Genomic DNA, 1,153,433 nt, shown 5'->3' with positions numbered 1-1,153,433 from the left:
AGTTAGGGCAATTTCTTGTTATTATATGGAACATAGGTTTTAAAGAAGCTTCAAACGTTAATAAAATAAAAATTTTGGCAAAATATTTACTTTCAATTAAGTATCGCTGTGATCTGAAAAGAAATTTAATTAAACCTCTATTTCTAAGCCACTAAGAAATGTAAGTAGGCAAAGACTAAATTAGAGTGACTGTCTTGCAAATTATAAAATCTCAAAGTTAAAATAGCCATAGAAGTCATCAATGTGGTGTGGTAGAAAGCAAAGGCGAATCACAGTTGTGGAATAATTTCCATGTGCCATGCCCTTCATTTGCAGGGTGAGGACATGGAAGCCCAGAAAGGATATTTAACACCCAAGGTCAGGCTGATAAAACTGGCAGAGCAAGAATCCAGGATGCAGATCTGTCTGTCTCCAAATATGTTTTTGCAGCACGATACTGTTAATTTCACCCAGATGGTGACTCCTAGTTCCAGCTGGAGTTCCTGTTCTTCCTAACGAGCTGCATGCCTTTAAAAATGTTACTCACACTCTGTTAGAAAATTTCAGGTTTATTGAAGTATAATTTATAAGGTTCATAAAATATCATTCACTTATTCTGAGTTCAATGGATTCTGACAAATGTACTCTGTCCTGTAACCGCCACTACAAATCAGGACATAGAATATTTCCATGTACTCAAAACGCTTATGCATACTACTTCATCCCTGAGAAGAGGGTGCAGACCCATTTTCCCCCATACCTCCCTGCTATACACAAGTATAAATCCTGTAAATGGCACAGAAGTAAACTAAAGGTGGTTAAGAAAAAGGCAAACTGGCTTGGGACCCCATGGAAGACATCTTGCATTCACGCCACCGAACAGAGCAAGGCCACCAGATCCAGTGTTTCCTAATCCATGACCTAGCCAGTGACTCAAGCCCAGATAGGCTCATTTCTTTTTCTCCCCAGACTTAACAGGAGCCACTCTGACAACAGAAGGTGGAAAGAATTCCACAAAGACTTAGTCATAGTGAGGAGCCCCAAATGGGTAGCTATTTTGTCTTCATGGGTTTAAGACTCAGGTCTCCCACCCACAGACACCATGAAAATCAGGTGAAATGGGGAAAAGGGACCCGGTCATGGCAAACAGTCCAATCTAAGAAACCTCTTTATCTCCATGCATCCAAGTCTGTCCCCCTTTGCTCAGAGACATTGGGGCAGCTAGGGGCCAATGGTAAAGAGATCCCTCCACACAACCCCTACCCCCACCTAGAGACACATGGAAGCCTTGCCTGGGGAAATCCTTTTTACAGCTCAGTCAGTCACTAGAAGCAACCAGGGGAAGCCCAAGAATACCAGATAAACCTACTAGATAAACCAAGTAGACAAAACAAATATTAAAAAGGCTCTGAAATTTTAACTGCCATTGGAACCATACAGCCCACAAGGGTAGGCCATGACCTACATACTAAATCTCCATAGGGTGATTGCCTTCCAAAATAAAAGATTTAAATAGAACCCAGGGTCCTATAATATAACTTAGAAGATGTTCAGAACACAATAAATAATCACCAGTCATACCAGGAACCAAGAATATGACAACTTGTATGAGAAAAGATAATCAGCTGATGCCAACACCAAGGAGAATCATATGGTAAAATCTTAAAAGGATTTAAAAGTAGCTGTCATAAGTCTACTTCAACAATTAATTGCAAATTCTCTTGAAACATAATTTTAAAAATAGAAAATCTCAGCAAAAAATAGAAGTTATTAAAAAAACAAACTGGAAATTATTGATCTGAAAAATACATAACAGAAATGCACTCAATAAGTGGACTCAATAGTAGAGTGGAGATGACAGAGGATAGAATCAATGTTATTGAGGACAGAACAATAGAATATATCCATTATGAACAACAGATAGAAAGTAGACTGAAAACAAAAAACTGGAACAGAAACTCAGAGACCCGTATAGCAATAACAAAAGATGCAACATTCATATCATTGAAATCCCAGGAAAGGAGACAGAATGAGGCTGAGACAGTGTTTAAAGAAATAATGTCTGAAAACTTCCTAAATTTGGTGAAAGACACAAACCTACTGTTTGAAAAACCTGAGCAAAACCAAGCAGAATAAATCCAAAGAAATCTATACCAAAACACATCCTAATTAAACTTTTGAATACTAATGATAAAAAACTGCAACAACTAAGGGCAACCAGAGAGAAACTGACAGTTTATGTAGAGGGAGTCACCAATTTAAATAAAAAACATTTTCTTATCTGAAATCAAGGAAGTCAGAAGGAAAGGGCACAATTATTTTTTAAATGTTGAAAGAAAAAAACTGTCAACCATGAATTCTATAGCTGCCAAACTATCTTTCATAAATGAAAGGGAAATAAAAACATTCTCAGATAAAGAGAAACTGTAAGAATTTTTCAATATCATGTCTACCCTTAAAGACTGGCTTAAGAAATTTCTTCAAAGAGAAAGGAAATAATAAAAAAGTAGTAAAAGAAGGGATATTGGAACACCAGGAAATGAAAAAGAACCATAAAAAGAACAGAGGTCAGAGGTGTAGGTACATATATTAAACTATCTGTCCTGGACCAAAAGTTTGTGTCCTCCCATAATTTGTATGTTGAAGCTTTAACCCATAATGTGACTATATTTGGAGACAGGGCCTGTGAAGAGGTGATAAAGTTTAAATGAGGTTATAAGGGTGGGACTTTTATCTAATAGGTCTGTGTCCTTATAACAAGAACAAGAGACACCATGTGAGGATACCCTGAGAAGGCATCTGTCTGCAAACCAGGAAGGGAGCCCTCACTAGAACCTGAGTAAGTTGGCACCTTGATCTGGGACATTCCAGCCTCCAGAGCTGTGAGAAAATAAATTTCGTTGTTTAAGCACTCAGTCTATGGTATTTTGTTTTGTCAGCCTGAGCTGACTTATACACTATCCTTTTCTTCATGAGTTTCACAAATAATAATTTAATTATTGAAACAAAAATTATTACATCGTCTAATAACTAAGACAATAAGACTTACAAATGAGGAAGGTAAAGGGACCTACATGGACGTGGGGTTTCCAAATATCAGGTGAAGTGATAAAATATTGATAACAGCTAACTGTGGTAAGTCAGATAAGTATATTAAAGTGTACAAATTAACCACTAGGATCATGGAAGAGCATTTAAGATATGTGCTCTAAAATATTATAAGTAAATCAAGATAGAATCTTGTATCACTTACCCTCAGATAACTTTTCTGGCTTCCTTTATAAATACTTCACTCAACTATGTCTATACCAGGTATCCTTTCTTCTTGCCTTCTTGCAGTTTTCTAAACTTCTGAGGCAATTTCATGCTTTTTTTGCAGCGTTTTTTTTTTTTTTTTTAGTTATGCTGTTTCCTCTATTTTTTAAAAAAATTAAATTTATTGGAGTGACATTGGTTAATAAAATTATATAGGTCTCAAGTGTACAATTCTATGATATATCATCTGTATGTTACATTGTGTTCCTACCACCCAAAGTCAAATCTTCTTCCATCACCATATATTTGACCTTCTTTACCCTTTACTACCCCCCACCCCCCTTCCCCTCTCTAACCACCATAATGTTGTTTGTGTCTATGAGTTTTTGTCTGTTTTTCTTGTTTGTTCATTTGTTGCTTTCAGTTTTATATCCAACATAATTCACAGAGCTTCACTTCATAGTTCAAGATCCAAATCAAATAAAATTTTATTCTCTATCATTTACCAGTGGTACCAACAGGTGTATTTATCCCTTGCTTTGTTGTGAAGGAACTTTTTATGTGACTCTACTGAGTAATTGGTAATTAACCTGTTGTGTTACAAGCCTCTGTTTGGGGGGGGGGGGAATGCTTTTCTGCTTGTCTTTGAGCAGTTACTAAAGAAATGGAAGCTGGGTATTATTTTTCTTTATATTCCCTAGGATCCAATATCAACATTATTTGCTAAATTGAATTTAATAATGCTGATTTAGTTGTTTTGCAATATCGAGAAATGTTCTCTGAAATCTTAAAATTATTTTCACTGTGGTTTATCAAAGTTGCAGTTTGTATGATCTGAAAGCAGATGCTGAGGGGGTATCTTTGACATGTTTCTTACTAACTGTTCTCCACGTGCTAGACTCCTCTACCTCCCAGCCAGTGTTTCTCAACCAAGTTTATCTCAGGCCCCTAGGATGAATCTATAGTTGTTGTTTTGCCAAAATTATTGCCCAACAGCTGAAATTATTTTGTTGAGTCTGACTTTATGGAGTTTGTATTATGATATCAGTAAGTATTCTGAATGTGCTTTTTCAACCTATATGTATCTCCCTGGTCACAATCCCCACCCCGCTCCACCCCACCCCACCCCATCCCACCTTGAAAATGACTGTTCTGAACCAGTGTTCTCAATCTTGACAACTCACAGATGGCATAGGAAATATTCAACAGTTCTGTGAAGCGTCTGAGGACCCAATTTGAGAAACTCCACATGAAAAGTCAAGCATGGTGGCTCTTCATGTGGTGCCACAGGGATCGGAGGTACAAGGGCAGATGCTGTGAGCCTGTGGCGATGCTGTTATATAAGATGGTCGTCCTGAACAAGTGTGCATAATTTGATTTAGATTGTTAAGAAAAGCAAAACACAAAATTTAAAATATTGTCACAGAAAACTGGCTACTCCCTCTCCCAAGAATATGTCTGTGAAGGAAGCCAAGTTTGAAAAACACTGCCCTAGATGATTTTCTCTCACTTCTTTTTTCTCACTCTTTGAAAACTTAAGAATTCCTTACCATGAAGTTTGTCTGTTCTAGAATTGCAAGATTAAGTGAATTTCCTTCTGCAGTCTCTAGTGTAAATAGTCAATTTCTCTTTTAATAAAAAAGTACCCATATATGAAAGAAGAAAAAGAGTGAGTTTGGTGTGCAGAGTATTCATTAGGGATCAATCACTTGGGAGGGAGGGGATGTGGAACTGTGATGCAGTCTTAACGGAGCCTTAGCTAACCTTAGAGGGTTCACTCCACAGGTGTCCCAGGTCGGCCTGAAATGCCCGGGTCTTTACACCCTCACCTCAAACAGTCATTTGGATTTGGGTTGATTCCAGAAGTCCATGAACTTGGGTGAAGTGTGTCTCTGCAGCTTATGCAAATCTCATAGCAGTTGACAACAAGAGGCCATCTGCTGTCAGGTAGGGTGACAAGTTTTTCTTTGAAGGGGAGCTGGGTGGCAAATGTCCTGGTCCACCACAATGAATAACAGTAGCTAATATTTACCGTGTGCCAGAACATTGCAAAAAGCCTTTATGCGCATCATCTCATTAATTCTCACCTTCTGCCCCTGAAGTAGTAGTATTATTCTTCCTTTTTTCAGATGAGATAACAGGCTAAGAGATGGTAATTGGCTTGTCCAAGTCCTACAATGAGTTTAAATAGTGGGGCTTGGATTATAACCCAGGCAGCCTGACTCCAAAGCTGAAGTATTTAACCACAATGGTGTCGTGTGCAATCTACACTGTACTTAACTGAAGCTCCTTGAAATTTGATAACCCACATGCAATGAGTAGTTTTCTGTGAAGGAGAAAAGGAATGCCTGTTTGCTTCCCATCCTAAACATATTCAGGCACGTTTTATTTAGCAGAGCCTTATTTTGTTTATTTGAACCAAGTGTGGTGTGGCCTGATAGGAGAATTTTCTTTTTGGTCTGCAAATTCCATAGACTGTGTGACTGGGCCAGGACTTGAGGTGAGTTGTGATTTAGCCCATCAGCCTGCCATGTTTGTGTTAATGGAACACACCGATTAAAGTGCTGAGAAGCTGTGGGGAGCCAGAGGATGGCCATCAGCGTTTCTAGGCTGTCCAATTTATAACCTTCTAGGAGCTCAGATGAAAGTATAGGAGTCACAGAGTTCCTTTTAGCTGAGGAGATTTTCAAGATAATTCACCTCTAGATTTCCATGCAGCTGTAGGTAACAGCATCAATTAGCACTGACATTCAGTGGTGGACCTCATTTCCCCACAATTCTCTTTTGATCTATATTAAATAACCAAATGAACTTTGAACAGGTGCAATTAAAAATTATTCCTTGGCCTTCTTAATCTTACCTATTTATTGACAAGGTAACAATATATATGTATATTTTTTATATTAGAGGTTTCCAATACATTATCTTTTTCTACAGATAACTCAAATAAAATAAAGATAGACTGTCCCAGTTATGATTAGAGGTGATAATTTGCAGTCTGAGTGTGTTGCTATGGATACCCAAAATCCCCCTTTCTTCCTCCCCCTAGACTCAGGCCTGAAGTCAGGGTTTAATCCTGAGGTGCTTTTCAATAGCACCAGCTGTCCAGAGCCTGAAAGGCGTGGCAAATTACAGCATTATTAGAGTGAAATGGTATGGCTAAGCTAATTATTTGTGGGCTTTAGACACAGGTGTTCATAAAAAGCTGAATGTGCACTCCTAATCAAGTCTGATTGGGCCAGAACAAGAGCCCAGCATGAGACTATCAAAGAGTTGTTTATGGTGTCTTTCATTTAAATAATAAAAGAGGCCACTGTAGGCCTTCTGTTCAGTCGAGTTTTTAATGTTGCTCTGAGTTTTTTTTTCTTACAGGTAATCATATTTGGTGTTTTCCTTTGACTTAGTGCAGTTGTGAAGATCTGTTTTCTAATAATATTTTACTTGATAGTCACAAAGCAATTTGATGTATTTTGGTCATTCCATGACAATTCCCAGTTAAGGCTGCTTTTAGTGAATGTAACTTAACTTTACAGAACTGAATATTAGACTTTATTACAAATATTATATTTTGGCATGTACTCATTCAAAGAGTTGTTATTTCCCCAGGTACTTCCATTTCATCACCTATGACATTTCTCTGGTAATTTTTGTGTTCACAATGTAGTGGTGAGTTGATTCAAAAATATGATTTTAAAATTTTCTTCATTTAATAGTATTTGATTCATCTAATATCTGAGTATCATCAGTTGTTCAAATGCATGTTTGATGGGAAATGTCACATGGATTCATCATAGCTTGATATTATACTGTGTGATAAGTCACTGACTAGCAAAGCACACCTGAAATTCCCTCTCTTTGCTTCTTTAAAAGAATTAAAGAAGAATTAAAGAGACACTAATTAAAAGAATGTGTCTCTGAAGTCTATAGGCCATAAAGAAATTTACATTGAAGTTACGAAACAACACTTACCCATCTGATATTTAACTTCCAAATAATAATGATGTAGTAGATTCATTTTTCTGATACTACTTAGTAAGGAATAGGCTTGCTTATTTTAGTTTTCTATGGCTAATATAGTGGGTACATATTTTAGAAAGTGATACAATTAGCACTGCTATGTAATAATGTTGAAATACCTAGTAGATACTTTGCTTTACTTTTTTTTCACTCCATATCCTCACAGATGCTTGCAAATTCATAAAATGTGAAATATATTTCTTTAGAGAAATATCTTATGCTATCACAATTGGATGGAGATGAATTTACCCACTCTCTGGAGACAGAGTGAACTATTAAGAGAGACAGATAACCTCATAAATGTGTCTATGTGTAGATCAATATGATGGAGCCTACTATGAGTATATATATATATATATACACTTTTGGATGATTAAAAGCACCTGTTGTGGCTCTGGGTCAATTCAGTTAGGGTATTCTTCCTCCCTGCTATTCTATGCAAGGGAGAGTGGGAGTCAGTAGTTTCTGGAAATAATTATGTAGCCTTTAAAGAACAGTGAATAGTAGCTTTTATAATAGCTTAAATAAAGACACAAGACTTCCTATATACAGATAGAAAGCAAATATATTACCTCCCTACCCAGATCAATAAGTATTGTATACAGGGAACAGTGTTCTCAGAAGTGATTAGAGGAAGAACTTGGCAGTGACCACCTTGAACCTGCAATGGTTGAATGAATTATCACTCAGCTAAAAGAAAAATTATCTGCCAAACACCTACTATGCTTACAGCTCTTCAAGAAGAGCTTGGACACAGGTAACTACCAGCACTAGTTGCTCTTCTAATAAAATATATGGGTTTTGTTTTCATCTTTCATAGTCCAGAGATATAACTACTCAATCATTTCTGGGGAACATAACTATATCTTGACTCTTTGTGACCCTGTGGAGGAAAAAAATACCTACATATTTTTGTGTGTGAGAGTAACACCTCTAGTGAAGGGTGTTTCAAGACTTCTGACAATGAAAAGGAGTTAGCTGAGCACATATATCAATCAGGAGTGGATAGGCTATATAATGTAGTAGCAAACCCCCAAACTCTCAGGGGCTAAATACAAGTTTATTTCTGCCCATGTAACATGTCTGTATAAGTGAGCAGGTGATTTGACTCATTTTAGGCTTTCAGGGCCTAGACTGATGGATGCTGCAACTTGATTCCTGCTTCTGTGATCACCATAATAGAGGGAAGGTGAATCATGAATGCTCTCTTAAAGTTTATGCACTAGTGACACAAGATACTTATGCTTACATTTTATTAGCCCAACAAATCATATGACAAAGCTTAAATTCAAAAGGCAGTGTTCAGAAAGCAGAGAGCAGAGAAATATTTAGTGAGCAGAAACAATGACTATTACAACATCCTCTAAATCACTTGTTGCAAGTGAATTCTTTACTGACAAGACCAACTAAAAAACTACATATTTAACTAGTACCTAATTAAAATTGGAATTCACAGAAAGAAAATAGAAGAGATTGTGTCAAGATATCAGATGTGCATCTATCCTTTCTTCTCTTTGAAATCACCCAAAATGACAGAAATACAAAAAAACACAAAAACACAACAACCAGATATTTTTATACTTCTTAATCTTAAATATTTCTATTAGCAATATGAAAGTTTAAAATTAAATCAAATAAATTAAATCTTCAACTAAAGAAATAAGAAAGAACATTCTAAAATAAACACAAGAGAAAGCTTGAAGGAAAACAAATTAAAAATATATTTACAAAAGTAATAATGAAATTGAAGATATTAAATCAGTAAGTTTGATATGTTAAAAAACGTAGTTTTTTTTAACACATCAATAAAATACAAAGACTTTGACAAATATGACCAAGTATAAAAGAAAAGAATAAACGATATTAGCTATGAGAATAATTACACATATAGACAAATATACAGGTAGAGGAAATTTTAAACAATTAGACTGATATTTTCAAGTCTATGCCTTAAAAAATGATTACTTACTTAAATTAACTCTTAAAAAGACAGAAAAACTACAGAAGCAACTATGGAAAAAAATGAGAAGGCTGTCATATCGTCACTTAAAAAATGGCACTAAGTTCAAATAATTTTGTGAATGACTTCTATCAAACCTTAATAAAGATAAAAATACCTATATTCTACAAACCATTCCAGAGCTTAGAAAATGACTCAAAGCTTCCTAACTTTCCCCAAGCCAGATAAGAGAATATACACTCACAGAGAGAAGGGAAACTCAGAACCAAATATCACTGTATATAAAACAAGAAATGATCCAAATTAGAATGTTAGCAAATCAAAAGTAGAACTATAGTAAAACAGAATTGCATTTTAATCAATTGGGCCTTGAGTATAAAGGCAAATATAACTTACATCAAAAAATCAAATTGCTCACAAACAGTTAAAAGATAAATCTTGATAAGATAGCCCAAATTATAAATTTTGACGTGTATATATAGGGTGTCCCCCCAAAATGTATACACACTTTAACAGCTGATAACTCACTTGTTTTCACTCCTTTTCAGGTTTAAATGACTTGAAATAATGGAAGAAGCCAGACTAAGCTTTGAATGAAGAAAATTTAGCCTAAAGTACAACTAGACTTTTTTTTTAATGGGCATACATAAAAGATAAAGTTTATAGTACAAAACTGGCAAAAGTCGATGAATTGAGGGCACACAAATACCAAACGAAATTATTCTTAATGTTTGCGAATCCATTGCTTCACGTTATCAGCAGTGCTTGGACCAGAACGATCATCAGTTTGAAAACAGACATTGACAAAAAAATTATTCATTTCTGTAGATTCTTATAAATTTTGAAAATGAACTGTATTTTAATAGAACACTGGCTTTATAATCATTCAGAATGTGTATACATTTTTTGGGACACTCTGTATATTAAAAAAAAGGCTTAGTAACTTTAGAATAGAAAGAAACTTCCTTAGTCTTATAAAGTATAACTACCCATAAAGATGAGAAACACCATACTTATTAGTGAAACATTAGAATAATTAATTATACTAAAATCAGTAAAATTGTAACGATGCTCACTATCATTACGAGACATATTAAAGACCTTAACCCAAGTAATAGATGAGAGTAATAGATGAGAAAAACAAGTAAATAAATAAAATAAATAAAATAACTTAGATAGCATGAAATAAATTATGAACTTGATTAAACAATTTTTTAACAAAGGGGAAATGGTAGGAACAGACATCAGACAGAGAATTAAATATAAGGCCATAAAGAGGACAGATGCTATACTAGGGTTTTCCAGAGAAACAGAACCAATTGTGTGTGTGTGTGTGTGTGTGTGTGTGTGTGTGTGTGTGTGTATCTATCACTCTATAGAGAGATTTAAGGATCTGGTTCACATGATTGTGGAGGCTGACAATTTAAAATCTGCAGGATAGGATAGCCGGCTGGAAACCCCCCCCCCCCAAAATTAATCTTTCAGTTAAAGTTTGAAGGCAGTTTGCTGGCTGCCCTCAGGGAAATGTCAGTCTTTTACTACTAAGGCCTTCAACTAATAAGATGAGGCCCACCCACATTATGCAGGGTAATTGAATATTATCAAAATTGTCTTTTTTCTTCTTACGAAAATGACAGCAGTTATAAACTGGAAATTCACTCAAGAAGAAATTAAAAAAATACCTAACTTCATTCATAAGCAGAAATATACCAAGTGAAATAATAAGTTACATTTTAAAACCCATAAGATTTGGCAACATTTATAATTTTTATAGTATTCAATGTTTTAAATTATTTTTTTCTTAATGGAGACATAATTGACATATAATACTGTATTAGGTTTAGATGTAGAGCATAATTATTTAATAAATGTGTAAACTGCCAAATGATTACCACAATATATTTAGTTAGCATCCATCTCTACACATAGTTGCAATCTTTTTTTTCTTATGCTGAAACTTTTAAGATTTACCTCTTAGCAACTTTCAAATATACAATATGGTATTGTTAACTATACTCACCATGCTGTACATCACATCTCCAGGACTTATTTATCTTATAACTGGAGGTTTGTATCTTTTGACCACTTTCACCCATTTCTCTCCCTCTCCCCACCCTTGCCTTGTCTCTGGAAACCACCCATCTGTTCTTTGTAACTGTGAGCTCGATTTTTGTTTTGTTTTGTTTTTAAGGTTTCACATACAGCAAGATCATACTGTATTTGCCTTTCTCTGTCTGGCCTATTTCACCTAATATAATGCTCTCAAGGTCCATCCTTGTCAAAATTGCAAAATTTTCTTCTTTTTCGTGGCTGAGTAATAGTCCATTATATGTATCACATCTTCTTTATCCATTGATCTGCGATGGACACTTAGGTTATTTCCATGGCCTGGCTATTCTATATAATGCTTCAATGAACATGAGGGTGCATATATCTTTTTGAGATAGTGACTTCAGTTTCTTTGAGTAAATACTCAGAACTGGAATTGCTGTTTTTGGTCGTGCTATTTTTAAGTTTTTGAGTAACCTCCATACTTTTTTCTATAGTGGCTGTCCCAATTTACCTTCCCAGCAAGAGTTCACAAGGGTTCCCTTTTCTCCACAGCCTCCCCAACACTTGTTTTTTCGTGTCTTTTTTATAATGCCATTCTATGATGATAGGTACATACATATATATATAGGTATAGACATAGATGATTGAGATCAAATACCTTCAGTAGTTAAAATTGCATGTTTTGTCTAGGAGAAAACTGTTGTATCTACATGGTTGGTCTTTCACACCCTTTTTACCTTCCTCTTCTCCAAATTCATTTTTACCTCCAATAAGTCAAGCTTTGCATAGGGTTATAATTGACCAGTGTTCATATACAAGGACACCTCAGCTAGTCACTGAATCATATAATCAATCATGGCTAAAGCAGTAATGTATGGTAGCAATGTCATACCATAGTGATTCATGTGTAATAGACCACTTGTGGTCAGTCCCACCAAAGGAAGATTTCGCCATGGGGCCATTAAGGTCACCATGTTACATGCAATCATATGTGTTCAAAGAATCTAACACAGTGCCTTTCATATATCAGACACACAATATGTGTCAAGTGAGTGTGAATGATGTTCTGAAATGACAATAGAGACATTAAATAAAGCAGGAAACCATGGGGTTTCCTGAGCCCTTTCTTTGTTCAGTCATTTATGAAATGTACGTTAGGTCCGATAAGTATCAGACAGTGTGCTGGGTGTGAGAGATACAAAATTGAATAAAACAGCATCCCAGGCTTTGAGGATTTTGGTCTAAAGGAAGGCACTGGCAATTCAAACAACTATTACAATATAGTATTGTAAGAACTGTACAGGAATAGCAGTATATCTGGGGCTTGAGGTAAGGGTCAGGAATAGCTTCCCAAAATTCCAAGAAATTAAACAGGGTGAAGGCAAGGGAAGTGTAAAGAATTTGGAAATCTGCTAAAAAAGAGTTTGCCACAAATCACTGAGTCATGGAACTAAGAGAGATTAAAAAAAAAAGAAAGAAAAAAATCTGCATTAAATCAAGTCACTGGTTATTAATTACCCTTCCTTGAACAATTAAAAGTACACATTAGGAAAACTCTCAGCTGAGCTACCCAAGCACAGTTATTGGGAAATGATCAAAGGACAGAATGTGAAAGATCAAGTTGCCTTTTGCCCTTCATTTTTTCAAGTTAGTTAACAGGACTGTGCCCCTGAGCTCCCCTTCTGTAGCTGGTGATCTATATGGATTTCAATGTATGTACGTACCGTAGGGCGTTTAACAGAATCATCAAAGTGCTCCAGCTTTCTGCTCCTTTTAATTCATCATTTCTAAGTAAACAAGCCTTGGGAAGGATGTAGTATATACATCAGGGAAGTTTCAAAGGCTTAGAGCTGTTTCCTGTCCTAATAGGACGGGAAAGAACACCATCTCTCTGTTTAGCCAGCACAAAACCACTAAGTAATTACCACTGGTCAAAATAAAAAATTACCTTCTTCTCAAGTCTGTGTGGGGGTATTGAAAGCTTACCTCGTGGGAGTTTACTGTGCTAGTAATTAATATATATTTTCTTATTTAATACTTTCAACAACCCTATGAGTATCATTATATTCATTTTAAATGAAAACCTTCAGTTTTTCAAAGGAAACCATTAAAAACATTAAAAGACAGCATACAAATTAGGATAAGATTTCTGAAATACACATCACTATCCAGAATATATAAAAACTCACAAATCAATTAGAGAAAGATAAGTAACCTCATGGAAAGTGGGCATTTCAGATTCCTCAAACAACCCTGTTTATTAAGCAAATATGATGACTGTATTAAACTTAAAGCTGCAAGGGAGAATGTCACCTTTACAAAGTCTTAGATGCTGCTAGAGGAAGAGGTTGGGTATGGGTATTTTTAGGGCTCTGAAGTCTGGGCTTAATGCTTGAGGTGGGAAGTGCATGGGACTGGGCTGCTGAACATAGAGGTCAAGGTTCTAAAGACGAGTTCTTTTGAGGAATTTATTGCCCTGATTGGAAAGTTATTTTTCCAGATGAGCAAACTGTTTGCTCAGATCACCTGGTTTGCAAGAAGTTCCTGAAGCTAACAGTGAAATTGTGTTGACCTAGACCATCTTGTCTTTTAAGTTATATAGTTGTGTTAGGCGATCTCAACAGTTAGGTTGGGCAGACTCCCTTTCAGCTCTCCTTGCTCTTGCGGTCATTCTTTAGCTAGAGCTGGAGGACAGATCATTACCCTCTTGGGACATGATTAATTCAGACCCATGCCATTGATCAAGGTGTTGTCATCGTGTATCAAGTTTCCGGTAGTGGCCGTTTCTGCTTTTATAAATATTAGGTATTTCTGCTCTTTCTATTGGATGATCATTGTTGAATCACTAGACAGGGTTGAGCAATACAGAAAAAAACAATCAGAGAAAGATTTTTTTAAAAATTTATCTTTATTGTTGAAAGTATTACGAATGTCCCGTTTTCCCCCTTGCACCCCTCCCCCAGGCCTTCACCTCACTATTGTCTGTGTCCATGGGCTATACATATATGAATATAAGTTCTTATGTTAATCTCTCCCCCCTACCTTCCCTTTGAGATTCGTCAGTCTGTTCCATGCTTCTGTGTCTCTGTATCTATTTTGTTCATCAGTTTAGTTTGTTCATTAGATTCCACATATGAGTAAGATCTTCTGATACTTGTGTTTCTCCGACTGGCTTATTTTGCTTAGCATAATACTCTCCAGGTCCCATCATGCTGTCCCAAAGGGTAAGGGATTCTTTCTTTTTTTTTTTTTTTTTTACAGCTGCATAGTATTCCATGGTGTAAATATCTGAGAAGATGCTTGATATGATTTCAGTCTTCTTGAACTTGTAGAGACTTTTTGTGTCCTAACATGTGGCCTATCACTGAGAATGTCCCATGTGCTCTTGAGGAGAATGCCTATTCTGCAACTTTAGAGTAAAATGTTCTGTAAATGTCAATTAAATCCATCTGATCTAGTGTGTCATTTTTTTTTTTTTTAAATATATCTTTATTGACTTCAGAGAGAGGAAAGGCGAGGGAGAGAGAGAGAGATAGAAACATCAATGATGAGAGTCATTGATCGAGCCTGCAACTGGGGCATGTGCCCTGACCGGGAATCGAACCCTGATCGCCTGGATCCCAGGTCGACACTCAACCACTGAGCCACGCCTGACCGGGCTCTAGTGTGTCATTTAGGGTTACTGTTTCCTTGTTTATTTTTTTGTCTGGAAGATCTATCCAGTGAAGTCAGTGGAGTGTTAAAGTCCCCTACTATGACTGTATTGCTGTCAATCTCTCCTTCAAAGTCCTCCAGAAGTGTTTTTTTTCCTAGCCTGTGTGAGTCTTTTGTTCTGAGGTGGGTCTCTTGTAGACAGTATATATTTGAGTCTTGTTTTCTTACCCATTCAGCTACCTTGTGTCTTTTGATTGGGACATTTAATCCATTTATATTTAAGGTTATTATTGATAGGTACTTACCTTTTGCCATTTTATTTCTTTATGCCTGTTTCTCATTCTCTCTATTTCAACTTATTACAGAGATTTTGATCAGTATGCAGTTCAGTTGTAAGCCATTATTCAGTGCTGCTCAAATTAAAGCAGATTCCATCTCCAATCTGAAAATCTGAAGCACACATAGAACCAGATATGAGTATTGCTTTCTCCATACCCCTCCTCCTCTTTGTTTCTGTCTCTGTTTCACAGATCCTTTTAATAATATTACACATATCAAGATGTAAACACACCATTCTTTCCCTTAGATGGCACATGTTCTTCCTTGAAAGAAAACTGTACCTAGGATGGCTCTGTTTGAACCATCAGGTGTTTAATCTTAGGAACTCTTCAGGTGAGGCATTCTTTGGTCCTAGAATCATTAGCTAGCTTTTTGTTAATGTGAGCCAAATAAATGTGGGATGCTCCCACTTTTCAGTTTTCTTGTAAGTCATGAAATGAAGACACTTTAGGAGAAGAAATTAGCTCATAAATCAGTCTCAGTGGTTAAAGTTTTGCAACTCAAAATGAGAACCTTTATTTATTTTTCTTATTTATTGGTGAGAGACAGAGACAGAGACAGACAGACATTGATTTGGTGTTCCACTTATTTATGCATTCATTGGCTCATTCTTGTATGTGCCCTGACCTCGGATTGATCTGCAACCTTGGCGTATCAGGATGAAACTCTAACCAACTGAGAAGGCAAACAGTTGAACCAAAAGGAACCACAAGTGATAACAGAGACTACTCTAAAGGCTAATATCAGTTTCCTAAGGTAACAAATCTCTTCCCAGGTTGCAGGAAGTAGCCAGTAGACTGCATAAAGCACTATGTTTGAGGTTTTTGTAGCTGGAAATATTTTTAATGGACCCATATTCCAGTGGTAAACCAACACTGCATGCTATACTTAAAAAATATATATACCTTTATTGATTTCAGAGAGAGGAAAGGAGAAAGAGAGAGAGAAACATCAATGATGAGAGTCCTCATTGATCGGCTGCCTCCTGCACCCCCGACTGGGATCCAGCCGGCAACCCGGGCATGTGCCCTGACTGGGAATCGAACCGTGATCTCCTGAATCCTAGGTGGGTGCTCCACCGCTGAGCCCTGCCCGCTGGGCTGCATGCTGTGCTCAACAGTGAAATAGTCGATGCTCTCCTATAATATTCTAAGATAATTCAACATGTCCATTGCCGCGTCAACGAATAATAATATAAATAACTAATATTTGCCAATTACTTACCCCCTGCTAGGAACTGTACTAATCACTTCTCATTTACTCCTTTAATCTTCACATTGGACCCTTAAAGAAGAAACTTCATATCCCCAATTTAAAGATGGAGAAAGGGGTCCAGAAAGAGGTTCCGGTAATTTACTCTAGTGAGTGAGCCAGGATTTGTATCAGAAGCTGGTTCCAGACCCCGCCCCGTAAACAAGCTGGTTTCTTCCGTCTCCGCACCCTCAGGCCTCTGTCACCGGGGCCCGCGCCCGCAGGGTCGCCACGCCCCTCCCACCGGCCTCGCCACGCGGGCGAAGGTGGCCGAGCGCGGCCGGCGGAGCGCAGGTGGCGCCGCGCGCTGAGGAGCCACGTGGGGCTGCACGCGGGGCGGCGGCCGCGAGCTGCTTCCCGGGCTCGGCCCAGCCGGGTGGGCCCGCGCGTCAGGGCCGGGCACGGGCTGGGCACCGCTCTGCTCCGGCCCGGCCCGAAGCAGCCACGGCGGGAGGGGCTGGCAGGCCGGCGCCTGGTCCTGCAGCTGTTTCCACTCGCGCCAGGCGCCTGGATGCTTCTCGAAGGATAGTCTCCTTTTTTTTTTTTTGGTGCAAAGTGTACTCCAGGACGTCCTCATGCCCACACGGGAAGCCGTGTGGGGTGACCGGCCTGTGGCAGCGGCGCCGCAGAGGCAGCAGTCGGACCCTTGGCAGCACCCGGGCGGGGGGGATGGCCCGGGCTCCACGCCCGCGGCCCGGTGACCGCGCCTTCAGGGTAAGTGCGGCCGCGGCGGCGCTGGGCCGCGTCCCCGCGAACACTCCCGGTTACTTTGCGGCTTCCCGGGTCCCCGCGCCGCCGAGGACACATGTTGCCCCGTTGATTTCGCCAGCTCTCTCTCGATTGGTGTTTTCGTGTAATGTCTTTGCCCATCCTCCTACTGTTCACCGATTTATTCCTTAGATTGAAAGGTGGTATTTTATATGACAAATAATGCTTGGTTTTTATCCTGATGGACACTCACCCTCTTTTACTTGCAGTGTTTAGACAGTTTATTAATATAGTTGGATGTAAGTGTATCATTTCAGGAGTCGTTTTCTATTTGTTCCCCCTGTTCTTGGATCCTTCACCCTCTTTTCCTGCCTTCTTTTGGGTTTATACAGTTGTGTTTTTTTGTTTTTTTTTTAATGACAGTGTTCTGAAAAGTTCACCATGTATACTCTTCTCCTTATAAAAGAATATTTTTCCCCCCAAATGGATGTGCAAACTATTTGCCTGGATAAAGCGAATTGCAATAATTTACAAAAGATAATAGTGACGTTACTTATTAGGTTTCAGTGTTATCTTCGTGCGTGGGGCTCTGCTTGAGCCAACAGCTGTGTTATGTTGACTGAGGTCGTCTCAGCTCTCAGCCCAAGTACTAAGTTTCGTTGATCCAGAGGAGAATGGATAAATATGGCATTGTCACACGCTCGAATATTCTACAGCAGTGAAATTAATACAGCGATACGGGTTAACCTAAAAACGATGCATTTCAAAAACAGTGAAGAAAGGAAGTCGTTAATAAGTACATGGAGTATGGAATCATTCATGTGGAGCCCTGAAGTACTAAAATGATAAGTAACTTACAAGTAATAAAATAAGAACAGGAATGATGAAAACAAAATTCAGAATAATCCCTTGTCCCTTCTTCCACAAGATAAGAGAAGGGTGTGATCAGAGAGTGTCGCAGTGAGGGTTTCAGTAATAATGCCCATTTCTTAAGGTGAGTGGACTTATTCATGGTTCTTTGATTTATGGTTGTTTAAACTCTGTATTCATTATGTTTTTTATTTTTTTAAAATATTCATTAAGGAGGCAAACACCCTCTTCGTTTTTCTAATCAAGGAGCACCTGACATTCGCTCACCAGTCAATCGGGGCATTTTCATATTGCAGCCACACTCCAGCCCTCAGTTTTCTCTCTGCAAGATAAGGGAAACTGTTTTCATAAGCACTGACGTTCCTTACAGAAATAAAATGCTTTGATCTTATAACTGTAAGACTACTTGCCAAATGCAGACTACTCCTTGATTTGATTGATTATGTTTTAATTATTTGTGATTCTAAGACTTCAATTAGGTAGAATCTTAAACAGATTCAATAGGATTTTCAGGTGGGTGGTGAGAGTAAAGGTCAGGAAATACCTCTTCTTTTTAGTGGGCGGGTAGAAATTTAAGCATAAACCTTTTTCTTCCTATAAAAAGCTTTTCCTGGATTTCAAGGTTTTTCACGTGTATAGTTTTTGATGTTTTTCATGGAAGATTTGCTTTCATAAGGATTATAGCTTTCAAGATACTTGAAACTGGATTAAGTCTCCTTTCTCCTTCTATGCAGGAATTAATTAGTCTTTGATTTCTCTCTGTATAGTTAACATTAATATCTGACACAGGAAAGATTTTTGAAAATATATGTTTGGCAGACTGTGTTTTTCTGTGATTTTCTACAAGCCAGCATTTCCCATCATGGAGACACTGTTACACCCATTAATCAAGGGCAGCATGTGCATTAGATGAAATCATGTACAGAGCTGTGGGCACCTGGGAGTAATTGTTAATAAACTTCAGTTGCCCTGCCAGAGCACACAGCCTCTGACATCCTGCCCTGCCTCCATTTCCCTTCTCATCCCTCCTTAACTTAAAACCCCAACTGGACACTCTTCAGGCTTCCTCTAATTTTCTTGCCCTCAGAATGCTCAGACTATAGCTACCATGTCCGGACTGCTCATTTCCTAAAGATTTGGATTTCCTGGCAAGAAAACCTACAGGCAGGGCTATTGCCATCTGACTATAGCATTAAATCCCCAAAGACTCAAGGCCTCCTGAAACCCTCTTCAGATGCTAATATTCACACAAAGTGCCTCTGGCCCCAGCTGGCCTTCACCTGCAGCCCTGACAGGCAGGGGCCTCCAGAATGAGGTCCTGGTTTCCATAAAAATAGGAAGGGCACACATGGTAAATAGCAGAGATCTAGCACAAGCTATAAAATTATTTCAGGTCCGGCCTCCAGTCAGTGAAAACTAATTGCTGTGAAAACAAAGCCCAAACAGGAGCCAACCTCCCCTCACCCCAGGTCTCCTTTATTTTTTTGTAATTCACTTGAGACAGGGGAGCTTGACTCCTCTGCTAATGCCCACATCTAAAATTAAACGATGCCACTGAATTTAAGAGGCAGCCATTGTTGTTAATATTCAAGTATATTTTCAGCATGGGAGAAATGTGCTACGTGGCAGTGTGAAAATATTAATGGGTCATCTGGAATTGTCCCAAGGTTTCCTTAGTTATATTGGTGTACCTGTTTAAATGTAGCATTATTGTTGTTGCTGGTCTTAGGGCTGATTTCCTGTTATCACCGGGTATAGTTTGCAGCCCATTCATTCTCCTTTCTGCAAAACAGGTTTGTAAGTGAAAAGTTACTTAATTCGCCGGCATGTTCCAGGATTCAGCAGGTCAGCTTACAATACATTACAAACTGGGAAGACTTCCTTCATACCCTTTTTGGGAACCTGGTTTAGAGAAGAGCTGTACAGAAATCATTTCCCCACCCACCCCTTCTTTTCACGTGGTCTGCTATGTAGGGTATCAGTGAGGAGAGCAGGGAGCTCTCCTTACCAGATCTCAGGATTCTGCTCCTGCTCCTTTCAAATGTGTCGATAATTCGTGAGACCCTCTGTTTAAAGAAAATTGTGATTGAAAGCAGTTCCCTTTTTAAAGTTTAGAGACCGCCTTTGACATTAAAAAAAAAGGAGGCATTCATTTAAGATTTCAGATGTCTTTTAGTTCCTTTTGCCTTGGAATAGAGGTAGATAATATGGATTCAGTAAAATCTTACGGTGAACTTATAGTTAATTGTAAATGCATCTTTTTGAGAATGGTTACACATATATGTGTGAGACATTTACTAGGTCTGCAGACAGTGTTTAGTGTATATTGACATGTTCCAGGACGCCTCTCAAAGTCCTCTGGCCTTTCCAGGAGTCCTCTATATCTTCTCTCAGTTAAAGAACTGAGAGTCTGGAGGCAGGGAACTCAAGGCGAGGAGTCAGGAGGATGGTTTTGTCATTTTATCTAGTTCAGTCATTTGTGGTGCTTTTGGCACTTTAACCTCTCCGTGTTTGTTTTCCCATTGTAAATTAAGGGTGCCTTACACCTGCCATTTCTGTATCTCATAAGTTATAGTGAAAGTGACATCTAGTAATAATGGCTGAAAATATGTTTGAAAGTATAAACCCACTATTCCGGGTGCTATTATCTATGTAATGAAGACTGCACGTTTCATAGTTGGACAGAGGGTAAAGTGCTATATATATATTATACTGAAACAGGTAAGAAAAGCTGTGGGAGTCTTTAAAAAAAGAAAACATAATGCTAAAATCAAGAATTGGGTGAAATCTCAAAATGTCTTAAAGTGAGATTGTTATTTCCCCCCCAAATCCATCAGACCTCAAAAAAAAAAAAAAAAAGGTTGTAGGTACACTTTTCTTGTTGGTTGATTGATAAATTGAAGGTTATGTTCCCATTGGAATTCTGGAGTTATTTTACTTCATTTAAGATGGATCTTTATCAGCTTTTGTTCCCCAAGTTCTTGTAGTTCTGCGGTGGGCAGACCGCAGGAGGCAAGCCCCTCTGGGTCTCTGTAAGAGGAAAGTTGCCAGTGGTTTGGGGAAGAAATGGAAAGATACCAGAGGGGTGAGTAGATGGCTACTGAGCCCTGGAAAAAAGGAGTGAGCTGTGGATGTGCCGAGAACATCGCTTCCTTGCGGGAGAGAGCTCTGTGTGCACCTGCACAGAGGGTGAGCTGTCATTGGCAAATGCACGCGTAATGATAAGGCCACTTCGGTTTCCAGGAAGGCGGAGAAGATGTTCTTTCCCCCTATCCTCACGTGAAATACAACCAGAAACCCTGGACATTATGGTGGCATAAATCCCAAACTGAAGAATCAGTATAATCTGCTTTAACATCGGAAACCGGCAGGGCCTCCAAAGACCTCGCCATGAGCTCTCCTGCGCTCAGCAGCAGCGGGGCTCCCCACCCAGCTCATTCTCGCTCGGTCGGACCAGCTGCTTTCCACCTGGGCCTCAACCTAATGGGTTTCACTCCCCGCCAGCCTGCAAAATTATTCAAACCAGCCAATCTCATTGTCCCCCAGGAATCAGGGATCACTCCACTGCCTGACTACCACAAAGCCGTCCTCTCCTAGTCCATTCTCTTCCCCAGGGCAGCTCCCCTGCAATCCCGTGTGGTTTGGGATTTTGAGAGTCAGCGATTTTGAGAGGCAGGGAATGGCATGGTGTTGAGTTCACTGGGTTTTCTTTCTGTCTCATATACCTCAGACTTGGAGCTGAAGGAGATAGCAACTTGGACACGTGACAGGTACGGAAAAAAAAGCCCCAACCAGAGCCTGTTCTCCAGAGTTGAAAGGATCAGAAAAGGGGCAGGCTAGTAAGAGAAAATTTAAAAGCATAGTACATAAGATATTACTACTGGCCTCTCAGAATGACTATGATAAAAATAGTGGCGATACCAATGCTAACAAGGATGTAAAGAAACTGTGTCACTCATACATTTCTGGAGGGAATGTCAAATGGTATAGCCACTCTAGAGAACATTTGAAAGTTTCTTTAAAAACTGAACATGCAATTAATATCCAGCAATTGCACTTCTGGGTATTTATTCCAGAGAAATGAAAAAAATTATATCAACACAAAATAACTAAAGTATTCATAACTTTTTTGTAATAGCCAGAGACTGGAAACAAGCCCAGTTGTCCTTTGATGGGTAAATGGTTCAACAAACTGTGGTATATCCACACATGAAAATAAAAAGCAACACCGTGTTGATACACATACACGGTAACTTGGAGGAATGCCCAGAGAATTATGCTTGAGCAAAAAAATCAACCCCACAAGGTGCAATTCCCTTCATAGAAATTCCTTGAAATGACAAAATTATTGAAATGGAGGTCAGATCAGTGGTTGCATGGGATTAAAGACAGGGTGGGGGACAAGAGAATGGTTGTGGCTATAAAAGGGCGAGATGTGAATCTTCCTTGTGAAGGACATGTTCTGTATCCTGACTGCATCGTTGTTGATGTCCGGGTTGTGATCATGTGCTGTAGATTTGGAAGATGTTTTCATTGAGATCATCAGGGTAGAGGGAACATGAGATCTCTCTATAATGTTTTCCCCAACTCCATAGGAAGATGCAATTTTCTTGAAAGTAAAAGGATACATAATTATAAATATCTGACTATATACTCCTATAATTTTTTGGGAAGTTACTATGTGATTCTGCAGTGATACCTGTGAAGCTGCAGAATGATCTTCACTGTGTCATTAGCCTCCAGGTCATTAGCCTCCAAGTACAGAATTTATTCGTGTGACTCCCATTTGTAGTGGTGTTGGGTAAATTTTTATAATTCATGTTTGTTCTGGTTCCTTAAGGCCGATGTTATCTTTCTTATAAAGGATATGCTCTTGATAAGTGTGACTTTGCTTTCATAGGACACCATATATTAGGGAAAAAAAGCCAGCAAAGTTTCCACGGGCTGGGCAGCCTTTCACCTTCATGCCATTGGAAGGAGCCTCAGTGGGAAGTAATGAGGTTCATTTTGAAACCATCATTTGATGGTAATAATGAAAAGAAAGCTCAGAAGAATGGAACCTAAAGCCCATTCATCATATCAGTAAACAACATTCACATTTAGAAGGGACCTCATGTGTTTTTGCCTATTAAGCGTACACAAGAGGTTCTGGTAGCTTCTGATTAATGTCCTCACATTTTTGGTCTTCCCTTTCTTTAAACATAGAGCGAGTTCAAATACCAAATCAATATGCGTGGCGGTGTACTGAACTTGAGGCGAGTGGCAAAAAGAAAGAAAAATTGTCATGAGACACAATTTTATAATTTTTCACTGAATGACAGCCTCCCTAGAAGGCTAGAGATAACAAGGTACAAGTTTTCCTATTTTCTTTCTCCTCCAAAGTTTACAAGAGTTACAAAGTCAGGCCCACAAATAAAACCAAAAACGTTCTGCAAAGTGAGCCACTGTGATGTCATGTCAAGCCTCTTTGGCTTTGTTTATGCTGCTTTCTGGGCCTGGGTTACTATTGTCCTTTATTATCTGGTTAACTCAAATTTATCCTTGCCTCAGTTAAATGATCTCAGATTAACCATTCACCTCTTCCTACAGGAAGTCTTCCTTGGTTGGGGCAGATACCTTCTCTTTCTGTCCTTACCTTGGCTTACATACTTCAGAGCATTTTACCAGCCTGTATGGAAATTGTCTCCACTAGGCTAAGAGCTTTCAAAGAGGAGCTATAGGTTATCCATCTCCCCTCTGCATCTCTCTCCCTACCCCCAGTGCTTCACACAGTGAATTCAGGAAGTGTTGATGGAATCAGGGCAACTTTTATATAGTGCATTGTAGTTGTCAGAAAAGTGGGAGCAAATCACACAAGAAAGGTAAATGAGTTTATTAGATTTTTAGTAAAGGGAATCCAGTTTGAGTTCAGGGAAAACAACAGATACGGTTTACTGGATGCGTTCCATGCCTGAGCCTTTGTAAATGAAGACAGTGGCTTTCATATTTTCATTCTTGCTGCAATATTCCAAGTGTCATGAGGACAGGAACTCTGTTGCTCCTATTTACAGGATTGGCCCTCAAATAATGTGTCTTTGCTCTCACTCTTTATTAGTTCCCTAAAGTAGATTACTACAAGTAGAATTGACAAGTCAAAGAGTATGCACATTGAATTTTTTTACATATACGTAATTTAAATATCCTCTAAAATAACTTTAAGAATTTGTACCTCCACTATATTTCATTCTTTTATAAGTGCTGGCATTGTAACTAAAAACAATTATTGGTGAAAATTATAACACAGTGTTTATTTATATTTAAGTAATATGGCTTAGAGGCAGTATATATCTTGGAATCAGACACCTGGATTTGTAACCCAATTCCATGATTGTAAACTGTGTGACCTAAGGAAGTTTAATCTCTCTAAGCCTCATCTCTAAACTGGGGTTAATAAATGGTACTCATTTTATAGCAAGACTGGGGAGACATTCAGATAAGAACAATGCCTGACACAATTTTATTGTTCAATAAGTATTAGCTTTTATTTTTATAAGCAGTAGTCTTTCATTACCAGTAAGGTTGAGCATTTGGCTGTGTCTATTAAAAATTATATCTCTGCTTTTGAATGCCATCTTTCCATGTCCTTCATTCATTACTAAGTTCTAAAAGTTTACCACACAGAAAAGATAGCAAATCTTTGTCACGCATATACTTTGAGTATATTAACCTAATTTGTCCTCTGTCATTTAATATTATCTATAATATTCAGCTTTTCTATACAGAAAGACAGTAGTCAGTTTTACTCCCCCCAATTTTTAGCTCTTGGCACTTTCCTGCCCTTTTTGAAGTTGAACATGGTTATGTGACGTGGTTTGGCCAGTAGCATGTGAGCAGTAGTGATTACGTCCCTTCAGCATCAAGTGCACCCTTTCCTCTCCTGTGCTGATCTCAGCAGCCTGTGTAGAGATGGAGACTGTGTCAGTCTGCGCCCCCAAGTGACTAAAATGAGTGGCACCCCCTATCTCCAAAATGTAAACAAAATAAACCTTTGACCTTTGTTGTGCTGAAGTACACAGATTTGAGTGAGGGATGTTTAATACTGTAACATAATCTAGCCTATCCTTACCGATACATTACAAGGATATTTTTGTTTGGTTTATTATTTTTTTAAAGGTAGTCACATTTAGCCATGTTTTCCTCAGAAGTACTGCCTTTGATATTATGCTGGTAAAGTCCAGAAAGACTGTTTTAACTACTGGAGTGCCCAAATGTGGACTGAATGGCTTTTCGAAGAAGTAGGTTTCCTGTGCATGAATGATTTTAAGCAGAAGTTAGGGCTGAGTGTCAGGATTGCTGTGTAGTTATTATATATCATATGAGTAGCCAGAGTGGTTGACCTTTGTTTCCTTCCAGCTGTTTGGATATTAAGTATAACACATAGTTATTACTCTCGAAGGACTTGCAGTGGATCTCAGTATTTGTAAAGACAAGATAGAATACAGGGAAAAGATTCTGCCCTCTTCTTGCAAATAATCAATGACAAACATGCAGATGAAAGTATCCCCAGTTGGTAGAATAGATGCAAATGCCCGTGACTGTGCTCTTCAACATCTCTTCAGCGACTCGATTTGGCCCAAACAGTACAGGACAAAAAGTAGTACCTTCTTGATGTAACTTGAACAGGCTCCTAATTGAGAATAGGTTTTAAGTTTAATGCTAATCAAAGATAATTTGAAGAATTATATAAAAATATTCTTATAAACTATGTATTTAGGTTCTTTGAAGAAAAGTACCAGAGGATGAACTATTAAGAAAAACCCCATTAAACTTAAGTCAGGAAAATTTTTGCACCTGTCCATCTCACATGTACTTTTGAAATTGATTTTTTTTTCCATCATAGTAACTTTCTTGTTTCCACCGCTCAGCTCTTTCACCTTTGACACCCCAGTGTGTGTGGGGGGGGGGGTCTGCTACACAGAGAATGCTGGGGTCAGCAGGAGAGAAGGGCAATTCAGTCCTGTGCTACCACTGAGGCTGCAAATATCTGAACTTGTAGCTTTTATAAGATACTCTTCACATCTGCCTTTTAACAGTGGCGTTGGGTGTCTGATTTTATAAACCAGTTTAAAAATCCGAGGAGGAAACATTCTGTCAGGTATAATAATTTCTTCAAAATCCACCTTGGTTCCTATGCTAAATGCAATGCAGTGTTTGAAATTCAGGTGTGCATACATTTGCTCAGCCCTTCCTCTCTCTCTTCTTACATTTTCATTGTGGTCTCTTAACTGGGTGTCCCTGTCCAGGGTCCCCCGTCCCCACCCCAGCGTTTATCTTCAGAAATTAAACAGCCTGTGTTCTGTTGGTGTTGAGAGAGAGACGTCCCCAGCGACGAAGGGGCCGAACAGCGGAGCTGCTCGGAAAGCATCCTTACCGCCTCCTAAGTTTTAGAGTTGATGCCTCCACTTGTGGACAGAGTCAGCCGGGTTGGTAATTGCTTGGCATTTTCCATCGCTGGCCGAGAACTTAGCTTCCTGAGGTTTATGTCTCAAATATGTATCTCTCTGCCATAGTTCTAGCAGTGTGTTCCGAGGAGAAAGATGGCATATGTGGGTTCAAGCAGCCTGCTCCTCGCAGAAGTTCTCTGGATTCTATTTTTACTAGAGTGATATATGGTTATGTAACACTTAACGCTGGCTGAGGCTACAGCCGCTTGCTTTTCTGTTTTTTGTAGGAAATATGTTTACTTGTTGTATGAGTGTATGGGAAATCAAATCTGAGTTTACATCCAACTTGTAATAGTTAATTAGTGATTGTAGCTTTAGTTTTTTATTAACTCGGCAAATGTAAAATCAATCAGAATCTCTTGAAGTGAGGAAATACCACCTGTTCTTCTTTCTTCAAATGCAGTGAGAGTTACTCTGTTGATTTTAAAACAGCATGCGGAGTCTTGACTTCATCCTCAATGCTGTAATTTTTAAACTAACCTCCAATCCAGTTTGTTCTTCTTTGGAGCATGAAAGGAAAGAGAATATTTAACTTTTGCTTTTGGTAAGTTTGTATTCTGATTCAAACGATAAAAATAATTATGGAATATGTATGTGATTGAGAAGAAATTAGATAATGCAGAAAATAGGAATAAGAGCTTGCATGTATCTGTAATATCCCTGGAACTAAGATTGTATATACCTTCACTCATTTGTGTTTCTTATTTTCATGTTTCCATGGTTTTATTACTTACATTTGGATGAGTATAAGCTGTATTTTTAAATTATTTTCTTCTGATTGTACATCCCTCAAAGATAGGGCTGTTATCTTTTGTGTTTTTAAGCCTCATGCTATTTCTGTCCTAGCATGGTGCTAAGAGTGGTACCAATGCCTACACAGTTAATAAAGTTATGGCTAAATTTTTATTCCGTGGACCCTACATAGAGACCAGGTAAAACATTTAATTATACAGAGAGAAACCACATTTAAGAGAAACAGACCAAAATCAATAAAATGGCTTTTTGGTTAAGCATTTAAGAAACAAAACCACCGCTTTCATTTGGTTTGCTAGGAGATAGTTCATGGCCTGACAGTTTCCGTTGTATGTACACACAGCGTCCCTGCCTGTGAGGAATTTATTCTCCAGATAGAAGCAGTCCCACATATGAAATATAGTTCTTATTTGCCCATGGGCTCTACTTAACTATGGCAAATTACTTTTGAAAGGTTATCTTAAAGTAAGTTATCTTCATTTACTGAGCTCTTACTCTTTACAAGGTACTATGATAGGTGTTTGGGGAATACAAAAATAAAACAGTCATTAGGATTAGAATTAATTGAGAAACACAATAGCCACAAATAAAGATTTAACTAGCAGTTCAAGTGCTAAATGAGAATGCTATGTGGGCTCATGTAAAGAAAGATCATCAGTGATACTGCTACTAAAACATTAGCAGACATTATACAACATGTTATGTCTGTGCACTATTCTGAACACTTTGCATACATTAACCAATTTTAATTTCCACAACAAACCCATGTTGTAGATACCTGTTATGTCTGTTTAAAAGATGAGGAAACTGATACACAGTTAGGTAATTTATATAAGGTAATTTATATAATGACAACAAAGACTGGAATAGCATCCGGATTAGCAACATTATAGAGCATCACCTAGGGGCCAGTAATGTGAATTGGAACATGAAAGATGTTAATCACCGGGAAGATAAAGAAAATTAGGAAGGGAAGTTCACATTCACGGGAATCAGTTTGAAAGTAAGATGTGCATAAGTGGTTCTGCCCTGCAGGAACTGAGATACTATCTAAGTATATTTACCTAAGTGTAAAATGAGCATATAATTTATTTTCCAAGTGAGGCCACTTTTGTGAATGAAAGAGGGGTGTTCACTGTACAGAGTGCGTGGCCCACAGGCACAAACTTTGCAAAATGAGGCCCATGACCACCCTAGTTGCTCCCCTCGCTCGCTCGCTCAGTGGAGGGACCCTCATATTTTTAAATTGGTTCTGGCTGTGGTAATTACATGATCAGGTGACCCCATATCGGGTTGTGCAAAATACAGAAGAGAACAATGAACTTGAGCCCTTACTCTCAGGGTTTGGCTTAATGTCTGCACTTCAGTGCAAGCATCTTCAACATTCTGACCGCGTGGACTTTGGACTTTGCCTTTTTCGAGGTACTTTTCTTTCTTTTTGCATTAATGAACTTCTTTGGACACACCCTCAGTCCTGCTTGAACTTACACAGTCCACTCGATCGCGTGGGGTATGTCAACAACTGTGGAACCTGACCCTCACGCTGTTCAATTTATGGACTCGCCATACTCTTCCTGCAAAGGCAGAATTCTATCTTTTGTCTTGTCCTAGTTAGATCTGACTCTTTACCACCCACCAAAATGATGATTTTTCTTTTCATGTAGTGTAGTTATGGGACGGAAGTTGAAAAGGGTCCTTAATGGAATGAGCATGTTCTTGTAGATGGGAAATGGGGGCTGGAAACTGGGTTATTAATGGGTTTTGTGCAGAAAAATGACAAGATGAAAGTAAAATGCATCTGCCGGCATACGTAGGATAGATCAAAATGGGAGACTGAGGACAGCGAACCAGTCAGGCAGACGCACAATCGTCCATAAAAAAAGTAATAGATGGTTGTTCTAAGGTGCCGGCAACGTGAACCCAAGAAAAACAGGCAGAAGAAATATTATGAGAGAGGAATCTTCAGAACTCAATGACTTTCCGAAACTTAGAAAGTGGCATGGACTTCTTTGGGTTCATTGATTTATTTCGTGGTGGAAGGGTGAGTGGAAAGGCTCCGGTGCTCCTCCGTTGCCCTCCCGGCACATCAGGCTCGAGCGCAGCTCTCCTGCCTGCCGCCGGTTTGCTCGGCTCACCCCGCGCCGGGGCTTCAGCTTTCCATCTCCAGGGGGCGGCTGGCGGCGGGACGGCTGGCGCAGGGAGCGCTGTCAGTGGCAGCCTCGGCAGCTTAGCGGAGAGGGAACTGTGTTTCCATGAATTTCTCCTCTGTGTGGTTCCAGGTTAGGCTAAGGGAAATTTACGTGAAATTTGGAAGGTAGAAGTGAGGCAGCTGCCGTTTTTTATGCTCTGAAAGCAGGCGCAGGAACCGAGACAGCCCGCCTGTGGTCGGCGGGTTCACCTGGTTGCCGCTGGGCAGCACGTGGGCATCGGTTCCTATTACTACACAACTGAATTTCCAGTGTCACGGGGTCTCTCGTATGTTGAACTTAGGGCATTCGTTTGAAAGGAGTGGTATCCTGAAAACTGGGTTGAAAGGTGCACATTGCAGTGAACCTGGCGATGTCAGACGCCTGAATTATGCTAAGCCTCTTTCGCCAGTAAAAGCAGCCTTCCTGTCTTCTATTCCCATCTGCAACGGTTAGTAGCTCCTTGCCTACAAAACCTGAAATGGGCCTCCAGAGATATTTTCCTTGCAGGGTGCCACTTTTCCTCCTCAGACCTCTAAACCTTCCATCGCTTCTAGATCTATATCCAGCTCCAGTCCAGACAACGCCTGAGAGAATATGACCTATAACGAGATGCAATATCAGAGAATTACCAGATTCGCCGATTTATCTGACAGGAACCTGGGGGAAATATAGGAATAGATTCTAAGTGTGTTGGAAGGGATGTGGAAGGAGTTAAATGTTGGCTCTGGATAATTTATTGATATGGCTCACTAAGCAGTCATTCTGGATTAAATATGTTACCTTGAGCACCTGGGAGTCTCTCTAAAAGTCTGCTGGGCTCTCTTACTAAAAGCTATCCCCTAAAGTCTCCTATGAAGTTGACATGTCAAACTAAAAACTAAGTGATGTAGAAATGCCAAAACATCCTTGGTATGTTGTAGTGGAAGATACCTAAAAGCTTATGGAGGGATGAATGCTAGAATACATTTCTGAAGTAAAATCTGTTTATCTACCCAATATGTTCCTTAAGAGTGTCCAGAAGACAATTCCTTCACCAAGGCTGTGGTGAAACATTTTCAAGAAGAGTATCTTTAAGAGGTCTTTAATATAATGTGTATGTCAACTATACTTAAATTTAAAAACAAGGAAAAAAAAACAAGAAGTAAGCATTAAAAAAAAGAGTTCTTGCCCTGGCCAGTGTGGCTTATTTGGTGGGAGTATCATCTCCTGCCCAAAAGGTGGTGAGTTCCATTCCAGGTCAGGGCACGTACCAAGGTTGTGGGTTCAGTCCCCCATTGGGGCTTGTGTGGGAGGCAGCCAATCAATATTTCACATAGATCTCTCTCTTTTCCCTCCTTTCTTTGAAATAAATAATTTAAAAAATAAATTCTTTAATGGCTATTCTCTGAATTCTGACCTGCAGAATTGTGTGCTAAAAAGTGGGTGTTGTTTGAAGCCAGTAAGTTTGTGGTAATTTGTCATGTAGCAATAGAAAACTAATACAGCTAGTAAAGACCAAGCAGGGGCCACTGAAATTCCCTCTTTCTAAGAAAATAATTTAACTATAATAACGTAACATCCTAAGGGAATTACAGACTGATTGACACCATCAAGGGCTTGAAAGGTGTGGATGTGGTGATTCCTAACACATCTCCCTTCAGTCTAACCTTTAGGGCCTGTAGGAAAGCAGACGGTTCTTGAAGAATGGCGGTATATTATTGTAAATTTAATTAGATGATGACTCCAATCGCACCTGTTGGTCCAGATGTGGTTTCATTGCTATGGCAAATTGACATATCTCATGTCATCTGGTATGCAGCTACACATCTGGCAAATGCCCTTTCCCCTGTAACTCTGAGTAAAGACCACCAGAAGTACTTTTCTTACAGCTAGAAGGGGTCCACAGTATACCTTTACTGTTTTAAATCAGTGCTACATCACCTGTCTAATCTACGTCCTAACCTAGTCCGCAGGGACTTCCCTCACCTCTCCAGTCCACAGGGTACCACTTCTTCCCTCACACTGATTATATTATGAAAAGTGGATATGATGAACAGGAAGTAGGAAATCTCTAGTTGTCTAATTTAGACACAGGATAGAAAATGAACTCCCCCAAAATTCAATTGTCACCTAATATTAGTTTCCCATTGCTGTTGTGCCAAATTACCACAAACTTAGGGGCTAAAAACACATTTATCATCTACTGCATACCTCAATGAAATTTCTCAGAGTCCTTTGATCTGAGGCAGTCTGGATACTCTTTCCAAAGTGAAAGGCAAGTTGTTGCATTTGGTTCTTCCTGCCACTAGGAAATATGCATCATAACTGATGGGCTTCTTTGTGTTTTGGAAGAGACACATATTTCATTTGGGCATATGCCACTACAACCCTTTGCTGAAAACCTGAAAAGCTACCAGTTTTAAATTGGGTTCGGACAAGAAAGACAAAATTCTGTAACGGGTCCATCCAGCAGTGAAAGCTCCCTTGCCTCCTGAACTACGCGATCCAGCAGTGTTTGCAGTGTCAAACAGGGATGCCTTTGGCAGGCTCCCAGAGGCAAACACATTGCAGATCCTTACGATTTGGAACATCACTGTGCTAATCTCTGCAGATAAAGATGATCACCTTGAGAAACTGCTTCTGGCTTGCCACTGGGTCTTAGGAGAGACAAGCACTTGGCCATTGCCACCTAATTTCCATGCCACCCAAATAATCATTATTAAATAGGTGTTGTCTGTGACGCCATGCATATGTTTGAGCATACACATAAGCACTGTGTCAGAAAATGGAAGAGGCATATACGGTATTGGGCTTAAGCAGATCCTGAAGGCACAGGTGTGCTGCATGAGTCAAGTGGCCAAGATGTCCCCGTCTGATCACACTGTATCACCTCCTCCTTCAGGGCAGGCACTTATGGTCTCAAGGGTATTTCCCTATGATCAATGGGTTGAAGAAGAAAAAAGGTTAATGGTGAAACAAAATTATTTCGGTGGCCATAACTTTAAGCAGTGCACCTGGATTTTGCCTGGAAGGAGACATTGTCTGGGACATGGATCTATATTGATTCAGATATAGTAACAAATGGTCAGAAATGTAGAAGAAACATGCAAGTTGGTGACAAGGAAGTCTGGATTCAATTTATTTCAGTATTTTTTCAAATTAGAGTTTGTGAAGGTGTTTGTGTCTTATGTAAATGCTCATGAAAGAACAACTTCAGCAGAGGAGGCTGTTAATAATTGAGTGGACAGGTAGCCTAGTCTATGGACGTGAGTAAGTTTCTCTCCCTAGCTGTCTTTGTCCCTACCTAATGGATTCATGAACAAAGTGGCCACGATGGAAGGGATGAAGGCCATGCATGAACTCAGCAACTTGGACTTTCTTACATCAAAGCTGATCTAGCTGCTGCCTTGGCCGAGTGGTCAACCTGCCAACAGCAGAAAATGATACTCATGAGACTGTGATACTCCTAGTAGGTCACAGTAAGGTACCCTTTCCTCTTATCCTCTTGCAAAAATCAATGAAAAATTAAAACACCACAATATAGGCAAGACTGCTAATAGCCCGAATCCATTAGGAATTATGGTTTGGATCACTCTGCCAATCAAGGAACCACAAGTGACTGAGGTGGTTGCTGGCAGAAAAGGGAATACGGGATGAGTAGTGGGGAAGGAAACTCTAAAACCCACATTCAACCACATGGCTATAGAAATGACTATAATTATAGAATGACTATAATAGCTATGAGTAGATCTTTCTTATTTGATATGAATCTATTTTCTATGTTAAACGGTTCAGTTATTCCCCCCCTCCCATTTCTCTACCATCTAACATAATATATGTTAATGGTATTTAATCTTATATCTCACTGTTTAGTTACAGCCTATCAAAGGTGAGCAGGGGGTGTGTGTGCCACCACTCGATGAGGAATGAACATTCTTGAAGATGAATAAAGGGCCATGTATCCTCTTTTGGGGAATATAATAGCATATTCACAGTTTTATGATGATTAGGTGCAAAAAGTTAGGTAAAGCATGATTTTATTTTATTCTGTTAGCAACTTTCAAATATGCAATACACATTAACTGTGGTTGTTGTGCTGTATATTATATCCCTATGACTTATTTTATTCTGTGTGATAATGCTATGGTAGTCATGTTAAAAAAAGGAAAAAAAGAACCACTATCTTTTAGAGATGTATAGTACTGAAAAATAAAGATAAAACGTTTGATTTCCAAATTTAAAATGTGTACATTATAACTGTGTTTTGCAGATCCAGAATGTCGTGGAGAGTAGGTGCACGGTGGCATTGATCTTTCAGAAATTTCAGTAGGGAAGTTTCTTCTCTGGGGCTTAAAGAAAGACTTTGCAGGGTTCCTCGATTTAGCCTGCGATTTCTCTATCACACCAGTAGGTGAAACGCAGCTCTTGCTGTGCTGGCTCAGTTTTGATGTGAACTGTTATCTCTGTCTCAAAGCAGTATTCCCACTTGTTAATGGAAAGATCTGCTAGTTCAGAAAAGTGTTTAAAAAATAATACACACATATCACCCCAAATAGAGACATAGATCAAATACACAGTAGAGAAAATAAAATTATTTAGAATCACCTTATTTCCTCTCCGAAGCATTTTCCTTATTTGGCTAATTGCTGGGCTATTCAGAGGTTACTTAAACTGCACGATTATTTTAAAAAAATATGTCTTAAATAGAATGTGAAAATTCTAGAGGACATTTATTCCCTAGAAGCTTGGAAAAAATATTTTAATGTACTGGGGGATGCATGATTGGAACAGCATAGCCGTGAGTGAATTTATATCAAAGAAGTAAGTAATTTTATGATCATTGATAATGGTTGTAGCTTTGCAGGCCAAGACAATGATATGGGTAATTGAATCTCATGCTTCAGAGCACAGAGTGATTGCCAGGAAGGCAGGGGACAGTGTCTTGCCCCATGTAGAGTGTTACACATTTGAATACTTAGGCAGAGGGGGGTGAAGAAAGATCACCTTTTCTGAGGCCTAGGGAATTTTGTACAGAGGAATATCTCATTGGATAAAACACTGGCATTGGTTCTGCATTAAAATGCATCACACTTTCAACTTTTATGTTACGTTGGACTTATGAGTAGGGTCATGCCAAACCTGTGGCTGTGTAGGCAAAAAGAAAACAGGGCCCTGAAAGATACATAGAAAGAGAGAAAGGGAGGGAGACCACCTTTAAAGGTACAGCGGCAAAGGGAGCTGAGAAATAGATTCTGAATCCGAAGCCGTGGGCTCTGCCAAGTAGAAGCAAGAACAAGACACCTGGTCCTTTTTAAAAGGACCACTGGTAGCCAGAAACCCAGTATTTTTCTTTGACCTGTGGCAGCTTCTATAGAACATCTTGCCTTTGACTCTTCCCAGCAAGGAATGACAGTAACTGGGACGGACTCTTGGGATCTTCGTCTCTGAAATGATGGAGTTGGAACTGGAGATTGCTTAGGATTTCTTGAAGATTTAGAAAAGTAAGAGTGTAATTCCAAGATGCCTTTCTTATTCACTTCACATAATGTCTCCTTCTGTAAAGTCCTAAAGCAGTTAATATTCTGTACCGCACAACTTCTCGGTGGATTACCCTTATTGTTTGATAGTGTTCGCTAATTGTTTCTTATGTAAAAATCTTGTTTCTGTAACTAGATTGTACATTCCTTGAGTCTGGGAAATAAACCTTCTGCTTCCTTGTGTTCCCCACACACAAGCCTTTTCCTTCTTTTTCTCTGCACCCAGCTAACCCCCTAGGCCCTGTGTCCTCTCCTTCGGTCCTAACGCAGAGGCACGCAGAGCCACTCGTAGCTTGCAGAATTTTAGCGTATCAGGTCATTTGGCTCTCATCTAAATCCTGGCAGTTAGGGATTAGAATTTTCATCATTTTTACAGATGAGGAAACTGAGTCTCAAACGTTAAGAGATTTCCTCTCCCCAGTGGCGGTTTACCTAGTTAAGTGGTGAAACTGGAAGTGGAAGTAGACTCTGTCCTTTAACAGTTACGTTTTTAACCATTTAGCCTGCCTTATGGTAAAAGACAATGGAAACAAAGAAAAGAAAGAGGAAGGGAAGGAAGATATAGGGCAGCAAGGAATGTTTCCTCCATACTAAGGTCCCTGCAGACAAGGGTTTTCATTGAACTCGGAGCAGATGGCATGAGGGGTGGATGACGCACTTAGGAGTATTTAGCGAAGCGCAGAAAGTATTTCCGCCTTTGAGGTCGTATCACTAGAACAGGACAATAGCATTTCAATCTCTAAGGAGCACACGTGTGATTGTGACGTTTCTTTATCTCCTGACCGCAACCATCAAGAGAGCCGATGAGCATCGCACAAGAAGCAAAAGGATTTCTGAGAGACAAGAAGAACATATAAGAATCACATGCCCTGAAGATCCCATGATATTTTTATAAAGCATTTTTCACATCTTCAAGCCTACCCGCCCGTGCTTATCTCTACTAACTTTATCACAGCCTGATCACCCGAGGTTGCCGTCTCTCAGCGGGACAGAAAGAGACAGTTAGGGTAGTGAGGCTGCAGGAAGCACTGGCCAGAGGCAAGAATTGATTACACAACAGTGAAAGATGAGGCAAAGCAATGCAAAGACAATTCAGAACTCCAGTAGTCAGGGCCACTGACAAGATGACATCACTCTTAGAGCCCCCTTAGCCTTTTACAGGAGCTAGTTCTTCACCCTCCCACCCACCGATGAATCCAACAAGCATTATGTGCCAGGCACTGTTGCAAGTCTGCTCGTATGAAGTTGGCTAAGCTGGGTCCCTGCTGCTGTGGTGCTCAAATCCTGTTTGAGGGAAGAAGTTAGTAAAACAAGAAATACAGTAAAGTTAAGGGAAATGGTAACAGAAGAAAAGCATGTAGCCAAAGTATAAGTACACTGGGTGCATCAGGAGCACAGAGCAGAGTCATCTAATCCAGCTGGCGGAGAAGCAGAGCGAGGAGGAGCCCAGGAAAGTGCCAGGGGCGTGTGCTCCCAGGTGAGGAGACAGATCGTGCGCTACGTCCGGACCAGACGGCCCAGCCATGGGAGCACCGGCTTCTGATTGTCTTACAGCTAAATAGGAGCAAGCTCCTTGAGTGTGAGGCAGGAGATACAGCTCTTCTCAGTGTGTTATCTGAACAACGTTTTCTAGGATTTGTATTTGTGGAGCCCTTCAGCCACAAGGAGGTAGGTGGCTGTGTTAATAAAGGTTTGTACCTTCTTTAGGGCTCTTTCTGAACAGAATTGGACACCTGGGTAGGATGATTTGAATGTAGTAACAGTAGTTCTGCCTTCACTTCTGAAATACCAATGGTAATGATTCTTTAAACAGTAGAAATCCTTTGTTCAGATTCATTATTTTCTAGGAGGTTTAACATAAATACAGGAGTAGAAGTTAACTCAGCCACTAATGTAGCTTATCAAAACCCTGAGGTAATGGAATGGCTAACAGGCATGTTTTTGTAGAGATGTGTGTGTGTGTGTGTGTGTGTGTGTGTGTGTGTGTGTGTGTTAGCCAGGTGCAGGGAGGTGTTACTCAGGACAAAAATGTAGTGAGTCTTTATTAGGGATGCTGCTGGCTTCTGGTAGGGCTTCTGAACAAATATGAAGACTTGGGGTGACTAGTAGGGATTATTGCAATAAAAAAGACCCAGAAAGTAGGAAAAACATGTGAATGCATGTTAAGCTAAGGATGATTCCATTTGCAAATAAGAGTGAAATTATTGGAGCTTTCCTCATGGACATGCAGCGGGAGGTCAGGGGGCAGTTACCAATCTCTGAAGCTGCAAAGTCATTTCCCATAACGAGAGTTAATTTGCTCTTGGAGAAGTCAGGAAAGGGAGACAGGTGGTCAAGTTTTCCCCCCACTTCATTTATTTTACAATCTTTTGTTGCTGATGAAAACCTAGATGTGAAAGAGAAAAATGGAAGTGGAAGAACTGAACTTCATTCTGGCATTATAGTGTCCATCCTTGCTGCACTAGGAAAGTGAGCTTCACTGAGTCTTCAGTGGGTGGTTAGACTAAACCTCACTTGTTGTAGTGACAGAGCCAGGATGGCATAGACCGAGCAAGGGATTTAAGGTTGGACTGACCCAGGTTCAGTCCTGGCTCTGGCACATGTGGTTGTGGCCAAGTTCTTCTCCGAGTCTCAGTTCCCAGCCATAACAAGGGTGATATAATGCGTATTTCATAAATATTTGGGAGAATTACCTTTTCAAAAGGCATTAGAAACAGAACACTGATGAGCCCTTGGGAAGCTTCCCATGAAAATAGTTTGTATTATTTTTAACACAAAGTCAGTGATACAGATAATTTATGGTAAATAATGTAAAATTATATGTATTGTTGTTATTTACCTTCTTAATTCTGACTTGGACTTTTCTGGATAGGCTAATGACATTTTAAGAATGTGTAGTGCTCCTTTCTTCTCCTTTCCTTGTGATATATCCAAACAGTATATTGTTAAACTTGTTCTCAAGAAAAACACAAGGAACACTAACTTGTATCATTTGCCAGTTTCTGTGGTGTAAAAATTTCCACTATGACTGACTTCAAACCACCAGCATTTGAACAATCATCTTACAAAAGTTCTGAATATTAACAGTTGGCTCTTGTAAACCTGTACAAGTCAACACACCCTTGAGATAAGTTACCTAAAATTCAGTCACATTTATTTTCTTGCCTCTGACCATGCTGAGGCAAGAAAAAAATCCTAAGAAGCAGAGAAGGTAGGAATTCACATCTGCTCACCTGGTTCTCTTGCTCTTGTTCTAGTCTATCTGCCTAAAATTGTCTGGGATCATAAAAGTGGGTTGATAAGTAGAAAGCAAGGGAATTATTTCCATATGTATTAATAGTTCTGTACATGAGCGTAAAAGTCTTCATTTCTCCACATACTTGCCAGTACTTGACAGTATCAGATTTACATTTTGTTGTTTGTTAATATTCAGAAATAAAACCATACCTCATTGCTATAGTTTACATAACTTCAATAACTAATGTGAAATCAAAATAATATCTGCTCTTTTTTTCAAGTATTAAGTGAAATTAAAAGCAATGTCTCTGTGTTTAAGCAGAGAATCAGCTTTAACAGCTGACCGGCTATTTCGAGCCAGAACTCGCCTGTGCAGCCAACTACTTTGGTCAGCAAGGTGTTTAAAATTACTTAAGTTAATGTAAGTGCAGACACGAGTTATCTCGTGACCAGTCAGCAAGTTTTAAAAGTGAGTTCTGAAGTAAGTCATTTAGGCCTAAAAATACCTTTTTCTGGTAAAGGATCTACGTTGTAAATTGCTTCTCTTTGTTGATAAGGAAAGCCAAAGTTAAAGAATATTTATGACTCAGAGAGCTAAACAAAGAGCACACCTGCTAAATAATCACACTGAGACAAAGACTGAAAATTTGGCTCAACACAGTTACAGTTGTCAGATTACGTGTGTGAGGGTTTTTCCTTTCAACCAGTACAAAGAGATGAAGACTTTCTTACTGTTTGGTTATTTCATTCCTCATGTAGGCAGTGAAACTTTGAATCATGAAATGTGCTTGAAATTATGAAACATCATAAAGCATAACTGGTATAAAATATAATAATATTTCATGAATGCAATTTATATAATTACAATAAAGTTACAAACCTCAACCATACTGTCTTCTAAAACTATGAAACATCAAAACAGTCCCTGCATTTTTGAAATGACTTCCTTAATAAGCCCTCTTCATTTTATAGACATTTATGACAAAATTCTTTCAATAGTATCCAAATTTAATCATTATATAGAACTTGTTTAACTTTGAAACTAATGAGATTGAGCATCTTTTTAAATGTGTATTGAATATTCTCCATGTGAACTTTTTGATTGTTGCTTAATCAAGATGTTGGCCTTTCTTTTGGAAATGCAAGAATTCTTTATATATTCCAGATATTAATTCTTTGTTGATTATGTACATTTTAAATATCTTATTCCTATGTGCCTTACTTTAACTTACGTTTATGATAGCTTTCCTTAGAAATATCCAAAAAGCATTTATAAAAATGTATAGTTAATGCACTTAATGGTAAAAGACAACACTGTTTCTTATGGTTGGGAGCAAGGCAGCCTCTCCTTTCTTCTATTAAACATCATATTTGAAGTACTATCAAATGCAGGAAAGTAAGAAAATAGATAAAGGCATACAGTTAAAAATAAAAGAAGTAAAACTGTGTTTATTCACATGCAACATGATTGCCTATATAAAAAAATACTGTGGAATTCATAAAATGCTATGGAATAAGTAATTTTTAACAATGTTTTAGGGTACAAGATCAATATACAAAAATCAACTGTATTTCTATACTTTAGCGATAGCAACTGGAAACAAAACAACTGTACCATTTATAATAACTTTTAAAAAGTGAAATGTTTAGTATTAATTTAACAAAATATGTGCAGGACTTATATACAGACAACAGCTAAATACTGATTAAAGAATCAAAGATGACCTAAATAAATGAAGAGAGATTCTGTTTTCATACATTGGTAGTTTTAATATAACAAATATGTCAATTTTTCCCAACTTGATCTATAACTATAACATAATTCAAATAAAAATTCCAGCATAATTTTTTAGACATGCAAAGCTGATTCTAAAATTTATATAGAAAGTCAAATAAGTTAGAATAGCCAAAATAATTTTTAAAACTAATGGAGTTTATGGGCACACATTCCCAGATTTTAAAATTTATTACAAAGTCTTAGTAATCAGGAGAATGTGGCAGAGGTGAGAGTAATGGAATAGAGAGCACACAAATAAACAAATAAACTTATGCACATATAGTTAAATGATCTTTGATAAAGATACAAATTCAATGGAAAAAAATCATCTTTTAGAGAATAGTGATGGAACTATTGGACAGTCACTTGCAAAAAGTAAACGTTACCTCATCTTTACAAAAATTAACTTGAATCAAACACTGAAATGTAAAATTATAAGGCTGGGGTGGGGGTGAGTGGGGAGAGATTAACCAAAGAACTTATATGCATATATGCATAACCCATGGACACAGACAATAGTGTGGGGAAGGCCTGGGGTGGGGGGGTGCAGGGTGGAGGGGATCAATGGGGGAAGAAAAAGGGTCATCTATAATACTTTCAATAATAAAGATACATTAAAACCAAAAAAAATCCTACTTGTTGCATAAGATTCAGATCAAATTTCATCTCTTCTAAACCTTTTCCACGGCCTCTCCACCTCCTTTTGGTTTTTTTCTTATCTGACTGCTAATAACTTGCATTCCAACATTGAAAGGAACCACCTAAGCCCTGGTATGGTATATCGTAGTCCTCTACATTCATTGAAAACCCTTAAATAAGACCCTAATTGAATATGTTATATTCTTTTCTGAATCCTCAGCACCTACATTCTACTAATGGATCTGGAAGGGCATGACTGATGTCACAGCAGAGCTGCTGCTCCAGGAGGGTCCTCATGACCTCACCTCCAAGCTGGCAGGAAACATGGTTTTGCTGAAGCTTAGCGGTTGATTATGTAAGACGATAAATTTAAGGTGACTCACGCTGGCTCAGAACCTGACAGGGTGGCATCAGAAACTTCCTGGGCATCTCCCCAGCTTCTGAAGTCCCATCATGAGCAGAGCCATGATATCCGGCATGGACTCTTGCCCCAAGAACAAATCCTTACTGTTATCACCCAGATTTTGTACAGGAAGCTCAGTCCATCCATAGACAAACCCACTTCCCCAGCTCTACAGGGAAAGACAAAGAGATTGTTTTACTTTAAATGAGAGAAGGCTAGATTGTACTGGGTCTCTTGCAACGAAAAGTCATTAAACCATTAATGGAATTAATAGATTTCATTTTCTATAAGGGAAAAGTAGTTTTCCCCTAAGTTTTGCTTTCTCCTTCAGATGGTGTTTCTAATAAAAAAGATTTACTATCATCAAATTGATTTAATCAGTGGATTTAAATGGTGCTTGACATTGAACCTGGTGATTATGACTTTGCTATATTTATGTGTTTAGCACATTTGCACTTGGTACGCTTATTAAACACAGCAAATAATTTGCAGCAAAGTCTGCTGAGCCCTGGCAAGCTGGAGGAAGTTTGGAGCATGTTTCCCTCTTCTGCCCTCTTGAGCATCTCATTCTTTCTAAGGCTAAGAGTTTACAGGTTTACATGTTTGTGAGCTGGAGGTAAACTTGTTTCCATTACTTCAAGCAACACTTCCTGTTTTTGTTTGTCTGTTTTCTATTGACTTTAGAAAGAGGAAGGGAGAGGGAGAGCTAGAAACATCCATGATGAGAGAGTCATTGAGTATCTGCCTGCTGCATGCCCCCCCGCCAGGGATCAAGCCCACAACCTGGGCATGTGCCCTGGCTGGGAATCTAACCGTCATCTCCCAGTTCATTCTCCAGGTCGACCCTCAACCACTGAGCCATGCCAGCTGGGCAACACTGTGTTTTTTCTATCAAGAGTACTTCAGTTGGGAGAATTTTAATATATTCTGCATGGGAGAGAAGAAAGATGCAAATTTATTTCTTGTTTCAGAAATGGACACAGCTCTGAGCACCCCAAGGCTTCCATTAGATAAGAAAGCACAATAGTGAGGCAGAGAAGTGGCTGAAACATGAGGTGCTGATTCTACCCGGTCACACTTTACGTCCCACCCCCACACAAAGCCTTTCTTGACCATACCAGCTTATATCGGAATTGCACAGTACCCTGCAGTTTAGAATTGACTTATATGGTTTTATAGTGACTATTTTTAAATTGTTTTTAAACTTTTCTTGGGACTGGAGGTATGTTACTCACTTGTGTCTCCCACAAACCATACTGTAGTGAAAGCACTCGGTGGGTGCCCAGTAAGTACTGACATTACTTCTTCCCTGGAGAAGAAAGTTTGTCTATTCCCCAGCATTGGCAGAAGTGCAGATAGTAGCAGAGACTCAAAATATTAATTTCTTGCCATTCTGAAAAGAAGTATACTTTCAAATCTAGCTTGACCAGAGGTGCTGTCCTTTTGACCTATAGCATCTTCACAGTTGTAGTAAGGTGAGCATAACTGTCGCTTTTGACTCGATGAAATACTACACTTCCACTGACCTATTGGCATTGCCTTGTTATAATGGGAATATAAGCAACTCTGAGAGATCCAATAGTTTTGGCTCTCCCACAGAATCAATATATCCAACAGCTGCTTTCCTCAGCTAACCAGCATTCAATTCCCCAGCACAATAAGGAGAGTGGAGAAGACATGTCTGAGAGCCTTGTTAGCAAGTAAACACGCGCAGAAGGCCATCAACAGACCCCTCAGAAGCACAGCACTCTCTGTACAGCCAGTCTTCCCCTCTCGCTCTACCGCCTTGTCCAACATCCATGCAATTGTGGCTTCTGCAAGTCCGTTCCGATAGCCCACTTTCAGTGATGTTTTCTCTGGAAGTGTCATTGTCCTTCCTGAGCTCTAGTCTCATAAGGTAGGCATGGCCCTGTAATCAGCTTGCATCTCCCTCCTACATCAGGGCTATCTCACCCTTTCCTGATGAAGTGCCACTGTTGAGTTGAGTTCCCTGAAGTCTTAGGTCGCTCACATAGTGGATAACAAAAAAGATTTAGTCTTACTTAGGAATTCTAATGATGGCAGGTGGCCTGCTTTGAGCTGTGCTATGGACTGAATGTTTGTGTCTTTTCAAAATTCTAATATTGAAGTTCCAATCCCCAAAGTGATGGCATCGTGTGACACCGCCCCCCACCCCCCATTGGAACCAGCCCAGTGGCAAAGCTGACACACACAGCGTAACAGTGTGACTGATGTTCTAAAGAGTGAGAGTCCTTGATGACATCCTTGTGCTACAGTCAGCCAGCCCTGGAGCTTAGCACACCTTTGAACTGCTTGCCGTGTGGGAAAGTAATTTTTGTCTTGTTTACACTGTTTTGAATTGGGATTTTCTGCAACCTGAAGCTGAAACCGTCATTGATGCAGTTGGTTAAGCAAAGATCGGTTATTAGAGCTTCGCTTTACCTATCTCAAAAGGTTCTAGTGAGAATTTGATGAAAGGTGTTCTTATAATAACAATCGATTGGTCACTCGTGTGCTAAGAACAGTACTAGGCAGTGGAGATATAATAGTAGATAAGATTCCCTGCCCTCATGAACCTTACCCCAGGGAAGAGACAATATTAAAACTAATTATGCATGTAATTATTTCTTGTCGATAATAAGTGCTTTGAAAGAAGAACAGAAGGAGCAATATAACAGTATCCGTAGTCGTAACTAATTTAGTGTATTTGTCTGGGAAGATTTCCCCGAAGATGTTATTGTTAATCTAAGATCTGCAAAATAGGAAAATGTTGGCTCTGAAAGCATTAGGGTGTTCCAGGCAGCCTAAAGACTGAGGGAGGAAGAGGGCTGGCCTGGTGGAATAAAGTGAGCGAGGAGCAGTGTGTATCGCAGGCATACGCAAATGGCCTGTTAAGTAATTGGCACTTAGTGTGGGTTCAGTGATAGTAGCTCATATGATTAAAACACTGTGGGTTTTGCTTTGCTAAGAATTACAGAATAAAGCTGAAAATTGCTTCTAAGAGATTTAGATGATTAATGAATGGACCATTCATTGTAGATTATTAAGAAAGAGGAGACCGTGATGGGGGCAGCATTGCTAGTCTTTGAAACACTTGTCATCCTAAACTAGACATGTTCAGGGCCACTGCCACAGCCATGGTCCTGTGTCAGATAGACAAGGGGCCAGGCAGAGACCTGTGGACCCACTGCCACCTCCTTGCCCTGGATTTCTGGTTTTGCTGTGCAGCTTCGGCTCCAGCCTCAAGTCCGGGTTTGTGGAAGGATATGATGGCCTATTAGGACAGAGCAGCCCCTTTGCTTTATAAACTTGCAGTGCAGACTATTTGTGATGATGACATTCATACTTTCCTGCCTCAAAAGGAGACCCTGCTTTCTAGGAGCTTGTGAGTCCCACACGTGATATAAAAAATGACCTGTTGGTAAGCCGATAGCAGCGGGAGATTCAGGGGGAGGGAGGAAGGGGGAGGCTTGAAGGTGGGAGAGCAGGAGGGTCATGTTTATTTTTAAGATATTTACATATTCAGAGCATACTTCTTTTACATTTTGTGCCAAAACCTGTCACCCTGTGTTTTTAGGTGCTGGCAGTTACAAAAAATGTGGTGATGGAGTGTTAATTTTTAATAAATCTTCCGGAATAAATGCAGTAGCTCATCCATGAAGGATGGCCGTGTTTCTCTCACTTGTAAAGAGACCTTGATAATATATTAATGAGCAGCACAATGCTTACCCTTCAAGGGTGACGCGCTCCATATATATGCAAACGCCGCATCACCCCACGCTGAACTTTGGATGCGGTCCAAATGTCCTCCCTCCCTCCCGCTTGTGTGCCTGTCATATCTGCTGGCGAGGTGCGTGCTCTGGCATGACTGAGGCATAAATAGTAGTGTCTGGAGGTTAGAGAGTCCAATCATGTTCTCCTGATTGATCAATTAATCAATTTCAATTGATTACCAGAATGTTCAATTAATTCCATTATGATGTGTAAAGGGGAGACCATAGCAATCAAACAAAAAGACATTTGATGGTACTTGCGGTAATTGGATCTGTAAATTTATTACCTTTCAGTTATTTACTTCCAATATAAGTAATTAATATTTCATGTTACTCTCTTAAATGGGAAAAAGCCTATGGGATTGTTTTAATTAAGGAGCAGATAGTGGTCTGAAATGGAACCCCTAAAGCCCTGAGTTGGTAATTGGGTAATTCCCCTGTTTTCAAAGATGATGCATTCTGATTATATTTGTGTTTCTCAGAAATCTCATTCCCAGGCACAGACAGCATTGGGATCTGTGCTTAGATGTCAGGGGAGGAAGAAGGCACTGAGGGGGAAGAACTAATGCCAGCTGTAGCGGTGAACATGAAATACGGGTGGTGGTGGGAAGACAGATCGAGACTCGCTAAGATAAAGGCATTGAAGTTAAGACAAGTCCTGGTGCTCGGGCAGAGGAGGCAGAGAATGCTGAGGAGGTGTTGGGGCGGGGTTGCTGGGGGCCCTGTGCTGGAAGTTCTGGAAGGCTCCTTCTACAAAACAGACAGAGGCTCCTGGGACCCCGCAGCAAGGAGAGGGCTAGGCCTGGATTTTAGAGGTCTAATGTGGAACCTGAAAGAAAAACATTCACCTTGCTGTAGTTCAGGAGTGCCAGGGACCCCCAGGAAGTCACAAGGTGGCGAAGAGCCTAAGGGCCAGGCTTACCAGCAACCATTCATTTGGAAGGAATATATACAAGACCTGGAGGGTGGGTTCAGTCAGTCAAGGAGTGAGCCTCATGTGCATGAGGCCAAACAAGAAAAGAAGGAAGCAGAGGACTGTTGTTTCAGGTGGTAAGGAAGTCAGGTGAGCAGCCATAGAGAGTTAGCTTCTGAGGATCAGGCGGTCCCTGGCTTGTTCAGTTTACTAATTCCAGCACTTAGAACAGTGCTCGGTGCATTTTAAGTTTTCATAAATACATGTTAATTCAGTTTGGATGTGGGCCTACTGAAGAAATAGGGCAGGGGGAGTGGGAGAAGGAGAAGGTCTGTCTTAGTCCATTTGGGATGCTCGAATAAAATACGTCAAAGTGGGTGGCTTATAAACAACAAATTTATTTCTCACAGTTCTGGAAGCTGCAAGTCCAAGATCTAGGTGCTGGCATGGTGAGATTCTTGGGAAGGCCCCTTTTCAGGTTACAGACGGCCAACTTCTTGCTGTATCTTCACGTGGTGGGGGCAAGGGAGCTCCCTGAGGCCTCTTTTATAATGCACTAATCCCATTCAGAGCTCTCATGACTTAATCACTTCCCCAAGGCCCCAACTCCTAATACCATCACCTTGGGGATTAGGTTTCAACATATGAATTTCGGGGGAACGCCTTCAGGCCATACAAGGTCCAAGTGAGTGTAGAGACAGTAAGTAACTTAAAATGGCTTCTGTTTTGTTTTTTTGTTTTTTGGTTGTTTCTGTTGTTGTTGTTTTTTTACTTTCACAATTTAATATTTTCACTGCTCAGAATCTTAGAGGGCAGTATTGCTTGATTTCTATGTGGATCATTCCATAATTGGGGACAAAAGATTTAGGGCACATATGCATATTATATAAATGAGCTTTAATTGACCAGCCAACAACTACAAGTGACTGATATCAGGTAATTTCTGGTTTTTATAGTGTATCAAAGGTAGGGGAGAGAGACAGAGAGTGAGAGAGTTTTGGATGTTTTAAATGGTCACCATTTTGTGGTGTGGGGTACGAACTGAGGAGAGATGTAAGATGTTATCAGATTTTGTATGTTTTTAAGGGGCCAGTCCTATTTACCTTTAATGTGAAATTGAATTTAAAAGTTATTCTAGCACATAGTTCAAGTCCTGCTTGTGATGTTTCGATATTTTGTTATAAAGTCATTTTATTCACAATACAAAGATGACTATTATAAGTAATTTTTTAAGCACAGTTTTTAAAATAAAAATCATCCATCACTGATACTTCTTCCATTGGCCAGGACAAAACGGAAGTCTTATGAGATGAAACACAGGACAATTGCCTGGATTTTTAAAGATCTTTACAAAATGCGCATCCTTTTTTGAGAATTTATCATAATTTTAATAAGTTGAGATACCCAGTACTTCGCTCTTCTGGGCCTCACTTTTCTTGCCAGTTATAGAACTAGACTAGGTCATTTTTTAAAATACATTTTTATTGATTTCAGAGAGAGGAAGGGGGAGGGAGAGAGAGAGGCAGAAACATCGATGTGAGAGTAGAACAGCGACCAGCTGCCTCCTGCACGCCCCCTACTGGGGATCAAGCCTGCAACCGGGCACATGCCCTGACCTGGAATCGAACCAGCGACCTTCTGGTGCATGGGAGGATGCACAGCCAATTGAGCCACGAGGGCTGGGCAAAGTAGATCATCTTTTAAGTGATGTCTAGCTCTGACAACCGAGGGTTGGAGTCTATGACAGCATTGCCCAATGGAAAGACATTTGTGAGCCACAAATATGCTTTTGAATTTTTTTAGTAGACATGTAAAAAAATAAGCAGGTAAAATTAATTTTAATTATATGTACATAACAAATCAATATATCCAAAATGTTATCATTTGAGTCAACTTAAGATTATTAATGAGATATTTTACATTCTTTTTATCACACTAAGTCTTAGCAGTCTAATGTTTTCCACTTACAGCATATCGGTTCTGACTAGCTGCTTTTCAAGTGCTTGGTAATCACAGTAAGCTCAATAAGTAGCTAGTAGCTTCTGTATGACCCAACACAGGTCTGTAGTATTCAGCAAGAAAAAAACTTTCATTATATGGAAAGAAACTTTCTTAACAACATGTACAACAAATGAGAACTTTTTTATTTTTATGGAATAGTTTAAAAAAAGAGCTAAATGATTAACTATAAACAATAAGTGTGACTTAGTTATTTGCAGCCTGCTGAATTGAGCCACATCATAGCAGGAGCTAGGATCTACTCCCTTTTGAAAGTTCCTTTGCTTATCTGATATCAGCTGACCCCGTTGGAGCTTGAGCTGTGTCTTAGAGGGCCGATTGCTTTTCTGTGGGCCCCTACCTGGTGCACTGTCCAGGGGTCCAAGGCCTCAGCAGAGGCGAGGCAGCAGGTGCGGCCGCTCTCTCCTGCCTCATCCCAGGGGTCTTCTCCGCCCAACCTTTAATCCTTACTTTATCCTCAGCAGCACCAACAAACAACGGCTGTGTGCATTACACTTCACCAATAGTGTAGGCATACTTTGAGTGCATTAAAGCTGGTAGTGAGAAATTGAAGATAGGTAATATGTAGGGCAGTTTTCAAAGTTAAAGAAAAAAGAAATGTAAGGGTTTCCTCATGGTAGGGTTGCCAGATAAAAGTAGAAAGCCAGTTAAATCCAAATTTCAGATAAATAACAATTTTTAGTATAAGTATGCCCCAAATATTGCCCGTAACATATTTTTAAAAAATCATTGTTTATTTGAAATTCAAATTTGAATGATTATCATATATTTTCCTGACAACCCTTCCTCATGGATATTTCCTCCGTTTTTGGTGACATCTCCCAAAATATGAACCCCTTCTTCAAACTTTCCTGTATTGATCCCCTACTCTTCAGGAGAGCCCTTTGTGCTTTAGATTGGTTCTCTGCTCAACCATTCCTTCTGCTATTCTGTGAATATAGCAATCCACTGCAGAACATTTAAAAACATTTTTATTGATTGATTTGAGAGAGAGAGAAGAGAAAGAATGAAAAGGGGGTGGGGGGAAGAGAGAGAAACGTTGATTTGTTGTTCCACCCATCTGTGCATTCATTGGTTGATTCTTGTAAGTGCCCTGACCAAGGATCAAACCGTCAGCCTTGGTGTGTATCAGGACAGCGCTCCAGCCAACCGAGCTACCCGGCCAGCGTGCAGAACAGTTTTTAGAGTCTGTTATAATCATATAGTTGGGAGACCATTGATGACATTTAGTGGGAGTGGGCTTTGGAGTTTGAGATTCACTTCCCTTTGGGTAGGCACCTCTCCCAGTGTGAGTTCAATATATGGCTGCTTCTTCCTGCCATCCTCCAGTCTCAGGTCCTAGGCTGGATGTTTGCCCCTTGTTTTCTCAAGTTTCAATTGAAATCTCTCTTTATCATGTCATCTCCTAGAAAACATATTCTACTCAGGTCCCATGAGGTAAACTTTATTCCCTGCCGGGAGCATTACATTTTGGTGCCATAAGTCATGATCTAACCCCCCCCCCCCCAACACACACACACACACACACACATATTCAAAAAAAGAAACTATATATCCTTTGACTCCATCTCTGTAGCCAGCTGTTTATTACTTCATGACCTCCAGTTGGTTTTAAAGTCATGACCTTTAACCAAAAAAAGATGAAAAACTCCCCTCTAAAAGTCACCTTAAACTCTTATTTCTAGCTTAATAATCTGTAGAAATAACAGACACCTTTCACATTTTTAAGGGAATAATTTGATCTTGTATCATTCATAACTTGTAATAATGCCTTCTCTCTCTGCCTGGTCCATGTTTTCGGAGGAGGGCAGATCCCGTAGAGAAAATTCAGCAATTATGGTTGAAGCTCCCTGCGAGGAGCTCAGCTTCAAAGCTGAGCCTTCATGTCTGCAGCTCTATAATAGAATTCAACAAAGCTAGGGTTAAACTCTCCATTTGAAGTGCAGAGCATTTGAAATGCTGACCTTCACCTCATTAATAATAGAATAATTTGAATATTATCCTACAACTTACTTGAGGATAAGATCTGATTCTGCCTCACTTTGATTTTCTCAAAATTCCTATCACAATCCTCTGCTAATACTGCAGGCCCTCAAATATCTACACCGACTGAATGCATCTGTTTGTTAATGTTCTCTCTTAGAAATGCAAATAACCTACAGGCTTTGAGAATTTTTGTTTATTTCTTTATACTGTTTTATATTTTTTATATTTTCTACAATAGGCATGAATTACTTTTATAATTAGAAAAAGGCAATAAAATTTATTTTTCAAAGGCAAATACATCTGGGAGAGTTGTTTCAACCTTATTGCTTTTCCTGAAACAATTGAGTTCAATTGCATGAAGGGGGGAGTTTTGATTTGAGGAGGGTTCAGTAAGTCATTTGAGAACAAGGGTTTTCTTTTGAGATGGGGCTTATAGCAGTTGGAGAACACCAGAGGTTTAATGAGAGGTAGGACAGCGATGCAGAAAGGGAGTCCAATATGAGCTTTTATATTTTCAAAACATTTCTCTCTCTCACCACTACAGTTATAATAAGAGGAAGAAGTAATTTTGCTTTTTTCTCCTTCCTCTAGACTAGCTCCATCTGTACCTTGGTCACAGGGATCCAGGAAACCTCATAGCTATTAGAACAGTGTTTCCCAGCCCCAAATCCAGAACCCAAGGTTGGTTGGTGACAAAATTCTTTAGGTTAGTAGGGAAGTGAGAATAGTAAGAACAGTGCAGAGCTCTTTACTTATTTTTGAAAATTTTGACATGCCTACTTTCTGATTTGGATGTGAATATATTCCTGACTTTATAGAATGATAATGATGGAAGATCCTAGTTCATCTTTAAAGACTTTTCTGTGAAATTCAAAGTCTGGGCTTGACTGCATGACTTTAAAGTCCATGATGATAGGGAGCATGACTTTGTCTTCATTCACCCAGAACCACAGCTCTGTGCCTAGCACTGTGTCCTGTACATAAACGATTGTACACAAAAATCTCTTGACTCTCTGACTGTGGTAATTCAGCTATGGTACGGGTTGTTTATATCTCCGAACTGAGCTGGGATTTGATCCCTTTGAGTAACTCTACAGGTAGTTCATTCCAAGTTCACAGAAAGTTCCTAAAAAATATGTTCACATGTGGCAGATTCCAAATATAACGCTTTCATATCCCAGTTGATGTAGTTCTGACACTGTATTTTTAAAATATATATTTTTTAGATTGTTAACTTATGTAATAGTCTGACATCTTCCAACAAAATGTAAGTTTCCCTGTGTCTAGTACAGCACCTGGCATATGGCAAGTGTCAGGACTTTTTCTGTTGAATGAATCAATGTTCTACTTCTCTGCCATCTGCAGAGAAGACTTTGGCAATGTCTTGGTTATATTACATTCTGTGGCGGTAAGCACATTTGATTAAATAATCACATTTACAGTCTTCTCTCTCACCATTCCCATCACATACCATGTGCTATAGGGACACAAAACCCTCAGAGATGATGTCTGGGCTGGATATTAAAAGATAAGTGAAAATTTTCCAGCTCTGTGTGTTGAGAGGTTGAAGGATGGAGAACAGGGGAAATTTCAAACAGAGAGATCAGTGTATCAAATAGAACAGCATATACAGGGTGTCCCAAAAAATGTATACACACTTTGAATAATTATTAATTCCAATGGCTTAAATCTGAAAAGAAAGAAACATATCAATTGAGCTATCACCTGTTAAGTGTGTATACATTTTTGGGGATACCCTGTAGTTCCAGGTTTGGTTGGGCAAATATTCTCTCTGTCTGGAAATATTTTCACTTTTCCAAGATATTGCTAGGCAAAATGACTTACTGTGATTTCTAGTTTTCTGTTGGTCTCTTCAGTGGACTAACCCCATTAGAAGCATTAAACCAGCTCTTATTAACCTTTGGGTTTGTAAAATTTTGTGCAAAAGAAGCACTCAATGAATATTAATTTAATAAAAGTTCAAATGTAAATTTCTCTAATAATATCAATAAATATTTCAGTGGCACATTACAGTTTTAAACAACCCATTATCAGATTAATAAAAACTGGTTCCCATTTTACTGGCTGAAAAACTGTAGTGAGCTGAATGTTTGTCTCCTCAAAATTTGTATTTTGAAATCCTAACTTTAAAATGTGATATTTGGAGGTGGGGCTGCTGGGAGGTGATTAGGTTTAGAAAAGAGTGTAAGAGCAGCATCCCCGTGATGGAATTAGTCCCCTTGTAAGAAGAGCATCCTTTCTCTACGTTGTGAGCATACAATGAGAAGGCAGCCATTTACCAGCCAGGATGAGGGCCCTCACCAAAAACAGAATCTGCCTGATCTTGGAATTCCCAGAACTGTGAGAAATAGTGTAAAAATAACACCATTTGATGGTATTTTGATATAGCAACCCCAAATCAGACACTAAGGCTCAAAGAATTAAGCACAGTACAAGATCATATAGCCAGAGTGTGGTTGAGCCAAGACTTGAACCTAGGTCTCCTGATCTCAGGCCTAGTGCTCCTGGTATTTACTCACTCATTCACTCGCTCGCTCACGCATTCATTTATTATTTTGTTCATTCCTTAGACAAGTATTTATTAAATATTACATTTCTCTGACGTCTTAAATTCCCAAGCACTGGGTAGAGTGCATGTTGAAAGGGTAAGGAGTGTAGTTCTCAGAAGGACCTACCAGGGAGAGAACAGCAATGGTGCTTGCGCATGCCTGGAGCCGGATATGGGGAAGAGCAGGCTGGGAGGGGGACATTGTTAACAGTGGTAAGTCAAGGTTCCTGAGTAGGGAAGGGTTAGTCCCAGAGAAGTCCTTTCAGGGATAGAATAAAAAAAACAAGAGAGGTAAATCCAATGCAGTCTGGATATAATTTCCAAGTTGATTACTGAGGCAGGGGCAGGACTCAACACAAGGGTCTAGACCATATGGGGCACAGAGCTGATCTAGAGCTATGGGAGTGAGCAGGAATACTTTCTCAGAAGGCCAAAGATCTTTCAGATGTCACTGCAAATGGAGTTCTGATAAAGCTTTCCCCTGGACATATATAGATATTCCATTGATCTGGGATAACCCGTGTTTATTTTTATCCCAAGGCTGAGAAGTCAATCAGTTTAGTTTGTGGAAGGTTCTTGTGTCCCTGCTTTTTCAGAATCACATATCAATAATCACTGAAACAAGATTTAGATTTAGTGAGTTAGGTCAGGGGACCTAAGTGCAGACAATTGGAAAACTTTGCCATATTGGAAATTCAACATGGATTCAGAGTACCCCACACTGATGACCTTATGCTAAAATGGCCATTGACGTTTAGGACAATTATCCCCTGCATTTATAACATTCTACTTTAAGAGCTGGTTGTAAAATTTACATTTTCAAATATATTTTAAAAACTCTACTTTTGCTTTTGCTTGAGTTTGTGGGAAGAAATTAACAACACTGGGACAAATGCCAGCATTGGGAGGCCAAGTCATGTTATATATCACCAAAAGCGAAATCTCTTTTCTCTCTGTTCTTTTTTCTCTTCAGCAGAAATCTGAGCAGATCTGCAGTTCTGCCATAAACCATTCATCTGCTTCCAAGCTCTACTCCATTTTCCTTTTCTTGGGAGTAGGGTCTCTTAATTACAGAATAGCTAACTGGGATCCCCAGACAATGGATAATCAAGAAAGCTTGAACTTCCAAATTTTTAATGATCTGTAAAGACACATAGTTTCCTTGACGAGTCAGCATTGATGCACTAATTGAAGCCCAAGGGAAGCTTGTAAGTAATGCCTCGCCAGACCATAGTGTCAAGCGTGAACGGAGAGTGATGTTACAGTGTAAGGATCCCATGATACCTCAGATAAATGAGAAAAGGACCAGTCTCCTCAGAACTACCCAAACTTTGCTATGATTAGAGTGTTTTTGTTTTCAAAGACTGCATAGAATCTGCGATGGAAAATGAACACTTTTAGAAGTTCCTAACCCTCTGTGTAGACAAAGGTTCCTGTATAATAGCTTTGTCATTTCCAGACTCTTTATATTCATCTTCAAATGCATTTCCTTATTTATGGAAAGTCTTCTGCCCTTACCTCTTAGTAATTTTTTGGTTGCCATGGGACTGAGGTTTCTGTGACTGTTATCAGATACTAGACAGATCCTTTACCCTAGTGTGAGAGAAACTTTTAATCCGCAACTTTCCAGGTTCACTCATCCTTTGCTACTCCTGAGAATCCATCACAGTGATCATTAGACATGAGAATGTCATAATTATTAGACTGGTATAGGGAGAAGAAGCAGTAAAGGCCACACTGCTTCAAATACAAGCGAGAGAGCAGAGTTGTGATGGGAGAATGCTGAGAAAAGCTTGGCATAATAAAAAACAGAAGTGAAAAAAATATATGGAGACTTTCAAGTCTTCCTGAGAGCTTGCTGAAAGTACTCTTTGAAGATATTTTTTTTAAATAAAGGGGATCAGAGAATGAGGATATTATAGAAGAGAGCAAACAGGGTAGTTTTTTGTTTTTTTTTAAAGATTATTAAATTGTTTTTTAGAGAGAGAGGATGGGAGAGGGAGAGAGAGAGAAACATCAATGTGAGAACGAAACATCCATCAGCTGCCTCCTGCACATCCCCTCCTGGGGACGAGCCCCCTCCCCTAGCATGTGCCCTGGCCTGAAACTGAAGCCCTTTCGGTGCCTGGGATGACGCCCAGCCAGCTGAGCCACACCAGCCAGGGCTGAAGAGATTCTCAATTAGCAATAGTGGGGGAGCTGGGTAGACTGGTGGGAAATGACTATAGAGTAGGAACAAGGTCTTTTTAAAAATAATTATATAGCGGTTGGAATGATGAGAGCAAAAAGGATCTAAAATGATGAGAGCAAAAAGGATCTAAAATCATGATTCCTGTGACACTTGATCAAAGAGCCTCACCCCTCTAGTTCCCAGTTTCTTCCTCTATAAAATGAGTGCAGCAAGTGATACTGAGGGAACTAATGGGCATTTCATTAGCTATTGTTCTATGACAGCAATTTTCTTTTTTTAAAATTGACTTTATTGGGGTGACATTGGTTCTCAAAACTACAAAGTTTTCAAGTGTACAACTCAATAAAACATCATCTGCATACTGCATTGTGTTCCCGTTGGCAAAAGAAAAGTCTCTTTCCATGCCCAGCCTCCATTCTCCCAGGCCCTTTACCCACCTCCACGTAGCCCCCACCTCCACGTAGCCCCCACCCCCTTTCCCTCTGGCTATCATCACACTGTTGTTGGTGCCTACGTGTTATGTATATGTGTTTTTTGGCTAATCCCTTCATCACCATCTTTAACCCAGTCGCCCCTCCCTCCTCTCCTCTGACAGCTGTCAGTCTGTTCCAAGTATCCATGCCAATGTTTCCATTTTGTTCTATGACAGAGATTTTCAACTGGTATGTCATGGCACACCGGTGTGCTGCAAGAATTTTTAAAACATAATACCTGACTATTTAGTCAGGGGCACTGACCTTTTCCTTTAGATTGGCAAGTAAAAAAAATGACAACAGCCAACACGACAATGGCCATCCAGTGTGTATGAATCAAAATTATTCCTATTTTTTGTCAGATCAACAAAGTGATATGTTTTTGGTGTGACACAGATTTTTAGTAATTAATTTATGTGTGCCATGAGATGAAAAAGGTTGATAATCAGTGTTCTACGAGCATGTGTGCATATATGCAATTTTCTTTCTTTTTCCTGCTTTATTTGCTAAAGAAAATGGAAGTTAACCTCCAAGGAAAACTGGTTGGCTGTTTTAGATCCTAGAGGACCATATGTTCAATTTGATTCAAAGGAATAAGCATTTGTTGAGTGTCTAATATACACTTAACTAATAATATGTTAAGGACTCCAATAGGATTCACAAGAAAAATATATCCAATCTTTTTTTTTTTTTTTTTTTTAATAAGGAACTAATCTAATTTTTTGTGAAAAAACAAAATAGTTAAAGAAGAGTCTTAGGCTCTAATAAGATTCAGAACAAAATATAATCAAGCTGTAAATTAGGTTATCCACTAGAATTTTTAAGAGATTTATTGGGCATCCCTGAGGTTTGTAGTAAAGGTGATTCTTACCTCTGCTTAGTGAGTCAGGAGCCCCAGACTTTGAGGTCCAAGATGGCAGGAAGTCAGGAGGGTGAGAGTGGGCCTACCACTCACTGTGCCTTGAAGTACTTGTGAGTATAACAACTGAACTTATCTTAGTGGTAAAGCCCACTTTAACTTTCTCCTTTGATTCCTCCTCAACTCTGTCTGCCTCCTGCACATCAGCTCCCAGTGAGGATGTATGTTAGAAATTCTGCCTTGAAGACATACAGTAGAGACTTGATAAAATAAGTTCCATCATTCGGCCTCAGATATATTCATCCAATTAAGGGCTCAAATATCTCACACTGTTGCTTACATGTTGTTTATAGGACTGACGTTCTTTGCAATACACAGAGAAGACAGAGTGAGGTTTAATATTTAGAGATTAGCTTATTTTTCTTAGAATTGCTATTAAATTAGTTCCTTAATTTCAGATGTACATAAGCATTTCCACATTGGGGGGGATGTGTGTGGGTGGGAATTTCTTTCAAAATGTAATTGAAAAATCCTCAAGTCAGATGCTTAGACTAAACCCTGGTTCTTTGAAAATGAACCAAAGAGAATATGAAATTCTCTTTCTACCTAAATCAGAGAGAAGGTATCAGGTATTTGGTAGTGTGTTGGGGGATGGAGGAAGTAGGGGTCACTGCTCATGATGACCTACTTCTGATACTGGCCTGTAAAATAAGATTGTCCTATGTCATGCACTAAAAATATCAATGGGTATGCAAGAGCACTCAGGAATTAAGAAAGGCTTTGGATGCTAGTTATTCATGTATCCCTTGAGATGTAGACTATTCTGTGTTGAACTAAAAGGAGCCATAGAGAAGGATTTTATAGATGAGTATTATAGATAAGAGAGGGAGTGACTTAATAAAGAGCAAAGTAAAAGATATTGAGATGGTTAAAATAAAATGAAATGGAGACCTGGGTTGAAAATCCCTCAAGCAGACAAAACCATTTAAGACACATAAAACTAAAGCTAGCTTACTTTATGAACATAAACGAAATTTAACTTAGGTTATTTCTCATAAGTGCCTCTGATAATCATGAAAGAAAGTTAAGTCATCTTCCTAAATTGGTATAAGATAGTCACTTTTAACCAATCCCTTGCTGTTTGGAACCCCCATGGTAATAACCAATTATTATAAAGGTTAAACTTCTATATTTTCACTTTTTAAGCGACCCTGTAATGTCATGCCTCTGAGCTTCATATCACTTGGATGTGAAGACTCCCAGTTTATGAACTGTTGTTTTTTGAACAATAAACCCTTACTAAATACTATTTTATTGATCTGGTTTTAATTTTTACTACTTCTGGATTTTTGACAACACACACTCATATCCTCTTTGACTTTAGCTGTCCCTATTTGCCACCCTTTGGCAGGGTATACCTGTAAGAATTTATTTTCCACAGAAAATTGTTTCAACTTATAGATATATAAAGAAATAAGTATATAAGTTGGACTAAGGCACTGCAATTGGTTCTTTAAATATTTAACTAAGAGACAAATGTGGTCAGTAATTCCTTGAACTGAAAGAATAATTATAGTCAAGGCTTCAATCAACACCAATTCATGTGAGATACATGGAAACCTAAATTGTGAGGGATCAGGAAGTGGAAGTAGATGACTTGTGGCTGCTTAGAGGAGAGCCTGGCAGATACTGAGAGAGGGGGGCAAGAACTGGTCAGTAACAAAAGCAAGAGTAAGAGAGAGAAGATGACACACCTGACTTAATTCCTAACTTCCTGATTCTCAGCTTCAGGTTCCATGAAACCTGGCTGTACTTAAGTTCAGGGTAATACTGTCAATCTTTTTAATAACCACATCTCTCATGGCTTTGCTTTTACTAGTCTTTTTGCTCTTTGGGATATGTTTTGGTTCCATATGAATTTTAGGATTATTTGTCCTAGTTCTATGAAGCATACCGTTGGAATTTTGGTAGGGATTGCATGGAATGTATAGATTGCTTTTGGTAGTATTAACATTTTAACAATGTTAATTTTCCCAATCCATGAGCATGGAATAGCTTCCCAATTATTTGTGTTTTCTTCGATGTCTTTCATCAGTGTGTTATAATTGTTAGTGTACTGATCTTTTACCACCTTCATTAAACTTATTTCTAAGTATTTTATTCTTTTTTATGCAACTGAAAATAGGATTGCTTTCTTAATTTCTCTTTCTGATAGTTATCAGTATATAGAGATACCACAGATTTTTGTATATTAATCTTTTATCCTGCAACTTTACTGAATTCATTTATTAGTTTTAACTGCTTTTTGGTGGAGTCTTTAGGGTTTTGTATATGTAGTATTATGTCATCTGCAAATACTGACAGTTTTACTTCATTTCTGATTTGGATGTCTTTTATTTCTTTTTCTTGCCTAATTGCTGTGGAGAGAACTTCCAATAATATGCTGAATTAAATTGGGAAGAGTAGACCTCCTTGTTTCTGACCTTAAAAGAAAAGCTTTCTGCTTTTCACAGTTGAATATGATGTTATCTGTGTGTTTTTCATCTATGGCCTTTATTATGTTGAGTTATGTTCTCTCTATTCATACTTTGTTGACATTTTTAAATGCTAAATAGATATTGAATTATGTCTGGTGCTTTTTCTGCATCTGTTAAGATAATCATATGATTTTTATCCTTTATTTTGTTAATGTGATTTATCATATTGATTGATTCGTGGATGTTGAACCATTCTTGCATCCCTAAAATAATACCCACTTGATCATGTATTGTCAGATTTGGTTTGCAAATAATTTTGTTGAGGATTTTTGCATCTATGTTTATGAAGGTTATAGGCCTGTAATTTTCTTTTTTCTTTTTTTTTTTTTTTGTGGTGTCCTTATCTGGTTTTGGTATCAGGGTAATTCTAGCTTTATAAAATATGTTTGAAAGGTTTCCTTCCTCTTCAGTTTTTTGGAAGAGTTCGAGGAATATTTGGTAGAATTCGCCAGTGAAGCCATCTGGCCCAGGACTTTTGTTTGTTGGAAGGTTTTTGATTACCATTTCAATCTATTTACTAGTATTTTATGATGTGTATAATGTGGACCTCTTTACATTTTACCTACTTGAAGTGCATTGAGCTTCTGGATGTGTAGATTAATATATTTCATATAGGAAAAAATTTAACCATTATTTCTTTGAATATTTCTGATCCTTTCTTCCTATCCTCTACTTGTACTCCCTGTACCTGTATATTGGTACATATGTTGGTGTCCCACATTTCTCTGACACTCTATTTCTTTTTCTTCATGCTTTTTTCCCCTCTGTGTTCTTCAGATTAAATAATTTTTATCAGTCTATTAATTGATCATTCCATTGTCCTAATTAAATTAGAAAAATTTCAAGAGACTTTACTTTTTTGATTTTTAAAATTATTTTCACTAGTTATGGTTGTTTTACTAGAAAGTGGTTCCACAGAGATTCTTAAACTGCCTTTCTATAAATGAGTATATTACAATGAGTACATTCTTAATACTTCATAATACTACACAGTTTTTTATAATTTCTATTGTGACTATATTATCAGATTCAATATAGAAAAACAATTCAAATATTTTTTTAAGTTACAGTTTTTAAAAATAGAATGTATTTTTTCATATATTTTTCAGAGGATATTTCTTTGATGACTAAAAAACAGTGATTTATATTTGGAACTCCAGTTATTTTCCTGTAAATGGATGCTTCCGTTCAGCTTGAAGATACTTGAAAAAAGTTGATTCTCTTAAATATTCTAACTCCTTCTGCGATCATTTCTTATCCCAAGACTTTATAGCTTTCAGTCATGCCCCTGTCTAAAATAGAATGATAATTATTCTTTATTCTTTCTTGGCTGAGGATTCTTGAGGTCTCCATAGTATTTCTGCTCATCTTTGCACTCCATGGTATTCATCACGATTTCTTACTTGAAATAAAATTAATTCAGAATTGATGTGTGTCAAAATCTGTGAATAGTTTGAGATTTTGCCCTACTTACATGCTAACAAGTTAGCATGCCACAGTTTCATGGATACTGGCAGAAGGCCCAGGATTTTTAGGTGAAAGAGAAAGGACAGTTATTACAGCAGCAGCCGTGGTCACATGATCATCCATTTGCTTTGGTTTTCTGAACCTCAGTTCCCACAAGGCAACACCATGAGGGCCAGGTGACTTTTGCATACACAGTCTGTTGCATTAGAGAAGAGGAATCCCAAGTTTAGAAAACCCAAATCTTCTATAATGGACAATGATCCTCCTGAAGTTTGCACCAGACACACACATATATATTTTACCAACGGGACAGTAAATAAACCTACCTTTTGCTCTATAGAGAGACATGTATCTTCTAAAGTTGTTCGCTATACAAATATCTTTGAAAGGATAGTCCAGAAAAATGCTAGTCAGTAGTACTTGTACATGCAACATGCACATAAATGTAAGAGACCTATGGAAAATTATCTCCCACCAGGATGAATCACTTAGGTTCAACATTTTATTTTCAATAATAACCTAGTCAAAAAGCAATACCTGAAATTTGGAACCTCATTGGAAATGGAGTGTTTCATATGGGTGACAATTTTATATAACTGAAGCTTATACTTATAGCTACCAAAATTTGAAAGGATAAATACTTATGATGGAAACATTCCAAAAATCTGTAACAAATTCTTGTGTCATCTTAAACCCATTACCTACACCCATTAAGTAAAACCCACTAATTTCACCAATGAAGACCCACTTCTAACACTTGGAAGTGTATTCTTGATTACAGAATAAGTTATAGGCCTCAATAAGGGGTTACTGTTAATTCTGTTTCATAGCTGAGAAAACAGTAGCACAGAGAAGTTACGGAACTTGCTCAGGGTCACATAGGTAGGAAATGGCAGACCTAGTTCAGAGTCAGCATCTACTTCTCTTCTGTGCTATAATTCACTGCTGGGTTCTGCTGCATCTGTTATTTCCCCCCCAGATTCTGTCTCTACCAAGTACTCGGTTTCCATTATTTACTTCTTTTATGGGGCTCCTCTTCCTGCTTTTACTAGTAAGCAAATTAAAATTCTCTGAGAGCTGAAAATCCAGATAGAGGAGTTTTTGAGCTTTTTGCTTTAAATAGCAGTCAGTCGAACTGAATGAAAGAGTGGAGCCTGGACTTGGTACTGGCACCTTGTGAACATTGCTTCCAGTATTCTTACAGGCTGTGGAAATCTGTCCTCTCCATAAGTGGTTTGTGACTGTGTTTAATTTTAAGGTTAACAAAGGGGAGAATGGAAGCAGGTGATGGCTGGGTTGCGCTTGATGACTCTGGCTCCATTCGGGAGCACGTTTCTGTGGTGACTGGCTGGTATTGTGTAGGGATGATTATTAATTCCAACTATCAGCAGGGCCTGAATCAGATTAATCTCCATATGGCAGAGAGACATAAGAGATCCCAGTGTAGCCATCGATATACACAGGTCCCAACCTTATCTACATGCTGGCACAGAGCGTGTCAGTTTCTGATTCTTCTTTGGGAATATATAATTTGATTCACGTGTGAAAGATCAGGGAGGGAGGAGTATAAATCCCACTTTTGTTCAGCCTTCTGGGCAGTTTGAGCCTGCTAATTTCTGCAATATGCATGATGTGTAACAGAATGGCAACCTCTCAGATTTACAGTCTTTCCTTCCAGTCAAAATTAAGCAGGCCACCATTTATTAACATTTCAAAGCCAGAGACCCGTGTTCTGGTTAGCATTACAAGTTCAGAGAATTTTGTTGAGCGAAAAGCCCTTCTAAATCTTTTTTATCCAAGCCATTCATTTACAACCACATGTAAGCGTATGTGAATGGTGGAGAGTGCTTTTTTAGCCTGTTTCCCTTGAATCCACATGGGTTACTCTTTCACATCATTCAAGTCCATGGCCAAATGCTTCTTTTATTTGACAGGTTTTCCCCAACCAAATTATATAAAACAGGACTCCTCCCCATCCCATGACCCTCTCTCTTACTTCCCTCCTACCTTTTTAATGTACCTTCTGGATGTTCAACTCCCTCCCTTAGAATTTAAGCTCAGTGAGAGCAGAGACTTTTCTTCACTCATGATTACATCCTTAGAGCTTAGAACAATGCCTGGCACACAGTAGGGATTTAATGAATGTTTGATACAGGAAATGAAATAAAATGTTTACAAATTGTCTTCTCTTTTCAGATGCAGTGGGGAAAATGTAGTTAATATCACTCAACATTGAAAGGAAGGAATTTTAATCTGCACAGTGCTGTTGGCAAAGAGTATTTCATTTAACTGCTATTAGCCCTTGTCCTGGAATGACTCCATGCTGCTGAATTGCAAATATTCCTGCTTTCACTTGGAAGAGGCGGTGAAATTGTGTGGTAGCAACTAAATTTTTCCTCTTTTAACATGTAATTTGCTATCTATTGAATAACTAGATTATCCTTAATAGCAAGACACAAATAATAAGCATTTTGATTAAGACAAGCTGGAGAAAGGCCAAAAGATAATAAAAGTAAGGGAAAAATAAGGTGGCCTCCTTAAATTAAATAATTGAGTATATAAGGAGAAAGAAAGTTTAAATTAGTTGCCAGTGCCCCTCCCCCCACCTCCCATGCAGGGTTAGTGATGTTTATTACTGGAAATCTGCAGAACCTAAAATAAATTATTCTGTTATTATTATTATTATTAGAGCTTAATTTAACCAGTAGCCTTAAGGATAACAAAAAACCTTTCAGGGAAGGTTATTATTTGAAAAACAACAACACAGGTAGGGTTTGCCCAGTAACTCTTAGACATTGTTAATGTTAATGTTACCAAACACTCATAGTCTACAATATGCTATTTTCTAGAGCCAGCAGTCTTTAATCCCTTTTAAGTCTCTGGCAGAAAATGTAAAATTTTCACCTTGCCAAAATTTGTAGCTGAATTCTAAAATTCAGCAGGGAAAGGGCTTTTGGCATGTTCCAACTTCTTCATATTTTGCTTCCATCTGTGATGAAGTCCAAGGTGAGGCAAATGTTTAGTGTCGGCTCACCACAGGAGCACATCCACAGCAAGGGTCACCTGCACTTCAGGAGGCCACTGGCCAAGGCTGTTTCTGCATAAGAGTCTCAGTTGGTCTTATCTACCCCAATTTCTTGTCTTCCCTCTCACTTGTAGAGCTCTTCTCTTGTTCCTCATTTCCTCTCAGTCTTCACCCCCCTGACAGTCCCCACCCCATCCCTTATCTTTAAAACCCACCTCAGTCCTGTTTCCCTTGGGAGGCCCTGACTGGTTACTGTAGCTCATGGATCTGAACACTCACTGTCATACTAAACTATAATGAAGGTGATGGTGGTGATCATGATAATGATGACCAATATTTATCAGGCCCTTGCAGTGTGCGAGGGCTGCACTTTAAGTTATCTCATTGAATCCTTTCCATGCCCTCCTGTGAGGTAGACATTACCAGTACCGAGGTTTTTCCAAGTGAGGATTGAGAAGGATTAGTTAATGACTGAGACTATTTACAGAACTGAAGTCTGTGTTCAAGCCTAGTGAGTTTCCACTACACAGAACTTATTTCCATGCTGCCTGATAATTATTGTCGTCTCATGTCTCATTTTTGCCTGCCTACTCGATTATAAGGTCCCTTATTCAGGAAACTCACCCCATGTTGCCTTGGTACACTGCTTCAAGATTTTGATGATCGCCAAGTAGACTTTAGTATATAGCTGCTGACTGTTTGACACTGAGGCCTAAGACGCTTTTCTCCTTCAGAATCCCAGGGGAAGAGAGGACTGTCACATCTTACTTACTGTTTTCCTGTCATCCTGTACTTGAGAGTCTCTTGAGCCAGTTTCTTCACTAACACAGATGACTTGTTTGATTTGTCCAAACCGAACATATGGCCCTGCTCTCTCTTTGTTATTTAATGGCTAGGCTAGATAATGGCCGTTTCTTTATCCATTTCCCATAGAAACTACTTAAGATAGCTTCGGTCTCTCGTGAGACTGATCTGTGACAGCCCGTTCATAACTCTGTAATCAATCATAGGATATTTAAGCTCAATATGATGGAGAGAAAAATCCAATTTACTCTCTCCTTCTTACAGGCAAGGAGACTGAGGTGAGTTGGGCAAAGCAGAGACCATGTTCCCTAATACTTGGTCCTGGCTTTTTTCTCTACACCATTATTGAGCCACTGCAAAAGCCATGGAAGATACTAGTAAGGGCTTAGCCCCTGGCCCCTGGATCTAGAGTCCTAGGCAAATGAAATGTCAACAGAGAAAGGTAATAGGTAGCAATCTTTAAAACTTCACAGAAGGCAGAAGAGGTCAGCAGAAGCTTCTCAGAAGAAGATATAACTGAATTGGGAATTAAGGGTTGGGAAAGATTTTGACAAGAGGAATAGATAGAAAAGGGTTCCAGACTCCAGCAGTATGGAAGTGATAAAACCAAAGCCAAGCTTGGGAGCCATGCGGATATGTGGTCGGAGGGAAGACCTCTTGGCATAGTGAGAAGAAAATTCCCTCTGCCAGAGATCCTTGCGCCTAAGAAACGAGCCTAAGAAATCTGGCAAATGGAAGTTACGAAGGTTTGGGGGCATGAAGATGATGTGATAGAAGTGATTCATGAACATTTGTCTGCATGTGGTTTAGAAGTTGAACTTGAGTGGGCAGAAACTGGAAGCAGGCCAACCAATTTAGAAAGTACTTGAGATGCTTTAGATCCTGATTACCTCAGAGTTCCCACATGTTATAATGAAATCAGCATCTTATGATTCAGAGAAATAAGATTTAATTTTTTATTCAAACCATTTCCTGGTAAATGGAAAGAGGGTATTTTATGAGGGGTGATGTATTAGACATGGTGGTGCTCTGCTTAGATTCCCCTTCAAGGAGAGACTTGGTCATCAGGCAGCCTCCAGCTCTCAGCATGGTCAGGATCTGTCTCTGGCTGGGAGCTAAGCAGAGCATGCCTTCTGGTGACTAAGCAAGGCAGGGTATATGGTCTGGCAATTTCTACCTGTTGCTGGTCATTCTAATGAACAATACTTGCTCCAGGGCTCCCAGATAAGTAGGTTTCAGCTTTATGGGGCGTGCATTAAATGTCAACTTTTCCTTCTCCTCAACTCTGCTTTCACCCCTCCTTTTTATGTGTTGATTCCCTAACAAATCTCTTGCTACAAAGCTCCATCATGGTATCAATTTCCAGAGAACCCAACTCATGACAGGGGGAAGACAAGGACACAGGTCAGGCGAGCAATCCGTAGCTGCGGGTGTGGTACTGAAGCACATGCTGGTAACACCTGCTTTCTACATGGGTGGTATTTAGAATTAAATATTTGATTGAAAAGAGGTTCAGAGAGTTATTTGAATCTGCTTCTGCATAGGCCTTTTATAGAATTAATAAAATAATTTGCACATCAGATAAATGGTTGTGGGTGATAGGTTGTGCTGATGACTCCATGGTCTTGTGGGGGCTTGGTTTTGAATCCTTTCTCAGATCCCACATTGCCTCTTACTACTGCCAAGAGCTTCTCTTTTATTCCTTTAAATGATGGTAGCTTCTCTTGTTATTATTCCCTGTAGAATAAGGATGGATTGGAGTATTATGCTCCATATAAAACTACTCCCAAATCTCAGTAACTAAGAACAATAGAGATTTAGTTCTCTCATATAATATATGTTCATAGCAGGTACCCCGGGGAATCTGCTTGTGCTTTTCCATGTTCTGGAACCCAAGACCTTGTTGAGCAAACTCACAGTACTGTCGAGCTCTTTACTGAGCTCTTCTCTTTGCTATTGACCATGGTGGTAGCCATGGCAGAAGGAAAGAGAGTTCTGGCAGGTCTCACATTGAAATTAAATGCTTTTGCCTGGAAATGGCACGCATGACCTCCACGCACACTTATCGCCACAAGTGGTCACATGGACTCACCCAACTCTCTAGGAAGCGCATGAGCCCATGTGAGGAGGAACCTAGTACTATTTGGTGGAAACCACAAACAATTAAAACATTTTCATTTTCTCTTTCCTTTTCTTTAATACTTGACTTCTATTATGCTCCGCTTAGCTGTCTAATGCTTTAAACCTGCCATCACACCCATAGACTGCTGAGGGGCTTTCACTATTTCCAGTGATTGAGAATCATTGAGATGAGACTTCTCCCCTTGCCTAAAATAGGTTTTTATGTGTGTATGTGACATTCTATACAATACAAAGTAGGGTTTTAAAAGGCCATTTCTTTGTAGAATTAAGTTATGCATTTGCATAGCAAAGCAACACAGAAGGGGGGAGGGAGAGAGTTGGATAGAGAGGAAAGATAAAATGGAAATCCCATTTTGGTGTTCATTATAATGTCACTCCCACAGCAAAATTACCTTGTATCCCTGACAAAGATGAAAGGTTTTACTCCTCCTGGTTATCAGCAACAACTCCTTTCATTAGCTATTCATCTCACCACTTACAGAACCATTTATCCAAATGTATACGTAAAATTAAAAATAAATAAAAGATCTAATTTATAAGGGCGCACTGGCATAGGCAGGTAAGGGATGGTATGGGAGAAATGCTAGGAAAAAATGAAAAATAATATTAAACCCATATTTCACAGGCACAGGACAGAGATTTCTCATTAGCTCATTCATTTCATTATCTTCCCAAGAGACACTTCAATATGCACTTTCACAAAGACAGTTTTTATAGGTCCAGCTTTTTCTTGTTTCAGTGTAGGTTCAAGTTTCTAGAGGAAAAAAATACATGTTTTCTAGAAATGTTCACCTTACCTTTACCTATAAGGGTGACTCTAAGTAGGGATTAGGAAAGTTTATTCTGCAAAAACCAGCAATCTAATTCCTTCAACATCACTAAAGGGACAATACTGGAGAAAATGCCTCAATTGCAATTGGAATGATTCAGGTTAGAGTAATGAAGGCATTTCTTTAAAAAAAAAAAGTTTTTATTCAGAGAGAGGAAGGGAGAGGGAGAGAGAGCGATAGAAACGTCAATGATAAGAGAGTCATTGATTGGCTGCCTCCAGTACACCCCCTACTGGGGATCGGGCCCGCAACCCGGGCATGTGCCCTGACCGGGAATCGAACTGTGATCTCCTGGATCCTAGGTAGACACTCAACCACTGAGCCACGCCGTACGGGCATGAAGGCAGTTCTTCACTGAAAAGATTACTGTGCACTGGAGTAATTTATGATAACAATAAGCAATGCCACATATTGTGAACCTCTGCTTACTGTATTCCTAACAATATGTTGAATACATACACACTATTTCTAATCCTGCTGAATCCATGCTGCGGGCATATATTAACATCCCAATGTCCAATAAACAAAGGGTGAGAAAGTCTGAATAACTTACCCAAGCCTGAGCAGACAAAAAGAAGTAGCTAGAAACAAGCTGCAAATCTAGGTTTCAGAAGATCTCAACTATTTGTTGCAGTGGGTACAATTTATTATTTTAATTCTGATGATGATGGTAGCAATAATTATGCCAGTAGATAACAGTCATTGAGCACTTACTGGATGCCAGCCTCTCCCATAAGTACTATAGAAACATGAACTCATATAATCCTCAAAATGAACTGCGTGGTAATGCACAGTTTCATGGACGAAGAAAATAATTGAAAACTTAGAGGTCAAGGTAGTAGCCGCGGTTGTTAAAAGATAACCTGGGCTGACTTCAGTTGATCTCACCTACCTGCAGAGGACAGAGCATGGGGCAGACTTACAGAGCTCTCGTTCTCTCTGCTCATTTTTCCTCTTTGCCGTTTGCTGCCAGCACCACAAACCACAGGACATGGTGAAGGGCGCTGGTTCAGCACGAGAACCCTGGGTTCAGGCTGGCTGAGTTCTAATCAGAGCTGAATGGATTTGGGGGAAAGTCCTTGTATTATGTTCCTAGGGCTGCCATAATGAATGACCACAAACTGGGTCACTTAAAACAATAGCAATTTATTGAGTCCTAGCTCAGGAGGCCAGGAGGCCGAAAGCAGGGTGTGGGTGGGCAGCTAGCTCCCCGTGGAGGTGCAGGGGGAGGATCCGTTTCAGGCCTCGCGCCTCGCTTCTGGTGGTTGCCCACAGTCCTTGGCATTCCTGGCTCGCCGACCTATCACTCCAGTCTCCACCTCCGGCTCCACGCGGAGCTCTGTGTGCCTCCGTGTTTCCGGATTTTCATCCTGTAATAAGGACACCAGTCCTACTGGATTTGGAGCCCGCCTTACTCAAGTATGATGTCATCTTCACTTGATTACGCCTTTAAAGGTCCTATTTCCAAATAAGGTCACATTCACAGGTTCTGGGTGCATGTGAAGTTTTCAGGGTACACTTTTCAACCCAGTACCATCTCTAAAATTTTTGAACTTATTTTCATGAGTAAAATAGGGATAAAAATTATACTTTTGTGATAGGCTTGTTGTGAGATTTAATATACAAAAATAAAATTAAGAATAGAGCTCAACACAGAGCAAGTGTTATTCAAGTGCTAACTATTTTAAGTACATGACTAACTTCTACTAGGAACTGGATAGGATCAAGAGTTATGTTAGGTCTGGTCTTGTTAAAAATTGTATTTCCTCCTAGCCCTTGTATTTCACTGTAAATTAATAGAGCTCATGGCTAAAACTGGTGCTTATAAAACTTGGTTTCATTTCAGCAAGGCATGCGCTGATCCTGATCAATGCAACAACCGAGTAAGATCAATATACAAGTCATTCTTTATATAGTGACATAAAAATACTGCCTCTTGGAGGGAGGGTGTTCTCCTTTCCTTTTCTTTTAGCTTATTATCTTTCCTCTTTTCTCTGTCAGGATTTTGCATCTAGTGAGATATGTGCAGGATATCAAAGGGAACTTTCACTGTGGCCTGAGCATAAGAAATTATCAGACTGAGACAGCAAATAAGTGAATTCAGACAATTGCAGCTGCTGCTATGAGTGAAATGAGATTTCACTTTGGGGCTTGCTGGCCACCCGGCCCCGAAACAAATTAAAATAAGATTACTTGACAGCCTAGAAGTTTATATGTTTTAAAAATAAATCTTTTAGTCAGCTGCTGACTCTGTTTAGTATTTCTTAATAAGCCCATTGAATGATATCACTTGATTGAGTCAATGTTTACTTTCAATCATAGCTCTTGGAACTAGAGGGTGACTTAGAGTATCCAGGGTCACTCCCTCTTTTTGTTGTTGAGGAATATTTATCTACTTGGGTTTGTAAAGGGCTGTGACATATAAAATTCTTCGTTTCTCCCCTAGCCAACCTTCACATTCTTTTAAAAAAATTTTTATTGAATTTATTGCGGTGACATTGATTAATAAAATTATATCAGCTTCAAGTGTACAATTTTGTAATACATCATAAGTATATTGTATTGTGTGTTCACCACCCCAAGTCAAGTCTCCTTTTATCCCTTCCTTACCCTCATCTACTCCCTGTATCCTCCCTTCCCTCTGGTAATCACCATACTGCAGTCTGTGTCCATGGGGTGTTTTTTTTCTTAATCCCTTCACCTTTTTCACTCACCTCCCTAACCCCCTCCCCTCTGATAGCTGTCAGTCTGTTCTCTGTATCTGTGAGTCTGTTTCTATTTTGTTAGTTTATTTTGTTTATTAGATTCCACATATAAGTGAAATCATATGGTATTTGTCTTTTCCTGACTGGCTTATTTCTGTTTCACTTAGCATAATACTCTCCAGGTCCATCAATGCTGTGACAAAGGGGTAAGATTTTCTTTTTTCTGCTGAGTAGTATTCCACTGTGTAAATGTACCACAGCTTTTTTATCCACTCATCTGCTGATGGGTATCTGGGCTGCTTACAAACCTTGGCTATTGTAAATAATGCTGCTGTGAACATAGGGGTACGTATATTCTTAAAAATTAGTGTTTCAGTTTCTTTGGATGTATTCCCAGAAGTGGAATCACTGGGTCATAAGGCAGTTCTATTTTTAACTTTTTGAGGAAACTTTGTACTGTTTTCCACAGTGGCTGCACCAGTCTGCATTCCCAACAACAATGCATGAGGGCTCCCCTTTTCTCCACACCCTCGCCAGCACATGTCGTTTGTTGATTGGTTGATGGCAGCCATTCTGACAGGTGTGAAGTGATATCTCATCTGGTTTTAATTTGCATTTCTCTGATGATTAGTGACATTGAGCATCTTTTCATATGCCTACTGACCATCTTTATTAAAGATCCCAATTAGTAGGGAGTTGAAGAACTGTGCTGTAGGTCTGTATGTTGATGGTTACCACCCAAAGAACTTGAGGCATTCTGTGAGCATGCTGCTTTAACCTGAATATGCAGAATGATTTCTGAAAACAAAAGTCTGGTTCAACAGAAAAAGGAAGAGTCATAGAAAATGAAAACAAACAAAAAAGATGCTGCCCATTAATTACTGTCAGTGGGAGTTGGGAGAGTTAAAGGAATTCAAGCTCAGTGGCACAGTGCAGTTTCCGAGTTCTTAGTTCTAGCTAAACCTTGCTGAATTGCAGTTCGTTTGGGTTCACATCAATTAAAAATTTTCAAGTTTAGAAAAATGGTTGTGCAAGCTCTCATTTTGTTAAAGGTGACTTTATTTTCAATATTACTTTTGGCAGCACTTCTGCAAATAATTTGAAAGATTAATTTTGCTTTGCTGTATTTGAATTTTTAATGAATGCATATTTTGTTAGGACTCCCCTTAACTGTGGGCATGCTTGGCGAAGGCTTTGATTTTCTCATGAAGTTCTCACTAAGAATTTGCATTTTCAGTAGCCATGCCCAGGGTAAGTGAATGAGGTATTTCACTTAGGTTCTGTATAAAAAGAGTTTATGATGTGGTTATGACAAGTCAGACTCACAGTAATAGAAAAAAATAACAGAGGCTAATAAGAAAGAAACTAAATGAAATGCTCTATCTTGTTTCCCTCCTGAGAGCCTGCGCGGTGTGCTTTGAGATAGAAATCTGTGCTGGGCTGTGGAAGGAACACTCAATGTGACTTGGTTGCCATTTGAGTTGGCCTCTGAGATTGGTACTAGTTTTATCTTTAGCTGTCCTGGGCCCCTTGGGCAGTTATTACCTCACCTGTAAAATGAGGGGCCTGGGCCCAGAGAACTTGAAGTTTCTTCTTGCTCTGAAATCCAGAATCTTTATCGGTTTGTGATGTAGATGGCCATTGGCAAAGAGCTTGAGGCACTTGCGAGTCTGCCTCTTTAACTCATCTGAAAACACTTCAGAACAAAAGAAAACAAATCACAAGCAAGCAAGTCCACTTAGATGAAGTGGCTCGGGCAGATGAGCCAGGTGCTGTATATCTCCCATTAGGGTGTATTACAAGAAAGAATTTACACTGAACTTGGAGTCAAGGGATCTGGACTGAATGCCCCACTTTGCTGTTTCCTTGGAGAGTTTCATATTCTTTTTAGTTTCACTTCCCTTACCTATAAAATGAAAATAGCATTACCTTCTCTACTCACAGCGATTTGTACTTGAAGGTCATTTGCAAGCTACAGAATTCTAAGCTATACATTCAGCCCTAGAGATTTCTAGATCATGAAGAACATGTGTCCTTTTAGGAGAGAAACATCAAATTTCACTTGGCTCCCTCCCACAAATCCTAGACACCTCAGCACGCCACACAACATTGCATACCCTACAAAGTATCTTAGGAAACATTTTAAAGAACAAAAGCATCATGCACCTACATATCTGAAGTGCTTATGTTTTTTCTCATCACCAATTCACGGGTACCATTCTCAACTCCTAACAGTCCCTAGATAATTTCTGGATCTTTCTCTTCCTGGTGTTGGCCATAGGGTTCTGGTACTTCCCTCTTCTCCTCTGGCTTAGGAACTCTCTGAGCCCTTCACATGTCTTTAAGGGCATCTCTAAATTATTCAATTTTAGTCCTTCATTTAATAAAAATATTATTAAGTATGACTGTGGACTTGGTACTCTTAAATCTGAGAGTAAAGCTTTGAATTTGACAAAGTTCCAGTCCCCCTGAAGCTCATAAATGATAAGAGGCATCATCTGAAATATCTTAGGCCTTTAGGACCTCTTGACTACAAATGGAAAACCCCTTCTTTCCCATTCTTTAAACACACTCCTTAAATCTTCCTTTCTCCTGAGGAAATGGGGGACATCTTCTTTGCAAAGATTATTTCTCCTTGTCTTTATTTTATTCTCTGGAAAGAACTTTCTTATAAAAACTCATGAAATAGCCATTTTTTAGGGTTGTGAAGTTGGCATAGTATAGAGACCCACTTTGCATTTATTTTCTTTAGAAATTATAAATTCTGATGGCTCTAGGAGTGGTTATCAAAATCAGAGGGGACACCAAGAAACAGATTTTCATACATTTACCAGATCATATCACATAGCACTTTTTGAAACATTTACCTTGTTTCAATTTATGAGCAAGACTTCCCTCTGGGTAGACTGACCTTGTTCAGGAATCCTTTCTGGTGACCTTGTCCTATCATTGATGTTCAGGTGGCACTGACACATCTTCTGTGAAAGTCAAGAGTGATGCCTATGGTTGTACCCCACCACCTCACAGTTGCAAGTGAAATTAGAACTACCACCGCTTTGAAGAACAAAGGTGGGAGACTAAATGCTGTATAATTGCTAATCATCGTCAATTTTGATTAGTCATTTGAAAGCGAGATGACAAGTCAGCATTTGTTACCCATTACTGTCCTACAAGTGAGAGGACTGACTGTGTGCTGGCAGGAATGCTATGGATCCTCATGTATCTGGATGGAGTGGAAGTGACTCAGGGCCTGCAGTTCCTCAGCACTGGATTCCTGAGCCAGCACCAGGGTATTTAGTGTCAACATCTCTTGCTCTCTCACACTCTCGCTCTCTCACTCTCTCACTCTCTTTCACTCTCACTAGCTTTATTGAAACATAATTTCCATGACATAAAATTTGCTGAAGTGTGCAATTCAGTGATTCTTGGTAAATCAAACTTGTGCAACCATCAACTCAAACCAGTTTAGAACATTTCATTTCCCCCAGCAGATGCCTCATGTTTGTTTGCAGTCAATACCCATTTTCACCCCTACTCTTAAATAGCCACTAATGTACTTTCTGTCCCTATGAGTTTGCCTTTTCTGGACATTTCATATAAATGGAATCATATACTCTTTTTATTTTTGTGTTTGGCTTCTTACTTAGCATAATTGTTTTTGAGATGCACCCATGCTGTAGCATGTATTACTAACTTTTCCTTTTTATAAACAAATAGTATTCCATTGTATGAATATATCAAATTTTGTGTATTCATTTACCCACTGATAGACATTTGAATTGTTTCTACTTTTTGGCTATTAAGCATAATGTTTCCATGAATATTTGCATAAATTCCTGGCCTCCTCCCATGAGTTAGAGTCTTTCATAGTTGAGGATACTTATTACTAGACATTTTTTAGCTCTTTATATTTAGAAGTTTTCAAATATGCGTGTATATGTGTATTATATATACATACATGAATCTACATAGATACTTGTGTACTACATATATCACTGTGTTTATCTGTTCTCTGAACTCATGAGATGCCATTACAGGGTGTCCCTCACTTTCCTAGTGAAGAAGCGGAAGAACAAAGGGTCAAGCATCCCAGTGAGGCTGAACCCCTGAGGACAAATGAGTGGGGAAGAGCCCCTGGGTCAGCAGTACTTTGGGTTATTCTACTGCTCATTCTAAGGTGGCGAGTCTTAAATGGAGATGACTGTGGGTAAGACAGGCGATGAGGAGAGGGAAACAGGAGAGGGGTCAGTCATTTCCCCTAAGGGTATGTAAAACGAAGGAACGGGAGAAAGTACGTAATATTGACTATATGAACACTAATTGTAGTTGCTTTACATTCCTATTACATTTAATCCTCACAACTACAATGGAGATATCTAGAATTATACTTACTTGCTACGTGAGGAAATTAGGGCAATAAGAGATTACAAACATGTTCAGGGATATACTACTCATAATTAAGACCAAAGTCAAACCTAAGTATGTGTGATTATAAAATGCAGGCCTTGAATAGAAGAAGCCTGTAATTGTCTGTCCATCCTATGAGTTAAGAAAACACGGCAGGTCCTGAAGTTCTCAGCCATTCTAAGAGGTCGTAAAATATAGATTTAGAATGCTGGGTAATCAACTCCCTGGTTGCCTTTCCCCTCTGTAGCCAAGGAGAACACAAAGCTCATCTCCAAACTGGTACTGAACTTTTCACATTCTGAGAGATACCAAGGACATTATGATAAGATGTGGTATCTGTCCTTGAAGCGGTGTGTGTGCATGTGTATATATATATTTATGAAATTAAATCCATCAAATCAGAGAGTAGGGAATAGAAACGAAAGACTAGTTTGGGTGGCTGTAATAATTATAATGACCACAGTTAATACAACGCTATATGCCAGTTTATCTGTCAGATTTTTTATGTTCATATCAGGTTCCATTTTCCCAACAAACTTACAAGGTGGGTGTTGGTATCAGACAGTAGAGGTAATAACAAAGAAGAGCCCCATAATCTCAGAGATTTAAACAATAAAACGTTTACTTATCATATGTCCATTGCAGAGAGGCTGGGGTGTTTGCAAACCAGTCTCTCAGGGACCCAGGCTGATGGAGACTCCTTTGACATGCCAGCAGGAAAAAGTGAGTGCACCGAATGGGGTGCCTGCTGTCAAAGCTTCTGCCTCGACACATTTGATACACGTCACATTCATTCATTTTCTATTGGCCTAAGAAAGTCACAGTGCCCATACCTAATGTGACTTTAGGTATGGAGCATGGAAATGCAATTCTATCGTATGACTAGAAGTGGAGAAAGAAGTAGAAACATTTGATAAAGGACTTTAATGACTATCATAGTCCATCTTTATTGTCACCAAATATTGGCTCACCTTTCTTTATGGAAAATATTCTACGTTCTGTATGGAAAAGCTGACAATGAAGGAGTCAGCTTAAAAGTCTCATCCAGTTATGCCATCAAGTTCAGAGCCTAGGATTTCTGGATAATGCACAGGGGTCTTTCACTGAGGATCATGGATGCGCAGTGGTCTGCCCTCAGGTTCAGATATGGCTCACTTTGAACTAAGGATAAATTATCTTCCCTTGTATGTAAAATGAATGCTGGACAATGGACAGAAGAGCACAATAACCCCTGCTGTCTGGGAAAAGGGAAGAAATAAATATAAACAACCATCAGTTGTCCACAGCCAGTCTAAACCTTACTGCGCAGGCACTGCAGGGTCCTGCTGCCCTGGACCTGCAGAACGTTTTTTATTAGGTGCTGACGGTGCCTCTAAGGGCTGACAGTCCTTTGTTCTCTGTGGCCTGTGACTTGACTCTCTGGGGAGTTCTTTGCCATCACCCACCTTGGACACAACTGAATTGGACATTAAAGAATGTGCCTCCTTTGGGTTCAGCTTACTTTCTGCCTTTGAAAGATTGGGAACAAAGAGTTATTTTAAGTCTTGTAGAGCCACAGAGATTTTTTTTTTTTTTCATTTTTGGCATATTTGCTCTCTTAAAACTCATGAAGGAAGAAAGGCAAGACTGCAGTGGCAGCACTGAAGTTTTGAAGTCTCCCTAAACCCGTCAAGAGAAATAGAACAATTAAGTTAACAAAACCAGGCACCACCTACCCTGCCCCCCACACAATTTTTCTTTGAAGAAAATAGAGCAAGATGTCAATATTTTTTAAAAAATCTAGCCATTCTATATACATTCTATACACATTCAAAGTGTTTGTTTATAACGTTAAAAATTTTAAGAGTATTTATAATTTAATATGCCTCATTCCTCAGACCACAGAATAATTCTCATTTCTTTTTTTCAAAACTGGACTTTGAACCAACTTCTAATTTATTCAAGAACCCAGGAAAACTCATGAATTAACTTGAGTCACCCAGATCTGTGACTTAAGATAAAGTCCGTGAGAGGAATATGTCCATGCAGAGCCAGGAATAATTTTGCAAGTGATCTCTTGAGCACGATTAAATTATTACTAAGCATTCTAGGCATGGAAATAACTAGGAGATTTTACTTAAAAGAACAGTAACATCCTAAATCCATTTTACTCTTTGAAATTTAATTTAGAAATTTAAGAATTTTGTATTTGCAGTACCCAACACAAAAGCAATTTCTGGCTTACTTTTTAGAGATATCAGCCATCCTTAGAAAATTGTACAGAGCAAGGGATGGCTCACTCTGTGAAGTTCCTGGACAGGAGGGACCACCTACCATTTTGCTAACGAATAGAGGCCAGGCCATTCCCCCCTTCACGCCATCAGATCTTAAGCAGCGTGTGTTCTGCCATCAGTCACGGTGAGACGTGGACAGAGGAAGATGAGCATCATCCTTCCTCCCTGTGTGCTCATCCGTCACTGCCGTGGGGAATCCCGTAGAGCCTGAGGAGGGATCGGAAGCAGTGTAGAAATGAACCCAGGTGGAGCCCCTAGGAGATGTGCATGCTGGCCCCAACTGTGTTATAAAAATAATAGAATGTTAGTGTTAAAAGGGACCTCATCGATCACCTCGCCCAGTGCCATCATTTTATAGATGAGATTCAGGGTGAGGAAGTGACTTGGCCAATGCCATATACAACCCATCATAAATTATTTATTGAAAAACAGGTGAACCGAAGTGAGAGGTGTACTCCCATACAAATCCTGAACTCAGAATCTCAGATACACTTCAGAGCAGTGTGACTGTGTCTCAGGCTGATTAATAACCTCTTATAACCCTCTCGATTTTCAGCACATTAAGTGGGGATACTATGAGCCCCTGGCCTGCCTTCAGGTTTAAAAGGAGAGAATAAAACAGATGGAGGTATTTCCACACTTTTTTCTGCTTTGCTTTTGGTCACACTTTCTGTCACTTTGTCTTTTGTCCTTCTGTTCTCTTCTGTGTCATGAAGAACTCCTATCATGATCTCTTTAGAAAATCCTAAGAGGCTTTAAATCTAAATGTAGACATCATCTAGTCCTCAAAGAATAAGGTATTATACAAGCACAGAGGATAATTAGAGATCTTTTACCCACTGTTTGATAGACTGTTGCTTCCCCTCCTCAGTTAGAGAGAGTGTGTGTGTGTGTGGAGGGTGGACAAAGCAGAGGCAGAGGCAGGCAGGGCAGGGGAGGATGCATGAAGCCCCCAGGGAGAGGCAATAGCAGTTTGCAAAACAGCCTACAAGGGGACAATGGAGGGGGCTGGAGCTGGCAAACAGACTACCAGTTTCATAATCTGAGCAAAAGTTAACTCCGACCGAATTAAAATAGTGCATAGCTCTGGATATGACAGTCTACCTCTTTTAATCAAACCCAACTCCATTTAACATCTTCACATATGATCCATAAACAACTCACAGGCATTCTTCCTGTGCCATATGGAATGTTGTGATTCTTGAAAACATGGCTGATGCAAGCCTTTAAGGATGCTGAATACCCATGTCCCTTGTCACTAACAGAAGGATTGAGCCTCCTTCTACCTGACACAGTTGACATGAGGCTTGACCATAGGTCTGACCTTCTTAAAATGGTGATACTACTCTTGGGGGCTAACTGGAAAGCCTCAGAAGGGGTATTTTTGGAGTGTTAATTTTAGTTGGCAATTTAGGGAAGAGATATTAGACAAAATTTAAAATATTTTTACATAGCATGGACATATCCTAGAATAGAATGCAAAACCTGCATGCTTTTAGGAAAACAGTGACTAAAAGGAATTTCCTATAAGCCTGTGCTTCAGATGATCCCATAGGCCCTTGGGGTTGTGCCTTTGTTGCCAGTGCAGTAAGGGACAGGTGGCCCAGTCCCCTCACCATACCATATACCAAGTATTGGAGGAGAGTCGTCCTCTGGGAAAAGCTGTCACCCTGGGTGAAAAAGAGATGGCTTTCTTGGGCTGAGAGGAACCCAACTGAGAGCTGTCAGCCGCCAACTACCTAGAGCTAGAGTGATGAGTGCCTCAGTCCTGAACGGGGATGTGGGTGGACCCCACAGGACCCACTATAGCCCGTTTGCTTGCTGCTCCCCATATAGGTACTTACCCTCCCCATCTCACCCCAGACTGCTGATGAGAATTACAGGACTCCCCATGGGTCTATTATGCAAACACATGCAGCCTGAGAGAGAGCACTGTTTCCAATGAGAACCACGCATGGTCTTCAAAGGCTGACGTGTAGATTAAATTCACTAGCAAGTAAACACAGGAAAAGCCTTTTCACAGACCACCAAATAAGCTCATTTTCCAAAATTACCATTCTCTTTCACTTCCTTCCTCTCCCCTCGAACAAATTATTTCCATTTCAGAGTGCCAAGATTTGCACTTAGTGATGGAGATATTTCGGTGAGAAAAGCTTTTTTTCTCCTTATATGTATTCACCTATGTAATATAATGGTCATAAAATTGATCTTGGTAGTTAGAATTCATAATACTGTTCTTTACGGATAAAAATTTCCCAACCAAATAGTCTTATTTCCTTGTTTTTTCTTAGAAAAGGCTCTTTCATCCACTTTCTTCCAGGAAAAACAAAGGAGGAAAATGCACTATAAGATGCCTAAACATGTTTTATGTAAAAGTCTAGTGTTTCAAAGTTAAAAGGATTTGAAGATATGTTTTTATTTTTTAAGTTTGGAAACTTCAAGAACTTGAAATTTTAAACAGACGTAAAAGATCACTTAGATATGTGCTCGGGTGTAACTCATCCATGAGACGCTAAATGCCAGTATAAATGCTGTCTTCACACAACGCTGTTCCCTGTTGCTGGATCATCTTCTCACTCCGGGATTAGTTCTTTCCCTTTTCTTTACTTGTTTTAGGGAAATAGGATAAGGGGATATGTGACAAAGCAAACCTAAGTATTAGGGAAAATAATGAGGGGTTGAGATTTAAAAAATGGTAATGTACCATGAACTAAGGGGCAGAGAAAATTAACTTATATACACCTGAAATCCAGGAGGAGAAGGAAGGAGATGGGGGAGATAAAAAAGAATGAACCTTATGATAACAACACAAAGAAACAAAAGTCACTGTGTTTATTCGAACTTGGTATTTATAGTTTTAAGCGGATACAGAAAGTAATTAGAGCAACAATAGGAAGGAAAAAGTTTTGGAGGAAATACACATTAAAAAAAAAATTTTTTTATTGATGTCAGAGAGAGGAAAGGAGAGGGGGAGAGAGAGAGAAACATCAATGATGAGAGAGTCATTGCTCGGCTGCCTCCTGCATGCCCCCTACTGGGGATCGAACCCGCAACCAGGGCATGTGCCCCGACTGGGAATCAAACTGTGACCTCCTGGTTCATGGGTCAATGCTCAACCACTGAGCCATGCCGGCCAGACACAAATTTAAAACTTATTGAAAGTAAGCTAATGCATGGCTCTTGATTTATTCTTAACTTCTTAATTTTCACTTTTAGAATTACTAGTTTCTTATATTTAAATATTAAAATCATCTTTATGGAGTAAATACCATTAAGTTTTATTCAGTAACCTCAGCTCTTTGTTTCTGATTTCCAGAGAGAAATAATTAATACTCCTTCTGGAATCTCCTTACTTACTGTTCTTTGAGGCCCAAGCAGAGACCAACTCTTTAGGATCTTGCATCAGTTAGCTATTGTGGAAAAACAAAACAGAACAAAACAAAACAAAAAAGGGTGTGTGATGGTGAATTTATACTGTTACTTTAGATAAGCTTGATCTATGTTTCCCAGATTTCCCTTCCTTGAACAGTTTTAGTCATTGTGGGTCATGAGAGACATTTTGCTCAAGAGGTGGAGGTGGAAGTTAAGTCTCCTCCTTTGTGCTCAGAAAGTTGGTGCAGAGCATTTGATGTTGGAGCAGCGCACCCACGTTGCAGCTCACCTCCTAGCTCACCTTGTTGGCACGGCAGTGGTTGAACCATAGCTCCGCCAGCTCCCACTGGATGTCCTCCTCCAGCTTTCCTGACTCTGGGCCAGTTGAGTGCTCAGCTCTGTGGTCACAGCTTCTGGCTCTTCCTGTAGGGACACCTTATCATCTAAGTGGCAGGCTTGGAGGGATGAGCTACTGATGCCAGCTCCAGTCAGTCCTCACTACTCACCCTCATAGATTCCAGATTACCTTTGCTTCCCCTGCCCTGTGTCCATCTTCATTTCCCAGGTCCCTGACCTTTAAACATTAGCCCCAGACATGTAAACAACAGACTCACACAGTGTGTGTAACCAGCGTTCTCAATTGCTCAATGTCAAATCCCTCAATTTTTTCTCCCTTTCTCCCTCCCTTACATTTTACTTTTCATCTATTAGAATTTCAGCCTGTCTGACTGAATCTTAACTGATATAGAATTTGGACCTAGAAGTAGCTCTTGAGCAAAATTGGTGACAAGAAAGTCTGGAGAAGAGGTATATGGGTATATTTAGAGGTGTATTTATACCTCACTAAATGGGCAGAAAGTGTATATAAATTTGTTTCCAGTGCAAATGCTCAGTAAAGAGCAAGGAGGATCTTCATAACCAGGTGGGTAAGATGCCTTATCCTGTGGACATCAGTCGGCCTCTTTGACTAGTTATGCCATTCTTCTCAGGCATTCATGAAAAAAGTGGCCATGGTAATAGGGACAGGGCCATGCACTGGCTCAGCAGCATGGTTTTTCCACCCACCAAGGCCAATCTGGTTGCATTTACTGCTAAGTATCCAGTTTTCCAATAACAAATATCAACACTGAGTCCCAGTTAGGATAACACTCTCTGGGTGGATAAACCAGCCATCTGGTACAGACTTGATTATGTGGGACCATTTCCATTGTGCAAGGGGGTGGCACTTTGTTTTCATTGGATTAGACGCTCTAGATATGGATTTCCCTTTCCTGCCCATAATGCTTCTGCCCCAGCCAATATCCCTGGACTTCTGGAATATCTAACTCACTGTCATGGTATTTCACACATCATTGCTTCTGACCAAGGCATTTATTTTAAAGCCAGTGCTGTATGTCCGTGTGCCCATGCTCATGGGATTCACTGGTCTCACCATGTTCCCATCATCCTGAAGCAGCTGTCTTATAGGATGATGGATTGGCTTTTGAAGTCTCAGTGAAGGGCCTAGCTGGGGTAGCAACACCCAGCAGGGCTGGGAAATGTCACACAGGCTGAATTACATGCTTCAAATCAGCGACCAATATATGGTGCTATTTCTACTTTAGACAAGATTCATGGATTTGATTATAAAAGGAATGGCCATGGAAATGAATGTTCTCACTATGACCCCTAGTGATAGATTCACAGATACTTAACTTCTCCTCCCACAACTTTGGGCTCTGCTGATCTAGAAGGTAGATCCCAAGTGAAGAATGCTGTTACCAGAAAATACAACAGTAGTCCAATCAAACAGTTAAACTGGATTTTGAGACTATCTTCTGGACACTTTGGTCTCTACATGCCAGTAATCAATAGGCAAAGGAGTGGGCTACTTATACTGGCTGGGATAATCGATTCTGATTATCAAGGGGAAATTGAGTTGCTGCCTCACAGTGAGAGTAAGCGAGACTCTGGAATACAAATGGTTCTTCTGGGGAGCTCCTTAGTAGCTCTGTTCCCTACAATTAAAGCCAATGGAAAACTAAATAACCCAGTAGAGTCATGAGTGCTAATGGTGTAGACAATTTAGGAGTGAAGATTTAGGTCACTTTACCAGGCAAGGAACCATAGCCAGCTAAGGCATGCCTTACAACTAAGGCATTGTAAATAAAGAATATGGGTGGCTAAAGAACGTAGTAAAAAATACCAGCTCTGACTATGAGACCAATTTTAAAAACATTAGAACCTGTGCAAATTTTAGCTAAGCTTGATTTTTCTCAGATAGGATTTTTCACTCATCTGTGATCAGCTTGCAGTCTGGCGAGGACAGGAGGCCCTGCTCCATGTGGTCATTCCTCCTTCAGCCTGCTGGCTCACCTTGTCCTTACAACGGTAGCAGGATTCCAAGTTCAGCAAGGGAGAGATTAGAAAAGTGAAGGGTCATATTATGATTTCACCCGGCTTCATGACAAAAGGTGTGGATATGAGGAGGCCCTTCATTTTGGCTATTAATACATTTAGTCTACCCTTACAGCTTATGGAGTACACTAGGGTGCTGCTGTGTCATTCTAGCAGAGTCTGGAAGCATTTTTAAAGCCTTAACATCTGATCCCACACTCCACCTACTTAGAACTTGCTTTGTTTTTCTTACTTTATTACTAAGAATTCAAATTTTTTCACTCTCACCTTTGCATCTTCAGTTTTAATACATATGGTATCTGATCTTTGGCTGTATTTTCCTGTTTAGCCCTGGTGGTAACAAGAGAAGGTTTGGGGTACCCCATAGACTACGTCAGCCTCCTCAAAGCTATAAATAAATATATTATCTAAGTAAATTTTTGTAGATTCTATGCAAATGTAACTTCAGATATGAATCCCCTTTTTCTCATTTATCTAATTGGAGCCATATAAACTTTCTAACTTTCAATCTCTGTTTGCCCTCAAGAATGGCGATTTCAGATAGTTAAAGTAATAGATTACTGAAAATTTTCTATTTTCCCCTTTTGGTGCAGTGTCCTCAAGATGTCTCCTGGCATTTAACACCACCTGGTACCTCCTATCTTTACACACTCCTTTCAGGCACAGTCCTCCTTATACCGGGACTACTTAGAGCACCAGCTCAGACACTTAGGAGATTAAAACATTTCCATTAACTGCGGATCAAAAGGCATTAAGAGGAAGCTAGTAAGCAAAGAAATCACTAAAGACCCTTTCTTCTGTGAAAATCTCAGTGTCCCCTGGAGTTATACATTCGTTTTATTCTTTTATTGTGTTTGAACTATGCTTGGGTATTCAAAGTCTGATATTTAGGGCAGTTTAAGGTGAACATCTTCCTGCTGAGTGGTTTCAATGTGTTGGTTAAGCACCTTATAAAAGCCTTTATTAATTTTTGAGAATTAAATTATAATTTGCCTAGCATTTGGGAAGTGAAATGGGCAAATGGAGATAAGTGTGGGAGTAAATCTCAGCAATGGGGTTGGGAATAATAGAAATAGGGTGGGAACATAAGAGGAATGGGGAAGTTTGTATTTTCTCTCTTTGCCTCGCTCTTTTTAAAAAATTGACTTAAGTTTTTCAGTTAAGAGAGGACTGAGATCTGGGATGTTACATTTCTGTTGGTGTATACATACGAATAGTTTATATTTATAGTTTATCGTTATGACACTTGACATTGAATCATACTGTGTTTGAGTTAGGGAGGAATCTTAACAGTGCACCAGGTTGACTTCTCCAGTCTACTGGAGTCTCCTTCCAGCATCTTTTCCAAAGGATAGGATCATTTAGCTGGTACTTGATCCCTCCTAGGGTGCTCCCACAGTGTAAAGCAGTTTATTCTATTTGAGGCATTTCTGGCAATTAATACTTTTCCTAAATGAACCAAAATCTACTTCCCTGAAATTTTCATCCATTGATCCTATTTTTCCCCATTAGAATTCTATTCTAAAAAAAAATTTAAAAATCAATTTTGGTTGCATAGCACAGAGTTAGAATTGTGGTTTGGTGGGAGTGCTGTAAATTGGAAAGGATTATATGCAAATATGTGCTCTTGTCATTGTTTCATATGAAAAAAATCAAGTATTTAAAATAAACTATTTGGTCAATGAATTCAGTAATTTATTCAAAAATGACCTAAGCTTCTTCCCATAATTAAGTTCCTAAATTAGAAAAATGTTATCCAAACCCTAATAATTCATACTTAATTAAAAGTAGTATTTTAGAAGCTTTTTCTAGAGGTGCAAGTTGTATTTTACTTTTTCAAAAATACATCAAGGGATTAATGTGTTTTACAAGTAGACCCATATGTTCAGTTAAATATTAATTAACTTTTGTGTATTTTTTGTGATTTATCTTATAAAATGTGATTTACATATAACTATTTATAAATATTTTTAGTAGAACTAGGTATACCTAAATAATTAATTTTTTAAACACTTTATTCTTTGTATATAAGTAGCTTATCAAACCCTGTACATATATCTACTTGGTAATCCATAGTTTTGTACTAGGTATTATGCAAGTCAAGAAAAGATTCAGGTGAGGGAAGAATTGATATTGCATGATTATATTATATATTATATTCTTGTGGGAGTTTACCTGAATATTAGTAGCTATCATATTGATAGTTTTAAAAAATGTTTTACCCCATTTTTCCTTGTTTAGCCTCATAATCACAATATAATGTTATTAGTCCCAGGTTATGGATCCAAATACTGGGTGGCGGAGAGACAGGAAAACTAAGTCATCAGCCCAAGGCCACACACCAGTGACTGGCTGAGCAAGTTCTGTTTGACCCCATACCATTCTGCCTTTAGCTTTGATATAAGTCAAAATCAAAACTGTCTGCCTGACTTTGCTCTCCACCTCCTTCTGACAGGCTTCCTTGCAATGCTGGTGTGCTCTTTGTTTCCTCAAAGTTCTTGAAGAAAAGGTATTGCACTGAATAGCTGACTCAGGAGTGAAAGTAAATGCTTCCTCTTCTGGTCTTTGCAAATAAGCCTCACTCCTTTATTTGAACTATGAAGGCTGCCTAGAGCTTGGCATAATTGTGAAGTGGGCTGGTCTGTTCACAGAATACTTGGAGGTTCCAAGTGCCTTTCCTTGCTCCTGGCCGCTCAGTGTTCTTACTCCCAACCCTACCTGACCACTGTGTTGCATCAGAGGTATACTTCTCTCTCCACACCCCTCTTGAGGAAACTACCTTGTGTGATCTAAATCCTTCTGGTGCATTTGCTCAGGTTTCTGTTACTTCTCACCAAATCTGCTGCAATAATTTCCCAGAAGGACTTCTAGTCTGCTCCGTCCTATCCATCCTCCAGAATGCCACCAAAATCAGCTTTAAAATAATCTAATCAGGCCATTTCCCCACATAGCTCTCCTTTTCCTACCCCAAGGAATTAGCTTTCAGTAATTGACGAGATTAAATGTATTTAGTACTGTAGGTGCTAATAGTATGGTTCTAGTCAGCCTTCTCAGAACCATCTCTATGAAAGTCCTCTAGTGTATCCTTCACACCATCTACATTAAACTTGTCAAAGCTTCTGCATTGATTATTGTATTAGTTTCCTGTGTCTGCTGTAACAAATTGCTACAAATTAGGTGACTTAAAACAATTGAAATGCATTTGCTCTGGTGGTCAGAAGGCCAAACTCGGTGTCCTTGGGCAAAAGTGAAGACGTCAGAAGGGCCACACTCTCTCTGGATGTGAGAATTGGTTCCTTACCTCTTCTAGTATCTGGTGACTACCAGCATTTCATGACTGGTGGCCACATCTCCCCTATCTCTGTGTATGCCAAATTTCCCTCTGCCTTTTTTTTTTTTTTTTTTTTAAATATATCTTTATTGATTTCAGAGAGAGGAAAGGAGAGAGAGAAAGAGAGAGAGAGAAACATCAATGATGAGAGAGTCATTGATCGAGCCTGCAACCTGGGCATGTGCCCTGACTGGGAATCGAACCCCGATCGCCTGGATCCTAGGTTGATGCTCAACCTCTGAGCCACGCCCAGCCGGGCCCTCTGCCTTTCTTTTATAAAGATATTTGTGATTCCATCTAGGGCCTACCTGGGTAATCTAAGATAACTCCCTCCACCACCACCACCGCGACCACCTTGAGATCCTTAATCATATCTGTAAGGTGTGCCATATAACAATCCCAGGTTCTGGGGATTAGAATGTGGAGATATTTGGGGGACCATTATTTAAACTACTAAAGTTATCTCTTGCCAAATAGCATATTACTGCAAAATTTATCATCTTAAAACAACAATATATATTATCTCATAGTTATGTGAGTCAGGAATGTGTGTGTGGCTTAGATGGAGCCTCTGGCCCAGAGGCTGTCCCAAGGTCACAGCCACCACAAGACTTGATTTGGAAGGACCCACTTCCTGGTTCACTCATGTGGTTGTTTCAATCCTCAGTTCCTCACAGGTTGTTGGATGGAACCCTCAGCTCCTCATGAGTTATTGGCTGGAAACCACTCTCAGCTCTTTGCTACATGGACTTCTTCGTAGATCATCTCATATTATGGCAGCTTGCAAGTGAGGGGACAAGAGAGAGTGTCAGCAAGGGAGTGCTAGCAAGACAAAAGTTACAGTCTGATGTGACTTGATTTTAGCCTAATCATGGAAGTCACATCCTATCACTTTTTGCCTCATTCCATTTCTGAGGAGAAAGTCAATAGAACCACTCCACCCTCAAGGGGAGGGGAATCACACAGGAGCGTGAATACTAAGAAGTGGGGATCATTGTCAGAGCCTGCCCACCTCAGCTCTGGAAACATGGCATGCCCTTTCATTACTGTCCTGCCCTCGTGCTGGTTCAAGGCTATCTGCTTGGAAAACTCCTCCATATGCTTCCTTCTTATCTCAAATGGCATCTCTACAATGAAGTGTGTTCAAACAATATTTATAATTCTATAGCATTTTATTTATACCTTTGTATTACCTATAGCTGTTTATACATTTGACTCTCGTATTAAACTGGGGGTTCTTGAGCTCAGGGTCTCTTTCCTCTTCCTCTGGTGGTCTTCATGCACCCTGTTCACCACTCAATAAATATTGTTTTGATTATTAGTTATTTTTACAATTGCATAATTTGATGCTTAACAGATTGAAATGTGATCATTGGACTTCATTATTCATAGTTTTCTTCAAGGAATTTCAGTCTTTTGTGATTTAATCATGTTTTTTCAACTTTATTGTACAAATACATTCCTTGGGAATTCTGTTAAAATACAAATTCTTATTCTTTAAGCCTGGGATGGAGTTTGAGATTCTGAATTTCTAACATGTTCCAAGCTGATGCCCATGCTGCTTGTCCAAGGACCACATTGTGGAAAGTAAAAGAGAGAGGAATCATGGAGAGACAAATGTAAGAGAATCTGTAGGGAGGGATATTTGAGTTCAAAATCAGGGGATTTTCCAATAATATTATCAGTATAACTGTAGGATGGATATGTGTGGTGTATGTGAACTAATGAGTTCATTTTTCCTAGAGCGAATCAGATATTGGCTGGGAACCCAATTGTTGGGAACAGTGTAGACTCGGGTACCAATTAGAATAAGTTGGGACTTTCTCAAAGTAGTCCATAGGGTGCTATGTTTCTATTTAGGTCCTTAAGTACACCCATGCAAGGAACACCTGCTAAAACATGTCTAATTTTATACATTTAACCTATTGACATTCTGCATAAGATTTAATTTTTACTCACTGCATCAGAAGAGTTTCTCTGATTCTATGAGTCCTTCTCAAGGAACCATGGTAAAATGTTAAAGGAAAGATTCCCCAACATACAGCTTTTCAATTTGATATATAGCGTTTATTCTTTAACTTCCACACTCTAGATTAAATTGCAGTGAAAACTCATGATCTGCCAACAGCGTCCAGTTGCAGAAGAGCTGAAAGCCTCCCTGAGTAAGCAAACTGAATCACAAAATCCATAGATCCTATGTTTCTGTGCTTTGTTCCTAGGAGAGCCCCTCAGGCCTTACTTCAGCTTAAGGCCTATTTGTTCTTATTTTAAAGACAGTGTTAGGAGACCACATGACATGGTGGAAGGAAAAGTAAGGTGAGAATCCAGAGAGATGATTGAGATTCAGCTCTGCCAAGGATAACTCCTGTACTTTTGGTCATGTTCCTTGACCCCTGTGGGCCTCAGTTTCCTCATGAGAGTGTTGTTCTACATCAAAGTTCAGCAAACTTTTCAAGTAAAGGGCCAGATATAACTATTTTAGTCTTTTGTAGGCCATACAACCTCTATACCAAGTATTCAACTCTGGCACGAATCTTAAACAAAAGAGTGTAGCTGTGTTCCAGTCAAACATTCTTTACAAAAACAAATGCTGTGCTGGACTTGGTCTGTGAGTCAGGCTTTTCTAGCTAACCCCTGTTCTGCAGGATCACTATGCACCTACCCAACTCAAAATTTGTGATTTAAAATTGGACAGGAACGGGTGAATTTTCACTAAGATAATAGATTATACTGGCTTGAAATACATTTGCTTTTGAACAGGGAATGATTTCTTAATTGAAGGGGACACAGTTCTACAGAAGATTTTCAGGCATTGGGTCAGGCGGCAGGCAGTAGCAGAGATATTTTTAATCTAAGGGTCTTTGAAGGGCCCTGGAATTATGCCATATTGGAAGTTGCTTGCCTGGTCTATGTGTAAGGTCAATCTGGTTACTCAGAGGGAGTCATTAGCATTTGAAGGTCCCCTCTGCTGCCTTTCTGGGACTGCTTACTTGCCAGGACAGCTGAGAATCCACAAGGGGAACAATGAGCCCTGTTGTTGGAACTGTACATAATGAACTGGCTGCCTTAGCTCTGCTCCATAGGGCCCTATACCGACTGCTATTCAATTGTAAATATCTGCTTTCTGCTGATGTACTGGAGGGCAGAGAGTCATTGCTATATATTATGCTAAATATTCCCTGGGATCCAACTGCAGGAAGAGAGGACAATGCAGGCAGCAAAACCGACCCATTAACTTGCTGTACATCTGTTTCTGTCTCTCCATGCTCCAGGTGCTAAGACAGCCCCACACCTTCCCTTTGAGACGTAGATATTTTTTATAGTTATGGAATGTGTATGTGTATATGAATGCATTGCTGTTTGATTCCTTCAGTGGCACCTTCCTGGAGACGAAAGAGATTGACTTAGGCCGTTTATTTTTCCCTGCAGGGTCTTTCTTCTTTCACTCGATTTCATTCTGCATTAGTTGATGCAGAGCCTTTACCCTAAGAAGCCATTTAATAGCTGGGGAGATATTTCTGAGATTCTTAAATTAATATATATTCTGCATCTAGTGCCCATTGCTGTCACCAAGACCCTGGTTTGGGTTCCTGGCTAATTATTATGTTAATTCTTTTCCTGGAGGTGACCTTTCATTTGTCAGTCTGCTAGATTGATTCCTGACTCACTCCTACTTTTTTGAACATTGAGATTCTTAATTCTGACCTGTGATTTGGCACCCTGGATTGTGTCTGTTTCTATTCCATTCTCTGAACTTGATCTTCAGGCTTTTATGATTCCTACTAAGTTTTGGGAACGTTTCCTTGCTGGCCATTACGTAGAGCAGGACAGTTGTACAAAAACAAAATTCACAGAGTTTCTGAGCTTAAAAGAACCCTGGAAATCATTAATGATAATCCTCCTATCTTAAGATGAAGGCCATGAGGCCCAGGGATATTGCCTGATTGGCCAAAGTAATCTAGATTCCACCAATGTCAGCCTCCCTCCTGCAGTGGACATCCATGCTTTTAAAAAGCCTTCAGTGTCCTTGAAGAAGTTTCCACTGTCTTCTTTTTCAGTTAGCCTAGCCTACAGACATAGTGCTCAGGTATCTTCTGGTTTTATTACCACGAGTCCCTTCAAGTCACCCCTTCTACTGCTTCCTTCAAATTCCCTTAATTCTTATTCAGAGCAGTTTAGCTCTCATTGTTTTTTTTATCATATACTCATTGGCCAAAGTCCAGATTTCACCCAGATGTCAGCCACTCTCCTGCCCCCTACCATCGTCTTCTCTGGGCCATTTACTTTTTAGTACATTTGGGGAAAAGGGTTATGTATCATCACACCCTGAATTTTTGTGCTTGTAATAACCTTTTCAAACCATTCGATAAACCAGGACATAGGAAAGAGAGAGGACTTAGGCCATTTTCTTAGTAGGCAAGAGAACTTTTGAATTTCATTAAAATTGTTTTCTTTCTCACTCTCTCATACCTAGAAAACAGGCAGAGAATTTAGACTAGACTTAAATGTCAAACTTTCTCCATTTTTAAATCAGTGTTTTGAACATTGTAAATGCGTATGGGCATTGGCTTTGGGGGAAAGAAGGAAAAGAATCTTTATCTTAGTTCCCCATTGTGAGAGTGTAGATTGTGTTATATGATATGTACTTAGGCGTTCTTGTGTTTTCTTCTCTTTAAGTGCTTCTCCAACTTTTTCTGACCAAAAACCAAGTTAGGCAGGGGGCCCATGAATCAGCTTAACCCATTTTCACTTGCAGTTGCAGAAAAATGCCCTTTCCTGAGGAGCTGTGTGTGGAGGGAGAGCTTAGCTGAGTCTTTATCCTTGGATTCCAACCCTAGCTCTGAGATAACTTAGCTGCATGACTTTAGTTAAAGCACTTAACCTGCTTGGAATTCAGTTTCCTGATGGAACACTTGGCTGCAAGAAACAGAAAAATGGAGCAAAGGTAGTTTTATCCAAATGAAGGTTATTCTCCCATGTAGCACGGTATTGACCATTGTTGTGTCAGTGTAACAGAGTTAGGGCCAGCACGTGTGCAGCTCCCCTGGCCTGCCTTAGTGCCTCAGTATGCAAGTTTTACCTGCAGGCATTAGGTCTGCATTTAAGGCAGGGAGGAGAGGGAAGCAGCCCTCTGCCTCTCTCCTCACCTGCAAAAGGAAACGCGACCTCAGAAGCTCCCAGTGGGCTTTCACTCATTTGACAGAGTCACATGAATACCTCAGCTGCAAGGGAGGCTCGGAAATTAGGTACCGAGCTGTGCCAGCCTCTTGTGGAGGCAGGCAGGAGAAAGGGACTGTGACTGCATATTGAGCTAGCCAGCCTACAATGTCAACCACCCCTTCCTGTGTGTAAAAGTCAGGTGGCATTAGAAATGATCTCTAAGACATGCCTTGGCTCCAGCTGTTGGTGAATCTCTGAATAGGGAAAGAGGTTCATTATGCAGCATCGCTTCCATCCGTACAGCGATTCTTGGTTTCTATGGAAGTCCTCCCCCAGAAGGCACCTTCTAATGTTCTGTGTACAGGTTGGGAGAGGAGCTAGAGAAAAAGTTTGGAGGAAAAATTGACACTATCCCTCTCTGAGTTTCTCTCTGTGCAGTATTTTTTTTTTTTTCTCATATGGTACCACAGTGTTATCTCCAGGAGGAAACAGAGGAAGCCAGTATTCACAGATAATACTATTTATTTAGTTTTAATTTAAGTATAGTTAGTATATAATCTTATATTGGTTATATTAGGCTCAGGTATATAATAGAGTTATTCAACATTTTACACTTTACAGTCTGTTCACCCCACTGATTCTAATCTGCACCGTGTAAACTTTATCACAGTCTTATTGACTATATTACCCTACCCCTTTTCACTCGTCCCCCCACCCCCTCCCTTCTAGTAACCATCCCTTTGGTCTCTGTTTCTATGAGTTTGTTTTTGTTTGTTTTACTTTGTTTTTAGATTCCACATATAAATGAAACCAAACTGTATATTTGTCTTTCTCTGCCTGACTTATTTCACTTAGCATAATACCCTTGAGATCCATCCATGTTGTTGCAAATGGCAAGATTTTATTCTTTGTCATTGTTGTGTAATATTATAGTGTGTGTGTGTGTGCATGTGTATACATGTGTATCACACCTTTTTTATCCATTCATCTATCAATGAACACCTAGTTGCTCAACATCACTAATCACCAGGGAAATGCAAATCAGAGCTGCAATGAGATGCTACCTCACACCAGTCAGAATGACTGTTATCAAAAAGTCAACAAATAACATGTGCTGGTGAGGATGTGGAGAGAAGAAAATCTTCCTTGTATTGCTGGTGGGACTTCAAACAGCTATAGCCCCTATGGAAAACAATATGGAAATTCCTCAAAATACTAAAAAGAGATATACCATACAACCCAGAAACTCCACTTCTGGGTATATATCCAAAGAAAATGAGAATACTAACTTGAAAAGATATATGTATCCCTATGTTCACTGCAGCATTATTTACAATAACCAAGATATAGAATATAACACTCTCTGACAATCTAGGAAAGGAAAAAAACACCTTTTCAGATGGAAATGTTCCTGAGAGATAACACACGTATTAGTATTACATAACGATTTTTTCAGTTAAATATGTATCAAATGATTGTAGATTTTAGAAAATTTAGAAAATCAAGAGAAAAGTATTTTCATTAAAAAATTTCTTTTATTCTTTACTCATTTATCTAAGTTTGCATGGTTATAGTTTTACATGCATACCATCCTGTGCCCTGAGTTTTCCACTCACCATGACCAGATTATTTTATAGAAAATGAGGTAAGAGGAAATTGAAGGGATGGGACTGACGGAAGGAAATTGTCATAGAAGGGTAGAACGAGAGAGACAGGAAAATCCTGGAGTACTGGTGAGAAAGAACCTTAGCTCCTTTTCCGACGTGTTTGAATTCTTTGTGTGATTACAAAGATGGTGGTCTGAAAAGGCACAGTGAGCTATGGCTACTTGGACAATCGGATTCTCTTCAGGAATCCAAAATAGGTACTTAAGTTCCAACTACCTCCTGGCTCTTCTTAACCACTTGAAGTAGGACATAACTTTGGCCCACTGCGCTTACTTCACTTTGGAGTCAATAGCTGCTTATATGAAGAAAGCTGCTGCATAGCATTTCCTTAGAAGGCCATGTTTGCTTATCACATGCTTTGAGGACATCCCAAGAGGAAAAGCACACTCTGACGAGCAATGGGTCTTCTCAGACCATCCTTACACACACACAAAAGCCAAAGGGAGGCAGGCAAAGAATGTATGTGTAGATTTCCTCAGTGAGTGATAATAGAGAAAGGTAGAGCAGTGTCAACTGGAGAGGAATTTGACCTTCCCCTCAAATCTTTATTTGTTTAATATTTTATGAATTCCTGGGTATTCTGGGTTCTCCTCTGGTACACAAAGGTTGGGAACTTCAACTTGGAGTGTATAGGTTGCTCACAAACCATTGTGGCCTGCCCTGTTTGATATTTATTGCATTGACAACTCTGGTCTTTTTTATCTGCTTCTAGACGTAGGACTGTAGGAGATGTAGAAATGGTAAATTAAATATTTCAGAAAACAATTGGCAATATTCAGTTTGGCAATATTCAGTTCCTTCCCCTTCGTGCCCACAGTCGGGTTGCATTTCTTGGCTTCTCTGTGATTGTAACTTTTTTTTTCAAATGGATTATAAGTCCAGGCGATGAGTTTACTTTCATGCTTAAGCATTTCATTATATATTGTATATGCAGGAACTTCTGGAGTTATCTTTTCCTCTGGCACATGCAACTAACAATGTTCAAGGTTGTTACTTTTTCATTTGTCTGATTATGAGTAACCACAAAAAACAGAACCCTTGGGAAAACTCTGATTGAAAACAGGCATGAGACATATTACTGTTGTGATTAAGCCATTCAGATTTGGATGTAATTCCTACCATTCTAAAATAGAGTCTATTCTGACTGTAAAACTCTGATCTGGAAAGAATTTGAGATCTTTTACCTCAGACCATAAAGAAAAAGTGAAAATGTCAAGGATACATAAGTTTTAAAATCTAGCCTAGAAGTAAAGATTTCCTTGATGGACAGGGTATTGTACCTGGTTCTGCCTGCCACCACTGATTAGTTGTGTAGCTTGTGACTAGTCACTTGATTATCCAATGGTACCATCAGTTTATATAAGAAAAGCAGGATAATAGCATATCTTTCATTTATCTATTTTTGAAGATAATTAATTGGTTCACCAGTTACCTTGGGTTTGAATCCATTGCAATTCTTACCTTTCTTAAAACTCAAATTGCCCCTGTAGAAGTTCTCTTTGCATTGGCTCGTGCACTTTTGGCATCACATGGGTAGTCTTTGATGTGCTCCATGTGCTCATTTATGTCAAGATATTCTAGGCCCAAACCAGGAATCAGCTATTTCTCCAAGAAGCTTTACTTTTTTTTTTAATATGTTTTTTATTGATTTTTAGAGAGAGAGGAAAGGAAAGGGGTAGAGAGAGAGAAATATCGATGAGAGAGAAACATCACTGATCATCTACGTCCTGCATATCCCCTACTGGGGATCGAGCCCTCAACCTTTGTATGTGCCCTGACTGGAAATCAAACTGTGAACATCTTGGTTCCTGGGCCAACGGTCAACCACTGAGTCCCACTGACTGGGCTGAAGCTTTACTTTTTTTTTAGTAGAAAAAAGAATTTTGAGACAGGAGCCTGGACTTACAATTGGTATTAGTGTGGTCACATTTTTCTAAACCTTCAATAGAAGGGAAAAACATGAATATATGATGTATTGTAAGTTCATACTATTGAGAAATACTTCTTCATGTTTCTGAGGGTCTTGAGAGCAAAGGTACTGACCATCTTGGTTCTAGATTATATTCTGAAGGATATTTGCAGAGCAAACAGCCTTGACAGATAAAGATAATTATTCCCTTTAGAACAAAGGATGGATTTGTTTGCTGTCTAGTATAATAGAGATAATATCTTCCTCCAGAATAAAGGCTAGTGTGTCAGTTAGAGTTCTCTAGAGAAACAGAACCAATAGGATGTATGTAATGATTTTTTAAAAATTTATTTTTATTGAAAATATTATAGATGTCCCCTTTTACCCCCCCATTAACCCCTCTACCCCACTCCCACCCCCTCACCAGGCCTTCACTACACTATTGTCTGTGTCCATGGCTTATGCATATATGCATATCAGTTCTTTGGTTAATCCCCCCCCCCCCCCCCCCGATAGATGTCAGTCTGTTGCATACTTCAATGTATCTGGGTCTATTTTGTCAGTTTATTTGTTCATTAGCTTCCATATATAAGTGAGATCATGTGATACTTGTCTTTCTCTGACTGGCTTATTTTACTTAGCATAATACTCTCCAGGTCTCTCCAGTTGTCTCAAAGAGTAAAAGATCCTTCTTTTTTATAGCTGCATAGTATTCTATGGTATAAATGCACCACAGTTTTTAATCCACTCATCTAGTGATGGGCACTTGGGCTGTTTCCAGATCTTAGCTATTGTAAATAACACTGTTATGAACATAGGAATGCATATATTCTTTCTGATCAGTGTTCCTGGTTTCTTAAGATCTATACCTATAATGTTTTAATGAAAAGGCTCATCTGATTGTGGGGACTAGCAAGTCCAAAATCTATATGGCAGGCCAGCAGCAGATTAGGAACTCAGGCAGGAGATGATGTTCCAATCTTGAGGAGGTATTTCTTCATCTCCAGTTTTTACTCTTGAGGCCTTTACTTTATTGAGTGAGGCCCACTCTCATTATTCAGGGTAATTTCCTTAACTTCAGGTCAGTTGATTATAGATGTTAACCATATCTACAAAATACCTTCACAGCAATACCTAGATTTGTGTTTGATTAAATCACTGGATGCTACCATGAAGTAAAATTTGATACAGAAAAGTAACCATCACAAGCAGATTTGCTTTCAGACTGTTATAAAAGATCCAGTTTCCCTGAACTTCAGGTTAATGGGCTGTGTTACAAACTTGCTATATGTGCAGCATCTACCTAGGCTCTTGTGTGTCACCATTGTGAGTTTTAGTGGACAAAACATAAGGCTCATACTTCTTGCTGTTCATAATAATGAGCAATAAATTATTTTGTCTCTGACCCAAAGTCTTGTGTGTTCTGTTAGCATTCATGAAAGTTGTTGGGCTTACCTGTTAGCTTTCAAGGATGTAAAAACCTCAGACCCTTCACAGTTCTTAACAGAAACATCTGTATCTTTCTTCTGTATCCTGATAATTTTGATTCTTAAGAACGTAGTGGATAATAGATTTAGAATGTCACATAATTATTCATTTGTTCTATCCCACTTTACAGCAATCTCAGAATAACAATAGGAATGACACCATCCCTAATTTTGATTATTAAAAATAGTTACCTTTTTTCATATCTTATCTCAGGTCTCCTCTTATTTTCTTAAGATCATACTGTGTCTATACTGCTAGATCATGCAGTCATTACATTCTCCCTTTCAATCCTCATTTAGTATTAGTTTTACAAGTAGGTATTCATGTAACATCACCAGTCCTTATGTTGATGTCCCTTTAGTAATTTGGGTTTCCCGAAGTTTGTTCTCTAGCAGATTCCTTAGGAAGGTCTTCTGGGGACAATATGGCAATATTACTTGAATTCCTATATGCTAGTAACAATCTGTGTCTTCTATACTTGAACATCAGTTTTGTTTATTATAAAATCCTTCTCTTACATTATCTTTACTTGTAGGTCTAAAATAAATTACTCAGTATTCTTCTGACATAAACCATCTGTGGAAATATCTGATCATAATTTGATTTCTTTTGCCTTGTAAATCACAAAACCTTTTTGCCTCCATTGAACAAAAGTTTGTTTTCTTTTTTTTTCCCCCTTTACAATCCAGGAATTTTAATAGGATCTGTCTTGGTGATAGTAGCCTTAGGTATGTGATCTTTTCTCTCAATGTTTTAACTCTTTTTTTATTTTTAATTTTCATAAAATGATTCACGAAGTAAGGTTTTTTAGTACGTGTATTTGTTAGCTTTTATTTTTGCTTTCTTAAAAAAATGCCATTATTTATATGTTGGATCTTCTTTGCTTAACTTTAATAATTGTCCATTTCTCTCAAATTATTGCTGTTACTTTTTTTTTGATTTCTGAATTTTTTTCTTTTCACTTCTATTTCTCTGAAGGCATTTTTGTTGTTATCATTCTCTTTTGTTTCCTTTTAGTTTGGCCTTTCCTTTTATAATGTATTTTAATTTTTGAGTTTACACCTCATTTTTGAATTATCTAATTCCTATTTATGTTTTTTGTTTTATAATTTTATGTGTATTGTAGCTAATTTTAACAGGTTTTTGTTTTTGTTTCTACAGTTTTAACTCACCTCCCTTCTTTATTGGGTCATGTTTTGATGATATTCTTACATCGTTTGTGGGGATATTATTCTGTTCATTTTTCTCACTTTCTTTTATTTTCATAGTAACTTTGTATGGAATTTGATCTCAAGCTTTTCTGATGCCCAAATTAATGTTTTTGTCTTTTCCTGAAATTTCAGGACATTTGAACCAGATTGCTTTTCTTCATAAAACAACTGTTTCTGTTGCTTTTGTTGAAAGTTCAAAAATAAGCTTTCATTCTGAGATTTCCTGGTTTTTCACCTCCCCCAATTTTTATTTGGAAAGTCTTATTCCTTTCTCTGTGTTGTCCCAACCTGGCTCAATTTTTGTTCCTTTTGCAGTAGTTTATTCTCCGTGTTGGACAAGTCAGTTTTATGATTTCTTAAGGGCTAGACTGCCCCATCTTCTTCACTTCTTTCCATGGGCCTCTCTCATACTCACTACTGTTGGAATCCTTAAGTTTATCCACCACACTTCCACATGAAGCCCTGTTTCCTATTTTGGAGTTTTCCTATTCTCAGGTTCATTATATAAGCTGTTGGTTCCTCTGCTTTCGCCCACACAGGTGCCAATGACATATATATAGGTCTTGTGCTTTTGTTCCATCATGGATACCTTGTCACCCAGCTCTGTTGAAAATGTTGTACATAGGTTTATTTTTGCATTTTTCTTTATTTTCTCTATTTTTATGCAGAGATTCAGGAAGACTAGAGCCCATGTGGCCACCACAACTGTCATTCTTCAGGAATTGCCCAATCTATTGTTGTTGGTTTTTTTTAAGGTTATTTAACAACTACTGTTATGTAAATGACAGAGATCTGAATGTGAATAAGATATTGCTCCCTATGGGGAGGAACCCAGAGCAAGACTGAGAAAAAGCTTTGAATGCTGTGGCATTTTTTTCTGTCAGTTTTTAACTTAAGTATAATATATGTATAGAAAAGCACACATTTAAAAAATGTACAGCTCAATGAATTCTTACAAATTAAACAAACCCATGTAATCAATGTCTACATTAAGGAAGAGAATATTGTTAGTGCTCCATCAAGTTTTTTTTTTCCCCCCAGACCCTCTGACTTACAACTGCACAGGCATAGCTACCTCCTGACTTCTGACAGTATAGATTAACTCTGCTTGTTTACATTCTTTATATTATTAGAATAATATAAATGTACTATTTTGGTCTATCTTCTTTTGCTCAACATGCTTGTTATCCTCATTATTTCTATGTAGAATTAAAGTGTTACAGTTGTAATTAGCTAGTTATTAATATTAATAATAGGAATGGAACAAAGGGAAAGCCAGACATTATATGCATGGCCATCTGGGCAGCTTCACCAGGAAGCTGCAATTTCACACTCCCCTGGGAATCACCAGTCTATTCCCTGCAAATCACTGGGGGAAGGGACTGGACTAAGGGGTATATGAGCACATGCTCAGTGTAGTTGGGGTGAAGTATGGTAGGTACTTGCCTGTCAGCCTAACCTGGGAACAAAGATAATTGGCCCAAGAGGTGGAGCCGCTGCAAACCCGAGAAAATCTGCGACTACATAATCCCGAGACAAAGGGATTCTCTTTCTCTTGTTCCTCTTGCTTCGCTCCTGCTTCCTTGCACTCATCCATGCTCCCTCCATAGAATGTGGCCCTAGAAGCCACATGGCCCATGTGGACCCCCGCATGCAATGAACTGCAGCTGGGAACACAGGCTAAGCTAGCCTGATGCTGGACTAGACTGTGCAAATATGGAACAGAAACTCTGACACTAGCTTTAATCTTAACTCTGCTGAAGAAGAAATGGGAATTTTTCCTTGGCGGAATGGAGGGAGATGGGACCTTGGAAACTGAGGGGTTTAATTCCACAGAAATAAAACTTTCCAGTATACCTCATCCTCCTATCGGGTCCTCAGGAAATTCTTATTCCCAAGGCACCCCAAAAAGCCCACTTCTATTGGCAACTGATGGGGACACAGAGGGCACCACACTATAACAATAATTTGTTCTCATTTCTGTGTGAATATCCCACAATTTACTTAGTCATTCTGCTGATTAAAAGCATTTTCATATCCTAGTTTGGGACCCTTACAAATAGTGGTGTTATGAACAACCTGGTATATGTCTGTATATATCCTCATTGATCCTAAACTAGGAATGGAAGTGCTGGGTCACAAGTGAAATACATATTCAGCTTCAGTAGATACTTTCAAGCTTTTGTCAAAGAAATCATACTGGTAATTTAATTTTCATTTATGCTGAGGGTATGATGTGGGCAGGGAAAAGCTATGGCCCAAACTCTCTTTTAGGAAGATAGTTCTGGGAGTTCTTTGTAGGAGTAGACTGGAAGAGGGAAACAGAAGAAATAAAGAGGCTAGTTTAACTATTATAGAAGACAGTAAGGGATTAGAATATATTAAATATAATAAAGGGAAAGGTATAGTTAAGCTCACTGTGTGCTGGTAGAGTCTGCTAACCATGTGTGAGGGAGAAAAAATAATGACAGTTTGTATGTAAGTTTCAGTGGGATGAGCATGATGAGTTCAGATGGGCTGTACCAATGCAGAAAGACCTCAGGGCCAACTGACTCGCACCTGTCCCCCCTTAATTCCCTTTCCTACAAGTCCTGACCTGAGCCCACAGGCTTCTAGGAACTGTGTAAGTTAACAAAAGACCTTATATATTATTTTACACTTAACTAGCAATGCAGTGATTTCAATAATACAGGGTCCCAATAACATAAAACACCCATTGAGAAGAATCTGCAATTACTGCCTTCCATTTCACACTACTGTATCATTTTTATTTTATATCACATAAAAGTTCTTTGAAAGAGCTAATCGAGATTGGCAGCACCTGGGCTGCTGCTCTTCCCTCTGAGGCAAACAAGCCAACACCCACTTCTTTATGCCTAGGCAATGCGACATGCACCCAAATCCCTGCACTAAAAGCCAAAAGCTCTAAATTGTCATGGCCTGGTTGCTGTGCTTTTCACCAGCCCACCTCCCCTATGATTAGGACTGAAAGTGGTCCCTAATGGCCTGAGGAAGGTCATGTGACACTAGCAAACTCTCCACATTATGCAGAAGTCTCAGTTTTAGGCAGAGCCTTCCTGTGTTCTATAGTTTTCTTCAGTCTTCAAGTACTAATGAAATTTGCATGTGAACAGACTCTTTGCCATTTATGGGCCCATCTGTTCCTGCTATTAATTTTTCACCTGGAGCTCTAATTATAATTGGCTCTAAGCAGACATGCCTGTGACGTCACTGTCGGGAGATCAGGGCTTCGGGTGGGAAATAAGGTGCTGGAGCAGATGGACATCATCATCTGAGCAAAGATCTTGATGTTCTATAAATATCCACTGCATAAGAATGCGAGTGAAAGGAAATATTGCAAATGGAAGCAAAGAAAATAACTCTTAACTACACTGATTCTTGTTTTTCTAACTTGCCTCATGGCACCAGTAATATAGTGAAATGATTTGTAGGTATTAGATTACTCTTTTAGTAAGTCTGGCTTCCCTAGGGTCCAGCATAATTAAGTACATACCCACTTGGGCTATAGGTTGGTAGAAGACATTGGATCCCATGACATCAGCATCCCAAGAATAGTCAATGCAACATTTGGGAGATTGGGACCGCTCGTAGGAGGAAGCCATCAAAAAGTTCATATAGTTCAAATCTCTCTACATTATAAGCAGATTCATAATTCTTCCAGATTCGGCCCTATGCCAGTCTCATAATTCATGAGACCTTTGTTACAGGAGGCAGGAGTGAAGATTTTTCTCTTTCTCTCATGGGTCTAGGTGATATGGCACTTCAGCCAATCAGCTGTCTAGGAAATTACCTGAAATATGCATTCCTAATATATGTGTACTAAGAATATACAAAGATCCTCAATATAGAAAAAACACTCCCAGCTGGAGTGGCTCAGTAGTTGAGCATTGACCTATGATCCAGGAGGTCACAGTTTGATTCCCAGTCAGGGCACATGCCTGGATTGTGGGCTCCATCCCCAGTAGGCGGCATTCTATTAATGACTCTCTCATCATTGATGTTTCTTTCTCTCTCCTTCTCTCTCCTTCTCTCTGAAATCAGTAGACATTAAAAAACAAAAAAGAAGAAGAAATGCATATCTACCAAATAGAAAATGAAAAGGGTGTATATGATGAGACATACAGAAGGGAGATTAAGAATTCTAAGCTATTCTCCAAACATAAAATACCCAACTCCTAGCTGAATCCCTTCCCTCCCCTTTTTAAATATTTTTCCAGCAAAATCTTTCTTGTATACAACTGTTCCATCGACTGTATCAGCTGATAAGCCATTACTTGGTAGAGTAGGTGAGTTTAGCCCAGAAAGAGCCACCATGGGGGCATTGATTAATCAAAGGGGCCTGGTTTTAGTCTGGTTAAGGATCACATTTTCAGTTTCCAAGGATACATTTATAAGCAGGTCTTGTTTTGTATATTTGGTTGGACCTCCGCAATGTGCTTGTGCTCCAGGCTGCGCTTTTGTTAGTTCCGGCTGCTGTTTCTCCTCCAGCTGTGTCTGTCAGGCTCTGTTGCAGAATTCCAGTCTGTTCCCACTCGGCACAAAGACGACATGGCAGTCTATTAAAAAATATCCCCAGGACCCTAGGCTTTCAATAGTCTCAACCCTCAGCGGTCTCACTGCCTGGAAAACGTTCCAGCAGTTTCCAAGGTCTCCTTTGTTATTTGCCTCTATCAGTTGTACTTGCAGCGGGTCGCTCGGAACTAACTAGCCCCATAAGTAAGGCTTTGATAAAACATTGGGTCTTTTGATGGTCTTATCTGTTTCCTTAGCAGACAAGAGCCAAGGCTGGGTATCTTTTGATTTTGAGAGATTATCATTTCATTCATTCTAGAAATATGAACACAGGTTGTCTTTCAAGTCATGGTCCCCAAGTCAAGACATCATTACCTCACCTGTCACTACAACCTTTTCATTAACTGTGTGGTTACACTGTCCTGATATGAAACTGCCGATGCTTGCTTCTGATATCTCTTCCCGCATCTCTGAATTTCCCTTTTATTCATCCATATCTCATATGTTTTTGTGTCTGTCCTAACAGCTCAGCCTCCTCAACTCCACCGGTGGGAAGCAGTGTAGAAACATGTCTATGACTTGCGGAGCGGATTTGGCGCTTTTGGGCTTCTTGCTTTCCTAGAGCGCTTCATGTCCATGCGGCATAGCTCTGTGCGGGCTGCTGTGTGGAGTTTTGATATTTCCAGGAGCATTTACTCTTCCAGTCCTTAAATCATCAGTGCGCTTGTGGATTCCCTCTCCTCCTTCCTGTCCTAACAGTCACCTGGGACAATTGGACAAAAAGCAGCTCCTGAACAAACATTCACTGATCTTGGTGTGGTTGCTGGGAGTCAGTTGGATCGAGAGGGACGCAGAGTAGAAGGAAAAGATAGAGCTGAGCAAAACAGGGGGAGCAGGCTTGAGTGAGCTAGAGAAAAAATATTAAAAGCAAACATGGTACCATTGTATGCCAGGGACTCTTCTGAGCTCCTTATGCACATAAGCACAGTTGACGCTTGTGCTAACCATTTTAATGAAGTAGGTACATAAATGAGAATACTGTAGCATATTTATAAAGAGTGTGGACTTTGGAGGCTGATTGCTGGGTTCCAGTCCTAGCTCCTCTATTAACTAATTCTGAGACCTCGAGAAGTTACTTAGCCTCTGTGCCTTCAATTCCTCATTTGCAAAATGAAGCTAATAATGCCTACTTTGTCACATTTCCTAAGAATTAAGTGTATCAGTACATATAAACTATGCAGAACAAATCCCAGTACATAATACATATCCATTAAGAATTATTATTATTACAATTATTTATGCAGTAAGAATTGTATCCTTGCCTGCACAGCCTGGCCATGGCCATAGTATATTTTCACCAAGGACAGTGCAGCCTGACTGTGGACAGTCATATACCTTTTTCAGTCAGAGACCCCTGAAGGTCACGGCCAGGTGCCCTTCGATTGACTGCAGGAGAACAGGCGCTCTGCTCACATTCCCCTTGTGCATCTGCACCACCAACAGCCTCTCACACTGTTCAGTGGCAGATTTTGGCTTATGTTTCAAGAGGATTTCAATCTTTTGCATATTATTACCATAAACTGTTAAATTCCTTCTGTTACTAGAAGCAAATAGGGAGCTAATTAAACATAATCTTTCTGGGGGAAAAATCTATTTGGGCTTTTCAGAGTGGGACAGGCTCTATTTTATAATTCCTTTCTGAGAACTCTTTATTTTACTTATAGCTCAATAAACATACTCATGAAAGGTCCCCCACGCAGAAGAATATACAGTGAAATAAAGTCCATTTCCTTATTAGAAGCCCTATCCATTTTGATGCTCACTAGAGTACACACTTCAGAGGAAGTGAAGGATTCAGCCTATGTCTGAGTTCCTGTGGTTCCTTGAATCATTAACAAATCTTTCAGCTATTAGTTGATATCTGTTTGTTCATGTGTAAAGATACTTAACCTGAATTTTAAGTTCATTGAAGTTATAGACCATACCATATATATTCTCTCTGATCTTATCTGGCTATTACTGAACTCATTCTTTACCTAACAAGCACATGATTTCCCCCCTCAACCTCCATCTAGAGAAAGTACCTCTGTTAGCATTGTTCTGAAGACCCATGTACTTGACCTGGCTACACCGGGTTGTCCAGCTGTCACATCTCCATGCTCATCACAGTTACAAGAGCACACTATCCTCTCATTACCTTGAAGTACTGGGAAAGGCCTTTCTTGAGAACCACAGGGCCTGTGCACATACTGTTCCCTCTGCCTCAGTGTTTTCCCTTTCTCCTTGCTCCTCTCATTATCACCCTTCCTTCCACCTAATTAATGTCTGATCATCCTTCAGATACTTCCTTGACCCCCCATGAGCCCCCCAATCTTCCTCACCTCCTCTCCTATTTGAGCACGGTTCTTTGTTATTAGCAGTCATAGAACTATCTTCATTTCATTGAAGGCATTCTCAGTATTTGTAATTACACTTTTATTAATACAATTATTTGTTCAATGCCATTCTTCTGACTAAGCTAGAAATTCTGTTAGAGGAGGAACTGTTTTTGGTCATCTTGGCATCTAACACAGTACTTACCACACAGAAGGGCTATAATAAATATTTTTGAGTTAATTAATGCTCATCTTGGTTGTTAATAGGTTAGTAGATTCGATAAAGACTTCGAGAGCAAGGATTGAGCCTAGGGTTTCTTGTAGTAGTTTTAAGTAGTTCCAGGCTGAAAATGTACTATGAATGGATATGTATGCAGTAGACAGGCATATAAAGGATAGGAGTCAGTCTGAAGGTCGCTGCCTGGAAGGTCATTCTGGTCTCTTGTGTGCATGAACAGCAATATCGGCACAGGCTGGCATGAGTCAGGATAAAAAACTAGAAATAGCATTATCGAGCTCTTAAAGATGGAACAGAGAAGTCTAAGAGGCAAGAGATGTGGAATCCTGTTTGATGAACTCACTTATTTATTGCAGAAGGACGATATGCCATACAATATACTACTCACTGGAGATATGCACACAAATAATTTTCTTTCTTCTGTAGAGTCCGGGAGTAGGAGAGGATAATTAATTATAATGTATTGTGGAAAATCCTGTGATAGACACGCTGTAGGAAAACAAAATTCCACGGTCTGTGGGCTTTACAGAAGGCTCGTGGAGATGACAGCTGAGCTGAGCCTTGAAGGGTGAGCAGGAGTCAGGACATCGGTAGGAGGCATGGAGGGAGATGGTCTAAGTAATGAGCAGCGGGTGGGAAGGCCAAGGACTGAACAGGGCCCAGGGGATTTGAGGAACCAGAAGCCCCTTGTGGATGCTTATGTCGTGGAAGGCAAAATGGAGCGAGAGGGTTTAATAAGCAATAAGTCCGCGCAGGAAAGGGCATAAACTTGATTGGGGTGGAATTGGAGAAGCCACTGGAGAACGCTCAGGCGCATCTGTGACCTGGTCTGTGCTTAGAAAGTGGCTTTGCCATTAGAGTGGGAAGTGGATGATTAAGGAGCTGGGCTGACGTGGGGGAGATCATTTAAGAGATACGAGTTTATGAAAAGGGACACATAGTCGTGAGAGGACCTAGGGATGTGCCATTTGAACTTCAGGAGAGGAGATAGTCTTTAGGTGTAGAAAAATAGGGTCGGTAAAGTTTGGCCCTGCTGAGTAGGAGGTGAAGGAAGAGGCTTCTGACTTGGGCAGTTTGGTAGGTGAGGTGCCATGTATCGAGAAGAAACTAAGAGGGAAAACTGCTTTTGTTGTTTGGAGGTGGATACATTTGTTTTTACACATATTGAAGCATAATACCACTTGCTGGCTCCCAATAACCATTTTCTGCCTTTTCTTAAACAGTAAATGCCCAGGTTTTATCGAGGCCTTTCCCAGCTTGCTTGCAGCAGGGTGTGACCGTGTGATCAAGTCCTGGCCAGTGGGATATAAGCACACCTGTTGGGTACCTCTTCCAGCTGGTGTTCTCTCTCCTCCTGTTTCCTCAGTCCCACTGTTGGAGATGTGGGAGATGTGGACATGTTGGCTAGGGTTCCAATAGCCATCTTAGATCATGAAATATAAGCTGCATTTTGAGGGTGGTAGAGCAATGAGATAAAGTTTATTAAGACCCTGATGATTCTAGAGCCACCTTTTCAGGCTTGGCTTCATTTGTCATTCTGTGGATTCATCAGCCTCTTTCTCTAGCCGCCTCTGTTATCACCCAATGGGCTCATGAGAAAAAAAAAAGTGTCCATAGTGGTAGAAATCGAGGTTATATATGGGCTTAGCAACATGGACTTCTACTTGCCAAGATTGGCCTGGCTATGGCCACTGCTGAGCACCCAGTCTGTCAGCTGCAGAGATCAACACTCATTTCCCAATATGACACCATTCTCTGGGGAGATCATCCAGCTGCCTGGAAGCAGGTTGTTTACATTGGACCACCTCCGTTATAAAAGGGGCGGTCTGGAATAGACACTTACTCAGGACATGGATTTGCCTTTCCTATACACAGTGCTTCTACTAAAACTAACATCCATGGATTTACAGAATGACTTGCCCACCATCATAGTATTCCACCCAGCGTTGCTTCTGATCACTTGCTCACATCACAGCAAAAGTGTGGCATTGGGCCTTTTTCTTGGAATTCGCTGATCTTACCATGTTCCCTACCATCCTGAAGCAGCTGGTTTGCTAGAATTGTGGAATGGCCTTTGGAAAGCTCAGAACAAACAGGATATAGAATATACAGCCTCTCTCTCTCTTTCATCTCTCTAGATATAGCTATATGTAAATATATATATATATAACATACATATATATATATATGGAATGCTATATTGAGAGATTGAGGGGGGTTACATCTATATAAGATTTTTTTCTATATCCTATTGTTTAGTTTCTCTGTAACTTCTAATACTGCGGAGAAATGAGATAAAGTATCTTGAGATTCTGATGATTATACAGCTACCTTTTTGTCTTTGGCTGCCCATGTGGAAGAGAAAAATAAACACTGATATTCTTTAAGTCTCTGACATGTTAAATTCAGTCACTTAGAGCTGAACTTAACCCTGACTAATACATTTTGCCTGAGACACATACCCATGATGCATGGACACATGCAGATGGACGTAGAAATCTGGAGCTTGTAGCAAAGGTCTAACCCAGGAATGAGTTTGCACTCATCAGCACAGTGTCATCTGGGAGGCGAGGCTTCGTCAGTAGAGTATGTAGTGAGAGAAGCGTCAGCATTTAATCAATAAAAAGAGGAAGGAGAACCAGAAAATAAGATTAAAAGAGAGCTACCAAGAAGTTAGGAAGTGAACCAAGGTAGCGAATTAAGAGAGAGGTATAACCAAGTTGTCAGATATTCCTGAGGAGTTGATCAAGTAAGGAAAAAACTTAAAAATGGCCTTATGGTTTATCAGCCAGGAGATTATGGGTGCCCTGGATGGAACAGTGTAATTGGAGTGTCCATGGCCGAAGGAGACAACTGCATTGATTGAGGAGTGGATAGAACAGTGAAATGAAGACAGCGAGCTTAGGCAACACCTTTTAAAAGCTTGTTTTTAAAAGAGGGAAATAAATAGTGTAGTAATTTGATGGCAATATAGAGCGGTGGGCAAAAGTAGGTTTATAGCTGGGAGTTTATTCTTCATTTATTAATTCTGTTATTTATTTGTATTATTTCCATATGACCGACAACTGTAAGCATACTTTTGCCCACCCCTGTAGTATAAGATGGTTGTTATCCACTCCTTTTGTTCCTTCCTCCCTCCTTTCTTTTAATGGAAAAAGAGCGTAGGCTGAGATAGAACCGGTTCAGTTGCTCCTGCGTTAGCCTGCCTTTCTCCCAGTCTCACTGTGACTGTCTTGAACGCTGCAGTGAGGCCCTGGCCTCTTACCTACCCTGGTCTTATGCTCTTCAGATGCGCCCCCTCCCGCTCCATTCCACATCTGAGGCTCCCACCTGCCGCCCTCGCCCAGGCCAGACAACCTTATTTCTACGGACACTGCTCAATTTCGTGGTTGGACGGTCAGTTTTTAACAGTGTCTTCAACCTTGCCATTTTATTCCCTCAAATCACAGAGTCTTGTGAAGGGGGAAAAACAGTAGGGACTTGGAGTTCCTCGACTCTTTCTGTATGTCCTTCATCGCTTTCCCTCACCTCATCACTTGAGACAGACAGGCCACCTTCTAAATTCCTGGTACCCAGTGCAAAGGGGATGCCGTCTAACGCAAAAGGCTCATCATCTCGACTTATGATGATTCCCATGTGTCCTTGAGACGTATGAGAATCTCGAATCCATAGGCTCAGCAAGAGCGGTTATGCAGGAATGAAGACTTACGTATCAGGTATGACTACATTGTCATCCATACAATTCAAAGCCATTTAGAAACATTTGCAAATGAAGAGTGTGTCTTATATTATGTACTTCTTTATCTGTATGAATGGAAGCAGTAAAACATACCAGCTTTAGATCTCCAGCTTTGGAATTTGAGAAAAATGGATGCGTCCTGATCTGTGTAACCTTAGCAAAATTATTGAACCTCTCTGAACACTCACTTTCTTCGCTGGTAAAGTGGGGATAAAATGCTGTCATCATGAAGCTGTTTAAAGGAGAAAATATGTGTAAAGGGCTTCATATAGCGCTTGGTACGCAGCACGGATACAGTAAGCAATTGTTATTGCTGTAGAAGTCAAACTCCTGTCATGTGAGAGTCCAAATCTTTTCAACATTTAAAAGCTCATATGCCGAAAGGAGGTATCTTCACTGATCTCTAGAATGTCTCTCTAGGCCATACCATCAAATACTGTGTATCCTTTGTTCAGTACCTGCAGGGTGATGCTGATGTGTTTAACTCATCTGTGCTAATGATTTAATTTGTTTCCCTGCCCAAGCAACCTTTGCCTTGTAGCAGGGAGATTTTCAGTGCCTTAGTGAAAACAAAGGACTGATGTGAAAATTGCCGGCGCCTGGCAGGGTCTGAGAAAGCCATGGCTCTGGCCAGTCGCCGTTCCTGAGGGCTTCTGCCTCACACTACACAGAAGCAGGAGGCTATTCAGCCTGCCTCTGGGTAAGGCCGGTCTCCTCTGTGCAAAAATAAGTTTCTGCCAAATCCATCCCATTTCCTGTTGTTTTCAAGTTTTACTCCCTGAATCTAGGGTGCAGACTCACAGTGGACATTCAGGATGAATAGTCATTGAATGCATAGATTGAAGAGGAAGCGAGGATTGAGAGGCTCAACTCAAGAGGTCAGAAATGTCTGGGAAAAGATCGTTTGAACTCAAAGATAAGCAGGTAGTTTATTCAACTTGATTCCTTTTATTTTATCATTATCTTGCTCCTTTTTATTTGGCATTTTCTTTTCCTTGGTCTATGACAAAGAACACAATAACTCCACCTAAGCTCCCCAGCCCACAGTAAAAGCAAAGGCAGTTCATATCCACCAGCACTGCTCATTAGCAGGGCCTGGTACTCTGCTGATAGGATGCTTGACCAGAAGTTCAAAATACAGTAGTATTAAAAAATAAATCTAGGTATGTCAATTGAAATAGTCCCCAGTTGTCATCTAATTCAGAGATTTAAAAAAACTTTTTGTAAATAAAATACAACCTTGGACAATCTGAAAATTTGACTTAACCGGGAAAATGCACAGACACACAAAATCCCACAAATAGCTTTAAGCAGGTTATATGTTCTCTAAATCTCATAAGCCTCTTAGAGAACCATGAATCCCAGGCTGAGAACCTCTGATGGAATCTAACCCCTTAACCAGCTTTACTTTTTGGAGAAAGGAATTGAAACTCAGAGAAGTTCAAGTCCCAAGTTGAAGGCCACACACAACTTGGAAGTCCTAGACTAGAACCCAGGGCCCAGTCTTCTATTATCCTAAATCCTTGGTAAATTCTAATGAGGCCTGATATCTTATTAAGCTAAAGGCAATGTCTATTCCAGACAGAATTCTGTGAGGGAAGATAAAACATCCTCATAATCATTCAGGCAGAGATTATTTTTAAAAAAAGACCAACAACAAAAACACCCATCTCCTGTTGTTTTCAAGTTATGTCCTCTGTCTTTGAAAACTCCTGGTTGTTTTCAATTTAAAGCAGGCGTTTAAACTCAATTTACCCATCACCTCACAGGCAGCTCCAGCCCACCTCCCCATTGCCCTTATAAGAAGTTAATCTTTTTATGAAAATCATCAGAGAGGAGGATTTCAGAAGGCATATTAGATGTCCCCCTTTAGAGTCCAGCTATCTTTGAAATTAGGACTTGATCAGCACACTCTCAGAGGTATGTTTTTATATACCCACAAAGTCTAACCACCCAACATGCTATGCAGTGTTTGCGCTGAGTGCTGTTCCCAAGCTCATCTTGGATGCTGAGAACCTAGAACAGGGTTTTGTTTGTGTGCTTGTTCTGTTTGTAATGTTTCCTAAATTATATGGACTGGGAAAGGTTACATATCATTTCACAGAGTTCTTAAGTGATTTTAAATACTGCTTATTCAGGGGTTCGTTACCTTTTGTTAATTATATTGGCAACACCTGAAAATGTAGCAAACGTTAAGGTTTTGCAAGTGTGCCATGTGATTTAAAAGATGGAACTTTTGTTCTTCAATTCTCTGTATGGTCATTTTTGATGGGCTTGATAATTGATTGGTAGAGAACATTGATTCGGTTGTTGATTTATCAAATCAATTGATTATGTCATTGCTTTATATGATAATTGATTTGGAGAGAATTTTGACGTGCGGTTTCATGCTCAAGAAGTGTTTATCACGCGTGCCTATTTGTGCACGGCCCTGCACCACACACAGGACACATCCTTGTTTCTGCAGCTATGAATGTGCAGCACTTAAGTGCAGACTGGCACTCAAAGAGTACAAATATAAATACGGAAGAATATGTATTGCTTATATGTTGCCATGGTGCAGATTTATATATTTTTTGATTCCTATAAGCCGTTATTGAATTGAGAATAGACCCATTTACCTTTGCTCAAAACACACACACACACACATGCACGCACACACGTGCACACACACACACACCCCATGGCTACTAACTTGTCAACTTCTTGGTATAGAGAACTATGTAACCTTGGGGAGCAGATTATGGGTAGGGAGGGATAGATGGCACCTTTCCGCTCCAGGCTGTGAAGAGGGAGGGCTGTGAGGAAAATGAAGGCTGTCTAGTTTGCAGTGTCTTACTATGTGCCAGGCGGGAATGCATTCACATTTTGCGGTACCGAAGCTTATATGATTTAGAGCTTCTAAGAAAAGACTAGAGTACTGCAAACACAAAATTAAGTCCAGAAATGAGTATTTATTAGAATGATAAAAGAAATGACAACAAATATAAACCTATGAACAAAGGCACTAAGTATCACAAAAAGTGAAAATTTAGAAAAGTAACACAATTTAGTTTTTATTCATTTATTTAAACTTCTAGGTAAACCTTGATCGTCTTTAATTGAACCTGTGTATTTTTTTGGCTACATACTTTTCCATCAGCCGTCATTTGAAATGATTTTGCAATGTAATTTTCTATAAAGAAAATAGCAAGAAAATTCACTCAAGAATTACTTTTGTCTAAAAGTTGTTTCTCATTGATAGTTGAGATTTTTTTTTCAGTTTCACAACTTGCTATGAATTGACAATTTTTGTCAAACTTGGGAAAACTTTATCACTTTTTTTTAGACATGAACTATTACAAGTATACTCAGTGTTTGTAGTATTGCTACAGTTTATACAACCACAGGGATTCTGATACATTCTCCTTAGCCCAATTTCCACCAAAAAAGAAAATTTCCGAGGAGTTCATAATTATATGCAGTTTGCCTTTTCTAGAATATTTTCGATAAGGGAGAACTTCTCATTTGCCTTGGTGTCCAAGAGAATTAAACCCTCCAGTGATGATGTTACACATCTGGTGTTGGGACCTGTAAGTCACCATAGACTTTGATCCTGTACCTTGGTGTCGTGATCCCAGCTGAACTGGTACCATAGAGGTTGAAACTCCACCTGGGGGCCATTTCCAGACTGTGACAGGTAGCCGATGTTTAATAATATAAAGAGAAGTGACCGTGAACCAGATATATCCCAAATTCTCCTTAGAGATTTCAAAAAAAATGGATCCTCTGTCCCAAGGAAAGCCTGTTGCAAGGGGGAGGTTGCAGTGGAGACAGTGTTTTTAATGGAAATGTGATTAAAACACCTTTTGCAAGTTGAAGAGAAACATAGATCAGTATGAACATATTGCTGGGCCTTTGGAAGGACTCCGAAGCTCAAGCCTCATCAGTTTCATGACTCAGCTGCTCTAATGCCAGAATTTCTAAAGGACCTGATCTTTCAGCTTCCCTGTCCCCCAGGACTCAGACCTTAATACTTTTTTTCCTTCCCTGGTTCTGTTTACTGTTTATTTCCTCCCTCGATAATCTCAACCAGCTTTCAGGCTTTAAATACAATCTATATTCAGATAATGTCCAATTTCTTTTCTCCACTTCCTGGAGCTTCAGAATCATAAGTCTGTCTTGTCAGTGTCTCTACTCGGATGTCTAAGAGACCACTCAAACTTTACATCACTACCACTGAACCCTGGGTCTTGCTCCCTAACCTTCTCTACCCACAGGCTTTTTGGTTAATGACACCTTTATCTTTTTATTTTTTTAAATTTCTATTTATTGTTGAAAATATTACAGATGTCCCCCTTTTCTCCCCCATTGATCCCCTCCACCCTACTCCCGCCCCCTCCCCAGGCTTTCACCACACTATTGTCTGTGTCCATGGGTTATGCATGTATGCATACAAGTTCTCTTTCTGCCCCTCCCCCCTCTGAAATATGTCAGTCTGTTACATGCTTCAGGGTCTCTGGGTCTATTTTGTTCCTCAGTTTATTTTGTTCATTAGATTCCACATATAAGTGAAATCATGTGATACTTGTCTTTTGAGACAACGTGGAGGCACCTGGAGAGTATTATGCTAAGTGAAACTATATTTTTAATTCATCACACTAAAAGTATGAGAGTCATCCTGTCTTTTAGGAAATCCTGTACTTTCAAAGGACACACTTCATAGCTTCTAACATGAATAGAGTCATGAGCATCCTTCACCTGGATGAAGAGCCTCCTGAAGGCCCCTCTACTTCTTTGTACTCCTGAGGTGGTTTAAAATACAGCAGCCCATCAAATGCAAATCAGGTCCTGTCATTCCTCCGTTCAAACCCATTTCACTCCAAGAAGCCAAAGGTCATGCCTGGCCTAGAAGGCTCTAGTGGTCTGTCCTCACATGGTCAAACCTCCCCCACCCTGTCCCCCTCCCAGTGCTGCAGCCACACTGGCTTCAGGGGGCTTGCTGAACACACCAGATGAGGGCCTCAGGGCCTGTACCCCAGGGATTCCCTTGGATAACTGTCTTTCCTCTTTCAAGCATTCCCTCACATCTTCTTCCTCAGTGAGGTGCCCTGGCCGCCTGACTTATTAATGCTACATTTGCCACCCTGCCCACCCAGCACTCTCCATCCCTCTACCCTGCTCTGCTTCTTTTGCATCGTAGTCATTTAGTCACACCAGTGTTTACAAATTAATTATGTTGATTGTTAACTGTCTCATCTCCCTACTAGAATGTATGTTTTTCAGTGGTATGTACCATGAGCCTAGAAATTAATCTAATTCCCCCCAAAACAATGAACAAACAAATCTATGTGATAGATAGTACCAGTTTTATAGATTAAAACACATACACACACACACGCAACAAAAAATCTCCAATAGAGAGAAATTAAGTAGCCGCCATGATCACAAAAGTAGTAGAGATGGAATTTCAACTTAGCCTCAAGATGCTGCGCCCTTAGCCAGTGTCCAATAGTGCCTCCTACTGTGCGGAGGGGGAAGGCCAACAGTGGAGTAGGGAGCTAATGGGCCCTGGCAACTGATTGTTGGCTGCTCCTGCGTGCTCACTGTGTGGTTAACCTCAGAGTTAAACCCTAATCTTGTAGCTAAAAGTTTCAGCATAAAAACTTCTTTTTCAAAAAATAAGCCACTTACTCATATGGAGTATAGTTAAACTTAATAATCCCCCTTTGTTGAGTCATATTGTATATTCTATTTGTTCCTAGTTGCATGGCTCAGTTACCTTCACCGGAGGAAATGTGTGCAATACCCTAGGCTATCATTCTGTTCTAATGAGAAGCATAAAAACCACAGCAATATTCCCAGACACATTATTATAACAACACATTGTTTTGGAGGTCAAGGTGATTTGCATAATGCAAGAATCACCTGCACTCAGGTGGAAAAACACCTGCCGAGGGAGGTCAGTACTAGTAGAGAGGTGGTTTATACACTCTGAGCATTAGAAGTTATTTGTGACTGCCATGTTCATTTGGGAAGTAAATTAAAATATATAAAGAGCATAATAATTCTTTGTCATGCCTTCGTCATTTCTGACTATAGCTCAATGAGAAAGAATTGTCTGTATAGTGTGCAGTGGACTGGGCTGGGACATTTTTGAGCTTACCCTTCTGATAACCCACATACCATTACACATGAACACACACATGTACACACACAAACACACATGTTTCTAGACTCTTGCAGAAGCCTTATATCTCGTCTCCCACCTGTCCTTCACCCAGACCTCTGGCACACTGCCACTAGAACCACCTTTCAAGAACCTAGACTGGAGCATGTCACTCTTCCATTTAAAATCTTTCTTCGTACCCCTTGCCTACTATAGAAAGCACATACTTTTCTGTGTGGCAACCAGTCATTCAGTCTGGGTACCCTTCCTGTTTACTCTGGGCCCCTTTCTCCTCCCCGAAGTACTCCATGCCTTGCCACATCTCCGCACTCCTGGCTCCTGCTGAAACTCTTTTTCCTCTGGCTCTGAGCACCGGCTCAGATATTTTCATTTCTGGGAAGGCTTCTGGGCCAAATCTTGACTCCCCACCAACTTCTGCAAACAGTGAGAAACAGACGCACACATACCCAGATGCTGTAGAAACACTAGTTTTCTGTTCTGGACTGCACAGGACTTCGTTCACACTTCAGGGACAGTGGCGCTGCTTGTATTTTCGTAATTCTGTGTGTTCTAGCACAATGTGGAATGTCTCCAAAAGTCTCTAAGCACTGAGAATCCCTCTCGGTGCTTATGGAGGTAAGTTAGCAGTTAAGCTATCTGGTATCTGTGTGTCTAAACTGTGATAATGCAGATTGTTATCTGAAAGTTGACTTGGAGGAGCACAGACCTGATGACGGAAAATGTGAATGGAAGGTTCTCTGGAGTCACCCATCCACTCACTCACTCATCACATAGTTCAGGAAACATTCGTGGAGCCCCGTTTCTGCCGAGCACTGTGCTGGGCCCTGGAGCTCGCGTCCTGAGCACACATGCCACCGGCCCTGCGTCCTGGGGCTGAGGGCCCTGGCAGTGGTTGTGCCACAGGGAAGTGTATACTAGTGATCACAGCAGTGCCGGGCTACGGGGCCAGTCCTTAGCTACAGGGAGAAAGGGTTTCTTTTATTCACTTCTGTATCTCCTACATTGACTTCAATCAGCTGTCATTAGCATGGTAATGATGTTTCTGCACATGGAGGTTTTCAATAAATAGCTGCTGAAAGAAGGAAGGAGGTAGGGAGAGAGGGAAGCCTCCTGGTTATTGAACTAGAGTCTCTGATCCCAACTGTAGAAATAAATCACAATCTTCTTCACGTCTTCTCTCCAAACAGATGTTATTACAAATTCAGGGAACAATGGTACCAAAACCAGTAGTAAGAAAAAAATAAGTAAAAACAAAACAAAACAAAAAACCAACACAAAATAAACTAAAATCCCTGACCGACAGCCTAGGTGTGATTAGACCATTAGAGAGGAGCGGTCCCTGATGCTGGAACCCCTCAGCCCTTGTCCTCTTTCTCAGTCGGCTTCCCAACTACATTCTCTTGAGGTCTGCATGCCTAGGGAGCTTTGGGAATTAGACGGAGGGAAGCAGAATACATTTAAAAGGACCATGAGTAGGTCTCTTTCCCTTTTTTTTTTCCATTCCTGTGGGGCTCTAGAAACGTCCTCGCCCTTATCTAATGCAACACAGTGCGTGTGGGGTAAACTTGGACTTGCAGTGTGACAGTCCCTCAGCAGTTTGCAGCATTGAGGGGTGGAGAATAGACAGGAAGACTAAAGCAAGGGGGCAGTATCGACTGAGGGAACTGTAACAGCAGGATCTGAGCCTCTGCCCAGGAGCGCGGGGCCCAGCAAGGTGGGACAGGTTCAGGAGGCCACGCAGGAAGCCGGTAGCTTGCTCTCCTCTTTACAAAGGGAATCGCAGGCTTTCGGTGGAGGGAGCTGTACCCTCAGGCGCTTGTGTCCACTGCAGAGCATGCCCTGGCATAATCCTGACCCTTGTGTTTCTTTACTGTCAGCTAAGAACCAGGGAAAGGGGAAGATTATGGAAGACTGGGGGATTTTTTTTCACATTCTTTATTGTGCTGTTCTATCTCCATCATCTCAATATTCAAAAAGTAGATTCAGAAGAAGGCTAGCATAAAGAAAAGAACAGCCAAGCTGCTGAGGGCTGTTGAATTTTTAATCCCCAAACACTTTTCTCCCCTTCTCTATGTATTACCGATTTTCAAAGCCATGGAGTAAAGGGATGTCTAAACCCCATTTATTGTCAGCCATTCAAAAGCTTCACCATGGAGCATGACTAGGGGAAAACCAGGAGTGAGTTCTTAGAAAAATTTTCTAGGAGCCAGTAATGATATCAGAAACTAACTGTTTTGCATTGAGGTGTGAAATGCACACAATAGAAATGATGACCCAGTGATTAGAGCACAAACACCGCTCTTTCCACAAAGCCTGAGGTTCTTTATCTCTGTGACCGTGTCTTAGCCCCCATGGCAGGAGAACCCTAAAGATCCGGGCCCAGAACTTATCCCTGGGCTCCTTCAGGGTCGCACTGCTCATCTGTTTCCTTCCCCTGACTCAGTGAGCCTTCACCTGTGCCCTCAGGTGACTGAATTTGCTGCCCTTCCTCCGGTGGCTTCAGGTTTTTCTTCTGTAGGGAGGGGCCTTGGCTTGCTCACAGCAACTGCCCCTCCCTGCTCTCTGATTGCTGCACCGGGACACCTTCCTTTTCATGCACTGCTCTAGTCTTCCTCAGAACACCCCAAGTTACCTGGAGAAGCAGTTTGCGAGTGGGTACAAATTATCCTTTGGTCTGCTGCCACCAGGGCCTTATATTCTCACACTAGCCCACACTGGGCTCTTAGCAATTCATTTGAACTTTTAGCTGATTTCTGACCAGTGTGTCTTGTTCCACAGCATCTGTTCCCGGTTAGCACGTGTTTGCATCCCTTCTGTCTTTAGAGGCTCCTGTCTTCCCTTACATTTTGGGTTAGTTGTTTTCTCTGCATCTTCAGCTCTCTGATAGAGCCAAGATGGTTGTCAGTTTGCAGGCTGTCTGTGTGTGTGTGTTTTATTGTTTTATGTGACTTGCACTTTTCAGCTTTCTCCATTCTAAGTGGAAGACTGAAATCTACTGATGCGTTTATTCAACTCAGTTTCAAGGATTGTATTTTAAAAGGATGTTTTCAAATTGCACTTCATCCAGAGGAGAGTGATTAGGGTGTTCCTTGGCATGGAAGCCATAGTAAAGGAACTGGAAACATCTAAACTGAAAATAAAAGGTCTAAAGAGAGAACTCTTTGAATATTCTCAGGGTAGCTCTCTGGAAGGAAGATTAGACTAAGTTGGTATTACTCTAGAGACCAGGAGTAATGGGTGGAGATTACAGGGAAGCAGATTTCTGCTCAACACTAGGGAAAAACATCCCATTAAAGAGGGCTATTAGAGAGAGCTATTAAAGCTGGGTGGAGGTCATGATCTCCCCTTGTGACAGTGGAAATGGTAGAGTTCAGCTTGCATGAAAATTTGTCAAGATATTTTTAAAGGTCCTTTAGAATTCAGTTAGGAATTTAGAGTAGGCAAACTCTGACATATATTCAATTTTTATAATTATAAGGAATAGACTCCTTTTATTCATTCTCTTAAGTTCACTCTCCACTCTAGGCCCACTAGAACTCACTGACTTTCAGGTCCTTACTTATGTGGCTCCTTGAGACAAATAATGTACACCACAGTTTTGAGCACTGAGCTATTTATTAAACAGGGTTCTTTTTGAATTGGTTCAAAACAAGTGTCACAAATTATGGATAGTTAGTTAGTGATGTTCTCTGCTTAGACTGGAGTCTTTATCAAAATGCTTAGAAGGTCAAAATGATTTGGTTTTGAGGAGAGGAAAAGGGAGCACCTATATTAGCTGCAGTCGGCCACATGTGAATGCATGCCTAATGTGAGGTGAAATACAGGTGGAACATGTGGTTATTTAAAAAAGATGGGAAGCATGCTTTTTTCCACAATGCCACCGTAAATCAGTGGCTCCAAGGAAACCAGTCAGAACCTGGAAAACCCAGGGGGCCATTTGGAGACAGGCCCTCTGGGAGCAGCGCTCCAGGTGGTGACAGAGCAGAGGAGAAAGGCACATCTTTGGTTTTCTAAGTGCCATGTTATATATGACCCATGATTTCCCTGCAAAGACTGAAGCTGATTTGCTGATATATTTAGATTGAAATGATAGTGCAAGAAGCATAAGTACTTGCTGCAATATCTAGTCGGTCTCTATTCTATATTGAAAGATGAAATAATAAAATCGCCTTTCTTTAACATGTTGTGCCAGATCAGTATATGCACAATGGAGCCTGTGGCCCAGCCTCCTCTCGTTTTCCGTTCTGTGCTTCTTCCCTCCTCTTCGGTGCATCCTTCCCTGGCTTTGGTCTACACCATAATCCTCTTGGCCTTCCAAAAGGGCCAGCCCTCAGTCCTTCTGTGGCTCTTGGCTGTTCATTCTTTACCACTTGGGAGTAATGTTGGGCTTACAAAGACCGGTTTGGGAGGTATATTAGAGCTGAGAGAGGGGGTATGTGACAGATTTTTTTATTTTTTTTTTACTGAAAAAGATTGGACGTCTTCTAAGCATAGGATTGAGTCTACTTAAAACAGTTTCTTGTGTTACCATTTGTTTCAAGGCCATCCAGCCATGTGGTTAGCTAATGTGTACACTGTCCCAGCCCTTTGTCTCTCCTGCTGCTACTCGCTTTCTGCATTTTGAGTATTTCTCTGCTCTTCACCTTCCTCAAGAAGGATCCCCAAACAGTCCCCAAAATAAAGCTGAAGAAAGAAAACGGAAATTGATCTAGATTTCTAATTTTAGATACTCTGGTTAGAATGTCGATAGGGAGAGAATATGAAACTGCTAACCACAATCAGGTTACTGCACTATAAGTAACTTATCAGTAGATTATGTCATTTCCAGAACTTTCTTGAAAATTGAATTCTTATGCCTATTTTTTAAATAAAAAAAAACCAATACTTTAAAATTATTTTAACTCAACCTAGCCTTGGATTTTAATCATGTTTATCTTATCATTAATTCGTTTAACAAACATTTTGTTGATTACCTCCTATGTGCCAGGTTCTGGGACACACACACAAAAAGAGTAAAAGTCAATCTGTATTCTCACTGGGCTCCTCTGTGTTAAGCACTGTGGGGGTATAGGGATGACTTAAGAGATGGTTCCTGCTTTCAAGAGGATGTATAGACTAGGAGAAGAAAGAGAATGTATTCATAAGGGAATATAAGGAAGCACTGGACAACTGCTGATGATTATACAACATCTCAGGAGTCTAGAACTTTAAGAAGGAGACTGAGTTAAACCTTATAGGATAAGACAGGAGGAGAGGAGGGAGCGAAGGTTATTCAAATACAGTTGATGGGACAGTGGATATGACAGCATATTTCTATTAAATGATGTGAATACACACAAATGGAGGAAAATAAGCTAGTATTAGTGCCTATTATGTAATTAGTAAAACTGTAAAAGGTACAGGCCATACATAAGTGATATAAGGTATAGCCATTTCCATAATGAGGTTACAACTTTGTTGGGGTGCCAAGAAAAATGTACATGCGACAATTAGAAAACAGTTACATAATAGCAAGTGATTAGCTGCTAAATGGTGTGGCTAATGCTAATGGTGTTGTATGAGTTACTGTGAGAGGAGGCCAAGAAGGCTGGAGAAATCATGGACAGCTCCGTAGAAGTGGTAGGGCCTTATGAAACATAGAAGCGTTCGATGGGGATGGTGAAATTGTGGATAAAAGGACATTATTATTATTATTATTTTTTTTGTTAAGTCAAGAGTATCAAAGATTTGTCAATGAAGAGCCGTGTAAAAGGTTCTTGGCCATTAGGCTGGATGGCTTTGTAAGCCTGAAAGAGATCCAGATCTGATCTGGAAACAGAATTTTTGAGAAGTATATATGGCTGTGATTAATATGACAGAAGGAGACATTTTAGAATAATTCACTACTATAAGTAAGGCCCTCCTATTCCCAATTATTATGTATAAATGGGAAAGTTGGACAGTGGAAAAGGCTCATGGGGAAAAAATAGATTAATTTGAAATATGGTGTTGAAAGACAGCTCTTTGGATACCACGAAACACCAAAAACATGAACAAGCAGGTCCCAGAGCAAATTAAGCCTGAAACATCCCTGGAAGCAAAAAGAACAAAAGTGAAGCTGTCCTACTGTGAGTACAGCTTGAGAAGGCAGGGTTGTTTGGAAAAGACAATAATACTGGGAAAAATGTAAGACCAAATATAAGGTGGATTGAGTTAAAAAAAAAAAAAGCGATTTATATGAGTCTACAAGAGCTGAGCAGGGCCGCTGAGGACAGGCCATTGCGAACATCACTCATTCACAGGGTCGCCAGGAGTTGGAGCCGACTCAGCCACATGTAACACACACAAGTAGGACCATAGGATAACCAGACTCATGGAGTTCGTTCATCCAGGTCTTACAAGGGTAGAATGACAGGCAGAAGAGAAATATTTGTGGTCTAAAAGGAGGAGCAGTTCTGTGGTGTCATGATGGCCAAGTTATTCAGAGCCATTTATGTCACTAACCCTGCAAGTCAGGTGTTCCCTGATTGCGCTAAGATCGATTCTCCTTCCTTCCTTACAGACTCCGTTGAGCAGAACCCCTTGCTGAACAGTTTCCAACTAGGCTCAGCCAACGCCAGGCATTGGTAGTGAAGCAGCAGGAATGGGTGCGGGAGAAGCCAGGGTGTGTCTCCCGCCAAGCTCTTCCTTGGAGGAAAGAGATTGAACTTTCCACCCCCTTCGCTTCCCTCCAGGCCCCCAGCTCCTATAGGGAAGCGACTCTGTGGTTTTGCATTCTGCCAGATGACTCTGGCTTCTGAGTTCTGGAAACGCCACTTCTTCCTGCGTCTCTCTAGCCTTTGGGCCATAGCAGCCTTTTGTTGTGGCTGATCTCCGAGTTAATTAATCATCCCTTGTTTGGCTTCTCAGCTTTTTAATCACCAGTGTAATCAATTCTATATATGAAATTCTTGCTTAAGATTCATAGAAATATTCCTGTTTACTGGCTGAAGTCTGACTATGGAACCATGGATAAATCTTTTGGCTCTGGTTTTCATATCTTTAAAACTGAAAGTATGAACTAGTTCCTTGGGATGCTTGCACAAATAACTGATAATCTCAGAATATCAGATATGTAACTCGTATTCCATGAGTTTATCGTTTTGTAATCATTTTATCTGTGTAAAAACTTCCCATGTGATAGGTATGTTGGTGCTCTTTTGGACATTTGCTTAAATGGAATTTTTGAAAAAATTATTTAATGATTGTAGAACTTTAAAACAGAGGGGATGACCCAACATAGGTCAACCTTTTTAAGGATCAAGAATGATGATCTACATGGAGAGTAGAGGAGAACATAAAAGGAAGATTTCTTATGGGAAAATCCAAAAAAGATGCCAAGAAATCTAAGTGCATTTAGCCCTAAAGACTGAACATTTGGAGCAAAAAGGTCAACAAGCACAGAAAAGAGAGGCGTCCTTTCCTTAGCATTTGCTAACACCCGCAGCAGGGTCACATCCTTCATCTGAATTTCCATCTCTATAGTGACCAAGACCATCCTGTTGCCTTATGAGTGTCTACTTCAATCACATGACAGGCAATTTAGAATTTTTGTAATTATCTAAGGATTAGCAGTGGAGTAGGCTTTGTTCCTTCCCGATTGAATGCTCAATTTTAGAGCCATAATTGGAAAGATTTCCAGTAATTTGTGGTAGTTGAATTTAGTAAAAGGGACGGGTGATTTTTGTTCTTTCTTTCTTTGTTGGGTCTTTCTAATCTGTATTTGGCAGAGGAATGAGATAATCTCTGGTAATATGGGGCTTGAACAAGATTTTTCTTTGTGACAAAACTGTAGAGAAGGTTAAATGTATCCCACCCTGCTTCTTATTTCTCCTCTCTGGGAATTATCAGTCATCCTGATTCTTCACAGTATAAGACAGGACCATTTTTGTGCCTATGATGAATCACTGAAAGTAAGTTTTGCCACAAATTTAGCAGCATTATTTCTTAGTCTGTGATTGAGTTATGGAATAGTTGATGATTGAGCCAATGCTAAGTCATCAAAAATACTGTGTATTAAATGATTAATTGTGTCAGTACTGTGGTGTGCCTTATGCAGACACTTGCGAAGGCACAGATTTTGCTCTCCTTTCTTAGCAATTACAGCCAGACACTCTGACTCCCACATACAAAGCAAAGTGGAGTAGCATCTTCAAATTCTTTTGGGTGATACTAACAAAGCTTTGGTATTAAAACAAACGTGCGAATATGTATCTGTCTGCATAGATGTATGTGTGATACAAATGGCCATCAATCGTTTATGTTAATCCAATGAAAAATTCATTTAGTTTAACATATTTATAGATCAACTCAGATGGGACCAATATTCTAGCATCTTTGAGAGATATAAAGAAAAGGAGAGGTGACAATGTATTTCTCCTGTTGCCACTAAATTTTCAGGCCAGTTGTAGATAGAATAATAACAAAAATAAAACTGTTTAAAGTTCATAGGAGTTTCAGTAGTAAACTACTGAATTTTGAACAGGATAAAAAAACACACAAAGGTGCCATTTTCCTATAGAGCACTGACTTTATAAATCAATGGCACTAGGCTCATGAGGGCCAACATTTAGTCTTGGTTCTGCTAACCTACCTTCTGTTTGTGCCTCTATAAAATGTAGGCGTTGGACTTTAGTGGTGAATCTCCTGGCATGTCAAGGAAAATCCTTCAAAGTTGTGCTGCTAGATTTTGGTGAGGATGTGCATTATGGAAATTTGAGCTTGACAGGACTTTTGACATAGCACAGATGAAAAGTGAATGAAAGACATGGTCCAATTATGAAACCATAGTCCAAAATAGAATTAGGGTTTACTGGAATGTGTGACTACTTCCTCTTCAGTATTTAAAATTGAATACTTAGGGTGGTAAACAGTTTGATGTAAATAGCTAACCAGTGCTAAAGGATGACCAATAAATAGCATTTCAGTTATCAAAAGTTTATTTCATTACTGTTTTCTCACCTTGATTTTTTGAAATTCCTGTTCACTTCCTAATCCTTTAGAGCAGTTTTCACAAATTGTAGCATTCCACCAACATAAAATGCCTGACAACCATGGTCATGGAGGATTTTTAAGGCCCCTTTATATGTATCTAATACAGATAAAAAATTCCACTTCCGTTTAGGTTATCCTTCAACAATGAAGGCAAAAATAAAGACATTCTCAGACAATTAAAATATAAGAGATGTTATTACCAGCATACCTGCATTAAGAGAAGTATTTAAAAAGGAAGTCCTTCAGGGAGCAAGAGTATGATACCAGATAGAAAAATGAATTCATACAAAGAAATAAAGACCCCAGAAAATGGTTGCTATGAGGATATATATATATATATATATACACACATATATATATATATACATATATATATACATATATATATGTAATCTTTAGCCTTTTAAAAGAGTTTGTAATGCAAAGCAATCCATAATAGTGCTTGTTGTATGATCTATAATAGATGTCCAAGTAAAATGTATGTATCAATAGCACAAAATATTTAAGTATACTGTTAAAATTTTTTAATACACCTAAAATGATTGAAGTGATATAATATTAACTGTAGGTGGACTTTTATAAGTCATAAATGAATTTTGTAAACCCTACAACAAGCACTAAAAAATTATAGTTCCAATAGTGAAATTATAAAAAGCAAAACAAGTCAGGAAAAAAGCAATGAGGGGGAAGAGAGAAAAAAAGAGAAACAACTAGCAGGATAAAAAGTGGAATTCAAACATCAGTAATTAGATGTTTAACTGTAACTGGCCCAAATTCCAAATAAGAGGCAAAGACTGTCAGATTAGAGAGAAGTACAAGATGACTCTATACTATTGACAACCCCCACACTTTAAATATAAACATATAGTAAGTTAAAAGCAAAAGGATAGAAAAAAGACACCACCTTGCAAACGTTAAGTGGACGTGTCTTTTAATGTCACACAGAGTAGGCTTCAGGATAAGGAATATTATTAGAGATAAAGAGAAGCGATGTATAATGGTAAAGTATCTTTTTCGTTGTTGTTAAATCCTCCCCCAAGGATAGTTTTTCCATTGATCTTTTACAGAGAGTGGAAGGGGGGAGAGAGACACACACACACAGACATCAGTGTGAGGGAGACACATCAGCTGGCTGCCCCTTGTTCCAGGTGCCTGGCGATCAACCTGCAAACCAGGCATGTACCCTGACCAGGAATCGAACCCACGACCCTGAGGGGTGCGGGCTGATGCTCTAACCACTGAGCCAAAGTGTCAATGCATCAGAGAGACATATCAGTCCTAAATATAGATACATCTAAAAAATGCTTTAGAAGACTTCAAAATACACAAGAAAAAACCTGGAAGAATAAACAAATCCATAAATATATTTGGAGAAACGATAACACTACGTTCTCACTAGCTGATGGAACAAACAGAAAATCATTAAGTATTAAATACCTGAACAATACTGTCAGAGAGCTTTGAAAAAAGGCCTTTTTACAATAACAGCAGAATCTATCTTGTTTTCAAATGTACAGTGAACATTCACGATAGACCATATTCTGGGTCATAACAAAAATCTCACTAATGAAAGTAATTAAAATTATGAAAATATGTTTTATACTTACAATGCAAGTAAAATAGACATCAGTAACAGAAGGATTCTTGGAAAGCTTCTAAGTATTTGAAATTAAACTTTACATTTCTACCTAGCCCATGGGTCAAAACAGGAATAACAGTATTGTGAATTGAATGCACGTAAAATACAGCGTAACAAGTTTTGTGGAATGTGGCTAAGGCAATGCTTGGAGGAAGATTTTCATGCTTATTAAAAATCTAAGAAACTCTAAAATCAATAATCTCTAGTAAGCTGTAGGAACTTCTAGTCGTTCAAAAAAGTTCATACTTAATAAAATTGCACACTAAGCATTTATTTTCCAGACTTTTCCCAACATTATTCCCAAATTATAAAGTGTCCCTATGTTGCTTTGGTGTTCATGACAATTTTTTAAAAGGGTTTGCAATACAGCTTGTCTTTAAGCGTAACATATCCAACTAGGACCGTTACTGCCAGAGGGAATAAAAATATTGATAGGCCGCTCCCCTACCTAAAAGATGCCTCAATCTTAATTTATTTGGCTACACTGAGGAGTGCAATACATTTAGTTTTTTATTTGCATGATCTGTTTGTGCTATAGATGATATTTTAAATAGAAAAATTTGTTTTATTTTTGCAGCAAAGACTGTTTTCAGCTCTTTTTATATTGTACATAGTCTTTTATGTAATCTACTGGTGTATGTTTTGTAGACTGTTTAATCTCCAACTTTAGAGATACCAAACCAGTGTTTTACACTTGTACACTGTTTTAAAGCCTATTAAAATTGTCATTTCACCTTTAAAAAGTAAAATAAAGTAAATAATCTAAAATAATTCAGGTACTTAGGAAACTAGAAATTGGAGAGTAAATTAAATTCAAAGAGATCAGAAAGAAGGAAATTATAATTGAAGCAGTTAGTTGAAGGTAGGTGACATGAATGTCAGCCATTCCGCCCGCTGCAGAGTACAGATTAGAAACCTGAGTCTAGTCGCAAATTTGTTGCCTTGAGCCTTTAGTCAAACCAGTGCCCTTGAAAATGTTTGATCTTCCCAATATCATCACATTCCAAATTTGGAAAAAATAGACAAACAAAAACACTTTTTCAAATAGCATATAAATCCCCCTACAGTTTTTAACTCCAAACAAGCAAATGTATATATTTACCAATGGGTACAGAATTAGAGAGGTGGAAGTAAGAGAACCAGATTTTGTCAGAGGTCCTATCTCTTTTACTTTCAAATAAAATATAAGTATTTTAAGTATTACTTTGGGCAAACCTTGTTTCTCTCACCCTCAGTTGCCTACGTTGAAAAGAAGAGCACAACTTTAACAGGGATTATAAAGATCCAAAGATGACAGCGTGAGGAGAGAGATTAGTAAACCGAAAATGAGTTATACAAATATGGATTATATTTATACACTCACCATTCAGTTAGCATTTCATCAGGGTGGAAACAATATATCACATCACTGTAACATACTTGAATTACTTTGACATTACAGAAGACTAAGAAATATTGTCCTCTGATGTCACAGTTGCTGTGTGTGTGTGTGTGTGTGTGGGATGATTCAGATATGCTTCCAAGTATAGTTAAGGGAAAAAAAAGTTTATTTTCTTTCCTGAGATTTGTAAATTTTCTTCAATATATTTGTAAAATTTGCTGATATGTCCTGCTTGTGTTGGGCACATCATTTAATTCCCTTTTTGTATCAATTAATGTCTAAGTGTTTCAAAAATATAAACACTGTGACAAAAGTAAAAATATATTAACAATTTCTTACTGTTCTTTTATGTACATGACTCAAAGAGCAAAAAGTTAAGATTTAAATGTTTTACGTTTACAATTGATAAAATAGGATAGAGTCTAGAAACAACATTCAGAAGAAGGGATCCCAGTCTGAGGAGGAGGTGGCCAGCAGTGTTGTGCTGGACCTGGAAGGCTGAGCAGGAGCCAGCTGAGATGTATGCAGCCATTTCATATTCGGGCCTCAGATTTGTTGTGGAAGTAGGGCCACATAACTGATAACTCTTCTTCAGCTTCAAAAAAAAAAACTCTACAACTATATTGTCTGGGAGAAAAGAGAGAATAAGAAGGGATAGTCCTGCGAGTAAAACAATATAAGGAACAATTCAGAAACGGGGTGGTAGGATTATACTTCCATAACAGGACACATCTGGATAAGCATGGTATCCGTGGGCCTGCGCAGGCATGGTACTGTGTTTCATATATGTGAGTTGACTACTGAATATCCGTTCTCCCTTCTTTGTTAATAGAAGCCTTGTTTTGCTCATGATGGCCATGTGCCCAATTAAAAGAGCCGTCTTCTCAGACTCTTTTGACACCAGAGGTGGTCCGATAGCCTGGTATGGCTAATGAAATATAAATAGAAGTTGCTAGGTTAGGCTTCCCAGAAATTTTTTTAGAGACACAGACTCAGCAGGAATGTGCTTTCATTGTTTCCCCTGCGACACTCTCCTCTTCTCCCCTTTCACAGGAAAAATGAATCAGTGCCTGGAGTGACACAGATACAAACATGTTAGTGATTTTTCACCAGCGGAACACATGCATGCAGTAAGCACCCAGAACAATAAATGATATTGCCAGCATCCCAGGAACCCCCCAGACTCCCTCCCAGTTACTGCAACCCAAAGGGTAATCACTATCCTGACTTTTAAGGGCATAGAATAGTTGTGTCTGTTTTTGGACATTATATGAAAAGAATGAAACAGTATGCATTCTGTTGTGTCTAGCTTCTTTCTCTCAACATTATGTTTGTGAAGTTTTAGTTGCATGTACTGTATCTGTATGTGGTTTATTCTCATGGCCGTATAGTATTCCATTGCACAAATAAGCCGCATATTATTTACCTGAAAAAACAGACAGACATTTTGATATCATAACAGCAGACACCAACAACAAGGACTGTGCTGCAAGAACCCAAAAGGTTCCAGGGTCAGAGGTAACATGATTTACTATCTCACCAGCCCAGACTGCCTAGCTCTATAGGAGACAAATAAGCCCCTATGTTTTAATCCACTGTGGAAGGGTTGTCTGTTGGTTGCAACTGACTGTAATTCTAACCACTACACATAGTTTATGTCATTTATGGCAGGAAAACTTGTACCTTAAAGATATTTCAAATGGTTAAAATTGAAGTTCAGTGAGGTTAAGCAGGTAACTGATATTACATAGCTGGTGAGGTGATACGTCTGGACCTTGAACTTTCAAGTAGAGCTCATGGCCATTCATAGTTTAGTAGACAGTCCAAGAGATAAAGATACAGGGCTAGAAAGTACAGATGACATGGGTCTTCTCACTTCTCAAGAATGCTTTAGAGATTCAGGGCAATAGAGAAACTGGAAAATACCATTCTCTTCTCTGATTCCTTTCCTTTCCTGAAAAGACTGGCAGAAAAAGCACCCCAGTTCCTGTGGCCAAGAGAAAGAAGTCACCTGGACCAGGCAATAGATATGAAAAGGCACATGTCCTTTCTTTTCTCTCCCCTTCCTCTTTTCCATAAAGGGGAGTAAACTGGAAAGACAGACCAAAAAAAAAAAATAGACTGAGTGCCTAGACAAAAATGAGTAAACTTGAGGTTTGTAACTTTGCTAGTGAGTCTAGAAAAGACTCTTCTAATGTGCACTAAAATTACACATATCAACTCTGTCCGAAATTTATCACTCTAACAAGTGATTTCATATCACAGACTCAGGATAAAGAAGGTATCAGCTCACATACACACACACACACAAGTGAGAACAACAACAAATTAAGAAATAAATTCATATAAGCTGTATGGGACCTTAGGGATCTCTCACAGTGTACAGATCCTGGTGGAGAATCACTGGTGTGAAACACATAATCAAGCCCTAAGACCGGCATGGATGTAGGAAAAGGGAAACAAAGGGGCCCAAGAATACCTCTGCTTTTTTAAAAAAATGTTTTTTGTTTTGTTTTTTTAAATTGATTTCAGAGAGAGAGGAAGGGAGAGGGAGAGAGAGAAAAAACATCTATGTGAGAGAGAAGTATGGAAGTGCTGCCTCCTGCACGCCCCCTACTGGGCATCGAGTCCGGCGTGTGCCCTGACCAGCAACCCAACTGGCGACCTCTTGGTACACAGAATGACCCTCAACCAACTAAGCCACACTGGCCAGGGTACCTCTGCTTTTTTATATGTGCGTCTTCAACACAGTCTTCATAGCACATCCAAGTCTGACTTTTCCATAAACAGTAAATATCTGGTAAACACAGAGGAAATTAGTTTTGATGGATTCTTGGATGAGTCTCCTAGGGATGGAAGTTGCAGTTTGTGTGACAGGAATATAAATAGAGTGATTATATGTACCCATAGTTGTGGTGTAATTACTAATAGCTACTCTTTTTTACTCTCAAAAGGCCCTACTTTGGACAATAAGTACTGTGATCACCATTTGTAAACATACACACAAAAATAAGATCATTTTGGATCTCCTATTTCAAAGGTATGTGTGGCAGATGGAGTTGCGCGGTTCATGTGAGCAACGTCAGTCCCACTGAGAGCAACGTCACTGACAAACTAGCTGTGAGACACCTTTAGATCCATCTCCTGTTTTGAGAGGCCCTCAGCCAATGACTGAGCAAGGCAGTGATAGCTGAAGTGACACTCTTTTCATGGTGGTCTCCTGTCAGTAACCCCTCAAGGGCCGAGGCATTTCCCCCAGCACAACACTCCTCCAACAAAAATGTCTTTGCCCCAGCGTCCCCTTGTGTTCTGCCTTTGTCAGGTTGCATCACATTCTGCAAGCCTCCTCCTCGGCCTTTCCCATCCCAGAAATCTTTTGTACGCCTGTCTCAGGGAATGTTCCCAGGTAACCCAACCCCATAATCTGTAACACTTTCTTTTGAAAATTGTTGTCATTTATGGATCGGCAATCTAGCAGCATCAAGTCATTTTAAAGAACCCCAGTCCAAATCAATGCCAAGGGATTAAATGTGGTGCTCGGTGCTATTTGGCTTTGGGGGTAACTCCTTATGGCGTGAAGCGGTAGACCAGCATGAAGGCCTGTGGTAAAAGGAGCACTTTCTCAAAGAAAAAAGGCTACTTAGAACTTTAAAAGTCCTTGCTGGGGGAAAGCTACCCTTGAAGTCCATGCTGCTCATGGTCATTCATGGATGCAACCCTGTTCTCTTTTCCACTCAGCTTCGCTGCGAGGGAGGAAGCAGAGGCTTGAGCAGGGAATTTATAAGGGCAAATATAACCTTTGGTGGGATGCACAGTAAGCTGACAGTTAAAGGTGTATCATGCTCGATAAATGTCAAAAGCCAAATAAAAGCCTTAATAATAAGCTGTCCAGAGGCTAAAATCCAGGACCCTGGAGCATAAAAATGGATTAATCTTTAAAAGCAAATTTTTAACCCAAACTGATACTGTCCCAGGTGATTAGAAGGTTGTGATAAACTTGGGGTTGGGGTGTGATGAATGTAGAGAAAAGAGAGGAAAGAGGAGACTAACCCACGAGGTAACTAAGTTGTAACAAGATTTTTGTTTTGATTTACATCTTACTCTAAAAAATAGTAGAGTGGAGCCAGATACAGTAAGTATTGTTATGCACTGAATTTGTGGGCCCCTCCCACCAAAATCATACGTTGAAATACTAATGCCTAGTACCTCAGAATGTATCTATATTTGGAAATAGAGTCTTTAAAGAGGCAATTAAGTTAAAATGAGGTTATTCTTGTGAGTGTTAATCCAATGCCACTGATGTCCTTATAAGAGATTAGGACACAGACTCACAGGGGGGTGCATGTGAAGATGCAGGGAAGACAGCCATCTCCAAGCTACACGGGATGAAGGGAACAGGAGACATCTACAGGGGAAAGCCTGGAGGCAAAAAGCCCCATAGAGATGATTTATTTCAGCAAGAATACATTCTCTGTAATATTGGTGAAACTGAAGCACAGGAAGTTGGAGGAGCATTCATATGGCTGTGCCACAAGCTAAAAATGGTATGTACTCGGTTCTGCCTTCCATCCTGTTTGTTTCCCTAGTCACCTTTCCCAGCACCTCTCTTAGAAGGTGTTTCCATGGTCTGAATGCTCATGATTCAAGTCTATAGGAAACATTGAACTGTGATATAACTTTCCCACATAGGATCATTTTCTCCAAATTCTCATTTTGATTCCTGCAGGATAGAGTCTTCAGCTTATTCTTTTCTTTGTTAGAATTAAATCTCTACAAATTAAAAAATGTTTTCCCCACTGAGAAATGCTAGCGAGGGGTTTGCCAGCCAACCTAAAAATAATAATCTGCTTATAATTCCAGGGTCACGGAATCTTAGAAGAAGAAAGGCTCTGTGAGTTTTTGTTTATCCCAAAGAAAAAAGAATGTGTGTGCTGAGTTGACTCAGGGAGATTGGGGTTACTGATCCACCCTGGAGTGTATTTGAGTAGGTGGACCTCAGAGGGCCAGGACTCATGGAGAGATGACTAGAGTTTAAGAGCTCAGCCCTTGCTAAATTAATCTTCTGTGAGTGATGGTGCTTGTTTTCATCCTTTCAGGACTGCTAGAGATGAGGCTCCTGCAGCCCCTTACTCAGGCTTGGAGACCAATCTTTGTCTTGCCTCCTGCTGTCACCCACCGACATGACTTTATGGGCAGCTCCAAAGCTAAAATGATTATATCACCAAAGATAGTGCCTTCCTGTCTCTCAACTTGGCCCAAGAGTGCAGTGCACTCAGATTGTTCCAGCAGCAGAGGCTTGGCCCACAGTCCTGTAAAGTATCCTACTGCTTTTCAAGGGCTTAGCGGAGGATGGAAAGAACATGGGTTAGGATGCATTGGCCCACTCCCATGTGCTTTGCTGGGCTCAGAGCATAACTTTTAATTATGGCAAAAATAAATAAATAAAATAGAATTCAAAAGTTCTTTTTCATCTACCAATGACAGGGACTTACAGTCAAGAATAATTAGAATTTCATATGTCATAGAGCTAAAAGCCTGAGCAGCCCCTCCAGAGAATGGTCTGGATCCTTTACGGTTTTGGAGACCTAAAATAAATGAAGGCTTTCCTTGGCAACTGAAGCATTTTTCCATTGTTTCCTTCACTACCACTGTAGTGAGTTTGGGCAACTTCCCCCTTTTTGGTGAGGATGCCTCTCAACCATCATTTTCTCTATTTCTTAGATGTGAGGCCTTGAAAAATAACTATGACCGATATTATTATAGCCAAGTCAAGTCAACAAATCTATATTTAAAGCATGTCACATGCCTGTTTTGATATCTGTACTGTGCAATGGGACATTGGATAAAAACAGGCTAGCTTCTTGCCCCAATATTTTATGCCCTAACCTGATGGGTTTGGACACTGGCTGTACATTAGCATCACCTGGGGAGCTTTTTATACACATTTATGCCCAGGTAACTCTCTCAAAAAGCCTGATTAAATGATCTACAGTGCACTTCAAGCATTGGTATTTTCAAATTTTTTCTCCAAGTCATTCATATGTGCAACCAGAATTAGTAATGGCAGGTAGTTGGAACAATGAGGTATAAGCCCGGGTATGTGTGGGTATTTTAAAAAGTGCCACTCTAGATAATAATGGAACCTGCATGAACTTAACATATATATAGTAAGCTGACCAAAATCAAAGAGTTTATGCATAGAATTAGGTGGAGTTGTGTATTCAGTCTTCCAGAAAATGGAAACTTAGATAAGCCTTTGCTGAATTGTGAGTTCCTTTTTTTTTATTATTATTATTCTAAATTAGGGTTATTCTTGCAAGCAGGATCTAGATTATTCTTTTAAGCATGGATGTTATCTTGAAATTTCTCAGAGTTAGACTCCCCCATATAATGTATAAATATTTCAGAAGGTTTCTCCTGAAGGAGGTTTCAAGCTGAGTTTTTAAAGAAATGGGAAACATAGATGAAATTGGCTGGTTTGGAAAGTATATGTGAACAGAATACCGGAAAATGAGAGATGCAAGAAAAGAGGAGATTGGGAGGAAGGACAGAACAAACATGTCACATGAGCCCTAGCCCATGGCAAGGTGTACCCTAGACCTCAGGGTCTCTCTGCCTTTAGATGGGTTTCAGATCATCTTTTTAAGAGTAGTCCTACTGTCCATCATTTTCGATGCCCCCTTGATTCTCCCTTACTTGATGTATGTATGAGTTATTTAAATGTAAGTTTTGTTATAATTAAACCATAATTTCACAAAAATTGTTTCATGAACGAACTCTGAAATGATTGGTGTTTCTTTAAATGAAACTATTAAAAAGGTAATTTGTGTTCATTGTAATACATTAGGAGAACATATTAGGAAACTTAGTCATCTGCAATTCTACCACTCAGAACGAATCATCGTTGATATTTGCTATGCTTTTTGGCCATTTTTGAAAGGAAAAACTTAAATTTTCTTTTTTATGTACCACTGTTCTGATGGTACAGTGAGGCATATGATTGAGACTTTCTGTTTATGTATTAAATAAATGTAGTTGTATTCACCTCAAAATTTTGGACCACTGACATCCATGTGATGACTTTCATCTCCATTTAGCTTTCGGCTTCTTGCAGCCTAGGCTTTGTATGTCTTCATTAGTAGTTTGGTCCATGGGGCTTTGCTTACTTTCTTAGATCAAAGAGGAAAAAGAAGAGTTGCTCAGTTTTGTTTAAACTACAAAAATAACAAGAGATTTTAAGTTAGATAAAAGGAAAGATGCTAAATCCATTGCACCAATCATGATATGAATCTCTAGAGAAGCCAGCTGTGTGTGTGTGTGTGTGTGTGTGTGTGTGTGTGTGCGCCTGTGCCCGAGTGTGTTGATGGAAAGAAATCTTTCCTCTTTCCAAAGGAAAGCAAGAAAGTCTACTTTTTCCGGAAGCTATAACTTTGCAAAGCAGTTATTATTAGCTTGACATAATTAATTTTCTTCAGCTTAACAACTTAGAATTTCAGGATTTATTTGTAAATTGAACTTCATAATGCAATTATTATAAATGTATTTATTGGTGATTTGCCTCTGTTGCCTTGACAATTAGCTGAGAAATAAGACAACCATTATATAAATCTGGATGCCTTCTCTTGCCTCCAATGGCCATAGGCAAAGTTTTCAGTCCTTTCCTCCTCCTTGTATCCCTCTCCAATATAACTTAACAAATCTGTAACACTTCATGTTGCCTATTAGCTTGCAAGGACTCCCAACACCCAACATCCAGGGAAGAAATTCATACTTCTCAATTTGTGTCTTCTGACCCTAGTCTTTTATTTTTGGCTTAGACACTATTTCTCAACCTCACCACTGTTGACATTTTGGGTGGATACTTCTTTGCTGTGTAGGGCAGACCTTTGCATTGTAGCACATTTAGCAGCATCCCTGGCCTCTATTCATGGATCCAGTAGCATCCCCCAGGTTGTGGCAACCAAAAATGCCTCTAGAAATGACCAGATGTCCCCAGGGGAGCCAAATTGCACCTAATTGAAAACAGCTAAAATGATTTTCGCACACATTGGCTTTCTGTACTAACAGTCTTCTGTGGCATTTGCATTTGAAAACTGTTGACTTGATTTCAAGTCCTTAACACTAGGCTAGTGGTTCTCATCAGTACAAGCTGGAACCAGAGATCATCCAAAAATTATTAATGTCAGGACTCACCTCCTGGAATTGGGCCTGGAATTGGGCCCAGGCCATTTTCCGCTTAGGTAATTTAATGTGCAGAGCTGGTTGAGTTGAGTGTTCTCCTTGAGTGCATGACCATGGGCGAAGCGCTGTGGTGATGCCGCTCACATCACTTCACGAAGATAGTGATCTATTTGGAAAGCATCCTTATGCAACTTCACAGGTCTGGCTAAGCCTTCCCTGGTGCTTTTATAAGGGAAGTATAATGCCATTTAGGAGTAAACCCTGAGGTGTAGTTTATTTTCTTTTTTCCGGTTACTAACAAATGTTATCTGGAATATGATTGGCTCAGGTTTTATAAAAATAGGTAATGTGTTCTTCTAGGTCAGGGGTGGGGAACATCTGGCCCGCAGGCCATATACAGCCTACAAAATCATTTCATCTGGCCCTGCCAAGGCAACCACAGGACTCGAAATTCAATAAATCTAGGAGCTTTCTTCATAGCTAACTTTTAAGTTGATAATTTTGTATGGCCCGTGAATGATGTTATAAATATCCAAATGGCCCTTGGCAGAAAAAAGTTTCCCCACCCATTATAGGTAATTATATTCCAACTTGACAAGGAAGAGACACTTTTAAGACTTAAAACTAAAAGCTTAAAAAATTTAACTCTTAATTACGGCTTCAAAAGGAAGGGAAAACATAGTACTTGTGTTTATATGTGTGCTTCTCAAATATGTCATAGATTACAGTCATCAGTGATCAGCAAATTTGTGCATTAAGCTAGAGGTGATAATTTCACTATGTAGAGCTAAATACAGCTAATGTATCTCTTTGTCATCTCAATAAATACCATTTTGATATACCAGGGCACCTAATTAATATAGCATATACCCCGGGATTGTTGTGTGTTCAGCATATTTTTCTCTCTTCCTCCTGGAAATGGTACTTGCTTTTCAACACATACCCTACCCCCATGTCACTGTGGATTATCAAACACAGTATCTATTCTCATCACCAGTCACTGGCATGGGTCTGTAGCACAAGCTGGACTAGTTATAGTATGGAATCACCTGCAAAGAGAAGTGTGATGCAGACTGTGCCAATTATAACCCTCCCCTGCAATTTTCTGCGTTGGAGGTTGAAAGATAGCTCTCAGTTCCTCTTGCAACTTGACACACACACATACACACACATCAGCAGCCATCCTTGATGGTACGTGGGAATGCCTGTGTGCTTTAGAGAGAATGAGGCTAGCAGACACGGGATGCAGGAGTTAGTGATGGCATCTTTTTAAACGCACTTTAGGTCACAAGCTTCCCCAAAGAATGTGATTCTACAAAGGGAAACTGCTTCCCTGTCACTTTGCAGATTTCATGTCTGTAGCTAGTAGATCTGAATTTTAATCATAAGAATTACAGGTGAAGAATTGCTTTTGTTTTCTTTTTTGTTGTTACTGTCTGTATGAAAGAAAAGTAGTTCAGACCTAAGCCTCCTGGAATAAAATGAAATTTTATTTTCATTGTGGGCTTGTGAGCGGGAGTGTAGGTGATAGCAGTCTGTGATTTTGAATATACCTTTATGGTGTGTCTATCTGAGTAGAAGGGAATCAGAGGTGTTTTAGATGTCAACACTAACCAAGAAAATGGGTAAGAACATGCTTTGTGTCACGCCAGGTTTTAAATAATTAGAATCACATGGCATAGGACAGTACCACCTGAAAGGACCTTGAAGGTCATCTTGTACTTTGAATATCAACCTTACAGGTGTCTGAGGAGGAGGCACACACCTGTGTAGAGAAAAGCTAAGGTGGATGACATCATTTACTACCCGTAATAGTTAAAATACTGAAGTTTTCAATGATTGGATTCATTTCTTATAGACTAGAATAGATTCAGAGTTGGAAGTTCAACATTTCCATTACTGGTTGTCAGTTGGTCCCGTATTTCTCACAACTGGAGCACTTATCTGTTTACAAATCAAACAGATGTGTCTATCCCATCACAAAGACGCAGGAGAAAACTAAGACTCTCTTTGTAATCAGGGGATCATAGGTAGCTACATCCCAGACCGGAGTCTTCATAACACACACTAGGACAGCATAAGACGGCCTGTGTCCTGCTCCCAGCTTGGAGCACAACCTCCGCCCGCCGTGAGTTCCTGTTTGAGGCCTCCAGCCTCAGACAAGGTTTCTCCCAGAGCGCCCACTCTCCCTGGCTGGTGGAATGTATCTGATGAGAAATTCACCGCTTTTTCTCTAATCCACGAGCTTCCTTCCCATCCCTGTATTTAGGTGTTGTGCAATCTCCTCATTAACAGATAACGCATCTTTTGTAAATGCTATGTAACTGTGAGTCAGTTTCCAAACAGTAAGCACTGATTATTTTGCTCCTTAATTTGAGGAACTTTATGTCTCAACCATGCTAACAATTAGAAAGAAAAAGATTGTGGAGAAGAAGAATTTTTAAATGTAACCAAACCCAGATAATTTGTGATAAGCAGCAAGGTAGAGGGAAGAGACTCAGTCAGCGTTGTTGCTTAAGATCTTCTGAATCTCAACAATTAGTTGTGCTCAAATGAAATGAAAGCTTTAGATTAGGAAGGCTGATGTTTACAGTGGGTAGTCAGCTTGTCAAAACTCTTGGAAATGTGGTAAAACCAGTAAATTTGGGCTTTTAGGTGTAAAATTTTGCATTAATAGCTGTTTCAAATTCCATAGAGACAAATGATTTGTGTAAGTATGATAATACTTTTAAAAGTGGGCACCTCATTAAGTCTAGCACAGCACCTCCTCAGCCATTTTACCACCTATTTTATAGGTTTATTCAAACGATTTTCACCCTTCAGGAAAATTGCTTTACATCAGAAAAAGAAAAGGCCTGAGAATACTTAAATGAACCATTAACAACAGCATTCTTGGTTCAATTATCAGACCCATTCTCTATAAATAAAATGCAGTCACGGACAATTTGTATGTATAACTATATATGTAATTTTAGTTAGCTTTAAGGTAAAATAAAGTAATCATACTTGATTAATTTTGCTTTATATAGATGTGTTCTTGAATCAGTGTTGTTTTAAACAGAATTAAAAAACTTCAAGGTTCAAAGACATCATGTTATTCAAATAGGATAATCCTTTCTCCTCCAAACAAAATGGCCTGTGTACTAGGAATTTCATTCCTATTAGGCTCCTGTTTGTATTCTTTTCCATATTACGAGTAAATGTCAACTAGACACTTGATAGATTTCCATGTAGGGAGAAAGTGTAAAATCACTACCCCCCCTCCAAACACATAGGTGCTCTTCTGGTGTAGAGACCTGGTGCAGAGACATGATTTGAAGAGAAAGCAGCCACAAGCTTGAACAGGTGAGGGTGGGGAAGAAATGGGTGAGGAATCCGTCTTTCTCTTGTGCAACTGTGCTGCTCCTTAGAGCTTAGTGAAATTGAGACCAAGACATGTTTTTCTTCACTCTGTGCCTTGCTGAATGCACTAGGTGCCACTCTAAGTCTGAAAAAGGTGACTGACCAATTACTGCACGCCCACACTGACCAATTACTGCACGCCCACACCTGACTTTCACATCTCAGCACTCGGATCTCCCCAGTCATCTGTATTGGAGACCATGATCTCTGATGGTTCTTTTTTTGTTTAATTTAAAAATTATCTTAGATTTCCTAAAATGCTAGGAAAGTTTATAGATGAAATCTCAATTATTTAATCAAATATAATATCTTTTTCTTGCTTGTATTTTTTTTATTTAATAAAACTAGAGGTTTACAAAAGAGGGAATGCCAGTTTCACATTGTATGTGCTTGACACGCTTGGCAGGATCAATGGCTCTAGAGGCTGTTTAGATTCTAGAATGTGAGCCCCAGAGCCAGCCTACCCGGTCCACAGCTTGGCCTGCCCTTCCCTGGCCTGGGAGCTTACCTCTCGAAGCTTCAGTTTCCTCCTCTGTAAAATGAGGATCATACCGGTAACTATCTCAGGACTGGGGCAAACATTAAGAAGGTGATGTAGGTGAAGTGCTAAGAACTGTACCTGGTAGATATTCATTACTCAAAAAAAATGTTCTTATGAACATTACTTAATACTGCTATTGCAATGCTGTCTACTCCCTGCCGGTTGTATGGTAAACACCGTTGTCCACCTCAAGGTCTATGATTGACATTCTATTCATTATTTGTAAGAAAAACTAAAAGACAGCAGCCTTTAACAACAGTATTGAAATGCTTGAAAACTTGATGGTTAGTCCTCTAATGAAGGAATTCTTGAAGATTTCCCACTTTTCCTTAACTACAATAATTGTAGTTACGATTTAGTAATAGCTCCTGTGTGAAATTACTCATGAAATATTTTGGCTTGTGATTTAAACTGAATGCTTGAGAGAGCAGCATACCTGACATAGTGTGATGAACTTGGGCATCCCTGTACTGGCTTTCTTCCCTAAAGGTATTAGGTTGAAAGTGTGGCGGAGACCCTCAACCTACCACCAGTAAGTCATGTTCCCCCTCTCCACATGGCAGAGCTGGCTCTCTAGAAATTTCCCAGACTCCTAGAAGTGAAGCAAAGTAACAAGTTCCTGCAAACGGAGTGTGAGTGTGCAGGGAAGTGTAAATTCCAGGATGAGCTGGGAAGCAGCAACTGTGCTGTTTCTCCCATCTCTTCTCCTGGCAACTGGTACAGAGGACTCAGGCTCAGAGGATGCCAGTGCTACAGGATAGAAGAGGTTGTGTCCCTGAATCACTGCACGGAGAGCTATCCCCTGATGAGAAATGCCTGTGCTGGCGGGTTGTGTAGCAATCAATAACCTATTGTGTTGAGATTTTGCAGTTTTGTCATATTGGTTCATGCTCCTGTAACTAATAAAAAAAGTAACAGAGTTATCTCTATGATACACTGTTGATTCAAATATTTGCAAACTATTTTTTGAGATTTGCTATTAAGGTCCCTCACCATTGGCAAATTTTCAGTTTTAATTTAATATTTTAGACATGGCCAAAAGCCATCCAAAGCCTTGGTTGTAGAAAGTTTAGGTGTAGAAATTCTCAGTGTATTCTTAGAAATCAGTTCCATGATGTAATTCCAGAAAATGAATCTCTTAATAAAATGACTTCTTAGTATAACAAAATCACATGAAAGACTTCTTCATATCATGTTTGAAAGTTTTACCATGCTGAAACACACTATGGGTCAGCAGACATGGTTTCTGACTTCAGCTCTGCTTCTAAATTTTTAATGACCTCAAATTTAGCTCCAAACACCAAGAAGATGACAAATTGTGGGCCTAGTATAGAAAGATTTTTATAAAAATCTTGAAAATTTAAAAAATAAATGCCGGGCTTGGCTTTGAATGGTAAGTAAAATATCCATATGGCAACGTTATCAAACATCCCTACTTGTTACAATGCATGATGGTATTATTTCCTAGATAAATTCAAATTGTTCTTTGTAAAAATGCTTTATTTAAAATTCTAATATCGCCTTTCAGCGAGCTATATCACATAATCAGATGAATAATGTTGGGATATGGAATCGTATAATATTTATATCAGCCTACATGTTATCAGCAAGCCCAAAAGAGTTGAAAAGCAAAAGTTTAGAGGATTCTTTTTTTTTTTAATATATCTTTATTGATTTCAGAGAGAGGAAAGGAGAGGGGGAGAGAGAGATAGAAACATCAATGATGAGAGAGTCATTGATCGAGCCCACAACCCGGGCATGTGCCCTGACCGGGAATCCAACCCCGATTGCCTGGATCCTAGGTTGACGCTCAACCGCTGAGCCACTCCCGGCCGGGCCAAGAGGATTCTTGATGTGGCTGAATTGTTCTCTAGAGCCGGCCTGGTTGGCAGGAAGTGTTTACATCTGGCTCCTCCCTTCTAATTTCTGCTTTGCCACTGCCTTCCCCATGACTCTTCTCAGAGCTGCAGCTCCAGGGTCCAGAGTTGGGCCTTGAGTGTGTGGGGACCCATGCAGATATTTCTAAACACCCTATTCTAAATAAACAATTTGATTTTAAGATATATATTTAAGATGACCTTGGAACATCTTGTAGTGCCAGCAAGTAAGGAAATGCTCCAAAAAAAAAAAGTGATGGGAGTTATATCAAAGGGACACATGTGACAAGTGAAAGAGGTCCCAGTGGCCAAAGCTGGAACAGTTTGAGAATCAAAATAAAGTAATATTGGATTTTAACCCAGTAATGAATACATATTCAAGTATAAAATAAATATTCATGAGTCCATGCTGAAATAAATGATTAAAGAATAAATAAATGAAGAATATCCAACCCCACATCCAGAAGAATTGCAAAGAATTTACACAGATTGTCCACCCTCAAGAAAGTGGAGCATAATCCCCCACTCCTTAATTGTGGGCTGGGTATAGTGTGATTTCCTTCCAAAGAGCACAGGATGGTGATGGGGAAAAAAGAGTAACTTTACAGTGGAGAATCCTGGTAAACACTACTTCAGGCAGGTGATCAAGGTCAGCATCAAGTCAACCTCAACAGTGCTAAGTCATATTGATATGATGTGATGAGAATAGCACTTACCTTGTGGTCTTCTCCAAGATCTATAACCCCGGTCTAATCATGACAAAAGTATGAGACAAATCCCAATTGAGGGACATTCTACAAAATAACTAATATTCCTCAAAGCTGTCACGGTCATGAGAAACAAAGGTAGTCTGAGAAATTGTTACAGCCAAGAGGAGAGTAAGGAGACATGATGACTGAATATAGTATAGTATATGGGGTGGATCCCATATTAGGTAAAATTTTTAAAACCTGAATAAAATACGGCGTTAGTTAATTAGGTATCAAACAGTAATGGTTCATTAATTTTAACAAAGGTAGCATACAAGATGTTAATAGGGAAAGTAGGTGTGGAGTATGTGGGAACTCACTGTATTACTTTATAATTTTTCTGTAAATCTAAAACTGTTCTAACATAAAATGTTTCCTATAAAATTTGTTACAGATTTCAAGAACCCACGTAAGGAAGTGTGATTTACTGACCATTTAAAATTGAGCTTGGCAAACTTTTTCTGTAAAGGGTGGGATAGTTAATGATTTAGACTTTGTGAGCTGTGTATGGTCTCTGCCACATATTCTTCTTTGTTTATAACCCTTTAGAAAAATATAAATCATTCTTAGCTACAGGGTCATGCAAAAACCAGCAGAACAAAATATCAAAGATCGTAGTTGCAGAACCACTGATTTAAAATAGCATCTAGAAAAGAGGGACTTGCACATTTGTTCATCCCATCAGCACACATGTAGATTTTTCTTAGTTTCCAGGTACCATTTCTTCTTCAGGTGCAAGAACCATCTCTTTTGTTTTCATCAATATCCAGTGCACCATTTCTAGCTAATTTAATCTTTCCCTGTGAGAGCAAGTTAGTAACGATGTTATTACCCACAATGCCATGGATCTTTTAGACCTGTTTTTTTGAAACAATATAGGTCTTGCCTTTGCAGTTCCCTACAACCGTTTACTCAGGACACCGCATCGTCTATCCAGGCACCAATGACTACTGCCTTCTAATGATTCTCTTAGAGGTAAATATAGATTGTTGATGACAACCTCAAATAAGTCTTACTCGGAGTAACACGCTAATACTACTGTTCAGAATTTTGTAGCATAAATGTCGAACAACACACCTTCTAATCTTGTTTGACTTTTGACTAAGCTGTCATCACTGCATCCCTAGAACATAATTTCTTTCAGTGTTGGCTGCACCATGGCCTTCCTCACGCTGCCACAGTGAGGAGGAGAGACACTGGCCTCTTGTACAGAGTGAGGAAGGATTCCCATGTGCACAGGGAATGTCCTTTCTCCATCCAGCAGTTTCAGATCAATTCCAGAAAGCACAATGTCACCATATTGATCAGAGGTGAAAGAGGACGCTGATTAAGAGGGCCCGTTAGTGTTGGGGAGCCATAGCCTCAGAGCCCTCAGAGGAGATAAGTGTGGACGATCCCAGGAGTCTTCCTCAATCATGGAACTGAGTCTGTGGAGGAAGGAAGCGCAAGACTTCCCTGGGAGATTTAAAATTGCTGTAGCAGGGGAAGCACTGCCACCAAAAGGAACCTCTGGCACCATTCCCATGGGTTCCTTCCCTCACTGCCCTGGGATGCTACAGAGAAGAGGCAGGCCTGTAGCTGGAAAATGGAAGATCAAGAGTAGGGCCAAGGATCGGTGGTATAATGGTTAATAGGGCAAAGTCCTGAATTTGTCCAGGATCCAAACTAAGTGACAGTCACTCCACATTAGTGTGTCAGCACCATTCTGATAACTCAGTCTTACACAGTCTCCCCCAAAAGAAATTTCCTACCAGCCAACTAGAATGATCTGCTTACCATCCTAGGGCTGGGGTTCAACCACAGGGCCCCAAGATGACCACATAAGCACAAATCAGTCTTGGGGCATTTAGTTGACCCAATGCATAGTAAAGCTGGAGACAGAGAATAAGAGAAGTGTCTGAATGAGAGAAGTAGGGACTGGGGAGCCTGGCATGGCCAGCTCTGACTGGTTCCAAGTCACAGAAGGAGATAATTTCAACACCCTCCAAAGTGCAGGGGCCGTTGAGATGGGGGACCCAGAGCAGAGACCTGCTTGTCTGGTCTAAAATGGCACTGCCTCTCTTCAAGTCAACAAACAGGCAGTGCTCCTATGCCAACTGTAGACCTCCAGCCTCCATCTAAAACTCTGTGGAGAATTATGCAGAGGCACATTGCAGATCTGCATTCAAACTCATTTTTGCCACTGTTGTAGGCATTGGGGAAAGAGATGAAAAACCTTTCTGGAATTTTTTAAAAAGTGTATGTGTTCTGCAGTCCTATTCCTTCAGGCCCCTGCTGTCTAATAACTAATTTGCAGAACTAACTCAGACTAAGATGTTAATCCTGATAATATCTTAATTCCAGATAATGCACTTTTATTTAACAAGATCTTTTTAATGCCTAACATAAAGTTGTAACCTCTAACTATGCTCGTTGAAACATGTAGATTCACAATTACCTGGCCACAGAGCATTACTGAGCTCCAGCTACTTATTGGGGATTATCATTTTAAATGTACCCTGCTGAATACATTCTGAAAACTCAACTAAGAGAAGGAATATTTATTTAAGAGTTGGGGTGGGGGGATATAATCTTCTCTATTCTCCCAGATACTCCAACATTTAGTCCTGAATTATACAGATAATTGAGGAATCATGTGCTTGGATTGCATGTTGATTCTGCACCCTGCCCTTCCCAATGTCCAAAATACTGTGCTTAGAACTGCTTTCATTAGCTGGTGTTTTGATGTGGCAACACTGATGGAATTTTAGGGGAAGGGAGACTTGACGCCATGCTTCCTAAAAGGGTGCTGGTTGATGGTGCTAGTCATCAAAGTACACACTTGTATGAGAAGTTAGAGCAGGAAAAAACATTCATCAATTTTTTCTGAATAACTGGCTGACTTTTATAAACAAAATGTGGTGGCCTATGTATGTTTTCTTGTTTATTACTAGAAAACTGATAACATTTGAGGCTCATCTCCAAAGAGCCTCACTGACATCGCGGTGTGCCCTAGACTGGTTTCAGATTCTGACTCACTTTCCTGTCCTTATTTCTCTCATTTTGTTTTTTTCATATGAACTTTAATTCTCCTGTGTTGCTGGCATATTTGTAAGTTAACCTTATATTCTTTTTGGAACAAGGCTGGTTATAAATAATTAAGAAGTCGTGACCCAAGTGCTTTAGAGAAACTTTATGTTGTTATTGAAAGAGTGTGGCCTTTGGAATTACACAGGTTTGGCTTGATTAGTAGATCTGTTGCTTGTGAGCTCTGTGACCTTCTGCAAGTTTCCTTACTTGATATGGCATGTTCCAGAGGTGTCATAACTGCTGATTAATCCTGTTCTCTTTGTTCCTAATGCCATCTTCCCTTTAGCTTTCTGTTCATGCAGTGCTGGTGCTTTCCAGCATATATCAACATGTATCCCTTTATGCTGGCAAATGAGGTAAGGCAGCCTTAGACAATTTTCACTTGGAGACAAATGCCAACTTGAGGAAAGATCTGGAGACCCAGATAAGAGCTCTATTCTCTAGGAAAACTAGGAATGAGCATTAAGACCCCTTATTTATATTATGGTTAGGTATACATCTGTAAACCTTTAATTTTCCATTCCTCACCTGAATTCATACTCTGTCTTGCTGCTGAATTTATACTACGATTTTAGAAACACAGGACAAAGCACTTAATTTTCTGGCTGTCATCAATATTTTCCCCATTAATACAAACAGGACTACATCTTAGAGATATACCATACCTCAAAGAGATAGTGTCATTCTTTGAAACAAGCAAACCAAAATAGTATATCCGATCTTACCAAGTCTCTTCTCTCTAATGAATGAATTTACAGTTTCAAAGAACAGTAAACCTGTCAAAAGGAATTAAATGATATGTTGCACCAGGAATAACTTCTGTGTCTGGCATTTGTGTTAGGTTGTTAAGTAAGAGGAAAATAGAGCACGTGGACCTTGATAATAAACCTGTCTTTGATATTGTTGTTAAGCTCGACTCTTCTGGAGATTAAAGTGGCAGGTAGTAAAATGTATCATACAAACATAAATGTGATATTTTTGTTCCATTTGAAGTTTCTCATGGAAAATGGTTTTGTGATTGGTCTTTGAGCAGCACTTTATTTATAATCCTATTTGCAACTTGGACAGATTTCACCTAAGAAGGCGAGCTGAGCATCCTGCTCCGGCTTTTTTCATTCCGAAAATGTCACTGCTGTCATTTGTCAAATATGCCTGAAATCTGCCTTTTCAATAAATGACATCTCCCACTCCTTTTGGGTGAAACTTTTCACTCCTTTTTCCTTTCAGGAAAAGAAGTCTAAACACAAGGGAGATATTAGGATTCTTATTTTTACAACAGGAATGAAATTAATTTCTTATATATTAGAACTACTAATTAGCAGGGTGTTGTTTTTTAAAATATGTTTTTATTGATTTCAGAGAGAGAAAGGGAGAGGGAGGGAGAGAGAGAAACATAAATGATGAGAGAGAATCATCTTTTGGCTGCCTCCTGCACGCCCCCTACTGGAACTGAGATGGCAACCCAGGCGTGTGCCCTGACCGGGAATCGAGCCGTGACCTCCTGGTTCATGGGTCGGTGCTCAACCATTGAGAGACACCAGCCGAGCTAGCAGTTATTTTGGTGCAACACAATTAGCCTTGGACTTATTTTATTTTTTTAACCTTGGGATGGAATACCATTTTATTGCACTCATAAAATGGATTATTTGTTTTTACTTGGGAAAAAATTTCTCATGGAGCAAAAATTGCCTTCCCAAGGCAAGCAGATCTCTACCTACTTCTCCATGGTTCATTTCTTGCTTTTCCTTCCATATATGCCTCAGGACATGCTTTCCTTTTCCCCCTGCTTACCTGCTCAAGTCCACATAATTGCACTTTCTTCCCTGGGGCTGGGAATCTGTAATCCCTGCAGTTGTGTCTTCTGACTGACCTGCCTGTCCTTTGGCCACTGGCTTAACTTCTCTGCTTCTAGGTTATATGATCTGTGAGACGTGGACTGCACCTCCTCACATTCTGGGGGATGTTGTGAGGATTAATTAGTGTTTGCTGAACACACAAGCTCAGGGCTGCAAGATGTTTTATACATTCAAAATACCACTATGTTCATAGCAGGCTCAGTTATGAGAAAGCTGCTAAACACAACCCTTCCCCTCTCTAGAGCTCGGTGACCTTTCTATTCATCCCACTAACTCCACGGTGTCTCCCAGAGGAGTAGTCGGTGCCTCTCCAACCTGGATTCACTTTTAACTTTGTAAATGGGGCAAACCTGGAAAGCATGTACTGAAAAAAGGAAGGGGCTTATTTATTTAAGTAATGCCTGCTCACATGGAACATAATAGCAGCTGGATTTCTGCTGAATCAAAAATCTATTTGTTCCAGCAGATCACCCAATGTTGTGTATCAGTTTTCATTACCGCTAATAGAATTAGGCTCCCAAACTGTTTCTAATCATTTTTCCCCCTTCATTTTGGATTTCAAGTGAAGGGATACATTTAGCATGGTTATACTTTCAAGAGCAATGGTAGCTTCTCCTTTGTCTATGTCTGAACCAAGCTTTCTAAAAAACATCTTCTACCCAAGATGTAAAAAAATATGCAAGTATTGCCCTGGCCAGTGTGGCTCAGTTGGTTGGGCATCGTCTGTGCACCAAAAGGTTGCTGGTTCAATTTCTGGTCTAGGCACATGCCCTGGTTGCAGGCTTAATTCCCAATAGGGGGTGTGCAGGAGGCAACTGATTGATGTTACACTCTCACATGATGTCTCTCTTTCTCTCTCCCTCTCCCTTCCTCCTTCTCTAAAAATCACAGTTCTTGAGTCTGTGTGACCTTGAGCAACTTACATAGCCTCTCTGTGCCTCAGTTTCCTCATATGTAAAAAGGAAATGATAATAGCGTTCCCTTTGTAAGGTTATTGAGAGAATTAAATGGGATGACACATATAAAGCCCAAAAAGAGTTCTTGATACATAGTAAGTAAACAATAAATACTAGTTATTATTAAATTACAAAGGAACTAACAGTACAGAACAGTCAAATTCTAGCGAACCAAAATAATTCAATATGAATATAGTCCTTAAGGCATACAGAATAGGAGAAGTGTGAGGAAATGCCAGAGCTATACTTTGCTGTTACTGTTATTTATTTTAAAGCCACAAAATCTACAAGTTGGAGTTCTTTCTGCTGGAGGTATTGTTGGGATTTTGGTGATTTTATGGGTTTCTCAGTGGCAGAGTTTACATACTTACTTACTTTCCCTCCTGATACCATACTAAAATGAAATTAATTTTTTAAAAATTAGCTTAAATCTATAAAAATTATGAGAATAGGAGTGTGACCATCTGTGGATTAGAGATTTCATGCATTTTCTGGAAGATTAAAAATAGATGAAGCAGTGATATTGGAAGAAGTAGAGTGATTGGAGCCACAATAAGAGCTGTACTGTTAAAAATGGTAGCCACTAGCCATATGTAGCTAATCGAGGCCCTGAAATGTGGCTGATCTGAATTGATATGTGCCATAAGTGTAAAATGCACACCAGGTTTTGAAGATTTAGTACGATAAAAGGAATGTAAAAAAATCTCAGTTTTTATACTGGTTACATGGTCAAATATTTTTTTTTGATATTTAAGTAAATGTTATTAAAATTAATTTCACCTTTTTAAACTTTTTGATGTGGCTTCTATAAATTTCTAAATTGCTCAATAGGCTCTCATTTGTAACTTGCATTGTACTTTTATTGTATAATTCTGCTCTTGTCTAGTTATGCAGAAGGGCTATTGAAGATCCCCAAAGAAATGTCTGTGTTCGAGATACATGATATGAAGAAGGGCCAAGATGAGAAGGAGTTCCTAGTGGAGGGGGTTGTGAGTTTGGTCTCTAAAAGGAAAGACTGGCTGTTTCCCTCCACAGTGTATGGAAAGGAGAGATGAAATGGAGCCCAAAAGTCTAGGGTATAAATTGCATTCCTGCCACTGAGTATGATCTTGGGAACATCAGTTTCTTCTGTTCAATGGAAGTAATTCCATGTATCTTTTGGAGTTGGTAGAAGGAGATAAGCTATTTTCTGGTGATGCTCAATGACGTTTGCTCAACAAAGGTTAGTTGCAATCTCTTCTCATAGTCCTGTCTTCTGCACTGTGTTGTTAAGTGTCCTCCACCAACTCTGGGTCATACTCACCTTGTATGACAGATCAGGCTACCTGAGGCAGTACATTTCTTCAACCACTGATTCGTTATTTGTCTGTGTAGTATTTGATCTCATGACAGGTGGGTTAGCATGGTAGAGACTTCTAGTAGAACAGTGGGTTGGAGTAGAAGTGAATATAGTTTGGAGGCAGAGCTAATAGGAATAGCTGCTGGGACTTGATTGATATGTTGATAAAGAAGAAAGAGAACCAAGGATTCAACACATATTTTTGGACTGAACTGCTGCGTGGGTATTGGAGCCACTTAGTAAGATAGGAAAACAGGAGAAATGAGTATTGGGAGGAACCAAGCAGAACCAAGTGTTACATCTTAGATATACCAATTGTGAGAATCCCACTGTCCAATCAAGTCAAGATGCCATTTGGTAGTTGGATATAGGTAACTTACGTTCAAGAGGAGAGGCCAGGAGTAGACACGAATTTGGCAATTGTAGACATACAGACTTTACACAAAGTCGTGGGACTGAAGAAGATCACACTGCAGAGCGCATCGGTAGAGAAAAACAAGTAGCCTACCACCAAATCCTGGTTATTCCCACATTTAGCAGTAGAGTGACAGGAAAAGGGGTCAGGATAGGAGATTGGTAAGTCAGGCCCAGAGAGGTAGGAGGGGGAAAAGTGGGAGTCAGGGAGTCCCAAGAATAAAGGTGCACTGTATCTCCTTACCCTGCAATATCAGCTGTCTGATAACTTTGAGAAAAGTTGTAAATTTGCCATTGTCCAGTGAGTTTCATTGTCTTTGTAAAAATGGCAGTGACGTTCTTTTCCAGATTTTTATACAGTAAGCAGAAGTCAGAAGTCTCACTGTCATTCTTGAAAGATAGTTTTGCTGTACATAGAATTCTAGGATGACAGTTCATTTTTCTTAGTTCTTTGGAGATACAATTCTGTTGCTTATAGTTTCTAAGATTATTGCTGAGAAATTAGCTGTCAGTGTAGTTGTTATTTAAGGTGATCTTTCTCTACCCATTGGTTGCTCTTTAAGATTACCTCATTGCCTTTCACATTCTGCAATTACATTTTTAAATGTCTGCTTATAAATTTAATTTTATTTATCTTGCTTACATGATATGTTGGGATTCCAGAATGGTGTGTTTTGCATCAACTCTGAAAAATTCTCATGCAATATCTTTCCCTCTGAATATTGCATCTATTAAAATATTCAATATTGCAGAAGACAATATTGAAATAAGTCTATTACCTTTGCCTTATAACTTTTCATTCATAATTTTTTTTCACATATTTTGTCATGCAGGTTGGCTAATTTTATTAGATTTAATTTTTAGCTTACTATTTCTTTTGTACCATTGAATTATTTAGTTGTTGAATTCATTTGACTAACTAGATAGATAAGTAGATAGACTTCTAGATATAGATACATATGTATCTTGATGGGTTGAAATTTTATTCCTCCAGAATATGGGTCAGCCAGTCAGTCACCTGGGGGTCTAATAAGCTAGAATTATTTCAAACTAAATTTTCAGCTTGTAGTTTTGGAGGCCATATAGGACGTGTGAATTCCAGGTCTGAGCATGCTAAAAGTAGGTTTGTTAATTGGAAATTCTCATTAGAGTCTTTTTCCATTTCTTCTATTATACTTAAAATAAAATCTAAGACACATATATCCCAGTATTCCCTAAGGTACAGCTTTTTTTTTTCTTCTCACTTGTTTACACGCCGAGTTTGTCATTCTTTAGGAAACTGACTTTAAGGAGGATTTTAAAAATTTCTTTTAATTCAGTCTTGTGTTTTATTAGGCTTCCAAACTTATGTGCTCTCCACTCGCCATTACTCAAGACCTTGAACCCTTGAACCGCATGGCTCTAGACCCTCATTGATCAGTAGATAATGTCTACTTCAACTTCACTATTTTTATGGATTTATTCTTGCCTTTTTCTTTGCTGTCGTGATGTTCCCTTACTTTATCCCAAGTTCAGCCATATGTCCAAAATGTATTTTTTAAAATAACATTTGATGCTGAACTGAGAGTGATTTCTCTAATATCCATTATACCAGAAAAGGAAGCCTCCTTCTCTTTGCTTCCTGACATTTCTACTCATTGTTTTAAGGCCCAGTTCAAATACCACCTCTTCTATGAATTTCATTCTGATACCTCTAGTTTGAGTTAATTTTCCTCTATCTTTCAACTAGTATATTTTTTCTCAAATTATATCATTTGCAGTTTTCTGCCTGACAGTAAAATTTCTCATTTATGTGTTATTATATCGACTGACTCTTCAAGGTAGGAAGATATATATTTAAGTCACCTTTCCCTTGGCCAAGAGAATGACACACATTATCTGCTTAATGTATGTTGCATAAGTAAATGGGCTGATGAATGAATAAAAACATTTTTATAGGTTTGGCACTAACAAGAGTTGTATTAGGCGACTAGTATATGTCATGCTAAGAGCAAAGTAAATTGAAATAAATGAAACAGACTCCTTGAAGAGAGGGACTGCCCTTTAATTCTCCAAAAAGAACTCTGAGTGGGAGGGGAGAATGCATGATTTCCTTGGACAAGAAGAGAGTATTAAAAATATACTCTGTAATCAGTGGCTGTAATCAGTGAAACATTCATAATGAATTATAGGAGAAACAAGGATTCTGGAGGGCCATCTCTTCATTGTTGAGATTTACATCATACATGTCAGCCATGCTTCTTCACATCTCATAATTAGTGTAAGACTAAAACTAGATGGGCCAAGGGTCGTTCTAGAATGTGCGCACATGTGTGTGATTTTACAGGCCCTAATCCCAGCATTCAGAAAAAAATACTTGTGAGTATGATATGAAGGATTTGGGCTAATAAGAGCTATACAATAAATAGCCTATTTTTATGCATAATTCATTCTTAATAATGTATCAAAGTTGATTGTATAAAGGCGAAATAATAAATACTCTTACATTTTATAAGAGTAGGGGGAGGTGGACCCAGCCACAAAGAGCTAAAATGTCCTCAATTACATTTTGTCTCCTACACAAATCTCTTTGATTTATTTCTAGAATTTCAAATATGTTCTTGTTTGTTATCTTTTATTCACAACTGAGCAAACAGTAGGCTGGCGTAGGCCCAATGAGTGTCTTGCTGATTTACCACTCTTGGCACTCAGACTGGTTTCCATCTTTGTCTCCGCTGTATTAGGTTTAAGTGATCCACACTTCTTGTATCAGCATTTTCATCTTCCATTTGTTTTCATAAAATAATGAAGACAGAAGGCAATAAAATATTCAAAATACACACACACTGTTGTATAAATACACTGCCAAAAGTGTAGCACGGTTGGCAGTCAGAAAATCTATTGTACTACCTGAATATTTTAGCTTATCAGCTGTGTATAGAAAGCCAAATTTAGCATTTAAAGCCTACTTTTGACTGTTGATGTATAAATGTGCAAGCCAATGGATTGTATAAGAACAGAATGAACGTAAGTCAAAGAAAATCTCTAGCTAGAATTATGCCCCCAAAGTCACTTCTTTTACTTGTGCATGAAGCAAAGAGTGAGCTTCATATTTTTGGAGCCATGAGTCTCTCTTCAGGAATAAACTCCAGCTGAAAACTCTGAGCATCTAGAAAGGAAAGTTCTCAAAGCTGCATATCAAGATTGGCAAAATAATAACGGTAACAATAGTAATTACTAACAGTGATGTTTCAGTAATGTTGACATATAGGTGTTCATTTAATTAATCTCTTTTGTGTATGTTTGAAATATTTCATTTAAAAAATGGTTAAAGAAATAGCAAGGGTGAGATTGCCCTCCTCACTGACAAGATAAGATTCTTCCCGTCTTCACACAAAGACTTTTACCTGGGCTACAATTTCATTTCCTATACGTGTACTCCTGAGTGATGGCTTTTCTTCCTATGAGCCTGTGCAGGATTGAGGCTCCAGCAAGGGTTGTCTTTTCAGTTCTCGGACTCTCCTTCTTTTTTTGCCTTTTGACGTTGAGCTTTCCTGTCTCCTTTTTCAAAAATCTACACTCAGAAAAGGGCGTGTGATTCACATTGACACTTAGTTGAACCCAAGTCAGTGTGATACTTCTGTGAGGCGATTTCCCACTTACCAAGTAAACGTATTCGAGGACGTTTTGCTGTCAATAAGCAAGAGAGTTAATATTTTCCAAAATTGCAAATAAGTGTATCTGTGCATGAGAGGAGAGTCCTGGTCCCTTGACTTTATACCAAACAAGTGGTGCTGAGTACCAGTACCTGTAAGGGCAGATGATCCTGGTCAGCCTCTTCTCCTTCCTTGCCTTGGCCTCAGAGTCTGACAGTGTAAGGACCCTGTGATATGGTGTTTTGCTGAATTACGGAGAATTTATTCAGTCACCACTCCATCTAAATCATGCAGAGGGGACATGTGGTTTCATAAAGATACCACTGGACTGTTTAAATAAAATACTTGGGTTGTTGTTCCTGTTCCGTCACTTTAATCCATCTTTGAGCTTAGTTTCCTCATGAGTAAATAAGTTAAAAGGAATAAATCAATGATTTTCAACCCTGGAGGCATTTTAATGATGCTAATACCTGAGCTTTATCCCTGGGTATTCTGATTTAATTTGTGCAAGGTGGAGCATGACCATCAATACTTTGAAGAAGCTTCTCGGATGGTTCTAAGGTACAGCCAGGGCTAAGAACTGCTGGACAAGATGATCCCTGAAGTCTTGTCCAGGGAGACAGTGTATCCTAGATGGTTAAGACAATGAGCATTGCATTAGATGGAGCTGGGTTTGAATCTCAGCTCTCCCGCTTCATAAACTTGGGCTTTATAAACTTGGGCTTTATAAACTTGGGCTTTATAAACTTGGGCAAGTTTTTGCTTCTTTTAAGCCCTAATGTTCTAATTTTTATAGTAAACATATACTTGCCTCCTTGAGTTGTTGTAAATATCGAATATAATAATGTATGTAGTAGCTCAGGACTTTGCACATAGAAGACATTTGACAAATGCTGATGATGAAGAAGATGGTTACTATGGTGAGGCTGATTTCCCCATCCCTACCCCCAGGAAAAAGAAATCCTTGTCTGAGTATAGTATTGGCCCCAAAATAGAAAAGAGAATAACAGGGCATAAAGAACCAGAAACAGCCCCATTGTATATCTTCAAACTTGGTATATCCCACAAGTCGTTTTGTACTTCCAGGGACTGTGCAGGAAATGGTGCTAGACCAATTCGTCACAAAAAATGGGAAATAATAACAACAACAAAAATTAAGTCCCTGTCCTGTATTGCTCACTAATGTAGATTGCAAATAGAAGAAAGACCTAAATATGACAAAGCCAAACTTGAAATATTTAGATAAAACTAGGCGAATTTTATATTAGAATATAAAAGATCTTTAAACAAAAGGACAAACCATAAGGGATAGAATAAAAATATGAATTGCTTTGAAATTTAGCACATTTATATTCCAAAACTACTAGAAAGTTAAAGAATATTTGCAATACATATAAGTAACAAAGTTATAATAATCAGAATAGGTTAAAAATCTCTACAGATCAAGAAGGAAAAAATAAATCAAGGCAATGAAAAATGGACACAGTTTAGAAATTGGCAGCCCAGAGAAATAAGCAAATGAAAATGTGTAAACTTTACTCTGTCAGAGAATTAAAACAAATGAGATACAAATACACATTCATCAAATTTTAACTCCTGATGAAAAAGCAAATCACTGTGACAATCTTACAAGAAAACCCCAGCTTATGTGTGTGAGGGAACACCGTCACCACTGATTCCAGCAGGGTTTGAATAGACAAAACTTTTAATCAACCTCAGTGTCATCAACAGGAGAAGTGATAAATGAGTTGTGGGGATAATACAACAGAATACTGTTCAAGAATGAAAATTAATGGGTTAAAGTATATTTATAAATGGGGAGGAATTTCTCAAATAATGTTTCCTTTTAAGAGAGCATTGCAGAAAGACCTGCATAGTGTGTTACCAGAAATACTTCGAATAGTCTGTTAATAATGTATTGATTGTAGTCAAAAGAATACACCGTGACTTTAGGCTAGTGGATGGCTGGGCGACAGGGAGAGAGCGCGGAGGGAAAGTGCACAGAAGGAATTCTAACTTCTTCCTGATTTTCTGTTTCTTTACTAAAGGCTTGAAGGAAATATGGTAAAATGTCTATATTTGTTAGCCTGGGATTCTAATCACAGTGTTTTAAAAAACATAATGTGTTCTATGTAATATATATATATATATAATTATATATAAAATGTATATAATTCTTGTCTGCCCATTCACCACCCTGGTGTCCCTATATGCTGTTTCTTAAAATAGTTGTTCTCCTGCTAGTTATCTGTGATTTTGTGTGTGCGCTCCCATTGCCCTAGCCCCCCTGCTATGACCTTTATGTGCATTTTCTCATTTCGTCGTCACGAGGGCGTTGCGACCGTTATTCCTTTTGATGGATGGGGACAGTGAGGCTCAGAGAAGCGCAGTAACCTCCCGCGCCCACAGCACTGTGACTGGGAGGTTACCAGTGGGACCCCAGAGCCCACGTTATTAACCAGCACACTTTGGAAGAGATCGAAAGTACTTGAACGTGCAGGTGCATGTTGATCGTGCAGGGTCACCTCGCTTTGTCACCGGCGAGAAGAAACGGAATGAATTCTGTGAGCGCCGGGTGGCGGGCTCCGAGAGGAAGCTTAGACGCTCGTTGGGTGTGGAGAGCGTACAGAGGCAACGTCGCCAGGCATCCCAGGCAAGTGAGGGTGTCACTTTCCTGAGCCCCTTATGTCCCATGCATCCTACAAATTGCCTGCACTCTCCGTCCCAGCTTCTCCCCATCACAGGCCTTCTTCATACGGACCGAAGGCCGGGTTTGGAGCAGGGCGAGGGGACTGTTGTTGGCCGAAGCCCAAAGCCCTGTTCCGCATCGAAATGGATTTGCACCCTGAGCTCCTGACTCCATCAGTCTGAGAAATGTTAGCTTTCTAGCGAGCCTGTAGTGAGGCCCCACGGACACTTGGCTTTGCGGAGCGTGGGGATCTCGTAGTGTGCTGGAGGACTGTAGTCGTCCAGGGCCGTCTGTGACCGTGTGGCTGTGTCTGTCTAACGCAGGGAGGGACGACTGCCACGGTAGCTTCTCTCCGTGACCATCCTTATCAGTAGTCAAGTAAAGGCTGAGACTTTGATCTCCATTTGATCTCCAGATAGGCTTGTCACCTATTTCCCCTCCCCCCAACTGGTACTAAACTCAAGAGAAGGCGAAAGGGGTAATTTATCTGCCCTTCCCCCCAAACCTGGACCCACCCTGTCGCGGACAAAACATACGAGAGGAGGCATGAAAGAAAAAGGGGCACCGTGCAAAACTGCAGAGCTCGCCTACACTCAGCTCTGGGAAGGCTGAGGATAGAAGTAAAGCCAAAAGAAAATTAATAAAGAAGAAAATCTGTTATTTTAAAATGGTTTATTGAAGGAAATAATAGTAACAGGAAAAATCAATAAAGCACATGATGCAGAGAATACAAAAGCAATGAAGTCTGGGGTAAAGACGGGCGTTCTTGTGTTCAACAGAGGGGATCATGGGACTAATAACAATTATGTACTTTTTATTATAAAAACAAATAAAATGTTTCCAATTGAAGCCACTGATCCCAATAACTCGGAGTGCTTGAGAATCACCGTAAGCATTCAGAATCTTTTTTATTAAGGTCAGTTCAATGCTTATGGTATGTTACCAATGTAAGTGGCATCTACTCGGAAAGGAAGTCACCCCAGAATTATAATGCCAATATGTCTTCAAAAACATGTGAGCAGTGTTCTCTCAGGAGCATTTCTGAAAGGATTTTTTTTTTATTGCTGAGAGAGTCAAATCCGGATGTTGGACAGAGCTCCCCCCCTCCTTCCAGGGCTAAAAAAAGGAGGAACATACTTAAGAACTCCATCAGCAATATCAGCATGGTAGGAAAATATAAAACAATTATATTTGTATAGAACAAATCTTCGCTCATTCCTCCTACACCAAACCTGTAAAGACTGGATTCTGGGAAGGCCCTAAGAAACAGCTATAATTAGTTTGCCTGTTAGCTGCCACTCCTGGCTAAGATTACTTCCCCCGTGTCCCCCAAGGTGTCCTGGGCAAATTGTACATTTCCTGTCTCCACTGTACTTTTCCCCCTCAAGTCTGTCCATCTATATCTCTTAATTGGCCTAACTCCCTTAGTACATTGAACACAATAAGCCTCCCTTCCTCTCTGGCTGTGTCACAACAGTTTACACTCTGGGTATCTTTCTTCATGCAAGCTGAAAGTTGTCCTGCCTCGGTTTTCCAGGCTGGAAGGTCGTACCCCATTTGATGTGACCCCATCACTGTAATGAAAGAGTCCTGTATCCCTTGTCATGTGTCAATGAGCAGGAATCAGGGTCTTGAAGGGGGGAATTGGTCTACAGAATAGCTGCCATTTAGTGGAGATTACTGTTAAAGACCGCGGCATCGAGGGCCAGGGAGCCCAGCGACTTCATCAAGGCGTCAGGAGGGCGTGGCGAGACGCTAAGGAGAGAGGAAGGCGCACTCTTTGGAATTTCTGCCTCTTGTCTCCTTGCCGAAATGGTCCTTTCATTTTTTTCTGTAGAGCCATTTGTATTGCCGCCTCCTGTCTTTCCCCCCTCTTCTCATTGCTCCCTTTCCCCACCTCAGTAGAGGTGACGCCCCATCCTCTGGGCTGCAGTCGTCGTCTGCACACCCGCCCCTGCTGACACACGGCTCACAGTGAACTGAAGGATTCCGGGCACCTGCCTGTTATCTCCCCAGAGGATGGGAGCCTCGAGAGCAGAGAGCATTCCTTACTTCTCTTTGTATTTGCAGAGATTATCAGGAGCCCAGTAGGCAATGCAGTGTAGGTAGGAACAAATGAACCCACGGATGCATGAATGAATGAGCCGCCTTTTGCTTCAGGCCCTTGCCCACAGTCATCCCAGCCCTTTCCCGTCACCCCCATCTTGAAGGCTGTTTCACACTACGAGTAAAATGCGTGTTTACAGAGATAGCTTTGGAATTCGCCTGCTACCTGTTAGAGGCACATGATCTATGACAAAAAGTTAAAATTATCTGAAATGTTAGGGACGTTAATAAAATAAATTGGAAAGAGATATGCATTGGGGCCCTTATCATTCATGAAAAGAGCAGAAACTCAAAAGCGGACTCCCCTATGCAACTGAGGAGAACATTTTACAAGTTTAAAATTGTTCCAAGCACTGTCGGCTCTGACAATGGCATTAAACAGTTTCCCACAAGGGGTGGAAATAAAACCAGATCCAATCACGGGGACCCGCACGTGGCTGCACAGTGAGAAGACGAAAGGCAAAGCCATTCAGGAAGGATGGCCCTGACATGCGGGGGTGCCAGGCGATTCACAAAACCCTGCATGGGTGTAACTTCCTGCCTGACACTTTAATAACACAAATATCTCATTTTAACTGGTTTTAGCTTATGCTTCCCCCAGGCTTTCTGTTTCTATTTCTCACTGGAAGCCAATAACCTGTTATCAACTCTTGATAATATGTGATGGCTTTAACTTGAGCTCCTCAAGCTGAGTCCTGGGAACTGGTAAATAAGACATTCCTCTTCACATGCTACTGTGAAACCAGTCTTGGTATCTCTCCTATTTTCTATGCCTTTGAGGGCTCAATAGGGTGCTGAATTTCAGTAGAGATACAAATGTAGTTGCAAACTCAGCATTGATTAACCCTGATATTTCCTGCAAGGTTGCTTTTGCAGTACAGATGTGTCTAGAAGAGTTGGCCTTCTAACACCTCTGATGGGCAACCTAACTGGGTTTAGAAGATCGTATAACGCTCACTTGGGAAGAATCAAAGGCACACGGTGGCCTAAAGGCAGCTGCTATTTATTTACTTATAACATATTTTAATTCAAAAGGTTAGCTCCTGAGACTACATCAATGTTTTTGACTTATGAATGGAAACAATATAAATCACTTATTACATACATTCGCAGTACGTTTTCCTACAAAAGTTTCAGTGCTCTCACACTTTCTTCCAAATTAAACAGTTCCAGTTTAGTCTCTTCTCTTTTCACATTTGTTATTCCTCCTTGCCAATACATTTAGTCTCTCTAACATCAATTTGTATTTTTCAAGAAATAGAGGACTTCCAGTAGTCATCAGGAACCAAGGCAGATTGGATGGAGATGGTGGTTTCTACACCTCTTATAATTGGGCTCCCCACAAAGAAATCCCCACATGTCAATGCAAAGAAGGAATGAGAACCTTCTCCAGTGTGTCTTCTATAATAAATGGATCTATGGAATGCACTGAGAGAGTACGTGAATATACCATTGGACAGTGAAGAATTTGAACAGTGTGGAGTAGATGACAGAAGAGCATCATTTTTAAAATTTATTGGATTAACCAAATTTAGTGCAGTATTGATAGCCCTCTGCTGAGACACAATTAAAATAGCGAACTGTTGTATTCTAAGGAATTATCCTAAAAGGCAAGCTTATGGAAAGTGTGAGTGTGAATATGCATACATAATGCTTGGCCAGAATGACAAAATTTGAGTTGTCTTCTTGAAGTTGGTCTACTAACCACACTCATCAAAATGTTCCCTTTGTTCAAAGGAGTTGGAACTGTGATTTCAGAAGGAAATATCTCACCTGGTGAAACTGGACACAATGGGTCTGGGCTGCCTATCACTACTTGAGCCAAATTAAGCAGAGACAAGTTAAATCGTATATGAGCGTTTGTTCCAATAATCCCGGCAGTATGGGGAGAGCAGCAGGTCGTCTTGTAAATTCTGCTCTGACCTCTCCTACTACCCAGCTGATTATATATGAATGAGGAAGAAAAGCTACATGCACAAGGTAGGGGGCAGAACAGTGGCTGCAGGGTCCATGGTCAGTGTGTCTCCTTCCAGGATTGTTGAAGTCCGATAACAAGGTAGTTAATTTTCTATGATGTTAAAACCCAGCTCCACCAGTTCCTGGGACTGAAAAATGGTCAGCATTCCTGAGGCAAACTCCCAGAGGGGGTCAGAGTTTAGGCACAGCAACCAAATCAAAGAGTTTCCTGTCCTTAGTCTGTTCTCAAAAATGCATTTTCTTTTCTGAGCAATGGACCCATCTGGGCCACAAGGCGTCACTTATCTTTTTATCGCCGTTTTTCTTCTTGCAACACATCCTCCAGTTTCCTGGGGTCTGTAGGAAATCCTCTCATCTATAGTTAGTAAGGTGAATAATCATTAAACAACTGTGGTCCTATTCTTATTGTGTGCCCTTCCCCCATTACTCGTAATATATATATGTGTGTGTGTGTGTGTGTGTGTGTGTGTGTATATGTGTGTGTGTATGTATCCAGAAGAAAGAAAAATATGCTATTGCTCCCCTAGTAACAAGACATCTCCATTTTACCATTCTAATTGGAAGATACAGTTGGATTCCAGAGGAAAATTTGCTATTACTGAATTTTAGTAATAGTATTACCTCATTCTGAGTCACCTGGGTCGCCAGGAAGGACAGAAGCCACTTGTGGGCATTCTTGGTTTGACCCTACTCTGTATGGGTGAATGTAAGGAATACCCTCTCCTCCCCAAAGGCACCAATCCACTAACTTGGTGGGGCCAGGGGGCCAGGACTCTGTATGTACTACAGTCATGTGGAAAAGCTTGAATTTTCTAGAACTGGAGGAAATGTTTACTATGTTCAGTCTTACCAGAAGACATTGGCATCTGCACTTGCCAACTAGTTTGTATAATTAGGTGAGAAATCAGAGAGGAGCCCAGGAGACTTGTATTTCAAATTGCTTCAAGTCCCTTAGCCATGGAAAGTGATGCTATGACCCAAACCGAAGAGGGAGAGCTGCCTTTTAACACCTCCTCCCAAACCAGGAGATGTGAATCCTGGAGCCACAACCTCAGAGGTGTTTTCCTGCCACTGCTGATAAACCTAGATATCACATCAGGAAAGATCACTTCTCAGAGTGACAACAGAGACCTCGGTGGCACCCACTTGCAGAAGGTGGTGAGGGCCAGGTGCTCCCAGCCCATCTCCTCCATAAACAAGGCGGGATGTTTTATGCTAGCAGCAGAGTAATGACGCTAAGAGACTGAATGATTAAATGCCAGTCTGCCAGCCCAAGTACATTTGTTTTCTGCTTGAAAAAGCCACTTTTATTTTGTATGACAGCTTTCTTAACGGCAACATAGCTCAGAAAATGACAGAGAGCGAATGAGAGTAAGTGATTGTAAACTGGCAAACAACTATTTGCTACTATTTGAACTACCATTAAACTGTTCATTCAATTTCTAGTCAGAAGCCATCACTCAGCTGTGGAACCAGAATGTGAGCATTATTTATTTGGTTATTTTATAGTGCCACCTAATCTTGGGGAAAACCTTTTAGACAAAAATCAGCATATCCAAAAATTGCTTCGACATCCAGTGGCAAAATACAATGCTTAACCATGGCTTCTAACTTCTCTGTTCTTTACCCTAGTATTACTGAAATGCTTGAATTCAATTTCCATTCCAATGTTACACCCTCAATAATATGAAATTTTCCACCAACTGTCTATCCTGGCCAGGTATTGTTAGCAGTGGGCAAAGCTGAAGTTTTATAAGACGTACATAGACTAGACCTAGTTCCATATAGTACCATTAATTTTTTGGGGGAATATTTCTTTCACAGCTTGCACATTTCCTAGAACAGGTGAAGAACTGAGAATTATAAAAATAATGAGGCCTGCTACTAGGTGCTCTGTATCTTTTTTAAACTACTTAGCAATCTTAATGAGGTAGTTTGACTCTGTTACAGACAAAGAAATTGAGATTTATCTAGGTTAAGAGATTTACCAGTTAGAATTTGACTCCAAGTTTGACTGACCCTAAGACCTCCCCACCACAGTGTTTCTCAAAGGAAGGTCCTAGTGGTATGGCCCATTCCACCAAAAGGAAATAAATCTTCAAAGGGAGTCTGTTAGCACCTACTGGGTATATTGGTGTGAATTTGAAGTAATGGGGCAAATATTAGAGAGTTAGAGTTATACATGAGAGTTAATTTTTCATTTGTGAATACTGGAGGAGCACATCCTTAGCCTAAGGATATTGACACATTGAAAGCATTTTTTAGAATGTCTTCTAAGACCTCCTTCAGATCTAGAGTCATAGCTTTTGTTTTGTTTTGTTTGTTTGCTTTTATTTTTAATTTATCCTTATTGTTGCAAGTATTACAAATGTCCCCTTTTTTCCCTTATGGATCTGTTCCACCCTGCACCACACTATTGTCTATGACCATAGGTTATGCATATAAGCATGTAAGTTCTTAGGTTATTCTCTCTCCACCTACCCACCCCTGCCTTCCCTCTGAGATTCGTCAGTCTGTTCCATGCTTCTATGTCTCTGGATCTATTTTATTCATCTGTTTACTTTGTTTATTAGATTCCACATAAGAGTAAGAACATGTGATGCTTGTCTTTCCCTGACTGGCTTATTTCACTTAGCATAATACTCTCCAGGTCCCACCATGCTGTCTCAAAGGGTCAGAGATCCTTCTTTTTCATAGCTGCATAGTATTCCATGGTATAAATGTCCAAGAAGATGCTTGATATGATTTCAGTCTTCTTGAACTTGTAGAGACTTGTTTTGTGTTCTAACATGTGGTTTATCTTTAAGAATGTACCATGTGCACTTGAGGAGAATGTATGTTCCTCAGCTTTAGGGTGAAATGTTCTGTAAATGTCAATTAAATCCATCTGATCTAGTGTGCCATTTAGAGTTACTGTTTCCTTGTGGATTTTTTGTCTGGAAGATCTATCCAGTAAATGATGGCTGATTTTTAATGTTAAACTATTTTTCTCAGCTTTTTATCCTTTAGAAGTGTTTTTGGTGTTTGAAATCAAGCCAAATTAATTTGGAGTCAAACTTTGTGTTAGTGAATATATCCACGTATTTAATATAACTGTGTCTAAAAAGCAGTGATCTCACAGTAAATGGATGTGAGTTAGTGCACTTCATAAAATGAAATGTTTGGGTATTTATAACACTGTCATAATGTTTTCCAAGAGTGTTAGTTAAAACATAAAACCTTTCTGCAGGATATTTTGGCAATATGTATCAAGAGCTCTAAAATTTTCTACATGCTTTGGTACAACAATTTCACTTTCAGAAACTTATGCTAAAGAAATATTCAAAGATGTACGTTAAGATTTTTTTCAGGGTACTCATTGATGTAATTTTAAAGAAGAAATGCGGGCTGCCCAAAAAATGTATACACACTTTAACAGCTGATATAGCTCAATTTTGAAATGAAATGTGTTTTAATAAACACTGCCTTTATAATCATTCAAAGTGTGTATATACATTTTTTGGAACACCCTATATAAGAATAAGAAAGCTAACATAGGGAGTTAGTCAAATTACTATACAACTCTGAGATAGAATGGTATGCCTTCATTTAAAACAAAGTTTTAGAATAGCGATTTTCAGCCTTTTTGCATCTCATGGCACACATAAACTAATCACTAAAATTCTGTGGCACACCCCAAATTATTCTGTTTTTTGATGATTTGGCAAAAATGTATAACTTCGATTCAATCACAGTGGATGGCTGTGGTTGTGTTGACTGTTGTCATTTTTTTATTTGACAATCTAATGGAAAGAAGGTCAGTGTTCCTGACTAGTCAGGTATTGCAGGTTGAAAATCACCCTTATTGCATAATATTTAATGCTTCAATAATATTCACAACATATTGATAGTTGTTTAAAAAATATATTACAACATACCTTATTTTTATAAGATATTATTCTTTATAACATATATGATGTGCATGTAGTGTATGCATACCAAATGGTGATTTTTTATTTTGTATGCATTCTCTCTCCAAGTTTTCTATAGTACAGAGTATTAATTTTGTAATAATAATATATTGAAAGTCTTTGATTTGGTCTGTTCTCATACTTTATAAATTATGGCAGTTTAATCACTTGGCTTTAATATAGAAAGTAACATAGGACCTTTCAAAAATAGAACCTTAATTGACTGGGAGAAAATATTTGCAAAAGACACATTTAATAAAGGACTATTATTATCTAAAATGTACAAAGGACTTTTAAAACTCAGGAGGAAAATGAACCAGCAAGTGTAGTGAACAGAGGCAACAATATTGTATTATAATCATAAAACTTAGTAAAATACTAGGGCTTACTTATTCCAACTACCAAAAAATGATAATTATGTGACACGATAGAGGTGCTAATTATTGCTATGATGTCAATCATATTACAATATATAAATATATAAAATTAGCATGTTGTACACCTTAAATCTACACCATGTTATATGTCAAATATATTTCAATTAAAAAATTATATATCTTCCAATGAAAAGATAGGCAAAATACCTGAACTTATACCTCACCAAAGAATTTATATAAGTGGGAAGTAAGCATATAAAATGATGTTCAGCATCATATGTCACCTGGAACTTGCAAACTAAAACAACAATGGGATAGCACTGCACACATATTAGAATGGTTAAAATCCAGAACACGGACACCACCAAATGCTGGCGAGGTTGTAGAGCAACAGGAGCCCTCATTCACTGCTGGTGGGAATGCAGAATGCTACAGCTACTTTGGAAAACACTATGGCGGTTTCTTACAAACTAAACATACTCGTGCTATACAGCCCATCAATCAGTCTGCTTCATAGTTACCCAAGTGAATTGCAATTTATTTCCACACAAATACCTGCATGTAGATGTTTATAGCAGTTATGTTCATAATTGCCCAAACTTGGAAGCAACAATGATGTCCTTCTGTAGGTGAGTGGAAAATTAACTGTGGTAGGTCTATATGATGGAATATCATTCAGAGCTAGAAAGAAATGATCTACCAAGCCATGAAAAGACATAGATGAACCTTAAATGCATATTGCTAAGTGAAATAAGCCAACCTTAAAGGCCTATACTGTGTGTGATTTCAAATCTTTTATATTCTGAAAAAGGCAAAACTGGAGACAGTAAAAAGTTTAGTGGTTGCCCATGATTAGAAAGAAAGAAGAGACAAATAGGCAGAGCACAGGGGACTTTAAAACAGTGAAGCTATTCTGTGTGATACTATCCTGGTGGATACATATCATTTCATGTTTATCAAAACCCACAGAATGTACACCACCAAGAGTGAACCCTAATATACACTATGACTTTGGGTGATAGTAATGAGTCATTGTAGGATCAACTATAAAAAACTTACCACTGCGGAGCTGATAATGGGGAGGTTGGGCGTGGTGAGAACAGGGAGTGTATGGAAACACTCTGCTTTCAACTTTCCTGTGAACCTAAAAATGCTCTAAAAAATAAACTATTAATTAAAAAAAATACAGCTTTGGACTTTCTATCTAGAAAAATGTACAGTCACAAATGTAAAGGAAATAGTGCTGATACTCCAGAGAGTTAGCTGATTGAACCTCTGAAAATCTCTAGATGGGCTTGTGGGAAATTTATCTATCAGTTTAAAGCAGAAGTTGGTGAACGTATTTGCAAAGGGCCACGCACTAAGTATTTCTGGCTTTGCCATAGGGTCTCTGACACTGCTGCTCAGATTTGTGGTGTGAAAGCAGTCATGGACAACAGGTAAACAAACAGGTGTCACTGTGTTCCCATAAAACTTTACTTTCAACAAGAGATATTTGCTAATCCTTGATGTAAAGCAAGGGACAGGGGTGTCATTTGGCAAGCATGAGGTAAAGGTCCACAAAGGCTTTGAAGGGGGAAAGAGGAGCTCGGCTCTCTGGGAGGTTGATGGGGGGTTGGAAGGAATGATGGAGAAGGCAATTCTGTCCTGCTTGTCTGGTGTCTTCGCGTCTCAAAGCAGTTCTCTGTTCCAGGAAATTGCAGAGAAGTATTAGTTCTTCTTAATAGTACCAGCAGAACTACTGTTTGTTTTCTGGGAACTAGCTAATCTCTCAAAGAAAAACGATGGTTGAAAATGGTAAAAAGTAAGGAAACGATTCGTTCACGCTCTCAGAATCTTCTCAGGAGGCAACTTGGAAAGAGAACAGCAACAAAAATACCCACTGAATCACTGACTTCCCAGAATTCAGCTATCTTCATTTCCTTCCCAGGAAGAAGGTTTAGAGGAGGACTCTTCTATCTGTCTTGAGAAATCATTAGTTAAATCAAAGCATTTCTTTTTTCCAGGGAGTTAGAGGACATGGACCAGGGTCATGCTTAAGTAAAGGAAGAACGTACTTGGAATGAAAACTAAGATGTACTATGTGGCAGAATCATTTAACTTGACTGTTCTTGGCTTGAAATTGACTTCATGGTGCCTTTCCCATTTGTACGTCCCCTCTTCCTTATAATTCTTTGAAGATGATCTGATAGAACATTTCTTTCAGAGTGTTGTCACATTAGATGAGACATGAGTTGTCTTGTTAAGCCTCAGAAATGGGCAACTAGACAACTTTGGGAAGAATTCGGGGCACGTAGCATGTTCACCTTTGACTGAATTCTTTCAGAAGTAGACATGAGAATGAAGCGTGGTCTCAGCTATGAGTTTGGAGTTTACTTTTTCTAGTTCCCTTACAAAACCAGAATGTGAACCTAAAAAGATAAACAAGGGGGCAACAAGAATGTAAGAGAAAAAAGCTCATACATGCTACCCTATACGTCAATAAATATCCAAATCAAAAGTCAGAATCCAGTCATTAACTATAATTCTAAATATCCAAATTTGTCTGCTGAAGCAAAATGAGAGACAGAGATAAAAATTTATCCAAATGTTCTATCTTGAAGTATTTCTGTCTCGCTGTGTAAGATGGCTCTCCCATATTAACAAGAAATTAGAAGAAAGTGGAACTCCGGTATTGTAGCTGGGCCTGGTCATGAGTCCCTGATCAAGGACGTCTTCAAGGTGGAGAATGCATGGAGGGGCTTGCTTTTGCTCATGTGCTGGCATAGGTTTTATTTAAGAATCAGTGGATTTTAATCATGCAGTTCTATTCTCAGAGCACACCTGCCTCGCTAGGGAACTGATTTGTAGAATGAAGGGAGAAAGATCTCTCTGTGTGGGAATAAACTTGTCTTCCTGGATTTCAAGAGCCCGAGAAATGTGAGATTCAGTTAGTTGTTTGAAAAGGTTGGCAACATTCTACCTTCTAAGCCATGTAGACCTGGGGCCTCTCCGTGGGCTTTGCTCAGCTTTCTCATTTCCTCAACTTCCTGAGCATCCCTCAGCGTCAGGCATTGCACTGGGTGTGCACCGATGGTGAGACACGGTCTCTGCTTTAAGTGGGACCCTTAATGCCCCAGTGAGGACAGTAGTTCTGCTTGTTAGGCTTAGGATGTTGCTCTGCCCGGCAAGAAGCAAGGGGAAGGTGACCCCTTCCTATACTTCTGAGAATCTGAACTGTGGCGTGAGGCGGTCCCATTTCCCTGAGTAGGTGGGGTGTAACTGGTCAAAGAACATAAGCAATTTCATGGAAATGTTTCAGTCCTACCATCTGCTTAATATTTTTTAAAAATGAGAATAGAGTAGGACCAAAAAGGAGCCCATGATTTAAAAATAAAATGAAGGACACAACTCCACTTCATTAATGTTCATCTATATATGTGTGTGTATATATATATATATAAACACATAATACATATATGTATACATATATAATACACATTCTATACACACAGATATAAATATCTATGGAAAAAATGAATGCTTTATAAAATAGAAACAATTATAACATGTATATATAAATATAAATTTACATGCTTTATATAGAGAGATTAATAAAATGATGATTATCAGAGTAGGACTTCACGTAACATTTGCTTTCATGTAGTTTTTCTGTGTTGTTAGAATGTTTTATTATAAGCCTGTGTCAGTTATATAATCAAATAAAAGCAAAGCTGTTTTCATTGTGAGAAAAAGATCTATGAGACGCTAAATACCTGCATTCCAGATTCTCATCACAGAATCTAAACTCAAGTTGACCGCTACTGGACATTTTCAAGAGTTCATTCAAGAGAAATAGCACATTGACGTCATTGTTTGAAACGTGTGCACTTCATTCACTTCTGAGGTCTTGTTTTCAGCCCTGCATTCATGGAGACCGCCCCAGCGCCATGCACTGGGATTGTCTCACCTTGTTTTCATCTCTCCCAGCCGCACACCTCTACAATTGGCATTTTGACATTGAATTAAGTGAAGCAAACAAAGAAAATCTGCTGAAACACCAACTCACCGAAAGTTTGCTAAATATAGGAACATAAAAGAGCCATCCTGTCGTGCAAAATTAGAAAAACAGCGTTCTCTTGGAATTTGGTTGCTTCCTGAACTCTGTGAATTTTGATGTGTATTAGATTTCTTATTTTTCTTTGCCTTACAGAAATCTTTTAGTACGGATTTTGCAACCCAATGTTAGTCACATTCACCGATGTTTTTTCAACTTTCTTTCCCCTGTTTATTGCATCCATAAGATCCTTTTAAGGTATATCTTTTCCTAATCATTCAATTATGCCCCTACCATGAAATTTCAATACCACAGGTAAATTGTATATCTGTTTATGTACCATATATATATATCTTTGCTTTATATGGAAAAAGAGTAAGATTTATTTTATCCCTGAGAATTATTACTTTTTTAAATATATTTTTGTTGGTTTCAGAGAGAGAGGAAGGGAGAGGGGGAGAGAGATAGAAACATCAATGATGGGAGTCATTGATCAGCTGCCTCCTGCACGCCCCCTGCTGGGGCTCGAGCCCGAAACCCAGGCATGTGCCCTGACTAGTAATCGAACAGAGATCTCCTAGATCATAGGTCAATGCTCAACCACTGAGCCATGCCGGCTGGGCTACCCCTGAGAATTATTAATGCCCCAAAGAGATTGTGTGCTATATAGTAGCCAATGGGCTGCATATCCTCATATTGACTTTTCTCTGTCTTAACTTGCCATTCTATTTAACTTTCCCTGGTTCTCTATGTGTCTATCTATATAAAGAAACACACACTTAGATATATAATCAAACATATTTGTTGAATGCATGCTCATGAAGAAGCTCAAATCCAGATAAATTTGATATCAATGTAAAATGAGAGGCTGTACTCAATGCTATTCCTTACCATTGGCAAACCTTGCACTGGACATAAAGAGGTTCTTTAGGGGCTAAGCTTTTATCATGCTCACCAAGGGAAAACTCCATTGGAATGTGTTGATGTGACCTAGGGCATGAAAACATAAAGAGTTCATCTTGAGTGTGGCTGTGCATTAGAAAATATCTGTCATTGATAAATGCAGGATAGAAGAAAATAATATAAACCAGAATATTGTATACAGATTTTTCTGTCACAGTGGTTCTTTTAAAAATGTATCTACTTCCTTTAGCATATGTTCCTATTTTTTCCAAGGTCCTTGAATTTTTTGAGGTTCCTTCTATTTCCCATCTCTAACAATTCTTATTACTCTTTTGTAGACCCTATTGATCTCATCTATCTTGGAGGGACACAAGCTAAAGTACAGAGAGTCTCACAAATAAAGAAGAATGCCATCTTACAAAACATAGTTCCTATTTGGATGCACCTGCACACACAGAGCACTAAACAGACTTCAAGATTGATGTGTACATTCATCTCAAGGCATAGTGAACACTGTGGGCCTTGCTGAAATTATTTAAAACCTGAGCTTTTGACATAGATTGCTGTTGGAGCTACATCTCCAAAGCACAGTAATAAATGTCTTTCAGATACATGGACAGGTCCAGATGGCTTTCCAGAGCAGGACAATATTGCCTTATTCTAGCAAATGAACCCACAAAAATAAAACAATTGGGAAGTCTTCATGGCTGAGATTTTTTAAAAAAGAAAATTTGTCAAGATGGACCTAATTAGTAATTTGCAAATTTCAAGAAATATGCATGTGTTTTTTCTTAATAGATTTTCACTGACTCCCTATTATCTAGACTTGATAGCCTTTGTACAGTCTTGCCTCTCATGACATTCTCCCATAAACCCTCAGTCATGCCAATAGTTTATACTGTATTTTTATATACAAACCATTTTCATAATGGAATAATATATAAATTTAATAAACTAGTAATTTTACTACTAATAATTTAATAAGTATTAAATGATTTGGAATAGACAGTTCAATTCTGTCAAAACCATGGGATCTGTTTCATGAGCAGACAAAAACTGAGACAACAGTGATTTTCTTTTCCTGAAATACTTTAGGAAAAAAATGAATCTCAAATTTTTCTAGGCGTTTTATTAGCAAAAATTGCAAATATATTTATGTCATGAGATAACAGCATCTATTTTCCAAATTAGTACATTTGAAGTCATTCCTACTTTTTAAAAATTTTCATGTCAAGATAAATTAATTATGAAACAATTATTTTTTTAATTAAATTTAATTTTTTCCATCACCTTTCATCCCCTCTATGCCCTCTACCACCTCCACCTCTCCCCCTCCACCCCTGCAGTCACCACACTGTTGCGCAGGTCCATGAGTTCTCTCTCTTTTTTTACTCAATCCCTTTGCCCCCACCAATCCCCCTCCTCCCCCTCCTCGCCCTCCACCACTGCCAGCGCTGTCTGCCTCTATTCTGCGTGGTAGTTCAGTTTGCTCATTAAATTCCACATACGAGTGAGATCATGTGGTGCTTGTCTTTCTCTGACTGGCTTATTTCACCTAGCATAATGTTCTCCAGGTCCATCCATGATGTCATAAAGGGTAAGATTTTTTCTTTTTTACTGCAGAGTAGTATTCCATGGTGTGAATGTCCCACAGATTTTCTATCCAGTCGTCTACTGATGGGCACTTGGGCTGTTTCTAGATCTTGGCTGTTGTAAATAACGATGCAATGAACATAGGGGTGCATATATTCTTTCAAATTAGTGTTTGGGTTTCTTTGGATAAATTCCCAAAAGATCTCAATATGTGCATGTATGCCCATATATGAATATAATTACGTTTATTTTATGTTATGTATTATGTGCCCAGAAGGATTTATGCAGACACTTAAAGATTGAACAACAAAAGTAAAGGCTAATCATTGTCTCCATTAGATCCAAGGGCTGCCAAAGGATATGGGGTGTAAAATAATATCTCTGTGTGGTCACCCTTTCAGGATTATTGATTATTCCGCTAAGTGGGCAATCAAAAATTAAAACCGAAGAGCTAGATATCCAGATACAAACAGACGCTTGTTTGAAACTTTACAGAGACATTAAAACACCTTCTGTGTCTCTGTTTCCTTGAAGGTAAGATGGAATTGTGAAACTTGCCGCATTCTGCTCATCGGAATTTATGGACAGGTACTCACTGCCCCTGGAGAGGAAAGAAACAGGGCAGGAGGAAATAAGACAAATGTGTTCCAATCTAAATCATGGGGCCCGGTGGCTCGCATCCCAGACTTTTTAAGAGATTGGCGTGCTATTTTGTTGCAGCTATCACAGTTAAGGCATTTAGGCTGCAATTGTGCAGAGTCACTAAAGGATGAAAAATTAAGAGTTTCTTAATTAAACAATGGAGGTGCAGGTGGGAACTAATAAATTTAGAAGAGGAAATGGTAGCCAAGGGACAGATATATTGAAAATACCTTGGGAAGCAGTTGAGAGGGTCAAGCAGAACCTTCTAAATTTCTAAAGAGAGTGTATGTACCTGGAATTAACCCACACTGTTTGTAAAGAACAGATGCTTCAAAAGAATCTGTGACAAGCTGGGGAAAACAGCAGATTTTAAAGCGCTTTCATCCTGTCCTCAATGACAAACCATCAGAGCCAGCCTTTTGTGGAAAGGATGGTGCCGTTTGGGTGGGTGTGTAGCTCAGTGTCAGGACCCATCCCTGGAGCAGTGACCATGCGTGTGGAAGGATCCGACTAAAAATGCTGCCAGTTACATTGCTTCTGTCCTGCCTGAATCACCAAGTCTTTCAGCATGGCGTTTTTATTTTTATTTTTTAAGCAGAGGTTAAATTGTTTGGATGACAGTGAATCACCTGTTTGGAACAGGTATTTGGAACACCTGCCATATGGAAAGTTCTATGATTAATGTCTGAGGAGAGAAGAAGAGAGAGACCAGCATTTCTTAAATATCTGGGAAGCTCTTTCTATCAGCAAGGCTCGATGGCAGATGCCGGGAGGAGAGGTGGCTTGGAATTATGTGAAAGACATGTTTTTTGCCCTCAAGGAACATAAAGTTTAGAAGCTAAAATAGCCAAGTTCTTGTCTGTAGTAAATATTTTTGAGCTTCTTCCATGAGCCCCAAGGAGTTCATGATCTGGCAATAGGGGTTCTAATTACAGACAAAGAAATTACCAGAAGATTACAGGGGAAATTGTAAAGGATAAGGGAGCAGTTCAGGGCGTCATGAAAGGAGAGTAGAGTTTCAGCAGCTGGGGATGAGGGACAGCAGGAGAGCATGCTCAGGGACATGGAAATGCTAACGCATGGGTTAAGTTCAGCCACCAATCAATGGATTTGGGCTGAAGAGTAAGTTAGCATGTGAAGGGGAATAAAATGAAATAATTGGAAATGGGGTCAGATCCCAAATAATTTTCATTTAATTCTCGTGACAATAAGATACTAAAAGATTTTGCAGGGAGGAGGCATAATCATAGATGAACATTTGAAGTATTAACCTGATGGCTATGTGTAGTACAGTCCATTAGAAAGGAGGGTGTTTTTGCCCTGGCTGGTGCTGCTCAGTTGGTCGGAGCTCGTCCTGTACACGGAAAGGCCACGGGTTCAGTTCCCAGTCAGGCACATGCCCAGGTTGCAGGTGTGATCCCCGGTCGGGGTATGTATAGGAGGTAACCGATCGATATTTCTCTCTCACATCAATGTTTCTCTCTCCCTCTCCCTTCCTCTATCTCTAAACTCAATAAAAATTAAGTAAGTAAAAATAGGAAGATATTTTAAAAGCAAGGAGATGAGTTCTAGTAAGTCACTGGTTCCTGTTGGAGCTAAGGAAGGGCTGTTGGTTGTGTCTGTGGAATCACAGGGATGGATATGGGATCATATCTGTGCAAATTAAAATCAACAGAGAAGGGCTGACTGCTAAATTATTTGATATTCACTTTAAGTACAATAAGATTTCAGAAAACGAAGAACTTAGTAAGACTGCTGCTATTTTTTTAACACACTGATCTGCTACAATTACATATCTTAGAGTTAGAGTTTGGTAATATAACATTAATATAATGGTAATGTGCTTTCTCCATTGACTCAGCCCTGGTCCACTCAGTTCATTTCCCTACATTCAGAGTTGGTCTCCCCTCCGTGTCAGTTTTCTAGATGGCTGGGATTTCCTTTGGTCTACCAGTGTGTCATGGGGCCCTGAGATCAGTGGTCTCAGAGTTGCCAGACAAGAAAAAAATGAAGGCCTGTCAGGTTCTGGGCATTTCTCCCACTGGACCCAGCTAATAGGCCCTAACAATGCAAAGATCTTTTCATATAAAGAACAGTTGGTTGGCACAGGTTTTGGTTATAGCCCATAGCAGTTTCTAATCCCAGGAAGTCAGCTGGTGAGATCTGTATCCACCATGTACACTCCAGGTCCCAGCCCACTGCCAGGCCACCTTGACTGGGGCCTCTGAAACTCACAGCCCCTGTGTCCTGTCCTATGCTCCCAGCCTCACCACTTTTGCTTTCACGCCCTCTATCCCTGGCATCAAAAGCCCAGTCTCTTAAAATTGGTGCCCCCCCCCCGCACCGCCCTATGCCCAGCCCTAGTGAAGATGTCTCAGCTGCCTATTGGAGGGAAAATAAGTAGCAATAGAATAATAGTTCCCCTCAAGGATGGTGAAGACTAGTTTTTAAAACCTAATAGCTCTTATTCTGGTCTAGTTGTGGGGATAGTCCCCCCTCTGCCCCAGAAGGTATTCAATGACAGTAATGCAAAAAATAAAGAAGCAAGCAATTTGAATTCCATGCTAAAATAGTTTAAATGCCTTTAACCAGCTACACTAGTGAAACTTTTTTCATAAAGACTTGCAAATTAAGAAATATTTTCCTACAGTCCTGGAGGTCATCTTTTTTTTTTTTTTGCCAGTTGGGAATGTGAGTTGAGGGGTGGCAAACATACTGGATACCACATGACTGGAAGAGACAAAGTAGTCTTGAGAATTTAAGGCTGATTCTTCAACTCTGCCTGTTTCATATGTTGACTATTAGCCAAAGCACTTAAAAATAATTTGGAAGTGCTATAGCTTACCTTTTGTTTCATTTTATTATTAGAATAATATAATTATTCTGTTCTCATTTCCCAATAAAATGAGCTGGTATGATTTCAGGGGACAGTTTTTTGAAGCAATTGTTTCAGTATATGATTTCCCTCTGTTTGATTTAAGAGTCATTTAGCCATTTATTGTGTATTTTTGTGGGTGTTGCAGGTAGTGTTCTTGGTTCTAGGCATTCAATGAAGAAAGAGCCATGTTTATTTTCCTCATGGCATTCACTATCCAGAGAGGGCAACACTTTTTTTTATATCCCTCACAGAGATTTGGTGCACCTGGGTATTTTCCGTCTCCAGTCTACTGCTCTCAAAATAGTGGTTTTCATTATTTGGGTCATTCCGCCTCACTTTTACAAAATGGTAGCTGCCCCAGTCTTCACCCCTTTGCACAACCGCATCTAAAGGAAATAGGGGAGAATTTCCTTCCCAAACCTTTCTCAGACCTCTCTTGATGTATTAGGTGTTTCGTGTGTGCTCCGGCTGCGAGACAATTTGGGGAAGCGAGTAAACTGCTTTATCAGGCCTCCTTGCAGGGAAGCAGGCCCTGCCAGCCGGGCAGAAGCAAAGCTCCTGAGCACATAGCCGGGCGAGCTGGCCACAGAGAATCATGATAAGGTTACGGTACTTGATTTCTGAATGCATTAGTATGATCATTCCTCATTGATGGAGACCTTGATATCATGCGGTGGAAATTCAAAAGAGACACAGCATTTATAATACTCAGTTACCATGGGGGTGGCTGAGTGTAATAAAGATCGTTAGTCTGCAAATAAAGTTATTGCCTCTAATTCTCAGACCACGGACGATTCACGTTTACCGTGGTCATCACTGTGACCCTCAGCATTCCAGTGGATCACCCTCCTCAAGTACCATTCATTCAGTTCTCTGCTCACACAAGATGCTGTATCATCTTTCTGTTTCTCTCAGAAATGTAGAGAATAATCCTTTTGGAGAAATTAGAGAAAAATGAGCTCTTGCAGGTGTATTTCATTGTATGCAATAGATGAGCTCCTGAAAAGTCAAGTATACATTGGATTTTTGAAACTAAATCTATTTTGAATGCACTAGGGGAGCTTGGTGTTTAAAGGAACATCGCAGCGGATCTGTGTTGCTGGGACTCCATTTGAAACACAGATACTGAGACCTAAGTTCTACAGCTTTGTAAACTTGGAACTTGTATCTTTTTCATGTCAGGTTAGTCTTAAATTGGTCATATGCTTTATCGTTTTTCAGGAAAAAAAAGTCATCATAAATTCAAGATTGTCTTTATTACTATGAACATATAACATCTAGTTATTTTCATTGCAATCTTAGAAGTATCATTATTTTCATTATTATTTGTGTTTTCAGGTAAGTTTCATTTTGGATTAACCCTTTTGGATGATTCAGATAATAAAATTGCAAAAATGGAAAGCTCAGGAATCACATATCTAGTTGTTTTTCAAAAATATAGTTCAACAAATGATTTGTGCTAAACTAATTCTCTCTCTCTCTCTCTCTCTCTCTCTCAGGTAACCTGAGGAAAAATAAAGCACTGCTGCCAGCAATGAATCGGAGGTAAGAGGCACCTCTTCCAGCTTGATCCCTCCTGGGTCTGCTCTCTCATGGGGGGGCACACTCGTGAGTTATCTGTGCAGGCTCTGGAATCCGACTGCTGGGTTCAAACCCTGCCTCTGCCACCTCTGAGGAGGCAAACTTATCTTCTCTGTGTCTCAGTCTTCTTGTCAGATTGTGAATGGTGGGTAATAATAGTCACTGCCACATGGCGGTATGTGGGCGGAATGAGTTATTACTTGTAAAGCACCTGGAACAGTACCTGCCCTGTAGCAGGCACTCAGGAAAGTTGGCTTCTAACATTATACTCTATAGAGACTTCACAAAATACCGTGCCATGGCAGGACAGCTTTTAAATATTACCCATTTAATCCCAAGCCCTTGTTTTACCTATGAGTGAGCAGGGGCTCTGAGGAAAGAACCAGTGTTCCCAATGTCAGGCAGGGAGGCGGTGGCAGAAATGATGCTTAGCTTTGGAGGACCACTCGAGATTTCCCACTGGGGCTCCACTTAACTCTAGAGGTTACTGGCACTTTATTCCAGGGACACAAAGGCCAGATATACCAAAACTCCATTGGAATTGCTCAAACTGGAGCCAGATGATTCTTCGTTGTGGGGAGCTGGCCTGTGCAGTGCAGAATGTTTTTAGCAGCATCCTTGGCCTCTACCTGCTACATGCCAGTAGCACAAACATGTCTTCAGACGTTGCAGAATGTCCTCTGGGGGACAGAACTGTATGTATTTGAGAACCAAGGCATTGGCTCTGGAGACGCTGCCAGGAACACTTACGAATAATCCAGCTGCACGGAGGCTGACCCCCCGCACGCAGACTCTCAGGGAATGCCCCCGGGGCATACGCCCCACTCCTGTTGTATGCACCTGCAGCGGTCTTTCTGGAAGTCTCTGAAGCAGAAGGGCCGCCTCTACTAAGTGCGTGAGCAACACGTTTATGAAATAACTTCTCATCAGAATAAGGCAGAACTTCCCAAAATAGGCTTGAATTTCAGGCTCTGAATGTTTAAAATTGACACAAGATCACTTATCTGCAGCCCACTGTTGTCATAGGCCACGTGAGTGGAAACCTCTGCACCTTCACTATCAAGCAAAATGGAATTTTCCTTCAAACGTACATGCTGAGACCTTACTAACTCTGGTTCTGGGAGGTCTCAAAGCTCAACTCCTTCCTTAACTTGAGCCTCCCCTCCCCCCTTTTGTCTTCTCCCTGCCCCCACCATTTGCAGGAAACTCTTGTTGACAATCATTTTGTATTCTTAAAAGGAATATCTGGTGGCGATTACAAGCTCAGTTTATGGAATATAACTATAAAAAAAAAGGTGATGGACTATTTTCATCAAATATTCTATTGCTTACATTCTCCCATGCATCCTACAACCTCAAATGTATAACACTATAATTTGTATGTAGCACATTTTAGCTTACAGAGTCTCTTCATGTATGTTACTGTAATATTTCCCTTACAGCAATGTTTATAGGAAAATCAATTCATCGAGGTTAAGTATTTCAGATAACCCCGTCAGTAACAAAAAGACCACTATTCCAACCACAGTAGCACCACATCCCCCTTATCCACGGTCTCACTTTCCATGGTTTCAGTTATATATGGTCAACAGTGGTCCAAAAATATTAACTGGAATATCTCAGAAATAAACAATTCTTAAGTTTTAAATTTTGGGCCATTTTGCGTAGTGTAAGGAAATCTTGTACTCTCCTGCTTAGCCCCTCCTGGGACACGAATCATCCCCTTTTCCAGTATATCCACACTGTATACGCTACCTGCCTGTTAACCACTTAGTAGCCAAGTGATTATCAGACATATTGTCACCATATCACATGCTTGTGTTCAGGTAACCCTTACTTTATTTAATAAGGCCCCAAAGCCATTCACATAATTCTTATTACAGTGCATTGTTATAATTGTTCCGTTTTAGTATTTGTTATTGTTGTTAATCTCTTACTGTGCCTCATTTGTAAATTAAACTTTACGATAGATGTACATATATATAGGAAAAAACGATATATATAGGGTCCGGGACTATCTGTGGTTTCAGGCATCCACCTTGGAACATACCCCCTGCGGGTAAGGGGGAGACTGGATCCTCTGAAGCAAAATCCATGTACTTCCACATTACATTTTCTTTAACAATAATCACAATTAGGGGGTTTATTTCAAGTCTATTGCCATTGTTTAGAACTATTTGGGAACTGCTTTTGGAGATTGCCTTTGGTGCTTGTGGCAACCTGGGAGCTGTATCAAGGGGACGAAAAACATGCCTGTCTCAAGTCATTTATTTATCTAGTTGGGAGAGTCCAGTTTAGATATAGTTTGGCCTCACTATATCAGAAAAAAATTAGGACAGATTTACCAATTTAGGTGTTTTTGACCAACCAGTAAACCAATCTTTATTATGCCTCCACTTTGGCATACTTATAAAAGATCATATATGATTACAAACTAGAAAAATTTAGAATTGAAACGAGCTCTAAAGATCAATTCGGTGATTTCCAGATATTGGTCAGTGGCCCAGTACTAGGATTCCTGCATAAAATTCCCTAGGAAGCTCTATAAAGGTGTAGAAGCCCAGACATCACCCAATGGAGAAAATGATTCAGTCCATGTTGGACAGAGCTCATGAATCTGTACTTTTAACAAACATCTCCAACAACTCTGATGTGCAACTGATGTGATCCTCTCCCTCATTTTATCAGTGACCTTGCCCAGAATCAGAAGTGGGCTAAATCTCAGATCTGCCAACTCCCAGGCCAGCTTCCCTTCTACCTTAGACTGCATTTCCTCAGGGAAATCATTCACCCATCAGTGTGGCTTTGTCATTTCTGGTTGGCTTTGTGTGCCTGCAGCTCTCCAGCCTTGAGAGTTAAAATCAATTAACAAAAACTTTAAGGTGTGGTTTGCCCCAGACCTAGAGAGATCAATTCTTTTTTAAAAATATTTTCATTGATTTTTAGAGCAAGTGGAAGGGAGAGGGACCTAGAGATAGAAACATCCATGTGAGAGCAGAACATGGATAGGGTGCCTCCTGCATGCCCCCTACTGGGGATCAGAGTCACAACCCACACATGTGTACTAACTGGAATAGGCCGGTAACATGTTTTTACATGAGAAGATGCTCCAACCAACGGAGCCGCACCGGCCACGGCAGTCAGTTCTTTACTAAGGCAGAGAAAATATGCAGAGCTCCAAGCCAGGAACTCTGCATCCAGTTAGTTCAACTGCTGACACATTCTACATATTAAATTTTTTTTAACCAATTTGATACGTCAAACTCTAAAACCAATGTAATGATTATCACACTATAATTATGGGTTTTTTTCTCTATTTCTATTCGTATTCCTAATTTTTTAAATTGTATATACCTTGATGCAACGTTAAAGCCTCATGGCTCTAAGAAACAATTAGCAAATGATTCAACAGAGCACCTGACGACACACTGTATATATATGTGTCTGATACCAAAGTTATTCATCATAGCGGAGCCTCTTTCCCTTCCTTCATTGTAAACTCATGATGACCAGCAGGAGCCTGATGATCCCCTCAATCTTCTGTCCTGCGTACCACTTTGCCCCTTCCCTTATAAACAGTGAAAGCTCATAATATATTTTTGAATAAAGGTACCAGACTAGGAAGCACATCTTAGCTCCCATTAAAGCAGATGTGTCCTAAGCTATTAGCATGTGAGACGTGTGGGCAGAGCCAGGGTCTGGGGGGCATCTCTTGGACAAGGGGCTGTCTCTGCAGGAAGGAGAGCTTGGTTCACATGGTTCTTTGAAATAATTTCACATCTTGGAATTTCATGCACTTTAAAAATGATCACAAATGTGGCCCGCAATGCTAATTCTGCTATTTCTAGCATCTCCCCATCTGGCAGGAAAATGTCATATTGTCCTGGAAAATCCTAGAGCCTTGAAAAATTGGGGCTCTGTTTTCCAACAGTGTCCTCACTAGCTCTCAACACAGTGAAATATTTAAACAACAACAACAACAAGCAAACCATCCAACCAACCCCCCTCTGACTTTTTAAGGGGAAGATGGTTTTACCATAAAATATGCAGTGTTTCTTTCACCTGTGCCTTTGCAGATGCTAGTCTCTGTGCCTGGAACATTCTGCCCTTGTCCTACCATCTGCAATCCACTTCTCACCCCCTCGCACACACACACACGCACATACACACACACATGTGAGCGTGCACACATTTTTTTTGTTTATTTTTGTGCATTATTTAGGAGCTCCCTAAAGGGCAGTTTTCTCTGACCTTCCGGAGCCCAGATAGAAAGTCCCTCTTTTATGCCCCCTCAGCACACGACACTCCCCATCTGATAGTGACTGTCGCACAGAACTGCACTTGTCTACTTGGACATTTGCTTCACCTGTCAGACCCTAAGCTCTGTAAGGACCTAGGCCGTGTTTATTTTTTTAAATTTATTATTATTTTTAAATATGTCTGTCTTGATTTCAGAGAGAGGACGGGAGAGGGAGAGAGATAGAAACATCAAAGATGAGAGAGGCATTGATTGGCCGCCTCCTGCACGCCCCCCACTGGGGACTGAGCCTGCAACCCGGGCATGTGCCCTGACCAGGAATGGAACTGTGATCTCCTGGATCATAGGTCGATGCTCAACCACTGAGCCGCGCCGGCCGGGCCCTAGGCCATGTTTAAGCTGTTCATAATAATACCCCAAAATGTCACGCATGTCCAAAGCTATCATGATAGTTTTCCTATGAACATTCTCTCTTACCCTGTGTTTGAAGATATTAAGGAGCATTTCCTTTATTTATTGTGATAATGGAGCACATTTCAGAAAGTCATATTAGGTCTGAGCTGATCTCAATCAATAACAGTTTTGTATGTTTAAACAGTTTACCAACATAATTAGCTTTTTAAAAAAGGTGTTAGCAATTATTCCTGAGGAATGACCTCTAAATTTTAAGCATTGGAGGTAATCTTAAGCCTTTTAATGATCATTTTACAACAGCAATACTGAAAGCGGTTATGTTTTGAAGACACCATTTCTACCGCTGTGGAATGAATGGAGAAATAAACTGCTCCAATACTGTGGGAATGGCCACTTGTGGTTTGAGATGTCCATCTATATAGATTCAGAATGGCTGCATCTCTCCTTAACAGGGTGAGAACATGACCTGCTCTGAAAATAGTCATGAATGTGATCGAGAGACAACTGTGAGTACAACGGCACTGACGGTGAGAATGCACACAAAGGTGATAAGTACAACTGCTAAAATGTGAGTGTGCAAAATGATGTTTCTAAATGAATATATTATTTATCCTTTATGTCATTTAAAATATGCATGTGAGTCCGTATTAACAAATTACATATTATAAAAATAATTTACCTATTTTATCAACAGAAGTTATTCTTATGTTCACATTTGCTAAAAAAAATGCCATGGGGGTTTTGTTATTATAAATATGAAAGGTGGCCCGGCCGGGCGTGGCTCAGCAGTTGAGTGTTGACCTAAGATCCAGGCAATCGGGGTTCGATTCCCGGTCAGGGCACATGCCTGGGTTGCGGGCTGCAGCGGATCAATGACTCTCTCATCATTGATGTTTCTCTCTCTCTCTCTCCCTCTCCTGTCCTCTCTCTGAAATCAATAAGATATATTTTAAAAACAAAGAAACAAAACTGTCTTTATAAAAAAAAAATTTTTTTAAGTAAAAATAAATAACATGAAAGATGACATCATTTATGGGAATACCGCACATTTGGAGGAAACGCGCAGGGTGGTGTGTGCTGGGCCAGGGAGTACTCTATTGACGGGTGCGGGACAGAGGGCTGGAACAGCCGCCCTTTGGCTGTGCCGTCTAGACTGGCTAACTCACCATCTCTGACTCCTCACAAGGCCCGAACCGTGTGGTCGCCGGAGCCTTGGCAGTTGAAGCCTTGCCTCATCCTACGCATGTCCCACCCCTGCCCTCATCACCCACGCACAGGGGAAAAGGCCATTTTCCCTTGTCACTCATGACTCCATTGGCTGCAGGAAGGCCCAAAGCAAACAAAAAGGAAGCGATAGCTCTAGTACCGAACAGCCTGGGCATATGGCCACTCTGTGCCTCAGCTCTGTGAGGGCTCTGACGCTGTTGCCAGGACTCTCTCTCGGCTGTGTCCTTGCTCCACGTGTGGCCCATCCCGGGACAGACTCCCCCTCACGTTGCAAGGAAGGGCAGCAGCCCCGGCCTGGAGTCTCGCTCAGGACCCCTGGGAACACGCCCTGCTCTGTCCAGCACAGGCTCTGCATGTTCCCTGTTCCCGGTGGATCGGAGCCGCATTGCTGACGCCTCGCTGTGGCTGGGGAGCGTAATATCCAAAGAACATCCTCAGGTGAGGGTGAGGAAGGTTTTCTTCTACGGTCAGCGACCTGAAGAGGGACAGATGGACGCATGCAGCAGAAACAACGGATAGCCGCTCCGTTTCTATGTGTTCCCAATTTTAACGGTAGCCCATGTTAATTGTATATCCCTCAGAACAATGAAAAGAAGGAAGAACATCATAGCCTCATCCCTCAGGGAGATCTATAAATAACATTTTGTCAAGCTTCATGCTAATTTTTTCTATTCGTGTAATTTTTATACAACGGCAATCAGGTGTAGTTATAGATTCTGTGCTTCTACTTACATTAGATAATTCAGATTTTACCTGAGTGAGAAGAACCTTTCATAAACATCTCTGATGGCTGATGAGAAGACATCACCTTTTATGTAACCATTGCTGTGTCTTTTGGGTGGATCCACCTGCCTGTACTTGGTCTCTGAGGTTGATCTCTGTCTACCTGTTCTCTGTCCAATCTTTGATGATGACTTTGGCGTCCACCTATTTGCTGGGACTGTGCTATGGCTCAGCCCAGCTGGCCAGTCTTGATGCCAGGACATGACCTCAGCGCAGTCTGCTGCGCTAGGACTGTTGTTTCTGACTTGGGCTGTTCCTGGTGTAACTTCTGTCTGCCTAGACAAGATTAAAAGATAGCAGGGCCCCTGGATCCCAGATCATCAGGCCCTCTCCTCCCACAGGCACTGTGTGTAATAGCAATGTGTTTATTTCTTCACACAGTGCACATTGAGCATGTGTTATATGCCAGTCATTACGCCACTGCTGGGGATAAAGTGATGAGCGGAAACCTCTGTCTTCATCTTGCTCACAGTCTAGTGGGAAAGATAGACATTAATCCACATTAACTATAAAACCACCACTGCGGTAAGTGCAGTGAAGGAGAGGGATGTGGATATGAGTGGTTATAATAGGGGAATTTGATCTTCTCAGTTATGGTTTTTCTGAGAAAGTAATGATTGAGATCTGAGGGATGAGTGAGCAGCAACTAGCAAAAGTGATGGGGTGGAGAAAATAATTCCAGAATGCAAACGAATCTCCCGATTCCTTGAACTTTGTCACTTGAAAGTGTATTCCTTCTCTGGCACCTTCTTTAAGAGTAGTAGCCAGGGAAGGCTTTCCCCGGAAAGTGATGTGTGAGCAAAGACCTGAAGAGGCTGGGGAGAAATCCTCCAGATACCGTATATGGGAACGATTGTCCCAGGGAGAGACATCCCTGCGAAAGCCCTGAGGGGGGAGGGCGCCCCCTGCGTCCAGGGGCAGCAGGGGGCCGGGGGCTAGAGCAGTGCGCTAAGTGAGGGGGCGCCTTGGAGGCAAGGCCAGACGGTGGAGGAGAGGAGCGCGCAGGCCCTTTGAGTCTTTAGAGAATTATAAAAGAATTTGCGTTTTGAGGAAGACGAAATTGAATTTGAGTGAGATGAATCGGATGTAGGGTCATGGGAAGGTTTTGAGCAGAGGGACTTGATCTGACTTAGATTGAAAAGAAGCAGTGTGGCTGTGTTGGGAAGAGACTCTATAGAATAAAAGCTGGGAGCGCAGCGATGCCCAGAGCATATCTATATCCCTTTTCCAAAGGAGATATGGAGGTTCAGAGGTTTTAACCCAACTAAAGCCATATAATTCCTAGATTTGACTTGAACTTAAGTTGAACTCTCTCTACCATGCTATAGCATATGTGTATGTGAAAAGTAGGATCATACAATCCTGGAAGTTTGGATTATTATTTTTTTTTTCACTGAAAATGTCATAGTCTCATGACTTCTAAGTATTCTTTTCTGTCGCATCATTTTTAAGGCCTATGCCTTAGTTCATTGTACAGATGTACTGTCTTCATATAATCCATCTCCCGTGGTTATTTTTTTAATTGGAAACCTAAGAAAATATTTGCATCTGGAATTTTTTCATTCTTTTTAGGCCAAATAGTCCAAGGAAAATATTTTAAAACCTGTTTCCCGCTGATAAGTTGATCTTTCATATGTGAAAAATCAGTTTTACCTCTAACCTGTCATTGGCCTGCTTGTTTTAAATCACTTAAAACAATGTGTAAAAAAAAAATCACATTTTCATATTTTGTGAAATACATGTGAAACTACCCAAATTACTAATTAAGCAGATTTGGAGATCAGTATGTTCATGATGAAAGGCAGGAGTGTGTGTAGAAGTTGAAATACCTATATTTTCACAGGTTAGTTAGAGGAAAAAACATCAGTAGACAAATATTTGTCCTTCGCGCTCTGGAACATTGGGTCTTCATGTTTTCATCGATTTGAGGGTGATGATGATTTCATAGTGTTCTCCAATCTCCTTTCTCTTCTAGCAGCGTAGGAGTGTGATTCCTCCCTGGCTTTCTTCCCTGTTACTTTCCCCGGCCAGTACAGAGCTCAGCCTTCCTTCTTAGGTTTTCCAAGTTTCCCTTGCCTCCTTTGCCATTGTGCCTCAAAAAAGGAAGTGAACTTTTCTCCTTTCCTTTTTCCTTAGGAGTCCACAGGGCTGTGGACTTGAGAGCTCACATTATATATAAAACAAAAAAACACACCAAAAAAAAACCATCACAAGCCTTCTCCTGGAGCAAGGCCAGCAGTTGGGCCTTCTGCAATACTTCACATGGGGGAGCCAGAGGCAGGAAATTATTCAATTAAACCTCTAGCTCACCACTGTAGCAACAGCCAGGCTATTTCTGCAGCAGTCTCACTAGCCTCAAAAGGAGGGCCAAAGTACCAATTTCCAACTGTATTCAACTGCAAAAATGACACATTCCTACTTGCAAAAGAGCTTGCTTTTGCTATTTTCTGAGATAGAAGGAAAGCTCCTTTACCATTTGGAAATCAATAAGGCTTTTTCCTCCATTGCCATAGGTTATTACAGAAACAATGACTCATGTTCCTGAAGATAACTATGAAAGACGATTATGGAGATGGAGCCAGCTCTGCCCTCCCTGTGGGCATCTGGAGGCTGGGCCTCTTGGTTGGAAGAATGTGAGGAACACCCGCCCCGGTTTCTAATGCTCAGACATTGTAGCCATGTCAGGCAGTTTGCAGTAGAGCACTTTGAGCCAACAACTCACAGAGCTCAGGGTAATTTCCCACACCATTATCAGAACTTACCCAGGCCACCCCTCTTTAGTTCTTTGGCTAGCATTTTACAAAAATACAAGAGATAACTAAAGATACAGCCCATCCCCAAGGCAGGATTGCTCTCTGGAGAGACGAGATGGTCCTCTCTGAGGAGCTGGCTCTTAAGGCGGCCTTACATCCTTGTGGGGAGCGGGGGGCTGCACACAGTGCGAGGGGCCTCGGCATCCGTGACGCGGGGCCCACTCCAGCTTGAGCCTGTGCTGACTCCCTGTGCGCCCCTGGCCTGGCAGCTCGCACTCGCAGTTTCAGGATCCTCGCCTGTGATATGAAAAAGAGTTCTTCACAAGGTTCTTCCGAGGAGTGAGTAAGGTTACGGATGTGCAGTGAGGCAGGTGGGCATATACATGGTGCTGAGTGCTCTTCTACCCCACATGAAATTTGTCTGTCTCTTCCCAGAGTGGTCACAAGGCGCATTCTCACTCCTTCCTGGGCCACAGACATGACCCTAAAAGGCCAGTCTCGGGGTTTGTCTGTTCAGCTTATTTGGACCACTTGTAATGGTTTCCAAATTATTAAATGTATATTAAATGCTATATTGCCTATTATAATCTATAATATTAATGTAAAATTAATATATAATGTTAATATAATATTAAATATATAAAATATATACATTTACTGGGACTCATACTAACTTTAATTCTAAACTCAGTGGGAGATACCCACATTTTGGGTTATAAAGAAAGAAGAGTTTAAAAATAATGAGGGAGGGCATGTGATTATGGATTAAAGTCTCTGAAGAGGGACCCCCAGGGTGTGCTGCTGGGTGCAGAGCAGAGTGGAGTTTACCCCCCCACCCTGGGCACACCATCGTATCTAGGGTGCTATATAACATGACAGGATTTTTCAGTAGAAGTGTCATAAGTCTTTTCCTCACAAGCTTAAAGTCAATTAAAAGGCTCATGTCTTTTCAAACTCAGTTGAAGTCACATTTCTTCTTTCTGATTATTTATTTACAGAATCGGGAGTTTTATTTTTTGGGGTGGCGGTGGTGGCGGTCGTGGATGAGCTAGTGCAGTTCTTTACAAGTATTCTTGTTCATTTTTATTTTTAAATTAATTTCGTTATTTCATCCTGCTGATATCTTTTGAATTTTGAATGTGTCCACAAATATATTAGGTATCCTTTCTAGTTTTAGGTCACCAGCTAATTTGTCAAGCATGTTAATATCTCTATCCCAGGCATCAGTTAAAAAGCGTTCGCTATGGGGCAAAGGGAAGCAGAGCCCTAAGGGAAGTCACAGGAGAACAGTTTTCAAACAGTTAGTAGGCATTGACCAATTAATGCAACACCACAGTAATAGTTACTATGGATTTGCCACCCTGTATCATTGTTTTGGTCATATTTTAACTTAGGTATTTCCACAATATCATGAGTACTTTGTAAATGCCTCACTAAAATCCAGATGTGATTTATCTGTGATATTTAGCAGCTGTTTCTTCATTCTGCACTAATTTCTTCTAAGTGAACCCATGCTGGTTCCCAGTGATCTTACACCTTTGCCCAAGTATTTATAAATCATGTATTTAATTATTAACTCTCATATCCTGCCTGGAACTGATTTCAAGCTCTCTTGACTATAGTTAGAAATAACTGTAGCCCTTCTTTTTTTTTTTTTTTTCATGTAAATCAAGGAAACGACTATTTTTAGGCATAAATACCTCTCTTATTCTTTAAAAAATTGTTTTAAAACCAATTCATTCACCCTTTTGCAAGTAATTTTTGCACTTTAGAAAATATCTGAAGCCAGAAATGTTGGGTATTTTTACAGCATAAGCCCTTTAGGTCTTTCATATGATTAGGGGTTTTCTTCCTCCTATGCCCCTACTCAGAAAACCCTCTCCTGTTGGGCACTGGGCCATAAAAGATGTCTGTTTTCTTTGTTTAGACTGGAGTGTGCTTGGAAGCAAGAACTCTTTCTTGTCCTTCCCTTTAACCACTAAGTTATCCTACGTATATAGTGGGCATTGGGAAAGGTTTGCTGATGAATCATAGTAACAAAGTCATTCCTTCACTGTCATATCCTCCAAACACATGGAGTTAGACTTCTGATGGCCTCTGCCACCCAGAAACTCAGATGCAAGACTGAAACTAGATAAAAGCCATAAACTTTATTTTGGGAAAGTGTGCTTAATGAAGATCAGCTTTGTCTTCAATCAGTCTATTTAGGATCCTATATGTTCTGAAAGGCAGACACCCTCCTTAACCTGGATGAAATAATAAAATAACTAGTTGATTTAGGTAACTGAGAAATCCAAAGGCAGGGCTGGCCTCAAGCAAAGTGACCATTCCATTGTCACCAAGAACTTAGTTTATGTCCTGCAAGTCACTCTAATTCTGCAGTTTCAGCTTCATCCTCATGCTCTATGTTGTTTTCTATTGCCGCTGTAACAAATCACCACAAAGTTAGTGTCTTAAAATAGCACAGATTTATTCCCTTACAGCTCTGGACGTCAGAATTCTGAAATGGGTCCTAGATTGCTGCAGCCAAGGTGTCCAGAGAGCTGTGTGTGGAGGCTCTAGAGGTGAATCATCATCTTGCCTTTTCCAGTTTCTAGAGGCAACCTGTATTCCACGCCCTGTAGACCCCTTGTGGCTATGGCATCACATGGGCCTGTTTCCGTCATCACGGCTCCTCCTCTACCTCTGACCCTCTGCTTTCCCTTCCCATTTTTTAAGGACCTTTGTGATTACATTGGGTCCACCCCAATAATCCAGGATGATGTTTTCATCTCAAAACCCTTAACTTTATCACAACAAGGTCCCTTTTGCCATTTAAAATATTACATTCATAGATTCCAGGGATTAGGGTGTAGACATCTTTGGAGGGCCACGATTTTACCTACTACAGTCCTCTCTCTGGCCCCAGAAGACTCATATCCACCTATATGCAAACTACATTCACCCCTTCCCATAGTTCCCCACATTTTTAATTCATTACATCATCAACACAGGTCCAAAATCTCATCTAAATATCAGCTCAAAGGTCCCTAATTTCATCATCTAAATCAGGTATGTGTGATAAAATTTTTGTTTGCCTATGAAACTAGAAAACAGATTATCTGATTTCAAGATATATTGGTGCAACAGGCATAGCAAACTAACCATAGACATTCTTGTTTAAACAGGAGGAAGTGGAAGAACAGAGTTACTCGTCCTCAGCAACTTGGAAATTCAGCTAGGCAAACAACACTAGTTTTCAAGGCCTGGGGATAATTCTCTGTGGCTTTGGCTCCATCCTCTTGGCCCATGGTTCTGCCTCTAGCTTCACACCTCTGCCTGTGGACTTATCCTTCCTTTCTTCTTTCTCATGAAGGGTAGCATATATATATACGCAGCTGAGTACTCTTACTGGCCTGTTTTTTGCATATAGGATTTTAGGAGTCCAAGAGCCTCCTTTCATTTTATCTTCTCTGTCTCTTTCAGTCCAAGCTGGCAGTTTCCACTCTTAAAACATTCACAGGAGCCTTGTTGGCCTCCCATACATGTCTTAGGGATTCACTCCATTGGATATAAGTTCCTTCTGCGGATCTTGCCTGGATGACCCCTTCTCTGCTTCTGGCTTCCCACTGAACTAGCTGAGAGATACATGAATCACGTACCTGTCTCCTCAGAGAGCCCTCCCTGTGCCTGAGTACCCTGACCCGATCTTTCTGAGGCATGAGCAAAAGGCTCTCCACTCACACCCTCGGCTTTCCCTCCAGAGCCCATTTCCTTGACTGTGAATCTCTTAATTTCAATGTCCGGGTAGGCTGAGAATTTCCCAGATCGTCACATCCTGGTTCTTTTTGCTTAATGGTTCGTTCCTCAACCTATCTCTTTTACTCTAAGTATCAAGGAGAAATCAAGCCACATCTTTAACACTTGGAAAACCTACTCAGTTAATAACAAATTCATCACTTAGAAGTCTGCTTTCCATATAACTGTAGGATGTGACTGTGCTAAGTCTCCTGCCACTATATTACAAGGGCCCGCTTCCTTCCAGTCTCCAATAACATCTTCCTCATTCCTCCTGCGCCTTCACCAACACCACCTTTAGATTCCATACTTCTACCAACAGTCTATTCAAGGCAATCCAGGTTTTTTCTATCCCGTTCCTTAAAATTCTTCTAGCCTCTGCCCTTTGCTTAATTCCAGTGCCACCTGTACATTTTAAAGTATTTTTAACAGCAGCACCTCTCTCCATGGTACCAAAATCTGTGCTAGCTTCCTATTACTCCTATAAAAAACTACCACAAATTTAGTAGTTTTAAACAGCACAGGTTTATTATCTTACAATTGTGGATATATATTTTAAAAAGGATTTGCAGAGTTAGAATGATTAGAGTTACATTCCTTCTTTGGGCTCCTGGGGAGAATCTATTTTTTCCCCTTCTCTGGCTTTCAGTGGCCACCTCTTTGGCCCATGATCCCTTCCAGTGGTGGCATCATTCTGCTCTGACCCCTGTTTTTGTCATCATATCTCCTTTTCTGACCCTGACCTTTTGCCTCCCTCTTCTATTGTGATTACATTGGGATAATCCAGGATAATCTTTTTATGATTCTCTATGATTCTTAATTTTATCACATCTGAAAATCCATTTTTCCATATAAGATAACATATTCATAAGTTCCGGCAACTATGATGTGAACATTTTTTGGAGGGGAGAGGAGGGAAATTATTCTGCCTACCATGGGTTCTTCATAGGAGCTGACGGGTTCATCATAGGGAGCTGATGGAAGCTCCAAGTTTTCTTCTTAGTACCTTCATTGAAGCTCATATGCTTCCACAGTCCAGAGGGAAAAGAGGTTTCCCGTAGCAGTAACCCCATGGGAGACAGCTTTCCATTTCTAGAAGCCCCAGAAAATGTCTCCTTTGCTCTGATTAGCTCTGAATTTATCACCATGATCAGAAAGATGGGCTACTCTGCATGACTAAAAGGACTCAGGACCTACTTCCTCAACCTCATAATTGAGAATGTGGAGAAGTGGTACCCTCAGAACAAGATGTGAGACCTGTTACCAAAACAAGGGGAGTGGATTCTGAGCAAACAAACAAAACAACCAACAAATTTCAACCAGAATACATCCCTTCACCCTGTGACTGTAACTTAGCCAAGGGCAGTGATCATATCTTTTCTACAGTTGTATATACTATATAGATATCACATGGCCCAGATGTCTAATTATAACAGTCGACTTTCTTAAATAAATGTCCAAATGGTGAATTATTGCATTGTCATGTTTATATGATTTGATTTCAGTGTAGTCAGGTTCATAGCCTATCATACACCATTTGACTATATGTTACTGTTTTTGCAAATAAATTTCTAAAACATGGTATAGAAAGGGATCTTTTAAAGTCAGATCATGCTCTTGGGAGGAGAATAGAAAAAGACTAAGATAATCAATTTTCTGAATTAAGACAGGATAAGAAAAGCAGATCCATAATGGGGATCCTAAAAAGAATTACATGCTTTTAATCTGACTTATACTCTTGGGCTAATCTCAGAAAATCAATATTCCTGTTAACGCCCTCCCCAAACACACACAGGTACACATAACTTAGGGTACATGTAGTTTGAGGAAATAATAAATATTGATCCATTTTCTTTCAGGACTCCAAAGTGTGTCTGGGTGTTTGTATATTTTATTATCAGATTAAACCGCAAAAGGGGGACTCTAAGCACCAACTGGCATAAGGATTATGTGAAGAGCATTAATTATAATAAATCATTTCCCGTGGCTCCCATTTCTCTCCTCTTCGTATCTGGTTTTTTGGTTTCTTTTTTTCCTGATAAGGAGATTAGGTGGGAAGTGGACCTGACACCCCTGAGAAGAGCAATGAGGAGGTGTTGTGAATCGCCATTCTGCGAATCAGAAAATATTGAAGCTGTTTCCAAGAGAAGGCTCCAAAATCAATCTGGAGCCATCTCCCTAAGAAGAAGGAGAGTGTACTGGGGAGGCGAGTACAAGGAGCTGTCAGAAGCTAGCTGTGGAAACAGATGAGTATCTAAGAGGAAGAGAAGTTCATGATCTTTTGTAGATGCTCAGTGGACAGGGGCCAGATGGCCTGAAATACTCAGGAGTGAAGAACTGTAGTAAAGAGTAACTTAATCACCAATTGTACTGCGCTAGACTGAGCAGTGTCCATTAAAAGGGATTCAAACAGCATGGGCCATTTCTGTTCTACCCTCCCACTCTTTGTGGAGATCCTTTGGTGAGAGGAACAGAGGACTTTCTGACTCCCTTGGGAGGAGATTGCAACTCCTTCCTCATACTATACTTTCTAAACCAGCGGTTCTTTCCCTCGTTTGGTAGGGGCATGCGTGAACTCATTTTGCACATAGAAGGAAAGCTAAAGATTCCTTCCCCGGGAATAATAGCATTTGCACAGAGGTCAGTCATTTTCGTAACGTTTCAAGGATATTCTTGAGCTTCCTGAAGTTTGTCAGCAGGGGCCTTTCAGAAAGATCCATAAACTAGTTAAAGATCCTTCCTCTAGACCCTGAGCCTGCACCTCCAGGGACCTCATCCTCAGCTAAGGGAAGCTTTGAGTATTTAGAGAAATTTGGGGGTCACGAAACAGTTCCATTTCATATTGAAGGACCATCCATCTAAGCTACTTTGGGAGGTTTTTTATTTGAGGATCACAGGTGCTTCTTATTTTTAACTTTTCTAAGACAGAAAGGGATGGGCATGGCTAAGGGTCTAGAAACAACTCTCCAGTTCTCGTATCATGGGACTTTTCCTGATGATGATTTCATCCTATATTTTACATGCTTTCCCTCCCCTCATTTTTAAATAGTTAGTTGCATTTTCTTCTCTCAGAAACTGATAAATTTGAGAGAGTGACAAGAACATGTGGGGAAGAGAGAGAGAGAAATAGACAATACAATACAGTGAGGAATGGAGAGGGCCTGCAGCTGAGCAGCTCCTTACAAGACAGACCTTTTACCAGGGTGACACTTCTATTCATCATCCTTCCTGGCCAAATTTATTTGTTTGCAAGTTCACTTATTCAGCAAAAACATATTGGCATGTGCAGTATTTTATTCCAAACCCTATGCTAGATCTGTGAGGGTGCAAAGAAGAATGACATGCAACCTCTCCTCTCAAAGAAGCTTGAGGTCCTGCAATGGAGATAAAATGCACAAAGAAAGTCAGCTTAGAACAGTTTCTTGAAAGGGCTTCACTGTTCACCCTTCCTAAATTCCCTGCTCTGTGTGTGTGTGTGTGTGTGTGTGTGTGTGTGTGTCACACACAGAGAGAGAGCTCATGTTCTAGGGAAGTACCTCTTCCTTTCTCACAATAATTATAGTATTTTATAATTATTCATTTATACCTTTCTCCCAATAGACCACAAACCCCTTGAGGATAGAGGCTGAGTCTTATTAAACCTCATATCTCTATTTCCTGGGAGCTAACAGGGTACCTGGAACATGATAAATGCTTTAAAAGTTGTGGAATAGAGCATTGAATCATGTCCAGAGAAGAGAGAACCCAGGTGAAATAAGATGTCTTGCAAAAAGAGGACCTTAGCTGTTCGGCCAGGAAGCAGTGGCCTGACATTTCTGCCAGTGTGTTTCTGGACCTCACCTTCTCACCTGTCTTAGGAGGGAGTAAGATTCCGTGGTTCTCTCCAGCTGAAACACTACTCGAAGTAACCCTGAGGGCAGAAAGGAGGTAAAGCCCTTGGTCATCTGATCCTGCTTAAACACCCGCCTAGGTTTTACGCTCAAAAATAGTTTGCGAAGGTTGTCGAGGGTCAAAGAGAGAGAGAGCTGCAAAAAAACCCCAAAACCCCAGACGCTCAGGATATTTACCAGCTCCATTGACAAAAGTGACTTCCCACGCTTTGCCCACAGAGGGCATCCCTGTTCATTGATACGCAGGCCCGGCGAATGCAGCTGCTGGAAGCCGCCTCCGACCGCTCTTTCCTCGCTCTCCGCCGTCATCCCCCCCCCCCCCCCCCCAGCCGTGGAATCTTCTCCCGATCCAGTTCGCTCCCCTCCGGTCTCCACATTTTCCCTCGCAGCCCTCCACTTCTCCGGATCAATGGATAGTACGGCTCCAACTCCCAGCTCACACGCCGCCGGCGGGCACCCCAGTAACAAGTGAGAGCGCTTCACCCCGCAGCAGCCCCCCAGCCTCTCCTCCCTCGGTCCCCTTGGCTCTCGGAGGAGAAACCAGCGGCACCGCCAGGCTCCGGCTCGTGCGCGCCAGGGCGCGCGCGCGGATTTGCCTCTTCAACTTGACCCAGCGGGGGACAGGGGACCCAGCCTCAACCTCCTCGCGCGCCCGCGCAGCCACAGGATTGCTTTCCGTCTCCTCTCGGTGCCCCCCTGGATACTCTGCTTGTTGATGACTCGCGAGCCCCGCGGGCAGCCGTCTTCCCTCCTCCCCGGCGCCCCGTGTTTCCCTGAGTTAGTTTTCTAAGGTTCGACGGGGGTCTCGGGATCTCTCGGACCGAGTGGAACTTTTCGCTGCCTCCGTTTGCGGCTGGTTTTTGCCCGCGGTCCGGGGGAAGGGGCTTCGGAGACAGAAGAGGCTCCGCGGAGGTGGGGAAAGAGGTGGCGGCGGCGGAGGAAGAGGAGGGGGAAGCCGAAGGGGCTCGCGGGGTGTGTGCGTGAGTGCGTGTGTGCATGTGTGCGCGCGTGTGTGAGTGCATGTGTGTGAGCGCCGCGGCTGCCCAGGACCCCCGGCCCCGAAGGCGCTGGCTGAACCATGGAGAGTAGTCTCGGATGGGCTCGGGCGCCCAGGCTGGCCCTCCTGCTCCTCGGCGCTTCCCTGCTCGGCGCGCAGCTCCAAGTCGCCGGTAAGAGGCTCTTTCCTTTCTTCTCGCCGCAGCCCGCGCCCCTGCAACCCCGCGCCCCCCGCCGCCCCGGCCCTTCCCTTCCCTTCGCGTTCGTCCGGGCTTAGGACTGGGGTGGGGGGCGACAGAACAAGACGTTCGGCGGTCGCTCTGCGCCCCGTTTCCTCGCCGATGATAAAAGACGCGAAGACTTTGTGTGTGTTTGTTTGTTTGTTTCTCTTGGGGGCGCAGGTTGTTGGCGCCTGGGGAGACGGGCGTCCCTTCGCCTTTGGAGCACCCGGTGCTTCTCGCATCCGTGCTGTTGCTGAGACTTGACTTGGAGAGCGAGCCCGCGGGCTGGGGCGGGGAAGGGGCAGGTGCCGGGATGTCGTTGAAAGGAGCGGGGTCGGAGCCTTCAAGCCTCGGGAACCTCCGGAGGAGGCGGAGTGGGGCCCCGGGCGCCCCGGGGGTGTCATCCCGGGGCTCCGAGGAAGTCTGCGCGGAATGGGGGCTGGGGGGCCGAGTCGTTAGTCTGCGGTGATGTGCGCCTCCGTTTGGTGACTGAGAATCGAGAAAGGGACAGCTGCTGTGTTTGGTACTTCGGAGGAGGGACAGTGGTGCCCAAAGGAGGCACGGAGTTGCTGGGAGGAAGGAGGCGTGTTTTATTTTTTTAACGGTGGTGGATTTCGTTCCCAAGCTAAGTCTCCAGATATCTCCAGGACACTTCCAAACTCAAATGATTGCTATTCCGGGCAAGCAGCCCCCTTGGCTCTGGCGCTTGGCAAGCGCAGTTTCTAATTAAAAATGGCAAAACTGTTTGGGGAATGGACGGGGTCACAGCACAGCAAGAGAAAGAGGGGTCCTAGGGCTGCTCCGGTCTGCTGCAGCCTCCGAGTGCGGAGCCGGGGCTTCCACAGCCCCAAAGAAATTTTAAAAGAGCAAAATAACTCATTTTTACGTCCACGCGTTTAGCCGGGCCTCACCACCGGTGTGGGTGGGCACTGAGGTGCGGGGTGGGCTGGGCGGGGAAGGGGTGGGGAAGAGCCGGCTGGGCATTCAAATCCCTTCGGAAACGACCTTTCCCCAAATCCAAAAGAAAACGAGCCGCCCGCAGGAGCCAGGTGTCGGGGCAGGAGCGTCCCAAAGCGCCCAGAAAATTAACAGGGGAGGGCAGGTAGTCCGCGGCCAAGCGCCCAGCTGCCCCGAGCCTGGAGCTCTGGCTTTCCTGTTACTTGTAAACGCCGCGTCGCCCGGGGCTGCGAAGGCGAGCGGAGAACGAGCCCCTCCTGGCAGCCGGCGACTCGGACGGCGAAGCGCAGCCAGCTGGAGGCTCCGCTCACCCTGGCGCGGCCACACCGGAGCCGGGATCTGAGCATCCGCGCCCACCCTCACTCCTCACCTTCCTTTGATCAGACAGAGCCAGAGGGCGAGCGAGCGCGCATGTGCGTGTGTGTGTGTGTGTGCGTGTGCGTGTGTGTATTGTGTGTGCGCGCGTGTGTGTGCGCCCGTGCGCGCGCATGGTGCGCGTGTACCGCATCCGCGCGCTCGGCTGCCGGTGGCGCTCCATCTCTCCGCCCGGGCTGCGCCTCTCCGCCCCGGCTCCTCTCCCCCAGAGCTTTGTCCTCAGCGATTACTCCCGTGGAAGGTGGGCGGCGGTCATCCCTGAAGGAATAAAGAGGTGTCTTTTTTAAATTCCCACCTGAACACCAGCAGGTGGGACACTAGAGGGTGTAGCGGAAAGCACCCTCCTTCAGCAGGGAAGATTGACTTGCGCTTTCTTGGGCAGTTTGGGAGACCACCCAGGAGGGGAGAGGGGAAGTTCAGAGGGGGCTCCCTGGCTCGGTGGAAAGTCTGCCTGGCCCTGCCTGGAACGAGTTGACTGGAAATTTTGCTTTAGGCAGGGTATGCAAGAATGGATAATTATGTTTTATCAGTTACACTAAAATACTGTTTGCAAGTGAACTATGATGTGGTTTGCACAGGTCCCAGGAAAGTGAATGGTGCAGTTTTGAGATACTGATATTCAAATCACTCTGGTCTTTTGCTCATTAATCTGTTTCTCCTTGTTTTCTTAGTAACTATTTCCCTTCTTCTGGTCCATGGCAGGGAATTGATGCTGAAGAGAGCAGAGAGTTCCCTCTAGGAAAGGACCAGTAGGAGGTGCCCTTAATAAGGCCAAGTGCCTACTGACTGCGAAATGCCCCTTAGCAAGATGTTTTAAAGACTTTGTTGATGGGTAACAATGGATTATAGAGACTAGCAGTCACACTGGGTATTTTCCCACTTCCCTGGTCAAGTCTGAAGCTGCTGTAGATTGTTATGAAATTATGATGACCTCACAAACAGCATCCCTGAACGGCGTCAGCAGAGCATGAGGACTTGATGCTGGAGGGGGAAGATGGGGGCTTTTTAGCTGGCTTTTGTAAGATGCCATCTTCTTATGTATTTGACTTGAGCACCAAGCAGAAGCACTAAGTAGAGTCCCAGGATCTCAGATGAGATGCATCTTAGGTGGAAGATGTTGTTGAATGAAATAGCAGGTATACATGTTAATTAATTGGCTCTTCATATATGTTTGGGTTACACTCTATTAAAAAAAAAAGCTATGGGAGTTTATGTAGTCCAGACATGGCAAACGAAGCTTGCTGCCTTCCCTGTCCCCTTATTATCCCCCAACCAAAGTAGATCAGATGGCCCCATCTGGGTTTGCTGCTGAGTGGAGCCTGGCAGGACCTGAGGGCTCCTGGGCAGCCTGGCTGTCCACGCCTTTGTGAGTGCTGCAGCATAAATCACCAGCGGCCTGTCACAGCATCCGCTCCCCGCACCACAGCAGTTGCCCTCTGAGTTATGAAGCATGTGAAACAGTCACCACATGTGTTATATGTAAATATATTAGGCTTAGCACATTTGCTTTAATGCTCTTAAAAGCTGGGCTGGCTTGAGCCGCCGATAGGCATTTTTTCTGGGGAGAGATTTATAACTTCTCAGCATGTATGACTTACATTTATTCTCTGGCAAGTTAACCTCTCAGCAAACCTCCTTATTGTTTTCATTGAAGAGGAAGAGCTTTAACCTGATCTAAATTCCCCGGTGAAGTCCTGCTGGAAGTTTCTCCTAGAGTACAGGGTATTTGCAGACTGTGGACTGTCTCCTCAGCCAATGGGAAGCACTCCAAGGGAATCCTAGCACTCCAGCTATCCTCAGAAACATACTTTATGAGAGGAAATATTTCTCCCTGCCTGGGTTGTGTTTCTTCTTTGTGCACCCAGTAGTCTGAGTGTCTTCAAATGCAAGCGATTTGCTCCTGAAGTGTTTTCTGCTGCAAGCAGTGGGGTCATCTAGTACCATCTCCCTCCTTTGGAAACAAGCCCTGATTTGAGTCTTGACTTCCCCACCACACACTTATCCTCAGGTGGTGCTGCATGTTTGCAGGTCATGCTGAAGTTTCTGAACAGAATATTTCATTCCATAGAATCCTGGGCCCCAAGGTTATGTTTTAAAGCAAACATTCTTACTGTTTGTTTGGAGAACTTGCCATCCTAAACCTTACAGGTGAAACTCCTTCCTCATGGTTCCAGCAGGTAGGGTAACTTTATGAGAAAACAATGCAGCTGTTTCTGGCATTTTCTTAAATTAAAACACAATCATACACACACAAAGAAGAGAGGATTTCCATTCTCCATGACAGCTCCCCAAATCTATTACTTTGGGGTGAATTAAGATAGTGCTAGTTACATAGGACTTCTGGAAACCACTGGGATTTCACTAGTGAGGGAGTTCTTGGCTGGGGATAGGTCTTCCTACTTTACATAGATGTGGCCTGTGTACTCTCAGAAGCTGGCTTCACGTTAGGAATATATTGCTCTGTTTTGGTATTTGTTCCACAGCTACCAGCTCCAGTGATACATTTTTGATGATCTACTTCAGATGATAATCTCTTAGATGAACTGTATTATGTAAATTTTGGGAAGTCTTCCTTTTGCCTGAGTAAAAAGAATAATGGCATAAGCCCAGTGAGGATTACTTGATTAATTAACTAAAGATAAAAAGTCACTTGGTTCGGGAAACATACCGTAATCCCTAAAGGGGAGTGATAGACACTATGCACATTTGCAATTCATAAAATGTAAACGTGGAGTTGTCTGTTTTTTTTCATTATGATGATCCAGAGGAGGATTGGAGAGCCTCATAAATTGTCACAACAGTTATATACCTTCATGAATCGTAGCCTGGGATCTTAGTAACTCTTGATTGAAGTACACTGAATTAAACATCAACACGATGCCCAGTGAATTGTCCTGCAGGCTGCTGGCGGGCTGTTGCTTCTCTCCAGCCTGTGTCTGCAGCATCACAGCTCTCATCTCCACCCGGGTGGAATCAACGCTGCCTCCTTTGCCACAGCCCAGGAAAGCCTTTCTCTCTGTGACTCCAAGGCCCTGATCCACAGACGCAGCATTGCACGTGCTATATTGCGCTCTATATTTTCACGGAGATTTGCCTTAAAAACAAATTTCAAGAGTGCTTCTTTTAGTGGAGTGTTAAGGTGGACTCTCAAGACAGCTGAGTAGTACTCTTACCATAGGAGACTCTAACTAGTGGCCTCTCGGCCCATGTTGTTGAAGTTCTAGAGCTCACGGGCATTATGAAGAGATAGTGAGCTCTAGAGGGTAGTAGGTTACGCCAACCTAGGAATACTTGTTTGTCAAGAGGGTGTTACCTGGTTGGAACTTTGATTTTTGTCAATGTTACCATTTTTCAGAGTTCAAAGCATTTCTTAGTGGTATTATAATATCAGAAGCATGGCATTGACCCAAAGCATTTAAGATAGTTTCCTTCAAAACAAGACCTCAAGTAAAGTAAATGTTAAATTAGTCAATAAGAATGGAGGAACAATCCAGCTTTTTCCTGTAGGCCAATTAAAAAAATGTGCAAGGAAAAAAATTACATGTTACTTATGCCAAGTGGGTAAGCAATAAATAAGAAGCAAATTATTATACACGTTTATAAATTGCAGCACTTGGATAAATTAAAGCACAATTTAGTGCCACACATTTGCTTCCTCCCACACTAGAATATTGATCCCATATCTTATATTTTTCTGGTTTAGCCCTGCACTAACATGTGGAAATACAGGATGGCTGATTGATGATCAGACTTACTCTAGTGCTCTAAATTTCCTTGACACATTTTAGCCTGAGTTTAAGAAAACAACAGGTCCCTTTAACTCAGCTGTTAAGTAAATATATTTTCCTTGGTGGGTTGTAAATGCCTGAACTCTCTCTAATGGTATGGTTTAGAAATACACAATAACATGTATAATTGAATATCCCTCCTTTCTATTGATGGTAATTTGCCAGTGGTAATACTAGTACATGCTACTTTTTATAAATAGTTCCAAACAACTGTATTATTCACAGCTTTCATTTCATTTCTTGGGAGGGAGGGGGGTTCAACCTGAAAACACACAAACCATTCCATATTTATTTGTCATATTATTTAAAGTCTGTTGTTATGACATGACCTGGGGTGGGGAAGTTTCTATTCTCTGCTAAATTTTGTGAGCCTAGTGCCTATAACCTACTTCTATTTTGTTATATACTTTAGTTTAATTTTACTCATATGAATTCTGAGACTTCTGGCTTGCTCAGTCATGTCACAGTTGCAAGGAAAGATGGCCCTTTATTCCACTTGTGATTATTAAGATGGGACTTAACAGGGAGATGTATTGCAATTTGAGGATTTCACCCTTGTACTTTGCCCAACTTTGCTCAACTTTAAAGACTGGTTGTTGCCAAAAGTTTTTATGTGTTTTTATTTTATTATTTTATTTCAGAGAGAAAGGGAGAGGGAGAGAGACAGAAACATCAATGGTGAAAGAGAATCATTGATGGGCTGCCTCCTGCACACCCCCTACTGGGGATGGAGCCCACAACCCAGGCATGTGCCCTGACTGGAATCAAATCGTGACCTCCAGGTTCGTGGGTTGACTCTCAACCACTGAGCCACACCAGCCAGGCCAGAAGTCTACTCTTGAGAGTATCTAGAACAAACATGCTCCACTGAATTAATTGGATCTTTATGATGTGATCTAATGAAAATACCAACTCATTAGTGTAGTATTGTGATCTGATGAGACGGCTTATCAATACCAACATTATTCTGGTATCTAAAATGTTTTCAGCCTGGTCAGCGTATCTCAGTGGTTGAGCATTGACTTAGGATCCAGGAGATTGTGGTCTGATTGCTGGTCAGGGCACATGCCCAGTTTGCAGCTGAATCCCCAGTGCGGGGCTTGCAGGAGGCAGCTGATCAATGACTCTCATCATTGATGTTTCTCTCTCTCTCCCTCTCCCTTCCTCTCTTTGAAATCAATAAAGATATATTTTTAAAAATAAAGTAAAATAAAATGTTCTCATATGCATTTACATTTTTATAAGAGAAAAAAGGAGTTGAATAGTTAATATAAATATTATTTACTCAAGTCAATTTTTTTAAATAACTAAAGTTTCTTCTTAAACACCAACATTTTTAGATTTTACTAATTTTTCAAAGTCTTTAAAAATATCCACTCAGCTGCCTTTTAATTACACAAACATAAGGTAACCTGTCCTTAATAGATCAAAGGCATCACTGTGGGTCAGTTATTATATGACCTGATATTATAGGATGATTTCTGAAGCTGTTACATCAATAAGGGCTGTTTATTTTTCCACCATATGGCCCTGGGCTGCTGCTTTTGTTTTCTTAAGATTTTTATTTCTGATTTGCAAAAGACTTTGATTTGCTGGGAACTAGGGGACTAGATTTTGTTGAGATTGTATCTAGAGTAAAAGAAGAGATTCTAAATCAGGATTCACATCCCTCACTAGAGGGAAAAAAAACTAATTAGTTTTAACTAATGGGTTTGTAGCATTTCTGAAATCTGATATTACTTTGATTGCCATTTTTTATTGTGCAATATATATTTCTTTGTTAAATGGGGGTGTGGATTAGATAATTTCTAGCTATATTACAGTTTTCAACATTATACAATTTATTTAAATTATGAACTATATACTATACATACAGCATTTGTTATAATTAATAATAATAACATTGATGATCACAGTATCAATTATAATGAAACAAATACCCATATACCCACCTGCAGTTTTATGAATTTTGTGTTAGTTAATCCCTTGTCTTTTTTACAGTTTTGCCACACACATATGTATGTTTAACATATTATTTTGCTTTGCCTGTACTGGACCATTATAAAATGAATATATATTTTTCTCTGATTTGCACTTTTGCTAAACATTAAATATTTGAAATTTATCGATGAGAATGTACACTGCTGTATTTCAGCCACTTTCTCTGCTGTATATTTCACGATGTTACTTAGTCATACTTTATTCAATCAACCGCTGATGGACTTTTGGGACCTTAGTGTTTTGCTGTTGCCAATAATGCTACTATAAACATTTTTGAACATGTCCCCCAGAACACATTCACTCCTGTATCTAGGGCACATATCTGGGAATGGAGTTGCTGCATCATAGAAAGGGTATTTTTAGGAAGCAGTGACAAAAACCCCTCCTACGAGCACAGAACTCCCCCTCCCCTTTGTTCCATGTCTCCACCAGCACTTGGTAGTGTCATGTGTTTAATTTGCCCTTATGTGGTGAATATGAATTAGCATCTCGCTGTGGTTTGAATTTGCCTTTCCCTGATTGCAAATAAGGTTGAGCTTTTCCCCCCATAAATTTATTGGACATTTGTGATTTCAGGAAGATAATTCTATGTTTCTTTTTCTCCATTTATTTTGAGACATCAATATTACAAGTAGTTATTCTGGTTTTTTTACTTAGCAACCTTTTGCCTTTAGGCCTAGATGTTATCAGTAGCCTTACTTTTAGGAAGTTGTTGCCTGATAGTGAATCATGCTTATTTTAGCCCAGACTTTCCTTAAGCATCTTTTCAGAATGTATACTTATTTTAAAATGGAAAAGAGATCCTTAGCTACTGTAAGAGTATTAAATACCTAGAGCAGCCCTTACCTTGTCAGTATCCTGCCTTATTTTGTTTGTTATGTCTTTACAGCATATTACTTACAGGGAAGCAAGATGCTGGGATGCCTGGCTTAATTTTAACATTAAAAATCCCCTGAATATCATGGTACTAAAAGATGACTCGATCACAGAGCTATAATAGTAGATACTAAGTCTGAGTTAAAAAGCCTAATCTGACCTTTTGAACTTGGCTATGTTTCAATATGGTAAAGCGCATAAGTCCAGGATCATGGTTACATATGTGACTGGGTTTCAGACAAACAACCATGCTTGCCCATGTGCATATGCACACCCCCCAGTTCTTGTTTGGGCTCATAATTGTTTCATCTGTTCCCATGTGGCAGGCTAATGAGGGGCCTTGGATGAAATAAAGCATCAGAGATGCTTCTGTAGTGTGCTGCTTCTGTGCTGACTCATTAGAGATGTGAGCCAGGGATGCGACATCTAAGCAAACCCCCTGCACCGAGTCCCCAATCCATTGTTCCCACCTCTTTGCTTGGCCTCATGGCATCCCAGAAGAATATAAATTAGAGAGAAAATCTGCAAAGCTTTCCCTTTCATGTCTAATGTCTGGGCAGAGCTGTTCCCTGCAGGACAATTCTAGTTATTTTCTCTCTCTGGTTTGACACATCTCCAGGGATGGTTTGTTCACTATTTCCCTTGGGAAACTTCTCAGCAGCATATCAGTTCTGGCTGTTAAATTTTTATTTCACAATTCACCTTAGATAGTCTTGTTCTAAATGTTCGTCCTGTTGATCCTGTCACCCAACTCTGGGTTCCTGTTTTCCCTCCTTACTGACACTGATTTTCTATCCTGAACTATAATAGAGAATTCAGCCATAAATCACTCTTGTCCCCTCCCCCTTAGTCTTTACTTAACCAGATTATAAATGTTTGGTTCATTTCTTCTTTCCTCAGACTCCTCCAGAGGCTTAATCATGTTTATTTTTCCTACCCGATCTGATCTTCCTCTTGTTTGTATCTTTCTGATAATCAAGGGCCCCAAATTTAATGCGCTCTCCTCAGCAAGCTCTTCCAAGTCATCTATAGAAAACAGATTTGGCAGAGTCTTTAGCTTATTGTAGTCCTTCGTGGGTACCCATTCTACCCTCTTAAAACTTGTATCCTTTTGTTAGGACTGTCGATGCCTAACAAAATCATTGAGGCATTATAAGGATCAAATAAGATCAATAATTTGATTCAAGATAATAGTTACTGAGCATTTGTTGTGGGTTACAAAGACTTAAAGGCTTAAATTTATTTCTGTTCTCCAAGGGTTTTATGAGCAAGTCAAGGTGACAGGCACAGACATAGCTGAAGAGGAAACAAGGCAGAACAAAGCACTCATTAAATAAAAAAAAGCACATACAAAGTGGGGCCGACTCTGAAAAAAAAATCAGCTACAATGTTTACGCATTATATCATTAATATATTCATGTTAGCCAGATGCGCTGACCGAGGCAAGTAATGCATTCACCCTTGTATCCTTAGATTGGCCAAAGCAAAACAACAACAAAAAGGAGTGTAAAGAGTTGCCAGTCATGTTTAAACTGAGCTGTGGGTATGGTAAGAAGGAGAATATCAGTGTTTTTCCTGGCAGATCCGGCAGCCTGTTGCTATAAATACATCCACAGCCTTTCATGACCCTGTGCTCAAATGATGATGGAGCTTCGAGCCTAGTGGGATGGAAATGCTAATCAATGAATATATTAATCCACAATTTCAAATGAGGTGAGGCTTTGAAGACAAGAAAGCATTGTCGGAAAATAACTCAGCAGGTGAGAAAAGGCTTCCCTGAGAAAGTCCTGATGGCACCTGAAGAACAACTTGACCTAACTAGAGGGGTTGCTTGGGTGGGGCAGGAGGAGAATGCTGGGTAAGGAAGGGGGCAACCAGGCCTGGGGTGGGAGGAAGCACGGTGCCTTCAGAGGGGATCAGAGTACACAGAGCAAGGAAAACCAAGCATGGTGACAGCTCAGACGAGGCCCTGGACGACCTTAGGTTTCTCTCCCGAAGACAGGAGCTGCTTGTGCTCAGTACAGAAGTCCCCCCTTATCTGCAGTTTCCTATCCATGGTTTCAGTTAGATGCTGTCCACTGTGATCCAGAGATATTAAATGGGGAATTCTGGAAGTCAACAAGTCATAATTTTATTTTATTTTATTTATTTTTAAAAAATATATCTTAATTGATTTCAGAGGGAGCACAGGAGAAGGAGAGAGAGAGAGACAGACACATCAACGATGAGAGAGTCACTGATCGAGCCCGCAACCCGGGCATGTGCCCTGACCGGGAATCGAACCCCGATCGCCTGGATCCCAGGTCGACGCTCAACCGCTGAGCCACGCCCGGCCGGGCAACAAGTCGTAATTTTAAAATTGCATGCCTGATGAAATCTCACCCTGTCCTGCTCTGTCTCGGCCGGGACATGACTCATCCCTTTGTCCAGTGTCTCCACACTACAGATGCTCCCTGCCCCTTAGTCGCTTTAGTAGCCGTCTCGATCATCAGATTGACTGTCCTGGCATCACAGTGCTCGTGTTCGAGTAACCCTTATTTTACTTAAGAGCCCCAAAGGGCAAGAGTAATGACGCTGGCTATTCAGACATGCCAAAGAGAAGCTATAAAGTGCTTCCCTTAATGGAAAAGGAATGTATGTATGGGGGAAAACATAGCATATATAGGAGTTGATACTATCCGTGGTTTCAGGCATCCACTGGGGATCTTGGAACATGTCCCTTGGGGATAGGGGAGGAATACTGAAAATATTGTTTGAATGAATTGAAATGAGTTCAAGACTAAGATGTTTTTCTAATCTCAGCAGAATCATTAAAAAATTTAAGCAAGTTGGTTAGAGTGTCGTTCCTATGTGCCAGGATTTTGGGTTCTATCTCCGGTCAGGGTGTATACAGGTGTCAACCAATGAGTGTATAAGTGGAACAACAAATCAGTGTTCCTCTCCCTCTCTCCCTTCCTCTCTCTCTAAAGTCAATAAATAAATTTTAAACAAAAATTTAAGCCAATTATATAGGCATTCCTTGCCCTGATTTTCTTAATAACTATCAGATGTGAATGTATGAACCTGTCTATCCTGTATGCCTGGAAATACCTCATGGGATTGTGTGGACATAACAAATGTAACCCAAGCAAAGGGACTTTGCAAAGTGCAAAGAGCTAGACAAACCCAAATGGTTATTAGTAAACGTGTGTACCAGGCTACTTCTTTGGAAGCTATCACTGAGCAGAAAAAGTGGGGCTTCACCTTTTCTACAGAAGTAGTTTGACATGAGATTTTTCTTTTTCCTGTGGCCTCTTTTGAAATGTGTGCCTGGTCACTCTTGATGAATTAAAAAGAAAAAATAAACCTAAGATTTACGAAAATATTTTTTTCAGATTGTTTTCTCAATATACTTCTTTCCTTTAACATTTTCTCTATATTGCTATTTCTTAAAACTATGGATGAATGTACTGTTAGGTTTAAGTTACAGCTCATTTAGAAGTCATTGAGCTTGTGACCTTTCCTCTACCACTATAAGTTGCCAGGAGTCGGTTGCATGGTCCTGTGCTCTTTGGTCATGATGAGACAGGTGGCACAGCCTAGGGAGAAAAGCCTGCCAGCCAGTGGCTTTGACTTTGAGCTACCCATCTGTAAAATAGAGACAAAATAACCTCTTTCTTTCTAACTGTAAATTGAAGATAAACTCACTCCAACAGTTAGGTATATAAAATATCTATTCCAATGCCTGGCATCTAATAAATGTTTCATCAATGCTAGCTATTTTTAGTAATATCTTCATAAGGGCTAGATTTATACTGAGATAGTCCTTACAAATAGAAAATTTCACAGGCACAGGGAGGCTACTCCTAAGTCCTTAATTTCATTGTTGTGGTTGACTTTAACGACTTAGAAATAAGTAAGATAGACTCCAACAGCAATTTTGAAATCAAGCACAAGCTTAGTTTTGTTGGCAATGGTTTAGTGGGCCATGGTCCATGCCTTTGCTGGATTTAGAAGCTAACAGGTTCAGCTAAGTTAGACCTGACACAGTGCAATACTGATCAAACTTGGTTCCATATAACACAACTCCTGTGGATTCCTCATCCAGACTCACCTCCCCCATTAACTTCTCTCTTGTAACCACATCCATTTCCTACCGACCCAGGGATACCTGCGCTCTGCATGGACACCTAGACTCAAGTACTTGTTTGGTTAAAGTGCAGTGCTAGGTATAATTTGTCTCTCGGGTCTTCTCTCTGGAGGAGGGGCTGTCACCTTGATTGTGTATCAATGCCTGACCCTACCTCACACAAATTAATTTAGAATCTCTGAGTTGAAGCCCAGCACAAGCATTTTTTAAACCTTTACAGATGATTCCAATGTGTGGCCAAGTTTGAGAACCTGTATCTGAGTGTCCATGGATCAGCAGTTTTTGCATCAATTGGGAGATTTTTAGAAATTCAGACTTATGCCACACTCAGGCATACCAAATTAGAATCCCAGGTGACTGGGAAACATTGCCCGAGGGGGCTGAAAACCCTCAGAGGGAAGTGACCCTGTTTCTATTTGTAAAAATCTAGTTAATGGGAAAATGATCTTTCCATTCTAGTCCAGTCTTCACTTAGGGCTTCTTTGGACTGCTTGAGTTCAGGAGCTGGTCTTGTTGGCAAACTATGTCAACATTAAAGAATCTTCTGGTGTGTGGTTTAGTATATTTCTTGGAGGCCGTGACATGTTTCATTTCCTTGAGATTTAAAGCCCCTGAGAATGCTCTGAAAATGCTCTTTGGGTGTTTCATCGGCCTTTCCTCTTCCTTTCCCACCAATGCTCAAGAAAAGCGGTCACACTTTAAAAAGGCCTGCAGATTTTCATTCCATATTCCTCCCCCCCTTCACCTCCTTTATAACAACTTTTTATTATTATTATTTTTAATTTGTTGTTGAAAATATTATAGATGTCCCCCATTTTCTCCCATTTCAGACCCAGGGGGAAAAACAGTCACTTGAAAGGACCACGGGGACCCTGGGACCTTCTCTACCCTCCCTCCCCTGCCTCTCAGGTCTGATGCTAAAGTCACACACCTGCTCAAAGTGAAACCCTGCCAGGTGACCAGGGGACCCCATGCTGAGCCTCCACTTCTGATTGGGAACAGTCATCAGGACATGAAACAGACCAAGTGCTCGTGTGCCTGGCTTGTGTGGCGGGGGAAGGGGTGTAACTGAGGTTTCTGACGAAGAGTGAGTGAAGATTTATAGGCGGAAAGCTCAGTGCGAGGTGTTGGAGCTTCGAGGAAGGAGCTTACCCCACGCGCTCCACGCCGGACCGCACAAGAAGAAAATGTGCGGGTCCCATCAGCCTGAATGAAAATCACCAGTGTTCTCCCGGGGAGAGGAGTTTCTGCTTAGCTCGGGAACTGTAGCCCCTTTTCTGGTCCAGAGGAAAATGAGTAGGGCTTTTGTGAAAGGTTATGTAAGCTGCTGTTTTTTTCTCCCTAGAGTAAAATTCTATTTATAGAGGGGCAAAACTGCCTCTCAGGGAAAAATGCATTTTATTCCCTACAGCTTAGAAAGATAATTGAATCAACCCTCAAGAAAGGATGAAAGAAGAGGGGGAACAGACTCACAGGCAGAGAGAGTGGGGCGTGCAAAAGGAAACAGGAGTGCAGAGGGCTTCGTCCTTGCCCTGGTACTTGTCTCTGCAGTTTTTATAGGGCGGCCAACCCTTCCTCTTCGCAGGGAACTGAGAGGTTTCCCAGGAAGCAGGACTTTCAGTGTAATAATAGCACTGCCCTAGGGACACTGGGATGGTTGGTCACCCACAGTTAGGTACCATGGTGGGGATGGGAGTGGCGAAAATACTGAAGCGTGTTCAGCGGGGTAGTGGTGTTTTAGACAACATGCTGTTAGTCAGATGGAGGAATGACTAGGGGTGGCGGCAAGGCCTATTAAGAGGGCGCTGTTTAAACAATGCAAAGTTGAGTACCCATTTGGGGGTTTAGAAACAACATGTACCTTGGCCATATATATAAATCATAGAGCCCTTACCTCTAAACATGTGCTAAAGTAAAACTTGATGTTTGAAACTACCAAGTCCCTGGCCAAAAATCTGTCAGAAACAGCTTATTTTCAATATTGGGATATCTTTTAGAGTTGGTAGGATAATGTATTTATTGAAAAAATTCATGCCTAAAAGTCACATGTTTCATTGTGCCCAGTATAATGCTAGATGAATATTAATTATTCAATAAATATGATTAATCAGTTGATTTCCATATAATGATTATTCTCAAGTTTGCACAGAATCTCAAGTTGCTCTTATACACAAAACATACAAAGTTTAGTTAAGGATATGTTAAATTTGAGAGCACTCAGCTTTTAACTACAGAGAAGTTTATTCTATTCTCCTTCTCCCCTCCTTATTTTTGCATTTTTTTTTCTTTATATGCCATTATCACTAATTTTACTTGCAATATTCCAAAATCTGTATAAAAAATTCAAAATCAGGGAAACCCTGCAAAAACTAAAATGAAAATTTGTGAAGTCTATAGAATTTGCAGTCTCTTTAAGCCCTGTTACTAATGCATCTGGGACATTTGTCAACTCACATATATGAAAATGGAACAAGATAAAATAGGTGAATAGTTATTTGCTATGTAATAATCTCAGGGATAGACTCTGGGGTTCTTTTGTTGGTTGGTTTTATTGTTGTTGTTTAGGAGAACCATTCCTGAGGACTGGAATGAGTCAAAGAATTAAATGTTATTTTTATAGAAGTCAGTGGAAGCCAAGCCAAGACAGTGGAGTTAAGAAAGGGACCCAGAATAAAAGGTCAATACTTCATGTGTTTTGATGTGTCAGGCGAGCAGAAAAGTACCAACCTTAGCAGCTGTTGGAGATGACTCTCTCATTGCACTGATGATGAAACAGGGAGGTTAACTGAGAAGTTAACTGAGCCTCCAAATCACAAGTCTAGGAATGCGTGCCATGAAACATTCCTGCACACATGAGATTAAACCTCGGCCCTACTAATACTGAACTCTATGACCCTCATGATTCAGGGCCTTAGTCCCTAAAATTGGGAAAACCATTGCAGAATGGGCTAATTAGAAAAGCATATATTACGCTAAAGGATTATCACAGTCCTTGACACATAGGGAGCACTAATCTATTTCTATTTTATTCATTATATAGATAATCCGCTCTCAAGAAGGTGGAGTATAAACCCCCATTCTTTTCAGTGTGGGCTGTGCACAGTGACTTCTTTCCAAAGAGTGCCGTATGCAGGGTGGGGGATGGTAACTTTAAAGAGGAGAAACCTGGTGAACACTGCCTCAGCCAGATGTTCAAGGCCACCATCAGCAACGATAAATCGCATTAACAGCAAGTAACCCTGGTATTATATGATGAGATTGGCGCTTCATCACTGTAAACTTCCTTTCCTAACTCATAACCTCGGTCTAGTCCTGAGAAAAACAGCAGGCAACACCAAATGAGTAACATTCTACAAAATACCTGACCACTACTCCTCAAAGGCATCGAGGTTATCAAAAAATAGGGATTGCTGAAAAAACTATGAGTGCCAAGAGAAGCCTAAGGAGATGTGGTGGTAAAATGTAATATGCTATCCTGTGTGGGGTCCTGGAATGGAAAAAGAACTGTAGATAAAAACCAAAGAAATTAAATACAGTATGGACCTTTGTTAATAATGCATCAATATTGACTCAGTTTTAAGACATGTGCCTTATTAATATGTTATTAATAATTGGGGAAACTTGGTGTAGGGTAGATGGGAACTTTTTGTACTATCTTCACAATTTTTCTGTAAATCTAAAACTATTCTAAAATTAAAATTTATTTTAAAAAAATGCTATCTTGTTTAGAAAGAATGGGACAGCAAGCAGAGTACTTAATTCCACTATAGTTGTTTCTTCCTGCCTAAAATAAGGGTGATGATTTTACTCTTGCATGAGTATTCTGAGAATTATAGATGATCTTTCTGTAACCCTTAATAGGTACCAGTTGTACGCTTTTTAAAATGCAAATGTCCAGGCTCAGCCTCATACCACCTGAATCAGAGCCCCTGGGCAGAGCAGGAGGGAGTAGGAAACAGCATTTTAGCATGCTTTCTAGGTGATTCTTTATACACACTTAACTTTGAAAACCCCTGCACTTGTCTGTACAATAATAATAATAATGACCAATATTTATGAGACTCTGTGTGGTTTAACGTGATATGGCAGATATTGCATATGAAATATTTATTACCCATCCTGGCTGGGTAGCTCAGTTGGTTTGAGTGTCGTCCTGATACTCCAAGGTTGTGGGTTTGATCCCCAGTCAGGCCACATGCAAGAATCAACCAATGACTGCATAAACAAGAAACCCCTTGCTCTCTCTCTATCTTCCTCTCTTTCTCTAAAATCAATAAGTAAAAATTAAAAATAAATAAATATTTATTACCCACTACTTCCTTATTTAATAAAAGGGTATTTTCTTTCCTAAAGGACTCTGTTTCCCAAGACTCCCTTGCAGCTAGGAATGGCCATGTGTAAGTTATGGCAAATGTCATGGAATCAGGAGACTCCTTGGAATTTTGGAGAAAGTTGACTCTCCTGGCCTGAGAACCATTTCCATCCTTCTTTGTTTGTTGCTGCTTTTCGGTCTAGACAGAAGAAGTGAGGCCTGAAGTTGGATTAGCCACCCTGCATTTCATTGCTTATTAATTAAAGACAATGAGAAGGAAATGGGAAGCAACTTGAGTCCATGATCACTTCATTGAGCAGCAGCGATACCATCTTGGGAAGGCTCCCTTCTAGACTTCTTGTTTATGTGAGGAATTAAATGTCTGTTTAGCTTTAAATCACTCTAATGAGGTTTCTGTCATGTGTAACCACACTAGTCCCAGCTGCTGCGTGTTCCCATATTAAGTTATTTACTCCTCACAGTAAAACAATAAGGGAGGAACTACCATTATGCCCTTTTCCAGGTGGCGAAAGTGAGACACTAGGGAGTTAGCCAGTTTCCCATGGCTTAGTGCTAGTAAATTGTAGACCTACGATTCAAAATTCTGGCCTTAAAACACACATTCTTGAATGCACACTGTAATATGTAGATAAATAGTAGATATTATTATTATATTATTGTTATTTTTATAATATTCCTTTTTCCTCTCCAAATAGGTGATATTTTCCTATGAGCCATTTATTATTTAGATACTCCTAGGTTATTGAGTATCTAAATAAAAAACTCTATTTTCTGTTAATTGTCTTCAAATGTCACAGTTTTCACTAACAAGTTATAAGACAGCTTCATGCACTTTAATTTCCTCTGAAAAGAAGTCCACTGCCACCTTATAAAAGACTAACATTCCAGCTACAGCTTTGGAATGTTAATGCCCTACCTTAACAACCGGGCAAAGCTCTGTAAGTCACACGTGTGTTGTAATTCTCTCCTATTGTAGTGTAAGGGAATTTCACATAGTTTTGATATATCGTGTAAATTAGGCCAACAAAGTGCTGTGCTATGTCTTCATTAAAATAGGAGACGGTAATAATGCAACAGTGTAGCGTGGTCTTGCAGCCTTTGAGTTATGAACTTTCAATAGCATCTCCTTACTTGTGCTTAAGTTGGCATTTGTGAAGCAGCATATAATCAATTAATCAATAATCCTGATTTTCTGTTAAAGAGATGCTGCATCATTTTTTATAAAAATCAGGGGCCATTGTATGATTTTATAAAAAAGCTGTGCCAGCAAGGAAGCTTGTTTGAAAAACATTGAAAGCCTTTATTCAGGGATGATGGTTTTGCTTAATTAAGCCAAAGGTCAAAGTGGATACAAACGTTCAGTTTCTGAATTATTTTCTTATTTTGCGGCTACTAGAAAGGAAAGCATCCCTGGCCAGTTTGGCGCAGTTGGTTGGGTGTCCTCCAGTGCACTGAAAGGTTGCCAGTTCGATTCCAGGTCAAGGCACATGCCCAGGTTGCTGGTTCAATCCCCCATAGGGGGCATGCAGGAGGCAGCTGATTGATGTTTCTCTCTCACGTCCTCACACTGATGGATGTTTCTCTCTCCTCTGTCTCTCCCTCTCCCTTCTTCTCTCTCAAAAAAAAAAAAAAAAATGGAAAGAAAAAAAAAAAAAGGATAGCATCCATTTGGGATTGCTGGTAAGAATGTATGCATTGTTTTACTCATGAATAGACATGGGTAAGTGGATTCACCTATGAAATGCACAGAGAAAAGTAATCTTAAAATTTAGAAGTTTAAAACTGATTCTTTCCTCTTTCTTAAAAATTTTGAAGAGTATACGCAAGAGCATAATTTGTCTCACATAGGGTCTCAGCAACACAAAGCGATGCTACCCTGATGAGGGAACTGATAGCCCTGTAGAGATGAAAACCTGGCCCTACAAAAGTCTAATGTATATGCATATTTTTATCTTTATTATAATTTCTGCCTAAATATATATATATATATATATATATATATATATATATATATATATATATGCTTGTTGTGAAAGTTCATATACAGTATTATGAAAATGTGTGAGCTGGAGGAGTAAACTGCTCCATAATTCTATCCCTCCAGGGTAAATCACAGTTCATGGGTTTTGTTCAGTCTTTTGTCTCTTTTGGTCAGTGAGTTTTTTTCTCTTTTTCTCTCTGCCACACAGTTACTGTGAAACTTGAGGAAAATTACATTTATTTGTGCGTCACATTGAAATATTGAGCTCTATGTTCTTTTCACCAAATAAGTAAATACATCTTAAAACAACAGCGAAAACAGAGCAAACTGAAGCAAAAAACTCAAACATCTGCTATGTCTTTTAAAGGACATGATGAGATGAAAATGATCTCCATAAAGCAGAGCACCTCCAAAGACAGACAAGCGCTAGACAGGCCTGTCTCTTTTTGCCATGTGGAGGGGAAAAAATTAGCTCCAAGGCCTCAGAAATGCCCAATTACCCCCTAACACCTTGCTTCTCCAAGTGCGGCCTGTGGACCGGCCGTGTCAGCATCACGTGGGTGCTTGTTAGAAATGCAGAAACTCAGGCTTCATCCCAGATCTGCTGATTCAGAATCTGCATTTTAACGAGATCCCTTCATGAGGTGCACACAAGCCAGGGCTTGAGAAGCGCTGTCCCAGTTCTAGCCCGCTTCCTACTTGAGCCTCCACCATATTTCGAGAGATGCGATGGCTCATGAATTAGCAATGTTGTCAGAGAACAGCCAGTGTCATCGCAGCATTTTCGTGAGACTTTCAGATCTGCTCCAAAGGACGGAATGTTGTGCTCATTAAACAGAATAACTGCCCCAGGGCTGGCTTACAACCATCCTCTTTACCCAGGTCACTCCACACGTCCTTCACTGATACCTCCGAAGGTCCAAGGCACACAAGTCCATAGTGCTTTGAAGAATTATGCTTTCTATTTCAATAACTTGTTACTAATCACGTACGGCTTGGTGTTACTTCGCTAATGCAGTAAGCCTGTCCCTAATGAAACCATTAGTTGAGTGAAAGAAAGACCAGTTAGTACTTGGTTATGATAATGGTGATGCAATAGTTCAGAAAACACCAAATGAATCATTGATGCTCTTCCCTGGGAATTTAGGTAGAAATATAGGTTGACTTTTGGTGCTATGATGACTTCACAGGAAGTCAGTGTATTAAGCCTAAGATTCTTTCAACTCTCTGCAGGCAGGAAAACAAACACATTTCTAGTTTCCTCCTTTTTTCCTCTCATGGCCATAGCACAATTAAGTCTTCATTTCTCTTCAAGTTTTATAAAATAGATTTTCAAGTCACAGAGATTTCTTCCATTAACACACAAGGAGTTAATTGTCTTCCTCCGTGTCATCTCAACAGTCTTGTTGGATGGAAATTAGCATCCGGGGGGCCAATCAGAATTAAACTGAAAACATCAAATCTAAATATTATTAGGTGAAGAGGTGGTAAGAAATAAATTGAGAGATGTTAAAAAGAAATCTTACTTCGTTAAATTGAACTTCAACATATTCTCCTTATTCAAACCACTTTTCTTTTTGGTTCCCTAAGATACCATTGCTAGTCCAGCATTTTAATGGATTGGGTCATTAGAAAAGTCATCTGGGGCATTACAAATGCAGTAATTTTGAATGATGGATCTTCCACTGCTTGAGAAATGTGGTTTCAGTTGGAGTTTGGATCTCTACATTTGAAGTAGTTTTGAGGTTTTTCATTGTATCGAAATCTATGGGAAACATAAGGTTAAGAAAATTTTGTCTCTGGTTTGTTGCAGAAATATTGGGGAGGAGGGGAAATAATATCTCACCTTGTCATACCACTGACTTGACCTGTAAAGATGATGAATATTGAAGAGTGAAACTAGAAGGCACTGAATTTTCTTTTTAATGAATCAAAGCTGAGCTTCCTATAAATGATGCATTTGGGGATATTTGTCATGGACTTGTCCACCTTCTAAAAGTTTTAGGTGTTGAATTACTCTAAGCTTGAGATGTGTGGCTTGACTATCATTCTGTGACAGCATTGCTTTCTTTCCAGGAACAATGTAATTAAACTCTTGATTGAATGAAGAAACATGCCCTTGGCTGTGTATGGCATTTTGATTGTGAAAGGCTTCTCCTTGCTGAAGCTAAGTTGTTTCAGGATGGAAAGGTCAAGTGACTTCTCAAAAGCTAGAACTGTTAGATCCAGCCTCTGTGTTCCTTTCTTCCAGGATGGCAGGCCCTATTTGTAGAAGCCCGGCCATTCCCATGAATGGGCAAGTGATGGTTATTAGTTATGTTAGCTCCATTTACCCAATCATTTCCGCCTCCCACAGATCCATATTTGATGATTATGTTTCCTACCAGGAGCTGAGAAGTCATTGACCTTGATAGCGGTTGATTTCTTCCTTGAAGTTCTGCCAAGATCTCACATATCACATCTTTCTCTATCCTAATTCCAAGCATTGGCTTGTTATCTGGTTGAAAACAAGATATGGGGCAATGGGAGGCACAGTGCAATTTACATTTAGTGAGCATTCATAAATTTCTCAGGGGAAGCCAGGGAGAGGAAATTTAAATTTTGTGATGGTTTTTATATTTTAGCCCAGAGTATTTTTATTTTTTTCTCTTAGAACGTAAAATTCTGTGATTGTGTTTCTGTTTTGGGTGTGTGTTAACCCTTCAAACTAAGAATATTGAGGGAACCTAAAAGGAAAGTGGAATGTTTTATCAAATGCTCAAGAAGAACTGTCTCCTTCCTGATGACCCTTGGTATAGTCAGGTTGAGGCGTGGGGAACAGAATCAAACAAAACTTCTCTTTGTCCTTTTAGCGCCCTACATTAAAAAAAAAAAAAAAAGGAGCATTTACTTAACTGCTCTATAGATGCCTTTCTAGGGATTTATTTCGCTGGTTTATGGTCTAAAGGAGGCTCAGAGCTCATCATGATGTCTGTATTCAGACCAGGCTCAGCTCAGACTAATTAATGGAATTATGTAATCGATTGGTTCTGTTTCTATTTCTAGGACTCTTATATTTTGAAATGAGAACATAAAAGTGGCAATCAGGTTTACAAGGGCACCCTTCAAAGGCCCTCGTTTCTCCTTTCTCTAATATTGCACAACTAATAAAAAATACAACACACCTTCCTTCAGTGAAAGATTCTTGACAGTTATCTTCTGGATACAAAACCTCCCTTGCCCATTACTTCAGGCTATGTCTTCTTTGACTCAGAAGATTCTACTACCAGAGATATTTTCAGGCAAAGATACAATTCCCGGCAACTTCTGGAGCCAGGAAATGTGATAGAACTTAAAGAGGGGCACAGGACAAAAGCAGAGAAATTTGGTTCTACTGGTAAATTACACAAAGTATTTAAACCTTTGTATTCAGCCAGCAAGCTCCAGCACGGATGTTCAGATTGCTAAAATATTGAAACATTTCTTTACTGGTTGGTAAATATTTGCTGCCCAGGGTCTTCCAGTGTGCCCTTCTGCTGTCATTCTGATTGGCCAGTGCCTATGGCAGTTAGCTTCCCCACGTCTCCCTTCTAAGATATCAATATTGATTTTCCCCAGTAAATTTGGAAGACCAGGTATCCCCTCACCTGATCCTGGGTCACCTTGGCACCCTCCAGTCTGCCAGCTAGACAGTCCAATATCACTCCCCTACATGTTGCCCAGCTCTTAATGCTTCACTGGCTCCCTGAAACTGTGACACCTGAGCAGGTTGGTGTTCCCTGTGTCACTTTCCCATGGATGTCAATGGGAATTTCCTATCTGAGAAGTGAGGCCACCTGGTTCTCCGATCTACTGACTGCTAATGTCATGCATTTAATGTCATATATGCTTTGTTGCCTCTGTTCTGTGGAGTAAACACTAACTGCCTTTGTGACCTTGAGAGGTCTTCATAGAACAAATTACATAACATGAAATGATTGGATCTATGATTTCTATAATGACTTTTAAAACTTTTATTGTTTTTGTGTTATTTACTAGCATAATTGTATTCAATGAAGAAAGCTTTAAAAAAGATAAATAGAAAAATGTATATAGATCATTATTATTGCATGACCCAGAGACTGTTAAAGCTTTAATATTTTGTATATATATACATATACATATATATATATTTCTAAAGAGTAGGTTATATATAGTTGTGTAACTTCTAAAAAATTAACCATCTATTGTTAACACAGTTTTAAGATGTGTAGGAGTTGAGTTGAAGAACTTAGAAGTCAACTAGTTTATCCTTCTGGCTAAGGTAAACCATCCTTTATATAACATTTCTCTCAAAGATCCTCTAGCTTCCTCCTGACACCTCCAATGACAGGAGCCCACAGTCTTATTTTACCTCTCTCTTCACTTTTGGATCAGTAGTCTAGAAAGTGATGTTTTAGTCTTGATCTAAGTTTTTCTTTCTGTCTTTCACATATCGTGTTGCTCTGCCCTTCTCAGCTTGCGCAGACGGTGGAGGTGGGACAGAAAGGCGGGCCTTGGGGCGCTGGAGCCCCCGTGCCAAGGCAGAGCCCCGGCTTTGCTGGGCCGTGACCTTGGGCCGCGACCCTCGGCCACGAGCCGGCGCGCGTGGGCCTCTTTCCTACAGACTTATGTTGGGGGACTGATGTCAAACTGGGAAACCTTAGAGGTGTTGAAAGTTCCAAAGAAATAAGTCATGTTTACCAAATTCCATGCTTTTTTGGCTGGAGACAGTACATTTTAGGGGGGGAAAAATAGGATGTGTTTGAGAATAGATTGAATTGGAAAATATCTAGAGGTTAATTCACTATCATAACATAGGTTTAAACTTGTCTCCTTGTCACCTCCCTCGCTCCCTGGTCTTGAGAAGATTAATGAGATGATAACCCAGTGCCTGAATGTTTGGAAGAGGCGTGCTAGGCAGATGTCAAGTGTTAGGGCTCCCCCAGCAGAGGTTGCCCATAGGCGGTTCACATGATCTTATTCCACTAACTAATTCACTCCTTTATCAAGCGTTGAGGCAGGAGGGATACAGTTGCCAGGAGTAGACCAGTTCCTTGATTACCGTTTAGTGACAAAGATGAACTAGTAACACCTTACCACTCATTAAATTATGTAAAATTTACTTAAAATTGTGCTAATATCTTTGAAAGGACGGGATTCTCCTCTCTGTCTTCAAACATCAAGAAATGGGGATTTGGGGAGCAGTAAGGACCAGTGAGATTACAGGATATTGGTGTGAACGCCAGCTGCTGGGGTGGGATTTGTGGTCCGAGGTATCAGGGGAGATCACAACATGAAGGAAAGAGGGCTGAGAAGAACAGGGCGGGAGTGATTCATTGGGCAACTCTGCATTGTTTTCTCCACTGTGATCAGCTATTATTCACTTAGTGAGAAAGCTTTAATTTTTCAGTGCTTTACAGTGCTGTCGTAGTGCAGGGGTCAGCAAACTCATTCTGTAAAGGGTCAGAAAGTTAATATTTTGGGCTTTGAAGGCCATGCGGTCTCTGTAGCAACCATTCAACTCTGCCTTAGTAGTATAAAAACAACCACAGACAATAAGTAAACAAATGAGTGTGTTCCAAGAAAACATTATTTACAAAAATAGTCCAGATTTAGCCTGTGGGCCATAGTTTGCCGACTCCTGTTTGAGGCTCTCATCACTTGATCACCTACCTAAGTACGGAAATTAAGGTATCACTTTATCAAATTGTTCTGCTCAGAATATAGGTTCTTATAAATCTATGCATTCCTTAAATTTTCTACATTATCACACCCTTTGTAGTGTCTTTCATTTGTGGCTATATGGAGTGGAAGGGAGAGATTTGGGCCTGTGATTCATCTGCTGTTTTGATTCATGATTTTCCTCCTCTAAACATCTGTGTTTAAAATATTAATAGTAATTATACAATAAAGGGCTCTCCTCCTTGGAGGGGACCTGGGAGTTGTAACACAATCTCACCCCCTCTGAATACCCATCCTGCATCTCTGTCCCCATGCCACCCTTTTATTTACATGGCTCTTCTGAGCAGAGCCAATCTTCTTTTTTTCCTGGTTTAATACTTACGGTGGTGGTGATCAGGTTCTGTCTCGGGCTGGCTTAGCAAATCCAGTGCCCAAGTCTGGATTTAACACAGGCCGCCTCTGATGAACATTGATCGGTACAGAGAATCCAAAGAAGTCCTTTGAATCCCACTGGTGGGAAGTTTGCACCGAGGGGTAGAACTGAAATTGGCTGTACACAGGAAAGTGTCTGCATGTGGCAGTGTCCTGTGGGAATCATAGGCGTTCCTTCTGGAAGGGAGGCCCGTGCTGCTGGGAGTCACAGAGGTACTGAAGAGCCAGGCTTTGCTCCTGCCTCCCTCTCTGGAGGGGTTGCTCCAGGCCAGATGGGGGAGACCTGCGAACTCACTAACAAGCAAACAGGCTGTGGTAATTGTGGGAACTCTGCAGTTTCCAGACCTTTTTCCTTAGAAAGACCTTGCTGTTTGAGATTGGGTTAAATCTGCTCTTGGCTGGAGGCAGAAAGAATTGATGATAGCTTACAAGGCTGCACACTCTGCGGCTGGACTTAAAACATGTATGTATTTACCTTGAAGGAGTACAGTGTGTTTCGTTTCTAAAATTATTCTTTGAGTGTCTTGAATTATTTTTCCGTATTGTTTGGTTCTCCGTGGACATGCCTGTAATACCGTAGGGTCCCCGGTTCTTTTCATTTCCTTGAGAATTGCTAAGTAGTTACTTTGGGGGCGGGAGGCCATTTGATGTATGTGGATGGGGGGCAAGAAGATGAATTAATTTTTAATCGCCGCGCATCCCCTTCTACGCTCTGAAGGGTGGTTTCAGTCTGTTCCCTTGAGTTCTGCAGGAAGAAAGCTCCCGTCACACTTGTGTGCCTGACAAAGCAAGTACTGAAGAAACACTATATTCCCAAGTCATAGTCTCTGAGACTTACAAGTGGTGTCTGGCTGGTGTCGGCAAGTGACTTATTGCCACTCTTTGGATATGGTGACTGGGTTGCTTAAGAATTAGGCCATTTGCAAACAGTGCAGGATCTCGCTCCACAGCTTCCACCTGCTCACTCTTTTGAAGGTAGTGTAGAGGCTGGAACACAGCGCTGGCCTTGTCCAGTGCCTTCCCGGACTTGCACTCTGCATTGTCCAGACATTAGAACTTCCTAATTGAAGGTAATACCATCAGTCCTGCCTACATTAAAAGGTTGACATAGATAATAAATGGAAAGTGCCCAGAAAAATATATATCATCATGGAATACAAGTTAATTGCTGTTGGTGGTGGTAGCCTCTGACATGGTAGGAAGGACTTGGTTTAGGGATGGCTGATACTGAGTGTATTTCCAGATGTTGGGGGTTGAGAATGACATGTCTTTCTCTTGAGGTTACAAAGGTAGGTCATGCAATATCTTTACATGAAGAACAGGAATAGAAATCCCTTGCTGTTCCCAGGGTGAATTTGGTGGTATCAGTGGGGTGTCTTCCTTCTCCAAAAAGCATAACACCATAAGATAGTACGATAGATGTTTTTCAATTCCATTTAAATTCTACTCTTTCATTCTTTTGTTTTTCTTTATTTTTTAATTAGTTTTGCTTTGCAAATCATCTATTTCTCCTCAGCACAGGTCCTCCTAAGTTTTGTTCTGTAGTTGGATTCTTCTCTCTGAAACCTAACCATAACTCATCCCGAAATGGCTGAATCGAGTTCAAAAAGAAGTGCACATCATGATTTGTGTTGAGTGCATATGAAAGAACAGACAGAAAAGAGCGGGTGAGGAATCACAGAAGGAGGTCCTGGTTCTGCAGTGGCACCAAACACTTTGCAGATGGAGGAAATCATCAGGGCATGAGTGTGAGACCTTCCCGCTCAGTTTGTTACATTTATTTTTTCTTTAATTGTTAGTGCTGAAAAAAATGATGAAAACCAGATCTGTACTGAAATATCAACATGTCATTTGTAACTCAAAGGTGATTCTATATCAAGTCAGTCGTCATGCATTAGGCTGTACAGAATTGATCCTTCATGACTATGAATCCAAACAGAATTGCCATAAAGAAACCACATTCACATAACTTTTGCTACAAATATTGTTATAACATTTTTACTTTATTGTTGGTTAATATTGTTAATCTCTTACTGGGCCTAATTTATAAATAAACTTTATCGTAGGTATGCATGTATAGGAAACAACATAGTATATATAAGGTTCAGTGCTATTTGGCTTTCGGGCATCCACTGGGGTTCTTGGAACATATCCACCATGGATAAAGGGGGACTACTAAAACAGGGTTTTGTTTCTTTGTTGAGAGAGAGAAAGCAAAAGAGAGAGAGAAAGCGAGATATGTCTATGTGAGAGAGAAACATTGATCGGTTGCCTCTCTGATGTGCCCCAACCAGGGATGGAACCCAAAACCTAGGTATGTGCCCTGACCAGGAATTGAACTCCCAACATTTTGGTGCATGAGACGATGTCCCAACCAACTGAGCCACCCGACTAGGGCTGAAACATGTATTTTAATTTATTTATTTGTATGTCCTTGGTAATTAGAACAGGGCCCTGGGGCTAAGTAATTTGTATGTTTGCTTACATGGATGAATGAGTGAATAGAATCGGGCAACGCCAGAGAAAAATAGTGCTTCTGCCTCTAGATCAGAGATATTCAAAGTGATACTTAACCTGTGTGACTTCTACTAAATATTCCAGAGGTAATTTGTAATTTGTTAATTTTGTTTAAGCAAGGAAGAACCCCAGATACCCCTAGAATATATACTAATTTGAAAATAAATGAGAAGTTTGATTAATTAAAGTTGTTAAGGGCTCTGAAAAAGGAGTGCTCTTCAGTTGCTAAGGATGTTAATTGTCCTTTTTTCAACTTCTTATGTTCTTGACTTTTAGTATCTATAGGAAGCTGGCTTCCTAACCTATCCGCCTTCCTCCTCCTGGTCCTCTGTGGCTGTGTACAAAAATGTGGAATCATGGAAAAGTAGGATTGAGCTAAAAAATACTGTTTGAATGAATCCAACAGATTTCTCTCTGCTTTGTACTAGTTTCCTCAGTGTTATACTTGGGACCTGATGTAGTTTCAGAGCCTGGGGAATGAAAGTCTCCACAAAGTTTTCAGTCTCTTCACCTCAGCCTAGTCCCACCTTGGGTGTGACCCAGGCAAGCCTTTGATGATAAATAATGTAGACCAGGCTGCAGGCTTGGGAGGCTACATGCCAGGAAGGCCCTCAATCAGACTGTTTTAAGCCTGGATCATGCCCTTTCTCTACTCATCTATTCATCTGGAAATTGTTTTCCATTTTACTAAATTCTGCACAAAGGGATGAAAAACTTACAAAATGTGTCAGACGAATTCCCAAGCTCTGAGCCAGTAAGTACTGAGGTTAGTAGTATTTCAGTTATACTCACTTGTTTTGCCTCCAACCACCAAAAGGGCTCTCTAGCACTGGCCAGATTTCTAATTGAGCTCTGCATAGTACTAGACTCTGTCTACTTCTAACACTGAAGAAATTTTCTGGGGTTTAGTTGTGCAGTTGGGTCGTTCCAGTTAGGGTGGTGGAGTTCATTCGTTCTTCCAGAGTCTGTGCATCAGCGGGGTTATTAGGGCGGAATTCTAATCTAACCCAAACTATGAGGCTCTCCCTGTACACTGAGAGGTGGGCATCCTTTGGACCTTTGGTACCATTCATTCAGTGTGGAGATTAGAACTATTTTATAGTGTTATGCACTAAGTCCTCACTTAATGCTGTCAATAGGTTCTGCAACTTTCAGTGAAATGACAGATAATGAAACCAATTTTACCTTAATTGATACATACAAGAATGAACTTTCTATGGCATCTAATCCACATTGTAATGAAATGATGTTGAACAAAATGAACTTTATTTGCGGACCTGCTGTGTACAGTTAGTTATGTGGCAGTGAGCCTGAATATGTTTCTGTATAGAGGGGTCTGTATGCAGCCACATTTTTTGACATTTATTAGCACAAGTGTGAGACGTGATGCATTTGTGAGGTTTGTTGAATAAATGTGTGCATAGGTGTGAGTGTGCTCGTTTCGTCTACCCCCTCGCATCCCACTCCTCACCCCTGGTTTAGGCATCAAAGTGTTTAGACGTATAGAACCAAAGCAGCAGTGCGACTCCTGCACACGCACTGAATTTAATTTGTAGAGCTCCGGGCAGCTTCGAGATCACTTAAGGGATGGAATGACAAAAGCTGAAATGATAAAAGAAGAGGCAACCGTCGGAAACAATTTGTTGTTCCTGTGGGAAATGCAGTGCATTTTGCTAAAAACGCCATTATCTTTTTAGAGATGCAGGCCCCTCTATTCCCACACCAGTTTTTATTGTGTTGACAACACACCTGTGGCTTATAATCAATGACCCCGGCTCTCCAGCAGTGGCGGTTCACTTTTCAGAGAGAGAGAAATACAGAATTTTAAAAAAGGAAACATAGCCAGGGAAAGAGTTTCATTGGGAAAGATACCTGAATTCAGTATCAGCATCACTCCGGCTCAGGAGGTCGATGGAGGCAGCTTTGGCCAAATTTTTTCCCCCCAGAAAATGTACAAATCTCCCCCAAGAATATAACCCTTAATGAAAGTCAACTGCTGGCATGAGCTGTTTTGTGACAGTCCTAAACACCTGTGAGAACCTGTGGCGTGGGCCTCAAGGGCTCTGTGTTCTCTGCTGTTCTCCTCAGGAGGGGGATTTCACAAATAAACAGAGCTCCCAAATCAGCAGTCTTTCACCTGCATATTACTGACAGTAGTGAGGCTGGAAAATAATGAGATGACTATGCATAATCACCTGTAGACCTCCTCAGTGAAGCAGTTTGGCTGTATTTTTGAAATTGTGAATTTCTTCTATGATATACACATCATAGATTATATGTTTTCTTTATGACACGAAACTTCTATTTCTCTCTTTTGTTCAGTGCTTTCTAGGGAATTGGACCATGCTGTATTTTATCAGCTGAATAATGCCCTCCATTAATTTCCTCCCACAGTCTTAGCTTTTGCAGGTTGAATGATGCTAATACCCTAGTCACTCTTTATCTCAAACATTCTTCTCTCTGTCCCCAAATAGGTGACAGGCTTTGCAATACTCAGCCAATCATCTGGGATTGTTTGTGGCACATTTGGTTATATCACAATCACAAACTTACTCTATCCTTTAGAAACTTGTAGAGTTTACTGAACTGAGCCTAGGGATGTGTTTTGTTTCTAGCGAGGATACTCATCACTGGGATTTGCTTTCTACTTCACGTTGTAAGCTAGTGGTTGTTGAACTCTTTGCTTTAAACCCCAGAAGCTCCTCAAGGACAGATCACATGTTCAGTTCATTTTCTGTTCTTGTTAGTATCTACGAGTGTTGGGAATGGACTGGGCTCTCATGACATTACTTACTTGAGTAAGCATAAATGCTGTATGTATTTTCTGCAACTTAAGCATGATTAATGATAGGGACAAGACACAGAGAGGAATCCAATAATATGGATAAGGCCAACATTTGAATGTCTGGAATTGGCCTTCTGAAGCCATAGAAATGAAATGATTTGCCTGTAGTGCAAAGAAACAGAAAACAGACAGTAATATCACATCAACTTTGAGCTTGCCCTAATAAACTGCCTTGATTGAACAGCCTGAGACTCCCTCAGACTCAGGAGTTTTGACATGAAACCAGGGCTTTGATGTGTTCTAGAAAGATGGATAAGAAAATGTCTTTTTACCTAAAACACTAATTCCACACAGCCTGTGGGCAGGTTTGTATGAGAGAGGGAAAGTTGAAAGGCAGAAATAAGTGTGTTACATTCTTTTTAAAATCTCTCCCATATTGATTTATCAGCCACTTGGGACACTGACATTGTCTAAATGTCATGGCCATGCCTGGAATTAACAATCTGATAAAAGACTTAAAGTTGTTGAAAGGGAACCTTGGGGCTTTTTAGCTCTTCCTGATCCCTTTTGAGGTATGTGGCTGCCTTTTGACAGAAGCCTGTGTTAGGACATTGATTAAAAATAAATCCAGATTTTTAGCCCTATCTAGCCCTTAGTTCTAAGTAGACTAAAAATTACATGTCAGTGACATTAGGATGGTGATCCATTTTACTATGAGATTTCACGGCCAATCAAGAGCAGGACAAAAATATGAGCAGACTTGGAAAAGTCTTAAGAAGAGTGACACTATAGCACTCCTGTTAAAGATTTATCCAAGGTTAAAGGAATTGGCAAACCAAATCTCTCTATAATTTTTTATTAATAACAGAGGAAAATAACAAAATGTTAGTCCTGGTTTAGCTCTTCTGAGACATTACCAATCAGATCATATAATTAATCTTTATCATTCATTATGGAATTTCAAATAATGCTTCAGAACAAGATTGTAGGAACAAATCTTGGCTTGCTGCTAAGTGTTTAGCACAAAAGCGTTGTTTCTCAGTAGGCCAACTGTGGAAGTCCTGAACCTTCATTTGGCATTCTCTTCTGATTCAAAATGTGCCTTGGAGAAGTTTGTACAGAGAAATCTTGTCTCTCAATTTTAAATGTAACTGGTGGTCAGAAGTGTACTAACCTAGTCTTTATGGGATAATTCAGGGTAGGTCAAAACGATCTAATGGCTAAAAACTGCTGACTGAGAAGCAATTGAGACATTCTGGGGAGGGTTATCTTAAGTGTCCCTGGGGATGCCTGTCAGCTGCAGACCCCAACTGGGAGAAAACATTATAAGGTCAGGGTAGCTGTTGGGGTGATAAATCAATGAGACACATGGCAAATGCTGTTAGTGCTATAGAAATTTGGGGGAAAGTTTAGGTTTCTTCATCATTTACAAACTGTGGAAACAGCACTGTATTTTATTCTGGAAGACCAAGATCCTGGGGCCTATTGAGCATTTTGCTATGACTTTGGACAAGTAATTCCTCATCATGAGTTTCCTTTTTTTCCCATCTGTAAGAAGATGGCTTGGACAAAATCTGTTAAATGACATAATGTGTTGCATATAAAACAATTCTGGATGGTAAGTCACAATCTAATTCCTTACCCCAGATTTATCATTTACTCAGAAAGAACACTCTGTTCCTCCATTGGAAGAACATTCTGCCACAGTGTGTCTTACAAACGCCAATTAAAATGTGCAGAAAGTCCCGTTGTGGTGTTAAATAAGAATAAGTAACACCAACTCTGATTCATCTAGAATGTTGAGCTATCCCATAACCAGGCAAATTCTTTAAAGTTACCGTGGAGAAGGAAGAGTGATTGGTTCCTTTGTGCAGCCAGGAGTAGATAGGATGGGCATGAATTTCTCAAAAATAATAGTACGGTTCCTTGTGTGTGTAGGTGCGCGCAGTGTGCTTTATGCACACTGGCAACGTGGAGAAAAGTCTGTGCTCAAAACAATTTTTACTCCCCCAGCATTCCCAACAGTTGTTGAACACTCTGTGATTTGTCTGTGTGACTGTTCCCCACGGGACAGTTCCCTTTCTCATCTCCTCCATCCATTTATTCATTCATTTATTCATTCATTGACTTTCTCAGCAACCATTTAGGGAGTATTTTCTGTGTTTACCATTCCAGGCGCTTCACTTACAGCATCTCAATTAATTATGAACCTTGCTGTCACCTTCAGTACGTAGCACATACCTTAAACAGACATATAGTCAGTTAATATTCATTAGAGTAAATGAGATGATATGCAAAGCTCATATAATAGGTGCAAATGTGTAGTAGGTAAGGGCAGGGAGAGTAAATAGTATGCCGAACATGCAGTGCCTGGAGGATTCGGGTGGTTAGAGCAGATCTTCAGGCAACAACTATATCTTGCCCTAACTAGCCTATCTCCTGTTGTTTCCCCTCTGCATGTATCCTTGAAGAAGACAATCTCTGTCTTTCAGCATAAAATTCTTTTGAGAAAAGAACTGACTATTATGGCAGCGTTCTTGGAGTGAGCAATTTCACTTAAGGACATTTTGTAAACAAGTGCTTAACTTCAGCGGTTTCCCCCTCTGTAATTGATCTAAATGTGAAGTTAAATTAGCTGCTGATGAATAGTTCCTGTGCTGTTAAAATTATGATTTTTCCAGAAGAGAGGAACCAGCATCCATTACTGTCCTGAGTATTTTCCATTCAAAACTTTAATGGATCATTTACAGATACGCCCAGTTTGTCTTTTCTTAATGGTGACAAGTAAAAGGCACATCAGCTTGTGATCAGAGATGTTCATTTATGAAGCTTCTACAGGTTAACACTCCCTTAAGTAATTTTTCTCATGCATCTCCAGTAATGACCATGAACTGCCACATTGCTATTTTGTTCATTAGCGGTAAACTCTTGAAAAAGCAAGAACAGCAGTGTTGATTTAACAGCAGCCACTTAGATATTATTGGCCTTTATCTTTTGTTACTCTTTTTATCTTAAGCCATGGAAACCTGACTCACATATCACCTTCTTTTAAGTAATAACAAGAGTGGAATCTTTGCCCACCCGTTGTGGCATTCAAGTTTTTTTCTTGTAGAAACTGCCAAAACCAAACACTGCAAAATAAAACAAAACACAAACAATGTAGCCATTTCTTTTCCTTTTCCTGGTTATCTGAAATTCCAGCTTGATCCCAAGAAATCTGGTATCTGGATTTATACATAGACTCTTTGGGAAGCAAGTTTCAGGGTATCATAATAAATGTGAAAGAGGAAATAAACTACCTAGGGACTCCAGACGAATTTATAAGGGTCAATGTAAGCTATTTATGTTTATTTAGTAAGGTGAATGTCCTTATTTATTTTCATAATTATTTCCTTGGAAATAATTAAATTTGGTTAGAAATTGAGAACACCACAAAGCAGAGATCTTACCCATAGAAGACCATATGAAATGGAAAAAATATCCATAATTTCATATTGAGAAGATTCAGGACGGTGACTTAATGTCATGACTTAAGCATCTTTTGATTTTAATTCAATAAGCCTTTGTTGAGCACCTACTATATACCTCAGCAATGCAACATAAGACAAATATATAAAATGAATTCTACACTTTAAGGAAGTTGCAGTCTTGTTTGTGAGCCAAGATATATAACCATAAAACAGAGAGGATGGTTTAAATATATATATATGTATTCTTTTAATGTAATAATATTACAGGATAGTAATTCTTTAAATAATAGTCTTTCCCTCTTCAAAGAGAAGAATGCTACACTTTGATTTCTATCACTGGAGTGTGTATACTACATACTTTTGTAGTAAGGCTAAAGTATGTATTCAAACCAGTTTATTTGGAATCATAAAAGTGAATAAAGTTGTTTAAAGCATCTCATGTCATATTATCACTGTCCATCAGATACTGAATAGCAAACCTTCTCTCTTAGATGCTGGGGGAATGCGAATTTTGTCTTATATTTCTTATTCAGATATTTCTTCAATAGCATTTTGACTAAATCCCGTTCCTTAGGAAAAAAAAGTGTAGTAGAGAAAGTTGAAGCTTTGGCATCCAAAAGACCTGTTTTTATTTTATTCATTTGTTTTAATGTCTTTATTGACTTCAGAGAGGGGAAGGGAGAGGGGGAGAGGGAGAGAAACATCAATGATGAGAGTCATTGATCGGCTGCCTCCTGCACGCCCCCGACTGGAGATCGAGCCCTCAACCCAGGCCTGTGCCCTGACCAGGAATCGAATCGGATCTCCTGGATCCTAGGACGATGCTCAACTGCTGAGCCACCCTGGCCGGGCCAAAAGATCTGTTTTTAAATCCTGGCTTTCCTGCTTATTATCATTGTGGCCTTAGTGTGGTAATTTAACCTACGGGCTTTAGCCCATTGAAATAGTTCACCAGTGGAAAACACTTATGACCAAGTATATAATTTGTTCTGTTGCTCAGCACTCTCATTTCTGCTGCCATGCTTGTTATGACTGTTTTCAGTTATAATTATCATATAATTCACTTTCCCAGCTGCGGAGTTCATTTAATGTTTGTGAATCACTTAGTGGCAAAGGTATTTCCATTATATATATACATATTTTTTACCTTTTCTCCAGTACTTGCGATGGAGGGAATAAACACAATTGGAAGTCAAAAGATTTAGTTTCTACCTCTGGACCAGTTACTAGTTTCCTGGAGAGTTTCAGACAGATAGTCTTATATTCTTGTTTTCTTTTTAAAAAAATTTATTTAAAATATGTTTTTATTGATTTTTTTTATAGAGAGAGGAAGGGAGCGGGAAAGAGAGAGAGAGACATCAATGAGAGAGAAACAATGATTGGCTGCCTCCTGCACGCCCCCTGCTGGGGATCAAACCCGAAACTTGGGCCTGTGCCCTGACAGGGAATCGAACCAGTGACCCTTTGGTGCACAGGATGATGCCCAGCCAACTGAGCCACATCAGCCAGGGCGATCCCTTGTTTTCTTTAAATATACAATAGGAGCGTGAGACTTGGGAGCAGCCGAGCATTCTGTGAGGCATAAACACTTGAGGTTCCCCTTAGCTTTGAGATTTCCGTAGCTAGAAGAAGAGTGTGTATGTGTGTAGGAGCTGGATGGTATAGACTTGGGAGGAAGCATGGTGTAGTGAGGAGCAAGGTTTTGGGAAACAAGTCAGATGTGGTTATGAGTCACAGCCTTGGACAAAGTGACTTAACCTCTAAGAGCTTTAGTTTCCATTTCTATGACGTGTGAACAATAACAGTATCTCCATCATAGATCTGGGGATTACATTTGTTCATGAAATCCATGCAAAGTTTTTGACATAGCATTTGACAAGCAGCCAGCACTCAGACTTGTACTGTTTCATTTCTAAGAAACAGGAAATTGAAGATGGAAGGGGGAGGGGGTCTGCAACCAACATTTTGAACAGCACCGCAAAATGGGGCTCCCTGGAAACTCTATTCTCCTCTGGGACTTCCTGCCTAACCGTGCAGAAAGGGGGTGTGAATGGATATGAAAATCAGAAGCAGCTTAGAAATCTGGCTCTTTGTCTTGGAATTCCACCAGAGCATCTGAATCTCTCTCTGGTATCCCTGGACTTGAGACTGTCTTGAGGTCTTCAAATTTGGCATTATATAATGTCCTCTATCAATAAAGTTTCTACTCTTCAAGATCAGTGAGGGTTGTTCAAAACCATCTAGCAAATTTGCAGGAGAAGATATAATTAATTTTCACTTTTGACGATCTCTATTACATCATTTGCCAATTGAACCAAGTGGCCTCTTTAAATTGCAGCTTATGGTAACCAAGTGCATAGCAACTAGCAAAGAAAAGAAATCAGCAGTCATTCCATATGGACACTCTGAGTCAGTGGAAGAAGATTGGCTTTTGAGTTATAACCACAGATTGTACATGTCTCTTTGGGTATCTTAGGTGAATTTAGAAACAAGGTAGACTGTCCTTAAGCCTCAGCTTCCTCCCCTGTAAGTGAGGATGTTGAGGGATCACATGAAACAACTTATGAAATTCACTCCAGATTTAAACTTGTGTGAGCCTATGCTGTACATAGCTTCTTACACAAACTGTATGAGACGGTTTGACCTCCCTTTCTCACCTGGCTGTAGGGGCTGGCCATGTGGCACAGGGACCCTGCAACACAGGAGAGATGGAAGGTTCTCCTTGAGTCTCTTTGAGCTTTGATGAAATTATCTCAGTGCTTGCCAGGCAGAACGGAGCTGTTCTAAGGCTGTATACTTGCCCTTAGGGAACGTATTCAGATCAATTTTTAAAAAAAAATTCACAAAGGACAACTTAGCATTGTAACCTTTGCTAGCAGCTTGAATACAAGGTATTAATTAGACAAGGAAGGAGGGAGGCACTAATTGTTTCTTAAGTAGAATAATTAGTGTTGCTGAATTCATAAGTTAAAGGGCTTCATTAAGAAAAACAATCAAATCATGTTTGAACTGTGGAGATATCACTGTGAAATTATAAATTACTTCTCAAAGACTAAACTGTGATCCTACAGTAAATGAGAAGTTTCTGTTTAAGGGGCCAGTGATGAATGAAGTTGGTGTAGCATTGTCGAAAGGGTGATTTTTTCGGGATCTAAGGCCAGAATCTTGCTATGCCGAAATAAAACCTTCTCGAGTAAAGCACTATTTCTAAGGATAAAGTCTTTGGGCAGCCAAGTTGGATATATGTCACTAGGCACAGGGTCTAAATTTAACATTGAAGTAGTTCAAAGAGCAGGAGCGTAAGCAACGTTGAAGAACCTGACACGGCGAGAGCTGGGTTCCTATGACTATTTTATATACTCAACATAATCATAGTCTCATCCTGCCCTGAACTGATCACAGACTAACTTCATTCTGTTTGTCCTACCACTGAAGGGCTTCAGGCAGGTTTGAGGTATTCATGTCCCCAGTGGAAGTTGGGTCAGTATTTGCAGATCTTCTCCCTTCGCCCTGTCTTCAAGGTCTGCTTTACCAGGGCTGCTGTTTCTTGTCTCTTCTGCCCTAGCCAGCTCATTTTTGGGACCTCCTGCTATTATTGCTCTTATTATCATATTATGGGAACAAGATTTTTTTCTAAGATGTTTCCAAACAAAACATTACATATTGCCAGAATCATGCCTAAAATGAGAAATTTACTCTATAAGATTATGGGGGTGGAGTTGAGAAATGAAGTGAGATAATATTCAGAAGTCTTGGAATTGTGGACTCTGAGAAAAATATATCTACTAAGAAGGGCTCCTGGTGGCTAAATGGGTTCAAATTTAAAAGCAGAGCCGAGAAATCTTTTCTAAACGGGTCACTCACACAAACTGCACTTCAGGGACAAGCCTGCACTAAGCTACATGCCTCTTGCCCTGAACTGCCTGGCTGCGCTGGATCCCCACCGGCGAAGCCAGCCCTTATAAAGGAGTCCCTGGAATAGAGTTTCAGCCAATAGGAATGAGACTTTCCTGGACCAGTTAGAGCTGCACATCTATATTCCCCCTCAGCATCTTCACCAACCAATCAGAGAGGCTCCGTGCTGACCAATCAGGACAGTATTTTTGGACCAATCAAAGTGTGAAGATTTGGAGTCCTTATTTGGATGAGTACAGCCTGATCAGGAGCCAGGGACAGGGACTTCTGTCTATATAGCTCAGCTACCCTCCGGCTCTGGCTCAGAGACCATACTTTTCCTTTCCACCTAAGACTGAAGACTACATATTCCCACCTGGAGCTGAAAAACGGCCCCCGAAACACCAAAGACATCTCTCCAGACCAGAGCACAGCAGACGAGCAGGCAGGGCAGAGCTGTCTGGCTGGAGAGGGCCCTCACCGCAGGGCTGCCTCCCACAGGGCCACCTCCTGGCTGTGCTACCTTATGATTGAGCTGGAACACCACTGAGCTGTTCCACAGCCTTGCTGTTCTCACAGACTTGCTGTATCACCACTACCGAGCTGTTTGCACTGAATAAAGTTCCTTCTTCACTGCACCCCAGATTGGGGATTCCTGATGGTGCTGAATGAGTGCCATTGACCGTCGGTTGACAGAATTAAGCTGTTTCTTCAGTTTGTGCTTTGAGATCAACTTTTAAAAGAGACAAATAATGCTGTCTTTTAAGAGGTCCTTCTGGAGCTAGATGCCTTTGGATAAGAAGATTCACTAATAGCCAAACCAACAAAACACCATGCTGCGTATGTGCCCACTTTCACCTGACACATATTGAGTGGTACTCTCTGCTAAGAATGTTTTCAAACATATTCATATATTCAGAGATATAAAAATGAATAGGAAATATTTTTGCTCTCTTCAACCACATAGTCAGTAGAGAAAGAGATGATAAACAGACACAATGATCTATGTGCTCTAATAAAATTTTTACAAAATATTGAGGGACTTTGAATAGGGCAGTGGCTTTCAAACTTCTTTGGACTGTGACCCACATGTAATGGAAACAAAAGTTTAAAAAAGCAATATTTACCCTAACAACATGCAATGACCACTAGTTTCTGATCTGTTGCTTTTATACTTAAAATGCATGCTGTGAACCAATGAATTGATTTAATGGCCCTCTAAAGGATCCTAATTTACAGATTGAAAGACCTGGGAGGATAGGATGCTGGACTGTTGAACCCTTCCTAGAAAGAGGGTAGAGGGATTTAGGAAAGGAGGTACATTTCTTCTTTCCACTTAAAATATGAAATCTCATAATTTAAATGATTTCTATACATTATAGAAAATAGAGAAAAACATATTAGCTTTGAAGGGATGAATCCGACATGGCAGGTATGGGCCAAAATATCAAAAGCATTATTTACCAAGCTACACATTTTGAACTTAATCTTGTAAGTGGCAGAGAACCTTTAAAATGCCTTAAGCAGGAAAGCACTTGCTATAATCAGATTTCCATTTTAGAGCAAACATTCTGGTAACATTTATAGGACAGGTTTCACTGAGATAAAACTGGAGTCAGAAAGACAGTTTGAGAACTATTTCAAGCATTTGGGTTAGAAATTTTGGGGGAGTGAACCGATCTCCTGGTGTTGGAATGATCCTGGTGAACAAATTAGAGAGATGTTTAGGACACAGCCAACAATGACCAGTTGGACCTGGGAGATGACAGAAATTAAGAAATCCAGGATGGCATCTAAGGTTCTGTCTTAGATCTGTCGGTAGACTGATGGAGACTTTAATGGAAATGAATACAAGAGACAGAATAAATTGAACAAGAAGATACTACATTCTGTTTTCATGCAACATGTATTTAGGCATCTGTGTAGGAGGCAAATTCAGAGTAGAAAATTCGGCACTTTGACTTGTAAGCCTTAATTCTTCACTCATCATTATATCAAAACAATAGTCTCACATCAATTTTCTCATAAAACATTCTCCACACACGGAGCTTGACTATCTGTGATAGACTGCAGTCACGTAGGCATATTGCAAGTTATTTATTCATTTCCTTAGTTTCGCCTAGTTTATTCCCACATCTTCATCATTAAATATGCTACTGTGATGAACATCATTGTGCCAGATCCTCTTTTTACACCCGATTCATTCTTTAGAATAGATTCCCCAAAGATAAAATTCTTGAATTAAAGAATGGACGTCCTAAAGGCTCATGATACAGATCAGTGTATGACATATTAGCCAGTATTAGGTATCACATGAAACAGTCTGGCGAGAACTGCTATTACGTTTTAAATTGCATGTCTTTTATTATTAGAGGGATTAATGTTTTTATATTCATTATATTTTCCATACGTTTGTTAGACAACTGTACTTTTTCAGTGAATTATCTATTATATACTTTGCCAGTCTTTTTCTTTTTGTGTCTCATTGTTTGTCTCATTGGATTTTACACGTTTATTATATAGCATTTATTTTTATACATCAAGGATGTTATTTTTACCATTTTGATGTCAAGCAGATTTCTATCTTTTCTGGCTAGTCTTTTATTTTTATTTATGCTACGTTTATATCCTAGAGTTGTACATTTTCATGAGGCAAAAATCTATTTCGTTATGATTTTGTTCACTGATTTTATACTTAGAAAATATTGCTTCATTCAAAGTTTGCTTTTTTCCTCTCTACAATCTCCTTCCTTCGTTTTCCCAGTTTCTTTGTGCTCATGTGGTTCTTGTAATTTTTCATCTTTATCTCTTCAGTATGGAGTTCATGTTGGTGCATGATAGAGCAAAATTTGCAACCTCATCGCCCAATCTTCCCTAATCTTACTCCTTTGTTATCCAGTCAGTCTCCAGGGCCCTGTATATTTACCACAGAATATTTCATCCCAGGGTTTTTCTCTTGGTTTTTCACCTGAAATGGCACCAACACATTCTTCCATGTGTCTCTAAGCAAATCCTGTCTGTCACCTAGCACTTTCTGAAGAATTATTTTTCTGATCAGTTAAAATTTCCCTGACCTTAATCACCTTTTTTATTTACAAACTTTCTTGCATTATTATTTTTAAATAGCGATAATATTCAAAAATATTATTATTTTATTTATTCCATTTTTGTTTCAATTAGATGTAAATTTCTTGTAACTAGAAACTGCATAATCACATACTTTTAAACCTCTCAATTCCATCCCAGCACTGGGTGGAACATGGGACAGAGGGCTTACCGGACTGGTGTTGAGTGATTGATGCCACATGACGCCACAATCATCAGAAAATCCTGGACACGAAGGAATTATAGTTGATGATGAATTTCAGTTTGGAGGTGGGGTTGGAATCCTGGCACGTCTTGGCTGAAGCTCTTTGTGTGAATCATTTTTCCTTTACCTCAGCCATAACTTAAGTTTGTAATGACATCAGAAAGCATATTCACCAGTGAGCGAGTAGATGTCAAATATGAATACATGGTCTCATGAGGAGTCCATTCTTTGTGGTGTGAAGGAAAAGTCTGCAGGTTCTCCCAGGGTAGTTAAAAGTTACAAAAACTGAGCGAAGGTCCTAAAAGCTTTTGGTAAAGTCAGTGAAGATGGGAGGGAGTGAGCACAGGGGTGGGGGGAGTTGAGTGTTCATAAAACACTACATAGGCCTTTTATTAGAGTTACAGGGTCTTTTTTTGTGCTTAATGCAGACATTGACTCACTAAAGTTCACTTGGAACACCAGCAGAAGTGAAAAGCAATTATAAAACAAAATTAAAAGCTTATGTTCAGATGGTCTATACCGACTTCAGAATTACTTTACTGCATTCATCTTTGAAACTTTTCTCAATCCTCAAGGAAGGAGTCCACTTTAGAGTCAAACAATAGTAATGAAAAGAGAGACACATACCAGTGTTTACAGTAGCAGGAAGAACTAATTTAATTAATGGGTTCTCTAAATAATTACTTTGTGGATCAGCTCTCAACACAGTGGTAAAACACACAACTGAAGGTTAGAGCTCTTGAGAACCAGAAGATTTTTATAGAAGCTCAGATGCCCTTCTAGGATGCTAAATAGTGTATAGAACAAAGGGAAATTAAATGTAAATGATTCAGAACCTTTGCTTAAGTTTCCCTGAAAAAGCAAATGTAAAGGTTGAAGGAGAATGCACTTGGCTGGGTGCTCTGTTTTCTTGTCCCATGAGAGTGGAGGCATTGTATGAAATAACTAGTGTCTTCATTTTGAAATCATGCATCATAGAGCAACTAGTCCATTCTCAGCTCCTGAAGAAGCCTCCATCCCAGGAAAATAGTTCCATGGTTTAAAAATACTCAGAGGATAAAGTGATTTTATATAATCCCTTATTATTAGTAGCAGTAGTCTTTTCCTAGGATGGAAATTCCTTGAACTCAGAAACTTGAGTCTGAAGTCTAAGCTCACTACTCACCATCAAGTAAATGTATTTTTCTTCCATGTAATTCTAGTCATCCATAAGATATTTAATATGTAAATGTTATTCTGTGTACTTGGTTTAGCTGACAATTGGTTTCCTCTTCTCCTATTGCCTATTCACATATTATTACTGCTGTAAGAGTCACTTTATAGTTGGAAAAAAACATGTATTTGGTGTACAGTATGTGTCAGGGATCATGCTAAGCATGGTATATAGATATAGATACACACATACACACACACACACACACACACACACACATATATATATATATATATACACACACATAAAACACATATAGATGTATTTAATCCTCAACACAGACCTTGAGGTTTTTTCTAGGTGCCTGGCATATGGTCAGAGCCAAATATTAGACAACATTAAAAATGCCATTTTCCCATTTCACAGATGAGGAAACAGAGGCTGTGTGGGAGCCGAAGTAACTTTCTCAGAATAGCACACAAACCCAAGTCAGCTTGAACAACTATTTTAGACTGCATTGCCTGTGATATTACTAAATAGTGACAGTTTTAAGGGTGCTCCCCATATTCAAAAGACCTGTATTTTAATTTCAGTTCTAATATCTTAGCAGAGACATAGCTTTTATTTTTGCTTTCAAAAAGATTTTAAATTTAGACCCTGTGCTAGAAAGTCATTAGGGGATTTTGGTAATCCTCATATTAGTTTTTCAGTGAGTAAATGATGTTTTTTCTTGAGTAATAGTTCCCTAGTCATTTGTGTTCATCTGTCTTCTGTTGGTCCATCAGGCCTTTTGTGAACATAATGAATTTTGAAAGAAATGGAGTGATATATTAATTAACCAAGCTAATTAGCTTGAAGAGCCGTGATTTTTCAAACCCCAAAGTGTATACACTATTTCTGGGAATATGTGTTGTGAGATCTTGGTTGAGATGGTTTAGGCAGAGTGAAAGGCAGTCAAGCAGTATACTTAGAAGAAGCAACTCTTGATTTTAGAAACTATGGGAGGAAATTGTTGGGGATTAAATTTTCAGTGCCCTGTTTTGTGTCTCATGGACAATTTCTGATATACCAAAAATGCATTCATAGTTTGGGCACATGGCACACCATATATCACATAGCAAAAGCCACTCTTCACGATACATGTAATATCCTCATTGAAACTAACTCTTCAGTTTAGTACCTAGTCACACCATTTTGGGAGTGACTCTAATGCCCTAAATTATAGCTAATTAAAACCCAGTAGTTTAACTCCAGTATAATTAACAGAAAGAATCAGAAAGTGGAGAGTAACTAGGGTTAGATTTTTGATGTTTTATTTCATCAGTAGCAAATTATATCATATTCAACTGAAACTCTCTTTTCCATATTTTTAATAGCCCATCTAATTGAAATAGATGTATGAAGGAAGATCCATAAGCTGCAGGAATTATTGCTAATGTTCTTTGCTCTTTGTTTAATGTATTAAGCAATGATTTAGTGTTTTGTAAGAGGTATGACTCTGTCCACCAGCAGCCTGCTGCCTATGATAAAACTTCTTGAAGTTGTGTAAGTGCTGAGGACATCATGAGTATCAGAACAAGGGATGGGTGACTATTGTGGGAAGGGGGTTAAGGGAAACCACAGGGGGGGTTCTGGATGATTATGCTTCCCAGTGACATGTAGGCTAAAGCAGCTGGAGTCTCCTCCTGCAGAGCCTTGCTGTGTGTTTGGACACAGCCATCATCAACAGTGGAAACACCCAGGGGAAAAGTTCCTTTAAATTCTTTCCAAAGCAGGGGAATGCAAAGCCATTTTGTTCTGACTTCATTCTCTGGGGCCATCGCATACCTACCTTTCAAACATTCAATAGCAGTAGGCAAGATTCTAGCAGGTTACATCCAAAAGGATTCTTTTTTCCTTACATTTTGCTTTGCCTATGAAAGTAGTATATTTTTATAAAAATTTAACCAGTTATCTAGCTTTAAAAGAGTAAAAAGCATATGCCTTTATTTACTTCCTAATACTGATCATGCTCCACAGCCCGGAACTGATCTGTGGCAAGCCCTGAGGATATTCCTGAAGGGGCGTTTGTAGGTGGCTTACCACGGCGGCACACACCCCAAGGAGCACCGCTCACAGTGTGATTTATGCCAGAGGCTCACTCTGGTGTTATGTAGAGGTCAATGTACTGTACGTTCCCACATTGCTGGGTATAGAAACCTATAATATCTGTCTCTGTGGACTAAGAGGGGACTTAAGAGGCCCCCTCTTAGATCTGTCACCAGCCTGCACCAGGACTTTAGGTGGGATGCTTGACTTCCTATTTGTTCAGGTAATTGAGGCACCTGGAGAAGACAGCTTTTCGTGTGTTAGAAGTGGACATTGGAAAAAGGAATTTCTAAAGTCTCTCCCAGCTCTAAAAGTCTATAAATGTTCTGTGCATCTTCCTGGCGATCTGTTGCTACATAGCCACAATTTATAAACCAAGGTGTTTGCACATAGTTTCTGAGACTCAGTGACCTGACAAGAAAACTGATTTTTGACTTATTATTTAGGGTCTGCCAAATTATTATTTCCTGATTGCGAATTAAACTCTCACCACAGCAGCATTTTCTTCTAGGAGTGCCACCCTTTCTCTCACTGCAGTCCATTCGGCATTTTGCACAGCTATCCCCAGTCCCTTTAGAATGTGTGGAAACTGCCCCTTTGGAAGGAGTATTTCAGCAAAGCTTTCACTGGGGCTGTCAAGATCCTGTGGGCTTCCTGCAGTGGAACTGGAGGAAGGAGGGAGAAGGTATTCTCCAGGCTTTCTTCCTTCAAGGACCTCATGTGCTACTTACGCCTGCCTTTCTAAGCACATGTTAAAGTACTTAGAAGATGAGCATTTTTTAGAAATGAGTTTTCCAAGCATTTGCAGCTTTGTGTTCCTACTAAATGTGTGATCCACAGGGAAAGAAGAAGTTGCCCTTTGGGATATAGACCCAAGTAAGGGCATTTGGGCAAGACTGTCTTCACAGTGGAAGTTCAGGGAGGCTAGCAACTATTATAGGCAGAGTCTTTTAGGAGTGAAGACAGCCATCTATCACAAACTGTGTCATTCCTGGGTGTTCATTGTGTACTTTTGCTCTAAGTATATGGAGGAGAAAGCGTGGCCCCACTTCGATCCCTGTGCTCTCAGAACTGCCTGGTCTCTGTGGATACACAGGGTTGGCCCACCTGAGGAGTCCCTCTGTGCTTCCCTTTCACCTTGTTGATGAGCCTGTTTATCAGTGCGCAATAACCAGAGGAAAATTTCGCATCCCCACAGGACGCTTGGTAATGTCTGGAGAAATTTTTGGTGGTAACAACAGGGAAAGTTCTAATGTAGGGTTGCCAGATAAAATACAGGATGTCCATTTAAATTTGAATTTTCAATAAGCAATGAGTAATTTTTAGAATAAGTGTACCCAAATATTGCATGGGACATACTTATACTAATAAATTATTCATTTTAACTGAAATTTAAATTTAACTAAATAGTCTTCTCTATTTTTATTTGCTCAACCTGACAACTCTATTGTGGGTCTAAATGACAGGGGTGTTGCTAAACATCCTACAGAGCACAGGGCAACAAAGACTCATCTGGCCTAACATGTGAACGGTGATGAGGCTGAGAGACCATGAACTATTGTAATACCTTATGATTACACAGTCAATAGCCATGCAAAACTCAGTATGAATTTCAGCAAGACATTGGGTGACTTATAAAGGAAAATGCTGCTGTCCTGGGAGTTTAATTTGCAAGAGTAATTTTGACAGAAACTAATAATGAGTCAAAAATTAACTCTTTGATCAAATTGCCAAATTTTGAGAACTGTGTGTACCTCCCTGGGTTCTCCACCATTTGATCTATTTCACAAAACAATTATTATCCCAATTTTTCCATAAGGGGAGACAGGGGCTCAAGTTACAGTTGCCTTACTTCACAGTCCTAGTAAATGGCAGAGCGGGGCTTGGGCCCGGGATGTTAAAAGCCCAGGCAGCGAAGCATCCCCAACAGGGGGAAACAGTCTTCTCCCTGTGAGGCTCCTGTGTCCGATTTTCAAGTTGTTGGCCCCACAACAGGCCTTTCTTCCATGAATTTATTTCTGTTCGTTTCTGGTGTTTCAGTAGTGAACAGTGACCATAGATCATTTTGGAGGTAGGTGGATCTATTTCTACCACTCTCCCTGCTGGGAGACACCCCATAACTTTTCAAGCTGCTTCTGTCACTCTTCTGGTGAACACTCCCTGGTGGACAAGGGAGGAACAGCTGTGACTGTGCTGGAGCCCCTGGGGAGCCGGGCAGAGGCTGGCCCTCCCTGCAGTCACTCCAATTCAGCAGCAATCCTTGGACTCTTGTGTTTTTTTTCGTTTCCCTCTAAGAAATTTTAAAATGAGTTTGCCAATAGTTTATTTTAAATTGTGAATAAGATTTTACCCTAACACTTGCTTTTGCTGATGAGTGGAATGGTCTCTGTCCTTTGTGCCACTGCATCTTCCTGCCCCACAGGGCCCCAGGCTGGCATCTGCTCCTCAGCACAGGGAGTAGGGGTGCCGGGAGCTGTAAGGATACTCCTCTTAGGACACTGGGATGAGAGGAAAAGCAGCATCCTGGGTCCTAGCAACTGCTTATGTGGCCAAGAATTACTTCTACTTGTCACATGAAGTCCCTCTTTCTCCTGACTCACTGAGGTCAGGAATTGTCAAATCGTTTTCATTATTATATTTCCCTCGGCAGAGTACAGGGTCTCTCACACGGTGAACACTCAGCTTTTTAGCAGTTGGAACTGACAGAGCCTATTTTGTGGATTTTCATCCCCTTTTTTGACAAAAATGTTTTTCCATCTTTTTGCATTTCAGCTTGGTATAAAAATTGCAGTTGATCACAGAAAGTATGTGTGTGTACATGCATATTTGTGCTTTCAGTCTTCCATGTACACAGATGCTGTCATTTGATTCTCAGAACAATATTATAAAGTAATATTTTCATCTTGCAGATGAAGGAACAGAAGCTTCAAGATAAATCCCAAACCTCAGTAGTTTGTGAGCGGTAGAGTCAACTTGGAACTGGACTTCTTTTCCAGGGACTCTTTTCTCTGCCACACAGCTAATGGGCAATTACAACAACCCTCAAGGTTGCTTCGCTGTTACGGATCTCAGTCTCTAGAACCAGATTATATTTCTTGTTGAGGAAAACCAACTGGCACACAGACAGGTAGGCAGTAAAGATAGGTCCAAATCTCTTTCCTTCCCATTGCCGACCCTGATACCTCTGCCATAAACGTGTAGACTGAATACATTGAAAGACTTTGAAGAAATTGTTTGACTAGAGGCAGGAGGTTTTAGCCTGAGAATAGGAACCCAGCAAAGATGAGGAATTCATACTTGAGGTTTTTTTTGGCTTTTTCTTGAGATGTGAAGACAAGCTACCAGGGCCTAAGGCCTGCTTTGAGCATTGATTGTCAATGAATGTAAACATCCCGCTATATTTAGAGTGACTCACAGATTCAAATGCTCTTCTGGTTTGGGGGAACTAAAATACTTGGCGTATGCACAGAGGACGCTGCTCAGGCGTTAATGGTACCATATTGCAACTGAGCACATCATGATTAAGCAGCTCCGCTCCATTTAGGCTTATCTCTGGATGGAGTCAGGGAAACACCGCGTTTTCACATCTTTGGAAAGTGACTTACAGATGCATGGCTGGGGAAAGTGTTGGGTACTGCTCCACGGGGACAGCTAATGTCAGACACAAATCTGTGTATCAACTTTAAAGCTGCCAACATGGTGCTATGTGTCAACTATTCGACTCCCTGAATTCTTGGCATAAACACCAATAAGTCAAAATCAAATCTGCTCTATGAGGCATACAGATTGCCTGCCTGTTAGAGCACATGCTCACTCAGTTATGTGTGAATAAGGGCCTTCTTGGCCTATTAATTATGCTTCACAATCAACCTGGAGCTCTAAGTAAGTGCCCGGTGGAAGATGGATAGATGGTTAATGGAATAAAGCAGGGAAGTCGTCCTGGGTAGGCAGCTGAGTAAACTGAAATATGGCACTGACAGCCTGTGATAGGAACTCCTGCGCCTGTGCTGGAAGGGTGGCAGTCATGTGAGCCGCTGTCATCACCAAAAAAAAAAATTAAAAAGACAACCAATTAGGAAGCTTGGATGCTACATCTCTACATATTGATGATATTAAGCTATTAACAGGACAGCTGCCTGTGAGTTTTGTCATGTCTAACGATTTATATTCACAGATAGTGACTTTAAATAGTATATGGGTAGCCTGTGTATTAACCCAGTTCCCATTCACTCTACACATAATGCAGATTGATGGGGCAAGAAGAAAAACTTAGTTCTAAAGGCAATGGGTTCTATAGAGTATGTCATTGTTCCTCAGTAATATCAGGGTGTTGAGAATTTTATTGTGTGTGTGTTTTGGGGGACAGCTTGTTACAATACTGCTGCTAATACCTCTGTCTGTGACACCGTGTTGCACTTGGTGGTGGTACATTATTTAACTTGGTATGTTCCATTTACTCAAAAAAAAAAAACCAAAACACAAAGAAGCATAACAATTTTGTTTTTGTTTATAGAAATACAGAAAGACCAAAATAATAAAATCATAAGATGGAATGATAGTAAAGTGGACTTCTATTTTCCGATCTTCTGCAGGATTGGAGTCAAACTATGCAATACCAATAGCATCTGCTTCAGGCATGAGGATCTAGGAGGAAGATCACACTGTCTCTCTTTAGGATTTTCTTACAGTCTTACACAGCTGTTATAATTTTTCTTTGCAATAGAAGCTGTTTACCTTTCATTCAGTTCTCCATGGTGAAGTCAGGGCCAGTCCTAGCAAAACTGGGAAGCGCTGAAATTAGTCTTCTGCCCAGTGTCTTTCCTTGTTGTCCTTGGAACTCTTGTAAGGGCTTTTGCTCTGAGATGGGATGTGTGGCAGGTGTTGATCATAGGTTTACCCCCAATATCTGTGTGATCATGATGAATCGCTTCCAGTCTGAACCCCAATATCATTACCTATTTAAAAAGGAGGGAGATATACCCATTAATAATAGAGATTCACTATATATCGGTGATTTTAAACCTGGACCACATGGGATCTCACAAAAGGTTGAGTGCAGGTATAGTTTGATAAAGCACTTCAGATAGTTCTAAAATGTACTTGTCCATCCTCGAATGACCCATGTCAGTGGTTCTTAGAATGTTGGCCCAACTGGGAGCTTGTCAGAATGCAAAATCTTGAAACAAACTCTGGAGGCCCCAAATAGATTCTGGGGCCCAGCAATGTATTTGTTAACCACATATTATTTTTATTTCTATGCACAGTGAAGTTTGAATACCACTGGGCCAGGTGTCGCCCAAGAGTGTGGCCCTCTGTCCTCCTGGGTCAGCATCATCAAGGGGGTCTTATAAATGCAAATTCATAAACCCCACCCAAGATCTACTAATCAGAATCTTTGGGGCCATGGTCCAGAAATCGATGTTCTGACAAGTTCCCAAGGAAGTTCTGACACATGCTAATGTTGAAGAAAACCCCTGTTGTACAAAAGTGGTTCTCAAAATTGAGTAAACATTAAAATAATTTGGGTAAGTTTTAAAACAATGCAGATAGCTGAACCCCAACTGCAGACCAATCACCTAGATTCTAATGTGCATAAGGGTTGAGAATTAGTGGCCAGTATTAACCTTAAGATCCCTTCTAGATTCAGGTTACATGATTTTACATACTTGTGCTGTTGCCCTAAATGTGTGTGTTAGCTCTCAATCCATAGCGTACTTCTCAATCCACATCATACTTGTTTTGTGGCTCACAGACCTCAGTCTGCTGTTCAGTTCATGGTAGCCATCTAATATACCCTCCTTGGCTAAACCCAATACCTTTCATAAGACTATGAGTTAGAAACAAAAGATGTAGCCTGAAAAGTTTATCTCTAAGCCCTTCTATCAGAAAGATTTGGTCCTGATAGATCTCCATCCTATACTCAAGGCACATGGACCCCACCTTTCGATTGCTACATTAAATAACACTAGCTTTCAGATTTCACTTATTTGGGTATTGTTTGCCATAGATGTGAGATTATTCTTTTTACTGCTTCCAAGTTTTAAAAAAGCCAGAGTCAGTGAGCCACAGGCTTTGGAGGCCAGGCCCTTAGAACTTATTTTGTGTAGCTCCCCCATCCCCTCATCCTGATGGTGACTATCTGTGTGAGGCTATGTCCAGTTGGCACTGTTTCCCAGTGAACACTGGTTTTCAGGTAAACTTAAGGATTCCTAATAATACAGAGTTTTTACCTGAGGTATAGATTGGTTCCAGTGGCATCAAAGAGAGGGCAGCTGAAATGAGCAAGTGAAGTTTTGTCTGAAAAATAGTTAACAAGAAACTTTGAGAGCTTCAGGGATGTCTGACAGTTTGCCAACTCACTTTGAGAAAGAGACTGTCCTCCCTTCCAATTCCCAGACACACAGCCTGCAGCTAAGTCATCAGAAATAAAATAAACAGGGAAACAGGAGAGAGAAATCAACACCCTATAGCATTCATCAACAGTGTGAACCAAAGCTACCAATGCAGTTAGATCAACAGCAATCCTTCGTGTTTATTTTCTGTTCACTGAGGTTGGCAACTTGAGCTTCCACAGGGCTGACTCCACAATTAAAGGCAGAAAGGTCCTGGAGGAACACAGTAAAATCTAGACCAACACAGAATATTTTGATGTTTATATTGAAATCTTCTATTGACTAAAAAGGGGTATTTATTGTCTAAAGACAATAATGCTATTATCCACCTGGCAGTTATGGTCACAGAACTGCTTAGATAAGTAGCAGACTATTCCAGTTAGAGAGAAGAGACCCAGGCTTTGCCCGCAGCACTGCTGTGTAGGTGGCCTTTGGTTTTGTGTGGTTTAGTGGGCTTTCAGCTTTTGCTGCTATCACCAAAGGCATAAAGGGATTTTTATGTTGCTTCATGCTTGAGAACATGCATCCCATAGTCCCTTCAGGAAAGCTACAGATACTCAGGCCAGAAATGGAATCAGGAGAGGATTTTCCCAATGGAGTGGTCATATTACAAAGGGTGCAAACCCTCTGGGTAATTCTAAGCAGATAGAGGAGATACACAGCCCAGTTGGGAAGCCAGTCAGACAGACTTTTAGGGGTTCTCTACCCAGCTATCTAAGCCAAGACCATTCTGAGTCTAGGATTCTCCTTCCTGTTATTCTGGCAATTCAGAACCAAAGTGATTCTCTCAGATTTTGGGTGTCACTTATATTAGAGGTCAGAGATCTCCTTGAACTCAAAGGGAATTTATTTCCATCATCTACACTTATTCTTACTTTTCTTTTTCTGCAGCCTATTTCACAATCCAGAACTCTTTGGTCTCTCACATTGGCTAGTTAATATTTCCATTTCCACAAATTCACACAAGTCAGGATATATCTCTAGGTGGACCATTGTCCCTAATGAAATTAATCAACTACTGAGTAAGAAGAAGCCAACTTCCAGTGTGTTGTGTGGAAGGGACAGGGTGTCTTTCAGGGGCCCAGGAATCACATCGCCTCAAATGTAAGCACTGGCACTGAGACTGGTGGATTGTACAATTCTAGGCAAACAGAACTTTTCTGGGTTTCCAATTTACCCTTCAAACAGGAAGGAAAGTAAATGCTACCATAACCTGTATATTACTTTATTTAGCCATGTTTTTCTGTTTTGGGTAATAAGTACTACAGATATGTCAACTTCAATGATTAAAAAGAAATGGTGATGGGAGGAGACTTGACTTGGGGTGGTGAACACACAATGCAATATACAGATGATGTATTACAGAATTGTACCCCTTAAACATATATATATATTTATTAACTATTGTGACCTCCAATGGATAATAAAATTATATGAAAAACAAAACAAAAAAACTTAGAGAAACCTGCTGCAATCCCCTGAAGACACGGAAGAACATGTTCATGTAACAAGGGCAGAAAACCCAAGCTATTGAAGAAGTGAGGGTTTCTAGCAAATCAGAAAAAATCAACCCCTAATTTTCGTGACAATCAGGTTTGTCATGGGATGCTGTCTCAGCATTAGGATCTGCCAACTAGCTTCTTCAAACCTCTTTGGTGACCCTTTTACAGGGAAAATCTAGAGGTTAATTAAAAACGATTATAAGTTCTTGAAAGTTGACCTGAGCCAACTGAAAAAAGTCCTGAGATTGCCTGAACAACTCCATCCCATGTTTGGTAAAAGCTCTGTGGTTTAATATAAATTTCTGTAGTTCTTACAATTCCCACTGGGATTAATATTTAATCAACAAAGTGGTTGCCTTTTTTTATTATAGAGAAGTTTCAGTAAAATAGAATAGTGCATTATATTGCAATGAAATGACAAACAGCAGTAGATTTTTGTTTAAAATCAATAAGTTGAACCAAGCAGTTGTTTCATAACTGATGGGTCATCTCAGTTTAATGAACAGTGACTAAACATATATTAAATACATGCCTGGCATGCAGAAGGAAGGCAGAGCAAAAGGCTAATTATTGCCCCACTAGACTTTATGATCCTCAAAGAGAGGGCTGTGTTTTGTTAGAGTTTCCTTAGCCAGTGCCCAGAACAATACCAAGTATGTAGTAGGCACTCAATAGGTGCTTGCCAGATTGAACAAATTAATCGATGCATAGAACAGTGTTCTCCGCTAGGGAAAAGGGTTCAGCACTTAGCTCACTGTGGCCTCCTCATCGTGAATGGTGCTGATCACAAGGGCTTGTATCACATACTCTTTTCCTTTCCTAAACGCTCATAGTAGAGATTCTCAAATTTGAGCTTGCAGCGGAGTCACGTGGAGTTTATAGAACACAGATTCTAACCCATCAACACAGAATGTTTTTCCATTTCTCTGTGTCTTCAATAATATCTTGTAGTTTTTAGTGTGTACATCCTTCACAGCCTTTGTCCGTAGTTATTTTATCCTTTTTGTTGCAGTTACAAAAAGAATTGTTTTTCTTTTTTTCATTTCCCCCCCCTGAAATTTCATTATTAATATATAGGAATGCAAAGGATTTTTTGTACATTTATTTTGTATCCTGCCACTTTACTGTATTTGCTTATTATTTCTAATAGTTTTTGTTTTTTTGTGGAATCTTTAGAATCATGTCATCTACAAAATGTGTCTTTTCTAATGGCTGAGTAGTATTCATATATATATGAATATATATTCACGTCTTCTTTATCCAGTCCTCTATCGAGGGACACTTTGGTTGTTGGTTGTTGCCATGTCTTGGCCGCTGTGAATAATGCTGCAGTGAACATAGGGGTGCACATGTATTTGTGAATGAATATTTTCAAATTTGGGGGTGGATACCCAGAATAGGGGTTGCTGGGTCATATGGAAACTTTATTCTTAAGTTTTTCATTCTTTATTATTTTTTCATAGTGGCTATACCAGTCTCCATTCCCACCAGCAGAGAATGAGGGTTCCTTTCCCTTCACAACCTCTCCAGCACTTGTTATTACCTGTTTTATTGATAATACCCACTCTAACAGGTGTGAGGTGGTAACTCATTGTGGTTTTGGTTTGCATTTTCCTAATAGCTAGTGAAGTTGAGCATCTTTTCATATGTTTGTTGGTTATTTGTATGTCTTGTTGGGAGAAGTGTCTGTTCAGGTCATCTGCCTATTTTTTAATTGGATTATTTGTTTTATTGTTGTTGAGTTGTATGAATTTTTTCCTCTCTTTTGGATATTAACCCCTTGTCAGAGCTATTGTTTACAGATATCTTCTTTTCAATGCATTGCCTTTTAGTTTTGTTGAGTGTTTATTTTGCTGTGCAGAAGCTTTTAGTGTGATATAGTATCATTTATTTATTTTTGCTTCTACTTCCTTTGCCTTTGGGATCAAATTTGTAAAATGCTTTCTAAGACCAAGGTCCATAAGTTTAGTACTATGTAATTTATTGTTTTCTTCTATGTAATTCATTGTTTCAGGTCTTATATTTAAGCTTTGATCCATTTTGAGTTAATTTTTTATGTATGAAGACAGACAGCAGTCTAGTTTTATTCTTTTGTATGTGGCTTTCCAATTTGCCTACCATCATTTATTGGAGAGGCTTTCTATTCTTCATTGTATATTTTTGTCTCCATTGTCAAAAATTATTTGCCCATATACATGTGGGTTTTTTCTGGGCTCTCACTTCTGTTTCACTGGTCTGTGTGTCTGTTTTTCTGGCACTGTCATGGGATCGTGCAAATATCATGCTAAGCAAAATAAGCCAGGGAGAAAAAGTCAAGAACCATATGATTTCACTCATGTGTGGAATATAAAACTGAAAGCAACAAATGAACAAACAAACAAAAACTCACAGCCACAGACAACAGTATGGTGGTTCCCAGAGGGAAAGGGGGTGGGGAATAGTAAAGGGTAAAGGGGGTCCAATATACAGTGATGGAAGGAGATTTGATTTAGGGTGGCAAACACACAATGCAATATGAGGATGATGTGTCATAGAATTGTATACTTGAAACCTATATAATTTTATTAACCAATGTCACCCAATAATTTAATTAAAAAAATTTCTGGGCCCCACTTCTAGATTCAATTGGTCTGGGATGAGGCCCTGAGAATTTGCATTTCCCAGTTCCCAGAGGATCTGATGCTGCTACTCTGGGTCCTACACTTGGGAAATCATTGACCTGTGGCATCTACTGTACTGCCCCCGTGACAGTTTCCATTTGTTCATCTACAGGTGAATCCTTCCCGAGAGCACAGCTCTTGCATGTAGAAAGCACCATGGGGAGCATTTGCTGACTGCATAAATGATTCCAGGCTGTGCGAGGGAATATAAATCCCTCACTGCTGTGTTCCTTGTGGCATTGGTGCATCGGGACCCTTCACCTATGAAGGACACCAGTTTTTTGTTAACTTCTTCTTTTCCCTTCTTACTTGGTGTGATGAGAAGTGGCCATTAGGGGCCTACCCAGACATATATTACTTTCTTTGGGGATCTAACTTTGGCTGTTGCCACCCGCTGTACCGATAGCTGTGTGTCTGCTTCACTGGCCCTTTAAGCAAGACGGCTGTCGGGATTACAGGACCTGTCACACGAGAGCCCTCCGGGGCGTTGACACGCTCACCACCTTTACATAGTATAGTATTTTCACTCCAGTTTAGCCACTCCATCTATATTGGCTTGTAGTTACAAACTGTTAATTCTAGATGGCTCCGGATACAAGCGATTATGCCGGACATGGGACTTCTGTCTTATAAAATTGTGAAAAAAATTATTTTGTTATGAAGAGAGGATAAGACAGCCCTGTATTTTGAATGGCTGACATGTTTGCTTCTAGCAAGAGAATTGGGCTGCAAGACCTCATCAGTAGCTCCTCACCTGGCTGCCTTTCGCAGCAGCAGCACAACTCTGAGAACATTCCTTATTAATAGAAGAAGACAGAGCTAATTGATTGATCTAGTTTGGTGGGAGGTAGATTTTACAACCTAGGCCCCATTACCCACATTCTCCCAGCAAAGTTTTGAAGTTACATTAAATGAGCCTGGCATTTGGACATTTTCCTCCAAACACCCTAGAGCTACTTACACCTGCTGATCTTTTCTCTCCTTTCAAAATCTGATTTATTTTTCAGGGAAAAGTTCATTTATCTCTCCTCATTTTTGTTTGTTTTATTTTTCTCCCATGACAAACTCCTAGGTCTTACTAGCTTGATAATTCATTTGGCACTCCATTGCTTACGGCTAGATGACATCTTGTGTAATGTTATTTAACTTTTATAGGTATTAATAATGTTTCCTCTATTAGGTTGAACACTTATTTATTTATCTCTTCTTTCAGTAAATAATTATTCAGCATCTACTATGTATAAGGCGCCATAATTCACGTGGGAAGAATACAAAGAAGCAGAATATATGGTCTTGTATTCAGAGTCCAATAATTTACAGTACAGTGGTAGAGCCAAGCTGGACACTACACGCACACACACAAATAATACACAATAACTTTCATTCACAACAGTACATCAGTTAGGAATGATAGAGATAGTATCCATATAAGTCTTTGTTTTTCCACTGGGCTTACACATTGTTTTATAAATAGGCACTAAATACACATTTATTATCTTCTTGTCTACCTCAAGCATGCCTTTTGTAATTTAAACATGTTTATGTAACTTTCTGTTGGGAGAGTGGCAGGGTCAGACTTAGCATTATGAAGCCCAGCATAATTTTCTAACTCCTTTGTCTGTTTTATCCTGCCACTTCCCATATGCTGCAACGTTACTGATCTACTCATAATTCTCAAAACATTATGTTTTCTAAGTCACATACCTGGCTCTTCTTGCCTATTGAATCTCTGCATCTTCAAGGTCCACCTCGAAGGTCAAACCCTGTGAGAAGCCTTCCTAAACTTCTAGAAACAGATACTTGTTCTATCTTTCTGTACTTTCATAATGATGATGGTTATATTAATTATAGTGGGTTTTGTTTTTTTTTTACTGTAAGGCACTTATTTACATGCTATTATGCTCAATGTACTCTGAGTTCCTCAAGGTTGAGGAAATTGTCTTATCCATATTTAACATCTTTCACATTTTCTAAGGCAGTACATCTGGCCCATTAATTGTCTGGATCACTATATGGTTGGTTCACTAAGTGAGTGAAATTAATGCATGAATTAATATATTTAAGTAAATAAGTGAATGAACACCTAGCCTGAAAGCAGTAAATTAGTAAATATTTGTTGGACAAATGAATGGATAATAATTAAGTACAACTATGCCATATATCATGCTATGGACTTTCTTTTGATAATAGTTTCATGTTGTGATGGAAACATATTTGAAAGTTACATGTCCAATCAATAGCAGTTCAGAGCTCAACCGGAATGCATGAAATTAATTTTAAAGCCAAAGATACCTTCCTCTGTTTTGCCACTTTTCAGCCTAAATATAGAGCAAGTAATGTCAACCCTGCTTCCAATTCAAAAGGGTAAGGAATATAAAATAGAGAACTCCTTTGTGCTAAAAATGGTGATCTTGAAATCAATAGCGTTGACAGACACTAAAAAATGTGCATGATTTCTCAAGTACATTAAAATTTCCTAAACAAAGCTCCTTATAAACAAAGTTATGTTTTAGGGGAAAAATAGAATCTGGTCAGTCAGAACATGATAATGCATTATTAACTAGTTGGTCAAACTAAATAACGCATGTAATTCTAAAGTAGATAAATTCTGGTAGCCCTTGGAGCTCAGAAGAAAGGGTTATTAATTAGAATTAGGGAAGTTCAGAGAATGTCATCAATATACCTTCATAAAGGATATAACTCTGACCACGTTTATGTGATGATTGCTATCTGAATTTGAATGGATAGGACAGTGATTTTCAACTGGTGTGCCACAAGTATTTTTAAAATCTGCGATACCTGCCTATTTAATCTGGGGTACTGACCTCTTTTCTCTTAGATTGTCAAATTTAAAAAATGACAACAGTCAACACAACAGTAGCTGTTTGGTGTGAGTAAATCAAAATTATATCTACTTTTTTTGTCAGATCAGTAAAAAAAATAATATATATTTTGGTGTGCTGTAGAACTTTAGTACTTACTTTATGTATGCCATGAGATGAAAAAGGTTCAAAATCGTTGGTATAGGACATGGCAGAATCAAACTTTCCTATTTCTCCACCTTTATTAAGCATTTTCATGACCCAACTAGATAAATCTTGACCTGGAACCTCCTTGCTTTTACAATCTCCAGATAAAGATGGAGCAGAATACAAATTATGACTCCTTAATGACTCTGAACAAAGCTTATCTTCATTAGGTCAACTGGCAATGGATGTAGATTCGAGCTCCTTAAGTAAGTCTACACAAACTATGACTTAACATTTTTCTGGGAATTTTTGACTTAGCTACTACAGCAAAAATGACCCCTTCCTCTGCATTTGTCTTTTAAAAATTTTCCTCAGGTACATTCATGCATATATACTCAGCAGTGATAATTTGGGGCTCTAATTTTGAATGCTGCTCTAAGTCCTAGAGCCATGACTTATATCTGTTTACCAGGAAAAGAACAAGGTTTCTTCAATTAAGCTTCACTGCGTTCAGTTGGAAGGCTTAACAAAACCGCTGCATGCTGAAGGGTTTCCAAAAGGGAATATTTATGACATAGCTTTTCTGTCATAAATAATTTTGCCTATTCTATAAAAGTATAGCATTGTGTTTCCTTTTCAATTATTTTCATGATCAATTCTGTTACATTTATAAAATGCAATATCTTCTCAGGAAGGAAATTCCAAGTTATAGCATAATAATTATAGGACATAAAATATGACTTAAAATGCTTCACTTGCAGTGAGTAGCCTTCTAGGAAGCAAGTCTATTACTTGTCAGGGGTTCTCTGTACAGTTCAGGGCATGTGGGCATATCCAACTGGGTTATTCTTTAGAAATCCTTTTAGCTTTGGGGTTTTGTACTTCCACACTTGTAGAAAGTAACTACCTGATATTAATTATATATATGTGTGTGTGTGTGTGTGTGTGTGTGTGTGTATGTTTATTAATGGCAGAGTTTATCTTGGAGGTAGGGAAGGGTGATGGCTCACTCTCTGGACTTTTTAAGCAGATCTGGAACTATATACCTGGCCTGGTATGTTTGGGGTGACCAGAGAGTTCCATTCTATAGGCAAGAATGAACTTGGGTAAGTGATGTGTAGATACGAGTCTCTGTGACCCAATTTCAGCTCCCGAAGTCCTTTCTACCAAGTGATCTCGCCCATTGTATTTGTTCCCTTTGTCTTTCTTTCTCTTCTCGCTACCCCTTAAGCACCCAGAGGACACGTGAGGCAGGGATTTGAAACTTTCAAGGAATTATTATTACATCTCCTCTTTTTAAGAGTTGGCTGCAGTCCCGAATCTTCCCACTGGAAGGTTTTTTTTCTTTCTTTTGACTTCTGTCTTTCTTTCTTATATAAATTAAGCTGCTTTTTTCCCTGTTGCATTTTAAATTTTGAAATGTGTAACTAATGAGAATAATTTCCCAATCTCCTTTTTTTAAAGCACTCCTCTCTATACTGTTCTTATAAACTTACATACTGTACTTACAGGCATCATTAATTAGTTAATGTTTGTAAAGAGTGTGCAAGAAAGAAGTTAGTGATAACGGGGAGCAGAGAAGACTTGGGCTGCTGGTAGGAGGGGGAATACTAATGAATGTTAATCCTGCATGCTCACACAGGAAGTGCCTTTTGTCTTCAAAGTGGCTGAAAGAAGCACTAATTAATGATCACCCCATCGGATTGTGATTAAGCGGTAGGGTCCGGTCCCACTGTGCGCGGAGCGAGCACAGAAGCTGGGTGGCAGTTCTAGGCTGAGCTGCTGATGTATGTGCTTCCCGAGCAGAGGGAGCGACCTGCGAACATACCATCCAGTGGAAGGACTTGGGTAGGACACAGGCACACTTGGTCGTGCGTGGCCGTTCCCTTGGATACTGCTGGGGCGCGGCGTAAGTGAAAGGGGACACCGGCTAGGAGCCAGGAATCAGACCCTGAAAGGAGACACTGGGACACGTTTGGAAGATAAACAACTGACTGTTTGAGAGTCTCAGGCAGATCTGTTCCCTAATACTTTCTAACACCCCACAAGAATGCTATTGTGGCATGTCTGCCAGGCGGGCCAACCCAGGTGGCACATCCCGGGAATGTCTGTTGTCCTTGCCCCTTGGCATTGTCCCTGCAAAGGAGGCAGAGCCACGGGGAAGCTGGCCAGTCCTCTGCGCTCCACGGCTATTCCAGTGGTTCCAATTCCTTCACTATTTCTGCCATTCAGAAGGCGGCCCATTCTGGGGCTTCTTGAAGTTCTAGAATCATGCTCAAGAAAAGCTGGTTATCATCTCATTTATGTCCTAATGTATGGTTGGAGTGTGTTTTACTATCTCCCCCAAAGAGCCCTAGATTGGTGCACACGGAACACGTTTTCCAGAGGAAACAGTACAATGGAAAGATACTGTTTCTAATGCTTCTCATTTCGCCCTGCATTCCTTATAGTGTTTGCTAAGCTTCATGAAAGACTTACAAGAAGCAAAGTAAACAGAAAATTCTTCAGGAAAGACCAACTAAAGAGGGAGGGAGGAAGCAATGTCTTTGTGTTTTTTCCAATGTTCACAGCATAACTGTTCCCTACATAATGCATTTACTGTTGATTCAGTAACATAGTTCACGCTTGAGAAGAGCCCCCTCATCAGCACTTGATGCCAGTCCTGTGCTCTTTCAAAGGAGCCTCCTTTAATGTCTATTTGATCACTGTGCTGTGCGCCCAGACACGGGCATTATGTGGAATTCTCTGTGTCACTAGGCATTACGTGGCGCTTTAGTCATGGGCAATTAGTAAGCATTGACTCTCACTGTGATTTACAGTGTATTTCACGGGCTCCAAATAGTCATTTTTTTCTGGAAGAACAATAGTATTTTTCAACAGAGCAGGTCCTCAGGGTAGACAGAGGTTTTCCCTGCCTTCGAAGGGTAGGAGGTGGGATATTTGAAGCCCGAGGTGCAATGATGCATGAACTTATCAGGCAAAATATACAGTAAGTTCATTATTTCTCTACAACCTGGAGACATCATTTATCACGCATTAAAGAGGGCAGTGATTATGTTCATAATGTAGAGGTTTAATAAATTGAAAATACACAGACATCATTAGGCAACTCATCCTTCTAGGAGTCAGGCTGAGAGCTTTTGTTGAAGAGGATGGGTTAGAACTATGAAGCACAGTCACCCTCACGGGATCGTGAGCATCTGACACTTAACCTGAACCATAACCTAAGAGTATAAATGATGTATTTTGACTACACCCCTCTCTCCCCTTACTGAGTAAACCCCTCTGTAATGCTAAAATGTTAAGATCATAATTGCATAACTGTGAAATTGGTAGAGGAAAGGATCTTTGCTAGAACATACGCAGACAATGTATATTATTCTATTACTTTCCCCATACTGCAGAGATAAGAAAATAGTGACTGTCCCTTTTCCTTAGATTGGTTAGAAATGGGTAGATTTCTACTTTGCAGTCTGCAGTCAAGATTAGAGTTGTCTGAGTTGCTCTCTAAGCCTGTAACAGCATTATTGCTTATTTGGGCTCTAGCTGACAGGCTGCAGATTCTCACACAGTCCAGACTGATCCTCTACACTCTCTGTATCTTTATGATGAAAACAAATAAATATTCAGACTTGATAAAGGTGCTAGATAGTCCTGTCGCTTTTCACTCTCTCTCTCCTTTACAACTTTTATGTTTATAAACATCATACATTATCCAGGATCTTGAAAAATTAAATCAAAACAAAACAATGTTTTACAGTTTGAGGATCACCCTAGAGATTTATTCCCCAAACGCCCTGAGACCATTGACAGTGGGCTGGTGTAGAAATCCATGTAGGTAGGTTCATTGTGATTTAGAACAGACTAAACTATGGTTATTTATTTTTCTGTTAATGAACCCCTGTGAGTCTGTGTGTGTCTGCATGTGGTCCATTCTATGCCAGTTTTTCTGATTTTCAGATGGACTTCATTGGGAATTGCCTCAGCCCTTAAAAAAAAAAAATCACCATTTTGTATTTTTTCTTGATTTCTCCTACCAGATTGCTAAGCTTGATTACTGTGGCCATTTTCAAATATCGCTCTCCATAGTTTTTTCCTCTAGGAACATTTGGTGACATAATTGTCACTTCTGCAACCAGAGGTTGATTAGTAGCAACTAATTATTTTTGTTGCATTATTGCTGTCATTTAAATTCCCAGAAATTAGAACTGACCAATCCTGATTCCATCCTACAGCGAGTGGTGTTTACAGACAAGAGTCAAGAGAAGCTTTATGCCTTGACTTTGAAGATGAAGAGTTTTCCTGAGATAAATATGAGATAATTTTACTATAGAAGCACAGTAAAATAAAGAATGAGGGTGACATGGAGTGATAGGAAACTGATATGAGATAAATGTGTGTCATATATATTCTTAATTGTCCAGGAAAAGGAGATTTTTGTCTTTAAGACCCAAATCAAATGATACCAAGAACCTGGTCACACTCCTGTTACTTTCTTGATGATTTTCTGAGTATATCCAAACATTCTCAAAGAACTTGAAACAAAAATAGTCTTTGTTTCAACTGTGTATGTTCTCTTTCAATTAGATTGGGGGGGGGGGGGATACTTTTTAGGACAGAATCTCCTTTTCTTCTGGTATTCTCTTATCTTCTCTCATCTATTTATACAATACATGTTCAATATGCAGCTCACTGAAGGAATGAATGAATGACTAGGTTTCAAAGCAGGCATTTCCAATTTTTTTTCCAAAGTCAAAACAGTGAATTTCTTGGAAATAAAGTCCTGTATTTAGTGGTTTATTCTGTGTACAGCTTTTCTTCTCAGATCTTTTCAGCCACATTTACTTGGGGCCTACATTTATGTGGAGGCTATATTGCTACAGCAATGAGGCAAATTAAAATAAAATTATTTTAGTTTATTTTGCCTCGTGCCTTATTCTGTTCAACCTTAGCTTCTTTATTGGCACACCCTTACTTTAATGTGGCTAAAGTTTAAATCTAATTGATGCATTTAGGGAAATTTTGTATCTGCTTGTACATCTGTGCTGTTTTCTTTTTTTAGAATAAATGTTAATAGTCTTCTGTCTTACAAAAAATATTGTTAGTCCAGTAAGCTTATGAAAAGTACTTAAGCCACTTAGGACTTACTATAAATCACATGTCCACACACCATATATGATATTCTAAATAACATATAATAACATTTTATGCATACTGTTTAGAAGGTCTGTGTGTCAAAAAATTCAGAGATTTGTTTTTTTACATTTTAAATGAGATTAGATTCAATGCCAGTTGTTTATATTGAAAAGTAGTTAGAAGATATTTTAATTCTATTTTTACTTTTTCCTGGGGAAAAGCCTTTAAAAGAGAAATTGTTCATTGAATTTTCTTAGGGAACATCAACAACAAATGCAGAATGCATAAAGAATTGGAATTGAAATGATAAATTTTGAATACATAAAGAACTGGAACTGAAATCTAGAATGCATAAAGAATTGGAACTGAAATTAAAAAATTTGAATTCCATTTTAGACCTATGAGATATATTTTTATGAGCCCCTATTGGCAGTAGAAATCCTGATGTGAACCATAAAACAACTGGGGCTTGCAAATTAATTTATATGTAATTATACCCCAGGATCTCAGAGACTGAGTTCAGATGAATAAGTTGACTGCTCATTGATGTTGTTTGAATGTGTTTCTTTTCATTTAATATTCCCTGTGAAACACCAGACATCTAGCACTTCCAGAGAACTCTGGATTTACTGTCGTATGACCCTAGCAAAAGTATAATTTCATACCCTAAGCACCCCTCAGCCTAACTGATCATCGTATCAATTATTGTATTTCCCTTCATTTCCCAAATGCTTGTGCATTTTGTAATAGGTTTGTAAGAACCTTTTACATTCAAAACTCTAAAGTTCTCTTTAAAAGGCAGACAAAGTGATTTGAGGAAATTTAGGGACTGGTATTATTTTTATTAGGTTGAATTATAAGGGTCATGTTTTTCTCAGGAGGTAGATCGTAAAACAGCCCACCTTTGTTTATGAAGGTCAAATGCATCTCTTGGGATATAACCTCAAAGACAATTCTGAGTTATCATGAGCACAAAACATTTCTTGTAAAAGAGGGAAATATTTTGGTTCATTATTTTAGGAGATGGTGGCAGGAGAAAGCAGTCTACTTATACCAGCAGTTCACACATTTCCTGGGCTGTTGGAATATATCCTGCATTTCATTTGTCTTACACCTGCCTCAGATGTAGAATATGACTGCAGAAGAGAAAACACTCATGTTGGCAAGTAGTGACATGGTGCATGGCCTCGTAAGTGGAGATGCTATTCAAAAGTGATCTATTCCATTGTCAATAAGAGTGGTCTGAAAATGCTGCTATTCAGCCACAATTTGTCACAATAACTTGTATACGTATAAATCTTTACACATTGGTAAAGTATCAAATTGAACCATATGAAATTGCTGATATTCAACTGTACTTTTTAACTTACAAACCTGGAATTCCGTGTCAATCTAATACTCTCATGTTTATTATTTCCCTTGAAAGGCCACCTGGCATGGTCGAAAGCACATTGGATTTAGAGACAGAGGCCTGGGTCGACTTCCAACAATGCTACTTGCCTGCTGAGTGACCTTTACAAATCCATTAAAGATTGAACAGTGACGTGTTGGTACAAAGAGAACTCTAATTCATGAGATATTTATCAGGTTTTTGACTAATAGTTACCAGATAGCATTCTTCACAATGCAGTGCTATAATGTATACAAAAAGGCTAACAAACAATTCAACTGTGAGTAATCATTAATGCCATTACTGATCATCAATAGGACATTGTCAAGTGGGAATGGCAGGAATCATTACCCTTACTATCCAAATGACAGGTAGAGAAAGTCAATAAAGGTGGCTGAGGTGATTACGTGGCTCAAGAATAGAGTCTAAATCTCTAGACATTATTTCTCTTTTAAGGGTATCTTCTGATGACTCTCTTAGTGTTAAATGACTAGACATACTCCTCTAAGTACAGCAGTGTTACCAAGATACCCTGATTAGTCAGAAAGCCCAGCTCTGTAATGCTACATCATTGCCTTGTAAAGTCATGAGGATATAGAATACCTAAAAACTACTCCTTTCAACATTTGTTTTTTCGCTCTCAAAAAATGTATTAATTGCCAAACCCTGGGAGAAATGACTGAGAGAAAATACTCAGTTGGAGCGAGGATACAGTAAAATATCCGTATAGATAGCTTTCAGAAAAAGTCTTATCCTTAATCTTTCCATAATTAAAGCACCCTGCAACTATTTAAATTATATTATCACTGGCCCTAGGCTAGGCTATTTTCTGGAAGGGTAAAGTAAGTTATTGAGTAAGCCAGTTTTCTTTGGAATTTATATGACACTCTTCATCAACCCCTCAACCTTATGTATTATAACTTTTTTTTACATTCTGAGCATTAAATTTCCTTTCTAAGATTTTGAAGTTGTTATGGCTTGCAGGCCATGCTCAAGGATTTCATACGAGGATTCCCTTAAGAGAATTCTCATGAATGACTTCCCACTTATTGACTGTGACTGTATCTCTGCACCAGCAGTGAAAAAGCATGGCCTCAGGCAGGAGGCCTGTGTCCTGCTGCCCTGCTTTCTGTCTGAGTTGTTGGTCCTGGATGAAGATGGCTTGGTCATCTTCAGATACAGGATGTTGGATCCTGCATGAAATGAAAGCGAGCTACCCTGAAACTGTCATTACCGGGGGCAACCAGTCCTCTCTGGACCCAAGAGGAGAGCCTTGGCTAGATTCCCGTTCTTGTTCATGAGAAGATGCTCCTAGGTATTTGGGTGCTTTCTCTCACGTAAGAGTTAATCCAAGATGGGGGCTGCCTGCTGGCCTGAGGCTACCTCTGGCCTCATTCAGTGGCTGTGGAAACTTCCCTTCTTTCACTTATTCATGATGAATAGCAAAGAACTGAATATTGTGGATCCAGCATCCGACTGCCTACTTTCGAATCTAGGTCTTCCACTTGTTAGTTAAATGACCACAGTCAACTTTCTAGGCATCTGTATCTCCATCTTTCAAATGAGGACAGTAGCCTGCCTACCTGATAGGAATTTCATGAAACTGAAGATTAATAGATGAAAAATGCTTATAACATTGGGCTTACCTGTCCTCTGCACAAATGAACACTTATTCTGTAGCCATACCAGGCCCTAAGAAGTCATGCATGCAGCCCTTGCTCAAAGTGTCCTATTAACTTCGAATTCCCTCCTGCCACCTCCACCTGTTAAACTCTGGCTCTTATTTCAAGATTCAACTCAAATACCACTTCTTTCTCGAAGTGCTTTCTCTTTTGTTCACCTCAAGCCTTTGTACTATAATAGCACTTATACTGCAATGTGTAATAGCACTTACATATACCTAAATAAGTATATAAATGTATATAATTATACTTATATGTGCATAAATAAGTATATACATGGATGTGTGTGTTTTTATGACTGTGTTTATATAGGTATATGTATTATTTATTTATACACTAATTTATTTAACCTTTCATTACATGCTTATCATGTGCAATGTACCTGTTACATGGAGGATATAAGGTAAATAATATTCCCTGCTCTCAAAAATTGAACAATATTGAAGGAAGACTTTTCTTAAGTTAAAATATACTATGATAAATGCTGGAATGACCATTTGGATGAGATGTAATAAGTAGCTAATATTATATACACACACCTAAATACATAGTATAGAGATATGTATTTCCAAATATACAACTGACATTTGATGAAAAGCCAAATTTCTAAGGTAATTTTCAAAAACTAATTTTATTTCAAAACCAATGACTACCTTAGTTATTAAATAATAAGTTTTAAGCTCATTATTACATATTCTAACAGAACCACCACTGTAGGCCCTGAGATTTATACCCCTGAGTATTACATGGTCCTAAATTTAAATTTGTTAGCTTTCTCTTTCTGAGGGCATGCTCAGTTTCCATCCTCACTTTTCAACTTTTCATACTCCTTTGATAGACTTTATGGACTGAAAATATTTTTATAACCTTTGCCATTGTGTTACTTTAGCAGAATCTTTTCTTTTTTTTTTTTTTCTTCTTCTTCTTTTTTTTTTTTTTTGCATTTAACAGATAACTTCATGTTCGTTTTTTCTGGGAATGAGATGTCCAGGAGTGCATCTAGTCACATATAGTTTTAGAAGACCTGATTCATCTAGGTTTGGCTGAATAGAATTGTTACAATGCATTTATGCAGAGACTATTGACTTATTCAACTTAAATAGTTCTGTAATAGATTGACTTGACCTAGATTGCATTTTTTTACATTTACCACCTCTGTTGCTTTCAGTAGGTCTTGGCAGGAAAGTTGAGTTTCTTTAAAGGTTTATAATTTCTTTTTTTCCTGAAAGGTTATTACCTTTGTTTCTCTGCTTTAAATAGTATATCCACATTACTCAGATAATTAGTAAAGTCATTGGACAGAGAACCCAAAAATGTTCTTTAAATAGCTTACTCTAAGAAATATGCAAATCTCATAGCTTTTAAGATGTTTTTTCTAGCCTTACTCTTTATACTAAAAACAAAAGGGAACCAATAGTTATATCAGTGCAGGCTGCATCTAGTTTGTTTTCTGTAGTCATGTCAAATGATTAAGACATTAATTAATATAAATAGCATGTATATGATGACATTTTGTAAAATTACTTGGTCTTTCTTTTTCTTCCTAGTTGTCATTTCTTTTTATGATTGTAAATATGTATAGAGAGAATTACTTTCATCAAATTTTAATAAAAGTTATTTCTTGGTAATAGCATATGGGTAATTATTTTTAACTCTCATTAATCCTCTATTCTGATAGCTCTGCTTATTTTATATATAAAAAATATTTTTTGTCATTAATTCTAAAGAAATAATTAGTATATTTAGGTCTCTTTGGATTTTTCACTTAGTCTGCCTCAAAGGAAAAAAAGAGCCATAGTCCTGTATCACATGCTAGTGTGAATTACAAGCACGTTTGGGGCTTGACCATTTTCAGTATCTGCTTTTGATGAGATCCTGAGGGAAGCATTTGCAAGTTTCGGTACCTTTTCTCTTTAGAACAGTACTCCTTTACGTTATAATTACGTATGAAACACTGGATATTTATATACAGACATACATACTGTTTGGTGGGAAGATGATCCTCAAATGGAATGATTAGTCATTACACACACGTGCATCTCTATGCACAAAAATAACCATTTGTGTTTGTCACACACCTTTCATCTGTTAGATACTTGAAGATACTGACAATATCCTCGATTTTAAACCCTTTCCTCTGCCTTGAAATGGGTGTGAAATGAGACTTTAATATGACTTCTTTTTTCCTTGACTCAAAGCTTTCTTCGCTTGTAGCTCTTTTTACTTCCCACCCCATTGACTTGCTTCAGTGAGCACAGAATTCGCTGTTTCCCTGGCTCTGAACTGGCCAGAGCAGGAGGGCCAGCTCCCTCTCTCTCTCATGAGTCCAGCAGGATTCTCCTCTGGTTGTTTTTAGTGGGAAGACAGAGTGGTGGATTAACTGCACTGGAAGCTGTGGCAAACAAGAACTGACCTCGTCTCCGTGACATTTCCAATGAAGCCATGAGACTCTTGCAAGGTGGAGAATATTTGCATGTTATGGTCATAGGAACCTGCATGACTTACAGGTCTTTGGGGAATTCTATATTCATTTTTATTCACTTTAATTATAGGAGTGCTATAAAATTTTCTCATTCTGTGTTGCGTGAAAAATGCAGAAGTTAATTGCTCCTGGCAGTTAATTGGTTTATGCTTCTCTCTTCCACAATCTTGGACTGCAAGAGACAGGGAAACTAGTTGGCATGTTTCTGCGATTGCTGAGGATTATACACTAAGAAATTAGCCTTTTTGTTAGTTCTAGCAGTGAATTACAAATGCAATTTCAGAAGTGTGGGGAGAGAAATGAAATCTGCGAGTCTGCATTCCACATATGCTAAAAGACTGACAAGGGCTTCCTGGAAAGTGCGGTCTGACTTTGCCAGAATTACTAAGGTTTTTTCCATGATCAGTGTACGGGTTTAAGCAGGACATTTTTATACCTCTGTGCACATGTCAGGTTGTTTATAGCCTAGCTACAAATCATCTGAAATCTTCGTAACCTTTTCATATATTTTTTTCAAATATCATCTCATCTGCCATAAGGAGCATAAAGTGCCTGGCTGTTGCCGATTATGATATGTGATGGCTTGAGGAAGTTGGATTTCAGGGTGGCGCAGTGCCTCTGATTTCAGGAGTGGTGAGACTCTTTGGGAAGCATCCATTTCCTGTGATATATTCTGAGCTTCAAGGGAGAAAATGGTAAGCAAAGTACAAAAAGCCAAGGCTAACTACATTTGGTGCACGGTTATGGAGCACGTACCATAAGCAAGACACTGTGCCAACATCTTGGGGTGTACCGAGATGAAGGAGGCAGACACCTCGCCCTCGGGGAGTCTGTAATCTAGAAGGAGGAATGTCCTTGTAAGTGGTAATTAATGCAAGGCTGGCTGATAAGTGCACACCCTTGAGGAGAGATGAGTGAGAACATCCAGAGAGAGGTGGTTAGGGAGACGGCATGGTCCTGCCACCCTGGCAAATAGGACTGGACTGGCAGTGTGGGGACAGCTCTTCAAACTCTAAAGCCTGGCTTGAGAAGGAGCAGCCTCTCTACATTTTCCATTATTTCTTCCCTTCTAGGTTCTGCAGAACCCCAGAAAACAGATTAAGAAAATATAAATGAAACCAAAAGGTCAGAAGCTGTCAGATGCTATTCTTTAGTTTTCTGTCCCAGAACCTAAAGATTGTTTTAAAACAAGTAATCAAAAAGATTGTCAGAGGCTGAGCACCCTCGTCCAAGTCTATTTCCTTTATTGTAGTCATTAAATGGTCCAGGGAGTAGCAGTTACCATACAGCAAGGTTAAGGGAGAAGGGAAAACCCTCAGTTCATCTACCACTGGTTTCTTAACACACCCAGGAATTCCACTGATGTCCTCTGGGAACGCCCTTCTTCTCCATCGCCACCTCGTGGAAACCCTTGGATAAAATATTACAAGTGGGTGAAACACTATTGGATGCTTGCTGCAGGCAGGCCTGGTAGAGATCGTTACACTAGTACAAGTCCTGTCTGTGAGGCTAGAGCAGGTTCGGGCTGCATAGGGGCAAAGGGCTTGTTAGGCCGAGTAGAAAAGAGGAAATGTAAGGACAGCGATTTGGGAGGGCATTTCCAAAACAGGGCAGAGATGCTGAAGCAGGAGGCAGGGTTGATGGGGATGGGCTGCTGATTTAAAGCACCAAGGTGAAGCTGTTACATGGAGGGGGGAACGTGGTCCAGAAGTGGAAGTCAGGAAGAACCGAGTACAGAGCAAGGCCCAGAACTGGCACACAATTGAGAAAATTCAGTCTCCAGGCAGGAGATGAGTCCTGTGATGTTACTGTTCAGAATGCTCAGACCGTGCTTGCCAGGGAGGGACAGCGCCAGGAAGGCCAGATAACCCTCATTCTGAAACAGCTTAGGATCTTAATGAGTGTTTCTCAAAGTATGGTCCATGGTCCCTCTGCCTCAGAACACCAAGATGCTTGTTGAATATGCCCATCTCTAGGAATGGAATTTTGGACAACCTCCCTTGGTAAATCTTGAGGACACTAAAGTTTCAACCTCTCATTAGGTCATCAGATGGAAAAGACACATGAAAATTAATGACCCAGACAAAGCCAGAAATACTATATGAGAAATGACTAGATCAGATAGTAATTCAGTAGGAATTCAGGGGAAATAAAGATGAATTTGAGCTGAAGAGGTCAGAGCACATTTCGAAAAATGTGAAGATTTTTATTCAGGGAAGAAGTGAGAGCATTCTTGAAGAAAAGGCCTGAAGTGAAAACCCTTGGGGAGAACTCAGCGTGGCTCTAATGGAAAAGGCCATGAACTTTGAAGTTTGAATCCCACTCTAGCCATTGTCTATTTGTATAACCTTTGACAAGTTAACCATTCTGAATCTTCATTTTCTCATTTGGAAAATGGGGCTGATAAGAGCTATTTCCTAAGGTTATTGTAGTAAATGTAATGGATTAAGCGTAACATGAAATATAACATAAAGACCATCTAGTTTTTAGTAAGTATTCGGTATTTATAATTCCTTCCCATACCTAGGGCTAATATTTTATGGATATATATTTCAACAAGATTTAGTTTATACCTGCCTGTATTTGATAAGCAAAATATCAATGATTCCCTCAAGGTGAGGCTCAGAGTGCCAGGACAAATTGGGTGAAAATTAAGTTTAAAGAGGACAGGAGTTAGGAGAGAGAGGGTTGGGATCTGGTATGGGCAGGATAATGTGATGTAGACATTTAAAAGTAAATCAGAAATTAAAGACCCATTCAGTGCTATAGATTTACAAGCCCAGAAGACAGAGGATGCAGGACCCTGATGTTACTATTCTTTCTAAGTTGTGTTTTCATCTTACTTAATGGTGACTTTCTTCTGGGTGGGGAAAACGTACAATACTGAATCATGAATTCCATGTTCTGTGAGCTACCATAGCTTTTCGACTCAAGTGCTGGAGCAGATAACCTGTAAATGACAGAAGGGGAGAAAGCAGACATTCCTCTCAGGAACAATGCAGTTGAGTGAACCAAGAGCCTGGACACACAATCAAAATGGGAAATTGGGCTAATGGTGCGTGAGTGCCCTTAGTGCCGCTAGGGATAGGGAGCTGTGGGTCAGGTTGCATTCCCAATCACAGCTGTTTGAAGCTCACTATGAGGAGTGGCTCGTGCAACTTCCTTCCTTTAGAAGCCCCGCTCCTAAATGTGAGAGCAGTGGAGGTCCCAGAGTGCAGGTACCCAAAGTCCCTTTGGTGTAATCCCTGTCCCACCCTGGCCTCTGTGCTGCTGTGCCCACTCTCAGCCCTTTTAAGGGCTGGCACAGAGCATTTTATCTGCTGCATTTCCTTGGGGCCCACCTTGACTGAGGAAAGGGACTCGGCTGGTCTTGGCACGTGGGGCTCCATTGAATCTGTTGTGAAGAGTTACTGAGTGTTTCTGGCACACGAAGCATGCTTGATTAATGCCTCAGACTGACGGTCTCCTGTGTTTGCCAGGAGCAGCAGAGGGAGATCATAGAATGATAAAGTTTTTCATTTAACCTTGTAGTGCCTCTTTCTTCAACTTTCACTGCCTAATGGCCCCTGTCTTCCTTGTGATGCCTTTACTTCAACCCCTGCTTGCCTAAGGCCTTAATGATGTCCCCATGAGGCCCTGATATCTTTGGCAGGGCCAAGGATTCCGGACCATTTTGAAATATCTTCTCCCATCAAGTTTTAACAAATTTTTCTTATCATATTTTTTTATTTTTATTTTTTTATGTTTCAGAGCTCTAAAATCTTATAGAAATTTGACATAGTGACTTTTTCCTCCCAAGTTTCTTTATCTTTATTGTTGAGACTATTACAGATGTCATCTTTTTATCCCCACTGATCCCCTCCACCCCACATCCACCCCACCCCCAGGCTTTCCCCATACCAATGTCTGTGTCCACGGATTATGCTTATAAACATGTAAGTTCTTTGATTAATCCCTCCCCACCCATACCCCCTTCCCGCCTTCCCTCTGAGATCCCTTAGTCTGTTCCATGCTTCTGTGTCTCTGGATCCACTTTGTTCATCAGTTTATTTTGTTTATTGTATTCCAAATAGAAGTGAGATCGTGTGGCACATGACTTTCTCTGACTGGCTTATTTCACTTAGCATAATACTTTCTAGTTCCCTCCATGCTGTGCCAAAGGATAAAAGATCCTTCCTCTTTATAGCTGCATAGTCCTCCATGGTGTAAATGTGCCACAGCTTTTTTATCCACTCATCTACTGATGGGCACTTGGGCTGTTTCCAGATCTTAGCTATTATAAATTGCGCTGCTATGAACACAGGGGTGCATACGTTCTTTGTGATTGATGTTTCAGGTTCTTTAGGATATATTCCTATAAGTGGGATCACTGGGTCAAATGGCAGGTCAATTTTTAATCTTTTGAGGAACCTCCATACTGATTTTCATAGTGGCTGCACCAGTCTGCATTCCCACTAGCAGTGAACTAGGGTTTCCTTCTCTCCACGCCCTCGCCAGCACTTGTAGTTCGTTGACTTGTTGATGGTAGCCATTCTGCAAGGTATGAAGTGATACCTCATTGTAGTTTTAATTTGCATCTCTCTGATGATTAGCAGTGTTGAGCATTTTTTCATATGTCTCGTAGCCATTTGTATGTCCTCTTTGGAAAAGTGTCTATTTTCCTAAAAAAGCTGTGGCATATTTACACCATTTACACTATTTACACCTAAATAGACACTTTGCCCATTTTTAAATTGGATTGTTTGTCTTCCTTTTGTTAAGTTGTATGAGTTCCTTATATATTTTGGATATTAACCCTTTATCCTATGTGTCATAGGCAAATATGTTCTCCCATACAGTGGGCTCCCTTTTTGTGGTTGATGGTTTCATTTGCTGTGCAGAAGCTTTTTATTTTGATGCAGACCCATTTGTTTACTTTCTCCTTAGTTTCTCTTGCCCTAGGAGATGTATCAGCAATCATACCGCTACGAGAGATGTCTGAGATTTTGCTGCCTATGTTTTCCTCTAGGATTTTTATGGTTTCATGTCTTACATTTAAGTCTTTATCCATTTTGAATTTATTTTTGTGTATGGTGTCAGTTGGTAGTCTAGTTTCATTTTTTTGCATGTGTCTGTCCAATTTTCCCAACAACATTTATTGAAAAGACTGTCTTTACTTCATTGTATATTCTTGCCTCCTTTGTCAAATATTAAATGACATGGCATGGGTCAATTTCTGGGTTCTCTGTTCTGTTCCACTCATCTATATGTCTGTTCTTGTGCCAGTACCAGGCTGTTTTGATCACAGTGACTTTGTAGTATAATTTGATATCTGGTATTGTGATCCCTCCAACTTTGTTCTTCTTTCTCAGGATTTCTGTGGCTATTCAGGGTGTTTTTTGGTTCCTCATAAATTTTCGAAGTGTTTGTTCTAAATCTGTGAAATATGCTGTTGGTATTTTAATAGGAATTGCATTGAATTTATAGATTGCTTTGGGTAGGATGGACATTTTAATGATGTTGATTCTTCCAATCCATGAACATGGTATATTTCCCATTTTTTTATAGCTTCCTCTATTTCTTTTTTCAGTGTCCTGTAGTTTTTCAAGTAAATGTCTTTAACATCTTTGGTTAAGTTTATTCCTAGGTATCTTTTTTTTTTAAATATATCTTTATTGATTTCAGAGAGGAAAGGAGAGGGAGAGAGAGAGATAGAAACATCAATGATGAGAGAGGCATTGATCGAGCCCGCAACCCGGGCATGTGCCCTGACTGGGGATTGAACCCTGATCACCTGGATCCTAGGTTGATGCTTAACCACTGAGCTACGCCCGGCCGGGCTATTCCTAGGTATCTTCTTTTTTAAGTTGCAGTGGTAAATTGGACTGGTTTTTTAGTTTCTCTTTCTTAGAGTTCATTATTGGTGTATAAAAATGCAATCGATTTCATATTTTTCTTTAAAGAAAACTTTGGAAAACAAAAATTGGAAAATCTTCATTAACACATATATGATACATTTTTTTATTTCAATCTTAATTTTTCGTAAGGTTAGAAGGAAGTAAGGTATAAACAAAAATAAGAGTGAGTGAATGAATGAATGAATGAATGAATGAATGAACAGACACAAATTACAAATGAATACTTGATTTCTTCTCCTAAAGGTCCTGCTAAGTAACTGATTGGCTAATCTGAGACAACAATTAACATCATTACGGCTGACAATATTCAAATGCATTTTCTCTAAAATGTGCAGAAATAATTATGAGCCCTGTGATAATATTATCAGTAAAAATATTTTACATGATATTGGAACTTAGTAGTCTTAAAACCACATCAGAATTGTCCATTCTATTCTATTGGCTCATATCTCCAGAACACGGCCAGAGTGGTAGCTGTACCATTTCCCCTCTGTTCTCCTCATCATACTTCAGCAAGATGTTAGTTGGGAAGGCTGTAGATAGTCCTAGAGTAAGGAAGGATATCTAACCTGAAATGAGAGTTCCTAGTAAGATTGTTCACACTCGTTCCAGGTTCTTACCAGATGCACAGTCCACACAGGTACTATGTGAGGCTGGAGGAGAACCCTGGGGGCCAGGTAGAAGAGAGAAAGAGGCAACAGCGTGAGTTCATACCTGAAACAGTGCAGATACCCTGTGAAATGGAATATGTGAAGAAGATGTAGCTGAATCCAGGGGAGTGAGCAGATGTAAGAGATACAAGAATTAGGAAAGTCAGTCAACAGCCAGTTCCAGGCTTCTCTTAGCCACTGTTTTGAGTACTTATCCAGGTGGTAGTAGGACCTTAAATTTGCAGACTTATGTTAGACAAGACAGAGTTGAGCCAAAAGGAGGTGTCTCCTGGTGACATTCATTTATTTAACAAGCTGAGAAATGTGAAAGTTCATTTTGTTCCTGTAACCTTTCCTGGGACACATGGATTCCTTCCCTCATGGATTCCATCAGAAAGTAATGCCTATGGAACTGAACCTGGGCCAGGCTCTGTAGTAGATCCTGTGGGAAAGGGGAGGAAAAATGGTACAGTCCTGCCTGCATGTGCCTCCCAGTCCTTGATGAGAAAAGGTGAAAACACACCCAAATAATCATTATAGGGCACCATAGGCTGTGCGCACAAGTAGCGCTGAAACGCTGTGCTGGGTGAGTTCATCAGAGGAGGAGAGGTTTTCAGACAAGGCTACCTGGAATGTCTTCATAGAGGGGTGGGATTTAAGCCTTGATTCCAACAGATAGGAAGGAATTCTGGGTAGATCTGACCACTGGATCACCTACCTCCTATCCTTGTATGGTGAATAAATCAGCTTGAAGCCTCTTGACTACACAGACCTTTAAACCCCCAGTGCATGAACACAGTGGGTCAGATGGCTATGGTGAAGTCTGCAGAGCTCCTCCTGCTTCCCATTTCCTTATGATTTTTTCCCCATCAGAAGAAAAAAAAAATCTATTATGTCAGTGAACAGAGAGGGGATGACAGAACTAATTCTGGTTACAAAATGACAATTAGTTTCTGTTCATACATATGTGCCATGGACTGTTTTCAGACCAAACTTCTGAAATCTGTCTTCAGCTGTTGTGATTTATGGCATTGATGAGTAAGAGCTGCTCTTAAAAGGAAAAAAAAAAAATTAATGCACAGCAGGGAAGTTAAAGCAAAATGTATTTTGGGACTGAGACACATTTCTTGAACATGCTTAAATTGAGACCTTTTTAAAAAAATCTTTAAAAATAGATAACTTTTTGAAGACAGTAATAGGTGTGTGTTAAAAATAACCCTCTGGTAATGCTGTGAATGGCAAGAATTTTTTTCCTAAACCCTTTACCCTCCAAGACTTCTTTCTTACTCACTCTTCTATAAGGTCCAGGGTGTGGCTCAGTCAGTGGTGAGAGTTCAGTAGGTTCTTGTTTGGGAGTCCTTTGTGTATGTTGATAAATGTTCATGTGTATGTAAATTTGTTTACTAATTTTTTTAAGCTTCCTATTGGAATTGTGTTTGAGCTGTTTCTAGACAAATTGGCTTCAAGTATTTATTGAAGGCTACTATTTATTAAGCACTAACTGTGCCAGGTAGTGTGCTAAATATTATATTTCTTTACCCTTCGAGCTACTCATTATCGGTACCAGTTTACAGATAAGGCAGGGGGATCAGGGTTTGGGGTGGGGGTTCGAGCTGGGGCACTTGCCTGTTCCCCAGAGCTAGTAACACAGTAGTGACCAGAACCAAGATTTTTCTAATTCTAAACTTCATGCTCCCAACATCAAACCATACTCCTTTCAATCCCTATCCTTTCTCCTGTAAGGAAAAAAATTTGTAGGGGAAAAAAACAAGTGTCAGACAGGAAAAGCCATGAATTATTTTAGGTATGTTTAGTGCATTTTTTATGAATACTTATTTAGTGAAGTAGGGCACAGTTTTTCTTTTGATGTTTCCTGAGTTAAGATATAGATGACTAGATTTGAGCCACATAGAGTGAAATTGGCAGTAGAGCCAAATTGGACCTTGATGACTTCTAATCCAACTATGCTATAGGATCTGTCTAGGTCCTTCTGTTCGAAAAATGACCACACTGCTTCTAAACTGTGCAGAGTACTTACGATGTTACACCTGTTGATTTATAATGTGAGAATAGATAGGTGGGAAATTTGGAAGTACTGGAATGGATCATCTAAATGGCATTTAGTATAGATCAGTAGGTGGAAAGCTTCCTTCTATATATCAGACCTAGATCAATGCCATACTATCATATTTTTTTATTTCTTTCTGGACTTTTTTCCACACACCTCCCATTATTTCTCTTATTTTTTCTCTTATTACTGCCTTTTGTTCCCCATTTTTTCCCACCACTTGTTGGATAGTGTTATGTCTAGATGTTTTCTGTATTAGAAAGTTGATAGCCCATAGTAGCTTAAAGTATGTTACAAAATAATACACTTGCAAAATGCATGTAGTTCTGATGTCACTTGTTAACATCTTCCCAGTTAGGTATTGATGAAATAGGTAGCCAGGTGAGGTATTGATGAAATAGGTAGCCAGGAGTGGCTAAGCTGGGGTCCCTGTTTTCTTTTTGCTTTCTTTATCACCTCCCTCAGATGAATCTCTGAATGATACAGGGTTCCAAGTCCCATGGTGATCCATGCCTCCCTGCATTAGACTGATCCCTTTCCTAAATCAGAGCTAATGCTTGAATTGCAGAGAGTTCCAGTTGGTGTCTGTAGTGATTTCAAGTTTAGTGCTATAATGCAAAGAGTTTTGGCATCAACTCTACCAAGTACCATCAGCAGGTTCTGTTTTTCCATCGCTCATACATTTATACACTGGGAATGCTATGACTATCCCAGAAAGAGAAGCAGAATCTTTGGAGTTAGGCAGACTGAGTTTGAATTCCAACATCACTGGATAGCAATTAACTGACTTTGACTTCTGGTGCCTAACGTACTCATACATAAAAAGGGAGATAAGACTTATCTCCCATGGTTGTTGGAAGAATTTAATAAAGTTTATTGCCTGTGCACATATAGTATAGTCAATAAAGGTTAATGTTCTCCATCACCATTGTGCCTTTCTATTTTTTATATCAAATGTTATCCTAAACGTCGGGCTAAAGATTTCACACTTGTTATCTCAGTGACATTCCATCTAATGGTTTCATATGCACACAGAAGCACTCAACAATTCCTATTTCTCAGATTCATCTTAGATACCATCTATGAGAAGATTTAAGTTTAACATATAGTCTTAAAACAGCTTTTAATGGGCATCATACCAGCCTGACTACAACACTTAATGCTGCATGGTTTTAATAAAGACTGTGTTCTCCAGCCAGTATTGCAAACAATACTCATTTCCCTCACAAAGAGGACAGAGAAGAAAGTAACCAAGCTCCTTACAAAAGCATGTTCTGCTGCCATGATTTTTTCCCTTTATCACTTATATCAACTTGACAGATTGAGGTAAAGCTGTGCCCCAGTTGACTTGTTTGAGAATCTTCCTTTCCCCTCTGAAGTGATGAACACCAAACAAGGTCTATTTTATTTATACCAAGTAAGAGTCTCTGTTTTAAAAGAAATAAATCTCCAAAGAAAAGTGAATAACTTTCCAAATACATCAGTGACCACACCAGCAACCGTCAACAAAAATTCCACATAGCAAATATCTGAGAACTTATGTCTACCATCTATTGTCAGGTCTGACAAAGGAATTTTTGTTGATCTGTTTCATTTAGTCTTTTTAGAGGATCCATGTTACCAACATATGAATAGATAGAGATCTGCAAATAGCTTGATTCTTGTGCTATTTAATATTATATTTTCAAATCCTTGAAGCACACTTGATCCTGTCCAAAACATCCACTGAGACATTTGGTCCATGCCAAATGGTCCTTGATATTTAGTCTTATCAGAAACGTCCACACTTAGAAAGCATTCCTGGGTTCAAATAGCCCATGACATTTATTTATACTTTTGGTTTATAGGATTAATACATAAAATACTATCATGTTTTATTGGTCTAATACTTGTGGTGTGGCTGTATTGCCCTTCTCGCCTTAGTAGACTAGCTGGAAATGGAACGGGTTAGGTAGATGGTTTGGGGCTCGGATCTTGCAGAAGAGCAGAGTTAAATATCAAGGACCTTTTGGCATGGACCAAACGTCTCCATGGACCTTTTAGACAGGATCAACTTCAAGGACCTTTTGGGTGGACCACATAAATCTGTGGATGTTTTGGACGGGTCCAAATGTCTGCTAACCTTTCAAATGGCTTTTGGAATATAGCATTACTTCCCCACTATCAGAGAAATTGCATTTGTAGATGAAGACCTACCTCTCACCATAATAACAAAAAACCCATTGTGGTTAAAAATTTTAACTAAGGCTTTTTGAGCACTTACTATGGGTCATGTACCATTCTAAATTCTTGACATACTTTAACTTACTTTGACATGATTTATCTCATTTAATTCTGACAATAAACCTATGATGTAGATGGTGTTTAATTTGCATCTATAGATAGGAAAACTGAGGTTCAAACATTACATAACATGTTCAAGATCATACAGAAAATTGATAGTGAAGCTGGTACCATAATCTAGATCTAGTTCCCAAATCTAAGTTTTTAACCCTTTCACTAACTACTTACAACTTTAAGAGAAATTAGAGACAACCTAATATCACTTCCTCATCGTAATAGAGAGGAAACTAAAGCAGAGAGCTGAAGTGATTTGTCCAAGGTCACACAGCTACCTATTTACAAACCCAGGATGAGAATTCATATCCATGATGCTCTTTAAGGTCAATATATCTCTTTCTCTTATGCTACATCCAAAGTTATTTCTCCCTGTTTGCTTTCTGTTTATTGTTTGATAATATTAAAAAAAAAATTTGTTTTAAAAGAAGAAGAGAGGAAGGAAGGGAGGCAAGGAGTGAGGGGGGTGGAAAGAGAGACAGAGAGGGTGGAGGGGAGAGAGGAGGAGGTGGGGGAGGAGAAAAGGGAAAGAAGGGAGGGAGGGAGGAAGGAAGGTAGATAACACCCAGATTCAAGTCAGTTATATCAAACAAAATGTTGGCTTTATCTGGTGGAGGCCCTGAGTCTGAGCGCTTTGCCACAGCTTCATGACTAGCCAAAGGATGTGTGACTGGAGTTATTGAAGAGAAATACACCTTGTTCTGAGAGATTACCTGTTCTTGGGCATGGTTCCTTTTGCAAGGAACAATATTTGCACTTACGGGTTAGTTCCCATAGGTCACCTGCTTACCTCACTATACGTTCACTCTGTCTTTCCCCATCTTCTCCTAGTTCAGTACCTCTTTTCCCTCCTAGAAACCAGAGAGCATGTAAGCTCTTTTTTTTCACACCTTGAGAGGTGCTCGAAGTACTCCCTCTCCCAGCTGATAGGGAACCAAGAGGCAAACGCTGTTGTTCGCCCAGGTCACGTCTCTAGGACCCAATTGCCTTGGCTTCTTTGCTCATGTGTTCCTTCCCCTTGGCCTGGCATTTTGAATGCTGCCCCCTTTTACCCCCCTCTTTTTAAAATCTACTTGCATTTTAATTTTTTCATCTTCTCTCCACATGCCCCTCCTCTTTGCTTAGTTCCACTTCCACCAAAATCGCCTCTGCGTATTTATCGGCTCTCCGGTTTATTTCTCCGAGAATATCCATTGCTGCCTTGCTTCATGGCAAGCGGTGAGCACATCTCTGGTTAATTCAAATCCTTTCCACATATCTATTCTTTGACCCTTTTATATGAAGATTCCTGAGAACATGTTAGCAACTTTAGGGCAGGAAAAGTAGTAAAAGAAATTTCTGTTTTTGTGTCATAGTAAGATTAGCTGAAAATATAACCAAGGTGCTTTCATAATTAGAAGGGAGATTTGAAGTTCTCAGCACATGTAGAAAGAATGGTCTTGGGCAGAGCTGAAGGGAGCTGCACTTGCCACAGAGACTATTTGTGCTTTAATATGGAAGACTGAAACCCAGCAACAATAAACTACACACCTGTTTTTAGAGCTTAATGATTTAATTAAATGTGCTTTTAATTGGCCAATAACTGATGTAAATTATTATTGTTATCATTAGCCTTATTGTTACCAAACTATTGGAGAGTATAAACTTGGCATTAGGCATTTTGTGGGAGAAAGATGAAACCATGGTAATTAATTATAGTTTTTTTAAATCTTTATTTCACCGAAGTAAAGCACCAGACAAACAAACTAAGGAAAGGTTCTGGGTGTTCAATTTGTAGGTATGTTATTAATATGACTCCATTTTCTTTAACCCCTGGAAACTCCCATGGGATGCAAAGCCTGTAATTGAACAGTGGGGGATTAACACTGTGGCTGGTAAAGCCACACATATGAACACAGGAGCAGTAGACTGCCTTTGAAATACCCCTCCATTGAACTGTTCATGTTTTAGAAGAGAAAATTATACAGATAGGTGAAAACTTTTGCCCAGTCCCTTCCTGCCATCATCACCAACTCCTGTCCTCTCTTTACTATTTTAATTCTGCTATCTAAACATCCCCATGCTCTTCCAAAATTTACGCTCTTTCTACTAGTGTACATTAGCCCTTGAATTTTCTTAGAAACATCTGTTGCTGTTTAGGATGCTAAAGCACTCTTATTAGTGTGGCAAGAGCATTTGAATGAATTTTCACCATCAAAGTATTTTTTTTAACTTTATTTAGCCATGTGAACACTTTCCATAGAATAAATAAATTTACCAGGGGCCTCTTTGAATTTGTTGTTTGCATGCCTGAAAAACGCCTATCAACATAAGGCTTCTCCAGTCTGTTTTGATAAACTAAGCCTCATCTGAATCACAAGATAGTCGTGTTTTTAAATCTCTGATTTGGGAGTACTGTCATTTCATCCCAGTAACATTCATCCAAACCCAGCCACACATGACAAATCTTGATTTCACTCATCCAACTCAGTGCAACATTTGTTTGTTATGAGTAACTGTCTTAATTATGCTACCACATATATTACTTTTGGAAATTACTTTTAAATGATTAAAACCTGTTTCCGGCTTGTAGGAAGCTTATCGAGTAGAAGCAAAAGCAGATTTTGTTCAGTCAGGTCAAGAAGTGAGTAGGCTGTTGGAGCTAACAATAAATAAAGGCTTTGAGCTGGGCACGGGACGACTTAACCAGATTTGAGAGGTGGATAAGATGTGCAAGAATATTGAAATTAGAGGAAGGGGTGTAAGTTGTGCAGAGCATAAAGCAGATCACAGCAGGGCAAAAAGTATATGTAAATATACAACAAATCAAAGTTCTACCTGAAAAGGTGAGCTGGGACCCGGCTGAGCCTGAAGGGCTTTGTAATCCCCCCGCCCCCAAAGAAGCCCAATCTTTGCTCCCTTGGTAGCAAGAATTCTAGGGAGATTTTAGGCATGAGAGTAATAGGAACACACCTCTCAGAAACATAATGCTGACAGCCGAGGAAAATGAAAATGAAGATAGGGAGAGACTGCAGATGAGAGATTTATCAGGGGCTTGCTGTGGTGGCTCCTGTTAACGAGGGTGTGTTTCTGGACTAAACAACAGTGGTGAGGGAGAACAAAGTGTGCATGAAACACACTTTAGAAACAGAATAAAAAGTAATTTTGGCCAGTTGTTCATGAGTTGTGGGGAGAAAAAAGAGACAGATGCGACTCAAAGCCCCTTGCCTGAGGCAGCCTGAGGATTCTGTGTGCTGGGGAGAGAAGGCTTGGTCAGCAAGCCCGGTGGATGAGCAGTGGTTGGGCGCGTTGGGTTCAGGTAGGCATCTGTGAGGGCAAAACTCTTCGTTAATTTGCATCTCTAACGTATAATGCAGATAACAGGGAGGAAGTGTATGAAACCTCTGTGAAATAAACCAGTCTATGTTTGTCGCTTCCCAGCTACCTGATTTCCACTAGGGACTTTTTAGTTAGAGTGATATACAGCTGTTCAGAAATAAATAAAACGATGCTGAAAGAACTCACACAGTGGGATTTAGTGATTGGGGAAAATCCACTCAAATCATCTTTTAACTAAGAAAACCCCAGGCCGCAGCTGAGAGCAATGCTGTTCCCCTTGGGCACTTCAAAGCGCTGCCTATAAACCGTGTCGGTCAGCTTTTAATGCCGAACTCTTTTTAGAATCTACCAATTTGCTGTTCACGTGTTTTGATCAGAATGAGTGGTTTCGGTTCATTCCACAAAACTGAGGAGAGGGGGGATCAGTCCATCAAAAGATGGGCACGTGTTACACGATGCTTGGACTTGCCAGTAATAGTGTAGACTAGTGGTTTTCGAAGTGTGGTTCGGGGACCAGCAACAGAGAAGTCGTTAGAAATGCTAATACCAGGGCCCCAACCCCAATCTGCTGAATCTGATTCAGTTACAGTGGGGACATCTGAAGCCAGAAATGCTGGGGATGGGATCCAGCCAGCTGCAGTGGTTGTAAATCCTTCAGAAGATTTTGATACTTGGGGAAGTTTGTGAACTGCTGTGGACCCAAAGGCAAAAAAAAAAAAAAAAAAAAAAAATTTGATGAAAAAATATGAAAAGAAACCAAAAAGCAAAAAGGAAGAGTACTTTAAAGTTCCAATAAGCACCAATAAATGAACGTTTGGGGGGCAGTGACAGTTATGATCCTATCCCTTTCGATTTCCATTCAAAAGGTCCTTGTTCATGCCAGGGACTGAGCTAGGTGTGGCAGTCAACGTGTGGGGGGGGGGGGGGGAACTGTGGTGTTTCTGTGTTCTTAAATATATTTTGTTAAATTATTGTTCATCTTAAAGCTAAATACCGTGTTGTGTTTTCAGAGACTTAGAGGGGAGCGACTGTTCATGGTTCCAAGGCTAGTTGAAGTGCTTGCTGAGCATCCTGCAGAGCATGGTGGGAGGGCAGTCCTGGTCCCGCTCAGCCTGACCCTAGCCCCTAACCTCCTGGGCCACAGCCCTTCCTGGGACACTGGCTCTTCTTCGCTGGGCAGAATGCGCACCCACGGACTGTCTTGCCAGGGAGCTCGTGTGACAGAAACATCAAGGCCCATTCGATACACCTTGTGCCGCCCGTTCTCGCCGAAGGGGAGACAGCTTTCCGTTCCTTTGTCCATCTCGCTTCGTGATCCCTGGGAGCTCAGCTGGGGAAATCACCCTCAGACTCTGACATCTTCAAAGCCCAGGTGCATTTCAGCCAAGCGCCGGAGATGTCAGAACCGCCGCTGCCTCCCCCCCACTTGCTCTCCCGCGCACCGCTGGCTGCGCGCTTTACCGCTTCCACCCGCTCTCCCGACGGCATTTCTTTTCGCTGTTGCGCCGTCCGAGCTGCAGAAACATCCCTGCTCCTTTTTGTTGCCCCTGGTGTGAGGTCCCTGGGCCGCTCTGCCCGCCGCTTAGCGCCGGCGTGTCGCTCCTGCCAGAACGCTTCCCTCTCTTGATCCCGAGCAGACAGCCCAGGTCTGGCTACCTCAGCTTTAGGTTCATCCTGCTGACTTAGGTCTCCTTTGATGTGTGAGGACATTTGGGGCTCCGTGGCGGGGTTTCGGCTTCTTTGATGTGCTCTCCTCCTGATTCCATGTACAGTGTGTGCCTTTTATGTCCAAGAGCATCCCGATAAAGGATCGTCCCTCCTGCTTCTCACATCTGATTTCTGCTGAAGCTCCCTCTGATGCTCTTAGCGTAAGGGAGTGTTTCTTTCAACCACGCGTAGCATAATTTTGCTGAAAAACCAAAATCAAATAATATCAGGCAGACTGAATGCAGTCATTCATAAGGTCTGAGGCAGCTTTCTATCTCTCCCCTTTACCCCGTGTTGCATTTGCATAATTGGCTCTTTAATGCAAAGAGAATTGTCTGAGGATTCCGAAAGCGGTCTAATACTTGATAATCGCTTATGGACATTATGATGAAATATACTATTAATATATTTTTTAAGTTACATACTCAAGACCAAGTACCCTGAGCGGATCTGTTCTGAAGCCAGCAGAGCGCAGGCGTGCTGTCTGAACTCACCTGTGGATCGCGCCGGCCCAGGTGGTGACGGCCCTGGAGACGTGCGAGGGGGACACTGGCAAAGGATACTCCTGCCCTGACCGTCCATCTTTCAGCGCCTTCTGTTCTCCAACATCTAGCCACTAACAGTAATTTAGGCCTCTTATCTGGACATAGGCAAATAAATTAAAAAAACCAGAAGGATCACAGATTTATTTATTTGCTTATATATTCACTCACCCTTACTGGTGAGAAAATCAACTGAGTCATTATTGTTAATGAGGTTTATGGACGATATGATAATTTTATTCATTTTTATATCCTCAAATTTATTTAAACCGATATTTTGGAGACCTATATCTAGAAATTTTTGTAGAAAAAAATTATTAATGAGGATTACTTTATACACAGTCTTATTTTAATTTTATTTATTTATTTTTAAATATATCTTTTATTGATTTCAGAGGAAGGAAGGGAGAGAGAGAGAGAGAGAGGAACATCAATGATGAGAGAGTCGTCATTGATCAGCTGCCTCCTGCACGTGGACTTGTGCCCTGGCCGGGAATCGAACCGTGATCTGTATCCTAGGCCAATGCTCAACCGCTGAGCCACGCCCTGCTGGGCAACACACGTAGTATTATTTTTAAATGGACCTCTTTTGCCTACATTGAAATCCTTCATTCAGAGGAGTTGTAATTTCAGAATCGTGTTTGAATATACTGTCGGTTTCTGATATGTGTGTAGTACACATGTTGATTTTATATGCATTTTTTCATTTAATCACATGCAGGTAAGAAAGGCAGGATAGTTATTATTAGTCCTATAGCACAGTTGGAGTAATGGAGGCCCAGAGTTAAGTGGATGCTAGGACTGAGATTTACTGAATTCGATGTTCTTTATCAAGTCCAGTTTTGCCCCCCTTGTAGTGTATAATAATTTGGTAAAAAATAGTTTCTTAGATGCACTGAAAACTGCTTATCCATCACAACCACAAAAAATATAGGGAACCCTGCATGAATTATGACAGTATAAAATGTGCTTTTGTGGTATTTGAAAAAGCTTGTAAAGAATTGTAGGTCAATTGTAAACAATCTGGAGATTAACCTGTCCTTTAAATTTAACTCTGGACTCCTTTTTCTAAGTCTGATTGTTTCATTTTGTCATCAATAATAACTGACACTTTTATACTTGGTCAGTCCTATTTTTTGGCCCTTTCACAGCAACAAATCAAATGGAATTCTTTCATATTTTAGGATAAAGCCTTTGATAATGGTTTTTGCAGAGATTCAAGTATTGTCATGTTCCCTGTGACGTGGGCCATGATAGCTGAACCTGAGTGTGGCAATCAGATAAAATCAAGATGTAAACATGTCACACAAGGAGTGCCAAGGGACACAAGTAAGATGGAAAGCAAAAGCTACTAATCAAATGTGTGATATATTTTGATTATTGATTATTGATTAGCAGAATTTCTTATAGAATCAGAGAATTTTAGAAAATCCATAAAAGATATTGAATGGTTATATAATCCAACTTCTGAGCAATGCATAAAATTCTATCATCATCTTTCTATCTATTATCTATCTATCCTCACCCAAGGATATGTTTATTGATCTTAGAGAGAGGGGAAGAGAGTGAGCAGGAGAGAAACATCAATCAGTTGCCTTCTATTCACGCCCCGACTGGGGATCTAACTGAAACCTAGGTGTGTGCCCTGACCAGGAATTGAATGGCAACCTTTTTGGTGTACAGGAGGATGCTCTAACCAACTGAGCCACCTGACCAGGCCAGATACACTTTAAAAAGGTGCAAGAATGTATGCACCTTTGTGGTTACTATTTGCCACATCTTAAATATATCATTTAAAATGTTCTCTTAAAATTAGAGTGAGGTGATTGTTTCTTTCTCGTTAACTCCTTAAGCATCGGACACCCAGTCACGGCCCCGCCCCCCTAGCTCCTCTCTCCGGGGGTCTCGCTGACTCTACCTTCCTCTGAGTTTTCATAGCATTGTCTACCCCCTAGGTTTTATCATGTATTCCTTATAGTATTAATAAATCTATGCACGTACATATTTGTGCTCCTAGGTGACCATCAGTTTGTTTTTACTTTTAGTTTTTGGGTTTCCTCCTAGAGAATCATAGTCCCTTACAAGGACTAGCTGATTTAGTAATTGTGGACTGTTTCCAAACTTGAGTTTGCCTCTCTGGTCTTATTAGCTTCTTCTCTGTGTGTACTCATATGCTGGCCCCACGAGGCTAGTACTAGTGTTTGTGCCTTTTCAGTCCTCTCCCTAATCTGCTCACCTTCTTGCCTGGGTAACCTGTCAGGCCTTTGCCATTTATAATATTTCTCCTTCAGCAGTTTTCCCTGCTACCTTGCTGATTGCTTTTCTGCACCAAGAAACTCCAGCCCAATTTGCCTCCGTGAGTGAGAGAGAGTGAGTGTGCGTGTGTGTGAAAGAGCTCTGTCTTCCTTCAGTGGCTCCTCTTGTACCCCCACAAGTCCCTTTTCTAATTCTAAGTGGTCTTCTTGATGGGTGGAGTGTGCAGTCAGAGCTCCAGGGTTTCTGCTCTGCCTGGCTGCCAGTGTTCCCTCACACCCAGCCTCCGGTGGGCGGGACACACGCGCTAATGCTCTCTAATCCCTGCAGCTTTGTCACTGCTCAGAACCGCGCAGAGATGCTGATGAGCTCTGACAGTTCTCTCATCACCCTCTGGTGGAGTGGAGCTGCCTTGCTCATTTATCACAACGGGGAAAGCAATCCACCTTTCCAGCCTTCCCTCCGGGGCCACCTACTCTGTTGCTGGCCTTTGAGATTGATACTTGCCATTTCCATGCCCGGTTTGTTCTGGCCTCGGTGGGCATGTTCACTGAAAGAGCATCATCACTCTTGCTCCCCGCGGTGGGCAGGAAGCTCCCTTAGAGGCTGGCGGCGGATCACTCTCTGCCTTCCCTGCATCTGCCTCACCTGTGAGCAAGGGAACAGCCCCCCACAAGTGGTCCTCCGGAAGTTCCCACCTCCAATAAAATGCTCTCAGCTCTGCCAGCAGGACTGGGCAGGTCTTACCAAAGCTAGGATGACCCACGGCAACCACTCTCCTCAAGAAATGTTGTTTCTTCCCTTTCTCTTCCCATTGAGCCCAGAGTTCTATCTGGAGCTCTGGGGTGCCCATCACCCACGGATCATACCACCCACTCAGATCTTAGTTTTAATACAACCACCGATTGTCTCCTGCACATGCAGAGGGGCTAGTGTGAGAGGAGATGTAGTGCCCGTTTCCCTGATGGCTGGACTTGGGCACCACAGTCTCTTCTGGACTAAAGAAGGAAGAAAAAGGCTAGTGGGACTCTCAAGTATGGAATATGTGTGTGTTACTTAAGGTCTCTTCTGGAAAGCCTGTTCCCACATTTGCTTTTTAACTCAAAGACAGAATTCTGGTTATGTGCATCCTGAGACAGACAGAGATGAACACGGTAGTGGAGGGATTCCTCTAGAATCTAGTGAACCAAAGGGCCTCACTGTGGTGGGTCTTCTCACAGTGCTTTCTGTTCTTGCTACTCAGTGATCTTTCCACGGCTCACGGCTCACAACATCGGCCTCACCTGGGGGCTCATGACAGATGCAGTCTGGGACTCACCCTAGACCTACCAAGTCACAATCTGCATTGGAACAAGATTCCCAGGTGCTTCTAAATGCGAGATACTCTACTCTTTCTGTTATTGCATGTAATCCTTAGAACAATGTTCTTGAGTAATCATTAAGTTCCCCACTTTACAGAAGGGGAAAGTGATGCTCTTGAGTGGTGAACAGATGTGCCTACTGTTGCTGGAAATTGAATCCCATCTGTACAAAGAGCATAATCTGTTTTTGTTGTTGTTTATCTGTTTTTAATCCCCACCCGAGGATATTTTTCCATTGCTTCTCAGAGAGAGTGGAAGGGAGAGGGAGAGAGAGAGAAACATCGATGTGAGAGAGACACATCGATTGGTTGCCTCCCACATGTACCCGGATTGGGGCTGGGATTGAGCTTGCGACCGAGGTACGTGCCCTTGGCTGGAATTGAACCTGGGACCCTTCAGTCTGCAGGCTGACGCTTTAACCACTGAACCAAATGGGCCAGGGCAAAGAGCACATGCTTTTCACCATGAACCATGACTCTGTAGGTATTCATGATGAAGTCAGCATTACTTATTTTTCTTCTGAATACAGTTTTAAATATTAGGAAGGAAATGATCTGGTCTGTCTGAGATGTCAAAGTGCCAAATAGGAAAGACGTTTCTGTGGGAGAGAGGCCTTTAAGGACTCGCCCAGTGGAGGCGTGCAGGAATAGTACGTGTCACCTGAGACGGCTGGCCCAGGCTGGTCCCTCGCCACGTGCCAGGAAAGAGCACACAGGGCTCTCAGCAGACTGGCAGTCCAGAGATGGCCACAGCAAGATAAATTATGTGTTAAAGAGAAAATTACTATGGCCTTTCCTCGGAACAGCAGCTGGAAATAGGCTGGAACAGATGGAGCCAGAAATAGGGAAAAGGGTGGAGGACAGCCTCATAGGAGAGACAGTTGTCCTCAGAGCAACCATTTAAATAAGCGCCCCTGTATGACTAAAGAGATGGACCTGCATTTGGCACATAGGACTGCATAGGGCTTTTAACGCTTGCCCTAAATAGAGCTTTATGGTTATAAAAAGAAGGAAGAAAATTAATTAATGATATTTATTTTAAAATTGTATTTTTGTTGACATATCACAGAAGATTGGTTTATAAGCTTTATTTATGCTTATTTCAATTGTCTCTTGGACAATTTTAACCACTGGGTCTAGACTATCTAAACCGGGAATGACTGTCCACCTATATTCCAGAAGAGTGCTTAGATTCAGAATATCTCTTCCCTTCCCTTTCCAGGGGTAGCAAACTTACGAGGCCTCCAGAAGTCACTTGTCTGAGGAGGTCATCTATTTGAATTTTTGTCTGATCAGCTTTAAATGAGCACTTAGAAGCCAAGTTCTACGACTGCCCCTCACTCGTTTTCACAAATATTAGTGTTAAGAGCCAATGGAAAGATGAGGGCTTTAGGGTAGAATGGTGACACAGTGGACCCACTGATTAGATGGTACTGTACTGTCATCAATATTAACTATCCCTAATTTTCAAGAAACAGATCCCAGGGGCTAGAGTTTCTTTGTGATTTGGCTGCTTATGTCCCCACTCCCCTGCCTCATACACATGTAGTTTCCATGGCTCCCATTAGCTCTTGGCATGCACAGAGTTGTTGATGGGCCATTTCTGCGATGCACAGAAATGACCTTGAGCCGCGTGGATTTCTGCCACTCTGGTTGGTCTCTTGGCTTTAACCAAGAGAATTCTAAAGCACTCTTTCTGTGTGTGTTGTTGCAACAGATGTTATTCGGGGCTACTAAGAGTGTTGTAGAAAAGATAACTTCAGTTCTAATGGCCTACCTGGAGCCATGAAGTAGAAGTTTATTAATTTTTCACATTAATATAATCTGCTTAGCTCAGACTATCTTCCCTTTGGAAGAATCTGCAATATTTAATCATATGGCTCAAAACACTGTACACCGATTGCTCCAAACAAAAGTTTTAAAATTATGTGAAAGCGGAACCCTTTAAAAGTTACATTTGGGCACTGATATAAACAAGAACCTCTCATAAAGCCAGTCCTCTATTTCGATTGAAACATAAATTAAAATGCATAGTCTTCACACCTAAATGGAATGAGGCTACAATAATAAAGCAGTGCTGTGTGTTTACTTAGCGCTTCAGATTTCCAAGTGGCACCACTATTTCATTATCATATTGCTCACTCCACCTCTGAGCTAGCAGAGAGTCTACTGCTAAAATGCCATAAAATGTGTTAATGCAGTGAATGGGTAAATTACTCATGGTCTTGACTGAACAGCAGTGGACCCAAGGGACCCATAATTCCCACCCTTCAGAAGCTAGGAAGACTTGGAAAGATCAATTGAAAAGGTGTGAACAGTGGCTAAACACTTTTATTCTCCTTCTTAGCCAAAGAATAATGAATTTTCTTTATACTTACTGAGCTCGGATTGCTCCTACAAAGTGTGGGAGCCAGATGGGAGAGAAATTTTAGATAAAAAATTAATACACATTTTATTCCAGGTTTGGCTAAGGAAGTGCAGGAGGGGAAAAAACATACTAATAAACACATATATTTGTATAGTTTCTCTAATCACAAAATGTAGGTGCTCTCTTATTACAGTGATGAAATAATATAGATGGAGAATACGAGTCAATAAGAAAACCGAAGCTCAAAGCGAAGAAACGTCTCCAGAATTTAGTGACACGCTAGCGGCAGTTCAGTTTTGGGCATGGTACTTAATTCCCAAATCACCCACGTTTTCTTGCCTCTAGCTCAAATATATATTAGGATGAAAAATGGCCTTATGTCGGGTGAGGCAGATGGGTCATTGTTGACCTTGGCCCTGTGTTCAGTGTTCCCACATCATTTACTTCAGGGATAAGACACTGAATTCCTGTTCAAAGGCACAGATGCATCGGATCTAGGTTGAATCTGGGGCTGGGGTGTTAGCATTTTAAGATAACAAGGTCTATTGAAGTTTTAACACCAATTAATTCAACCTATTAAATAACAGACCTCTAAGGGACCTGACATAGGAGAGGATCATCAACAGAGAATAACTGTTGTCCACAGAATCTAAAAGAGGTCTCAATAAATACTTTCTTATTCAATAGTTGTTCAGTTAGTCAATGATGGAACAAATGGATAAATGATGAAAAAGTATGAAGAACTGGGGCATCTGTTTTTTGACGAAGGGACTGGCAACATGGAGATTAATTAGATGGGGCAGGTTTGGAGATTAAGGCCTAAATGTGGTTGGATTTCAGAGGCGAGAATGTGACATCCAAAGGGACATGGCATAAGAAGCACCACATTTTGCTCTTTCATGTGGCTGTTGCTAGCCTTGCTAAGAGCAAAATTCTCAGTAGATCCCAGATTGAAACACACACCCTTTCCATCGCCTTGCCTTTCATCAGGGCTAGTTAAAAAGAATGGAATCTTCAAGAGAATTTTTTCAGACAAATACACCCTCTCAGTATAAAAATCTCTCCCGAGAGGGCATTCGTGCTCACTTGCTTCAGAGAGACAGTTTGTAAGGATCGTTCTTAGAAGCTGGGTGAGATCCTGTTGGATTCTCTTTATTATTTTTTCTTTTTGTTTTTAATAAGTGAGCTAGATATTTATAGTGCTTCTGCGTCCATTCCTTTCAGTTGGGTGAAAAGGGCTGTTTGCCTGCCCATTGAATGTGAATTATAGGGCTGACATTTAATGGTGCAGTTTCTTTTGCTCAGTGCCCTCAACAATTGAGAGATGAGTTGGAAGAGAATGGCATTGCATAGTAAATGTCTCACACATTGGGAATGCGCCATTTTTCTTTTCTTTTCTTTTTGAAATGTAAGGTTTGAAAAAATAGTATGTGGTATATTGACATTATTCTAAATTGCACTGTTAGGAGAACATTAAGTTTTTCATTTCACACTTTCTGAATCTTAAGCACCATTGCTATATGGGGAAATCTGTCATTTTCTGATGATTCATGTACAGACTGGTACCAAGGAGAATTGGCCGTAATTATGCCTAGGCCCCTCTTTCAAGGAAGTTCATTGAGGCCACAATAAAAAGAAAGCTAAGGGAGAATCATCTTCTGTAAGTGTTCTATGTAAATTCATAAACCATAAAGGTACAAGTAATTTCATAGTACAATGAAAATCTACTTTGAATATACTGTTGTTATAAACCACGGGGACTGATACAGCCCTCTGGGAAGCACTTGATAGGGACTTAATGGCAAATCTGTGGGCACATTTATCTTTCTTGAGTTTGCCTTGCGGCTGTGGACATGAGAAAAATCGTCAATAACATCTTCCTATGATTCATTTCCGGTGAAAATCACTGAGAATTTGAAATCACTGATTTTTATCACTGACTTCTAGAGTAGCTGGGAAGTCCTGAGAGATGTTCATTTGTCTGAGACTGTTTATTTTGAGAAACAGGAATCCTCGAGTGCCAGTGAATCAGGAATGGGAATAGCAGGAGGCCCATGGAAACGGGGTGAGTGGCCGAGATACTGGGAGTGAGAAACGTTTGTGTCCATTCATGTGTGGAAAAGAGAACCGGCCTGTGCTTTACCCTCTCCAGCTCCTCCAGGTGTTCTTTCCCCCGTCTCTGAAATGTTGTCATGGATGAGCTCTTAATTATTTTACTTTAACCTTAATTTTAGTCACCACTCAAAAAAAATACACCCAAGGCACAATTATTTCTCTTTTAACGTTCCTCTGCCTTTTCTTGCCCATTCAAAGAGCTCACAATTGAATTTTTAAACACCAGCATTTTCATCTTCTTCAGACTGACACAATCACTTTGGAAAATTAGAATCCATAGGGGCATTTTCTAGCCGGGTTTGATTTCATTATTGCCCTTCTTTAACCTCAAAGGTACAAAAGGAAGTACCCAAAGCACCTAAGAGAATCTGGCAGGTAACAGCAAACAGAAGTTCAAGATGGGTCAGGTCCCACAAAGGAAAATTAAATGTATTATCCTCACACAACAAGATTAGCAAATCATCCATAAGCCTCAGCCACTCTTCCCTTCTTTTCATTCTAAGGAGTTTAGTGTGCAATAATGATGGAGCAGGCGTCATCAGAATTCTGCCAGGGAAGGGGAATTTTAAAACTCTGTTTGCAAATGAAATCTGCACCATAACCCATAGTCATCCATCATAGAGAAGTAGCCTATGCTTGATAAGAGCCTGTTTGGGCAGTCAATTAAATGAGCATCATTAGAGCTTGGTATTACATTGTCCATTCGTTGATGGAGAAGGGATGGAATGCAGTTATGGAATGTGATTTTTTTTATGCCTCTGTCCCTTTTGGATGACTAAACTCTGTTCTAACACAGACATCTCAGAGTGACATTCATAATCTTTATTATAAAAGGAGTCCTGCTATTTCTCATCTGTCAAGAGCAATTAGAGCTGTGTAGAGTTTTCATGATATAGCCAACACTACAAAGAAATCATGCCCCAGCCTGGCCAGGTGTGGCTCAGTGGTTGAGCATCGACCTAGGATCCAGGAGATCGCAGTTCGATTCCCAGTCAGGGCACATGCCGGGGTTGCGGGCTCGATCCCCAGTGGGGGGCGTGCAGGAGGCAGCCGATCAATGACTCTCTCATCGTTGATGTTTCTCTCCCTCTCTCCTTTCCTCTCTCTGAAATCAATAAAGATATATTAAAAAAAAAAAGAAAAAGGAAATCATGCTCCAACTAAACCTACAACTCAGAACTGTTGGTTATTAAGGAAAGGTAGACTGAGCACTTGCATGAACTAAATGAAGACAGACAAAAAATATAACTTTTGACATATGTTGGCCATGACTAACGATTATATGTGTCTTTGCTTAGAGACCATACTCAATAAATGTTTGTTGAACTGGAAAAAAACTAAAATTAAAATTAAGAAATTACATGAATTAAGAGATCAAATAGTTGTATTAGAAGTTATCTCTTGGAGTTTTAAAATCGTGTATGAGCATAATTTTATTAAAATATCTGCTAATCATTGCTGCTTTTATATTTGATATTATCTTAATGTTTGGGGAGGCACAAAATTACTTTTGTAGTTTTTTAGAACTTTTCTCTGCTTAATCTAGCAGTGTTTGATACATATTCTAAACATGTATATTAAGTAATGATATCTACCTCCAATATATCAATATAAAATGAGAATATCTTTTATGTTGTCATACAGAAAGAGATGGTATGTTTATAATTATATTATTTTGAAAAATTTAAAGTTTGCCTCTAGACTATATTCTTTTTCTACTTTGAAACTGAGTTTAAGAATAAAATTTTGGCAATGTTTAAAAAAATTATAATTATTAAGAAGAGGATTTTGAGCTGATAGGTCCTTTCGATACCTTCTAGTTTAGTGGTTTTCTAACTCTTACTTAGTATTGGATCCAATTTCTCAACCAGTTATTATATGGCATCAGTAGTTCTCATGTAGATACAGATAGGGGGCCTTGTCAGTCTTCCTTTACTTTCCACCCCCCTTGATGGGCATTTCTGAAACTTCGAAACAGACTTCTCTAGGCCATTTTTTAATACGTACAGATTAAGCTACTAATGGCCAAAAACATTAGTAGCTTTAAATAAGACTGCAGGCCTGACTAACTGCAAAGCAAATATAAAGACTATGAAGTTTTTATTTCTACACAGGTATTTACCCACTGTGCAGGGCTCCTCCATCACACTGCTCTTCAGCAGGGTCTAAAAGCAAAGGCCTGCAGGGGCCAGAGTTCTCAGGAGTGAAGCAGGTGGTGAACCAAGAAGTTTACACCCCACATAAAGAGAACAGCTGTTATGAAGTTTCAGGTGATGCTTTTTATGAAGAAAATAGGGCCCAGGATTCTTTGACTTATTTTTTCAAAGCAGATGGAAAATTAGAACTTTAATTAATAATTATAATGACTTAATGCCTTAATTTTATAATAATAATAATTAAAAGTTACTATACTAGTGAACAAAACTCATTTACAAGCCAAATTCAGCTAGTACCACTAGTCACTATAGATACTGGTATGTTCAGGGTTGTGATGTTGTATTATCGGGAACACTAAAAATTAAAGCAGCCTTGTGATGAGGTTCATGAAGTATGCCCAATAATTACCCTTATGAATAATCCTTAATAAGCCCTCATTAATTTATTCAACAAATATTAATTGAGGATCTACTCTACTCCAGGCTCTACTACATGAGCAGCTCATAACTCCCAGACTTTCCAGGACTTATATTCTAGTGGAGGGAGCCAAGTACACAAGAGATATTCGCACGAAGGTGAAAAGTGTTAACATGGAGATGGACCTATGTTGTGATGGGGCCACCAAAAAAAATAAGACTTGCATAGCTTTGCTCAGAAAATACCTTGCGAGGGGAGCTGTGAAGAACATAGGAGTTCGCCAGAGAGGCAAGCTAGAGGACATTCTAGGCAGGAAGAAGAGCACACATACAAGAGAGGGATGGAGGAGAACCCATATCCTGATCAAGGAACTGCGAGTAATTTGGCATGAGTAGGGGACATGGAGCCCGGAGAGGGAAGAAGGGGGAGATTCGGCTGGACACGTAGGCCACGGCGCGCCCATGCAAGATTTGCAGACCTGTGCTGAGGAGATCACAATTAGTTGTGCAATTACCGGGGCAGCATGTAAGGATAGTAACTAGGGTGAAGGTCCACCTTTTTATTCTGGAATGATGATTCAGAGGACGTGTGCGAAGGCGGAGACGTGGAGGCCGAAGGAAGAGGGCCCGAATGGAAACCCACCCGCTGCGGTTGATGGGGGCCGTGGGCTGGGAGGGTGAAGGGCTGGAGCTGTGGCGGCAGAGTGCACAGGCCCTGGCTGCTGCCCGGCCAGAGAGAGGAAAGGCAACTACTGAGGACACAGACCCCCGGCTCCTGGCGGGGGGAGTAAGGAGCTGGGGGACCCTGGCCTCGGCCCAGACCGGCTCGTCGGAGGGGCCGCCTGCTCTGGGGCCCGGGAGGCCTCCAGCCTGCCGTGTATCTAGTCACCGGCCTGAGGGACTCACTGCTGAAATGAAGCGTTTTCCTAATTTTCTCTAGCACATTTTCCAATTATAAACCCAAACAGGACGTTGAGAATCCAAACATCATCAGTTAACAGAATTCTAATCTTATTAGAAATAGCTCAGTTGTTGGAAGATGTTCATGTGAAGTAGCTTAAATTCAACTGATCTTTTATATTAGCATCACATGTTTCAGTGCTAAAAACAAACAATAGCGAAGCCAATAAATGCCTGCCAAACATGACCAATAGTATTTCTCAGCTGCTTTAATGAGCACTGAGCTAGAAGGTCAAGAGAAAAGCAAACAGGAGTCTTTTTTTTTTTTTTTTTTTAATACAAATTTAACATGTTTGGCATTTTATTTTGCATTTGAATGTGGAATAACTGACTTTTTAAGGCAGGAGGGAAAGGTTGAAAGATATTTTTCCCCCTGCTCTGGCTTAGTGTAATATCAACCTGCACTCTTGTGCTCTCTTATTTTGAAATCTCATCTTTTCCTTCTCCAAAGGGTTTTCTTAGCATTCTTAGTACTCATCTCAAAAACTCCTCAAAATCCCGGACAGCTACACTCAGTGACAGAGTGGTCTGAGAGACAGCAGTTGACCGCCTATATTGTCAAATTAGAATAAGACTAAACCTTAATTATGGTCAAGCGCAAACACAGTTCTCTGGTCAGTTTTGGACACGGTGGATCACTGTATAATTCTAAAATAATGTGCCTCAGTGAGGCCATTCGCTATTTTATAAGCCTGCTACTGCTACTGATTTCTTTTAATTTACAAAAACAGTGCTTTTTTTTTTTTTTCTTTTCTGTTTTATTGTAAACAGTAAATGAGTTTAGTGAGGGTGGGGCGTACAAGGCAGGGCAAATGCAAGAGCTGGAGAGCAGTTTAATAAGGGCCTTATTGCAGGAAGAAAGATTAAGAGAGGGTCCTAGCTGGACTCGCTCAGTTGGTTGAGTGTCGTCCTGGCACCAAAAGGTTGCCAGTTTGACTGATAAATTTTTCTCTCTCTCTCCCTTCTTCTAAGTATTTCCTTTGGTGAGGATTTAAAAGAGAGAGAGAGAGAGAGAGAAAGAGAGAGGGAAAGCAGAAACAAAAAAACAAGGTGATAACTTTTTGGTTCAATCCCTAAATAACAGTTTCTTCCAAGGGAATTTACGGTTACTCTACTTAACATGAGAATAGTAACAAAAACTACTAATAATAACAATTTCCAACACATGCAGTAGTTACCGCAGCCTCTGATTTAACCTGCAGGCTTTGGAACAGCGGGAGTGTTACAGATGATTCGATTTTCCAAGAAGGTTATCCATAAAGAACCCTGCAGCTGCATTTATTTACCGCTCTCTTTATAGCATCGTTATGTAGTCACAAATACTGAGAAAAACACTGTAACGAAATTTGAAGGACTGCATAGTTCTTTATAAATATATCCACTTTATATATTCACATATATTGTATGCTTTTCAAATGCAAATTTTAAATGTTGTTTATCTGTTACTTCTCTACTTGTGTCTCTGTGTGTATTCTGTCCTTAAGGTAATAATATGTTCAGATATTCAGTTTCTTTAATGCAAGAACGAATTTTGAATATGTGAGTGGGGAATATTTCATGAAATAAAAGGACCAAAGAGACTCAAACAAAGTGATGCTTTGCTTGAGAATTAAGATTCAGAGTAGCTCTGCCCAGCAAGCATGGCTTAGCGGTTGAACATTGACCTATGAACCAGGAGGTCAGAGTTCGATTCCCGGTCAGGGCACATGCCCGGGTTACCAGCTCCATCCCCAGCAGGGGGTGTGCAGGAGGCAGCCAATCAATGACTCTCTCATCATTGATGTTTCTATCTCTCTCCCCCCTCCCTTCCTCTCTCTGAAATCAATTAAAAAAAAAAAAATTTAAAAAGGCTCAGAGTAGCCCTTGAGATATTTAGCCAGAACCCCTGATTTTCTAATAGCTGGCCTCTAGTTTGGGAATCTAGCATTGCAGGCCTTTTGGGGAAAGGTGGCAGCTAAGAGAAGATAGCTCTTGGGTCCCCTGCAATAGAAGGTTGTAGAGACCATAGCCTGTTACCTCCTCAGCACTTTCTGTAACTCTAAAATCTCCCTTGCCCCTACACAACAGCCTCAATGTTCATTTTAACATGGATTAAAATGAAAAGTTGATAATAAATTTTGTAGGATGTTTAAAACTGTTTATACTACGTATCTACAACCTCTATGGTCTCCCAAGTCTACAACCAAGTGAGCCTGTAACACTAAGAGAAGCTTCACCATCCTTCCCTCTGACTTCAGTAACTCTGTCAGCTACCTCTTCAAATCGTATCAGATCCTTCATTGGGTTTGGCTTTATATAATTTATGGGTCCTTCTACATAAATGCATCTGAAATGCTGTTTTTCTTGTTTTGCAGATAATTCTGAAGGAATTCATAGTGTGGCTATGACACCTTCATTCTACCTGAATGGCTCATTTGTATTCATGTGCCATTGATAATGTCATCTGGCAATCTCCTTGCCCCTATCTTTTGGTATTGATGCTACTGTGACAATTTGCTTATGGGTATCATGGGGTCCTTCCTTTTACATATTGCTGCCATTAAGATGGGAAAGGGTGCTAGAGCTAACTCACCAAACCCACTGAGATTCCTCATCTCCTTAGCAGTTCATTTTGAAGAGAGTTGAACAGAACCTTGTCTTAAATTTTAAATTGTGGGGTTATATTAGATTCAGCATAATGCCCAGAGAGACATTTAAATTCAATTGATTGATTTTTGTGTTATAGTCTCAGGAGCACTATTTGCCAGTTTCCATTCTCAGTTCTGTCTGAGTAGTTCTGAGAGAGTTACGCTGTTCACAGTAATAACCTCAGAACAGTTTTGAAGCAATTCTCTTCTCCATATTCTTAAAAGGTCCTCAAAGACTTCAGTCCTCCTGTGAAAACAAAATATTTCTTACAGGTGGAAGACACACAAGGGACACCTTCCCATGCCTAGGGATTTCAAAGAAGCAAAATAACTCCTTCATAATAAAGATCACCCGTCTTGGTCCATTACACCCTCAGACTTCTAACCCTGTGATACTATTATCAAACAATATCGTCAACAGATAGGCAGTGCTAAAAATAGTGAGGGAATCAAAGAGGTCTTAGGTGGCTTTTTCCCTCAAGAAATCTTCACCATCTTTGGAAAGACTGAGCATAAAATTTAAAAGATTCATATGGATACAAGGCAGCGTGTGTTAAGCGTCGACGGTTTAGGACAGGAAATAGTTTCTATAGGAGTTGAGAGGCACAGGACAGCAGTGCATGCTGGATGGTTGGAGCAGACTTTGCAGAGGAAGGGCTACTTATTTGGACCCCAAAGGATCCTCTGGTTCAGTCTCATGAGATGGAGGACATTTGAGTCTGGGGGCTGGTGGGATGTGGCAATTCAATCTTGGAAGTAGAATAATGCTTTCTTTGGTGGGTGAAGGGTATACTTTTATAGAGGGTAGAATGTTCCTAGAAGGAAATAGTGTTAGATAAGCTTATGGAGAGTTTCTAATGACTGACTAAGAATTTGAATTTTATCCAAGGGAAATGGAGTCCATTGAAGACTTCTGAAGACTTTGAAGAGAGTTTCTAAGACATGTCTGCCCAGAACTAATTGAAGTGGGTGGGTAGGTGGGTAGGTGGGTGGATGGTGGTGGTGGAGGGAGGAAGAAGGAAATACTACATTTCATTAGAGATCAGTATATCTCATCTACATTTCATTAGAGATCAGTATATTTCATTTGAGATTTAAAATGAGACCCCGTGTGTTCAGGAAAGAACGGTGTTAGTAGAATGGAGGCATCATAATCCTTATATGTAGTTCCTATGTAGTAGACACCCGGGTCATTCTAAGTGATGTGAGCCACACTTTGTGCATTTACCTTCCCACCTCATGTCCATATCCTTCACCCTAGTTTTCCCCAGTGATTTGCCAAATGCAATGAAATGAATTTGGAGGATAGTTTCCTAGAAAGTAAAATGGAGAAATGAATGTTTGCTAGTTACTTTCCTTAGTGTGATAGCCTTAATCTCAGAGCCCTTTGAAAAGTAGACAAAAGCTATGGAATCCCCCTTAGGAAAACAGTACGCACTTATAGAGAAGATTATGCATACAGTTTCAGGATGCACATTCATGGATGCTCACGTAAGAGTCCTTACAGCAATATTTCCTAATGGTTTAGTATAGGTAAGTTCAGAATTATAGTTACAAAGCCCAGGTAGAAGTGCTAACTCTGCAGCATTTGCTCCTGGCTCAGAGGGAAGGGAAACAGCAATGAAATGATGACACTTGGGCTGACAAACCTTGCAGGGGTGGGGAACCTTTTTTCTGCCAAGGGTCGTTTGGATATTTATAACATCATTCGTGAGCCATACAAAATTATCAACTTAAAATTAGTCTGCTATATTTGGCCAAACATTTAATTAACTCACCCCTAATGTGATGGCTGGAACTGCTTCCGTTTGGTGAGTCCTTGGCAGGGCCAGACCAAATGATTTCACAGGCAGTATACAGCTCGCAGGCTGGACATTCAAGAATAGTTGGGAGTAAGCTTTATTTTTCAATTAGAGCCTTATTTGGGGCTGTACTCTGAAAAATCTAACATATTATAATGAATAACTAGTAAGAATTTAACTGAAGGGTTAATATTCAGCTGGGGAAAGAAACGATTATGTGAGAAAGAATAATTTCAGAAACAAGCTTAAATAGAATAGAGCTGCCTTCAGTCCTTGTAATTTTCCTAAGTGATCTCTCAGGTGTTGGCCAACAGCCACATTATTTCATCATTTTTATGGTCAGACGGATAGGAAGTAATAAAGATTTGATTAAACTTGCTTATATAGAGGACAAAGAGCATGAAAAGTTGGTCAACGAATAATTGTTATTTTCATTAATAATTTATTCATAACATTTCAACTTACTCAGTAAATACCTATTGAGCATCTACTATGTGCCAGGCACTGGCCTATAGATGAGGTGGCCGTCTATCTGATTTTCCCAGGAAGGTCCAGCCATGTGCCTAATGACCCTGTGTAATTACAATGCTACTTTTATTTCCAAAAGTGTCCTGGTTTGATCTATAAATTAGAATATTTGGGGAGATGTCACCTCAGGGAAAATCTGCTTGGTCTGGCCGTACTAAGCTATCTGGACTGCAGCACAATTGCCTGTAGTGTTTTAAATATAATATAAACCTTATCAGGTAGGGACCTTGTCTGTTTTGTTCATTAGTATCTCCCCTGAGCTTAACCTGCTGTTGGAACATAGTAGGTGTTCTATAAATATGTGTTATAAATGAATGAATAATCTAACACAATTTCATCATTTGAGAAAATTGCTGCCATTAGAGTTACCTACAGGCTTATGAATAGCCAATACCCATTAAGTCAGAAAAGGTTTAATTTTAAATAGGAGCAACAAAAAATAATATTTTAATAGTTCAAGAAAATTATTTGGTAATCGAATTTTATTTTGGAAAGACTATCTGAATATTCTTATTTTGCTTTTAAAATCCAATTTTAAGCATATAAAATATAAAGATATTCACTTTTTCTCGGTTACTAAAGCTTTGGGAGGCAGCATCTATTGCTGAAATAACCAAGCAAAACATTACAGTTTCACTGTGGGAATGTTGTGAGGAAGGGATCAGACATCTGTGACTGAGGGAGTTGTTGAACAACAGCTCTTTAGAACAGTGTCAGACCCAGAGAATGTCTCTTCTCCCTTCCTTCTTTCCATTTGTAAGGATTTTGCTATATATAGATATCATATTTTGAGGAGGTGACCTAGGGCAGATGAGCCATAGTCTTATTTTATGCAGGAATCCATCAAGCTTGGTTATCTTATTTCCCAGCCTCCAGAAGATTAGAAACAGAAAGTTAGAAAGCTGTTACAGGCAAGGAGATTTATGGTAATGGGAGAGATTGAAAAACCACACAAAGGAGGCTAGGGATTCAAAAAACGTCATTTCTGAGGCCATTTGGGAAAGAGATAAAGAGCCTTGCACGCCCAGCAGCCCAGAAAGCATCACTGTGTTAAGCGCCTCTCTGTACTTGTCAGTAATGATGGCCCTGGGCCATCAAGAAAAGGTTAGAGTAGGCTTACCTTGCTCTGTTCAATAAGAAGACATGGTTTATAATCCATTTCAGTCAGATGGCGTTTTACTTGGGCTCTTTTGCTTGTAAATAATAGAGCCCCCGAATACATTCTGAGAGAAAGGTGTGTGTGCACATGTGCGTACGTGTACTAGGGGTTAGAAACTGCAAGTCAAAGTGAACAGAAACTGGGTCAGCCCGTGGACCAACTCTCCTTTTGTAAGTCGCTGCTGTTCTCTCTTAATATGATGTCTGTCTGCTTCTGATTCTGATCCTTCATCTTCTCGGTCTGCAGTCACCCCTCTGGACTCATCTCAAGGCCTCCTTTCAGTTTGAACTTCTGATTCCCTCTTATTCTCTTTTTCTCATAAAATTCCAAGAAGGAGAGTGTGATTTACCCAGTTCCTCTTTTCCCACTGGCGATGCCCTGGTTTGCTGACTACCTTATGGTTTGTCCTCTATGAATCGACTGCCTGCCCCTGCCCTCGTTTGCAGATACAGGGAGGCGGTGGATTTGGTTATCTGGTCTGATGATTCTCATGACCCTCTCAGCAGAAGCTGCAGGCAAGCTGGTTTCACCAGGACTGCGCTGAAGGTGTGGCCGATGCCTAAACAAACTCCCAAATGGGTAAATGTTCAGAAGTTCTGCCCTTTAGCATAATAAGGTTTAGTTATCTGAAAAATTTGCTTTAAGTAGAAATATATTCCACTAATATTATATAAATAAAACCCTATTTTAGATCAAGGCAAATTCAGAGCTCTAATAAAATATTAATAAATTAATACATCTGTGCAATTTTTGTTCCGTTGTCAATCTCTCCCCCTCCCCAATATTTTAAAGTAACTTCTGCATTCTTGCCAGCGTCTCTCACTCATTCATAAGCATGTCTCCAGAGTCCTCTTTTCCACTGCAGGGCCGGGTGTATGGATCCGTGCTCTTCACCATTTCCTCCTGCTCCTAATTCCCCACCCAGATTCAGCCCGAGGCAGATGCTTTCACATTTGAAGAGGAGGGTCACTGTTTCAAGAGTGGGTGAATGCGGTGGGCTTCCAGGATTGCCAGTACTAGGTTTTGCAATAAGAATCTAAGAAAGTTGTCAGAACAGGGACTCATGTCACAACACACGCGGATAATTGTACCAGCGTGAGGCACGCTGAGGCCCCGCTCGCCTGTCGCCGCTTCACAGCGCGTGCTATGGCCCAGCCCGCGCTCGGAAAGCTCCGGCTCAGAGCACCAGCAACACCGGGACAAGAAAGTAAAAAGTTAACTTTCTTAAAAGTTTGATCTTTTTATCATTTCAGATAATATCTCCAAAGTCACTGTGTGGAGAGATCAGAATTTTGCCTTATAATATGGAAGTGTGGGGGCGGGAATGGAGGCTACTATGATTTTATCAATTCTTAGGGACTCGAAAGCAGCTGACAATCCTTGAGTGTATTTACTACGTGCCATTTGCTGTCTCAACACCTCAAACATATTTGCGCATTGTAATCCTCATGACACATCCTATGGAGTTGGGATATTAACCCCATTTACGGGATCAAAGAGCTACCAAATAGAGAAGCTGGGATTCCAACCCAGCCACGCTCAGCTGCTCCACCGAAAGTGCTCATTTTTGCATGAGTCTGGCTATCTATAAATTAAAGACCACAGGCCAAGTCTGAGTCTTTTAGAATCCCTAAGTCCTTGTCAAGCTTCATCGTTGCATACATGCAGAAACCATTACTCATTGAGGCAAAGGTGTGTGTTTCAGGTCATGTAGCTGGGTAGTGATGGGGCTGGATCTGCTTGGGACCTGGGAAGAAAAAGAGAGAATTTAAAATAGTAGTAGGTGTTGAATAAAGACCCAGTGGCTCTGGAAACTTTGAATGATTTGGGAGGAAAAATAGCTGATGTGAATAAAGTCAAGCACCAAAGAGAACTCAGCTGAAATGTAAGAGAAGGGATACATTGTAACATATTGATGGAGTTCCTCTATCTGAAATACAAAACAAAAAAATAAATGCAATTAAATTAGAATTATCTCACAATCTGTGTTAATAACCTTAGTTTTAAAAAATGAATCAAAATGAGCATAAAAGTCACGGCAGGACTTAATAACTTTAGAAAGGAATCTTAACCTCATGGATTAAATTCAAAGCAGAGTTTAATGCTTAGTGCTACAACAAAAAGAAAATAAGATGAATAAATTAGGATGAAGCACCCTTGCAAACAATTTCACTAATGCAAAATGAATCATTTGAGTAGTCTAGTGGTATTTTTAGCCCATGTAGGAATTGCATACTATATTTCCAGCAGCCTTGCCGTTACAATGGAAGTGCAGGCAATAAACTGTGGAAATGCTTTTTCTCTTCATGGGGATGGAAATATTATGGTCAGAGTTAGTGTCAAGGTCCTTAAAAAAGAACAGAAAATTAAAACATCACCTTGAAAGTTAAATGTTTGGTAATGCTTCAGTTGAAAGGTATGCTGAAAAAGCAATAGCATAATCATAAAGGATCAAAGGAATTAACAATAAATGCAAGTGATAACATTACAAATAAAAGCGTTTTAGACAAGGTGAGGGCCAAGCTTCCTATTTTATTTTACTACAGTAGGTTGATGAACTGTATCGTGATCATAGTCAATAGAAGTGAAATTAACAATGTAATTATTTCTGCTGGTGATCACAAAATAAAAATAGTACATAGCGGAATTAGGGAGGAAAAGTCGGCTCACTGCCAGAATAATCTCCGATATCACGCAATTAATCTTAGGCACCTCATTCTAGATCATACTATATACATACATTTAACTTTACTTGGCAAAGTTATCCTCAGATGATTTTGTGAGCACTAAGACATGTGTCTTCTTATTGACTGGATTTTATTCTTTGCTTTCATGGACTCCAATGTAGCAAACTATCTGGAAAATAATTTTTTTTCATAAACTACTACAAAATTCACTGATGTTGTTTTATATAGGTTTTTGCTCCCAAAACTGTGCATGCGAAAACGTCAAAGCCAGAAAAAATTCCATGGATTCCTTTCTTAGTGTATTTTTTTAAGCTTTAAAGTTGATAAAACTAAGAAGCTTTATTTTTCTTGCTGAAACAGAGCTAGAAAGGGAACTGACATATTCCAAGCACCCTTCCTGACCCCCAAGTAAGGGAGGACTTCAAGTGTTTGAGCATGGATGATTAGTTCTCGCCCTATGTGTGGTTCAGTGACAAGAGAATAAAGAATTTCTAGTGGCCTATTCTGTAGCTACTAATTCTCTTTCAAGATGCAAGTCACTTCATTTCTCTAAGCACCGATGCTGCTCTAGGTGACCTGCCCATATCCTGGGGTTACGCCCTTTCGAGGAGGGGAATACATTCAGGCTGCATTTGAAGTGACTGAACGAGAGAGAAAAGACAAATCAGTTTATCTTGACAGCCACAAAGCAAGATGCTAGAGGTAGAATATTCTTGGGCATAATGTTCAGTCAGTATTTAGCAACACTTTAAATGCATTGCTGTACATTTTCAAAATAATAGGTAAAAGGCATGAAATTAAGGTGAAACCTATTTCTGCAACATTAAGATTTTGTGTAGTTGGAAAACTACTGGCCATTTTATTCAATTACATTGGTGCAGAAATGCATGCTTAATTAATAAAGGTAGGCCATAATCATTTATCTTGTAATGAAAACCTTTACGGATCGCGCTAATGAAGATCAGACTTTGCCTTTCCAACGGTGCCCATCGAGTGGTGCGGGGGCAACCTGCCTGATGATGGAGGGACAGGGAGATGCCGTGTGTGACATCATTTAGAATTGTCATTAAACATCCACCTATCAATTATGTCGCACCAAGGTTTATTAATGATGTACTTATCAACTATTCATTGTATGGCACTAACATTTAGAAAATGTGTTCTATTGAGCCTAATGGATCTGTGCTTTAACGGCCTGGTTATTTAGTGAATTAATTCCAGGGAATAATTTGAAATGCTGAAATCTGAGCTGATTCAACATGTCATATTCTAGAAGAGCCTAGCTGATCTCTTGTTTGGGGATGGTTACATGTTTTGCTGATAAAGGGGAAGTGGAGGGTGTGCTGTGACATGGAGAGCATGTTTGTACTCATGCGCACACGCAGACCAATGCACGCAGATTCATTGCACGCACACATATGCACTCATAGTGCTGGCATCGAATTGGGCCGCCATTTGTTATTTATGTAAACATCCTGGCTTTTTTTTTTTTATATCTAGTCTTTTCATTAAAATTGTCTGAGATGATTCAAATTAGGAGCTTCAGTTGGGGTCTTTGTGGAAGTTGTACTAGGTTCTATAAGGGTCTTTAACCCAGGTTGCTCTCCCGGGTATTTACTGTCGCAGAGTAAGAGAACTGCCATTTAGTTCTTCATTCTCTGTTGAGGACATATTTCCAGCTTATGTTTATTATAGATGTTCCTTTTAGAAAATAATATTTATCTAAGGATAAACCTAAGGATTTATCCTTAGGACTCAGGTACCAGATTTAGGTGGGTGATCAATTATATTCCAGTAATAATGAAAACTAATGACAAATGAATTTCGTAATGATATGTATTGTTATTAGTAGTAGTAGTAGTATTTCAAGTTACAAATATATATCGTAATGCCTTTTTCTTCATTCATCTCAATCTTTATTAATATAAACTAAGTGTATATTAATGGATATTGCAAAGTTTCTGTTGCCTTCATGTGAATCTGTGAGAGCATCGTTGTCTAGAATAGGGATGGTGGACAGTAGCCTCTTTCCCCAACACATATTTGAAATATAGTAAAGATTATTCAAAATGCCAGGTATTTTTATGACTGTTTAGAGTACCAACTTAACTGTATGTTAGCCGAAATGTTTAAATAATCCAGTTTTAAACCTGGCTAATGATATTCAGGTTTAAAAAATAAATGAGGCCCTGGCTGGTTTGGCTCAGTGCTTAGAGTGCGGCTGGCCCAGAGACTGAAGGGCCCTGGGTTCGATTCCAGCCAGGGCCACGTCCCTCGGTTGCAGGCTTGACCCCTGGCCCCAGCCAGGCGCGTGTGTTGATGTGTCTCTCTCACAGTGATGTTTCTCTCTCCCTTCCTCTCTCTCTGAAGAGCCATGGAAAAGATATCCTCAGGTGAAGATTAAAAAAAAATTAAATAGTCCCTTCTGTTAATATGGTTTAAAAAAATAAAATAAGTCAGACTTTCATATCTCACCTTTTATTGGGTCCAGATGCATGACACAATTTTAAATTTTTATGTTGTTTGAAGAAAGAAATATTTAAACAATGTAGAGGATATTAAAAAGATGCTTATAGCTGATGGTGGTATTTTGAAGAAAAAATATATATAGTATCCCCCAAAAATGTATTCACAGACTGTGAGTAATTATAAAGGCAGAGTTTATTAAAATACATTTCATTTTCAAAATTGAGCTATCAGCTCTTAAACTGTGTATACGCTTTTTGGGACTCCCTGTATATATGTACACACACACACACACACACACCCTGTAGATAGATTTCATAGAATCTTAGACCTTAATTTGACTCAAGCACTAGTTGCTCTCACCCCTTATTTTACAGGTGACCAGCTTTAAGTTGCAAAGCTGGGGACAGAATCCTGCTTTCTAATACTGAGTGTGAGGTCTTTTTGATGTTCAACATTGTTTCCCAAGACTAGTATCTCCAGGGAGAATTTATCTAGCATTTTTATTTTTCAGACTTTTTTTTTTAAACAGGACTTCATCTCTGATTTGGACTGAAGTGAATAGAATCCCTATTATACAGCACTTCATGGAAATGCAACACGTGGAGGGCTTTTTGTTCTAGCTTTTCATTCCTGGTTCTCTTTGTCACAAAAGGCTCTTCACTATTGTAGTTGAAATCATTTGTAATTATGAATTGGGCTTTTAAAAAATTCATCAATGAAATCTTTGATTTAAAATGGGGTGTCAGAAGAAAAGGAGAAGAGGAATGAGTGGAATTTAATGCAATAGAATAGTTAGAAAGAAATCACGAAAGAGAGGCGTCTCACCTCGGGTGCATCACATAAGGCAGCAGAAAAATGAAAATATTGTATTTGGTCCTATTTTGGAATTTTGTTATCCAGTCTTACTTGATATGATAGTACACAGGAAACACATTTATGTCACATGTTAAATATGTGTGATATTTTAAATATATTCATTGTACAAAATTCAGAGATGGTGGGCACAGGGAGTCACAGACAGTAAGAGAAGATGTAAATATTTAAATACCAAACTTCTTTTATTGTTCTTTTTGCTGTTTTTAATTTGACCTATTACACAGGAACCTTATTTCATGTTTGTAAATGTGGCAATATCTATTAATAGCCTCAGAATATATATCACTAAACAATCAAAGAGCACTGAATTAAACATATACTTAAGACAGGGAGTGTGAAAGGAAATTGAACAAATATTTCTAAATTTGGGTTTTGATAAATTTGCTCCTTTATTAAAAATATTTGGTTAATTATAGCTCACATGACTTGTTTTACCAACTCAAAGGTAAGTATAATCACACACACTTATTTAATGCTATGTTATTGTGTGTGTGTATATATATATTCAGTATTTGTATATTCAGTAGACAGATACATAGATGATGATAGATGATAGATAGATAGATGATAGATAGATAGATAGATAGATAGATAGATAGATAGATGATAGATATAGATAGATAGATAGATAGATAGATAGATAGATAGATGATAGATAGATAGATGACAGATAGATAGATGATAGATAGATAGATGATAGATGATAGATAGATAGATAGATAGATAGATAGATAGATAGATAGATAGATAGACAATAGATAGATGATAGATATAAAATACACACAGAATATTAAGTATTCAGTCTCTAGGGAACTATCACTAGACATCCTAGTTGTCCTCTTAAAGGTCTTTCCCATCTCTACAATCTCAACTCTTTAAAAGAAAGGGGAGGGAGATGGGTGCAAGGGGGAAGGAGGGGGGAGTAAAAGAAGAAGGAATGGAGAGACGGAGGGAGGGAGGGAGGGAGGGAAGGAGGGAGGGAGGGAGGGAGGGAAAGAAACAGAAGCTACTCAGGTCAAAGTGGTCTGTCTTGGCTGTAAAAGTTAAGTTGGGAGAGATCCAGAATGGGATCAGTTCAGTCCTGCTGCAGCCTTTTGATGACGCCACCTGGCATCACTGATGGATACAAGTCCCACTCTGTCGTACAGATACCTACTGTTGATGTCCTTGGTGGTCCAGCCCTTGGCCAAGCCGTGGTGCTCTCCACAGCAAACCCTGAGGCTTTGTTCTGCTGCACACCCCACATCAGCTGAGGTCTCCCCCTTCCCAGGTCACACCTTGACAGTGGCTACTTCTGTGGCACCTTCACTCTCAGCTGTGTCCTGATAACACTTTCTCCCATGAGCCTTCAGCGTTTTTATTAAGCAAGGGTCACCAACCTAGTCTCCTTCAAGTATATGATTTGGGGAGGACCCATGGGCCTTCCCTAACAATGTATCTTGGGTATGGTGCCTTGTGCACTATTCTGTGTTATTAAATCTTAGATTGTAGAGCTTGGGTTTCCTTCTTCCCAGAATCCTTAGGATTCTTATCAAAACAGAACCTCCTTATACCTTGTGACCAACTTGCATTACCAGGGAAACAGTAAATGTCTATGAGATCTTCTCTTACACACTCCCCCCTCCCATTTCCTCTCCTATGCCTTTCTTGACTCAAATTTACATAATTTAAGGATGCATGACTAGTGATTCATTTAAGCAAATATGCTTCAATAAAATGTCCTGATTGTACTACTTGATATCAAAGGTGCTGACATAAAAATTTTAATTACCTCTACTCAGCAGTTAATCTTTGCCATAATAGGCATCTTGTTACATACTTTTAATTTTTTAAAAATTCCCTGTTAAAGAACGTAGAATATTTTAGAGTTAGATTACCCTAGTATGCTATTTTAAATACTCTCATTTTTGAAAGGGATGAGGGATTGTAAAAGCTAAAAACATATAATTGTCTTTTTTACTATTCCTTTTTGGCTAGAATAACTATATTGCTTGAGCCTTAAAAATGAAAAGGGCAGTTGAGACCTAACAAGTTCTATGCTGGGCTGTGTGATTTGCATATTGATGGATGACGTTTTAACTCCCAACCTCAAAGTATTCCCCAAATTAGTCATAATCTTGACTTACCCTGTGGTTACAGAAGCCTCATAATATCAAAATCTCATATCAACCTCTGCCCGTAGAATTCTGTGGTCACCCTCACATCATCAACTTACCCTTTGTACTCGGTGATTCTTATCAATACACGGCCTGCTGGCATTTTCCCAAGCTAGTCACCAAAACCATCCTCACTTGACACCACTTCCCTGTCTAGATAGTGCCCTATTTCATTGCTTATCTGACCTTGAAAACTTCTTGACGATGTTTTTTATTTCTAACTCCTCTTATTATTATTTTACTCAAACCCACCTCAGGTCTGGCCTCATTCTTTGCATCAAAACTGCTGGTGCTAAGGTTCCCAGTGACTTCCCCACGGCCAACCCAACGCTCAGTTCCCAGTTGACCTCTTGGTTGACCTTCCTGTGTACCTTCTCTTCACTCGGCTTCTAGGACACCAATGTCCTCTGGCTGCCCTCTTCCCTCATTGGTCGCTCCTTAGTTTATTGCTGTTATCTCTTCAACTTTCTGACTGGTAAACATTGAAGAACCTCAGGATTCAGCCTTGGATCTCTTCACTAGCCACGTGTACTCTTTTGGTAACCTCATCAAAATCATGACTTTAAGATGCTTAAAACGTCTCTACTTTTATCTCTAGCTCAGACCACTTCTCTGAACTCTAGATTTGTTTCACTTACTGGCCACTTACACATCTAATAGACACATCAGTCTTAACCTGTGCAAAACCGAACACCCGACCTCTTTCCTGCCTTAACCTACTCCTCCTGTAGTCTCGGAGTTAATGGAGACTGTTCTTTCAGTTGCTTTGGTGTCATTCTTGACTTTTTTTTTTTCACACCTTGTGTCTAATTCATCAGCATATTCTATTGGCTGTACCTGCAATTCATACACAGAATTTAGCTACGTTTCACTACTAGTATCACCTTAGTCAGTTGCCACCAGCATCTCTTACAAAAATTATGGTAAGGACTGAAAATTTTTCCTAGATATAAATATGGATCATCTAATGCCTTTGCATGTGTGTGCCTTACCACCATTTAGTATTTAGTCTTTATAGCTTCCCTTCAGAATAGGCCAGTCTGGTTTCTGTGTGTGTCCTCTTTAGCACTTTAACTTTAATTTCTATGAAATTACTAAAATTTCATTTGCAATTTTGCCCTTTCTTTGTGCATGTGTGCCTGCTTAACTGTGCTATAGTATCAGCTTATTGGCTGTAAAGGCTTTCTCTTTATTTAATTGCCTATTCCCCTAGGATTCTTAGTTTCCTTCCCCTCAAAAGGAATATCTAAATATACGCTCACTGAATTCCATGTAGGTAGGGAGACACTTTTTTATATACACTCTTTTGAATGGGAAGATGAAAGTAGCAGTGGCTAATGTAATTTATCAAAAGCCACGGAGCTGGGCATGAAATCAGAACACCCAAACATCTAAGCTTAGGATCTAAAGTGTGTGCTTTAGTCCCCTGCAGCCTTAAGAAAAATACGCAGATATCAGCAGTAGGTAAATTTTAATAGAAGACGTGTAACTGAGCTCCCTGTGTGAAGAGCTGGGTTTTATAGAATTAAGCAAGTGTATTCATTAGGATGTACAGATTGGTGAGTTGCCCATCAGATCTGCACCAAGCATGGGAAATGACATGACATGATGATTTTTAACTTGCAACTATCTACTTTACACATTCAACAGGTAAAAATGAAGATTTCTCTGCATTGGCAGTTCTAAAACTTTGTAGCACAAAATATTACTTTCAACTTGAGTTTCAAGGAGTAGATAGACAGTGTGAAACCAGAGGGTGACTTTCTGCAGGCAGTTGGCACTGTCTCTCTGTTTGGCTGTTTTATTTCTCCCCATGGAAATTTCATTTCTGATACTTAAGGTTGCAGTGTAAAATGGCTTTTTCCTGGAGCAACAGAAATCCTGTTTGTGCCATAGCTGATTTTTTGGAGGCAGTTATGACTGGAGGTGTGTATTGTTGCTGGTATCTCTCCCTTCTTAATCACTTCAGGAGAATATATAGAAATCTATAAACTTTTTACAAGAGGGCATCTTTGGACTGAGCGTTAATTTGACAACAAGGGATTGTTGTTTGGGACTAAGGTGAGCGACTTTGCCATATTGCATGGGACTTCCCGAACTGAAATTAAGGCAACGTGAGGCATTCCAGAACGAGTTGGTCATCCCGTTTGTATCACTTTACTGAACTTTGGAATAACTTCAGCCCACTAATTAGGAGGGACCCTCACCTGCCCAGGAAGTACTTGAAATGGCTAAATATTGCTAAATATCTTTTTAGAACTAGTCTGCCTTTGAGGCACAATATATTTTCCAGAAGTCAGTGGTGTAGTGGGGGGATCCTAAAGATTAGGGAAACTAATAAAGGTAATTCCCAGCCAAGTAACCACATCACCTGGTGACTTTATCTTCCCTTTTCCCTTGGTCAATAAATTCCCCTTGTGTCCAAGACAAAGGGACCTTTTCACAGCAAGTAAGCCCATGCTTTCGATGGCTCTTCTTTCCTGAGTCTCAAGGTCATTAGATGCACAATAGCCACCTCCTGTCACTGAGATGCCTAGAGTTTTGTGGAGATGCCCTCAGGGCTAGGGCATCACAGTGGATCTGGAGAGAGGCTTAGGCCCCTTATCCTGACAAAGGAGCCTCTGTAGAAGGCCTTTTCCCTGAAGTGGCTCCATTCAGGCCTACACCCCTAGCTCAGTCCTTTTACATCGCCAGCCCCATTGTTCAAGGTATTTCTTGAAAAGATGAATACAGTGTATGTCCTTTAAATCTACCTGTTCAGTTAATGCTGAAAACATCCCCTCTAGGGCCTGCCATCTGAGACTGGTTACAATCACAACAGTAACCCCCTATCACCAACTTAAATTGATATAGCTCTTCCTGTCTCTCCTTGTACTTGGCAGAACAGCATTTCTTTTAATTCTTCTGTGGACACAGAGGAAATAGCTACGATTATACTCATTTTATAAATGATAAAATGTGCTTGTCTCTTCAAGTCCAGTGAGTTAGTTGTTGATTAAAATTAGTTCAATGCTGGTTGGTAAATTGCATTACCAGAAATGATTATTGAATGGTCTTTTCTTACTATTCGATATTCAGATATTCAGGTGGCTTTATAGTTGAACTCAGTAAAAGCAGCTTTTGAGAAGCCAGATGCATGGCCGGTTGCAAGTCTGTCTCTTGCCTCCAAGTCTTTTCTAGAGCAACACTGCTTCCTAGACCTTTTGTCTAGTCTAGTTTCATGCTTCTAGAATAGGAGTATGCAGCAGGATGCCTAGAAGACACTGGGAAATATGTCTATGGCTGATCTAACATAAAAAACAACAGGGTTTTTTAATAACCACATTAGTTTTATGTTATATCAACCATGGATACAATGTGAAAGCTCACATAAAATTGTAATGTAACTCAGACAACTTCAGAGAATATTTAGCCTTATGTGGCCTCTGTCTACCCATTCCATCTCCTCAGTTGTTTTGGGGGAGTGGGCTACTTCAGGGGATATTTGCTGAGGGGGTTCTTCAAGGGAAAAATTTAGGAGTCATTGGTTCTAGTCCAATTCTGCCTCTTGCACACGCACCGAGGATTTGTTGGCCTTGATTGAGTTCCTAATACTTATCTTTTTCTCTAATAGCAATATTGGCTTTATTACCGAAATAACAGAATTCATTGATGACATTTCTTTATCATAATTTAGGCTAACACGAGACCATATTTAGTCTTGTTTCAAATTAGAACACACTGTACAATGAGCCTTCTGAGCTTCCACAATAAAAATAAAATATATCGAATATTTACGGAATGCTTATTCTATGCCAAACACTTAGCTAAGCACTTTACACGCATTGTTACAAGTGCTGTAAGTTTTCTTTATTAATGTCCTCATTTTGAAGATGAGATAACAGAGGCTTGGAGACAATTACCAACCTGCCCAAGATTGTTTGGGTGGTAACGGCAGAGCTGGGATTTGAAACCTGGATAACCTGAGCTTGAGCCTCCGTGTTCTGACTTACTCTTTATGTGGCTCTGTTTGCTAAGTGATTTAAGAACAGACCTATAAAGCAATTTCGGATTAGCTGTATTGCTTTTATGATAATTATATATATATATATAGAGAGAGAGAGAGAGAGAGAGAAAGAGAGAGAAAGGGAGAGAGACATCAGAAGTCAGTGAAGAAATATAGTTATGCTCATTCATTCAACAAAGATTTTTGAATCCCAACTATGTGCTAGGCTCTGTGGATGTAGATATGAGTAAGGAAAGAGCTCTTCCTTGGAGAAGCTCACAGTCAAGTGGAGGAGACAGGCATATAAATACAACTTGAAACAATCAAATAATGACAAGATGAAACAATATGTACTATAAAAGAGGCAGGCAGAGCATAGATACCACATGGACTTAGAATTCATATGGGGAATTGAGATGATGTAGTGACCATAAAAATTGTTCCTCCAAGAGGCTGCACGTAGTGAAGGACAGACAAGGGTGAAGGTGGGATAAATCTCAACTGAATCTTTCAATCTCCTTGGGTAATTTTGCTGGGCTCTTTGGAAACATTTAATTGCTAATTACTACTAGTTTCTGAAATCAGTTTTATTGGTCAAGTTTATTCCATGCCTTCAAGCAAAACTTCAAGTTAAGGGTAGCATTTGCTTCTCTCTCATTATTTCTTTGGTTTTCTTAATGGCCAATTTGAAGGTTTATGAATAGTTAATATGTTTAGCAATGTAACATTTGCATTAATACAAACAGATGCAAAATTACTTCCTCAACCAGTCATTGCCATGGTAAAGAGCCCAGAGACTTTAACAGTAGTGAGTTGGATTGAGTTAACCCTCAGAGGACCAATTGGGGCCTTCTAATTGTCCTTTTTCTCGAAGATTGCAATGTGTACATCTATTTCTAAACTCAGAGGTATGTTGCTACATAAAACTTTTGTTAGTTTTATTAATGACATAATTCTAAAAGTAAAGTGTTTATATAACTGTTCTTAGTTCAGGACTAAACATGCAATCAGTATACATAGGCTATGATTTTTTTATGCTTACTTTTGACAACCTACAGTTGTTTAAACTGACAACAGTAAGATACCTAGAATATGCTGAATGTAGGCTTTTCTTCATCCTTAGAAAAATATTTTAGTGCTACTGTTAGAGAACAATTCTAGTTTAGGCAACATAACCATTTTGCATATAAAGAACTGTTTAATTATTTGAATATTAAGATATGCTTATTCTATAATAATGAATGGGAAGTGGGAGGCTAGTAATTACAATAGTTGTGAGCAGTATGAGTCTCATAAATTTTGATTGATAATTGCAAATAAAATCAGTTTTAACAAAATGGTGAAATTTTAGCTTTAATGAGTGTTCACCTGACTTAGGTCAGTGTATTAATCAGGATATGCTAACTGCTATAACAAGCAAAATCTCAGTAGTTAAATTCATGCAGGAAAGGTTTTTAATCACTCATGTTACAGTCAAATATGAGGCAGTGAGTATCTCTTTCTGGTCCATGTAGTGATTCAGAGACCCAGGCCTCTTGTTCCTATGGCCCTGCATGACTAGGGCTTCCATGTCCTCAGTCAGATTCCCTGCCTCCAGCTGAGAGACGATGGGTGAAAGAATAGGTGAAGGTCACAGAGAAGAAGTGTGTGTGTGTGGGGGGGGATTGCTGGAAGTGGTACGTATCACTTTTACTCACTTTCTTTGGGCAGATTTCAGTCACATGGCCCCAGATAATTGGAGAGGTGCTGGTCGTGTGCTCAAGAGAGAAAGGAAAAGGGATTTGACGATTATGTGGCATTGTCACAACTGGTCAAATGTGTGTTTGATTGTGAAGAAACAGAAGAAGATTTAGAACCATGAATGAAATACTGGAAAGATCATCAAAACTGCCTGTGAGAGGCAGAATATAACCAGGGATTTAATGGTGCCTGATGCATTAAGAATACACCTGATTCTCCTCCTCCCCACTGTCCCCTGCTCTGTTGCATGTGGATCTGTTGTTAACTTATGTAAATATGTCCAAAAGTAGGATATTTCCAGTAGGACTGCAAGTAGCCCCCCTTCTGCAGGAGTTAGGTTCTAGAGAATTTAAGATGAGATATAAATTGTAAACATTTTTCCTACGAGACACAGAATGCAACTGAAAACACCCAACTTTCTGTCCCATACTGTAGATTTTTCTAGCTGACTTTCAAATCTCTGGTCATATCAGGGATGGGATGTAAGTCTTTCACATCATCAATATGCCGTGGGATGGGTCAGGGCAGGGTGCTGGAGGCATGCCTGCAGAAAGGCAGGGGTGGAATTACAGAGCAACAGGAGAGAAAACATTGCCTGGGCGGGGTCTCCAAGGACTCAGCAAATGGGAGACTTCTCAATACTTTAGTCAGGAACCCCAGTGATTTCCATCAGGTATCCCTTTGTGTCAGCACAGGACATAAACATTCCCCAGCTGGAGACGAAATATCCTATTTCCTTATAGCTTTAAAACAATATAAAGCTATGAATCCTCTGATCCTTTTATCACACTTACTGTCTCTAGAATTAGATACTGATCTCCTGGAGGGCAGGGGTGCTAGCCTTCAAATCTAATTTTGTGTCACATACACGGTAGAAGTTAAGGAACTGCCCACTTGTAAAAAATGGGCAGAATCTGCCATAAACACTTAAAAAGAAGAATCTTCCTGGAATGCTGACCTCCAAATGCTGAGACAATCCTCAGTCATTTTGGAGGGCAACAGGTTACATGGGTTCTACTCTGATAACTATTTCACCCTGAAAATAGAATGTCACCTCCCTCCACTGGCTTATTCCTTCATGTGATGTGTTAAAGACAACACACTTAGACCATTTTTTATCTGTGTGTATCATTGCCGAGGGTTATCATTCATGCTTTACCATTTTGATTAGGCTAAACTAATCATCTGTGCGAGATTGCAGTCTATTATCCTAGGCAAGTCTAAGCTGAAACAACAACAGAAACTATCCTTCTAAAGAAGTTCCCTTCAGCGGCACCTGGCTCAGGGTTGTGGTGAGAAGCCCCCAGTCTTGCAAGAGGAAGAAGAAATTAGGTGGAGCTTATTGGAAGTGAACCTGTGGCAGATATATATTAGGGTAATGCCCAAGAATACATGTTCTTCCCACATTACTTCTAAGTCCTGCAATCAGGTGAGCCCCACAGAACCCTTTTTAATCATGGAAAGGACTGATGAAAAATCAGCATTCTCAATGGTGTTGGAAGACCGTGTGTGACCTTGCCGAACCTTGAATTTTCATTATTGTTTCTCTCATATGGAAATGTTAGCTATTCTGTCTTACATGAAGGGCAGGAAACTTAAAAGAAGTCTGTGATAATGAAGTCAGTTTTCACTGCAGAAGAATGACCTCATTGCTTCCCGAGGCAGCGGGGAGGGAGGGCAGGGTCTTCTCCAGGCCTGTGGAGGTTGTCCTACTGGACAGGGGCTAATAGACCTGAGTTGGGTTATACACAGTATCCCCAAATTTTTATTAACTAGATTGTCATCCACACAATTTCCTGAATTCAAACTCTGCGGCCTGGAAGAAATTTTGTAAGAGATTTTTGAGCAAGGTGTGATAGGCTTTTAAAGGATGTCTTTTATAGGGATTCTTTTATAGCATGGTGAAATAAGTCAGGGGTACAGTGAAATTCTTTTCCCCCTCATGGATAAACTCCCTGCTTTCCTATTCTCTTTTCCCCATAGTCCCTAGTCCCTGGACCTCATTTTTCAAGGCTGCCTCAGCTTCCTCCTCTGTTCAGGCCCACCATCTTCATCACCTGATCTATACTCTGCGGGGCACCATGGCCACCGCTCTTTAATCCCATCAAAATGATCCCTCTTAGCTCCTTTCATAGATTTTCATAAACAAGTATACAGTGTTATTGTTGGAGTAGATTCATCCCTTTCATTTTTCCTTCTAACACTTACTGAATACCTATTTTGTGATAGTTTCTATGGGATATCAAAATGAATGAGGAGTGATTTGCTTCCAAAATCCACACAATTCTCTGGAATTTAACATGTTCTATTTCTCCATTAACATATTTGTATTTTAAAGGACCATGTAGGTCTTAAGCCAAAGGAATAGATAGTATTTACAATTTCAGGCAGAAATAATGGAGTGATACTTTCATTTGGGGTCTAGAGAAATAGAGGTGATTGGGAAGCACTTTGACCCAAAAATAGAGATAGTATGACTGTATATGTGATAGCCCACAACTTGGGCTCCATGGACTCAGACTTTGGCTATTCATTTACAACATCACCTACAGACAGTGGAGGAGACATGATTGAAAAATATGTATTTTCTGTGTTTGTCTGCAGAAGCAGTTGTCATGTAGCATCTTAGTGGTCCTCTTGGGATGTCCCAAAGAACAACGGCTTTCCCTCACACCTGATATCTCTGAAGATTTGTGAAATTCACTTCCATTGTTGCTGATTCAGTGGAAGGAATTTGGCGGATGAATTGAGAGAGGGAAGATTAGGAGGCTGATACTGAATTCTACTTTTGTCTTGGATCTGATTGACCAGATGCCAAATGAATGTCATTTTATGAAGTGAGGTTTCTACTCTCTAAGAGAAGGGAAGGTTCTCTGGGTTACTTGACACCAACTGTCATGTTAATGGCTTCAGTTTTCTTGGCTCAGGTCAGGTTTGCAGCCCATCATCATAGGATAGATACTATAAAAATATTAGTCAGGGATAGTATTTGACAAACCCCAGGTGCACATAGGAAGGGTGTGGCTACAGGGTGGAGGCGCCTATGCTAGAAACTGTTATAAGAGAAGGAAAACAACAGCGCCTTTTTGATTGGATGCATTTTTCACTTCATTCCCAGACCCTGTATTCTCAAGTGACGGGATACCAGCCATCCCTGTCCACATTAGGGAAGTTTACAGGTCAAAATCAAAAGCTGTATTTCTGAAATCTTTCTTTTGAAAGTCCATTGCTGATGCTCAAACATGGTTTTGGAAAAAATGAAGTCATTTTCAAAGTAGCCTGTTGTTTGCAATTCACTAGATGGTTCAGTTGTTTTTAGAAGCTGGTTTCTGCTTTGAGGTTAGGGACTCATGTTCTGGTGGGAAGGACACTTAGGAGTCTGAACCTGTGGGCTCAGCCCCTGCTTCCAGGTATGTGGTTGCCAGAAGTCCCCAGACATTTATCCATGACTCAGGTAGCTCACCTTTTAGAGGAAGACCAGGGCAAAGTGACCTTCTGTGTTTCTTCTTTAGTTAAAACTCTACAATTCTAAACATTTGGCTGATGGCACTGGTCTCTGAAGTAAGTCTCAAATGACAGATTCAGCAAGTTATTTGGCATCCCCCATAGTACATCACTTTCCTCCGTGTTTCACTTACGGCCTCTTATCTTCCTCCAGGGCCTTCGATTTATTCCTTAACAGAGTCATTCTGGCTGTAGATTAGATCTCTCCGATCAGTTACCCTTGAGATGGGGAGTGTGGAGGGTCCACCAAAGCTCCAACCACCTTCTTTTAATGTCCTCCTCATGTTCATCAGTGACCTTGAACTCAGCCCACAGGCCACGTTTCTTTTTCTTTTTTCCTAATCAATTGATATAATGCTGCTAGATAGAAACTTTGCTGTAGCTGTGAGGTCTTTTAGGATTAAACATAGTGAAACTTCAGGAGGGCTGACAGCTACAGTCCAGTCTTAAGCTACACGGAGAATCTGAGAAGGAGGAAAATCACTCCAACTTTCTATACTTAAGTTTTAATAGGCTTATCAGAGAAAAAAATGAAGTAATTTGTAAAACACTACCCTACTGGTTTAAAGGTGGAAGGCAGGTGGGAGGAGGGGGCTGGTATTTGTGATTGAGTGGTTGGGAGATGTATAAGAGGGACTCAAAGGGAAAAATCCAGGATTCCAAATTAATCAACTTTTCATGCTTCCTCTGCCTTCTCCAAGTCTCATTTGCTGATTTTGAATGTCAGAGGCATTAGTTTAAGGTTTCAGGTTTGTGACAGTCATGGATATTAATGGCAGGCTAGATGGTCTTTCAATTCGGGCTGCTCTCCTTCTGGTGATGAACATGAAAACGTCTGTCACCCACTGAACTCCCCGAAGTGACTACACCTATCCCTGAAACTGCAGGAGGTCATGGCCTCCATTCTGAGCAGTCACTCATGTAGACTTGCAGAGTTTTCTACATAGAGAAATGGAGGCTCAGAGAGGGTAAGTAAATTCTCTGTGACTACACAGCTTTATAGACACAGACCCAGGAAAATAACTCAGATCTCTACCTCTCCATCTGGTTCTTGCGTATCTCATGCTTTCTTGTCTCAGACAGTGGAGGAGATAACTTTCTATTTTATGGAAAACATGGACATGATGCCCCCAAACTGGTTATCTTTAGTCTCCTGATTAATTGGCTTCATTACTTGGTCTTTAAAATTCTTCTCATTCCATGAACTGGTGTCTGTCTAAAGGCTAGGAAAGTAAGTTATGCCTATGATATCATTCATTAGACTTTCTTTGACTTAGATTTCAAAAATGGAAAAGTTCTTAGGGAACTGATAATAATTTCGGTCATCCTCACGTGGACAAATAAAGAGACTGACGCATAATCACAAACTCTGGGTGGAAACCTAGGACATGCTTCATCTGCCTGTAGTTTACTTTCTTTATATCTAGAGATAGATGATATTAAGCAACTTTATGGGAATGTTTTAAGGCCTTTCTAGTGATGTCCAGGTGGAAAATAGAATGTGTGCTAAAAACAGTCAAATTCAGTAGGCACTGTCAGCTTAAAGTTAATATGAAAATAACTGTTTGTAAGAAAGTGAACACAAAGCTGCTATAGTGGCAGGAAATAATGTGTTCAAGGTGGATAATAAATAATGCCGTTAAGCCCTCATAGCATTCCCACTTCTGTCAAGGTAAAAAATGTGATATTTATTGCTGGGCTCGTAATTACTTTTATGCTTGAAACAGGAAAAAAATTGGGTTGTTGATACAGGAAGGTATGAGCCTAGTGGGTTTTTTTTGGTGTGTGTGTGTGTGTGTGAGTATGTTTGTTGTTTCCTGTGAGTAGGAGGGTAGGGGTGGTGTGAGGCTTTATTTTTCTTAAAAGAGAAGGGAGTTCTTAGCAGCATCTTCTTTCCAACCAACCACCCAAGAAAGCAAGGGTTTCACCATTTCAGCCATTAGTGAGACTATTTTGTCTTTCTGAGCTTTGTGGTTGTGGAGACTATAGAAGAGGGAAGGAGAAAAAAGGGAATGAACAGGATTAAGGAAAGGTTTGTAGAACAAAGGATAAATATTAACTTAAGGTAATAATTCTGAATTTCCAAAAACAACATATTTCTGTACAGCCAGGTAGATTATTTGGAACTATTGCAACACGTGGATCTTGATTTCAATCAGGGTTTCTAGCCCACATTCTCCATTATCATCCTTCTCTACTTTTATTTCCTTTCATGACCTTTCATGCTTTGAAGAAAGCCATTTGCAGTAATTTCATCAAGAAGATTGGTTCTTTTCCAGATAATGACTGCAGTTACTATTTGGGAAAGAACTTTGACACCATCTTGGAACGTTTGAATCCTAAAGCAACCAAAGCAAAGCTCTAGAGGTAGACACAAGCCAGCAGTCCCACTGAAGTCAGCTTCCTTACCTACAGCATGGGCTCCAGGAGAATCAGAATCTGTCCTCTGTGAGTTTCAAGGCTAAAAATAAGGTACTTGTGTCTTCAGCACCTGAGGGTTAAATCATACTTTATATTCCACAAATGTAGCCACATTGTCTCTTTTCCCTTCGTTTCCATCCCTGACAGAAACCATTTGAAATTTTATTTTAAATCATCTGGCTTGTTGGCATAAGGATCCTGCGATTTAGATTTGCGATTGTTTAGGGTGTGTGTGTGTGTTTCTGTCAGTGTTTAATTAAATCAATGTAAAATGCTGTCTGAGCCTAAGGCAAAGAATTTTCCTTTACTCATTTAATGTCACACAGATTACGGCAAGCTTTCCATTTGTATACTTTGTCATGTAATATCATTGCCTTTTAAGCATGCTGGCTTAGTCAAAAGCATTCGTTTAAATGGGAATAAAAGTTTAATTACTCCCTTTCACCTTTACACGTTTGTTACAAATGATGTAGTGTCTTGAAGAGACTGCATTGAACAGGCAAGAAGAAGATTTCCGTCCTGGCCCTAGGTCTGCGTCTCATTAGTTGTATGACGTTGGATAAGTCACTTCCCAGGATGGTCAGTATAGGCTAACTGCTAACAACAACAACAACAAATTGCAATAGGATTTTATTTCTCACTCCAGTGAGAGTTGCATTTAGGTTGTAAGATGGGCCACATGGCACCTATACCATAAGCATGAGGATCATGTAAAGCATCACTTATGAGTGTCTTGGGAAAAACACTAGGCAGCAAGCTAAAAGTGTGATATTATGAAGATTTGCTCGTCTATTTTAGTTGTATGTGACTAAAACCCAATTACAACTAGCTTAAAAAAAAGGTAGACTTATGAGCCAATAATACCCAAGACAGTCTGAGCAACAGCAAGCCATGGGAAGCATCAGCAGCGCCGCGGACCCAGCGTGTTCCCACTGTGTTGTATGGAGACATGGTGGTTGATACCTCTTGTTTTATGTATTTTAAATCTTCATCTTTTGGAAGGAAACAAACTTGATTGTGGGAATCTCTGTTCCCAGAATCATCAGAAGGGGTTCAATTCTGGCGTGGCTGGGCGTTGTGCACCACGACCGTCCACTGTAGCTAAGGGACAGACAGTCATCCTATAGTAATATGAAGGATGGGGGAGGGGAGCATCTTTTTTTCCATCTGAATGACTATCGTCTTGATTGGATGTCAAAGGTGCCCAGTATCTCATAACTGTGCCTCACAATTATGAACATTATTTCTCTTACATCACGTTTACCTTTCTCTTTGTCTTAGTTCTTAAGATCCATATTTTCTGCTAGGTTAATATGACAAATTAATGACTACTGAAGGGTTTATGATTAATTATGATTTTAAAAGCTAATCTATTCATGGGCGCATTTTCACAGATGTATTCCGTCTCTTTAAGAAGATTATTCACTGTTTACCGGGCACTTATACATGCAGGGAAGTCATCGTGCTAGAAAATGTGGGTAATACAAAGTCAAGGGAGATGTAGTTTGGCTGGTGTGGGAGTGGAGCTCGTTGGCCCTGGGATTAGATTGCTAAAAAGTTCAAGCTTTACAATCTGGTAAGTGTTATCCTTGGGCAACTTATTTGACTTCTGTACCTCATCTCCTCCTTTGAAAATGGTAGGAATAATAGTAACTACCTCATAGATTTGTTTGTGAGATTTAAATGGTGTGTACAAAAATGTACAATGCTTAACATAGCAACTGGCTCATTGTCAAGGTGCAATGATTCTCACCTTTCAAATGCTAAAGCATATATAGATTATCTTTGCTTAAAAAGAGGGAATAAGTCTGCCCTCTCAAGCTATATATCTATGGTAAATGTTTTCATTACTGCCTTATATTAGAAAAGTCACAATCAGAAACCCATTTTATCATTTTAGAGAATCTAAGCATTTGGTTTTTAGTCACATAGTCTTAACTTGAACTTTTTGCCTGTAGCCTGTAGTTTGTTCGGGCATAATTCTGGGAATGTCTCTGGGCAATGAAAGCTACTAGGGCATCTGAAATATCTCCCTGCCATATGCTCTTAACCCCCTCCCCCCACTGTCTCTCATTCTGAATGAGTTTTATTTCAAGTGGTGCTCTCCTCAAACGCTAATTCCAAAATTATCGCTGTGAGCTAATCCATTCAAGTGTAATTTGGGGACAGATACAGGCAACTTTTCTGTTAAATTTCATCTTTCTTTATCAACATGGCTAATATAAAAAAATCAATAAAGAAAATGAAGACCTCCCATGCTAAAGTAAACCTCTAGAGACTACTGTCCTTTCTCTCTCTCTCAAGTTCTGAACTCTCCTTTAACCCTACCAAAGGAAACGATTTCATAGGGTATTTTTGTTCTCAGCTCTGTGCCAGCAAACCTTATACTTATAGACCCCACTAACCATAAAGGATGCTAACGTAAATGGAGCATTAACTCCATGCTCTACATTCTAATATAGTTCTGTTCACGACACAGTCAAGTTTATTATTAACCTTAAGACTCAGAACAGTCTAGAAATTTCCTCAAGTCCCACAGCCAGTGAACATAAGAGCTGATATTTGGATGCAGTTTAGCCAAAATGTAAAGGACTTGCTCTTTCTGTTCTACCACTCTCATTATTCAAGACTACATCTGCCTGAAGTTCAAGAAAACAAAACTACTAACCAACTTATTAAATAGAGATGAACATGTGACTGTTCGGTTATTTACCTATTGTAATAATTCATTAAGATGAGGATTCTTCTCATGTTGCTTGAAGTTATTAAGTGAGACAGAGAATATCACTGTGAATGACCAGCCCATGTCCCTCGATCATACGTATCCTTCAGTGAAGAAGCTCTTATGAGGTCTAAGTTTTTACATTAACAAGCAAACCTACTCCTCAATAATGAACTGATGGAGATCCCAGGTTCTAGAGCTATTAACAGGCCGATTGTCCCAGTTGACCTCTCTGCACCAATTTTATATAAAATAGTGATGATATTAATGGTATCAATATCTTAAGCTTATTGTGATCTGTTGCATTTATGAGCACAGTAACAGTCCCTTTCATAGCATGACACGTGGTGTCTCCCATGGCTCTGGAAGTAGACCGTAAGGTGCTGAGAAGTCTTGGCAGTCAGCTTAAATTAATAAAGAAATATGGTAATAGACAGGAGGTCTCACATTTAGGCTTAGAAAAGATTATAATAGCTCCAACAGTGTGAAAATGGTTCTTAATTTTTTAAAAAACATGGCTATCTCAGCAGGCGAATGCTTACAGATTAATAATCATCACAACTCTGCTGGAAATCAGTTATTCATCACTGTGATGTGGATGGTGTTGCCAGAGAGAATTTGAGGAGGTTTGAATGCAGAATGCACTGAAAGTGCAACACAAAAAGAGTTATTTCTTCCATCCTCTGAATTGTATTTTAGTCTAGCAGATAAATTGTATCATTAGACAGTTTTATGTACTGTCTGGCTGTGCACCGGCACCAATAGCTTTTACCCACCCCCAATGCTCATTACAAAGTACTATAAGCGAGAGGCAACTCTTGTGGAGCATCAGGATACATGGGGAAAAGTAAAAAATGAGTAGAATCTCTTCCTATTAAACATCTTTACCTAAAAATAGAAAAGAGTGGTTCAGTAGTTCCTACTAATAAAGGAGAGTAGATAATGCTAGAGAAATTAGGACAATTGTACAAGTATTATGAGTATTTCATTTGTGATATTTTATTATATTTCAATACAAATTACAGAATAAATTAAGATATAACAAATAACTAGAGCTCAAAGGGTAGAAAATGTTGCTTAAATGTCAGAAAGAGAATGTCCTTAAACATGAAAAGCAATGTTTTTCCAAACCAAAAGGGATAATTCAATAGTAAGTATAACCTATGAAATCATAGTTGACTCTTGAACAATGCAAGGTGAGTGACACTGACCCCCTGCACCAATGAAAATTAGTGTGTAACTTTTGATTCCCCCAAAACTTAATTACTAATCACTCACTGTTGACTGGAAACCTTACCGATAACATGAACAGTTGATTAACACATATTTAGTGTATCATATGTATTATATACTGTGTTCTTACAATAGTAAGATAAAGAAAATATTGTTTAAAAAATCCTAAGAAAAATAAAATATATCTATAGGATTTATTGGAGAAGAAAAAAATCTGTGTGTAAATGGACCCACACCGTTCGAATTTGTGTTGTTCAAGGGTCAACTGTAATAAAAAGTAGGATTAATAATTTTTATTTGAGAAAATATTTTACATTACAAATGAATATAATTTTATGGTACAAAATGGGAGCATGCAGAAAAATAAGAAAATAAATGAAAACACTAATGCTACTTTTTCATTCTTTCCAAGCTAGTAATTATTTTACAACTTATTTTATAAAGTTGTAGATATATTTAAGACCGACGGTTCTTAGACTTGAGTGAGTATTGGATCCACCTGGAAGGCTTTTTAAAGCACAAATGGGAAACACCCCAGAGTTTCTGATTCATTAGGCCTTTGTGGGGTCCCACTTCTAACAAGTTCCATCGGATGCCAATATAACTGCTCTGCTGATTGGCCACTTGCGTAGCAAGAATAGAGCTGAGGGTTATTGATGCCTAAAGGTAGTCAGCTAGACCTCATGTGCTCATTACTTCTTCCTAATGATCCTACAAAATAGAACGCAATTGATTTGTATCAAGTAATGAAATGAACTTATATTACTGACTAGGACAGGTTGTATGATACCAAAGAATCAGTCACTGAAACTCTGTTTTCCTTTTAATCATCAAAGGTGGGAAATCAGGTTATTCAGTCCTGGGAACCAGGAGAAACCCTCCCAGGCCTAGAAAATGACTCCCTGGCTCATTTTCTTTCCTTGCCATGTTTTACTCATGAGAAAAATAAAGTGTAAACTACAAATCTGCGAGTCTTATATCTGTTAATTATTGACTAGAAGAAGGCTTTATGGCAAATGGTGGGTTTCAGCTTTGATAAATAATGGGTTTGATTCTGCCCAATGACAGATGTGTGTAATTTCATTAAAGTCAGTGGCAGTTATACACGAGCATCAAAGCAAAACAGTGTCTTTTACAGAATGTTCTCACTTGGTAAATTATTCACTATCTCCCCAACAGTAGAGACATATGCAACTGCTCTCTCTGGAGCACAAGGAAAGCTCTTTTAGGCAGGATGTAGTCTCAGATTTTAGACTTGGACTGTGCAACTAAGAAATGGCATAAAATGTTTCCACTCAGAAACCTTTACATAGAAAGGAGTGAATAACTGTATGGGAGATGCTGCCATCCTTGTGCTATGTATGAGCCAGCAGGGTCAGTGGATGACTGGATAGATACCTGCTTATCTGTGAATTTTCCAAATATCAAGTCAGTCCAGTGGCCTTTGACAAAGTGTGGCAACTTCCAAAAGCATCCAAACCAGTGACTGAGAAATCTAAAGGGAACTTCACCTTTGTAAAATGTAGATGCTGCTGATAAGGTTCAGTGGGTGTTAAATATTCAGCGGCAAGTGAGGAGGCTGAACTGAACTCTGGTCCTCATGATATCGTTGAGAGTCTCTGCACCTAGAAGTGCTTCAGTTAACGCGTCTGTAAAATGGAGAAAATGCTGGCTGCCCAGTCTGCCTCCCTGGGAAGCTGTGGCCAACAATAATGGAAAACATGTTGAAATAATCAAAAGCTACTAAATTAATTAGAATAATAAACACTAGAGGAAGCCTCTAAGTTCTCACTGTTGGGGCTTTTACACAAAAACAAGCCTTCCCCCTCTCATGACCAGGCTGGGCTTATCAGGATATGAGTCTCCCTTAACACAGTCATCCTTTCAGAACCCCAGATCTTGTGGCAAAGGTTTGGTTGCCTGTGCACATGACCAACTGTCCCCACCCACCCACCCAAATGTTTCTCTAATTCTTCATCAGCAACGGATTTTCACAAAGAAAGAAGAAATTCTAAAAGCAAAGAAACAAGACTGTTTTGTGTGTGCACTTCGCCTGCTTGTCCCACCACCATTCTCACAATTAGCCCTCATTTTTGAGACTCTTTGTTTAACCGAATTTTTTTTTCAGATACTCCAACACTCTGTAATTATCTGTAGTTCCCAGCATAAATTTTAATTGGAAATAGCTGGTTAAATACATTTTAATTTGGTTTTAGGTAAACCTTGAGCTTTCCTAAAGCAGCAGTACTTGAGAAGGAGGTGGGAACAAAGTAAATGCAGGTAGTGTGTGTGTGTGTGCATGTGTGTGCATGTGTGTGTGTGTGCGTGTCCCATTAACGCGCTTCTGCAAGAGGTTAGCGCCCTGTCTGCGGAAAGCGGAGAGGAAAGTGCACCCGTGAACCGGGTTTGGCGGCTGCTGCTGCTGGTCCCCTGAAGTCTTCGTGGGAAATGGCACTGAACTGCGGCTGACTGCACCCTAATCTGCCGGCCCCTCTGAGCTCCCCCTCCAATGCCCTGCAAGTCTTATTCTACAGGCCCTGGGATGTGACTGTTTAAATACAAAGTTTCAAGCGGAATGAAACCACCTGCTACGCCTCGCTGTTCCGAGGCCGAGGCATCTGTGAGACGGGGCCAGGGAAGCTCGGGGAGCCCTCTGCATGCCCCCTGTGGAGGGGGGGTCTGCTGTCCGTGTGGCCTGAGGGATTCGGTTCCCTTTAGAGCGAGTTTGGAAAAGAGGAGTTTCCTGTCATACCTTCTAAAGGACACCCTTTCCTCTTTTCTCCCCCTAATCTTTGCCCCCTCCTCCCACGGCCCTCCCATTCTTCTCCTCCTGCCCCCTCTCCTGTTTTCCTGGTCTCCCCCTCATCTCTCTCCTCTTGCCCTTCTGCTTCATGTATGTACATGTATTTAGAGCTGTGGACCTTGTGATGTGATGATTAAAGTTCCCTGATGGACGCATGGGCCTCCCAGTGTCTGCTCACCCTCTGCTAAAGGGTTTCTCAGACTCGACTGTGCCCAGGAACCCCCGGCTAGAAGGCCGACTCCGGCTCAGGAGGTCGGGACAGGGAGAGGCCCTGCATTCGGGACAGAGGATGCTGGAGCCGCTCTCCCGGGCGGGCTCTGCCGCTCCAGGAAAAGCGTGGAGCTGAGATTTACACCAACGCTTGAGCTTCATAGGGACAGCTCAAAGCGACTTCGAATGAAAGATTCCTAGTCTAACCTGATGCCATTCCTCTACAATTATTCTTACATATGAAATAGTATCACATAGCCTTTTTCTGCATAATAAAGTAAGGTTTTGATAGTAAACTTGAAGGACAGAGAGACTGCTGGAGTAAAACTGAATACCTAACGGAAGAGAGAGAGACATCTTACATGGCGAGACCTCAAAAATACGAGGTCTTTCTGTTGAATTAGACGGATCGATTCTCAATAGACCAAGTCTTGGAGAAGGGACGCTGTAATTCCTGGCCTTGATGCTGCTTACTCCTGGCAGGAGACCTTTGCCTTTTTTAGCTATTTCATTCACAATGGATATTTTTGTTACTAGGTCTCCACCCTGATTCAAATGTTAAGGAATGCTCCCCCACCCCCGCTCTCTCCCAGGCTAAGATCAGGTTCAGCTGTCAGGCTACCAGACAGGACTCACAAAAGACAGAAGCTTCACCTTGGGGTGAAATCCCTTTCATCTGAATTTTCTGAGTTGACAAGTCTAACACCCCACGCTGCTCATCACCCTGATTTGACCTTGTCTGAGCCCATTCTCTCTTTATATGTTGCTTCTACAGTCAACAAATGCTTCTTTTTGCAAATATTCATTGTGTGCAGGATAAATATTTTGACACAGTATTCTTCTAAGTTTACTGTAAATACAATTAGACTAGATATAAATCAAAATGATGGCAGTCCTTCGTACGTTTTTTTGAAGTTCCCAGGGGTGCTGTTGGGCTCTTTAATTGCTTACTAATGGAAAAATATCATTGTTAGTAAAGCATAAATCATGGCAATTTTGGCCCACTGGAGGCTAAAAGCAGCACAAGATGCGATAATTAAAATATACTAATAGATCTGGCAGTTTCTATAATAGGAGCTTTTAACAAGTAGAAAAAAAATGGCACCTCTCTTGCTACAGTGAGGCAACAAATAAAATATGACCTTTTCTTCAGGCAAAAGAGATCACCTACTCAAAAAACAGTAACCGGCTATTTTTTTCTTCCTTCCTCATTTGGTTTGTCTCCCTGGCCATATGGCAGCTTACAAATACAACTTCAGGTTGAGAATAGCTTCCTACCTTGTTAGGACTAGACAGGTCTTTAGTTTGGAACCAATTCCTTTTCTTAATGACTAGAAAAAAGAGGCTAAGAGAGATAAAACACCTGGGCTTAGTTGGGAGCAGAGCTGGGACTGGAGACCAGGCCCCTGTTTTGAAGCAAAGGGCTCTTTCCAGCCAGGGAGCCTCGTCTTTCATTCAAGATTCTCACGTTTTCAAACTATGAGAATTCTTTCTCTACTTCGTTAATCCACCTGCCTCTTTTGTGATTTCTGGCATATCTATTTTAAGACATATTGGTATTGGACATCATTGACAATATTTGGTTTGCTTTGTACGAAATGATTTGACTTTAAATACTAGGGACAAAAGACACCACCCCACCTCTTGAAGGACAGGGGAAAGATTTCATCCCCAGGCCAATACTGATGTTTCTTCGTGGTTTCTAAAGTGGAAAGAAGGGTCTGTGTTAAAATGTTGTGCCTTTTAGACCTGATGCTCAGGAGCTGTATGCAAAACAACAACAAAAAAGACTCTCTTTTCCCCTGGATGCATATTTAAATTCAATTAGAATTAATTACAATTATATACACACAGGAGGGGGGGGCACACCGCAGAGGCAGGCGGCTTCAGTTCTACTTAACACCTGTCCAGCCTTTCCCAGGGCCTTTCATCAAAGCTCTCAGAATGTTTTCAGACGATGCGTTTTGTGTGTGCGGTTTAACTAATTTGTTTTCCTCTTTTTGTTTTATGTTCCTATCTTATTTGCTCATTTCTCCATTAGCTGGAGCACCTGCTATATGTTATATGTCAGTGCTCTATGCCAGGTAGTAGGAATAGAAAATAATCATGGCCTACATTTTACCTTCCCAATGGAATATATAGTCTGGTGGAGGGAAAACACAGAAGTCAAACATGCAAACAAATACATAAAATCTCCAACTGTGGTGTGATCCCTGGAAGGAAATGCAGGTGCCGAGAGTGAACAGGCTTAGATATTTTATAGGGTGATCTGGGGCTAATATGCGAGCTGGGGAAAGAGTACTTCAGGTAAAGAGAAAGGGGGTGAGTTGAGGGCAAGGCCGGCCTGTTTGGGAAATGAGAGGAAGGAAATGGTGAAGCTGGAGCACAGAAAGTGAGGGACCCAGAGGTGCAAGAAAAGGTGAATGAATGGGCAGGGAGCAGACCACGAGGCCGCACAAAGAGTTTGAATTTTTGTTTAACCAAATTGGAAAGTAGTTAAAGGATTTTAAGCAGAGGAGGCATTGTTATCATTTTAACTTTGAACATATTTTTCCCCTGCAGTAGTGGTTACGTGAGTGGATGTGTGATGAGACGGCATAGGACTGTGCACACTCATTATGTCACTGGTAATTTTCCGGTATTGATATTTACTGGAGTTATGTAGGAAGAAACTGTTGGGGAAATTGAGTGAGGGATTCATGGAAACCCCTCTGTATTATTTTTGCAGCTTCCTATATGTCTGCAATTACATCTAAGTAAAAAGTTTAAAAATTATTTTCTAGGTGCTTACAGAGAGTGGAATATAGTGGCCTGAGCTCAGGCAGAGACCAGTGAGGAGGACATTTCAGTAGTGCTGGTGACAGGTGGTCAGGACTGTGGTGGTGATAAGAGAGAGAAATGGATGGGCCAGATGTATATATGTTATGATAGATATAGGGTGTCCCAAAGGAAATATGTGCACACTGTGAATAATTATTAATTTCAATGGGTTAAATCTGAAAAGAAAGAAACATCAATTGAGTTGTGTATAAAGTGTGTATACATTTTTGGGGGATGCCCTATATATGTCATATATACATCATGTCAAATGTATATGTTTGACCTAATGAAACATTAGATGTAGGGAATAGGGGAAAGGGAAAGTCAAGAATACTCAGGATTTTTACCTGAGCAAAACCATTTACAACGTTGACGTGTTTATTAATTTGAAGACGTCTGGGGAAGAATAGGTTCATGGACCCTGGGGTATTTGGGGTATTTCTGAGACATTTAAGTGACCATACTTATCCGGAGCTCAGAGGGGCGATCTGGGTGGTGATGTAAATCTGATAGTAGACAGGATGTGTTGAGAGAGAAAAGAACTGTGCCTAAGACCAGGCCCTGGGGGAAAAGTTTCTGAAAGTTTGAATAGGAAGTTATTGTTTATTAGGTTTGGCAATACAGCGTGTTGATTGTCTTACTAGAGAAGTTTGGGGTGGTGGGACTGGGGAATGTTCGGGAGGAGATTTGAAGACAACCCTTGAGAAGGAAGCAGAGAAATGATAGCTTGTGGTAGATGCAGAATCAAAATACAGATGGTCCCTGACTTATGATGGTCCGACTCATCATTTTTTGACTTTTGACTTTTGATTTTTTTCTGGGCTAGTGATATACGGTACAATACTGTGATGCTGGAAAGTAGCAGCGAGATGATTTTGTCCAACTGTAGGCTGAGGTGAGCTTTCCGAGCACATTTCAGGTAGGTTAGGCTAAGCTACGATGCTTGGTAGGGGAGGTATATTAAATACATTTTGGTTTATATCTGTCTACTTATTATGATTTTTTTCTGTTGGTCCCAATGATTTTGATATTTCCCTTTCTATCTGTTCATGCCTTTGTACAATTAATCATTTTATAACTATCCCAGTTTTCACTCTAATAACTTATTAGTTACACATTTATTTACTGCTTGGTTTAGTGGCTACCCTAGAAAATATCAATGTGTGCCTCTGATTTATGATAAGTCACAGTATTGCTGTCAATAATGGTAGAACCTTTGGATAGTTGAACTGTACTTGCCCTTTGCCTTCCTCTGCTTTGTTGTTATTCATTTCAATTCTACATACATTTTGAAGTCCTTAAGATATTAATTCTCCTTGAAATATAGTAGCCCAAGTATTTACCCTTCCTGTTTCTCTCTGGTATTTTTTGTTGTTGTTGTTTCCTTCTGCTTAGAATTTTCTTGCTGCAGGTTTGCTAGTGACAAACTCAGTTTGGTGTTTTTGTTTGACTGAAAATGTGTTTATTTTATCTTTACTTACTAATAAAATAAGTATATTTCTGTGTGGTGTAGAATTCTAGGTTAGCAGCTTTTTTCTTTGTTTGTTTGTGTTTTACTTTCATCATTTCTGTTGAGAAAGCAGTTGTAAGTTTCTTCTTTTAGAGAAGTGTCTGCTTTTAATGTGTCTTTCTTGGTTTTGGCTTTTGGCAATTTGATGTGTGTGTGTGTGTGTGTGTGTGTGTGTGTGTTGGTGTTATCTTGCTTGGAGTTCACTAAGATTCTTCAATCTGAGAGCTAATGTCCTTAATCAGCTTGGAAAATCCTTAGTCATTGTGTCTTCAGATACTGATTTTGCCTGATTTTCTCTCTCTCAATAGTATTCTAATTACCAGCATACTATATATTTTATATTGTCCCACCACCTTTAATTCATTTTTCTGTATTTTCCATTTTTAAAAAAGTGCTGAGCTTTTCTATTGACTTTTTCCATTTTAGTAACCTTGTTTTATGCAGTGTCTAATTGGCTGATAAACTCATTTATTGGGTTCTTAATATTAGTTGTTATGTTTTATGGTTCCAGCATTTTCATTGGATTCTTTTTATACATTTCAGTTCTCGGGTGAAATTATTCATTCTTTGCATCTTTACTTTTTTCAACTTCTAATTAAAATACCTCATTCACTGTGGGCCTATTTCTATCAACTTTCTTTTTGTATTAGTTATATTGTCCTATATCTTGTCATGTTTAATAATTTTTAATTAAATGCTAAATAGTATAGATAAAAAATGAGTTTATCTCTGTTACCTTCCTGCCCAGAGGTTCACTCTTTTCTCTGCCAAGAAGGGAGTGGGAGCTGATCAGCTTAACTCAATAAGGGACTGAGCTGAGGCCGGCTGAGCTGCATGTCCTCTTACTTGCTTTTGCTCCTGGGATGCCCTCCGCAGGGCTTTCCACAGAGAGCCTGGTGATCACCGGGCCCCTCCCCTGACGGGCCTCACACTCTAATCCCTGTCTCTTCAGCAGCCAAGGACTATCAGAAAACTTTTTTCTGCTTCTTAGCGGCTTTGTTATCAGCTTTTTATTCTGCCCTTTTTTTTCTCCCGAATCTGGCATCTGTCTTGAGAAAACTAACATGGTTTCAGCCCTCTTTCGCTCTTCTCGGGAGGAATCTATTGCTCAAGCCTTCAGTCTCTGGAAGACCACAAAAAAGTACTAGTGGCTTCTCTGACCCCACCTCCAGTCCTCTGTTCAGGAAAAGCTTGGCTGCTTAGGTTTTTTCCCCTGTGCCAAGAATTGCAGATGCCCCAAGAAAAAAGCTTCTACAGAAGATCCGCTCACTTTTATGAAGTTCTTTCTCTGAAATCTTGACCTCCTTTATTCTCATTACTTTAGCAGAACATTTGATACCTTTAAGCAGGTTTTTTGTGTGTCTGTTTTGTTTGTTCTGTTTTTCCAACTTCTCCAGTTTGTCTTGGCAGGACCTATGGTTTGCTACAGGCTCCTCCACTTTACCTAGAGAAGCAAACATTCCAAAACAGTGCCATTTTACAACGTAAGTCATCCTTAGATGCTCTGCGCTCCAACTGAGTGAGCTGGGGAAGTTTTAAAGGTTTTGAAGGCTGACTAAATTTCTTGACAATCTGGAAATTTATGATGCATTGTTCTCAGACAGTATTGCCAGCTGGCGTCAGGGAATTCCCACCCCGCTGAGTCGCTTACTATCTGTGCAACTGTATAGCCAGAGTCCTAGATCTCTCTACACCTCACTTTCACCATCCGTGAAATGGGGAGAGAGAAACCTGCTTCCTGTGTTTGTAAGGATGCTCAAAGGAGAATATATTTATTGATTGCTTACTTTTATTATGATAAACAGCTTATGTATATTATCTCACTTTACTGTGCTATGCACCATAGTGCACACTAAGGATTCAATAAGGAACAGCAGTACTCTCACTCATCTTGATTACAGTCCAGCCTTTGTTTTGACTCCAGGTAGAATCACTAAGCACTCCATGGTTTTTTCCTCATACTTTACTTTTCTAACCACAGGACATGAGTAATGTAAAAACAGGCCAAAGATAATTGTTTAACTATCACATATAGAGTTTGTGCTGCCTTCAGCAATCAAAAATGTATAAATCAACAAAAATCACAAAAAGTAAAGCTTCATTGTTCATAACTTTGACACTCAGGACAGTGTAGAAATTCGCAATCTATTTTTCCATATGCACTTTTTCAAAGCTAGTTTTATACGCGGACTGGATAGGCATTACATACTAAAACATCAGAAAATTATTAATGCTATATCCTTAAAATGCCAGGTTTTACTTTTTGGCTGAAACGACATGTGGGGCCCCTGCCTGATGAATTTTCGCCCAACCACTTGCACCTGTGTGGCTCGCAAGTTGGGGTGCCTATTGTGTGGGTCTCAGCAGCCCCTGGGTGGTATTTGCACTTCATTTCACCTGCCGTGCGTATCTTAACTGATGACATCTGTTAAGGAGACAGTGGAGGGAAGACTTGCCCAGGAAATCACAGTAAATAGGCCTGCACCTCAGTGGGCTGAGGCGGCTGCCGCCTCTCCATTTATTTTGTGGCCTTTGGGGCTTTGAGAGGCAATGGCCAATATGTTCTCATCAGTTTAGATTTTAATATTTACTTTTGGCTGTTTTACTCTAAAATCTTTTTTGAAAACGGGATTGTGCTTGTTCACATCATAAAAAATTGGCCTCTTTTGCATCTTCAAAAGAGATGTTTGGGCATAACTTAAAGGAAACGAGCCATTGTACGTGTAACAGAAAGTAATTAGCAAAGGAATAATAAAGATTTAAAAAATGAATCATTACCTTTATAGAAGCTACTAGCTTTCAGCTTTGACATAGTTGCCCTTCTTACAGTGGCTTTCAATTGCCAAGGAATAAATCAGGGGTTCCCTTTCTATTTTTGTCCTACCCATCCCCTGTTGAGGACCGCTTTTTACATTTTAGGATGAGTCCCAAGATAGTTCTGTCCGTAATCGATGTTTATTATCCCGCCGGCCACGTCATTACAGAAGAGTCTAAATGACAACCAGAATCTCAGATAAACTAATCTGAACCTGCCTAATCACGCGGCGGCCCATGTACAGTTACAGCGTCACCACCTGGAGCTCGTGGGAAGTGCAGCCCTCCAGCCCCAGCGCAGACACAGGGAGTCGGAACCCTCGCTGTAACCAGAGCCCCAGGTGACACGTATGCAAGTTAAAGTGTAAGAGGAACCCATCTAGACCCAGGGTTGACAAAATCTTTCTCCTAAAGGGCCAGAGAGTAAATATTTTCATTTTTTTCAGGGCCACACAGTCTGTTGCAACTATTCAGCTCTTCTGTTAGTGCGTGGAAGGAGCCACAGACCAGCGCAGAAAGAATGACTGTGGCTCTGCTCCATTACAGCTTTATTTATGGACAATGAAATTCGAACTTTATGTAATTTTCACATGTCACAAAATGTTATTCTTCTTTTGATTCCCCCCCACCCCCCAGCCATTTAACAGTGTAGAAACCATTCTTAGCTCACAGGCCATGCAAGAACAGGTGGCAGGCTGGACCTAGTGCCAGCCCCTGACCTAGGCTACACCATTATTTACTCCCCTGGTGATGCTACTGGTCCTCAGTACTCCCCTAGCTTGCTTAGGCAACGTATCAAAATACTATGGATGAGGGACTTAACAGACATTCTTTTTTTTCTCAGTTCCAGAGGCTGGAAGACCCCGGTCGAAGTTCATTAGAGTCTGTATTTGGTGACAGCCCCCTTCGTGGCTTGCAGACAGCTGCAGCGTTCTCACTGAGTCTTCACATGGTGGAGAGAGGGTCAGGGTAACGGAGAGGGGACAGAGATGGGGAGGGACAGGGCGAGCTCTAGTGCCTTTTATTGTTAAAAAATTTTTATTGAATCTATTGGGGTGACACCGGTCAATAAAACCATACAGGTTTCAAGCGTATAAGTCAAGAACACATCATTTGCATATTGCATTGTGCACTCACCTCCCAAATTCAAGTCCCTTCCTGCCACCATTCAACCCCCCCTTGCCCTCTCCCACCTCCCCACTGTGGTGTCTTTTCTCATAAGAACATTAATCCTGTTGGATCAGGGTCCTACCCTTATCACTTCATTACTTCCACAGGGGCCTGTGTCTGAATGCAGCCCCATTGGGGCATAGTGCTTCCACAGATGTGTTTTGAGGGACACTGTTCAGTTCATGGAGGTTCCCAACGTAGTTTTCTCTAACATTTCTCTCATATACCACCCACAAGGATCTCCACCCTCCGTGATGTCCCCTTGCCCTTGCTCACTGTGTCTCTTCTTTGGTAGTTAAATAAAGAAAGCCTTATAAATTTATTCTAACACATCCTATTTCTTTAACTAAATTGCGAGCTCCTCAAAGCAGACAGTACTAAGCAAGGATCCAGGAGTTCAAAAGACTTTGTCACTGGGTTGAGCTTACTAGTTAATGGTTAGCAACTAGAAATGGCACAGCCTGATCTTTCCTGCTTGGGAAGGTTATTTAAGTGATACGAGGCTCCCCAAGCATTCTTTTGGCCTATTCCGTCATCTCTACCACGGGGAAGAGGTGTGAAGGTGTGAAGACATCTATCTGTCTTCTCTATGGAGGGACTGGTGACTAAGCACTGGAGGCTCGTTTTGAAGACCCAGCGCTCTGTAGTATGTGGCACATGCAAGGGATTGGCTGTAGTGAAACCTTTACCATTTCACTTACTTTTCTGATGCAGTAAGAAGACCAGCCACTCCATTCCCCGGTCTCCGGATGCAGTGAGTGCTCTTTCCCCTTTTCTGCACCCCTCTCCTCATCAGAGACCTATTCCGCAGACATCATTATTAACACAAGGTCCCTGCTTAACAAAGACCTTTCAGTGCATTTTATTTACTATTAATGTTTCAACATTGTCGGCTATCAGTCTTAAATATTAGGTCGCAGTGGGTTGATTCTCTAGGGAGCCATTCTGTATTGTTCCCTGCTGTAGATTTCCTCGTGTTTTGCCCCATCTCTTTTTAATAACTCCCAAGACAGAGCCTCCCTCACTTGCTTCGGAAATGTTTGCATTAGTGGATCATGGTGCAAGCAGATGGGGACTCCTGTAAAGTCCCCATAAATCATTCTCAAGGGTTATCTATGTCACAAGCACAGTTTAAAGCTTGAGGGAAGAGTGAATGACTTAGGCATAAACCCTGTAGATCTCATCTGCTTTGCTGGCTTTTGGCTAAAATTGACATGAATTCACACCCTTCCCAGCCTCTACCCTTTTATTTCCTCAATATCTTCAGCTGGTGTCAGGGTCCCTGATGCCATATGACTGTAGGCATGCAGTGCTCTTCTGGAAACAGTTGTCACTAGGTTTTCTGCTCACACCAAGGAGAAATGCAGGTGACAGGGCACAGGTGTTCTTGGCATATAGCAGACATTCCCCGCGAAGTGGCTGCACCGTGCATTTCCTGCGGGAGGTGAGCTCTTGAAAAATGCCTGTGAACAATATAGCATTCAGCCAGGGGTGCAAGGACACATGTAAAGAATTCATGAATGGCAAATGAAGACGCAGAACAAAAATGCTTTGAGTAGGAGCCATGTGTTAGCAACCAGAAGGAATACTCTCTTAGGGAAGAATTCACCTCTTGATATTCCATTTATTCTAGATTTATCATGTGGGAAAGCAGGCGGTCCTGTAGGATTTAATTTAGAATAAAGAGGAAACAATTAGAAGCATTGTAATACTTGTTGCAAGCAATGTGAAACAAGTTTCCTTTCTTGTGAAATTATTTTTGTGCTAATAACTCTGCCTCTTTAGCCTCCAGATCAGTTTCTTGGCTATATTTTCTCTACCTTGTCTTTCTATGCGCAGAACTTTAGATGAAAGCAATTTCCTATCAAAAATTAACTTGTGTCATTTAAAATTATCGTCCATTAACTTATCATTTCTTTAATATTAGAGCTCTAGTAAAATGATTGCAAAATTATTTTTGTTTAACCCAGCTGTCATGAGAGAGTATGGCAGGAACACTTCTGAGTTGTGGGATCCTGTACAAGTCACTTAGCTTTTTCGATCCTCAGTTTTCTCACTGGCAAGGTGGGGGTAGAATACGTATTTTCCTAAAGAATTGAAAGCATTAAGCAATGTCCACAAAACACTTAAAGTTACTGACACAGGCACATAGAAGGAGATCAATAATTTGGGATGTTTATTGTTATTTCGAATATTCAAAGGAGGAGCGTTATAAATATGCTAATGCCCACTGGTTCTGACATGTCACAGATGTCACCAGATAACTGTGTCACATTGAAAGAAAGAAGAAAAAAGTTGTCTCTTACAGCGTCTTTATTTGAAATCTTTGCACATGGCTAATTTTGTATTAGATTTTATTCATTGGCTCCTGTTCAGCCGAGTGCATGGGTTTACACAGTATTGCTGAAACGATAAGCAGCGGCTAGTGTATTCCTAAAGACTCTCAGGACACTATTATTAAAGACAGAGCAGGTATCTGGCAAAGAATTGCAGTATAGTAAATTGTGAAACAAATGATATGCCAGAATCAATTGACTGCAGTCCCCCAAATGCAATCACTTTCTCTTTACCAGCCTCAAGCATGAACTTCTTAGCACACCTCATTTGCATGCATCACACACAGCTGAATGCCTTTCTGTTGTCTCTCTTAAGCAGAAGTTTATGCCACAAAAGGTAACGTGAAAAAAAACGGAACAGCTATCAAGTTGCAGTTCAGTCTTCTGAACCGTCAGTGGGGAAAGGGAGAGATGTAATTTTCCAGGATGAGTGTGAGGAGGATCCTTGAGGATTGCAGCTGCTTTTTTCCTGCTGAGAAACTGAGTCACGTGGAGTGGAAATAGCACGGATGCCTCCAGAGAAAGGAGGAGTCACATGTAAATCCATGCCTATCAGGTCTGAGGTCCCTATGAAAATTTCTGGGTGGATATTTCTCCTAATTAGTTGTTGCAAAAGGGAATGTTATAGTTTCTTCGTCTAGAGCAGATGATGGAAACAGACTAACCAGTGTTCCTCTCCTTGGGCCAGCTGATTTAGGTACAGGCTCCCTGTGTCTTTTGGGCAGTCTGGTTACCTTGATTATCCGGATGGGGTAATTAAAATCATATTGGCGAATGATGTCCCCCCAAGGCCCACAGTGTGTAAATAAGGAAGGGGCATTCAAAGTAACCTGGGCATCTGATGATTCCTGGAGTAAAAGTGAGTGGCTAGACAAAAGTTCTTAATACTAGGAAGCCCTGAGGTCCTGACTCACAGCTCTGCCTTCACAGGTCTGTTTAGAAGATACAGCACCTCAGGAACTTGATTTTTATACTCAGAGTTGTGCAATGGTTTGTTTTATGGACATTCCAGTGGATCACTTGGTCCTAAGACATTTTGTTTTGGCGAGATAGAATTAAAGAGATTGTAACCTAGAAGAGAAATATCAGAGAAAACAAAGCAAGAGGAAATGTTTAATTCACCTCTGTAGGAACACGAATATTGAATATACCTTAAAGATAATGTGATATAAATAAGAATACCTCAACCATTTTTTATTTTGGTGGCGTGGGTGTCCACCTCTACCACTTTTCTTCATGGAGCTATGCATCCTGAAATTTCCTTGATTACAAAGACCATTTTAAGAATTTGTAATTTTGCAAGTATATAGTCTTCAAGGAGTGGAGGTGGGAGATATCCTTGTCTGTTAGGAGGGCTTTTATGATATAATACCCTGGGCCCCTGCGCTTCCAGAATTGGTCCTTCCATCCGTTATCCAGGAGTAAAGGATGTTTGCATCATGCCTGTAGAAATAGCAGTGTTGCAAACAGCCAATTCATTGTTGGTTCCAATTTGAAAGCTGACAAATACTTGCTTTATTGCCCTGTCACATGCAAAGTCTATGTTTCTGCCTACACAGCACAAGTCAGGAGCCTACATAATTCTTCCGGATATTCTAAAAGCCCCGAGGCGGGAGTTTCTACTCTATACATTTGACATTCAGAATCGGATGGGGGAGTGAATTCAGTGACATTCTGGGAGAATTTCCAAATATTCCAAAACAATTTTTTTTTGCAGTTCCTCTTATTTGCATTCTTTAGTTTGTGCTGTCCTGCTAAATGTTTCCCTTTGTCATACATTTGTCATATATTTATCATCTGGGATTTCGATTCAGGAAAATAAACTAATGTATTTTAGCTGCTTTGCTTCTTAAAGGAGCCTAATTCACCAGAAGGGGCTGAAGAGCCAAGTCAAATTGGGGAGGAATAACTTTAATTCTCTTATTTGAGGGGTTTTTTTTAAACATAAAAATCGATAGCAGCATATTGGTGTCTATTTGATACCAAAGTGAAATACGCCATTAGTAAGGCAGTGAAAATAACAGGAATTAGAGCTGGAATGACCGTATAGTTCATTATCTAAACTAGAACACTTTTGAGACTGAAAGGTCCTTGCACTGCACATATTTTAGGCAAGTTCCAACTCAGTCACCCTTCTTACAGGTGTGTTATGTTGCTGATCTATAAGTGCATGCCTTCCCTGGCCAGTGTGGCTCAGTTGGTTGGGTGTCATTCATGCACAGAAGGGTCTCTGGTTTGATTCCAGGTCAGGGCACATACCCAGGTTGCGGGTTTGATCCCTTGTTGGGCCCCATGCAGGAGGCAGCTGACCAATGCTTCTCTCTCATGTCAATGTTTCTCTCCCTCTCTCCCTCTGCTTTACACTCTCTCTAAAAATTAACAAAAACATTTAGAAAAAAATAATAAGAATGCATGCCCTAATATTGTAAAAATGTCCATATTACCCTGAGCAATCTACAGATTCAATGCAATCACTATCAAAACTCCAGGGACATTTTTTTATAGAAGTAGAACAAACCATCCTACAATTTGTATGTAACTGCAAAAGATCCTGAATAGCAAGCACCCTTGAGAAAGAAGATAAGGCTGAGCTGGCAGGGGACACACTGGTAACTGAGAATTTCACTGTAGTGTTTCCCCACGGCCACTCTGAATTCCTGGAGGGAGCAGCAAGCAAGTCCGTTCACCTTTCATTACTCCTCCAGCCCTAGCAGAGGAAGGGCTGTGCAGAGCTGTCCCTCAGGGAACAGGGCAGTTAGACCAGGAGCACAGCACAAAGCCTCTGGGCTCTTGCCTCAGTCGTGCTGGGCTGCTTGGGATCTCTGGTCCCTGGCAGCCCCTTGCTCGGGTTGACTCAATTTTATGGGAACAAAGTGTATTGGGAGATGTGCAGCAAGGGCCTGGAGTGGGATATCCCAAAACCAAAAAGAGTTCAGCTGCAGAGGGCATTGCCTCCCTCCTTCCCTTCCAGTATTCCCGGCTCCTGCCCGCTCCCCAGCTTTTCCCTAAGGGGCCCGGGCGTGGGCCCTCAGGAGATGGCAGCCAAGTGCTCCTCCAGCTCTCTCCCTAAATCCCGCTCGCCGTCTGCAGCAATCGGGCGCTTCCAGTTTTGAAAAAACAATGTCTATCCTGACACCTTCTAAATAGTGAACATTTGCTTTAATTTTATTTGTACATTTCCAAAATTTTTTCAATAATCTCAGAGATGCTCGGAATAAAGCACTCCTATTTTTATCGATTGATTGATTGTAGAGAGGGAGAGGGAGAGAGAAAGAGCGTTTACTGGTTGCTTCTTGTATGTGCCCTGCCTGGAAATCGAACCCCCAGCACAGCCTTGGCATATGGGGACAAGGCTCAGACAAACAGCACCCCAGCCAGGGCCACTTCTCTCTTTTAGAAGATGCTATAAAAGAAGAAAAAAAACCTAAACCCCTCCCCCCAAAACTAAAAAACCTCAGGAGTTTTAACAGAGAGTCTGTCTATTTTCAAGGGAAAGAAAAGAGAATATATATAAGAGGCAAACTGAGCATATTAAACTTCATGAAATATTTAACAAATAGCTGGTCTCTGTACGTCTCTATCTGGTTTTCAACAGTGTTCTAGCCAATCTTTATCTTAAAATATCTTCATTTAATGCTGGATGCTTTTCAAGTAATATTCATATCTAATTTGCTTTTTAGAAAGCACCATGAGTTGAGGAAGGTAATTTATCTCCACAATTTCTCTGGTAGGTAAACTGAGACAGAGAGTAAGGTGAAGGAGTTGCCCATTGCACACGACTGTAGGGTTAGACAGAATTCCAGCACAGATCTTGTCCTGTAGGCTTTTATTCTTCCTCAACATATTTATTTTTTAGAAGAAAATATGTATTTAAAGACAAGATTGAATGTTTACCAATGGATATGAAGGAAGTTTTATACATAAAACACCAGTAAAAATTTAGATTATTGAATCACTTTCTAATTTTTGGAGGGATTAAATAGAAGAGCTGGTATTACGATTTTTAGAAAAGCTGGTAGAGTTTGCCCTTCCCCCTGTCCTAATCCATCATAGAATTGAGTTCAACCTGGAAACTGAAGATGTACAGGACTTCTACTTTGTCTGTCTTGCATACTGATTCATTGTCATGGGAGGGATTTACTTTCAAATATTCAAATCTTAAAAATAATGACATGGAAGTTGGAAGGATGACCTCCCCTCTTGGGCACAACTGATGCTGCCAAAATGTCATTGTTTTTTTCCAAAGAAATTCTGAATCAGTTTTGATATTTTTGAAATACTTGTTCATGTATACCCTTTGTACTAAAAAGGTCATGTATAAATATCTGCCAATTTTATTGAAATACTTCTTTTCATGGTGAGGAAGCACATTTACATGTTTCCATAGCAGCCTGCCAGGGTTAAAAAAAAAAGTGAAACATTATTAATGTAATCATAGCACCATCATTTTTTATTACCCATGCAATACCAAATTCCCATAGGAAGAGTATTAGGATAATATTTGTTTCCCCCTTTGCTTTGCAGCTAGTATTTTGATTCTTTATAATTTGGTGGATGAATTATTTTGCATAATTGTAGACTAGGCAACACATTTTTAGGACTAATTAACAAAGCTAAAATTTGGAAATATTCAGCTATAATGGAATACCTTTTTTAATGTCCATGATTCAATATAAAAGCCTTTATTTAATGCATAAGGTATATAATCTTTTAGATTAAAAAAAAAAAAAACTGTTGGAGGCTGACCTGTGGAACATACAAAGCCATATAAACATGATTCATATTATAATAGGGTTTAACTGTGGAATAGAGTAATAAATATAAGGCATTCATACAACCCTTAAAATGAGTACCCATACCAAATGGTTAGTTTGCATTATGATCGTTGCCTTTATAGTAGATTCTGGTTGTATGTTTTCAGGACAAATAAAGCAATATCTATTTTATGATATTAAAAGAAATTATTAAGCCAAAGGTGTTTGTCTATAATACTTCAGTATTAGTCAGTATGATTAATGTTATGTGATTTTTTAAAAAAATCTGTATTTAAGTCTATAAATTCCTTCCTCTCTCCCCCAGAAAGAAACAGTGTCTTTCTTACCAAGGTATAGATTATTCAGCATTGCAATTAATGAAACCATAATTACTGGATATTGCCATTTTATTATCTCTACTGTCAGTACTAGGCATACATATACTTATTTCTTCATTTCAGGAAAATTTTTGAAAAATGATTTTTAATAAAGTTTATGTGGAATTTAGAGTGACAGTTGTTATAGGAGTATCACTGATATTTTAGATGATTGCATTTGAAGTTCAAACTGGTGATGGATTGTATTGATTAAAGAGAAGGAGATGGATAGATAAAGAACTGCTAAAAGAGAGCTTTGGAATCAGTTCAAAGGTAATATTTTGCAAGATGCAAAATGGACACCAAATAGTTAAAAAGACTAATGCACCAAGGCTGTTTGTTAACTTGAGATAAGATGCTAATCCCTTATAGCCTAATAGGAATCACATATCCTTTCCTAGGAGACTTATTCTGTTGAGCTTTATTTAGCTCCCTCTAATTATTATTATTAAAGTGAGCCAATCAGGTTGAACTAATTAATTTCTGTCAAATGAATCAAAGTTTGGTGAATAGCACTGATCTGTTATTTTTCTAATCATTTCAGATTTCGCAGAGTCGAATATATTAACGCAATGCTTGTAAGTATATTAGTATAGGAATGATTGCCCTGAAGGTTGGTGTAAAATGCTTTTGACCACGAGCACATTAAGCATTTGCATGCTTAATGTGTGAATCATAGATAAGAGATTGAATAGGATGGTGGCCATGGCTAAATCGGGGGTAGTTAGTCCTGTGAAAAAAAAAAAACCACCAACCTTTCAGGGAGACAGTGGTTTCTCTGCTAAATTCAATACTTAATCCATCAGTTGCCAAGCTGAAAACTAAGTTTGTGGCAAGAGAAAGTATCATCTGTCCTATGTTTCCAGCAAAGGATGCCGCAGTGCAACTGGCCCAGCAAGTATGCCTTTTGTGCAGAAATGTATCCCTAGATAGACCTTGACTCTCCCATGTAGATTAAAATCTGCTCTGTTTCTAGAGGCGATGGGATCCTCAGAGCATCTTTTGGTATCAAAGCTTTTTTTTTTGGTCTGCTTTCACTGTTAGAAAATAAAATACTTATTTCATCCTAACCTATGAGGGCATTTTTTTTTTAAATGGCCCTGTTAGTTTAGAGAAGGAGGGTAACTGGTTTTCCATTGTGTTTTGTTCTTATGACAATGCCTCACCTACTAACAGTGTGTTAGATTACAGAGCACACCTTTATATTAAAGAAATGTCAGGCCACACTTAGAATATTATTTTCAGATTTGATTGCTGACACAACTAATATATATGAAAAACCTGGAGAACATCCAGAGAGTAGTAACTCAGTTGATTGGGGGTATTATGTGATTTCAAAAGGAAACTGACTTTAAAAGATTGGGGATTTGTATTCAGGAAATGTTAAGACTCAGAAGTGATATAATCAAAAAATTTGAAACTATTCATAGATGGAAACATTGTCTAATGGTAGTGCACAAAATTTCTCCTTGAAGTTTGAAATGAGAGATTTTTGAGAAAATAAGATGTTTTTCTACACAGGGAATCATGACATGCTTAAACGTGTTACTTAAGCAGAGAGACATAGTCTAAATCTGCACTGTCCAATGCAGTAGCCCTTGGCCATATTTGGCTGTTGAGCACTTGAAATGTGACTAGTGACTAAGAAACTAATCTACTTTCATTTAAGTTTAATGAATTTTAATTTAAAAGCTAATACTCATTCGGTTTTGGAAAACTTTGAAGCGTATTTGGACAACTTGTGTGCGTGAATCTACTTTTTCAACTGCAAATTTTATCAAATCTAAATACAGATCAAGTATCTGCAATGAAAATTTAGCATCTGAATTGAGATATGTTGCAAATATAAAACATATATTAGTATGAAAAAAAATCTCACTGGTAATGAGATATTAGTAAAATAGTTTATTAACATTTTAAAATATTGACATAATTGAACTAATAATATTTTAGGTACATTTAGTTAAATAAAATAGATTATTAAAAATAATTTCAACTTGTTTATTTTACTTTTCTAATGTGGCAACTCCAAAATTTAAAATTACTTCTTTGGCTTACCTTATATATTATATATTCTATTTTTATCAGGTAGAGTTAGTTTGACTTTGAATTGATTTAAGTGATTAGAAAAATTAACAAATTATTTAGATGATCCTATACTAAATTTATTCACAAATGTTAGGACTGCTCGGGAGTATCTCCCTAACTGTTTTAGAATTATGTCAGCCCACACTCTACTACTCTCAGTTCTTCCATCTCTTCCAGAACCTCATTTAAAAAAAAAAATAAATAAATATATGTTTTTACTGGTTTCAGAGAGGAAGGGAGAGGGAGAGAGAGATAGAAACATCAATGATGAGAGAGAGTCATCTCCTGCACATCCCTTACTGAAGGATGGACCCAGCAGCTAGGGCATGTGCCCTGACCACGAATCGAACTGTGGCCTCCTGGTTCATGAGTCAAGCACAACCACTGAGCAACACCAGCCAGGCCAGAACTTCATTTCTACATAAATACATGCACTAAAACAATGGATTCATGCCGGGTTTTTCTTCTATCCTCATTGAATGTCACTAGCCTGACCTCATCCACCTGAAGGGACTTTCTTTGACTTAGAGTCTTGTGGCCTTATGTTTCTCCAAGTTGCCTTCAAAACAGTATGAACTGGGGGATCTTACATCCTCAGATATGAAACAAATTGCACATCTCTTGGGTAGTCCAGTCTGTGTGACTGGGCTTTGGACCTAGGGCCCACTTCTTGGTTCTTTTGGCATAGTCTGTTTTATAGCCCAGCCCTCTTCTAAGACAGACGCCCTTGCTCAAATGTGGTCTGCTATCTAGAGTGTATGCACTCTTCCTGATGGCAGGCACTCGCCTCACTGCCCTAGATCCCATGTCCTTATAGATGTCAATGTCTGTATGATAATATATCAGTAAGTAGTAGTAACATAACAAGGCCTGCATGTGACAGCCTGCCTGTCTCCTCTGTAGAACAGAGACACTGGATTCCCCCACAGCTCTGCTCCCCTCACCTGCCTGACCTGGTTGATTCAGGCCAGGCTGACAGGGATCTGCTTCTTAGACCTTGCTACTTTAATGCCCAGGTAAGCTCCTGGAGAAACCTCCAAAGTCCATGACCCCAGGCATAGTGGTTTTCTTATTCCCACTAATTCCTAATTCTCACTCCACCTGCCTTCTCGAGCTGGGCAGAGTGAACTGAGGAAACCTCTTGTTGGAACAGTTAATGCCATGGAGTGCAGTTGCTATATCTTTTTGTGTAACATCCTTTTGTGACCTTACCATGGGGAATATGCTCTAGTAGAAATGCCATCAGTCTGCCACAGCGTACTATTTTTGAGCAGGAGAGGCTATTACCAGAATCTCTGAAGGTGCCTCACAGAGACAATCACTTATTGTAGAGTTCCATGTGGTTAATCCTATTTTGACTTCACATGATCCCTGAGAGATTTATCAATGCAGTGTGCCTATTTATCAAATTTATCTAGCCTCAAGTGACACATGAGGCTAGAAGGAGAGAGAAGAAGGCTTCCTTTGGTTTAGGTGGCAATCATGGCACAAAAATGACCAAATTTGCTTCCCTCCCCGAGCTGCAGGGTGAACTGTGAGCAACTGATTGGTCTTCAAATTTCCCAAAGTCAATATAACAGACCAGGTCTTTGAGAAGAAAATTTAGAAACAGACCTTATAGTGCGGTTTTATACGGGAAAATACAGATGGAAGCTCTGTAAAGTAATTTGAAAGAAGGGAGTAAAATGATTTTATAATTTGGAACATGCAACGTTTTAATGTGGAAAGAGAAACAATACGCCAGAAGTGTAAAGCAATGGTTTCGAAGGGGCGAGTGAGTGATTTTACTCCCCAGGGGAGATATAACATTGTCTACAGATATTTTTGAGTCCGGGCCTGAAAATTGGGGGGAGGGCACTGGCATCTAGTTAACAGGTAGAGACTAGGATTACTGCTAAACCTCCTATAATGCATATGGCAGCTCTCTCAGCAAGGACTAACCCAGCTCCAGTTGTCGATAGTACCAAGGTTGGGAATATCTGCTTTAGAGTTCACCTAGTCCATTATTTTTATCACACATATGAATAAGCTGGGGCTGACAGATATTAAATAACTTATTTCAAGCATCAGGACTAATTAGAAATGTGATTGGACCAGAACACAAAGATTCTCTTTATGGCTTGCTTTCCCACACCAGTACACTGTCTTTCCTACTCTTCCCACGCTTCTGAATTCCTTAAGAAAAGTTTCATGAAGCCAGTGAAAGGAGATGGCATGTTTTCTTTATGTTTTTTTGTGTGTTTACATGATGTGTGAAACTGCTTTTCCTGAAACCGAATATCATACAGAAAGCTCCCATTTGACAAAGCTGCCACTAGGGCGATACAGGAAGTGTGGGTTATTATTTTTACTTTACCCTAAAGAAATTGATGACCTCATTGGGGTGACCATGGCCAGCATCATGAGAATAATATGTAATAGGTTAGCGGCTTAGGACTCACTATACCAACTATGGATGCGTTGCTCTATTTCATTATTCTGGTTACTTAATGTTAGCCTCGTGTGGCTGCACCTGCCATCCTGTGCTCCAGTCCTTCACCAGCCCTTCTTCATTAGCTGTTGCTTTTTACCAAGGGAATTATCTCATGTTAATGTCACTAACAAATTTGGCCATAGCTACCTGCCTTCCTGCCTCTTCCACGTAATCACATGATTATATATTAATAAAAGGGCTGTTCAGAACTCTGGGCCCCTGCTTTAAACTTCTCTCTCACTGATGTATTTTCTTTGCTCATTTATGTAGTTTTGGGGCAATAACGAAATAGTTTTGGATTTTAAATTATTTATTTTATTTTAAATTTTAAAAAAATATGTCTTTATTGATTTCAGAGAGAGGAAGGGGGAGAGAGAGAGAGAGAGAGAGAGAGAGAGAGAGAGAGAGAGAGAGAGAGAGAGGAACATCAATGATGAGAGAGTCATTGATCGGCTGCTTCCCGCATGCCCTCCACTGTGAATTGAGTCCACAACCTGGGCATGTGCCCTGACCGACAATCAAACCGTGATCTCCTGTATCACGGTTTAATTAAAATTGTACATGTATGTTTTTCTATTATATTTTTATTTTTAATAATATTATGCATTCTGAATGTACTGTTGCATTTATTGAGCACCAACTATGTGCCAGATGAAAATGTAGGTACTGAAGATTTAGTGGTGAGTCCCACAGACAGAAGTCCTGTCCTTAGGGAGCTTCCATCCTAGTGAAGGGTGTAGATAATAAACAGGCAAATCTATAGTGCAGCACCAAAGAATGACAAATGCTATAAAAGTAATCAAGCATTGGAAAAGAATAAAGATTGACAGTGTTTTGAATGAGGTGGTCAGGGGTGACATCTTTTAAATGTGGTACCTGGAAAAAGAGACTGCTCAGAATGAGGGAAATAAAAAAGCTTAGTCTCTGAAATAGGAATATTTTTGGTTCATTCAAGAGCTAGCAGGAAGGACTGTGTGGCCAGAGAGGAGTGAAGAAAGGAAGACTGTAGATAGGAATGGAGAGAGAGCCAAGAATAGGAAATACTGATCCTGTGGGCCTGGTAAGAATTTACTATGTTTTTGTAAAGATAGTAAGAAGCCATTGTTGGGTTTAGGCAGAAGAGTAGTCTGATCTGAAAGACCACTTTTGCTGCTCTGGGTTCAAAGACTCTAGTTGGAACAAGAGAGAAATATGAAAATCAGTTAAGAAGCTATTGTAGTTATCCAAGGAATAAATGACAGTAGCTTGGAAAAAAGGTAATGGGTCGTTCAGTTGTTTTGTTTGTTTTCCTAAGAATGCTCTTCAAACACAATGGCATTTGTGTTTGGCAATGCAGTTTTCTAGACTCAGAACGCAATACCCTGGGCTCCCATCCTCGATCCATCACTTATTAGTAGTGTGGTTATGGAACTATAACTTAACCTCTCTATGATTCAGTTTCTTCCTCTCTCAAATGGGGTTAATTCTAGTACCCATCTCAAAGGGCTGCATGAGTTAATATCTGTGTAAAGCCCTTCTAATTGTTCCCAGCATATATCGAGCACCATGCTGTCATATTGTTATTATTTATTCTTCAAACAAACCTATGAGATAAATATTCCTTTCCCCACTAGAAGGTAGGCACGCTTTGAAATGATATTTGTTGAATAGTTAAATAAATGTGTTGTATAAATGATGGACATGATCCACAACTAATAAATGAGAGTCAGAACCCAAACCAAGGACTTCTGATGCTAAAACTAGGGATCTTCCTCTGTGCTACATGGTGTTCAGGTCTTTGGACTCTATGGGAGATCATTGATAGACCCTGTGATCCTTGGTTCCCTGTTAACTTCTCAGTTCTACAAATGTCCAGTATAAGTCCCTTGAGGTTTGTTTTATTTTGCTGAACAGAGAAATGCTGAAGTGAGAGGTCAGGATGGCAAGAAGTAACCTAAAGGACATGATTTAAGCCCATCATTTTTTACAATATTTTGCCTTTACAGTCTATGGATATCACTTGTTCCTATTGCTTTATTTCTTTTTGGATTTCTCAGACTAACTGCTACTTCCACAAGATAGTTCAGAGTTTAAAAACATTGTCTAATACCTTGAAGAAAAAATTTGTCAGGGTTGAACTCTTTTCATAACAATATAAGGTATTCATTTATTATTAATAAAACTATATGTATGTGTTTACCTATATATACACACATATACATGTAAATGTATATGAATATTTCATAAATTCCAAAATGCAATATTATACCTCTCTCTCCATATGAAGTCATATCTTAGAATTTGTTAAGGATTCAGTATTACTTAAACTGGGCTTTTTAACCTCACCATTGTTGATATTTAGGGCCAAATAATGCTTTCTTGTTCCAGTTGATAACCACTGAGTTAGGTACTTGGAAATGTGATTTGTTTTATTTATATGCATGAGACTATTGATTTATTTCCTTAAAATGTGAATTTGTAACTTTTTCCCCCCAAGTCTGTTCCTTCTTCTTATCAAATGGGCATGCTATCAACTCAGTATAATTTTCCATATGCCTCTCAAATTTTCAGGGTATGGGAAGGGAAATACAAATGTGATTTGTCCATTGTCATTCAAATGGGAAGAAGAATAAAGCTATATAAAATAAGAGATTTGACCAAAAATAAGTAGAAATGTTGCCATATCTAGTCTTAAGACGTTAATAACCCTGTACCCCATCAGTGGAAATGCTTTCACATGAATCTCAATCTATGTATATTTAACATGTACTAATATATTACAAAAATATACAACGAAACCGCAATCTCTGCCAGAAAACAGAAGAGAATATGTCCCACTCATTTTATGAGGCCAGTGTTACCCTGATATCAAAACCAAATGAATTCAGTGGAAAAGAAAAAGAAAGAAAGGAAAAGAAAAGAAAGTTCCAGACCAATATCTCTCAAGAACTTACATGCAAAGATACTCAGTCAAAGCAGTGTGGTATTGGCAGAAGGATAGACAAGCAGAACAAGAGAAAAGACTAGAGAACCCAGAAATCAACACATGGATCTGCTCCAGCAATTTTTGACAAAGGTGCAAAACCAGTTCAATGAAGGAAAGACAACCTTTGTAACAAGCGGTGCTGAAACCATTGTGCCTCTGTAAGGGAAACAAAAAACCAAAGGCCTCATCTCTACCTAAGTGTTAACATCTTACACAAAAGTAAAAGCAAACTAGATCATACACTTACATGTAAGTCGTGAAACTAAAACATGTTTTAAAAACATGATAAAATCTTTGAGATCTAGGGATGGGCAAAGAGTTCATTTACAGCAAAAAAATTATCCATAAAAGGCAAAATGTATAAGTTAGGTCTTTTCAAAATTAGGAACCTTTGCTCTATGGATGACTCTGTGAAAAGGTTGAAAAAATAAGCTACAGAATGGGAAAAAATATTTTCGGGCAACATCTCTAAAAAAGGGCCAAGGCTGTGTAAGAACTCTCAAAATTAATGGTAATAAAATAATTAATCAGTTAGAAAATGGGCACAAGACATGAATAACCTTTCACTGAAGAGAATATACAGATGGCAGGTAAGAACGTAAAAGATGTTCAACATCATTAACCACGAAGGGAGTGCAAGTTCAGACCACAATATACCAGCGCATACATATCAGAAGGACTATGATAAAATATGGTGACGGCTCCAAATGCTGATGAAGATGCAGAGAAACTGCATCAGTCACACGCTGCTGGCTGGAAGGTAAAATGATAGAAACTAAACAGTTAATGCCGTACATCCCACAAAGGCACTCGTATGCATTCATCTCAGAGGAATGAAAACTCAAGTTCACAGAAAAACCTGTACACAGTTCAATAGGGGAGCCCTAAACCCAGGTACCAGTTAATTAAAAAATTCCTAGAAATGAAGACCTGGCCATATACTGGCTACCCAGTACCTGCCAGGTGGTAGCTCCTTAGTCAAATTTATACTTCTCCTTTCTCATAAAAATATGAATGTTTTATTGAAGTGTAACACATAGAAAGTACACATGGCATGAATGAACAACTTAGTAAAGTTTCAGAAAGAACATCCTGGTGTAACCTGCCCCCAGACCAAGACATAAAATGTTGCTACACATGTAGTGCCCCTTTGTGCCCACTTTCTAGCTTAATTCCAAGGAGAGCCACCATCCTGACGCCTAACACGTACACTAGAATGCCTATTTGGGGACTTGCCTATACGGAATGACTTCAGTAGAATCACACAGTTGTAGCATTTTGTATGAGCTTCATCCCTGCTGTTGACGGTGGTTGTAGTCCATTCATTCTCGTTGCTGAGTAGTTAGTATTCCTTTGAATTACTATGCCGCAATTTATTTTACTGTTGATGGACCTTCCTTCCTTTATTTTTTGGCTATTATGAATAATGCTGCTGTGAAGATTCTTTTTTTCTCCATTTGTTCTCATTCCAGATTGTGGTGTTGCTTTTGCTCAAAGGCTGACACTAATTGCCTTAATAAATGCTCGACTCTTCAAGTTGAAACAGATAAAAAATAATGTCCTAGAAATAGAAAGCAATCTATACAACAGTACAAATAGGGACTGATCGTCCTCAGGGTTTGAGCTCATAGGCTAGCAGGGAAGGAGCCTGAGAGTGCATGGAACATGGTCTATACCCTCTGGGACTGTGATTTCACCCATCAAAGCATCGCCTTGAGCTGGGAGTGCTTGAGGGCAGGCTTCCCAGGTGAAAGGTGGGACCCAGAGCTGGGACTTTGGGAGATATCTTATAGGGGAGGGTAGAGAAGTGTGGAAGGGCATGGCATGGAAATATCCATGGTTTGGGTTAAGGAGATTTGTGGAGGAGAAACCATCCATTTGCTCTTACACTCTCCAGCTGAGAGGTGGGTAGACATACAAATCATACTAAGGTCCTGCTACCTTGCTGTATCTTAAAAACCAAAACAAAACTGTGCAATTCAGGAGGTGTGACTAAATGCAGGTAAAGAGAGCCAACGATATATAAATAAAGACTTACTTGTATTTACACTTTAGTTCTTACTCTTCTCTCCTGCTCTTATATGTATGTGCATGACTGCAGAGTGCACCGTGCTGGCAATTATAAAACCATTCTTTACTCCTAAACTGAGCATGTTTGACGACAGTGCGCGGGGAGAGATAAACTCCTGGACCCCTACAGTGCGTTTTTTGTTTTAGCTGCTTTTTAGAAAATATCTGCATGCCCTGCCTGTGAGCTCGCGGCCCCTTCCTGCCTTCCCTTCCCTTTGTCTCAGGCAGAGTAATCACCTGTGGAAGCATTTGAGGTACTGATTACTTTGTGACCCCGAATGGAGGCCAAGGAATTCAACTCATGCCCCCCGAGTTGGAACAGTTCAGTAGGTGGATGAAAACCTATCTTACTAATTATATTTTTTGGTAACAGATGAAAATATGTGGAAAGGTTTCCTCCTCGGGTGATTAAATCTTTCTGAATGACAACTCTTCTATTTATTAGCTCCACATGACTTTGAAAAATGCACTTGCGTGAGAGCTCCAGAATGCACTTGCCACCCAGGGAGCCAACCCTGTGCTGGCAAGTGGCTCTCCGGGGCTCCTGCAGCTTTCCCAGGTTTCTGCTTCTTACCCCTGGGTTTTGCTTACAAAGTAAGGTCTTGCATGCCCCAAAGAGCAGCCCTCTTTGTTAGATGTGAACCACAGCACAGTGAGGATATTTTTATTCATGTTAACGTTTAAAAAGAAGCTGATGGGAGGTGTAAGAGATCCAAGGAATAGACAACCATGCACAGATTTTGCTCATGAAGGGGAATAAAAAATACTGTATTTTAGAAAACACGTGCAGGAGTTTAATACCCTCCACTAGCTTTGCCCCTGAGGATGCCTGAGTAAGATTAATGAGACCAGGGGCAGGCTGCGGGGTGGGGACAAATAGCACAGGAACAGGTAAAGCAAAGTTAGGAGAGAAGTGTAGAAAGAGGATTTGGTTACGTTTGTGTCTTGGTGGTGAACCTTTTGGCTCTGTTTCAGGTTCATTGCAGGTTTAAAAAGTAGAGGCCTGATGGGCTCCACCTCCCACCTCAGCTGTGATCACGCCGCCTCTAAGCCTCTAAATAATGTAGAACCGAGGAGAGAGGTAGCAGGAGGGCTGACACGGGCTAATTGCTATTCTGCTTGGGGGCCGCCTGACAGCTGAGTGCAAATTGCTGGGGGATGAAGAACTTTCGGTGAAGCGTGATGGGCAGAAGCGCCTGAGCTCCGCCGGGGGGAGAGCCAGAGCCGGGCCAGAGGACGGGAGGAAAGTGCCTGCCCTACTAGGTATGTTCCTCTCTCGTCTCTGCCTTCAGCTGTACCCGGAATAAAGGTTGCTCATTTAATACTGAGTGGTTTACAAGAAGAAAACAGAATAATCCTAGGGGCAGAGGGGCATTTGCAAGCCTGGAGCTGCATGCATTTGTCTTAACTGGACTTCACCCCAAGCCTACTTAGGCTCCGGTCACCCAAGGGTCCCTTCCAGAGCCACTGTCCCCAAGCTGGTCCGGACCCAGGCCCTCCAAAGCATAATTCCCCATGCTGCCCTCCACAGTGAGGGCTCTGTGATCCTCCTACGAGCGCTGAGCTGGCAGGTGACTTCGGAATGACTTCTGAGAGATTTTCAATGGCTGGTTACTTCTGGGGGCAGGCTTGCTGCAGCGTGTGTGGTTGCTACTGTCGTCGTTAAATCTGTTAGTTTATCTAAAGGTTTCCTCCTTTACCATTGGCACCCCCCAACAGAAATTTCTCAGGCAGTATGTATACATTTTATTTGTGGCTGTGTGGTAGCCAACGTAGATGACTAAATGGCGTGATGTTAATGCTAGAGTTTTCTGGAGATTTCAGAGTTGGTGGGTGGTGCTCCTAGAAAGGAAATTTGTGGGTAGGCCCTGCTTTATGAAACTTCTTATTTCTCCCCTGATTTGCTGGGGGGTGGGTGGCGGGGTGGGTAGGGTAGCCTTTTTGCTGTGGCTTTGTTCCTATAATAATTGTGGTCTGACAGGTTGGGCTCAAAGTAATTTTTGTCCTGTTACTATGTATTTTTCAACATAGGCAGTTTTTCTTTAAATTTAGAATTTTCTTGTAATTTTTAGGATCAGAGAATCAAAATATTCATTCCATTTTATAACTCGTTGGTTAAAAGGGTCTTACTATAATAGTTTGTGTTTCGTTGCTTTAGTTGGTATTGCTTTCATGCATCAGAATTCATGCTGCGGTTGAAATCTGTGAACAAACTATTTGGCCTTACGAGCAGGTTAGAAAACGGCTATGTACTTTTCAAACAAGTGGGTTTCAGGTTCTGTTTAAGTATGCAATCAACAAAGAAATGTTTGAGAAAAAATGTTGTATTTTTCTACTGTTTTAATTGCTGGTATATTTCAGGCCAAAAATTATATTGCAGGATTTAGTATTGTCTAGAAAAACTCTCATTTTCCCCCCCTTATAAGTGTACATTCAGACCGAGGTACTCTGGTTTGGAGAAAAAACAAAAAGCACACAGGCGTGCCTTGTTTTACTGCGCTTCACAGGTGGCATGTGTTTTACAAACCGAGGACAAGACCCTCCCCCAGCAAAGAGATTACAACTCGCTTTATTGCGATGCTCTGAAATCTATCCCACGGTATCTCCAAGGGATGCCAGTGCTTGATTTATAAGTATTTTTCTTTAAGATTTAACTAATCATTTTGTGGTAAGTGGAAATGAATAAAATAAATCGTCTGTTTAGTTTGGCGAGGGTACACAGGATTCTGGGTTACAATATTTTAAGGAAGTTATCATGATTTTAAAACTAAGCTGAAAAAGGTGACTGGCTTGCCCATGGATAGATTTTAAAGAAACCACAGTTTTTTCTTCTGTGCTAATGAAAGGGGGCATAAGACTTCATATTGGTTAGAAGCTGAGCTCCAATCCCTCATCCTCACAGTGCCTCTCCAGGCAAAGCAACTTGCAAAATTAAGGTGGCACTCAATATTCCTTGGAGGAATTAATGAATACATACATAATTTAAGCAGAATCTACCAAAATGAAAACAAACAGACAAAACCCTTATTCCTTAGTCTTATTCAGTGCATATTCTCTGCAAGCTTACTTTATAAAGTGCAGTCAAGTAAAAGTTCCCAAATTTTAAGAAGCTGATGGCTTAGTTGGGGGAGTAAGAAAGGTGTAATGAAATCACCAAACAACCATGAGGCAATACCCAAGGTTAAGGCATGGTGTTCGGCTACTTAGGAAAAATTACACAGTCGATGGATAATCACTTACCGATGTGTCAGTGGCAGTACCAGTATCTACATGGTCCTGCAGCTTCCACAGCATCTTTTGTATTTCACTCATCAATTTTCAGGGATATTTTGTCCAGATCTAGATGTTATGGGAGTGCTGGACACACCCAACATTAGACAAAACAGCCCAATTAAGAGATGTCTCTTCTTAGGCTCTCAAATTTCCAGGGTGGAGTGCCTTTGTGCTGCTCAGGGGGTACATCAAATTCCCTAACGAGGCCCCCACCCATATCTGACCACTCTCTCCCCAAAAGCCTCTCTCTTTCTTTCTCCAAGCTGGGGTTAAATTTGGATTTTGGGTAGACAATAAATAATTACAAGGAAATAGTATAATGTTGCTGTATCTGGAGTGCACTGATGATAGAAAAATTATTTGTAATTTATCTAAAATTTGTGTTTAACTGGGCATCTCAAGTTTTATTTGCTACATCTGGAAACCCTACTCCAAGTGCATCTCAGTTTACACTTTATTATTGCTTATAACTTCACCCACCTTTCAGGACTCTAACTGAAAAAAAAAAAAATTCACACTCAGGTGTAAATACCTGGTAGCTAGATTAATGTATAGTCATGAAATTAAGTATATTCTTGCAGTCCAAAGAGGAATTGGTTTATCCAGAGGATCAGTCTTCTGGAGGTAAATTCTAACCAGGGATAATTTATAATGTTTTACCTCAGGAAAGCATTAATATCTCCTTACCCTGTTTTGATGGCCAAGATGAGGTTAGGTGTGGTGGTCCTTTGTTGATTCCTTTCTGGGAAAGTGATAATCCTACAACAATGCAAGTTACTTGACCTTTTTGTGCCTCCATTTTCTCATTTGTAAGTTGTAAATTATAATAGTCCATACCTTAGAGGTTCGATGCAAGGATCAAATAAGTTAATATATTTCAGTACTGAGAATAGGATCCGGCCAATGGTAAGCATATGTTAGAAATGGCCACCAACTACTCATTCCAGTAGCATTGGTACAGACCATTTGCTCAGTCAGTGTATTTGTGTAATACATCTACTTTCTTATTTACTTACTTTTCTCTGAAATGTGGAGGAATAACACTGGATTAGGAGTAAGGAAGTAATGGATTTTACTCCCAGATCTGCGATTGGTTTTTAGGTGAACTGCGCCGCAGTTTCTCATTTACAGACTCCATGGTTGAATCTCAACATTACAACACATAAGAAGCATCTGAGGTGCTTAGGGGAAAGTGCAGATTTCCAGGCCTCTCATTAGACATCTTGATTCTGGAAGCCTGGGTGTGGGCCAGGATGAACATCTTTAATTAGCTCACAGGTGAATCAGATGCAGGTGGTTCATGGACCACACGCTGGGAAACATTGAACCAGATGACCTCTTAATTTCTTCCCATTAAGTAGTTAAATGTAGACAACTGTGATGCTAAGTAATAAAATTGTTTACCTAGAGGTTTAATGATGTCTTATAAATGTCCTACAAAACTCACGAAAGCTCATTTCAAAAGCTGTATTAACTCTACATTATGAATGCCTCTGGTTACTCATTATTGGGAAACTTAATTTAGAAAGGCTCTTTCATGAATTTTCATCAATTTTTTAACAAAGCTCTGTCGCAAATGGTGAATTATGCATTAACATATGTTCGTGCTAGTTTATACGCCTAGTGACAGGTTTTTGGCATGGGATCAATAATTTACAATTATATTTTTTCAAGTTTGTTTATTAGGAACATCAAGGAATTTTGAATATCGTTTAGATAACATGTCATTTGAACCCAATAAAAACAAATTTTTCAGTTTTCAGGTGTCTGCACACTTGTCCAAGGAAAACTACTGAACCTTAGACTAACAAGATAAATATCTCCTGCTCTTCTCAGTTAATACTTTTTACAGCCCTGTGGGATTGTCTTATGCCAGTGTCTTGTCATCAGATGAAAATGAAGGGTATTATAATACTAACTTTCTCTAATAGCCAAGTAATTATAGGCTAACCTATTTGACTCACGAAACAAGACAAAAATTATCATTTTGACAAGTCTTTTTTGAAAATTTAATACAATTTATACTTATGACTTCATAGTCTTAAAAGTGAAGACAAAAGAAGTGAAAATAATCCTGCTAAGAAGCTTCATTAGTATGTTTCTGTCTTTCCAGTGTACTTCCATTTAGACACAAAGTTTTAAATAAACCTTATCTTGAGAAATATTGATGTAGCAAAAAAGTTCTAATAAAACAAGTAAATTAAAGGGTGATTTTAATATGATTGAAATAATTTCTGCTTTAAAAATATTATTGAAGATCCCTGAAGAAGCTCCTGCCCTATTATACTTCAATGTGATTTGTCTCAATTGTATGCCCAACCTCTTGGAAATACCTTGTTCTATATGTGGAGGCCCACCTTTTCCATGCACAGCAATTGTTTTCTCACTCACTCTTCTTAATTTGTAGAGAAATTTCAGCAACCACATCTGAAAATTGTATTTCAAATGTGGGTAAGAAAATACAGTTACTAAGGCTGACTCAATTATATGCCCACTTTGTCCATCTGTGGGCCAAATATAGCTGGCCAGCTGATTTTGTAAATCAAGTTTTATTGAGCTACAACCATGCACATTCATTCACATACTGTCTGTGGCTGCTTTTGTGCTTTATGGGTGGATTTGAGTAGTTTTGATAGAGACTTTATGGCCCGCAAAGCCTAAATTATTTACAGTTTGACCACTTGCTGTAAAAGCTTATAAATCCTTGGTCTGATAGCCTAACACAGGTTAGCTGGACTTTAAAAAAAGTAGCTGATTAGAAATTAAATACTTGTTGGCCTGGCCGGGTGTGGCTCAGCGGTTGAGCATCGACCTAGGATCCAGGCAATCAAGGTTCGATTCCTGGTCAGGGCACATGCCCAGTTGCAGACTTGATCAGTGACACTCTCATCATTGATGTTTCTATCTCTCTCTCTCCCTCTTCTTTCCTCTCTCTGAAATCAATAAAGATATATTTAAAAAAAAAAAAAAAGAAAAGAAATTAAATACTTGTTGACAAATACATGCTGAATGAATGGTAAATAGACCAAAAATTGGTAGTTGTGATCATAGACAGATTTCTTAACTCTCCTACTAAGCATGGTGACAATGAGGACAGTGCAATTATATAATTGAGGAGAAAAAAAACAGAAAAAGATGGGATCCCAAGGAGATGAGCTCTGCCATTAGCTGCTCCTGGACCTTACCTGAGTGATGCTGTCTCTGTGAGCCTTAGTTTTCCTATCTGCCAAATGAAAATAATTTCTGCTAAACCTGACATCATAAGGTCACATTGCACAAAGTGTTGGTATTTCACGTTATAAAACCTTTATTTTGTTTATGTGATGATCCCAGTTAACTCGCTCTACCTGAAGACAGAGTTCATGGTGTACTTCTTCTTGTTAAAAATCTCAGAGGAAGTGGTGTTCTTTGGGGTGGAACCAAATATGAGTCAAGCAACGATACAGAAGGTGCCATTAGAAGGCACTGGACGATACAGGAAAGCTTATGTGGCATGGAGCAGAGTTTCTAGAAAGAAAAATGAAGGTCAGAGAAGAGGAAACACAGAGCTTGAATAAGAAGAACTAAGAGGAGAATAGATTCCAGTGGTACTGCAATGGGTATATTAAGCATGGTGACTTTAGTGGGCCACTGTTTGCAACAGAGTCGGTGAAAGTAATCCCTGGTATATGGGAGAGTGGAGACACGGTCTTCAGATGCTGCAGGTGGCTCTAGGGTAGAAGGTCTGGTACTTGAGAAACTAGAATTCAGAGCAGCCTTGTCTTCAAGAGGCTTCTTAGGTCCAGTGAAATGGGCACTGACCTTGGATTCAGATGACCTGGCTTCGAGGGCAGACTATTCTGTCTTGTGTCACTATGTACAAGATCAGTTAACTCATCTGTGGATCTGGATTATCTTTCCTGGATCCTTCACAGGACTATTCAAAGAGTTTCATGGATGACGTTCCTCGATGCATTTTAAAAAAACTCTTCCAATATAAGTCAAATTGTTTTTTTATTGAATGTAATATTTGAATAACCACAGAAGAACATGGGCTTTTCATATATTTGCAGTAGATTTCATGGATTTATGCCTGTGCATGCACACACATGTGCACAATTATTTCATAGGACTAAGTTTTTAGGTAACAAGGAAGGATATAGTAAAATGTCTTCAGTGTGCTAGTGTCATGGATACTACCTTTCATTCATCAAGTTACAAATATTGCCATAAATCTTCCGAATGCTATCTTCAAGTGGTGATGTATAAAGGCCCAAACTCACACATCAATAGCTTTTTTACCCGGTGAGCAAAAGAAAGCTCCTAGGGTGGACTCTGTTTTCCAGTGTTGCTGAACATGGATAACATCATTCGGAGAGGTGTGTGTTCTAGGGCTCTCACTGCCTTCCATCTACCTGGATTAACAAAGAGTCGTGCTACAAATGCTCTGTTCTGTCCGTGATGAGCAAAACAATCACTGAGAGGTAACATTATAACTTAAGAATAGAATACTAGGTCTATAGAATTTTGCTCTTTTTTCAACTCTACAGTAAATCACATCCGCGTAATGTATTCAGTCTGCTGGGGAATGTGAGGAGAAAAAAAACATAATCTTTAAGCAAAGGGATTTTATGTAGAATACATGAAACAGTGGTTCTTTTGTTATAATAAATGCAGAGCTAGTATTTCCACTGATGGGCAATTGGCTGGAAATGTTTTATTGGTCATGATTAATGGATGACAAGTTTGAATAATTATTAAGCTTAATTACACTTAAATGATGGAATTTTTTTTCCAAATTGTTTATCTTCGGGGCAAGGATGAAAGTAAATGTGTTAGAAACATGCAGAGTTCAGTGGTTGCTAAATGAGCTTATTAATGTTTACATATGTAACAATTTAGACCATTAATATGTTCATGCCGAAGATGCTGACCGTCTCCTCTCAGTCAGCAGAAAATCCCACACAAACCATAGTTATTTTACTTGTGGATAAACACACAGCTTTTCAATTTAAATCACAAGTTCAGGTTTTTCTGAGGTTAATTTTGGTTGGTCTGTGGCTGGTAAAAGTAGTTTCAAGAAAATGAAATGACTACCCTTATTTGGCATGCAGGAGGGCATTAGGTCAAGAGCATCCAGGCTCTGCCAGTTCTGGGGAGGGAGGGCAACTAGTCTGATCCCCAAGAGATTTGTCTTATTTCCACAGAATGATTTTCTAGGCAGCCAATTTTACCTTTAATATGAAGGGTCAGCAAAGCAAATGTTCCTGCTTTTGCAAAGCAAAAATAAAACCACTGAATTTCTAGCTCTAAAACCTTCTTGTTGCTCCTTGTTATAGCTAAAAATGATGTAGAATCTTGTTACAGACTTTATGATAGATGCCACAAGTGATTTAAAATTCTCAAATCAGTATATTGGTGTAATGGACTGATCGTGGGTTAGGCTGCCTCCTGCATGGTCTAAAATTTTCTTTTCTCTCATATTTCCCTTATCTTGTTAGTTCTTCAATAAATACATATTGCACAAGTTGTAACATTCTTCAAAAATAAGACAGGCATATATACACTTCAAGACATATTTTAAATACAGTGCACCAGATATTTTTTCATTGCAAAGAACCAAGATTTACTCAGCTGACCTAAGAAATGGGATTTTAAAATAATAAAGATACACATGAAAATAAGTGTACCCACCATGTATCGAGGTTTTATATAAGAATCTAGAAAATCCATACCAACAAGTTTCAAAGAACACATTCAGTGGTACTGACCGTATTTTAGTCTGTTTGGGCTGCTATAAAAATTACCATAGATTGGGTGGCTTAAACAACAGAAATGTGTCTCTCTCAGGTCTGGAGCCTGGAAGTCTGAGATCGTGGTGCTATCATAGTCTGGTCCGGAAAAGAGTTCTTTGTTTTACAGACAGCCAACTTCTCATTGTTTCCTCACCTGGTGGAGAGATGGGAAGGAACTCTCTGATGCCTCTTTCTTATGTATAAGGGCACTAATCCCATTCATGAGGGTTCCACCCTCATGACCAAATTGCTTCCCAAGGGCCCCACTTCCTAATACCATCACATTTGAGCTTAGGATTTCAATATGTGAATTGGGTGAGGGAGGAACAAAAACATTCAGCCCATAACAGCAGTTTCAACGACATTTAAGCCTGACTTTGTAACTGGACATAACATTTCAAGACCCATCAGCCCTGGTGATCTGCTTATACTATAATGTGATGGGGTTTTTAAAAAAATCTTTGGGCTTTTCCTATTTGTGTTTTCTGCTTACTGGTAGTTTTTAGCACCTCATGGATTCTGCTTCCTATGTTAAGTCTATGGAGTGCTCAACTTTGTGTTTCTGCACAAATTTTCTGAGATAGGACATAAGGTTGGTATAGTTACCAATATCCCATTTACGACAAGCTTGCACATTGAGGCCACTGGTCAGCCTGTAGATATGCTATGTTTGGGTCATATACCTAATGTTTATCAGTCATCTGTGGCCAAGTTGATATGAACAAAAAAACTATGCCCACCTGGTGCCGTTCTGTACGCAACAGGCTGTGGGTGTTCTGAGGCTCAGCCTCTCCCTGCAGTGGGTTTTCTCAGTTGACCGTTGGTAATTAGAAGTGGACCCATATTCCAGTGCTCATCCTTGTGCCTGATTTTCCAAGAAAATAAAATGTATTTTTCTAAATTGTGTTATCAGTAGTATAAAATATTAAATATTTACCAGCAATTTATTAATATTTAGGATTGTTACTGTTTCCTGAAGGTAAGAGAAGGGGCAGCCGTGTTCCTTTTACTGCTGGCATCTGCAGCAGCTGTCTACAGCAGTGTCACATTGCTTTTTCCTCAGGTTTTTCAGGTTTCTTCAAAGCCCATTGCTATCAGCTCTTCCTCAAAGTCTCAGACCCTCATCTGTTATAGTCAGTCATGCCAAGGACTTTCAGATATTAGAGATATTCCTTATCATACACGTGCTGCCTAGAAAAAGGGGCACTCACCTCTGGCTTTCTTATCTACCAAAGTCACCTTGTGGATACAAAGATAATATCTGCTCTAGGCAGACTTCTTGTGCTGTGATTCTGAGGAAGGAACACATGTATCTCTTAACCTGTTTACTTTTCTGGGAAACTACCATGGTTAATCCTCTCAAATCAAATGGAAAATTTCAGCAAATTTCTGTAACAAAAAAAATTGTAATAAAAAGCTAGAGTTGGCCCTGGCCAGTGTGGCTCAGTTGGTTGAGTGTCATCCTATGCACCATGCACCTAAAGGTCACTTTCCAGTGAGGGCACCTACCCAGGTTGTGGTTCGACCCCTGGCTGGGTGTATGCAGGAGGCAACCAACAGATGTTTCTCTCTCACATGGCTGTTTCTCTCTCTCTCTCCCTCTTTCTCTAAAATCAGTTGAAATCTATTTAAAAAAATAAAGCTATAGTTGAAGCAAACTTTTAATGCAGCTAAAACCTACTAATATAGTTAAGGGAAATAAAAATATACTATATATGGTACAGTGTATAGTAATAGTGAAAAGTAAAATAATATACTACATAATATACAGTATTTTAGAGCAATGTTTATATATATATATGTATATATATATATATAATTATTGATTTTGGGGAGGGGAAGGGAAAGGGAGAGAGAGAGAGAAACATCAATGATGAGAGAGTCATTTATCGGCCTATCGGCCGCCTCCTGCCCTCCCCCTACTGGGGATCGAGCCCGCAACCCTGGCATGTGCCCTGCCCGGGAATCGAACCGTGATCTCCTGGATCCTAGGTTGATGCTCAACCACTGAGTCATGCCCAGCTGGGCGAGTAATGTGTTATTTATAAATATTTTCATCAGCATACTGTTTACAACTATTTTCATGTGTTAGGACAAAAATCATCTCCTCTTGAGGGGTGACACATACCTTACACACAGTGACACTCTGGATGAGAAGCTGCATGAAGACAAGAGCAGTTAAATGATTTGCCCAAGTTCATCAGCAAGAACAGCCGTAAGGTGGCAGGAAGCAGTGTGAGCATTTGAGTGGGCCTGACTCTATGCTTAAGTGCCAGTTTGACCACTTTCTAGTTGTGTGATTTTGGGGTAGTTACTAAACATTTCTCTGTAAGCACAGTTTTGTCATATGCAAAATGAGGATTGTTGCAGGGTTGTTATGAAAAAAGAGAGAGACTGCACGAAACTGATTGAAAAATAAAAATAAATAAAAATTTAAAAGAAAATTCTGTATAACTAAATCATATTTATATCCTAGCATATCTCCCAAGTAAACAATACTTCAATGAAACAAAACACAAAAATATACTTGGCAAATGGCATGGAGGAAGGGTTCTGCAGGAAGAACTGGAACTGTGGGCTTTATGTTCAGTGGTCTTCCTATTCTACCATACTCCAAGAATCAAAAATATTTTCTTAGAGAAAATAAATGAAATTACAAAAACCTAAAAAGGATACATCTTGACTATCTTTGTCCCGAAAGATTTACTGAGTGAGTGTCAAAGAGCTAGGCACTGACAGGTACTGGACAAGTCCCAGGACATGCAGGGGTCCCATGTTCCCTTCTGCACAGTAGATGGGAAGGCCTGAAGGACAGCACCAGCAGGCACAGCTTCCACGAGCGTCAGTCTAATTTATTTTCATTGGCTTTAGTCACCCCAAAACAGGCAAAGCCTCCAGAAAGAAGACCTGGAGAAGTGGTCCTGTAAGTTAAGAAACACTGAAATTTCACAAAGAGAGAATATAAACAAATAAGGATATCTTGGCCTCTACACATCTTCTGCTATTGACTGCAGTTTCTATTAATGTTACTAGCTTTGGGGTGCCCTGCTCCGTGTTCAAACACCTATTCCAAAGCAGTTATCACTTTTAACTAACCTCCTGTTCTCAGGGCTGTTTTGTAGGAAATTCCATTTCTCCAGGGCTGTTTTTGAACTGATGAGTCAAGCAGTCACCTAGTAGCATGTCAATCCTGCAAATGTGTTCTGAAATGTGTAACACACATAAACAAAAAAAACAACACAGGGCTTCTCTCTGCAAGGAAGCAGTCAGCAGATGGTTGTCTCCAGAAGAGACAGGAGCTACTAGAAATCCCCGAAAAGCAACTGAAAACACTGAAGTTCTAGTCCACATTTGCCAAAAAAAAAAAAAAAAAAGGCATTCAACACTAGCTTTAAATTAAAAAAAAAAAAAAATTATATGATAGTCAAAAGATAAACCAGTATAAATATATTTTAAAGTAAGGCAATATATTCATTACAGATGGTTTGGATTTGGCATTTTAAAATATCAAACTTATTTCCCTAGAGAGGTGTTTAATATTTCATACCATCGCTCGTCCTGAAAGCAGACAGTTGAAATATGTTTCTCTCTCTGATCTATAGCCTGTATGGCCCCAATAGTTTAATGAGTTTTTCGTGGGTTTTTTTTTTGGTTATTGGTTTTGTTTTTTTTGCTCGAACTCTTCTTGGCTTGTGAAAATGACTCGATAATATGCTGTCGTAGAATATTCAACCATCTCCCTCGATACCCACACTCCTGCCTCCCTTTTATAGTTTCTCCTGTTTGTTGTTACTATTGCCATCACTTTTCTAGGCTTAGTGTCCGCACTGATACCTCCTAAGGCATTTTGGAATAATCTGGCATGACCCATGTTTTATTCTTCATCTCAAATTAATGAAAGAAATTAAATCCCCCAAACCGGCCCACCTTCTTACGCAGCTATCACTTTATGTGAGCCAATGTCGTTTTCGTAACCACCTCCGCTCTTTCACCTCCTGCAAGGCACAAGGGGGGGATTTTGCTGCAGTCTTTCTGGGAGCGACTTAGTTACCTTCACAGCCGTCATCAAACAAATGGGTATATGCTAGTGGCATCTGTGCCTATGCATGGATTTGGGGATATATGCAGAATTCCTCTAAATTCATAAGTGATGTCCATCCTCTAATTTCTTCTAGGAAGAAAATATACATGCTAGCACTTAGGGAAAAAGGTGAAAAAACACATTGGGATATGCATTATGCATCATGATTAGTGAAAGGATTTTGCACCAGAGTTAATATCTAATTCTTTTGAGCATTCATTAAGCATTGTTTTTTCTAAATTATGGAAACTGGATAGATCACATTTTAAACTTCACCAGGATTAGTTCTGGAGCTTGACCCATTGTTGCAAATTGTTCTGTACCATGTGTGTTGATAGCACCAAAACATTAGCACTCATTTGGGCAAATGGCATTTTCAAGGCATATGCTGGGAGCTGAATGTTCTGTTCTGGTGCTGCTCAATGAGGAGGCGACAGTGTCACACACTGATTGAAGGGTGTGTGTGTGTGTGGGAAGCCCTTCTTTCAAAGGAGTAATTCAATGAAGGTTAAGAGAAATTTCTTGCCCAAGGGATGGTGGGAGTGAGAAGGGAGTTATTTATAAATCCTGTCCTATCTTTTTGTCTTTTTTCTGAGGGCCACCTTGCACAACCTGGAGACAAACTGTCAGGGGTGACTGAGATATAATTCACATAACATAAAATTCACCTTTGTAAAACGTACTATTCAGTGGTGTTTAGCATATTCACAAAGCTGTGCAGCCATCACCATTATCTAAAGGCAGAACATTTCCATCACACTAAAGGGACACGCCACACGCATCACCAGTCACACCTTTCCCACCGTCTCTCCAGCCACCGTTCCACTAATTTGTACTTTGTGCCTCGATGGATATGCCTTTTCTGGACACTTCATAAAAATAGGACTGTGTGGCCTTTAAAAACGTAATAGGGCCCAGCCGGGCGTGGCTCAGCGGTTGAGCGTCGACCTAGGATCCAGGCGATGAGGTTTCTTTTCCCGGTCAGGGCACATGCCCAGGTTGTGGGCTCGATCAATGGCTCTCTCATCATTGATGTTTCTATCTCTCTCTCTCCCTCGCCTTCCCTCTCCCTGAAATCAATAAAGATATATTTTTTAAAAAATAAACGTAATAGGTATTTTGAGGTCATTACAGATTCACATGACATTGTAAGAAACAGTACACAAAGGTCCTACTCACCCTAACCCAGTTCTCTCCAATGGTGAGTGTTGCATCACTGTAGAAGAACATCACAACCAGGACACTGGCCTGGATACCAGCCACCCATCTTACTCAGGTTTCCTCAGTTTTCCTCGTGTGTGTGCAAGTGCAGGTCTGAGTGTTGAATTCTGAACAATTTTGTTACGTGTTGGTATGTGTATCCACCACTCAATCAGGACACAGGAGAATTCCAACACCCCAGAGACCCTGTGTACTTGTATTGTTCTTTGATGACCCCTCATCACCCATAATCATTGTGACCACTGATTTGTTCTCTATTTCCAAAATTTTGTCATTTAAAAAAATGTTGTGTGAATGGAATCAAACAGTATTTAACCTTCAAGATGGACTTTTTCTACTGGGCATAATAATTCCCTGGAGATCATTTAAGTTGTTGCATATATCCATCCATCCTTCTTTGTTGCCAAGCCATATTTCATGTAAGTACCAGAATTTATTTACCCACTGAAGGACAGGTGGGTTGTTATAAGTTTTTGGCTCTTATAAATAAAGCTGCTATGAACATTCTTGTACAGACTTTTGCTTCCATATAAGTTTTTATTTTTCTGGGACAAATGCCTGTGAATGCAATTCGGGGCTGTGTGGCAATTGCATGTGAATTTTATAAGAAATTGCCAAATCATTTTCCAGAGTGGCTGTGTCATGTTCAATTCTCATCAGCAATGTTTGAGCAATACAGTTTCTCTGCATCTTCTCTAGCATTGGTGTTGTCACTGTTTTTTATTATTTGATTTTAGTCATTTTGATAGGGCTATAGTAATTATGCGGCATTTGTGACTGGCTTATTTCACTTAGCATGTTTCATGGTTCGTCTGTATTGTAGCATGTATTATATATTTTATTCCTTTTTATTGTCAAACAATGTTCTATTGTATGGATCAACTACATTTTGTTTATCCATTCATGAACTAATGGAAGGCTATGTTTAATAGTGAGAAAACTGACTTCTTCATGTTAAAACACAATTCAAAGTTTAGCTCCCATTTTTTTGAAGGTACCAAGCACTGTGTTAGATGCTTTATGAGTAGTCTCTCACATAAGTTTCATAACAACCATATATATGATCCAAGTCATGATGGGCAAACTGAAATCTCACATATTAAATCAAGCTTATGGAAAATAAAAAATCAATCAGGAAGACATATTTAACTTGCCTAAGTCAAATTGAAAATAAAATTTTAGTACCTCTACTTCTCTACAGACCCCACTAAATGCTTCCTTATCTCCCATTAGATTAATTCACATACTTGGCCTCATGAGAAATTTGAGTTTGCCAGACCTGACTTACTTTCTAAGTCATTTATAGTAAAGAGATTAAGATTCACTGCACAAATATTTGTTGAGAGGCTAATATGCATTAGGCCTGCAGTAGATGCTGTGATTCAAAAAGGCTAATTAACTTAGCCAAGGTCACAAATTCAGTAAAAGCAATGATTAAATGCTACATTGCAAATTGAAAGCAAAATTTCATCTTTAATACTTATTTTCTTTGGATCCTGATTAAAGCAAACCAGGGAAATATTTTGAACTTAAGGTACTTCATTAGTGATCATTAATTTTTTTTATTTTTTTTATGTAAGTGAAATATTTATTTGGGAAACATAATTTCTACTTAGCTTGTCAAATGCATCCTATTATTTAACTTTGTTGGCAATGAATCCAATAGCCAGGCTACCTGACATGTAGGCTCCCCGTTGTAAGTTTTGTCCAACCTCATTATGTATAGCTGGAATACAGATATTGAGCACAATATATCATTAAGTCACTAATAAACTTGAGCCGCTCCTTTACCAGTTTTCTCCATCCCCCACTGCTGATGAGTAATTTATCTCAAGCGACAATATGCAAACGTTGCCTTTGAAAATGAGGGACATGGCATTATTAGTCACTGCATGGACGAGTTACAGCCAGTTCCATCATGGGAGAGAGCAGATGATTACAATCAATAATCAATCAAAGAACTAGTGACAGTAATCATACATCATCTTCTACTGTGGAAGTTTCATTCAAAGCCTAATATTGCAAGATCCAATTTCTGGATGTATTGGGCACTTTGCCATTACCCTGAACCTGCTTCTGGAGGAGGGAGCCTGGGCCGTGGACCATCTACTTGGGCTCTCTTGGTTTTGGTACCATTAGAAACAGAGCCGGATTGAGTGTGAGAGAAGAAAACAATTGTTCCTGTTTTTGCCTGACTCCTACTCACTGTACCTCGTCTCGGGGGTGTACAGCTATAGCTGTATCGGGTGTACACTTGCAATACATCTCTTTAATCAAGCTGATGCATTCTGTGAAACTTGTTGGCAGAGATTTTATAACTAGATGTTGAAAGCATGTCCAGTAAAATATACTGTGCAATAAAAGGCACAGTCTCTATGAAACCAGAATTAATTTGCTAAAATTGTCTTGGAGATTTATTAGAAAGTGATGTTTTTTAAAAATACTAAAACAGTTCTTCAAGTGGACACAATATAAAAGCACAAAGCCTTTCTATTTGAAATGACAGGAAAATATTCTGGGAAAATTGGCGCATGGGCTTTTTCTAGCTCAATCTTTCCACAAGCATTTGCTGAGCTTCTATGCACAAGAACAACATAGGTCCCTCTCCTTCAGAACCTAAATATCTGGTGTTGGGGAAAAATGCTGATGTTTGATTATATAGTGAAAAATGCGTAGAGCTGTTAAGAGTTTGAGCACAGAGGAGGTGATGTAGGTGCCTGGGGAGTCTGGGCTCCTCCGTGGCAAGGTGGCTTTTAAACTGGGAACTGAAGCCCGGCGGCGTGGCTCAGCGGTTGAGCATTGACCTGGGATCCAGGAGATTGCCATTCGATCCCCAGCAGGGGGCGCGCAGGAGGCAGCCAGTCAATGCTTCTCATCATTGATGTTTCTATCTCTCCCTCTCCCTTCCTCTCTCTGAAATCAATAAAGATATATTAAAAAAAGAAAACAAAACAAAAATGGGAATTGAAAAGAGGTGGGGGAAAGGCCAGCACTGGGGTGCAACAGAACAAAAGAGCAAGGCATTTTCTAGCAACAGCGCGAAGGTCTGTGTGGTTGGGTAGCAGAGGAAGGGGCAGGGGACTTTGGTGGGACGAAGGATGGCATATGGAAACGGGGAAGGGGGAGAGATGAGCCACACCGTGTTCCAGAGCTAGATTCTCAAAGGGGAAAGGGACTAGACCAACTTGGAGCTTCAAGAAGCCCTCTGACCATAAAAGTGGAAACAACACAAATGAAAGCTGGGGTCAGATGGACAAAGTAGTGGCCTGTTCTTCCTAACTTAGGTATTTTAAGTTACTGTAACTTCTCTAAGAAAGGACTGCATAGAGATGTGGGCTTCCCCAGACGGTCTTCTCTTACGTATCTAAGGGGATTTTTTTTTAATAGGGAGCAGGACACTGTTTTATCAATATAAGGCTTTTCAGTAAAGCTGACGGTATCATATTAAAACTTGATCGTTCCTTGGGAGAAGGTGGCTTCCATTCCAGATCTCTGACAGAGCTCCCAATATTTAAAAAAAAAAAAAAAGCCAGATGAAAGTTGCTGTTTGATTTAACCACATGTCTAAATTCTCTTCAAAAATGAATTTGGAACTACCTCAAATTCTATCCAGTCTCTAGGATGTATTTCCTTTCTTTCAAGTTAGAATGGCTTTTTTCTTTTATAACTGATTTTGCTTTTATCTGAAGGATCATTTGAATGTGGGTTTTTTTGGGGGGAACAAAAAAGAGCTAATTCCCTAGAAAACTCTTAGACCTTTTTACAGGAGAAGTTTGCAGCTTCTAAAACAATCTCTTCTTTAAGGTTCTGTATTGCCTACAAACAGGCTCTCGGAGAAGCAGGTCTGATTATTATTTTCTTCAGGTATGGTGTAGTCTCAGTGCAGTGGCTCTCTGATTTTAATCGTCCTTAAGGCGATAGAAGCTGTCAGGAAGAGGGTGCAGAGAGCCTGTGCCAGCGGAGTGTGGGGTTATTGGATTTGATCCATTTTATACTGGAGAGTTGAATCGGGAACTCTAATTTTTCTTCATTTGAGTTTCTCCCCCAGGTCTGTTTCTTATCATGGGGAAACTATCTTTAGTCTAGAGGACAAACACCAACTGGAAACAATGAGCTACAGTGATTTTGCTTCAGGAAATAAAGAAATGCAGTAATAAGTAAACAAGTAGATCAAGTCATATTTAAAATCTTCCTTATAATATATTTAGACTTGGGTTGCAAAGCATAGACAAGAAACAGGTAGAATTTTGAAATTATTAGCTTTCAAAGGTTCTAAAATTAGGCAGTTGTGGGATGGGTTTTTGGAAATTAGCTTTTTCAAAATGTTTTCCATTCAATGTTGGAAAGTAAACACAGGTACGGTTGAGGCTGCTGCCTGGAGACAAGTACACAGTTAGCTGAAATCTTCCTGGATATAAATATCTCCCAGGTTTCTAACTTAGAGATGAAAATGACAGTCTAGAGGAGGCAGCTGCAGTCCGCAACCTGGATGAATTTTTGGACCTCCTATAGCCATCTTGTCTCCCCAAATAATACTTGTCTGGAAAAAAAAATAAATGACACCAAGAAAACAAAGATGTAGATTCCTAGAGACAATTTCACCCTTGAGAAACCGTCCCAAGCCAGTCAGGGGTCTCCCCATGTTTGTACCCCCCTCTATCAGCCTTACAATCCCATTTTGTGTCTCTGATTAAGCATAGCTCTCATCCATGAGCTAGAATTGTCTGTTTCTGCCCATCATTGCAGGATTACCCTTTTATTTTTTTCTTCCCAAAATCTCAATCTTACACTTTGTTCAGGCTCCAGCTATTGCCACCTGAGTGAGCCTCCTAGCCTGGATTCAATCTATGAGTCATCACCAGGAGGATCTTTCTAAAACAGAACTGAACATTTCCTCCCAGCGTTCAAACGGCGGTAGGATTTGGCCAGGCTTCCCCCAGCCCTGTTCCGCCTGCCTCAGGTCTGCTCTCCGTAGCCTCTGCTGCCGACCTCCAGCTCCCACCCCCCACCCCCTGCCGAGGGCCCTGGACTCCGAGCCCCTCACTTCCTGCTGCCTTTCTGCCTTGTTCATGTTACTGGGTCAACCCGAACTACTTTTTTTCCTTTGTTATACTTTTCCAGGCTTACTGATTGTGAGATCCCCTTCTCTCCCACACCGTTTTCTGTGTTTGTTTTTGATTTTTTACTTTCCTGGATCTCATCACATGTTACTTTTACAATAAGAAATAGACACCTTCACCAGCACCTCTGCAGTCTTCCCTAGCGTAACCCCTTTCTTTCTTTTCTCTTCTAGCTATATTTTCTCCTGCTTATTTTTGACTACATAATAAATCCTGCCTTGTATGTTGGTTTCCTTGTCTGTTTCCTCCCTCCCTACATCAGGCTGGAAGAAGCTTCGGGATGCCACCTGAGTCTTCCTCAGCTTTGTATCTCCAAAGGCCCAGCTCACAGGGCAGGCTTCGCGAGACTAACTCTCCAGAAACCTGCTTTTCTTGCTGCAGTGTCCTACTTAATGCCATTTTCTCTTTAGTAGTTTCTTATAAACATGTCTTTTAACCTTGATTGTAAATTTCTTTATAGCGGTGGCTGTCTGTTCTCCTTTCGTGTTTTCCTACAGAGCCTTAAGCAGTATCAGATGCAGAGTAAGTTTGGAATAAAGTGTATTGAATGAATGAATGAATGAATGAATGAATGAATGAATGAATGAATGATGTATGGTAGGTGGAATAGCCTCAACACTGAGGCTGGTGGCTGGCCTGGGGTTGACAGGCATATGTGTACAAGATTTAAAATTAGGTTCTTGTTCTTTCCAGATGGAAAGGAGTAGGATTCCAGCAATTGTATGTTAATGAGTAATTTGGGTTTTGATGTTAGAATGTAAACTGGTGTTGGGATTTCTCCAAGTCACGTCTCTGATTCCATATATATTTTGAGTTCTTTTGTCATCCAAGATATTGTGAGGGTTTACTTTATATGGTACTGAACTTGTAATCATAGAGAGATATTTTAAGAATCATTGAATCCCTGGTAAAATTTCTCAAAATTCCTAAATTAAATATTCTCCACAAAGGCCCGAGAGGAAGTTCAAGGTGAATCCATGAAAAATAAGCTTGATTCAAAGTTCAGTGGTGAAGGTCAGTGGGAAATCCTGGTAATTCCGGTGGAATTGAAATTCCAGACTGTATTCACTCTCTTCTGGTTGTGCAATGTCTCTTAGCATTATGTTGATATAGTGGAAAGACTTCTGTATCACAATTCCAATTTTTTGTTCATTTTCTTTAAATGTACACAATAGGAAGGAGGTTAATGGCTCTCTGGATTTTAAAACCATATTATTCCTTTTCACTTGACATTACCTTGCCTTCTTTTTAAAACGTCCTTCAATTTTTGTGGCACCAGGGTATTTGGTCTTAAGGATGGTTACTGTTCTTTTTCTGAAGAAGAGTCATTCACAACAGTTATATCTATTTGACTATGTTCTGTTAGCAGAGGGAGCTAGGTATACTGGGGCCCGAAACGTACAATTGTATGGCAGTGAGTTGCTAAGAAAAGATTTACAGAATAATGAAAGATCTTTTATCTTAAGAAAAATTTAGGAATTAACTATTTAAGAAAGGCCACCTACCTTGCTGTAATGTTACCTGTGCCAGGGCAGGGATGTTATCATGTTTAATTTTTGTCTTTCAGTGCCAAGCACAGGGACTTGTTCAACTAAACTGAATTTATAATAATAACAATTTATTCTAAATAGCTAAATAACTCACAAAACAAATGTGCATGATAAAAACTGGGGGAGTATATAAAAAAAAATGTAGGAAGGATGATTCCCTATTATCTTACCATCTAAGAAGGTAGACATACATTTAGCAATTCTGGAATGACCCCAGGCAGTGTGCAGTGAAGAGCTTAGGGAAAGCTGTGGACTGCATTTGTCACACAGATTTTTATGGTTGAGACAGAATGTGCATTAAGACTTGAAGGAAGTGCAGAATTTGAATTTGTAGGGTGGAAGAGCAGAATTCCAGAAAGGAGAAACACAGATAAGGGGAACCATGGCTCTATGGGAAGCTCAGAGGGAAGGCTATCTGGATTGGGAATCCCAGGGTGAAGTTGAAAAGCAGTAAAAGGTAAAGTTCTTTGGAAAGTATACCTACCTACCAGTGGGGAGCTTGAATGCTTACAGTGGATGGGCATCACCTGATATGGGCAATGATTCATCTTTCTAGGCCTCTCATCTTTTTTTTTCTTTCTGAAAATTATTTTATTGACCTATCATTCACTCTCTAGCTCGCTGCAATTGTTGCCTCTTTATTTCCCCTCCAATTTTTTTTCACAGCAAAATTTACCCTCTCTTCATTTTCCTGTCTGATGTTATGTTTTTATTTTGTTTCCTTTTTAAATTTATTTTTATTGTTGAGAGTATTACAGATATCCCCCATTTTCTCCCCTTTGCCCCCCATCGCCAGGCTCCCACCCAGGCCCTGGCTTTCACACACACTATACATATAACTTCAGTGTGTGTGCTTAGAGGTAAATTTCTCACATTGTCCTTTGGAAATTATCTGGAACATATTAGAGTCAGCTTCACCCACAGACAATATGATAACAGTTTTTGTAAATGGGAAAGCAACCAGGATTGAAGTATTCAAGTGCGGGTGTGAAGGAGAACCTCCTCATAACTCAGGCTAGGGGCTGAGCAGGCACCTGAAGGGAGAGCCTGTGAGTATTTGACAAAGGGATTGCTCAGCAAAACCCCAGTGCTTTGGATTTGGGGAGTGGAGTAAACAGGAAGCGAAAACTAAAGATGGGGGCAAGCGGGAAGAACCGTCCTGAAGTTTGGATCAGTTTTCAATTACAAAGGGTTCTAGAGCTGAGTTTATCTTTTAGAAGGGTTGGGGTCTCAGTGCTGCAAGCACAGATCATGGGAAGCTGAGGCAGGTGGAGGTGTCAGGGAGGCTCTAAGACAAAGTATTGCCACCTTCCTCTTGATTTGAATCAATGTCACACATCCTCTCCCTGTTTTCTCATTCACAGAATGAGGCTGTGAACTGGTCCTTCTAGGACCTGCCAGCCCTATAAATTCTACAAATTGAATTGCTTTATTAGATAAAACATGTTGTTCTGATTTCATTCTTTTTTATGAGCTGTGTTAGTCTCCTTTCCACAATGGAGTTATCCTGAGATTCAGAAAACAGTGGTTGAATTTAATTGGTTTCTATGCCAATGTCTCCTGTGCTTTTTATTAAGAACACGATTGTTATTCAAAAGATGGATGGCGATGGGAAAAGAGGCACCTGCTTTCTCATGTCAAAGAATGAGATAAGGGCAAGAAAACTTAAAGTGTGGTTTCAGGGCTTCCAGGAAACTTACAGGGGAACCCAGGGATGAGTTGTGAAAGATGGGAACGTTTATGCGGCCTTCATGCTGTTGACTTCAATCTATTTAGGCTGTTAGAGATCTTTTGAGCCATCCTGTATATATATATCTGTCACCTATTATTTCACAAAAAATATTCTTGATTATATTGCATTTCCAGCCTATCCCCACTTTTCCCTATCTCAGTGTGTGTGTGTGTGTGTGTGTGTGTGTGTGTGTAGCGCTGATGGGCACAGAATGGAGACAAACTCTGCATAAAGTATGAGCAAGAGATAAGCTCTAGTCTTGTTTATATCTAAAAGTCACCCTGGCCACTATAACTTATTCATTCACAGTAAACTCTGCAATTTATTATTCACCATTTGATTGGATTTTATTAAATTTCCACTAGCACTTATTTAAGGAAAACTAAACTGGTATATTTCTGTCATCAATCAGGATGTCTTTGTGGAGATTCTCCTCAGATTTTTTTGTTTTAAGGTAAACTTCGGTGCTTTAATGTGTGTGTTTTTAATATTGATTATCTGCCATGAGTTTGGCACCAACTTGAGCTTTCATTTTCCCTGAAAAACCTTTCTTTTTCATGCTTCTGTTTTGTAAGCTGCTGGCTGACCTGTCGTATGGCTGAGACCTACAAGGAGAGGTGAAGTCCACTTACCTAGGAAAGGGCATTTATTAAGGGGCAATGTCTATGGTGAAAATTTTTGAGTAGAAATCCTAGAAAGTCAGCAAAAAACTGGAGCTAGTAGCATTTTCTTCTAGAAAGTTATTGGGCAGCAGATATTTGAAAGCGAGAACTCACTCTTGAGCAGTCTTTTATTGTCCTAAATGTCTTTCCAAAGACATTATCTCATCTGGGCCACATGGTCACCCAGTAAGCCAAGTGGAGCAGATGACATTGTCTCTACTTTCTGGATGAGAATAGGGTGGCTCAGTGTCTTGATGAGACTTACGCTGATAACAAGGCTCACAAGGGATGGAGCCAAAGGAGAAGCTAGACCTTAGTGTTTCCAGCGCAGTGTTCTCCCTGCCACTCTTGGCCACCTCACTTGTAACTTACCCTTGTTCAATAACCATATGGTCTTCTCCTTCTGCTCTATCAAGTAAGAGCAAGTGAGCTCAGAACTGAAGACAATTTTAATTATATCTACTCATTACCCTCAATGCTGTTGATGATTTTCTTTAGTGCCAAAAATAAAAAATCTTTGGGTGGATTAAAAACGTTAACCCTCATTTTCTACAGTGGATGTAGATAGCTCTCAGGAACCTGAGAAGAGAAACATTGATTTCTGTTCTCATGTCCTCTGTGTTCTAGCTGTTACCTTGGAAAGTCATTTTATGTTTTTGTGCTTATACTTAGAACTGGAGACTGAAGGGCATGAACAGATAAACACTGGGATCCTTTCTAACTTCAGTATTTAATAAGGTTTGGACTGGAGTTTTGCTTTGTTTGTGGGGCAGAATGGAGGACTTCCTTTGGTCTTAAGGCTTGATAAGTAGCCAGGACATGGTCTTTTTTCTTGATATTCTGGTTAAATATTGTCAGTGGCTCTCAAGTCCATGTAACCTGGTCATTCTTTACTTTTGTTCTTTATAAATGAGCCTATGGCTCTGGTACCCAGATTCTCTGGGAAGCACTGAGTGTGGCACCTAGATATAAGGGACTGGTTTAAAGCCTTTGCTTCTAAAATGATATTTTTATCATTATAGAGCTGAACTTTTATTCATTGTAATATTACCCTTATACTTCAAACATGGATACTAGAACCTATATTGCTATGGTCAAGTAGCTCTTGAAATAAAAATGTAATAATATGTATAGTTTTTAGTATAGAATAATCCAGCTCTCATCTTAGATGCTACCTCTGAGTTTGAAAAACTTTAAAAAGGTTTAATTCAATAGCATTTATTCAGGAGTATTGGAAGAATAAATAGGTTTAAACATTTAACAGGAACATGTGTAGAGTAAATGATATATTTTCATTTTAACCTTTGAGTAAATTTAAAAATTGAAGTAAATGTTAGCAGAAATAATTTAAATTAAACCACAGGTCCAACATGTCTAACTGTAAATATGGAGAATCCCTTATACTGTGGTACAACAAATTTCTATTTAAAAAATACTATCAAACATTCTAATGGATTGAAGGAGCAAGAGGTTATATTTTCAGACTCTAGTCTAAAAGACCAAAGAAAATTGAAGAGCATCCAGGAAAAAGCTTTCAGGCACAACAGGAGAGTGAGCTGAAGGTGCTGTGAATGTTTAACCTGCAGAAGTAATAGGAGATAACGTAAATACCAATGAATGTCTGCAGCTGTGCCAGAGAGTTGGACTCAACCTCCCCTCTAGTTCCATGAGTTTAACTTAGCATTTAAGAAGAAAAGAGACAGATTTCATCTCAGCATAAGAAGTAATAGTTTATTGGCCAGATCTTTCAAATGAATGGAGAGGGAGCAGGAGATCAAGTGGTAGATGGACAGAATATTTCAGAGCAGTCCTGTCCAATAGAAATACAGTGTGAGCAGAGCAATGGGTACAGTTTTTTAAAGTTCTAGTCACCATATTTTAAAACATAAGAGAAACTGGTAACATTAATTGCATTACTGTTCTGTTCAACCCAGTACATTCAAAATATCATTTTGACATAAAATCGGTATGAAATCACTAATAGTAAATTTTACATTGGGTTTTTCCTTCGAATTCTTTAAAATCCAGGGTGCATTGTACACTCGCAGCTTATCCCAGTTTGAACCAGCAACATGTCAAGTCCTCAGCAGCCACCTGTGGCTCGTTCCCTCTGTCTCAGCCCAGTTTTAGAATAACTAAGCCTAAGAACAAACCTTTAATTGCTGTAATTCAATAAAGTATTCTTATTTGAGTAGTAAGGGGGCAGAATGGATAGCATTTTCCAAGCAGTGACACTTTGGGGTTGTGGCACAGATTTAGGGTGACAGGATAGGGGACTGTGGAGGAGAGAGGAAGGGAAACAGATCACATCTTCATTAGCTCACACGGCACTCTTGTGTGAATTATGAAACAAAGGCCCCTCTGTACAAGTAAAATATAAAAAGGAGCTGCTCACACTTACCTTACCCAGGGCAAAGCTTGAGTAGAGAGCAGAGCTAGATTTCATCCCACCTTTGCCCCTTGGGCTGGGAACCCTCCTGAGGCACTTCCTGGCAGCTGGGCACCTGTGGCCTGCCCTGGAGCCAGTTTCTGCAGTGACTGTAAACTCCATCTGCAGCCGTGATTCTGAAACTTTTATAGATCTCAAGTTCCTCTCAAAATTTGATGAACACCATGAACCATTTGTCAAGACAAAATTGTCAAAGATTCACAGAGTGGCAGTGGTCCATGGACTACCCTTCAAAGTGTAGATACTTCTGAGTATGTGAACCTGTGATCAAGAAACCTGGCCACGGCCCGGCTGGTGTGGCCCAGGGGTTGAGAGTTGACCCATGAACCAGGAGGTCATGGGTCAGTTCCTGGTCAGGACACATGCCTGGTTTGCAGGCTTGATCCCCAGTAGGGGGCATGTTGGAGGCAGCTGATCCATGACACTCTCATCATTGATGTTTCTCTCTCTCTCTCTCCCCTTCTCTTCCTCTCTCTGAAATCAGTAAAAAACATTTAAAAAACAAAAACCTGGCCATAGTAATAGTTGCCCATATTTCTCATGAAGGCCCTCTTGTTTCAGGGGGCTGTGAAAACAGGGATGTAGGAGATGCAGGGACATGCTTATCTCTCCCCATCCTAAAATAGGCTTCATGGATGTGAATTGAAAGATATCAGTTTACCTTGTTTATCTTGCCAAGTCATTGTTTTCTCTCAAGTGTTTGAGGATTTTCCCCCTGCTGTCACTGGCTCTCGCTGAAGTTCTGCCCTTGTGGTGTCTGCGGGAAGAGAACCTGGTGATAACTAAATTGAAGCGCTGAATGTTTTGACACCAGCCTAGGGACAAGGTGGTCATTTGGTCTATTTTTATTGTCATCCCCATTGGCATTTCCTTCCCATTTTTTTTTTTTTTTTCTTGTGGCACCATAAGACACACTTCCCCTGCTGCCTGCTTCCTGTTGTGATAAATGCTCATGATCACACAGGTGACATCTTATATCAAGAACAGTTGGCTCAGCAGGCTGGGTCTTCAGTTCACTCCCCCAGGCCTCACTCTCTTCTTCCCTTCTATGCATGTCAAGTTTTCAGAACAGTGAACAGAAAGAAAACTTGAGGGGTTTTAGTCTCCTGCATAATAAATCTACATGTCACCTGGAATTCATCTACATACACACACTCCTCACATACTCATGCACATGTATACATACACACAGTCATACAAGTACACATATACATATATACACACAGTCATACAAGTACATGTATACATACACATATACATTTTTCACTCTTTTATAAAAGAAGCTTTCTCCTTGGATTGACCGGATGTTTTCTGGAGGACGGAAGGGGTTGGCAATAGGTCACAGGCTCCCTTTCGGCCTGAGTTATAACCGTTACAGCCCCTAGTTGCTGAGCAGCCCTGTGCGTATTGCACCTTTTCAGTTGCACTCGCAGCTCAAGTTGGAGACACACAGTGAAGAGCTGTTTCGAGAAGGCTTAGCGGCCGGAGGTGTGAGGTGAGTGAGGAAGGGAAGGAAGCCTTGAGGAAGGGACAGCCGTCCAGCCTGCGGGGCAGACAGGGCGCAGTCAGGGGGGAAGCAGGAGCTCTTTCGTTCCCGCTCAGCTTTATTCCTCGAGGAGGAGCTTTCGGGGGTTTCATTTCTCAGGGTGTGTGAGTGAATGAGCCAGGCTTGGAAGCTGCTGTCTGGGGACTGTCGGGAGCTGGACCCCTGCAGGGCAGCTCCTGAGGTTGCCGTGAGCCTTTAGGGGTGCCCTCCCGAGCCAGGAGCAGGAGCTGCTCAGGGGAGCCGGCTTTTACTGCGCTGACACTTAGCTGCAGTGCTGCCCAGGGGCCGATAAATGGACACATTTGCCTGGTCACTTCCATGCCTATGAGGCAATGATGATGTGACTTTTTTACATTGAGGCATAATTGACATATTGCATTAGTTTCAGATATACAGCATGATTTGATATGTGTGTGTAATTGTGAAACAACTACCACACTAAGACTAGCTGACCTTCAGTACCACACATAGTTACACATTTCTTTTTCCTGTGATGAGAACTTCTAAGATCCATTCTCAGCAACTTAAAACATGCAGTGCAGTGTTGTTCACGGCAGTCAACGTGCTGTGCGTTGCATCTCCATCGCTTGCTTGTTTTGTAACTAGAAATTTGTACCTTTTGACCACCGTCACCCATTTTGCACACCCCATACCCCCTGGCTCAGGCAACCACCGATCTGTCCTCTGTATCTATGAGCTGTTTGTTTTTGTTTTTGTTTTTTTCAGATTCCGTGTATAACTAAGATCATGCAGTATTTGTCTTTTTCTGTCTCACTTAGTCTTATTTCACTTAGCATAATTCCCTCAAGGCCCGCCCATGGTGTCCCAAATGGCAGTATTTCTTTATTTTCTGTAGCTGAATAATATTCCATTATGTGTATGAGTATTTATACATAAATGTGTACATATGCATATATGTGTGTATTACTTGCACACACACACACATTTTCTTTATTCATTCATCCATCCATGGAAACTTAGGACCCTTTCACGCTTTGGCTATATAAATAATGCTGCAGTGAACATGGGTGCATATGTCTTTCCAAGTTAGTGTTTTTATTTCCTTTGGATAAATACCCAGAAGTGGAATTGCTGGAGGATCATATGGTTGGTCTTTTTGTGTGGCTTTTTTTTTTTTTTAATGATAATGACTGACAACCTCAAGCCACCTCAGTTCCTCTGTGGGTGACCTCCTAGTACTTTTGTTATAGGGCAAACCAGGTAAAAGGTTCAATATCATCTTTAGGAAGATGATCCATTGGAAAATGTTTAGAGAACACTGAAGAAAGTAGTCCCCTTGTACCTGAGTAAAGGTACAAAGTTACAGAGGGCTTGGGAAATTGCATTAGATTATTATAATAAGAATCATATGTGGAGAAGGAATTTTTTTAAAATTTTTCTCCACAACTAGGTCTGTAGGAAGCTTATTAGTATCTTGAGACCAGAGGTCATATATTTTCTGCTGTTGTATTTTGCCAGTGAACCCCCTGTGCCCTCCACAGGTGAGTGTTGAATTCAGGAACAGAATATTTAATTGCTTGTTTTCTTAAACATCTCTACTCATTTGGATAGCTTCCAACTTCAATGGCCACTTATAACAAAACTTTCACAATTTTATATTTTATTAGATGCAGTCAGAAATAACTGAATTAAATAAATATCACCCATGCCTATCATTTAAGTGGCAAATAAGCATTGCTTATTTAGCATGTCTGTATGTGCAATACTATATTAGGTCCTATGAAGGTTTTCTAAGAAAGCAAAAAGAAATTCCTACCTTCACAGGGCTCGCACTGGAGTCGGAGGGCTGGTTTCCTAAATGCCTACATAGGAAACATCACCAGGAATTTGAAAACTAAATGGATACAAATAAAATCATGTCAACAAAGTATAGGGCAGGTCTATAGTTAGAACAAGATAGGAGTGGTGGTGGTCAGCATGCGCGGGGGTGTGTAGACCTGGAATTGTAGATGAAACTAGGTTTCCAGGGAAGAGAGACGAGAGACGTGACACTGTGAAGAGGGTGGAGTAAGCGCTGCGTTGATGGGGAGCAGCAAGGTGCAGGTTGGCCAGAGCTGGTGAAGTAGATCTTCCTGCGGTTCTCAGACAACACCGACAGTCCCCTGACCGACCCTGGTGTGAAAACCTTTCAGAATGGTGCCCACTGCCCAGCATGGTAACGGGGTGATGAAATGTTAGCACTGGACAGAGCATGGGAGTCACCTGGACCTAGTCTCTCATTTTGCAAATAGAGAAATGGAGACCCAGAGAAGAAAAGTGACTTGCTCTTGTTAATAAAAAGCAAGCAAACCTTGTAGATTGTGAAGCAGGGAGCAGGACCCAGGTATCTTGGGACTTTGTCTGGAGCTCTTTCTACTGTGTTACTATTCTGTTTTTCTATTGACACTTGGGCTCTGACTTGGCCAATTCTCATGCTCCGTAAACCTATAAAGCAGATGGGAACTGCATGTAGCTCAGGGAAAGAAAGCCAAAGAAAATTTGTTTCTACCAAATGGCTCACAAAGGATCCAATTTAGAAGTCTGCCAGAATCTGGACACTAATAGAGAGATACTCACAGCTCAGTTGGACCTTCCAGGTCAGTGAATTGAGAAGAGCATGTTGTCTGGGGTCAGATTTGTTTTGTGATACTTACTGGGTTGCCTTGTGTGAGTCATTTGGTTACTCTAAAGTTTCTCATCAATAAAATAAGTAGATAAACTTAGAATCCCTGTGAAATAATAATAATATTAATAAAATGTCATTGCATTTATGCAGAAGTGTCTGTATTTTTTGTTCTTGCCCAAGATGTAATTGCAGGCACAGGCTGATTTTCTCAGTGTTCTCCTGGCCAAATTGCTGAGCTACATTAGCACTGGCACTGGTGCTGCAGTATATTTTGTTGGGGCTTCTTTATTCTTGATCTTATAAGTGACAATGTCACTGTCCTGCCTTGCCTGTGGAATTATTGCAAAATGGGAGTGGCAGGAAAGGAAGATGCTTGGACATTGCTACTGGACATATATTAGTTTTTAGCCAACTGATTCAATTTTCTTATTTATCCATGCCTGCATTCAACAACTGTTTAGAGAGTACCTGTTAATATAAGTACTTTGGGAGCTACAAATACAAAATTTAATTTTGCCCTCAAGATATTAATAATCAAGGTGAACAATCCAGTTATGTAAATAACTGTATATCACAAGATAATTGTTTAGGCATTTTGAAGGCCAGTGAAGGAATACTTCCTCCTAGTTGGAAGTTTAGAGGCTTCATAGGGGAAGTGGAAGTTTGCAAGATCCATTGAGATTGTGTGATTTAAACTTGTGAAAATAAAGGGAAGGGTATTTTAAGGCAAAGGAACAGTATGAGCAAAGACAGGAAGGCAGAGACATTGAGGGGTTCTGTGGGGAAACCATAAATTAGTTTTACTAGGACAGTGATTGACAAACACTTGGTAAAAGGCCAGCGAGTAAATATAATAAGCATTTTGCATTATACCATCTCTGACACAACTACTCAACTCTTCCACATTGTTCAAAAGCAGCCATAGACTGTCCACAAATAAATATGCGTACCTATGTTCTGGTAAGACTATTTATGGAAACAAGTAGGCTGGGCTTCCTTCCTGCTGTAGTTTGCTGATCACTAGACTGGCATATGGAGAGGGAACAGAAGGACTAGACTGGAAGGGACGCTGGGTCAGAATATCTAGAATATCTAGAGCCTTCTACTACGTATCCCAATTTTAGCATCTGTGTACATAGATTTTCCTTAGTAGAGTGTTTCAATCAGATTTCCAATTTACTGCCTTTTTTAAACCTAAGAATTGCTGTGTCCAAGATTATGCAGGCAGCACTTTTGAAACACATCCTTAATATGGTCCAATGCCCCAAATAACATTTGAGAGGCAACTTGACCCAGGGGCTTTAATGTAAATAATTAATATGTGCTTCCATAAAATATATTAGTGCTGGGGTAACCAACTGTCCGGGTTTGCCCAAGACTGAAGGGTTTTCTGGGACACAGGGCTTTCAATGTTAAAAGCAGGACACTGACATGCAACCAAGTTGGTTGGTCACCCTAATCGGTGAACATTAGCATTTCAAGTGAGAAGCAAATGCCTTCAGCAGTTGGAGACTGGTCATGTGTCATTAAGAGTAGGAAGATGCTAATCTAGCACCTGTTTCACAGCAGTAACTCCTGCAAAAAGAGCAGATGAGCTGTGTGAAGTGGGTTTGGGCTCCAAAGTTGAGTTAGTGGATGCATCAGTGAAACCTCTCAACCTAGTCCTGCCAGCACTGGAGGGTCCTGGGGGTTACCCCTGTATAGCATTTCAGCAAAGACATTTACATTCAAGTGGAATATATGAGGACTTTAATTGGGTAGAAATTTCACATTTGTGGAAAAGATGTAAATAATTTGATCAACATGTATCCCAAAAGTCTCTTGTTCTATATAGTTACTCCTATGGGATGCTGGGAAAAAAAGGCATGTTCACATATTGAGCTTCCAGAGAAACAGTCCTCATTGCCTTAAATTTATTTAGCTCTGAGTGTACCTGCATTGAATTCTTTCTAGTCATATTTTCCTTTTTCTTTTAGAAGAAATTACTGCTGCGGTGCAGAAACACGTAGTAAGAGGAAGTGAACATTGAGCACAATACACAGGTTTCTGACGAGCCCCTGAATGTGCTTTTTCATTGGCTTTACTCACTTGAATTTTCAATGATGGAAACTGACCTAGTATTTGGAGAGAATGTATACTTTCCAAAATCTAATCAAATCAGGTGTGTGTGTGTGTGTGTGTGTGTGTGTGTGTGTGTGTGTGTGAGAGAGAGAGAGAGAGAGAGAGAGAGAGAGAGAGAGAGAGAGAGAGAGAGAGAGAGATTTCAAACCACGATGTTTACTGCCAACTGCATCATTCCTGATATGACAAGAAGAGTTACTGTTATACACACAAGAGGTAGACGAAGTTCTAGCTTTGATGTATTCCATTTAAATAATCTTTCTCCCCATTTCAGCTAGCTCCTTCTGTCAATAGCAGAAGTTTCTATCTTATATGCTCCCCCCTGCCCCCTTCTGGGAACTTATCTGTAAAGCACAGTATAGTTTTGCTCATAGTGTCTTTACTCCTCCTGCACCCTTGTGTTTGGATCTCTTTTCTAAAGACCCAACAAAAAAAGTCCTTGCACTGGTCCTTCACAGAGTGAACCCATGTTTTTGTGCTTACCCCTGTTGCCTCATACCTTTCATTCTTGCTAAAGTATAACAGAATACTAGAATAGTAAGTAAATAACTATGGTTTAGGACATTCCATGTAACATTAATTTCACCTTTGGTTAACAACATTTTCTATTTTATTAAACATTCTTTTTTAAAAATATGTCTATTGATTTCAGAGAGAGGAAGGGAGAGGGAAAGAGAGAGAGAGAAACAGCAATGATGAGAGAGTCATTGATTGACTTCCTCCTGCATGTCCCCTGCTGGGAACTGAGCCCAAAATGCTGCCATGTTCCCTGACCTGGAATCGAACCTCGATCTCCTGGATCATAGGTGGATGCTCAACTGCTGAGCCACACTGACAGGCACCAAGCATTCTCTTATTCACTAAGTATGGCACCTCTTGCCATGAATGATATTATCTAGTATGTAAAATATAAACTGTGGTTTTTTATGGCTGACATTTATTTTATACTCTGTTCCAGGCACTTAGGGCTTTACTTAGGCTGTCTCACTTAATCTTCATAATAATCCCACACATTATTATTACAATCCCCATTTTATTGATGAAAAACTGAGATACAGGGAGCTTAAATAACCACCCCAAGGTCATATATCAGCAAAAGGCAGGGCCATAATTTGAATTTAGGCAGGTTAGTCCATGCTTCTAACTCTGTATTATGTAGTCTCCCATTTTAAGTGGAATTGCCCTGGGCCCTGATCCTTCAAAATCCTCAGAGCCCTATAGTAGTTGTTATGAGCATTAATTCTAATCATACCATCTGAAGAAGAGATTAAAATATGAGTGCTGAAAAAATATCTCATTGTGAACTCACTACAAGAAAAGGATTGCCTCATAATCCTAATGTGAGTTTTTAAATGTGAATGGTAGTCCAAGAGTCCATACAGTTATAAATCAACGATTGAATAAGTAAATGGGAGAGAAGAGACAAATACCCCTTGCAGTAGAATTTTAAATAATTTACATATATATTCCCCTCTCTTTCAAATTAAGAAACAATCTTGCAGTGTACATCATAAAACAAGGTCAACGAAAAGAGTATTATCCAACAAGAAGAAAATGTAGTCAGTGGCAAAAGTGCTAAAACTGTGCCAACGATGGAGGTCAGGACAGAGCGGGCATTGCAGGGACTTGGCAGGCGTGTTCTCTTAATTGAAATGTCAGCTCTGTTGGGTACAATCTATGTAGCAGAGCTCAGAACAGAAAGAAAGGTGGTGAGGTGGCATCATACTTCTGAAATATTAATAGTGGCAATGAACTTCAACTTGCCAATGAAATGGATGGCAGCACATTAAGGAGAGAATACAGAAAATTCAGAAGGAAAAAAACAAACCTTAGTGAAGCTCCACCATGCATTGTAACACTGATATGATTATCTTTGACAAAGTACTGAAACTTTGGGTCATGAAGTTGTGCTACTAAACAACATACTATTTAACAGATCAAAAGTTCCTTCTTTGACAAGACAGTGTTCTTGTCTAGGAGGGAGACAGATGCTCTAACTAAATTTTGAGTAATAAAGCTATCAATATTTACAAGCAGGCTTGAATAATGAATGAAAGCTATTCAAATTCATAAAGTGATGTTAGAACAACTTTCGAAAGGTCATATACAGTCTCCATTTCTAGCCCCTCCCCTCCCCACAAACTTGGCAGCATGAATTTATATTCTTAATAGAAGAACTCTTGAAAGAGCCATGACAGTTTGCTTCAGTGACCTATCATGGAATTCGGCGATCCCAAAGGATCTGCCACCTTGGTGTCAGATAACTTTGTATCTTCCTCTTATTACAGGAGGGTATACTCCTTGGAGCTTGGGAACTTTTGCTTTAACGTGAGAGGTATTGGTATATGTCAGAGAAGCAGAAATTGTAAACGGTCTTTCCTGAGCTTTGAGATATCATGTCCCGGAGGCTTACCGAAATAAATCATTGAAACAAAGAATGAAGTGAGACACCAGCTCATCAAGTGACAAAGTACATGTAGATGTAGAGGTTACAGAGAGTGATGGATTGATAGGTAGGCACATGAAAATAGGTAAGTGCTGAAGGTCAAACACGGGAAAACTTTACTTTCAACGTTAGAAGAATGGAGACCTACAGGAATGAAGGAGCCAAAGCAAAGTGGCCAAAGTATCATTCAAGGCCACTGGAAGGACCTTCTGTCCAAGAAGAGGAGTGGCTATAACAGGAACTTCTTATATGGGTCCTGCTACCATTCTTGAGACATAAGCGTTCCAGGGCCCGAGGTGAGGATACATATTAAAGGAAAGTTAGACAAATGGCATACACTGAAATTAGTAGGAGGAAAGGAGGGTAGTAAAAATATTTTTTAATCATATTTAGGCTGTTTATAAGAAAACATAATGAAAAAGTCTTTACTTATCAAACCAGAAATCACAGTTTATTTTTAAAACGTCGGAAAAAGGAAAAGTATTTACCAAGATTTAACACAACCATATAGGTGTTTACTTCATTGCCTGCGATATTTTCTAAATATTACCAATGCAGTTAAATAATCAAAGTAGTTAATTAAATGGCTTCAGGCAAACAAATGCTCATCTATCTCAGTAATTTAAATAATTGTTTGACTTGAAATATCCAGAGATATATTTTAATTCTTCAGTCTACATGTCTAGACACAGGCTACATATAAAGAAATAAGAAATGAGCTAAAGAAAAAACTAAACAAAGGATATATTTCACTAGTGATATATATATATATATAACAGAGACAGTATATACACTATTTAAAAAATGTTTATTTGCATTTAAGAGTTTAAGTAGAGGAAGATTATATGCAGTTCCATAAACTGAAGATTAAAACATTATTAGGTTTAAAGATTGAAGAGAAAATATCTTTTTGAAATCAACATTAAGAAGACTTTGACACAGTTCATTCCAAAAGGGTGGAATTAACTGGATAGTATAGGGCTAAATGAGCCCAGTTTGAGTGGAGGTTTTGAAAATTCTCAGGACGCTTCAGGTTAGAGCAGGGAGAGAGTCGGGGATCTGCCTGCTGCAAGCAGCTGAGGGCGCAGTGCTGAAGAATGGCCGAGAACAAGCAGAATGCTCCATCCCTGTCCTACTTCAGCCTCCTTGACAGCCGTGAAACAAATACACACAAAGGCTTGGGAAGAGCAGGGACTGCAGTGACATGGGGCCAACGAGAGTGTAAGTTTTGAAGCTGCCCTGAATGAGTCAAGTCAGCTTGACCAGGTGACACAAAGAGGATGTCCATGAGATCGAGGTGCAATTGTCACCCATGAATTGCTATTCGATCAACATTTATTAAGTGCCTCCAAGAGGCAGGCACTGTGTTAGCTTCCGAGAATACACAGGCGAATGCGTGAGGAGCCCAGCCTTCACCATGAGTGCGCACTCTGGGAAGGAAGCCAAACATGTTAAACAATAGTGACAGCGTGAGGAGGACAATCATATACGATCAGAGGGAGCCCAGTGGAGGGCAGCGGGTGATTAACAGGAAGGGTGCCGTTCGTGCTGGCTAAGGGTGAATAGGAGTTTTCAATGTGGATCAGATGAGAAAGCCATTTCAGAAAAATATATATGCAAAAGCATATAATATCAACATGTAGCAGAGACCTAACGGTGTATGTTATGCAGTGCTACCTTGCATCAGGAGGTATCATCTATCAGAGCAATAAAGGGCACAGGGGTTGGAGAAAATAATTCTGGATTCAATTCCTTCTCCACATGTACTGGCTACTTCATCTAAGAAAGTTCTAAATTTCAGTTTTCTTACCTGTAAAATAGGCTACTAAAAGAGGCCAGGTCCAAGGGTTGTTATATTAAATGAAATAAGTGTTCAATAAATGTTATTAAATGTAAGATTTTATTATTGGAATTAATTGGGTGTTGTTAGATTACAAAGTCAAAATGGCCTCAACTGAAAGGAAATGGGGCAGCTATGATCCAGAAGAAAGGATGACTAATGGGTTAGTAACGAAAGGAACATCCTAAGGATTTGGATTAATGAGGCATTGTCTGTTTTGAGAGGACATGTTTTAGTAACGTGCTACAGGTTTTCTATCTCTCCTTATTAACATTTTAATCAACCTGGATGAATGCTCATGACATTTGAGAAGACATGAAGTTGGAGGGGCTGCAATGACTTGGGGTGATGTTTTCCAGCTTCCAGCTGATGTTGGTTGACTAGCTGAAACAATTGTTTAAATCTGACAAGATGAAATTTAAATTTTCATGTGGATAAAATAAAGTGCTGACTTTGAGTTTACAAAAGACTAGTGACAGAATGAGGAAAGGCCTGTATTATCAGAATCATATGCGAAAAATAAATGATTGGGGATTTTAGTAGATGTCAACCTTGATGTTGGTCGACAGTAACAGAGAGCTAGTGATTTAGATTACATAAATAAAGATGAATCACACTTGGAATGATAGAGGTGATGGTCTCGTGCTTCTGTGTTTTGGCCAGAACACATCTCCAATGCCAAACTCAAAGAGAAACTTATAGACAAATTAGACCAAATTCACAGGATTGCTGTCAGGATGGTAAAGGAACTTAGTCTTCTTATTTCTTAAATGTAGGTAAAACCTGAAAAGGAGACTGATGGGACATAGTTTCTACCCTTAAACATATGAAGAGCAATCATGAAGAAAAGGAATTACAGTAACTTGAGTGGAATCTGGGGGTAGACCTATGATGAGTGAAGGAAGGGTAAATGTCAGAATCTAGGCTTGCCATAAGTCATGTGAGTTCAAAGGAGGAAGGTGGTAGGTAATGAGTTAGCTTCCAAACTCGATCCAGTTGCATCAGTGGAAGACTTGACAAAAGAAATAATTGTCCGGGGAGAGTTGAGCTAGATCGCCTTTGAAGTTTCTTCCAAATCTGAAAATTTCTGACTCTGTGGTAATTAATATGATTTTATAAAGAAAAAAATGGCAAGTCCAAGAAAGTTTGGACTAATATAACATGAAGGAGGACTGACTGGGTTTCAAATGAACAGCAGCAGTCAAAAGCCTTTCCAGGACTGTGTGGCAGGAAACTACAAGCAATGGTTGAGGTCAATTCAATTTCCCATTTATTGATGATCTGGAAGAATTAATAGCATGTACACTGAAGTCAGTAGATGTTTCCTTATTTAGTGAATACAGATATATAAGCCGAAAGCAAAGATTTATCTTTCATTTGTAATGCCAATAGAGCCTTATATTCCGAAAGAAGAATGAACTAGGTGATCTATCTACTCATTTACACAGACTATATATCAACAAAAAATACAGTGAATTCTGGATCATGGTTTTTGATACTGGCTATTAGCGATGCACATAAAAAGTGGAAATACTCAGGGTTACTTTCTAGTAGAGATTTTGTTTTGGTAATTTGGCTCTAAGAAGACTGATTTAAAAAAAATATGTTATTTAATTATATCAAATAAAAGGGTAGCATCTGGTTTTGAATTATTTAATGTTAATGGGAAAGAACAAGTCATTACTTAGAGTGTCTTATAAGCTGTGTTATTTCTAGTATTTTTAGAAATAATTTATTCCTCTTTAAGTTTATGTGCTATAATTATTCATTAATAATTCTTCTTGATGGCTCTGGAGTCATTCCATTACCCACAGTCATTATGCATCGTTTTGTGAATGTTTGCTATATTGAGATATCTATAGCTCACTGAGTCATTACATCCTTTGGTGTATATCCTTATGGTGAAGACTATTCAATTTATCCTGAATCAAATATTTTCCAGGGGCCTAAGAAACCACTTCTAAGTTCAGGAAAAAGAATAGAGATACAACCCCTAGATAATAACTCCTGGACATCCCATAGCAATCTTGACCCTGGCTGGAGAATTCCATTCTTGTTGCTGGGCTGGTATCTCAGAAGATATTTGTTAATAACCTTCTGGATTCCAAATTGTAACAGAAAGAAACTTTCCATAGAATCACTGTCATAACTATTTTATCTACTTCATGGTAGCTTATTAAACAACCACAGCATTTTTTTTTCCAATTAGGAATACTGGCACTACATCAGAGGGTGAAATATTTAGCATGGTAAGCATAACTTTTTTAAAAATTGGGATCAGTTCAAACTTTAAAATCCATTGCTACTTTGGTTGAATATCTTCTCCACTGAGGTTAACTCAATCTAGTAATGAATTAAGCATTTTCTAAATATTTATGTTATTTCTGCCATTTCTTAAAAAAAGCCAAGTATAAACTTCCTCAGGTAAGACCAATGTCTGACATATGATGGTGGTTTATAAACCAGTCATGTTAATATTTGATTATTTACATCACAAAAGCTTCCTTAGTTACACGAGGTTCTTTAAATGTGAGCCCTCACTGTGCATTTTAAATGGCATTTAGATTAACTAGACCTTCAAGATAAATCTATTGTGTAAAACATATACTTACATGACCTTAGTTGTGAATTTGGGTGAAAAGAGTTGTTCAGTAGGTGACTGACACAAGTCTGGAAGGAGGCAGGACTGTGGAAATCAGGAACTCTGATTTTTAAAGCTGTTGTACAATACTTCATCTGTCTCCATAAGAATAATTAGGATTAGCTCTTTTGTAGTAATAATATTGATATAATACTTTAAAAGTAGAAAGTATGAAACTTAATTTCACTAGTTAAACAGAAACTCTGGAAATATTTTTAAAGAATTTATTAAATTTGTTAAGTGCACACTATTTGCTTAGCAATGTTAAAACAACAATTAAAATTTAATCATTATGAAGTGCCATTACTGTTCTAAATTCTGCATTGTGTGTTGTTAGGTTTTTAAAGAGAATGATTATATTACTTTTTAAGCAAAAGAAAAGAGCAGAACAAAAAACTTTAAAAAAAATACCCCTAATGCCTCTATCTAAAGATAGTCATTTACAAATTTCTGCTGAATAAAATTTCAAATACTTTTGTGCATTGGGTTTTTGCTTTATAAAAAAAATGTGAGCATATTACATATACATTTTATGTCCTAATGTCTTTTCGATTGTTTACTGAGCTTTTAATACAATATTATACCCTTATTTATGATTATCGTTTTTAATGATCATGCATAACCTCAGCTAATCCAGTCTCCCATTTGATAGATGAGGAAACTGAGGATTTGAGAGAGATGTGGTTTGCTCAAGGCCAGGTAATGAACAAATGCAAAAATAGGAGTGAAGTTGTTGCTTCCTGACCCCTAGCCTTTCAACTACTCCAAACAAGATTCTGCTTTTTTTAAATTCACATGTTAATTTACTTCATTATTAAGAGAAATTTTGAAAAAAGTATATTATTCTATCTCCATTGATTTATTGGAGATAGGATTCCTATTAAAAAGGTATTTCCTCTCTCATTTTTCATGCGAAAAGGGTTTAGACAGGCATAAAGCCTAGCACATACTGCTGACAAAATAGACAAGATAATCACAATTCAATTAAGTGATCAAAAATGGAAACCGAGATGCAAGAAGGAATCATGGAAATCAAACACGGCAAACATTAGTCTAATAGAAATTCCTCTTTCAGCCTGATTCTCTAACTCACTGCTTATTTAGGTCACAAATAACTTCTTAGAAAAAAAGGAGAGTCTCAAATCTGATTTATCTTTCCATCCTAGTAAATTTTAGAAGACTGCCAAATCTTTCCACATAAATCTCAAGTATCTTCCCATATTGCAGAGGGGAGAGAGGAAGAGAGAAAAGAGCTTATTATTTATGAAGCCATTCTGATGGGCACAGGAGGAGGTAGCTTTTAACATTTTCAGTTATTATTTCTTGGGAGTTAATATTTTACAGAAAAATAGATGATAAACAATACTGGGTGGATTATGAAGAAATATCTTGAGGATTTTTTTACATTTAAAATTTTTAGTTTATTATTGCATGTATACTTTCCCTCTCCCTCTATTTTTTTAAGTCCCGTTTCCTCCACCCCTCCCCTTGGGCAGCTATCAACTTATTCTTTATATCTAGGGGTCCGTTTTTGTTTTGTTTGTTCATTTTTTTTTAGATTCCACATATAAATGGGATCATATGGCATTTTCTTTCTCTGACTTATTTCACTCAGCATAATGCCTTCTGAGTCCATCCATGTTGTTGCAAATGGCAAGGTTTCTTTTTTATTGCTGAATACTGCTGAATACTATTCCAGCATATATACTTATATATCGATATATCTATATAGATATATCGATATATAGGTATATAGGTATATCTCACATCTTTCTTGTCCATTCATTTATTGATGGGCATCTAGATTGTTCCATATCTTGGCTAATACTAGTAATGCTGCAGTGAACATTGGGGTGCATATATGTATTCAAATTAGTGTTTTTGTTTACTCCAGATAATACCCAGAAGTGGAATTGTGGGATCATATGCAGCTCTACTTTAATTTTTTGAGGAATCTCCATACTGTTTTCCATGTGGCTGCACTAATTTACAGTCCTACCAGCAGTGCTCTCGGGTTCCCTTTTTCTATACCTGCGCCAATACTTATTATTTATTGATTTATTGATGGTAGCCATTCTGACAGGTGTGAGGTGATATCTCATTGTGGTTTAATTTACATTTCTCTGATATTTACTGACTTTGAGCATCTTTTTATATGTATGTTGGCCACCTGTATGTCCTTTTGGGAGAAATGTCTATTCAGGTCCTCTGCCCATTTTTTAATTGGATTGTGTTTTTGGTGTTAAGCTGTCCGAAAAATATAAAGGACTCATACATTAATCCTTTATCAGATGTACTATTTGCAAATGTCTTCTCTCTTTGAGTGGGCTTTTTATTTTGTTCATGATTTCCTTTGCAAAAATTTTTAATTTGATGTCCCATTTGTTGATATATTTTTTGTTCCCCTTGCTGGAGGAAACATCCAAAAATATGTTCCTAAGAGCTATGTCACAGAATTTACTGCCTACGTTTTCTCCCAGGAGTTTTATGGGGTTTCTCCCCCTATTTATATCAGGGTCATTTAAATAATAAAGAAAAAGTGTTACCTCAGTCATTAATTATTGGATTAAACTATGGATTAGCAAACTTTTTCATAAAGGGCCAGGTAGCATATAGTATATATTCTGGTTTGTCGGACATATGGTCAGTGTTGCAACGACTTACCTCTGTCCCTGTGGCAGGAAAGCAGCCATGGAACGAATGAGTGGGCCTGAAGGTGCGACAATTTTATTGATGGACACTGAAACTCCAGTTTCACATAATTCTATGCATCATGAAATTTTTTTTTCAACCATTAATATCTGTGAAAAATCACTCTAGCTCACCGCTGTAGGATTTGCCGTGAAGCCCTAGTTTGCCGCCGACCCCTGGTTAAATGCTCATTGCAGGTATTTGGGTTGCTGCTGCTGTGACCCTTTGATAAGCCAGTGAGCCTCTCACAAACTGCCTCGCTGCATCTTCCTCTGCACAGAAGGAAAAAAAAGGAAGAACAGGCTATACATGCCATGGGTACTCCTTGACCTTGAATAATTACAGCTCCAATTATAAGCCTATACACCTATGCTTGATGCTATCATTTTTTAAAGATAAGCTGATACATGTGTCAGCTTCTTTGAACTTTGTCATTTTCTGCCTTGGAGATGTTTGTGCCTGCGATAGGACAATAACTATACGTGACTTGAAATATCGGCTTATTTTCTTAAATACACTAATATCAGTATTTTTAAAAATTCAAATGGCTTAACCCGAAGGATGATTCAGGTATTTTATTTCATTTAATAGATATTTGTAACACTTTTTCTATCTAACTTCATCTCTGCGTGACTCTAAACATCTAGATATTTGGAAACAGCCTGGCCAGCATGGCTCAGTGGTTGAGCATCGACCTAGGATCCAGGAGATCCAGGTTCGATTCCCGGTCACGGCACAGGCCTGGGTTGCGGGCTTGATCCCTAGTCTGGGGCGTGCAGGAGGCAGCCGATCAATGACTCTCTCATCACTGATGTTTCTCTCTCCCCCCTCCCTCTCCCTCTCCCTCCCTCTTTCTGAAATCAATAAAAATATATATTTTTAAATTTTGTTTAGGTGTTTGGAAACATATAGAAGGTTGAACGTTTTACTTGTTCAGATATTTGGTGCTATGTGAACCTATTACCATAGGAAAAGAATATACTGAGCCATTTTTATGCATAATTTTTATTTCTTTAATTGTCTATAAAAATAATTACTTATAAACTTAGATAGAAATTTAGTTAGAGCTACTTTGTCAGCATGAATGTCTAAAATTTAGAATAAAATATTCATAGTTTAAAAAACGAATCTATAGAGTCCATAGGAATATGAATATATACCCAGATACACCCATACAGTGTTGGAATTGATCGATGCCTGTTTCTTATTTATACCTCTTATTTATTATATATATTATGAGTGTGCCTGAAAAGGCCAATGTGGAAACACTAAATAAATGAAACGTCCCTTTTTGAGCCAATATGCATTGTGAGCATTCCAGCCTGCTGCTTACTCTTAACAGTCAATCCAGGGATTTCTGTTCAAAAAAGAACGTCATCCTTAGAGCTGTTGTGGAATTTTATGGTGATGTTCACTAGGTGGTGGGTTTTACATTAAATGAGAAAACGTGTATGACTGGTGTTTTGGAAACTGGAAAGTGCTGTACAAACAGTGGTTATCTGTTTAATTTCCCTTAAGCTTCCCAGTAAATGTTTCTCTGTCTTATTTCAGAAGCTCTAATTCAGGGGATATGTGTTTTCATCACTGGTTTCTCTCAGGAGGCTCTGGATACATTCTGTTTGTCTTATTTTGTAACTGTTAATCAAGAATAATTTATTAAGTAACTGCTATCCCTAGCCCCCCCCCCCCCCAAAAAAAAAAGACCACGCAAAAGACAGGTATCAAAGCAAGTAAGATTTCACAAGACGGGTCACTGAATGTGGCCAAGTCAGATTCACAGGCCAGTTTTTCTCCCTGGACTAAAAGAGAAGAGGGGCTTTGGAAAGTGTCATTAAATGGAAATTTTTTTAAAAAATTAATAATTCTGCACATTCTCCTGAAATGTTCTGTTTTTGAAGCAACATACATGAATTTTAAGGAGATAAATGTGCATCGTTATCAGAGTCTAAGCCAGCTTTCCTGACAACTACCAGTGAGGAAATAATTTCCTGGGCCCCAAGTTCCTTTCTTCATATATAAAGGGATTAGATTAATTATATTGAAATTGCCATTATTTGTTTAGCCACACAGCCTTTCATTTAAATGAACTGAAAGCAGAAAATAAGAAATGATTGTGTTAAGTTTTAAAGGAAGGAAGAGTGGCCAGGCAATGATTTTGTTAATTTTGGTGGCTTTTTTGCCCTGCTGTGAACAGTTTTTAATTTTGCATCTCCAAACATGAAGGGTCACATGACATGATTGATATATTGGTATAATTAGGAGAAAAGTGAGGAGAGAGGTATTGTCAAGTGTAAGCACAAAACAGCCCAAGATTTATTTCTATCAAAATAAGTAAAGAACAAGAAAAGGAGAGTCTTGCCCAGCTGGGCGTGGCTCAGCGGTTGAGCATCAACCTAGGATCCAGGCGATCGGGGTTCGATTCCCGATCAGGGCACATGCCCGGGTTCCGGGCTCAATCAGTGACACTCTCATCATTGATGTTTCTCTCTCTCTCTCTCCCTCTCCTTTCCTCTCTCTGAAATCAATAAAGATATTTATATATATATATATATTTTTAAAAGGAGAGTCTTGAACACTTTCTTGAAACAAAAGCAGGAAAACAGAGTTCTGAAGTCACTGTTTGCCTTATGAACCCCTGAGAGATTCACATGAAACTTTAGGACAGAATTGTGACATCTGTTGACCAGCTCAAGCATGGGTTTGTGAAAAGGAAACTCATCACCCTTCATTTAAGAAGTGGCAGTCTTCATCACACCCCAAGAAATTAAAAAGCATCTGTGCATGATCGGGAAAGAAATTAAGAGCAAAGCACAAATTAAGTCAAGTACAGTTAACTAAAACGGAGTCTATTTGGATAATCAAAACCACATATAAATACAGGCTTTTAATGCCAACTTCTACTTTACAATAAATATTATTTTCACTTTAATTACAGACGTCAGTGCTGTCAGCTCATTCAATTGTTCCTCCTTACGTGAGTGTAGGTTGAGAGTCAAATCTTCAACTCCACGTTGTCAGGCTCCATGAGCCGGAGAATATGCGCCCTGTCTTTAAAAATTAATTGACACTGGAGACAGTTTGCCAAGTTCCTGCTCAAGCATTTTACTCAACTGGGAAGGAGGGGTGGTTTTAAATATTAGTATAGTCCCTGTGCTGTCATATATCACCACTAGTATGTTGAAGCCATTCCATCTTAAGCAGGCCCATGTATAGAAGAATGGGGAAACCGACCTTTGGAAATAAAGTTTTGGAGTCTTCAGGATCACTGAGATTAATGGCAGTTATTCCCTGGTGAATATGCCTTGGACATGGTAACTATACTTCTTTGTATGTGGATATAAAAATGGGGCCATATCCTTAAATAGGGCATGGACAGCCTCTCTGGTCACAAATTACTGAGTTAGTTTTTTCTCTATACTTACACGCCACCCTATCTTTAAAATAGCCTTCATCAAAAATTGCAGTAGCCTTTCCAGCTTCCCGATGTTTCCGTTGTAGGCTCCATCTAGCACATCTTTTGGGATCTCCTCTCTCTCATTTGGCCAAAGCCTCGAGTGCCACTCACTAGTGTTCTGTGCCCAAATCCCAGAGAGCACCCTCCTTGTCTTGGTCATTGAACTTGCATCAGCAAAGCTTTGGGAACCCCTGAAGGAGAGTAGATCAGTGGTGTGATGCAACATATTCCTAAGAGTTAAAAAAACAACAAAAAACAGTCATGGTACTGATCATTGGGTTTCATGCCAGTTTCCATCCATTTCAAATTGTCACACTCTTTTTGGTTTCTTGCGACCTGCTTGAAACTTAAGCTGTTTAGCAATAGTATAGATTCTATACCCATTTTAAAGTTTTCTCCTTGGGTTTTTTTATTTCCTCAAATAACCCAGAGTTTCAAATGTACTATGGGAAAAACACACACACATGAAATGCAGAAGAGGTTTATTGGAGAATAGGTACTTCATTTATATATATTTCCATGATACCGTTTGCTTTATACTCACTGTTCTAAGCACTTTCCGTGAAGATGAAATGATTTTAAAATACATTATCGAGCTAAGAATCCCTTGCTCTTAAAGCTCTTTAAGTGCGTGGTCTTCTCGTTGAGATTCAAAATCCCTAAACATGCATTAATCTTCATCATCTTTTCCTTCTTTTGTCAATGGCTACAGTAAGGAGCAATCTCATTATTTTTTCCTCCAGCTTTTGAAACATTTTGAAAACTTTTATATGAGTTTTTTTCCCCCCAACAGAAATTGTAAGAATGAATACTTCAATTACGAGAGGAAAATCTCTCCCGAGTTGAGATGAACCTTCTTTCATTGACCCTTAATCATGGAGTATGGGCTACTTTTACTATAATATTTGTTAGGTGAAGGGTTTCTTTCAGTATTTCATAACAGGTAGACATGCAAAATCCAGGAAATTTATGTGCATACAAATATATAAAATGTGAGGGACTTCATGGAACCCATTAAGTCTGTCCAGGACACAGGTGGAGATGCTCTCTGTAGTGCAGAGGACATGGAGCACAGGTCGCTTAGGGGACTGCACCTCAAGATGGGTCGCTAGAGGGTATGGTTTCAATATGATACTGACTTCAGTAGAAGCTAAGCGGTTGAACTCTCACACTGCTTGCAGAAGGGGACAATATTGGAATTAAACGATGAATGCAAATGTCATAAAGGGCAAGAAGGAGCTCTTACCCGGTGAAGTTGGACTCAGTTTCACAGTTATCCCGCTGGAGAGCGGGGCTGCAGTGTAAGATTTTGCTTCTAAACTGGACCTAGCTAAATTCTATGCACTTTTATACATTTCTCAGAATTACATGTTAAAAAAATCGTGTTGTAAAACAGTCTCTTTTCTGTTCAAGGGTGGTCAGAAATGATATTGCAGCTATAGCAGCCTATTGTGAAGCCTGGATGGGGAAACAACATTGGTGAGATCGAGGAAGGTCAAAAAGACAGGTCCAGAGTCCTAGGAGTAGCAGCAAAGAGAATTTACAGCTATGACCTCCCTGTGCAGGGCAGAGGAAATTGGGATACAACCTGGCTTAGATATATTTGTCAATTATATCATATACCATAAAGAGAGATGACGTTATAAATGAACAGAACAATAAAACTGCTAGCATGCCTAAATCCATGTAATAACAGGAAAGGGCATGGGCTTTTCATGCATTTGAATTTAGGAGTTGCCTTTTATAATGATGTTAGCTTAAGAATATCATTAACTTTTATAAAACACCCAGGATAGTCATTCCTAAGTACTGATTGTTATTATAATTAGATTGGACCCTATAAAATGGTGATATTCTACTGTGTTTTAACTTAAAATTGTAATTTCATAAGATTCCACTTAATATTACTTAAAAGAGCAGAGTTTTAATCGCCCTTTTAAAATTTAGAAATGTCTACTCACAAGTATTTTAAAATCGAATTTAATATAGTCACTCAAATATTTAGTAAGTGAATAAATATAATTTTATCTGTTAATAAAACACTCTGCCAGGCCACATTTTCTAACAGTTATTAATAAGCGCTGTGCTGTCTTGTGTGAAAATGACCCGACTGGAGGAGCAGCATAGCACGGCTGGAGGAGACTGGCCCTGGGGCGGCCCGGACACCCCCCCTCCCTCACTGAGCCACCGCATGAATTTAGGGTCAGACCTTCCTCGACTTCTCTGTGCCCCTGCTTGCTCATGTTTAAAATAGAGGTGAGGGAGTAGTGAGTCCTTTTGCCGGATGAAGCAGTTTTGTATCTTGATTGTGCTGGTGGTGCTACAAAGCTATACATGTGATAAAATGTCGCAGACTTATATGCCCACACCTACCAAAAACAAGCAGAAAAGAACCGAGGCAAAAACTGGTGAAATCTGAGCCAGACCTGCAGTTTAGCTAATCATGTTGTGCAAATGAAAGTTTCTTGATTCTGGTAATGTTGTGTTTTGATAACGGTAATTCTGTCAGCTGTTAGCAGGAGGCGGGAGGCACCCTGGGTGATGGCTGCACAAAACCTCCCTGTACTATTTTCCCCACTTCCTGTGAGTCTGTATTTCAAAATTAAAACTTAAAAAAATACTCAGTCTATGAGCCAGCAATCCAACTCTTAAGTATTTTCATTTCCCAGGAGAAACGAAAATGTACCCTCACATAAAAACTGTACTCGGCTGTGGATAGCTGTTCTAATCATAATGACCCCAAAGGAGAAACAACCCAGATGTCCTGTAGCAAGGGAATGAAAAAAAAATTCTGTGGTACATCCACATGGTCTGATACTCCTTAGCAATAAAGAGGAACATAATATAAGCAATAGTGACCAAACAAAAAAAAGAAACAGAGGTGATGGCTCCTCATGAAGTTGTTACAATAGTTAAATGAGATTACATGTACATAAAAAGTTCTTAGAATAAGGGCTGATTCATAGTAGGTTGTAAGTGTTCGATATTATTAATCCAAAAATACTCGATAGTCCGGACTTCTAATAATACATTTCACATTTTCTCCTAGGTAGGACAACTAGGGAGCACTTATGATTGTATGTTTCTTGTGTGTACTATGTATCAGTGCGTATGAGCTTACACACTTCTCAGTGAGGTGGGTTCATATATACAAAGCATGAGTGAAGCGCTGGAATTCAGCAGTGAGCGTGCAGAATGTGATCTCTTCACCTACCAACCTGCGGGTCTAGAATAATATTTTGTAAATGCCCACATTTAAAATTTTCAAGTAAATGCTTAACATTCCAATTTAATTAAGGTTGAAAGAAATTATAGTTATTGTGGAATTGTCTTATGCCTTTGAAATAGTGAGATATATATCCCCGATGTTGAGATACAGGACTGTCATTTACCATATGTGCTGACTGTGCTAAGTCAGGCTTTTATGATGGAGCTGTTATATTTTGAAGAACATGCTTTGAATCATTTATAAGTCTGCTTAATAACAAGCTGTATCATAACGGGATTTACTGGACTTTTATTGCCACCTACACAGCCAAGTAGTACTTACTCTTCAATCTGTACTGCCTGTCAAGTGCCGAGATGAATAAAAGAGGAATAGGCGCTGTTCGAGGCAAGGATTTGCAGTAAGAGACACTTGGGTTCAAATCCTAACACTGCACCTTGCTAGGTTTGTGGGTTTGTACAAATGACCCAGTTTCTCAAATCCCCCATTTCTTCACCTATAAGATGAGCACAGTACCAATTATCTACCTCATAGGGCTACAGTGAGGTAAAAGGTTGGTCTCAGGACCAGGCATAAATGTTACCTGTCATTATTACTATGTATATTAAAATTATTTGGGAAAACATGACTTAGAGATTTAACGAGAAAGAAATACAAGGTGATATATAAAAAAAACTTAGTCTATATTTCTATATAGAAACCGTTTAAGGGGAGTATCAAATATATTCTAAGATATTTGCATTCAATTTCACTGGCAATGTTGATGTTGAGCTTCCTGTTGGCTATCAGATACATGTAGGTTCTGATGGACATACTGTGGGAGGAAATGGATGTTTCTTAGTAGTGGCTAAAATTTTGGCACGCTTAAGAACAGTATGGGCAGAAATGTAATCAAGGAAAGAAGATAGGAGTGGGGTTGGGGTGGGGGACTTGGTGGAACAGGGAACTGAGATTTACATTAACTATGTTATAGTTGACTAGTTCATGAAAGAAATGCTGGCTGTGGAAAAGACAGAAGCAACATATATTGCCTGTCAGCACTATCCCAGGGATTAAATGCAATTTCTATCATATATGAAATGCAATTTATATATTATACATATTTTTATATTTTATACATAATACATATTTATTATATATATGTAGAAAGAGGAGAGACAGAAATGTGTGTTAAGCCACACACATATACACATACACTCTCACAAATTTATATTTTTATCAATTAATACAGTTCTAGAGCCTTTTTACTAAATTTACCTAAGTGGTAGGTATTGGTCATCACTAATGTTATTTATTAGGCATTTGTATTTAAATATTTCAAATTAGGAGCTATGCAGAGCTAGCAAACCTCTGATGGTCTGGCAGGTATTTTGAAGTGGCCTTAATTGTACACATTTTGTCTGTTGGATTATCTTCTGTGGCGTTTTTAGTGGCTTAACATCAAACATTAAATGACATTTAAATTAAAATGCCCATTGGCCTTCTTAATGGAAGCAGGTATTTCTCTCATTAGTACAGAAATATTTAAATACTGGAAGCAACGGAGATGTATAGTTGTTGGTTTGCAACCTCTGTGGAGCTTCAGGGGTGAAATCTGAAACACTCCCATATGTGGAGGGCAGGGAGAGACCAAAAAATGGGGCAGACACTCCAGGGTGGTAGGTTTAATAAACAGGAAAACTTAAAGGCTTGTCTTGGGTGGGGCACAGGATGTGTAGATCTGTGTACCCACCTGTAAGGATCTTACAAGTTTATACAGAGGCCTTAAACTGGTGTCAGTCAGATACACAAGAGGCCTTAACTCTGTTGGTCATGTACCCAGTTCAGACAGTCTCAACACCACACATCTATCTCAAGGCTAAACCCTTGGAGCAGCCTCTAGGAGGGGGGAAAAGCAAAAAACAACCAAACATTCCAAGGAAGGGGACGGGAGGGCCTCCAATTGCCCATCCAGCTCTGGGCCAACTGGTGATCACATGTTCTTGTGAACTCTTCCAACAGTAGTTTAAAATGTGAATTTGCTGTGAAATGTTTCTGTAGTTTTTTGTTTTTCCATAAAACTTGAAGGTTAAGCTCTGGAGAGAGTATCTCTTGGTATTTCAGGGGGAAAATATTTTAAAAAGATTGATTCCTTTTAATAAAATGGTTCCTGAACTCATTAGTAATGACGCTGTGATAACAACACATTTTAAGGAGCGGTAGGAGTTAAAACAAACTGACTAACATGATTTTCACATGTGTAGAAACCATTTTCATCTGGTATTATGATGCTGAGAATGTAGTTAAAAATCTGAGCACAAGCAGCAGTTTATTCTCACAGTACTTCATTCACTGAGATTGGTCCCTTTGGTCTGATTTAATACGTGACATGAAATTGATGTTTCTTAGAGATTTTTTAGATAGGAGCTTGTATTTGTTTTTGTTTTTAAATGATAGTCATTGTCTTGCAGAAAACCTTTACTCTCTTTCTTTGCTGTGTAGTTCGGCAAGGTATCTAAGTGTTTTGGGGCCATTGTTTTATTAAAATGTTAGTAGGGAATGTGACTAAGTATTTTTCAGTGGACTGTGCTATACTGAGGAGAGTTAGCATGTTTGAAGGGTTATAGTTTGGTTTATAGGATATGGAAATCTATAGAAACATAACTTGTAACTCAGATTCTCTATACTTCTGTGGACTTTTGGTTTTATCTCATGACTAGTTGTGAGGTTCAGAAAAAAAGCTTATCCATCTTGAGGAAAAAATAGACTTGTTTCAAAGGTCTCTTGGAGCACTGGGATATCCGAGGAACATAAACCCTGCCAGGAGCATGACTCAGCTCCCCAAACTCCAATGTTCAGAGCATCATTTGAAAATTCAAAATGTTCAGGAGAAAGAATCTGATAGAGAAAGAGAGAAACGGAGTGGTGAGAGTCAAGGGGTGTCAGAGAGCAGCTTATATATCAGAGCAATCACCTTATATATTGCAGATAACTTCCAGAGAAAAGGGCATGCATGGCTCAGTGCTCATGTTGTTAATGGTTACCTGCTCATACTGGAAGACTAAGTGTCCCTGATCTCCTCCTCATTTCCTGGTGGTATTTCCAGACCTGCTTAAGAAAATCAATTGAGAGCCTCTGAACCCCTCACTCAGTCTTATTCCTGAGAATGAACTTTGACTACACGCTGGATTTTCATTGCAACATTTCGGCCTTCAATAGGCTTTGAACTACCCCCCGGTGAACATGCCCTTGACTCTGTGAGCCTGTCTTTCCCGTCAGCAGTCCTGGACCCATCACTACCTTATCTTTGTGGCCACAGGCACAAATCAGGTCGAGGGTGTTGGGGTAGTGGAGGGTGAGGAAGTGTGTGTATTGAGGTGGATCCATACATACCAGGGTCTCAAAAGTGTTCCATACTGAGAAGCCCTCGGGTGCTGGGTCAGTTTGGGGCCTTTTATCATTGGAAGCATTAATAACTCCATCCATCTGTCCAGTTACAACCTGTTTGGCAGCATGCACAGATTTTACAGGATTGGGGGGCCTAAATGATTTAGTGATGTGCATTTACTGGCTTTGTTGAGTGGGCAGTCCAATGACAGGATCAAAACCCACATAGAACATATATACTACACAGAAGATACTATGATTAAAGACAATAAAATATTTTGGAAGGCCTTAACATTTTTAGCAGCATGAAAAAAATAATTTTTGAACATCAGAGTATGGGTGTCCTATGGAGGAAAATCCACAGAAATAATTTGGGCTTTCTAGGCTTTTACAATCTAACTAGACATCCAGGGCCGACTGGCAATAAACAGTCACATTAAACCAAAGCACAAGTGGGCAGCCAGCTATAAATATCAGCCACATGGAGAGACACACGGAGGGAACCGCGGTTATGAAATCAGGAGAGAGAAGGGAAGAACTGCTCCCCTGAAGTTTTTCATTGCCCTGTCATTTTCACCACTCTGCTTTTCCCATTCTGCCTAATCGGGATTTCAAGGCAGCTTGCGCCTGTCTTTACCTGATTTCTGAGGTCTGAGCTGATGACAGTCAGAGCGTGTTCCCTGACAGAATTCAGCTCCTGGCAATGTAGACACAGACTCCAGGGACGCACTGTGTCGGGGCTTCTAGACCTGCTGTAGTCAAGGGACCTGCAGTCAAAGGCTCTGAGCTGTGCTGTTCCCCGTGGGCTTTGCTTTACAGACAAGCTAAGGCGGAGGGGGGTGCAGGCTGCCCCGCGGTTGCTGTGTGCCGCCTCCAATTCTCACTTGGGGCCTGGACCCTGGGCAGACCAAGTCTCTCGTGTGCATTTAGACAGGTCAAAGAGAAGAGCAAGCTTTCTTATTGGAAGTGATATAGGTGGGGGCAACCCCCTCCATTAGGAATAATTGAATGTGGAGAGTCATCCCAGTCCCCACAGAGTACATTTTAATAATGCAGGTGACTGATCCACTTAATGTCTGCCTGATTGGAACTGTGCATTGCTTGGCTTTTCATTAATAATGAATCCACAGGTAAACAAATGCTTCACATTAAATGCCTCTTAAAAGTGTTTAGTGTCTGCTGCCAGGAAACCTATTAAGCACTGTGGTTTAGGAAAGGCAAATTGAACAGAAACTGTGTGTGAAGCAATGGAAACACCTTTCTACCATCTTGCAATGGGGTGTTTACATGTACGTACACGGGCGCTGCACATTGGGAAAAATTCCAAATCTCATACTAATACAAATATTTATTATTAATAAATGCATAATTTATTAATGATAACTATAAATATTTAAATTTATTTTAAAGTACAATTTTAAAATTAATAAATGCATGAATCTACATACTTCTTTTCACCATGGGTGTCATGAATTAGGGGTCAGGAAGGAGAGCTTGCATTGCTGAGCTAAATCATTCTCAGGGTTATGTCTTCTGAAGTCTAAGTGTGCAAACAGATTTCAAGGATTTAACAATAAGTAGCTTTTGCTTAATACCTTCATTTTAATTGTGTCCTCACAGCCTAATTATAGTACAATTTCACTCACCAAATTGTGTGTCTTAAAATCAGAAACTTAGACCCTAAATTTCTTGGAATTTCGTTTGGTTTGCTCATATTTTTGTTTGCCCCCTCTTTTACAAAGGCTGAATTAACCTCTGGTGAGATCATCTGCTGTGTCTTTCTGTTTAATTTGTTGTCCTGGGCCAGCACCTCTTTAGATCTCTGATCAGAGAATTTTCTAAATTGGGAGAGGCCCTTAAATTATGTCTCCCACTGCTCCCCTTTTAAATGGATGAAGAAATTAAGTTGCTCAGTTAAGGTCAAACTAGTGTCAAGAGTTTCTAGGTCCCAAGTTTCTGGGCTCCTAGCCCCAGACCTTTCCCTCCTAAGTGCTACCGTATTCCAGTTTGCCAGGCACTATTCTAATTTTAGCTCTGAAAGTCTCACATGCCGGCAATTCCCTTAATCCCAGGTAAACCATAATGGATGGTTGTCCTACCACCACACTTCTCACATGTTTATATATTCTTCTTAGTCTCCTTTCTGCTTCTCATTTCTCAATAGAGTATCCTGATATTTAACAGCTTGCTAAGCAGAAAGTTTATTCTTAAATCTCTGCAATTGACTCTACCTCCCCTTTTTCATTCTTCATATCGAGCATTCATTCCTTCAGCAAATCTTTGAATGTCTACTATGTTGTTTGTCATTTTTAAATCACTTTATCAAATTGCATATAGATAGATAGCATACTTCCCCGTTTTCCATCCTTTGAGAAATGTTGCCCCCGTGTTGTTGTTTTTTACCCATAACTGTTCTGATAACCATTTATAAGAAGGGATGTGTGAGTGTGGGTGTGTATAAAATAAAAATGCATACTTTGGGGTTGGCAACAAAACAGTATTTGATATGAGAGAATTCATAACAGCTGTGGGAATTCTATGGCACCATCGATATTAGCAATATTTCTTTCCGGCAACACACTTTTTCCTTAAGGCCACTGAAACCTAATATTAAGCCTTCTTCATAAAGCTGTTAGAGACAGCCATAGAATAGTTGAATAGAATAGTCTTTTGCCTTCAGAACCAAAGGTAAGAGAGTCCAAAATTGTGGATGTGAATTATAAACCTGGACTGATTTAAGTGGAAGGGGAAATTACACTCAAGTAAATTCAGCCTGCCGAGTCAATGCAATCGTAGATTTAATGTAGCTGGAAAACTTTTATAGTTTTAAGCCATGAACGTGAGAAATGTATTTTCCTCAATAACTTTGTTGCTTTTTTTGGGGGGGGGGGGTTGTTTATGGTTCATTGTCTTGAAGTCACTCAAGATACCCTTTCTGTCAACATAGCGTATTGATGTTTTTGTTTAGTACAACAGCTAATAACAAAGAGAATAAGCTGAGTGGGAGGGGAGCATCCAATAACTTTTCAGATTTTAATAGACTTCCATAAAAATAAAGCACATTTTTTATATGTTTAGAAATACATACTCCTCAGCCTTCTGAATTCAGGTAGACTACACTGCACTTGCTGTACATGTGAGTTGAAACAAGTCATTTAAACTCCCTCTGGCTCAGGTTTCTGGACTCTAAAATGGGATAAGAACAGTATCTCCCTTGTGGGGTTATTATAAGAATTAAGGGTCATAATTTATCAAGACGCATGGGATTTAGCAGCCGGTTCATGTGAGGCATTTCTATTACTGTTGTTAATGTCATAAAAGTAGGCGGCTTAGAGCTAGACTGAGGTCTATCTTTTTGGACCAATTCTATTTTATTCCATTTTACCACAACCAGCTTCTACCTATATCCATTCTTTAGAGAAACATGTAGCTGACTAGACAACTTTGGATGTTTTGAATTACTAAATTATTCAAATGCTTTTAATTGAATTGTGCATGTATTGGAGAAGCAAACCCAGGTTTGAGAGAAGGCCCCAGTGGCTGGAGATGCATTATCTGGCATTCAAGGAGGAAAACAGTGAAAAGGTACATAGCACTCACTTTACCTGATGCATCCATGTGGTCACAAAGGTCCTGCAAATAAAACGTTCTATTTTGTACCCGATTCCTAGTGTGTTTGTGTATCAGCTGCATTTTTCTTACTCTTTCCTAAGATATGTTACAGACTTGGAAACCATTATATCTGATTTCCGACTGTTCTTTTACCATTTGAATTTGTTCCTTATTTGTTGTTTTTCCTACCCTTGTAGAAAAATTACACCTGTAGTGTGATTTTTTTTACGCTTAGCCCTTGTTAAGTAAGTCATGTCATTGAAGAAATGTGCTAAGGCGGTAGTAACACTGGCAAAGAGAATGTTTCTAGCAATAAACATGTTAAAAGTAAATAATTAAAGGAGACATTCATGCTTTTCATCCAGATGGGTTAAGCTATGTAAGGTTTCCTGCTGAACTTCCTTGTTACGAAGGTAGGATTATTATAGTGTCCACTGTTTATAGGCTTTACAACCTGGCCTACTGTGGTTCTTTAAAAATTGTGTGGCCTGAGGTTCAAACTGATCAGTCAGCAATCTTCATGGTAGACAAATTCTGTGGGGGTGAGGGAGGGGGGAAATATAATGGTGGGGAAAATCATTTTTTACTTACTAGGAGTAAGAAATGGCCAGTACAGAGGAGAAATGGCAAATCTCCACAATCCAAAAATAAAATGTGAAGTTGGAAATGACTCTGGACAAGAGGCAGCTGTCTTCCAGTCTGGAAGTTTCCTCAGCCCTCTGTCATTGACCCATCGACTGGGGGGCTGAAGTACAAATGGAGCTGCGTGACCTTTCCCATTGTGAGCTACAGCCTATAAATATGTAGGATAACTATAAAGGGCACACCTATGCAAATACTCTTCAGGTCAGGAACGAAGTGCTGCCAGCTCCCCAGAACCTTGAGCGCTCCCTCCCACCATATACTTACTACCTCTGGTTCATTCCTTAAAAAAAAAAATTTTAAAAAAGTATATCTTTGTCTATTTTTATAACCATGCTTTATGCGCCCCTTGCACTTTCACTCAGCATTATGTTTTTCAGTTCCATCCCTATTTTGTGTACTTGTATTTCATTTTGCTTGCTGTATAATATTCCATTTTATGTTATCACCACATTCAAGCTTTGGGTTTTTCACTTTAGCACGACCATGGACGATGCATCTCTGAAAATTTTCTAACATGAATCAATATGCAGTTGGCTGTTCTTCTTGAGGTTATATACTTAGGGGACTCATTGCTGGTGTATAGGGTATATACATCTTCAACTTTTCCTGTCTGTATTTACACTGGCCATGAATGACCGTTCTAACTATGACACATGCTTGCAGTCACTTGCGTTGTCAGACATTTTAATTTTTGCCAATCAGGCAGTTGGGTAATGATATCTCAAGGTGACTTTTAATTTGCATTGTACTAATCACTAATGAGCTTGAGCACCTTTACATATGCTTATTAATAACTAGAATTTCTGCTTTTTATGATGTCTTTCAACTATTGCAGCTATTTTTTCCATTGGATGAACAGCATTACTAAAAAATAAAATAAAATACCATTTGAGAGTTTCTCTTCTAACATTTGCAGTAGGGAGTTCATGCAGAATCCCAAAGTTGAATTCTTAAGATGATGCTTCAGTAGTTATTTTTAACTGTCATATAATTGAAAACCTTTGTTCCTTTCAAATTTCTTTTTTCTCTTTTCCAGATAAGGTCTTGACAGGTTTTTGTCTTATCTTTTTATTCATTACTCCCCGCAAACTCTCTCAGATGAAGCAATATAAGGCTTGTAATTCAGAGCCTAGAGCAGCCTCCAAGGAAAGGAAGAAAGGAGGCTTGTCCTTGGACCTAAGCGTTAGAGAATCTCCCACTTTGCATTGGAAATGGGCCTATTCTTGGCAGTCGTAACTGTTTGGACCTCTCCTGAGGCCATCTGCCTGGAGTTTAGGGAAGGGGACCTTCAGGAGATGCCAGGCAGAATATTAAAAACAAGTAGTTGGGCATTGACTGAGCAGGTGTAAAGAAGATGATGACAGGTAAGGGGAAAAGAGGTGATCTCACCTACCAGTGCTAAAAATGTCCTTAGAATGATTTATATGCCATCAACTCATCACACCCCTGACTATCACCAAGGATCACCAAGGCAACGAGGATTTTTCACACCCGTCCCTCAGGCTGCATCTCCACCTTCCCAAGCAGTTTTGCTGTCCCTCCCATCCAAGGTATTTACACCCGGATGGCAGCCTTTACATGGGACAAAGTGTAGGGTGCTAGTGCCTCCACACCTGCCCAGATGTTATCTCACGCAGCACACGACTCTGATGAAAGCAACGGAAACGGCAGTGTTTGGTGTTTATTGAGCGCCGTTATGGCAGAAATAGGGTAAAGAGTCTATTCATCGGACTCAGGAGACTTGGAGCCAGAAATAAGATCAATTAAGGAGCTGATGATGGATAATGAACTTTATGGATTTAGATACTTTTTAAGTGTCGCTGTTGTCTGTGTATGAAATTCTAGTCCTTCATAACTCTTCCTACCCATGATGCCTATCTCTATTTTTGTTTTGTTTTATTTTTTGTGTCCTTTGTTTTTCCTTTCTTCCTGTCGCCTAAGATGCTCTTGTTAAGAGGTCTGTGGCGCTTGTGTTATAAAGCTATCCTCTTAAAGTGTCCTGTAAATCAAAACTACTGTAAGAGTATATTGCAAAACAAAATTAGAAGAGCAGTCAGATGATTAAACAACTGAAGTTTAGGTAATTTAGGCAACTGTTTATAAATGTGCAAATTGTCTTGTAATGGTAACAAAATCAATTCAGATACTTGAAGTGAACTTTATTTCAGACTTCACTCATTTCCTTGAAAAGGGGGTAAGTGGATTTATTTTGTGTAAGAAGTCACAGTCGTCATTACTTTATAAGTGAAAATGAAATGTTCCCATTTGTTTCCATGAGAATTTCAGCCCCCATAGGGCCCTTTTAAAAGTGTATCTGTCATGAATTTTATCTTGTTTATTTCATTTTTAGGCTTAGATCTCTGTGAAAAGAAGGTAGGTCAGTATTCACCCCTCTACCTCCCAATGCCCCATTCCTGTCTGCTTGCCTGTGTCTCCCTAGCTGTCCCCAGAGAGTGCTTTAGAGAGGACATGCCTGTCTGAATGCAGTCCCCAGGCATTCTCAAGGCAGGGCCCAGGCTGGGGGGGGGGGGCATGAGGTGGATTTGTGGATTTCCCATCATTTTTATATTATTTTTGCTAGGGGGATTTCTTTATTAGGATAAAAATATACAATATGTAACTAGAGAGTCATAGAGTATCATAGCCAGAATGGTCCTAAAGTTTACATCTTAACTCTTCTTTCAAATATGACTCGCCCTAAATAGCATATTAAGCAACAGAGCAGAGACTAGAACAGTGTTCTCTCTTTCTTTTCCTCCTAGAATAGTAATAATAGTACTTTAACTTTTATTTTGTTGTTTACAAGTATGCGTGTGTGTATGTGTGTGTGTCTTTGTATGTTTATAATCCTCACAACCCTGTTGAATTTGGTTGAACAAAAAATTAGGCATGTTTTACAAACGAAACTAAGGCTTGAGATTAAGAGCATAGTTAGAACTGAAATCTTAAAAAAAATGCAATTCCACATTGCCTTTCTATATTCATCTGCTTCTAAGGAGTTTGGGCATGGACATATCTGGGAATTGTTGTGCATCAAAAATGTAAATTAAGTATGGTGATTATCAGAGGGGAAAGGGTGTGAGGAGAGGTAGAAGAGGGGATGGGGTGCTGGTAAATGGTGATGGAGACTTGACTTGGGTGGTGAACACACAATACAGTATACAGATGATGTATTATAGAATTGTACACTGAAACCTATATAATTAACCAATGTCACCCCAATAAGTTGAATAAAAAAGAAGAAAAATGAAGAACAACCCCACAAAAATATGTAAATGAAAACTGGAAGCAATTAAGGCACAACTGACTTCAGAAGAGACAAAAACAAGAGAGTACAGATAGTTTCATCTGAGGAGAAATTACATCAAAGTTAATTCAGTACGTAGAGTAATTCTGGAAATTGTACAGATTAGGAAAGGAGAGGAAGACTAGACAATTTTTAATATATCTCAGAAAAGAACAGCGGGTTGATCTCAAGACAGATGTGCATGTATTGGGCATATGTTTTTGTCTCACAGCCGCCATTCCCTTTTTGGGGAGGGGGTTCTCTGCTTTTCTGCTGGGGAAACCAGGCCACCCCACCTCAGCCTTTGTGCTTCAGGTTGGACTCCATTTCCACTTGGGTAGAGCATGTGACCTGCCAGAGCCTTTCACAGCGTCATCTTCTGGCTCTAATGATTGATTTAGGGATGGCTGTATATGACCCAGTGAGAATCACTGACAAAGCAGACAGTTTTTAAACCTCTGGGAAGTAGACTTGATACTAAACAGAGATGCTCCTGACATCCGTGTCTTTGAGAATAGGGCCAGTGGGAATGTCGCTAGCTCAGAGGAAGAGACATGGAGAGAGAAACCTCATTAGAGGACCTTGGCTTCAGTCCCTGAATTAAGCCACAGCTGAAGTGATCTCTACCACAATATTTTATCACTTGAAAATAAAAGAGCTAGATTACATAGCTTAGTAAGACTGTAGGTGCCTGTAAGACACTGACCAACCTTGAGTGGGGAGACCCAGATACGGCAGTAGCTCCATCACTGCATTGTCGGTGTTGTCACCATCATGATTCTGTAACCTAACTCTCACATGGACTATCTCCTTTCATTCTCTCAGCAACTTGGAAGCAGGTACAATTACTATCCCCATTTTCCAGTGAGACTAAGCCCTGCCTATTAACTACTGTGTTCTCCACTCTGGAACTAGGTGTCAAAGAATCATTATCAGTGATACATCTATTGATTTAAATTTAGGGCTTTTTGAACATTTCATTGTCCTTCAAGTATTTGTTCAATTCTGAAGCTTTTATTAGTTTCATGAAACATGGGTCTCCTCTTTTTCCTCTCCAGCTGAAAGGAATCTCTCTCTGTCCTCTGGGCTCATTTAGCACTGGGCATCAGTTGTAACTTTTTTCAAAAATATATTTTAATGTTTGATTTGTTTAAGACTGAGTCCTGGAACCAGAAGACATAAGTTGGTGTCACTCCATAAGAGCTAGTTGTATGACCTTAGGCAAGTTACTTAATATCTATCAGAAATACGGTGAAAATAATAACCAATTCACAATATTGCGGGGAAGATTAGGTAAACTGAGACAGAACTTTACAACCTGTAAAGTTCTTTATAATATAAAAGATTACTATTATTATTTCATTCACCACAGCACTGGCGCTCTGGATGTAGTTGGAGCTCAATAAATATTTCTGGAAATGAATTCAATTTGGGAGTGAGTGACAACCTAAATAATATTTAGTAAGAAATGAGATAAAGAATTTTTTGTTGGCCTTGATGGCACCCCATCATACATGATGACTTTCCTTTTCTTTTCCTTCCTTCTTGCTACTCTTCACCTTTCCTGTTGTATTTAATATTCCTCTTTTTTCTTTACTCCTACGTTGTTCAGCACACCCACAGGATATGTTGGAGGTATGTCAGTGATTTTCTAAATTAACAGGTTGTTGATACTGAGTTAGAGTTTGCAGATTATTTCTTAGCAGTCCCAGGATTCATGAACCATCATTGGAGGGTACCCTAAAAACTTCCTGATCTGCAGGGTAGGTGCCCCTACACATAGAATGTATTCCTGTGGCTACTCGCTAGATTGAAGATGCTGAATTAACTGCTGGTGGCCATTAATGTGCTTAATATACACCAGAGAACAAGATATACACCAAGACAGCTCATCCCGCTGTCTCCTGCCACATGAAGATCGTTATGCCTTTCACAGTTCATCAGGATAGCGCACTGTAAATAATCGGCTAGACGGGGCAACATCTAAATGCTCTATTAATTCACCATAAATGCACACATGTGATGGGGCACAGCGTCAGCATCATTTCCGAACTCTAACTGTTCTAAGCTTAATTGTAATTCTTTAGCCCAGTTTCTACCACGTCCAAGTCTGCAGAGTTTTGCAAAGGTAGCTGGTTAGTGAAGGATGTTTCTAATATCGGCCCCAACATCGCCATCCGTGTGGTAGTGGGAAATGGGCCCTCTGGGGTTTCCCCCTTCAAGGGGAGCTGGTTTGCAGGCCTGAGCTCATAGTTTTCTCATGCTGATGCGGAAAGGAGATGGATCGGAGGCTTAGCGTTTAGAACCTTTACTGTCCCTCCCCTGGTTAGGTGGTTATTTCGCCAGGGGTTCCCCTGAAACACGCGGCAGCCTGGTGTCCGGCTGCAGAGCAACGGGCCGGTCCCGCGGCGGTGCTGGGCCCGCCCTGAGGCTTTCGGCTGGCGGAAGGGGCTTGCCCGTGGCATGCTGCCGGCTCTCTGTGCACTTCTACTGCCTAATCCTCCACCTCTCTGTGGCTCGTAAAAGACAACTGGGGACAGGACCGGGACGTTCCTTTTTTGATGGCTTCGCTGTATCTGAACAGACTTTTGGGTCAAGTCCCCCAAATGGGGGCTGCCTCTCTCATCGCTAACCCCCAGCAGTGCGGCTGACACTGGTCAGCATTTTAGGGGTGGCCCTGAGAAAGGGGGGAATGGGGAGAATGACAGCTCTTAGTCCTGATGTCTTTCACATTTTAATAAAATTTCCTCAACGGTGGGACACACGAGATACCTGTGCACGGCTCCGGGGAGCAGTGCGTTTCCCGACACTGGGTGCCCGGGCGTGAGCGGTGTGGCCGCAGCCGTCGTGTGTGTGAGAGGGGCAGTTCGGAAGGGGGTCTTTTGTAATTGGCTCTCTCTCATCCTAAAAATGATCCTGAGTCTCCTCTTTCATAAATGGACAGTTATAATATGACCTAATACTTTGGTAAAATCCATGACGACAGGAAACTTTATTTTTTCTGGTTTGTTCTCTCTTGCCACTCCAGTGCCTACCACGGTTAGCATAAAGTAGACACTTTGTAAATATGTGTTGATCATTTTGCAGTAAAAAAAAAACTGAAAAAGTAGTTCATCTCAGTTCCTGCCTTTTAAAAAGCACTCGGAGCTACATTCCCAGAAATAAGTCTGCTTCCTAGCAAGAATGTGAGGATTTGTCAGAAACACCAGGAATGAACTAATGGACAAAAACAGAAGTTCCTTTATTTTTAACTTTTTACTTATAAAGTGTAAAGATCTATACAAATTTAGAAGTGTGTATGAGTTTGTATATATATTTCTCTTTTAGAAGGATAACTTTCATTAGACCTGTTACTAAATGGTGTCTGAATAATGAGCTTTTCTTGGCAGAAATTATCACTATTGTCAGTTTGGTTTAACATGAATGTTACAGCTTATACTTTGAGTGATAATTTAGGATCATAGTTATAAGGTACAAAATTGAATGAAAAGTGGAAAATACACTTAATAAGGGTTAGCATTAATTCTGGTTGTTACAGGTCTTCTCAGGTTCAACTGTATGTGACTTACGTGAGGAATGGTTTTGAAAAAATATTTTTAACTTGACATGATACCTCTAAATATAACTCACCTTGCACAGAAATGCCTCACTCTATAACCTTAATTGCTTTCTTTTTCTTTCACTCTCATCGCTGTATTATTCTTTTAAAGTGTATTTTTCATCAAAGGCCGCCTACATTCTACCGGTAAAAGCTTATAGTGAAAGTTTCAAACTTTGTTTCTTGAAGCAGCATTTTTCTGTAGCTGAACTGTGATGACCTGAGAAATCTGAGGCGCCTGATGATTGCAATAAGCTCGACAGGGAGATGTGGCCTCATGTGCCCAGCCAAAATGCCAGCTGCCCTGTGGGCGCTCGTTTTCTCCCTGTGCCGAGTTCCACAGGGTGGAAGATGGGTAAGGTCAGTGGGATACCAGGAGGGGGTAAGGAACACAGCTTTGAGCCCAGCACTTTGGTCTTTTCGCTATCCAAGGGACAGAGCTTTGTCAGCACCAGGCCATACTGGGAAGATTGTTCATTGGAGAGAGATTTAGGTACAGGTTAAAGTGTTAGATCCAGCTTTACATATACAGGGTGTCCCCAAAGATGTATACACACTTAACGGCTGATAGCTCAATTGATGTTTGTTTCTTTCCAGATTTAACCCATTGGAATTAATAATTGTTCAAAGTGTGTATACATTTTGGGGGACACCTTGTGTGTGTTAATTAGATAAACTTGATTAGGAAAAAAAAAGGGGGCAGTACCAATCTGACAGAAGCAAAGACTAAGTACTGTTCATTTGCTGGGACTCAGGAACTTCTTTGCAATAGGCAGGAGAGGGAGTGGTTTAGACTAGAGTACGGACACTGGAGGGGAAAACCTTGGTTCAAATCCCACCTCCTCTCTTTATTAGGGAGAAGTTATTGGCCCTCAGTTTTTCTATTTCTAAAAATGGGAACAATAATATGCCTGACCTTGTAGTGTTTTATAAGACATTTAAACGAGTTGACATATATAAAATGCTTAGAACATGGCATGTAATAGAAACTCATGAAATATATTCTATCATTTTTTTAAAAAATTATTTTAGGGGTGAGAAGTTGTTCCTTATTGACATAAATAAATATATAAATAAATAAATAAATAAATAATTTAGCGAAGTTCACCAAAGGTTTTTAAAGATGAACTTAGGGCTTAGAGAAGCCTGTTGCTTACCCTAACTTGTGAGGACAGCAGCTACTATCCTTCCATATGACACACCCTTGGTGTCGTTGTTGGAGGCAGTCCCTTGGTCTGGTCCAGCTTGTTGACCTTGGCAAGCTCGATTTCTTGTAGACATACACTAGAGGGTGTTAAGAAAATAAACTGACACACATAAAAATTTTAAGAGATGGAGCAAAACTCGGTTGGAATCAGGCAGCATCCAAACTAACAAATGGAAAGGAGCTCAGAGGAGCTGTACAAAATCAAAGACTTTTATAGGCTGAAGGGAACAGGAACAAGGATATTATAATAGGCAAAAGAGTGGGTTAGTTATTATTGCAAAGCTCATTTCTTCATGGAAGGGTGGGAGTCCATTAGACAGATTGCCTAACCAGCGCTGGTCAGACAATTCCTGATCCACCGGTTTAAGATTCCATTTCTGGGAGAGCCAAAACTCTAAGTAAGTCTCAGTTCGTGATGTGGGGCTTGACATAAGTGACTTCATTTTGGCCCTGTTTTCTGTTTTATAACAGTGGTATAAACCTAATCATTTGCTTGATACCTGATCATCCATCTTTCATAATTGATTTGCTGTTTGAACAGTATAGTGACCGGGTGCTCTCAAAGCCTAACCCCCCTGAGCTCACTCCATTTCACCCTGTGCCTCCCCTTCTTTGCCACATGTGGGTATTTCTAGGACGAAAAAGAAGGTGACTCAAAACTGTCCCCATGGTCCCTCCCTGTATTGTAAGGGCTGTTACATGTGTTCTCTCTCCTTAGTGCTCCACATAGTCCTACAGAGGACTTCACAGTTGACTCAGCTTTGCAATTCCCAGAGCTCTCAAGGCTTCAGGGAAATTAAGAAAATATGGTTAAACTCTGTTTCTTAGTTCATTTATCTAAAGACAAGCATGTTCTTTGCAGGCTTTAGTTGTTCACTGGTGATTGGATCTTCTGAAAATAAATAGAGAAGGCAAGAGTTATCCTGACTATTTTTTGAACCAACGTCTGACGAAAATGATTATGCAGCACACATTAGAAATACCCTGTTGATCTGCTTTGGGTTGATAGACTTATTGTCATCAAAAAGCAAAGAATGTTCTGCTCTTCTAGTGTTTTGTGTAGCAGCCTCATTTCACTTCCTCATGACAAATATTGAAAGAAAAAACAGTGTGAACTTGTCCCTTCTCCCCACTCTAGGATATCGAAAGCTCTAAAGTTCCAACAACTTTTCTGTCTGGCTACTTTACCCATTTTTTGTTCACCAAAGTAATCACTCCCCCTAATCAAAGATAACTCCTATTGTTATAAGACATGAGACTTATGTACATATAGCAGTTAAAAATTAGGATTATGTTAACAGATAATTTTAAAATTGCCTCTATATGGAATCGTTTAACTATATACAATCTTTCATTTAGTATTTAGATATGCATGTACACAGATAGTCTCATATAAGTAAAATTCAGCAGATTGAAGGTGAATTCTCTATGCTGGGGTTTCAGTTCAACTAATGATGTGAAGTCAAAGAAAAAATAAATGCATGATAGAAAAAAATCAGAAAACATTAGACATAGAAATGCAACTGATGGTTGTGGTATGTCAAAAAGGAAATTTAATACCATAGGCACGTTTATAAAGTGAAAGTAAAGCTGGTAACCTCACTTAGTTCTAGGGCATATCTCTGCCAGTGGCTGTCCCAACACACTTTTTTCCAGTAACAGTAGGTATCAGATGCAGTAGAGCAAAAGAATACAAACATTCATAGTCTTAAGGTCACCTAATAGCCTGTGTCCTTTAGAACATAAAGAATAGTCCATGTCCTTTAGAATGTAAAGAAAGTGAGTCATTTTGGTCCCTGGAGCCTAGCTATCACATAGAATATATTTTTAGTATCAGTTGGTGGTTTATTGAGTCCTTGTTATGTACTAAGCTTTCTCCTAAATGCTTTGCACACATTATTTTACTTACTCCCTTGAAATAGGCATTATTACATACCCCATTTTGCACATGCAAATACTGAGATACGGAGGTTAATGACTCGAGCAGTGTTACATTGCTGATACATGCAAAGCGGAAATTCAAGCTAGGGTAGCTTGATTGAAAGTGCCAGCTGAGCCACTCTTCGAGGCGGGGGTGTGACTCACTTCATCACCTGGGGCTGTGCCTCACTGGTGCTGAGGCCGGAACCCGGGCATGTGGCTCTAGTGACATCCCTCTCTGAATGTCCTCAGTCACCCTCAGCATCAGCAACGGACACTAAACACTCAGCACTGCATTGGAGGGCAGGGAGGCCCCTTTCCCAGAGAAAGTCTTAAGCAGCTGAAGGGTCACTAAATGGACTCTTCCACAGCACAAGCTTGCTGGGAAAGCGTTCACTGCATCTGCTAATGCTGAAGAATGCCCAGGAACTCTGCCTTAGAAACGCGGCCTAACCGGGGGCTGCCGCGAACCGACGCAGCGCGCAGGCCGGCCGGGGGCCTGCTGCTGTGAGCGGCAGTTGAGGGATCGAGACCGCGAAGGTGCCAAACTCTGGTTCAGATGTGTAGCCATGCCCCGGAGCCGGTGTTTTGAGGGGACCAGACAGAAAGCTTAGGCATAAATCTTCTCCCTCACTTTCAGATACAAATTTGCAACTGTAACATTTTGTGTATGTGTTTTGTTTTGTTTTGTTTTTGTTTTTAGGAAAAACAAACTCACACAGATAAGGTGGGTTTAAAACAGAGCTGAAATAGCCAAAGGAAGCTTCTCCAAGTAGTACAAATAATTAACAATTATACAAATTAGGATTTTGGCTTTTCTATTTTTATTTCTTTTTTTCAATAGTTTCTCTTTTTTCTTTTTTTTTCTTTTTAATTTATCTTTATTGTTGAGGGTATTACAGATGTCCCCTTTTTACCCCCTATTGATCCCCTGGCATCCGCCCCCACTCCTCCCCACCAGGCCTTCTCCACACTATTGTCTGTGTCCATAGGTTATGCATTTATGCATATAAATTCGTTGATTAATCTCTCCTCACTCACACCCCTACCCCCACCTTCCCTCTGAAATTCCTCAGACTGTTCCATGGCTCTATGTTCCTGTACCTATTTTGTTTCTTAGTTTCAAGGAGATCTTCAAATAAGCGTCAGTAGGAAATGTTCACTAAGGTGGCCTCTGAAATGGCGTGCTAGGCAGGTGAATGTGGATCCTTTGGTAATCTGTGATGGAAATATCTATGCCTAAGTTGAAGGCAGTTATCTCATCCCCCTCACCCAATAATTAAAGGTGATAATGGAAATGAAAGCAAATAACTTCCTAAGTATTCTACTTTCTACAACATGTACCAGCTTTAAGGTGGCCAAAGTAGAACACTGACCTAGTCACACCTTACAGTGTCTGACCCATGGTAAAACAATAAATTCTTATTGAATTAAATCTGACTAAACATCAGCAGTAATGAAGAATGATGAACTGATTTAGTCATTTCTTTCTATTTTCATTTATAGTCTCAATTGTAATGCTATACTTCTGTTTGAAATAAAATCTCCTAGTTTATTTTTCACTTTATTTTTATTGTTGACATTATTACAGATGTCCCCATTCCCCCCCCCCCCCCCACCGCCACCTTTTGCTCACCTCCACCCAGCCCCTGCCCCCTGCCTTCCCTCTGGCATCACCACATTGTTGTCTGTGTCCATGGGTTATGCGTATATGTTCTTTGGCTAATCCCTTCACCTTCTTTCATCCAGTCCCCCCTTCCACTCCCCTCTGACAGCTGTCAGTCTGTTCCATGCATCCATGACTCTGTTTCTATTTTGTCAGTTTATTTTGCTCATTAGATTCCACATATAAGTGAGATCATATAGTATTTGTCTTTCTCTGACTGGTTTATTTTACTTAGCATGATAATCTCCTAGTTTTGTTATGATTTATATTTCTATTTTTAATAGAGAATGGCAGTAAGCCTAAATTTCACAGATGTAATATTTGCCTTATTTTATAGCAGGAATTCAACTTTAATGAATATATTTTAAGCAAACATTTAATTAGGCCTGGTAGGGCCACTCTGGCCTTTATGAAATCTCAGTTACGGTTGTCGATCAACATGACAATGATATATGGGAACCTAATGAGTGATCACTGCTGTTGCAAAGCTGGGGCAACTTTACATCCTTTCTACTTTACTTTAGAACTCACACAAGGGACATTTGGTGAGACCATTATTGCATTTTAAAGGAAACTCCTGAAGACCTAATCTTACCCCAGAGGATGTGTGTCTCCTAGGTTCAGGTGCCTGTGAAAGCCTGATGAAACACTTGGCTGGGACACCCCTCTGTTTTGCTGCAAACTAGTTGTGTGGGTTGCACTCCACCTTGGTATAGTCTCTCTCGTTCATGACTGTTCCACAGTCTTTGTCGTCGTCATCTATTCCAACCTTATTTCTTGATAGTTTTCATCTTAAGATGAAGTCATTTACTAGAAAATGTTTCTTGTTTTGTTGTGTATACGAAACGCTGAGGGTTTCCTACACTATACTCCCAGTACAGCTTTCATGAAGGGTAAATGAATGTTCGCTACCGTCTCCTGTCAGTCTCCACATTCCCTAATGACAGAAAGATGCTTTTATATCTTCAGAGCAAACCTGGTCGCTCTAAGTGAATTTCTTCAGCTTTATGGCAGGGGACTGATTGATAGGGCTATTGAAGGCCTGTGCCTTAGGGATGGCTATAGCTTTTATTTCTTCTTGACTTGACCTCCGAGGAAGGTTGCCCATAAGAGGCCACAAAGTAAATGAACGTTACTTTTATTCAATAATTCAATAAGTGTTGTTGAGCAGAGGGTGGTAGCCATGCTGGATACGGCGTGTACACTGGTGCACAAAAATCACAATACTGCCTACTCTCATGTTTTTCATGGTCTAGTGGGAAAGACAGGCGTAAAACAAACAATTACATGAATGAGTACCTAATTACAGTGCTACTTGCCAGAAGGAAAGCTATGTTTAAAAGGAGTGCCTCTTAATGTTTTGGGGGGGTTAGGGGAAATATGTCCTCCGAGGGTGATGTTTAAGCTGAGACCACAAAAATAATCCTGGGGAGGAAAGAGGGCCATACAAAAGAGCCCGACGGGAAGAACTTGCATGAATAAAGACCCAATAGGAGCAGGCAGAGGTGAGGAAAGACGGGAACACAAAGGTTTAGGGATCCCCCCTTCTCCCCCCCCCCCCCCCCCGTGTGTGTGTGTGTGTCTTTGTCTTCCAATGGTGTTCTGGAACCTTTCACTCCAAGACTTCCATAAAGGTACTTTCACCCATGAGGGATTATGGAAATCTGTGTCCTTTGTGGGGAAGATGGTAGACAGTGCTTATTCTGACCTTCTGACCATGTCCTTCTAGCCTTTTGGAAACCTTGTCTGTATTGCTGAGGCAGTGGGGAACTAGTAAAGGGTTTCATATCAAAGATACTCCAACAGGATCTCCTTCACTACTTTTACTTAGCAGAGACCACGTTTCTGAATTACTTGTTAGGTAATCCCAGGCTGCATAATTCGTGGCTCATCCCTATGTTAATTTAAATTAACAGAACAGCAATTTGGACACTGGGTTGATTTTGAAAATGGGATATCTATGCAAGGAATATATTTCCTTTAGTTTTAGTTAAAAGGATCCAGCTTTACAAACTTTGAAAAAAATTATGGATGTTGACTCTGGATGATCTTAGTATTTGTGACTGATAAACCATATCTGTTCCAAACTTCATATACTGTTTAGCAACTTGCAAAAGGACAGTAAGAGTTGGGGTCAATTAGACATCTAGACAAAAGAAAATGTCTTACAAATGTAAGTAGAATGAAACTCCAGAGAAAGTATGGGCTACAAAGACTTCTCATTAGACAGTGAGCAATAAAGAGATTCCAGAAAAAAAAAGGTTGCAAAACCTCATTTTTTATGATTATACAATGAAAGTGGTGTATGTTTCATGATACAAATAAATCTTTCCAAGAATGAAATTCCTCTAAGCTTTCGGGGTTGTGCCTGAAGCCTCTGGATAATTTCTGGCAAGACCGTCCATGTGCAGTATTTAGATGTGTTCTCAAGCTACACATTCAGTCCTCATTTATTTCTTGTTAATCTGTAACACAGAGCAGGACGATCCGACACAGTGTTGAGTCATGCCTCCTTGGTGGGTTTGGTACAATCTTCTCCATTCTGCCTGATAACATGCTGTTAACATTTTACTTATAGCACCAGTCAGTTGGAGCCTTCAAGCAATTATTGACTAATTAATAGCTATCTTAGGGAAAACACAGAACTTCTTAGTGACTTATATGTGGAATTAAAGCAAATTTCCTTTGCATAATTGTACCAGTGGTAGAGCCAACATAGATAAGATACTGCTCAATTTTTAAAAATTATTTGGGAATAGTTTATGAGAGGAAAAGTGATATTCCTTGCTTAATTATTTGTTGATGACCTATTAATTTGGTCCCCTGTCTTGCAGGCATGCTTTTGGTAAAAATCGAAGTGTTTTTTAAAAAATATATCTATTTTCTATAATAAAATATCATAGTGTTCTGAGATCAACTTAAAGATTATGTTTTATTAAAGAGAAATGATAAGTAATATTCTGTTCCAGGATCTGTTTATACAAAATTACTTCCTGATATAGCTTAGCTTAAATATTTTTTTATGTAAATTTTACTTTTATAAACAGTACTTTTGGTTCCATTTTTAAAAATTTATACTGCATGTTAACATTATCACATAGAAGGGTATCTTAGGACTTCAAAAGCATTAGGCTAAACACCACCAAGAAAATGCAATGTAGGTTTTCATAATCAGCAAATTATCAAATGGTTTTGGGTACTGAATATATGCTCAGCCAAAGGCTAGACACTGTAGAGGGTGAAGAAATTACATGACCAGTTTTCCTGTCCTAAAGGAGTTGACAGTCTATGTGAGGGAGTGATGTTTCTTTCACAGGCTGAATATAACTTGGCACATACATGCTTGTTGTTTTAGTCCTAGTTTTCTCTCTGTAAGTGTGGTGCAAGTGCTAAGAGCGTAGAAATCAAGTTTTGGAGCTGTGATTCTTGAAATATTTAAGCAGTGGTTCACCATGGCCACTGGCCATCAGAATGGACATGGACTTGGTCATGAACAATCCATGGGGTCTTGCCAGTGCCTTGATTTTCGTGACTTAAGCAGTAGTCTTCATATCTGTGCTAAGGACAGAGTAAATACTTGAAAATACTTGAAAATACTTGTGCTTAATTAAACTCTACAAAGCAAGATACACTGATAGTCTTTGCCGTTTCTGGGTGACCAAAGAGGAACTTATAGCTTAAGAGTTGCATTTTCCCCCCTAGTTAAAACATCATTAAGCTATTAGAGTAATGGATTATATACTGTTGATTACAAGGAGGTAAATGTCTCCAAATAGGCTGTTTCTTTAAAAATCCATAGTGAATTCCATTTAGCCAGAATTAAAAATATTCTGCATTTATATTATCAAAACATTAAAAGTTTTAGCCAAACTGCCAAAAGAAAATTTTATCTTTTCATTCATGGAAAATGTCTACCATTGCTTCAAATTAAATGCATTAAATAAAATCATTGATTCTATGAAATCATTGAAATTGAACACAGTCCTATGCTTCTGTGACATCAGAAGGTCATAAAAATTATTTTGTTTTTTGAGATATTTATAATTTTTTATAAAAAGTATTACATTCTCGTTATAGGAAAAATTAAATACGTTTAATTTAAAAAGAATAAAATGACCCATTTAATTAACATGCATATGTACAACCAACATTTTGGTGTGTAGGATCACCCTGCCTGTGTCTCTTGCATCACAGCAAGGTACAGTTCAGCTCCTGGAAGGATGAGAAAATTAAAGTATAAAAAGTTACAGACAGTCACATGTTATTGACTAACAGGTGTTTGCTTAAGAGAGAATCATCTCTTTTCAGGATTTCTTAATTCCACCTTAAAGGAGGCCAACACCTCCTTTGTTATGCCCCTGATTCTCAGTTGAACTATGCCTTGAAATTTCTGATGGTCCCTGGAGATGAACAGTTATCAGTGGGTGCTACAACTTTGTCTTGGTTTTAGGTGGGTAACACCCTGATCCTCATTAGAACAGTTTCCCTAGGATCTACATTCAAATTGTCAACCATATTATTTTCTCTATTTCATCCATTAAATTTCCTTTTGCTAACTAAACTTGCTCGTTATAGACCTATTTATTATCCCTGCTTTGCTAAAAAAAAAAAAAAAAAAAAAAAAAAGTAAATAAATGTGCTCTTCCTATGTTCAAAATCACACACCCTTGTCCTGGCTGGTTTTGCTCAGTGGTTCGAGCATCGGCCAGGGTGTGGAAGGGTCTTGGGCTCGATTATTGGTCAAGGGCATGCACCTGGGTCTCGGGTTTGTTCCCAGGCCCCATTCGGGGCGGTGCAGGAGGTACTCGGTGGATGAGTCTCGTATTGATGTTTCTCTCTCTCTCTCCCCCTGCCCCCTCCCTCCCTTCCACTCTATTTAAAAGCAATGGAAAAATATCCTTGGGTGGGGATTAACAACAACAAAATCACACACCCATTTCTAAACATGCCCACTCTCCCCATTCAATACCACAGAGTAACCCTTTATATAACCCTTTACTTGGGGATTCAGCTTCCCCTAAATAGAAGTTCTCACTTTATCCCACCATCATTCCCTAGCAGTGGTTTTTAATAGTATTTTCATTATAACTAACTACAATCACATTTTATTGATCCTGTCCCAGTTGGGATGAGATCATTTTTCAATCCACATACTTGTGAAGGCACAGATTTCTGGGGTGCATCTCTGAAAACACTGGGTTTTACATACATGTAAATCTCTTTAACAACAGCAGGGAATATATAGGACCCAAGTGGTCGGTCCAGGTTTATAGCTTCTGAGTTCTAAAGCTCAGCAATAAGAAATCTCAACAGGAAATGGTTTCCCCTTTAATTCTTAATTTGGCTGCTTCTCTTAAAGACAATAGATTTAACACCAACATTTTGATCCATAGTAGGCACTTTAAAAGGGTTATAACCTGTGCAGACTTGATAGAGCTTTTATAAAATGGTGTATGTTTTATAACTGTTGGCTCTAATTTCGATTACTCAACAATTACCTTCTTTTTGGAATAGGTGTAGGAGGTACCAGTCTCTTGCTTACTACACTTATTTATAGTGTTCACCTAATAATGACCATCTTCCCAGGGCAGCTTTCTATCCATAGAATTTCCAAGTAATGGAAGTTACATTCTGCTATGGGACTACAGACACACTCACACAGGAAACATATTTCAAATATAATGTGTTGCAGTAAACCAATCTGTGTGTTGCTATTTCAAATGTTGATCTAAATTACATCAGCTCACTAGTGAGTCCAACAATGTTCTTTGAGCATATTGAATCTGTAGAGACTTTAGGACTCATACCCAGTAATTCTCAGAGTGTGATACCAGGTCCAGCAGCATTGGCATCGCTAGGAGCTTGCTAGAAATGCAAATTTTAGGGTCTTGCTACTAAATTAGGAACTTTGGAGGTGGGACCATGCAATCTGTGTTTTAACTAATCCTCCACATGATTAAAATACACACTTGGAATCACTGCTCTAACTTACTCTTTTTATAGTTGAGAAACTGAAACAGAGTAATAAAATGACTTGCTGAAAGACATAGAATACAGTTAGCTAGCGATAATATTGGAATGGGAACAAATCCCGATACTCTTTCAACTGTCCTCTACTGCAAAGGAGGTTGTTCTATCTCTATATGCAGGGTTGAAATCCTTTAATTTTCAACAGCTAGTGCTGAATGCCTCCTACATGGCCTCTTCAGGCTGAAGTCAGTACTTTTTCCCTACTTAAATCTGAATGCCATGAGCCTTTTGGAAGGCTCCTTGTTGTATGTGTTCTCTCTGAGCTTCACTTTCCTTGCTTGGATATTTAGTTGAGCATCTAGCCAACTACATTCACCCACTTTCTGAAGACACCAGCCCTTGGCATAGGGGATTTGTGGTGGTGGTTGTTGCTGTTGCTGGTTTTTTTTCTGTTTTGTCTTTCCATGTGCCCTCCTTTCACATCAAAAGGTCTGTAAAACACCGGGAAAGACTTGGTGAAATTCTTTCTATTTTTGCCAGAAAAGTCTAGCTAAGTGCAATCCCATCTCCTAGAATCAATTTGCAGGACACGTCTTTGCAAGAGCCTATGAAATTGTGAGCAAATGAAGTTTCATCTTGCAGTTAACAAGGTTGCCTTGCCAAACCTGTCAGCGCTGGGGCTGACCCTTTTGTGTTAGACTGTCTGCTCCAGCTGGTGCTATTGGCTGTTAATCAGAAGTGTTTATACTTTTTCATTCTCACTTCATTTCCACTGGCCTGCTCCATTTGGTATTCAGAGTTGGTTCATTACGGAGAATATTGTTGCAGCCCCGTCTTGACATCTCCCTGCCAACTGGCAATGATGGGTCAATATTGCTTCTAACCACTCTTCACAAAGTAGAAAATATGTGATCACACCAATTAGGTGATTTAAGCATTTTTGTTTTCTCTTCAATCTTCCTTTTAGCTGCCAAGACTGGTCTGCAGTTGAAGGGGAAGAAGGGGAATTATGAAAAACCAAACCCTTGGCTTAGGGTGTTGAGATGAGCTGGTGAAATTCCACAGTCTTAGGAGGGTAAAGATAAAGAATTCAGACACACAGGAACCTAGGCACCATCTTCTAGTCTGCACATTGGCCACAAATGGAATAACTGATTCTTTAGAAGCAGCTGGTAGGAACTCAAAACATATTATCATTAATGATTTTTAAGTAATACATTGGGAAAGATATCCTAGAGTCTTCTCAATATTCTCTTCTCTGTTTCATGCTTGTGAGCTTATTTTTAGGGTTGAGAGACCATGAAGATACTTCAGAATTTCTGAACTTAATTTCTAATAGCACTAAATCAATTGGATGTTCTGTTCATCAGTCTGATTTCTCTTCAATCTTTTAAAAATACATTTGTTTCTTGGTTTTTAACATTTGCACCTATGAGGTCTTAGCAGCTGCATTTTAAGCGGCATGTCATTGGAAAATGCACATATTCTGGAGTCAGTGAACATTTTGGATTCCATGAAACCCGGTCTAAATGCCAGTTTATTTACTTTCACTCGTGTGGCCCTTAGATATTAAACTTCTCTAAGCCTGTTTATATTTGTACATTTGGGATAAAAAAACACCACCAGAATTAGTAACATTTTGTTATGATGTACTTATTTTTTTCTACTTACTACAACGCCAAGCACTACGGTAAATGCTGAGGCTACGTATGAATAAGAGGTAGAAAGAGCTCAGGAAGGGGAGAGAACAGGGCCCCACATTTCCACGTAAGCACCCCAGTACAGCTTTCCGATGGAAACGAGATATTCCCTGAGCCCTGAAAAAGGAATGAGGTAGGTAGGTGAGTATGCTGGGGAAGGCTTCCCAGCAGAAGATAGAGTCTAAGAACTGAGCAGAGGCCCAGGGATGCATGCAGACACAGATGGGAACGCGGGGCTCTCAGCAGCTGACAGTGTGGAGCCCAGGCTGGGTGCTGGGCGAGGAGGAGTGGACAGAAATGAGCCTGGGGAGGCAGCACAGGACCTCCTGTGCACATCAGCGAGCCCAGACTCGATCTCCGGTGCTCTGAAGCCCACGTAGCCCATAGTGAAATTCAACTATGAAATTGGGGTTTGGATGGGTCGGTGGGGCAGTCGTGTGGCTGGTGCATTAGAAAAGCTAAAGACTAGAGTGAGTGCGTCAGAAAGGGCGTCGCCAGAGGGATGCTGTGAGCCGTATGCATATCCGTACAGTTCTTTCCCAAGCATGGGTCACCAAACATTTTCTGTGAAGGGCCAGAGAGTCAGTATTTCAGCTCTGCGGGCCATGTGGCCTCTGTCACAGCTACTCAGCCCTGCGACGGTAACGTGATGAAAGCAGCCATGGCATATACGAAAGTGAGGAAGCGTGGCTGTGTTCCAGTAACCCAGATTTGAATTTCACATATTTTTACGTTCAAGAAACCTTCTTCTCCTTTGGATTATTCCCCCCAAAATATTTATAAATACAACAAGCTCGGCTTGCAGGCGTGTGCCAGCGGGCCGCCGGGGCGGTTGTGCCGAGCGCCGGGCCCGTCCTCGGAGCTGCTCCGCCGCCTCTCTCCTCGCAGCCAGGCCGTGCTCCTCCCGCGGCACGGAAAACCCAGCCTTTACATCGTTGAACGGAGCTTTGCTTTTCAGCCTCTTTTATGATTCTTGCTTAGCTTTTTCTTCTTTGTTTTTGAAACCCTTTCTTTGCGACAGCCATTAAACCGTTTTCCTATAGTTTCTTTCTTTCCTGGAAGTTTCAGTGTTTTCTCCACATTTCGGCTTTAGGCGAACCTGGAGTAGACTTTTGAATAGTGTGAATTTTGAATCTGATATGCTTTTTTTCCCCTCCTACACTGAGAACTAATTTTCCTGGCTCCGTTTATTGAAACGATCATCTTTTCCCCACGGTTCCACAATCGTATTTCTGTCCTACATCAAGTTTGCATGTGCCCAGGACCTGTTCTTTCTTGCGTTGGCCATTTGCATAGTCTTTCGCTTGTACCATGCCTTCTAAATTATTATAGCTTAACTATAAATCTTAATATTTGGGAGAGTTAATACTCCAAACTTTCTTTTCTCCCCCCAAATTTGCCATTTTAACCTTTCGTTTTTCACGAGCAAATTAGAAGTAGCTCATCAAGTTGCCGTCACTGTATTTTAAGAGAATTGTTTTGAATTCGGTCAGTTTGGAGACAATCAACATCTTTATAATACTGAGTCTTTTTATTGATGACCATTGTATGTATTCCTTCCTTTTGTGGGTCTCTGTCACCACTTTCAATAAAGCTTTGTAATTTTCTTCGTAAAGATCTTGCACCTTGGTGGTTACGGTTAATTTTTTTTAACTGGGGAACTTGCTTTCTAGTTTTTCTTTCAATTGGCATTTTGAAAATTATAAACTATAACTGTCTGTTTTCATGTTAGACTTTGGCCACTTAAGTGGAAAGAACATTCATAGCTTGTAAAACATTCTTTGAGTTTCAGTGTGTTAAAAATTCTTTCCCCTAGTGGATAAATTTGATTTTTGGATATAACCAAAAATTATGCAGTATTTGGATTATGAAATGAGATCCCACACTGGTTAAAATTAAGGTGGTAGAATAAAACTTCAGAAAGAGAAGTTTTACATGTGAGTCAAGAATTGCTTTCGTGTACCATTTCAAAAAGGAAGTCTAGAGCGTCCTGGTAAGTGGTAAAGTTAATTTGACAAAGTTGCTGTTTTCTAAGGGTAAACATCCTATCTGGCTGACTCAGTAATTTTTAAAGAAACAGCCAGCTACTGAATATACATTATTGAATGCTGCTTTGCATACCTACATAAATCTCTTATCATACCTGTGTTTATCATTTAATTTGTCATCATATCATAGATTCACGTGTCTGACATTTATCTAAAATTGTAACCACCTTTGCAGTTCACAGCTTACTTTTCCCGATGGAGAAGTGTTTATAGATTTCTTTGCTTATCTGCCATTGTAAACATCTAATCTCTTGTTCGCTTGCTCCCTTTGCCTGTCAATAATCCAAGTTTATTTAGTTTTTCTCTGTGCATCTTGACTTCTTCTAGTCCAGAAGCCTCTAAATGACAAATTGAAGGAGTTTGTCATTTTATCTTTTTTCTTACTCTTAATGCCACATATACGTGAACTTTTCTTCTCTATTTGCAACTTCTGGAATTTTCATTTAGTGTTAACAGTTTGCCAAACTGCCACCGCATGTCAGAAATTGTCAGAACTTTCTGCCCTATCTATATTTATCAATTGTCATTTTAAAACATGTAGGAATATTGTGGCATAAAAGTTTGAGTTCTTAGATCTTTCTGCATTTCTGTGTTGTCACAAATTGTATTTATTGTTCTGATCCCTATTTTGCTTACATCCAATCAAAACTAACTATAAAACCTCTATATTCTACAGTCAGATAAATATTTAAGTCCTGCAATACTCAATGAACACATTTCTCTGTAATGTCCACACTCTTCCTAGCTTCTCTTATAATAAATTATAACTTTATCACTTCTCCCATGCACTAAATACTAGCTCTTCGGTGAATTTTCTTTACTTTGGATCAGTATTCATCATTATAATTTTGCAAAGAAATCAAAGGTGAGGGGGTTTCACATCTTCTGTGCAATAACTATGCACATGTGAATCTACCCAACGTATATTTTATTCTCAAAATGAAAGTGTTCTCATATTTATCACCCTAAAGGGAGATCTAATTTCTGATGGACACAGTGTGTTAACTTGATTATGTGATAATTTGTTGAAAGTCTCTTTGGTCTTAAAATGCTCTTTTAGGTATTGTGGATAAAATAGGCAGCCTTGTTTTATTCAGAGGATGGGGGCATTTTTGTAAATGTATATTTCTATATGAGTTATATTGTCAGTCACACAGGGCCTTCTACCTTATCTCTTATCTATTGTTAATTTTTCTCAAATGTCTGCTTCCCCATAACAGCAAATTTTATATATATATATATATTTTTTTTTTTAAATGGAGTTGGGATTTAATTTTTAAAATATGTTTTAAGTGCTTCAACATTATGCTGACAATCTGAGTCATTGCCACACAGGAATCTGTGATAGCTGGTAGAGTATACACAGCCTCCCTGCCAATACTAACTCACACATTAAATAAATTGTATGCATAATAGAACCGGTTAAACTCTTTCTTTAAGCATAAAATAATGCATGTTAAAGAATGAGTTGCCCCTTTTTATATTAATACTCTAAGGAAATACACTGCAAATACAAAGAGATGTAACTTTTTTGATAAAGAGGCTTTAACAAGAAAGATTTAATATGTTACTTACTTTTTACCCAGTTTGCCGGTGATTTGGTTTACCTTGACTGTGAGCACTTGACAAAGGGCACCTCCCTTTCATATGCCTTGTACCTGTTTGTTTAGGATCGATTTGCACAATAAAGAGGTGTGGCTCTGAAAGGGAACCTGAAATGTTATCTAAAGACTGAAATAGTGCTGCCTGACATTATATATATTATTGAGGATGGACGGGTTTTGTTCTACTTATTGATTAGTAGATACTAAAAGTCATACATTTTTGTTGACAAGCAAAGATTATCTAATGGATTATTTTAGATGAGTCAAGGCTCAGCGCTGCTTAACATGTAGCCCAAGATCACTGCTTCAAAATCACCTGAAAAACACATTTAAAGTACAATTTTGGGACAAATCACAGACCTGCTTAATCAGAATTTCCACAGATGGAGATTTAAGATAACATTGCTGCATATTTAAGATAAGATTACTGCAGGTCAACCAATGCATGCTAAAATTTTGAGACAACTGGAAAGAACCTCTATGATGTAGTGGTTTTTCTAGCTCCTGCTCTAGCTCACTAGAATTGGGACCTTGGGCCGCTTATTTATCTAGCATTGTGCCTCTGCTCTCTCATCCAGGACATCAAGAAGCAATAGTGTGTAATCTCTAAATAGCCCCCAGCTCTAAAATCCTATAGACACAGCATTTTGAAAGACAATAAAGAAAGGGAGGGTAGGAAAACGATCCAGGTGGGAAAGCTAGATAAATAGAATACAGATTTCATAAAAGCCAGTGAAGAAAAAAAAGCAAGATAAAAGAAGATAGTTTTAAATAAAAACTTGTTTTTTTATGTTATTTTATAAACCATAAAAACCTTTGAGCAATCCTGAAAAGACAGAAGTGAACACATACACAGAATTTATTTATTCTCCAAACTTAAATCATAAATTGATAAAGCATGGTATATATCACAAAAACTGCAAAAAAATACCTAAAGGAAATACAGAAGGAAATAATACCATAAATATTATACCTTAGAAGATAATTTTTTAAAATTCAATAAAGAGCAAAACCGAAAAAAGATAGAAGCTAAGCTAGAGTGTTTTACATAAAAGAAGATAAGTTTTTCTTTAATTTATACAGATTGCCCTGTTTTTCATTTTTCACCATTCTTTTCTTTTTGTATATTTACCAAAAAATTTATAACTGTGATTTCTTCTGAGTTTTTAACTTCAACCATAATTTATATCAGGGCTGATCTTTCACTGTCAGTAACTACTGGGGTCAGTAGTATTTGGAAATGTTTAAAGACAAAAATATACATATATATATATGTATATATGTATATATATATATATATATACACACACATATATATATATAGTAAGTAGAAACATTCTTAATTCACTAATTAGCTTGTCAATCTTCACTCACTTCTGCTAGGTCACTTTTCTCAAAATAAGTTTTCTTCATTGCCCCAACCCAGTCAGTCCCGTCTCATGATCAGCTGGTCAGGAAGCTTCTCAGGGAACAGAGATGAGCTCAAGGCCTGACAGGCTGTGTGTGCAGCAGTTACTGTTTCATTCAGCTGTATGACACAGCAAGGGCTCAAGTCAATGACTGGTGGGTTTTTTCCCCACCACTAAGATGTTTGGAGGCATGAAGATACTGTAATTATTTAAGCAATGTCGTTTAGCTCCTGTTTCAAAAAGTGACACTTGCATTTTCTCATTATTTCTAAGTTCAAAGTAGAACACAGAATGGATGAGCATTGTATCCTCTGTGTCTTTCCTTTTGTATTGCAAAGGGAAAGGCTTAACCAGAAATACCACTCCCAGATTTCCACTTACCTTATCTCATAGGACATATATGATGCATCACATACGTTACCACACGTCATCATAAGCCACACTTCTCAGCACACAATCCATGATGGGTTCTGGCTGAATGGAAGCTTGGCAGGAAGCACTGCCCATTTTAGGATCACTGCCATACCTGTGCTTTGTTACATTTTGTGCAGTCCTTTTGTACTTGTAACTTGCTCCACATGATTATGGTGTCTCCTCAATTATGTTTCATACTTTTCATGAACAGAGGTTACTGTTCCCTGTTTGTATACCTCAAAGGGATTAGTCCAGAGTGGACACTTAATAAATATTTCTTGGCATATATTTAGTACACCCTGTTATCTGCTTTTAGGCAAGATAGTTTCCTGTGAGGAGCTGCGGTTCAAGAATTTGAAAAACTGAATTTGAGTCATTAATATCCTATTTAATGTCTATATCACGGTTACTGCCTTGTCATGTAACGTCTCTGAGACTCATTTCCTTACCTGGAAAATGATGGGAAATAATAAAACTTATTTTATTAGGTTTGTTTGAGACATAAACATGAAAATTCATGCAGACTCATATTGTAAACAAACACTAGGTTGGAAAAAATCACTGTTGTTAATATAATATTTCTAATATTCTGGAGTAAAAATAGGCTAAGTAAAGGTTTATAAGAGGCAGTGGAAGTTACCTCCTGTTATATGTCACTTCTTTTATGGTGGTACAAGTAAAGCAGAAAAGAGACAGCAATTACAACTAATAAGCTATTGCATTCGATTTGTTAGGCTTTCATGGCTGCCTCTATAGTCTCCAAGATTAACTTGCCATTTGTTATGATATTATTGCAGCAGCAAGCGGCAGAAAAAGATGTCGCACTTTGGGAGAAATGTAGAACTCCAGAAAATATAGTCTAATCAGAAGTCTTGCTCAATGTGGAATAAAAAACCTAGAGTGGGACAAATTTGCATTTATATGCAGACAATAGCATCCAGCAATATACAGTGGTCCCCCCTTATCCACGGTTTTGCGTTATACAGTCAACCTTGGTCCAAGACTTAAATAAAAAATTGCAGAAATAAACAATTCATGTGTATTAAATTGTGCATCCCTCTGAGCAGCATGATGAAATCCTGGGCTCCATCCTGCTTAGGATGTGAATCAGTCCACTGTCCGTATCCACACTTTGTACACTAGCTGCCATCAGTCACTTAGTAGCCCTCGTGATCACCACATCGATTGTCACGGTGTTGCAATGCTTGTGTTCAAGTAACCCTCATTTTACTTAATAATGGCCCATAACATGAGAGTAGTTTAAGTTTTATCATAGGTATGTGTGTATAGGAAAAAACATAATACAGTTATATTGGTCTTGGTCCTGTCCTGAGTTTCAGGCATCCACTGAGTGTCTTGACACATACCCCCCTCAGATAAGGGGACAGTACTGCATTGGTGCTCTAATTAGATACAAAATAGAGAATGGGGCCCACCTCCTGTGATCGCAGTGGACAGTATTGCTATTCTTACTGTACCGCCCTAGGAGCTCTTTCTGTGCTACACTTCATAGCTGGATCTGATTGGCCAGCTCAGAGAGCAAAAGTTACTTGAATAAGGACATATATTACTGATTAAGGATAAAGGAAATAGTTACATTTAATTTAGCACTCAGTCTACAGTTGCTTCCTTCAGAACTCTGATCAGTGGTGATACAATCTGACCTGGGTGGATCGTGGTTGAGGCTAGGTGCATAGTGCTTGTATCAATGAAAGAAACTGAACAAAGTGTTACAGGTTATATTACTCAGATTTCTTATATTTTAATAATACAAAGAATGTAATTTTCACTTAAACTGAAGGATTCCAAAAAGTATGTCAATGTTGCTCATCATGATGTCTTCCTCAACTTTTATTTCTATGACTTGCTTTTCAAGAACGGTATTAAAAAACTCTAAGTGACCAAGTTGCTATAACATTCTCATTAAGTTCTTTGGGAACCTGAAAATTCTGTCCTAGAAAATGTCATATATATGACTATCAATTATCTCCTATCAAAGAAAACTATCCATTATCTCCTAGAAAATAAGCTAAGTCTCTGGCACTTCAACTGTTGTTTCGTATGTTTTGACATCTGTATCAGTGGCTTAATACAACACAACTTTATTTCATATTCATGGAATGTCTGCTTTGTGCCCAGGCGTCCCTCCATGGCATCGGTCCCTCAAGGCAGCTGGGATGACCAGTGCATTCCAGTCTGCTTTGACCTAACGGCATCCCATTTCAACACGGGCTTCCACGATCATATAGCAAGAGAGAGCAGGCCTGAACATGGAGCATGGGCAGCTTAATGAGTGAGCCCAAGGTTGACCCAAGGTCAAGCCAACTTCCTGAGGGTAGGGAAGCACCATCATCTGAAGAGAAGTAGATGTCTATGAAATGTAGTAATAACAATAATGGAACATAAACATCCATTCTAAGTGATTTAAATACTTGACATTATTGGATGAATTCTTAATTGACTGATGGCAATTTTTAAAAACGTATTTGTTATGTCTCTCTCGGGATTTGTTTGCCATGAAGTCCAGGTGCATTCACATTGGATATCAAACATGCATGGTATGCCCTCTCCCGTTATCATTTGAAATCTGCCTATTATTTCCAAGTAATGAAGTTATCTGACCTTAAAGAAGTGAATAAAAGTGGAATCTCTTTTATGAGAATTAATATTAAAAGGTAAAACTAAAAAGTAGTTGATGAGTCAACCACATTAAGGTATATTTTTACCATGAGAAGTTGGTTTTATTGGAAGGGGATGGGGAAAATGTTTTCATCTTTGGAAAGTGGGATCTATGAAATGAGATAAAGTATTTAAGTTTGTAGATAGCTCGTTTCTAACATGTTAAAAGGCTTCATCAGTAAATCAGTATATTTTTAAATAATGCAGCATTCAAAATATTTGGATATCAATAGTAAAAAGGCATTTAAAGTTTGCTCAGTGCCCATTGGTCAGAACTTGTCATTTGACGCCTACCTGTAAAGGTGAGGATGTCTTTTTCATACCTAAAATCCCACAAAAGAGCCACATAAAGTGAACACTTGAAGTTCCTACAGCATCTGGGTGCCACTTGAGGACTGGATCTACAAGACCTAATTGGGCAAAGCAGGGAGGTAATGAGCAGTCTGAAAGTGAGTAGACAGCTCTACTTTCCAGCAATAAAATCTTCATTACTTACTCAGTGGTTTATAGCTCAAGTCTAAATCAGACAATCCTTAGGGCAAGGAGATGTCTCCCTCAGAATCTTCTCTGAAGAAAGTGGCTCACACCTCACCTTACTTGGGATTTTATTTCTTTGATTTTAATCAAATCACTCACATGTACCCTGCATTTCGCCTAGCATCGTGGATAGTGCAAAGGGAGCATTAAATAGCCATCTCTCCCCTTAAGTTTATGATGTTATAGCTGAGAGAATATTTGTAGTCTACATAACTGGTTATCAATTCAATGTGAAATAATGTGCAGAATTGTGCAAAAAGCTTCAGAAACAAATGAAAATAGATTTCTAGGCATCAGAGAAATGGAGGAAGGTTTTCAGGAGGAGAAATAACTAAGTGGGGCCTTGAAATTGGGTGAGCAGGGGGAAACCTTGATGCTCTTTAGTACGAGGCATGCAACGTGTATTGTGGCATAAATACAGGGATGGTTGTGACACGCACCATTGAGGAGCCTATCTGGAGCCACCATGTCTGATTTTCAAGGATTTAAAAAAATATATTTTCGGGAGACCCTCTTTATAGGAAAGTGAATATTATGCTACTCTATCTCAAGACTGTCTCCTTTCTTCTTTCCGTGCAATCCCACCCGCCACCTCCCACACCCCCGGCTCTAAACTTTTGAATCTGGATCAGTCTGCTCACCATTCTCTTTACTACATCAAGAGTCATGGTTTCCAATAGTCTGTTACGAGTAGAGTAGTGGGAGCTCCATCTCCCAAGTATTAATGAGCATCCTGTATGTGCTAGACAAGGTGATTTGTAGATAAATATAACACAGGCCTTGTTTTGCGGACCCTTGTAGTCAGGTTGGAACCTATGCATATAAACGAGATTCCAGGAGAGAGACCAAGGCAGAGAGGTAGGTGGGTTTGGTATATGAAATCATTAAGGACTTGGCCTTCCCAAGGAGAGCAGAGGGGCCTGCTGGAGAAGATGATCCCTGAATGAATCCTAGAGAAAGAGGAAGACTTAGCCACTTGAAGAGAAGAGTGGAAGGCTTTTAGCCAGAAGGAGCTGTGTGAGTAGACATAGAGGTGTGAAGGGATCACTGGAAGTTACCCCATCAGTATTTTGTATTACTAGCGGGTAACTGAAAATTAGGGAGGAGAAGTAGTTAGGAACCTGACATTGGAAGGCGTCAAGTACTAACTTCAGGAGCTTGAATTTTATAGGGGAGAAAATTGCACTTTCTGGCATTTCTAGAAAGCAGCTACTTTTATCCTTAAACTCTACACTCATGAACCACCATAGGTAAGAATAAATTATTGAATTTCCCTGAATAGGAGGCAATTTCTAAAACTTGCAGAGTCAAATATGTAAAAATTCAACTCTGCTTTGTGTCACCATCTGCCCTGAAATGCATCTACAACTCACAGAACTTCATTACATCAAATTATATTACCAGGCAATTGTACATGTTTTCCTGAATATGAATTCCTGAGAGTCTAGCAAGGCCCACGGATTCCAGAAACTGTTTTAAACATACATCTCAGGCTGAGTCAATGCAACATATTCCAATAAAATATGAATCCAGGCACGCACAGATTGAGACATATTACTTGCAAATATAAATAAATATAAAGGTGTGTTTTTCTGTTTTTTGACAGGAAGGAATATTTGATTCATATGTTTAATATGCTTTGCCTCTTTTGCAAGGGTACAGACTCAGGAAATGCAATTCATCACACAGGTGAATTTCAGAAAACAGGTTACTTAGAAATAGGAACTACAGATCAGAGGGCAAAAGGCAAGAAAACTGCATAGGATGTATTGAAGAGGGACGTTTAGCAGTGTTGATAATTCTGTGTGTTTAGGGGTTTGAAGGAGTGTCAGACGTGGGTGCTAAGGAGGAAAGGTCTTGATCTTATTTCATCATAGTGTTTAATTTCCTGGGTGGCTGAAGCAAACCACTCATTCCATTTGTAATTAACATTTATTAAGCATCCCTGGTTTGACTATGATGTTGAATTGGATCTAGGCCTGGTAGCTCCATTGGATGAAGTCTGGCATTAACAGGGCCAAAATTCTTTGCTTGGCACCTACAAGGATCAACTTTCACTGATACTACAGTTTTCTGGGCATCTTGATTTTAAACATTCCTCTCCATTGTTCCCCCTAAAACAACTTTGCACTAGAATTTCCACTATATATATAGGCCATAGAGTTTTGATCACTTCTCACAGATAGAAAAAGACCTGAAAAAAACTTTGTCAAATTGTGTGTTTTGAATTTTGATTTGGAAAACAAAGGACAAAAATGTTAGAGGATGTGATGACTGAAATGCATTGAACTCTCTTACCAGAACACATTCCATAAATCAAGAGCCATGGTCATCGTATGCTAATATTGTCATCATTATATAAAATAAAAGTATCTTATTGTCCAAGTTTTAAAGGAATTTTTATCATACAAAAGGCAAAATAAGTAAATGTCCTATTCCTTAAAGGGGTGTTTACAAATATTTATTTTCTTAACTTTGAAAATACTGTGTATTTTCCCTGGGGGAAACTCCATACATATGAGGTAAGATTGACTGGAAGCATGGATCAGACTGACAAATGTCAGAGGGATGGAGGAGGGTGGGTGGGTGGAGGGGGAGAGAGTAACCAAAGAATTCACACGCATATATGCACAACCCAAGGACACAGACAATGGTGTGGAAAGGGAATGGGGAGGGGGTAGGAAGGGGTGGAATGGATCACTGGGGAGAAAAAGGAACATCTGTAACATTTTAAACAAAAACACACACAAAAAAGATTGACTGTAGAACTGTAGGTCTGGAAAGGCATTAACTCACTGAGTTCAAATTCATTATTTTCCTCAAAAGAACTAGATACCAAGTCTACTGAATCCAAAGATTGAACTGCTTATTTTTGTAGGAAAAAAATACAGTAGAATATTCATTGAAATTAGCAGGGACTTTTCTACACTATGGATTGACAACCTTTTTCTTAAAGGGCTAGATAGTAAATATTGTAGGTTTTGTGCACCATGCAGTCTTGGCAACAACTACTCCAGTCTGCTATTGTTGCATGAAAGCAGCCAGACAATATGACATTATTATTGGTTTTTAATGTTCACTTTAATTTTTCTACTTATAAACCTCCGATGACTCCCACATCCAGTATTAAACACTGTAAACTTCTGCTGGTTTCAGCTCACAGAGTGCATCTCCCTGGCATGCACTTTCCCTTGTAGCTGGAGCAGAACTCCCTCTTTGCCATTTTCCCCTGAGTAATTCTTAGGACATCTCCCAGGCCCTGTTCAGTTCCCATACCTGTCTGAAATCATTATAGCTATTTCCTAACATATGGATAAGTACAACATATAAAGTTTAATACCTAATTACTTATATACTGTCACACAAACTTTTCAGCTTTCTAAGGGCAGATTGACCTCTTAAAATATTGGCTAATTTTTTATCACCCTCTGATACAGAGCATGTGTCTGAGTGTGCACTGGTGAATAATATATCCCGACTGGCTGAAATAATAGCTGCCCTATTTCAAAGCTTCCATCTAAATCGTGTTGTTAGATTTCTACGTTGAATGTCTTCTATTAGCTTTTTTGAAGAATTATGGAAAATAGCATGGTAGCCCGGCTAGTGTGGCTCAGGGGTTGAGCATTGACCTAGGATCCAGGAGATTTCGGTTCGATTCCTGGTCAGGGCATGTGCCTGGGTTGCGGGCTGGGTCCCCACTAGGGGGCGTGCAGGAGGCATCTGATCAATGACTCTCATCTTGATGTTTCTCTCTTTCCTTCTCTGAAATCAATAAAAACAGATTTAAAAAAGAAAATAGCATGACATAGTGGAAAGACAATGTTGCCATTATTGAGACCTGTATTAGAATTCTAGTTCTGATATTTTCTGTACAACTGTAGAAAAGTTAGGTAAAATCTTTAAACCTTAATTTTCTCATCTGTAAAATAGGGATAGTATTTTCTATCTTACAAATCCATTGAATAATTAAAGCTAAATTATATGACATGCTATTGGTATATAATAAGCACTCATAAATGGTAACTGTTATTTGCTTACTTAAATATATTATGTGATAGTATGGAAATATAATGAATATAAATGATCATGTATGTGATCTGAAGAAAACAATTCAGAGTAAAATGGATAATGTATTAGAGTTGAAGAGGAAACAGAAATAGGAGGTTTGGGAATTATTTTTTAATCACTATGTGCTTTTCCCTATGACATTTCATTCTTACTGGGGGCTTTCAGCCATACTCCCATGTGCTGATAACCATCATATTTTTATGATTACTCAGACTTTTACTCCAGACAGATATATCCAAATACTTATTTAATGTCTCTTCAGGCATCTCTAAATCGACCTGGTGAAATTTACTCTCATTTTCACTCCAACCCCTCATACTCTAATGTCTTTAGCTCATTCAGATGGTGCCACCAGGCATCCATTTGTACAATCCGGAAACCTGGGGATCTTTCTCCCTCCTCTGTCTTATTTATACCCCATCCCTGAAAATACCCAATTAATTATGCATTTCTAGCCATTTTAAGTCTAAAAGTCTTTCTCATCTTCATTTGTTGCCAGCTCATGTCTATTCCACACTTTATTGTTCCCACCACGGCCAGAGTGGTTTTGATTTATTTTTCTTAAAAATCAGACCATGTCATTACAGTCTCTGCTAAAAACCCTTCACTAAACTTGAATGGCACTTAGGATGCAGTCTAAGTTCCTCAGTTTGACCTAAGAGGCCCTATGTGATTGGGTCCCTGCTACCTCCCCAACCCGCCTCTTCATAACCAATGCTCTCCCTTGATCTCTAGGCGCACTGGTCTTATTATATTACTTGAATTAATAATACTTCTTCTGGCTCTAGAGCCTTGGCAATTGTGTTACTTTTGCATTGCAAGCCCAGCACTTTCTTACATGGGTATGATCTTGGACTTTCTTAGAAAGAGGATATTTGCCATCTCCTAAGTGCATGTGGTCACATTAAACACTTTGCTTCCAAGATCTCTTTTATAGCACCGACTGGAGTGCTTGGTGAGCCAATGACTGACCACTTCCGACGCTGACAGACTAAAAATCACTCCATGTGTAGCATAGTATATTGTTTTGGGGTGTTGCCTGTCAGATTCCTCAATGCCTGTCACTCATTCTGCCGCTATTGCTGCATATAAAGAGTGTGAAGCAAGTAGGTCCCTGTATGTCAAGTGCGTTGAATAAGAGAAGCTGTTTTCTCTACTTCTAGCCTTACACACGGGATAGACTCAGTGTTGTCATGGTCTCTCTAGAAAGCCTCCTCTGGGAAATGTCAGTAATAAGAATGCTTCATTTTTATGGTTTATAAGAATTGCTTTCACATAATGTATCTCATGGGATGATCCAAACAAAATTATTATGATGTATATAAGGGAAGTTTGTTTTTCTTAATGTTTTTTAAATTTTTACTTATAAACATGTAATGACACCTGTCAGGTATCCTGATGGAATTGGTTTCTAGAAGACACAGAACTAGGAACCAAGTAGCCTGAGAGCTGGACTAACACGTTTTCACCTGTATCATTAGAACCCCTCATTCTTTCTTCTCTATTCCTCAAAGAACCATGATTTTCCTTAATTAACTCAGTGAAATATATGATCACATCCAGGTGGGGGAGAGACTGAGCATCAGATAGGGGCAAACAAAATGACACGCGTTGGCTCCTACACAGATGACTCTGTATCCAACCCCGGGGAGCCTACTTTGTCATCACGCTGCTTTCAGAGTGCACTGAATCACTATCCTAATTAGAACAGAAATGTTGAGAAGTGCGCTGGTGTTTGTGCCAGAAGGTTAGGCGCAGAGCAGATGGATTCCAGACTGTTCCAGAATAGATTATACAGTACCGACACCTTCCAAATTGGTTTCCCTTGCTTCTCTGCCAGCCTAGAAAGCTTTAGCCACCTTTGCTCCTATCGCTGACTGGCAGGGTTCCTGCTTGTGGAACAAATTCCCTATATGATTAAGAAATGTAAGTTAATGTTATTATTAAAAATAAAATGATGACTCTCAGTTGCTGAGAAGGACAAGCTGTACTACAGTCTGAGTCACATTACAGATCTCTCTTGAAGGTGACATAGTTAGTGCATGGCCTTTTATCCAAACTCTTGGGTACACCTTCCGAAACAGATGGGTGCCATTCTCTGAATATCTCTAAGGAAGGAGATTGCACAACATCTATCAGCATCCTGCTTTTATGAGAGTCAAGAAAGGGCCACCCAATCATGGATAATCTTTTCATTTGCACCTAAAAATAGTGAGGAGTTACTTCTGAGATTGACAGTTATGCCAGCAATTTGTCTAAGATATGCGTTTTGACATTTACCTTGAGGATAATACCTCAGCTCTGCATTCCTTACAGATCTGAAGTTGTGTCCCCTCCCCCTTTTTTCCTTTACCTATGTCAGGGGATGGGAAAGATGACAAAGGAAAATTGGCAAACATTTCCCTGTCAATAATGAAAACAAGACCAGAAAGAGTCCCACGGTGAATAAAAATCTTGAATATAAAGCATGTCGTATCTGAAGAGTCTCAGATTTTAACAGCATGATGACATAGGGATCTCTATAATGTCTCCTTAGCTGATGCTATCAAGGGAACATAAAACAGTTGAGAAAACAGTGACATAAAAACTAATAATGGGGCATGTCATCTATAGTGGCAACTTGGGGAATGCTGTTTGTGGGCCAAAAGCTCTCCTTCCCTTTTTCCATCTTTAACTCAGCATTGAATGAAAAAAAGAATGAAAGGGAAATCATTTTCCCCCCTTTCATCAGAAAATGTCATGGAAATGTCAGAGTTCTTTTCTATGTGATCACATCTGTCTTAAAAAGTCGATAGCTGCAAATCATTGAAACACTAACTACATTGGAAAATATTAATTCCAGTAAAAGCAGCATTTGCAAGAGTTGTGAGCTAGCTCTGAAGCTTTGGAAAGGTGTTTCCAAATGGAGTGTAAGCTGGAACTACCGGAATTCTATGAAGGATCCTTAAATTCTGATTGATTTATGTCAGTTGCTGACAGATTTAGGTAACTCTCAGTCCTGCACCCAGGTCATGTCCTTTGAGGTCTCCATTCATTCCTAAGCTTCTCTGCCATTTAGATGGACTTATAATTCTCTTTTCAAGATTCAAAGTGGTGGGATGCCCCCTTTTGAAAATGACATTCAGATAATAGGAGGAAAGAATGTGCCACGTTGGGAAGCTATTGGGTTGCTCCCTGGCTTTAGGCAGAAGTGATTTCACGTCATGCAAATCAATAGCTCCTCATGCTTTAAAGATCCCCCTGGCAGAGTCTTGATCTTTTTGTGTAACCAGGATCATATTAAGTTTATTATCAGAAAGTCTCTCTTCATTGGTGATTCTATAGCCTCTATCATTTTCTACATGTAAAAGGATAGTGAATGGGGAATTTGTAGTTTTCAAAGTAATTTGAGTACAATCAGAGATGAGTTATTCTAGAGTTTCAAGCAGACCCTGCTAGGAGCCCATAAAATTATTGAAAGATAGCAAAAGTGGCCTGGGCAAGAGGTACAGATAGGGTGGGGAGAAACTTATAAGTGAATATAAGATCCCTTTTTTTTCATTAAAAAATATTCCCACACATACAAGACTTTCAAAACTAGGAAATGGACGTTGGTGTATTACTGACAGTAGTATCCCAGACCAAATAAAGTGAACTCTGTGTTTACAGTTGGAACTATAGTACAGCATTTCATTGAGTTGTTATGTCTCAGTCTTCACTGATCATAACAGACCCTGCGGTCTACTGGCCAGGTATAAGATCCCACTTTTATTTAGACTGGACTGTCATAGCTCAGTAGCTGAAAATGAATGATAGTTGCTTACCTGAATGAGACTGTTTTTATAATTGAATGTGACCAGAAAGTCATGAATGGTGGAGATGCCATCAAGGGGAGATTGAGGGAGATGTGACAGAGCATCTTATTGAAAGGCACTGTTGGGAGAAAAGTAGAGCCCTTTCCTATATGTACCCTAATTGGTTTGGCAATTTGATAAAGCGATTATATTTGCATTAGGGAGGGAAAAATAAATGATAGCCTTCCCAATTTCCCCCAAACAAGCATTGAGTGTCTTTTTGAACCAGACATTATGGGACATTCAGAAGCAGCCCATCCCTCAAGGAGTTTATAATCCAGCAGAGGATATTAAACACATACCCATGTAACTCCAAATACAAACAGATAAATGCTGAGGCCATTGGGGAAAAGGTGGTATTTGCCCTTGAAAGGACGGAAAAAATTGGGGACGTTAAAGATGAAAAAGGCACTTCAGATGGAAGTTGCCTATGGACGGGATATTATTCTAAGGAAGGGAGCAGGAGAACACCGAGCGTATGTTTGAAGGTGTGAGGGGTGCTGCGTAATGAGATGTATAAAGGTGATTTGCGAGAGAAACCAGGAAAGTTCACTGATGAGAGGTTGGATTAAGGGCTCTAAATTCCAGGCTGGGCTAATGACTTTTTCGCAGGCAGCGGGTTGGCCTTAACAGAATTAGACTAAGTGAATGTCATGGTCAGAGTTATGCGTCGGGAAGGTGAGTTGGGCAGGCGGGTGTGTGGCTTGGAGAAAGAGAAGAGGCCAGAGCCGGGACATTAAGAGGAACCAAAGAACAAAAATAAAAAGGAAGATAGCGCAGTTAAGGGTGCCTGTTCTTAGTAGTCCTCATTGTATCATTAACGGAGGAGATGACATTATCTGTAGAAAGTAGAAACGGGGGGGGGGTGCTGAGTGCTTGAGTAAGATTATGCATGTTGAACATAATGGCTGAGGAGTTTGACAGGGTCTTGATCAGAGGTTAAACATAAAAACCACTGAACCACATTGAAGATCCATAGGAGGTAAGGATGAATGACATTGAAGAGACCTAATCACAGTACTTTTTGGCACTTAACTATCTTTGAGTTTATGATTCCGAAGGTTAACCTTGGCTCACGCCGCCCCCCAATACCTTGGAGGTCATTTTTCTATCCATCTTCTTCCCTAATCCAGTTTGGAAGGGGGAGACGGAAGGGGTTGCTTGGTTTTTGTCTTTCCTTTTGCCTTGTCTTTGCTTTCTAAACATGCTCTTATTTAAAAAAAAAAAAAAATACTGAGAAATATAAGTTTTTCCCCTTAAAAGTAAATAAATAAATAAATGTAAATAGTGCTACAGTTAGACAGTGAGGCATGAAAGGAAAGTTATTTTGCTTACTATTTGAAACAAGTTTCTGATCCTAGGATTTAATGGAGTTGGTTTTGAAAAGCTGACTTTCAGATCAAGCAACTTCTTATTCATGTGATCAGTTTGTATATAGCCTAAGGCCTGGCTCAATGGTATGACAAAATAGCTAATATGAGGAGTTTAATTTTATAAGAATAAATCTATGCACGCTATCAGGCAAAGAATTGCAGGGAAACAATTCCAATAGCTATGTTAAATATAAATTTGTACAAATACTTTACATTAGAGGCTCCTTATCCCATTAAAGTAGTAAGCTTGCTATTGCTATACATTTGTAAGCAAATATCATCATAAGCCTAATATTTGAGAGAAAGAGAATTTCCTATCGCTGCTTCTACTCTTTAGAAAAGTTGTTTATAGAATCATCAAACTTCAATGGATGAAACTTTACAAATCACAGAGTCCAATCTCTAGGCAAATCAACACAACTTTTTCTTTTAATTCATGATCACCCCTTCATGATTATGCATTAGTGATACAGAATAAACTACTTGCTTTGTATAACCTCTTCTGTGGTTGAAGACTCCAATCTACAGCAATATCTTTGCTGTATTTAACCAAGAAATGCCCCTCTCTCATTTATTCCAAGATTTTTCTTGCATATGTACAAATAAATTTAATCATCCCCCAAGCTCCTCATTGAAAATTATAGAGTTTATATTCACTTACCAGGTTATTTTTACAAACTAAACACCACCATTTCCTTCAGTTTCTCAAACAGTGCAGCTTTGTTATTTTCACTATCCTTGTCATCTTCTTGGAACAATCTGTAATCTCTTAGGTTTCCATATAAGTTCAATGCTCAGAAATGACATAATTCTCCAGCTGTGTTTTAGGTTTAACTTCTCTAGGTTGCATTTTATTAATACAAGCTATTGTTTTAGCTTCTTTTCCAAAGCCCCCCAAGACTTATAATTCAGACAGAACTTTTGGTCAACAAATTCCCTAAATAGCTTTTACTTCAACTATTATCAAGACAAGATTCTCTTGGTTATATTTATCCAACTGATTTTTTTTAACTTAAAGTAAGTCTTTATGTTTATCTCTGCTATATTTCATCTTTTTTGTCCATTGTTTTACTCTATTGACGGTCTTGTCAATTTTGTTTTGTATAAATATGTTTGACAGTTTTGTTCGGGATGGATTTCCAAACACAACATTCAACACTAGATATGCTAACAATGCTAGAAACCATCCTATAATTTTTTTCTTTGCCATCTACCAATTTGACCATTTTTAAAGTAAAAGTCCTGAACTTGTACACAACCAAAGACAGAGCTGTGTGTCACTCAAAACATTTCTGCATTTTTTCTTTTCAATGGTAATATTTGGAACTCACAATGTTAAAAGCATTTCTCCTTGAGTACTGGTGATTTCATTAACCAATATTTCTTGGGTTCAGTTGTTCAACTTATACATTCAACTAACTGACCTTGCTGGGTGGCCCAGTTGGTGGAGCATTGTTCTGAACACCAAAAGGTTATGGGTTCAGTTCCTGGTCAGGGCACATACCTTGGTTGAGGGTTCAATCCCTTGTGGAACATGTATAGGAGGCAACTGATTATTGTTCCTCTCTCACATCAATGTTTCTCTCTCCTTGTTTCTCTCTGTCTCTCTCCCTTCCTCTCTCTCTCTCTAAAAAAAAAAAAAAAAAAAAAGTTAATTCAAATACACAAAAAAAAAAAAAAACAGGGAACTTTCAAAAATAAAAATCAGAAATGAAGATGTGTGTCATATTAAGATTTCTCTGTTCTACTTTCATAAATTCTTATTTTTATTAAGAATAAGGAATTTGTGTCATGAAAGCCAGAAATGGCACATGGATCAGTTTTCACCAGACCCACTGTCACACCTGCCTCTCTGATAACTTTTGTCTCTGAAAAGTCAATTACCTCTCAGTGAGAAACAGCACACATCGGTACTAGTCATAAGTTAATGCCTAGGACTTGATTATTAAGACTTTCACCTCCTGTGCTAGAAGGAAGATGCCAGACACTTGAATGCTTTGATTGACTACTTCTCATTAGAATAGAAGTAACCTGAAGGACCAAGGAACCCCCCCACCCCCAAACTTAATATTATTGGTTTTCACATTTGCCAGTCAGTTAAATGGCTAAAGCAATTCTTCAAGGACTGTCTCTCAATTCCTGGTCCTGTGTTCTTTTGAAAAAGCCCTATATTTGGAGATGGAATTTACTCCTGGCTCCTAATTTTATATCAATTCTTCACCTATCAAACATTTACTCTCCTTATCTGTGAAGAATAGAGGTTGGATAGTTATGAACACAGCCTGCAAGTCCAAGTTCATCTTTCTACTACTTGGGGGAAGGAAGAGGGAAGCTACAGTAACTGGAAAGTTTGACTTGAACTTCTTGGTATTGCTGCAGAGGAGAGCGTATTTTCATTAGTGGTCCTGGGATGCTGGTTCAGTAACTACCAAACAATGATGATGTCTTGGCTGCTTAAGTGAACCCATCTTCAAGTGGTCCTATAATAAGATTGCTGCTTAGCTAAATCTCTCCATAAGCCTATTTAAAGTTAGATATACAAGATAACCAGCACATATCTTTGATGAAGAGAATTTCTTTTACAAAGTTTTTGTTCCTGGCGTGATTTGGTTCTGATTTTAATTTTAACTTTAGGGTGTGTTTTTGTTGTTGTTGTTTTCTTTCTTTGAACATAAAAATGTTTAAATATTCCTCAGCTATATAGTAAAATTGAGGTAAATTAGGGTCATATTAAATTTTTTCCTGGTCCCTTTTGGCAGTGTTTTCCCTCTGTTTTAAGTAGGTTATTTGGATAAAAATAAATAGCAGTGAGTACAAAATGAATGAATCTTCATTTCTGATACTATTGTAAGGACTACGTGAAACATTTACTAGTCGAGCATGGGATTTACAATCGCCTCTGCGTTCATACTGCAGGACATTTACTTATTTTGAATTTCAAAGTAAACTTTTCTAACAAGGGTCACTTTCCCTAGAACTATTGCTTCTCTCTCCTGGCTCTTTGCATCCAAGTGTTGGCCAGAGGCAGGCTGGGTGAAGGGCGGACAAACAACCACCGTGGGTCAGGGTCAAGGCTGCACCGCCAGCCTTCAGGATTGTGTCTGGATGAAATTCACGGAGCGTGGCTTCTGGCTGCTGGAGCTACTTACTCACTTAGAGTGTCAATGTTAACTAGGCCCGTTCTTTTTGTTTAACTTCAGTTAATATGTTTAGACGCTGCTGGTGTCCAAATGTAGTAAATCCAGCCAACTGAATTAATCGATTTTCCTGTAATAGGATTGTCTTGCAGAAATGGATATTAGCAAACCATACTGTGAGATGTTTAACACACACAGCTAAATAACTATGCTGGTGATGAATGTGAGTTTGAAAAGAGCATTAAACCTTCGATTCTGAAGGCTGCCAAAGGAGGAAGACGGGCAGGAACTCACTGGATAAAAATTAAGTGAGGAAGTCCTGCCTTTATCTCTTCCCTTCTTCCACCTACACACAGCTCCTCTTTCCTTTCTGCCCAGACCTTCCAACCACCCCCTGGTTCGCCTTCTGGGCTTCAGGGCTTGGCCACAGGCAGAGTAGCTGAGTCATGGCAACGAGGAGTGTATTTTTGCATGAATGAAACCATACCATCTGATCACACAAACTCCTGTTTATAGGTGTCTAGGTACACGTGGCAATTTATTCCCATCTGGACCCAATTCAGAGTGTGAACTTGGATGTTTACAGGTCTCTATGCTTTTGACCAGGGTCGTCTTGGAGCTGATAATTATGATACCTGAAGCTTTCTCACACCTTTCTTTTGAAGAGATACTTCGTGTTATGTATCCAGAGGTACTTACACAGCCATAAAGGTGAAAAATAGCTCACCCACAACAATACCCAGTTTCAAACTTGTTAATGTTTGACTTAAGAGTAAAACGTATTTTATTTTATGTAGTATGGATTTATGTTCCAAATTCTGTTATTCTTAAGAATAGAAATCTACTTGTATCCCATGAACACACTCACAGAAGAGAGATTAGGCAGCAAGAAGAAAGAAGTCAGAAAGTAGCTGCATGTCCAATGCAAAATTTGTCTTTGATTAAAAATAATCTATAATCAGGGATTCAAAATAATACTTTTCAGTTTACTTTCTGTCACCACTTCGGGTTATTTCTCATTTTCTTCTACTGAAGGCCACGAGTTCTCCACAGGAATGTTCAGGATCCCGATAACAATTATTCTATTTGAATGTAGATACTAGCAGCTAAGAGGAATAAGAGAGTCTCTAGAAGACTGACTCTAAAATCTGAGTGCATGTCAAGGTCATCTGAAGGGCATGGAAAAACACATTTCTGGACCCCACCTCCTACATTTTTTTGTAGGACCTGATGGATCCTGAGAATTTGTATTTGTTACAAGATCCCAGGCAATTCTCACACTCTGACCCACGGCCCAACTATGAGGATGACTGATCCTTACTAATAGATCTAGTCATATGCCCGGCATTAGCCCAGTGGCCCATTCTGAGGACTAGAAGCCTTCTCTTGTTTTCCATCACTGCCCCTTATTATACACATTTCCTTCACGGTGACACATTTGATTTTAGGTGACAAAAAGTGATCAGAGCAGGAATATTTGTTCACGATTGCTCTCACTTCCGTGAATCCAGCATCCTGAGTGACAGATCCGTGTTTTAATGTTATGAAGCACATGTACAGAAAATACATTTGGGAATAAAACACAGGGGCCCCAGTTCCATCTGAAGTGTCCCAACCATTCGTTTCCACATCGCTCATCTTCTAACCCAGGGGTCTGCATACTGCAGCCTGAAGGCTAGCGATGTGTTTCTGTCAATAAAGTTTTATTGGCACACAGCCACTCTCATACAATTATTTATTGCTTGAGGCTGCAATGGCAGAGTTGAGTAGTTGCAACTAGAAAAGAAAACATTGTGGGGTGAGGTTGGAGTTGGGGGTAAAAGAAAATACTACAGGATGATAGAATATTTTCATCACACATTTTCTTAGTAAGAAAGGCAACTCCAACTCATGGGACAGTCAGCAGAACTTGGCTTTGCCTTTAAAAATCCACATTCTCCCATCATGATAGAGCGTTAGGAAGCGAATGGTTAAGGCTGATTCTTCTCTTCCAAGCTGTGCAGCTGGAGAGGCTGAAGTTTGGCCTTTGCATTATCAAGAGATCTCTCTCCCTGTTTTATTTCTGAAGGGTGGGCAGAGAGAGGCTCAGGATTATAATTGTCCATTTACTGCTTTCCTTGTTTTGTTCCCCCAACAAGCAACAGACAACCGTGTTTTCTTCTGTGCTTTAATCTCATTACACAGTTTCTCTGTGACTACAGCCTTAAACTAACAGCTCCTAACAGGATTACACAGATTGGCTTATTTTCCACAATTTTCTAAACAAGGTTATTCAAGGATACTTCCTTGGGTAGTCTTTCCCCTGATGTCATATTTTTTTTTTTACCTATTGTCAGGTCTTCCCCTTTCAGTGTCTGCCTCACCTTCCTTTCCTTTCTTTTGCCTCTAACCTCAGGTTTAAGAGATTTTCTACAAGAAAAGGCGGCAGTGCTCCCCCTCTCCTCGCTAAGGCAGGATTGCTTTAAAGCTTATCATAATGTCAGCAAGGATTTGAGCATTAATCAGCAATGCACATGTGTGCACTGAATACACGGGGAAAGAGGTTTATGACAGGAAAGCCAAACAAGGTTTCTTTTGAGCCCACTGCATCCCTAAGAAATAGTAGGTTCTATGATAGTGTGGGCGTGACCTCCCCACCCGAGCAATGGATTCAATATCAAGGGCAAATAAAGTAAATCATACAGATGAGATTCTTCAGTACAGCATTTTCCCCTAAGGCATTCTATTAACCAAGCACATCCTCCTAAGTTGAAACAAAAATTAACTTAATCACAGGCTTGCATCCTGTAATTAAAGTTCCATATATAAATTAATTCAAATAAAAATATAAATTAATCTCATCTGTTTTCGCACTCACCTTTAGTGACAGTTTTGGCAAAAGTGTCTCTTTTTGTTACAGAGTTTTAGAAGGAAAAGACTCATTACCTTTCAGGCATGCTACTGAGGGGATGGCTAGTTCTTCAGCAGTTTTTTAATGAAGGTTGTGAAAATTCAATTAGGGGGAAAATATCTTAGTATTGGTAGGGAGTTTATTTTTCTCATTAAAACTGAAGTGGTTTGTTATTTTGTGTTTTCTGAGGCCCCTCATTATTATTATTATTATTATTATTATTATTAATTTTATTTTTTGCTGGAACACATTTGTGAATAAATTCAAGGATTACAAGCTAGTGGTTTCAGTGGTATTATAATCACATCTATTGGTTTGGTGACTAAAGTGCATGTTTACAGTTGCCTGAGAATCATACAGTATTAGAGCTAAAAGCAACGTCAGTATTATTAGCGGTTGTGTGGGACAGGACTTTGGAAAATGGACTCTAATTAATCTGTTGAACTTCTGCTATGCAGTGATGCCTGCGCTGGGAGGCACAGGAGCGCCCTGGGCCATTCACTCTGCATTTCAGCAACCTCCCTGGTGCCCTGTATGTCCATAGTTCCCTCTGACCTTCTCTTCTTTCTGGAAACTCTGGCATTTTGTATAATTTGATGGCTCTGCCTTGTAAGGTATTTGATGTGCTTATATAACTTTTGGAGATAAAGTATTTGCCTTTTACCTTTCCAATTCTCATTCTCCATCTCTGCATTTAAGATTGTATCAACTATGGGAAAGGTTCACTCTTTCCTTTTGCTATGAATTCTTTCTAAATTAGAGCATTTCAATTAGGGTGACCTTGGAGACTCTTGGTTTTGGGGTATTTTTTGTTGTTTTTTCTTTCCAAAGAATAGACTCTTCAAAAATCTTAACTTTGTGCTTACAAAAAAATGCAACATACTTGGAAATTTTCTTTTATTACAAAACCCAAAATGTAATTATGATCATTATTAGGAAAATATTATGCAAACCAGTGCAAGCTGATACCACCCTGTGTCCCTTACACTTTGAAATGTCTTTGCCTCAGTGGTCATATTCTGATATATAGTGTTTGTTTTTCAATAAACTTGGCAGCTGGCGGCAAATATGTGTCTGTTTCCAAATGATAACCACTCCTTCTCCTCATTCCCCAATTTACCAGAATGAAGCCTCAGAGTCCTGAAGAGAACAGGGAGAACAGAGGCCTATAGGGGAAGAAATTCCTGGGAATTTTACAGGTAGCAAAATGAGGGTGGAGACAACCCTGTTATTAATGGAGTATGTTCTCTCTGGTAGACCAGCTGGCCTGAGATAGCTCAGGCTATTTTGTCTCAGATTCAGTGTCACTTTTATTCCCTGTTCCCATGAAGCTACAGGTGTTTGTTGCCATTAACCTCACTGGATTCCAGGTGCCAAGACATGGGTGATATTTGACCACCCAAATTCTGGATAAGGATTTCTTCCACTCTCTGAAGCCATTTTTTATAGTTGTGTCACTGAACAAATATATTTAAATTGGTGCAGCCCATGATGATGGTATATGAGAATATGAGAAAGAGAAGATCTAGGGGGAAATTTGCCCAGTTTCAAATAGTTCTGTCTTTTTGAGAAATAAAAGAAATTTGAATTGGACTTTGTAAGAATCTCATTGGAAAACAATACATAATTATCAATTAGTCCATAAGTATGTTATGCACAGTATTTTCTTCTAGCTTTTTTTAGTATGATGCCCTTCCTATTTGTTGTAGAGTTCTTAATAAAAATAAAAGTAAAACAGAAAACATCCACCCACTTCCCCATCCACCTTTTGACTTTGCCAAATAGGTTTCTGACATTACTATTGGTCTTTTTTTCTCCCCGCCCCTCCTCCTTTCACTGAGAAAACTATCACTAAATCCATTTGGAAATGTGGACATTACCAAGTCTTGTTGAGACAGAACCCTATACCCCAAATACTTGATGGGAGTCTCACAAATGATGTGAGAGGTGACTCCATATGAAATATTTCTAATTTAACAACTAATAGAGGATATGCAAATGAACCCTGTACAGGAATAAAAACAACACACTCATCTAAACATACCCTTAGAAGCCTAGTCAGTTATAATTGAACAGAGACATACAGTGAGTGCTTGGGAAGTCCAGAAGTCAATCCTTAAGAGGCTCGTATACTGAGATAAGGAAAAGCTATGAGTTCAGGGGACCCAATTTTTTAGGGCTTGAGTAATACAGGTGTGAAGTATTAGGAAGCGAAGTCTCCGCCTTTCCCCTTAGGTTCTGGGCTGTGGCGACACAATCTTAGGCAATTAACTTTATTCTGCTGAGCCTCAACTTCCTCATTTGTAAATGGGAAAAACAAACAGTGTGGATATGAAGTTTAATTAAGATAATGCTTATGAAATTATGAATCATAGTGCCTGGCACAGGGTAAGGCCCCTGGTGGATGCTGTAATGCCAGAAAATGAATGGAATCAAATGCAATGCCGCACTTAAATGAAACAATATAAAGCTGGTGTTTGCTTTGATGCAGACCTTTATGAAGGGGAGGTCTTGGCATAAATCTCTGAGGACAGTTGCAGTTCTGCCCGCTTAGTTAATTCTCATTGCTTTAGAAAAAAGCTGCAAAAGCTTAAGACTTGGACCAGAAGATGATGGTATTGCAGAGTGTCATGCTCAGGCATCATCCTCTGTTTCATGTGCACTGACTACCATGCACATGGCATGTCACTCACACATGACTTCAAAAGGACACTTACTTAATGTTCCAAGTAACCACGGTCAAGTGGTTTCTTAGCAGTGTTCTAGAAACAACTGAAAGAAATTCCTGAAACCTAGAAGTGTTCGTGTATTTGGGTTCTATGCCGTTATTTCTAGCTCTTTGTTCAATTGATACTCCCTAGTGAGGCCCCTGGGCAGAGGTCCCTCACACCAAGACCTCCCCTCTTCTGACTCCTGTCAGCTATTTTAGGCCATTAACTTTCAGTACTTATCTGAAGAATGTTGGGGGGGGGAGGAGAGAGAGATAGATTTGTAGTTCCACTTATTTATGCAATCATTTGTTGATTCTTGTATTTGCCCTGATCAGGGATCAAACCTTCAACCTCGGTGTATTGAGACAATGCTCTAACCAACTGAACTACCCAGCACGTGCTCTTGAAGCACTATTTTTCTACATAGTCTTTGGGCTGAGGGAAGAGAGTGAATTATATGTAATCTAATAAAATGCTTTAAAAATAAATTCACTTGGGGCACTGTTTACTGTCATTTATTGTTGCCAACGTGTAGTTGTAATATAATTATATGTTTATATTAAACATTTCTCATGCCAACACGATGACCACAGGCTTGACTAATAAATAGAGGGAGGGAGGACAGAGGGAGAGAGGGAGGGAGGAAGGAAGGAAAGAAGGAAGAAAGGAAAGGAGGGAGGGAGGGAGGAAGAAAGAAAAGCTTAGGGGGAGGGTACAGGAATAAATGAGAATAAATTGGTTATTTGGACAAGAATTCTCCAAAATAGAAATTTCCAGATAAGGCAGCACCTTGCCAGTGGCTCTTTCTCCGCTCCCAGCCTATTTATACTCTAGTTAGGTATTGCTCTTTTCTTCTCTAGCCTTACTAACTTAGGGAATCTTTAAGGGGGGTGGGGATGCCCTAGCTGTGTTTTGAGCATAGCCCTTTCCATAGTCTTGTGAGCTGGTATCTATCTGGCTGGTTTCCTCAGAAGGGGGGGTGACTTCCCAGGGGATTGGTATGCCCGGCTTGTCTGCCCTCTGGCTCCGTCCTCAGGCTGGATTATACTATTTGATCACCATTGGTCTAAAAGGGAGGTATGTTGGGTGACTCTTTTGTTTTTTCAACTCAATGCAAATTAGTTTATGCTTTGAAATTTGCTGATCTTCTCACCTCAATTGGGAAAATGTCTGACTATATTGACTGGTCAAATGAAAGACTCAGCGAGGTCAAGTGCATTTTAGATGCTTCTTAAATTGTCTTCAATCATTCTTTCTTGGAAAGCTGAGCCTGTGACAATGGCATTACGATAGGGGAAAGAGCCCGATTGAGTCCTCTCTGCCTCCAGGGAGTCATTCACTCCAGTCCAAGGCCTTTGGTTATGCAGTTTCCCCTGGAAGCATCTCCCCTGCCAACCCCTCCATGGAACCCCCATTCATCTTTCCAGTGTCAGCATCAGCATCATTCCTTTGGAGAAGCCTTTCCCAAATTCCCAGTCTATGCTGCTGGTTCTTATCACACTTTACCATAGAGCTGTGTTCCTCTCTGAAAACAGATTGCTCAATTTGTGAGACTGCATTCCTTAGGATGCTATTGTCCTGATTTGTCTCTCCTTCCCCAACTTCCATGTAAACGCCAAGAAAGTAGGGATGGGTCAAATTTTGCTCATTGCTCGATCCTCACTACTTGGCACATAATAAGCAATGAACAACTGTCAACTCAGCAATTTTCAACCGGTGTTCCACGGCAGGCACACTGTTGTGCCACAAGAATTTTTAAAATATGCAGTACCTGACTATTTAGTGAGGGGCACTGACCTCCTTTCCCTTAGATTGTCAAATAAAAAATGACAACAGCCAGTTCAGGTGTGAATGATCAAAATTGTACTTATTTTTTGTCAGATAGGCAAAAAATAAAAGACGTTTTTTGGTGTGCCGCAGAATTTTAGTAATTAGTTTATGTGCATCATGAGATGAAAAGGGTTGAAAATTGCGGTGTTGAGTGCCTGAATCTAATGTCCTTCAGGTGCATGGTCTACTGGGAATTTTATTGAACACTGACTTGCACAGGGACTAAGTAAGGAGCCGGGTGACGCTGGCCCCCGGTGTTATGAGTGTTCATCCAGCAGCTGCGAGCAACATCTCCCTGATTTGCTATTTGGAGAGCATGTTGGACATCCACCACTTCAGAGTCGGAATTCCTGTTCCACTCAGGTAGCTTTCAGGAAATTTAAAGTAAACTAAAATTGAATTCATTGCGCATTGCAATTGTGGCTGCCCTCTCCTCTGCCGTCACTCCTTATGAACGCATCCTGCCTTCTCCGGCCTTCCGTTTCTGCATCTGATGGGACCATGCCGGGGCTTCACACTCCTGTCTGTTCTCTTTTGCTAATGGTCCTTACAGCAACTTTCTACTTATTTTTATAGATTGCCCAGTCTTCCACTAGGTTGTGTAGATTTTCAGAAGCATCTGATGGATGGCATATTTTCGTGCACTCCTGCTAAACTTAATGGTCTCTGTTGCCCTGTTCATTTCTAAATTTTAACCGAGACGAATTTAGGTTTCAGGAGCTCTTTCTGAAGTGCAGGGTTTTCTTTCTTTCTATCTTCAGGGGTGATTTTGATTTTTCTCATAATTGGAAATTAGTAATCTTTCTGCCAGTAAAAATAAGTAAATAAATTAAAACCATTGTGGACTTTAGGTCTTAAAATTTCAATGTCCCAAATTTTGTCTGTCTCCCTATGTGAACACATATTTGAGAGCTTACCCCACTTGGGGCTCACAGTAATACTCACTCGTCCTGCTTATCCTCAGCATAGCTGATTCTCTTCTCCAGTCCTTTGGAGGAGTCACCAGCAGCAGTGGGCCGGGGAGCTGGAGGTGGCCACAGGAGGTAGGCTAGCACTAAACACCTAGTTCCTTCCCTTTTGTTCTGCAGCAGAGCCAGTGCCCCTGATGGAAGAGCCTGAGCTGGGAAGAAGGCACTGTCATCTTGACTCTGTCACTAATTATCTGTGTGCCCTCAGTCAAGTCAGTTCCCCTTTATGCGCCTTCATCTGGCCATCTATAAAATGTTGGAACTAAATTAAATTAATTAGAGAGCCCCCCACATGAGCTAACAACCTAACTCAATGGATGAACTTGTGATGTTTTAGCAATGGAATGAACCTTGATTCATTTGCAACAATATTCAGTGGTTTCACTGGCAGATTCTGGTTTCTAAAGAAGATGGCATCCATCTTCAGAAAGCTTCACCCCAGAGTTCAGCTTTCCCCCCATGACTCCAGGCAGCCGGAGGGCCCCTGACTCTCCTCACTGCTCTGGGGACTCAGCAATTGGAATCCCACATATGTTGGAAGGTGCAGTCACAAGACAGTAAGGCACTAAGTCACATCAAGCAAGAAGGGAGCACTTTAATGCTAGCCAGGCCTCTCACTTTCAGGAGGAGCGACCTTGAAGAGAGGCTGAGCCACCGAGCACGCAGAGCAGCCCTGGCCCTGGCCGCTGGCTGCAGCTGTGACCTTTTTGCCAGGCGCTCTAACCATGGAGATGAAACTGTGGTGTACGGGGGATTCCTTTGTTTGGAAGAGTCACTCTCCCCAGCATTACACATCTCATTAAGTGTCTGCCTTAATTTTGGTGATGTCCAGAAGCTTTCAGAGATAATCCAAGCAGTCAGCGAACTGATGTGTCTTCCAGGGCATGAATAGCGTAGATTGTTCCGTGTTTGCCCTGGTTCTATCAGCAGCAATAAATTTTAATCGGTTAGGCACTTTTCAAGCATGCCGCTGTTTGCCAAACACTATTTTTGGCAGGCATCTGTAACAAAGCCTTATGCATTATGCATATTATTTCCACAGTGTTTCATTGTATTAGCACATGTAGTATTTGTAGGGAATTTTTGTAAATTCATTACCAAAGTATTATCATATTAATGACTGGTTTAAGAAGTATTAGAAAAAATATTAATATTCATCCACAGTGCACATCCTATGTTGGGGAAATGGCAATAATCTACTATCATTTGAAATTCAGGGCACTATTAGCATGTGCATGGGAAAAATAACTTAGGAAACTATACAGCAGACATGAAAATAATTAAAACCCTGAATTACTTTGATGGTGCCTTAAAGATTGAATGTTCATTTTCAGGATTGTAATGACAATCATTATTACAGATTAAATTATAGTGGGAGATTAGTTTTACTTAACAGCATAATTTAGTGGTGGAGACCTGGAAATTTTATTCCACTTTAGCGTGTCGTCTTTCTTTAATATCCTGATCTGCTAAATGGCACTTTCTCACTTCTGTCTCCATTCTCCCACAGCCCAGCGCAGTGCAGAGGGCTTGAGGCCTTTGAACCTTCTCTTAACTCTTTTTCTTGCTCTTTTCTTAGAATGGGGAATGGTACACCCTGGTAAAAGTATCTATCGTGACTGGAAGCTATTCTAGAAATTCAGTTCTCCACTGAAGTGGACGGTCCGGCTCTTTTGCGTGTCTCCTGGCATCCCTCCTACTCTTCTCATAACACGGGGCCGTGGGAATTAGTAATCAATTAATTTCTCCACCCTACTGGAGATCGAATGATTTGCAGTGGATCCTAGTTCCTCGATTAGTCCTGTGCCTCTAAATTTGACAACTAATATCTAGAACACTCTTCCTTTTAGAAACTAGTTTACAACAAAATAGTTTCTTGCTGTCAGAAAATGTTACAGCTCTTCCCTTCACAGGTTTTGATTCAGATAACAACTCTCTCCAAGAAGCTAAAAACCCTCCCCAAGTATTGCTTTCCATAGCTCCACAACAGCTCTTTGATATGGGGCGATCTGTTCTCGCCGCTGTTACAAAGAGAACAGGCATCTCCCAACACAGCACTGAGCCAGGCGAGCATGGCTGGGCAGTGCTCAGTTTACCCTCTAGAATTATCAACCCAAGGGCATCGTGTTTGAATTGGCAGAAAGATGAAATGCACCCACTCTCTATGAAAAATTACTGTAAAATTTAAATTACAAGAAATATTAATTGTTTTAGGCAGAGACTTAATACATTTATAAGGATAATTACTTTTTTAATACAATTAAGTTATCCACACTTCTGCCGACTATAAAAATTGTCTTCGTTCCATTCCCTTCACAGCTGCATTGCCAGGGCAGATTTTTCTTCAGGATTTCTATACAGGTTCATCCTGACTCATGTTCCATCCCAACTACCAAAAAAATCAATGAGACCTTGACCTTGCTGCTCCCATATTTCATATGCTAATTCTTAACTAGAATCAAACCCGCTCTGGAGGAAGACCATTGCTATCTCACACTGCTTTCCCCAAGACTCAGAGTAATATACTAGGTGCAAATGTGGCACTTACCACATGTTTCTTTCTCATTTTGTTCTCAATTTGTGTAGTTGAAATTTTTAAAAAAATCCTAATTTTAATAAAATGTGTGAGAGCTTACCTCAAACAATTTTCCTTTGAGGTAAAGGGAAGTTAGATTATTCAGTCAGAAATTGAAAATGGCAAACCCCTCAAATTAGTGTATTTTATAAACATCTTAAGGAAACTTCAAGTTAAACAGCAGAATGTTTTATAGATGGATGAGAAGCCTCTTGAAGGGGGCGGAGGTCAATGTTTCCACACTATTTGAGGAGGGTTGCCTAAGCTAAAAAGGCTCAGACAAGAAGATATTCTGCCTGCCAAGCTTTCAAGCTGTTGACCCAGTTACCACAGGTGCCCTGGGATGCATCCATCTGAACTTCTCACGGAAATGTTCATGATTCTGAGTCAGAAAAAATATCATACTTACATTTTCCCTATAACTGTATTTTCAGAGAAAAAGAGTAGAAGAAATTGTGGAATATTAGAATTGGGGGTAATTCATCGTTTTCAACAGCAGTCATTAAAACCCACCTATCTGATTTTTGTTCTAAACTGTTTCTTTTCTTCCTGAGACTGTAATTTCTAAAATCCTAATTATCAGCTAATTGTGGTCCCCAGCCCCAATCCTCTTATGAAGGGATGTCACCTCCTTAGTAGCTGATTGATGGTTTGGAGATAGAAGAAAATACTACAAGAATGGCCAGGTCATGACCATGGCCTCTCTCCCAAGCTTTTCTCTCCTTGCAAAGTTGAAAGTGGATCAAAGCATTAGGTAATTGTTTGCCTACCGTCTCTCCCACCAAGGGAGAGGTGGGACAGCGAGAGACCAGGAGTTCCAGAGATGGAGGGACAGGAGAGGAAGGAGCCCCCCTCTTAGAATGCATCTCCCCCCCATCACCTCTAGGAATACCCAAATTCTCCACCTTGTTTGTCCTGACAAGGTAAAGCATCTCCTGACTTTGGGACCTTGTTGTACTAAATAGAGAAAATACACAGAAGAGATTCATGATACAGAAAATATTTTAATTTTTTTCCTAAAAGTATATACTTTTTTGACCATAACAAAGGAGAGGGGAGATGACAGGAGTCTATGAGGAGAGAGTCATACGACTTAGTATAATGTGTATGTTCCAGGAAGTCATTTACTCGAGGTTGTATTAGGATCATAATTTGTGTCCATTCGGGCTGCGCTAAGCGAAAGTGTCTGTTACACAACCAAGCGCGTGAGCATCCCGGACCCCTTGGGCTGTATCAGCATCAATCCCCCAGGCTTACATGTGCAGCCAGAGGCAGTAAACTGCTTAAGTGGCCGTGTCCATTGAAAAGTAGTGTTTATTGGTAGAATTTGGTTGAGAGAGTTGCTTGACAGACTGCTCTGAAAACCATACTCATTAGCACTGACTCCATAAACGGCATGGTAGGGAGTGATATCTCCCTGGAATCTCCTTGGAATCCCATTTTATCTTCCATTTAGAAAAAAAAAGGAATTGTTTTGTTGCTGTTGTGTGTTCATTTCTTTTTGTAAGAAGACAATTTACCCATTGATTTTGTTCTTACATTGAGCTTTCTTGAGGTTTTGCACTTGAGTTTGCTTTCTGGTGTGTACAGATGGGACCGGGGTTAATCAAATGCAATGTAGATTCAGGCGGGCACTGGTGTGATGATCACCAGAGAGCATTCAATCTGAGTCTTTCACTGCAGGTCACAAGACTGGGGAATGTGAATGCCTGGGTTTCTGTGGAAGAAATCACAATAACTGTCAGCCTAGAAAGGATGTGGGCTGTTCCGGGGTCAATAATTTGAATTCTCCCATTCACATAAACTACCCGACAAACTTTTGCTTCCGTGGTATTTATATTATGTCCAAAGGAGTACTGTATGATTTCTTCAGCATCTTCCAAAAAATGCATGTCATCACCGAATATCATTATTAGACTGAACATTTATAAAAGCAATAGCAAACATACAAGCAAAGAAAATGAACAGTCATGAAATAACAGGTTGTCCTCCATTGATAACATGTTTATCTTTCCCCATTTCAAAGGTGAGGGGAAAGTTCCAGGTGCTTCATGGGCATCATGAAGAATAAAAACTAAAGCTTTTCTGCAGGTTTTAACCCTTGACTTCCACCCTAAGTATATGTCCACCAGGATGACCTGCACTTGATCTACAAGCAACAGATAGGAGTGTTCAGTGAGATCCTGACAGAGAATGAGCTATAATAAGAAAAAGATATCTCAGTTCACCATTGTGTCCTCTTACCTGAAATAGCAACACTAGTTGCAAATATATGAGGCTTGACTGTAACATACCTTCCTTTTTTATGTTAGTCAAGAGCTGCTTCTGCATGAATGTTATTCCTCAAAGTATTTACCTTTGGAAGGTAAGCACACTTTCAGAACTGGTTTCAGATTTATGTGAGCTACGTAAGAAAAGGTAAAGCATTATTTAGGGCCAAGTCTTTGCTCTAGTTTGCATGATGACCTGGTAGAAAGGCGCCAGGGGTTTGGATTTGGATAGTCCTGGGATTGCTTTGCCACACAATAACTTGTCTGGCCTTGGGCAAGTCGTTAATCAATCTGAGCCTCAGTTTCCTGAGTAACAGAGCTACTAATTAACATAGTAACCTGGCATGCATTGTTTTATTCCTGTAGTACAATCTCAGTGAGCTTTGTAATCATCCTGAAGTGTCTTTTGAAGTTTTTATGGAATGATCACTTTAATTTCTGCCTTTTACATGTATACTCATTTTTTAAAGATATGTTATTCTAATCTACGGTCAAAAATAGCAACTTCCCATATGGACCCTCTCTCCTGAACATGATAGACAGTAGAGAGTGTGTCATCATGATAAAGCCAGACACTGTTCTCTTCTTTACCTCCCAGCCTCCCTCTTGGTAATGCCAGGCTTTGGTTCTAATTCTTGCAGGTTTATAGCCTTCACTTGCACTTTTTCAGCTTTTTGCACCTAGGCTCACATTTTATGCACATTTGGGGGATTCCTTCTGCCTGTGTAGCTTGTGGACTGGTTATTTCTGCTCACCCCACAACTACAGTGCCAAGGAAGGCTGTTGTCCCTCATTCCCATGGGTCTGGCTTCCCTGCCAGGAGACTGGGTGGACCTCATGGCTGTGTTGTTAGTCCCATCTTGCCATCTAGTGATAACTGAGGCTCACTGGTGTGACTGCTCTAACACTCACTGACTACCCCAGGTTTCACCGGCAGGCCTGAGGCAGGAGAAGCAGCTGCACTGAAATCCTTTAGGTAGATCCAGAACCCTGTGCCCCTGGGACCCTCCCACCTCCATTCTGTCATTAACACCTTTATCAGCCACTTTGAAAATACCCTTGCTCTAGTTCAGTTCTAGTTCTAAATTTTTATCTGGCACAGATGATTTACTAAGAATATAAACATGAGTTAAACACTGTCCTGTCTTGAGGGCCTTCTCAATTTAGGGGGAAAGTACTTTTTTATAGAACTTTGTAATTTGTCTCAAAGTAGTTGTCACTAATTTAGTCAATGAACACTGATCCGACTCCTGCTGTGTTCAAGGGATTTCGCTGTGTACCAGCAGAGAAGGAAGTGGAAAATGGCAAAAACAGGCTTGTACGCAACTAATACATACAAGGAAAAAATGGAGTAAGAGTTAACTGGAGATAGGATAAAGAGAGAATTGATTCTGATATAAAAGATCCTGCACATATTTATGGAAGAGTTGCCATTAAGGCTGAATCTTGATTTATGAGTAGGAATGCGATGTGCAGAGAGAAGAGGAAGATGTCCCAGCTTCAGTGAAATGTGTGAGTGAAAGTGTACAGGCAGGAACATCTGTGCTGTTACTTACAAATAGATGGAGTCAGTGTTGTGCTGGAACCGGTCCCCTCAGCTCTCAAAATTCAACTGTGCACCCCTCTTCTGGCTTGGTGTTAAGTGACGTCATGTTTGCAGCTTGAAAACAGATTTGGGGGAGTATTTACACCTTGGAAATTGGCAAACACTGTGAATCTGCCCCTCCCCCACCCTCAGCCAGCCCAAAGAACTAGTTGTTAAACATTTACCAGCATATCCTTGGCTACAGTGACCTTTTCCTCAACAAAAGTCTCAGATGAGACTGCTATTTCTGCCATTTATTAGATGACGACACTGTGGCTCAGTTAGGTTAAGGGATTTACCCAGTGTCATATAGCTTGGTGCGGAGGCTGACCTAGAACCCATGGAAATAATATTTTTCTGTAGCGATTTGATGCCATTGAGCTTTGTGATTCTGGATGTTTACCATTCTGTACAGATGTGAGAGAGGAGGACATTGGGTCCTTCAGTTGTTGTTGGCTGTGCCAAAGTCCAGTTGACCAGAGTATCTCTTCGTATAGCTGCACTTGAGGCTGGATTGCAGCCCTGACCTCTGGTATCTGCTTCTGGCTGTTACCAGAGTTGATGGAAAGGGAATGAGGAAAGAGAAAAATATGGATATTTTTAAGAGAAAAGAAAGATTAACTTCACGACTCCACAGTAACAAATAGACCTTGGGGTTGGGAGACCTTTGGCATGCAATGTTGCTAACCTGTCTAGGTTTCAAGGGTCCTGGAAAGCAGTGGGCCTTGAGGTGGTTGCTCTACAAACATGATTCCTTTTCTGAAGCTCTCTGATTCTATATCTTTCTGAAGTGTTATATATTCTGGATATGGCCTTTTAATTAAAACAAAAGCTTCAAAGAGGATGAACTAATGGATTTGGTGTTTATTGCTTTCAGTCTGGAGAAACACCCATTTTTTTTTTCTAGTGTCCTTCTGTACTAGATAAGGAGTGCTGCCCTTCACCCCACAATGGCTCTCATTGTCGAAATTCGGGCAGACATGGAAGGATTCATGGAGACCTTGCTTCCTGTTTCTCTCCTCTCCCCCCCTCCCCTCCTCCGCTCCTCTCCTCCCCTCTCCTCTCTCTCCATTTATTTTTGTTTTATGGAATATAATGAACACAACATTAATGACAGAGCAGACAATGGGGAGGGAGGGATGGACCAACTCAGTTCTCTCAATTCCTGAAGCTGTCAAAATAGCAACTTTTGACTGATAGATATAAATGGTTTTGGGCATTCCATTCCATATCTTTGAAAACATAAATATTTCATCTCTACATTGTTTCTATCAATGTTGGAATTCGGATCATAGCTTAGAAAACAATGGAGTTGGGTGTGGTGAATTCCTAACAGCCCCAAAGGAAGGCTCATGCACCAGATTGGGTTTTGAACCCTCAAAAGAAAATTCTTACCTGATAGTCACCACTCTCCTGGGCACTTAGGAAAGGCACTGACCTCCTGGGAACCGCACCTTCCATGCACTTCTGGAAAACAATATCTGGTCAGTGGTGGGCCGTTAAATGCATCACAGCAGGACAGTATTGATTAATGAGGCCCCACTGACCCTATAAGCCTTTGGCCCTATAAATTTGGCTGTGAGAATCTAATAAAGCTGATAGAGTAAGATCATCACTGATGATCAGGGTTAAAGGAATAAAAGCCAATTAAAGGCCATAGTCATACAGAGGCTAAGAACTGGAACCTGGAACACAGCAGGCAACCACTACCATAAATTTTATATAACTTAAGTTACGTGTTTGAAGCCTATTGACCCATTTTATCTATTGTATAATGTTGCATCATATCAGATAATGTATTTTATTTATCTGCTTCTTAAGTGATGAAAAAAATAATTAATTCAGTCCTTTCAACAGTATTCAGCAGGTGCTTATGTTCTGTCCCAGGAATGACAGTGCTGAGTCAGGGATTGACTTTAAGGATCAGGGATGACAAAATACATGCACACTTGCTACCTCTGTTATACAAGACAGAAAGATGGCAAACAAGTGGAGGAATGAGCTGGCTTCAGGCTGCGAGAACCAAGAGGGGGATACATAAAGGCTCTGCAAATATAGCCTAGAAAGTGGCACTCTGAGGAACTGAGGGAGGGGTAACAGCATGAACAAGGTCAGGTTGGAAAGAAAGAGCTCCTATTGACTTCGGCGAGTTTTGAAATTGCAGATGAGGAAAGAAGGAGCAGAGCTTGGCATAAAAGGCTGAGGCTTAGACCTAATCCATCAGCCAGTGCGGAGGTTTCATTGTTGTGATCATATGCTCATTGCCCAAGGAAGAAAAGTCTTCAAAAGAATGCAGGAGGAAGCTTAAAGCACCTGCATTGGAGCAGAAGGGACCACATTCATGGGCAGCTTGAGGACAAGGTTGCTGTTTGCAGGGTGAGAGGACAGGTCTGTCACTCAGATCAAGAAATACCTCCCAACTCCCTCCAAATGCAAAGAACAAAAATCTCAGCTACTCCCCTCCCACCACCTGTTGTTGCAAGAAGAACCCAGTACGAATGTTTTTGGTGTTTTCATTTTTCTGGATTTTTTAATCACTTCAAGGTGCCAAAGGCCATGCTCTCTTGGACACAGTAAGTCAAGCAGCACTCTAGTAACCTGGGACAGTGGCATCAAGGCACTTCTGCTTCTCCACATGGCTCTTCCCATCAGCCATCTGAGTGTTTTGCCTCACTGTTCTTCGGCCTCATGGGTGTCTTAGTCTATCAGGGTGCTATATAAAAATACTTTGGACTGAGTGGCTTAAAGAACAGAAAAGTATTTCTTGAAGTTCTAGGGGTTGGGAAGTCTATGATCAAGGCCCCAGCATTACTGGTGCCTGGTGAGGACCCCTTCCTGTTCATAGACAATCATCTTCTCTCTGTGTCCCCACATTGTAGAAGGGAGTAGGGAGGTCTGTGGGGCCTCTTTTATAATAAAACATATTCCATTCATGAGAGCTCCACCCTCATGACCTAATCACCTACCAAAGATCTCACCTCTTAATACCATCTCACTGGGGTTTAGAATTTCAACATATCAGTGTGAGAGGGAAGGGAGACAATCAGTCCATAACACTGGCCTATGGTTGTGTCATTCGCCTTTGACCTGCTCGCCTTAGTGAGCCACAGGGAATCAGAATGCTTTACAAGATCAATAGAGTGTGTGCTTGTGTTAGGAGAAGCAGCAGCAGCAGTAGTAGTAGTTCAACTGGAAGGTGGCATAAAAATTTGCAGTGAGACAATTCTTTTAACTTTGTTTCATGTCCTTTTTTCAGAAAATGGTCATTAGGGCCCTGATTCTGGGAGCGTAGGCGGAGGTTTCCGGGGGGCTGGATACACAAGTGTCCAGAACTTGCTCTCTGCTAGCAAATAGCCTAGGTTCTTAGGACACAGAGAATAATAAAATAGAAAGATAATAAAGAAGGGGAAAGGGGACATAAATTATTATATTTTATTGCTCCTAAGGCATATTTTTTCATATTTTAATATCTGAGTGTTTCAGTCATTGTTGGGCAGGTGGAAGGGGTGACATGATTATCATGGTTTGAACAAATGCACACAACCTTCCTGATGACCTTCAAAGATTTGGAGGTCAACCCAAGACATAATAGAGAAGTACTGTTTTGAGAAACATGGTATCACAGATGTTCGTGATGGCGCAGCAGTTATAGTTGCCTGGGGAAGACACAGCTATCCACAACTTTGACTCAAAAAGTGATTAAGAAGTCAGACTAAGTATAAAGAAGTTCTAGGAAGAATTTACTCATACTTTTCCTTATGTTTTCCTTTTTAATGTATGACCAGAGTGACATGTGATAAATAATTTATATTTAAATAAATCTAAAAGAGCTCTTTCAGTATGGCTATAAACTAAAATTCTATGTGACAAGAAAAAATTGTTACAGGGTTCAGTCTTCTTTTTAGTGGTGTATAAAATATCAATGCATCTTAGTTAGTGTTTTAAATTTAATTAAATAGAGCTGTAATTAGCACATGATCTGATAAATGCTGTAATTGAAGTGTGTGCAAAGGACTGTGGGAATGTAGAGCTTCTGAGAGTTTGAGAAGATTTGCCAGAGGATATCATAAGATCTAGGGAGTTGAAGGATGAGTAGGAGTTTTTGAAGTAAGAAAGAGCATTGCAAACATCAAAATTTTGCCTTTCTAATCACTTAGTTATTTAACTTCTTTCCCATCTGCCAGTTGCTCCAGGTCCTTCACCTTGACACGATCAGTATGGAAGTGCTGATTATTACTTTCTGCCTCTCAGCCTAAGACTACAGATATTTAAACAGGTAGTTTTACCCCTCCTTTCATTGCTCAGGAAACTATATAGAGCAGCTAGTTTTTAATTTCTTGCATTTTAATCCATCCTTTAAGGTTAGAGCTCCAAGCCTGCATTCTTTCTCTTTCCATGATGAAACCTAACTGCATTTTGGAAGGGACACATCTATGCCATGACTTTTCCTAGCTTACTTCTACAGGACTCCCCTTGCTGAGTGAATTAGCTCTTCACTTTTCCAGAGGCTAAAGGTTTCCTTTATTTGTGAACCCTTGAAATTAGTACCAGTTTTCACTCTTATAGGATCAAGTTTACCACATATTGTCAATAAGACAGTGCCTATTCATTCTTGCTATTAAAGCCCATGATAGGTACTGTGGCCTGGACTTGTAGACGGTCTGATTAGGGAGAAAGCATCTAATCACAAGAGCAGTGATGAAGCAGTGCAGGTGGTGAGGTGCGGCGACTAATGCAAGCTCTTAGTTTAGCGATCGATGATTGGGAGCCAGTCTGAAACTGTACTGCGGACTAGGGTAATGACAGTGCAGGGCTGGGCAGCAAAGAATCACCTTACACTCCATCTTAGTCTGCTAAGGCTACTGTCCCAAAATTTCTGCTCAAACAACGGTAATTTATTTTCTTATAGTTTTGGAGGCTAGAAGACCAAGATCAAGGTGCTGGCTAGTTTGGTTTCTTTTGAGGCCACTCTCCTTGCCCTTGTTTGTAGATGGCTGCCTTCTCACAGTGCCTGCCCTGTCTTTCCTCTGTGAACACACATCCCTCATGTCTCCTTTGTGACCAGGTGCCATCTTATTATACAAAGGTCAGATTGAACTAGGGCCTAGCCCTGTGGCTCATTTTCACTTAATACCTGCTTAAAGAACTTATCTCCAAATACAGTCCTATTCCAAGATACTAAGGGTTAGGGCTTCAACATATGGATTTAGGGACAGACAATTCAGCCCCTAACACACCTCCTTTGCTCTTCAGACTTAAACTGGAAACCCAGATTTCAAGAGACCCCAAGCTTTATACTCCAGATATGAAAGTTTCTTCAGTAACTTGAAAATGCTTCGTGTTACCCCAAAACTAAGGACCCCTCTTCCCACAGAGGAGTCTGTTCCCCTGCTTCATTCGGCTGCTTTTGTTTATCTGCAGTTCCAGTAAATATAAACCACCCGGCCTGAAATCCTCCAGGCATCCACACAAAAATAAATTCAGCCCTGCTGAGATGTGAAACCAGCCGAAGTGTTCCTAAAGCTGAATGTGCCTTGTTGGATTGTTGAATCTGCACCTTTCCCATTAACCCACTAATCACCTTCACCTTTCAACACATCCCTCCTTTATTTATTTATCATTTTTTTTCTTTTTGAAAGGGGAGAAGGAATGAACGTATACCCGGAACAGTAAGTTAAAGTTCATTCAAGCACAGTTGTTGTTGATCAGAAACACAGTTCTGCTTGGCTGCAATGAGACGCAAGGGGCTTGTTAAGCCTACTTGTCATGGTGAGCATGGAGTCAGGGAGTCTGAAGAGGAGGTGAACCTATCTTATTTAATGCCGCGACAAATTAATAATTGAGCTGTAGCATTTCTTACTTTCATTGAAAATGGCGTGATCTAAGTGGAGTCCTTGAAACAAAAAGATTCTGTCTCTTTTCCTATGACCTTGAAACAAATGGACAAGTAGTTTCTGCAGCTTAATTTGGTGTTTTTTCCTAAGCCATGAAGGAATGATACTGTTGTGTTTTGTTTTCTAAACCTCAGTATAGAAAAAAGCCCCTGTGATTTAAGGAGGTGTTAAAAATGGCCTATACATTTGTTTTATATGCAGATTAATACTTTTTTTCTCAAAAATATAGGCATTTGTATTACAAATACAAGTCAAAAATTTTCTCCAGCGAGACTAAGAAAACTATCTAAATTCTGTCTTGGAGAAAAATAATATTGACCCTTAAAAACAAACAAAACCCAAGTTTCTTCAAGAGGTTTCACTGATGTACTTTTACTTAGTCCCTTAGGTCCTCATGTAAATAAGCTGTATTCCTAAAATTCCTTGTACAGACTTTTTTAAAGGGCTAAACAGGCTTTTCTCCCCTGCCTGTACCTGCCATTAAACATATGTTTATATGTGTCCAGCCAGTATGGCTCAGCAGTTGAGCGACCTATGATCCAGGAGATCGAGGCTTGATTCCTGGTCAGGGCACATCCCCGGGTTTTAGGCTCGATCCCCAGTAGGGGGCGTGCAGGAGACAGTGGATAGATGATTCTCTCTCATTAATATTTCTCTCTCTCTCCATTCCTCTCTTTCTGAAATCAATAAAACATATTTAAATATATATATGTTGATATTAAACATAATATATTAATACATATGTATTTATATATACTATATATAATATATGCCATGCATTATTTTACCTGTTGCATATTATATATTGCTTATGCATCCTATATTATACATTTTACTTGCACATAGCAAAATATAATGTTTGAAGTTACTAAAATGAATTATTAGCTTTCTTTCAAAAGATGATAAAGGGTTAAATCAGTATCAAGCCACACCAATCTTTACTATGGACATTTGAAGGGGGAACATTTCTCACACGCAGGTAGCAAGAACTGAATGCAAGAACTCCAAGTGGGTTCTGATCTTGAGTTGTGTCTTGGCCTGATTTTCTTTGTATCTGAAATCTCTCACATGAAATACTGCGAATATATCCTATCTTCACCTATGTCTATAGAATGTCCGTTGGAATTCTGGGGAGTGCAGTACATTAGACCCAAGAGGGAAGGAGGTGGAGTGAGGACATGCCCTGGTGAGCGGCACTAATTGCTCTATTATTCTAACAGTGCAGTTCCATCTCCCAAAGGCACCCATCATGCGGCCTCCACGTTGAACAGATAGTTCCTTGCATTTAATTCCCTTCTTTCTGACTTATCTATCCCTTTACTTTTTTTCTTTTGGCTCAGAATTCCTCTTCTCTCCCATTTACTTAATTTATATTCAGACTTGAGCTCTGACTCAGGAACCACTTCTTCCATGGGACGCTTTCAGACTATCCTGCAATAAAGCTGTCTCTCAATTTAAATACCCTACAGCAACGTTGTCCTTCCCATTTAGTTGGGCATTTACAGGTTTACTAAGGTAACGCCGGTGTGACATGGTCACACCTTCTGGGTGGGTACAAATGATGTCAGGGCAGGATTCCACTTTATTTAATCTTACCTGATTTCATTTTATAGCTGGGATATTTATGTTTATGGGGGCAAGTAGCCACCACCTGTGTAAATGAAGGATCCTAAGACATTGGCTCCTGTAGTTCCCCAAGAAGGACCTCCCAGACCTTCAAAAACAAGGTTCCTCATATTCTTGTTTGTGGTACAGCTGCCTCGTGGACATCCTCGGGCCATGGCAAGGAGGCATCTCAACAGTACTTGCCATGGTGCCTGCTGTGAATTTTTCTCATCTCCTGAGACTAATGACCGAGAAGATAATGTGGCTGCCTTACTGCTACCCTCTAGTGCTACAAAGATGACTATTGAAAGTCTCTCTCTTGTATCTTGTCCCCACCCATTACAAGGTGTCCCCACAGAGAGCACCGCCCCTGTCTTGGTCTTTTGCTATTCATCTTCAGACAAATGAAACACCTTCATGTACGTGAAAGGAGAAATGGATAGTTTCCATTGCTACACTCTAACCTGGGCCAACAGTGAGACTTGCCACAATCCTGGGCTCCACGCACATGCACAATGGAATTTTTTGACAAAACATTTTCTAAATAGGGACAAGGCCTTGACGTTGATACACATATGGTCTATTGTTTTTTGCTTTGTCTTTTCTTTCTGTTCTTAGTTATAAGCACCATGGTTTAACCCAATAGTTTCCCAAGAAGATTGTGTTGGAGAGTGCCATTCTAAGTACAAATCTATCCTTACAACTAGAAAGAAATAAATCAACACATGTCTCCACACACGACAGGTCAGAAATGTCCTCTTCAGATCTCTCCAACAGCACAGGAATCTTTTCAGGGGAAATATTTAGAAACTGTTCTATGCCCAACGTATTTATAGAAGGTAAATTGTCATCACACCAGAATTTGTTTCTTTCCCTTATGTACTGATGGAGAAACTGCAATGTGGGGGAATAAAGTGGGTTACCCAGTATTGTGCAGCAAGATTGAGTCCATGCTGAGACAAAACCCAAGCTGGTCTCTGAGCCTAGTGCTTGAGTCGCTGAGCCACACTCTCTGTGGTTCGCCGCAGTGCGTGTGAAGTGAGTGCCAATACAATTTTCCATTCTGCACAAATGCTCCTATTGGCCACGGCCCTTCTCCTCCTGGCTTCTTTGGTCCCAGGATTGTCGGTGGAAATTACACTGCTAGGTTTCGGCACATGGCAGTAGCTCCATTCAGTGTTGGCTGGGTGCATTTCCTGGGATTCTAAGCTAGAAAGAATGTGCCGAAGGCCCCTTAACCAGGGCCCAGCGTTTCTGCAGTGCAGGTGATCACTGTATTATGGTAATAGGATTTTATCAGCAGGGCTCCAGCATTTTAAATGGATACCTGCAATGTGCCTGAAGTGATATTAAGTTTTTGTTCACTGCAGCCTGCCTGTCTAGCTTCAAACAGATCTGATCCACTTAGGGCCAAGTCAGTGTGTTAAAGACAGCTGGGTAGATGTAAATGCCACTGATAAGCCAAAACGATGCCTGTCATCACCCAGTCTTGGCTGGAGACACCACATTATAATTCTCTATTTGTACCAGTATTTCTCTGTGGGATAGTGACCACCTCATGAGTGGGGACTGTTTTCTCTTTCCTGAATGCTAAACACTTTTCCAGGCTCGTTATTACTGCGTTTGATGAACTGCATTGTACCAGCTCTAATCCCTTTCATATCACTTAACCTGTCTAGGGCTCCACTCTTACTGTGTAAAATGATGGAAGAACCAATTAATCATCACATTTCCAGTGTTAGCATCCTGTAATTCTACACTTTTGATTGACTGGAGGTAGTTCTAGCTTTAGCTTTCAGCCAATTAAAGAAGGGATGTAGTCGTCTTTCACCCACTCACCATGTATTTGTCTGTTCAGGATGTGATTAGTGTGATTTTGAGTTATCCATCACAGAGGAAAGGTAAGCTGAGTATTTTTTAGTGTCACTGAGCCAATTTGTAGGTGAGGTGGGACTGTTATTCCCATGATCTTTCTCCCAGCCAGTGTCACCGCCTCTCTCATAGGTAGAGAAGGTGACAAGGTTCCTCTTCAGAGTTTTCATTCATGTTGTGATTAATTCCCAAAAAAGCTCCAGCTCATGAAAAGTCATTGGCTTATATTTTTGAATAGATAATCCAATAACCAGACTCTTGTACAAGCTCTTCCCTCTTTACATGAAACCTTTTATTTAAATAACCCTGGGCATATAATGGACCCCTTCGCCATCTCTGATTTACAAGCATAAGTGACCACATCTAGAGGTTAAATACTTTCTGTTTGTGTCAGTGACCCAGCACTTGAAAGTGATCTTCTCTTCATCTTCTGGTTATACACTGTCATGATTACAACCTGCTGATTCCTAATGAATCTGAGAAGCATGGTAATGTGAGAAGGCTACCTCTTGTTACTTCAGTTCTATATGTCTTCAAGTAGGTGGACTCGAGTCAGTGAGAAATAACTGTAGTAGAGTTTTGTTTTGTATTTGTTTTAGATGTTTTTTAACAAGTGTTTTTTCTATATAGTAATTGGGCATGGGAAGGTAAAAAGGTTACCTGGCTCACCCATTCTGGACGAGGCTAATTATTGCTTCAGAGTATATTTCATTTGATATGTGAACATCCACGTGCAATTTATAGACTTGAAAATGACTATCCTTTGAATTGTTTTTAGCAGAGACCTTTGATCCCTATGGAGGTTAAATCCACATTTGTTATTCAATGTAATTCATTACACATTCATCAAAAGTGAGTGCCTATTTGAAAATTGAAAAAGTACCTTGATAATAATAACCTATAAGCTAAAGAAAATCCTCTGAGATGACACTGTTTTAGCCTGTGGCCATCACACACTCTTGATAAATGTCCCGACATTTTAGCATTTGCCAGCACAAATTTATCTACCTTTCTCTGCCACCAGGACTAGAAGGTAAAGTAGGCACAAATGGAACTCAGTAAAGTGTCCAGACCACAGCCAGATATTAGATTTGTCCATGGAGCAACTACAAATTAATGAATTGATGTGCAAGGTTTAGAGATAAATGTCTCACTGGTGGAGTGAAAGAGAATCCAAAATATCATATTATCCTCCAGGACTCTACATAAAAGAAAGAAATGAGTGCCATTGCCTGGAGGAAGCTGCTGATGACCTTCCCTAGATCAGGCCCATAGGGCATTCCATCCCGGTCCTCTCAGCTGAATTTCCTAGCCCAGTGGTGACTAAACTCTCTTGTATTCTCTAACACACCTCTTTTTGTGTTTTGCAATGCTTCACTGACTTAAGCTATTTAAATTTTTAATCTAAAAAGTCATCCTGATAAAAGCTCATATAGTCAGGCACCAAATAAACCAGGCCAAGACAAGTGTGACTGTTGAACATGCGCCCTGAGCTGGGGTGTGCATTAAATAATTTAGCTTCCCAATTATGTTTCACTTATGCTTTGACTAAGGCTCCAAAAATGCTTTCAAACCACTGAGCCCAACAGAGTTCTTGTTTTGGAATAAAATTTTAAAAGTTAAATTATAGTTGAAAAATAAAAAGTGGGGTTGGAGAGGTTACCCTAAACCTTGCAACAATACACCTTCACCCCAGTTAAGCATAAGCACTGATCATAGATGCATGCTGAGGAATGTCAATGTATGAATCATATCACATGGAGAATTTATTGGGTATTTTGTAGCCTCACATTCCCGTTTTATAGATTAGACCACAGATATCCACAGACTAAGTGATAGGCCTGAGTCTAACCATTTCAGGTTGTATTAGAACTTGAAAATAATCCAGTTGATCTTGCCTTCTAAGTCTTGACGCTCAACTGTTGAGCCACGCCTGGCCGGGCATGGGGCCCGGTTCTTTAGAGTCCCACCTCAGTGTTCTTTCTACTATATCACGCCACACGTTTACTTGATTGGTAAATATATCAGTACGCTTGTGTTTAAAAGTAGAAGTGAAGGAGGGTCTTGCCAATTATTTGGCCTCATTGCTGAGTTAATCCATATTGTCCTGGCAACAAAAAGACTTCCCATAAATATATTGCTTTAGCGTATGTGCTTCTTCCCCACGACCTCTTCTCCTTTTTCTGAAATTAAATGTTGTGGAAGGGAGAATCCATGCAAGGACAAAGTGATAATTCAAGTCCAAGCGACCAGAACAGGAACATAAAGCAGAAACACCCTTTAATTGCCTGCTCCTGGGAGGCAACTGGACCTATTCTGACTCTCAGATCACCCATGTGGCTGCCTTTCTCTGGGTCAGGCTCACAGTAGTACCTTGGAGTCAAATTAAAGAGACTGAAATGAATCTGAGGGTCCCCTCTGGGGTCAAGGTGGCAAAGCTATGACTGCAATCACGTTGCCTAGAGGTCTTTCTTAACCGTCAAATTTCAGATTAATGCTTGTGTGGCTTGGCGTGCACTCAAGCTGAGGCAATAAGACTCTTTCCTTTGACCATCAGGCAAACATTATTTTCACAGACTTGTTGGCGCTCATGAGGATCAAGTTGCCCTGGGCTCCACTTGCCCATGAAAATGAATGTGCCTCTTGCTGGAGACCAAAGCCCATCTCAGCCCACTGCCACCGTGCCAGTGCTCCTGGAATAACTGCATCTCAGCCATGCTGTCAGGACTGCCCTCCGCTGATGTTCTCCAGTGTGACGGGGGCTCCTGGGGGACATCATGAACTGGCACATGAGTGTGGCTCCACTCTATTAGCATTAACATGACCGAATGGAATACAGGTGGGATAGCAAAAGGGGATTCTGAGGACAGATAAAAAGAGACGAGAGCAGAATTTTGGAAGCTGAAAAGTGGATGGATGAATAGTAGCTGTATTAGATGTCTGGTGCTAAGCAGCTAACTACACCTTCATGTAATCAAGCTGGAATTGGCTACAGAACCCCAGGAAGGTTCAGGAATTGAGGCAACAGGTGACTTGGATGGTAGGTGTGCAGAAGACAGAAAATAAGCAGAGTGGAGGGTGGGGGGATTATACCTGGAACATCAGGCCTACAGACCCTCCCAGATCCCACAGACTGCACTGACTGCAGAAAAGAGAGAATACGTGTTTTATAGAGAGAGTAAATCAGGAAGGATCACATTTTAGAAATCCCAGAAACTGATGAGATTAAAGATGAGAAATTGTTGTAAAAATAAAGGCATTAAGTAAAAGATTTTCAAACTGAATGTTGAGATCCCACAACCCTCTTCACTCCAAAAAGCTCTTCTCCTGCTGGCAGGCAGAATGCTGGGGAGCGCTCCTCTCTGAGAAAGGGGTCTGCCCAAAGGAAACCACCCACAGGTGCTGACCTTTTGGGTCATCTACCCAACAACTAAAGGAAAGCCTACAAATGACAAGACCCCTGTGCAAATATGTTTTGTTTTTTCCTCACATCTTTGGCTATCTAAGGATCAAAATACTTGTAAAATCTTCTAAAATGAAGGAGATAAAGCAAACCCAGCCAATAGGAAGGAATCTAAGAGAAACAGAAACCATACAGGAAGCAGAAGAAATCTTAAAACAAGTGAAATAAAATTTAAATTGATATTCTGAGAGAGGTAAGAAGATATGAAGCCGCCAGAGAGCAGGAACAGACAGTTATAAAATAAGAGGGAAAACTTTTCAGAGAATAAGAAAAAGTGCTCAGAAATGAAAATCTGGTATTCCTGATGGAAGGAATGGAAAACATGCTAAAGGGACTGGAGGATAATACTGAGGGAAAATAGGTAAAAGACCAAAAACATAAAGTAGAAGGTAGGAGCAAAAGGAATAGCAGAGCAGTCTCAGACAGTGATTCTGTAACTACTTGCATCAAACGCAGCTGGAGGGCTTGTTACAACACATTGCTGAGCCCCACCCCCGGAGTTTCTGATTCAGAAGGTCGGGGTGCAACCTGAGAAGACCTTAGTTGATGCAGATGTGGCTAGTCCATGGACTAAACCTTGAGAAACACTGTTCTAGAAGATTCAACATCTGAGGAACAGCATTTTCTGACAGAGAAATTCAGAAAGCAGAGAGGGAGGAAATTATTAAAATAATTCAAGGAGATGACTATCCAGATTGAAAAGGCACATCGAGTGCCCAGCATGATAAAAGAGAGAGATTCACCCCAACGGGCATAGTGATGACATTTTTGAACTTCAGAGATAAGTACATCAAGGATAAACATACCCAGAAAGAAGAAGAAAAAATGTTCATATACAAGGAATCAGAATGAGCTCAAACTTCTCAATAGCAACACATAAAACAAGAGACAGTGAGGGAACACATTCAATGTATTAGCAGAAATGATTTTCAAAGTAGAATGGTATGTGCAGGCTAATTTCAAGTAAGTGTAAGGTCTTCTCTAGCATTGAAGTTTTGAAAAACTTACCTCTGAGGCCACTCCTCCTCAGGATAATGTGCTTCTATCACAAGGGGAGAGAACAAATGCAGATGAAACCTCAGGATCCAGGATAGAGGACCCTGTGCAGGAAAGACGCGAAGGAAATACGCAGGATGATGCTAGAGAGCTTCCAGATGACACGTTGGTGGGGGGCTGCTGAGATCGGAGTGGAACAGTACCAGTACCCCTAAATGAACCCTGATGTGTTCATCTTCATTGGGAAAAAGTTATAGTTCTATAGGAGAATTGGGGGTTAATTACCTATTAAATTAGGCAAATAAAAAACATACTAAGCCCCTATATTGAGAGAAGGTAAGAGAAGTATGCTTTGGGCAGGGGGAGGCAATGTTAAAACAAATACAACTATATTGTTACTTTTCTTAGTAGAAGGCCATCAAATAATATTTTAAATAGAAAAATCAAGAAATAAGAAAAGCAGCAATAAGAGTTGACTGTGGTCACTCCTCCACCGGTATCAAAAGACTAATCCTGGAGAGCTAGTCTAGGCAACTACTGGCTTGAGCCCTCCATGTAAAGAAGGAGCCCAGTCACTACAATTCTTTTGCACTCGAGCAAAAATGGGAGAGAGTATGTTTTTAAATCATGTACATGCTCCGTAAATTAGTTCCTGTGATCCCAATGTTGGCAAAGCAAAAATTCTAGCAACAGTATCTCTTTGCTATTATAGTTGTAATTATATGATGTTAGTTTAATTGAGCCAAACAGAATAGTCTCTCAGATGCTGCTCCTCCATCACCACCTCATCAAATTACCGACTCAAAGAAGACTGGCTGGTAGACAATTTTATTGGCCCCATTGGGATATGACTGTAGAATGTTGAGACTTTTCTTCATGGGCTTCTTGGTAATTGACTGTGTTTGTAAAGTTATGAGAAAGGCCATCGAGTGGTTGTTCCTTCATGTCACCTTTTCAACTTCCCACAGGCTGAAGACCAAACCATTAATGTTCAGGTTTATACGTGGTTTTGGCATGTGAGGGACTCTTGTTTCTAAGATAATCAGACCTGATGGCTGATGACTTAGAATGTTTGGTTTTGCTCGCAGTGTATTTACTGTAACAGGGACACTTCTGGGTATGAGTTGCTACTATAGGCAGAGCTGTGCTATGCCTTGGAAAAGCTATTTGTTGATGGAACACTAATTGTGAAATAGGTACCTCAGAGAACCCAAATATAATTACATTAAGTTTAATTACATATCATTAATTATAGAAAATATTTAAATTGTTGTGTCGAATTGTGCTGCACTAGCTGCTGTATGTTTTGCTGGTATGTGGAGCAGATGTGCTTGAAGAGTTTGGACTTCATCCAGAAGTTCATGAATTGTAACTGTAGATGATTGGAGCTGGATGTATACCATCTATTGAAAAACAATAGCTACGTATTTCCACTAATGCCCCCTTATCTAGTATAGGGATCAAGTAGTTTATGCCCAGGTGACATTCTGGTAGGTATTGTTTGCTAAAAACTTTAATCAACCAAATATAAGGAAGTCAAAAGCTTAATTTCTCATGTAAATCAACAGTGGCTAAGCAAGCATTTCTTGTTTATGTTGGGAGAGAGTCATTCCTTTCCTTGCTATGAAACTGACACTTTATGTAGGATGCCTGAATTATCAGAGGAGTCTAGAGTTCAATCGTACACCTTGTTCCTCAGATGTTTGCTTATTCAAATTAACTCACCATTAGTTTTAAAATGTTTATGTACTTCATTTATATCCAGTTCCCGAACTTGATTGAAAGCATGGTGAAGTTTCCATATAAAGAGAACAGGAAACAGTCATTGAGACCAACAGTAGATTTTTGCTTTTCCAGTATGTGACTATCAGACCTAATACTAAATAAAATGATTGATCTTTAGTTTTGGTAAACAAACAGCAGGACTGGAATTTGTTCTAAGAAGTTTGCTTTTTATATTTATATCCACTTAGAGTAAAGCTAGGCAGCAAAGTAACATTTAAATACAAATGCTACAGGAAGGAAAAAAAATTATGACTTGTGTTTTTGCCAATCAAATATTTAGTGCAATTTAAATATAAATTTTATTTTGTCTATGTGAATGCCATACCCTGATAATAGTACTGTTGCTCAATTCAACTCATTTAAACAGAATTTGGAAAAAGAAAATAACTTGTTAGCACCTCCCTAGCCATAAATCATGACATGTCACTTGCAGTACCTTTGGAGAAGATCTGTTCTACAGAAGTTAATTTTAAGGGTGATTTATGCTTATAATTTGAAAGCTAACATGTAAAAGAAAATAAGTTTTTAGAAAGATAATCCCTAAGTATTATGATGGAAAATCTTTAAAATTATATCACAGATAACTATCTATATATGAATAGGTATATGTTTGGTTGTGTCATGGGTCATTTAATAAGGAAATAATTGACTTCTATATAAATGATGTTGACTGTGACATACGGTACCATCTGAGTGTCAAAATTGGGTTGGGGGGCAAAGAGCAGAATTATAGTCACATGGTAGAGTATGGAATAGAGCAGGTACCTGTTCATGCTCAAGACCTTCTTAAGAAGGTCTGAAGAAGCTCAGTTTTAATCACTCCAGACCCCCAGCTTCCCAGGGTTGAAGGTAACTAACTGGTTGTAGTAGGAGCTGGTCCGAGCCATCTCTCATCCCTTAATGGTGCTCCTGTCAAGTATGCATGCTATAATTGATACCAAACCCAGGTTTGGCTGGCTGCTGCTCGAAAGCCAATATTCAAGAGACAGGGTCCAATGGAAGGGAAGCAGGTTTATTCAAGAGCTAGCAGTTTATCAAGATGGGGGACTCTTGTCACAAAGACCTTAACATCTCAGTGCAGGCAGTGCTTTTGATGAGTGGGAAAGGGATAGGCCGAACAAAGGAAACTCAAGTGGGATGTGGGCACTATTGAGGGTGGATGTGTGCCAGTCAGCACTGTCTGCTCTGAAAACCTTCTCTGAGCTGGTCAAGAGTTGGTCTGGTTTTCCTCAAAGGTAAGCAAATCGCTTGGAGCCAAAATGCCCGAGGCTGGAGTCTGCTTCCTTTGAGGTTAGCTCTTGGAATCCTTTAAGCAAACAGGCTGTTTATCAACATGTATATTCACTTATACCTGTGAATTTTCAAGTCAGTCATCATTTACAGAAACAATGTTAAAAGATTGGTGGTGGTGGGGGGTGTTATATAATGTCATTCAAGCAGCCTCAGGATAAATACTCCAGGTGATTCATGAAACATTTGTTATTATTGATAGGTGTTATCTATTTTTAATTGAAACTTGTCTTCCTACCACATTGCCAGTTCTATTTTATTTCCTAAATCCCTGTTATAAGTTCCATCTGTTGTAAGCCTATTCCTGGCTCAGACCTGGCAAGAGACTTTTGGGTGTCTTTGTCTTCCAGGAGCAACAGGGGTGTCAGAGCTCATCTTAGAATCACCCTTTTTTTTTTTTCTATGACAGTTTCAGGAAATGAGAACAATTTATCCCTGACAGCTTTAGAAACACTATCTACTAATTTATGCACTACTCTCCCTCACATCACTGGGATCCAGACATGTTCGGCATAGCAGCCCCTGGCTTGGGGAGGGCCCAGGCTTACCAACTGCTACCCCTGAAGGAGGAAGAGCCAGAGGGCGAGCAGATTGTGTCTCTTCAAAAAAAAAAAGGGATGGTAAGGATGCTGGAAGACAAAGGAGGAAGCATTTGATAGGTCATCTGTCAGTAGCCTTGATAGAGGCTGGTGGAAAAACAATGGAAAACCACTTCACAGTGAACAATGCCATGCTGAGTGTGTGCCAGTTTAATGGAACAAAAAGAAAGATGTGTCAGCTATTAAACACATTTATTAAGGGGTGTCTTTTTAACCCCTTAGTTTTTCCCCACTATTTTTCTTCCCTGAATGGGTGGAAAAAATGAATGAGTCTATCAAAGCAGGAGGGAGGTGTAAGGTTGCCAACTTTCTGGAAAGTCAAGCAGGGATATTTGCATTAATTAAATATTTATTATTGGACTAGAGGTTGTAGAGAGAATGAAAAACAGGTAAAAATCTTGTTGGTGTCAAGGAATCTCACATCTTAGAAAATTCCAGAGGGTAGTTCCCCCGACCCCCCAGCCCTTTATATTCAAAACGAAGCAGGGTCTAATGCTTAATTTGAAAATTAGGAGAATAAAAAATGAGATTTCTAATTTTAAAACTATGATTTATGGAAGAGTTTAAGAACAAAAAGGGCTTTTTCACATCTATGTTTTTGTGATAAATAGAAAAAAGAGATGCGGAAGAAAAATTAGGCGTTGTTCACAAAATAATCTCTGATCTTGAACGTGTCTGATGTGCTGGTCTCTGCTATGCATTTAGAGATGAAAGAAGAAATATCAAAATGAAATAAGAACATCAGACTTGATGAAATGTCGTGTGAGTTTAGAACAGTGAGCTACCCTGCTTTAAATTCTGTCTTTGACAGTGGGGCAGAACATGGCTTTTTTGCTGTGATTTCTCAAATAATGATTGATTTGATTAAAATTATCTCCAATATCTGATCAGTTGCTGAGGATTCCTACCAAAGACTTGCTTTCCTCTAAGTGGACAACCATGTATCTTTCTGCCACCAGTGTGCTTTGGTTCAAATAAGATGTAGAGCTGACAGGTTAGTTGGAGCTCAACTCTTGTCCCTTCACTGTGGTATAAGTGCCTGGAAGTCATGATCCGCGTCTCACCTCTCTTTTGCTATCCTCTAGTTGAGGAATACATGGTGCATATGTTGTTGGGTTTTTTTGTTTTGTTTTGTTTTATTTATTTTTTTGGAAATATTTGTTGAGTTCCTACTGTGCCAGGCATAAATCTTGATGCTGGCCACTCAGCAGAAAACAGAACAGATAAAATGCCCACCTCCGTTATTAAGCTTATTATTCTAGACAGAGATCACAGGTAATTCCAAATAAACCGGGACGATAAATAGGTGTTGAAAGTGCTTTGAAGAAAAACACTGTATGATAAGGGAATAGTGAGTGGTGGGTGTGTTCTTTAGGTCTGGTGGTCAAGGAGGGGCTCTCTGAGGAAATATGGTTGGGAAGACATTAACATGAGGTGATGGAACTATCTGCCCAAACGTCTGGGGGAGGAGTGTTTCCACAGAGGCTCCGAGGAAAGTGTGCTTGGTGTGTGCTTCCCACATCAAGGAGCCAGGCTCATGGAGTGACATGAACAAGGTGAGGGCTACATCATGCAAAGCCTTCTTAGACCCTGGTGAAAACCTTGGGTTCACTGGCTGACAAAGATGACAGCCTCTTTTTTCCTATAAATTATAGAAACTGATTTAGGGCTGATTTCAAGTCAACTGTATTTTTAGGTAGAAGATCTCAACCTTTCATTTGTAATAATATTAATATAATCACTTCAAAGCCCCAAACCATTCTAGGGCCAGGGAGTCCAGCAAGTATGGGGATGGAGTAACAGTACAGGGTGCCCAGTGTCCCCTTGGGAGATGAAGACTGAGTTAAGTGACGAGCCTTAAATAAAATCAGGATCTATCTAAATTATTACGTTCAAATTATCTAAGTATAAAATTTAAGTAAAATCAGTGTTGGAAAATCATTAGTTATTCATCATCAGGTCTATTTTCTATAGATATCTGCAACATTTGAATAGTATAGAAAATTTATGTGTGTACAGTTGTAAAGCAGGCTGTAGATTACTGCCCTCTCTGTAAATGTTACACTAAAGTGCAACTATTATATTTTGACTCTCTATGTAAAATACTGTCACTTTTGCTGAGAAATATTTTGTGTTTTCATCCAAAGCTTCCTCAACAGGATTTTTGACATCATGTATATATTTTCCCCCTCACGTTGTCAATGGAAACGGTGATTATGTATTATGACAGAGCTTATTTTATCATTAGCTTAGTGACCTCTGCTGGGAAGCTTAAGATAATCATCCTTAAATTCAAAGTTGAGGTTTCAGCAAAATAGATGCTTGGGCCTCAAACATGAGTTTTTCATAACCCAGGACAATTGATTTTGCCAATAGATCGCCATTCCCATCACTGGAAGCCGATCCTTCCCTGGAAGGGAACAGCCCTTGTCATATGACTGAGGCTGTGACGGGTTCTCAAAGTGACATGTTGGGAATTAGCACATTCTTCCTGGCTGGCTGTCTCTGTTCCCTCACATTGTCAGTTCTGCTTTATTTCTCAAGGAACACTTCCTGATCTCTTTCCAACATGCTTGGACAAAAAGTCAAAAGGCACAGATGATGTCATTGTCCATCAGAATCTTTTTTTCCCCATCACAATAGCATTATTCAGTATCATATGCCAACATTTTATCATCACATTTGAAGAACTAAACTCTTGAAAAGAGAGTAAACACCCCATGGAGCAGAGATCTTATAGTATGATTTTCATGAATATTTAAAGAGCCAGGTGCCCTTTTGTTCAAGTCTAAGCTTTTATTCATGTGCAATATTTTAGATTCTATCCATCTCCATCCCAGACCATGTTGTCATAGCAAATCAGTTTTGATAAACCAATATGAATAGTGTCCACCCCCTACATTAGTCTCAGTGTGAAATAAGAAAACTGTAATACTTCAGCTATATATATGCTTCAGGATAACAAAGGATAAGTACAGGCTATTGATATTAAAAGATCTGTGACTTGTTAAAACTGGCCTAAGCATATTTAATAACACTTAAATATTTCTGTAAAATAGTTCTGTTGAATGATATTTATGTGTATACTCTTTAATTTATAGGCTAGCACTATAAGATATCCATAGGTAAAGTCTCAGTTAACTAGAACCCAACTCTCTGACTCTTTCAACTAGCTCTACAGTAAGTGGTTTTTCTCTCTATGCACTTCAATTTTTATGCAAAGTGAGATGTGGAACAAGATGATGTAAACACAGAGTCACTTTATCTCCCTCCCTCCATCCCTTTTTTCTCCCTTTCCTAATTTTTACCTTTCTGTCCTAGCTTTGAAGAAGACCTTAGATTCAATAACAGTTCCACTTAATGTGGTGTTTTCTGGGTCTGAATACATAATAAAATCTTGCTACTTAGAGTGGCCAATGTGCAGAAGCCTTCCTTTCCTTCGAGTGGATAATCTCTTTTATTTTTCAATTTCTTGGAAGGAGATAGTGGCATTTGTTATATAATAAACATCCCTCCCATTTTTAAACTAAACTCCAGACTTTATTTGGATGTCATGAATTTGTTCATTGATGTTCTCTTTCTGGTTAAAATTATACCTGGAGTGCCAGGTTGTATTGAGTTGCCCTGTCCCCTTAGTCATCTCTGGTCAGCACTAGTTCCTTACTCCTTTTTTTTCATGACCTCCACAGTTTTGAGGAGTGCTCGCCACAGTTCTTGTGGAATGCCCTATAGTTGAGGACTGTCTTATGTTTATCTCAGGTTTAGACTGATGTTATGTTTTCTGAGGGAGAATATCTCATAGATGAAGTTTTTCCTGTAACCTCGTATCGGGCGGTCTATGAATCCACATGACTTGTCACTGGTGATGCTAACCATTATTGCTTGGATAAGGTAGTATTTGCCAAGTTTCTCCATTGTTAAGTTACTAGCTTTCTCTTTGCATACTCTACTTTTTGGGAGTGAGTCACTAAATCTAGCTCATCCTCAGAGGATGGGAAGATAGGGTCCTTTTTTGAAATATAGGATATACAGCCTGCTGGGGTCGAAAGGAGTGCCTGGATAAAAGCTATGCCTACATCCTGATCTCATTGCTAATCTTTCGCTGAAAACTCGAGGCATGAAAGGACACATTGCCCTCTCAAAAGTGAGTAGAACACATGGGGCAAACTCTTTTAAGTTATTAATCTTGTTCCTAGCTGGTTGTGCCTCCATGAGGTTCTGGGGTCCACAGCTGAGGACTGAGCTCAGCTGCAATGGCAATGGCTTGGCTGGCTGGGCATCTTTCTCCTATGACCCTTCATGGTCAAGAACATTAGAATGGGCTTTCATGGTGCTATGACAGGTTTCTCCAGTGTACAGGCCTTGCTGTGTCACAGTCATGGATGCACCATTGGCCAAGGCAAATCCCATGACCAAGGCCAGAGTTGATGCCAGAGGCACAAGGCAGTGAACAGCCAGAGGTATGAATCATTTGGAAGCCTTCATGTAACCAGCTACACAGTTGCATAGCAAATAACTAGTTATATTGAGTAGAAAACTAACCGATTCTACTTCAGTGCCATCCCCACTGTAGCATATTGAAGCCAAGATTGTATTTTGTTCTTCTTATATATTTACTAAACAGGAAATCCAGCTCATGCTTTAGATTTTCAGTAACACAGATTGACATAGAAAGAGCTTTTTGTTTGATCTTTTGGATGATTAGCATATTTGATGAACCATATCTTTCCTCAGCAGCTTAGTGCTGTGAGGTATTGAAGAAGTGAAAGGGGACTGGAACATGGGCCTGGGGCCCATGTCTAGCTTTGACGGTGGAGGTGGGTAACTGTCAGCAGTTTATTTACCCTTGTTTCACCTTAGTTTAATTATCTGTAACACGAGGATGTTCATTAGCCTTTAAATATTACACAACTTTAGAAAGTCATGTGATATATTTTCTTTATTTTTAATTCACTTATTTTCCTTTATCAACTTTCATTGTTTAGCAGAATGAGCTAGATACATAAGTCTAGCTAGATCCAAGAATGGAACGGTTAGCAGAAGAGTCTAGATTGGTGGTTAACAGCAGCGGGCCTTCATTGTCAGAGGCAGAAATGGGTTCAAATATTGACTCCACCGTCTGCAGACTTGGAGGTCTCGGGTTTAACCACTCTGTGTTTGTGAGTGGTAATAGTTATAGTACTTCATACAGGTTGAGAAGATTAAATTGAATTGGATAAAGTACTTGGTAAGGCATCCATCATATAGTAAGTGCTTTATAAATGGTGTTTAAAGCTATTTTTAGGATAACCACTGTTGATATTGATAGTAATAGCAAATCAGACAAATACATGTTTATTCCATAGCATGTTACATTGTACTGTCTTCTAATCAATACATACCTGTGAGTGATTTTTGCCCATGGTGTCTGACTTGTATCTGAGAAAGTTTTAAAACCAGACCTTGCTCCTAGGAGAAGGGTTTGTTGGGATTTTTTAGTTCATTTTACAGACAACTAAGCTGAGGCCATGACAAGTCTTGGTTCTGTGATGGGAACCAGAGACAGAGTGAAGTTAGACATGGCCATGGCCCTGTCCCAAGGCTAATGTTAGATCCAGTGGCAGACTGGTTTTTGGCTTTTCCTTTCCTTTTTCTGGGCTTTATTTTCTTTTAGGAGCTGTTGGACCTTAATTCACACAGCTTAGGACACGGAGACTGACCTGTTCTTCTCACTCAGTGATCTTTTCCCAGAGGTTGATTTCCTTCTGCCTTGAATTGAAATCATTTTGGGGTTATAAATTTTATTTTCTTAACTAGAGTATAGATGTCTTGTGGGTAGAGGAAACATTTTTCATATCTTTGTTTTTTCCAAAGTACTTTCTACAGAAACATGAACATAATACATCCTCTAGTAGTTTTTAATGTAGCCCAAAGAGCTCTAAGAAAAAGTGACATTGAACAGCAAATAAATTCAGCCAACGTTCTGTGATAGACATGACATAATGCATTTAATTTATGGGATGAATTTTAATTCTTATCTATTAACACCAGGGTTTTAAATTTCTGCCATTGAATAAATTCTTTAATCACAAATACTGCACATCCTTTTATCCAGGTGGCATATATTAGTATCACTAGAGCTAATCCGTCAGTGCTAAAACTCTTTGTCCCATCATTATGGGAACGTAAATGTGCATATATTAAATAAGAAGCAGTAAAGATTTAAATATTAGCATGCCTGTTCTTGAGCCTCTGCTGAGGCTCACAGTACTTGGAAGAGTTTTCATAGGCCACACAACAGTAAAAATGATTATAGCAGATGCTATGGTACATTGTTCTGTTGCTGCTGTTGCTGTTGCAATCATCATCATCGTCATCAATCATCATCATCATCCTGAATCAACTCATAAAAACATCTATCCTGCCCAGCTTTGACAAACTGAATTCATCTCTCACTGGTAAAGAAGGAAGAAATGCCTTTCTGTGGAGATGAAACCCTTGACAACTTAGAAGACTAGATGGCCGAATGAAATGTCTGTGACTGATTCATTCTCTCTCTCTCACATTTGCTTTCTGACAAAATGGAAAAGGGGGGGGGGAGGAAAGTGTCTATCTCCAGAAACTGCCGCACTCTGTTGTTTTTGATTTTCCACATGAAGGGATTCTATTTAAAGCACAGGAGGGTCTAGCAACGCTGGCTTCGTGTTGAGCAAGTGTATTCATACTTTGTCTCCTACAACTGCTAGCCCGATCGACTGCAGTTATTTCCATACCCAGAATACCCAGGATCCTGAAAGCAAAATAAATCAGATGCTTTTTAAAGTGAAGGCTAAGGCTAAATACAGAACACACAAAGGGAAGGTATTTACCGCATGCATTACCTTCTCACGTGGGTGAGTGTGAACTACGCGGATGGGCAGGAAAGGGTGGCGGCGACAGGGATACCCCGCCACTCACCGAATGGACTGTGCTCTTGATAATTCTGATCAGCGTTTGCCCTTTAGATTGACATCAGAAACTGCACACTCCCTCCCTGAGCCCCAACATGCCCCAGGCTGCTGGAATCTGTGTGAGAGCCTGAAGATTAACCTTACGAAACACACAAAAGGCAGAAAACAAATAGCACCACTGCCATCTTATTGGCCGGCATCCCCCTGGGATGATCTATAATCATTTCTTCAGCTTAGAAATCAGCCTCGTGGTCTTTGGAGTAGTACTGGAGCTCCCAAGCCCCACGGGTTTTGTCTCTCCTATTGTTTATAAGAGTTCATTCATTTTGCCATTAATTTTAATAGAGATACAAGGTTGGTTCTTTTGTTGTCGTTGGTTTTAAATTTTGGAGGAAATAAATCAGAACAATGAAAAGAGAACCAATTCTGGCTCCTAAGATTTATTTGCAGGTCAGCAGCGTTAAATTTCTTTCCACTCAACGTGTAAGAAGCTTGAAAAAAAAATAAATGATTGTCCCTTTTAAAAAATGTGCTCAAACGTTGGTGTGAAAGGATGTTAGAAGAGAATCATTATCATCTCTGTGTGTTTACAAAGAACACACATGAATATATACGCACGTAGTCAGAAAAGTAGTTCTTTAAGAATTCCTTGCCACGGAAGATTTAATTAACCTTTTCACTAGGAAACCAATTCTGCTCGCTGCCTTCATTATTTCTTCTTTCAGTTTCCACCCCATGGCTCTGACACTTTATTCCTTCCCTCTTCTTTTACCCCCGCATCCTTTTGGCCCATTCTTTCATCAATGATTCTATTGTGAAACCTGCCAGCTGGTGTGGGAGTCACCATCTCAGACAGCAACAGCCTTACTTCCATACTTTAGCTTTTGCTATTACCTGCTTTATTGCATCTTCTTTTCTTTCTCAATTTTTTAATTGAAAAAGCCATATTGACCCAGGAGTATAAGGTCGGTTAAAAAGTTTGACAGCCTGCAAGGAATAAAGTTTTGAAATACTATTGTTCCCACAGGGCATAACAGTTTAATCTTACATGAATGTTACTTGTGAAAATAAAACCCAAGGAAATCTCTAAAGACATTTATTGAATGGTGATATGAAGGAATTTATAATTGTAATTGTCACCCTAATTTTACCATGTATGTTTTTGTTATAAGTTTTATATATTAAAACAGACTCGGGAACACAGGGAATATGCTCTTTGCCAAGCACTGGGGAAGATATTTAAATTATATGCCAATCAGCATTGCATGTTTGGTAGTGTGCTCATTCTCAAGAAAACTTTAGGAGTTATTTTTTGTTGTTGTTGAGGATTTATAGCTGTTTTCCCCACTACATTTCCTTCTATCGTTAAAGAGAGTAAGGGTGTATCGCCAAAGAGCCCCCATGCTCCTAATGCCTAGACATGTTGGTTGCTAGGTAACAGAATACTATGAGAGAAGAGGGGCCACAGTGTGTATCTCTGATCTAGCAGAAATGCAGAAACGTCCACAGGAGAGAAGTCCTCTGCATTTCCTTGCATTTTTGCTGAACCAAAGCACCACTTAGCCTTATGGAACTTCCTGGCAGTTTCAGTTTAATCATTGCTATAAAGAATCCCTAAGTCTTGCTTGGTTATTTCTACAAGGTTGTATGTTGGGTTTACTTCCCAGAATCAAAACTTTGTTGTTCAGGGTCTTCTTCCCTTTGGCTCCTTTGAGGTTCAAGTTCATCTCTCCAGTTACTTGAACTGAGGTGTTAGTTTCTAATGTCTTGCATTCTAACAGACTTTTATTTTTAAATGCTTACCTCTTGCGCTAAACAATACTGTAGCTAGAATATTAAGTCAAGTAATCTGTCAAAATTGTTCAGAATTCCACCACTGTAAAAAAGGGGGGAAAAAACCCTATTCTTCAAAGAACCTTAATTCTTAATTAAAATAAATGGGTTACTTCAGTAGAAAGTATAAGGCATCGTGATAAGATCATAGAGGTGTAGATTCATTCCTAAAATACTTTCTGGGTGCCCACTGTGTGCTTGGGAACTGAGCACTGAAAATGAGATAGCATCCCAGCCTCACAATGCATGTGAGGAGAGAGATACACATATAATTAATTACATTGTAGGAAACCTCCAAGTAGAGCATAAGGAGAGTATTTTGAGAAGACAGAGGAGGAAGCAACCAACTAGCCCTGAGGGAATCAAGAGACGTCAAGATGCCCTGAAGGGTGAGAGGGATTTCCCAGGGAGAGGAGGCCAGTGGTCTTTCCTGGGTTTCCCAGTTACTTCCCACTCGTCTGTCAACACAAACCACTGCTATATAGGGAAGCCTTCCTGGACTTCTCTATCCAAGTGTGATTCCTTCATCATATATTCTCTCAGCTGCTTGCTCCTTTCCTTCAGAAGGCTTGTCTCAGTTTTTAGTTATATGTTGAACAGTCTTACTTAATAGAGATTGCACATTTCTCCATCATTAGACTCTTTGCTCCCTCAAGAAAGGGTTAGAGCAGTTGTACTCACATGATCCCCATGGACCAACAAAGTGCTTTGCACATACAAAGAACTTAATATATGTTGAATAAATGAGTGAGTAGACTTGCAAATCATATCATTTAGGTAGCTGCCTTCCTTGATTTTATGGTATGGGTGGTGGAGCTCACATCCCCTGTCCTTGCTATTTCTAAAAATAAAATTAAAAAATCTTGTCTTAGTACACTGCCCTTCCTAAATTTACTATATATATTCCATCATAAATCTAAGTCTACGAGATATAGTCTGTAGCCCTAGTATATGTAACATGAAGACAAGCCCCTATTAGATGAATTCTATGGATAGTTAAAACACAGAGAAAGAAATTACTGGTTAATTCTTACATTGACCCAACTACAGTGCCTGAAATTCTCCCAGAGTCTACCAATAAATTACTTTGGGAGGAATGGGGATTGACATTTACTAAGTACTTACTTTATGACAGACTTCATATTATCCCCTGAACCTGTCCAATCACATTTAACTTCTACACAACAATATGACTTCCATGTTCTATTAGCGTCATTTTACAATGAAGGATACTGAGGTCTAGAATGTTAAATGGTATTTCCTGAGCTCACAGGAAGCAAGTGGCAGAACTGATTGTCAACCCCATGTCAGTTTGATCTTAGAGCCATTTTCTTTCCATTATCCTCACTCCTCTAGCCACCAGCCTTTACTCTCTGTATCCAGAGGACTGAATTAAAGTATCAAATATTCTCAGAATCCAGATCTGCCAGTTAATTTCCAGGACATCCGGGAGATGATGTCTCCATGACAAACACAGAAATATCTTAAGAATACCCATCTCTTTGATTGATGCTAGTGGAATTCTTTCTTCTCCACAGGGATCGCAATAGGCAAAATGTTTCGGAAGTGGAAAAATTGCTATCTATCTATGTATCTATCTGTTTATTTTTGATCGATTGATAAGTCATGCTTTATTGCCTCCAAAATGGGAAGACTTTCCAATTGGTCCCCTTTGTTAGCATGTATTGAATATTGAGATGCTGCTAATTCTGACTTGGTTTCAGGGCTTGCACAGATGGCTGTGTAGTGGACACACTACTGGGTTGAGTTAGAATCGAGTCTTTTCAGCCATCTGAGGAGTGGAAAATAGGAGACTGTTACGTGTCTCATTTTTGTAGCCTCTAACATGAAAATTTAACTTTCACGATTTTTAAATGGTGTCCTTCTCTTCCTGAGAAGACCCTGTAGTTATGATGCTTTAAATATTTCAAGCCTAATTTTGTCTCACTTTAATTTAGAGGGTTAATAAATGCTTTCAATTTGGTTTATGTTGGAAGCTTTGGGAATCTGCTAAGTTAATTTCCACTAAAAGCATTTGACTTTGTGAAAGCCACTCCAAACTCGCCATTACTAACTGTGCAAATGGAGAGGGCAATCTGCTAATGGGCTTCCATTTGTGCACTTTATGGACTGCCTAATGTTACCCAACTTCTCACCAAGGCACTTCCAAATATGAACCAGTTAATGCAAAACTTCTATGGATTTTAATTCAATAGAAGAACACATCACCTATTTATAAGTAAATAAATAAAAACATCTCATCAAAGTGACGTTTCCTCTATAGGCCAGTTACTGGTGACACAAAAGTGAGCAGGAAAACAACAAGAAATCCTGCTGTGATGAAACATAATTGAGTGGGAGAAACAGGCATTAATTAGGGGATTTGGAGGCAAATTCATTCCATGCTTAGGAACAAGACAATGGGGTAGGAGGATTCCTCATATTCAAGGAATATGAAGTAGGGTCCTGGGCCTGGAGAACCAAGAGCAAGAGGAAGTGCTATGAGGGGTGGGGCTGGAAAGGGAATCAGGAGCTGGCTAGATCATGCAGGGCTTTGCTTTGGTCTGAATGTTTGATGTTTGTGTCCAGCCCCCACCCCAAAGTCATATGTTGAAATCCTAATGCTCAATATAACGGTATTAGTAGGTGAGGTCTTGGGAGGTGCTTAGGTCATGAGGGTAGAGATCTCATGAGTGGGGTCAGTGCTCTTATAAAAGAGACCCCACTGAGCTTCCTAGCCCCCTTTTCATCATGTGAGGAAACAGCAAAACATCAGTAGTCTACAACCTGGAAGAGGGTCCTCACTAGAACCTGACCATGTTGGCACTCTGATCTCAGATTTCAAGCCTATAGAAATGTAGAAATACATTTCTGTTTTTTTATAAGCCCCCTAGTCTGTAGTATTCTGTTATAGAATATGTCAGGGGTGGGATGGGGGGTAAGTGCAATGAAGAAAATTAAAGCAGGTAGTAAGGATAGAGAGTGACTTGGTAGAAGGGTTACTACTTTAGAGAAAGTATTTGGAAGGGTAAGTTGACATTTGAATAGAGATCTAAAGAATGTAGACTGTATTAAGGTTTTAGTCTTTCTTCTTAACAGCAAGTACTAAATCACTGAGGACTTTTAAGTAGAGAAGTGGGATGATCAGAACATCATTCTAAAGGATTAATCTGGCTGTAGAGTATACAAAAGATGAGAATAGGAAAAAATAGAAGCAGAGGACCAGTAAGGGAATAACTGCAGTTGGCTAGAAGAAGATGATGGTGGTTCAGACCATGTAGGGGTAGGATAGGTGGCTGAAGGTGGATGCTTTTCATCATTGGAGCTCATTCTTAATCCCATGTGGCTCTAAGTTGACAACACTTGTTTTGAAAGAAGTCCTGACTAAGAGTGAGAAGAAATGATTTCAAGTTCTTAATCTGTTTCACCTTGAGCCATGTTTCTGCTTTATGCCCTCTCTCTAAAAGGAGGTAATGATGCCTGGGTTTTTCACTTTTCATGCTTTAGAAAAAAAAAAAAATATATATATATATATATAAAGGACTTAAAATGTGTAAATTACTACATCATATAAGCAATTATTATACAGTGGATGGTTCAACGCTATGAATACTGTTTTTTAGTCTAGTGGATGCACAGCTCTTTATTCTTCTGAGTTTCTGGGGTGGACACATAAGTAATACAAAGAAACCCATCATATAAATTATTTATATTGTAATTTTGGTAACACATGTGTATGGTTTAATATTGATTGACATGTTGATTGAAGTCAGTGGATAAAATGCCTATATTGCAACAATTTCTGAACCATGGTCTATGTTCAAATCTAAGTTTGGGAACAGAGCTAAAATTTTGGATCCATTCCCAGGTATCAGGCTGCTGAGCCTATTCACAACCCTCCAAGAGGACAGTGCATCTCCACATGTCAAGACCCCTCCAGTTAAGAATCCCAGTACTATCTCTTTGCAGAACCCGAGATTCAAAACTTCCCCCTATTCTGAATCAAGAACTAGCAAGAGTCTTTGTCTCATGAATATTTACAGTTATAAAATGCACACACTTCAACAAGAGAAACAACAATGGAACTCCTATATGTATATTATATGAATGTATTTGAATAAAATTGGACTGTTATCTTCGATGTTGAGAATCTTTGATTTTCAGCTTGATCTGAAATATATACGGTTCTCTGTATCCCATTGTTTTGCTTCTAACAGGGGTCATGCCACTGATGTGTTGATTTTAATGGTGCTCAAAAAAGAAATAAATAAAATCCCATTTCATTTGTTTGCTTTGTAAATAGGTGTTCTAACTCCCTCAGCCTATTCATTAAAATAAACATTTGGGCCAGGTTGGTTCATTAGCTTTGCAGTGAGGTTGTATCGTGTGGATATCTGACCTTTGTTCATGGTTGTGTGGCCAAATGAAATAAAGTGCATGCATTGAAGCAGTGAGTAAGATTTGAGGTTAGTGAGTTTGATGGAATCACAACCAGTAATTTTAAAATGTGACTGAATTCTTCCCACAATTAAAATCTTTCATTATGCTACTTCAAAGCTAATTTCTTTCTTGTTTTTCTGAATAGTTGCTTCCATTAATCTCACTCTAGGTAATGATGGTAATGATACAATTATATGTAATCATTGCCTGAATTCAATATGCAACACATCAGTCCCTTTGTGTAGTGATTGTACAGCTCTCTATAATCTTTGTATTTGGAAAGTTTCCATTGTGGCATGCCAAGATCAGATTCAAAAGTCTCTGACATTTTGCATAACATCAGTCAAGATGGGTGTTCCAACTGTCCCTTGTAATGATTGGACAAACTCATCCATCACGGGTGCCAGGTGAAGCTAGGGGTGAAGGCATGAGGCAAGCTAAGCGGGTCTTGCTGTTTATATCATTTCCAAAGCTCTTAAAATATTCAGGAAAAAAAATAACAAGAACTTTGAAAAGGCCTTCATTTGTACAGGTGGCTAATCTGCTTAAAATACTAATGATAGAAATAATCATCGCACTTAATTTATTGTCTTTGTGCAAAGTGAATATTGATTTCAAAAATTTTAAATCTGCTTTCCTGGCATTTACAGCTACTGTTACTACCAGTTATCATTCAGTACTAACCTTTTCCTCAAAGTACTAATAGGTAGATGTGTGATTCCAATTACTTTTTATGCTATATAGATGCAAATTTGCTTATGTTCTGAAGGCAGACTTTGTTCCAACACTTGCTTGTCCAATTTAGTTTAAGACTTAATTACATTTGTATGTTCTGACACAGTAGAATTAAACATGTCCATATCTTCAAATAATTAAATATGCAGGTGGCTATAAGGGACTAGCTTATGTTGCATGCTTATGTTTTTTACCTTGCCTTTCTTTATTGCTCTCTCTCTCTCAGGGTATGGATTAGGACTTTCTTGGCCTCCAATAAATATTTAGTATTAATAATTTTACCCTCACCTATTAATTTGATTAATTGATAATTTTTAAAGGACAATATCAAAATGAATGTAGCATAGGTTGTGGTGAGTGGGATGAGAGTCACTTAAACCCCCCAAGTCTGAAATGAGCTTTTTTCATCCGCTTTAACCACTCTAAATAGATCTCTCTAGTTCTGAAACAAACCATTTGGCCTGTTGATATCAGCTATCTAATTAGCATGTGCTGGTTTTAAAGTTATATCAGATTTCACTTAACCAAAATGGGAAACGTGTGAATTTCCTCCCCAAATGTAATCTTCCTGATTCTTACTCATATCTCTAAACAGACACCACTATCTACTAACAGCCCAAATAAAACAAATAATAGGTGCTGTCCTGCTTCCTCTCCTTTTCTCCATCTCCCCATCTCCCCATCCCAGATATTGGCAAGTCCTAGAAGGTCGACATCCGAAAACTACACTGCACCTGTTCCCACTTCTGATCTCTGCCACCACCTTCTCCATGCCACTGTCACCTCTCCCCTGGACTGCTGAAATAATCCTGTAACTGGCATCTTTGGCTCTGTCTTTCCCTTCTAATCTATTCTCACTAATCTTTAAAAACATAATTTATATTGTGCCCTTTCCTGCTATGAGCTGGGAATAAAATCCAAACACCTTAAACTGTCATTTAAGCTCAGTATGATCTATCCCGTCTTACTACTGTAGCCCATCTTGTGCCACTCTCCCCATTTTTTACTATTCTCCAGCTACATTGTTCTTCTCTGAATGGCCTTTTTTTGAACACCTGGAAGCTGTCCTTGCATTAGGGCCTTTGCACTGTCTGTTCCTTCTGCTTGGAAATCCTTTCTCCTAGATCCTCAGAGAGAAGTCTTTCCTGATCCCATGTAAGCTTCAGCTATACCACTTTATGTTAATTTTCTGCAGAGCTTTTATATTTTTCATGATTGATTTGTGTCTTGTCTATCTCTTGGTGGGCTTCTGGATGAATGCTGGTCACTAGAAAGACCAAGCCATGATTGGAAGGTTGGAATTTTCAGTCCCAACCCTCATTCTCCAGAGCGGAGAGAGGGGCTAGAAATGGAGTTAATGATCCATCATGCCCATGTCATGAAGCTTTCACAAATATCCCCAAAGTAGGGGCTTCAGAGAGCTTCCCGTGTTGGTGAATACATAGAGATGGGTGCTCAGAGAGAGCATGGAAGCCCTGTGCCCCTTTCCACATACCTTGACCTATGTATTTCTTCCATCTGGCTGTTCCTGAGTTATATCCTTTTATAATAAACTGGTAATCTAGTTAAGTGAATGGTTCTCCTGAGTCCTGTGAGCCACTCTAGCAAACTAACTGAACCTGAGGAACCTGGTCATGGGAATCTATGATTTATAGCCAGTCAGTTGGAAACATAGGTAACAACCTGTGTTTGTGATTGTTATTTGAAAAGTGTGGTGGGGAAGGGGAAGAGTGTTATAGGACTGAGCCTTTAACCTGTGGAATCTGATGCTCTGTCCAGGTAGAGAGTGTCAGAATTGAGTTAAACTGTAGACCTCCACATTTTGGTGATCAGAATTGTCAGATGCAAAGCGTTCTGTGTGTTGATAAAAGAGACACACATAGGAGGAGTGAATTTTCCCCAACACATGTTTGCAATGGAGATAATGTTACCTCTGCTTTGTCAGCCCACATTTCCAAAAACAGTGCTCAAAATTGGGAAATACCCAATTAAGATCCCTGAGGAGAACCCTGTCAGAATCCATACGATCTAGAGCCCCATTAGATCAGCAAATTATCCCCATAGGGCAACCTGTCTTATTTCCTGTCAACCATGTGAGAGTTACTTGAGTAGAATGAATAAGTTCAGCATGATTCCTGAGCTCCTCTACACATCATTTGAAGAATGTCATGAGTCCATCTGAGGTAAATTTAAGAGGATTGAAGATAAATTAACCACTGTTCAGGGCTGAGGTCTTAGCACTGATCTTCCTCACTGAGGACTTTCCTTGATCATATTTTTGCCAGTCTTTTAGTCTTTCTCTATAATTTCCCACTAAGAGCATGAGAGTGTGGACTAATCTATGGGATCCCACTCAGTTCCATTCTTGTCATGCCCAGAACATGGATCACCTTGTCCTTCTGTGTAATTTTCTTCCAAGGTTCTTTCTAGTGGTAGTTTCTTCATCTCTACCACCATCTTCTTTCACTCATCTTAGCCATAGACTCTAATTAATCTAAATTGGGACTCATGCCTGCTGAACCTCAGCTCAGCAGCTTTTCTCTTTAAACCTGTTCTAAAACTTGATTCTAAAATATACTTTGATTTAGTCTGATTTGCTCAAGCAATATGGAGACAGTTTGAATTTCTATCAGGATATTAACTAAATAGCTTTAAAATATGTGGACTTTTTTCAAATGAGTTTAGGAGGCATATATACATACAAGTTAGAAATACATGCTAAGACTATTTCTCAGTACTGTTTCTCAAAACAAAAAAGTAGTTCTAAAATTCAAAGCCTAATATTATTACTAAAGTGTTTCATGGGAATTGGCAATGACACCTAGATTCTAAATGGCTTTGGAAATCTGCAGGCATTGTGGATGGGGCCCAAAGGCCCAGTGTTGAAACATGCAACTGTTCAAGTAAAGACTGGGAGTCCAGAATAACAATGGATTATTGCAGTCAAAGAAAAATGATCACCAAAATATTCAGAGAACAATGCTTTTATTTTCATGGCTCTTCAGTTGTCTTTGGCCATTCTTTTTTCTCAGCTTTTCTACTTTGTAAGTGTCTATGACTTAAGGCTGTTTCATGATCTACTGAAATCTGAGGAAACTATGGGTCTAAATTGCCCATCATTTCCTTGAGCACATTGCCAGCTTTGGTCATCCATGGGAGCTTTGTTTAATAAAGAATTTTTTGAAAATGTTAGTAATTTTTTTGTTAGTTTATCTGTTTTGGTGTACTGGGTGATTAATTTTCTTCCTCAGGTCAATATAGTTCCAATATTTCTTAAGTATTTATAAAATGAGTACAAGTGGTATAGTCACAGCTAATGCCAGCTAGGTCCTGGGCCAACTGACTTAGGTACATCATTGCAGTATTCCCAATAACTCTGAAAAGCAAATATTAATATACTCATTGTATGGGTGAGAAAATGGAAGCCTGCAGTAACTGCAATTTTCCACACGGTAATGTTAGAATTTGACTTCACCAGATTTGTGTGACTCTAAAACCAAAATTCTTTCCAAGACCTTAGGCTCTTCTGAGTAGTCTATCTAAAGCAGGGGTGGGAAACCTTTTTTCTGCCAAGGGCCATTTAGATATTTATGACATCATTTACAGGCCATATAAAATTATCAACTTAAAAATTAGCTATGAAAAAAGCTAGATTTATTAAATTTTGAGTCCTGCCTGCAGTTACCTTGGCAGTACTAGACCAAATGATTTTGCAGGCTGTACATGGCCTGTGAGCTAGACATTCCCCACCCCTGATCTAAAGGAATGCTGCAAATAATAGTATCTGTTTTACACAGTTATGAAAAAATATGGAATATTTAACATTCCAATTGCTAAGCTCCCACACTAAGCAATACTAACCTATTAATCTCTCTAATAAATCCTAAGTACAGAAAAGATTAAGGCATTGTGCATTTATTTTGATTAAAATAATTTATGTAAATTTTAATTCAAATTAGGCTCAGCCTTAGGCACCTAGAATATTAATTCAGAAACTAGTCTTATTAGTTCATATTCCAATGCACAGTTTTGGCCGAGGATATTGAAGCAAACACTTCATCTTTATTAGCCATCAATTGGCAAGCTTTTATTGAGTATCTTCTAGGCATTGGGGAGGGACCTGAACCTTAAAGAAATTGCCATCTATTGCAACAATATGACTAAATCACTTAGAGCGATCTGGCAAAGAAGCAAGATTATTTATAAGTAATTGCTAATTTGCTATAGAAATTAAGGAAGCAGAAGTTTATTAAAAGCACAGACTCACTGAAAATTTTATGGAAGGCACTCCATGTTGGGTAGCCTTCAAAAATGGGGAGGAGCTTTGGATAAATGAAGAAGCACAAGGCATTCACAGGCATTAGTGAGTGCTTTGATTTGTGTCGTGTTGGATATATTGGTGTATCAGATTCCAGACAATGCCTGTAGTGTGTGCTGTTTGCCCTCCAGTAAACGGAGTAAGGCAGGGCCTGGTGCCTCTTCCTCGCCTTCTGTCTCAAGCGCAGTGCCTGGCATGTTCCAGAGTCTTAATAAGTACATTGCAGCTCTTCACTGTAAGAAGGCAGAGGGGCCTGGATTTGATGTAGTAAGAAATGGAAATACATAAATTAGAAAATATAAAAGCAAATCGTTATCTTATTTCATTTAACGTGTACTGAAGATTTTATTGGTATCACTTTGCTAAAAAGGTTGTTAATTTTGGGTAAAATTTCATTCAATCACATGTGTACATAATAGTGGAGCTGAGGGTAGAACAAACAGCGATTGGACAATGGATTTTGCTTCAGACTTCTTTATGTAGATCATTGTCTCAGTCAATTAAGGGTTAATGATCGGTTTGCATTTGCATTCCTGAGCACACTTCAGCAAGAGTGAAGTCAAGTATATGTTGACTGGAATAAGAAAAAAAAAAAAAAGCCCTGAGTGGAAAGTAAATTAAAGATAAACATGACCAATCCGTTCAGTCAGCCAGTCATGGTGGTAGCCAGCCTCCAAGAAGGTTACCTCCCTGCCTCCTGGTGTTCACGCCCTTGTATGGTCCTTCCTGTTGAGTATGAGCGGGACCTGTCAACTCACTTCTAATGAATAAAATAAAATAAAACTGATAGTGTAGGACTTGGAGATTAGTTTATAAAAAGCAGTGTGGTCTCTCTCTCTCTCTCTCTCTCTCTCTCTCTCTCTCTCTCTCTCTCTCTCTCTCTCACACACACACACACACACACACACACACACACACACACACACAATCTGTAATCACTCCTTCTGAGCGACTCCAGATGCCACTTTGTGAGCTGCCTTATTAGATAGGCCCATATGGCAAGAAACTGAGGCTTCCTGCCAACAGCCATGGGAGTGAGCTTGCAAACAGACCTTCTGCCTCAGTTGAGCCTTTAGAAAACTACAGCCCCAGCTGACACTTGACTGCAGCCTCATTGGAGACCCTGAGCCAGAAACACTGGGCCAGCCACGCTCAGGTTCCTGACTCCCGGTACACTGTGAGATAATACACATTGCTTCAAGTCAGTCTACATATCTGAGAACACCATGTGAAAGGCATTGAAGGCTGTGGGCTATAGAGATGAAACGTGGTTCCTGCCTTAAGGTCTTGACAGCTGAGAGGAGGTTACACATACGGACAAGCACCCGCCAAATGCAGCAGCGGGAAGAGGCTGAGGGGGCAGGAGCAGCTTCTTGGCGGAGGCCACTTTGAGCTGGCTTTTTGTGGAAGAGTTTGATTCACACAAGTGAGGATGTTGAGATCTTGCATGAACCGTTGTGCTTTATGAGATGGACAAAATTACAGAAATGGATTCCGGAAATTGATAAAAATCAAGTTAATAGTGATAAGAACAATATGAAAATACCCTTCTCTTGATTTTAATACTATTCCATATACAGTAATTTGTTGGATTCCCCACAAAAACCAAGTGAGATGGGCAGAGCTGTCACTATTGTACCTTTTTTTCCCCAGTAGGGAAACTGAGGTTCTTAGTGACTCAGTATTATTTCCAAGGTCACATGGGTAGTTAAGCAGCAGAGGTAAATCTTAGGCTCCTTGAAAACAAGTACAACATATTAACCAATGTATACAATGAACTCACCTCAGTTAATAAAGAACACTGCAAGAGAGGGTCAGAGCGAAGTACAATCACTTCTATAAGAATTTTAGAAACAAGAGACATGCATGGTGTGAACGGTGCATTAGTCAGAAAGCCTGGTAGTTGTCTCTCAAGAGACTTCTCAGGGAGGTGGGAGGTGTGGCAATCCAGATGTGAGGAGTTAGGTGCTCAGCTTTGGGAGCTCTCAATTTTGATTTAGCTAGTGCAAAGCAGATCTCTCTCTCAAGTGGATATTTTTGTATTAGCAAAGTGCACAGACAGATATATTAATTTGTAATGAGAAATGTCACTATCATGCATCTCAGGATATTCTGTTGGCATAACTACCCTGTTCATTCCCTATAGGCAGGCATTCAAGGGAAGCCACCTTATAACAAAAACATCGATGATGCCTATGGTCTCAGGATGAAGACAGTTGACAAGATGAACTTGTGAGGCATTCCTTGACCTGGGGTAGGGGTAGAGATATTGCGGCACTTTTTTTCTCTTTGGAGATCACCTTGCCAGCCCCCTGGCCAAGATTCACTCATCCCAAAATAGAAATTTACTTCTGTAATTCTCTGTATTAGTTTCCTAGGGCTGGCTTTACAAAGTACCAAAAACTAAGTGGCTTAAAAAAACAAATTTATTTTCTCCCAGTTTTCAAAGCTAGAAATATGAAATAAGGGTGTTGGTAAGGCCATGCTCCCTCTGAGGTCTCTAGGGAAGAATTATTTCTTGCTTCTTGACTCTGGTGACTCCCAGCAATCATTGGCATCCCTTGGTTTTAGGCTGTATTACTCCACTCTCTGACTCCATAGTCACAGAGCCTTCCTCCCACTCCTATTTTATAAGGACATCAGCCATTGGATTTAGGGCCCACCCTAATCCAGTCTGACCTCACCATAACTTGATTACATCTGCAAAGACACTATTTCCAAATAAGGCAATACAGCGTTCACAAGTACAAGAGACTAGGATTTGAACATCTCTTTGGGGGACACAATTTAACCCACTATACCTTCTTTTCCCACGCTTTCACTAATAACCAACCTCACTGTCACCCTATCCAGTATAGATTCTTTCTACACTCAAGTGTTATTTCAGCCTGAGAGACATCGTTGAGATAACTTTGCTTATAAATGACCTCACCTTTTACATCAATTACTTTAGGGAGAAGGAGGGTAGGAAGGGTGGGAGAAGGCACAGATCTTTCTTAGAAAAGTTCTCCAAGTGTGGGCTGGACTTAGTCACCCTCATCGGAGTCACAGGGTATGGAAAGGGGAAAGTTAGTAACTTCCCAATGGAAAACCTGGCAGCTACTAGGTTCACCAACTGATCAAGGCTCAGATCACCAGCAGTAAGACATGTGAAAACCACAGAGCCCCAATATGATGTGATGAAGAGGGAACTTCACCTCTGAGCGATTCTTTCCCAAACCCATAATGAGTAATACATCAGACAAACCCAATCTGTGGGACCTTCTGCAAAAACTTTACCAGAACTCCTCAAAACTGTCAAGATCTTGCCCTGGCTGGGTGGCTCAGTTGGTTGGAGTGTCATCCCATAGACCAAAAAGTTGCTGGTTCGATTCCTGGTCAGGGCACACACCCAGGTTGAGGGGGTGATCCATGGCTGGGGAGCATACTAGAGGCAACTGATGATGTTTCTCTCTTACATGGACGTTTTTTTCTCTCCCTTCCTCTCTTTATAAAAAAAAAAAAAAAAAAAATCAATAAAAATATATGTTTTGGTGAGGATTAAAAAAACACAATAAAATAATGTCAAGATCTTGAAAAGAAGGACAGAAATTATCACAGACCAGTGGAGACTGAGGAGACATGGAAACTAAATGCAATGTAGGTCCCTCAGTTGTGTCCTTAGGTTGAAAAAGGGCATTAGTGTAAATACTGGTGAAATCCAAATAAAATATAGAGTATAATTAGGAGTTTAAAAAAAGAAAGAATTGGATCAGATGATTCAGTCCTTTCTAGCTATAGAAGATTTTAGTGCTCTAGGAGTAAGGTTAACTAAGGAGATGTCTTAGAGGAGGTGTCGAGCTTAAGGTCTCACTGTTATTTTTTTCTAACTTTTTTTAACTTTTTTCTATTCTTAAAACGTTACTTCCTACATGTGTTCTTTCCATTCTTGAAAAGACAACCCTAGACACCAGGTGGCCAACCAGTTAGAAGAATGAGAGATTGCAGAGCTGAGTAAAGGATGGTACTCAGTGGATCTCAGGGGAATCACCTTCTAGTCCTGGCTATCTGTAGGCAAGTGGCCTTGGGCAAGTCACATTTCTGTGCCTCAATTTCTTTCTAAACTGAGAAATTCGATTGGAAAATATCTAAATTTCTAATTATAACGTTACAGAGTTCCACTAGCTCTCTGTATATCTCTAAGTGGTAGAAGCCTGAGGAATAGTGTAACTTCTGGGGCAGGTAAATGTTCTTTCTCACGCCACAGTGACACCTGCTGGGGGAATCAAAGGTTATCTCCCTGGGTTGGTTAGCTTGGAAAAGCAGGTCCTCTGGGAGGGGCGAATGGTGTAGACTGAGTTTGGGCATCGGCTGTAAACTTGGATAAAGCAGGTTGAAAATAATGACTTCTGCTGGTCTCTTTCTTGCCTCCTCTCCTTTCAGGCATTACCTATCATAGTTCTGACACTGACAAAAATTAACTGTGACATCTTAAGCAAATTACTTAACCTCCGTGAGCCTCGATTTCTTCAGCTATAAAATGGAGATTAAAAAGGACCACTTTGCATCCCTTTTATGAGAATGAATTGAGCAAATCCAGGTCCAAGGCTGCGGTTTGTTATATAATTTCTTATTTAAGTGGATAATGTTTGGACTTGCCTGTTCTCCTGACGCTCATCAAGTATTCAATGACAGTAGCCTGTTCCTGTCAGACTGTAGAAAGTCAAAGAGTAGCATCCGCTGCTCATGTCTTTGAAAAAACCCTGACTTACATCAAGAGGATAGGCTTAATTTTCCTAATATGGACTTAAAAGATCTGGGGAGATGGTTTTAAAGCAGTGGTTTGCTGCACATGATTTATGGTTATATTCATAAATCAGCAACACGCAAGTCACTAGCGGCTTTTCTCGGGATCCCTAAGCTGCAGGGGAGAAGCACAGCTGTGGGGATCGCCCACATTCGGGCAGAGCCTTAGTGGAAGATTGATAACTTGGGAATATTTTCAACATATGTGGATTTGTGTTAAATGGGTTTTCAAGGAAAGTTCTTCTCCAGCCTACGCTTTACGCTGGCACGTGCTCTTCTTTTATTGTAAATTAGATTTTCAGTGCTAAGCTGCTCCGTTCTTCCCTCTGTGCATCTGCCCTCTTCTTTGTGGCCGCGGGGAGGGAGGGATCAGCTGCAGGGTGCCCCTGGGGTTCTGGCTTCTGCCAGAACAACTGGTCCCAGGGGGTCTCTGGCCCCATTTACATATTTTTAAAATATATATATTTTGAAATGGGGTTAGAAATAGGATTATTTCCCTAGAACTCAGGAGTCAGAAACTATTCCCTGCAAACACTTAACTGAAAACGCCTTCCATATGACATTGGGTTTTGCATACCCCATTTTAATATTTTGAAGTTCTTTAATTTTTCTTGTGATACTTGCCAGGTCCTTTGATACTCGGTAGGCATTATTACTGTGCTCTCACATAGGAGGAAACTGAGTCACAGAGAGTTTAATTTGCCCAAGTTAGTAACAGAGACAAGAGCCTTCTAGGCTCCTTCAGTGCCTAGGTAGATAACACATCCCATACCCCCAGAGTGACCATAACATTATCAGATAGGAGATGGAAAACTATTATTAGACTAGTCATATAACCATTGTTGCAAATGTAGTAAGCTTCCTGATTTTGTGTGTGTGTGTCTTTGCCCCCTCTTCTTTCACTCAGAAGTCTTCATCCCTAAGTTCATAAATTGGTATTTAAATGTTCTTTAGGATAAAGATCTTAAAAAACACAGGCATACCTCATTTTATTACGCTTCACAGATGTTGCATTTTTTACAAACTAGAGGCAAGACCCTCCCCCAGCAAAAAGATTATGACTCACTGTATTGTGACATTCACTTTATTGCAGTGGTTTGCAGCCCAACCTGCAATATCTCCAAGTCATAAATACTTTATATATTTCTAAGTGGAGATAGTCTGACTTTACCAAATATTTTGCTAAGGTAAAAAAAAAAGAAAAGGAATAAACAAAGACCTCTATTCTATCTACACAATAAGACCCAAATTCCATGGACTTCCAACAGTCTTCTTGAGCTGATACAAACTCCCCCTATAATGTCACCTTGCTTATCCATCTCCTTAGAGGGTTAACTCTCAGTCCTGGTTGTGTAGCAGATTCCTGGCCCCACCCCACACCCATAGAATTGGAAAGTTACAGAATCGCAACTTTCAAGCAGCTCCCCAAGTACTTCCAATGCAGCGAGCACATGAGTTGACATTAACAGTGGACCCTAACAGTCCCATGCGATCTGCTTTACTGGAACATGGCCTTCATCTGCAGGCTCTCTTAACTTGATGTTATCATTCTGTCTCATCCTATCTCCCAAAATACAACTTTTATTTCAAGGCCCAGGTCCAATGCCCTGCCATTCTTGAAGCTCTGGTTAATTTTTCCCATTGCAAATAAGTCTTCACTCCCCTTAGAGTACATTTGTGCTTCTGTTTAGCTCTGGCTGCGTGTGTGTCTTGTCCCTCATGACAGAAGCTGTAGGCTCAGTTCCGAATGCCACAAGGGCACATAGTTCTCATCAAGTGCTGAATCTATTGGATGGGGAGCTTCAGGACACAGAGACTGATGTGATTTTATGCTGGAGAGGGAACTAGGTTGCTCAGGTCTTTCTGTTTCACCGCTGGTCTCAGAGTTTGGGATGAACTCTTATGGATTCCATTTACCTCTATTATTCTGCTCCAGGTGTCCAGTTCAGTTTGTGCTACCACCTAACAACACAGTTTGTTGTTAATTTATTGGGGTGACATTGGTTATTAACATTGGGTAAATTTCAAGTGTAAACATTATAATTCAACACCTGTATCCTCTATTGCATGCTCACCACCCACAGTCTAGTTTCCTTCTGTTACTGTATATTTGGCTCCCTTTACCCACTTCACCCTCCCTGCCTCCCTCCCTCCCTTTCCCTCTGGTAACCACCATTCTGTTGTCTGTGTCTGTGGGTTTGTTTTTTACTTTTTGTTTTATATTCCACAGTTCGGTTTTTGATTGAAGAGGAGAAGTGAAGGAAGAGGAATAGGTCATATATATTAAGGAATTATCTGGGCAGTTGCCTTGTTTAGATCAATAAATGGATAGTGAAAGAGAAAGGGTCCAAAGTCCCTGCACAATCCCACATTTTTGTTCTTTATTTTATATATATATAAAATTTTTGAAGGCTATTTTATTTCTGATAATTATTTTAAGTTACCTGTATGAATATCCTTTAGTTTGTGTATTTATCAAGCTGTAGCATTTTTTGCTTTTTATTTCTTTTACGCTTTCATCCAGAAGTTCCTTCTTGTGGCTACTAATAATATATTCATTCAATGTTCAGAATAAGAATTTTCACTACAGCATTTAAAAGTATTTAATGTGTAAGTGCACTGTTAAATAGGGAAATAGCAAATGCCATCCTACTAAACATAAAATTGAATATGAAATATAATAGCTGATCCAAGAGGTTCCATTGAAGAACATCTGTGCAAGCCTTCTGGAAGACATTCTTGGAACTATGATTGAGAATCTATTTTGGATGTAACAGGCACCTTCTTATAATTTCCTATATTTTTCTTCATTATAATTAAAGGGTATCATCTGCTCTTGGTTTTTAGTTTAATTTGAATTCACACTCTTACAGTAAGATCATCTACCTTACTTAGCTTTGTGAAATTGAATCTAATTTTGGAAGAAAGGTAGAAATCAAGGTCTAGGTACCACTCATCAGGCTTAAGAAGGCCTAGGTTGATTTGGGTGTCTTGTGTTCTGCTACTCACTTCTACCAAGCAATTAACCCAATGAAATCCTTAGGAAAGTATAAAGCCATTAGGAATTAAGGACAAAGATCATCTGAGAGGTAGGAGGCACCCCGGAGCAGCAACAAGCCATGAACGACTCTTATTGTAGCCCTGGTGTATGCATGCAGTGGTCTCAAAACACAAAACACAAAACAATAGAGAATCTTATCTTAAGTGATTTCTTAAGATAGAATTTTAGCACAGCTCTGTCCAAACCCCAAGGACAATTAGACATTTGAAAAACACCTGTTGTAGGGAATGAGTATATTTCCTTACTCCCTAAAGCCAACCACATGACTCAAAGTCCTTCAGTCTAGTTACGTTAGCCCATTTCTGAACAGTTTGAAACACCATCAGTGTTCAAAAACACCTGGCATTTGTACCCTATCCATTAACGTTGGGCTTCTTGGGAATTGTTGGCTGTGATTCTCTTTTATTCTTTAACTTTGGGAAGTCTATTAATTTGCTTCTGCCTCATTTAAAAACGTATCTGCCTCAGAGCTGACCTATTGCAAGAAAGAATATCCAATGACGAGGAGGACTTGGTGAGATTCCACCCCCCCTTTTTTCTTATTGAATGAGGGCCCCAACTCTCTCTGAGTACCATGATTGCCAGATGATTGTCTACAGGGTTGGTCCTTTGTTCCAACTGCCGTGGCAACTTTCGCTCCCTCTTGCTTTGCCATGCTCCCCCATGGTTCTTTAAAATATAGACTATCAAGTAAGCGAAAGGCGAGGGTCCTAACAAGGAACTCTTCCAGGGCATAGGAAATAGAGTGGCATGACCATCCTCAGGATGGGACCAAGATATATGGAGCGAGTTACAGGTGCTTGGGTAAATGAATGATCCATAACTGAGTGAATGCGCGTTCTTCTCTGTGGATAGACTATAAGAGGAAAATAAGTTCACAAAGCTACAGCGTAGTATGAATGAACTCTTCCATGTGTAGAGAGAATAAGAAAGTGTCAGTGTTAAAATTCAATGAGAAGGGCAGGTGTGAGATTTATAGGCTAACTTTATAGCTGTGAGCTTCAGAGCCCTTTAGTGCACAAGCCGACTGGAGCCAATCCTCCAGACCCTGCCCCTCAGCCAACCATGCAGCCATCAGGCTGGGAGTGGCTTCAAGCAAGGGGACCATGTATGGGAATCCCATGTGGCCATGGATTTTCCCAGCGAATGGAACCTGAGGAGCTTTGTTCAGTACTTTTCTCAGAAATACCTGGGGATCTGGATCCTACCCTTTCCCTACCAGTAGTTTGACTGTGATGGTAGCAATGATGACAAGTCAGATGATATCACTATAATTATCTAAGCCACTTTAGGAGGGAGAACTGTAAAATAATTGTTACTCATCTCTATATAATTTTTATCATTCATAAATCCACTAATCAGAATGTCAGTGGTTTAGGGAGAACGACAAATGTAGCTTTTTTGTTGATGTGCTCCTCAAACCCGTGATCAGACGCCGGGCACGTGCAGTTATAGTTGGTGGTGTCTGAGAGGAAGGCAGGCATCCTGAGGTTTGAGGCATACAAAAGTGCATATGTTTTAAACTTTTGCTGTTTGGTATCATGATTTGGTTGCGATATTGTTACTTTTTTTCTCTAATTTGGGATTCACCAGACAAGTTCTAGTCCCATATCCCCAACTGTGCCTTTTTTCTTTTCTGTAACAGCTTTATTGAGATATAATTCACATACCATACAACTCACCCGATTTCACATATACAACTCAGTGGCTTTTAGTATACTCACGAGTTGTTAATTCTGTTTATTGAGGTGTCTATATCACTTCAGATAAGTTTGTGAGTTTCCTCAGGTATAAATTAAGTGTGGAGTGATATACTTTTCAGTCTTCTTTTGAATGATGAGTCTATAATGCCAAGCCTTTTACAAAAAGAACACACCTCATCAGATACAGCGAATGTTCTGTAAGTTACTGTTTTGCATGATTCTCTCCCTCTCATGCGTGTGTATGTATATGTCACACACACACACACTCTCATGCACAATTCTTCCCTCCATAGTCTCCAAGTCAAATTTTGCCTCCAGTTTCTCATCCAGTTTACGTCTCACTTTCTTTACTTTCTACCTGAAATTTTCCCCCACTGGCTTCTTCTCATGTGTGTCTGATGCGTTTTTTTCTATCATGTACAAAGATTGTCTCATAGATATCGGCTGTCTAATATAGTTTCATAGGAATATAAACTTGATTCTTTCTAGCCCACACATCACGTTCTACCCAATCTCAATGAATAGTTATTTAGTCTTCCGTATACAGTTACCCAGAAATATAGCTGGTATCTTTAAATGTGGATGAGGTCTTCCCTTGCCAACTACCAGAGTCAGCTTAGGAAGACTCAAATATTTTGGAAATGGAAGCACTTAAGGAATTGCCTAAGAAGAGGGTAATTGTTGTGATCACAGCTGTGTACCTTAAAGTGCAGGCATCATGACCCTGAGTGGTACATGGTATTGGTTGACTAGCATTGCAATTATACATCACTCCAGTGGGAGAGAGTAAATAACCTGCACAAATCTCTTTAGAACAGATAATGTCACGGTAAAGTTCATTGGCCATGGTGCGTTGTATCAGTGATAGCCTCTGATCAATGACTAGCATTGTTTTAGAGATTTTCTAGTTAAGCTCCATATGGTGACTCCTGTTAAGGACTTATCCCGATGGGGGAAATCCATTTTTTAACACAATTGGGTATTACTGTATAATAACTGTATACCCAATTGTATACAAAACCATCTATATTGTATTTAAAAATCTTTCCAAGTGTTTCACCTTGACATTGCTAATATAGATAGTTAGCAATGTCTTTTTTTCTATTTTTTATTTATTTAACAAGGTCTAGTGCTTCTTATGGATGTCCCAGCTACAGTAGCCTCAATGCTTAAAATGTTACCTATCCCGAAAGGGCGTAGCCATAGCAACTCAGAAAACGGTTGCATTTTCACTAACGGTGCTAAAAGGCCGTAGCCCAGAGCTGCTTTCTCCTATTTCTGAAGGGGGCAACTATCAGCACCGGAAATACACACACAAGTTGTGGGGCTTTCCTTCCTCCTACCCAGTAGCCAGCATAGTAAAAATATAGATGCTGTAGTAAACTATCTTAATACGACGTATTCTCTGTCTTCGCACCAGGTTACCTGTTTTCTCTTGGAAGGGAGAGAAGAGGCCAGTCCTCATAAAGGGTTGCTGAGACTGATGGCTTTTACACCCCTCCGTTCCCAGGGGGTGAAACAGTGCCCCTTCCGCATGGCCGCTGCTCACGCCCCAGTCCCACATACCACGAGGCACACAATTATGGTATAACCCTTCGTCTTTTGGGATCTTTAGTATCTCTTCCTGATCTCTACTTTTCCTGCTCAGTCCGTCACCCCTTCTTTGATGGTCCCGCCACACTGGTATACTCACTGCAGCCCTGCTTGTAGTTTTCTGCCAACCTCATTTCTCTCCCAAATCCACTGAGAATCTGCAGTACAGCCCATGCTTAGCCTTAGCATCCTGACTCCGACCTTCATCATAGACCGTCTAAAATTGCAATTACCTTGATCTTTGCAAGTCTGACAGCAATCTCCATACACCCGTGAGTATGGTTTCCTAGATATACCATTTTTTCCCCTTAGTCCTGTTTATATTTATTGTCATGGCATGATTATTAATAATACCCCCTTTAATTCTCAAACATGGTATTTTGTCCTGTCATATTTCTGTTCATTGCTCGTCTTATCATTTCTAAGCTCCGGAATCCCTCTACTGAAAAAAAGTGTATTTCCTTTCTATCCAGACTAGTCCTGGTATGGCCCACTTCAGTCCCTTCTTGTTCCCATCCTAAAAATCTTGCTACTTTGGCCTTGTGGGAGCATTTACACTGCAAATTGTCTTTTTTTTTTTTTTTTAGTCAAACCAATCATCTGCTCTCTAGGGTCTATATCCTGCCTTCCAGAGATGTTTGGCTATTTGTCTGGATCTTTGCTACTATAAATTTTATGTTCTCCATTTTTCTTGGGCTTCCTTGATTCTGGAGCATGCATTTACATGCCATTGGTCATTTTCAGTTCTAATTTCTATAACTGCTACTATGCAATTTCAAAGGAACTTCCTGCCTCTTTTGTAGTGAACATTGAGGTTCTTGGTGTTGAGCTATTTCATCTACCTATCTTCATACATAGACACATTTATACATCATAACCCACCTTCCTACCTTTGCTCCAGGGTTGTAGGAAGAGCTTTTCTTTCTCTAATTCAAGGTGAATTACTCTCACTATACCCTTCTCCTCTTTTCTGCAATGTTCTATCAATTCAGATTTTCCTTAATCTTTTTAATTTCTAACATCTCATTGTCTACAGGCTTCTTCCCCAAAGACTTCACATATGTCAATCCCATTGAAAAGCAAAGGAAAATGAAAAAGGAGCCCCAGCCTCTCCTCTATTTGCTGCTTCATTTCCTTTCTCTCTTCTGTCCTTTTTAGACAGAAAAGTCTACCCTTTTTGTCCCTATAATTGGGTGCCTTTATTATCTTGCTGATTCTATTCTAGAAAACATCATTAATGATCTTCCAATTGTCAAACCTGACACTCTCTTCACAGACGTCACCTTACGGGCCATCTAATGACATCTTACGTCATTGACCATGCATTTTTATTTCCAGTGTGAAAATGGCTTTTTTAAAAAAAACCTCTCTAATTCTGCTTTAAACTCCACACAAAGTTATGAAGGCAAAGCCAGGTTTGAGCATCAAGGAGGAGGAGGGGATGACAGGACTGAGAAGAGCTGAAGAAAACGTATCTGGATGTGTGGGCTGGATTTTAATAGGTTTTATCATCTTGTTTTCACACTGCGTCCTCTAATGTCTTTTTTCATGTAAGGTCAGTGTGTTACCTTAGAATTATTACAAAGGCTTCTTTTTGGAAAATGTGCTCGGATGGCATAACTTGTCTTACAACTAAAAGGAAATGGAATCAAATGGAAAAAAGAAACACTAGACAGAAGAAAGGTTGAACCAAAAAAAAAAAAATCCTCTTGACTATTTCTTATGTTTAGATTGTGGACAGAGATGGAAATTTACTACACTGGGTTCAGGTATCTGTGTTTGGATCCAGGGGATATGATCACCTCTCTCATTTCCCACTTCCCAGTGTAAACTTGTAATCAAGGAAGTATATGGGAAATGGTTCATCTAAATTTTCATACTGGATCTAAGACTAAGTTCAGTAAGCCCTCAACTAAGGATGTCTTCTGGGACTTTAGGAGGGCCGAGACATAACAAAACCGATTTTACCATTGGCTGATTGATATAAACAAGATTTAGGTACCTGTGGCATCTCATCAACATTACAGTGAAACAGCAAACCATGGTATTTGGTATTTGAGGGCCTGCTATAGCCGTATGCCATTAGGAACGTTTTTTATTTTAAGTGTCCTTTTACAATGCTAACATTCTGTGATTCTGTAAAAATAGTTCTAAAGTACTTCACAGGCATGAGAGAGCTTTATAAATGTAATGTGATATCATTTTGAGTCTCTGTCAATTACACATTAACTCTCCACCCTTGTACATGATAAAATTCTCATGTAATAATTATGCGTTATCTAAAATTGAAGAAAAACATTTTATTTTTTACATGACACAGTTTATTATCTGGTCTGTGCCCTTATAACATGGATAGCCCATTTATTAAACAATGATGACAACTGACAGTCTGTTTACTTACAAATTCGGGTCCTGACTCAATAAATACATTTTGAGGCTTTCAAAAGCAGTCACAGTAAATTGTCTACACATAGTCACTTTTTAAAGAAAATTATATAGAGACCATTTCCAATTATATTTAACGTTTAAGAGAGGTTCTTCTCATACCCCAAAGTTCAGATTTTACTAAATGAAGGTGGCGATTGAAGGCTTCTCCTCAGGAGCCTGAGCTTGTTGGAAGCACACAAAGGTGCTGAAGCCACATTGCAAATGAAATAAATGGCCTGCTCTCTTGATATACAAACAACTCACCAGCTATCACCATCAGGGCAGGATTACTGTGCTAATACACAGGCTGGCCTTTGTCTTTCTTTGTCGCATGCTTACATTCTTTCTTATTCTGTAGGCTCAGAATGCCCCATGCACATGGCTTCTTGGTTTCACTCATGTCTTTTCAACCTTTGTATCTATTGGTGTAAGAGACTTTTTGGATTTGTTTTCAGCCGTCTTCCCTTGGCCTCCCTTACATCTTTTCTTTGAACTGAAAGATATGCTGCAGCCTGGCCATCTCTATTCTGGCCCTAATTTTTGACTAATCATGACTCTAGTACCCTTCATGCATCTTAATAGGAGGCTTTGGGGCACTGGGCTCCCAGGTGGTGAGATTATCCTGGGCACTGTATCCACAGCTGTGTCTCTGGCATCGTCTCCGAGGATCCCCTGGAGTAATTACACCACGCAGAGTGTGACTGTAATATAACAAGACTGGGGGTCCTCCACCGTACATAAATACTTGTCTCATTACTTTCTAAGTAATTTCCTATCTGCCCCTCTCTTAGGGGTAGGAGTGGACAGTTACCAGTTGCTCAGATGAAGATGGTGATCTAATGTGAATTTTGATTTCTGATCATTCCTGCTTTGCACACTGCTTTAATTAAAGCTGTCAGCACCCCCAAATGGATTTCTGGGGAAATGAAGCAAGGAGACTAGAGGGCTAGAGAAATGTTGGGAATTCCGATGCCGCTTACGTATCGCTTTGGGATTTTGCATTTGAAAGACATACAATGTGTGCAAAGAAATGTTGCTGGATTTCTTGTGTGAATTTTTTTTCCATCACTAGACACAATAGTCCATTTGATGCACATGCTGGTGATCATCACACAGAAAGGGCGGGGGTTCTGTCAAATGTTTCCCTCCTATGTACATAATTGGTCTGAAAAAGAAAACGGGGGCCTGGAGGAAGCACAGGGTTTCTGTGGAATGTGTCCAGTGGAAAGGACATTAGACTGGGGATCTAAAAACACAAATGTTGGTCTGATTTTTTTCAGACTGAGCTGTCTTGCTGCTCAGATCACTTAGTGTCCTGTGTGCCCTGCTTAGCTAGGGACTGGCACATAAAAAGTACTCAACAAATGTGTGTGGAATGATAAATAAATTAACAATTGACTTATTAAAAATCTGCCATAAAGCCTTGTTCAGAGTGGCTCAATTGGTTGGACCTTTGTCCCATGGACCGAAAGGTTGCCCGTTCAATTCTTGGTCAGGGCACATACCTAGATTGCAGGCTCGGTCCCTGGTGGGGGCTTGTGCAGGAGGCAACTGCTGGATGTTTCTCCCATAATCAATTTTCTCTCTGTCTCGATCTCTGCTCAATCTCTCTCCCTCTCTCTCTCCCTTCCCCTCAATCTCAAATGGGTAAAAACATATCCGGTGACAATTAAAAAGAAAATCTGTCATAGGCATTGACATCTGGGTTTCGAAGTTTAACCTTCCCTTACCCTTCATGCATCTAATATGAGGCTTCCTTCAGACCAAAATGACTTTGTGTTCAAATGCATCATGGTCACAAAGAGCCTAGGGCAACTGGATAACCTGTGGACAGGAACAGTGCCCCCTTAGCTGGCTGTTCAATTTTAGGCTGCTGACACACTACAGAGAGATCTTGATTAGGCTATGATGGAAGTCCGGTCTGACCCCAGCACCTGATGAACCTATGACACTCAGAAATGTGTGAGATAAGAAAGTGAAGGTGACATCTAAACAATAACACTAAGACCCCAAATTGGAAATAATGCTGTCGTTGGAATTTTGAACTTTAGATAACCCAGTGCATGCAGGGGCTTCTCTTTTTTTTGTCTTTTTAATTAAATTTACTAGGGTCACATTGGTTAATTAAGTTATATGGGTTCCAAGGGTACAATTCTATGACACATCCTCTGTATATTGTATTGAGTGCCCACCACACCAAGTCAAATCTTTGGTCACCATGTATTTGAGTTGCAGCAGCCCCTAGGACACAGCCCTGGGTTCATGATCGCCCTCTAGTGTTCCTCACAAGAAGGGCTCCACACACCAAGATTTATACATTATATTGATTTTGAAAACCTAGGGCATGGTGGCACTATTTTAGGATTTTGTGATACAGTTTGCAAGTATATTTTGTTTTCTATTATTTTTTGTAGCTATTTGTAAATATTGTTTCCATTGATGTTTGAGCTTGCTGGGAGGCTATTTCTGAAACCTGTTCATTGCCCTTCTCCCATCATCAAGTTCCAGTCTAATTCTTACTTTGAGGCAGAGCATTTGTTGCTGAGAACAATTCAGAATGCTGCCAGCTCAGTTCAGGTATTTCCCAGAAATGCTTTGCACTATCGTCTGCACTCCTTTTTATTTGTTTACTCACCCATTCCCCACCTACCACCCGAAGCCTCATACCAGGCTCTATGTATGATACACCCGGGGAGGGAGAGGTGGGAAGTGATAGGCATCGCCCCTCAGGGGCTCACAGACTAACACCTTACCTGCAGTCAACAAACACAAACATATGGTGAGAAAGGTGCTATGGGAAGAGCACCGAATCTTGCACACACATGCCTTTCTGAGCGTGAGGTGAGGACAGGTGGTCAGAGGAGGTGTCATGGAGAGACAGTGCCTGAGATGACATGTAAATGGGAAGGAGAGTTAAACAGGAGAGAAATGGTGAGGCGGGGGAGGGGAGATGGGGAAACGAAGGGGTCTCTAGGCTGCGGGAACAACACGTGCAAAGGATAAAAGAGAAAACCCTTCAGCAAACTGGATGTGGGAGTGGTAGAAATTTATTTTACATTACCCAAGAAAGGAACAGCGACAAAGAGACAGAGCAACAGACACACTCACAGAAATGATATTACAGTACTTATTAATTTTTCCCATTTCCACTCTGATATTTAATTTTAATTTTATGATCTGCCTAATTTTTTTCTATTACTGCATACTTGCTTAATAACCATTGCTTAGATAGGGAGATATGAGCTGTGTCTTTTGGTGCTAGTTTTGATGATCTCTCGATGAGGAACGCTAAGTAAAATTTGTAATATCTGGGCCTCTTTTTCATCTTCTTACCTCTCTACTTTTGAATTGGCAAAAAAAAAACCCAGCAACCTATTTCATACCTTTTCATATGTCCAATTTCTGTAGCTTCAAGATGTTTGAAAAACTAACCCAGTGTGGTAGAAAGTGACACACTGAATAGCAGAAGGCGACGCCCAAAGATGTCAAAGCGCATTTACACAGGCGACCTGCAGGCCGTCGGGGAGGAAGTCAGCCACAGGATGCTGCCCAATCTCCTCTGAAATGCGCCGGGTCTCCACCATGAGCCGTCACACCCACCGTCACGGCCACTGCGTCCCAGGCTGCAGGGAGCTCAGCTTTAGAAGGTGAAGAATTTGTTCCATGGCTCATGTGAGACCCAGTCAGCATTTTTCAAAAGATAAATAAAAAGGCTAAGAGGAAAGAAAAGTATAAGTGTGTGAGTGAATTTGATTTGCTGGGGGTTTTTTTGTGTGTTTTTTTAAATATATCTTTATTGATTTCAGAGAGAGGAAAGGAGAGGGAGAGGGAGCGGTAGAAACATCAATGATGAGAGAGTCATTGATCGAGCCCACAACCCGGGCATGTGCCCTGGCCGGGAATCGAACCCCGACCGCCTGGATCCTAGGTCGATGCTCAACCGCTGAGGCATGCCCGGCCGGGCTGATTTGCTGTTTTTAATAAAATGCTACATTGCCACAACATTGCAGGAAACCTGGGAAGTAATAGAGCTCTCATTTAAGCTGGAGGGAAAGGATCCTGGGTTAAATGGACGAAGAACGGTGGTCTGGGAACCTTGTCTGCAGAAGCAAAATCTGGGTAGCTGAGTCCCAAAAACGATCTCCCTGTCCGCTGTCCCTTATACTCAGGAATTCAAGTGCTGAGCAAAGTCGTGTAAGTAAGATTGGTTTTGCGTCCAGTCTGTTTCTGGCAATCTGCTCTACTCCTGCCAGCCCTACCTTCCCACAGCTACTCCTGCAAGATGCTTTGTCGTTGTTAAACTTGAAGGGGGCACCTGGATTGTAAGATAGCTCCATTCTCACGGACTTTAAACAACTAGTCCAAGCTCACATATTCTGGGACTAATGAAATAATAGTAAATTGCGTAATCATTATTTGAGATCTGTTCAAGTCCAAGGTCATGTTCAAATGTGTAGTGCTATTCATTATCCAGAAAGACTGATGGTCCAAGTCCAAAATTACCATCTAGTTAAAAGGTGTTGTTTTTTTAAAGTGATGATATAAATTAGAATGGGTTAGGAAAACAGAGCGGAGCCTAGAAGAGGGGAAATGTAGACGTTAAAGGCATGTCCCAGGGAAGGTTCGGATCAGGGGAGTGAAGAGGGGCCGAGGCCAATGCCAGTCAGCAGTGGGATTGCCTGGAGCAGGAAGGGAACTGACCGACCTGTCTCACTTTCACTGTGTGCCAGGCACGGTCACCTCCGTTCTCACCTTCAGTTTCACTCCAGTGGTGCACCTGGAAAACCATCTTAAAATCTCCCAGCACCAAATGTTTTTACAGAATGCACGCCAGAGTAACTTTATTTTAAACTCTGGTATCAGTCAGTTAAATATGTTCCAACGATTAATACAACTACTGAGTAACTGAAAGAATCCTTATCCAGCAAAATTGTTATACAATGAATTAAAAAATAAATTCCAGCTCCATTAAAAAATGGGCAAATTTTATGTGAATTTTACTATTCACAGGAAAGAAGCCATGTGGATGAATAATACATAGAAACTTTTTCAATTCAGTGAATGAAAAAATTAATAAGATTTTTAATAGCAGTGAGATAGGTTTTTTACTGTTGAAATAACAGAATTAAAGAGGAATAATACATTTGTGCTCTTGAGAATGCAGTGGAGCAGGCATCCTCAGACACTGCTGGTAAGATGATTGTGCACTGGCCAAGTTTCCGGAAATCAATTTGGCAATTGTATCAAAGGCCTTAAAAATGTTTGTTACCCTCACCCTTGATCCAGTATTTCTCACTGGAATCAATTTTAAGGAAATAATTAAAGATGTGGAAAGAAAAAAAAATATATATATATATGTATAGTTGCTGTTGCAGCTGCATTTTTAACAACAGTGAAAAAGTGGGAATAGTCTATGGTGCCATCCATATGGAAATGGCTGATTAAAGTACCGTATAATTATAGGAGAGAACATTATGCACCTAAAATATCTTCAAAGTATTTTATTGTACATGAGAATATACTCATGTTGCAACGTTAAGTGGAGAAAACGTAATGTTAAAAAAAACATATGCAGTGTGAACTTCGTGTGTGTCCCTGTGTGTGTGTGTGTGTGTGTGTGTGTGTGTGTATAAGAGAGACAGAGCCACCAAAGCACGCAGGGAACACACCAAAATGTTAATTGTAGCCTTCTTGCTGCTTGAGGTTGTGATTTTAATTTTCTTCTTCATACTTTACTATGATTTTCCAAATGCTCTACCATAAACAAGTGTCTCTTTTAGTGTATGGAAACGAGAAGCTACTCTGATGTAACTAACCTTCGATGTGACTGCGTTTTACTCCCAGGGACACCTTCTCTGTCCCACCCCAATGGAGAGGGGTGGACGGAAGGGGGAGAGGAGGCTGCCTGGGAATAAAGATTTACAGAGGAGAGAAGCCTGTCTCTAGGAGACTTTATGTGATTGGTTAGGGAATTCTCTTTGGTATCCAACGGAGTACCGGACACCAAACATTCTGCCAGTGAGCACGTGAAAGCCAAAGCCTTGACTGTGCGGCAGATGGAAAACTATCCCACCTAAAATTGACACTCCCCGCCCCTGTGCCAGCCATTCTATACTGTGACCTTATATTAATTTATATAACAGCAATTACTGCTATGGTGTCACCCCGTTCTCTCGTGCTTGTCTGTTCCCCCTCTTTAGACTGGGGGGGACATAAGGACCGACGCCTTGTCTGTTTTTCTCTCTGCTCTGTGTTCAGTGCTAAGAACATGGCCTGACACAGAGAAGGCTCCCGATAAACTTCTGTTGAAAGGTAAATGAAATAATTAACTCACTACAAATCTGTTGGAGGATTTGACCTCTCGTCTTTGAAACTTAAACTTGACTCGCCAAGGCAGCTGGTGTCCTCTCAGACTTAGAGGTCGGGGAAGGCAGTGGAGGGCTCTGAGCATCAGGACACCTTTGATTTGCCGCCTTTATGTAGGAGATGATGGAGATACCACTGTCCCCCACACCTGAGGACAGATGTGGGAACAGATGCCATCTTTGGGATCCCTTGGGACAGCGGCACAGGGCTTGTCCCACTCAGCGCTGTTTTGTCCATACCTAGTTTGGAACTCACTGACTTCCCTGTGTGTCTGAGTTGCTCAATACAAGCATATTAGACGTATTTAAATTTCACTGCACCAGTAATTCTTGCGCATATCTCAGAGGATCTTTAAAGTGTCAAAGTCAAATAAAGTACTTTTCCAGCCCCCTAATTTTATAAATGACCCTGCTAGGTAACAGGATTTAGCATGCTGTGATATATCTGCAATGTAATATTTTTAAATTTTATTCCATTTATTATCATTAGCAACCATCTGTAAAATATTCACTATGACGTCAGCACTATATTAAATTATTTGCTTGCATTCCCTACTCAGCCTTTCTCATAACCCTAGGAGATATATGTTACCATCCCAACTTAAAGATGAAAAGAGTGATTTATTACAATGCAAGTGGGGCTGATCTCAAAGAAGGTATTACTCTACCCATGGTCCATGTAAGAGTCCTAAAATACTGCATATCCTATGTAGTCCACAGAGACCTGGAGTTGGAGCTGGGATCAACAGTCCATAGGAAATAATTGCCCCAGAGAGGAGCTTCAGTTTCTGAAACACTCATGCTGGTACTCTTAATTTTCATAGCCCAGCATCACATTGCCTTCCATCCATATGTTGTTTGATATCCTAATTGATCTGCTTTAAACCTGGAGGCCAACGGCTTTGCAAAGGCAGAGGGGAGATCTGTGAGGACAGCTTTGTTTAGAAGGCTCAGGGGGTTGAGATGCTGAGTCTATGAAGGTTTCTTAGAGATGTCACTATCTTCCCTGTCACCCACTGAAATGCATTTCCATTGCTGTTGTTGACTCATCCAACTCAGTCTTTATACTTGTCCTCTAAGGGGAACAGAGCTCACTCCATTCTATCGTTTTTACTTTTGAATTAATTTTCCTACTTGGTAGAGAGAGACCATTTGGGGCATAGCCAGGAAGACAGCTCTGTCAGGGGAGAGGCCCAGGGACTGGTGGAAGTTGATGCCCTAATCAGGTCTTTCCTCGGGTACACCTTCTGTTTAATTTATCATATTCAAATACCACTAGAAACTAGGCAGGAGAGAAAGAACAATGTTTGGCCTTGACTTCCATGGGCTAACAATGCTGGCCATACAAAACAAGACGGGTGGGCTCCAACCAAAGCGTCAGGGAGTTCAAGGAGCTCCAGGAAACGGTGAAACCAGTGACCTGTTCAAAACTGAGCTTTCATTACTACAAGGAAGAGAGAACAGAAGAAAGAGAATTTATAAAAACCTAAAGCACAAAGAACAAAGCTTTAAGACGCCACCTGGCCACCTGGGCACCCCCGGGGATATGAGTACTCAATGGCCTGTTAATATTTTGAAGCACCGTCTGCAGCATGAAGGAGACACGAAATACTCCCCAGGGCAGCACCCATGCACTTGATGGATCTTTCACTTTCAGCTTCCTGCAGGGAAGTGTTTAATTGCAACCATGATTGAGATGATTACTTTTATTGTGTTCAGCGCAGAGCTAGGGAGAGATGGCCCCTCCTTGGGCAAGTTCTGAATTTCAGGTTATTTTTCATCTCTTGGCCATTGTCAGTGGTGCTGTTACTGTCATCATCATTATCATCAGAATGGACGTGTTAAGCCTGTAATTGCACGTGGCACTGTGTTAAGTGCAATGCACACAGGCACATGGTTCTCGCTGGCCAGATGTGCATAATCAAAACACACTCTGTGCCAGCTCGGTCCAATGTTATAAATTCATGTGGAAAGGAAGATTAAAAACAGTGAGTAAGTGGGCAGGTCTTATAATGATTTAACTGCCTGAACTGCCATCTGGGGACTTTTAGTCTGTTTAAGCACTACCTCTAAACACTACTATGTTTCTGGCACAATCCTAAGTACCTTACATGTGTCATATATAATCCTTGCAACAGATGTACGTGGTAAATGCCATGATTGTTTCCAGCCCACTTGCCAGGTGGCAATACTGAGGACACACTACTAGTAAGAGGCAGAGCAACGATGCTAAACCAACCTGTCTGACCTCAGGATCCATGGCAAGGGAGCGTTTAAACCCCTTAGGAACCGCTGCCCTGTTTCATAGGAAATACACCTCTGGGAGAGACTTTGACTACATTGCATTATTATTTGAAAACTTCAGTGAGCATCACGTTTATAACTATACAAAACCCAGCTAAACAGACAAAGCAAGAAAGGGAGAAAGCAAGGATGAATGCAGTTGATTTAGGGGAGTCAGTTTTAAAAATTAGCTTCATAGCACTTTGTTGAATATTGCAAAGTTTAAAACATGTTTAGAAATGATAGAGCATTGTGTACTGAACTAGAAGGGATGTGCTGTGCTGTATGGGGGAAAGGAATGATGCTACCTGGAGGATGGGTGAGTGACTTAAGACTTTAATGTGGGTCAGCGTCTCATCCCTTTGAATTCTGATTATTTGTAGGCACACTCGTCTCTAATTCTATTACTGTGTCACGGACAATTCATTAGGTTCTGGTATTCCATTGAAAGGATTCAATGATTACATGTTACTTAAGGATTCTTTCCAAGTTGATACTATATGTAATGATAATTCTATTCTCTCCTCACCCCCCATACTTTCCCCTATCTCTTTCTCTCTAATGATTGTTCTTTTTGGGGGTTGGGGAGGGAGGTGGATAGGAGGGAGAAGCATATCATTTAACCCCTTCTCCCTTCAGTTTCAATTTTCCTTTCTTAAGAATTATTTTTGGTTCTTTGTTTTGTTAGGGCATTTGAAACTGTGAATGGGTGTTACAAACCATTACCATTATAGGGAATACTAACTATCCTGGAAGAGTCCTGCGTGAAAGCTCCCTTTGGAGGGCCATGAGAAGTCCTGCAGTCCTCTGCCCTAAATAAAATAGCCCTCAACTTGAATTGCCTTACACCAATATGTTGGCTGTGCTTAGGTTTCTTGCTCTTTCATACGAAGTCTCCACGTGCTATCCACTCCCCCTACCCAGTCAGCCACTGGCATCCCGCACTGACCCATTCTTGAGAGAGCTGCTCTTTCTGGATTTGGAGGCTGTAAATGCAGGAGGAGGAGCTGTGGCTTAGGACGCAAATGATCTGGGTTTTCCCTCTAACCCTGGGGATAACCAGGCCTGGACCGAAAGCCTCTAAGTTACCTCATCTGTAAAAAGCAAGGGTGGCGTAAACATCTCACTGTCCTTTCTCTCCCCTGAGACTTCATCATCCCTGCTTAGGACTAGAGATCAGGTGCAGGGCTGGGGTCCTCAGCTGCTCTCAGGCCACTGTTTACTGATTCACCCCTTTGCAGGAGCCCTTGCAAGGCCCTGGCTGGCCTGCCCCGTGCCCGGAGGCTGTGCCTGCCTGCTGCAGAGCCCTGAGGCCCGGGAGGCCCCTCCTTTCCTTCCTCCTCTGCATATGAAACGAGCAATCTGTCATGTTGACAGTCAGTTGCATCTCTGAACTGGGGCTTCCTTAGGCGCCACCATTCTGATGCTGTCCTCTTGCTCACCTGTCCCGCTGAGGTGGCCGTGAGGGGGACGGGAGGGCTTCTGACCTCACTGGTGGACAGGAAGGAAGCTCTTGAAGACCTAACGGGATACGACAGTGGCAGCTGCTCCGTGAAGCCTCTGTCGTCTCACATGTGGCTCATGATTGAGGGTCAGAGCCTCGTACTTGGCAAGGTCCTTTGTGTGACGGATGGTGAAGATAAATAAGTATGATGCCCAATTAAGAACACCATGCAATCACCCTTGTCCATACTGGCCACATGGCTGTCAGGAAAAGGCTTCACCTGCAAGAGGGATGGAGAAAGGCTTTTGTGTTGGGCTGTCATGGAGAAGATATCACCATGTCTTCTGTGACTGCTCAGTCCTTATAAAGACTATGTCCTAGCTCCCTGTTGCCTCCTTGCATGTGATGTGATGCTTCTTCCTTGAGTGTCTCGGAGCATTCTACTATGTTATCGGTGATCCTTTTTCCATCTCGAAACTTCTAACTTTGATGCTTCCTGCTCATTCTTTCAAGAAGGCGCTAAGGTGTCAAAAACAGAGCAGAGAATGGACTCCTAGATGGGAATCTAAATGCGATGACAAGTGACTGAGAACCAGACTATTACACACCTGTCCTCACCCCTGCAGTGTGATCTGCCTGCTCTTCTGTGTCAAACTGTAAGAAGTAGCCGACCACCAGCCACAGAGATGAATCCCGTCCCTGGGGGGAACTGACCACAAGTGGGCCCCAGGGAACAGAAGGCAGCGGAGCTCCTGCAGGTGGGCCAGGGGGTGTCTCCATTTGTAAATGGAATGAACAAGGCTATTCTACGGCCTTGGTGCAGCGGGCAGTGTGATATTTAGCAGAACAAGGCCCATAAAGCTAAGTAAAAATGTTTTCTGTTTGGTCATTAAACTGCACGTTGCATGACCTTTAGAAGAGCACCCATCAGCCAGCAGCTCGGGTTTATAGGGTAGCTTTCATTTAATCGACATTGTGTGACATTTGAGCGCTCAGGTCACTCCTAACTTTTTCTGGTTTAAATTAGGGAATTTCCACATCTTCTCTGTTCCACAAGGGGAAGGTCCATCTACTTGTGGGCTTCTGCAGCCTCTTGCCCAGCGATCAGCCACAATGCTTCTCACGGTGGCCTCAGATTCTTACATCCAAACGCTCAGAAACCACAGGCTGTGAAACTGCCCACAGAGCCCAGGTGGCCGCCAAGGGAGTAATCTGAGAGGCTCAAAGCTACACTTATGGATAATGGACACCGACATAATATATATGTCTCCAGGGCCTTTTTTAAAAAAATTATCTTTTTTTTTTTTTAAATACATCTATTGATTTCAGAGAGAGGAAGGGAGAGGGAGAGAGAGAGAGAAACATCAAAGATGAGTCATTGATCGGCTGCTTCCTGCACGCCCCCTGCTGGGGATCAAGCTGCAGCCCGGGCATGTGCCTTAAAATTTGCCACCGAATCATACATTTAAAAATGATGAGAATGGAAAATTTCAAGTTTTCTATATTTTACCACAGAAAAGAAGACCAATAATACCCCAGTACAACTTAATCGAATGAGTTAAAAGTCATGAGAGTGGCCAGCGTTGGGAGTATCAGTGACTGGAAGGGGACACGAGGGGGGCTTAGGGATGCTGGTGAGGTCCTGCTTCCCACCTGACTGCCCGCCATACAGGTGGATCATTTTGTGAGGATGCATTTAGCTCTATGCTGTGGCTGATGTACTTTGCAAAGTCAGTGTTTTGCTTCAATGAAACATTTATATACCCCCCCAAAGAAATGCTCAATAAGTCTTAGTTGATTTGATTTCATTTGACTGGGGTGTTGGTCACAAGTATGAAAATTAACTGTATTCTTTAGTTGCCACAGGAATTTGGGCAGAGATAATTGAATAAAATTATGTCACTGAATAATATTTCTGTTATTTCCTTCTTGCAAAATTGAAATCAGTTTAAGGAAGACAGGGCAAGATTTTGTCAGCATTTAAACTACAGTGTTGCCACTCTTCAAAGCTGCTTTGCTCCTTTGAAGCTGTTAGGACACATTGCAGCTGTAGCAATTGACCCAGAGCTTGTCGGCTGTGGGTTGCAGGGTATATATACTGTTTTCCTTATAACTTCCACCTCTGTGTATAGCATTATGGGATAGTAGAGGCCAGGGAACCATCTGGAAGGGATGCTCTGCAGAGAGTGCTTTATTGTAGGGACAATGCACAAAACCACCCATAATGGCCCCTTTAATTCCAAGGTTCTTTTTCTATTGTGCCTCTCTGAGTTCGTAAATGCACTTGTAAACTGACTTACTAAATAGGGGTCCTTATCTCTGTGTCAGTTTCTCATTCAGGAATTTTGTGAAAGGAAGTCATGGAGGTTACAGAATAATTCCATGGCTGTTAGAACATTGTGTTCGTTTTCTAAGGCTGCCACCGCAAATTACCACAGAATGGGTGGCTTAAAACAGCAGAAATTTATTCTTTTACAATTGCAGTGGCAAAAAGTCCCAAATCAAGATGTTGGAAGGCCCACTCTCCCTCTGAAACCTGTAAAGTAGAAACCTTCCCTGCCTCTTCCAGCTTCAGAGGGCCCTGGGCACTCCTTAGCTTTCCTTGGCTTGTGGCTGCATCACCACAATGTCTCCCTCCCTCTCTGGAAGAGACAAAAGAAAAATTCAACATTAAATAAATGCTGGGGCCTGCAACAGATGCAAAGTAAGTGGTTAAGGAAATGAAGTTTTGTGTCAGTTCTCAAGAAGTGCAGGAGTCAGAGAGAGATTATGCACTCCTTAATTTATGTAGCAAATAATTATTGAGCCCCCGATGGGGCAGGCACTCTACTAGGTGCCAAGTGCAGAGTGGCGAAGATAAAGAGGAAGAGACCATCCTCCTGGCATTTATGGGGGAGATCACTATTAACCTACAAAACACAATAACAGATCAATCACTGCAGATTGTTAAGGAAGCAATAATTCAGCATATCATGAGAGAGAATCATATTGGTGTGGTGGGGGGTGGGGTCCAGATTTTTTATTCGCAGTTCTGTCAGGAAAACTTTTTTGAAGGAAATAATATTTAAGCTGAAATGAAAAGATGAGTAGGAATTAGCAAGGTACACATTTGAGAAGAACATATCAGGAAGGTAGAGTTCAAAGGGCTAAAAGAAGGCCACTGTGGCTGGGACATATTTGTGAGGTCCTAGGATAAAGAGTGGGGTGACAGGAGCCCACTCATGAACCCATGGTGGTTCACATTCTGGATTTGGGGTCCCTGCAACAGGAAGCCCAGAAAGGTTTAAGCAGAGGAATGATGAGCTCAATTTTATTTTAGGATTTTCTTACTGATTGATGTATGGAGACAAGATAGGGACAGAAAAGTGCCATCAGCAGGCTGAATGCAATAAGGTGACAGGCAGCTAGAGCAGAGACCTTGCTATCCAGGGAACTTGATTCCCGATATACCCCTGCTGCTGCAGCTGATCAGCAGGGCTCCCAGCGGGTTATTTTCCAGGCTGAAAGGCCAGCCCGACTCAGTAGAGATTGGTATAGTTCCATCAGCTCTGTAGAATTAACTTTTTAAAAAGATGAAATGAAAATACGTTTTTGAATGGATGTCATCTAAAATGTTTAATGAAGGGGATTTTTACCATGTCTCTCTGCTCAAGTGCTACAAAAATTATGAAACTGAATTTCAGTTTGGAATATCGGTCCAGAATTTGTTTCATGCAGATGGGCATGCCCTGAGCTGACTAAAATTCAGGATGGGAAGGGCCTGCCAGGAAAGTGTGAGTCTCTGAGACCTAGAAACATTGTCCCATGCTGGCTTTGAACCAGCAGGCACCCCATGTCCTACAATAAAGCTGTGTGACACTCTCCTTTTAAATCTCAACTGAGGCAGCCTTAGCCAGAGGCCTTGGTGTCCGTCCATCTACGGAGGACCTGGATGTCAGGTAAAAAGAAGGCGAGATTAAGATGAGATGAGATATAAGAAAAGGTGTCTCCTAACAGTGAAAATAATGTGACCATTTAATTTATTATTAGAACTCATGTAGGTACAACTCTACATTGAGCTGCTAATGGTGCATGGTCTCCCCCACAGGATTCTCTAACACGGTGCTTCTGATGTGCGCCCTGTGTAATTGGCTGGCAGAAGCCTGACATCTGACTACAGCAAATGGGTTCATTTTCCTGGCACACAATGACCTTGTAGGTGAACCACATGGTCCTAAAAGCAGAAGTCCTCTCATCAGAAGGGCAACTAATGTTATGTATACAAATTCCATTCCAACCTGAGCTGCTCCAGCCCCATTATAAAGTCATGCAATCCTTTCAGATTCTGTAAAAGAGAATCTGGGTGCCAGAGGTGGACTGGGCAGAGATGGCCTTGGCAGAGGGCCCCAGCACCACTGCCCCATCTGCATAGTATTATCCACATGAGCGGGCTGCCTCCATCGAAATCAACAAAACCGTATGGCAATGTTCGGATCTGAAATTATTTCAAATGGGTTCCTGTGTAGTTACAACTCTGTACTTGCAATCTTTGTGATTTCAATTTGGAAAGTTGTTCAAGTGAATAATTTAATGTTGGGCTGTTCCTTTCCCATCAGGCTCACAAAATTCTAAAAATAATGTTATTATGAGGGAACTTTGTGCTTAACAGGACAGTGGGGGATTGCAGTTCTGTTGGCTCCGAGTATAAAAAGGTCAGGTTGTTTTTGACTTTGCCAGCTTGGCACTGGGTTCTGTGAAGACAAGTCGTGGTTGTGTGAAGCCGCCTTTTAGCTCGCAGACGCTGCCTTACCTAGAGACAGAAACGCTGGGGTACCTGTAAGCACACGACTGACCGTTGTCCTAGGGCAAGCAGGGGATAGTTTTCAGGTCACCGGATCCTCCTCATTTGTGCCTTTTGACCCACCCATGGTCCTTCTCCAAGTATGATGGCCTCCTGGCCTTAGAAGGACCTCAAGTCACTTTCTAGAATTAGATATTACGATTTTGCATTAATTGGTACGAAAGTTGTACATGTACATGATTTAAAGCACTCCGGAGTTATGCAGGACTTGTTATAAAAAGCTTCATTTCCCTGCCACCCCGCTCCCCGCCCTCAATGCTTCTTCTCTGCCCAGAAGTTACCACGCTGGATTCATCTCGCTGATTCTTAAGGAGTTTTTCTTTATATCTCTAAGCAACATACTTATCCTGCTCCTTTTAGACTTCTCAATTTTAAGCATCATCTACTGACTTCCTGCAGCGACATATATTAAATTGACTTCCTTTTGCACCCCTTCACCCCTACCATATACGTGCTCTGTTTTCTTCCTCAGACTCCCAATAAAGTCATATCTTAATTTTGAATAGCCCGTTTTCAGTGCTTACAATATCGAGTCAGAGTACACTATAGTTACTTGTGCTTTCCAGTACAATCCCCCTCCCCCCCGAGTTAACAATTGTCTCAGACATTTGGGCCCCGTTTTCATAGTTGTAATGTCTTTGTCTCTTCATCAAGCGCCTCAGCCTCCCGGTCATTCCAACATATTTGTCAATCATTTCTTCCTGGGGCACTGTCTCCCAGAGACTTTTTTTTTAAAACAAAACTTTATGGGAAATAGTTTTCGAATACGTTTACAACAGCACTCTGTTCAAGAGGAAGCCACGTCCTTCCCAGAGACTCTTGATCTGGGCCAGTGTGGAATGGTTGCCACCCTGGGGGGTGAGGGTGGGGGTGGGCACTGCTGTACCTCCTTTCTGAGAATTCCCTCCTCTACCCGCCTGCAATGCAACACTGATTACCTGAAACTCCTGTCGTCTTCATTCCTTCCTTTTTGGTGGAATATATCTTTCAGTAGCTTCCTAAGAAAGGATCATGGGTGATAGAATTTAAACTGTGCACGTCAGAAAATAATTCTCATTCTACTCTCTCACTTCATTAGTAGTTTGAGGATAGAATTCCTATTAAACAAATGTTTTCCTCCAGAACTTGAGGGCATGCCTCTATTGTCTTCTAGCTTCCAGGGTTGTTTTATCGAAAATCTGATGTATTCTGATACCTGCTCTTACAGTTCTCTGTATCTTTGTCTCTCTCTCTTTGGAAACGTACAAGACGTTCCCTTTGTCTGCATTGATCTAAACTCTCATGTGATACCTTGTTATAGATATTTGTTGTGGTGTGGATCTGGGCCTGTTTCATTTGGGTTTATGTGCCCTTCAATTCTGGGAGGTTTAATGATTTCATTGATAATATCTTCTGTTATGTCCATAAATTGTGCCCAGAACTCCTTTTCTTCAGAGATGGGAGTTATGGAACTGATCCCCTAATTTCGTTTCCCTCTCATATTTTTTGTCTTTTTGTTGTAATTTCTAGACGTTTTTAAATTCAAATGGAATATTTCTATTGTCAGTAATTTTTTAAAAATCCAAAATGCAGCCACGATGAATCAGACACAGAATTCAGCATGAATACAGTTCAGAAGAACTACCAGTGACTGTGCCATTAGGTGTGACACAGAATCTGCCTGCTGTTACTGCGAGGGGGTAATTACTGCAGGTCAGAGAGGAGATGGACGCTGAGGCATTGTAGAACCTCAAGGTAGAATGAAATATAAGAGAGGAAGGCCTAGAAAAGAGTAGGCATGACTTTAACCGTCCTTTGGACCAAATTACCATCCCCTGAAAAATATGAAGACCTATTTAGAACACACTGTCTGAGTCCTGGAGGGCAAGGCTTGGCCATTGGGGGGGGGGGGGTCCCACAGCTGCCATCCTTGAGGTCAGACAGATCACTCATCATGGTTTGGAGTGGTCTAAGGCAGACTCATCAGGACTTGTTTGGATTTGGGAACCCAGCCAAGTAAGATGTTAAGGAAAGGTGTTATATGCCAGAGTAAGGAACTGTAGCATAAATCAAGAAAGCAATACTAGAAGCCAAATCACACAGACAAGACAACTCTTAATGAAGAGGGCATGAGTGGTCCCAAGCTTCACCCCCAGGCACCCCAATTCCTTGTTTTACAAGGACATTACTAGTTTCAGACCCACCAGCTTGTGAGCCTGATCCCTTTAACCTGGTCAGTCAGCTTTGTCTCAGGACTGGGAGAGGTTTATTCTACCAGGTGAATATCTGCAAAGCCACAGCTGAGTGGGCTGGGAAGAGGCAGAGAGGCACAATTGTGAATATTTCAGACCTTTAGTGACTACCCATCACTCTCTCCACCAAATAGCAGCTTCATTTTCCCATTAACTGAACTTGTTTTTTGTTTTCATAGATTTTCCTCTCATATCCTATTTCAAATCTGATCTCAGTGGTCAGTTTTAATTCATCTACATTTCATGATTTTTCTCCTCACAAACTCTGCTTAAATTTCCGATGGTAGCTCAAAACTCTACAGCTCTTCTTACCTTGAAATTGTAACTTAGGAAGATTTCTGGATCAACTTAAGACTTATCAAGACAATAACATGGTCAGTACATCCTGTTTACTTCCTGTCCTGTAGTGGTCATTTGTATGCTATCAAACCTGTCTCCATTTTCCATAGTAGCCTAAAGTCTTTTTGAAGCAAAGACTCTCTCCTCTTTATTGTGACTCTCAAACACCTCCTACACCCAGTTAGCATAGGTACACCAGCACAGTGAGCACACCTGGATCCAACTGGCCCCTTTCTACAAACTTTCCCCCTTGGTTGGAACCTCAGCCTTCCTTCAGTCTTGCCTGTTACGAAAGCATCAGAGTGTAAACATAAATATAGCTGTCACCTCTCCCACAAATGTGTGCTTGTGAAACCCTGCCTCATCTTGGTAGCCCTGTGAAAGTTTTCTCATCAAAGAAAGGAGTAGTAAAGTACAAACTAAGGGGAGTATTTTGGTTGCCAGGGATCCTCACTGATATCTTTCAGAGCATTCACTGTTGGCAGCTGCCCACCAGATCATATCAACAGTAGTCCATTGTGTAGCCTGTGATTGATCAACCAAGAAATACGTGCCCATGAGTGACCAAACTCCCTCTGAGGCTGAAATACCTTTTGCAGGAGGGAGCAAACACTAGACTCAGGGTCAGGTCTCACCATGAAAGACAGCCCATGCCAGGGACTGAGCAAAGCTGAGAGCCGAGGTGATCAGTGAATAATTCATTCTTTGCTGAGCACAACACTGCTTCTTGAAGTCTCTGCTCTCTCTTTGGATGCGGGCATGATCAACCATCAACTCCATTTTCAGCTCCTCTCCTCTTTCTAAAGAATGGGGATGGGGGTGGGGCTGAAAATCCCAAACTACTAATCATGGCTTGGTCTTCCTAGTGGCCAGCTCCCATCTAGGAGGCCAACAAGAGTGACCTCATTAGAACAAACGATGCTGCTGTCACCCAAGAAATTCCAAGGGTTTTAGGAGTTATTTGTCAAGAACTAGGATCAAAGACCAAATATTAGAACAAAAGATGCTCTTAGTGCTCTTAATCACTTAGGAAACCACAAGGGTTTTAGAGTCCTATGCCCGGAACCAGGGGCAGAAACCAATGTATGTATTGTTTATTATTTCACCAAGAGAGAGGATTATTTTATCTTACTAAGAATACGGACTTAATGTGTGAAATGAAGTTAAACGAAGTAGATGGTCTTGACTGAGATGGCATATGTATTACAGAGAAACAAGAGACTAGGTAAGGCATAGAGAGAGGAAGTGCATATTGGAAATGAAATGTGCACCAGTTCTTCAACTTTAATCCTTTCTTTCCTCAGTAGAGATTAGTCCACACATGGCTCACCATTGTTTAGGTGAAATGTGGACAGTTGAGTTTAGCACTAGAAGGTCTTGATCCACTGTACCAATTCTTATACATTCTTGAAATACACCATTACACTTTTGAAAATATTTTTATACACATTATCTCATTTAATTATGGCAGAACAGGTTGAGCTTCTGATATCCGTCTCATTTCAAAGAGAAGTAAATGGAATGAGAAATAAAGTAACTTGTTCAGTTACACTGATAGTGAGTCATTAAATTTTGACCAATGTTGGTCATGATAAATGAGCAACTGTTGAACACGCTCTATAGACAACATGCTGAGCACTTTATTTTAAAAATTCCCAACAGCCTTACCAGATGGGTAGTGATGTTCATTCTTATTTTTTAGATGAGATAAAAAGAGGATAAGTAACTTGCTAAGTAGGGTCACATAACTGGTAAGTGGCAGAGACTGGGTTTAAATCTAGGATATGTTTGCCTCCTGAATCGTTGATTTTAACCACTATCCTATGACCCAGCAATCGTCTTTCTCCTGATGTCTAGTGATTCTTGCATAGTACAGGCACTGTTCTAATGATTCTCACCTCTCTCCAGCACAGTGCCTTCATTTTAGTTGACTTCACTATTGGTAACATCATCTCACATCTTCTCTTTTAGTCCACATACCTCACATTTTTGTGTGTCTTACCTTCCATTTACCTCACTTGCCTGGCCTCCCAACATAATGGACCCTTCAGCATTATTTGTATAAATCTGTCTTCTTTCTCAGGTTATTTTGGAAATCTTATATAAGGCATAAATAATTTTTGTAAATTTTTTATTTAATTTTTTGCGCTGGAACTCAGGTCTCCCAACTCCACATGTAATCCTTTGATCAAAAGCACAGTCTCTGAAGTAAAAAAGACTCAAATTCAAGTGCTGGCTCTGCCATGTGCTGGCGGGATGACAATAGCCAAGTTATGTAGCCTCTCTGAACTGCAGTTTATTCATCTGTAAAATGGAGATAATGGTAGCTGCTAAATTATAGGTCAGATTCAACGAATATTCTAGATAATGTGTAATAGCTATTTAACAGTGGGTAGCATATTAAAAAATGACTTGACAATAGAAGCGCTATTAATGTTATCAACTAATTATTAATCATAATTATGAAAGGAAAGTTGCCAGCTTTGGGAAACACCTCGTACTTAAAGTTTCTCTTGCTTAGGAAATTCCTGGGGATTTTCTAAGAGTCTGAGAAATAGGAGTCTCTTCCATATAACTCAAGATGAAAAGTATATTCATCTATTTTTATGGAAACCATCTCTTAGATATGACACTGGAGGCAGTAGGTGTGTTGCAGCAATGATAGACTTCACAATCAGAAGAATACAATAAGAAATGAAAATCCACAGTGCTTAGTTATGGGAATTACAATTTTCTTTTCTCTACTTAGTGGGCAGGTGATATCTCCCAGCCTCTTATGATTATTGGATAGTGAAAATAGTATTATTCTTTTGAAAATACCCATGGCTGACCAACATTTTTTTAAAAATATATCTTTATTGATTTCAGAGAGAGGAAGGGAGAGGGAGAGAGAGAGAAACATCAATGATGAGAGAGTCATTGATCGGCTGCCTCCTGCATGCCCCCGACTGGGGATCGAGCCCGCAACCTGGGCATGCGCCCTGAGTGGGAATTGAACCCCGATGTCCTCAGTCCTGGACCGACACTCAGTCGCTGAGCCACGCCCAGCCGGGCTGACAACATTTTTAAATGAGGTCAACAGGAACAACTCCTCTTTGTCTGAAACTGCTCTGGGCTGATTAAGGGTTGGGATAAGGGCTTAGAAAGGCGACATCCCCTTCCAAGCTGAAGCTGACAGTATAATGAATAAGAGTTGCAGGTCCTGCAACTGTGTTTGCTTTTCTTCCTCCTGTTTGCTTTGTTCCCCTCAGACAGCGAAATGATCCACATTTGTAATATCAGCTAATCCTGCTGTTGTATGTTAACCATTTATTTTAAACATTAAAACTGCTGAGCTTGTGAGTTTATGGCCCACAGATAGCTTTATTTATTTATTTTGGAATTTTAATTTCTTCATGTTGAAATTGCCAAATCCACTGAATTGAAAGAAAATGAGATCGGGAAGCTGTGACTCTTCATGAAGTTTAACCAAGTGCAGCTGGCCAGGAGAGCATGAAAGGGGAGTGCTGCTGGTGGTGCTGGCTGGAATGGGAGGGCTGAAGTATACACGTTTGTTATTGAATGCTACATGGTCTGGTTATGTTTGGATTATGGGTTTTAAAATATCTCTGGGTTTTGCAAACCCAGAACAATGTATTCATAACCCATGGCCCATCAGTTTTATTGTGGCTTTCATTTTGTAGAGAACGAATGGCTTTGCATTTGCAATGAATTAGCTGTTTATTTTCCCAACTGTCCCATTTCATTTTAGTGATACAGTTTACCCACCTAATGGTAAACATTTTTTTTTTTTTCTTCCAATTTCTGGTCAGTTCTTGGCTCAGAGTAGAGGGGTTTTATTTTCAGTGTTGGTGTGTAGACATAAAACAATATAGACTTTGTATGGACAGGGACTTGGTTCCTGGGATTTGTAAGTGCCTTTCCTATGTAATTATGACTGTGGGCCCTGCCCCTATCTTCTTCTTTCTTAGTGAAGAAAATAGAGAACTATTGTAAAGATATCATGAGCTACTAAAAAAGAAACCCAAAAAAACCCACCATTCAGTAGTTGTTACTGACATACATTATTTGGTGCCTGTGACCTTAGAAATAAAGTTTGTTTTCTTATTAGAGGCAGCTAAGTGCAGCGACACTTAGCAGATGCCTCGCCAAGTGTGCAAACTAAAGACTTCTCTGTGTAGTGCTCCATTTCTTAGGGCAAGGCAGTCTGCCTTTCTTCTCCCAGGATTGTTATATATGAAAATATAAGCATCATTAGATTTTGATGCATCTTTAGGATGTTGAGAGGCAATGAAGAGAGGCAGGTACAACCTATATGAAAGATGATTTTCTTAACACTTTGTTCAGATAAATGCATTATAAATGGAACATACTGTGGTATATTGGCAGGAAGGTCATCCGCATCCCTGGCCATAGAGAATTATAATGTTGTGTCTCTGTCATGTTATTTTATTTTGCCTCACATGAGCAATTGCAGGAATGCACAGGCTAACATATCAGTTATGAAAGGACCCAAATGAGGGCCTACGGATGGATGAGTCTCAATAGCCAATAGTTGACAGGGCTGAGAGTCCTGAACGATGATTTCATTGACTTGTTGCATCTCTCATGCAAACAAGGATTCGACAGCTGTCAAAAAGGCAGATTGGTCTCGAGAATCTCCAGGGATCTATGTGAATAGTGTGTATTTGGAGAAGTGGTTACAAATATTAATGGGCTCTGAGAACCACAAATCGGAAAGCATGTGCTTCTGAGACCTCACTGCTCATAGGGTCAAATTCAGGAAAATTGGATTTTTAACAATTGCATTTATTAAGTGTTTTTTTCCCCCATAAGTACAGTCTCTACCTTGAATAAATCTATTAGAATGGAAAAGAAAAACTTTAGCACAATAGACATATTAGGGCTTGATTTAGTGGTCTATTGTTATTTATGTGCTATCTTTGTGATCTTGCCTGTCTTCAAGGAAGCTCTAATTATTGCTCCCTTGATGTTTCTGTCTCTTTGAATGCACAGAAACAGGAACTACCCCCACCTTTGCTGAGTTACATATTCACATTTTAATGCATATACTATTTTCTTCCTGTGGCATTAAATTTTTGGACTGTGCTAAAGTTAGTGAGAAACATATATTGCTCTTAGAGAGGGCAATGAAGAACTGTGGCCCACACTGGGGGGACGTTGGGGAGGTAGGTGGAGGGTCCTGGTTAAAGAGCTAATCCATATGCATCAACTCTCCTTAAGGTAGAAGCACAGATGTTAGAGCTGGCAGGGTCCTGCAAATCACTTTGGCCAAGCTCTTCACTTGGCAGAAGAAGAAAGTAATATCTAGAGGAAAGAAGAAAATCAACTGCCCAAGACCATCCAGTCAGGATGGGGTCATCAGGCATAGAACAGGTTTCTTGGCTTTCTGTGTTCCATAAATGCCTTCAAACATTGACTTGAAAGCTGAGTAAAATCCACTTATTTCAAAGAATATTTAATAACAAAGTTTTTACATAATCAAACATTCTTTTCAGTTTGTTTTAATGTACTTTAAAAAAAAATGAACACTGCCCCTGATTCTTGTGCAGGAGAGCATAGGGCAGTGTTCTCAACTGGAGATGCTGCTGCTCAACCCCACTGGGGGTGTTGGTAATACCTGGAGACATTTTTGATTGTCAGGACTGGAAGGGAAGAGGAAAGGGTACTGGTATCTAGTGAGTAGAGACCAGCTATGATGTTAAACTTCCTATAGTGCACAGGTCAGCTCCCCACAGCAAAGACTTGTCTGGTTATCCAGACCAAAATGTCAGTTGTGCCATTGTTGAGAAACCATGGCCTAGAGGTAAGCTATGGCATCTCTTGTTCTCTTTTCTTTTTTATTTATCAATGATCCATGGTTATAAAAAGAAATCCAGTGAGAACTGGGCTTCTGTGGACCCAAATAAATATATGTCATCATGATTGATATTTGCAAAAAACTCTTGAAAAGTATGTGAGATACTGAAGCTGTTTGCAAGTGCTGGGTTCCAAACATGGTGCCCTTGTGTATCGAGTTTTATATAATTAACAACTGGAACAGCTTAGCAACAATCAATTAGAGCTGATGCTGGCTACGGGCATGCAGTATGGCCTCCAGGCTAACACTGGCAGAGCTCAGACCTTCATGTGCCGAGGAACACACATTTGTGGGGAGAGGCTAGGAAGTCCAACTACAATCCAGAAGGTTAGGAGACAGATGTGTTGGAGGCCTTGGTCACCTTCTCTTGTTCAGATGAACTCTCCCAGTTTCTTTAGAGAAATCAGATAGTGCAACAATTCTTTGCATCCAGGATTTAGGCATTTTCAGACCTCATTGGTTTTCTAGAGCAGTCTGCTTAATCTTTATCCCCCGTTGCAAACAAACCACTAGACTGGCAATACCACCCAACAAAAGAATAAAATTTGTCCATCTATCATTAAGATAATTGTTATTGATTAGTCCCCTTGTAATTTTCTGCTTTTTGTTTTCAGATGCTAGTTATAAATCACACCCACAACAGGCACCGAGGCTGTGTTTGTGTCTATTATGTGCTCCTGATAAGGCCCGGCAGCGTTTTTCACCTTCCTGATGCGAGTTATTGAGATTGATTGAAGCACTTTGCTTGTCCTATCCTAGACACTGTGTAATTAATGTTTCATTATGGTAATACATGCAAATGTGAGAGTGTGTGTTTGATTGGGAGGTGAGAGAACAAAAAGGATTAAAGAGTTCACTCCAAAGTACAAATTAATTTATTGCATTGCTAACTGGCCTCTGAGGAATGGGGGAGTGGGCTTCGAAATGAAAGGAACACTGCACAGTTAGCAAGAGCTGCGGCATGTCTGTGTCTTTCAGAGGGTAGAGTTAACAGTTACAGAAAGGATATCCAGTCCTATGATGGAGTCCTTGTCTGTGCTGTGGCTTCAGCAGCCTACATCCCTCCACAGTGAAAGAGTTTAAGATGAGGGAGCCACAGATGATTGCCTCTGCACATACATGGCATTTATACATATACAGAGAACTGAAACATTAGTGCAGCGTAGTGTCTTTCATATGCAATCAGCGGTTGACTTCATGACGTTATTTGAGGTGTAACTGGAAGGGAATTTTACCCCCAAACCATCATCCCCTGATCTACCCCAATGATTTGCTTATTTTCATGTTTCTTCCTGGTCTTCAAGGTGATAATTTTCATTATTTCCTAATATATCTTGGTATTTGTGTTTTGTGATTTACTTATCTAGTTCCCTAATGTTAGACAGTTAATATGTTTCTATTTTAGCTGGATTTGCTCTGATATCAAACATTGTAATGAACTCTTTTTTGTACAGACAGTAATTTTTGTTCCATTGGATTATTATTATTATTTTTTGAGGTAGCTTCTTAGGAATGGATTTACTGGAGTCTAAATGTTTTATGGCTTTAGCTGTAAGTTACTTTGTTAAGAAACACTCCCACTCCTAATATCTAGCATAGAGACTTAATAAATGGTTGCTGTATTTAATTAAGCATAATTAAATATAGGCTTTTATTAAAGTACAATTATTCTTTTTTAAAAAAGCTACAATAATCCTTAAGGTTGTCACATTAAGTTGTTTTAGCTAGCCATACCTTAATATGGGAAAAAATTAAAAAAATATATAATTTTCCCCTCCACTAGGTGATGCTATTTTGAATATGTTTTAAAAATGGGAAGCCAGAGAAAGAAAGGTTTAGAATGTAAGATTCAGTCAGGAAGGGCAGGATTGAATGGCATTTTGAGACGGGAACCCTGATACCAATAGGAAGGCACTAGATACCCATTGGATGGGAGGTGGGGAAGGGCTTTGAAAGGTTAGGAATGCCAAAATAAATACAGTTTTTTCCTATACAGGATTTATTTACTGGAGGTATTACAGGCACAAGATTATAAGATATTCTAAACTATTAGTGCGTTATGTGATTTTATTTATTCTTTAGTTTTTTTGTTTGTTTTTTGTTTTGTTTTTTGCTTTCATTGCTGATGGTTACTTAGGAGCAGGGGATGCAGTTGGAATCTGGCCACACTCATTTCCTTTCATACTGTCTATGGCTACTTTACTGCTACAGTGGTAGAATGGAGTAGTTGCTCCACATAGACTAAAATACTTACTATCTGGCCCTTTATAGAAAAAAAAAGATTGCAGGCTCCTGATACAGAGAAACAAATCTGTCAGAAATGGAATTAGAATCAAAGATATTGTCATATTCAAACTCATCGACTGGGCAAACTGTAATTTGTCATAGATTTTAGTGTCAGTTTTCTCCTCCCTAAAATCAACATCATCATCATAATTTTATCTGGTAGTTGAAAATTAAATCATGCAATGGATAGGCTTTGGCCCTCCTTTTCTTCCTTCCTACAAAGGAAATGTTTTAAAAATATGGTTAGGGTTTATATTGATCTAGTAGTTAATGCAACCAAAAATACCAAGCCAATCTTCTGTAAATTCCTCCTGCTTTTAGTGATGGCCATGCTGAACTGTTAGCTGCTGATGTCAGCATTGACTGCAAAGGTTTTCTGAACATATTTATTTACGTCAAAACATTGAACCCACCACTATCAAGCAAAAGGGCCTAGAGCTGTGAGTCATTGGATGTGATGGAGCAGGGCTCTCCCCTATGAACCCAACTCTCATGCCTCATTCTGCCATTATTTTTTATGGTCAAAGCCAGTGGAGTTAATAGTGGCCACTAAGTAGCTGCTGTCCTTTCTAGCGTGAGTCATGTGCCATTTTTCACAGTCACTTTGAAGACTGACAGGAGGTGTGATACTTTTGGGTTCACAGTCCCCTTCACTCAGACCCATCACATTTTTAATCACTTGGTTTTCATTTATTTCAGCTACATGGCAGGGTGAGGAGCCTTTCCACTTACTATCAGGAGCTGCACCAACAAACACTGGCCTTTATCTGCACCCAAAGAATTTTACTTTAATCTGTAGCCAACATTTAGTTGAAAATGCGGCAGTTATTCTCTTTAAACCCAAATTTGACTAAAAATCCAGAAGCATGCCACTATATCATGAATTTCAGAAATAGAAATGTCTACACTATAACTCAGTATAATTAATTCTGAATGCTTCTAGTACCTGGCAAGATTTCTCACTATCAGATAAAAATGAACAGATTTCTTTAAAAATAAATAAATACATAAATAAACAAAATAAAATTCAAATATGAACAACTGTATTATCTTTAAAACAATGATAGGTTAGAGACCATACTTCCCAGGGTGCCTAAAACATTTATAATTTATCCTTGTCCTGGCATAATTATAAATTGAGTCTCCTTAAGTCTCAAAATTATCTGATTTGTACAAAAAATTAAGTGATTATCCTAGTGATCACCCTAGTGATTTAGCTTGAAATTAGCCAAGAGCAAATTGCACAATTTCATAATTAGCCTGTCTTCATAGAATGTATATTTTCTGTTAAATTTTACTTTATTTTACGTTGATGGTAAGAGGATTGACAGGCTGGCGTTCAGCAGCAATCCCATGTAAAAGCTACTTTTAAACCTTCCGCTGCGCTGCTGATTTTATATCTTGGAGACACACAGGTGGGCATCTGTGAATGCCTCCAGTCTGCCCAGTCTGGTTATGAGACCCTTCGGGTCCCACTTGCCCTTAAGTAAGGGATTACAGTTGAGGCCTGCAGCTAGTGAACTAAACTTTGGACCTAGTGGGAAGTAACTCCTAAAGGAACGTCAAGATGGTCACTCTTTTTCCTTTACTCTCCTTTGGTTCATTGAACGTGTTAAAGTCAGCAAGATGATCTCCTTCCCTGTGACTAACACCACTCAGCACTTTTTTTTTTCTACTGTCATCTACTATATGTTGATCAGTGCTAAACACAAACAGGGAAGCGGCTTTACAAAGAATTTTAGTCATAGTTCTAGACTGAAATAAGTAATTCAGGTGTTATTACGTGTGGCAGATGAATACAAACTTTCTGAACTAAATCAAAATTTGGAATGTCTGATATTTATAATTTCTGATGACCAAATATCTTGGCTCTTCATAGAATCAGTTACGTGGGATAAATTCAGATGTGTGTGTGAGAGAGACAGAGAGAGGGAGCGCTTCGGGGACAACCCTGAGAGAAAAGAAAGACCCTGTCTGCTAAGAGGGCCTCGCTGCTCTCTGCGGCCTCCTTCCCCGCCCCCATCCATGTGCGGGCACTCAGGGTCTTCTGTGTGTCACTGGCACTGCAGCGACTGCCTGCCGAGGGCCCTGCCCAGGTAACCCGGACCCCTCTCCTGCCCGTGCCCACGGTGTTAACCCGAGGCCCATCCTTCTGAGCTGATAGGGGACAAAATCTATAGCCTGGTAAGCTGTTTCAGACCAAGTGATTTTGGGTATCACAGAATTGCTGCCCTGTCCCTCTTCCCAGGTTACATATTCACATGACCTTTAAAAGGCTCCCGCGCCTCAACCCTGCTTGATTCATTTTCTGGCATCACAGCAGCTAGAAGGGAGTGGATCTCAAATATTTAAATGAACACTATGCATTTTTATCTGTTTCGCCTCTGAGCTGCTTGGCGCCCCCGTGGCTGTGCGTTGTGCTCCTTACACAATCTTAGAAAAAGAGGGGACATGGGTGAGAAGCAGAAAGGGGAGGAAGGACGAGTCCTGGGCTCGAATTAAGACAAATCTAGATGTTTATTTCTAGATCCCCTTCTGAGCTCTGTGATTTTGGTCAAACAGTTAACCTCTCTGAGCTTTTTTTTTTTTTTTTTTACCTACCTGCAAAGTAAAATTAACAGCCTCTAACTGACCAAGAGAATAAAATGAGACTGCCATGTAAACTCTAAGTTACTAAAAACATAAATAAATGGAGAAAGTGATTGCACAGTATCCGTAAGCCACAGTACAAGCCTTCAGCAAATCTTAATGCAACCGTGACCCATGAATTAGGGGGGTGAGTAACCCTCAGCCCCAGCCCCTGGACCACCCTGTGCATAAGAAAACCGACCTGACTGTAAGTGACTTTGACCATTTCTACTTCTGTTCATATCTCTGTTGTTCATTCCCCTGGCTATGCAATAGCAAGGGCATATTTTTCACGCTGTTCTTTTTTTAAAACTGGAGAGAAATGGAATTGGAAAGGCAAGAGAGAGTTTATTTGATTACATGTAAAACAGTAGTAAATGGTTTGATTAATATGATTCAAAATGCATACTAATTAGGATGTTTAAAATTTCAGTTCTGGTATATATCATAGAAATCCAAGTGTTATATAACAAAAAGAAACCCCCCTTTTTATGTTCTGTGACATCTAATAAGCCCCTGGCTTTTCTCATCTCGAGGTGATGTGAGGTTAAAAGAGTTAGAGGCATTAGGTGAGAGCCCCACAGGTGGGGCAGAATAAGAGAGAAAGCCGATGTATTTGTCTGGGGTCACAGGTTATGGGGGAAGCCTCTCTAGTTGATGAATTATAGGGACACCCACATTTGAGATAAAGACCTGTGTACTACACTCAGTCAGCTCAGCACATTTTCTGCTCTTGGTTTTGTTTTTCATCTGAGGATTGTGTATAAATTTACTTCTGAGTGTTTTATGATAATACTTGGACCTCTTGATGGATTTAGAGTTTCCATCATTCAAGGGAAACTGCTGTTTATTATTTAGATAAATTGTAGGCTTCTGCTGGTCTTAAATGGTAACAGAAGATCCCTTATTGCTGCGATTCTTACTGATTTTAATTAGAGACAGTGTGAAAGGAGTTTGTTGAAGATCAAGTAAGATAAATACATGGAAAGTACTTGGATAAAAGCTTATCCAGAAATGGTAAAAAGTGGTTAAAAAATCTTAGGAACCCACAAGGCACTGTTAGTGATACTGTAAGTCCCCAGCTCTTCAAGATTACAAGGTACTCATTTTTAAAATCACTTTATTGATCTATGATTGACATACAAAAAGATGTACAAATTTAATACTGTAGACAACTTGGTGATATTGGGGATAAGTATAAATCCATGAAACCATCTCCACAGTCAGATTTGCCAGAAGCATATCTATTGCCTCCAAAAGCTTCCATTCAACCTCTTTATTTTTTTAATTTTTGTGATTAAAAAGCACTTAACATAAGATCTACCCTCTTAGCAAGTTTTTAAATATATACTCTAATATTGTTCAATATAGACACCATGTTGTACAGTAGATCTCAAGAGTTATTCATCCTAGATAACTGAAATTTTGTAGCCTTCTGAAAGCCAATGGAAAGCTCTGCCATGCTGCAGAGTGGGCTGTTCTGTGTAGGCTTAATTGCAATAAGGAAACAAAAGGAACAGCTTTTGCCTTCACCTTGAATACTTATTCATTTAAGGTGAGAAAAGCTAATGAGACTGTTTTCTCTCTCTGGGGCTTTCTGGTAAATGATGCTATGATAATAGCATGTGTTTTATACGTCATCAGCAATTAGAAGAATACATTTTCCACAGAATTCCCCACCACTCTGTGTGCTAAGCTCCCAGAATAGGTACAGCTGGCAGGTGGGACATTAGACGGGGCAAGGAGTGTCCAGGGGCAGCTGGGAGAGGGACAAGAAGGGAGAAGATGGAATAATCGGTCTGCGGTCTTGAACTAGAGCTATTGGGAGGACCAAGGTAGCTGGGGAGGTACTTAGGCATTTAATAGATGTTGAATAATATGTGTGAATAAGTGAGTGATTACGGTGGAAAAGTTCACCTGTGTACATAGTCTATAGACCAAATATTCTTGTTGAAACCCTTGAAAATGGTAAATCCATTACAGAGAGGAATGCCATGTTAAGGGTAGTGAGTCTGTCATAAGGTGGCAGCTTCAAGCCTGAATCCCCTGCACTGTGAATCAGCAGCATCGTCTTCTGATAATAGGGCTACATTTGGCTCTCTGTTTTTTTTTAATAATGGTTTATACATTTTTAAATATTTACCTTTTAAGTCATCATATAAATATATATCTGTATAATAGCCTCAAAATTTGCTTCTTGGTCCACAAAGTTGAAAAATATTTACTATCTGGCCCTTTACAGAAAAAGTTGACCAACCATTTCCCAGAATATGCAAGGAAATGTTATCAATATAGATATTAATTTTTTTTGTTTTTATTGGCAGTAATATTGAGTAATCTCTGTCACTCACAACCAAACTAGAGAAATTAGGTTCCTATTTTTTTCACCTATGTTATGATTTTCTTCCAGTGATTTAGATAATTCTCCTAAATTATTCATGTTTTTGTGTATATAAGTTTATTTGTTCAATAGATGTTTATTAAATACCTCTGAAATGGGTAAGGACAACTATGGAGAGACAAATCTGATTCATTTCTGCTCCCTTAGAGTTTCCAGTGTAGGAAGGAAGAAATTCTCATAAATATGATATGTGATAGAAAGAAGAGAGCCACAGGAGAGGTAGCAAAGAGAGCTATCACTTCCAAGAGCTGGGATTGTCACTGCTGTTCAGTGAGACTTTCTATCTCCGCACTGGCTGTGTCTCACTTTTCCATTTTGCAAAATGAGAACCTGATGAGAATCAATGTTTATTATTTAAGTTGGTTAAGAATTATGACTCATTCTAAGATATTATTGGAAGTCACACCATAATGCAAATCCAGAGAGCTGGGAGTCACTGACAATGTACTGAATATAGCTCCTAGATAACTCTTTGGTCTGTGCTTTGCTTGATGTCTGTAGTAGGACTTGAGCAACAAAGGATTTATTAAAGATTCAGTCTATAGAACATTCAAGATTCCATCCAGACATTCAGGTGTCAACATGATTTTATTCATTTGAATAATGCACTTTTTAAAATACAGATATAGTAGGGTCACCCATTCTCTCGCCCATCCATGTTCAATCCTGAACCACTGTGTGGGCACAAAGTGCCTTCAAGCATTAGCTCCCTCCTGCTACTATGGTGGGTCCAAGGTAAGAACCACTGGATTCCAGGGAAGGGTCTAATTAGAATATTTCTAGAAATTGAAACAAGTCATGCACACAGCAAGCACTTTTTGAATGAGAAACACACATCTTTCTTCATCTTCTGGTTTCCTTTAGGTGAGGGACACACATCTCAAAGTTCACGTAGATCATGCATATAGGGTTCAGAAGTCCCCTTATGCTTCTGATCCTCTAAAGAGGCTTCATCCTTGCTTTCCAAGTCATATCCCATTGAACCTAAATCACCATTGAATAAAACAAATTGTTTGCAAGGGCCCCTTAATAAATTCTGACTTCCAAAGCAATTGAAAGCTCACTGGCTCTCAGTTCCAAAGTTGATGTTTCTCTTATCATTGTGAGTTTTCCTTCTTGATGTCATGCATGGCCGAAGCAGGAAAATATCACCTTCCTGCTGGGACAAGATACCGTAAATATCACGACAAAATGAATGACAGCATTTTAATGAAAATCACTATTTGCCCTCCATTTTGAGAAAATTGGACTCATGTAACACAGATGTTTTATCAATATGGTTCCCTCCATCAGACTTTATACCACAGTATCAGCCATGAAGTTTGCTGAATATTTAAGGCTTTCCCTGGACCTGTCAGACCTTTATGGAATTAATCCTTCATATTTGTAACAGCAGTTTCCACAAGATGAATACTTCATTTCTCATGAATCATAATAAAGCAGCTCGTGCTTTGTTGGCAGAGTGACCTCTGCAGTCTTTTATCTTCAATAATAAAGATTAGACTGTCTCCCTATTTTATGGATAATGAGGCGGGTTCTTGGTCTCTTGGCACCTTTAGTAACTGCACCTCTTTGTGGTCTCATGTAAGTCTGTGATAAACGGATCACAGGTGATTATAGCAAATCTCTTCATATAACAAATTTCTTCCTAAATTTGAGGATAATTTCGTGAGTAGAAAAGTTAATAGATGTGAAACTCATAGACTTTTATGATATTCAAATTGAAGAATCCTACAAGTGACCTAGTCCAGCTCCTTGTTTTATTGATGAGCACATGATTCCCAGTGGTGTGCCCACACTCCAAGGGTCAGTGAGTGACAGAATTAGACAAAGAACTCAGGTCTCCTGACCCCTTGTGCTCAGAGCTTTCTTTGGCAACAGCGTGCCCTTTTTTTGCATATAAGTTACATAAATTGCTCTACTGATCTACTTAGAATCAACTGGGACTCTTTTCTTTTTTGAACAACCCACATCCAATCCCTCAGCAACCCCACTGACTCTGCCTTTAACATGGATCCTAAATCTAACCACTTCTCATCACTTTCACTGCAGCGTTTTAGTCCAAGTTGTATCATCTCTCAGTTGCACTGTGGAACTAGCTTCCTAACTGGTTTCTCTCCTTCTTCCAATGACCCCTTTTCTCAACACAGCAACCACAGTGATTCTTTTAAAGCAGGGTTTCTCAACCTCAGCACTATTGATGTTTTGGATTGGACAATTCTCTGTTGTATGACTTGGAGCAGCATCCCTGGCCTCTCCTCACTAGATGCCAGAACCACTTTTCCCAGTGTGACAAGCAAAAATGTCCCGACATCGCCAAATGTCACCTGGGGGGCGGGGGGCGGGAAATCCATTCTTACTGAGAACTACTTTTAAAACATAAGTTGGACCTTTTCACTCTAATGATCAAAACTCCCCACTAGGTTTCCATCTTCCTCAGAGTTCAGGCAAAGTTATTTTGTTTGCCTCCAAGGTCCTGCACACCTCCCTCTAACCTCTGTACCTTATCTCCTTGAATTGTCCCTCTCCCTCAGTCTGACCCAACCATGTGGGCCTCCCTGCAGTTCCTGGAAAAGGTCAGTCACTTTCCCAACTGAGGACCTTAGGACTTACTCTTTCATCTCCCTACAGAGTTCCCCTAGATACTTGATCCTTGTTTGTTATGGACTAAATGTTTGTGTTCTCCCAAAATGCATATGTTGAAGCCCTAACTCACAATGTGTGTTTGGAAGGAGCCTTTGGAAGGTAATTGGGTTTAGATGGGGTTAAGGGGGCAGGACCCAATGATGGGATTAGTCTCTATAATAATCGGAAGAGAGGCAAGAGAAGGAATTCATTCTCATTCTTTCTCTCTCTCCCAAATATTATTACAACCACATGGATAATAAAGGAAATCACTACAAATCAAAAAATGAATAATTTCTTGGAAGGAAATGCGTACAAACTTTAACAGTGGCTATTCCAGATGAACAAGATTACTAGCAATTATTATAATATTTGGTTTTATGTCCATATTTTCTTATTTGTATACAGTAAATATGGGTGGCAAGTAATCATCTGGCTCTGAAGGTCAATTGGCCCTTTCATAATTAATGGCATCTCCGATTCTTGTTAATTCTTCACCGCCATCCTGATGACACTGGGCACTCTTCAAGTGATGCTCTTTTTAAAAACTCTGGGTAACCTTTCTCAGTGTTCCAGTAGACACTTGTGCACTTGCAAAAAGGCATGTATCCCCCTATTTTGAGAAAGACTGATGAAAAACAAAGGAGAAAACATGAGTACATTTTACCAAAATAAGAGTGGGGGAAAGTTTTAAACCCAGGGCAGATTAAGTAGCACCTCAAACTTTCTCTCTTAAGTGTTAATTTTGCATGAGGCCTGGGAAATGATAACCTAGATGTCAGATTGTGTTTGTTACCTGTTGAGCTGAAAAAAAAAAATCTCATTACAGTTTTTCCAGTATCACACAGCAAAATCGAGCTGCAGTTTACATTTAGCTCTGGAAGCGGCAAAAGGGTGTGAAAACTAGTCCCCTACTGTAACTTGGTTGGCCCATATCATTTACTTTACCCTTGGATTTAGCCAGAGGACACTCAGACGGTTACCTGGGACACACACTTCTCACCCTATAAAAACATCAGGTCTCTTCTTGTGGCAGATGCCCTGTGTTCAGAATGTCTGATGTGAACCCTCTGTGTAGCCTCACTAAGATGTCTGCTGGAGCAGTTGCTTTTTGAACTCTGCAGTTGGTATTTATATTTCTGAATTCTGCCCCCTCTCTTGTAAAGGGAGCAGAAAAAGAAGAATCACTTCATCAGGAACAAATCAGATTTGGCATCTGTGGTTATTTGGTGGTGTTGGACTAGGCCAGCAAATGTCCTGACACTAAAATCACTTTTCCTAACTCAATTACGCTAACTTTCCAAGAGTTCACTCTCCTCTGTAGGACTCTGTGAGAGCTGAGTGGAGTAGTATGAATTATCTACTATATGCCTGCTTTTGCCATGGTCTGAAAGAAGTCATTTCATGGGGGATAGGGTGCCAGATAAAATACAGAATGCCCAGTAAAATTAGAATTTCTGGTAAACACCAAAGAATGGTTTAGTATAAGTATGTCCTATGCAATATTTATTTAAAGTAACTATGTAGGACATGATTATATTAAAACATTATGTGTTGCTTATCTGAAATTAACATGTTACTGATGTCCTTAATTTTTATTTACTAAATCTGGCAACTGTAATGGGAGAGGAACTTGAACCTGTCCTTTAAAAATTTTTCATTTAATTTTTGACTAAATCTTCTCTACATTTTAATGATAGTTAATAAATTCCCATCGTAAAACGCACCTGTGTTTCTTTCTGTTAAGTCTTCCTTGCATCATTTAAATTCAGGAAGAAATTCCACACAGCCTAATTCATTTCTTAATTCCACTTGTTAGTAATAAAAAGTTGTCTTAAAGTCAAACTGCTTTAAAATATGTTTGTCTCTAGCAAGGGCTAGAATGCACACAATCTTTTAAAAATATGACCACATCTGACAACTATTTTTACTATGTCTCTTATCAAAGTAGAAAAAAAAGCACTAATATTTCACACAAGTCCCAGTGGTCACTGTTTGGGTGCTTTGGTGAGCTACACTTTCTTGCTCTGGGCTGGCTGAAGTTCAAGTCTTGCATTAAAATGAAGCACATAAAGTACCCTACCTCCCCCTCCCCCCCCCCAGGCTACAGCAAAGAGAATGCTATTATGGTCTTCCTATCTAGGGACCAAACTGAGCTGAAGGACAGGTCAGCTGGATCAGTGTCTAAAGTTACAATATTTTAAAAGGCTACAATTGACCACATAGCTAGAATGTAATGAGAGAAATGCAACCTGAAAAAGAATACTATATTTATCAAAACCTATTTTGGGAGAGGGTTGTAGCTGTTGTAGCTGATCCAAAGAAATCTTTTGACAGTTTCTTGTGTGAAGAACCAAGAATATTTCACAGAGTGTTCTGAGTGTCCATTCCACTGTGGAGCTTTCATTTTATTTAAAGGAGCACAACTATTTGGGGTTGCAGAGTGCTGGTTGCAATAGAAGAAAGATGAGGTATTGTCAACAACAGCCCACTTTTTTGGCCCTCGCTCCATTTCAGCCTCTCAGAGAAATAGACAGCAAATTGTAGTAGGATATATGTCGAGCCTGGCCGTGCGTGGCTCAGTGGCTGAGCATCGACCTGTGATCCAGGAGATCCTGGTTCGATTCCCGGTCAGGGCACGTGCTCGGGTTGTGGGCTTGATCCCCAGCAGGGGGTGTGCAGAAGGCAGCCGATCAGTGACTCTCTCATCATTGTTGTCTCTCTCTCTCTTTCTCTCTCTCTTCCCCCCTCCCTCTCTCTGAAATCAATAAAGATATATATATATAAAAAAAACACATATCAAAATGGAGTTCCATTACTTGCCTTCCTGTATCACCCCCATACGTCATCTCCCTACTTAGAAAAATAATTGACCCAAATTGCACAGATTCCCCAAATATGGAAAATTATGACAAGATAGTCCAAAGAACACAAGGATTGTCATATCATGATCATGTTTAGGCCACCAGATGTTTTGGAGAAGCTCTTTTCAAGCTGTAGTGAACATCAGAATCTCCTGGGCAGCTAATGAAAGCACATGTTGTGTGATTCCACCCCCAGAGTTACTGGTGGGTAGAGCTGGGGAGGGACCTGAGATTGTGCATTTGTCACAAGTTTCCAAGTGGTGTTGGTTTCCCTGTCAGAGGACCATGGTTTGAGAATGACTGTTTCAGAATTTATATTCTGATATCCTAAACCCAGTAAGGTTTACCTATAGTTAGGGGTTCTGTTAATTTATGTTGTTTGTGTTTTGTGTTTTTTTAAAATTCCCACTTCATTGCAAAGCCTTACACGCATTATAAGCTTTTGCTGGGGCAGAAATCCAAAGTTATGATGCACGTGTGGTTGATGTTTGATGAACTGAAAATTGATACTATTCCATCATCCACAGAATAGTTTAAATTTCTTCAGTGGAGATCTCTTTCTTTACCTGAGCACAAGAGAAGCAGATGTAGTTGCATCTATTTCTAAGAAGACATAATGATGGCGAAGTTTTCTGGGTTGATCACAAGATTTGGGAATCATCAAAATCCCAAGCATCGCGAAGTGAAAGATTTTGTGATTTCAAAGAGAAAATTATGCCTATCAAGTTCTATGGGGATTTGTATGACATTTTCTAATCTTAAAAATCCTTTCAGGAGACTCTTTTTACTTTCATGCTACTTTTCATAAATTTCATTTTTAGCTTTTATTGCTTTAACCAAAAGCTTTTACGTTTTAGACTTGGAAAGGAATTTCTAACTCCATGGGGTATTATTTCTCACGCTTAACAATGTTTGATAGTGTAGATAAAATGCGGTACCTTAAAAAACCCATTCTAAGGTAGTCTGCCTCTGTGACTGAGTGGCCTTTGAAATTAACAAGAAAACCATAAGGAAAGCAAGCACAAAGGGAATTAAGCTTACAGAAATATTTCTACCAGTTTGATCATTTTGGTGAGTCTCTAAAATACATTAAGGATCTTTTCTGTCTCTAGATAATTAATATAAACTTGGAATATCCCTGGCAATGTTATCTCTGATGTCTGTTTATGTCCGAGACAACTAAAGCGAATAATGTTAATACATCTTCTTTGGGTTACCCTACATGAGTAGGCCCTTCTCTATACCTTTATTCAGGAAATGCTGAAAGTGTTACTATGTTGGTACTTGCTTATAAATGACTCTCTTTCAAAAAAAAAAAGAAAAAGGAAAAATGTCCAATTATGACATGACACTTTATTACTTTTTTTCAGACTAACACCGATTAAGAAAATATACCAATTAGTCAAATGCATACGTTGCTTTATGTCTAAATCCTGAAGATTTAGAAATCTTCCCAAGCCAGCAATTGCAGGGAGAGCGCGCTGGTGACTCACTCATTCCAAACTCGGACTCTGACTCCCTTATGCAAGTCTCTTAGTGGATAGGATTTCGGCACTCTCAAGTGTATTTCTCCAGAAAATGCTTACCTTATGCCATTTCACAGAAGCCTAAAAAGATCTCTGCTTTTATGAAGCAAGGCTGGGAAATGCTACTATTGGAGGGTTCAACAGAATGACCACTGGCATCTTAAAAATAAAAGGAAAACAAAAACTTCTCCAGTGGGCTTTCTTTCAGATGAAATGCCCACCATTGCCTGTTTAATGCCAAATCCTCGGTAAAATTGTAAAATAGGTAGTTCCATTTTGACTGTTCAAAAGCACTCTTCTATTGCTTTCCAACTATTTCACCTATTTCCCAGGAGATCTCTGCCCTCATCAAACCCCTGACTGCCCAAATTCCAGCCATAACTTTTTGATGTACAAGCTCCAAAAGTTATCTCCACTTCTTTGTGATCTTCAGTTTTATCATCTCTCTTTCTCTGTTCATACATTAAATCAGTGTAGTTTATTTCAGATCGATTCTTGGATGAAACAATTTGATAAAATTATTTCATATTAAGATATATACTGGTAGGCAAAATGCCTCCAAGGAAAACTCTTAAGACATGAGGAGGGAGGGTGACCTAAACTGAAGCCATCGTAATGTATTAGTAGGACATTTCCTAAGCCATGTGTGAAATACCTCACCAGGGAGTGGAGCTTGTGTTTCATGGGCTGAATCTTTGAAAAGGGAACCATGCATATTACTCAAAGCAGTGAGGTACCTTAATTCAAGAGCCATATATTCAAAATGTAATTGTTATAAGGCATACACAGCTTATACAAACAACGAACTGCAAGAATAATTGTATTGAAGAAAACTTAATCTTTATTTAACTTGCCTAAATTATGTACTCACAGCACTGGAAACTGCCATAGCCTCCTTGTTTCAGATGAAGTGGATTTTTTATTTGTGATAATGGGCGCAGATGCTCATTAACATGCTGTCATAAATAGCTGCATTAAATGTATTACGTGTTCTGTGACATAAATAAAGTGTTCAGCATGAGGTGGTTGTTAAAATTATAGTCCCCGGGAAGAACAAAAGAGTAATAAATGCTTTTCGATATAGTCACCTGGTCTTGAATTTGAAATTTATTTCTACCTTATTAAGGCTACTTGTACAGAAATTGCGGGTGTTACTCTAGTGAAATACCTTGATATTCAAGAACATTAGAACTTCTTTCTGCATTCCTATCCGTGGTGAATCAGGTGTTTACTACCTTGTTTCTTTTCTCGTAAAGGAGGTATCATGTAGACACTGGGGATGCATTTATAGCAAAGTCAGTCTGCATCTCAGTAACCTTAGAGCTGGGTTCATTTGATGAATGCCTTCAACCCAGCTTCCTGAAAAGTTTTGAAACTGGATGTTGAATTTAGAATTCAGTGCCCTAATTTTATAGATGAAGGAACTGATGTTCTGTGGACTTAAATGATGTGTCTGAATCACAATCTTTAAGCAATAAATACAGGACCAAGCCCTAAATATCCAGACTCCCAATTTTCTACTTTTCACTAGAAGAATGGAGGGTAATAATTCGATTAGCTACACTATCAGGGTCTGTGAGGAGGAGAAGCTTACTGGACAGTGAGGGGGCCAGGCTATATCTTTTGGGATATTTACCAACATCATTTATGGTAGACTTACATGTTTACTGTTATTTTACAATTTTTGCTAATTTGACCAAAGTTCCAGCTGCTTTCTTTGGGCGAATGGCCTCGTTGGATGAAGTGAGTGTAGGATGATGATGATGGAGTTCACTGGGAAAAGCTCAGCAGAAGGAGTAAAATAACAGCCTTTGGATATACAGTATGGTTTAGAAAAATTTGGTGTGCAAGCACGTGCCAGGTAGCACCATGGAGAAACAGTGAGAAGCCGTTCAGGCTTACCTTCACGGGAAGTGCAGTGCACAGGCCTCGGACTGCTTCTGTCCTTTGGAGCTAGTATGGGTCAATCCTTTAACGAGCACTGATTACAGGCTGTTTAGACGCCTGCCTTTAAAATAGTAGAAAAATGAAAAGTTTACACAAAGTACAACAAAAAATTGTTCCCATTATAGAAAAATTAAGAAAACTAGTGAAGTTGGATTGTGATTCTGAAAAGAAAAAAAAAAAGGCTAAAGTATACTTTAGTGGATATTTTAAAAATAAAATTAAATGCTGCTTCATAAATATAAAGGGGTCTTACAAAGAGATGTCTAGCTCCCTCTGCATTTTCACACAAAGATTGAGGAGAAAATGGGATTAAATGCAATCAAGAAAATTCAGAGTCTAAGAATGATTAAATATTGAAAACAAGGTACCAGGGGACATTGTAGAATTCCTTGTCCCCAGAGATGGTTAAAAATGAAATTGAAAGTAATTTAACTTGAATGATTTAGGTATACACCTGTCCAAGCAAAGGGTGAGCCCAGTGGCCTCCTGAAACATCATCAGTCTTTGATTCACCAACCAAGCATTCTGCCCAGTGCCATGCTGTCAGCCCGAAAAGAATATTCTTTAATTATACTTGCTTACCCCTCAGGATTCTTAAATGACTTTCTACTCCTCCTGTTGATTTCTCATGTTCACTTATGTTAATGGGAAGAAAAAAAATCTGACATAATATTCATTTAGATTTTCTGGCTCATGAGCAATATTTGGATAGAATTTAAGACACATCAGGGACTTATGATTTTTGGTAGTAGCTTTATTGACTTGCTTCTCCAAGTGGGATTACTTACCTACTTTAAAACCCACCTGAGCTTTGTTCTAAATAACTTTCTCCACTGTGTTCAAAGTTGTTTTTTTGTTGTAAATAAAACACCCTGTCTCAGTAGATTTTTTAAAAAATTTAATGGATACTGTAATCAGAAAGAAGACATAGAAATAGTACCCCAAATCTAAGCTACTGCACTGCTTACTGTCCATTGGTACTTTAAAATATCTAGTTTTATTTAGAAAATTTTAGTTTATTCTGCCTAAATTTTCAAGTACCGACATATGTGATGATGACCATGGCTAGACTTGTATAAATTCTTAGTTTTTCATGTTATTACACTTTGGGCCAAGTGTTTCATTAATTGTGGTTACTTTAATTGGCTGCTTTCTTGCTTTTTTAACACAAAAATCCTTGATATTAAGCTTAATTTATTCACAGACATTTTTCAAAGCACCCAGCTCTTTTGAAAAAGTTTTATAAAGAAAAGGCAGGGGATTTAAGCTTGAGATCTCCTTGAACTAATGAACTTGTTTCCCCTGGCTTTCCTGTTCCAGGTTTCCAGGTCAAGGCTTTCTCATCGCTCCACTTTCTGGTGGAGCCCTCCGATGCCATCACCCTGCGGGGGGGCAGCGTCCTCCTGAACTGCTCTGCCGAGTCGGACCGGGGGGTCCCCGTGATCAGGTGGAAGAAGGACGGCATCCACCTGGCCTTGGGGGCGGATGAGAGGAGGCAGCAGCTTCCAAACGGCTCTCTGTCCATACAGAACGTGCTGCACTCCAGGCACCATAAGCCAGACGAGGGCCTCTACCAGTGTGAGGCGTCTTTGGGAGATTCTGGGTCAATTATTAGTCGGACAGCAAAAGTCGCAGTAGCAGGTAAGTGGGCTCACCCTTCCTTTCCTCCTCTTTCTCCATCCCCTTCTGATTTCTTTTTGTTGAGAGAAGAAAATAGCCTTTGCAGAATCAATGCATATTTTTAAGAAAAAGAAAAAATGTGAAAGCATGTGCTTCTGTTTATTCCCTCGTGGCCTTGACTGGTTTTTTTTTGTAAATGAGTTTGGAAATAGTGGAAGGATCTCAACAATCAACATAGGTTTCTGAGTTTTTTCCCCCCAAACAAAGTCTAGTTCAAATTGATTTACTATTTATGTGTACGGGAAGGACATTTTATTAATAGAAAAATATTAGAATAATTTCCTAATTAATTTTATTTCATAGCCTCACTAATGCTAAAATGTTGCAGATTTTTTGTTTTTGCCTCTAGACCAGTGAATTTTATTTTAGTTATAATGCCTTTACCTACAACATGTAGAGCTCCAAATGAAAAATAAAAATTTCCATTAGAGCTTCCAAATATCTAATGCTTGGTATTGTGTTGACTCAATAACTCATTGATGAGATTTTTATTCTTTAATTTTATTCTAGATATTTTAAAGTGGTATAGACCCTGAAAAAAATAACCCAAAACAGTACTAAATTTTCTGGAATCCTTTGATATTGATATTTCTACCCCACTTATTTTGGTTAGAGGGCAACTCATAATCATTTCTTTTGGCCAGTGCAGTGTTAGAGGGAAAGGAATCAAATTTTTACTCATTTCTATAAAGATTTGGCTAAAAGTTAAGTTTTGATTTCTTTTTAAATTTTTGATATGAGACACAAAGCCAGGCAAATTAATCTTAGCTGAAATAAATTTAGGTCTTCAAACGGGTAAACACATTTGAAGGGCCACTTTCAAACTTCATATTGAGTTATCAGTTAAAAAATTAAGCCAATAGGCTGTTACTTAGTCATTTGATACAGGTTTCCTTTCCCAGGTCCTATTTAGTCTCTTTGCTGGAAAGCTGATGAGAATGAAGACTCATTGTTAGCAATAATGTATATTCGGACAGTCAGGCAGGACCAACTGCTCGCCCACGCACTCTTCTAGTGCAGGTGCGGTCAAGATGAAATCTGAAGGAGTTTGTTTTGTCAAGTGATGGTCAAAAAAACTAGATTTCATGGATATGCAGTCAGTCCATAAACCCAGCTTCATGCCGCTCTTTTGTGGCTTCTTTTCCCCACTAAGATCTTTCTCTCATATTCAGTTAAACCAGATTGAACTTGAGTGAAGATGATCTGGTGAGGAGGGCCCTCACCTAGAGATATAGTAGCTAACCATGCTGATTTAACCTGGATTTAGCCCTTGAAAAGTCCCATACCTGAGAACCCCTTATTCCGGGTCAACCTACCTAGTGATACCCCACCTGCTGTAACAATGACAGACTGAAGCATGGATGCAGAACTTCCTTTTTCACCCGGGGGACACATGAGGTGGCACCTTGGCCGTGGGAGCTAAGGCTATCAGCTATCCGGGACCTTTGAATGATGAGTGTCTGAAATTTGATTGATGAGCATAAAGCATGGAGAGGACTCAGAATCTATGTGAATTATGACTGATTAAAAGGAACAAGACAGCAGCGCTGAGAGTGAAGGTAAAAGCCGCTTTCCCAAATACAGTAGGACCAGTGCAATCTGATTTTCTCTCATTTGAGGATTCCTGGACCCTCAGGTCCCCTCATCAGTCACCCCCAAGGCTAAGGGAACTCTGCAAAGTTGAGTGAATGGAACTGGCATGTTGATGTCCTATTTCAAAAGGCTCATGCACCTGTGCTGCTGATGAAAATAGCCTGCTATGTTGTGCTTTCAGTTCTCCTCCAATCTAGATTCATTTTTAATGTGTTCTCTCTTTCAGTGCTAAAATGAAGAACAGTTTCTTCCCTGTGAGATATTAAAACAAAGTGGGTTTGGCTTTCCTGTTCTGTAGAAGGATAGGCCGGCAGGTTCAGTCACTGAGTTACAATCTAATATTAGATTGTGTCATTTCGAGGCAATAAGGCTGTTCACGGTGCTTTAGACACTTACCGTGCTGTTTGGCAATACAGCATACATCAATGTTATGTTTGCGGAGGTTAAAATTGCCAAACTCCTGGATGCACAAGGGCATATATCTTTCTCGTAATAAAGACCACGGGCCTGATTTAATCTCCTTTTTAAAGCATTAGCAGTCAATAAACCAGTCACTACTAAAAGGTGAAGAAAAAAAAAACACCCTGTTCTGTACCCTCAGGTGTAATGTAGATCCCGTTTAATATAATGCCCCTCTTCCATTGTGCTCTCTCAAAGTATCTTTTGATAAAAAGAAATGTGGAACATGCAATCTGTTTTTAATCAATCAGCACATTTTATGCAACGATCTTGCCATGCGCCATTCATCCTGTGTTCTGCGGCCTTCTGAAGCACTCTTTAACCCCTGAGTGCACACTTGGCTGAAGAGGGAAGGAGAGTAAGAAAGATACAGGAAGGGCTTCCATCCCATCCAACATCGTGTTAAAAATCTCGGTGTTCACAGGCTACTGACTATTGTTGTTTCTGGTAATGGTGGGTTCTATCAGTAAGGAATGCCTGGGCTATTCAGTCTCCATTTGAAAGCAACTTGGCCAGTACTGGCTGGAACTTGGGAATTTTATTTGTATCCATTTAGTTCTAATCTAAAGTAGAGCCGTGTCGCTCCTCCATAAATACCTTCTTTTAGCCCTTTAAATGGAGGGCAGCTTGAGGAGAGAGGCAGAGCCAGATTTCATCTATAAGGCTTCTCCTGCGGCCCATCCTTCCAGCAAGGCACCGGGAAGGTTGAGTGGTTGCTCAGTAGGCATTTGTCTTAAGGCAGCACGTGGTTTGGGGTTATCTGCCACATATGGAGAAGTTTTCATCAGTGTCATCTTCTTCCCTGTCCCCTCCCCTTCCTCCTGCACTTTCCCTTGTTTGATGAACTTGATGAGATTAAATGTACCTATTTGTCTGCCTGTAAACATAATCTTGATGGATTGAGTTGGAATAATTTCATTAATATCTCATTAGTCTACAAATTAATGAACTACGGAGGTTTTTGGAATAAGAAGATGGGCTGTGCTGGAATATTTATATGCTGCTTTAAAAAAAGGCATGTGCCAATTCCTCATTTCTTTAAAACCCATGACATCAAGATGAGCTTGTATCTGGCAAAGCAGGTCTTCCCTACGGCAGATATTGCCAGTTCTCTCAGCCTCTGGCTTCTCTTATGTGAAACAGACATAAAGGAGAAACCTACCTCCTGAGGCTGCGGTGGCTTTTAACATCTGGGATACAAAGCCTCGCAGAGTAGGTTGTTACTCAGTGACAGCAGTTGTACCAATAGACATAATGTTATTATCGTGTTATTACACTTATCACGAAATGACTTTTAATATTTTCATGTGATGGTGCAAAATATTTTTGGGGGGAAGAAATATAGGCATATAGGCTACAAATCATGAGCCATAAATATTGTCACTTTGGATCAGATATCTGCCTTTGTAATCTGTGAGCACAAACTGGCAAGCTCGACTTCAGTTCTCAAAGAATTGAGTCTATGCAGTGTGTTCTGTTGGCAAGCAGTGCCAAAATCTATTTGACTAAAATGTTCATTTTTCACAAGCTGATCTACTATTATATTGGAGCCGGTATAATTTGCACCGGTCAAGCCAGGAGTTCTTGATCAAGCAACCACAGTTATTTCAAAGAAAAAAGATGCTGAGAAATATTCTCAACCGAACCTCCTTAATGTCCTCTCAACTGAAAAGATTTATTGAAGGCGAGGTCATGGGAGTTAGTTGGTCTAGACCAGGGATATAACATAACCTCCTTTCCTCCAGGACAAAAAAGAAAATTAAAAAAAACAAAAAAACCCACGCCAATGTGTAAGAAAACAAGATTAGTACAGAGGTCCTCTGAATAATCATAAAAGTACCATCGGGTTCATTTTTTCCACCACTCACTCACCATGCAACCCACCCATGTATCCACACAGATACTTGCCCACCCACTTCCCCTGCAGGGCTCTGAGAATCACAGCAGGAACCTAAGTGCTGCGTCTGCTTGTATTCACACTCTAGGGGATGGAGGGGTCCAGCTGCTCCCTCAGATGAAGCAACACTTACTGCAGGACACACCATAGGGCATTTTTTGTGCCCATGTGGTTCTTCTTTTGTTAATTCGTAAGCATTTAAATCTTGAATATTAAAGCCACTGACTTGCTTTTTTATAACGCTTTGCTCTTTGCACGGTACAGTCAAGTGCATTATCTCATAATGTTAAAAAATCTCTGTGATATCGATTCCCAAACTGAAAGAAGGTATGCAGTGACATGTTGCAGGCAGAGACTGGAACTCAAGTTGTCTCACTCTGACAGGTACTTATTCCCCTATCACTTTGCTTCTCAATCTAAGGACTTGATTTAAGGACACCGTGAATAGATTCCCACACAGTTAGTCTATTATTTTTAATCAGTTAAGCTCTCTAAAATATAACTAAGGAATAATAATTAATAATAATAATAATAATAATTGGTTTTATTTATCCATTTAATCCCTTGAAAATAGCAACTCCTTATTTTGAAATAAACTTATAAATACTTATGGGGAGGAAATTTTTTTCTTTTATCCTCAGTTCTTTGGCTGGTCTAAGAATTAAATTGACATAAGCAGATTAACAGAATAAAAATAAATAAATTTAATATGTATGGGAGCCCCATAAAATTTGAAACCCAAAGATAGGCAATTGAAACTTAGATGACACCCTAAACTAAAGAACCAGATGAGGATCTGGGGCTTCAGAGGGGAGGAGAGTAATTCACAAGACGTTAGAGGAGCAGATGTTTGGTCATTGGATGTTTGCCCGCCAAACTGATAGGTCATTCAGATAAAAAGTTCTCTCTGGCAGCAGCTCTCTTCCTGAGCCACGCCCCCCATCTAAACTCTTTCTACTAGTTAAGGGAGAGGTAAAAGTTTTTCTGGCTTCTGATGGGTCTTGTTTGCCTTCAGCTCAAAATAATCCACATGCCATTGTGGTGATTTTGGGGGTAACAAATTCTGCTCCTCTTCATAGTCTTTTAAGGGCAAGATTTTGATTTTCTTTTACCTTTGTGTTTTTATAACTAACACCAACTCTGCATTTTTTTTATCTTTCTTGAAAATCAAGAAAATAAAAGGCCAACTAAATTGTCTTTACTTGAGTGTTATTTTATTCAGAAGCATCTTTTTTTTCTTCCCTATCACAATAGATGTTTCAAGATACAAATTGTCACATTCTGATTTTAAATAACAGGCATTATAATTAAAATTCCCTTGTGTTTAAAAAAATAATAATTAGTTACTTGAGGAGTTGTTTCAATGAATTCCCTTCCAGAATGCCTACCATTTAAATGAGTTATGAAATAATTAGTGAAAGCGTATTATGGCGAGAGAAGCTGGAATCGCCCCAGCAGAATGGCACATTTTGTGAAATGATAACCTGACCTTTACGTTTTTTACTTCAAAGGAAACAGAAAAAACGAGCTTGTATTAAGAGAAGGGAGAATAAACTACATTGCCTCGGGTCACTCAAATGTTACACAGTATAAAGGAAACAGCAAGAAAAATGTTCATATTCCTTTTCTCTGCAGGAACAAATATAAGAATCTTGCCTAGAAGGTCAAGTTCACCCAGTGAATCAGTTTGGAAAATGTATCTCAGGGCCCTTGAATACTCTCAGAATCCTGGGAAGGTTCAGTCACAGAGCAAACCTTTTCATTTTAAACCGATAGGGATATTGTTTATTCTCAAACAACCAGCAAGAATATGAATTGTTCTGACATCATAATTCTTAATGGTCTTAATTATCTCCACTTTGCTAAATGTTCCTATTGTTTTGTAGTTAGAACATGAGAGAGAAAGAAAATGTAGGAAAGAAACATGGTGTTATAAGCAGTGTGTGTGTTTTAATCTTACAATTTTTTGTTTAATTTTATTGCCAAATAAAACTGGGATAATCACCAATATTACTCCAATGCCTAGTTACTTGCACAGTCCCACACCCCCAACTTAAATAATTGTATTTTAAAAAGTAGGTTTTTAGTTGTCCCCTTCCTAAGTCAGTTAACTGAAGTAAATTTAAAATAGAAATATATTCCTAGAGCCCAGCCAGGTGTGGCTCAGCAGTTGAGCATTGATCTAGGATCCAGGAGATTGTGGTTCGATTCCCGGTCAGGGCACATGCCCGGGTTGCAGGCTCGATCTCCAGTAGGGGGCGGGCCGGAGGCAGCCGATCAATGACTCTCTCTCATCATTGATGTTTCTCTCTCTCTCTCTCTCTCTCTCTCTCTCTCTCTCTCTCCTTCTTCCTTCCTCTCCCTGAAATCAATAAAGAAAAAATAAATGTACTCCTAGAAAATAATGTGGAGTGTAAAGACATCATCTATATTATGAAAATTGCAAAAGAGAATTTGACAGGGCTGTTTATACTAGAAACATCAACAAAATAACTTCTTAAAAATGTTTCAACCTTTCATTTCTTTTTCTTTGTTATGAATTCTAATTTATGTGGCAATGGAAATAGCTGATGATTCATTCTGGAAATCAGTATTTAAAAAGCACTGTTCTTTTATTCAACCCTTAAACTAGTTACAGCATAATTTTTGCAGGTACTGTATTTTAAATGGAGTAACCAAAAACTCTCTTGAATTTTAGAAGACCCCTTTAGAATACAAAAGTTTGATTATTTTTTTAATATATAAATGTCAGGTTAACAGACTTAAATCAGAGTAAGTAGATAGATCAGGTGATATAACTGTAAATCTCTGATGAAATTATGACTTATCATAAATTTAATAATTTATTTTTCCTTTTACAAACTTATCTCTGGTACTGATTTTTCCTATTTTTTTTTATATCCATGCTAAAATTTATTATTTAAGTTTAATATTGCCTAAAGACCTTTAAATTAATATATTTATGTTATGTACAAAATGTTTCTATAAAGGAAGGAAACATTCAAATGAGGGGATATGTTAGAAACTAAGTTAGAAGAAATCATGGGAAATCTCATGCATATAATCCCTATATCATAAAACTTTTCCTGTCAGGACCAGTATACATAGATGAAAGTACTAAATACCATTAATGAAAACAATTACTCCTCTCACTTTAAGAAGTTGTTGTTTTTCTAATAGTTTAATTTTGTATTTATAATGGATATCTATATATTTGATAATAAGCAGTGTAATCCATTGGTCATTTCTCCCATGATGGTTAAATATGTCTATTGTTAAAAAACAAAATTCAGCTGAGTAAACTTGAGGATCTAGTGCATTACTCAAAGATTCATGAATGGATCAGCATCATATCTAGCAAATAGAAAGGAGCTCCAAGGAGCTGTACTAAATGGAAGGCTTTTATAGGAGAAACGGGGTGGAGCAACCAGCAAGGAGTGGATTCTTTCAGGCAAGGCCAGCCCCCCCTTAGGAAAAGGTCAAGAGTCTTTATCAGGTAGATTCCCTCACTAGTGCTGACCAGGAAATTCCACTGGACTCCTTAAAGGTTACATTCCTGGGAGAGACTGACACTGCATTTGGGTTAGATATAAAGTCTTGGTTTGTTGACTTGGCCCTTAGCACAAGTGACTCCATTTGGAGTCACTAATAATAGTGACACTATTATTCTGAGGAGGTAAGAATTAAAATAAATCAGTTCATTCCTAGTGAATAGGTAGCCCTTGAGACACATGAAGGAGCCACATATTCCTGATGTAGCAAGTAACTGGTTTTGAACCTTGAGTCATGAGTTTAGCTGGAAACAATGACAAATGTTTTTGATACCAAATAAATAACCACAGCAGGTCTCAAATCTATCTCCTCATTTCACAGCTTACTAAGAATATATATTAATGTAATATAATCAAAGCTGCCACTCCCTGTGCTATAGCTAAATGTTTTTTGGAGCCTTTCTATTAAAAGACAAAACCAATGCCTTACACCCAGAGGTCAGGATGTTTTCCACTGAAAAACACATTGGAAAACCATCCAAAGCATCCAAGAAACAGCCCTATGTGTCCATTATCCATCACAGATTCCTAACTGGGGCTTTTCTCTAAATGCCACTCAAGTGTGGGGACACCTGCTCTAACTCAACTTTATAGAGCTGTAGGGCTGTGATATTGTGATTTATACTAAGAAATACATATTTGGTTTTCATCCTGTTTCTGGCATGGAGCTCCTAAAGCCCTTGGAATTTCCTAAGTGATGAGAGTGATAAAGATGTCTCTTATGTTAATTAGGTGAATGTTTGATGCTGTGGAAGATCGGGGGCTGGTTGTCAGGAGAACCAACCATGTGATTAGAGGGCCGGAACTTTTAGGCCACTCCTGACTTTCAGGGAGGGGTGAGGGAAAGGAGGTTGAATCAGTCACCAATATCCAATAATATAATTAATCATGCCTTTGTAATGAAGCCTCCTTAAACAAAAAAAAAAAAAAAAAAAGAAGAAGAAGGAGATTCTGAGAGGTTCCTGTTGATGAACAAGTGGAGGTGTTGGGAGAGTGCTGTGCCTGTATTCAGGGAGATGGAAACCACACCTTTTCCTCCTAGCTTGCCCTATGCAGCTCTTCCATCTGGCTATTCTTGAGTTACATCATTTTATAATAAACCAGTGATCTAGTAAGTAAAATGTTTCTCTGAAGTCTGTGAGCCACTCTAGCAAATTAATCAAACCCAAGGAGTACTTGGGAATCAGTAGGTCAGAAATACAGGTAACAGCCTGGACTTGCAACTGATGTCTAAAGTAGGATGTGGTTGGAGAGGCAGTCTTGTAGGAGTGAACTCTTACCCTGTGGAATCTGATACTATCTCTAGGTAGATGGTTGGTAGAATTGAGTTAAATTGTAAGGACACCCAGTTGGTATTCAGAGAATTGTTGGTAGTTTGGGAATCCCCTTCTATCACGTGTTAGAATTGGGTCCTGGAAACCAAATTAGGGGCTCTAATTTCTAGAGAGTGGTGAAGCTCCTGGGTGGCATGTCTAACTCAGAATCTAGTGAGCTTAGGTCAGAACATTTGCATGTAAATAGTGTGATGGATGTCAGTACAGGTGGGGAATGTGTGTGTAAGGGAATTTGTATTCTATCATCTGCATATTTCCCATTATGGTCTTTAAGCAACTGAATTTGCACTATCTATATACTAAACATAGGTCACCCAGAGATGTTTAAACATAAATACAGAACATGCACACACACACACACACACCTTTCCATTAAGCCTCTCTGTCTTAAGTCTGTTGAAGTATAGCACAGTCATAAAATCTACTATTCGATTTATAACCTCTCTACTCTTGTTGTTATATTATACACATTGTTAAAAATTGCAGAAAAAAATTACCAAAAAAAATCGGTTCTATTGAGACCTGAAGCTTTACCACCCTTAAAAAGGGCTGCACACCAGGTTTCATTTGCTGAGATTTTACTTGGAGCATTTCACCAACTAGGAGTGTAGTTAAGAAAGTGTGTTAAAGATTAATAAAGCCTGTATAGCTTCACCATTAAGTTTCAGTGCTGGCTGATTTTATTGGATTGGATTTTTGTGGCCCCTCTTGCAAGGAGAATTCATCTCCAAAGGCTGAAACACGACATAAAACATAATTAGTATGATCCAAACATTGCTTCCAGGGGCATCCTTTGGGTCCCATGGGCATTGGGCACTCCATGAGTGAACATTGTGGCTATTTCTCTAACGTTATTTCCAGTTGAGTCTCATCCTAGGAGGGTTTGGAGGATGTTGCAGATAAAGTTAATGTCCCCTTCAGCCCTCCCTGTCCCCAAACAGAGAACACATTGCATATACCTTGGGTTTGTTTATTTGGTTTTTATTAAGAAATAGTTTCACATACTGTTAAAAATCACCCCTCAAAAGTATATTGTCCACTCACTATTAGTATATTGATGCAATTGTCACCACTTTTTAAAAAAATAATATCAAGTCACTCATTTATTCTTTTTTTAATTAAATATATCTTTATTGATTTCAGAGAGAGAAAGGGAGAGGGAGAGAGATAGAAACATCAGTGATGAGAGTCATTGATCGGCTCCCTCCCTACTGGGGATCAAGCCCCCAACCCGGGCATGTGCCCTGACCAGGAATCGAACTGTGATCTCCTGGCTCCTAGGTCGACTCTCAACTGCTGAGCCACTCCCGGCCGGGCAATCACCACCACTTTTTAACTCGAAGGTTTTTGTCACTTCCTTTCCTTCCTCCCCTTATATACCTTGGCAACCACTAATCTACTCTCTGACTTTATTGTTTATTGTTTATTTTTGACATATACAGTATTAGCTGATTATTCTGTAAATACTCTGTAGCTTTCTTTTTCACTTAATGATACAGCTTGAACACTTAATATTTATTTTTGCAAGTCAGTTTCATATTTTAAAATTCCCGCATAATATTTTATGGTTTATATCCATACGTTGATAGATATTAGGTTTGTTTCTAGCCTTTCACTTTTGTTAATAACACCTTAATGTATATTACTCTATGTGGTGGATACTCTTTTGTGCCTGTCTTCCACAAGTTCTCTCAGACACTGTCCCGACAGTGTAATCACTGAGTCAAAGGATATCAGCATTTTAATAGACACCAGTGCATTCAAGAGCACACAGCCAGCTTAATTCTAAACACCAGCTTCAGCATTGTTTTACTGCCATTGACCAAGCAAATAGATCTGGCTTCTTAACTTGTCATATCACTGATGGCTACTCCTAAGAGTAATGATGAATTGACATTGTTAATGAACAGCCATAGTGCTTGCAGAGAGAGAGAGAGAGAGAGCGGGTAAGAATGAGAGGGAGAAAGAATCTTACGTACAGAAACCTAGAGGACAACATCTCATGTGTCCTCGGAGACTCCTACGCTGATTGGTGTCTTCCCTGCTTCCTGTGGAAGGCGGCTCCTAGCAAGTGTCACTCCATGAAATGACTTGGAGTTGATGTTACTCTTAAGTTCAAACCAGTATTTCCCAGATGTTTCATATATACTTTCAAAATGGTATTTGGTTATATTAGCTCACCATAGAAAAATGGGAACTCTCTGGTGGCATAAAGACCCTTGAGGGACCTATAACCGCATCAGCACTCATCCCTTCCATTTTTACAGCAGTTCCCTACACATGCGTATTCTTATGCTCATGGTTTTACACACTGTATTCTGTACGTGTTATTTTCTCATCCATCATCCTAAGTCTCACATAAATATATTTTTTACAAGGTCGAGCTCACGCAGCCCATCTTTAGGAACACTTGACCTGTCCCCTTAGGCTACAGAGGCTGCATTCTCTTTGCACTCCCAGTAACTGTGCTTTGTCCTTGCTCCCCTGTCACAGCATGGAACATGCTAAACTGTATCCTATAGCACACACACAGACACACACACACCCCTCCTCCACTGGTCAGTGACTTCGTGAAGATACAAATCATGTCACATCTCCTTAACTTCCTTGGGTGAACGGACTCTTTAGAACCTGGGCGGTTGTGGGGCATAGCTTGATGGACGGGAGCATGACAGACAGGACTCTGGGTCCTACCTCTGGCCATTCACTAGTTCTGTAAACTTGGGCTCTCTGTGGGAATGACCTGGTACTACCTTGCCATCTATAAAATGGGTCAACCGTATAAGGTCGCTGTGAAGATAATCACACCAGGCTTAGCAGAGGGCCTGTGACTTAGCAGTGGCTCAGTAAATGAAGTTTTATGGAAAACCGAGAATTAGGTTCCTCTTAAAGACATTTACCTAACAATGTAATTGCAGAGTCTACAAGTTAAGAATAATCCAGATCTAGGTACCCTGCAGCAAATGGGGAAGGAGAAGCCCCATGAAGAAACCCTCTATTCCTATATGGGGACATATGTCTTTATGCCCTGCAGGCTCTGTGACTGTCTGGCCTCTTTTCCATCCAGAGCCTAGTTTTCTCTATCCAGATGGCCCTGTGCAAACGTGAGGTTATATATGCCTGTTTAAAGCTCTTAGCACCAATACTGTAGGATCAGTACCCCTTCCTGAACTCATCAGGATTAATGATGAGGGCACTAAAGGTACCTGGATAATATTCAGGGTTTTGATTTTATTTTTGATGACAATAAAACATAGCATCTCTTAATTCTCAGTTAGCAGAAGTCTGAATAGTGTTTGTCCTGATTTTGAAGAGCTTTCTCTGGACCAGCTAACCTTGGGACACTTCCTTCTTTTTCTGGGAATGCATGCAAACTGCAGATTGGCCAGTTACCCCAGTTGGCCCTCAACATATCATAAAAATAAATGGTCATTAATGATACAAAAATATCACTAGGGTTAAGAGATTCAATTTAATGATATGACTTGGATTAATAGCTGTGTTTTCATACAAATCTTGATTATTTGTGACATTACGAAAAGTATGCCCCATTTTATGCTCGTTGTATCCTGTTCAGAACGTAAGCAGTCATCCTATTTTCCCAGAGGGTTTAAATATGTTTCCTCCAACACTGACCAATTTTTTCTAAGTCTCTCTCCCACCCCACATTTGTATGCATATCTACAGCAGGAATGTTTCTCTCTCTCTCTCTTTTTTTTTTTAAAGGGCTTTTTGAAAGTCTCTCAGGAAATATTTAATGATCATCATTATTTATGTTGCCTGTGCAGCTATGTGAATAATTTCAGCCCTTTCTCCACCAGAACTCGTACAAATTAACATGTCTTTTAAAAATGTGAATAAGCTTATACGATAATGCTGCCTCAATAAGCATTTCCGTGCTTTGGGAAGGCAACGTGAGTGCAAAGCCGAGAATGTGCCCGTTCGGCCCCGTGACAATAAAAGGGATGTTTATAAATGAAATAGCCCTACAAATGGCACCACACTTTGGAGCAGGAAAGCAATTTGGTGAAGTGAACGATGTTAAATGTTTTAATTTTCTCCTATGCCGGTAAAATCTTGTAAAACAAGGTGACATATTAAATTTTTCATACTTGAAGAGCTCCAAGAGCCTGTCAACATTTTCATTATAAACTCTATTTTCAGAGCTTTATAACTCAGCTTTAAGAATTCACTCTGGTCTGACATTTGAAGTGCACGGTCTTACCTGGGGAACATGTGTTTCACATGGTTTAGAAATTATGAGTTTATCCATTTCTCAGCTTGTAATAAGTAACCTTTTCATACTTTTTCACTTGGCTTCTGTGTCTCAGAAATTGGAGGCGGAAGGCTTACACGTGGTAGGTCGCACGTGGGGGGAAATCTACAAACGGGGTCAACACAGGTCGGGGCTGGCGATTTTCGTTACTAAGACTCACGTTCATACTAATCACTCAGCTCATTATACAAAAAACAGAAAGTCCTGCTGCACTGTACTCACCACTTCCGACCAGCCTCTCTGCTAGCCAGGGGGTGTGCTGTGTCAGACCTCTGCAGAGTAGATCCTGATGGGCTGGAGAATTCTCAGTCCCCAGACTGTTTATTTCACATTTGTATTATTTTGTGGTTGGTGTAAGACCTTTTGCTAAAGCTTCATGACATTCATTCTAATCTTGGGTTTTTGCTAAGGCTTCTTTGTGATTGTGTGTGTGTTCTTCCTATCATATTTAGCACTCGGTAGGTTTTCAGTCAATATTATTTAATAATACAGACATCATTTTTACACTTTGAACTGTCTGCAGCTACCTCGGGAAGAATTACTTTTTGAAAAGTAATTAGAAAAGAGGGAGGAAAGAACAGGAAAGAAACAGAAGAGAAGAGTATCTGTTGCCTTTTGGTCGTCAGACTCTGAAATGCCTCGGGGGCTGACTACTTAGTGTTGCCCCCCAAAAAACAACAAACGTGGGCAATTAGAAAAAAGTGGAGCACCCTCCATAATAGGTGTGGTGTCAAGTCTTCAGTTCTAGGTTGTTTCAAAGAAGTCTAGGAAATTACCACTTCATGGCATTTATTTAGCATTATTCCAATTTTCCTTAATTGCGTTATATTTTTATACAGCTATCAAATTCCTGTCAAAATGTGAGAAGCACCCAGTGTTTAATCCCAACGCTTGTATTTATCGTGTGAGGACAAACTTTGTGCCAGTTTTCTAAAAACATAACTTATATCCATCATAACCACCTGACGTGCAATGGTCCTCAATAGGAAGCTGAGGGACAGACAGTTTAATTAATATGTCTCCACAGTTAATGGGGCCCAAGACACATTCAGAACTCAGGTCTTTCAGACCCCAAACCATATTCCCATGTTCTTTCCTTTGTGCCACCACGCGTTTCTTAATGTGTGCAAAGACATCGGTTTCTCTTCCCCTTTTCTATCAGAATCATGCTGTGCCTAACCCTGTAAGTGGCTTACATTTTCCAACAAAAAATGTTACGATATGAAGGCTGGGCCTCCAATTTTTAAAAAAAAGAAGAAAAAAAAGGAAAGGACCACAGGATTTGAAGTAGTCTAAGTTGAAAGGAGGAGCCTGACTTCCTTTTCAGTTTCTCTCACCTCGTACTGATCTCTTCTCCCTTCTTCCTGTCAGCTCCATTGCAATGAAGGGCACCTAATCCATTGAATTGTCCAAGCCAAAAATTTGGGCAATATGATTTCTCTCATGTGCCCCACCTCCCCATTCTAATCTACATTATAAATCTAATTCTAATCTAATTCTAAAATAATGAGCTATGCCCAGTCTCAGTACAAAACATTTTTCTTCTCTTATTTTTAATTTTTTTTAATTTTTCTCCTTTTAACTAGATCTATTTTTTAAAAAAATATATCTTTATTGATTTCAGAGAGAGGAAAGGAGAGGGAGGGAGAGATAGAAACATCAATGATGAGAGAGTCATTGATTGGCTGCCTCCTGCACTCCTCTGACTGGGGATCAAGCCCGCAACCCAGGCATGTGCCCTGACCGGGAATTGAATCCCAATCACTGGATCTGAGTCGACACTCAACCGCTGAGCCACACCCAGCTGGGCGATGTATTTTTTTGATCACTTTTAAGTTCACAGCAAATTTGAGCAGAAGGTACAGAGTTTTTATATACTCCACTTCTACACACACTCACAGCCTTCCCCAGTATTAACATCTTGCATCAGAGTGATACATTTGTTATAACTGATGAGTCTATACTAACACATCATAATCACCCAAAATCTGTAGTTGACCTTAGGGTTCACTCTTGGTGTGCATTCTGTGAGTTTTGATAAGTATATGATGAAATATATAACCCTGCAACCACTGATCTCTTTTTACTGTCTCCTTATTTTTACTTTATGCAGAATGCCATATAGTTGGAATCCGACAGTCTATAGTCTTCTCAGATTGGCTTCTTTCACTTAGTAATATGCATCTACGATTCCTCCATGTATTTTTATGGCTTAATATCTCATTTCTTTTTAGCTCTGAATGATATTCCATTGTCTGGATGTACCACTGTTCATGTACCCATTTACATACTAAAGGATATCTTGGTTGATTGTAAGTTTTGCAAATTATTAATATAGCTGCTATATACATCCATGGGCATATTTTTGTGTAGATGTAACTTTTTCAATTAATTTGGGTAAATACCAACAAACACAATTGCTGGATTGTGTGGTAAGAGTATGTTGTTTTATAAGAAACTGCCAAACTGTTCTCCAAAGGGACTGTACCATTTTGCATTCCTACCAAAAATGAATGAGAGTTCCTTTGCTTCACATCCTTGCCAGCATTTGGTAGTATCAGTATTCCAGATTTTAGCCATCTGAATGGATGTATAGTGGTATGTCATTGTTTTAATTCACATTTCCCTGATGACATATAATGTGGAGCATCTTTTCATATTCTTATTTGCCATCTATATATCTTGCTTGGTGAGGTGTTTCTCAGCTCTTTTGCCCAGTTTTTTTTTTAATTAATATATAATTGACATATAACATTATATTAGTTTTAGGTGTGCAACACAATGATTTGGTATATAGGGTGTCCCCCAAAAATGTATATTCAGTGTTTATTAAAATACATTTCATTTTCATTTAACAGCTATCAGCTGTTAGAAGTGTGTATACATTTTTTGGAACACCCTATATGTATATACTGAGAAATGATTACCACAATAAATGTAGTTAATATCCATCACCACACATAGTTAAATTTTTTTTCTTGTGATGATAACCATTAAGATCTACTCTTAGTATTTTTTAAACATACAATTCAGTCTTGTTAATCATAGTCACCACTACATCCCCAGGGCTTATTTATTTATCTTATAACTGGAACTTTGTACCTTTTAATTACCTTTACCCATTTCACAGGACCCCTCCTCTTTGGCCTCTGGCAACCATCAATCTGTTATCTGAATCTATGACTTATTTATTTGATTCTATATATAAGTGAGATTTTGCCCAGCTTTTAATTAAATTGTTTATTTTCTTATTTTTGAGTTTTAAGAGGGGTTTTTTTTGGATATTTTGGATGATAGTCCTTTATCAGATATGTATTTTGCAAATATTTTCTCCTAGTCTGTGGTCTGTCTTCTCATTCTCCTGACAAAATGTCCTTCACAGAGCAGAAGTTTTTAATTTTAATGAAGTCCAGCTCATCAATTATTATTTTCATGGATTATGCCTTTGCTATTATATCTAAAAAGTCATCAGCATATCTAAGGACATTTGTATTTTCTATATTACCTTCTAAAAGTTGCATAATTTTAAGTTTGACATTTCGTTCTTTGACAATTTTTGCAAAGGTACGTCTTGTTCCATGTATGTATGTCCAGTTGTTACAGCACCCATTGTTGAAAATACTAACTTATCTCCCCCCTTTTGCCTTTGTTCCTTTGTTCCTTTGTTCCTTTGTCAGCGACCAGCTGTCTATACCTATAACTATTTATTCTTGTATTTATCTCCTTCCATAGCTGTTGGCACCATCCAAAGAGAAGCCATTGCCATCGCTTGACTGTTTGTCCTTATAAGTCTATTAATTAAGTTGCAATCTATTTCACACACAGAGGCCAAATTTATTAAACAGAGTATTTGAAGTTGTTCAATGGTTTCCCACTGTTTTTAGAACCAAACTTAAACTCTCTGAAGACCTAAGAGCCCTGCCTCACCTGGCTTACCTCTTCCATCCCACTTCTGTCTTCCTTCCCTCCCTTCAGTGGGGAACCAGTTCATTCTCACCAGTTTCCCCACAGCGCTCTGGCCACAAGTCCCCGTCACTCTTTGGAGTGTGCCACGCCTCCTCCCACAGCAAGGCTTGGAGTATGGGGCAGCTTCCTAGAGACCCTTACCCCAGGACCCCATAGTTAAGCCCACTCCTGTTCATTTCTTCAGAGCTCTATTTACGTCACTTTTTCTGGGATATCTTGATTTTGTTTTAGATCTGATGGCTAACCACTTATCAGAGCACCACGCCTTAAGTGTTTTTTATAACAATTGAAGATTGTAATTTTATTATTTCTTTAGCATCTGCCTCCCCTGCTAGAATTTAAGCTTCGCGTGTGCAGGGGGAACTGTGTCATTTCCCCCGGTGTGTTCATAGTGGGTCGAGTATTACCGCGTCCTAGTGTCTTAGCAGGGTCTCGGATGGTAACTGAGCTTGAATCGTTAGTAGGGGTGAGTGGAGAGCTGCAGGACAGGAAAGGGAGGGTCAAGCCCCTGACTCCTGGGTCCCAGGACTTCTCTGTTTATCTGGGAGTAGAGTCATCAAATTATGAGTCAAAAGGCTGTAGTTATGACCGTATAGAAATAATCCAGAGAGTAGGGATTTGGAGAGTCACGGGATCTTGGATTTGGTAAACATAAAAGTCTGCACATAGTAATCAAGGTTTTTTATAATGATCTTAAACCCAGAGCATTAAAGGATTCGGCATTCATTTTCCTCCTTGATCCTTTGTTTTGTTTCCTACAGACAGCCCCCAACATACAGAGGAGGGCAGGATAGTCACTGTCCTTGGCCTCTCCTCCCATTGGGCATCCACATGGGAAAATGTGGCTTTCAGCTTTTCTATTTTTAAAGAATAAATGCTTTCCCTTTCAGAAAGCTGTTTTCAAATATTTCCCAGTTTGCTGCCAAGCCTCAGTGGGCCTGACTTATTCAGTGTCATCTAGGAAGAGCAGAGCCCTGGGGATGGCCCAGCATCCGAACTGGTGCATGAGCACAGACCTCATGCAAACCTTCAACCAGGCATGAGGTGCAGAAGATATACATAGATATTTTAATGCAGGAAAGAAAAATTCTCATTCACATAAAAGGAATTTAATATTTAAAATATTGAATAAATTGCTAATTATGTTTCAGTTCTATTCAACTTTAAATATTAATTATTTATCAAATTAAAAAGAAATATGCCTGAGCTCCTGGTTAGCTGGCATTGCTGACTTCTCTAGCGTGTCTCCCTTAGATGGCCGCTAGGCTCCTTCTAGACTTTGGGTGTAGTCACACTTTTCTACCCTACCCTGCAGGCATGTAGAGAGAAGCTAGACCCTTTCTCTACATGGAAACACTGGTGAGTGGGTGTCCAGAACCCAAAGACATTTTGGAGCATTTCACTCTCACTAATAGGGGAATTTAGATGGAGGCATTGTACCTGAGAGGTCTCCAAGGAAGTCTTCTCTGTGTTGTTTTATCTATCTGAGGGAGGTGGGGATTTCTTCAATATCAAAAGCCTCTTGTAACATCGAACTGTTCTCTCTTTCTTTCTCTCTCTGGTTATCTTTCTCTTATTTTAATTAATTCCCCAGTGCAGTACTTTTCAAATTTGGTGTACATCAGAATCTTCTGGAGGAACTTGCTAAAAATACCAGGCATTGCCCTACTTCAGTGAAGCTGTTTTCTTGACTAGCTCCTGAGGTTTTGCAATATACCAACGCTTAGTATGTATACGGTTTCAAGTTTATGCAAAATAGCACCACACTGTTGCTTTATGATTCCCCCTTGTATTTTGTCATGTAGTTATTTACTCTGTGGTACCCTTTTTTTTACTTACTATAGTTAAATTCTTTTTGATTATTAGAAGCTATTATCTATCAGGTCCTCTTTATTAGAATATAATGGCAAACACTTAGGTAAATGGTAATTTCATTAATTCACACTGAACACTTCTTGGTTTAAGAACTTTGTGTTAAGTTATTCTTTCAAGAATATTCCATTGTTTACAGATCTTAGCTATTGTAAATTGTGCTGCTATGAGCATAGGAGTGCATAAGTTCTTTCTGATTGGTGTTTCAGATTTCTTAGGATATAATCCTAGAAATGAGATAACTGGGTCAAATGGCAGTTCCATTTTTAATTTTTTGAGGAACCTCCATACTGTCTTCCATAGTGGCTGCACCAGTCTGCATTCCCACCAGCAGTGTACTAGGATTCCCCTTTCTCCACACCCTCACCAGCGCTTGTTGTTTGTTGATTTGTTGATGGAGCCATTCTGATAGGTGTGAAGTGATACCTCATTGTGTTTTAATTAGCATCTCTCTGATGATTAGTGTCTTTGAGCATTTTTTCATATGTCTCTTGGCCATCTGTATGTCTTCTTTGGAGAAGTGTCTATTTAGGTCCTTTGCCCATTTTTTAATTGGATTGTTTGTCTTTTTTTTTGCTAAGTTGTATGAGTTCCTTATATATGTTGGATATTAACCCTTTATCCGATGTGTCATTGGCAAATATGTTCTCCCATACAGTGGGCTCCCTTTTTGTTTTGTTGATGGTTTCTTTTGCTGTGTAGAAGGTTTTTAATTTGATATAGTCCCATTTGTTTATATATACAGCCCAGGTGCCCATCAGTAGATGAATGGATAAAAAAGCTGTGGTACATTTACACCATGGAATACTATGCAGCTGTAAAAAAGGATCTCTTCCCCTTTGGGACAACATGGATGGACCTGGAGAGTATTATGCTAAGCAAAATAAGCCAGTCAGAGAAAGACAAGTACCACATGATCTCACTCATATGTGGAATCTAATAAAATAAACTGATGAACAAAATAGATCCAGAGACATAGAAGCATCTAACAGACTGAGGAAGGTGGAAATGGGGGAATGGGTGGGGAGAGACTAATCAAAGAACTTATATGCTTATATGCATAACCCATGGACACAGACATAGGTATGGGGAAGGCCTGGGGGTGGGGTGGATATGGGGTGGAGGGGATCAATGGGGTAAAAAAGGCGACATCTGTAATACTTTCAACAATAATGATAATTAAAAATAAATAATAATAATAAAAGAATATTCCATTGTTCCATGATTAAAAACAGCCAGTAAACCATGCATATCAGGTGAGTAACAGCAAGAGGTTTGTAAGTGTACATTGTGGGGCACCAGCAATTTGTTTTTGAAAGAGCCTGATTAAATGCATCTCTGTGGATTGCCATGCTGTATAGAACATGTGATGTGATGATTTGTGCTAGAGGTTTAATAAGTTTAGAGTTGAAAATTTATTCTGCTTTCATTTCCTTCCTTTTGGCTGATAGTTAATGTCTATGGTACTACATCAAAGAAACTACAATGTGAGGTCCTAATAAGAATACTATAATGCAAAGGGCAAAAGCATGACTCTGGGGTCAATGTCAAAGCTGGCTGTGTTCTTTGTTTAAAGAGATAAGAGCTCAGATGAAATAAGGCCCTTCCTTCAAGGAGGTTTTAGCCCTGTAGAGCATATGATCCATCACAGTGTTTTTGTTTGGGGTTTTTTGTTGTTGTTTGTCTTTTTGTGTGTTTGTTTGCTTTTTATGGTAAACACTCAGTGGAGATTGAAAATCCCAAGGAATGATTTAGCATCTTATTTCAAGTTTCTCTCCTCTAATGTTTAAGTGATGGTAGCACAAGTACACACCTAGTTCTGTCTTGCTTTTCCTGAAGATGTCCAACTTCATTACACATACAAGTGTACTGAATGCAAATCTTTTCATTGCCAAGAAAATGAACTTTACAAATTGGTCAGTTGCCTGGTGTTCGGAGTGCTATGGACATAATTCCTTGAAGGTGGATAGCATTCCCACCATGTCCTCCAGGGGCTGCTGGAAGAATAGTGGCACCTGGGGAAACTTTGTAAAAGGAAATAACAATTTCATTGGAAGAGCCTGGATTTGAAATCATTAGATCTTGGAAATCTATAACTTGTGTATTGAAGTTTATACTTTCAGTTAATTAGACATCTGAAACTAGCACATCATATTTATTAGTGCCTAGTACTTTAAAGAGTAATTTTAATTTTATTTTTTATCTGTTTGTTTTCTATATAGGATTCAATAGATAGATAGAACCCAGGAACCTAGCTCATTTCTTTTTAATTCTAAAAACTTAGCTTGATATTCTTTTGGACTTTACAATTTGAAGATTTATAAATTTTATCATATTGTAAAAAAATGATTAATGAAGGCTATTTGTTAGACATCATCATTCAAAAGACATGGTCTATAGAGTAAACTATTAGAAGCCCTAGATGTTGGAAAGGTTGGGATCCACCAAACTGTGCTCTAATCTCAATGAAAGCAAGTCATTGTAGATAATTGAATTTTATAGCCAATATTCATTGAACACCTATTTTATGTAAGTGTCATAGTAACTGCTGTGAGGGGATGCCTCCCTTCCAGGAGCTCACCTTGCAGCAGGAAGGGTGAAGGAGTGTCTCCAATGTTGCCTTTATGCTAAAGCCACAGTTTCATGTCCACCTTTCACGTGTCCTCCAACTCCAGTGTTCTCTCCATTATTGCTCACTTTCTTAAAATGACATAGGAATTTTATTTAATTGGCCTGTTATGAGGTTTAGAAACAGAAGTCTTTGAGAAGAGGCCTTTGTTTCTACTTGAAATGCAGTGCTCTTTTTTAGCTTTTTAGACATTCAATTTTATGGATATTCATTTTTGTACAAAGCTCTCATCAATTTGAGGGTGATCTTATACCCATCTCTTTATATGTGAGAGTGAAGAAAGCTTGCCTTACTTTGTTCTTTCACCACTATGAGGACATACTTAAGGAGTTGGTTAACTGAAAAGAATGGATTTTTTCATTACTGATTGAATATATAAGTGGAAACTTAAGCAATAAAAAACAATCTGTGACTATTTTTTTTTAAAGAAAATGTCTGAATGATAAAAGAGACTGTTTTCCTGTAAAGACAGTCAAGGTGAAATACAGTTGAGGAGAAGTAGAAATGTAAAAGACCTCTTCAGCTAATGTATTTCCCGAACTAAGCACAAAGGTGCTTCCTCCTAAACAAAAGGACCTTCACAATGAGGTTGCACTTTACAGAGAGAATCTTTGCAAAGGGCCCCTATTTAGTTCAACAAGGCCCCTTCAAATGCAATGTTTTATAAAGGCTTGGGAAGTAATTATAACCTCTCGAGAATGCCAGAGAGGAGGGTGTCTAGTTTTATAGTGAAAGCTCTGGTACACAGGTTGATTTGAACTAACCTTTCATGATGCTTAGAGAGGAGATGATATCCTAATTAGGAGTAAATAGAGGAAATTTGAGTTTCTATTCCTTGTTTTATCCCTTCCTCTGCTCTCCTCTGTTTCTATCAGCCCTACCCCAAGACTGTTTCTAACCCTGGATACTCTAGTGCCCTCCAGGTCTATTCCTAAGCCCTCTGCTTTGACCCTAACTTCTGCAACTACACCCTCACCCTTTCCTTTGGCCAAGCACTTTCATTTAGTCTCAACTATGCAGAGCCCTGGATCTTGACCTTCCTCTCTGTGTGTTCTCTGTAGCAGCTCCTGGCTTGCTCATTGATCTCTGGGCCTGCCCTCTCTTGATCGTGACTTCCTAGACTGCTAGTTCTCTCCTGCTGGGCTTTATTTGAGCTTCCTTGCTCCCCTCTAAGTTACTGTACAAGAGAAATAAATATTTGCAAAGTTGAGATTTTATCTCCAACACTCTGTTAAGAGAGAAGTAAATTTCAGAACAGTTGAGGGGAATTTATTCCCCATTATATTCTTCCTATAAACATTTTAATTTTAAAACCTGACACTCTACCCAGAAGAATTAGGTAACACATTCGCCTAGGAAGGTAAATCATTACTATTTTATTATATCACATAAAAACTGGTGAAAGGCTTAAATGTCTTTGGACAGATGGTGCCCTGTGAGATTCAAGGAAGCTAAAAACAAGAGACCATACTGACTCCCAGTGTTCAGATGCTTCTAAAAATATGTCACGAGTCATAATGAAACACAGACCTACACTACTGAGACGTTCAGAGAGGAAGCATAGCTTCAGACTCTATTTTACATAAAAGTGAAGAATGAATAATTATGCAGGGAATTCAATTTATACAGATCGTCAATTTGAATGAGCTGGGCGCCCCTGCTTATTCCCCTTACAACTGCTCCAGAAGGTGGTTTTAACATCTCTTTAAACTCTTTGAGTGCCATAAGCATACATCTATCCAGAACCCCAAATAATTTATTTTTACTCTGCTTTTACTTTTATAACACGGAGAAAAAAATCAAACTACTTAAACGTGTTATTACTTCTCACAGGGCAGCATCCTTTTAATCTCGGCATCCTCAGGCATCTGTGACGGAGATTAATGTGAATAGTGTGATTGGAGGCCTGTCAAGACCCTATAATTCTTTCTGAATCCTTATAAAAATTAAATTATGTGCATTAACATGTTGAGTGTATCTTGCTGTACTTTCTGTTAATGTAGTGTTGAAAAGATGCCCTGGATCCAAACCCTGCTCTCAGGCACTTGGTAAACAGTCACTTAACAAGAGTCCTGCTGCCCAGCCCCTCTAAATATGGGACTTGACTGAAACTCCTCAATGGTTCTATTAATCACTTTGCCTTATAGGTCAATACAATTTTTGTGAAAGTGACTTAGTATCCGCCGATGGCAAAGGTTTCTCTCCTGGCTGGGACAGTAGCTTTGGCTGGTCGAGACAGACCTCAGACACTATCCAAGGAGAGCTAATGGTGCTGTTCTTTGCAGAAAGTGCAGATACCTTCTCAGTTGGGGGGGAGCTATTCTAATAGGTGAGGGATTTTGTGTGTGTGTCCTTGAAGCCTTTTGTAATGGAGGTTGAAAAATGAAGGGAGTGAGTTGGGTGTGGGGAGGAAAAGGAAAGGAGGAGGCAATTAGGAGAAAAAGGCTGTATTTAGTGTTAAAGACCCCTGATCGGAAGTTTTCTTTTTTTTAATATTTGAAATTAAACAGGAATTGCTATTAGAAACCAACATGAAATGTCCTTGTGCTGTGAAGCTTAATAAATATAGACATCTATTTCCAAAGTTACTGAAATTAAAAAAACCAGCTGCGCCATGACCGCCTGGTGCTTTAATCTGTAAGCGTTTGCAGAGCACAGGCCTTCATTTCACGTATGATCTATGGAGTAGTCTGTGCTGCTCTGCATGAACTGTCGCAGATTGCAGGGGCTTGGTATCATGAAATCCTTAGGGTGGCGGACTCCTCTGATTAAAAAAACTCAGAGACTCGATCAAAGGTGAATAATACTTTTTGCTCTCTGGCATGGTGCACTTCTGCTCTTAGGTGTACATGTAACAAGGAAGCATGAAGGGAAGGGAGGTCATGTGACTTCTCAATATTGCACAGCTACTAATTGAACATAATCAGAACCTGAACCCAGGTCAGCCCCATTGTCAACATGCATCTTTATAACAAAAGTAGACTCTATCCAGTGATTTTAGCAATTTTACTGAAATACCTAAAGTTAACCCTACTTTCAAAATGCTCCTATGGAACCCAACTGGAACCCACACATCAATATTTGAAAAGCCATCTCAAGTGGCCTGATGCCAGAGTGCCAGGGTAACTATTACAAAGGACTGTAGCATCCTATCACTTCTTAACAATGGGCAGAAAAACCTCCAAGTTATTGATATGCCTGGTACTTTGTTTTATCTCTTACTAATTGCCAAAAGAATAAATAATGCCTATTACAATTGAATCTATAGGGTCAATGATAGATTTACTAATTATAAAGATAGAATTGTTGTAAGATATGGAATTTTGAATTCTACTTGTTCCACAGATAAATAATTTTCTATTTCAACTTCATTGGGAGCTCTTGAAGGGCAGGGATTGTGTTCTTCATTTTGAATCATTAATGGCTATCATAGCAATTGTCAAGAAACATTTGTTGAATTAGCTTATAGAATATTCCTGGATTATACATTTATTATAATAAATAGTATTTACATTCCTGTAGTGTTCAGTGAATTAATAAAATTAGTGTTGAAGGGTTTCTGATGAGAGAAGGCATCCAAGGGTTCTACTCAATATGGACCTTCAGCAACATTTCTAAAGTCTATGTGTTCCCTAGATAATATTGTGATCCAAATGCCTGCAGAATCCAATGCAACATGGCATGTAATGTTTTAAATGAGTCATTTAACAAAAATGTATTCCAATAGTTTGATTTTTGTGTGCAGTCTTAGGGGCAATGATGGAGTAGAAAAGATAGCCTTCCGTTTTTTAAATGAGAAATACCAGGAGATGCTCTACGAAATGACATTCCCAGTGGTGTTTGAGCAGCATCTTATCTTTGCAATGTCTGCTTTAGTCCTTGACTCAGAGTATCATTTCCAGGGTGTATATAGGTGCATATGAAAATGATAATATGTTTGGTACATAGATTGCTGTCCTTCTCAGTTGAAAATGGTGCTGGTGATTAAATGCATATATAAAGTTTGAATACATCTTTGTGAGAGAGCATGTTCAACTCCAGACAGGTATTGCATATGTTTTTGGATCAGTGGCTACTCATAAATAGCAAGCATACATTTTGTTAACATATCACATTGTGTTCAGAAGTACATTGTGTCCCTGAGAGACTGCAGGCAGAGCAGACTGGAGTAAAAGCACCGAAGTTGTTGTTTTTTTCTTAATGTATTAGTTAGCTTTTCTTGTCTAGCAAACCATCCCAGAGCTCAGTGGCTTAGAGCCACAACTGTTTAATTCATGGATCAGCTGGCGGTTCTTCCAGTTTGGGCCAGCTGGGCTCCTCTCACTCATGCACCTGCAATGGGCCGGTGTATTGGTGGGGCTTGTTTAGGGTGGCCTTGGCTGGAAAGATGCGGGTCTCTCTCCAGGTGCTCTCATCCTCAAAAAGTTTACTGCTTTGTACAAAAAAACATGGACCTTATAGACAGGCAAAAAGCAAGTTATGTCTCTGAATTGCCTGAAGGTTTCTGACTCAAGTTTATTTGCACTGCAGGTTTCTGTTCCCTTCTCCTTTCTTTTCCCCCTCCTGCTCCTCCTGCTCCTAAGCCACCTCTCTGGACATCCACCTGAGCAGTAACAGTGTCAGCTAGGCTGACAGTTGGCAAATAGTACTATATGAGCAAAAATTATATCTGTGTCAAATTGCTTCTGTATCACTGAACACAAGATAGTCAAATTAGGAAGAATCCCCACCCCAAACCCCAGTCACATGGATGACCTGCCTCCCTAATCGATCACCAATGAATTTCATGTAACCCACTTAGTGTCTTCTCTGTGATTGTAATGTATAAAATAAGGTACAAAACTGCCATTCTCCAGAGCATTGCCTCAGCCCGTTGAGATTATGCTTTCTGGCATTTGTGGACAGTTTTGGCTCAAATAAACTAACACAAGTTCTTCACAGGTATGAATGTTTCTTATGTTGACACTCCCAACCAAATCAAAGTAACTAATTGAGTTGGTAAGAACCCCAGTTCCACTGGGCCGCGCGTTTACCGGGTAATAGGGCCGCAGCAATAAAGGGCCGTGCAGGTGCCTCTCACCCTCCATTTGCCAGCGCCTGGCTTTATAGGACAGGTCTATGGACCTCCACATAGATGCTTGAGTACTCAAAATCTATTTTCTAAAGATATTTATTGGCATGGAGGGAGAGGAGAGTTTCAAAACGTAGGCCTGGGCTGAGAGTGAGCACAGCCACTGAGCTCTGCAACAACCCTTGGCCATTTCTGGTTGGTGCTTCCATTCATGACTTGAAAGGACCCTGGTGAAGACAGTGCTACTACTATCACCTCCAATACTTCAAAAATATAAAAATAACAATAATAACAATCATTAAATTTTTTCACATTTCACCGTGTGTCAGAGCTTGTCAGATACTTTATATTCTTTGTTTAGTACAGACAACTTTAGAAATGAATACTCGGCGTATCTGTTTAGCATATGAAGAAACAGACTCATGTGTGTACCAACCAAGGTCACACCATTTGTCACTGACATATGGACGATGATTCAATCTCAGGCCACCCATGCCCAAAATCTGTGCTCGTCTTTGTTGAACAAAACTGTCTCCTACTTATAGAACACTTTCATGTAAATTAACTCAACTAATCCTTACGGCAACTCAGCTGGATCAAAAGGATCAAAGAGTTATAGACAAAAATGAGAATCTGAGAAGTCTGGTTACTTTCCCCAAGATCACATAGTGTAAGTTCTTTAGCCAGAACCTGAAAATATTTTTTAATAAATTAAAGTGTGCTTTTTTTCATCTGCCAATAATTCTTTCTTACACAATAGATGGGATTTACAAGCTTTTAAAAATCAGCATAGGATTTTTCAAATCTAGCCTCTGCTACTAAACAAAGGTGTAGTTTTAAGGAAATTACTTAGCCTCTCTGAGCCTCTGTTTCTTCATTGCTGGGAGTAGTATAACAATGTAGCTGCCTCACAGAGATATTCTGAGATTTATATTAAAACATCCATCAACAAACATGTCTTGCCAAGTGCCCAGCATTTTTTAGGCATCCAATGTATAATCTCTTGCTTGCTTTCTGTTCATCCCTTTCAACTCAAATGGGGGTAATTTCAGGACAAATAAAATACAGTGCAACTTATATAACCAAGTAAGAGATATATTATTTTAACAGCTGGTGCCAAAATTCATCTCAGGAAAGGAACTTGTTTGTCAAAACATCTCAATAAGTGTTTGTGGAAGGTGTGACCCTGCAAGCTTAGATGTCAGCAGGAAACCCAGCTATCATAAGAGAAGGTTAGATTTTTCTGAGTAAGAAAATTATAAGAATTTGTGTTCTGTGCCCAAAAAGGGAGGAGAGAAAAGAAGGCTGGAGAAGGTGGGAGGAGAGAGGAGAACTGGAGAGCTGGGGTGAAGTAAGGACACATGAGCTGAGCCAGGGAATATTCTCCTGTGGAAGGTTATAGGTGGACATTTTAAAAACAGGAAGTCTGTTGTTCAGTTTTAAATTGTTTACATTAATTTCACTTATATTCTACCAAAACATTGAATTTCAGTAAAATCTGCCATACTTATGAATATGTTTTATGTCCCATCTGGATTACCATCAGGAGGAACAGAAAGGCATGGTTGGAAATAGAAGAGACTCCCAAGGATGGAAGTCACCTTGGCATGCTCAGAAATTTGGGAACTTTGAGGGCCCAAGACAATGTTTGGGCGATCTCAGGAGACTGGCAGTCCTAGGGGGCATGTGGATTACATAGTTAATTGAAAGTCCACTTATAAAGAAAGTCAATGGACCAGGAGATGGTTCCAGTTTGAGCATGGTATAGATACATGTGGAGGGGACAAAGTAAGGACATTAAGGTGCAGATTAGTAAGGAGTTTTAGGCATATTTGAAACATATTCTTAAACTGTTGACATTGACATAGAAGGAAGTCCTCCTCTACATGGTATTGGCCTGAATAGACCAAGAAGTTGCCGCGATGGGTCATTTCTGAATTGCATTTATTCATTCATTCATTCATTCATTTTAAAAACAGACTGTTTTTTAGAAGCAGTTTTAGATTCAGAGTAAAATTGAGCAAAGAATCCCCATATCCCCATATACCGTCCTTACCACACATATACACAGCCTCCCCAACTATCAACATCCTCAACAAGAATGTACATTTGTTTCAGTAGATAAATCTACATTGACACATCGTTAGCATCCAAATTCCATAGTTCACATTAGGGTTCACCTTTGGTGAATCTCCTTTACTTTTATTTTTTATTTTTTTAAATATGTTTTTTTATTGATTTCAGAGAGAGGAAGGGAGAGGGAGAGGGAGATAGAAACTTTAATAATGAGAGAGAGTCATTGATCGGCTGCCTCCTGCACGCCCCCAACTGGAGATCCAGCCTGCAACCCGGGCATGTGCCCTGACCAGGAATCGAACCGTGACCTCCAGGTTCGTGGGTCGATGCTCAACCACTGAGCCACTCCAGCCGGGCTCCATTAGTTTTAATCCACAAACTTCTATCATATCACTGAGTCCACTGAATCACCTGCCCCCTAGCATAATGACGTGATACGATGCCCTGTCTCAGCACATGTAACTGGCTAGGTTTATGACTAAGTATAAAATACAGCCATTTCCCAGCAGGTGACCTGACTTGGCCTGATATTAATACATTCATTTGTATTATACATTTTTTATCAAAAAGAAAGCCATATATATAAATGCAAACATACATACCTGATTGTTTTTAAATAATGACATCAAGATCCAGAGCACAGTTATTAGTTTAGTAACGGATCACAGAAACAGGATGCTGGAAGCCTTAACAGGAGGAGAAACATTGTTATGACTCTGTCCTCGGGATCTGGCTTTTCATTAAATATCAGCCTGAAATAAATCAATTCCATCACATTCTTCTTTTTTGCCTCTGGACTGGTTTTTACAAGATCCATAATAATCTTATAACACTTGGTATTTTTTACCGACTCTACAGGAAACAGGTGTTTACCCTTCTTGCAAAATGCTGTTTAACATAGGTGCAGATTTAGGAGTTGAATGTGATTTTGTGTTTTTCTATTATGAGTGAGGATATCTAATTACACACTTCCTTTTTCAACCTTCCCTTGGAATGTAGGGGAAATAGTTCATTCACTGGTGGTTTGGTCCAGGGCCACCAAGATCCATCTCAATCCCCTTTCATGTGTTAATACTGTCTGATTCCACATTAAATGGCTTAGGGGCCTTGGCTCTGCTGTTGCTATGACCACTAATGCTTTGTGTTGCTAAAACCGACACTTAACTTCAATTCTGATGCTGTCATCTAGCAGTTATTCCCTCACAAGCTTCCCTTTGTGTGGGGGATTCCTGAAGCTTAGACTCCTGAATGAACTCTGGTAGAAACACGTGCTTGACACACACATTAGAAACGTCAGCTTTTGGGCACCATCCACCTGAAAGAATTGCCGTGTCAGAAAGGTCTTATTATGGAGTTTTCAATCATAGTATTAGTCTGATGATTGACCTTGTCTCTTCTTGGTGGACTTTTACTGAATGTTGTCGTTTGACATGTAGCTAAACCATTAGGACTCACTTCTTAGGTAACACTCTAGGGGACAGTCTGCAATTCTGACTGACTGGCTGAATCAAGAACATCTAGGCTTTTTGTACCCCTCCAAGAATGGCTCAGAAGCTTAGACTGAACTAACACATTTGTTGAGAGTAACAAAATGCAAAATAAAAATGATTTTATACATATGTTGTTTTTCAATACAAAACAGAAAATACTTTCATAAATTATTTTATATCATATAAAAATATTTTGTATTATTATTTTAAAAAGGGAAAAAAGAAAACCAGCATGGTCAGAGAAAGGCATAAACGAAAGCTCCCTGTTTTAGAACGGACAAGCGAAGAGAACATTACTCCCAAATCCATGTAAATACAAAGGGATGTGACCAAAGGAGTGTCTGCTGCCACCTGCTGGTGGCAGGCAAAGAGGTCCTTGCCCTGTTGTATGCTTACCTTGAGTTCATTGTACTGTGGAAGTTCTTAGGATGACTCGAGAGGGTATTTAAATCTGTCTCGGTTGTTTTTACTTCCTTTCTTTTGATTTCTACATTTTTCTATTCTTTGTTTCCTCTCATTTTCTTTCTTTTTTTTTTTTTTAAGTTGGTCTGGACCCATGAGATTTTAGAGCTTCCCAATTGACTTGCTGACCAATGAGAGCCCTCTTTAAGCTGTAGCTCCTTGGCTTAAGGATCCTGACTAAACATGTATCCACTTCTTTCAAGTCTAGGTCTGTGTCCACAAAAACTTATGCCTGGGTAATTCTGGTTTCTAGTGGAGGCCACATGTCAAGCAGTGAGTAATTGTATTGTATTGTGAGTAATCAGTAATCATTGGTGTCATTGACCAAATTATCTCATGTCACACTGGTTTGGGTGCAGAGGATCCAGTAGGTGCTACCGAAAATGAGAGCCAGGAATCTGATGGCATCCTTGGAACATTCAAAGTTTGGAATTTTAGTAAAAATAATCATCATCATCATAATTTTTTTAAATTAAATTTTGCAAAGGAAGGAGCCTTGGCAAAAATGAATCTGAGCCACTACATATTATCATTATTTCATAAGAAAGAAAGGGCTTTCTAACAACCAAAAAAGTAAATGGAATATATTCTCCAAAAAGGAAATTGACTATAATTAAAATAAAAAGTGGATATATTTAGTTACCAAAATTCACTAAATTTTTAAAAATTTCACATGACACCAGGAGCTAGAAAGGCATGGTTATGGACTCACTTCTAAAGACAATAGGAGAAATGTCAGGTGTGTAGGCTCTAGATGGACGGGTCTAAAGTAGGATGGAGTCAAAGCCAGAAGATAGATAGGAACCTGCTGTGTGCTGGGCGGGTGGGTCAGAGACAGTTGGTCCCCAGAGAGGCATGTTGATGCAGCATCTCAGGTAGAAGGTAGGTGGGTTACTGTAAGGACAAAACAGCAAAAGGCTTTAATCCCAAGTAGCAGCACTATGATTGGTACAGAAGAGGCAGCGTTCAGATTGTTGATTGTCACTTTTGATTGTATTGTGTATGTGACGAAAATACTAGATCGGGTTTTATGGGTGATAGTCATCAGTGCTCTGGCTTAACTACATGGATGAGCTAATTAGTTTTAAAGAAAATTGTCATGATGGGAGTCGAGAGAAAATGCCCATGCTCCACGGCATTGGTTTGGTTAAAAGAAATAAAAGTGAGCAAAAAGCTTTTCTTATAGAAATTAATGTTGGGAAATGGAATCACTTTATATTGAGGAGGTGCTGATAACTTACTGCAATCATTAAGGAAAACAAGTGTTTTCATTTAGTTTGCAGATAAACGTATTTTCATACATTAAATTGTATAGCTAGTGGAATTCTTTTATTTTTTACATTAAAAAAGAAGTGAGCAAGTTTAGCACTGCCAGCACAATCACAATCTTACTAAACATAAAAAGAATCAATATGGAAAATTATAAGAGAGTAGGTTTCTTTATCATTTTTCATCATTTTTACTAAGATCTGAATAGATAAATTTTCTTTTTAAAAGGCGCTCGTGCTGCAGTCCTAGCTCTAGCTCTCTAACATAATTTACATCAATCACATTTTTAATTATCTTTATCTTATCAATGAGAGACATTTGGTGAATCTGAGGAAGAAAAAACTGAATGCCAATCAAAATTTCAAAGTAATTCATTCTGAGAGCTCTTTTTGAAATTATAATTTGTTTTGTATTTTGAGAAATAAGCAAACCCAAAATTCTTTTAAATAGCAACTTTAAGAATCTGCCATTAGTAAGTTGGATTAGGACTCAGAACCAGCAAGACCTATAAAAGTGGTTTGAGAAGAAAATAATCTGATTATCATAAGTAGATTTGTGAGTTAGGAGAGAATTACTCCGTATTTTAGAGATTCGCTGAAAATGATGGAATTTGGTTTACCGCATTAAAAAAAATAATTTGTAGAATTAAAAATGGAGTGTTTATAACTTACCTCAGTTACCCTTCTGGGTATTATTTTTATTATATATTTTATGTATATTTTACTTAAAAGTTTTTATAAGCTATCTCTTGCCATACCAACTCAAGAAGAGTCTGGAGGCTTTGCTAGAAAGAAAATGATAGATATTTATTCAAGGGTCTTTGCAAACTAGGAACACACCTGGGAAAAAACCCAGAAGTGTTTCAAAAAAGAAAGAAAAGTTAAAAGTTCTTACAGTAAAAAATACACTCTTGAGAAGTATCAATTCTCTTTCTTAGCCCTGGGATTGGTCCAGGAAGGTTATCAGTCAGAAGTCAGGCAATAGGGGTGATGGATGCCAGGTGGTCCAGAAGATGGGTGCCGGGTGGTCTAGTCAGTTCCAGAGGTCTGGATAATATATGTCAGGTCGATGTAGAGGTGAGTCCTTTAGAGGTGGCCTGGATGCATGAACCCTTCAGGGGATAATTACAGGGTTACCTGGAGGTCCAGATGTATGTCCAGGCATTGATGCAGGTTTGAAAAGTTGAAAAAAGTTTAAGTTCCCTGGCTAGTTAGAACAAGAATGGAACCTTTTTTCATTTTAGCAGCTTGGTTAAAATAACTCAGTTTTATGTATTCCCTGTCTTTACTCTTTCCTCATGTTTTTCTTGGAAAATTATCTTTCTTTCCCAATGATTGATATGTGTACAATACATTTAAAAATATATACCTGTTTCTATAAATTGAGGTTGAAAAGTTAATTGTTATTTCAGGCAAGAGGGAAGACAAGCTCCTCTCGTACAACTAATATTTCACTTTATTAAAGTTTGTCTTCAAGGAGAACATAAGGAATACATCAGAAAGGCAGAAATTCACTTATTGAGCTCACCTAAGGTCTTAAATCCCAGAGAAGAGAAAAAATTGCAGGAAAGTATCATCCAAGTCCAATTCTTTCATCTTAAAAAATAATGATTTAGTTGGATGGTCAAAACCTGGGTAAAACTGAGATCATGTTTATTTTTAAAGCCTAAGGGCAAGCATTTCCAGAAAACTCAGAAACTTTAAATAGTGCTCATGAGTTTACATTTAATTAAGTGGATGTAGATAGTGGGGTCTAGGTCTGAGCAGTCTTGCCCTGCATGCTTGCTGCTCTGGTACCTGAAGGCATAGCTCCAATAAAATTCAACAGACCCAACCACCACTGAACACCATTGGGCTGAGAGTTTGATAGTATATCAGGAACTGATAATGTATCAGGAACACTGTTGGGCCAGGAGTTTGATAGTGTATCAAAAGAATGATAGGGTATCGGGAACTAAGCTTCTGGGTAACACCAGGCCAGAATTCTGTGAGCATTAGCAACGATCTCTAGGAATCATCAAGCAGAAACCCTAGTCTCCTGAAATTACACAGTATGGAGGGTCTTCACTGAGCTGCTCACATGGTCTTTGCAGAGAACAGAAACATGTAACTTATGAAACAGCAATGAAGTCCCTAGATGGTCTTAAGATGTACATGCTTTAAAAAAAATAATGTAAGGTTTCCTTGGTTCTCTGCAGTGAAGTTGACCTTAATGACCTCTAAACACCTTTCCCTATAAAAACATCATGATTCCAGTAGAGTCTTGCTTCTGAACCTTAAGCTTTTCCTGTGCAATTAGGCAAAGATGCCTAATGTTGGTGTCTGGTAACTTTTGGCAAGAATGGGTTGTGTAGGGGAGGAAAATATTTTCATTAGTCCTGCTAGGGTCCCTTGTCTAGGTATGGAAAATTAAACTGACAGAAACAGATTAATAGGAGAAAAAGTTACAGATTTTATTAAAGTTTTACATGTACATGGGAGCCTTCACAAGAGAATGAAAAGCCAAAGAAATGATCAGAGCTGGAAACTTTTATACCTTTTAGGCAAAGAAGCAGTGAATTTGTAAAGAATGGACAAGACAACAGTGTTTGGGCTATAGGAAGTAATTGGTCAAGAGTAACCAGGAAAATAAGTGTTGGTGTAAGAAGGTTTGTGTGTACATGTTTCTTGGTCCTAAATTCCCCATCTCTGGTGATAACAGGGTCTTCCCATCTGGTACAGGGAGGGCACCGTTCACTTGGGAGTTTTAGGAACTGTTTCAGGGAAGAAGGGTGAAGGATGAGCAGATCAGTAACCTTCCTGCTCCTGCCATTTTCTCAAACTCCTCCGGCCTAAGATATTTAATATGCCAAGGCGCTTATTTTGGGGTAACATGTCCTGAATGCAACCTGTTGCCGAACCTTAAAGAACAAGTCATGCCATGTTGATGAGTGCCCATTTCTGGGAGGCGTTTGCTAGCACTGCCAGATGTAGATATGCTTACTGCTTTCTCAAGAGCAAAAATCATCTAGCGCAGAAAAATGATTTGATGAAAATATATCAGTAGAGAGTCAGTTCACTCACAGTCTCACAGTGAGATACGTAAGGCCTCCAGACAAAGGATGTGTTTGAGAGAAAATAAGGAGGGGTTGTCTGAAAATTTTGATGATCTTCTATGAATGACACCATGACAAATGCAGTCTTACTGGGAACATGCTACGTAGAAAAAAAAAAAAGTCAGTATAGAAAATAAAGATTAGCGAATATTAGTAGGTTAAGAACACATTCTTAAGTATTTGCGCCAGACTTCTAATACCACTCTCTCAATTTTTTATAGTTTTAGAAGATTTGTGTTTTAAAGTAGTTGGAAATATAAATTGATTAGAATTCAAAGGCTTTACAATACCAAGGAGACTTTCTAAGACTCTATATGATGGACGGTGGGAAATGTAGACTTCTCAGCAAGTAATAGAATGGAAATAGGGTTATATTAGAAAGGGTAATTGCCTGTGCATGATCCTCTGGAGGGGGAGTACACAGGCAGGAAGATAGGGTGGGATGCTATCACAGTGATCCATCAAGCGATTAGGGCCCTGGAATGGAGTGGCGACAGGGTTAATAAAAACAAAGGGATATTGCTGACAGTTGTTTCAAAGGATGAGTCGATAAAATGTGGTGACTTATTGGGAATGGATGATAAAGGAGATGGCCCAAAGATAATTTCAAAATTGTAAAACTAGGCAACTAGAAAAACATATGGTTTCAGTTAGGGACATCACACAGGGGTCTCTGTTGTGGGCCAAAGAAGATGAATGACTTTGGTAAGAGAGTGACATCCAAATAAAATAAAACTAAATATAGGCTTAATGATTATAATGAAAGGTAGGGCTAATTATCATTTGGCTAAGATCAACTGGCACGTTAGGTAGTTGCTATAGACTGAATTGTGCCCTTGCTCCCACAATTCATATATTGAAGTCCTAACTTCTACTTTAACTGTATTTGAAGTAAGGCCTATAAAGAGGTAATCATGATTAAATAAGGTCATAAGGGTAGACTCCCAATCCAATAGAGCTGGTGCCCTTATAAGAAGAGGAAGAGCCATTAGAGCTCTGTTTCTCACCACCATGTGAGGATACAGTGAAAAGAGAGCTACCTGCAAGCCAGGAAGGAACTTTCACCAGACACTGAGTCAGCTGACACTTGACCTCGGACTACCAAGCCTCCAGAAGTGTGAGGGAAAAAATTTCTGTGAAGCCACTCAGTCTATGATATTTTGTCATAGCAGCCTGACCTGACTAATACAGTAATTTTCATGCTGAGAAAAAAATGTTTATGTTTTACTCTTCCTAAGTAATTATTGTATTTAAGGCACAAAACAAGGTAAACAGAAAAGCAAAAGTAATATGTAAAATGATTATTAGATAATATGTCTCCAAGAATGTTTAAAGACAATGTAAATATCTTGGAAAAGACATTGCTAGCTTCAGCTGATTTGCCTTAGATTCGCTTCAGAATTATGTAGTTATAGAGCTACCCATGTGCCACCAGCGTTTACAGATTTATCAGAGAGAACCACTCTATTGGAGTGCCTATAACAAGAGGTGAATAAACCAGCCAATTAGTGAAGAATGAATGAATGATGAGAATGATGATGGCAACTAATTTTCTGAGCACCTCTGTATATTCATATAAATGATATTGGATAGCCCTATTGGGCAGGTACTATTATTAATCCCATTTTCTAGATGAGGAAACTAAGGCATAGTGAGAGTCACATAGTTCAGTCAGACAGCTGTAAGGGAAATTAGAAGTAGCCAGTGAGAAGAAACAATGGCAATTCATAATTCCCCAAAGTAGTAATTCTTCTGGGGGGAAAATATTGCTAAATTTTTATGAGGTTTTGTTTAAAAGCACTGACCAAAGGATCCTAGGGGCTTGAGGGACAGCGCAAGCCCCTTTCCTTTCCCAGCTGCTCTGGCAGGTCATCCAGGCCCAGACTGAATATTCTCTGCAGGAGAGTAGCTCCCTGCTTCCCAAAGAAGCCCTTTCCAAGGCTGCAGAGCACCCGGTGTTTCCGAACCCCTCACCTACTGAGCTCAGATGTCCATTGTCTGCAGTTTTGTTTGTTTTCTTGTTTTAAAGCTCTCATTTCTTGAACCTATGCTGTGTTCCCTTCAGGTAACTGAGCATTTTAAGGAGTTTGCATATTTAATCACACCAGTGGCTGTTACTGCTCCATTTTACAGATGCGGAATGTGAGGCTGGTAACTCACAGTGTATGGGTTAACCACACACAGTGTGGGTATCCAGTGGCCAGCGTAGCACCCGTTTCATGCTAGTTTATCTACACTGAAAGTATTAGCTGAAATTGGAATTCAGATATCTCATTACATTGGACCCTTATCTCCCTAAATCCAAATACTATATGTTTACAGTTATCACTTAAGAAGACATTAATTGTTAAAAATAAACATTTCATATCAGAAAACCATATGTGCTTATTATATAATATTGTTAGAATGCAAATAGTAGCAATATCAATTATCTAGTATTTCTGAGCAATCATTTTTTGTATTAATATATGAGTTCTGCTTTTCATTCATAGACTTGATAACATAAACATTTTGTAGGTACTCATAAACTTTTTGTGAACGTGATTTTAATAACCATAATGTTCCATTATTAGTCACTTTCACTTAATATTCATCTTTATTAAAAAAACAACCCTAAATTATAAGTGATTTGGTAAGAGTGTTTATAAATATTTTATTATTATTTTAAGCCTCTCCGCCTCTCTCCACCTACTTAAATACACAAACACATACATATACATATACTCACATTTATTTATTTATATTTATTTTTAATTTGGTATCTTATGAAAAGAATATTTAATAATTTATTCTCCTAGATGCAATTTATGGAAATGACTTTTAAAACAACATTATTTCTGACATTTAGCATTGCCACGTCAACACTTTTTTTTTTTAACAGTGTTATACTGTTGAACTTGGTTCTTGTTTTTTTTATGATTGCTAAAATTGCCAATATTTTACAGAGTTTGATATTTTCCTTTCTATATCTTTGTGTTTGTGTGTGTTTTTAAGTAAAATCTGGGTAGAATGTATTATTTATCTCCCTAAAACATACTATGTAATTTCATTATTTGATGCCTTGTTCAAATTATTCCAACTGCTAGGAAACTCTAGTATCCCTGGAAAAAAATCTTCTTATTTAAGGTCCTTTTAAAATAGCACTACTTCCATGCAGCCTTCTTTCACATAGCCAGGTAAAACTTGTCAGCCCCTGCTTCGTATCCTCATGTTTAAACCATTTAGGCTTCATGCTGTATTCTCGCTACTTATACACTACATTACATCTAGTTCATGTCTACACTAGAGGTTCCTCGAGGACTGGAATGAGAAGTACTCATGTTTCACCTATGAGCACCTAAGCCCATTCTAAACCAAGCACTATGGCACATAGTAGATGCTTAGTACAAATCTCTTAAATGAATGAATAAAATCTTTTCTTGAAGCCCAACTCAGGAAACCAGCTCCGACCAGTGGAGGCTATCATGGAAATCGTAACAGCAGCTCAGCGAGTCTGATAGGGTAACCAAAGCTCCCTGATTTACCATCGTAAATCTCACCTGGAAGGTTTCAGGGTCCTTATCCCAAAATACGGTGGAGTAGAGAACAGGGTCCCAGCAGAGGGCGGGAAGAGACACAGGTTAAAGCCACTTTGTCAAGTGCTTTGCAGACCATGCCAAGTGGGTTGCTATGCTTGTGATGGTTTTTAAATGTCACATGCAAGTGTGACATGCTGCTACATGTCATTGTTTCACGGGTCCTGTGACAATGAGGTAGTAATGATACGCCTTCATGACTCAGTCCAATTACATGTTGCTGGAGGTAACGGGGTAATTAGAATTCTTAGTTACACTAATGGAAAAAATTAGAAAAAGAGAAAGGGTGGAAAACAGATGTATCTACCAGGCAGCATTTTGACAGTAAAAACATGTATAAAAGGGGTGAATGGTAAATGACATTCATAATTTTGTGGTGGTGATTTAGTTTATGGATGTGAATGACTACTCTGAGGTACTAAACGATAGAAAACAAAATGTGATAAGGAACCTAAAATAGGTGGAAGAGCAAGATCATTATCATTACATCAATATCTACCCTGTATTTTATTTATCTGAGATTCTATTGTTTTGCACCTTACCATAATCTATATATTCCCATTCTTCATGTAGTAACCACATACCTGGCTGTCAGGACGTTCAGGGCACAACATGCCAGGAAATACACAAGGCCAGTGACCGTAACAGGCAGTGGACTCCAAAGCAAATTGGTGTGATAAAGGATTGTCACCTCCATGGCTGTGGCAGTTTTGAGAACAGATGTAAAAGATATGCGTCATTCTTTCAGTTCGCATTGTTGCAAGATGTACCGTGCAGGAAATCAGAGGCTTGTGAGTTCCGCCTACCGTGTCAGGAAAACAAGCTTTTCAGTATGGTAGGGTGACAAAAGCTAGAGGGGATGTAAGCCGTACATCAGAGAAGTTTGCAATCTTCATACAGGAATATCTTACAGGTAGGAGCCCCTAAATGAATATAGTGCAATTAAACACTGTATTTTCATAATTTAAAATTTATAAGAGCGGTGTCATTGCGAATTTTAGTGTCAAAATCTAAGGAAAGAAACCAAAATGATAATCATAGAGCTAATAACTCTGCTCCTCACAAATCAATTTGCCTCTTTAGGTACTGAAATATGCTCCCACTGATCAAACCCAGCAGTTTCATTTTCTAAGTTTTCAGGAAAAAAAATAAGTTAATTGACATTATTTGTTTCAGTTTTAAAATCTGTGCCTAAATTTTTTTCTTAAAGTTTTAGCATCTGTGATTTTCTGTCTAAATTAGAATCAAATGTAAGACAGTACATGAGTGAGCCTCAAATTATCTATGAGATTATTTTAAGTTTGTTGTATTTGTATCTGGTGACGTCTGCAAAGAACATAATGATTCATGGGGTCATGCATCATCTATACAAGCTTAAAGCGACCATCTTGATGGTGCATTTGACCTAAGATGACCATGTACCTTATTAACTTGAAAAAAGATAAAAGATCTGTTTCTTGTTCTCTTATAATCCAGCTGCCAATTATTAATGAGGTTCATTGTCTCATCTGCTGTTTCTGAGTCAACCTGATTTTCCTTTTTAAGAAGAAGACTAGCTTTGTGAACTTTCATATATGTTGCCAACATGGGAGTGACCATAATGATTGGGCAAAGCATTCCCTGCTGCGAGTGTAGACATTTGAGTCCACCCGACCCACTGGGCATTCCGTTGTGAACGAATACTTAGATGCAGCAGTTTCTCCATGCATTTGATATGCGGGGCGGTTAACAAGTGGACCAAAAGATTAAATATGCGTCACTGTAGTTCCCAAGTTCCAAGGAAGCGCCTAAATGAGTGATGGTGATCCTGAAACTTTCCCACAGAAATAAAAAAAGAATTGAAATATCTGCCTGATGTGCATGCACACATACAAACTCCCATGAACACTTTTCTGACATTGCATTTTTGAAAAATTTAAACATGGATGTTTTTACCTTTAAATAGAAAGACTAAATCAGAAATATAAAATATTTTCAATATTTTTGTAAATGAGCCACACATACCTTTTTTTTGGGTTGTTTTTTCCCACAAAACTTCCAAATCCCTTGAGATGTTGCAAAGTTATACTGGTTTTACAGAATCATTTAGCTCATTCAGATGGGCTGCAAAATCTAGCCAGAGAAATGAGTCAGCAACATGACCTGCTCAGCCTGGGGCTGGGCAGAAGCTCTGACCTGAAGTAGCGTTAGGTTCACCCGGGATCGGGAACCACATCAGGAGAGTCAGCAAATAGAAGAAAGGCCACGGCGAGCACCTGAGCTGAGCACACAGCCCTCAGCCACCGCCTTTCTCCAGGCATAGAACCAGAGGGGCTAGCAATTGGAAGTGAGGGGTTTATGCTAGAAAACTTCAAAGAATGGAAACTTATGGCAAAATCCCTTCATTCATGAGAAGCCCTGTTCTCTGTGCTGGCACCTGAAGGGCTGAATGTACCTGCAGAAGAACCACCAAAGCCAGGGCCTGTTCCTCAAGGCCGCACCAAGAGCAGCAGCCCTCCGTTTCCTGGGCGAGTGTGCGCCCTCCGTCTGTGGATTGTCCCACGGCTCCTTCTCTCTCCTCTGAACTATAGCACTCTTCCTTCCTTCCTCATCTTTACTGCTGTGTTCATTTCTTAATTGCCCAGGAAAGGAAAGCAGTCAGGAGAGAAGGCTCGCAGTCTCTCAACACCAAGCCTACTATTACTCTGCGCCCGCACCCCTAATCTCGACTTCCCTCTTGTTCCCTGGGTGCCCCCTCCTTGCTTCTATCGAACTGAACTGACCCCTCCATAAATGCTCTACTTCCCTTCCCTTCTCACTGACCAAGGTACACTCCCCTGTATCATTTATTTCCCCGTATGTTGGATCACTCTCATCAACCTAACAATGTGGAATAGCTTCCAATTAAAAAATAATAATCTCTTGATAGCATATTTCCCTCTGGGCATTGCCCCATATCGATGCTTCTCTTTGTAGAAAACTTTTCTGAAATTATTTTTTATAGTATTGTCTTTATTCCCTCTTTGCCTCCCTTCTTAATCACTTATTCTGACATTGATCCCCTTCAGTAAGGCTTTTCTCCCATCCCTCCATTGAGATCAATCTCTTGAAAGTCATCAATGATATACATCTTGATAAATCCAAAGGTCAATCTCTGTCCTTAATTGTTTTTCAACTTCTCAGAAACCTTTGACCCTCCTGATTACTCTTTTCTATTGGAATGCCTCTGAATGTATATTTATTTATGAACCTCTTTGCTTGCCTATTGCCTTTCTTTATCACTGCAATATCAGAGCCAAGCACTGTACTATGTAATCCCTTGGTCTTCTCATGGTATCCATGGTGTTAGGGACTGTTAAATCCCCAATATCTAGAACAGTACCTGGCATAAACTAGGTACTCAAATACTACGTCATTTAATTAAATGTTAAGCCGTAACTGATTTGAATAATAGGTACGTGAAGTCATAAACACAGCGTTATAAATAATACCAAGATGTTGGGAGTCAGAGACTTTCTATTGCTGCTCTTTTCAGCACCAAAACAGTTTATTAGTTTAAGTTGAAAACTGAGCTTTGGAATCTCTTTGTTTCCATGGATTCCAAATGAATCCATCCACTATGTCCACTGCACTACACAGCTTAGCTCAAACTATCCAGTAGATTCAGGATAAATAATAATATTCATAGAAGCCATTAATCTGGGTTCATATACCACAAAACCACAAGGCTGAATCTCAACTACTTTTGTGAAACTATGGCCAAAAAAGGGTAAGCCCTATATTTTCAGGCTCATCCAAAAGGCAACAACACCTCTGAGGTTCATTGGCCCCTTTCCATGCTGAGATAAGTGCTAACAAGGTATAGAATATACAAACTATCCAATTATCACCCCCGTGCCCTGCCATCCCCTGTTCATTCCAAAGGTCTCCATCCAGCTATTGACCTAAATAATCCACCTAGGTCCAAGCTGCAGGTAAGAAGTCTATTTATAGCTCAGAGTAAACCGATAGCTGAGCTGGGAGGCCTTTTTCTTATTTTTAATTCTTATGTGCTCTAGAACATAAGTAAGCTAGCACACCAGAAATAAATAAAAATAATAAAGCGCCCCAAATTCCAACCCTGCTCCCCCCCCCAACAAACGGGAAGCAAAGCATTGGGAGACACCATTCAAATGAAATGCTTCATTCAGGACTTCCAGACACAACCTTGTGTAGAGACAGGTATATTTGGAATCCACAAATTTTTGTGAAATCTTTTGGTATTTCAACCACGTGGCACATCTTTTTCTTTAGATAAAAATGCCAGCCATTAGTATTAAGGCTGTGAAATGGGTGTTAGAGATCTGGGGGAATTCTTTAGTTGTTTTGTTTAAAGAATTCATCCACAAGGAGTTTCCCTAAGATATATATTTATGGATGTTTGACTAAGTATGGGATTTGTTCTGGCATTAATGAACCATCTAGGCAATTACACAAAGACTGTTGAGATGTTTAAGAGGTGTTTTTTCCCCCCAAGAGAATAAGTCAAAACAGGAAAAACTGAACTCAAATAACTAGAGCCTATAATCCTTTTGTTTTTAATTAGATTAAATCAATGTTTATTGAAAACCTATGGATTCGTCTAAATTCTGGGTGAATTTATAAGTAAATACAATAGCTTTCACTCTTAGGGTATTTTGCTTCATGCATTGAAAAGCTACTGTATTAAAAATAAATATATTGTTAAGCAATATATTTGCAGTGTGGTCTATAATCAGACATGTTTGGCCCAATTTTCTCCAATTTCTGGGTAGTTACCTTTGAAAAGCAAAGATTTTCTAGGATTGCAGCATCCTTTGAAAGTCAAAGGAATATTCTGCCTTGAAGCTACCACTTCTTTTACTTACTAAGGTGTGATATGCAGTAGGCTCAGGCATTTCACAAGAACTTTTAAAAAAAGAATAAAATGAAAAGAAGTTTTTAATTGTGTTAACTAAAGCATTCAAGGATTAGAATTATGGTTTTGATTATACTTCATTACTGCAAGCTTTCTATGTACGGTGTCTGTTTACTGAGAATGAGCCCAGCAATGAGGAGGGTGCTCCCTAAGTGCTGTGAGAGGGTGTCCTGCATAGGGATGAAAAAATGGATACCTGAGCAGGAAAGGCAAACAGCACACGGGGGGTGGCAGGCATGAAAAAGAAGTGAGAATCTAGTACTATCAGAAGTGCAATGTCTGTAGGTTATTTGTGCAGCCTGTATTACCTGGGAAATGAGTGAGAAGCTTGGAACCAAAGGGAATAAAGAGCCATTCTTGCTAAACCTGAGAATGGAGGTAAGAAAAAGTGGTGAGATTACTCTCTCCAAAATTTTAAATTGCAACTCTATAGCTAGTTGAGTTTAGATCTTTCCATCTAAACGGATCTCTCTGATTTATCTTCAAGAAAGTTTGACACTCTGAAAAGTGGATCACTTCCTCATGTAGATGAAAAATATACCAGTTTTCAATAAAAAGGGAAATGGCATGTTTTCCCAACTTTAGTTCCAATAGACTCCAAAAGAACCAAAAAGTTTTGTGTTTTTTCATTCCCCTCATGTCTTGTGAGTGATGATAGATTTATTTCAAAATGGTGATAGAAGATAAACAGAGCTTAAGAATCTTGAAGTGGTTTATTTATTCTGCCCATTCATGAGAAATGTCTTGGAAGGGCTGTCTGCTGTCTAAGCTGAGGATTCCAGCTGTGTATCATGGGATGCTGGCTGGACCCATTGGTGGGAAGTTATGGGAAATGTTCTTTAGATTTTTAAAATCTGGATTCATAGCTAGGCTCTTGTGTCTGGTTGTACTTCAAAACTATTAGTCTTGGGGGAAAAAAGAAGTTAATTTCTTTTCCAATGTTTAAGCCTTAAAAGATGAAAGGAGACAAACTCAAAGCCTAGTCTTTATAGCTGCTGCAGTTTTAGAGATGATAAAACCCTCCATCTCTGCAATGAGCAATGGAAGACTCAACATATTAAAGGACTATTGATGGTGCCCAGCTATTTAGTTACTAAGCCATCCCTCACTCTCTTGTCTTTAAGACCAGTAACATCTCCCCTCTGTTATACTGAGGTCTAACTATTAAAAACTGAAGACAGGCAGGATGGAGAATTAGAAGCTAAAATATTGAGGAAGTTGTGATGAGTTATAGTTTGAAAGATTTCTTCTACCAAAATAAAATAAAATAAAAATAATACAGGGGTGGGCAAAAGAATGTTTACAGTTGCGAGTAAGCAAAACAGTTTTTTCTTATATTGTTATTTATCCTTGTATTATATATTTTTCAATACAAACAATTGTAAACCTACTTTTCTTCACCCCTTTATTGTTACAGAAAATCCACAAGCTATACAAAGGTTTCAAATAACTCCCCCAACTCTTCTACAAATAGTCCTTGAATTTTAATTTTTGATTTTAAAAAGGACTTGAATAATAAAATGTGTTGGTATAGCCCTGTTTTTGTTTGTTTGTTTGTTTGTTTTGTGTGTGTTTTTTATGGTGACTATACTCAAAACATTTTACTAATGATACTATTTTAAGCTACCATCTAAAAAAAGTGACCACAAGTTTGTAGATGATTTGTGTTCAGTTGTACAACACAATAGCAAACAATACTTTTCCCATTCATTGGCATGGATCATCTATTTTTCTGCCAAAAGAACTTAGATGCCATTTATCATGTGAGAATGGTGTCAAGAAGTTGTCTTAAGAGCAGTAAGGGCAAAGAGATAGGATTAGGTGTCCCCATGCTTACACTGGGGAAAATAGATACCACTTTTCTCCCAAAGAACTTTTAGCTTTTCTTGGCTGCTCAGTGACTCTTACACTTACTACTACAAGTGCTTTCTGTTGTAAGATTGATCTTTCCTGGCTTAGATATCAGTGTATGCATGTGTCCTCTCCATATTGCCAATATACAAAGGAAAGTCGGAAAAGCAGACAAACAAGCTACAAAAGATCAGCATGTTAGTTGTAGAAAATACTTAACCTTGCATCTCTAAGAAATGTGGAAAAGAATACTGGGAATTTTTCATGTACATATCAAAGATAACTTCACAAAATATACCAAAATTTTAAGTCAAGATGTGACAGTCCTATAATGTGCCATTCCTTGTGGAAAGGCATATATTTTTATTTTATGGACTAGCCATAGCTTGAAATAGTCTGGAATATTCTCTTTGGTAAGTGGGAAGTAAGCATTCAGAATTTGTGGTATATTTACCCATATCTGTCTAACTATCTAATCTATCTTCCTATCAATTTAATTTTTTGATGAGGTAAGTCTTCTCTCTTTGAAAGAATTTCTTCAGAAATGGTATATTGCATCTATCTGTTTATCTGTAATAATTATTTTGGGCAATCTGTTTTCACTTTTAAAAAATAAGGCAATTCCATAATATAATGAATTTAACCTTCTTTTGTGGTTAATCATTGATTTGAATGGCAACATAACTGAGCTAATCTTTCCAAGATGATGGTTTTTGAAAAAGCTAGAATGAGTTGGATATATGATATGCATCATAAATTTACTATATATATGTATACATATGTATATACATAGATACATAGATGATATAGGGTGTATACACACACTTTGAATAATTATAAAGGCAATGTTTATTAAAATACATTTTATTTTCAAAATTGAGCTATCAGCTGTTAAAGTGAATATACATTTATGGGGGACACCCTGTATAGACATATAGATATCAGTGGTCAACCAGGGATAAAAGGGAGGAGCTACTCAAACTCAGGCTGAGAAGACCTATTGAGTTTATGTATGTCCTTTAAGTTCACCTATCTCAAATAGTCTTTTGCTATTTAAATTCCTTCTAGATCAGCATTTCCTAGCCCATATTTATGACCAGAGTTCTCCAGTGAGTACTTTTAATAACTATAAATTCCTGAGCCTCATCTTTGGATGGAGGGGCAGGAAACAGCATTTCAACATGCTTCAGGTGATTTTAATATATCATGCTTAGCATTAATTAATGAGTTTGCATTTGGGAACTATATCACTAGAGAATTGCTATGCAGCTTCCCCAGAGCCTTGCCTAACTAGTGACCCAAAGTATGTCTGAATACCTCAAGTGACTGCAAAATCATTACTTTCCTAGGTTGCCATACTTTTTTAATAGGTTTGTTTACAACAAAGATACCCATATTGAATGAAAACATGCCTCTCTTCTCATTGGAATTAATTTTATTACTTGGAGGCATGAAGAACAAATCTAATTTCTAATCCGTGTATTAGCTCTTCAACTATTTGGACAATAGCAGGCACTCCTCTTTTAGTCATTTCTTTTCTAGAAAATATCCCTAGTTCCTTCAGTCCTTCTTTATGTGACTTGATTTAAAATCTGCACCTTTTTTTTGTTCTCTGAATTTTCAGGGAGTGTACTGAGTACTTAGACTTAACACAAGTTACAGTGAGTCTGTCTTTATGGTTGTGTGACCTGTGCAGTCTTGCAGGACTCTCATGTTCTTAAAAGGCCCCATGCACAGTTTAATGCTCTGCTGTTCCTGACTTGAAATTTGTAATAAGTTTTGAAGAAGTGCCCCACATTTCCATTTTTCACCAGGTCGCAAAATTATGTAGTCGACCCTGTGTCCCAGCTCTTGTACGATAAAATTGTATCAGTAATGCATTTCTCATGCTCTTTGTAACTAATGTAGCCCAAATATATGCCATATATATCTTAGCAGCCACATCACTCTTCAGTTTATATTCTATTTACAACCAAATGCAACTCTGAGACCTTTTTCTACTACATACCCATGCCTCCTTCATGCTGGATGTTTAAAATTGTTGTTGGAAACAAATACAAGATGTTATATTGATTCCCATTAAGCATAATTTTTAAAGATTTGGTCCATGGTTCCAGACTATTGACATCTTATTAGATTCTGATTGTCATCCAACATTTTTGCTGTCCCTCTTAACTACATGTCACCAAAAGAAATTATAATCCAGTCTTATAAAGAGACAGCAAATATCATAGTAGGAAGCATTGAAAGAAATATGAAGAATAATAGTTCCAACAAATGTGATCAAATTGGTATGGTTGCTTTAAAGGTATTCAGTGTCTCCAATTTCAGTAGCAAGGGCATGATTTTTCTCCTTATCTTTTGCTTATCTTATGCTTTTTCAATGATAATCCTGGTTGTCATTGAGAATTGGAATGTAAAACAAGTACTGTTTTAATGGAGACTTCTGCTGATGGAAGACCTATTCCTGAAATTACATTGAATTAAAAACTCATCTCAGAGGAGTTGTAATTATTGAATGTAAACATTGAAAATCTAGTGTTTCTGTCTACCTTGGCAATGAAGTCCACTTGGCTAGAGCCTCCTGGTAGCTAGTTCCTTTAGTTAATGCTCTAGTATTTTGTGAGAGAAATTACCCTCAAATGAGGAAGATACATTAGATATATAAATGCATACCCATTTACAATTAGTAATTTTTGAGTTAAACAATTATTTGCTCATATACAAAGTTCACCATGTAAAGTTTTAAGAAAAGTACAATTGTCTAAGTATGTTGATGTTAATTTTTATCTCAGCCAATTTTATGGTCTGGTGATGAAATATGGGTTAATGTGCTCACCTAATGAATAAAATTTTTAGGTTGAATTAAGTACTAGTCTGATTAGTTGTGGTTAGTCTGACTAATTAGATTTACAAATGTTTGTTTAACTATTAACCCAAACTGTTAGCTATTTCCCAAACTGATCAAATTAATCATTTATCCAGAAATACAGGAGTGAAATCCTCACAAGTCAAGAAACATAACTTTACATTTAGGTTAACTTTTCTTTTCCGACATAAAGCTGTATGCATTAGAGAAGTCTACTCAATATGTTTTCTGAGTTTTCTGACTGTGGAGTAACAGATTCAAGAAAGAACTTAAAGTAAGATCACTGCACTAGTAGGAACACCTTAGTTCTATTTTCAGTGCTGGAATAACTTGATAATGGACTTTAGATCTATTATTTACCCATCATCTCTAAGGTGAAGGACATATCATGGTCCATCACTGAAGTCTCTCTAATCTCCACTATTGCAGACATCTGTAAATTTGTGAAATGCCTGCAGAGAGCTGGGACAGTATAAATGATTTATATTGATTCACTTGGCAAGAGGAAAGACTAAGCTCAGAAATAAAAAAAAGCAATTATTTTATTATGGTTCTATAGTCTGAAGGAACCACACTACTCAGATCTCAAGAAGTGCTTGGTAGCAGTTAAAACGACCCTTTAAAAAGCCCATGGGAATTGTTCTCATATGTGTATATACCTACACATTCAATTATTCATTCACCAAAATGTATTGTGTATGTAATTTTACTAGATTCTGTTCTAGATGCTGCAGTTCAGTAGGAGACACCACACACACAAAAACTGTCTTATTGGCTTACACTTGGGGGAGTATAGTAAAAGATAATAATATAATGAGGTAAAAATACTGGTGGTTAAATAGGTAATGAGGTAAAGATACTATATTAAGGCTATAATGAGAAGTAAAGCAGCAAATGAACGCGGGGGGATCTAGAGAAGTTAACTTTAAATATTGTGACCATGGAGGTTCCCACTGAGATGAGGTTTCAGTGAAGATCTGCAGGAAGTAGGGTATAAGCCATAAAACTATCGGAGGAAGGATGCCCCAGGCAGCGTGGAGGGAGGTGAGTGAGCCAGAGAGAGAGGAACATGAGATTGAAACACAATGAGAAACCAGATCTTCTAATATTTTGTTGACTATTTTAAGGACTTAAGCATTTACTTTGGATGAGTAACATTAGGGGACTTGCTATTTAATAGGATCCCTGTGGCTGCTGGGTTGAGAACAGTTGGGGAGCAAGGGCAGAGGCTATAAACCTGGAAGGAGGCTACTGGATGATATTCCACAGTCAGACATTATCTTTTCTTATGAGCTAATTCCTATTTCAGGTAATATCTTACATTATATTTAGCCTGGTCTTCTAGGCTAACCATTCATTTATAGCTATATTATATTATTGACTGTACAAAATGCTGTAGCTATTGGTCTAGATTGAAATTATATAATTTGGCTGTTAAAGTATGTACGACCCAAAATGGCTATTTCTCCTACCTCTGTAGACCCAGAAGAATCCAATGCAATTAAACAAATGTTTATGGGACACCTACTTTGTGTCAGTCACTGTTCCAGTTAATTAGGATAAGTCAATGAACAAAAGAGATTAACATCCCTGCCCTCATGGAGTAACATTTTAGAAGTAATAAAACAGAAAAAAGACAATGCAAAATTAATGGACATGGTAAAAAATAGATTGAATTTATCAGAAGATTATGAGTGAAATGGAAAAACGAAAATGTAGACAAAACTAAGAGGATAGGGTAATTTTGTTGTTAATTAAATATCCTGCTTAGAACTAATTAAGAAAATGAGGTTTAAGCAAAAACATTAAAGAGGTCAGAAATTTAGCCGTGGAGATTTTTGGAGGAAGAATATTCCAGGCAGAGGAAACAAGCAGATGCCAGCAACAAGGCAGAACCATGACTGTCACTTTTAAAACACGGCAAGGAGATCAGTAGGTCTAGAGCAGAGAGAGCAATGGAGAATTAGTAGGGTGTAAGCTATGAGTGGAAGCGAGAGTCAGAACATGTAGTTGCTTGAAAGCTTTTGTAAGGACTTTGGATTTTGCTTTGTATGAAATGAAAGCCAAGAGAGGAAGAAGCATGATCTGATTTAAGGGTATCATTCTGGCTGCTGTGTTGTGCTAGGATATAGGAGGGCAGCCTTGTAAGCAGGGATGCCAGTGAAGAAGCTATGAAAGCAGTTACCATTAAAGATGATGAAGGCTCAGACAAAGCTGGTGACAGCAGAGGGGGTGAGAAATGGTACCATTCTGGTTATATTTTCAAGGGAGACCAAACAGAATTTGCTAACAGATGGAATACAGGGTCCGAGACAAAGAGAGGATGCTATGATGACTGTAACACTTGGTGAAGCCTGAGATGCTAGAAGAATACAATCACTATCACCCAAGACAGGAGAGATTCTAGCAGAAGAAGATTTAGGAGAATATCAATTATGTTGCTTTGGACAGAATAATCTCGGACATCCAAGTGGAGAGGTACATAGTCAGTTAATAAGTTTGAATTGAAGATAAAGTGGAGAGAGTCATCCATTTATCATGATATTTGAAGCCATGAGACAGCAGGAGGTCTCCAAAGAAGTGTCTGAATATAGAACAGAATAAGTTCAATGACTGATCCCTGCACATTCTCATTAAATGATTTGGAAATTGAAAAACCTCAAAGAGCTTACAGTTGGATTTGATAACTCCTCCTGGCATAACAGTGAAGATCTGTTAAAAAAATAATTTAAACTTATTTCAGATTGAAACTACCCTTTAACTACTTTTGTAGCACAATCCTTTTTGGGTATACCCCTAGCACAGACTTTAAAAAAATGAATACGTGTCATTTTACATGGCAACTCCAGTTACTTGGTGGTGGCCCCTTGGAATGCTGTGCTACAGAAGACATGGAGGCTGGATGTGGGTTTCATGGGAGGAAAGAGTCCACGATGGAGCAGTGAGGCCTTCCAAGGAAGCAAAGCAGGCAAAGGGTGGCTCAAATCCCTTGTGTGTGTTTATTTTCGTCTATACAAATCTCAAAGATGAAAACTCTCTTTGGGTGCTCTTAGTTTGGGGGTCAAACTCTCCTAGAAATCGATAGGGTTGCAAAGACTACTTGCTCAGAAACCAACATTTACCTGTGTTCCCTCAAACAAGAGAGTGCGCCTGCTCGATGAACTGAATACTAGTCTCATTTACTTTTTAAAAATTTATTCCAGAACTTTGTGGGCCTCTAAATTAATTAATTTTAAGTTTGGTACACTCGACCTACTATTTAACATCAGTAGCAGACAAAAATGAGATACAGTTATTCTGCTATTACTGTTATATAATCATCTCATGGCAAAAATTGCCAAGAATAATGAAAAGTTATTTACCACTTCATTGCTCTTTTATTGGCCATTGGCTTTGCAAACAGAACCTAGCTCAAGCCAAGTGGCATGTGTTTCATATAGTTTCCTGTTTTTTTCCTGTGCATATAAAATCTTTTCATTATCAAAGTGGTAAGCAAGTCTAACTGAACTGGTCCCTTGAAAGACAGATGGCAATTCTAAACATTACTAAACTGGGCTATATTTCTTTCCTAAATTTTTAAACTTACACATAAATGATTCGGAACTACTCTTAGATCAGCCATATGTATACTCCTTCTGCCACAGCAACAAGAATAACTAGCCTCTTGTTTAATAATTATGATTTTTTTCATCAAAAAACAAAAACAAAAACGGGAGAGGTTTGAACAGATAGGACATTCTGGAATCTAACTACTGCTAGAAAGTGTGCCTCATCTTTAATTACACTAAAATGAAACTCATTGTCACATGGCTTTCACATGCACCTAAGTCTACATTAATTACCTCCTTGTTGCAAGCTCACCTCTCTGGGTATTTGGGACACATTTTCAAAACAAATACTCCCTGGTTATTACATTGATAAATACCGTGGTCTTCAAACCCAACCATCTGCAGGAGAGCTTGGAGGATGATTTATAACCAGCTGTTTTGAAAATTCTAAACCAAACTATTTCAGCCACACTTTGTAGAGGGGCTGTAAGTTCACAGCATACTGGTGTGAGGCAATTGTGAGATGTGTGATGAATGGTGAGGGCTCACTCTATCCAATGGCGGTGAAGACCTTCATAACCCCAAGAACAGGCAGGTCAGGTCTGCCAAGCTCCATTATTGAACCCTCAGGGCCCATGTGGTTGAGTGGATGCAAAGCGGCCTTGGGAGAAGACAGGCATCTTACCTATAGCTCACTGCTGTGTGGAGGAAGGCTGGGCTTCCATACACATCTGAACACATCAGGCTTTGCAATTTTCAGTCAGAAATTAGCCCAACAAGCCCTCTTCTCTTTATAGCGTATAGATCTACAGAACCTTGAGTCCTTCTCAGGAAGTCAAGTTTTTAAATGGTTTGAAGTCCAATTCCCTTGACACCCCAGATAAAAAATGTAATGTTTAAGGAAGATTGTAGCAGTGGTTCCCAAAGTATACCCCAGAGCAGAAGTGTTAGCATCATTTAGGAACTTGCTAGAAGTTCCCATTGAGGATTTACTGAATCCGAAACTATAGGAAGGGGGCATAACCAGCTGAGTTCTCACAAGTCCTCTGGGTGACTCTAATACTCACTGAAGTCTTAGACCCACTCATCTCAGACAGTGTTTCTCAGATTTTATTGTTCATAAAAATTGCCTGGAAAGCTTGCCTGGGTGTGGCTGAGCATCTTCATGTCTAACACTTATAACAAGCTCCCAATCATGTGTTCCTTCTACACCAACAGATCTGTGACTTTATTTTCTTTTACAAAATAATTTAATTATTTGAATCAAGCCTCACCCACACTGCTCATTTGAGGAATTATAAAAGAAATATGTTTCTAGGTAACACCATTTTTTTTCTCTTATCAAATAACTATGTGGTTAGATAAGTCATAATTGTCAATGCATTCAATAGACTCTAGAGATGCAAAAGAATAAAAGGTTTTGATTTTAAAAAAGTGACTCATGAAGTTGACTAATATGTATATGCATATATATATACACATGTATATTTATGTATATACATACACTATATATATTTGTATATGTACATACATATACATATCGCACACACATAATCCATGATCCTTTCATGCTACTGCCCAGTGTTAAAACATTTCTTCCTTTGTAAATTCTATGAATCTGAATAACTTGCATTAAATGTTTCTTAAATTTCTCTTTTTCCCCCCAAACATTAACTCAAAGTTAACTCTCACCCTAACCCTAAATCTAATCATAAGCTCAACCCTACCCACACCCTAGTCATAACCATGACTAGAAACTTAACCCTAACACCTGCCCTTATTCTAATCCTAAACTAACCCCAACTCCAATCCTAACCCCAACCTAACCCTGTTTTAAACCGAAACCCAAACTACAGGCTAAATCTAACTCTACCTTTTTTTTTTTTTTTTTTTTTTAAATTTTTTAGATTAAAAAAAATTTTGCAGATGTCCCTTTTTCTCCCCAATGCCTACCCTTATTCCTGACCCTAATCATAAAACAAGTGTTTGTGAAATTTCTTCATTTAAGTTTTTCCTGGGCAAACAGCTTTTTAAGCCTGCTGTCATTGCCAGCTGACCCACTGATGAAGATGACTGAATTCAGTTTATTTAACATTGTTTGGGTGTGTTATAATGAATAAAGTTGGAGTAGTGGGATGTTTAACATAATGCCGTGTATGGCCAAGGAAGAACTGGCTGTTTCCATAAATTTTTAAGGAAGCACAATTCACATGACAGTCTTTTGTGTTTCCCACACAGGAGACTGTGAATCTTAAAGCACCGCTGGCAGCATTATTCCATTTCAAAGTGATTTAACTTCTGGTTTTTTCCTGCCTTCCAAACATGTTTTCTTTTCATTTTGAAGTGTGGATTTTAAACAGGGAAAATATTGCTGAAAGACATTTGTTTCATTCAGAGGGTTTAACTCAGAGGTTAAAATAAGTGATTGCTGATTTCACTGCATTTGAAATGTAAAGTCGAAGTCACATGACTGAATGTATTTTGGAGGCAGATCTTTTGATTTTGGATATGTTGTCGTAAGATCATACTCCAGGTATATAATTTTGACACTGAACTAAAAGTATGGCTTAGTTAGTCTGTTCAGGTTACTGTAATAATTAATATCCATAGACTGGGAAACTTAAAAACAGAAATTTATTCCTCCCAGTTCTGGAGGCTGGGAATCCAAGACCAAAGCACTGGCAGGCTCAGTGCCTGGTGAGGGCCTGCCCCCTGCTTCGTAGATGGCCATCTTTTCACGGTGTCCTCACGTGGCAGACAGAAGGCAAGGGGCTCTCCGGGGTGTCTTTGAAAAGCACACTAATCCCCTTCATGAGTACTCTACACTTGTGACCTAATCAGCTCCCAAAGGCCCCACCTACAAATACCATCACTCTGGGGGTTAGGTTTTCAACACAGGAATTTGAAGGGGACATAAACCTTTAGTCCATAATTGGCTTTAAAGAAAAGAAAACAATTTACTTTAACAAACTGAAATATTTCAGACTAAATTTATTATTATACATAATGACTCCTTAAAATTAAACGCATTCAAAACTGGATTTTTAAATGGGTCTCCTTTAAAAGTCACATTGAGTGACCGAGGTTAAACATCATTCTAATATGATTCTTATTGTTAAAAAAATACATTTTACCTTGGTGTAATATTTAATAGTTTTCCAAAGAGGCTTCAGAGAGACACCATGGAAAAGAGTACAATAAAATTTGCATTGTTTTGTTTTTGGAATTGTTCAACAACAATTTTTGGATGAGCATTTTCTAGTTGTTCTTGCCTTTAAATTATGTGAAATTTTCTTTAAGTTGAAGTTTTAGGGGCTACTGAATTTTGGTATAGAGAATTTTCTCCTGGTCCACTAAAAATATTTTACTTTGACATTTTTATTGGAGAAATCATTTTAAAATATAGTTTCACTTTCTTGCCTTAGAAAGTGAGACTGACTGAACGTATTTGAATCCCTTTCTGGTGACTAATGGATTTGTAGAATTATTATTCAAGATAATACCAGCATGTATTAATAAGGAAATAGAAATTGTTCCATAATTATTCTCAATGTCAGTGATTCTGTTGGCTGTGTGTTTAAGAAAAATATTAAAAGGGGACCTCTTACCTTTTATGGTAGGAAATGAGTTATTATTCTACCAATAGTTTGTCTTAAACCCTCAAATACAGTAATTTAACAAGTATTTACTTAATTCTTACTATGAACTAGATGCTATTTGGAGCACAGGATTGAAGCAAAGAACATAATCCCTAACCTAAGATATTTTAACATTTAAAGAGGTGATTATATGTGGACATTATATAATTATAATTCAAAGCAGTGTATTTGATAAATGACAAATGAGCCAGGAAAACAGTAGATGTTATAGAGTTCAGGAAATGGAAAGGTGAACAAAAATAGTTCATCAACATTTTGGGAGAAAGCAGGGCTTGTGTTAGAATTTGAAGAGAATCTTAGTAGATAGGTCAATTTTGGAGAAATGGAAGGAATGTGTTAAGAGGGTTCTGGGAAGGGAAATTGCTTGAGTAAAAATGGAAGTGAACTTTATATATTTAACTGAAAGTGACGAAGTTACCTTGGCTGAATCAAGGGACATGTGCAGGAATCACATGAAAACAATATATATATCAGCTTTGTATTGTTAGGTCACTTTGAGGATTTGAAAGGCAGAAGAAGTTGGTAATCCCTTTAACCAGGTTCCCAGTACCATAAACACCTTTTATTTAGTAGATGAAAATACACAACTGGATCCAGTTATCCCATAATATGAGAAAAATGCCTTTGTTTTTAATTGATGCAAAAATTTCTGTTAAATAAGGTGAGGTATGTGCCTGCGTATCCAATGCGTGCTCAAGCACGTGCTTTTTGTGTTTGCATGTGAAAGTTGGAGTTGTCATTTATCACAATAGAAGGTTACAGCTACCCAACCAATTAGCCATGAGAAGAGCAAAGACTGGATATGGTGAGCTGTGTGTCACTTTGCTCCTGAGAAATCCTTGTCTCCTGTACTAATCAGCAGTGACATGTTAAGTCATCATGAGTGACAACTACAGACCTCTCATTAGAGGAAATGATTGCACAAAGACACAGATTGATGAGCTGATTGTTGTTTCCTCAGAAACTGAGCTCCTCCCTACCAGCCCTCTTCTGACAACATTGCTGTGTACTATCAAATACGTATTTAAGGCAATTCAGCTAGAGCATCTTCACTTAGCAAAATAGGTTATGATTGCTTAGAAATTTATGCTGAGAGCAAATTCTAACATAGCTCTCTGAATTGTAATAATATTCACTATTCTGAGAAGACTGTACTTTTCTGGAGTGCTTTCTACCCGTTATCTGTACAGGAGTACCTGTGATGTGGAGGGTCAGGTTTTACAGTTTGTTTATGCATGAAAAATCTAGTAAATGGACGAAGTATTTTACTGAGGACTGTCTGGTCAATTAAAAGCATAATGTCAGACTCTAGCTTCATTTTCAACTTTGCACTTCCAATTGCAGGTACCTTAACCAAAATAGAGTTCACCTCTTTCTACCACCAACAGATTGACACTGGCCCTGGAAAAGGGGAACTCAAACTTAAGCAAACATCAGAATCACCTGCAGAGCATGTTAAAACAGAGCACTGTGTTCTACAGCCAGGGTTTCCCATTTAGTTGATCTGGGGTGGGAAGGAGTTCTAAAAATTCCCAGTTAATGCTGATGTTGATCCTACAGGTCTGGAAAACAAGAACCATTTCCCTAGAAGAAAGACTATAAAAGGAATCTTGCCACAAGGGATGTCTTTTTATTGATTACATTCTGTTGCCCAGGTATTGAGTGCCTGGATGTTCTCCCAGAAGCTTTCCTGGATCCCAGTCTCACATGACTGAAATCTGTCTGGGCACAGTTTACTCTTGTATCTGAATAAAGGTTTTATTTCCTGCTTTGCTTTGGCTTTTCTAGCCATGCCTCATGGTCATCCTCCATGAGGCAAACTGGCAATGCTTGCTCAAAATAGAGAAATCCTACAATTGCATTTTCTTAGATTGGCTTTCTGACCGGCTGGTATTCAGACACTGATGCAATTACTCTGTGCCTAAATTCTAAGTGGCACCAATATTGTCCTAAAGAGACTATCTTAGATATAAACAATGCTGATTAATCATGATCAGATTGATTTTTGGGATCTTCCTAATCTAAAATGACCATGGATGCCCTGAAAGAAAATAATGAAAAAACCAACCTACAGCCAATAGTGTAATTAAAAACTAAGAAGTAAAACATCATCTTCATCCAAACCATGTACATTATTCATCTATTTATTCAAAAGTATTTATTTAATTCCCACTATGTGCCAAACACTCTTCAGGAGCTGGGGCATGGCAGTGAACTGCAAAACAAAGTCTGCATTTGTGTAGTCATCTTCTCAGGAGGAGAGGCATGATAGATAAAGAAACAGATTAATAAACCAGATAACTTCACATACTTTAGGTGCTATGAGGTAACTAAAGCAGGATACTATGATACAGTGACTGGGGGTATAGAGCTATTTTAGATGGAGAGATCTGTCCAGGTCTTTTTAAGGAGGTGGCATTTGGCCTGAGATCTGAAGGATTCGAAGCAGTCATCCATCTATATCTCTGTGTGGTCAAGTAGTGGTGAGGTTTGAAGTGATGGTAGAGGAAGAACTTTTAGTAAGAGGAAACAGAAGGTTACAAATGTCATGAGTCTGAAAAAAACCCAAGACTTTCTTGACCTTGGAGAGAGTTTTTCTTATAAGCATACTAGAGAATGATGGAGAGATCTGCTTTATATATTTTTTAAATTACTTTGGCTGATTCATGGAGAACCCAATGTAGGAGAGTTAAACTGGACCATTTAAGAGGTGATTTCATCAGGTCTTAGTTTTAGACATTGACCTTGAATTTGCAGCTAGAACTTTTTTAACTTAAAGGCCATTATTTTCTCCTGCAGATCCAAATTTCATACAAGGAATTTGGCTCTTGCCCTAGAAACAACCCTGTAAAAGCCCTTTTGTCTCAGGAAGGAATTTTTATCTGCTGATAAATGATTGTGAACTAGGTGGTAGCAGTGGATATTGTGAGAAGTGGTTAGATTCAGGACCTATTTTTGAGTTGGATCTGAAAAGGCTTGCTGAGAAGTGGATTTAGGGGATGAAGTAGTAGGTGCTATTTGTGCCCTGTCCAAATACCCTTTGCTAGCTGGAGAGTCATCCTCTTGCTTTGGCGAGTGTTGACTATCAAGGGCTTATGGTTCTCTCTCTGTCAATCACTTAGTTGCATCTAAGACCACATTTTGCTTTCTGCCACCCTCTCTTCCTCTCCTCCTCTCCTCCTCTCCTCCTCTCCTCCTCTCCTCTTCTCCTCTTCTCCTCCTCTCCTCCTCTCCTTCTCTCCTCTCATTCCCTTTCCCCCTACAGCAGTGGGATCCAAAGTATGGTTTTGGGAAAATGTACATCAACATCACCTGGAAACATGTTGGATCTATAACTTCCTAGGTCCCACCCCAGACCTTCTTAATTAGAAATTCTGCAGAGGGACTCCAAGATTCTGTGTTTTAATAAGCTTTGAGGTGATTCTGATAACTGCTCAAGTTGAGAACCACTGCAGTAATGCACGTGCCCAATAAATCACTTGAGCAATAATCTTTCATGGTCCACACTAGGAAATGAACCCATAGACAGGGAATGAGGGAAAACAAGAACTGAAGTGATTCGTAGGTTTGGGGCTTGAGCATCCTGAAATAGTTCGATGAGCTAAAATAGGAAAGACTTGGAAAGAAGCAAGTTTGAAGAAATCAAGCTTTCTGCTTTGAACTTGGTTAAGATTGCTGTACTTATTAGATATCTAAGTGGGAATGTCATGTAGATAATTAATGTACAAGACCAGAGATCATGTATAAAGTCAGGACTGGAGTCATACATTTTAGAGTCTTCAGTATATGGATAATGTGACCTAAAATAAAATCCTAGAAAAATGAAAGAAGGGGGGTAGCAAGAACCTCTAATTTTTGCATGTATCGGGAACTATACAAAGTACATTGATATGACTACTTTCTTTAAGATTATATAAAATAATCATATTGGTTCCAAAAATAGGTAGAACAGAACAGATAAAAGCTAAATGTATTAATAACATAACTATTTGTGGTGTGGCTATGCAAAGGCTTGAATAGATTTTGCTAATTACTAATTAAAGAATTCAAGTCTGATTTGGCTTTAAGGATGTATAAAGAATTTTTTCACCTTTTTCACCTTCTAACTAGAGAGGCCTTCTTATGGAAGATATTTGTATGTGCATGCATTTGGATGCCAAAAAGCAGAACTTGGTGAGGTGTCAAGAAGGCAGTTCTGATTCCTGCATCCAAATGTGAAATGTGAAACAGAGAAATACAAAGATTGATGCTGGAAAATAGCCTGGAAGTTGCACTTTTTTTTTACAACCATCTATAAAGATCAAACTATTTTAATGATCATGAAGTGCTTCATTGTAGAGAAATTTTAATAATTTTTATACAGTAAAATCATTAAAAGTTCAATCTAAGTGTGTCCAATAACTCTGAATGCCTTAAATACCATTCTTTCCTTTCTAACATCATTTCTATTTTTTTTAGTTATGAGTTTAGTAAGATGAAGTAAATCTCACATAATTAAAAAAAATACATTATATTTAAGACTTTTCATTACCTAATGCCTATTAAAACACCACCCACATTGCACACATGCAAGCCTCAGTTGCATCAATTGCTTATGATGCAAAATTTAACCCAGTTTCCAGAAGCAGATTGCTGGAACTGCTCTTAACTTTTTTTTTTTTTTTTTTTTTTTTTTTTTACCTATTAAGGACTAGCACAGGTGAGGCATAATAGAAAACATGTAGGGGGCATTCAGGGCTGACTCATCCTCTAGGAGTGATTTTTCTGTATGCACCTCTATCATTAGCATGATGCAATATGGTGCTTACAAGCATGGATTCTGAAGTCAGATGGAATGACTTAGGTCTACCACCTCTCAACAGTATGACCCTGACCAAGGGAGTTGATCTCTCTCTGCTCAGTTTTCTTATCTATGAAGAAACAACCCCATAGGGTTATTATAAAACAATTGTGAGGACTAAGCAGTTGTAAAGCATATAGAACGTTGTTTGGAATATAGAAAACTTTCAGAAACACTCTTAACTTTACACCCAATGCTACCAATGTCTGAGCCACAGGAATGCCCCGTTAGGCAAATGCATCATTAATTGAACAGGTATCTCTCTAAGAAGAACAAACTTCTGTTAAGACTAGGTATGCTGTTTAGTGATGTGAACTAATATAGTACTTTTTTATGTTATTAATTTCACTTATTTTTTTATTTTTAAAGTATTTTTTATTTTTTAATAACAGTTGACATACAATATTATATTACTTCCAGGTGTTCAAACCAGTGATTAGACATTATATTTTTACTAAACGATAAGCCAATAAATCTATTACCCACCTCACTCCATACATATAATATAATATTATTGACTATATTCCCTGTGCTGTAGTTTACATCCCTGTGATTAATCTATAACTACCAAATTACAATACCTTTTTTTTAAGTAAAGGGAACCTTGTCATATTTGTTCCATTTCTAACAAGCACCCAAGTCATGTGCATCTTTTTTTACTCTTTCATACACAGAATAATCTGATTTCTGCTTCTACTGAGATGACAGAGAGAAGTGAGTCAAAAAGTTAATCCTTCCTAACCAGGTGAAGACTATAACTAGAAATCATCATTTATCCCAGATTATTTGATTCTGCTTTATAATTTTCATGTGAAAGGGTAAAATGGCAAATTAGCTTTACAGAGAGACAGTACTCTGACATGAATTGTGGATTTGTAATTAGGAAATGCATATTCTGAGTTTCATCTACATAAATTCACTTGGTTATTTATTCAACAAACATTTATTGAGTACCTTGATATAAACTGGTCCCTCTTCTAGGTGATGCAGTAGTAAACGAAACAAAATTCATTTAGATGATGGTGCTAGTATTCTACTGTTAGTATATAGAAAACTGACAAAGTATGCAATATGTTATATAGTGATTAAATGCCAAGAAAAATGTAAATTGCATTTTCGAGATTATTGCAGAGCTGTGTGTGAGTGTGTATGTGTGTTTGTTTTTGTTTTAATAACCTGATGTTCAATTTTTCTGGCTTTTAGTTTTCCCAAGTATGTGTGTGTGTTGGGGGAAAGAAGTGCACATGGAACAGAGGAGTCCTAAGGCTCTTTCAGGTGTCACTTGGGACTAACTGATGGTAGTGTATAGCCAGTCAATGAAGAGTCATCCTCATTTAAGATAAGTCAGCTCCACTTGCTCTAGTTAATACATGGTCCCCTTGTATTTTTTCCACACATGTAATAATTTGCCTCCTAGCTCTAGCATTATCATGGGGTATATTTCAAAGCAGTTTGTGATTATTTCATCACATTTAAGTTACCATTTTATTCATTGGTTCCTTCATTTTTCTAATAAATATTGAGGTTATACCGTATGCCAAGAACCATGCTAGAAAATTTAGATCAGTATTGGTATTCTTGTATCACAAAAAGAGAGGGTAACAAATAAATAAAATTAGTCCAAAGACAAATAACAACTCCATGTAGACTTAAAGTTCAAATTCATTCTTCGCTGAAGACATGCTGTGCTGCTACTTTTATTCATGTCCAGTCCTTGTGAACTTGGAAAAGGAAGGGTTTCTTAGTGTTTGTCTCCCAGTGATATCTGTGAGATAAGAAGATCCAATTTTGGCCATTAAGTGTCTCTAAACAAGAGAATTTGAATGAATGGCTCAGGATTTGTGTTTTATAGGTAGTATATCCCATGAAGTAACTACAGAAAATATTCTTTGGTCACGAAAAGAAAAGAAAAGAAAAGAAAAGAAAAGAAAAGAAAAGAAAAGAAAAGAAAAGAAAAGAAAAGAAAAGAAAAGAAAAAAGAAAAGAAAAGAAAAGAAAAGAAAAGAAAAGAAAAGAAAAGAAAAGAAAAGAAAAGAAAAGAAAAGAAATTGCCATTAAAGAAAGGCAGTTATCTGCTTAACACAATGAAAAGACCTGTCTAAGAGGTATTCATCTGTGCTAACACCAACCTCCTTCTTGACAAGGTGTCAGTGAAAAATGAACTCACTGAAATGCATCCCAGTCCCCATGGGGAAAGAAAGACAGAGAGGACACAGAATAAGCTTACAGCAGGCACTAGGAGAGGTCTGAGAGCAGTTTCCTACGGTATTCCCCTGTGTTACCAGGAAAAGACAACACATCTTAAAGAAGACAGAGTTGCCCATTCGGCTTGCATTGCTTCACTGAACTCCTCCCTGTGACTTGCAGGTACTCTGAAAGAGACCTCTATACTGATACTATTTTTAAGTGTGAAATACAAAGTTAATGTCATAGATGATTGCAGCAGTTCTTACTGACCAAATAGAAAAAGCCATCACAATGCACTGCAGCAGTGGACCAAATGCAACCACAACCCCACTGAAATGGTATTGGGATTCCAATAGCAGCCCATCTCCCACCCCTCAGGAAGAAGACCTTGCAAACTCTGGAGTAAACAGAGGTTGCAACCCCGGCTCCAGCCGCAGGTAAGACACAACTTCCCCAAAACACAGGGAAGTCTCAGTTCAAATGCTCAAGCTCCATGTAAAATGCTGGTCCTCCATCATCAGGCATAGTATAGAGACACTGAAATAAATCCTTAAATAGAAGCAACGGCAAATGGCTTCAGTAATGGCATCAATATCACTTGTCCTTTCCAGGGATTTGATTGATTTCAGCAAGTAATAAATTCCTGCACTGGCTCACTTCTCTCACAGCAAGAATGCATTGAAGAAAAGTACCACTAGATTGATTTATGGACTATAGTGCTGTGGAAGGGAAAGAGTTAGTGAAGAGGCTCTGAGATTCAAAGAGTTAAGCTTTCACGTCCCCTGCCCCCCACCACACACACACACACACACACCTGTGGATGCTACTTTGGTCTCCTATGCGGAGCTCGGGGCTCTCAGATGGGGTGTGCCTGGCCTCGGCCTATTCTGCTGTGGACAGCTAGGAGTGGGAAAAATGCTGAGGGCTGAGCTGCAGCTGGAATGGGGAACCTCCAGTGGGGATTCAGTAGTCATTGGAATTGAAAGTGTGTGTGAGATTCAGCAGAGTTGTATGCAAAATGTGGACGGCTGAGGTTGGAGGGGGCACATAAATCTGTCAGAGGGTAACAATGCAGGGAATCGCGTCATTGGTTTTGACGCACCATGCCCTTGGAAGTCAGCCTGTTTGCCCTCTTTAACGCACGAACATTCTATTGTAGATTGCTGATGTTCGAGGTAACACGCCTCCATTCTTAGATAGAACACTTTCTGCTCAGATGGTCTTTCAGTTTGGAACCTACTTTTGTCTTGTTATTATTTTTCTCTCCATCTGTTCCTTATATTAAATCTATTCCTGTAACATGCACCTAGAAATCTGTTTTATGTTCTCATTTTATACATGATTTTAAAGTCTTGCTACTTAGCCATGCTCTTCCTGCATAGATCTCTGGGTTTCAGACTTATCTTTGAACTTACAGACCCAGAAATATGGTCAAAATGTCTGAGAATCAACGTTAGCAGTTATGCTGGAACAAAATCTGGAAACTCCTTGTTCACATGGCCTTGACCTTTTGGTTTCTGGATATTAAGATGGTCCATGGAGGGACTGAGGTACGTGGACATCACAACCCTTGAGGGCTCAGACTAGTAGCTATTTGATTATCAGAACAGAAATATATCAGGGTTTTAGCAAACAGTATAGCCATAATGATGCATTGAATTTAGCTTTTCAGTTGCAAATGATAAAGCCATCAATTTGCCAAATGACAATTCTTGTGACTATACCAAGACCCTGTCATCAGTTCATCCCTTGTGACCTCTGTCTCTCCTCCCAGTGCACACACTCAATGGGGCAAAGGCTCCAAGCAGGACTAAAAACACACGGTTATATGTAAGTTATAAAGAATAGGAACAATTTTCCAATGATGAACCCAATCTTAGTCTATCACTTTAATCTTTGAGAAGAGAGAAGGAGAGGAATGAAAATGCAAAATTGTAAAGGTTGTTTCGGGTTGACTTGTACTTTTTCAATTAGTAGGGTAAAAAATTTGACCAACAAAAGGACAGTGGTGTTTCCTGCTGTGTCTTCTTGCAGTCTTGGAGAGACTGGAGTTTAATTCATAAAAGAATGGTGAAGTCGAGCTAAGGAGAATGCTCTTTCATGCATAACTTGGGGAAAGGTCACATAATGGAGAGATGGAATATATAGATTTGGGATCACTAAGCAATTAGTCAAAAAATATTTATTGAGGGAGTATAGAAGATATGTGAGGAAACTCAGTCGTCCTCAATTGTCTTGCAAGTTCTTTGAACCAAACAAGCCGAAACACATGAAATCACTTAGAGATAAACTCAATAACAGGTGTAATGAAATTATAAATTTGTGATTCGAGCTATAAATCACTCAGCAGTTTAGACAAGGGGGAGATCACTGAGGACAAGGGCCTTTCAGGGAAAGCTTTACTTATAAGATTAGACTCAAATAGGGCCGTGATCATGGCTGAGGTCAGAACAGGCATCTTGTCCTGAAGAGAAGGGCCTTGTATCTTCTGGGCATCTGGGAAGTGTGAGGAACTGACATTGACCTTGCTATAGTCACACTCAGCTAGTCTTCAACACACTTACTGTCCCCAGGCTTCTAATAAGAGAGGGCACTTGAAATAAGACCGCCTGAGCTCAGGACCTGGTTGTCCTGCGTGGAAGCTGTGCCTTGAGTAAGTGCCTCCATTTCCTCATAGGATTATTACGATAGCACTTTCTTAACAAGTTAATGTATATAAAGCGTGTACACGGATCTGGTTTGTAGGAAAAGCTTGAAGCACACCGTTATGGATAACTGTTGTTTCCCCGGTTGGACCATTGGATTAAGGTTTATTCCCCCCTATTTGGCTTGGCTAGTGTGAAGCAATCGGTAAAGCAAGGTACCCCAGTGGAATGGTGTAAGCATTGATTAGCTTCATGACTTTGTGTAGGTTACTCGCCACATTTTCTCATCTATAAAACATGAGTAGGATGCAGTAATCTCTAAGATTCCTCCAGTTGAAATATTTTGATTCTAGTTGTATACATTGATTTTAATTAATACCTGCTGATTATTCTGTCTTATTAGTTACCTGGGTGTGGTAAAGCAGAGGAAGACAGTTTTTATACTGTATTTGCGAGGAGAAAGAGGGAAAGGTTTATTGCTTTAATTTTCCAATGTTTTTGATTTTTATTCTCATTTCCAAGTCAATTTATATTAGTAGGTAAATACTTTTGGGAGGAGGGAGACGTATCTTGGTGGTTTAAAATAATGCATTTTGAAATCATAGAAACTCTTGGTATTTTTTACTATAACACTTTAAAACATTTTATTTAACCTAAATTATAAATATTTTCTTTAATAGCTTCAGAATTTTGTGTATTAGTTGGAATAGACTCCTCCATTCCAAGATTATACAAGGGTTCTTAGTTTATTCTAGTAGCTGTTTTATGCATTTATTTATAATTGTATTTATATCCTTTATGCATTGGAGTTTATCATCTTTCATTGGTTGTGGTCAGGCTCTGACTTTATTAATATTTTTCCAGATGGCTACCTATTTGTCCCAACTACATTTATGCAATTATTTATCTTTCCCGAATGGTTTGAGATTATGTATATTTTCCTGTTTACATCAAGTTATTTTGGGGCTTTCAATTACATTCACTTTCTTTCTCTACATTCACACTCGAATACTTTCTGTAGCAACTTACATGCCATCTCGGGCACATTCCACACTTAGGATTTCATTTTCTTATTTTGAAAAAGGCAGCAATGATAGCAGAGATGTTGCGAACATGTGACCAAATAATGCTTTAAAGAATTTACCATAATATCTGGCCTAGATTAAACTCTCCATAAATATTAGCTACTATTACTGAATCACAACATTATTGTATATTCTTCCTGCTTCTGAATTTCATTTATATTTTGTGGTCATTTCTAGCACTGTGTGTGTGTATGTATTCAAGGAGTTTTATAGACAAATTTTTGAGAAAGCTTTCTCAGTCCCTCCTAATTCTGAGGATTAGTCCTGCCTAGCAAAAGTCTTTGTTCTAGACAGTAAGCTCCCCCGTGGGCTGCAGTTGCCATCTGCCCTAGGTCATGCCTGCCCCAGTTAATTATGTGTTGCCATTTCCTTTTGAAAATAAGCTAGAGCCTCTCTCCTGTTTAAAACAGACTGATTCCCTGCTGGTCCCATTTTCACAAATCTGGCCAACAGTGGATGGAACTGGCCAGTTTTGTCTTTGTTTTTCTAACTCTACAGGGGAAACTTTACTCATAATCAAGGATGGGAATAGTGCCCCTAGCTGAGCAGCTGGAATTAAATCCAGTAACTGTGAACCTGGTGCAGGGCACAGAGAGAGTGTCGGAAAGGTTAAGGCACAAACATTCATAGGTGATGTAACATCTTTCATACTTGCTCCCAAACCAGAATCTCAAGATTTTTTTTATTTTTTATTAAGGCATCTTTGGCAACAGAATATGTCCCCAAGCAACAAAGCTCATAAAAAGTGACTTTTATAACTTGATTATTAATTAGATTGTTTTTCTATTTTTTTAAGGGCCAAAAATCTAGCATAGAATTTTATAACAGAAGAAGGAGTCAAAGGGATATGGATTTCTTATGTACTAGCAAGTGAACTGAACTTTTGATTTCAGTGTCCACATTTAGGAGGTTTAGCAGAGAGAGTATGTATGCTTCTCAGCGTTATTAATTTGATTTGGGAGAAAATATACATATATTTCCAATCTGGTAGAATACCACCCCACCCCAGGGCAGGAGAGAATACTATTGCTCTTGGGTAAAAATAAAATTGGACACAAGTAGAACTGGTGAGTGCCGTGCTTAGATAGTTGTAGGGATTTATTTGTTTATTTTTGAATCCTCAAATCAATTTAGGTTGGACAGAAATAATTCTTTTTCACCATCCTGAAGTCTAGAATATCAGAGGCTAAGTTAGAAATTTATTTCTGCATTTCTACTTACACCCCATGAAAGTGCCTCTAATGTCATGTGGCCAAGGGCAGAGCTTTAGGAAATATTTTCCATGGAAGTTGAGTAATCAGACAGTCAAAATTTGGAGTCATTCCCAGTTCTTCTGAAGTAAAGTTAATTAATCTGGAAGCACATCATCTGTGTATAAGAAATTCAAGAGAAGTGTAATTAGTTCAGTAATTTGGCTTTAACTTTTCAGGTACATCTTTCAAAAATAGGCATTAAAATCTTACCCCTTTCTCTCTCTAACCATATTTTTGACTGGTTTATTATGTCTCTCACTGGTTTATCCTGGGGTAGAGGGAAATGTCCGTTGCTGGCACAGTCAAGCTCTGTCCTATCTAAGTCCTCAGTCGTGATTTGCTGTTTGCTCTTAATGAGCATATGGCTAGGATGTACAGCAAACACTGTTTAGCATCTTGACTAGGAAAGAGTGGTTCATGCTTCTCTAAAAGCTGTTCTCTCATCTATTCCTTAGAAAACACTTCCTCTACCTGTTGTCCTCTAACTGCAGCCTTACCTTCAGCCATATGCATTTTGTGATGCTGATTTTGACAAAAGAACTTAAATAAAAGTCCTTCGGGAAATGAGACTTAAATTATATTACCTATAAATTTTGAGTCCTATTGTTTCTCCAAGTTAGAAAATGTAAAGTAATTTGTGGGGTCAGGTTTTACTTCATGTTATGGAACACATTCTAAATCCAGATGGCTATTTAACCAGTTTCAGATAAATTAATGACTGCCACACTTACTGTGAAATGATCACAATGAGTCTAGTTACCACTCATCACTTCACATAATTTAAAAAAAAAAAGATTTTTCTTGTGATGAGAACTTTTAAGATTTATTCTCTTAGCAACTTTCAATATAGTATTATTAACTATAGTCACCATGCTGTACAGCACGTCCCCATTACTTATTTTGTATCTAGAAGTTTGTACTTCCTATCTTTTGATTTTTTTCTACATTAACAAAATACAGTATTTCAGAGCTTACCTCTCTTTTATTACCTCTCTTTTATTTCTTGTGCTTCTGGTAATGAATAAACAAGGATTTTAAAAGGATTTGTATTCTTTTTATTTGAAAACTGCAAAAGTCTACAAGTAGGTGATTACAGTATGATGCATTTATAATCTGTCCGTAGCTTAAAGTCTATATTGTATTTTTACTCAAAGCGATACCTCCCAAGAAAATGTCTATCACAATGAGTTAAGAATAGAATTTGAAACTTATAATATATCTAGCCTGTTTAATATTATGTTGCTGTTTTTTTTTAATTTTTATATAACTTGCTCATCTATAATTTTATATAATTTTAGTCAGTCCTATTAAGTACTATACACATTTCCTTAAAGTGTTTAAGACTTAGTCCAGAAAATATCGTGTGTCTCATAAAGTAGAATTTCCAAGGCAGTAGAACTCCCAAGCAGCCCACCGACTTGTGTCTGGCAATGGCTTGAGCATACCACAAATGCCGTGGCTAGCCACAGTCTTCATCACTTCCCCTCTCCTTTTTTTCTTATTTGTTTATTTAAACATGTCTTTATTGACTTCAGAGAGAGAATGGGAGAGGGAGAGATAGAAACATCAGTGATGAGAGTCATTGATCGGCTGCCTCCTGCTCGCCCCCTACAGGATGGAGCCTGCAACCTGGGCATGTGCCCTGACTGGGAATTGAACCCTGACCTCCCGGTTCATAGGTTGGGGCTCAACCACTGAGCCACACTGGCCAGGCCCCTCCCCTTTTCTTATATGGAGTGTGTGATCACTGGTTTACAAAAACATATTTGGTTAAAAACCTACTCATAATGTTTTTATGATTGTTTCACTTTGGGTTATTCTGTTCACCATTTTCTGTCCGTCAAACCCCCCTAGACCCTCTTAGCCTGCTTCTCTTTTCCAAGTAAAAGGCAAACTGAGTTAACAAGGAACCTGAAAATGGCCAACATCGAGTCTAATGCTAAAGGTCAGTTGAATCTAAATGGACATGTTAGAATAATAGCAGAAGTTGAACATTTATCTGCTCAACATGTAATTATTGAGCACTTATTGTGTGCTAGCCTATGCCAGCCTTTGGCTGTTGAAATAAGTCTAGTAGAAATTAAGCGATGAACAATGATAATGAAAGTGTTGTTTAAACAACTTTAATACATTATTATCTTACAAACAGGTTTAAACAGATACCATATAATTGTCTTATAAGACAAATTATCATACTTTACTTCTCACTGTGGGTAGAATAAATAGAGCATTGAATATAGTTTTTTGTCTACCAAACATGCATTCCACACAAACACATATCCTTTTTTGGCTCTTATAGTCAAAATAACTGATTGATTTTATTTTTTTATCTTTCAGTAGCAGACATGATACCATTATAATGCACTTTAACTGAAAATTGCCATCTATATCAAGGCAAAAAGAGGCTGAATTATAAAAAATTAATGTTAAAACTATCTTACCAGGCTTACAGGCACAGCAAAAAAAGAAATCAAAATCATTGTATTTTTATAAACAGGATTAGTACTATTATTTACATAATCCATTGTTTTGTGATAATATAATTTTTACCTTTACATGTTGGTGTTTAAAGGTAGACTTTAAAAAGGTGAGATGATTATAATTTAACCTTTATCGATCTGTTTAAGAATGGCATATGCTTAAAAGGTCAAGAATAACACGATTTTGAAAACCTAAAAACAAAACAAAACCTTTGGACACCCAGTATAGTATACTTTACGCAGAGTGATTTTCTAATGTTCTATTAAAACAGGCAAACCAATACAAAGTAAACATGTTTTCTTTATTTCTAGGAATGTTAAGTATATATCAAACTGAGTGGGTCCACTAGCAGTAAATAGACCCTTGAGGTACATATACATTTATTTTAAACAAATAATTCAAGAGGCATCTAACTTTTATATTTTCATGCAGTTTCATTGCTTAGACGGTCATTTCTTCAACATTTTGTAAGCTTCTGCTCCTTTCCTGTAAGTCACAAAAATAACAAGCATATGACTATTTAGAGAACAGCTATTATGGTTTAATAATTGCAATTATTGGGAAATCAGCATTTATTGAATGATTACTATGGAGTCTGTAGATCTGTATTCTCATTTGATCCATACAGCCACCCAATGTGGCAGGTACTATTATTAATGCCTAATAATAGCTAATAGATAAGCGACTGTAAAGGTAAGCCAAGGTTATAGTGATGCTTTTACGATAGTTAATAGTTCTACCTCTTGCAATATTTCATTTGTTTCTTCCCCAAAGTTTCTGGCTTTACATTTCTCATTTCATTGTATCCTTCAGTCTGATTTTATCTCAGTTTTAAATTCCTTCCCTAAGATCAAATGTCAGGGCAGGGACAGTGAGACCTAGTGATGTGGAGTTTGGGCACAAACAGAGTGGGGACAAAAGGCACAAGGGAGGAGACTGCAGAACTGAGCTGGACCAGGGCAACTGCTGGTACATCTAGTACTTTGGGGATTTCATGAAGCAGATGGTCAGGTTCAGAGTTCAGTGCCTAGCGGAGAGCTGGGCACAGAACTCTAAGCTTTACTAATTCCCACGACCACTTTCTGAAACAGTACATATGCCTTCCAGGTATATAACTAGCAGAGAAGCCAGATGTCTAGATTTCGCAGGAAAGCCAACTAGATGGGCCTCATGTGCGGCAGAGATGATGTGGGAAGGAGCATGTGTTGCTGTCACCAGTCCTCGGTGCTTTGTTCACCCGCAGGAACTTGACCGATCAACACAGGAGACAGTAGAAATGGCATGATTTCCAGAGGGTGGAAGCAGAGATTCTAATATCCCGAAACACCAGGTTCTCACCGCTCCTCAGGGAGGGATCAAGGCCGCAGGCCTTGTGAGCAGACAGGGTAGGGAGGGGCCAACAGGCAAAAATGATCGTTGGTGAGCCTTGCAGCTGGTAGGCGAGTCAGATGCACAGATGCAGCCCGCTGACTGACTCAGGGGCACGAGTCCCAGTCTCTAGGGGGTTTTGTAAATGAGGAGAGGCAAGAGCTGTGCTAAAAACTCAGAGCACTAGCAGCAAGGAGTTTGGAACTTTGTGCCCAGTACACATATTATTAGCTGCCCTGGTTTTATCAAATGGCCTTCCTTCACCTCATCTTACTGGTTTCCTCATCTGTAAAGTAGAAACACTGAACATTAGGCTATGTGACAGATGGATTTTAGTAGATTTCAGAAGCAGAGATGAGGCTGTTTCATGTGCTCAGTGTCTGATTTCACATCTGGGTGAGAAGCACAGTTAACGCTCCATATTTAGGGCTCATTTGACTTCTTTTGATCCTATTTTGCATCATGAGGGCAAATTATAACCACTCATTTATTCAGTGCTCATAAATCTGTAGCCAGTGAACTGAGGCAGTTTATGAAATACCTCTCCAATTCTTAGAATGATTGGCCTGATGGTTTGGGTGGGTGTGACTTTGGGGGGTGGCGATGAAAATAGAGGAATTAACATTTCCCAGCCTTATTAAAAATTAAAACCAAGACTAAGCCTATCCTAATCCACCAGTAAATTTCTATCAAATTCTCTCAGTGTTTTACTCTTTTAGGAAAAACAAATTTTTTTTGAAACCAAGTAGCATTAGAAAAGTGCTATCACTTCATCATTAACTAGGCATCCTACATCTGAAACTGTTGACTTACTTGATAGGTTCACATGCACCCTAGACTACAGCAGGCAGCTATTTATTCGTTTCTGTTTGTTACTGAGTGTCAGCTGGAGAACACAGAATTGCATCTGACGTCCTGGCTTCTATCAAGCTGTTGATTGGTTTTCCGTTACCCGAAGCCCACCAGCAGTGTCCCGGGCTGTGTGTAATTCCAGAAATCTTTGGTGTCTTCCTGTCCAAAGGTGTTCCCACTGACCCATTAACGATGGCTATGCCTTCTGAGAGGCCCCCCAAGGACTGGCTGTGTTTCTCTTTCTCAGAGCTGAGATAATTGGCCCTCACAGGAATGAAAGCCATGACCTGGGTTCCTAAAGTGAAACTGTCAGAAACGGCTCCGGGGTCAGCCTGCAGTCTAGACAGCCTCCCAGCTCCTTGCTGACAGCGGAATGAAGAGGTAGTTTGCACAAGGGTGTGACCCACCCCCTTGAAATCTGGCAAACAGTGGAGGGTCATGCTCCCCATGTCTGGTTTCTCTTAACACCCTGCAGGAGCTCTTCCCTGTGAAATAGCCCAGCCATTCCATCTGCTCTCAGCTCTCTTTCCTCCAGCCCCCTGACATCTCTCTCTCAGCCATTTCTAGGTTCTATTGATCTTTTCTCTTTATCCCAGCTTTTCACCTTTACTTGGAGCATCCCTGACAAAGTACGTCAGTTCCAATAATTTGATCTGAATGAAGAATAAAGCTTAGAGAGTCTAGAATAATACATTTTTTGTCTTTATGTTTTTTCTTCATATAATTTCTACAATCATAGATGTAATAGTAAAAAGAATAATATCCTCTATTTATGTATGGTTTTATAACATTTTGAAATGCTATTTTAATTCATGATAGACTCGATGACTTTGTCAGTGAGGATGTGACTGTGATGTGGTACAAAGACCACACAGAAGCTCAGTGGTTAGAGCGTCGGCCCTCGGACTGAAGGGTCTCAGGTTCGATTCCAGCCAAAGGCACGCACCTTGATTGCAGGCTCGATCCCCTGCCCCAGTCGGGCCCGTGTGGAAGGCAACCAATCCATGTGTCTTTCTCACATTGATGTTTCTCTCTCTCCCTCTCCCCCCTTCCACTCTCTCTGAAAAGCAATGGGAAAGATATCCTCAGGTGAGAATTAAAAAAAACACACAAAAAACCCCACAAAGACCACACACAGAATGGAATCAATAATTGTAGGTTTTAGTTCCAAGTCTACGAGGAATTTGCTACTATGGACAAAGGCAAAGGCCCATGAACCTATCTGAGCCTCCATTTCTTTACTTGGAAAGTGGGAGAAATCACTTGTGCCCCACAGGGTTGTTACCGAAGGAGAAGATATGTTAATGTTAAAGGGCCATGTATATAATCTGGCAAAGTGGTCATGATGATGGTGATTGAAAATGAAAGTAGAGTCTAAATTCTTGTGAAGGTTTGAGTTAACATGATTACAATCACTCAACCCAGGACAAATATTTAAAAGATTTGAGTCAATGTTACAAAATCAGTTGTATACCTTCAGCAGCTTATTTAAATATGTAGTATTATATATTATATATATAGTGTGTGTGTGTGTTGTGTGTATATGTGTATATGTGCATGAATGCAGGCGGTCTCCAACTTATGATGGTTCAACTTAGGATTTTTCAACCTTACAATGGTACAAGAGCAATATGCATTCAGTAGAAATCTTACTTGGAATTTTGTATTTTGTTATTTCCCCGGTCTAGCAATACATGTTAGCATCATAAAATAGGCTTTGTGTCAGACGGTTTTGCACAGCTGCAGGCCAACGGAAGTGCTCTGAGCATGTTTCAAGTAGGCTGGGCTAAGCTATGATGTTTGGTAGGGTAGGTGTATTAAGTGCATTTCGACTTAGGATATTTTCAACTTATGTTGGGTATATTGGAACGGAACCCCATTGTAAGTTGAGGGACATTTGTTATATGTGGGTGTGTATATATTTTCAAATTTTATATCTTCAATTTATAGAGACATATTAAAAAATTTTTTATAACAAAATAATAGAATTACTCTTTGGATGGCCACTAATTTAAAAACAACAACAACAAAAAGTGGCATTATCTATTCTTACGAATTTAGTAAAAATTTTAAAGAAAACTTTATTAGTGATAACAGTGTCTTTGTATTCTTGGACAGTAGTTCTGAATGTACTTTGAGAGTCATGTTAATAGCTGTGAAATAGTGACTGATATGTATGCTGATGCAAGGACGCCTTTCCATGACTCTAAACTGTTCTATACAGTTGCCTCAGTGTTCCTTGGCCCATCGATTAGGAGTAATTGCTATACAGCAAATTATGTATGGATGAAATGAAATTATGGTCTCAACTACCAATTCTTCCTCTTCAGGCTATTAGTGTGGGTCTTGGTTTTAAGTCAGTGGGTTCCTTTATACATGTTTAAATTGATTCACGCCCTCTCCTTTTACTTTTCCTGCTTCCTAAGTATTTTGCTGTTTAACTGATTCGTCACCATTACATGTGGGTTACATTTTGATATGGGGGTGGGGGTGGGGGGTATAAAGGATATCATTCCCACCCTTCTTAAATATATTAGATATTGGTGAAAATAAACATGAAGCATACGTCACATGTAATTGAAAAATTTTTTTTTAAATTATTAAAAAAACACACCAGACACTAAGTAACTGCCTAATGGAGTGAATCTGAGAGGGATATGCTTTTAGTAAATTCAGGCTCTGAACATGTTTGAGTAACATTTTGCTATCTTTACTCTAAAGACACATGCTAATGGAAGGGCTAGCGTAGCATTAATAAGATCACTCCATTAAATTAGTTCTTTTTTGTTGTTAAATATCTGAAAGAGAAAAAATGGTCCACTTAACTATGAAAAGACGTTTTCATTTTAGGGCAGTAGAAGCATGATGCATATTTCCTTTCTAATTTAATTTCTAACCATTAAGACTCAATTCTATAAATGACCCACTGAAGCACTCGGAGAGATTAGAGAAGCATAAACTGAATGTCATTTGAATTTGGCTGGCTAGACACCATGATGTTATATTGCATAATTTGAATTTAACATCATATTTTTATGAAGGCACCAAGATGAAGCCCAGTGACTTTCAAGAATAATTACTAAGAAGGTTCTCAAATGGAATGTGAGAATTGGTCTCCTCTGTGGCCATTGTTATTGTTAAGGGTCCTGTTGGCCGGGGCCTTCCCATCACTGTGATTTGAACTTTTATTAAAATAGTCAGTTTCAGCCTCAGAATCATAGCGAGGGGTTGCTTTCATTCTGTGGGCTGAGGGAAAAGGGTTATAGCTCTAATGAGCCAAATCTGTGCAAATGAGAAAATAATAATCTCCTCATAATTAGAACTTCTTTTTTAGACTAAATGTTGGCCATGAGTTTTTCAAAAGAAGATGTAAATTAATGCCAAAGAGCTTATTGGAAAGGGAGAATTAACATGACTGGCTTGTTTTCACAATTATGTATGTACATTGTTGGAATCTCTGATTTTCTAGTGAAAATAAGTATTGTTCTTTTTTTATGCATTTAGATAGCAAGGGCCAATATGCCATCTACACAGTAATATTTTAATGTTTACTGCATAAAATAAAATAATCACTTCCAGCCCCGGCAGTGTGGCTCAGTTGGTTGGAGTGTCATTCCGTATACCAAAAGGGGGTGGCTTTGATTCCCGGTCAGGGCACATGCCCGGATTGTGTGTTTAATCCCCAGTCAGGGAGCATGTGGGAGGCAGCCAGTCGATGTTTCTCTCCTATCAATGTTTCTCTCTCTCTCTCTCCCCCTTCCTCTCTCTAAAACCAATACCAAAAAAATCCCTTTCAGTCTTTCTGAAGATACCCTGTAGGAACCAGGGCTACCAGACCCATTTCTCATATGAGGAAATGGACTGTGGCTTGCTCAATGTTTAAATGAATGCTTGAATTGGAATTAGAATTCAGGAATATCAGTTCCCAGGTCCAATAGATTATTATGAGCAGCACTGGCAGTTGCTGTGGCGATGGTGGCCTAAATCAGGAGGAAAAACATGTTAATAACCCTGGCAGCACTCAGTTTATGAGCAGATTTGATCTGGAACTCAAAACAGAAGCATGTATATATGTGGTTGTGGTGGGGTGCTCAGAGCTACCCCATATTCTGGTGACATGTTATTTAATAGAGGCATAAAATTCTGCCACTGTTCCTGGTTTCTTTTTTCTGCTGAGTTCCTGATCCCTCTGAAACCTGGCCATTCTGAGGTTTGGGACCAAGAGAGTTTTGATGTCAAGTTGGAGGTTAATAGCCATTTGGGAAACTGCTGGAAAGGGCAGCCCCGGAGGGGAATTTAAACCGAAAGAGAAGACAGAGAAAGTGGAGGATGTGAGCCTCTCTGTGTGGTTTCTGTGGATGGTCACAGGCCTTGGAGGAGGGCTCCAGCCAACAAACAAACAAAAGGACCACTGGGGGGAAAACCCTGGAATCTGGCAGCAAAGCCAGGGACTTTCCATAATTAAGCCATCTCCCTTTCCATTCTCAAAGGAGCATCACTATGCATTATCTTGGATAACCACCATGACAAAGTAGTAGTCTGGGGAAATACAGTGTTTGCCACCCTGGGGAGACGTTAAAAATGTCCTGCAGGGGTGATATGGCTGGTGTGCGAGCTTGACTTGCCCCATCTTTTCCTTCACCCTTTGTTGAGGACTAGTTGGAATTGTTCCAAGGCTTCATCCCTTCATAGAAGAAACAGGCCCCCCCACACACACTTGTTGTTTTACCTGGTCTGCGGTCAACCTGACTGATAAAGTTCAACATGTCCATGAAATGTAACCAAGTAAAAACCTCCAAGGCAAAGCCTTTGGTCATGCTGACAGTGTTTGCAAGGTGGGTAAAACATTCTTCATGGCTGATACAGCGTTATAGATCACATAATAGGGGTTACCGCTGCTGCGGAGAGAGGCTTTGTTCCGTTGTAAGAGCTCAGTGATTATACGACGCTTAAAAAACTCCTCACCACTCTTTATTAGTTATTTGGCCACCTCATCATTTCAAGTCAGAAATACTGACTATAAAAAGAAATGAACTATTATGCTTTTATAGAAGAACTTTTATTAAAAAGTTATAAAAAGGAAATGAACTGTTATGCTCTTACAGCAAGAACAATGAAAGATGGCCTTTTGACAATTTCCAAATTATCCCAGATCAACTGTGTTAATCCTACTGATTGCCTGCGCGTAACATACTAATACTTACTGTGAAGTTCAAATCTTACTATTTGAAGTCCAGTGGCACACCGATTTTTAAGTTCCTACAAAAAGACGTCCATTTTCCCACAGGTCCCCCCCAAAATCCCCCCCAAATAAACACACAATTTTAATATAAACAAAAGAAATACGATAATTCAATAAGCCTTCAGGGGTCAAGGTTTTCTCCAAAATTTCCTCCTTGACATTTGCAAATTTTGCCCTGCTCTCTAACTCACAGTAAATAATGAATAGAAGGATAAGTGGAAAGCACCTCTTTCATTCAACATACAGCTGTTGAACCCTAGCTGTATGCACAGTACTTATCACAGTCTTGAAAATAAAGCCAAGGTGTGGAAAATACAGAAACATCAATCAGCAGACATGTACACCAGTGGGCCTTGGAGGGGGGTGTAGAATGGAATATTTTAGGTTGCTCCTCCAGTCCTAAATTCTACCTGGATGAAAGCTTTAGCACTTAAAACCCTCAGGCCCTACCAACGATACAGCCCTGAAGAGGTAAATAAGCCTGACTGGCACACGAGCTACCTACCGTTTTTTAAATGTTTTACCCAAATTAAGATCTATGTCTACAGAAGCCTTTTGATTCACCAACGGGGTAATAGACCAGTCAACATAGTTAATAGGACTAATTTGGCATGGTTTGTTCTTTCCAAACTGCTTTGCTGTGTTGTGGATATAAGACAATCAAAGTTAATAACAGAGTAGGTGGCAAGAGTAGATCAGCATTTGCCAGATGGATGGTATTGTAGGAGTGGTTTGAGTTTAGAGGAGGGAAGGAAGGGAATGTTTTTCACGAGTGGAATATGAATATCTGCTAAGGAGTGACTGTCCTTGAGTTCAAAATCCAAAGGAAGCAAGTTGGTGAGAAGTGTTCTTTTTTTTACCTAGGTTGTTTTAGAGAGGAAGTTTACTGCTATGCTTTAATGGATAGTGGAAGGGCGGGCCTGGAGCAGTGCTGCTCAAATTTTAATGTGCTTGTGAATCCCCTGGGGACCTTAGTTAATGCAGACTCTGGTTCAGTAGGTTTGGGTAAAGTCTTAGAGTGAGTTCCCAGTAGTCATCAAACATAGGAGTATAGGAAACCCTGAAACATAGTTCTCAAATACTTAGTTCTCAGGGAATGCCTTAGAAAGTCAGGCTTTCCATGAGTTCTCTTTAGAACTGCCACCAGGCTTTTGCTTCCTAAAATACCTGCTTTTTGTTCTCTCTTCCATCAGACTTTCCATCTCCCTTAGAGCAGAATTGACAGATTTAGCAAAATAATAATAATAATAAAAAAATAAAAAAATAATATAAGGTTCTCAGATTTTAATTTCAGATAAAACAATGAATAATTTTAGTATAATTTCATTTAAAATATTGCACAAACATACTTAAGCTATAAACATGTATTGATTATTTAAAGTTTGACTTTAAAATACGTTTTTATTGATTTCAGGGAGAGAAAGGGAGGGGGAGAGAGAGAGAGAAACATCAGTGATGAGAGAGAATTATTCATAGGCTGCCTCCTGCATGCCCCCTAATGGGGACTGAGCCTGAAACCCACCGGGAAACGAAGCATGACCTTTGTGGGTTCATGGGTTGAGGCTCAACCACTGAGACACACCAGCTGGGCTGAAGTTCAATTTTAACTGGCTGCTCTATATTTTATCTGGCAAATTTACTGTTGAAACTAGTGCCTTGACAGCATGGAATTGGTCTAGATCAACTGCAGAACTATTGACTTTGGGGCCAGATAATTCAGTGTTAGATGAGGGTTGGCGGGCTCTTTTGTGCATTGTAGGAAGTTCAGCGGCATCCTTGGCTTCCACCCACTAAGTGCCTGTAGCACGTAGTTGTCACAACTGAGAGTGAGGAGTGAGATGTCTGCTGACATTACCAGTGTCCTCTGGGGGAGCAAAATCACCCCCAGGTGAGATTCACTGGTCTGGAGGAAGACTGTGTGTGTGTGTGTGTGTGTGTGTGTGTTTTGTTTCTGGATGTTTAGTGAGCCAACACATGCAACTGCAGGAATGTTGTTGTGGTCATCTGTTCTTTTCAGTCAAATATAATGTATAATGGGGATTGCTAAGGTAAGGTCAGTTAAAGACAGGAGATATTTGAAAAATTTAGAGGCAAATATTATTTCTATTCACCTACCTCTGAATCTGTTTCCCATGCCCTATCACCCCAGCATATGCACCAATTTAGCATTTTAAAACTATATTAATCACAATGGTAGTTATTCTGTTTCCTGAGTTTTTTACCCCATTTCTGCAGCCATAGAATGTGCATTTGTTCTAAGTGCCTCTAGGATTAAGCTCCTCCCCACGATTTCTGATCTTTTCTACTAGCTCCCTCCTCCATCCCCAATCCTTCTTCCCTTTGGTTTTCTACTAAATTTTCTAATGTTTCTCTGACATCCAAGTAATCATGCAACACAAACCTAACTAATACCACTCACTAATTACAGTGTTGCACAAGTGATCACGTGTTTTCCAACCTTGTCTTCCTTACACCCTGCCCCATAGCCATCCTTTCAAGTAATGTATAAAATCCATCTCTTGCCTGGTCGGCGTGGCTCAGTGGTTGAGCATCGGCCTAGGATCCAGGCGATCGGGGTTCTATTCCCGGCCAGGGCACATGCCCGGGTTGCGGGCTCGATCCTCAGTCGGGGGCGTGCAGGAGGCAGCCGATCAATGACTCTCTCATTGATGTTTCTCTCTCCCTCTCCCTTCCTCTCTCTGAAATCAATAAAGATATATTAAAAAAAAAATATTTGACCGGTGGGAATATAAGTAAGAATAATTAGCAAAACAAACAAACAAGCAACAAACTATTTTAGCTAGAACTTCTAACACACCCAATCATCATTTATAGCACTATCTTGGGCTCATTTCACAGGGAAGGCTTAGGAACAAAACTGGAAAAGCTACATTGATTGCAGTCTGGTGGGAAGGGTGCTGAACAGGGCTCCCTTGTTTAAACCTCTCTAATACAAGGTCCTGGGGATTCCACAATCCCTGGTGTAACAAATACTATATCACTTGTTATGTTGCTGCAGAAATCAAATTGGACCTAAAAGAAAGTAGAAGAAAACAGTTTCATAAACCTTTGCTGAGTTTTCCTTTTACCTTTTTTCTTGTGTTCATGAAAGTTGCATCTGAAGTGGGCAAGTACCCCCTGGGGCCGTGTCTACATGAAATGTTACGGTATTAAGTGGTTCCTTTTGTGCGCTCGATCGCAGGTGTCAAATACGCAGAGACAGGTAGATTACTCGGCCAGCCACACTGGCCTAGTGAAATCACCTAGTTAGTTTAGAACTCCTCAGTCAACATTACCATAGACAAGGAGTCAAACTTCTTCTCCAAGGGACCAGATAGTAAATATTTCTGCATTTACAGTCCGTATAGTCTCTGCCGCAAGAAGGCAAGTGTCATTGTAGCTTGGAAGCAGCCATAGACAATCCATAAACAAGTGGGTGTGGCTATGTCCTAATTAAACTTTGTTTTATGGATCCTGATATTTGAGTTGCATGTAATTTTCACATTTAATGAAATATATATTTTTAAATTTTGTTCAACTATTAGCTTGCAGGCCCTACAAAAACAGGGGATGTGCTGAAATTTGCCCACAGGCTATAGTTTGCCCACCCTTGCCACAGCCTTTTTGCTTCCAGATACACTGGCGTCCTCCTAGGCTATTATTCCAGTGCAATCCGAGCAGGACTACATAGAAATGGAGTAGCCATGGTAAATGTGTGAGATCACGCCCAGGTTAAATGAAAGAACAGCAAGATTTTGAGTCAGACAGCAGCTTGTAGCAGGTGTTGCAAACCTGACTCTGAGTTTTATCTTTAATTAAGACTTTGTAGATTCCTTGTGCTTTTATCTAAATCCTGTTCTCTCTCTACAACCCCTAGGCCTAATTATGTAGATTCACCCCTCTATCCACGTACTAGCTCTTCTCCTAGCATTTTAGAAGAATTCATCCATGAGTTCTGTTTTTTAAACCAGCATTAGTATATATTTGTAGAAATGGAGAGTCAAGCATGTTATTTTCTACCTTTTGTGCTGCTTAATGCTTAATATTATGTTTTCTCTACGTGTGTCATTTTAGCTGCAAAGAGATAATTCCTGCAAAAGGCAAAGAAAGGATGTTCAGAGCTTTGTTACTATGCAATTAAGACTTACAGGCACCAATTGTATAAACTTCTATTTTTAGATCTTGTCCACAATGAGCCTTTCCCCTCCTGTTTATTAGCATGTTTTAATAAATTGCTTACAACTTATATAATCTTTAATGCTTTAATAATCCAACCCTTGTGGATATCAGATAATATCTTTTCCAAGATATTTAAAACAATAATTTATCTCAATTTTCTGATATTTTTTTCCCAAAGAATTTCAAATGGTAAATTTCCACAGCCTCACTGTATAGTTTATCCAACTCTTACTGGTCGTTATTAATGTGGTCATGATGGTTTGATTCAACCTGTCTCAGAATTAGACAGTTCACGGCCAGCGTACCAGACAAAATCATCTTCCCTTAGATGTGCTGGTTTTACCAAGCAGGAGACCTTCCTAATGCTTCTCACTGAAGAAACTAGAACTACTTCCATCTTGGCAGGAGGAGACTGGGTTTAGTGTTTGAAAAAAAAAAAAACAACCCTGCTAAGATGCTGATAATGTATTTTCAATCAATAAAATTAGCCTGTCACTTAATAAATGAAGTGAGTCTCTTCTACCCACTTTATATCACAAAGGACTAAGATCTCTTGTCCCTTGTTTTAATTGGAGATTTAAAATAGGTTTTCATCTAAATGCATTAACACTGAGCTCCCCCACCTCCCCAAATTGCGCTTCCTGTTTGAAAATCAGATTAAATGTTTTCCTAGGTGATTGGCTGGAAGCCTATACAACTTCCTGGCTGTAGGCCATTAACACCCCAGCCAGAAGTGCTGACAGGAAAGATGAAGAGATTTACACCCTCTGATTTCTGTATTAAGAACAAGGACAAGCAGTATGTGGTCTTGTCAGTGGATAATACAATTTAAAGATATGATTTCTTTCTCCACAGGTGCATTTGTCTCTGAAAATTAGCAGTTCAGCGCGGTATGAATAATAAGGCATCTTGTCTGATGAGTTTGAATCATATTAAGAACCTGTGTTATGGACAAGGTTATGATTTATAAGACTGCTATCATTTTTCTAAAAGAGAGGACTCAAGTCAGCTTATTTTTTAGATCTAAGTTCTGGTAGCCTGAAAATTTTAGTGGAAAGGATGTGTATGAAAGGTGTTGTGTTTTATAAAGGGAAAACACATCCATGTTTAATAATGGTGAAAACCTTCTGGTGATTATCTGGGTTATTTAAGATAAAATTACTCTTTAACTACAAAGAACAATGTGCTATGACAATATGATTGCTTGGCCCAAATTCTCCACTCATTTCAATAATTAAATATATGTCTTTGCAAAGATATATGTACAGTAGATGTGGGTATATGTATATATGAATTTGCTTGCAGTAGAGGGATGTATGTGTATATTTGACTATAGTTGTGCATATATGAGTATACGTACACACATGCCTCTCTATACATCTGTATCTACACACACACACACACACACACAATCACAGAGGAATATTTATTAATCACGCACATGTAAACACTTCTATGCATATGTCCATATATCAGATATAGATGTACATTCAGATACAGAGAACTCTTAACATGTAAAAATTGGGAAAATGAATTAGAGACGGGGCAAAATGATTAATTTTATAGATTCAACACATGGGTGTTTTCTTATTAACAGAAATAGATTTGTTTGATCTCTCAGCTCTCTGCCAGCATCAACATATGAACCTAGTATTTGTTTATCTTTATGCTCCCTTTCATTAAACCACTTAAAATTCTGTGACTGCCGGTAGACGATTATTGGAAGATAGGGTGCTTGTGGAAGGAATGCAGATGGAAAACCAGGCTATCAAAAATCAGTCAACCAATAGCCGTGTACCACACGCTCCTGCAAAGGCTTTTTGCTGGACGGAAGAGAAAAAAGACAAATTGAAGCCTTGTTCTTACTTTCAAAAAACATAGAATAATTTTGGAGAAATAAATAGAGTGCAGATGTTGGCATTACAGCCATCAGTGTAAAGCAGGGATTGATAAGTGTGTTGGAAAATGCGCAACCGAGTTCTACATTTCAGAATCAGGACAGGTTAACTTAAAAAAAAAAAAATGTAGACTACACTGTGAATCTCGTTTGTTTTATTAATCTGCTTACACAACCTTTTCTTGACAGCTCTTTCAAAGATAATCCAGCCGTTTAGCTCTAAATTATTACAAGTTTAAAGTTCTGAATTACATTAACAGGACATTCCCATAAATTGAGGGGACCACTAACATATTCTGCGATAGAAAGTGCCAGCCATCAGAACTTTAAGGTTAAATAAATCAAATGAAGTTGATTATTTTAGTGTTTCCTTAACAGATGGCCCTTTGCCTAAACAGACAAAACAAAAATAATCATTCCTCAGCGTGATCAGATCTAAAACAAGGGTATCATTTGGTGTTTTCACTGTGCAAGACACTGCGCTGTGAGTGTTCACAGAAATATAGAACAAGAACATCTAATCTCCAGCAAGCTAAACTTTAATTGGACACAAGAAGCGATGAACATGTGATAACAATACCAATGAATAGTTGACGATTACCAAATGAGGGCCAATGAGAATAAATTTGATGAGATATCAGAGAAGAAAAGTGAAACATACATTTGATTTGGATCTAGCATTGGGTTCAGATGTTTTACTTGTGCATTCAGCAAATATTTATTGAGTGTCTACTAAGTGCAGGCACTGGAGATACAATATCAAACAAATCCAACGGAGGCTCAGCTCTCAGGATGTGTAAAAAATCACAGTTATCAGACAGAAGGTAGCACACCTGAAATGGTAGATGGGAAAGTACAAAAGCATCTTCAGAAGCTCAGTGAGAAGACCATTTAGAACAGGACACGTGGTTATTAAAGAATTACAGGAGATAACAGAGAGTGAATGATCTCATAAGCCCAAGAAATTTATATTCACTATGGTAGAGTTATAGAAATAGATATAGATATCTGATAAGAAGTTTGAAAAATGCTGTGTTCAGAGATCCCCAAATTTAAGCTAAAATCAGATTAATCTTTTGTATATTTACTGATGAGAAATTGCCTTAAAGATGCACCTCATAGGCGATGTAAGATTCATGGACTCCATTAGTATGTTAATAGATGGTTCTAGATGTAAGACTCAGTTCAATAGCATATTTCCTGAAAGGAAGATTGGAGATTACCATAAAATGTCAATATGCATGTCAAGCACCATTGTGATGTAGAACTACCTTTAAATCACTCTAAAGACTGTTTCAAATGTTCAAATATGAGGCCAAGAGAAAAATAAAACACATAATAAGAATTTGCTTCAAAGAAAGCAAAATTTGATTCAATGTGAGTTCAAAGAACTTTGCAAATTTAAGATAAATCTGTCTGTTTTAAACTTAAGCTTTTGAGCTTCTCTTTGTTGAAAAGCTGTATGATTTTATTTTAGATAGCCTTTGAATTCTATCTACAGAGCCCAAAAAAATTAGAGTAAGTGACTGTAAATTAATGTCTCAATAAGTGACAAGGTAGTTTACTTGTGATTATAAGGCAAGGATGTGAGTTGTCCAAATTAACTTGAGTTGAGTTGGTCAGATTTTCCAATATTGGGCAAATTTTATTGGCTCTTCTCTTATTGTAAATCCCCAAGCTTGTTTTAAGGTCCCTCTGTTAGGAGTCTTTATGATAAAAATTGTCTGATAGGCACTGGGTCTTCTACTGCATTGGCAGGTCCATTGAAGCAGTGGTGGCAAATGTTTTAAGTTCCTCTATATCTTACAGTGTCCATTACATTTGTTTTGTTATGTGTTGGTAGATGAATGCAAGGTCTGGCCACATATTAGGTTGTTCAAACATAGATTCACATGGTTATATAATTTTAAAAACAGAAAGAACTTTGACAACCGCTTCTCTAATCATTAAATTCTTGAGATTGAGATCCAATAACACTTGATCTCTACTCCTGTTCACCTTTCAATACTACACCTCTTACTCAAGTCTCTTTTTTTCTTACTTCCCTCCAAACCACCACATGTACCTACTTATGCCAAGAAAAATCGCATATATCTCAACCTAAATATTTTATGTGGAAACCGGATGTTCTTGACCCATCCCTTTTCCTCACAAACCACACTCAACCTTCAACAGGTCCTTTTGATTGTGCCTCAGAATAGCTCTAGTCTCTCTCTCCTTTTTTATTCTCACTGCTACTTCTCTTGCCCACGCCGTGGAGCAGAACACCACACATTGGTTATCAATCCCAGGGGAGGACTCCGGACACTTCTGCCCAATGCACCTCGGTGTCAGAGTTGCCAAGGAAAAAACACATATTTAAGCATTGGGTGAAACAGTGCCTTACTCACCCAGAGAAGAGACAGAGCAAATTCAGCTCCAATAGTGGGCAGTGGCCCCCATGGATAGTGGGCCCTCCACAGCTGATGCAGGGCAATTGACCTACCTGAACCCCTGTTGACCCACAGGAGGAGGACCCTAAATCCTCCCCTGTGGAGTCTGAGATACTAAAGGCTGGCTGTTAGTGTGCCTGATGGGTGCAGGGAAGTGAGTGACATATATGATCAGAACAAAAGAACACTCATTCTGAAACGGGGAAAGGTATCCCCACAAAAGGAGATAAGCCCAGCACAGGCTATGTGGGCTATTTATTCCTTGCTAAGAAACTTTTCCTGGCCCAAGGCTCATCATTCTTTGTTGTTGTTTTTTTAAAAAATCATTGGGGTGACATTGGTTAATAGAATTATATAGGTTTCAGGCGTACAGTTATATAATACATCACCTGTATATTGTATTATGTGTTCACCACCCCATCTCCTTCCATCACCATTTATGTCCCCTGTACCCTCTTCTAAGTCCCTCCACCCTCTTGCCCTCTGGTAATCACCATGCCGTTGTCTGTGTCTATGAGGTGTGTTTCTTTCTTAATCCCTTCACCTTTTCACCCAGCCCACAGCTCCCCTCCCCTCTGACAGCTGTCTGTTCTCCATATCTCTAAGTCTGTTTCAATGTTATTAGCTAGTTTATTTTGTTCATTAGATTTCATGTACGAGTGAAACCATATGGTACATGTCCTTCTCTGACTGGCTTATAAGTCTTGTCATTCTTGATGCAGCTGAGGTGGGGTCAAAGGACTTTGTGCATAAGAAGACCTTTCCCAACACAAGTCATATCTCCTTTCACCTAGACTATTGCTAAGTTTTGAGATTCTTGCGTTCACTCTTGCCTTCACCTTCACTCTTCTGACCCCAACTATTCTCTACACAGCAACCAGAATGATCTTCAAAACAATGTAAATCCGATCATGTAATTCCCTTGCTCAGAATCCCTTAATAACCTCTCAATGTAATTTAATTAAAATCCAAACTTGCTAAGATTGTATAAGGCATCTGAATTATCTACCCCTGGCTAAATCTCTAGTGCAGTCTTTTGGCATGCGCCTCTTTGCCCATTGCTCTTCAAAGCTTATGCTCCAGCTATTGAACCATGCTTCGTTTTAAGAACGACTCCATACTTTAATACATCTTTTTACATTCATAAATCATAAGAACAGGAAAGATCATGAACAAACTTGGAAGTAATATTGTTTCTGATTCTATAAAAAATATATAAGTACTGTGATCCTTAAGGCTTTACGCTATTCTGAAGGAATATTTTACTTTTAACCACATATACCTGTAACCCTCATCTGGCTCCCTTAGAAGCAGGGGGAAAAATATCTCTCTGACTGCCCAGGCATGCACTTTTTCCACCTTCCCCCTCAATTCAAGTATCAGGCAATACTGGGCCCAAGAGAATGATTCCACAACTAGATTTTCATGAAGGATGCTTTACTATTTTTTAATTACTGACATTCTTCTACAGCCAAATAGTTGCTAGGGACTAAGTAAAAAACAAACAAACAACAACAACAAAAAAAACATCAGTTGGAATAAATGATTAGTTCAGATTCTTGTGGTGGGCATTAATCCAGGTGAGTTTGATATACTTCCCAAACTATGACTTTTGTTAAACATTTTTTTCCTCATGAATACCTTCTTATATTGGTGTATTTGGTTATTCTGGGTCAAGCTACCCAAATTTAGGTAATTATTTTAAAAGTTTTGATTTTCTCAGGATCTCTCTAAAGAAGGTACAAAAATCACACATGTTCAGCAGTTAAGCAGAAATGTTTTGGGTTTTTTTCATTGTTATTGTGCAAATGCATAGCATGCAAATGTGTTTTATTAGCTTCAATTCTCTCCCAGTAGGTGCTTCCAAATTAAATATATTCACCAGAAGTCTTTAATCAAAACTATTATTTCTACTGGGATTTCTAGATTCTCATGTTACAGATGGATTTCATGGGGGAGGAAAAAGAAACTAAAATTCTGAGAGAGAAAAAATGGAATCCTTTTGATATGTTTGATGTAGATCTGGGCTATTATCAAATTAAGTTTAATCAGTTATATGCTGAAGTAAAAGCTTTGAGCTAACACTACTCTCTCTGCTGCCTCCTTCTGTTGAAAATGTGCTCTATTTAGGTTTCTCCTTTCTTTTGTCTCTGCCTACAGATTCGAAATATAGGACTCAGTGCATATTTTTGACAGAAAAAAAATCATTCATATTTAGAGGAGGTTGGTCCTTGAAACAAAAAGAGAGTAAAAAATGTTGAAAGGGAACTTCAGTAGAGCCCTTTGTTGCCATATAAAAGCTATGCTTCATTTGTAGATACTATACCTGACACAGTGCCTAATACAGGGGTGGGCCAACATAGGTTTACAGTTGTAATACAAACAAATAACACAATAATTAATAACAGTACAAGAAAAAACATTTCACACTTGCAACTGTAAACTTACTTTTGCTAACCCCTGTATGCATTCATACAGAGTTACTAGTAGTAAGGAAAATTAGCACTTAGTTTAAAGATTCACAGGTAGAAGATAATATGCTCATGTAAAGGTTTGCAGCAAGATTAACCCAATAGATTCTTGTTTTAATGACCTTTGAAACTAACAGGATAACGTCTTGCTAAGTTTTCTGGTTACATGCTTCCCTGTTATGGGGGATTTGTCATGATTCATTCAGGAAATAGGCTGGGTGTGAATGTATGTCACACCCATTCTGCCCTCATGGAGTTTAGAGTACTTGTGTAGTCAAAACACACATGACGACTGAAGAAATTAAAGAAGAATCCAAGGCTGTCTTCTGTGGTAGCAAAAAGCAGCTGTAGAGGTCTCTTAGCGCTTCCCCGTCATGTGCTGGCTGATCTACCATCTCCGAAAGCTGCGGTGGCCCTTGAGCTGGCGTTTGAGCACATATTGTTGTTCTGTCCAGGATGCCCTTTGGATCTTGGGCGCCTGATGAAACCCTACTCATTATTCAAGATGCAGCTCATATCCCATCGTTCCAGGAGCTCTTTCCTGGTTATCCCCTTCCCAACAGGCATCTCTAGGTGTTATTTCATCTCTGAGTCCACAGTACAATGCAGTTATCACGCAGCATTGTTCTAACATCTTTTCTTTTCCTATGAACTGTGAGGTCTTTGAAGAAAGAAACTTGTATTGTTTGTCGTGTTCCTCAGGCAACTAGGATGCTGGCCACATATTAGGTACTCACTAAATGTCGATGGGATTGGTCTGAGGTCCCCAGAAAAAGAACCATTACTACACACACACACACACACACACACACACACACACACACACACACACAATGTATATATCTTCTGCATGATATATACATAATATTAAAGAGACTTAAAGAAATCCACTAATGGGATTATGGATGCTGAGATGTCCCAAGAACTGCAGTTGGCAAGCTGAAGATCTAGGGGGCAGATGGAATAGCTCCAGTCAGAGTCTGAAAGTCTGAGAACCAGCTGATGGTGTAAATTCCAGTCTGAAGGCAACTGGCAGACTGAGGTCCCACCTCAAAGACAGACAGACAGAGTGACTATTCCCTTACTCCACCTTTTCTATGGATTGGATGAAGCCCGCCCACATTGGGGAGAGCAATCTGTTTTACTCAGTCTACAGATTCAGATATTAATCTCATCTAGAAGCATCCTCTCAGATGAATCCAGAACCAAATATCTTGGCACCCTGGGATCCTGCCGAGTCCCCACATAAAATTAACCATGACACTGACTGAATAACTGGTGGACTGACTAAATGAGTGAATGGATGAGTGAATGAATGATTTGGAAATTCCCACATGATGATATAAGCAGTGCTGTTAGGGGTTAATGGCAGAGTTTTCAGGAGAACCTAGATGAAGTAGGGAGGGGGTGGTGACAGTGACATGATGTAAAACAAAATATTATACAACTTTAAGAGCTTGCTCTGCTGTTATTTGAGTGATTTGTCTGCCTTGATTTAAGTACAATTTACAAGTAGGCCCAACAAATAGCAGACACATTCATAATCAACTTTCATGAATGTTGTGACCATTCGTTACCCATGTATGATGAGGTTTAAGCTTGACGGAAAGCCCAAGCCCGGATTCTGTAAAAATTATTCATTAGTATTGATTATAAACCAATCTCAGGTTCTGTAATAGGAATTTTATCTGCAGAGTAGAGAATGAAAATGAAGTTATTGTTAAAGGTTGTATAGGTAAACATGTCTTCAAAAAAATCAATATGCTTATGACTAGTTGCTTGCAATTTACATTGAATATAACACACTGATTAGAGTATTGGAATCATTAGCATAATTATTATTTTGTATATTTTAAAATATGCTTGTTTTAGAAAAATGAGAAAAATAACTTTTGCTCACTTTTAAAAGTGTTTATTAACATAATTTTATATGGTTGTATAATGTTAACTGCAGCGACTATACCATAACCTGTTTAGGCAGTAACCAATTGTCCAATTAGCCCAGTTTTTATCACTCACTATTTTAAATATGACTGCATTGAATAATTTTATACATCTTTTTTCATCCTATATTTATGGATGGACTTCTAGGAATTGAGTTCTTGGGTTAAATTATTATGACGCACATTGCCAGATCACTTTCAAAGGCAGTGTATTAATTTACATTTTCAGAAGCACTGTTATCATTTTTAAATCTTTGCAACAGTAATAGATTGAAGCAGTGATGGTTAAAGCAGCGATTTTCAACCAGTGTGCCACAAGAATTTTAAAAATATGCAATACCTGACTATTTAGTTGGGGCACTGACCTCTTTTCCCTTAGGTTAGGAAATTTAAAAAAATGACATCAGCACAACAATAGTCATCCGGTGTGAATGAATTAAATTATACCTATTTTTTTGGTCAGATTTGCAAACAAATATTATATTTTCTGGTGTGCCGCAGAATTAGAGTAATTAGTTTATGTGTGCCATGAGATGAAAAAGGTTGAAAATCACTGGGGTAAAGCATTATATAATTTTTGTTTATATTTTTAGTTTTGTGGGGGTTTTTTTTGGTTAATGCTCACCTGAGGATATTTTCTCCATTGATTTTAGAGAGAGTGGAAAAGAGAGAGGGACCAGGAGAGAGAGAGAGAGAGAGAGACATAAGTGCATCAGTGTGAGAGACAGACATTGTTGGTTTCCTCCTGCACATGTCCCAACTGGGGCTGGGGATCAAACCTGCAACCCAGCTACGTGCCCTTGACCAGGAATTGAACCCAAGACCCTTCAGGGTGCTGGCTGATGCTCTAACCATGGAGCCATACCAGCCAGGGCTATATTTTTAGTTCTTGATTATTAATGAACATTTCTCTACATTAGAAGATTTTCCTTTAAAGAATTTCTATAGAAAATCTTATAGTAAAATAAAGCAAGCAAACAAACAACTCCTAATTGATCTGCCTTATAATTATCAGTTGTTTTTTGGAGATGTATACACACACACACACATATGTAAAAGACCCATTTTAGTCATCATAGATAGGACAGCACAGCTAAGAGGAAAGGTAACTGTCACTATACAGGGGTTGCTGTCTAACTCTTTCTGTAAGAAAAATTCTGTTCTAACCTTCATATAGAATAATGGCATTGATGGTCAATATGGTATGATTAAATTTTATGAAGGATCTATGTCCATGGAAACAATAACATGTTGAGTTTAAGGAAAAGGTGGTAATGCTCTCTGCATTATTTAAACTTGAGCCGAGAATTAGCTACTGTATAATAGCTCAGATGGATGAAAGAAAAGCTATTAAAATTACCTACCTAGTAAAACATTTCCAATTTGACTCTGAAATTAATAAAAGACATGGATGGGTCAAGCTGAATCATGCTTGCCTGATTGCTGATCAGGAAACCATGTTAGTACAGGGGGTGTAATTCACGTCTGAGAACTTTCTCCAGGGAAAGTTGGGAGGGGACAAGAACCCAGCTCTGGATTTGCTGGCCAATCCCATGGAGTACCTTTTCAACCTTCATCCTTCAAAGATGGCCCCGTTTCCCTGTTCTTATAAAAGCACCATGTAGCCTGGCCGGGCGTGGCTCAGCAGTTGAGCATTGACCTAGGATCCAGGCGATCGGGGTTCGATTCCCGGTCAGGGCACATGCCCGGGTTGCGGGCCCGATCCCCAGGTGGGGACGTGCAGGAGGCAGTCAATCGATGACTCTGTCATCGTTGATGTTTCTCTATCTCTCTCTCCTTTCCTCTCTCTGAAATCAATAAAGATATATTTAAAAAAAAAAAAAAAAAAAGCACCACATAGGCTACCAGAGGCCCTAAGGCTGTTACTAAGAAGGATGGTTTGGAGGATCCTGAATTACTTCATGGATTTTAAGGCCAAGAATCTAGCAAAGCCACTTGGTGAGATTATGATAGACCAGCATTTAAACTGGCTCCTGATCACCCAGAGGTTACAGGACTCCCAAGTGACCACCTGGTTCCAAGTCCCATGTATAATCAGTCTTCAAGAATCTGGGAGAGTATCCACTCTTCATAGCATTTATATTGGACAAACCCCAAAGATGATTCTGAGAAAGACTCAGTTGATGACATTTCTTCTTGACAGTTTTTTTGCTTAGGGGATGAGCTCATGCGTGCTCCTAATCTTGCAGAGCTGGGCAAACTGGCTGTAATGTGCCTGTCCAGTTTTCCTTCTCCTTTCACACTTCTTCTGTGACATCCTTCTGATGTTCAGTTAATCAGCCACATGGATGTTTCTTATAGTACTGCATGCGGGATGAGTGTGGCTGTCACCCCCAGGCACACTTACTAGTTTTGCAATGCCACTTGCAAGCCACGGCTCTTCATCCAAACACCTAGGAGGCTGTAATTTTGCCAGTGAAAATGAAGAAGCTGAAACAAAAACAAAAACCATTAAAAAATAAAGAAATGGAAATGCTAACTTTCAGAGGGACATACAGATAGAAATGTACTCCTAAGGAATTCCCAGAAACCTTCATTGGTCTTCTGACTGCTAAAAAATACCAAATCTAGAGAACTTCTCTTTGGATTAGCTCTATTCTCTTTCCTGGGCTAATCTGAGAGTTAAAAGGGGGTAGACAAGGTCTGGCTTTGAAGGGACATAGCTTTCAGGCTTTCATTTGGAGCAAAAAAGGTATTAACAATGGCTGTCCTCTGGCAGTTTTAAAATATTACCACATTGCTGAATATGTAAAAGCGAGACATGTTTCCAACCCCAGGGCCTGTCTTCCAATTGATAAGTCTCTTTTTATTAAATGAACTTTAATTCTTTAATTAGCCCTTCCATAGGAGGAGATGAGGGTCCCGATAGTCTGCCAGAGAGGCTAGAGGGCAAAGCGGAAGAATGTGCTATTTCCAGATTAGAATTTCAGAGAAGGAATAGGCCCAGTCTGTGGGTGTGTGGGTGGAGGAGGGGTCTCCCTAGAGGCGGAGAGTCTTGGCGTAAACCTGGGCTGCGAAATGCTTCATTTCCACTTTTGATTAAAAGGCACAATAGTTTAGAATTAAGTGAATCCGAGAGTAGAGTGCATGTTGAAGATATTCAAACTTCCTGGCCGTCTGGATCTGATAGAAAGGTTTCTCCTAGTCTATGTGTTTGGGCATGGGTGGTAGGAGACTATTGTTCTCATGATTTTAATTCTAACGCCTTTGATGTCCCTGCAGATTTAGCAGCTTTCATTCATTGCCATGGTGATTTTTTTTTTTTTTTTTACCTCATTTTTTTAGCATCACAAAGAAAAAAGCCCACATGACAAATGTTTGCTGCTTTTGCTCTTAACGTATCTACTGCCCTGGTGACGCCAACAGTTTGGTTGTCCCTGGTTCCTGAGGAGAAGGGGATTGGCCGGAAGATGACTGACGGCTGCAGCCTTTGTCCGGGCGCCCCTGATGAGTGAGGGCTGCCTCCGGGAAGCTGATAACTTTGTTCCTGGGACAGTGATTTGAGCAGAGGATGGGGAAACCTCATTCAAAAGATATGTCACTGGTCCACAGTGTAAATTTAAATTTATGGGGCTTAGATAAAATTTTCATGAATGCACTAGGTGTAGTTCTCCCCGCATACCCCCAATATCATCTCTTTTCGAATGAAAGGCTTGATTGTTTAACATTTATGTAGCCTCAGCTGTTTTTTACTTTCCCTGAAGAAATCCCTGTTTTTGACCTCTCTTTATGCCTCCTTAGTCATTGCTGTTCTCCCTAGACCCCCAATATTTAAGGCCTGAGATATCTTCCTAAACGAATTATCTTACCAATAATACTTTTTTTCCCATTCAACAAGTATTTGATGGAGAATTATATGCCATGTACTACACTAAGTCCCCAGAGTACAGAATAAAATAGGCCCAGCCCTGCTTTTGTGTAATTTATGGCTTACCTGGGAAGATGGCTATTAAATTAATTTCCCAGTTAACTGATTACAATTGAAATACGTGCTACAAAGAAGATATATAGGAACGGTTGGTTCCATCTGGTTTGGGGACAGTCTCTCTGAGGAAGGGAGGCTACTGAGTTCGCACTATTAAATCCCAGGTGTGCAAGCGCTGTGTTACTGAAGAGCTCAGAATAACAAAATCTTCACTCCTTGCATGGGCAGTTAGTAAACGTTCTAGATAAAGAATTGTGCTTATTGCTGTCTAACAAGCCTTGAGCAACATTTAACAAAGTAGCATATATAAATAGACAGTGAATCCTTTTAGTATTAAAATTAGTTTTAGAGAATAACTGAAGGATATTTTACAGAAATCAAAAATAAACAGGGTGAGACCCATTTCTCGGCATGGCTATTCATCTCCCTGTCACAGCACCTAATGCTTATACAACTCTAATTAGGATAGTTGACATGAGTAAAATTTCTGATGCTGAAGCCTAGGCACTTTTACTGATTGTTAGTCACTGATCAGGTCTGAATTAAAAGCGTCCGTGCTTATCATTTCTAGAACAGAAGATGAACGGAGCTGCAATCTGTGTCTGACTTTTTCGTGTGTAAATCCACTTTCCTTGATGTTCATGGTTCCTGAACTGATCCCTCACCAGGCGCTGGTCGTCATCAATGCACGGATGTGCAGATCATATGTAAACCTGTAGGATGGTGACATGGACACTTCCAGCAAATCCAGATATTTCTAGATTTAAAGCAGTCATAGCATCCTGGGCCAGGCTAGGTGTGAGGGCAGTAATCTGGACTACAAGTCGTCCTTGTTTTAAAGTTTATTTTATTGTTGAGCTTGTTACAGATGCCCCCTACCTCCCCCGCTTTGCTCCCCTCCACCCATCTCCCACCTCACCGCAGCCCTTCATCTGTCTAGTGTCTGTGTCCATGGGCTGTGCCTATATGCTTATAACACAAGTCATTCTTGAAAACAGCCTTTTGACCAGTTCAACAATGAAAGGCCTCCAGGAAACACCACAAACAGGTTTGTGTGCTAGTTTTAATAGTACAGTATTCAGGCTGAAGTTTGCCCATAAGACAGAGGTTTTACCCAGTGCTGTGCTGATATTTGGAGCAGGAGTGGGAAGGTGCTGATGTATACAGAAATTCCTCCTGAGATAGTTTCACTTAGATTGAGGAAATAAGGTATTTTAAGAAGTATAATAATTCAGTCCTGAAGCTTATTCTTGAACACTCATGCATAATGTAAACCTTTGAATCAGTTTTGTTCCCATTCCAGTCCCATCCTTAAAGTGAAGACAATAACACTGAAAGAGCTGTTGTGAGGATTAAATTAGGTCATTTATAAAGGAGTTGAGAATAGAGTAAAAGATAAAACTGAGACCTTGTGCAAAGTCATCCACATGGTTAAATGGTAAAGCAGGGACGTGACCCCTGAGGAATCTGGACCCAAAGTGCCACAAAGTATGTTAGAAAGTAAAGAGACACATTCAAACATACTTATCAAAATTTGGATGTTTGCTCTATTTAAATATTTAGTGCCCCATAGAACCTCAGTAAATTTTTATGTATTTCTTCTTTTTAGTAGATATTTGATATACTCTGTGTATATAAAATACTAAAACAAACAAACAAAAAAAACAACCCACACATATACAAACATATAAACACTTCTCAGGCTTTTATTTATACAATCAATTGTGTCATGCTATCTAAGAGTGCCATAAAAATTCAAAAGGTTGAGAGGTGATTTCCAGTAAGCAAGACTAGGGGAATGAAAAATTTTTGACTCAGTATCTTAAGAAGAACTACAGTTTTGATAGGTAGATATATTAGAGGAGAAGGAATACCTTTTTGGAGGAAATATAATGAGAATTCAGTCAAAAGGCAGCCATGTTTAGGGCATAAGATAATCCAATAGATTGGAGAATTATTTTGCAGGAGTTACGGGAGATGAGCCCAGAGGATGCATTGTGCTGGATTCTTGGGTACCAGAATTAGGGGTGTAAGACAATACTAGAAATTTTTTTGAACATCAGAATTTCCTGAGCGAAGCAAAAACTTTGGTAATTTAGGAACACTGATCTTTTGACTATGCTTGGAATGGATTTGAGTAAGGAAAGTGTAGAGCAAGGAAGGCCATTTGTGCTATGATTACAATGGGCCAGATGCAATCTAATGAGACTGAGCTGGGCTGTTTTCATGAACAGGCAGGCTCTTGTTGAGCAGGTAACTATTTTTCATAAGGACATAGTTAAAATTATACTTGTATATACCTATGAATACAGCATAGAAATTGTTTGTATTGCATTAGAGCATTAAATGACTCTTCTGACAATACTGCATTTCATTCTTATGAGTTACAGTGAGTTTAATGTTCATTACCAGGTGCTCATACTCATGCCTTGAAAATATAGTACTAACTTGATAGCCTATAACTTCTCCTTTTAATACTATTGCTGGTTTGTACAACATTGTGAGATGTGAGTGCTACAATTCAGCACAATATCGGGAGCATTAATTCAAACCATATAGAGCCTCATAAACTTAGAATTGCTTTTTGATGCGCAAGGTTTCCTTTGTACAGACAAAAAGGAAAAGCTACAAATCATATTTATAATTTCTCACTCTGTTAAATAATCAACTATTGGAAGTTTTCAAACATTACATTGATAAATTTTAAATAGGAGGCACTTCTGACCCCTGTTTATTAAGCACAGAATGCATTCTGTATAAGCATTTGGAATAGTATCTGGTTCCATTAAGTCTGATTATAGTAATATACAATTTTATGCATTGTGTATGATTCTCTCAGCTAGAAAAAGTTTACATAAAGGAACCAATTGTTGAGTATCATTTTGAATTAGCTTTTCATTTTATATTTTAGTAGATGTTCTAGAACTTGGCAAGTAATGTTTTGAATGCCATAGGCATTCAGATGTAAAATAGATATTTAGAGTTTTTATCAAACGTGCATAACCTATATAGGACCATGTATCTGAATATATAAAAGTATCCAGATATTTTATCAATTTATCAAAAATATTTTATCCTTACTTGTGTTGTATAAACTATATAACTTGTAAATGTGGGTACATTTTCCGAGCCGTATTTCCTTAATTACAAAATTAAATGCTAGAGATAAAGACCAAGAAGAAAACCATTAAATAAAAAAGTCAGAAATTTGAAAGTCTGTTGACACACATAATCATCACTACTTATTGCAGCTTTGCCTTGTGTAGTACATATAAATTATCCTCTGCTCAAGTACATGCTTTAAATCTATACCAAAGCTGATCAGTAGCAGATTAATGTGCCTTCTTTAGAACAGACTCAAGACCATACTCCTCAAGCAGCTGGTAATGGGTTTTGGACAGTGAGCCTGGGCCCAGGTTAACTGATTCCATTTGTTAATCACTCAGTGGAAGATCCAGCAGAGTCACAGATTAATTCTGATAACTAAATGAGAAGAATAGAATTAGATTTGTGCCTGGCACCCCCTGTAGTTACATCTCTAGTGTCGAAACAAATAGCTCCATGGATACAGATTATAAAGCCTTAACTGGAGAACCAGATGAGTAATTTTAGCACCTATTGGTGTGGGTTAAATTTCAATTGATAAATTAATATTTGCATCAATATTAATGTTTCTACATGGCCTAGCATTAATCATTCTTGCTAGAGAACAACCTTCATTGTATCTCCAGGTCTGCAGGTCTGTTCATGTTAGTGTTGCTATAAGGAGGGGTGTACCATCTTTGGCAGCTTGTACCTATTTCTTATGTGATATTGGTGGATTTTACTATTTCATGGATTCACTAATCCCTTTTTTCATTTTAAGGTTTTTAATGAAAGCTGCATAGAAGATTATTTTATATCTGCACCTTCTCAATGGTTTTTTCCTTGTATTTGCCCTTTCTTTTCCTACTTGGCAAGATTTGGCTTTTAGTTCAAGGATCTTTTGGCAGTCTTTGTCCAGCTTTAGTCTAGTGATAGCCACCTTGCTGGGGAGAATGCCCACACGAACAGTTATACCATCAGCTCTCTCCCACTGCACTCATTCAGTGTAGATGGCACATTTCTTCCTGTAGAAATGGACCACTTTGCCAATTTGCTGCCCTTTGTAGTGTCCTTGCACAACCTGAACTTCATCATCCGTTTGGAAGGGCATGGATCAAACATTGTACTTCTATCTCTTTGGAAAAGGGAGAAGACATTATCTTCCTGTCAATGTGGGAAGGTGCATTGGAATGCCTCTTATAGTTCTTGCTCCTGTCAGAAGTCACAAAGGAATTGAACTTCATTTTGACCGCTGGCATGTCAGTGATGGCTGCCAGTTTCACTAATCTTGTGACTCAAGACTCTAATTCCTAAAAGAGACATGAAATGTCACCTTCACCTAGGAAAGGAAACTTCTCTACAGCATTTCTGATTTTCTCTCATGAAATTAGACCATTTTGCCTTTGCCCTTTTCACTACAGCAAAATTGTCATCATATTATAGGGAAAGTTAATTTTGTGAAAATTAATAGATCCAAAATAAAACTAATGGTTGGGGTGGGGGTGGGGGGGTGGGGAGGGCCAATGGGGGAAAGGGAGGGGGCATTTGTAATACTTTCAATAATAAAGATAAATTTAAAAAATAAAACTAACAGTATTTAACACAGCCCAATAGAATTTGTTATTGACAAAATATTGACCAAATTAAGTTTAAAACTGAACCTAGGAAATTTTGAGTTAGTTAAAATAAATCTATAAAATAAAAATCACAGTAAGATAAAATATGATCAGAAGAACTTGATATGAACCCCAAACTGGTAAATGAATCAAAGTTTATTGTGAAATGCACATACAATAAAAAGAAATCTAGTAAGATTAAAATGAAAATAGAAATATTACAATATAACTGTGATGAGTAGCACCTGAATCAATGAATTAGAATTATTTAATTAACTCTAAAAAGAAAGCATATCTATCAGCAATGGCATAATTCATGCAATAATGTATGTTTGTAATAATAAATAATTTTTATGGTCAAAGCCTTAGGGTCACAATTATCCACCTGTTCAAAAAAGGGGTTTCAGAGGGCAGGATTACAGTATCGTCTGCACTTCTCTGGTACAACATCACCATGGAGAAGGCTTCTTCATCACCATGCTTATGCTCAGTGATGGCTACTTTGTTTGTTGTTTGTTTATTGTCTTTTGTCTTTCCCCTTCATCGTAGTGGTCATGTAAGTTGAGTTAGCTCTTACCGCATTTTTAGCTGTTTTGTGGTGGTCCCAGCTTATGGGTAACCAAGGTTGTGGCTAGACCAGCCCTTGTGGGTCCTATGATTGTAAGAAATCTCTGAAGGAAAAAAAAAATTAATTATTAATTACAGGTCCAGGCACTTGCATTACAAAAAGGAAAAACCAATTCTTTGAGCTTACACTGCAATAGCCCATAGAAATGAAACAAGTCACCAAAGAACTCACATAGAGTTCTTCAGCCAGGCTAGAAACCCAAGCTATTCTAATTCCAGCTTTAGCATTGTTTCACTATATCACAACCACAACTGGACAAATACAATGCTTTAAGCAGTACCCATAAAAGATTGTTCGCTGTTACTATATTTGTTGGTTAATATCACTCATTTTTCTTGAAACTGCCCTGGGTTATGCCATGGGGCCAGTCCATCATAATCCCCTAATTTCATAGTTCTTTGTTCAAAGTGCGATAACACGATGAGCGTAGGACCAGGATTGAGAAGAACCAGGTCTCATTTGCAGGATTGCCATGTAATAACTGTGAACTTGTTTGTGGAATTTCACAATCCTGAGCCTCCGTTTCCTAGTGTGTAAACTTAGCATGATCTTGTGTGCTCTGTTTATTTTACAAGGCTGCTTTATTAATCAATCATAACAAAACAGTAGACTTCTAGATAATAATGGCAACATCGTATCATATTTTAGCCCCAGAATCTACTGTAGTGCCAGACACATACTGTGGTAAAATGAGAAAAGCAAGTGAGATGAAATATGAGAAAATACCTTGTAAAATACACTTTCTATAAAGAATACAAATGTGATCATTTTTACCGGTGACTGTCGTGCCTCCTCTGAAAGATGTATCCTTCCTTCTTTGTGTTTCCCACAGGACCACTGAGGTTTCTCTCCCAGACAGAATCTGTCACGGCCTTCATGGGAGACACAGTGCTGCTCAAGTGCGAAGTCATCGGGGAGCCCATGCCAACGATACACTGGCAGAAAAACCAGCAAGACCTGACCCCAGCCCTGGGCGACTCCCGAGTGGTGGCCTTGCCCTCGGGCGCACTGCAGATCAGCAGACTTCAGCCTGGGGACGCGGGGATCTACCGGTGCTTAGCCCGCAACCCGGCCAGCTCGAGAACGGGAAACGAGGCCGAAGTCAGGATTTTATCAGGTGCCGCAGCGCTCTTCAGGCTCCCCAGGCTTACGTTCTCTACAGTCGTTTAGACAGACAGTTTTTCTTTAACAAATAGTTTGCATTTGTTTTAAGTTTCTTATTGTTTCCTCGGGTTTTGGTTTATATTTTTCCTTTCCCTTTTTCTCTGAGCCATTAGATGAAGGTATGCCAAAAGCTTTTCTTACTTGTCCATGTCTTATAGATGCAGTTTCCAGAGAAACAGATATTTTCCTTATATTTGGTCCCATTCATTCATTCATTCATTCACTCACTCATTCTGTTAATATATGAGTGTTTGTGCAAAGCCTGCTGCTAAGCATTTTCTATGTATTATATCATGTTCCTCCGATAACATTTTCTAAAGATGAAGGCGATGCTGTGAGGTTCAGAACCTTCCCCAAGTCCATATGAAGCACTTACTCAGGCATTCATCCACTCGTTGAGAAGCGCTGTGCTAAGTACTAGGGATATGGGATGACTGAGACTGACACAGAGCCTGGCTGACTAGAGTTCTGGGTGAACGTGGACATATCCACAATTCCAATGAAGAGCGACTGATGTTATGATAAGGAAAATTGCTCCTCTCCATCTCTTACCTCTCTTTCTCTTCTCTGGCAAATCTCTAAGACTCTGGGCTCATTTTCCTCTCCAGAATAATCAGAGATTGGGTTGGATATCCTCTAGGATCTTGTCTCTTCCAATAAGTGCTACTATTTGATATCTGTGTGATATATGCTTTCTCATTTAGTCTCACTTGTAAGGTTTACTTGGACTTACTTGTGAGAATTGCCAAAGCCACACACTTGAGACACTGCGATGGACACCCTCTCAAAGCATTGACATTGGCCTTCATCTCTGGTCTCTATATGTCGTTATCACAAATCTTTCAGCTATGTGGAGGTCACATTCCTGCCATTCCAAAGGCAAGCTGGTGATTCAATTGAATGTTTCCAGGTACTTTAATAAGGACATGTCTAAAACCCCTTTTAATTCTTTTGTGTAGTCTTTCCACCATTGGGGACAGAGAGACTGACGTAAATGTGTCAGTGACCACCAGCAACACTGTTACCTTCCATTGGCCAGGCAGTGAAAGATGCAAATTTAGCATTTATTCCAAAAACATACATACATTTATTTAGGCATCCATTAGATACACAGAAATTTTAAATATTCATATTCACATAACCTGAATAATGCATCTGTTAGGTCTATCACATGGGATGCTTAGGTACACTACATAGAAAATTGGCAGGAATATGTTTGACTATCTTAATATGATGGAGAGGTTATTTCTCTGTGGTATTAAGGGATAAAGTTGAACTAATTAAATATTAAATTTGAAATGAAAAGTTTTGAAAGACACAGAGACATTATCACCAAATCACTACTTAACTTTATTTGTTCACCTTGTAAAAACAGGTTTGCATTGTAATCCATGGAGATTTATTTAAAGACAAATTGCATATTGTTAATTTGGCTAAATCAAGAATATGTTGGTACACTTTGGAGGTGTCTGGGTTTTTCTTACCTGAATGGAAACTGAAAAAATTTTAATTCATTACATTTAATGAAAACTTTGCTCCAAGTTCTATTTGAATGATATTAACTTTAGAAAGGAATTATGAGCTGAGGCAATAAACACCCCCCTCACATTCACACCCACACACATGTTATTGTTGTACTTGATTAAGCTTGTCTCATTTGCTATTGATCACATAAAGGGGCTGCTGAAGGAACATGTGTTTGTCCCATTTATTCTGAAGTTTGTAAGTTGGTTTAGAGGTCAAATACACAGATCCACAAGTACAAGCTTCTCTTAATTGCCACTATGGTTCTCTCATTTTTAAAATCATGAATATTCTTTCTGAATCGATTTCCACTTTCCAATCTGAGTAAGCACCAGATTGATGGAGTAATAAATTACATACATACATTGCTCATTCTTTAACACTTATTTAATCCATTACAATAAAGTCAATTAAAACAGAAACCTATCATATTATCAACATGATTTAGGAGCATTAAAGTGGAACCTGAATTGTTACCACTCTTTAAAATATACATTCTTCCATGGTCATTTAAGTACCTTGTTAAGTGAGAAATTTACCTATATTGCCTTAGTTTAACACATAAATGCTAATTACAAGTCTTGCAACTTTGTCCAACACTTGTTTTAACCACAGTTCATATAGAGAGTATTCAAATTTGTACATCTAGGCACACATTTGTGTGTCTAGGCAGTTATCTACTTCAAAATAATATATATGTTATTGTACTTATTCATGGTTATGTGAAATACATTTCAGGTTGTCGCTTTTATATAACAGGTATTTAATATTACCAAGTAATTGAGATCCATTAAATTCAGATTTAAAAAATCAAATAGCCGTTTCAAAATGCTATCTTTCCACAAGCAGTTTTAGTTTATTCACTAAATAAATCAATACTTTCTTCAACAACTTTTAAGTGAATCTTATACACCTGCCATCATGCTGGTTGTTAGGAGGACAAAGTTGGAAGACTGTGCCCTAAAGCGGCTGCAGTCTCGTGGGGGACACAGATAGAGCAGCACTTGAACCTTGCTGTGAAAGTATAAAGCAGGGGGCGCCATATGGTGCGTAAGAGGAAAGCACCGGTGTGCCAGTCTTGAACAACAAGTAGTAGCTAGGCAAAGAGAAGTAGGCACCAGGAAAAAAAAAAAAGCGTTTATAAGCAAAGCATAGAGGAAAGAGAAATAAAAGCCTTCGTAGCAGCTGCACACATTTGGTTTAACTGGATCATAGGGCGCAGGAAGGGTTGAAGGGAGACAAGTAAGGAAAATAAAGGACAGAAAGGAAGGTAAGGTAGAAGGTGTGGCATGAATCCCTAAAGGACTACCAAAAGTTGCTACGTAAGTGATATCACGGGATTCAGAAATGAAGATGGGTGGAGAGTTTAGGGCAGGTCTTGGAAACACATCATGTGTGTGTGTGTGGGTGGGGGCTGGAGTTCAGGGTCAACAGAAAGTAAGCAGAGGCAGTTTCCACTGAGATGGGAGTGGGGGAGTGGTGTATTGTGTTCAAAATAAGTTAGAAGATTTTAAGAGATTTCCCCATATTATACTTTCCAGATTAAATGAATAATTGTTTCATTCAATGGTAGGAAATTGGTAACTTAATTTTTTGATTAACGTTTTAAGACAGAAGTTGATTTTTTGCTTGGGAGGACTTGTACATTTTTAGCATATGAAGTTAGTATTGAAGTGTAAATAAATTTTTTTGAAATATTGATAACAAAATGCTAAGGGTTGCGGTGCTTTAAAATATCTTATTGTATGTGGTGGAGAATAGGTGAGGTGTTGACATGGCTGTTGAGATGGTCAGGTCCCCTTTACTCAGTTCTCATCACTCCTGAGAGCCAAGTAGTAGACTGAATTGCTGAAATATGAATTTGCTTTTGACATGAAGTTGAATAAAGTAAATGGCCCTTATGTTAGAATTTTTATTTCAGTTTTCTTATTGGCCTCATTGAATTGATCAATTTGTAATTCAACCTATTGTTCATTCATTTAACTACAATTAGGTGACTCTGGGTCCTGGATAGACCTGAACTAAACATCTGTATAATTAGAGTCATTAGCTTTTAATGGAATAAATTGGATCAAATTATATTTCAAATGATTTTTCTCTAAAATATTTATTTTTATTGAAATAAGTATTAACCAAAACAATTCCAAAAATCATATTAAAGAGAAAATTATGTTTTTTGTTTTTGTTTTTGTTTTTTAAGGATTTCTGGTACCAAGATTTATTTTTTATTTTTATTATTTTTTAATTTTATTATTGTTTAAAATATTACAGATGTCCCTTTTTCTCCCCAATGACCCATTCCACCCAGTCCCTCTCCCCACCATTGTCCATGTCCTTGGGTTGTGCATATATGCGTATAAATTCTTTGGTTACTCTCTCCCCCTCCACCCACCCGCCCTCCTCCATCCCTCTGACATTTGTAAGTCTCATCTATGCTTCCATGTCATTGAATATGTTTTTTAATTTAAAAAGTAGTTTCATTAGTTTGGTCATCACTAAGAATTATTACTAACTCAATGGGTGCATTAACATTTTTGGTTTGACTAAATATTACTTATATTTCAAAATCAAATATATTTGCTATCATTTGTTTTTACAGTTTCTACAGAATAATGAGCTATAGGGGATAACAGAAAGATACATTCTTTGTTTTTAAATTTATCTTCAAGCCAGCTAGTTAATTCGTATAGCTATATGACAGTATAAAGCAGTAAAATGGTAAATTCAGGAAAACATATCTAGTTCCAAATCAACACAGACAAGGAATAAATAAATTCTAGGTGGAAAATTTGGAAACTTTATAGAGATGATTACTTTTCTAGATCATCAGGAGAGGGATATTTGTAAAAAGGGGCAGCAGATGATAGATCTGGAATGAGAAGTTGAACCTACTTTATGAATAGCCTTGAATCCCATCTTAATCAATTAGGCGTGATTTTATTAAGTTTATTGATGATTGCAAATTCTTGAAGGTTTTTTGAACCATGGATACCATAATATAAACATACAGGCAGATAAACAGAAAGAACAAAGTGAAGAGCAAATAAGATTAATGTTTTTCGATGCACTGAAGGATTTTCCCATAGTCTGACTTTTTAGGCTAGTTTTGAAGAAAACTATTTCTGAATTCAGTTCATGTTAATTAATGAATATTTAAAATTTCCTATTTGAACTATTATAAGTTGTTAAAATCATGGAGTCTCACACCAGACTCAGTACAAATCTTGGTTTTAAAACTTACTACTTGTGCAATTTAGGGCAAGTTATTTAATCGAAGTCTTTATTTATCTTGTAAAATGCAGAGAGTAATAGAGTACATTTTATAGGGTGGTTATGAGGTTTTAATTTAATAGGCCAAATACAATACCTGGAATTAAGTCCTCGGTAGCTATTATATATAATTACTTTGGCATTTTAGAGATTCCAGTCTTAAAAAGAATTTGATTCTCCTGTCAAGATTATTTCTCTGATAATGAATTACCCAATTTTTATTCTAGATTTCTAAGTACTCATTTACCTACTGGTATTTAATTACATGTTTTATGCTATTTATCGATAGTACTAATTTCTGCATTTCCTTTTTACATCTATTAGAAACAGAGTCTCCTGCAACTATTTCTTCTCTAGTAACTCACTGTTACATGGTTTCCACCCTCAACCTTTCCATCAGTATAATTTGTTTTGCTGTATAAAATGCCACAAGAGGCCTGGTTTAGAAATAGGAGTTAGAAGATAAAAGACTGCCGGTATTTCATCTTTATTAGTCATTACCAGCTCATCTAATCCTCTAAAACTGTTAGTTTCTTTATGTGTTAAGATGAGAGGATAGACTAGATCAGCCTTTCCAAATCAGTCTCACTACCAAGGATCTCATTTATTATGTCATTCCACATATGTCCCCAAATCTGTCTTCATAAGTGTTTAAGAGTTCAAGTTTGCTAGACAAATTCTAATTACTGAAAATCATAAGACCATGCTGAGACATAACAATTATGGGTCATTAAATATGAGATGGTCCTACTTTTAGATTAATTTTAAAAAAAACCAATAGTAATAAGCTGCTTTATGTTATCACAAAAAATGCACCAAAAGAAGATAGTATACATTTTACTGCATACAACTGGACACACAGTGAACTGACCAAGCTCCATGAACAGCATGTCCTTGCTCCCCACAGATAACTTTAGCTTGCCCTCTTTGGTAACCAGGGCCTGGCACAGCATGGAAACCAATGGACAAACATGCTAGGTAGGAATTAGTTGCTGTAGGTCAGGTCTTCTAACCGCTATAAGATAATCAGTGTTTCACATGACATTGATGAAACTGAGTCTAATATGTTAGTAACCCTAAATTGGCTTACTGTGGATAGACAATTTCTGTTTGGTTTTTTAATTAACAAAAAACACAAAAAATAACAAGTCTTCACCTTTCAGTGCTATTTGGGGGGCATCAGTAATGTCCAGTATTTGAAGTTGAAGGTGCTTGAAATACTAGGGGACCTATTACATTTTTCTTGCATGTCTATGATTCTAATGCCCCTAGTGATATCTTCCTCACCAGACCACTAGGTTTTCTATTTCATTCTTTACCTTGACTGGCATATTTTATATATATATATATATATATATTATATATATATATAATATATATATGTTTTAAATATGTTTTTATTGATTTCAGAGAGAGGAAGGGAAAGGGAGAGACAGATAGAAACATCAATGATAAGAAAGTCATTGATCTGCTGCCTCCTACACCCCCCCCCCCCCCCACACTGGGGATTAAGTCCGTGACCCCGGCATGTGCCCTGACCAGGAATGGAACTGTGACCTCCTGGATCATAGGTCGATGCCCAACTGTTGAGCCACGCCAGCTGGGCTGATGTTAGATATTGATTATACTACCTCCTCTTAACTCCCGTTCTCTGATAGGTTGCTATTTCACATAAGGCCACAATATACTTGGAATTGTCCTCCACATGTAGGCATGAAGAGTTCTTAAAGAGGAGAGAGCCTGCCTTTTCCCATGAGTCTGTTGAAGTTGACATATGGTCAGCTCCACATTTACTAGGAATATGACACTCAGCAGCCCTGAGTGGATAACTGAAGGGTCAGGCAGCCTGCCCTGACTTACACACAGAGAGGCTTTCTCTGAAGCTGTGCAGAAGCCAAACCTATAACCAGTGAATGCAGAGGTCACAGAGGGTAATGAAAGAACCTGTGGACTTCCTCCTCCGGTCCTGTTTTACATCAGTTTATTCCTGGAATATAAAAAAAAAACCCAAAAATATATTTAGTCATGAGTTACAGGTACAACTTTATTGATTCAACATTGGCCAAATAGGAAATATTCCAAATACTTTTTTTTAATTAAAAAAGGGGGGAGGGATTAATTAAAAAATCTACTACTCTGGAAAGTTTTAAATGTCACTTTACGCATTTGTGTAAATTATGAAGATTTCTGGGTTCTCTAAATTAAATTTGACACATCACAATAGCAGCATTTGTTTTCTGGGCTTCTACTGTCAGCTATAAAATTTAGAAAAAAATATATAAATGAAAAACCTCTTTCTTCAGACCCGCTACTGATAGACTCCAAATTTGCCTGAGAGGCAGAAGGGATATGGCCATATGCCAGTGATAAGAACAGACGATTTCCTTTCTCCCTCTGAAGTCTAACTACAAATAGCAATATGTGTGTGTGCAGGGAGAGAGGAAGAGGAAATATGAACAGGGATATTCACAGAGAGAGAATGTCGTTTTGAGTTCTGAATTGGTGTAAATAAGGAAGGAAAGTAATAGAAACACAGAGTGCGTAACAGCTCCTGAGAAATGGCTCCCTCTCCCCACTCTGTTTAAAGCTCCTTGGCTTTCAGCCACATGGAGTTTCCATTTCTATTAAATAAATTTTGATTCCTGCTTTCAGCCTGGGTTAGAATAAAAGATGCTCTAAATAGGATTAGAAAGATTTATGAAATATGGAATATTTCACTCAGAGCACATGTTACAGGCACGCCTTGGAAATATTGGGGGTTCCATCCCAGAACCCCACAGTAAAGGGATATCACAATAAAATGAGTGAAAATCTTGTTGCCATTGGAGCATCTTGCCTTCAATTTGTAAAAAATGCAACAACTACAATGAGGCGTGCCTGCATAGTACCTGCTTGTGTTTGAGGACACACAACACCTATTGAATTACCTAAAACAGAACTAGATAGGGGATGCTAAGGAGTCAGCAGGGGAACAGTGGTTTAGCTCGAAATCGAGGATGCTGAGAGGGGAAACCCGCTTCATGAAGTTAAATTAATTTGTAACTTTCATGCCTGGGAAGAAACCAAAGAGACTACCCAATGGTAGCTTGCAGTGACCTTTCATTTCCAACTGGGAAAAAAGGGGGGGGGCAGTTGTATTCAGAAAGCATAAAAATGGAAAGAAAGTACTGGTTATTTTAAGGAAGACCGTTATTAAGCTGTGAAAACCCATATATTTTTCTTGCTCATACAGATACCAATAGTCCATAATTAAATTTCCTTATGCCTCAGTTTTCATTTAGATTCAGCCATGTAAGTTTAGTGTTGATGTTCCTATAGTTTAGGAACTGGCCCCATTAAAAGGAAGTCACTGTCATCACAGGGCGTGCATGCATCCTGGTTTGCCCAGGATAGGCCCTGTCACATCTGCTGTCTGAGAATATTATAAAGAGAGTTACCTTTCACTCTAAAACATGTCCCAGCTTGGATAACTTACACAGTCCACCTGGTCCTCAGTTACAAGGGAAGACAAAATGCTGTGGCCCCAAGGCATCTGGGGAAAGCAGAGTCTTACAGAGAGTTTCCAGCGGGCCTTGCAGACTCAGTTTGGCCAGTGTAATGGCCAGTGGAAACATTTTTGGGGGGCAGGAGGTAAATGCCTTTAAACAGAAAATACTCTTTCCACTTTCACGGTGTGCCTGCCCACACCTCTTTAGACATGAGCCCCGATGGCAGGTGAATTATTATTTCTGAATATGTGAAGCATAGGTAAATGTATCAGGTGATATGACCCGAGATGTCTCTTAACGGTTAATAATGTATTGCTCAAAGACAGGGATTGGAAATATTTAAGCTTTGTGCTGCCCTTCCTAAATGCAAAATAATGATGTTGTTGATGATTTTGATAATGAGGAGGAGGAAATAGATTTAATTTATCAATTTCTACTTGAAAGATGCAAAACTATCCCCATGTTGAAAGGAAATGGGCTTCTCGAATGTCTCAGAAGGATAGCTGATTTGCTGAGACTGTCTACATCAGTTTTTAAAGTGTGGCCCTATGGCATTTCCTGAGACGATTTCAGGAGTTGTGTGGGGTGAAACTCATTTTAAAGATAATATTTTTCTTTTTTGTATTTATTTTTGCTATGTTGACTTAAGGATGTCTTTAACGAATCAGTAAAATTTCTTAATTATGTTAAATCTCAATCCTTAAAAAACACATATTTTTAATAGTCTGCATGTCAAAATAGAAAATACGCATGAAGGATATGAAGGCAAAATGTTTTTTGAGGGACACTTACTTCTGTGAGCATTTGTGTTTCAAGTCGAATTAGTTACCTTGTCCCCCCACGGAACACCGTTTTTACTTGAAAGGACAATCAACAGAAAAACTGTAGCTATTCAGACTAGAGTACTAGTTATGCATTTTCTCAAAAAGTGAATGAAGTGGGCCAGTCAGCTCAAGGAAAATAGTATTTGCTGCCAAGAATGAATTCAAACTTTTAGGCTAAATTAGAAATTTGGAAAACTTGTACCCACCACTGGGAGTTTGACAGCCTTTTTGATGGGGTTGGTGGTGATAGTAACAAACGAGATTTTTTGATAGCGTATAATGAAATGTGTCAACATTTGGAAGACCTATCTAATCCAGTGTACCAATCCAAATCATCATTGATTGATGTGACAAAATCAGGCATGGGTAAAAGATGTATTCCAAATGCAAGATAGACCAATGGATTTTTATATAGTATAGCATAAAATGTTTATCAATATAGTGTCAGATTCCACATAACAACTCACTTTCAAGAAATTACTTATTGAGTTTGGGTTTAGAGTTAAAGGATGAAATCTACAATTACCTGAAAATGCTATTAAAATGTGCCTCCCTTTTCCAACTGCATATTGTTTGAAGTCAGTTATTTTCACATTAAGTCAACCAAATCAACATATCAGAACAAAGTGTAGAAATGACACAGTAACCTAGTTATTTTCCATTAAAGCACTCATTTAAAAATTCACAAAAATACAGGGTGGGGTAAAAGTAGGTTTACAGTTGTTCATATGGAAAAGAATACAATAAATAATAAAACAAGAATAAACTCTGTGTTTTGTGTACTCACAACTGTAAACCTACTTTGCCTCATACTATATAAAATATTACCACTTTTCTCACTAATATTTTTATTTTGGAAAATAGAGGGTTTTTTAAATTATTGATTAGAGAGAGGAAGGGAAAGAGAGAGAGAAACACTGATGTGAGACATTGCTTTTCTAGAGAGAGTGAGAGGGGGGAGAGGAAGAGAGAAAGAAGGAAAGACCAGTGTAGCCTTCAACCAAGGTACATACATACCCTTGACCGGAATTGAACCAAGATGCTTCAGGCTGATGGCAGATGCTCTAACCACTGAGCAAAATTGGCTGGGCCCAAGGGTTTTTCATTTACTCTATTATGGAGCTTAGAGGGAAATCTTTCATTTGCTCTTAATATATTTTCATTGTGTTTTAGTCATTAACTTTTAATTTTTTTTGTCCCTTGTATAATTTCCATCCACTTTGCAACACTAGAGTTTAAAGTAACTATTTTCTCTTAAAATAATATATGTTCCTATAAAAACCTTTAGAACATATAGAAAAATCTAAAGATGAAAATAAAAAGTCCCCATAATCCTTCATGTAAAGATAACCTTCGCAATTATATCACTATCCTCCCTATTTTGAAACACAAACATACTTTTTAAATTTATCTTTATTGTGGAAAATATTACAGATGTCCCCTTTTTTCTCTGTTAACCCCTTCCACCTCGCACCCACTCCCTGCCCCAGGCCTTTACTACACTATTGTCTGTGTCCATGGGTTATGCATATATGCATATAATTTCTTTGGTTAATCTCCCCCCATCCACCCATCCACCCCTACCTTGCCTCTGAGATTTGTCAGTCTGTCCCATGCTTCTTTGTCACTGAATCTATTTTGTTCATCAATTTATTATGTTCTTTAGATTCCACATATAAGCGATATCATGTGATATTTGTCTTTCTCTGCTCAGCTTATTTTGCTTAGCATAATACTCTCCAGTTTTGTTGCTACTTTTAAAAACCACCTTTTAAGGGAGAAAAATAAGGCAGACGTCAGGTTTAATAATGTCTGTGTAAATAGCCATAATTAACCTAATAGTACAAACATAAACCAAAAATCAAACTCAACCAAACAAATATATAAAAAAGGTCACTTGGTAATTTAAATCACTGGGATGGGTTTGATTTGTTTTCACTTTCATGTGTTATGTTTCCGTTATTTATTGCTACATAACAGGCCACTCTGAAATTTAGTGACTTAAAACAACATTTTATTATCTCTTAATTCTGGGGTTGCTCCTAGCAGTTTTTCTGCTGGTTTCGCTTTGATTCACTCATGTGCATTTGGCCGAGGTGGAAGGCCTCATTCATCTGTCAGTCAGTGCTGGTTTCTGGGTGGGGGCCTCAGTGACTCTCACCTTCCAGCTGCCTGGGCTAACAAGGTAGTCTCAGAAGGGGACATGGCAGAAACTGTAAGGCCTCGTTAGGCCTTGGTTCCAGAATTCATACAGTGTGACTCAACACCACAATCTATTGGTGAAAGCAAGCTCCAGGGCCAGAGTAGGTTTAGATCATGAGGAATTACACCATCGATTGTGGATTGAAGCACTTTGTGATTACATTTAATCTATCACAATGTTGTGAAACATATGAACTGTTTTTTATTAAAAACATTTCTATTAGTTTTTTTTGAAAATTCCCATAATATCATAATTTATTAGATTAGAGAAATATCTTTGGAGAAATGATACCAAACTTCTCTGCCAAAAGCTGACGTTTCCTTCTTACACCAATAAACGCAAAACGGATTAAAGACTTAAATCTTCAACTTGAAACCATAAAAATCCATAGGCAGTAAAATCTCAGATATTTTTCGTAGCAATATTTTTCCTGATATATTACCTCCGGCAAGGGAAACAAACAAAAAAATAAACAAATGGGACTACATGAAACTAAAAAGTTTTTGCACAGCAAAGGAAACTATCAGCTGGATGAAAAGACAAGCCACTGAATAGGAGAACATATTTGCCAATGATACATCTGATAAGGGCTTAATATCCAAAATTTATAGAGAATTTATATAACAGGAAATGCATTGGGTGAAGCAGAATGATGCACCAGTACTTTATTCACCCAGAATCTCAGCTCTAGGGACAAACTCAGTCTTTGTAAAGTTGTTAAAAATTAAAAATAATCACAAGGCTTAGAAACAGCCAAACATATTGTAATAAAGAACAAAGTTCAGTGTAGCCTCCTTTTTGAAGACAGCCGATATTTTCTTGGTACCTTCTATATTCTAACCCGCTGCACTTTGTATGTTATTTAACATAACTCTAACATGTCTATCTTATTTCCCAATCCACAGAAGCAATAAACAAAGCAGAAGGAAGTGGAAGAGATATTAGTGGCAGGCAAACTGAATATATTAAAAAGTTTGGGGTGATAGCATTTGCAGTAGTCGCTGATAATATTGTCTTGCTTTCTAATAAGGAGAAAGCAGCAAGGCCTTTAGCCCAGATGAGTGACTGTAATCTACTTTTTCCTCTTGCCTTATACCATGATATTATCAACAGCTGAGACTATCCCAATAGCATAATTCTAGAAGCTAGGGACAGAAAAACTCTTTTAGGAGTTTATTTCATACGTTTCATTGGCATCTTTCCCTTTTTCTGCCCTTCTCCATCACAGTGTCTTGCTGGGGGGGGGGGGGGGGGAAGATCAGAGCTACATTATTTACCTTGGCAATGTTTTTCATAAAAGATGTGATCCTGTGTTTTTCCCCACAGATCCAGGGCTGCATAGACAGCTTTATTTTCTGCAGAGACCTTCCAACGTCATAGCCGTCGAAGGAAAAGATGCCGTCCTGGAGTGCTGCGTTTCGGGCCACCCTCCCCCGAGTTTCACCTGGTTACGAGGAGAGGAAGTCGTCCAACTCAGGTCTTGGAAATTTAAGGCTCTCCTGAAGTGTGTGTTACTGTGTATCTTTTTCTAACTGGATATAAGTACCTACAAATATTAGGGTGTTTGATAATTATTGAATGTTTTTCCACATCCCTTGATGTTATACAGTATATGAAAGACATTTAGCCACGTGGGTAAAGGGTTGGGGAATGGTCAAAATCTATGGGATCAATTCTGAAAGGAAATATTAAAAGCCAGGGTTGCCGTTGAGGTGATCCTGCCCAAAGTGTCTTCAGCAAAGATACTCTGAAGGATCTCATCGTAAGGAAGTAGTATAGAGAGTAAAATAAATACTTCTTAAGAAACCAAAATTTCTTGAATTCAAAATATAGCATTCAAATATAGTGGGTCTGTGTGACTTCTGTTAGCTCCAATTATATCTCTCATCATCTTCTTTAGAACAAATATTTCAGATAAGGCAGAACTTGGCTGGCTTTGAATTACTGGACATTAATGTTAAGGCATAGTTAGAAAGTAAACTCTTAATAGAATGGGACATTTAGTTCAAAACATTTTGATTAAATGGGTTTCACTTAAGAAATTAATTTCATTGATTTTGAGGTTTGGCGTGCTCCTTTTCAACACATTTATTTTCTACGGTGAGATAGGTTCACAGACAAGAAGTTAATCTTTAAATTTAATTTTCCTTAAACCTTTACTTATATAACAACAATAAGTGGTACGGGATCACAGTCCATCTGAGAATATTAAAGCATTCGGGAAATCCATTTCCATCTTCAGCGTGTCAAGATGTGTGCCCTGAACATAACCAGGCATCCTTGGTGCAGTGTGAAACATGGTTTTGTACAAAGGTTACTAAGTTGGATGGCAGGCCACAGGACATTGACTTCCACTGTGGGAACACTTTCTCTGGACCTTGAAGTTTCCAAATTCAGAATGAAAGAACTGGACCAGATTATCTATAATTTTTTTTCTCAGTACTGACAATTAGTTTCAAGTTTAATCTACTTCAGTTCTTTGATCACTGCACACAGACTTCCAGTGGGCATGGTTTACCTGGAATGAATTTCTGACCAATAAGTGCAATATTATCAAGCCCCCACAATATAGAATTTCTTTTCAGTTTTATAATTTCAGCTTTCGTGGAGTTCATTTAAACCCTTGAGTATCTTGCTGATATACACGTATGTTAATTTACTCCCTAATTGTATGTGCCTTATGTCTTACAGGTCCAAAAAGTATTCACTATTGGGTGGAAGCAACTTGCTTATCTCAAATGTGACAGATGATGACAGTGGAACTTACACCTGTGTTGTCACATATAAAAATGAGAACATTAGTGCCTCTGCAGAGCTCACAGTCTTGGGTAAGTTAATGGCTCAAAATGAGTTTACATTGTATTCTTCAAAATATATCAGCATGGCGCTTTAAATGCTTATCACTGAATTGCTTCCTATGCTTTCTAGTGGGAAAATGCAATCTCAGTACTCCACATATATCCTTGCTCTGCTTTGATTGATCGCATAGGGGTTAAATGCAGTGTTTGAATACTTGCTCATTGATTAAAATCCAGATTCATCACCTTTAGTCTAATTACTTCAGTGATACAATTGAAACCTACCAAAAGTTATTATTTAACAAATGTGTTAAAAAAACACACAAATGAGAGGTTCCAAAATATATTATCTGGGGAAAATAAATGAAGAAATGAATGAGATAAGTTGCATAAAAACATGAACCTCAATGGAAAAGTCAGTTGTCATTTGAGATGACAGGGTATCCAAGAGCAAATTCAGATGTGTTGCTAAAATCGTTTTGTTAAGATGGAAGAACTGTAGATGTTATATTGAAAGTGAATCATTAAAATCACATACATCTAAAGAAAACTTGCATGGCAAGAATCTAATTTAAAGAAATTTAAGGGCCAGGGATGGGTTCAAATTATTCAGAAAGGCAGGGTCACTGGTTATCATTGCAAATTAATCATCTTTATGTGTGGTAGGTACTCAAACAGATGCATATTTTATCATCTCCAGATTTTTTTTTTAGTTAATTTCATTTGAATTATGTAGTTTGGAGAAGGTACTTTAACATTTGAATTTCAATTGATTTTTCCTGCAACAACAAAAAATTGTCTACCAGTCTTTGGATTAGTTTTCCTCTGGAATAAATCTTTTTACCTTTTAAAGAGTCCAGGAAAAATCATAGGCTCTTTAAAATTTATTCAGTAAAAATGCAAAGGTTCGGGTACAATGATTATGCCTGCTAGCCTGTATCAGAATATTATTATGCTATCCATTTTGCTTTTTAGATTTAAAGTTTATTTAGAAAATGCTCTCATCTGTGGACAGGGTAATAATGCATATGATGGGTGAGGCAATGGACTTGTTTGTTCTTTGATGAAACCATAAATATTACAGTAAGAATAGGCAAGGGACTTTAATTCTTTGGTTTTAGAGATAATGCTATTCTAACTAAAATATCATCTGTCTTTAAAATGGCAACAATTTCATTTACTCTCATTTTATTATATGAAAGTTTTTGGTGAAACAAAGAACTTTTACATTTGTATCATCAAAATACTGTAACATAGAATGGCTGTCATAGAAATTATCTTGTGATTTGTATTACTGAGCATAAGGCAAATGCAGTTATGGAACGAGATAAAATTTATAGTGATTATAGATAAACCTCTAATTACAAATGCATGAGGTCAAATTATATATCAAATGAATGCATAATATTTAAATATGTAATACTTCATTAGTATCTAAAATATATATAAACTTGAATTTCTGAGACTACATTAATTAGCCAAGAAATATATGTACATACATAAATATCTGCACACATGTTGACATCTATGGCATCTTCCTCTGTGTATTCCTATGCGTGTGTATGTTCTCCAGTTCTTTATTATTGAGAATTATCTTGTTTCCAAGTTTTATTTAACAAAAAACAAATACTGAGCTGATAATTCTTATTAATATATCTTTGCATTTATTTGCTTATAACCTAAGGAAAATTATCACAGAAATGGTTATATTCTCACTGGCAGTGCAAGAATTTGCCTGTCATCAAAAGACTGCATTCTTTTCCAGCCCCCAATATTTGCTTATTTAACAATTTTTAAAAATGAAGTCTCCTTTTTCTAATTTGCATCCCTATTAAATTCAGGTTTCTTTTTATAGTTTTAATGTCCATCAGCATTTTTGTGAGTTGGTCATCAATCTTTTTTGACCTTTATATTTTATTGAAATAGTCATCTTCATTTTGTTTATTTGTAGGAGCTGTTTATATAGGAATAATTGTAACTATGCTGTTTATGTTCCTTGTGTGTATTTTGTTGTCGTTGTTGTTTTTATTTTTTTATTTTTAGATTTTATATAGGGTACCAAGTCTTTTTCTTTATGGCGGTTGGCTTTGTTGCCTTTAGACATACATTTTTCTTCTAAATGGACTACCCTATTTCTAAAAGTCTGGATGTAATTACATGTTGAATATGGAAATTAGATGTAGTACTAATTTTTATAAAATAGATAGAACTGTGTTCATATCTTGGGTCTTTTGGGTGTTTTTTTTTGGAGGGGTGGGGGGGTAGAATCCTGTTGGTAATTGGGTACACATTTTAAAGATCTCCCCACAGCCCTAGTATAATTTATAACTATTGTAGAAGGCATAATTTAATTTAGGAGGTGGTTCTAATACTGTTTTAACTATTCTACCCAGGCTTTAAAATGAATATTGATGTAATAAAAATTTTGATACAGTCTTTGACTATTCTGATGTAAAGGTAAGTTAATCTTACAAGACAGCATTTATATGAAAAATAGAATTTATTACTTTTTTTATGTGGAAGATGAGACAATAACTTCATTATCAGTGTTATTCAAATTTAGTTTCATTTTTAAGAATTTAAGCATAGTTTAAATTCTTCATAAGGAAAAACCCCACAAAAAATATAAGCTTGTGCTTATAAGCCTTAATCATGCATTTTATCAGACTCTTGTTTTTCATTTCAATGTGTGGTTCTTTCTTGCATCTAGACTGGCTTTGAATGTGAACTTGCATGAACTAACAGACTTTTCAAGTAGGATTCATTTTATATACAACAAGATAAAGAAAAATGCTGTGGTTTTTTTTGAACAGTTTCAGAACTAATATACATTAAATATTATTTAAAACATTTACATTACAGAATGAAAATGAAAGGTTCCATAATAAACCTCTTGGAGAAATCTACATTAGAAAAAATTAAGGACAAAGTTATCTAAAATATAAATTCATTTATGGAAGTATTCTAAATACCAACCATTGATGTCAGTGATTCTGACCTATGAAATAGCCATCGATATGGTATTGGTGGACATATTTTGCGTTCATGCACCACACTAGGTTCTGGGAAGGCTACCAAAGGTTTGAGGTCTGGCTTCAATAGGACTGTAGTATAATCACACATGTATAAATCGGTTGTTCTAATGCTGTATGAGTAGGATTTCTCTCATATTGTGCGTAAACTTGGATTCAGTGACGATATGAAGAGTCGATAGTCTCTGCTGTCATAAGGTGGAGCCTAAAGCAGTGGTGGCAGGAGGGGTCCTGAAGAGGGTGCAGAGCCAGGCTCTCTGACACTGTTTCCAGCTTCCATTTCATCTAAACCGCTAGTGCCATGATGAGCTGAAGAATGGCAGTCTGTCCATTCTTATTTTCAAAATGTCCAGCTTTCTGACTGAAGGATTATAATCACCATTTCTGAAAATATATTCACTTTTTCCTTTACTTACTCATCTCCACCCTCACGCGCACTTCCATACCCACAGCGAGACAGCCCCTAATTAGCATTCAGGAGATTGGCCACTGCCTTAGGTCTAGATTGATTCGTCTTCTGAATCGATGCATACATGCATTCTTTAAAAAGTATTTGATCTTTAACCAATAAAGCTCCAACCTTGGACAAGCCCTGTGTACTGTTCATACACACACAGAAGAAGGCAGGTGAAAAGGTCACTGTTCAGCAGAAGCCGCTAGGTCTAACACCCATGAGAAAATGAAAACATTTTTGAATTTTCCAGGAAGGGTTCCAGAAATTCTTTTAAAGAGATCTGTAGCAATATATTCAATCTACTATTAAAAGTTTACCTCTGTGTGTAGGTTTTTTCAACTATTTGCCTTATCAGCTTCCTAGAGGAATGTTGGCTAGAATTGGCACCGACTGGTGTAGGATACAAATAAGTCTGATAGGTCAGTCTTTTGCACGTAATTGAAGACTTGAAGCCAAATCTAAGAGTTCCCCATATCCTCCATGGCATGAGTGGCACATATCACTTCACATGGTGCTTGAGTTTGTACTTCTCCCAAGTAAACACCTCTGCAAAGAAGTCCTTTGATGAAGGTGTTCCTCCTGAAGGAACTTCTCCTTAGGAAACAGGGTTCCCTGGGCCCCCTGTTATGAATGTGTGTGTTCAGAAGGGCTCTCTCCATTGGCCTGAGCATTTCCACCTTAAACACGTATGTTCTTTAAGCCTGATGGTAGTGTCTTTAGAATAACACTTCTTATCGACAATTCACCATATATTTTCTATTTTTGAGAAAAATTATCTTCAAAATCCATTTCCATAGTTTCTTAAATGAATATCATTATCTCAACCCTTAAATAATGTACTGATTCTGCAAATGTAACCATAATCGGCCAAGCTACTCAGAAAGTTTTAGAAAAATTATCTTAAAAGGGAGTTAAGAAGACAGCAGATTAAGATACATGGGAGAAGTAAAAAGAAACACACCCAAAACTGTTAAAAACTATCATTTTGTAATGAAAAAGCCCACGTTGGTAACTCACTTCATTTTGAAAATGCTTTTGAATAATAAAAAGATGGCTGAATATATAGTGAATTAACCAGTTACAGTTTCCAGTCCCAGACATACAACTGAACCACAGCATTAGCAGTAAAGCAGCAAACAATAGTTGGGTGCCTCTGTGTGCTCTGCCAAGTACTCTTTGGGCACAGAAAGGCAGGTATGACAGACCCAGGCCTCAGAGACTCATAAGGTAAACAGACACTAAGTAGGCAATTACTGGAAGCCCAAAGAACAGTTGGAAAAAGGAAGGCCCCAGGGCCCTGAATAAAGAGTGCAACACAGATGGAGAATGGGAGGTGGGGGTTGGGGGCAGGGGCAGGGGCAGGGGCTGGGGGAGAGCTCCCTGGGCAGAGGGAGTAGTTGGGCAAAGGTTTGGAGATAAGCAAGGATGGGGAAGAGGAAGTGATTTTATGTGACTGAAGATTGTGGGCACAAAGGGAATCTGACGGTGGATTGAAAAGTGACATAGATCCTGAGTGTGCTGCTAATGTGGTTAGATTTTTATCTTAAAGGCAATGGAAAGGTTTTTGAGTTGTGGCTTACTAGCTTCATCTTGACCAGTTATCTGACTCTGTAATCCTCCTTTCTTAATGTGTAAAGAATGATAATTATTTCTTCATGGGATTTGGTGACTGCTTGGGTGTGAGAATTGAGAGAGAAGGATCTCAGAATAGCAAGGCATAGCTTTGGGTGCTCCGGGAAATAAAGAATTACAAGATGCTCTTCCAGCCCTCGTGAGAAGCCTAAAGCATAGTTGCAAAGATCAAGCAGAAACAAACAAACAGAATAAAATGCCAAACATTAAAACACCCCATGCACTCTCTTTGTACCCGGTTTTCCTCATCTATAAAATGTACAAAGCAACAACTGATCCCCACATAATTCTCATGAATCATGGAGGAATCCCGTAGTGATGTCTTAGTGTTACACAGGTTTTTTTGGGGGGCAGTAATCTTTAGAAACATAGACAAAAAAGCCGTTTTGTGGCACAAGGATGATATCCAAATTTGTGCAGCATTTTGTATTTTTTACTTTCCTCTGTGCCTCTGAAGCCTGCTATTCACACTTTCTTCCCAACTAGATTGTATGAAACTTAAAAACAGATGCCATTTGTGTCTTCATCTTGGCCACTCAGACTCTTGGTTTGTTCTCTGGCTCATCTGAGTTTTAAACATAAGAAATACAACTGTACGTATATCCTACACAAGTTACCTATCTTTCTATCAAAATATTTTATAAGCTCTTCATCGATACTCAAGTTTTTTTCATACACTGAATTGTTTTCGCCAAAATTCATATGTTGAAGCCTTAATCACCACTGTATTTGAACACAGGGCCTTTAAGGAGGTGGTTAAGAGTAAATGATGTCATAAGAGTAGAGCTCTAATCCAACACAAACGGTCTCTATAAGAATAGGAAGAGGCATCGTAGCACTCTGTCTCTCAGTGCATGCACACCGAAAACAGGACATGTAAGGACACAGAGAAGGCACAGCCTGCAAGCCAAGGAGAGATGTCTCACCAGAAACCAACCCTGCTGGAACCATGATCTTAGACTCCCTTCATCCAGAACTTTGAGCAATAAATTTATGTTGTCTGAGCCACCCAGAACCATGAATTTTCTTATGGTAGCTCAACAAGACTAATGTAAACCCAGAAAGACCATTTGCTCTATGCATTATATTGTTAAAAAGATTCTTGATCAGTTTCATAGGGACATAAGCTAAAATGGAGAAGTAATATTAGCAATATTCAATACATATTGTTGGTACTGACCATCTTAAATTCCCAAGGGTGTGAAAAATAATATCCTTCTTAAAATAGCAATGAATCAAAAAATATTTACCTTTTTATATACTAGGTTATGTGTAGTTCTAAGATTATAAATTTGATGTTCCCATCTAAACTTTTCTTTAATATTGTCATTTAATAAATTTTAAGTAACAGGTACTACTTACATTTTAGATCCTATCATCTTAAATATGTCCCAATTTAATAGTAAATATGTCATTAGCTATTAGGAAATTGTGTTTCTTTCTTTTCTAAATCAATTCTTAGATAAATTCAATTTATTTCAACAAGCATGTAAATGTTCTTCCCCATCAACTCTCAGATGTGTCCAGTAATGAAAGGAAACATGATAATTAAACATTGATATGGTTTTGCATTATTTTATTTTTGTATATGCTTTAGGTTTTTTGCTTTTTTTGTTTGTTTGTGTGTTTGTTTTTATACTTAAAGCATGTGTGATATTAGTTGCTAACTTCTGAGCATGTATAATTGGCCAAGTAGGGTATTGACCCATCCATTTGTTTGGAGAGAAAGTGGCACATCCAGTTCCCGTTAAGGTGTTCAATGGCCTCCTTTAAAAACTTGCTGGGTGATCACCGACACTGGGTTTTAGTCTCATTCTTAGCCATAAACGGAAAATAGTTATAAAATATAGTAATTAAGGTAATATTTATCCTTCTATTACAATGTATAACTCTTCATTTGAATGGAGCTCTCCTGAATTTACAACATTGCTACTTCTGCCTTAGTAGCAGTCCTTAAATTTCATGTCTGTCTGTAACTGGCCTTTATCATCAGTGACTCCCTCACTCATCACATTTAATGATCATATTCATGAAAGCAGTGCCCTAGGTAAGTTTATATTGATTATCCTTCACAAGGTAATTTCCAAATGGGTCATAATGAAATTAATCAATTTTCCATGTAGGGATAGGATCCCAAATGTAGGATAAAAGTACATAACATAAGGAAAAGTTAAATTTAAAAAATTCAAAACTATCTATGAGCTGCTTTCTCTGATCACTGTGTTGATTTCTTATTATAGTTACATTCCTCACCTGAGATTATAACTGCTATAAAACTATGCCAAAGTTCTATCCAAAATAATGTTTAGAAGATTCTGTTGAATGCATATATTTTATATGCATTTTAATATATATATTTAAAAAATAGTAGGTTCAGGCTGTTTGTAATAATTTGGTATTACAATAGCAATTATACTCATCTGTGGAAATAATAGTTGAATTTGTGGTAGGATTTATTTATTCATTACACAAAGGTTTATTTGAAGGCCTACTATGTGGATCTTTACTCTTTTTCCCTCTTCCACTGGAGAAAACAATTTGAGCAGTGTTTTTAATTTATCCTTGAGATGGTTATGAATCTAATTTTTTCTTTCTTGGATAGACACGGAAGGAAGTAGAGACCCCAGAGGGAAAGGCAAAGGCTATGTACTAACTCAGAGCATTAAAAAGGCAATCTAAGGCTATGATTTTAATTAGCCCTAACAATTACAGCAAGGTGAAGTGACCATCTGTGGTTTAGGAGAAAAACTGCTGAGTGGTGCAAAGCTGCCCAAAAGGGCATTTCATGCCAATGTTGTCCTCAAATACCGGAAACATAAATTATCCCAGAAGGAGTTTGAATCTATGATAGGACCAAACTAAATTAGACAGAAGTGTTTTAATTAAAGTTTGCAAGAGTTAGTGTCAGTGGTACTTGCTAGTATTCAAAGACTAGAGAGCAAAGGATGACATTTCTGTATATTTTAAGCATTGTTTCTGTTTTATTATTTAATATATGAAAGTATAATCACTTTCACTGCTTTTACATAGTAAGATATGGACTCATCTGTAGTATATGTAATATAGGATATGTGAGCAGGAAATCATCAGAGTATAACTGATATTCATGCACCTGAAATTCACACCATATAAACAAAGGCTCCTACCACCACTTGGTGGCAGTGTACCTAAGGGCAAAAAACACCCACTTGAAAACATATATTAAAATGGTGGACTCTATTAAAGCATTTGGAGTTTCTATTATACGTTGTTTCAATCAATTATTCACTCATTCAACAAATACGTACTGAAAATGAAATAATTTTGTTGCCTGAATCTTTGGAGAAAAAAAAGCTTTATTGAGATACCATTCACTGTGATTTACATATTATATAATTGTGCGTTTAAAGTGTCTGATTTAATGTTTTTCAGTATAATCACAGATGTGTGCAACTATATTCAACACAGCCAATTGTAGAATACCTTCACACCTCAAAAAGTAATCCTGTACCCTTTAGTTATCACTTCCATCTCCTCCTGTTCTCCCTCCTCCCCTGCCTGACCCACAGCTCTAAGCAGCCACCAATCTACTTTCTGTGTCTGTAGATCTCCCTATTCTGGGCATTTCATGTGAACAAAATCAAAGAATACGTTGTGTTTTGTGACTTATTTCTCTTTCTTTTTTAAAATTTATCTTTATTGTTGAAAGCACTATAGGTGTCCTATTTTTTTACCCCCAATTAACCCCCTCCACCTCACTCCCACCCCTCCTCAGGCCTTCACCCTGTCATTGTCCATGTCCATGGGTTATGCATATATGCATGTAACTTCTTTGGTTAATCTCCTCCCACCCTCCACCCCCCTTCCCTCTGAAATATGATCATCTGTTGCATGCATCAATGTCTCTGGATCCATTTAGTTTGTCAGATTCTTTTGTTCATTAGCTTCTTCTTAAAGAAGATCCTTCAGCATTTCACATAGTACTGGTCTGGTGGTGATGAACTCCTTTAGCTTTTCCTTGTCTGAGAAGCTCTTTATCTGACCTTCAGTTCTAAGTGATAGCTTTGCTGGGTAGAGCAATCTTGGTTGTAGGTTCTTGCTTTTCATCACTTTGAATATTTCTTGCCACTCCCTTCTGGCCTGCAAGGTTTCTGTTGAGAAATCAGCTGACAGTCCTATGGGGTCTCCCTTGTAGGTAACTAACTGCTTTTCTCTTGCTGCTTTTAAGATTCTCTCTTTGTCTTTACCTTTGGCATTTTAATTATGATGTGTGTTGCTATGGGCCTCTTTGGGTTCCTCTTGTCTGGGACTCTCTGTGCTTCCTGGACTTGTAAGTTTGTTTCTTTCCCCAGGTAAGGGAAGTTTTCTGTAATTATTTTTTCAAATAGGTTTTCAATTTCTTGCTCCATTTCTTCCCCTTCTGGCACCCCAGTAATACAAATGTTGGACCTCTTGAAGTTTTCCCAGAGGCTCCTTATACTATTTTCATATTTCTGGATTCTTTTTTCTTTTTGCTCTTCTGGTTGGGTGTTTTTTGTTTCCTCATGTTCCAAATTGCTGATTTGATTCTCAGCGTCCTCTCCTCTACTGTTGATTCCCTGTAAATTATTCTTCATTTCAGTTTGTGTAGCCTTCATTTCTGATAGGTATTTTATTAGGTCATCGATGGACTCACTTGTTTTAGTAATAGTCTTACTAATATCCTTGAGCATCCTTATAACCATTATTCTGAACTCTGTATCTATTAGCTTGCTTGGTTCTATTTCATTTAGTTCCTTTTCTGGAGATTGGAGATTTCTTCTGTTCTTTCCTTTGTGACATGTTTCTTTGCCTCCACATTTTGGCTGCTTCCAGGTGTTTGTTTCTATGTATTAGGTAGAGCTGCTATGTCTCCTGGAATTGGTAGAGTGGCTTTGTGTAGTAGATGTCCTGTAGGGTCAGTGGCTCAGCCTCCCCAGTCACCTGAGCTGGGCCTTCTAGGTGCTCCCTGTGTGGGCTGTGTGCACTGTCCTGTTGTAGTTGAGCCTTGGTTGTTGTTGGTGTCCCTGGGAGGAATTGACCCCCAGGCCAATCGGCTGTGAGGACCAGCTGCAACTACAGCCAAAGAGCTGCTGTGCAGGAGACACCCCTATGGAGCAGGATTTACTTCAGTGGGGCTTTGGTGTTCACCAAGTGTGCCCCTTGAGTGTGTCACTCGTGGATGTGGTAGGGTTGTAATCCAGTGTGGTTGAGTCTGACCACCAAGTGCACTGTCTTTGGGGCCTCCCGGGAGGTGCAAAGTCAGCCTGTGCCAGTCAGCCTTGCCCAGGGCCACCCAGCATGAGCTACACAGCAAACAGTAGTTGGCTGCTACTTATGCTGGCCTTGGAGGTGTCCAGGAGAGGCCAAGCTATGAACCAATGCAGGCTGCCGCTAGTGCCAGGCCCGGGACCCCTTATCAAGCCGTATGGGGCCCGCTGCTGCTTGTTTGAGAGATTTTAGGAAAGTCCTAAGCATGGGGCTGGAGAGGCCCCTTGCACAGAAAAGCCCCTGGAAATGGCCTGGATGAGCTGCAGGTGGGGAGGGGCGGAGCCTCCGGGAATCACGGGGCGGGGCCAAAGGTGGGAGTCAGGTGCTGGCGACTCAAATATGGCACCTGCCTGTGTGCGGGGAGGACTCGCCAAAGGAGCCATGGCCTCCGCCAGCTCTTCTGCCTGGGAGGAAGCCGCCCTCCAGCTCTCGCCCGGATCTCAGGCAGGTTAGTTCCTCCCCGAGTGTCCCGGGTCCTTTCAGGCTGCTGCCCGGGCTGGGCTCAGAGGGAGCGTCGGAGTGAGTCCGTGCCGGGCCCTTTAGGAGGAGCTGCTGGGGCTCCCACAGCCCCCGCTACCCTCAGCCACAGTCCCCGCTGGTTTCACAGCCCGAAGGTGTGGGGGCTTCTCTTCCCGGCCCTGGAGCCCTGGGCTGGGGCCTGCTGTGGGGCTGGGACCCCATCCCTCCTCCGTGAAACCTCTGCCGCCGAGATTCCCTCCCAGGTTTAAACCACAGCACCAGGTGTGGGCCCGCGGCCGCTTCTCCACAATTCAGCCCCGATCCGCCCGCGTCTCCGCCCCTCCTACTGCTCTGGTTGCTCCTTCAGTTCCCTGGTTGTGGGGCTTCTGTTCAGCCAGGTTTCAGGAGGCTCTGAGTGACGGTGGTTCTGTTTTTAGTTGTAATTTTGATGTGGTTGCTGGAGGCGGCGGGTGCAGCTGCTACCTACGCCGCCATCTTGTTTCTTCCTCTGTTTCTCTGTAATTTAACAACGTTATCAAGGTTCATCCTTGTGGCATTTCATTCCTTCTTATGGCCAAATAATATTGCATTGTATAAATATACCATGTCTTATTTAGTCATTCATTGGTTGGTGAGCATTAGGATTGTCTTCACCCTTTGCCTGTTGTGAATAATTTTTTATAAACATCTGTGGCCCTCTGTTTTTGTTTCTCTTGAGTATATACCTAGAACTAAAATTTCTCTGTCATATGGTAACTATATTTAATCATTTGAGGACCTACCAATTTTCTAAAGTGACTCTACCATTTTACATGGTCTGAGTAACGTATGGGTATTTCTGTTTCTCTACGTCTTCACCAACACTTGTTATTAGTAACTTTGGTTTGTTCTTGCCAGCCTAGCAAGTGAGAGATGGGATCTCACTGTGGGTTTGATAGGCATTCACCTGATAGTAATGACGTTGGGTCTCTTTCATGGCTTTATCAGCCAATTTTATGTCTTTGTTGAAGAAATATCTATTCAGATCCTTTGCCCATTGTTAATTGGGTTACTTGTCTTTTTATTATTGAGTTGTAATGACTTTTTATGGGCATGTGTTTGGGGTAGGGTATACCAATTTCAGAGGAACAGGCTAAATGGAAAGTCACACAGAGGAATTGCTGAAGGCGATGTGAGGTCATTGGCTACAGGGGAGAGAATGAGTTGACAAAGACTTTTTCATGCTTTGTTCTCTGAACCTGACCTTTTGTTATGTATGCTCTTTAATCATTAGATTTGACACTATGTGCATCCATGTGCTAACCCTTTCCCTGTCCTGTGCTTCCATAATTTCTTGCTAATTCTGCTGTTAATGCTTAATACACTGGTTAGGCAGTTTCCATAGAAATTCATATGGTGAGTTGTAACATTAATAGGTGAAATTGGTTTCTCAAGGGGAGGGGTTGTGTGTGAGTCATTTTCATGTCTTTAGTGCCTTGCATACTAGTTGGCATGAATTAGGCATTTAAGAAATATGTAAGAAGCGCAGAATTTCCTCTCAGAATTGAATTTGGATTTTCATCCTGAACGTTGAATTTTAGTATGTGAGAAAAATCACGTCTCATTTATTTAGTCCTCTTGTGACAAAGTAATAATAATAATAATAACAATAATAATTGTACACAATGCTGAGACGTAAGTCTTCTTTCCCATTTTATTCATTTCCTGGTGGTTCAGGAAATCTTTTTTTATGCATGAGGTTTTAACTACCCTATGATTAAGACAACGTACTGTTCTAAATTTTAATAGAAATATTTTCGTAGATATTCCCTGGGAAAAAGATTTGGGGTACAAGCTCGGTATGAACAAAACGGGCAAAATTAAAGGAGGAACAACTACACAATCTCATAAAGATGAGGGATAAACCTTGTTCGCCAACATTCCCCAAACTGTATTTTCATTATTAGGTATTCCTAAAATAATTAATAAATAAATAAATAAATAATAAATAAATAATAAATAAATAAATAATACAAGACAAACAAACAAAAAATTCTTTGTCTCTGTAACCTCATAGAGGTTTGGGAAATGTTGGCTCAAGCAAAGTTAATCGGGTACAGACTGCAGGACTTTCCAGAATCTCATCAGGTTAATGGTAAGGAAATGCTGTGTTCAATTGCAAAGGCTGGAGAGGTAAAACTTGTTTTTCTTTCTGATGCAGTGTCCGATCTGTTTGGCGGCTGAAAGAGTGCTTCAGGTAGAGAATCTCCTGTTAGCAGCAGTATAGCTTCACCAATTGGGCTTATATGCAATTGCAATGGACTGTGTACATTTCCATGGAAACTGCCTACCCAATTAAAATGGGGTTTCTACCATGGTTATAATGGGTGTAGCTGATTTTTCATTCTTGCAGGTCGAACCTATTACACATTTTGTAAGAAACAACATGATGCCTTTTTAATCACAGCCCAGTGCTTCCCTCCTGCTAAGAAAAATAAATGTGATATTTGTGAGTTTGCACCCACTGCTGCTTTAGAGGACCAGCAAAGAAAATAATTAGCCCATGATTAAATCATATAATTCAATTTTCCCTTGGTATGTTCTTACTGACATTCAAAAATTAGTTCGTGAATTCAACTGCCGAATGCTCAGTAATAACACTTTATCACCAATTTATAATGCATGAAAACAAAAGAAATTTTAAATGAGCTGGGGGATTGTGGTGTGTGAGTGTGTGAGTGTGCATGTGATTCCTAAAGGGTGGTTGGCCAGATAGAAGTGGCCATCGTGCAAGTAATATTGCGTTTCTACCAGAATGCTAATTTAACTTGCAAAATATCTTGGGAATTAAGACTCACAAAGTCATTATGTAGATATATGCAGAAGGTACTGAGAAGAGGAACATTTTCTTTTTCTGACTTTTAAAACAATAATAAAATAGTAATAAGTGAAATTCTGGCCTCAGAAGAAGATATCAGCAAGTGAGGTCTTTTCCTCACCACCTCTTCCCACTCTTCTATGTAAAGAGAGAAGTAGGTTAGTTCTTACTTTTCACATCTACAGCAGGCTGCTTGGTTTCCTTCTCTTAGGCTGTGCACTTTATGGACACTTCAAGTTAACAGCATCTCCCTAAAATCAGGAGCATTTATGTGCTTATAACTCTCATCTTCCATCCTATCCATGCTTCCTCCATGTCTCCTTGTTCAACCTACCCCCGTTTACACTTGCAAGTGCTTCTAGTAAGTGGCCATGAACACATCACTGGACCTCTAAGCATTGTCTGTGCAATGAGCCAATAACTTGCAGACTCTTTATGAAACTTGGGCTAAGAGAAATAACAGATGTTCAGGGCAGCTCCACGACAGTGCCTGGGGTAGAGCAGATACTCAGCAAGTGGCTTCGTTGTCACTGTATTTACCTGCATCCTCCGTAAGTGCTCACACTCAGAACAGCAAGTCTCATTCAGATCCTGTCCTTGGGGGAAGAGCTCTTGCCATCTACCGACGTTTCAGGAAAACACAAGGAGAAAAACTGTTAAAGAAGTATACTAGAGGTGGCTCTGAAAATAGTAGAACTTAAGCAGCACAGCGCATCATAACGTATAGGATCACTGAACCAAAATTGTGGAAGTGGGGATTAGAGCAACCTTAGTGAGATGAGATGGATACGTTGTACTGGATTGGGTGGGCTGTATAGTCTAGGGGCTTGGGTGTGGACCAAGGTTTGGTATATATGAAGCATTAAAAAAGTATTAGGTATTATTATTTAAAAAATAATTTGAGTGGAAAATATTACAGGCTTTCTTGAGGGAGCTTAGGAAATGTGCTTCCATTATTTACACTTTACCACAGATGATGAAAAATGTTAACATTGTAAGTTATTAAGAAAATCACTCAGAAAATAAATACGATTAAGTTAGTTTTAAATAGAAAAGAATATTTATTATTCATGTATATAATACATATGAAAACTGTCAAAGTAAGTAAATAGAGTTTGGTTTAATGAATATGGCTTCAGTGTTGCGATATATTAAACCCAGTCATCAGCTTTGTGCTTTCTTTCTCTTATACCCTGCATTAAATCCGTTACAGTTAAACCTCCAGAGTGTACTTCAAATCTACCCCCTTCTCTCCATCCTGAGTTAGCTCACTCTGAATCCAACTGTTTTCACCTGTTACCTGGAGCAGGCCTCTGACCTCCTGATGTTCTTCCTACCAGTCTTACCTTATTGGTACCCAGCCTCACCCAGAATGATTTTGTTAACCAGTAAATCAGAACATAGTATATCCCTTCTTAGAAACTAGAACCCTCAAGGTCCTTTGATTTTATTTTTTAGGCTAAACTAAAAACTCACATCCTACCTGCCACTGTGGGATGTAGCTTGTGTTTGCTTATCTAACGTCATCACTCTTCCCCTGTTCATCAGGCTCCACTCATAATGGCCTCCTGCCTTTTTCTTGAACAAACAAATTTCCCATCTCAAAATATTTGTAAATCTCTTGCCCTAGCTCATATCACAAACACCACCATCTTACAGGATTGTCCTTGTCCATGATGACTGAATCAGCCTCTCCCAGTTACTCTGCCCCACCACCCTCTTATTGTTTCCTTCGTAGTACTTATTGCAATTTTTATTATTTATGTACTCATTCAATGTTTTTGTCTCCACCAGAGCAGATTCTTATCTGTTTTGTTCAATATTATATTCCCAGAAGCTAATCAAACAATCAATAAATCTGTTCAATTAATGATATGTTGCCATCATCATCTGTATTGATGTTTTCATAACCCACATTTATTGGGCACCCATTATGTTCCAGGCATTCTGCCAAGTTATATGCTTTCTTATTTCCCAGTCTCAAAAATCTGTAAGGGAGGTACTGTTTTCATCTCCACTTTAAAGATAAGGGAATTGAGGATCATCATCATCACTACTGTTGTAATTGTCATCTTCAGTATCATCATCGTCACCATCATCATCATTTCAGGAAGCAAAACTAGAATTGGTGTTGTTTGCCTTTCTCAGACAGTGGTCAGAGGGAGAAATAGGGTCCTTAGATGTAGAAAACCCCATCAAGGTGGCCCAAATGAGCTGTTCAGAAAGGTGGATCATCAGGGGATGGCTTCCAGCAAGCAAAAAACAGATTGAAATCCTGGACATTGTGTAATTCTCAAAGTGTGGCCTCAAGGCCAGCAACATTGGCATTACTTGTGAGCCTATTAGAAATGCAAATTCAGTGACCTTGCCCTGACCTACTGGATCAGAATCTCTAGGGTTAGAACCAGGAAATTGTATCTAAATAAGCCTTCAAAATGATTTTTAACCAACTGAGTTCGGAAAAGGAAGCTCAATCTGGCAGTTAGCAAAGGAAACAGGAAACTCAAAAGAGTAACTCAAAACATCCATGTTCAAAAACCAAACCAAATAAACAAAAGTAGGGTTAGTAGGCTATGCACAAAGACATGGACTTGTTATTAAAATTGAAATATAGGGAGGGACTTGGTCAGAAGGAAGAAGTCCAGATAGATAACAGGGCAGGAAGGAAGTCAGAGCAGGACTAGACAGCATTCAGGTGGACTTGATCTTCTCACCTGTAGCACTTGCTCAAGTCCTTGAAATCCCCCTTGGTACACAGGATTAGTATCAGAACATGAGATTGGACTAAGTCAAAAGTAGAGTAAAAAATGTTTCACTATGACTCCAGTTACATAGACTGGAAGAATGTGGGTCTGGAGAGGAAGATGGGCCATTATGACTGCACTGAAACAGATCTGTAAGTCTGCAGATGACTCAGATGCTATTCCATTGGTGAGATGAATGGGTACTGCAAGAACATTTTGTACTGCTGTGTGAATAGGCAAAATAATAGTGGATAAGTTTCAGCTGTGGAAAGTATAAAGCGATGTATCTGGGGAAGTATAACCCAAACTATGCTGATAAAATGATTTATTCTCTTTGCTAATACTTGAGTCTAGAAAAAAGATATCTGAATCTATGTCAACAATCCCTTGAAGACAGTCCAGTATGGAGTGGTGGTATAAAAGGTCCACCAAATGTCAGAGATAACTATGATAAAATTGAAAAGATTTGTTAAATCTTTCAACAGGACTAATAATATTTTTGTACTTGGAGTAGAGTTCACAGTTCCATTCAGTGCATTCCAATAAGGCTATAAAACAGAGAAGCCCAAAAGGTTAACAGAAATGATCAAAGAAATGAAATAGTAAGACCAGATGAGAAATTTTCAGTTTAGAAAAATGATGGGTGAAAAGGGACATCAAATTTATGTCCATGAAGGATATTAGGTAATGGAACATGGACATGCTCAACAAATTCAAGAATACTTTCTGTGGAAGAACTCTCTTTAAGCTTGAAGGTAATTTTACGACAAAAAAAAAAAAAAGAAAGAAAGCAAAGCGTAGGACTTTTTTATGCACTTGCGAGTAGGAGAAACACAGAGTTTATTGTTGTATTATTACTTATTAATTGTATTATTTGTCATACAAACAACTATAAAACTGCTTTTGTCCCACCCTGTAAACCTGATGGTACATTCACTGATGTTATCCTCAAGAGAGTTTACAACCTAAAAAGATAAGAAGGAACAAAAATAACTATTTATTTATGGAAAATGAGATTCAAAATGCTTTATAAAAAGGAAGCTCTAGAGTATTCTGGACATTTCCTTAATGTTTAAAAAAGACATTATTTGGGGAAATTCCAAATTAGACTTCCTCATGAAAAATAAAGTAGAGGAATTGAGGACTGATACAGCATTATAGTTTTATACAAACACATACTTGTATGTACACACATACATATGCATATACATGTATGAATTTGTATTTACTTTCTTCTAAAATAAAATATTTTATCATTATAACAGAAATATGTACATATTAATTACAGGTACATCTGAAAATATAGACTAGTAGATAAAAAATCACACATAGCTTCATTATCCAAAGATATATACAATTAACATTTTACTGTACTACTTTCTATATTTATTAGTATTTATCTAATTTTTAAAAAGCATTACTGCCTCTAGGATTTTGCTGCTAACCATGTAGACTGTTGATTTAAGATAGGCATTTTTAAAAATCATAATAACATGAAAATAATGATAGTCTGTGAACTTCAGTTTACCAGTATATAGGACCTTTACTTTATATTCAAAATAAGTTTAGACTATGGACTTTGTTTTCTTTTTTTAATCTAATTTTAGTATTCAAATTTATTACACACATGAAATTAAGTAGTTTTCTAATTCTACATTTCTACAAATACACCATTTTATTTGTAATGTTTTTTATTGCATATGTTTTAATACTATTTTGTTTAATATGTAAAGACATTTTCAGGTGTGTCTTTTAATAGCACATAGGTGCCTCACGTGTTTGTTCATATCTACCCAATTTGAAATTCTTTGCCTTTTCCAAGGGCTGTTTCACTTACTCATTTTTATTGTCACACACAATTTGAATTATTGTCATTAGATATTTGAAATAGAGTGTTCAAGTTTGAACAAAGGTACTGTTATTCAACTATATTATAAAGTTGTATGAAGGTTTAAATTAGTGGATTTAAAACTTGCATAATGTCTGGCAGAGGGTAAGCATGCAAATTATTATTATAGTTGGGATTAGTTTCTGTCTTATTTTATACCTCTTTTTCATTCGAATACCTTTTTCTTCTCTTTGTTTATATCTTCTACTCTATAGATTTTTTTGTTTTAATTTTCGTAGTAACTTAGAAGATAGAAACACTATTAAAAATTTTACAGTAAATTAACTAAATTGATAAAAATAGTTACATAAATCTATACTTAAAAATGGTATATATTCTACAAATATGTAGTTATACTTCTACAGTATTATGTTCAATGTTATATCATTGTTGCTTAAATTGCAAAATAACATTACAATTTGTGTTACTACTACTGGTGTGGCAGATAGGCATGCATGATTATTCTCATGATAAAGAGGAGATATCCAAGTGTAGAACTTTTGAATGAATTTTTCAAGTATCCCTAACAAGTGCACATGATATGGGATAGAATTTTCCATTAGGATATGCAGGTTTGTCTGGACTGTAGATGCGGATGAATATTACTTGGGGGAAGTTTATTTGATCCTGCATTGAAGGTGATCCACCCCAGAAGTAGATCAAACCTATATATTATGATGAAGCTATTCTGCCCATTTCTCCCTGAACTTGACATATTTGTTCATATAAAGTTGTCTTTTTATATTCCAGATGGGATATATTCTTTCCCTTTCTCTACATTTTAAATTGCCTGTGTTACTTTCCTTATTTTATGTTTTCTTTTTCTGGATATTTCCTCTTAATTATTTTTAATTTAAAAAGAGTGTATAATTACTAAAAAAATAACTTGGAACAGTTCAGCAATGTGTAAAATGAAATGTAAATTTGTTTCCTCTAATAAAATTTGATTCCCATTTGCTAAGGACAAGCACCCTTAAGAGTTTCTCACATCTTTAAAAATCTTTCCTAGAAACTACATGATCAGAAAAAAAGCCCATGTAGTACCAGAGGGAGAAGACCCTTGTTCAAAATATGATTTTTTTACCATGTCCTTGAGACAGTCATTAGATATCACAGTTAACTTATGTTTTAGTTGTAAAATTAGCTAATAATTTTCCCCTACTTATGCCCTAGGACTGTTGTGATGATCACATAAAATAAAATAGGGAATGTAAAAGCAATGGGAAGTTACAAGGCTATACAAATTTAAGTTACTTGCATTTATTGCATAAAAATCATTGTCCTGAGCTCAAATACCCCTTAGCCTTTGTGGAACTTAGTTTCATTCTCATAAACTGAACCAATTTACTCATTTACATATTAACAATCACTTTTAACCAACAGAGGACTTTCTCACTTACTTAAAATCCCACAGAATTGCATTTGTACCTTTCTCAGGTTTCTCACACCATTCTCCTCTATGCTGATTGTAGGTATTTAGGGTCCAAAATGTATCTCTGGGTCAACATCCCCCCAGCAGCATCCAGCATTCCTTTTCAAAGAAGATGTGCTCATGGAGTATTTGTTAAGTTAAAGATGAACTAATAAATAAACAGATGGGGGAGTTTCAGAAGTATTTCAAAGTCATTGTGGACATTCGTTCCCCGCACTCAGATAACAAGCCTTAAAGACATGTCTATACCTGCCCTCCCCCTGCCCCACCAGGGCACAGCGTCCACTGAGTGCTTCCTCCGGGCTTGCAGCCTCCTTGACCGGGTCCAGACTCGCAGGTAATATATTGCGTGGTTCCTGCTGAGCTCCACCTGTGTCTGCCTGTTCCGTTTGCCAGTGGAGTCCCCTGGATCCTCCAGAGCAGAGGCCTGCCTGTACCCACCCTGCCATTCAAACACAGCACTAAAGACAGAACGTATATCTTGCCATGCGTATCACTGACTTTCAAAGCTTCCTGAACAAATGGTTCTGGGTGGATTTATTTTAAAGCACTTACTAAAGCAGACAAAGTTTCCTGCCAAGCAGTTGTATTTACCACACAAATTTGTCAGCTTAACCAAACATTTCAGTGTCTTCGGAGCAGAAATTTGAGCTGATTGATGTAAAGGGCTCAAACTGTGAAAGAGATGAAGATACTTCAGACTACATAGCAGTGTCTGCACAACTCCAAAATCATCACTAAATAAATATTGTTTTTCACAGGAACTGTGGTGTTGCCTCCCCCAACCCTGCTTACTGGGTTCGCAAAAGCAACTGGGCACTTTCATGAGGGCTGGCACGTTTAGGCTACACCACAACAGTGTTGTTAGCAATAATCTTGAGATGTCCCGATCTGCTTAAATTATACAGCAAAAACGTTGTTATAAATCCTGAGCAAAATCACGGGCTATCATGATCCTTGAATTCTTATTTCAGCTTTCACATCACCTCTGTCTTCTATGTGTTTCTGCTCAACTTCTCTTTCTGTAAAATGGGAATTACTCATTTTCATCATGGTGCTCTCACACTGTTTTCAGAATTTAACATAGGCTTGCAACAAAAATCTACCACTCAAATGCTGGGGGGTGTAAACCTAGCAAATATAGCAAAAATGGGTCCTTCCAGATGATATTACCATTTTTGATATGCTGGAAAATTATCATATTACTATTTATTCTTTTCGGTATCTTTTGGAGATAAGGTAATCCACATACTGGTTCCAATTGTCATAACACTTACCAGATTTATGTAATTCGTCATTTTATCGTTTCTTACACATGTAATTTAATTTAATCTGACTTCTTTTATTCTGACAGTCGTCTTTTGGGGAAAAACTAAATAAAAAAACAGAGTTTTCAAACATTTAAAACTACATCAGGCAGTATACATTTATTTTGCAAGTGAGTCGAGAGAACACTTTCAGGAAAGGGTAGGGACATATTTGAGGCTGGTCTGATGATTGCCTATGGATTTTGCAGTCTACAAAACAGATTAATAGCCCAGTTCTTTCCAAGGGACTATTGCCAAATTTTATACATGTGATCCCTCAAGAAGTAATTTTCAAAGCTGCATTATTTAAATTAATAACAATATAAATGGAGCAAATGGAGTTTGTTCTTTTCTTAGTCTCCTATAAGTCTGTTGTAGTCTAATCGTTATGTACAGAGAAGAGCTGTATAAATATTTTAATTTCAATTCCTAATTAACCCATAATTGAAGAATAGCTTAATTTAGCTTGTATGTTCTAACCACTACTTTTTTAATTTATAAATTTTAGGTTTTAGAGCAGGTTTAAGGTCACAGAAAATTTGAGCAAAAAGTACAGAGGGTTCTCATATGCTCCTGTCCCCCAAAACTCTACACACACACACACACACACACACACACACAATTCTATACTATAGACATTTCCCCACCCGAGTGGTATATTTGTTACAATTGAGCCAACATTGACACATCATTATCACCCAAGGTCTATAGTTTACTTTAAGGTATATTCTTGGTGTTGTACATTCAGTGGATTTTGACAAATGTATAATGACTTGTATCCACTGTTGTAGTATCACACAGAATAATTTCACTGTCCTAAAATTTCTCTGTGCTTTGCCTATTTATCCCTCTCTTTTCTCTAACCCCTGATAACCACTAATCTTTTTTCTGTCTCCGTAGTTTGCCCTTTCCAGAATGTCATATAGTTGGAATCATACAGTATGTAATCTTTTCATATTGGCTTCTTTCACTTAGTAAAACGTATTTTAAATTTCTCCCATATCTTTGCTTGGCGTGATAGCTCATTCCTTTTGGCACTGAATAATATCCTATTGTCTGGATGTACCACATTTTTGTATCCATTCACCTACTGAAGGACATCTTGGTTGTTTTCAAGTTTTGACAGTTATGAATAGAGCAGCTATAAATATTCTTGTGCAGGTTTTTGTGTGGACATAAGTTTCCAATTCAATAAATACCAAGGAACACAATTGCCGGATCACATGGTAATAGCATGTTTAGCTTTGGAAGAAACTGTCACACTGTCTTCCAAATTGGCTGTGCAATTTTGCATTCCCATCAGAATATGGATATTCTTCCATATCCTCACTAGCACTTAGGGTTGTTAGTGTTTTGGATTTGTGCCATTCATATAGGTGTGTGGTGATATCTCATTGTTTAAATTTGCTATGCCCTGATGATATATGGTGTTGAACATATTTCAAAAGTTACTTGCTATCTGTATATCTTCTTTCGTGAGATGTATTTTTTAGCCATTTGTCCATTTTTAATTGGGTTGTTAATTTTCTTATTGTTGAGTTTCTAGAGCTCTTTGTGTATTTAGATAACAATTTAAACACATCTTATGCATGTATTTTCTTTCAATCTTTGACCTGTTTTCTCATTCTCTTGATACTGTCTTTCATAGAGCAGAAGTTCTTAATTTTAACGAAGTTTAGCTCATCAATTATTTTTTTCATGGATTGGGCCTTTGGTGTTTATCTAAAAAGTAATTATCATACCCAAGGTCACCTAGACTTTTTCTTACGTTATCGTCTGAGTTTTATAGCTTTGCATTTTACATTTACCTCTATGATCCCTTTTGAGTTAATTCTTGTGAAGGGTATAGGATCTTGTCTCAATTCATTGTTTTTCCACAGGTGGGTGTCTATAATTTTTTCAGCACCATTTTGCTTCATTGTATAGCCCTTGTTCTTTTGTCAAAGATCAGTTGACTACATTTTTTGTGGGCCTATTTTGTGACTCTCCATTCTGTTCCATTGATCTGTTTGTATATTCTTTCACTAATACTTCAGTGTCTTTATCACTGTAGCTTTATAGTAAGTCTTAAAGTTAGTCTTCCAACTTTGTGTTCTTCAGTATTGAGTTTGCTAATCTAGGTCTTTTGCCTCTTGATACAAACTTTAGAATAGATTTGTTAATATGCACAAAATAATTTGCTGGGATTTTGATTTTGATTTTGTTGAATCTATAGATCCAGTTGGGAAGAATTTGCATCTTGACAATATTGTGTCTTCTTATCCGTGATCATTAAATTTATTTAGTTTTTCCTTGATATCTTTCATCAGATTTTAGCTACCGTTTCATGCATAAAATATTGATTTGTAAAGTTACGTTTTGGTTAAGAGAAATATTTTCCCTCTATAATACTTAAATTTGATTATCAAATGATCAGAGTTAGAATAGATTTTAATGAGAGAAACAGGTACCAGTGGACTGTGGTACAAATATTTTTCCCAGTTGAATTCAGTTTATTTTTAGTAAAGCAGAAGACAGTCATATGCTTTTATATCTCTTGCAATGTCAATTCCCAAGTATTGGTGGAAATACCTGATCATTTTTGTATGCAGGTAAGTTTCGCAACAGAAAATTAGACTATTTTTTGAGACTTAGTTTACAGAAGTACTGATATAAGAAGAGAAAAATGATGAATAATCAAGTGGTAAGATATGTTGTTCAAGTTGAAAGCATAAAGGTTTAGTTATACAGTAAAATTGGGGGGGTACCTGTGGTATTACGATCTTCTTTTTGGACATCTTAGTAAGGACTCAGTATCAGTTATTTGGTTTCTAACCATTAGATTACATATTCAGTCATTAAATGTGTATTAAGAATATATTATGTATCACCAATATAGTAGATTACAACCTAGCTGGAGAGACAAGTATTTCAAAATAATGATAGTATGATAACACTGGAGGTGGAACAGTTGCTATTTCAAAAAGAAGTGGTAATTTGAGCTAGCCCTTAAAATATGAGTAGTTTTTATTAGCAGAGAAAAGGGGCAGAAGAGGTGCGAAAGAATGGTCTAGTGTTTTCAACAAATATTTATGGAACATCTGCTACATGTTATACATATAATTACCAGTCTACAGTATCCTGGATTTTACAGAGGTATTGTCTAGTTATCTCAGCCTTCAAAATTAAACATGGCAAATGTGATTATACGATAAGAACATGGAAATCTGTGTGAAAAGAGGAAGGCTATCTCGTTTTAATATGGGCTTTCGTGTCCTTTTGAGAAACTGGTTTCCAGATCAACAGCTGTGGAAATAGGAAGAGCAAAGACCAGGAGGTATGGAGAGCACCATGTGCTCCAGAAAAGGCTCAATATAATACGAAGGTGATAAATGGTTGGACATGATGCTGAACAGAGAGGGGCACATCACAGAGAGCCTTGAAAACGACATTTAAAACAATGGGATGCTCCCTGGCCGGCACAGCTCAGTGATTGAGTGTCAACCTATGAGCCAGAGGTCATGGTTTGATTCTGAGTCAAGGCACATGCCTGGGTTGTGGGCTCTCCCCGATCCACTGTGGGGGGCATGCGGTAGGCAGCTGATCAATGACTCTCTCTCATCATTGATGTTTCTATTCTCTCTACCTCCCTTCCTCTCTCTGAAATCAATAAAAAGCATATTAAAAAAACACACACACACACAAAAAACAATTGGATGTTGTGGGATAGTTGTAGCCAGGGGAGTAATATGCTCAGATGAGCATTTAGCATGAGTACACTTACTTCGTTATGAAGCACAGATTGGGAGGGGAAGCAAGATTAGGATTGTGGACACCAATAAGTCTGCCTCATTGACTCAAGACATCATGATTTCATGAGTTAGAATAGTTGTGTGGGACCTGGAGTGCAGTAGGAAAGCGGGAAGGAAAACATGATTAGAGTACAGGATCTATAGTCAGAAAGCTTGGTTTAATTCTTTGTTGAATTAGCCTGTTCTTTTTTCATATTGTCTTGTTTTCTTTTGAAATTATAGTTTCTATTTCTTCTATCCTTTTATTATTTCACGTTTATTCTATAGTATCTTTTAGATTTTCTATAATCTGCATTTGTTATGGTTCTAATCTCTAGTTTGTTGACTTTGTTGACATTCTTATGTCTAACATAAAATGCAGTATTCCTCAATAGTGAGCTTATCTTTGATGGGCAACATTTTTTTCTGTGGTGATGCCACATATCCTGAGTTTGTGTGCATTCCATATAGAGTGGAGTTGTGTTTTCTTTTCTAGGCCCTAGAGATTCAATGGTCTTGAATAATTTTATATTAATTTCTTGGCTTCTTAATGTTTTACTTTATGGATATGATTTTTTATATATCTTCCAGTTTGAAAAATCTTAGGACAAATCATTTCCCTCCCCTCCCCTACCTGGTCACCATGCTATGAACTTATTCTATTATCCCACATTGTTTTCTTTCCTTCTTGTACCTAAAAATTTTTCTTCTATTCTTAAAAATATATTATCTAGTGTTATATCATTTCAACTGTACAAATAGTGAATATTTGGCATGTCCTGTTTGCATCAGTACTCAAATTTACTATATTGTTAGGAGACTACCTACTGGGTTGAATTCCTGGCTCCAGTTTGCTTTACTACCTATATCATCTTCTGTATTGGGATATACTGAATACATGTAAGCTGTTTTTATTAATAGTATTGATCTGTGAACTGTGTAACTTGGAAATGTGTAGTTGGGAATGCATTACGAGAGAGAAGCCTGAAGTGGGGACATGATCTTATAGGTAAAAAGAATCAACAGTAGCTTTCAGTAATTAAACATGTATTTTCAAATATAGTAATGCGGAATGGTAAAGACACAAGTTGATACTAGGATGCAGGAGGAAGGATAGTTAGGAAACATTCCAAAAGCCTAAGATTCTATAATTGATAACCTAGATTGGGCAGAGATGATTAAAATGAATACACGAAAACACATCAAAGACAGAATTAATAAGACATGGTGGCCACAGACATTTAGGATGAAGTAGAATCAAGATTTAAAGATGAGTCACTTGAGTGACAAGAAGAGGAGGTGATGTCCTTAGATGAAGAATGTAGGAGGAGAGAGATGTTGGCACGAGTGGACAGTAATGAATTCATTTGTTCACACTAAGGTTGAAGAATTCACAGTATTACTTTCAGAGTTTCAAAAGAGATTGAAGCTAGAAATAAGAGGTTAAAGGTCTTCAGTTTACTTTAATTCATGGGAATAAAAAGCTTTTTCCAGAAAAATACTGCATTCATAAGAAGGTTAAAGATGAAATACTGAAAATTAAAGTAAAAACAGTTTTAAAGACGTGGTTGGCCACATTTGACCTAATAAATCATGGGGAAGTAAATAAATAGAAGCTGGTTTGCTTCTCTGAACACCCATGGTTAAGCCATCCCCACAAAAATGCTTTGTGTTAACCCAATTTTACAGGAAATGAAAAGTTACTTAAACCAATTAATTCAGTAGCTGTGTGCTCTTGGATGGGTTATTGATCCCTCTATACTTAAGTGTTTTTAACTTTTAAATGTAGAAAATGAAATTCTGTTTGTAATTTTTTGCAAGCACTTGGTATAATTTAAAAAAATCACTCTGCCTAGCACATGGGATGTACACAATAAATATATTCATTAATAATGGTACTAATGGTAAAATGATTGCTAAGCAGAACAAGATATATTTGTTGGCTTCTCTATGCACCTGGTTTGCAAAGGAAATTAATACACTGTTAGAAGATTTACACAAGACCCCAGTACATTTTCAGGAGGCTGTTGGTAATCACTGAGTGATAAAAAATAAATAGCTGGAGTACTCGGGCAGTAATTCTCAATCTTGGCTGCGGCTATACACCTTCTCTGAAACGTTGAGTTTTATGTGTATAGATCCTTGAGCTCGACCCAGTCTCTACTGGCTTTATCCTGGACACTGAAGAAATGACCAAAGAACAACAACAAAATGAAAAGGCATTGTCCCTGCTACCAAGGACTTTAATCAGGCATGGGGCATATATGTAACATTTAATATTGGCAAGAAGGCACATCAATTATTCAAGGGAGTGTTCTCAGGGGAATTTGATGATTTAAGGCCTAGCAAAGGTTTCAAACAGTGTTTACTGCTAGAGACTAACTGTTGTTGTCCAGCCCTCTTCCACCCCTTTCTTCTCAGTCTGCACCCTCAACTCAATCTCCATTACCATGCCCTTATATGTAACATATGTGCTCAAAACTCCTCTCGGCCCCATACCCATAGATCTTTGAATGTGTCTAGTTTTTGTATATACCATTTCCCCCAGAGCGTTACAGAATGGCAGATTAAGGAGGGAAAACTCATAAAGTGAATATACCCGCAGCATTTTCCGGTAATTAAATTTTTTAACATTTGTAATAAATTACATAAATCATTACACTTTATATTGCTAGCAGAAATAAGTTTAGAGTTTTACAGCTTCTCAATTCTAGGTCTGCCACAAATTTCTTTTAACTTCTACATTTTTAATCTTGCTTTGGGCCTTCTGTGTCTACTGTACTAATTAGCATACTTCCTTTTTTCCTTTTCCCTCTTGAGAAGCTCATCTGTTTTTCTTCAATTATCTTCTGTAAAACTCAGCATAGTTCATCACAGTTTGTTATCCATTGGCTCCAAAGTCCAGATGACATATTCACTTTAAATGCTGTCGTGTTCCAGCCGCCCTTGGAAAATAGTCACAGGGGATACTCTGAACTGCCTTTGTTGGCAAACTGAACTTTGTGATTTGGCTCTTTACTTGCCCCCTTTTATTCTCCAACACAGCTACTCTCACAAGACAGGTCAAATTCAATCTGCATGAACTGTAAGTCAATGTTCGAAATCAAGAATTTATCCATTGACCGCTATTTGAAGTAAGTGAATGGTAGGCTTAAAGGTATTTTGCCATATCGTGATATTATTTTACAATAACAATATTTTTGTGGTAACAATAATGTAGATCAAATATTGAATTTTAATGGCTCTTCAGAGAAGACAGTGAAATTTCATGGATTCCTACATGCAGCAGCAAAGCTACCCATAAACACGGCTTTATGTTCATTAAGGGCACATTAAAGGTCTGCTAACATAGAATTTACGATACAGTCTGAAATGTTATGCTGTGTGCTAAGAAGCTGTGTCTTAAGAAAGCCCCAGTGTGAAAGGTATTTCCTGGGAGAATGACATGAAATTGACACGTGTATTAACAAATAAACAGATTTCTTTTATGAGAAAAGCAGGAAGCGAGACTGGGGAGCAAAGCCCTGCACATCAAGGGCAATTTGATAATCAAGACAGGAATGAAACTGCACAGAAATGCACATCTGTTTAAAGACAGGCCTGGGCCGTACCAGGAATGGGTCCTGGGAAGTAATGGAGCAAGGTGAGGGATGTTATCAAGTTCAGGTTGAAGGGCAAGTGTGGAAATGCAAAGGAAAAGAGATACTCAACTCTTAACCATTTGGCCCAAGGAAAGCACTTCTATTCTAAACCAGGATATTTCTGCTTGGAGCCATTGGTTACAACATTTATTGTATATTGTTCAACGTTGACAACTCTTTCCAATTATCTTTAGGATGATTTTTCCAGAGTTTTTGAGCACAATCAAGTTTAACTTTAGTCTATGCAAGGATTAATCCCAAAAAACATTTATTTCATGTTTGGAAGATTTAAAAGAAAAAGGTGCATAAAAATGATCCCTAGCCTTAAAATCTCACAGGCTAATCATTAGACTCTAATGGACACAGCCTTGTAAATAATTATAATATGGTAGAGGTACAATTAGAAAGACATATATAAGGGGCTACAGAGCATAGAGGCAATAAATAAATAGCCAATAGTAAATTTCACGTTACCTGTTTTGGAAGCTCAATTTAAGGGAACCTGAAAAGAAGACAAAGATTGCCTTCTACTTTATCCTGAGGGAAGTACTTGGATTCAGGAAGGATGCCCCAAGAAAGGATGAGATTAGAAATAGTTTACCAACATCATAGTTAACCAAAAGAAAGGGCATTTGATGATGTTAAATCTACAGATTAATTTCTACCTTGCCCACTGATGTTTGTTAATAGAAAAAATGGAATGTTATAAAGTCCAACAGAAATGGTAAGATATTCTTATGAATTCATGAGGGTGCCTGAAAATGGTGACAGAAAATCTCTTTGTATTCTTTTGCCTACCTGTGTGACTCTGTACTTTTTTTTTCAATCTCAAATTTTTTACTTAGAATCATAGTTTAGATAGTTTTCTTAGCATCTTAGTCTTTGGGCTCATTTCCTTACAAGTCCATAGAACACATAGTTGACTTAGTAGTGTTGGGGGACTCTGTGTACTATTTTCTAATCAAACACCTCTCGACAACTTTCTATTATAGGATATGAAATCATCAGATATTTGTTAAATAATTCTTATTTGTTTGGTTAATGGAGATTTTTTTGTTCTTTCCAGAAGATCCTATTTAAAATTGTCTTAGAATTTCTGCTCACATCCTATTGCTGCTATAAACAAATTGCCACAAATGTAGTGGCTTAAAGCAACATAATTGAATTCTTTTATAGTTCTGAAGGCCAAAAGTCAGAAATTGGTTTCACTGGGCCAAACTTAAGGTGTCCACAGGGCTGCCTTGCTTTTTGGAAATTCTAGGCAAATTGGTTGCTTGTCTTTTCAAGCTTCTAGAAGCTGCCTACATTCCTTGGCTAATGATTTCTTCCTCCACCTTCAAAGTCAACAGTGTAGCATCTTCTCTCCTCTCTGACCTCTGCTTCCATCTCTACATCGTCTTTCTCTGTGACTCTGACCTTCAGGCCTCCTTATTATGAGAATCCTTGTGGTTCCATAGGTCCCACCTGCATAATCCAGGCTAATCTGCCCCTCTCAGGAGCCCTTAACTTAATTACATCTACAGAGTCCCTTTTACAATATAAGGTAACATATTCACAGATTCCAGGGATTAGGACATGGATATCTTTGGGGAGGGGGGAGCAATATTCAGCTTATCACAGGAGGTAATATTTAAAACTCAGCTGTGATCTGACAATAGTATCTCAGAGAAGATCTTTATAAGGGAAAATGCTCTCTGAGAAACAGATCTAATACTGGAGGTCTAGGCTAGACTGAGAAAAAAAAGGTTAGAAAGAAAATGCTGGAAGGTAGGAAGAAAAGGAGGGAGGGAGGGAGGGAGGGAGGGAGGGAGGGAGGGAGGGAGGGAGGGAGGGAGGGAGGGAGGGAGGGGAGAAAGAAAGAAAAGTAAAATAAAATAAAAGGGTAAAAGAAAGATTCCTGCCCTCAAATAAAATTTTAAAAATCCACACTGCACAATTTTATCAAGGACAAAGTTCTAAGCAATGACCAGGACCAAAGCTTCACCCCCTTTTCTTTAGCTGGTACTCTCTCCATGCACCTTACGTATTTAATGTTTGTGGTCATGTGACTGTGAATCCCAAAGTCAGATTTTAAAATGTGGCCTGAAAAAAATCAAATGTAGCCAAAGGAATGCAATTATTCTTTTTTCCCTGCTGCATTAGTATTCTTCAAAGGGTATCCGGTCGTTTCAATGAATCCTTCAGCATTTAGATCTATTTTTTTAAAGTCATTTTGAAAAGGACACTAGAAATAAACGGAATTTTTCAGAGAAAGTACAGTTTGTTATAAAGAATTTTATGTTTCTGGCCTGAGATCATATTACTACTTAGTGGTAGACCCAAACCTCATCTCCCAAAGCCAGATTCCCTGCCTCCTAATTCAGCAGTCTGTCCACTAAGTACACTCACTCAGTGACTAGCATTTGAGATGGATCTCAGCACAGTGCACAAACTACCTATGAGCCTCTTTCTTTCACAGACCAGTTAATCTGTGAGCCCGGAGCATTCTCTTAGTCCATTCTATAAGCTACACCTATGCACGCGGGTCTGTGGGGCGTCAGAAAGGGAGACCCTGCTCGTGATCTAGACGTGCTTCTCCATCGCTAAGGAGTTTCAGAACACCACAGTCAGACTGCTAGGAATTCGTTCCCAAAATTCACAGATCATTCCCCATAGTGAAAACAGGAGCCTATGTAAGGTTTGTTTTTTTGCTTGCTACTATGAAGCTAAAATGTGCCCTAAAGCAAAAAGTTGTTTGAGCAAGGGTTACTCCATGGCCAGGAATAAAGAGACATTGCTTATACTTTCTGACAACTTGAATGATTCACTTTCCAGAAATGAGTAGCAGGGGGAAAACATTTATTTATTTTATTTATTTATGCCTTAAAACACCCAGGAGGGCAAAAATAGCTTTCGTTCTGGTTTTGAATTGCTCAGGCATTCCATACACCCTTGAGAACTAATATCCTGAACAATCTCGAAGTATTATTTTTTTACCCTACACCAAAGCCATTCTTTGACGATGTCTGCCATGTGATGTGTCCAGGAGGCTGGCCCCTTGGCACTGCATCAGACAGCTGCTCTTGGCAGCTGGTTCCTAGTGCATTTGTCCAATGGGAGTCACCAGCAGAAGATAGGCAGGGTGCAAGGGAAGAGCTGCTGGGCTTCTCTTTTCCATTTCCTATTGGGCTGTACCCTCCACGAGTGCAGTTGTTCCAGGGAGCCCCTACTCCATAGCCCCCAGTGTTAAAGAAAAATGACTCCTGCCGACACTTGTTAAAAGTGATAAAGAAGACTTTTATTCAATACGGAGTGAGGAGGGGACAGCCACTACAGTGGGGTTTTGTAGTAGGGGGAAAAGATTTGGCTCAACTCCAAATACAAGGAAAATTGGGGATTTTATAGGCCAGGAGCAGGTTCAAGGGGTCAGTGGATGGAAAATTACAAAGAGTAAGTTTAATGGGTAAGGGGGGGAATTCCATACCCTGACTTAACAGGATTCTTGCTGAAGGCAGGCCAGAGGGATCAGACGTTACGGGGGGGGGGGGGGATGGAGGGGGGGAGGGTGAGGAACCTAACCAGATCTTGAAGGTGATAGGATACCAAGATAGAGTACCCTGGCTAACCTGATTTAGGATTCTTGCTGAAGTCTGAGACTAACTTGGTGGCCCAACCAGTTAGGGCCTAGTTGAGAAGCGCGTTCAGAGGAGCCTAAAGTTTCCCTAATTTTCTCTGTCTGCAGGTGAGACTCGGAATCACTCAGTCCTCTCTTCCCTTGGTTTAAGATGTAGTTTTCCTGTTTCCCTTTATCCATCTCTGACAATGGTCTGTCTATCTGCTCTTCTTCCTCTAGCAGCCTGAACCCAATTGTTATTAGCCCCAGAGCTCTGTTGTTTATTCCTTCCGTTTTTCCAACATGCCTTCTCTAGGCAGCCTAATCCCTTTGCCTGGTTTTAGCTACTATTCACCTGTGACTCCTAAATCTCTACCCACATCTGAGATCTCTCCTTTAACTCCCAGACCTGTATGTTGAGTGCCTACTGGACATTTTCTTGTGAGTGTCCTATGGGGACCTAAAACCTCACAAACCCAAAATAAACATATCATCTTTGTCCCAAAACTGCTGCTTTCTTGCATCTTCCATGTCAATGAAGGGTGCCACCACCAACCCAATTACCAAAGTAGAAACCCAGTTACCATCCTAGATCATCCTTCCCCTTCATTCCATGTCCCAGTGCTTCAGCCAACAATGACTCCTTGTAGTTCTTCATATGTTTTCATCTGTCCCTCTTCCATAAGTTCCCGGGAACCTCCTTTGTTTACTACCTTATCGTGTCAACCAGAATACTAGATTGACCCCAGTGCAATTCCCTGTTTTGTGTGTACATGTGCACACTTACGCACACATGGTCATTAGATATCTCTGACCTCTCTAAAACTTCCAATTTGAATATATTTCTTTATTGCTTAATATTATTCAATAACATTATTTTCTGCAGGACAAGCTCTAAACTTTAAATTTGGATCACACCCTCTAGAATCTGACCCCTGTGAGGTTCTTTAGTCTTATCTCTGAGGGATAAAAGAACACATATGATCTGGCTCTCCATTGCCTTGTGCCTTGTATCTTGTGTGTAGTAGGCATTCAATGAGTGTTTATTGTATAAATGAGGGAATTATAGGGAGAATTTTTAGAGCGAAATTTGTTTGTAATATTATATTGTCAGAGATGAGAACATTTAATGGACATTAATGAGATAGTACTCACATTTGAGGGACTTAATACAATACGTGGTGTTTCAGAAATTAATAATAAAGAGCCATGATTTTGTGAGATTTATGTATGAGTGTCTGTACACATGAATATTTAAATACATATAAACATTAAATGCCCCTAAGAAGGTGTATATTTATATAAATATTTAAATACATTGAACCTGCTTTACTATTTGTCACAGTCAATAAATGTTGACATTCTGATTGTTTGAATTTTTTGGATAATTAATCACCATTTATCTAACATTCAGAATAGATTAAAATAGCATCTGTACTACAATGACACTGAGGGCTTAATTAAACCTTTGTCACATCAAAAGATTGTTCAGAGGACTGTGCATTTTATTTATCTGCAATGATCATTTTTATTTATGAGAAAATAGAGAAATGTTTTTAGACTATGGGTATTCATTCAGTGTCCGAAAACTAAAATATATCACACAATATATAAATTGAGCTCTAAAGTACATATATTGGTAGTATTCTTTAGCGATTTTAACTAATATAGATGCTCCCCAGGGGTAAGCTGAAAATACATTAGAGGACAGTGGAAAGAAATGCCTCTTGTAAAGTTTCAGGACTAGCTAAACAAAACATTGATATCTACTAAACACATGTGGCAAACTTAATTTCCCCTTCCAGATAATATGTATGAATGAAAAGACATTCTAAATGGAGTGGGGAGGGTTACTTGCCATTAATAAAAATGATTTCTTTTGGCGTGCTCTGGCCTATGTATTGGTAGAATCCATGTTGGAGAACACAGTTTCATCAGGAGCCTCTGTAGAATTATTTCTATTTGGTTAGTCACAAGTGGAGCTCAGGGTATTATTAGGCAGAATTACAACAGCAGTGCGCCACTGTGCAGAGAAAGATCAGGGCATTTCCTCTAAGCAGCATCTTTAAAAGTCTGGCTCCTAAAACTAATGTTGTGAAGCCTCCGTTCTTTTGAATTGAGACTCCAGGGAAAAAGGAAAGGTCACGATTATTAGCTAGGACTTGATGCTGAATATGTTTATTCGCTGATTCCCACCACTTTCTATAGTATGTAAATGAGATTTTTACTTAGAAAAAGCATTCCCACTCAGAGACAGATGACAGCTGTTCAAGCCCAGGGAGGAAAGAAAACACAGCTTTTTCCTCGGCCTTCAGCACAGCTTTCAAAGCCTCACCGAATCTTCCCGCAGTTCCCTGAGTGGGAGCCTTCGCATCCTGATGGATCAGTCATCGGAGCAGAGCTTAGTGCCTTGTTGCTCCCTGGCTACCAATTGAACATTATGGACCAGGCCCAGAAAATCGGTGTGTTCAACACCATGGGAACTGTGGCCTGTTTAGCAGTAGATGTCTAATTCCCTTTGACTCTAGCTGGTAGAATTGGTGTCTGTGTGATAGGAATAGAGTGCCTTCAAAAAAGAATCTGAACATCTTTTCAAAGCTTGCAATACTCTACAAGGTACAGGGAGAGGTGCATACACACAGAGTCTTCCAGACCTCCAGCCAGAGAATTTGTAAAGGGGAGTGGGCATGGAGGAGGTGGGAGATGGGGTCTAGGTGGTTTTCATTGTTTGAGTCTTCCACCTCTAGCTCCTGATCCTGTTGCATTCTGCAATATCCCCTTAGGAATGGCTCAGTGATCACATTTTCAGATCTCAATGTTGCGCACACCTCCTTAGGCAGAGACAAGTGGAGCTTTCCTAAGAGTTGACACCTGGCAGTGATGATCAGTCACAGGAGGAACATTTGTCCCCTCCTCTTCTCTTATCCCGGGAGTTGCTCTTCCAGGTATGCAGTCCTCACATCCACCAACGTTAGCATCCCACTCAGGCATGACTTGCTCAAGTACCTTGCACTCCAAAAAAATGCTTGCATCTCCATGGCAATGCCAGAACTCCATTGCCCTCTGTACCCAGGCAGAAGGTGAGCTCAGAAACATTCACATTAAGGTGCTGTTGGCTAAATTGAAATTAATATGGGACCTCCCTTAGAGTAGTGTGGGTTTAAAGAAGGGCTGTGAAGTGAGCAAATATATGAACATAAAGGAAAAATCATGTCCAGGGATCAGACCTAATGAGCCTGGTAGATGTCTAGAGGAGAAACTGTAGGGCTGGAGAGTTATTTCCATTTTCCTTCATATTTTAAGGCATAGGTTGGTGCTAGTAACAGAAATATATATAATTTTTATAATTATATACAATATTTATAAATTGAGTTCTAAATTCTACCTTCACAAATAAGTTCCCTTGGGATAGATTTGTGGAACACGCCACTAAAACACAAATAGGCAAACAGAAGCAGGCACACATTTCTTATCAGCCTTAAACTGCTGCTCCATTTTAGGATAAAACAGATCTACAGGGAGATAAACTCCATGGCCCCCAAATCAAGAGGTGGATTTTTTTCAACTATTTCAAACATATTTCTATATTAAGGAATATGTACATAGGTGTACATGAAAATTTCTCCCATGTTTCCTTGAAAAGCAATCCTTTGATAGCTTTCATTCCATGTACACATCAAGATGGATATGTTTACTTAATAAAATGTACATGCATACATTAGTATGTATGCCTATGTGAATGCTGAGCCAAAAAACTGTGAAACTCCAGCACAAAGGAAGTAACGTCTGCCTTGTCCATGTCGCCCTCTCCAGTTCTCTGTTAGCTCAAATGTGCTTTCATTTGAGGACTCACCATAGAGCAGCTACCATCCCTTCTCAGTGGCACTTGATGCTGTTGAAGAGGAGATATGATTTATTAGGTGCTCATGGTTAAACTTGCTTGGTCTCATTGCTGTTTTATGATATACTCAGACACATCACTGAATATAGTTCTGAGTGATTCTCTGCTATGTCTCATTTTATGTGGGTGCACTGGGCTGTGCAGGAGGCAGCCACTGCATTGCACATGGAGAGAGGTAATAATCCAGCCACGGAGAAACAGGTTCAGCACCAACATGGAACAGGGCAGGTTTAACATTCCTGCTCTCCTTGGCCACTTATCCCAAGTTTTCCCGCAAACACAGTGCTGGAACCTAGTATATGTTCAATAAATGTTTGTTGGATGTGGTAAATGAATGATGAATAGATGCATTATGTGTCTTCAGTAGGGTCTGTCTTTACCTCAGTCTTCAATGTAATGTGATTTACAGAGGGTGAGGTTATATCAACAGATATTTTTAGTAAAACTTATTAATGTTTAATAATTTTCATTAAAGGAGTCACAAATTTTTCAAATTAATAAAAACGATAAAGTTTCTTTAGCTTAACATGCATTAGTGTGAATTTTTAAATCACAATTTAAGTTTATCAAGTTTATACTGAATGATACTGTCTACATTTTATATATTTTTCAAATTGTGGTATATAAAAATACTGACTGTCTAGCTTGCTTATTGAATTGTGTGTGGCCTGGGAAAGTAGTGTTTTGCTCTTCTCCCATTTTTCTGGTGGCTGCAAAAAATTGTTACCTCTTTGTATCTTTCATTTGCCAGAGCTCCAACTCTGCATACTCCTCTCTGATTAGGTGAGCATGGGATTTTCTCTCTTCCCACATGCTTTGTATTTGCTGAGTTCACAGAGACATAGATTTTAGCATCTGAAGAGACCTTAGGGATCTGTGGACTGACTTCCTGACTGGTCAGAAAGATATCATTTTCACTAGTTCACAGAATAAATCCCTGGGAGGCCTGGAGAGTAAATGTGTGGGATTCAAAACCTGCTGGGAATAGAGGGGCAAGGAGGAGGCTAGAAATTCAGGACTCTTTTGTGTTGTGTGTTTTTGTTTGTTGTGTGTTTTGTTAAACAACATGTTTATTTAAGCTCTCTTTATTTGTGTAGGTAGAAGAAATTTTTCTAAAAAATTCATTCAGCGGTTCAAAGATTCATTGAGTGTCTTTTCATAGCTTTGGTGCATTCAGGTCCTGTGTGTGCATGTGAGTGTTTTAAATGGCAGATGGTTATCTACAATAGGTAGAGAAGATAGATAATTAATTTAGTGAGTTAATACTTTTTATGCCAATGAAAAGTATTTTTTAATTGAAAAATATCCTGTGTTCTAAAGGGTATATTATATATGTACAATAGTGTTTTTACTTTTAGTTTAAATAATAAAACGAGAATTTGGGATTTTAAAATGTGTCAGTTAAGGACAAACCTGATACAAATTTACTGCAGCTTGGGATTTGGGTCTCAGTAGACTTTAGAATTTGGCAGGAAGCAGAGGTAGAACTAAGATAGTGTCCTCTAATGTTCCCACGGGGTAATATGATGTCCTGAGAATCAAGACACCTGGGTCTTTTGTCTGTTGCTAATATTAACTGAATGAGAGGTGGGAATGAACAAGGTCATCATTAAAGTCTATTCCAGCTTTAACAAGCTTTTAATGAAATGTTGATTGTCAAACAGACAATGTGCGTTTCGTTGGCTGAAGGAGCCACCATTGCATGAGGCTGCCCAGAACCACTCTTAATGTTAATAAGTGCCAGAGGACTTGCAGCCAATCAAAACACAAGTGCTGCTAAAATGAATTTATGAGAAAAAGAATGACTATTTTGCTTGTAAAGTCAGAGGGTGGCCTGGGGAATCTAATGCAGGGAGGCTTGGAGAACATATGAGAATAATAAACATTAAGGGTGTTACCTGAGCCTACCTTGTAAGGAGAATCCAGATAATCCAATACGTTCATCTGTCTTTTCCACTTGCTATGTAGACAACCAATTTTTGTTTTTCAGTTTTCATTTTATTTTTTTAAAATATATCTTTATTGATTTCAGAGAGAGGAAGGGAGAGGGAGAGAGAGAGATAGAAACATCAGAGATGAGAGAGTTGTCATTGATCGGCTGCCTCCTTCATGCCCCCAACTGGGGCTCGACCCCGCAACCCGGGCATGAGCCCTGACCAGGAATCAAAACTCGATCTCCTGGATCCTAGGTCAATGCTCAACCACTGAGCCATGCCAGGCCGGGCCTCAGTTTTCATTTTAAAACAAAGCCCAGGAGTGATGACTGCAGTGGAAGACCCAAGGGTGTTGGGAGGAAATTACAGTGTTTCATCTCGTTTTTAACCTTAAACTTTAAAAAGTATAGTTAACTTACTGTAATTTTATGTGAAGTTATATATTGATGTGAATTAGATCACGTACAAAATACTCCAGACATTTACCATGGATAGGTCAAAAGTTTGTTGGTTTTCCTTTCTAGGGAATTTTATTTCACATATCTCTATCCCATTTTGTACTCTACCCCCAGGACAATCTCTATTGGAAGCAAAGAGTCTTCATACCTGTTTTGGATTCTTTGCTTCCTTTATGCCCTCTCATTGAGGACCCTGAAGAAAAAAATCCACCTTTGCATTAAATCCGCTAGACCTGCCATAGCAGAATACATAGCCTGAGTGATGAAACAGCAGACATTTACTTTCTCACAACTCTGGAGGCTGAAGTCCAAGATTAAGGGCTTGGAAGGCCTTCTCATTTACATGAGGGGGGAATCTCAGGGTGTCCTGGTGTCTCTTTCTGCAAGGACACATGTCTTATTTGATTATGACCCCCTACCCTTATGATCTCATATAACCTTAATTACCTCTTTAAAAGTCCTTGCTCCAAATGCAGTCACATTGGGAATTAGGACTTTAATGTGTGAATTTTGGGGGACAGAGTTCAACTCATAAAAATCTTTACAGTTATTTTCAATTATAAATTTCACTCTCTTGCAAATCTCTTAATTCAGTCACCAAAGATATTTTTACCTTTTTTTCCAATCTCACTCCTGTTGAAAAATAAAAAATAACCCAAGAAGATTTAATTGTTTTCCTGAGGGAATTCTACTCTGGTGCCCAAATTTTAAATATAAGTTGCCTCAAATGAAAGAACTGCTAATCATCCCCCGCTTCTTCTGTCTTAGAAATGCAGACACACAAAGCTTTCCTCTGAATCTGTATGTTACAGGTGCACAGTTCTTCAAATGAAAGCTACAGAGGTACAGTTTTTCATATTATTCTTATCTAAGGCTTATTCTTATCTTAGGTTTATTTTTATAGGGTTTAGTAAACTTTCACTCATTGATTCATTCTGATAAATTTTAAACAAATCCCTACTATGTGTCAGTCACTATTCTAGGCATTGGCACGACTACAGAGAATAGTTTCTGTCTTCAAGAAGCTCAAAATGCCCTAGTCTGGATGATAAAATATTTGTCACTATTTCCTATGCAGAATAAATTCTTTCCCTATGTTTGTCTTTAGTTTATTGTTTTATGCTATTTTTTGCTTAGCACTTGTTGCTAACCTTAGTCATTTTTGCTGGGGAAAAATAGAGGAAAATGAAATCAAGTGACTGATAATGTGTTTACCTATAAAATGATGGACTAGACCAGATCAGGGGTTCCCAACCTGGTTCTCCATTAACATCAATGGGAACTTTAAAAAAGGTACACCCTGGACTCAAAAGGATCCCCTAATGTGCAAACAGAATTGAGAACACCTGAGTAGTTGATCACCAAGACTCCTCACTAATCTAAAATGTTATCCCTCAGTGGATTTCTAGATTTTTTTCTTAAGTCTACAATTATGTTCTAAAGTAAGTTGGGAAAGTTATATGTGTTTCTCATCATATGTATATTGAAGGAACTATTAATAATGCTTTTAATAACAAACCTCTGCTCTCAGGAAGACTGAAATAAATTAAAGTTGTATAAATTCAAGTAGTTTGAATGTAGCATAAGTGTGGGGAGTACAGAAAATGACAATATTAAACTGGACAGGTATAGAGGATCTTGTGTAGCATCCTAAGTGCTTCAGAGTTTACCTTGAAAGGTATTTGTGATGGAGAAAATATCCAGCAGTGGAGAGACTAAAGAAGCCTATGGTTTAGAAAGATCAAATGGGAAGGAGAGTAAAGAATGAATGGAAAGGAGCACAACCAAAGATAATTAGAAAATTGGGAGGCCACTGCAGCAACCAAGAGAAGAAATAATGATAGCCCAAACCATAGTGCAGTGGGACAGAGACAGAGAGAATGGATTATAAAGAGAAATTTGGAAAAAAAAAAATTAATAGAAAGTATGGCAAATAAATCTCTGCTTTTTATTTTGGCAAATGGGTGGTTTAGTGAAACTGTTGGAAAAAGAAGGAAGATTGGAGGGGCGGAGCAGATTTGGGTAATGATTTTAAAACATGCTGAGTTTGTAGGTCATTCAAGGAGAGTTATTTAGTACAGTCAGATTCTTATGCAAAGAGGTTTGAGCTACAGAAAAAATAGCAATGTTGTAATTGTATTGGGAGAAAGATGGATGAAATTATTTCCAGAGAATATGTAGTTTAGGAAGAAGGCATGGACAGATCCTTAGTTAAAGGAAGTAGGGGGGGAAATGAGAAAAAGAGATTAAAAACAGAAAGGTAAGCGAAATCTTGAACAAAGTGATTCCGTGGAGGTTGAACAAGAAGAGAATTTCAACAAGTAGGAGGTTGTCAACATGTCAAATTGCCTAGCAGCTGAGTGATAATTGCTACATGTTTTGGGTGCCAATTTCCTAGTTGCTTTATGTGTGTTCATTCACTTCATTCTCATGATTCTGGGAAGTAAGTGTTATTATCACCTCATTTTATAGGTGAGGGAACAAAAGTTCAGCTAGTATTTTGCCAAAGACAACATAGTAAATGGCACCTTAAGGGTGTGAGTCTGTGGAGTCAGGCCCAGGAGCCATGCTCTTACTGACCCTGCTGCTGTTCCAGTGGCATGAAGAGCACAGACTGAAAAGCACACGGTGTCCTCAGAAACTAGGCAGCGACCTTGTTAAGAGGAGAATTCAGTCCATGGTGTGGATCCCAAACTGCGGGGGTTGAAGAGAGAATTAGAGGTAAGGACATGTGCTCTTGTAGATGCCTGTGTGGGAAGGAAAGCATAGTAAGGCGATACCTTGCGGGTGACTTAGTATGAACGTATTATTATATTTAAAAATGGATGAACTAGAATATTCTCATATTATGCTAAAATATAACCAAGAAAATGAAAAGGACGGAGGGAGATATAAGAGATACCTCATTAATTAAAGTAGTTTCCCATGAAGGTGAAGGCAGGAGAACTAGAGCGTGGGGGGAAGACTCAGCATTGACCACCTGTCTCCATGAGAGAGGAGGAAAGGGGTGTGTGTGGAAGTAACAGCATATATGTCTCAAAAAGTTGCGAAGGTGCATTTACCCAGACTACTTTCATTCCTCATGAAAGAAGTAGGGTCCACTAGCCTTTCGACTGTATTCTTTGCTGTGCTCCAACTTTCTCAGCAGGCGTCAGTCTTGCTATCTCACCCGTTCAGTATGGAGCCTCTTTCTCACTCAGCGCATCCTCCAAGTTTTATGTATTGAACTCAGTTAATATTCCCTCTCCTCAGTGAGGAGGAAGGCCAGAACCAAGCAAAAAAAACACCTCTCAATCAAAGGCTAGCATAAACAGGCTGTTGCATAGCTCATGTCCGGGGTGACCCCTGAGGGGTCCGGAATTGATTTGTAGTTTTCTGCTACCTCTCAGTGTGCGGAATTAGAAGAGTACCAACGGGCAGCACATCCGGTCAGATTGGCAGTGATTTGCCGGCCTGTGGAAAGGATGTGAGCCGAATTAATAACATTTCGCATTTAAGCAGGAAGAACCTTGGAGGAAAGATATCTTCAAATGAATTCCCAACTGCCCACTTCCTCCCCCTCTCACTTCACAGGCGGAGTTGGTTGCAAAGGGCAACTTCAACAGCTTTGCACAGGCGGCCCAGTCACTGTCAACCTGACTTGAAGAGGAAAGGGGTTGTCAGTTCTCCAGAAAGCACCAGTCCCCTGAGGCCTAGGCATGGCTTTTGTGTTCAACCACTGTATTTAATTCAATTATCTACCCCCACTATCCCCAGCTGTCTGCCTTACAAGGAAGTTTGGGAGGAGAGTGATGGTTGATGCTTCTGCAAGTCCCCAAAGATGTCCATTCTCTATTAGGAAGTTCAGTGAGGAATGAGGCCTTACCCTTCCAGCTGCATCCCCTGGGAAGTTGTCACGGGGTTCCAGCTGCCTCCAGCAGCAAGGTCTACACAATGAATTGATTTTTCTTAGATTGGATTCAGATAGTTGATTTTTTTTTTATTTTTTCGGAGAACTTATTTCAGTTACACTTAAAATTTTCTTGGTTTTAGATGTGAAAACCACCACAGAATCCCATTCAGCTTTAGAATTTTCGGAGTTCAGTTATCCAGGTAGAGTTATATTTAAATCTAATGCTTATCTTCCCTTCCTTTCTTTGTCTTATCTGTCTTGCCCTTTGCCCATTCAAAGAGCCCATTGGGATTACAATCTCTATGAGATCTTGAGGAAGAAGAGAAAAAGAATTGCAATTCACTTAACTGTTAATTGTCTTTTTAGTTATGATTCAAATGAAACAATGCAATCAAATTTGTGAGATTAAAATTGCAGAAATCATTATAAATTAAAATAAGAAGTCTTTGAAAAGTTGTAAACTCTTGTTTTTTCTTCTATTAATGAATGCACACCCTTGACAATAGACGAGTCATTGGCAGCTAAAATTTTCTTAACTAAAATGACCAAAACTGGTTGATGGGTGAAGAAAATTGCCTCATTTATCTCATTTAACAGGTAACTCATGAAGAAAAATAATTGAATAGGCCATACAAAAGACTATTAGTTGAAGAAAGCTAAGTTAGCTGATTTTTGTATCAGTAAATCACAAACCTCCTAATTGTTTCAGAATGCAAAAGTATTGCTATTATTTTCATTAAATAGACCAATAATGCCCCAAAGTTAGTGTTTTCCAAATTTGATTTTATATAGAACCTCTTTAAGAAAAGAAACTCTCAGGCCCTCAGTAACATATGCTCTCTCAATTTTGAGAAATATTGGCTAAGGACTCCAGGCCTTATTGTGTGGAAATATCTAACTGCAAATAACCTTAGCAAAATATAAAATTTTTCTACATACTGTTATAAATCATTTTAGTTCTATTTGCAATGAAAGCTAAAAAATGAAGCAACCATAAAACATGAAACCTTGTGTGCGTACAAGTTCATGCCTGCAGACTCAATTTGAAAAACACTACTTGAAGCACTATTAACCCAAATTTAAGACTTTTCAGCAAATTCTTTTCTTTTTCATACATGTGTTACATTGCCAATTTTCTATGTCTTATATTTAATTCAGTCTCTGAGTCCTGCTCCCAAGTTTCCCCCATCCTTATAGACTCAGCAATAATAAGAGGATTGGCAACAAAAATGAATATCTTCTGAAACTTTTCCCAAGGGGTTAGCAGCCCTATTTTTTTTTTTCTCCAGACTGGGGGGAAAAATTGTCTTCTTTGAAAGCTGATCTCATTAGGAGCTTATTTAGTCATAGATATGTCTCTGTAAGTGTTGTCAACATCTCTTTATTGAAAACCAGTAAATATGGGTGGGGGGATTAATGCTCTAGATGATCAATGAATGTTTCTTAAAATCTTTATGAATAATTTACCATAAAACATTTACTGAAGAAGACATTTTTTTAAATGTAAATTTATATTTTTCCTTAAGTATTTACTGCCTTGAAGGGAAGACTAGGAATATGCACATTAATAGATAAGGATTAATATGAGTAAATGAGTAATGGGTAAATAGATATCATGGAGGCACAACACAGAGAAGTGTTTGAGGAAGGTGACATTTAAGCAGAGTCTTGTAAGAAAAATAGGATTGGGAAAGACAAGATGGGAGCAAGAAAGTATTCCAGGCAGGAAGCATCGAAGAGTTAGAAGTGGGAAATTTTATTGGAAGGATAGAGACTGGAATAATCTGGCTGAAGTGAGATGCTCCTATGAAGGACTTTCCTAGGTAGCTTCAGAAAGACTGATTGCAAAGGACTTTGGACATAGATGTTGGGCGCATTCCAGCAGGGCACCAAAATGCTAAACACAGTGCTTCTGGGTGGTCACCCTGGCTGTGGTGGGAAGGGGTCTGTAAAAAGGGAAGGAACTGGAAGACTCAGTTCAGGTAGTTGGTGAAATACCTAGAGGATGGTATAGGGTATGGACACAGAGTAATCTTCCATTCATAGCTATTTCTCTAGTAACAAGTTAGGAGAGCAGTGCACGAGAATGACAAGTTGACGATGGTTTTGAGCGTAAGGGTTCTTCACAGCAGGCAGCCTTCTCCGTACAGGGCCGCAAGGCTGACTCCGTAAATCTCAGCACTGCGTATTTCCTCTGATTTGCTCTTTGCCCTTCCTGCCTGCACGCTCCATCACTTGCTTAGAGATGTATTTCTTAACATTGGCACTAGCAACATCTGGGTCTGGATAACTGTCTGTTCTGAGAGGATGTCCCTATACCTGGCCTCTGCCCACCAGATGCTGCCATTATCTTCCCAAATTTTAACAACCAAAAATGTCTCCAGACATGCCAGATGTTTCCTGGGGTGGGGGGGGGGATCACAACCACTGGCATAAAGAAGCATAGGTTGTATTGTTCGATGTTAAGCATTTGTGACAGAAGAGTAGAAATTCTTTCTCTCCAACATTACTAGACTGTGGGCTTTGTAAGAACTGGAGGCAGCAGAGAACCACAAATGTCAGCCATGCAGTTTGCAAGGCCTTCTCTGCAGACACATTCCAACTTTTATCTTGTCCTCAGCCATCCAACAACAATGTGAGACTGTCCGTGTAACCGGTGGGTTGTCCACATGTCCTGGTTTGCTTGGGAAAGTCCTGCTTTACACCTGTTTTCTCCATTCCTGTCTGGTTAGTCCCCTCTTCACTTTGTAAAGTGTCCTAGATTGGATGGGTAATTATATGATTATCTAATACAGACACTACTAGAACCATGAAAGAACAGGGACAACTAGAGAGGAAGGAGACAAAGAGGGAAATTGCCCCTCTGGCTGTCCCAGCTAAGGTTTCCAGAAGATACTGGAGTCAGACTGAGAGAATGTTAGGAGTTAACCAGGAAAAAGCAAAAAGGTTTACAAGACAGGACGAGACACTGAAATAAATACATTGACAAGTTAGACCAACAGGCTAATATGAAAATTCAAAAGTCATTTTTGCAAACTTGACTTCAATTTTGTATCTACCTATCAAATTGTTATCCTATCTGGCGAAATGGTCAGTGGCATTTTGAGGCTATAAATTCTAAATGTGACCAACATTTATCTTTTACAAAAGAAAAAGAATTGATTGGTATAAATTGTCCACAAGGAGAGGAGGGTCAGTCCCCTAGCTATGGGTTTGCAGATGTGGTGATATTAAAATATACCAATCGCTTCGCTTTCTTTTATCTGAATGTTTTCGGCCCAGACGCAACTATAGAGGATCTAGCATACCATTGCACATATATAGATTTCAAAGACTTGGGGGGAAATCTTATTTTAACATCTGTAGTTGGTTTTATTAAAAGCAGTTTAAATTTCCCTGCCTGGAGCAGTTTGGAATTATAGAGATGGGCTGCAGAAATTTACATTTTAATTGAGGTAGAAGACAAAATAGGGCATGGTGAAGCATTCACACGTTACAAGGAAGAATAAATAAGATATGTATCAGCTGGGAGAAAAGAAATGACTGGTCGTTTTTCACTGCCTCTTGCACTTAATTTTTTCATATGGCGGTGAGCTGAGTTAGGCTTGCTATGCAAAGACAGTTTTTCCAGTCAAAATGTTTATCGTTTCGGAATCTTCGCACTGAAATATCTTTACGCTGTAGAGTCAATATGTAAATACTCAAACAGGCGCGGGTATGTGTGTGCGAATGTGTATGGTGGTATCTATAAATATAATGTTTCAAATATCTATAAATATAAATAACTTATTTTAAAACACTACAAAGGAAATGATTTTATGTGTAATATAACAGAATTATTGACCAATGTAATTTACCTGTTAAATACTATAATTTGAACATTGTTAAGAAGTTTCATTGAAATAGAATTCTCCTCTCTGGACTTTTTTTACTGTGACCAGAATAGAAGTCTTTCTGAAGTGTGGGGAGTACCAGGTTTGCAAACTTGAAGACTTACCTGTGTTCGACAGTGACCTTGATAAAATATTCAGTTGGGGTTTTTTCCATACTCATTATATGTTTGGTTCATTCACAGATTATTAAGTTAAACGTGCAGTTCTCATTAAGGAAAAACAATATATATTTTAAAAGGTATATTATAATGGCTTTTTTAAGGTATTGAGTTAATGTGAAAATGAAAATTGCTGTAATTAAGCATATTGAAACATTTGCTTAAACTTCCATCAACTTTATGGTATATTCTATTCACTGTACAGGTATATTTCCATTTTTGTGTTCTCTTTTAAACCATTATAGAGTAATTGTAAAATTGAAAAATTGAAAACCAATAAACAACATATTACTATATTATGATTATCCTACTATTTAGTGCAGAACCAAGTCCTTCATTGGACTCATAGGGAGGAAATATAATTGTTTATCTCAAAGCATATGCCTCTCAACATGGAGATCAAATAAATTCTGTACTTTACCCACCAAAACTTATCTTCATTTTAGCCTGATATTTTGACTATGAATTGATGTTTTGCTTTTCCTGGAATTTTAAGATGACATTTTATAGTCTTTAAAAAATAATAGTGCGTGTCCACCTTATCACTAAGATTACTTATTTCTTAATCATGCACTATTATAAAAATGAAAAAGCATTTTTCTTAAGGACACTATTCCTTTCTTTTCCCTTTGGAGCTCTCTGAATTACTGTTCTAATTAGTACTGATAATTTTTTAGTTCTTCCTCATGACTGTCATCTCAGGATTTCTCTCTTTTTCTCTGTTACTCTTAATTCAATATTATTAGGCTATGCTTGTATATTTTAATCTGTCTGCCTATTCCACGTTTTGCTTTTTTATCTTCCTTTCTTTTCGACATTCATTAGCAATGTTTCAGAGGGTATTTGGAAAGTAAAAGCTTTGAGTCCTTGTACACCTTAAATGCCATTTCTTTGCTACCATTAATAAATAATTTTACTGAAAGTAGATTTTGAAGTTCAAAATTATTTTCCCTCAGTATTTTGAAGACATTACTCTATTGTCATATGACATTCAGCATTGCCGATAAAAATTATAATGCCAATTCGATTCTCATTCCTTTGTAGACAAACAGCTTTAAGCTTTTATGTCTTCTCTGAATCTTTGAAAACTTGACATTTTATTGAGCTTTGAGTACATGTGGGCCTTCCTGGGCACTTAACCACATAACAACTACTTTATTTTGAAAAGTGTATTTTTTCCAGTTCTGAGATTTTTAAAATTTATTTTACCTTTGATTTTTTCAGCCCTTACATTTTATTTTTATTTCCTCAAAACTTTTTTTATATAGATGTTGACATCCTGGGTCAATTCTCTACATCTGTTAACCTTTTCTTACAGTTTCAACTCATTTACCTTTATGATTATTGCAAAAATGAGATTTCTTAATTTCTTACAGACTTTTAAGCTTCAAGAACTCTTTATTTTCAGACTTCTCTTTATCATAAAACCCTATTTTGGTTTATAGATGCAACAGTTTCTCAAATCAATGATGAGAATATATAGTAACATTCTTTTATGTTCCTTGTATTTTCTCAATGCCTCTTTTTTTTTTTTAAATATTACAGATGTCCCTTTTTCTCCCCAATGACCCATATGATTCACTGTTCTCTTGGCTCATTTTGGTTGTTTTTGCATTGTGTTGTTAATTTGCTCAGTGTTTTTGGTAATTGTTAATCTATCAAGGAAATATAAATGCATATTGAGTAATGTCAATCTCTACCATTATGTAAATTCTGTTCACTCAAAACTAGGACTGACCAAGTGGGTTAGTGACCTGGCTGATTTCACTACAGAGTAGACAGAGAGGTAGCAGGATAATATGTTAGAAAGCTCACAAAATGTGAATGGCTTAATCCTTGGCCCACCCTATGGAAGTCATTAAGTTTCTTTTGAGAGTATTTGTATAATTTTAGAAATTAGTGAAAATCTCACTGGAAATGGTGCTTCAGCAAGTACCAGACAGTGGTGGGTGGTGAATGGCATAGGAATTCATCAGACACACCTACCTAATTTTCCTGCCCCACTTTCTATATTTACTTTGCATCTCTGCAGAGTAAGTATAGAGAATAGTTCCCCCCTCCTTACAGGCTCTGCCTTGAAAAGTCTGTTTCACCTGCTTTGTTTAAAACATCAATATGACCTCACTCATGTTTTCTCTTCCAGATATCTATCCAAAAAAGTGGCTCCATTGAGACCTAGCTATTCCCAGTCCCTTTTTAATTTTTTCAGAATGGTTATAGATTTTATTATGTTTTGATTTCTCCTTTAATTTCCGTAGGATTTGGGAAGGAGGTAAAAGAACATCTTATGTCTGGTATTTTGTACCAGAAGCAATATTTTTAAGTTAAAAACCAACCAACCAAACAAACAAAAAGAACTCTTTACACTGCTTTCATTCTATACTAACCCAGAAGCAATATTTTTAAGTTAAAAACCAACCAAACAAAAAAACAAAACAAGAACTCTTTACACTGCTTTCATTCTATACTAACCCCCTGGTTAGGGAGTGAAAGAACCAAGGTTTCCGCCAGAACAGGGAACTCCGCGGCTCTCTGTGCTGCGGCACCTGTCCGTGCACGATGGCCATGAGGTAGGACAGGTGAGGCAAAACTGCAGAACAGTGTGGGGTTTACAAGATTTTTTTTAGCTTAAAGATAAAATACAATCAAATTGTTTTACAATCTCAGACCATGACCTTGTAACCTTATCGTTTGTTTACTGCACAACTGCAGTCAAGTTATACCTCAAGCATCCCCCAAAGTGGAACTTGGAAAAATATTTGTTTTTTGTCCTTGATTAGTTTTCGCCTATTTCCATGTAGGTGTTTTCACTATTTATAACTGTGACTATAAAGCATAGCGGGGCTTAAACCTAAGGAAATTGGCAGCGGGGCCCCATGGTTCCGTTTCAGCAGTCTATTAACATTGATTGACTCCATCTGTGTGTACCGCTCACTGCCTTCCTGTGATCATAAGCATCTCAACACTGGGCAGTCCTCACGAACCTTTCCATTTCCCCACTGTCTCTCCTGAATTCCCTGATTTACACATTCTGTTCCTATTAACATGAAATGAAAAATATCTCCAAACTGTCTGAACAAATGCATTTCATATAATTATTACTTAACCTAATGCATTCTTTTTTTTGTGACGACCTAATAGTTTCCCCTCCTTATCAGCATTGCCCAGCAAGAAAGCTCAAGCTATTTAACCAGCAAAGCTGCCAATATTTACAACCTTTTAAAACAGTAGAGGAATTTAGATAATTTGTATTTTAGTGTTTACTGGCTGCTTAATGAATGTTTGTACTGGGGATTTTATTTATTTATGCTCTACCTAGTTCTAAAAATAATTAAAAGTGTCTTGAACATTACAGAATATAAAATGTAAAGAATTAGAATGTGAGCACTGTATAATGTGAACAAATTTTGATCAAAATTAGCTTACCAAATAGGAAAACTCTGGAGGTTGATATAATGTTATACATATTTTAAATTTCTGGGTATTATCCTTAAAAAAAATCAACATACCTTAGGGCTGTACTGTTTCTACTAAAACATTCAGATGGTCAACCTTTTTTATTCTAATTGTGAAAAGAGTGCTTCTCTGTAGATATAACTAAAATGATAACAAACAGAGATGTTCTGTGAGAAAAAATCACACATTTAAAATATGAAAAACTTCTCAGTTTTTATTTAGTCCTGGATTATCATACATGCAGTGTAAAATCTATAATAGGAGTCCATTATTTTTTTTAAACATGATGATATAAATATTGGAGATGATAAAGCATTCTGTACTCGAATGTTTATGTTTCTATTAGCTTAAAAGTTGTTACTCCTGTTTATGTATTGTGCATATAAAAGTTTAATCTTTCTATTAGAAAGAGGAAAGATGTGAATTTTGTATAAAGAAATATCCAGTACCATTTATATATGTTATTAAAGCAGGCTGTGTTGAAAAAATATTGTACTTGTATAGGTCATGTTCTACCCTCGCAGCAATGCATTATTTACTGTTAGGTTTGAATTGACTCGTAAATGAGAAAATACAGTTTTGTTTGGTTTGGTTCACATGATTAATTTTAAAAATTCAAGCAGGCATTATTTTATTATCTACTGGGATATTACTTTGGATATCTAGAAAACTGTTGTTTTTTTTAAAGAGCCCACATAACAGAGAACATCCTTTCTGTTTGGAGCCTCTTAAAATAATGTGGTCCTAAATCTTTAGAAATATTTTGCTTTAAATAGATTGGGTAGAGGGATAGAAGAGTTTAATTCATACAGTTTTCTTCTCTCAAAATAATTACTCCTTTGATTAAAATATAGTTTTAATTTTCAGAATTTTGAACATAATTTTATTTGTTAGAAATACACATCCAACAAGATTATTTCTCTGATGTGATTTTTGAAAAAGTTAGTCACTGAACATGATGAAGACATTGTATCTTGCATCCTTCCTCTTCTTGAAAATAGAACAAATATACCTAAGATATAAACTTTGGGAACACAAACACAGCCCCATATGAACACAATATCTCTTCCCCCATTCCTGGCAAATCGGGTTTTTTTGTTTATTTGTTGTTTTTTTTTAGTAACAGAAATGATAAATCTTATGATGTGGTTTGAACATTCCATAAATTACTAACTTTGGTAATGGAATAACTACTATGGTTGTTACTATGACTGGAGTGGCAGAAAACAATTTCAGGCTATCAAATGCTTATAGGGACCAGAGATGAGGCTGTGGTCACAGCCCCAGTGCTCACATGACCACTTATCCTATAGGTGGAGACAGGTCTGCAGCCACTTCTCTGTGATCACACAGCACCTGAGATGCATAAGACACTCCATAGACTTTGGCCAGTACCACTTTAGAATATTAAATCATCATTGGATTCACATCACAGATCTGTGTAGTAAGGAAAGAAACTATAATGCCTCATCTTATAGTTAAAAAGTTAAATCTAAGAAGCTAACTTATTTGTCCAAAGTCTCACAGCTCGTTAGTGGTAGAGACCAGACTAGAACTCAGAGATCCTAATTCCTGGTACACTGATCCTCCCTGGAGACTACACCATCCCCTTATGTGCTAAATAAAAGAAAAATAAAAGGACACAGTAGTGTACTCAGAATCCTAAAAGCTCCTTTTATGTCTTCAGTTGCAAAAATGGCCAAAGAGATTGTGTTAGTAATAAAAACAGTGTTTTTATTATCCCACCTACATGCAATGCCAATGTCCATCTTACCCATCAGGGTACAAATTAGTGGTGTTTGAAGGCTACAATTGGAAGGACAATGTATTTATGTTAAATCCTATATAAGAAAAAGCTTCTTCAGAAATTCACATGCAGTAAATATGAAATGGACAACAGTAAGCCTAATTCATAGCAAATTAATTATTTCAAGTCAATAGAATCATAATATAAGCATGACTAACATCATTACACATTTCAATGTGCCATCGCTTTGCTAATCACAAGTCACATATTAATTCATTTGATTCTCATAACATCTATTTCATAGGAATTACTATCCTTAGTTTGTTAATGAGGACATTGATGCCCAGACAACTTAAGAAAGTTGCCCAAAATCATACAGCTAGTAAGTAGAGGAGGCAGGATTCAATGGTTTGTATTTGTGAAGGTGATATTTATGTGTCAAAGTTTATCTATATATTTGACTCAGTTGTAGACCCATTTCACCTGTGAAGCTTTCTCAATTTCTTAAACACATGCTGTTCTGTTGCTTCTATTGTATTTCTAGAGTGTGTGGCATATAGCAGCAGAGGATTACACATATGCAATCACTTGTCTTGACTACCCTTGTCTACTATGTTCTCTATTTGTTTCTTTTAACTAAACATTGTTGAGGAGACTGAAAACTTCTTTAAACTATGGATCTTGTTTAGATTTTCTCTTGGATACATCAAAATATCAAGTTATGTTGGACAAAGAGTAGCTGTTACCACATACTTATTGATTGATTGAAAGACATTTTAGGAGAGTAAGTCAAGTAAGATTCAGTTGAGTACGGTTGTATGTGTTCTGGCTTTCTAGGTGTTTCTTCTGCCAATATCAATGTGTAGGAATTGCCCTAGCCTTTAAGTTGAGCTTCTTCTCTTTCCTCTCTAAAGTTTCTTTAGCTAAATGATTTCATCCATCTTTTCTTTGTGAACATTTCCAAAACCTAACACCCAGCTGTGTCCTCTCGTTTACCCTCCAGACCAGTACTATATTAGTATGCTTAATAAACTTATCACTTGAAAAGTGAATTTATTATTTAATCTTTGATGTAAAGCATCCCTGCTTCTAAACTACCTCTGCTATTCAGTAGTATCGCAGTTTGTCAGATACCAGAGTAGTGGTGTTCACTTGGATTATTAATTCAGTAGACCTTCACCAAATATTGTGTGCTAGAAACTGCAACAAATGCTCAATACAAAGGAGGAAAATATGTCACCATTTTTCATAGGTAACAGCTAAATAAGTTATTAAATAAGTTATTATTATAGCCCAAGGTGGGATGTTTTAGTGTGAAATCTGCCTGGGATATTATGAAAATCTCCTTTAGCACTTGTGTAGATCTCACAATTTATTAAAAAATTGTGTATGCAAATTTAATCCTTAAAACATCCCCACGAGGTGTTATTGTTACTGTCCGTGGGTTCTGAGAAGCCAAGTAACTTGCCTAAGTATAAAACTATCTTAGTCTGTTCACACTGCTAACAATAGACTGGGCGGCTTATCAGAAACAGAAATTTATTTTCGGAGTTCTGGAGGCTGGGAAGTCCAAGGCCAAAATGCCAGCAGATTTCATGTTTCTGAGGGCTTACCTGCTATGTCTTCAGACGGTTGAAGGGGTGGGGAGGCTCTCTGGGACTTCTTTTATAAGGGCACTAATTCTACTCATGAGGGTTCCACCCTTGGGACCTAATTACCTCAAAGGCTCCATGTCCTAATATCATTACATTGGGGAAAAGGATTTCAACATATGAATTTTGGGATGACACCAACATTGACTTCTTAGCACCTCTGCAAATGAGGGGTGGAAGCCTGACACTCTGCTGCCTGTCAAAGGATCTCTTGCCTGTGTGCTTCCTTTGCTCCCTTGCCACATGGAAGGAGAAAAACAAATGTTTTGCATGTCTTTTAATACCATCACAATACTCAGTACAGGACTGGATACACAGGATCCCAGCTTCCCAAATATTTATTTTATAAATAGAATTAAATGCAATGTGTTCAAACTGAAGGCAGATTGAAGTTCAAGTTATATGAGAATTTCCAACTAGCCCATCAAGAAATAGAATGTATTTTCCCATCTCTAGAGGTGCTTAATCAGGTCTGTTTGAATCCTTTTTGGGGAGGTACACAGGATTTATGCATATGATAAAATGTTTAAGTAAGTGACCTGCAAGGTACCCTCTTACTCTGCATTTCTAGGATTAATTTCTTTTTCTAGTGCCTCTCCCTCTATAAACTGCGATTGATTTTATCTTTTCTTTAAAAGATGCCCAATGCCACTTCCCTAAGCTACTAATTCTCAAGAGACAAATAGTTGCTATTTTAGACAACTGTGTGAACTTATCATCAATCAGTACAACTCAAGGTACATGACTCTCTTGAACCCTTTCTCTGATGACTTAATTGAAGATATCTCATGAGGAATGAGTTCATTACCATCCTCAGCATGGTGCAATATCTTGTTAGAGGATTGAACCTGGGAAAGATTGTCTTTTTGCCTAAAAGATTGTCCCAGTTTCCATAAAGGTAAGTTAAATAAAGCGAAAATAAGAAACTATCTCTGAAAGAAAAGGACAGTTATTTTATAACATCCATTGAGAACCATAGAACTTTGAAAAGTTGCTGGGAGGCTGGATGGGATAGTCAAAGGCAGGAAGGATATGAAAAGTGCTTTGCTGTTTTCATTACCTTACAGGGTTTTTAAGTGGGTTCTGACTCCAGTGCACAAGAACATATAGCCGAAGTACAAGAATATGCTTAGGGTGGAAGGAAGTATCAGAAGAGCACACTATAATTATAAAATATTTTAACTCCTGTATAAAATAGAGTGAATATTCCCTATCATAACCATGCCTACATCTAATGTTAATATAAGGTCTGTTGCTATCAAGTTTAAATGGGAGACTGAAGTTCTATCACTGCTTCATGTAATAATGAGTCTTGACACAAGTGACTGAATTGCCAAAGAAATTTGGGATGGAAAAGGCTGTGATCTGGGATGTTTCAAGTTTAAATTTAGACCTAGATGAAAGGATGAGTCCTTGGGGTATCTGAAAAATCATATATATTGAGGGCATACAGTACCATTTTGGGCTGAGCATATTTCTGTTTTTTCAATGACAGAATTAAAATCTCTAACTTGTAGAAAAGAGTAACTGGTAGCCCCCATTTTTATAAGTTCTGAGAATTCCCTACAGTTTTGCCATACAACGTATTAGGGGGACCTTCCTTCCACTTTGTGTCATGTTTGAATTAGTAGGATGAGGAGTTTTCCTTGAATCAGGCCAAGTTTTTAAAGACAACAGCTCATTTATTTTTGAATGATCAGGCATTGCAACATGAAAAATGTGTTATCAAACAGACGGTCAAGGTGACTGTTGCCCACACTGACAAAACTATTTAGCATAGTTATGTCCACAAAAAAGAAATCTCCACCTAGGTAACCGCAGCCAGCGTGTATAAGAAATAGTCATACTGCTTAAATCTCTTACAGATGTTAAAATTAACACTGTACATCAGATTTTCTACAAAATGCAACCACCTAGATCTTCTGTTTCATTGCTTTCTCTTCTAATCACTTGGATTTATTGACAGAATATTCTTTCTTAAAACCATCTTTGAGAGACGTGAATAAAATAGATTCTTGGCAAGTCTGTTTCAAAATTTTTACTCATTTAGGAGCATGAGGAAAGTGGAGGAGAGACTTTTTAAATTTCAATTACTTGCTTCCCCTGAGAATAGAATGCCCTTTTATTTAAATTTCAAAAACAAGGAAGAAAAGAAAACCATACAGTAAGAAAACTGAAGTATTCTGAGCATACTACAATTGTATTTTATGCTTAGCTTTCTAGTGAAACATGAACTCATAATACTCAACTTGAACATGTGTGTTATGTAACCATGACCTTAGTTGCAATTAATATAGAACTACTAATTCTATATTAATTGTTGGTAGGTATAGCTTTTGCTTTACAAAAATAAATATAGATGGAAAGATAATTCTAGTTAAATTTCCAATTAAAAACCTTTTGCCTATTCTGTAATTTAAGTACCAAAATACCTCTGGTAGCCTGGGTACCAAATTCATTTTAAGAAAGATTTCCATGGATCCAATCTTGCCAGTTATTTCATGTTTTGAAAAAAGTAAGTCCCCAAACACCACTCCCTGCCATATTTTCCACCAGATTTATTTGCTTGTCTTCTCAAACATATCACCTTTTTGTTCGTTTCGGCTTCCTCTGAAGTTGGAAACACATAACACACACATTTCTTGCTCTGTTTGTCTCTCTGCCCACCTTTCTGAAACCTAATGTAGTTCATATTTTTCCAAGCTGTGAACGTTTTGGCAGTCAACTGTTTTTGATGAAGACACACAGCTCACTATTTAGCTAGGCTATTAATTTGCCCATTTATACCAGTCTTGTATGCCCTTCAGGAGATGAGCTGAGTCTCATCTCCTTTGTATCCATGGTGCCTAGAATAGTACCTGGTTAAAAAACAAACAAGTCCTGTCCTTTTTCATTCCTAATTAGAATTGTGTCCTTCAACATTGATGCAGACAGCTTTTCTTTATCCAAAGGAGACTTATTCAACATTTGCAAAAGATCTTTAAAAGCTAAAATACAGTTATTATTATTTAGATGGACTCTAATAGGCACATATAGTTCTACATCTTAGTTCAGAAACTCACACTTTTCAATTATGGATAGTTAGAGGCTTGACTTATTAGCAGTTAGGCTAAGAGCTGTGAGAGTTTTTTTAATTAAATGTAAACTTAAACTGAGCCACTGTGCCATTTGAATTTCAGATGGAAATTTTGAAGAAGAATATTCAAATAAGAAAATAAACAGTCACACATTTTTTCTACTTGTCAAAACAGATTGTATATGTAGTATGCCTTGAAAACTAATTTTATGAAGGTCATGAGGAAAATGGAGTTTATACTTAGCATCTCACAACCAGATTTTGTGCCCAAACTGGGATTTGAATTCTTTGTTCTCTGTAGGTTCATTTTTGCCTGTGTGTCTTTAAGATGTTCTTTCTGGATCTTTCTCCCCTTCGTCCCTGACTAAGTGCCGCACAAAGACCCAGATCAACCATCACCTCCTCAGGGTAACTCTGACTCAGTGACCATTTTTTCTCTTAATTCAGCCCTTCTCTACTGGGAACTATATATGTATTATTACATTTATCAATACATGGGCCATATGGCAATTTACATTTAAGTTAAATCAATCTAAAAATTCAGTTTTTCAGTTGCCCTATCCATTCCACATGCTCAATGGCCACATGTGGCTAATGGCTACCATATTGGACAGTGCAGATGTAGAATTTTTCTATCATCGTAGAAAGTTCTATTGGCCAGAATTGTTCAAGACTGAGATCCTTAGAAGAGACTTTTGCTCCCCAATCTCTATATCCTCATTATCCGGGGGTAGTGCTTAGTACATGAAAGATAGCCAGTAACAAACTACTGAACAAAGCTTAACTGGGAAATACTGGGTGGGTTTAGGTAGAAAATAAAACCAGACTAAACACGAGCATAGAATTTCTCATGTATGGAGGCAGACTTGAGTTCATGATGAAAAGCAGTTTTCACTCAATAGAAATCCAGAAAGAACATTTCCAATTGGAAAATGAAATGGGCTTCCTTGTTAGATTTTTAGTTCAGGCTCAAAAAATCATTCCACTAAAGCTGGCACTGACCTTTCAGGACTCCAGTGGAACAGATCCTTGCTTCAGGGTGGGAATTGCAGCCAGAAGAGAATAATTGGGTTTCAGTCTTCCTCATGAGCAACGTTTGAGAAAGTTTTGTGGAACACTTCAGAAACTTTGACTACTGCCTGTCACACATTTCAGTCCTTGGCTGCCTGCCTGTCAGCAATGATTCCTTCTTTGTTTTAGAATTATCTCAAATTCATACATCGTCTTTTCCTAGGGTAGCTTTTACTAAACTAACCTAGTTCTGAAATTGTCTATCAGTTTGTTTGTTTGTTTGTTTGTTTTAAGGAAGCCTGTTGGGAGATAGAACCCTGAATTGGGGATTAAATATTTGTCAGGAAGCAAACACTAACATAATAAAGAATAACTGAGAAAACAGTATCAAATGAGATTTCAGTGTCATTGGCTAAATGGGGGTGGGGGACAAATTATGTGAAAGTTTTAGACATCTGCCTTCAAAATAATTGAACCCAACCATATTTCGGGGCTCTGCACATAACGAGCAGTCAGTGTTACTGAGTGTGAAGATGCTAAATGTAATAGGTCTGATTTTTCATGCCCATTTTGATTTGATTTAAAAAACCCATTTCCTTTTTTGGGACAGCAACAATATTTTTTGTATTTTTATCTGTGTTCAAAAACCGTGTGGTTCTAACTATAAAACAATATCACAGGCTCAGAAAACATTAAAAAGCGCCTGAGAAACAGCGGATGTTTTTGTAGGTTAACGGTATTTATGCCACTGAAGGCATCAGGTAAATGCACTATTTTATGCATGAGATTAAGTGATCTCTGGGGTAGGATATTTCATTTCATTTGTGGGGAGGTGTGCACACTTCCTCATGGTTAGGAGGGGCTGCCGTGCTGATGAAGCGTGCACAGAAAAGGCTAGAGCAAAACCTGAGACAAGGCGTCAGTGGGAAAGAAAGTGAATTTGGGCTTTAGAAAGAACCCTAGCTTTAAATCTGTCAAAATTCTAGGCTTTTCTATGGCTATACTGGATGATTTGTGGCAATTTTCTATCAGTGAGTCAGCTTCTTCCTCTGTTAAGTGGAGTTACTAATCTCCCTCCTGTCAAAACAATGAGAGAAATGACATTGACCAAGCAGTTATTTTGGGGAGAAAGGTCTCAAAGACAAATCAGTATTAACCATCATTTATTAAATTGTTAACATCTGTTAAGGGTGGAATTGTGTCACTCAAAAATATATGTTGTAGTCCTAATCCCTAGTACCTGAGAATGTGACTTGTTTGTAAATAGAATTCTTGTGGATGTGACTTGGTAAGGTGAGGTCAAACAGTCGAAGGGCAGGCTCTTAATCCAGTATAACAGTGTGCTTGTGAGAGGACACAGACACACAGAGAGAAGGCCATGTGATGGCAGAGGTGGAGATTGGAGTGATGAAGGTATAAGCTCAGGAACCCCAAAGATCAATGACCACCACCAGTAGCTAGGGAGAGGCAAAGAAGGATTCTATGAAGAGTTTCAGAAGGAGCATGGCACTGCTGATACCTTCTTTTCCAACTTCTGGCCTCCAGAAATGCAAGAAATAAATTTTCATTGTTTTAAATCACCCAGTTTGTGATATTTTGTGACTGGAGTCCTGGAAACATGTAATATCCATGTTTTGGGGTTAATCAGTCAATTTCTTCTAAGTCAGATATTCTTTAAAAAATCACTTGAGTGTAAATAAATGTTGTAAGAGTATGTAGCAGTGTTCCCTGATGAGGCCCCCACAGACCCCCTTCTCCTCTCATGGCGATGTTGGCCATTCTCTTGTTTCTTGCCTGCTCAGTAAAGCATGGCTGCTGGAGTGAGGAGGGAGCAAGTGACAACTTCCTGCAAATATAAGCAAGAGCTGGTATGTATTTGCATGTATGTACAATATCCTAGGCCGGAGTTCTGTAGTTTTTATCAGACTTCCCAAATAGCACTGAGGGTCCAGAACACTCATCTTGTTGGGAATAAGCTGCCTGAATTTAGTTTAATGTCTAGAATCCACCAGATCAACAGCCCAGGAACAGAAATTCATCAGAATCAGTCATGTGTTGCAGCCATTGATAGCTTGTGAAAGCCAATTAGTAAATTTTCAGGATTTTTGCAAGCTGATAGTTAAACATAGCAAAAAAGGAAATTAAATTATATAAACTTACACTTAAATGTATTATATTATAATCAAGCTAATAAATACTCAAAACTCACCGCTTTCTAATTATGTACACTACATTGTGCTATTTTTTACGTCCTCGAGGTTATTTACATCTATTGAATCTGTATGATAGACATTCTATATAAGGATATATTGCTATACATCTCTCCCCAACTCCATGTTCCAGCACACTGATAGCTTGAAATCAGTCGTGGTGGAAAATCAGATCACCAAGGAAATTGGTAATGCCACTCAGGAGGATTTTCGCCCACCAACCCCCAACCAAAATAGTTGATAATATGTACCAGCCAAGCACTGGTTCAGACTTGCCTCATTGTACACTCTTGTATCCCTGAGGTTCTCATGACTTTGGATATTCCATAAGAAAGAGGGATTAGGCTACAAGGAGGGCCCTTAAAGTTAAATAGGACCTTTATTTTTAATTTTTGTTTTTTTTTTATATCTTCATTGATTTTAGAGAGAGGAAAGGAGAGGGAGAGAGAGAGACAGAAACATCAATGATGAGAGAGTCATTGATCAAGCCCACAGCCGGGCATGTGCCCTGACCGGAAATCGAACCCTGATCGCCTGGATCCCAGGTCGATGCTCAACCACTGAGCCACGCCCGGCCGGGCAGGACCTTTATTTTTATAGGAAAGTTAACAGAAGTGTTTGCGACAGTGCTTTAAGACTAGATCTGACCTTTAGGAATATAAAAGAGTTGTCAGTCCTCCAATTACAGAAGGTTTTTTAGGGAACAAGATGCCACCATCTTTCTTATGACTTATCATGATCTGCCATTCTCCTAAAATGGATAAGAGTAAAAAAGTTCATAACCTTCTCAAGACGTTTCTCCTTCTGGATCCCAGATTTTGCATGATTGAGTAGCAATTTATGAGAACGATGAATCACATTTTACATTTAAAATATACTCTTTTTTCTTGAATGACCTTTTAATAGTATCTTTAACCTACAAGAGACTGTTTCTTATTTGATTATGTTACATGGATAAATTTCCCTAGGTTATTTGAAATAACTCATATACTTGTGTTTTATTTTGTTTTTTATTGTCTTCTTAGGCAAAAGCAGAGAGGTATAATATACTATAACTCAGAGTTAATGAATTTTATCTGGGTGAGATCTGGGAAAAATCTTCCTTCAGTCTTAATTTTTCTTTAGTTATTTTTCCTGGGATTATCCATGAGTCTGACCACATGACGAGAAACTCATCCTGGCTACTTAATGTAGCTGTGCAGCTGTTTCAGAGATTTTTCTCTAATTTTATTAACCTGCATTATCACAAAATTCTGTACAACAATCTGAGAAAATTATTAGAGTCATAAAAATATATTGCTAGCCTTTACCCTATGACAAACACAATTGAAAAAATAGTTTCTTATTTTCATGTTGTTATAACTGAAATAGAAAAGAGTAGGTTTTCCTGAGATGCAGTTATTTTATTATTACTTTTTTTAATCCTAACCTGAGGACATGCTTTTTATTGATTTTAGAGAGCAAAGAAAGGAGAGAAGAGAGAGAGAGAAAAAAAAGAGAGAGGGTGAGAGTGAAACATTGATTGTCCCACACCCTCCCAACCCGAACTGCAACCTCAGTATGTGCCTTGACTGGGGCTCAAGCCTGTGACCTTTCAGTGTACAGGACAACACTCCAACCAACTGAACCACACCGGCCAGGGCCTGAGATGCAGCTATTTTATTGTTAACACTGACTACGTAGAGATGGCAGAACTAACTAATGACACAGCTAATGCCACTCCTCTAGCGACATGAAAATGTCTTTGAGTTTCCAGCTCATGCACATTTGGACACCATTCTCCTGCATCACACAAAACAGCAAAGTGTTTTCAGGAAAACATGAATGAGAGCTCCCACATAACACACCATCCTAAATGACATTGTCTTCTCTCGGGGGAATAGAAGCCATCATTATCATCTTGATGACATGGTGCATTTTAAAATAAAATACTTCTGCACATTCAGTGGACAGTGCAGGAATCACAGGTTTCCTCTCCAGGTCGTCCAGCTCACCTCCACCTCCTGTCATGGGTGAGATGTCAGTGCTGTGCAGTGTTTGCTTATCATGGGTAAAGTGACCAGGAACATCAGAGGAGCAAGCAATGCACAGTAGACCAATTACTTTTGCCTTTTGGTGAGATTAAAAATCAGCTCATTTCTGATTAGACACGAGTTTGCTCCTGTGAATTACAACCTTTTCTGCTTTGTTTCTCTCAGAACTCTGATAAGCAGCACATGACAGATGTTTAAAAAGCATTTGTTTTTGAACTGGCATTAGCCTTGAAAAGACAAATGGGAGAAGCTGGAAGGACAGAGGATAGATTTGCACCTGTTGTATTCATTGGCAAGATGGCATGAGCACATGGACTTCATAAAAGCTGGGAATGGAACTGGTCAAGTTTCCTTTGTGTTTATTTCTTTGTATGCTGTCAACATCTAGGGAGGCTGCCTGTCAAGGCCCTCTCCACGGAGAAAGGAAGCTTGGTCCTTAGGACATAGCTCGTGTTCCTGTTTTCTAGGAGCCATGGGTGCATAGCTTTAGGGAAAACAAAATAGATACATGCTGAAAACAAAGCAGTAGAAGGGGATTGTGACTAGACTAAGGGTGCAGGTGCAGAAAGTTACCTGACACGCTTCCCATTATCTTGCTCCCCCGTTTCCTCAGCGACTTGGCTTCAAGATGGTCAGACCTTAGATAACTAATTAAAATGCTGGAAGAAATCCTTATTCTTTAATTAAATAATGGATTATTGAAGACAAACTACTCAATACATGATTGAAAATGCTGTTAAACTAAGAGATCCCTTCCTCTTGGATCTATAATATATACTGAACCCAGTAATATGCCCCTGGGGTCAGTGGTAGAGCTCGTGTGTCAGAGGAGAGAGAGCATGTGGTGGACCTCCCCAGACAGTTAAATAGACGAAATGCTACCTCTCTCTCATCATATGCATGCATTCTTTATGACCTCTCGGTGGTGGTCCTAGGTCTCGATCTTATCAGTAATGACAGCCACAAAGTGCTTGGAGATGGAACTCACTCTCTTTTGTTTTCTCAGAAAGAGAAGTAAGAGGAAGGCCATCCCCAAGGCCTTCTAACTATCTCTGTGCCTATTGTAGACAAATACATGGTTATTTTCCAAGGTGGGGAAGAGATATGTTTTTCTTTCATGAATGGCTTCGAAAAGAAAGAAGAAAAGAATCACAAAAATCATCCACAGGAAAACACACACACACACATCTTTTTGCTATTTACTTCCTACTAGGCATTCGTGAGTTATTACTGCTTCTCTTAAACCCATTCAGCATCTGGCTTCATTCCAACATTTGTATCCCTCAAAGGCCTACAAATTATATTTGTCGCAGCTTTGATTCTTGTGTATATACATGCCACATCTATTTCTTTTATACGAATGATATATATGTATATGCACACATTTTATTTCAATGTGTATATAGGAACTATTCTTACATCTTTTCTTCCTTCTTTCCTTCCTTCCTCCCACCTTCCCTTCCTTTCACCCTCCTTTTGTCCTACACACACCAAAGTGATATATAAAATAGCATCGGTGCGTGTCCAAATACCAGAAATGTAGAATGTGGACGATTATTCTGGAATGCCATCCTAATGGGATTTGTAAGGCAGACCTTTGGAGACAGAGAGCACAGTGACGAAACGTAGGAGTGCAGTGTCAGACAGTCCTAAAGGAATGTTGGCTCAGTTACTTACTACCACTTGGAAATGGTGCCTCACCTTATTGAACCTCAGTTCCTCGTAAATAAAATGGGCCTAATTACTCATTGTGTGGTAAAAAATGAAATGATTTGATATAGAGCATTTGAAAATGTGTTTGACTCATTAATGTTAAGGGCTGCTTTAAGGGGTGTATCCTGTGGTTTTGAGGGTTGGAAAGCCTCTGAAAATATATGAATGATATATATTTTACTTAAAGCTTTCATCAGATTTTTAAAGGATCTTGGCCCTCTGTAGTTTGATAATCAAAGACCATTGGGATATAATCTATTTTCAGATAGGTAGCATCTGTTATTAATCTTTCTTAATAAATAAATAGCATTGGGAGATAATCCATTTTCAGATAGGCAACATCTATTAATCTTTCTTAATAAATTAACTGATATGTGATATGTGTGTGTGTGTGTGTGTGTGTGTGTCTATTTTTTTTCAAAGCAGGTTTGATCACCATTTTTGAGGTTGCTAGGAATTATTCATTTAGTTTGTCATAGTCTGTTTAAGCCACAGGCAGGGCTACAGGATGGGCTTCAGAGCTGCCACGTTTCTCTGTCTGAGCTTCTTGCTTGGGCAGCACTAGAGCTTATACTCCACAGTTGGGTGGGGCTGGAATCTGCACCCTTGCCCAGGCAGTGCTGCGGAACAGACTCTATATCCAGTATGGCTCATTGGCTGGAGACCCAAATCAGGCAGAACAGCCAACGGAACTTCCTTGCCAGATGGGACCACTGATTCAGCTCTGCAGATTGGCATATTCACTGGCTGGGATCTCACATGGGTGCTTCTGCGAGCAGGAATGCAGGCTGCTAAGATCTGAGGGCTGGTTGCTATAAGTCCCAGCCTGCATCTCTCTCTTTACCTGATACCCAGTAGTTGAGCCCCTCAGATTGCTCCAGGGATCCCTGTGAGGCCAGACTTCCCTGGAAGTGTTTCGCAGTTTTAGGGGAACTGGATATGTACCTTGGGTTTTCTTTCTTCCACTGAATAAACCGTGGGCCCAGGAGGGTCCTCTCCGTGTGGCATGGCACTGTGCCAGCATGGGGGAGGGGTAATGTCAGAGTGTAACTGTTCCTCTGACCCTCCTCATGTGGTCCTTCTAGGTCTCTGTGGTCCAGGGCCTGCTTCAGCATCACCAGTGGGCTCTGGACTTTTCACAATGGTGTCATGTCTATGGATAGTTGCTAGTTGGTCTTGTGAAGATTCTGAAGTCAGGAATGACCCATATCACCACCTTCAGGATGTCCTGAAGATACATTTTTATGATAAAGATATTTCACAGGAAAACATAAACTTAAAGGTGAATATACATATTTACCTCCAACATGGAGATGCTAAATTCAAGAATCCCCAGTGCATGCAAAACTGTATGCTGGTGTTGCTGATAGTCTGGTAACATGAAACTGAGACATGGCTCACTGTTAGTTTTGACTTTTGTAGAGGTCAGTCATTCATATAAGCCAGGCGGGAAGCAAAGGCAGATGTCAAACCATCATGTAAGTACAGCTGTTTGAACTGGTTTCATTATTACCTGCGAGCTGCTCTGACCTTGTCAGTTCCTGTGCATAAAGCACTTAAGTCTTGAGTCCTGTCAATAAATATCTGCAGCTGATTCACTTCCAGCAGGACATGACAAGGTCAAGATGTTTTGCAGCCTCTTCCTGCAAATGATAATGACCAGGGACTGCACGGAGATTGTTTTACAGAATGTGATAAACCATCAGGAATGGTGTATTCAACAGAAACTTATTAATCACTATTGGCTGATTTGCAGCAGATGATGGACCAGCTCTGTGGGTAGGAATGCAAAGGAGATTTACAGTGAAGCAACTAAGTGGCTTGTATGTACTCAAAGCTGCACGTATAGACCAAAATGAGTTGCATCTGGTGTTATGGAGCTCAGGTATCTAGCCTTTGTTGGAAAAGCAGTAAGGTTGAATTATAATGGCTGTGATAATTTAGAAAGATGTGTTACTTGGAGAGAGACCCAAGTTGACAATGACCGATTTCATAATAAATTGACAGTAAGTTTGGACACGGGTATTGGCAAATTAAATAAGCAAACTCCAAATAGAATTAGTTTCCTTTGAACTGACAACTCCATGGAGAGCCCCATTACTTGGCAAAAAAACCCAGAAAAGTTATAGTAAAAATCCATCAAAATATATTGTCTGGAACAAAATAAGAGCTGAGGTAGCAACTGTGTTTATAATGGAGAGAAACCTAATTTGGAATCAAGATCATCAACTATGAAGTTTTAAGTAAAGTATTCCAAGAGTCAGAGGCAGGCTGAAGGTTTGTGAGTAGAAACTAAGCCCCCCAATATTTTCACTGAGTATATATATATATGTATATATATATGTATATAAAATAAATATTTACTATGTATTATGTTACATATACTATAAATACATATTTATATGTATAGTAATTTTTTTCTATCTGGCAAAATTTAAGTCCAAAAGTTGCAAATTCAGATGCCTACAGAAGCAGAAAATTAACATGAATATGTAAAGTGCTCAGTGTTATATAATAGTGAATGTTTGGGACCATGGCCAGCTGGGAAGTCGTCCCCAGTCCCTTATCTGCTTTCAGAACCTTCTTTAGGACAATTCACATGCAGATGATTTTGACTAACAGACCCCCAGAGCCAGGAACCCAGGCTGAGATTGTTAAATAATTGCTTGAGCCAAATGCACCTAAAAATATTTTATCTAAAGATGAGAGAGATTTTACTACTCCAACACTGAAAGTAAGAAGCATGCTTTGAATTCCTTCATTCAAGTCATCTGCTAATCCATTTCATTCAGTTGGCTTAGATCACGCCTTCATGTTTATCGATGCACATGTTTAGCACTTTGCTTAGTTATTTTGCTTTACTCCTGGACCATGTTTACCATTGATCATTAGTATTTATTCTGCTTAATTACACTTGTGTTGATATCTCAGTAATTTCTACTTAATATGCTTCCAAGGAAGGATTTTTGGAAACTAAAACCTTTAACCATTTCCATTGCTCCAGGATAGGCTTCTGTCTGATTGCATTTATCTATTTTCAAAAGAACATAAATTCTATAGAGAGAATAATTAGAAATCTTTCCTGTTCAACCTAATGAGTACTTGCAGTACAAACCTTTCATAAACTTGCTACCTAAGTGTAAAATATTTAAGCTATGTAACATATTTAAAAATTAGTCATTTTTTTGCTAGCATTGTTCACATTTATGAAATATTTTATTATTACTCAACAATCATTTGTAAATAAATGGATGCATTGCAATTTATAAATCTAAAAGAAATTTCTCAATAAACTACTAGTACCGAAGAAACAGTACTAAGTTTGATATAAGGAGAAAGTAAAACAATACTAAATAACACTAGTGATTCCTAAGTGAACAGGTTTCATATGAGCGTCTACTTGCATCAATAATTCCAGAAATAATAATTATAATAAGTGGTGTATATTAGAACTCAAATCCATATTCCTAATCCTCAAATTCAGAATTATATTACAGAAGGAGTTTGACAGGCCTAAAAAGATTAGATCAGAACATGTAGGTTAGGATAATGGGAGTAGAATACTGTAGTCCTCATTAATAATCCCCTTGCCACTCTGGAATCCTATCACCTTACATTATTTTGGGGTGCTAGCAGGAATTATCTCTATCGAACTGACCATATTTTTGAGCCCATATACCAGAGCATAATGCTTTTCATATTTGTTTATATCACAGCTAGAAAAGAAATACAAGATGCTACAAGTCTATAAATGCACTTGTGTTTTTAATTATTTGGTGATTCTTTAAACACACCATTTCAAATAAAAGATGGTGATGATGTAATAAAAAATCAGGGATGTTTCTCAAAGCTCAGAATTCTCAGTCACTATATTAAATTGTCCCTGGCATTACCACTGGAGGCTTGGGACTGGCAATATGGTGGTGTCCATAGGACACCAAAACGGTCTATACTTTATGTTGGTCATACTGTTAGGGATATGGGGCTGGTGGCTTCTGATTTATGATAAAAGCAAAGGGGGAGATGAAGTCAAAATAAGAAACCTTAAAGTGCTCTGAATTCAAAATTAGCAAATAGGTGACTTACTCTTAGACTGTGTTAGAGATTGAACCTATAAACATTTCTCAATTATATAGGTCTTTGATGTTGGAGTAAGTCTGTTCTTCATATATATTTTTTGTAATAAAATCAAAGTTTTGGCATTCAGTTAGGTTAGTTAGGTTTTGTTCAAAGATTTTGGTTAGATAATTTGGAAAGTTAAAAAAGCAGTCACATTTTCTTTACTCTGAACTGGGCCACGCACACAGGGTTAAAAGTTTGGACTTCCCAATAAGCTTTACCTACAGATTAACTCATGCAAAACATCTGCCATAGTGACTCTCAGCATCAATGGCATTATCAACAGTTTAGTCACATCTTGACATTTTTGTTGAATCCAGAGTGACTTTTCTTGGTAGAGGCGATGAAGCAACACTGGGAAATATATGTGATAGGTGTTTTTAAAATCAAATACATCAAATATTGCTACTTTAAATTCACTCAAAATTGATTAGACCCACTCCTGTGATCTTGCCTCATACTGGTTTTGTTTAGTTTAGTTAATGTTGTAATTAATCTTTGCAAAAATCTAATTCATTCTCCAGCTTCTTTCATGCCACGATCTGTGTAAATCTTCTGAAACAAAATACCCTGTCTAATTTGATCTGTTGTCATGATTGAAAATAGTAACTTGATATTGCTCTGTTTCTACAGTGCTATAATTAAGATGCCCACGCTTTTCTAATTAATTTAATCTAAAATTGCTTTGGCTATTAGACATCCTAATAGAATAAAATACTCTGTTTTTCTTTCTTATCTCTGTCATTAGGCGAAATAATTAATCTTGCCAAGTTTGAAATACACCCAATGTTTATTTGCATATTCAGATTTTAATCTAAGCCAGACCTCTTTGTCAAATATGATCAGTCACTTATTAAATAGTATTACTCTCAAAAGCCATTGTAAGAATGTTTAAAATATATAATAATAAAAATGTTATATTGTTTGTAATTGCAATACATATTTATTTATATTTAAGATGTATAATATGTATCTATATATACAGTGTCTCAAAAAACTGTATAAACACTTAATAGTTGATAGCTCAGTTGATGTTTCTTTCTTTTCAGATTTAACCTATTGGAATAAATAATTATTCAAAGTGTGTATACATTTTTTGGGACACCCTGTATTTATAATATATACCTTCATAGATTAAATATACTATATTAATATATAGTATATAAGAATATAGTTATATATATGCACACACATATATATATCCTAAGTAATTATTTTCAATATTTATAATATAGTATCTATTATATTCTAAATAAGCAAATACATAAGTGCCCTTTACATTTGACATTGTAATGGGACAACAGAAAATATTAAATATGTATCTCAAGAAGCAAAACTCTGTAAATGGCCAGTTCACTTTGAATATATTAATAGTAATCATAACTCAGTTAGTTTTAGAAATAAATAAGGATTGTTAATATTTTTTCAAAATTATTTTAGGGTATAAGACTGTAGGCAGTGTACAGGAGTTGTATATTAATTATTTGTTGGAATTGCCTACAAAAGTAATGCATATAATTTGCAATACAAATCAGGAATGAGATATTTGTAAATTTTAATATAAAAAAATGTCAGATTCATTATCCAAGGAAAGAGAGATATATTCATAAGTAGAGATGGACCTAGAATTTTTAAATGTCAAATTAAACTTTATAGTAATAAAATAGAAGTAGAAAGAGTTTAGAAAACCATGAATGGTTTTCTCTGAATTTTTCTTTTACAGGTCATTATGCAAATAAGCATTTTCTCTTTTCTAGTATATGGCAAACATTATTTTTAAAAATTGGCAATACAGAGAATATAATTAAAAGTGGGTTTTTTTTATTTTTTATTATTTTTTTTATGTGAGGTGATACCTCATTGTAGTTTTTGTTTTTTGTTTTTTTTTTAAATATATCTTTCTTGATTTCAGAGAGAGGAAAGGAGAGGGAGAGAGAGAGAAACATCAATGATGAGAATCATTGATCGGCTGCCTCCTGCATGCCCCAGGCTGGGGATCGAGCCTGCAACCCGGCCATGTGCCCTGACCGGGAATCAAACCTCCATCTCCTGGATGATGCTCAGCTGCTGAGCCACGCCTGGCTGGGCAAAAGTGGGTTTTTTTAAATGGGTACTTCACATTTAATTTAATTAAATGATTTAGTAATGAAACTAAAGAGGGAAAGTTCATTAAACAATATTAGGGTGCAGCTCTAGCATTTTCAAAGAAAACAGACCTTACTAACACTCAGGGTATGTTCAAATCTGATTTTAAATAGTTGTACTTATATTAAAAATAAATTTATTAAATTACTCAGTAATATTAAATTCACACTGCATATTAAATATGTTGATGAAATAACTTTTTAAAAAGCCTCTCTAAACTTACTTTATTAATACTCTGACTGAAAGCACACATAAGAGTTTGTAAATAGTTTTTTAATAAGTCAGTTGTTGATTGTGGGTCATTTCAATAGATTATTTACGTATAATTGAAAGAAGCCTGTATTATGATACTCGGAGATGCTTGCATTTAATGAAAACCATTTTTAAGTATCTATTTAGAAAATTCTGTTTTAAATAATCTTTGAACATTTTTATCATATATTTTAATACTTAAAATATTCATTTCTCTAAAAGCATGATTCATTCTCCATATGTTTTCAGATTTGACTATATTTTACTCTTCTTATATCTAAATTCAGTATTTTAACTTTATTTCCCAGTATATTCCCTATATATTTTTAATTTTGCAAAAAGGATTATATCTTCAGTTCAGAAATAAGCCTTGCATAACTAAAGTCTTTAAAAAATAGCAAAAGTTCCTTTATAATAACTCCTTTAAATGAAATTTTATTTATAATAAAGTACATGAACGGGAAGAATTGCAATATTGTGACAAAATTGCTATGTAAAAGCATTTTTAATCAAGAAGTGTATATTTTAATTGCAAATGTTCAGGGCAGAATTCAGATTCATTTGAATTAAAGGCATTGTACAGCTAAATAGGAACGGATTAAACCCTCTCTTCCTGCTCATCAATCTTATGGGCCCCACCTTAACTTCCTTTTACCAAGGTATTCCTACTCCTTCATGTATTTTCCATATTGATTTCCATAACACAGGTTTACCTGGTTCTTGACTATATCATATACTTATATTATAATATTAATGTCTATAACTTTAAAAAAAGTAGAAAAAAACAAAACAGATAATAGGTATCCTACTGATGCTGTCATTAAGGAGAAAAATATGGAAAACTGCTCAATATCACTAGTCATGGAAATGCAAATTAAGCAACAAAGAAATACCCTTATACTCCCACCAGAATGCTTAAATCAGAAAGACTGACAGTACAAAATGTTTACACGATGTGGAAGAACTGGTGTACTCATATATTGTTGGTGGAAACACAAACATGAAACTGTCACTTCAGGAAGATATTTGACAATTTTTAACACACATATGCCTTCCTTATGGCCCAGCAATTTTACTCCTAGGTATATATCTAAGAGATATGAGTGCATATTTTCAAAAAATGATTCCTAGAAGAATATTCATAGGAGCTTTATTCATGGTAGCACAAAACTGGGAACATCCCAAGTGTGCATAAACAGGAAAATAAATAAACAAATTGTGTTAGAGTTAAACAACAGAATACTGAACAGCAATAAAAACAACCAAACAACCAACCAATGGCATACACTACAGGGTGGATAAATCTCAAATACAGTGGTGGGCAAAAGTAGGTTTACAGTTGTTCGTATGGAAAAAAACCCATGCAGGTTATGATTATTACAGTAGCTTTATTAACTTAAAAGAATGTCAAAGTGGCATAGTAAACCTACTTCTCCCACCCCTGCCCATTATTTTGAGGAAAAAAATGCATATACTGTATGAATCTATTTATATAAAGATCAAGAAAAGGCCAACCGGTTTATGCTAGAAATCAGAATAGAGATTACATCTAGGGCAGATTTTCACTGAAAAAGAGCACCATGAAAGTTTAGGTGAATGGAAATGTTTTATATCTTGATTTTGGTAAAGTATGCATAACACAGACACATAAATACACATCAATATTAATCAAGCTATACAGGTAAGCTTTGCACATGTTACCAAATGTAAATTATTCCTTAAAGAATAAAAGAAGCAGGTACTATTGATTATTGTTACAGAGAAAAAAGTTAGAATATTTTATGGGTATTGATTACATTGAAACAAAATGCATAGAGGCCTTGACATCTGAGTCTAATTCCGCTTCAGCCTGACTACCCTTGCTTTCTATAAGATCCCCATCTGTAGCTTTCTTAAGAACTGCTTTTGTCACACAGCACATTTTCTAGCAAAGAGAAAAATCTCTGCTAATATCAGAAACAGTTCATAAATCTGAAGCTGTTGTGCATAATGTCTACATATAATTGAGTTACTGCATTTTAAAAAAATGGTAAAGGGCTTAGTGACTGCAACAAGAATCCTAGGTAGATACTGATATCTGCCCAGACTGTACCAAGTACCATTACATGCGTTATTTCACTGCTGTTCATAGCAACAGTGATGAAGAGGATGATACTGTTTAACCTTAGGGAGTCCTCGCACCTTGGCACACTGACTTCAGAGAACCTGAATGAACAGTGTATTATTTTTGCCCAGCCTGCATAGCTCAGCGGTTGAGCATTGACCTTTGACCCAGGAGATTGAGGTTCGATTCCCGGTCAGGGCACATGCCCGGGTTGCAGGCTCGACACCCAGTCAGGGGCGTGCAGGAGGCAGCCGATCAATGACTCTCATCATTGATGTTTCTCTCTCCTTCTGTCTCCCTTCCTCTCTCTGAAATCAATAAAGACATATTAAAAAAAACACCATACAAAAACCCCCACAATGTATTATTTTTATACTGGATATTCTGAGAGTAATGATGACATGACCAAAACATGGGTCTGTTGTGAGTCACTCTACATGTGGACCATTGCAGTGAATGAGAGGAATCACTTAGCAGCAGGTCTGCCACTGCAATTTCTCAAGCGTGTATTTGAAGTTTAAGCAGTTCTTTGGAAAATACGGATAATTGTTTATGCTCTTTAGATGTAGGTACATTAAGTAAAATGCTTCTCTACTGGTAAATGAAGAGATTAGCATTATGGAATTTGATTTCAGAATTACCAAAGATCTTTCAAAAGAATGGCGGAAGTGCTACATCAGCATCTGAAGTTGGAAAGGGGGAAATACTTGGGAGACCAGAATGAAGGGAGCCCAGAAACTGTTTCCTGGTGAAATCTGTATAATGCAGTTTTGAGGAATTGAGTTCTCCATTTACTTAAATTCCCTATAGAATCAAAACAGTACCTTATATATTACATTTTAAGTTTCTTTATCCCCAAATAATAAAAATTAGAATATAAATAATACGCTACTAAGGGAAAAACATTCAAACGTAAAATTGTCATCCTTTTAATTCCCTTAGAAATTTGTCAAAAGATAGGACTGTCCAGACACTCAGATTTTACAGCATCACCAGTTTTCTTCTCTCTATAATTTCCATGATTTCTAGGATAATGATTCTTAATAAGTTTTACAAGGTTAATTCATAACTGATTTTCAATTCATTTATAAAATTATATGTATAGTGAACTCCAGGGAAGGAAGAAACTGAATTCTTTCTGATCTGCCTGGTAGACAAAAGCCTTAGAACAGAGTTTTAGGGTGAACAAAACCTTCATTCATTTAGCTGAATTAAACAACATTCAACTTGTACAAATGTGATTAATCTTAGGCTCTCTCAAGTACAAATGTAATTTCAGATTCTCACTAGCTCAGGTTTATTGACATTTTTCTGATGTAGATTAACCTTAACTTGATTGTCTTTAGTTGCTGGTGGTTTTAGATTTCCCTTTGTAAACTACCTTAGATAAATCTATTTTTTTATGAAATTTAGGAAGTTTATATACTTATACAAGCATTATATTTAAATGTTTTTAAGAAAATAGTGATTTTTTGTAACTGTGCAGCAATAATGGAGAGCCACAGAGACTGTGTCAAAGGACATGAAAAACCTAAAATTATTATTTGGGAAGTTATCACAAGATTTAAAAAGTGCATTAAAAACACTGTGCTTTAAACAACCCTACTATGTATTGTGACAGATGAAGAAATTTCTATTACATTCTATACATGAAATATTACAACCATACTTCCTAAAAACAGGTACATTACTAAGGCATGTCTCTTTCATGAAAACACATTAAAATGTATGGGCAGTAATTTTTCAGAACTTGTGGAATTAACTAAGATTAATTTAATTTAAGTTAAATGAACACTGTTTAATTTCAGTCCATGACTAAATAATGGAAATAATTAATTGGACAAAAAAAAGGTTACTCAAGATTATATATTTAAAAAAGCAAATTTATTCACATTTCCCCTTATCTTTTCCATATTCTCAAGCTCCCTTAAAATAGAAAATGTATGAAGGAGATTGAGAGTCTGGGGGCTACCACTCCTTTTGTGTAATTGTAAATAAGCTCTTAATTCTGAACCTGTTGAAATTTTAATTGATATTTAAAACTCTTCAATCAGAGAGAGGAGGCAAGCATTTCTCACTAAAGACATTGATAAAGATTCTGTACCTTTACCGAACAAAGTGAGACATGCATTTGAAAAAGCAGATCTGAGACTACAGTTAGAAAAATGCATTCGAAAATCTTTGCCTTTGCTTTGGCTGTAACTTTAAAAGTTACATAATTTGATAATTATGATCAAATTTTAGTTGAAACCTGCAAACATAGGTCCGTTATGTGAATTTCCATTGTATTATCCACTCGAAGTAATAGAAGTAAAACATGTTACCTCACATTTTTGAAAATCATGACCTGCCAAAATGGGACAAAACATACAGTAAACACTTAATTCTTCTGTTTGATTAAGTGCATAGAAGTCAGAGTAGTTAGCTTATTGAGACCAGAGTAATACTTCAAGCGAAAATGCAGTAAAATCAAACAGTTTTGCAACTCTGTCAAATTTTAGAAGAAAGGAGCAAAGAATAACTAAGCTTGTTTTCAAAAGATTTTTCACGTGCCTGCCCTTTAATATTTGGAGCTTATCAGCAACTAAAAATTTGAGTCAAATATTTATGGCAAACTTTTTTACTGAAGTATGTTTGCTTCGATAAGGATTTCCTCTATGAGAGACTGGAAAGTAGCTAGTCACCTTCAGCCAAAGGCATGTTTTATGTCAGTGTGCAGTAGAGTTCTTTGAAAAATGGCTTATAGTTCTTACTCAGGTTTTATGGAAGGCAATGTGGAATTTAACAGTGACAGTATGTTCTGTTTTTAAAGATGAGTGGAGAGTTGACAGATGTTCACTTTACTATTATGTTTCATAATATGCAATATATATTTGCTTATATATAATTTTATGCATCAACAACTTCCAATACAAATTAAAATTAACAATTAGCCATTCTTAAGTAACATTGAGGCAGGAAGCCTTATTCTTTATTTCATTCTTTATTAAACTGGAATTTCTTCCAGTAGTTTCATATCCAGTTATCTAATTGTTATTTTAACTAAGTAGAGTTTACACACAGATATGTACAAACTTAGAAGTTTGTGAATTTCTTTAATAACTGTACTAAATCCTAAATCTGTAGCTACCGGCTACAGCTAACATTACCTTAATTACATTCATGATGTTTAAGGCATATTTTACAGCTACAGTCCATAAACTTATAGAGGACTGGTAAAAACTGGGGCTTATCACCCCCAAGAAAATGTACACATTCACACACATACAATTTTACCAAAATTAAATTTAATATAATAGTTGCATATCTTCTAAATCCATTCATTGCTGGTAAATGTACCACCACTGACTCTTAGTGTGAAAAAAAAAAAAGAGCACAGAAAACAACTGTAGTACTTGTTTTTCCACATATTACTGCAGATTCCCCAAAGCTGTTGCCAGTGCAGACTTACAGGACCTTTTTAGGTTCATGCTGCCCAAGTTACCCGTGTCAATTCCTGCATGGCAATGTTTTAGTCTATTTCCGTGACCTGTTCTTAAGCCCTGTGTTTAGGGGACTTGGGTTGCAACAGACATTTACTCATGCAGAGGCACAATCTGTATTCCCCTGATCTTTAATGTCACATGTGACTTGCTAGTGTTAAAAAATTGTTTAAGAATATCCAAGGATTGAAAGCTGTCATTCTGTTATCGTCCCTAAGCACAATGATACAAACTCTTGACTAAACAGCGCTTGCATAGAGATGACCACTGACGTCCCAGTGTTGGGTATGCCACAGCATCAAGCTTTCATCTGCATTGGCTTTTCCCAAACAGTGGATACAAGGATTGACTAGTTCCCAGCCTGGCATTAAAGGTTTGTAATTCACTAACTTCTTTGCCTCTGCTCTTTCTTTCTTTCCAGGGTGTTTACATATTCTATTCTCTATATAAAGAATCCTTCTGCCTTACTAATTATAATTTTATTTGGCTTGCTTTAATTTATCATTGGTACATCAATTTAAACACCTTTTCCTCTGGTACACTTTCCCTGAACATGTCCTTTTTCTATCATAACGTGTAATTAATTTTGTTTTCTGACACACAGAAGAGTAGAGTAATATGATGCCTAGAATATGGTATGTGCTCAAAGAACTTTCATTGTTGAACATTAAATGTGTGAATGAATGAATGAATGAATGAAGGCCATAATCCTGTATATTCAAAATATAAGTGTTTAATAAGCAAAGGGTGTCCTTTATTTTTTATTTTAGGAATACTCAAGACAAAAACCAAATAATTTAGAAGTTTATCTTTTTTTTTAATATATCTTTATTAATTTCAGAGAAAGGAAAGGAGAGGGAGAGAGAGAGATAGAAACATCAAGGATGAGACAGTCATTGATCGAGCCCGTAACCCGGGCATGTACCCTGATCAGGAATTGAACCCGATCACCTGGATCCTAGGTCGACGCTCAACTGCTGAGCCACTCTGGGCCAGGCAAAAAAAACACACAAAAACCCCAAATAATTTAATTTGCACTTTTCTACATATAATATAGGTGCAAATCATCCTGTTTTATGCCTAAATCATGATTGTCTATTATTCATACAAATTTTCTTTGTTTAATCTCTATATCTTACTGTTTTAAAACTAGAGTACAGAGCTACCGAGAGCTCCAAGTTGATTTGAACTGAGAGAACCTGATTTCCCGTTTAAACCAGTACCTTATCAGTATTAAACACTGCTTTTAGTACTGAATAGGTCCTACACTATATAGCACTTCCCCCCCCCCCCAAAAAAAATCTCATTTTTACAAATAAGATAGCTGAGAGCATTTAATATTCCAATAGCTGACTCCAAAATTCAGGTTCTTTTCTACAACTCATTGCCTTTTCAACATTCATTTAAACCTACAGCTTTTGTAACTGGTATCAAGGCTTAATTCCTCTCTTTTGCCTGTATGGTTCATTGGCATTTAAAAGTCAATACCTCCTAGTTTTGTAGAAGACATTGGAATTAGCCTTCTGATTTGACAGTAAGTTCTGAGGTAGGAACTTTTATATCTTTAAAATGAAAGAGAAGCTGGAAATCCTGCCATGAGCTTCTTTCCCTGAGTTATAACCTTAGAATGTTTGCAGTTACATGGATCTGAACTTCTAATCTAGGACATCTCTTTGTTCTTGGCTTCTATACAGCCTTAATGGTTACTCTTGCCAGCCTCATCCTGGGCTCTGCCACCTCCATTACCCACATGTCTTTCTCTTTCCTGTTCATAAAACAACAAATCTAGAAATAAAAATTATAGGATATATTATCGTATCTTTTACAATAATATATTAAGGTTTTCTATTTAAACCAGGGGATGGCAAACTATGGCCAACTATAACCCAGCATTCATTTTTAAATTAATTTTTTATTGGATTACAACTATGGCCATTTGTGTCCATAGTATTTAAGGCTACTTTTATGCTACAATAGCAAATCAGAGACACTATGGCTTACAAAGCCTAAAATATTTCCTATCTGAGTCTTTACAGAAAAGAGCCTTTACTGACCCCTGGTTTAGATATAGGGAATTATTAATTGCAGTTTTCAGTAGCATATTAGAATACAGTTACCTGTACACCAGGAATCACAAATTACAGGTTGTGACCACATGCAGGTAAACTAAAGCTGAATCAGACTTAAAAGAAACAAGGAATGATGGAGACTGTGGGAACATGATAGACACACAAGTTGCTTAACAAATACAACTCCCACCCAGCCCCAAGGCAGCCTGTCTTACTGGGCTGTGGGCCATGCATTGCAAATCTAATTTTTCAAGAGAAGCCAGACATTTATAGTCTTATGTGAAAACGTCAAATTAAACAGAAAACCTGACTAAATATTTTGGGACAATTTGCCAAAAACAAAATAAAACTTGAATGTGGCACAAGTCATCAGTTGCAATAGCAGCTTTAAAAACTCAGGTTTTGGGGGTTTTCCCCCTAGAAATCTAACATTGAACCATACTGTAGCACCAATGATATATTAACAAATCATAAATATTTCATGCATCATGAGTAAAATATTTATAATAGAATTCCCAACACTTTAAATAGCATATTCATAAAGATAATAGAGGTGTTATCAACCAAGTCTCTGAGGGTTTTCTTCAAAATTGAACTCACACCAAGAACTTATTTGGAATCAGTAATAATCAAAGAAAATGAAGATCACAATTTTTAATCAATATGGTATGGTCCACACTTCTTCTTAGCTCTTAACCCTCAGTGTAAATGTTAATGCAATCTAATTAGCTTTGGGTGAATTTCTGCCAATATCTCCTAAGGGAAAGAGAGAACTGTAACAAATACCTGAATTGTGTCTTCATGCATCTTTGCATTAAAATACTTTTCAGGACAACACAATTTCCATTTAGAAGAGTATGAGATCTGTACGCCTGGCTCCTGGCACCCTTAGCTGGTGATTGAATTGAGGGCTGTTTTAAAACGAAGGGAGAGAGTTTAGTGAACAAGGGGGAGTGCTGAGCCCCTCCACTTAGTTTGTCATCACCTCTAGGCCAGGAGATTTAAGGGGAGGACCAGGTGAGGGAACCAGGAGGGAGTGTTCTGTGTACACCCGACAAGACATTTTTGGTAGAGAGACATAACCAACCAGCTGTGGCTTAGAAGTGAGGGCCCAGGGGGAAAAACATCCTGGCCTTCCCTCCTTCCATCTGCCTCCTGTTGGTTCCTCATCTTGCTGACCCCACTGAAAGTCTGAGCAAAGGCAGGCCATTGAGACCGCCCAGGTCACCCCTGGGGACACAGAGAAGGGTGTGAAGGCGAAGGTTGTCTCTAAAGAGGAAAAGGGGGAACCTCAGCCCCAGTAGCCTTCCTCTCATTGCATGAAGTGTTCCATCTAATTTTGAAAGCAAAAGCTCTTGGAAAGCTGAAAACACAGTGACAGAGAAGACGAGCAGTGGCGGGAATGAGCTGCGAGTGAACACTCGTGCAGAGCGACTGGTGTGTCTGCCGGTGCCGGCGATCAGACCTTGTTCTGCTCGGCGCCGCCAAGCCGAGGGAGGAGACAGGTCTGCAAGCCGTGGGACACCAGGCACCTACTGGCCCCTGAGAGGACATAGTGAGCCAAAACTCGCTCCTCTAAATAAACGTGCGTGTGGAAATCCTGAAGGAAGGATTTCCAAGGGGAAAAGGAGAAGCCGCTCGGTTAGATATTGGAGCATTTCCCCGAACGAAACTCAAGTGACTAGTGGGAAGTTCAGCTGATTGCTTTAATCAGACCTTGATCTTGAAGGTGTTCCAGTAATCGAGGGGAAAAAGCACTTCACTGTTCATTCCAGTTGTAGCCTGGGCTGACAAGGAACGTAAGCTTGGATGGCTTGAGAGATGTTGCACAGTTCTGGAAAACCTTAATTAGTGTTTGGGGAAAAGCAAGCTCCAGAATATTGGCTACATTTGATTTAATCTGGGCATCATTCAAAGCCCTGTTCTCACCTACCTACAACTTCATAGAATATTCTCTGGGGCTAGATTTTCTAAAGTTGGTTTCAGTAATTAAGCTGCAATTCAAATATTGGGAAAGCTATATTTTTCAGTGTTTCCAGGTTATATTAGTAGAAGTAATATTCTGTTTTGTTCATGTGTGCAATTAATACATTTCAGTATATAAATTTATCTAAATACTTTTTTTTAGTTCAAAATATTTATTTATTGCAAAGCATACATTTGAGAATCTATCTTTAGGAAAATAAATTAACCATGAAGGAGTTAGCAAGAACATCAATTTATAATAACAGGTTTTTTCAAAAGGGTAAAAACTAAATTGGATATTTTTATTAAAAGACAGGTTCAAAACACAAGCCCTAGAGTCATAATATCTGGGTGTGACTCCAGATCTGCTACATATTAGGTCTATGAACTTGGGAAGTTTGCTATACCTCTCTGCCTCACTTTCCTTTCAGTAAAATGAGGAAAACAGTATAGTCACTTTCCTGAGATTGTTGTAAGAACTAAGAATTAATAATTACAAAGTACTTAGTACCCAAACAGAGTGAGCACTCAATAAATAAATTTTAGCAACTATTATGTCATTATATACATATGGTGTCCCAAAAAATGTATACACACACTTTGAATAATTATAAAGGCAATGTTTATTAAAATACATTTTAGTTTCAAAATTGAGCTAACAGTTGTTAAAGTGTGTATACATTTATACATTTTGTTGGGATGCACTAAGTATAATTTCAAAAATTAGGAGTTATATGTCTGTCAAATTCATTCAAGTTAGAAAAGCTATGGTCCTGGCCGATGTGGCTCAGTGGCTAGAGTGCCAGCCCGTGAACAGAAGGGTGGCAGGTTCAATTCCTGGTCAAGGGCATGCCGTACCTGGGTTGTCTGTTCGATCCCCAGCCCCCATCAGTGGGTGCAAGCAGGAGGCAACCCATCCACGTTTCTAGCATGGATGTTTCTCTCTCTCTCCCTTTCCTCCCTCCCTTCTACTCTCTCTAAAAATCAATGGGAAAAAAATACCCTCAGGTGAGGGTTAACAAACAAAATAAATTGAAAAGCTATGAGAGGTTGGTTGTCTCCTTTGTTATCTCTAAAGTATATTTCCATTAAAAAAGTTCCAAAGAATCATCCTTTGAGAATAATCTGTGAAGTTACTGTTAACAGGTTCCATTCGCATAGCTCTTAAGGATTTTCAAATGCTCCTCACTTACTGCCTGTAGCCAAAGAGCTGTCACAGTAAGGAAGAGGGAGGGAGAGGAGCGGGAGCGTCACCCACTGACTCTCAGGAAAGGGAGACGTATCTTTGACTCAGCAAAGGAGACCCAGCAGTTCCTGGCCGCTAAACCAAGGACTCGCCCATAATAACTGGTCTCTAGTGGGCGTCTAGTGCTTTGATCAGCCTTTGAATAGCAACACTCTAATTACCAATTCAATTTAAATTTTCTAAGCCCTGTGAAATATGTAAATGTTAAATGTTAAATTTTGGCCTGCAGTTGTAAAGGGGATGTAGTTGTTTCTTAATAGATATAAACTTGGCATGTTTTTTATAATTAGCAACACTAACAATTTTCTGTAGCTTTTGATGTAAAAGACATATTGCTTTACACTCTATATTTCCTTTCTTCTATCTTCCACCTTCGTAGAAGTAGGGGAAAATATCAGTATAGCTTTTCTCCCTTCTGAATGTATTTTATTTATGTAAGTAATATATCAACACATGCAACTTGTATTAAAAAAATTAAAATATTAAAGAGTAGGCTGAAACCTAAAAATACCTTGAGCTTCAATCTGTGACCTATGAGTTTGGCATTAGTCTGGTTACAACTTCTGGAAAGACGCAATCAAACAAATAAGGTGTATATTTATTTACTGTGGGGTTACCTGGAGCAGATGAGGGTTTGTGAAGAGCAAGATGTTTTAAAACGAGTCGTCTGTCATTTTTTAAATGATATTACTAGACTGGAAGATCTAGAAGATTATTTAGAAGTCCCTCCCCCCCAAATTTTCATGCTATCCTTGAGGAAAAAATGAGGACAGTGGGCCATTTAATGATACAAGAGTACAACCTAAAAGGATAGAGTAATGAATTAATATCAGTTGAAATGCTCCTTTGCTTCAGGTCTCTTAACTTGGCCCTTCCCTGTTCAACTCATTGGTAAAGGCTGGTGTGAGAGTGCTTGCGTTGCAGCCAACTGGTAGACCCAAGCTTGACTATAGTTCCCAATATTGGGGAAATGCCAAACCTGATTATGGCATGACTTATTCCAAATGGGATTCTAATATTTGACCCTGATGCCGTACTTTAGGATGTTTTACCCCACAGTGTATTTGGAATGTTTTGTCTAGGATAGGGGATAGAAATCAAAACCACGCTCTTTGAGGGACAGTTATGACAACTGAAAATGTTTAGACTGGAGAATTGGACATGAAATAGGCAAAATCTGTGTTATGATATATGAAAAGATCTTCCATATCGGAAGTATTAAACTATAAAATATACCTTTCTTGGTGGAATAAACTAAGACTGAGTACAGGATATGGATAAGTTAATTTTCATTTAATGTATGAAACAAATCTTCATGTTTATAAACATTTCAAAACTAGAATGAGCTCCATTATTAGGGAATGATTGTCTCATCACATGAGATGTTCCAGCTGAGCTTGGAGGATGACTTTTCAGGTGATTTTTCATAGGATTTATGTAGCGTTAATTGAATAATATCCAGGGACTCTGAAACTCTGAAGTCCTCATGCCCCCCCAGCCTATGGTGATATACATATATACATTAAATTAAAATGTTGATGAATATGTTACTTAATTGTTTATTTTAATGTGAACTCATAAACATAACAGAAAATTGGAGGAAAACTGAAGAGCTCTGTAACATAAATACAGCATTTTATTTCTTTCTTTGATAATATAAAAAGACACTTCTTTATTCTTCTTTTACATTTCATCTATATTCCCTTTAAGGACACAATCGTCTTACCCATTATTTAAAATCTATGTTATAAAGAAAGAAACATTGTCAGCCTTTCATTTCTTCACTGGGCATCAATACTGTTTTTTTCAGTCCTACATTGTGACCCTTGGTTTTAACCCATTAAAATCCCCTCTCTCTTCAGAAAAATGGCCTGAATTAGTAACTCACACGTGGGCAATCCTCATATCATGCTACCCCGGTTCACCCTTTCTTTAAAAACAAAATTTGAAGAAGTCTTATAAAGATCTGTATGGGCTTTTCCAGTGACCAGAGCTTACCTAAAAAATTGTATCTCAAACCTTTATCACTCATTTTTAAAAAATGTTCAACACCAGTAATGGTTTCCTGGGCGTTTGTAAGCTGATAGGGTGCTATTTGTCTTTCCCATATATCTTATTCTTGACTGTAACCCCTAGAAAATCATAGCCTCCTCCAGGCAGACCACGTGCAGGAGTCAGTACAGTACGGTGGAGTGATCCTGAAACTTACCTGCAGGAATAGAGACATCTCCTTGCTGTTGTACAGGGACACTGAAGTGAAATCTACTGTATGTAATGAATGTGGAAAAGACTATCACAGCCCAGACTGTTAGCAGCGAACAGGCCTCCGAGAATCCATATTGACGGAAATTATTGTAAAGGTCCATCTAGCCCAATAACAACACCACCATTAGCATCAACAAACATTGACATAGTCCATTACAGTTTCTAAAGAGCTCTGAATGCATTAAGTAATGTTATTCTCAGAACCACTCTGAAATTGTGCGTAATATATAAATGATTTCTAGATAGGGAAGCTGAGGGTCAGAGCGTCAGTGTGGCTGCCTCGCACAGAGGCCCACTTGGGGCAGGAAACCACACATCGGTTAATATCCGATCCCATTTCCTCTTTATGTCTTGCCTTCCCCGACCCCACCCCCTGCCCCCATCTGATGCTGATTTTCCCAACTCCTGGACTCCGAAACCATGCTCAAATCCCTCTGATAATGAGGAATTTCATTACCTCCTAGGGCTTCCCTGTCATTTTCTCTAAATGGTTTTTAACTATTTTGTGTGTATGTGTGATTGTGAGAAATAAGTGACTATATATATCCTATTTACAGTTAGTCGTCTTTCATTTTACTCGCAGTTTTCACACTGCTCATTGATTTCTCTAAATAATCCTCTGTGTGCCAAACTGTTAGCTCCTAAGTGACGCTGAGGTGATGATGACTGTCCATCAGCACTGTCACGGGGAAAAGGGCTCACCGCTGGTCAGGTAGAGGGGTGTTTTTAGTAGCCAGCCGTCTTAGTGTTGGTTAGCGTTTCATAGTATTGCATAGAAAGAGACTAGGGTGCTTTTCCTTTGCCTGCTTTTAATGGAAATACTTCTCATACTCTGTCATTCGAGATTTTTTTGGCTATCCATTTAAGAAAGATTTTTTTTTAATCATGACAGAGTTTTGTTGGTCTCTTCTTTACTAGAAGTTATGTAAAATAACGCATTTTTAAGTCTTTTGAAATGATGGCGCACAGATTTCTTAATATGAAATCATCATAGTATTTTTTTTAAAAGACTTTTTATTGATTTTTAAAGAGAGAGGAAGGAACAAGGAGAGAGAGAGAAACATCAGTGTGAGACTGAAACATCTATGGGCTGCCTCCTGCACGCCCCCAACCTGACATCAAGCTGCAACCAGGGAATCAAGCCTGACCAGGAATCAAAGTGGCAGCCTTTCTGTGCATGGGACAATGCCCACCCAGCTGAGCCACGCTGGCCAGGGCCATCTTTGTATTTTTGCTGGTATTTTTTGCATCAGTTTTCATACATGCATTATTTTTCTTTTCAATAGCTGTTATTATTACCTATATTTTAATTTCAAGCTTATACGAGCTTCAATAAATATATTGAGAAGCTTTCCATCTTTTTTTACACTAGTACTGTTATTTAATATAAAAATTTCCTATGTTTTGAACATTTGAAATAATTGACTAGCAGAGATGGTTGGGATAGGCAACATTTTCGTAGGTAACTTCAATTTTTTCTCTCTCAATTGCTTTTGGCTTTATACTTCTTAAAGTGGTTTTGTGGTTTATATTGTAGTCTCTAAACAAAAGTTTTACGATAATAGTCTTCATTAGCACAGAGTTCTAGGAATGTCCTATTAGCATCTTTGATCTCCTTGCCTCTCTTTTTTCTGCCTCTACTATTGCACTTTTTTACTTTAAATTTTAACTATTGACTGTTCAATTTTCTTTCTTTTTTTTTAGTCTAGTATATTATTTTTCTGTTGCCTTCATCTTTCTTCTTGTTTTCTTCAGTCTTCTTGGTTGCTTTTGTTAATCTTTAATTTAAACTTAAATTTTAAGATAACTTATTTTTCTTCATGCTTTCCTGTAAAATATAGACTGTTAAGACTATGAGTGTTTTCCCTAAGTAAATCTTTGATAGATTTTCATATAGTTTCATCTGTGGTATTCTCATTATATTTAAATTCCAAAATATATCATTATAGCGTCAATATTTTCTTGAGTGCAATGCTTACTTGGAGAGTAAATTTTAATCCCAGAGTGGTCTGATATTTTAATGACCACATTAAACCGTATCCCTGGAATGTATCCCATACACTTTTGTCGTTTTTTGCTGTTTCTGAAGTGGTGCCAACTTTAGAAAATTCTTTAAATTGAGAAAAATAAAAATTGACTTGCTGCTGTCCAAGCACAGACTGTCCTTTATGTCGTGGTCACCCAGGACTAGTGGGTCCCCTCTAATTATTTTGTTGTTGTTGTTGTTATTTTTTCTCCTTCTTAAATTAAACATTGTTTCTGGTGATCAGTTAGTTATTTTGTGTGCCAAGAATATCATCTAATCTCATGATATTTAATGTATGTGCCTAAATGAAGTTACCTTTTGTCCAATTCTGGGCTACACAGTTGGTGCTAGTCTTACTTCTCTTGTATACACATCCCAAAGATTTACCCACTGCTCTGCAGAATCTCTTTACTCTCATTCTGGGGATCAGAACAAGGAGGCAGTGTGGCAAATACTTAGGAGCATCAGTTGTAGAATCGCGCTCACTGGGTCTGAATCCTGCTTCTCCCACTCACTACCCGAATGACCTTTGGCAACTTGTACAAACTCTGCTGCCTCCTTTGGAAACTGGCAAGATTAGCGGCATCTCTTTCATAGGTGGTTGGTATGAGAAGTAAGAAAATGCATCAAAAGTGTGCTCGGCACACAAGAGACACTCCGCAATTATTAGCAAATGGATTTGTGAAGCTTTCTGATGGTTTATGATACCTCTTGACTTTTTTTTAAACCAGTTATCAAAAGATATATGTTTTTCTTATTTCATTGTAAAAAAAGAAATTGATTCAGCATTTTTGGAGCAAACATTTCTCTAGGTACTTAGGAGGAAAAATAAAATACCATGACTTTCTATCCTACGACATAGTCATTGGGAGAATGATCCTGCATAAAGTTATTCACACCCAGTTAGCAAACATTCAAAATGAATTGACACTTTGTGTGTGTTTCCTGTCACTACACTGTCTATTAGTGCTAAGCCTCCAATATTCTACCTCCACCTCAGATCATAGTAAGGAAGAAAAAAAAACGTAAAGAAAAAGCTGATGATTCTGTCTTCTAACAGAGAGAAAATGACAATGTGCTAAACCCTGAAGATTTTTTAATTAGCCCCAAGCTAGGCAAATTCTGTAGCTGGGTGAGGAAATATTGTCCAACAGATAGAAGACCTATAATGACAACACCGTCATACTCAGACTGATAAAACGCCTTCTTTCTTAAGTATTTGTAAGATTATCATTTAATTTTGACCTCATAACTACTCTGCCTGGTGAGAAGGGAGACAGACCATCCACATTTTGCACACTGATGTGAATGGATGGTGAGTGACCGCAAGAGCCGGTGACCGCTCTCCCCTGGATGGTAATGGACCCAGGCTTTAAATCCAAGACTCCCAGAGTGGGTAAAACCATTGATTAGAAAGGGGAAGTGGACTCATTTTATCTGGTTAAGAAATACCCATGGGGTTATCATAGCTTCCTATGATATGTTCTGAGTTGGAAAAGAAATTATTGATTTCTGACTTTGCATGTAACTCATTGCCTTATCACATTTCTGTTGAACTTTCCTCTATATCATATAAATATATTTTTTCAACTTGTGAAATAGAATTGCAATGGTCTGATAATAAATCATTTTCTGCTGCAGTTATCATAGGGAAACATGGGTATAGTATATATGTTGTTTTTTGGCAAACAACAGAAAGCAGAAGTGACCTTTGGGTGCAGTGTTTTCCATCGACTAGATTCTATTTCATAGAAGATGCATGTTATGAGTTAGAAGGGATAATTTGTACCAATGATCTAGTTGATTAATTGCAAATTACTGGTTACAATAGGCTAAGTTAAATATAATTATTATTATTATTTAGCTTAATGAACCAACATTTAGAGTCTTTGTAATTGAGATGTTATTTATCTTTCTAGGAAGTTGTCACAGTGCATCCTAATAATACAACAGGAAATTAAATTCTTTCTGTGGTAGCCAAAATGATATACTTCTTGGCTAATGCTAATTTAAGATATTTCAAGTGACTTTCTATAAGATCTTAACACATTTCCTATAGCTTTCCATTTCACCAAATGATATTTGAATTATTATAAATATTTTATCACCGTATCGCTCATTAGAATTATTTAACAACATTTACTTTTAGATTGAATATAGACATAGATCACTTTGTACAATAAATTTGAACCAAAAAAGTTGTATATAGATGAATTATTTTCAAAATATTGGGTATTTTAAATTCACTGCACTGTCATGCTATTTCACATATTATGCTGTAAATCTTTCTGCAAAATGAAGACACATCATTTTTTTGGACACAACTTTTCATGAAAAAAATATTTTCTTTAAGCAAGGTGAAGCCATATGTACTCAGTTATACCTCAGTCAAAGCATTGGAACCCAGGGTTTGGACTGACTGGTCAGAATTTTCCCAGTGAGTCTCTTCCTGTTTCACCCTCCTTACTTTCTTACTCATGATGACATTTAACCATTTCTTTCCATGAGCTCAGAAATATTGTTGCTATAAAACCCTCAATTTTCCCAATCATAATATCATAATAATAGTTCCCATCTCACAGGTACTACTATACCAGACCCCAAAATCCCATAAACTATTCATTTTAATCATTATACATGTACTAAGTGCAAAGTTTAGTCCATAAACACAGGTTTACGAAAATGCGGCTTGCTTTCTTATACCTGGTCCTAATTCTTCTTTTTAGCTGCGCTTTATTTTATTGAAGATGGAAATCTAATCTCTGTTAATCCTGGGGTGTGGTGTGTATATGGGGGGGGGGATAAGGGACGTTTTGTACTGCCAAGGCCAGGGGTAGGAAGCCTGGATCCTCATCTGGGTGGTGTCATCTCTGCATTTCAACATTCAAGGTCACCTCTTCATTTCTAGCTGGCTCTCTGACTGTGATCTGTGAAGACAGTTGCTACATGATCCTTTCTTAATATCATAATGGCCTCTTCTGGTCTAGTGACTGTACATCCTTGACCAGTGTTCTTCGGACAGGTAGACAAGGAATGAAGATACTCTCACTTCCCCTTCAGTTCTCTGTTCTCCCCAACCCAACAGAGTCATTATTCAGTAGTCAGTGCAAGAAGGGGCCTGGATATTATGTTGGGATTGGTTTTCTTTTCCTCAGTCTAAAGTCCCTTGAGATAGTTGCTAACATGTTGAAATTCCAAAGCCTTTTCTTTGCTTGTAGCTAAAACATCCCTTCTTTGAGGTAATAAATGGTTCACTCTCTTTCTAGTCAAATTCAGAAAGGATCAGGAGGTGACGGGGGTAAAAAGCAACTAATATTTCAGAGTATTACCCTTCTGCCCTTCCATTATGACTCCCTGGACTTGTATGAGTGTTTTGTACTGACGGTTGTGAATAACTTTGGTTGGGATGTTCCAGTTTGGTGGTATTTGAGTATGTTACATGGCATGTCCTCTGAGAAAACATGTTGAGGGTCTAACTTATATAGAAGACTCTCTTGGTTTTATACTTAACCACGCATGCAGCATATCTAAAACCCAGATTGTCACTGTCCATTCCAGAGCAACATTTAAAACTCAACTGTGATGACATGAAATAAGTCAAACTTTGCCCAGTGACACTAAAGATATGCAACTACATGTTGAAGCAGGGGGATTGGATGATATGGTCCAAGGAGCGTGGTCTGTAGGCAGGTGGTGATTTCTTTCTGAAGGCGGGAGGCCTGCAGTGGGAAGGGAGAGGAGCGGTGTTCAGAGAAGGGAGCAGCAGGCCGCACACAGACGCCAGTTTGCGTGGCCATGGCTGCATACCAAGAGGGCTTTAGGGGAGGTGGGGCTTCAGGTCCTCTAGGAGAGAAAGCCCAAGAAAACCAGTGTTTTGTAAAATTATTAGGTATATAGATGTTTGGGGACATCAGAGATAGTTGCTCTGAGCACCAATCGTTTCCTTTTTTTGTCTTATTTTTCGCTTCTGTTGGCTTTTCTTCCCTCTCTCCCCTTCACCTTTTTTTTTCTCTCTTTCAATCCCAGTTGCTAGTTGTTGTTTTTTGTTGTTTTTTTACAGTTCTGCTTCTCCCTTTCCTACTGGTATTAGCATTCTCTTGTGTGTAGCTTTGACTCATGGCAAAAGCAGATATTATTTTTCTGTTCCAGTTTCCTAAGGGAATCTGGCCACAGAGACTGCAAGCATTATAAAGCAAGGGGTCAATGGCTCCATCTGAGACAGTACGATGGCCTTAGAGCAGCGATGTTCAGCCTTTTTCTTTTCTTTTTTTAAATATATCTTTATTGATTTCAGAGAGAGGAAAGGAGAGGGAGAGAGATAGAAACATCAATGATGAGAGAGCCATTGACCAACTGCCTCCTGCACGCCCCCTGCTGGGGATCGAGCCCGTAACCCAGGCGTGTTCCCTGACTGGGAATCGAACCCCGATCACCTGGATCCTAGGTCGATGCTCAACCACTGATCCACGCCCGGCCAGGCGATGTTCAGCCTTTTTCATCTCATGGCACACATAAGCTAGTAACTAAAATTCTATGGCACACCAAAAAATATATGTTTTGCTGATCTGACAGATAGGTATAATTTTGATGCATCCATACCAGACAGCTGTTGTTGTGTTGGCTGTTGTCATATTTTTATTTGACAATCTAAGGGAAAAGAGGTCAGTGCCCCTGACTGAAGAGTCAGGCCTTGCATGTTTTACAAATTCTTGGGGCACACCAGTTGAAAATCGCTGCCTTAGAGTTGAGGTAGAGGCTGTTTAGCCATAGCAGAGATACCATGGGGGACAGAACAGTGATATACTTAGGAATTCTGATAAAAAAATATTAAGAAACATCTAAAGGTAATCTCATAGTAACGTTCAGGAAGGCAAATGGGCATTTTTATTAATACGCAGGTAGCCAGCCTGAAATACACTGTGTTCAAGTTAATAGCATCGCAGAAAATGCATCCCTCATGGTGCCTACACAGGCAGGTTCAGCCCAGACAAACAATGCTATAAATGGTAATTGGGAGTGCTGTTATCCAGATCAGAGTGTGCCTCAGGTACCATTAACAGCAGCACTCTCCCTGCTCTGTTTTGTTTTTCCAACCTGAGAATCGACATTTTTATTAAAATTAGTCTTGCATTAAAAATATATTTAGTAATCACATTTTTCTCTCAGTCAGTTAACAATGCTCCTGTCCCCCAACCAAATGTCCTTGGCTCTCTTCCCTGCTTAATTACTAAAAGTGGAAACAATCACACAAATAGCTTCTCCACTGCATAAAATAATTCTATGTGTGCCTACTACTTAAAGACCTTTGCCAGAAACAATATAGTTAAACTATTATCAATCATGGTCCGTAGTTGTTAAAACTCAAAATCCTTAAATGATATTGCAATTTAGGTGGACTTAAACCTTTCATGACATGTTAGCCTAATAGTTCTTGATTAATTATTTGCAAAATTGATCTTTGACCATTTCTCATTGCAGTGTAATATGAAAACTTCCACCAAAGATACTATTAAACAATGGAAAAGAATTCCACTGGAGTTTTCATGACATTTAAATATACCTAATGACTCACCATACTTATGCTACTACTGTTGTATTACAACGCTTACAAGGATGAAAACAGTTACCACACTGCTATTAAATCCAAATTTATTCTCATTATACAACCTTATATTCAGCCATGTAGTGTAGAATTTTTGGAATTAGGGGAAAAAATTACTTATCCCAGAAGGAGTTTCACTTTTTTTCTCTCTTGCATTTGAGTTATAACTCAGTTGAATGGTGGAAAGGGCAAATGTATCTGAACCAAATTTTTTGTCTTTTTCAATTAATTCATAAAATAACAAACTAAAATCCCACCCAATGTGGATTTTTAGATAGCTGTGAATAGTTAAAAACAACAACAACAACAACTAACGTTCATACTGGTTAAGAAAGGAAATGCAGAGACGGGGGATAAAAATTTTCCTATGTGGGATACGAATAGCTTAAAATGTTCCTCTTTTGATGCTTTATAACAGAGTCACTTGTTCATAAGATCCTGAAACTTGCCTTAATTTAATATAATGGAACAAAATAATATTATTTGGCTATCATATGTAAATCATTCTGCTAAGACTTTTTTGAGGTCCATGCATGGGAGAAATAAGCATTAGACTGAGTCTGCCATACCTCCTTCATGACCCAAAGCAACTTGCAATTTGCTACCCTTTACTGTACTGGAAATGATACAGCTATATGTCAATTGTTGTCACTAGGTCATGAATAACTTGAAGGCAGGTACTATTTCTGTGTCTTCTTTATCTTTGTGTAGCTATGCAAACTCAGAGATACTACAAATTTCACGTTTCTTTATTCCTCTCAAGTCAGCGTTGGTTATTATCTTAGCTTGCCTGTACTCTTACAGGTTGGTAGCTTTGATTTTGTGCTAAATTTGAGAACTTGGATGTTTTCTGGAGTTAGGAAGCTTGGGTCCTAGAATGCAGCCTACCTAGATATTTTATGCCATCCTCCTAGTGCTGAAGAAAGACACTTTCTGGTATTAATGAATCTTAAATCCTTTCCCTAGATTGGCTCATCACACCATCTAAGAACTTCCTTTTCTTCCTCAATCCTCTTGGAAAGCCTAGCACAATCCACTCAAATTTAGATTTAAAACAAAGACAGGAAAGGATGTGGTTATAGGAAACTTAGACTTTTGGTCAATAATTAAGCCCCACTCTACCCCTATTGAAGTAGGACCACAAAGTTTTGGCTACCTTTGTAGACTAGGAGAGACAAAAATAGAGAGAGAAGCACACATTGACATCTGAATATATTTTCTAGCCATATTGATACACCTAGTACAAATAAGATTCTTCTGCATAATAGATACTCAATAAAGAGGATTGAGTGGCTAAATAAGTGAATGGGACTCTTTTGATGGTAAGAACAAGGGGTCTTTTGTTTTCATTTCCATTTTAATACTTTACCTAGCACTCAGGATTAGCATTATGCATGAAAGATAGGAAGCACTCTTGTTTGAGCTGGAAATAGTATTCTATATAATTATAACAAAATTTGGCTATTTTTGGACCTATTACTATGACTCCCAATCTATCTTGTTACTAGCCAGAGGCTATGTTGTAATAACTGTCCTAAAATTAATATGTGCATTTTCTTTCTAGGTGAAGTTAAGTGGATTCCGCATTCTAACTCAAAGGAAAGATGCTTCTAATGGGAATGTTAGGCTCCATATTAGTGGAGGAGATGTTCTATAACAGGGCACTGTGTTACTGTTCCATTCTCTCACTTCATTGAGACCTACCAATAGCAACTCTGTTGAAATGCATTCCTGGGAAACACAATGAAGTTGAATGCACATATTAGCACACTAGAAATCAGGTGGCCTAGACTTTATCTCTCACCCTTCTGAGCAGTGGTCTTACATCCACAAATGGGGCTATGTGACCTGTGTATTAGATCATGGGCCTCTCTTGAAGTCCCTTTCTGCCATATGCTCATTTAGAATCTGGATAAAAATTTTTCCTAGACTATGAACTTATTTTTGTGTAGTATATTATATTAGGGTTTCCCAACTTTTATGATTAAAAGTAGCTTTTGTTAACTCTGAAATACCATTAGAAATTGCTAAAAATGCAGATCTCTGGAGTGTGAGAGATGAGATGCCAATTCTTTCATGTTATAAGAGGCATCACCGGTTTGGATCAGATGGAAATGACCTTGATATATACCAGTAGACACAAATCATTTGGTTTATTCAAATTTTTAATAAATAATAAAGTTTGAGTTGAGAAAGTAAAATCAAGCTTAACGGAATAAGTAAGATTAAAAAACAAACAGATTTTCAGAGAAAAATAAGGCAGAATGCATGTTTTAGGATTTACCAAAATTACATATCCTAGAACAAATTATTTCTAAAGAATTTGACTTTTTTAGTAGGTTAAAGTATTCTGAAGATATTTTCAAGGAAACAGCTCCTAAAGGGTCTTATACTTTTTAGAGTATGTGTTTTTACTTATATTGGACATTTTAAATCAGTATATAGGTGTGTGTGTGCGTGCATGCATGTGCAGGTTTAACTAATTTTAATTTTCTGTTAAGCTATTCTTTAAAAAATTCAATGTTTTTCATGGAACTGCTCTAGGAAATATACAAACTCACTGACAGACAGTGTTATTCTGTGCAATATGCATACATTGCTCTGGAGGTCAGCCACAGACTTTCCTGTTGTTTGGATGCCAGAAAATGTTTTGACAGAGAAATGATACAAAACACACGTTTGTCTTTGGAATAATTTTTTAACGCTGCAGAGACTTACAGTCTCCTCCTACCCACTCCCCAACCCCCCAACAAAGTCTTGTAGAACCACAAAAGGAACAAGACAGAAAGAAAGAGAAAAATGCTTCTAATTTTCCCTTTATAAATTCATTTGCAGGAAAAATAGAGAGAAAAGAAAACATATTAGAAGCTCTTTTACTTGAGGGAAAGATAATTACTGGTAAATAGTTAGACCAAGTGTCTATTTTTCCTGTTTGACTTCCCTGTTGTCAGTTCTTGGATATGATACAGGCACCTATTGATCTAATCTTTCTCTCATGATATATGGGGTTATTTGTGTTTTGAGAAACATATTTTGCATGCATGGCATGAATCTGTTTTGAAGAAAATTTGGAGTTATAGGTGCATTATCTTTTATGCAAAAATGTTTCTAGGAGTTAAGAACCTATAGTCCTATACACTGAATCTGTGGGATCACTACCTACCATCGAGTTTTATATTGGTAGAAATAGAAAAATATCGACTTCCCACATTCAATACTTTTGCATTCACATGGAAAAATAGGTCAGGAAAACAGGTAACCCCTCGGGGATAAAGATTTAGTGTTCTGTGGGCTACTGTGAGAGGTTGAGGGTACAGAGTGCACTGAGCACACGGCTGCTTTTCTGAGCAGAACTGTGAGCATTGAAGCTGACGGCTGGGGAAAGAAGTTAATCATAGAGGAAAACTTGCAGTTCAAGTCAGACTTGAGGTGGAAGTGGTGACTCCCCGAGAAAAGTCCCTCTGGCTCTGTCTGACTTTTCTCAGCAACCCACAGAGAATCTAAAAAAATATATAATGACATACCTGGTTCTTCACATAGGTTTCTTAATGAGCTGAGAATTCTCTGCCTCGCTCTGCCTTCTATACCAGTTCAAAAGAACCAGAGTCTCCAGGGAAGTTAGGACCCATTGCACTCAACCTAACCCAGAAGGGAACGTAATACTTTGTAGAAATACAATGTGTGGGTGAGAAAGGCTCCTCCAATATGGCATGATGAAGTTGCTGAACTGGAAAAACACAACCCTGGTTAAACCTAATTTTTACCCACTCTGATCTTGAATTTCTGAAGCCAAACATGAGTGGGGCAAAACACAGGACTTTGCTCACTGGCTCTCTTAATGTTAACATGACTGCTGGCTTCCAGAGGGCCTTGATGGTGCTTGGTGACCTATGTTCCTTACCCCATTTGATCTCCCAGGCACCTGTGAAACTATTTCACAGTGTTTCCTTTCTCCTTACTTACCCACCTCCGTCTCAGCTGATGTTGTTGCTTTGCATTTCACTGAGAAAGTGGAAGCCATCAGAAGGGAACATCCATATATTTGATATTTGTCAGGCCAGCGTCTGTGCCCCACACATTCTTGCTTTCCTTCTCTATGACCTGACCTAACACTAGGCCCTCCACCCATGCACCAGCTCCATCCCTTCTTGGGGACGTAAGGGCATTGCTTCAGCATTTGTCCTCTCTCTTTTATACATCATCTATTATTTTCCCTCTCTGCTAGGTCATCCCTAACCAACATAGAAACATGAGGTAATTTTCTTTTCTCCTAGCTTAAAAAAAAAAAAAAAATGAGTTTCATGAACCCACATTACCTCCAGGCATCACCTTGCCCCTATTTTTTTTCTTTGTTTTTTTGCTTGTTTATTGCAAAAGTTCACTAAAATGGTGTCTTATGCAGGCAGTCTATCTCCATTTCTTCCTCTACTAGTTCAACCAAACTTTCCTTCTCAAAGTCTCCAGGGACCTTCATGATTTTTTTTTCTCAGGCCTTAACTTCTACAATCTATCATCAGTATTTGACATGGTTGGCATACCTTTCTTCTGAAAACCCAACCTTCCTTTCTCTTTTGGGACACTTTGATGGCCATGCCTTTTCAATCACATTTACTAGTTTCAGCCCACCTTCCTGATGCCAAATGCTGAATTTTCCCAGCTCTCGGTTCTCACTCCACTTTTCTTTTCCTGCATGATACCTACCAGTTTCTTTAAGTATTATCTATGTATTGATAGCTTTCCATAAATTATTTCTATCCCAGAATTCTTCCCTCAGCTCCAGGCTCACTCATACTCTCTTTTGATGTCTAGTAGGCATCTTATAATTAACATGGTAACCAAATTTTTCATCCCTCCCAGAGCCTTTCTATTTATTCATCTCTCTCGAGAAATCTGCCCCATCTAGCTATACAGGAACTGCATCATTGCAGTTGTAAAGGCTAAAAAACAGTCACTTAGGTTTATTTATTTTTGCCACTCACATCTCGCCTCCAGGCTGTCTACAGATTCTTTTGACTCTACCTTCTAAGCAAGGTTAGGATCTAGAACCCACAGTGTCAGTGTGCCACCCTGGCTGGTTGCTCTAGCTTCCTAACTGACCCCCTTAATTTTTCCCTTGTTCCTCTGCATTCTGTTCTTAACTCCAGGACCAGAGTTGTCCTAATAAATATAAGACATGCTAGGTTACTTCTTTGTGCAAACCACTAATGCTTTTCACACTCCATCAGACTGGAAACTAAAGCCCTTAAAATAGTAAACGAGGCCAAAGAGACGCTGCTTCCGTGAGCTCACCTCCTGCCCTTCTCCCCCTTGCTCACTCCACTCGGGCCCTGCAGCCCACTGTGCTGGTTCTTAGATGTTTCAAGCACACCCCCGCCTCGAGCTTTGCTGTTCCCTCTGCCTCAAGTGTTCTTATCCCCAAACACTCCCTTCTCACTAATCTAGTGAGTCCCACTCTCCCACAAGGCTTCAAACGCCCTTTCCTCCTTTACATACTTACCTTTTTTGTAACCCTTAACATCACTCATTCTATTTTCTGTCTTACTAAAAGTGGAATTCAAGCTCACTGAAGACAAAAGCTTTATTTTGTTTTCTATTGTATCCCCAGGGCCTAGAACAAGGCCTAGGATGAAGATTTTAGATCTGGTCTAAAGATTCTTGATTTCACTATTCACAGTATTATTTGGTCAAAGTGGACATAATTAGACTCTCTAATACTATGTAGAAAATTGAGAATGAAGTTTATATTATAATCAAAATTCAACATAATTGTGATTTAGGAGAATATCAAAAGCTCAAGATTCGTCTTTCAAATATTCTTGTACTTTTGGGTCAAAGAGCAACGTTATAGCAAAGTAGGGAAAAACTGGAAATAGCATAAGTGAACAATAGTGGGGCCGCCTCCATTCCTCAGTATGTTTGTAAAATGGGGAGTTAGGCAGCCTTTGCAAATGTCACTATCGTTTTTAGTGGCTTCATATTCATCCACAATTAATTTAAGTAATCTAGTCATTGTAATATATATTTTTTCCAGTTTTTCTTCTTTGTAAGCAATAGTAACAGGCACACCTATACACACTTCTTTTGAATTTGCCTAATCATTTTCATGGCATTCATTCCTAGACTTTTTGCCAAATGGGATCCAAGCTTTAAAAATATATGTTACTGGCTCAAATATTTTTCTGTGAGTTTTTTCTGTAGGGAGGTTGGGTTTAGCCATTCTTTACTTAGCCCGTTTAGCATTTCACTGTTATAAATAATACTTCAGTGAACACCGTCTTTATAACTCCTTGTCTCCAACTCTACTCATTTCCATCAGTTACATTCCTGGATGCTGGACTACTTAGTAAATGGGAATACACATATTTCTAACCCTAAAAAGGACTGTTTTTAAATCTCACAAAATCACCTTATAAAAAAGAGTATCAGTTTATCTTTTCTTCAGGATTATATAATGGTGTCTGTTTCATTTCAACCTTGCAAACACTTGGTATTATCTTTAAAAATAATAGGTTTTAAGATGTTAAAGACATTAAAAAATCTCTACTGGAATCAGTTAGGATATGTACCTACACAATTTCTGGACTGGTCGGTTCTGCTATAACACTTACTGTGAAAATGTGAATTTGTTCAAGGAAATTGATATAGCCGAGAAGAAATGTAGTATAATGCAAATTTTGCATTTTTATATATGTCATTTTATCTGCAAGAAAAAATAGGTGAGTAGAGAAAACTGCCCCCACCTGAACCAAGTCATGCAGGAATATAGAACCCAGACATCTGCTAGCTCCCTTAATTCACCATGCACATGAGCCACGCCTACCCACATCTGATTGCACAACTTTCTATCTGATGTCAGATAATAGTCCTTCTGCCACTTTATTAGAGTGTTCAATTTAAAAAAAAAAAACATGTCTCATGATAGCAAAACTGATATACATAATATGAATTTAACATATGCCAGATGTTACATTTACACTGGGGTTATTTGTCTGTTCGTCAGTACCCTAGGTAAGCAGCATTCTATTTTAGAATCTCCCTGAATCACTGGTGAAGGCACTGACAAATTCACTATTCAGTACATGTGTCCCCAGCCCTCTATCTGCTCCTTAATTGTACATGGAGTAGGCAAACTTGAGACAGCAGAAAATGAAATGGAAAGGGATCTGTTCAGCGCATTTGGTGTAAGCATTATTGGAACCGAATTTCTCTGAAAAATATGCTTTAGAGTCTGGGAGATGAGTTCTTTTAAGCATTGCTTCCCATTTTGGGTATAATTGAATCCTTTAGCTCCTTAGAAATATAAAGATTAGTTCAAACTTGATATGTATTTTCAAGGTAGCTGGTAGTAGCATGGCATTCATATCAATCCTTCAAAACTCAGCAAATAGAGTTATTTTCATCTGTTTCAAGCAAGAGTGCTGGTATTCTCTTTAAACAGAGTAAATGATTTTGGGGACATTAGAAAACAGCCTTTACTCAAAGGAACATTGCCAACTCAATCAATAATGCCTAAATAGTTCAGCGTGACAGTGAGAGATTCAACTCAAGTACAGCCATCTCTGGATTTGATTTCCCAGCACCCTAATTTAGATTCAGGTACAAATGGCATCAAGTCCTCCTAGGAGAAATTTAAGGACAAGGAAACTGACAATGAGCAGTTGATGAAAAAAGCTGAGAGTGATCCAATTAAAAGTAAACAGTAGTACTGGAAGAAAGGCCATATATTGCAGACCGTCAAATGCCCTTTTAATATGGCACCATACCTGTGTGTGAGGGTGCTGGGAAGAGCTGACATCAGAGATAGTTATTGTTTATGGTCATGAACTTTATTTGCACAGCCTGATCCCATTATCACTCTGCATCTCTTAAGACACATCCTAGTCTCTTAAGAGTCTTTACCCTAAGCCTTGAGTGGAAGATTATAGGAAGGTGGTACTTACATGACTGAACCACAATTTACTAACTCTGAAGGAATGAACCATAAAAGTACAGAGAGTACAAAGAATAGGTAGCAACAAATATAATCTCTGGTAAGGTAAGAAAACTGCATGGTGCTATTTGAAAGTCAAGCAGACCTGTGCCTCATCCTAGCCTTCCTCTTAATGGGCTGACTTTATAGAAGAAGCCAATTAGCCATGACGATCCTCACTTGATTAATCTGTAAAATCAGTACTGATGAGAACACTTTGGAGGATTTTGTAAGAGATTTAATGAGATAAAGTTGTGTGAAAACGTTGTATAATGTTTGGCACTTGGAAAGCGTGGGGAATGGAGGCTAATAAGAATGCAAGGAAACAAAGGAAAACGCATTGTGTCAGAATCCCACCTTTGGAAACAGATCTATCTCCAGAACTAAACTCTAGCGATAAAACCAAGTAATAGCTCTAGGGATAAAACAAAGCAACAGACTTCTCGTGTTCTCCATGTTCTCATTTGTAAAGTTAGAAAATAAGAGACAAGTAATCTTAGTTCTCTCTCTTTTTTGGGGGAAGAGTATCTTCACCCAAGGATATTTTTCCACTGATTTTTAGAGAGAGTGGGAGGCAGAGAGTGGGGGGGGGAGAGAGAAACATTGATGTGAGAGAGACACATTGATTGATTGCCTCCCACATGATCCCGGGGCTGGGGATTGAACTGCAACCCAGGTATGTGCACTTGACTGGGAATCAAACCCATGACCCTTGGGTGCACAAGTCGATGCTCTAACTACTCAGCAACACCATCCAGGTCTCTCTTTCCTTTTTGATGTTTTAGGCTACTGATTATTACTGATATTAATCCTATGTATATAACAATTTATATTGTCTCATCTTGGGCTGCTATAACAAAATACCATAAATGAGGTGGCTTAAACAACAGACATTCATATCTCACAGTTTTGGAGGCTGAGAAGTTCAAGATCAAAGTATCAGCAGATTTGGTTCTTGGTGAAGTACTCTTCCTGGCTTGCAGATGGCCATCACCCTGCTGTGGACTCACATGACCTCTTCTTCGTGTTTACATGTGAAGAAAGAGTGAGATCTCTCTGTCTTCCTCCTCTTATAAGGATACTAATTTTATCATAAGTGTCCCATCCTCATGGCCTAATCTAAATCTCATGACCTCCCAAAGTTCCCACCTCCACATACAATTATTTTAGGGGTTAGAACTTCAACATGTAAATTTGGGGGGTACACAAACATTTAGCCCATGACACCTATATACTATCGCTAAGGCAGGAGTTTTATAGAATTTTCTCTTATCCCCCCAAAACCCTCCATTAGATAGTTATTCATGTTCTTGACAGGTAGAAGCTAAGCCTCAGAGAGGTGAATTGATGATCCGAAAGTCTCATAGCCACTAAGTGGCAGAGACAGCATTCTGACCTATGGTTGCCTTTGTGATCACTCATCTGGGGCTCTTTCAGCTACCCAACACTGTGCATTTTAACACCATTAAAGTAAGATTCATAAAGCATCATTCAGATGAGATGTTGACAGAGGTTACTCAGTTGGTGAAGGCCGAACTGTTCTTGAATCGCTAGAAACACTTTTTAAAAAAAAAAAAATTCAAACATGCAAAGAAAGAACACTTTGTATTAGAAAAGATGACATTTCAGGGGATACAATTATTCATCAGCCAATCAGCCATCACTTCAGGGAAAGAAAGATCTGGAAGAAATATTGAGGTCACTAAAACAGAGAGCTGTTTTACTGATCCATTCCATCTTGCATGCATCCATTAACCTCCGAAGCTTCTGGATAGATTTATTACAAAATGTCTGTGTCTCTATCCAGCAATGTGGAGATTTTTGGGTTTTTTCCTTCAGAGCCCATTGATCAAGCTCTGTATTTACACTTTCCACTGGTGTGCCCTATTTTAACATCCAGATCTCTGGGTAGCACCAAGACTATGTATTTCTAAAGGATGACAGGAATTTTGTCTCCCCACAAGTAATCTCTAGTTATTGATTTTCCTTGGAAATGGGAACATTTATACAAATTCTGACTTTTTTATAGTCTCAAAACAATGAGAATTATAGAGCCTATTCTTTGAATTGGCCCTCCGTTGCTCAACTTTGATTTTCCCTGAGGAATAATGGCCAGAGGAAGATCCGTACTGTGCTTTCTTAGCCAATTATATTCTTTGAGGGGATGGAGAGGATATCCAGTTCATATTTTGATTTTTGTTTGTTGAGGTGTGAGAGGTCCCAGATGACTTCTACTAAGTCCACGCTGTGGCAAAGATCGGAAAGAGGCTTCCTGACTGCACTTGTGCGCCGACCAGGAGGCAGAACTCCCTGCCATGTCCCTTTAGGTCTCCCACCACATTTTCCTGTTGCAGGAATGGGGTGTCACTCTGTCTTCTCTAACTTGGTGAGACCCCAGGGAATTTTAGATCCTAATCACTAGGAACATCGAATTGTCAAATCCCGTGGATCCTTCTTGTTTCTCCTTTATGGTCCAGTGTACTGCTCTTTTATTATAGCAATGACCACAGCATGTGGATTTAAAAAATATATTCCTCCTCTTTCCCATTGGACTGTCTATTCCTTGAGGGCATATATATTGTTCTTGTATCATTGGTGTCTAACACAGTGTCTAACATGTACATGCTTTGTTAGCAATTGCTAAATTAAGTAAAATTGTGTTGCAATAGTAATCGCAATAGCAGTAGAGACTGCAAAAAGGCAGCAGACACTACAGAGGTGGAATACCAAAGCTTGACAATGATTAAATGCAGGGTATGAAGGAAAGAAAAAGTCAAGGATGAATGATACACTGTTGCTCCTCGATCTCCATTTATGATAGGATTACATTTCCGTAAACCCATAGTAAGTTGAAAATATCAAACTGGGAAGTGCACTTAATACATCTAACCTACTGAAGATCATAGCTCAGCTTAGCTTACCTTAAACATGCTCAAAACACTTACATTAGCCTACACTTGGACAAAATCATCTAACACAAAGTTTATTTTATAAGAAATGGTTGAATGTCTCATGTAATTTTTCATGGGTATCACTTTCACACCATCTTAACTTTAAAAAATTGTAAGTCAAACCATTGTAAGTCAGAAACCATCTGTAAATAAGCTGGATGACAGAAGTAAAGCACAGCAATGGGTTTGATGAGATAATAAGTGCTTCATTTTATTGAACAATTACAATGTGCCAGACACTGTTTAGTGCTTCACATTTATTATCTCACTGAATCTCCGTACAATAACCTGTTCTACAAATGAGCTACTTCATTGAGATGCTGAGTAATTAGTAAGGCCAGAAGCTGAATTAAATTCTATTTCTCTGTATTCCACAAAACCAGAGTTTCTCAAAATATGATCCAAGAATTCCCCAGATTATACAGAGGTGGTGGTTTAAAATGCATATTCCTGGGTCCCACCACAAGCATGACAGTGTGGAGCCAAAGATTCTGTATATTTCAAAGCACTCCAAGCAACTCTTATGCCAGCTCAAGCTTTGTCAATATTGTATTCAATTCAATGTAGTAAACCTTTATGAAACTGCTATAATGTTCTAGAACTTGGCTCAGGCTCTGCAGATATTTAAATCAACATAATGTCTTCTCTCCAGGAGCTACTAGACTAATGGGAAAAAGAATGAAGAAGAAATAGACCATCAAAACACATTGTAAGAAATGCCTGACTGGCTATGGGGAGCACCTAAGGGGAACTGAGTCACGCTGGCTAGTGGTAGACAAAAAACAAAGTTGGAAACAGCCACCAGTTAGTTATAAATTTAAAACTCACAAGATAAGTCAGGATTAAATATGGTGGTCATTCGTTTAGAGATGAAAGTTGAAAGATTCAGGAGGTGACAATGCTAAGAAAGAGATTCAAAACCAGGAAAATACGAACAAAACTTTGGAGATTACTTCTCATCTGACATTTTCTTCTTCAAAGCCTAGCACCCTGAATGGGTGGGCCACTCATTAGCATAACCAAGGAAATGGCCCTTTTGAATGGCCTAGAAACTTGATCACTCCATGAGTTTTCTTTGCTGAAGGAGAATTTTGAAAATGATTTGCCTAACTTAACAGTCACGCTGACTTTCTGTACAAGGACTGTGCTATACCACTGAATGCCAAAGTTGCATTTCAGATAGTCTATTTCCAAAATGCATGCCTTAACAGTTTCATTATTCTAATTTAACTCTGAATTAGATGCTTTGCACTACCGGGTTCTAGTAAACAATTAATTATGTGGATTAATGAGAATCCACTCCTATTATTCCTCCATGAAACCCATCTACTCAGTATTCTCGGATGGCATTTAACCCATCCAATACCTGGCTGCTAGCTGGCCTGTAATTGCCCAGCTGGAGGCAAAACAAACAGAGTGCTATAAATTGTGAAATTTCCCTGAACAGAATAGGTAAAGGCCCTGACAGCTTCAGACATGTTTCATAAAGAGCTCAATATTATTATTCTTGTCTATTCATATCAGAATATATTGAAAAATTAATAAAAAAGAAATTGCACTTGAGAACAAGAACCATATATAGACACAACAATAAGGTTGCTGGGAAGCATCTAATAACATGTCAGAGGAGAATTTGGAGTTGGCATAATTTTGCCTCCTACAATTCCTTGTTGTATAAAGCAAAAGCAAGAGAGTCTTTATCTTAGTTGGCAAAAAAGGGAAATTAAGATTTTCCTTGTTCAGGAATCAGGAAGTGATTGTATAGGTCATTAAAATATTTCAATTACATACTTGATATGTATTTTTAAAGGCAGCTTGGTATAGCCACTAGGGAAAACAGTGTGGAGATTTCTCAAAAAATGAAGAATGGAGTCCTCATATGACCCAGCAACCCCTCTTCTGAGTACATCCCAGAAAAATTTGAAAACATTTATTCTCAAAGGTATCTGTACCCCTATGTTCACTGCAACATTATTCACAGTGACCAACACACAGGAACAACAACAGTGTCCTTCGATAGATAATTGAATAAAGACTATGTGGTACATACACTACTCAGCCATAAGAAAAGATGAAATACTTCCATTGCAGCACCATGGATGGATCTTGAAAATATCATGCTAAGTGAAACAAGTGAGACAGAAAAAGTCAAGAACCAGATGATTTCACTCATTTGTGAGATATAAAACAAAGCAAAAAATGAACTAAGATAATGAACAACAAAAACTGCTTCCTAGAGGGAAAGTGGAGTGGTGGGGGGAGGTAGTAAAGAGTAAGGGTTTCAAATATATGATGACAGAGGAGAATTGACTTTGGGTGGCAAACACACAACGCAACATACAGATGATTTATTATTAATGTACACTTGAACTCTGTATAATTTTATGAAGCAATGTTACCCAATACATTTAATAAAGAAAAAAGACCTAAAAGTAGTTTGGTAAAAAGTAAAGGCCATTGGCTGGAATTCAGGAAGCTGGGTCCTGATATTGCCTTTGATGTTTACAAGCTGTGTGATGCAGTAGAAATGCCAGTTATTCTTAATTTCTTCATCTGTAAAATACAAGAGATGGACTAGATATCTAAGATCTTTTATAGCTCCCACCAATAAAGAAATCAACACTTATTTCAGCACTCATTATATTTTAGGATATAAAGTAATAACTAAGTAGGCACAAGGTAATCACAACCTACATTTCTACTCTACCTGACGTTGAAGTTTATTTTAAAAGCAAAAACATCTTCTTATATGTAACTTGTAACTTGACCTATAACTTGGTGGATTTATTTTTCTTTCCACAATGCAGTAATTAATTGTGTATCAGCTTTAAAAAATATATGTGCAGAAAAGTAGAAAAATATTCAGATTTCCGTGTGAATTTTTGTTATAGGCATATCAATGAATATCAAAGCATTCAAGGGGATATATACGGCTATTGAATGTAGATGTTTGTAGCTGTGTATATGTTGCATGCCTGGTTGCAAAGTAAAGGATTATGTTGATTTATATGACTGCTTCTGTTTGTCATATGAACAGGAATTAGATGTGTATACAATGACAAACATGACATAAATATGAATGACAGGCATGAAAATATACCAAGGACTTTTTTTGAAGCTTAGGAGAAGCACATATGTTTTTAATCAGAATCCAAAGGTGGATTATAATCTTTGTAACTAGTTCCATTTCAATTGATGAATAATATAAGTAAAATTATGCAAATACTTGAAGGAATGAGAAGATACAGAAAGAATTCTGTAGTATTTGAAGAATTATATGAAATATTTCTTCAAGCTTTTCTTTCCAACTATTTCCCAGTGAGCTTTGGTTTGTAAGAAGGTTTCAGAAGAAAATGCAAAGACCACAATATAAGAGCACAGTGTCTCTTAGAGTTACATTTTGGCCCTTGTTTTTGGTGAGCGTAGATGGGAAGATGAAGTGTTTCCCTGAGGCCTGAAGAGTGTTAGTCACAGGAGAGAATGCTGAGGGTTACAGATTGTTTTGTGCCAGTACTGACTGCTAGATCCCAAATAACACATGTGGCCAGATATTCCTTACACAAACACGGAGGCATACACACATGTCCATGCACACATATATGTATATATTTGTTTATGATACACAGGGTCCTATAAAGTATAAGACCCAGGACAGGGGTTTAAGAGTGTAATTCTTAGCGGTCAACGAAAATTGCTAAATCTCTCTTGATGTAGATTGCTGTCAAATATGTAGTAGGTCTTGCTGTTTTTTATCCAATGCACACCTTTATCATTTGCTGGTAATACATTACATTTTAAAATTTGATATTGATTCTTTTAACAAAAGTGAACTTTATGAACTCTGAATTTTTAAATCCAACTGATCACTAAGAATTGCATGCAAATTTTATAAGCATTCCTTCATGGATTTTAAATATTAGGAAATGCCCCCAATGCCACTTTCCTTTACTAAATACAAGAGCCATTCAAGTTCATAAATGACTAGTCTGTGGTGAGATTTTATAAATCACACACACACACCTTTTCCATGGTTTCTGAAATCCATGCATGTAAAGCAGTGAAATTACTCTTGAGATTGACTGGTCATATCTGTAGGGTGATAGTTAAGGTCCCTTGAGGTCAAAAAAGTAGGAATACCAAAGGCAGAAAGAGCCTCAAAATTAGAATATAATCAGTGCTGGAAGTACCCTTTCACCAAGTAATCATAAAAGTAAATAATTTGGCCCAGCCAGCATGGCTTAGAGGCTGAGCATCATCCTATTGATCCAGGAGATCAAGGTTTGATTCCCGGTCAGGGCATATGCCAAGGTTGTGGGCTCGATCCCCAGTCGGGGACATGCAGGAGGCAGCCAGTCAATGGCTCTCATCATTAATGTTTCTATCTCTCTCTCCCTCTCCCTTCTCTCTGAAATCAATAAAATAATATTTTTTAAAAAGTAAATAATTTATGTTAGTATGAAAGGAATACTGTCATTTTGTAGCAAGGCGTTGAACCTGTCTTAGAGTCTTTCTGATTTTTATGAGAGACTTAGATTGGTATTTATTGTTTTATCAATGCATTAATTCTAGCTAAATATTATTTTAGTGGCAGAATAAAGAGCAAACTGACAATTATATTTTCCCTGTGTGTTTTTTAATATCAACTCTATATAAACTGTTTATGCAGAAGAGTGTTGGATTAACCATATATACTCTCATGTTAGACTCAGAATTGTAAAGCTGGAAAAAAGCTTGGGGCTGATTTATTTCCTTTGTTTTAGCAGCAGGGAGTGTTCTTATGCAGCTTAGGTTACTATGGAAGCTCAGTACATACACGTGATCAGCACGGTGCTCGTTTCCTTGAAGGTATTAAAGGGTGGGAGAGTAACATCACGATCATCCCCTCCCCAGCAACAGTTGAAGGGCTTCCAAAGAATCTGAACACATGGATTCCAAACTAATCGTCTAAATTTTTAAAGTAAGAAACACTTTGAAGGCAAGAAAAGCTAGGAGCTCAGTGTCCATAGTCTGCCCTACAGTAGCGTCGGAACTGGGACTCGGAGTTCAGGACTCTCCCTTTTCTTACATGGTGGTTTTCCCAGGTCATCCTGCCACATCGTCTCCCCTCACCAGATCTGAGGTAGAACACCTTGCTTTGCTCTCCACCCCATGGTTTCCCTTAAGGGTTCCTGTGCTCTTGTCACCAGCAACAAGAGTTTCTCTGAAGTTCTAAGCCCCGGTGGAGAAGAATGATAAAAGAAAGGAAGGGAAGGGAAAATGTTTACCTGCTATTTATATCTCTGCACTGTTTACACAGGCTCTTAGAATCTAGTAGGTTCTTCTATTCAAAGCTAGAGCGGTGAGCCCTCCCAGAAGGTAGATTTCTAATTAATATATTTTTAATCATTGGAAATTTTAAAAATACAAAAAAGGAAAAGAGATATATCTGTACTTCCATAACCACTGTGACATCTCAGAATATTTCTTTCCAGAGTCCTTTTTTAAAACTGTTTTAGAAAAATCAGTCTGTTAATCCTATGAAAATAACCCATGTGAGTTTAAAATCCTCTCAAATCTCAGCGTTCCGTAGATCCTACTAGTAGTTGGATGGTTAGGTAGAAATACATTTATAACAATGCGATCATGATAGATACTGTTTTTAATCTTTTTAAGTTCATGTTTTATTTAAGGACATGATTGATGACATTCCTACTATAAAACTTCTTTTATAACAGTGATAGGCAGTCTCATCTTCTCCCTGCCTTCTGATCTCGGTAGTTATATTATTAGTTATGTCCTGTTCAGGTGTTGAACAATTGAATTCTCTTCAGTGATCATTATTTAAATTGTGTTTATTTTAATTTCTGTATAGGAACCGATTCCTGTACTCATCATCAGTCCTTTTATCACAATACCTAATTTTTATTTTGATGGTACTGTTAATTGCCTGGATTTTGTCTTCGGATTTATTTTAAAAGTGCTACATTTTCTGAGCACTTTTATAGTTGAGAATGTGGCTTTGTAGATAAAACAATCATATATATATATATGTGCGTGTGTATATATATTTTATATATATATGATGTTTTGGGGTAATATTGCTCCATTCTGCCTTGTATTTTACTACATGGGAACTTGATTTCCCCCTTACCCTTCATAGATGGATTTTTATTTTGATTTTGCTGTCTGGGTGTTCAAATAATTTGTCATTCTCCAGATTCAATAGCTCAAATATATGTTTCAGTATTAAGAATTATATATTCAGTGTCCCAGGAATGTGGTATAGTCTTGTAATCTGGAAATGTAGGTTTATTTTTCAGAGAAAATTTCCAGTTATTTCATCTGTGAATGCACCTTCTGTTTCCATGTGGGCTTGCTACATCAAGAATGCCAGTTATCTTAGTATTGGATCATCTTTGTTTGTCTTCTTCTAGTGCAAGCTTTGCCCTAATTACTTTAGTCCTGTTGCCTTTTCATCTACGTTCACTGATTATCTCATTTCCTTTGTGTGGTAATTTGATTTTTAGTGCTGTCAGTTATGTGATTTATGCTGTTGAATTTATGTATTGGCGCTCTAATGATGTTGTTTTGGTCCCTGATTTGTTTTCTTGGGTCTGCTACCTCCCTTTTCATTTTATTCTTCTGTTTTATCATGTAGTCTTTGACCTCTAGTTTTATTGAATTTATTTTCACATTAAATGAATTTATTGTGCGAAGCAACTTGAGGAAGTTCCTTCTGTTTTACCCTTATATTTCCTTCTGGGTTGAGTACTTTGTTTCTCTCTCTCTCGTTATTGTTGGCTGTAGTATATTTCCATATTTCCATGTACATCTTTTACCTTGCTCATGTGTGGGTGGCTCTGTCCACACACTGTTTGTACTAATGTAGATGAAGTGACCTCTAGACTTATTTACCACCCTTCTTAAGACCTCTTGGGCTCCTGTTTGAAGGCTGGATATTTCAGGTTTATGCATTTTTTAATAAACTAGCAGGAACGGTCATGGAGCCAGGTCAGTTGAAGCAGCATTCAACCTCTTTGACAACACCCAGCTTTGTTGGCTGGTGCTGTCTCCAGTCCTCTTCTCTAGGGAAGGGACTTGTCCTCAGGTTTCCATGGAAGCCCAGGAGCCTTCTCCTTAGTCAGTCTCATTTCCTGTGTGTCTCTCCAGCAGCCACTACAGCTCCTCCTCACTCAGAAAAGGGAAAACCTAAGGCTAGTCTTAGGTCTCTCATTGCTCCAGGCTAGGAGGTATTACTGAGAATAGTAAGCCTTCTCCCCAAACTCCAGGGCAGTTTCTAGGATTTTATAAAAGTTAAATTTATTGGGCTAACAATGGTCAATATGAACATATAAGTTTCAGGTGTGGGTTTCTATGTTACAAGATCTGTATATTGCTCTGTGTGCCTACTACTCAGTCATAACTTCTCCCATCACCCTATATTAATTAAGACCCCCTTGACTCTCCACCACCTTCCCTCAGGCAACCACTACACTACTGTTTGTATCCACGAGTTTCAGTTTATATCCCACATATGAATGGAATCATATAGTTCTTAGCTTTTTCTGACTGATTTCACTTAGCATAATATTTTCAGTGTCCATCCATGTTATTGCAAATGGCAGTGTTTCATCTTTCTCATGGCTGAGTAGTATTCTACTGTGTACATGTCCCACATCTTCTTTATCCAGTCCTCTATTGCAGGACACTTTGGTTGTTTCCATGTCCCGGCCCCCATGAATAATGTTGCAGTGAACATAGGGGTACATATATCTTAGTGAATACATGTTTTCGAATTTTTCCAGTATATACCCAGGAGAGGGATTGCTGGGTTGTATGGTAGCTCTGTTCTTAATTTTTTGAGGAATTGTCAAAATGCTTTCCATAGTGGCTGTACCAGTCTATATTCCCACCAGCAGTGAATGAGGGGTCCCTTTTCTCTGCAACCTCTCCAACACTTGTTATTGCTTGTCTTGTTGATAACAGCCACTCTAACAGGTGTGAGGTGGTATTTCATTATAGTTTTGATTTGCATTTCCCTAATTGCTAGTGAGGTCAAACATCTTTTCATGTATCTATTGGCTGTTGGTATCTCTCTTTGGTGTCTATTCAGGTCCTCTGCCCACTTTTTGATTGGGTTGGTTGTTTGGTGTTGAGTTTTATGAGTTCTTTATTTATTTTGGAAATTAAACCTTTATTAGAGGTACTGTTTGCAAATATCATCTCCCACCTGGTTGGCTGCCTGTCTGTTTTGTTGTCAGTTTCTTTAGCTGTGCAGAAGCTTCTTAGTTTGATACGGCTCCATTCATTTATTTTTGCCTTTACTTCCCTTGCCTTTGGAGTCAAGTTCATAAAATGTTCTCTATGACCAAGGTCCATAAATTTGGTACCTATGTTTTCTTCCATGTAACTTATTGTTTTGGGTCTCACATTTAGGACTTTGATCCATTTTGAGTTAATTTTTGTACATGGGGACAAGCTGTAATCCAGTTTCATTCTTTTGCATATGGCTTTCCAGTTTTCCCAGCACCACTTATTGAAGAGACTATCTTTACTCCATTGTGTGTTTCTGGCTCCCTTGTTAAAAATTATCTGCCCATATACATGTGGTTTTATTTCTGAGCTCTCTATTCTGTTCCACTGATCTGTGTGTCTGTTTCTGTGCCAATGCCATGCTGTTTTGATTACTGTAGCTCTGTAGTATAACTTGAACTCAGGTAGCTTGATACCTCCAGATTCATTCTTTTTTCCCAGGATTGCTTTGGCTATTTGGGGTCTTTTGTGGTTCTATACAAATCTGATGATTTCTTATTCCATTTTTTTTAAAAATAACATTGGTGTTTTGATGGGATTGCATTAAATCTGTACACTGTTTTGGGTAATATGGCCATTTTAACTATGTTGATTTTTCTAATCCATGAACATGAGATATTTTTCCATTGTGTTGTGTCTTTTTGAATCTTTTTAAATAATGCTTTGTAGTCTTCAGTGTATAGGTCTTTCATGTTCTTTGTTAAGTTTATTCCTAGATATTTTATTATTTTATTGCAATTGCAAAAAGGATTATATTTTTCATTTCTTTTTCTGTAGTTTTGTTGTTAATATACAAGGAGGCAATAGATTGTTGTCTATTGATTTTGTATTCTGCAGCTTTACTGTATTTGTTTATTATTTCTAAGAGGTTTTGGGCAGAGTCTTTAGGGTTTTCAATACACAGAATCATGTAGTCCACAAAAAGTGACAGTTTTACTTGACTATTTGGATGCCTTTTCTTTCTTTCTCTTGCCTTATTGCTCTGGCTAGGACTTCCAGAACTATATGAATAAGAGTAGTGAGAGTTGACATCCTTGTCTTGTTCCTGATCTTAGAGGAAAAGCTTTCAGTTTTTCACCATTGAGTGTGATATTAGCTGAGGGTTTATTACATATGGCCTTTATGGATTTAAAGATAGATAAGGAACTAAATCCTACTCTGCCTTTCTGCTCTACTCCAGAAGTGTCTGTTTTGATTTTTTTTTTTTTTTTTTTTTTTTTTTTTGCATTTGACTATACTTTCTTTTCTTTGTTTGGTTGCTGCGGTTGATTTTCATATATCTGTGTGCATGCACTGAGACTTTTTATTTTATTAGGTATTGGGGGAGGGACTTTTTATTTTATTAGGTATTGGGGTATTAGTTATGTGTTAGAATCCATTATCTTTTCAGTTCAATGTGCAGAAAGGTTCCCTTATAGAACATCTATTAAAAAGAAACTCAACAAATGCATTTCTAAAGTAATTTACTCTAACTTTTCAGTGTGCATTAAAGTATACACAGAAATAGCTCTCCTGCATGATAGAAACATTTTTTTTTAGTCTTTTAAAATATCTACATATTTTATCTCAAATACTGATAGGGCCTAGTAGAAAAGATTATTTAAGAGAAAATATCTCCCAAATGTCTGTCAGTATGTAGTGTTAGGAACTGGATAAGTTTCTTTATATAGTGATTATTTCTGTCATCATATAACACATGAGTTACCATTTTTATCTTGTTTTTCTTAGCATGTTTTCATTGCCTTCAATGCTCAAATTGAAAATTGGACAAAGAAAGATGTTCCTAAATTACATATGTATAGATGTATATTTTTCTATCTATGTATGTATGTGACATTTTAAATATATATATTCCATATGATCATATAGTTTACATAGAAGCATATAGAAATACACACACACACCCACACACACACACAGTTGTTGCAGAGCTGCCAATAACTACTGAAGGCTATTGATAGCACACAATCAAGTTTCCAAAGATTTGGCAATAACATCAGTATGTACATAGAATGAGGACCTTGAGATGATCCTCCTGAAATTTTTATCACTGGTTTGCGTCTCACAACATCATTCTCCCAATTTGGTCCTAGGCTCCACAATTAAATAGAGAAAGAAAATGAAAGCTCAGTGTGGACTTAGAATGAAATAAACCCTGAGTACAGAAAGAGCTGGAACTGAGGAAGGCTAAGAGGACTATTTATCTAGATAAAGACAATTGTGAGGAGAGACCTGAAATAGTTTTGAAGCATATATAAAAGAGTGGAAAATAAAAGTTGACAATCAGATATTCTTCATCCCCGTAGCGCATAGACAAGAATTTTTAGATAGGAGGAAAACTATTTTGGCATATTGTACTCAAAATAAGAAGTATCAATGGGGTGTAGAAAATAAAATCAAAAGATCTATTTTTTTATTTTTCTAAGATGATTAAAATATCATCTTTGCCAAATGTATAGCAGAAGAGCTTATAGTTTAATGCTTCTATATGCTATTATTGTGATTAGTGTTAATTATAGGGAGAAAGTGCACCCTTATGTCTTTCATGTATTCCCCACTTGGCTTTCCCACAGCTATGACTCATTTGAAGCCAGGAAATGACTGAACGCCAAGGGTTTGGCCTATGGAGACTGATCCCTACCCATGCTTGTTTATCTAATAAATATTTACTAGCACCTATCCCCTGTTTGGCCTTGGGGACTCAGGGATAGATAAGGCGGTCCCCGTCCTTAAGAAGTTAATAGCTTAGTGAATTCTCATTCAGATGGCTGCCACAATGGGATGAATTGCTGTCCAGTCACCCGCTTTTCTGTCATGTAGTTTTCAGTAATAATATATTTGCCACTTAGGCTTACCAATATGTCAGGACAAAAGTAGTGCACATTCTGGCAGGTATTAACAGGACCCAAACAATCTCTCTCGCTCTGGAAACAATCATTTTCAGACTACATTGAAGCACTTCTTGAAATAGAAAATGCTAAGAATAAAATCCATAGCTTAAAAGACCATTTTTTCCCCAGAACAATGGCAGCGCCAGTCAATGTTAGTGGAACAACAATCAAGTGTACTTTTATTTCCGATGTGGAACACATTCTAGTCACTTAAGAGCAGAACCCAACTTCACCCAACCTAATTTTTTTAGGAAAGTACAGACAGATATGTGTAAGAGACCATTCAAATAGAGCATGAATGCAAATCTCAGCAACCAAGCCTATGGGGGAGGACAGGTGTGTAGATAGGAAAGAGAAAACTAGAAAGAAATATTCATCAGATTTCAAGTCATTTGTTACATAAGAATAAGCCTGGAGATAAGTGTTGGATTGGGCGCCTGGTTAAGAAAAGAAGGATTATGCATTTAGTGATCAAGTTAGCTGAAAGAAAGTTACTTTGGTAACAAAAGTTGGGGCAGGAAGAACTGAAACTATGAAGTGAAAGAAAAATTTCTAAACTGTACGTTGAGCAGTCCATTAGAAACATGATTCCGTAAAACTAGGATTTGGTTGAGGTACATTTAACATGGAAGCCTGAGTTGATATATGGAATATTTTCCATCCTGTGATATGCTATCTCTGAATTTACACTCAATACCAGATTGCTCTCTCTGTAGTAATGTGAATGTAATTACATGTGAAACCATGGCTCCTTAAAATGAAACTATCTTTTGATACAATTGTGACCCAGAATTTAAAAGTACCCATTTGTTTTGGATATAGAGGTAGCCCATTGGTTGGCAAACATATTTTAGGCATTTGGTGTGGTCACTCCTTCAGATATTTGCATTCAAGAGAATATTAATAGGCTTATGTCCACTCTTTCAACAACAAAGAAACTAACTCCAAAGGGCCCGGAGAGGTGGAGAAAGGTGCTATGCTCCAGAGAAAGGAGCTGGCCTTCCACTGTTCTCAAGGTAGACATGCAGCCACTCAAGGATCATACACTTTTTATATTCCTCCTAACAAAATCTCACCAATTTGTTCTTTTCCTTGATTCTTTATCATCCACCACAGCGATCTGTGGTACCTATTGCTCATTTAAACGATCTGCTTAACTTGAAACATAACTTTGCAATTTCAAAGAGCTGTAGTAAGCCTTTAGAATGTATAGAATCTTCAAAAGTCAAAGTAATATAGAGAGTATTAATTATGTGTGTGTGTGAAAGAGAGAGAAATGTCGATGTGAGATACATCAACTGGATGCCTCCCCTGCGTGTCCCAACCAGGGATTGAACCCTAAACCTAGGTATGTGCCCTGACTGGGAATCAAACCAGAAACTTTTCAGTGTAGGGATGACACGCCAACCAACTGAGCCACACCGGCCAGGTATTTCTGATGTTTTTTTGAATCTTTGTCAGTGAATTTGGCATTATAAAAAGTCTCTTACTAATATTATTAACATTTATAAATAAATAATTTTAGCCCAGTATACAATGAGGACACATACTCTTTAGAAAAGTTCTCGGACATCATTTTTTTCATGTCTTTAGTTTGGGAATATTAATGCCTCCCTGCCGAGTCATCTAAATCAATTTTCCACTGTGAAAGATTAAAGAACTTTGAAAGTTGTTTAGTACTAGAGGTCCAAATATTTAGTTAAATATCGGGAAAATAAGACAGGGCAGGAGGGAGGGAGGAATTGTGATTAAGTAGAAAAACCAGAACTTAAACCCTGGGAGCTTGCTACTAACTCTCCCGTCAAAGATTATACATTCACTTGACATCAGAGGGGTTTTGCTGATGATGGCTGAAAAGAGCGAAATATGGTGGTTACTCAAAGGAGCAAAAATTGGCATTCCTTGCTCGTTAAGCATAACAACACAGAGGAAAAAATACAATCTAACTTTAACTACGGTTACTAAAAATGCGTATCTCTGTCTTAAGTAAAAAGATCAGGGTCGTTGCCTCAGTGTCAAGTTAACCTGGGTCTCAGGCAATATTCGTATTCAAATCTGACATCACTTTAAGATTCCCTGCGGAAGAAGATGAACATTACTTTTTAAAATGTTCCTCTCCTAGGCAGGATGTTGAGGGACCAAGCCTGGGAGGTCCATGAGCAAAGGTGTGTTATATTATGTTTGTAATTTTCTTTCAATTGCAAATTTCCATTATAGAATTATAGTAGTATGGTAATTAAGACATTAAATCAAACTAGTATATCACAAACCATGCTGAGGAAATGATAAAACAAATTGCTAGGACAATAGAAATATGTCCACTGTGAAGATTGCAGTCAGTTTTCGTACCCTATTACCACAGCCAGTTTCAACAGGGAATGAGTCTATCCCATTAACTAAATCCTACTGAAGCTCTAGAATTATAGGAACACTAAGCTTTATTTTATACGCAAGGTTGTCTCAGTCCTATCAGTATGTCTTTATTTGCTTTATCAGCATAGTTTTCATAGCTTTATGTACTTTTTCCGTGTAGGTCAATTGGATACAAATACTTGGATATTCAGAATGTTTTTTCTATGTAATATTTTTTCCAAACGTGTTTTTCTCTCTCTCTTTTCTTGTGGCAAAACACCATTAGCTGAAACTGTTGAACTGCCTTTGGCAGGAGGGGTGGGCGGTGGGAATAGATGTGCTCTACAGTAGTTCTTGTGTAACGAACTAAGGGTTTAGGGGAATTATTTGCATTACAAATATGTTCTACCCCAGAGCAGTGTTTCTCACTCAGTAAAAACCTTAGGACACAGATTCACATCTCCGCCCACTCACTTTTGTTTTCTGTCTTTGCAGTTCCGCCATGGTTTTTAAACCATCCTTCCAACCTCTATGCCTATGAAAGCATGGACGTTGAGTTTGAGTGTGCGGTCTCTGGAAAGCCTGTGCCCACTGTGAACTGGATGAAGAATGGAGATGTGGTCATTCCTAGTGATTATTTTCAGATAGTGGTAATTACCTTTTCTCATATTAGCTTGACAACCCCATTCATTGTTCACTGTGTTTTCAGTTGTTTTCCTGTCCTGGGAAGAAGGTTCCTGTTGGGCATTTTTATGATGTGTTTAAAAAAAAAATTGTCCTAATAAAGCAAATGAATCTAGACTTGGAATTTTTGAGCTGAAAAAAGAGTGATCACCTTGCCGGGCGTGGCTCAGCTGCTGAACATCAACCTAGGATCCAGGAGATCGAAGTTCGATTCCCTGTCAGGGCACATGCCCGGGTTACGGGCTCGATCTCCAGTCGGGGGCATGCAGGAGGCAGCCGATCTCTCATCATTGATGTTTCTATCTCTCTCTCCCTCTCCCTTCCTCTCTCTGAAATCAATAAAGATATATTTAAAATTTTTTAAAAAAAGAGTAATCAAGCAGCCCAGCCCTCCCGCTGCTTTAATACACAAGGTTTTAAACAAACAAACAAACAAACAAATGAAGCAAAAACAGAGGGCCTAAGACTTATTTCTAAGTATTCTCATTGCTGCTGCTTGTGAAAAAAAAAGTTTAGAACTTTGTTCTAGACTATATGAAGCCAGGAATCTGTTACTCCTGTGATTTTCACTCATTATAATACATTTTCAGCAAGATGTGCTACTCATGATTGTGGTAGTCTTACTTTGATGATCCAGACAGCTTTCCTTCCAGATAGGACCAGCCGATCTTACATGAGAGTAGACGGGGCAGTGGAGATGGTGACAGTGATGGTGGCAGTGCCTTGGTAGAGGAGCCGGAGTTGACATTGCTTTGTAATTTTGAACATTGCAAAGAATGAAAGCTAGGAACAGTAGTTCTCGTTTACTATAAGTTTCGGTACATTCTCTGTTCCTATCCTCATGGGAGAAAATAGGGGTAATGGTACCATAGTCACTGAGTTGTTCCGGTATATAGTGGCTGCTCAATACCTATCATTACCATTGTTCTTTTGGATGTTACCAGCAGAATTCTTTGCTCATTTGAAAACGCTCTATGAAAACTCTCCTTGAGGTGTGTGTAGGTTAGCCTTGGAGGTTCTGAATTCACTATATGAACATAGGAGATATATGAAAAGCATTTTCCAAAAATTAAAGAACTTTTGCAGCTAAAGAAAGAAATTTTAGGTTCACATCTCATGTTTGAGATGCAGGCATGACCCTGTCAAAGAAGAGTGGTCTTCTAAGCCAGGTGTCCCCATAGAGAGAGACTAGAAAATAGATGCGTTGCAAGGATGGGCACAAACCTTCTCCATGGCCTTACACCCGCTCTCAATGCTGGGCTCCTCTTCCATGATCAGTCAACTCTCAGGAACTCCCATAACCTCTTTGTTGCATGCATGATGCCATCCTATAAGAGTCCTTAAGGAATAAATCCATAAAACATTTCCGTCACTTTTATCACCACTTATTTTTTTCACTTTTAGTTGCATTTGTTTAATTGGTTAGGGATAGAGTAAGAAAGGGGAAAATTTAAACTTTTGAATGCCACACCAATCCATTAGTTCCTTTAAGTGCAGAGCTATTTCTACTACCACTGAATTAAAAATGACCTGCCAAGGGGCAACTTGTTGTATATGCCTAAAATATATGCTACTTGCACATAAAAGAAATTACTGAGTGCCCTTAAGGACTCATGATAAAATGCAACATTTATATTTTTCTACAGTTTGAATAATAATCTTTCTCCCAGAATGACTCATTACAGCCAACCCATTTAAGTGTTTCTTTTCTTAAGGTGAAAAGAAAATGAATGGTAGGAGCCCCATTCACATGAAATTGTGCTTGAAAGTATTTCCCCAATCGCTCCAGAAATCAGAGAGCTGGTGTCTGTTGCATACGTAACATTTAGCACAAATAGTAATTTATATGAGAATTTTTAATTAGAAGTTAGTCAGCTTTATCTAAGAATTTTACATCAGCTGAGAATTGACTACAAGACACTAAAAACAATTAAGAATTCCCCATGAGGCAATATTTATCTCTTAATGACTTCAGGGAAAGTGATTTAACACGTCTCACTTACTGAACTAATTCTTACACTAATATGGAAGATAAACTGAGTTAGTATAATTAAATGTTATCTTCAGATCATTTTATCATCCATCCTTGGAAAAGATGGTGGCTCAACTTATTTAAAATAAATTGATAACGTTGCTGAATTTATTTTATTGATTACTGAAGGTGAAACATTTTGGACATATAACAAGATGCAGTGGGTAAAAATATTCACCATACGCACCCCCTAAAAAAAAATTCTGAAAAGGGTACATGTCAAAGCAATTAAAATTTAAAATGGGTTTTCAGACATTTTTTTCTCAATCAGCAATCCTAGAAAATATCTAACCTAGATTTCTTGTCCTTTAGAAGCTGCAAAGATGGATGTTTCTGTTTCTTTCTGTGTCTTTTCCTCCAGCAGCTGCTGAACCTGAGCCTCTTCAATGACAAATCAAAGAATGAGATTTCTTTTGTTGCTGACATTTGTGTCTTCCATACCTAAGAGAAGAGTTTTCTGTTTGCTGCTCTTTTGGATGTGGGGATGTCATGCATATTGGAGAGTATATTTTTTTATTGTAGAACTAGGTTGATTGGATGCCCTTGGATTCAGCACAATATTGGGAATCTATGGCTTTCCCAGTGTCCTTGTGACACAGGACATATCTGGGCTGGGCATGCTCACGGCCTCCTTTCTTGTTTCTTCTGTGCAATTTTACTGAAATTAATTTATGTTCATTTTGTCACTTTGAGTTAGTTTTTTTTGCTTTTTAAAATATTTCACTTTACTTTTTCTTCTCTCTAGGGAGGAAGCAACTTACGTATCCTTGGAGTGGTAAAGTCGGATGAAGGCTTTTATCAGTGTGTGGCTGAAAATGAGGCTGGAAATGCCCAGACGAGTGTACAGCTTATTGTCCCGAAGCCTGGTAAGAGGAAGGGGGCATTGCTCTGCTGCCTGTAGTCACAGTTATTCATGGTCTGCTTGTAAAATCTATATCCTTTCCCCTATCTCTCAAAGCCAATTTGAAATTAATTAATTACTTAGTTAATCAATTATACATTTGTGTATTGATGGCATATTTTCTAACAAATTATATATATAAATTTATCTATATATACATCCATCTAGCAAGATATAGTCTTCATCATGGATAACAGGTACCTCTGGTTGTAAGACAACAACCACTAAATGACTACCTTCTCCCTTCCCATATATGAGCATATATATGTATACACATATGTATACACTGATCTTGAATCAGTGGTAGTTGGTAGAAAAATGGAAATCATCTCTTGAACATAAAACTATTTTTCTCTTTTTTAAAACAGATTTTGATAAATTGTCCTTTTTTCTCTAATAAAATTTTAATTTTATTTTGTTCTCTAGTCTTTTGGAGGTTTAATATAGTGGTGTATCCAAAACTAGTATAAATTATATTAGACACATAATGTAATATCTCTGTAACAACACAATTCCTATCAGGAAAAAAAACCAAAAAGATAAAAAACAAACTGGTTAGCTGCTTTAAAATGTTGTAACACTAAAGATGGTAAAAATATTTATTCCTTTTTTTAAAGCAGTATTAATACCTTCTATGAAAAGTTTTATATCATCTATTGATTATGGTAATTTCAAATCTTTTGACAATTTTTTTTTCCTCTTGACATGACTCACTTTTGTGTTAATCTTTCCCTGCAGTAAGTTTAGTAGAAAGTAGCTGAAATTTATGAGACATAGTCTTTCCTTTATCACTTAAGTGGCTACCAAGACATTATATTTTGTGCATCTCTAATCAATGATCTGAAGACTCAGGCTCTGGTAATGCTTACAAGGATAACTTTTTCTTTTTTTCCTTATTAAAACAAAAAGCAACAGTCCCAGGTGAGTAAAGGCACTATCTAGGAATGGAAAGGGGTAATTAACTTCTGTTCGAGATCACCGATTTCTCTCATAGACTACTTCTCTCTCCACTTAATGTGCTTTAAGCGTTAGGGTAACTTCATTTGTGCGACTCAGGACTTTCTCTTCTGCTGAAACAGTAATGGATAAGTAGGAGAAAAGGAACCTCTAAACTCAAGGTTTCTAATCTGAGCCATAGTTTAAAACCTGTGTGCAGTCTCATTAGCAGTGAGGGTAGGGCCACAGCGATGCCAACGCTGGCTGCCACTCAAGTCACAGAACAAGAGAATTCTAGTTACCATTGATGTTCAGCTGGGGCCATAAAGCTGAGGAAAATGCAAGGTAAGTAATCCTATATTTCCAAAGAGAAGTATGAGATACATTCTTTTAGGATTTGTTGGACTCACCAAAGAGTCCCAGTGATCATCTTATAGTCAACTGCCCATAAGGATGGAGGATTCTCTGAATCCATAGGACTAGAGATTGTCATGGTATTTCCCCCCCAAGCCAAGGTGTAGAGACAGTAAGAAAACCCCTTGAACAGATTGTGTGTGTGTATGTGTCTCAAGTTGCTATCAGAGGTAAGAAATTGATCTGACAGGGTGTCTTTGAAAGTGGATGCTAGGAGAAAATAAAACTGTTTCCTTATAATATTCCAGTAGTTCAGCTTATTCAATAAGCCAATTATAGATATTTAAGGTCACTTACACCCTACCAACAGGCAGCCCTTTATTATCAGCATCTTGCACTCCACTAGGACCCTGGTACATTTGGTCCATGTGGCTATAAAAGAGCGAGGCTCCCCTGGGCAGAAGCATCATTTACTTCCTTGATAGGGTAAGCTTCAGAGAATCTCAACAATTCATTCTTTTCCCATCTAGATGGTAAAGTGTTGTCAGTAGATTCTACACTCTTGGTTGGTGTTTATTATATTTGGCATTGGATTAGAATGAAAGTAAAAGAAAATAAAAACAAAAATCCAGAAGCCTGACAGGGCACAATGGTGACCGTCTCACGTGCCCCCTTGTAAATGATGGACTGCTTTTTCCTGGCTTATTCAATCAGGTCTTCAAATAATGCCTCCCCAGTCCCTCAGAGATGCAGTGTGGGCTGTGTGCACAGACGGTGGGGAAGCCAGCTACCGTGTAAATTCAGCACCAAGGCTGGCCATGCTGGGAAGGACATAGCCCTCTCTGTTTAGGTTTTAACAATAAACAGCCACCATGTATTTTGAGGCACACTGTGGACCCACATTGCCCAGCTGTTCAGCTCTGGCCTGTCCACAGGCTTGCAGCTGAGTTACTCTGGGCATCTGTCACGGTCTGCTTCTCTATGAAGCACACATCACGACCTCTTGGAACCAGGGTCTGTTAGTGGGATATTTACATAAGCCTAACGATGTTCCAACATACTGTTTTATATATAGTTAGCTATTCTCCCTTTAGCAATGAGTGACTTAGGAACTAAACATTATCTACTAAATTAAATTAAGTTAATGACTTATTTTTCCTCTTCAGAAAATTAGTTTGGGGAAAATATTGAAATGTGTGCACTATAGCATGTGAGACATATACCTGGTTCCTCTGGATAAAGAAAAAGATGCTCAATGGCATATAAAAATATTATACTATAGAAAGTTCTATCAATAATGTGTGTATCTAACACTGTAACACCATATACAGTTTCAAACTGCCTCCTATCTCTCTATGCCTAACACATACCCACCTGCACACACAGACAACGGCCTCCTGAACACTTAAGACTTTGTATGTACATCAAAAAATACTCAGCTATATTAGGTAAGGGGTGATGAATGCAAGTTAAAATAGCTTAAGTGCTTTATATCACTTGCATTGTCTATTAATCTCATCTAATAATGGAGAAAAGCTTTATTGTTGTTTGTTTTATTTAATCTATTTATTTTTGTGCAGGGGGCCGTTGATTAAGATGTCCCCTTTCCAAATAAAGGAGACTAGCTGTAGCTCCAAGTCCACCGTTCAGTGAATAGTCCAGCTAAAAAGTGTCAAGAATCAATGGGTTAGTTGTCATAAGAATAAGAAATTTCAGTAGCCAGGTTTCCAAGCCAAGTAAGCAATAAATTAGAATCTAGTTGGCACAGTAGATGCTAATGAATTAATTACCCTGAGTCACCATCCAGTAAACCAGATTTGGGGCAGGCGGTAATTAAATTAAGAAGACTCAGGTAGTTGGGGGAAAATTTTAACAGTTTTCCGGTGCTGAGGAGCAAGAGTGTAAGTAGCAAGGCAGAAAAGATCAGTAGATATTAGGTTTAAGTTATCTCTGAGTTAGTTCTCCTGGTTCTACTGCTGAATAGCATTCAGGCTCCTGGCAGTGGTCTGCTATGGAAGGTAATCAGAAATACCTAACTGTTGGGCAGGGCAGTTGAGGGACAGGGAGCTGGGAAGGCAGCTATGATTGAGGCATAAGTAGTCTGGAATATTTTTAATTTAATGACAGAAATGGGTGAAGATAGACTAAAGTTATTAGGGAAAAAAATAATATATTATTCATATCTACTTTGCACAAAAGGATATATGATTGCAAATTAAGAGATTCTATTATAAATATTTCCTAAATGTAGCTTTGTTTGGGCAAGATACCATATCATGCTTTTGATAGAATAAATATGGGGTATGTGCCTTATGTTAATATTGAATATTTTCTAATGCTGGTTTTGTTCATTTCCTTCATCATTGTAACAAAGTAGAGTTTCCCATGGAAATATACTGGTTAGGCATTTAGAAAAATCTGAGTTGTGCTTCCCGGGAAAACATCACTGATTAAGCCTGGCTGGCCTGGCTCAGAGGTTGAGCATCAACATATGATCCGGGAGATCAGGGTTCAGTTCCTGATCAGGGCACATACCTGGGTTGTGGGCTCGATCCCCAGCAGGGGGTGTGCAAGAGGCAGCTGATCAATGACTCTCTCCTATCATTGATGTTTTTATCTCTCCCTCTCCTTTCCTCTCTCTGAAATCAATAAAATCATATTTTAAAAAAATTACTGATTAAATACGATGTTGAATTTTACACATTTTATTAAGGCAGTATATCATAGAACCTAAAATTAGCAAGTGTATTTAAGTCTGGTCATGAACATTAAGGCATAAAATCAGAAGTCATTTGCATCTATTTTTGTAATGTGTTCCCTGTCCATGTAAGAAGAATGCCTTGAAATCCAGATGGACAAGGGGAGTATTTGTATGCACACCCATATAACTGAATTAGCTGTAACTAATTATAGTGTTTCTTACTCAAATGTTGACTTTGAACATGGTAACTTTTGTGGAATTGTGTGAATCAATGAAAAATTGTATGATTAGTCTTATCACTTCAAGATATGTTAGAATTTAATTTATCAGTCTAATAGCACATAAGCAACTATAAAAGATAATGTAACTAAAGCTAAAGGGATGTACTTCTTAATCTGGCCTCAGTCACTGGTGGCCAATTAAGCTGAATTTTTATCTCTTAATAGGAGAACGATTACTATGATTTAAATGCTCAGTTGTATTTTTTGTGGGATCCAGTTGTTCCTGGGGTTCTGTAAATAATTAAGAAGAGTCATTTCCATGTACTAGACCAGTATATGGATGACCCAAACTAAAAAATCAGCCATTAGACAGTCTCACACAAACTGAGATGTTCATTCAAACTACATAAATTATCTTTAGAGTTCCATCATTGAGTCTAAAATGAACAAGAATCCAGCTTAGTGTTTTTGAAACATAATTCCAGCGTGGGGATATTTTAGCTATAAATTTTTCAAGAACGTTTTCCCTTACAGGCCTTACTGATTAACTATAGCTAACAGGATACAGAACCAATTTCTGTAAGGTGGTCATTAAGTTCAGTATATATGGCTATGAATTTATTCAATCCACTGAAAAATTATTTTTGCTTGTCAAGGTTAAGATAAAAGAAAGATAATCTATGATCTTTAATTTTCAACCTCAGTCTCCTTTCCTTTAGAGAACTGTTGACACTCAAAGTAGCTCTTTCCCTGAGGAGTCAGTGTTGACCCAAGTTTGGTATAAATCAGTCATTTGATCTTTTGCCCTATATTTATTGAGTATATGAGATGTGGATGCATCTAATCTCTACATCATTCTCTAGTTTACCTATAGAGATTTAAAAAACATATTGCGATATATAATATATTTATGAACAGAATCTTAGACAATATTGCCTAGCCTTCCAAGTCCCCATTTCTTCAGCAGTAAAATTCAGTAGATAATTGTCTCAAAGATTTAGAGCAGTAAATGTATGTAGAAGTGAATTGTAGGCTGTAAATTGTTGTACAAATGTTAGCAATTATAAAGTCTTCAGTTGTTTTGTTTGATCTCAAGAAAAATAGCAGGTGTATTTATTGGGATGGTATAACAATAGCTTTCTTCTAGCCTATTTTTCCATTCTCCATGAAAAATATTAATAAATAGTTCAATGACAGTATCCATTTAAAGTTTAGGGGTTTTAGTCCAGTGGACAAGGTTAAGGGAAAGGTCTGTTTTGAAACGATTGCTGGTGGAGAGGTTTGCAAGGTTTACAGTATCCGTTTAATGACTTGCTCATTTTGGTTTAATGTAGGCAGAGGTTTCTCAGCAAATAAAGGCTTGTCACTCACCTTGTCCTTCGTTCGGCATGTGCTGCAAGTAGGAAGCTAGCTCAGTCCTTAATCGAGGGGATATGGCTGTCTGGCAGACTTTGAAATTAGAAATGAATTCTACAGTAATATGAAATATCCTGAAACCCATAATAACTATAAATTCATACAATATGAAAGACTTGATAGATTCATAAATATTGATCACATCAGACTTTGGTAGTAAACACACCAAAGGGTGTTATTCCATATCTTTTTATTGTTTTTTTATGGTAAGGAAGTAGAAAAGAAGAATCTTTGTTTTTACATTGAACTCAATCCTACACTTGTTATGTTTTTATATTTTTACCTTTTACTTACAAATCATCCTTTGATAATAGATGTGTATGTTCACACACACATAGATATATATATATATTCCTTCTGATATATTATTAGAGAATTTTAAAATATCCACTTAATAATTAGTAGGCGGTACATATAATTTAAAGCTAACTTTATATAGTATATTTTAACTGATTATCAAAGTGATGATATCAACATTGATAGAGGTACAATAAAATGGCACTCAGGTACAGCCTTTGAAGGAATTGAAGGAATGAATTACAATACATAACAAAGGCCTCTAATCATCCCACACGAAGCTTTGAAGTTGGGATAGTTCCTCAGGCTACTCTACCCCCAGAGATGGGTGTGACCTTGAGTATAGTGGTTCTCCTTAGCAGTTACCTGAGATGTAACCACTGGCCACTGCCACACCCTCCAGGGGGAGGAATGAATACCACAGCCCTGAAAGGGCCATCTGGCTGGTGCTCCAGTCTATCCACTACATTCCTCCCCTGTGCCACTCACATCTATTTGCTTCAGGTAAAATATTGTAAAAATAACTATATCAGAATACAGATTAGTCTCCTTGCCGGTGGGGAAGGAAAGGAAGATTATGGGATAAGTACAGCCCCCACCAGTGTAACTTCAACTGATCTCAAAGCTGAAAGGAACCCTCATTGTTTTCCTCCTACTACTAGATCTGGATTCCTCCCACCCTAAGCCAGCATCTCTACTGGCCTATGTGGCTTATTGGGCAGATGACTCTAAGTTCTGTGCCTTTGTAGGTCATAGAACCTCTCTAGTCTATTTACTATTAAAATTGGGAAAGTGTACCAAGAGATGTTGCAGAAGATCACCTGAATGCCAACCATAGTCTCCCCTGTTTCCCACCTCCTCCTGATGATCTGGGTAGTTCTTCTTGCTTTGTGTGCTGTTGTTTTGTCACAAGAGGCCTGAAATGACTGGGTAGCAGTGACAGCCTAGAGTTCAATGATGGATGCATTCTTCCTATGAGAACTAAGACTTCCCAGTGCACAGAGCCTAGAGTTGCAGAGACAAAAAACACAGATTCTCCAACAGGGTCCCTGGGAATGATGACAAGCAGGACACCTACTTCAATCTCTTGTAGTCATTACCCTACCTGTTGGGGATATGGCAGCATATACTGGTCATTGATTTGGGGCATATTCTGTACCCTGGAGGAAGGCACTCTTGCTCTTTTAGGGTATTATCTCTAATCATTCCTCAGTTGCTCCTCCAAGAAGCTGCAGTGATTCTGTATCAAGTCAGCAGCTTCTCAGTGGTATATGATAGGATCAGTGGATCTCATGCTCATGGAATCATGCCCATACCTCTACTGCTGTAAAGTGAGTCATCTCATCTTTTGCAGTGTCATGCAGGATCCCATGTTGGTGGCTCATATACTCTGTGAGGTCTCAGTTAGTACTTGGGGCTGGCACCCCAACTATAGGAAAAGCCAAATATGTGTATATTCTAATCAAGATGAATTTCTGCCCTTTCCCAAGTAGAAGGGGTCCAATATAAACAACATGCCACCAAGAGGCTAGTTGCTGTCCTCAGGAAATGGCGTTTTGTTGGTTGCTCTGCAATTGTCTCTGTATCTGGTAGATTGGCCGTAGGGCGGTAGTAGTAGCTGCTGGTAAGGAGCAGCAGTTTTGTTCAGTTTGAGTCCATGCCGTTGGACAATGCCTAGGCTCCATCCTTCCATGATGGCCTCTTCATTCATACACCTTTTGTGTTGCCACTGAAGCCTGGCTGATTTCAGCTGGCCAAATTGCTCCATCTAATTGATTGGTTAGTGCCTCTTTCATAGACGGTGCAATCTGGTGTTTAGATGTGATTTGAAGACCTCTTCACTTGGTATTCAGTCCCAGGGGCCCATGCCCCTTCCTCTTCTCGAAACATACTTGCTCCTGATCTTCCAATTATTCTCCTTCAGACCCTGGTCTATTAGCCAAGCCATATGATCTTGCTTAGTATCTCATTCTCTCTCTCTATGTGTGTGTGTGTGTGTGAGTGTGTGTGTGTGTGTGTGTGTGTAGATCAATTGATAGATAGATATAGATATGTATTCTTATGTTAGGTCATTTCTTTATTTATCTTTTCATTTAGGGTAGATCGCATGGTGTACCCAGTGCTATGCCTATTGGGAAAAGCTCTCTATTGCTCTCCTTACGAGCTATTCCTAAGTGAGGCTATGGCATAGCAGCCATTTATTTTGAGTGAACCTACATGCCAAGCTTACAAAGCTTGGTCTTTTAAAAGTCCTAACTTTCAAAATAAATTTAAATTTAAGTATAAACCTATCTCTATATTTATAATAAAAACCCTACTATAATATTTTTATTTTAGAAATCAAAATACTTGGATGCAAAGAGATCGTACAGCAATCACTATATTCTAAAACATGGCAGGGATTTTACAAATGTATGATTTGCCTTTGACTTCATCTTTCAAATAAATGACTTGGAGCATTCTCTTGCCCCTTGGGACTGTTTAAAAGCCTTTGGAGATAACGCTTTTGTATTTTAGTATTTTCAATCTAATGAGAAACAGAAACATAAGAAAGTAAGCACCAATTTAACTTATGGAAAACAACATGTCAACGAGCTATAATCAATCCTATTTTGAGTAAGATTTATATAAACACAAAGGAAAAGGAAACACAGAGGAGAATAGCATTTTCAAGAACATTTTTGCATCAGGTACCGTGTGCTAAGCCTTTATATGCAGCGTTCCTTTCATTTCTATGATAATCGATCCAGATAGATCATTATCGTCTTTTCACAGATTAGAGGACTGTGCTTCATGGAGGTCAGGTAACATGAATTGTCACATAGCTACAGCGTGGAGGTGGTTGACTTGAAAACCACTGTTGAATCTTTGTTGGTGGGCACCAGGCTGAATTAGAGCTTTACAATCACATATTAATTGATTCATCTCAAGAGAATACAACTATTTTCCCTGTGTTGTATGTGAGAGAAAAATGGGGAAGTTAACTAACTTATCTAGGCCCCACAGTCTGACTTTTGCACTTACCGTCTCAGCCATTGCGCCGTAATGTCACTGTCCACCCATATTCTGTTCACCACATGGAGCAGGATCAGGTAAATGGGAGATGTTAGGTGGATGCCGAGAGGAACCAGACCAGGAAGCACTTTGAGAGGTTTTAGAAAATTTTATTGAAGCATCCTCTCACAGTGGGCTGAGACCAACAGTATGGTGTCAGCCCCGAAAGTGGGGTTAAGCTCTCTTTTATAGGGACTTCAGATAGGGTACAGTGCAGGGCCAGTGTTGCATCCACCGGCTGAGAAGAATTGTCAGAATAACAGGATGTCTTGGAGGAAAACAGGATGTTTTGCAGGTGCAGCCTTGGTCAAGCAGAAAGGTCAGTTCCTATCTTTGCTTGCAGATGGGCTTGCTTGTGTCAATGGGCCCCAACCTATGGAGAAAAACATGCTTGGATGGAAGACAGTAAATAAAGTTTATTGAGCAAAACGGGCCATAGGTAAACCATCCTAACAGGTGATATTTCACATTTATTTGTGTCTACTCAGACAAGCTTGGGAATTATTGATAACGGAGGAGAGCTTGAAATTAATTCAGATTTCTACAGTTTGCCACCCAAATGATTCCTGTCCAAATTCCCATTGTTCTGAGGGTTATTGCTAAGTGTGGGCCAGTTGTAGAATGCATCTAACGAGTCTTAAAGGTGTCACACAATTTCTGCTATCCAGGAATCCATAGTTTAAATGAAAACAAATTGGACAGGCTTAATCTTACCAAATATAATTAAGACACAGCAACTTGTAATGGTGTATTAATTATCCTGTATTTATTAAACACCCAGAAAATGTATAGAGACTCATAAAAGTGGATGCAAATTAGAGATGGTAAATGCCATTCAAAGAAAGCTTAATTCTTTGTATTAGTGCTCCTTAAATTCTAACACAGATAGAGCCCGGTATAGCATTTGTTTGTTCTACCCCTGTTTAAAGAGCACAGTGGTACATCTTTTCATGCAGAATGACAAGGCTGCTATTGTTTTAAAACGTTCTTTCACTTATTGTTTTGTTTTGCTCCCAGCTGTAAGTGAAAAGCTCTAGGTTACAAAAAAAAAAAAAAAAAGATTTTTTAAAAAAGGAAACTTTTCTTTCACACAGAGTATCTACTCATAGGTTTTTTTAGCCGATAATGCAGTTCCATAAAAAACAACCACACACAGTAATTAGTTAATAAGCCTAAATGGTTAGTGTGTGCTATGCATAGCTGTCTGCTATCTTGTGTTGATCAAAATCCACCAAGAATCTATAGATTCTTAACTTTCCTGACCGTATTGACAAAACGTATTTATTTATTTAGGTGTTATCTGAGTTTGATATATCGTAGACCATAAGAAAATTCACTTGAAATAAAAAATAACCCATGCTCAAAATAAAACATGCATCATTATACAGCAAGGAAAGTCAAGTAGAAAAAGCAGTTTCCAATATTTCCTTATGCTTTTCTGTCCCAGTCTGTATTTGAATAAAGATCTCCCTGATAATCAGATAAAGTATTCTTTAGTTCTGAAAGAGGTCAACTTAGTGTACATGTATCAAAATGTACAAAAGTAGGATAAACTATTTTGAACAGAGAAAATTCTTCTCCAATTGGTTTTCTCCTAATAAAATCCAATAAGAGAAATACTATGTAGCTTATTTTATACCTTGCTCTTGTCTTCTTGATTTCATGAATAGAAAGAGATATGAGATAACAGAATCAGTGGCCTGGACATAAGCCTTTGGATCTCATGATTCCTTGTCCAATTTATGACACACAGACCACCTGCCTTCTTTTCATATGTGAGCCTTACTTCTCATTATTTAATCTGAGCCTTTGAGCTCAGTTCTGATCAGATACTTTAGGTCTTTAACACGCTGGCCAAGGAAAGGATAACATGGCCTGTAGGGAAATTCAACTGAGTAAAGTGGTAAAAACCTTTTACTTTTTATATCAAGAACAATAACAACAACAAAGGCTCATACAGAGTATGCAGTTAGTTGCACATAAAGCATTACCCCAGAAGAAGTTATCCCTGTTTTCTAAATGCAGATGCTAAGTGGTTGCTTAAGCTGCTATTCAGATAGGGAAGTTTGGAGCAGAACAAATCATTGCCTTGAGTCCCAGGAGTATGTAAATATAGGATGCAAGGGTAGCCCAAGGAGGCTTAAGCAGCTCTTTCTATGGGAATTGGAGGGACTTATTACTGAGGATGTGACATCTGAGCTGAGAGGGCCTTCGAAGTCTGAATATGATTTTGCCAGGCTGTCCAGAAGGGCAAAGAAATGACTGGTAGAGGAAATGCTTCACCCAAAGCCTAGGGAAACCGCACAGAAGCAGAACTGTATGTTCAGAAAGCATGCATGGTTCAGGAAGATGGGAGGGAGATGCAGGGGCTGGATCACAGAATATGTTGTAGAATATGCAAAGAAAATTGGACCTTTTGTCTAGGCTACGTAAGATATCAGTGGCTAAGATGTAAAAGATAGTCGTGCTCCTATTGGTGTTTTTGAAAGACAACTCCGGAAGCCGTGTGGATAAGAGCTCCGTTGACAGTGGCAGGACGAAGGACTGAAAATAGCAAAATTAATTAGAAAGGTATGTCAGTAGGCTAGGCAGGAGAGAATGAGGCTATCTACCACAGCACATAGATTAGAGTGGAGTTATCTTAGAAAGGCTTCAAAACATGGAGATTACTATTAATATGCACAGATGGGATAGGAATCGGGGATAATTCCTAGATTATTGATTTAACAAAATAGATGGTAAAGCCATCACTTTCAAAAGGTGGAAGACCAGCCCTTGCTGGGTTGCCCAGGACATTGGTGTGTCATCCTATACACCCAAAGGCTGTGGGCTTGATTCCCGGTCAGGGCACATAGCAAGGTTTGATCCCAGGTTGGGGAGTGTATGGGAGGCAACCGATTGATGTTTCTCTCCCTCTCTCTCTCTCTCCCCCCCCTTTCTCTCTCTAAAATCAATAATAATAATAATTTGGGGTGAGAATAAAATTTTTAAAAAAATGTGGAAGGCCAGGAAACCAAGTGCATTTTGATGACAGAAAGAGCCTGGACGTGAATTTGTTGAGGGCTCCTTGCCTTTGCATTTCAAGAATCTGGTGAAGGGTCTAACAAGGGCAGACTCTCAATTATTCATTAGGAGGCCTGGAACCTGAAAGGCAAGTACTTTCTTTTCCAGGTTAATTGATAACGCTGAGTATAAACTATGATATAGTAAAAAGATGAAGCAAAGGAGGTAGCCATTTAAAAAATCTCAAGGCATATAAGTGAAAAATTTGTTACTAAAACAGGCAAAACTAACCGTCTGACTGAAAAGCAATATTGTGCTGTGCATATCCAATAGAGTGAAGCAGAAGGGCAGGTGAATGCAGGATATTTTGTAACATTCCCAGAGGGAAACAATTCTGGTCTGAACTGAGAGCAACTCTGACCATGGAGAGTAGGGTCCATTCAAAGAATAATATGGAAGAGGAACAGGTTAGCAGTTTGCATTTGAATTGAAAAGGAGCGTTTGCTGCTGAGAGGAATTCTGTAAGTTATTGGCATTGCTGATGGTAATGAAAAGCTTAACAGGGAGTATGACAGGGTCAGGCCATTCATTCCAAGTTCCTTGATGATATATAAATGAATCGTTCTCCTGCTGATGAGATGATGCCTCCTTGCTGGACATACTTTACCCAGCTTTGAGGACAGAATTCATTGTACCACCATCTTGGGATAATGAGGTGAATGATTTTGCATTAACATAAGATAACCACCAAGAACATACTGATTTGATTAGCCCTTAAGTATCAGAAGAGTAAAAATGATCACTTTTTTTTTTTTCTTCTCTCTCCGCTTTGTCTCTTCTGTCTGTGGCAGACACAGATTACAACTGAGAAATAAATTAAAAGTGGAAGGACTAACTTTGGCTGTTCGCCACCTACGAATGAAATCCATTTAATTTACCCTGACTATCCTTGTTAGAGTGTTAAATATAGACCAGATCGTTTAATGTGGATTTATATAATGAGTTTGCAAATGGATTTTGCAGAGTTTGTTTGCTTTAGGAAATAAGCATCTGCTTACTGAGGCTTGAATTATATACCTATGTGTAGATTCCTTTTGATACGATGAGGGGGTTTTCTTTAAAAAATGATAAGGAATCGAGTCTATGATCATTTTATCGTGCAGATATTTTAAAAACCCAGAGTCAAAAACAAAACACTGATTTAGAATCTCCAGCCCTGTCCTAGGGGAAGCACCTTCTCTATAGGACAGCAGTGCTAATACATTATCTCTGAGTGACAGGATTAAACAAAAAAAGACCCCTGCTTCCTCTTCTTCCTCTTTCAAGAAAGTCATGTCTACCTTATTTAAATATTAATTACTTAGCCTAAACTGTATACAGCTAATTTTTAAAGTTTAATTTCTTGCAAGTCTGAAAATGAGTCCAGAGAGGTTTCTCTCTTAGCCGGGCCCCCACCTGCCCTCTCTCTGAGGGCCAAATTTGATGCAATTGTCACTGGTGACTGGATGGGATAACAGTATCAGCCAGTCATTCTAGGAATGGCTACTAAGATTTGTAATTATAATTAAATTCAACAGTGTCTTCACATTACTATCCTCTCTCTTGAAACATGGAAATTTGGGTGTGGGGATTGGGGATGGTTAAGAGATGGGGTTTAGCTTCATGAAACGTACACTTTCTCACAGTCTGTCCGATTTCTCTAAGGCACCATAGACAGGGGAGCCCAGCTATCAAGGATGGTAATTTATAATGCAAGAGTGTGTAATGTAAAATCTGTCCTTGTCAAAGGAGAAGCTTTGGTCTCCATGCAGCAGGAATGGGAATTTTATTTCTGCAGGAGATTCAATGGAGGCTCTCAATTATATTCTTTAAACAACCTGTCCTTAACAATTTATGCATTACAGTTCTTGTGGGTCTTTAAGCTCATTCTACTTTTAAAACAGAAAGCACTAAACGTAGTAATTAGTCTAATCCACATCTAAAAATATATAAACTAACCTTTTAAATTGACTGCAAACATAGCAACAAAAACTATTATGTAGTTATGACTGAATCTAGCTTTATTATTAATCATTTCTCCTGGTGATTAAAATTTAACTCTCCAAAGAGACTTTTTCCCCCCAACAGACTTGTTTGTCTTTTGCTGTAACCATTTTATATTCTAAAATTACTTCCCTTAATTTTCACTTTCATGTACAGTAGAGTTTTGTTTACCGTGACTTAAAAAAAAAAATCAGAGGAATATAAATTAGAGGAAAAATTGTAGGCTCTAGAGATTATTATGCTAGGTGAAAGAAGCCAGACAGAGAAAGACAAATGCCATATGATCTCATTTATATGTGGAATCTAATGAACAATAAAACTGATGAACAAAATATAACCTGAGGCATGGATACATGGAATAGACTGACAGAGGTCAGAGGGAGGGGGAGGGGGGACACTGGATAAAAGAAGGTGAAGAGATTAGCAAAAGAATAGATATGTATAGCCCATGGACACAGAAAACAGTGTGGTGATGGCCAGATGGAGGTGTGGGCAGCAGCTGGGTGGAGGTGGGTAAAGAGGGAAATGAGAGATATCTGTAATAGTGTTGACAATAAATAGAAAAGAAATATATATATATTCTAAATAAATATATATATTATATATATATAATCACCCTTCCTAGGTGGCTCAGTTCCATCCCATACACCAAAAAGGTTATGGGTGTGGGCTTGATTCCTGGTTAGGACACACATCTAGGTTGTGGGTTCCATCCCCAGTTGGGGCATATGGGAGGCAACCAATTGATGTCTCTCTCTCTTTCAAATTAATGGAAGAGCATGTCCTCAGGTGAGGATTTTAAAAAAAGGAGAAAAAAATATAAAAAATCTTTATAACTTTTTTTGTTCACTAACGAATCACTGCAGCCTACTAAACAAAGGCAATATGAAGGACATTTTTTACTAGTAATAATGGGTATTTTGCTTCAACTCTATTTATCGGCCTTTGTTTGTTAGAACCTTTAAGGATATCTCACTCTTGTAGTTGTTAAATGATATGTGTAAAATGTTTGTTTTGCTTTAGAAAATACATATTCTAACTTTATTGCCCCTGGCTTCTGTCCTGGGATTAGCTACCTAGTAATATCTGCCTTCTGTGACCTGCCTCACTGGGTGTCTACTCTCTCATTTCTAGTTTTTCCTTTTGTATCGGCTTTTGTGGGTCCCTAAATTCTACATCTCAGTGAGCTCTGCACCTACCTCGCCCTGTAACACTGCTCTTACTCCTTATAGTACAGATTCTGCTAGAGAGCAATTCTAAGATCCTTTTCACCTTTACTTTTTCTTCCAATAATCTTCCCAAGGCAACACTGACTTAAAAAAAATCAAAATAAAAACCCATTATCATATCATCATCATCATCATCATCATCATCATCATCATCATCATGTCCTCATCATCATCATGATGTCATCACCATCATCATCACATTTGTTTTTCTCTGCTGTATTTTAATACAATGTTCTGTCCCCAAGCCTCAGTTCTTTTATGTTTTCCAATTATCCTAAATAGGAGTGACACTTAGTGTTCTGGAGATGACACGTTGATGACCCTAGATGAGATAGACATGTAAAACTCCGTATGTTATTACTGCAAGAGATGTTAGCTATCTGAGTCGAGTTGGAAGATACTTGCTTTCTAATATGTGAAAATCCTGGATGCCTGAAGCAAACACAGACACGGTTTGGGTGGTTAGTGACATGAATGCGCACTGACAATATTGAAATATACACTGTATTTTGGCTCAGTTTCTCATAAAGTTTATGATACAGTCAAGAATACTAGAACCCAAGGAATTTATAAGGCTCTTTTTTGTTGACTGTTAGATTCATCCATGGAAGACTTCATATTCTGAACATATTGTGACTCAAATGACTCACCCATAACTAGCAAGATTCTTTGCACAGTAGTTTTTAGAATGGCTACATTTTAACTTTCTTTGCTATTCAAAATAAATTTCAAGATATAAAGATACCAAGAATTTATAATAATATGTTGCTATTGAGAATCTTGTGTAAAATCTAACTCTTTGTTCACATATGTGTAGAGACTTGATAAAGTTTTTGGAGTAGTCCTGTCCACAGGACTACTATGTGTCCAGATATTTGAGACTTTGAGGGGAAAAATGAATGGCTATAGTGATGAAAGCAGAAATCGTTGTTGACAGTGTATTTCACTGGCAGAGACGTCTGAATATCAAAGGGTGAACGTGGACATGGTGGATGTCTTCTGTAATAGTTTAGCGAGGCTGGAACAGCAAGTCTAGGATTTCCTTCCCTGTATGATTCTAGGTTAGTGTGGGCCCACTGAGAAGTTTTGTCTGAGAATTGGCATGTAGAAGTGAAGGAGTAGCCATAATTTTCTATGTTTTAGGGGTTGCTACAGGGCACAGGTTGCCACTCATCTGCTCACTCACCTATTGACACAAGGGAGTAGCCTGTCCAATACCAACTGCAGGTCCTGCCGTACCCTGGGCTTCAGCTTCTCCAACTCCTGGGCTAGGGCGTGTTTAGGTCTGCCATGAAGATGATGAGAGATTGACATGGGATCTAATCTGTCCTCATGGGTTCCATCTAAGCTTTACAGATGTCATCTTGTTTTGCTTTCTGCAGTTTACACCCATCTTCCTTCCAGAATTCCTGCCCTGATGACTTCAGGCTCAATGACCAGATTCAGAAACAACAGCCTTATGTACACTGTATAACCAGCTCTCACAGTTGTGCAATGCTGAATTTGTAATAAATTGTGCCTCTCCCACACTCCATGACTCCAACGCTGTGGTCAAACCCTGATTAATACAATGGAGAAGAGCAACAGGCAATGAAAGTGGCCAAGAAGCCTGGCAAATGGGTTACTGGAAGGGCTACTGCAGAGAGATATTCTTGGATGATTTTGCCAGTTTCTAAGACATACCTAACAATGTTTTCCTCTTTTTAAAATTGAGAACTCTTTAAAAATTCTCATCTGCTGAAGTTATAAACTCTAAAATGTGAGTTTGAATATACAAGTGTCCCAAGGAAATGGGACACAAAGAAATGAGTAAGAGCATACATAATTCAGGGAAGGCTTAATAAAAGTACTGCTAACAAAAGTATGGGCAGAATGTAGGAAAAACACAAAAGAAATGAAGGCAGATTCATTTCTTGAGCCTCCAGAGAGGAATGCGGTCCTGCCCACACCTTGATTTTGGCGCAGTGAGAACCATCCCAGCTTTCTAGCCTCCAGAACTATGAAATAACAAATGTGTGTTGTTTTAAGCCACTAAACTTTTGGTAATTTGCTACAACAACAACAGAACATGAAATCATTTGGATGAAAGTTTCTAATCCATTTTGTCTCTAAATTCTGATGACCTTGGATAATTCTTACAGAAATTTTACAACATTGAGCCAATAGCGATCTTATGTTAATACATAGGAGTTCCCCTGCCAAGGAACTATGTCTTGGTATTTCACAAGAAAAGGTATGGAGCTATGACATTGGGGGATCCCTTTGTAGTTCTTATGCTAGATAGGAAGAGAATTCCTGTGGAGGAGTTTAAAACCTCCCGCGTCATTTAGGTGCTTGGAGAGAACCCAGCCTCCAGAACAGGAGGGCACCATCCCTGCTGAAAGGAAACAAAAGTGAGGGAGCCACAGGTGATTGTCCTCAGGCTGGGCAGACAAGACCTCTTGTGTTCAGTGTTTTTTCCTGGAATTAAGTAAAGGCCAAGGGTTATAATAAAGATCCAAAGCAAGGATTTAGTACCAACTAGGTCATACTAGAAGAAAAATGTGCAAAATAAAACCAATCCAAATGACACCTAGGCAGGGATATACATATATATTTTTTAGCCAAATAATTAATGAATGGCCTTCACAGATTCCTTAGTAAAGAATTGCATCAGAGCCCAGTCCTGGTCCTCATTATTCCGATGTACGAGAAACTGGAGTAAACTGACAGCCTCATTATGATTTGTAAGTTAAATAAGTCCCCCCAATTATCTAGACACCTTCTTAAATTTCTAACTTAAAAACCCTACAGAATATTGTTATAATGGGTTTCCTGGATTCTTGAAACCCTGCCTAATCAGCGTTAGTCACATTCTGCTGTCCGGAGTAGAGAAACCATTAAAAAATTTATCTTCGAACATTTCATGTTACAAGGCTGACTTGTACTTGACTGTGCACGCATGTCCTTTTAAATAAAATGGAAATATGAAGCTCACATTTTAGGTGGGGAGGTGGAAGAATCCCCACAGCTTGCCCTAAAACCACATGGTTCTGATGCTGGCCCTAAGTTTATACCGTGCAATGTTAATTCATTTTCCATGTTTTTCAAAATGGTTCTCCTTTAAAAGAGAACCTGTCTTGTGGACTCAATAATGATGAAACAAAAAGAATCAGTCATTCAAGTAGGATAAAGGGAGCACTTTATTTTTTTTACATAAAATCCACATCTCTGCCACCTTAGTTTTCAGTGGCGTGATTTCTTATGTCATTGCTACCCCACATTTCTTAACAACAATGCCATTATCATTTTCAGCAGTGACTTCCAATTGTTTTGCATTATATTTAAATGGGTTTTTCTATGATTATATAGCTCTCATTTTGAATATTAAAAAAGTATTAGCCAGCAATAAATATTCACCTAACACTTGATAAGGTTGTGATGCTTGATAACATGAATACACTCTAATCAAGGACTTCATTCAGTTGTATATTATTTATAATAAATATGACCGGACATTTTTCATAGTAATGTGACTCGCTTAGTCATTAGTTTTATAAAGTGATGCAATACTTATACTAACATATTTTTAAATAATTCTTTTTCCTCTTGTGCCTCTGCTGTTCTTTTATATCTTACCCTTTCTGGAAAATGTGTGAGTCGTGATAGGATAAGAAAACATCAAAGGTATTATTTTTGGTATGTTCTTTCTCCCTAATAAGCTAAGGCATTCTTACACCAGGGGCTGCATGTGGTTTTCATGGGGCAGAGGCACTTTTGCGTTTGTAGATCCCTTTCTCCATAAGAAAAAAATTAAGAACTATATTTTATAATCTTATTGGTGTAAAGACTGATATAATCCAGGCTGGATTATATGCATTTTTTCCTGCTGATAAAAAAATTAAAACCAATTTCTGGGCCCCTGAAAGTCCACGGGCCCTCAGCACAGTGGCTACTGTGCCCAATGGATAAATCAGCCCTGCTACTGCTACAACCACACGATGGTTATACTTCAGGCAAATTTGGTCTAACTTTCTAGTGCTTAAAGTCTTTTGATGCACAAGACAGTTAATCCATTGTTTCATTTTCACAATGTTCATGTTATTTAATCATTTTTACTTTCAAATTATATCATAGGTATAATCTGTAAGGTTGTTCCAATTAATTTTTTAATCAATGGAATCATTCTTTTTCATTAACTTTTTATTACCACAAAAGAATTGAATCCTTATTTCATATCAATTTCCAATTCAAATAGCATCTAACATTTAAGCTTTGAGAGTCTTTGACTTCTAATTTCTTACCTCTGTTGGCATATTATTTTGTCCTAGAACTCATGTTTTGACACATATACTCATGTTTAGATAAGGTGTTAAAAATTTAGAAAATCTTTTTCTAACAAAAATGATCATCTCTGACTTACCTGTGATGTCAGTTGGAACACTAATTTGTCTAGGTGTTTTTCTTAATGCGAGGACTTTAAGAAAATATTCTTCATAGCAAACATATCTCTTTAAAGCCAAATAATTATCCACAATATTTACGTAGCACATAGCACTCTAAATATGAGTTTATGAGGCTAGTGATGTTCTTCCTGTCTGATCATTAAAACGATCCTTTCGGTATGCAGGAGATTGTCTCAATGTGATGTGCTATGCAGAAAAGGAAACCAGAACTGGTATTTTGAGGGGTGTTTTAAGGAATATGTACTGTTTCTTGATGCTAAGACTATCCTAACCAGTTCAAACAAGTTACTAAACCTAGTAATTTTTCAGTTTATTTAGGTTATCCTAGAGTTTAGGAAAACTTTAGGGTAAACTGTGGTGGCGTGCTCCACAATTAATTCACAGCCTTGCTCTAAAGACCACCTGAGTCCTAGGGTCATCCTGTTCACAGCCCTATGGCAGCTGTGTCCTAATGGAATGTCAGGAGTTGGTGCAAGAATTCCAGCATCAGTTTCATATTCTGAGGCAGTAATTCATTTTTCAGGGGAATCTATCTCAGCAGGAGTTGAGCCCCAACTATCTGCAGCATGTGAATAAATGTAAGTGAGAAAAGCTTTCTTAGCAGGTGCATGTTAAATTGGAAACTGTAAATCAAAGACTTCCAATAAATTTGATGTTCAATGTACTTAGAACTCATACAGCCATTATAGATCCAAGAAGTTTCAGATAGCCTTTTATCTCTCTAAAATACTGAAAGAATGATAATATCCAAGAGAATAACATTTTAAAAATTCACTTTGGCCCTGGGTAGGTAGTTCAGTTGGTTGGAGTGTCATGCTATACACCATAAAGGTTGTGGGTTTGATCTCCAATCAGGGCACATACAGGAAGCAACCCATCGATGTTTCCCTCTCTCTTCCTCTCTCTCTAAAAAAATCAATAAAAAACATATCCTTGGGTGAGGATTTAAAAAAAATTCCTTTGGCCTTTCTACAAACAAAAAAATCATCTTTCTCTTTTAATAGATAGATGATAAATAGATGTCATAAAGTTTAGAAATTTCTACATACCATTGATTAACAAAACTCAGTTGGACTGAAATAGTCACTGATTTCTCATTTTAGACTCTGAGGTCATGAAGACCTCTGTGAACTGCCTTTTCATGAGAATTTTGAAACTTTCAGGAGTTTTAGTATATTAGTAGATAGCTATAGAATAACGTCTTCATTATTCATAGACTCATTATACTGATGATGAAAGTGACTCCTAAAATTCAAAATTTAGAGAAGGTGTTAGTGTTAATCTTAACAACTAAGAATACATTTTAAAAGGTTTTAAAAAATTATTTATCATCGGAATACCAGTGGGTGTTATTTAAAGTTTAATATCCCCAGGAAGCTGTGCTTTTAACAAGCAACTCAGTGGACTTTAAATCAAGCAAGTTTTGGAACCAATGCCTTAAGCAAGTAAACTATATAAATATTGCACTCTCTGCTCTTAATTTCTGTTTGCTTCTCACTTCTCCCTCAGAGATGCAAATACATACTAAATTATTAGAGGAATTAGCGGTTAGTACATGATTAGAAAATGGACATTATAAACCAAGCACGCAATCACACACTTATATTATTTAAAAAATCTTCTTGTAACTCATATATCTGATACAATATTAGTGTTTTTGCTTTATTGCCACAATATATTTTAGGAATAGAAATCACCTAGGTAGATATTTTGACAAAAGAAGAAAGAAACTGAATCTTTAACTGCCCTATGAATGTGTTGGAATTCATGAACCTCAAGTCCAACTTTTATGAAATCATTTTAATGTGGGATTAACTAATATTTGGGTGGATTGTATTTCAAATATGTATTTAACTTATAATTATCACTCTTTTGATAGTTTTTCATCATGTATCCATGCCAGTACCCATCACAGAATCTGATATATCAGAGACCCTCGCACACTTGTTAAGGAAATGAATTGCTACTCAGTTGTGTATAAACTCACACACACACAAAATCTAGGCATTTTGAATGCTAGCAACTAAATTACATGAATAGATTCAAAGATGCATTTCATCTCTAATATGAGCAACCCCATTGCTTTTAAAGATTATAGTATATTAAATACTATAACATTATTATATTATTATATTACATATTACTAAATTATGTTACTATTATTATATACATTAAGATAAAGTGTGCTTTTGTAAAGTCTTCGTTATTGATGATAAAATTTTTTGAAGAATTATATTGCACATCTTATCACTATAAATAAGACCTAGATATATGTCACATTTGCCAACAAATTTCAAAAGATTGTCATCCCTGGCAAATAATCATAGGAGAACTACCTGAGGATCTTCTCAGCTCCATACATTTGAGCCTGTCATAAATTTTGAACTCTGACCTCAGAGAAGGAAGCCTTGGACATGTTAACAGGATAGATCAGCCAAATCCATCTGTCTGATCTTATTAGGATACCCGCAGGATTCAGGTTCTGACCTTCTATAATTATTGACACCTACTTAATTTATCTTTTCATCCATGGCCAAGCCTCGCGCAGCTGCTCTGGCACATGTAAATACATCAGAGCTGCCAGCGCCGGCTGATTGGCATTCATGCTTGAGCGTGTTTTTTATTTTCTCCTTGGCTGCTGGGAGTAGCCTGAGCAGCACAGAAACTGAAGAACTTCATCTATTAGGCGTGACAGATTTGTATTCAGCGGTAAACGCCTGACCTTGCTCAGCTTCCCTCATCCATTCCCATCATCCTCTCACCAGATGAAAGAATCCGCTTAACTCCTGCTTCCTGGCTGTTTCCCTGGCAACAGTAACGGAGTCAATCTGAGAGAGCTAATAGGAGACGACGTTAGTAGTGGAATTAAGTGCTAAAATTAAAAAAAAAAGTTAAAACCACCCACAGATTATAAACGAGGAATACCTAGAATTGAGGTTTAAAAAAAGTACCCGTCAGTGACATTATGATTTCCTTATTTACCCGTTTCACATCGCGCTAATACTTACAGACTTTCCCCCAGGGTATTCCAACCCGAGAGCAGAGTATTTAAGCTTTTGGTATCCATTTGACTTATATGATGAAAACAGTTTAGTAATAAAACCTGTATTGTTTTAGATGTTGAATGAGAGGGAGGAAGAAGATCTGTACAGACAACATCTCGACTGGAAGAACTTTGGAATGAAATCCGTTCTGTTTTTTCCTTCCTCTTCTGAAGGTGACCTGCCTTTCTAAGGCATGAGGCCTGGGAGATCACAAACCTGCAGATTTCATTTTCCTTTAGGATTCTGTCACTTTTAGCCTGGCTTCTTCTTTTTTTTTTTTTTTTTTAATTAAATTTATTGGGAGTAACATTGAAGATCATACAGGTTTCAAGTAGACATGTCTATGATACTTGATCTGAATATTGCATTGTGTGTCCACCACCCAAAGTCAAATCCTCTTCCATCACCATGTATTTGACCCCCTTTACCACCCTCCTTCTGGTAACCACCATCTGTTGTTTGTCTGTGTGTTTCAGTTTTATATCCCACATAGGAGTAAAATCCTGTGGTTCTTACTGTGTGGAAAATTCATCAGCATTTTTGCTTTATATTATTTTTTGACAACGCATCACAAGGTTGTCAAAATTCTCAGAACCCCTGTGGAATTCTTAAATTTATGGTGAAATTCATAGCATCAGCTGAAAAGTAAACTCATAAATTGTTCAGTGAAACTTTGATGGAATTTTATAGAATAATTTCAGATGCCTTTCTATCTTAATAAGAGTGCCTGCAGCTAAGAGGTCTAGTATAGAGAGATCCAGCAGAGACCGTAGGGTGTTCAGATAAAATGTTTTTATTCTGGGCATCCCAATGATTTCATTGTTCTTAATAGTTTTGCCATGGGCGCTGAGTAATTTTAAAAATTCTAATTTTTCTATTATTCTAATCTTAATTTTCTACTCATATTTTAATATTTACTGAGACTGCTTAGCATATAGGTGCACTTTACTATGTTTAATAAATAATAGAAGATAGTAGTAATGTAATAACATTTAGATAATATTTTACTTTAATACTCTACATTAAATGAAAGCTTATTTTTACTTATATTATGATTATGTGTTATTGCTACAGATTTTGAGAATACAGTTAACTTCTATTACATGAATCATAATTATACTTGGTAACATAATTTAACAAAGCTTATTTTTCTGTTTTCCTATTAAAATAGGACACTTCTACTCATTTTAAAAGCCCCGAATGATTGGCATGGACATCTTGCTTTGTAGCCTTTTATAAAGGTTAAATATGAATATATTCCAACAGTCATTGTGGGTGCTCTTTTTAGGAAATCTGATTAACCATGGAATAAAGTCTGAAGGACATGAGCACCTCTCAGTGCTGTGTGAAAATATGAAGATGACTGCTCACTCATCTTTAGAAAGACATTGGATCGGGTAGTCTGCTTATCTCACCACTGGTATCTTCTGCCCATCACGGAGGAAGCAGCTTCCTTTCCTGATGGAATGAATAGGGAAAGGCTTTCAGATAGTGTTTTTGAATTGCTCTAAGAAAATGGAACTGCTGCTGTAACATATGAATGGAAACTAAGTGACTTAAGCCACCACAAATGTATTATGTTAGGGTTCTGGGGATTAGAAGTCCAAAATTAGTCTAACTAGGCTAAAGTTAAGGTGTTGGCAGGGATGATTTCTTCACTTTGATTGCCTTTTTCTAGCTTGTAGAGGCTGCCTGCATTCCTTGGCTGAAGGCCCCTTCTTCTCATCACTTCAAACTCTTGCATCTGTTGTCAATTTTTCTACTACTGAGTCTGACCCCCCATTCTCCTCTTAGAAGGACCCTTGTGATTGCATTGGGGATAATTCAGGCTAATATCCCCATCTCAGGATCCTTAATTTATTTATACCTATAAAGTCTCTTTTACCATGTAAGTTAACTTACTTATACTTTCCAGCATCTTTATTTGGGCAAGGGGGAGCCTCAGATCACAAACACAAGCAACTTCATCTTCTAAAATGTGTGCACTCTTCTAAAATGTAGGCACTCAGCAGATATTTCTCAAATGAATACATGAGAATGAATACACAGAGATACACAAGAAATAATGTTATGAAAATTCACAAGTTTGTGATTGTATCAAAAGGAGAGGCACAGCTTTCAAGTGAGCCTTGCAGGAGTAACCTAACAATCGCATGTTCTGATCTCCAGTTGAGTAAATCAGGGGCTGGAAAGTGAAGATTCAGTTTGCAGTTGTTTGGTAAATTGTGCTGGCATTAGTTCTAGGGTATTATTTTTATTTTTAGATCTTTAATATTTATATCGTTTGCATGGAATACCCAAAATTAAGGGTAGAGAAGATATAGACTATACAATATGACAATTAAAGACATCAAAATAAATATAATGAAGGGGTTGTGATTTTTATTAGAGTAGATTCTAAATGCTCTTTAACTTTATTCCAAAAGGCACTAAGAAGGAGAGAGGGAGGCAGGATAGAAGGAAAAAAGGGATTAAGCAGAGAGCCCAAGCAATTGTTTAAAAATCAGCTTACAGTGTATGATATGATAATTATTATGATGCTTGTCTATGATAGCTTTATCATAATTGCTATGCTAAAAATATCATAACTACTCTTTAATGAAGTAAAATGTATTACTATTTAGTGTGGAGCATTTTACACAAAATACATTCTCAAAGATTTGCAAAGCTAAATGATATAGTTAGAAACACATATCAAGAGAAAGAAAGAAAAGTGTAAAGTAGAAAAGATTTATACACAAAGTAAAGATGGTTTTCATGGTATTTGAAATGAGTCTTGAGGGCAAGATACTAACATGGTTGAAGGAAGGAAAACCTAGGGTGACAAAGAGAATTGTTATATTAATTTGTTTATTCAATAATAAATTGCTTAATACATTTTTTAAAAATATATCTTTATTGATTTCAGAGAGAGGAAGGGAGAGTGGGAGAGAGAGAGAGAGAAACATCAATGATGAGAGAGTCATTGATCGGCTGCCTCCTGCACACCCCCGACTGGGGATCGAGCCCACAACCCGGGCATGAGTCCTGATGGGGAATCGAACAGCGATCTCCTGGATCCTAGGTTGATGCTCAACCGCTGAGCCACGGCTGGCCGGGCAATACATTTAATTTCATGCCCAAGTGGTTGATTAGCTGATGTAGACAATCTCAGGTTTACATTTATGTCTTCTGTATTTAGTTTTCTCCATCTTGAATGCATTCAAAGATGTAAAGTGAGCCTCTTGTTGACAGATGAAGTGAGCTGGCCACTTTCCCATCTCCCTTTTTTTGTCTAACTCACATGGGTCATTATCCTGTTCACACTACATCCTAGTGCTACCTACAAGTTCTTCTCCACTCATCTTAACTAATCATAAAGACATGAAAAAAATAAGAAAGTCTGACTACTATGTGCATGACATGATGTCATATTTTTTAAAAATCTACTTGCAAGAAGCTTAGACTTGAAAGAAGGAGATAGACAAGTACACCACTAAACTAGAGAGAGTAGACTGGAGCATATGCATTCAATTTGCATGCATCTTTTAAGGCACCAAATATGCCCAGCCTGTGTTATAATGCTGTATTAGTTAGCTCAGGCTGTCATAAAAACCACAGACTGGGTGGCTTATAAACAACTGAAATTTCTTTCTCATAGTCCTGGAGGCTGGAAGTCAAAAGCAGGGTGCTAGTATGGTGGGGTGAAGGTCCTCTTCTGGGTTGCAGAATTCTAGTGGTATCTTCATATGAGGAAGAGGTGAGGGCTCTCTACAGGGGATCTTTTATAGGGGCACTAATTCAATTTACAGGGGCTCTACCCTCAAGACCTAATCACCTCCCAAAGGCCCCACCTCCTAATAGCATCACATTGGGCATTAAGTTTTCAATATAAGATTTTCAGGGGGACACAAACATTCAGACCATAACATTTTGATATTCAAATTGTCCCATATTTGGCCAATAGGAGACCTTCTAGCTACTTACTGTGTCCTTTTGACAAGTTCTAATTACATCATAATCTGAATTATTTCTAAAATATCACAAAGCCCCAAATAATACAATGAAAAGCACATGAAGTCACATAGAATTGAGTTTCAGTTCTCACCTCACTAGTTCCTAGCTATACGGTCTTGGCAAGCAAAGCCCGAGTCTTGGTTTTCTAATCTATAAAATGGGAGTGAGGATTAATGAGAAAACCTATCTATATAAAACAATGAGCCAGTGCTTAAAATAATAGTAGCTAATATTTATTGAGTGCTATGTATGTGTCCTTTAATCCTCCAAGATAGATAATAAAGTAACCTGTGCTTAGCCATACAACTAGTAACTGAGTTCCTGAAGACAGTTTTAAATCCAGCAAAAGTAGCTTTAGAGCCATAGCATGAAGGCAATAAATGTAAATTCTGTTATTATCAAATGTTATTGTTATTGTAATGAGAGTAGAAATAAATAAGAGTTATGTTAATCTATGAAATAGCAGAGGGTTCTCTTGACTTCAGTTTGAGGATATAGGAGTCTTAGTTACACTAGCTTAGGAGCTTTCATCCACAGCCCCTACGCATAAGATTAAATGAGAGTAAAAGAAGTATCTCTGGGCCCTGGCCGGTGTGGTTCAGTGGTTAGAGCATCGGCCAAAGGGTGACAGGTTTGATTACTTGTCAAGGGCACATACCTGGGTTGCAGGTTCGATTCCCAGGCTCCTGTCGGGAGGCAACCAATCCATGTGTCTCTCTCACATAGATATTTATCTCTCTACCACTCTCTCTCTCTCCTCCCTCCTGCCCTCTTTTCCACTCTCTCTAAAAAAAAAAAAAAACAATGGAAATATATATCCTTGAGTGAGAATTAACAAAAAAATAAAATAAAAAAAGAAGTATCTGTGGTTTATCAGAAGAGATGCATATTAGTTGGCATTTTCTAAAGTTTCAGTTCTAATAAGAATGTTTGGCAATGTCTTCATTTCAAATGCTGTATAGTCGGGAAAGCATGATGATCCTCCCTGATGCCAAAGGGAGCTGTGAGGTCACAAAGTCAAGGGGCTGACGAAAAGAGCTAGTGATATTAACCCTTGATGACTGAGCCCTGAAACACTGCATGGGACAAAATGAAAGGCGTGACCAATGCTAAATCCACAGACCTGCCTGGGACTCTTTTACAGCGGCACTAACCCGAAATCTTATTAGTCCTGACAAAATGTGCAGGGTGACCTTTACATAGGAATTCTCCGACTGTTAGCCACACACCAGCACGCTAGGAACAGTAAGCACACAGAGGCGTTTGTTCAAAATATCTGATTTCCCCTATCACTACTTGGCCATGAAAACATAGAGAACAACTCACTTTTTACTGACATGTTTGTTGTCCTTTGTTCTGTAGCCATCCTCCCAGGATGGAGATAAAATGCCGAGTCTTGATTCTAAGACGCTGTTTTTAATGGAGATGCCATCAAGGTCCCGGTGGTTCCCTAGGACAAGCGGCAGCGCTTCCTGACACCACCACTGGGCTGTTTTCTTTGGCGTGTTGACATTGATTTCTTTCCTCTTGGCATGTAGAAGTCCCACGTGCCCCACTGACCCGTTACCTGAGCCTGTAATTACTCCAGGAGCAGGGAATGAAAAGGGCATATCTCCTCTGCTCTCAGGGAATGACAGACACAGAGAAATAAGCAGGCCTTGCACTAAGGCAAATCTCTAAGGAGAGCTTGAGACGCCCTAGCCTTGACTCCTGAATTTTTGCATCCATAGCGGCCATGCTCATCATCCCTGAAGGATGCAGAAGTTGAGGACTTGGCCTATGACCCAGACACGGCTTCATCATAGACAGATCCAAATGCCCACATTTGAAACCCAGGCACAAAAATATATAATTACTAAAACTAACTAGCATCCCTTTTTTGAGAGAACTACTAGTTAGTGAGTACTTTCCTACTTTTTTTTTTTAATGATAAAATTTTAATTATATCTTTTAAAGTGACCTGTTTTCCAAAAGCCATTTTTCAGGACACTGATTCTTTTAAAAGTGTTTCTAAGTGATGTGAGAAGTCATTCCATGTATTTTTATCCCATAGAGCATCTGAAATCTAGAAGATGTTGTAATTTTGTGAATCGATTTTAAAACTCTAAAGACTCTTTATTATATTAATGGACCTCTGCTCAAATTTTAAAAGTGTGTGTGTGTTTCCAGCCTAATATTCAAGCTGTATTCTTAGTGAGTGAGTGAGTGAGCTTTGCTCCCTCAAACAGACAGTCTGCTTAGCTGATTTTTAAAGTTAATTATTGTGCAATGAAATCTAAAGGTCAGACCATGTCTATTTTTCTGGCTTGTTCAATGCTATGGGCATATGGGCATCAGATAAAGCCCTTTACTGCTGACCCAACTAATAACTTTCCTGTACACTTTAACCTGTTTCCTGATCCAGGTTTTTAGACTCTTTAGTCTGCTTTAGGGTCTTCAGAATGGATATGACAGAGCACATCACTCAAGGATTCCACAAAGGTCTCCTTAGGAATTTCAAATCATAAAATATAAGAGTGCCTGTCTGCAAAATGCCCCAAGTTATCTATGTACTTTATAAATAGCCTGAATTATTTTGTTTTATCATTACTGCTCAAGGAGAAAATTAAATTTCAGAGAGAATTTTGGAAAACATGTAATGCTTAGGGTTAGTTACTTAGGGATGGCTCGCTCACAGTTTTGTTAATTATCTTTTTATTTATTTATCTGTTCATCCACTCCATTTATTCATTTATTCATCCATTCAGTGATTTCTTATTTAGCAATATCACCGTGCTAAATTGTAGGAAATGTAAGAACATAAGAGTCATAGAGCCTGCAGTAAGTATGTGATAACCTGAGTTAGAAATTGGACCCAGCTTGCACCAGGAAGAAATGGAACCAAGCACACCCCCTCTGCAGCCCGAGATGGCAGAAGCTTGATGGGCTTAAAAGAATTCAGGGAAGAAGAGGTAACTATAAGGCAATGGAACCTGGGGTGAAATCTAAAGCAGTCTATTTTGTGTATGTTTGGGGTGCACATCTTTCTTTTGAAAAACTCCCAAATGGTCACATCATTAAAGCAATATGCTATGACTCCCTATGAAAATCTGAAGCTAACAGTTGTGGTAAAATTGTGTTTGTATAACTGATAAATGTGCTATCCCCAAAATCATTTTCATAGAATGCACAGTCCTTTTAGGATTATCACTCTTCTACATTATAGAAGCAATATCTTCTACTCTTGCTAGAACAGTATTTAGAAGGCAGTAGATTCTCACAAATGCTTATTAAATAGTTTACTTCCTCTGTCACAATTTGAATCTAACTGTTCTCAAATAGCGGAAGGTTAAGCATGTGAGTGTGTTGATTTATTTGCCTCTGTGTCAGCTGGACCAATAAATGTGGGCTTGGAGGAATGATCTAGAAAGAGGGCTGGGAACAGGGTAAGATAAGAGAAGTTCTTGCCTAGGGCATAAAAAGTAAGAGTGTGTCAAAACACTCAGTAGTTAAGACAATATTTTAATGCAATTGTTAAAAAACCAAAATTAATGCGAACGATCCAAGACAAACAAAATATTCAAATTTTAAATAAAGAAAGAATTTGTATTAGCAGAATTTCCTTTTGCTTCAGGCTCCAATGTGGCTCAGCACAGTATCGACCTAGAGAGGCTGTAGATACAAAATATGCGCTTGTGTTATGTAACCACAGAACTTTAACTCTGGGTTACACCATTTCTCAGATTAAAAAAATAATAATAACTTTTCAGCTTTATTTTTCCGGTGATCTTAAAAAAGAGATTATATATCACTAGAACATTTCTAATAACAGACATATAATTTTATTATCTTAGAAGTAGAAGTATCCTTGTTGGTTAAAGGGCAGTTCAGAAATATGGACTAATTAACAAGTGAGTAAACTGAAAAGTTTGGTCTATAACCTTCTCTTCTGACTCCCAATCCAGTGCTCTCCCTAAGTCATCATACTACTGGGGTCTGAGTGTTCAACAGGTAGAAAAGGTCATTTCTCATTTAGAGCTTCTGTCTGTGAAATCTCCCAGAGATGATCTATGGAAAATCAGCTTAACTTTCTAACATGAAATGAATGCACACATGGAAGTAGACAAAGAACAGATAAATTAAGTCCCATCTATGATTATGTAAATGCATTTTGGTTTACGTGCATGCATTTAGTGGGTTAGCAATCTTATTTTTAAGTACTGTACTAAGAAAAGTCATTATTTGGAGATTTGTAAATTAATTGGGTTCATGTATTAACTGGCATTTTTAGAATTCCAGATCTTGAACAACTAAGAAGCTGTAACTAAAATTCTTCAAGTTCGAGGGAAATGTGTTCTGAGGCCCTTTTTTTGCAACCAGAAGTTCCTTAGCAAGCAGCTGGGATTTCCTCAATAGAGAAAGCCAGGCAGCTCCCTGGAGTGCTTGCATGAGACTCCAGGGGCAGCAAGCTACCCTTGTGGGCAACTGGAAATGTACAAGTTCTCATGCTTTTGAAGGGTCATTGGTTTTCTGAGCTTGTCTGTCTCTAAAGATCCTATTCCCAGAGTATCCAGCTCAGAATCCACAACTTTTTTTTCTGTCTCATAGTCTTTCCTATATCATGGGCCCTGGTATAGGAAAGGATGTGTATGTTTATTTATTTGTATATTGTTATCATCAGATCTTGGACTATACAAGTAGGATCCAATTTAAAAGGGATACTCATATTTGTGATAAGTGGATTGTTTTTGAAAGGGTTGTGATTTTATTTATACTTTAACTTCATCGAAGCCATGACAAGCTATGCATCTTATGAACTAAGTTATTTGATTTCACTCACCCATTCTGGTCTCCTCCCATGGCACATCCTACTTTTATAAGGCATTTTCAGGGCCTGGAAATAGATAGAATGCTTTTTTTTTTTTTTTTTGCAGGTAATAGGTTATTTTCTTATCAGTCTCTGACAATTTGTAGTCTCACACCCTTGCTTTCTGCCATCAAGCCTGCTTGAAAGAATCACTCTAGTGTGACCAACTTTTGAATGTCCTTTTTAGTATATTTGTGAGGGCTGCCCGAGGCATTTTGTCTGCTCACCTTTTTTCACGCCTCCCTAGGACCTAAAATGAGAGAGTAATCTGAAAAGCAGAGGCGGCTGAGGTTGTTTGAAACCCTAGCCTGGCTTTACTCAATTTCTGTCATTTTTTATTTTGACTGTGGAAGTTTCATGGGTATATCAGAGCCCTCAGTTATCACTTAGGGGAAGCTAATAAAATCCCTGACAGATCAGATTGTTTTATTTTTCTTTCTGTTGAACTTTTTGGCTATCGAACTTGATGGGTTAAAACTCAATGGAGGCTTCTCATTTCTCATTGCTGCCTAAATTAGATTCTTGGCTAATGACAGATAGCTTCTCAGAGAATTTTGCCCTCTGCACAGTGCAATGTCCTGCTCCCCGCTTTCTGCTATGTGCCTGGTGCTCGCTTGCTCACAGGACACACTTTCTTGCCTGATACTGGCAGGGTGTACTGTAAAGGGCATTTCATTGTAAACTGGAACTCTGGGCATGTTATTCTTTCCAAGGCTGGGATATACTTTCACTTTCTTTAAGAAACTGTTTGGTGGGTGCTGCCTTGGATGGAGGTCGCACATGGCTGGGCCGTGTGGTAATTAAGATACAGCAAGAGGAGGTAATTCTTTCTAGGACTTCCAGTTAAGACTACTTCCAGCCCTGCTCTGACTGTGGAAGAAAATTTCTCGGACCTTGAATAAAGGTCAAAGATTGTGCCAGGAACAGAAGGAAGCACTGGACATGTTGCAGAATTAGCGCAGGGAACCACTTTACCCACTGCATGTCTTCTATGAGAGAAGTAGAAGAACCTTCCATCTCACTTCTTCCATCTCCTGTGCTCTTCCAACTGGCCTCTTTCCTGGACTTTCTAAAGAGAACTTTTGTTCAACACTAAACTCTGGTCTTTAAATGTTCAAATGACTACCTTAGAGAGACCAGCATTGGATTGATATTCTCTTATCCTTATAATCTGTGCTTCACACTTTAATCCAAAATGGAAGCATAGGAGCATGAGGCATGCTTTCTAGCCTCAGAGAGTTTATACTAAAGTTTGCCTTTCCTCCTTAATCAGAATTTACTTAGAAAGTACTTCCAGGTGACCGGCTAATCTGATAAAGAAATTAAACTGCTTATAAGTGATGATATGTTACTTCCCAAAGGCATCATGTTCATATTTTAAGAAAGACTTTCTATGACATGATGCCATAAAGTTTAATGCTGCCTCATGCTCCAGTAAGCACAGACTTGGAAGATGATAATCTAGGTGAGAGTGAGGGTTATGATTTTCCTATGATTTATTTATGCTCAGTATATGTTTAATCTGTTGTTTCATTTCATCTTTTATTTCTGAGTGTTATCTTCTGTACTTTCATTTTGAGTTGCTTATTTATATTAATCTTAATGTCCTCTCTCACTTCTTATCTGTTATTTTTTCTCCTTACTATCTTAAAGGAGATAGTCGCTGGAGGAGTAATGCATCAGAGCAAAAGAAATGAATTTTGATGTAAATGTAAAATTCAAAATATTTTTCAGAGATTTAAAAAACTTCAGATTTATAGCATTGGCTTTTATTAGTTTGCTTTCTTTTACACCTTTTTTTATTATGAAATAAAGTCTTATACAGGACAATGTACACAGGTAGACACCCTTAGATCAAGAAATAGAACATTGCCAGCTGCCCAAGGAGCCCATCGTGACCTTCCTAATCACTTACCTGTGTCCCACCAAAGGAAGATGCTATCCTGAATTGTGCTGAAGCCACTTCCTTCCTTTTCACTGGAGTGTAGTTGCTAAGCAAGCATATCAAAACAATATAGTTCCAATGGTCTTGTTTTTCAGAATACAACATGTCTTCTTTTGTGTCTTTTCTCTGGACATTGTGTTTGAGAGTCATCCATGATTTTGTATAGCTGTAATTAGCTCATTTTATTGCTGTTTATGTTTTATGGATCAATGTACCAATTTACTTATTCATTCTACTGATAATGGGTGTGTGGATTGTTTCTAATTTGTGGCTATCATGCTGGTCTGAATATATTTGGACATGAATCTCTTGGTTCATAAGTGCATGATTTTCTGTTGAGTATACATTAAGATATGGAATTATACATTTTCAACTACAGTAGATAATATCATCCTCTTGGCCAAAATGATTCTATCAATTTGTACTCCCACCCAGTGTTTATGAGAGTTGTTATTAGTCCATATTCTCATAAACACTTTTAGTCATTTTAATTTTAGCCTTTCTTATGGGTATTAGTTTTATTTCATTATAGTTTCAGTCTGTATTTCCTTGATAACCAAGATGGGTTATATTTATTATATTTATTGACCATTTAATATATTTATTGACCACTTGGGGATCCTCTTTTGTGAAATGCCTATTCAGAGCCTTTATCCATTTTTCACATATATTGGTTGTCTTTGTGTATTGACTCTATTGCTCAGTTTGAGGACACATGATACCATTACATTATTGTGTATTTTGATATTGTATGATATTTAGTATTCCAATTCAGATGGGCCCTGACTCACAATGATTTGATTTATGTTTTTTTTGACTTTTTGGTGGTGAAAAAGTGATACGCATTCAGTAGAAACCATACTTCAAATTTTAAATTTTCATCTTTTCTCAGGCTAGGGATGTGCGCTACAATGCCCTCTCATGATACTAGGCAGTAGTTTTCTCAACTAACAGCTAATGTGTTAGTTTAGCCCATTTAGGGTGGGCTGGGCTAAGCTATGATGTTTGATAGTTTAGGTGTATTAAATGAATTTTCAACTTATGATATTTTTAATTTATCAATGAGTTTATCAGGCTGTAACCTCATCATAATTTAAGGAGCATCTGTACTTGATTACGATATCTAGTATGCTGATTCGTTGCAATATTGAGTATGTAAGTATCCTAAACCTTGAATACTGACTATAGCCTCTTTACCTTTCCCAATATTTCATAGTGTTCTGTGAAGAAGTCTTGTCCATTTTGCATTAGATTTATTCTGGAGTTTCTAGCCTCCCTCTCTCTCTCTTTCTTGCCCCCTCTCTGCCCCTCCCTCTTTCCCTTTCTCTCTTACTTTTCCCCTTCCTTCCTTCCTCCTTTCATTTCTTTCTCTCTTTTGCCTTATTTCACCAGCCGGACCTTTTAGGAGAGCACTGGTTTTCAACCCAGGACATTTTTGCCCCCGGGAGACATTTGGTAATGTGCAAACATTTGTGATTGTCACTATTGAAGGAGCACTACCAGTACTTAGTGGATAGAGGCCAGGTTTGCTGCTAAATACCCACAATACACGGGACAACCCCCCACAATACCAAATGTTTTCAAATGCCAATAATGCCCAAATCCAGTAACTCTGTGGTATAGTGTTGTATAGGAAAGACAAGAGTGGACATTGTTGCCTTGTTTCAATAGCAAAAAGTAAAAGCTTTTAGCATTTGACCAATCATTATAATGTATCTACCAGGCTTTTAATAAATAACTTCTATTAAATAAAGGACTTTTTTTTTTTTTTTTTTTTTTTATTCCTACTTTGCTGAGAGCTCTTATTGTGTGCTGGATGTCACAGCTGCAAAAATGTTTAAGAAAGCAAATTGAGATGAAGGACGATATTATCTTTATCCAAAGAGAATTCACATTGCTTCTGCCATAACATCTCCTTCAGCTGAAACTGAGGCTACTAAACACTGGTCTTCAATCCATATTTCTGCACACTTCTCCTTTACTCTTTATTCATTGGGTAGAGCGTGTATATCTATATTTATCTATTTCATATATATATTCCAGAATTTGTAATGTTGACCAGGGCTCCCTCAACAACCTGCTCCCTGTTCCTAGACACAAATTTTGGTAGCCTTAGACCATCAAGGCTGCCCAAGGCAGTATCATCCTCAGGGCCTCTTTGTCAGTCCCCATTGAAAATAGCAAGTCTCATGGAGTAAAATGGGCCGTAAGCTCTAGGATCACTTCCCTTTGCCTCCTTTATCCCCATTTCCCAATCACTCTGTTTTTTAGTCCTTCGGTACTTTCAAGCAGAATTGTTTTTAAATGTTGCCCTTTTTTCCCAAGAGGCCCTCAATGGGAAGATTGCTCTGAATTATCTAGTTTGCCACTACAGGAAACAGAATTCTTGTTTTATTCATATATGCATTTGTTAATTTATTTCTAGATGAGACTTTAAGAAATTCAGCATTGGAAATTCTGAAAACATTTTTTCTAGGAAATAATGCATATTTCACTGTAAGCTATTAAAAATGCAGAGCTATGCTTATGTTTCACACACATAAAAGTCGTTCTTATTTGAATGAAAACAACCATCTTTCCTCTAGGTGCTGTAATCACAATTCACATATGTATACAGAAGAGATGCACACCTATGCTCACCTGAATTAGGAAAAAATTAAATGATTAAAATAATCATTCTGGATGATATATTTGTATGTGTATGTCTGTCTGACTATTCCCCATCCTTATTTTTTGCTTTCTTTTTGTTCCCCCAGCCACAACCTCAATTTTTCAAATAATTTAGGGGCAGGACAGAAAGTGGGGGGGAAAAGTAATTCTGGAATAAAGTGAGGTGACTTTTAGCTCCCCAATTTCTCAGCTGATGTAGCACAGCTTCTTTGTCATGTCAATATCATCTCTATTAGATATGTAGACAGATATACAAAGCCCACAGCTAGCATTTTCTCCCTTCTCTGAATTATGCAGATATATTAAAAGACCATTCTTTATCTTAGAAGTAGTTTGGAGGTTAAGTGGAATCAGGTAATTTAGCAATCAGCAAGTTTTTAATCTTTGGGGACTTTCAGACCTGACCAGAGAACACAACAGGATTATTGTCACTTTGGTCCAGGTTTAAGAGTGAGAAGTAGAAATCTAAAGCAGCCACCAAACTTGGCCAGGTGTGGCTCAGCAGTTGAGCATCAACCTAGCATCCAGGAGATTGTGGTTCGATTCCCGGTCAGGGCACATGCCTGAGTTGTGGGCTCGATCCCCAGTCAGGGGTGTGCAGGAGGCAGCCGATCAACAACTCTCTCATCACTGATGTTTCTATCTCTCCCTCTCTCCCTTCCTCTCTCTGAAATCAATAAAGATATATTTTAAAAAATAAAAAATAAAGCAGCCACCAATTTGGGGTTTGACTTATCTATCTTCCTAGTTACACACAGCAACTCAGAAAAATGTACACTCTGATATGTTTGCTTTCCTCAAATAAGTATTTTACAATCTGGACTTACTGGTCTGCCTTTTGACAGTACAAATGCTTGATTAAATCACTTTCAAAGAGGAAATAAAAAACTCCTCTCATGTTTAGATCCTCAATGTTAATTCTAAGCATTTAAGGATGAATGTGTGTCCATTTTTTAAATTTTCTCTGCAAACCTGTAACCCTGTTGGGTTTAATTGAATGGCTGTATATGTCATAGAACCTCTAAGGATAATGAATGTGAAGGAAGTGAGAAAAATGGATATTCAGCCAAGCACCAGTTCCTTTAGACACTGTAGTAGTTTTGCAATTTGTAGTTTGAATTGCTGAAAACTCTCTTGAATGTGTCACTGTCTTCCTAATCTACCAGGAAATGAAAGCTGTGTTAAGGTGGGAAAAAAGAAGGAAACACCCATTTCATGAAGCAGCCTGAATACTGGTCTGATTGGATGCTGGATGTTGTTTTCTCAATTGCTTTTGACCTACACTGAGTGACTCTAGCCATGCATTTAGAAGCCACTACTGAAAAAAAATCTCCTCAAATAAGTATCTTGGCGGAGTTATACCAAAAACGTATTAGAAACCTTTTTGGAACATTACGATACTGCTAACTTTGGAGGAAGGGAAATAACGTTGGCTTTATACTAGTAACACATTTTCCTGCCGCAATGAACTCCTTGCCATAATATTTTTAAAAAATCATTCAAAATGAACATTTAGTGGATGCTCACTCTGCTAAGTATTTATTCACTTTTTCTACATTCACTCCTCCCAGCACTGCCATGAGAGAGGTTCTGCCATACAGTTGAAGAAAACGAAGTGTAAAGTGGTAAAAGAACTTGCCAGTCACCCAGGTAGTCAGTGGCAGCACTTGAATTTGAACCCAGCTCTGGCTTTCTTATCGACCACAGTGCTGCTGCATCGTGCATGCGTTGGGGGCTACCTGGACCATGTAATGGATACGTGGTGGTAACCTGTAAGCTATAAGATCTCAGCTGTCCTGTGATAAGGCTGAGCAGCCTGAGGCATCCTTATTGGGTTATAGAGGGGCATCCTTGAAAATGGGAAGAAAATCTATTTCACTTCCCTTCCCATTGTAGATCCCTCATTGACAGGGTTCTTACGGTAGAATTGGGTGTTAGTCACATTCAGAAGATCGCTGGGGATTAAAAAAAAAAAAGAAACAAAATATGGTGACTTACTCTGTCCGTACTGCCTTGAAACAATTTTAGCTTTCAGCATCTGGTTGTGTAACTGCTGTGCATATTACTCCTCATTATTACTTATGTGACTTGTCGCTTAATTTCAAAATTGAAATTAGGACAATAAATTGCATTTTAAAAATCCCCTAAAAAATTATGCTCTTTGACTTGGATTCTTGCTCGTGACTGAGTTATAGAATTGAAAATATGCTGGACCAGTGTTTTGAGAGGTTTTCTTTTAAATTAGTTTCCAGGGCTCCAGTGATTCAAAAAAAATCTCATTAAAATACATTTTAAAAATTAAACTGAACCCACCAAATAACACATTTCTGAATGTGTTCTTTGAGAAGAACATAAAAGAGAAGGTTAAAGAAATATATTTTATTGTTTTTAAAATATTTATATGGGATGAAAATTCAGTGAATTGAAATCTTTTATTCAGAGGCTGCTCAGTAAATAAACTACAGAATATGTAAGATTCATTTTTACCTAGTTAGGTATAATTTATTAATTCCATTTCAATACCAGTGAGAGGCTTAGAGTACTTTAATGATTAATATGATAATTTATAAAATTTATATTTTCCCCTATTCACTTGCCTTTTACAAATCTCACAGGCTTGACACTACATAATGGTTTTTATTATCTTGACCCATTTTTCCTAATAAAAGAAAAAAAAACATATGCTGTTATTCTTCTTTCCCTCTATTTATTTATTATTTATTTATTTAATTCTTGCCCGAGGATATATTTTTATTGATTTTAGAGAGAGAGCAAGGGAGAGGGGAGGAGAGAGAGAGAGAAACATTAATGTGAGAAACATCAATCAGGTGCCTCCAGTATGCACCCTGACTGTGAATTGAACCTGCAACTTGGGCATGTGCCCTCACCAGGACTTGAACCTGTGACCCTTTGGTGCATGGGACAATACTCCAACCTACTGAACCACACTGGCCATGGCTGTTTGTTTGGTTGGTTGTTTATTTTAATCTTCACCCAAGGATATTTTTTCCATTGCTTTTCAGAGAGAGTGGAAGGGAGAGAGAAAGAGAGAGAGAAACATCGATATGAGAGACACATCAATTGGTTGCCTCCTCCACATGGGGATCGAGCCTACAACCAAGGTATGTGCCCTTGACTGGAATCAAACTCACTTGAGACCCTTCAGTCCACTGGCTGATGCTCTAACTACTGAGCAAAACCAGCCAGGGCCATTTACTTATTTATTTTATCAACCACTTTATTGAGATATAATTCACATCCCATAGATCCTATTATTCTTTTGTTACACATAAGTAAAAGTTGACCTATAATAAGAAAAGTTTAGAATGTAGATTATTTTTAGAATTACCAAAGCAAACATCTTTATTTTTATCAAAACAGGCATCTCATTTAGAAATATTAAGATGCCTTTCTTGTTCTAACAACAAACTCAGGGTAAATCCCAGGTGTTAACCTGACAGTCTAATTAAACATTTTGTTTTCTTTTTTCTTTCTTAATTTGTAAAGAATTTTTTAAGACAGTTTTACGTTCAAATCAAAATTGAGAGGAAGGTATAAAGATTTCCTATATACTACCTGCTCTTACACATGCATAGCCGCTCCCATTACCAACGTCCCCCACTAGAGTTGTATACTTGTTAGAATGGATGAACCTCTATTAACTGTCATAATTACCCAAAGTCCATAGTTTAATTAGGGTTCACTTTTTGTGTTGTACATTCTATAGGTTTGGACAAAGGTATAATGACATGTGGTCATCATTATGGTATCATACAGAGTATTTTTACTGCTGTAAAAATCTTCTGTGCCCTGCCTACTCATCTCTCCATCTCCAACCTCTAGCAACCACTAATATTTTCACTACCTCTCTAGTTTTGTCTTTTCTAGAATGTCTTGTACGTTGGATCATATAGTATGTAGCCTTTTCAGATTAGTCTCTTTTGCTTAGTAATACGCATCCAAGGTTTCTCCATGTTTTTTATGGTTTTATAGCTCACTTATTTTTAGCACTGAATTATATTCCGTCATCTAGATTCACCATAGTCAATTTATACATTCAGCTACTGACGGACATCTTGGTGGCTTCCAAATTTGTGCAATTATGAATAAAGCTGCTATAAACATTCATGTGCAGGTTTTTTGTATGAACATAAGTTTTCACCTCCTTTGGGTAAATACCAAGGAATGAGATTGCTGGATTATATAATAAAAGTATGTTTAGTTTTGTAAGAAACCACCAGACTGTCGTCCAAAGGACTGTAGCATCTTGCATTCTGACAGGCAGTGAATGAGAGTTCCTGTTGCTCCACACCCTCACCAGCATTTGGTGGTATCAGTGTTTTGGATTTTGGCCATTCTACTAGGTGTGTAGTGATATCTCATTGTTGCTTTAATTTTATTTCCCTGATGACATACGACGTGGAACATCTTTTCATATGATTATTTGCCTTCTGTATATCTTCTTGGATGCGATGTCTGTTCAGGTATTTGCCTCATTTTTAAATAAAGTTGTTTATTTTTTTATTGAGTTTTAAGAGTTCTTTATCATATATGTCTTTTGTAAATATTTTCATCCAGTTAGTGGCTTGCCTTCTCATTTTTTTGATATTGTCTTTCACAAAGCAGAAGGGTTTATTTTATTTTTTTTTATTTTAAGGAAGTCCAACTTATGTTTTATTCCACAGTTCATGTCTTTGGTGTTGTGCCTAAAAAGTCATCATCAGACCCAAGGTCACCTCGGTTTCCTCCTAGCTTATCTTCTAGCATTCATAACTGTACATTTTACATTTAGGTCTGTGATTCATTTTGAGTTAATTTTTGTAAATGATATAAGCTCTGAGTCTAGTCTCACTGTCTTGCATGCGGTGTCCAGTTCTTTGGAATCATTTGTTGAAAAGACTATCTTCTCTCTGTTGTATTGCCTTTGCTTCTTAATTGTATGTAGGGGGGTCTATTTCTGGGCTCTGTATTCTACTTCAGTGATCCATTTGTCTACTCCTTCACCCATAGCACACTGTCTTGATTACTTTAGCTTTGTAGTAAGCCTTGAAGTCAGTCAGTACCTGTCCTCCAACTTTGGTCTTTTCCTTTGTTATAGTGTTGGCTAGTCTTGATCTTGTGCCTTTTTGCGTTTTGTTATTACCTGATAAAATTTTGAGTCATGCTGCCTTATTTCTCTCACTTTATTATGTAAACTTAACTAAATCTTTCCAGTGATGTTTTGATTGTACCTTTACTGTATTAGAGTCACATTCTCTCTATTGCACTACATTTCTGAATTTTCCATTTTCTTGAAGTTTCAAATGGAAATTTACAGTGTGTCGTCTTCTTTTAAAAATTAAAATTGTGGACCTGAAGATAGGTTTAAAATGACTAAGTTTGGAAAGAAATACAACTAGATAGCCCTCTAGAAAGTGGTATTGTATGACTCTTTAGAATAGTAACTTCTGCACAGTATACTCACTTCATGATGTCCTACCAAGCAGTCATTTGTAGGACCAGTTGGTAGCATTTGTATTGAATTTTGGCAATGTGTTATTTCTAAATTTTACTCATTTTTTAATGAAAACTCCTTTTCTCTTAATGACTTTAAGAGGTGGTGTCAAAAATGCAAATTACTTCTAAATAGTTGAATTTTGTTTCTGTATAAGATACTTAACATTTGAAAGAAAAGTGACAGTCTGCCAACTGCATAATGCACTCTGTGGAGAATCAGAACTTGCATATGCTAACAGAAATCACATAAAAACTAATTTTGTGTGGAAAACAAACTCAAATGGTGTTTTTCTTAGCTACATCATATTTTAAAATTTGGTGTGCCACTGAGAAATTTGTTTTGATGTTGTTTTTTAATTTATCTTTATTGTTGAAAGTATTACATATGTCCCCCTTTTTATCCCATTGATCCTCTGCACACTGCACCTCCCCCCCAGCCTTCACCACACTATTGTCTGTGTCCATAGGTTATGTATATATGCATATAAGTTCTTTGGTTAATCTCTCCCCACCCACTCGCTCACCCCTGCCTTCCCTCTGAGATCCCTCAGTCTCTTCCATGCTTCTATGTCTCTGGATCTCTTTTGTTCTTCAGTTTATTTTGTTCTTTCGATTCCACATATGAGTGAGTCATGTGATACTTGTCTTTCTCTGGCTGGTTTATTTCGCTTAGCATAATACTCTTCATTTCCCTCTATGCTGTTTCAAAAGATCCTCTTCTTTACAGCTGCATAGTATTCTATGAGGTAAATGTACCACAGGCTGTTTATCCACTCATCTACTGATTGGGACTTGGGCTGTTTACAGATCTTAGCTATGGTAAATAATGCTGCTATGAACATAGGTATGCATATATTCTTTCAGATTGGTGTTTATGGCTTCTTAGGATATATTCCTAGAAGTGGGATCACTGGGTCAAACGGCAGCTACATATTTAATTATTTGAGGAAACTCCATACTGTTTTCCATAGTGGTTGCACCAGTCTGCATTCCCACCAGCAGTGTACTAGGCTTCCCCTTTCTCCACACCCTCGCCAGCACATGTCTTTTATTGACTTGTTGATGGAGCCATTCTGACAGATGTGAGGTGACACCTCATTGTGGTTTTAATTTGCATCTCTCTGATGATTAGTGATGTTGAGCATTTTTTCATATTTCTCTTGGCCATCTGTATGTCCTCTTTGGAGAAGTGTCTATTTAGATCCTTTGCCCAATTTTTAATTGGATTGTTTGTCTTCCTTTTGTTAAGTTGTATGAGTTCCTTATATATTTTGGATATTAACCCTTCATCAAATGTCATGGGCAAGTATGTTCTCCCCTACAGTGGGCTCCCTTTTCTTTTGGTTGATGGTTTCCTTTGCTGTGCGGGAGCTTTTTATTTTGTTGTAGCCCCATTTGTTTATTTTTTTCTTTGTTTCCCTTGCTCGAGTAGATATATGGGCAAACATAGTGCTATGAGAAATGTCTAAGATTTGCTGCCTATGGTTTCTTCTAGGATTTTTATGGTTTCACAACTTACGTTTAAGTATTTTATTCATTTTGAGTTTATTCTTGTGCATGGTGTAAGTTGGTAAATGCTGTAGTTATTATTGTTTTTAATTAAAGCTACAATTTGCAAAAAGTCAAGCTCGTTGTATAATGCACTCACTGAGCCAGTGGGCAAAAGGAGCAGCAGGATATTCTTCTGTCTTTGCAAACTGAAGTGCAGGTTTATTTACATGCAGATCAGCCATGCTGAGCTGAATTGCTGCCACATAGCAGAACTCAGGACTTCAAATCACTTTGAAAAGACCAGGCTATAGATTTCTGTGGGCCCTTGTTCCTTGATTACATTTATGGTTGGATTCACAAATTTATAAAAGTAAGCCAGCTCACTTATTTGGGGCCAAGTAGAATACAGATGAAGAAATTTTTATACTTGATGAAAGAAATGTGTCGAAATGCAGTTATAATTTTGAACTTTGAAATCAAGGCCCACTGCCATCAATGCCAATGCATGGACTGTGGCATTTTCTGCCTGGTAAGCTAAGCTCCTGCTCAAAATGAACACTCATGGTTCTCCCTTATTTCAAGCAGACTTGAGAATTTTCAAGTTTTTCCTTCTTAAAAAAGTACTTAATATTTATTATGTAATCAGTGACTTGGAGAGATAGACTTTTCAAGAGAGAGGGTAAAAGTCACACTCAGTTATTGGTAGGTCCTAAAATAAGTAACTTGTAGGACTCAGTAGAGCAAATGCATTTACTTGGCTGCAAACAAATGGTGGTTTTCTGAGGCATGTGAAATGAACTGAAATCTTTCCATTTAAAAAATAAATGAAGAGAAGATTAACAATAAGAAATATACATGGATTAAAAGACATTTTTACAGTGATATCTAACATAATTCTTCCTAGTCCTGCATGTCTATGAAATCTTCTAAGAATTAGTTTTCTGTGTTTTACGCAGTACATTAAAGTTGGTGTGTGTGTGTGTGTGTGTGTGTGTGTGTGTTGTGTTTTTAGTTGGGGGAGAGGGTGGGAATGGAAGGTGATAATGAAATGAAATGACTGGAAGCCATTTTTCTTAACTCTATGTTGAAACAGAGCCATTGACTCTCACTCTTAGATTTGATTCACCTATCCAATTATTATAATTTGGCCGGTTGTTGTGAAAAAAATAAACACAGTGGCAATGGTATTTCGATAACCAAAGTAACGTTTGATTCACAGGGACGTTTATATAACTCTTTTGCACATACAAACTATAGGCATTTTCTTTGATGATGAAATCCATATTAAGATTCCCATTCATTTAATGTATACATTTAGTTCTTTAACATTAACAGTTACATCAACTTGAAATTAAAACAGAAATTATTGTGCTAAGGCATTATTATGAGATATTTGAATGGGAGGATTCACATTTTTCTTGGAAGAAAACTGTTTTTTTACTACTTCTTATTTTGTGCTGAAAGCTTTTACTATTATTTTTACGAGAAGTAATCCCAGGGATATATGCTGTGAGCTTGTAGGAGATGTAGAGAGAATACACCAAGAACAAGCTCTTACCCCAGAAGGATAAACAAGTCAGAGGATAAGCTGATGGATCACTTGAATCCTCAGGGGCTAAAGGAGCGTATCACATATTTTATTCTGCAGAACTGCTACTTACTTAAAGTTCCAAATGGAGCCAAATTTGCAGCAAATAGAATGACTTAAGCTTAGTTAAATGGTTTTGTTTGTCCCTCTTTTGCAAAGTTTATTTCTTAACCTGGGTAGATTCATTTTTTATGTGTTACACACAGTTCCAGCTATTCATTATTGAACTTTTCTCATAATCATGAAAGTATTCCTAGCATTTAGATGAAGAATTATTAAAAATAATACAGTGTTGGGATGAAAATTTTTCCTGTATCCCTCAAGGGTTCTTTTGGCTGGACTAATAATTAAATTGACATGAGACAGATTAACAGTAGAAAATCAAATTTAATTTTGTACATATGGGAACCTCACATATATGAGAGGTTCAAAGATAGAAAGGTGAAAGGTATATATGCAATATGGAGCCAGGGAATGAGATAGGGGCCTGGGGCTTCAAAAGGGAGGAGGGTAACTCACAGGACAATAAGAGCAGGTGCATAGTAATTAGATATGTGCCCTGCTATACAGAAAGGTCATAAAATTAATTTCTGGTGGCAACTCTTATTATGTGCAAGATCCCCAATTCAAATTATTTATGGGAGAGGTAAAAGTTTCTCTTGAGCCCAAACAGTCTCAATTGTCATCAACTCACAATAATCCACCCACCATACAGTCCCTGTCCCTGTTGGGGAGGCTTGTTCTGAACCCCTTCAACAGCAAAGAAGATTGTTTTATGTCTTGTTCAATACCATATACTTTTGCTACTTTGTTCTTAACAGAAATTAACCTTTCCAAGGCTCTACTTCAATTACAATTCAATATTTCTCACCTTTCCTTAATTTGTAATATACATTGCTAATGTTTTAAAAACAGTCCACATTTATCTCGCCCACTTATTCCTATGTCTAGACCTAAAGGGCAGATCCCCATATTAAGTTAGTTTTGAAGAAGTAAAATAAATTTCCTTTCTCTTGTGACCAGAATAGTTTAGTTTTTCAACCAGCCCATCAAGTGAACTTTTAAATAACCAAATTCACATTGAACTATTTGTGAGAGGGAAAGTTATAATCAATGAAAATCCAGTAAAATGCACAAAGAAGTCCTTCAAATGTCAAAAGAAAGTATCTGATTGAAGCTTTGGAATACAAAACTTTTTAAACATTTTCAAACTAGAGCACCCAACTCCCGTTAAAATTTGCTGATCTGAGATAATTTAATCCATTTCTAAATGAGGAGTTATTGTGGCCAGATTGCATTTGTCAGAAATTGCCTTTGCAGTTTTGTCCCCAAAGTTTACTTACTTGCACTGTATGAAATTACCAGGATTTGATGGGTTTTGCCCTAAAAAGTAGCATTTTCACTTGGTTTAAACTAAAACGGCCTATCCTAAGCTCCCTTAAGAATCAAAATAGAGGAGAATGGGACAGAAAAGTTTCATGATCAAGGCCTATTTTGCTGTTTATTCTCCAGCCGTCCTTGGATCCCCTCTGGTTTGTGGGCAGTTTCGTTGTCCTGGCCATTTGAGGCTCTTTGGATGTCTAAATTGCATTGCTGTTTCACTCTTTGGTTTCTCATCCGAAGCTGGTACGCGGATAGCTGTCAGAGAATAAGAGAACCTCTGGGCTGGAGGGGACCTACAGATTCAACTAGGTGTATCCCACTTCTACCGGTTTTTAATTCAAGTCATCCCTACAGCAAGGGTCACCAGACATTTTCTGTAAAGGGCTTGTGGGAATATTTTAGACTCTGTCGGCCCTATGATCTCTGTTGCAACTATTTCATACTTCACTGTGCTGTCGTTGGGCAAAAGCAGCCTTAGAGATTATGTAAATACATGGGCATGCCCTTGCTTCAGTCAAACATTATTTGTGGACACTGAAATTTGAATTGTGTATAATTGTCACAGGGCCGGAACTATTCTTCTCTTGGTTTTTTTCTCCAACCAGTTAAATATGTAAAAACCTTTCCTATCTCACGGGCTGCACAGACAGGAGGCCGTTCGGATTTGGTCCACAGGCCCTTCTTTACCAATCCATCTCTGATACAGGCCATCCAACATTCTCATACCCGCCTCACTCGCTTGGGAGATGACACCTGTCAGTACATTCCAAACGCTTCACTTGCATTTATTATAAATGTGGTATGACCATATTATAAAGCCTATTTTGAATTAAGAAAAGGAAAAGAAGGCCTCCAAAAATGCTATCACAGTAACATAATTACCATTAATGTGGGGTAATATAGTCTTCTGGATCATTTCCTATGTATGTTTTTAGATGACTGCAATTATAGTGTATATATTTTGAATACACTTTTTTGTCATATAACACTGCATCATCATAAGTATTTTCTGTAAGTACTTACAATTTTCTAACTATAATTTTAGATGCCTGGACTAAAGAAGGCTTATTTGAGTGACTACTCCATGCTAAACTTGGCTTTTACCAAATTTTGAGCGCTTAGGTTGCTTTCAGTTGTGTTTCACTGAGATGATGATTGTTAAATTTTCAATGTTTAGATTGATTCCTTTGAGAAGAGTTCCATAAGTGGGATTTTTGAGTCTATGATCATTGTAATTGTTGGATTTACTAAAGGGTTATGGTGCTTATATTAATGAGGATGGTACATTAAGCCCTTTGTATGTGGTAAGCAATGTGCTAAGCACTTTAAACATGTTATTTCATTGGCTCCTCATAACAAATCTATGAAATAAATGTCATTGTCCCTGCTAATAGAAAAGTAGACCATGACTGGTATTGACAGAATCCAAATTATGCCTTCAATCTTCCTGACACCAAAACCTGTATTGGGCATTTTATTGCCTCTTACCAACTTACAAATTTCCAATGCAAATGTGCCCCCATGATCAAATGTTATTTTTTTAATATGTTGGGGGTTTTTTGTGTGTGTTTTTTATTGATTTCAGAGAGAGGAAGGGAGAGGGAGAGAGAGATAGAAACATCAATTATGAGAGAGAATCATTGATTGACTGCTTCTTGCACACCCCCTGCTGGGGATCGAGCCTGAAACCCGAGCTCGTGCCCTGACTGGGACTTGAACCGCCATCTCCTGGATCACAGTTTGATGCTCAACCACTGAACCATACCGGCCAGGCTCAAATGTTGTCTTAATTTGTTTTTCTCTCTTTCTCTATCAAGTAAAATTCTATTTACCCTTCAAGACTTCACGTTAAATATTTCATGAGTCTTTCTCTCAACCCAGTTAGGCAGATTCCATCTGTCATTCTTGCAATTCCAAGGGCTTAGCACAGTATATTATTTTTAGCACCTTGAGGAAGGTACTGTGGTATTTACGCTGTACTCCTTGAGTTACCACAAAGCTTTGCACAAAGTCAAGGATCAGTAAATGGCCATTGCATATAACTATAATGGGCCATGATTGCTTCTGGAAGGCTCTGCTTATTGGTACAAATCTTTTGCTACTACAAGAAATTTAGTAAATCAAATGCTTTGGTCTTTTTCTTGGTTTATTATACTGGCCTTCTTTTCAGGTGTTTATCTAACCTCTCACCCCTCTACTGCCCTGACAACCTTATTTCCGTGTGCTTAGTTGTCCTCAGGATGTGTCCTGGCCCAGCTTCTTCATCAGCAAGTAGCATGTGGTTGACCAAGTCATCCATCTTCAGTATCAGGCCATGTCTACACAGGAAAACTAATGAGATCAGGACTACTCTGTAGAAATTAGAGCCCTCAGCAGACCACAGATGGTACATATTTCAACTTCCATGTTATTTGTTCTTTAAAATCCTGAAACACTAACAGTTATCATGAGTCCGAGTTGATTTGGAAAGGTCTGCGATAAATACAGTTCAGTGTCTGAGGTCTTATCCTGCCAATTTGCCCTATAGGGAGTTTATATGCCTATCATCATTGTTCTTAATCTGTTTTACTCTCATTGTCATAGTATCATCATCATCATCATCATTAATATGATCCTCATGTTACTGGAAAATTTATAGGAGGGTTATATCATCACGTGTGCTGCTTAGATAATATTTTTATCTCTTTACCTATTGTGTATAGTTTTCTTAATTATCTCCCTCTAGCCTCTATATTCTATAAATCGTGGATAGGATAAGATTGTGAAAAGGATTATCCAAATTATACCCAGATGATATAAATGAACAATCTAATGTTAAATGAGAACTGCTAGTAATGAAAATTTGCTCTAGAAAAATTGGGTTGAAAGCTGCATTTTAAGCAACTTCACTATTCTGAAAATTTTGATAAATTGAGCTTTATCAGAAATTTAAATAGTATACAATCACTCTATATATCTAGCTACATTTCAATAATGACTATGTTCTCAAAATCTAGAAAACTTTATGCATGAACTTCAAGAGATTAATTTTATATAAAGAATTTTACTAGTTTCTGCAGATTTGGAAATGAGAATATATTGTATCTGAAATCTCTTCATGTTTTGTTTTATGGCCATACATGTATATGTGAAAAGGATTTTTGTATAAAGTGTTTTCCACTTCCCCCACTGAGCCTATTATAAAAACAAGGGTTTATAAAATTAAAATGCACTTTAAATTTAGAATATAATATTAAAAGGAGAATGCTATTTTTAATTGGTATAGATTTTTCTTAAAAATAAATGCATCAGGCCACTTGTGATTGGTTAAGACAATCTTTGGTTGAATAAAATGCTATAGCTGTATTCTTTAATACATGTAAAAATCAACGTTTACTTAGTAACAGGAAGCGATATGCACACTAATGAGAAGTTTACATGTTGCAATTCAACTCTGTGTTCTGCTTACCTTTATGCTCAACAAAACTGTTTGAATTTACAAGGAAATCAGGGGGAAAATCGCTCTGCTAATAAGCACAGTAATGATTATGAATAATGAATATTGGAATGCTATTATAGAATAAAACCACAAGCCACGATGTATCTTGCTGCTAAATTATTTAAAATGCTGCCTGATAATTATAGACTTGTTTTAAGCCTACATCTGTACATGGCAAAACTCGTATCACTGTTTCTAATCAGCACCATTTTTTTCCCTTCTTGGTTGGGTGGGAGGAGAATGTTGTTTAGGGAAAAGTTTTCATAGTTAGTCTGTTAAAAGAGAAACTGTTTTTAAATTAATAGAGTTTCGTTTGGGGCAAATGTTATTCCAGGAAAAAAATGAGATTTTAGAAATGCATTTGGAATGAGACTCTTATGATTAGTGTATTCTATGGACAGTAGTAAGGAAGAAAATACATTTTATTATTGAGGAAACAAAATATGGATTGCATATTTAACACTTTATTAAGTATGTAGATTTCTGCAAAACCTGGTGAGAAATTTAAGGATAGTGAGATGCCATAAAGCAATCTTCCCATACACATTCATATACGATAAATTTAGAAAAATAAGAACCAAAAAAGGGCCAGAGTTGTTCAGACATGAAAAATGAGAGACTGAAAACAAAAGCACATTATTAGGGATATATCTTTTCCCAGGTAAATTAAGGGGCCAGTTAACTGCTTTTTACACAAAATATTATTTGAACACACTGCATGTAAAATAATGTGAGCTGCATTTGAGAGTGAAAGTTGCATGAAATGTTATAGCATATTCCAAATGCAGTGACGAGTCACCACTCACTTCTTGCATTTTTTGACCCAAGTGCAAGATTCTTCTTCTCTCCTTCAGATTCCTGAGCATTCACAAAACCTCTCTCTCAGGTATATTATTTAAAGTTAAAATTATGTGAATACGGTTGCTGATTTTCCTTTAAATTCATATTTCCATTCTTTCTATTCCTTAGGAGTATTTTCCCTGCTAAAATAATGTTTATAAATTATTTTTAATGTTTTTGAAAGTAAAAACCCTCATTTTAAATGTACATATTTCCCCATTTTTTCAAATATAATACAGTGTAAATAATATTAACTGAGCATCTATTATGTGCCCAACACTGTTGTTAATAGTTTTACATGTATTATCTCTTATAATCTTAATAATAATTTTTTGGTTCATACCAATTTTTTTGATGGAAGAAGCTATGAACCAGAGAAGCTGAGTAACCTGCCTTGAGGTACCAACCTTATGCCTAATGCTGGTCATCTATAAGCCTCACTCTGTGCCTAATTCTATTAGTGAAAATCCACTACATTTTTATAAAATGATCTATTGGATACTTTGAGGATTCACTCCATGCTGAACCCTTTGAGGCTCTGAGCAATAACGGTTTTGAGAAAGAACACAATTTAAAGATTCCCTTCTAAACTCCTCACAGAAACCTTATGTTTTGGAGGTAATAAGTTAACATAATTGTTTCTTCTCTATTTGTTTTTATCCAATCGCTACCAGTTGAGTAAATGATTTCAATTTTTTCCATTTTCAAGCTGACATTCATGTAAATTAAATCTAAGAGACTGTGAAACTGAAGACTGCTGGTCTGCTCTGCCTTTAATTGGTCACAGTTAGGACACTCAGCTCTGATTTTACTGTAATAGATTCAGGAATAGAAATAAAAGCAGCGCTGACCATTAAATTGCTACAGAATTTTCTTTTCTTCCAGATTTGTGGTTTCTGATAGCAATGTTAACAAACACATTATAATCTCTTGAAAAAATGAATCAGAATTAATGTAGGTATATAGACAGTAACCCCATAGTCACCATTTCCATCACAATTGCATTTCTCTTTGTCTGGGAAAAACTGTTGTTTTAATGGAGAACACAGAATTTCATTATGATATAGATTTGTTCTGCTGGTTCTTCCTTATTTCTATAAAATTCAATAGTCTAGAAAAACTTTATCTTGGAAAGCATGTAGTAAACATGATTGACCATATTAGCTTCGCTCTATCATTAGGCCATTAGAACAGACCCTTCAGCTGTCAGAATCAATTCAGGATTTAATTAAATTGCTCCATGGTCTGACCTCAAAGAGGGAATGTCACAGGACTTCTCAGGTATTAACATTATGGTGGTTTTTTTAAAGTAGATAGAAGGAAAGAAGAAAATTGATCCTGCTATTATAAAAGCCCTATCTTGAATATTTCTCATGTTTTCCAAGCATCGGGTCCTTTTGACCTTTAGCCTACCTGTCATTATTTTAAGTTTAAATCTCCCTTTTGTGGGCATGTCTTTGTCAAGTTCCCCTTGTTCTAACTTTGGTCTTTAGTCATTTTCTTGTGAATACAACAATAATAATAAAAATACTTCTTGCACATGTAACATATGCTAAGTCCTGAGCTAGACATTGAATCTTTTGTGATGAGCAAAATGCACATTGCGTCTGGTCCCATGGAGATTATGTGCTGGTGTGGGAGACAGATGTTTATCAACAAACTTCTTGTATATATCATGCTGTTATAACTTCTACAAATATATATAATATATATGTATATATAGTATATAAATATGCTGGAGGGCATTGGAAGAATAGAACAATATACGATAGAATATAAAAGTAAATTGGAGAATGTTGATAGATTATATGTAATAGGGCATTTGATAAACTGAGTTTGCTAGGGAATTTCCCTTTGAGCTAAGATCTGAAAGAGGCACAGGAGGTAATTGGCGTAAGTGGGGGCAGTGGGGGGTAAGGTGCTGGTGATCTGGGACTGGGAAACTATATGGACATGTTGTTTCTCCATAAGAAGCAGGACCTTCAAGAACTGAAAGAGGGTGAGGGAGGCTGCTGCAGTGAGGGGGTTGGGGGTAGGCGTGGAGGGGTGAAGGGAGACTGGAGAGAGGAGCAGAAGCAGTTCTCAGAGGCCTGCACATCACTCTGTTGTTAGAATGTATTTTGTTTAAATCTGAGCTTGCTGGAAAACTCTTTGTGCAAGCAGCCCTCTTATGTTCTCCCTAATTTATTCCCCTTGAGATAATTTAAGGCTGCATTGTTACAACTTTTTTTTTAATAGGACTGCCCTTTCTTGTGAAGCCATCCCTTTTAGGGTTTCTGACGATCAAGGCATGTCTATTTTTCCCCGGTTCTCTTTATTTCATTCTTCTGATTGCTTTCTTCCCTGCTTTTTAAAATCATTTTCCTGTCTAGCCCAGGTCCTCAGCCCTCCCACTGGTGACTACAGCAGTCCAATGGGACACAGCCCTTTACTCTCAGTTTCTTATATCCATCTCATCTCCCTGATCTTTCTCCTTGGCTGGAATCAAGTCCCTAGTTGTCATTTTGCTCATTGCTTTCTTTACTTTCTGGGTGATGAAATCGTCAGTGAGGCACATCAAAGATATATCAGATGATCGGCTCTGGGCTGAATTACACTTCCCGCGGATGCACAGCTCATTGACGCTTCCCCAGGCTGGAGCGTCTTCCCTGGATGCCGTGTTTTAAATATTTGGCCCATAGTTTTCACCCATGCCTTTGGTTTTATTCCAATCCTATGACAACACTTTTCCCTTTCCTCTGTTCTCAACAAATTGCTTTCCATGGTGCTTCCTTCTTCCTAAATTTGGTAGCTTTTCTTTTAAATGCTGCATATTTGTATGTGCACTGAGGGCTTGGCTATGCTGTGAGGCTTAATGAATATTAAATGCCTAGTACTTGGAAAGATAGAAGAAAACCAAGAATAAGTTGTGCAAGGACCAGGGGATATTAACCCATGAGGACAGCAAAGCATCTCCATCAGGGAGCTCAGTGGGGTAAGAATTAGAATCAGTTGCCCAGGGTTTAAGGATAGTTGATGGGTCCGTGCAGTGCAAGGCTGAAGATGGAGTGAAAAGGTGAGAATGAAAATGATGTTCTGCTAAAGGTGCCTAATCATGTCCATTTAAAGAAGTTTGGATTTATCTTTATTGTTTAATACATGTTCAGTCTCTAGAATGCTGTAATTAATGGTTCCAAATTACTGGATCCATTAAAAACAAGCTTAACTAGTTAAAAACATAATTTGTAGATGTTTAATATTCTCTGAAAAGCATTTCTGAGGTAAGGGTGAAAATAAATGTACATAGTTAAATACCAGTTAGTTTCAAATTCTAAGGTTACTGTCAGCAATGTCAGTTTTGGGGGTCCTTCAAGATCTTTTCTTAATTTTACAAATATGTTTTCTATGGCAAGGGGAGCAAAGGAAATCCCCCCTTCTTTGTGAACTCTGTGCCTTCTCATGATACAACTTAGAGTTACATGCTGTTCTAGTTCTTTCAGATTACCGGGAATCCACCTTTCTGGGAGAGAGTCCAGAGGAAGTGGGAGAGGGAGTCAGTGCATAGAGGTCCATTCTAGACCTCCTGCAGCTCCCTGAGGACCTGGTGGTCTCATCATAATCTTCTCCATTTTTAAATAATCCCAACATGTAAAACATGATGAAGTTTTTAACAAATATTGATCAATCATACTTAGGTTTTGAAAGATTTTTTTTAACCTAGAGTTTAAACTAATGGTAAGCCTCTCTATTTTTAGCTGTAGTCTACAATTATCCAGGGAAAAATATATTATTAGGTATTTGGTACATAATAAGTTGCTGATCTGCCAAAGATGTATGGATTTTGCTGAAACAATAGTTTCTGTGATGCTAAGGATTTTATTTCATTACCTCTTCTTCAAAATGCCACCTTTCTTTTTCATGGAGCCTGTCATTTGTCATTAGCATCATGGCAGGTACTCAGTCTATGACTGGCTGTCACAGTGCTGTCTAAGCCTTAAGGACACTTCAGAGCATCCTCTTGGCTCTTACTTTGCCAAATAGAACTTGTGTTCCCTTTGCTTGAAAAGGCCTTATATTGGGTTCCCTCATCACATCTTCCCATCCCCTGAAGTTGTGTGTCCTCATTATTAGTCTCCTGGCAATGTTCTCTTTACTGGTATTCACTCTGGTAGGCCCTTCGAAGAGTTGCTGGGTTTAAAGTTAGGCTCAAATGGACACGTAACAACCTACCACCAGGAATTTTCTAGGACACATCGTTACATCAAGCAAATGGTTAAGTAGAATAAGCTCTCAGGGTACTAGGGTTGCCTTTATTCTCAACTCTCTAGTTCCTGAACACCCCAAACACATCCCCAAACAGGCCAACCCAGCATAGCCTGGAGCACAGCCCCGGAGTGTACAGCCAGACACAATGATCCTTCCATGCTGCCCATAGGAGAACATATCACATGTAGGAGGGAACTGGGTGCATCTGCCAGCAGAGCGCTTATGCTGCAGGGGGAAGAGACACATTGATCAAGTAACAGTAAGTTATTGAGTGTGTCTAAGAAGAAACACGTGATGATATATGAACTTACCAGAAAAGGACTTCACTGGACAATGCACTTGCAAGAGGCAGAGGTGTTTTAAAGAGACCTGAGGGAGAAATGTCAGTGAACAGGGAAGGAGGAAGTGGGCTAGGTAAAGATAAAGGTGATAGTATGGGTGAATCCAAAAAGACCACATACTGTTCAAAATGCATTCTATACAGACTGGGGATTTGAATTCACAGTTTTCTCTCTCTCTCTTTTTTTTTTTAATATGTCTTTATTGATTTCATAGAAAGGGAGAGGGAAAGAGAGAGAAATAGAAACATCAATGATGAGAGAGTCATTGATCAGCTGTTTCCTACACACCCCCTACTGGGAATCGAGCCCACAACCCAGGCATGTGCCCTGACCGGGAATCGAATCTCAATCTCCTGAATCCTAGGTCGATGCTCAACCACTGAGCCATGCCAGCCAGGCACATTCACAATTCTTGAATTTGTTTGCCTTTTAACATCAAGGCATCTTTTTTCAGACCATTTCCTTGGTGTTAACGTGTGGGATATTATTCATGTCTAGAATTTTTGAGAAGGCAGGAAAAGGTTTCTATAGCTTTTCAGTTCTCCTTAGCTAATACATTGCCTGACTAGAGTAAGACAGCCTAGTTGATGATGCAACTTTTATAAGCTTGGAAATGCCTTCCTTCTGTTTTATCATTGAAATTTGGTTATTTGTTGTGGCAGTTATTTGAGGCATTGTTTTGAACTGTTGCTAGGAGCAGTTAATATTATGTCTTCAGGCTTTACCACATATTATGGGCTGCTCATTGATTTTCCTATTGATCTTATTTGCCCAACTGTTTGTTGCAGATAAATACAAAATATGTGGAGAATCAGAAGGAGCACTGATTAATATCTATCACTGAGAACTGTTCATTTTGAAGTCCACATTCTTTGTTGTCATTGTTCCCTTGTAATGCTGGTGTCATCTAAATGCTGGGGTCAAATAAGAAAGAAATCATTATGACATTTGAGTCGAGAGGCATAATTTCAACATGTAGAAATCACAGGAAAGAAAAACAAAAATCAAAATTCACAAATAAGGGTTTAAAATGATGATCACACTGTCTACTTTGGAGTTATTTTATTATATACCCAATATCTTATGCCAAATGTGCCTGGATTTAAAGAATTGAGGATGCAAAGGATAAAAGATGAACACTTAGTGGTGTTCCAGGAACCAAAGTCTGGCAGGTGGTGTCTCACCACTTTCAGATGCAACACATGCTAGAGGGAGATCAGTCTTGGCCACCATTTTTGGGAAGGATTTAGTCAGATAAGAGATGCTCCCCAAAAGACTAGACTGGCTTTTGGTTGTTAATGTTTATCAGGATGATTCAGGTAGAACTCACTCCTACTTAAGCTTCACTTGAGAACAATCGGATGGTCCTCTGTCTTTTGGGAGCATCTCCTATATAGTAGCTTCTTTTAGCCTTTACTCTGTAGTGGTTGAGGTTTCCCAGAGAGAAATCCTCTTGTCTTCTGCTTTGAGTTTGTAAATCTGGTTGTCAGGTTCTGGATCCAAGTAGGGGAAGAGGTGTGGGATTCTTCCTGTTCAGGATGCAGATTTTATTTCATCTTTATGTTTTCTGATTCACACTTTACACCTTCTCTTCTCTGCATTTGGTGTCTTCAAGTCTAGAGCTTTTCTGGTTTAGTTTCTCACAGGCTGCACCTCTTTATCCCTGCCCAGATAGGCCGAGAAGTAGTAATTGGACTGTACTAAGTGGCAGTAGGAATAGAGAAAACTGGATGTGCTGAACACAGAATTCCAGACAATTCTCCTGTTTTCAGTCCCTACCCGACCAGGGTCTTCTGTGATACTAGGCTACCCTAGGGCCTGTAGGGTGAGTCATTTGCTGCCTGTCAGTGTCTCAAATATACTTAGGGTCATTGTTCCTCTGCCCTGCTGAGCCCTGTACCATTCGTCACCCTTCTCTTCATCTTGGGTGATAGATGTTCTCTACTCCCCTAAAAGATAGAGCTTGTACTTGAGGCTTGAGGGGGACTGAGTTAGAGGAAAACCAGTATTTGCTGATGAAGAGCAGATTTAGTTCTTCTGAAGAGCTAAATCTAATGGGGCCGCTCAGTTCATTTTCAAGAATGCTTAAAAGACTGCTTCAGAAAAATACACAAAGGAGCTTCAGAATTCCAGAAGGGGCATGGGACCTAATCTCTCTTATCACCTTGAGGGTTTTGAGGGTAAAGTTCAAACAAAAGATATATTCACCCTTTAAGATGTAAATGAACTGCAACATCAGCATAATTTTTTTGTCCTATCTCTGAGAAAACTAAAAATAAGTACAATCATGATTCTTCTTTATCCTTTCAAATGGCTTTGAAAACCCACAATTATAGAATTTGTTAAGGAAAAATAACTAATAAATACTGTTGCAGAAGAATATTCAAAGATTTAAAGATTGTTAGTCCAAATAGCTTATTTTTAGACTGCGTCTTGGAAGGATGCTGAAGTTGTTATTCACTGACAAAGATAATGAAAAGTTATAAGTTAAGCATACTGAAAACAGCAGGAAGGATAAGAGCTAGCCAATTATTGACATTGCAGGAAGCGGCCAACAGGGGATGTGCCTAAGGTGTCACTTTGATGATCTGGCCACGTGTGTATGTAGTTGTTGATGTGTCTGATCAGAGGGAAAATTTCCCCCATGTATCAATCAACATATACAATCAAGAGCCTGTGACATGCTAGTCACTGGGTAGGCTATCAAGAAATATGAAGTCTCCCGGCTTGAGTGGCTCAGGGGTTGAGCATCGACTCAGGATTGAGGCGATGAGGGTTTGATTCCCGACAGGGCACATGCCTGGGTTGGGGTCTCGATCCCCAGCAGGGTGCATGCAAGAGGAAGCTGATCAATGACTCTCATCATTGATGTTTCTCTCTCTCTCTTTCTCTCTCTCTCCCTCCCTTCCTCTCTCTGAAATCAATAAAAAAATAAAAAGTAATGAAAAAGAAATATGAACTCACCTAATACCTCAAAAGAGATTAGTTTGATTGTAGAGATGTATTCAAATAAAAAGATGTCTTAAAGTAATAGACCCATTAAGTGATACATATAACAAGTACTGCCTTAGCTCAGAAGAGACAGAGAAAGGCATAGGTAGGTAGATGGGGAATGGGGTCTGCATTGGGGAAACACAATTTGCCATTACTGGGTAGAGGGGACCAATGGGGGGGAGGGGACATCTGTAATACTTTTGACAATAAAGATAAATTAAAAAGAATATATATATATGTATATATATTGCCAATCTGAAAAAAAACAGAGTGAATCAAAATGGATGATCTAAACTTTGTCATCTATAAGGTAACTTGGTAAACATCGTGTCCTTTTGGCTGAGATAAAGATTTATGGAGTTCGTCATTGTTCAGTAAACAACTTTTACCATGAAAGCATGCCTTGCTCTATTTATGTACTTATATGATCACTATCTGCCAAATTTGAGGACTTTGACAGATGGAGACAATGCTATATTTGACTTTGGTATTTTTTAATAAGTAAATTTCTCCAGGAGAACCTGAAGTGGAGGGAAGTCTAACCAGTGATATGATGATAAGGAAAACACCCATGATTTGTAGTATTGACCAATTTCCAGAGTTCACGTGAATACTTTCACCATGGCCAACTTCAGGCTATTAACGTGAAGTTGCTGAATCCTGACTTGGGAGTAGTTGAGCACAATTAGGTGACCTGTGTTAGTGCAGGCTCACTCCAGGACACTGCCGAAGCCGTCAGGCTTTCAGGCCCCATCCAGTGAAACGTGGGGAGGGGTGATATTTGACATTTAGTCTTTCTGTTTCAATCCAATCCTCACTTGGTCTTCCTATCATTCTTCCTTTCCAGGTACATGGCTCGGATGATAACATTATAAAAGTCAAAGATGCTTTATCCCAATATGTATCTTGTTCATTTAGGCTGTCAAATGCAATTTAGTTTGTTATTGATAGCAGCAGTGCCTTGTTGCTTGAGCAGACATGTGGCAGAGATGTGAGGAGCAGAGGAGAGAGGTGTCAGGACCCAAAGCACAGCGCAGATGTCATGCAACTGTCTGTTATGAACTCAATTCTGATACAAGCTTGTCACTCCAGGGTTCCTCTTCTGAAAAAAGGGAAAGTAATTCCAGAGTCCTCCAATTATTTATAATTACAGAACTCTGAAGGCCATGCTGAGGTCCCATTATTTACGTAATACTTCATTTCTTTTCATGGGTTTAGGCGAAGCCTTGTAGAGATGTTCACAAGCCATACATGCCTGCACCATAGGGAGGCATCCCAGTGCTAGGCTTGGCCAAGTCAGGCATTTTACCCAGAACTATTTGAACCAGAGTAATTAAACACTAAGCGAGACTCCAGTTAGAGCCTATTCTGCCAACAGCCAAGCAAGGTTCAATACTCACCTACTATTAAGGTAGTACTGACTTTCTTCCAGTAAAAATCCACATATCTGTGGGTATCTAATAGTCCCCTTAGCTACCACATGGCATTTGTTACTTCCCTGCTCTCTGCATTGGCTTTTGCTGCTGTGTCAGCCACCACATCTGACTGAGCCAAAGTACAGGTGCCCACCTCCCAGTCTTGTTGATGCCCAGAAGGCTCCTAGAAAGACCCAGGTGGTCCTCAAAGTCACCGCAGATATAAAACCATCCACACTAATATGATGGAATTTAATGCAGTTGCTATAAATTCACAATATCCCTGAGATTTTTGGTGCAAAATCCAAGAACTGTTTTAGTTGTTTTTCTTCTCTTTTGCTGAGAATCCTTCCTAAAGGATTTAGCAATGAGTCCACAGAGTTGGGCTGGGTCCTGTGCGTAACAGGCTCTTCACCCCTTCTGTTCTGATCCTTTCCTGGAATTGCACATATACGTCTCGCTCCTTCCCTGGGGATATCATTCCTTGTCTGGGATTTTCATCCATCATTCAGTAAGATCATCCCCCCTTTCATAGGCCGTGCGGACTTTATAAACACTGTGAAAGGGATGAGAGAGATAGCAATTCCTGGTGCATCAACTTCAGCTCGACCTCACTCTCTTCCTTCTCACTGAACAGTGAACAGAAGGGCACTTTGCTTGAAAGCTACTGCCCTAAAAGATTTGTCAACGAGTCTCCAAAACTCCTCAAATAGGAAACCTCTCATTCCATTCGAGAGAAGTCTAGATAAAGCCAAGGGTCAGGACTAGAGATGCAGCCGTAATACCAGTGATGAGGTGGGGGAGGTCAGAGAATACAATTTAGAAGTCAGATGCTGAACTCTGGAGCAAATGTGAGTTGGGATGAAAAGAATGGCTGAGAGGAAAGGCCAAGAATAGTGTCAGAGAACCAGAGATGACTTTTGTGAAGTACCAGGTAGATGAATGGAGTCGGGCAGGGTGTAGGCATGAGCATCCTCACATTGTGCAAAAAGACAAGTTAAGGCTGCTTCTCCCTTTTGAGTGCCTGCATTCTAAAGACGTATCCACAGTGAATGACATTTCGCTGTACTACAGGTTTGTCAGAACATCAGCATATGTGCGGACAAGGCAAAGGTGTGTTAGATATCTTTATGGATAGTCAATTCTGATAAGGCAGGGCATACATTTAATTATAGTCATTTAATGGTGACTTTTCTACTCTAATTATAGTTTCATATAATCTAAGCTTGATTTGGCTGAATAATAATGAAGTAGAATTTATATGCTGCTTATGAAAAAGGTTTTGGACCCTGTATGCTTATGAATTAGTCTTTCAATCAGAATATATAAACATATGTAAATAACATACATATATGCTTTTCAAGAATATCACAGTACTGGCGCATCATGCTGTTCATAAATATGAACAGGAATTGTTTGCAGGTCATTGTAGATACAGAGACCCACAGACCTACATTGAGTGACAGGTTTTTATACACAAATCTGGATTTTACTTAGTCTTTTGGGAAGTCAGAACCTAAGGGCCCAATGAATGGCTTATCTCTCAGTTTAGAATTTGACTCTGGGATAGGAAGACTATAGTTAAAAGAAATTATTTTTTTCACATTTGTTAGAGTGCTATTTCCTTATACTGATTTACTTTGTGTATTTACTTGGAGATTTCAAAGGAAAGACATAGGGAGCCCAGTTTCTGACTCTGGCTAGAGATTGGGCTTGTAAAAGCCGGAGTGACATTCTCCATCAGCAAACTCATGTGATGTTCGTAAACATCAGAGGCAAAACTGGACGTCCTGTTTCCCACTCCCTAGCAGCTTATTCTTTCTCTGTCATGCCAGTGTTGTCACTGTTGTCACCCTTCAGAGTCCCTCTGGGGCAATAAGACTAAGTTGTTTGTGGTTCTGTGGTAGGAACTCATTTCCGACAAGGAAAACAACACCAGGAAACCATTAACTCCTGGAACTCTCATTCATTTGTTTTTGCTTGTTGAGGACACATCTGTGCAATGGAGTCTCCAAATCTATTCACCAGGAATGCTCCCTGGACCTCTGCTTCCCAGCGTATTGGGATGAGCAAAGCAAAAACTATGGCAGTCTCCCAGTTCCTGGAGCCGAACACTAGTGGTAGTGGGAAGTCTGGGGGAGGCTCCTTAGATGTTGCAACCTGGCAACTTTAAGCTCATGAGATGGGGGTTGGGGAGAGATGAAATAAGAACTTGGGATATCATACAAATACATTTTCATTAGAGTTTGTGGATTAAGGATCATGGGGCTAGAATACCAGCTAAAAAGTCATGTTTACTTTATGAAGAAAAGATAATGAAGCATGTCATTTTGCTTCTTACATCCCTCGTTCCAAGTCTGGATAAAATTCTCCAGGGTTGTAAAAATCATTCTTGTGTGAGTGTCACTGATAATTCTCAATGCATTCTTCATTTTCCATTGTTGTTATAGTTGTGAGTACTGCCACCTAGGGCTGAGGGCTGCTTTCAACTGGGCAAGGTTTTATAGTTTTCTTTTCTTCCCAAAATATTTCCAAGTCTCTTGCATTTATTTATGTTATTTTTAGTTTACGTGAATGGGAGGAGAAAATAGTGTTCAGCAATTTAAAGACAGCTGAATGGAACAACATACTTTCATTTCCTAAGGGAACACTTGAGGGTAATTGAATTGTTCTCAATCTTTAAGCCATATTTTTACACTATTTTTCTACTTGACTAATTGATTATGACAGGTGTCACCAAGCTTTATAGCTCATGCTGGCCTGACACTAAGACAGAGGCAGAGAGAGCAATCTCTGTTGAAATAGGCATTTTTCTTACTGATTTCCCTAGTGTATGATGTCAGTTAATTACTGAGAGCCATTAAGTAGTCATTATGGTCATATTTTCAATGGATTTCCCCCCTACAACCATGATCTGTGATTTGTTCATTTTGAGCCAAACAGAAATTGAAATATCTATGGTTGTGAGATATACGTAAGTATAAGATATGATTAATATTATATGCCCATAAAGAGTAAAGTCCCTGTAATACGTATTTGTGTGAGTAGAGGTGGAACTTATCATTGCCATGCTGTAAGTTGTAGTGATTATGCCAAAAGAGGGATTTCTAAGATACTGAATTTTAAGTGTAACGCTTTTTCAGTTTCACAGCATGCTGGAAAAAATTTAGAAGATCCACATTATATTTAGTAAAAGAAGCCAGACACAAAAAGTACACACATAGGAGTTCACATATAAAATTTTAGAAAATGCAAGCTGAATCTGAAGTGGTAGAAAGCAGATCACATGTTTAACAGGAGGTGGCATGGTGGATAACAACGAAGGGATACCAGGAAAATTTGGGGGTTGATGGATAGGTTTTGTTTCTTGATTGTGGTGGTAATTTTATGGCTTTCTACATCTGTCAGAACTCATCAAATTACGTATTTCAAATGAGTACAGGTCATTGAAGAGAAATAATACCTCATTAAAGTTGTTTTAAAAAAAATAAGATCTAGCCCAGCTGGAGTGGCTCAGTGGTTGAGCATCTACCTATAATCCAGGAGATTGTGGTTCGATTCCCAGTCAGGGCACATTCCCAGGTAAGCTCAGTCCCTGGTAGGGGGCATGCAGAAGGCAGCCAATCAATGACTCTCTCATCATTGATGTTTCTATCTCTCTCTCTCCCTTTCCCTTCCTCTCTCTGAAATCATTAAAGACATATTAATAGATGATAGATAGATAGATGATAGATTAGATAGATAGATAGATAGATAGATAGATAATAGATAGATAGATAGATAGATAGATAGATAGATAGATAGATAGATAGATAGATAGATGATAGATAGATGATAGATAGATGATAGATAGATAGATAGATAGATAGATAGATAGATAGATAGATAGATAGATAGATGATAGATGATAGATAGATAGATAGATAGATAGATAGATAGATAGATAGATAGATGATAGATAGATAGATAATAGATGATAGATAGATAGAGAGATGATAGATAGATAGATAGATAGATAGATAGATAGATAGATAGATAGATAGATGATAGATAGATAGATAGATAGATAGATAGATAGATAGATAGATAGATGATAGATGATAGATAGATAGATGATAGATAGATAGATAGATAGATAGATAGATAGATAGATAGATAGATAGATAGATAGATAGATGATAGATGATAGATAGATGATAGATAGATAGATGATGATAGATAGATAGATAGATAGATAGATAATATACTTCATCATTTAAACACTATTTGTAGAATTTCCATAGGTTTTCCTGTCTCTAATAATATTAAATCGTTTGTGCATATAAAGAAAAGTTTCATATTGCTTCAATATACACCCACTGGGAATTGAATTGATAATACTCATGATGCATGTTGAATGTTCAGAATCCAAAGGACTATTCTGAAGACAATTGTGATTTTCTCCTGTGGGCTTAATAATTTCTACTTTTCTAGGAAGAGGAGAGCAGTAATTGATCTTTTGGGTTTCTCATATTGACCTACATAATAGGTTGCTGTATTAGTTTTCTATTACTACATAACAAATTACCACAAACTTAGCAACTTACATGATATACATTTATTATCTTGCAGTTTCCTTGGGTCAGTAGTCCAAGCATAGCTTTGTAAAGTTTTCTGCTTTAGAGTCTCACCAGTGTACAATCCAGATGTTGGTCAAGGTTGAGTTGAGGTCTCATCAGAGGCTTGACTGGGGAATGACCCACTCCCAAGCTCCTAGGGTATTGGCAGAGTTTTCGTTCCCACGGATATAGGATTGAGGTCCCATTTTCTTATTGACCCTTACCCAATAGCCACCTTCAGATCACAATTCCCTGCCATGTGGCCCATTCCAAAGGCAGTTTGCAACGTGCACGCTTCCCCAAGACCAGCAATTCTCCTTTCAGTCTGCTAAGACACAACTTTAACCTGTTACCTAACCATGAAAGTGAATACTTCATCATTTTTGCCATATAATGTAAAGGAGTCCCTGCCTCATCAATTTTGCCATATTCTGTTGACTAGGATTCCCATTGAACTCAGAGGAAGTACAGTCACCTTAGGTCACTTGGGTCTCCTCAGGGTATATTCACAGTTGTTTGATAGAAGGCTTCTGAAATGAATAATTCTGTAGTAATATATTTAAACACATAAATATATCTTTAAGTGAATTTACAAACATACATTTGAGAACAATTTAAGCAGAGTGTGATTCAGTTTTAAATAACAGGGTTATTTGTACATTTAAAACTTGATTTAATTTATATTGCTTTGATTTTTAGACAAAATTCTCAGACCATGGCTCTGGTGCAGAATCAGGCATGTTCATACAGGCTGCCTCGGGCCCTGAAGGAGTTAATGTGCCTCTCTAAAGTTGTCAGTTTCCCTCTTCCTCATCAGGAGATAAGACCTGTAATTTGCAAAATGAATCCACATTCTCGAACAGCGAATGAATAAAAAAAAATGAGTACTTTAATAATTAGCTATTCAATTATCTTATGGTTGCCTACTGTTCATGAAATCAAAAACATAATATAAAATAACATAGCTCATAATATTAGTTACAGATGTCAGCTTCCTCCTTTTTTGAAGAAAAGGCGTTAATGAATTACTCCAGACTGATTTCTGACATAATTGCCAGGATTATACAATATATTATTCTACATTTATGCCAGCAAATTAGCATCTGTGATTCATACAGTAGTAGCTTTCTTAATCTTATCATGTACTAAGTACATGTGGTTTAGGTTTTCAAAATAACAGGTGGCTCTATACCTTCTAGACTGAAAAGAATTTACAATCCTGTCACTGAATTAGTGAGTATTTCAAGGATGACACTAACGATATGCATATGGTTTTACAGCAAAATGAAACTGCAACTCTGACAAGCTCCTAAATACTGCAAATGCATCAATAATTTCAACCTGAGAAATATGACTTTTAATAACTTTAGCATCCCTTTTTCTATCATATTTTTTTCATGACAAGTACACAACACTCAGCACTTAATATTCATTTTCTAATACCAAGAAGGCAGGTACAGATGCTGTCGGTGGAGGTTGTTTATAATATTTTCTGTGCTTGTACGTACTACATGGCATCATTGCAGCCAAGAGCTTAGGTTTGTAGACATTCTCTGCCACTTTATCAGTGACCTTGGAGCATTTCTGAACTGCCCAAAGCATCTTATGATACAAAATTACAGTAGAACCTGCTAAATGTGCATGGACTAATTTGCACAATACCTGATACTTAAGGATCATTAAAAAACCAGTGGTGTTACAATTTCTCATCAAATTAAACCATTGCTGGCTGGAGCTTTTGCCTTTTTTTTTTTTTCAAGCCTAAACCATCCCCCTGGGACTCACAACTCATGGGGTAAAAAGCAGTAGGGTGCTTTCTAATTCTAAATTTTAAATTTATTTTTAATTATGTAATTTTCTTCTGAAATCAGGAAGTCATTTGGACACCCTCTACCCAACTGAAAGAGACAGTGGGAATTTTTGTTTTTATATTTGTCTTTCAAATTAGGAAATAGGAGCAAAGGAAGATTAAAGTGTTGTCCAATACAGTGCAAAGTTGAAATTGGAATTCATGGGTACCGTTGTGTGATTTAATTACTAGTTGTGCTTGTTTTTTCCTCTTGGACATGTTCTTTACTTAACAGAAGCCTTTGGTGTGCTTCTTATGTGTTTCATAAAAATTTTCACTCAGTCAACTGTCAAGACAGTCTTAGGGGCTAGGTAATAGCAGACTATTCTCATCCACAGTGTATAGGTGAGGGAACTGAGGCCCAGAGAAGTAAAGTAACTTACATCAAAACACTTACCTAGTATGTGTCAGAAGCAATTTAGCTCTGGAATCTATACTTAACTACTGTCCTATTCTGCCTTTCTTTCTCAGATGTGACCTGTTTTTCTTTCTCTAAATCAAAAACACATGAAATAATGCCTGATCACCCCACTCCGTGATCACTAAAGCTTCTACTCTGTTTAACACAGTCAGTCAGTCACCAAGAAGGATACACATAAAGAGCACTAGCTCCCAGAAGGCAGGGGTATCTTGTTTACTGCATTCTCATCCCCTAGAATGGTGCCCGATACTTACAAGGGGCTTAGCAAAATATGTTTAATGAATAAATGATCAGATGAATAGATGAATGAATGGATAAATGCATAAATTAAATATGCAACTTGTTTTAAGGTAGCTTTTAGTCTAAAAGAAAGACCATAGTTCAGATGAATAAAAGGTTTTATATCTTTTTATTTCTTTCAGATTGTTCAGAGGAGCTTTTTATGTATAAAACTATTCCAGTCTAGGAGAAACAGATTTGCTCAATTTAAAAATATATATTAGAAAAACATATGCTAAAACCTAAATTAAACAAACTTTTTTTTCCCTGTATGGCTCAGTCTCAACCCAGATTAATTTGGTAGAGGTGAAAATGAATTCTTTCACAGAAACCATCTTGCCATATTTTTTTGCATGACTTTTCCATATGGGTGGCATTTTTATGAGAGGAAACTGAGAAGCAGAATTAAGAATGGAGAGTATGTGTGTGGGGGGGGAGGGAGGGAGTGTTGAAGGTGCCTTTGTCTTAAATATACCCCCAATATAGAAGAACTTAAAGAAATCAATGATGTGCTGAGGTTAATAGAAAGGATTTGGTAGGTAAGGTTTTTCTTCTATATCATCATAAAAAGTAGCAGCATGTTTATATTTTAAAAACTATGGGCCATTCAATTTTCTTAAAAAAGGAGACAGAGGTAGATACATTCAATAAGGGAAACTAATATAATCAAGAGGGGAGAATGGATTTTCCTATAAAGACTAACATGTGCTAAGGGAAAAGGAGCTTCGAAGAAATGCCAGTGTGCGGTGAGGGAGGGGATCTGGTTATTGTTTTCAGGTTGGAAAGTCAAGGCCTGCGAAGGGAATTTCACCAAAATGTATAAAACCAAGAAGGACATGAAATGTGGCCTTTTATTTATTCAACAAATCCCACTATCCTACAGCCCAGGGATCTACTCAAAATTTAGAAGTGGTGGTTTTAGCATGAGTTCTGAATCTATTTCATAGCAGATGATAAATTCAGAGTGAAAACAGGACAGGAAGCTCCCTAATATGTCATTAAGATAGCCTATGAGATTTTTAACACACATCCCAAAATTTTGCAGTTGCTATTATGAGGGCCGCTATCATGAGGATCAGTCAAATCATTACTCAGCATGGTCCCTCGTGTAACCTCCCTTAGGAAAAAACCTGCCAGACTCATGCATTGAGTTCATAAGTATAGATTCCTTTAGATTTAGTTATGAAGAGAAATAATCATGGCAATGCCTAGTGACTTACATTTTCTGGTGGTTGGTTTTTTAATTGTTTTTTTATGATTTCAGAGAAAGAGAGAGGAACATCGATTGGTTGCCTTCTTTCCACACCCCAACCAGGGATGTAACCCGAAACCTGGGTATGTGCCCTGACCAGGAATCAAACCTGTGACCTTTCCATGTACAAGATGATGCTCCAACCAACTGAGCCACACAGGCCAGGGCTATTTTCTGTTTTTATGAGCTAAAAATTGTGAAATGATTTTAATACAAGGAATGAGAGAGTAAAAGAATAAGAGTATGCATGGGTAGGTATCCTTAGAAAACAACAAAAAAGTGAAAACTAGGCCATGTTTCTGAGCCGATGTGCATGAAACAGAGGTAGATGAAAGCAAGTGTGAAGTGAAATTCAGAATTATTTATCATAACTAGTAATAGAATGAGAAAAAGTCTTGGAGGAGAAAAAAGTTGAAATTGTTAACCAAAATGGGTGTACGCATTTGCTGGAATCATAAATTGCCATATTCAGAGAGTGTGTTAACTTACATGGAAGTTCCTCCTAGATTTTAGCAATCCGGGACATTCTTACCTGGACCAGCATGATCTGTGATGTGTAAGCTTTTGGAAACACTGTTTATACTGTATGGGTTTCATGGATTCCTTGATTATTCAGTCCTTTCCTCTGAGTCATGGGTATGTAAATATTCTCTCCAGTAAACTTTACTGTTTTCTAGACTCACTTGGCAATTTGTCCTACTCATCACTTTTCTCCCATCTCTATAGTTATGCACTTACAAAAAGGGAAGCTTCCCACCCGTAATTTCTGAATTGTATTGGCCTGGTTACTATTACTTCTCACCTTCTTACCATCTTTGATGGCACTTCTGGTCTTTCTCAGGGAAGCACCCAGGACACCAAGTCACCCAAGGTATGACCAGAACTGTGCCCCACATGTCCAACTCCTTACCTGTGATTCTCCCTGTGTTACAAACAACCTTGGTGATTATCCAGGTCCATGCTGCCTGGGAATTCACCATGTCAACCTCAGCAAAACTGTCTTTTCATCCTGTCACCTTTAATTTTACTACCTGTTAGTTGCTATGAAAGTTTGAAAAAATAGAATGAAACAAGAATCTAGTTGAAATCCAATGTATTACTCCCTATGATGAAACACAAAATGAACCCCCAGCTAGACTGGCAGCAGGTGATACAGAAGCATCAGCATGAATCATAAGTGTTCTAGATGGGATGACACTTCCCAGATAGATGGCTACAGTCTGAATGCTTTGTCTCTCCGGTCTGTGTTTGGAAGTCAGGGTGGTGCACATCCCTTTCAACCCTCCACAATTAATCTTTTCACACTAGTTGATAGATGTTAGCTATGACTACTCTAAGAATCCTAGAACATGATACTGTTTCTTTTTGTCTGATTCTCCACTCAGAATGAAATGACCCACTACTAATAAATAAGCATCCCCTTATCACTTGTGGTCAAGGAGTCTACTCTCAGCTTTTTAAAAAACACCAGACCTAAGAGCAGTAGGTTTGACTAATCAACTATAATTAGAGCAACATCTCCTCTCCCTTTTCTAAATAAACTATTTTTATTTTGGAATAATTCTGGATTTACAGAAAAAGTTGTAATGATATGACAGAGCTCTTGTATACCAGTTTCCTCTACTGTTAACATCTCCTATTATTGTGTATTTGTCAAAACTAAGAAACCAACACTGGTACAATACTTTGAACTAGACTCTAGACTTTATTTGTATTTCACCAGTTTCCCCATTAGTATTATTTTTCTGTCTCAGGATCCAGTGCAGTATGCCACCTGATTTTGGTTGTTATGTCTTAAACAGTTTCCTTTTTCTGTGACGATTTCTCTTTCCTTGTTTTTCTGAATCTTGACTGTCCTGAAGAGTACTGGCCAGCTATCCTGCAGACTGACTCCCAATATGTGTTTGTCTGAAGCTTTTGTTATGATTTAGATTGGGGTTATGGGTTTGGGGAAAGAATGCCACAGAGGTCAAGTGCCCTTCTTATCACATAGCATCAGGGACACGCGATGGCCACATGATATCACTGGGGATGATAACCTTCGCCTCTTGGTGAAGTAGCTGAAGTCTGCCAGGGTTTTACCATGAAATTACCATTTTTCCTTTCCAAACTCTTTTCTTAGGAAGCAAGTTACTAAATCTCGCCTACTGTTTGCCTCTTGCCCTCTCTTCTCAATGGCTGCAGTAAGCTCTATGACTAAGATCTACCATGGTTATTTCACATTCTCTGTTAATTCTCTAAGTCTAGGGAGCTGTAGGAGGCAGTGTCGCATGCGCTGCTTCCTGTGTGGCACAGCCTCCTCCTTGGAGAACGCAGACTGACTGCTCAGAGAGAGGCCAACGCTTACAGTCCCCAGATTTCTCAGTCCCCATCTGTACCCAAGAGAATTAGACCCCAGAAGAGGTCATTTACGTTTCTGTAATATGCCATAGGTGGGGGGCACAGAGAACAGAAAATGTCTCTAACTCATCTCGTGTTTTTTTGTCTGTCTTATTTCCTAGTCATCCTCAAGTAAATTTATTTAAATATTATATTATGATCTCTTTCCAGATACAACTGTCATCAGAAAAAACCTAGAGGCCAGAGTTAGTTAACTTCCATAACCATATCTTCATGCTTATTACAAAACAGCTACAGAATCCCAAAGTATATATTAGTAATTTAAAAATGTTGCTGGAAGTGTGGCATGAAGTTCTGAACTCTGTACAGGCAATTTTTTTTCTTGTCAAAATACCTGTGAATATAGGACATCATTAACTCTTCGCGTCACATAACCAAGGGTGGGAGAATGTTGGCTTCCTTTTCACTTGAAGGGTAACACATTTTTTACATTCATGAACGTAAAGGCCCCAGTAATTTGTATTTTTATGTGGACATCTATAATAGTAAAATAATTTTTTTGGTGGAATTAATAATTACTTTGAAGAGGAGTTGACAGTGGGAATTTTTAAATATATAAAAAACAAAGTTGCATACACTGAAACTGCTTTCCCACGTTTTCTAACTCTGCTTTTCTGCCTTCCTTTCCTCATTAGTTTAATTGATTTGTGACATCTCTTTGCATATTGGGAAAGTTAATCCTCTGCAGTATTATTAAAAATATCATTTCATTCTATCATTTACATCTCTCTCTCATTTATCATACTTTTCCATTCAGAAGTTCTTGTTTCAGTGCAGTCACATTTTTAATATTTTTCTTCATGGATTTTGTTTTTGTCATATTCTAAGAACTGCCTCCCCTTTCAATAGCATAATATATTTCCATTTGTTTTTCTCAAGCAGTTTGAGGTTTCTCTTTTCTTTCTTATTTTTTAACATTTATTTCTGTACACTGTATTCTGGACTACTGTTTCTCTGACCCTCTCTGCAGTAGTGCAGAGAAATTTTAAGCATCTCATCCTGTGTCACACAGAAAGTAAGTGACAGAGCCTGGCTCAGACCCAGGAAGCTCTTGAACTCCCAACTGTTGTCAGAGCCATCTCTTCTTTGGTGGAGATTTATCAATATTTTAGTTTGAATTTTTATCCTAACACCACTGAGGCTTCCTATGCAAAGACAATGCATGATTTGCTTGAAAGAGAAAATTCTGATGTTTATTAAGATGGTCAAGGCAGAGGCTGGTGCCATTTATGTTTCTCTGTATTTTTAGACCCTGTCTTTACCTGAACTCAGTGCACTTTATGGGCATCAGCTGCTGTATTTTGGGTCTTTGTGGTCATGTAGAAAAAGAGGGATGTTCATATAGTGTTTGCACACTGGAAAGGGTATAGAGATAGGAGGCGTTAAAATAAGGTCATATAATCAGTAGTGAGCCTGGTCTAGAATTCATTGTTTTTACCTCCTAATTCCAAAATTTTCTGTTATCATATTATCTTTAAATCCTGATACTACCCCTAAACTGGATATCAAGGCTGCTGTTGGGTTCCAAATTTTGTCTTAAATTTGGATGAATCAAAAAATAATAATGGGATGAATCAGTTTGGGAGGAAAAAAAAGGAAAAAGAAACAAACAGAAAAAAGAATAGAGAAAAGAGACAGAGATGGAAGATACTGTTGCTCCCTGACATGATAGAACCTTAGTAGTAGTGAGCTTAGAGATTAACCTATCTACACCCTAAAAGATCTTTGCTCAGCTACTAGCTGAAAGAGAATATAGGTCATCCCATAGTCCCCTCCCAGGATCCTTTTCACTTTATTCCATAAAAAAATGCCACCCATCATACCTTTTTCTTGATCAGGATAAACATGTGAATATAGGAGAAACATATCTTTTTCTTTGGCTTTAATAGCAACCAGGAATCAAACTTAAAATAGATACATTTATTATGGTAGGTGAACACCTATATCCTATATTTCAGAATTTCACATGCCCTATGTTATATTTTGAATTAACCTATAAATTTACCAACTGTAATCCAAATTGATGTGGGCCATCAGTTAAATCAACATATTTAATGATTTAGAAGAAATCAAACCAGACTTTTAAAAAAAAACCACATTCTTTCTATAGGAATTAATATAGCTCTATTTAGAGTGGCCAAGGAGAATACTGGAATTTGATGCACAGCCACAATTTATGATTATATAATGTCTTTATTACCTAATCAGTCATCTCTGGTAGTTATTTTGTTTGCCTGCTTAATGGATTTGAAATATGAGTGCTAGGTTCAGGCCAATAAGACTATTTTATAGTTTACAGCTTCACTATAATTTTCTTCACTGCAGTACATTAAAAAAAGAAAAAAGATGAGCTTACATGAGTGATCACTCAGCTGTGGTTCCAGATTGTCCACATTTACCATCTTACTTCCCATAAAGGATGGAATTGGTCCCTCTCTCTCTCTCTCTCTCTCTCTCTCTCTCTCTCTCTCTCCCTCCCTCCACTCTCCTACCTTTCTCTCCCCAATCTTTATAGATCTAGAAGCACCAAGTTAAAGTGAAACAAGGACCTAGGGACCCATCCATCATACACACTCTACGCCGCCTATTGCTGTGCAGAGTATCCTAGCAATGACAGGCTCTACTTGTATTAATTGGAACAAGTAATAATTTATCTTAGTTTTATATCTTCTTGTATTGTTTTTATTTTTATTTCCCTTTCATTTTTTTGGTGGCTATAAAATTCAAGGACGAGTAGCTAGGGGTTAGGGCCAACTGTACTGCACACAGATGCTTCATCAGCTTCCGTGCCCTGCAGGTGCAGCCCTGGCCCGGGCCCGAGGTGCCTCCTCACACACCCACTCCCCTCCCGTCCATCAGAAACACAGCGCTTGGTGAGCCTGTCATTCTGCAACTCTGATTCTCAAAGACATTCAGAACATTGGAACTAGCCTACCCTGGCATTCCCACAGATACACATACTCTAACCTTAAATAAATACATTTGAATTTTATTTGCAATCCCATGGTCAGAATTAGAAGTTTGCCATTCATTAGTAGAGCCATCAAATGGGATTGGAATATTTTTGTCACTTGGAATCCTGAAACAGTAAAAATGGTTCTTAGAAGGATCTACATTACTAAAGAGAGTAGCTTAAACTTTAGTTATTTTACTTAATTTCTATTATCTTCAACTTACCTTTATTTGAGTTCCTTACTGGAACAATTCAGTCACTTAACAAAAAAATGATAATAATAAGATTTTTTAGCACTGATTCAATTATTTTCCTTAACAACACAGCTTGTCAGCAATTTTACTTTGTAGTGTCTTATTACCAAAGAAAATTGCACAAAAAAGCACTGCTCCAGAAAGCCTGCCGCACTGATCTGAATCAGTAATGCGTGTGTTCTTCAGATGTTCCTCACAGTCGCAGGACAGGGTGGCATGGCAGCCCGGGACAAAGCGCCATATGGCAGATGAGGTGAACGATGATAAAGGCACATGAGGGATGGGAGGGGAGATGTCACAGCTTGTCAGTCTTTCTCCCTAGAGGAAGCTCTGGTGACAGGGGAATGATTGAAATGGCACGTTTGGGGTCCCTGGGCATGGAGAACAGATAAACAATGACTAGGAATTCAAAGACACGCACTCAAGGGAAAGCATGGAAACAAAGGGGCCTGGGGATTGAGTAGAAGCCTAGTCGTCCTGCAGTTGGCGAAAGATGCCGGGAAGAGACAGTGATGGGAGAGGTGATTAAAGGTGGCCTTACAAAGCCTTGGAATAGTGACAGATGGAAAGGGTACAATGATTGGGAAGAAAATACAGGGAAAGAAAAGGGACCTGAAATGAAGTATATTCTTGCAGGCGCAGACATGTGGGATGACAAGAAAGGGCAAACAAAGGGTGACATTTTCTCTGAACCTGACAAAGGAAGTAGGGAGAGACATTGAGGTGGCCAAGTCCAGTCCTTGAATAAAGAAAGCACCTTTGTCCCCACCCTAATTCACCTATCAGATTTAGCTCAAATTTGTCCCAAAGCCTTTCCTGTAGGGTTTCTGGATTTCCAGCCAGGCATCATGACACTGGCCCAGCAAAGACAGGCTTCCTGCTCTCGGATCTAAAGATAGACAAATAATAACAGCCATTTATTGAATACAAATCATATGTTAGTTATTGTGGGGAGCCCTTAAAATCCATTTCTCATCATCACTTAACCCTGCATGTTAAATATTGTGGATCAATTTTTAATGTGGAAAGCGAGGCTCAGAGAAGCTAAATAACTTTCCAAGTCACATCGTCACAGAGTGTCAGAGAAGGGATCCATCATCCTCTCTACTTAATTGCAGTTTTCTAGTCAAATCCATCTTTTTACATAAATGAGGGGCTAGCTGCCTCCCCAAGATGTCTGTGATCCTTGTTCCATCCTGGATAAGCCCTTTAAGAGGTACTTCCCTAAGTAAATGAAAAAGAGAAAATAAAGAAGTCACTAACACATACAATTTATGCTTTCATATGCATACAGTGGCAGATGTGAATATAAAAGCATTCATTCACACAGATGTTGGTTGACCAGTTTACCCAATATTTTTCTTCTCATTTTGTCTTTTGAAAGGACTTCGTAGACCGAGAGATACAGTTACTTCTGCTGATATGATAATATTGTCCAGAATTTGTCACTGTGCATGGCCATAGGTAACCCTTCTTAGCATACAACCTTGGCCTGGCAATTCTCTTTGATGTATGATCCTGGGATAAGAATCTGACTTCTGATAATGGACCCCAGGTTTTCCTCCTGGATGCCCAGGTCAGCCCACACCAGTGTTTCAGGCTTTCTTTCTTAACATTTTCTTAATGAAAGCATTATTTCTCTCAGGAATTATTCCTATCTAAACACAGCTTCTATATCGTTCAGTGCATAGTTGCATTTCCAGAACATTTTCCCCTCTCCATTTGATCCAAAATGAAATATTCATACCCCATACCTACATTCCCTTAGAGCCTTCCTCTGAGTTTAGTTTTGAAACCTACATGTAATTTATTAGCAGAGTTAATAATTATTAGCATAACCAGCTTACAATAATAGCTCAGGCCCCTCCCCATACGTGTTCTCAAATACCCATTTTAGAGGGTTCTGACAGGGGTTTTTCTAGTCAAAGTCTAATCATTATAATTTTGCAAATTTGCAAAGGCTTTCATTTTGCTAGCGCTGCAAGAATGTAGTGGATGTCTAGGGTGTAACTAAAAACACTGTGCTAGGTTTGGGGATTAAAGTGGTAAACAGTTTAGACTTGGTTCCTCCCCTTACAGCGCATATAATTTGGTGTAGGGCACCCAAAAGTGACTAGACTGTTACAGTGCAGGGTAATAAGTATCCTGAGGGGACTCCTATCCTGGCCCCGTGAAAGCCCTGAGTAGAGGCACCTAAGTTAGGGTGGGGATCAGTGAGTGACAGCTAAACTGAAATCTGAAGGTCCGGGAGCAACACGGTTGGAGGGAGGTATTCCAGCTCAGGCTGCAGCTCATGCAAGTGGCAGAGGTGAAAGCATGAGGCCTTCATGGAACCGAACAAGTTCAGTGTGGAGAGCTGAGAGCTAGCAAGGAACCAGGTCTGCAGCAAAAGCCTTTGGAAGCTCCTCAGGCCTAACTGTCCACCTCCAGAGACCTTCAACTGGATTTCACTCAGGCTACCCTGCTCCAGACAACTGAGAAAGTAGAGCTGGAAGGCAGGAGCATTGTTGGAGGTGAGAAGACATAGGTCCTTGAGGGTGAATCAGAGGCAGGGAGAACTACAAGAGCTGGCTTCCTCCCCAGTCTTGGGAAATGGATTAAAACACGTCCTCCCACAGTGCCTCACACATAGTAATTCTTCCATGAGTACCGAATGATTCATGATTGGATGCGTAAATTGATTTTACCAGAGAAAATTCATACAAGTTTGATCCAATTTCATAGTGTGAGTGCTATGATAGTTTATAATATGATAAATTAAACGGTTTTCTGAGAACAGGATAGAAATGGTTTAGTGAGAAAGTGGCTTCTGATTTCTAAACAACCACCCTACCAAAAATTTAGAATGGAACTCGTAAGTAAGAGACTGTCTCAAACTTTGCAATTGTCTAGCAATTTAGTTTCCTATCTTCTCAGGGCAAAATACATGATTTTAAAATAGTTAATTCTTCAAGCATAAAGGTAGGAGCTTTACAGACATTCGATAAATATTGGTTATTCATTTTAGATATTAATCCAATAAATTATTTTATGTGAAGATTAAGAATCAATGAGATATTGTAGAGTTTATCATTGATCACCTTTTGTGTTTAAAAAGTATTTTATAAAAAAAGTCTGTTTATTAATATCTATCCCATATTCATTGAAAATGAAATACAGTTTCAAATCATTTTTTTAATTCAAAATTTAAATTTTTTTTTCATTTTACTAAGGTTCTTAACACACTAGCTCAAAGGCCAGGTTTCTTTGAATTTTGAAAATAATGTGAAGCTTTATGAAAATGTTACTGTTTGTTATTTTTCAACCATATACAGCCAAGCTTCTTTTGGGTAAGGTTGTAAAATGACTTTTTAACAATAAAAACTTTAACCAAAATTTAAATTGTATCTACTTCTCCATTAGACCATTGAAAGGTAGAGTTTGGTGTCAAGGGAGCACCAACAAGAAAAAAAATGCCAAAGGCAAATAAATAGGTGCTCCTAGGACAATTAAATGTTCCTATAAAACTGATGTTATCTATTTATATTTTATTTTCATTAAATCTTCAAGATAATAAGGAGATGCACTGAACATAGCATCTAGTTGACCTGGTGGCTACATTGATAATATTTTGATGAACAACATGGAGAGTGACAGGGAAAAAAGCCTATTGGTTGGTTGATGTTTATTGCAAATTAACTATTTTTGTGATTCCATGAATATATTTTATCATCTTTCATATACCTCATAGGAGTGGAGGTTGGGCACTATTAATAAGCACAGAGAAAAAAATGAATGTCCATAAAACTCCACAGTAAAAATCTGACGGAACAAAATTCTCTGATATCTAGATGGAATGTGGCTTTATAGAAAAATTAATCCAATAATGTAATTGTTACCAAGGCTATTGCAATGGCATCCTAAAAATGTTATTAGTTTTTGGTTTCAAACCTATCTATTCTTTGCATTTATATTATCTTCAGAAATCACCTCCTATTCCTGGATTTTGCTATGAGAAATTTTTCTGTTTAAAGAGGTTCTTTAAAAAAAAAAAAAAAAAAGACTGTTAGTGTGGCAAATTTACCTCTTCTTCTCCATGACAACAGAAGCTGTAACCATGGCAACAGTAATGGGCCAGAAAGATTAGGACCAGACTGGAGATTAGGCCTCCAAGACCAAAGAAAAGAAGTCCTGATTGGTTCCTTATTGAGTGAGACTGTCTGTGAAGACAACTTACTGTTGAGAGAAAGCATGGGGGATTAGTGAGAACAAAATTAATTTCCCTGCATAAAGTAAGAAGCCATTCCTTTGTTAAAAATGTGCCCCTTCCTTTTCATTTAATGACTGTTTAAACTGAAGTAAAGAGTCCATGATTAATTCTATTCTGAGTTTTATCTGTGCCATCTGAGTGTAGACCAGCTTGTGAGAAGACACCCCTGGAAGCCTGGAGAGAAGAGCATCTGTGTGAGGACTCCCATTGCTCTCTTCTTGGCAGCCCCTGAATGGGTGGAAAACCCAACTCACTTTTGACATGATACCATCTATAAGGGCAAAAAGGATTTCAAAATGTCTCTCCTGATTTTTTAAAAATTTATTTTCTAACTTCTTGAAAACTCTTCAGAGATTTTTCAAAGCCATCATTGATCACTTTTTGTGTTTAAAAAATCTTTTGTAAAAAAGTCTGTAATAATTCCCTTTTCTTTAAACTGATAAAATGTATAGGCATTACATTTTGAGAAAATACGCTGATTTCACATTGATGCATTGATAAATGGGGTATTTACCTTAGAAACTTACAGACATGAGAATGTTTGGTCAAATGGTATGAATACTTTTCATTTTAAAGAATTTTGCCAGATTAACTTCTGAAAAGACTACCCTCACAGGCTTCAGCTGAGAGCATAAGGGAGTGTAACTCCGAGGCCAACACTAGGTACTAACATTCTCTAAAGTCTTGCTACTGGGACAGATTTTTTAATAGACTTTATTCAGATAGACATTTTTAGATTTTATTTTAACGCCCCTTTATTTGTCAGGTTGAAGCCTATTTTAAAATAAGAATGTTCATTATTTTATTGATTTTTAGACATTCTTTCTATATTATAGATATGAACTAGTATCTGTTAGATACATATTTTGGGTCGATCTTGCCAAAGGAAAGCACCTAAGTCAAAAAGAAAGTGGTAGTTAAGGGATGAGATGGGCTACACAAAAAGTGTAGAGTGGGAGGTGCCTGTGCCAAGGCCCTAGGGAACTTTACCTGGCTCAGCACCCACGGAGCTTGCTGAAGAGTCAGGAGCCTCCATGGAAGGTGCAGAGGACAGTGGCCTCATCTGCTGCTCAACGCTGTCCCTGGGCCTAGAGGAAAGGCTGACATGGGCTAGATGGTCTAGGAATATTTGCTGAATGAGTAGAGCCAATGAAGGCAAGGCGGCTTACTGCGGACACCTGCATGCCTCTGCCTAAAGATGGTATTTTTGTGGCAGTTGGAACACACTAGGCTATTTTGCAGGAGGGTTCGCGCTCTTGGAATCACCCTCAATTAATAGAGGACGACGGTAGATCAATACCGCAGCCTGCTTTCCTCAGGGTTGGATCACTCAGAGGCTTGTGGTACCCTGACTCTCAGAGGCCCCAGTGGGGTTCCCTTCAGTTTCCCACAGTGATGACTGGCAGATAGCTCACTCTCTCCAGCCTTCCCTCCCTGCTGTCTCTGCCACTCCCCACAGGTGTTTCCTGGGGTCCCCTTCCAAATAGAGCATTTATACTCAAATCCTTTTGTAAAGCCCTCTTTGTGGAGGAAGCCAAACCAAGAAAAGTGGTAACAGGAGCCAGGTCAGCAGGCAGATGGAGAAGTCTGGAGTTTCCGAGGTAAAGGGTAGACCTGGAGGAAAAACAGTAGAGTGATATGACCCGGTGTGTCTTTTACAAGCTTATTCTGGATGCTGCACCGAGAAAGACACGTGAGGGAGGTGAGTGGCAGGGAAAGCAGGGGAGCTGGGAGAGAGTGTGACAGTTCTGGTGAGAGAGGATGCTGGTGAGCATGTAAGTGTCACAGTGGGGGTACAGTGAGCTGATTTACAGCATGTCCGGGAGGGGGAGTCCTAGAAGGGGTGAGTGGGAGAGAGTCAGGAATAGGGGATACAATTGGGCTTACTGGGCTGTACAGTTGAGAGGACAGTGTAGACATGCCCCAAAAGTTTGAAAAAACAGTTTTCCAGTGGTGGGTGATTGAGTTATGCCCATGAATACCAATTGGTAAATCTTGCTATATATAGCCATGCTCCACAAGCACGGTGCAGTTGCATATCTCTGTGTGTCCCAGAGTTTTTTCCTGTCGTTTCCATTACTAGCAGGTAGTCCGTGAGAACTGTTTCTACTTTTTGTTAGGCAGTGAAAGGAGGAGGGGATGAATTCACTTCAGTGTGCTGGTTTGAGCTTTACGTGTGTATGCAAGTAAAGGCTTTTGTCAAGAGGCTTCATATCACCCATATTTTGGAGAAGAATGCTACATATTCAGGCATCAATCTTTCACCCTCCCCTCACCACTCTGCCACAAAAGATTGACTAACTTCTTACCAATCTTCCATTTATTTTAAATGCTGTGCCGATCAAGAAAGCAAGGGGGAAATTCTATCTATGAAGTCCGCTAAGAATCTAAAGAGCCAGGAATAACTTTGAAAGCTTTCTTCAGTTCTTTAAAACCCCTTTCTTTTAACTGGTATGTACTGTAAATTGATAATGTTTCTGGAACCCCTGGGAAATGAGATAGCCCCCTCCCCCCCAAATGCATTTTCTAGCTAACAGGCGTTTAGTTCCCAGCAGCCAGCCCGTTGAGAGAGAGTGAATGCAAGAAAGGAAACTGCCTTTTATAAGAACTGGGGGGGGAGGGGAAGGAGAATGGCTTACAAAAGCCAGTTTGAAGATTAAATGTAGGCAAATGGGTTCTTGTGATTTGGGGCCAGAAATCACCTGTCAAGATGAAACTCATGTTCCCTAGACCTGGGGACTCGAACACATAAGAAAACAGCTATGCAGCAAAGGTGAACTATGAGTTCACACACACACACACACACACACACACACATTTAATCGAAAACTTCTATTACAGGTTAGAAATTCCCCAAAAGTTTGAAAAAACAGTTTTCCAGTGGTGGGTGATTGAGTTATGCCCATGAATACCAATTGGTAAATCTTGCTATATATAGCCATGCTCCACAAGCACGGTGCAGTTGCATATCTCTGTGCATCCTAGAGTTTTTTTCTGTCGTTTCCATTACTAGCAGGTAATCCATGAGAACTGTTTCTACTTTTTGTTAGTTTCCATCAATTTTTATTTGCTGCTTTAAATTTTCTGTGGTCTTTGAAAATACATAAGAAAGCTCCCTCAAATTGTAGTGAAAACAGTATTAGCAGGCTCTGAGTGGAATGAGGTTTGTTAGCAACTACTTGGTTTACCTGAGGCATTTATCAATACTTGTAAGTCCATGGTTATGTTTCCCTGTTTCGTGCTTCAATAGGACATTTATTCTTATTGTCATTGACCTCATGAGTAATAGAAACTGGAAAAATATGAGTAGAATCGTCTATGCTATTCATTAGCCACCCTTTTATAAACTCAAAGGAATCCTATTACACCTTTGATTCCATTTACTGTTTCTTTGCTTTCCCTTGTTTTTCTTTATTTCTTTAGCATCTGTGTGAATGTACCATTCTATGTTTGCTGGTGGGTCTGCTTTGCTTCCCTGCCCTTTGCCCACCTGTGGCACCACCACCTCTGACAGTCTCCTCTCCTTTCTCCTTAGCTATCCCGAGCTCCAGTGTGCTCCCTTCTGCTCCCAGAGACGTGGTCCCTGTCTTGGTTTCCAGCCGGTTCATCCGTCTCAGCTGGCGCCCACCCGCAGAAGCAAAGGGGAACATTCAAACCTTTGCAGTCTTTTTCTCCAGAGAAGGTGACAACAGGTAGGTGCCACCAGTAAAACTGAGCCTAATCTTCCATCTCTTTAGATGTACACTGTAGCATACTGCTGGCAGGAGATCTTGGGCAGGGACCCTGGAGACCCTGTGGATCTACTCTGTGTCCTTCACTCAATACTAAATGGAGACTTTATGTCTTCTTTGCCTGTATGTGTGTCTGTGTGTCTGTGTTTTAAAGCAGGATTGTTTATAGAATCTTAAATAATTTATAGAAAAATTCCTTGAAAAGAGACAAGCATGTGAATATATGATATCAGGGTGTGTGTTTTATTTTTGTGTGTGTGTTTTTTTCTTTTCAAAGTGATAAACAGAGAACAGAATTAAGCTGTATATTTATGATTGATGGGACAGGGTCTGAAAGACCCACTCTAGCTAGGTTGCAATCTAAACTCTGGCACTGACATCACAAGACCTTAAGACAGTTTCTTGAGATCCGGCCTTGTGATCATAAATTCTCTGAGCCTCACTTTACTTTGTAATACAGAGAAAATAATTATACTAACCTTGCAAGGTTTTTGTTGTGATTAAACTAGGTAGGTTGCATTTATAAAGGTCATACAAGAGCATCTAGTAGTTAATGCAAGTTGTTAATATACATTATTATTGACTAGGCAAAAGTGAGGTGCATGTGTCTGGTTTCAGGACTACAATCTATTATGTTTTTTCGTCTCAACATCACCCCCTTAAAATCTTCCATGATTTTAAGACTTTGAAGTCTTACTTATAAGCTAAGGTTAGAGATTGGACAAATGCCAGTCTCTTTTATAAGAATAAACTGTGTAATATCTCTTCTTCTTTCTTCAAATTTATTGAACTGACTTACTATGTATTGCATATTTGGTTATTCTAATACCTGTCATCTTTGTGAGTCTGGTTCTGTGGCTTGTTCCTGCTGACTCTCCCTCATAGTGGCTTCTTTCCTCCCACGTCAAGGTGATTCTGGATTGTTAACTCCAGTCCTTAGAAGTTTATCCAAGGCAATTTTTTTAAAAATATCTTTATTGATTTCAGAGAGAGGAAAGGAGAGGGAGAGAGAGACAGAAACATCAATGATGAGAGAGTCATTGATCGGCTGCCTCCTGCACGCCCCTGACTGGGGATCAAGCCCACAACCCGGGCATGTGCCCTGACCGGGAATCGAACCCCGATCACCGGGATCCTAGGTCAATGGTCAACCGCTGAGCCACGCCCGGCTGGGCTATCCGAGGCAATTTTTGAGGCCAAAGTTTAAAGTACACTCTCCTGGGAGGATTTGTCTTACCAAAATGAGACCACATTAAACAAAAGTTTTGTTAAGGATAATTTGGCCCATACAGGTCTTGTACTGATATTTGTGGTTATCAGAAAGTCCATTAGATATGATAACATTTGTTTTTCTGCCATTTTTATACATCACCTCACATGAGTAAAGGCAGACTTCTGGTAAAGAATTCTCAGGAAGATTTTTCTCTCCTGTTCCCACTAAGCTAAGGCTGAGACTGGCATGTATATTGTTTCACCAGTTCTCTTGTGAGCATAATTCATTTTCTAGTTCATCTACTGAGGTTGGCTCTTGCAGGATATTGACTGTACAAGATGCTCTCATCAGATCTTTTACCCTACTTTGTCTGCAAGCTTTATTTCCTATTCTTTTCTCCTGTTGCTTTCTAACAAAAGAGATTTTTAATAATTTATCCAACATTTTACGTGTGCTGTAAAAGCAGAGATTTTTTTTTTTACATAATATCCAGTTTGCCGTAATGTTTGAAATGGAATTTTGTATTATTTGTCAAATGTCCCTGTATCATTATTATAGATCATTAATTATCAACATTTGAACATGTACATTTTAATATAAGCATGTTCAGTGTTTGGAAAATTTTATTTAAGATTAAAGCAAAGCCACTCTGTAAACATCTCACTTAGAAAGAATCAAAAAGATGATGCCCTATTAATGGGCCTTTCTATTCTATTCCTTAGGCATTCTGTTAGATTCTCTCCTCCTCTGGACCTTTGGGGTTTCTATAATGCCAATTAAAGGTGCGCAAAGAGATCAGCGTGCGAAAGCTCAATTTGCTTCAGAGAAACACCGTGTTGCCAAATCCCTGTGTTCTGTAGAGAAGAGCACTTATTTGCAATGTTCTCCATGCGCCTCTCAGGGAGAGTGGCATCATTATGTTCTTCAGTAGATGAGGGCTTTTATAAGGTCTTTATAAAGTGTCTGTCTGTTGACTGGGTCGAGTTCTAAGCTCCACATCTGTTCCTCCGTACTAAACCCCCTGCTGTATATAACCAGCTTAAGGTGAACACCACTAATAGGCAGGGTTTCCTGGGATGTGGCAGCTTCTTCTTTCACCCTTGAATAAGGACTGTTTCACTTTTATAAAGTAGGATAGCCAAAGGAAATGTAACCTGTTTTATGCATCTACACATATGGAATAATTTGGGGGAGGCGCCATGGGGGAAGTAGAGAGGGTGAGGGAGAAAGAAAGGGAGTCAGAGGCAGTGAGAAATGGCAGGTGCCCACTAGGCCCCAGTTGCTCGCAGGATTGAGCTCACCCCTGGCCATGGACCATCTTTCATTCTTCTGGAGAAAATGGACTAAGTGGCAGTTCCTAAGAACGTGCTAATAGAGAGCATGTGGGGAGAAGCTGGGATTCGAGTGTGAGGCTTCTAGTCTTTTGCATCTGTGAGTGCTTTAAGCCCATAGTGATCTTTAGGAACCCCTCGGGATTTGAAAGGGACAATCATCGGTTGGGCAGTCAGAGTGGTATTTCATTCAAAATGCTACCGTGTGATAATCAGATAGAATAGTACTACTTCTCTCCTGCAGTGCCTCGAAATGCGTTCCTTTCTAGTTCACAGCAACAGTTAAAGTGAATCTTTTTTCATGTTTCTATTTCTTTTATAATTTGACCTGACTTGGACATGAAAGGAAAGAAATACACATACACAGATAGCCTATGTTCCGTAAGATCATTCATTTCCACGAAGAAGCAGGCATTGGGTTTAGTCTTATCTCTGCAACTATTTAACTCTATGACCTTTTGATAAGTCTCATAAGCTCTTTGGATCTCAGTGTGCACAGTTGTGAAAACTGGAGGTAATAATTCTTGTCCAGTTGTCTTCACCTATATACAAGGGTTTCCTGGAGGCACCTTAAATTCAACGTGCCAAAAATCATACTCCTCACTGTCTCCTCCTTAAATATATTTTTCCTCCTTTTATTTGTTTTGTTTATGTTAGTTCCTTCCATTCTGTTGATGAAACAAAACAAAACAACAACAACAAAAAACACAGGTCATGTTTTTCTCCTCCCTGCCCCTCAGCATTGCTGTTAGCTATCAAGTCCCGTTGGGCCTGCCTTGGCCACAGCTGAGCCATGCCGCCTTTATCCTATTCCTTCCTCACTACTCACCTGATCTCTGATAATAGCTCTTCACCTTTTCACCCATTCTCCTCCCTGTCTCTAGTTATCTTTCTGAAACATAGTTTGGATCACTCACTCCACTGCTAAAGATGCAAATGTTCTTAAATTTAAACATAAATTTTTTATATAGAGACATGTTTGTAACTTCCAAACTCTGTTGAATAGAAGTATATCTCCAATCAACCTATAGAATGTGGTTCCTAAAGCCCGTAGTGGTTAAAATATTCCACTTAAGTCCAAATGGCTGGATATGGAAACGGAACTACTATTTATCTAATGTGTGACTTTTGTGTTTAATTATGTGAAAAACAAGAATAACGTTTGGCTGCTATCATTGACAAAGGGAAGATAAATTCTAGCTCTCAGAATTGCTACGATAATTAATTGAAAAAAATTCAAGTAAAGCATCTAGGGCAGTCCCTGCACATAGACAGAATGGAGGGGCTCAGGGTTCAGAATAGTGTGTACTCAGAGACAATATGGGGAAAGGGCTGAAAATAATGCTCAAAGGGTGGTCATAGTAATAGCTTTTTGTATGAACCATTTATTTTCATAAGTGTTCACTCTTTCCTGCTTATGATACCATTCTGTCCTTATGTGTTGAAATCTTTCTTACCACTCAACCCCAAGAATCAGCCCTCCTTACCCTACTGGCTTGTCAGCCCCAGGTCATGCTGTGGCCCTCACCAACACCAGTCCTGGCAGCCTCCCCATGGTCACTGTTCTAGACTCTTATTTTCCTACCTTCTATTTAGGACTCTGGTTACAACAAATCTTTGATTCCACAGGGACCTACAACTCATTGATTCTGCAGCATTTTCCTTGTTTGTCATCCTTCATGTTTTTCTTCACTTATTAAACAGCTGAAACTCCCGTGGCCAATCCTTTTAAACATCCACCAATATTTTGCTTACTAGTCTCTCATTTCATATTAATTTCTTGGCAAAAACCAACTCAAGTAAATGTAATTTTGTACTTCGTCTTTACTTGCACCCGTGTAGAGGAATATAACTGGAAGAAAATAGATAACTGTGCTGACTGGTCTTTAAATTTGTAATAACTCATCTGAAGTTGCCCCTGAATGCTGTGGGAGATTGTATTACATGTATTGGTCAGCCTGTCTCACACATGCTCCTAATGATAGTTCATGCCCTTTCCTCTCTCCTCAGGTCCCCAAGACCTTCCCTCTTTCCTTCACTCTTAGTTGACCATGCTTCTAGTTTCCTGGGAAATATATCAACCCAAGTGTGTATTTGAGCATTGGTCGTCTTTCAAACTTCTATAAAAGAACGGCTCAGGTTCTTACTGAAGGCCAAACCTTCACTCAGGCACTAAATCCCTTCTTTCCTTACAAAGAACAAAATGTCAGCTAGCTATTCTTTCACCTCATCAACAACTTTTCCTACTCTGGTGGATCATATCCATCAGCATACAAGCATGCAGTTGTATTTTCCATCTCAACAAATTTTCACTCCAGTTCCTTAACTCATATTTCAGTTGTGATTCTGTCCCTAGTATGTCACTATAACTCCTCTTATCAAGGTTTTCCAGTGACCTTTGTGTTGCTAACCCCAATAGTCAATTTCTGGTTCTCACATTACTTTAGTAGTTAGCAAATTTTGTCACAATTGATTACTTCCCCATTCATGGAACATATTCTATTATACAGACTCTCCTGTTCTACTTCGATCCCTCTGGCCACTCATTTTTAGGCTCTTTTACTTTTTGTTCCCAATCTCCCTCACCTCTGAATATGGGATTGCTCTAGGAAACAAGCTCTGGAGATCGCTTTCATCCAGTTTAGGACTGCTTTTGTCTACATGCTGATGTCTTCCAAATCTGTATCTCTGGTCCTGACATTTTACCTGAATCATGTATACAAATTCCTACTTGGTTTTTCAACTTTGATTTCCCATGAGCATCTAATAATGATAAATAAAATCAAATACCTGTTTCCCTCCAACCCAAACCCCTCTTCAAATACTTTATCATTCCAGAGGTGCCTCCACCTCAGTGAAATCTATGTATTTTTTTAAAATATCTTTTTATTGTTTTGAGAGAGAGAGAAAGGGAGAGGGAGAGAGAGATAGAAATATTGATGAGAAAGAACATCAATCAGCTGCTCCTGCATACCCCCTGCTGGGAATCAAGCCTATAACCCTGGCATGTGCCCTGACCAGGAACTGAACTGGTGAACTCTTGGTGCATGGGACAACGCTCAATCCACTGAGCCACACAGGCCAGGGTGATCTACGTAATTTTATAAACCAGTCCAGAATCCTTGGAGTAATCCTTAATCCCTCTTATTCTTACACCCTATACCAAATACATCATCAAGTCCTGGCAGTACTGTTGAAATATATCCTGAATCCATGAAATAATATGATACCTGATGTTTGCTACCAAATAATACTAAAAGACTGGTTATGGCTTTGTATTTTGATCTGGGCGATGGGAATAAACTAGTTCATCATATTATTGCTTAATTTTGTATTGCTTAAAGTTTTCCATGATAAAAAATTAAAATTGAATAAGTGAATGAAGATAAAAATGTATACTGAATCCCACAACTTCTTTCGCCCTTATCAAGCCTCATCTGAACTATGCCAATAGCCTCCCAAGTCTACTCTCAGCATAGCAGCTGGAGTAAACTTTTTAAACGTATGTTAGATGATGTCATTCCTCCTCCTCAGACCCTTCCAATGACTCTCCCTCTATCTTAGTCAGATACAGCACAGAAACTCTTCCTGATCTGGCCCCCTGTCTTCTTTTAGCTTCATCACTTTCTGTTCTTACTATCTCCCTGTTTCCTCTGCCCTCTTCAGTCCCTCTCACTTCCTTATGTTTCCTAAATATACAAAAAATTCCCCTTCTTCAGGACCTTCCCACTTCCTTGCTTTCCAGTCTATCTAGAATGCTCGTCCCCTCAGAGATCCACAGGGATCACTCTCTAACCTCCACCATGTCTTTGCCATAAAGTCACCTTTCCTTGGAGGTCTGTCCTTCCCCTAGCACCCCCTTTGCCCTTTTTTTATTCGTATTTTTCTCCACAGCTCTATTACCTTCTACTCATTGTTTCCCGCATCATCCCCTTTCTCACCACCAGAATATAAGCTTCATGTTGGCAGGGATGGGATCTTTTTATCTCCTTTATTCCCTGAGCTGTTCTCAGGTATTTATTCACTTAGAGGAATAAATACCTAACCCATAGTCAACGCTCACAAAACACTGGTTGAGTTGAAGCCCTAAGTGAAATGTCAGTCACTTTGTGGGACTCTCCAGGGTCCTGCAGGTCTGTTGTCCTCAGTTCCTCCTCTGGCCTCCCCTTTTATTTTGATTACGCCGCCACTGTAGCACTTGCTACCTTTTGTTGGGTTTGTGGTTGTTGGAGCGCAGGCATACTTCCCTTCCTGGTGCTTGAGACTAGATCTCATTTATAATCCCACACTCAAGTGTCTAGTAAAATGACTTCTGTAGACATGCACTGACTGGAGCGGATAACAATAAAGGCACCAAAATACAGATGTGGTTTTCTTAAAAGATATTTTCCTTAACCAATAAAACAAATAGCCTCACTGAGGAAGGTGAATAAGCTGACTGCAGTTCAATAAAACCTGTTTTTAGCTGAGAAAAAGAAAGTTTATTTTGAGATTTGATTCCAATATCCCAGTTCATGTTGTGCTTTCTAGCTCTCCGCTAGAGCGAGTAAATGCCATATGTATTTGAGCTGTGATGCTCATTTGTTCATAAAGGTTTATTTAGCTCCTTAACACAGTAGCTCTCTAAAAGGTAGTGGATTGAACATTTGCCTCAGATTAGCAGCAAATTTGTCAGGCAAATCACTTTAGCTCGGATTATCATTAATCTGTCTGACTGGTTAATGGTGCCAGTAAAGCAAATGCCAGGGTAAACCTTTTTTATTCAGCCCCTTGGGTGCTTTTATTCCATAAATCAGAGAGCAACATAAATTATAGAGCCTGAAAGCGAGAATTCACAAGACACAATTGCTTCAGAGATACCCTTCTCCCTTCTTAGTACCTAAAAATCGTTAGACTTCTACAGGATCTTTTGAATCAGGGTCCAACTTCCTTCTATTTAAACACTTAGAGACTGATGCTCAGGAGAGGTTAAATCACATGCCTAAGCCCACAGAGTGAGCATGAGCAATGAGGGCAGGCATTTACTGAGCACTTGCTGTGCCAGACACAAGACTGAGCACCTTACATAAATTATCTAAACCTCACAACAAAACATTATCCAGATGAGGCTTAACAGAGAAGTTTGAACGTCTGTGATATAGCTAGTAAGTGGTAGAACCAGGACTGAATGCAGACTTGACTCCAAAGCAGGTGCTCTCCCTCGCTGCATAAGCTTCCTTCTAACCGATTAACCTGGAAAAGAGCCAAGTTCTCTTGATATTTTTAGAATTATGACATGGATTTCTTCTATAGGCTTATTTCTGATCATTTTCTTGACTTAATGGCTAAGTTGATTTGCATCATTTATTTGTCATATAAAAAGTACGGGAGCAAGGTTTTCTTAAAAAAACACACAACATGTCTTTTTTGATTTCAGAGAGAGGAAGGGGGAGAAAGAGAGAAACATCAGTGATGAGAGAGCTGTTGATCAGCTGCCTCCTGCATGCCCTCTCCTGGGGATCGACCCCACCACCTGGGCCTGGGCCCTGACCAGGAATCGAACCTCGATCTCCTGGATCATAGGTTGATGCTCAACCGCTGAGCCACTCTGGCTAGGCTGGAACAAGCTTTTGAATGTGTGCATAGAACATATACTTTCCTTTTGGTAACCTAAAGTTACATATGGAGTGTGACGCAGTGCAGCTGCTAGGTTAAGGCTATGTGGCCATGGAATTGAATGGCATGGGTTACCATCCTGGCTCAGCTATGCGGCCAGGGGCCAATGAGTGGTGCTTTGCTTTCCTCACTTGGGGTCATAATAGTACCCGACACATAAGATTGTGATGAGTATTAAATGAAGTTAAGGAAAAGTGCCTAAAACACATGCCCATTGCCTGGTGCACCAAAATCACTCAATTCTTGTTAGCCATTGCCCTGTGCAAATCACTGTATAGGTCATAAATACAGGTCAGTGGAATACAGATATTCTCCAATTCATAATTGCAAAGGACTTTATCACCTTCACACACGTTAGCCCATTTGATCCTCAGATAAAGCAGGAATGATAATCTCCATGGTACAGATGAGCATGCCCTGCTGTGTTCAGAAAGTCTAAAATATACTGCCCAAAGAGCTACACAACTAGTAAATATTAAAAGCAGGATTTAAAAGTAAGATTTCCAGTCCAACGATCTCCTCGCTGTACCATACGAAGTATAATGCATTTCCTAAAATATCCTCACAATAACCCTATGAGGTAGGCAGATAAGTGACTGGTATCTTCATTTTGCAAATGAAGCAGAAAGGCTTGGAGATAGCCCCTGACTTGCTCAAGGTCACGCGCTGACTTTGTGGCTGGGCTGGCTCTTCCAGTGTGCAGTGCTGTACACATTACATGCTTTATGCTGCCTCAGAAAACCTCTGCTCGCTGTCAGGGTTAGAGGGCAGCTTTGCATGACTGACATGGAGGGTGCATTCTAGAATTCGCTGTGCATTAGATTTTCAACATGGTGTTTACATAGCCTTCCCCTGCTCTTCAGAGTTGAAGACCGTGCAACCGATGAAGATTGTTATCCTTGGAAGGGAGTGCGTTGTGACGGAAAGAGAGCAAGACTCAGAATTGAAAGCACCGCATTCTGGCCCTGGCTTAAGTTTAGGCAGGGTCAGCCCTCCTCCCACCCTGCTTCACAGTGATATGTCAAACCCTGTCTTTTCTACCCCAAAATGTTCTTAGATCATTGAATGAGAGAATGGTGATTTAATTCTTCAAGTGGATTTAATAGATATTTAAAAGTACGCCGTTTATAAATGCCATGTACAAATGAACGGCTTTGTTCACTTGTCTAGTATGGTGATTGAAATAGTAGAGAAGCCAACAGTCTCTTTGGGAGCAGTTTAACAGTGTTGGGAGGGTCATTCTACTCATGAATCTGTAACTACACACCACGTTAAGAGCTCTAAAGTTCTGTAAGAGAAGTTAAGCAACATGTGCATGATGTCTATGCCATAATGAAAAGACGGTGGTGGCTGCAGAGTGGAAGTTCAACCAGAAGTAGCAGGTAGATGTTGGGAAACCATTTAGCAGGCCTCGCAGAAGCCTAGGCTAGAGAGGATGCTGGGTCGGGTTAAGGGTGTTTCGGTGGAGATGGGGAAGTGTGACAGATTCTAGAGATATCTAGGGAGCAAAATTGACAGGACCAGATGATGGATCGGGCATTAATGATGAGAGTAAGGAGGTTTTCAAACATAGGTTCTAGTCTCTGGCTTATTTAAATGGGTAGGTGGTGGGAGCAATGTGCTGAGTGAGATAGGGATACTGAAAAAGACCCAGGTTTGTGAATAAAGAACATAACTTCTGTTTCAGACTTGTTGGTTTGACAGAGCTTTACAGCATTCAGGTGAGAAGGTCAGGCAGGTCCTTGAAAATCAGGAACTGGAGCTCAGAGAAGTTTAGGCCAGGTATACAGATGAGGAATTCTTCAGCATATAGATGATAACTGCAGCTATAGAAGGATAATATCACCCCCTCTCCCCCCCCCAAAAAAAAAAGAAACAGAACTAGGAGAGGACCCAGAGCTGAGTCAGATTTATTAAGGGGGCATTGGCTGAAACTGAACAAAATAAATAATTGTAACCAAAAACTGTTTTTCCGTGGAAAGGCTTTCTATTTGTTGTTGCAGTAGTTATTATGCGACTAGTCTCTTAGATGTTTACTAGATGCTGAAACAGAGATTATATGAAAACGAAATGTTTCAAAGCCTGTTTCTCAGACCATGCTTAGAAAAAAACAGAATTTCCAACTGAAATGTAGTGGAAATACCTTTGACCAAGAAGATGATCTTCATTCCCCCTGTGCTTTGTATGGTGGTGAGTCACCTCTGAGCCTGCCTTCTCTTCAAGGTAGCACTGATTCAAAGTCTTACGCTGCTGGGAGTATGAGGCATGTGACATTTGGGTGGTTGTCACTTTGGTTGCTGCTGTCACTTTGAACCCTACTCCCTATTCCAGCGATTTTCAACCGGTGTGCCACAAGAATTTTTAAAACATGCAGTGCCTGACAATTTAGTCAAGGGCACTGACCCCTTTTCCCTTAGATTGTCAAATAAAAACATGACAACAGCCAACACAACAATAGCCATCCAGTGTGAATGAATCAAAATTATACCTACTTTTTGTCAGACCTGCAAAAAATACATGTTTTGGCCTGCCGCAGAATTTTAGTAATTAGTTTATGTGTGCCATGGATGAAAAGGGTGGAAATTCATCGCCTGTTCTAGTAAACACTATATTTCAGTTTGAAATCTTATCATTGCACCATCCTTTCTCTCACTAAAGAAATAGAAATGAGAACCAAGGGAATAAAAAGAAGATGTTTAAAATCTTTCCATTAAAAATAGCGTAGTTCCTTCCTTACAAAGGAACGTTAATGTAACTCTGTCCCCTGAAGGAACTAATTAGGCATTTGATACATCAAGACAGCATTTGTTGCTCACCTCAAAGCTGTAGCTAAGTGCTAATACCCTGGTACACTCAGACAAGACAGCATGTGTTTAATTAATATGTATAGTAGAGACATGTTGTTACAAATGATCCACCAAGAAGCAGTACCATGCTTAATCTTTCATCTCTGTTTACTTCTGAAATGTAAACATGGAAGTACTGAACTCAGCGAAAAAACAAAACAAACAAAACAAGCACATACAGGTGATTGTCTGCTCTCAAGAAAGAATATTAGATTAGAAAGGTTTCTGTGAGCAGATCCCACTCTCTCAGTTTTCACATAACAAAAATGAGACACAGGACGGTGCAATGGTGCCAAGGGCCACTCAGGGGACTAAGCTGGGCTGGAATACGGACAGAATCCAGCTCTGTGAGCATTTATGAGATCACACTATGTGGAGATATTATGCAATTATTCTGTTAGAATTTTCTCACTTATATATGCATTCATTTAAGGAATTGTGAACAGCAGCAACAGAACCATTCTTTATGTTCAGTGGGTATATATGCTGGTGTCAATAAAATACGAACGGAATATGGCTTCTCTTCCAAAATAATTCTCAATTGAGTCGAAGAGACAGTCGCGTCTGTTAATACAATGGGATGTGCGCTCCAGTAGGTGTACAGACCAAGAGCAGTGAAAGCACGAAAGGGAGCATTTAATGCTGCTCGGATCAGAGGCCATAATGATAGGAACCTACGGCCAAGAGCTATGAGGATATTTTTTCCATTGCTTTTCAGAGAGAGTAGAAGGGGGGAGGGGGAGAGAGAGAGAGATTGGATTTGAGGAATATATAAGATTTTGCCAAACCAAAGAAAGAGGTGTCAGTCAGAAGACAACTCCAGGCTAATTGGAATGAGACAAAACAGAACGATGAAAGAATAACAAAAGACAGAGGAGTAGCCCTAGCAAGCTTGGCTCAGTGGTTAGAGCGTCGGCCCTCAAACTGAAGGGTCCTGGGTTCAACTGCGGCCAAGGGCATGTACCTCGGTTGCAGGCTCGGTCCCTGGCCCTGGTCAGGGCTTGTGCTACGGAGCTGAAATTGTGTTAATGGTAGAATGACAGCCAGCTCAAGGAGCGGGGTGTGGCGTTGGCAGATTATGTATATATGTTAGAAGAGAATATCTTTCAATAGAAAATAGAAAGAACTGGGAAAACCAGTGACAAAGAACTAGGAGAAGCTGTAACTATAATGCAATATGTCGTAACTGCAAACCAGAGCAGAGGCTGGTTCCAGGGAGGGAAGCTGTAGCCCAGCGGGAGTTCGCTCTCACTTCCACGCAGGCAAGCTCCCGCTCCCCGCCACCATGTTCCCCTCCGGGCGTCACAGGAACAGGACTTACAGGCTGAGCTCAGAGAGAAGCAGTGATGCTGTTAGCGGGTCAAAGTGTGCGCTTAGAACACAGCAGTTATTTTCCGTGAAACCTCAACCATGTAACCCAAAGCACTAAACACTAGAAAGAAGTGCTTGTGGATCAACTCTCCTCAGTCCCAGGGTAAAGGCCCAGAGGGGAGCTGCCTACAGCTTTCTCAGCCAGCAGGAGACAAGCTTGTGTGCTCACACTCTGTGTGGATCCGCAGCAAGTGAGCTTGTGTGCTCACACTCTGTGTGGCTCCGCAGCGAGTGAGCTTGTGTGCTCACACTCTGTGGATCTGCAATGAGTGAATTTCAAGCGAATGGGCTCTAGAAAGCTCAGATGACTCACTCCCTTTCCTTCGGTCAATTTATCTTGAACTTGCCTGAACTCCACACTGCTAACTCAGAGCCGGGGGGAAGGAGTGGCGTGATGACACTTTGTCTGACAGTGTATCTGCCATGGACACCAGGACTCTAAGCTCTGTGGGTCTGAAGGGTCATCATGTCTTCAGAGCCAGAGGAGAGAACCTCGCCGAGAGGCAGCAGGCCCGGCTCCTGCTGCTTAGCCAGAAGCAGTCAGAGCAGTGACAGTTACAGTGACAGGCAGGACACCCAACACAGTCATTGGCAAACTCTTAACATCGACTGTTCTCTGTTCTTCAGAACCTAGTGCGCTTATCTGCCCATTTACAGAGAAGCATGGACTGGAGTGAGCAGAGAGAAAATCCTAAGGACTCACTGCTTAAATGTGGACCTTGTGGACAGTTTAACTACTTTAGATGGCTGGCATTGCCCTGTTGTGGAATTAAAGAAAGACAGAGTAATGAACTGCCCTTCCAAACTCAGATTTTTCTTGCTTGTCGGGAAATGACCTGTGATGTTTTGTTTTCAGCTATTAAAGCCAGAAAGCAGTGATTAGAAGCCTCCTGTGAATCTCTGGGGTTTGTAACTGGACAAATTTGTGAAGGGAGATGGGGCAGGAAGTGCCATTTTCCCAAAATGCATTTGTATCACCTTAGTGGTTTGATGACCTGGGGATGCATCAGAGCAGCTGGCACAAACCCAGGCACTAGCATGGACATCAGATAGCACAGGGCCATCCCACTGTGTTGTGGAACTCAGGGAAAACCAACTCCTTCTCAGTCACCGAAACTTCTACCTTTTCAAAATATCACTATTTTCACTATTGGAACCTGTTCAATGCCTCTCATGATGACCACTTTTTTTTTAACATCTCTGCAAGCAGAATTTATGTCACAGAAAAATTTTTAAAAAGGGGGGGTAGGCCCATAACTCAGTTAAATCTGTTTATTTTCCATTTAAAATAATGATTGTACTTCTTATTAATTTCTTTCCTCATATTCCTACATCTGAACACTTTGTGGAAAAGTTCTCTTCTTAGATTCAAGAGCACTTACATTTTTCTGAGGTCATAATGGTATTTTGTAGTAATAATAAAATAACGGCACTAACTACCATATATGGAAGACTCCATAACCAGGTACCATGCCTACTGCTTTTAATTCTTTAGGAACTCTCGAAGATAAACATCTTTATGGCACCAATTAGCATTCAAGAAATCTGGGGCTCAGATAAGTTCATGAAAAAACTGAAACAACCCCAGTTTAAGAATCCTGAATCTGCTCCACAGTCTACATAGCATTTTGCTGCAATGTTAAGCAGATTTCTGAAAGAAGAATAAAACCACATATAGAATTGAAACTTGAGCCCCAGCCGGTTGGCAAAGTGGTTAGAGCACCTGCCCAGGCACCCAAGGGTTGGGTTCAGTTCCAGTCAAGGGCATGTACCTTGTTGCAGGTTCACTCCCCACTGCCCCTGGTTGGGGTGTGTGTGGGAGGCAACCAGTCCATGTGTCTCTCTCACATCTATGTTTCTCTCTTTCTCTCTCTCCCCCCTTCCTTCCTCCCTTCTACTCTCTCTGAAAAAGCAATGGAAAAAGTATCCTCAGGTGGGGATTAACAACAACAAAAATTAAAACATGAAATCATTAGTTAAAACCATTAAGAGCCCACACTGAAGAAACTAGTGGCTGATCTAGGGCAGTGATAGCATGTGGTTAGAGCAGGGCCCATAGAGTTGTCTCTAAAGCCATGTTTGCAGAGGAAGCACCTTGTGTTTGCTTAAATTGTATTTTTACAGATCGCTACCAAAGAAGTATTTTCTAAAGACCCTTTGTTCACACTTTATGTAACACTGAGTAAGTTTCAATTGTCCATATTAGTGAATATAATTTTTCCCGTGACTATTGCTAATTTGGGATACTTTTTGGAGGCTGATGGAGATTGTGGGAACCTAAAGCTCCCTTTATTGTAATAAAGTCCAGTATCCCCTTTTTATATGTGAGTGATATTTTCATTATATGATTTTGGACATTTTTGCTTGTGCATACCCAAATTTCCTTGCCTCTTTTTTCCTTTGAAGAATGCCTGTTCAAAGGGTTCTGCCAGCATGTGCCGGAACACAGCTATTTCATCTAAATTATTTAGTAGTTATAAAAATAGAGTCAGTTATGAAAGCTGTCTTTTCTTATAGATACCCAAGAAGTTTGGTATGAAAATCTGACCTCCAGTGACAACTCTGTTGCTTGAAGGTCTAGAAAAGATAGGAAATGACTCACCATAAATCGTAGTCAGATTAATCCTCACAGCGATTTCTGAAGGTCCAGTGTGTCTTCTCGCCCTTTAGGGTCTCATGCTTTCTACCCAAAATGCCCATGATGCAAACAGGCCCCTCCTTTTACCACTGTTGTCAATGCTGGATTTAGAAGACGAAGCTGCAGATTTCATTTCTCTTCTCTGATACCCATTAGCTGTAAGTCCTTTGGGGGGGGGGGGAATGGTATTTCTCTAAATCTTCTTTTGCATCTGTGAAGTAATGGTAATCACACCACCCTAACCATGTAAAAGGGCCATATGAGATAATCTATATAAAATTTCTTGAACTTAAAAAAAAAAAAAGATGCAAAAGCCACATCCGAAAGCCGTATACCATCTGATTGTGAGGATTTTCTTTTAAAAAGCAACATATTGTCCTAAATTATCTTAGCCTGGTAGAAGAGAGCAGTGTGATATGTGGCACGCAGAAGCATTATCTGATGCTTCCTACCCTTACCTACTTTCGATTGTTACTCAGTCCCACCTAGACCCCTCGCCCTCTCTGTCCCAATCCATCCCTGCGGCAGCCTAACCCAGCACCCCTCAAGAAACACCTCGGCCTCGCGCGGCATCCAGACGCATACAGAGCCTTCTTTTTTTTCATTCTGGTAAAATATACGTGACATGACGTTTATAGTTCATTCACCCTTTTGTGCAACTGTTACCACCCTCTGCCCCCAGAACGTTTTCATCTTCCCCAACGAAACGTTGTGCTCATCAAAGACTGACTTTCCATCCCTCCTTCCCTTCAGTCCCTGGTAAGGGCCCGGGGTGCATATTTTAATTTATGAGCTGTACTGCATAAAATAATGCCAACTGCTGTAACAAATGATGGCTCAAAAGTTCCCGATTCTATAAAGTAGAAAAAGGATTTGGTGGCTGAAGACAGTTCTCAGAGCTCTTCCTCAGAATCCTTGCAAATGTTGACTCCTCCGTCATTAGCACGTGGCTTCCAGGGCCACCTCGCCTGCCTGCCGCTAGCCCACGGCCGCAGGGAGAGAACACGGGGGAAACTGCTCAGGGTGGGGCGAAAGCAGGGTACAGTTGTGAGCATGTGAAAAGCCTGAGTTTATTCTTGTATTATTTATTACTTATTATGTTATTTTCCATCGGAACAACTGTAACCCTACTTTTGCTCCACCCCATATGTGTGGTTTTTCTAGGCCAACCTTAGAGTTGGCACAAAACACACACACTCAAACTCATTTGTTAGGCTCAGTCATGTGGCCTCATCTAGACTTCGGGGGGGCTGGGAAATAGAGTCCAGCACCCGAAAAAGAAGAAATGGGTTGAGGATGAGCCAGCCAGTTTCAGGCGTGTTAGTCAGAGTGACATCAGAGTGAATGTACATGCCCAGGAATTACCATTCATTTCCTTAAAACTTTTTGGAAACCATATTTGCCCTGGTAGGAAAAAAAAAAAAAGGTTTCATTCTAAAGAGGTCCCCAAACCAAATAAAACCAGACAGCAAAATTAAAACCTACATATAATTCCACTGAGAGGTAAGAGATATTATCAGAAATAGAAACTTTAAGAAACAGTTGAGTTGCTTAGAAGGATTTCCCTCTCCACCCATTCATTCAGTTATACGAAGCTGATCAGGGTATAAAGTCATGTGTGTCCTTAAAGAATAGTTTAGTAGCTCTCGTTTCTTACACATCAGCATCCAGGTCCATAGGGTTTGTTTCCTTTTAACACATTTTGTGAATCCCAGGACGATCAGCAGGTTTTTCTTTTGTTTGGAACCACTGAGGAAGCTGCTAATTGGCAAAAGAATCGGACACAGGTAGGTGGTGCTTAAAGAACAAGGCAAGGAGACTTGTTGTTGTTTCTTCGCAGAGGGGGATCCATTTCCTTTTACTAATTGCTCTTGACGTAACCACAGGAGCTCACACTCTGCACGCATTAGCACTTAGCATCTGCCTCTCCTTTTTGTACAATGAAAGAGAAGGCAGGAATACATTTGTTGGCAATACTGAGAGAGACTGATTTGTGGAATAATTGAAACCTTGATCCTGTCATTAACCAGAGGTTTGTGAAATGCAGCTTCCTGCCTGCATTCCAGATGTTTCTTCTTATTTTAATAGCTCTTTGTCTTAAGTTTTGAATCCTAAATTGTAAAGTGTTAGAGGGAAAAGACTTTAATTTGCAAGTTTCATGGAAATGACACAAACTTGAACTCCCCAGTAACCCTGAAACATTCATTTGCAGGTCCTCCAGGCAGTTTATTTCCCATAGTCATTCTCCGAGGTCTTGAATTATGTCCCAGAGTCTACATTAAATGAGGAAGCAACCCTTTCCCCACCTCACTGCTCTCGCACATTAAATAAGGTTTTGGCTAAAAGTATGGATGTTGAAATAATCTTTCCCTGCAACTTTGATTTCCCAGGGAACGAGCATTGAATACGACCCAGCCTGGGTCCCTTCAGCTCACCGTGGGAAACCTGAAGCCAGAAGCCATGTACACCTTCCGCGTCGTGGCCTACAACGAGTGGGGGCCCGGGGAGAGCTCGCAGCCCATCAAAGTGGCCACGCAGCCCGAGTGTGAGTATGAAAACGGGAGGGCAGCACTGACCAGGTGTCTGTCTGCGCCGGCGATATCCTTGAACCCTTTAATAGAAATTTCTTGAGAAAATGGAAGGAAAACTTTTGAAGTGATGTATTTAACTCAAGGATTTTTAAAGGTAAGATGACTTTTTAACACAATGGCCTCCCTACTTGGGCCATGTCTCCTTAATGGCAAATTAACCACGATGGAGGCCCAATCCATCCATACAGTCTATGTATTTACTTCCTAAGTAAGTGATTGTCTTACTCTACCTACCAGCACTTCATCATCAACACAGGGTTTCAGCTTCCTCCATTGATTTTTCAGATTTTCCAGGTTTGTCTATGAGAATGTAACATCAGAGGTGAAAGAACAATGACATAGGACTTCTAAATACAGGGACTCAGTAAAGAACTTAAACGTGCACTGAATGCCCTCAAGAAGCTTCCAGGAGGGAGCTGTGACTCAAGAAGTGTAAAGAGATCATGTCTCCTGTGCACTTGCACTGTCCCCTAACTTAACTCACTGTATTAAGCTACGTGGTCACAGAGTAAAGCAGCTGCGTGCTCTTTGACCAAGTTAGAATTCAGCCACTGGAGCCTTTATAAAGGAGTGGCTCCTACACTGTGCATTTGGAAAATACTTCTGCATCTTAGAAAATGTTGGTTTCTCCTAAATTTCTTATGTCATTTGAAAAGATCGATCACCGATGAGCAGTTTGCCAGCTTTATTTTATTTAAAAATTTTAAAATTTGATGACGACGATAGAGCAGGAGTGCTCAGATATATGGCGCGGATGCTGGTCTCATGCTCTGCGCTTGGCAACATCTCCATTCTTTCTTCCACTTGGTGATGGCTACAAAGACAAGGTGATAACAAATTGGGGATAGGAAGGGAGTGGGCTAGCGGTACAAGTCTTAGAAATATTTGCCTCACAGAAATAATACCTCAGGTAGCATCTTTGAAGGCATAATAATGTATAGATTTCAGATAATCTTTAGGAAATGCAGTTTCACAGGCAGGACCAGCTAACTAACTTGCAGGACCCAGAAGCTACAGCAGGACATTAAGCCATGCACCACGCATGACCCCTCTGAGCTTGGGTCCTTCTGCAATTTCCCTGGTCATTGTACCTGTGAAGCTGGTCCCATTTCCAGGTTTCTGTCCTGAAGAATGTTTTGTTTTGTTGTTCTTTGGATTTAAATCACAGGTAATGTTGATTTCCACTTCACAATGTCTATGTTAACATACTATTTGAATCATCAGTTTCTTTATTGATTCACTCTTCTTCAATTATATACTGTATAGAATCAATAAATTTTATAAATATTTGCTATTTTTAATCTATGAAGTTTAATAAAAACAAATTACATCAAAACATACATTTTCAAAACTGATATATGCCATATTATATACAGACTGAGTTTAAAAACCCATAAAAAACTCTCTAAAGAAAAATATTGTTCAATTTTCTAATGGTAAAACTTAAAAACATATTTATTTTCTAAAGATTCCGTTTTTATGGATAATCTGAATTCTTCACTTCCTAATCCTAATGGTAACCCTAGAATTGTGTTAGCATACTTTTCAGGGCTGACTGGCCATGATTACATTTCTGATAGAAGTCCTGGGTCGTCAGCCTCACTTTCTAAGACTGAGTAGCATTATTTTTTTTTTCTATCAATACCAGTGTTTCTAAGTATCCAGTTTAAGAAATCAATTTACAGTGTGTTTTTGACTCATTTTTATGCCAACTTTCCAAGACAAAGGACAAGAATTTTCTATTTTGACACTGACTAATTATAATGCCTTACTTCATAAAAAATTTACAATAGGATACAATATTTTCTGCCATTTTTAGTATTATTAATTTTTAAAAATCAGACAGTAATTATTTATATCACACTTAATTTTATAAAAGAAAAATAATGACATAAATCATTATAAGTGCATTAGTGAACATCTAGTGTGTTCCTAACACTGTTCCATGCTGTCTAAGGCACATTAAAAAAGCCCATGTATGTAATGAAGCAACAGCACTGAAGGGTATCAGAAGCTTCTAGGGAAAGCAAATATTCTAAATATATAACAATAACAAAACAACTAAAGTAAGGAAACTTGTAAGAAGTTGTTAAATGAAATATTACCAACTGGCTCACAAATTAGCTGTGGGCCCATTACCTGTGATGACTGAGGCATAGTATTGAATTACTTCTCCACGCCTAAATCATATCATGCCAACCTCCTCAAATAAGTGCTGTATTACAAAGACCACTGCCTGGGTCCTTTGTATATCTTCCATGACTCCTCATTCAGAAAGCAGTGTGAGAATCTGTGCAGAGCACTCCAGTGGGCTCTGGGCCCTGGGCTCTATCAGCGTCTATTTTGCTTAAAAATTAGCATAAATGATGGTAAAGCACAAAATAGAAACTGCATGCCTGGCTGAATAAAATATGGGGCTCGCTGGTACTGTTATCTCATGTAAGTTATCTTTTCTCTAGAAAGTGAAAATGGAGAATCCTTCTGCTTTAGAAACATGAAGGGGCCTTGAATTTTTTTTCATGAAGGGCGGTGACAGTGGCCTTAGGATGCTAGCTATATTTTGGCCTCGCATCACAGCATCGTGTTATGAAATCACCTCTGTTCATACCACTGTGGATGGAGCAGGAACCCTGGCCTTTGCAGACCACTGTCCATTTGCTCGGTGACCTGAGTCTGTTTCATTGAGAATGGCCGTTGGGAAATTCTTCTCTTACTAAATAGGTAGATGGGCACAATCAGCCTAAACAGCGCGTTGAGAATATCCTCTACACGTCCGAAGCAGTTAGCCAACTCTTCCAATTCATTTCGATTAAGAGCACTGTTCGGCTCACTTGCTGTCTTATTACAGACATTAGGATAAATAAGTTATGCGATCATGACTAATAGGTATTGCATGTGTATTTTATCTTCTATTGTTAACACAAAATGCCATTTTGGTGATTTAAAAATAGCTCTAGCATAAGGAATACTTCATTTTCTCCAAGCCTGCTCAATAATGCACCAATTGCTGACGGAAATGGAACATTCTAAAGATCCGGTGTTCATTCCCTGTTGGCCCCCCTTCCCCTCTTCTCCCTTCTCTTCCCCTCTCTCCCTCTCCCTCCGCCTGCTCCTTGCTCCTCTCTCTAGAACTCTCTCTCAACTTCTTATAAGCTCATCTTTCTGTGATTTCAGAGCAAGTGCAAAGGCTGATTTTGTAATTTGACTAGAATATCAGAATTTAGAGGCATGGGGGGCGGGGGGACGTTCCCATCATTATTTTTCTCCCTGACAAAAATGATCTTATCTTTTGAAAATGTCTTTCGTCTGAGTATGCGTTTGGTGGTGGCTCCTTTTATCACTGTTTTCCCAAATATGATGTAGTAATTGTATACTGAAATTACATAGCTTTTATACAAATTGAATTCAAGTTCTCCGTACTATTTGAAAATATCAACTCTATTATGAAAACCATATTCTCAATAAATAAACACTAATGGAAAATATGCCTGAAATATAAATCAGCCAGCAACTCTTTGCAAAACTGCATACATTTTGTAATAATCATTTAAAGAGATCAACAGCCCAAGATCCAGTTTGTGAAATAGTGACCCAGAATAGAAGGGCTTGATTTATAGAAAGGTTTGTGTCCCCTGATTATATCTTCCTTTCGCTAAACCCTTGCTCCTTCCCCTGCCTTTATGGAGTATAATTTCTCCACTGTATTATCAGCAGGATTGAAGTCCCTGCCTGCTTAAGACTTGTCTAATCTTTTCATACCACATGTGGAGAATTTTCGCATTACTATTCCGGGTCCTTTAAGATGCTGTTACGGCAATTTAATCGTGAACGGTATAAAAATGCACCACGTACGGCTGGAAGCTGGAGTTAGAATGGGAAGCCTCTTCGCGAGACCACAACCCAGTTATCCACAAAACCCTTTTGTATTTCAGAGTTGTAAGTAATATTCTTAGTCCATTATGTTCTTTACACTGAAAAGATGAGTGAGAGCAGCCCCCAAGTCGAATGACTTCAGAATATATTAGCGAGAGGAATAGACATGTTTACTTTTTTCCTTACTTGATGGTGGTTATGGAGAGAACGAAAACGTCTCTGAATATTATGTCTCCAAAAATAACTATTTGCATCTCAGGGCAAATTTCTTAATCCTCGAGCCCTCAGTTTCCTCAATTTTAAATTGGAGATATTATTTACTCTTCCCCCCAGGATGGGGAATGAAATGTGATGAAACGGGAGGCCCCTGAGCCTTAGCCGTGCCTAGTAGGCATTCAGTAGGAGTCCCCTGCCCCTAACAGCATCAAATAGAAACAATTCCAGCTGCCCTGCACTTGCAAACAAAGCGGTGACTCGGTAGGGTGATCACCAAGAGGAAAAGCTAATGTAATACCTTGTTGACAGTGGGGAACTGGCCTGATTACTATATAATAAGCCACTTACATATGTTTATTACTTTCCCCCTAATTATCCCCTCCCTATAGTTTAGCAGGCTATAATAGACTGGGCTGTCTTCTAATTTTACCTAATGTGCATCTTTGCATCCCTAACTAAATGTTGAAGTCTTGCGATCAAAAAACACTCTGTCCCATAAAATGTGTCACAGCATTGCCTTTTATGAATAGCCGTTTGGTTGAAACCAGTTGGTAGGATCTGACCTGTACTTAAAGTGTGGCAGAGATATTAAATGTCAGTTATGTTTATTTCATCCTGATTCTATAAATTCAGCAAACCAAGTAAGTTACAGTTCTGTCCAGCTCATTCTTTCCTTTATGACTTGAGCTGGTTTCCGGTCAATTAATGGCTCTGCCTGGTGATTTGCGTGAATATTTGGGGGGACTATGGTGGCAAAGTTGACCATGAACCAATCAACAATGGTCCAGTTGTTTGGAGCATGGCTTTAGATTAATAGTAGAAAGAAATAAAGATAAACACTGACATCCCAGCTAAGTCCTGAACCCGCACTATTGTTTAGTATAGTAAACAGCCACACGTGTCTACTTAAATATAAGTGTGCTGAAATAAAATCAAATTTAGTTTCTCAAGCACACTAGACACATTTCAGCTGTTAAATAGCACTTAAAATTTAAATATATATCAAAGCTAAAATGTCAATTCTTCAGTCTTATTAGCCACATTTCAAAAGTTCATATATGAGTATTAGCTACTATATTGGACAACACAGAGAACATTCACATTACTGTAGGAAGTTCTCTTAGACATAACTGACCTAGACACTCAGCTAGTAAGTAAGGGTACAAAAGCAAGTGAAGTGTTGTCCTGACTCTCCAGGAATCTAGTGGAAACTACTTGAAGTAGAATTCACTAAAAAACGTATTTAACAGATTAGTTCCCTGAGAATGTTGAAAAGTGCATTTTGTTCACTGAATTAATATAAAATACTATATTTATTTTTAAAAGACTAGAGAATCTGGATCTGAACATATTCTCTGGTTAATTACTTAAAGTTCCTTAAATATTTCTCAAGTAAAAAAAAAAAAAAAAAAAAGAGAAATCTTTCAAAAACACAATTAAAGATGCAGGACAAAGATTACTTGTTGCTTGGGGTACAGTGTAAGTTCAGTTCCCCTAAAAAGCTTCTGCTGTCTCCCTATTATTCTCTCTTCTTTTGAGCACAAAGCATAATTCAGGGTTTAAGTGCCTAGTTTGGTTATGTACCCTATAAAAAAAATGAAAGTAGGTTGCTTGCTAAACTGAATTAGAGCAAAAGAGCTGAGCCTCTTCAGGGATGCTGTCATCCTGCTGCAGCAGCCGAGTGAAACTCTCCTCCAGAGATAAAACAGCTGAGCTGAGCTTTCCTATGGAACTCTTTCAGTCATACGTGATTTTATGGAAAGCTGATGAGCACCACTAATGAATAAAGGCAGAAAGAGAATAGGGCATTTTGATCACATAGGTATTTATACATCCTCTCATCTTGAGAGCCCTTTTTCCCCTGTGCAATCCGTATGCATTTATTAAAGATGCTGGGAATAGAAAGTAAAATAAGATGGGCAGGATAGTGTCAAAGAAGTCAGGAATGAGATGTTTGATGAAAATATATCTGAAAGATAAATTATTCTGAATCACACTGTGGGATCAAATTTATTTTCTCTTTATTTTAACCTAAAGTTTGGAGTACAAGGTAGTAATATATAATTTAATGCATATACATATATATATATATACAGATATATATGTAATGTTTTAGTCCGAAGTATGATAGCATAGTTTTAAAAGTATCACATCAAGAAATTTATACTTGACTAACCTGATGTAATACCCAACCAAAATTAAGTAAAACTCATTTCATTATTTTATGGATTCTTTTAAATGCAGGTTATAGTCTGCCTGTTACCACATATAGTAAATCTTATGTGCCACACAAAGGACAGTAATGTCACTTCTTCTCTAACCCCAATGTTCCTGCATTATTATGTTGTTTTAGTAAAGGTATCATTTCTGTTTTGTAAGAACATATCTAGGGAGGAAAATGCACAGTGTTCCCTGTTCGGTGAACACCCTTTTCTGTCTCAACCCAATTTTCCTACCTTGGGAAGCCCCAGATCACATCTAATACAGGAGTTGAGTTGGGCCAGAATTTCTGATTGCAGAATCCTTGGAAGGTTCAGGGGACTGCCATGGGTTGAAATGGAAGGATTGTAAGTTTAGAATACACTCTTAGTGCTTCAGATCATAGCTGTTGAAATCAGAGTCAAGAGGTTCCATCAGTGTCTGAGAGGAAATGATAATGGGGTTTTTATCAACTGAAAGTCAAATGGTGGATCTCACAGAACACAGGCACATGGTCAGTGCAAGTGACCTGTCCATTACCACCTTATTTTACCCATAATCAGTGTCCCTGATGTCCCAAATGGAAGGACAGTGAAAGGGGGTTAATAGCACTGATTCAGGAGTCAGACTAGGCTTGAATTCTGCCTCTTTCTCTTACCAGCTAACTGGGGTTAGCCAGCTTTGCTAAATCAGTGTCCTCATATGTAAAATGGAGCTATCTTACTAGGAGGTTGTAAGGCTTAAGAGAAAATCTATAAAATGGGACACAACAGTCCACTCTCGACTGCTTATTTTGAGGATTAAATGAGATAATTAGTGTAAAACACGTAGCCTGCTCTCTGGAACATTGTCGCCCTCAGTAAATGCTAACTCTTATAATTATTCATTCCTCTATTGCTGGGTTCTAATTGTTCCTCATGCGATCATGTTCCTTAACACATAATTTGTTCATTTCTATCTCCGCGCTTCTCATGTGTTTGAAATTCTCTCCTTCTCCAGGCTACTTCATAAGTCTCTTCTATTCTTTAAGATTTTATTTAAGATTTCCAAGAGCAGAAAGCCTACTTTGGCTAATTCACCACATGGATCATTCTGATAGTCTGCATAAGTCCATTTTTTACTTTCCAAATTTCGAACTTTATCTTAATCATTCATTCATTCAACAGCTATTCCTTGTGTTTCCCCAATGTGCTAATGTGTATTTCTCAGCACTGGGAACTTAGTAGTAAAAAAGACATGAGGTTTATATTCCAGTGATAGAGAGGTACAATAAATAAACAAAAATAAAGCATGCAGAAGAATAAAGCAGCCTCAGGGGATCTAGAATTAGGAGAATAGGGGTGATTCTACAAGGGAAAATCAGGGAAGTGTTTAGGACGAAGGGGCACTTAAGGGGACCTCTAAATGAATTTCGGAGGGATGCCAACAAAGAGCTTGGGCAGAGACATTTTAGGCAGAGCAAAGAGCAAGTGCCAAGACCCTGGGGAGAAAGAAAGAAAGTCAGTCCCCTGTGCTGCAGGAGATCAAGGAGGAGGGAGAGTGGAAACATGAGTCAACAGGCAGCAGGGCCCCGCTGTGAAAAACCTTGAATCCACACTAAGAAATATTGATTCAATTCTCAGCACGGGGGCATCTATGCAGGAGGGAGTGACATGATCCAATTTTCATTTTTAAAGTAGAAGCAAGGAGACTCCAGAGAAAGCTAATGCGGTTTAGTCAAGAGTTGTTAGTAGCTCAAGTTTTGGTGGAAATTGTGGAGGTGTTGAGAACTGGTAGAATTCAGGATACCCTTGGAAAATGGGGACAAGACTTGCTGCTAGATGTGGGATGGGAGAAAAGGCAGGAGTCACATTTACTCTTTGATTTTAGGCCTCAGAAACTAGGTGAATTGTGGGATCATTGTTGGGGTCAGAAACTGAGTAAGGAGCTGCCTGGGAGGGAGTGTGGTGAGGGGAGCACTGTGGGGGACAAGTCAAGGATTCCTTTTCTTTTTTGATACGTTAGGTTTGACTGTTAAATGGTTTCAGATTTTATATATTTAGTTAGACTTTAAACTCACATAAGGTACCCATTATTTAAGCTCACATAAGGTACCCAAGTTAGACTTTAAGGTCACATAAGATACCCAATATAAAAATAAAAGCAAATGCCACATACTGCTAGGCCCATGGCCAATGCAATGCAGTATTTACTCTCTAATAGTGTCAAACTGAGAAATTGTTGGATGAATTCTCCACGTTGTAAACTATAGAACATCTGTGCCCTAAATGTCCCTAACGCATGCACTACGGGACATGCACAGTGCCATGCACAGAAGACACTCAAAAATGTGTTAATCACAGAGACATCTCAGGGAGCCTCTGGGCAGGCCAGTGAAGTGCAGTTTGATGTGGCTAACACCAGAAAGGAGAAATGACTAAAGGAGGCCTCAGATCTGCAGCCCAGTCATCCAGATGCCAAGATTTTCTAAGGAACCATTTCAAAATGGTCAAGGCAGTGCCAAAATAAATGTTAGCTCAGAGCCAACTTGTTTTCTGGTATGCACTTTGCCGGTGTTCATTAAACAGGAGATTGACTTCTAATGGGATGTCTATGCAGGGATGATCCAGAATATGAATCACCTTACGGCTCTGAGATGCATCAGAATTTTACAAGCAAAAGCCTAGTTCAGGGCACAGAATTAAGGAGTTTGCCTTTGGACTTATAACATCCCTTTTCTTTACACTTTGCCCTATCTTGGGGTCTTATAATTTCCATTAACTCAAGACTCCAAGAAGCCAAAACATTATCTGAAAAATAATGTTGAATCCACAAAGTACCTTTGCAATTGTTGATTCAAATCACTGAATTTTAAAAAGAATAAACTTGGATTTCAGAGAATTTAAGGCCAGTCATAGAATAGCTTAGTACACAGGTGGGAACCCCAGGCCTATGTCTAGTTTCCCAGTTCAGGGTTGTTTATGTGTCTCTTCCACTGTTTTAATAGGGGCACCTATCATATTGGGTTTAATCCTGATCCAGTATGATGTCATCTTAGTTTAATTAAAGGCAAAGACCTTTCTGGGTACATATGAATGGGGGGGGGGCACTATTCAAACCAGTACATATACTGCCCTACAAAATAGACATATTGTTAAGTTAAGATGACAAGTAATCAGGTTGATGGCTGAGAAAACTATGAAATTTAAAAATAATGATAAATATTTATTTACTTCTAATTAAGAAGCTAACTTTTTCATTTTAAAACAATTTCACTTATTGTCACTAAAGCAGAGGAATATTAAGAAACATCCCTAATGTCTTTAAAATCATATTTGATATGCTTCTACCTTTTTTCTCTCTTTGAAATTCTAACACTGGCTTATAGGCTATAAGACATAGCGCTTTCTGAATATTAAGGACTGCAAACTGCTTAGGTGACCCTAAGGGACTAAGGAGTGCACGGAATCATTTGAATAACAGAGCTTGCAGGAGCTGCCAGTGAGAGCTCTTACTGACACTGACCACACACTCAGACTTTTACTGTTTGACTTTCATTTGATAAAAACTCCATAATCACTTCCTCCCAGACACTGATGGCAACATCTTGACTCTGATTTTAACAGCTCCAACCTGAAGTAGTAATTGTGTGGCATCACCTTAAAATCTTTCAACTTCTGCCCATCCCCTGTGCCTGTCAAATATCCTGGGAGCAAGAAATATGGCTTAACCCAGCTCCTCCCTTAGATGTAACAAAATTAAGTGGGTTAAATCTAACAGTTTCAGAGCTGAGATTTGAACCTAGCATAACAATTCTGCCACAATGCTAAAGTGTGAGAGTGTGTGTGGTGTGTGTGTTTGCGTGTTCAAACTAAGATTAGCCTTGTTTATTTCAGGGAAATGGAAAAGTAATTGACAGTTGACTGCATTTTAGCAATTCCTTAATGAGTTAAAATTCTTATTAGTTAAGAAAACATAGCCATGACGGTTTGAGGTTTAAAAAAAAATCCCAACATTATTGAGCTTCATCCATTCTGAGTTATGCCAACTCTTGTGCTGAGGAACATGCTAGGCACATAATTTGAACTCCATGTTATAAATTACTTGCTTGATCTTAACCCTCAGTCCACTCTCTTGATTCAAAGTCTTCTCCTACTACCTTGTAGTGAAATAAAATGATAATTATTCTTATTTCCATTCTTCAGGGGAGCCATTTGGCTTGTAGTTCAGTCTAAGCTCCTTTCAGAAATGCTTAGAACTCCCAGAAAAAACCTGGATGTTACTTCTCGTGGTATGTTTTATCATTTAATATAATATTTAACTACAAATAATAATATAATAATAGATTTAACATATCACTGACATTTAATTTTGCCCACAACTTGCTAATTTTATCACTTTGAATATGATTTGTTCTATATTCTCTTTATAATTTAATGCTCTCGTAGTAATTTTGCCACTCACTTGAAAAATATTGAATTTTCCACTATCCTAATTGAAGAGTTCTTGAATTAGCTTGGTAGCATTGTCTACATATGTAATGTTTGGTATGGCAGCCACTGGCCACAAGTGGCTGTTGAGGACTTGGAATAAGACTTGCCCAAACTGAGGTGAGCTATCAGTATAAAATTCAGACTGGATAGTAAAGACTTACTATAAAAAGTATAAAATATCACATTAACAAATAAGCAAAGAGAAAAACAAAGATTCATGGACACAGACAATAGTATGGTAATTGCCAGAGGAAGGGGGGATGTGGGGAGGTAGAAGAAGGTCAAAGGGGTTTAAATGGTCATGGAAGGAGACTCGCCTTGGGGTAGTAAACACACAGTGCAATATACAGATGATATGTTGTAGAATTGTGTGCCTGAAACCTACATAATTTTACTAACCAATGCCACCCCAATAAATTCAATTTAAAAAAATACCAAATTTTACATGGCTTGTTTTGAAGATATGAAAATTTAGGTATATTTGGTTAAATATATATTATTAAAATTAATTTTATTTATTTAATTTTTACTTTTTTAACGTGGGTACTAGAAATTTTAAACTACATGTGCATATTGATGGCTCACATTAACTCTTATATTGACAGTGATGACTTACATGTATACCTTTATGCCTTACACCCAACCAGGAGGCAGTCAAGAAAATATTAAAAAGATCAGATATTGCCAATCTGATATTAAATTGGGAATCAGAGTTATTAAAATATAGTGGGTAAATTTATCTAAAAGAATTACCTAAAAAACATTTATATTTAACAAGTTATTTTACTCCATATTTACCCAACATCAATATCAATAGCCTTTGAATGGCAGTCAAAGACATTTTATTCCCATTGGTCTGACAATTTATGGCACCAATAACAATAAAAGCAGAACCGGTGAGGTGAAGGAAAGAAAGGAATCTTTTAGTCCAGAGCAGCACACCAGTGTCCCTGTGTTCAGTTTTACTTAAAGTCATTGTCCAACTTCCCTGAGATGATTAACTGCTGAAGTCTATTTGTCTTCCTGCTGCTATCTCTGAACAAGCCCAAATCTTCCATGTGGTTAATAAACTTCTTATCTTTTGAATACTGAAAGTAAAATAAACTTAATCCTCAGGGTAGTTCAGCCAGCGGACCGGGAGCCTTTGAGATGTTTCTTAGAGATAGAGGACAACTAGGTTTTCTGCCCCATGCGATTATCAATCTTCCCCGTGCGCGCATGTATGTGTAAGGGCGTTAAAGGTGCTTCTCGGTGATAAATGTCAGTGGGATTGCACAGTGAATATTAATTTCAGGATTGTCAAGGTCAGATGTGTACCCAGGTTCTTTGTTACTGGAATTTTTATTGTTGCCACTGCTATGAAAGATATTTTATCTTGGGCTCTTTTTTCAGGCATCAGAAGCAAAAGGGCGTATAATTCCTCCGCATCCATGTACAATGCTCAGAAGAAAAGGGCCTGAGCACAGTCTGATCTGTTCATTGGGGCAGTTATTTCTAGTAAGATCAAAATGTGGGTTTAGAGGAGCTAAGTTAGGTGGAAAGAGAGAAAGAAAAAACAACAACACAGATGATCACATAATCTGGAGACTAGCATGTTCCTCAAAAGCAGCTGACTGTATATGGAAAAAGAAAGAAAAGAATTGCAGGAGAAATAAGATGAAAAAAAGTCTGTGCTGAGGCCCTGCGTAGATGTAGGGCATGAAATCATCCAGCTGGGAGCCCAAGAAGCTACAAAGGAAGTAAAGATGAAGAAAAATATTAGGTTATGACTGTCCATTGGGGGATAAATAACCAGCTGGACATCTCTGTATAGAGTGAGGTACCTCAAACCCAACATGGGTGCCAAGGAGAGAGATTCACCCACAACACACCCACACCTATGCATATGCCTGCCCAGTCTAGTTTTAGTCCAGGAGGAACACCTGAAACACCCAGTGATGCAAATCAGAAATATAGGACACCTTCCTGATGTTTCCATTCTCCTTGCGGCACTAACTCCAATCCGTCAAATGCTGCTGATTTTGTCTCCTATGAAGCTCATGAATTCCTCCCTTTCTCTTTTTCTCTGCCACCATCATTCTAATTCAAGGTGTTAACCTCTCTCTTCTGTACTATAGAATAGTCTCCCACTCGTCTCCCAACACCTACATTTGCCCCCTCTAGTTCACTTGTTATGTACCTGACAGAGTACAAAATGCCTGTATCCTTTCATTTCTTTATGGTTCTTCAGGATCAAAGTTCTCCCAAAGCTTTTAAGGCCCAATGGGGTCTGGCCCCTGACGGTCACTCACACCTTATGTGGACCCCTCTACTGACTCCTGGGATCCTATCACCTTAGACTGTAAATTTTAAGAGAGGTTTCATTGTTTCCCCAATCAATTCTTACAAGGCCTAGGGCCCTGTAAAAATTAGTTAATCTTTATTGAGCATTTACTTAGTGCCAGACACCATTCATAAAATGCTTATCATTAATCTCCATCACAAACCCATGAGGTAGGTACTGGTATTTAACCCCATTTTTGAGATAAGAAAACATAAACTCAAAGATATTAAGTAGCTTGACCCAGCCACACAGCCTGCATGAAGGAGATTCTGAATTTGAACTGAGGGTCTCTCTTTGTGGAGGCCACACTCCCACTGTTAGTCCCTGTCACCAAAGCTTTGTTAGTTGGCATCTGTTGGCATCTCCTGCATCAGAGTAGCCCAGATCTCTTACTTGGAGAATTGAGTTCTAAATTTCTTCCTTAAAATATAATCCCTCCCAAAAGATCCACTTTATCCAAGGCAGTTTCTTATCTCTTAAAGCCTAGAAAATAGGAAAACAATAAATTCCTTCCCCAAAGAGATGGTATCTTTTAAGGTAGGATCTTTTTGTCGTTATTTAGACAAACCTACTCACTTGACTGTCTGAAAAAGATTGCTGCTTTCTTCTCTAATAAATGGCTGCAGAACTCTTTTATAAAAGCAGTCTCTACATGTCATTTATTGCGCTATTAAATCTCAAACATCGGGTATTGATTCTGCCCACACTGACCATACTACAAGCCAACTTTGGGAAAGGTTGCTGGGATGAGGTTACATCATCACCGTGGGAAACACTCCGGTTGCACATAAGCTGAAGACACTTGTTTCTCTAATGCATATTACATAGAACTGATATTTTCCTGTGCAGAACTACAATCCTGAAATATATACAAGTCTCAAATAAGCATGAAGCGAGGGAGGGGCCTGCATGGGCCTTTGGGATTTTCTGCTTAGACTCTTACACGGGAATAAACATAAATGTGTTGTCTGGGTAACAACAAAAGTAACTCTGTGGAGAATTTATGAGATTGAAAGGCTTAACTTATATCTATTATTATGACACACCAGGCAAATCTCCACTCTTTTATCAGGCACTCTCTTGACCACATATGGTTTGTAAATATAAATCAGGTCAGGACTACACCCTACACAACTATGGAATGCTTCTTCCCATTTCCCTTTTACGTACATCATCTCCTCATGTTCTTCTAACAACCTTGAGAACCAAGAAGAACAAATACTCTTTCCTTCAATTGTCTGAAGACAGAACCAAAATATGGAAAAGTTTAAGGGAGTTGAGTTCAGGTAACAATAATCTTAATGACCACGTTCCTTGGAACACTTTGTTTTCTATATAGCCTCATATAACCCTTACGATAGCCCTGTTATGCAGATTATGAACCCATGAGGAAATTATGTGCAGAGTGTTTAAGTAATTTGGCCCAAGGATACACTATAATTAGAGGAGGGGTTTTTCAGATCCACACACCACATTTTTCTAAAATTGGTAGAATATTATTTGATTTTTTGATAATGCAAGCAAAATAAAAAGGAAATTTAACAATTGATAATTCCATGCTTCTGAGTTTTTCCTCAATATGACATTAATCATGCCATCATTAATTTTGCTCACTTTGGAATTATTATTTGTTCTTAAAGACCTCATCATCTGAAGCTTTCCCCAAGCTGGTTTTTCTCTCCATTTACCGACTTGTGTCCTGATTCAATACATTCTTTCTTCATTCTTGAACTCTCTTGTTTTTCCCTTTTCCATGAGTGCAATTCTATTTTTTTTTTTTTTTAAGACATAGTGTTATATAGCATTATATTAGTTTCAGGTATAAAACATAATGCTTCAATATTTGTATACACTGCAAAATTGTTACCACAATCAGTCTAGTTACCATTGTCACCATACAAACTTAGAAATATTTTTTCTTGTGATAGAAGTTTTTAAGATTAATTCTTTCAGCAACTAGCAACTTTCAAACATGCAATGCAATATTGACTATAGTTACTATGCTATGCATGCCATCCCTGTGAATTTTTATTTTAGAACTGAAAGTTTCTACCTCTTGAACCCTTCACCTATTTTGCCCACTCCTCATTTCCTCTCCCCTCTGGAAGCCACAATAAAATATGTCACAGAATTGGAGATAGCATTATATGCTAAACATAGAAAACGTATAATTATTCTTTAAAATCAGCTGATACTTTTATCTAAAATTTTTAAACATAATGGAAAGTAAGTGAACCCAAGCTATTCTGGGGGGAAAATATTAAAGGAAAAAAAGTCAGTATCACTAGGTTTATATGATATCAAACTTCCTTTGGTAATATGGAAACTTAAGAACATTTGACTGAAACTTTGTTATTAGTTCCAATGTTTGAGATCTCTTAGGCAATTTTTCTAGGTCATGGAAACAATTGCTTTTGACATTACTTTGAAATCTCTAGTTTAAATGGTTTGAGACCTCAGTCATGCAGTCGGAAATGTACTTTATCTACTATACTTTGCACTTAAAGGCAATGCCTTTATATTTTAAAGTGCAATTTAAAAAAACTCTACAGCCCAGCCTGAGTTGCTCAGTGGTTGGGCATCGACCTATAATCCAGGAGGTCGTTGTTCGATTCCCGGGCACATGCCTGGGTTGTGGGCTCCATCCCCAGTAGGAGGCAGCTGATCGATAACTCTCTCATCATTGATGTTTCTCTCTCTCTCCCTCTCCCTTCCCCTCTCTGAAATCAATAAAGACATATTAAAAAAAGGAAAACTACATACTCTTCACCAAAAAAATTCTTCACCAAGGCCATTACTACTTGGCTGTGTTAGTGAAAAACCTGAGGTGCCTTATGGAAACACCTTATTTTGAAATTAATTCTTATAATCACTTTTACAATGAAACTGCTTCAAGTTCTAGGATGAATCACAAGAAGACTATTTTCAATACTATTTCTTCAGAGAGATTGTTAAAGTTTTCCTACTGCACTGTCAAAAATACCCATCGCTTAATGTATTAACCATATATGTAGATATGTGTGTGTCTGTATAAGTAATATGTAAGTTAAGTCATATATATCACATACATTTTATATATGTGTGTATAGATATATAAATATATCTATACAGACACACACACAATGACATAGTCGAGTCTATTGTGAGTTAGCAGATAGCACCTATGAAAACCCAAAGTAAAATCATTAGGCAGTAACTGCTTCCTCCAGTTGAATCTTGTCATGTTTACGTGGTTTTGTAACAGAAACCGTACCCCATAGTTTGTGCTTCTGCTTGCCAAATTACTGTCATATCTCCTAAAAACGTATAGTTCAGTCAGGAGGGGGTTTCATTATGTTAATAATTACATTGCCGGCAGGCTTTTGATGCTGCATTCCCCATACAGAATAGAAAAAGATTTCATAGAAATATCATTAAAGCTGTTAACTACAGAAGGAAAAAAAACCAAAGAGGCAATCAAAGCATGCACTTTATTATCAATAAATGCAAATCGTTTCAGAAATGGCTTGCATTTGAAACACAGTCAGCATGGAGATCATCCGCAGTGGAAGCTGCTGCTTAAATAAGAGGGCTTCATGGTGTAAATCTATTTGGATCACTACAGATAATTAGTTAGATTCCCTGCCTATCCATTTTTTTCAATGGACTCAAGAAAACCTTTTTTAAATTTAAAAATAAAAAGAATGCTAAAGGAGGTGGAATCATCCTCAGAATTCTGGTCTGAATTGAGGACATAGGAATTATAGGTCATTATTTGAATGACAACACATGCCATATATATTTTTAAAGACACTGATAGGAAAGTAATTCTTAAAACAAAGGATTTGGTGACTATTAAATTGATGATTTAGGAACAGTGGGACACATTATACTGCACAGTCGTTTAAAAGGACTTTAAATATTCAAATGTTCAACTACACATTGTCTGACACTAACATTTGTCTTCATTTCAGACTTCCAGCTGAGAAACATCAGCATAATGGTGAAAAGACATCAGCCTTTTTCAGTATTTTGAAGACAGTGGCATTTCTTGATCCTTCTAAAGCTTTTTCTAGGAAAACTTTATTTATGTTCTTATTTGGAAGGGGTAATTTAAACTCCTAAGATATTTTTAGAACCATATATTTGATAAATTATAATTTATGTTGTAGCCTGATTTATACAAATATCAAATTACTTACAGTAAAGAAAAGTCAGAAAGGTAGATGGGTGGATATACATTGAAATAGAAACAGGGCAGGAGAAAGGAAGAAAAATGAGTATTAATTAATATATGCCATATGACTGCTTACTAATCACAAGCCCTAACATCTTATAAAACCTAAATATTTGGTGAATTAAACCAGACAAATTTAAATGTGTTTGAATTACCCATGATTTGGAAAATGAAATGTAAAAATCTATACATGTATGTTTCAGCTTTTGAAACCAATAGCATTTTTTCTTTAATATATCTTTATTGATTTCAGAGAGGGGAAGGGAGAGGGAGAGAGAGGGGCAGAAACATCAATGATGATGAGTCATTGATCAGCTGCCTCCTGCACGTCCCCCACTGGGGTTGGAGCTCGAAACCTGGACATGTGCCCTGACTGGGAATCTAACCTCGATCTCCTGGATCCTAGGCTGACGCTCAACCACTGAGCCACACCCAGGCGGGCAAACCAATAGCATTTTATTAAAAGTTGAAGATGTCTCTTTAAAGTGAAATGATTACCATATTTTCTATCATGAAGTAATTTGCAGTCACTACTAATGATTTGATAATAATAACCACTTTTAAAAACCGAAAGAAACCAGAGATATTATCTAATCCATTGGGAGTGAACATTTGAAGAATGATGATGGAAACTATGGACCTTGCACCTCAAAAAATACACATATTATATTCTTGAAAACATTTATACAATTTCAGGGATTCATGGACTCCTTGATGTTAATGACAGGTTCCTACCCATAAGTAGATTAGGGACAGGAAACCATACATTCTGACTCTCATCTTAATTAGAGCTCATTAAACTGTGATATTATCTCCCTCTCTCTCTCTCACACACACACACACCCCTTGTCTTCAATATGACTATATGTGATAATTCATGCTTTATTAAAAATCCAGCTAACTTTTATATGCCATTTTAGGGATTAATATGCAATAAGACCTCATTATAAAGTGCTCTGATATATTATAAATTTATATATAGTCAGAAATTACTGTTCCCCTTGCAAATAGTGACATGTAATACATCTCATTTACTTCACCGTATTTAATTTGTTCTTAGGTAGAGGTGATATAATGACTTTCTACTGAAATGCAATATTGAAATTTAAAAAGGTGGTTGGTTAGGCTGACATTGATTGATGAGTTACTTGCATGGATTATGCATCTATTCTGAAATCTTTTCATTCTTCGAAGAAATAGGTAACTTGAATAGAGATGGAGAGAAATTAGATGCAGTTTGCCACAAAATTATTGTCCAATGGAAAGAATCAGTGGGGATTATTAAAGACATCTTGGAAATGATGAGTAGTTAAGCCCATTAAGTTTCTTGACTGACATACTAAGATGTGATGAAATGGAAGGCAGAAGCCGTTAACTGTATTGATTTCACATCTAATTTCCATTGTTGAACATTTTTGTGTCTCCCTCTTTCTCTTTCTCTCTCTTTCTAATATGCATATAATAAATCATGTAAAACTATGTAAGTTACTCTTAAATATACTTTATGGATCTGAATAAATATACAAGTATATACGTGTAAATATACATACACAAGCATACCTCCACAATTAACATAAAACACAATATATTATCTACAGACCTATGTTAGAGCTATACATCAAAGGGAAAATATTAGGGAGCTTATGACTTTTAATGTATAGCACTATTATGAAGACATGTAAGCACTTAATAGTTTACATAAAAAAGAGTCTTGACACAGCCAGGAATGCTGTGAGGAAGAATATCTCATATGCAGGCAGTATTTTGGTCTGGGTAAAATGAATAATTATATATATGATAAATATATGACTTGATGGTAATTCTTTGATGTCTTGATGTTTATATTTACTTGGAACAACATAGGCTTATGGTATCTTCTCTTAAATATATGAGGATATTAAAGAAAATCTACCAATGCAATCAGATTATAAAGCAAATTATATTTTATAACAAAAAGTTAAAGTAGGAAATAATTTAATAGTAAAAGGCGTTCTCTTCTCAGAAAAAGATGATTGGAAACTTTACAACAGCAAATAGAATATTATGTGGCTGGAAACTGGTGAAAACACATACAGTTGTCTGTGAGTACTTAAACATTTTAATTTAGGTGTCTGTATGTTCTGCTTGAAATTGTTCTAGAAATCCAGGCACACGTTTTTTCCTGATAGTATCTAATGACTATTAGGAAGGGAGACTAATTCAGTGGATTGAGGTGATCAGAGGAGGCACTACCAGTGTGACCTGAATCCAAATAATGGCACTTACAGCCTGGTGTTCTCTCATTGATGACTAAGCTAGACATGCACAGAAAGAAATGTGGGCAAAGTGCACACACATACATATATGACAGACATGTATATACATGCCAATTTAAGTTCTCAACAGCTGTGTTGGGGGAACACTATTTTATGATTACTTGTAGTGACAATGCTGAATGAACTACATCAAATGAGTTAGACTACGTAGTTTATTTTGGGTTTATGATTTGCAGTAACCTTTGGAAATTGTACATAAAGTCATTCATTTGACACACATTTATTAAATACTGTATACCCAGCATTGTGAATATTCCTGTAGAGAAGGGAATTGCTCTTATTACTTGGAACACTAAGTGGAGGGTTTTGACCGTTCTCTGGACCAAAAACCAGGGCCCTAAGCAGCCATGGCTGAGCTCAGCAGGGTAGGAGTGTGGCCTAATGCTTGTTCTTGTGGGGCTGCTGCCTTGAGCTGCAGATGCCCCTGTGACCTGTTCTTCCCACATGCCTGATGGAAGTGGCTGTGAGGCTGGCATGCCTGATCCCTATGCCCTCAACAAGTCGTAGTTTAGCAGGCTGTGCGCGCCCTGCCCCTACCATGCTAGGCAGCCCCCTCAGCTGCTTCTTCCAGATTCTCAGGTGGCTTGCTCTTCAAAAATTGAAAAGAATTTGAATTGTTTTCCATTACCCCCTTGTCCTCCAGTGGAACAAATGAGCAGAGACTCCCTAAACACCCACACACACACCTTTTCCATGCACTCCTCTCCGAGTTGTCCTGGGAACCATTCTGCCCTGGGGACCATCCTTGAATGTGTTACCTCTCGTCAGGACTGATGGCCTTGGAGTTTGGCCATTTTTAAACCTTAGTCTTTGCTCCCAGAATGAGCCATGGTAGTAGTGAGCAGTGCTTTTTTATTTTAGCCACGGGACAGTGAGAAGGGACACACTCAGTCTGTACAGAAACGCTCTGAACTTTCAGACCCCTGCGCCCCTCACGTTCCGCATGCATCCTAGCCGGCTGCTGAGCCTCAGCTCTCCTCCTTTGTTTGCCATCTACCTTCCTCAGAAGAGCAGGAGACTCCAAATCAGAACTGTTCCCTTAGGAGCTGTTTGCATTGTCTTTGTGCAATCACAGAAGCATGCAAATTGTTTGATTTTTTATTATTGTTCTTTAAAATATTGCACTTTGAAAATCTAGTCGAACAATATCGCTGGGCAAGTTTTTAATTTGCTTTGCTCCCCCCTCACCCCCCCCGAAGCAAAATGTCTCTTTCATTATAATACAATTCTAATTGTATCACTATAAGCTTCGACACAGGCAAGAGTCCCTGTTGTTCGGTATTGTCTACTAAAGTCCCCTTTGTGGAATAGGGGATTTTCCATAGAAAAGTGATCCCTTCCTGGAAGAATACCAATGTGGGGGAGCTCTCATCTCATAAAGTGTCTTTCTTTCTTTCTTTTTTTTTAAATCCTCCTGAGGATATTTTTCCCATTCTTTTCAGTGAGAGTAGAAGGGAGGAAGGGAGGGAGAAAGAAAGAGAGAGAGAGAGAGAGAGAGAGAGACATCAATGTGATGAGAGACATCAATTCGTTGTCTTCCACATGCACCCCAACCTGGGGCAGGGATTGAGCCTGCAACCGAGGCACATGCCCTTGGCTGGAATCAAACCTGGCACCCTTCAGTCTGCATGCTGACAAGAGTGTTGGCCTAACCATGGAGCCAAACTGGCTAGGGCTCTCATAAAGTGCCTTTCAAAATGCAACTGTTTGGGAGCCAGAAGTCTCGTGGAGGAAAGGACCTATAAGAAAAATGCGGGATGCAATAATGAGCCCTGTAGAGATGGAGTGGAACAGGAGGCATCCCTGTAGAGTCATGAGAAATGTGCATCTATAGCTGTATGTCTGAGTATTTGAATGCATGTGTACATTTGTGTATGTATGTATATATGCAGTCATATGTCTCTTGTTTGCTGAAAGGATCTAGAAGCAAGAACACCCAGGTAGCAATGAGCACATCTAACACTCAGACCTTTGTATTGAATACCTTTCCCCCTGAAAGGAACCCAGAACCTTTGCACAAATGTTTGATTCCAGAGCTGGGGCAGGATCAAGATGAGCCTAGAATATATGATGAAAGGAAGTACTCTAGTGAATGATGGGGATGTCACAAGGACAGAAGAACCAGATTAATGAGGAGCCCAGTGACCAAATCTGGCACAATCCAAACATCCAAATAATTAAGGACAGTAATGCATTGTAGACCATAAAAAAGAAGGAATGCATGTCCCCATAACAATAATAGATACATAAATAGAAAAAAATATGGGCTCTTGCTTTAATAGAATTCTGAGTGCCAAGTCGCTAATGCAGAAGAAGTGCTTGAATAGAAAAATAATCACCTTTACAATCACCCTGGTAAAAATTGATTCCATCAAGAACCATTAGTAGATGCTGACTTTAGAGAAGCTGATAAAGCATATGCTATTTACATGGTCCTAATGTAGTCATTTCCCCACAGATTGCTTATTAGCTGTAAGCGGTGGAGCAGGGGGCCAGAGCTGGGGTGGGAGTGCAGGGGGAACAGTTAATTCTGCAATGGAGAAATCTGACAGCACCTTGACCAGGTACTCAGACTTCACATCTGAGTGACTGAGAAAGGTCTCGTGCCTCTGGAGGTGATTCCCTGAGAAGGGCAGACACCACTTACCCTTTCATTTCCCACTGGAATGTATAACCTAAATTCAACATGGAGAAAGAAAGACAAACCCAAAACAAGGAACATTCTGTTAATAAAAAAGACCATAGTCTTCAAAACTATGAATGGCTGAAAAGATAAAGAAAGGCTTTAGAACTGTTTCAGCTTAAAGCAGACTACAGGGGCAGGGTGAGGACATGGAAACCTGGTCTTGACTGGATCCTGATTTGGGAAGGAAACTTCACATAAATGACAACATTGGGTCGGTTGATGTGATTTCAATGCAGGTGAAGATTCGATTAACATATTGTATTAATATGAAATGCACTGGAGTTAATAACTATATTGCTTATGTACACATTAGTGCTTACGAAATATGCACTAAAATGTATAAGGATAAAGAGCTATGTGTTTACGACTTTATCTGAATAGAGAGATATAGATATAAATTTTTTCTATCAAGAGATAATAGATAAATATTCTCTCAATATGTATTTATATAGTGCATCTATCACTATATATAGATTATAGGTAGCCTTTATCACTTACTACACATAGACTCTACAATAGTAAGTGATAATGCAATCTATGAACATATATAGAAAGACTGTATATGTACAGAGGTAGATAATGCTAAAATATAGAGAGCAAAGTGTTAACAACGTGTACATCTGGGTAAAGGGAACATGGGTGTTCTTTGTATTATTCTCATTCTTAAAATTGCAGGTTTCAAATGATTTCCAAATAAGTTTTTTAAGAAATTGTTAACAATCATTTGTTAAGTTGAAAAGAATGCAACTGTCAATAATAAGGGTTCTCATGGTTTGGCAACGGGTGGGAAAATATGTGAAAGTGACATAAAATATGTGTTTCTGATATGACTATATTTATTTTTTCCAAATGAATGTGTGAGCAGTACTGCCTTAAGGGGGCTGGATTTTGTGGAACAAATTCTGAAAAATGACCCAGAGACATAGGTTCAATGCAGATCTGAGAAATGTATCATCAAATATGTCAGCCAGGTTTTCATATGCTATTTTGCTATGGAAGTTCAAACTCACAGGATTGTAATGTAGGCCTTTAGTGTATAGCTGTCCAAAGCTAGGTGGCATCCAAGACTAGGGAACATACACGGCATGTTAACACAGTTATACTTGCGATGCTGAAACTATTTATTTATTTTAGATTACAATAAATAACATGGACATTTCGTTTACATACCCTATATTTATATTTAGGTATATTTGCAAAAATTAAAAATATGCACAAGTTCAAAATTTGCAAATTTGAAATCCAAAGGATTTTCTTAACTCATTTTGTACCCAGACCTGATCTTACACTAGACTATGTATAGTCTTTAATAAATCTATTTGGCATGAATATCATATGTTTTGCTGAAAATATATGATCTGACAATGGTGCTACCACAGACCCTACCAAGGGTCTTACATGAAACACTGCATATCCACTATTTTACCTTCCTAAAACTTGAAAATTCCTGGATCTGAAAACACATCTGGACACAAGCATTTGCTTAAGTGATTGTAGACCTGTTCTATCTAATTACTTTAATGAGGAAGTTACTTACCCTTGATTAAGTTAAGTCATCCTTATGAGAGAAAATGGAATACTAGAAAGTAAAATTGAAAATTAAATGCTGAAATTAATGTAAAGGACCCAGAATTGGACAAGACTTTAAAATGCTGACGTAAAGACAATGAATGTGGTAAATTATCCATAGCTGCGCTGCTTATTTGAATTGTAAGTAGAAACAAGATGTGCAAGTATTTTCATTGTAGTTCCTCTTTTCCCTCTGCAGCTATTAGCAATGCTCAGGCCAAAGCATACTGACATAGTGGAACATTTTCCAGACGAAGAATTTAGATTAAGAGCCCCATCTTTTTCTGCTATTATCCTAGTCACTTACACTCTTTGACCAGTTTTTTCAACTGTAAAATGAAATAAGAAATTTAGATGAGTAAAATCCTCTTCTGAATTCTAAAATGAGAAATAACTAAAATTTCGTTACGGCATATTTTATAGTTTTACATTCCTATTTCATATGGTTTTAAAAATACTACATGCTGCCATAATTTCCTTGACCTGTGAAAGATGTAATTCTTATTGTTTTGAGAAAGAGAATCCTCTTATACTAATCAACTTCTCTTGTGTACAGTGCAAGTTCCAGGGCCAGTAGAAAACCTGCAAGCTGTATCTACCTCACCTACCTCAATACTTATTACCTGGGAACCCCCTGCCTATGCAAATGGTCCAGTTCAAGGTTACAGATTGTTCTGCACTGAGGTGTCCACGGGGAAGGAACAGGTAGGCGAGGAAATGGGCCCCACCCCTGCCACCTGTTGGATGGCTCTAGGGCTAGAGAAATAAGCGATCTGTAAGCTCTTGATGTCTAGTCCAGTGTCCAGCACATCAGTTGGATAACTGATTAGTTTTAAAGTACCTGTTACTGGAAATGTTGAGCAATTTAATTGAATTCTGGTGCTAAGAGAGCAAATGGGTAATGAGATGAATCAATAGAAAAGATACCAATGTTTTGTTTGAGTGTGTAGGTGCCTGGGCCAGTGTAACTACATTTGTATTAACTCGTCTGGTCCCAGGAAGCATTTGCATTTTCAGCCCTTACCCTAAGGGAGCATTTATCTTACAGTCATTGACCTCACCCCAATTGCTCTTTTCATTCTCATATATTTGATGGTATTTCTGTCTTCTCCTCACCCTCAAACTGTCACCTATCAGTTTCATTTTTTTTCAGTCTGCCTTACTCTAGAAGGCTATCTTCATTTTTCTTACATTTTGTTTCCAATCTGTAGTTAGTACAGACACCCAAAAACAGGCAAACTATATTTTCAGGTCAAGTAATAGTGAATCAGTCTTTAGGGAGACACAGGGAACTCAGCAGTTCTCTTTTGTGACATATATATGATTCTCAACTTCATAGGCAAAAAGATGTATAGGAAAGTGTGCAGCTAAATGGGAAAGTCAGAGAGGTGACCTTGGGACAGCAGAGATCCTGGGTTTGTTGTGAAGTTTGCCAAGCCTAGTGTGCTCTTCACGCTTCCACATAAACTGCGTGATAGAGGTCTTTCATTTTAAAAATTGTTTTGCAACAGTTCTATTCAGAAATAGATCTAATTCCCAAGTCATATTGTAAAATAAGAATTACTAAGAGTTCCTCCTACGTAACCACTCATTCTGGTTTTTTGCTTGCTCTTTAGCTCTTATTTTCATCTTTCTACTCTCTCCACTTTTCTACATGTTTTAGCTCTTCAATAATGCATATCACCAGTCCATTTAAATAAATTCCAAAATGATGTTTCCCAAGATAGATGTGAATGAGAGGGTCGCTGTGGAGAGCTAAGTAATGGGTCTTGTGGCTCTGATTGCTCAGTGACCTTCACCTTCAGCACCTCATTTCTGCCGCTGTGAAGGGCTGAGAATAGAGGCAAACCTACCTCACAGCATTTTGACAGATAAAAATTGTGGCCAACTGTCTGTCAGTTTTAAGAGACGTGGGGATATTTCAGCCAGGGAAGAAAGAAATCTACTGTTTCATGGGGAACTACATCACTAAGGGTACAGGAGCAGCTCCCTGTTCCCCTGGATTTACAAGCTGCCTTCTGCGTGCCAGGGGCTCAGTGTGGGCACACTATTCAATGCATTAGTTGGTGTTAAACAAATTGGAACTTAATGACTGTAAAAATAGCATGGTGCTGTTTTAACTAGGAGTCTACAGAGTGGTCTGGGCTTTAGTGGGGGAGTGTATGTCACAAGCAGGCTTTACAACAACTCGTTATAAAGCCAGAGTGTAGTTTTGTGAGTAAGAGTCTAATATCCAATTTACCAACTGAACAGAATGGCTGCCATTTCTGCTTTAATGTGCTTCTTGAATAACAGTTTTGGCATTTTATGTCTCCAGAATATAGAGGTTGATGGACTGTCTTATAAGCTGGAAGGCCTGAAAAAATTCACGGAATATACTCTTCGATTCCTAGCTTATAATCGCTATGGGCCAGGAGTCTCCACGGACGACGTAACAGTAGTTACGCTTTCTGATGGTGAGTTATAGACAGTAACACTTGACTGACATATTTGTTGTGATTATCAAATAATGTCATGTATATGTCATAGATTTCGTTTTCAAGGTCTCCCAATGGAAACTTTATGGGATATGTTAGCGTACATTGGAAATTTGTCTGATTCACTCAAACTTTTACAGTCAAATTTAAACTTTCTTAAATCAGGATGTTCTCATGGGTCATCTTCCAAGTGTGGCTACTGCCAAAGAGCTCAAAGGAATTTTTTGTGTCATTCTGTATTTCTATTAACACAACATATTTGTTCATTATTTGGACTACATACATTGGCATGTTTCTTTTATTTATCGCTCTTAAAAAAGGCAGATGACTAAAAGTTTAAATGATGGAAAATTCTCCCACATATGCATCTTAATTTGAAAGTATAGCATGAGAATTTAGTATTACAACTGAGTATAAAAACGTATACATTTAATTGTCCTGTGCCTAATAAATGAAAGATTACACATACTTTCTTAAATGTCATGAAAAAGAGGAGGAAGACTTAAGGAAGAGGGTGGATTTGACAAAGCAATAGCAGAGGAAATTAGAAATCTAAGAAATGGGTGATAATGAAATGTTGGGAAATTTAATAAAAAGTCAAAATAAAGTACAGCAGAGTGTAGGATGTGGGGTCAGTTAAAATTCAGGCAGGTGTAGAAATGCAAAGATGTGACCTCCATGAATATTAAAAAGGCAACAAGCTATTTCTTTTCAGCCCTGGTTTCCATGTTGGTGACTGTAATTCTATAAATTATTAATCTTCGAATTTCAAAAAAAAAATGACACTAGCTTGTGATTCCTTGACCAATCCACCGTTCTTTAATCTGGGAAAGTATCTGGGCAGACACTTCACACAATATAATATCAGTGGAATGAGGAAGGGCATTCGTGTTATTAAGGGTGATGCAAAAAAGACACATGAGTAACACTCATTTGCAATTTCAATTTAAAAAAATGTTTTATATATGACACCTCTTCATTTTTAATGTAATTCTTATGCCCATCCAACTGATTCTGTTATTGAAGACAGACCAGAGTATTTGTTGGCAGAATAAATTGCTTCACAACTTATAATTACAAAAATAAGAGGAAAACAAATGAAAATGAATATTTTACATAATTTATGTAAATTTCATTCACATTCTGAACTGTAATACTGTGGCCCTATTTTCCACTTAGGTTTTAAATGTCATAAGTGAGAAAGATAGATTATTACTTATTAGTCCAAGAATTATCATCTGGAAATGTTGCAACATTCAGGAGTTAGAAAATGTCTGTCACTATATTAAAGAATTTCATGATCTTTATCTAGCAAGCATCACTGTGCAAGGGACCCCAACTTTTCTCTATTAGATACATTTGATAGGGGAAAACAGGAACATCATGGTCCTCTTGACCTGGGCTCCCTGAACATGTCTGCATTCATCTTTACAATCAAGTCATCTCTTAATTTCCAGCAAAACCCCCTGCACTCTTGGCTTCCATTTCCTTGTCATCTAGACCCCTTCTCTCTGACTCAGTGTGATGTCTCCTCTCTATTGAAGCTGTTCATGCTGAGGTCACACATCCTGTAAATACGTATTTAATCACATTTAATAGTCACCTACTTCCCAGTCTCAATCAAGCCTGTTTCCCCTTGACTTTCTGGATGTTATAAAAGGGAGATGTGAAAATTAAATGGGCTAATCCATGCAAACACCTCAAACATGAGCATGACCTATATCTAGGTATTTAGTAAATGTGATCTATGCCAATGAGCGTGTCCCTTTTCCTCATTATATAGTACACGCTACTCATTTGAGGGATGATGTTGAGGTCATGTGTGTATTCCTTTTAACTCAGCAAATATTCATTGAAAAAGCCAGACAGTCCAGCCAAACGTGTACAAATGTTTGGATGTGTAAGCCTATCTTTAGGACTTTCCATTTGTGTGGCTAATTTAACATATGTCTGTGTCTAAATGCATGTGTGTTATGGAGATAATCATATTTCTTATTAGGTCAGAGGAATCCTTACCATAAAAAAATGTATATGAGGGCCATAGAAGAATTCAATAAAAGCAAAAATGAAATGCAAATATTATTTGTATCCCTGTTATCTAGGATGCTTATAAAGATTTTTATCCTGATGAGCTGTCCTCTCTCATTTAGCTCTCTTTTAATTGTTTTTCTGGGAAAAAACATTTTTTTTTGTTCAAATTCCTCTCCCTAGTGTATAATTGGTTTACAGTGGCCCACTTCTTCAAACCATTTGGGATTGTAGAGCATCAACCTAGGCAGCTTCGTATCTCCTGTAGAATGGGACTAGTTTTGCCAATTTGTTCCCAAACACTATCTTTTGTATGAGTTGACATGGGTAGGTCATTAAAAGATGTGAGGAATTAATTAACATTTATTAGTGCCCATGAAATTTTTCCCTGTGTCCAAAAGCAGAGTGACCAATTTCATAGGCAAACTTAACTTATAGGAATACGCTTCTTACTGTTATCACTAGTATTTATAGAGTACTTATTATTGCAAGGTCCTGCTCTAAGCACTTTGTATTTTTACTTTTATTCTCACAGTACTATATTTTATCTGATGTTACAGATGAGAAAGTTAAGATAGAGATCACAAAAATTAGTAAGAAGTAAAACCAGGTCACATAAATTAGTAAATAAAGAGGCAGGTCAATATGGAAATATCGTGAGTTTCTCTTATTCTATAATAAATGTCTCATATTAGTTCACTCAAGTAAAAAGCTCATAATTATATATGATTTATTACAATTCATAAATTATGTGTCGAGGACAGCACACACTGCTAAGGGAAGGAATCCAAGTGACTCTATGTACAGAGGTTCATTTACAGATGTGGGAAGTTGATCTACTCTACAGAATGACTCATCACCATGGGTTTGAAACCAGCATGCTCCACCATCTAGAGAGGAGATTCCAGACCAAACCCCTTTGGTTGGCTTTAATGAACCTGTTGTAAATGATAAATTGCTTGACATTTCGGAGAAAAAAAGCAATGAACTATGTTCTTTCCTTCTGCCTCATGAGCCAATGAAACCTTGTCAAATGAGAAGGGAAATAAAGAAAAGCCCAGATAAATGTGGATTCCACTTCTACCAAGCATACAATCCTATGTATTGTTATCTATTTATCTGTAAATAGAATGGGAATTGATAGTGAAAAGGAGGGCATAGCAATTGATAACAAAAATTACTATAGAAAGAATTCTCTACTTTCTTTCCTGACTAAGCAAGGTAAGAATAGCCAGTGTGCTATCAATGGAAAGTAAGAGAGATTTATACCACCAAAAAATAGACAAAACACATCAACACCATGATGTAAGTCCACCTTTAGGACTTTATGGCTTTCACTTTCCAATACAGGAAATAATATTGATACTTATCAAATTGTGGTAGTTACAAAAAGAAGTACATATTTGTATCCTTTCTCCTGTATATTCTTGGCTTCCTGGAAGTACCATTTATAAACTTACATTAAAATGACATTGGAGGGTTACATATCAACTAGCACAATACCTAGAACAAAATGTATGGTAAATTTAAGCAACCTTCCCCTTCCTCCAAAATTCAGTCACCTATCATAAACCCAGCTAGTGTTACTGAAATTATATTTTGATACTATTTAATTGTGAAAAAGTGGGTGTAACATCATAAGTATATGCCATGTAAATATTACAATATCATGTGAAATATAAAGTAGAAAGATTTTTTTATGTTGAAGAAGTGGTTGATTATCACTTAATAGTAAAGTGCTCCAAACTTTCAAACAATTCTTTACAGAATAATTTAAATTCCTCCTCATTGAAGGAGATCAGTTAGTTTAGTCCTGATTGCAGACACCATTGTTATTTCCTGCCGATCTCTAAACTTTTCTTTTTAAGAAAGGGTATGCAGAGATGATCTTGCTAAGGCATCTGTATCCTTCCCTTCCCTGGCGGCTGACTGGGATGCCCAGGGGTCTGTGAGGGCAGCTTAGGGAAGCTCTGTTTCATTAGCACATCCTTTGTAGAGCTGAGACGAGATGGAGGCTGCCACATACAGAAGAGCCCTTCTGATTATTTTAGCTCTTGAGAAAATTAATATCTTAATATGTTAGTGATAGTAACATAAAAATGGAATTTAAGATTTAAAATAATAAAAATTTTAGAGGTGAGATTTTTGGGGAAACTAATCTATGTTAATAAAAACATATTTTTTAAACTCCACAAAAAGTGATATCCAAATGCCACTGAACATGTGAAAAGATGTTCAGCATTACTAGTCTTCAGGGAAATGCAGGTTAAAACTGATTTCACTCAGAGGTGGGATATAAAACTGAAAGCAACAAATGAACAAACAAGTAAAACAAACAAACAAAACTCATAGACACAGAGAACAGTATGGTGGACCAGAGGGAAGGAACGGGTGGGTGGGTAGTAAAAAAGGGGGTCAAATATATGGTGATGGAAGAAGATTGGACTTTGGGTGTTGGGCACACAATGCAATATACAGATCATGTATCATAGAATTTACACCTGAAACCTATACAATCATATTAACCAATGTGACCCTAATAAATTTAATTTAAAAAATAAAACACTATACACCTAGCAAATAACTAAAATTTTAAAAATTGAAAATACCCAGTGTTGGTAAAGATATGGAGCACCTAGAACTTCGCTATACTCTTAGTAGGAGTGTGAATTGGTAAAACCACTTTGGTAAACTTTACATCTATTGAAGCTTAGCCTATGTTTCACCCCCATAGGGGTTTCTACTCTTACCAGTATTTCTACTCCTTGATATATAAGGGAGGAAAGGAGTATAACTGTCCACCAAAAGACATGTACAAGAATATTCAAGCAGATTTATTCTTATAGCCCCAAACTGGATATAGTTCAAATATCATTAATCAGTAGAATAGATAAATAGAGGGTGTCCCCCCCAAAATGTATACACATATTTTGATAGCTCAATTGGTGTTTCTTTTCAAATTTAACCCATTGGAATTAATAATTATTTAACATATTTATACATACTTGGGACACTCTGTATAAAAGAGAATAGTCATATACTACTATTATAATACTAGAGAGTAATTAAAAAATAGAAACAAACTATGTTGCTACATGCAACCACATGAAAGAATCTCAAGAACTGAAATGAGCAAAAGAAGCCAGCCTGGATAAAAAACAACTGTGATTTTATTTTTAGTAAGTTCAGGAGCAAGCTAAACTAATGATGGAGTTAGAAGTCAGAATAGTGGCATGACTGGGAAGGGATGCAAGTGAACTTTCCAGGGGACTATAAATGTTCTGTCCTTTGATCTCAGTGGTGTGTAAATGGGAACACACATACAACTTTCTCAAGTCAGACATTCAAGACTTGTGCATTTTATTACACACATGCTATAACTTACTCAAAAAATTGCAAGACAAAAACTTGTGGTGACAGAAACCCTAAATATGAAAAAGATTTTTAAATACCTTACCACTTTCTATTTATTAACTTCTTCAACAACTATTTGCTGAGTGTGCCAGGCTCTTGTTGGTACTGGGGATGTAGTAGCTAAAGGGACAAAAATGCTGGTCCCTGTGGGGGCTTATATTCTGCATTTGATAAGAAAACCATAATATGAACTAGAAGAAATTAAATAACAAAGCCTATTTCCTAAATTATGAAATATTTTTTGAAAGAATACTTGATGTAATTCATGAAAAACAAGCTTCCAGTAAGCAATTTATCACAAGCTACATTAGCTACAGCCTTTATAAAAAGCACTAAGACAAGTTCAAAATTAAAGCAAAATAAGTGATTTCAATTCCCACCCTGTTCAGAAAGGCCTGGGAGCTAATATTTAAGTAAGTACTCATTCGCTCATGTAATCATTGAGTCGGTAAATATTAATTGAATGTCAGTTTAGAGGATATAAAGATTAATAATACCTCTATCATGCCATTATGGTGATTACACTTCAGAAGGTAAAATCAGACTAGGGCATAAATAAATTTGGGGTAAAATATAAGTACCCGAGAAAAACATAGATACTGTCCATGTTTAAGTAAAGGAAAAGGGAGCATGACAAAGAATTCTTGCAAATGCTAAGAACATTTCTTCTCCATTAAGTTCACCAGTTTATCATGAACAAGGATAGGTACTACTCATTTTACAGATTAAAATGTATGAAACATTTCTCGAATGCTGCTTCTAAGCCTATTGTGGGACAGATAGCTTTATTATTATTATTATTTTTATTCATCTAAGACATCTAGAATAGTGCCCTGACACAGAACAGCCGTTCAGTGAATGGTTTTCTTTGAATTTCTCACATGATAGAATATTCACTTTTTGATACAATAAACATTCATGATAAGTGTTGTAAAGAAAACTGTGTAAGTTCTTCCTTCTTTCATGAGCAGTGGGACAATCAAATGCAGGCAAGAGAAACAAGATGCCTAGAAAATCCACAAAGATAAATAAACTCCTTTGTTGATAGAATTAACTCACTGAATGCCATTTGGTAATGTGAATCTGTGACACAGGGGCTTAATTACATACAGCTGGGGGGGGAAAGTGGTATTTCTTCTTTTCACCTTTTAAGAGATAAAGATTGCATTAAAGGATTTAGCAACAGGAGTGACTGTTAGAATGACGACCTATTTCGTCCTGAAACCATGCAGATCCTGAAATGCACAATATCTTAAGCCTTTAAAACCACTCTAGGAAACCTCCTGTGTGTTTTTATTGGTTTCTCTCAGAAGGTTATTGCCAGAAAGCTGTGATTAAATGTCACTATTTGGTATCACGGCCGGTGCTCTCTTGCCTAATAGTTTTGAGGGCTCCCTAGGTAGATAACCGGCCCACCAAGTGAGTAAAAATTAACAAATGCAGTTATTTTTTACCTCTCCTGGAAAATTTTAAAGTGCCACCTAGATCAACCTAGCTGTCAGTATGAGCTGTGAAAAAGACATTTCCGAGGGTTGTCGCCTCTCTTTCGGACTCTGGCAGTAACACCTCACCTTGCTTTGTTCCTTTTAGTGCCAAGTGCCCCACCTCAGAACGTCTCGCTGGAAGTGGTTAACTCCAGGGTAAGTTGTGGAAATGCTCACTGTTTGTTACCTGTACACGTGTAACTTTTGCTCAGCAATCGCGGGGTGAATGGCATCCCCTCCTGAAGAAATGTCCCAGAATTTCTCAGTGACTGGCATTGACCCCTCATCTTCTTCCACCACACTTGAATTAAGTACAGGGAGAATATGTTTACTTTTACACTTGATTTTATAGATGTTATAATGATTAAACAGGGGAATGAAAAAGGTCTATTTACTGACACTTCCCAGTAATATTCTAGGTGGAACAATTGATAATAAGAATAAATAAAACACCTCCTTCCACTCTCTCTGAAAAGCAATGGAAAAAATATCCTCAAGTGAGGATTAAAAAAGAAAAAAAAAATGAATGAATGAAACAATTGAAAGACTTTGCTTGCTGACTGATTAATTAGAATTGAATGCTTCATCATGGTCTTTATCCTTACCTTACGAAAATAGACGTCGAAGGCCATTCTTGATGTCCAATAAGGTTATATTTATGTCCAATACTCATGTATTATGAGTATTGATGCCTTCCTTATTGATTTATCACAAGGAAGTAGTAATAGAGCATATACAGTAGACCAAACTTAATAGCAGTAACTGCTACTTAAAACAATGTACAAATCTTTGCCATATTTTGCAAAAATCTCTGATGTAGCCATATTTCGGTGACTTTGATCAGATTTTACTTGATGTCCAATAAAGTTATGAAGCAATGGATAATGCTTGCCGGTCTGCAAAGTTGATATAATTTTCAAAAGGGTTTACATTAGGCTAGTTATAGCTGAAGAAAAGAACCTAATGCCAGAAGTCAGCTTTCTAGAAACATCTCCTTATTTCAAGTGTGTCTCAGGGGTGAAAACCAGCCCAAACCCTACAGTAGAGAGAAGCAAACAAAGATTGGTCTGACTTGGCTCTGACAGGACCTCGCTGTCTGCACTCAGGGAATCACTTCGCCATACCCGGGCCTGGGTTGGAAGGTTGGCCTAACTGGTCTCTAAGCTCTGGAGACAGCAGGGGAGTTACGTGGGTCTTCCAGAAACTCATACTCTGGTGTTTAACCCTAGCTTTCCTTTTTAATATCTGTATGTGATCTTAGAAAAGTTTCAAAACTCAACAAACATCAGTTTCTCTATTCATGTATTATGAGTACTGATGCCTGCCTTATTGATTTATCACAAGGAAGCAGTAATAGAGCATATACAGTAGACCAAACTCAATGGCAGTAACTACTACTTCAAGCAATGTACAAATCTTTGCCATATTTTGCAGAAATCTCTGATGTAGCCATATTTTGGTGACTTTGATCAGATTTTACTCTAATACGAATTTATCTTTTGGAGCTAGTGAAATGTCTGTAAAATTGTTAGCCTTTTAAGCAATACATTGGATATGAAGTAGTGCGACAAATTTAAAATGAGAAGGAATAAAATAAGTGAACTTATGGGGGAAAAAAGCTAACAGAAAATAACCATAAATAAACATGACCCTAAAAAGTACATTGTTTGCCTCAACAATAAATGTTTTACAGATGCACCGCTCAAATTAAGAGATTGCCAAATTAAAGTAAAAAAGATTTCTACAGTTATTGTAGGTTGTCAATGAATGAAATTTGGAAAGCATACTGTAATTTCTCTTTTTTAATGACTCATTTTTATTGGCATTTTTATCCACATCACGTCTTTCTTCCAGGACAAAACATAGAAATTGATATAAGCTATTTTATGTGTGTGCTTCTATCCCTTAAAAGCCTACTCCAACTAAGGGTGAATGTCTTTTTCTGAAATGTGAATAAGGCATTACTGAGCGACCCTGGATGCTGACTGTATGTGAATATGGGTTTATTACTTTCCTAGGAGGGAATTCTTGGATTGCAAAATTGACTTTTTCAATATATCTATATATCTACATCTACATCTGTTTATCTATATCTATATCTCTATCTATATATCAATATCTATATCTATACACACACTATATATGTCTGTCTACCTATCTATTACCTATCTACCTGTCATCTATCTATCATCTGTTTATCTATCATCTATCTACACACACACACAAATACCACAGCCCTTACTCTCCTATAATATGCAGTGCTTCCAGCACCCCAATACAAACACTTCTGTTTCTATCCTCTTGTAATTATCTTCGGAACATTGCACTGCTAGAAAATTTATCTTGTTCATTAGCTTCTCGGAATGAATGCAGATGGCCTAGGTGCCAGAAAGCCTCTACCTCTCCTTTCCCTCCCTCTGTTATCTTATTTCCTAGATTTTAAGGAATTATAACTTATAAATTATTTTCCTTGAATTGTTACCAAAAGGAAAGAAACTAGGTGATCAAAACATTTTTGTCATTCCCAATATGTTGATGCCAAGAAAGACAAAAACAGTATTCTATTTTGATAGTCTTCTTTCGTTTGAAACAACAGTTCTCAAATATACTGATATTTACACCTGACTAATACCATTTCAAGAAATAAAATTTACTTAAAAAGAAGCAGTGTAGTTGAATAAGTATTGTATTCTTTTAGACTAACAGAATTATGACTGTTATGTTATTTGTTTTACTTAGGATTTTTATTTAATATAGAAGGAACAGAATCCTATTTTAAAATGTTATTCTACATCAAATTTGCAGTTATAAAACATAATTGATCATTTTATTGACAAGCAGTGAAGAAATTTGGTGGTTCTAATATTTTTGCCCAGAGATGGCTAGGATTTCTGTATATAAAACTGAGAAGTCACATTTATAAGTACTTGTTAGGGTTATGGCCACTTGAAGCCAGTTGGACCAAGAAATCATGATCAAGTACCTTATACATTTAGGTAAAAGAACCAGAGGAAATTTGTTACTCTTGTGCTTGAAAATGGAGTGTAGCTGTAACCACAGAAAAGACTGTGTATCCTTTCTGCAGGGTAGGTGTAAACACAAGTTTGGTTTTGAAGGAATGACTTACACTATAGATACTAGTTTTAAGTAATAGTAAGTCATGAATAGATGGTTATATGTTGCACTAAAATTTTGTTGACAATAAATAATACTTTTATAAGGCAAGAAAATAGTACTTTATAGTATGGGCTTTAAAATGTGCCTGTTTTATTAAAAAATACTTTTATAAGAATAATTTGCTTAAGATTTTACTTTGAAATTTAATTATGATTTGAAGAAATTTTATAACTTAAGTAGTTGACTAGCATATAAAGCACAGGCTAATGGAATGCAAAGAGTTTATTAAGTTGCGACTTGAGTATTTGCCTGTGTTCCCACACAAAAACTCTGGGAATCAGATCATTTAGAGAATCTGAGGTTCAAGATTCTTGGGCTCTTTTACTACCTCTTTGTAAAGTCACTGTATCTCAGTTTCATTTCTTTATTCAACATTACTATGTACTTACCAAATATCTAATATATATATATATATATATATATATATATATATATATATATATATATACTGTTATATATATAATACTGGGTACTATATATCTACTATATCTATCTATATCTATGTATAATGCTAAAGACATGCAGGCTTTGCCTCTATGGAGCTCACCATTTAGTAGGAAAACATGTCATGAAATTCACTTTTTATCTAATCACACTTAACCTATTCCAACTCTTCAAAGTTGACATTATAGCCTCATTGATAAAATCAGAGAGTTGGAGAGATCATAGCTGAAATCTCTCGTGGCTCCAACATCTGTAACTGTGTTTCCACTTGTTAGGTTCTCAGTCATTTTAACTTTACAGAATTAGAGAAAATGGTACAACTATATTAGCTAAAATATATTGAACATAACAGACAAGTTCAGATATTTGTCAACTGAATGCTAGAGGGTGATTGTAAGGAAGGAAATATTAAACTGAAATTTAAAAAACAATACAAATACCACCCTGTCATAGATTGTTGTACAAGTTTAGATTTTTTAAGAGCAGAATATTGGATTCCCCTTCTTAGATCGATGCAGACCTCTCTATTGCTGAAACCTTTATCCTTGGCACCAGGTGCATCTGTGTGGATGTCATTGGGCTGCATTTCTGAAAGCTGGTACCCAGTTAGTCATTCACAGGTCCATAGTGTGTGTGGTGTCTTCTCTGCAACAGTAGAAAATGCGACTGGTTTCTCCCTGCATCTTAAAGCATCTCACTCCCTGGGTGCCAGCAGGATTTGGCATGCTTAAATAACTTGAAAATTAGTTTAGTGATCATACAATTCCCTTCACCCAGATACTACCCAAAGGGAGAACTTAAACAGCTACTTTCAGTTCCCAACAACAAACTGATCATTTTGACCCCAGATGTTTTACCATCTTTTTTTTTAAAAGAAAAAACAATACATAGAAAATCTAAATGTGGTATCCTGGGGTAACTAACCTCAGAGGGGCATGCTTCAGGAGATGTGGTGTGACAGGTGGGTTTAGGCTGAGGTCTCTGTCTCCTGTCCTTGGGCTAGTTAGTGATAATTCTCCTTTCAACAGAAGTAATAGCCAAGTGAATAGTGAGTGAGTCATTTGCATTTGACCCCCATCTGGGACACCCACTTGTTAGGTACTGTGAGCAGAAGTGTGAAAATGAAGAGAAGGGGAGGAACTAGAAGAATGGAAAACAAAGAGGGAATGGGAGTTATGACGTTCGTTAGCAGGTCCTCTGTGGTTTCCTGTCTGAAATTTGGGTTGTCTTCTCTTGGCTATGCAGAGGGCACTTGAATTCACATTGCTCCCTCCTGAGTACACCTCCCTGAAAACCTTGACACAGGTGATCTGGGACCCCCCGTGCAGGCTCACCACACTTCCCGTAAATGGCAGTCTCCCTGCTGTATGCTATACAGAGGCATGTGCCTCAGGTAGCTCTTGAAAAAAAATCATAAGTTTGATTCTTTCTGAATCATCCTAAATCCTTCATAAAATACACTTTGGGACTGAGTTTTGTGGAGCCAGAGCTCTGAGTCCTTCCCTCACAAATATAATGGGTTTCTGCAATGGATTTAGTGTGGAGAAAGAAGATACATGGGAGACCCTAGATGATTGGTTCCGTTTCACAATAACTTAGAAACTGGCATTTGCTTACTGATGGACAATTTAAATACGATAATGCTTTTACTCACAAACACTGGTATTTGTACTCAGTCATAACACACAGAGATTTCTGTTTGAACACAGTGCTTGGTACAGTTATCCATCAATTCAGTTAAAGGAGACTTAGATCTCTGGTGTTTATTTTATTGACTCCTGATTGATTCATTACCTGACTGTTCTTTGAACATAGCTAATGTCCAGGGAATTACAACTGAAACAGTTTGGGGAAGGGGATGAGGACAGGAGCATAGTTATAAGGAAGGTAATGTTTCCTGATAGTCCTTACAGTGTAGTCTTTCTCTTTTTGTCTTGAATTTGTAGAATAGACTGAATATAAATGTTTATATTCTATTAAAATCGGACCACATATAGTAATTTATGAGACTCTCCCAAAAATAAAACTGTGCTTGGTCTGTAATTAGGATAGAACCATCTTAAGATACATGCTATTCTACTTACATTTTAAAAAATTGATAGCTGCTTTATTGGGTTAAAATGAGAGAACAAAATTTACCATTTTAACCATTTTTAAGTGTACAGTTCAGTGACATAAGTATATTCACTTTGTTTTGTGACAGCCACCACCCTCCATCTCCAGAACTTTTATCTTCTCAAACTAGCACTCTGTACCCATCAGCTATTGACACCCCATCCCTTCCCACCCCTCACCCCCCCGGCCCTGGCATTCTACTTTCTGTACGCCGACTGACTTTATCAAAGAGTGAGGAAACTAATTCAGGGGAACATTTTTGGTCACAGCCATTTAGTATATCTTCACAAAGAATTTTGATGAAGAGTCTAAAATATGTGATAGAATACCCTTTTCTTTTGAGTTCTAATCCCACTTTAATATCACCTTGTAATTTGTACTTCATCACACACATTTTCAATGGCTCCATTTCTGGTTGGCTCCAAAGGCAAAGCTCACTTTAGCCTTTCCAAGAAGTTTAATGAGCTTTCCCTCGCATCATACATTTTTGAAAAGTGGAAGGTTTAATAATGGGCTTAAATTAAATGAACCTAGGTCTAGTTACAAGGTCTCTGATTTTAATTTAGTTCATGGAAGTTTCTTGTATAGTTGGAATGATTGATTAGTTAGAAGACATGAACAGGTTCAGTCCTGCCAGTAAGTAAAAGCAGTTGCTAACCATGTGATTTGTTTTAGAGGAGTTGAAACATTTGCCTATAAGCAAAAGATATAATTCACTAATGTAGCTTAAAATGTTGTTTACATTTGAAAGCAACTGTTAAAATACAAGTACTTCATCTGAAAGATTGCAGGCATTAGCATGAGTTATTGTAATTAACATTCTTAAAACATATATAAGGAGCACATAATAATAATAAAAATAATAGGCAATAACTAACTTTTTCAACATGTATTTTGGCAAATGTGAGAAGCAAATGTGTCTGGCAAGTGTGAGAAGCAATTAAATCAGTATTTCATTTAATTCTTATAACAACCTTATAAGTGTTATTCATTAAACTAATTTCTGGAATACTAACTTTGAGCTGTGCATATTGCTGAAAAAGCTGCATGATGGTGGTCCAATCTCCTTTCCAAGAGTTTACTTACATTCAAGGACAGGGAGATAGACTGATAAGCAAACGAAGACATGAACAACTGACACCATAGAATGGAAACTTCTCTGAAGAAAATTAAGCACAGTAATGTGCTAGAGAAGAACTTAGTTTAAATCAGATTCTCAGGGAAAGGCCTTTTAAGGAGACGACACTTCAGCTGTGACAAGACATGAAAAAAGGACCAGTTTGTGCACATTCAGAGCAAATCGTTTCAAGGAACACTAACAAGTAGTGTAAAAGTCTTGAGAAGGAAACTGTGTACGTGATTGTGAACCTGAATGGACAGCAACTCAAAGGGATCACAGATTGCTGGGTCAGGGTCAGGTCATGCGGGGCTTTATGGGACATGGCACAAATTGAGACCTCATTCTGTGGATGAAGAAGGTTTTTCTAAAAGGGAATGGTCTCCTTCAGCTTTCTAAAAGGTCGAATTGCTTTGAGGAAAATTATTGGAGATTGGCAGAGTGCAAGCAGGGAGACCAATGAGGAGACAATTGAGTCATCTATGTCGGGTTATTTTAGATGGAACCAGGAGTCAGAACAGATGACTAAAAAGGTAGAAAAAATCATGGCATGTTTTGGATGTACAGCCAACAAGATTGGCTGATGGATTAGACATAAAAAGCAGGGAGAAGAAATGAATCAAGAGTAGGTATGAGACCTGGGCTACAAAAAACTGAGTGAGTGGTAGCATTGTTTAATGAGCTGAGGATGAGTGGAGAAAAAAGTGGCTTAAAGTGAATGATAAATTATTTGGGGGATATTTTGAATTTAAGAAAACTCCTAGAAATACAATCAGGAATGCCAGTTGTGTAGACAGTTTGATATATGAGACTAGAAGTCTGATCACAGGTCATTTGGGACATAGAAATTTAGAAGTCACTGTCATATCAGTGACAGTGAGGGAGAGAATATAATTAGAAATACAATGGCTAAATCTCGGGACACTGCACATTTAGGAGATTCAAGAATGGTGGGAGAAAACAAAGAGGTGTGGTGTCAGGGAAGCCAAGGCCGAAGCATGTGTCCAAAAGCTGGGTGCTGCTCACTGTGTCATGTTGATGAGAGGTTTAGTAAAAGAATGGCAGCAGAGTGACCTATGGGAGGACCATGAAAATGGAGAGTTGAGGAGCTGCCCAGATGATGATTTTTTTTAGAAGTTTTGCTCTAAAAATAGAGCAATGAAATGGATAATAACTTTAGGAGGTGGTAGTCTTGAGTGTGGTTTTATTTTTTTATTTAGTTATTTTTGTTGTTTACTTTTTGAGCATAAGAGGGACTGCAACTTTTGGAAATAATGCAGTATCTGGGGGAGCATCTGTCATGCAGGAGAGAGAGTGGACACTGCAGGAATGCAAGCCTTTGAGTAGACATAAAGGTGGAGGGCCCAGCACTCAGTGGAGAGGAAAGGATAGTTCAGTCTTGGTAAGGTGAGCAAAGGCAGAGAGAGTGGGTGTGGATGCAGTTATGTCAGCCAGTCTGGAGCTGGGGCCATGAGAAATATGAAAAATGGTCATCACCAGAAAGTAAAGTCTTGGGGGATTTTAAAACAAAAGATGAGGTATAGTTATTTCAGATGGTAGAAAAAGATCATAATATATGTAAAGTTATGATTGCCAAGCAGTGGGGACCGACCATTTGAGATTTGTTGCCATGAACTTAATGTGAAACCAGCCACCACAATTGTGTGTGGTTTTTTCGCCATGGTTGATTGTTTGACTGGTTGGTTGGTTGTTTGACTGGTTGGTTGGTTCGTTGGTTGGTTGCTGGGCTAAGGTAGGCAGAGAGTTGGGTTTTATTCCATTTGATGTTTGCCAGGGGAGAAGGGGTGGAGTGAGTTAAGAGGGTCTACAAGGGAATGATTAGAAAGAAGACCCATGGACCCTGAATGGTCTAAGGAAGAGCAGGAGGGCAGGGGGTGGGGCCTAATGAAAGTGCGGCAAGGTTAGTGGATTGTATTAGTTATCCCCATTGCACCAAGAACAACACTGGGGCTTACGGAGGTTAGGGGATGTACCCCAGTGACTCAGGGAGGAAGCAGACATGTGGAGATTGGAACCCAAGCAAGGCTTCTTCGTCATTTGGCCACATTGCTTCCTGTATATATATATAGGGCCCTACAAGGGAAGGGATACAAATAAGAATTCAAAATAAGCTTTGTGTTTAAGTCTGTGTTCTCAATGGGATTAGTTTCCAGGCAGAAGGTAAGGTCTAGACAAGAAGCTAGAAGATGGGTTCATCATCCCAGTGGACATCAGAAGTGTGTGAGGAAAGCAGAGGAAGAGGTGGGTGTGAATCCTGAGAAAGGAGAGCTAAGCCAGGGATTCAAAAAGATCCATTGCTCTGACTTCCCAGTTTTTCCTGGAGTGAATCTACTTGTGAAATCCTGTCCCTCACAATTGTGTATTTCTCCCTGAGAACCTAAAAAACAGATCAGAGGAGATGCAGTTTGTTAAGGGAGCAAAGCTGACAGCTCAACAAACTATATTAAACAACCAGAGAGTTTGTCATTTCCAAATAGAATCCTGGTTTTTTCTCAATTCCAAGTTCTAGAATGTATTTGTTATTAAGAGTTTAAAGGGGAAAAATTGAGATCACAGGGAAGAGCTTTAGCTCATCCCTCAAAGTTTGTTGGCAATAAAGTAAAACCTCTAATTGTTTTAGCAGCTGTGGTGTGGCACCCTTAGAAAATGTATGTTAGATTCAGAGAAAACGCAAGTCAGAAAACTGGATATACATTTTATTAACAAACATTGTTAGCTTAGATAATAAACAAAACTAAACCAAATGGGCTTAAATTAGACAAGTATAGAGCATATGTTTCCGGTAATAATAGTGCCACTCTCTAAGAGTATTATTTTAAGATATAGCTGCTTCGGCAACCAAACTAAGTCTAATACAGTATATCCTCCCCTAAACTCATTTTAGTTTAAGCTAATTAAAAAGCCCACTAACATAAGGCAATCTGAATATATATTCTCAGTAAAACTCAACATTGAAATCTACTTATTTTATTTCCTGTGTTGCTCTTTCACATGGAAAACGATAGCCTCCATTATTTTTCCAAAGCTGTTTAGAACATCGCTCAGTCCACTGGAAAACTATGTGAAATTAGATTCTATGTGAATCTAAGAGCATCATCTTCATGTTTCTAGAACATTTTGTAGGAACTACTATACATTTTCAGTACAAATGGGTTTTTCAAATACATCAAAAAGCACGTAAAAGTAGGTTAAAAAGTATTGAAGAACAATTTAATATTTTCAGAAAATTAACTTAAGGACGTGTTACAGATCTAATCTCATTGGAACTGGGAAAGATTACTTGTGTCTTCTACAAATAACTTTGTTTAAGGTAAATAATAAGAAATTTTGTTTGTTTTTGTAGTAACTCAAGTCCCTCCGACCTAAACATTTTTCATCTTTCAGAGGAATCTATTTGACAGACCATGTTGCATTTTAGCTGAGCAGCAGGAGCTAGTAACTAGATAGTATTCTATTTTAGTTTTTACATGGATAAAGTTAAAGAGACACACACAAAACGGATTTCTATGTGAAGAAATGCCTCATACTGACTTTAAATAAAATTCATCTCTTTAAAATATAAAGCTGACTGAAGCTTTGTATCTTTTATGCATAGATGAATCTACATGTCGCAAAGAATATATGTCTATGTCCCTGGCTGTAATATCAACATGTATTTCTCCAGAGATGTTTGTATTTTAATATTTCCAAGTTGAGTTTTCTTTTGTACTTCAAAGAAAGAAAAATACATATTTGTGTTTTGTTTAGATACTAATGTACACAATTTTCTTCATGAAATCAAATATAATAGCTCTTAGAGGAAACACTGTCAATTAAAAAAACACACCAAATGCTCTCTTAATTTGAAAGTTTCATTAGAAAAAGAGTCAATGAAGAATTTAGAGGTTCTTTCTGTTATAAACGGGTAAATTCTTCTATGTGTTTATTCATTTGCTTGTTTAATTATCAGTATTCATTGAGTATATACCATGTGACAGACACTAGCTAGTCACTTCAGCTCCACCAGTTTAAAAAGAAGCCTCCTGTGTTGCTTCTCAGTCAGGAAACCTCAGCACCTCCATCCATGAGCAGAAGCAATGAATGAGAAATTCTGACAAATGGCAACACCTCAGGTTGGGTGGAATTTCTGCTCTTAGAGAAGAAATTAACTTTTCTACCTTTCATGAAGGGAGCAGATGCTTGCCTGTGGTTTAGAGGTGGGTGGGACATTTTCTGAGTATTCTTCGCTTGATACACTCAGAGAAGTTCTGAGTTGCTGAGGCACCCGGCCTAGGAAGCTGAGCCTCAGCTGCAGGTGGGACTGAAGCTGCCCCTCATCCTGCTGCTCTGGAACTGAAGCTGAGCGGCTGAATCAGCACTTGGGCTACCAGCCCCAACTTGGAGAACGATGTAGGACCAGAGTTGAAGCTCCCAAGCTTTAAGAAGCATACAAATTCCCTAAGCCAGGTGCTTATTTAACATGCAGAATCCCTTCCCACACCCTCACTCACACACACTGTGATTCAGTAGGTCTCCTGTCTAGGAAACATGCTTCCAAATAGCAGCTTAAAATGTGTATGTGAGGACAATCAGCAGATCCCACAATAATAAAGTCTAATTGGATCAATGACTTCCAGAGTTTTTTTAATACCATGAAATCCATTTATATCATCAATTTGACATGGTATCTTGGTATAGCATGCAAAGGCTAAGATAGGCGAAAGGAAAGATGCTGTCATTGGTCTCTTGGGTCGCAGGCCGAGGCACGCTGGAGCCAGTTTATACTGGCTAGCAAAAGTGGTTCTTAATTTTTTAAGGAATTTTGTGAGCCCACTGTTAAACACAATCATTATTAAAAATTAAGTGATATAAATTTATAATTCAATTAATTATATTTTACAAATGTATATTTTAAACTTATCGCTTCCTTATAATATTATTGCAGTTTCCTATTATCTCTGCCTTGAGCGTATTTACAGCCCATCTGTACAGTGGAAACACTGTACAGTGGTGTCCACCTCTGCCCAACTCTGCATGTGGATGTCCCTGGTAGCTTGAAATGGCCCCTTTGAATATATTTACACCACAAAACTCACCAAATACTAAAAATTAAGGTTTTATTTTTTTGCTAGAGAGCTAGTTTTTAACATTTATTAGTGTACCACTAGACAGAGTGCTGAGAGGGCCAATGCCTTAGGCCCTCTTCACATCCCTCAGTGGACTCTGAGGCAGCTCAGGAAAACAAACATAGTTAAACAAAGAAAAAGAACAAAAAAACCCGACCTAATTATATCGTGGCTGCAAACATGCAGAGGTAAAAAGTCAAGAAGAAGGAATCAGAGGAAGATCAAGGCCTTTGCCATAAACACTCATTTTAGCATCTGGTCATAAGACTAGGAGCCTTGATACTTTACTCATAATTCCAGGGCAAACAGCGCTGGGGCAGACCCCGGGTACCTGGTTTCCTTTTTGTTCTCAGTCTCCTTTACATCATAGTGATTAGCAAGGTGGGAGAGATTTTATATAAAACACCATCATTTAATCCAGAATGTTGTCCATCCATCTTCGGTGATTGTGATGCATGGCAAACACTTCTGTACCTTATTTGAAACGCAAGTGACCGTCTTGCATAATAGAACAGCATTGAGTATTTACTTCAGCAAATTTACTTACAGACTTTTTCCTGCTCAATATCTATAACTTACACTTTTGTCTTTAACACTAACATATAATCGATATGTCCCCAAAGTGAAAGAATTAAACACTGCCATTAATATCTTCATAATGAATATATATCATTTCATTAGCAATAGATTATTTCAGCCTTTAAAAATGAAATGATCAGACTTTTTTTGTGATTTATAAAGCAGTTTTGTTTTGCTTTTTTCCTGAAGGAAATTTAGTATCTATTTTACATAATAATGTATAGTCTTGTGTCTCCCATTTGGGCATTTACTCATTAATTCATTTGTATTGATCAGTTTGTTCAACAAAGAATTATTATGCACCCATGGTTTAACAATTAAATACTGGCCTCCTGTCAGAGTCTTTATCATTAAATAACCTGAAATTTAGATCACCGAGGTAAACCATGTGAGTCTTACAAAAATTCATTTATGGTAAGCTAAATAGACAAATGTGTACTTTTTTTTTTTCTTAGTTTGAATTAAATATAAAGGGAGCGAATGCTTGACTTAAAAATTTTCACTTAAAAGTTAGAAAATATTTTAAACTTCTGTATATAGAGATTCAGTTTAGAATACCAGATGAAAAGTTTGTTTCAGGCAATCATTTGCATGCTCTCTCTCTACAATTGACAGCAAATATCTTGACTTGTAGAAACATTTGCACATGTGACATCATGTAGCATGAGGTTTTGTTTCCTGAGCTGTGCATAGATAAGTAGATGTGCCTATTACATTCTTGAATAAATGAGTCTGCCTTCTTCTGAGAGTATTTTCTAGAATCCTAGCGTTGATTCTAGAATAGATTTCTTTCCTCCATTCTGAGAAGGACATGGATATCAGGAACTTTACTATGGGATACAACCTGACAGAACGGCACACGCAGGAGTCAGATATTATCAAAGAGAAAATATGCTCATTCTCTGACATGTGGGTCTTGTGAGGAACTGACATAGATGGGAAGTGATGCCCTTTACCCAAAGGGAGAAGTGCCTGCCATGCTGTCATATCATATCTGGTTCAAACTAAGTGTCTAAACACCTTTGTTATGATGCTGTTCTTGGGAAATATACTTCTAAATATGCTCTGGCTCTTTGGATGAGAAGTCATAAGTGATTATAAAGTACATAATACCTTTCATAATAAACACATGATAAAAGAAATTTATACTTAGTTTAACTATTAATATCTGTAGCTGTGAAATGGGCAATGTCTCCACTTAATGCCAACAACAAACTATTCTTTGCCTGACTTTACAGAGAATTGTGACTAATGATATAACTGGTTTGAGGAGCCTGTTTTCTCTAATGAACTTGAACCTTATTTCAATTCTGAATTTTATATTTGATGGAGAGTTTTCAGAGCCCAGCAAATAACACTTATGTATCAGTTATATTCAAACTTATGAATAATTAGATTAATATGTGTGGGTCTTACAAAAATTCTATTTAATCCTCAAGATGTTAGATGGGTCTTTTAGTATTAACAATTTTAGTTCATTTCACTTTCACTAATCTCTAGTTTCCTTTATCACACACACACACACACAAAAAAGCCCAAAGAATCACCAAGAATTTATCTTGAACCTATCATTTTAATTTTGTTGATTAAAAAATAAATGCTGAAGAGCTCTTAATGGCCTGGTTCTCCAATCCTCCACCTGTTATATTTGAGTTCCCTTTATAACACCTTCTTCCAGCTCATGCGTGAACTGCTGTGCAGACAGGGAACATACTTTTTTTCTCTCTGAGCAGCCATTTTTGTCATATGTAGGTCTCACTTTCAGAAATTTATATTCAAAGCAAATTGCTCTATCTCCCTATAACTTCCAGTCATTTGTCATAATTATTTCCTCTGAGACTCTAAAGAATGAATCTAGTGAGTCTAGTGATTTTCTCTTATGGCACAACTCCGAGTACTGAAGATGCCTATGGAGGCCCCTTTTCCTGCACCGGTTCTCCTCCAAGCTAAATACCCTGAGTTTCTACAGATCTTTCTCATTTGCTTGTCAGCTTCTGATTTGGCATCCCATCCTCCTCTGCGTAGTTTGCAGATGTCATGTGATGATTAAACATCCCTTTAGGGTACCTTTCTCATCTTAAATATATCATTCATACAGTCTACAATCACATCAATGCCGTGAGTGTTCACATCGTCTCATGGGCTCATCATAGAGCTGACCCTCTACTAAAACCCTTGAGTATTTCATGAATGTTGCCCACAAACTCATCTCATCACTCTATTTATGCCAGCCTTTTTCTGATTCATATGCAAGCAAGACCTCTTTATCACATTTTGTCTCAGATTAAATCCATTACAACAGCCTCTCAAGGTCCCTTGGAACTGTCATGCACTTCTCCAACATCAGTAAAAAAAAGATTGGTTGTATGTGTCAGGGAATGTGCAAGATGCTAATTTTGTGGTCCAATTATTTGATGCCTCATCGAACCTCAGTTGGCTTCTTCATTCCCAATCTAACTCTTCCACTCCCACTGAATGGAATTAGAGTGGATGAATTAGAGTGGAAGAGAAGAGTGCAATCTCATAAACACTCTTTGCTTGGTCCCATTATTTCCACATTTATCATTTTCCTCTTTGTCTCACCTTGCTTTCAAAATGGACCTTGTGGGTGACCATATGACTAACCTTGTTCAGCACCCTTGTGATTATTTTTATTTTGTTTTGTTTTGCTTTAAAACTATTCTCATTCATCCCTTATCACTTCTATAAACTCCCTTGCCTTTTCCTAAAATCAAGCTAATAATGGGCATTATGGGAGAAAATCCCACAATGGTTGGAATGACAAGATCTGAAGGACCCTAAATGAGCCACAAATCCTTTCCTCATGTTTACATTTTCCAGGTCTTTGCACATAGTCATTGTATCAGTTATTAATCTAATACTCCTTTAGTATTAGGAATACTGCATTTCTCTATGTCATGCAAAAGTTAATTCAGATATTTACTCTGCTTTACACCCAAATCTACACTGTTGCCCATATTCAAAAGGTAAATGCAGGGATTGAGTTCCATTGACTGAGCCCTTTTTCATCCAAACTAAAGTGATATCAAGAAATAGTTATTCTATATGTTTAAAAAATATCTGAAGCTGATTTATTTAGGTAATTATTATAGGTTCCCATTTTATCTCATTTCCTGCAGTTTCAGGGTCAATATATTTATTATATTTTCATTCAAAGCCACAACAAATGGAGTTGATTAAAAAGGAACATGGTTCTCCTGCTCGACTGCCTGGTTTTCCTACTGAACTCTATCTGATTTTACATAAAACTCCCCCAAATTATCTTTAGTCCTGTTCTTATAACTTCATGACCACCATAAATTCTCTTTCATGTGGAATAGTTTCAGGGGTCAACACAAAAGCTAGATACAGAAATCAGAAATGAAGTCAATATCTGTTCCTATTCTTTCTAGTTTCAAAATGTATTGACCAGCCAGTTTTTTGTTTTGTTTTGTTTTGTTTTGTTTCCACATGGCCCCAACAGTAGCACAAAGCCTGGTCAGATGTATTACACAAGTCATAAGTATACACTACAGAAAACCAGCATCCTCTTAAATTCAAAAGGTAAATGCAGAGATTGAGTGACTTGACCTACTTGGAAGAACTTTAATGATAAAATGATCCAAGCCCCTCATTTTAAAAACTATGTAAAATATAGACATGTCTAAATCCCTCAGCAATTTAGTAACAGACCTGAAACTCAAGCTGTAGTTCTCTATCTAAACTCGTGTGTATTTTGTTCTATACCAAAATAAAAAGCACAGATGTACACTCCCAAACTCTCAGTGAGCTAATAGTGTTTTGTAGTACCTAACTCTCTTCAAAAAAAATAATAATTCGGCTCATAATGATTAGTTTAAAGCTGAAGCTTTTGATAATGATATGGTTTGTTCTTCTCATCCCCTTTTCTCCCTTATAAATATATTCATTTTATTACTTATCTCAGACAAATGTGTGTAACAAAGGGAGAGTCACATAATTTTTGTTTGACAAACCTCATAAGTGTGAGGAAGGATGCCCTCTAGATAGCCAATTTCCATTCTTTTCATTTTAATGTTAATGATGTTATTGAAAGTTATTGGGTGCACAGCATCCGATGACATTATTTCAAGTGACTTCATGACACAGAGGGTACATTGTGTTAGGAATATCAAGTAGAATTTCTCAGGTGTTTCTCCTTTTGAAATGCAAAGGAAGAAATGCAATTACTATTTATTATTTAGTTACCTAATGGCTGCCCATCATGTCTCCTTTAATTTGGCCCCATAACCTGTAATTAAAAGAATCATTATCCCTGCTGGATGTGGGCACAAATTCACATTATTTCCATGAAAGTCTGTCTGCTGTCTCACTTGAATGAAAATTTAAACCTCTTGGAATGGTATGTGGCACCTAGAATTATTTTTCTTTGGTCTGAAGATTGGTACAAGGAGAAAGAACTCATAGAGATATAAGTCTCTATTCATTTCCATAGATTCATGTCTTTCAAGCATCCATTTTCTTTTCTGAAAGGATTAATGAGAAAAGTATGGAAGTATCTATAAATTAGTAAAGCAGAAATAAACCAAAAAGACCCCTGGACTTTCCCTCCTTCCCCTTTTCAGCTCAGAATTTTGCCTTTTTTTAAATTGTGGTAAAATACACCTAATCTAAAATTTAACATTTTAACCATTTTTTAGCATGCAACTCATTTCATCAAGTATGTTTATATTGTTGTGTAACCATAGCCACTATCTGCAGAAATTTTTCATCATCCCAAACAAAGTCTCTATACCTTTTAAACAATAACTCTCCATTCCCTTCTCCCCTCAGGATCTGGTAACCACTATTCTACTTTCTGTCTTTATGTTTTTGCTTATTCTGGGTACCTAATACAAGTGGACTCATACAACATTTGTCCTTTTGTGTCTGACTTGTTTCGCTTAGCATAATGTGAGAGTCATCCTTACTGTTGTGTGTTACAGTAATGCATTCTTTTTGATCACTAAGCATAGACATACTGAATATGTTTATCCATTCTCTTGACTATAGATATTGGGTTATTTCTAGTTTGAATTAATTTTTGTGTGTAGATTGAAGAAGAGGCCAAGTTTTGTTTTGTTTGTTTGTTTTTTCATATAGATAGCCAGTTTTGCCAGCACCATTTGTTAAAAGACTTGCCTTTCCTCATTGAATTATTTAGTGCATTTGTTGAAAAACAGTTGACATATATGTTTGTGTCTATTTCTGGACCCTATTGTGTTGTGCTAATTTATTTGTTTATCCCTATGTGAATACCACGTTGTCTTAATTACTCTATATTTATAGTTAGTCTTGAAATTAAGGTAGTATAAGACCTCCAGTGTTGTTCTTCAAGATCGAGCATCACTATTATATTCCTTTTAGACCATTTTCTCCACAAACAGAATATAATCTTAGGAAAATTTTCTAGATTCCAGTAGAATCTACATCATTAGATTAGCCTTCGTAATGAAGCAAGTAAAGACAGTAAAAGAACTTCCTACCCCATATGCGCATACATGGGTGACTGAGATAAAACAAGAAGATGACTAATGTTTTTTGGAATGTCCTTTCTGACCAGACATTCTGAAAAAGTTCTTTTCAGATCTTGTCATAGTTAAATTTAATTCTCAGAACAAGCTCTAAGAGGTAATTCTTATTACCTCTATTAGTAGATGAATAAAGTGAAGGTCAGAGAGTCAATTTGTTCAAAAGATTTGACTGGATTTCCTTTCATTCTTGACGATCATGGTCAATGAGTAGTCGCCCTGAGTGATTACCTGGGGTGCCTGCATTAGGTCTGACAACTGGATTTTCATCTCGAGACAGGTCTGCCTATACTTCCTAGCCAGTTGTCTGTCACACTGAAAGCACACATAATCCAGAGAGTAGTTTTAATAATTCTATAACCATTCAGTGGAACTTTCATAAAAATTATATCTAACAATACGTTATTTAAAAGTGAGTGGTTGCCAGAAAACTCAAATTCTGATTCCCATTGTTTTTTCAAAAGCATCATTGACTATAAAAATTCAAACAGAAATAGCATTCTTTTCTGACAAAACAAAAATATATGATGAACTGAACTGACAGCATTAAATACTAATAGTTGAAAAATTATACATTAGTCATATAATCAATTTAAATAAACAACTGGATGATCATTATCTTGCCACCACTGAGAAAGAAAACTTAGTAATTGAGTTTAACCTTTAAATATATCACTTACTGAGAAGACCTGAGAAGGCAAGTTGTCTGAAATCTTTAAATCAATTACTTTCTAAAAGAGCCTCATGGAGCACTGTGCTTGACCTTCACATGAAAAACCTTGGAGATATCAGTGGTGAAAAGTAATTGTGTTTCTTAGATTCTTTGAATTTATCTAGTATATATTTGTGGATGGTTTTCTTCATGACAGCTACTTTTACTTATGATATAGAGAAATATACCATATTTAGGGCAATTTTATTTGATTTTTACTTTTCTAATGAATCTTCTAATTTATAATTTGGGGAAATATTATGCGGGGTCCTAGGTGTTCTAGGTGAATCTAGGTCATCATGGCTCCTACCACTATGCGATGTAATGCCTTCTGAGGATAAAGGTTATAATTATCTACTATGCTTGCATTACATTAGATCATTGCTATTTTGGAAATGCCTTTATAAGTATGATAACCAGTGAGACAGTAATCTTATAATTATGCACCTGGATCCTTACAAAAACTTTAGACCCAAAATCATTGAAATATTACTTTTTCCTCTCAAAGAGACAGTGATGATTTGTCCAAGCTCACACACATTGCAGGGAACCCCTATACTCCATATAAGCCTTATAATAATACTATAAACTAAAAATTATGCAGAAGAAGTATCAGTGCAACTAAGGAATTCACAGTCAAGAAGAGGAGTGAGACAAGCAGCCACTCATGTAAAACTGAATTTGGAAAATGCTGTGGTAGAGGTTTGCTAGAGAGAGGAGAACCTGACCCACAGTATGGGGGACATTTACCTACAGAAGGTGAACTCTGAGAAGTTACACAGTTAGTATCTGTTGAAAGGACCTTCAGTGTCTGTGATGTGCCATGTGTATTCTATACACCTGATGTTATTTAACCTTCACAAAAAATCAGCAAAGCCCATTACGATTCTCCATTTTACAGCTGCAGAAACTGGAAGAAAGAAAAGCCCAATAAACAGAAAAGATGAAATGACCTTTTAAAGCCTCTCCCAGATGTATCATTTTATGGTTCTTCAACCCCCAAATAGCCATGAATCACTGCAGTTTTCTTTCCTGTTTTCAGTTATTAATGTCCTCTGTTCTATGCTCTTTAGTGGTGGCTCATGTTGGAAGAGGCTGTGGACTAGAGATGACTGTTGTTCTGATAAATGAGTGAATTCATAAGCAGAGATAGCAGTAAGGGGCAAATACACCTTCAGAAGGGTTCACAGTGGATTACTACATCATTGGGCCCTTTGTTTGGTGTATTTGACATGATTAACAAGAAAAATGCTTCTTAATATCAGACAAAATCCTCACAGATTTCCTTGAGTAGAGGAATTCATAAGTTTTGAACACTAATATTTCACCCCTGGAATCAGAGAGTTATGCCGACAGACCTCTGGTTATTCTTGGTTTCATTGAAGGGGGTTGGAAATGATAATATGATTTACAGAATTTTTTGTATTTTGAATACCCAAGGGATGAAATAATACTCTAACTTATGCCTTTTATCTTAGCGTGGGAAAGTGCTACATAAGCAAAATGATAGCATAGCACACATTTTAATCAGAACTAGGGCAGAGCAAGAAAGACTATGCTTGTGATTTTACTTTGGTTAGAGAATTAAGATAAGAAAAGAGGTAAAAATATTTAGACACCAACAATTTTGGTTCTAGAATCAGAAAAACACTTCTCACCAGCAGACAATGCAAATCAGAAAGTCGTGCCTCTACTGTTTTCCAGAAGAGTGAATAACAGAGTTTTAATTATTCTTATATTAGACAATTTTTCCATGGAATTTTTTAAAGTTGAAATATGTTAAATGAAATTACAGACAAATATTAATATTTAAAAACTAACTAAATAAAAAGCAATAGGCATAAGTGCACAGAAAGCTTCCATCTTTGAGGTTTCTCACACTGAATATTTTCCCATTTCTGAGATGGCCTGAGCCCACCCTGAGTAATATCAAAAATCTGCTATAATGGCTATAGGATCAACAATTGTCTGTGACTGCCATAGTTGTAGTCAATTTTATATATGAAAAGCCAAGAAATAAAAGCTACTAATCCTGGTTTTATTGCTGAAAGGATCAGAAATAGAGCTATTCAATTGAATCTACGTAGGAATATTTGTAGAAAATGTGTTAGGCAATGATCTCCAAGGGATAAAAGGCTTTGGTGTCAAACAGACTGAGTATTGAGTCCCTATTTTCAGTTGTGTCTCCTTTTTGTAGTTAATTAACCATCTATCTATAAAATGAGACGATACTAGGTCCTCACTCTCATAAGATTATTGTTGGAATTAAAACAATGCCTCTAAATGCACAGTATAGTAGCCCCCCGTTATCTTCAGGGTATATGTTCCAACATCTCCGGTGGGTTCCTGAAACTTTGGATAATACCCAACTTTCAGCTTTTCACTTGAAGGAAGCAATTTACAGCTTCTCTTTGGAATATCTGAATTGTCAGCAACAGTGTGCTTTGGGCCATTATGAAGTAAAATAAGCATTGCTAGAACGCAGGCACTGTCATTCTGAGACAGTCTGTCTGACCACCAGGGCAGCTGCTGAGTAACTAAGCCGCTATAGCATGGGGATGCTGGACAAAGGGGTGATCGCGTGCTGGGCGGGATGCAGCTGGGGGGCTTGAGATTTCATCACGCTACTCAGAATAGTGTGCAATTTAAAACTTATGAATTGTTTATTTCTGAAATTTTCCATTTAATATTTTTGGACCCCAGTATACCCCAGGTAGCTGAAATATTGGAAAGTGAAACTGCGGATGGGGCAGGGGGAACTGTACCTAGCACAGGTTGTTATTATTTTTATTATAAATATTTCCATTTTTCTCTAAGGCTATGTCTACACTCACAAACCAGTTTATCGCAGTCATATTTTTTTAAAAAAATATATGTTTTTGTTGATTTCAGAGAGAGGAAGGGAGAGGGAGAGAGATAGAAACATCATTGATGAGAATCATCAATGGGTTGCCTCCTGCGGGCCCCCATTGGGGATCAAGTCTGCAACCCAGGCATGTGCCCTGACTGAGAATTGAACAGTGACCTCCTGGTTCATGGTTCGATGCTCAATCACTGAGCACACCAGGTGGGCTCAAAGTCATTTTTAAAGTTTGCATTTAGTCAACCCATTTTAAGATATTTCTAATAATGACAGATATTTTCATTATTAGAGTCTTATTCTATTGTGTACATACTGCTTAAATGCATAGAAGAAATAACTTTAGGGCCACAGCCTGTGCCTTTGATGCAGAAGAAGCACTGAGAAGTTTCAGGTTGTTAGGGAGACCTTGGAAACCTCACCTGTGTAGCAGCAGAGATTTCTGAGCATCTGAAAGGGTCTGAGTTCCTAAGTTCTTTGACCCAGAAGTGGTGAAATGGGAACATTCCCATAGGACATGTCAGGGTTACCCAGGGCAGAGAGATGGGAAGGTGTGGTAAAGCCTAAAGCTGGGGCTCAGAAAGGTTGCCTGGTACCACAAATGTATGCTTGTTAAGGGCTTGGCTGAGCTGGAGGAAGCTGAGCTGCTAGGTGTCAGAGGCCAAATCAGAAAAGAGGCCAAGTGAAACTAACAGTTATGCCTTTGATCACTTCACTGAAATATAAACAAGAGACAAACCAAGAAAACTCCAGTTCTCCTATTCCATTTCCCCTCATGGAACAGCCTCTGTGGAGGGTCAGGGGATTCAGCGGGGGTCTAATTGCTAGGGGAGCCCTGAATAGAAGGTTCCCTCAGTTTCATGGACCTCGAGGCAGGAGCTTGAGGAAAGAGCTAGGAGAGGAAAAGTAGGAGTCAGAGTAGAGAAAGTGTTGTCATAGTTTCCCCCTCAGTTCCCCAGAGATCTGCCTCCCCCTGATCATGGCCAGAAATGAGGAAACTACCATAGGTACAAATGTCCAAGAAAGAGAAGCGTGTTAAACCTTTGATTTAGAAAGTAACAGAGAGGGAATCAGCTGACATGGAGGCTTCAAAAAGACCTTCAGGCTTAATCATATGCATTTCCAATGGAGAAGGCAGGAAGGTATCATCCTGCTGTTGCTGTAAATTGTATTTAGGATTAAATGAATTGACAGATACAAGGCACTTTGTTTATTAGCTGAAATACAGTATTAGCTCAATCAATATCTGTTCCGTTTTCCCAGGAAAGTGGAAGAGGGGTGGGAGTAATAATGACTTAACAAACATATTAGATACTGAATACTGCTAGCTTTATTCATGATAAAAAAAAAAAACAAAAAAAAACAAGCAAAGAAAGATACTCTAAAACAAGGCTCTTGATGTAGAGAATATTTAGTATTATTGAGGCGATAGAAAATGAAATTGAACTCCATCATTGTAGTATTTAGAAACCAAATGAATAGTGCAATATGACTATTACAACAACTTACTGTTGGGCTTAACAGTTTAAGTAACTTTACAAAATGTTATGAATAGGCCCTCATTCTGACCACTGATCAGTTTGGGTTTTGTTTGTTGGAAGTTTGTTTTTTTTTTATAAACTGTCCAGTCTTTCATTCTCCTGTCTCTCAATGAAACACATACTGATCTTACTCACTAAATAAAATTCTCTTTATTCCCTAGAGATGTGCAGATGAGCCTTTGGTGTAGAAGAGAATGATGAGGGGTGTGTGTGTGTGTGTGTCTGTGTGTATGTGTCAACCTTCTGACACCTGACCAGTGAAACTGCAAGGTTCAAGCACTCATTTGCCTCCCTCCCCCATTTTGAGATACGACAGTCCTATAAGTTGTAAGGAAGAGGGCCCTGAAGCCCTAAACACCATCCGACTCTGACTTAAGAAGGAACATTTTCAACATGTTGAGAACTGAAGTGACTCTAAGCTGTGGATATTTCTGGATTCAAAACAGGAGCAGAATGACAAGGAAAGTGTACTGCTTTGGTGAATGTGGCACAGAGCCCGGCACTGAAGGAAATGCCACTCGGGCTGTCAAGGAGTTGGGTCCTCATTAGGAGTGTGAAGACAACTTCTGACTGTAATGTAGATTTTCTAGAAAGAAAAAAATCTCTCTCAAAGAAGAACCATCATGTAGCACAGCTTGGGGAAGACACTTTAGCAGTGACCACAGGGAAACAAATCAATCCCAAACCTGAGAGTTCAAGAGGGCGTTGGTACTTGGCTGCTATCTTTAGCGATCATGTTTTAAGGGTTCCCTTGAGTCAGATGCTGGAACACATTTTAAATGCCTACTAGGGAGACGTGTTCTTCTCTGGGCAGCCATAGGATAACAAATGGGATGAGGCAGGAACCGTTTGTCACTCTGGTTCTGAGCTATTCTTGGTAGCTTCCATATCAACGTAATCAAAGGGTGTAAACCTGGCAAACTCACTGAATAATGCTTCAGTTTGTTGTACTCTCAAAAAAGAAAATAACTGGCAGACCGCGTAGTGTAAGAAGCTGCAAGGAATTTTGAGACTCGTAGGAGCTTGGAAACTACTGAAAAGCAGGATTCGGGCTCTGCATTTAAATGAGATTTTCATGGAGTGTTTCCAGATAATGTCCATGTACATAGCATGGCCAATCTAGCTGAAGTGAAGGGGTGAGAAAAACTGCTCTGACTCTACAGATTCAGCTGGTTTCTCTGAAGAAATCGAATCCTAAGTCTTCTCTTTTCTATTAAATCTGCAGTAGATTCAACCCTCCAGCAAGCTTGTTAGGGAAAAGGAAACAAGATACGATCTGTTCTCAGAGGCTAATTTGTCAAGTACAATGCCCTAACAGTCTCAGCAAAGCATCACAAAGCACGGGATGCTCCTTATGATTATGAAAACTGTGAGTGGGCTTCTGCATGTTATATACAGTTTTGTATCAATGAACAGCCAGGCTATTCTGCTGCTGCAGAGGTAATAGCTTTTTGCAATCCATTTTCTCCTCATAATGGGAAGTTTGATACTTTATTACTTCAATTCCATTTTGTAAAAATGCACTTGCAAAATATTCCCCTTTCAAATATGAACCACCAACAGAAAAGTTGATGTTCCAATTCTAGTATCTGCGATCATGGGATTTAAACCCAGTGGTGAGGTGCCTATGACCAATTAGCTCCACCTAACCCTCAGAATAATGTTACACGACTCGAACCAAGTGTTCTGGTACAGATACGTTTTCGTTATATAGCATGTAACAAGGCACCTTAAAAATTGGTGGCTTAAAACAAGAACTATTTGATGATCTCTTGCGATTTTGTGCATTCACCGAGTGTAACTGAGTATGCTTCTGCTCCATGTGATGAGGGCATTTGGGGGCTTGACTCAATAGCAGCTTTATGGGGAAAGTAGGGCTTTTAACTGGGTCGTGAATGATGAGTGGGAGTTAAGTGGCAATGGAAGCTCTCTTACGATACATTTCTAGCAGAGGAATAGCAAGAGTTATCCCATAAAGCCTGGATATTATGAAGTGTGCTTCTAGTGTAACAAATTCTGCAGTTGCCTGGATTGCAAATTCATGGAGATCAGTCAAATCTGGGGTTCTAAAGGTAGTTTAAAAAGAAGATGAAACTCAATATATACTATAAAAGGGTGACTTTCATAAGGTGATCAAACCAAGAAACTTACATGCCCTAAGTAAAGGAAACATCGGGGATATAGGCACAGAAATGGTAGAGCTGGGAAGGCCCAGAGAAAAGAGAGTGCTCCACTTTTACCGAAGGAAGGACTATAACGGAATGTTATGGGTCATGAAGATATAAAGACAGATTGGGCCTGGGTCAAGCAAATGTTAGATCCCTTGAAAATCAGGCAGTGGCACAGGTTACTTTTAGGAACCAGACCTGAAAGTGGCTATCTCTTCTGTTCACATTCCATAGACTTTACATACAGCCAAATGGCCCTCAATCTAATTAAGAGGGAAGCTGGGAGTTGTGACATTTCTGGGATACCAGGAAGAAAAAATAGTGTTATAGGTAATATTATTTTGACTCCCCATGTACCTAAAATGTTGTTCTGTGAGAAGACGGCAAGATGAGGTATTTCAAAGAAAAGTAGTGTTTTTTGTAGCAAATGTGTCTATTTCCAGGAAAATGTTATGTGCCTATAAATAGTAAAGATTATTCATACAAGCTGACATTAAATACATCTACTTACATATTTTGGTATAGCAAGTGTGAAAGAGCATAGGAAATTGTCTAGCATAATGTTGACTTAGATAACTAAAGGGAAATAATAATAATATGGACACCAGCACTTTTTGGATATTTTTGTTTTGTTTTGAGTCGAGAGTGGTCATAGATAAGATATGAAGATCAATGTTGACTTAATATAGCCATTAGATTACGTTAAATCATTTTTAAGGTATTAATTTTTAAAATCTTATTATTTAAAGCTGTTTGCCCAATTATTTAATGAAAACTGGCTCTTGAGGCTCTTCATGCTTGGGAATTAGTATTAATAGGGCTTCCTTTAAAGTCTTTTGAACTTCCAAAAATTTCTCCTTTAATCTTAACACAGTCACAGAATTATTTTCCGACATTTTAGTCCATAACTTTAGTGCTTTAATATTTATGTGGCCATTTTACTCAGTACTCTAGTTTAATAATTTCTTGACTTTCTCAAATCCAGTGACTTTTCACCCACATACATCAATCAGCCCATTCACTGTCCTGCTGCTGATCTCTTCCTATCCCTTGGCTTAGTAGAGTGCTAGGACATAAGTAGTTGCTCAGTAAGCATTTACTGGATGGATAAATGAATTGCTATTAGGTGCTCCATAAATACAGAATTCATACATGAATTGTTGTCTGTCGATCAGTATCCATCCCACTGTTTGTCTTCCCTAACAGCACCTTGGATTTGATTACATATCCATCTTTCTTAAAACTTTCCATGTAATGTAGGAGATCCTGACCCCAATGCAAGTTTCAAAGATGGATCCAAATTAGCCTGTGGCAGTTTTGTAATCCTACACCATTGTCAATGATCACCTCCGGGAAGGTCCTGTGAACAAATTTCAGCCAATAAGACTTGAGGATAGAATTACTAAGGAGGTTTTAAGAAAGTTTTTCCTTGTTCTCAAAAGGCAGCCATGAGAAACCACTTTCACTTTCTTCCACTGGAAGTAAGAACACATGTCCTAGTTGATAGCTCATATATGACCATGGAGGAGGCCACATTGAGAACAAAGTCTCTCCATGGAGGAAAATCAAGCTTGGAAAATAGCCAACAACAAAGCCAGATGTGGGGTCCTATGGTGCGTGAACCCCCCATCCTATCTATGCCCTTCTACTTCTGTGAGCCAGTTAAACTCCGTATTGTTTAAGCCAGTTTGAATAATGTTGCTAATACTCAATATTAAAGCATCATCCTGATACAAAATTCCTAGCCCATTGGAAAAATGAGATGCCAATTTAAAAAAAAATAAAGCTCCCTCCTTCACTACCCAGCAGGGATTGTTAATATCCTTTTTGTCTATGTATGACCATGAAATAAAAAATACAGGTAACTACCTGAATAATTCAATAAAAACTGACAACTAAGTACGAATTTTAAGGGAAAGTATTTTTTGGCAGTTCAGAACCAATAATACCTTTGCCTGAAAGTTCTCGTTTTACCCTCCTGTGTGGATAGAAAATCAGGATGACAGCTCTTGCTTGTGTTTGGCACCTTCAGGAGATAGTTTGTATTCCTTTCACATAAAACACTTCAGCGCAGAGATTTCATAGTTTTCCTGCTGAGTTTCACCTGCTTAGGAAGCTGTATCAGGCCCGATGTGAACGTGTGCTGTATTTGCCATAGTTTATAATGAGCTTCAGGAACTTAGGCAATTTGTGGAGTTGACTTATTACATTTTCTATTATTACATTCTCTTATACAATTTAGCAAAAACAACCTGTTTTCCTTTTCTTTGAACAATGATTATTATAATTAGCTGTAAACAAAGAAAAATAAATTGTTGGTATGTATGTTGTATCCTAAAGAAATCTGATGGCTACCATTCAGAGAAAGGCTCATACTAAATGTTGATAGAAGGTCCCATCAAGTCATTTGTTTTGACATTTTCAAAATTAGCTTTTTATGACAAATCAAGAACCACGTATATAAATTTGAGGTACTTGGAGTCTGTTTCATGAAGGAAATAAAGATAAAAATGAATGTGCAATGTAATGAAAATAAAATGGAGATCATTGTCCTGGAAATCTGGAGAAGTATTAATTACTTGTTATTGAACCAAATTTGACTCCAAGTTTCTTGCGTCCAAGGCAAAAAGTAAAGTGAAACACATACTTTTCCTTGTGTATGCTGCAATAGGAAGCATGGCCATTGAAATAAATGTTTTCCAAAGAACCAAATTTTAAAAGAAATTTATTATATGGACAGATTCTCTGAGCATATTTTACCAAAAATACAGCCAGGTGGCTATATGGTGAGCACTTCTATCAATCTTCAATACAAGTTAATGACATCACAATTGATTATAAACTTCAGGTGATACCTCAATTTATGAAACCTCAATGTATGGTGATAGTTTTCATTTGTATAGTATTTTTCACTACAGCCAGTGCTCTCATTTGCTTTCTCAAAACAAGGTGAGGAAACTAAGGGACAGAATCACGTAGCTAGTGATAGTAGTAGGATTAGCGCTTATATTTCCTGACTCATAATCAATTGTCTGGTCCACTACTCATTTTACTCATGTTTAATTTTTCTCTGTTTGTTAACTGAAAAATGCCACTGTATGCCAGCAAAGAATGTGTATATAGGTAAGTAGATTTGGAAAAATGAGCTTAACTCAACCACAGATATAAATGACCAGAATCCAGACAGTCAGGTGAGTCTAGAATGTTTTGATAATGTACCACAGCTATTAAGGTTCCCATCTATCCCCAATTTCTATATTAATGGCCAATATTTATCCAAAGATTATTTTATTTCAAGCATGATTGTAAGTACTTTATATATATTATTTTACTTCTCTCTAAAAAAAAAAAAATCCTATGAGGTAGCAGTTGTTAATATCTCCATTTTGTAGATGTAGAAACAGAGCAAGATTAAAGAATTTGTCCAAGACTACTCAGATAGTAGATATCAGAGTCAGGGTTTAAATTAGACATGATTCTGAATGTCACCTACAGTTGGGAGTATCTAACTCCAGGCCCTGTGTCATGTTGCCTCAAATAAGGTATAGAGCAGTTTGGTCTCATTATAACAATACTGTGTATTAATATTACTGTCCCTATGGAGTTGACAAGTGCTCTGAAGAAATTAGCTAATTAACCATCATGTCAATTATATTGTATTATTGTTCTTTTAATGGGAAAGGATCATGAGCTTTCTCAAAGACAGCTTAGTAGGAGTTGTCAGAAAAATAAAAATGTAAAACAAATTTCTCAGACTAAGAAACATCTCACACATATTTAAGGAGTTGGGTTAAAGCTAATTATAAACTCATGACATTTTTATTTGCCTCAGTGTGAGAAATCATCCCTCCTTCCCCCACTCATCCATTCAGTGCTATTCTACATGACTAATGAGTTAATTTAAGAACTGATGCTTCTGAGACAGGGAAATGAAGGATGTATAGGAATCAGTGCTGTGTGGCAGGTGTCTAAACAATGCCTGATTAGATGAAATCCTTCAAACATATTAGCATAAAGAGTTGTATAGCACCAGAAGTCAAAACTGGGCAGTTTTAAAAGCTAACGAGTGAAGGGATTTTTCCAGGGTTTCTTCATTATAAGAATGCATGATTACTTAGAATGGGGAAGAACTACCAGATTTGTTTCTTTTATTAAATAAATACTCTCATCTTGACCATCAAATGATCATCTGGGAGACAAGCAAAAGCGTTTACTCAGAGCTCCTGTGGCTCTTTGCTCCGAAATGACAACATTTCCTTCTGGCGCTAGAGAACCCAGTCAGCAAACTTGAGAAAATACAATGGACTCAGATTCACCCATCACTAAAGTAGTAATGGGAAAGCGTTACAGACCAAATGTTTGTGTGTCTCTCCCTCCATTCATCTGTTGAAACCCTATGGTTTTAGAAGGTGGGGACTTAGGGAGAAAGGTAATTAGGATGAGGGTGGAGCCCTCTTGAATGGGATTAGTGCCCTTATAAGAGTAAATAGGGAGCTTGTTCCCTCTCTCTGCTCTCTGCCTTGTGAAGTTGGCAATCTGCAGCCCATAAAAGGGCTCTCACCAGAACCCAACCGTACTGGCACCCTGATCTCACTCTTCTAGCCTCTAGAACTGTGGCTGTGGGTCATTTATATCTGTCATTTATATCTAAAATTTTAGAACAGCCTCTAAAATTTTAGAATTTATTAGTGTTCGTCATCTGTATAGACTTTGCTATATAGACATGCTTCCTTAGTTCTTGATTAGAGCTTTACCAGTTGTTCTGAATTTTATAGGTGGGTTTAAAATGGAAAATAATCACAAGTTTTTTAAGGAGGGTCAATAATTTCATATTTCTGAAAAATTGAACTCTATCTCTGCCTAGAATGAATTTCATGATGTTTCCACAAAATGAAAAGAGTTGTTCGTTTGTAACAAAAGATTACAAAATATTACATGGTGATTTTTTTTAAAGCTTTTAAGAATATAATCTTTGAATGTCTTGAATGTCTTGGTCATATCTTTGAATGTCTTGGTCATTCATTGATAAGCATTGGAAATAAAAATTTTCATTGAGAACTGGGTAGGTGTGTGAGTGGATCAAGTATGACCATTCTAACAAAAGTAAGGTTAATATACACCTATAAATGAAAGAAAATTCATTTCTGTTATCTGAATGAATTCAATATTATACAGAATAAATATATTTTTTAAATTTTTATTTTTTAATTATAGTTTACATACACTATTATATTAGTTTTAGTTATAAAACATAGTGATTAGATATTTATATAACTTTTGAAGTGATCACCCCCATAAGTATAGTGCCCACCTGACACTATACAGCTTTTACAATAGTACTGTAATATTGACTATAATATTGTAATATTGACTACATTCCCAGTGCTGTCTTTATATCCCTGTGACTATTTTATAACTTCCAACTTGTACCTCTTAATCCCTTCGCCTTTTACAACCATCCCCCCAAACCTCTTCCAATCTAACAACCATAAATTTGTCCTTTGTATCTATGCATTTCTTTTTTGTTAATTTGTTTTGTTTCTTTTAGATTCCACATAAGTAGAATTATACAGTATTTGCCTTTCTCTTTCTGACTTATTTAACTTAGCATAATACCTTATAGGCCCACCCATGTTATCCCAATGGCAAGATTTCATTCTTTTTTATCGCTGAGTAATAATATCCCATTGTATATATGTACCATATCATCTTTATCCACTTGTGTATCAGTAGTCAATAGTCACCTAGGTTGTTTCCATATCTTGCCTATTGTAAATAATGCTGCAATGAACATAGGGATGCATATATCTTTTCCAATCAGTATTTTTTATTTTTTCAGGTAAACCCCCAGAAGTTGAATAGCTGGGTCATACTGTAGTTCAATTTTTAATTTTTTGAGGAACCTCCGTACTGGGGGACATCTGTAATAGTGCCAACAATAGTAAATAAATAAAGATGATGATGAAACACTCAGTGTAGCCCGGCCGGGTGTGGCTCAGCGGTTGAGCATCTACCTAGGATCCAGGCGATCGGGGTTCTATTCCCGGTCAGGGCACATGCCCGCGTTGCGGGCTGCAGCCGATCAGTGACTCGCTCATCATTGATGTTTCTATCTCTCTCTCTCCCCCTCCTTTCCTCTCTCTGAAATCAATAAAGATATATTTAAAAAAAAAAAAAAAGAAAGAAACAGTGTATGCTTCAAATATATTTAGACATAAAGGAAAAAGAAGTTTTGTACTAGATAGTTTTTGTTATGGTTGTTGTTGTTTGTTTATCTTCACCCAAGGATATTTTTTCCATTGATTTTTAGAGAGAGTGGAAGGGAGGGAAGTGGTAAAGAGAAAGAAGGCGAGAGAGAGAAAGAGAAACATCGATGTGAAAAAGACACATTGGTTTGTTGCCTCCCTCACATGCCCCCACCGGGGCCAGGGATCGAACCTGCAATCCCGATACAGTGCCCTTGACTAGGAATCGAACCTGAGACCCTTCAGTGAGAGGGCTGATGCTCTGACCACTGAGAAACACTGCTCAGGGCCTAAATAGTTTTGATTTAGTTAAATAATACTTAAAATAATAGCCAGTTATTTTTTGGATTTGACACCCTGTTACTAGCTTTAAATGTTACTTTTCATATTTTCTATAATTTATGGTATTTATAATATATTTATAATATTTTAATAATTTTTTACTACACTCTGGCCCTACAGATATGTGTCTCAAGTTACAACTGTTCTTTTTAGAAACTTCTAAATTATGTATTTATTTATTTCAGGGAGAGGTACTCAGAGTTGCCAATGATTTAAACTTTCTGTAGAAACAGTCTCTGAATCTTGACAAGTATAATAAGTCACAAATATATACTCAAAGAAGGGCTAAATGTATTTGGGAAACCCTGTTTTCTATATTTTGCTCTTTCTTTCTTTAATGGAGTATGCCTCGCTTGTGGTGAGTGGGCCTGCCCTGGGAGCCCATGAGGGGCCATCTTCACACAACCTGTGATGGTCAGTTCGGCCTTTCCAGGGGACTGAGTGCTGGGATGAGTCTAACGCAAAATAGGGGCTGGGCTTGTAGAGAAGGGAGACAAAAGCATACCTGGCAGAGGAAACAGCAACTATATTTTGCTCTTAAAATGTACAAATCCCATCAGCATCGGAAACTTTCTGAGGGGTCTTATGGTAGCAAAGCCACTTAACTTTGTCCTAATATTTCATAAATTCCTTTCACTGGGAAACACTTCTACACAGAATGTTGCAAAGTGATATTTGGAATAAAACACTCCCTAGTGGTACCTACTGGGCAGTGTGCATCGCGTGTCCGCGGGTTAGAATTTACCTGTAAAGACTGGCCCTCTCCCATTATCCCATAGGTGGGGTCAACAGCACCTCTGATTCTCTTCTAAGTTTGGGAAACCTGGTATCAGTCTTTCAGTTCAGCAGAAGTAAGACCTGCTGCTCAGCACTTAGCTCATTGGAAAGTAGGTGTCAGATGGCTTTGCCTTTAGCTCAGTGATTCTCATCATTTTTCGCTGAACAGAATGAGAGTGAAAATATCAGTATGGACAGAGCAGTGTGCCATAAAGCCAAATAATGTGATAGGAGTGTCTTTCATACCCTGACAAAGAAGCGATAGCTGCTCTCAAAGAAGATCCTGCAGAACTATTGTGTAATATTTAGAGGGTAAAAGTCTTACAAGTTTTGTTTTAGGATTTCTTACTGAAACAGGATTGCATCTTCATTTACAAGAGTTCGTTGAGTGATTTCTATTTACATAATGCCAAAGAAGTGCCCAGAAGTGAACCCTAAAAGCAAACACACACTTTCACTAGTAGGAAAGAGGATCCATTCTAAGCTAAGCACATTTTATGTCAGAAGCAACTGAATGGCATTAGGGATTCAGTGGAGGGAAAATAGTGGGGTTTTTTTCTTCTCTTCCCAAATGCTCACTAATGAGAAGCTAGGTCCTTGGCTTCATTAGCACTAAATTTTCTGAGCTATGATCTGGCTCAATATAACTAATAGAAGTGACAGCCTGTGAGAAATTAGAGGGGGAAAGGTGAATTTTTGCATGTCACAAATAATTTCTGGGTGATGAATCTCAGTCCTAAGACTCACTGAAGGAATACTCTGGGTACAAAGGGAACCTAGAAAATGGCAGACTGATTATTATCAAGTTCTAAGCAGATGTGAAGATTGACAGCAAAAGAAGTTTCTTCTGTTAGAGAGAATATTGTTTTGAGAGTTGAGAGACCGTGTTTTGTTTTTCTTCCCCCTAACTGACCACAGACTTTATTTTGGTGAGTCTTAGCCTGCTCAAGTTTACCCTTTCTACTTCCTTGACTTTCCAGTATTAATGGGAAGTGAGAAAAGTAAAGATGATCACATGTCATATAGTTCTAGAAACAAATTTATCACCAAAAATATGCCAAGGCTAAATATGCTAATGACTCTTAGTAGACATCCTCAACTCTGATCTTTTACCTTGGGCCTTTCAGAGGCTTATAGGTCTCATTTTCACATCAAAACCAGAATTGCAATCCTGGAACCAATGATCTTCGCCACAACATTGCCTCCTGTTCGCAAGAATCAATTTTCTTTTCTTCCAGGTTCCTCTGTTAAATAGGCTGGACTCATTTTTTTTTAAATAATTTTTATTGATTGATTGATTTTGAGAGAGAGAGAAGAAGGGAGGGAGGGGGAGAGAGAGAGAGAGAGAGAGAAACATGGATTTGCTGTTCCACTTATTTATGCATTCATTGGTTGGTTCTTGTATGTGCCCTGACTGGGGATAGAACCTGTGATCTTGGCATATCGGGGTGAAGCTCTAACTAACTGAGCTACCTGGCTAGTACTTGGACTTATCTTGCAAGACCCTTTGTGTTTTGCCCCACCTTTCCACCCACAATTCATACACCTGAGCTCTATTTTAGGCCTCCTACCTCACAGACATACATGTTTTTATACATGTTTATGTATATTCTATATGCCTTGCAAGTTTCTACCTCTGCGCCTTAATTATACTCTTTCGTGCTCTGGGGCATCTTCTCCACTTCTTCGTACCCATCACAGTCTTAACCAAGCACCTGGTCAGTGACCCCAGGTACACACCAATGTGGAATTTTTATGAATTTCGACTTCTTTTACAATCATCACCACACATTTTAGCACTTGATTTTACATTATCTTTTTTTTTTTCCTCTGTGCACCTCTACAACTCAGTTTTATAATCTTGCTATTCTATGTTGGAGACATTTTTATTGCATTTCTCACATATTGCATTGGCCACATAATAGGTACTCTGTAAATATTTAGAAAGACATTGCTTGGAGCAACTAGAGAATATCATCTCACCTAGGATGTCTTTTCTATTTTTTGTTTGTTTTGGTTTTAGTTTTTAATGCCAAGGGTAAAATGAGACTCAGAGGCTAAGATACTTATACTAATATGCAAAACTGAAACCCAATCCAAAGTTCCTGATCTCTTTCCCATGCTGCTGCTTCATTTAAAAACAGTTTTCTTGAGATACAACTCACAAACTATAAAATTCACCCTTTTAAAATGTACAATTCAATGGTTCTTAGTATGTTTTTAGAGTTTTACAACCATCACCACAATCTGATTTTAGAAGATTGTATCATGTGTCTAGGAGCAGTCTGCCACCATCTTCTCCATCCCCTAGCCACAGGCTACCACTGATCTCCTTTCTGTCTCTGTGGGTTTACCTCTTCTGGACATTTCATATAAATGGAATTATGCAATACATTACCTGTTTTGACTGGCTTCTTCCACTTACTAAAATGTTTTCCAGGTTCATAATTGTGTAGCATGAATCAGTACTCCTTTTGATTGCTGAATAATAGAATATTGTATTTGTATAGACCACGTCTTGTTCATCCATTCTTCAGGTGATGGACATTTGTGTTGTTTTCACTTTTTAGCTTTTACGAATAATGCTCCTGTGACTCTCTGTGCATGTTCTGTGTGAATAAATGTTTTGTTTCTCCTGGGTAGATACCTAAGAGTGGAATTGCTGGGTCACATGGTAACTCTATCTTTAACCTTTTCAGAAACTGCCAGTTTTTTTCCCCCAAGCTGTAATCCCACTTAAATTTCCACCTGTAGTGCATGAGGGTTCCGATTTCTCCACATCTTGCCAGCACGTGTTACCTGTCTTTTTGACTATACCCATCCCGGTGGGTGTCAAGTGGCATGTGCCTCACTGTGGCTTTGATTTGCATTTCCTGATGGCTGAAAATGTCGAGTACCTTTTGTGCCCTTTCTTCCAAACCTAGCTTTTCCCTCACTTGACTGACTGTGTATTTTCCTTTTAATACCCTAGAATGAGTAGTATAGCCCCCAGGAGAGCCACATGAATATCTCAGACCCCGTTGGGAATGGATATTATAAAACAGCTTCCTTCATTTGCCATTATTGCTTATATTCCTCGCTTAGAGAACCTCAGCTAGAGTAAAAAATCTAGACAAGAATTTAAAAATATATATATCCCCTGCCCAGAACTCACCACCCAGTCTGCAAAGTACCTAAACCCAGCTATAGTTATTACCAAACACAACTACATAATTTCTTCAAGCACTAGCGTTGGACTGGATAAAACCCCTGGTGCATTTTCCTATGCTGCATCTCCCACTGCCTAAAATTTGTCACTTTATTCAGAGTTGCCAGTGTCAGAGTCTTATATTTTGAAATGATTATTTCCAAGCGCATCTGCAATGCTGTTAATGAGGAATGGTCGATACTTTATGTTTCAGATTTGTCAAGTTGAGTGGACATAACTCAAAAACATTTAGCACTGAGGATAGCAGATTTGCAAAGTGTAATGCTGAATAAAATACAGACCTGGCCCAGATTAGTTACATCTGAAGAAGATTCATTTATATTTTAACCACGGGTAAAATTATTCTGCAGGCATAAGAAAATAAGCAGCTCAAAGCATTGGGAGGTTGCCCTGTGAGAGCACCGTGTTGCAAACGTATTACTTTGCAGGTACCTGAGAGTGCCCGTCGTACCTATAATATTTGATTTCCACTTGAACACAGGCAACAAAAAATGAATTTGTCAAAGGTCTCTGAGGTAAATTGAGTCCAAAGCAAGATTAATATTAAGTGTTGTCTCTGACTTTCTTGGATTTTTTTCTCAGTGGGGTGGGAGGGGTATCATTTTTTTGTACCCTGAAGCATCATGATTTTTGCAGATTTGTCAAAAAAAAAAAAAAAAGATTTTAGCAATTCAAATTAGAATTAAGATGATTTACACATACTTATATAAATAGAATGTGAGAAATAGGTTGCATTTAAAGTAGCCTCACATTAATATTGGGAGAAAGGAAAACTTCCATATGCATAAAATTAAAGTCAGAAGAATTACCGCTCTATTAAGCACACTGGATTAAAGGGAAGACCTCTCTGTCCCTTTTGCTCGAGACAACGCCTTGATGTTCAGTGAGCTGCGTCTAAGCAAGGCTTCCCGGCCTTCGACGTCCTCACTGCCAGTGCCAGTGCCATCCTCCCTTTCTTCCTTCCCTTTGTTGTGTGTCCTTAAAAAATGACAAGGTTCATGTCCCTGTCCAACTGCTGAGCTCTCGTACGTTTAATGGCAGCGCTTTTCTAGGGGAATCACAGGGCTGCCACGTTGATGGCAGGAAGCCTCGTTTCCATTCTCTGTTTTGTCTTTACGATGACGCGTTGAACAGGACGCGTGGGCACAGGTGTGGCCACTGTGGGGAAGAGCCCAGGACCGGCGGGGGCTGTGCGGGGTGAGGATGATGCGTGCGGGGGAAACGGGTCTGCAAAGGCCACCTTCGGGAGAGAGGGCAGTTGCTGTACAGCCTGGAGCCTCCAGGTCATTGACACAAGCAATGTGTTTCTAGAGGGAAGAATATTGTCCATAAGTGAACACATGGTTCCAATAGCAAAGGCATTTCAGGGACAAGTTTTGGCCCAGTTTAGAGTTCACGGCAAAAGTATCAGATCTCTATTATTTTCCTAGAAGTGGGCATATGTGTGCGTGCATATTTATGTGCACTTGAAATGTGCATGTGGAATTATGATTCCACTTGCTTGGCCAGTTTGATGGAATAATGTGTTTTGCATTTATTTGTTACAAAATGATAAAGTGTGACTTTAACGGAAAAGGAAGTTTTTATCTTCTCCATTGCACTTTAGCAACACATCTGTATTCATTATTTTTGTACTTGCCAAATCAAAACAGGTTTCATTCTGATGTCGTAAATTTAGCAGCAATGTTCTGTTTTATACCAAAACCTAGTCATAGTCCTTGAGCACAAAGTTCCTTCCAAGGTGATGTAACTATGCTCTCCCCCCTCTACCATATCTACCCACGTCCTAGAAGAAAAATTATTTTCTTGAGTGCAAGAAATAGGAGAAGTGAAAGGTATAGAATGTTAATAATAGTAGTAGTGATAATACGAATGACAATAACATCAATCATCAATGTCTTTCAAGTACCTGTTTTGTGCCAGGCACAGTGCTAAGTAGTCTGTGTATATTAAATTCTTGGTTCTCATAATAGTTTCACATGGTTGGTATTATTATTAACCCCATTTTTCAGTTGGCAAAACTGAGGTAAAGAAATGTTTGGAAATAGTCCCAAGTGCACATCTGGCTGCAAATCCAGAAATCATACCTGGCTAACTTGACTCTGGAGAACAACCCTCATATGATACAAGGGTTTTTCGAGATGAACGTCCTTGATTTGGGCCAGGAGAATGGATGGCATTGGATAGGTTGAGGATTGGAATGATGGAGGGGAAGGAGGCTTTTAGAAGCAAAGAATAACATTTCCCCCCCAGCTTTAATGAGATATAATTGATTTATAATAAGAATAACATTCTTTAAAGCAGGAGCATGGAATGACTGTGGTACATTCATGAGAAAATGAAAAATCCAAGCTGAGAAACTTGTTCATCCAAGGCAGGGACAAGAAGCCTTTCAATTTGTCATAGTGTACCTCATTCTCACCAGGTTGAAGAGCAAGGGAGATGGGATCAGAATTCCCTGAGTGTTCATTTGTCCCCCAGGATCTAGAGTTTGCCCACTTGTCCCAAAAAAGTACTACCCACAAGCTCTTGGCTCCAAGGAGGCCTTTGTTCAAACGTGGTAGGGGATTTGAGAAATCTTTTGAAGCTCTTGCAAGTTGCTTCTCGAAAATGTTGGTCTCGATATTTTACCTGTAACAAAGACTACCCAAATGGAGATTTTTGTGATTCTTTGCCTTTTAATTTGGGAAAAGGGCTAAGTGCTGAAGATTTTTTATATAAGATGAGCAGGATTTTCAAAGTCACCTTACAACCCTAATCATGTGTGGTTAGTTATATGGTCTCCATCCTTTAATTTAGTCAGACCTTAGGATTAAAATGGCTGCTTTGAAGACTTGTTTGAAGAGATGAATGCCAACCTGCTTCCTGGGCTCCACTTCCCAGGAAACTTTACCCTAAAATGATTAAAAAGAAGAAATTTGAAATAAAAGATGTACTACTCATTACAGTTTTACCTCATATCTCATGATGCAAAAAAATATAATTAACTCCAAAATCCATATTGTACATTGGTCCCAATTGTTAGCCTTTAAGGACTTTTTTATTACCCTACTTCTTGCAGATTTGAACTCTGAACATTTATTCAAAGTTTTTTCTTTTATAATGAACATTCCTTCTAAAGTTTTTCTCTTAATAATTTCCACTGACTATTAAGACACACTCTTCAGAATTTCTTTTCCAAACTAAGCAAGTAATACTTACATAGCACTTACTATGTCAGGTGTTATTAGAAGTACATTGAATTTGTTTCATTTGCTTAATTCTCACAGTATTCTGTTAGGTGGGTACTGGTACCCATTTTACTGCTGAGGGGACTGAGGCAAAAATAATTTAATAGCACAATGGAGAGTGGTTATTACATGTCAGAGCTTGATGTTATCAAGGTATGGACTGGAGCTGTGGTCTCATCTCCAAGCTTGACTGAGGAGGACCCTCCTCGAAGCTCACATTCAGGGCAGTTGGCAGCGCCCAGGTACTGCTGGCCATTGGTGCTTTGCTACCGGGCCCTCTCCTGCCAGGATAGCTGCCTTCTCCCAGAGCAAGCCAGCAAGAGCACAACTCAAGGCAGAAGCCACAGTCTTTTAGTAACCATCACTTTTTCTGTATTCCATTATTGGAAGCAAGTCAGCAGGCCCAGCCCATACTCTAGGGGAGGGGATTTTACAGAGATGGGAGTCATGGGGCTCCATTTTGGGATTGCCAGCCTCAGTTAAGTAAGAATTGCAATGGGCTAATAAAAAGACCAGTGAATCTGTTGTCTCCTTGCCTCTTTTTATAGTTAACGAACACGGCAACTTATTATCTATTTAAAGCTTCCTTTTAGGAAAGACCATTTGTGTACTCGCCATTAACTTTACACTAATTCTGCCCAGTTTGCCGTGTTGTGATAAGATGTTTTAATTAAACCTCTGCCTCAGAGTGACTAGTCCCTCATTACAGAGATAGGAAACTTGGCATTTTGGCAGAATTGACTGGTTAATTTGTTTAAACAAGTAGTTAACCCAGCAAGTAACTGATTGGACTGACCTGAGTCCATTCAGTACACGCCTCTTTAGCTGAGTTAATCAGATAGCATGTTCATTTAGCTTTAGGTTGAAAAAGTCTTAGCAGTAGAGTGGATGTTCCCTTGCTCACTTTCAGATCCCTGAATAAGGGGAAATACAGGATTAATTAATTAAATATCTCAGGAATACAGTAGATTATAAATTGTATTTTTCTACATAAGATCATGTTTGATGGATGATAATTTCCATCAGAAAATGATATCAGGTTTGAGTTTTGAAACAAGGAACTTTCAATTGTCATTCTTTGCCAAAATATTCTTTCAAAGGTATATGCATTTTTCTCCTACTTATCATTTAAAAATGACCCTGACTGTACGATAAATTTGTAATGGATCTATTTGTGTCACATTTGTTTATATTTAAGATCATTTTATTTCCTTGTGGAATTCATTCATTTATTTATTCCTTCAGTCATTTATTAATTGTTTATCTAGCACTTACTCTGTTCCAAACAGAGGTCTTAGCACTGCAATGTAACTCTACTTTTGTGTACTTTTCAAGATATCTTTGTAGTATAACAGTATTTAGTACCTTGTACTAGATTGAGGTAGTGAAATTTACTTCTTAATATTTTCATTAGAAAACACTCTTCAGCCCAGCCGGCGTAGCTCAGTGGTTGAGTGTCAACCCATCAACAAGGAAGTCATGGTTTGATTCCTGGGACAGGCCTGATCCCCAGTAAGGGGTGTGCAAGAGACCGCTGATCAATGACTATCATCATTGATTTTTTTTCTCTCTCTCCTCCTCTCCCTTCCTCTCTCTGAAATCAATAGAAACATATTTTTAAGGAAAGCAAGCTTCAAATAACTATTATCTTTTGATTATTTCAGAAAAGCTGTTCTCTTAAAGAGTATTTAAATGTCGCCAAAATTGATATATGATTCTCAAGAACGAAGCTTCACGTAGAGATAAATAGAAGGCTCAACACAGATACAGAAATATAAATCTAGTGAGAAGAGAACACAATTATTGATTGGATCTGAACCTTGATCATGAGTCAGTAGCAAATAGTTTAAGGGGGATAATGATCCATTACTAAATGGAAATAATTTAGCTTGATTAGTTCTGAATTGTCAAGAGCAGCAAGATCGGCCTCATGCAGACAAGTGGTACAGAGCTGTAAATTAAATGTGGTGATGCTGTGATTATATTTAAGATACCATAATCTCATTTTGTCCCACAGAGCCGAAAGTATGAGCTCTTATGAATAATAATCACATAATGATTTTTTTCACAATAAGAAATTATACATGAGCCTCTGAATTCTATCCGTTGGTGAAAGTTGCCCCTTTTGTGTGCTTAGCATTGGTTGTTGGTATAGTCCCCTGTACATGTGCACTGTCTGACCTGCACTATGATTAGATATATTAATATTAACTAAATGGTTATATTGAAGGGTTTCAGTCAAATGAAACTTGTTGAGTAGGATTAGCAAATTATAAACTGGTTAAAATTTAAAGAACACATTTCATTAAAATCTTTTTTTTTAAAAAATTACCCTCAAAATATTCCATTAAGAGTTCTTTCTGTCGAGAAAATCATTTGGTAATGAATTCCACTCTAGAAATTAAATATTAGGTTTCATAAGTGTTGCCCAAGAGCTGATTACTTGCAAACAAATTCTGGGTTTGTTTTACTGGATTTTCATGCCATGGGGAATACTGTCCTTCTATACATATTCCATCTTTTTGTACTTATATTTATCTCCTTGGGTCTTACCTATTTCTGCTACTCTTTATTTTATACCCCCGTTACTTCAATATGAATCTTCTTTTCAACTCAGCGTCACTTTAGGGGCTCTCTCCTGTTGTCCAAGTGAGTTATGTCAATTGAGTCCTCACATCACACATATGGCCCTGGCACATCTGTGAGGCACCAGGACATACACTCCGTAAGCATGCAGACGCAGCTCCTTTCTCCTGATAACATTGTGCAGGAGAGAAAAATCAATAGGGCCCAGGCAAGCCTGAGGAAGAGTTAATTAGGAATGTGGATAAAAGGAGCATCACTGACAAGCTGCAAGATAAGTGTAAAAGGAATTTTTCCAAATGTATTTAAGACATTAAAGGGGCTGGAGGATGGGGCCACACAAGAGAAAACTATGCTCTCACTCTTCAAAGGCACTCTCATGTATTTCCTTGTTTTTAAACCTAATTACATATATATAAATTTAGGCTAGTGAATTAAAAATCCCCATGTAATTCGGTGAGGACAATGTGTGAGAAAGCTGCTGTTGGTTCTACGGAAGAATCATCATGTTATATTAATAATGGACTGTTTAGGGGCTAAACTCAAGAGTTGTGATTATTGCTTCGGCATCTAATCAAGTTACAATACTACCTCGTAAATTTCACCTTTCATCCTGTTTGGAACAAAGTTGCTATGACAGGCAATGTTATATGCAGTCATTACATGTGATTTCTAGGTATGAAGTAAGTGTGCAGGACACTGAGGATGTCACAGACCTTGCAACTCTGATCTTTACCATGTGTCTCATGATTCCAGTAGGACTGGGGATTATATGTGGTACCAGCAAAAATTAGTTTGAAAGGAGCTGCTGACACTGACATACCTGAAATCCCTAATTGAAGAAGATTAAACCCCTGAGCTGTATCTGTAGTTGTAGAGGAAACTGCTGCGTATACAGCAGTCCCCCCTTACCCACGGCTTCTCTTTCTGTGATCAGTTACCCATGGTCAACCATGGCCTAATAATATTAAATGGAAAATTCCAGAAATAAACAATGCACAAGTTTTAACTGGTGTGCCACTTTGAGTAGCATGATGACGTCTTTGCCATCTCTCCTCTTCTGGCCTGGGCTGTGAACCATCCCTTTGTGGAGCGCATCCACACTGTATCACTTAGCAGCCCTCCCAGTGATCAGATTGACTGTGGAGTTATCACAGTGCTCGTGTTCAGGTAGCTCTTATTTTACTTAATAATGGCCCCAAAGTGCAAGAGCAAAGATGCTGGCAATTCAAATATGCCAGAGAAAAACTGTAAAGTGCTTGCTTTAAGTGAAAAGGTGAGTACAGTAAGATGCTAGAGAGAGAGAGAGGCCTCATTCACATAACTTTTATTTCAGTATATTGTTATAATTGTTCCATTTTATTATTAATGTTTTCAATCTCCTAGTGTGCCTAATCTATAAATTAAACTCTATCATAGGTATGCATTTAACAGATTTCCCAGGTGGTTCTTTTGCACATTACAGTGTGCAGAGCATTGAATCCCAGATAATTGCACCTTGGGTAGGCTATATTCCAAAAGGCGGAAGAGAACTGTTTCTGCTGCAAGGTTGCAACTCCCAAATCTCGTCCTCCAGAGGTAAAACCCAACTGCACTGAAAATTTCAAGTTGTCAGTCAATGCAAATAAAGATAATTAGTATTTGATACCTTTAGTTCACGCTCAGGGTAGTAAGGAATGCATAGAAAGTAAAGGAAAGTTTTCAGCTTTGCAGAACAGCAGGCTTAGATGAAAGTATAATTGCCTTCCCATTATAGGAAATAAAACATGCATTCCAGGAACTGTTAAACAAGATAAGCCCATATTTAGTCAAGGGCTGTATTCTGAACTTAAGGCTATCACTGCTATGTAAGTCCCAAGAAGGCAAAGATTATTGTACACTGGAAAGATTATTGTACAGTGGAACTAGAAAAGCTTTGCATGCGTGCTCTCTCTCTCATTACTGCAATTACTATAAAATTCTACTGACCTTTGGAAAATTCGTCAAGTACATAATATCCCCTGGCATTAAACACTACAATCTGACTAAGCATGTGACAGAGAAAGAACTCTCTTTCATTGGCTTTATGTTGGTAATTCTTTCATCTAACTTTTTTTGTCCTGGCTCCCTTTAGTTCAGGGGTGAGGAACATCCTGCCCATGAGCCATATATATATGCAGCCCAAGAAATCATTTGGCAACCACAGGCAGGACTCAAAATTCAATAAATCTAGGGGATTTTTTCATAGCTAATATTTAAGTTGATAATTTTCTATGGCCCACAAATGATGTTGTAAATATCCAAATGGCCCTTGGCAGAAAAAGGTTCCCCACCCATTTAGTTCATTGTATTACAGTGCAACACATAAAAAAATTGGAGCAAAATGTTTTGGCCAAAAACTTTGCCATTGTAGTCAAGTAAAAAGAAATGGCTGTTTTGAGAAATTGGTCATAACAAAGAGTGAGCAGCAATCCACTAAATAAGTCAAGTAGCCCTAGTGAAGGTCTCTTCTGTGAAGTTTTCTGTTGGTTTTGCTTTTCGGGTGTCTGGTGTTTCCAGAGCTAGTGTGATAGGAGGTGCTAGAGGGTAATCACTGGTAATGTGTGTGAACAAATTTTACTGACTTTAATATTATTTTTCAAAATCAAGCTGTAATAGTTTTTATACCTCTATGTCGCTAATGCAAATGAACAGTTTTCTTAAGAATAGGTTATTTTTAAGCCATTGATAGAGCATAGCTTTGAAAATATTAAAAATATGACTCCCATATAAATATAAAATGAACATATCAAGCATTTTATTCACATCATTCATTAATGACAGAACTATGAAGATGGAAAGCTGGTATTTATGGGCGCTTTAATAAAGGAATGTTACAATAAAATTGCTAGGAGGCTTTTTAAATTGGTTAATGTCCATTGAGGTAATAAACTATAAACTGTCATTTCTTTCCCTGCTGGACAGAAGTTATTCACATTTATATTGGACAGAAACCTACACGTTAACCTATAACTTCACTAAGCTAGAGTCCCTTAATCAATAGTAAGCAGTAAACTTAATAAAGTATATTCTGATAGATAATTTAACAGACCTTATAGAGGTCTGTTAAAGCCCCACGGAAAAATGGCATCTACCCTTGCTTCTTATTTCCAAGTTTCGAATAGTTTTGAATATCACTGTTTGTATTTAGACACATCACACCTGAATTCTAATTCATTCTTATTGTCCTTTATTTTTATTGGAATCAATAAACAATAATTTGATTTCTGAACTCCTTGGAAAATAAGAGCATTACCAAATTACCCTGAAAGTTCTCTTCTCCTCAGTGATCTTTCCATGTTAGGGCATGCCTACTGCCATGAGACCTCTTAAAATTTGGGAACAGTTAGAGTGTCTTGCTGTGGCTCAAGTGGGAGATGATTGGAGCTGAAACTAAGTTACAATTGTGCAAATGGAAAGGAAGGATGAGCCCAGCTGGTGTGGTTCAGTGGTTGAGTGTCTACTCATGAAATAAGAGGACATCGGTTCAATTCCCGGTTAGGGCACCGGCCCGGGTTGCAGGCTCGATCCCTGGTGTGGGGTGTGCAGGGGGAAGCCAATTGATGTTTCTCTCTCATCGATGTTTCTTTCTCTCTCTCCTTTTCCCTCCCTGTCTCTCTAAAATAAATACAAGCATACTAAAAAAAAAAAAAAGAAAGAAAGAAAGAAAAGAAAGAAAGGACGTATTGGGCCTGAGATATACCTAGAAATTAAAATCAATAGGACCTTATGCCTGCTTAAGTTCAGAAGAAGCCTGGGAGAGAAAGGAGCCAAAAGTGATGGAGAAATTATGCTAGAAAAAATATGACTTTTGACATTTTGGATTTAAGGTACTAATGAGACATTGAGGTTAACATGTTCAAACTTTTATTTGGAGACTTGGATGAGTATTGGAACCAGGACTGTAGCTTTACTAGGTACCCATTGATTGAGAGAGTTGAAGCCATGGAAACTGATTTCAAAACAATCACCTACAGAGAGTGCGTAGAGTGATAGGAGCAAAGGACCTCAAACCTAACCCCACTTAATCAGTGCTGGGTACTAGAAAAAGAAGAGGCACTGGAGAAAGGGCAGTCAGACAACTAGAGAATTAGGATGTAGCGATCTAAGTGCATGCACGCTGCTTTGAAAGTATAATCAAAGAAATGCAGTACTTTCAACACACATAGAGTGAAAATTAAATTTCCACACGCTAATATTTCATGCTCCTTTCTAAATTAAAACAATTTTTTTTAGATAACTGTATTTTACCATCTCTAGGATAGGTCCATGAGATTGGTAGAGTGGAAATGAGATTGACAGATCTGTGCTTTTTCCTTAAAACAAGAGCCAATTAAGAACTTGTCTAAGAGATTTAGGGAACAAAGGCAAAAATGAAATTTGAGGGATATAGGTGGCCATTGATTCAACCACCACTCAGTCTTTTGGGGATTTGGGCTGCCTCTGTATCTGATGCACTTAGGCTGGATTTGGTTAGCTGTGTATACTATTTGAACTGGCTCCTGGGGGCCCTGGAAGCTCTAAATGGATCATTATTTTACCAGGGACATTTCATTGCAGACAACAGCCTGAGCCACTGAAAAATTGGGGAGTAACCAGAAATGGAATTGTAAGCCACTTTTGTCATTGGCCTGCATCATCTGCTAAGTGGGGTTCCCAGCCTGTCACTTCACTCAGCAACCTCATAGTGCATTTCCTTTGTCTTTGGGTTGAGTGAGAATGATGCTGTGTTACTTGTAATTCTTTTCATTCACCATATTTGCTTGCCAAATGAGAACATGACCTGAGTTTTCATCTAGCTCATCAATTTTACTACTGCTTCAACATTCCAATACTTGACTTGACAGCAGATATAATTTTGACAAAATTAGAAAATATTGTGGAATGAATTTGTCTCATTCAGTTTCTGACAGAGATGTTAAAGAATTGTTCCCCTGCCCCCAGCTCTCTTCCCCTTTGCAACCCTGATGATATAGTTGAGCAGCAAAAATCAGTGAGCTAGTCTCCAGGTGAAATCTCCCCTTTTTCAAGGGACGGTACCCAAGTCATCCTTTGATCATCTGCAGAAATAAAGCCCTCTCTGTACAGGGCCTCACAGAGCAGAGCAGGTCAGCAGCCACGCTGGCACATTTACAGCCAGTGGGACTCCAGGTTGTGCTACACATTTGTAAAGACACCAGCTATGAGCATAGTCCATGTGACAGCAATTTTCTGCTGAGAATTTCCCATGCATGTATCCAGAGAGAAAGAGAATGGCTTATTCCAGGATATTGTCTGTAATATTTTTGCTTTTTTGAGAAATAGTGGTGACTACAGGTTTTGTTTCATGATTCAATTATTCTGTATTTACATAAATAATTGGAACTATAACACATATTTTGTTTTTCTTTTCCCTTAAAAGGAGAACAGAAGATAATATGGTTTTCTCTTAAGTGAACTGATATTAATAAATGTCAAAAAATCTAAAAATATTCACAGGCATCTGATGGGAGAAGTAGCATACAGGATGGGGGCAAAAGTAGATTTACAGTTGTGAGTACGCAAAACACAGAGTCTCTTCTTTTATTATTTATTGTATTATTTTCCATGTGAATAACTATAAACCTGCTCTTGCCCCACCCTCTATATATGACACTGAACATCTGAAAAGAAATACAGAAGTGCAGCTGTTTCGCATTATGTGTAATAAAACATCTGAACAATTAACCTCATGGCTCTTATATTCACATCCTTGGGAATTTTATGGGCCTAGGATGTCCTCATTTGGAAAATACCTACCATAAAGGAAATTGAATAGAAAAAGTTATTTAATATCTTTGGATTTTATTATACTCAAGTGTTATATAAATGGAGAACATTAGATTTTAATCATTTCTGCATGTCAACATCTCTCTACCCTTCCTATTATCCCCACTTTTAGACCAATTTTCAAAATATTCATGTTCTTTGAAGAAAGAAACAACAAAGTAAAGGAGGAGCTCTATTTTCATCTCTAATTTAAGATGTAAGATACACAGACAATAGCATTTAGCCTCATGTTACTGATTATGTGCAGGGAGCAACAAAGACTTCTAATTATCCAAATGCCACTGGGTACAAAATTTAAAGGCCTGCACTGAATGACCCTAGTCATTAATCCTGAAAAAAAGAAAATCAATGTGCATAGAATGTTGCCTGGTGGCTTTTGGTCATCTGCCTTTCCCAGTAATACTCAGTGGCTGTATCACATGATCTTTCTAGAACTTGTTAATGAACAGAAGAGTAAAAGGAGACACAAAGGAAGGAACCAGTAAGTCAGCACTGACCTAATTATTGCAAAGTGAATGTTTTTACAAGTGACCTACAGGCAGCTCAAGAGTGAGGAAATATTTTTGTTCAAGCATTTCAATATTTCATCTGAATCATAAAAGAGAAGTATAGTTCAGCCAGAATTCATGAGTAAGAGTAACCTTGAATTTAAGGAGTAGCAATGTTTACGGGGAGGTTGTCTGCAACATGATAAATGGGGGTAGACAGGACAAGGGTTGCTATCTGCTTGGCTATCAGCAAGTGTGTTCTGATTTATTCCAGGGAAGAATTATGTTTCTTTCTTTCCTTTTTGTAAACTTCAGACTCTGTGTCTTCCGTTAAGACAGCGATTTAGGAAGGGTTCGCTGATTAGATCCAGATATTTTCATAATATTGCAAACTAATTTTGAAAGCAAAGACAATAGTTAGTAAGCGCAGATAAAAAATTAAAAGTAGAATTAAGGCTGCCTTCTGGTTACGCTGCTTCAGTTGCTCTCCGAGGCTACTTCCTTCACACCATAAGAAATTGAGACGGAAAATTAAACTGCAATTGTAATCAATGTCTGAAAGAAATATATATTTTTCCAATCTGTTGTTTTACAACTCTCCCCCCAAACTAATTGTTACTTACTTGGCATTTACTTTCATTTATTATACATTAGCTTTACTATAAGCTTGCCAAAGTTCATTATAGGCCCACCCTGCTTTGTAAGCATCCAGCTTGATAACCGTAGAGCCATGCGACCTGCCTACTGTACCCAGTCCTCCTGATACTGTGGACTCCACTTATTCCCATCAGTCCTGTCCTTCCCAATGCATCTCCATTCTTACTCCAGGGCACTCAGGATATCACCTCATGGAAGTTATGGAGAACCCTAGTTCAAATAGGGTTTTTTCATTACAGTTTCTTTTATTTGAGTTTAGGTGACCATTCTCTTTCTCACAAGTACACTCTCACTTTTTAGCATGCTTCATTTTTTGCTTCAAACTTTTGTCAGACTCCTCAAGAGCAATCAGTACCTGTCATTTGTTTCTTTCTTTGATGCATGTGTGAGGCAAAATCAGGTTCACCTAATGTCTTCTAAGCACAGTGATAATGCTATTTATATGTTGGTAACAAGGAAAAGAAAAGAACTATGATTTAAGGTGGAATTTGATTAAATCAAGAGCCATTCCCATTAAAATGCCTTTTTGTAAATTCATTCACCAACTATTTATTGAATGTATTATAAATTTTAGACATTGTTGACACTAGGAATCCTGTGGCAAGAAAGAGAAAGAAAGTTTATGAGCTTTCGTTCTAGGGAGCTAAAAACACATTAATCAGATAATCAAACACATAAATGGAAACTTAGAACTGTGGTAAGCACTATCAGAAAAAGCACAGAGCCCATGAAAATATTACATATATTTCCATTTCATTTTCTTGAGCTTAAGCAAATAGATAAGCATATAAAATAGTTTTCTGAGTCCTTTTATAAATTTCATATCTAGTTTAATCATTCATTTGTATGCAATAGTTCACCAGCCTCCACTCTGTATAGCCCTGCCCCCCTGTAAAAAAGGGCACCTGTGTAGGCTGGAACCATGCTTGCTGTCTAGTTCTGTTCTATAAGATTCATTTTTAAAAAGGAGGTGGAGTGGAGCCCCTCACCAATTTTCCCATGGAGTTTATTAGAGCTCTGAAACAACTGAGCCCTTTGCAGATGCTTCAGCCCCAGGTTGAGCCTTACTTTCTAAATGTCCTCTAAGGTAGCACCTGAAGCAATGCAGAGGGACTCAGCTGCTGCTCACGCTGCCTCCTGCTGGAGGCCGTATGGAGGCCGGCCTGCCGCCGGTGCCATCCACAAACATCTGTGAGCACCCATGCCCAGGGCATTGTGCCAGTGATGTAGCATGAAAAGGATTATATTCATGTCCCTCTGGAATATACTTCCCACGTATAGCAAGACCCTCACATACTGTGTGTTTCTCCACCTTGTAAGCATATATAAGCTTTTCTTAAATAAAATCTCAGTTGAGAGGGTTAGTAGGTATGTATAAAAAGAGTGAAAATGAGAATTTGAAGTCAAGTGATGGGAACACTGGGTTCATTATACTATTCTACTTTTTTGGTGGTGTAATTATTTTTGTAACATCTTTATTTAAACAGAACCCACATACCATATAATTCACCCATTTAAAGTTACGCAGCCACCACCACAATTAATTTTATGACATTTAAACAACCTTGAAAGAAATCCTGTACCCTTTAGCAGCCACCCTTCATTTTCATCCTACCTCCTCCCTGCATCAGCCTTAGGCAATCTTGAATCTACTTTTTTTATGGTTTGCCTGCTCTGCACATTTCATATAAATGCAATTATATACCATGTGGTCTTTTGTGAGTGACTTCTTTCAAGTTGCATAATGTTTTCAAAGTTCATTGATGTTGTAGCATTTATTAATACTTTATTCCTTCTTATGGTCAAGTAATATTCCATTGCTTGGATATGCCACATTTTGCTTATCCACTCATCAGATGGTGGGCATTTGGGCTGTTTCTACTTTTTGTTGTTTGGTTTTTTGCTATTATGAATAATGCTGCTATGAACATTTGTGTTTAGGTATTTTAGTTAAAAATTGACTTAAAAAATTATATGTGAAACAATTATTGAGGTTTTTATTAGGACTAAAAAGGACAATCCAAGATCTCTTTTGAAAATTGCTATTGATTGGTCTGTCATATTTGTGATAAAAGATCAACAAACTTTTTCATTTCTAAAACATGAATAGTGAAGAAAGCAGATTAGAAATGGGACTCTATTGCCTTCTCTGGCTACCTAGGACCTTTATTCTCATGCCTGTTGTCCTGATGGACAGTGCTTATTCTGAGCTACTTCCACATCTTCCAGGAAAACAGAAGATTAGTATTAGTTACACTAAAATGATCATTGGTCAGCTTCTCTCCATATTGTATAATTTAGGAAAAATTTATTAACATTACTTAAAATAAAAATCTTTAAAAATATTTTATTGAATTGGTTTCCATCTGAACTTTAATAGGCTAATTATTCTGGGAAATTTTTTTCCCCTTCTTTCTAATCCAGTAGTGATCAAGTAGATATCATTTTAAGTAAATCAGCCATAATGTAATCAGTAATTAAAATTATAGCCAACTACAGGTGCTTCTAATTGTTAATCAATTAGAACCATAATGATTGCATACCTAATTGAAATACTGATTGAAGTATTGATGGTTACCCATATTTTTTTCTTTCAAAAGGAAACTACCTCTTACTGTTTTTAAATTGAAATGAGGTATTGAGAATATGTTCCCAAGTACTGTCTGAGTAGCTTTTCTGAACTTTAGTGGGAAATGGACCTCCTCTTTCTGCATGTATAAATAACATTGGTAAAGTTGATCAGAATTGACCTGACGGTTGAATGAATCTGTGAATTTTAATTGGCTTATTTGCATATTAACAGGCAACATTCTGCAGATGGCTCTGTGGGCCCTGAGTATTTAGATTTGGCAAATCTGGGTGTTACATAGAAATGTAACAGTCATTACACACTGAGAGAATCCCTGTTTTGCCAGGAGGCTGCTGTCAGTGTCACTGTCAACCTGCTGATCAGCCTATACAGGAATTAATTAGTTCACATATTTATAGCAATTTGGTGGTTAGAATATGTACCTGACAAAGAATGATTTGACATTTATTCCTTTTGAAAAATGATTGTTGAAATTCATAAGTCAGTCTAAAGCTTAGAAAGGAATATTTTGCCTATGTCATCATAACTAAAAATTATTTTGTACTTTCTAATCATCGAATCACATCAATGGGAGGCATCTTAGCAAGAATAAGCCAAAGGCTGGGTAATATTATTTGCTTTTCATGATCCATCAAATATTGACCATCTTTAATTGAAAGGCATAAACTCTGAGTATAAAGCCAGAATTTATTCTCCCAAAAGGGAACCATAATCTGGGGTGTCTACTTAGCTTAATAGATTTAGTAAGGCCAATCCACCAACAGCATCATGGAATCCGTCACTGGGAAGGACCATGCTGTGCAAGGCAAGTGTGCTAGGTGAATATGCTGTCTTCCAGCACCAGCCAGGAACAGAGCAGCAAGCAGTTAGGAAGTGTAATGAATAAATTAATAAAGCATTGCATGTAAATAATAGCAAGATTTGCTTTGGGCATTCATCCAAAGAGAACAGATCACTAATAATCCAAAAGTTTTTTTAATTATAATTTTTAAAATTAGCAATGTAATTATGGGACCACTGAGCTGACTCGATTATTCATATGTCAGTGATGTTTCAGATGTAAGAAGCATGAAAACCTCTTCTGTTTGCTGCCATAATTCACCTGTTAGACTCAAGTAAGAATTTTCAAGTATGGACTGAGATGAGAGGAAGAAACTTTGGAAAACACACACTTTGAAAATTTCATTCAGACACCCCTCTTTTTTAGAAAATGAGAATGGGTTTAAGCTGTGTATTCTAGAATTGGGCTTCTGAAAATCTGAGCAAATACTATTTTATACAAAGTAACAGAAGTGAAAAACAAAAAGACTGTTATTTTATTCTGTCTGGTTGTATGGGATGTCATAATGTCATATATAAAAACATCATACATGACATTATTTTTAATCCCACAACTCTATTGACACCAGGACATTTATGATTTGGATGTAAGTGTAATTAGTAAATCATATTATTGAGCTATCTTCTGGCATTACCTGAAGATTGAAATTGAGAACAATTCCTCTTCATCCTTAAAAAACTATTTCTCAAACCTTCATTTCCAACAAGAAAGGACCACAAAACCCTTGTGAGTCTTGAAGCAGCCAGCTGTTAATATGAGTTATGCGAATCTGACCTATAATCTCACCTGACATTTGGAACTCAAATATTTTCCCTTATTTCTGCAACATAATTAAAATATTTAGTCTCACTTCATTTTATGAGACATAAATAGCTATGTAAGTGCTCTGTAATTACTGTACATTGTAACAAATGACCTCATAAATACATTGTAATGTCCCATGTAATTACATGGTAAGTCATGTCTTGAGATGGCTGCTCTGAGATTGAAAGCCTGCTGGTTTCGGAGATTAATTATTTAGGGCCTAATTTGACAGTTCGCTTGAAGACAGGCATCTGTTAAATAGCTGCTTCTGCATTTAAAAAAAAAAAGTTTCATAGTAAGATTTTATTTCCTTATACAATATAGATTCAGTTGTATGTGTTTATTCCTGAGTATTGGACATATCTAAATTTTAATATACTTAAAAGCAGAAATGGAATTGTCTGTACAGGATGAGACACATCTACAATCATTTCTCCCACCAAACATTAGATAGAGGTTGTTTTTGCAACAATAATTTTAAAGGCCCATTTTATTACTCTAAAAAAAATTTTTGACCATAAGGCATTGTAAAAATTACAGGTGTTAGTCTCTTATTGAGCATCGTACAACCTTTAAACTGATGTTTCATTTTGTACAGACCAAGTTGGTCCGTCATGATCATTTAGGATGAGTGTGTGATTGCAGTACCCTAAGACCTCCCTGGTTATTCTTGATAAATGCCTTTTATTCCATATGTGAAAGAATTTTCGTAAGGCACAAAACAGTATTTAAACTCTCATCTTTTTGCTTCAAGATGCTCGTATATCTGGTGAAATCAATTATTTTGAACTAACGCTGTTCACCCTCTCCTCAAATAGTTTGCTGCTTTCTGTTCTACAACAAAAAAAGAAATGGGAAATAAGTGGACACTGTATTTTCTGCCTTAAATTATATATTGGACAATTTTCTTGTGCCTTTTAAGGGTGTAATTTTACACTAACTCTCCTGATGTGTTTGTGTTCTGGCTCTAACTATAGTTCCTGCATCAAGACTATTATATTGCTTTTAGCAGTTTTGTTTAGTGGAAATGAATAGTCTGAGAAAGGGCCTAGTGATCTGAAAGAGTTAATGATCCTCCCTAAACATCTAGCTTCCTTTCAGGGAATGACTTAGGCACTGGAGAGTAAAGCCTATTGATACTGACAAATTCTGAAATGTATTACTCCTAAGATCGCTTTATCATGAACTCTAGGGAACAACCAAATTGCTTTATTGTAATGGAATTTTGTCAAAATGTGAATACCCTCTTGAAATTGCATTCCCAGTTTGTAGGGCCTAGAAGCAAACAGGCCTGACTATGAGGCTATGCATAGCAAATTATCACATGAAAAAATGCAATTTTAAATCCAGGAGTTTACAAAAAGTAGATGCCAGGTGCAGACCAATTCTATCTCTTTTGTTTTTTTCTTTATTTTGCTTTAGGGTAAACTCTGCTCTGTGTTTGGGGGTGATTTTATTGGTTAATTTAGGAGTATTTGGTTAATTTTTTTTAGTTGACCAAGAAAGCCTGGCTAACTGGAAAGATTAATTGATTTTTCTTAAAGTAATAGAGACCATCCGTAGCTATATATCTGAGTATCAGCTCTAACAGGGTTTTGGTAACCAATGGAAAAACACTGTTTCTATGGACCACCCCTCAGAAGATGGTGAAATCTGCCCTAAAGAACCCACTTCTGTTCACACATTGCAGTGAATGATTTCTGATTGGCAAAGACAGTTGTTTTCCAGGAAAGTGTAACCTAGTTGTTGTGATCATATGAAGTGTTCATGAAGATAATGTAGTCTCAGGGAGAATCATTCATTCATTTATGTATTTCTATGTCCTCAACGGCCCATCACACAAGGCCAAAGTGACATCTTGACTCAATTCCTTGAAAAATTACTTTGGTTTTCAGCATCCTTTTGTGTACTTCAAAACAGATGTGCATACTATTGCTACTAATAATAACAATTACAAAATAAAATAAGATTAGAACTTTGTCTTTTGCAGTGTTTTGAAGTTTCTAAGCTTTTTTCTCATAGATCACCTCCCAACAACTATGTAGGAGAAAGGGATTATCATGCAATATACAATTGATGCCCTTAGGTAAACGATCCCTAAGGTCACTTAGCAAATTAATGAAAAGCTGAGAGTGGAAGTGTATGCTTCCTGCCATCCATCTTATTATACTTACGGAATATCTTTTATTCACAGAACACTATTCTCTCTCTAAACAATAATTCAAAACTGCATGCAAGACAGAATATCTAATAAGATTTTCTAAGCACATAGCTATAAGATTTAAGGAGATCCTAGTGTATTTCCATGCACCTGTGCCTAGGATATGAGATGTATTTAACACTTGGAGATAATTCTTAAAGGACGAGTGTGTATTGCATGGAATGGGCATGCAAGTTTGGGACCAGAGTTGAATTAGCTGTACCACTAGGAAAGATTCTACAGGCCACACTCAGCTATTGTCCACTTTCCTCTTGATAGAACTGAGTCTTGTCTTTAAATAACCCACGAAATGTTTGTTAAATGTTAAACTGAAAGTATGCAAAACACTAGCCTACCAGAGTGTCAAATTGTTAGTACAGTATACTCATGGCGCCCTTGGTCTCCATGGACAGCGATAGATTGGGGACCTCACACTGAAGGTTTGGAAACATATTTGACCTTCATTTACTGGTTCAAGGCCCCTGAGCTGTTAAAATGAAGTAGGTTAAGTTAAGTTATTAACTTCCCGTTTTTACTTGGAATTGTCAAGGTTGAGCTCTCAGGGTTTGATTAAAGGAGCAGAGAAATTTCCCAGCATCAATTTAAATTTAGCCCTGTTTAAGTTAGCTAAGAAATATAAAAAAGGAACATATAAGAAATGGGGCATATTCCAGATGACATTCCTTACTGTGTGTAATTTTTTAAAAAAATCTGCTGTGTGCCTGTTGTATATACCTGAAAACAAGAGATCTATGGGGTGAATGAGTATGGCATTCAGAGCCAGTGATGGGAGGGTTGTGCCCCCAAATCAAGGAGTAAGTAAAGTAATTAGGGATGCTCCTTTAGGAAGACTGGTCACAGTATACAGAGAAACAGAGTGGTAGATAGTAGTTGTGCCTGGTGAGAGGTGTCAGAAAGAGCTTTCGGAGGTGATGCAGGAGGCCAGTAGGTTTGGGCAGTTCAGAGTATGAGAGCAGATAACATGTCTAGATTCAGAGAGGCAAGTATATATGGTCAAGGAGGTCAGCCAGCCTCTGAGACTCATAAGACTCTAGCTGCTGGGGACTCAGCGTTGGATGTCTTAGATGTCTTTAATGAACCGGCAGATCAGCATGGTAAAGGAACATTCATAAAGAAGCATGGTAGGTAGCATCCCTACCAGAGAAACCCAGTTACTAAAACTGGGACCCAAATCAAAGTGGATCTGCAGTATTTGATTTGAAGTTGAGCAACCTGAGAAGTTGTCCCAGTGTGGCTTAGCATAGTACATAACCAGGACAAGATTTTCCCAGAGTAGGTCAAGTCGGGCTCAATTTCTGGACAGGACTCCCACTAGCACTAGCTGTGAGGAGTAGGAGGACACCAGGGCAGAGACAAAGGGAAGACTATTTTTAAACTAAATGAACCTATTGATGAAGAAATGTTTGCATTATTTCAAAATCATTAAATGAGATTACAACAGGTTAGTTTCATTTTTTTAATAAAACAAAGCAGTGTTTCTTGCCTGAATTTAAGATAGGTTTGTAAAATTTTATTTAAAATCAAATATTGTTCAATTTATATATAACCATTTTTTAATTGTCCAAATATTTAACTCAGAATTGATAAATTACTAGCAGGCTTTAGTCTGGAAATGTGTCACACAGAGTATTTGCTAAAATAACTTTAGGTCATTTTGAATAACAGTTGCCTACATGAACTGAAGAGTGCCAATTTTAGTATGTTCCCCACATTTCTAACTTCCCTATCACAAGAGAGTGCCTGTTTATGACAGTGAATTAAAAACATATCAAGTCTACAAGAACAGTATCTAACTGCAGGAAAATTATATGGAGACCTTTATAATGTCTTACTGACATTTTATCACATCCATACTTGGTTAGTATCATTATAGTATACAGGTTTATAAAAAGGCAGAACAGTTTTTAGAAATGGTTCACATAGTTATAATAGAGTTTAAAGTACTTTTTTATTAGTAAATTAATTTCTATTTTAATTCAAAATTCAATTAGATTTCAGGTAATCAATGGAAATATTTATAAATTATTTAAATAAATGTCAAAGGTTAAATATTACATGTTATTGTATAATTCTGATATTAAGATATTATTTATTTTAAATTAGAAAATTTCAGATGCCTTTCCCAGCACTAACTAGAATATTATCGGTATGGGTAGCCTTTTTTCCTACATCCTCTGTGAATTGTCATTTATTGATGCTACCAGCAGGTCCAGTGAACTTTTTTTGAAAGTGCCTTATTTTTCAGACAGCCTGGTCCCAGTAAATGCATTATCATCTACTGAGTTGCTTATGCCAGAAACCTAAAGAGTCATTCCTAATGACTTTTCCTCCTTTACACTTGACATTTGATAAATCACCAAGTCCTGTCAAGCCTACCTCCAAAAATATATATTACATCTCTTTACTTTTTTGCATTTTTCTCATTTCCACTCTAGTCTTAGGTCTCTTTTTTTTAATCTTCATCTGAGGCTATGTCACTGATTTTTTAGAGAAAGAGGAAGCAGAAGAGAGAGAGAGAGAGAGAGAGACCAGTTGTTTCCTATACACCCCCTGCCCGGGGGTCGAGCCTGTAACCTAGGCATGTGCCCTGACTAGAAGTGAACCAGCAGCCTCAGCGTACAGGACGATGCTCCAGGCAACTGAGCACACAGGCCAGGGCCCTGGGCCTCTTTTTTACCACCCGTGCCTGAAGTTTCTATAGGCTACAATAAGAAATGTGAATAGTATTCTATAGAATAAATGAGTCAATAAACAATTATGGAAGAAAGGGAGTTTTAAATGTGTTGCTAGCTAGCATATCTTTCTCAACGCTCCTTTTATGTACAGAAGAAAACCACAGTCAGTACACAAATAATTAGGTCCATGTTCTGAGCATTGTCACTGTGAAATGGCCCTGCTTGCATCTATTCTCCCCTTGTTTACTTTTGCCTTTCTTTACTTGCTCCCTCCCCATCTCTTGACCTCTCACCTTCGCTCCCTTCCCTTCCCTTCCCTTCCCTTCCCTTCCCTTCCCTTCCCTTCCCTTCCCTTCCCTTCCCTTCCCTTCCCTTCCCTTCCCTTCCCTTCCCTTCCCTTCCCTTCCCTTCCCTTTTCTTTCCTTTCCCTCTTTCCTTCCCTGAAGTATTTACGATTTCTTGCATAAGTATTCCACCCCAGCACTCTGATGGACCTTCCAGGAATGTTCCTATTTTCTCCATTAATCCACACCACAGTCCTTCGAGGTAGCTCTGTTATGAGCTCATATTGCAGATGAGAAAACTTGGGCTCAGAGAGCTTAAGTGGCTCATTGCTGATAAGAAAGATGGTTGATATGGGTGTGAGCCGGTGACACTTGAGACTGGGGATCAATTAGTTAGGCCTGGCAATCTTTGAGCAATGCTTAATTAAGGTCTGAACAGGGCACTGGCAGAGGGAGGGAAAATAAGGGGACAGATGGGGGATACAATAAAAAAAGTCTCTTTGAAGTGCTGATGGGCACTCTTTAATAAAAACAGGGCCTTGCTGAAAGCATATTTCATTCTTCAGGCAACTTACATGAGATTCAACAAGTCACAGGAAATACAGAACAGGAAGAAGGGCAGAGTGGAAAACTGATTTCAGTTTAGTTCCAAGGTGCTTCGCCTCCTGCTGTTTCAGCCACGGCATTCTTCTGTGCTACAAGGACCCTTTTGAATGATGCCCTCCAATTCCCTCTATGGGAATGCTATCCCGATAAAACCCCTTGAATTTTTTTAAAAAAAGGCTCTTTACAAAGAAACTGAACGTGTTTCGAGAGGAGTTTGTCTTCCTCTGCAGTTCACTAGAGAGAGTATAAGGCAGAATGTCAATGTGAACTGGAATATGTGGAATTAAAAAGAGAAGGTTGTGATATATGGTTTCTGGAAAAATTTGGGGTGTTGGATTTATCAGCGGTTTTTTTTTCTGTTTTCTTTCTTACTACTCATATGCACCTAGAGTGAAGGAATAAATAAAGGGATCCATGTAAAGGATAATTCCACATCACCAAATTGGGTGGAGCCATCTCAGACAGTTAGGAATAAAGGCCAATGAGACCCTTTCTTTTAAATCAATAAACCTGACTGCTCTCCACAATGCCATTTGTAAGCTAGTTAACTTTTTAGGGTCACCAAAGAGGGAATGGAGGGATTTGGAGAAGCTCAGTTTTGCTGTTTTGCTGTTTTTCCAAAGCTGGAGGGAAAAAAAAAAAAAAGTGAAATTAATCCTTGATTCACTGCAACAGTGAAAGGGATTAATTTCTCCCTCTCAAGTAATGAAAGAACCAAAAGTCAAGTCACAGCTTCTAGAATTGATTTTTCAAAAGTCAAAGGTCATGTGTTAAGTACTTTTAATAAAAATCATTACCCAACTTGCCCATGAAGACGAGGTCATGTTACAAGAATGCTCCCATAACAGTGACAGCTTAGATGGCTCGGTGAGGGAGCAGGCAATGCATCTGAGCTGCTGAGCCCGGGCAGAACAGATCTCATACAGAAAAGAAAGACATTAGACCATTAAATAAGAAAAAAATAGCTGAACACTTTCATTTAACTCCCCAAAACAATGTGACTTGGGACATCCAACCATATCATCTGTGGAAGAATTTGCACAGGAAGAATTTGAGCACCAGAGATTTTGTAGTCTGCTGGTGATTGCTTGAAATCAATGGGAAGGCATAAAAGGTGCTAATAAATTTAACTGCTACCCACATGTGAGGCTGAAGAAAATGATAGAATTGCTTCCAAAGATGAAAAATGGCCATTGAGAGGGTTTACCTATTGGCATGTAGAGTATATAACTGATTTTCTTAATTAATTGCTGTAGGCATTGGCATTAAGGTATCAGCTATGTGGGCATAATTTATGCAATCACTGGAAATCCCCAGATATGACAAAAACAAATTATTTATGTCAAAACTAAATATTTCTCATGTAATCATTAGTATAATTAAGTTCTTCAAGCTTATCAAATGGTTAACAATCATCTGGTAGACATACTAAGCACTATTATTCCTTTTTCAATATGTACGTTGAAATTTAAGTCATTCCCAAGACTGATGAGAGGTCACTCAGTAAAGTCATAGCAAAGCATTAACTGGACAACATAAGGTTTTACTTCTTGGTTTAAGGCTTAATGTCTTCATATGTATTTTCATTTTCTATTTGAAATTATGTTTTACCTTTTAAAAAACAAGCTTATAGTCCTTAGAAAATGATGTTCTTTTGATTTGCCAAGGGCTATGTATGGAAAGGCCTACTGGATATATTAAAATCTAATTATTTAAATTTAGATTTATTCCTTTCAATAATATTTTATAATAGACTTTAGGTGAGTAGAATTGCCAAGTAGACACTCTATGACTGCTTATTTCAGTATGAAATGATAATAAAACCTTAGATTCAACAGTTGGATTATCTTCCAGTGATAATATGAGGTGACTTCTGGCCATTCATTCTACTCTGTGCCTCAATTTCCTCTTTTGTGAAATTGTTAAATGGTGATAAAACCTTCTGTGACTACCTTGAAGCACTGAAAAGTAAAAATGAGTAGTGGAATATAACTAGAAGATATAACTCTACATCAAATCTGGTTTTCTTTTATAAAACACTTGAGAGCAAGGAACATGTCCACACATATGTATGTGGCAGGGTAGTAGGGGGCGGGCAAGTCTGTGTGTATATAAGGCTATGAGTTCTTTGGGAGCCACGGACAATATATCATTATTTTTTATTCATTAGTTTATCTCCCAAAGAACTTAGTCAATCAAATAAATTGTGTATTTTTGTCAAAATTAGACAAATAGGAATACTACCAGATAGTAGTACTGGATTTAATTTGTTTCTAAGTGCCAGACCCTAACACTTCTTGCCTCTGCTTTATACTTAGGTTTGGGTCATTTCTTTGACCCTGCTCTTTTGTCCATCCTTTGTTCAATGTTTTAATTTATATCTGTAATTTTACAGAGTATCAAAGTAAGCTGGCTGCCTCCTCCATCAGGAACACAAAATGGATTTATTACTGGCTATAAAATTCGACACAGGAAGACGACACGCAGGGGTGAGATGGAAACATTGGAGCCAAACAACCTCTGGTATCTGTTCACAGGTCAGTGTTCACACCATGTCGTCCTGCAGGTTTTTGATGAATTTAGTGTGTTAGGAATAAAATATATTCTCACTTCAAGGGAGCACTATTTTTTTGCCCTGGCAGGTGACATTTGTTGGTCTGAGCAAGAATAACCTTAATATTTTGAACTTGGTATTTTCTCTAATGCTTTCACTATATATTTTGTTTCTTGATCATTACCTTAATAAATGCATCATAGATTTTATTAGATCTGTATTAGTTTCTCAGCATTGGTGATTCAACATAGCTCTTGTTGTCAAATAACTGTAGAATTTTTAACTAATAACTCTTAAAAGTCATCTAATCAAATGGTTCCAAGTTTAAGCTGCCTTGGTTCCCTGCCCCCCAGTCTCCAGGGGTGATGATGGTGTTAGAAAATGGAAAGAAGTGTAGCTTGGGAAATAAACAGAGTTGGTTCTACATTTCTCAAATATAAAGGTAAATTCACTTTTATAGCAGTATTGGTGGAACTCATATTAGGTCAAACTTCTCTATGAAAACTGCCACAATTTTTATGCAGTATTTAGAGGAATTTTATTTTATTTTTTATAAAATTAATAATTATATATTTCCTTTAACTATTAGAATACAATATATGCTAGTGCAGTTTCTTTCCTAGAACATAGAGACAGAGACAGGCTTTCAAAAATAACACCTTTGGCCAGCCGGCGTGGTTCGGCGATTGAGCACCTACCTAGGATCCAGGAGATTGCCATTCGATTCCCGGCCAGGGCACATGCCCGGGTTGCAGGCTCGATCCCCAGTCGGCGGCGTGCAGGAGGCAGCCGATCAATGACTCTCATCATTGATGTTTCTCTCTCTCTCTCCCTCTCCCTTCCTCTCTCCGAAATCAATAAAGACATATTTAAAAATAAAATAAAATAAAAACACCTTTGTGGGTGCAAGCCCAGGGAAACAGGAGTAAGGGAACAAGGGAAAGGAGCAAGGGAAAAAGAGAAATCCTATCATGGTAGCATATTATTGAGCTGGCCCCAATTTAGAACACATACAGAGCTTGCTTGGCCTCATATGGTGTCTCCTGAGGGGCTGCATGCCTCACAGTCAATAGCTGGGTAGGAAGTGTGAGCAGTTTCTTTTCTATCATGAGTAAAAATCTACTGACAGGTTAGATTTTGTACCTACCAACAGCTCCCTGGGATGCCAGGGCTTCTGGTGAGTATGCAGACACGGAATCTTCTCTCTGTCAGTCAGCATATATGTGATGGTGGCTTGGTCTAGGGGAGTAGCAATACTCAGGGCTTGGTAGCCCTAAAAGCATAAACTGTGCCAGTGGCTTGAGAAGCAAAGCAAATAGCAGTGGCTCATGACAAGGATCGGTGGGTGAAATTGAGCAAATCTGGGATGGCACATAAACTGTGTCTAGAACAATATACACACTAAAACCTATAACTGACAGACAATAAATAAGTAATATTTTTGCAGATGGGGAAAAAAGAAAGTAACCCCTTATTTATTCCTTTTTTCATAATAAGTAATCAGTAAATTTCCATTTGAAATCATAGCACAAGCGCACAAGTTCACAAGCGCACAACACACACACACACACTTTAAGGCAATGTTCAGCCTACAGTCTGAAACTTGATAGAAAGCTGGGCCCCCTCCTTCAGGTTGTCTTTTATGCCTAAAAAATGTTAGCGTAATGGTGAGAGTGTTTCCAAGGTAGATTGCCCAAAGCACATTATGTGTTTTATATCTGGACAAAATCTCCTAGGCAGGTATCACTGAATCTAAGCGGAAGCCATCCCACTCTACCATACCTTTTAAAAAGTTTAAAAAAAGCCAAGATCCTATGACTTTTTCTCTGATGAAATGATGGGAAGAAGGTAAAAATAATTGAAGTTGAAGTGAGGTGTATGTGTTCTTTGTGATATTTAATGAAACATGTATTATACTTTGGAAGAAATCACCAACATTTTAAAATCTTGCTGAAAAAACTTTAGTATAATTCCTAAGATTTATGTTAGGCTAGAAGAAAAGATTCTAATGATAATTTAATCAAAGCCTTATATTTTAATAGATATGGACACTTGAATCTCCAAAACTGGTTTTGTTTTTTTTAATATATCTTTATTAATTTCAGAGAGAGGAAGGGAGAGGGAGAGGGAGAGAGAAACATCAATGATGAGAAAGTCATTGATCAGCTGCCTCCTGCACGCCCCCGACTGGGGATCGAGCCCGCAACCCGGGCATGTGCCCTGACTGGGAATCGAACCACGATATCCTGGATCCTAGGTCAATGTTCAACCGTTGAACCACACCTGGCAGGGCTCTGAAACTTTTTTTAATCATTACTTTTCTTTCTCAAATGAAAAAGATTAAAAATATAAAATAAACTTTTCTTTATAGAGTAATTAATTAAAGTATGAGCATTACAATAGAAAAACTAAGGATTGGATGTTCAATTTACAGAGCTATAAATGGTAAATAAGCATGATTAAATGTTCAGACTCATTAGTAAAGAAATGTAAATTAAAGCAAAAATGCTCATTTAGCATTTTTCTTTGATTAAAGTAATAAAGATAAAAATTAATGATGATACCCTGTTCTGGAAAGCATATGAGAGAAATACAAACTTTCATATACTGCTTATGAGAGAAAAAATTTCTAGAATCTTTCTGGAAGGAATGTACATGTGTTATATACAGATGCATGTGTGTGTGTGTGTGTGTGTAATGCACGTGTATTTATGAAGAATAAATGTATGATCCAGGTTTCCAACTTCTAGGAGTTTGTTCCAATTTGACAGTCATCTATTTCACAAACTTTTTAACTCTAAGTATGATTAACTCTTTGCACTGTTACTTTAATAACAAATAATGAAAAAGACCCTAAGTATCCACTTATAGGCAGTTAACTAGAAATTTCAGACATAATTATATCAGGGAATATTGTACATCAATTGAAAATGAAGTAATGTAAAAATGCTAAATGATATGTAAAATATTTAAAATATATGAAGTGACTAACAGTTTTAAATCAGTAATTAGTATACAAGCCCATATTTGTAAACCAAAAAAATGAAATCATTGAAAAATATTTAGAATAATATATACCAAAATATTAATGGTAATTATTGCTAACTTGTAACAATAAAATATGTTTTTAATTACATATGTAAAGTGAAAACCAAGGTCAAGACCCTAGTGTCATATTACAATTTTTGGTTACAAAAATTGAAGATTTTCTCCCCCTAAGCTAAGTGTATGCCCACTGAACAGCTAAGAATGAGTGGATCCAGAAAATAAATGTGGGTCAGTAGCCACATGGCCAAAAGAACTTGCTGGTGTGAATTGTTTAGTATTTGTGCAGTTTTTTGGCAAATGGAATTTATCACACTCAGCTCAGTATTATCAAATCAAGATTCTGATTCCTAAATAGATAAACTTATAGGATTTGCTCTCTACAAAAGGTATAATCATTTAAAAAAATAAATATAGAGAGAGCTGCAAGTATAAATCCTTTCACTATCAAAAAGACCCTATTTTGTTAGTCTTAGGGCTGCAGTAACAAATTACCACAAACATGATGGCTTAAAAAAACAGTGATTTTTTTCTTTCAGTTCAGGAGGTCAGAAGTCCAAAATCAGTGTGTCAGCAGGGTTGGTTATTTTAGGAGGCTGTGAGAGAGGATCCATCTGACATCTCTCTCCTAACCTCCAGTGGTTGCCTCCAGCGGTTGCCTCCAGAGGTTGCTGCCAGCCTTTGACATTCCTTCGCTTGTAGGTGCATTGCTCAAACCCTGGCCTCCATCTCTGCATACCTTCCTCTGTGTATTTCTGTGCCCTCTCTTCTTACAAGAACACCAGTCATTGTATATACCCCTCCATAAATCCAGGATGATTTCATCTTGAAATTTTAAAAAATATGTCTTTATTGATTTTTAGAGAGAGAGGAAGGGAGAGGAAGAGAGAGAGAAAAACAGTGATATGAGAGAGAAACATCTATGGGTTGCCTCCCATGTTCCTTGACCAGGATTGAACCAGCAACCTGGGCATGTGCCCTGATCAGGAATCAAACAGGGGACCTTTCAGTACCCAAGATGATGCATAACCAGCTGAGCCACACCAGCCAAGGCTTTTTAAAATATATATATGTTTTTGTTGATTTTTGGAGAGAGGGGGAGAGAGAGTCTTCTTAAAATCTTGAACTTACTATCTCTGCAAGTGCCCTATTTTCAAGGAAGGTCACATTCTGATGTTCCAAGTATACATAAGTTTCAGGGGGACACTATTCAATTCACCACAGACACCTTTTATTATTTTTCCTCTCAAGGACAACTATTTTGAATTGTATCCTTTCATAAATGTTATTTACTCAAAAATAAATAATTTAGTCCTACATTCTTATTCATCTGAAATGTGTGTGACAATCAGAGCTTCAAATCAACATGAAATAACCCATCACCACTCTGGTTTAATATCATTCCAGCTTCTAGCAAAGAAATAGGTCAACTTGATATTGGAGTAGTTCACAAATGCCTGTTCCCATCTTCATAGCTGTGTAAGAATTTCAACTCCAAAGTTGAAGCCTTCATTGGTACTGTTCTTTCTTCCTTTCTCTACTCATAAAATGCATTTGGGAATGAAAACATAACCTGAGCAGTTATATTTACAACCATAACTGATGTTTATTGCAAAAAAGTCACAGACTCCATTTTTAATTTGAACCAAAGAAATAAAAAAAACCAGAAGATAGCCTTATGCCCTAAAATCATTAAAAACAAGTTTTACAAAACTTCTACCTTCCTTAGCTCTTCTCTTTGATCTGGCTTTCATAATGCCTGTTGCATTTCTAGATATTGTGGAAATGTCTTCAAAGCTACAAAGCATGGGGAAATCAGCATGTAACTCACGCTGGTAGACTGGCCCTGGTTTTGAATTGGCCCCAGGATATATTTAGTAACTTATGTACTTTCTAGTAAGCAGAAGTAATTGATTTTCTATAGTAATTTACAGCACTTTAAAACATACAAGATTTGACCCCAAATTTTCAATACCTGTAAAACACGTGGATATATTGATTTGGCTGTTAGAAAATTGGAAATGCCAGAATACTTTATTTGATGATATAGGTAAATATTCAGGTGTAGAGACTCAATTTTTTTTTTTTTTTTTACAATCTTCTATGTGTTATACAGGTGTTTGTTGTGAGTGTGTTTTGCTAGGCTAATGAGACATCTGCAATAACAGTAATTCAGAATTATAACAAGGATTTTAATCACAATTATCAGTTCATTGTGGAAAGCTATGTCAACTAAATTTTAAAGTGCTGTTTTTAATTTTTGAGTGCTCTTCAGGAAAGGTTGTTCGGAATTGAATTTAGGAGTTTTCTTGTGTTTCATGGCCAATATAGAATAAACACAATGATAAACACACATTGGTATTTTATGGGCTGAAAAATTGAAACAATAGCATGGACATTTTATAACAAGGTTAACATTAGGGGAATAAAGGGTAATTATATTGTTTGAATAATACACTGTCTCTTGTCCTAAGTTCTTAGAAATTAGAAATAGAACAGAAGAATTACAGAGCTTCAAGGCACTTAGTATTGTTGGGGATGGAAATAGGCAGAAGGCAATCTACTTTAAACAGTAAGATTTTTTATAGCTAAGAAAAGAATTGCTACCTACATCATACTTTTTTTAGACTAAAATTATAGTTAGAAGCAGCTGAGAAGCACACACACATGCATGCATGTATACACACAGACATACACACACACACACACACACACACACATGCAGATTGAGATTAAGACTGAACTAAACAGAGCAGGAATGCACCATTCATCTCACCCAAAGCCCTTGCTTTACAGAAGAGGTAGCTGAGGCTGAAGCCTGATGTTGCTAAAATCTATTACTATAAAAGGGTGATCTCAACTAAATGACAGGCATTCTGACTCCTAGTTATGTGCTGTTTATACTACACAATGTTGTTATCTTTAGCTCACATTATTGTTATATGAATCTGTAAATGATCATTAATGTTAAAAATATTTTTAAACACAACACTAATAAAACCAACATTAACTTTGACGACAACCACTATGCTGAAAACAGTATAGAGGTTCCTCAAAATATTAAAATAAAGCTACCAATGATCCTGTAATCCCACTTCTGGGGATATATCCAAAAGAATTAAAATCAGTATCTCGAAAGGGTATCTGCACCTCCAGGTTCATTGCAGTATTATTCACAATAGCGAAGATCAATAAATAACCTAAATGTCTGCTGGCAAACAAAGGGATTTTTAAATGTGGTATATACATACAATGGAATATTATTCAGCCTTTAAAAAGAAGGAAATCCTGCCATTTGTGACAACATGGAAGACATGCTAAGTGAAATCAGTCGGTAACAGAAGGACAAACACTGCATGATTCCACTTACATGAGGTATCTAAAATTGCGAACTCATAGAAGCAGAGTATAGAATGCCAATGGTGAGGGAGAGAGTAAATAAGTTGTTCAGTGGATATAAATTGACAATTATGCAAGTTGTATAAATTCTGGAGATCTGTGTTACACCATAGTACCTATAGTTAACAATATTGTATTGTGCACTTAAAACTTATTAAGAAGGTGCCCAGCTGGGTGTGGCTCAGTGATTGAGCATTGACCTAGGATATAGGAGATCACAGTTCCATTCCTGGTCAGGGCGCATGCCCAGGTTGCAGGCTCCATCCCCAGTTGGGGATGTGCAAGAGGCAGCAATCAATGATCGCTCTCTCGTCATTGATGTTTCTCTCTCTCTCCCTCTCCCTTCTTCTCTCTGAAATCAATAAAGATATATTTTTAAACAAACAAAAAAAACACAAAAAAACAAAAAAACCTTGTTAAGAAGGTATCTCATGCTAAGTTTTCTTATCATTAAAAAAAAAAAAGGCAACAAGACACAAGGGTTTTGAAGAAGTAATAGGCATGTTGGCACATTTATACCTGGAATACTATGCAGCAGTAAAAAAGAAGGATCTTTTATCCTTTGGGACAGCATAGAGGGAACTAGAAAGTATTATGCTAAGTGAAATAAGCCAGTCAGAGAAAGACAAGTACCACATGATCTCACTTATATGTGGAATATAATAAACAAAATAAATTGATGAACAAAATGGATCTAGAGACATAGAAGCATGAAACATACTGAAGGATCTCAGAGGGAAGGTGGGGACGGGAGAATGAGCTGGGAGAGATTAATCAAAGAACTTATATGTTTATAAGCATAACCCATGGACACAGACACTGGTCTGGGGAAGGCCTGGGGGTGGGGTGGATACAAGGTGAAGGGGATCAATGGGGATAAAAAGGGGACATTTGTAAAAACAAACCAAAAAACCAGTAGTATCTATTATCTCTGTATGTTCAAACTAGTTAATTATCTTTGATTCTTTATCAATAAAATAATTTTGCATGTTTGTTGTTAGAAAAAATAAAAATAAAAAATAAAAAAATGTTTTAAAAGTAAAACAATAATAATGAAAAATAAATAAATATGACTCAATAAACCTGAAAAAATCTCCACGATAAGAAAAAAGCATTATATGTATTTTCAAATTTGATCTTTATAACAATTTTTTATATACCTATTCCTATTTTATTGATGAGAAAACTTAGGCAAAGAGAGAGAGGTTGGCAAGTTTTTCAAGATCACACAGCTAATAAGCTTGAGAGCAGCTTCAAATCTAATTCTGCCAGAATTGAAAACCTATATTCTTAACTCTTAAACTATAGTTAGTGTGTTGCTGACCATAGGCAAAAAAATGTGTAGTGGTGTGGTTATATAAAAAGATAGTGGGATAATACAGGAATGGAAAGAGATATCTATTGAATAAAAATTGAAGATTACCTTTGCAGCTATAGAAAGTGAATAACTCTAGAAAGGGTTAACGCAGTGTTTCTCTACCACTTCATTTAAAATATACTGTTTAAGATTTCCACTAGTCCAACTCAGGAAACACTTCCCAGATAACAACTCTTAGAAATACCTACATAAAACAGCTTTTGATTGCTAATGACTTCCCTCTCTCTACCCCACCTTCAATGACTGAATAAACAAGCCAGTCAACACAGTGTTGGAAGATCTTTTGATATCAGCTGTCAGGGTTAGGGCCCAAAATATTGCTGTTTCATAGTAATTGTTGGGATAAGTGTTGAAGATACCTCCTTTTACTAACAGGGTAACATTTTTTTTTTAAGCAATAGTACAACCTAACTCTACCTTGCACTAAGTTTTGGGTTTTACTGATCTGTTAGGTTGATCCATTGTCAAATTAATAGAATCATCCATTTTATCCTGTCTGACTGTCCATTATTCATTTCTGGATATAATCATAATGGACAAAAATTCTTTACATATTTTCAAAGTGCTTTCCAATTGCTGCTCATGTCTCTTGTACATTCCCAGCCTAGGCCAGGAGGGCTTTGATGAAAATCGCGTGCTCTGTAGGGCCCAGCAGGAGACAGGGCAGAACCCAGAGTCTTCACCCAAGAGCAGCACACAGTGTCTTTGCTTAATTTCTCTGAGCTTATTATCTTTATCTCTAAAGTGAAGTAATAATATGTTTTGTGTGAAAATTGTAGGGAATTTGAAAATCAAGTAAGAAAATAACCTGCAAATGTTGCTTATCTTTATATCCATTACATGTTTAATATTATAAACAATTTTTACAAGCAGTTTGTCATTTGATTCTCAAAAAAACATTATGAGATGGAAAAGCAGCTATTATTACCTAATTACTTTATGTGGGAAATTGAGATTAGAAAAGATTTCAGTACATCTAAAACTTGCCCAAACAGGTACCCCTCAGCAAAGGAGCAGAACTATCTGCAACCTAGAATTCTGAAGGTCATGTCCAGACTGCCTCTCTGAAAAGCAAAATTTCTGTTTCTGTTATCACTGAACCCTACACTTATCTGGACATACAAGAGGGTCCAGGGTAAGATCTGTTGCTAAAGGTTTGCTATACAAGGCACCAAATTTGAATCAGAAGACTAGGGTAAAGGTATTTTGAAAGAGAATTTTTTAAATCCCACTGTGTAAAACTAGGGTTTATCTGTAGGTAATTCTATGGTAAAGCAGATTCAGTGAAATCTAAGGAAGAACTTTTCTAACCAGCAAATCTGTTGGAAGTGGGTTCCCTCCCTTGGTGAATTTCTCATTGCAAAGGTACTCATGCTTTATTTACAGGATCACTTTGTTAGATGTACAGCATTAGATGGGCCATTTCACTAAACATTAAGATCTCTTTTAATATTGGTATTCTGTGTACATAGAGAGACTCCAAAGCTATTTTCTAGAATAAAATTAAAAAATGCTTACTAAAATTAAACTAAATATAATACATTAAAGAAATTTGGTAGGATTTTCAGAGTAACCTAAGATACATCATTACAGATGATACAAAGAGGGTGATATCAACAGCTCCCCAGTGTATAGAGTTGGAAGTGATATTCTGATAAGTAGCTTCAGCTACTTATTTTATTCACCAGTTTATTTTGTTCATTAGATTCCTTGTTGTTTATTTTTATTTTTAGATTCAATATTGTTGATAAATATGTATTTATTGCCATTTTATTCATATTTTGCATCATGGGGTTGCCAGAAGGAGAAGAGAGGGAGCAAGAAATTGAAAACCTTTTTTAAAATTTCCCCTACCTGGTGAAAGAAATAGACTTACAAGTCCAGGAAGCGCAATCTGAATCAAGATAAACCCAAAGAGGTCCACACCAAGTTACATCATAATTAAAATGCCAAAGGTTAAAGACAAAGGGAGAACTTTAAAAGCAGCAAGAGAAAAGCAATTAGTTACCTACAAGGGAGCACCCATAAGACTGTCAGCTGATTTCTCTTGCAGGACAGAAGGGAGTGATATGAAATATTCAAAGTGGTGAAAAGCAAGGGTCTACAACCAAGATTACTCTACCCAGCAAAGCTATCATTTAGAACTGAGGGTCAGATAAAGAGCTCCACAGACAAGAAAAAGCTAATGGAGTTCATCGCCACCAAACAAACCAGTATTACACGAAATGTTGAAGAGTCTTCTTTAAGAAGAAGAGGAGGAATTATTTTTTATCTTTATCAGGGTTGTTGATAAAGATACACCTTGAGATTTAAGGACTTGTCTGTTTCATCTGAGTCCTCAACATCTCAAAAAAAATCACATGTTGTTTTGACAGGTGTCATCTGTTCTACAATAATTTGTTGTTAATGAGCTACTTAGCAATTTAGCTAAAGGGGAAATTATTTACATAAAAAATGTACACATATCACTCTAATGATGCACAGGGCCTGTCTCATCTACCTGTACTCTTTGTAAACTCTAAAATGAGCCTGCAGTGTACATTATTATATGTGCAAATTATCATATAGGTAGACTTGTGTCATGCTGTACTATGGAAGCAATGCAAAGCAAAGTATGCCTCATGATGGTTTCAAGAGATGAAAGCCCTAGTATTTTTTGCTGAAGTGCAGTAGCTTTGGATTCTTTTTTCTTGGCCCAAATAAAACATAATCACTGACCTTGAATGGGTGATGAAGACATAAATTTTTAGATTGATGGTTTTTGATTTATAAGCAGGCCTCTTCTGGACTGTGAGGAAAAATGATCCTTGCTATTTCTGATTATTTCTTCATCGTTCATATTTTATATCCTGCATCTACCCTGAGGCTATTTTCAGGGATACATTTTTATAAACTGGACAAAAATAAATGAGAATATATGAAAAATAATTTGATTTCTTGCTGTAATATGTGTGACCTTTTGGCCAAAATAACAATAATCACCTCAACAATCACAAACAACATAAAGCATGTCTACAGTTGTTAAAATTTAACTAAAACTTTTGAAACTCAGCTAGAAATACTCTTATTCAATATTTGTTTTTTTCTTTGTGGAAAACTCTTTCATAGGACTGGAGAAAGGAAGTCAGTACAGTTTTCAAGTGTCAGCCATGACAGTCAATGGCACGGGACCCCCTTCCAACTGGCACACAGCGGAGACCCCAGAGAATGATCTGGATGGTAAGGCCCTTCTTCAACCATTATCATGCTGATTTCTAACTTCTTTGCTACTTCAGTTCAAAGGCTCCCTTTAAAAAAGTTAATGAGCTCCATTGTTGGGGATATTTATTTTTCCTGTATCTTTAGATGCAAAGCCAAAAAACCTTTAATGAATATAGGGTCTTCAAAAATGCCACATAAATATAAACTAATTATGCTTTAACTATTGTCCTCATAATAAGTTACTTTTTTTTTCAAGATAATTTGAAATTATCTTTTTTTTATTTATTTTATTTTGAATAGTTGACCTTAAAAATTTTTGTCACAGGAACTACAATTTCTGATAATAACATGAAATATAATTACTTTGCATAGTTTCTTGTGGTGCTTCTGCAGAACTGCCATTTATATTTTTTATTTGCTTATGTTATGATTATTAATATTTGAAATTTCATTTTTTTATATAAAGGACAATCTGCCTTATTTGCTTAACTGAATGTTATTGAGATTCATATAAAAGTCACATATCACTAAATGAAATATAAGCAAAATTCAAAATTAGCAGATGAGAAATATGTTATGAAATAAAAATAATAACTAAATAAGAAAATAAAAATCAATAGAAAAGCCTAATGGAAACAACAGAAAAAAATCTAAATAGTAAAACAGAAGTATATCAGAGAGATTTCAACTTATGGTGAAAGAGGCAGAAATTCATGAAAATGAGAGAGACTTGAAAAAAGAAGTAAGTTACATCTCTAAACTTAAAGCGAGGTAATCAAAATTTGAACCAAGAAAAATGGCTAGAAGAATGACTACATGTGGGCCTGGGTCGGGCCCAGTTACTCAGTTGGCTGGAGCATTGTCCTGTACACCAAAAGGTTGCGGGTTCAAATTCTGGTTGGGGAGCATTGGGATGTTTCTCACATTGATGTTTCTCTCTCTCCATTCCTGTCTCTCTAAAATCAATAAAAAATATCCTGGAGTAAGGATTAAAAAAAATGAATACATGTGTCTTGACAATATGATGACATAAGACAACTGACGATGAAATTCCCTTATTACCATTAGACCTATTCGTCGTGGAAGGTAGAAGCTCTAGATTCCTTCTTCTTCCCTCCTCATTTCTATTCTCTTTCTGGTTCTTCTAGCATCACCCTTTCTCAAGCCTGCCCTTCCTTCCTCTTTCTCAAACCCTTCTCATTTTTCTCCTCTTTGATCTTTCCCTACTTCTCTTTCTAAATAACTTACCCTCCTTTTGAGTTTAATACAGTCACTGATCAGGTTTTACAGAGTAATTATGGCAGCAGTAAAGTCATCAACAAGTGCTGTTTCCACAACAATGATAATCACTGGGATGGCACTGCACATTCATTCAAAGAATATTAATAGGAAGTTTCCTAAGCTTTAGGCACTGTGCTTTGCTCTGAGGATATAATAATAACTAAGGAAGACATGATCCTTTTCTTGTAGACCTTAGAGTGTAGCAAAGAAAGACAAACGTTCTAGGTGAAGTCATAGGAAATTGCCATTTTATAGTTCAAAACCCCCGTTGAATATTGTCCCACCTATAGGATGGATAGCTAGATAGATAGGCAAATAGACTTAAAGAAGATTTGCATTTAAACTGAGACTTGAAGGATGAACAGGCATTAACTATGCAGAAGCACGCCTTAGAAATCCAGGGAGGAAGAGAAGAGGGCAAGGTAAATACAGGTCTAAAGTCAAGACAGACTGTTGGACACCTGGAAAAAAGGCCATCAAGACTGAAACACAGAGATGACATGTGGTGAGATTTGTAAGATACTCAGCTACTAAATGTGGCAAGACCAAATTAAGGATTTTGAACTTTTTCCTAAGAATGTCATTAAAGCAATAATATGCTTTATCCTAAGCAAGTCATTAATGGACTTCAAAAAATAGTGACTTAATTATATGTGCACTTTGATGAGATTACTCGGGCAGAGATATTTTAAAAAGTGTACTAGAAGTAGGCAAACATGGGACAACTCAGTTGGGACAATCCTAGAGGTAATATTACATTTTATGGAAAAGTAACTTGAAGTCTAGAAGATGTTATTTAAGCTATACAATACCTATTTTTCTATTTTACTTGAGAAATAACTTTTAAAGTTTATATACTTATTTTTTAACTTGTCTTAGGTTATATAAATTGAGAAGTTATGGAGCTACACAGTCGTACTTCACAAAGCTTCTACCCTTCACTAATAGGTTAGGGAACATTAACTTATGTATTTATTTATTCATGTGTTTCTTCCTGAAGGCCTATATAGGATAGGCATTATTTTAAGGTATTTTAGGGGTAAAGCAATAAATAAAGAATATACATTTTATGGAAATGGAGAGAGTGGTAAATACTCTAAATAAAAATAAAGCACTGTAGAGGGAATAGCAAATGATTAGGGAATAGCAAATGATTTCACATAGGGGGTTGAGAAGATCTCTCTGATTAGGCAAAATATCTGCACACACCTTAAGGCAATGAGAGAGGGAGCCCTGCAGGCAGAAGGACCAGTAAGAACCAACATCCTGAGATGGGAGGCCAGTTGGTGGCAGAAGTATGACAAGGAGGCCAGGATAGATGGGCCTAAGGATACGATCTATCTTATCTAAAGAATAAAAAGACAGTTATGAAAAGCTATACAAATGCCTTATTTTTCTATTTTACTTGAGAAATAACTTTTAAAGTCTGTAAAAATCTGTGGAGCTGAGACTCAAGACCAGGTTTTGTGAGTGAACGTCCAGTGCAGGTTATCAGAGAAAAGCCTCCCCTAATGTTCTAGAACTGACCTTTTGACAATAAGAAACAGTGATTCAAGGCAAAAGATTCTAAGAAATGAGGTCATATTGTTTACCCAAACTAAGGAACTATATCTCTTACTGGAAGGAGGGGAGATAAATGGAGCAGAGGTGCTGAAGGTCCCATAAAATACCCAGGATGAATGGGGCTCTCCACTTGACTTATGTGCTCTTTCCCCCACTGGAATGACTCACAATCTAAGTGAAACTAAAATGTGATATCACAGCTCCTGGGATGGCACAAAACTTTTATTTAACTGCATGCTTTTCGTATCCATGCAATCTTAATATAATCCAATTCACACATCTATTTTGATTAAGAATCTCTAGGCTGTGCTCATAAGGAGAGTCCTAATCAGTGCTGCTTAATTGGATTTGTTGGAAGGTTTCCATGCTCCTGGCTTAATAATGTCCCTCTTCTGAATGCAGCATTCCTCCTTCCCTTTTCCTTATTTTAGTAGTGATGCAGTTATTATTAAATATAATTAAGAACCTTGAGTGCGCCAAGTCATGGGGAGTACAGACATGAAAGAGATAGGAACAGCTCTCTTGAGGGATAAACAGATAATGGCTGCCCTGAATGAAAAAACTTCATGAAAACAAATCCTTGACTTAGTAACTTCAGGGAATGGGAGTTGTCTAGGTTTACAAGGAAGGTGCTTGAGACAGCATAGTAGATATTCTTCCAAAAGAATGCCTTTAGGAAAATTATTTTGCCAGTATTGGTTCAAAAATGCACCCTCATTCATTCAAATGTTACTCATTTACCAGTCAATTATCTTAATACATTCCAACACATTTCAAATCAAATAGTGTCCCTTTTCTTCCACTTCTTGACCTGGATGATAATTGCTTAGGCAATTCTGTCTTTGCCAGCAATGCACATGTTAGCCAGCTAAAAAGGTAAATAAAAACTAATAAAAAGCAAGCGGGGTTGATACTTGTTGCATATAGTGCTGTTACGGGTTATGATTTGGGATTGTTCACCTTTAAAACAAAATGGAAACTAATAGCCATTTCAGGACATTTAACTCTGTGATTGTGGGAGAGAGATGTTTCACTTGCTTTGTAAAGCAGTGATTTGCTTGCTGTAAGAAATTAAGAGGGCCAGACATATATGGTCCTAAGGCCTTCTTAATTTATTGACTCGTGGTCTCTTTGCACTGAGATACTCCCCTAAAAGGATTTCAATTTATCTTCCTCCCTCCTGTTTTTCTCATTTTTATATCTGTATTATTCAAATATAAAAAAGTATAACTCTTGATAGGGACTAATAATGTTTGGACAAGTGTACAACTTCAGAAGTGGTCACTAGGAGCTCCAAAAGAACTCAGCCTGATGGCTTGCTATATGTATGTATATTAAGGAGATTTAAAAAAAGATTCAGCTCATCCCATTTAAACATATTCATGTCTATGTTTAAATCATGAAATGAGATATAAATGAATTCTACCAAAGCTTTCATGGCTAATGTTAGAAAGCTTTGAATTCTAAACATTCCAAAATAGGAAATTTTGGTATTAGACTTGTTTGATTTTTCGTAAATTGTGGATATGGAGAAGGCATTGAAAACCATCTGTAATAGGAGGCATTCTTTGCTGTAGCCAAAGAACTCCGCATTGGAAAGGAACTGCCGTGTTAGCCCTCTCTAGGTACCTTGCATTGCATAGCATTGCCCCCATTGCTTTGGAGTCTCCTGGTGAACCCCAAGGGAGTGACCTACTCCTTGGGTGGTAGCTCTGAGCCCTGTGGGTCAGCTGAACAGACACAGTGCCTTGTGCGGAGAGCTGAGGGCAATTCTGTCCCCGTTGGCTCCAAACTTCCTCTTGTGTCCTCTGCTTGGCTTAAGCAGTTGAAAATCAACAGTAACTTAGAAAAATACTCCTATTCCTCATGGACTGGCCTTTAATTAGGATGTTTTGTTAAAGTAATTATATAACAAACCTCACTGTTTGCTCAGGTTTGCCTGAAAGCATATTTGCTGTAACTAACAGCTGGGAAGTTGTAAAATATTTATTTTGTGCCTCAAAACTTCACCTTAAAAAAAAAGACAAGATTGTTAGAATTCCCCAAAGTTCTTATGTAAATGTCTTGCATAAGGATATGAGGGAATTTGTGATGAAGTTTAGCAAGGTATTCTCCAGGACAGCCATTTTCAACCGGTGTGCCACAAGAATTTCTAAAACATGCAATACCTGACTATTTAGCCAGGGGCACTGACCTCTTGCCCCTTAGATTGTCAAATAAAAAAATGACAACAGCCAACACAACAATAGCTATCTGGTGTGAATGAATCAAAACTATATCTACTTTTTGTCATATTGGCAAAAATTATATTTGTTGGTGTGACACAGAATTTTAATAACTAGTTTATGTGTGCAGTGAGATGAAAAAGGTTGAAAATCGCTGCTCTAGGAACTTAAGATGAGGGGATCTCTTTGTGTTCCCCCCACACTTTTCTAATTTATAGTGAGCAGGTAGAAATTGCTATACACATCAATCATAATGTAATGTGAAATTAAACCTCCACCCTAAAACGGAGGAGCTTGGCTAGCAAAAATTAGCAATGCAGAGACTCCCGAAAATATAATGGGATGTAGCAAAAACTGTGCACCTAGGAGCAATCTCTAATTTTCTGCCCTCGGGAAATAGATAATTAGTCCTATTAGCCGGATCAGGTAATGGTTGGGTGAAATGGGATCATTACAAAGTCATTTGTTTTAAGCTGTGAACCACAAACAAACGCCTGTGTTTCGAAACTTGCACAATGTATAATATTTGCTGAGAACATGGCTTTGAAAAGAAATACATAAAGTTATTTTCAGTGATGATAAAATCTAAGTTGATGAGACCACCCACAAAGGAGGAACACTGCATATTAAAACTGTCCAACTCATTCAAAAAATAGACTCTGAGAAGTGGAAATTCTCTTGGCAGAAGAATGAGAAATGAGAAAAGTAAGTTTTTGACGAAATTGAAGAGTAGAAAAAAAAGAAGGGAGGGAGGGAGGGAAAATATTGTATGAGTCGTAATAGGCTGAATAATGGGCCCCCAAAAGTCCTAGTCCTTTAATACGTTCCTTTACATGGCAAAAGAGATTTTGCAGATGTGATTAAGGTAAGGATGGTGAGGGAGGGGATTATCCTATATTGTCCAGGTGGGCCTGGTGTACTCACAAGGGTCCTTATAAGAGGGGGGCGGGAAGATCAGAGCGACAGGAAGGGATACGACAAGAGAAGCAGAGCTTGGAGTACTGTGGAGCCAGGAGCCAAGGAAGACGGACAAACTCTAGAAAAAGCATAAGGAGCCAAGAAAATACATCATCTCTAAAACCTCAAGAAGGAACGTGGCCCTGTGACACCTTGATCGTAGCTCCCTGGGACTGGGACCGGTTCTGGCTCCCAGGAATGTAACAGAATGCATGGGTGTTGATTTAAGTGACAGGTGTGGCAACAGTGGGAAACTAATACAGTTGCCAGGAGAAATTTTTTTGGTGGTGGTTAGAATCGTTGACAAAGATAAGTATACTTGTACCAAAATAAAAGTTTGCATAAAATAAGATAAACCAGTCAGTTTGTGTTTTAGTTTTATATTAGCATCTTTTCGAGGCTAAAAGGTATGAACACAATGAGCACTACGCTTGAAATTAAAAAAGTAGGTCAAGAAAAGGAAAAAGTAATATTATAGAGAGCCTTAAAAATTTAGAATTTTACATTCTGAACATTTAATGAAAGTTTAATGAGCCAGAATGAGAGAGAAACAGTTCTATAATGATAGGCTTAGCTACTAGATGTGCAAAAAATAAGCTAAAGCCCAAAATTTTCTGTGATTTGTGGAAGATAAACACCATGTCAAATTGTATGTTCAGCCAACAGTTGCTTTTTCAAAAACATTTAAAAAAAAGAAAATATGTATTTTCTGAATCATTGGAGAAATAAAAATAAATAAAACTTTACCTAGCAGAATACAGAAAATAATTAGAAAGAAAAAATGACAAATGCTTCTAAATGAGACAAGTTCTAAAATTGTCCAAAACTAAACTTAACTCTGTTTTTAAGAGGGAGACTTTCAGATCTTGTTAAAAACAAAATTGGCTCGGTCCCCAGTCAGGGGCATGTAGGAGGCAGCTGATCAATGACGACTCTCTCATCATTGCTGTTTCCGTCTCTCTCCCTCCCTTCCTCTCTCTGAAATCAATAATGATATATTTTAAAAAAAAAAAATTTAATTGAATACTTTTAAGACACAGGAAAAAATATTAAACAAATGAAAATTAGGCAAAGATCTCTATGAACAAATTTACAAACCTACCATAACATTTGAATATACTTTTATCATTAAAGAAGCAGTAAATGTGTACTGTTGTAGGTCAACAATATACATACACAACAAACCAACAAAGTCTCACCACCCAAAGGTATCACATTACCACTCGGAACCCCCAGTACACTAGTGACTCACAAATGTGGTCCTCTGGCGATGTAATGATGTTAGTTGGGATTTATGCACAGAGGAACAGGCAGGTGGTATGTTGTGCAAAAGGAATTCTTTCACATGGGATTTTAATAGGAGCTCATTCTTGACATTTTGGTTCGCTAATTGATAAATAGGCTTGTGGAATGTGGTGAGCCAGTGGTACAGCAGTCAATCCATCACGAAGCTGAAGAATCAAGTCCTTTATTCTCATCCAAGTACAATTCATCTTCCTGACCCTGGCCAGTGTGGCTCCGTGGGTAGGGCTTCGGCCTGCACACCAAAGGGTCACAGGGTCGATCCCCAGCCCCAGTTGGGGCGCATGTGGGAGGCAACCAATCAATGTCTTTCACATCTCTCTCTCTCTTCTTCCTTCCCTCCCTGCCTCCCACTCTACCTAAAATCAATGGAAAATATCATTGAGTGAGGATTATCCAAAAAAATCACCTTACTTATAGAGAATGATGCAGGCAAAGCCAAAACTGATTTTCCTAAGCAACTTAAAACGTGCTTTTGTACTTGGGCAAATGATTCAAAATCTCAGAGCTCCACTGTGCAAGAGATGGTACAAATTACTTAGACTTGGATAAGTGTTTCAAGTCCTTTCCTTAGCCACAGCACACTTTGTAACATCCTCATGAAATGTTTGATCCCCTTATGACTTGCTTGGCTTTTTCTAAGTATAACGTAGTGGATAAGATTGTGGGCTCTGAAATCTTAATAACTAGGTTTAAATCCTGCTCCACTCACTGTATAATCTGGAATAATTTAGCCTCCCTAAGACCTGAATTTTCTCATCTACAATTAGGGTATAACAACAATATCCACCTCAATGGACCTTTGTGAAAATCAACTATGTTAATGGCACAAAAGTGCTCAACTGTATTTCTGATATATGTTATACACACAACAAAAGCTTATTGTAGTTGCTGGTTTTGCTAAAGGACATCCAGACTTTGACAGTAATATGAAATACTCACACCGTTGATCTATGAGGCTTGTTCCTGTTCATGATGATAGAACCTTGTTGTGTGAATTAAGGAAATAGATGCATTCCCTTCTGATAGAAAACTCAGGGCATACATTCTGTGCATCTTAACAACCCGCTCTCTAATTAAGATATAATTTAAAGGAGTGTTGTCAGATAATTATATCAATAGATGCAAGAAGGCAATTTGTAAAATAGGCAGCCATTGCCAATTTTTAAAAAACGCATATTAATGGAGTAATAGGAAGCTTTCAAAGTGTAATTGTTTTTGTAAGAAACTAAAATCATACATTATGCTAAAGGGTAAAATACTAAACACATTGTCTTTAAGATCCAAATAAGATAGGGGAGCTTCCCACTATTTGTTATTCAGTAATATAGAGCTTTGGGTAAGAAAAAAAAAACTTAAGAAACCATAACATTTTATTACAGAAAGGATAGTGTTATTTTTTATAAGTATTGTCTTTGCATTTGGAAATTCCAAAATACTATACTAAAAACCTATTAGCACCAATAAGAAAATTTAACAAGGTAGTAGGTTTCTATGCATGTATGTACAAAAGTAGCTTTTTCTTATATTAGCAATAATTAGTTCAAACATTAAAAAGAAATGCATTTATACAGCAACCTAAAGTATAAAATCTAAGACTAAATTTAACAATCTGCAAACAAATGTATATGAAGGAAATGACATTTTATTAAAAGCTATAAGACATGAATAAATAGAAAGATATATATGTTCCTTGATGTAGAATTTTACCATTACATAAAGTTAGTTCTTCCAAAATTAATGATTAATTTAATACAATTTTAATCAAAATGAACTTGATATGAAAGGATAAATGTAAAAGAATTCTGAGAAATTTTGAACAATTTAAATAAACATTAACATTTACTATATAGATCCTGATTTAAAATCAATATAGTACTGTCTGGCATGGAAATAAACAAGTAGATCAGTGTAATAGACTGCAGAGGACAGAAATATTTCTGCTATAATTGAGAAAAAATAAAAAATAAAGGTGGCACTTTAGCTAGCAGATTATCCAATAAATGTGTTAAGACTATTGGCACTACTTTTGGTAGAAAAATAAAAATTCCCTTCTCCTTTAATTTTTTTTTTATTTTAGAGAGAGGGAATGGGAGGGAGAGAGAGAGAAAGAGAGAGAGAGAAAGAAAAAGAGAGAAACATTGACTTACTGCCTCCCATAGGAGCCCCACCGGGTATCAAACTCACAACCTGGGTATGTGCCCTGACTGGGAATCTAACTGGTCACCTTGTGGTGCTCAGGATGACACTCAACCAACTGAGCCACACCTGCCAGGGCAACATTTAGTCTCTTATGCCAAACTAGTTTTATTAGGCCATGCTTTATTTTACTTGAATTTCTCACTTTGCATGGTGCCTGTTGCATAGTAGATGCTCATTTAATATTGAATAGAGGGGCAACTATGTCAGCATTCATAGCCAGGCATTAGCTATGTTAAACTCATATGATTTAGACAGTTCGATGGATTCTTCACTGATGCTCATTCTTGTGGTCATTAAAAAAATGCAGATAAACAAGAGCTAGAAACACGCTTTGCTCTCTTTGTTATGTGTATATACTTTTTATCGAATTTATTGGGGTGGCATTGGTTAATAAAATTATATAGGTTTAAGGTATACAATTCTATGATACATCACCTGTGCATTATATTGTGCTCACCACTCCAAGTCATGTCTCTTTCCATTACCATTTATTCTCCCTTCCATGACCTTTTCCTCATGTAAGCTATTAACAGAAAACCCCAGTTTTCTAGAGAGCAGCTTGGCATACGATTTTAGAGATACTGTTTTTTAAGAGCAATCAAATAGGTCTGTAGTTTTGAGAGAGTAGAGTTTCAATCCAGTTATGGGAGAATGAGCCTGAAGAAATCATGGAAATACATCGTTTGAAAAGCACCGAGACCCTATCCCCCATACCCCATTCGGCATAGGGTTTATTGTTTGAACAGCCCAAATCTGGAGATTATTGAATATGAAGTTCATGGTGGAAAGACACAAGATTCTAGTGAGATTTTATGATATTTTAAGTTGGTATTCCTGAACTCTAAGTTGAGAGAACAAATCTACCATATGATAGGCTCTGATTCCACAGCTGCTCTTAGGAAGACACATCACCTCTAACTGTCAAGCTCAGGTTTTCCCACTCATGAAGTCAGAACTGGTCTCACCATATTGATAATCTAGTGTCAAGATTCTGTAGCTTCTATAAGCAAGAGAGAACAGGGAAGGAAAGAATCTTGATCTGTTAAGGCTCAGCCTGGGGGATGGCTTTGGGAGTCTTGTCCCTGAGGAATACCTTACGTTTTCCCTTCTTTTTTTCCGTTGGAGTTATCGTCAGTGCAAACAGTGATTAGTGTGGAAAAGTTCAGAGTCTATAGGACATGGAATCCAATCAATTATCTGTTCAGAAAGATGCCAATTATTTACTAGGCCTGCGCAGACAACTTTATTCCAATAATCTGCCTTTATTGTCACGAGGAGTAAGTTTGTCCATATCAGGAATTGAAGGACATAGATGAACACCATCATCCCCACCCCTGCCCCAGATCTACTAGTTTAACTGACGTAGATTTAGGAGACACTTTTTTTTTTTTTTTCAGAATTAGAACTTACTGTTGTACTATTAAAAGAACAAATCTGTCAAAACTCCCTTTTTAGAGCATTCACTATATACCACCTTCTCCCCTTGAATTTCTACATTTTTTTCTACTTTTGTCTTACATTAGTTTTTTAATTTTCTAGCTTTATTGAGATATGATTGACATGTGGTGTTATGTACAACATGCACAGCGTGATGGATACCATACTGAGGTGTTAACACACTGATCACCTCACATGACTACCTTTTTGTGTGGGTGGTGAGAACATTTTAGACCTACAATATTAGCCACTTTTAAGTGTGTAATATGTATTGTTAAGTAGTCTCTATGATTTACATTAGATCCCGCCAGAACTTATTCATCTTATAACTGGAAGTTTGTGCCCTTTGACCAATCTCTTCTCATCTCCTCAAACCCCTAACCCCAGGCCCAGGCCCTGGCAACAACCATTCTACCCTCAGTTTCTATCAACATTCATTTTCAATTTCAGGAGCAGTGATAGAGTAAAACGATACTAGACAGACAAAAGTAACTAAAAATAAAGTAAAATAATAGAATAATGAGATTAGTTGCCATAAAACAATCAAGATTGAAGAAAAACATATTAAAAGTAAACAAAAAATGAAATAGGGCTAAAATTATAAATCTTAACTTTGAAAAGTAAAAAAACTGAAATAAATAAAACGTGTAGAATAGCTAAGAATGCAAGTTATGTGTGAAATAATAGAATAACAACTATGACTGGAATAAACATCTTTGAGGAAAAAAGCTGTGATATATTAAATGATAAAACATTTATTGAAATGCTAAGTAGAATTGGGAAGAAACAACCAGGTAGATTTCAATGGTGAATAGAAGTGGCTTTCTGCTACAATAATTAAATAAATAACATTCAAAATTTATAGAGATGAATGTCTTAAGGAAAATTATGTCCATTAATGAGAACAGGCCCTGCCAATGGAATGAACACATTAGTATATATAAGACCTGTCTGGAAAGACAAGAGTTTGGGTATGTCAATTACTTTATGTAATTATCTGCAAAAAAATTAAAAAAAAAAAAAAAAATATATATATATATATGTTACTAAGGACTGGAACAAAACTCTAATAAATGACCCATAAAATGCAGCACACTAAAAAGAGAGCAGATATGTGAGTATTTGTCAAAAGCAGCAGAGCCTGGGACTGCTGGCATTGCCGTCCACGCCCGACGGTGGCGGCAGCAATCAGTTTCATTAGTGGGAGGCGGCGGACACAAATCTTGCTGGTCACTAGGAGCAAGCAACCTTAATAACTGCATTTTCATCGTTTTATTTCTATGCTATTCCTTTTTTTAAATCAAAATTCTTTTCTTATGGGGAGAGTTCTAGAAAACTGGTCATTCTATATTTAATGACAGTTACACACAATGACAATTGTATTGAACCTTATAAGAAATAGGAACTTTGTTTCCATATTTTTGAGTACTTTGTGCCAGGAACTGTTCTAGCTACTGGAGAATTTATGGGAAAGGATGAGGCAAAGAATAGTGAAATAATCACATTAAATAGCAGAATGAGTGGTAATAAATCCTAAAGGGGGAAAAATGAGAGGAGAATATTAGGAGATTAGAATTTTAGAGATTAGGAAAAAAATAACAATTTTAAATACAGTAACCAGGGAAGGCTGCAACTGGAAATTAAATCACAAAAACATGAAGGAAGTAAAGGGAGGAAGGCATATTCTAGAGAGAGCTCCCTGGGCAGAGAAACACAAGTGCCCCAAGGCCAGAGCATGCCTGGTATATGTGAGTAGCAGCAGTGTCCAGTGTGGAGAAGATGACGGGGGTGAGGTGAGCAAAAGGGAAAGTGACAGGAGATGAAGATGAAGGGCTAAGTGGGATGGAGGAAAGGGTAGGTTATACATGACCTTTTAAGCCACTGTAAAGAACTTGGCCTTACAATATGATATGGGAAGACTGGGGGCCTTTGAGTGGAGCGATAGCATGATCTTATTTGTAATTTATTTGTTTACACATATACATTATATCTACATTCATGCACACTTATTTTGAAATACCCTTTATATGCTGGTGGCTTCCACATCTATGTATCTGACCATGTCCTTTCACCAAATCCCACACTTTGTACCCATCTACTTCCCTGATATCTCCGCAGGCATGACTGTTAGGCATCTCACGTTTAACATGACGCAGTAACTCACTTGTTTTGCCTCATCTCAGTGCATCATCCACCAGGTGCCAAGCCAAAGATGCATGAGTTATCACTGAGTCTCCTCTTTCCGACACCCCTCAAGTCCAACCTATAGGTTTGCTGACTATACTTTCCAAATGTCCCAAATATGTCCACTTCATCTCCACAGTGACCACCCAGACAAGTTCAAAAGAATTTTTAGGGTCTCCTAATTTTAAAAAATGTATTTTAAAGTACACACACAATAAAATGAACCATCTTAACCATTTTAAGTGTACAGTTCAATGGTGTGAAGGGTATTCGTGCTTCTGTGCGGCCATCACTACACCTTCTTTAGAATCTTTCATCTTGCAAAAGTAAAACTAGGTGCCCATCCAACAATAGCTCCACAATACTCCTCTCCTATCCCCAGCAATCACCATTCTACTTTGTCTCTAGGAATTTGACTACCCTGAGTACCTCATATAAGTAGAACCATACAATTGTCCTTCTGTGACTGGCTTACTTCACTTAGCCTAACGTCCTCAAGGCTCATTCCTGTTGTAGCATGTGTCAGCATTTCCTTCCTACTTAAAGCTGAAAAATATTCCATTGTGTGTACACACCCCAGCTTGTTAATCCGTTCATCTGCTGACGGACTCTTCGGTGGCTTCTACCTTTTGACTTTTGTGAATAAAGATGCTGTGAACACAGGTGTATAAATAAACACCTGTTTGCGTTCCTGCTTTCCGTTCTTTGGGGAATATACCCAGACACGGAAATGCTGGATCACATGGTAATTCCACGTTTAATTTTTTGAAGAACTGCTTTATGTTTTCCAGAGTTGCTGCACCGTTTTACACTCCCATTGGGTGCCCCCCTTTCTCTTTATTGTCCTTCCTGTACCTTCTACCCTCCAGGCACAATGGCCTACTTTGCTTTTTTTTAAAAATAATACCAGCCCCACTCTTGCTCTAAGACTTCTGCAGTAGTCGTTCCCTCTGCCTATGAAGCTTTCCACCCAGATGTTTGCCTAACTGGCTCTTTCTGATCTTTCACCATAGACTCCACCGGTGATACCTTCCTTGGTGAGTCGGTTGCTGTGCCATCAGCATGGCACTTACCAAGATCTCAAGATTCCCTTGTCTGTTCTTTTTTCTTTTGGACTTACCTACCCAAAACTATATCCCCTATAGCTAGTTCTATAGTACTATGACTGGTACATAGGCGATCCACGGCAATTGTTGAAAAGTTATAGGGATTAATCTGATAAGTTTCCTGGTGTGTTATATGTGAACATTACTCATTAGTGGAAACCTGTAATCATGACTGAATGAATAATAAATGTTCTTTAGAAACAAATTAAACTAAGGACCCATAATTTCATAGTATAATCAAGAATGGCAGTTGACCTACTTATCTTCATAATTCAGACTCCAGTAGAAATGCTGGGCCTCATTAATTTGGATATTTCAGGAAAAATGTGTTCTTTGGTTTCAAATTATTTTAATAATTGCCTCAATACTTATCTATGCCTTATACATGCGCTCATTGTCCTAGGGGTACTTGTGAGATCTTTCATGTACTTCTGAATAGCGAATTTCAGTGTCAGCCTCCAAAGAGTATTCACGTCACACACCTTCCACAGCAGATTTCCTGAATTGATGTTTTTATAGCTCATTCCACTAGTAGCTGCTTTCATACTCTGTGACATCATCTGTGCTGGAGAAAACTCACTCCCGTAAGATAAAAGGAAAATTGTCATTTCTGTCTTTAGACGAAGAAGTGAATGGAGGGGTACAAATGGGCTATTTTGGATTGTGAACAATCTCCTAACACAGTTATCTTTATAATGAGGCCAGGTATTATGAATGGCTTAGGTCTAATACCGCCTTGACAGGCACCCTTCCCTCTGACGCTGTGATCTTAACTGAGTGGTAAAGGCCATTAAGTATTTAGAATGGAAGGAAGTATATATTCTTATGTATGAATACCCTTATTTTTTGTAATGTTAAAATTGTTTTAGGGTTAAGATCTAGAATTGAAACTACTTTTATACAGTGACAAGTAAAGATGTGCTGTGTGTACTAATAGCCTCTCTTCTTCAACAGCCAATGTGTACACTCATCACCACAGTACCTTTAAAGCTCAAATAGATGTAATTCTGTGGGTACTACTTTAACTAACTTGCAAGGGAGATACTCTGTGGTTTGCAGAAAGATGGAGAAAGTTATTGTTCTGAAAACATTTTAGATAATTGTTTTTCTTTTATTTAAAAAGATGTTGAATATTGTCATTAAAAATGTAAGGCTTTGCCCTGACTGGTTTTGCTCAGTGGTTAGAGCATTAACTGACAGACTGAAGGGTCCTGGGTTCGATTCCAGTCAAGGGCAAGTCCCTTGATTGCAGGCTTGATCCCTGGCCCTGGTAAGGGCATGTGCAGGAGGCAAGCAATCCATGTGTCTCTCTCACATCAATGTCCCTCTCTCTCTCTCCCTCCCCCTCCACTCTGAAAAGCAACGGAAAAAATATCCTTGGGTGAAGATTTTAAAAAGTTAGGCTTTTATATTATTTTTAAAAAGTTATAATAGCAGAAAATATGAATACTATTTAGTTCATTTTATAAATGTAAGATTATCTTGTTGTTTCAACAATTACTATAAAAGCTTCAAATGTGTTACACAAAATTTATTATAGAGCTCATTAAATTTCAAGGACACTGGAGAGCCTCTGTGGCAATAGGGTTACAAAGTACTTTTTAAATGAATTTACTGGGGTGACATTGATTTACAAAACCATACAGGTTTCAAGTGTACAAATCAACAAAACATCTGCACGCTACATCATGTGCCCATTGCCCAAAGCAGTCTCTTTCCACCCCTATTTATCCCCCCTTTGCCCACCTGCACCTAGCCTGTACCCTTTTCCCTTTGGCTATCACCGCACTGTTGTTTGTGTCTATATGTTGTGTGTGTGTGTGTATATTTTTTTTTTGCTGAATCCCTTCACCATTTTTTATCTAGCCCCCCAACTCCCCTCCTCTCTGACAGCTGACAGCCTGTTCCATGTATTCAGGCCTCTGGTTCCATTTTGTTCATTGGTTTACTTTGTTCATTAGATTCCACAAATAAGTAAGATCATATGGTATTTTTCTTTCTCTGATTGGCTAATTTAAGTATTAATCCATCCCTTTCATTGCTTTTATTATTTTCACTTAAGGTTTATCGTAGAAAATCCTTCACAGACGTTGTGTTTCTGCTGTTAAGGTTTATATTAGGATTTTGAGATAATATTTTTATGGTGCCTTTGCATATCACATCACAGGATCCTTCAGGGCAAAGAATAGCTTGTTTCCTTTTTGTTCACAAATGGGCATCTATAGAAGAAAAAAGCACCTGAGAAAGTGCTGTTGATGTAGCACCTTTAGAATGTAGCATCTTTTGAGAAGCTGTTAACATAGTACCTATTTAGTAACAGGCACTTTAAAAACTTTAATAAAAGTTTTTTATTAAAAACTTTAATAAAAGGCACACTTTCATATATCACTTAAGCTAGAAGTGTGTTTAATGGTAGGTAAAGCTGGTAGAGACTGCGTCTCCTTTTGCTATTACATTGGAGAAAAATATATTGTAATGTTTCCTTTAATCATCAAATTCTCTTACATAATTTGACATATGTTACCATTAGAGATTTCCAGTTAGGAAAGAAACAATGAACACAAAGCATTCGAATAAGTTCAAATCACTACTGTTTTTGAGTACCTATTAAATTGCCAGGAACTGCACTAAGCCCCTAATGGACTATCAAGTTTAGATGGGCACTTTCTTTCTTAAATTTCTTCCCAAAATACTTACCTGATTTTCAAAAAATGGATTACATATGTTGGTTTTAAACCTACCAAAATATTTATAATGGTGTGCTGTAACTGCCTTTACACTTGTCTGCACTTCCCATTAAATTACAAATCCCCAAGAGCGAAGGTTTTATGTTTTATGACTGCCGCATTCCCTTTGTCCTGTCCTGACCATCCTCATTACCTGCTCCATACCCTAAAGATACTTGTGTTTTATAAATATTCAATTGGGTGGTGATAGGTGTCCAGAAAATGGACACAGAAAACTTTCTTTAGCATGCGATCATGGGGAAAATGATGATATAAAAATCAGAATGCGAATTTATTAATGTTCAACACACAATGTCCTTAAAATTACGTTTCCTCTAACAGCTCCTCACGATGAGAGTGTTTTTATGCATTATCTCATTAAATTTCCTCATTACCATATAAGACCATCGCTGTCCTTGTCATCATTCTGCACGTGAGGAAACTGAGGGTTCGAGAAGATCGGTAAGGTCTTACGGTCCCTCACAGCTAGTGAGTGTACAGGACAAATTTGGACTCTTCTTTTGAATACTCCCAGAGCTGAAGCTTTCAATCCATCAATGTTTGAAATGCCAATTGAATTAGAAGACAGGCTCACGGAAGATAAGTAATATCACGAGGAAACACAGCTAGTAAATGACATTTGGTCTGATATTAAACCAAATTTGCACCCTCCAGAGTCTTTAATCCAGGCCACTGTCTCCTTTCCTTTGCTAATCAATGTACTTTTCAGAGATGCAACAAACTATAGGTCAAGGACCATCCTAACCACGCCGAGCAAGTCATGGCCCTACGCTGTTTCTCCTGACAATTTCTTAAGAAAGGACTTCCATGTTTATTTTAGTTTTAATTAAATCAGAGTAAACAGTCCTTGGGAAAGACAGTTTTTGACACTCTGTTCCCATTTCTATTATTCTTACATCTGCCTTGATTTTGTCACCAAGCAAGGGTCTGCTGCCCACTGCGCATAAGAGCAAAGTTATGAAACCGGCCTTTGAGAGAAGAAAGAACTTATTTGTTAAATGCTGAATCGACTCATCAGAAGATGAGAGGCCCCACTCAAATATGACTCCCCAATTTGGCATCTGGACAAGTTTTAAGGGCTAAGGAGAACAGGATGGGGGCACGAGGCAGTGCTGGCAGGGCAAGTTTTGGTTAGAGAGTTTTGGAACTTGGCCAGTTATGGTATAGGGTCCAGGGGCAAGAGAAAACAAAGGAATTCCAACCTGGCAGGGTTTGATTGCTCTGTTCTGCCTTTGTCCATATTTGGTCTGGGCACCGAATCCTTACTGAGGGGTCTCTTGCTTCGTAAAAGGCTCTGGTGGCCACACTTCCATTACTTGAGCTCCATGGGCTGAAGATTCTTGGTTCCAAGGTTAACTTGAGGTCAGGGATAACATGCCCAGTGCTGTCTCTGGAGAGTAACTCAAAGATTGCATCAGTCACCAGCCTGCTTTAAGGACTTAGAACCAGTTTAAGCTGGACAGTGTGACTTGCGTGCAGTTTCAATGTCACCCCCTATTAATAATACCCAAGAAGAAACAGATGGGGGGAAATGAGCCCCCAGCAAAACTACTGGAATAAAGATGAACAGAAAGTATTCAGGTAGCCCCTTGTGCTTAAGAAATTCCCTGAAAGTCAAATCAAACATAGGAAACGTATCACACGCTGAAACGTGGAGGAGCTTGGGCCTTAAGTGGTGCACCAGTTGAGCATCTGTGGAGTGGGGAGTGGGGCGTTAAGTCTGGTTTCAGTGGGAAACGTATCTCGCTGTCCGTTCTTCACAAGGCAGGCTGATGATGCCTCTCTTTGAATTCTAGAGTCTCAAGTCCCTGACCAGCCGAGCTCTCTTCATGTGAGGCCCCAGACCAACTGCATCATCATGAGTTGGACTCCCCCCTTGAACCCCAACATCGTGGTGCGCGGGTACATTATTGGTTACGGCGTGGGGAGCCCGTACGCCGAGACAGTGCGCGTGGACAGTAAGCAGCGCTATTATTCCATCGAGAGGTTAGGTGAGTACCTGTGCTTTGTCATTTTCTTAAGAGAAGTAAATAATGTATTCCAATTATTTTCTTTCTTGAAAAAGTGCTCTTAGAAATGTTATTTCAATTTACATCGTATATTCTTAAAACAATTCTCTTTCTCTATCTCCCATGCTTCTACACACACACACACACAACACACACACAGTTTTTCCTCTCTGGATTTCCAATTGGGGAATTTTATGTAGGAAGATTCAAAACATGGAAAATGTATCACATGAAGATATGAAAAGTGCACTGGATCATTTTTCTTTTTCTGCTGATAAATGGAAACTTCTAATCTTAACAATTCTTCTGAAATGAAAGTCAACACATTTTCATCTCTTTCTTACTAGGAAGATAGTCTGTCAATTTTCTTTAACCTTGACTTATCTGGTCACATGACCTTCTTCTCTGCATTTATAGATGAAGCTTTATGGCTGTGTCATTATGACCATAAAACAACAAAATGAAAAAACAGATTTTCAATCAAGCTAGTAACTTAGAGTTATCAAGCTCCTCTCTACATATATTCCTGATCCCTCTCCAATCCAAGCTCTCTTATTGTACTCAGCCTTAGTTTACTGAATACAGTACTTGACTTGTGATATTTAGAAATTCATTGAAAATCTGTTTATTCAGAGAGGGCTGTGTAAAAGTGTTCATATTTATTTTTTATCTGATTTTCCATAATGCAATAAGAGAGAAATAAAATTAACAGGGAGAAAATAAAATAAATATATGCCCTATACCAGGTGCCAAGAATTTAAACAATTCTCATAAAGCAAAAAGCAAGTTGATTCTACTTGTTGATTTAACACCACATTATTTGCAGTGAATTACACTGACCTCCTCACATGCAGCCTTATGGGGGGAGGGGCTACTTATTTGCAATGTCTCTCACAGGAGCCTGATTTGAATTTGAATAGCTTTTCTTACATCAGCAAGAAAAGATATTTTAAGTGCAAGAGGGAATTGCACTGACCCATTCTCTCTATAATTGCTCCAAACACTAATAAGAGAAGCACCTACTGAAAGTCTTCACTGTTTTAGCTAGCTTGGCATTTAGAAATAATAATATTCTCTCAGTCAGTCCTTCAGTTGGAATGTTAAGGCAATCACAAAACATGTATTTTATGGCTGTCCAGCCTTTGTCAGGGGACTCTCATTGATCCATTATTCAAGGTACATCGTCTCTGACAGTTCCTCTTGATGCCACACAGCAGAGGGAGAGATTTCCCTGGCACTGCACAGGCTCCCCGACAGTGGGAGTGTGGTGCAAACTCAAAATGAACTCATGAAGGAAACTGCATCGTTTCACCACGTCCCTTTGATAATGACGCTCTTTACTCCAGACTCCCCAGGAGTCTCCAAGTCTAGCAGAGTTGAGGAGTTTGGGAGATTAACACTGACAGATCTCTCCAAATGCTTAACAAGAAACAGGAAATTTCCCTTGGTAAGGTATGTTTGTTCCTAAGAGGTAGGGAGGTAACATGGGATATGAACCTATCTCACTGCTAGATAATCACGAGTTTGCATTTTAAATTTTATCTGAAAAGAGTAATTACACACTCCTGCCCCGCAGACACATACACGTATATGCACATATGTATTTAAGTTCCACCAGCTTACACTATTTTAACATAGTCCCATATCTAACCATAACATAGGAAAAAAATAGTGTTTTGTCATTGTTCAGTATCTTCATGCTTGTGCAAATAAACATATTTTTTCAACATATGTTTCATTATTTAGGCAAAGTGTTAGACATCTTAATATATATATATATTAAGCTGGAAGAATATATATTATATGTGTGTGTGGTATGTATATATAATGTCTAGACAACTTCATGTTTCTAAATCTTTAAAATTATATTTTAAATGATTTTTCAAAAATACCATGAAAGCTAATATGCCTACTTTAATGTTCGATAGAAAAAATAAAAACAATTGATGGTTTTGTTATCTGAGAAAAGCATGGGTGGTCTTTTCCCATTGAAAGTGAGAGTGGGGTTCTTGGGGTACCACTGGAATAAGCATTTCTGCAGGCCCCCATGGGAGGAAGAGATATGGTAGAAAGCTTTATTTCCATGAGATTACATTCCTGGGTTTCCAAAGTCCCATTTTCCTTCATTCCAGTTATAGAAGAAGTGTAGCTGGGGTTTCAGTAAAGCTAAAATCAGAGCCACTGTCCAGAGCTTCCTGTCCCTGTTGGACTGGCAGCAGTCCATTAGTCCATCCTGTGTTCCTGATCTTAGGGATGGCATGAAATAGGGTATTAGCTGTAGGTTCATAGCTGTCTGTTACAATGAGGAACTTTTATATTTTTCCTAGCTTTCTGGGAATTTTAATCATAATACTTGTTGCCTTTTTGTGAAATAATTTTCTAGCTCTTGAAATGATCATTTGGTTTTACTCTTTTTATTTAATATGATGAATTATATTGATTATTTTTTAAAGGGTAACTAATTTGAATTTCTCATGCAAATCCTATGTGGTCATGATGCGGTACTCTTCTTATATTATTGAATTTTATTTGATAATATTTATTAAGGATTTTTTTGTGTCTATATTCATGAGGAATATTTGTTTACAATTTTCTTTGCATGTAGTGACTTTATCCAGTTTTGGGTTTTTTTAAGTTATGCCAGTTTCATAAAATTAGTTGGACAGTTTGCTCTTCTTCTGTCACTAAAAAGTTTGTGTGAGATTGATATTTTTTATTACTGGAATATTTGAGAGAATTCAATAATGAACTATCTCGATCTGAGATTTCCTTTTCAAAAAGGCTTTTGATAATGAATTTAACTTCTTTAATATCTATAGGTATTCTATGTTTTGTGTATTGGTTTTGGCATTGGTTTTGTGTATTGGTTTTGTGTATAAGTTTTTATGAAATATGTCTACTTCATTTTGTTATACTTGTTGGCATAGAATTTTCATTTACAATAATCTTATTATTTGTGCTGACAACTGCATTTTCATTTCTGATATTGGTGATTTATGTTGTTTTTGTGATGAGTCTAGGTAGGGGCTTGACAAATTTGTTGATTTTGTCAAAGACAGAGCCTTTAACACTACCAATAGTCCCTTCTATATATCTCTCATTTTGTTTCTTTCATATCTGCTCCTATATTGACTATTTTTTTCCTTATACTTAATTTTAGTCATACTTTGCTCTTCTGTTTCTAATTTGTTAAGGTCAAATCTCATAATGTAGATATTTATACTATTGGTGTTCCCCTAAGTACCACTTACCTTGTTTCCCATAATTTAAAAAAATATATGTCTTTGTTGATTTCAGAGAGAGGAAGGGAAAGGGAGAGAGAGATAGAAACATCAGTGATGAGAGTCATTGATCGGCTGCCTCCTGCAAGTGCCCCACCAGCGGTCGAGCCCACAACCGGGCATGTGCCCTGACTGAAATCGAATCACAATCTCCTGGATCCTAGGTCAATGCTCAACCCCTGAGCCATGCTGGCGGGTCTCCCATAAATTTTGATGTTGTATATTCATCATCATGTAGTTCAAAATATTTTCTAGTCTTTCTTGACTTCTTTTTGGCCTCTGAGTTATTAAGTTCGTTGCTTAATATTTAAATGTCAGGTTTTCCTAGATACCTTATCATTAGTGATTTTTAATTTTATTTTACCATGAATAGAAAATACACTGTTTGATTTCAATATTTTTAAACTTGCAGAGATTTGTTTTCTAGACCAGCATACTGTTAATTTTGTTCAATGTGTTATGTGAACTTGAAAATAACGTCTGTTCTGCAATTAGATGTAGAGTTGTGAAAACGTCCAATAGATCAAAGTCTAATACTATCATTCAGATCATCCATGTCTTTACTTTTTTGATGAATAGTCTGTGAATTGCTGATTGTCAATCAAAGCCTTTTAAAAATATGGAATCATCTATGTCTCCCTTTAATTCTGTCAATATTTTTGCTTCATTTATTTTGAGAGTTTATTATTAAGCCAATATACATTTATAATGCTAATACCTTCTTGGTAAACCACCTCACTTGGTGTTATAAATGTCTCTATCTTTAATAATACTCTTGGTCTTGAAGACAATTGTATATCAGCTCTTAATAGTATATTAATTCTAGCCTTCTTAAAGTTTACACAGTTATTGTCCATCCATTACTTTCAACCTATGTCTTTATTTTAAAGTTTCTCCATTTCTTGTAGGGAGCATATAGTTGGGTCTTGCTACTTTATGCATTCGGAAAACTTTTGCCTTTTAATTAGAGTTTTTAGATTACAGCGGTCCCTCGGTTTTCGAATGTAACCTGTCCCAGAGACTGTCCAGGCTCTGAAACATTGGGAAACCGAGGGCTCCACAGCCCACAGCTGGGCCTCAGGGCCTTGCCCTCAGCGGGAGCCACGGGCACGTTCCACTTCCGAGGCCCATTGGAAACCGGAGCATTTCCTCCCAGGTTCAGGTGTTTGTAACCAAAATGCTCATCAATGGAGATGTTCGAAAACCAAGGTACCACTGCATTAAAATTTAATGTAATTATGTAAATGGATTTAGGTCACTATTTTTTTTTCTTCTGTTTGTCCCCTCTCTTCTTTGTTTTCCCTGTGAAAGAGAGAATGTACAATTAAAACTTTTAGAGTTTTAGTGATCACCTATCACTTTTTTTGAAGTGTTTTAACCCCCTTACAGGAAGATGTTTTTAGTTATTTTCATGAATACTTAATTGTTATTTGCTTTCATTATTTTCCTTTCGATTATGGTTAGTAGAGGGTGTGCTTTCAAAGACTTGTGTTTTAAAAATATAGTTTAAGGACACTAAAAAGTAAATAAAGATGGAATTGGGTGGACTTCAAATCTGGATTTAGATCCGTGTTTTTCTCTCTGCCATATGTTTAATTTTGGGAATGTGATTTATTTCAGTGAAAATGTGGGAAAAGAATACCTTTTATTCTCTATTTTTTGGTGTCAGGGAGTTAACAGATATTGCAAAGAGTTAATAGAAGAGGAGAAGTTGGTCTTTGTAAGACATACAAGTATCAACATTTGCAATGCTTAACATTGCAAAAATATTAAAGTTTTGCCTTAATTAAAAATGTTTAGTTTTTATAAGGTAAATGTATTACCTACTTCTAAATATTATTGAAAAAAAAATTTTTTTTGGTAACACTAACTGGAAATATTTTATTTTGGACTGTTCAGTAAATAGAGAAGAAGATTAAGAAAATGGGTGTTTCATTTGTGATTAAATTTGTTCAGAATCCACTGGTATCAAATGAAGCTTTGAATTCTTTCTCTAACAATAGATTACTGTTATTCATAGCACAGTAACTCTGGGACTCTATGAGCCTCAGTTTTCTCATCTGTAAAGTAGGATAGCATGCTGATACTTTACAATATTTTTATGAGATTCAACTGAGATAATAAAAGTAAAGTTGTTTGCAATTTTTTAAAGTTAAAACATGTACATGTTGGGCTGGGCGTGGCTCAGCGGTTGAGCGTCGACCTAGGATCCAGGCGATCGGGGTTCGATTCCCATTCAGGGCACATGCCTGGGTTGTGGTCTCGATGCCTAGTCGGGGGTGTGCAGGAGGCAGCCAGTCAATGACTCTCTCATCATTGATGTTTTTATCTCTCTCTCTCCCTCTCCTTTCCTCTATCTGAAATCAATAAAGATATGTTTAAAAAAAAAAAATGTACATGTTAATAAGGCATTGGGCTTTTTTTTATCATTTTGTACATCAGCATTTTAGCAAATATATATAGTATAGTTATATAGGCTTTGAATTGTGTTCTTATAAACTATGACATTTATAGTATTCTGGTGTTATCTTCTTTACCTAAAAGTGAACTATATCAAACATAGTTAAAAATAATGGGCTACATCAAATACAGTTTTAAAAATAGTTGAAGGTTCTAGGTTTTTAAACTCGGATAACTCACCAAATGCATGAAATTATATAAAGCATTTATTTAGTGAAATTAATTTGAATCAAAAATATAAACAATACAGTAATGTTCAATTCATTGTGAAAGACAAAATGTGAATGGTTTCAGCTATAATAGAACACTGAGAAAATCCTGAGTGGGAGAGTTAGGTTCATTCAATATGAATACTGGTTGCCCAGGGAGGAGTGAGAGGGAAGAGGAAAGGTCATTCCATAAGAATATATCAGGAAGAATGGTTTTATCTTTTATGATTTTTTTTAGGTTAGTGTCTTTTAAACCTACAGACATTTTCTAGCAGTCTTTAAGAACAGCCTCAGAGGGATTCATTAATAATGCACACCATTCTATTTGTAACTCTTTTCTCACTTATTCTCCCTGAGATCCAAAGCACATGCATTGTCTTAAACCTGGTGAATTTTCTAAGGCTATTTGGAAGAAACCTTTTTACAAAAGATGAAAACTATTATTGAACTAGAAAAGATCTTGTTGGAGTAAATATATATGTATCTTTCATTAAAACCTCCAAATTTCCCCTCTTTATTTTCCTGTTTTATAATCCTTCCACATTTCATCTTGTATTTTATAATCTGAGATGTCATTTGCAAAATCAAATTGATGAAATAAAGGATTATGTGGGTCATTCATTCTACCAACATTAAGTCCAAGCATCCAATAAAAAACTATTCCTCTATCTTCTGCATTTTTATTTTAGAAAATATTTTATTTCAGCCAGAATAATCCAAATATCGTCTTAATTTTCTATGTCATTTAATGTTTACAGACAGCTACTTGGTGTATTTCTTCCAAGTACTTTACAAAATACCAATCTATTCCTTCAAACTCTACATTTTGTTAGTGTCAGGTATCATCCCAATTTTACAAATGAGGGAAGACAGCAAGAGAAGTAAAGTAAACAAGAAAAGTCAAAACTAATTTTTCAATGAAAAAGGTAAATGTTACATTAATACACTTAGATAAATATTTCCATAAATAGCAAAGACCTGACTCCTCGGTATGGAGAAAGGAAGCTGGGGTCAAATCTGAGCCTGACTTGAAGCCAGCACACACTACTGCAGAGAAGTTCCACTTTCCACACAAAAAAAACAAGGTCTTCTGGAAAATCACATTCCTTTAATTCAGCAACAGAATAATATAACCTAGTGAGATAAGGCACAGTTCTAAAATTTCTGATCAAACATAACTTATAGCTTTAGGTATGAGTCTCAGAGTTTAATTATGGAGGTCTGAGAATTGTTAACCTGTGAGCTAGGGTTAGGACTGAGTTAGAGGGAACAGAGAGAAAAAGAGATGTCTCAGTAGCTTGCTTTACTAAGCAATTATACTTGTAGATTATTTTTCCCCCTATTAGTTCTATCATTTTCTTCCCCCATGTAATTTGGGGATCTCCTATAAGGTACATAATTTTTAGGATTGTTATGTCCTCTAGATGAATCAACCATGTTATCATTTATAAACTATTATTCTTTATCAATGGTAATATTATTTTCTTTGTAATCAACATTGTGTTTGATATTAATAACATCCCCAGCCTATTTTTTTGTAGGTTAGCTTTATACATATTTTCCCATTATTTTACTTTCAAACTATTTGTGTATTTATATTTAAAGTGGACTTTTGTAGCCAGTATATAGTTGGGTGTAGCTTTTTCCTCCAATCTCACAGTCTTTGAATTTTAATTGAGGTGTTTAGTCCATTTACATTTAATGTGAAAATGGATATGATTGGGTTTATATCTAGCATCCTGCTATTTGTGTGTTTTTTTGTTGTTGCATCTGTTGTCCTATATGTTTTTTGTGCCCCTTTTACTTCTCTTTCTGCATTTTGAGGGGATTAATTATTTTTAGTAATTTATGTTGCATTCTTTGTGGGCTCATTAGCTATACTTCTTTTGCTTCTATAGTAGTTGCTTTATAATTTATAGTATGTATCTTTGACTTCTTGCTATTGACCTTACAGAAATATTATTGAAGTTTGCAATGCATTGCTATTATTTTTTCCTTTAAATAATAAAATATTTTTTAAAGGTTAAAAAGTAAGCAAAAGATGTATTTTATATATTATTACATAGTTAGCAATTTTAGTGCTCTTCATTCCTTTGCACTAATCCAGATTTTGAACTGGTATCATTTTTCTTTATTCTTGAATAATTTCCTTGTAATGGACTTATGCTGTTGATCATTTTTTAAGTTTTGTACATCTAAAAAAGTGTACATTTTACCATTTGCATTGAAGATGGAATTCTAGGTCAACAAATTTTATTTATTTCAGCATTTTTAATGTTATTACTGTATTCTACTACCTCCTATATTGCCTCGTTTCCAACAAGACTGCTGTAATCATTCTTATCTTCGTATCTCTGTATATAATGTGCCTTTTTGCTGCGGCTGCTTTGAAGATTTTTTTCTTTGCTACTACTTTTACATAATTTTATTATGATGTCTCAGTTAACATTCTTTACATTTCTTTTGCTTGAAGTTCATTAAGATTCTTGGATCAATGGGTTCATAGGTTTCATCAAATTTGGGAATTTTTGGCCATTGTATTTCAACTAGTTTTTATTTTTCCCACTCTTACTCCTCTTAATCAGAAGCTCCATCTACATACATGTTATGGTACTTTTGGTGGTACTATAGTTCACTGATTCTTTGTTCATTATTTTCAGGTTTTTTCTCTGTGTTTCACTTTTGATGGTTACTATTACTATGTCTTTAAAGCAGCTTTTTTTCCTCCTGCAGTGGCTAATCTGATCTTAATCCCGTCTGGTATGTTTTTCATATTACACACAGTATCTCTCGAAGTTTGGTTTGGGTCTTTTCTATGTAGTCCACATTCTAGTTGATGTACTCAAACTTTCCTCTACCTTCTTAAATATAAGCAATGCTCTTGTCTACAGATTATTTCATCTATGTCATTTTGGATTTGTTCCTATTTGTTATTTTTCTAGTTTTTCTTTGCAGATGTAGGTGAATTCAATATAACATAATACATATTATCTACTTATTGCATGTGTGCTTTTTAGACGTGTTTTTGAATTTTTGTGATGCTGGAGAGTTTTGTGATTTTTTAAAAAGATTCTCCATTTTTGTTGTAGAATGCAGTTAAATTACTGGGAAAAATTTTGACCCTTTTGAAGTTTGCTTTTAAGCTATTACGTGGTACTAGAGCCCTGGTTCCATCTAATGACATAAGGCCAATTTGCCCTACTATTAAGCCCATACCTTCTGAGTACTCTACCTAAATTCCCATAAATTATGTGATTTTTTTTTAAATCTGACTTTTGAAAACCCAACTATTCCTGGCCCTGAGTGAGCACCAAAGATTTTTTTTTTTTCTTGCTAATAATGGGTGGTTCTTTCTCCAGGCTTGGAAAATTTCCTTATAACATGTGCTGATAAATACTCAGATGGAGACTCAAGAGGGACCCCCTATAGACCTCCAGAACTCTCCTTCTGTGCATTTCTCTCCTCTCAGGTACTCTTCCTCACCAACTCCAGTTGCTTTGCTTATCTCAGACTTCTGATTTCATACACTCTTTTAAGGGGATCCATTGAGCTCCTCCAGGTTTCCCCTTCTTTCTTCAGCCTGACAACATTCTTCAGGCAATAAGCTTGGGAAATCAATGGGCTCACCTTGTTTCTCCCAGAGACCACCAACCTGATCTGTTTGATGTCCAATATCTGAAAACTGTTTTGTTTGTTTTGTTTTTATAATCTGATCCAGGAAGGAAGTTAAATTCAGTCCCTATTAATCTGTATTGATCAGAAGTGGAATCCCTTTAATAAACAATTAAACAATCATTTTATTATTTCAGTGTGCCAAAACTTTTAGCTTTTCAAGAGTACCAAAGATGCCAAAACTGCATTATATCTATTTCCTGATTTCTGTCACAAATCTCATCAAGAATGAATCCTACTGTCATATTGTATCTTTGGAGATAAATTTAACTTGACTGCTCTTGGAAATAGGTTTCTTAGCCTGTGGAGAAATGAACCTTTATAACTCCCAGAGTGCATTCTGAGTTCAGTGAGTACAATGTAAATTATAATGTTAACCTCAGCATCACCCCTCCCATCAAAAAAAAAGTTCCATCATGCATGGAATATAGAAGTTTTGAGCTTATGACATGCAAACATTTTAAATCAGAAATATCAATGCACTTCAGCAGCCTCTAGAATAGCTGACATTCATGAATAAAAAATGAGTAAGCACCATGTAGAGAACATTTTATTACTTTTAAATGAAGTCCATTATAGGTGTTGGTTAATACAATTCTGCTTTGTGTTTTTTGAAGCAGGATGTAAGAAGAATTATGAAAAGTGATTTTAGACCTGGAGTTTGAAACACCTGATTGCAAAAACCCTACAGAAATAAGTCATTTAATAGTCAAGGAAATAAAAAGGGAGGCTACAGTTACCCCATCTTTATCCACAACTGTCTTTTCAGAGCATTTATCTGTAGTGCAGCGAGAGCGACCACAAACTCCAGCTGCATTTCCCACTGGGGGATTATAGCAGATCGTCGCAAAACCAGCTATTGTGCTGTATACGCGCCTCTAGAAGAAAGTCAGCTTACCTTGTTGTTATTACTTTGCAATTTTGTTATTTACACAGGGAATCGCTGCATGTTCTCAAGTTAATACCAGTAATTTTGCAATACAATTTTATTCTGACTTTTAATGATGAGGCTCTAAATGGAGTTTCGATGGGAACAGGTGTATGTCTGTGGTTTATCTCAGACTTGATTTGTATGTGACTCTCACCTTTGCTGCATATGGTTCTCCCTGTCAGTACTATCTGCCGAGTGTCTAGACTCTAAATGTTGTGAATGGATAAGAACTCTAATGAATCCAAAGAGCAATATATCTTCTTATTTTCTTAGCATTTCATCATCCCTTTGAAATTCACTTTAGTAGGTTTCAATGCTTTTATTTTACAGATGTAGAGGAACTCAATGGAACATAGTGTATATTATCTGAGTCATAATTTTATTTTCAAGCATTCTTGGCCATTTAACTGACATGAGTCAAAACACCAAATGGGTGGATTTTCCATAGTGCAGGCAGCTGCTTTATTATAAAACAAAACAAAACAAAACAAAACAAAAAAGCTCTTGTGTTAAAAGGCCAAATGCTTTATTATTTATCAGTTTCTTATTTATATTGCATATGATTATGTATTGAGTAACTGTTAAGCATAAGACACCATGTTGAGAATCGGGAGGGGTACTAAGAAATGTTAAGGCATAGTCTCTGACATGTTCTAGGCTCCCCAAGTCTTATGTGATAAATAGAAAAATATTTCTTGAAAAGAATAAATTAGGTCAAATGCTTCTACAAGACTGGTAATTGCTTAGGTAGGTTATATATGAACTTGGTAGAAATAATGGCAGGAGAATTTTGATTTTAAAGATGGGTAGGATTTATTACGGGAAAAGACATGATGTGGTACGTTCAAGGCTGCAGAGTCAATGGAAAGCAAGGGAGGTGTCAGGTCTTGTCAACAAACCAATTTAACTATGAGTGAAAATTCATATAAGGCAGCTGCAGGAATGAAAAATAGAGATAGCTTGAGTGCAAGTTTGGGATGGAATAAAATCAAAACTCTGAACATTCTTTGTTTCATCCATTCCCAAATCATTCTAAAGGTCCATGTTGTGGATTATGGTCATTTTGTTGAGGTACTAATTGATTCCCAAATGCTGAGAACATGTGTGCAAGTTATCTAACTCATCAGTAAGTCTTACCCACCACTTACCCTTTCTTCTCATTGCCATATATCCATTATTATGAGAAAATAATGTTCCATATTCAAAAAAGCCATGGGGAAACTGGATTCCAGTGTTAAAAAAGAAGCTGAAACTGCATTGCAGTGGGCTTTGATTTTCATACTTGGCCTCTCCAATGTGCAATTTAGTAATGGAAGATAGCCACTAATTAACTACCTATGTAAAATAGTTATTGGTAAGTGTTCTTTTCCTGCTTATCATAGTCTGTTCTAAAAACCAAGCCATGAAAAGGAGAAGTTATTAGCTCATCATTATTTAATTAATCCTACCCCGTACTGGGATATTGTGCCTTATATCTTGGTTGTTCTTTTCAAATGCTTTGTTCAATATCCAGACTTTCTCAAGGTGGAGCTCCTGATATTGTTATAAAGACATTGGAAGTCTATCTTCTGATACCCTAATTACTTTGAAGAGTCCTGACTCAAACATTTGAGTGACTCCCGACTTATCTCTTGCATCGAGTCTTTGCATCCTGTCTTTCTCCCTGTGTCCAAGTATCTTGCGATGATATGAATTGTGTTCCCCCTCTTAGGACTGTGCCTGGGCATTTAATTGTTTTGAGGGTGGTGGTATGGGGTGAGCAGACCATGGGACAGATTGTTAAGATTTAGATAATTAAATTTTATGTAGTTCAGAATTTAAAGAAACCCACCTTTAAAAATGGCAGATTACTTCATTAGATAGTGCATCTCTGAATGTTTCTGTTTTTCTGGTGCTCTGCATGTGTGGGTATGGGTGTATGTGTGTGAGGGGGTGTTTAATGATCACTATTCCATTGTAAAAGTGGACATACACTAGTCATGAGACTAGTATAGATTAATCAGAAAATTAAGGACAGCAATCCAATATAATCTATTATTTCTAGCAATGTCTACCCTGAAATATATTAATCAGTTAATCGAGTAATCAGGTAGGATATCCAATGTGTATATTACTTTCATACTTTATTTAACACAATCACTGGAGAAGGGCCCTTGGTTATACACAGCCAGAATCTTAGAAATATCATGGTATTTCACAGTCTACTGTCTCAGTAGGAATGGCCTTTCCCTAAACGAAGCCTTGTGCTGTCTCATGAAAATAAGAAGGAAAACAGGCCATATAGTTCAGAACTAGCAGGTTCTGTTATAAATCATTAGAAGAACACATTAAAAGCAAGTTGGGTTGTATTTCTGCTGCTTCTTTGCATGTTAATTTATGTAAATAAGAACCAAAAGCAGAACTACAATGAAGCCGGCTTTCACCCCTTAGACAGCATGAGTAAACTACTTTAATTAGTAGAGATTAAATATTTGTGCTGGCAGCCTAGAGTATTTCTGAGAAGTCCTAGTGTTATGAGCTAAGGGAACACTTTTTTCCTACAAGCATTTAAGCGAATGTCAACATAGCTTTCTTAACAATTAGCAGAGAAGTGACATTTTGGAGACTATTGATTTCTTAGCTGTCTCTTTATGAGGTGTAGTGGTTTGAATGGGGACCCTCAAGAGATAGGTCCATCTCCTAACCCCCAGAACCTGTGAATGTGACCTTGTTTGGAATGAGGGTTTTTGCAGATAGAATTAAGACTTTCTAGATAAGATTTTCCCAGATTATTAGGGAGGCCCTAAATTCAAGGATGTGTCCTTATAAGAGACACACACAGGAGAGATGGAGAGAGAAGAGAAGAAAGTCACATGAAGACAGAGGCAGAGATTGGGGCGCTGCAGCCAGGAATAGTGTGGGCAGCCACCAGAAGCCAGGACAGTCAAGGAAGGCTTCTCCTTCAGAGCCTCCAGGGTGCCGTGCCCCCCCCCCCCACCCCAGACACCTTGCCTTTGGACGTCTAGCCTTCAGAATTGTGAGTCAATTTCTCAATTTAAGTCACCAAGTTTGTGTCATTTGCCACAGCAACCCTAAAAAAACAATACAGAAAGGCAGCTCTCAATCTTAACAGTTTTTTCTGTCTCCTTCTAAATTCAAAATGAAAAAAACTTATGAAGCAGGCCCCATCTGCTTTCTAAAGAATCATGACCAATATTAAAAAATGAAAAATTGAGAAAGAACTGAACATAAAAGCGATGTTATTGGTGAAAGAAAGCAATAGAGTGACAGGGAATGACCATGAGGAAAGATTCCTGGGAGTGAAATCAGCCGAGTAAGATGGTCCTGACTTGGCAGTCAAGGTATCACCTCAGCTCCCCAAAGGCGTTGTGTTCTGGCTGGTCAGCCACGCCTCTTATGTCAACATCCAGAAGCAAATTAGAAACTGAACACAAATCTTGCATTCAGCTCTGTCTACCTTTTTTGTAATGTGGCAAGGCCTCTGTTTTTCAGCAAGAGACAGAAATGAAACTTGGATGGAATATGACGAATTGGCACAGGGGCTTTTGTTTTTCTAAGAGCAAAGCACATTTATAGCAAAGAAATCAAGTGCTTTTCTAAAAATATATATACACACACACACACACACACACGCATATACATACACAGAGCCAGGAATTATACCCACAATAAAAGCAAGTGATTTATGCTTATGATAATCTAACTCACAAGGTTTACACACCTATTAGTCATTTCTGAGCGGAAATGAGGGAACGTTATAAAATTACTAAACAAAACTGTACTTATGGAGAGGTTATGGAACTGGGGCAGAAACATGATGTTCTTCTTTTTATACTTGGTCCTATTCCTGTCATTGTCCTAACATGTTACCTCACGATCATGAGAAATAATTCAATTCTCAATGATGTTCTTTGTTTTCAAGTCTCTTGTATTATGAGCACACCATCTTTTACTGTTGGAACTTGCAGTAAAGCATTAGAGGCTGTTGGATGTGTGTTTAATGACATATGGAAACCAAAAGCATGGATACGTATATCATCAAATGGAATGTATTTAAAGAAATTTTGATGAGTAGTAAGAGTTTCCATCTCTTGGCAATGAAGGGTGAAATTGTACATTGTCTCTTGTTGCTTTATTTGTCTGAACGGAGGGGAGGCGATTTGCAGTTCCAAAATATCAATGTACAAAATCGCAGTGATTTTTCGGCTCTTGGCCAAGTTACCTTGACTTCGTGTCCTGGTTTATTCACTCTGTCAGAGGAGCATAATGAACACTCCTGGCCTTGGTAAGGACAAGCGTGGGAGGAGGAAAGAGACCCTGTCAGTGTGGTGGAAGATGAAGTTATTCTTGAAACAAGGATCATGTATCTTTAGGAGACAAAACTTGGAATAGGCTATTACTATAAACATTTAAAACTTTTTAAATGTAAAGACTGTACTTTTATTGTCTGTGAACTATATTTTATGTTAGGCTTTGAGCAGAAAACAAAAGAAAAACTGATATTAATAGCATTCAAAGAGACAAGCAGATATTAATGCTTATGCTCTGTATGGTAAATGCTTAGGAAACTCACTATGTGCATTACAAATAATCGAAGGCTTGCACAGCCCATAACAATGGTAATAAGTGATTTATTGAGCACTTACTATGTGCCAAGCTCTACGTATTTTATATGCATTGTCTCATTTGACCCTCACAATTATCTTAAGAGGAGATGCTCTAATTGTTGCCATGTCACAGATGAGTTGATGAGCTAGATAAAGTTCAACTGTGACTAAGAAGCTTAAATAACTTGTACCAAAGCTCTTCTCATAGGACAGAACCAGGACTCAAACTGCCTGACTCAAAAGCATTTCTTAATGTCTGTGCTATATTACAACAGGTTAAGTACCCTGCACAAGCTATCTTGTGAAAGTCAAGTACAAGCTTTGAAAATTACCTGGCAAATGGAGCTAATCCCTCTGAAACCCTAGAGTAATTTTCTGAAATCTGTCATTTCTCCATAGATATTTAGTGCCTGAATAACTCTTTAGGGTCTTCTTGTTTGTTTTTCACTAAAACTGTAGAAGTTTGAAAGTCTACTCTTTCCCTACTTACCTTTCTTTGTCTGTCTGTCTCTGTGTGTGTCTCTCACACACATATGTATAAGCACACTCACATACACACACCCATAGATTTTTTTTTGCTTCTTTGACCAATCTCTCATGTGTGTTTTTCTTACTTTCCAACTAAAGTCCCCCACCTGAACCGTGCAGAGTTGCCCATAATATACAGAGAATGTATATGATTTATATTCAATTTAAATTATGTATTGAATTGAATAACGATGACTCTTATGATAACTTCTAAACAGAACAATTTGTTTTCTCTGAAAACAAGTTACTCCTATGTTTAAGTGTAACCCTCCAGTGCTTTGCCTGGTTTCCCTGAAAGTCAGAGAGCAGACTAAGTTTAGCTAATTTTTTCAATGAGATACATGTTACAGGTTCAAATATAGTAAATACCTTTTCAAGATCATTAACATTATAATAATAGCAAAATAGAATTACTTGAATAAGCCTATTTGGCTAATTAGAGTTATTGAAGCATTTGGAGTTAGTGTGTTTGGAGTTAGTGTGTTTGGAGTTTAACCCTGTAAATCAGCAACTCAATCAACATATGTCAAGTGCCAAAGAGAGAAATAATATTGCCAATTATGGCTGAATAGAAAGAACACTAGACTTGGAATCGTAGACTTAACTTCGAATCTGACCCTTCTTTTTATTATTGTGGAGACCACTGACAAATAATAGTTTCTCCAAGCCTCAATTCCTACATTGCCAAATTAGAGCTAGAATTACAGATCTTTTGAGGAATATTAAAAATGGACACTATATAAAATGACTCAACAAATGTTTTTATAAAGCTCTTTCTTCTCCTTATTTTATAATTAAAGAGACGTCATCCCTGTTTTCTCATGGACACGTAGCTGCAGGCTTGGCTGGAACTGCAGTCTTCATTTTGCAGAGACAGTGGATCATCAGGTTTTCAAGGATTTTCTTGTTGAGGAAGAAGTGGAGATGGACAGAGGGAGAACACTGTACTAGTCAGGGTTTTTCTAGAGACACAGAACCAGTAGGAGGCATATTATCTGCAAGCTAGAGACCTGGGAAAGCCAGCGGGGGTGAGTCAGTCCAACTCCATATGGCTGAGAATTGGGGAGCTGATGGTGTAAATCCCAGTCCAAGGGCAGGAGATGATGAAATGAAATGTGCCAGCTCATGCAGTAAGGCAGGAAAAAAGGGTGAATTTCTCTTTCTTCTACCTTTTGTTCCACCCAAGCCTTCAATGGAATGCATGAGGCCCACCCACATTGGAGAGGGCATTTTGCTTCGGTCCACCAATTCCAGCTAAGGTCATCCAGAAATACCCTCGTAGACACACCTAGAAATAACGTCTAACCTGGAAACCCTGTGCCAGTCAAGTAGATACTTAAGCTTAACCGTCACAAACACTACGGTTTCTCCTACTATATCCACGTGGAGAAGTGAAAAATCCCAACTGTACTGAAATATTTCCGCATTAAGTAAAAATAAATGGAGGTGTTGATTTGGGGTAAAACATTTTTATAATTGTTACAGTTGTTTCCTACCCCCTTTTTTTCATATAGGTGCAAATAATGTCCTAACATCTCAATTTTTCCAGACTTATCATTTATCAACTTAACTTCCTACACACATTATTTTATAAATTTAAAATTTATGTTTAGACATAGTTTTTGAACTCTTAAAGAGCTTCTCCCATATGCACAGAGACACACACAGAAACACACACAGACATGCACTCACTACTATGTTCCTCACATCGGTAGAAACCTGTCCTATGTTAAATATTCAGCAAGCTCTCTCTGAAGTCTACCTTCAGGGGTAAAGAGAAAGCAGCAAAAACTTTTCATTTCCTCAGTGAGCATCAATACTCAAACCCCTGGATGAGAGCCCACTTCGCCCATTACCAGATTTAATGGTTTTTGAAGGAATCGGTTCAGAAATCGTTATAGCTGACGGGTAAAGTATGAGACCAGGAATATGTGAGTGTCCTAGTATTGAGTATTTGTTAAAACATCCATTAATCAGGTGTTATCCTTACTATTTATAATCATAAGCAAGAAATGCAGTGCTTTGGAATGAGCCTTCTTGTTAGAATTATTCATTTGAAAATCAGTCAACCACAGAGTTCTCTGGCATCGAGAAGGCTGTGAGAACAGTGGGTGATCGCTCGGGAAATTTACGAGACCAGCATGAGCATCTTTCACATTCCACAAAAGAAATACGACAGATGTAATGACAAAGCTGGATTCATTATGGAGTTTATGTTCCAGCTTACAGAGGAAGAGCTTCCCTCAAGCAGATGACTTGTTTTGATCACAGGAACTTTCTTGCAGGAGAATCACTTAGGAGAAAACTTCACACAGATATGGGTTGAATCCTGACTCCACCAGCTATAAGCTGCTTGACCTTGGCAAAGATATTTAATCTTTTTTAATGTCAGTTTTTTACTTTTAATTTTCTTCATTTAGCCAGTCATTTTATTCATTCAACAAAAAAATTTTAGAAGCTTTTGCTACATGCCAGAAACTGTGGTAAGGCCCTGGGAGTATAAACAAATAAAAATAAGAAATGGCACCTGTCCTTAATGTGAATGGGATGCTCATGCCTTGTGGATAGCATATGCATTAAAGGAGAGAGCGTGTCTAAATAATTATCACTCCTCTGAAACATCCTGATAGTAATCTCATTGTCTTTTGGAAAATCTCCCCATGAATTGTCTCTCCTGATTCCCTCCAAAGGCAGTGACTTTAATAATAGACACACTTACCTGATTTTAGCATGACACATGGCCGCCCAGCAAAAAGCATGTTTCATGGGTGGCCTTCTTTACGATTGTGTTCAGCTGTGTGACCAAGTCTTGGCCAGTGCGCAATAGTAAACGTGACAGTGCTGTTCTTGGGCCTTGCCACTCACAGCCTGCATGAGCCCAGGTGGACACCCAGAGCCCTCTCCCCTTCTCACTGGCTGGGAGGCGGCACTGAATTAGACTCAGAGATGGGAGTCACACAATGGCAAAGCCAAATGACCAACACTGGACTAATCACTTTTAAATTGTCACATCTGTTTTATTTAAACTGCTGTGTTTTGGTGTTTCTTTATTACAGCAGCTTGGTCTGTATCCTAATTAATGTATTTGTGGCCAATACAGTTCATACCATATCCGTTGTCTTGAATCCTGGAAAGAACATCACTTGTTAACATTCATCACTGAAAAACATTTTTTGATTCACCTTTTAAACTAGTACTGCATTATTTAACTATCTCTCTAATTATACTTACTTATTTTTACTTTGAGTTAAATTATAATAATTACAGTGCAGGAAAAATTGCTTGCTCTCACAAAGGAAAAAAACATCTTAGTCTTTGTTCATAGCCCTCCTGCTTCAAGTACTGCCCAATAAAATAAAGTTCTTGAACAACAAAATAATTAGAGTATTGGTGTTTGGGGTTCTTGTCCCCCAACACATGGATAAAGTGCTATTATTTACCATTTCTCTTGGCTTTCAATCTTTCAGCAGAATTTTCCAAACATGGCAGCTCTATTACTACACAGATCAATGTAAAGCAATTATGTACAAAGTTGTCCGTTAAAACCCAGATATATACCAGTAATAGTATATAATTCCATATACTATTTTGCTGGGACCAATAAAACTATTTCACTTCTTATTTCATTGACTCCCTGATATTGACAGCATTATTTTTTTACTTTCCCCATATTTCCACTGGGAAATGCTGACGTTTGGTTGATTCTTGGCTCAGCTCATTTAAGTCCATTTGATTTTGTTTAATTTTTTTCTCCCTACCCTCCCTACTCACCCCAAGACAATCTGAGTTGGTAACTAAAATGCTAGTTGGTTTTTTTGAGAACTTAGGTCAGAAGCTATATTTGTTTATGAGCTAATGGCCTAATGCTGTATTCTTTGTACCATTTATCATTGGTAGTTATTTTTACAGGGTTGTTAGTCTTACCTAATTATTCCGACTTCATTTCTTCATGTTTTATTAAGCATGGATTAAAAATGACTTCAATTTTATAGCCACCTTAGAATTATCATTAATTTAATCTCTTTCCACTATTAACAAAGTTATTTTCCACCTAGACATGTTTTCTTGAGTTGGGTATATATTCAAATGAGCAAGAAATCCAAATTTTAGAGCACAGAATTGAAAACCATGAGTACTCCAAGTCTTATCAGTCGAGGCGATCTTATTGCCATGAGGATAGAATTAATATGCGCATAAGAAATCGAATCAGATACCAGGCTAATGGTTTATTTTTAACTTCAGGTATAATATATGTATTCAACTTATTAAATTATAGAGGCCCAGGCTATAGAATCATAGTAATAGTCATAGTGAGTTGTTTCCCTTTTGAGGACAACAATAGCAACAGGAACTCTCACTGAATCTCTTCCATCTGCCCTGGGCACTGTCCACACGACTTTAGTAACTATGACAACACCATGGGAGTGAAAGGTAAACAGAGCTTCTATATGGTTGGGCTGTCTACAAGGAAGCCACTATCCAACTGTGGTTCTTTAAACTTAAACATATTAAAATTAAATAAAACGAAAGAAATCAGTTCTTTAGTCGTGCCACTCACATTCTCAGTGCTCTTGCTCAATAGCCAAACGTGACTTCCGACTGCCACTTTGGAGAGTATAGATGTGGAACATTTATATCATGCCAGAAAGTGCCAGGGGACAAGATGGTTTTATCATACTTGGTGGGTTACCTTAAGGGGGACTTAGTCTGAAGATAATGAAGAAAGCAGAAGCACCAGTACACAGGGAAATGACAACTATGATTTTAAGTAAATATATACATTTATGTGTGTAGGCTGCATGTCACCTGAGTGCTTCAGTATCATCTATTTGGCATATTGAGTAATTAAAGGTCAGCATGCAGATGACAAAAGATATTGTCCAGATGAAGGCAGGAATCTGAGTGAATATAGAAGCTGACAGATTGAGCCAGAAACTTTGATATACACACACGTACACACATGGGCTCGTGTGTGCACACACACGCACACGCCGTCTCAGACAGTTGAGTGATAAAGCAAAATCAAAGCATAACATAAGTCACCACGCCACCTTGCCATATGCTAGTGTGCCATGATGCGCAGAGAAAATGAAATGGCATTTATGTGATGCTGATAGTTTTTATTAAGACGGGAAAAATTCCCTTTGGGCTCTGCTTAAAATGAGGCACGGTGAAGAACCAAAACTATTTGTGTCTTGTGTCATATTTCTACTTGTCCCCTCAAGGCGTGGGTAAAGCTTCGGGCCTTTGCCCGCACCGTCTCCCTCAGGCTCTATTCTGCAGTGACCCGCGGGTGGCCTTGCACGTGGCAGGGACCTGGCTTCCATTTGAGCACTGCTGCGTGGCGAGCTCCATGACCGTCTCTAAGCCCGCGATTTCTCGTCGCTGGAGTGGGACAGTCATTGGACCCACTTCTTAGGGGTCCCGTGAAGATCAGCATGGCAGCATTGCTATCTGGTGCCATGAGGGCCCGTGATCAAGGACTCCAGTCATTGTACGGTCTTCTGCTCTCTTTTCTCAGAACCTCTGCATTTATAATCATGTCATTCTTCTCATGCCTTGGTTCTGTCCTACTCCCTTGTCCCCTCCCCCTCTCCCAGAAACCCAAAGAAATGAGCGGAAAGGAGGTAAGGCGAGGAGCCCAGGAACTAAAGGGAAAGGAGGAGGGGAGACGAGAGGAAGGGATGACAGCCTTGGTACGAGGCCAGGATACGCTTCCTCTTTCAGTTCCAACCCCAAGCATTTCATTTTGTTTGGTTTTTGTTTTATTTTATCTCTTTGTGCTAGGGAGTCCATTTGACTGGCTTTTTCAACCAAAGTAATGATTTGTTTGCTTGAATTAACTAAGTGAAGGCAGCGTTTGTGTTTCTTACTAATTGAGCCCTGAGGCGATCATACACTATTGCAACCTTGTCTTTTATTTAATTCATTTTTTTCCTTTGAGAAAGATGAATGAGACTAGGAAAAGCTGTATGTTTGGGTATCTTGTCTCTGCTACTCTCCCGATGTGCAGCTGTGCTGAGAAATCCTTTCTCTAGGCTCCATGTGTAAGCTGCTGGCGGTGGTCCGTAACCCAAGCACCTGCCCAGTCATTTCTGACTCCGAGCTCTCTGCAAAGCACACAGCGCCGTGCAAGCAGGTGAGGGATGAGCCTTCTGTTCCAGTGGGTGACAAAGGCTGCTCTGCAGGATGGCCCAGAGAAAACCCCACATTTGTCTAGTCCTGGCACTACGGAGGAGCAAACCCGAGCACATGGAAGACCCTCAGCTCTTCCTGTGTCTTCTCTAGCTGAGATGATTACACCTGGACCTCAGTGCCTCCACCTCTAAAATGGGCATGATCATTCTTGTCCTATCTATTCTGTAACATCATTGAAATAATTGATGAAAAATCTCATGTTCAAATCAAAATCTAAGAGTCATCCTTGATATTTTCCTCTCCCCATGGTTCTCCCAAGCAGAGCTATAGATGATGTTGTTCACACCTGTCCTTTGCTCTTCGTTTGTACTATACCACCTCAGTCCAGGCCCTTGTGATCTCTGCCTGGACAATTACAATAGTTTCTGTCTGTGGTATACCCACGTTCAACATATTTTCCATCTTTCCTGGACTACATAGCTCTGAGGAATTAATTTCCCTAAAAGCACAATCTGAAACTTGTTCAAAATGTCCTTCAAGCCTGGCTGGCGTGGCTCAGCAGTTGAGCATCAACCTAGGATCCAGGTGATCGGGGTTTGGATCCAGGTGATCGGGGTTTGATTCCCGGTCAGGGCACATGCCCAGGTTGTGGGCTCGATCCCCAGCTGGGGGCCTTGCAGGAGGCAGCCGATCAATGACTCTCTCATCATTGATGTTTCTATCTCTCTCTCTCCCTCTCTTTTCCTCTCTCTGAAATCAATAAAGATATATTCAAAAAAAAAAAAAAAAGTCCTTCAACTCTCCATCTCTTAGTAAAAGGCAAGTAGTGCAGATGATGAAGCTGAACTTTGGGAATTAGAATTCTCCCCCTTACCTTTAAGAGGGTGATCATCATTCATCCATTCAACAAATGTGTACTGAGTACTTACTGTATGCCAGACGCTGGATTAAGGTCAGGATCACGTAAAACAGGGGATGTGAGGTCGTTCCTCAAGGGCCTGATTAGGTGTCCAACACACGCTACTACTGCTACTAGGGGGAGGAGGGAGAGGAGGAGCTGTCATGGTCTCCAAGTTCTGATCCTAACTGCCTGATGCTACAGCTGCTCCGAGCTCTTTACTTGCATTTGCTTATTTCACTTTCTCCTCAACTTTTCTTCATCAAAAGATTCAGCACAACTGCCACCTTCTCCCCAAAGCCTCTCTGATTTCAGAACACTTGGCCCTAGTATTTTTTTTAAATTCGAGTACAGCTTCTACATTAAAAGATTCATCAAGACAAGTAAAGCTTGTGAAAGAATTCTTACATATCCTAGAAATCTTATATACAGAAGATCTTCAATGATAATGGATGACTGAATGAACAAGTGAATGAAGAATAGTTGAACCTGACTATGAGAATCTATGAGAGGGGGAAATGTGGCACAATCTCTTTGGATTCACTTTTTAATGAACATATAGATACCAGAATGTGCAGTATGTAGTCAATAAATCTGAGTTCCATATTCAGATTGATTAGGGGCTTGCTATTTAACATTTGCTAAGTGATTTATCCTTTCTGGTCTCATGCATTCATCAATTCAACAAATACTTGTTAAGTACCTTCTATCTGCCAAACATTGAAATATTTCTTGTAAAGTTTATTTTTACCTGATTTCCACCTTGGTAGATTAAAGAAAAATTTACCTTAGTTCTTTATTGGACTCAAATACTTCCTCACACAGGCTAGCTGAGTACCTAGTACCTGCAAGGTTGATTAATGAACAAATCATGCTATAAATCTGACCATTATTTGGACAGTGTTCCAGGAAAGGGAAGGGGAGAGGAGGGGAGGGGAGGGGAGGAGAGAGGGGAGGGGAGGGGAGGGGAGGGGAGGGGAGGGGAGGGGAGGGGAGGGGAGGGGAGGGGAGGGGAGGGGAGGGGAGGGGAGGGGAGGGGAGGGGAGGGGAGGGGAGGGAGGAAAGGGTGCTAGTTAGATTAGCTACTAATTGCATTTGCAAAAGAGTATATGTAATGAGGTAGAATTGAATATTGTGTTATTATATAAATTGCATCTTTCTTAAATATGAGTCTCTCATTCCTTTAAGAGATCAATGCAATTAGCTGTATTTGCTATCCACCCATTGCAATTAATTAAATGATTTGGATCCAGTGGGTCAAAGCTGTGCAGTAACATTTACCACCTGACAGCGATCTGGTGGCCTGTACGTTGTGCATGTGGTAGCCTGGGTTCACTTCAACGAGCAGGCGTCTGCATTAGGAAACCAGCTACCACTCTAATTTTCTCTAATTGACACGTTGGCAGTGCTAACAGAGAGGGCAAAAGATGCAGGGACATGGAGGCTAGGCCCTGACAAGCACTTGGCATGGATGGGGCCACTGAGGGAAGTAAATACATAATCATCCGTAATGAATAAAGGACTATGGGCTGTCAATCTGGCACAGGCCAGTGGCATTTAATTCATATAAAATATTAATTAAAAATAATGATGTTCTTCTCGCTGGATGTTGTTACCCATCGCAGCATCTTGGTATAGCCCAGAGGAGCTATCTGCAGGTCTCTTGATTCCTTCCCCCATGCCAGAGAATCTCAACCATCTCAATGTCTGCAGGCAAGTCTCAATAGAAGCTCTTAGAATCGTGGGTCTCTCGCCTACCAGGTCTCTAGGGAAGGAGAACCAAAAATTCTCCCTATTACTCATTCCTTGTCTTTATAGCCCCTATAGTCAATAAATGTGCACATATTCCTTTTTTTCACCCTAGCCACAAAGAAGACACTAGCCAGGAACCATCTATTTTTGGATGCTCAAATAATTATTAAATATTCTCTAGCCTCCTTTACCCCAATCCAATGTATTCTACAAGAAAGGCTAACCAAACAGTGATGAAAATCTGATCAACAATTTGAAATCTGTGGAATTACTCAGAATATGCATAGTTTAAAATAATTCCCGTGGACACCCATCAAAAAAAACAAAGTTATTTCAGTGTGATTCATTCACAATGCATTAAAATAAGAAAGTGCTGCTGTACTTTATTTTTTAGAGGCAAGTGATATATTTTGAAGCCTATATATCTGCAATATTTTAGCAAATCCAAAAAAAAAAAAAAATTTACTGTCATAATTGTCATTAAGTGTATTTCTGAACAATGGGGTCTGACCATAATTAATGATTAATTCACTTGGAATTCATTATGGTAATATTAAATGTGTTTAGCTCATTTGATGCTTCTGTAGAGGGAGCAATTTTAGGCAATTCTTTTGTGATTTACTGGTTTTAAAGTTGAAGAGCTTTGAGCATGTGCAGGAAAATAGCTCCACATTGCTCTCTAGTGGTGCGCCAATAAATGACACCCTTCTTTTGTATGGGGAGAAAACCCTACTCCTTTGATCCCCATTTCCTTTCACAGCATTTCTCCCCTCAATACACACTCAAAGCATTTTCCCCTGAATACACACTCCAATGTCATAACTCCATTGCAATATCAAAGGCCATCAAAGCAATATAGTCCTCCACCCACCGTTAACCAATAACTGACTAATATATTTATTGTCGTGGTTCAGGCTGATTCAGTATTGGATCAAGCTTTATTGAGGCATGAAAAGATCCTATTGCTTTCTGAGTAGATCAAATGCAGTTTGACAAAAGCACTATACTGAGGTCAGAGATCCCAAAAGCAGGTAGAGTGTAAAGGGCATAAATAAAAGCTTCTTGTAAAAGCTACAACAAGGGGTTATGGAGTTGTCCCAGGTCTTTTATTTGCTATGAAACTCTGTGTTACTATAGAAAGAAATGAACTCCCCTGAACCCGAATTATATAGTAACAACAGAAAAGTACTGGACCAAAAGGTCCCCAAGACCCCTAGTTCTATTTGATATTCTTTTACCAGTTACAACTCCATTGCAAATCTGTTTACCTATCCTGAGGCTAAGCCATTACCACTTTTTATTTAAATTTAAAGTTGGTCTCCTGGAATTTAGCAATTAGTACAATTCATTAACTCAACAGCTAGTAAATGATAAAACATCACAGTCTTTGCTAGGGTCCCCTGTACCATGGCTTGACCTTAAGTGGAAGAAGCTGCCGTTACTCAGACCACTGGAGACTTGATAGGTTTCAGTATTAGCAAGAGTCAGCATTGAAATGACCATTGCCTCGCGTTTACTGTGGGAGAGAGGTTCAGAAGTGATGCACACTGCCCAGAGGCCTGTCAGCAGACAATGCGGTGCACAGGCTGGACTTCCAACCGAGACAAAAATTCAAACCCAGAAAGTGAGAATCAACCAGGTAAGGTACTTTTTTTTTTCTTTTAAATGAGAAATAATATGCACTCCAAAGACTAAAAGCCAATAGTGCAGAATGCTCGAGAGGCTTTGACAGAGCGTGTTGTCTAAGGAGGAATAAACTGGGAAGCTGGGAGGTGGGGGCAGAGAGGTGAAGGCGTGAATTCAGTGTCTCATGGACCATGCTGACCACCTATAGCCTTCAGCCGTTAAACCTGAACAGGAGGTTCAGAGCTTCTGATCAAGTCGGACATTCTTCATTCTGAACCCCAATCTGCAGAGGAGAGGTCAACATAAAACAATCACAATCAGTCTGCGTTAATGAGATCTGCTTTACTTTATGTTTACCCTCCTTACCGCATAGTATAGTTTCTAATGTGGTGGTGTTGATCTTATGGTTGACACTTCATGGTAAGGAAGTTTAGACTTTTTTCCTATTTTGTCCATGAATATGTGTGTATTTGCGTCTAGTTGTGTACGTAGGGATCTGAGGTCATAGACTACTAGCCATGGGTCTAGATTCAGTCCAGAAATATAGAAATATATTTTGATTTGCCAGCACAGGTTGATTTTGTTTATTTAAATTATTTGCCAACATTTGAAAATTTGGTGATTTCACATAAAAATCTGGATTTCCAGAAAGTCTGACAGCACTGAGACTTTCTGCCTCCCTTCCACATGCTAATGACATCCTGAAATGGACAGGTGTCTCTATTCCTTAGATAAATTACTTAGATGACTTACTGTCTAGCATCCTCTCTGCCCTGTTGTCTCATACACTGTGGCCAAATATCTGCTCCCTCTCCCTCTCCCTCTCCCTCTCCCTCTCCCTCTCCCTCTCCCTCTCCCTCTCCCTCTCCCTCTCCCTCTCCCTCTCCCTCTCCCTCTCCCTCTCCCTCTCCCTCTCCCTCTCCCTCTCCCTCTCCCTCTCCCTCTCCCTCTCCCTCTCCCTCTCCCTCTCCCTCTCCCTCTCCCTCTCCCTCTCCCTCTCCCTCCTCTCCTTCTCCTTCTCCATCCCCCTCTTGCACAAAACAAAAAAATTAAAACCCTAACTCCTAAGCATGTGAGTTTGGAATTCCTGGACTCCCTCACTCCCTTGAGAAACAAACATATAGATAAATGCAAATACATAGTATATGTATAATAGGTGAAACCAAACAAATGCAACTTGACACCCAAAAAGGCAATTTTATTTGGCTTGAACCTAATGTCAATGTTTTGCATTGTAGTTGTATAGATAAAGCCTATGTTTGAAATCAAACTTCAGTCTCTACTCCAATAACTATAAAGGATATTTTTCCTAGTTAGAAAAGTACCCTGTTGACCTCCCTGACCGCATTTTGAACATTTCCCATCTTTGTTCCTATTAGGAGGTACATAATGTTTAAATGTTTCTACTTCATCGTAGCTATCATAAATGCTTAATGCCTAGATCCATGTGCTCCCTGGGGCTGCAAAATAGCAGTGTTTGAATTCTGTTGTTGGCATTTAACTGTTAGTTGGGATGAAATTATAAGAAGATGCTTTCCTTCTTATGCAGTTGGCTGCACAGTGGTAGAGTTTATTTGAGAAAGACACAATAGATATTTGATATTTTTCTCAGCTTTCAAGATAATAATTTGGTCCTCTATGACCAACTCTTATTATTTTAAAAATATGGAATCTCTGGGTCATAAGGCAGTTCTATTTATTTTAAATGTTTTGAGGAACCTCCATGCTGTTTCCCACAGTGGCTGCCCCAATCTGCATCCCCACCAGCAGTGCATGAGGGTTCCCTTTTCTCCACACCCTCGCCAGCACTTGTTTGTTGACTTGTTGATGGAGCCATTCTGACAGGTGTGAGGTGATATCTCATTGTGGTTTTAACTTGCATCTCTCTGATGATTAGTGACAAAGGAATTAAGCAAAAAATAAACACCTCAGAGATGCAGACAATAGTATGGTGATTACAAGAAGGAAAGAGTGGGGGAGGTAGACAAGGGTAAAGGGGGAATAAGAGGTGACAGAAAGACTTGATTTTGGGTGCTGAACACACATACAATATACAGTTCGTGCATTATAGAATTGTACACTTGAAACCTACATAATTTTATTAACCAACATTACCCCAATAAATTGAATCAAAATTTAAAAAAGGTATCTTTATGAATTTACGCATTTATAGATATCTGTTGGGTTTCAATTCATGACAACTTTTTTCTTTATGGAAGCTCAGATTGTCCTCACCTGTGGCCTGTGGGCGCCTCTTCAGGCTGATTTCTGAATTCATTTGACGTAAGCCTATCAGTCTTTGTTTCCTTCCTATACCAGAATGTTTCAGGCTCAACTGACACAAGCCTGCGTCATCCCCGACCAGAATCAACCTGCTCTCCCACAACCTCTTGTTTCTTGCAGTGGGAATTTTTTTTTCTTTCTTCAAAATCCAAGTCTGGGAGCTGGGGATGCTTTTTGATATTGAGTCAATGTTTCTAGACTTTTCAGTGGACAGAACTAAAACAGAGATAAAATACCTTTTGAGTTTAAACTGGTTTTTCTAAATAAATGTTTGGAACACAATACTTAAGTTTTGCTATTTTAAATCTGTACGTTCTTTTGTCCACATCAAGCACCTGGTTCTCCAGGACACAGAGGATGAGAGAATTAGAATGTTTTATGATCACACATTTGCTTTGTTCCACATTACATTAGTCTCAGAATAGCGACAATAAGAGTATCACCATAAATCATAATTATTGAAACACTTTTGCATATGCTGTCCCTATTGTCCCTAAATTCTGCCTAGGGTTATAATATATCTTCAAAATCAGGGTATGTAGCCTTGCAAAATAAAACCTCTCTCTTTCAACCCTCACTTAGTCTTAGTTCATTAAATCTGTCGTTCACCAGTTAGCCCAATATCTCCCTTGATCATTGCAAATGTCTAAAGCTCATTTTATAGTAGTTTTCAGGATCAGGGGAACAATGTCCCTGATTACTTGCAAGTTGGTAACAGTTTGGGTGTGTCCTTTATATTTAAATTTCTGTTGACTATAGAATTCTTGAATCACTTTTTTCGCCTTGACTTTCTCAAATAAATTACTCCAGTTTCGTCTGGAATAAAGTGTTGCGGTCCAAAGGCCTGACTATCATATCATTTCCCCCTTATAAGTCATGTGTTCTTTCTATCCTGATGCCTAAAAGATTTTTTTAAGTAAGCAAAAGTTTCTTGAAGTATATTTTTTAGTATTTGTTCTGTTCCGTTTCTTTGGTTTTCTTCCTCAAAGGTAACTATCACTCGTGAGTTAGATCTTCTTTCTTTAGTATCTGTCACTTCCTCCTGAACTCTTTTTACTCTCTCTTAATTTCTGCTTTGCTTTTGTTTTCCTTTTGTTTTGTTTATTTGTTCATCTAGATAGCCTCTATTTCTAAAATTATTTTTTCGCTTATATGTAATTCTTGAGTTTATGCCAATTCGTTTCTGAGATTGTTCTAATTCTGCGTCGATCATGCATATTTGGCATTTTATTGTCTTCATGATGTTTAGCTCATTTTGAGATGGTGACTTGCAGGTCTGAACTATTTTTTTGTGTAATTTTTATCCTGGTTGTGTATGTGTGTGCATGTGTGTACTTGTCTACATGAATGATACACTCCTCATTTTATTGTGTAAGAAATTAATCCGCAATTTACTTAACCTCAACAGATTTTTGTTGCTTTCTTTCCTGTGATTTGTTTCCTGACACTCCCAGAGTTCACATAACCTTTCTCAGCACACAGAGCTCCTCGCCTGTTGTTTCCATTAGACCAGGGCTCACATGCCAGCCCGGCAGGTCCTGTTCTCATTTGGGTACCACTGAACTAAGAATTGTTTTCATATATCCGAAGTGCTGTCAGCAAACGAAACAAACACAAATATGTGACAGAGTGGTTTACAAAGCTGAAATATTTACTATCTTTGCCCTTTGCAGGAAAGTTGGCCAACCCTTGATATGCACTAAAACTGATGCACTGTTTTTTCTAAGTGTTGGGACAATTCCTCTTTCCTACTTTCATCTGGATTTTCTCTTCCCTTCATTTCTATTGCTTCTGTCTGGCTCAGATTTTAAATCTCTTTCGAGTTGGTTGTCCTCAGGGGGAGCCGTGGCCTGGAAAGGAGCCTTTGCGGGTTAATTTGGGGAATTTGTATTCACTGTTCTCGGCTGCTCTGCTGCTCTTCCTGGCATTGCCTGGTGATGGTTTAGTTATGATGCCTCAGGCTGGACGCCTCCCTCTGATTCCTCCCGCACAGCGCTGGTAACAGGCGTGTCCCAAGGTGCTGGTTGAGTTGCCTGCATCCACCTGTGTTTTAGGCTTTGAGAGTTTACCTCGGCACCTGGTTTTGTTGGAAATGATCAAATGTTTTGCTTTCCTATCTAGTCGGTCAGTTTCTTTTTATGTGAAGATTCAGGAAGCTCAGAAAAGTATAGTGCTAACACTGCCGCCTTCCCCCCAGAATCAAACTCACTCATCTTTAATCCGCAATGTACTTAATAGAGTCTATTAAATTTAATTTACCCTGAGTACTTCAGTACACTAAATAAATCAACATGTTCATATTCTTTCTGTTTTTTCCTCCAGAGTCAAGCTCCCATTATGTAATCTCCCTAAAAGCTTTCAATAACGCAGGAGAAGGCGTCCCTCTCTATGAAAGCGCCACCACCAGATCTATAACAGGTGAGCCGCCAGAGTTAATCCTGTCGTGACAAGTAGTCAGTGTTTGAGTTATGACCAAAAAATAAAAAACGAAAGCAAAATAAAACACAAAAAATATATGTAGTCATGTTCCAAGCCTTACTGGAATGTGTGTAGATGCACACACAAACTTTATTATTTTTTCGGTTTTCAAATTGAAGTAGAGAAATTCAGCCTATAGATTAGTATGTGGACTTAGGGAAAGAGAGCTCCCACTCTCTCTCCTTCAAGCTCTTCATATTTCGGTGCCCCGATATCACTCTTCATTCTCCTGAGCAGCTTGTCTCACATCAGTGCAATTTTGACAGAAGGGTCTCTGCACAAAGGCTGCCAAGTGCGTGAAGGGCCACTTGCTTCTCTAGAGAGGGTCCTTCAAGCCTATATGACAAAGATGAACTGCCCTCCTGGGGCTGGACTGGCCTGGGCCGAGTCACACAGTGGCTTCTTCCTGAGTTGGACCTACATGTCGCCCCATAGCGTCCAGGGCCTCTGGGCATTAAGGGATTGGCTGCTTCCAGGGCTTGTCACCTCTAGGAATTCTTATGTGTGTTGGTGTGTAAAGGCCACACACCAGAGAAAATGGACTCAGAAGACTAAGAGGAGGATGGGTGAGAAAGTGAAATCCGAGCCATTCGTGGAAACTATTTGTGAGCAAGGCCGGGCTTGTTAAAAAACAGAATAAGTGACACTTCTGTGGTCTGTTCAGAGACACCGGAAAGTCACATGACCACCCCCAATAGTCTTATGTCTGAAATCTGAAAGTAAAACCCAAGGTTTTCATCTCTTTAATGAACACTTTTGAACACTGTGACCCCAACCTCTCAAAATCCACAACCCTCAGAACTCAGATAACTTATAATGAGAATGAAAGATGTAAGGGCAGGATTTGATAGTGAGCGGCAGAGGACATGGGGAAATTCCTAAGTGCCTGAGTGTGAAGTCCTGACAAGCAAGCAAGAAGAAATGAACGTAAAATAAATAGTGGGATCCTGTGACTTCTGCTACCACCTGAATTTACGTGAACTTTGTGCAGTTTGTTTTCTGCACTCACCAGCCCCATTCATAAACTATTTGGAGGATACGCAGTTGTTACGCGGAGTCAGTTATTACATGATTGTCTCCAGAGCAGAGCATCACTTTATTGATCCCAGATTTTCCAGTAAGGCAAAGTTTTATTCCAGATTCCCTTTGACTTTTTGGCCATTGGTTTCAAGGTCTATAATTTGCCAAAATGGTATGTGAAATTTGGGTATATGTCAGCATATGCTGTTATCTGTGGGGACAGTATGTATCTTTCATTGTATTTTCAAAGAGACTCAGGGCTCCACAAAAGGGTAAATAAGAAGTACTTCTGAATTATTTAAGTTCAGAGGCAAATCCCGACAAACAGCATTGCTTGAAATTTGAGGGATGCATTCTGGAACCGAGACTCTAAAAAACTCAACAAGTCATAAAAAATATGCTATTAGAAAATTCAGAAAGAGCAGGATTGAGTTATTAGCATTTCTTAAAGTAGAATTATTACTTTTCAAAATGTTACTATTAAACATATTATCCCTAAATATAGAGAGATGAGGCAGTAGAGATCCAGAGTGTAAAATACAAGATAACTCGATGGATGGGTGTCTGGGATTTCCACTTCCCCTCGTTCTCCGCTTCTGCCGGCAGCAAGGTTCTCCGAGAGATAGCAGCCCACTTTGTCGGTGCCTGCTGCTCACTGGCGTGGTGACTGAGCTTGTGACCAGGACACACAAAATTATACTATCGCCAGTCTTTTAAAATTATTATTATTATTATTACCAAAACTAAAGCCCTCAAAGAAGGATCACTTAGGTGACCAAAAAATAAACACAATTTTGAGCAGCAAGTAGTAGTAATAGAAATAGTAGAGCTCCGATCAACTGAAGAGAAGTCGCTCAGAAGGAAGCATTGCGGGTGTTGTTAAGCCCCACGCCTTAGCATCGTTGTCAGTCTAATTCTCAGCACGTGGCATTCCCAGAGGGGCTGCTCAGACGCCAGTGATCCAGAAGACAGGTTTTCCCCCCGACGTAACTCTAATCCTCATGGATCTGAGAAATTAAAAGTCGGATATTGTGTGAGGAATTTTCTCGTTGAAGAAAAGTCAGTGTGGGGTTGAAGAGGCAGGAATGATCCCGCCCTTTGGGAAAGTAGAGCCCGCCCTTGCCCTGGAAGGGCCGACTTGCTGTCCTTCCACACGTCATGAGAATCAAGGACAAGTAAATGGAGCCAAGGGCTGAGGTTCTGGGAGGCGCCCTATCAATAAATGCGTCCTGGGGCCACACACGATGCGTCGCCTGCCTCCCCTTCTGCGGGGTGTGCCCGTGAGCGGCCTGGGAGGAGGCGGGTGCAGAGGAAAGAACAGTCCAGAGGCAGCAGGTGCTTCAGGCCAGAGCAGGCCCCGGGCCGGGCTGTCCACACGCACGTGCGCCGGGTGTCGGCGCACCCCGAGCCCACCCGCCCCGAAAACACCAGTATCGGAGCTGAGGACAGTGCCACCGGGTCAGCTGGGTGGGCAGCGTTTCATTTTTGCCGTAAAGCCTTTTATTTCTTGTTTTCACGAGGACAGGACATTTTGAGCCTGGAGGAGGGAAGAGGGAAGGGGAATAATGAGGCGTGTGGTTCGAACTTATTTATTTTCAGCCGTTGTATCCACGACTAGATGAAGTACAATCCAGATGTAAAATCGTGCTCTTTTTTTAGAAAAAGCTCTTTTAGAATATAAATATATTGACTGAGAAATTCAAGGGCTCTGACTAAAACATCCATTAGGAATTGAGTAGGTTTCTCTTTTTAGCAGAAAGTTTGAGGCTATATTTTGTCTTTTTTTTTTTTGTTTTTAATTTTTTTTTACTCTCTTGAACATAACCCCTGAAAATCAATGGCATATAAGGCACCCAGGAGTATAAAGAAAACAGAAAAGAAGTTGTTTAGCAAAAAAGGATGTTTTTATTTCAACTACTCAGTTTCTATACTGAGAGGAAAAGAGAATTTGCAATATATTTAGCATATATGAATTTAGAGCAGTGCTTGCTACCCGCTAGAACATCCTGCTTTGTTGGAAACGCTCTGTATCCGTTCTCTTCAGTAGGAGAGGCATCAAGCTCACGTGACCGTTAAACACTTGGGATTTGCTAGTGCAACCAAAGTGGATTTTAAATTTTATTTCATTTCAATTTAAATTGTTTCTCTAACTGGTGACTATTATATTAAACAATGCAGCTGTAAAGGAGGCAATGAGTAGAATGACAAACCATGCTTGAAAAAAGATTCCCTAAAATAGTCAAGAAAAATTGGTCCAAAAGGAGAAATCTTTGAATTATAGAAGTCCACAGATAGGTGCCCTCAAACAGCGTTACTTGGAATTTGAGGGATGCGTTTTGAAACCGAGGCTTCAAGAAACTCAACAAGAAGTCATGAAAAAGTACACCTCTGGCATTCAGAAAGAGCAGGATCGAGCGTTACCGTTTCTCAGAGTAGAATCACTACTTTGCAAAAGGCTACCAAGTTAATGTAGGTTTACCAACAAAATTAGATTAAGCAAAGAAACAACACATAGGGTAAGTCATTAACGTAGCTTGGTCAAAAAGGAGTTTGTAATTTCGAGTAGGCCGCCCAGGTGTATGGCACTCCTCTTGGAAAGCCAGCTAAGAACGGAAACAGGTCGGATGACGCCCCCCCACTGTGGCCCTGCCGACTGACTGGGACCCTCCTGGAGGTGCAGTGTCTTTCGCTCCCCTTCATCATTTCATAAATCCATCTGGCTTTAAAGGAGCCCTGAATAAAAAGACACGTCGAAGGAAATACAGAAAGCCTGGGCTCTGACATTAAATTTTAAACACACATTTTTCTTTCTCTCTTTCTCGTTTTTTTTTTTCTTTCCTTTTGTTGTTTTTGTTTTCGGGTTTTATATTTTGCTCCAAAGAACACGGCCCAGTAAACTCCTAAATAATTCATTGGAAAACAGAGGGATGAGTAGGGGCTCCGCATGTGAGATGCCGTGGACAAAGTGATCATCAGAACCTGCCAGTAGCCGCTGCACTTGGAACTAGGCTGTTTAAAAATATAAAGCCTGTGTGCACACTGCTTCCAATACTCTATACTCCAGCAGGTCTCGTCTCCCCAAATGGCATCGTATGCCCAGCCTGAGAGCTTGTCTCGTTTTTTGGTTACTGAGAATGCACATTACATGATTTAAAGGTAAACTATTAAAAATTTAAATATCTTAGGTATAAAATAAAAGGCTCAAAATTGGACACTTATTAAGGCTACAAGATAAGTTCTTCTGATTCTGATATACCCAGCATAAAAATGAATACAAGATTCTTCTAGAGAATTTTATAAAACCACATACATCATTATGCAGATTCTGGCAATATTATTGATCAAAGTATGTGTGTACACATGGTAGCTCATTCTGTCTCCCCACCCAGTAATACAAAGTCTTTCCATGGAACTTGAAATTTTAGAACACAGACTGTAGAAAACAGAAATGCCTGAAAAGACTAAAAGCTTAGTTGACTATATAAGAATGTGGGTAAAAATGGACAGTTCGACACTTTCTGTAAGGATTTCCATATAAGAAAACAGGCTACACCAATAGTACCTGAAGCCTAATTATCAGACTAACCAGCGAACGATGTGGACCGTGGACTTGGCCAGTCCGGTTTTGTGCAATCTTAGCCATAGACAGGTTGTTGTAGACCTAAGAGCCCTTTGGTCTTATTTCTTGCTTATTTCCTGCCTAAACAGTATTTATGCAGATATAAGCTAAGCGATCATGAAAACATTAGAGAAACAAAATCAAGTTAGAAAGGAAGGAAACAAATCAATGAACAACAATATAAAACCAGGTATTAGCTAGGCTTATATTTCATTTGCAGGCAGAAATAAACTGGACTCTCCTTTTTATCTTAAGTTATCTGTGTAGTTCTAAATCTGATACTTTCCATGCTAGATCCTTGAAGAAGTAATGGGCAACATTTCAAGAAGAAATGGACTTTTTAAAAATATAACTGAAAATGAAAGTCAGATTGCTAAAGCCGCTCCAAGGAAATGAGTACATTATAGAAAACAGTCATTGTTGTAATATAGCAATACTGTTTCCGATGAGTTTTCCGATTGAATTAATTGTATTTTTTTTCTGTTCTTCTCACGTTCCCTTTCATCATTATTGCCATGCATTTAACTCATTGTGATGTGTTACCACTGATATTTATTTTGTAACTTTTATTTATGTATGTATTTGTTTGTTTCATTTGGGGGTTTTTAAACCCAGACCCCACTGACCCGGTTGATTATTACCCTTTGCTTGATGATTTCCCCACCTCGGCCCCAGACGCCTCCACCCCCATGCTCCCACCAGTAGGTGTGCAGGCTGTGGCTCTAACCCATGATGCTGTGAGGGTCAGCTGGGCAGACAACTCTGTCCCGAAGAACCAAAAAACGTCCGAGGTGCGGCTTTACACTGTCCGGTGGAGGACCAGCTTTTCTGCAAATGCAAAATACAAGGTGAAATTCTCATTGATTGTATGAAATTTTAAATGAACTGTTGTTTGTTTAATACATTGTTTTATGTGCTTTCTGAGAGTCATGACTCGTCTTGCTACAGTGACACTACATGGAAAAACAAAGCATTTTAATAACTCAGTAGCTAAAATTAGCACAGGAATGATTGTGTCTTAAGAAACAATTCTAAAGCACAGTAGAAAAATATCAAGAGATGCAAAATGGTATTTGAATCCCACCAGATGCTGGGTTTGCAGAAATAATTTGGTAAATAAATAATACTGTAGGAAGGAATCCCATTTTCCTTTGAAAAGAGCAGAGCTCCACATTCATTTTCTGGATGGATTTTGGTGTCTTTCTTTTCATTTGGAATCTGGATTGACACCAAAGGCAACCCTATTAATGTTACAGAGGACCTATCTTACAGTGAATGTGACTGGGAATACATAACTGGAAGATTTTTATAATATCTTTGGAAAGCACTCTAAGCCATTAGCTCTACTTCCTCTGTTTAGCCTTGAAATGCCCTCATGTAATAAAGAAAACCCACAGTGTACACTCTCCTTTAACTAATAGGAACTAGGCAAGGCTCCTTATTCCTGTCTTATCACTCAGTCATTTCACAACCCCCCTAAGAGCGCCTTTGAAATACATATTGAGGCATTGTCCTTAATAATTTCAAATCTCTATCAGCCAGCCACAGGAATTGCAACAAATTGTTATATACCAGGGCAACTTTGTTATCGCCTAAGCCTGCCACAATGTTAGTATATACAAACAATACACAGATGTAGACAAAAATGAGCAGATCAGCAAGTGATTATCTGGCACCTACTATGTCCCTAGAAATGTGCAGTTAAACATGGTTTAGTTGTTACTTAACATTATTCTTTCTAATTTTAGAACGAGTAATACACTAGGCTCCATAGATAGATTCCAAAGAATTCATAAACTAGTCAAGAGAGATAATATATGAGAACACATTTAAAATATAAAGCCTACAAAATGGTGATGTGGAATAAATAAGGTAGCTTTGAATACAAGGGAATAAATGTTACCCAACAACCAAGTAAACAATAGCTCACCTCTGGCACTCCAGCTTCTATATCCCTTCCCTAAAGGTTGCTTTCAGGGGAATTTGGATCTCCTGATACTTTATCCAGTGCTCTTGCCAACAAACTGCCATCTTGCTTAATCCAGCCTCCACCCGGTGGTGATTAGGGGATGACCATATCCTTTGGGAACTTCTGACTATAAAGACCCTGAAGATAAAGCAAAATCCCACCCATAGTTTTGTAAGTCAGCCCTTCCTCATGCAGCAGTGTTCATTTTGCTTCTAGTCTCTTTTAACTTTTAAATGGAATAAAATTCACATTTCATCATAAATCAGTTTTTAGTTGAAATCATTTTTTAAAAAAAAAAAGTTTTCCTTGGTATTGCCACCCTGCTAGGTCAGGTATTTGGAAAAACTCTCCAGGCAAGTCCAAATAGCATCATTGATAGAACATATTGTTATAAGTGTCCTATCCATCTCCTTATAGTATTAGATTTAAGACTCAACAGAACTATAGATAGAGGTAACATGATCAGATAAGACAACCAATGAAACATATGTAGCATTTTTAAAAAATCTCTTTATATACAGATTGCCCAATTCTAAGTTTACTTTAAAATGATGACTTTAAAAATTTTATGATCATAATTGCTATACTTTGTTACAATCATTTCACAAAAAGGCCTTGGGTACTTTGCCAGTATGTGAAATGTTCTGAGGGACAATGGTTGTTCTCTGCAGAACAGTTTGAGTTCCAAAATTTCTTGAGTGGGGCAAGTAATTTCAGTTGAATAGTTAATACAGCAGATACAGAATTACTGAGTTTCACAACGAATGCCTGGAAAGTGAGGCCCAACCCAAAACTGTCCTCCGTAAGAAGAGGCTGATTTCTCTCATGGATTGAAGTTTGGAAATAGAAAATGAGTTTAACTGTTTTTCACCCCATCGCCTTCCCTGACCCAAGTCTTCCAATTAATACCATCCAACCCCTCTTCTCACACATGTGCAGTCTACATCTACCCCTGAGAAGAAGCGTTAGAAGAAAGAGTTGGGAGGTGAGATAGCAAGGGTAACTGTATGTAGGACATATCTGACCCACTAGAAAGACATGCAGTAAATTTAGATTTTACAAATAATGGTCATAGAATGCTTTGGTTTTGCATTTCAAACTTTTCAAACCACTGCCATAGCTATTATTTCATCTCACTCACCGCTACGGCTTTCTAAGGTAGGCAGGGCATACACAAGATAGAGGGAATGTAGACATACATGGAGTCCTGTGACCTGGGCTCAAGAGTTGGCTTCACTGTGTCCTGTCGTGTCACTTAACTTGCTCAATCCCATTTTTCTCATGTATATGATTGGGATAGTCACACCTACTGTAAAAAGGATAAGTAAGATTCTTCACAGTTAAGTATGTGTGTAGCTGTGTGTATGAAGACGTAATAGGCTGTGTAACTCGACAAACATTCCCCATTAAACTAGAGCTGGAACTCAGGATCACCTGAGGGCATACCCAGGGCTCTCCTCACAGGGGTACCTTTCTCCTTCATTAAGTCCCAAATCAAGCCACAATCCAGACATTCATATTTTCATTGTCCAAAACTCAATATATGGATTTTCTTTGTCAAGTGGAGAAATAGCCTATAATTTCTTTTCTATGAAACATTAATCACATGATGTTTTATATGAATTTTGATTCCCAGTAGAGTCCTTGACTACTGACTAGTGTTTACCAGATGTAGCATGAGTGTTACAGGAGATACAAAGGTGTGCAAGACCGTCTCTGCCCTCAAGATGCTGACAACTCAAAATGAAATTTGACACGTGCCTAAAATTATACAGAGCATTAAACAATGCATGGAATATTGTGGCCAACATTTATTTAATACTTACTCTGGGCCAGACACTATGTTTCACTTGGCTTATTTCACACTTTAAATAATTCCATGAGGTCTGTACTGTGGTTATCTCTGTTTTATCGATGAGGAAACTGAGGCTTAGACAGGTAGTGCCTGGGTATTCTATGCTCACAAAAATAACTGGTCATGATTTCCCCAAGGTACTTCTAGGCTCACGATTTATGTTGAGCAGCAACTGTCCATGAGGTTCCTAAGAAAACTCAGCGAATTCGTGGTATTTATAGAATGCAAGTGTGTCCTTCTAGACCACAAACAAGGACAGTATTGCTTAGTGGCCTCCCAGATGCCACTGGTGTCTAAGATGCTCAAAGAGACTAGTTTTATGATATGTGATCCTTCCTTCCTAGCTAAACATTTCTCATGGTCACATCTCTCCCCTTATTCCCATCTCTAAGACTTATAGGCATTCGTGATAATAGTGAAGAAGGGCAAGATTGGAAGTAATATATATCAGCATGACAGACACAGCTGCCCATTTTGTGTCTTAGTTGACGGGATTCCATCTTTCTGAGTCTACACATTTATTTAGGGCACACATTTTTATAGCTGTTTTTAAGAAGAGCTTCTGAGAGATGTTTATGAGGTCATTGCTTTAATAGGATAGACAGTCACATCATCAAAATGTTATTTGTACAGTTAAATATTTATTTGTTTTTGTAATGAAATGTAAGATTTTCACAGCTATAATCTAAGGAGGATTCATAGTAGAGTAAAAAATACATACCACATAGGTATGACATAGGTGGGGAAAGAGAGCTTTCCTTGGTTTTCTAGGCATAGATATGTAACAAATATAATAAATATAAAAGTCAAAGTAAATATTTAACTTTGGAAGGAGATAAAGATCTAAATACCAAACATAAATTGATATTTATAAGAGATATAAATAAGTTTTAAATTTGCCTGATCATATGGGAAATATGAATTACCCTGAAAGATTGCCCTGTTTTTTACTTCATTACCATTTGATCTTTTGAGTAAGCAATAAAGATAATTTACTTTCTACTAAAATATCTTTAACCTGTTGTTTAAAATACCAAAAAACAAACAAAAAACAGATTGAGAACACAAATAATATTAACACTAATGTAATGCTTTTATATTTATCCAATTTGTTGTTCTTCCTGGTCAGTTGCTTTAGTGACCAACTTAAATGTGTGTTTCCTGTGAAGTATGCACAAAAAAGAAAACCACATGGCACAACGTTGCTTCTGTCCATTTTCTTTATAATAGCCAAACAGGTTCTTAAACCACTAAAAATGTGTACCATAAAGCTTCTTTGCAAAAATCATAAGCAGAACTCTAAAAATCAATTTATTACCAGTGGAAAAATTAGTGTTGTTATCATGATGATCTTTGTAAAATGCATAGCATTAAAAACTAAAAATTTTTTATTATTGTAAATATCTTGAAGTTAAAATCAGTGCAGATAACCTTAAAGATGAAATTGACAGACAGAAGGAAACAGGCTTGGTCTTGTCGCCATGGTTATTGCCTCACTTGGGAAGACGCGTCAGCTAGCTGCTCCTTGAAACAGCAAACCGCCTGCTTTGGTGGATCACCTTCTGGATGTCCAGTCAGCTGCTGTAAACCAGTTGACAGGAAGGATGTGAAGTCAGTGCTGCGTCCTAGCTGTCTAGACTCTTTTCCTATTGCCTTATTTGATGGTCTTTTTACATGTCTTGCTTTACCAAGTTGATAGAGTTCATTTCCTTTTCTCTTTGCTTCTTTCCCACTTGTATAGTCAGAAGACACAACATCCCTGAGTTACACAGCAACAGGCCTCAAACCGAACACAATGTACGAGTTCTCGGTCATGGTAACAAAAAACAGAAGGTCAAGCACGTGGAGCATGACTGCACATGCCACCACCTACGAAGCAGGTACGTGGAGAGAGGCCGGCTTCAAAGTTTCCCCTTCCGATATGTCGTTACGGTGTTTCCGAGGTTCTGTGGAATTTGCAGCGTAGTGCATTTTGATGTCTAAATTATACCGTACCTTATGTAAAAGATCTTAATTTTATAGTTCATAGCACTTTTATAACTAATATTATCCTCCCCGTTATAGGAGAGAAGAAAATTAATTCCTAATGGATTAAGTAATCTGGCTTTAATTGGGCATTAACTCAGGGGATCTAAATAGAGATCTTCTTTTTAATGCATTTACATAAAGGCAGACATTTGTGCATTGAACTCTCTCTGTCCAAAGCATTTGTGTCATTGATCAGCAGTCATGGTAGGTATTTACTTTTTTGGAAAGACATTAGGTATAAAATATAATATTGCATTATAACTGTAGTCTCATGGATGCTTATCCTAAATAACCTCCGCTAGATGTGGGAAGCAGTTTCCCGGTGGTCATGTTCACTCTTTGGAAATAAGAGAACACAATGGAAAACCTTCGTGCAATTTGAGGTAGTTCAAATCTAGGGTAAAAACAATTTACTGTAAATTTTACCAGTCACTTTTACTGTGGATCATAAAGGTTGAGTTTATAACCTTGACAGACATGCAATGTACTTGGCATTCATAATTCACAGGGAGCCAATATTTGAAAATATAGGGTTAACATGCTTTTTCTTAAATGCTCACCTGAGGATATGTCTTTATTGATTTTTTTATTTTATTTTATTTTTTTTAGAGGGAGGGGAAGGGAGGGAAATAGAGAGAAAGAGAAACATTGATTGTGAGAGAGAAACATCGATTGGTTACCTCCTGAATGTGCCCTAACCGGGGATCAAACCTGGAACCTAGGTATGTGCCCTAACTGGGAATCAAGCCAGCACCCTTTTGGTGCATGAGATGATGCTCCAGCCAACTGAGCCACACTGGCCAGGGCTTAACGTGCTTTTTGACTGATTTTGTGATATTATATCATACCATTTTTTTTTTTAATATAAGAATAAAACTTTTCTCTGGGGAAGTTGATTTTCTATTTCTGCTAGAATTTGCCCATGGCGTTGCAGTTCTAATTTTTATCTTTGACTACTGTGTTGACTCAGAGAGTTCACTGTATTTTTACATTTTCGTGGTTACTTTTTCTATAAGAAGTTTTGCAGTTTGTCTGATTTAGTTTCAGCCCCCTCTTCTACTTGACATGTTTACGTGTATTAACTCTTTCTCTGAAAATTCTGCCCTGAATGCTAATGTTCACATCTTCTGAAAACTAAGACAAGCTGAATGAGTTATGTGCTATATCGGGATGGTAAAGGCTCCTCTCTTTCTTTTTACTTAAAATGAGATGAAGGAGTGGAATATAAACCACTAAGACAGTTAGTCTTCCCCGAGTCAAAGAGAAGTACTAATTTCCTCTGAAAGCAAGCAACCTCACTCAGTTTTCCCTTTCATAAACATGAAATGCCCCCCAGCATCTGACTCGATAAATGTACCCTGTTGATTTCTCATCAACTGCCTAACCTTGTAGGGACACCATGGGTGAGACCCGTTGCTGGCAAAAAGATATTAACTTTTAGAAATGTGGTGAGCGGGAAGGGTGACTGTCAAAACAGATAATGATCGGCACAAAGGTGTAAATAACGTGTGGATGCGATCTCTGGGTCACATGAGAAGCAAGAAGTAATTCACACGTGTCTGCAGGTTTTATAACTGTGAGAAGGAAATGAAGTGAAAGAGGAGACTTCAGGGTTTGCTAGGCTGCGTTGGTAGGCGCTTGTGCCGAAATTGCTCAAGATAAAGACAAGGGCGGGAGGCAGATTCTTGAAATAAAACATTGCATTCTGCCCAGGTGGTGAATACTTAATTAGCTTCTAGTTAGCTTAAATAAAATAAAAATAACTGCAAAGACACCTGAAATGATGGGTCTTGGGAAGGGACAGAAACCAGGGGTACCCCCAGTCTTTAGAGAGGAAGAATTATTGGACTGTCATTCAAGGTGTTGCCGTCACAGTGGTTTGACTCTCTGTTTTTCTTCCTTTTATTAACATTCTGTTTCCCAGAAGAGAGGACCCCACAGCTAAGGAAAGAGTGGGGTGAAGGCCATGACATTCACATGACACAGAGGAGAGCTTGTTACCAAAGAAAAGAGCCGAATGCTTCTCTAAATGAAGGAGGAAGGGATTGGATATTGGACAGTCCAAATAACAAGTGTTCAGTACAGTTTCCATGGCTGGAAATCTTCTAAATCTTGAATGTTACCTTCCATTCATGCACTTAAATTCAAGCATGGGAAAAAATGAGAACCAGACAAACCACAGGGCAGTACTTGTCCAGTCAACTGAGATATTAATTATGAGTTTCTCATCTTGTTCATTTGTAATCATCTATATCTTTGAGAGAATTATAATCTAATAGAGAAGAAAAATATTTATTTTATTCCTGAAGTAACATGAGAAATATAATCACAGAATTTTGGGCAAGTTCATCCAAGTATAAGTTCCTCCTAGAGAAATAAGGGGAGGTTTAGCAAAGAAGTAATGTTTAAGCTAAGGCCTGGGTGGATCCTCAGGTACCCATCCCAGGGCCTTCCAAAGGAAGGGAACAGCATGTACAAAAATACACAAGCAAGTATCAGAAAGATGTCATCAAGAGACACTTACAAATGGTTCAGAGTGACTGGAACTCATGGGACGAGAAGGGGAAGTGAGGCTGTAAAAGAAAGTAACGTTTGCCCTAGCTGGTTTTGCTCAGTAGTTAGAGTGTTGGCCCTCGGACTGAATGGTCCCAGGTTTGATTCCAGCCAAAGGCACATACCTTGGTTGCAGGCTCATTCCCCAGCCTTGGTCAGGGCACATGTGGGAGGCAAGCAATCCATGTGTCTCTCTCCCATCGATGTTTCTCTCCCTCCCTCCCTCCCTTCTCCTCTCTCTGAAAAGCAATGGAAAAATATCCTCAGTGAGAATTAAAAAAAAAAAAAAAGTATGGTTTACATCCTGCAGGGCCTGGTGTTTATCATTTATTATTATTTATTTACATTTACTCCAAAGAGGATGGGTAGTCAATGAAGAATTTCTAAAAGACCACCTCAGGCAGAACCCATGAGATTGGAGAGGAGCAGAACAGAGCTGTTCTGCTTGGCTCAGTAGGATAACTGTAGTGGTTAGGAGCACATTCTTTTCCAAATATTAGGAAATAGTGCGCATTTCATATGATATTTCTAAACATTTGAGCCATTGATCCCAATACCAGAATCTCTATGTGCCAACATTCACAGCTTTCCAGGTGTGTCCTTTCAGGGTCGTGGTGTCTACTGGTTGGTCGTCACCAGGGTAGGGGATCCTTGATCAGTGCATCTGGTCCTTATGTCACCCATGAAGTCACTTTGTCTGATTTCGCTGCTTTTCTGGGCCTGGAGCTGAAACACAACTGAGGCCTACATGTTGTCTCTAGGTTGACCGAACTCTGTCTCTGTGGTCAACAGACCCGAGACTTTGTTCCTAAGATTAATTGACGCTGGTCAAAACCTCAGCGTCCTGAGGCTTAATGCTTAAGAGAGTGGATGTGCAAGGGAGAAGGGGGCAGATGAGGTCAGTTTGAATGAAAAGGAAATAGAGGAGAAAAAGTCATATTAAAGAAATGAAGCTTCTATGTATTTACATCAGCCTAAAATAAGTCCTATACCAAAAAGGCATATTTTGGGGTGACAAATTCTGCTCTAAGGAAGACAAGGTTCCCTACCATCTAATTTCATACCATAAATTCCTCACCTGCTCTATTTTCAAAGATTTCCTTGCCTTCTTGTTAGGAGATAACTGGTCTGTTACCAAAACAAGATGTTTTGACCTGCTTTTAAATGTATTATTTTCTTAGGCAAGGGGCTTTAAGGAAGTATAGAATTAGGTGACGTTTCATTTCTAACCCTACAGTCACAACAGAATTCTGTCTCTTGGAGACATGTAGCCGTCAGCCTCACAAAGTGTGTGCCCGTGTTTGTTCTTTACGTCCTCGCCTTTTTCGTGCAGTGCTCACTTGAAAACACCAGCTATACTTTCTCCCTCCGTGTCCACACTTACTCTCGCTCCTTGGGAAGTCATTTCACTTCCATGAGGAAGCGTTAACTTCTGTATTTTTGTTTGTTTGCTTATTTAACTCACGTACTTGAGAGGAATTGTAAATGGTAAAATAAGCGTGATAAACTGCACGATAGATTCTGAGTGTCAACACCGCGATGAGAAGTCCCATAAATGTCTGTATTCTTTCACATCCAATGACAAGGCCTTGTCTCTGTTCCCCTCGCAGCCCCGACCTCTGCTCCCAAGGATCTGACAGTCATTACTCGAGAAGGGAAGCCTCGCGGTGTCATTGTGAGCTGGCAGCCTCCCTTGGAAGCCAATGGGAAAATTACTGGTAAGCGTCTCAGCTTTATTTTGAGCGTGGCTCTGCTTGGCGTGTGATCGCTTACCACGGGGGCGCTGCCCACGCCTTTTGAGTATCAGTTTTCTGTCCCGGCATCTCAGCTGATGTCTTGATCCTTTCTGATCCTTGCTTCTTGCCCTCACTGACAGCGCTGACCTGGGAATTCTTCTAATGGCGCATGCAAACAGGCCCACATGCACATGTGAGTTGAGTTGCTTCCTGAAAGACGTGTATTTCGATTAGTATAGGCCTTTTGTTCTTTATTCTGTGCAGCATGAGGACAGCCTTCTAATGAAATGCCCCTGAGCATGAGTGACTAAAAAGAAGCTGGTTGTTTGGCAGTGATAAAACACAAAAGACACCTAAAGAGCATGTGTTTTTGTGCGGCACATAAGGAGGAAGCAGGTGTGTCTGAGCATGTCTTCAGTTTCTCACTTAGCTTTTAGCTTCTTACTTAAATCCTAAGGTTCAGAAAACACTTAATATTGACTGACAGAAGTGGAACTTAATGAGTATTTCACAGTGACAGATTTTATTTTGCCAAATATTGCTGATAACATCAATGCCTAATTAAAGCATCCATTAGAAGACTATAATGTTAATTTAGTATGAAAAATATAATGGAGTTCTATCAGGGATTTTGCATTTAAATGATCACTTTAGTCTTTTAATAGATGTCTCCATAGCATATAATTATTATGAAAAATATTGTATAACTAAAAATGCGCACATTATAGTCTAATTAACTTGAACCATTGGGTTAGGCACATGTAAGAGTCACTCCTTTTTTTTTTTCTTTTTTGCATACAAGACGTGGATAACACTATTATAGATTAGCAAAGTAATTCAGTCATTCTGTGATGCAAAGACAGCATGGAAATTATAGTTCAGATGACAGTCTTACTTTATGTGAGTTACTTTCTGAATTTTACAAAATGGAAAGGTAATGTGAAAATCCCAAATGTGATGCAAATATAAGTTGAAGACTTGTTTTCTCTAGGAAATTGCTCTTAGTGCAATAGCTAACAGAATTTTCATTTGAGCTGACAAATATGGAAAAAGAAGAGGGACATAAAATATTCCCCAAATCTTATATGCTCAGTTGTCACACTGCCAGACTTTTTAAAACAGAGGCTGGTTCATTCTAATTTTCTTCTTATTTTCTCCTCAGTGTTATGATCTGTTTTCATTGGTTCCATTTCAGTACTTTCGTAGATTTTGATTGGTTTACATGATGACTATTTTGTTACTTTACAAACTTATTTACAAACATATGGTAAATCAACAGATAATAAGTTTAAGAAAAAAAACCAGAATAGAACTTTTCTGTTCTAAATCAAAACAAGTTCTTGTGGGGAAAAATTATTTTTTTAAAGAATAAAATAAGTCATGTACTACCCAATTCTCCACTCTTATTTAAATAAATCTCATCAAAGAGGCAATGGAAACAATACAATGTGTTTTCAACTCTGAAAGGAAGCTTTATTTCGCCGTACAAGAGAAAAAAATGGAAAAAATCCAAATTAATCTAAGCAAAAAATTAGGGTGCCAAAATCACAGTGTGTATATATAAGAGGCCTTGTCGTCACATTTTATGTAGTTATATAATAGCTTCCAAAACTAAAACTCATTCTCTGACGATGGTGTGGCAAAAGTATGTGAGGCGGTAAGTACCTTTTACCTTGGAAAGCCTAGCTCACGTATGAAGACCAAGCTGTGATTTTCAAGTTGAGATATTTTGACCCAACTCAATGGAGAGCAAATACTAAAAGCCCTTATGACAACTTCCATTCCATACATGTTTTGATTCTTTCAATCAAATTACTTTGAGAAATTAGAACGATAAAATATTCAGAATACGCCACTGGGCAGAAGCCCAGGTTTGCTACCCTCGGTTTCTCATGAAAGTGCAAAGGAAACGCGAGCCCTTTCCCGGTCAGGGCAGGTGCGGGCCACGGGAGGGAGGAGCGCCCTTCCTGCGTCTGTTTCCTTGTTTCCCCAAGTCCTTGCAGCTACACGGCCGTAGTGCAGGGTGGTTAAGAATTGAGAAGCCGAGCTTCCGAGGGAGATGCCCAGGCAAGTTATTTAACCTCCCAGAGTCTCACTTTCTCATCTACAAAATAAGGGCAGGAATAGAACCTTGTTTGTAGAATCGTTGTAATAAAATGCCGAGAAAAGTCCCAGATGCCCAGTAAGTACTGAGACAAATGAGCTGTTATTATTCCAATTTGAAATCCACTCTAGGAAGAGGCTTTACTAATGGGCTTTGCGTGGAACCCAGATCATCAACTTGTAAATATTTATGCTTCAAAAAGATTAAACAAAATAAAAGAAGATGAAGGAGAAGACCCAGGTAATTTCAGTGCTTAAATCCCTTGGTCATAAACTGGCAGCTTAAGAATCTGGACTGACACTTGCAGAAGAAAGTGGTTCAAAGTGAATTAAGCATTTATTATACGCTTGGCATTCTGCTAAGCCCTTTGCTGTGATGTGTTCATGTATTCCAGTTATCCCATTTTGAAATGAAGAGATAGAGGCCCTCCCCGAGGTAAATGACTTCCCTCAAGTCAAGTAAACACATAGAACCAGAGCTAGTAGGTGTTCAGAGAAAAGGCCATGTTTACAAAGCAGCCCCCCCAAAACCTCAAGAGCAAGAGACCAAAGAATTGAGGCGGACAAGTCCAGTTTGTCCGTTAATGAGTTGAATGGGGAATTGACTTGCGTGCAGAAACTGGGTGCTGGGGGGCTGTGGCATGGCCAGATTTCCTCGTCTTCCACCCGCCGGACCACCCTCTGTTTAGAGACGATCCTACGTGTTGGAGAGGAATGTGTGGGTGGTCGGGGGGAGCCAAGAGGTCCCACACCAGGAGGCCCTGGCACCAGGGTGAGTCAAGGGAAAGGTAAAATCAAAGGCATCTTGCCCCACAGGAAGGATTAATGAAAATTTCATGATTAGCCAGACATATCTGTACTCATTCCAGAGTTCACCAAAGGGAATAGGAGGGGGGTCAGAGGTCAGGCTGGGTTCATTTATTCAGAAGTTAAGTTGGTTATTAGCATCAAGATAGAGTCAGCTCTGTCCACACAGTAGGATTTAAAACTCAGGTTCATACTCGTAACGATTACACTATGTTGTGCTCCAACTGATTAGTATTCTGTTGGTCCAAATCAGTGATTTTTCAGTTGATTTATGATTTAATTTATCTGAAGAGGGTTTGAGGGTATTTTTTTCCAAGTGATTTTAATACAGCTAGTTGTGAAACATTGATCTAAATACATGCAGCACCCAACATTAGTTAAGATCAGAGATCAACATAGATACAGGGAAGAGTTAGATTTTCAGAGATTGTTTTCTTATTATTGGTATCTAAAGTTAAAGGTTATACTCGATGTTTCTGTGTCATTTGATGCTCTACTCCAGTACCTGTTCCTTCAAATTCTCTTCTCTCTTTACTTTTGTAAAATCACCTAACGATTTTTCCTCCCATTTCTAGGCTATAGCTCAGTCTTGTGAGCAGATATTTCTTCCACCTGTTCCTTAAGTGTTGCTTCCAGAATGTAGATCTTTTTATTCTCTTTGTTACTTTCTCTGCAAAAGTGTCTATATAATAGCCAGGGCTTCAGTGAACACAAATTTATGTCTCTTAAATCTGTATCTCAGTCCAAGGATTTATATATATATATATATATGTATAGACAGATATATCTATCTATCTAGATATATATATAAAATCTCATATTGTGTATTTCCATTTGCCTGTCTTATAGGTACCTCATTCTGTTCCCCAACCCCTCTCTCTCCCCTTCTTCCTCTCTCTCTCCTCTCTTTCTCCCACCATATCCAGCTAAATAATACACCATTATATTCAATAATAGGTTTAAGACTATCCAGGAAAGTGGGCCCAACTGGGCACTCACACTGAAATCATATTTGCCTGCGTATTTTACTGCCATCATTTCCGAAGCCTCTGCAGGTCACCTGGTTGCATAAGTTGGAAATTTGGTCATCTTGACTCTTCTTGTTTGTCTCCTCACCATGTAATAATGAAAGAAAAGCAAATGCTCATAGGACACGTCTGACAGTTTATGAGAACAGGTTTCAGATTTTGTCCAATGTCTTCTCCCTAGCAACAATATTCTTAACACATAGTAGACAATTAATAAATATTTACTGGGTAGAATAATCATTGAGTTGCTATTAAATATATTGCTTCACTTGAAACCAACAAGTGAGCTCTTCCAAATATGCACCTTCCTTAAGACTTATTAATATTAAGAAAGAGAGAAAGAGGGAGGGAGGGAGGGAGGGAGGGAAGGAAGGAAGGAAGGAAGGAAGGAAGGAAGGAAGGAAGGAAGGAAGGAAGGAAGGAAGGAAGGAAGGAAGGAAGGAAGGAATAAGGAATGAATGCTGGAGCATTTACTAAGTAGTTACTATGTAGAAGGTAATTTAATAGAAATCCCCACATATTTTAGGTTCTTAAAATGCATTATCTCACAGCAACTTACTCTCAGGTGACAGAATTGAGACATACTTCGATTAAGCAAGTTGTTCAAGTTTACGAAGCTAGTTAGTGTTAAAGTTGTGACTTGAGGTCAGGTATCCCTGAATTCATTGCCTATTATTTTTTACCAAAAAGAAGGAAGAAATGGGCCCTTCCTTCCTTATGTATCTATTTATATACACAGTTATTAGTGTCATTTTTTTCAGATTTTATTTTTTTAATTTATCTTTATTGTTGAAAGTATTGCAGCTGTCCCCCTTTTTTCACCACTGACCCCTCCTTCCCACTCCTGCCCCCTCTTTACTATTGTCTCTGCCCCTGGGTTATGCATATAAGCATATAAGTTCTTTAGTTAATCTCTTCCTGCCCCACTCCCCCTTCCCTCTGAGATTCATCAGCCTGTTGCATGCTTCCATGTCTCTGGACCTATTTTGTGTGTCAGTTTATTTTGTTCATTAGATTCCACATATAAGTGAGATCATGTAATATTTGTCTTTCTCTGCCTGGCTTATTTCACTCAGCATAATACTCTCCAGGTCCCTCCATGCTGTCCCAAAGGGTAACAGATCCTTTCTTACAGCTGCATAGTATTCCAGGGGTAAATTTACCAATTCTTATCCACTCATCTACTGATGGGCACTTGGGCTGTTTCCAGATCTTAGTTATTGTAAATTGTGCTGCAATGAACATAGGGGCACATATATTCTATCAGGCTTCTTAGGATATACTCCTAGAAGTGGGATCACTAGGTCAAATGGCAGTTCCATTTTTGAGGAAACTCCACACTATTTTCCATAGTGGAATCATTTTGTTTAAAGCAAAAATGATATGACTGGGCTGGCCTCCGTGTTGGTAGGGGTCATCTTGGTCTTCCCTGTGCTTCGCAGTCGACCTGAGCCATGGAAGGGGATCAGTAAAGAGTGGCAAGAAGTATGAAAGAGGACCCGAGAGAGGAGAGAGGTGACATTGAACACTTTGACCCTTTGCTTCTGGAATTACAATTACCCATGTGTATAAGTAGAGTCAAAATTACATGTATGATGTTACATTTTATATGTAGTTAGACACATGTTATTCCAATGTGCGGGAGCTTAGGTACTCAATTAGCAATCCCAGGTCTTACAACCTATGACAAGATATAATACTTCATTATATGACCAACTGTGGTGGGTAAGAGACAAAAAATGAAGTCGAAAGAAATAAGAGAAAATTATGAAGAAAAACAGAGACTTGGACACAGAGAAATGAATATAGAGATACAGAAAAGTAGTGAGAAACCAAGGGATTCATTCCCACCTATGTGGTTATATGGAAATCTATAAAGTAAGACTTTAATAATGGATTTAATATTCTTCAAACACACCAAACTCACATATTTAAGTGAAATTGTATGCTTTCTCTAAGGCCGATTTTTAGTTTTGAATTATGTAATGTGTTTTGATTCCCCATCTCAGTTCTCAAATTTCCAAAAAAAAAAAAAAAGGGTTCCCCACCAGTAACAGGAAATAGCTCAAATACAATATGAAATGGTCAGAACCTGATGCTTGCATCTTCAACCTTACTTGATTCTAGAATTCCATTCTAAATGCTAAATTTAGTACTTTTTTACATAGAAAAAAAAGCACAGCGAAGGCTAATATTTTATTCTTATTTGATAACTGAAGAAAATTAAGAAAAAAATGTAGCTGACTATGATGGAAACACAATTCTCCAAACTTTCAGGTTCATCGTGCACTTAAAACAGCCCATGAAAACTTTAACAATTTCATTAAATGTCATGAATGTAAAACTTATATGCTTCTTGGCTGATGGATTTCATTCAATAAGTGAGTTTCAATACCTATTATGTAAAGACTATTTTATTAGTGTGTTTTTTTAAGAATAAAATGTAAGATATGGCTCCTGAACTAAAGAAATGTTTTTATTCTCTTGAAGAGATAAGACATGCACATAATAAAAGCTAAACAAAACAAAAAAACTATTATGAATACCAGGTCTTCTGTTCAATAGATATAATTCTCTGGGGGCAAGAATGGAGACTACTCTGGCTCAAAGAATATCAGGAGATTTTATTGGTGCCGATCATGGGGGCTGAGTTATAAATGAATGGATACTCATGAGTCAGAAACAACTGTTTTATCCCATGATACTTTACAATCCCTTTTGAGTTATAGTCTTCCAATTTTAATATTAACCAGAGAGAGGAGGAGTCATACAACCTTTGTAAGTTTTGCAGAATTCTTTATCTTGGTCTTTTATCTTCTCCTAAGCTCTCTGCATCTTAAGACATTCATATCTGCAGCATCAACAAATGCCAAACGTATATACAGATTCCACATATCAACTAAAGCAGTGATTCATGACCTTGCTTAAACACTGATCATCTGGAGTACAGATTACTGGGGTTACATTTAATGTATTGTATTACCTATTACAGTATCACCACAAACTTAGCACCGTAAAACAACACACATTCATTATCTCACCGTTTCTGTTGGCCAGAAATCCAAGCACAGCGTAGCTGAGTACTGTGCTTCAGGGTCTCTTACAAGACAGCAATCAAGGTTCTGACTAGACAGATGTCTCATCTGAGGCTTGACTAGGGAAATATTTGCTTCCAATTTATGTGGTTGTTGGCAGGATTCAGTTTCTTACTGGCTGTTGATCAGAACCTATCCTCAATTCCTTGCCATATGGCCCTCTCCATCTGGCAGCTTATTTCATCAAAGCCAACACAGGAGAGAGTCTATAGAGTCTACTTGCAAGACAGAAGTCATAATCTCTTGTAACGTAATCATGGAAGTGATGCTTCATCACATTTGCTGTGTTCTAATGGTTAAAAGAAAGACTTACGTCTTCCCACCAAGGTCTTCCCGTCTACTCTCAGACAGAAAGGATTACATAAAAGTGTGACTACGAGGAGCTGGGAGTCACTGGTGGGCTATCAAAGACTCTGTCTGCCACACCTATTAAATCAAAATGCCCTCTCTTGGGACCTATGTTTTATAACTTGTACCCAGTCACCAGGTGTTTCTTATAACTAGGCAGATTTGGGAAACACTAAATTTGCTAAAAGGTGAAAGCTAACGCAAAAGAGAAACAGGTTTTTATCACTGATCTGAATTTAAGAGAAATGGACTTCTGAATCTTGGAGTTGGCAACAGTGCTTAACCCTACAGGATCACAAGGAAGAAAGATCCAGTTCATTGTCTAGAACACATCCCCCAAACCCAAGCATAATTCTGTAAGTCACTATGGCATTAAGTGATGAATGATGAAAAAAATTATATAAATGTTCTTTTACTTTATTGAAGTGTATTGCTAAGTCTACAGAAAAAAAATTCTCACTCAAGGGGAAGGTTTTATATGTTCTATGTAGCTTGAACCAGACCTTGGTGGGTGGGAGGATTTGGATGGAGAGAATGATTACGAGGTGGGTGGGAATAAGCATAGTAGGGAGACCTCCCTGTGCTCTTCCTAAAGCGGGGGTTTGTGCTGCCGGGCAGGCCGTCTGCGTGGTCATTTTGGGAGAGGAATTAACCTGAGTCAGAGAACCTCGTGGCATAACCATGGCGAGATCTATGGGTGAGGGTCCCCAGTCCAAACAGGACAAGCAGGACTCAAAAGGAAGGAATCGGTGAATCAGAGAAAGCCCACTGTTTTTACAAATGTGATTTACACAGAATGTATTCAGTGTTTAAGAAGAGAACTTAGGGGCACTTGTGGCCTATCTGATGCAGCCATCAGTGCAGAATTTTGACAGAAATGGAGGCTGGCGCTACACTCATATAGCAAAGACACCTGTAATGAGCTCTTTGACAGTCATCTGATAGCGTAACACAAAATCATGAATTAATGCTTTGAAATAAAAGCTAGCCTACATATTGGCTAAATATAATGTTAGAATATGAATATTTTACAGGGGTATCTGGGTTTATTTGGGTGCATATTAGACTATCACCACTGAGTACCCTACTAATATTCAGGTAACATCCCCTAACACAGAGGGTAAATGATACCAAATGATAATTAACATTTGAGATAGTAACTAGATAACCTACAATATCCAGAAATACCTTGTCTTTTTTTTTCCTAGGTGTGATCAACTAGGGGAAATAGTGTTGGATTTTTAGCCTAACAGTAGAGGATATTATCCTAGCCTTTTGGCCCCTAGCTTGGGTCATCCTCAGCTTTATCTTCTGTGAAAGAAGGCAACATTGCCCCTGCCAACCTCACAGAATTCTTACAATAATCACATATGATCACTTATTTTTATAACACTTTAAACACACACGACATTTTATACTTTTCAGTGTATTTTTATTTAAGCATAAGCCAAAATAAGCTTTCCTTATTTTCATTATTGGAATACAGCAAAAATTATGCAGGCTTGTTATCTATGTTTTGCATTTTTTATCACACCTATATATTAGAATAAACCAATAACCAGAATTTATAGGCAGCAGAAACCTCACATTTTTAAATATGATAGATACTTTTATTTCTAATGGCTTATTCCATTTTCAGATTTTGTACTAAGAAGCAATTATTTATTTAATCCTTGTAATATGAAAAAAATCATTACTTGTCAAACCAAATACTATAGCTTATAGATTGTGGTTATATAATAATCATTGCAAATTACATTTGGGAAACATGGATGTTTGGAAGCAGTAGTATAGCAGGCTGTCCGCACACTAACAAAGTTTGCATTCATTTATTTATGCAGCTTACATCTTGTTTTATACCTTGGACAAGAACATGCCAATTGATGACTGGGTTATGGAAACAATCAGTGGTGATCGGCTTACTCATCAAATTATGGATCTCAACCTCGACACGATGTATTACTTTCGAATTCAAGCACGAAATGTGAAAGGAGTGGGGCCCCTCTCTGATCCCATCCTCTTCAGGACTCTGAAAGGTTCGAACCCTTTTCTCCTATTGCCCCTTTTCCTATGGTATTGTTATAAAATAATTTGGGAGTCTCTGTTAGGAATTGCCTTGTACCATCTCTGTTGACAGCATGACTACAGTGGACATTCAAAATAAATTAAAATGTAAATTAAAACCACAGTGAGTTATTACCTGTTAGAATGGCAATCATCCAAAAAAAAAACCACCAAAAAAAAAACAACCCACATAAGATAACAAATGTTGGCATGGATGTGGAGAACAGGGAACCCAGCACATTGCTGGTGGGATTTTAAATTGGTACAGCCACTATGGAAAACAGTATGGATGTTTCTCAAAAAATTAAATATAGAACTACTATGTGATCCATCCAGAAATCCCTCTTCTGGGAATATATTCAAAGGAAATAAAAACACTAGCTGGATATGATGTCTACACCCCCATGTTCATAACAGCATGATTTAAAATAGCCAAGACATGGAAACATCCTAAGTGTCCACCAGTGAATGAATGAATGAAGAAATTGCAGTATATATGCACAATGGAATATTATTCATCCATGAAAACTAGGAATTCACACTATTTGTGACAATATGGATAGATCTTGCAGGCATTATGCTAAGTGAAATAAGTCAGACAGGGAAAGACAAATGCTTTATGATTTCACTTATATGTGGAGTCTAAAAACAAACAGACAAGCAAACAAACAAAAACCCACCAAACTCATAGAAAAAGAGATCAGATTTTTGGTTATGAGAGATGGGGTAGGGAGAGTGTGAGTTGGAGGAAGGTAGTCAAAAGGTAAGATAAATAAGTACTATGAATGTAATGTACCACATAATGACTACAGTTAACACTGATATATAATATATAGGAATTATTTTAAGAGAGTAGTCCTAAGAGTTCTCATCACAAAATTTTTTTTCATTTTTTTATTGTATCTTTATGAGGTGCTTTATGTTAACTAAAACATTTTAAAAGTTTTTACTGTTGACACTATTACAGATGTCCCCCATTTCCCCCCCCCCACCCTTTGCTCACCTCCACACAGCCCCCGCCCACTCCCATGGCCTTCACCACACTGTCTGTGTCCATGGGCTATGCATATGTGTTAACTAAACCTTTCATGGTAATTATTTCACCATATATGTAAATCAGACCTTCATGCCATATATCCTAAACTTATATCAATTATTTCTCAATAAAACTAGAAAAAAATATGAAAAAATAATTAATTGAAATGTATCTTTAAATTCTGAAAGCCAGCATGTCATAGAAAAATCTATTGTATCACTACATTTTCTGCCTTCAGCAGAAGGCAGACATTTCAACTTGACTTGTTTTCATTTATAATCCTCTTGGAATTTTATATTGATTTCATGTATGTTGATTCCATTCAAAATATAATGAAACACTTTGGCCATTTTGTGTAAGGGAACAAAAATGAAAAACCGTTGAGTTATGTGAATGGCATATGCCTGCTAAATTTAAATATTTTCTTTCAAGAACTATTGTCCTTCTATATGAAAGAATATTTTGATATGGCAAGATAGAAAACCTCAAACAAAATGAATGTGTTTATTTTAAGGACCAAGTCAGCAACAACAAAAAATTTTGCAGAATGATTGGAAGAAAATCCACATGCTTACATAAGATAGTTACATGTTCATACAGAAAAATACTAAAGCCCAGGATAATAAGTACATCAAAATAATCTTCATATACATTTTTTTAAAGCAGAGTATGATTTTTCTGGAAGATAGATGGTTTCAAGGGCTTCTATTATTCAGCAATTGAAAATAATTCAAATGTTGCATAGCTGATATTTACAGATTGATATTTAAGGAGTGATGTGTCTTGCTCTAAAGAAGGATACTTGGCTTTTAAATCTGTGTCCACATTAAGCCTCTATATCTGGCTGAAAACTTGATAATACATGATAGCCAACAACTGAAAAATCAGAAACAGGCGTCTGACATTTTCACCCAGTCGTTTGACATACTAAAGAAGAGTTTTAAAATAATTATATAGTCTAGTTCTCGATTCTCCTAGGGAAGGTAGCCTCATAAATAGTGGACTTTTGAATTCTAGTGGGTGAGCCATTCAGAAGCTGGATTTGGTAATAGTGAATGTGAAAGTTTGCCAGGAACACACCAGCAAGCACTCAGCCTGAGCCTGCGCGGCTGTTCTGAACGACAGAGTAGAAGCTGGGAGAGAGGCAGGAGGAAACGAGCTAAGCTTTGTCTCTCTAGGTTTTTAGGGCTTCACGTCTAAATCAGGTTTCAGTCCAAATCAGCTATCGACAGGAAACTGGTTATGCATTTCGCGGGAGCATGAAATGTAACCAGATAATGTTTCACAAATGCTTCATCTTTATCTACAGACAAGTGCCAAATTAATTTCATGCTCACAGTGTATGCCAACTCGAGATCTCAGGGAGGGTTTAAAAACGACTTAAGGCATCCAAATGTGCAGCAGAGTGATGAGTTATCACAGGATTTACAGGCCCACACTGATAATCATCATGAGGATTGTTTAATGAACTCCCGATCTCGTTTGGTAGTGTTTACCCTCAGTGTCCTAAACTCATCTATTAAATGATCTTCAGAATTAAGAACAAATTCAGGAATTTGCTATAAGTCCTAATAGTCCATAAGAATCATTTCTAATACCCTGATTGGAATGTTTAATATTGTCTACCCTAAGTATGTCATGCTCCATTAATAGCCAATTAAAAGTTTTTAAAACAGATCTTGCTCATATATAGTAAACTAAGTTTTAGATGTTTGAAGTATACTTTATTTTTATTTTTTTTTAAATACATCTTTATTGATTTCAGAAAGAGGAAAGGAGAGGGAGAGAGAGATAGAAACATCAGTGATGAGAAAGTCATTGATCGGCTGCCTCCTGCACGCCCCCGACTAGGGATCTAGCCTGCAGCTCAGGCATGTGCCCTGACCGGGAATCGAACCCCGATCGCCTGGATCCTAGGTCGATGCTCAACCACTGAGCCACGCCCGGCCGGGCTTGGGGTATACTTTAAATTATTTAGAAATATTTATATCGCCCATCTTTATCAATAATTGACATTGTACCTGCATGCACCTTAGCTATCATTTATAATGACAAATGTTCTAAGGTAAATAAATTACTCATCATAAGAGATTTGAAGCCACAATGAACCAAATATACACTAAGACATAAAATTGTGCTATTGCTCTCTGATTTAAGATTTTCATTTTCCAAAGCTGCTTCAAAACTTAAGGCCACTGTTCATGAGAGTGTGACTTTGTCTGACAGATAGAAAGGCTTACCTATTGTCCTGAGGCTGAGGAAACTCTGTAGCCTACTGGGTAATAGGCAAGTGCTTTATTGTAATTACGCCCCCAGGCAGGTGCCCACAGGCTTCATTCTTTCTTATTGAGTGTTTGCAAGATAGACACATTTTCTACTAGAGACTAGAGTTTTGTCTTTTTTTGGTTTTAGGCCCCAGCCAGAGATTAAAAATGGATTGAGTTATTATACCTTTATGTATATGGTATATGTGATATATCTGACTCTTTCCTTGAAATGTTAACTAGGAGGCCCCATGAACTTGATTCTCTAACCACACAGGACTCTGCAAATACCTGCCTCCCCTCCCCAAATTCTCCCCATCACAATACCTACACGCCATCTAACCCTTAGAAGATGAGTGAGAGTCATGTTTATCTCTGCCTCCCCCATGGTTGTTTCTTCTAGTAAAGTAGCTTCCTCCTGCTGGCCTGTCAAGTAATAGGGAGGAAATACTCGTCAGTAGATGATAACTTTCCTTGGGTCATTCAAAGCCTCTCAGGTAATATCCAGTCCAGATTTGCTAACAATAAAACAAATCCAGAAGATAAGAATACAACTCAGATTGTCCACAATAACATATTTGTCAGTTGCTGAAATATTGCTCAGCCCTAGATGGTTTGGCTCAGTGATTAGAGCATCGGCCCACTGACTGAAGGGCCCCAGGGTTCGATTCCGACACACCTCGGTTGCAGGTTCAATCTCCGCCCCCTCCCCCCCTCCACTGTCTCTGAAAAGCAATAGAAAAAATATCCTCTGGTGAGCATTAAAAAAAAATTGCTTAGACTACAGATAGTTCATGTATATAATTAAAGATAAAGGAAGAGATAAAAAGTGAAAATGAGATGAGATTGTTTTTTTTCTTTTTTTGGTATCATTCCAAACAGTTCTCCCCTAAATATGTGATACTGATCATGGTCGTTTCTCAAGTGTGTCTGTTCTGGCTACCAGACATTTACCCTTCCTGATTTTGTGGTCACATATGATCCTGACATATTATTCCCCATTCTTACTGGAAAACCTGTATGGCATTTTCTACAACACAGTGTCCATCCTTAAAAGCTACATTAGAGTCCTATCCCTGTCTATAAAGTACAGTTAATTCAGTTGCCTTTCAAAAGCACCTTTCATCAACAACCCCCTAATACTATTAAAAATAGTATTTTCAGGAACCTATAGACCTCAATGAGAAATGGGAGAGAAAATCAAGACAAAAATTAAATTGTAATGATTAGATTAGAAAACATTCGATTAGATGGCCTGGTGAATTAAAAAATGTTTAATCTTGAGAAGATACAAAGACATTTATAAAATTTATATAAAGTTTGTAGAATCTTAATGTAGTAAACACTCCTATGTATACTGTTTCCCAAAGAGTCATACAGAATTCAAAGTCTTCTTTTTATTAAGATACCTTTCCTAGTTTACCCTTTTCATAGAATATGTCTACATATTATTTTAACATAAAAGAAATTGTAAATAATCTCTGGTTTAGAAATTTGTCCTTCTATGATGTGACACTAATCAACCCTATTCATCTTAAAGAGGCTTTTGTTAACATCGTTAGGTATTTCAATTTATGCATTCTTTTGGACAATAATTTGTGTTCCTTAAATTAGAAAAGGAAGGACTAACACCTGTAAGACTTTAAGTTATTTTTCTTTTTTTAAAATTTATCTTTAAAAAGTTGAACGTATTATTGAAAGTATTACAGATGTCCCCTTTTTTCCCCCATTGATCTCTTCTACCCAGCAACCACCCCCCACCCCAGGCCTTCAGCACACTATTGTCTGTGTCCATGGGTTATGCATATGCTCATATAAGCCCTTTGGTTAATCTCTTCCCACCCACCCACCCACCTCCACCTTCCCTCAGAGATTCATCAGCCTGTTCCATGCTTCTGTGTCTCCTGATCTATTTTATCAATTTATTTTGTTCATTATATTCCACATAGGAATGAGATCACATGGTACTTGTCTTTCCCTGACTGGCTTATTTCACTTAGCATAATACTCTCCAGGTCCCTCCATGTTGTCTCAAAGGGTAAGAGATCCTTCTTCTTTACAGCTGCATAGTATTCCATGGTGTGAATGTGCCACAGCTTTTTTATCCACTCATCTACTGATGGGCACTTGGGCTGTTTCCAGATATTAGCTATTAAAAATTGTGCTGCTATGAAAGTGGGGTACAAATATTCTTTTTGATTGATGTTTCAGGTTTCTTAGGATATATTTCTAGAAGTGGGATCACTGGATCAAACAGCAGCTCCATATTTAATTTTTTGAGGAAATTCCATGCTGTTTTCCATAGTGGCTGCACCAGTCTGCATTCCCACCAGCAGAGTACTAGGGTTTCCATTTCTTCACATCCTCGCCAGCACTTGTCATTTATTGATTTGTTGATGGCAGCCATTCTGACACTTAAATGTAAATTGGGAAACCATAAAAATCCTAGAAGAAACCATAGGCAGCAAAATCCCAGACATCTCTCCTAGCAATATGTATGACAATACATCTCCTAGGATAAGATAAACAAAGGAGAAAATGAACAAATGGCACTACATCAAAATGAAAAGCTTCTGCACAGCAAAAGAAACCATCAACAAGATGAAAAGGGAGCCCACTGTATGGGAGAACATATTTGCCAATGACACATCGGATAAAGGGTTAATCTCCAAAATATATAAGGAACTCATGCAACTTAACAAAAGGAAGACAAACAATCCAGTTAAAAAATGGCCAAAGGACCTGAATAGACACTTCTCCAAAGAAGGCATACAGATGGGGAAGAGACATATGAAAAAATACTCAACGTTGCTAATCATCAGAAAGATGCAAATTAAAACCACTGTGGGTTATTACTTCACACCTGTCAGAATGGCTACCATCGACTTTAAGTAATTTTTTAAACAATGATGGTAGATTTGCTATGAAACTGCAATAATGAGAGAACTTACTGGTCATGGGAATGCTATTATATTTTTTCTCTGTGTGGCTTTAACTGAGGCATATGCAAGAAGCAAACCAGCAAGTGTAGGAGCCTGTGCATCAAGTTTGGCTGCAATTAAGTGATTAAATATGCCAAGTAGACTCAAAGCTCAAAGAAAATCAAGGATAGGTTAAATGATTGATACAGACTTACAAAAATCTACACTGGTCAAAATGTCATATCACAATTTCTAGAAAAAGAATGATACTGGAGATTTACTTCCTATATAGTTGTATTTGATTAACAGGAAACAAGCCACCTCAAAAAAAAAAAAAAAAAAACACAGCTAGAGATGTTTTTAAATTTAAAACAAAAACAAGCTCATAAATACAGACAGTAGACTGGTGGTTACCAGAGGGGAAGGGAGGTGGGGTGAGGGCAAAATATGGGTAAAGGGGGTCAAATATATGGTGATGGATAGAAGCTAGACTTTTATTGGTGAGCACACTATAGTATATATAGTTATGTAATTATGATGTATACCTGAAACTTTTATAATGTTATTAACCAGTCACCGCAGTAAAAATTAAAAAATAAACCAACAAGGGGAAAAAAGTCATTTTCAACAACATTATTCATAACTCAACTGCAGTAAACTACTCAACTTTTCTTCACAAGATATAAAAATTTATCAAACCATACAAATTCTATGATTTTACCCTATTCATGTGAGAATTAATGAATATCAGTAAATCATTTTCTTAACTTAATTAAAACATTGATAATTATTTGGTAATCTCATGCATTTTTATGATTATTGTATTAATTAAACTTGTATGATGATCATTCTGAGCTTATGTTTAGAGAAATGTGACAAACAACATATTTTTAAGAACACATTTATACAACAAAAATATTTTCAACATTTTCCTCTAATTATTTTATAGAAAGAGTTACATTAACCTTGATTCCTTACCAACTTTATTTCCATAGGGCATTGGCCTTGATATAAGAACTTGCTAACAAAAACTCTTGATTTGAAATGTCACCTTTCTTGCTGGGAACTGTCAAAATCTCATAATATTTCTTTTCCCCCCACAGTGGAACATCCTGACAAAATGGCAAATGACCAAGGTATGGTGGCTCAACCTGTCATTTTTCCCCTCTCCTTGAATCAATCCTGTCTGTTAGAAATGTCAGTCATGACTTCATGGTCCTCTTTTCACCTGGGCCATACACCTGATGAAGCAGCCTCTGGGGCAATAATTAATCTTGTTAATGAAGTTCTGCTTGGATGGGGCCGAGGCTCTGATAGGGAAGATGTGGATTTTCTTGAGAGGAAATTGTTTTGTCTCTATTCTGAAGGGCCAATTAAAATGTCAAGCTTCTTTGTATGAAATAAATTTTTAGTCTCTGTGTGCACTTCTGAATAATTCACATTAAGTATAATTAAGCTCAGCATAATTTTCAAGCTGCTCCTGCACCCTTTCATGAGCTATGGATTAAAGTTCTGTAGCTCTACAGAGAAAAACCATAAATCATGTGTGCTTTTCCTTTGCAATGAGCTTCTTTTAATTAATGAAAACAAAGTTAGGTCAACTTTTTTAGGCATTACTCTTGTTCATTCTGAAGCCAGAGAGCTTTCATTCCTTCAATCAGATGCTGGGTTGGCTCGGAGTATTTTATTCTCTTTCCGCTCTTTTGCTAAAAGCTGATTTGCTTAAAGAAACAGGGATGGTTTTCCACAAAGGAAAATGGGTATAGATGAGAGTTTCCCATCACCTCACAGGTAGGAATGAATTTGCTATGACCATGATTTGTAGAGTGAGAAATTAAGGTTCCATTGTTTTTACACTAAGAATGATTAGTAGAATGCTAGAGAGAAAAGGAATATTTATGAGTTTTATTTTTTCACAATATTATATCCTTAAAGAAGGGAGAGTTTGGAAATGCTCATAACTGGGTAGAGTCTGTGCTGGTATTTGTTGGTTCAGAGTCTATAGCTTTCTTCTGCTTTGGATATCTGTTGTCAGCGGAACCTGCTTGCAAGCACCATGTCTCATAAGGCCCCATGTTGTAGATTGGGGGAAAACATTCTTTTCAATAAGAATACTTTTAACTTTTGATAAATGTTAAGTATATGTGATTGGTAAGGCTCACTAACAACAGAAGGTTGCATACATGAGTGGTATTTTGGTTAATTATCCTGTGTTCAGGTCTGTCTCTGGGCCCTTAGACATGCCTCTGCTTGGGAGAACGTGGCTAGGGTTTCACACAGGGAGCGACAGAAATGATGCAGTGCATCGAAATGCCTGCCCGGGGTTAACGTTTCCCTGAATCCCCTAGCTGCACCTGCTGGCTTCCACTTAAAGTATTTTCCTAAGATCAATATCTACTTAATAGTATATTTGTAAAACTATTAATGATGAGTAAGTATCAGCATATATTTACTTAGGTAAATTATATATTAGTGCTAGCCAAATCCAAAGCTGGAGTAGTTAATTAACAGAAGTGTATAAAATAATTAAAATAATCTTAATAGCTTTTTTAACTTAAATGAATCTGGAATTTCTACATGCATATAACTCATAATTTTTGAAATTATATTTAGGAAATATGTGTTTTTTTAAGTAACTGAGCCAGATGAAATTTTACATTTTTAGCCACTTGGGTGATGTGCTCAAGCTTCTCTATAAATGGATTTCCAGTTGTCTCTCAATTCCTTTTCATTGTTTTTGCTGTTATTTTTTTCAATTAACTTTTTAAATATTATTTTAAGCTACCAAAATACATTTTGTAAATTGGTCTTTTTATAAAAGAAAAGAGAATAAATTATTCTCTAGTTGCTCTATCACACACTCTCTAAGGATTTTACTCAGATTTTCAAGCTGACAGTGAAATCAGATCAATTATCAGGAACCAAAGGAATTCTCAAGAATTATTTCCAGTTAACTGAGCCTGTTAATATAGTTGGTCAGTTGTTCTTTTTCTTCATCTGACATTACTTAGAAAGGTTCTGTCACATGTTGTATACTGTGTGGTACCTGATTCAATCACAGCTTGTATACAGTTGGTCAAATAGATAGGTTCCAAATTTTACATCAAACTCAAATCACTTGTAAAATTAAGAGGGATTGGTGGTTATAAATAATATCTTTACATCCTTACAAAGAAGGCATATAAAATTTACTGGTCATTAAAAGCTATTTCTAAATAAAATCAGTCTTCTGGATTGATGACCAAGGGCATGAAAAGTAACCCAGAGTGAAGATCCCTCTAAGACTGATGAAAACAGTAGGAAAAAACTGTCTTGAATGTTTCCACTCTCAGCACATAGCAAATCAGTCGCCTATGCTTTATCGTGCTCACTGTTGGACCAGTTTGCCCCCTCCCACAGCAAAATGGTCCCACTTTTCGATACATTCATGACAGGTGCCAAATTTCTGTCAAGAGAAAAGTCCCTCTGAGAAAAAAAATTTAGCACCCTGGGTCAAAGTTAACTCTGCAAGAATGAACTCTAAATAGACTTGGTCTTCTATGAGAGAAAATGAGAAACATTTGGACGATTTTTAAAAAGTATCTTTGTAGCCGCTTGTCACAATAATTTTTTCTTGTATTTGAAAATCCACCCTGAAGAACATTAATGTGAAAAGAAAAAGTCAGTTATTTGTTAATCAGTTGTGGATTTGGGAGAAATAGTTTCTTCTCAATGATGGTAGTAGTCGTATTAAAATTACAGCCGTCACTTGGAATTCTTTCCCCCTTTCTGTAATTGTAAATTGGTTCTATCTAGCATTTATTTGCTAAACCCTCTAATCTCAAGCTACTCTATAATTCCCCCTTTTTGTAACCCCTTATCTCTTGTTCCATGTCTTAATTATTTTTTTTTTTTTGGTCTCTTCCAGGCATCTGTGGCCAAAGTAATTATGAGATCTTAGAGATTAACCTGTTTAATTTTTTTTGGAGGGTCACTTAGGGCAGGAAAATTGTACGAGCTATGTGGAGCAGATGCAAAGGGTATAGAAACGCTCTGCTTTAGTTTAGTTTTGTTTCTTTCTTTTCCATATTTTGGTTAAAACCCTGTCAATTTGTTTGTGTCTGGATGGGCATGTATAATGTTAAAATGAACCCTTTTGAAGCTCTTACTATCACTCACTATTACGGAGCTTTACATCTATGGGCTCAAATCCTCATAACAATACCGTTATAGAGATCCTATCGCTGTCTCCGTTTCAGCAATGATGAAGCTGATGCTTAGAGAGGTTAAGCGACTTGCCTATAAACGCACAGCTAGCAAGTAGCAAGGCCACGATTCAAACTGGGACAACCATGTTCCAAAAGCCCTGCTTTTAACCACCAAGTATATTCATCACACATATATTACATGCATACATTCACACACACACACACTTTTAACATATATCTATAAAGTTTCTATCTAAAGTTTGTACATGGGTATTTTCCCAACATTGGCCTTCCTTTCCCCAACTCTGTAATAGTCTAAAACAAAGGCAAAGAGCATTCAATCTGGAGTCACCTTGTTAGTGGGAAGTCACAGCACTGAGTATATATGATCCCGACAGTTCTTTATCTCAGGAAACACAGAGATGGCTCTAATTTCACTGTTTTAGTCAGCTCAGGAGGCTAATACAAAATACCAAAAGCTGGGTGGATTGAACAACAGAAATTTCTTTTCTCCCAGTTCTGGAGGCTAGAAGTCTAACATCAAGATCTGGCAATGAGGGCTCTCTTCCTGGACTGCAGACATCTCTCTCGATGTATCCTCAAGCATCAGACAGAGAACAAGCTCTCTTAAGTCGTCTCGTATAAAGACATAAATCCTATTGGATCAGAGCTCCATCCTTATGACCTCATGTAACCTTAATTACTTCCATAAAGGCCTATGTCTCTAAACACAGTCATATTGGGTGTTAAGAATTTAACATATGAATTTGGGGTTTGGGGGAGACACAATTCAGTTCATAGCATCCACCTTCAAAAGGAAAGCTCTTCTTTCTTTCACTGATTTTCCCCCCATGTTTTCAGATGAGAAAGCAGAAGGTATTGTTTTGCCCAAGGTCACAAAAATATAGTTGTGGGCAGAGCTGGAACCCAAACATGTTTCTCCCTTACATAGTGTTTCCACTCCAGATAGCTGCTATACTTACAAAAAAATTGGCTTTTTGTTTTTCTACAATTAGCTTAAACCTTTCAGAGCTTCTCACAGATGCATTTATAAAATCCTTTTGTTTGGGGGTTGCAATGAGGATAGTCATAAAATTTGACAAATTCTCTAAAATGATTATTAGGTCAAACTTTAATTCTAAAGGATTGTTTTTACATCCTTATATTCTATTAACTCCCAAATATTGGACTCCAGTTTGAAGTGTTTATGAGTAAAAGTTGGTAATTCTTAGCATGAGCACAAATATTTACAAGTTCATGTATGTGTCCATGCCTGCCCACTGTGGCGTTAGAATAGGAGCTATGGCCATGGCATAGTACCTTAAATTGACAGGAGTCTTCACTGCCAAGATGAATTAGGAAGAAAATGCTTGCTTTGAGCTTCTCAAGTTTCTTTAATTCTCTACAGCTTGAGTGGGTGATCTAAAACAAAGCCTGGAAAAGAGGCATAATTTCCTAGGCCAGTTTATAGATCCAGCAGAAGGCGGCCTGCAGAGAATGGCCCTCCCACTGGGGAGGGAGAATTACTCTCCTCTGGGTCATGGTCACGGGCCTAATGGTCTGCTTTCCCATCTGCAGTCACAGAGCAGCTGGATGGGATCAGATGCCTCCGAGTCTAGCTCCATCCTGCCACTGGGACCTCCTGTGTGACTTTGGACATGTACTGATCTCTCAGCATCCTCACCTGTAAAATGATGACTTTAGCCCAAATTGTCTCTTGGTTTCTTTCAGGATTTAAGATGATCGAGTTTTAGGATTGGCATTAGAATAAAAAAACCAAGCATAGCATCTTTGCATAGTGAGTATAGCACTTCATGTTTTCAGCATTTTCACGATAGGTCACTCTTCAGGGCACATGCAAGTTCTATCACATTTAATTCTCATAACATCCTTACAGGTGTAGAACATGAAACACAGAAAGGTTAAAATTTTCCTAACCTCTCACAGTATGTAGGTGGTTAGACCAAGATGCATTCCCAGGCTAAGGTGGGAATTTCTTCTCTGAACCACTGTATAATTTCTGGAAATGCAGTAAGTTCATTGGTTCCTACTTTGTTATCAGAAAGTGAGACCTAAGTGGCCTCAGGTAAGTTCACTTAGTTTAAAGGCCTTGTGTTTCCTCAATAGGTTACACAGGCAAAGTCCTTAACATGACACCTGCCATTTTACACCTCACCTGCTTTAATCTCATGAATAAACAGAATATTAATTGTTTCCAATTTGGCGAAAATTAGGCTTTTCTTGGTAGTGTGGTCAAGCTTGGAATTTAGTTAATGTAACCCAAACTTTGCAGGGTTTGCATTACAGCAGACAGGCTGCTGTTTGAAAAATGGAAACCTTCAGCCCTTTTGGTGGGAGATGTTTAATTGAAAAGAAAACCCTCTTTTTGCCCTATTATTGTATGTAGTTTTAATTCACTTTATTATTCAAGTGCTTGACCTACCCTTTTGGAAAAGCTAGTCTCATCTGTGCTTTTCTCAGGACGAAAATTTTGCAGCTTTAGAATTTATAACTGGTGGAAAAGCAGAGGCGAAAAAACTGAGTAATGAGCTTTTAATAAAGCGTTTGGGGGACTTAGCTGTGTTCCCAGGAAGCCGGCAAGTAGCTGCTGCAGTCAACCTCTCAGGAGGTTTTATCTTCTAATAGGCAACTTGGAAGGAAAACAATATACTCAGTACTCATAAGAACTGATACAATTCATGGCATTTCACTTTCTAAGACTTAAAAGGTAGGCATTTTTGTTAACAAACCCTCCAAAAGATTTTTGAAATTAGTTCTTTTTGTAAGACTCATTGTGTTGCTGAATGCCCTTCTTTGCTGTAGACCTTAGCCGAATACCAGGTCCAGAGCTTTATTTCCTGCCCAGTTCTATCAGTCCTGGACTCTGCCTCCTGAATTTTCCTTCCAAAACACAGGTGGTTCACTGTTGCTTATAGAACGAAGTCACTTCTCTGACATCAAGACCCTGACTACCTGACCCCAGCTTCCTTCTTCTAGCCTCATGACCAGTACATCCACCTACACCCCAGCCCATTAGCAAAAATCCACAATCATTTTGGGAAAAGTTCGTTTTTACAGCTCAGTGTTCTAACTGGTACCCTGTCTTCAGCCTTAGCAATACTTTCTTTTCCAGGTAAAGTCCTCATCTCTTCCCAATTCTACTTTTTTCCAAGAAGGCTTTCTCGCCCTTCCAGCCTCCCATTCCTCTATATGTCCCTAACATCTGACTGACTCATGGCTGTGTTGTCCTTTCCTTATAGTTTGCTATTTATATTCCCAAACTCGTGGCCAGGTTGTAAATCCCTTGATGGCAGACCACTGGTCTGATTCACTTCCTCCCTGCATGCCCAGTTTCTCATTGCGAGTGGATTATATTATTGATGCCAGACAAGTGTTTGTTGAATTAAATTATGATGGCACAGATCTTTTGGGAAACGATCACAGAATAATCTGGAAAGACAGACTTTACCATCTAATCAAAAGTATGGTTTGGAGAACCCAAAAGGAATAGTGCTCGTGGCTGTTCCTGATCTTGGGGGATATGAAAAAGATGTGAAAGTGCTTTTCCAGTAGGAAAAAAGTATCTTCAGTATTCATCTATTAAATTAAAGCTCAACAGAAAAACATCAAGGGCTCTGTGATTCGGGAAACAGTGGTCACATTTGTGGATGATTCTGACCTCCTGTGCCCTTTCCTTCACCTCCACCACCCTTCCTGTCATTTCTTGTTAGCAGAAAATTATAGACTTGCATTTCAGAGCTGCTTGTAATTCTGAGTACAGAAAGGAGAAAATCAAAACCAGTAGGTGCTGATGAGCTGTTGGAATTTCGTATGTGCAGTATGAAAAGAACCGGGCTCGCTTTTGCCAGCTTGCTGATAACCGTACCTCGCGCTGTGCTGCATGTGACCAAGCAGAAGAAAGCAGCACAGCTCCACAGGCCCACTGAAAGGAGCCCTGCGATACGCTTAGGGCAGGACAAACACTCCCTGAAAAATACGACGTGGGGACCAGGCGGGTCCCATTGAATACGTATATTACAAGGTTTCAGATGGGCAATTACTGTGGGTACGTAGTAGAAAAGACTTTAAAACCCATGGCTGCACTCTAAATATATGAGTCGGACTTGAATCAACACAAATGACCGCAAAGGGGAAAGATAACTTGACTCTTTATTTAGAGAAAGCCTAGATGGGGGAATAAGAAGGCAAGAAGCTGCTCAAAGGGAGGATTGCAGGATGTGTTCAGGGGACCGTTAGGGCCCCACCGTGCCATGTAGTTCACCGTGGTGGAGATAAGTTGGCAGTGGGTCTTTTTCTGTTTTCCTTTGCTCTGACACAGCAGCTCTCAGGCTTTCCTACTGGCCACGAAAGACCAGCATGCTCCGCTGGGTCCTGAACCCTGCCAACCCCATTCACTACTGGCGGCTGATGGGACAGTGTGGGGCAGGGTGAGAAGAGGAAGGTCTGGAATAGGGCCTCAGTATGTCATCTCCTAGCCTTACTTGTCTACTTCCGTTATGCCTTTTATGAAGTGTCACCTTCTCGTGTCCCAGTGCTCCGTATGGTTACAAACTCAACTATTTCCTTTCTCTTCCACAGTCTGTTTTGCTCTGTGTATCCTGTTGAGAATACCCTACCATCCCATGTCACACCTATACACCTAAACCCTCCCATTCCCACACCAGCATCAACTTTAAGGAGTGCTCTAATTTCTGTCCAACACTCCTCACTCCTTCTTTTACTTGTCAGTTCACCCACTATTGGTAAAATAATCATCACAGTCAGGCATATTAAACCACTTAATAAAATGAGTCTTTCTGAGCCACAGTTTACTCATCTACATAATGGAACTAATAATATCTGCCTTGTGAATTTATAATTAATGTTAGTCTCACCCTATTTATTATAATAGTCTCTTCTAATTGATTTGTTCTTCACAGCTCAGCCAGAATAATCTTTCTAATATACATATTTAATTGAGTCACTTTTCTGTATAAAGTACTTCAGTGAATCTCTGTTCCCTACAAAATAAATTCTAGACTCTTGGGTAGAGCATATAGGGCATTTTCTTATTTCATGCTTGCCTGTCTTTCTGAGCTTACACACCTCACCCTTCTCTTTAAATCAACAAACTTCCCTTCATGCTAACTTGAAAACAATGTATTGAACCTTAGGATAGGGTGAGAAGAGTTTATTAGTTATTTTTTATTAATATATGTTTGAAATATCCTAGGTGTGGGTTATAATTTTGCTTCCTCATTTTTAGATGTCCTGATGACTATCAACTACATGATATATTGAGCTCTTAGACATATTTTCTTGCCTCTGAAAAATCATCTGCTTTAAATATATTTCACTATGATCTGTGTATTGGATAGTAAAATTGCATTCAAGTCTCATTAATGGATTATCTTTATCCACTGGTATACAAGATATAAAATCAATGCACTTTCCTTCATTATCACCCGAATTATTTTCTAAGATCAATTCTAAGATCAAGAAGATATCTCAGAGCTCTGCATCCTTGAGAAGATGTATATTGATCATTTATTAGGTGACCAATCTGTCCATTTAACTTAGATTAGGGGTCATTCATTTTTCTCTTGGGATTAATTGTGTGGGTGCCTCATGGGGCACCCTCTGTTATCCTCATTTAGAAAGATAAATTAAAGAATACATTAGAAACACTACATCGCCTTTTGCCAATGTCCTCTGGATATTAATTTTTCATTTACTCCTCCCTGAACTTATAAACATCACTCACAAAAATCAGACTCTAGAAATGAAATCCCAGTTGTATTAATATTTGGCAGGTACTAAAATTTTTTTTTCATGGGAAATATTCTCCATCTGCCCACGTGTTCTAAAAGTAGGGGTTTAATGTAAACATTAATGTTGTTTCATTTTACATGCACAAACACCACAATAAGAATATAGAAACAATATTTTAAGTGTTATGTAAGGCAGGAATATAGAGAATAACTTGTATAATAGTAATAACTTGAAATTTGTTCACATTAACACATTATGAAGCATTCTAACTCACAGCAGTCACTCATTAAGCATTGAAAACACAGTATACAAGCACCAAGGAAAGTAACAATGAGCGACTTCATGTAGGAAGTCATTACCGCTTCCCATATTTTCCTCAATCCAGAGAGCAAGTGACGGAAATCATGGGACTGTCTTTTGTCCAAGGGAGTATATGTCTCTTCTCCAAAAAGGATGGAAGGAAGGCTACTTATGAGACCTATCCTTTAAATAAAATATAAAAAGTAACTCTTTAAATGACTTTTGAGTTTATAGTATTTAAGAAATGCAAATCAGAAGAAGGAAGGAGCATGAAATTTCTAGTTTGGGCCTACCTTAGAGCTATAAAATAAGTTTAGAACTATTTTGAATAATTCTAAAAAGCCGCCACCTTTCTCTTTTTTAAGTCAACCATGAATTCATTTCTCTTGTTTTATTTTTCTTTCTAAAACCCACCAATCTCCTACTTCCAAAACCTAAGGAAAAGTAATAACATTTTGCTTTAATTACCAAAACTTTCTTCAGGCAGTGACTTTTTTGATGAAATTGTTCTAGTTGGTTAAGTGATACATAAATTCATTACTCTTCATTATCTTAATTTTTGTCAAGTCTATTATTTTCTATTCCTATTAAGAAAATATGGGTACACAGTTACACAAGAATTCTTCTTTGTATTCTACAGATGATATTATATTTGTGTAGTACATTTTGATTACTGTGTTCATGTCAAATCATAATATTAGTAGTAATTCTATAAAAAGGAAATAGAAATTATCCAATTCAAATTTTTTTGAACCATGTTGGGTTTTTTATTTGAATAATGACACCTATATACATTGAAATCTATTACATTATTTCCACAAATGTTATATTTAAATTATCATGTATTCATTTACTTACTTGAAATGTTTTATTTTGAAAATGGTTAGAGACTAAACACAGTATACAAAAATAAAGAAATTCGGGAGTTTTAAAATAAATGTAATTGTGGAATATATAATACTGAAAATAATGCATTATCTTTTATTTGCATGATTTATTTTAATAATACTAGATAAATGAAAAAATTAAATCTAATAGCGATTTTACAGTAATAGATGGATTAACTTATTCTAAATCTTTAAAGTCAGAGTAAATTAAAAACCCTCTGCAGTTAGCTAATATCAGTCGTGAGCAGGCCTGTAGAGAACCTGGATACTATGAACCAGCTCTATCTGTCATGGCTGGATCCATATCAGATGTATCTTCTTATACGACCCCTTCCCTGAGTATCTAGGACTGTGTCTTGCATACAGGAGACACTGAATAAACTTTGAAGGAATTTTTATCAGTTTTATGCTCCATCAATAAAATTAAGACCTCTGGGATCTTTTATATATTTTTTCATTAACTGACTTTCCATCTACTAAAGTCTAATTAGTTCTCAGTTTCCCTAAATTGGTGCTTATGAAATTAATCAAGTTAACTAAATGCATTCAATATTTGATCCACAGCAAAAAGCCTTTAACAGTGCTTCGAAATGCCAGGCGATAGCAGTATCCTCTTCAGTCTCCAGTGTTTCCTCATTTGACACTTTGTGGTTCTTGCCTTAAAACAGGGAGAGAATATATACCCATAAAGGAGGCCTTCCTGGAATTCAAAAGACATTTGAGAGAACAGAAACATAGCGGCAAAATTAATATTTGATTCTCATGTCTTTAGTTGAAGAGGATCCCAGACTCATCAGTATACAAGAGATGAGTTTGTGTTTCCTTACTGAAGTAGTACAAGAATTCTAAATTACCATCAATCCAATCTAGCTAGTTGATGATATCAAGTTTCTTTAAAGTACTTTCTATTGGGTGTGTTAAGAGTTACTTAATTTTCTTTTGTGGTGTTAATCTAGTTATAACCAGCAAAAAGTTCACCACTGTCAATACACTAGGTTTCGTGAGTAGAATGTTCAAGCTTTAAGCCGCCCTCTCTTATTTAGGAAGCTTTCCCAGAGTTCTTTTATCTTACCAGAAGGTCTAACCACATGACATCTGATTTTCTTCTACATATTGAAATTCACAATGTAATTAATAGTCTCTCTAAATCTAAGGGGTGCTATACCCATAGAGCCTTATGCCTAAGTAATATATGGATGTGCTTGTGGGCTTGTTTTTTGCATCTTCCCACAAACTAGCTGGGAGAATGAGAAATTTCATTAAAAAGACATTTGTCGGGATGCTAGAGGAAAAGGAAAATCCTCCACAGGCTATATACCCAATTTCCAGCCAATACAGGATTACTCCCCACAGGAATCATTTATTGCTTTACTGGCCTAAGTGATGGGGCTGTTAGCATCTCTTTTGCCTGACTGCTTTGCAATCTAGTTGCTTTCAGATATGAGAAAAGTCATCTTGATATTTATACAGAACTCCTGTCTCACTTCATTTCTTCCAACACTGATCTTACAGTGTCCCATGGGCAAAGCTTATCCTCTGCTCATTGAAACTCCAAATGTGTCTGAGTCACACAAGCAAGGTATTTGGAAAAGGGTTGAGCTTATCCAAATTTTAGTCAACCCACCAGAATTTTCACAATTGGTTCTTGTTTCAATTGCTTCTCTCACCCCCCCCCCCCCAACTCCCACCACCTCCACACAAATATGAGACTCCATCTTAATTTCCACATCTTTATACACCCACAGTCATTGGCCAGCAGATTTTAAATGTGCCAATTTATGCTGAAAACAGGATATGAAGTGATTCATGAATTTATGCATTGCTTGTTGGAAGCTTGACATCCTAACTTCAGCTCTGACTTGACATCAAAAGAATTTTTAAAATTGTGAATGTATAGTCTGGCAACAAGATTTAAATAGTTCCTTCACAACTATTTTGTAAATAAAATGATGAGATCTTGGGAAAACTTTAGTAAGAGGAGTGTTGGGTCTGCAAAAGAAGGTCTTAAGAGTAGGACTTGAAAGTCTTAAAGAAGAAAACTAAAATCTATACAGGTGAGAAAACAACCGATGTTTTTGTAGCTGGCTGCCCCAGTTGACTTCCTCTACTTCATCTGCTGATTATAACCACTTTCAGAAATAACTCCCTGAAGCAAATAAAAGGGAGAATTAACTCTATTCATGTATGTGTTTGAATATAAATTTAACTCCCAAATGTTTCTCCATAAATGATATACTGAATAGCGATCTAGAACACAAAATCTAATCAAATAATTGCAGTTCTACAAATGTACCAATAGACAAAGGAATTAGAATAATTATATCTGGTTAATTTTTTTAAGTGATTGAGAACTTTTTTTTTTTTAATATGTTTTTATTGATTTTTAGAGGGAAAGGAAGGGAGAGAGAGAGAAACATCAATGAGAGAGAAACATTACGGATCGGCTGCCTCCTGCATGCTCCCTACTGGGGATCGAGCCCACAACCCAGGCATGTGCCCTGACCAGGAACTGAACCCATGAACTCTTGGTTCATGGGTCGATGCTCAACTACTGAGCCACACTGGCCAGGCTATCTGGTTAATTTTTGGCTCAGTTCCGTTAAATATTACTTTTACAACTATTGAACAGCTAATGGAAGGAGGTGTTTCCAATAATGTAACACTAAAGAAACTTTCTTCCTTTCCTAGAGTGTTTGTCAGAAATATTAAGGCCATGTGGATTGTGCTATATCCCCTGCCCCAGTCTTTACACCATCTCTAATAGCTCCTCCCCAGGCACCTAGCTGACACGTAACATAAAGACTACCTAAAGCCCAGTTATAAGATGAAGTGTGTTGTCCCCTTGTAAAGTGGTAAAGATAACTTGCCCGAGTCATGTCAGATGGGCAACAGCGTAGGCATAACCTGCTGCAGCCAAATAGCTTGCCTTTGCCTCTCCGGGAGCCGCGAACAAGCACCCTTTCTGTCCCAAGATGTTCTGGAAAGCAACATTTAGACTAGTGCCGCTGTTGCACCTTTGGTGACTTTTTAACAAGAGTATTGGGTTGGGGGGAAGGATGAGGGAGGCAGCTTTTCAAAGATGAATTGAATTTAGCGTGTTTAATAGTCCATCTTCATGACAATTTCTTTTTCCTAACGTATAGAAAATAACATTTTCTCACAAGGTATAATGGTATCAATCTCAGGCTTTCTTTGGAGTGGCCAAAATCATCATGTGTTCAATTGTTTGTATATTTTAAAATATTTATTATTTCTGTCTGTTTTGTTTCTTTTGTGCTTTCATGTTGTATATCCACTAACATTCTGACATGTTTTCCCAATACACAGGTCGTCATGGAGATGGAGGTTATTGGCCAGTTGATACTAATTTGATTGATAGAAGCACTCTCAATGGTAAGTATATAAATTAGATTATATCAGATTAGTTATATTAATTAAATGGTTAACTCTAGAGCGTCTGAGGCACATTTTCTATTGACTGCAAGTGCCAAGGTTCCTAGACTTAGGGTGTTAGTTTCTATTATTCAATAGAAACATGAAGTTATTAACAAACCTGTAGCATATTCTATCAGAAGATAATGCCAGTGAGAGCTGACAAATATACGAAACAGAGTCAGAAAAGCTTGAGCATAGGGAATTTTATAAATGATGGAGGGCAATTAAATGTCTAGATTTTAAAGTGCTATATGTATTTTAAATGTTTCCGAATGTTTAATTTTATTAGAGAGAGGTGATACCTAAGGTAGATTGAATTGAAACCCACTCAGTTTCATAAATTGACATTACCAGTACTTTTGCCTAGAAAGTACATTTACTCTTCAAATTTTCTAGCACCTTATAGCCAATTTCCCTTCACATGGTCAACATTAGACATTTATTTCCATTCATCCTAATGGAGCATTCACATACTCTTGGCTTTGAGGATGACCAGATGGAGGTAATCTTAGAACTGCATGGAAGAAACAGGTTGGTGTTGGAGAGGTCTTCTAGATCTTGTCCTGAGTTTTGCTGAAATAGAAACGATGGGAAGTTGAATTAATACTAGCCAAACTCCCACACTAGCCATAACTTCCTTCTACAGGTTCTTAAAAATTTGTTTCTATTGCTGTTTATTGGCTTGGTTTACTAAAGACATATTTCATGTATTCAAAATACAAATATCAACACATGTGCCCATCACCAAGGGTAAGATATAAAATATTCAGCAATGCAACAGAAATATCTTGTATGTCTCTGCCTTATCACATACTTCTCTAATATCCCCTCCATTTCTCACTATGTTGTAACCACTCTCCCAAATAAGGTATTTACCATATGTGTATATATATCCCTAAATATTATGGTAATATTATACATGTTTATAATTTTAAGAAATGACATCATACTATATCTATCTTACTACAGCTTGCACTTATATTTCATTTTGTTTTTAAGATTTATTCATGTATTTGCAAATAGCTTTCCATTTAAAATATAGTACTGTATTTTATGAAAATAACACAATGATTTATTTAACCATTTTAGCAAGTTTTCATGAGAAACTTGATTAATGAATAGCTAAATATCCATTTGGATGACCTTTTGTTAAGAAATCCATATTAGAAGCTAAAATTGCAATCTAAAATGTTCTTACTGAGACCATGAAATTCAAATAAAGGGGTGAGTTAAGTGATTATTTCCTATCATAGGCTATGATAATCTAATGCATCCATTTCCCTAATGAGGATATGTATAATCTGAGGAGTAGACCAGATGCTCCAATGAAAGGCTCAGTGTTCCCTCTCCCCTGGCCAGTGGTGGACTCGGGTACATCTTTTTACCTGTTGACTCTTCTAGTTGCCAGGCATAGCTTGCTCTGTTATTAATGCATTAGTTAACCACACAAGTACAATTCTTATAGTTAAATTTTCCAAATATACTCCATTCAAGCCTTTCTAAGGTTATATCTAGGATATACTATCCAGGTTGCCACAGCCATCACCACTTCTGTTGTCTCTTACACAGATACTCTTTCCTCACTTCAGTAACATTATTGTCTCCCATAGGTATTAGAGTTTTAGAGGCCTGTTGTAGCCAGTGCTGGGGTCTGATAGTTGCCGGGTTCCAATATACACAAGACGCACTTTGGCAATTTCACAGGAGAAACAGGAGAGGAGGGATGTATTGGGACTGAAAACAGACCAAGGGCCTGCTTCATAAGATGGATTAGACAGAATAATTCCCTCCCCCAAACTTTACAAATCTTGTCCCCTTGCTTCAAGTTTTATCTGAAGTCTCAACACACTTCAGGCATTTGAGCAGTTAGTAAGAAATGCTCCGAAGCCCTCACTGCGTGCAGGGTACTTGCTATGAGATATGGGTCAAATTGGAAAAAGACCTCTGCAGGAGCAATAAACAAAGAGGGAGAATTACCCAGGCGGACACAGCCAAGAAGCACACTCCAGGAAGATGAAAGAGGGTGAGAAAAATCCCAGAAATGGGAGGAAAAGTAAAGAAGGTGATCGTTGAAATTGTGTGGAAACATAATTGTAGTATGTGATACCCAGAGATGGAGAGGTTCTAGCTTTGGAGTATGTGCCAGGAATTAACCTTTTCCCCTTTAGAATCATCCTGTAGAGCTGATTTTGAGATGTTGTATCTATGGGAGTTTCAAGTTGGAATTCATTCCAGCTAAAGGCATGACTATAGGATAATATATTTTTTGTATGTGTTTTTATTGATTTTTACAGAGAGAGGAAGGGAGAGGGAGAGAGATAGAAACATGATGAGAGAGAAACACCCCCTGCTGGAGATCGAGTCCGAAAGCTGGGCATGTGCCCTGATCAGGAATCAAACCTGTGACCTCTCGGTGCATGTGTCGATGCTCAACCACTGAGGCACACGGGCTGGGCTAGGATAATACTTTTTGAAGAGACAGAGTGCCAGGAAATTAAAGATGGTAATGGTATAGATATTGGGAAAGAACAAATATCTTCTCGCAGTTTCCATCCACTACTGAGCAGTGTTACTTGTGTAAAGGTGGGTCAAATGTTAGCCACAGATACAGAACTCTGTAGTGTCCTAAAGAACGTTGATCTTGGATACAATCGCCAGTTTTGCACCTAAAAATACAGGAAGCCCAGGGAAACTTGAATCATTTCTAATGGCCTATGAGATAAAGAAATATACTACAAGGGGTTTTCATTGCAATAATTTTCAATGTATGTATGCATAGGCAACTAGAAATAATTCAAATAACTGGCTCTCTTTTTTTAATCACTAAATCTGGCAATTTTAATTTTGGATCAAGTTTAAAACCTTGATATTGACTGTTTGAACTTCCCCTTCCAAATAAAACAGATTATCTGGTTGAAAAGAAACCCCAGCACAAATTTGATGTTAGCAGGTTAGCCAACAAGAACTTTTCTTTTCATAAGAGTCAGACTTCAGATTAAGAGAATAATAGTAATTGAGAGAAATGCATTTTGCTATATTTTTTTACCATTTTATTTAATATTCCTAGTGAAAAATATAATTGTAAATGTAATTGTAATTAATTTAATCTGATACACACTATCTCACAGGAGAAAGTCATGAAGATAATTTGGACAGATGGCATCCAGTTACTTTAAACCGGTTTAGATTATTGACATTATTCCATCTTAATTTTCTGCATCATTTCATGGCATTTTCGATATTTCTTACTAAATGGATGGGATGAACAAAGCACCTGAGATATTTCTAGAATCCCTACTGGAATAACAGGTTATTACAGGCTACTTGACTAAGGCGAATCGATAACCTCAGAGAGACATAGATGGTGGAGTGCAAACTTAATCTGTTTCCTTTTCTGATTAGCTAGCAGACAAATGAAAGCAAATTTGTAATTTGACTTCAGCTTGGGCTATTACAAGCAAATCAGCAAAGGCATCTAAAAACCTGAGCTTCTGATTAAAATCCCACTAATGTTTTATGCCTGAAGAAGGGGATATATTTTCCAAATAGTTACACAAATGACACCTTGACTGATAAAACTCCAACCCCACCCCACCTTTAAAAGGTAGGCTGTATCAATGTGAACATTTTAAAATCAGAGTTTTTGAATCTTATATGCAATGGAGATTTTTATGTATATCTCTTCTTCGAGCGATGGAATTATGGAGGTTTCCTATTTTTCCCTTCCTTGCTAGATCCATACTTCAGTGCATTGTAAGGGAATAATGGCTTATTGTCAGAATACTCAAGCCAGCTGCAAATAAATTTAGACCTCGCTAATCATTTACTTTCTTCTACAGTATGTCACTCTTTTTAAAATGCAGTCTTAGAATTCAAAGAAAGAAAAAGATATAATTCATGTTTACTATTGTAGTTGGAAGCCCTTAATTAAATTGAGGATACTGAAGAGGTCTCCTAAATTATTTTATGCTGACAAGTAGACTTAAAGCCAATATGTGGTGATAGGTAGTATTTTACTTTTATGAGGCATTCAGTTTTAGATTATAGTCCCCATTTTTAAAGCTGAAAAATCTTCAACTTCTGAAAAATGTGATTTTGTAGTTTATATTTGTGTGAATGACAAGAATAGTGAAAATTACTTCAATTCCATCATGTTTTTCTCACTGGGGAAGATAAATCAGTTTATTTTTGTTGGTTGTTTCTTCCTATAGTTTTAAAATTAGTAACTTTGGTTAAAAATCTACAAACCGTACAAAAATGTGGTTATATTGACCTCAACCCTTGAAAACTAAATTAAGGTTGACAGATGTTTATACTTTAGTGAAGTATTATTCAACAATCAATGTTATTAATTAATTTTTGAATATTCAGAATCATGTTAGATGTTCCGCAAAATGTGCCTTGTACTCTATGTTTAGGAGAAAATACCATGATTTGTTCTCTAGTTTTGGAAAACTTTGTTTTATTGTTTTCAGAGCTCAATACCATTTAAACTCATTTAAATAATGTGTACATAAAAGCTCTTGCCATATTTGCATGAAATGATCAACATAGGTTGGTAAACTGTTGATAAGACATTCAACAGATACCTGAATGACAAAGGAAAGGTCTAGAAATAAAATTTTACAGTTGCTTTTCCCATGGAAATATAATTAAAGTGGTCCAGGGTCTCAGGCTCTGCCCACTTATAATCCAACCAATATCTATTGCAAATGATTTTAGGAATCCCACACTAATCCCAAACCCAGGCTCTAGAACTGACTTTGCCAGGGATTAGAACTGTGTCAATCAAGTCCCTTAAACTCTTTGGATTTCAGTTCTTCATCTGAACACAGGCAGCATTAAGCTAGGTCAAGGTTTCTTAACCTCAGAACTATTGCCACTGGGGCTGGATAAGATTTTGGTGTCCTGTACATTTGCCTTGTAGGATGTCTAGCAGCATCCCCGGCCTTTATCCATTAGACGCCAGTGATATTTCCCCTTCCATGTAGTGACAACCAAAAATGTCTCTAGAGATTGCCAGATTTCCCCTTGGTGGGGCAGAGTCTCCCCAGCTGAAAACCACTGATCCAGATTACTATTCCTCAAAAGCTGTTCCAGTGTACATGGGTCCCACGAGGAGCTCTGAGAAAGAAAGAAAGAAAAAGTGCTTCAGAGCTAAGCATTGGGAAACGCGTTTGGTCACTCACTTCTCTTTGGCCGAGCCCTCCCCTTCTATCTCAACACTGGGCCTCGGTCTCGAGGGAGCTTCTCTGCTCACTCTGTGCTCTGATTCTGCTGATCTAATCCGCTCCCAGGGCTTCAGATTCCACCTGTGTGCCCGCTGCCAAACTCCAGCTGCCCCTTCGTAACGTACCATAAGATCTCAGCCCTGACATGCTCAAGACCGAACATTTGCTCTGCCCTCTCCGAGCCGCCCCTTTCACCCTCTCCCTCATCGCAGACATAAGGTCTGTTGCTTAAGCCCGAACCTGTCTCTTCCTTCCTTTCCTCTCCAATATGCAACTCACTTTGTTCATTTGCTCTCAAACTGCATTGTGTGACTGTTCGCTTTGCCTGATTGTAATTGCCACCGTCTCAGTTCAAGCTATGGTCACCTCTCACCTGGGGAACTTCAATATTCTCTTTGCTGGTCTCTCTGCTTTCGCCACCAACCCCTCTCCGCACAGCAGGAAGGGATGTCCTAATACAAACCAAGCCTGTCGCTTGCTGAAAACCTTTAAATGCTCTGCGATTCTGCTTGGGGTATTTGAACATGATCTACAAGGTTCTGTATGAACTGGGTCCTGGTTCCCTTTCTACCCTCATTTTGTGTCATTTCCCTTTTGTCCCCAATGTTCCAGATACATGACCTGCTCTCATTTCCCTTGTAGAGGAATGGGAACTAACTCCTAGCAACCCCCTAAGTTCAGCCTAAATGCTACCTCTATAGTGAGACCTTCAATGACTCCTCCCTCTCCAGGGACCATTTGTCCTCATATTACATCTTTGTATGTAAACTTCACTTTTGTTTTAAACACTAATGACTGTTGTAATTTTATGTTTATCTGCTTCATGATTAGTTCACTATAAGTCTTTTCCAGTAAGTTGTAAGCTCCATGGGGTCAAAAATCAAAAATCATGCCTCTGGTTTTTTGTTGTTGTTATTTTTGGGGGGAGAGGGGGGCAGGTGAACAATCACAATATTCTAATTTGAAAATTGTTCTCAGACCACACAATATACAAAAAGGCAGTGGCATGCAAATTGTTGTGAAACCGTAAGGTATAGACCTATAAATACTTTCTAATGGTTCCAAAGCCTGGCTGTTTTCCCTTTCCACTCTCCCAGAAAACTAGCTCAGAAATAGAGCTTTCATAACTCCTTTCTAACAGCTCCACATTTATCCCAGGTGAATGTAACCTGACTTTCTATCCATGTCACAATGACCCAGACATGGGGTACATGTTTTAGGAATGGAAAAGACAGGTCATTTAATATATAATATCTCTTTTCCTTCTCTGGTCCAACTAATTAGGCAGGGCTATGACTACATCAAAACTGTGTATGCTTTTTATCTCATATGGTTTCTTTTTGCCTGCTTGAATCCTTTAGATCTAATTGACATTTAAAATTGTGTAAGTTTAAGGTGTACAATGTGCTGATTTGATATATATTACAAAATGTTCACCTCCATACCTTAGCTAACATCTCCATCACGCTGCATAATTACCATTTCTTTTTTTAATTAAGAACATCAAAGTCTTGCCCAGCCAGCATGACTCAGCGGTTGAGCATCGACCCATGAACCGGGAGGTCATGGTTTGATTCCCCGTCCGGGCACGTGCCTGGGTTTCGAGCTCTGTCACCAGTAGGGGGCGTGCAGGAGGCAGCTGATCAATGACTCTCATCACTGATGTTTCTAAATCTCTCTCCCTCTTTCTTCCTCTTTCCGAAATCCGTAAAAACATATTAAATTTTTTAAAAGAACATCAAAGTCTCTTAGCAACTTTCTTTTAATTTGCAACTTTCAAATATATAACACTGTATTATTAACTATAATCACCATGCTGTACAATGTATTCATCTTATAACTGGAAGTTTGTACTATTTGACCAACATCTCCTCATTTCCCCCAACTCCTAGCCCCTGGTAACTATCATTCTAGTCTCTATTTCAATGAGTTCATCTTTTTAAGATTCTACATATGAATGATTCATACAGCAATTGTCTTTCTCTGTCTGACTTATTTCACTTAACATAATGCCCCCTAAGGTGAATCCATGTTCTGATCATATCTTCTCCACAGTACTTAACTGGATCTTCCATTCATATTCATGGAATAATTGGATGAATTCTCTAACATTTCTGCCCAACCTCTCCTGGCAATGCACAGTTCAGATAAGCATGTTCAACATTCTGAGATTTCAGGGAAGAAATATGTTTTCTAACTTAATTGACCAAGGAATTCCAACCCCCCATGATGCTGATTGATATTTTATTTAGGGAACATTGGGCTAGATTACCCGGTAGTTCTCTTCCAGCTGATTGACTATATGGCACCTTATTTCTGGAGGAAATACTTTGAAATATTCAATATCATATGAATTTCAGTTCGAATTCAAAGACCTGTAAAAAATTTTAAGACATATATTGAGATAAAAGTGTTCTAATAACAAAACTTATCAGGGAAGCCTGCCCGGTGTAGGAGAGAAGTTCAGTCCTGAACTAGAAACTTTCACTGACTCCGTTTCTCTCCTCAGACCCGGACGGGTGAAACTATTGTTCAAGTGTTTACCTGCCTATTGATGTTGTGTGGCTATAGGGCCCAGCCATTATGGCAATGGGCCCACGTCCTCAAAAATGGGAGCCAGGACTCCTGGATTCAATACTTAGATTTCTTTTCTATGAGAGAATTAAGCAGTCAGAGTACTGGTCTACCAATGAGCTTCTGGAAGAGTTTTCGAGGGCAACTATGATAAGAAACATAAAATATTTTTGAAAGCTTACAAAATATTATAAAAATGAAAGACATTTCACTAAACCAATTTTCCTAATCATTACCAAAACTTTAGACCCATCAGATTATAAAATATATGTGTTTGCTTTTATTAAATTTAATAGAAAAAATTATGAACTCTTTTGTGATGATTAAACATCATGAAAGTGAAAAATGGATGGAATGCTCATGTGATTTAAAATAGAAATTGATTTATTTCTCATTGTTATCAGTGAAACAGGCAGATCTTGCTTACTCAGGCACTGGATATTCACATTTTTATCCTAACATGAGGAACAGATGCATTCGCATACCATATTTTTCTTTAACTTGGAAAAATCACACAGAATGAAATCATTGAGCTACATCATGATGTCTATTGAGTGCCAACTCTGTGTGTTGCATCCATTATCTCATTAAGTAAGCAGTGTCCTGGAGGATATTTGCAAGTCTTTGCATGACACCATGCAGCTTCCTCCCTGAAGCCTGAAAGGTGCTAAATGTCATCTTGCCCCTTCTGAGTCAGGCTGGCTCCCGGAACTCTTGACTGCACTAATCTGGATTTGTGAGCTCTAAAAGTCTTCCTAATTTGGAGCAGCCTTTTGATATATACTTAAATAGATAGTTGGTCATCATTAGTCATAGGTTCTGTCTTTGTGAACTCACCTTCTTGCTAAAATGTATTTTTAACCCCCCAAATCAATACTTGCAGTGCTTTTATGGTCATTTGTGAACATGTCTGAAAATTTGAGAAGCCTGATGTCCACAGACTCAGCTGAGATGGAACAAAGGGACACACCGCCTTGTTGCAGCTCCCATACTGTAAACAAGGGTCCTTTCCATGATATATGTATTTCACGCAGATTTTTTCATGCTTGTATTTTTTGTTGGTGGTTTCACTATATAAAGTGGCCCCTAAATGTGGTGCTGAATGCTGTATAGTGCTCTTATGCTCAAAACACTGTGATGTGCCTTTTGGGGGAAATATGTGTGTCAATTAAACTCCACACAGGCATGAGTTATAGTGCTGTTGGCTGTGAGTTCAATTTAATGTATCAATATTATTATTAAATACGGTGTCTTTAAACAGAAACACACATAAAACAAGGTTATATATTGATTGGTGGATAGAAATTTTGTCACCAGAGCCTCACAGGAACCCAACCCTGTATTTCCTCTAGAAGCAATACTTAGCATTCTCTAATTCAGTGCTTGTGGCAACTTCATAAAATACAACTCCTTCAAATAACGAGGATCAGCCAGATCCAGAGACATCGTCAAACTTGACTTTCTAAACTGATGGTTTAATGTCTGATGATCTGATTATTCAGCTTTTGAACTGAGATTAGGAAATGAATTAAAGACCAACTTTTAAGGTGATGGAACCTTTATGGGGACGTCATAAAGGACTGAAATGAAAGATTTGTGATGAAAGTTCTCATGAAACCTAACTCTCCGAGGAAAAGAGTCTCACATAATCTCACTAATGCTCAGCAGTCATTATTTTGTGACTTGAAACATGATGTCTTCCTCGGTGGAAAGAAAGAAGAGTAGAAATTCGAAAAATTCTAGTTTACAAGGTTTTAAAATATGTTCATAAGGCATACTGTTGTGTATGACTCAAACTAAGTTTATCAGAGATGGTGAACCCTTTAAATTTAATCCATGAAATCCCCAGCTGTCTTCATTATAAGCTCTCACATAAAAGGTTAATTTATTCCAATCAGTTAGTTTATTAAGCACAGAAAGGGCATATTGCGATACTACTATAAAACGACTTTTTAAGTTGTAAGTAAAACTAGACAGAAACTCCTGACCTTTCATTACTTGCCCCATTTGTTTGTAGTAAATGCAAAATTATTTTAAGGAAATCTTTCTTTCATTTATAATCAGAATCTTTTAACAGATAGTGCTATTAAAAACTTTTGATGATTTCCTCCCCCTGAAATTCAGTTTATATCAGAAGCACTTATTAGTTTTCCAATAACAATGAGTCAGCAATAATTTACTTAAATATAGGTGACTGTCTTTTCAATTATTATTATTTTTTAAAATATATCTTTATTGATTTCAGAGAGAGGAAAGGAGAGGGAGAGAGAGAGAGACAGAAACATCAATGATGAGAGAGTCATTGATCGAGCCCGCAACCTGGGCATGTGCCCTGACCGGGAATCGGACCCCGATTGCCTAGATCCTAGGTCGACGCTCAACCACTGAGCCACGCCCGGCCGGGTGTGACTGTCTTTTCAAAAAAGCAACGATTCTTAGATAACTTGTCGAAAGATAGGGTTTTGATTTTGAGGCAAGTATTGGGTTGTTATGTGATTCTTGAGACGTTTATTTATGTTTTACATTGAGGGTTATTTCTAAAAATTTTGTAGTTTGGAAGTCCACAAATGGTATGAGATGTTATGAATTTAGGCAATATTCTATTTAATATTTCAGTAGTATAATGTTATAAGCACTTAGTCTGTGTCAGATGCTGAGGTGGTTGCCTTGCATATATTTTCTTTAATTCTGACAGTAACTGGATACAATAAGTAATATTATTTTCACTTTACAGAAAGAAAAAAAAGCACTGAGGTGCAAGAGGCCTAAATATTGTGCTCAAGGGATATAGAAGACTAATATATGTTGTTAAAGAAAAATATTCAAACTTAGATATAGGAAAATATCCAAACTCATTGCTTTCTGCAGCTTTCTAAATTAATTTATAAATAAAATTACAAGCTAATATTTACCTTTTTAAAATTTGTAGATTGAAATGACAAGCATGACATAGAGCAGAGTATTCCTAATTGATTGATCACTGACTGTTTAAAGAAATCAATTTTAGAAGTCCTTAGCCATTCTTATTTACATAAGCAAATTATCAAAACTGTCCTTTTAGTCTGTTGTATTTTGCCCAAATATTGTCTACCGTGAGTTACTGTTGAAACACAGGAAGGCATTTGTATCAGGACTTTATGAGACTTTCAAACCCACTGGCTGTTCTTAAAGGGGGATTCATACACCCTCTGCAGATTGAAAATTAAATGTGCTTTACAGATAGCTTCTTAAAGGGAATGAAAGTAAATTGTGAGTGATCGGCGCCAAATAGCTTTTCTTCCATAGCATCAAATAAGTAGTATTTCCTCAACAAGCAAAACCTTCTCTGGTTCCTGTCACACTAAAATTCTTCTAGCACAGAGCAGCATCCTTCCTCCCCTCCCCACTTTCTAGCCAATACGATAGCTTAATTCTTTGTTTTCAATTCATTTATAATCCACTTAACATAAACTCACCCTTTTGAAATGCACAATACAGTGCTTTTCAGTCTATTCACAGGTTGTGCCACCATCACCACCATCCCACTCAGAACACTTTCATCGCCCCAAAGGGACACCCTGTACCACTAGCAGTAACACCCCATTCACTTCTCCCCTGCCCACTGACTGACTCTAATCTGCTTTCTGTCTCTATAGATTGGCCTATTCTAGATATTTCATATAAGTGGAATTATGCAATATGTGGCTTTTTGTGTCTGGCTTCTCTCACTTAGCGTAACGTTTTCTAGGTACATGCATGTTGTACCATGTATCAGTACTTCATTTCTTTTTTATGGCTGGAGAGCGTCCATTGTATGGGTGACCACACTTGCTTATCCATTCATCAGTTGATGGACATTTAGGTTTCTACTCTTGGCTGTTCTGAATAATGTTACTATGAAAGCTATTGTATAAGCTATTGTGTGGGCATAGGTTTCATTTATCTTGGGTAGATGATTTAGATCTTTTTTCTCATTTTTCATTGCTTTATTCTCAGTTTCAGCCATACCCAGAACAATAGGAACTCTTCCCATCCTTAACAGAGCTTGATAAACGCTGGGCTGCCATATCTCCCTAAACCTGATCTCCATTTGCCTGTCTTTTCCCAGAGCCACCCATTGGCCAGATGCACCCCCCACATGGCAGCGTCACTCCTCAGAAGAACAGCAACCTGCTTGTGATCATTGTGGTCACCGTTGGCATCATCACAGTGCTGGTGGTGGCGATCGTGGCCGTGATTTGCACCCGACGCTCTTCAGCCCAGCAGAGAAAGTAGGTAACAGCTGGTTCCCAAAAGAAGTCCCTGCTTAACCCAGCTACCATATTTTTGAGTTATATTTTTAAAGTCTTTCTTCCTTGCTCTTTCATAATTTACCACATGTTTCTTATCTCCTGACCTGGGCAAAAGCTTGCCTGTTGTCCAGTCCAGGCCCATTAACTTAATTGACTAAGGGCTAGACTCGCAGTCTTAATAGTAGAATCCTGGAGATCCACTTTGCATTTCTGTTTGATTTTACTTCTTGAGGCCAATTCTTTCTTTCAAGTGACAGCAGGTATTCCTTAAGTAACACTTAGAGAATGGACTTCCCCATGGCCCTACGTATGGCCTTCTCTGCAACTATGTATAAAAGGTTCGAGACGTGTTTTCTTCTATAAGTGTTTATCACTTTTGGCAAGGAGGCCTGTAGGCATTTAATCAATGTTGTTCTACGAATGATTGCCTGTAAATACCAAACACAATGTAGTCACAATACTAGCGAGTGTTTAGTTTGGAGGCAGTAAAGAAAGAAGAGAGATCCAGGCAATCAAAATGGTTCATATTTCCTGGCTATAGTTGATTCTCAGGAAATTGTAAGAATTGAGGGGTTTAAAAGTATTTTCATATTATGCACCTCTACGTTCTAGCACAAGCAGAGCATGAGACATCAAAGTACACGGTTTAGAATGGAAAGGTAGTTTTAATTCAGCTCATCCCTTTCCAGCAATACCCCCTAACCGGCATATTAACCTTGTGTCAGCCAGTTGTGGGAATCAGCAGTAACCTCCAGGTTGTCCTCTGCGTCTTGCTAATCTAGTACTTCTTCAACTCCATCCTGATAAGTCCCTTTCAGCTGTACTTTCTCACTGGATTGGCTATTATAGGCCCTTTCCTTGTTAGTGTTTTTGCTGATGTGGCATTTTTTCAGTACTGAGGAGCGAATGTTTAAACTCTTAAATGAAATTGACTCTATTTTAACTACCATAGTTCACTTGCACTGATGTTCAAAGTTTTAAGAGAGATTCTCTAGCAAATGATTTTCCCTCTTCCCTTGGTAATACCTCAGCCTCTCTCTCTCTTTTTAAAAATCCTGTGACCATATTTGTTGATCTGTAGTGAGTCTTCCAGCATCTTGAAGTGAGGTGTTTAGAAACAGGATACAGGAATAGGTACATATTGAAGAAAGTTACATAGGGTGGGCTGTAGATGTATTTTTTGTATTTAATGTATGTGTATATATGTGTGTGTATATGTGTGTGTGTGTGTATATGTAACATATGTGTGTGTATATGTGTGTGTGTGTGTGTGTGTGTGTGTGTGTGTGTGTGTGTGTGTGTATGCAGGGAAAATTTGGTATCCAACTGCATTCACGTGATTGGACTGTCTTCAAGTCGGTGATAGCTGGTGTGCTGGTCCAGTGTGCCCAAACAAGAAACTAGAGCTTAACAAGGCTGGCCTCATGTGTGAGCATTCTGGGAACTGAGAGTCACCCACAGAGCTTCCTGAGTACTGGGTACTTAGTAAGCTCTGGGGAAAGAACCAAAATGGAATAAAGCAGTGAAGGATCTCTTGGTCCAGCATTCCCAGGAAAAGGGCTGTGCTAATGTAGAATGGTGGGACACCACGGTGTGGGTCTCTGAAGCAGAGTGACAGAGTCACAGACATGGAAGTGAGGAAGACACCAAGCCCAACTTGGCCTGTTTCACGATAGTTTTCAAAAACATCGATGAATCCACTAAATTAAAGTTGACTAGCTAAACCATATGTAGCAGGGTATTTTGTGTGTGTTTTTCACTTTTATCACTGCAAGAAGGATATTTGAGGGTTCTGTGGACCTGATCAACAGGAGTACTGGACGTATTTTGTTTCTCCACAGAGAAAATGCCAGTCTTCTCAATGAGCAAAGGTGGGATTTGATGTTAGTTAGAGAAACTTTCAAATTATCTTAAATTCCATACCAAACATTTTGTTAAGAGCTTACAGATTTTATTTAGAAAGAGTAGAGGCTGGGGCCTGGGTGTGACTTGTTTTTAAAATTAGGGAATGAACAAAAGCACAAATCATTCCATCAATAACCAAAAACCCAAAGAGAGCAGATTTAGAGTGTCTGTATGCCTCCCCTTCCTCCCAGAGTCTTTTAATATTTACTGGACGTATTTTCACAGTGCTTCTTCATGTATCTTTCTTCAGTCACAGACCATTGGCATTCATCTTTGTCTCTTTATATATGTTAACAGAAAAAGGAGAAAAAGAAGTTTCTCCTTCTAGATATTTCTGAGTTTTAATTTAGTTTTTCTTGATTTCATCTAGGACTCCTTTCCCTGATACCACCATCACTGAGCCCTTTAGAACAAATTAAGTAATTCAGATGAAAGCAAGATCAATTCCAATTTGAAACAGAAATATTGTCCCTTACAGGGCTCTCAGAAAAAATGGGAGTTTAATGTAATTAATAAGGTGAAGTAGGAAACCCATTCATGGGCTTCTTCAATATCTCTCTGTCTGGGAGTGCTGAGAATGTAAATTTTACTTGTGTTTTATTGGGGGACTTTAATTGAATTCAAATGGATATGGAATATATGTGCGTGTACTGTCGTAAATAGCTCATTCAAGTTATTGTCTATGCATTTTATCCTGTGGTTAATCATACTCATGTGATTTATTATATACACCTCATATGTAATAATGAGGTAGGTTGCTGGTCCACTCACATTCTAGTTTGTAAGATTTTATTTTTATGCTATAAAATAACTGACAGAAGTTAGAACCCAAGATCTAGTTCTGATTCTACCACTTCTTTAATTAAATTAATGGTATTTAATTAAACCTAAAGGAAGAGCTAATTCTGTTGGTTTCCTCAAATGAGAAATAGGACTAAATACTTTAATATCCCCTCTACCTTGTAAACACTGAAATTCCCCATGGAATGCTACTAAATTATAGAAACATATAGCAGCATTTAGCTTCAAACTAATATGAAATAAAACTAATTTCGTATTTCTTTTTAGTTATTAATTTAAATTTTTCTACTACTTTGAAGAGATGCCCCTAACACATTTTGAATTAGTGGGATTATAGACTATCATAATATAGAAAAAATGTTTTATGAAAGCTTTAATTGATGGGAGGTGTTCAGTGTTTTTAATGAAGTAATAACATTTTTGTGGCCCCAATATAGAACATGGTTTGATCATTTATAATGTAACATAGACACTAACGACAACATATTTGACATTGAGATTATCCTGGGAATCCAAGACACATGGTTATAGATAATTAACAATTTGTCTGAATACATTAAATTTAAATATATAAATAAAATTCAAGATTCACCTGATAGAATCACCAGTTGACAAAACCTCCTATTTGATTGGACAGGTACTCAGCAGGTTTTGAATATTAGAACACATTCTGATCTTGACCAAAATAATTATTTTCAGTACTCAGGATCAAATGTTTAAACTCTTAAATGAAATCTATTATACTTTAACTACTATAGATCACTTGCACTGATTTTTAAAGTTTTAACATTTTAATCATTTTTCAGCATACACCACTCAGAGATTTTAACTGTCAACCACTTAGGACTCCAATATGTCTTTATTTCATCTCAGAAAATACAGGTTTATTTGAGTAGTTAAGACATGTTTTCCCTGGGTTTCTAATGCTTTTTTTCAATAGCAGTTAGTAGAATAAAAAAAATTAGTGTAGAGAATTTGAAACCTTGGAAAGGATTTGGATGGAGGATTCAGAGAAGGTATTTATACTTCTCAATATATGTTTTTCCTAGTTAAATTGTAATTATTTTTTACCTCAGTTCAGGCCTTCTTCCTTCCCGCAGCCTTCCCTAAATTCCCAGTGGGGCAGAGTGTCCCCACCTCAACCTCCCTTTAGATTTTGGGCAGAGGTCTGTCTGACCATGAGAATTAGTACAGAGCTATCTGTCTACCTCTCGTGAACAACCTGAGCAGAGGATTCCTAAGCACAGAGTGGGAACTTAATAATGTGGTAAAAGAACCTTACAATGTGGTAAAAGAACCTCTGAAATGATAATAGTATTTTAGAACTTCAAAGGGCACATTCGAATAAAATAAATACCCAATGTTGGTTCTTACCCATTCACGTCCCCAGGTTATATGCAAACTAAGGAAGAGGTGGGCCAATAAAGAATCAAAGAACCTTGCAAAAAATACTTGTAAGCCCTGGCCGGTGTGGCTCAGTTGGTTGGGTGTTGTCCTGTGCACCGAAGGCTTGCCGACTGATTCCTGGGCAGGGCACATGCCCCAGTCACTGACTTGATATACGGTCAATGTTTCACTCTCACATCGATATTTCTCTCTCTCTTCCTTTCTCTCTCAAAATCCAATTTTTTTTAAGCATATCTTTATTGATTTCAGAGAAAGGAAAGGAGGGAAAGAGAGAGAGATAGAAACATCAATGAGGAGAGAGTCATTGATCGGCTGCCTAGCCCATAACCCGGGCATGTGCCCTGACCGGGAATCGAACCCTGATCTCCTGGATCCTAGGTCGATGCTCAACCGCTGAGCCACGCCTGGCCGGGCTCAAAATCAATTTTTAAAAAATCTTAAAAAATACTCAAGTCAATAATGAAATATTTGTATTATTTAATTCAAATAATTACTATGTGCTGAGTATGTGATCTGCATTATACAAAGTAACAGATCTAATGTTAACTCTTGAGCTACAAATCTTTTTGCCGTTCCCCACAGACTTACTGATATTATTAAAAATGTTTCTATTGGAGGCACAGCCTCCTGTGATTTGTTCCCCTCCACTTTTTCAGCTTTCTACCCACCATGTCCAAGTGCAGGCTCCTTATTCCACAAATGCACAAATTCCCAGGAGCCATGCCATTCATTTATTAAGCTCCCAATGTCTCACCTATCTTTGCATTTCCAGTATTTAGTGGAGTTTTTGACACATAGTCAAGAAGGGATTATTCTACAGGCCATTGTCTAGAGTCAGTATGATCTTGCTACCAGGAGATCAGTAAAGTGCAGGTACTTTGGGGGGAAATATTAGAGCAGAAAACACTGCCTTATTTTTCTCATAAACTACTAGATGGATATTAAGTCTGGGGTTCTCATCTGCATGCTTCAAAAAAAGACAAATGAAAGAATATTAAGGAACGCTTAACAAATCACACCATTAAACATTTATTAATTGCCTAATATGTGCAAAGCATCTTATTCAGTAGTTGGGAAAACAAAGCCACTCTCAGTGGCCTTGCAGGGTTACAAAGAGTTTTCACTGAGAATAGTTTGAACCATTTAACAAGGATAAAAACAGTTATTCTTGCAAACCACCGCAAGTGAGGAAAGTGAGAAGGGGGTACCTCTCTGGGCTTGTGTCAAAAGAGATTTTAGCTGTCTGAAGTTTGTCTTATGAAGAGAGATTATTTTAAAAGAAGTAGAAGGTCCAAGTGGAGATTTAAAATGTTATAAAACTATATAGCAGAGATTGAAAAATCTTTCTGAAAAAAAGGCCAAATAGTAAACATTTTAGGCTTTGTTTGCCATGTCTTTGTTGCAAGTACTCAACACTCCAGTGCAAAAAATGAATGAGCTTGACAGGATTCCAATAAAACTTTATTTACCAGAGCAGGCAGTGGGTGGGTCTGGCCTGCAGGCCATCGTTTACTGACCCCTGCTGCAGAGAATGCCTAGCATGAGCATCGTGCTACTTTACTTAGCATGCAGGAATCATTTGAATCTCACTAGGCCCAAGGAGAGATGACCGCTGAAAAATAAATGTATAATTGCAAAATTCTTATTGAGTAAAATAAGAGGCATTTGAAGCACACTTCCAAAGTGTGTTCTTTTCTTTTCAAAAGGATAGGTCTTACTGCGCTTGAATCAGACCTTAGTCACTCCAAAGGTAATGTGTTTTCCTGTCCTAAGAATGTCCTCATGCAGTCTTTTGTCTCCAAAGAGCAAGCTTCCCGATTGCACATTGAATTATACAGCTGAGGTACAGACTTCTTTCTAAGCCTGTATCTTGGCTGTTGGCACAGACTCTGGCCTTTTTATTTCTATTTGCCCTTTCAAAATAGTCCCTTCATTTATCTCGTAAGCAGATGTTACAGTCAGGTACCTTATGCCTAGCTCCAAAGATTGGCATATGGCTCCATCTAACCCATTGTCAGCTTGTGCTGGAATTTGCAGCCCGGGAGGCTGGAGGAAGGCTCTCTTTGGCAGGCCACTGAGGCCCTGGGGATTCAGCACCACGTCTCCTGTAATGTGGCAAAGCTCCTGGGAAAAGAGGAAAAGCTGCCAAGACAAGCCTGCCAATTCCTGGATTTCACAGGTTTCCTCCTGGGAGTGCTTTTGTTTCCTTTCCCTGCTTCTAACTTGAATTGACAGAGAAAAGAGAGGTGGGGCTGTTGAAGAGAGGCGCTCACATTTGCCTTCTAATTCTGCTCCATAGGAAACGGGCCACCCACAGTGTTGGCAAAAGGAAGGGCAGCCAGAAGGACCTCCGGCCCCCTGACCTTTGGATACATCATGAGGAAATGGAGATGAAGAACATCGAGAAGCCGTCAGGCACTGACCCTGCGGGAAGGGAGTCCCCCATCCAAAGTTGCCAAGAGCTCACACCAGTCAGTCACAGCCAGTCAGAAACCCAAATGGGGAGCAAAAGCACCTCTCATTCAGGTAATTCTCTCCTCTGCCATCAGGAAAAACATCCCATTCTGGGCCCACAGGGGTGTTCTCCACTCTCTCTTGTGGAGGTATCCTTCCCACTAATTTACAGTTATTTACCAATAGTGAAAATAATATGATATAAATTTGGCTGATTAACCTGGTTTACTTTCTATCCCATCACCCTGTTGTCTGCCTTTAATCACTGCAGTGCTTCTTGAAACCTTTAGAGGTAGGAATGATACCGTTGGGAAATATTGTAATGTAAAGCCTCAATGAATAGATTGCTTTTTGTTAAATCTTGAGCAAACGTTTGTCAAGGCGATAAAAGTTGAAGCCATTGCACACTTTGTAGTGCCCTATGTCTGCGGATAACTGAAAGTTGCTTTTAAATTTACTGTCAGTTCTTTGCTTTAAAAAACCACATCGAGGACATTTGAAATATGAAAACATTGACCATTCTGTTACTTTGCCTTGATTACCACCGAGATCTCCTCTCATCCACACGCAATCACACTGATACGATCACTAGCCTAGTTCAATGAAGTCACCCTGTAAGTATACAAAGTGATCTGGAGAAAACCCCACTGTATAATAAAATGGTGCAAAACAACCCATGTCCAGGAATAAGTGGGAAAGCTAGAAAGTGGTGGTGAGATATTTCACCTCCTGTGGGTCCTCATAGTTTTAAATGCTTATGGGATGTTGGGGAATCAACCGAGTACTGGCCTCAGAAAACCTCTTCGTCCACTCATGCTGTGTTTGTAGAATGAGTAGCTGTTGTTTTCAAACCAAATAAAAGTATTTTAGTTGTTTAAATGTGTACCTGAATAACTAGACTTTTTCTGCCTCGAATTGTTTAAACAAGGGCTCCAGTTACTGATTTTCAGTTATGAGTTTTTGAGTCTTCTTTTCTAGACCTTAAGTAATATCTCAAGCAGAGCCCCTAACTTTTGTGTCACATTCAGTTATTAAATGCATTTCAGTTCTGTTAAAAGCTACGATGTGAAACTTAAAGACTCCTCCCCATGGCTAGCGAGACTTTTGGCTCTGAAGGCCGAGGTCGCAATCTTTCTGTAAGTCCTGTAGCACCGTGCAGTGAAGTTGAGTGACGGACGGGACAGAAGGAGCGGCCACAGTCTGTTCAGACACATGTTTACCTGTCCCTCCCCACTGTCCCTTCCTCCTGGCTATGTTTTCTGGGTCATGAGGTGAAGGTGAATTTTATTAGTGAGGGTGTATTGCTTGAGTAATAAGAAATTAGGTATTATCATTTAATACATTAATCAAATGAAAAAGGTATTGGCCTGCCTGGCTAGAAATGATATGAAGTGTTGAATCACTGAAGGAAGCGTCTCTCAGGAGCTCTGTTTTTCTTTTAGGTCAAGACACTGAAGAAGCAGGAAGCTCTATGTCCACTCTGGAGAGGTCGCTGGCTGCGCGGCGAGCCACCCGGGCAAAACTCATGATTCCTATGGAAGGCCAGTCCAGCAACCCCGGTGAGTAAAGGCCGGCACCGCAATGAGGGAATGAAGCGGGTTCTGTTTGTATCTTTTCTATATTAATTATCAAAAAATGATTGAAGTCTCTTCTGATCCTTCTGGGCAAATGGACATAACGAAGAATGCCTAAAACCACATTATTGACAAGCAGAAGTCAGAATTTTCACTCCGTTACTGTATTTGTTACACACCATGAAATGTTACGGCAAGCAGTTAGCTACATATTTAAGAAATTGAAAAGAATATGAGTTGACATAAAAAGAGTTGAAATTTCTGTCAATATTATTGAACTTATCTAATGATCACCTTCATAGCTTTTTTTTTTTTTTACTGTTTAATGGGTCCAATTTTTAGACTTAAATAATCTAGCACCCTTGAAGCAAGTATTGACAGACCCTCACTCCCTCACTCCCCCCTTCTTGTTAAGTTCTCTGGCATACTCCCATGTTTACTGAAGATATTAGTATCTGTGGATCACTTCCTTTCCAATTACCCCTATGATCAATCTTGGTAATTACGATACCCATGCCGACCATCCATCCAGTGCCCTAGACTGTTAGTTCCCTTGTGTTACCTGAAATGATATCGGTTCTTTCCCACCACAGCACATCAATTCCATGTCACATACAAAACCAATAATCGCGCCCCCTACAAGTTGTCAGTTTCTATCATCCCCTTTCCTAGCCCCTTATTACTTTCTCGCTCCCCTATTTGATTTCCCCTTTGCCCACCATTCTTCAATTTCACTACGCCCTCCGATCCATTAACTCTGCCACCTTCCCAGTGTTCCTCGTCACCTCGTGTTCTCATTTTCATCCAAAACTCCGCTTCCAATCCGTCATCATTTATTATTTCTAGTCCCTTATAAACACCCTCATCTCCCTTGTCCTCCTTCCCCATCATATCATCTGAAAAAAAAAAAAAAAATGCAGCCCTGGTTAAATCAGCTCCTCTACCGACTCTCACCACCAGCCCTGACAGCCGACCCTAGAGAAAGACACACAGCCTGCTTCCTGGGCGTCTCCGGCCACAACCCCCAGGGGAGCTGTCATCTATTTGGAAATGCCGCTGCATTTCTGTAGTCATTAATTGTCTCACTTTGTAAGATGAGTGTCTTATATCTGTTCTCGCTTTTCAGACTACCAATACCCCTTTCCTTGGTTCTCATATCAGCAAGGAGAGAGAAGCGTTCGGAAATGGTATCCCTGTCTTCCCATCAAACCCAGTCGATCCGCTTGTCCTTCTAATTAAGGCGAGCTCTGTCTCACGTGGACGTGCCTTTTTCACCCTCTTACGGACTCTCCTGCCCCCTTTCCTGCCCTTTCTGTATCATCGGTTTTCCCTCCAGTCACATACAAACGCCCTCACAAGCCCTGTGTTATTCAGCACCCTCGCTTACCGAATGCTGCGTGTTCCTGGGTTCCTTCCTACCCCACGGCCGCTGCTTCTCAGTATTTGTTCGTGTGCCCCCTCTTTTTCCCAATCTCCAAGAATCAGAGAGTGCCCCAGGGCTCAGGCCCCAAGCTCCTCTCTTCTGTCTACACCAGCTTCTCAGATGATCATCTCGTCCCAGTGGTCTTAACGCCATGAAAATGCTCCTGGATCCCAAGCTTTATCTCCAGCTTACCCCCTTCCCGGGATCCACATCAACCTCCATATCAGGGGCTGACTCAGCGTCTCCAGGTGGCTATGGAATGAGCAGGCCGTCTGTGTTCAAAATGAGACCCTCGCTCTTCCCCAAATCCTGCCCCCAGCTGCCAACTCCATCTTCCTCCTGCTCTCCCCGGTCCACACATGGCACCACTGCCGATTCATTTACTCTTGCTCAGAACTTTAATTTCGTGCCTCTTCATTCAGATTTTCTCACACTCCAAATTCAGTCTTGCACCAAATTCTATAGTTCTTGCTTTCAATACCTGTCCAACTCTGACCACCCCTCATCCACGACACCGCCATCTCTTACAGATAATAGACGATAACCGTAAGCTTGTAACTGCTTTCTTTCCTTTAGCTCTTGGCCCTACAGTGAGTTGTCCCCACATTAGCCTTTCAGTATACAAATATTGAAAGATATCCTTTGTGTTGCTCCTCTTGACTTCTGCACAGGTAGAGCGAAATCCAGTGATTTTACCATGTCTTAAAAGGCACCGGGTGGTCCAGCCTCTGGCCTTGCCCCTCACTCCATCTTCTGCTTCTCCTCTCTGTGACCCATTTCTCGAACTCTCTGTGACCCATTGCCACATAGTCCCCCTCTCTGCTTTTTGGATAATCATGCACATTTCCAACTCAGGGACTTTTTACTCGCTGCTCTCTTTGCCTGGGATCTCTTTTCATAGATATTTTCATGGCTATTGCCTCATAGCACTCAAGTCAGTGTTCAGCCACGACTACCACACACAGGACTTCCCTATATTGCCCGACATAGAATCTCTGGTCACTCTCAGCCCCCTTCGTTCTGCATCATTTTCCTTCATTGTGTCTGACCACCCTACTTGCATTTTTGTGTGTATGTATTTATTATTTGTTTCCTATATTTTAATGCAATCTATACAAAGGCAGAGACTTTGCCTGTTTTGATTACTTTGTATCCTCAATACCCAGAACAGAGCCTGGCACATGGTAGGCCCGCAATGGATACAATTTCAAGTGAATGAATTAATGGCTGTTTCTTTCTACTTACTGTACATCCTATTTCCTCTATACTCCAGCACATCTCTCAGTTGTACTATATAGTAAGTGCAAAAACATACATAGAATTTGTAATGAATGCCAACTGTTCAACTCATGGGGTAGCTACTATTATTATTCCTGTTTTACTGATAAGCAAGCAGAGGTTTGGAGAGGTTAAGAACATAGCTTGCATTCACACAGGGAGTTAGCAGCAGAGCCAGAATTTGGATGCTGACAGTCTGGCTTCAGTGTTCTGCGCTCTAATCATTACGCTCCCAGCTGTCATATTCTGTGAAGCCATTGTTCTATTTTCTTTTTTTATTCAGTTCACTACAGAGAGAGACTATGTACGCTTAGCTGCCTCTGTTTTTTTCCTCCAGTTACTTTCCTCTTGTCACTAAGTTCCAACTGTACCAACCTATTGTAGTTTCTTTTTAAAAATCATCGTGCTTCAGAGTCTTTGTGGGCCTTTTTGTCCCATATATAACTTTCTCATCCAATAAGTTTCCATTCTGATTGATTTTCCTTCCACAGTGTCTTTTGAATCCTGGGCTACCTTCCCATTCCCAAGAGTTATATTTTTTATTTTATTCATTGTGACCTCACACCTGAACTGTCGGAACAGCTTCATAATTAGTCTTCCTATCCCTAGTGTCTTCCAGACTCTTTTGCACCCTGCTTGCCAGATTTCTTCCTAAAACAGCTTAAACGCGACATTGCATTCCATGAATTTGCCCCATGGCTGCCCAGTGTCTACCAAGAGAAATAAGCACAAACTCCTCAGCGTAGCAGATTCGCGTCTACATTTCCAGTTTCCTGCTGCTATGCCCTTCGATGCATGCCCTAGACTCTCACCAAGCTAGATTAATTGCCAGTCCACTGATATACATTGCTTTTTATTTGTTTTCCCTTCTGAACACTTTTTCCTTTTGGAATGGCTTGGTGCCTATCTCTACCTAACAAAGTTCTGTGCATCTTTCAGAGCAGATGCTGATTCGAGATCTCATAAACTCTTTTATGATTACTCCATCCATTCCTTTCTCATATTTGAATAGCATGTTTTTCCAACTTTTGTGGCATTACACAAGCTCTGCCTCATATTCTTAGGTATTCAAGTCCAAATCTCTCCTCTGAAAAGTTGTGAAGTACATGATAAGGAACACATTATCTAATCCATCTTCATATTTATGCACTGCATAGCTCAACACCTCGCACAAAATTGGTGCTTGCTAAATATCTGCCACATGACTGAATGACATCACGACTCTATCAAGATAAAGATCTACAGTTTTATCAGCATAGTTATCTAAGGCCTTATCAATCACATCAGTTGCAAAAAGCCTATTGTATTTATCAGAAAGCTTAAGAATTTACTTTAAACATCAACTTTGACTCTATGTTGAAGCCATCTCCTTTTGTTGAATAGAGCTTTACCAACACAGAGCTTGGAGATAACAAAGATTGTAGCATTACAGGATTATTTCAAAGATATATATGTATTCTATTGATTCTTCATTTCTCATGGAAATCAGATGTAATTATAATATACATATTGAAAATGGGAATATCTAAGTAGTGTTCAGTGATTTTCCAAAGCAAAGTGCCGTTTAGCCAGCCATCACCCAGGGCAGGAAACAGAACCCTGTCAGAAGCGGCCTCACGGTTACTTCCCATCACTAGTCACCTCCCATCAGGAGTAACTGCCCTTCTGAAATCTCACCCCACAGATTATTTTTCCTGTTTTTGAGCTTTACATAAACGGAATCATGCAGATGCGTTAAGTTTCTGTCTTGCAACATCATCCCTAAGAGATTCTCCATATTGTTTGCGCCAATTTAGCTTGTGAATGTTCATCGCTGCATCGTGTCCTACTGTATGAACATAGTGCAATGTAACGAAGATGCGGCACAATGAGCTGTATCGCCGCGCACAATCTTGTGCACACCTTTCAGGGAACACGGCATGCATTTCTGTTGGGTATATACACATGTATCCAAGGCTGGCCTACACCTAAGAATGAGATTGCTGGGTCCAAGTATCCCTATAAATTTTATAAAAGTATTCAACTGTTTAAAAATCGTATTCATGCGTTATAATTGTTAAAACAATAAAAAATTAAATTGCTAATCATTTTAGGGCCACCATTCATGTAGAGAAAGACACTAGGAATAAGGGAAGGTTTGGAGGTTTTTTTTAGTCATAGAGCAATTCAGAGCTTGAGGTGACAACATGGGGCAACAGTGCATTGACTAGTCCAAGGGCAGGTTTCTGGTTCTGGCGCTCAGAGCACAGCTTCCATGCTCGTAAACCAGAGATGCTACCATCAGAAACTCTTTCTTCAAAAGGATATAAATAATACTAGGCATGCAAGTCATCATTATTCTTGGAGAAGCAATATACCCGAGAGGTTCAAAGGTCACCCAAGTGTGTCCTGGAGAGTTTCCTAAGCTGTCTGAGTCTGTGTTTCCCATTTGTAAAATCAGGATGCTCTCAGCACATGATAATATGAAAACTAAATAAAATAATAATTAGCAAGGTGTTTAGCAAATGAATAATATTCAAAAGTTCACAACACTTGTTAGATTTCATTTCTCTTTCCTTCTAAGTTCATTGTTTCCATTTCTGTTTAATGAAAACAATTTTAGCTGCCCTTAATATATCAGAAAATTTTATTAGAAAATATCCAATTTATAAATCTTAAAAAAAGAGTCCCAGTCTGCTGCACGTCTCTGTGAGTGAGCTCTTTAACCCCCTCAACACCGTAAAGTTGGCACTATTGTCTTCTCCACTTTACATATGAGAAAACTAAGAAATTGAAAGTTTAAGTCACTTGCCCAAGTCGATATATAGTTATCTTTTACTGTGCAGAGCAAATTACCCCCAAGGCATGGCAACATAAAAGAATCATTTATTTTGTCAATAGCCTTTGGGGGTCAGGAATCCAGGAGTATTTAGCTACGTAGTTCTGGTTCAGGATCTCAGTAGGTTTCTCACAGTCCCTTGGACTGAGGTCCCAAGTGCCTCTCCATAGGTCTGCTGGCACAGCCTCAAGACATAACTCTTGGCTTTTCCCATAGTGAGCAGTGTGTGTGTGTGTGTGTGTGTGTGTGTGAGAGAGAGAGAGAGAGAGAGAGGGAGGGAGGGAGAGAGAGAGAGAGAGAGAGAGAGGGAGAGAAATCTTTCCAACCTAATTTTGCAAGTAGCACACCATCACTTCTGCTGCATTCTCCTCATCAGCAGGTGAACCCAGGTGAAACACAGCAGGGAACCCACAGGATGCAAATACCATGAGATGGGACTCGGTAGGGAGCATCTAGATACCGGCTATGACACTTATTCACTAACAGTGACCAAACTTGATAATGAATCCAGGCAGTTAGACCCCGGAGCTTGGGCTCTTTACCACTATGTCTAAAAATGCAGAACATATATTAGTGAATGTTCTTACTTTTCCTAGAGGGGACTTTGGTGGCCTCTTTGGATACTTGTGGATGCTATTCAGCAATGTTTGCTTGTCAAAGGATACCTGAAAATGTGAAGTTGATAAGAATATTTATCAAAAGCAACAGACACTAAATTTCCAAATAGCCCAGGTTATACACAGGTCATTGCAGAAAGGAGATGGTAAGAAGAGGTGCAATGAGAAACCATTTCACTTAAAATCTTTTCACTTCAAAATATTATCTTTACAACTATATTTGTCGATCTCTCCTCCTCAACAACTCTCTCAATTCCGTCAAGTATCATTTTGAGAAATATCTACAGAGGGATCAGTTTTTTTAAATCATAACTTTAAAAGTAATCTCCACTTTAGTTTTCCTAAAGGTTGCACTTAGTGCTAACATTTTGAAGAATGTTGTAAAAGTTTTCGAATACCAGCCTGCCCTGTTCAGGGAGCTAAGTAATTTGGCAAGGGGATTTCTACTTGAAAAATCTTTGTATATCAGTGTGAGATATAAATTCAGTTGTCAGCAAGCTGTGTGAGAACAGATTTTGTTGTTGTTATTGTTGTTGTTGTTGTTATATTTTGGCCACAGAGCAGAAATTTATTGAAAATGCTTGATGATGTCGCTCTGAGATGTTTTGCATAAACATAGCAATACAGTGAATGTTTTGAATGATAGTGTGAGTGTGTGCCTCTGGCTCTCAAAACTGACATTTACAGGGAAAATATCAAAGGACTTCAATACAGTGTTGTATCCAAAGTTAGGATGATTCTTTTTGCAACAACTGTACTATAAGTAAGCGTATACCTCTGTGCCCTATTAGAAATCAATCATGGATCAAAATACTTTAAAACCAAAGATTTGGAATACTGACAGTGTCATGTCAGGAAATAAAATGAGAGTTTTTGAGATGCAGAAACATACAACAGATTAGTATTATTTTTAAAACGACTATTATTTGCAAATATTTTGTACACAGATCAATAGCCAAACATGCAACATGCTTACCAAATAGAATTTCTTTCTTCACTAATGAAGAACTTGGAACTGGAATATGAATTGAGACAGATTTATAAATACTACTTTTAGAAGTTTTTCCTTATTAACTCACTTGAAAACTATAACGTATCTCTAGCACTGTACTGTGAGGGACACAAAGACTACAAAATTCTAACCTCGCGCTGGCTGGATGGCTCAGGTGGTTGGAGCATCACCTGGGCACCAGGAGGCCGCAGGTTCGGTTCCCTGCCAGGGCCCCCGCCTGGGCTGCGGCTCCATCCCCAGTCAGGGCACCTATGGGGGCAGCCGAGCAGTGTTTCTCTTTCTCCCTCCTTTTCCCTCTCTCCGAAAATCAATAAAACCTGTCCTCAGGTGAGGATTTAAAAAAAGTGTAGCCTGTTTCTTTGAGGAATTTTTAATCATTCTGCCTGGGGTGCCCGGCTTGTCTCTCTCGTTCTTGTTAAAGTCTCTTGGTCATTCTTTTCTTTTCCGTTTTTTTGGAATATGTTCATGTGTTTGTATATCCACAACTTACTCTTTGTAAAATATCTTTATTAAGGCATTGTGCATATACCATTTCTTCTCAGATTTTCACTCGAGTCTTCCCAAAACATAATTTAGGGCAGCTTTATGTCATCATAGCCATTTTTAATTTAACATTGAAAATATTCTGTTATATCTGTGCCAGACATAATTTACTACTATTTCAAATAAACTCAAAACCGTAAAAATACCACTGATTTGATATTCACCATCATATTTACAAGCTGCATGAGGAAGCTTCCCTTTTACAGAGAATAACTTATCACTCATTTTTCTCCTAAACTGATACCTACAATTCATTCTTGCCCCAGAATGCCATCTATTTTTATGATTGTCTTTTACTCATAACTTATCCTATTTGTTTGCAACATAATATCTTTATAAACAAATTATATGTTTATATTATAAACTTATGTGAGCATAAGCTTTTAACTGCTAATTTTTTCTTCTGGGTTAACATTACAATTATTTCTGTGCAACTGTATAGAAAGTAAAATTTTATTAGAATCCTATCATTTAATGGCTTGAATGAGGCTTTTTTATACAATTATATAATATAGTTATGGATGAATGTTACTTATTGCATAAGTTCTTTCCAATGGTTTCTTTTATTGATCTAAATATGAAGAAACTACATAAATGTGTGGATGAGTTTAACAATGAGTCGTTTATAGCAATGACTCAATGATTTGAACTCCTTCCAAATTATGGACCAAAATTATACTGTGAACTTTCATCCAAAGTTATTTTTAATGATATTTCAACCAACAACTAGATTGTGTTCTTCTTTAATTATGTTGAAAGTAAAAGTTCTAGAAACCACCTGACTTTTAAAAGTATTTGTTAATCATTCAAGCTATTCACTGGCTCCTTTTCTAGGAGGTACACCTGTAAAGTACTTTTATAAGGTACCTTGTAGACTATCATGTAGTAAGACAGAATCGGAAACAGTGCAATATCACTTATATACATTTATGAATATAATTTTTGAAAAATGTTTTCATCCTATTAAGATTTATATTTTTTTACAGTTCTTGGAATACAATCATCATTTCACCTACATAAGATAATTAGTCCTCAATGTCAAACACATCAGTCAAAATTTGTTTCTGAATAAGCCTATTTTTCAATTCAAATAATCATGTTAATATGTGTTTCAAGGAGTATTATAAATACAAGGAAAAATAAAGTCTGGAATGCAATTCTAAAAGCCAGTTTACTAGAAGCAGCCCTTTTGATTTAAAGTGTATATTTAATATAGTTAATTGATATGCATTTTAATTAGAAATATGTTTTTAAATCTACATGTCATTTCTAATTTACAATAATGCAATATAATTTGTATCTATGGTTATGAATTACTTGGGTAATAGAAGTGTGATAAAAAATAGAAAGGTTTTCCTTTGGTAATTGTGCATATCTGTGCATGTTAAATGCTCTAGTAGTTGGCATTTGGGTGTAATTAATTAAAATCATGTATATAACAGAAATCACTTTATTAGTTTCATAGATAGGCATGTATTGCTAAAATTGATGATCCCAGTAGCTGGCTTAAATTTAATATTTTATTAATAAGGCTTACATTTTATTTTTTGTTAATAAGAGATAGGGAATACTAGACATTTTATAAGATGATACAAGATAAAGATTGATGACGTTTAGAGTAAATATTTCACAATATGATGTAATTAAATAGGCATTGAATAATGGAGTTAACAATAGTCACTAAACCTAGCAAATACTGTGTAAGATATTCATCTGTGAGCTTCAGCCAGTGTAAGTAAAAAGAGTTTGGTGTTCTCGGAAAACAGTCATATTTAAATTAATGTGACACTAAGCTGCGCTGTGCTGACTCTCTGAAGGCATTTTCTTTCTACTTAAATGTAAATCCTAAGTATAATGTTGAGAATATACCTTCACTGTTTCTCTCCAGACTCTCTCACACGCATTACATTCTTGCACAAAATTCACGAGGAATTCTCATTTCCTCGGCCCACTCCACACAGCGCATTCAGTGTCTGAACAACCCAACTTTTTTAATGACACTTTTCTTGCTTAAGAGAAAGAATAGAGAAACAAACAAACAAACAAACAAAACAAAAACCCCAGGGAGCCTCCCGGTGGCTCTTTGGTGGCTGTAGTCACCCTCCTTTGAGGCCCTGGGCAGTCTTCACCCCAGGCTAAGGCTGCTGAGTGGGGCGCGGCTGCGGCTTCTAGGCGCGGGCAGGCCCGGTGCGGGAGGTGAGCGCAGCGCCCCGGCCCGCGAGGGGCCGCACCGCGTAAACATGCGACCGTTTCACCGCTTCAGTGGCCGTCACCGAGCCGGGAATTAACCCTCTGTCCTGTGTTGCAGCCGCCGTGAGCGCCATCCCCGTGCCCGCCCTGGAGAGCGCGCAGTACCCGGGCGTCCTGCCGTCGCCCACGTGCGGCTTCCCGCACCCGCAGTTCGCGCTGCGGCCCGTGCCCTTCCCGGCGCTGCCCGTGGACCGCGCCTTCGGAGCGGGGAAAGGTCAGTGCACAGCGCGGTGTGTCGTCCACGCCCCGCCCCGTCCCTCGGGGGGGGGGGGGGGCGGGCTGAGCCGGCCTGGGCGCGGCGGGGACCTGGCTCGGCCCCGGGCTCGCCTCCCGGCGCCGCTGCCCCCGCTCGGCCGGCCGCGGGAGGCGCGGCGGGGACCAGGGGCTCCGAGGTCCAGGGAGACAGCCGTCGGCCGGCGCTTGGCGTGTCCCTTAGCGCGGCGCTTCACTGGCCACCCGGTGGTCACAGAGGGCGGAGCAGCGTCCCATCGCGCCGGGGCCGCGCGCCTTCGCTCTCCACCCGCCGGGCGCGCGCTGGCTCCGCCCTTGCCCTTGGGGACAGCGCCCGGGCCCCCCGGAGCGCAGACGCCGCCCACAGGGCGCTCGCTTCCTCTGGGTGGGTGTGCCCAGGAGCGCGGTCGCTGGGTTATGTGCTAGCGCCAGCTGTAACTTTTCAGAAACTTGCGCAGTGTTGCGCAGAGCCCACCGCAGTTGGCATGCCTGCCCGCGGGGCACCCTCGCCAGCACTTGTCCTCGCTCGTCCTTCTGGGGAGAGCCATCCTCGAGGGCGTGGGGTGACACCTCGTGGTGGCTGCGATTTGCGTTTTCCTGAGGATGAGTGAGGTCAAGTACCTTGTAAGGTACCGATTGCCCGTTTGTATGTCTTCTTCGGAAAAATGTCCATTCAGTTCGTCTACCCTTTTTTTTTAATCGGATTGAATGGGTTATTTTTGGTTCTGAGTTTTATGAGGTTTTTTCCATGTATTTTGAATACTCGCCCCTTATCAGATACGCGGTTGTCAAATATTTTCTCCCATCCCTTAGGTTGCCTTTTCCTTCTGTTCGTGGTTTCCTTTTGTGTGTGGGAGCTTTTAAATTTGATGTCGTTCCACTCGCTTGTTTTTGCTTTGGGTGCCTTTATGTTTGGTGAGAAATCCGAAATGTCATTGCTGAGACCAGTGTCAAGGAGCTCACCCCTATATATTCTTCTAGGGGTTTTACAGTTTCAGGCCTTAACTTTGTCCTTAATCCATGTTTTTGTGTGTGGTGGAAGCTAGGGGTCTGATTTCATTCCTTTTATGTGACAATTCCATTTTCTTAGCACCATTTATTAAAGAAACTCTCTTTTTCCTATTGTACAAAGTAGAGCAAAAGTAGGTTTGCAGTTGTGACCCAAGACACAGTGTTTGTTCTTGTATTATTATTTATCAATTATTGTATTATTTTTATACAAACAACTTTAAACCCACTTTTGACCCACCCTGCCCATTCTTGGCTCCTTTGTCATAAAATAATTGACCATATATGCATGGCTTTATTTCTGAGCTCCCTATTCTGTACCATTGATCTATATTTGATGCTAATACCATGCTGTTTAGGTCACTATAGCTTTGTAATATAGTTTGAAATCAGGACGTGTGATGTCTCCAGTTTTGTTCTTCTTTCTTAAGATTGGTTTGACTATTTGGGATCTATAGTGGTGCCTTACAAATTTTAGAATTTTTTTTTTTCCTGTGAAAAATATCATTGAATCTATAGATCACTTTGGGTAATAAGGACATTTTAACAATATTAATTATTTTAATTGATGAGCATGGACTATCTCTTCATTTGTTAGTGTCTTCTTCAGTTTCTTTTATCAGTGTCTTACAGTTTTCAGTGTACAGATCTTTTCCTTTTTAATTAAATTTGTTCCTAAGTATTTTGTTCATTTTGATGCTACTGTAAATGAAATTATATTAATTTTTTCCTGAGGCTTTGTGTGGATGTACAGAAATTCAACTAATTTTTTACTATTCATTTTGTATCCTGGTAGTAGTATTTCATTTGTTGGAAGAAAGATAGGAATGGAGAAACTCTCAAGCTATATATATACCCTGATGATTTGTCCTGTGCCAATTGACTTTTTTTCCCTTCGAGCACAACGTTTTTAAATCGATTTTATGGCTCTCTTAGTTAAGAACAGGTGACTCAGCAGCTCATGTGAGATAAGATATTTTGTAATAGAGAAGATGATAACAGCAATAAATATATTTGTGAGATAAGCTATATTTTTCCAACCCAACAGGGACAACTCTAAGAAATCATAAATTGTCTAGATGCAACAAGGTTAGAATTAAAAGGCATCAAAAATCTGCCAAGAGAGAATTAGGTTTATTTTCCCTTTTCTCACTGTACCTCATATCTACAGAATAGAGTTGTGTGCAAAAACTGGAGAGAAAATAGTCCCTCGAAACATGTTGGAGGGAATTAAATGAAAAAAATGTGGGAAGCCACACAACCAAAAACTTCCAAATCCCAGGACAATTAGGAAGGTAATTATAGTCAAGGAATTCGGAGCCCTTCCCTTTGGGAATTCGAAGATTCCCTTCTTCGGCTTCTGAAATGAACTCTCCCCAGCAGAAAAGAGGTTTATAGTTTTCTCTTTGGGTCACTGCCTACAACTCTTGATTTCATCTGTGTTCTCTAACTTTAAGGAAGATGTGTAGGGAGCATGTGTAGAATGGCTTTTACCTGTTCACTTCAGCAAGACTGATACGAGCCAAAGTTTGCTACATTTTTAAATTAGAAATTAACTGTTTTATTTATTTGTTTTAAATATATCTTTATTGATTTCAGAGGGAGGAAGGAAGAGAGAGAGAGAAACATCAATGATGAGAGTCATTGATCGGCTGCCTCCTGCATGCCCCCTACTGGGGATCGAGCCCGCAACCCGGGCATGTGCCCTCACCGGGAATCGAACCCTGATCACCTGGATCCTAGGTCGATGCTCAACCACTGATCCACGCCCTGCCAGGCATTAACTTTTATTTATTCATAGTATGTTTCTATAATTTCTTGTCCTTTTTTAAAGGCATGGCTTCCTTCTGAAAGTCCAGTGTCCCATTTACTCTTTTCCTTCTTTCTTGATTTGGTGCAGCATGCAGAGCTGTCTCATCGAATCACGGGGCGAAAGCATTCCAAAAGTTAAAGTTCAGTGAAAAAGGAAAAAAATAAATGAACTAGTATAAAACTTGTTTTTATCTGTGGTTATGGACAGATATAAAATGTTTTGTATCTGTGGTTAGAGTCTCACGTACCACTCCGGTACAGGACTCTGATAGTGTGAGAGGCTGCGCATATGTGGGAGCAGAGATACCCTCTGTATCTGCCAGTCAGTTTTGCTGGGAACCTGAAACTGCTCTAAAAAATAAGATTTACTAAGAAAGAGAAATGAATAAGGAAAGAAAGAAAAGTTTAGCCTCTGTGTATTTTTTGTTTTGTTAATTTGTTTAAAAGTAGGGATTATTGAATAAAGATAGTTATATAACTATTACATAATAAATATAAAATATAATATAACAATAAAATTATATAAATAAAGGATTCTTAACAGAGTGCTTTTGAACATCTAAAATCAAAAGGCATAAACATTCAATTCCTAGAAGATTTCATGGATTTTTAAAATATATCTTTAGTCATTCATCAAGGGTTTTCCGAGCAGAGCTATGTGCAATGCAGAAGGAATGGGAACTAATATGTGTTTCCAAGTGATTGCTTAGAAAAAAAAATAAGCACCCTCTTTTCTAGGAAACTAAATATTCTCTAAATCACTGTCAGAAACAGTTAACTTCCAGCCATTCAGTATTGGTTTCTAAATGCCTTGGAGAACACTAAACATCCCTGTTCTCTCTCAAGCAGAAAACATTTCATGACTCTGCCTGGAGATGTCTTATTAGTCACCTTGAGAAACAGTGAAAGGCACACATAGGAAAGGAAAATTTTGTGCAAGTGAGGAGACTTCTTCCAAAGTTATCTGAAAGACCTTTGAGTTGTACAAGAGTTAAATCACTGACACCCAGCCCCCAAAGATACGGTGCTCTCTGAAGTCACAGGTACAGCTGCATTTCTCTCCTACCATATGAAAAGAAAGATGTAGTATATTTGCATCACACGGATTCGGTGATATCTCCATAGATCTTTATACAGTTTTGACGGGCAAATGTTTCCTTTTCTTACCAATGCACCGTAGTTCTGACCTTAGTCTTAATGGGCAAATGAACTGTGCTTGGGAAGTAAGGAACAGTGCCATGCTTTGAAAACTTCAACCAACAGATGGTCTTGAGGCCAAGTCGCTATAAAGTTGGTAACCCCATTTCTGCATCTTTAAAGCAGGCAGGTAGTAGTTCAAGTTAGATGATTTCCATTATTCCTTTCAGGTTGAGTACTGTCTTGGTGAAAAGGCTGGTTAACTTTACCCATGTTATTTTGCTGCTCCAGCTCTGCCCCAAATTGGAAATTCAGCAACGGTGGGACTTGGCCTAGATAATATCAGGAGCACAGTGGAGTTCATGGATATTTCTCTAGGGTCTTATCAGAAATCTAATTTGTGAGGAAACGGGTTGCTCAGAAATATTGCATGATGCTGTTCTTCTGAGACTGATGAGTGCCTAAGTGTTTGTGTCTCAAAGTGTCTGCTTAGAATTATTGGTATGCTTTATTTCTTTCGAATACTGCGATTTTAGACAGAAGAAAAATCCTCATTTCCATTTTTGCAATACATTTGCCAGTTATTCCATTGCAATTATTTATGTGTTGACATAAATTTCTATAAAGTGCCCCGAGATTTGACTCTGCTGTGCAATTGTGTGCTATTTGTACAATGAATTTCTATTTCATCCTTTGCAAATGAGTGCCTTGCCAGGACATGTTTGGTTCTTGTTTTACTCTCTGAATTATAGGAAGGCTGCACTTTGTGGGTGAATGGAGGTTTTCTTTGCTTTCAGAGCTCTTAGCACAGCTAAATGTCCTGTCATGAGCCAGTTTGTTTCACATGGGTGTCCTGAAGCTGGTGCCTGAACTGGCCAAAAGGGCTCATCTGAAATGAGAGCTTCTCTCCAGTGGAACAGATGATACTGTGTTTGTTTAAGAGTTTTCACTGTCTTAAATGTCAGCTAAGTCTGAACAGCATTTCTTTTGCTCCATATAAAATATAAAAATTATGAATTGTCTATAGAAACCTGTGCCTTGTCCATTGTATTAGGTATTAAGCAAACTTGTTTTGAATAAGACAAAAATAGTCCCTTATGAATTACTGATACATTTAGTCATGAGGATGGGCCCTTCCATTCCCCACCTAGCCAACTAGATTGGGTACTTTCCTTTTCACTCTGTGTGGTACTGAGGATTGATTTCACTAAAGAGCTAGTCCATTACTATCAAGCCACCATTACTTCCCTCAAAGCTAAGAACCACATCACAGTGTTTCCAATGAAAACCTGGGGATGGAGGACTGGACATACAGAGAATTTTTATTTATAGAGATGCTGATGAGCAGTGCCATTAAAGAGAAGGGGAATGGGAGCAGGTCCCCAAAATCAACAGCAGCATCAGAATTCATGTGAAGCTTGAGGTTTTTAAGAAACTAAATTTCAAAGACTAAAAACGTGCATGTAAATTTTATTAAAGCTATGACCACAATATTAACATAGATCTCTTTCATTTCAAAAATGTAGGAGAAATGAGAAAAATGTGATGGAAGGAGTAAAGAAAAGAAAAACTCATAAAATATTATTTCTTTAATGCAGGGGTGGGGAATGACCAGCCCGCGAGCCATATACAGCCCCGAAATCATTTGGTCTGACCCTTCCAAGGCAACCACAGGTGGAACTCGAAATTCAATAAATTCAATTAAATGATTGACCAAATATAGGAGGCTAATTTTTAAGTTAATAATTTGTACGGCTGCGAATGATGTTATAAATATCCAAATGGCCCTTGGCAGAAAATGGCTTCCCACCTTTGCTTTAATGGCTAAAACTGTTTTAAAAATATGATGTGAATTAATTGCAATCTTCGATAGAGGGAATTACTTAAGGCAGATTTCTGATGAAAATTGCAAAATTTCTATCCCTAGGTATTTTTTAAACTTTATTGTTAAGAGTATTACAGATGTCTCCCCTATTTTCTCCCCATTGCCCCCTTCCACACGGGTCCCTCCCATCCCAGGCCTTCACCACCCTGTTGTCTGTGTCCACGGGCAATGGAAAGAAGCATATAAGTTCTTTGCTTAATCTCTTCCCACCCCCCACCCCTTCCGTCTGAGTTTCGTCAGTCTGTTCTGTGTTTCCATGCCTCTGGTACTACTTTATTCATCAGTTTATTTTGATCATTAGATTTCTTATTCATTTATTTTGATTTTTAGATTCAGTTGCTGATAGATATGCATTTAATGTTCAAATTTTGTATTCTTTCTTTTCCTCCCTCTTCCTCTTAATACTGGTCTGGTGGTGATGAACTCCTTTAGCTTTTTCTTACCTGTGAAGCTCTATATCTGACCTTCAGTTCTAAGTGATAGCTTTGCTGGGTAGAGTAATCTTGGTTGTAGGTCCTTGGTTTTCATCACTTTGAGTATTTCTTGCCACTCCCTTCTGGCCTGCAAGGTTTCTGTTGAGAATTCAGCTGACAGTTCTATGGGTTCTCCCTTGTAGGTAACTAACAGCTTTTCTCTTGCTGCTTTTAAGATTCTCTCTTTGTCCTTAGCCTTTGTCATTTTAATTATGTTTCCTGGTGTGGGCCTCTTTGAGTTCCTCTTGCTTGGGACTCTCTGAGCTTCTTGGACTTGTATGATTATTTCTTTCCCCAGATTGGGGAAATTTTCTGTCATTATTTTTTCAAATAGGTTTTCAGTTTCCTGATCCCTCTCTTCTCCTGGCATCCCCATGATACGAAATTGTCCCAGAGGCTCCTTACACTGTCTTCATATTTCTGGATTCTTTTTGCTCTTCTGGTTGGGTGTTTTTTTGTTTCCTCATGTTCCAAATTACTGATTTGATTCTCAGTGTCCTCTGCTCTACTATTAATTGCCTGTAAATTATTCTTCATTTCAGTTCGTGTAGCCTTCATTTCTGACTGGTCTTTTTGTATGTCTTTGACATTCTCACTAAGATTCTTGAAATTCTCATTAACTTCCCTGAGCATCTTTATAACCATTATTCTGAACTCTGTATCTGTTAGCTTGCTTGGTTCCATTTCATTTAGTTCCTCTTCTAGAGATTTCTTCTCTTCTTTCCTTTGTGACATGTTTCTTTGCCTCCGCATTTTGGCTGCTTCCAGGTGTTTGTGTCTGTGTAGTAGGTAGAGCTGCTATGTCTCCTGGAATTTGTAGAGTGGCTTTGTGTAGTAGGTGTCCTGTAGGGTCCAGTGGCTCAGCCTCCCCGGTCACCTGAGCTGGGCCTTCCAGGTGCTCCCCTCTGTGGGCTGTGTGCACTGTCCTGTTGTAGCTGAGCCTTGGTTGCTGTTGGCGTCCCTGGGAGGAATTGACCCCCAGGCCAATCAGCTGTGAGGACCAGCTGCAGCTACAGCCAAAGAGCTGCTGTGCAGGAGTCGCCCCTATAGAGCAGGACTTGCTTCAGTGGGGCTTTGGTGCTCACCAGGCGTGCCCCTTGAGTGTGTCCCTGGTGGGTATGGCAGGGTTGTAATCTGCTGTGTCCTGAAGCTGCCCACTGGCTATACTGGCCCTGGGGGACCCTGGAAGGTGCAAAGTCAGCCTCTGCCTGTGCCCTGCCTGGGGCCACCTGGCTCGAGCTACAGAGCAGTCTGCAGATGGCTGCTACTTGTGTTGGGCTTAGAGGCGCCCAGGAGAAGCCAAGCTGTGAACCAAGGCGGGCTGCTGCTAGTGCTGGGCCTGAGGCCCCTTATTGAAAGACCTGGGGCCCTCTGAGGCCAGGTGCTGCTTGTTTGAGTTTTTAGGAGAGTCTGAAGCCAGAGCTAGAACAGGCTATTCATATGCAAAAAGCTTGGGTGGGGCTGCAAACTGGCTGGGGCGGGGTTTCAGGGAGTCAATAAGGTGGGGCCAACAGTGTGGGCCAGGTTGATGGAGACTCAGACCTGGCGGCTGCCTGTTGGCCCTGTGGCAGGGAGGTTTCAGCAAAGGAAGGAAGACCCCTGCCAGCACTTTTGTCTGGGGGACAGCTTCCCCCAGCTCTTGCCCTGGTGCCTGACGGTTCAGTTCCTCCCTGTAGGGCCCAGGTGCCCCTGGAGCTGCCGCCCCAGCGCTGGAGCTCCAAGGGAGTGAATCCAGGTAAGTCTACGGGCGGCCCTCCCCACCCAACCCCCCTCGCCTCCCGCAGCCTCAGCCCCACTGGTTCTTACAGCCGGGAGTTTAGGGGGGTTCTCTCCCCAGCACTGGAACACTGGGCTGAGGGGCCTGTGCTCCTCACGGGGCCAGCGCAGCTGAAAGCCGTCCCAATTAGAAACACACGGTACGTGGGCGTGGGGCCAGCCTGTTCTGAGCCTCCGCCCCTCCCACCAGTGTCGGGGCAGCTCCTTTAATTCCCTGGTTGTAGGGCTTCTGTTCAGCTAGATTTCAGGTGGTTCTGAATGATGGTTGTTCTGTGGGTTAGTTGTAATTTTGATGTGGTTGTGCGAGGATGTGAGTACTGCATTTACCTACCCCACCGTCTTGACCAGAATCCCCCCAGAGAGGTATTTTTAATATGCTGATGTGGACCCATAAATAAAAACCAGCCCTTTGGTAATGAAGAGGAAGGACCTACATGCAGGTCCCTGCAGCTGCTTCTCTCTGGCCTAGAGTGAGAGATATACATGTATGTATGTATGTATCTCTCTTTTTTTTTTTTTTTTTTACAATTGACCATTAGTGATTTTCTCCTTTAGACTATGAGTTCAGACTAAAACCTGCATAATTTTGTTCTCTGAAACCATATTTTCAACCATATAGCTACACAATCGTGACTGAACACAAGCACACATGTCCCTCTCCCCTTTACACTCTAACAAGCATGTAGAATTTAGCTCCTTATAATATCCACCTGAAGACCCCATCCCTTTTGCTCTTTTCTGAGAACCAGCATCACCAAGAACATGCCTTAACGCTGTCCTTGCAGCTCCTGCAGTTTTGCTTGCATGTGCCCCTCTCCTCTGTCTTCGATGGGCCTTCCTGGCTTAGAGATAAGGCATTTCTGTTCAAACTCCTCATGCCCCCAGAGTTCTACCTACTTTGCTGTCTTGGCTGCATTTTTTTTGTTTAAAGAACTGTTTTTCCAGTTCTGCTTGTTTTCTGGCTCTGGTTGCTATGTTGCTACATCCTGTCCTCAGCCAACCATTCATCTTCTCATCTCCATCTTTGAATGGGGTGAGCCTGAGGGCCTCTAACCCTTTCTGAATATAGAAAAATGAGTTTTAATATCATACATCCTCTGAAGGCACATTTTACTTTTGCATATCTTTAATAGTATGTCTTGTTCTTTGGTATCTTTAATCTCCCTTCAGCATTATCAGATTTTCTATCTCTTCTGACCTTTGCTGACCTCACTGAGCCTTCCAGAGAGCTGTCTCAAAATTATCTTACAAACTAATTATCTTAAAATAGTTCCTGGCTAAAAATTATCTTTCAGAAGTGAGATATTATCTTCTATTACTGCATTTTTTTCAACTTGCCCAGTAGAATTTTCTTAAGAAACAAATCATCAGAAGTACTCTTATTTTATCAACACTTCTACTTACTATGTAGCTCTTTTTGTGTGCAGTTTAACTTGGACCTATTGACTTTGAATTTGAATGAATAAAGGCAAGTCAGTGTCCTTAGCATGGAAAACTGCCTTGCCAATATTTAAGTCCACTCAACTGTGTTTTCTGGAGAAAAGGTGTGTTTCCTTACACAGAACTGTACAAATACCCAGAGGCGGTCACAGCTGACTATGCAAAACCTCTTCAACTATAGTAATCTACCTGCAAATTACAAGGTTTGCTACAAAAGAGAAAAAATTATAATTCTGCATTCAGGCAGCTTGTTCCCACAGACTCGTCTCTCATGTAACTTTTTAGTTGGATGTACGTCCAATTTGTTATGGAAGATAATGATAGGGATGTTATTTCTATCATTTTATTAGCAATGCCTTTAACACCGGGTAACTCTGATTTGTTTGATAGTTGGCATGACATGTTTAAATCACAGAAAAATTGGCATATTGGCTGGTGGATAATAATGCAGCTGTAGCCGGGTTTGGCGCATTGAATTTCACTGACATTGCCACTTATGAAGGGAGAAATAACTCTTTTTTCTCGCTTCATCACTTATGATTACAGGGCCCAGATAGTTCGGGCAATATAGTGTGTGCTGTATATATTTTACTGCTATTTCCTGAAAAATAGATCCCTGTCTCGCGGAACCTATTTCTGTTGTTTAAAGGGACAGTGCTGTCATATCCCATAAATATGTGAAGGAGGGGGGTGCCCAGAACTAGAGGAAGAGATTGGCCAGATGCTAGCGTATCATTTTGAACTGACCCAGGGGTCCCTCGGGTGACGTAGGGGAAGCAAGCTCTGTGCTGGAATAACGAATGGATTTCCTTGTGTCCCCTGCAGCGGTGACTGAAGGACCGAGCGCCCAGCAGCCACCCATGCTGCCCCCAGCCCAGCCCGAGCATCCCAGCAGTGAGGAGGCCCCAAGCAGGACCATCCCCACGGCCTGCGTCCGGCCCACGCACCCGCTCCGCAGCTTCGCTAACCCCTTGCTACCTCCACCCATGAGTGCAATAGAACCGAAAGTCCCTTACACGCCGCTTTTGTCTCAGCCAGGTAAGCTGCCCGTTTGTTCACATTGAAAACCGTTGTTAGCGCCGGTGCCTCCCCTCACGTGCAGGAGGGTTCCCGAGGAGGCCTGGTGCAACATGTGTTTCCAACAATGGTTACGTGCTCGTGTCTGGTACTGGTGTTTGTAGTGCGGCTCTTAGTTTCTTTCTTAAAAGCAACTGGCTTGTTGTAGGTGCCCTTCAGTCCTTTGGGAAATTGTTCATTAATCCTGAGTGCTGGCCGGTACTGTTCATATAGGCTGTAGGTCTGCCCACTTGAGAACGTTGGGAAAGTTCCTGATTCTTCAGTCTGCCATTGGTGCTAGGATTTAAGGCTAGACTCCCAAACTAGAGCTAGAGGTACAGAAGTCTGCAAACCACCCTTTCGAGGAAACCATGTACTCTCATCAATCTCTGTGCATATCAATAGTCATCTTCGAGGGTTCTTATTTCAGAGCTCCAGGGCCAGAAAGAAGTGTCAGAACCAACTTCCTCATTTTAGAAGTAAAGAAACCCAAACGCAGGTGGCTAGGAAGTGACACCTCTGGGATGCCTTTTTCTACAAATATCAAACGGCAGAGATGAGAACTGGAGACCCCAGTTTCCAGCGAGGTGCTCATTCTGTTATCTCAGCTGGTAGCGAGGGGGAGTGAACCAGAGCTTCTTTTTGTTTTTGTTCAGGATTTGGGAAAAGAAGGGGGAGAGGGGCAGTGAAACAAAGAAGGAAAAAAAGATGAGAGGGAGGAGGCAGAGGGGAAAGGGCTGGAGGGCTGGGAACAGATGGATAGAATGAAAGATACTGTAGGTCAATAGATAGGTAAGTAGATACATAGAGAAGCATGTAGTGCTTACAGTTATTGGGAATATTAGAATAATTCTTAACCCCAGTACATGAGACCTAAGATAGTAAAGCTCAATGGTTCCGAGTAAATGGAAGTTGGTAAGAATTATTAATAGACGAAGGCAGCTGGGCTGGCCAGTCTGCCGCTGTGCAAAGGCATTGGAATAAGTTCTGTTACTCAGACCCATACCCACAGCAGTTTTAGTCACTGTTTTAGTACATACGCCTCATGACAACTGCAAAAACTAGGGCAAGGAAGAGGGCAGCGATGAATGTTATCTTTGCATTGACGTTAAGTGTGTGTCTCGTTCCTGGCATCATATTAATGGATTTGAGCGCATCAGTTCTGGTGTTGTCATCGTTCGCGTGGTGTGTGGTGTGGCTGCTCAGCGGCCAGACCCTGAGAGGTGGGGTGGAGCACAGGAGAGATGCGGGTTCCGCTGCTTGAGATGCACACTGCACGCCTGGCCTGGTATTTGGGACAGGTGGCAGGTTCATTGTGACTAATAATAACCAGCCCATACTGAACGTGAGCTGTGTGACTGGCATGCTTCTCGGGAATTGTAACATTGCATTGGGTCCTCAGAACTTTGGGGCAGCTCCCTTCTTAACCCCACTTCATGGGTAAGGAGACTGTGACACGGAGAATTTAAGTAGCACGTTTAAGTCTCCACAGCCCGTGAGTGATGATGCGTCCTTCCCCGCTCTTGGCAGAAAGCCTGGCTTCTGAAATTTTAGGAAGTTGTTTGTACCTCTTAGTTTTTGTCCACTTAGTGACCAAACAAAAGAGAAAAATTTAGAAAAATCTTTCAGATTAAATTTTTCCAAAACTGACAAAAAGAACATTTGGAAACATCTGAAATAATTCTGAGTTGAGGAATACCATTTCTTCACAAGCCTTTTTTTTTTTAAGTACAGTCAGTACACAATATTATATTATTTTCAGGTGTACAATACTGTGAATGATTTTTATACCTTCTAATGGGATCATCTCACTAATTCTAGTAATCATCGGTCACCATGCAAGCTTATCACAATATAACTATTTTTTGCTTCTTCCCGTTTTGAGGACTCGTAAGAGATTTAACTAACCTATGCTGAAGAGCACTAATTTATAACATCAAAACTAAAGTGCTACAGTACTTCGTACTGTTAACTGTTCTCTCTACTTGCAAGTAAAGTTGTTTGCTTTTTAGTAACTATGTGATAGGGAGGGGGAAAAAGGTAAAAATGATACTCTGAAGTCCATTTTAAATGAAAATTTTACTGTGGTGGTAATGTTTGGTTTGAAACACAAGGTTTGGAAATCAAGTCGTGCTGCAGAGATCTATGATAACAAAATGACCCAAAAGAACTCTAATTTTAGAAAGAACACCTGCCAACAGACAGAACAAAGTAATGCCATTGATATTTTACTCGCTATTTTCTTTAGTTGTAAAAATACTGAAGCTGCCTTAAAATCTGACACAACACAGCGTAAACGGTCCGTTCTGTCTTCAAAAGCGTTGAGATGGAGCGTGTCCTTCTGTCTCTGCCCCGTCCTCGCAGACACAAGCGTGTAAGATCCGCTCTCTGATCTAACGGCGTGGGGCAGGATCTCATTTTCTTTTATTCTTGCTGTACATTTATGAGCCCTCTTTTGTCTTACTATGGTTCTTGTTTCTATTTGAACTACTTAAAAGCCAGTATCTTCTTTCACATGTTCCCAGATGCCTGCGGCTCGAGTTTGGGGCTTGATTTTCAGTTTTTCCTGGGCCCCCTCCCCCACGCACCTTGGGCCCCCGCCCGCACTTTGGACTCGTTAAGTGCCTCTTCCTTTCATGTTTCTCTTTCATTGTCTCCGTTCATTTCCTAATGTCTTCCCTCGTGATTTTCAAATAACTTCTCCCTGCATTGCTCCTGACACATGGTAAATAGTGTGCTTTTAAGAAAGGGCTGATGTTTACTTATTCTAGTAGAAAAAGAAAATTAGCAGACTGACAAATGTATTAGCTGTGACATTAACTACATGCTTCTCAGCCTAAAAGATGAAATACTTAGAGCTCTCGACCAATTTTAATTCTAAGAAAATCATTACTTCAGTCAAACTGATTGATGAAGTAAAGTCATTTTCTTGTCGGCTTAAGAAAAAAAAAATCTCAAGGAATTTTTCTGTGTATTTCACAATAAAGGACGGCCTAATTACTAATAAATTTATCTTTACTTACCACAAGTAATTTCTTTAGAGTGTGGTCATGTGAGGCACTGCTGTGATTTCTTAAAGACCGTGCCAAATGAGAAGCTCCTGCTTTGAAACCGTTCGAGCTGGGATGAGCGGACAGGCCCCTTGCCCGCTCCCTTCCTGTCCCTGTGCGCGGCGTTTCGGGGCGGCGTTGGCCTGTGTGCCGCGGTGACGGGCCCGGGCACCGTCGTGCAGACACCGCCCGGGGCAGTGGGGACAGCTCTGTGGCCCGCTGTGCAGCCACTGCGACTAGCGGTCAGCCGGCCTCACCACGGCTGGGGTTCCGCCTGCCTGAAAACAGGGTGTCCCTTCGGTTTTCCTTTGTCTGTCTGTCTGTCTTCCTCTCACCCGCTGAGCTAGAAATGCAGCTCACTGGGCTCTGGGGCGTTTTGCGGTATGCGTGTCTTACAGTGTCATCCTCACCGGCGATGCAGTGGTTCCGTCCCTCGGTGGGCGCGGGGGACCGTGCGAATGACAGAGGTGGCCTGCGAGGGCTTTGGCCTAGCCTGCTCCCAGGTTAACAGGCAATGTCTGATGGAGCGCGGGGCTCCTGGCACCGTGGAGCTGACATAAATTCCGCGAAAGGCCACGCGAGGGTGGGCTTTTTTCCTCACTAGTGAAAACTCCTTTTAGCTGGGAAATGATCAGCTGCACTTTAAATGAACCTGGATTAGGAGACCATTTGTCTCCCAGGCTGTAATTCTAGAGAGAAAGGAAACGTGACCCCTTCGATAGTGACTTGTATATTGTCGCGCTGTTTTACAACAGGAGCCCCCCGAGTCCTTGCATCTTTTTAAAGCTACATAAGTGTATACTGTCCTTCATTTACACATTGCATTTCTATACGTTTTTATTTATAAGAGCGGAAACCTAGGACATTCTCATGTTTTCAGTCTTCTAGGGATCAATATGTCCGTGGACATGACAAGACCAAAGCTCACTTCATTGTCCGGCGAAATTGAGTTTGATTTTCCCTCTGCGCATTGTGGCATGCGCTTCAATTTGTCTCAGGATGGAGGACAAGGAGTGGGTGGAGGTGGCTGGAGGGGACAGAAAAGGCACTTGATTTATATTATCTGGCTTGTTGGGAAATCACGTGTTCCTGCTATAACCTGGTCTTTTTGACAGGCCTCATTTCAGTAAATATGCTATCACACAAAACCGCCAATAAATTACTCTAATGCATTAATACAATTGCTTTCCCTGAGCCACTTGTAGGCCACCGTTGGGGGTGTTCATCAAGGATGCCACACGAATGTTCTGTTCTGCTGACATTAGTCAGAGGAAGAGGTCATGGGAGATCAAACATTCTTTAGCAGGTGAAACAAGAGGGTCACTTTTCAGGCCAGTCAGATCAAATAAATCATTGGCACAGCTGAGTGCAAGAGATGTGTTGATTTGGTGATCAATTCCAGACTGAAAATTAAACTAACACCTTTTAAAATTTCATCCTGTGTGTAAGCTCATCTATGTGGGGATTTTTGTTTGTCTTGTTTTAGTAGCTCCTTGAAATTGTCCCATTCTTATTCCTGAATGATTTTTTTAATAGATGAAATATGATTTGCTTTGGTCTAGACATCCTAAATTATTTCTTGGTAAAAAGTAATTAAGTTAAATTTGCCTTATATATCACCAATATTTATGACTCTGGAACTTACCTGGCATTTTAGTAAATTACTATTTCCTCTATCACGGTGTTCCAGTATATAAATAGGAGAGAGTTCTGCTAATTATCTCAGAGAGGGAAACAACTAGAGAATTCTTTATGAGGAAGCCACGGGACTGTTGCCTCTTTTATAGATGACGAAGCTGAGGCCTGAAGGGTAAAACAGCTTGCCCAAGGTCAACAAGTGAGCTAATGGCTAAAATTTAAAGAACTCAAAACAATGTAACATTGAAGGAACACAAAAGAATTTTATTTAGCTTTCTTTGTGATGTGAACACTTATTCTAGGATTGACCTTTTTTTTCTCCCTACAAAGGGCTTCTTGGATGATCCTAATTATTAAGTATTCCCCAGAAAGAAATGTTTTATGGCAGGTAGGTTCATTTAGCTTAGCAGCTGAGTAAATGTTTTCTTCCTTTATGTAGGCTAGGTGGAGTAAAGGCATTATAGCAAGAGTAGTGACTGGGCAAGCACCCTGGAGTAGCTCCTCTCTGTCTTAAACTCACCTGGCCAACCTGCCAATAGTCCTTCACGGGAAGGCAAGGAACCAGGAAGCTGATTAATCTGTTGCTTTCAGCACAATGCACTCTGGATAGCCAAGGCTTTGGAGACCAGTAATAAATTTAAAGATGAGCAGAAGGAAGTATAAAAATGAAGATAAAAGTTAGGGCACATGAGAATATTATCAGATTGTGCTTTAGAGAATGTGAGGGTCAATGAGACTGAAAAAATGAATGACTTCTATTTTTTAGAATTGTGAAAAGCTTTTGGGAAGAGGGAGCGGATGACCACATTGGGTAAAAATTTGAATCCTTTTGATCAAATTTTTGCCCAATTAAAAAAAATAAGAGAATATATTGCCCCAGGAATTACTAGATTATATATATAATTGAGGCTAATTATCAACTTAATAGACAATTAAACTCAAAGGTTAAAGTATTGAATTGCCATCTAGATAATCATGAGAAAAAAATTTCTAAATCTATTTTAAAACTTTGTTACCTAGTAGACTACATAAGTTGAAATATATGATTTAAGAAGAATGTCCTTGGATGATAGTGGGGAGTGTGTGGCCTTGCGAGTAACAGAAAATGGTGAGGGTAAGGGTGAGCAATAGGTTGTTTTCAAAGCAGAAAATATTCCTTTCCCATTTCCTAAAAACCTGATAAGTCACATGGTTAACATCTGCTATATGGATTTTGTGATTTATGAAATAGCTCGAGAATCAGTGTCTTTTTTAAAGTCAGCTGAGATGAAATTAATAAGGTTGATGCTTTAATTTTGTCACCTTTCATAGTTTATTGAGACTTCATAACTATAATCACCACTATAGATGCAGAGATAGATACTCAGAGGGGTTGAATAACTTGTAGCTGTTCCAGGACCATGTGTCATTATTCTTGGAACCTTTATACAAACCCTTACACATAATGGACACTCGGTACATATTGTTGAGTTCGCCAAAATAGAATAATACAGGCAAGAGCCAAAAATTGAATTCTAGTGATGATAATAAGTGAAACAAGGCAACCTGAGAGTCAGTAAAGAGATTAGATATTGACGGTAAACGCAGATAAGATAAAATAATTTCCAAATCCGTGACCATTTGATTAGAAAATGTTAAGTGTTCCGAACTATAAATAACACCTTATGCTAAAGTGAAATTAAATTAGATGGAGTGGAAAAGCAATATGAAAGCACCGTCCCTGGAAATTCCATTTAATAATTTAACTTCCTGAAAATAAACAGACGTGCAGTGACGTCCATAGTACAGTGGAGAAGAGTAACATCTACTCGGTTCATAAAAGCGGGGAGTGCTGCTCAGTGGAAAGAGTCTTGAGGATTAATCTCTCCATTGTGCCAGTTGGGGAATTGATTTTGCTCCCCTCAATCCTATTAACTCTCATCTGTGAAACTGGTCTTTCCTCAAAACATACTAAACTCTAACAATCTTTAATTACTGCAGAAATAAGGGTGGATATTCTCTCTGTGGTTTTTCTTTGCTTTGTGAAATAGTATGAGTAAGAGAAAAAAATTTATTTGAATAACGATTTTAAGCAGTTGACAGAGTTCTTTATAGTTTATCAATTAGTGTCAGGTTCTGGATGCTTTCTTTGGAATCAGGGAGAAGTTCTGAAAGCAGCAAATAAAAGTGTTCACATAAAGCTCCGTGTTGATGGACTATTGAAAATGTGTTGTGAGAAATCTAACACAAGGAAAACAAAAAAATCTGTGATATTAAAATCAAGTGAGAATTTAAGCATCAGCAAGGTATTTCTAAAATGTGACCTATAACATCTGAAAGAATGTGTAAACGCATTTAAAGCTGCACTTCGTCTGAATGTTTATAACTTGGATCTCACTGGCAGAGACTTAGCGAAGAATTCAAGGGCCCTGTTAAACATCTTGTGCGTTTTACAGCGTTGCCTTTCATCGCAGGCTGGCAGGATAGATGTTCTTATTGCCAGAATCTATTTACTGGAATGTCAGGTCTCTCAGAAGAGAATGCCTTTATCATTTGTGGTAAAGGGGATTTTAACAAGCTTTTTTCTTCTTTTTTTTTTGATGAAAAACAATAATAAGTGAGTCCAATTGATTTCAAAGTGAGAGGCGTATTATGACATAATTACATTTTTGAGGCTTGTAAGAATAATGGAACTTGAAATGACTGCTCTTTTCATATCTCCTCCAAATTGTCCTTTTCAACAGTCTTTCACGTTTTCTGTTTCCTTATCCAGTTGTTTGTATCCTTCTAATTCTGTGGTCACCTGAGTCATGATTTTTAATAGAAATGGCATGTTTTACACTACAGTGGGTTAGCCTACTATACCTTTAAAGTCTGAGATTGCTAATTTAACCGATAGTTTTGATGTTGCTTTTAAAATCACAGTGATCTATTAGTTGCTTTTCTGTTTTGGCTGCGCTCTCGAGTGGCCCCCGGGTCGGGTAATAGGAGCAGGCCGCCCGCGCCCAGATCTGCGCCGAGGCTCACTGCGCGCAGGGCGCAGGCCGGGCGTGACCACACCGCAAGGGGGGCCCCCCAGCTTCTGGGTCTCTTCACTGGCAGGGGCAACGTGTGACTGAAGGAACACTTAGGAAAATGGGAGGCTCCCCTAGGACCCAACTCCCTGGCCCTTGGCTGGGTTAGCCTTGAGTGAGTCATTTAACCTCTCCGTGTTTCAATTTCCCACGACTGTAAATGGGGAAAGGAAAATCTAGTCTGGAAAGGGTTGGTTTTATTTTAAGGAGTCAAAGCATGTGAACCTGAATTATGATAGTTAAGAATGTTAGCACTGAACTCAGGAGCTTCTGATTTAATATAATCAGGAGCCACATTACCTTATACATTTGGTCCAGTGAAGTCTCCAGTTCCTTATATTAAGAAGCAGCGGGATCATGTGGAAGTTGGTTTAAAGTAAATGTTAATGGTTCTGGGGCTGGTAAAACAAGACCCAACTCCCGAGTGCTAGATCTCCTCACAGTATATGCACCGGAAAAAGGGGCCTCGCAGGGAAGGCAGAATGGGGAGCAGAGACGAGCGGGACAACTGCTCAGAGCTGTCTGTATGTTGTTCGCTGAGCCTAGAGAGAGCCGTGGCCTCTTGCAATTGAACAGGTCTTTCTCAAATCATAAATTTATCCGGCAGCCAGGAAACAATCTTCCACCAGCAGCTTTAAATGATCAAACTGCATTAAATAGCATTTCCCGTCCAATTTCTTCATCTGTGTCTCCACCAATTGTTATGCATGCTTGTTCCTCAAGCCTAATGTGGATTTATGTCCAATAGGTTCACAGATTTAGTGGTAACATGCCTGACTTCCTCTCGCTCATAAACACTGTATCTCCTGAATTGCTTCTCACCATGAACCAATTTAATGTGTCCAAAGCCTATGGGATTTCCTAGATCTCAGCTTTAACTTCCCGCTTAGTTATTCCCAGCACTGTCCTTCTGCAAAGAGAAGAGCAGGGCAAGGAAAACTGAGGAGCAGGAAGCGAGCTGTTGAAAGTGGGGAAAAGAGGGGATTCCTTATTGAACATGTGTAAGACCCTACTGACACCTTTGTCTTCTCACAGATAATATATTTTGTTTCATTAAGGATATTGTAGTGTGATTCATTTTCAAATGATTTGAGATATAAATAGCTAAACTCTGCATGAACATGACTCTCTGAAGCAGGGCTTCTGAAATTTTCTATGCTTATGAGTCACCTGCAGATTTTGTTAGAATGCAGATCCTGATCTGGTGGATCTGAGGAGAGCCTGAGAATCTGCATTACTAAGAAGGTTCCAGGTGCTGCTCCTCTGTAGATCAAAGTTTGACTAGCGAGGGTCTAGAACAGATCATGTGTTCTTCCCCTGGGATTCCTGGAATGACTGGCGGGTTTGGTTAGTCATTTGAAATTAAATTTACATTTCTGTGTGTGTGCATTTTTTGTAGCAAGTGGTTTCATAGCTTTCATTAGTGTCTCCAACTATTCATGATCTGTAACAAGTGAAGGATCACTGTGTCATTGTGTCATCAACCTGCATTTAGGCTCAGCTAGGGAATGTAAACACCAAAATCTTGTTTGGTTTTGCTTTGTTTTTCAAGACCAATTCTAAAAATCTTTTCCATAGATAACCTTCCAGAACCTAAAGCCAAGATCTAAACACTTGTGCTCTGCTCAAATGAAATTCTGCAAAATTAAGTCATTCTTCTCTAGAAACATCTGGTACCTTTGTGTGATAAATTTTCTCCAAAGATGAACTCCTGTGGGAAACTAAGAAGTGCTGTCATTTGAATGGGGTCATCATAACCTGTCCTTGGCACCCAGTGTTCCAGTGGGCAGTGGAGAGCACTTCACATTTTACCAAATGATGACTCGTCATTCAGTGAGCATTTCAGATTTAACCAGTGTCACACCAGTATGAATGACATACAAAAATCTGTAATGTTTTTTAAATTTTTTCTTCCAGTAATGTGGATAAATGAACTTATAAAAAATGATAATAAAAACCAGAGAATGGGAGGTAATTAAAAGAAATGTTTATTTAAGCAGTGAAGAAGTTAAGCTATATTACGTAACATCCTAAAAGATGTTATCAGAAATCATTTATTGGTTATAAAATAATTCTAAGGAGTAAATATGTGTTTCAGGAGGTTTAGCTGTGCTAAAGAAGGGGTGGGAGAGTTCTTAAAGAAAAATAACGTGTTTATCCATTAAATGATTGAGCAATTAAAGTCTTCCTTCCTCTCTCTGTCATCCCTCATGTCTAGTCCCCCACTATTTCTTTTACATTAAACATTTTTTTCTGGATCAGAGCTTCTGAATTTAAAAGGAAACAGGTATACTATACAGTCAGCCACCAGTCCATGAGTATTTGAATTGGAGAACTTCCAGATCAGGGTGAGGAACAATAATAGACTATTGCAAAGTACCCCTGAGAAAAGTGTTTAAAAGCGAATTCTCCTAGGTCTCCTTGAGTTCCTGAAAGCTGACCTGGAATGCCCTCTGCCAGTCGGAGGCCAAACCCACCGCTCAGAGACCAGCCCTCTCTCCCCCTCCAGCTCCACTGCACTTGCTGTCTCCTGGATGCCATGTAAGCAGTGCCTTCTCTGATTCTTTCCTGGGTCAAAGCTCTGATTTTATCTATTTATTCCACAAGTAGTATGATCTTAATTAAATATTTCACACTTATATGACTTATCTTCCCAAACCAATACTTAATATCATGATAGACACCAATTTACAATATTCTTTAATATAACAATGAAGTCTAGTATGTGCTGGGCCCCAATAGCTGCTCAAGGAAAAATGAACAGATTCTACCCATGACAACGATATTTGCAAATTTTATTACTGAAAATTACCATTAGCAAGCACTTAGCCATAAATTTACTATCTCATTAATCTTCACAAAAGCACCAAGAGAAAAGTATAACTTCTCCCAGTTTACTTATGAGGAGCCTTGGGATCAGAGAAAATAAAATAATTCAATGTCACATTATATTGAAATGACAGGGCAAGGATTTGAAACTAGGACATTCTGAAACCAGAGCATAGTTTTCTGAACATATACATATTATTATGTATAATAAATATACAGAAAGAATCAATGATTTGTGAATAGTAATGTCACAAACACACAACCTATATTTTGGCATCTTCATTAACATGTAAATATCTACATTGCAAGTATTTTTCCAGAGGCATTCTATTGCTCTGTGGAATTTATAACCATGACCCAGTAGTCCAGTTATGCATTCACAGGAGGAAAAGAAAAATTATTTCTGTGTTCTCTATGTATTTACATTTTCATTGGTTTTTGACTTTTTTAGTTTCCTTTCCAAATATGTATTGATCACCTTTCTCCATACTTGAGTGGGCCCAACACATCCAACCGGAGAAAGTTTTATTTCTGATTGGAAGACTAGAATAAATATCTATAGAGTGTCAAAAACCTAAATATAATGTGGGCTTATTTCTAACCCCAGTAAGATAGCCTACAGCCTATTTTTTCAGGACTAGCTTCCAGTCATTTTATAGATATGAAATATTCAGAAACTTCATGCTGCAGAATACGTTGAATATTGAAGAGTTTATGAAACATTGCATAGAAACATGTTTTTCTCATAAATAATTTCCCATATGTGGGCTCGAAGAGCGCTTCTTCTTGGCCTAGCATGAAAGATTAGTCAGAATTTTTTCATTGACATTTAGTTCCACTGCAGATAAAGAAGAATAAAACCTCAGTTAACTAGTATCTTTGGGGAATGGGCTATTTTCAGGAAATTGCATTTCTGGACAGCTCAGAGCAAAATAGAAATCATTTTATAATACATAAATGTTTATCAGTTGCCAAATCTATGTTATGTATAAACTAAGGACTGGGGAGAATGCCATTTCGCACATGTCTTTCCCTTAAATCCCACCCTGTCTCTGTACAGTAGGCCAATCCATTTATAGGGGCTGAACCCAGAGCACAGGAGAATTAACATCTCCAAGGTCACAGTTACTAAAGGGCAGGGACAGGATGTGTGTCTTGTCCTGCATGATTGTAATATTTATTCTCTTTTGTGATTCTCCAGCAATCAGGGAAGTGTACCAGGAAGGACAGAGTAAGTGAAAGCCCAGAGATGAGAGAGAAAGTACAAGATGTTTTCAGTCCTAGGTAAAGCGGCCGTGCCAGAGGGGATGGCTTCTAGAGCAGTTAGGAGATGAGTGGGAGCAGCAGGGTTTCGGGAGGCCCGGTGGAAACCAGGCTGAGGTGGAGGGTGACGGCGGGGAGAGCAGGCGGCTGGGTGAAGAACTGGGCATGAAGGTGAAACCCCGGGTGACTCTGTTGTCTTTGGGAACATGGCTGTAAAGATTCAGAAAGAGGGAGGTGAGCTGAGAAGTTACCCCCGAGGAATAGGAGAGGGCGAGACAAAGGGACAGCAGGGGTGAAGAACGCAAGAGGGAGGTGACTGCTGAAGAGCAGGTTAGGGAATCCTCCTCAGAGGCTTAGGAAGGGCTTTGGCATACAGTAGACAGAATTAGAAAGAAAATAAGAAATCTGAAAAATTTAAAGTCAGTCTACATTTTATGGGTGAATAAAGACCAAGCACTAGAGATAGGAGGAAAATAATAGTATGATTTTTCAGAAACCAAGGAGAGTAAATAAAGAAAAAGGCAGTTTTAAATATAATAGTTCCTTGATTCAAAGTTGCCATAATTTTTTCTTCTAATGTTTGATTGTGAAAATACTGTACAGTGAGCTCCCATATACCCACCACCTAGATTCTGTAATTATCATTTTTTATATTTTCTTTGCCACATATTTATTCCTCCATCCACCTACCTTAATGTTTAATGCATGTCAAATAAAATTGTGGACATCAGTTCACTTTACCTCTAAACACTTCAGCAAGTATATGAAGATGCCACACCGTTGCCTTTAAAGTCTACCATTGATTTAGTTGTATAATTTTCAAAGAAAAAATAATAATGGTACAAAATCACTTGTAAGCAGCACCTTGATTTTGGTGATATTGCTGTCAATCTTAGAACGGAGAAAAAGTAATTACTAGACAATCCCATAGAGAGGTTAACAGCGCAGATACTCAGGCTGAAAAGTTATGAGAGTATTTATGACCTTTATATCTGACATTTATATATATTGGCGAGGGCAAAAGCCGGGTGGCTGAGAGAGTCGTGGTGGATAAATCAATGGATATGCAAGTGGAGATCACAGGAAAGAAGTTGGCCAGTGGTAACAATGGTACTGCTCTGAGTTGTTTTCCTCAGTGGCGTAGATTTTCTTTGGAGTGGAAGTGGTGATGGTGTTTAACTCTTAAAAAGTTGAAAATATTTTAAAAATATATGACCATACCTCATTGACTAAGTTTCTTTGAGCTTTTAAAATGTTCTTATGCCTTGAAAATCCTTTCGTGCTGTGCTTTGGTCAGACTGAGAGATGGGGTTAAATTGGTAATGTACTAACCTCAGAACGCAATCTGGAAGTTACATTTCTGGTTGTAGTCATTATATCTATATGAGTGTGTGTGTGCAATTTTATGACTTCTATTAAAGATGAAACCAGATAAAAAATAAATTATTTCAGGATATTAAGAAATCTGGTTCTGAGTAATAAAGGCTTTACTATAGTAATCAAATTGTCTTTATAAAGAAAAGTATTTCCAATGTTTACAAAAATAAATTGATTTTTAAACAGTGGAAATTATTATTTTTGTACAGCATATGAAATATTTACCAGAAATGTAATCTATTGCATGCTAATGTGGCTGAATTTGGGCTATGATGAGGTTCTCCCTAGACTACATAATTTAAAAAGTTATGGAAAACTGATGTCTGGATATATGCACTGTTTCTTCATTTCCCTGATGTTTCCATGAAATAATATGGAAAATTTATGCAGTGGCATATGTCTTTTTGAGAGAGTGGTTTCTCTGGTTTGATCAATAGGCTGTTACCAAAAATAAGGTAATAAAGGAGGGATTTTAAGCCTATTTTTCATAAAGAGGAGGACTGACAATTTTCCTCCCAGAAACACAAAACATCTGAATTGCAGTCACTATAAATAAAGTGCTCAAACCTGTTGCTTCTTGTTGCAAATAGGTTAGAAGACGTTAGAAATACAGTGGTCCCTCGGTTATTGAATGTAATCCGTTCCGGAAGACAGTTCAGGTTCTGAAACCTTTCAAAACCCAGGGATCCACAGCCGACTCCGCGGGGCACGGTCCACTTCCAAGGCGTGTTCGAAAACCGAAGCATTTCCCTCTGGGTTTACAGCGGTCATAAACCCAAATGTTCATCAACGGAGGCATTCGAAAACCAAGGCACCACTGTAAAATTAAAGAATAGGGTTCGCCAGAGGATATAAATGTCTCTTTTATAACAAACTATCTCAAAATGATCTTGAATATTAATGAAATTAAAGAGGCCCCTTGATTTTGACATTATATGCAGAACAACACAGGAAGTCAAAGTAGGCCTCTTAAGGTGAGTAATGGAAATACTGTGGAATCATATTTTTACCTTTAATTATAGGAGCCTGCCAATAAGCAAAACAGATGTTGAGTTTTGAGTTTGTAGTTTTGTTTTTGGTTTGTTAATATGTGGTGTAGGAACCTCAGAGAAGCATCAAAAGAAAGGTAGAAATACAGAACTGTCCTGATGAATTCATTTCTCATGATCGTTGCTGGTTTCCTGAAACTTTTCTTATTCCACGAGATTTCTAAATCAAGCATCAGCAGGAACAGGTAGAATTGTGAGTGCAAAGTTTCTGCAGGCTCATCTGCTTGTTGTGGCCTTTGTCTGCCTCAGTCTTGTTTCTAGGAACAAATTCACAAATTATTAGGCACTGGCGGAGCCCTGAGGACAGAGAGATACATTAAATAGTGGTTTTTGTCCTAGAGGGCTTCGTATACATCCTTTGCTTAGTCACTCTTTCCCAACATAAACTTCATAGATGACTATTTATCAATTCTAGCTCCTTTTAAAGCTTTCAGGCTCTTCTTACCCATTATAAAATGCAAAATAAACAGCTCTCATGTATTTTTAGGATTTTTATGGATTCAAAGCCATCTGGGACAATATTTAACTCATGCTTCCAACACAGGCGGTCACGCCTCCCCTCCAGTATTTTGGTAACTTTGCTATTTTCTTCAGTTACCATTGGGTAGCTTCTTATGTGAGCAGTGAATTAAGGACTTGGATTCCAAGCCACAAATAGGTAGAAATAAGGAAGGTCATGTCTTTATAATTGGGGCTACTAGATCTTATTACTACTTCAGAGAGGGAGTTAAATTACTTATTAGATTATTATTTAATTGTTCAAACCAGGAAGCCAGATGTCTTGCAGCCTAGAGAAAAAAAGAGATGGAAAAAATACCAGCATCACATTCAAGAGGTGTCCCAAGAAGCAAGAGCATTTTCCTTACCCAGGTGCAAGTGTAACAAAAAACTCATTTGTAGAAAAGCATTCCTTATATGGGCCCTATCTATCATTTATTTTTAAAATTGTAAACACTCAGGAAGGGAAAGGTGATAAGGTACTAACAGTTCATCACAGGTTATGTTAATGGATCATTTTCTATCATGGGTGTGGGGGAGATGATATCTCATACGGGGTGTATGCATAAAGAAGGGACAAGGGGGCAGTGTGGGAGGGAAAGCATCTCAAAAGGAAGAACAGGTACAAAAATAGGAAGCTATTTGAAGACCCTTTGCAGTGTTCAAACAAAGGCAAACTGAAACTATGTACTGTATTTATTCTTCTTTCCAAGGATGTCAGAAGTTTTCACTTCCGTGATGCAATGACATTTGTATTTGATCAGCTCGCCCCTTGGAAACAAGTCTAGGTGGGGAAGACAGAGAAGTGAGCAGGGATGTGTCGATTTCTTCTTTCTTCTACCCCTCGCCCCCCACAGTCCCACACCGTCACTATTCTTTCCTTCCCTTTCCAGCACTAAATGTCTTGTCCACTTCATGTTGCCTTACCATCAGTGCCTATGTAGTTTTATCTTTGTTTTTGTTTAAGAAAGACCATCTATTTTGACAATAATAGTAGTCAAACCCCACTTACCAGCTGAGTGGCTTTGAGCAAGTTGTTTATCTTCTTTGAACTGTGACTTTTCCAACTCCAAGACGTGAGCAATATGTTTTAAAAGGCCTGTTTTAAAGAACATACAGGACAATTAGGCAAAGGTGTTTCATTATAGTTTATGTGCCTGCAGGAGAGGGAAGGTGCTGGGAAGGTGCCTATGTGTTATCCTTTCTCTCTCTGGGTTCCAGTTCATAGAAATAATGGGAAAAAAGGAGCTGGTAAGCAAATGGGAATCAGGGACCCCAGAGAATTATGGCCCTCTGGAAGAACTGGTAGGAGTATCTGGGGGCCTCTTCCTCCCTCCCTGAAGACAGGGCTGTGGGCTCACCAGCTGAGCTAGAACAGACTCTGGGGACCCACTTGCTCTGATGGAATCAGGCCTTGCCTTGTTTGCTTAAGAAATGCAGCCTTCAGAAAGCTCAAGGCCAGAGAGTTGGGGGTCTTTTATGTCACAGGGCAGGCAGGTTTAAGAACTTGCATAGTGACCATTTGCACATTAATTCTACCTTCCTACCTTCACAGAGAGGTGGCACAGTGAAAGTCACCTTGTCACTCATAGTAGTCCCTCCTTACACCTCACATGGGAAGAGTAGGAAGGAATAAGAGATGGGCAGAAGCACCTCGTTAACACATCCCTCATTGTTTCCTTTATCTTTGAGGTGAAAAATCAGTTTCTATTCCCCGAAATGGCATTTAAATACACTCACCCCCTCACAATATAATACACATAGTAAATTAAATGCTTTAAGATTGATGCCAAAACTTATGTTTGAAATTCACTTAGGAGGAATGCCTGAGGCTACTGTATCTAGGGAAATACAGCTACTTTCCTTTTGTTCAATACTTCTGCACATGAAAAGGTAGAAAGTATTAGAAAGTTTTCCCTATACATACGTCTTACTTCTTTCAGAACCTCAAAAGCTCCTTACTTGGGAGAAGTCTACACAACTACGTGACACTTCCATTTGCCCACAGACAGCCTGAGCACAGAGTAGTGACTTAATCATAAAAACATGTTAGAATAATAATATAGTTTCTATAGAAACTAGACCGAGAGAGACTGTTTCATTTGTCAGTCATCGCAGAACGGGTCAGAGTGGCGAGGAGAACCCAGCCCTCCTCCAAGCTGCCCATGTTCCCTTTATTCTTAAGGGTGAAGGAATGGAAAATGAGATAGAAATAGGAAAAAGGAGGCAAGGCTGGGAAAATTCATACTGAAATCAAAACCATGCTGCACATTGGCCTCGGGTTTGCCCCAGGTGAGTGTGTCCCCCACCCCCTTCCCACTGCAGGTTACCCCGACAGTTCTCACCAAGAATCCTTTTACTAGGTTGAGTCCTCTGCAGAGAGATGCTAGCAGGAGTCTGCACCTGGCAGTCATATATTATGTACCTAATGAACAAATGACATGTTTAATAACTGTACCGTGAAAACAAAGCTTAAAACAGTAAATTCCTGCTGAGGCTGCTCATCTACACCAGATGCACACTGCTGGCCATCTCAGAACTCCAGCGTCATTTGTATTTTCCCCCCTTAGGGGGTCCTGCTGAGGAAAATAACATTAAAACCAAAATGATGCTCACTTAATTAGTTGTGTATCAGTGTCGACCCATTTATTTAGCCTATCAACATCATGTGTCAACTAAGGGTCACCTGACACACTTCTTCAGTATGCACCCTAGGTAGGGGGAAATCTATAGCTTTCAGATTGGGCATTTGAATCATGGATCATTTAAACTCACAATAATTTAATACTGCTTATTTCTAGTTGAACTGTTGTTAGTTTGGAAAAAAAAAGCTAAACAACTGTAGTGAATCTGGTTTTTCATTAATACTTCTAAGAAGAAATTATAGAACATTTTTTTCTAGAAAACACCAGTTTTAAAATCCAATTATTGTAATTTATGAGTTAAGGATTCACTTGCTGGAGATTTCTTTGGATTCATTTTTACCAGTGGATTAACTAATGCTTCCTTAATCTCTAGGAGAGCAAATAAATCCAAGTGTAAAGTTCATTATAGGTAGAACAGCTATATTCTCCTTCTGTATATAATTTTGATAGCTTAATTAAAAAATTATTTAACCTTTATTAAGAAATCAAGACCCAAAGAAATTAGATTATTGGGCCAAAGTCACAAAAATAATACTGGGTCTCCTAAGTCCCAGGCTAGGACTCTGCCTTGATATTTGGATAGTTACTTGAGCACTCGTTCTGTCCTCAGAATTCATTGTTTAGGTCACGCACATCTTTCTGCCATGAAAAAGTAAAATAGGAAATCACAAACCTTTTGTCATGAAGATCAGCTTAGTCTTCAGCATTGGGAACCCCTCCTCTCTCATTTGTTTACCTTCTTCTCTGAATGTGATGTGGGTTTTCTTGCTCTTTTGAAAGTCAATCTTTATATTTGAGAGTGATCACAGAGAATCTTGATGGCTTTGCTCAGATTATATGAAATTAGCAGTTGGGGGCCATGGAAAGGATTTTCAATTTTTGGTGTTTTTTTTCCTTTTGCCTAGATATATTGCTCTGAAGTTCATAGTAGTTTCGTTTAACTTATGCATGTTCAGACCAATTATCAATGTGTCATTCTCCAAAGCTAAGAAGTCAATATGAAGCTTCCTCTGTAGCCTACTCCCTAGATCTAAAAAACAGAAAAAGCTGTCAGAAATTCTCACTTAACTCTGAAGAACAGGAGTTTAAGTGTGAAACCCCATTGGGTATGGCAAAGGCTCGGATGCCTTAAAAGAGCCCATCATGGAGAAGCACACAAAGAAGGGGGGCAGGGCTCCAAGAACAAAGTGGCTTTTAAACTCACTTCTGAGGGCAACAGAGGAAGTGGAACAAAGCTCCAGGTGCAACTGATGTTTCAGGAGGCGGAGTGGACTCAGGATAACTGGTCTCCCGCTAGCAGCAGGTAAGGGCCGCAGGGTTATTCCCAATGTCGTCTTCAGATTGGACTGAGCTCCCAGCAGCTAGAAAAAAGTAGCAATCAGAAAAAAAGAAAATTACTTACTTATCCAAATGCCAGCTGATTATGCCACTTTCTCACCTGAACGTAGTTCATGCCATGAGACTGGTTATTTTGTATAAGGATGTTTGCTTGGCTTCAATGGTGTAGAAAATGGATTCAGAATTTAGCCTTTTGGGAAGGCCTCAGGCATGAGGTGGAGGGTTAAAGGCATGTCTCTCAGACCCGCGGAAGGATGGGAGCCAGTAGCACATGGTGAGCTGGTAAGGACACAGGCTTCGCCAGTGTCCAAGCTTAAAGCTTCTGACGTTTAGAGTAGAAAATGCAAAGTTCACAGTATAGGTCAGAGGTAGTGCACACCCAAGAGCTGAATCAAGGTGTCAGCTTCGCAGCACAGGATGTTTTCATGAGAATCTTTGTTTTAAAATATGTTTCCTTCTACTAAAGGGCAATGTTGAGACCTAAGCTATCTTATTGGCTGTAGATAATCTCTCCTGGGAAATTTCCCTTGTAGTCTTTTCTTTAACTGCCCATTCTGGAACAGGAAAGAAAAATATTTCAGGCTATATAGTGCACTAGACAAACCTTGCTAATAATGAACTCTAAATTCTTCTCCTGTACTAGAATTTTATTGAAATTAATTCTACCTTGATCTCTTGATCCCCGGGGACCTCTGTGTTCTCTTCAACAAAATAAAGAAAAGGTCATTAGATGAACTCCAAGAGCCCACGAGGTTCCAGCATTCTAAATTTCTTTGAATGTGTGAATGTTACTTGAGCAAAGGCAGTCACTTGAGGTTTAAACACATTGTGCGGTCTTTGAGCCAAGACAATGTCTTCAATTCCTTTTGCAAAATGCACTGTGCCTTGTACATTGTTCAACACTCAGCAGGTTCTAAATGTATAATTGTTGCCTGGACACTGGAGACAATCAATTATTATAATGATCGTCTCTTTAATGGGTTTGAATTATAGTACTCTTTAGGCATAACCTGCATCTTATTGTAATAATACAAGTGTTTCAGACACTGTGGATCTATCCAAGTGTTTAGGATCCTGGGCAGAAAATATATCATCAGAATATATTTTTATAATGAGAACTGTAATTTCTCTACATGCAAAACTACCAAAAAATGTAGTCAAATAGTAGGAAATTATGTAGAACAGTCTGATGAATTCTAAAAATCTTTTTTCTTATGTTTCCTAGTATAAAACAGGCATAGGCCTGTTTATGTAGTGAATTTCCTACATAATCAGCTCATACCACTTTTCGTTGAGTCGCTCTGTAGATATCTATATTAAATGAACTTATTTACAATTTGTGTTAGACACACATTGCATGTGTTTAAGGGTAAATTATAAATTATAAATTTTTCAGAAATGACTTTTTAATTTTTTAAATAAACTAAGTAGATTTCATTATCCAGGAAACCTAAGCCCAATATGTAGCAAAAAATATAAAAATAAAAGATATGTACAGGAAGTATTGATAAAATGCAACTGCTCTGTTAAACACAGGGAAGGAAGAGATGGCTCATGGAGGGTGCTAGGAGGAACAGCTTTCCGTGGCAATAAAACCAAACTCATGTTTAAGCAGGACATTGTGAACATTCTGGAAGGGAATATAGAAATAAATCACAAAATGCAACTCAAAATGGGAGTTCAGTAGATACATTCTCAAGCTTCACTGGTACGCTATGAAAATTCCTCTTTAAATTCTGTGCTTATACTTAACTAATCATCTACAATATTAATGTGAATTACACATCAGAGCATCTGGAGCGCCCTTTTATAGCATCGCCTCTGCCAGGGGTTTTAGTGCCTGCCTTTGGATTCGGGTTTACAACTAAGTTGGCTCCAGGAGCAGTGCGTTTATAGTCAGAGGCTAAAGCAAAAAGGACAGAGGTGGGCTTAATACACGAATGGTGTGTTGACATCCAATAAAGACCCGCCAGCCTGAAGGTTTGCCTATTGTTCAACCAGAGAAAATTGGTAGTGAGAACTGAGCATATATGACAAATCCAAAATGACTTACGACATAGCAGTCAGTATTAAATTTACATGGCTATTTTGTTTTAGCCCAACAACCTCATCACATTAAATCAATAATGTTTATTCCAATTGTACTGATTATATAGGACTTGGAGGGTGTACAGATCACCCTCTAGTGATAAATCATTCCAACTACAGAATTTTGATCCTTGAAGTTGAAGAAAAGAGTGAAAAGTTATAAATATGAAGGAATTACATGCTAGGCCACGGTATGAGAAAAGTGCTTTTGTTAGCATTTATCATTTATTTTGCCAAGCACATAGAAAATTGCCAGCCTGCTAGATTGTTTGCATCATTTCTTTCCCAATAAGCAAATACCCCCATGTCTCTAACTGAAGAATCATTTTTGAGCTTTAATAACTAGAATTATGTTTTCCAAAGTTCAGTCAAAACAACTCCCAACTTTCCCCCTTCAAATATACAGTGTGCCGTTGGGATCATTAGAACTCAGGTATCACTGCTGATGATGGAAATGAGACAAACTTCTTTTTATGATTTAATTCATTACCTTCTATACTTAGGTCTTGGTTGCCATGCTAAGAATGACAGAAGTCCTCAGGTACATGAGGTAGAGTAGCCTTTATAAAATTTTCATTTTAGGCTATAGGGACAGAGTTATATTCTTGCTATAGGCTAAGCAGGATTTATAAGACAAATTTCAGACTCAAACGGAAAAGGTAGCTATTATTTATAGCAGACAGAAATGTCATCTAGGAGAGACACAGCACTTCCTCAAATGACTTGCATGAACACTGGAATGTATTTTACTGAAACTATACTGATCAGGACAGAATATTTTCCGTTTTTCCAAAAGATAATTAGAAATGAGATTCTATCGGGTTAGCCATGGAGTATTTTTTTTACTATACCATCTAATACTCATTTGTAGGCCAGAGCAAGAATTTCCTTAAACTGCACAAATATTCCATGGTAGCGTTAAACAATTTAGGCTTATATAGGTGGTTTAGCACGGGGCTTTCTGGCCCAACGCTGAGACTGGCACCAAACGAGCTCGCCTGACACTTTATAGGGGATGATGCACAGCCCAGAGCTCCCAGGCACCTTTCATAGCGCGATTTGAAATTCACTTGAAATTACATATGACTGGGGGAGCTTCATCTGGAGACGCCTAATCAGAATCTGTCTTCCCCTTAGTAGAAGTAAAATGAGCCTGTTCATTGTGTCAGAATTCATCTCTAAACTAGAGAAGGCACAATAACCTAAAATCAATGCCAACCCGCTGGATTTGGCTTACACGCTTGAGAGATTGATCCCCAGGCTGTTTTGTCCATTCCTTTCATCACTGTGTTTTCTATTTCAGGGCCCGCTCTTCCTAAGACTCATGTGAAAACAGCCTCTCTTGGGCTGGCTGGAAAGGCAAGGTCTCCTTTGCTTCCTGTATCTGTGCCAACGGCCCCTGAAGTGTCTGAGGAAAGCCACAAACCAACGGAGGATCCAGCCAATGTAAGGGCCCCCTGAAATTCCTGCTGTGGCCCGTGAAGCTGTGCGGTGGAGCCTAACCTGGCCAGCAGTCTCCATTAGCACGCCCATTGTTGCTCTTGTTGTTTGTTCTATCTTCCTGCCCTTAAATATGAAGGGTGCAAACTCCAGGGGAAAATTATATGAGGGATTTAGTTAAATTTAAAGGCAGTCCTAGAAATACAAGCAGATAGCTACAGAATGTGTAACTTTACATACATAGCTATATAATCTATATGTATATATTTTTATATATAATACATACAGCAGGTCCTCAAATAACGTCGTTTTGTTCATTATTTTTATTATAATGTTGATGAGATAACATAGGAATTAAACTCTTGTTTATATCAATTAGCCTATAGTAAAATTGGTTTCTTCATATGTCATTTCACTTAAAGTTGCAGAACCCATCAATGACGTTAAGTGAGGACCTGCTGTATATGTATTTCCTTTCCATGGGATGAAGTACCTTGGCACACCTAGAAATAAAACTAAATAATTCTTCTTTAAAACAAAATAAAAATAGTAACAAAAAGCTATACTCCGGGGACTTTTCTAAATAGAAATATGAAATTGAGAAGAAGAAATTACAAAATAAAAAATGAAGGGAGGAATTTAAGAAGGAACTGACATATTTCAAAAATAAAAGGGGAAAGTTTGTTTAATGAGATAAAAAGTGTACTCAGGGAAGAAGCTAAAAAGGGATCAAATAAGAAAATCAATGAAGACAAAAGAATTTAAATTTTGAGAGAACAAACATTCCCCCCCCCCAAAAAATGTACTGTAAAAGAGATTTTCAAAGATGTTGCCTAAAGGCAGCAATTTAGAAAACTCTAGAGTGTTTCTGAATCTAATTCAAGAGAAATCATTTAAAAGAAGGGTAATTAACTAACACATGAGATACCTTGAAAAATAAGGGGACTGGAAGGGGAAAAATAGAAAAAAAAGCAGATTAGAGTCAGCTCATCTGAACAATTTTTTCTCGATTTTAAAAGTATTACAAAAAATAAAACATTTTAACTACATGTATACCAAAGAATCTAGGTACGTGTATATGTGTGAATGTTTGACAGAGGCATGTCATACAATTAACATACTTTTGTATGCTTAAAAAGGATTCAAATTTATAAGAATCTAACATACTACTTTGTCAAAATATAGCTGTTCACTGCAATATTTGTTTCATCCCAGGGTTGTTAGCCATATTTCAAATCAGTTCAAACCTCCGAGTTTATATCTCTTATCTCATAATAAATGTCAGTTGGCCCATATTTACACCTGTGGTTGACTCTGAGGCATGACAGCCAGAGGTATAATATGAAGAGCAAAGAGATTATACTTTAAAGGAAATACAGAAATGGAAAAAATAATCTATATCAGCACAGTTCTATAGAAGTATAATGTAACCCATGTGTGTAATTTTAAATTTTCTAGGAGCCACACTAAAAGATGTAAAAATAAATACATGAGATTAATTTTAATGTCTTTTATCTAACCCAATATTTCTAAAATATTATCATTTTAACACACAATTACTATAAAAATTGTCACTAAGGTAATTTACATTTTTTGTACTAAGTGTTCAGAATATGGTATGTATAGCACATCTCAATTCAGACTACCCCCATTTCAAAAACCCAACAGTGGCTAGTGGTTTTTGTATTGGGCACTAAGATCTAGATAATTCAAGAAAAGCAAGCTGGACAAGACAGCATGTGGGAAAGAAGTTAGCAACTAATCACCTCAACCTCCCTCGTTATATGTAGACCCATTTTTTGAGCCAAATTGGCTACTTTTCAATCCCCATTAAGCTTTGAAGGTTACACAGTAAATGCCCAGCGCCTTGAATAGCAGGCCCTGGAGGCGTTTCCTTCAGTGAGCCGAGTGGCTTTGCCTACTGCCCGCCAGAGGTGCCCGGGGACCCGCACTCGCCGCGCGTCCTGGCCTGTGCAGAGCTAGAAGTCAGGACTGGGGCCTCAATTTGGCTCAGTAACTTAATCAAAGGAATGAGCTCACCAAGATTAATCAAGTGTGGCAGCTCCGTATTAGTCAAAACAAAGGGCAGGTAGAGAAAGGAAAAAAGAAGCGAACGCATATTGAGCAGTTACTACTCGCCGGCACTGACTTGTCGAATCCTCCCAGCTACCCAGTGAGCCAAGTTTGCTGTTCCCACGACAAGTAAGGAGAAAGACCCAGAAAGCCAAGTGTGTAAAAGAGCTGGGATTCAAATCAACACCGCAGCCTTGTCTCCCCCTCTGGCCGGCCGTGAGACTTACCGAGACGCTTGAGCGAGAGATTCTACCCCTTGGCAGACCTACTGAATCAATCCCCAGGCTAGGGGCTAGGGGTCTGTGATGGCTGGTAGTCCAGTATCACTAAGTTCGTGGTTCTAGTGATGCACAGTGAGTGAGAGAGAGGGGAGAGTATGTTCACCAAGACTCCTGCAGTCCAGCCTCTTTTTATCAACCAATAAAAGTTTGCCGTGAGGTTACCTTTACAGCTATGCATAGAGCTAACTCTGATTTGGGGTGAGAATTTTGTTCCCACACATAAACTGATGTCACAGTCCTCAGACCTTTCATTGGTCAAGGCAGAACCCATCAAGTTCCCAATAAAAGTGTGCCTAGGCTGTGTTTCGAAGAAAAGAAACCTGGTGATGCAAATTCTGTTCAGAGCCCCATGTGCTGCCTCTGGAGAGGAAGGAAGCTAATGTATTGAATATGTACCATGTGCTGGACACTGTGATAGGCACTGAACATGCCACAGGATGTTGAGAATAGCCTACGAGATAGATGCCATCATCATCATTTTATAGCAGACAACTGTACATCTATAAATAGCAGACAACTATAGCAGACAACTGTACATCAGAGAGGTTCACCAACTTGTCCAAGACCACACAGCTGGTGATCGTTAGAACTTGATTTGAAACTAGGCATTTTCTTAATCTAAAGCTTTTTCCTCACTGCAGGGACGAAGTTGCACAGTGAAACACTATGCAATCATTCATCACCTTTCACTACCAGTATCTCCAATCAATGATTATATTTTGAGCACAGCCCCTGGCTATGGGCCACTGTGCCATGCTTGAGAATACAGAGTGAACCAGCTAGACATGGCCCCTGTCTTCACACCAGGAATGCAGGGCTGTTCACCTGTACTAACTCTTTACTCTCATTCTTTCTGTAGGTATACGAACAGGATGATTTGAGTGAACAAATGGCAAGCTTGGAAGGGCTAATGAAGCAACTTAATGCCATCACAGGCTCGGCCTTTTAGCATGTATTGCCGAACAGATGAGGTGAATTTTCCAGGAACCTTGCAGCATACCAGTTACCCATAAACAGCACACCTTTGTCCAAGAACTCTAGCCAGTGTACAGGCCAACCGTCAGGACCACTCAGTTCCCGAAGAACCTGAAGCAGTTCAGAAGGAACAGCCATCCCTTCTGTCATAAGCATCAGGAATTCAAAAATGACAGCAATGGAGTCCCTAAACAAACGCAAGGATACATCCTCACTGCACTGTCAGAGCTGAAGCTGCTAGAATAGTCCTGGGTCTTTCCCACGGCAGTGATCTCACTGTCATAACTAATGCTTGTTTCCCTTCATCCAGGCCTGTCATTTTCTTATGCATAGGTCTAGTCTTACAAAATGCAAGTGCATTATTTAAGCCTGTACCATGCCATGGCAAGTCAGTGCGAGCTCACTCTTTTTGTTTTCAACGTATAAGTACAAAGCACCCCTGGGAATTCTCTCTACATAGCACTGAAGGATTGGATGTTTTCCTGACAGCACAAAAAGTAAATAAGTAAACAAGCAAAAGGCAGCAAATGCTGGTGTTTTGTAACTCAGTCATTCACCTTGCCCAAGGGGGGTTATTAGCAAGTGGCTGTAAAACTCACCCATTTTAGCAAGTATTTGTAAATCCACCCTTGGTTAGCACTTGTGTCTGGAGAACAGGGACCCGGAGGCATCCTGCCAGCAGCAGCCCGTTTCCTGAAAGGGATACAATATGCAGTCTTCTCAGACACGTGGTAATTAGTGCTTAAGCTCGTAATAGGACACTTCAATTTGGGTGGCTTTTGTGCCATACCACACTGTGATGACATTTCAAAGCTTCACCAAGGCCATCTTCCTCAGGAGTCTGCTGGAAGAGTTCCCCCCATCTCCCCCCCCCCCCCCCGAGTTCCCCTGGCAGCCAGCCTGGGCGAGGTGGCCTGCTCCACACCCCACACGGCCTCCTGCCCCCCGCCCTGGAACCCTCTGCAGAAGCAGCACCCTCCTTGAGAACAGGCCCCGAGGACAGAAGGAAAGCGGGAGACAGTTTCAGACATTTCTTGAGTGATGTCACTCCCACCGACAGGGTCCTCGCTGGCTTGGAGTGGGCAGGATGGGTAAGTGGCAGCCAACAGGCCCTGTTGTCAAGGGCACCTCTTACCCCCTTCCCCGCCCCCAGCTCCCCAGAGTCAGGGAGGAGTAGAGGGTAAGGAGCCGGGCCACCTCCGACACAACTCCAGTAGCTGCTTTTCAACCTGCATCTTCATTGGGAGCTAGAATTTTTCATTGCCATGTTTATTTACTATTTGGAACTAGGTGAAACTGAAAACATTTTGAGTGCCCCCTTTTAGTTTCTGAATTTTCAGCTGCATTTGGAGTTAATCCCTGTTTATGCAGCCGGATTGCCAAAAGAGAGCTAGTTTGCATATTTATCAGTTAGGTGACTTGAAAACCCAATAGGAGAGTTTTGCTGAATTATTTCTTTCAGCTCTGCCTTTGATTTCAAGCTTGAGTAGGTCATAATTTTAAAAGAGCATGGAAGGGATAGGATCTTTAAAACCTAATAGCTCCTTTTATTAGGTGGGTAATTATATTCGAATCCCTGAATGAAATATTTTGAGCAAAATGGCACTGTAACAGAAGTAATAATTCAGATTATTTTTTTACAGTTTTATGTCGGAAAGGAAATCTGATGTCAGAGAGAGGACTTGTTCTAATTCATTAGAAAGTCTGGTCCATTTGTGAAATCGTTTCTTCAATAAGAGTACTTGTTCAATTTACCAAGAATTTCTTGAAGTCCTTCTGAAGAGCTATGTGACATTTTTCTGTGGGGCAGATTACCCTTGTTTAACATCTGGGTACTTAGGTGGACCCACTGACCGGGAACAAGGCATTTCATAACATAACAACATAATATTGAATCTTGCAGAAATAATTACTTCAGAAAAGAAAATGTTCATCATAGGCTTACCTTCTCCCAGTCCTCGAATGGCTTCCCCTTTCTAATATTCACAAAAAAGGAGCATTCTCTCAAGGCACTTGACATCCAAGGAAGGTCATCCTTGTGCTCAGTTTCTAATAGGCTGCAAACCTCAGAAGTCAGCGATTGAGTCGCATTTTTAATCTGTAGACTGTATCTGGACAATCCAGACAACTAGCATTTTCACAAAATTCTAGACTCTTCTAATCAAAGTCAGTAACCTTAGGAAATAACATTTTTTAAAATACGTGAAAGTACATACTGTTTTCAGTGGGAGGTATGTTTCTGATACGTGATCTTGAAACTTTCTTCATTAAACATAATGGTTCATTTCAGCAGTTATTGGCAATGCTAATATGTCTTAGCTCCATGCAGTGAATGTATAGAAATATCCATTTAAATTCTCTCAAGAGATTCGTGTGTGATTTATCCAGTGGTTTCAATATGCAGTGTCTTCACCACAACTCCCCTACAACTCTGTTCCCCACTCTCTCAAATAGTTCACATATGCGTATAACTGTCTGGCCAAGTTTACAGGTAACTTAAATTTCCCAATCTCCTGATCTCTTGACAAGAAGAAATCTTTGAATACTGAAAGATTACCTCAATTTTGCTCCTACTCTGAGTCTAGCCCATGAGATACAGGGCTCTTGAAGCTCATAAATCTCTGACTCCCATAGGGTGATGCTTGACAGCCATCCAGAAATGCTGCCACCAGGACTCATTTCTCCCTGCAAAAGAAGAAAATAAAACCTGGCAGGGCGTGCTCGGGCCTCCCCTGCCCTGTGCTGAACTGTCAGGCAAGAACCACCTCTTAAAAATTTCTGGTATCATTCTTTTGTATTTCTTACTGATAAGACAGCGATTTTCTTTTCTTCTGAATCTGTTAAACTCACAACAACACAGAAAGTTCAAGAGGCATAAGGCATATTTGGAAAATGCTGTAGCCAAAAGTTAAATATTTCTTAGTGATTCACATTCAGTAAGAAACCAGTCTAGGTACCTCTGTGTAGAACAGAGTTATAAGCTTCTAGAATATTTAAATAATGGAACTTAAATAAATAATGGAACTTAACATTGGGTATTACAGAATGCATACTCAATTGAATAATCTGAAAAAAAAAAATGCTTATTAGCTTTGGCACTCACTGGCTTTTTCTATAAAGAATCTCTAAGTATAGGCCTTTCTAGAAGCTTTTATAGTCTGTGCTTGAAGATGGTTGCTCATTTTTATCCACCTTTTTTTTATAGTTTATTGATTTATTAGAAAGCGGAAGGGAGAGAGAAACATCGATCGGCTGCCTCCTGCATGACCCCTACTAGGGATTGAGCTAACAACCAGGCCATGTGCCCTGACTGGGAATCAAACTGGCGACCTTTCTGTGCACAGGATGATGCCCAACCCACTGAGCCACACCAGCCAGACCTATCCACCTTTTGATTCATCTGTCTGTTGACTTGGTTTAAAGAAACATCTTCAGATCTTCTTCAGTTTTAAATATAGTGCTCACACACGGCAGTGGGACTATAATTCTGACCAAAAAGAAAAGTTACCTATAAAGAGATCAGCTTACCATTTTAGATAAAATTGTATCCCAGACTCAGGTTTCTTATGATTTTAGAATGTCTGTTTCTAGTCCTTGAGAGAGAAAAAAATAGAAAAATTCTCCAGTTTTAGGTGTGTTTTTAGACAACAAAATCACCCGAACTTTGAAACATGTGGGACAAGATTGCTTTTCCTCTCTCAATGAGTCTGCTTCATGTAGCCATAGGCTGCCCCAGGGCCAGAGGTTAGTGTCCCAGCCCATTCATGAGCGTGTGCTCAGTGCAGAGCCCGCCACACGCTCAGATCTGCACACTCTCTTTTTAAAATCATTTTCAAAGCAACACTTAACTCACAATTTGTATTTTCCTAGCAACTTTCAGAAATCACTTGAATAATGTACAGAAAAGCTTTCCGCCGGATCCTAATTTTTTAAATTAAATTGGGTACCTTGGAAAATCAGATGTTTTGTATGATATTCCATCCCACTGAAACGTATGCGCCCCCATGCCTCAGTGTTACTTGCTATCCAAATACCTGTTTCCAAAAGGTACTGATTCTGAAAGAAATGCCTTCATGTTTCCTGGTCAGTGAGGTTTTTTCAGCAAACCAAAACCTGCCCACGGCAGCAAGTGAGCATCACTCCCGAGCCCCCCACTGCTGCTCTGGGGTCATGCTCGCCTGGCAGACCCCCAGTTGCGCTCTCTGAAGGATTTCTCCTCCTGCTCTCGGTGGAGAGCCTTTGTACATTGTCACCCTATGATTTTTGGTTGGTAGGAGAGCAATAGCAAGACTCTACAAGATGTCATAAACACAGACGCATGGGCCAAGGGATCTCACTGTGTGCTGAAAGTCTTTTCAGATGCAAGAAAGGAACGTTGGGAAGGAGGAGAAATGCTGTTTTTTATTATTGTAGGGGAAACCTGACAATTCTGAACTTTGTGAATTGTCAGCTTGTTTGGGGGCTGGGTGGGTTGGGTACGGGGTGTACTTTTTATAAGTAATATTTAATTTATTATTTAGAGTGGCTTCTTTTTGGATAATTTATGATAATAAAAAAAAAGGGAGATCTGGTTGGGAATCTAGGTAATGCTGTTAAAGCTGCAGTGTTC

General features: G+C 38.8%; 1 protein-coding gene and 1 pseudogene across 2 annotated transcripts; one reads left to right on the top strand and one right to left on the bottom strand.

The window, feature by feature from the left end:
- The first annotated feature begins 191,934 nt into the window (after positions 1-191,934).
- DCC (DCC netrin 1 receptor) lies at positions 191,935-1,149,653 on the top strand. The gene is made up of 29 exons (XM_081150263.1): positions 191,935-192,698; positions 548,840-549,160; positions 649,637-649,921; positions 662,604-662,754; positions 663,969-664,105; positions 779,511-779,665; positions 782,477-782,597; positions 863,894-864,050; positions 881,534-881,688; positions 906,160-906,308; positions 907,921-908,059; positions 915,113-915,162; positions 976,167-976,308; positions 987,256-987,366; positions 1,006,149-1,006,343; positions 1,037,069-1,037,164; positions 1,042,539-1,042,711; positions 1,047,429-1,047,567; positions 1,051,879-1,051,986; positions 1,061,227-1,061,421; positions 1,068,774-1,068,806; positions 1,082,144-1,082,209; positions 1,094,144-1,094,306; positions 1,100,740-1,100,966; positions 1,102,337-1,102,453; positions 1,112,468-1,112,623; positions 1,122,997-1,123,209; positions 1,145,359-1,145,501; positions 1,148,709-1,149,653. The coding sequence occupies exons 1-29, from the start codon at positions 192,608-192,610 to the stop codon at positions 1,148,796-1,148,798; spliced, it is 4,278 nt and encodes a 1,425-aa protein (XP_081006389.1). The 5' UTR covers positions 191,935-192,607; the 3' UTR covers positions 1,148,799-1,149,653.
- LOC308562775 (large ribosomal subunit protein uL24 pseudogene) lies at positions 647,373-647,804 on the bottom strand (annotated as a pseudogene). The gene has a single exon. The product of its transcript is annotated as a large ribosomal subunit protein uL24 pseudogene (transcript).
- Positions 1,149,654-1,153,433: the final 3,780 nt, after the last annotated feature.

Source organism: Miniopterus schreibersii (assembly GCF_964146895.1).
Source record: "Miniopterus schreibersii genome assembly, chromosome: 10".
NCBI lineage: Eukaryota > Metazoa > Chordata > Mammalia > Chiroptera > Miniopteridae > Miniopterus > Miniopterus schreibersii.
The sequence above is the reverse complement of the archived record's forward strand: the minus strand, read 5'-3'. Positions and strand labels throughout refer to the sequence as shown.

Excerpts from the sequence above, each read along its gene's own strand:
- DCC (XM_081150263.1), top strand. The coding sequence starts at position 192,608 with ATGGAGAGTAGTCTCGGATGGGCTCGGGCGCCCAGGCTGGCCCTCCTG. Across the intron at positions 1,068,807-1,082,143 it reads CAAAATGGCAAATGACCAAG|GTCGTCATGGAGATGGAGGT; the intron begins GTATGGTGGCTC and ends CCCAATACACAG. Across the intron at positions 1,094,307-1,100,739 it reads TCTTCAGCCCAGCAGAGAAA|GAAACGGGCCACCCACAGTG; the intron begins GTAGGTAACAGC and ends TCTGCTCCATAG.